We start from the raw sequence: 1,153,433 nt of genomic DNA on the forward strand, positions 1-1,153,433 counted from the left end.
TAGCCATTGATTCTAATGGTAATTTGTAACTTCCCCAAATAAATCCTTTTAATGTTAAGATGAAATGTATCTTTCTCTGAAATAAACTTTCCTTTGCAACATTGTTGCTTCTACTTCAAATAATTTGTTTTTAAGAATGCTAGAATGTGGAATGTTTTGATGTTTTGGTAAAATATATTTTTCTCTGTAACTTTCACTTGTTACTCTCCATCTCACAACAATCTTTATCCAAACTGACACAGGTGTTTTTACAAAGCACAAACAATACCATTGCTGATGCAAATTTAAAATGAGTCACACTTTTTTGTGCTTTTTATTGTTTCCAAATAATCATAATTTGAGCCCAAAAAATGTGATATGGGTACCAACATCAGAAATCAAAATGTAATTCCCCAAAATTTGAGGGTAACATCACTATTCTACACTGACCCACAAAGAACCACCAAATATCACAGAATAAATCAAGAAGAATAACTCTTGTGTAATGTAATTTCATCACCTGTATGTCCAAAGAAATGCAGTATTTATGTGTAGGAGATCTTCACATGTGGCAGCTCTGTGGCTTGGAGGTTAGAACTTCTACTTAGCATCCCTGAGCGTCTGGGTTCAAATCCGAAATGTGCCACTTAATGTAGAGTAGTTGTCTCATTTCCCAGGTCCTAAAACTATGTCTAAATGTAGTATTTATGTGTAGGGGGATTCCGCCACCATGGTAAATCTTGCCAGATAATCTAGCCAAAAGTATTGGGACGCCTGCCTTTACACACACATGAACTTTAATGGCAGCTCAGTCTTTGTCCGTAGGGTTAACAATTTATTTGACCCACCCTTTGCAGCTAGAACAGCTTCTGGGAAGGCTGTCCACAAGGTTTAGTAGAAATGTTTGACCATTCTTTTGGAATGTTTGACCATTCTTTCAGAAGTGCATTTGTAAGGCCAAGAACATATTTGGGGGGCACACCATACAATGCGTTTAAATTCAAGATGGTGCTGCTATAAGACCTACAAACAGTACAAAATATTTTACAGCGCACACATACAAGAATGACATTTCCTGCAGGGCTAGTTAAAAACACCTGAACATATTCAAAAAATACGGGGGTTTGGTCACACTATATGGTCATATAGTGCTAAGCCCACTTACTGCGACAAAGTACCCCGAATTAGTGGGTCCTACTCTAGTAATAGAATGTGTGCGCTGTAAAATATGTTTGTAGGTCTTATAGCAGCACCATCTTGAATTTAAACGCATTGTGTGGTGTGCCCCCCAAATATGTTCTTGTATATAGTAATAGGCCCTGACCAGGTCTTTTGGGCTGGAGTACCCCTCCCCCTCCTCATTACTTCTTAATTAGTGGCCACCAGTGTTAGGATGTATCCCCTTCAGTTCTCCCACATAGAGGAGTTCAGCTCCCATGGTTGAGACAAAGGATCTTCCATTCTATTACTAGAGTAGGACCCACTAATTTGGGGTACTTTGTCGCAGTAAGTGGGCTTAGCACTATATGACCATATAGTGTGACCAAACCCCCATATTTTTTGAATATGTTCAGGTGTTTTTAACTAGCCCTGCAGGAAATGTCATTCTTGTATGTGTGCGCTGTAAAATATTTTGTACCATTTGTAAGGCCATGCGCTGATGTTGGATGAGAAGGCCTTGCTCGCAGTCTCTGCTCTAATTCAGCCAAAAGGTGTGCTATCGGGTTGGGGTCAGGACTCTGTGCAGGCCAGTCAAGTTCCTCCACCCCATATTCACTCATCCATGTCTTTATGGACCTTGCTTTGTGCATTGGTTTGCAGTCATGTTGGAACAGGAAGGGGCCATCCACAAACTGTTCCCACAAAGTTGGGAGCATGAAATTATCCAAAATGTCTTGGTATGCTGATACCTTAAGAGTTCCCTTCACTGGGACTAAGAGGCCAAGCCCAACCCCTGAAAAACAACCTCACATCATAATCCCCCCTCCACCAAATGATTTGGACCAGTGCGCAAAGCAAGGTCCATAAAGACATGTTGTGTGTGTATTGTTCCTGTCTGACCATGCAAACATGGTTTGGAAGCATGTGTTGACCTTCTACTCTTTGATCTCATTGCTTAAGCACTTCAATATCGGGAACTTATACACCTTCCTGCCCAGACCAATTTTCAGCTTTCAGCGCTGTCGCACTTTCAATGACAATTGTGCGCTCATACAACACTGTACCCAAATTAAATTTTTATCATTTTGTTCCCACAAATAGAGCTTTCTTTTGGTGGTATTTGATCACCTCTGAGATTTAAATTTTCTCCTAAACAAATAAAAAAAAGACCGAAAATTTTGAAAAAAAAATGTTTTTTTTCTGTTACAAAACTTTGTAAATAAGTACGTTTTCTCCTTCACAGATTAGCACTGATGGGGCTGCACTGATAAGGCGGCACTGATGATGGGCACTAATATGCAGCACTGATGGGGCACTGATAGGTGGCACTGATATGCAGCACTGATGGGTACACATAGGTGGCACTGATGGCCACTGAAAGGCGGCACAGACGGGCACTGATAGGCGGCACAGATGGGCACTGATAGGCGGCACAGATGGGCACTGATAGGCGGCACTGATGTACACTAATTGATGGTACGGATGGATGCCAATCAGTGCCAAATAATGCCTGCCAATCAGTGATGCCCATTGTGGGCACTGATTGGCATCCATTGTGGGCACTGATTGACATTCCTGGTGGTCTAGGGTGGAATACCTGGTGGTGACATCCCTGGTGGTCCTAGTGGCGTCCCTGGTGGTCCAGTGTGGGCATCCTCGGGGGGCTCCACTGATAATCAATCAGCACAGACCCCCCATCAGAGGAGCAGGCGTCGGCTGTCCTCTACTCGCGTCTGAGAAAAAGCCGATCAACGTCTCTTCCTGTTTACACTATGATCTGCCGTGATTGGACATGGCTGATCACGTGGTAAAGAGTCTCCGTCAGAAACTCTTTACCTAGATTGGTGTTGAGGTGTGTCAGACTGACACGCCGCAACAACGATCGCCGCGATGCGCGCCCCCGGGGGCGCTCAGAGGCTTAATTTCCTGGCGATGTCATATGACGTCTGGTCAGGATATTGAAACCACTTTGCCGTCGTCATTTTTCTATATGGTTGGCGCCAAGTGATTAATCATGTACACAGAAATGCAGCTTCCAGCAGAATATGGTCACCTATGTATGTTTGTAGATTGTGTGCTGGTGGTGGGTGTTATATTTTGAATATATGCCTTTTTTAATATAATGTTGGAATGCTTTGTAAGAATAATGACTGTTAAGTATGTTTCTATAATCTTGCAGATAAAAATGATGTGGGCTGGTGGGTGGATTGTAGTATGAAATGTTACCTGTTATACACTGAAAGTAAAGCTGTGCCCACTCTAAGGTTTAGACACATTTTAGATTGTAAGCTCTTAAAGGGCCCTTAAAACCAAATTGCTAACTGTTTTGCTAAATGTAGCACCATGTATCCTGTAGAATTTTTTTTTAAGCTAGTAAATGAATGTACATGTAGCGCTACCCCCAAAGGAGCCGCTAATGAATGTTTCATTCTGCACCCTGCCTCTCAACCCCAAGAATTGTCTCAACCCCTCTGGCACAACTGCTTGGTAATATTAATATGGGACCCAGCAATAGAGAGAAACACAGTAATGATAACCCATAAAGTATTTTTACCATAGCCCTGGATCCCGTCACTTCACCAGCTGTAGTAGTAAATAGAGACTCACACAGAATATCAATTAACCACTCAGAAAATTTACTAAAGTGGATATTAAACAAAATGAACAATGTGATAAATCAAAAACAATAAATGACAATAGATAACAGTCAGTGTGTATGTGAAACAGTGAAATGGTGGGTTCAATAATCACAATAGGGAGTATATGCAGATGGGTGTACAATGGGACAGGCATTCAATATGCTCCAAAACCTATATTAAACACCTTCCCACTGAAGCCCCAATACACACATGCCAAACTGTCATAATATAATGTTACTTATATTCAACAGTACAATGCAATATTTAACCTGTACTCAAGGGCTCCCCCTAGGTTGTAATTCAGTGTTCAAACTACAAAGATAGAACTGTGATGCTTTTCAGAAAATGATAAGAGTTCCTTGACCCCCGATATCTTCAGCTAGCCTGGAGCTTAACTGCAGTATTTGTAATCCAACATGGTAAAGAGAGAAAGCAAACTGTAGAACACATGGTACGTGGATAACTGTGTAACTGAAGAAATATGGCACTTGAGGCTTCCTGTCTCATGTATGAGTGTAATACAGTACATTTCTGACTTTACAGCACGGGAAATAACAGATCCCAGAATTCTGCTGTATGCGACCTGTAAATAGGTAGGAACACTTCTGTGGGACTACAAGTCTCACCAGCAGTCTAAATAACTCACTAAGCAAATAGAGCACGTTACTGAAATGGGCAGGTGCCCTCTCACCACAATAGACCCAGAGGCTGTGAGGCTCCCTCCAGTCTCCCCTCTTGATATCTCAGTCTGATGAAAGATGGTGCCGCCGCACTGTACCACTCCTCCGGATGGCTGGGATGCCAGAAACTTCCAGATGTCCTGGCACTACACACTGATCTGCTTGCTAAGCTGGTAGGGCTGTATTCTGAAGTCCTTCAGAGGCTGGCGATCCCGCTCCGTGCCGTGTAGGCCGATGTCTTTTGGTCTCACACACACACACAGACCTCCCTGCTGGTTGTTGAATGGCATCCAGAGAGGCTTAAAGATGGCTGCGCCATCCCCTATATTACTGCTCCCAGCAGGCTGTTCTGTGACTTGGCATTGTGGGTCTATGACTTGGCATTGTGGGTCCAGTATTTCCCACAACAACATAAGTCACTTCCTCATCAAACTACATATCCCACAATGCATAACTGTTTGCTTCTTAAAAGAAGGAAAGATCCTGGCAAAGTTTCAGCAGTCACTAGAGGGAGGCAAACCCTTACTTAAGAAACAACATATTACTTAACATGATAACTTTTGGTAGCAAACCCCTGTTTCTGCAGGCAAAATAAAAGTACATTATTCAGCATGTTTGTTGTGTTTTTTTCTGTTTTCTTTCTTCTTTTTAATTCGTTTTTTGGGGAAGTGCAATCTTTCTTTTTATATCTTATAATTTCTATATGTATTTGTGCACCAAAAAAACTAATCTCTTCAGCACACCTGCAAGTAAATAATAAAGGTGGAATTTGTATATATAACAGCTGTGGAGAATTGCAGGTAATGAATTCAGGTGGTGGATAGGCAGTGTTGTATGTGTCAGCCCTGGTTCACACTGGTGCGATTTGACATGTCAAATTGGCCGCAATTGCACTGTTCTAATTGGTGCGGCAATTTCCAAAAGCAGTTTCTGTACTACTTTTTGGTGACTTTGGGGTGCAATTTTTATTGACATCAGTGCAGAAACCTGCACAGTTTCTGAAATTTCTCCCGCAGTTGGGATTGACATTGTATCAGTTCAGCTGAACTCGCACGATTTCCTCTCGCTGTCAGTGTGGGCCTTTGTCTTTGTAATTCATCTGCTGCTATCCCAGGGACACCATTTCTTATCAAACTCCCTTAAGTTTACCTTCAAATATCATATGTAGAAATATAGATTTGCATATCTGCAAATAAACCAAAAGAAAAAAATTCTAATCGTGGTTGCGATCAAAAGAGCGTGGTTTCACCTTCTGACCCAGAAATGACTCATTGTAATCACCCGGGAAGTTCCTGTGTTAGGTGGACATGGCAAGGTCCCTCTTTAGCAAAGAGGAGGTGCTGCTCATTTGCCAGGTAAGTGTAGGATATGTATTTCCGCTTACTCAATGTGGATGTGGTAGTTAGATTTGGTGTGGGTGGGGTTCATTGATTTGTTTGGCATCACCACCAATTTGCTTCTGGCCCATGTGCACACAGCACTTCCTGCATTTGTAATGCTGATGTAAATCAGTAAGGACTAGGGATGAGTCGAACACCACCCGGTTCGGTTCGCAGCAGAACATGCAAACAGGCAAAAAATTTGTTCGAACACGTGAACACCGTTAAAGTCTATATGGCGCACGAACTTGAAAAACCAAAAGTGCTAATTTTAAGGGTTAATATGCAAATTATTTTCATAAAAAGTGTTTGGGGACCTGGGTCCTGCCCCAGGGGACATGTATCAATGCAAAAAAAGTTTTAAAAATGGCCATTTTTTCGGGAGCAGTGATTTTAATAATGCTTAAAGTGAAACAATAAACGTGAAATATTCCTTTAAATTTTGTACCTGGGGGGGTGTCTATAGTATGCCTGTAAAGTGGCACATTTTTCCCGTGTTTAGAACAGTCCCTGCACAAAATGACATTTCTAAAGGAAAAAAAGTCATTCAAAACTACTAGTGGCTATAATGAATTGTCAGGTCTTGGCAATACAGATAAAAGTCATTGAAAAAAATGGCACCCTTCAGGTCTGGTATGGATTTTAAGGGGAACCCGGCGCCAAAATAAAAAAAATGGCATGGGGGTCCCCCCAAAAATCCATACCAGACCCTTATACAAGCACGCAACTGGGCAGGCCACAGGAAAAGCGGGGGGATGAGAGAGTGCCCCCCCTCCTGAACCGTACCAGGGCACATGCCCTCAACATGGGGAGGCTGCTTTGGTGCTTTGGGGGACAAGGGCCTCATCACTACAACCCTTGCCTGGTGGTTGTGGGGGTCTGCGGGCGGGGGGCTGATCGGAATCTGGAAGCCCCCTTTAACAAGGTGATCCCCAGATCCTGGCCCCCCTTGTTTGAAATGGTAACGGATACATCGTACCCATACCATTTCACAAAAAAAGTGTCAAACTGTTAAAAAACCGCAAGACACATCTTGGGACAAGTCCTTCATTAAAAAATAAAAAAATAAAAATGTCCCACGAAGTCCATTCATCTTCTTTCGCTCCACCGTCAGACCAAAAAATAAAATAAAAAAGATCCACCTCCATGGGATGCACCTGCCTTATGATGCTTCAGCGCAATGACAGTTTTTTTATAACTAAGGGCGGGGCCACTCGGTGACGTACCCGGGTGACCCCGCCCCCTCTGATACACGGGGACTTCCCAACGGCTTCCCCGTGGCATTAGAGGGGGTGGGGCCACCCGAGTACGTACCTGGGTGGCCCCGCCCCCTCTAACGCCACGGAAAGACATTGGGAAGTCCCTGTGTGTCAGAGGGGGGCAGGGTCACCCGGGTATGTCACGTGTGGCCCCGCCCTCAATTATAAAAGAACTGTCATTGTGCTGAAGCGTCATAAGGCAGGTGCCTCCCATGGAGGCAGATCTTTTTTATTTATTTTTTTGGTCCATCGGCGGAGCGAGAGAAGATGAATGGACATTGTGGGACATTTTTATTTTTTTATTTTTTAATGAAGGACTTGTCCCAAGATGTGTCTTATGTTTTTTTTTTTAATTTTGACACTTTTTTACAATGTACCCGTTACCATTTTAAACGGGGGGGGCAGGATCTGGGGGTCCCTTTGTTAAAGGGGCCTTCCAGATTCTGATAAGCCCCCCGCCCGCAGACCCCCACAACCACTGGGCAAGGGTTGTGGGGATGAGGCCCTTGTCCCCATCAACATGGGGACAAGGTGCTTTGGGGGGCTACCCCAAAGCACCCTCGTCATGTTGAGGGCATGTGGCCTGGTACGGTTCAGGAGGGAGGCGCTCTCTTGTCCCCCCTCTTTTCCTGTGGCCTGCCAGGTTGCGTGCTCGGATAAGGGTCTGGTATGGATTTTTGGGGGGACCCCCAAGCCATTTTTTTATTTTGGCGCTGGGTTCCCTTAAAATCCATACCAGACCTGAAGGGTCTGGTATGGATTTTGAGGGGGACCCCTACGCCATTTTTTTTTATTTTGGTTCGGGGTTCCTCTTAATATTCATACCTGACCCAAAGGGCCTGGTAATGGACTGGGGGGGATCCCATGCCATTTTTTTCAATGACTTTTATCTGTATTGCTGAGACCCAACAATTCATTATAGCCGCGAGTATTTTTAAATGACTTTTTCCTTTAGAAATGTCATTTTGTGCAAGGACTGTTCTAAACACGGGAAAAATGCACCATTTTACAGGCATACTATACCCCCAGGTAAGAAATTTAAAGGAATATTGGATACATGTCCCCTGGGGCAGGACACAGGTCCCCAAACAATTTTTATGACAATACCATGCATATAAGCCTTTAAAATTAGCACTTTTGATTTCTCCCATAGACAATTCATTATAGCCGCAAATACTTTTTTTCCTTTAGAAATGTCATTTTGTGCAGGGACTGTTCTAAACACAGGAACAAATGTGCCACTTTACAGGCATACTATAGACACCCCCCCAGGTATGACATTTAAAGGAATATTTCACTTTTATTGTTTCACTTTAAGCATTATTAAAATCACTGCTCCCGAAAAAAGGGCTGTTTTTAAAACTTTTTTTTTGTATTGATACATGTCCCCTGGGGCAGGACCCAGGTCCCCAAACACTTTTTATGACAATAGAAAATATGCTGCGCTAAGGTGTAAATGATAACCAAACGTGTAACATAATATTATGGATAAACTGTAAATGTATAGTGTGTTAAAACCACAAAATATAATGTTGATATGTCAGTGCAATATAGAAAATATAAAGAATATAAAGAATGTAAAAACCACACTGATAAGTGCAAACGCACCCGTGAAATATAGAAACTATGCAAATCTATATTCTCAAATATAAGTACATAATAGAAATACAGTAAAGTGCAAATGTGCATATATCATACAGCAAATATATCTTAGTGTAATATACAATAAGTGCCCAGTGCCACATAGTATATGTGATACACAATCAGAAAACTGTATGGAGAGTGATACGTGAATCCAGTAATAAATCACATAAGTGAATTAAATAATTGTCCATAAATGAAAATCCAGCATGCTTCAAATAATCTCGGTGCTATAAAACCATGCTCCAGTGTCATCCAGTGACCCCCCAGGAATACCGCTCACCTCAGAGCATGTGACTCAGTTGTGAGACTAAGTCTAAACACGCTTTGGAGCCATCCCACAACTTAAAGATGATATCCAGGTGCACAGTTGAAATAGCAGCTCCAAAAATATGAGAGAAAAAAAACTTGATGGTGTAATAACATTTTAAAAGGTTTTAGCAAAATATATAAAAACACTCCCCACATTGGGGTACTCACAGATTTAAGGTGCATGAGTGTACCAATCTAACAATAGACTCTAAAGCAATTTGTGGCAGTAGGGTGAAGTGTGCGTCTCATCACAGCGAACGATCCGCTCCGTGCTCCGTCCTGGCCCCTCCCCTATGCATGTTTGACACAGGGTCACGTGTCTTCAACAGGGGGATACTAGTAACAAAACAACCATCCACATAGTGAGATGGCTGTTTAACCAGTTTCCGACCGCCTCACTCAGATATACTGCGGCACGGGCAGGCAGAATCACATACCTGTACGTGATCTACCTCCCGCGGGCGGGGGATCTGATCGGACCCCCCCCGGTGCCCGAGACAGTCAGTGTTTGTCCCCCGGTGATCAGGGGTGTGGGGGAGGCCATCCATTCGTGGCCCTCCCCCTCGCGATCGCTCCCAGCCAATGGGGTCATTCCTCTGCTTCTGTATGCTAAACAGCAGCAGAGGAAATGATGTCATCTTTCCTCGGCTCGGTATTTTCCGTTCCGGCGCTGAGGAGAGAAGACTTCAATGTGAGTGCACAAACACACACACAGTAGAACACCCCCGATCCCCCCCCCCGATCACCCCCCAATCACCCCTCCCCCCCATAACACTGACACCAAGCAGTTTTTTTTTTTCTGATTACTGCATTGGTGTCAGTTTGTGACAGTTAGTGTGGTAGGGCAGTTAGTGTTAGCCCCCTTTAGGTCTAGGGTACCCCCCTATCCCCCCTAATAAAGTTTTAACCCCTTGATCACCCCCCGTCGCCAGTGTCACTAAGCGAACATTTTTCTGATCGCTGTATTAGTGTCACTGGTGACGCTAGTTAGGGAAGTAAATATTTAGGTTCGCCGTCAGCGTTTTATAGTGTCAGGGACCCCCATATACTACCTAATAAAGGTTTTAACCCCTTGATTGCCCCCTAGTTAACCCTTTCACCAGTGATTACCATATAACTGTTATGGGTGACGCTGGTTAGTTTATTTTTTATAGTGTCAGGGCACCCGCCGTTTATTACCGAATAAAGGTTTAGCCACCTGAACGCCCGGCGGTGATATGTGTTGCCCCAGGCAGCGTCAGATTAGCGCCAGTACCACTAACACCCACGCACGCAGCATACGCCTCCCTTAGTGGTATAGTATCTGAACGGATCAATATCTGATCCGATCAGATCTATACTAGCGTCCCCAGCAGTTTAGGGTTCCCAAAAATGAAGTGTTAGCGGGATCAGCCCAGATACCTGCTAGCACCTGCGTTTTGCCCCTCTGCCCGGCCCAGCCCAGCCCACCCAAGTGCAGTATCGATCGATCACTGTCACTTACAAAACACTAAACGCATAACTGCAGCATTCGCAGAGTCAGGCCTGATCCCTGCGATCGCTAACAGTTTTTTTGGTAGCATTTTGGTGAACTGGCAAGCACCAGCCCCAAGCAGCGTCAGGTTAGCGCCAGTACTGCTAACACCCACGCACGCACCGTACACCTCCCTTAGTGGTATAGTATCTGAACGGATCAATATCTGATCCGATCAGATCTATACTAGCGTCCCCAGCAGTTTAGGGTTCCCAAAAATGCAGTGTTAGCGGGATCAGCCCAGATACCTGCTAGCACCTGCATTTTGCCCCTCCGCCCGGCCCAGCCCAGCCCAGCCCACCCAAGTGCAGTATCAATCGATCACTGTCACTTACAAAACACTAAACGCATAACTGCAGCGTTCACAGAGTCAGGCCTGATCCCTGCGATCGCTAACAGGGTTTTTTTTGGTAGCGTTTTGGTGAACTGGCAAGCACCAGCGGCCTAGTACACCCCGGTCGTAGTCAAACCAACACTGCAGTAACACTTGGTGACGTGGCAAGTCCCATAAATGCAGTTCAAGCTGGTGAGGTGGCAAGCACAAGTAGTGTCCCGCTGCCACCAAGAAGAAGACAAACATAGGCCCGTCATGCCCATAGTGCCCTTCCTGCTGCATTCGCCAATCCTAATTGGGAACCTACCACTTCTGCAGCACCCGTACTTCCCCCATTCACATCCCTAACCAAATGCAGTCGGCTGCATGAGAGGCATTTTTATGTCCTCCCGAGTACCCCTACCCAACGAACCCCCCCCAAAAAGATGTTGTGTCTGCAGCAAGCGTGGATATAGGCGTGACACTCGCTATTATTGTCCCTCCTGTCCTGACAATCCTGGACTTTGCATTGGTGAATGTTTTGAACGCTACCATACACTAGTTGAGTATTAGCATAGCGTACAGCATTACACAAACTAGGCACACTTTCACAGGGTCTCCCAAGATGCCATCGCATTTTGAGAGACCCCAACCTGGAACCGGTTACAGTTATAAAAGTTACAGTTACAAAAAAAGTGTAAAAAAAAAAAAAAACACAAAAAAAATATAAAATTAAAAAAAAATAGTTTTCGTTTCATTGTTATCTCTCTCTCTATTCTCTCTCTATTGTTCTGCTCTTTTTTACTGTATTCTATTCTGCAGTGTTTTATTGTTATTATGTTTTATCACGTTTGCTTTTCAGGTATGCAATTTTTTATACTTTACCGTTTACTGTGTTTTATTGTTAACCATTTTTTTGTCTTCAGTTATGCAAGCGTTGGTCTGACGTCAAATGTAAACAGCAATTGCACCATGCATGTGAGGTATCACTGCGAAGGTCAGATCAAGATCAAGGGTAGTAGTCCTCTGTAAATCTAAAGTGGTAACCTGTAAAGGCTTTTAAAAATGTATTTATTTTGTTGCCACTGCACGTTTGTGCGCAATTTTAAAGCATGTCATGTTTGGTATCCATGTACTCGGCCTAAGATCATATTTTTTATTTCATCAAACATTTGGGCAATATAGTGTGTTTTAGTGCATTAAAATTTAAAAAAGTGTGTTTTTTGCCCAAAAAATGTGTTTGAAAAATCGCTGCGCAAATACTGTACTGTGTGAAAAAAAAAATGAAACACCCACCATTTTAATCTGTAGGGCATTTGCTTTAAAAAAATATATAATGTTTGGGGGTTCAAAGAAATTTTCTTGCAAAAAAAAATAATGATTTCATGTAAACAAAAAGTGTCAGAAAGGGCTTTGTCTTCAAGTGGTTAGAAGAGTGGGTGATGTGTGACATAAGCTTCTAAATGTTGTGCATAAAATGCCAGGACAGTTCAACCCCCCCCAAATGACCCCATTTTGGAAAGTAGACACCCCAAGCTATTTGCTGAGAGGCATGTCAAGTCCATGGAATATTTTATATTGTGACACAAGTTGCGGGAAAAAGACAATTTTTTTTTTTTTTGCACAAAGTTGTCACTAAATGATATATTGCTCAAACATGCCATGGGAATATGTGAAATTACACCCCAAAATACATTCTGTTGCTTCTTCAGAGTACGGGGATACCACATGTGTGAGACTTTTTAGGAGCCTAGCCGCGCACGGGACCCCGAAAACCAAGCACCGCCTTCAGGCTTTCTAAGGGCGTAAATTTTTGATTTCACTCTTCACTGCCTATCACAGTTTCGGAGGCCATGGAATACCCAGGTGGCACAAACCCCCCCCCCCAAATGACCCTATTTTGTAAAGTAGACACCCCAAGCTATTTGCTGAGAGGTATAGTGAGTATTTTGCAGACCTCACTTTTTGTCACAAAGTTTTGAAAATTGAAAACATTTTTTCAAAAACAAATGAGAGCTGCAAAATACTCACCATGCCTCTCAGCAAATAGCTTGGGGTGTCTACTTTCCAAAATGGGGTCATTTGGGGGGGGGTTGTGCCACCTGGGCATTCCATGGCCTCCGAAACTGTGATAGGCAGTGAAGAGTGAAATCAAAAATTTACACCCTTAGAAATCCTGAAGGTGGTGATTGGTTTTCAGGGTCCCGTACGCGGCTAGGCTCCCAAAAAGTCCCACACATGTGGTATCCCCATACTCAGGAGAAGCAGCTAAATGTATTTTGGGGTGCAATTCCACATATGCCCATGGCCTGTGTGAGCAATATATCATTTAGTGACAACTTTGTGCAAAAAAAAAAAAAATTTGTCACTTTCCCGCAACGTGTGTCAAAATATAAAATATTCCATGGACTCAACATGCCTCTCAGCAAATAGCTTGGGGTGTCTACTTTCCAAAATGGGGTCATTTGGGGGGGGGTTGTGCCATCTGGGCATTTTATGGCCTTCAAAACTGTGATAGGTAGTGAGGAGTGAAATCAAAAATTTACGCCCTTAGAAATCCTGAAGGCAGTGATTGGTTTTCGGGGCCCCGTACGCGGCTAGGCTCCCAAAAAGTCCCACACATGTGGTATCCCCATACTCAGGAGAAGCAGCTGAATGTATTTTGGGGTGCAATTCCACATATGCCCATGGCCTGTGTGAGCAATATATCATTTAGTGACAACTTTTTGTAATTTTTTTTTTTTTTGTCATTATTCAATCACTTTGGACAAAAAAATTAATATTCAATGGGCTCATTATGCCTCTTAGCAATTTCCTTGGGGTGTCTACTTTCCAAAATGGGGTCATTTGGGGGGGGGGGGCTGTACTGCCCTGCCATTTTAGCACCTCAAGAAATGACATAGGCAGTCATAAACTAAAAGCTGTGTAAATTACAGAAAATGTACCCTAGTTTGTAGACGCTATAACCAAAACCAATAAATATACGCTTAATGACTTTTTTTTTACCAAAGACATGTGGCCGAATACATTTTGGCCTAAATGTATGACTAAAATTGAGTTTATTGGATTTTTTTTATAACAAAAAGTAGAAAATGTCATTTTTTTTCAAAATTTTCGGTCTTTTTCCGTTTATGGCGCAAAAAATAAAAACCGCAGAGGTGATTAAATAACATCAAAAGAAAGCTCTATTTGGGGGAAGAAAAGGACACAAATTTTGTTTGGGTACTGCATTGCATGACCGCAGTTACAGTTAAAGCAACGCAGTGCCAAATTGTAAAAAGTGCTCTGGTCAGGAAGGGGTTAAATCCTTCCGGGGCTGAAGTGGTTAAACATAATTTCTAAAATAACATTAAGCGGGGAAAATGATTCAAGATACCCAAAAGTGTATTTCTAATCAGGACAGAGAACGATGTTCAGCACACCTTACCATAATGTAAATACAACCAGTATATAGAATTTTATAATAACAATCAATAAATATGCTAAAATGTTAATAAATAACAAAAAATATCAAGAGAGCAGCAATATGCGTTTTCAAGTGCACACAATAATTCCATTAAATTGTAATGTACCATACAGATCTATTAATATAAACCAATTGAAATAGCCCACTCAAATAGTGGTGATACAAACCAAATGGACCACCCACTAATCAAAAAACCAATAATGAGCTATATATAAGCGTATAATGATAAAAACAATAAATATATTACTCCTATTAAAAATAACAAACACCTATCCTGTTGGTTCACCATCAATATATTCCCTTTTATAAATGGATACTACTACCACCCTAAACCTATAAATAAATGAACTATAATATAACCACAAGTACTGCTAAGTATATGCCACAGCTCTAAAAATAGAACTCCATAGAAACAAATATAAATACAAACAGAATCATTAAGCATGGAGAGATGTATATATATATATATATATATATATATATATATATATATATATATATATACACATACATGCCCCATGCATGTTATGCAGCTATAACATCTTCCTGATATAGTGATCTGCCCAGCGGATAAAGGGTGGGGGCATAGTGGTATTGTCTTTATAACAATATAAAGAGGAAATGAACAGAATATTGAACTATAGAGACACCTATCAATTGTTAAGCACCAACCCCTCAAAGCTCTTTAGGAATGAATTGGAATCTATTATACAATATGGTGCAAATCAAAAGCTTCTTAGCAGGCAGGAAGCCAAATATTTGGTTCCAAAGGCTAGTAAGATTCCGGTGATAAATTATTTACTGAAGATTCATAAAAATAGCAGCAATCCCCCCGGGAGACCCATAGTAAGTGGTATTGAATCTCTAACATCAAGATTGGGCGAATATATAGATCTCCATTTGCAACCCTTAGTAAAAAATACGCAAGCTTTTCTCAAAGATACTAAACACTCTTTGCAATCATTGAAGGAATGTGTAAGCGATAATAATATCATTATGGCTATGGGTGATGTAGCTTCACTCTACACTAATATTGATCATGTTGGGGCCTTGGATGCTGTTAGATGGACTCTAAGCAACGGCGAAAATTTAATGGAGGAAAATTTGCGTAATTTTATTCTTAAATATTTGAAGTTTTGTTTACAGCACAATTTTTTCTGGTATGATAATAAGTTTTATTTACAAACAAAAGGCGTCGCCATGGGTGTTAAATTCGCCCCTAGTGTGGCAAATCTCTATATGGCCAAGTGGGAGGCAGAAGGGATTCTTGGTGTGGAGTATGCGGATAGCATATTGTATAAAAGGTTTATAGACGATTTATTGATCATTAGGAAGGGCAGTATGGAATCCTTGATGGAAGTATTAGAGTCTATGAACAGAAATGACCAAAATATCTCCCTAAACCAAACTGTACACACGCTGTGCTTATCAAAATAAAAATGTAAGAAATTTCCACTAAAATAATAATAAAGTGATATTGTGCTTAACATAAAAAATATACAAAATCTATTAATACTATACATTAATGTGCAATAAACTTCAATGAATTAATAAATAGGTAAAAGTGCTCCAATCAGCCTGTGTATTGCAAATATTCCACAAAGCTTGTGCAATTTTCAAACATTAATAGATAATTCAAAACAAACATCCATACGATTTAGTGTTGCATCCATGCATTTCAGTGCTGCATCTATGCAATATGGTGTTAGTGCAATGTTCAAACAATAAAAAGTTAAAAAATACAAAAAAAGCATCCATGCGATTTGGTGCTGCATTCATGTGATTCTATGCAATTCAGTGCTGTATTGCTGTGCAATGATCAATTTAACAGTCCGATTTATTGTTGCATCAATGCATTTCAGTGCTGCATCTATGCAATATGGTGTTAGTGCAATGTTCAAACAATAAAAAGTTAAAAAATACAAAAAACGCATCCATGCTATTTGGTGTTGCATCCATGTGATTCTATGCAATTCAGTGCTGTGTTGCTGTGCAATGATCAAATTAACAGTCCACAGAACTTCCACAATCCATTCATGAGTTATTATGAACACAAACTAAAGTGCTGTGTGCTCATACAAGTGCTCCCCCCCAGGTGATACCCCCTCACTGTAGGGCGTGTGACCTTGCAATTAAGCTTGGTCAGTATGCGCCTTAGAACCTCTATGGGTTCGATGTTATATGCAGGGTCCTGGATAGATTTGCACTGGTGCCTCTGTTCCTCACAGCAGTCCCGTTTGTACCTCAATATATCAACACAAAAAGGACTTCATGGTCCAGTATGTACTAAATTTATTAAAATCATAAACAAATACCGCAATGGGTACTCACAGTAACAAGGCGCTTAAGGGCGCCACACTAAAACAGCAGAAATGATCGGGCAACAGCGGCTGGTATGGGATGGCGTGCTAATCTTTCCCAACAGGTTGTATGTATAACGTTCCGTCCTGTCCTCTTCCCCTACGCGTGTTCGATACAAGGGGTATTTCGTATCTTCATCAGGGGGTAACTTGGAACATCAGTAGGGATAGTATACACTTTTTAGATTTGGAAATACTGAATACTCCAAGAGGTATTGAAACCAAATCTTTTTTTAAGACAACTGATCACAATTCATATATCCCCATCACAAGCTGCCACTTTAGACCATAGTTGGATAACATCCCTCGAGGTCAATTTATGAGAATGCAAAAAAATTGTACACTAGATGGAGATTTCGAGGCCCAAGCTGATATGTTAAGTAAAATGTTTAGGGACAAGGGATACCAAGAGGTGTTTCTTGAGAAAGAAAAGACTAAAGTTAGAAATCTAAATAGGGAAGATTTGTTAATGGAAAGATCTGATATTAGTAGAACAAATGATGATATGGGTACGTGCATAGTGCTTGATTATAATCTACAAAGCCGAGAAGTGGAGAGGATTGTAAAGAAATATTGGAATGTGTTAAAGCAAGACATTTACCTTAGGGGCCATTTATCTGACACACCTAGGATTATCTACAAGAGAGCACCTAATTTACGGGATTTATTGGTGCATAATGTCGTGGAACCTCCTCCCCCAAAGCCCAAAATGTTTTGGGACCTGAAGGGTTTCCATGGTTGCGGAAGATGTGTTAGCTGCATAAGAGTCCCATCCAATATTAGAAAGGTGAGAGAATTTTATAATCCTCACACTAACCAGGTGCACACTATTAGGGATTTTATCGCGTGTGACACTGTTGGGGTCGTGTATGTAATTAAGTGTACCTGTGATTTTTCCTACGTTGGTCGCACCATTAGGGCCTGAAAAGACCGAATGGAGGAACACGTCAGAAATATTTGTAAAGGCTTCATCATTTATCTGTACATTTTAGGGATGTGCACAATCAGAGCACAGCAGGGATGCGATTTTGGGGTATAGAGGCGCCCAAACGCGATTGGAGGGGTTCTAATTACATTAGAGACATCAGCAAGCGTGAATCCTGGTGGATACACCAGATTGGCTCACTGGCACCTGGTGGGTTGAACAAGGAGTTCGACCTTAGATGTTTTCTGAGTAATTATTAAACCCTCGGTACTTTTTGGGGGGATTCCTCTTTTTTGCTTTTTTCTTCCTTTCTTCCTTTTTCCTCCCCTTGATGTAAATATATACATGATATCCAGGTGCACAGTTGAAATAGCAGCTCCAAAAATATAAGAGAAAAAAACTTGATGGTGTAATAACATTTTAAAAGGTTTTATTAAAATATATAAAAACACTCCCCACATTGGGGTACTCACAGATTTAAGGTGCGTGAGTGTACCAATCTAACAACAGACTCCAAAGCAATTCGTGGCAGTAAGGTAAAGTGTGCGTCTCATCACAGCGAACGATCCGCTCCGTGCTCCGTCCTGGTCCCTCCCCTACGCGTGTTCGAAACAGGGTCACGTGTCTTCATCAGGGGGATATAATTGGACGGACGCTCTTCAGTTTAAATATACTAGTCGCTGCCATTTTGCCATAGCCCGCGGACATTCTAGTGCCAGGCTCCATCTAACAAAGAGCACTGCATATACCGGCATCTTACAGAGGACTACTAGTAACAAAACAACCATCCACATAGTGAGATGGCTGTTTAAACATAATTTCTAAAATAACATTAAGCGGGGAAAATGATTCAAGATACCCAAAAGTGTATTTCTAATCAGGACAGAAAACAATGTACAGCACACCTTACCATAATGTAAATACAACCAGTATATAGAATTTTATAATAACAATCAATAAATATGCTAAAATGTTAATAAATAACAAAAAATATAGAGAGCAGCAATATGCGTTTTCAAGTGCACACAATAATTCCATTAAATTGTAATGTACCATACAGATCTATTAATATAAACCAATTGAAATAGCCCACTCAAATAGTGGTGTTACAAGCCAAATGGACCACCCACTAATCAAAAAACCAATAATGAGCTTTATATAAGCGAATAACGATAAAAACAATAAATATATTACTCCTATTAAAAATAACAAACACCTATCCTGTTGGTTCGCCATCAATATATTCCCTTTTACAAATACTACCACCCTAAACCTATAAATAAATGAACTATAAAATAACCACAAGTACTGCTAAGTATATGCCACAGCTCTAAAAATAGAACTCCATAGAAACAAATATAAATACAAACAGAATCATTAAGCATGGAGAGATGTGTATATATACCTCATTGGGCATGCTGGGACTGTGACGTTTTAGGGGGCGTGGTCACTGGGTGATGTTGGCCACGCCCCCTAAAACATCACAGTCCCAGCATGCCCAGGGACTGTAACATCATAAGGGGGCAGGGTCTCCGCCTATATAAGTCACAATGGAGCGCTCAGAGAGCAGTCCAGCTGGAGAGAGCGTCGTGTCAACATCTGGAGAAGAGAAGAGGGAAGAAGACAAGAAGTCCAGAAGTCCGGACCTCTGCTGGCAAAAGAGAGGCCTGAAGACAGCGGAGGAGCCGGCCGAAGAACTGGAACACCGGGAGAAGAGGCCGGAGGGAGCGGAGAAGAACCAACCAGACGCCAGGAGAAGAGGAACCAGAGGGATCCCCGAAGCCAGAAGAAGACCCCCGAAGCCGGAAGAAGACCCCCGAAGCCGGAGGAAGACCCCCCCGGAGCTGTTTAATAAATTATTTTAAAAACTTGTGTAGTGTGTTTTATTATTGATGCTTTTTCCCTAGGTGAATGGGTAGGGGTACCATGTACTCCATACTCATTCACATAGGGTGGGGGGCCGGGATCTGGGGGCCCTCTTATTATAGGGGGCTCCCGGATTCCGATAAGCCCCCCGCCCGCAGACCCCGACAACCAACAGACAGGGTTGTCGGGAAGAGGCCCTTGTCCTCATCAACATGGGGACAAGGTGCTTTGGGGTGGGGGGGCCCCGCAGGGCCTCCCCTCCCCCAAAGCACCCCCCATGTTGAGGGCATGCGGCCTGGTACGGTTCGGGGGGGCGCTCGCTCGTCCCCACCCCCTTTCCTGACTGGCCGGGCTGCGTGCTCTTGATCGGGGTCTGGTATGGATTTTAGGGGGGACCCCATGCCGTTTTTTCGGCGTAGGGGGTTACCTTTATAATCCATACCAGACCTAAGGGCCTGGTATGACCCGCGGGGCTCGCAAGGTGTCAATCTCGCTGATAAAAGTGGCAAGATTGACTTCCTTTTCTAGTCCCGTCGTACCTGAGTCACGTTCAAAATGAACGGACTTGTCCATGTGTGGGCAAGTCCGTTCATTCTGAAAGTCCGCCGTAACTCCGGCGAAAGTCCGTCGGAAAAACGGGCGGATTTAGCCCGCTGGAAAGTCCGGTCGTGTGTGGGCAAGTCTGTCCGTTTTAAAGTGCAGCGCACCTGGCGGACAAAGTCCGTCGGAAAGTGTGCCGGACCAAGTATGCCAGAAAGTCCGATCGTGTGTATGCGGCATTAGTCTCACAACTGAGTCACACGCTCTGAGGTGAGAGGTATTCCTGGGGGGTCACTGGATAACACTGGAGCATGGTTTTATAGCACAGAGATTATTTGAAGCATGCTGGATTTTCATTTATGGACAATTATTTAATTCACTTATGTGATTTATTACTGGATTCACGTATCATTCTCATTACAGTTTTCTGATTGTGTATCACATATACTGTGTGGCACTGGGCACTTATTGTATATTACACTAAGATATATTTGCTGTATGATATATGCACATTTGCACTTTACTTTATATCTATTATGTACTTATATTTGAGAATATAGATTTGCATAGTTTCTATATTGCACAGGTGCATTTGCACTTATCAGTGTGATTTTTACATTCTTTACATTCTTTATATTTTCTATATTGCACTGACATATCAACATTATATTTTGTGGTTTTAACACACTATACATTTACGGTTTAACCATAATATTATTTTACACATTTGGTTATCATTTACACCTTAGCGCCAGTGTATTTTCTGTTTGCACATTGGTGCACGGTATATGAGACGTTTTCTACGTAGGCAGCTAGGTGGTTTCCTTCCTTAGGCATTGGATCATTGTGGCTCTCAGGGTTTCTCTCTTTTGACTTTTTATGACAATACCATGCATATAAGCCTTTAAAATTAGCACTTTTGATTTCTCCCATAGACTTTTAAAGGGTGTTCCGCGGCTTTCGAATTTGCCACGAACACCCCAAATTGTTCGCTATTCGGCGAACAGGCGAACACCCGATGTTCGAGTCGAACTTATGTTCATCTCGAACATCCGGCTCATCCCTAGTAAGAACTATGCAATTTTAAATGAGAGCTCCTTTCTATTAAAATATACATAACTTGTTTCACAGTTAGGTGACTTTTCCAGCAAATTTGGACTTCTGAGTTGTATGACAAGTTGTACCCCATGATTCTCAATAATAACCATTCATATCTGTGCTACTTCAAGTTGCAACAACTTCAAAGTAGTCCCTGTACTACTTTGGTGTGACTTGAGGTACATAGGACGCAATATTACACAGGCATTTCCAGAAGTTGGGGCCAAGTTGTAGCAGCAAAATAGTGTGACTTTCAGGTCACAGCAGTGTGAATGAGATTCATGGATAATACCTTTGAATTAGGCACTATTCTCACTTGTGCATCTTGCAAGTGGGTCAAATTCGTCCCTGCACTACCTTGGTTTGACTTTGATGCGACTTGAGGCCCACATACCACAAGATTACACAGGCATTGGTCGCACAAGTGCAAATAGGGCATAATTCAAAGGTGTTGTCAATTAATCTCATTAGGTTCCTTTCACACTTGGCTGACTTTTCATACGACTTGAGGTCCATAAGGCCCCTTTAACACTGGTGCGACCTGAAAGTCCCGCGATTTTGCAGAGCTTTTTCCCGCAAATTTGATATGATTTGAAGCAATGCCAGTGTAATCTTGAGGTCTATGGAGGCAGGAGTCGCACAAGTGTGAAAGGGGTCTTAGGGCTGGTTCACACTGCTGTGCTGTCCAACATCAGATGTTATTTGCCCCACACTGCAAATCACATGCGATGTCTGTGTGATGCAAACTCAGCCATACAGATTGTATGGTTGAATTTGCATCACATTCGGACCAAACTCGCACAGGACCCTTTTTTTGGTACGCAGCAGAATCGAATCACATGGGTGTTGTCTGAATTTGCAGTTCGCTGTGCAATATGCAAACTGATTTGGGGGTGTCATTAGCTTTCTACTGACACTCCCAGCAGTTCGCATATGGCAGTGTGAACTGCCTGCGAGTTGTATGCGATGCTGGAACCTGCACTGGATTCGCAGGGTTCCCGCATCGCTCCAGTGTGAACTGACCCTGACCCTTGATTCACAACTATGCATTTTTTTAGTGCATTTTGCAGTTTGCAGAAACACTCTACAATCCATTTAACATGGTTTTCTATGGTATTAGTTCACATCTATGTGTTTTGCGGCCAGTGTGTTTTTGTAAATGGTCGGGGACTTTTTTTCATGCAATTTGTGGGTAATAGATTTCAATGGAACCGCACCAGATATGCAACTGTTGCGTTTGTGATGCGATTTTTTATGTGTTTTGCGGTTCTTATATTAACACTGTATATATAGCTGGTTGCTAACCGGGGGTCGGGAAGCCAGCCGACACGTCAATAACAACCAATGAGTCATCTGCTGTCAGTGGCTTCCCCACTGAAAGTTAAAAAAAAAATACCAGCCAAAAAACAAAAAAAAACAAAATCGCAAAAAATGCATGGGGCCCCCCCAGGTCTATACCAGGCTCTTTGTGCCTAGTATGGACCCGGAGGGGACCCCCATGCCAAAAGTAAAAAAAAATGGCGTGGGGTTCCCCCCCAAAATCCATACTAGACCCTTATCCAAGCACTCAACCTGGCAGGCCGCAGGAAAAGAGGGGGGACGAGAGAGCACACCCCTCCTGAACCGTACCAGGCCACAAGCCCTCAACATGGGGAGGATGCTTTGGGGTCCCCCCAAAACACCTTGTCCCCATGTTGATGGGGACAAGGGCCTCATCCCCACAACCCTTGCCTGGTGGTTGTGGGGGTCTGTGGAAGGGGGGCTTAAAGGGCAAAAAAGGGGGCGGACTTTCCGTGTGACGTCAATGGATGGTCACGCCCCAGACAGCGGATGTCAACACGACAGAGGAAGACGGCGTTGAGGAAGAACACAGCAGCAAGGAAGAACACAGCAGCGGAAGGAGTAGGCGGTAGTGGGAGAAACGGCAACGGAAGATGGGAGCAAGAGAGACAGCACCAGGAGAAGATGACAGCGGGAGACACGGCTTGGGGGAGAAGATCACTCAGAGCTATTTTACAATAAAGGAATTGTCGAAAACCAGCTATTGTTTTTTGTCACATTTCACTGCTTCTTTTTGGTGAATGGGTAGGGGTACAATGTACCCGATACCCAATCACATGGGGGGCGACGGGATCTGGGGGCCCCCTTGTTAGGGGGTTTCCAGATTCCGATAAGCCCCCAACCGCAGACCAGTTGTGGGGATGAGGCCCTTGTCCCCATCAACATGGGGACAAGGTGTTCACCGGAGGCCTTTGCGTGACGTTAAATGCCAATTACATGGCACTCACTTGCCTATATATAGTGCCTGTATATCACACTACATTGTTAGACACCTCAAACTCTAGCCATGCTGGAAACTTGTCATACACAAGGTACAGTTCTATATGAAATTCCTCTTCCTTATCTCCTATTTTCTGGGTTATTACTATTATAATTCCCTAGATCCTAATTTATTCATTCAACTATCTATATATTTCTATACCACCGCCACCTGTGTTGAAAACTTCACCCCCCCATATTTGAGGGGGACAGGTGATCTGCAGCAGGCTTCGGTCACCTTCATATATAAGATGACCTAGCTATCTATTATATAAGTTTATAATATGAACTATGCCCTTTTTTTTTCCATCTCTTCCTGTATCTTAATCTTAATTCATATAGCCTTGTCCTATATATATTTTTTTCAAAAAATCTATTTTTTATCTTATAAACATCCTTTATACATCTCCCCCATAGACCTTGGTCTGCAAATCCTAGTACCTTTTGGCCCCTTCATATCTATTGTTCTTATGAATGTAAGTAACTTCACTCCCTTTAGATATGTATTAACCATTCCACATTAGTCTGGGCTCAGTCTCATCACTTTTTGTCTTTGATCTATGTCCGTTTTTTAGATATCCAATTTTTTATTCACCTTTTCCTACATTCCCCAACACCCCCCCTTCACCCCATATCCTCCCACCTCTTCACCTTAACTTCCCTCTTCCCCTTTCCATCCCCTCTTCCCTTTCCCCCTCTCCCCTCCCTTTCTTTCCCCCCTCCTCCTTTCCCACCTTTCTTCCTCCTCTCCTCCCCCCCCCCTTTTCCCCTTCTTTCCCTCCCCCCCCCCTTTTTTTTGAACAGAACATACACCAAAAACCAATTATCAATTTACACTTTCATTATTTTTTGGCTAGATTTCAGCTGACAAGCTCATCTGGGCCTCTTCCAGCACATTTTAAGCGCACCATTCAGCGAGACGTTTTCCTTATTCCCAACATTGAATTGCAGGTTTGAGTTCTGCATATGGGCGAGCCTTCGTCAATGGGGCTAGCGGTCGACAGTATACCCTATTGTACTTTTACGTTATTATATTACTTTACTATTCTGTATTACACTTCAAGTCAATGTAATGCTTGTACTTTGTTTCGTTATATGCAGTGATACATCTATTTTGCTTTTAAAACATCCCCTGATGAGCCAAGAGTGGCAAAACATGTCGGGACAATCACTCCAACGCTACAACCGAGTGACTATATTTTACCACCTGTTTTAAATTTCTAGATGTATCCTTGAACATGTGTGCACAACCTACCCTGTTTCCCCGAAAATAAGACCTAGCGCGATTGTCGGTGATGGCTGCAATATAAGCCCTACCCCCCAAATTATCCCTAGTTAAAGTCCTTGTAGGTCTTATTTTCAGGGTAGGGCTTATTTTTGGGGAAACAGGGTAGGGCTTATTTGGGGGGTAGGGCTTATATTGCAGCCATCACTGACACTGACGCTAGGTCTTATGTTCGGGGAAACAGGGTATATTGGAATTTTAATTATGTTTTGTATGTAACAATAAAATCTCTAATTTTTACATACTTACTGTCGAGCATTGTATGACTTTCCCCTTTTTTTGTTGGCACCCCTAAAGTCCCGCCAAATAATCACCTTTTTTTTACATTTACTACAGGGATGTTGGTGCCTCTCATTTGCCATTGCCACCCACCCATACCATCACCCTCCCCATGTTGAGGGCATGTGGCCTGGTACGGTTCAGGAGGGGTGGGGGCAGGCTCTCGTCCCCCCTCTTTTTCTGTGGCCTGCCAGGTTGAATGCTCGGAAAAGGGTCTGGTATGGATTTTGGGGGGGCCCCCCATGCCATTTTTTTTTTCAAATTTTGGCGCAGGGTTCCCCTTAATATCCATACCAGACCTGAAGGGCCTGGTAATGGACTGGGGGGGAACTCACGCTGTTTTTTTCAATGATTTTTATCTATATTGCCGGGATCCGACAATATGTTATAGCCACGAGCAGTTTTAAAAGACATTTTTTTCCTTTAGAAATGTCATTTTGCTGTGGTACTGTTCTAAACATGGGAAAGATGCACTATTTTACAGGCATATTAAGGACACCCCCAGGCATGATATTTAAAGGAATATATAATTTTTATTGTTTCACTTTAAGTATTATGAAAATCATTGCTCCTGAAAAAACATCCGTTTTTAAATCTTTTTATTGCATTGATACATGTCCCCTGGGGCAGGACCCAGGTCCCATATATTTTTTATGGCAATAACTTGCATATAAGCCTTTAAAATGAGCACTTTTGATTTTTCAGGTTCGTGTCCCATAGACTTTAATGGTGTTTGCACAAATGTTTTGCCTGTTCTCAAGTTCTGGTGCAAACCGAACCGGGGGTGTTCGGCTCATCCCTACCCAATAGCCAATGGCACATGAGCATGGTTGGTACCATAATATTAATGCCTCAAATGCAAAACATTATAATATTATACAATGAAAAGAATCAAACATTAGTAATAGTATTTTCGAAGTATGATTGTGCTCGGTTCCATAATGTAGTTGCATGCCCTGCTACCTTCAAAGGTTCAAGCCATGGGTTTGAATCCCACCAATGGTATCACCTCCTGAAAACGTACATTGTATTTAGCAGCATAATTAGCAAATGCACATCAGTTTGTTTTTCATAATTTTAACTCTTCAAATGCATGAAATGGTATGTAATTATTCAAAATATTATGGTGTGGAATTCAAAAAATCCAGCTATTCGAAAATCAAGGAAGAAAAACAGCATAGCCCCCCCCCCATGCATGGGGCCTTTGCGAAATTAAAAAAAAATTTCCCTTCAGGTCTAGTATGAATTTGAAGGAGAACCCTGCGCCAAAATAAAAAAATGGTGTAGGGGTCCCCCCAAAATCCATACCAGACCCTTATCCAAGCATGCAACCTGTCAAGTCAGGAAAGGGGGGCGAGCGAGCGCCCCCCTCCAAAACCATACAAGGCCATATGCCTTCAACATGGGGAGGGCGCTTTGGGGCCCCCCAAAACACCTTGTCCCCATGTTGATGGGGACAAGGGCCTCGTCCCCACAACCCTTGCCTGGTGGTTGTGGGGGTCTGCGGGCGGGGGGCTTATCGGAATCTGGAAGCCCCCTTTCACAAGGGGACCCCTAGATCCCGTCCCCCCATGTGAATGGGTATCGGGTACATTGTACCCCTACCCATTCACCAAAAAGAAGCAGTGAAATGTGACAAAATACATTAGCCAGTTTTTGACAATTTCTTTATTAAAAATGTCTTCTTCTTTCCCCTACTTCTTCCTCCGTCTTCCAGCTGCTTCTTCCCCCGCTTCTTCCTACAGTCTTCTCCATCATCTTCTTCCAGCTTCTTCTTCCCCCGCTTCGTCCTCCAGTCTTTCTCCTCCGCCGCTCCCGCCATGACCCACTGAACATGAAAACAACGACCCTCTTTAGACGCTGCGGCCAGCCGATCTGTCCGCTTCTATAGCGCACATTTCCTATATAACTATGGGGCGTGGCCCCCGGATGATGTCAGCGGGAGATCCTGCCCCCTTGTGACATCACTCACCATCATGCCCCAGGCAGTGAAGTCATAAGGGGCGGGGACTCAGAGTGATGTCATGCGCCCCATCACAGCATTAAAGGAGGTTCATTTTTTGAGTGTTTGGCGGGAGTGGCGGAGGAGAAAGACTGGAGGATGAAACGGTGGAAGAAGAAGCCGGAGGAAGAAGACTGGAGGAAGAAGCGGAGTAAGATGGAGGAAGAAGCGTGGGAAGAAGCAGCTGGAGGAAGAATGAGAGAACTGAAGGAAGATGGAGGAAGAAGCGGGGGAAAGAAGAAGACATTTTTAATAAAGGAATTGTCAAAAAACGGCTATTGTCTTTTGTCACATTTCACTGCTTTTTTAGGTGAATGGTACCCCTACCCATTCACATGGGGGGGGCTGGGATCTGGGGGACACCTTGTTAAAGGGGGCTTCCAGATTCCGATAGGCCCCCCGCCCGCCGACCCCCACAACCACCGAACAAGGGTTGTGGGGATGAGGCCCTTGTCCCCATCAACATAGGGACAAAGTGTTTTGGGGGGGACCCCAAAGCACCTTCCCCATGTTGAGGGCATGTGGCCTGGTATGGTTTAGGGGGGTGCTCGCTTTTTCAAAGCTTAGCCACATAAGGGGGCCCAAAATACAAGGAGCACCTTTAGGCTTTCTAGGGGCATAAATTACAGAGTAAATTGGAGAGTAAACACCCCAAGGTACTTTTAGGAGGCATGGGTAGTCTTTTGAAAACTTCATTTCTTTCTCGTACATCACGGAACAGAGCAGCCATATACATTACTACCTGGGTTATGCGCCACCTATAGGTGAATGGACACTGGTAGAATAACCAAAAACAGGAAGTGATCCCCTATATAACCCCTCACATATAGGAAGTAATCCAACTTTTTTGCCAGTGTCTCAAATGGTGGATGGTCATTTGTTGAGCTCTTTGTGAGTTTCCATGCTGTATCCCGCACAGGTTCTTAAAAGTCAAGGGACAGCATCTCCAGATCGGATCCATTTCAAAAAGCTAATATGCTAAGATAAATGGTACCCGAGCCTCGTAAAGAAGATTAAAGGACCAACAACGAGGTTTTGCCTGTAATGCAACCTTCATATGCTGGACCCTGCGTAGTGGAATCCTGGACACCACAGCGCTAAGGCATTCCTGCAGGGTGCTGTACAGGTCCAAGGAAGTGGACCCTCATGCTAAAAGGGTGCCCAGTCCTTGAAGGTCCGTGTGACAGAACCCGCTGCGATGGGTGAAGGCTGGACTTCTGGCTTAGGCTATTGTCCTGCGGCGGGAGTGGTAAGTGGCACTATGAAAAAACAGAAAAACAGGGTCCAATTATTATATATTCCCCTTCAACAGTTGTAAAATGTTTTCCTTGCTATGCTTGCTTTGTCCACTAAAAGGGAATGGGTTTGCTGCTCTGTTTCTCTTCCCAGAGCTCCACAAGCCAAGGGAAACTTAAAAAAAAAAAAATTTTGCTTGCAATGCTTTTTTTGACCACTAGAGGGCATAGGTGTGTTCTGTGTGTTCTCCTCCACTGGGGCGAGCATGGGCTCGTGAACGTGGCCCTGACGGCCAAGGGAAGCTTTTTTAAAGGCTAAAAGCACAGTTAGTTGCTGCCCAGAGGAGGGGACACGTGGGTCCTATCAGTGATGACAGACATAGCCTAAATTATGTTGCAGTAGCTGGAAGAACAGTTCATTGTATAAGATTCTTCCAAGGGGGAATTCTGAGCCGCTGCGTCTATCCAGCATTGCACCTGCTACCAATGCTTCTACCTCAGAGTTTATTACTAAAGAGGACCTGGCATCAGCTTTGGCTGGTTTAGAGGACAAGATTGCCGGAATGATCACTTCTGTCACACAAGGTGGCAGGAAGTGTGACAGGTCCCCTTCCCCTATTCCTCCTATATTGGAGCAAAACTGGATTGATGAGGTAGAAGAGGTAATGGCCAGTCAGGCAATTGATATCCAGACAGAGGGATCTCCCTCAAATGATTCAGAGCCTGAAGAGGCTTAGATTATATCAGCCTCTCAATTACAAAAGCTTCTCATCCATTCTTTGTACAGATGGTCCATACAGCTTTTAAGTTACTTCCAGTGGAGGTCCCTGAAACACATTATTCTTCCCTGGGTTCTTTGAAAGGACAGTACCTGTCACCCGCCCATCAGAGTACCCGAGTACCTGTCAGCAGCCCATCAAGTTACCCGAGTACCTATCTGCAGCCCACCAGAGTACCCGAGTACCTATCTGCAGCCCATGCCTCATAAAATATACGCTGGGGTGTTAGCTTTCCAAAATTGAGTCATTTTGTGGGTAATTCCACTGTCCTGGCGCTCCAGGGCCTTCAAAAGTGTGATAGGTAGGAATGAAATGAGATGTGTAATTTATGCTCCTAGAACGCCTGAAGGTACTACTTCAATGTTGGGCCTCTGTATATCGCCAGGCTGTGTAAAAGTCTCACACATGTGGTATCGCCATACTCGGGAGGAGTAGCAGAATGTATTTTGGGGTGTAATTTTTGCTATATACATGCTATGTGTTCGAAATATCTTATAAATTGACAACTTTGTGTAAAAAAAATGCGTTTTGATTTTTTTTCCACATTTTCCAAAAACTTCTGCAAAAAAATGAACAGTTCAAAAGATTCATTATGCCTCATAGATTATACAATGGGGTGTTTGCTTTCCAAAATTGGGTCATTTTGTGGGCAATTCCATTGTCCTGGTGCTCCAGGGCCTTTCAAAAGTGTAATAGGTGGTTGCGAAATGAGATGTGTCATTTATGCTCGTAGAACGCCTGAAGGTGCTACTTCAATGTTGGGCCATTGTATGTGGCCAGGCTGTGTAAAAATCTCACACATGTGGTATGCTTTATTTTTGGAGTGCATATGCTGTGTGAGAAATAACCTGATAATATGACAATTTTGTAAAAAGAAAAAAAATCTTCATTTTGCAAAGAATTGTCGGAAAAATTACAACTTAAAAAAGCTCACCATTCTACTTACTTAATACCTTGGAATGTCTACTTTCTAAAAAGGGGTCATTTGGGGGGTATTTGTACTTTCCTGACTTGTTAGTGTCTTAAGAAATGAGATACACCTGATGTACTGAAGGCCTAATCAGATGTGATCAATTTTAAGTGATTAGCACCATAGTTTGTAGACTCTATAATGTTCACAAAGACCAAATAATATACACTAATTTGGGTTATTTTTACCAAAGCTATGTAGCAGTATAAATTTTGGCCAAAATTTATGAAGAAAAATTACAAATTTGCAAAATTTTATGACAGAAACAAAGAAAAGGGCATTTTTTTTTTCACAAAATTCACGGTCTTTTTTTATGTATAGCAAAAAAAATTAAAAACCCACTAGTGATTAAATACCACCAAAAGAAAGCTCTATTTATGTGAAAAAAAGGGACGCGAATTTCATATGGGTACAGTGTTGCATGACTGAGTAATTGTCATTCAAATTGTGAGAGCGCTGAAAGCTGAAAATTGGTCTGGGCAGGAAGGGGGTGTAAAGACTCCATGCAGCATATCTCCTGCATGGCTCTTTTGTCTGTGCACATGCGCATAATTTTATGGCTAAAAAGCTGGTCAACAGAGCTCCCTTGTAAGAGGATGCTAGCTGGTTTTCCTTTTCATGGAGAATGTTTATTTGGGGATGATCTTGATAAGTACATCAAAAAGATAGCTGGAGGAAAGAGCTACCTCCTTCCTGTGAAAAAGGTAGCTACACGGCCCTCTTTTGAGGTGCCATGCACTAATTCCTCAGGTTTTTCAGGCCCTAGGCAGTTCCAACGGCACCAGGGATCTGCTGCCAAAGGTAAACAGCAGGGCCAGGGTCAAAAGAGGACGTGGGTCCAAAAATCCGCAAATGCTGGTTACAAACCTTCCTTGTGAAGGGACGCCCCCACTCCTGTGGGTGGGGGGAAGGTTGCTGCAGTTTGCGGGATTGTGGGAAACGCTAATTCAGGACAGGTGGGTCATCTCCACAGTGTCTCAGGGGTACAGGCTGGAATTACATTGTTACCCTTCTCAAGGATTTGTGAGGTCCAGCGTTCCCACGGACCTTTCAAGAAAGGGCTTATTACTCCAAGTACTAGACCGTTTAAGGTGGCAGGGGTTGATCATGGAGGTCCCAGTTCCCAATAGGGGAACAGGGTTTTATTCGAATCTGTTCATGGTTCCAAAGCCAAATGGCGACATAAGACCAATTCTGGATCTAAGAGCACTGAACCGTTATCTCTCAGTGAGGCCCTTTCAAATGGAATCAGTCGCTCTGTCATGACCTCTCTCCAAGAAGGAGATTTTCTGACATCCATAGACATCAGGGATGCATACCTACATGTGCCAATTTTTCAACCTCATCAAAGGCTTTTGCGCTGTGTCATAGAGGAACAACATTTTCAGTTTGTGGCTCTGCCCTTTGGGCTTGCAAACACACCCTGGGCCTTCACAAAGATCCTGGCACCTGTACTGGGTCTTCTAAGATCTCAAGGGATCTTGATTGCAGGCTACTTAGACGATCTCCTACTCAGAGGTCAATCACTGCAAGTTTTGATAAGAAACGTGACCTTTACAGTCCAAATCCTGGAACATCTCGGATGGATCATACATTTCGAGAAATCGCCCTAAAACTAGTTCAAAGTCTGGAATACTTAGGCCTTATCATGGACACAGTCCAGGCAAGAATGTTCTTGCTTCCAAGAAGGGTGGAGGCCCTAAAGGATCAGGTTCGGCAGGTAAGCTGAAAGAGACGCCGTCTGTCCGACTCTGTATAAGTCTTCTGGGAAGGATGCTTTCCTCATTCGAGGCAATTCCGTATGCCCAGTTCCATTCCAGGGCATTGCAGCAGAACATTCTGTCTGCATGGAGCTGGAAGATGCAGGCTTTGGATTGTTGCATGATCATAACCCCCAAGGCTCAAGGAAGTCTTGTCTGGTGGTTAGTAGACCAGAATCTGGTACAGGGAAGGTCTTTTCTTCCACTGTTGTGGAAGGTAGTGACCAGAGATGCCAGTCTTTCCGGCTGGGGTGCAGTCATGGAAAGTTCCACAGTCCAGGGGAAATGGACTCTGAAGGAACAGGGATTGCCCATCAATGTACTAGAGCTGCGGGCAATACGCCTTGCGCTGAATTATTGGACATCAAAGTTACAGGGTCAACCAGTAAAGGTGCAAACTGACAATGCCACGGCTGTGGCCTATGTCAACCATAAGGGTGGCACCAAGAGTCGTCTGGCCCACATTGAGGTTAGTCAGGTGTTATCATGGACAGAAAGGCATGTGCCAGTGCTGCCTGCTGTCCACATTCCGGGGGTAGAGAACTGGAAAGCGGACTATCTCAGCCGCCACAGATACATCCAGGAGAATGGTCTCTGCACCCATAGGTGTTTATGCATATTTGCCAGCGGTGGGGTACACCGGATGTAGACCTGCTGGCATCCAGGTTCATCTGCAAGATTCAGCAGTTGTATCCAGAGCAAGAGATCCACTTGCGATCAGGATAGATGCTCTGGTAGTTCCCTGGACTCAGTTTTCTTGATTTATGCATTTCCCCGATTCCTCTTCTGCCACATCTTTTGCGCAGGATCCGAGAAGAGATGACATCAGTCATTCTGGTAGCTCCGGCTTGCACCAGGAGGACTTAGTATCTGGAGGTAGTGAGATTAGCAGTAGGCAAGCCTTGGACGCATCCACTCCGGCTCGATCTACTGTCACAGGGGCCTATATTCCACCTGAATTTACTCTTGCTGAATTTGACGGCATGGCTATTGAAGCCGGGGTGCTAGAAGATCGTGGTATCTCAGGACCAGTGGTAACTACATTGGTGAATGCCAGGAAAGGTGGTCACCAGGAAGGTTTACCACAGAGTTTGAAAGGCTTACATTGTGTGGTGTAAGGCCAGAAGTTGGCATCCTCGCATATATTTGGTAGAGAGAATTCTCTCTTTTCTTCAGTCAGGCTTAGGTAAAAGAGTGAAATATGAAATTTTATTATGAATTAGAACAAACACACAAAGAAATGTATATATCTAAAACAAAACAAAAACATAAATATAGAAAAGAGGGGAGATCTAATCCCCTTGATTGCTGTATAATTTAGTCAACATCTTTATCAAAAATACAAAGTGCATTTATGTATACATTACAATCAATGTATTGAAAAAAAAAAGGGGAAGCAAGTGAACATTAATATCTACCTAATGGCCATCTGAAGTGTCTGGACTAAGGGGCGACCAAAACGCACAATACATGCCATGATAAGAGTCCGCACTATATGGACAGTGTCTCCAGGTAATAGGGCTATTGATGTCATCCCTAAAGGCGTAATCCAAAAAGCCATGAAGTGATGACAATATTAGTACTAATGGTATATACTAATTACAGACATCCAGGAGTAATAAAGTATGCCAAACTTAACGAACAATAGGTGTCAGAGATTACGGTGCCAAAAATGATGGAATATGATGCCACAAAGTATTCACAAGGATCCAGCAGCCTCCAGCCAGAGGTGAATCCTAAACGAGACACACATAAACAAAGGCAAAGATAGCCAAAAGGTATGGAAAACACAAAATGTACATTAGGTTCAAAGCCAAGCCAAATCCTATATATCAAAAGTCAAGCTTACCTGCTGTTTACAGCGAACACAGGTGGCCTGTAAAGTATCACCTGTGTTACACACCAAACACATAGGAGCTGTTCCCTCAAGCAAAGACTCAGTCAGGCATGTCGTAGGTCTGGGTCTCCTGAGGATCACTAGACCCAGCATGAAGCTCCAATGCGGGCCTCTATTTCTATATAAACAGTGCACAGGAAGGAGGGTCCACGGGATGCTGGGCGGGTCCTGTCTCCATAGGACCAATAATATCAAAGTAGGGCAAAAAAGGGGGCCAAATCTTAATGAGGCGGACCTTGAACAAACAAGAAATCTAGAGCTCCAGTGGTTGGGTATCATAAAAGGCCCACCCACGTGCTCGCTGACACCAGACCGCATCCCGGAAGTGACGTCAGGACGCCGCACATGGGTCTAGGGGCTGACAATGTGTTCCAACGCCAGCTACCACTCAGACACACAGGAAGGGGCATGCCCAGATGGCTGAACACAGGGATCCAACTAAGGAAGGCAATGAGATAGAGAAGGGATGGGAACAAGGGGGCCAGCTCAGCTTGTAGGACGCCACTCCAGAACGCATCCTGGAAGTGACCTCAGGCCATCGCATAGGGGCTAGTAATGGGTTCCACCATCGGTCACCGCCCAGACACAAAGGAAGGGGCGTGCCCAAACAGCGGTATGCAGAGATCCACCTAAGGGAACACAAAAAACATAGAAGAGATGGAACAGAAAGACATATAGGAGAGAAGCTACCCACATGTCCACCACACATAGACCAGTGACCATCCATAAACCAACATATATGTCAAATAAGTCGAACAGCGCCCTCTAGACCCTGCAAGCAGGCAAAGCAACAACCCATACATGCAGGGCAGAGCAGATATAAAAGGTCCCATCTCAGAACCCATATAGAAAAAATAATTAAAAACAATAAAAAACAAAAGCACTTCCACACCAATAATAATCATATTGTATGGTAGCCCATAGTTCCCTCACATGCCAGGAAAAATGGACCTATGTGCCTAGATTAAATATAACCCATGGAGATCTAGTCCCGAGACATCAAAGGGCCAAATACATAGGAAAAAAAAAGGGGGGGAGGGAAGGGAAAATAAGACAAATAAAATAAGGATAAAAATTGGAAAATTCACGCAATATCAATTAGAAAGAAAAGGATCATAACTGATAAACCCATTAAAGCCGGGGGCCTGGTTAACTCTCAATGTGAAGATCCATCGAGATTCCGAGCGAAGGATAAGATTGTCGAAGTCACCACCCCGGGGACCCTGATGTATCTTATCCAAAGCTCGGAATCTGAGGATGTCTATATTACAGGACGGACAATCAGCAAAATGTCTGGCAACGGGACTGATAGAAATGTCACCCTTAATGTCCGCTGCATGTTCCTTCACTCTTTGCCATAGCATATTTTTAGTCTTCCCAACATAGAAATCGGTGCACCCCCCCTCCCCGTAAGTAAGTAAACCACACCCCTAGTCAGTTGACAAAGTGTCTAGGTTGAATCAAGGTGGATCCTACACTAAATAGACATGTGCATTGCATTTCATTACGAATCGAAATTCTGTCAAATTTTTCATTATTCGGAAATTCGGATACATCCGAATTACCATATTACAATAGTAACAAATTTAAACGAATCTGAAATAATGATTCAAACCAAAAAAAGCAGACAAAATTTGAATCGAACTGAATTCGAAAACAAGTTCAAATCGAATTTGAAAACAATAGAAATCGATTTTCTAAAAAATAATACTATAAAATAGAAGATAAAATAATAAAGCAATAGAATAAAAATAAAAGAATAGTAAAGAATATAATAGCATTTAATAGAATGTAATAAAATAAAATAGAATATGACCTTCTTCTGATAGATTGGAAAAGAATGCAAAACAATGGAAACTAAAATAATAGAAAACAATAGAATATATATTATATTTTATTCTATTCTGTTCTATTGTTTTTCAAATGTATTATTTTCTATTCTATTCTGATCATTTCTAATTCGGATATGTCTGCTCCATTATTGGATCAGGTTAGTCCACATATGTTTCTATACAAATAATCGTACAACTTTTGTCTACTCTGCTTTTTTAGTAAAGCTTGACACATTTACTTATGCTAGAGTATACATGCTCTCATACAAAAATATTATTACATTATATAAATTGATGTTCATATTACTAAATTTGGCAAATCATTGAAACATATACATCTATGTTTACAGCTGATATCTATCAAGCTACATACTGAGACAATAGGACCATTCACCTTTATTTATGCCATGTCTGCCACCTGGCATCCCCCCTGGGGGTACCCATGTCCGTCTTCTCCCCCTCAGCTCCCGTGCCAGACTCTGGCTGCTGCTGTCTATTTGGGGGTTCAGCGATGAAAACTCTGCTTTCGTTCATTGGTAAGTATTGGGCCGTTTTGCTCCGGCCCATTCTGCCATTGTTCTTACATTTACCACTGTGAAACATCTTTTTGTCTATTTAGACACATCTCATCCGCATCCACCCATGAAGAGCAAGCAATGATCTCGCGAAATGCGTGTTGGGTTTTCTGATGCATGCATTTGTATATACTGCATTGTATAACGTTTGTTTATTCTCTTCATTTTGTGCAAATCCATTGGCTGAGCTAATATGCTATATTATCCATGTATGTACATTAATTTTAATAAACATTTATACTGCTATTACTCTTGTTACTCAGTGGCTAACTGTGACCACCTCATTTAAAGTCCCAGGGCGACTCTCTCTTTTTTGTCTATTCGAATTTGAATTCATTCTATATGAAATTCAAATTATATATAAATAACCATTTTCCCGAAATTCGAATTTTGTATAGAATGAAATCATATTAGAATAGAAAAGATTAGAATAGATGCTTTTCCTATTCGAATTTAAAAAAAAAAAAAAAAAATCGATCGAATTCGAAAAATTCAATCAAATTAGAAAAAAAACTAAATTAGAAAAAAAAAATCAAATTCAAAAAATTCTACCGCATTCGAAAAAGTAAACTATATATAACCATTTTCCGAAATTCGAATTTCCGATAGAATGAAATCGAATTTGAATAGAAAAGATTAGAATAGAATAGAAAATTTGAATTTCGTATAGAATGAATTTGAATTTGTATAGAAAAGATCAGATAAGAATACAAAAGAATAGCAAAGAAAAACAATAGACCAGAATAGAAAAAAATATAATATATATTTATAATAACCATCTTCCAAAATTCGAATTTCGTATAGAATGAATTTGAATAGAAAATATTAGAATAAAAATAATAGAAAAGAATAGAAAATTAAAAGTCCCCATTTTGAAGGCTTATATGCAACTAATTGCCCATAAAAGGGTATGGGGGTTTGGGTAATGCCCTGTGGGACATGTATCGATGCAATTTTTTTTTTTTTTTTTAAAGATTGTTTTTACAGGAGTAGTGATTATAATGATGCTTAAAGTGCAACAATAAAAATAAAAAATTCCTTTAAATTTAGTGCCTGGGGGGAGGGTCCCTTTAGTCTGCCTGAAATTAAATGAAATATTCGGCAATAGAAAAATGTTTAACAAAACAGCGTGGGATCCCCCCTCCAGTCCATAACATGCCTTTCAGTCCTGGTATGGATTTTAATTGGAACCCCATACCAAAATTACAAAAAAAACCTTGTAGATTCCCCCAAAATCCTTACCAGACCCTTATCTGAGCACACAGCCTGGCAGGCCAGCAAAGGGGGGGTGAGCAAGCGCCCCCCCACCCCCCAACTATACCAGACCACATGCCCTCAACATGGGAGGTAAGTGCTTTGGGCCTGGGGTAATATACACACTCCTTTTTTTCAGCATTAACCATATATCCATTCAGGCCCGGACTGGGACAAAAAATAGGCCCGAGCATTTTGGATTGAGCAGCCCATGACATCTTAACCAGCCTCCTCCCCACTCTCCATCCTGATGGATCCCCCGGGAGAGGGGAGGGGGAAACCTGGCAAAGGTGCGGGGGGCGAGGGGGACAGGGAAAGTGCAGAGGGGGGGCAGAGAGCACAGCGAAGAACCTTGAGAACATGAGGTGGGGCGAGAGCACAGGGGGGCTGGAGAGCACTGTGAGGGGAGGCAGAGAGCATGGGGGGCAGAGAGCACAGGGGAGAGGCAGAGAACACAGGGAGGAAGAAGAAGAGGAGAGCACAAGGGGGCCAGAGAGCATGGGGGCTGGAGAGCACAGGGAGTGGGGTGTTGGAGAGCACAGGGGGAAGCAAAAACACAGGGTGGGGCGGAGAGCACAGGGAGGGCAGGAGAGCATGGGGGCGGAGAGCACAGGGGGGAGGTGGAGATCACTGGGGGGCTGTAGAGCACTGGGGGGAGGCGGAGGGCACAGGGGGGCAGCGGAGGGCACAGGGGGGCAGCAGAGAGCATGGAAGGAGGTGGAGAGCACGGGGGTAGGCGAAGATCAATGGAGGGACTGGAGAGCACTGGGGGAGAGGCAGAGGGCACAGGGGGGCAGCATAGAGCATGGGGGAGGTGGAGAGCACGGGGGGCTGGCGAGCACTGGGGGGGCTAGAGAGCACTGGGGTCTAGAGAGCACAGGGGGAGAGGCAGAGAGCACCGGGTGCAGTGTAGAGCATGGGGGGAGGTGGAGAGCACAGGAGAGAGGTGGAGAGAAGAGGGGGGCTGGAGAGCACTGGGGGGGCTAGAGAGCATTGGGGGAGGTGAAGAGCACAGGGGAAGGTGGAGAGCACAGGGAGAGAGGCAGAGGGCACAGGGGGCAGCGTAGAGCATGGGGGGAGGTGGAGAGCACAGGGGAAGGTGAAAAGCACAGGGGGAGAGGCGGAAGGCACAGGGGGCAGCATAGAGCATGGGGGAGGAGGAGAGCACAGGGGGAGAGACAGAGGGCACAGGGGGGCAGCATAGAGCATGGGGGAGGTGGAGGGCACAGGAGGGAGGTGGAAAAAACAGGGGGGCTGGAGAGCACTGGGGGGTGCTAGAAAGTACTGGGGGGCTGGAGAGCATTGGGGGAGGTGAAGAGCACAGGGGGAGGTGGAGAGCACAAGGGGAGAGGTGGAGGGCACAGGGGGACAGCGTAGAGCATGGGGGGAGGTGGAGAGCACAGGAGGGAGGTAGAGAGCACAGGGGGCAGTGGAGAGCATGGGGGGAGGTGGAGAGCACAGGGGAGAGGCAGAGGGCACAGGGGGGCAGCATAGAGCATGAGGGGAGGTGGAGAGCACTGGGGGGCTGGAGAGCACTGGGGGGATAGAGAGCACTGGGGGGCTAGAGAGCACTAGGGGGCTAGAGAGCACTAGGGGGCTAGAGAGCACTGGGGGAGAGGCAGAGGGAACAGGGGGGCAGCATAGAGCATGGGGGAGGTGAAGAGCACAGGGGGAGAGATGGAGGGCACAGGGGGCAGCATAAAGCATGGGGGGAGGTGGAGAGCACAGGAGGGAAGTGGAGAGAAGAGGGGGGCTGGAGAGCACTGGGGGGGCTAGAGAGCATTGGGGAGGTGAAGAGCACAGGGAGAGGGGCAGAGGGCACAGGGGGCAGTGTGGGAGGTGGAGAAAACAGGGGGGCTGGAGAGCACTGGGGGGTGCTAGAGAGCACTGGGGGGCTGGAGAGCATTGGGGGAGGTGAAGAGCACAGGGGAGGTGGAGAGCACAGGGGGAGAGGTGGAGGGCACAGGGGGCAGCGTAGAGCATGGGGGAGTTGGAGAGCACAGGGGGAGAGACGGAGAGCACAGGGGGGCAGCGTAGAGCATGGGGGAGGTGGAGGGCACAGGAGGGAGGTGGAGAGAACAGGGGGGGCTGGAGAGCACTGGGGGGTGCTAGAAAGCACTGGGGGGCTGGAGAGCATTGGGGGGAGGTGAAGAGCACAGGGGGAGGTGGAGAGCACAAGGGGAGAGGCGGAGGGCACAGGGGGCAGCGTAGAGCATGGGGGGAGGTGGAGAGCACAGGAGGAGAGGCGGAGGGCACAGGGGGACAGCGTAAAGCAGAGGGGGAGGTGGAGAGCACAGGAGGGAGGTGGATATCACAGGGGGAGGTAGAGAGCATAGGGGGGCAGCGGAGAGCATGGGGGGAGGTGGAGAGCACAGGGGGAGAGACAGAGGGCACAAGGGGGCAGCATAGAGCATGAGGGGAGGTGGAGAGCACTGGGGAGCTGGAGAGCACTGGGGGGGCTAGAGAGCACTGGGGGAGAGGCAGAGGGCACAGGGGGGCAGCATAGAGCACGGGGGAGGTGGAGAGCACAGGGGGAGAGCCGGAGGGCACAGGGGGCAGCGAAGAGCATGGGGGAGGTGGAGAGCACAAGAGGGAGGTGGAGAGAAGAGGGGGGCTGCAGAGCATTGGGGAGGTGAAAAGCACAGGGGAAGGTGGCGAGCACAGGGGGAGAGGCAGAGGGCACAGGGGGCAGCGTAGAGCATGGGGGGAGGTGGAGAGCACAGGGGAAGGTGAAAAGCACAAGGGTAGAGGCGGAGGGCACAGGGGGGCAGCGTAGAGCATGGGGGGAGGTGGAGGGCACAGGAGGGAGGGTGGAGAGAACAGGTGGGCTGGAGAGCACTTGGGGGTGCTAGAAAGCACTGAGGGGCTGGAGAGCATTGGGGGAGGTGAAGAACACAGGGGGAGGTGGAGAGTACAAGGGGAGAGGCGGAGGGCACAGGGGGGCAGCGTAGAGCATGGGGGAGGTGGAGAGCACAGGGGGAGAGGCAGAGGGCACAGGGGGACAGCGTAGAGCATGAGGGGAGGTGGAGAGCACAGGAGGGAGGTGGATATCACAGGGGGGAGGTAGAGAGCACAGGGGGGCAGCGGAGAGCATGGGGGGAGGTGGAGAGCACAGGGGGAGAGGCGGAGGGCACAGGGGGGCAGCGTAGAGCATGGGGGAGGTGGAGAGCACAGGGGGAGAGGCAGAGGACACAGGGGGACAGCGTAGAGCATGAGGGGAGGTGGAGAGCACAGGAGGGAGGTGGATATCACAGGGGGGAGGTAGAGAGCACAGGGGGGCAGCGGAGAGCATGGGGGGAGGTGGAGAGCACAGGGGGAGAGACGGAGGGCATAGGGGGGCAGCATAGAGCATGAGGGGAGGTGGAGAGCAATGGGGGGGCTGGAGAGCACTGTGGGGGCTAGAGAGCACGGGGGGAGAGGCAGAGGGCACAGGGGGGCAGCGTAGAGCATGGAGAGGTGGAGAGCACAGGTTGAGAGACAGAGGGCACAGGGGGCAGCGTAGAGCATGAGGGGAGGTGGAGAGCACAGGAGGGAGGTGGAGAGAAGAGGGGGGCTGGAGAGCACTGGGGGGCTAGAGAGCACTGGGAGGGGCTGGAGAGCATTGGGGGAGGTGAAGAGCACAGGGGGAGAGGCAGAGGGCACAGGGGGAGAGGCAGAGGGCACAGGGGGAGAGGCAGAGGGCACAGGGGGCAGCCTAGAGCATGGGGGAGGTGGAGCGCACAGGGGGAGCTGAAAAACACAGGGGGAGAGGTGGAGGGCACAGGGGGCAGCGTAGAGCATGGAGGAGGTGGACAGGAGGGAGGTGGAGAAAACAGAGGGGCTGGAGAGCACTGGGGGGCTGGAGAGCACTGGGGGAAGGTGAAGAGCAAAGGGGAGGTGGAGAGCACAGGGGGAGAGGCGGAGGGCACAGGGGGGAGGCGGAGGGCACAGGGGGAGAGGCGGAGGGCACAGGGGGAGAGGCGGAGGGCACAGGGGGAGAGGCGGAGGGCACAGGGGGCAGCGTAGAGAATGGGGGGGTGGAGAGCACAGGGGGAGAGGCGGAGGGCATGGGGGCAGCGTAGAGCATGGGGGGAGGTGGTGAGCACAGGAGGGAGGTGGATTTCACAGGGGGAGGTAGAGAGCACAGGGGGTAGTGGAGAGCATGGGGGGGAGGTGAAGAGCACAGAGGAAGAGACAGAGGGAACGGGGGGCAGCATAGAGCATGAGGGGAGGTGGAGAGCACAGAAGGGAGGTGGAGAGCACTGGGGGGCTGGAGAGCACTGGGGGGCTAGAAAGCACTGGGGGACTGGAGAGCATTGGGGGAGGTTAAGAGCACAGGGGGAGAGGTGGAGGGCACAGGGGGAGAGCATAGAGCATGGGAGGAGATGGAGAGCACAGGGGGAGAGGCGGAGGGCATAGGGGGACAGCGTAAAGCATGGGGGGAGGTGCAGAGCACAGGAGGGAGGTAGATATCACAGTGGGAGGTAGAGAGCTTAGGGGAGCAGCGGAGAGCATGGGCAGAGGTGGAGAGCACAGGGGAAGAGATGGAGGGCACAGGGGGGCAGCATAGAGCATGAGGGGAGGTGGAGAGCACTGGGGGCTGGAAAGCACTGGGGGGCTAGAGAGCACTGGGGGAGAGGCAGAGGGTACAGGGGGGCAGCGTAGAGCATGGGGGAGGTGGAGAGCACAGGGGGAGAGACGGAGGGCATAGGGGGCAGCGTAGAGCATGGGGGAAGGTGGAGAGCACAGGAGGGAGGTGGAGAGAAGAGGGGGGCTGGAGAGCACTGGGGGGGCTAGAGAGCACTGGGGGGGCTGGAAAGCATTGGGGGGGAGGTGAAGAGCACAGGGGGAGGTGGAGAGCACAGGGGGAGAGGCAGAGGGCACAGGGGGCAGCCTAGAGCATGGGGGAGGTGGAGCACACAGGGAGCTGAAAAACACAGGGGGAGAGGTGGAGGGCACAGGGGGCAGCGTAGAGCATGGGGGAGGTGGAGAGCACAGGGGGAGAGACGGAGGGCACAGGGGGCAGCGTAGAGCATGGAGGGAGGTGGAGGGCACAGGAGGGAGGTGGAGAAAACAGGGGGGCTGGAGAGCACTGGGGGGTGCTAGAGAGCACTGGGGGGCTGGAGAGCACTGGGGGAAGGTGAAGAGCAAAGGGGAGGTGGAGAGCACAGGGGGAGAGGCGGAGGGCACAGGGGAAGAGGCAGAGGGCACAGGGGGAGAGGCAGAGGGCACAGGGGGAGAGGCGGAGGGCACAGGGGGCAGCGTAGAGCATGGGGGGGTGGAGAGCACAGGGGGAGAGGCGGAGGGCATGGGGCAGCGTAGAGCATGGGGGGAGGTGGAGAGCACAGGAGGGAGGTGGATTTCACAGGGGGAGGTAGAGAGCACAGGGGGTAGTGGAGAGCATGGGGGGAGGTGGAGAGCACAGGGGAAGAGACAGAGGGAACAGGGGGGCAGCATAGAGCATGAGGGGAGGTGGAGAGCACAGAAGGGAGGTGGAGAGCACTGGGGGGCTGGAGAGCACTGGGGGGCTAGAAAGCACTGGGGGGCTGGAGAGCATTGGGGGAGGTGAAGAGCACAGGGGGAGAGGTGGAGGGCACAGGGGGAGAGCATTGAGCATGGGAGGAGATGGAGAGCACAGGGGGAGAGGCGGAGGGCATAAGGGGACAGCGTAAAGCATGGGGGGAGGTGGAGAGCACAGGAGGGAGGTGGATATCACAGGGGGAGGTAGAGAGCTTAGGGGAGCAGCAGAGAGCATGGGCGGAGGTGGAGAGCACAGGGGAAGAGATGGAGGGCACAGGGGGGCAGCATAGAGCATGAGGGGAGGTGGAGAGCACTGGGGGCTGGAGAGCACTGGGGGGCTAGAGAGCACTGGGGGGCTAGAGAGCACTGGGGGAGAGGCGGAGGGTACAGGGGGGCAGCATAGAGCATGGGGGAGGTGGAGAGCACAGGGGGAGAGACGGAGGGCACAGGGGGCAGCGTAGAGCATGGGGGGAGGGGGAGAGCACAGGAGGGAGGTGGAGAGAAGAGGGGGGCTGGAGAGCACTGGGGGGGCTAGAGAGCACTGGGGGGGCTGGAGAGCATTGGGGGGAGGGGAAGAGCACAGGGGGAGGTGGAGATCACAGGGGGAGTGGCAGAGGGCACAGGGGGCAGCCTAGAGCATGGGGGAGGTGGAAAGCACAGGGGGAGGTGAAAAACACAGTGGGAGAGGCAGAAGACACAGGGGGCAGCATAGAGCATGGGGGAGGTAGAGAGCACAAGGGGAGAGACGGAGGGCACAGGGGGGCAGCGTAGAGCATGGGGGGAGGTGGAGGGCACAGGAGGGAGGTGGAGAAAACAGGGGGGGCTGGAGAGCACTGGGGGGTGCTAGAGAGCATTGGGGGAGGTGAAGAGCACGGGGGAGTTGGAGAGCACAGGGGGAGAGGTGGAGGGCACAGGGGGGCAGCGTAGAGCATGGGGGGAGGTGGAGAGCACAGGGGGAGAGGCGGAGGGCACAGGGGGCAGCGTAGAGCATGGGGGGAGGTGGAGAGCACAGGGGGAGGTGGATATCACAAGGGGAGGTAGAGAGCACAGGGGGCAGCAGAGACCATGGGGGGAGGTGGAGAGCACAGGGGGAGAGACGGAGGGCACAGGGGGCAGCATAGAGCATGAGGGGAGGTGGAGAGCACAGAAGGGAGGTAGAGAGAACTGGGGCGGCTGGAGGGCACTGGGGGCTAGAGAGCACTGGGGAGGCTGGAGAGCATTGGGGGAGGTGAAGAGCACAGGGGGAGAGGTGGAGGGCAGAGGGGGAGAGCGTAGAGCATGGTGGGAGGTGGAGAGCACAGGAGGAGAGGCGGAGAGCACAGGGGGACAGCGTAGAGCATGGGGGGAGGTGGAGAGCACAGGAGGGAGGTGGACATCACAGGGGGGGAGGTAGAGAGCACAGGGGGGCAGCAGAGAGCATGGGGGGAGGTGGAGAGTGTAGTGATATATTAATATATTGTGGTAGTATAGTGGTATAGTGGGTATGATAATTAATTAGTAAGTACTCTTCCGCAGCAACCCAATTCTTCCAGAGAGATGCACTTTATTGACTTCCAACACAGAACTAAGTCCAAAGTCCACAGATGAAAAAAATCCGACAGAGTATATAATTCAGAGTCCCATTTCTTTCTAGGTTTGCCTGTTCATACACAGACAAGCCTAACTAAAAACTATAGACTGAATGCCGTGTTATATTCACTAGACACTGAATGGCTGAGCAATTGGATTGGCAGTTTCAATTTAGGACTTTGATTTGCTTTAATCTTTCAGACAGACAACAACCCCCAGCCGTGAAGAGCTGTAGTCATAAACCGCCCCAATTTGCACTCCCGCATATCAACATCAACAAGTCCCCTTAGATATGTGTAATTATATTAGGTTAACAGATACCACCTGAACACCCTTTGAGATGTTCAAATAGACTTGCATAAGATTAACACATCAAAGGGTCTTCAGCTGTCCCCTTGCTATGTTAAAATTCAGTTGGCTCAGACAAATCAACCATTGTCAACTGAATTCTGGCCTGGTTAATATTGACTTTATGTGTACATACATATAATAATTTCCCACATAAATCGGTGAACATATTACAACAGAGAGCACAGGGGGAAAGACGGAGGGCACAGGGGGGCAGCATAGAGCATGAGGGGAGGTGGAGAGCACAGAAGGGAGGTGGAGAGCACTGGGGGCTGCTGGAGAACACTGGGGGCTAGAGAGCACAGGGGGAGAGGTGGAGGGCACAGGGGGAGAGCGTAGAGCATGGGGGGAGGTGGAGAGCACAGGAGGGAGGAGGAGAGCACGGGGGGGCTGGATAGCACTGGGGGAGAAGTGGAGGGCACAGGGGGCAGCGGAGAGCATGGGGGAGGTGGAGAGCACATGGGGAGAGGCAGAGGGCACAGGGGAGCAACTGAGAGCATGGGGGAGGTGGAGAGCACTGGGGGTGCTAGAGAGCACTGTGGGGGCAGCAGAGATGAGCAGGATAGGAGGAGCAGTGGGGTGGCTGCATATAGAAGAATTATTCTCTCCATCTTCCTCCTGCAGTACCTGAAAGCCTGCGAGAGGGAGAGGAGCAGAAGCAGGCATTCAGAGACTGTGGGAGGAAGATGGAGAGAATGATTCTTCTATATGCAGCCACCACACTGCTTCTTCTATTCAGGTCACAGGGGGCCACACTTACGTTCTCTCTGATCCGGCTGAAGCAGGCTCCTCTCCCCTTCGTGGTCACGCCCCCCGGCACCAAAGGCTGAACTATACTGGTGGCCATGGAGAGGTGTCTCCTCTAGCTCCTCCCCCTTCATGTTTCCGTCCCCCTGGTGCTGATGGCTGAGCCTAAGCTGAACTGGCAGCCGACCGTGGAAAGGTCGGGGGACTGGCGCGGGCTTAAAGAGCAGCCTGCCTTGGCCCCGCAAGCAAGGACATGCGGCCCGGCGGACCTGGCCCACCAGGCAAATGCCCGGTTTGCCCTATGGCCAATCTGGGCCTGTATCCATTATAACAACTAAGGCAGATGCACAGTGAATAGGCACCCTCTTGAGGGTATGTTAGGAAAGTCCTTTTGTTCGTATATATGATTAAATTACCTGGAGATACAAGGTTACTGGAATATAGCAATATAGACATATTTTGTAACGTATATGTATGTTTATTTGTTTACATTAGTTTGGATCTTTGCACCCCTCCTGTGTACCCCTCCTGCGGTACCCCTCTTCCATATACTGCCCTGGTTCCATTTTGAGGTGCACACACAGGGACTGTTTTTCCAAACAATCTGTCTATCTTGTATGATGTTCTCCTCCCTTTGGGGGCTTCCTGATTAAGCCAATTATGGAGAAACATGTTGAAGCAATAACCTGGAACTGATGTGGAATTCTTTTGGTGGTAAGGAAGCATATTGAGAGAAATGAGTCAGTATAGAGGCATTGTATGTATAGATTTGGTTATTTATACATGTTTCTTTAAAGCAGTTTGTTTCCGATAGTAAGATTGTGCTTCCTGATTAAGCCAACTATGGAGAAACATGTTGAAGCAATTACTTAAAGCTGCCAGTTGAAGAGATTTTGATTAAACCAACGTATGTATCTTTGATCATTTAGACAGGGTTTTCCTTTGCTTTTAATGGATTTTATGAACATTGTTTCAATAAAAATTTTAATTCTTAAGAAGTTTGGTGTGTATTGGCACCTTTAAAAGCACACTTTTTGCATACTTGTTATATACACTACCTTCCCCCAGACTGACAATGCTGCTGTCCAGAGGTTCCCCCTACGCTCATTCATCCAGAGTGGGGACATTGCAATACAAGACTGGCCAGATCACTTGCCGACTGGGCCATAGCCGAAAAATGGTTACAGCGCGGTCGGCTTATTCTGGGAGGGCATCCATGGACGTCCTCTCAGAATGTTTCTCTCGCACGCCCCCCTGGGGTGCACTCCCGGAAATATCCATGACCGCCGGCTGGTAGTAGCCATTTACCACGTGATTGCTCCGTCAAATGACGGAGCGATCACTTGTAAACAAACCAGCGTCAAGTGCGAGGGGAGAGGGGGAGAGATCGTTTGTAGCAGCGCTGTGGGCTGGATCTGTAGTGCCCACAGCGCTGCTCAGTGCCAATACTCTGCCAATACTCTGCCAATACTCTGCCAATACTCTGCCAATACTCTGCCAATACATTTTAATAGAAACAAAGAATTTTTTCTTTTTTTTACCAAATTTTTAGTTTTTTTGATTTATAGCGCAAAAGATAAAAAAACCCAGCGGTGATTGATTACCACCAAAAGAAAGCTCTATTTATGTGAAAAAAAAGGACAAAAATTGTCAAAGTGTGAGAGCACCGAAAGCTAAAAATTTGTCTGGTTAGGAAGGGGGTTTAAGTGCCCAGTGGTCAAGTGGTTAACAAAAGAAAAACGATGCAGCCACCGCATCTAAAGATTGGTAAGCTGCAATGTATTACATTTTTTATTTTGAGTTTAATACCGCATTAAACCTGGTCAGCTGTCTATCTATTATTGCTTCTGTCAGTTCTCAAAGCAATCACACTGTCTTGACTCCAAGATAGGAAACAATAGAAAACCATCTTCATTTATAACATTTTTTAAAGAAGTGAATTACCTTACAATATAGATTTAAAAACCATATAGCTGAGAGGGGCTTATAGTGCTTCAAAAACAGTATGCTTGTAAAGATGTCACCACTGAAACCACTGTGATCCCCTGTTCCTTTGCCACTCACAGTAATAAGTCTCTTTTCTATGCTGGTAATGGAAATGTATGTAAAGGCATGTATCAGTAAATTAAGCATATCAACTTTTTAGGTGTAGTCAAGGGTGGACTGTTTATAAGAGATTTGGCTATTCACAATGACTAATTTGGATCTTCCTGGCCAAAACAGAAAGCAGATGATAAGCTTGTATTTTAATTCTACTGCATGTTTTTCAATGTCACTATGAGAACTATTTTGACATTTTAAAGTTACATAGTAGGCGAGGTTGAAAAAAGACACAATTCCATCAAGTCCAACCTATGTGTATGATTTTATGTCAGTATTACATTGTAAAAAGTACTTTGGGGTTACCTTGGGCTGCCTTATGCCAGCAGGTTAAAGAAATGAAATCAATTTCATTTAAGAATCAATTTAAAGAACTAGACTGCAGATTGAAGGAAAGGACCTCCAAGGTGATATTCTCTGAAATATTGCCTGTGCCATGCGCAACACAGGAAAGACAGGGGGAGAACTGAATGCATGGCTAAAGACCTGGTGTAAGAGTGAAGGATTTGGGTTTCTAGAGCACTGGGCTGATTTTTCATTGGGGTACAACCTATGTGCTAAAGAAGGTTTGCACCTAAATGGAAGGGGTCTGCTGTGCTAGGGGATAGCTTTATGAAAAGGCTGGAGGAGTATTTAAACTAGGATTAAGGGAGGAGGAAGAATTTGATTATAACGGGGCAGACAAGTCAGACAGGGGTCAGTCCCTATTGGTGGGTGGAATGGGGAAAGCTGGGGGAGGGCTATGGCAGGTGATAAGAAGGTTCCCGTGTTACAAACAACCATTGGAAATGCTACTATTTGTACTAAAATGAAAAATATGCAAAATATGTGTGCAAAATGTGACAATAGATTAAAGTGTTTGTTCACCAATGCCAAAAGTCTGCCAAGCAAAATAGGTTAATTGGAAGCTTTGGTGTATGAAGAGAACTATGATTTAATTGGTATTGCTGAATATTGGCTTCATTCTTCACATGACTGGGCTATTATTATTCCTGGCTATGCTCTATTTCAGAGAGACAGGGTAAAACGAAAAGGTGGTGGTGTCTGTCTGTGAGAAGTGATCTCAAAGCAAGTGTGAATGAGGACCTAGTCGATGGAGAGTGTGATGAGGCTGAAGCATTATGGGTGGAACTGTACACGGGTGTGTGTACTACAGACAGGGGCAGATTAAGAGCAACATGGGCCTGGTGCTAAGGATTTTGGTGGGCCTTTTTATGGAAATAAATAAAATGAAAACGCAAACAATTTTTGTTAAATTTAAATTAAAGAGAGAGAGGTGTGTGAGAGAGTGGTTAAGAGAGAGAGAGGGGGGGTGATAGCGAGATGGGGGGTTGAAAGAGAGGGGATGAGAGGGAGGGGGAAAGAGAGAGAAAGGGGGTGAATGAGAGAGAGAGAGGGGGTGAGAAAAAGGGGAATAGAGAGAGGGTGAAAGAGAGAGAGGTTGGTAGGGGGTGAGAGAGAGAACAGGGTGAAAGAGAGGGGATGAGAGAGAGAGGGGGTGGGGGGGGTGAAGAGAGAGGGGGGTGAGAGTGAGGGGGTGAGTCTGTGGGAGGCACAGCATAGTACATAACACGGGGGGGAATAGCACAGTACATTACATGGTTGGCACAACACATTACATGGTGGATACATGGATACAGCACATTTACTGGTAAGCAAAGCACAGTACATTACATGGTGGGCACAGCACATTACACAGTTGGCACTGCCTAATACAGCACATTACAAGGTAGGCACAGTTCATTATATGGTGGGCACAGCACATGACATGGTTTGTACTGCACAACACAGCACATTGCATGGTGGGCACAATACAGCACATGCACACGGTGGGCACGGGACCTTATATGATGGGCACAGCACATGATATGGTGGGCATTGCACATTACAAGTGGGCACTGAACAGCACATTATATGGTGGGCTCAGCATATTATATGGTGGGCACTGCACATTACACGGTTGGCACTGCCCAATACAGCACATTACAAGGTAGGCACAGTTCATTATATGGTGGGCACAGCACATGACATGGTTAGTACTGCACAACACAGCACATTGCATGGTGGGCACAACACAGCACATGCACACGGTGGGCACAGGACCTTGGTGTGTAATAGGGGGCGCTAGAGACCTAACAAACATACGCTTCTACCATTAAGTGCACTCACTAACCAAATCAGTCTCAGTGAACTGGGTGGTGTTGATTGTGCTAAACTAGTGATACCACAAACACATGATTTATGCTACAAAAATGATATAAAATACAATAAAAATATTAATTAAAGAGTCCAGTGAAAAGAATTTTATGAACAAAAATAGTGCAAGTGAAATGAATAAATCGTGATGTCTAATAGTCCCAATCCATTGAAGAAATCAGAGCAAAGCAGTTGAAACCAACATCACAGCAGACACATGGATCCTCACAAATGCAACAATTTAAGCGTTGATATAAAGGTTCCGTCACCCAAGAGGAAAAACACCTGAAGGTAATAGATATCTGCTTACCAGATACCAATGACTTCTTTAACTAAAAAGAAAGTCATTAGTGCTTGTACAGGATTGTGCCTGTTCACATGAAGGCTGGAAGGCTGGATGGTGCTTTAGGCATTGAACCCTCCCGTCCCATTCATTCAGGATAGGAAATATGAGAAAGGACCTTATATGATGGGCACAGCACATGACATCGCGGGCACAGCTGAGCACATTACATGGTGGGCACTGCACATTACAAGTGGGCACTGAACAGCACATTATATTATATGGTGGGCACTGCACAGCACATGACATGGTGGGCACTGCATGACACAGCATAGCACATTACATTGGGAGCACAGCACATTAAATGGTGGACACCACACATGACATGGTGAGCCCTGCACACCACATTCCATTGGGCACATTGGTGGGCACTGCACGACACAGCACATTACATTGTGAGCACAGCCCATTAAATGGTGGACACAGCACATAACATGGTGAGCCCCACACAGCCCATTCCATTGTGGGTACTGCATGGCACATGCCATGGTGGACAATGTACAGCACATTAGATGGTAGGCACTGCATGGTGCAGCACATGACATGGTGGGCATAACAAAGCACATGACATGGTGGGCACAACACAGCAATTTACATGGTGGGCACTGCACATGACATGGTGGGCACTGCATGGCACAGCACATTACATGGTGGGTACAGCGCATTACATGGTGGGCACTGCATGGCACAGCACATGACGTGGTGGGCACTGCACATGACATGGTGGGCACAGCACATTACATGGTGGGCACAACACATTACATGGTGGGCACTGCATGGCATAGCAGATTTCATGATGGGCAATGCAACTGCACATTACATGTTAGGAACTGCACATGACATGGTGGGCACTGCTGAACAGCACAGTACATTACACAGTGGGCACAACACACTACATGCTGGGCACAACACATGGCAGGGTGGGCACAGCACATGACATGGTGGGCACTGCATGGCACAGCGCATTACATGGTGGGCACTGCACATTACATGGTAGGATCACTGCATGGCACAGCACATGACATGGAGGACACTGCAAATTACATAGCGGGCATTGCAAGGCACAGCCCATGACATAGTGGGCACTGCACATTACATGGGGGGCACTGAATGGCACAGCCCATGACATGGTGGGCATTGCACATGACATGGTGGGCACTGGATGGCACATCACATGACATGGTGGGCACTGCACATTACATGGCGGGCACAGTGCATGACATGTGGGCACTGCATGGCACATGACATGGTGGGCACTGCACATTACATGGTGGGCACTGCAAGGCACAGCACGACATAGGGGGCAATGCACATCACATGAAGGGCAATGCAATGCACAGCACATGACATGGTGGGCATTGCACATTACATGGAGGGCACTGCAATGTACAGCATATGACATACTGGACACAGCACATTACATGGGGGGCACTGCATGGCACAGCACATTACATGGTGGGCACAACACATTACATGGTGGGCACTGCATGGCATAGCAGATTTCATGGTGGGCAATGCAACTGCACATTACATGTTAGGAACTGCACATGACATGGTGGGCACTGCTGAACAGCACAGTACATTACACAGTGGGCACAACACACTACATGCTGGGCACAACACATGGCAGGGTGGGCACAGTACAGCACATGACATGGTGGGAACTGCACATGACATGGTGGGCACTGCTGAACAGCACAGTACATTACACAGTGGGCACAACACACTACATGCTGGGCACAACACATGGCAGGGTGGGCACAGCAAAGAACATGACATGGTGGGAACTGCACATGACATGGTGGGCACTGCATGGCACAGCGCATTACATGGTGGGCACTGCACATTACATGGTGGGATCACTGCATGGCACAGCACATGACATGGTGGACACTGCAAATTACATAGCGGGCATTGCAAGGCACAGCACATGACATAGTGGGCACTGCACATTACATGGGGGCACTGAATGGCACAGCCCATGACATGGTGGGCATTGCACATGACATGGTGGGCACTGGATGGCACATCACATGACATGGTGGGCACTGTACATTACATGGTGGGCACAGTGCATGACATGGTGGGCACTGTACATTACATGGTGGGCACTTCATATTACATGGTGGGCACTGCAAGGCACAGCACGACATAGGGGGCACTGCACATCACATGAAGGGCAATGCAATGCACAGCACATGACATGGTGGGCACTGCACATTACATGGACGGCACTGCAATGTACAGCACATGACATACTGGACACAGCATATTACATGGTGGGCACTGCACATGACATGGTGGGCACTGCATGGCACAGCACATTACATGGTGGGTACAGCGCATTACATGGTGGGCACTGCATGGCACAGTACATTACATGGTGGGTACAGCGCATTACATGGTGGGCACTGCATGGCACAGCACATGACGTGGTGGGCACTGCAGATGACATGGTGGGCACAGCACATTACATGGTGGGCACAACACATTACATGGTGGGCACTGCATGGCATAGCAGATTTCATGATGGGCAATGCAACTGCACATTACATGTTAGGAACTGCACATGACATAGTTGGCACTGCTGAACAGCACAGTACATTACACAGTGGGCACAACACACTACATGCTGGGCACAACACATGGCAGGGTGGGCACAGCACATGACATGGTGGGAACTGCACATGACATGGTGGGCACTGCATGGCACAGCGCATTATATGGTGGGCACAGCACATGACATGGAGGACACTGCAAATTACATAGCGGGCATTGCAAGGCACAGCCCATGACATAGTGGGCACTGCACATTACATGGGGGGCACTGAATGGCACAGCCCATGACATGGTGGGCATTGCACATGACATGGTGGGCACTGGATGGCACATCACATGACATGGTGGGCACTGCACATTACATGGCGGGCACAGTGCATGACATGTGGGCACTGCATGGCACATGACATGGTGGGCACTGCACATTACATGGTGGGCACTGCAAGGCACAGCACGACATAGGGGGCAATGCACATCACATGAAGGGCAATGCAATGCACAGCACATGACATGGTGGGCACTGCACATTACATGGAGGGCACTGCAATGTACAGCACATGACATACTGGACACAGCACATTACATGGGGGGCACTGCATGGCACAGCACATTACATGGTGGGCACAACACATTACATGGTGGGCACTGCATGGCATAGCAGATTTCATGGTGGGCAATGCAACTGCACATTACATGTTAGGAACTGCACATGACATGGTGGGCACTGCTGAACAGCACAGTACATTACACAGTGGGCACAACACACTACATGCTGGGCACAACACATGGCAGGGTGGGCACAGCACAGCACATGACATGGTGGGCACTGCACATTACATGGTGGGATCACTGCATGGCACAACGCATGACATGGTGGACACTGCAAATTACATAGCGGGCATTGCAAGGCACAGCACATGACATAGTGGGCACTGCACATTACATGGTGGGATCACTGCATGGCACAGCACATGACATGGTGGACACTGCAAATTACATAGCGGGCATTGCAAGGCACAGCACATGACATAGTGGGCACTGCACATTACATGGGGGCACTGAATGGCACAGCCCATGACATGGTGGGAACTGGATGGCACATCACATGACATGGTGGGCACTGCACATTACATGGTGGGCACAGTGCATGACATGGTGGGCACTGTACATTACATGGTGGGCACTGTACATTACATGGTGGGCACTTCATATTACATGGTGGGCACTGCAAGGCACAGCACGACATAGGGGGCACTGCACATCACATGAAGGGCAATGCAATGCACAGCACATGACATGGTGGGCACTGCACATTACATGGACGGCACTGCAATGTACAGCACATGACATATTGGACACAGCATATTACATGGAGGGCACTGCAATGTACAGCATATGACATGGTGGGCACAAGAGAGCACATTACATGGGGGGAGCAGCAGTCTGTCCCCTAGCACAATAATTACACAACATCTCCCTAACAAATGTACTGACCTTATCATAACAGCATGTAAGATGTCTTCCTCCCGGGCTCCTGCTGGTTAGGACATCAGCGCCCCTCCCCCAGACACTGAGGAGGATCTGTGTGAGTGGAACAGATCCTGTGATAGGAGTCAGGAGGCATCAACAGAGACAGGACTCGGCTGCACTGACTAACACTTGTCTCCTCCATGTGTGCACAGAGGCTCCTCTTCCTTCAGGAAGGCACACAGATATTAATAAGTCACTGCCATGGGCCTATATTGAGGGAGGGGCCTGGAGCTGCAGCTCCACCAGCCCCTATGTTAATCCGGCCCTGACTACAGAGGTAATGATTGGAGTTTGTTGTAGGCCACCTAATGTTAAGGAGGTGGAGACTTGGCTCCTTCCACAGATAGAAAGGGCTGCAAGGGCTGGGATGGGGGATTTTAACTACCCAGACATTGACTGGAGTAATGGCACTGCAGGAACAAAAATGTATAAACCTATTACAAGACGTATTTATGGTACAGTTCATAGAGGCCCCGACTAGGAATGATGCTCTGCTGGACCTGGTAATCTCAAACCATACAGATCTTATTACTAATGTGCATAAAAAGAACATCTGGGTAGCAGTGACCATACCATAATCTCATTTAATGTTAACTGTAAGCAACAAGCACATACTGGAAATATATAAACACAACTTTAAGAGAGCAAATTTTCCAAGGATGAGGGCTGTTTTCCAAGACTTACACTGGGAGGGAATATTGACATCGATGATCAAAACAGAAATGGGGATTCTTCAAAAACACTGTATGTGAACACACTGTAAAATATATTCCCATGGACAATAAGTTTAAAAGGCTAAAAATAAAACCTATGTGGCTCATGGCCAAAGTTAAAAAAGCTATAAATAATAAGAAAAGAGTTTTTAAAAATATAAACATAAAGGAACACTATCATCATTTAAAAGTTACAAAGAATATACCATATGTAAAAAATAAATCAAGGCTGCATAAATTCAAAATGAACGACAGATTGCAAAACAAATAGCAGGACAAATCCCCCAAAAATTCTTCAAATATATTAATAGTAAAAAGGTCTGAGCATGTAGGCCCATACAAAAAATAATCTAAAGTGAGTGACTGGGGACAAAGAGAAGGCAAATTTATTAAATACCTTCTTCAGCTCTGTGTATACAAAGAAGCATGGGGGAGCTCATGTCCATAATGGGGATGGCAGTGACACAGCCCCACATGATCAACAATGGCTCAAAATTGATATGGTCCAGAAACATTTAGACAAAATAAAGGTGAATAAAGCACCTGGACCAGATGGCATACACCCATGGATCCTAAAAGAATTGAGCTCTGTCATTTCAAATCCATTGTTTCTAGCATTTTTATTATTATATTTTTTTTTTACTAGTAATGGCGGCGATCTGCGATTTTTATCGGGACTTCGACATTATGCGAGACATCGGACACTTTGGACACATTTTTGGGACCGTTGGCATTTATACAGCGATCAGTGCTATAAAAATGCAAAACTTACTGTAAAGATGTCACTGGCAGGGAAGGGGTTAACACTAGGGGGCGATCGAGGGCTTAACTGTGTTCCCTGCTACGTCTTTCTACCTGAAGGGGGAGGGGACTGACTAGAGGAAATGACAGATCATGGTTCCTAGCTATTAGGAACACACAATCTGTCAATCCTCGCAGAACAGGGATTTGTGTGTTTACACACACACTTCCGTGTTCTGCCTCTCGTGCCTGCAATTGTTCGTGGCCGAGCGTCATAGCGACCGGCCACGAGCATCGGCACCCCCGCTGTGCAGTGGGCGCATGCGCACGCCTACTACCCCTATCCCACGAGCCGACGTATAGCTACGATGGCTCGCGGGATTGTGCCGACCTGCCGCTGTAAAATGACGGCGGGTAGTCGGCAATCGGTTAATGACTGGAATAGTACCACGTACCACTGGATTGGCGTAAGGACAATGTGGTGTAAAAAAGGGATCAAAGTCTTTACCAAGTAACTATAGACCTGTTAGTTTAACTACTTCCGGACCGCCCACCACACATATACTTTGGCAGGGTGGCCCAGCTGCACGAAACAACGTACTTGTACGTTGTTCGCGCCCCCTGGTCTGGGGCGTGCTCCACCGGTCATCCTCTCCCACTGTGATTGGACACAGCGGGAGCCAATCAGCTGGCCGCCCGCTATCGTTCTCGGGAATGACAGAGCGGCAGTCTGTCTATGTAAACAAGGCAGACTGTCGTTCTGTCAGACAGGGAGAGAGAGAGATCTGTGTTCCTGATTAGTGAGAATCACAAATCTCTCTTTGTCCAGTGTCAGCATCCCCCACACAGTTAGTAAACACATCCAGGGAACACATTTAACCCTTTGATTGCCCCTGATGTTAACCCCTTCCCTGCCAGTGTCATTTATACTGTGACAGTGCATTTTTTTTAGCACTGATCACTGTATTGGTGTCACTGGTCCCCAAAAAATGTCACTTAATGTTCAATTTGTCCGCCACAATGTTGCAGTCCCGCTAAAAATCGCTGATCTCCGCCATTATTAGTAGAAAATAAAAATAAAAAAAGTCCCTAAATCTATTTCATAGTTTGTAGACGCGATAACTTTTGCACAAAAATATGTAGCAGAATACAAATTGGCCTAAATTGATGGAGAAATTAGATTTTTATATTTTTATTGGGTTTTGTTTTTTAGCAGAAAATAAAAAATATTGTTTTTTTTCTAAATTGTTGCACTTTTTTAGTTTATAGCACAAAAAAATAAAAACGCAGAGGTAATCAAATACCATTAAAAGAAAGCTCTATTTGTGGAAAAAAATTGGATTTTTAAATACAGCTTACCTGTAAAATCCTTTTCTTGAGAGTCCATCACGGGACACAAAGTATTCATTACATAGTGGGTTAGATAGGCACCATTGGTGATTGGACACTGGTTAACCCCAATTAAGGAGAATTCCTCCCCTATATAACCCCTGCCATACGGGGAGGACTTCAGTTTTGTAGCAAAGAAATAGGTAACCACGTAAAACCCATAGAAGGGCGGGAGCTCTGAGTCCCTTGATGCACTCTCAAGAAAAGGATTTTACAGTTAAGCTGTATTTAAAAATCCTATTTTCTTGATCATACATCACGGGACACAGAGTATTCATTACATAGTGGGATGTCCCAAAGCAATGCTCATTTGAGGGGAGGGAGACACAGATCAGAAAATAGACCGCAAACGGACCGGAGGAACTAAACTGCAGCCTGCAGTACACTGCGCCCGAAGGCGGTATCCTCTTGCCCTCTTACATCCACCTGATAGAATCTGGTGAATGTATGAACTGCAGACCAAGTTGCAGCCTTACAGATCTGAGCCATGGAGGCCTGGTGATGCACTGCCGAAGAAGCACTAACAGCCCTAGTTGAGTGCGCTTTCACATGAAAAGGAGGAGTCTTCCTCTTTATATCATAAGCCTGAAAAATAACCTGTCTAATCCATCCAGAAAGAGTGGATTTCGATGTTGCTTGGCCTTTCTTATGGCCATCCGGCAGAATAAACAATCAGTTTTCCGTATCTGAGCGGTTGCCTGCAGATAGACACTGACTGCCCTAAGCACATCAAGAGTGTGCAAAGATTCTTCCTCCGCGGACTGCAGATCTGGAAAAAAGGATGGTAGGATTACATCTTGATTCAAATGGAATCCTGAAACCACCTTAGGTAAGAAGGAACGAATAGGAGGCATAACAATCCTGTCCTTGTTAATAATTAAATATGGCTCTTTACAAGAAAAAGCTGCCAATTCTGATACTTTCCTAGCAGAGGATATGGCTATCAAGAAGACTAATTTTTTAGTCAAAAGCGCTAAAGGAGCCAGGTGCAGTGGCTCAAAGGGTTGTCCCTGTAAAGCTGACAACACCAAATTCAAATCCCATGGGCATACTGGAGGTTTGACTGGCGGATTCAACCGCAGTGCCCCCTGAATAAAGGCCCGGACAAGGGAATGCGAAGCAATTGGCTTCTGAAAAAATACAGACAAAGCCGAAATTTGGACTTTGATAGTGCTCAAAGCCAATCTCATTTCTAGGCCTGACTGAAGAAAGGTCAAGATTCTGCTAATCATACCTTTTAGGATGCCATCCCCTGGGTTCACACCAGGAAACATATGCCTTCCAGATTTGTAGTAAATAAGCCTGGAGGCCGGCTTTCTGGCATTGACAAGAGTGGAAAGGACTGACTCCGAGAGCCCACGGTCTTTTAAAATGTGGGTCTCAGCAGCCAAGCCGTCAAATTTAGACTTTGTAAAGCAGGGTGGCAAATCGGACCCTGTGTGAGCAGATCTGGCCGGAATGGGAGGACCTAAGGTCTGCCCACTGCCATCTTTACGATCTCTGCATACCAAGGTTGTCTGGGCCAAGCCGGGGCTACTAAAAGGACCGACTTTGCTTCCCTTTTGACCCTTCCCAGGAACCGTGGAAGAAGTGGGTTCGGAGGGAAGGCATACATTAGATTGTACTAATCCCATGGGAGATTGTCAGAGCATCTGACCCCTGAGCAAGTACATCCCCTTGTTCTGGACACAAATTTGTCCAGCTTCCTGTTGAATCTGGACGCGAATAGATCCACATCTGGTGTTCCCCACCTTTGACATATGGTCTGGAATATGTCGGGGTGTAGGGACCATTCTCCTGGGCATAATTGCCAGTGGCTTAAGAAATCCGCTTGCCAATTTTCCACTCCTGGGATGAATACTGCAGACAGGCAGGGAACATGGCTTTCTGCCCATGCAAGAATGCGATTCACCTCCCTTTGGGCATCCAGACTTCTGGTGCCTCCTTGGTGATTGATGTACGCCACAGCCATGGCATTGTCGGATTGTATCCGAATAGGATGACCCTGTAGCCTGTAAGACCAGTCCATGAGGGCCAAGTAAATTGCCCGAATGTCTAGAATATTGATGGGCAAGCGTCTCTCGGTTGCAGACCATCTTCCCTGCGTGTATGTTTCTTCCAGAACTGCTCCCCAGCCTGTCAGACTGGCATCTGTGGTTACGATCTTCCATTGTAGTGGAAGAAAGGCTTTGCCTTTCAAAAGATTTTTGGTTCGTAACCACCAATTGAGGCTTTTGCGTATCGTGAGGGATAGGCACATCGGAAGATCCAAGGCATGAGTCTTTTTGTTCCAAGCTGCAAGAATGCTTCTCTGCAGGGGCCTTGAGTGAAACTGGGCAAATGGAACAGCCTCGAAAGTGGCAACCATCTTTCCTAACAGTCTCATACATAGCCAAATGGATGGACTCTTTTTGCTTAATACTAAGCGGACTGGAGCTATTACGGCCTTGACCTTTGGCTCTGGTAGAAACACCCTGCCTTGAGCGTTGTCTATGATCATGCCTAGATACTCCAACCTTGTTGAAGGTTGCAAAGAAGACTTTTCTAGGTTGATTATCCAGCCTAGTCTTTCCAAATGTCTTACTGTCTTGAAGAGAAGGTGTGCCACTGATTGCTCTATGAGTAGCAAATCGTCTAGATAAGCTACCACAGTTATGCCCTGAGCTCTTAGATTTGCTAAGAGAGGGTCGGTCTAGAATTTTTGTAAAAATTCGAGAAGCTGTAGCGAGACCGAAAGGAATGGCCACAAACTGGAAATGGCGCTGGTCTACCGCGAACCTTAGATATCTTTGGTGAGCGGGAAAAAATCGGCACATGAATATATGCATCCTTGATATCTATTGATGCCATAAATTCTCCCCCCTGCAGGGTGGAGACCACCGAACGAATTGACTGCATTCGGAAGGATCGAATGTGTAGAAACTGATTCAGATCCTTTAGATCTAGGATGGGTCTGACATCTCCATTTGGCTTTGGAACGGTGAAGAGATTCAAGTAGAACCCTGAACCCTGACCTTTTGGGTTCATTTCTACTATCACTCCCTGGGATAGTAAGCGATCTAAGGCCAGTAGTAGCGTTTCTCGCTTTACTGGATCTTTGGGAACTCTTGACCTTAGGAAACGAGCTGGTGGAAGCTCTAGGAACTCTATTTTGTAACCTAGAGGTACTGAAGGGACCACCCACTTGTCTTGAACCTCTTCCCGCCAGGCTCCTGAAAACTGTAGGAGCCTTCCCCCCACTCGGCCGAGTGGGGGCACCCCTTCACAGGGATGTTTTAGGGCTCTGCTTGGCAGGCTTTCGTCCCCAAGCCTTTTTCTGCCCTTGGGTGTGACCCTGGGCCTTTCCTCTGAAAGTAGATTGGGAAGGCCGTCACCACTGCTTAGAGCCTGATGTTCCAGGGGAAGGGGAAAGAGACCGTTTGAATGGTGGACGTTTACTCCTCTTAACTGGTAGGAGTGTAGATTTACCACCTGCAATTTTTTGGATAAAATTATCTAGGTCATCCCCAATTAGGCGTTCCCCTTTGAATGGTAAGCCAGCTAAATATCTTTTGCATGAAAGCTCTGCTGCCCAACCTTTAAGCTGAAGGGACTGTCAGGAGACTAGTAGACCAGACTGTGTGGACTGCACAGAGATAACCCAAAACGCATGTAAGTGAATAAATAATATTTATTAAAATAGGTGATAATTCCGAAAATACAAACAGTGCAAAACCAACACAAAAAACCCACTGCAAACAACAATATATACAGCAGAAGGCAATACCATCACAGATGTCAGCCAGGCCAGGGTCATATATGGCAGGTCAGCAGGAACAAGGGATATACCAGAAACATAAACGTATAGCCAAGCCAAGGTCATACACAGGAGATAAGCAACTGAACAAGGGCAGGTTGGAAGAGGGAGATAATGGATGGGATAGGATACAGGCTCAGGAGCAGGTTCGGGTTCAGGTTCAGATACAGGAGATACAGGTTAACAGGATACGGGATAACAGGTCAGGGCGCAAGGAAGAAAGATACCAAGGCAAGCCTATGAGGGCTTGCCGGGTATTTATAAGGCTGTGGTAATTGACCTCATGTTACAGCTGAGCGCAGAGTGTGCTGTTTGCTCCACACTGTCGGAGTGCACCCGCTGGTGGACACCGGTACTACGTCCCAAGGATGCAACAGTGCCACCAGCAGGAGAGACCTCTTACTACAGGTCCCAGGTGTTGGAAGACACCCGCTGGTGGACACTGGTACTGCGATCCAAGAGACCGATAGCGCCACCAACGGGTAAAACCCTCTCATGACAGTACCCCCCCCCCCCAATGGAGCGGCCTCCGGACGCTCCAACAAGGTGAAATTGTCCAAAGTTCATGGCCTCAAACCGAACAACAGATGAGGGTACATCAGGCTGGGCATCGGGTACAAACTGGACAGTGGGTACATCTGAGAAGACAGCGGGCACATCCGGGAGGGCAGCGGGGACTTCAAGCTGGGCAGCGGGCACTTCAAGCTGGGCAGCGGGCACTTCAAGCTGGGCAGCGGGCACTTCAAGCTGGGCAGCGGGCACTTCAAGCTGGGCAGCGGGCACTTCAAGCTGGGCAGCGGGCACTTCAAGCTGGGCAGCGGGCATGGGCACTTCAAGCTGGGCAGCTGGCACATCAGTCTGGGAAGCCGGCACATCAGTCTGGGAAGCTGGCACTAAGACATCAGGCTGGAAGGCAGGCACTGAGACAATAGGCTGGAAAGCAGGCACATTAGACTGGGAAGCTGGCACATCAGACTGGGAAGCTGGCACATCAGACTGGGAAGCAAGCTTCGAGACATCAGACTGGAGGGCAGGCACTGAGACAACAGACTGGGAAGCTGGCACATCAAACTGGGAAGCTGGCACATCAAACTGGGAAGCTGGCACATCAGGCTGGTAGGCAGGAATCTAAACATCAAGCTGGAAGGCAAGCTTCGAGACATCAAGCTGGGAAGCTGGCACATCAAACCGGGAAGCTGGCACATCAGACCGGGAAGCTGGCACATCAGACCGGGAAGCTGGCACATCAGACCAGGAAGCTGGCACATCAGACTGGAAGGCTGGCACATCAGACTGGAAGGCTGGCACATCAGACTGGAAGGCAGGCATCGGGACATCAGGCTGGAAGGCAAGCTTCGAGACATCAGACTGGGAAGCTGGCACATCAGACTGGGAAGCTGGCACATCAGGCTGGAAGGCAGGCATCGAGACATCAGATGGAAATGCAGACACCAAGACATCAGGCGAGACTTCAGGCTGGAAGGCAGGCATCAAGGCATCAGACTGGAAAGCAGGCACATTAGACTGGAGAGCTGAGACATCCGGCTGGAAGGCAGGCACCGAGACATCCGGCTGGAAGGCAGGCACCGAGACATCCGGCTGGAAGGCAGGCACCGAGACATCCGGCTGGAAGGCAGGCACCGAGACATCCGGCTGGAAGGCAGGCATCGAGACATCCGGCTGGAAGGCAGGCATCGAGACATCCGGCTGGAAGGCAGGCATCGAGACATCCGGCTGGAAGGCAGGCATCGAGACATCCGGCTGGAAGGCAGGCATCAAGACATCAGACTGGGAGCCAGGCACATCAGACTGGATAGCAGGCGCATCAGACTGGCAAGCAGGCACCGAGATTTCAGGCTGGAAGGCAGGCATCAGGACAGACTGGACAGCGGGCACATCAGACTGTGAGGCAAAGACATCAAGCTGGGAGGCAGGCATCGAGACATCAGGCTGGAAGGCAGACATCGAGACATCCGGCTGGAAGGCAGGCATTGAGACATCCGGCTGGAAGGCAGGCATCGAGACATCCGGCTGGAAGGCAGGCATCGAGACATCCGGCTGGAAGGCAGGCATCGAGACATCCGGCTGGAAGGCAGGCATCGAGACATCCGGCTGGAAGGCAGGCATCGAGACATCCGGCTGGAAGGCAGGCATCGAGACATCCGGCTGGAAGGCAGGCATCGAGACATCCGGCTGGAAGGCAGGCATCGAGACATCCGGCTGGAAGGCAGGCATCGAGACATCCGGCTGGAAGGCAGGCATCGAGACATCCGGCTGGAAGGCAGGCATCGAGACATCCGGCTGGAAGGCAGGCATCAGGACATCAGACTGGGAGGCAGGCACAGCAGACTGGAAAGCGGGCACCGAGACTTCGGGCTGGAAGGCAGGCGTCAGGACAGACTGGACAGCGGGCACATCAGACTGTGAGGCAAAGACATCAAGCTGGGAGGCAGGTGCCGAGACATCAGGCTGGAAGGCAGGCATCAGGACATCAGACTGGAAAGCAGGCGCATTAGACTGGAGAGCGGGTACATCAGACTGGAGAGCGGGTACATCAGACTGGAAGGTGGGCACATCAGACTGGAAGGTGGGCACATCAAGCTGGAAGGCAGACATCGAGAAATCCGGCTGGAAGGCGGTCACCAAGACATCAGGCTAGAAGGCAGGCACCGAGACATCAGACTGGGAGGCAGGCACCGAGACATCAGACTGGGAGGCAGGCACCGAGACATCAGACTGGGAGGCAGGCACCGAGACATCAGACTGGGAGGCAGGCACCGAGACATCAGACTGGGAGGCAGGCACCGAGACATCAGACTGGGAGGCAGGCACCGAGACATCAGACTGGGAGGCAGGCACCGAGACATCAGACTGGGAGGCAGGCACCGAGACATCAGACTGGGAGGCAGGCACCGAGACATCAGACTGGGAGGCAGGCACCGAGACATCAGACTGGGAGGCAGGCACCGAGACATCCGGCTGGAAGGCAGGCACCGAGACATCCGGCTGGAAGGCAGGCACCGAGACATCCGGCTGGAAGGCAGGCACCGAGACATCCGGCTGGAAGGCAGGCACCGAGACATCCGGCTGGAAGGTAGGCATCAGGACATCAGACTGGGAGGCAGGCACATCAGACTGGAAAGTGGGAGCAGGTTGGGTTACTGGCAAGATGGTGTGGGCCGGGAAGAATTTTTGTTTCTTTTCTGGTTTAGCCCATGCAGTTTTGTATGTAGGTGCAGGGCTGTAAGAAAAGAAAGTAGCTGGGCAGAAGGAAGACCAAGGAACTGTAGCTGGAGGAGGGTTTTGTGGGACTGTTACAGATGGAGGAGAAGAGACAGGTGGATTGAAGGCAGGATAGGTGCAACACTTTGAGACTGGGTAGTAGTATTTGGTAGGGGGCTGATTAAACTGGGCTGTAGCTGAGGTTGCCATAGGCGACGGGGAGATAGATTTTTGGAAGGGCAGATGGTTAATGGCAGGGCTGGAATATTGTGGCTTAGCTAAAGACAGGAGATCTCACCATGCCTGCAGCACAGGTTGAACAAAGGCTGATTCACACACAGCCTGACTAATCAAGGATTGCACCGACTGGATGCAATTAGACAACACTTGCTGTGAACAGGAGGAATAATGTTCCATGAAATAGGCTGGATCATCCTCTAAGAACCAAACCAGGGATTCAACTTGGCCATAATTGAAGGGGGGCGAAAAATCATCACTTCCCTCGGGAATGCATGACAGGGCTGGTTTTGCACATAACTGGATCAGGGGCTGAACATCTTCAAAAGACATATATCCCTGATCCACTAGGGAATGAGCTGATCGGATAGTTTCCATCAGCTGGTCACTAGTCCACCCTTTTAAAATCTGGCGACAATATTCACCATCCTCTTCTGCTAGCAGAGAATAATAAATTATTTCATTGAAATCCATCTTAGCAGACCCGACAAACCAGGATGGTTTCCTCAATGCAGCCACGTCTGGTCAGGGATGGCCTTGGTATACTGTCAGGAGACTAGTAGACCAGACTCTGTGGACTGCACAGAGATAACCCAAAAACGCATGTAAGTGAATAAATAATATTTATTAAAATAGGTGATAATTCCGAAAATACAAACAGTGCAAAACCAACACAACAAACCCACTACAAACAACAATATATACAGCAGAAGGCAATACCGGAATCACAGATGTCAGCCAGGCCAGGGTCATACACGGCAGGTCAGCAGGAACAAGGGATATACCAGAAACATAAACGTTTAGCCAAGCCAAGGTCATACACAGGAGATAAGCAACTGAACAAGGGCAGGTTGAGAGAGGGAGATAATGGATGGGATAGGATACAGACTCAAGAGCAGGTTCAGGTTCAGATACAGGATACGGGATAACAGGTCAGGGCGCAAGGAAGAAAGATACCAAGGCAAGCCTATGAGGGCTTGCCGGGTATTTATAAGGCTGTGGTAATTGACCTCATGTTACAGCTGAGCGCAGAGTGTGCCGTTTGCTCCACACTGCCGGAGTGCACCCTCTGGTGGACACCGGTACTACGGCCCAAGGATGCAACAGTGCCACCAGCAGGAGAGACCTCTTACTACAGGTCCCAGGTGTTGGAAGACACCCGCTGGTGGACACTGGTACTGCGATCCAAGAGACCGATAGCGCCACCAACGGGTAAACCCTCTCATGACAGGGACCTGCACATGTGTACCAACAAGAGAGACAAACGAGATACTTGCTGGGCAGAATCCAGAATGGCATCAATCATAAAACACAGCACCTGTGGAAGGTCTGCATAGTTCTCCACTTTCACTGGGAAGGAGTTCCTTGAGGAATTGACATAAACCCACAGTTGGGACTGTAGGTTGGACTACAGCGCCAGCCATGGAGAAGTAGGCTTTTAATAAAGTTTCCAGCTTTTTATCAGTTGGATCTTTAAACACCTGAGCATTGTCCAAGGGACAGCTCAGGTTTTTATTCACACAAGAGACAGCCGCATCCACGGATGGGACCTCCCACTTCTTGGTGAAGCTTTCCTCCAGAGGATAAAGCATAGAAAACCTTTTAGGAGGAGTAAACAGTTTATCGGGATGTCCCCAGTCCTCATACAACAATTTATCCATTAAAGGATGAATTGGAAAGGAAAACGCAGTCTGTGGGATCCTTCTGACCCCCAGGGAAGAAACAGAGGATGTAGCGGCCTCAGCAGAGGGCATTTTAAATGTGGAACGCACTAGTTCAGTATAATACTGGACCTGCTTCTTGAGTGCCTGAGAGGAAGAAGCTCTCTCCTCTTCCTCTGAATCCTCAGACTGCTCTTGATCCTTATCTCTGGGTAGGGATCTCTCCTCATTGTCAGAAGAATCATCTGAAAGAGAAAGTGCAGCAGAGGAAGGGGATCTACCCCCTTTTTCTGCTATCTTTTAAGGAAGCTGAAATAAAATTCATAATTCTTCCCTCAAAACCCTCCAATGTAGCCCTAAGGGAATCCTCTGTGACATATGCTGGGGCTGTAACATTAGGAGAGGCTGCAAAACCTGACAGGGGCACTGACTCATCCTGTGAGGCTGGCTGCAGTCTTGCAGGGGGGGATGGTAATCTGCAGGTATCTTTAGGACCCCTGGACACAGGCGGTGACTTTCTTGTGCCTTTGTTACCTCCCCCCGAGACCCTCTTACGAGGAGACATAGTCCCAAGCTACAAAGCAGAGGTACTAGTACATATGCAATCACTGTTGTGCTAAAAGTCTCACAATATACATATATGCTTAATACTGCACAACCTGATGCCGAGTAGGTGTCTTAGGTTAGCCTGGATTCGACCACTTTAAGATGCTCACTGCCCAGACTCTGTGTCCATCTGTTTACAGAGCTCTGAACGCTCTGGGCTTTTAAATTAGCCACCTGGCGTGCACACCTGCAGTGGAGGAAGGGAATGATTGGACACCAGCTTCACTGAGTGTGTCTGAAAAGCACGCAAGTTTGCTCTTTACTCCCTCTAGTGGTGGAAATCAGGTAAGACATGAACTCATTGAAGAAAATCCACTTGTAATATAAATATATATATATATATAGGATTAACTTCTCTTACCTGTCCCCGCCGCAGGAACTGCTGAGAACAGACAGTTTCCAGCCTTCACCCATCACGGCGGGTAGCTTTGTGCCAACCTTCAGGGTTTTTTGGGTTCCTACTCAGAGAAACCTCTTTACCTGGACCTGTAAAAGACTCTGCCAGAAACTTTCGTGCCACTGTTTTAATAGTACACCAAGCCTGGTTTTCTCAGAGCCCAGTCCTCCAAAGAGAGACTTACAGGCAAAACCTCGCTTCTTCGGATGACGAGGCCCAGGTACCATGCCATCTTGGGAGTCAAAATATTGGCCTGAGATATGGATCCGGTCAGCATAGCCCTTTAAGCCCCCGCAGGGACCAAACTGGAGCTTTCTTCACAGCACATGTTTTACGTGACCAACCACATTAGACACTGGTGAAAAAACTGAGGTCCTCCCCGTATGGGTGGGGTTATATAGGGGAGGAATTCTCCTTAATTGGGGTTAACCAGTGTCCAATCACTGATGGTGCCTATCTAACCCACTATGTAATGAATACTCTGTGTCCCGTGATTAGGGATAAGCTTCGAGTTCGAGTCGAACTCATGTTCGACTCGAACATTGGCTGTTCGCAAGTTCGCCGAACAGCGAACAATTTGGGGTGATCGCGGCAAATTTGAATGCCGCGGAACACCCTTTAAAAATCTATGGGAGAAATCAAAAGTGCTAATATTAAATTCTTATATGCAAGTTATTGTCATAAAAAGTGTTTGGGGACCTGGGTCCTGCCCCAGGGGACATGGATCAATGCAAAAAAGTTTTAAAAACGGACGTTTTTTCAGGAGCAGTGATTTTAATAATGCTTAAAATCAAACAATAAAAGTGTAATATCCCTTTAAATTTCGTAGCTGGGGGGTGTCTATAGTATGCCTGTAAAGGGGCGCATGTTTCCTGTGTTTAGAGCAGTCTGACAGCAAAATGACATTTCAAAGGAAAAAAGTCATTTAAAACTACTCGCGGCTATTGCATTGCCGGTCCGACAATACACATAAAAGTTCATTGTTAAAAATGGCATGGGAATTCCTCACAGGGGGACCCCGAACCAAAATTTAAAAAAAAAAATGACGTGGGGGTCCCCCTAAATTCCATACCAGGCCCTTCAGGTCTGGTATGGATATTAAGGGGAACCCCGGCCAAAATTGAAAAAAAAAAACGGCGTGGGGTCCCCCCAAAAATCCATACCAGACCCTTATCTGAGCACGCAACCTGGCAGGTCACAGGAAAAGAGGGGGGGACAAGAGAGCGCCCCCCCTCCTGAACTGTACCAGGCCACGTGCCCTCAACATTGGGAGGGTACTTTGGGGTAGACCCCCAAAACACCTTGTCCCCATGTTGATGAGGACAAGGGCATCATCCCCACAACCCTGGCCTGTGGTTGTGGGAGTCTGCGGGCGGGGGGCTTATCGGAATCTGGAAGCCCCCTTTAACAAGGGGACCCCCAGATCCTGCCCCCCCTGTGTGAAATGGTAAGGGGGTACAAAAGTACCCCTACCATTTCACTAAAAAACTGTCAAAAATGTTAAAAATGACAAGAGACAGTTTTTGACAATTCCTTTATTTAAATGCTTCTTCTTTCTTCTTTCTTCTATCTTCCTTCATCTTCTTCTTCTTCTTCTGGTTCTTCTGGCTCTTCTGGTTCTTCCTCTGGAGTTCTCGTCCAGTATCTCCTCCGTGGCTTCTTCTATCTTCTTCTCCTTGGGCCGCTCCGCACCCATGGCATGGGGAGAGGCTCCCGCTCTTCTCTTCATCTTCTTCTTCATCTTCTTCTCTTCTTCTCTTCTTCATCTTCTTCTCCGGGCCGCTGCGCACCCATGCTGGCATGGTGGGAGGCTCCCACTGTGTGACGCGTCTCCTCTTCTGACGATTCTTAAATAACGGGGGGCGGGGCCACGCGTTGACCCCACCCCCCTCAGACGTACGGTGACTTGACGGGACTTCCCTGTGACGTCACGGGGAATGCCACAGGGAAGTCCTGTCATGTCCCGTGCGTCAGAGGAGGACGCACGGAACATGACGGGACTTCCCTGTGGCATTCCCCGTGACGTCACAGGGAAGTCCCGTCAAGTCACCATGCGTCAGAGGGGGGCGGGGTCACCGGGTGGCCACGCCCCCCTTTATTTAAGAACCGTCAGAAGAGGAGACGCGTCACACAGCGGGAGCCTCCCTCCATGCCAGCATGGGTGCGGAGCGGCCCGGAGAAGAAAATGAAGAAGAGAAGAAGAGAAGAAGATGAAGAAGAAGATGAAGAAGAGAAGAAGATGAAGAGAAGAGCGGGAGCCTCCCCCCATGCCATGGGTGCGGAGCGGCCCGGGGAGAAGAAGATAGAAGACGCCGTGGAGGAGATGCTGGACGAGAATGCCGGAGGAAGAACCAGAAGAGCCATAAGAACCAGAAGAAGAAGATGAAGGAAGATAGAAGAAAGAAGAAGCATTTAAATAACGGAATTGTCAAAAACTGTCTCTTGTCATTTTTAACATTTTTGACAGTTTTTTAGTGAAATGGTAGGGGTACTTTTGTACCCCCTCACCATTTCACACAGGGGGGGCCGGGATCTGGGGGTCCCCTTGTTAAAGGGGGCTTCCAGATTCTGATAAGCCCCCCGCCCGCAGACCCCCACAACCACCGGCCAGGGTTGTGGGGATGAGGCCCTTGTCCTCATCAACATGGGGACAAGGTGTTTTGGGGGCTACCCCAAAGCACCCTCCCAATGTTGAGGGCATGTGGCCTGGTACGGTTCAGGGGGGTGCTCTCTTGTTCCCCCCTCTTTTCCTGCGTCCTGCCAGGTTGTGTGCTCGTATAAGGGTCTGGTATGGATTTTTGGGGGGACCCCACGCAGTTTTTTTTTTAAATTTTGGCACGGGGTTCCCTTTAAAATGCATAGCAGACCTGGTATGGAATTTAGGGGGACCCTGACGTCATTTTTTTTTTTAATTTTGGTTCGGGGTTCCCCTGTGGGGAATTCCCATGCCGTTTTTATCAATTAACTTTTATGTGTATTGTCGGATCGGCAATGCAATAGCCGCGAGTAGTTTTAAATGACTTTTTTCCTTTGAAATGTCATTTTGCTGTTAGACTGTTCTAAACACGGGAAACATGTGCCCCTTTACAGGCATACTATAGACACCCCCCAGCTACGAAATTTAAAGGGATATTACACTTTTATTGTTTGACTTTAAGCATTATTAAAATCACTGCTCCTGAAAAAACTGCCGTTTTTAAAACTTTTTTTTGCATTGATCCATGTCTCCTGGGGCAGGACCCAGGTCCCCAAAGACTTTTTATGACAATAACTTGCATATAAGCCTTTAAAATTAGCACTTTTGATTATTCATGTTCGTGTCCCATAGACTTTAACGGTGTTCGCGTGTTCGAACAAACTTTTTTCCTGTTCGCATGTTCTGGTGCGAACCAAACAGGGGGGTGTTCGGCTCATCCCTACCCATGATGTATGATCAAGAAAAGGACATCAATTTTGTTTGGGTACAACATCGCAATATCGGTAAATCCTTCCAGGGCTGAAGTGCTTATCTTCTATAGTTGGGAAGATACTGGATAGTTTAATAAAATACCACATAGATGAGTTCTTGCTGGAAAAATATATTTTAAGCAACAGACAGCATGAATTCATGAAAGACAGAAGTTGTCAGACAAATCTGATTTCTTTTTATGAGGAGGTAAGTAAAACCTTGAACAGAGGGATGGCTGTGGATGTGGTATACTTCGATTTTGCAAAAGCATTTGACACAGTTCCCCATACACGGCTAATGTGTAAGGTAAAGTCTACAGGCTTGAACAAAATCAGTTTGTTAATGGATAGAAAACTGGCTTAAAGGCCGAATTCAGAGAGTAGTGGTTAATGATTTTTACTCTGAATAGTCTAAGGTTATCAGTGGTGGGGGGGCATGGCTTGAGGTTCATGAGAGCGGTTGCTTAGATCCACAGCTCCAACTCTTATCCTGCAGGCACCCTGTATCCAAACTTCTCCCAAAAGGCACCAAATCCTTCCTAAGGACAGTGGGAATGTGGGTATGATGTGAACAAATACGGGCCACCCGCGCCCCAGTCCATGGTGCAAAACCTAGCTAAGTACCGCAGGCAAGATAGCGCCGATCCCTCAGCCATGCATGAAGCCATGCTGCAGCCTTCCCTTACCTCAGCGCAGCTCTCTACACAAGGGGTGAGTGACTCACTGCCTAATGCCTTTTTCACCCAAGCTGACCACCTAACACCTCTAGACTCCCCTACATGCTCAGGGGAAGCAACTCCCCGGGCCCCTCTTCAGACCTTCCTAATTACCAGAGGTACCAGGCAGGGATTCCCTCTATCTCCCCTCCTATTTGCTTTGGCTATGGAGCCCCTTGCTGTTTGGATCCGTAACTCTCCACTAATTAAAGGCCTTCCCATAAACAATATAGAGGAGCGAATCTCCCTATATGCAGATGATACCCTAGTCTACCTTGGAGATCCCCACAACTCCCTTACCAACACCAACTTAGCTGATATGAACTGGGATAAATCAATCCTGTTTCCTCTAGACTGAGCTGCTATACCAATGATGCCAATGATTTAATCAGACTCTAGACTGCAAGTCGCCACCTCCTTCAGATACTAATGCCCCATACACAAGATAAGATTATCGGACGAATGATCGTCCGTTTTTTATTGCATTCTAATCTCAGATTGAATCTGATGAGTTTACTAAAGTCACGAAAATTCCCGCATGACGGAAAAAAAAATTGGAAGTGATGTCATGTGTTGTAATGCATTTGTGTTGCATTTTCAAATGATAGCTATGCTGATTAAACGAAAATAATACGATTTGGTATTGTACGAAAACATTTTTCATGCATGTCCTATAGAATAATATTGGATGAACTGTCCTGATCGGCTCTCGAAAGCTCTGTACTAACTATCCAATTATCGTACGATCGCTTTGAAAGCAGTATTTTCCGTACAATATTCTGATCGTGTGTACGGGGCTTTAGGTGTCACAATTCAACTACCATTATCCCTATACGTAACCAATAATCTATACCCCCTACTGCTCCAACTACAAACACAGACCAAACAGTGGAAAGATTTGCCCCTGGATCTCCTGGGAAGAGCCAATATTCTTAAAATGATTTACCTACCTAAATTACTATATGTCATGGCTAATTCCCCTTGCAAAATTCCCAAATCCATTTTTAAAAGTATCGACTCGATTTGCATTGTGTTTCTCTGAAACGGACAACCTCCTAGAGTTGCACTAGCAACACTACGCCTCCCATCACACCTGGCAAGACTGGCCTTCCCCAACTTCTACCTTTACTATTTAGCATCCCAGCTGGTTAATAGTCATGACTGGCTTCATCCTGACTCTAATAATGCCTGTACCACTACTAAGGGAGCTATAGTTTCCTCATTTGAAACAGTCCACAACATTGTCTATAGAGGATGCACACCACTTAGACCAGGTATGTCACTTATACGTACCCCCCTCTCCCTGTTCCAAACTGTGGTAGCAAAGCTTTCAACAGACTCCTGGCTGGCCTCTCCCAATAGTCCACTGTGGTTTAATCACACTCTTAGGGAGTTATACTCCCTGCCTGACCCCATGAGATGGACGTCCAAGGGAATTAAGTACCTATGCCACATACACACCCCTCAGGGTTTCAAATCCTTCTATCGACTCCGTGAAGACTTGGACTTATCACCTACTTATTTATTTTATTATTATCAGCTTAGACATGCTGTACAAGCACAGTTTGGCTCCCTAGATAGTCCTCCTAGGACACCAGACCTAGAAAAACTCCTGAGATCCCCGGACCAGAAAAAACTTATCTCCACTTACTACTCGGCCCTCATGACAGGCACCAACCCTAGATTCTGATCAGCTCAAGAGAAATGGGCCTCCCTAGATATCCCTATTACAGAAGAAGACTGGTCTGAATTTTGTGACACGTTTAAAAGCTCTGTTATCTCCTCCAGGGACAAGGTAATTCAACTTAAAATCTTTCATAATTTGCACCTCACCCCTGCTAGAATGCAAAAAATGGGCATATCCCCTTCTGCTGAATGTTTCTTTTTTTTCAAATCTTTTATTAAAAGAGACATGAAAGCACGAAACACTGCATCCTCAATTACATGAAAGAGGAATATTGGCACCGGGTGAGGTAAAACAACATACTGTGTCATAGACAGAGTTTCCAGATACAAGTAAATTAGACATGATGAGCAAACTTTCCACTCTTAGCATGTAAAGTCAACCCTTTGGATGGTCTGAGGGAATATGGTTGTAAAACTCTGCTTCTAAGTCATTAAATGTCTATTCCATCGGATTTTAATGTGTTGCAATAGATGGTCTCATGGTCTCCGTCTCAACCTTTTCAAATATTCTAAAACATTAGTAAGATATATAGCTGTAGAGGGAATACAAGAGGGATAGAGGGAGAAGAGAGAGAAAGATGAGTAAGGAAAAGGCGGGAAGACCCCTGGAGGTGTGAGGGAGGAAGGAGGGGATAGGGGTAAGGGAAGGGGGTGAGGATAGGGGGGAAGGGAAGGGTGTGGGTAGAGAGGGGAGGGAGAGGAGGGATAGGTGGGGGGGACAGGGGAGGGAGGGGAAGAGGAATGGGGACCGGGGGAGGGTGATGAATGTGCATCTCCTGGGTTGCGGTACAAACAGGAATGGTCGGTGGAAAATGTCAGCAGGCCACCAACATCCATTATGGTTATATTAGGGTTGGGCTAGTTTACCATATCACTTTCAAATAGGGTACACCCTCGTCAGAGAAGGCAAACATTTTCCAGAGTGTCCACGTTTTTCTGTAACGTTCACATTGATGGAGTGCTGTGAGGATGAGATCCTCCATTTTGTTAATTTCCTACATTTTTTTGAACCACAAGCCTATGAATGGATATTGTGTGGATTTCCAGCATAGAGGGATGCATGCCTTGGCAGCGTCGAGGAGATGGCGAATTACTGATTTTTTATGTCTTGCTCGGGGTGTTGGAGGCATGGAGCAGGAAGAAGGCTGGATCGTCTGGGATAGGGCGCTCATTAAACTTTTGGGCACCTTGCTGGATTGTCTTCCAGAACTGTTCCAGCTTAGGGCATGTCCAGAAGATGTGGAGAATTTTTCCCCGGTCCTCCTGGCATCTCCAGCAGCAATCTGAGGATGAGGGGAAGAAGTTTTGTAAGCTGGTGTATTGTACCATCTAGTGCCAATTTTGAAGTTTGTCTCCTGTATCTTTGTACATATGGAGGATTTAAAAGTGAAGTGAAGAATATTTTGCTTTTGACGTGAGGGGAGCTTACTCTTGATGTCTTTCTCCCATGCACTAAGGCGTAGCGGTGGTAGTTGTCAGGTGGCGAAATCAGCAATTGGTAGGTGGCCAATAGGGTGTGAGGCATGGTGCCCTCCTCTGAACAGTAAGTCTCAAAGGTGGTAAGAGTTTGGCAAAAGCAATCTAGTTCCCTGGTAATGTCCTTGAGCACCTCTTCTTCTTGTAGGAGGCTTTTGTTCAACCTCCAGGTTCTCGCCTTTAAGGTGACGTTATCGGTTAGTGCGTAGGTACAGTAGGATCGGAGTGTGATCTGACTATGTAATAGGACCGATCAAGGAGTTGGAGGAGACTGCGTGTAGTTGGGAATGTGGGATTAGAAAGTAATCATTCCTGGAATATTGTTTATGTGGCAAGGAGTAGAAAGGGTAATCCTTTTCAGAGGGGTGGAGAAGACACCAGGCATCTATTAGTTGTGCTCTGTGTAAAGATTGCGCAATTCGTTTCCGGGGGCCAGGGAGTATCGAGGAACATCCTGAGGAGGTGTCCTTGGAGGGGATCAGTGGGGCATTAAAATCGCCTCCAAGTATTAGTTGACCTCTTGAGAACTCGAGCAATGAGTCCAGGATCTTGCCATGGTAACATCGGCACCGCTAATCGTGCCTCTTAAAAACAGATACTATCCCCCTGGGTCTGCTTTCATATCCACACAACTCCATATAACATTTCGTGAAATGAGTATAGACAAGCCTTGTGACTTAGTGGACTTATTGGTGGAATGATATACCACCGGGAAAAATGTATTTTTCAGAACAGGTAACTTGCCATCTCTAAAATGCGTTTCCTGTATGAAAGCAACATCAGTCTTCATGCGACGCAAATGTGAAGCGAAGAATATTTTGCTTTTGATGTGATGAGAGCTTACTCTTGGTGTCTTTCTCCCATGCACTAAGGCTTAGCAATGGTAGTTGTCAGGTGGCGTAATCAGCAATTGGTAGGCGGCAGAAAGGGTGTGAGGCATGGTGCCCTCCTCTGAGCAGTAAGTCTCAAAAGTGGTAAGAGTTTGGCAAAAATTGTCTGGGAGGGGTAAGGACTTGAAAAAGTGGCACAGTCCCTCTGAATTCATAAGCTCAGATAGGCCATTTGCTATGGGTGAGGAAATGGGAAGCTTGGAAGCAACCAGAGTTCCTCAAGGAGCAGAATACAGGGTCTTGCGATCGTGGGGAGAATAGTGGGTATGGGATATAATGGAGAGTGGGTTGACATAAGAGAGGATTTAGTTAAAAGGGACAAACAAATAATGACAAATAATGCGTAATCAGCCCCACCAGAGGGTGATTCTTTGTAGCGAGTGGCAGTGATTGATAGCACCAGGGTGCTCTGTCTAGTGGGATGTTGCATTGGAACTGTTCCAGGCGAGGCCACAATTTAGTGGTCTGGTGGTGATTCCAGTCAATAAGTCTGGTCAGGTGGGTCGTCTGGTGGTATTTCTTTAGGTCTGGCACCACTAGGCCACCATATATTTTGGGTAACGAGAGCTGTCGTATATTTAATCTCAGTCGTTTATGTGCCCAGATAAAGTCAGAAAACATCACCCTTACCTGGTCAAAATATTCGGAGGGTATATGGATCGGCAAGGCTTGTAGGAAGTAAAAGAACTTGGGGAGAATGCACATCTTAAGGATGTTGCACCTGTCGAACCACGAATGAAGGCCCGTGTGCCACTTGCTGAGCAACTCACGAGCAGTTTTCAGCAGTGGTGGGAAGTTCAGGGCAAGGATATGGGACAATTTAGGGGTTATGTAGGTGCCCAGGTATTTCAGGGCTATTTTTGTCCATTTGAATTTGAAACTAGCCTGGAGGTATGTGAGAAGGGACTGCGTTATGCCTACTTCCATCACTTTGGACTTGTTGAAGTTAATCTTCAAGTTAAACAAAGTTCTGTATTTTTGGAATTCGTGAAGAAGATTCAGTAACAAGATTGAAGGGTTTGTGAGAGAGACCTTCTGCTGGTTATCTCCCATCGCCACATCCGTTATGTCTGGGTTTAGGCAGACAGTACACAGGAACAGCTCCAGTGAGAGGGCGAAATGGAGCGGCGACAAAGGGCAACCCTGTCGCGTCCTATTCATGATCATGAAGGGCTCGGAGAGTACACCATTAGCTCTAACTCGAGCTGAGGGATCAGAGTACATTGTGTTTATCCAGTTGAACATGGTGCTGCCGAACCCCGCATATCTTAAGACAGAAGACATAAATTGCCAGTTCACCCTGTCAAAGGGCTTCTCTGCGTCCATGCCCAAGAATATGCAGGGAGTGCAATTTCTATTGACCGCATGTAAGAAGTTCAGGACTTTAATCGTGTTGTCTCTAGCCTCACGAGTTGATACAAATCCAACCTGATCCAAGTGGATCAAAGTTGGAAGATGTTGTTGAATCCTGGTGGCCAGGACTTTCATAAAGATCTTCAGGTCAGCATTGAGCAGTGAGATTGGTCTGTAGCTGCCGCAAGAGGTGGGGTCTTTGCCCTCCTTGGGAATCACTGATATGTGTGCCGAAAGCATATCCCGAGGGAACGTTGTATTGGATCCTAGGGTGTTAAAGAATTTGTGCATGAATTTACTGAGAGATGACAGTAGGGTCTTATAGTATGAGATGGTAAAACCATCTGGGCCCAGAGCTTTACCCAATTTAGTGGTTCCTATCGCGCTTTGGATCTCCTCTAGTGTGATGGGATCATCCAACAGCTTGCTTACCTCGGCGGATAATTTTGCCATTTGGGAATTGGCCAAGTAGTCCTCCATTTGGGTCTGTGAGGGAGACTCTCTCTGAAGGTTATAAAGGGATGCATAGAACTCTTGGAATTCCCTCGCTATGTGTTTGGGAAGGGAAATTTTCTGACCAGAAGGTGACATTATATGTGGTATGTAATTCGCGAGCATCTGTTCTCTCAGGGATTTGGCAAGAAGTTTACGGCATTTGTTGCTGGATTCGTAACGTATTCTGGCAAACCTGTATTGCCGCTTTGGCTTTAAAATGCATCAGGTCAGCAATTTTTTTAGGATCAGGAGTTCTGTCTCTAAAGATGGTGTTGGGGCGTGTTTATGTGGGGCTTCCACCGAAATGAAGTCGTCAAGGAGAGAGGTCAGCTGTAAGGTGCGTTGTTTTTTGATGCGGGACCTGTGCTTAATGAGCACTCCGCGGATTACAGTCTGTTTCCCACACAATGCCAGTGTCGCTGTCTAGTGTGTCGTTAGTCTGGAAATAGCAATCTAGTTCCATGGTAACGTTCTTGAGCACCTCTTCTTCTTGTAGGAGGCTTTCGTTCAACCTCCAGGTTCTTGCCTTTAAGGTGAGGTTATTGGTTAGTGCGTAGGTACAGTAGGATTGGAGTGTGATCTGACCATGTAATAGGACCGAACGAGGAGTTCCAGACTGCGTGCAGTTGGGAATGTGGGATTAGAAAGTAATCAATCCTGGAATATTGTTTATGTGGCAAGGAGTAGAAAGTGTAATTCTTTTCAGAGGGGTGGAGAAGACGCCAGACATCTATTAGTTGTGCTTTGTGTAAAGATCACACAATTCATTTCCAGGGGCCAGTGGGTATCGAGAAACATCCTGAGGATGTGTCCTCGGAGGGGATCAGTGGGGCATTAAAGTCGCCTCCAAGTATTAGTTGACCTCTTGAGAACTTGAGCAATGAGTCCAGGGTCTTGCCAAGGTAACCTCGGCACCGCTAATCGTGCCTCTTAAAAACAGATACCATCCTCCTGGGTCTGCTTTTACATCCACACAACTCCATGGAACATTTCGTGAAATGCGTATAGACATGCCTCGTGACTTAGTGGACTCATTGGTGGAATGATATACCACAGGGAAAAATGTATTTTTCAGAACAGGTAACTTGCCATCTCTAAAATGCATTACCTGTATGAAAGCGACATCAGTCTTCATGCAACGCAAATCTTGCAGTAGCATGCGTCTCATTTCAGGGACGCTAAGGCCCTTTGCGTTTAGTAAGAGCACATTCACCACCTCCATGGCCCCTGTGTGAAGAGGGAAGGGAGGGGAGATCGGGGGAGGGGAGGGGGGGGGAGATGGGAGCGAGAGGTGAGAGAAAGAGGGAGTATGAGATGAGAAACAGAGGAGGAGAGAGATTCCGTTGGGTAAGGAACCCGGAAGGGAGAGTTTAAAAGGGCAGGTTACTTAATGAAATAAGCCACCTGAAAGAAAGAAAAAACTAAGATGGTAGCAAAATATTGCTAAAAGGCTTCCCAGTTCTGGACTGGTGATTGTGCATTGGCCTATGAGGGAATCTGTTCAGAAATAGCCAGGAAGAGACTCACCAGTCACCCCCGACCACCTTGACTATATTGAGTAATGAGGTTGTGAAATAAACATGAGCAAGTAAAACGGCATATATTTGTACAAAACAAGTACTATGTGAAACATATAAAGCACACAGGTTGAGGTGAACAAAACCATTAAAAGTATTAAAAGTATCCCCTGTAGTGACCAGTTGATTCTGGTCCCCTCACCCCCATCTAGGTTCTGGTTATCCTCTAGCAAGGACCTTTCTCCTGTGGGGGGTATCCATGTGAGGGGAAGACTGGGGGGCGCGGAGTTCGCCCCCCAGGACTAGTCCCTATCACCCCCTCGCACCAGCAGCACACGGCCCTCCCAATTTCAACAGAGTACCATGCGCTCCCCGGGAGGCAAAGTGGTATCGTAATTCTCAACTGACGCTCCAGGACAGGCGCACCTCCTATTAAACATTATATACAGCCCTGCTGAGCTTAGTGTATACAGATACATTAAGGCACAAAGTCCTTTAGATTGAAAAATTAGATTAGGAGAGGTCCCCGCTGCTCTCCTGGTGGGGCCGGGTCAACCAGCCCCCCAGATAGCTCTGCCGGGGCACCCCCGGTATGGTTAGAAATAAGTGCGCCCTCACCTAGCACAGACATGTAAGGTGGTTCCCATCCCAGGGATAAACATTAGGGCTCTCAGACCCTGAAGTTGCAGGCTCGGCTCAGATTATGACCTATACTGTACACATAATTGTCAACAGAAGATATATTATGTCATATGGCATCATCTATCAGGCATAGGAGGGAAAAGAGAACACATATAAACATGAGCATGTTTTCACAAATGTCTGTGATTGCTGGTGATATATCGTGCAAGATGATCCTCAGAAGTGTTGGCCCCTGTCTTGACATACAGGAGAAAAAAAAAATAGGGGGCGAAGCCTCTGCAAAAATCTGGGGATGGCCTGTTCGGTGAGGCGAGTAAGCATGTGAGCCGGGAGAGGTCTGAGAGTGTTAGTGCCAGGTATGGAGGAGGGCCTGAACGTCGTGTGGGCGAGGGGGATCAGGAGAGTCAATAGCACAGTGAAGAAGTCTCTCAGCATCTACGGGCATATCAGGCTGAGGGGACAACCAGAAATGGAGGAAAAAGGGAAAAAAAAAACAAGGTGAAAAAACAGAAAAAAAAACCTCCAGCTAGGGGAGCGAACAATCAACCTGTGTGGTGTGTTAGTTCGCCAACAGGGAAGGGTAATCATGACTCACATGACCCTTCCATGGATGGTGCTGGGACCTCCGTCTGGATCTCTGTGAGCGGGCAGGCTGGTTGTTCAGGTGCGTGGAGAGACCCGATCTTCCCGATGGTCGAGGGATAATCTGGAGCCAGTTCTGTACCTGCACAGGGTCTGCATCAAGAAAGCTAAAGAAAGCAGGAAGATGCACTGGGGAGCGCAGGGTGAAGAATGACTGGGCTTTGCAGAACTTTAAAGCTAGAGGGTATCCCCACCTGTAGGTGCAATCATGTCACCTATCCAGGACCAGGATCGGTTGCAATGTTGCTCTTGAGAGGTCTTGAAGGATTCTTACTGTAGCTCTGTCAAACTCTATCTCTCCATGCTTACAGGCCTTGCGGAGGATAAGCTCCTTCTGTGAGTAGCGGAGCAGCCTGCATAGAACATCGCTGGGCCTGTCAGGGTCTGATGATTTAGGCCCATAGGCTGTAGAGCTGCATATCTACGGCTGTGGCAGCTTGGGAGGTCTGGGAGCGATCCGAGGCTGAGTTCCAGGGAGGAGATTGAGGCTTCGCCCGAGTCCATGCGGCCATAAAAGGAGTACATCTCAGCTTTCACTTCTTGCATGTCCCTGCTATGAGCCTCTTCTATGCGGAGGATTAGAGCTTCGATGTCCGACTTCGTGGGGAGGTCCTGTAGCATAGCGCAGAGGTCCTCTTCCAGGCAGCTCGGACATTGTGAGGGTCCAACTATGTCTATGTGGAAGATAGCCGGAATCCCTGAAAGCTGATCCAGATCTGGTGAGGGAGTGAGAGACACAGGTAGGGCTGGAGAGGCGCAGTCCTCCATGCAGGATCCACGTGGAGTGGCTATAATGGCGCCCGGTGAAGCACGCTGCAGGTTACGGAAGTATCTCTGGATCCCACTCTGGGGTGTAAGAGGCTGGTTCCCACGAGTTGCTGATCTGGCCTTGTACCCTTTATGCAATAGCATGCCGCATCTACATGGGTGAATGTCAGTTGGTTGGTCTCGGTAGGCAGGGGGAGAACAGGAGCACCTCAAAAGCATGTCTTCACTTAGCCATTGCTAAGCCACGCCCCTCTGCTGAATGTTCCAGGGGATGTAGTCAAACTGCTGATTTTAATCACTACTTTTGGACTTGTCCCATATTACAAGACTTTTGGGTGAATATAGGCTCCTTCATCTCTTCAGCACTGGGTCTCCCAAATATAGTCAACCCCAAAAATTGTCTTCTAGGCATCCTTAGCAACCTCGCTGTTCCTTCTCAGGCCAAGAGACTGCTTCGTATCCTCTATTTCTATGAGAGGAAGTCCCTTTTACTGACATGGAAGGGATCAACGACCCTGACCCGAAATCTTTGGTTAAAACTTGTCAATGATTCACTGCCTCTATATAAGCTTACTTTTGATATTCGAAAGAGGAATAAAATGTTCCACAAAATATGGGGCAGGTGGCTAGCTAGTCCGCTGACTCCCCTATACTGCTATAAATGAAAATCACTGTGAATTTTGTATTATACTACTACCCTGAACGTTGCTATGTTTACGATATTTGGTACCGTAGTACCTTCCTTCCATGATTGCTACCCATATCAGATGTATGTTGCACTGCCTAGTATAATCTCTGTATGATGCAACATTCCCTTTTCGTTATATGCTGGAATAGGAGCATTCTGTACTTTGTGTTGTGCAGTGGTGTACCCCAAGGTTCAATAATGGGACCCTTACTTTTTAATATCTATTTATTAATGATAAAGGGTCTGGGATTAAAAGTACCATTTCAGTCTTTGCAGATGACACCAAGCTATGCAGTGGAATAACGTCCTTACAGAATGTCTCCAATTTGCAAGCCGACCTCAATGCACTGTTTAATTAGGCAACTATGTTGCAGATGAGTTAAATGCTGATTATTGTAACATTATGCACTTAGGGGCTAAGAATATGCATGCATCATATACATACTAGGGGGAGAACAGCTGGGGGAATCAATGGCGGAGAAGGAGCTGGATGTTCTGGTAGATCATAAGCTTAATAATAGCATGCAAAATTCTTTCTTGTATTAAGAGAGGTATGGACTGCAGAGAGAGAGCTATAATTTTACCCCTGTACAAATCATGTGTAAGACCTCATCTGGAATATGCAGTTCAGTTTTGGGCACCAGTTCACAAAAAGGATACTGGAGAAAAGCATAGAGAAGGGCAACCAAACTGATAAGAGGCATGGAGAAGCTCGGCTATGAGGAAAGAGAAACTGAATGTATTCTCTCTTGAGAAAAGGAAATTAATGGGGATATGATCATAAATAAATAAGTGGTCCGTATAGTGAACTTGGTGTTGAGTTATTCACTTTAAGATCATCACAGAGGACAAGGGGATTTAATCTCCAAATACGGAAAGGTTTCTCAACAGTAAGAGCTGTAAAAGTGTGGAATAGACTCCCTCAAGAGCTGGTTCTGGCCAGCTCAGTAGATTGCTTTAAAAGAGGCCTAGATTGTTTCATAAATGTACATAATGTAATTGGATACTAACATTTATAGGTAAAGTTGACCCAGGGAAAATCCGATTGCCTCTTGGGAGATCAGGAAGGATTTTTTTCACTCGCTGGAGCGAATTGGATAATGCTTTGCTGGGGTTTTTTTGCCTTCCTCTGGATCAACTGTGGGTATAGGACTGTGTATATAAGATTATATGCTTTTTTTTTCCATTTTATTGGTTGAACTTGATAAACTTTTGTCTTTTTTTAACCAGACTAATTATGTAACTATGTTTAATCTTACAAAACTGTTTTATGCATTTCTTGTGCTCTGTTCATTGTGATTTTCCTTAACTGCTAGATTTCCTGACACAGTGAAAATAACATAGTTTATTGTATTTATGTCTTTGTGTTAAGCAGTCATCTACCAAGCCTTCAGACACTGATTCTTTTTTTTTTTTAATTAATTGATTTATTTATATAAAACATTTCCAACACGGTTTTTATCTGAATGCTGTAGCAATACAAGCACTTCTAAACTGCATTTATAAAATGACAATTTCACAAAGCAATTATGAAAAGTTCAGCCTTTTGTTTTGCATGTCTTGATGAGGAGTCACATCTAATGAAGCATTTCAAATTCAGTTTCTATGTTGCTAAAATCACAGCATAGTTAGTTAGTTTGTAATTTGAAAGGTATATATTTACACAGTTAAGGCAACACTCCCTCGCTAATGATGTGGAAAAAAAGTTTGTTTACTAAAATTAGTTATGAATTTAAAAGCACAAATGTCAGAATATGCATGTTCTTTAGTATTTGTTTTGTAAAGGATATTGGATAGCCAGTCAGCTTATGGAGATGTGATGCAAGAAAAGACCAAAGGCATTACACTAAAGCACTGAAAAGAACTGTATTACCTTCCTAAAACAGAGTGTTTTAAGTTGTCAGCACAAACCCAAAAACATAGATGTATTCCTTATTTAGTCCAACAAGGCACACACAATTACTGGCTTATAACATAGGTATTGTCTAAGTTTACTAAGACATTTATTACATTTCTAACACAGTTGTTACAGACTTTGGCCATTGACTGTGCAATGTATGGATTCTTGACTCTTTGCTATTTGTACTCTAATTTGGGAATAGTAAAAGTATATGGTCCTAAGAGCCCTCCACTAAAAAAGCAAGTAGAAAACATAAATCCTTCTATAAAGTACATAATGGTCTCCTTCAAACAGAATATTTTTGTCTGTCTGCAACACAAATCCAGAAATTATTCATTCCTCATTTTAAGATAGTAGGCAAAGCAACTGTCAGAATATGTCTTCAAGCTAATTTTGAACAAAATTTGTTTGCATGCTTTACACTGCCTGCACCTGTACACTACCCTTCCTAGACACACCTCTCATTTTCCCTGTGCTATCTGTTGTATGTGTGCTGCTTGCTACTCGATATCTCCACTCTGCATTTTCCCATTTCCACTCATGTGGTGTTTACACTCCCACTATTGATATTTAGTGGTGTGTGTTATTTTGTTAATTGGCTGGAACACGCTTTTTTGATCCATAACTTGCTTTTCTGTGTTCAGTTCCTGCTCCGCAAATTTTTGAGCAGGTGTTACTTGCCTTAGTCTCTCCTACTGGTCTCCATAAACCTGCCTGGGAATGTCAGCGGTACGACCCCAACTCCACTATCAGGGGCTATCATGAAGACCCAGCATTTGTGGCCTGGCTGACCGCTAAAACTCGCACTACACTATCTAAGGCTCCTTGGAAATTAAACGCTTTCTGGCACAACCTTTTTACAACCCATGAGACCATCCAAGCCCAAATTGCAGAATATTTTGCTCTGCATGACCACTCTCAAGATGTGACTATACATAAAAAATATGGGTGGAGCCTCCGACGGTGATGTCATCACGCTCGTTCCTTCCGAGGCAGTACCGATGGTTGTATCGCAACTCCAGCTTATTTTATCCACACTACCCATTTTTGCTGATAGATGACTTCTTTCTTGTAAGTGCAATACTTATTCTTCATTAAATTTTACTATGCAATAGTACTACACCATGGAAGTTCTTTTTGCTTTGTGTTTTTGAGTACTCATAGCAGCAGAGGGAGTCTTGGATTTTCCATAAAGGGTTGAGGGAGACCGTACTTCCCTAACGCTGGGCGAGACTGCTATGGTGGTCATCGCTTTCTGGTAAGCAGGATATCTATACACTTTTGGTGGTGATCTGGAAGCACTTTCGTTTGTTTTGAAGACTTTGTCACGATCTCCTTTCTGCAATTAATTTTGCTTATCTACATGGACACTGTTTTTTTAAGTATTTATGGACTTTTCTTGATGGGACCTTGCTTTAGTTTTTCTTTTTTCTCACTTTTTTAATTTTTTTTCTTTCACATATTTTTTATGTATATTCACATTCATATATTTATGTTTAACTAGCGCTGCATCTTTTGTTGGATATTTGCATTTTTGAAGTTTCTGTACTGGATTTTTTGATAACAGCAGCCAGCAGCTTACTTGTCACTTTCATTTTTTTTGGTTATAGCCCTAGGACTTTACACTTACAAACTCTCAAGATGTGTAGATGGGTACGTGGGAGGCCTTTAAATGTTTTTTAAGAGGTATTTTTATTTGCGAGATAACAGCAGTCAAGACAGCCACTAGGGAGCAGGAATCTCAGCAGGCCCTCTAAGTGCAACTGGAAAGAGATTATATCTCTGATCCCTCAGACAGTGGCGGAACTATAGGGGTCGCTGCAGTGGCACTTGTGACTGGGCCATGCCATTCTGCCGCTGTGGGGGGGCCCAAGACCCGGCATCTCCCCCTGCACCTCTGGCTTGCTGTTTAGAATGTAGTAGGGGGAGGTGGGAGGCAGCGATAGGCAGCTCTATTGTGCCTGTGGGCGGTGGGATCTCCCTGGAGCTTGTAGTTCTCTCTTCCCGAGTGTTATTGTATGGGGACCCTGATGTAAGGGGGGTTCTCTGGGGGCCCTGATGTAAGGGGGGGCTTTCTGGGGACCCTGATGTAAGGGGAGAATCTCTGGGGACCCTAATGTAGGGGGAGGCTCTCTGGGGACCCTAATGTAAGGATAAGCTTTCTAGGGACCCTAATGTAGGGGAGGCTCTCTGGGGACCCTGATGTAAGGAGGGGCTCTCTGGGGACCTTGATGTTAAGGGGAGCTCTCTGGGGACCCTGATGTAATGAGGGGGCTCTGGGGACCCTAATATAAGCAGGGAGGCTCTCTTGGGACCCTGATGTAAGGGGAGGCTCTCTAGGGACCCTAATGTAGGGGGGGATCTCTGGGGACCCTGATGTAAGGGGGGGTTCTCTGGGGATCCTGATGTAAGGGGAGGCTCTCTGAGGGCCCTGATGTAAGGGGAGGATCTCTGTGGACCATAATATAGGGGGAGGCTCTCTAAGGACCCTGATGTAAAGGGAGGCACTCTGGGGACCCTGATGTAAGGGGGGGCTCTCTGGGGACCCTGATGTAAGGAGGGGCTCCCTGGGAACCCTGATGTAAGTGGGGCTCTCTGGGTACCCTGATGTAAGGGGGATCCCTGGGGACCCTGATGTAAGGAGGGAGGCTCTCTGGGGACCCTAATATAGGGGGAGGCTCTCTAAGGACCCTGATGTAAGGGGAGGCTCTCTGGGGATCTTGATGTAAAGGGGGGATCCGCATTCAGATATGTAACGATATATATATATATATATATATATATATATATATATATATATATATATATATATATATATATATATATATACACATACATATATACATACAAATACACACACACACATATATATTATATACATGTGTATGCCCGCCAAAGTGTATGACTTTCCTGCTATGGGTTCTAGCCCGAGATCTTTTGTAGACCTAGCAACGCCCCTGGTGGGGGCCCTTCATGGTTTCTTGCACCGGGGCCCTGAAGATTCTAGTTACGCCTCTGCCCTCAGAGGCTACCAAGAGAGAAGGAGAATGGTTGTCAGCTCAAGATGTGTATAACCGTGTTACCACCTCTACGGCAGAATGCAATTGGTTCTTTCAAAAGCAAGCATTCGAGGCAGGAGAGCAGACAGGTCGCCTTTTGGCCAAAATTGGCCATAACCAAACTTCATCTCAGGTGATTGGGGCTTTAAAAACTGCTTCTGGGGCTTTGGTTAACTCTCCAGAATGAATTATGACTAAATTAAGCCAGTTTTATACAGATTTGTGTCTAATGTGCACCCCTCTGAAGCCAGCCCTAATGCTATACTTGAGCTTCATTGACCTGCCTACTCTTTAGCCCTCTCAAAAATGTTTATTAGACTCTCCTATCACTCAGAAGGTGACTAGCTCCTTCCTCACCTACACGGCTCCTGGGGCAGATGGTTTATCCATAGGGATTTATAAGAAATCTGCAGATGTTATTCTTCCATATTTGCTTAAAGTATTTAATGCCTCCTTGGATGGAGGGAGTCTTCCCCCCTCCATGTCCATAGCACACATTATTCTTTTTAAACCTGACAAGCCCCATACATGCCCGGGTTCCTACAGGCCCATCTCATTTTTACAAGCAGATGTCAAAATACCAGCCAAGGTTTTAGCTAACAGGTTGAACAAGGTAATCTTCAGCATTGTCCACTCAGATCAATATTTTTGTGAGCAAGGCCGTTATGGCTGAAACTTGTTAACTTCTGCTGTACATATTTATCTTTTATGGCCTTACAATAAATTTGGACTTATTGAAGTGAATGTTTGGAGTTGAGGATTGTCTTCTATCCATTTACTGTGTTAGGAGCTGAGTGACTCCACATCCTGCACCCAACAGCTCAGGAGGATCTCTACATAAACTGGGGTAGTAGCACCTTTTTCTGCTATGGAATTGATCTAAGGTGCCTATTTATTATTATGCAGACCCCACTGGATAATGCTGGAGGCCACTCGCTGCTGTTGCTTGACGCCAATAAAGTGTTTGACGGTATTAAATGGCCGTGTTTCTGGAAAACCCTTAAACGCTTTGGATTTGAAGATCCATTTATTTCTTGGGTGAGGTTGTTGTATCATAATCCAAATGCTGTTATTAGAGAATGGAGTAGAATCGCAGAGACCTTTCAATTGGAAAGAGGTACTAGGCAGGGGTGCCTGCTGTCCCCCTCCTATTTGCCCTCTCCATTGAACCATTAGCGGCCCTAATTAGTTCTGCTTAAGGTATTACGGGTTTTCAATATGGTCTCTAAACTAGAAAATAATGCTATACGTGGGTGATGTGCTCCTCCTTCTGGGTGACACTGGGCCCTCCCTGCATACTGATTTGTCCATTATTTCTACTTTTGGTACCTACTATCAATTGGTCCAAATTTGCTTTATTGTCACTGGATGACCCTATTTATCATATTGTTACCTCTTTCTGCCCAGTGCAAATTAAATCCTTGTTTAAGTATCTTGGGGTTTTTATTATGCCCGCCCTGACTGACTATTGAAAGCTTAGCATTCTACCCCTAATATTTCGGTTTAGGGCGAAGGTTAAAATATGGGGAAGTTTTGTCTCTCCCTTATTGGATTGGCTTATCTCTATTAAAAATCATCCTTATGCTCCAACTATTATATTTACTGCGTAATACCTCTATGGTGGTACCTTTGTGAATTTTTCGTACAGTTAATTCCATTTTTAGGATCTTGCTCTAGAGAGACAGGTCACCCAGAATCAGACTGGGGTAGTTACAGAGACCCAATGACATTGGAGGCATTGCATTATCTAATCAGTGGCTCTATTGCATGACTGCACGTCAGACTCTTCCTCCTGTAAGGATTCCACTCTTGCCATAGTCCTATCTTTCACCGAATCCCGCGATTTAGTGGGAGGGTTGGGCTGGAATCCCTTAGTTTACGCAAAACCAATAAGCTCTATTCTACTTATGTGTTGATGCATAAAGTTTGGAACAAAGTTAAACAACCAGAAATGGTTCAGAGTTTTACTAGCTATGCTCTTATTTGACATAATAAAGCCATCCCTGAGGTGACCAAACTCCAGCATGCTCCTAGGTGATGAGCAAAAGGCCTCAAACACCTACATCACATTCCAGGTTGGTGTCCTGCTCCCTTTTCAGGAGTTGCAGGCTAGGTTCCACCTACCGTACTCAATGTTTATTTATTGCATATAACTTAAGCATGCAGTGACAGCCCAAGGCCCATGGGACTGGCACCTGTCTCCTACCCCTATTTTCCTTGTTCAAATATTTTATTGCAAAGATCAACTAGTAGCATAACATACATTATATAAACTACCCCAATTTTCCACCTCATTCAAAATTCGCAATCCACAAAAGGTCTCATCTCAAAAGGCTCGGGTACAGTTCTTAGGTGGGTGTAAGATAGGCTTCCCTGAATAAATGAGTTTTCAGGGATGTCCTAAAGGTGGACAGGTTAGGGGCTGATTGGACATACTGGGGCAGGGAGTTCCAGAGGATGGGAGAGGCTCTGGAGAAGTCCTGAAGGCGAGCATAGAGGAGGTAACAAGGGAGCTAGAGAGCAAGAGGTCCTGGGAGGAGCGGAGGGGACAATTTAGGCGGTATCTGCAGATGAGGTTGGTAATGTAACTGGGGGTGATGTTGTGGATGGCCATGTATGTTGTGGTTAGTATTTTGAATTTTATACAGTGGGGTAGGGAAAGCCATTGAAGGGATTGGCAGAGAGGAGCAGCAGTCATGGATATATACACTATATACACTATATTGTCAAAAGTATTGAGATGCCTGCCTTTACATGCACATGAACTTTAATGGCATCCCAGTCTTAGTCCATAGGGTTCAATTTTGTGTTGGCCTACCCTTTGCAGCTATAACAGCTTCAACTCTTCTGGGAAGGCTGTCCACAAGGTTTAGGAGTGGGTCTATGGGAATGTTTGACCATTCTTCCAGAAGCGCATTTGTGAGATCAGGCACTAATGCTGAACAAGAAGGCCTGGCTCGTACTCTCCAGTACAATTCATCACTAAAGGTGTTTCCTATGGGTTAAGGTCAGGAATCTGTGCAGGCCAGTCAAGTTCCTCCACCCCAAATTCGCTCATCCATGTCTTTATGGACCTTGCTTTGTGCATTGGTTCAAATCATTTTGTGGAGGGGGGATTATGGTGTGGGGTTGTGCTCCACAGGAAATGTGAGCTCTTTAACTTCGCACTGACTGTCCGCGGAGCACACACAGGAGAGGGGAGAAGGGGGAGCAGATCAGCTGTGTCCCCTATCATCCTGTAAAAGAGAGAGGACAGATGAAGGGGTAGATAGAACTGTCAATGCCGGCTCTGTGCTGCTGTTCCATGAGAGACATGCTCTCCGCTCAGAGCCGTGTGAATAGCAACCCCGCTGGGGCCTCCCGAAAGTGACGGAATGCCAGGGCCCAGTTGCAACTGTGACTGTTGCGACCCTGGTATTTCCGCCACTGGATGAAGCTGTAACAGGGAAAGAAGAGAAGAAACAAAAATAACAACTCAGCGGCAGTGTTGCCAGCCGTCAGTATTTTTTCTAGGAAAGAATCCAGGCCTTTCTTAAAACAATCTACTGAGCTGGCCAGAACCACCTCTTGAGGGAGTCTATTCCACATTTTTACAGCTCTTACTGTGAAGAAACCATTCAGTATTTAGAGATGAAATCTCTTTTCCTCCAGACATACAGAGTCCTTTGTCCTTTGTGATGACCTTAAAGTGAATAACTCATCATCAAGTTCACTATATGGACCATTTCTGTTGATTATACCCCCCTTAAAGTGTTTGTTACACCAACATTTCCAACATTTCATATACAGTGCCTTGAAAAAGTATTTTTCAATACTGTTGAAATGTTACAACCCAAAACGTAAATGTATTTTATTGGGATTTTATGTGATAGACCAACAGAAAGTGGCACATAATTGTGAAGTGGAAGCTAAATGATAAATGGTTTTCAATTTTATTTTCAAATAAATATCTGAAAAGTATGACATGCATTTGTATTCAGTCCCCCTGAGTAAATACTTTGTAGAACCTCCAATCGCTGCAATTACAGCTGCAAGTCTTTTTGGGTGTGTCCACACCAGCTTTGCACATCTAGAGAGTGACATTTTTGCCCATTTTTCTTTGCAAAGTAGCTAAAGCTCTGTCAGATTAGATAGAGAGCATCTGTGAACAGCAATTTTAAAGTCTTGCCACAGATTCTCAATTGGATTTAGGTCTGGACTTTGACTGGGCCATTCTACACATGAATATGCTTTGATCTAAACCATTCTATTGTAGCTCTGGCTGTATGTTTAGGGTCGTTGTCCTGCTGGAAAGTGAACCTCCACCCTAGTCTCAAGTCTTTTGCAGACCCTAACATATTTTCTTCTAAGACTGCCCTATATTTGGCTCCATCCATCTTCCCATCATCTCTGACCAGCTTTCCTGTCACTGCTGAAGAAAAGCATCCCCACAACATGATGCTGCCACCACCCTGTTTCACGGTGGGGATGGAGTGTTAAGGGTGATGTGCAGTGTTCGGTTTCCGCACACATAGGCCAAAAAGTTAATTTTTGGTCTCATCTGACCAGAGCACCTTCTTCCACATGTTTGCTGTGTCCCCCACATGGCTTCTCGCAGACTGCAAACTGGACTACTTATGGCTTTCTTTCAACAATGGCTTTCTATTTGCCACTCTTCCATAAAGGCCAGATTTGTAGAGTGCACGACTAATAGTTGTCCTGTGGACAGATTCTCCCACCTGAGCTGTGGATCTCTGCATCTCCTTCAGAGTTACCATGGGCCTCTTGTCTGCTACTCTGATTAATGCTCTCCTTGCCCAGCTTGTCAGTTTAGGGGGACGGTCATGTCTTGGTAGGTTTGCAGTTGTGCCATACTCTTTGCATTTTGGGATGATGGATTGAACAGTGCTCCGTGAGATGTTCAAAGCTTGGGATTTTTTTTTTTTTTTTTATATAAATTAACCCTGCTTTAAACATCTCCACAACTTCAGCCCTGACCTGTCTGATGTGTTCCTTGGCCTTCATGATTCTGTTTGTTCACTAAGGTTCTCTAACAAAGCTCTGAGGGCTTAACAGAACAGCTGTATTTATACTGAGATTAACTTACACACAGGTGGACTCTATTTACTAATTAGGTGACTTCTGAAGGCAATTGGGTCCACTACATTTTTGTTAGGGTATCAGAGTATAGGGGGCTGAATACAAATGCACGCCACATTTTTCACATATTTATTTGTAAAAAAAATTGAAAACCATTTATCATTTTCCTTCCACTTCACAACTATGTGCCACTTTGTGTTGGTCTCTCACATAAAATCCCCAAAAAATACATTTAAGTTTTTGGTTGTAACATGACAAAATGTGGAACATTTTAAGGGGTATTAATACTTTAAGGCACTGTAAAAAAAAGGCAAAAAAAAAAAAAAAGGTATTTTTATTTTTCTTATATCTATACCAAAATGTTTTGTCTTTCATTTCTATTTTAAACTGAATAGATTGTTTTAAGAGGTGATCATTTACAATCACTTTAATCTCCTCTTCTCAAGAGAGAATCAATTCAGTTCCACCATGCCCCTTATCAGCTTGGTTGCTCCTCTCTGCACTTTCTCCAGTTCCATGATTTGTACAGGGTTAAAATGATATCTCTCTCTCTCTCTCTCTCTCTCTCTCTCTCTCTCTCTCTCTCTCTCTCGTCGGGAGGAGCCAGTGACGAGCAGTGCAGTGTGTACACTGTTGGTGTGTGAGGAGATCCCAGCTGTTAGCTGTATGCAACTGACCTTATCATATGCGATTTATTCTGCTGAAAAGTATTTGCTATACTGGGGGCAAACATGACCTACACGACACCGGAAGTGACGCATGCACTCCATCGTTGTGGGACCCGGAATGAGGAAGTGATTCGTTCGCTCCTTGGTTGCCGAGACGGGATGACCAGAGGTCCTACAGGTGCAGTGCACGGTGATTCCATTCTTTCTGCTATATGACTGCTTGTGTCTGGGGACATTTGGGAGACATTTGATGTGAAGGGTTTTTAATATCAATAAAGGGAATTACACTATATGCATTCTTCTCTTGTTTATGATTCTTTTGGAGCCCTTCCATCTACCTATCACCTGGATAAGTGTGTATCAATGTGGCCCAGAAAATTTCTTTCCTTGGAGGCTCTTATTTAATTTAGCTCTGGTGAGTTTGATCCCCTGAGGGGAGTGTGTTCACGCAAGGTGGAATTGGAGTGATCGGTGAAGGTGCACGCTGTGACATTCTATAGGATCTACTTTGAACACTCTCTGAACCACGTCTTTTACTTCACTATATATGGACTTTTTATGTGTGTAGTTGGCCACACAATAGCTTTTCGTTTATGAGCTCAACACTAGCTCTGTTTTTAGTATATGACTATTTTATCTATGAATCATATGTTTATATACTATTGTGTGTAAGAACTTATACATGTAGCCTTTTATTAAATTTTCCAGCATCTTCCCAACAATAGAAGTTAAACTAACCAGTCTATAGTTACTTGGTTAAGCCTTTAACATGTTTTCATCCATCTTTTTCAGTCGTAGTTCGACGAGCTGGGTGGTGCTAACAGAGCCACCAACAGCTGAAATTTTAGCCGATTTAGCAGGAAATTAAAGGGTGTACAACCAGGTTAAGTTTGTGATGAAAAATTATGTCAGTTACAGCAAAAATTTGTAGAAAACATTGGCAAGCTATCAAATGCATTGCCTGTGATGGGATAATAATTGGTGAGAAAACCCCAATGTGTACTGTGTCTATACCTACACTGAGTAACACTGAGCAAAGTGCCCAGCAATTCTGCATTCAAAAAATTGCAACCACTATGCCCCAAATGCTTTCATAGAATGCATGATGACCATCACCATGAAGAAAAGTAGCACATTTTTTTTATAATGGATTGTCAAATATACACAGGTATCAGCATCAACCAAATCAACATGATTTGCCTTTAATTCTGGTATTATTTAAGTGGTTTGTTCAGCTCCAAAACATATATATATATATATATATATATATATATATATATATATATATTAGACATGTGCGCTTAGTTTCGTACGAATCAGAAATTCATACAAATTTCCAGAAATTTGTACATTCGTGAGGATCCTAAATAAGAATTTTTATGCATACGAATTTTGTACGAAAAACGAAATTTAGTTAACGAACTTCGGATAAATTTATCATAACGATCTTTCGTTATTGTTACAAAAAGTTAATGAACCTAAAAGTTAAAAATCCAGGAAGTTAGCACAGCACAGGGATGGTGGGAGCCCCTCATAATGATAAATTTATCATAACGAATATTTGTTATTGTTACAAAAAGTTAATGAACCTAAATGTTAAAAACCCCAGGAAGTCAGCACAGCACAGGGATGGTGGGAGCCCCTCATAATGATAAATTTATCATAACAAACATTCGTTATTATTAAGAAAAGTATACGAACCTATTAATTTTAATATGAAACGGAACAAAACGAAACAAATTTATTGACGGCGCACATGTCTAATATATATATATATATATATATATATATATATATATAGTGGTATTGGGGGTTATTTAGCTTCAGTGTAGAGCTTACCAGTGAGCTGAGTCTACGCCAGATATGCAGTTTAAGGGCTTTTTTGGCCCATGTTTATTGAAATAAAAGAAAAACAGTCCATCCAGGATTCCCACGCAGGGGTTTCTTCCACAAAGCAATAATGAAATAAATGGAAAATACCGAGCCACCTGGCTCTCTGGTCAGCACTGCTGTTCAGGCTTTGACCTCGGTCCTCTTGACCCTGTAACTGTGTCCCTGTTTGGTACCCACACTGTACCTCTGGTGACACTCTCTCTTATGCCCCGTACACACGGTCGGATTTTCCGATGGAAAATGTGTGATAGGACCTTGTTGTCGGAAAATCCGACCGTGTGTAGGCTCCATCACACATTTTCCATCGGATTTCCCGACACACAAAGTTTGAGAGCAGGATATAAAATTTTCCGACAACAAAATCCGTTGTCGGAAATTCCGATCGTGTGTAGACAAATCCGACGGACAAAGTGCCACGCATGCTCAGAATAAATAAAGAGATGAAAGCTATTGGCCACTGCCCCGTTTATAGTCCCGACGTACGTGTTTTACGTCACCACGTTTAGAATGATCGGATTTTCCAACAACTTTGTGTGACCGTGTGTATGCAAGACAAGTTTGAGCCAACATCCGTCGGAAAAAATCCTAGGATTTTGTTGTCGGAATGTCCGAACAAAGTCCGACCGTGTGTACGGGGCATAACAGTTTCCTGGCTTACGTTATTGCCACACGGCTGCTTCAGGCCTGTAGCCTAGGCCTTAGGTCTGCTCCTTAGAACTAAAGGGTTTCCTTGAGTTAAGCTCTCTCCTAGCTTACTCCTGATCAGCGCCTTGCTGCTCTGTCACAAAGTACATCTGTGTCATGGAATGTCCCTCACTCCGCTTGAGTGCTTCCGTCATATACCTCTTCCTCCCAGTCTGTATACAGATATCAGATATTCCAACCTCTCTGAGCACAAAACAAGGCGACACTTGCTTGTTGCTAACATGAACTCACTTTATTTAGAATCAAAATTACAAGACTTTATATGCCGTTGGAACCTCCTCTAACAATACAACTGTAACCTAATTAACATGAGCTAATTAACTAATCCTTTATATAGCCTAGGTGACTGAGACATGACCTATTGCCCAGACTGAGTTAATTATCACAGGACATTTTCTCACAATAGCAGCAGCTCCAATAGGAGTCGTCCCGTCTCCTACATTGTATAGAGGACAATGTGATCAGCTCATTCAATTAACATAAACACAGGTAGTTGGAGTTGATGACACCAGCATCTCCTCACAGGATGTGTCCCAACAGTATGAATCAGTCTTATCAGCAGGGGGCTGCTGGAGGAATCCCCCCTCCCTCTTCAGGGACACAAATCCCAAATGACCACAGCAAGGAGTCCCCAACAGAATCAAACAACATACAATATATACATATATACACGAATGAGTCCGATTAGTACAGTTCAGACTGGATTTCTAATTCACCTCACAAAGAGTATTGTTCCCTTGAAAATCCAGGGCCCATAATCAAACGGCATGAGGCTTGCGTTCAGTCCTCTCCAACAGCCTCTGTCCCGCCTAGGTCTGTCACATTTCTCCCCTTTCGGCAGGAGACTAACACAGGATGAGACCCCAGACGGGTTGACTCCGAAGTTAGTCCATAGTTCAGTCCTCTCCAACAGCCTCTGTCCCGGCTAGGTCTGTCACAATCTGCCTCCTGCAGACATGCATGCTCTGGCTGCACCCATGCAGTCTTTGACTACTGCAGAGGAATGGGAAGGAATGGGAGTCCACCTGACTCCCATGCACAGACTTCCTGTCTGTCAGGTGGGGCCCTGAGCCATAGCCAGGTCACAACTAAATAGCCCAGCACACAGCTGTGCAATCAGCATGCCTTTCTCTCCCAAATCTGGTGTAAACCAGCAATATTCCAGGTAACACAGGGTCCCAATGCCACAATATATATATTATACTGGCCAAAATTATAAATACAAAATATTTGTGTCTGCCCCTATTTATCATGAGCTGAACTCAAAGATCTATGACTTTTTCTTTGAACACAAAAGGCCTATTTTTCACAAATAGTGTTCACAATTCTGTTTAAACCTGTGTTAGTGAGCACTTCTCCTTTGCCAAGATAATCCATCCACCTCACAGGTGTGGCATATCAAGATTCTGATTAGACAGCATGATTATTGCACAGGTGTGTCTAATTCTGGCCAGAATAAAAGGCCACTCCAAATTGTGCAGTTTTACTGTATTGGGGGGGGGGTCCAAAAACCAGTCAGCATCTGGTGTAACCACCATTTACCTCACACAGTAAAGCAGTAAAGCACATCTCCTTCACATAGAGTTGATCAGGTTGTTGATTATGGCCTGTGGAATGTTCCTCTTCAATGGCTGTGCGAAGTTGCTGGCTATTGGCAGGAATTGGAACACACTGTGGTATACGCCGATCCAGAGCATCCCAAACATGCTCAATGGGTGACATGTCCGGTGAGTATGCTGGCCATGCAAAAACTGGGATGTTTTAAGCTTCCAGGAATTGTGTACAGATCCTTGCAACATCAGGTGATGGTTGTGGATGAATGGCACAACAATGGGCCTCAGGATCTCGTCCCATTATCTTTGTGCATTCAAAATGCCATCAATAAAATGCACCTGTGTTCGTTGTCTATAGCATATGCCTGCCCATACTATAACCCCACCGCCACCATGGGCCACTCAATCCACGACGTTTACATCAGCAAACCGCTCACCCACACGATGCCATACACGCTGTCTGCCATCTGCCCTGTACAGTGAAGACAGGGATTGATCCAAGAAGAGAACACCTCTCCAAAGTGCCAAACGCCATTGAATGTGAGCATTTTTCCACTCAAGTCGGTTACGACGACGAACTGCAGTCAGGTCAAGACCCCAATGAGGATGACGAGCATACAGATGAGCTTCCCTGAGACAGTTTCTGACAGTTTGTGCAGAAATGCTTTGGTCATGCAAACAGATTGTTGCAGCAGCTGTCCGGGTGGCTGGTCTCAGATGTAGGTCTTGTAGGAAGATTCTGGATGTGGAGGTCCTGGGCTGGTGTGATTACATGTGGTCTGCGGTTGTGAGGCTGGTTTGAAGTACTGCCAAATTCTCTGAAATGCCTTTGGAGATGGCTTATGGTAGAAAAATTAACATTCAATTCAAGGGCAACAGCTCTGGTGGACATTCCTTTAGCATGCCAATTGCACGCTCCCTCAAAACTTGCGACATCTGTGGCATTGTGCTATGTGATGAAACTGCACATTTTAGGGTGGTCTTTTATTGTGGCCAGCCTAAGGCACACCTGTGCAATAATCATGCTCTCTAATCAGCATCTTGATATGCCACACCTGTGAGGTGGATAGATTATCTTGGCAAAGGAGAAGTAAGTGCTCCCTAACACAGATTTAGACAGATTTGTGAACAATATTTGAGAGAAAACAAAGAAAAAGGCGTAGATCTTTGAGTTCAGCTCATGATAAAAAGGGGCAAACACAAAAGTGTTGCGTTTATAATTTTGCTCAATGTATATATATATCTATATATAGATATATAGATATATCTATATCTATATATATAGATATAGATATATCTATATATCTATAGATTTATATATATATGTGGCATGAATTTCAATAGGCCAGTACAAAATACAAACAATCAAGAAAGCTGTGCTGCATTGGAATTTGGTTGCTTACTTTGGCAGAGGAAGCCTTATGTCCACAGCTGAATCTTGCGTACAGAGATTACAAAACATTTTAAGATGGCACTCTACAGTAAGAGGGGAGATACTTGAAGCATGTCGAGAATAGAGCACTGTATGGGCACTGTCATTTATTCCCAGGAGATTAAGCAATCTAGCATATTCAGTTGCAGGAAGCTTACTCAAGCAGAGAGGGAAAAAAAATATATAAAAATCTAACCCATGCACAGCTACACGGAAAAGCCTGCAACACTAGAAATGAATAAACAACCGTAATTGTACTTTAAGTTCATTTGTTTGATTTGATTACAGTTAGATGGCATTTCTAATAAAAAAGTCTTACACAAAAACAGTGTATATAAAATAATATTAGTAAAAGCTAGTAGTAGTTAGTATTGTATAGTATTTGTATACTTTAGCTTTTTTTGGCAGCTGATAGCACTACATGTATATTCATTTTATGTGAATGCTGGCAAATTTTATTAGGTTGTTTTCTTCCCAGGTTGAATGCCCTTCTTTCATAAATATAGCATGAATCATGAAAATACCATATTATGGCTACTAAATGGAGCTGATCATCATAGAATATAAATTATTATTTACTATAATTGTCAGCTTATCTGATGGTCATAATTTGTCTTTTCTTGATCTGTGCTATTCTTATGAATGAAGTTCATCTGACCTGAAAAGAAAATAGCCTGGTAACATTCAATTTTGCTGGTATTTCTACAGAATAAGTACACATGCTGTGTCACAGGATGAATAGCTCCTACCTAACATGTTTTATCTGCCAATTGCTAATAAAAAAGCTAACATATACAAGAAAACTTTTTGGGGACCTGTTTGTACCTGAAGTATTTGCTTATGCTCTGCAAATATTTTGTGAATATACCTTGTAGTAAAATTCAAACATGAACTCTTAAAAAGTTGTTTACATGTTTTAGATTTTTAGATTTTATTTATTTTTTTGTTTAAAAACTTTTTTATCGAGGAATAATCACAAGTGGTACAAAAAAGGAGTACATCCTATAACAGAGACATACATCGTCCGTCTGCATAAAATGCAGAGCAAAGTAAAATGTATGAGCTTTGGGGCGTGTCCGGATGTGAGCCAAGGAGGACGTGCCGCTGAACAGCTCCATGTATCCTGGAAAAATCCTTAGCCATCCTCTCCACAGAATACCCCGGTGAGCCTAAATAAGTGCTCTGCCTGCCCCAGGACATTACCTGCCTCTGTCCCATCCGGAATTTTGGATCCCGGCTGGCCGATTGTGTTGATACACAGCCCGCGGCCTTCCCCACGCAGCCAGGACCCGCCACCATTTTGAGGCCTGCAGGGCCTTCCAAATCCTCCGGGCTCTGGTACCGCGATCCGCAGGTCGGTGGTCAGTGGCTACATCCTCGGAGGAGTCCGACCGGGGGCACGGCATCAGGGGTTCTAGGGGGTCCTGCACAGCTGACACCGCACAGCCGCGGCCGCAGCCATCTTGGGCCTGAGGGGTCTGCTATATCGGCCGGGTGCCGTGATCTGTGGCAAAACGGCCATCCCAAACTTCTTAACCTGTGACAACATCCCTGAAGGGGACAGGGAGTGAGAACAGCATCTGGGGACTGACACCTAACACCACTAGGCATCAGTGGGAGATCTCAGCACAAAAACCAGCCACTGGCATCTGCCGTCCCTGCATACAAGTCTCCTTCTCTGCAAGCACAGTTTCTTAAAGGGGACAAACCTACCATCTTATTTTCTTACCTGTATAACCCCAGATCGCCTGCTCATGCCCTCAAAGAGCAAAACAGCGACCAAAAAGGCTCCAGCCCAGCCTGCTCAGTGTCCCGGTGCCATTTTGGATCAATTTAAAGCGCTGCTGGCGGATATGGAACAGGCAGCGAACCCCACGACCTCCACACCTCCACAGGCGCCATCTCAAGCGAATTACACCACTGTTATCCTTGCGGCCATAGAGCAGAGCAGAACCTCCTTACTGGTCCGCATAGACCACCTGGCTGAGGAATGTAACCTCATCAGAGCAGATTTGGACAAATTCAGGGGCCGGCTTTCTGAGACTGAGTCACGAATCTCTACCACAGAGGGCCTCAATGCCCACCATGATGAAGCCCTCCACACATTGCAGCGCACAATCCAATCACTGGTTGCCAAATCTGATGATGCGGAGGAATAATGTAATGGTCCTGGGTCTCCCGGAGGGGGCGGAGGGGGACCATCCAGCTGAGTTTGCGGAAACTTTCTTTAAATCACTTCTTAACCTGACTGAGGTCCCCCTGACCTATGTGATGGAAAGGGCCCATAGAGTCCCAACTGGCCCGAGCACCCCTGGGGCTCCACCGAGGCCCTTCCTAGTGAGGTTTCTCAACTACAGAGACCGTGATTGCATCCTCCGTGAGGCCTGCAAACATCCCACCCTCCCATTTGAGCATACTGTGGTGTATCTTTACCCTGACTTCTCCGCGGACTTGCAAAGACGGCGGAAAACTTTCACTGACGTCAGAAGACGACTCCGGGAATGTGATATCAAGTACTCCATGCTCTACCCAAGTCGCCTGCAAGTTCAGCATGGATGGTCGGTGAAGTTTTTTGAATCCCCCGACGCGGCAGATACCTGGCTATTATCTTTGTAGTAATCTGTGTGCTTACTTTCTAATCTACATTCCTGACCAAATTTATTTTCTACTTTTTTAAATTTTTTTATTTTTTCCTCTTCCTTAAGTTCGCTTGGTCAGGTTCTCCCGCGGACGGGACACACAGGCGTACGCTTTAACCAGTCATCTGACATTTTTTCCATTCCTGTGACCAACTAAGGGGGCTGCCTACATTTCCTGCAGGTGGCTCATGTTGTTCTCAGAGTCTCACTGCGGGCCCACTCCATGGCGGGCGGCGGGTGTGTGGCAATGCTTTCTCCTGATCTTAGTTGATCCTTGTCGATCGGAGCTACAGCAAGACCGTTCAACACACCTTTTTGAAGACAAGATGACCACGTAGGGTATCGCTGGATTATCCGGTCCCCCACCGGATGTGCTGGATCCACGTCCCCTCGCACTCGCCTACTGTTAAAGGCCAGACACTAACAGGGATCCTCCCTGGAAATTTGAGCCTCTCGTAGGCGATTTTTTTGTTGACATATAAGTTTAGGGATCAAACTACAAGCCTGGTTAAGTTGGGGTATTGGCTCAGTAGTAGGGTGTTATTTACAAAAGTTGAAAATGCCATCACGGGTATTGTTTTTTTTGTTTTTTTTCTTCTTTTTTTTGTTTTTGGGGTATAGACCACTTCCCGACCCACCCCATGATGTTCTGGAGGGCGTTGGGGAAAGGTCGGATAAGCACCAAATGCCTGGGAAATGTTAGTATGGTTGAATTGTTTTTCATAGACCACCTCCCGACCCCTTCCAGGCTGCTCTGGGGGGAGTTGGGACCTGGTCGGATAGGCACTAGATGCCTTGGGATGTTTAATATGGTTTAATTGTTTTTATATATGTTTCTGTTATGTCTGACGTGCAGTGGCTGTTGCTCCGCGGCCGCTCACCGGGCGTCCATTGCGCAACTGCTATCAATCTCCTGTAACTCTCATGGTCAATGTTTAGGGAACTTCCATTTGGCTGAATTGCTTTTCTATATGTTTCTGCTGTGTTTAACGTACAATGGCTCTTGCTCCGCTGCTGCTCACCAGGTGTTACTTGCTCCAACACTATTAATCCGCAGATGGCTGCTGCGAATATGGCATCACGTGATCAGGATTCCTTTTCTGTGGTGTCCTGGAACGTACGAGGCCTAAACTCTAAATTTAAGAGGGCGCTTCTTTTTCAATATATTAAACAGCATAACCCAGCTGTTCTGCAAGAGACACATCTGGTGGGCAATAAGCTACGGACTCTGAACAGGCCCTGGGTACAAAAGGCTTTTCATGCCTCTTACTCCACATACGCGAGGGGGGTTTCCATATTAGTGAATAGATCTCTCCCGTGTGTCATAGAGGCGGTTCATATGGATCCGTTGGGTAGGTACGTGATACTGGTGCTCACGCTTTGGCAGCACAGATATGCCCTTGCTGGCATATATGTACCGCCGCCCTTTAAATCTGACGTACTAGGTGTCATACTGGAGAGGATCGCCCCTTATTGTCCCGCAAAAATTTTAATGTTGGGTGATTTTAATACCATTCTTTCTCCAGATCTTGATAGACCTTCACCACCCAAGTCTTTCAATGGGGAGTTGTCAAACTGGGTGGTATCTGCAGGAATCACAGAAGTCTGGAGGTGGAAATTCCCATCCACCAAAACTTCTCATGTTTCCCCACCCCTCTATGCTGGCAGACGTTCTAAAGGCTACCTATTTGCCCAGCGGTTTGTCTGACCACAGCCCCCTTGAGATTACCCTGCACACTTCTGCCTCTCGTAGTGGCTCTATGTGGCGTCTGGGGGCTCAATGGTTTTCCCAACCCGAAATAGCAGATCAAACACCACTAGCTCTGAGCAATTACTGGGATTCCAATGATGGGTCATCCTCTCCTGAAATAGTATGGGACGCCTTCAAGGCATATACAAGGGGCCATTACATATCGGCCATAAAGGCAGTCAGGTTGCAACAGACTGCTGCCACAGTAGCTTTGGAGAGCGAGGTGGGGTTGGCTTCTGACCAATATGGGTTGGATCCCTCTGCCTCAAACTTTGAAGCTCTGCAGGCATCTAAACGTAGCCTTCATCTACATTTGTCAGAGGTTACTAGACTTGAAATGTATAACACAAAGCAAAAATTTTTTGAACAGGGGGACAGGAATGGCAGACTGTTGGTGATGATGTCTCACCATGACACCCCTAACACCGTGATCCCTGAACTTACCTCTCCCACGGGTGAGGCCATCTCCTCCCCAGAGGCTATTTTACAAGCCTTTCATGATTTTTATCAATCTTTATATACCACCACAATACCCTCGGATTTAGAAACAGAGAGGTTAGCATCTCTCTTGGATCCGATAGCCCTTGGTTGGCTCTCTGATTCTGAAAGAACTCATCTAGTAGCTCCAATTACCGCAGAGGAGGTTGAAGTTGTAATTAACTCCCTATCCACTGGCAAAGCTCCTGGCCCAAATGGTCTCCCGACTGATTTCTATGTAGCGCATGGTAACACGCTAGCCCCCCGGCTGGCCGCCCTATTTACACATTGCCTGGAACAGGGCTCTCTCCCATCTTCCATGGCACACGCACATGTTATCCTCATCCCTAAGACGGGCAAAGACCCCAAAATATGTGCCTCTTATAGACCTATAGCACTCCTTAATACTGACCTCAAAATCCTAACTAAACTTCTTATAACTAGACTGAATCCATTACTTCCCTCTCTCATTGAGTCGGATCAGACCAGGTTCATGTACCATAAGTCTACAAACATCAATTTGCGTAGTTTGTTTACTAACCTCCATGCAAGACATGACAATCAGGGTACTAGAGTGGTTGCCTCTCTCGACATTGAGAAGGCTTTCGACTCGATTAAATGGCCTTTCCTGTGGGAGATTCTGCGGAGAATGGGGTTTCCACTGGTATTCATTCGATAGTTATAGACTATCTATCATTCGCCGACTGCTGCCATTAGCTTAGGGGGTCATCTGTCTCTGGTTTTTGAACTTTCTAGGGGTACAAGGCAGGGTTGCCCTCTCTCTCCAGCACTTTTTGCCATTGCCATGGAACCAGTGGCGGAGGCACTGCGTGTCTCCCCACATATTAAAGGTCTATGGCTGGGCTGGCTGGAGGAGAGGGTGGCCTTGTATGCAGACGACCTCCTTCTTTTCCTGAATGACGCTGGCCCCTCCTTGCAGGGGGCACTGTCAGTCCTTGAAGAATTCTCTGTAGTGACGAGACTTAAGGTTAATTGGGGTAAGTTGCAGCTCCTGGCTATTGATGCTGAGGCTAAAAGAGGGGCCTCGACTTCTCTTCAGCTGCAGTGGGTGGACCTACTTGGGGGTGTGTATCTCAGGGAACGTGACTGACTTCATTCCAATGAACTTGTTTCCAGTAATCAACTCAGTCAAAGCCAAGCTGAAAGCATGGGAGAACCTCCCCCTGTCTTTACTGGGCCGTGTTAATCTCATCAAGATGAAAATCCTTCCCAAGTTTACATACTTGTTCCGTAACTCCCCTCAAAGGATCCCCAAATCATTCTTTTCCCAACTTAACAAAATTTTCTCCTCCTTTCTTTGGGGTCCACGTCCCCCCCACTTTAAGCTAACCACCCTAATGCGCCCTTGTTCGCAGGGGGGTTTAGCATTCCCGGAATGTCACAAATACTTTATAGCGGCTCAATTGGTCACTGCATTTTGGTGGCTTGTTCTAGATAGAACCAACTCGGCTTGGGCCACTGAAGCTGCGTATTGGGATCCGCAGAGATGTTGTCGAATCTCCTTTTACGGGGCCCCAAGGCTCCATACGACCTAACCCCTTCCATGTGTACTACCCTTAGGGCCTGGAGGGAAGGTCTGATCTGTGAAAAATATCCTCTGACCGCTGTATCCCCGAATGCCCCACTCTAGAACAATCCCAACCTGCAGCACTTTCTCGAGATCCCAGACCCTGTGATATGGGCCAGGTACCATATCAAGGCTCTCTCAGACATCACCTCAGACCTAACAATATTCTCCTTTGATCACTTAATGTCTCATCACGATGCCCCACTTTCGCACAAATTCAGATATCTGCAGTTGTCCCATGCTTTCAGGGCTCAGTTCCCGCCAGGTGAAAGGCAGATGGTGCATTTTGACCTAGAGCGGATTTTGCGATTTGATTGTACCAAAAAACCCACCTCCGTGCTATATGCACATCTCCTTCGGGTCTCTTCTCCTGAACTGTCCAGGCTCCGTCAGCAATGGGGCCGGGATGTTCCGGAGTTGGACTCCGAGGACTGGGAGGACTTGTGGGACTTCCCATTTAAGATACCAGTATCTTTGAGAGATCGCCTCATTCAATACAAGATTGTCCATAGGGCATATCTTACTCCCGCACGGGTGCACAAGATGAGGTCTTCTCTCTCTCCCCAGAGTGTTGACGATGTGATCATGCCCCTGCGGACTATATCCAAATTTTCTGGTCCTGCCCGGTAATTACAGGTTTCTGGTCGCAAATTCTTTCAGAGGTGAACGAGTTGCTAAGTATCTCTATTGCTCCTTCCCCAAAAATATGCCTGCTGGGATTGGTGGAGGACTTGGTGCCAAGAGTGGCAGAGAGAACCCTGTTGGGTCTCCTGCTGTTCTATGCCAGGAAATCCATTGTCCTAAGCTGGAAGCGGAGGACTCCTCCCTCTTTAGGCTCATGGAAGTCACTTGTTAACACTGTGATACCCCTTTACAGGGACCCTTATACACACAGAGGGTGTCCGAAAAAGCATGACAGAGTCTGGAGTAAGTGGTTAGCGGAACCATCCACTGCTTTAACAAATTAAATGGCCTCTCTAATATATAACATCCTTTCATAATGTCCTAATAGACTAATTAGGGTTGCGAGACTTATTCTGGATGTGCCAGCCCTATGTTAGCCCTCCCTTGGAGCAGGAGCCATGACAATTTGTTGTTGTTATACATATGGTTGCCGTAGTTAATTTAATATTCCTGGATATTGTAATAATACTTTATGACCCCTGCATGGGTCCCTTCCCTGCTGATGGCCAACTGTTGGCTGAGCTAATGTACGTCTGTATTGTTTTGTGTTTGTCATGAAAAAATAAAAAAGTTTTAAAAAAAAAAAATGTATTAGCTTACAGTGATCACAGAAACAGATGAATATGACTAGCAAAAAAAGTAAAATCGCCACAGGGGAGGATGCTTATTAAACAATAAAATTCCTATTACACCAAAAAGGAAAGTGACTCCAAACAGTGATCATATGATCAGTCCATCTCAAGAATGACTTAATCAAAGATGTTACAATTATCAAACCAAGGGTTCCACTTGTTTTTCATAGTAAGGCACTGTATGGTACAAAGTGTGAAACATTTTCTCAACTCTACTGGTAGACCCCACTCTCATGCCGCATACACATGACCGGACTTTGAGTCAGAGTAAACTCTGACCGTCGTTCCGACGGAGTTCCGCTGAAGCGGACTTGCCTACGCACCATCACACCAAAGTTTGTTCGTTTAGAGCGCGATGATGTACGACAGGATTAGAAAAGGAAGTTCAATAGCCGGTAGCCAATAGCTGCCCTTGCGTCGTTTTTGGTCCGTCGGAAAGATTTAAAACATGTTCTATTTCTAGGTCCGTCAGAATTTTTTTTTAAAAAAGTCAGCTGAAGCCCACACACGATTGGAATATCTGATGAAATGATTCCGTCGGACCTTTTCTGTCAGAAAATTCGGATGTGTGTACGCGACATTAGTTTAGCTTGAGAAGGGGACTGAGGAGGTTTTCGAGATTTTTACTTCCTTTTTTACTGAGTTTTAGATTTTTACTTACTTGTTTACTGAATTCACTATTTATAAGAAACAATACTGTAGTAGGAAATAAAACCTGTCCTGACAATGCACCGCTTTTGTGAATATCAGACAACAAACTAGACATTATACATAATGCAGTCCCATCCAGTTGCAGTTTGCTATCAGTAATTAGAATCTTACCCTGAGCTGCACAGTGCTGATAAGTGAATTATAGAAGTGAGTAGATGTCACTGCAACTCGCAATGAAAAACAGCAGCCTATCCTGACTTTATGTACAGTAGGTGTACTGATGGTGTTGATCCTGTCCATAGTTCTTCTTTAAATTAGACTGACAGATAAAAATGATAGAGATCATTTATATAAGCCACGGTAAAACTCACATGAAAAATAATTTGCTTGTCTGCCGAGGAAAAAATACGTAATCCACAATTTTTTTTAGCAAACACAGTCTAGATATGTATTTTCAGAAGTCTTTATTAAATGGATTAAGGATTTATGCATAATATGACTTCAAGCTTCCAGTCTCCAGAATTCTAAAGGTATATCTTGTATGACCTTGAAAAAAAAGCCATTTCAGAGTCATTATCCAATCCTTTCTTGCTTATTTACTTTATTGCCACCAGACTGAGTCAAAAGGGAAATCCTTCCAAACAGAGGGTTTAATGTCTATTAGTTTTTAATTTTGTGTGTTTCACACATGACAAACACTGTCATTTCAGAAGTTAAGTAAAGACAAAAGATCATCCTCTAAAGCCAGTAAAGTAAAGCTCACACATTGCATTTAACTATACTAAACCTGGCCTTGTGCTCATATCTGTGGATTTTTTTTTCCTTTTTATTTTTGTGTGGGAGTTGTTTAGTCATACAGTATGCATAAAAAAATATATATATGTTGCTCAATATACACCTAATGATGATGCCTTTTTGTAAGTGTTCTACCATTTGTATCATGCAATTATTTTCATAAAAACTTGTGTTAGAATATCTTTTAAAGCCAGGCTGTCTTCCAATTCACAGCTACGTTTAATTGTGCAGACCAACAAACAAAAGTAAGGCAAGGTGGTTTCATATTTGTTGAACTGTAGCACCACCCCCAAAGGAGACGCTTGAGAATGTTAGGTCCTATGCTCTGCCCCTTAACCCCAGGAACAGTCTCAGTCCCTCTGGTACACCTGGCAAATACATGTTATTGTGAACACAACAACAAATAGACACAAGCTGTGGTGAATCAAAAAGTATTTTTACTGTGAGACCTTTTAGCATAAAAGCAACAGCGATAATATAGCCAGTAGTAGTTGAATATAGTCAACTCTCTTATTGAACAGTATAGCACAAAGAAACATGCAAATTATAAATAGCACTGTTTAAAACACTTGAAAGACTTAAATGTGACCTATGTGTTCAGGCATAAAGGGAAACAGGGATGACTTGTTGCAGGTCAGTCTATTTCCCTTAAACCCTGAAATCACAGGCCCCAGGTATATGTGTGTGACACAATATTCAACAATGAATGATATCAACCTTAGGAAGAAAGTTTGAGTTCCTCCTTAACGAGTTTAAGTGTTTGTCCCTGTGTCACTGCATGCCTGAATTGGTACTGAGAGTTCTTATCCCTTGTAATGGGGAATACTCAGTAGTCTTTGAAGATGAAGCCTTGAATCTTCAGCTAGCTCTTTAGAAGGGGCCCAATATGTCCTGGTGTTAAAGGTAATCCTTTCAGCAGGATATAACAACCAATGAAAAGGGGTTCCCTTACAGGGCTTGATGGAGTGAGTAAAGTAAAGGTGTCTGCATGCAGTGTCCTACTTAGAAGGGGTTTGCACAAAATGGGCTACTGCCTGCTCACCAATCCTGCAACCCCAAAGGCAAAACGGAAAGTATGTCTTGGGACAGGTGCTTTCCATGACATATAGGGTGCCTGAGGTGGTGGGTCTGCATCCGGCCCTGGAGCTTCTGGATGGGAAACGATTGCACTGTCCTGAAGGAAGAGTCTCCTACACCTGCACCCAGTCCCTCTGCCTCATGCTCTCCTCTGCCCTCCCGGACTTCTCTGTCTGCATGGTGATGTGTGTCTCCCCTCCTCCTGTTTCAGCTCCCTCCCTGGGCATGCTGGGGGCTGTAGTCTGCCCCTTTAGGATCACCATAGGCTGCCTAATCTTTGGGACTACATCTCCCAGAATTCTCTCCAGCTCCTTCCTAATTGGCCTTGAGCATGACCAATAGGAGCAGGCATCGTTGGGCCGCGCCGGCTGGGTGAACGCCACTCTCCCCTATGTAACAGCATGGGGAGGAGAGGGGAGAGAAATCCCCTGCAGCTGTGACAGGCTGTGTCTATCCCCAGCCTGTTAGTATCAGCGCTGCTGCCTGTGTCCTGTGGCAGCAGCAGCTGACGGAATGTGCAGGGGGATCTGCACACTCCCACCACCAAATAACCTTTGGTCCCCTAAAGGAAGTAAAGAGTCCATGTCCTGTTACATGCTTTCAAAATACATTGGAAGAAAAACAGGTCAATGCATGTAAGAAGAAAAACAATCACCATGTGAATAAGAATCTGGCAGAGGAACCTCCCACCACTTACCATAAGAGGGAATGTTGTCTTGCCTACAAGCCACACATTATTGGGATGGCCCACTTAGATGTACCAGGGGATGAGTTGGAATCGCCCTCCACCAAATCTGTAATGGAGAGATTAGGTGTGTCAAGAGTTTTTTGAGAGGCGAGAATGACTTCTTCAGAACTCTCACCCAAAACATCATAAGTCAGCCTCTCGGGTGGGCGAATAACAGGTATTATAGGCTCACTAGCCTCTTCTTCATGCACAGCCATCTCTTCCTCCTGTACTTCTGATTCTTCCTCTTCCACAACTAGTCCTTTTCTTCCACTATGGAAGAGTGAAAGTCTTTGGAATCTCCTGACATCAGGGAAGTGGGAGGGTCTTCCAGGTTTCCCAGAGGTTGACTTTGAGGTACTAATTCAGGGGCCTTTGGCCTGAAGATTTCAGTGTCTGTTTCCTTGGGAGAAGGAGAAGGGGTGGCAGGCTTCAAGATTTAAGACAGCCACAGCCAATCTATTCCCATCTCTTCATCTGCATTCAGGGGTACAGGCTGAGACTTAGTCACTGAACGGGATCTCCTGAAGGGCGTGGGGGTAGGCTTTGAGTCCCAATGCATAGACAAAGCAAAAAGTATAGTTCCTTATAATGGCATTTCACATCATTGTGCTACAGTAGTGGCGTGCACGAATAAATTATGGCATTCAGTACTTTTTTTTTCAGTACATCGTGGTGCGACCCAATCCACTGCATCGCATTGCACTGTGGCCTTCTCATCGCACACCAACGGATGTGTGGTTGCGCACATTGCTCAACAAGACCTAGAGGACAGCTGAGGTTTGTAGTACTAGAATTTTTTTTTAAAGAAGCTAGAATTTTCAAAAAGTTTGTATTAGATTGTGTAAGTCCATTATTAATTTTGTCATAATGTAGAATATCAATTATGGTTATTATTAATGCTAATAAAACTATTATGCTGAGTGTCAGCAACCCATCGATCATGACAATGCCATAAGTAGATTGCATCCCTGCCATGCTGACTCTTGTCAGAAGTGCTTTGCCCATTGAATGCAGCTTGGCACAGGAAAGCAGCTGCAAGACATCACTAATTATTCTGGAGCAATATCAGAGCAAGTATCAGTGTCTTACAGCCACTTCACTGCGCCACTCTGAGTATAACAGGAGGAATCACTTCTGATGAGGATGGGCACGGCGGGTTTATTAGGATAAAAGGTGTGTTTTTTATGCACACTGCATTATGTAATATTAACCTACCTACCTTGCACTCTGCATTACTTCCTACTGACCTCTGCAATCTGCATTAATTATTACTGCCCCCACACTTTGCATTACTTCCTACTGACCTCTGCACTCTGCATTACTTACTATTGAACTCTGCATTACTTTCTACTGGCCTACTGACCTCTGCACTCTCCATTACTTGCTCCTGACCTATGCACTCTGCATTACTTTCTATAAATCAACTAATCTCTCCACTATATATTACTTGCTCCTAACCCCTGTCCAGCCAAACAAGCCAGAACTCAGCCCACCCAGCAAGGCCAGAATTTAGCCAAGTCAGTCAGGCCAGAACTCAGCCCAGCCAGCCAGTCAGGCCAGAACTTGGCCCAGCAACTAAGGACTGAAATCAGCCCAGTCAGCCAAGCCTAAATGCAGTCTCTCAGGTCAGAATTCGATGTAGCCCGCCAGGCCAGAACTCAATGCAGCCAGCCAGGTCAAAACATATCCCAGTCAGTCAGGCCAAGCTAAAAAAAAGTAGGATACATTTTTATTTTTAAGATGACATTTTCTTCTAACCTTCCTTTTTTATTGTGGCCTTGCTAGGTTATCTCCTGGAAGAAAAAAGTGTGCTGCACCCTGGTGCTCTTTGATCCCTTCTACACCATATTACCAAAAGTATCAGGATGCCTGCCTTTACTGCACTCTGTGCAGGCCAGTTAAGTTCCTCCACCCCAAACTCGCTCATTCAAGTCTTTATGGACCTTGCTTTGTGTACTGGTGCGCAGTCATGTTGGAACAGGAAGGGGCCATCCCCAAACTATTCCCACAAAGTTGGGAGCATGAAATTGTCCAAAATATCCTGGTATGCTGACAGAGTTCCCTTCACTGGAACTAAGGGGCTAGGCCCAACCCCTGAAAAACAACCCCACACCATAATCCCCCCTTCATCAAATGATTTGGACCAGTACACAAAGCAAGGTCCTTAAAGCCATAGATGAGAAAGTTTGGGTTGGAGGAACTTGAGTGGCCTGCACAGAGTCCTGACCTCCACCTGATAGAACACTTTTGGGATGACTAATGCCCCGTACACACGGTCGGACTTTGTTCGGACATTCCGACAACAAAATCCTAGGATTTTTTCCGATGGATGTTGGCTCAAACTTGTTTTGCCTACACATGGTCGCACAAAGTTGTCGGAATTTCCGATCGCCAAGAACGCGGTGACGTACACCACGAACGACGAGACTAGAAAAGGCCGGTTCAGAACCAAGCGCGGCACCCTTTGGGCTCCTTTTGCTAATCTCGGGTTAGTAAAAGTTTGGTGAGAGACGATTCGCGCTTTTTCAGACTCGTGGCTTTCAGATAGTTTTCTGCCGTTCAGTTTGTGCTTGTGGGTTTGTATCTGCTCTTCAGTGCGTGCAGCAAGTTCCGCGTGACTTTAAGTAGTCATTGTATTCTTGTTCGTTCGTTACTGGTTTTCAGGTCGCTCTTCACAGGCCTTGCTGTTCTTCAGTGCGTTCTGTTACTTCGTTCTGAGCAGCCGACCGTTTTCTAGCCATGTTTCGTATGCGTACTCCTCGTAGAGTTCGTGCTGTGCGGGGGCTTGGTGTTGGGGTCCTGACCTTGACACAAGTCCAGTCCATGAACAGGGTGAGGAGGAGTTCATGGACCAAGAATTGGTTGCTTCAGCGTGACCAGTTCTGTCATATGCCTTTGCTCCGTGAGATCCGTGAGAATAATCCTGATGATTTCAGGAACTTTCTCAGGATGACGGACCCCGTATTTCACCGTTTGTTGGCTTCGCTGACCCCCTATATTAGCAGGCAGGATACCTGCATGAGGCAAGCCATCACTCCGGAGCAGAGGTTGGTCGCTACCTTGCGGTATTTGGCCACAGGGAGAAGCCTGCAGGACCTCAAGTTCTCAACAGGCATGTCCCCCCAGGCTCTGGGGATCATTATCCCAGAGACCTGTTCTGCCATCATACAGGTCCTGCAGAAGGAGTATATGAAGGTAAGATTTTTATCCTTTTATATCACATTTTATTGTATTGAATGTTTGCTAATATATTGTATTTCTTCCCTCATTCCCTAATTACCATGATTGTAATATGCTGTGAATGTCCCCTTGGTTCTCATGCATGCTGGATTTTTATGTAATTATTATTTTATGTCCTTCATACATATTTGCCCTTCAATAACCTCCCCAGCATGGTGTCTCCTGCCCTATATTCACCTCATGTAGTCACTTAACAATGTATTTTATCAGCTCCATAGTAGTGCTTTACCCCAAACACCCCCTAAAATGTTTGGAAATGTTATTTTTGATTTAAATTCAGGCAGAGTGCCAGAGGCTTTTTTTTGTGGTGTCCCCAAATTTTTTGTAACCCTCCCTCCCCCAACTGCTAAGTCAGCTGATCCCAATTCTCTATCCTCAATCATCTATCTGCTGACTTTGCCAAACCCATACACACTATACCCACCTCTTTACTGGTCAGATTTATGGATGAATTCCCCAAAGCATGTAGTGCAAGGGCCTGCCTGTATACTTTCCAATGGTACTGTTTAAAGTTTTTGTATCCTATTATTATCTTGATAGGTAATATCAGAATGTTCAAATGTGCTCAAATGTGTACAGTGTGTATTTATATCTTTGTATTATGACACTTCTTACCTGTCCAGTGGTCTGCCAATAGTGTAACTAAGGAGGGGCTGTTCCAAGTAATACCCTGTATTTAGGCATTCATCTCTCAATGAAGTGAAGAGGGTTACCTGTCCAAGAGTTCCCCCCCCCATAATGTTAGAAATGGCCCATGAGAGGGGGGGAGGGGGAATATGATAGGTGTACCTTATACTTTGTTGTTGTTAAATTCCCCTTAGTAAATGCTATCTGGAGGTTGCCCCATAATGTTTGTGTATAATCTGCTTGCCATGTATCTCTGAAAAAATAGTAATGTTTATTGTTTTTTCCTCAACAGTTTCCTTCAACGCCACAGGAATGGCAGACTGTGGCCTTCCACTTTGCCCAGCGGTGGGACTTTCCTAACTGCGGAGGGGCAATTGATGGGAAACACGTCCACATTGTCCCACCACCCAACTCGGGGTCGTACTATTATAATTACAAGGGGTTTAATAGTATAGTGATGTTGGCGGTGGTATCGGCTAATTACGAGTTCTTGTATGTGGACGTGGGGAAGAATGGCCGGATGTCCGATGGTGGAGTGATCGCCCAGACGGAGTTCTACAGGCGTCTCCAGAATGGCAGCTTGGACTTGCCACCTCCAGAGGACAATGTTGAAGGTCTCCCATTTGTGTTCGTTGCTGATGAAGCATTTGCACTGGGGGACCACCTGATGCGGCCATTCCCGATGAGGACCCTCACCCCGGAACAGAGGGTTTTTAATTACCGGCTGGCCAGAGCCCGAAAAGTGGTGGAGAACACATTTGGAATCCTGGCCAGCTGGTTCCGATTATTTCTGACACCCATCCATATGGCGGAGTATAAACTGAACCATATAATACTTGCCTGCTGTGTTCTCCATAATTTTTTAAGAAAACATTCAGCCAACTATGCTGGCTCAGTTGGGCCTGAGGCCGGAATCCCAAATCCATCAACACTGACGGCGCTTGAAAGTGGCCGTCCTGGCTTGCCCTCCCTGAATGCCCGTGATGTCCGGTTACGCTACCTGGAGTTCTTTGCGGGTAGGGGGACTATCAATATGCCAGACAATCTGTGACACCTTTTTCAAATAAAAAACAACCAAAAGAAATTCTTTGTGGACATTTACTGCTTGTGTTTGTTTTAGCTGACCCTGACAGAAATGTGTTGAGTGCAGAAAATGTCGTGATTGGGTAACCTTATAAAAAACACTGTTGGCTGGTACTTCCTAAATGCAAAAACACATTTCACTACAAGTGCACTTGCAACTGCACTGAACCTGCACTTGTAGTGCAAAGTGTATTTGCCCTTAGGAAATAACCCCCATTTTTGCATAAAACAGCAATTACATCACCCCAAAAGTGTTGTAGTGTTGAGACAATAATCCACACATTCTTGAGTAAGGCACTTTTTTATACCTGCACAATCACATGTGCATTTACCAAAGGTTTTTAAAACAAACCAACATGTTTGTTGTATAACAATGTTTGCAGTAGCATTATCAAAAATCGAAATATCCATTTCAGATAAAACAGGCCTGTGTAAAACCAACAAGAAAGACAAAAAACTTGAACTAACAAAGTTCACATATGTTAAAACCTGAAGGCTATATCAGACATCAGTATTTAGGAACTGGGTTTGATATAGCGTTCAGATGGGGGGAAATCACCCCTGGAAAAGCCAAATTTGGAAGATGCACACCAATTTACGAATGTCAACATGTGCTATCTGCCATCAGGGGGGATCAAGGGACGTGTTTTGGGGGAGCAAGCCCTTCCTCAACGCTACTTTATAATTGAGGAAGGGGTTGCACCCCCAAAATGCGTCCATTGATCTCCCATGATGGCAGATAGCACATGTTGGCACACTGTGTGCATCCTCCAAATTTGGCTTTTCTAAACATTGAAAAAATTTTGGTAAGATTGGACCACGATAAAACAGGTGATTTTGTGGGGTTTAAATTCGCCCCAAAACATCAATGATGTTATTATTTTTTTTAATAACATCACTGATTTGTTGCTGGATGTTTTGCATTTGGAGATTACACCCCATGATCTCCCCGATCAGTATCTGGGCACTTTCAGATGTAAAGCGTTCTGGATCACGATCACCTAAAAAGAGATAAAGAACAAAAAAAAGGTCTCAAAAATCTGACACCATCCATCTCTTTTACCTGAGCCTGTGGTCGCAGACACTCACCTGTTGTGGTGCCAATCTCCACCACATCTTCTTCTTCCTCCTGCTCAGCTTCTTGGGTTGGTATTTCCCCTTCTTCCAGAGGGGGGGGGGTCTCTGGTCTCCTGGGACGAGGGGTGTCCGAGTCTTTTCTCCCCTATGTAAAACAAAAATGGTATAATTAGGACACAGATATTTGATGGCAGAACTAGAAATAGGAAACATTGCTTGGAAGTGGGGTACAATTGTCTATTTTAGCCGAGTTCCAAGATGTATATTTTTTATTGCCCTTTGTCAAGCTGCAATACTTTAACTGTTTAGTACAAGCTTCACAGATGTAGCCCCCCCTATAGTATACACTGGAGCATCAGTGTGCCCCCCCTAATAAAAATGGTGTTCTTGTGTCCCACACTAGTGCTCCAGTGTCCAGATGTGAAAACAGCTGCTCAGTGTCCTCTCCTTACACACAATCTAGTTTGCATTTCATTCTAGTAACAAACCCATCTACACAAACAAATATTTGGCATCCAAGTAGGCCCCCAAAAATGTGGGAAAATGCATATGGCCTAAACAATGGTGTTCTAGAGGCCGAAAGAAAAATGTTTGATACGAACGAATAACGGGCCCATGAACATTAAAGTTGACCTTTTTAAACGTTACAATTAATAAAAGCATATGGAGCAGAACGAACATAATAAAGACAGAAAGAATAGGAACACAGCACAACTACTTACTTTTTTGCAGCACTCTCCGGATCTTTCAGTACTGCTCTGGCTCTCTCAACTTCAGGTCCGACCACCGCTTCCTGAGCTGATCTTTAGACCTTCGTACCCCGAAATTCCGCTCAAGACTCCTGACCACTTTTGCCATGATTTTGGCCTTTCGGATGTTGGAGTTGGGGTAAGGCCCATGTTTTCCGTCATAGTCGGACTTCCTCATGATGTCGACCATCTCCAACATCTCCCCAAACGACATATTTGTGGCCTTAAAACGTCTCCTTTTGGATCGGGACGTGCCTGGATCCGGGCTTTCCTCCTCCTCCTCCTCGTTGCTAGAATTAGCACGCACCTGTTGTAACTCCGCCATCATGCTCTTCCCCCACTGCGCCGAACGAAAAGGGGCGGGGAATACACTAGAAAGAACGTCAGGGGCGGGCGGAGTTACACGCATGCGCAGTGTGTATAAAGCGTAACACGCGTGCGTATTACGTACGATCTGTGAGCGGAGGAAGGAGCATTGGACGCGCCGATCGTAAGAACGAAGGTAAGAGACAAACTTGTGCCTATACTGCTTCTAGATTGAGGCCTATATTGTAACAAGATTAGGAGAGTTTTGTCTGACATTAGGCTTTGTCTTGTGTTGTGTCTTGCAGTGAACATGGATATCTTAATGAAAGACAATGACTTCATGTCAGTATTCATAGAGATGCTAAGTGAGCTGCCCTGTCTGTGGGAGATTACCCACCCCCATTTCAAGAACCAAGCAAAGAGGAAGGCAGCACTGGAGCAATTGTGTGAAATTGTGAAGCAGGTGATCCCCACGGCAGACATCACTTATTTAAAGATTTTCATTGGTGGCCTGAGGAGCACATATCTGAGGGAGCGCAAGAAAGTCCTGGATTCACAGAGATCCGGAGCAGCAGATGACATCTATGTCCCCAGGGTGTTGTACTACGACAGGCTGCACTTTCTGGCAGGTCAGACTGAACCCAGGCCATCACTCTCCAGTCTTCCTTCCACGCTTCCTTCCCCCCCGGCTGAGGCTTCTGACGCCCAACCTGGGCCTTCCAGGCCACATGTAGAGGAGCCCAGATTGAGCCAGGTATAGTATTCCTCTAAATATTTCTGCTTGTACAATCAATGATGTTAACTAGATGTTAGTTGGGAGTACTAATTTAGGATTGTGATTGATGATGCAAAAACTAAAACTATGTCCCTTTTTCATACACAGGGAAGTCTCAGCCAGGAGGTGGCCGGGCCGAGCCGGCTGGCTGATATCAAGGTCCCTCCACCCCCCCTGAAAAGAGAAAGTGGCAGTAGGAGGAGTACCCTAGAGGAGGCTGCTATAGCATTCTTTTGGAGGGCTACAGAGGTCCTGGGAGCACCACACACCATGCAGGAGAACATTGCTGCCTTCATAGCCTATAAAATGCAGAGGATGGAGGAGGGCCAAAAAGCCATGTGTGAGGCCCTCATATCGGAGGCTCTGGAGAAAGGTTTGAGGGGCCAAATTACACCTCACACACATCTTTGGGATGGTCCTCCTCCTCCACCTGCAGGTCCTCCTCCTCCTCCTCCCTCTCCTCCAGGTCCCCCCAGTCCCCCTCCTCCTCCAGGTCCTACTCCTCCTCCAGGTCCTACTCCTCCTCCTGCCACATCTCCAACTGCACAGCCACAGCCGTGAAGGAAGCGTGGAAGGAAGACCAGACAGTGATTGGCCTGGGTTCAGTCTGGTCAGCCAAAAGATGCAGCCTCTTGTGGTACCACAGCCTGGGGACACAGATGTCATCTGCTGCTATCCGGATCTCTGCGAATTCTGGACCAGACTGCCCTCCCTTACATATGGACTCCTCAGGCCACCAATTTTGATGTTGAAGAATTGATGTCTGCCGTGGGGGTCCCAGGCTTCGCTAATTTCTCATGTTGATCCGGTGTTGCCTTCCTCTTTGTTTGGTTCTGATCCCTTAATAAAGGATTTTTGTTTTGAATTATACTCTCCTATGTGTTTTACTTCAAAAAGGACAGTTTGTTTGTGAGGATTCAGGTACAATTCAAATATACAATGTGAAATGAACAAGGGACACCAACAACAAACAATCTCCTGGAGATTAAATAATAAAAGATATCAATGGTGTTGGGGTAACTTGACACACAAAACACACCCAAAAATATTCTGGAGTAAAAATAAAAATAACATTGAACAAAGATCAGCCTTGGAAAAAATCCAAACATTAAAGAAAAAAAAAGGCTTAAAATCCATAATAAAAAAAAATTTAAAAATATAAAACTGTCAGATGTGACAACTAATAACAATATATTCAGGGAATCCCAGTAAAAAAACACAAATAAAAGTTTGTGAGAAGTGTGTGTGAATATGAGCAGCAAAACTACTTAATTCTTGTCACATTATAAAGAAGAAGAGAGTGCGCTGTATTAAACCATTTTTAACATTGCAGCGTGACGAAAGTGCTGTATCCATTGCGAACGCTAAGTTTACCAGAACGAGCTGTCCCGTGTCGGAATTTCTTCTGAGCATGCGTGGCACTTTGTGCGTCGGAACAGGCCACACACGGTCGGAATTGACGCGATCGGATTTTGTTGTCGGAAAATTTTATCTCCTGCTCTCCAACTTTGTGTGTCGGAAAATCCGATGGAAAATGTCCGATGGCGCCCACACACGGTCGGAATTTCCGACAACACGCTCCGATCGGACATTGTCCATCGGAAAATCCGACCGTGTGTACGGGGCATAAGAGTAGAGATTGTGAGCCAGACCTTCTCGTTCACATCAGTACCTGACCTCACAAATGCACTTCTGGAAGAATGACAGCCTTCCTAGGAGAGTTCAAGCCTAGTTTAGCTGCAAAGGGTGGGCCAACTCAATATTGAACCCTACAGACTAAGACTTGGGATCCCATTAAAGTTCATATGCGTGTAAAAGGCAGGTGTCCCAATACTTTTGGTAATATAGTGTATGTTGTTAAAGTGGGTGTATACCCAAATTTGACATTTTTACTTATTATAGGCTTACCTGTAGGTAAAATTAATATCTCCTAAACCTGTGCGGTTTAGGAGATATTCCTTTTGCATGCAGCCGCTGACATCAGCGGCGCATGCGCTTTGAATGCCCGGCTGAAGGTCCGGCAGACGATGCCGAATCTTGTTGGGAAGAAAACTCCCACGCTGTGAGTGGCCGGAGCCGCGAACCCGGAAGAAATGCCGAGGGCAAGATGTCAGCTCCCTCGGCGTGGACCGGGCTCCAATACAGGGGCTTCGTTCTGAGGTAAGTATTTCATAATGAGCTAGTATGTGCTGCATACTAGCTCAATATGCCCGTGCCTTGCAAAGTTTTTATTTTTTATTTTTTTTAATGTGCGGGTATACAACCGCTTTAATGTAAATCTCCCCTTCTGCCAGGTCGCTTACTGTACTCCTGATATAGGCATATCTTTTTTTAAAATCAATGACACATATTATCACAGTTGACACTGCCAGCTACTTCAGATTGAGCTATCCAGGAAGCTTCATTTTCCTATGAGGCCCCCACGTAGTTACAAAGTTACATAGTTAGTCAAGTTGAAATCAAGTTCAACCAAAAAAAATTAAAAATACAATCCCATAGACACAAACCTACACCCCCAGTTGATCCAGAGGAAGGCAAAAAACCCCAGCAGAGCATGCTCCAATTTGCTACAGCAGGGTAAGAAATTCCTTCCTGATCCCCCGAGAGGCAATCGGATTTTCCCTGGATCAACTTTACCTATAAATGTTATTACTCAGTTATATTGTGTACATTTAGGAAAGTATCCAGGCCTTTTTTAAAGCAATCTACTGAGCTGGCCAGAACCACCTCTGGAGGGAGTCTATTCCACATTTTCACAGCTCTTATGCCCCGTACACACGGTCGAATTTTCCGATGGAAAATGTCCGATCGGAGCGTGTTGTCGGAAATTCCGACCGTGTGTGGGCGCCATCGGACATTTTCCATCGGATTTTCCGACACACAAAGTTGGACAGCAGGAGATAAAATTTTCCGACAACAAAATCCGATCACGTCAATTCCGACCGTGTGTGGCCTGTTCCGACGCACAAAGTGCCACGCATGCTCAGAAGAAATTCCGAGACGGGACAGCTCATTCTGGTAAACTTAGCGTTCGCAATGGATATAGCACTTTCGTCATGCTGCAATGTTAAAAATGGTTTAATACAGCGCACTCTGTTCTTCTTTATAATGTGACAAGAATTAAGTAGTTTTGCTGCTCATATTCACACACACTTCTCACAAAGTTTTATTTGTGTTTTTTTATTGGGATTCCCTGAATATATTGTTATTAGTTGTCACATCTGACAGTTTTAACTTTTTTTTTTTTTTTTGGATTTTAAGCCTTTTTTTTCTTTAACCACTTGAGCCCCGGACCATTATGCTGCCTAAGGACCAGAGGTCTTTTTCCAATTTGGCACTGCGTCGCTTTAACTGCTAATTGCGCGGTCATGCAATGCTGTACCCAAACGAAATTTGCGTCCTTTTCTTCCCACAAATAGAGCTTTCTTTTGATGGTATTTGATCACCTCTGCGGTTTTTATTTTTTGCGCTATAAACGGAAAAAGACCGAAAATTTTGAAAAAAAATGATATTTTCTACTTTTTGTTATAAAAAAAATCCAATAAACTAAATTTTAGTCATACATTTAGGCCAAAATGTATTCGGCCACATGTCTTTGGTAAAAAAAATGTCAATAAGCGTATATTTATTGGTTTGCGCAAAAGTTATAGCGTCTACAAACTAGGGTACATTTTCTGGAATTTACACAGCTTTTAGTTTATGACTGCCTATGTCATTTCTTGAGGTGCTAAAATGGCAGGGCAGTACAAAACCCCCCCAAATGACCCCATTTTGGAAAGTAGACACCCCAAGGAAATTGCTGAGAGGCATGTTGAACCCATTGAATATTTATTTTTTTTGTCCCAAGTGATTGAAAAATGACAAAAAAAAAAAAAAAAAAAAATATTTACAAAAAGTCGTCACTAAATGATATATTGCTCACACAGGCCATGGGCCTATGTGGAATTGCACCCCAAAATACATTTAGCTGCTTCTCCTGAGTATGGGGATACCACATGTGTGGGACTTTTTGGGAGCCTAGCCGCGTACGGGGCCCCGAAAACCAATCACCGCCTTCAGGATTTCTAAGGGTGTAAATTTTTGCTTTCACTCTTCACTGCCTATCACAGTTTCGGAGGCCATGGAATGCCCAGGTGGCACAAAACCCCCCAAAATGACCCCATTTTGGAAAGTAGACACCCCAAGCTATTTGCTGAGAGGCATATTGAGTCCATGGAATATTTTATATTTTGACACAAGTTGCGGGAAAGTGACACTTTTTTTTTTTTTTTTTTTTTTTCATAAAGTTGTCACTAAATGATATATTGCTCACACAGGCCATGGGCATATGTGGAATTGCACCCCAAAATACATTTAGCTGCTTCTCCTGAGTATGGGGATACCACATGTGTGGGACTTTTTGGGAGCCTAGCCGCGTACGGGGCCCCGAAAACCAATCACTGCCTTCAGGATTTCTAAGGGTGAAAATTTTTGATTTCACTCTTTACTGCCTATCACAGTTTCGGAGGCCATGGAATGCCCAGGTGGCACAAAACCCCCCCAAATGACCCCATTTTGGAAAGTAGACACCCCAAGCTATTTGCTGAAAGGCATGGTGAGTATTTTGCAGCTCTCATTTGTTTTTGAAAATGAAGAAAGACAAGAAAAAACATTTTTTTTTTTTCTTTTTTCAATTTTCAAAACTTTGTGACAAAAAGTGAGGTCTGCAAAATATTCACTATACCTCTCAGCAAATAGCTTGGGGTGTCTACTTTCCAAAATGGGGTCATTTGGGGGGGTTTTGTGCCACCTGGGCATTCCATGGCCTCCGAAACTGTGATAGGCAGTGAAGAGTGAAATCAAAAATTCACGCCCTTAGAAAGCCTGAAGGCGGTGCTTGGTTTTCGGGGTCCTGTACGCGGCTAGGCTCCCAAAAAGTCTCACACATGTGGTATCCCCGTACTCAGGAGAAGCAGCAGAATGTATTTTGGGGTGTAATTTCACATATTTCCATGGCATGTTTGAGCAATATATCATTTAGTGACAACTTTGTGCAAAAAAAAAAAAAAAATTTGTCTCTTTCCCGCAACTTGTGTCGCAATATAAAATATTCCATGGACTCGACATGCCTCTCAGCAAATAGCTTGGGGTGTCTACTTTCCAAAATGGGGTCATTTGGGGGGGTTTTGAACTGTCCTGGCATTTTATGCACAACATTTAGAAGCTTATGTCACACATCACCCACTCTTCTAACCACTTGAAGACAAAGCCCTTTCTGACACTTATTGTTTACATGAAAAAGTTTTTTTTTTTTGCAAAAAAATTACTTTGAACCCCCAAACATTATATATTTTTTTAAAGCAAATGCCCTACAGATTAAAATGGTGGGTGTTTCATTTTTTTTTTTCACACAGTAATTGCGCAGCGATTTTTCAAACGCATTTTTTGGGGAAAAAACACACTTTTTTTAATTTTAATGCACTAAAACACGCTATATTGCCCAAATGTTTGATGAAATAAAAAAGATGATCTTAGGCCGAGTACATGGATACCAAACATGACATGCTTTAAAATTGCGCACAAACGTGCAGTGGCAACAAAATAAATACATGTTTAAAAGCCTTCAAAAGCCTTTACAGGTTACCACTTTAGATTTACAGAGGAGGTCTACTGGAAAAATTACTGCCCTCGATCTGGCCTTCGCGGTGATACCTCACATGCATGGTGCAATTGCTGTTTATGTTTGACGACAGACCGCCGCTTGCGTTCGCCTTAGCGCGAGAGCAGGGGGCGACAGGGGTGTTTTTTTTTTTTTTTTTTTTTTTTCTTTATTATTTTTTTGCTTTTTTAATCTTACTTTTAAACTGTTCCTTTCATATTTTTTTTTTTAATCATTTTTATTGTTATCTCGGGGAATGTAAATATCCCCTATGATAGCAATAGGTAGTGACAGGTACTCTTTTTTGAAAAAATTGTGGTCTATTAGACCCTAGATCTCTCCTCTGCCCTCAAAGCATCTGACCACACCAAGATCGGTGTGATAAAATGCTTCCCCAATTTCCCAATGGCGCTATTTACATCCGGCGAAATCTAAGTCATGAAATACTCGTAGCTTCCGGTTTCTTAGGCCATAGAGATGTTTGGAGCCACTCTGGTCTCTGATCAGCTCTATGGTCAGCTGGCTGAATCACCGGCTGCATTCTCAGGTTCCCTGTTGAGACAGGAGAGCCAGAGAAAAACACGGAAGACGGTGGGGGGGGGGGGCATTCCCTCCCACGGCTTGTAAAAGCAGTCTAGAGGCTAATTAGCCGCTAGGATTGCTTTTACATGAAAGCCGACCGCTGGCTGAAAAGAATGATACCAAGATGATACCTAAACCTGCAGGCATCATTCTGGTATAACCACTCAAAGTCGTGAATGGCGTACCTGAAGACAAAAAAATGGTTAACAATGGTTAACAATAAAGCACAGTAAAGTGTAAATAATTACACACCTGAAAAACAAACATGATAAAACATAATAACAATAACAATAACAATAAAACATTGCAGAATAGAATACAGTAAAAAAGAGCAGAACAATAGAGAGAGAGAATAGAGAGAGAGAGAACAATAAAACAACAACTATATTTTTTTATTTCATATTTTTTTTTTTTTTTACACTTTTTTTGTAACTAACTTTTATAACTGTAACCGGTTCCAGGTTCGGGTCTCTCAAAATGCGATGGCATCTTGGGAGACCCTGTGAAAGTGTGCCTAGTCTGTGCAATGCTGTACCCTACGCTAATACTCAACTAGTGAATGGTAGCGTTCAAAACATTCACCAATGCAAAGACCAGGATTGTCAGGACAGGAGGGACAATAATAGCGGGTGTCACGCCTATATCCGCGCTTGCTGCAGACACGACATCTTTTTTGGGGGGGGTTCGTTGGGTAGGGGTACTCGGGAGCACATAAAAATGCCTCTCATGCAGCCGACTGCATTTGGTTGGGGATGTGAATGGGGGAAGTACGGGCGCTGCAGAAGCGGTGGGTTCCCAATTAGGATTGGCGAATGCAGCAGGAAGGGCACTATGGGCACGATGGGCCTGTGTTTGTCTTTTTGGTGGCAGCGGGACACTACTTGTGCTTGCCACCTCACCAGCTTCAACTGCACTTATGGGACTCGCCACGTCACCAAGTGTTACTGCAGTGCTGGTTTGACTACGACCGGGGTGTACTAGGCCGCTGGCGCTTGCCAGTTCACCAAAACGCTACCAAAAAACGTTAGCGATCGCAGGGATCAGGCCTGACTCTGCGAACGCTGCAGTTATGCGTTTAGTGTTTTGTAAGTGACAGTGATCGATCGATACTGCACTTGGGTGGGCTGGGCCGGGCGGAGGGGCAAAACGCAGGTGCTAGCAGGTATCTGGGCTGATCCCGCTAACACTGCGTTTTTGGGAACCCTAAACTGCTGGTGACGCTAGTATAGATCTGATCGGATCAGATATTGATGCGATCAGATACTATACCACTAAGGGAGGTGTACGGTGCGTGCGTGGGTGTTAGCGGTACTGGCGCTAATCTGACGCTGCCTGGGGCTGGTGCTTGCCAGTTCACCAAAACGCTACAAAAAAAACTGTTAGCGATCGCAGGGATCAGGCCTGACTCTGCGAACGCTGCAGTTATGCGTTTAGTGTTTTGTAAGTGTCAGTGATCGATCGATACTGCACTTGGGTGGGCTGGGCTGGGCCGGGCGGAGGGGCAAAACGCAGGTGCTAGCAGGTATCTGGGCTGATTCCGCTAACACTGCGTTTTTGGGAACCCTAAACTGCTGGGGACGCTAGTATAGATCTGATCGGATCAGATATTGATCCGTTCAGATACTATACCACTAAGGGAGGCGTATGCTGCGTGCGTGGGTGTTAGCGGTACTGGCGCTAATCTGACGCCTGGGGCTGGTGCTTGCTAGTTCACCAAAATGCTACCAAAAAAACTGTTAGCGATCGCAGGGATCAGGCCTGACTCTGCGAACGCTGCAGTTATGCGTTTAGTGTTTTGTAAGTGACAGTGATCGATCGATACTGCACTTGGGTGGGCTGGGCGGAGGCACAAAACGCAGGTGCTAGCAGGTATCTGGGCTGATCCCGCTAACACTGCGTTTTTGGGAACCCTAAACTGCTGGGGACGCTAGTATAGATCTGATCGGATCAGATATTGATCCGTACAGATACTATACCACTAAGGGAGGCGTATGCTGCGTGCGTGGGTGTTAGCGGTACTGGCGCTAATCTGACGCTGCCTGGGGCGACGCATATCACCGCCGGGCGATCAGGGGGCTAAACCTTTATTTGGTAATAAACGGCGGGTGCCCTGACACTATAAAAAATAAACAAACTAACCAGCGTCAACCGTAACAGTTATACGGTGATCAGTGGTGAAAGGGTTAACTAGGGGGCAATCAAGGGGTTAAAACATTTATTAGATAGTATATGGGGGTCCCTGACGCTATAAAACGCTGACGGCGAACCTAAATATTTACCTCACTAACTAGCGTCACCAGCGACACTAATACAGCGATCAGAAAAATGATCGCTTACTGACACTGGTGACAGGGGGTGATCAAGGGGTTAAAACTTTATTAGGGGGGGTTAGGGGGGTACCCTAGACCTAAAGGGGGGTAGTACTCACTGTCCCAACACTGTAACTGTCACAAACTGACACTATGCAGTAATCAGAAAAAAAAAAAAAAAAAACTGCTGGTGTCAGTTTGTGACAGGGGGGGGGGGGGTGATTGGGGGGGATCGGGGGGCGATCGGGGGGGGGATCGGGGTGTTTTGTGTGCCTGGCATGTTCTACTGTGTGTGTGTGTGTTGGTGCACTCACATAGATGTCTTCTCTCCTCGGGCCGGAACGGAAAATACCGACCCGAGGGGAGATGACATCACTTCCTTTGCTGCTGTTTAGCATACAGCAGCAAAGGAGTGTTTTCATTGGCCGGCGGCGATCGCGAGGGGGGGGCCACGAACGGATGGTCTCCCCCTCATCACGGATCGCCGCTGGACAAAAGACGACCGCCTCGGGCACCGGGGGGGGGTCCGATCGGACCCCCCACCCGCGGAAGGCAAATCACGTACCCTGTACGTGATTTTGCCTGTCCGTGCCACTTTGCCGACGTACATCGGCGTGAGGCGGTCGTCAAGTGGTTAATGTTTGGATTTTTTCAAAGGCTGATCTTTGTTCAATGTTATTTTTATTTTTACTCCAGAATATTTTTGTGTGTGTTTTGTGTGTCAAGTTACCCCAACACCATTGATATCTTTTATTATTTAATCTCAAGGAGATTGTTTGGTGTTGGTGTCCCTTGTTCATTTCACATTGTATATTTGAAATGTACCTGAATCCTCACAAACAAACTGTCCTTTTTGAAGTAAAACACATAGGAGAGTATAATTCAAAACAAAAATCCTTTATTAAGGGCTCAGAACCAAACAAAGAGGAAGGCAACACTGGATCAACAGGAGAAATTAGCGAAGCCTGGGACCCCCACGGCAGACATCAATTCTTCAACATCAAAATTGGTGGCCTGAGGAGTCCATATGTAAGGGAGGGCAGTCTGGTCCAGAATTCGCAGAGATCCGGATAGCAGCAGATGACATCTGTGTCCCCAGGCTGTGGTACCACAAGAGGCTTTTTTGGCCAACCAGACTGAACCCAGGCCAATCACTGTCTGGTCTTCCTTCCACGCTTCCTTCCGGGCTGTGGCTGTGCAGTTGGAGATGTGGCAGGAGGAGGAGTAGGACCTGGAGGAGGACTGGGAGGACCTGGAGGAGAGGGAGGACGAGGAGGAGGACCTGCAGGAGGAGGAGGAGGACCATCGTAATGGTGTGTCTGAGCTGTCATCACTGATTGGACAAGCAGAAATATTTCGAGGAATGCTATACCTGGCTCAATCTGGGCTCCTCCACATGTGGCCTGGAAGGCCCAGGTTGGGCGTCAGAAGCCTCAGCCGGGGGGGAAGGAAGCGTGGAAGGAAGACTGGAGAGGGATAGCCTGGGTTCAGTCTGGCCTGCCAGAAAATGTAGCCTGTCGTAGTACAACATCCTGGGGACATAGATGTCATCTGCTGCTCCGGATCTCTGTGAATCCAGGACTTTCTTGCCCTCCCTCAGATATGTGCTCCTCAGGCAACCAATTAATATCTTTAAATAGGTGATGTCTGCCGTGGGGATCACCTGCGTCACAATTTCACACAATTGCTCCAGTGCTGCCTTCCTCTTTGCTTGGTTCTTGAAATGGGGGTGTTTAATCTCCCACAGACAGGGAAGCTCCCTTAGCATCTCTACGAATACTGACATGAAGTCATTATCTTTGAGTAGCATATCCATGTTCACTGCAAGACACAACACAAGACAAAGCTTAATGTCAGACAAAACTCTCCTAATCTTGTTACAATATAGGCCTCAATCTAGAAGCAGTATAGGCACAAGTTTGTCTCTTACCTTCGTTCTTACGATTGGCGCGTCCAATGCTCCTTCCTCCGCTCACAGATCGTACGTAATACGCACGCTTGTTACACTTTATACACACTGCGCATGCGTGTAACTCCGCCCGCCCCTGACGTTCTTTCTATTCTATTCCCCGCCCCTTTTCGTTCGGCGCAGTGGGGGAAGAGCACATGGCGGAGTCACAGCAGGTGCGTGCTAATTGCAGGAACGAGGAGGAGGAAAGCCCGGATCCGGACACGTCCCGATCCAGAAGGAGATGTTTTAAGGCCACAAATATGTCCTTTGGGGAGATGTTGGAGATGGTCGACATCATGAGGAAGTCCGACTATGACGGGAAGTATGGGCCTTACCCCAACCCTAATATAGTTCTGCCATCAAATATCTGTGTGCTAATTATACCATTTTTGTTTTACATAGGGGAGAAAAGACTCGGAGGACACCCCTCATCCGAGGAGACCACAGACCCCCCACCTCTGAAAGAAGGTGAAATACCCCCAAACGAAGAAGAGCAGGAGGAAGAAGAAGATGTGGTGGAGATTGGCACCACAACAGGTGAGTGTCTGCGACCACAGACTCAGGTAAGAGATGGATGGTGGCAGATTTTTGATACCCGTTTTTGTTTTCTTTATCTCTTTTTAGGTGATAGTGATGTGAGGGATCCAGAACGTTTTACATCAGAAAGTGCCCAGATCCTGATCGGGGAGATCATGGGGTGTAGTCTGGAATTGCACAACATACAGCAAAAAATCAATGATGTTATTAAAAAAAATAATAACATCATCAATGTTTTGGGGCGAATTTAAAATCCCACAAAATATATTTTTGGGATTGTGGTCCAATCTTTTAAATCTTTTTTCAATGTTTTGAAAAGCCAAATTTGGAGGATGCACACAGTGTGCCAACATGTGCTATCTGCCATCACGGGAGATCAATGGATGCGTTTTCGGGGTGCAACCCCTTCCTCAATTATAAAGTAGCGTTGAGGAAGGGCTTGCTCCCCCAAAACACGTCCCTTGATCCCCCCTGATGGCAGATAGCACATGTTGACATTCGTAAATTTGTGTGCATCTTCCAAATTTGGCTTTTCCAGGGGTGATTTCCCCCCATCTGAACGCTATATCAAACCCAGTTCCTAAATACTGATGTCTGATATAGCCTTCAGGTTTTACCTAATGTGAACTTTGTAAGTTCAAGTTTTTTGTCTTTCTTGTTGGTTTTACACAGGCCTGTTTTATCGGAAATGGACATTTCGATTTTTGATAATGCTACTGCAAAAATTGTTATACAACAAACATGTTGGTTTGTTTTAAAAACCTTTGATAAATGCACATGTGATTGTGCAGGTATAAAAAAGTGGCTTACTCAAGACTGTGTGGATTATTGTCTCAACACTACAACACTTTTGGGGTGATGTAATTGCTGTTTTATGCAAAAATGGGGGTTATTTCCTAAGGGCAAATCCTCTTTGCACTACAAGTGCAGTTTCAGTGCAGTTGCAAGTGCACTTGTAGTGAAATGTGTTTTTGCATTTAGGAAATAACAGCCAACAGTGCTTTGTATAAGGTTACACAATCACGACATTTTCTGCACTCAAAACATTTATGTCAGGGTCAGCTAAAACAAACACAAGCAGTAAATGTCCACAAAGAATTTCTTTTTTTTTTTTTTTAATTATAAAAAGGCTTCACATATTGTCTGGCATATTGATAGCCCCCCTACCCGCAAAGAACTCCAGGTAGCGTAACCGGACATCACGGGCACTCAGGGAGGGCAAGCCAGGACGGCCACTTTCAAGCGCCGTCAGTGTGGTTTGATGTAGGATTCCGGCCTCAAGCCCAACTGAGCCAGCATAGTTGGCCGAATGTTTCCTTAAAAAGTTATGGAGAACACAGCACGCCAGTATAATATGGTTCAGTTTATACTCCGCCATCCATATAGATGGGTGTCAGAAATAGTCGGAACCGGCTGGCCAGGATTCCAAATGTGTTCTCCACCACTCTTCAGGCTCTGGCCAGCCGGTAATTAAAAACCCTCTGTTCCGGGGTGAGGGTCCTCACTGGGAATGGCCTCATCAGGTGGTCCCCCAGCACAAACGCTTCATCAGCAACGAACACGAATGGGAGTCCTTCCACATTGTCCTCTGGAGCTGGCAAGTCCAAGCTGCCATTTTGGAGACGCCTGTAGAACTCCGTCTGGGCGATGACTCCACCATCGGACATCCGGCCATTCTTCCCCACATCCACATACAAGAAGTCGTAATTAGCCGACACCACCGCCAACATCATTATACTATTAAACCCCTTGTAATTATAATAGTATGACCCCGAGTTGGGTGGTGGGACGATGTGGATGTGTTTCCCATCAATTGCCCCTCCGCAGTTAGGAAAGTCCCACTGCTGGGCAAAGTGGGAGGCCACAGTCTGCCATTACTGTGGCGTGGAAGGAAACTGTTGAGGAAAAAACAATAAACATTACTATTTTTACTCTGAAACATGGCAAGCAGATTATACACAAACATTATGGGGCAACCTCCAGATAGCATTTATTAAGGGGAATTTAACAACGCCAAAGTATAAGGTACACCTATCATATTCCCCCTCCCCCCCCTCTCATGGGCCATTTGTAACATTATAGGGGGTGTGTGAAAATCTTGGACAGGTAACCCTCTTCACTTCATTGAGAGATGAATGCCTAAATACAGGGTATTACTTTGAACAGACCCTCCTTAGTTACACTATTGGCAGCCCACTGGACAGGTAAGAAGTGTCATAATACAAAGATATAAATACACACTGTACACATTTGAGTATAGTGTGTATGGGTTTGGCAAAGTCAGCAGCTAGATGATTGAGGATAGATAGAGAATTGGGATCAGCTGACTTAGCAGTTGGGGGGAGGGAGGGTTACTAAAAATTATTTGGGGACACCACAAAAAAAAGCCTCTGGCACTCTGCCTGAATTTAAATCAAAAATAACATTTCCAAACATTTTAGGGGGTGTTTGGGGTAAAGCACTACTATGGAGCAGATAAAATACATTGTTAAGTGACTACATGAGGTGAATATAGGCCAGGAGACACCATGCTGGGGAGGTTAGTGAAGGACAAATATGTATGAAAATAAAATAATAAAATAAAATAATAATTACATAAAAATCCAGCATGCATGAGAACAAAGGGGACATTCACAGCATATTACAATCATGGTAATTAGGGAATGAGGAAAGAAATACAAGATATTATCAAACATTCAATACAATAAAATGTGATATAAAAGGATAAAAATCTTACCTTCATATACTCCTTCTGCAGGACCTGGATGATGGCAGAACAGGTCTCTGGGATAATGATCCCCAGAGCCTGGGGGGAGATGCCTGTCGAGAACTTCAAGTCCTGCAGACTTCTCCCTGTGGCCAAATACCGCAGGGTAGCGACCAACCTCTGCTCCGGAGTGATGGCTTGCCTCATGCAGGTATCCTGCCTGCTAATATAGGGGGTCAGCGAAGCCAACAAACGGTGAAACACGGGGTCCGTCATCCTGAGAAAGTTCCTGAAATCATCAGGATTATTCTCACGGATCTCACGGAGCAAAGGCATATGAGAGAACTGATCACGCTGAAGCAACCAATTCTTGGTCCATGAACTCCTCCCCACCCTGTTCATGGACTGGACTTGTGTCAAGGTCAGGACCCCAACACCAAGCCCCCGCACAGCACGAACTCTACGAGGAGTACGCATACGAAACATGGCTAGAAAACGGTCGGCTGCTCAGAACGAAGTAACAGAACGCACTGAAGAACAGCAAGGCCTGTGAAGAGCGACCTGAAAACCAGTAAAGAACGAACAAGAATACAATGACTACCTAAAGTCACGCGGAACTTGCTTGCACGCACTGAAGAGCAGATACAAACCCACAAGCACAAACTCAACGGCAGAAAATGATCTGAAAGCCACGAGTCTGAAAAAGCGCGAGTCGTCTCTCACCAAACTTTTACTAACACGAGATTAGCAAAAGGAACCCAAAGGGTGCCGCGCTTGGTTCTGAACCGGCCTTTTCTAGTCTCGTCGTACGTGGTGTACGTGACCGCGTGGTTGGCGATCGGAAATTCCGACAACTTTGTGCGACCGTGTGTAGACAAAACAAGTTTGAGCCAACATCCATCGGAAAAAATCCTAGGATTTTGTTGTCGGAATGTCTGAAAAAAAGTCCGACCGTGTGTACATTCACAATAAAGTAGTTACACCCCTGAATGATTGCTCTTCCATAATTTGCACAGCATTGGACGTAGATTATAGTAAAAGTACTGGATATCCTTATCCAAAATGTTTTTTCTTAGTTTTGGAGAGAGTGGGACATATTGTTGCCTGTGTTTATTCTGAGAAATTTCCTTCTTTTTTTTGCTTTTGAAAAATTTAATTTTAATTAAAAAATTTCTTACACAGTTACCAGAAAAAGTGTTTTCATTGGAGAACTTTCGAACTATTGCTTTTCTGATGACAACCAAAAATGTTAGATCTTCCCCCACTTTCAGTCCCAGTGACAATGGTCACCAGGATGAACAGGGTGAATTTCGCCAGTGGAGACATAGACAATTATGGAACAGAGTTTCTAACACTTGCTTATGCTATCCAAAATAAAAAAAAAGGCTTTAGATCCACTTTAAATATGAACAGCGATCTCAATCATGTGTATCAGTAAATGTGGCTATTTACTAAGCATTCTAGAACATTTAGAACATTTTGGGTATTTATATCTTTCATGCAATCACATCTAATGATACACAGCTATCCTTGAGGTAATTGCAGTGCCCCTTTTATGAAACAAGCTCAAATGCAAGAAGACAGTTGTAATAAGAAAGACTTTGATAATGCATAGTTTTGGATTGCATGTTTCTTAGAAAAACACTGCATATTCACAGTTTCATTTATCTCTTTGTTATAAAGGATGCACATAGCAGACAGATGACATTGTCCATGCTAGAATTGATTCTTCATCAACTGCTTCATCTTAAATACATGCATTTACAATATGTATACATACAGTATATAGTAAAATGTAGGTACTGTAATGTAAACAGAAGGTATGGCCAACATTTTTAAAACCTTTAGTGAGAGTACTTATTTAGCTAGAAGCAAAGTAATTCATACAACACTCACAATAGGCACAATTGTACAAATATATTTACCCATTTATTCTGTGCTGCAGCCTTAAGTTAATAAAAGTAAAAAAAAACTCCCTTTATTCTTTTAATAATGTGAATCTATGCTTAAAGTGGTTGTAAACCCTTACAATCCACTTTTTACTACAGGTAAGCCTATTACTTGTAGCTACCCCGGATATCTCCTAAACCTGCACGGTTTAGGAGATATCCCCTGTATCAGCATGTGCAGTCGTCATTGGCACATGCGCACTGAAGCAATGGCACATTCATTGGCCGCTTTACACTCCGAGACAGGACTTCTGCGGGAGGAGCCAAGCGGCCACGTGATCTCCCCAGCTGACGTCAGAGGGAGATCATGGTCCCTCCTACAGTAGCCATGTATCGAAGCTGAAAAGCAGCCACGAGTCACGTGACCAGCCTGAAGACAGCTGTAAATAGCTATTTAGAATGCTAATTTTTAGAAAGGTTTTACACAGTTTGCTATGACAGCCTCTATTAGAGGGGCTGGTAGTTTTTAACAAATAGGGTTAACAAACACTTTAAGAAGAGACCATATTGCTAATGCCCTAATGTAGTACACTTAATCAGACACTATACAAGATAAAGCATCTCCCATGGGACTTTATGACAGCCAAAAAGCTATAACAAACACTTTTAAAAGAAAAAAAATTTATGTGTACAAAAAGATTAAAATTCCATATTCACATTAAAATAATCTGGTCTGTTAGTTTGACAACATGGTCTACTGTTCTCCTATCTGGAGTAGATATATGTACATGTACACCATACAAAGATATATGATTGGTAGCCACCAGTTGTTCCCGGCGCATTTCAATTGTGAACAATCTTCTTAAGGGGATATCAGGTGGAACTCACCTAAATATACAAATAACAATAGAGAGTATATAGGCCTGATACAAGTGCAAAACTAACAACAATAGCAAGACCTTTTTCACAACATATCAACTCACATCAATAAAGAGACCAGATAGGTGAGGTATAAGGTTACTGCAGCCCATCTCTGTGATGCTGACTAAGGAGATGGCAGAGAGCCTCTTTGCTGAATGGCTTAAGTAGGCAGGACTGAGAGCAGGATATCATCAACAGCTGGGTACCTGTGGAGAGATAGGAGCTGGCAATTAGTCGACAGCTAAGTGGCTAGCTCTGAGAAGGAAGCATTGAGCCCAGCCCTGACAGAGGTATACCAAGGATTAGCATATCTCCAGGTTGAACTATTCAAGAGTAAGGATGTGTTGGACATAAAATGTTTGAAGTTTTACTAAAGTAATACCAGTGTATATGAATAGCTCGTACCTCACGAGGATATCACGGCAGTCTAGACAAACAAGTGTCCCGATAGATTTTATGTAGATATATTTAAGCACAAAGGATATAATATATTGTAATTCAAGGAGACATAGTTACTTTCACTGAAAAAATAAATAGAGTTAGGACCTTACATGAGGCATGTCATTTGGTATGCTGATATACAGTATATGCAAACTAATGTATGTAACTGTAAATTGACTAAGACAGCTCATCCTAGCCTACCACCTTATTCCAACACAGTAGCTGCGCACAGCCTATGGGCCTTTTTGTAAGTAATTGAGAAGCTGTTGGCTCTTGTTATTTCCCCCTCATAAAGGGTATTTTATATATATTAATAGATCTTTATCTGATTTTTCAGTAATAATTGTGCATCTTACTCCTGATAATTGGCTGTAAGCCAAGAATCCCATAGGGTTTCCAAATCAAGGGTGCCGAGTCAAGCTTGCCCAAATTATGAATTTTAACAATATCATTACCGGCTGTTTGTATGTATTTTGTAACAATGCTATATTATTTATTCTGTATTGATTGTTCCAATCATGTCCATTGATTACTTGTATTAAATATGTTATTATTATTATATATTTGCTCTGTTAATTTCTCATGATTATATTATTTTATATTATTTATTGATATAATTTATTTACTATAACCATGGACTATCTCTGGGATTGGGACATCAAATCAATTTACAGTTGCCCTACAGTTTGATCCCAGATTACATTCCTAACCTGGTTCCGTACTATTAATATGGCAATTACTGTTTGGAATGTTCATATATGACTACATCCCACTTTGTCATATGTATCTAAATTCATGACTCTCTTAATTACTCCCTGCTAGGGCACATTCCCCTACCCCTATAGATATCCCTCCACATCCCCAACACATGGACCACACACTCAATGGTGTGCAGGTGCCAATAAATGACGTCACGCTCCTGGGCAGTGGATCTCCACTGGCTGCAGATGTGAACGTCATGCACCTGCGCAGCTGAGCCACTCAGGGCGTCAGATGGAATGCCCAGTACTTGCCGCCGCAGGTACTGGGCACACCTGAAAATTTCACGCATGCGCAGATCCCCTAACTCACGGCGATGATGTGGGGACTCCACCGGGATTAGAGGCTGCCTGGAACCCACAGCAGCACCGATGTGGAAATCCACAAAGGGGCAGCAACGTGGGGGAAAGCCAATGGAATGAGAGCACCCGGATGGCCGGAAGTTCCCTTAGGTCCGATAATATTACCAAACCTTGAGATATAAATGTAACATAATAAAGTAATAATATTATAACACACCAAAAAAAAACAGGAGGAAGTGTGAGTTTAAACTAAGCTGTTTTTCCTGACGTAAAACCCTTTAGGAAGGGTGTAAAGGTTAGAAAGTAATTCAATCCAAGTTGCTTTTAGCCTGTAGATCCATTTCTGCTCTTATTGCAGCAGACTTTTGTTCCAATCCCCTTTGCTTAAAGGTAGTTGAGTTCTGTCAATATCTGTAAATGGGATCTTGGGAAATTCAGGATTATGGGCCCGAATTACATGTCTACCCAATTGTAAGTCAGGGTTACATGTCTGCATGCAGTGGATATGCCTGTAAATTCATTATATCTGTTTTGTTCTACTAAACTGGGGATGCTGGCAGGCAAAGACCAGGCTCCATAATCATGGATTCTCCTTCTTTGCCTGTAAATTTGTTGCCAAAATTTTTGCTTTGTCTTAAAATGACCCACATTAGGGGGCAGGAGGCGGAGCCTAGCGGAGCAGACATGCATTGTTAGAGCTCCACACCGCTGAGGAGAGAAGAGAAGGACAAAGCGGAGCCTGCAGGCTCAAAAGGTATCCATTTGAACCTTTTTGCCCCAGGGAACAAACTGTGAAAGTTTGGGCAGGAAATATGGTACTGGGAGGAAACCGTGGCAGAAATAAAAATCACCTCACAAAGAGCTAACAGGCACTAACTGCAGCTGAAGCAGCTCCAGTCACCTCACAAGATACAGCATCAGGGCGCTCTCACAAACAGAAAATGTCACAGCAAGACTCTCCATTTGAGTCAGATACAGAACAAATCCTCTCACAAACTTCTCCACAAGCCTCCTCAGTTTTCCCAGTAATATTATTACAATTTGAAAAGATGCTTCATAAGGCTTTAAAACAAACCTCAGACCAAATAACAAAAAGCCTAACCAAAGAAATAAGAGAGCTGGGAAACCGCACCGCAGCCTTAGAAATAAAAATGGATGAAATTGAAATTACAACCCAAGAAAATATAACAGAATTGGAACAATTAAAAAAAGAGAATTTAATACTTCAAACTAAGCTCGAAGATTACGAAAATAGAGCCAGACGTTCAAACTTGCGCATAAGGGGAATACCTGAAACTGTGACAGACCTGCAATCTACTATTACTGCTCTATTACAAGAACTAAAGCCAGATATCCCTATTGAACGTTTAGAACTGGACAGAGTACACAGAGCCCTCACAGCCAAAAAGAAAGACGGACCCCCACGTGATATAATCACAAAATTTCATTATTACAGAACGAAAGAACAAATACTAATTGCTGCAAGAGAAAAAAAGGAACTTAATTTTCAAGGACACAATTATCAAATTTTTGCTGACCTATCCCAAATTACTATTACTAAAAGACGATCCATGAAACCCCAACTAATGGAACTGCAACGCCACAACATTATGTATCAATGGGGCTTCCCCTTTTCAGTCAGATTTAACTACCAAGGTACAATTTACAGAAGCAGATCAGCAGATGAACTACAACAAACCCTTTTAAAATTAAATCTGACAGAACCCACAAGCAGCACACTCCCACACGCAGAAGAATGGTGTCATCTTCACCTTCAGGCAGCACCCAGAAAATTTCAGAACAAAATGGGAATCATCATTCTCACAAAAGAGGCCGTTATGCCACATCATCCATGGACCAAGAAGATTCAATGGACTGACATCCTAATTCCTGATATCTCTTCATTTATTATACTAAGAGATGGTTCTCTATAAAAAACCTATATTTATAACTGAATGTAACTGCATTCTGATAGTCACACACTGTGTGGGATCATGTTACATTCCAGTTATATTTCTTATTACTTCTGATTCATATAGCCTTAGAAGATATAAGTGAAATAAGGAAATTCTTGTTCAGTTATATATTATCAGGTAATAACAATAGATTTATTACTTTTTAGGACAAATATGTTCAATAATCCAGAAGTAATGGAAGCTTTTTCTTTCTTTTCTTAAAACAAATATATTATTACCTAACTAGTTCCTAGAATTATGCTTTTGTTTATTCTAATCTGAAGCAATACAACCTCAATTTTATGAGTTAACATATCTAAACAGTTACATATGAATAAAATATGTAATTGTTTACTCTAAAAGGGTTAAAATCCCAAAACAATTCAAACTATCTTCATCAATACCAAAGTTATTAACAGTACCTTTCTAACTGAATTATTTAGCCTAGGGCAAGACTAACCATATACAACCACCCTGGAATAAATAATTTCAACAAAAACTATATTCTGCACTCCAATTAATGAAACATCATTTTGATGTCTTTTGACATAGCACTTCTCTCCTGTAAGCGGAAGATCCGTGTACCCCCATTAGCCCTCCTCATTTTCCCAACCATATTATGTGGGAGTGTGACGAAGGCACTTATTCCCCTGAGAGAGATATTTATTCTCTTTCACGGGTAAATTGTGATTACTTGCAAAAAATAATTTATACAATGTATCATCTAATCTCATATGTTTTTTGTTTACTCTTTACTCCAGAATTCACTGGTTTCTTTTCTATCTATTCATCTCTTCAGTCCACACAGGTTGATCTGCGCAGTCAGCTCTGCATAACAAAAAGTAAGTCAAAACTATTTGATCTATTGCCATGGCACCACTGAATATACTTTCCCTGAATGTTCAGGGAATAAATGTACCTCAAAAAAGGACCAAAGCCTTCCGTACTTTCCATAACAAGAAGGCTCACATAGTATGCCTCCAAGAAACACACTTCACCAAAGATTCTACTCCAAAATATATTTCTCCTTTTTATCAACAAATTTACACGGCTTCTGCCTGTACCAAGCAAAGGGGAACTCTAATTGCATTTCACCGATCCACACCATTCACCTTATCATCAGAAATTAAAGACCCAGAAGGTAGATACCTGATACTCATGGGTTATATAATGGATACAGCAATCACGGTGATTTCCTACTACGCTCCTAACAAACAACCTACACCATTCCTCTCACATATATTACAAGTGATTAATACACACAAAATAGGAACAGTGATAATGTGTGGGGATTCGAACCAGGTCCTCCTCCCATTTCTAGATAAATCACCTTTTACACCATCCAAAATAACCTCTAGATTACCTTTTTCTCAACTTCTTTCCAAATACAATCTGGTAGATTCATGGAGAGAAAGTAACCCAATGAAAAAGAAATTCACTTATTTCTCGCACCCTCATCAAACCTTCACCAGAATAGATCATATTTTTCTAACAATAGGAATGATACCAGAAATTATTGCATCAGATATAATTCCGATTCCGTGGTCTGACCATAATGCAGTATACACTACTATAGCCTCAGCCATACCAAAAGCGCATGACCCAACGTGGTACTTACCGGACATAATGCTCAAACACCCACTACATCAGATGGCCATTGAACAAGCTTTAAAGGAATACATATCAATTAATAATACAACAGACATCTCCCCAATAACACTGTGGGAAGCTCATAAGCCTGTCTTGCGTGGTACAATACAAAGACAAATGGCACTATTTAAACGGGAACGCAAAAATCTAGCAAAAAAAATAGAACTCAATTTTAATGCAGCCTACATATCATTTCAAGATAATCCATCTCAGAGTACAAAATCTCATCTGGAAAAATCTAGATTGGAATACGATCTATTTCTCACTGAGTCAGTTGATAAATCCCTCAAACGCTCCAAACACAATTTCTACATGAATACAAACAAACCAGGTACATATTTGGCTCGGGCATTAAATTCAACTAACAAATCTTTCAAACCAATACGTTTGAAATTATCAAAAAATGTTTACACTTGTAATCCAGTTAAAATAGTCCATAAATTTCACTCACATCTCGCAACTTTATACAAGACAAACAATGAATTTAATCCTACAGAAGCTGAATCCTTCTTCTCAAAAATAACCTTACCTGAGTTATCTCAGAATCAAAAAAGCAGTTTGGATGAGCCTATAACTATAGATGAAGTTGCTAACGCCATAAAAGACCTAAAACTTAACAAAAGACCAGGCCCAGACGGCTACTCGGCTTTATACTATAAAACATTCTCAGAAATACTCTCTCCCATTCTCACTGAAACTTTTAACAAACTTCTAGATGGACATTCTTTTCGGCAAGAAACACTAATGGCAATTGTTTGTATGATCCCAAAACCCCTTTCTGATGATACTTCCTGTGTGAATTATCGGCCTATCTCTCTGTTAAACCTGGATATTAAATTATTAGCAAAAATAATAGCAAAACGCCTCAATAGCATTATAGGAAAATTAATACATAGAGATCAAGTAGGCTTCATGCCAAATAGACAGGCAGGCGATAATATACGCAGGGCAGTGTTATTGGCACATATTGCTAAAAAACGGAAAATCCCTTTATGTTTTCTATCTCTCGATATTAAGAGGGCATTTGACACAGTATCCTGGCAATATATGCAATATTCATTACAAAAATGGGGTTTTGGACCCCACTTTTTAACATGGATCAAAGCATTATATAATAAACCCAAAGCCTATATAAAATATGCTGGATACAAATCTGAAGCCTTTAATATCGAAAGAGGTACCCGACAGGGTTGCCCATTATCTCCCTTATTATTTGCCCTTATACTCGAACCCATGGCCCAATACATCAGAACAAACCAAACTATAACTGCCATTGAAGTAGGAGGTATTACACACAAATTATGTATATTTGCAGACGATATATTACTTTTTCTATCATCACCACAGGTCTCTGGTCCTAACTTAATACCAGCTCTTGATGGATTTGCAGCCCTATCCGGCCTTATGATTAATCCCAAAAAATGCCTAGTGCTTAATAATTCACTCACAAACATGGAATTGATCCCGGCTAGGGCTGCCCTCCCATTCACATGGGCAGAAAAATCAATCCCATATCTTGGAATTCATTTAACAGCATCTCATTCTGACTTATTCTCAACCAATTATCCTCCTGTATTAAGACAGATCACAAATCTAATAAAACAATGGTCGCAACTTCCTTTATCCTGGATGGGGAAGATTAATGCAATCAAAATGACTATTCTACCCAAATTGCTTTATCTATTCAGGGTCCTCCCTATTCCAATTCCTTCCTATTTTTTGAGAATAGTACAAAAAAGAGCAACTTCGTTTATATGGGGCTCTTCTAAACCACGTATACCTATACACACACTACATCTTCCCAAGAATAAAGGAGGCCTGGGATACCCTAATTTTACTAACTACTACAGAGCAGCACATTTGGCCAATCTGTCCAAATACCATGCAAAACAGGAAATCCCATTATGGGTATTTATAGAGGCTTCAGAAAATGACCCTCTATTAATATCAAATTTATTATGGCTTGATCCTAAAGACCGCTTTAAAATTCATAATCCCATAACTAAACACTTCTTATCTCTCTGGGATAAACTAAAAACCAAATATCAGTTACAATCTCCACACAATCCTCTCCTTTCTTTTATCAGAAATCCGGCCTTTTATCCGGCATGGATCTACCCAAATTCTTTTAAAGCTTGGACAACATCAGGCATTCAGACACTAAATGACTTCATAGCATCTAAATCATTCCTTTCATTCCCATCGCTTGGAGAAAAATAAGATCTACCAAACTCTGAGATATTTAGATATCTCCAAATCAAAAATTTCTATACACCATTCCTAAAGGGGGATACACCATTATCCCAATTATCCATTTTTGAATCAATCTGTACAAAAGATCCATTTGCTAAAGGTACAATTTCATCACTTTATAATCAATTATATGGAGTAGCAAATCTTAATAGACCCTCTTACGTTCAGAGGTGGGAGGAGGACCTGGGACGAACTTTAGAAGACACGGACTGGTCTAACATATGGCTCACATCTAAGTCATCTTCACCCAACATCTTAGCACTGGAGACAAATTATAAAGTCCTAACTCGCTGGTACCTTGTACCCGCTAGAGTGGCATAATATTCACCTAATACCTCAACTCTTTGTTTTCGAGGATGCCCAGAAATAGGCACATATTTTCACATATGGTGGACATGCCCAGTAATCCAAACCTTCTGGAAGGAAGTCTTCGTGATTGCATCTAAAATATTTAAAAAAATAATACAACCAGATCCATATTTAACTTTACTTAATCTAAAACCGGAATGGTTAACACTCTCTCAATTCAAACTTATGATCCAACTAATAACGGCTGCAAAACAAACAGTGGCCAAGGCATGGAAATCTCCTACATTGGTACTAGCAGAAACAATTCACAGAATGAATAATACAATGTCCCATGCTAAGATGGTAGCCATCGATCAAAATCAAATTCCAAAATTTGAAAAACTTTGGCATCCTTGGATAAAACAACAGTTCCTGTCAAACTTCAATGACTCTGTCCTGTTGCCATGGTAACAGATTAAATGACTTACAGAGACACCCATTCTAAGGCTTCAAAGAGAACTAAAAAGAATAATAAACTGACGAGCGGGACAACCTTGTGGACCATACCTCTACCTTTCAACCCTTTTTCTTCTTTCCTTTTCTCCACCTTATGATTAAAGCTCATTATCAGAATTTATTTGACCTATATACACTCTACTTGTAAACAATATGTATAGTAGGTATAAATCATTTAAATACCTACAAAAGTAACTAAGGAAATGATATATATCTTTAATTTAGATTTACGTGAACCCAATGTTTAATATTTGAAATTTCATGATATTCACCTATATAAACCCTACTGTAAAACAATGAGCTTACTTTATAGATCCTTGTAAACTTACTTTATGTATCTTTATAACACTGTATACTCAATAAACTTCTTTTGACAAGGAAAATGACCCACATTAGCATGCAACAATGTACACTACACCCTTGGTACGACAATTTGCAAGATGTTTGAGATTAAAATGTTCCCCATTTGGGAGCTTTACAATACTCTTCCCCAGCATATAGGAGAAGTAGGAACATCCACCGCAGGGAAAAGTATTCAATTGTCAGCAGGGATAATTTTTGTTGCTGCCCTGATACTCACTGGTTACAAGGCTGCTTTCTTAAACTTGATAGCTGGTTTGTTGTTGAGAAAGTGTTTCTAAAGGTTGTCCTCAGCTAGAATTGACCAGTGTCTGTTCGAAAGTCTTTTTTTTCTCAGACTGTTGATTTGTGTGGCGTTAAATAATATGTGTTAAAGAAGGATGTTTTAGGGCCTCTTTTTTGTTTAAATAGAAATGTGAAAATAACAAAAAAACACTGCGCTAACTAGTGAAAGGGAGCAGCTACATACAGTGAGACAAACAGCAATGTAAAATCAATAAGAAAAATGTAGCGCATAGAGAGACAAAAAAAATAGTGATAGAATATGGTCACATCCACCGCAAGTCTTACGACCGGATGTAGTGAATACAACTAATAATGATAAAAAGTCAATTAGCCATGAGGCAAAAAAAGTGAAGAGCAAATCTCCAAATGAATGTACACATGGAAAAAGTCACTGGCAGTGAAGAATGTTCCAAACGTTGGCAGAAGACTTGGTTAATCGGTACATGAGAACCACATCCACCAAAAACGGCATCAAATCAGAGAATGGTAGGTATAAACTCTTACCAGATCCAGTGGACTCCCCTGTCAGCGACATGGAGTCATGAAGACATTGTGCCACCCAGGGAGTGTGGAACGATATCCGGACCGTCAGAACTCCCAGATGAAAATTCACAGGAACTTAGTGCTGGACTCCAGTGTCCGACACGCGTGTCAGACACTGGAGTCCAGGGCTGAGTTCCTGTGAAATTTCACCTGGGAGTTCTGAATATAGTTCTTAAATATAAAACAATTATACAGAATAGGATCAGTAATATCTATAAGTAGGGATATCCTTTAAATCCTCCGTTTAAAGGATATCCCTACTTATAGATATTACTGATTTATTTTTAGAGCATCTTACTCCTGATGATTGGCAAGAGCCATAAAACGTGCGTCGAGTCTTATCAAACTGATGCTTACACAATTTTGGCCTACCATAAAAAATCGATCATGTTCATTGAACTTTTATGAATGGATGAGTGTCCTTTTGTAATTAATATGTTTATTTATTACTTTGTATCCTATTCTGTATAATTGTTTTATATTTATGCATATGTATTACACTGGATTGTGTCCTGTATTACAGATTGACACTTTCCATAATGTAATCTGCTATTTTTCAAATAAATTGAACAATCCAATGACTTGCCTCATACAAAGTCCCATTTCCTTTCTTCTTCTTCTTGTTAAATTTAGGGTGTTGGTATTCATTGCCTCGAGACAGTGATGGAGTAAATCATCAGGTCCCTCCCAGACGAGGAATACATCATTGATGTAATGCTGCCAGGTGGAGATATGGCAGGTATACATAGAAAGACCCTCATCTGAAAGAAATGACCACTCCCACTCCGCCAGATACATATTGGCATAGGATGGAGCACAACATGTCCCCATCGCTACGCCTTGTACCTTGGAGCTGTCAAACAGAAAGAAATTGTGATGCAAAATAATATCTAATCTCGCGAGTATAAACTTGTTAAGGGGCCAATCCCATGTACCTCTTTGTGATAAGACTTTAGAGCTGTAAAGAGCTTTGACTCCTGTTGTTACCAAATAGGCCTCTGTAGAACTGTAAGATTCTCAATTAATTGTAAAAAATGTATTGCGTCTTTCACTAAAGGAGCCAATGACTTGGGTCAAATTTTCAGTCAAACCTCCTCGCCCAAGACGATGGTTCTGCCTGTCAGGCTAGTTTTTATCTAGTTTCAGTAGGCTATAGAAAGTGGGAATCTTGAGGTGTAGTGTATGTGTAAACTCCCACGTTTCCATAGAAATTACTCCAGTTTCAAAGAAAGCATCCACCAGTGTATAAAACTTACTATCGTATCGTTTTACTACTGAAGGGATTATTGGACAGTACCATTCTTTATTTTGAAGGATGCCCAGAAACATGGCCTTGTATTGTGTTATCCATTAATACCACATTTCCCCCCTTATCTGAGGGCTTTATGGTGATGGAGTTGTTGTTCTGCAATGAAAATATGGCCTGCTTCTGAGAATTTGACAAATTAGTCCGGGACAGGGCTTTAATTGGAAGTCTGTCAATATCCTGAGTTGTATGTTTCAGGAAAAGGGAGGCATTAGGGTTGGGAGGGAAACATTTGTTAGTTGTTTTTTTTTAATTTGATGAGAGGTACAGGGATTGCATTATCAAATTCATGGAGAATAGACTCTAGATCAAACTGATTAGGTTGATTGCTGATACATCACTAGTGGGATGCTGTGGTTGGGAATTGGATACAAATTCCCCACTAAGGGAGTTTTGCAGGTCATTTATTCTCTCACTTGGAGTGGATTTTTGATACGTACTCTTGAACAATAGTTTTCTGATAAATAACCGAATGTCTTTCACTAACTCATATGTATTCACATTTTGTTGGGGACAGAAACTGAGGCCGAGAGCCAACACTGACTCTTCAGCCTCAGTTAATAGGTGGGATGACAGATTAACTACATTGAATTGGTTCTTTCCATCTGTTCCCTCCCAATGTATGATTCTATCCCCCATCCTGTTTTTTGGGGGAGTGGGAGTCCCACCCTGGCATGTTGGTAAAAAACCAGAGGTCCTGAAGGTGTCTAAAGTGATAATGCTAGAAGTATCAGAGAGAGAAGTGTCACCCACCACCTCACCTTGTACATACCCTGGTGGATAGGAAGAATGCAGATCACCACGTAGATTGAGTGTCTGGAACATTTGAAGAAACCGGATGTTTTTTCTATTGTTGTTTCTAGGTTCCATCACCCTGAAAATTTTGTTTGGTTCGAAAGTGACCTTTTCTGGGAGGGCCTTTGAATTGTAGAAAAAAATTGTGGAGTGAATTGTGGAGAAAAAAATGAAAAAGAAGTGGCATTAGTTGCCTGATGTTTTGTGTGCATTTAAAAAATTTGCCTTGTGTTTTTTGTGGATTAGACAATTTATAGGCACGACCCTCAGCACATGCTAACTTAATCAGACACTATTAGACAGATCATTGATGCACAATATTAAGCCTCGGTTCACATATATGCGGTTCGGGAAAAGAAGCCAATTCTGTGCGTTTTACACACAGCATTGAAATTGCATAGCATTTATGCGATCTGCTGCGGGTGTCAATGTTAAATTAACGACACCCCAAAACAGCTTGTAAAATGCAGTGCTATTGCCTGAATCAGATTGTATGGGTGTGAATACCCATGCAATGCAATTACAGTGTGGCAAAAAAAGGGTCCTGTACCATTTCGGTGTGGATGCAGTGTGATTTGAGCCATACAAAATGAATTGGCTCAAATCGCACTGCAAAGAATTTCAAGTGATTTGAAAAGGAATGTGGTGCGATTCCTGTCCAAATCACATGTGGTTCCTTGCACCGCAGGGATTTTTTGGGAATCTTAAGCTATAGCTAGAAGATGGGGCAAGCTTGGGATATGGCAGTATAGACTATGCAAATTTGATGGTTGCAATCATTAACAAAGTCAATAAGAGGGAGGGGGGATGAAGGGGTAAGCAAAGCTGCTATCTACCTTAAGCAGGGTATACATGAATCAAAATGCATCCCAATCAGCAGGAACCAGACAATTTTTAATGTGTCTGTATCTCTCTCTGCTCAACAGAAGCTGGTCGTTAGACTGGCTTTTATCGAACAGTCCTGCTGGCAAACCATCCTTCGATCAATGAATGCAGCCAATGGGCTGTATCGCTCATCAGTATATTCTGACGAAGGGAGTCTCCACTATCCAAATATAATAGATTAGCAGGGGAGATTTCACCATGCCTTAAAAAATAATAAGCACTCTTTTATGAAAGTTTAGTTCTACTTTAAAGTGCTTGTAAGGGCTGAAGGTTTTTCTTTTTACCTTCATGCATTATATGCATGAAGATAAAAAACCTTCTATGTGCTGCTCCCCCCACAGCGCCCCTAATACTCTCCTGAGCCCCTTGGCTATCCTGGGTCTCTCTCTGCTTATTGGATTGGCTGAGACAATAGCAGTGGGAGCCATTAGCTCCCCGGATGTCAATCACAGCCAGTGAGCCCATGAGGAAGGAGCAGGGGGCAGGGCCCAAGCCACAGCACTTTTTGTCTTTTAGATACATAGAGCTAGGCTTGGGAGTGAGCATGCACCAGTGCCCCCATAGCAAGTGGCCCAGGGGGAGGAGCCAGGAGTGCCAGTGGAGGACCCAAGAAGAAAAGGATCGGGGCTTCTCTGTGCAAAACCACTGCACAGAGCAGGTAAGTATAACATGTTTGTTATTAAAAAAAAATAACCTATGATATCACTTTACATTCATTTAAAACATGGAGGATTAATATTTGTATTGCCTACATGGTTAAAAGGGCATTATCAGAGGGGGTGTGGCTAACCGCCGAGCAGTATGGCGGCTTGATCACGAACGGAGATCCGAACCCTTAAATCACTACACCGGACCCAAAAATGCACCCAGCGAACCCCCACACCCTGGGGAACCAGACCGGAGCATCAAGGAAGAGAAAGGAATACAGACAACCAAAGAAATTGACTGATTTCTTCACTCTCCCTCAGGGAGAAAAAATCCAAGATGGCGCCCGTGACGCTTCTCAGCACACAAGGGGAACAGCTCACAACTGATTCCTACACAGACTTACCTGATGCAGATGAATTCTCAATTTCACCACAAGAAATCGCCTCGAGCTCCCATGCACCATCAGGATCATCTTCCACCTCCAACAGCCCAGCCAAATCGCAGATGCGCCTGGATGCAGATACACAGGATCTGGAGGTAAGGCCTGCATTGGATCATCTGCTCACCCAGACACCCATAACCTCTCCTATGGCTGCCTTCCCCACATCAAATCCGCCGGTCATTGACACAATGATGAAAGAGATGCTGATGTCACTGCACAGCTCTCTCCACAATGACATCTCCTCCATGTTTACTGCCTTTAAAGCAGAAATGAAACACACAGGACAAAAACTGGGCCACATTGAAAAGCAAATGACCGCCATGACTGAAAAATGACTTAGTAGATGCGCACGATCACACCCGCGAAGAACAACACTGGGTCCGATCCAAAATGGCGGATCTCGAAGATCAAACATGACGCAATAATGTTAAGATCAGAGGCATACCCGAAACCATCCTTCCAGCGGACCTGAACTCCTACGAGAGAAAACTTATTTCAACGATCCTGCCTGATTTCCCACCAGTTGAAACCATCATCGATCAAATCCACCGACTACCGAAACCACCACACTTGCCTGCAGAAGTACCCAGAGACACCTTGATGAGAATACACTTTTTCCACGCCAAAGATATGCTTCTCGCACAGTCCAGACGCCTGGAAAAACTTTCATCACCCTACGCCAAACTGCAACTCTTTGCTGATATCTCTCAGTATACCCGCCAACAGAGATGCCAGCTACAGACCATCACAAAACCCCTTAACAATCATAGGATCCCATACCAATGGGGTTTCCCAACTAAGCTTCTAGTCACCAAGAATGGGTCAAGACACAGCATTCACACGGTGGAAGAAGGCATACAACTACTCCTTACCTGGGGCATCATCCCCGAGCTCGATCCTGTAACCCATGTCCCATTCAGCGAATCCCCGAGTGCACAACAAGGGAATGCATTCTAACTTCAGGAACATCAGGTTAGTGATGCTACCAAACTACCATTCAACTTTATCCTCATTCTTGACCGGCAGAGTTAAGCTTACTGCCGACCCCTGCATACCTCACCCCTGCTATAACATACTAACTATTATTACCTATTCCCCCTCTACCTACTCTTACCCTTGAGAGCACAGGGTCTTCGGAAACCGATCTTCTACACGAAAACAATCCTCTCTGACCTGCTACACTATCAAGTACCAAGGATATCCTAGTGACTACCCCACCCATCCAAGGAACTGTGAGTACTAACGTCTATTACATTACTTCCACATCACTCCCATAATGCCCAAATTTCTGTCACTCAATGTGAAGGGGTTAAACCACCCAGCCAAGAGAACATCTTTATGGCGCACTGCCCAAGAGTCCCGATGTGAAGTCTTATGTATCCAAGAAACTCACTTTAAGATTACCGCTGAACCCTTATGTACCAACAAGAATTTTACCCACACCTTTAAGGCGTCGGGTCCAGAAAAAAAGAAAGGTGTTATGATAGCTATCAAAAACACATGCTCCTTCACTCTCCACAATAGTCTCGTAGACGCTGAGGGCAGATATCTAGCTCTTGACTGCACTCTGAACTCCAACCATCGTCACAATCTACGCTCCCAACAGAAAACAAATAAACTTTCTTTCCAAACTGATGAAGAAAATCAACCGCTGCAAGCAAGGTCAACTATTCATTTGTGGAGACTTCAATATAGTACCTGACAACTCCATAGACTCTTCCTCCCAATCTCACAGGTTACCCTCACCTATGGGATCCCTCATTAGAGCCAACGACCTGTACGATGTATGGAGATGCCACCACACCACTGAAAAAGACTATTCCTATTTCTCACCCCGCCATAATTCTTACACGAGAATCGACTATTTTCTAGTAGACAAATGGACACTACCCAAAATTTCCTCGTCAGAAATAAATACCATTACGTGGTCGGACCACGCGCCAGTCACCATGACCCTGGAAGACTCACCATCAATCTCCCGGACTCGGATCTGGAGAGCAAATGCTGCAATTCTTAACTCACCCGCCCATTTTACCCACATCAGAAAATTCCAAGAAGAATATTCCGCCACTAACTCAGGATCTGTACAGGATAACACTGTCCTTGGGGAATGCACACAAGGCATTCATTAGAGGGATTCTCATACAAATTGGTGCTAGAGAGAAGAGGAGGAGATCACAGCGTCTTAATCTACTAACCTCAAATATTAAATCTCTAGAAACCCAAAACCAATCTACACCTGATCAGACACTCAAAAAAAAATTAGACTCCCTTAGACAAGAATTAAGGGCCCGCTTGTTACAATCATTCAAGAAAGCACATACATACTTTAAAGCAAAACACTATTCCACTGGCAATAAGGCAGGGAAAACTATGGCCAACAAAATCAAAGGGCACTCCTCTAAAACAAAAATTTCACATCTCTTTCATCCAGCTACTAATCAAAAACTGACAGACCCACAATCCATTGCAGATGCGTTTAGCCATTACTACAACACGCTATATAATTTAAAAAACAACACTTCTATCACACAACCATGCTCAGGGCATAGAATCATTTCTCCAAGAAATCAATCTTCCCAAATTATCCACAGAACAATTAGCCACACTAAACACCCCGTTTACTACTATAGAAATTAGAAACATAATCTCGACTCTACCCTCGAACAAATCCCCAGGACCTGATGGCCTGACAGGTGAGTATTACAAACAATTTGGTTCAATTTTAGCACCATTTATGTCTTCAGTATACAATGACGCTGCCTCGTCCTCCTCTCTACCTCCTGAAATGCTAAATGCTTTGATTATTACTCTACCAAAGCCAGGAAAGGAACCCACCTATGCACAAAACTTTAGACCCATCTCTCTCCTCAATCTAGACACAAAAATATATGCTAAATTAATAACCAACAGACTACTAAATTTAATGCCAATACTAATTCACAAAGACCAATCAGGCTTCACAAAGGGAAGGCAGACATCAGATGCGACACGCAGGATTATCAACATAATCCACAGAGCTGAGTTGACTCGAACGCCTTCTCTGCTCCTTTCTTTGGACGCAGAGAAGGCGTTCGACAGAGTCCATTGGCAATATCTACACGCTACTCTGGGCAAATTTGGCTTCCAGGGACCCATATTATCTGCCATAATGGCTCTGTACTCCTCCCCCTCTGCACAGGTGTACACATCAGAAATGTTATTCAAACCATTTTCCATTACAAATGGTACTCGCCAAGGTTGCCCTCTCTCACCGATCATTTTTAATTTAATAATGGAATCCTTGGCAGAACACGTACGACAAACTAATAAAATAAACGGTTTTCAAGTTGGAGATATAGAGCACAAAATCAATTTATTTGCAGATGACGTGATATTGTTGATCACAAATTCGGGTTCCTCCCTGGCTTTGGTACAAATGCTGCTGAAAAAGTTTAGTAATGTCTCTTATTACAAGGTTAACGAACATAAATCCTACATACTAGACCTAGGAATGGATGCAATAACTGGTAACATACTTATGAATGAATACCCTTACCCCTGGGCAGATTCTGGCATACCCTATCTGGGGATTACCCTCACCAAATCCATAAAAGGCCTCTTTACACATAACTACATAGAAGCCAAGCAAATGCTGCTTAAAGAAACGTCCAAAATTTCCAAATACAAATTTACATGGGCAGGCTGCCTAGCAGCCTTTAAAATGATGGTTCTTCCTAAAATATTATACCTCTTCCGCACGCTACTTATTCCACTCTCATCCTCCTACCTCAACTCCCTCCAATCCATCCTGAGCCAATATGTCTGGCAGGGAAAAAAATCTAGCTGTAGCCACTCTAAACTCATTAAACACAGATCTAAAGGAGGGATGGGTTACATCGACATAAAAGATTATCACATAGCCACTATATTATCACAGCTGAGAGAATGGATGCAACCTAACCGCACTACCCTGTGGAGTGACATAGAAAACAAAGAAACACCAGACCCTAACCTCACCGACTGGCTACTCAGCACGCCCACAAACAACCACCAACTGCAACATTACTCCCCATCTGTTTAAGCTTCCGTCAAAGCATGGAGAATTATACACCACACATCTCCCGACCAAACCCCTTCCCATTTCTATCACTACTTTAAAACACCTGACCCCTGATTTAATCCTCCCACACTGGATTTCTGAACGGATCTCACTCACCCAGGAACTCCGTAACATAACGACTAACAAATCTTTCCCACAAGTTTAAAAAGACTACAATGCACCCACCAAAGACTTCCTTACGTACCATAGACTAAAAAAATGCCTCGCATCTAACCCCTCTCTACAAGGAGCATTACCCACAAAACTGTGGGACTTTTTCTTCTCAGATAACCCCAGTCTCCCTCATTTACCTACTTCTACAGGAAAAAAAACACAAATCCAAACCCCTACTTGACTGGGAAAAGGATTTAAATCTACACTTTTCTGACTACCAATGGCTAACAGCAATCAACTCTGTTTATAAAACAACTTCATGCACATCACACAGGAGCTCACACAGAAAACACTAATGAGATGATATTTAACTCCCCACAGAATCGCCAAGTTTCACGTCCAAACTTCACATGAATGCTGGAGGGGTTGTGGCCAATCTGGCACTCTTCTTCACATTCTATGGTCTTGCCATCACATACAACAGCTCTGGCAGGAAGTACAAACCATACTTCAGGATATCCTACACTATTCTATCACACTAACTCCACAGTTAGCTATCCTCAACTTAACCATTGAGGAGTTACCACCACATCTCAGACTGGTGACCACACACATTCTCCTTGCCACGAAACTTTTCCTCATGAGAAAATGGAAATCCACGCTCATTCCCTCGAAGGAGGAGGTGATCAATTTAGTACAAACACATTTCACGTATGAAACTCTCCTTTCACGTGGGTCACAACACCATTCCAAAACACTGGATCTATGGAATCCTTGGTACAATTGGTACACCGAGAAATATATTTTGTAACAGTCATACTTCGCTGCATAATAGAATATTGCTGCTCTCTTCCTCCCCTCCTCCTTGTTCCTACTTCCTCACCTTTGCCCCATCCTACCTTCTTCCCTTCCCTCCTTCCCAGTTTCTCACTTTTATAAGCAGATACGAATCTGTTTGTTACATGCTGTTCTTTGGTATTACTCACTTTAACCTGATCTCTCACACAAGGTTTAGTTATATTTTGAATAACTCAAGGCTAAGTAAAGGGTGTACAACTTATTAGTGTGCTTACAGCCTATTACTTTCGTATCTCTGTGACTGCATAACATGTAACCCTTGAAAAACTCTTTCAATAAAAATATATTGTGAAAAAAAAGGCATTATCAGTAAGAATGTAATTTCATCTGCAGCTGTATATTTGATATGCTGGAGAAATCTGGTGTTATGCCATGGTCTGATATTACAATGGTTTTCCTATAGACATTACTGCATTTTTGTAGGTGGTCTTCAGATAAGAGCAGAAAAGACTTTAGCCATTGTTTGCTAGGAGGCTTTGCAAGGTGGGATTTCTTCATGTTCCTGTACAGAGGAGTACAAATCAAGCGAGACTCTGTGGCTTGTTTAAAAAAATAAAAGAATAAAAACAGAACCATTCTATGAAAGAAGAAACTAAATGTAAATCTCTCCAGCAGGAAAAAAATGGGTATGAGGTAATTCTTCTTGCAATACGTTCATTTAGGTTGTTTTATTGTGACCGGAGATCTTCTTCAAATTTACTCAGTCTGACAAGTCAATCCTAGACGATATTTGTGTTCACAGGTAATCTACACTTGCTTGTTTGCAAATACTTAATGCAAAATGTATAGCCTCCAGCCTTGCCTGCCATGCTCCTAAAGCATATTTTTAGGAAAATGCAATAAATGTTTCATAATCAATTCAAAGAAAATAATTAGCAGATCTATTTTCCAGGCAGACCTCTCCTATTAAGGTTTCAAACTGTGCAGTAAAATGTTTAATTTTGCATACTGAAATAATGTAAATGAGTTGAGATTAGTCCACAGCTAATTGAAATGTTGACTAAATATGATAATTTTTTTTAGAAGACACTGAGATCTAGTCTGCAGCATTTTCTCTTCTGTGAATAAAACAAGTGAAGCACTGTTATAAACAGCCAGTGATGGTAATAGACTTATTCCACATAGGATTCCACAGTTAGCACTCTGTCTTATCATTATAGAAGAGCTGATTATGCAGTTTATACAAGTTTTCTTAAAATAAATTCAAACCATATGGCAGTTCTGAAAGTTATTACATTTTATGTTTTTCAAGAATCTATTTATCTCTGGATATGAAAGTTTCATCTGTTTTTTTTCCCATAGGCGCTAAGTCACTGACAAAGGAAGAAACAAAAAGATTCCCAAGTCATGCATATTCTAAGCTAACTTTAGCCATATTAAAGAGGGACTCCAGGCAAAGAAAAAATCTATCAAGTCATGTGGTAGTGTCTGGGAATTACAGCTCCTGCTCGCTGATATAAAAAGAATATAACATATGAAGAAGCATCCCAAAAAATTATAAAAACAAACTTTTTCACCCTTACCTTACCTTCAAAGAGTGGTATGAATGGAACTGATTATCTGGAAACCATTTGTTATGGACAGGGGTCCATATCTAGTCTAGAAGTGTACCTGAGGCTGCATGGAGAGACAGAGGAACTCAGGCATTTTCTCAATTGGGTGCCGCAACACCCTGGGGTGTTGTCTGAGGTTGTCAGGGGTGCCTTGGCATTCTGGTTGAGAAAGGCATTCGGGTCAGACCAAGCTCACATTGATCTCCCATATGGAAGAAAAATATATTTCCAATATATTTATTAAAAAAATTATATATTTTAAATTCATTTACAATATATTGGCCTACGTTAATATATTTTTACATGTAGTCCAAAAATGTAAATTAAAATATATTTTCCAAAGGAATATATTTGAAAATATATTTTTTTAAATATATTTTCCAGATATTTTTGAACATCTAAAAAAATGCATTTAAACATATTTTTAAAGTATACTTGTAAATGCATTTCAAAAATATAATTTAAATTTATTTTCCAAAGACATAGATTGGAAAATATATTTTTTAAATATATTCTTCAATTTTTTTTAACATATCAAAAAGTAATTTCAACATATATGTTTACGTATATTTGTAAATGCATTCCAAAAATATAATTTGAAATGTATATATTTGAAAATATATTTTTTATATGTTTTTCTGAAAATGTTTAACGTCTAATAAAGACATTTCAACATATATTTTTCTGATATTTTTGTAATATTGACTTGGAAAAAAAAAAACTATAACATAGATAACATTCTGAATACATTTATAAGAGACCCATTCCCATTTTAATATGGTTTGTTTTACTCTTTTAAAATAAAAAAAAAATAAATAAAAACCAAAAGATTCAGATAAAATATTTTATTTTTTTATAAGATTTCAAGCACATAATCCATTTAATACAAAGCAGATAAACCTCTTGCATCCTCCTTCCATTCCCAAAGAATTTTTGTACAAGTAATTCTGAATTGAGAAAGCTCCTCGGCTGACCAGCAAAATATCTTCAAGAAAAATACAGCAAGTCCAGTTACCTTGATTAATTGATTGACCTGAATGAATGAGAACCTTCACAGACATCCACCTCCACAGTCCAAGGATCTTGTCTGCTTACAGGGTACCAGAGAAACTCCGCACTCTGGATATAAATCTTCAATGTTCTGTTTAATCCACGAATCAGTAGTTACACTATTATTACCAAACTTGCTCATCCATGTCTTTATGGACCTTGCTTTGTGTACTGGTGTGCAGTCATGTTGGAACAGGAATGGGCCATCCCCAAACTGTTCCCACAAAGTTGGGAGTATGAAATTGTCCAAAATTTCTTGGTATGCTGAAGCCTTAAGTGTTTCCTTCACTGGAACTAAGGGGCCAAGCCCAATCCCTGAAAAACATCCCCCACACCATAACCCCCCTCCACCAAATGATTTTGACTAGTGCACAAAGCAAGGTCCATAAAGACATGGATGAGTGAGTTTGGGGTGAAGGAACTTGACTGGCATGCACAGAGTCCTGACCTCAACCCGATAGAACAACTTTGGGATGAATTAGTGTGGAGACTGCGAGCAGGCCTTCTCATCCAACATCAGTGCCTGACCTCACAAAATGCTCTTCTGGAAGAATAGTCAAACATTCCCATAGATAGACACACTCCTAAACTTTGTGGACAGCCTTCCCGGAGGAGTTGAAGCTGTTATAGAATGGGATGCCATTAAAGTTTATGTGCCTGTAAAGGCAGGTGTCCCAATACTTTTGGTAATATAGTATATATACTGTAAATTCTTTTTCTACTAAGTACAGACAATTGTTTGGACTTAGTACCTGCCGAAGGGTAATTCCAGCAGCCAAATAAAAGGAATTGGGATATTAAAGTTCCCCCAGCACAAAATTATAAGTCAGCAGCTACACATACTGTAGCTGCTGACTTTTAATACTAGGACACTTACCTGTCCTGGAATCCAGCAATGTTGGCACCCTAGGCAAGTGAGGACAAGTACCCAAGTACCTGTCAAAAAAAGGAACCAGCTCCCCTCCTCCAAAAGGTGCCAAATCTGCCAATGGAGGGGGGGGGGGAGAGGCAGATAAGTGAAGCTTGAACTTTTGGGTGGAACTCTGCTTTAAGTGTCATATCCCTGCTTAAGCTGCACTGCTGCCATGTGTCAATACTAGGCTGGGCTGGAAGATAAATATGTAAGTGATGAGAGCTGCATTCTTGTGTGTGTATATACAGTATATATATACTATGTGTGTGTGTATTCTATATATATATATATATATATATATATATATATATATATATATATATACACATGTATACACACACACTCACACTGATCAGCCATAACATTATGACCACTGACAGGTAAAGGGAATATCTTGTTACAATGGCATCTGAAAATTGGTGGGATATATTAGGAGTGAACATGTTGTCCATGAAGTTGATATGAAAGCAAAAAAAAAATGGGCATCGCAGTTTGTTGTGTATGGGGCTGTGAAGCCCATGGTGACCAGTGCCCACAGCCAAAAGCTTCTACAATGGTCACATGAACATCAGAACTGGACTACGGAGCAATGGAAGAAGATGGTCTGGTCTGATGAATCACGCTTTCTTTTACATCATGTGGATGGCCGGGTGGGTGTGCGTTGCTTACTTGGGGAAGAGATGGCACCAGGATGTGTTATAAGAAGGCAAGCCGGCAGAGGCAGGGTGATGCTTTGGATAATGTTCTGCTGGGAAACCTTGGGTCCTGCCATTCATGTGGATGTTACTTTGGTGTCCATGCCTCAATGGGTCAGGGCTGTTTTAGCAAAAGGGGGCCATACTCAATATTAGGTGGGTGGTCATAATGTTATGGCTGATCGGTGTGTGTGTGTGTGTGTATGTATGCACACACAGTATATCTGAGATATATATACACACACACACACACACACACATATACCGGAATGAAGATACAGTATATGTCTCTGGAATGCATCTCCCATCACTTACTTACATGTATAAATATTTTTCCCATTTCTTTTTTCTCATTCTTTTTATTGGGATGGGGGTCTGATTTCTGTGCATACAATCTCCTAAAATGTAAATCCATGCTTGGGGGAAAACTCTTCAAACAGGATGAGTAGCAGAGAGACTGCAATCAGAGTACAGCAAGGCTGTGGGAGGAAGTGGGCAGTGGGAACTAGAGGGATTGTTCTGACTCAACTACAAGACAATAAACTTTATCTGCAGCTTCACATAGAGCTTACATGACCTGGTGATCTATTTATCCCTTGCATCAATTCAGACAGCTTAACTCAATGGATAACTCACTGTATGGAAAGACAGACGATGAATCCTCTCGAATGTTCCGTTTAATGATGGGTATCCATAGGTAGAAAAATGTTGCAATTGTAAGCCACATGTAAAGATGTTACAGCAATGAGGTATACTGTGCACAATGAATCAGAGAGAGGAAGGGGAGGAGAATATACAGAACTACGGTGAGAGAAAGAGTTCAGATAGACAGAGGGAACAGATCTTAAAGACACAGAGCATAATAAATCACATAGTGTAACACAACACTCCCCGTCTGAAATCTTTAGATTTCATAACTATAAACAATTATATATATATTCAATAAGTCCAATACTGTTAAATGTCCTGGAACCTGTAATGAAAAACATGCAACAAGCAAGTATAAACATAAGTCCAACAGGATAGAAGAACATGTAGTCCGACGTATGACGTCTTCAAAGAATTCCAAAGTTCAGAGTAGAACCTGTAGATAGCAGCAATGTACTCCCTGCCGTGCCAACAGCATGGCTAGTCCTTGCATAAGTCACTCACCTGCCAAAAGGAGTACTAACTCAGTAATTGGTCGAATGAAGGTTCGTGTGGATCCTCCCTTGGTTACCTTGACTTCTACCTTTCGGACCTTGTTATCGTCACTGGGCATAACCTTGGTAATAAGACTCATAGGCCACTCATTCCGACAAACTTCCTTGTCTTTTAGAAGGATGAGATCTCCAACCTTAAGATTAGGCTTAGATGTTTGCCATTTGTTACGACCTTGAAGGTGATGAAGATACTCCTTCCTCCAGCGATGCCAAAACACATTGGCGAGATGCTGCACCTGCTTCCATTAACGCCTGTAGATATCCTTGGGTTCAATCTCACTTGAAGATATTACAGCAGTCCCAATCTTTTGAGTAAGGAGCGAAATTGGAGTAAGGATCACTGGAGCATCAGAATCTGAAGATACCGGCACTAAAGGTCTTGCGTTCACTATAGCACACACTTCAGCGAGAAAGGTAGACAAAGTATCATGGGTGAGTGGTAAAGACTTGTGAGTCTGCAACATGGAGTCAACAGGGGGTGAGTATGACTCCTCACACAAAAACCTTGGAGGTGACAGCCATAAGCTGTCCTGAAGAACATCAGATGACACGGCTCTGGTCCCACAGTCAGCTGGATGAGTTCAGTGGGAACATAATGCCATTGACTTGGTAGGGAGAATCTCTTAATACGTTCAACCCCGTTGCTGACATACACATGAAACTGTTTTGTTTGGTTGTATATGTAAGCAAGTACTACCTTACTGTCTGTATAGAAGGTGAAAGAATCAATTCTAGTGTCCATTTCACTTTGTATGACTTCGGCAATTTCTACTGCTAGCACGGCTGCACAAAGTTCAAGCCTTGGTATGGTATGTGCAGGTTTGGGAGTGAGTTTTGCCTTGCCTAGAACAAAACTACAGTGTGATTCCCCATTCATTTCAGAGGTCTTCAAATAGGCTACTGTAGCAATAGCTTCAACTGATGCATCTGAGAAAATATGAATTTCCCTCCGGTAAACAGCTGAAATAGAACCTGGAACATAGCAACGGGAAATCTGAAGTTTTCCTAGTGACTTCAAAGAATGTCTCCACCTTTCCCACTTGTGTTGATTCTCACTAGGTAAGGGAGCATCCCAGTCTATGTTCTCAGCAGATAACTGTCTTAGCAGAATCTTACCTTGAATGGTAACTTGAGCAAGGAAACCGAGTGGGTCATAGATGCTATTCACCACTGACAGGACTCCTCTCTTAGTGAAGGGTTTGTCACAAGTCGACATTTGGAAGGTGAACGTGTCTTGTTTGATGTTCCACAACAAACCCAGACTTCGCTGTACAGGAGGCACATCTGTACCCAAATCAAGGTTTTTTAGACTGGTGGCATAGTCCTCAGAGTGAAAGGCATTCATAAGTTCCTGGCTGTTGGATATAATCTTGTGTAGTCTAAGGTTTGCTGTAGCCAGCATCTCCTTTGTTCTGGTGAGGAGATCAATCACTTTAGCGGTTGGAAAAGACTTGAGTGCGTCATCAACATAGAAGTTTCTTTCAACAAACTGACGAGCATCAGATCCATATTCTTCTTCTCCAGTCTGAGCTGTTCTCCTTAGCCCATAAGTTGCCACTGCAGGAGAAGGACTGTTACCAAAGACATGTACCTTCATTCGAAAGTCTATAACTTCCTTGAGGATGTCATTGTCTTTGTGTCATAGAAACCTGAGGTAGTTTCTGTTGTCTTCTCTGACAATGAAGCAGTGAAACATCTGTTGAATGTCTGCCATAACTGCTACAGGCTCATGTCTGAAGCGAATCAAGACTCCTATTAGACTGTTGTTCAAGTTAGGCCCTGTAAGGAGCATGTTGTTGAGAGAAACACCTTCATGCTGAGCACTGGAATCAAAGACAACTCTGATTTGGTCTGGCTTACGTGGGTGATACATGCCAAAGGTTGGAAGGTACCAGCATTCTTCTCCCTCCTTTAGTGGGGGCGCAGGCTCTGCATGATCTCTGTCAAATATATTTTGCATAAAGTCCACAAAGTGTCTTTGCATCTCTGGTTTCCTGCTTAAGTTTCGTTTTAAGGAGGAGAATCTACTGATGGCCTGTTGCAAGTTGTTGGGCAGTCTCTCTCTTGGGAGACAAAAAGGTAGGGGTGCTACCCAGTTATTGGAGTCGTCTTGAAAGAACTCATTGTCCATTACCTTGATAAATTCTTTGTCTTCCGTTGAAGGAGCCAGTATGTCATCTTCACTGGTTGTATTAAACACTGTAGAGCCGAAGTCCTCATCGTGGCAGGAGAAAGGGCTTGTGTTACCTGAGATACCATGTTGCCATTTGTGGCTGGCTATCTTCTCTTTCACCCAGTAGTGATGTGGGCATGGCTCAAAGTAAGTGTTTCGGCCATTTGGCAGAACATTTGTCTTGAATGACGAAATGTTGGTAGGTCTCTTCATTTTGCCTATACAGACGTTGCCTATGATGACCCACCCTAGATCCATGCGCTGAGCAAATGGGGCATCTGGGGGTCCACTGACTTGTCTGTGTACCTTGTGAATTCTTAGAATGTCTCTTCCTAACAGAAGAAGGATCTGAGCATCTTTGTCAAGCGCCGGTATCTCATTTGCTATTACCTTCAGGTGAGGGTGATGGAAAGCAGCAGCTGGAGTAGGGATTTCTTCCCTGTTAGCAGGTATCTGATTGCACTCGACAAGTGTAGGTAGGGGTAATTGCAAGTTACCTTTGAGAGAAGATACCATGAGTCCATGAGCCCTTCTTCCAGAAACCTCTGTAGTTCCACTACAGGTACCCAAGGATGAGCTTCGCCTTTTATTTCAAATAGATTAAACAGTTCTGATTTTGCAAGCGATCTATTGCTCTGATCGTCTAAGATAGCATAGGCTTTTTGAGTCTTTTCTGGTTGGTCCTTGTGGTATATGTTCACCAAGCATATTTTAGCACAGGACTTATCACAGCGGTCTTCTCCACAAACTTCAGTGCAGGATGAAGAAATTATGGTAGACTTAGGCACTTGGTCGGTATTCTCCCCGCCATGCGTTAACCTGGGAGGAGCATTAGCAGGTTGTGCAGAGCTGGGCTCAAGTGGATGTAGGGCTTGCACATGCTCTTCTGAGCCACACTCTATGCACTTGATGTATACATTACTGTCCCTTGCAAAATGTTCGGTAGAAGCACAGTACCTGAAACATACCATAAATGTCTTTAAAAGCTCCTTACGCTCTTCAAGAGGCTTTTTCCTGAAGCCGATACATTTTTTGAGGGGGTGTGGCTTCTTGTGAATGGGACACTCTCTGTTAGGGTTTTCAATCTTCCTACTCTGTCTGTCCGTGGCCACAACTGTGGTAGGAGTGGGAAGGATGTCAGTCTTTTTCACTGATACTGGGCCTCTACGGCTTCTATAGTTGCCTAGAAGACTGGTACTCTTAGGAAATGGTGAGAAGAGACTGTACTCACTGTAGGAAAAACTTGGATCATTCTTGGTCTCTGTGATTCTCCTGATGAAGTTGCAAAAGAAAAAGAATGGAGGGAAGGAAACTTCTCTTTTTTGTATGATGATCCTAGTGCAGACCATTTCTCTTGTACACCATATGGGAGCTTGGAGACGATTGGGTGTACCCCTCTTGCAGTGTCAAGGTAACTGAGTCCAGGTAGTTTTGGGTCTGCCTTGGCTAGCTGAAGCTCAAGGAGAAGGTCACTCAGTCTCTGGAACTCCTTGTTGTCCTTACCAGATATCTTTGGAAAGGTTTCCAGACGCTCGAACAAGGCATTTTCTATAGCTTCTGGACTACCATAACTTTGCTCTAGTCGCTCCCATGCAGCTATGAGGCCTGCTGTAGGATTGTCCATGAAAACTGATCTTAATGGCTTAACGCGTGCAGCAGATAGAGGACCAAGCCATCTAATCAGCAGATCCAATTCTTGAGCCGCTGTAATGCCAAGATCGCTGATTGCAGTTTTGAAAGCACATTTCCAACTTCTGTAGTTCTCAGGTTGGTCATCAAAACTTGTAAGACCAGTCTTTGTGAGCTCTCTGCGAAGTATGTACCTCACAAACTCTGCTGTCTCAGTTGTCTCTGCCTTCATGTGAGATGCTGTTGGCTGAATGGTGCTGATTGCACTATCTTTGACATTATTGTTAAAGGATACAGGTAAATATGGTGCAGCAGATGCGTTCAGGTGAGTTGCTTGCTTGAAGTCGGTTGTTCCAATGGTACGTTGACTCAATGCTGTACCGATGACAGGAAATTGATGACTTGCTTGCAGCTTGCTCTGATGCTCTGTGACATAAGAAGGAAGGTTAGTAGGCAGGCAGGAAATGCATTGGAGTGATTTTGCATGCAGGAAGTTGCTGGAACCTCTTTAACTTGGAGCTGTGAAAGAGTTTCTAAGTTGCCAGGAGCATTGGAGACAATGGAGTGTATACTGCATTGGCTTAGGATATAGTCTTTAGTGCGTTTGAGGGGATCTTCCATATCTGCTATGTTTAGGTTGATGCTGTCTTTCTCACTTGCACCTTCGTCTGCATTGATAGCTTGCTCTAGAACTCTTAGCCTTGCCATAGCTGCGTCATGTTTACACTGTTCATTTAAGATTTCTATAGTTGCTCTTAGACGTGCTGTGTGAGCTTCCAACTCTGCTCTTTGACGTGCGGTCTGAAGCACTGACTCCGTTTCCAACTCTGCTCTTTGACGTGCTGTTTGAGCTTCCAACTCTGCTCTCTTTTCTGCATATGAGACCTGCACCTTGCTGGCTTTCGCTTCAGCGCGGGCACTAATAAGTCGCTCACTGAGTGTTGAGTATCTTGAACTATGACTTCTAGAAGACCTTTTAGAATGTCTGGTAGAAACAGATCTGTGAGATGCAGTGTCCTGTAGCAGCTTTAACTTTGCTTCTGCCTTTAATTTGGTTTGCTGGATAAAACTGTCTCTTTCCAGATTAAGAGCCTTGAAATTCTTGAATTCCTCGAGTGAAAGTTCTGTGTTCATATTTTGTAAGACATTAATTAACTTGTCACTGGTAAGCTGATAGAGCTCATAAGAGATAGAGAGTTGTTTAATGGCGCCCTCTAGTGTCAGTAATTCACCTTCAACAGACACTGTATTTGATTCAGAAGCAATCTTTTCCCAAAATAGCTTCAAGCTATTAAACAATTCAGTTCTTAAGGCTTCATAATTCTCCATCACTTTCCAGGTGGGTTTGACTGAGCGTTTGGGTAAGTCAGTTGGCTCAGTGTCTTGTGCTGGAGTGGCTGTGTATTCATATTGAGAGCTGTGGTGACTCATGGCTGACACAGGCAGACAAAGTCTCAGTGATAAGCAGGCAGGATCTGTATGCTGTAATATGACACCCTGCAGCCTGGACTCAGGTTATGAAGATTCCATGTGCTGCTGACTCATTCTTTCTTGCAATGAGGGCAATAAATCTTGTCTGTAACAGTACTGTATGCAGGAATCTTGTAATTAGGCTGTGGAACTCCGTTTTTCTACTGTTCTGACTCAACTACAAGGCAATAAACTTTATCTTCAGCTTCACATAGAGCTTACATGACCTGGTGATCTATCTATCCCTTACATCAATTCAGACAGCTTAACTCAATGGATAACTCACTGTATGGAAAGACAGACGATAAATCCTCTCGAATGTTCCATTTAATGATGGGTATCCATAGGTAGAAAAATGTTGCAGTTGTAAGCCACATATAAAGATGTTACAGCAATGAGGTATACTGTGCACAATGAATCAGAGAGAGGAAGGGGTGGAGAATATACAGAACTATGGTGAGAGAAAGAGTTCAGATAGACAGAGGGAACAGATCTTAAAGACACAGAGCATAATAAATCACATAGTGTAACACAACAGGGATGAACTTCCACCTCTCGCTTCCTGTTCCTGTTAAGGCCTCTGGATGGAAAGCATGGTGGAGAGGGCTCTCTGTATTCTCCTGGATCAAAGGTAAGTGCCTCCTATCAAATAATATTAGAATTGTGAAAGCATGGTGCATGAGTTAAGTTTTATTTGTCTATTCCCTGCTGAATAGTTCTCATTCTGTATTCATTCACCTTCCCAGTTACCATACAGCATGTGCACAGTGCTACAAGTAATATTATATAGCTCCTCTTCCACAGCATGTCACCCTGCTGCATATAATATGTATGACTTCCATGCTATATCCAGTAACTGTGCAGTGCACATTGCTGCATATAATATGTATGGCTTCCATTCTACATCCAGTCACAATGCAGCATAATCTCAGTGCACAGTGCTACCAATATTTTATGTCTCCCTCTCCCTGTGCATATTATTATCTGCCCTGCTACTAGGTGTCAACAGATATGGATTTTTCAGTACAGATACCAATTATGTGCCACCTTTCAGGCCGATAACAATATGAGGTAGTGATATTCTGTTTACATCCAGCTGCTCCAGAAGTAGCCTGATATCATTTGACCCCTAGCCTTTTTTTTTGTATTCTGACAGCCACTGTCAGAATACAGAATTATAGAGCAGATACCAGGGGGAATCAATAGCCAGGTTGCTATTGACTATTTTAAATTGAAGTAGCCAATGGGCTATTGCACCCGCCCACTGTCTGTTGTCAATCAGCAAAGGAGAGGATTTGAAGGAGAACATTCTTCTTCAGGTCTTCCTCTGCTGATTGACAGCAGGCAGTGGGAAGGGGGTGCAATAGTAAGCCTGCTTTTGGCTATTACAATTTAAAACAGCCAATGGCAGTCTGGTTATGGTTCCCCCACTACCTGCTGTTTACATTCAGCTGCCATCAAATGAATTGTGCAGAAGGAGGTTAGCGGTGTCTGGGGGGGGGTGTATGTGTGTGGGGGGGGTGGTGTGTGTGTGGGGGGGGGGGGTATGGAGGTGGAAAGCTGAATTTTTTTTTTTGGATTCTGACAGATGGGCCGCCAGCCGCTGTCAAAGCATCAGACCAAGACTGACAGCTGGTAAATGGAAAACTGGAATAAGCACTTGGAAGAAGAAAACCAACAATTGAGATAATTATTTGTTACAGGCAAGTCAATATAACCTACCTCTTAGCTAGGTAGTTACATTTCTGAAAGCCAGGCAGGTGGAAAATGGACACATTTTACCAATCATTTGCCCTTTCATTCTACAGTGTTTTAAGGCAGAGATAGGCAACCTCAGAGAGGTGGAGATGTACCTGAACAACAAGGGAGAAGTCAAAGATAACAGGGCACAGTGTCCTCCAATGTTGCCTCCTCACACCTGATTTAAACCTATAATTGCCGTACTACCATACTGCAATCGCGTGCCTTTCACTGCAATTATTGGTGTAAACATTTTGCCTCCTCACCACCTGCCAAACACACTTGCATCATTTTTCAGAGGAGCATTGCTTACCGCACTTGCGAATGAGCCCTTAGTTGCATTTGGCAATAGCACTTTTAAGGCTCATTCACATGTGAATTTGTGGGTAGTAAAACCCTGCCCTCAATCCCTACCCCCTTTAGCTGCTAAAGGGGGGGGGCAGGGTGCCATGGGAGGTGAATGCTTGTGAGTAGGGATGAGCTGAACACCCCCCTGTTCGGTTCGCACTAGAACATGCGAACAGGAAAAAAGTTTGTTCGAACACGCGAACACCGTTAAAGTCTATGGGACACGAACATGAATAATCAAAAGTGCTAATTTTAAAGGCTTATATGCAAGTTATTGTCATAAAAAGTGTTTGGGGACCTGGGTCCTGCCCCAGGGGACATGGATCAATGCAAAAAAACTTTTAAAAACGGCCATTTTTTCAGGAGCAGTGATTTTAATAATGCTTAAAGTCAAACAATAAAAGTGTAATATCCCTTTAAATTTCGTAGCTGGGGGGTGTCTATAGTATGCCTGTAAAGGGGCGCATGTTTCCCATGTTTAGAACAGTCTGACAGCAAAATGACATTTCAAAGGAAAAAAGTCATTTAAAACTACTTGCGGCTATTGCATTGCCGGTCCGACAATACACATAGAAGTTCATTGATAAAAACGGCATGGGAATTCCCCACAGGGGAACCCCGAACCAAAATTTAAAAAAAAAATTACGTGGGGGTCCCCCTAAATTCCATACCAGGCCCTTCAGGTCTGGTATGGATATTAAGGGGAACCCTGGCCAAAATTTTTTAAAAAAATGACGTGGGGGTCCCCCTAAATTCCATACCAGACCCTTCAGGTCTGGTATGGATTTTAAGGGGAACCCCGCGCCAAAAAAAAAAAAAATGGCGTGCGGTCTCCCCAAAAATCCATACCAGACCCTTATCTGAGCAAGCAACCTGGCAGGCCGCAGGAAAAGAGGGGGGATGAGAGAGCGCCCCCCCTCCTGAACTGTACCAGGACACATGCCCTCAACATTGGGAGGGTGCTTTTGGGGTAGCCCCCAAAACACCTTGTCCCCATGTCGATGAGGACAAGGGCCTCATCCCCACAACCCTGGCCGGTTGTTGTGGGGGTCTGCGGGCGGGGGGCTTATCGGAATCTAGAAGCCCCCTTTTAACAAGGGGGCCCCCAGATCCCGCCCCCCCGTGTGAAATGGTAAGGGGGTACAAAAGTACCCCTACCATTTCACTAAAAAACTGTCAAAAATGTTAAAAATGACAAGAGACAGTTTTTGACAATTCCTTTATTTAATGCTTCTTATTTCTTCTTTCTTCTATTTTCCTTCATCTTCTTCTTCTTCTTCTGGTTCTTCTGGCTCTTCTGGTTCTTCCTCCGGTGTTCTCGTTCAGCATCTCCTCCATGGCATCTTCTATCTTCTTCTCCTGGGGCCGCTCCGCACCCATGGCATTCTCTTCATCTTCTTCTCTTCTTCATCTTCTTCTTCATCTTCTTCTCTGCTTAATCTTCTTCTCTTCTTCTCTTCTTCATTTTCTTCTCCGGGCCACTCCGCATCCATGCTGGCATGGAGGGAGGCTCCCGCTGTGTGACGGCGTCTCCTCGTCTGACGGTTCTTAAATAACGGGGCGGGGCAACCCGGTGACCCCGCCCCCCTCTGACGCACGGTGACTTCACGGGCCTTCCCTGTGACGTCACGGGGAATGCCACAGGGAAGTCCCGTCATGTCCCGTGCGTCAGAGGGGGCGGGGTCACCGGGTGGCCCTGCCCCCCGTTATTTAAGAACCGTCAGAAGAGGAGACACCGTCACACATCGGGAGCCTCCCTCCATGCCAGCATGGATGCGGAGCGGCCCAGAGAAGAAGATGAAGAAGAGAAGAAAAGAAGAAGATGAAGAAGAAGATGAAGAAGAGAAGAAGATGAAGAGAAGAGCGGGAGCCTCCCTCCATGCCATGGGTGTGGAGCGGCCCGAGGAGAAGAAGATATAAGACGCCGCAGAGGAGATGCTGGACGAGAACCCGGAGGAAGAACCAGAAGAGCCAGGAGAACCAGAAGAAGAAGAAGAAGAAGATGAAGGAAGATAGAAGAAAGAAGAAAGAAGAAGCATTTAAATAAAGGAATTGTCAAAAACTGTCTCTTGTCATTTTTAACATTTTTGACAGTTTTTTAGTGAAATGGTAGGGGTATTTTTGTACCCCCTTACCATTTCACACAGGGGGGGCCGGGATCTGGGGGTCCCCTTGTTAAAGGGGGCTTCCAGATTCCGATAAGCCCCCCGCCCGCAGACCCCCACAACCACTGGCCAGGGTTGTGGGGATGAGGCCCTTGTCCTCATCAATATGGGGACAATGTGTTTTGGGGGGCTACCCCAAAGCACCCTCCCAATGTTGAGGGCATGTGGCCTGGTACGGTTCAGGAGGGGGGGGCGCTCTCTCATCCCCCCTCTTTTCCTGCGCCCTGCCAGGTTGCGTGCTCGGATAAGGGTCTGGTATGGATTATTGGGGGGACCCCATGCCGTTTTTTTTTTTTTTTTGGCGCGGGGTTCCCCTTGAAATCCATACCAGACCTGAAGGGTCTGGTATGGAATTTAGGGGGACCCCCACGTCATATTTTTTTTTAAATTTTGGCCGGGGTTCCCCTTAATATCCATACCAGACCTGAAGGGCCTGGTATGGAATTTAGGGGGACCCCCACGTCATTTTTTTTTTTTATTTTGGTTCTGGGTTCCCCTGTGGGGAATTCTCATGCCGTTTTTATCAATGAACTTCTATGTGTATTGTCGGACCGGCAATTCAATAGCCGCAAGTAGTTTTAAATGGCTTTTTTCCTTTGAAATGTCATTTTGCTGTCAGACTGTTCTAAACACAGGAAACATGCGCCCCTTTACAGGCATACTATAGACACCTCCCCAGCTATGAAATTTAAAGGGATATTACACTTTTATAGTTTGACTTTAAGCATTATTAAAATCACTGCTCCTGAAAAAATGTCAGTTTTTAAAACTTTTTTTTGCACAGATCCATGTCCCCTGGGGCAGGACCCAGGTCCCCAAACACTTTTTATGACAATAACTTGCATATAAGCCTTTAAAATTAGCACTTTTGATTTCTCCCATAGACTTTTAAAGGGTGTTCTGCGGCATTCGAATTTGCCGCGAACACCCCAAATTGTTCGCTGTTCGGCGAACTTGCGAACAGCCAATGTTCGAGTCGAACATGAGTTCGACTCGAACTCGAAGCTCATCCCTACTTGTGAGTTACTATTAGCTCTCAAGCAACCAGATACAACAGTACCCATGGGGATCGTTGGGTAACTGGGAGTATACTGTACTACATTCATTATAGTATCAGTGAGTGCACTGAGGTAACTACATACTATATGCACAAGTAAGATTTTTGTTTTGCTTTGTTTTCCTTACTTTTACCTTGGGTGAAACCCACCTGGAATTATTTTTGATCCAGTGGGGGGGGTCAGCAGCAGACTGGAGGAAACCCTCTAATTATATAAAAGTACATAAATCAATTTCTAACAAATGAAATGAATGGATATAGTGAGAAAATAGGCCGTTATGTTACTTAAAACGTTTTTTTATGCATTTCCATAGAGTTGCCTGGAGTATTGGATACTTTGAAAACCACAAGAGCGCAGCTAATAGCACTGAAGAAAGATGGTGACAGTTCATCCTGTGTGGGTGTATCATGTGCATCAGCATCTGTTCCATCTGAAGAGTTGAGCTCATTTCCTTGTCAAGCGTCGTACTCTAGGCCTAAACAGGTAGGTTTTCTTTTGGTACCGAAACATTAAAACTTTGTCTTTTTTTTTTAAATATCAAACATGTCATATTTACCTGCACTGTGTAAGGGTTTTTGCACAGAGCAGCCCGGATCCTTCTCTTCTCAGGTCCCATGCCGGTGCTCCTGAACCACAGCTCTGTGTATCCAATCACACACTGAGCCGCGCCTTGGCCCCGTCTCCTAATTGGCTCAATGGCTGTGATTGACAAGACGGGGAGCCAATAGCTCCCACCACTACAGAAAGCAAATCAGCAGTGCAAGTCCCCAAAGAGACAAGACTCTCGTGGACATCGCTGGATCGAGAAGGGGCTCATATAAGTATTGGGGCTGCTGCACACAGAAGGTTTTTTACCTTCATGCATAGAATACATGTAGGTAAAAAACCTGTGTCTTTACAACCACTTTAATAAAAAGTAACTTTCAAGGCGGTGTCTCCAAGCGGCTGACAGATGGAGAGAAGCGGGTGCAGTTAGACTCTATGAAAACATCAGCTTTGACATGTAGACTGTAATTAAACTGTTGTGTCAAAATAAGATATCTTGTTCAGTCTGGTAGTAGTCTGAATTAATAAGGCAAGTTGTAGGCAAGATGTTGATTTTTATACAGATTTTAGAAAAGTCTACACTATTTTGATGTTTTTATACATGCTTAATTTTGTTAGTTTTATTTACTCAGTTGCATCTGTTACATCCCTTTCATACTGAGGCCTTAGTGCTAGAAATAGCCTCTAAAAAGCGCATGAAAACTGCTTCCCTTTCAGTGCAATGAGTACTTTAACACTGGGGTGGTGCGCTTGTGGAACATTTAGAAAAAGTCCTGCAAGCAGCATCTTTGGGGCGGCTTTGGAGTGCTATAAATAGCCCTCCTAAAATGTCCCTGCCTATTGAAATTATTGAGCAGTGCTACCAAAGTGCCGTAAAAGCACAGCAAAACTGGACTTTTCCCCTTAAAAAAAAAACAACGCCTCGCTAGCGCCTGAAAAGAGCTACAAAAACACTGCAAAAACGCCCGGAGCTTTAGCAGCGCTGCAGTGTAAAAAAAGGTCTTATATGGCTTTTGGTTCACAAGGAAAATCTAATAAGTCTAATATTTCCATTTACTTTTAAAAGCTGCTACTTTTGCAAAGTTTCCTGGGACTTCAAAGGTGTGATCAGTGATGCTGTTACGAGAAAAATTGCGGAGCTGAAATATCGCCTGAAGGAAACATCAGGAACCTCAGCATAATACCACAAATAAACTTTTATGTCATTAATGTCATTTACCACAGTTATCACCACTCTCTAATTCTGTGTGTTGTAGTTTTCTTTGTATATTTACATGATAATAAAGTTTTGTGTATTGTACTGTGTTAGGGCTCAGCCGATCCCCGCTGAGCAGGAAGATGACAGGTCCGTCGCTGCACACTGTGCAGCGATGGACATGTCAGAATGCCGCTCTCCCCTATGGGGGATAGGATGATGACAGACCGTAGAGTCCGTCGTCACCCGATCCGATCCGAAAACGGATGTAAAAGTAGGGTTTTCCTCCATTACACTTTTCGGATCGGAGCGGGTCGGATGTCAGCGGACATGTCACCGCTGACATCCGACGCTCCATAGGGATACATGTATGTCCGTTTTTCATCCGAAAACGGAAGGATGAAAAACGGACATACGGATCGTCCGTGTGAAAGAGCCCTTATTTTTTTTTTCCCCATCCAGAAAATATTTTGGAATTCAATGGGTATACTTTTGGATTATATTTGAAATGCATTGGAAATTTATTTTGAAAACTATCAGAAATGTTTGCTGGTTTTATAGGCCTACAATATATAAAATACAATATATAAATGCATTTCAGAATGTAATAGGAATGTATTTTTTTCATTTTGCATTCAGAAGTATGGTTCACATCTATGTGGCTTCAAAGTCACGTGACTTTGACAGCCTGGGCAACTTCATTACAGCTTGCTTGTTTGCGACTTCATTAACAAAAATCAAGTCATGATGAAGTCGCCCTAAAGTAGTGTAGGAACCTTTTTCTGAGTTGCACCGATTAGAACAGTTCCATTGCCGTTAATAGGGCCTGACTTGTAATGCGTCTTTGAACTCTCAAGTCACATTACAAGTCACAGCAGTGTGAACTGACACTTAACATACATTCCAGATTATATTCACAGCATATTTCACAATGCATTCCAAAATGCACTTTGCAATATATTTATGGCTGCAGAAGTATATTGCAAAATGCATTCAGAAGTACATTTAACGCATATTTCTGAATATAATCACAATGCATTCAAAAATGCACTTTGCGATATATTTATGACTGCAAAAATATATTGCTAAATGCATTCAGAAGTACATTTAACATATATTTCTGAATATATTTGCAGCATATTCCACAATGCATTCCAAATGATAGTTTGAAATATATTCAATAATATATTCGCACATATATTGAAATATATTTTTGAAATATATTGAATATGGCCAAAATTGTAGTATTTCAAATATATGTCATAGTTACATAGTTACATAGTTAGTAAGGTTGAATAAAGACCAGTCCATCCAGCTCAACCTGAGTGAGTGTGGGTGCGTGTCTACAATTGTCCCTATTTATTTCAGGTACCCATATAGTGCTGTCAATTTACAAAGCACTCCACACATACATTGCACACTCACATTGGTCCCTACCCTCAAGGAGCCCACAATCCAGGGTCCCCAACTCACATTCATATACTAGGGCCAATTTTGGACAGAAGCCAATTAACCTACCAGCATGTCTTTGGAGTATGAGAGGAAACCGGAGTACCCGGAGGAAACCCACGCAGGCACAGGGAGAACATGCAAACTCCAGGCAGGTAGTGTCGTGGTTGGGATTTGACCCAGCGACCCTTTTTACTGCTAGGCAAGAGTGCTACCCACTACACCACTGTGCCACCATATACCACCATATATGTCAATATATTTGGGAAAAATATATTAAGAATGTTTTTTTAAAATATATTTAAAATATATTTTTCTTCCACGTGGGCTGCCATACTGTGCATCAGCACATGGGAGCTCAATCAGGACAGTGAAATGCAGAGCAGTGGAAGGGGAGTCTTCTCCACCTCCTCTTACAGTGCAGCACCCAGCAGTGTGAGTAAAGGTACAATATCACAGTCTTTTTTTAAAAAGCTGTGTGTGTCTATACTGTATGTGTATATGTATGTCTGTGTGTATGTACAGTGGGAACGGAAAGTATTCAGACCCCCTTAAATTTTTCATTCTTTGTTATATTTCGTCCAGGATATCCCTGTACTTGGCCGCATTCATCTTTGCCTCGATTGCAACCAGTCGTCCTGTCCCCTGCAGCTGGAAAATACCCCCACAGCAAGCTGCCACCACCATGCTTCACTGTTGGGACTGTATTGGACAGGTGATGAGCAGTGCCTGGTTTTCTCCACACATACCGCTTAGAATTAAGGAGAAAAAGTTCTATCTTGGTCTCATCAGACCAGAGAATCTTATGTCTCACCATCTTGGAGTCCTTCAGGTGTTTTTTTAGCAAACTCCATGCGGGTTTTCATGTGTTCTGCACTGAGGAGAGGCTTCCGTCGGCCACTCTGCCATAAAGCCCCGACTGGTGGAGGGCTGCAGTGATGGTTGACTTTCTACAACTTTCTCCCATCTCCCATCTCCCGACTGCATCTCTGGAGCTCAGCCACAGTGATCTTTGGGTTCTTCTTTACCTCTCACCAAGGCTCTTCTCCCCCGATAGCTCAGTTTGACTGGACGGCCAGCTCTAGGAAGATTTCTGGTCATCCCAAATGTCTTCCATTTAAGGATTATGGAGGCCACTGTGCTCTTAGGAACCTTAACCAGTTGCTGACCGCCGCACGCCGATGTACGTCAGCACAATGGCACGGGCAGGCATAAGGGATTACCTGTACGCCCCTGCCTGCCTGCGGGCAGGGGGTCCGATCGGACCCCCCGGTTCCTGCGGCAGTTGGATTCTAGTCAGAGGTGAGGGGGAGGCCACTTATTCGTGGACACCCCCTCGCGATCGCTCTTGGCAAATGAAATGTTTCCTCGGCTTCTGTAATGTAAACAGAACCAGAGGAAGTGATGTCATTTCTCCTCGAGCTCGTCTTTTTGTTCCGGCGCCAAGGAGAGAAGACATCAATGTGAGTTGCACCAATACTACACTTCCAGTAGAACACGCAGGCACACTTTTCACCCCCCCATCACCCCCCAGTCACCCCCGGATCATCCCCCTGTACCCCCTGTCACAGTGACACCAATAGCAGTTATGATACAGAGCTGATCAGAGTTCACCTGACATAAAATGCCAGATCCACTGTCACGTACCTTACTGTGGAGTCTGAAATGACGAAGGTGGCCTCTTGCACGGTTCCGGTCCTAACACCCCTGGAGGTGGAGACAGGGCTGCTAGGGCAACGGAAGGGTGCAGGTGCCTGTTGGCAGGATCAGGAACACCGGAGCCTAGAGATGCTGGTGAGATGTTGATCCTGGATAGGTTCAGGAAAGTCCAACAGGAGAACTTGCAAGGTCGGGAACAAACAGGAGTCAGCAACGTGCTGGCAGGAAGGTGCACAATCGATAGGCAGGTTCGTAGTCAGGGGCTAGCGGAGGTTGGCAATGGGCTGGCAGAGAGGTACAAGATCGGAAGACAGAGCCGTGGTCAGAAGTTCAAGCCGGGTTCAGTACAGGAAGCAGAAGTAAACAGAGTTGCAGGGATAATCCAAAAGAGTAGTCAGGAAGGCCAAGGTTTCAGGATCAAGGTTCAATCAAACAGCAATCAAGGATACAGGAACTAGCTGAGACAATCCAGCACTGATACTAGTATGCTGATCCTTTAAATAGGGCGCCCTGTGCTGTGATTCGTTGGCTTGTGGACATGCCCACGCCGACGTGCACTTGTTCGTATGAGAGTACTAACATGCGTGCCTGGTCCGGGGTTCACATATTCGTGCCGCACGTCTGGCTGGCGCACGGGAACGAGTGTTTGTAATGGTTCTCTGACATTGCCCCCTCCTTACGGGCAGCCTCCGGATGCCCCTCTGGATCCTTCTTTCTGGATGAGAGTGATGAAAGGCTTGTATAAGCCTTGGGGCATAAAGGTTTGCTTCCAGTTCCCAGGAGTTTTCTTCTGGGCCAAAACCTTTCCATTTAATTAAATATTGATTATGTCCTTGCCTTTTTCTGCAATCCACAATGGTCTCGATCTCAAACTAATCTCCATCCACCATTATGGCCTCTGGGGGCCCCATTTCGCGTCCTGGAAAGGGATTAACCACGTCAGGTTTCAACAAGGAAGTATGAAACACAGGATGTATCTTGAATGTGTCGGGAAGTTCAAGTTCATACGCCACTGAATTGATCTTTCTCTTGACTGGGAAAGGTCCCAGATATTTAGGTCCCAATTTCCTGGACGGGCAGGCCAGTTTCAGATTGACTGTTGAAAGCCACACACGGTCACCCACTTTCAAATCCAGTTCTCCTCTTCTCTTTCTGTCAAAGAATCTTTTATTAACCATAATATATAATATTGTAGCGCTATGTGTATAAATAAATTATAAATCTTACATAACTAAACAGTGAGCAAAAACTTAGCCATCCCTTACAGGGCAAAATGGTATTGAAACGACACTGAGTGATTTAAAAAAACACTTGAGATACAGTGAATGTTATGAATCAATAATACAAAAATAATATAGTGAGTCTAGAAAATCATACATATGTGACAAATCAACCGATATAGTCCATAAAAATTGACAAGTGTATTAATAGTGACTAGTGGAATAGAAACCACCACCAAAAGTCTATGAGGGTTGAGTGTTGAGAAATAATGGAAATAAAACTCCCAAGTTTCCTTGTAAACAAAATTGGTCTTCTGGCAGATGAATAAATAGATAAAGAACCACAGATGGATGGAGGATCTAAATAGGTGGCGGGACCATCACCGGAGCATCAAAAGAGGCTTACCAGAATCAGTTGACTTGAAAAGACCTACGTCTTACAAGTCTAAGAAAGCTTATTGACCACCAGGTCTGGCAAGATGAATCTTCAGATGTCCTCAGCTTCCAATGGGGGGAGGGGTCTCACCACAGCTTCAAGCGTCCCCAAACGGTCCAACAGGCCAAACGGATGTTTTCAAATACCATGCGAGAAATAAAGCTCACATGGCATGATAACGTTTAAAACCATCAATTTATTAAAATAGTAAAAGAAAACACTCACACGATAGGAGATCACAAACAGCTCAAAAAAGATCAATCGCGGTAATCGTGAGGGGTCCACCCGACATGTTTCGGCTACAGAGCCTTCATCTGGGGTGTGGAGCCCCCCCACCTCACCGCTTTTAAAATAGAAATGACCCCCACTGGGAGTGTCACAGTACCGGAAGTTGCACAATTGATGTCACTTCCGGTTACTAAAAATAATAATAATTTACTATTAAACTAGCACAAATCTATATACAATATGAAAGGAGCAATGGGCGGTATTATACCGCCGTCATCAACATATAGAAAATCCGGATCATATGGTGAATGTTACACTAGCAGCTTGGCCAGCTAATCCGGAAATGATCCGGACGCGCGCCAAGCCACTCTCTCGATATAGCCAGATCCCATAGGCTGAAACACCGTCACGTTCCACCCACTAGAACTGGCCTCGTAATGCGAGTGTGCGCGATGACATCATCCGCTCACCAAGTACAGCACCCGTACGTTCCACTCCTGGGACCAAGCCTCTCTTTCATATCGGCAGCCCCATCCCATCTCATATAGAAAGCGAGGCACCGATAGGTTGGAGAGGACCGGAACATGGTCCTAATGATCTGACAGCTGATTTAAAGTGTCAGCAGAGATGGATATAAACAGGGATGATGTTTAATGTGTCATGATGTCAAAAAAACATGAAATATGTGACAGGACTGATTAGGGTAATAAAAAGGCATCGGCCATGACCATATGTTAATTAGAAATATTAAATAAAAATTAAATGACAATGCCAATTAGGGGCATCGCATACATCCTATACAATAAAACAAAAAGGGGAGGAAAGAAACATGACAAGACCTCGACATGAGAAGGCATCCTCCATATGGTAATCATGGCACAAATTATGTATATTCTAAGATGATATTAATACATGCAAAGTTTAATATTCTAAATTCATATTGGTACCAATAAGTGGGTCCAAAACTCTTACTGACACCAATAGCGATAAAAAATAAAATTAAAAATTAAAAATTAAAAGGCTAAAAATTATAGAAAGGAGACCATAGGTTAAATAACTACGCTTGGTTAATAAAGGAATTGATGTCCCACTCTACGTTGATACCTTGCGGAAAGTGGGACCCCAATTCGTAAATCCAGTAAGTCTCCAAATGGGAGACACCCCTAAGGGTCGAACCACCCCGCCAAGGAGCAACGTATTTATCGATGATAAGAAACTGTGTGCCTTCAGGGTTTCGATCCCTGTAATGTCGAGGCACAGTATGTTTAGTGCTACCTGCTTTAATAAGGTTAATATGTTCAGAAACTCGTGTTGTGAATGATCTAATGGTCCACCCCACATACTGCTTACCACATGGGCAAGTCAGAAGGTAGACCACCCCTGTAGTAGCACAAGTACAAAATTGTTTAATCTTATAGGAACGGCCCGTCACAGTAGAAGAAAAACTGTGGCTAGCCCTCCTACCGCTGATGTTAAACTGGCATACTAGGCATTTTTTGCAGGGGTAGAAACCAATCCAATTATGAAAAAAGGAAACGGGTTTAACCTGCCAGGGGGTATTCAACCTGAGTGATACCATTCTCACTCAGGAAGAGAAAATTATTCTAAATAAGGGTCTCAAGTTCACCCCCGTGTAAACTGAATAAGTTCGATACATTTATCGACATTCAGAAGTTCATTAGAAAAATTAATGTTCAGAGGTACATTATCTCAAATCCCTCTAGGAGTATAGCCAGGGCGGCAACGTCTGGCACTGTTCATTCAGGTCTATCCAACCCCTCTCTTTTCAGCCCCCCAACACAACTCCCACCAGCTATCAATCTGTTCAAAGAGTTAGTGTTGAGAGATTTAGCTAACATTCCATTAAAACGTAGATTTCATAACCCCTTACCTACAACAGGCCTAAAGACTTTATGCGATAATAAAAATTTGGTCATTCGCCCCGCCGACAAAGGCGGAGGCATTGTCCTATTAAATAAATCAGATTACATTAATGAAATGCACCGTATTTTGGGGGATCAAGAAACATACATTGAATTATCTAGTAATCCTACACAAAAATACAAGAAGGATTTACAAAGACTGGTATCTAAAGGTTTTAATTCTTCCATTTTAAATAAGAAGGAGAGATAATTTCTTTTTCCCCTCACCCCACGCATACCTGTTATGTACTACCTGCCTAAAGTCCATAAGGACCCCCTACACCCTCCAGGTTGACCAATAATTAGTGGTATCGACTCGGTCACCTCAAAAATCGGGAAATATATAGATTTTTTTCTTCAGCCATCCGTAATAAAGATGCCGTCCTACTTAAAAGACACTAAAGATGTGATCAGATTACTTTCAAATGTTTCCCACCCTGGTGATCTCATTATGGCAACTGCGGACGTTGCATCCCTCTACACCTGCATCCCGCACCGTAAGGGTATTGATGCAGTTAAGTGCTTTCTGAACAGGGATGCCTCCCTTGCTTCACCCCAGATTGACTATATTATCGAATTAATTGAGTTTGCAACGCAGCACAATTACTTCTGGTTCGATGGTAGATTTTATCGTCAACACAAGGGGGTTGCAATGGGAGCAAAGTTCGCTCCCAGTCTGGCCAATTTATTTATGGCCAAGTGGGAGGAGGATGTCGTCTATGCCATGAATAACCCACACCTTTTGTTGTACATAGACGACATCCTCCCCCTATGTACTGGCAGCTCAGATGGTTTAGTCGATTTATTGCAACCCTTAATAATAACAATAGGAATATTGTTTTGTCTTTTGAAGCAAGTGTAACCTCCGTCCATTTTTTGGACTTGGTCATTGAAAGAAAGGAAAGCCAATTTGTATTCAGCACCTACTTTAAATCTACCGATCGGAACGGGTACATACCCACCGATAGTTGCCATCACGGGCCTTGGATCAGGTCAGTTCCTAAAAGCCAGTTCCTGCGATTACGTAGGAACTGCACTGACCTTAACACCTTTAAGATCCAAGCAGCGTCTCTTAAAGATAGGTTCTTGGAGAAGGGTTATAACTCCTCTGGTTTGGATAAGGAGATTGATAATGCTTGTTCGATTGATCGTCAAATTTTACTAGAGGATAGACCTAGACAAGCAAATGAGGACTTCAAATGGTCCTTTATGACGTCCTTCTCTATCCAACATAAGCATGTTAAAAGAATTTTTGAACACCACTGGGATGTCCTTAAAACGGACAAGGTTTTGGGCCCTATGTTGCCCAGAACCCCCAAGGTGGTTTTCAAAGGTGTTCCGTCCCTTCGAAACAAGTTGGCACCCAACGTCATTAACCCTCCGAATAAACCTTCCTTTTTTCATAATTGGATTGGTTTCTACCCCTGCAAAAAATGCCTAGTATGCCAGTTTAACATCAGCGGTAGGAGGGCTAGCCACAGTTTTTCTTCTACTGTGACGGGCCGTTCCTATAAGATTAAACAATTTTGTACTTGTGCTACTACAGGGGTGGTCTACCTTCTGACTTGCCCATGTGGTAAGCAGTATGTGGGGCGGACCATTAGATCATTCACAACACGAGTTTCTGAACATATTAACCTTATTAAAGCAGGTAGCACTAAACATACTGTGCCTCGACATTACAGGGAATTCCATGATCGAAACCCTGAAGGCACAGAGTTTCTTATCATCGATAAATACGTTGCTCCTTGGTGGTTCGACCCTTAGGGGTGTCTCCCGTTTGGAGACTTACTGGATTTACGAATTGGGGTCCCACTTTCCGCAAGGTATCAACGTAGAGTGGGACATCAATTCCTTTATTAACCAAGCATAGTTATTTAACCTATGGTCTCCTTTCTATAATTTTTAGCCTTTTAATTTTTAATTTTATTTTTTATCGCTATTGGTGTCAGTAAGAGTTTTGGACCCACTTATTGGTACCAATATGAATTTAGAATATTAAACTTTGCATGTATTAATATCATCTTAGAATATACATAATTTGTGCCATGATTACCATATGGAGGATGCCTTCTCATGTCGAGGTCTTGTCATGTTTCTTTCCTCCCTTTTTTGTTTTATTGTATAGGATGTATGCGATGCCCCTCATTGGCATTGTCATTTAATTTTTATTTAATATTTCTAATTAACATATGGTCATGGCCGATGCCTTTTTATTACCCTAATCAGTCCTGTCACATATTTCATGTTTTTTTGACATCATGACACATTAAACATCATCCCTGTTTATATCCATCTCTGCTGACACTTTAAATCAGCTGTCAGATCATTAGGACCATGTTCCGGTCCTCTCCAACCTATCGACGCCTCGCTTCCTATATGAGATGGGAAAGAGAGGCTTGGTCCCAGGAGTGGAACGCACGGGTGCCGTACTTGGTGAGCGGATTATGTCATCGTGCACACTCGCATTACGAGGCCAGTTCTAGTGGGCGGAACGTGACGGCGTTTCAGCCTATGGGATCTGGCTATATCGAGAGAGAGGCTTGGCGCGCGTCCGGATCATTTCCGGATTAGTTGGCCAAGCTGCTAGTGTAACATTCACCATATGATCCAGATTTTCTATATGTCGATGACGGCGGTATAATACCGCCCATTGCTCCTTTCATATTGTATATAGATTTATGCTAGTTTAATAGTAAATTATTATTATTTTTAGTAACCGGAAGTGATATCAATTGTGCAACTTCCGGTACTGTGACACTCCCAGTGGGGGTCATTTCTATTTTAAAAGCGGTGAGGTGGGGGGGCTCCACACCCCAGATGAAGGCTCTGTAGCCGAAACATGTCGGGTGGACCCCTCACGATTACTGTGATTGATCTTTTTTGAGCTGTTTGTGATCTCCTATCATGTGAGTGTTTTCTTTTACTATTTTAATAAATTGATGTTTTTAAACGTTATCATGCTATGTGAGCTTTATTTCTCGCATGGTATTTGAAACATCTGTTTGGCCTGTTGGACCGTTTGGGGACGCTTGAAGCTGTAGTGAGACCCCTCCCCCCATTGGAAGCTGAGGATATCTGACGATTCATCTTGCCAGACCTGGTGGTCAATAAGCTTTCTTAGACTTGTAAGACGTAGATCTTTTCAAGTCAACTAATTCTGGTAAGCCTCTTTTGATGCTCCAGTGATGGTCCCGCCACCTATTTAGATCCTCCATCCATCCGTGGTTCTTTATCTATTTATTCATCTGCCAGAAGACCAATTTTGTTTACAAAGAAACTTGGGAGTTTTATTTCCATTATTTCTCAACACTCAACCCTCATAGACTTTTGGTGGTGGTTTCTATTCCACTAGTCACTATTAATACACTTGTCAATTTTTATGGACTATATCGGTTGATTTGTCACATATGTATGATTTTCTAGACTCACTATATTATTTTTGTATTATTGATTCATAACATTCACTGTATCTCAAGTGTTATTTTAAATCACTCAGTGTCGTTTCAATACCATTTTGCCCTGTAAGGGATGGCTAAGTTTTTGCTCACTGTTTAGTTATGTAAGATTTATAATTTATTTATACACATAGCGCTACACTATTATATATTATTTTTAACCCCTACCTGTGTCTAGAGGTGTGTTAGCTGCTAACTGTATAACAATTTCTTTAGCACTTTCTGGCGCAGCGCTATACTTATTTCCCCATTGATTCAATCTTTTATTAACCTCCTGTGTCCTGGCAATGGTCTCTCTCAGCACCTGGTTATTAGTAGCAAGGAAATTTAGGCTGTCCTGAACAGCTGGTAATGGAGAGTCTGGAATTAGTGTTGGCAAGAAAGAGGGATGGAACCCATAATTAGAGAAGAAGGGAGATTGGTTGGTAGCTGTATGGGTAGAGTTGTTAAATGTGAATTCCGCCAAGGGCAATAGTGAGGCCCAATCTTCCTGGGAAAAAGAGGTAAAGCATTGCAGGTATTGTTCTAGCTTTGGTTGGTACGCTCAGTCTGTCCATTGAACTGGGGATGATACGCTGAGGAGAAATTTAGTTTGATGCCCAGTGCTTCGCACAGTGTTTTCCAAAATCTTGAAGTAAACTGCACTTCACGATCTGAAACAATGTCACTAGGGATTCCATGCAATCTCACCACTTCTTTAATAAAAACTTCAGCAGTTTCTGTTACTGATGGGGTCCCTTTCATGGGGACAAAATGTGACATCCTGGAGAGGCGGTCCACCACTACAAAGATGGATGAAAATCCTTCCGATGGAGGGAGCTCTACAATAAAATCCATCGCAATCTTATCCCAGGGTATTTCAGGAATGGGTAGTGGTCTTAATAATCCCCATGCTTTGCTTTTGCTGTTCTTGTTTCTGAGACAAATTGAGTACGAGCCGACATATTTCCTGCAGTCCCTTGCTAAGCTGGGCCACCAAAAATGTCTCTGGACCAAATCCATGGTCTTGTGTCCCCCGAAATGGCCAGCCAGCGGGTAGTCATGGCACACTTGTAAAATAGTAGTACGCAGATTCTGGATTCTGGAGGCAGAGAGATTCCCCTGGATGCTTGACGTATCTGTGTCATTAAATCATTTTGTGTGAGCAAAAAATTCTCAGCCTGTAATATGGTATCCGTTTGAGGTGGAACCTCGATTTCCGTGAACATACGCGACAACGCGTCTGGTTTCACATTCTTGGATCCGGACCGGTAGGTTATATGAAAACTGAAGCGAAAAAAAAAAGAGCCCATCTTGCTTGTCTGGGTCTGAGACGTTTAGCAGTCCTGAGATACTCTAAATTTTTTTGATCTGTGAAGATCAGTATTGGGTGTGTTGCTCCCTCCAAGAGGTACCGCCACTCTTCCAGAGCCGATTTGATTGCCAACAGTTCCCGGTCCCCCACATCGTAGTTCCTTTCTGAAGGCCCTAATTTCTTCGAGAAAAAGGCCACAGGGTGCATTAAAGCTTTAGGTCCTTGGCGCTGAGACAGGATGGCCCCTACAGCGCTCTCTGAAGCATCTACTTCCAGTATGTATGGAAGGGCAGGATCAGGGTGCTTCAATACCGGGGCAGAGGTGAATAGGCTCTTTAATTTGTCAAAAGCAGCTTGAGCTACCTCTGTCCACTGAAAGCGATTCTGTTTTTTGGTGAGCTGAGTGATGGGCATGATGATACCCGAAAAGTCTTTAATAAATTTCCTGTAAAAATTGGAGAAACCAATAAACCGTTGTACCCCTGTCTTGTCAACGGGAGGCGGCCAGGACATTATGGCTGTGACCTTTTGAGGATCCATTGCCATCCCTCCTGTAGAGATTACTAGTCCGAGAAAGTGAATGGTCTGCCGCTCGAATTCACATTTCTCGGCCTTGGCATAGAGTCCATTTTGTCTTAACCTAAGAAGGACTTGTTTCACATGGTCACGATGTAGTTCCAGGGAAACCAAGAAAATCAGAATGTCGTCTAGATAAACGATCATGAATAAGTCTAGGAAGTCTCTGAAAATATTATTTACGAAATGCTGGAAAGTTGCTGGTGCGTTACATAACCCAAAGGGCATAACGAGGTACTCGAAATGGCCAAACCGCGTCCGGAAGGCCGTTTTCCACTCATCACCCTTTCTGATCCTGATCAAGTTGTAAGCACCTCGTAGATCCAACTTGGTGAAAATCGTTGTAGAGCGGAGTCTCTGGAGTAATTCTGGAATTAGAGGCAGGGGGTAGCGGTTTTTAACGTTAATCCGATTTAGTTCCCTGTAATCCACACACGGCCGGAGTGAGTGGTCCTTCTTTTTAACAAAGAATATTCCTGCTCCGGCTGGAGAAGTAGAGTGTCGGATGAACCCCTTTTTGAGGTTTTCGTTGACGTAGTCTTTCAGGACCAAGATTTCAGGTTCCGAGAGGGGGAAAATTCGGCCAAAGGGGATTTCTGCCCCTGGTTCAATTGGGCAATCGTAGGCCCGGTGGGGAGGAAGGGTGTCTGCTTTCTGTTTATCAAAGACATCCAGGAAATCGTGGTATACGGTGGAACAAGATCTTGGGATTCGGATGTGGGTTTGAGACAACCAACAACTGGTACTGAGTGGTGGAGGGTTTGGAGGCAGTTATGGAGGCAATAGGCAGACTGAAAGACCACCTTGCCGGTTGTCCAATCGATCTGTGGGTTGTGTGCTTGCAACCATGGCATTCCCAGGATGATTGGGAAGAGCAGTGAGAATATCACGTCTAGGCACAACAGTTCTTGGTGGTTGGGTGAGATATCAGTGGGCAGAGGTTGAGTTTCTTGAATGATGGGCCCAGATTTGATGTTGGACCCATCAGCTAGTCGTATGGACAATTTGTGTTGCTTGGGATGTAGAGGAATCTTGTGTTGCAGGGCGAAGGCATGGTCGACGAAGCAACTACAGGCGCCTGAGTCAACGATGGCCTGGACCTGGAGTGCCCCTTCCGGAAGCTGTAGGGAGACAGGAACAGCAATGTGAGTTGATCTTGATAAAGCCAAAGCACAAGGATCAAGAGAAGGAGAGACACACTTACGAGTCTTGTTAGGACACATGTTGGCGTAATGACCGGCTCCTCCACAGTAAAGGCAGAGATTATTCATACGGCGGCGCTGCTTCTCTTCTGGTGTCAATGGGGCACGAAGCAGGCCTAATTGCATTGGCTCGGGGTCTTCAGTGACTGGAGCAGATAGTGAGGTTGCAGGAATAGGTGGGTGGCTGGGTAACATAGGTAACATCCACATGGGCCGGTATTGGCTGGTTCTTTCAGATCTTCGCTCCCTCAGCCGGCGATCGATCTGAATAGATAGCTGAATCAGTTCTTCAAGAGAATTGGGGACCCCCACCCGAGCTAGTTCATCTTTCAATGCCTCTGACAGTCCTGAGCGGAACTGAAAGCGAAGAGCGGAGTCGTTCCACTGTGTGTCGGAACTCCACCGTCTAAAGTCTGTGACATAGTCCTCCACAGGCCTACGGCCTTGCTGGAGGGAGTGGAGACTAGCCTCAGCTGTAGTGGTGCGCTGAGGGTCATCATAAAGCTTAGCCATTTCATCCAAAAAAGAGTCCATGGTGCCTAGCAAGGGACTAGCTTGTTCTAATAGATGGTGAGCCCAGGTCTGGGGTTCTCCCTGTAGCAACGAGATGATGAATCCCACCTTGGTACTTTCCGAGGAGAAGGTGTGGGGCTGAAGTAGGAAATACAGATGGCAAGCGTTTCTGAAAGCGCAGAATTTACTGCGGTCTCCCATGAATCTTTCTGGAGCAGGAACTCGTGGCTCAGGGGGTGGCACCACTACTGTGGGAGTAGAAGTTGAGATCAACGGTGCAGGTGCTGCGGCTGTCTGGCGTGCCGAGGTGCTTGGAGAGAGAGACTCCACTCGTTGCTCAAGTCGCTGATAGCCATCCTGCAGGCCCTGGACTGCTTGAGTGAGGTTTGCAATCTGCTGGCACAGAGCATCCATAGCTGAGGCCCCCCTTTCAGACTCCATTTGGCTGGATTGTACTGTCACGTACCTTACTGTGGAGTCTGAAATGACGAGGGTGGCCTCTTGCACGGTTCCGGTCCTAACACCCCTGGAGGTGGAGACAGGGCTGCTAGGGCAACGGAAGGGTGCAGGTGCCTGTTGGCAGGATCAGGAACACCGGAGCCTAGAGATGCTGGTGAGATGTTGATCCTGGATAGGTTCAGGAAAGTCCAACAGGAGAACTTGCAAGGTCGGGAACAAGCAGGAGTCGGCAATGTGCTGGCAGGAAGGTGCACAATCGATAGGCAGGTTCGTAGTCAGGGGCTAGCGGAGGTTGGCAATGGGCTGGCAGAGAGGTACAAGATCGGAAGACAGAGCCGTGGTCAGAAGTTCAAGCCGGGTTCAGTACAGGAAGCAGAAGTAAACAGAGTTGCAGGGATAATCCAAAAGAGTAGTCAGGAAGGCCAAGGTTTCAGGATCAAGGTTCAATCAAACGGCAATCAAGGATACAGGAACTAGCTGAGACAATCCAGCACTGATACCAGTATGCTGATCCTTTAAATAGGGCGCCCTGTGCTGTGATTCGTTGGCTTGCGGACATGCCCACGCTGACGTGCACTTGTTCGTATGAGAGTACTAACGTGCGTGCCGGGTCCGGGGTTCACATATTCATGCCGCACGTCTGGCTGGCGCACGGGAATGAGCGTTTGTAATGGTTCTCTGACATCCACTCATTCCCAGCTCAGGCATTGTACACGCTGGATGCTGGGATGCGTGGCTGGCACACTTGAAACTTGCTTCAAAAAAGGTATACTTATTGCTTATAGTAAGAATTTCTTTTTTATACTATTAAGCTGCAGCCCCACTAGTATGTTAGCCTTGTTGGTACCAGCAGTTGCATGTAGGTGGCTAACAATGTTACATATGAATATGATTTATCTTCCCATTTCCTTATACTTTTAAAACTGTTTCTGTATGGTTGCACATATACTACCATTACCAACAGCTATATTCTGCGGTGCTTTAACCACTTAAGGACCGGATCATTATGCTGCCTAAGGACCAGAGGACTTTTTCCAATTTGGCACTGCGTCGCTTTAACTGCTAATTGCGTGGTCATGCAATGCTGTACCCAAACGAAATTTGCATCCTTTTCTTCCCACAAATAGAGCTTTCTTTTGATGGTATTTGATCACCTCTGCCGTTTTTATTTTTTGCGCTATAAATGAAAAAAAAACGAACATTTTGAAAAAAAATGATATTTTCTACTGTTTGTTATAAAAAAAATACAATAAACTCAATTTTAGTCATACATTTAGGCCAAAATGTATTCGGCCACATGTCTTTGGTAAAAAAAATGTCAAAAAGCGTATATTTATTGGTTTGCGCAAAAGTTATAGCGTCTACAAACTAGGGTACATTTTCTGGAATTTACACAGCTTTTACTTTATGACTGCCTATGTCATTTCTTGAGGTGCTAAAATGGCAGGGCAGTACAGCCCCCCCCCCAAATGACACCATTTTGGAAAGTAGACACCCCAAGGAAATTGCTGAGAGGCATGTTGAATCCATTGAATATTTTTTTTTTGTCCCAAGTTGATTGATTGATTGATTGATTGATTGATTGAATAATGACAAAAAAAAAAAATATTTACAAAAAGTTGTCACTAAATGATATATTGCTCACACAGGCCATGGGCCTATGTGGAATTGCACCCCAAAATACATTCAGCTGCTTCTCCTGAGTACGGCCATAAAATGCCAAGATGGCACAAACCCCCCCAAATGACCCCATTTTGGAAAGTAGACACCCCAAGCTATTTGCAAAGAGGCATGTTGAGTCCATGGAATATTTTATATTTTGACACAAGTTGCAGGAAAGTGACAATTTTTTGACACAAGTTGCGGGAAAGTGTCAATTTTTTTTTTTTTTTTGCACAAAGTTGTCACTAAATGATATATTGCTCACACAGGGCATGGGCATATGTGGAATTGCACCCCAAAATACATTTAGCTGCTTCTACTGAGTATGGGGATACCACATGTGTGGGAGCCTAGCCGCGTACGGGGCCCCGAAAACCAAGCACCGCCTTTAGGATTTCTAAGGGCGTAAATTTTTTATTTCATTCCTCACTACCTATCACAGTTTTGAAGGCCATAAAATGCCAAGATGGCACAACCCCCCCCCCCAAATGACCCCATTTTGGAAAGTAGACACCCCAAGCTATTTGCAAAGAGGCATGTTGAGTCCATGGAATATTTTATATTTTGACACAAGTTGCGGGAAAGTGACAATTTTTTTTTTTTTTTGCACAAAGTTGTCACTAAATGATATATTGCTCAAACATGCCATGGGCATATGTGGAATTACACCCCAAAATATATTCTGCTGCTTCTCCTGAGTACGGGGATACCACATGTGTGGGATTTTTTGGGAGCCTAGCTTCATACGGGGCCCCGAAATCCAATCACCGCCTTCAGGATTTCTAAGGGCGTAAATTTTTGATTTCACTCCTCACTGCCTATCACAGTTTCGAAGGCCATAAAATGCCAAGATAGCACAAAACCCCCCAAATGACCCCATTTTGGAAAGTAGACACCCCAAGTTATTTGCTGAGAGGCATGGTGAGTATTTTGCAGCTCTCATTTGTTTTTGAAAATGAAGACAAGAAAAATGTATTTTTTTTTTCTTTTTTCAAAAGTTTGTGACAAAAAGTGAGGTCTGCAAAATACTCACTATACCTCTCAGCAAATAGCTTGGGGTGTCAATTTTCTAAAATGGGGTCATTTGGGGGGGGTTGTGCCATCTGGGCATTCCATGGTCTCCGAAACTGTGATAGGCAGTGAAGAGTGAAATCAAAAATTTACGCCCTTAGAAAGCCTGAAAGCGGTGCTTGGTTTTCGGGGTCCCGTACGCGGCTAGGCTCCCAAAAAGTCTCACACATGTGGTATCCCCGTACTCAGGAGAAGTAACAGAATTTATTTTGGGGTGTAATTTCACATATTCCCATGGCATGTTTGAGCAATATATCATTTAGTGACAACTTTGTGCATAAAAAAAAAAAAAAAATGGTCTTTTTCCAGCAACTTGTGTCACAATATAAAATATTCCATGGACTCGACATGCCTCTCAGCAAATAGCTTGGGGTGTCTACTTTCCAAAATGGGGTCATTTGGGGGGGTTTTTGAACTGTCCTGGCATTTTATGCACAACATTTAGAAGCTTATGTCACACATCACCCACTCTTCTAACCACTTGAAGACAAAGCCCTTTCTGACACTTTTTGTTTACAGGAAAAAATAATTTTTTTTTGCAAGAAAATTACTTTTAACCCCCAAATATTATATATTTTTTTAAAGCAAATGCCCTACAGATTAAAATGGTGGGTGTTTCATTTTTTTTTTCACACAGTAATTGAGCAGCAATTTTTCAAACGCATTTTTTGGGGAAAAAACACACTATATTGCCCAAATGTTTGATGAAATAAAAAAGATGATCTTAGGCCGATTACATGGATACCAAACATGACATGCTTTAAAATTGCGCACAAACGTGCAGTGGCAACAAACTAAATACATTTTTAAAAGCCTTTAAAAGCCTTTACAGGTTACCACTTTAGATTAACAGAGGAGGTATACTGCTAAAATTACTGCCCTAGATCTGACCTTCACGGTGATACCTCACATGCATGGTGCAATTGCTGTTTACATTTGACGCCAGACCGAAGCTTGCGTTCGCCTTTGCGCGAGAGCAGGGGGGGACAGGGGTGCTTTTTTTTTTTTTCTTTATTATTTTTTTGATTTTTTTTATCTTATTTTTAAACTGTTCCTTTCATTTTTATGTTTTTTAATAATTTTTATTGTTATCTCAGGGAATGTAAATATCCCCTTTGACAGCAATAGGTAGTGACAGGTACTCTTTTTTTAAAAAATTTTGGTCTATTAGACCCTAGCTCTCTCCTCTGCCCTCAAAGCATCTGACCACACCAAGATCGGTGTGATAAAATGCTTTCCCAATTTCCCAATGGCGCTGTTTACATCCGGCGAAATCTAAGTCATGAAATGCTCGTAGCTTCTGGTTTCTTAGGCCATAGAGATGTTTGGAGCCATTCTGGTCTCTGATCAGCTCTATGGTCAGCTGGCTGAATCACCGGCTGCATTTTCAGGTTCCCTGTTGGGACAGGAGAGCCAAAGAAAAACATGGAAGACGGTGGGGGGCATTCCCTCCCACTGCTTGTAAAAGCAGTCTAGAGGCTCATTAGCCGCTAGGATTGCTTTTACATGAAAGTCGACCGCTGGCTGAAAAGAATGATACCAAGATGATACCTAAACCTGCAGGCATCATTCTGGTATAACCACTCAAAGTCCAGTAACATACCAGTACGTTGCTGGTCCTTGTTGGGCATATATTGTAAACTTTTTTTTCATGCAGCCTGTGGGCTGAACGAAAAAAAGATATTGATCGGTGGGTATGCCCACCATTAGAATACCTCCCTTCATCCACCCACTTCTAATGATGGGCATACATGCACCGTTTATATATGCCGAAGCATGGGGGCATCCTCCCACAAAAGGCAGGAGCAAATCGTTCCTCCACCCACTGCTGCCCCCACGCTTCGGCATATATGCTGAAGTATGTAACTGTGGTGGTGAAATCACCTCCGACAGCGCTGGAGTCACGGCTTTATGTATCGTGGGAGCAAACACTGTTGCTGTCAAGATAAATAAATCCGCTCTGCAGCTGAATGGTGTACCTGAAAACAAAAAAGTGGTTAACAATAAAAAAACAAAGTATAAAAAAATTGCATACCTATAAAGCAAACATGATAAAAACATAACAATAAAACATTGCAGTATAGAATACAATAAAAAAGAGCAGAACAATAGAGAGAGAATAGAGAGAGAACAATAAAACAACAACTATGTTTGTTTTTTTTATTTTATATATTTTTTTGTGTTTTTTTTTTTTTTTTTTTACTTTTTTGGGGTTTTTTTTACACTTTTTTTTTGTAACTTTAACTTTTTTAACTGGTACCAGGTTTGGGTCTCTCAAAATGCGATGGCATCTTGGGAGACCCTGTGAAAGTGTGTCCTAGTCTGTGCAGTGCTGTACCCTACGCTAATACTCCACTGGTGTATGGTAGCGTTCAAAACATTCACCCATGCAAAGACCAGGTTTGTCAGGACAGGAGGGACAATAATACCGGGTGTCACGCCTAAATCCGCCCTTGCTGCAGACACGACATCTTTTTTGGAGGGCTCGTTGGGTAGGGGTACTCGGGAGGACATATTGAAAATGCCTCTCATGCAGCCGGCTTACTGCATTTGGTTGGGGAAGGTGAGGTGGAGCACTGTCTGGAAACAGAAGGGCTCTGACGATCTCTTCCTGGAATTTAAGGAAGGATCCAGTCCGTCCTGAAGCTCTGTATAGCACATAAGCATTCAGCAAAGCCAATTGAAATAAATAAACAGACACTTTTTTGTACCAGCGTCTGGCCTTACGGGCAACTAGGTATGGCGCCAACAACTGGTCGTTGAGGTCCACCCCTCCCATATTTTGATTATATTCGTGGACACAGAGGGGTTTCTCCACAACACCAGTCGCCGTAGTAATTTGGACCGTCGTGTCTGCATGGAGGGAGGTAAGAACGAAAACATTCTTATTGTCCCTCCACTTCATAGCGAGCAAATTATTACACTGCAAGCAGGCTCTCTCCCCCAGCCTAAGACGGGAATCTACAAGCCGCTGGGGAAAGCCCCGGCGATTAGGTCGCACGGTGCCACATGCTCCAATCTGATGATCAAAAAGGTGACTTGTCCATGTACAAGTGGTACCCCTTTCCGAATAAGGGTGACACCAAGTCCCACACTATCTTGCCAGCGCTTCCTATGTAGTCAGGGCAGTTTGTCGGCTCTACGTGACTATCTTTGCCCTCAGAAACCATAAAACTACATGTATAGCCTGTGGCCCTGTCACAGAGCTTATACATCTTGACCCCGTATCTGGCACGCTTGCTGGGAAGGTACTGTTTGAATGACAAGCGGCCAGAAAATTTAATCAGGGACTCATCAACGCAGACAACTTGATGGGGAGTAAACAAGTCTGCAAAACGTTGGTTGAAGTGGTTTACGAGGGGCCGAATTTTGTAGAGCCGATCGTATTCAGGGTCTCCATGAGGACGACAGAGTTCATTGTCGTTGAAGTGCATGAACCGCAAAATCTGCTCGTATTGTGCCCTGGCCATGGAGGCAGAGAACACGGGCACATGGTAAATTGGGTCAGTGGACCAATATGACCGCAACTTACTCTTTTTATTCAAGCCCATGTTGAGGGAAAGGCCCAGAAAGAGCTTAAATTCGGAGACCGTAATTGGTTTCCAATCTCTGGCAAGGGAGGACTGGGGATTAGCGGCGATGTGTTGACCAGCGTATAAATTGCTTTGGTCCACAATAGATCTATAGAGATCTTCGGTGAAAAACAGTGAATAAAAATCCAGTGGCATAAAATCAACTGTTTCCACCTGAATTCCGGGTTGGCCAGTGAATGGGGGAAGTACGGGTGCTGCAGAAGTGGTGGGTTCCCAATTTGGATTGGGGAATGCAGCAGGAAGGGCACTATGGGCACGACGGGCCTGTCTTTGTCTTCTTGGTGGCAGCGGGACACTACTAGTGCTTGCCACCTCACCAGCTTGAACTGCACTTATGGGACTCGCCACGTCACCAAGTGTTACTGCGTGCTGGATGTACGACCAGGGTGTACTAGGCCGCTGGTGCTTGCCAGTTCACCAGAAGGAATAGCGGCGCTAGTACTTCTCTGCTCCATAGGAGAGCCCTGCGGTTCTTGCACTTCAAGGACAGAAGAAGAAGTTTGGGGTCTGGTATGGCAGGGACCACAACTCCGTCGTCAGAGCTATCTGTCATGGAGCCGCTGTCCTCTACAGGATCGTATTCTGAGCCTGAATCTGACAGATGAGTGACTTCCTCTTCACTATCTGTCATGCTCAGAAACATGTAGGCCTCTTCACTAGTGTATCTTCGATTTGCCATTTTGGGTTCTAAATTTAGGGGTACACTAGTGGGACTCACAGGCAAAAAAGCTCCTGACTGTTAGCGACTGTATCAAAACGCTACCAAAAAACTGTTAGCGATCGCAGGGATCAGGCCTGACTCTGCGAACGCTGCAGTTGTGTGCTTAGTGTTTTGTAAGTGTCAGTGATCGATCGATACTGCACTTGGGTGGGCTGGGCTGGGCTGGGCCGAGGGGCAAAACGCAGGTGCTAGCAGGTATCTGGGCTGATCTCGCTAACACTGCGTTTTTTTGGGAACCCTAAACTGCTGGGGAGTATAGATCTGATTGGATCAGATATTGATCCGTTCAGATACTATAGCACTAAGGGAGGTGTATGCTGCGTGCGTGGGTGTTAGCGGTACTGCCGCTAATCTGACGCTGCCTGGGGCGACGCAGACCTTATCTGATCCTAAAACGTAACTTATATCACCGCCGGGCAATTAGGGGGTTAAACCTTTATAAGGTAATAAAAGGCGGGTGCCCTAAAACTATAATAAACTACAAAAAAACAAACTAACTAACCAGCGTCACCCGTAACACTTATACGGTGAATGCTGGTGAAAGGGTTAACTAGGGGGCAATCAAGGGGTTAAAACCTTTAGTAGGTAGTATATGGGGGTCCCTGTCGCTATAAAACACTGACAGCGAACCTATATACTTACCTCCCTAACTAGCGTCACCTGTGTCACTAATACAGCGATCAGAAAAATGATCGCTTAGCGACACTGGTGACGGGGGGTGATCAAGGGGTTAACCTTTATTAGGGGGGGTTAGGGAGGTACTCTGGACCTAAAGGGGGGTACCCCAGACCTAAAGGGGGCTAACCTAACTGCCCTAACACTTATAACTGTCACAAACTGACACCAATGCAAAAAAAAACTGCTATTGGTGTCAGTGTGACAGGGGGTACAGGGGGTGATCGGGGGGTGAAGGGGGGTGACAAGTGTGCCTGGCGTGTTCTACTGAACGTGTTTGTGTTGTGCACAGGAAGGATTTTCATTCGCCGGGAGAGATCGGGAGGGGGTGGCCAGGAATGGATGGTCTCCCCCTTACCTCTCATCGCCCGGGAACGAATGGCGACCGCCTCTGGCACCGGGGGGGGTCCGAACGGACCCCCCGCCTGCGGGAAGGCAATCACGTACCAGGTACGTGATTTTGCCTGCCCGTGCCATTCTGCAGATGTATATCTGCATGAGGCGGTCGTCAACTGGTTAATGGTATACATGAACTGTAGATCATAACTACAGTCATATAGCACCCTTGTATACATTTATATGGGCTAAATCCTCTTTTCCTACAAATATTAGACTACATCTTGTATTAATTTTGAGCATTCAACATATCAAAATACATATGCAAAAACGTTTTGCTCAGTTTAAATATATGCCAATGCATTTATGTAATATCCCCCTTCTCTCCTCTTTCTGTTTTATAGCATCACATACAAACAATACAGGCAAACAGTTTGTGTTTACCATCAGTAACAACACTATACAGTGACTATGTTAAAATTACCATTTGTATTAATTATTCCTTCTTTACTGATGATAATTATGTAGACACACAATTATTATACATACACACTGCAATTACTATTGAATATAGGGTATCTACATATTTTCAGATACCATTTTTTTCACTTGATACTATACACGTCTAATTTGCAGGCCTACAGCCGTACTCTTTTTTTTTTTTTTTTTACAATAATAGGAATTTAAGATTTTTTACTCCTTTCAATTATTGTTTTACTTTTAGGGGTTCCCTCCTTTTTTGCCTCAGTATACCGCTTTTCCCTGCACGCATCCGGGGGAGACGGGGGTAGGTGAGATATTATGCCCCATTAATGGGACCAAATTATAACATTTAGTGATATTTCAAAGACAACAACTGTGCCAGCAACAATGCCCAATGCTATTCCAATTTTTGAATTTTTAAAGTAAACCAACGGAACATATCATGTAAGTGAGTAGTTGATTATCTAACTGCAAGTGGATGAATACATTGACATCTACATATTGTGGTAATTCATGTATCATCTCACTTTTTAATTACTTTAGATGAATTTTTCTTTTCTGCTACACCCCCGAAGAAGGACAAAAACAATGTTTATTCTGAAACGCGTTGGGTGTGAAAAGAACCCTCGTATAGGATTTTACCATGTGGTATCAACACTAAACTTGTTAACTGTGTAATATGTTCCGTTGAATTTTATGTATGCAATGCTTTTAATCTATGTTATGTTCAAATAAAAATTTCTTTATTTTTCATACGTTGGTACACATATTTACTCTTTAATATTGTTTTGCAAGTGCCGTTAAAGTCCATTCAGGGGAACCCCTTTTTTTCTATATACATTTGTATTTTTGGATGTGGCACTGCTCTTTTAACCCAGGGAAGCAAATCACCCCATATTTTATTTAGAAACTGTGATAGGTAGTGAGGAGTGAATCAAAAATTTACGCCCTTAGAAATCCTGAAGGTGGTGATTGGTTTTCGGGGCCCCATATGCAGCTAGGCTCCCAAAAAATCCCACACAAAATTGTATTTTGGGGTGCAATTCCACATATACCCATGGCATGTGTGAGCAATATATCATTTAGTGACAACTTTGTGCAAAAAAAAGTTTGTCATTTTCCTGCAACTTGTGGCAAAATATAAAATATTCCATGGACTCAACATGCCTCTCAGCAAATAGCTTGGGGTATCTACTTTCCAAAATGGGGTCATTTGGGGGGGTTTGTGCCATCTTGGCATTTTATGGCCTTCAAAACTGTTATAGGTAGTGAGGAATGAAATCAAAAATTTACGCCCTTAGAAATCCTGAAGGCGGTGCTTAGTTTTTGGGGGCCCCGTACGGGGCTAGGCTCCCAAAAAGTCCCACACATGTGGTATCCTCATACTCAGGAGAAGCAGCAGAATGTATTTTGGGGTGCAATTCCACATATGCCCATGGCATGTTTGAGCAATATATCATTTAGTAACAACTTTTTGTAATTTTTTTTACTTTTTTAATTTTTTTTGTCATTATTCAATCACTTGGGAAAAAAAAAAAATTAATATTCAATTGGGCTCAACATGCCCCTCATCAATTTCCTTGGGGTGTCTACTTTCCAAAATGGGGTCATTTGGATGGGTTTTGTACTGCCCTGCCATTTTAGCACCTCAAGAAAAGACATAGGCAATCATAAACTAATGGCTGTGTAAATTCCAGAAAATGTACCCTAGTTTGTAGACGCTATAACTTTTGCGCAAACCAATAAATATACGCTTATTGACTTTTTTTACTAAAGACATGTGGCCAAATACATTTTGGCCTAAATGTATGACTAAAATTGAGTTTATTGGATTTTTTTATAACAAAAAGTAGAAAACATCATTTTTTTTCAAAATTTTCGGTCTTTTTCCGTTTATAGTGCAAAAAATAAAAACCGCAGAAGTTATCAAATACCATCAAAAGAAAGTTCTATTTGTGGGAAGAAAAGGACGCAAATTTCGTTTGGGTACAGCATTGCCTGACCGCGCAATTAGCAGTTAAATTGACGCAGTGCCAAATTGTAAAAAGTGCTCTGGTCAGGAAGGGGGTAAATCCTTCCGGGGCTGAAGTGGTTAAGTGCAGCAGAAATTTTTTGTAACCTTGGCAAGATCTGTGCCTTTCCACAATTCTGTCTCTGAGCTCTTCAGGCAGTTCCTTTGACCTCATGATTCTCATTTGCTCTGACATGCACTGTGAGCTGTAAGGTCTTAAATAGACAGGTGTGTAGCTTTCCCAATCAAGTCCAATCAGTATAATCAAACACAGCTGGACACAAATGAAGGTGTAGAAACCATCTCAAGGATGATCAGAAGAAATGGACAGCACCTGAGTTAAATATATGAGTGTCACAGCAAAGGATCTGAATACTTAGGATCATGTGATATTTCAGTTTTTCTTTTTTAACAAATCTGCAAAAATGTCAACAATTCTATGTTTTTTTGTCAATATGGGGTGCTGTGTGTACATTAATGAATTCATGAGGAAAAAAATGAACTAATTTTAGCAAATGACTGCAATATAACAAAGAGTGAAAAACTGAAGGGGGTCTGAATACTTTCCGTCCCCACTGTGTGTGTGTGTATGTATGTGCATCTGTATATATGTACTGTATATGTGTGTGTGTGGCGTGTAAAAGTTTGTATGTATGAAGGTAAGTGTGTATGTGAACCCCTTGGTTAACCCTTGGTTAACATCTATGCGGTTGGGTGCTGCATGTAGGGCAGCCTATTAATTTCAGTGATCTGCTCTACATGCAGAAACACAAGGTAAGAAGTCCTCAACCCTTTTTTAAAAATCACACTGCCTTCGCCATGCATGGGGGTACTATTAAAAATGAATGGCACCTCTACGTGTCTGCTAAAGAGCAGCGCATTTGTCTGCATTTCGACAATGCACATGATTGCATGCAGGAATGTAAGCCAAGCCTTAAACTGTCGTGCCTCAAGACTGAAAATACTTTTCAAGGGTGCCGTGACTGGAAAATTATTGAGAAACACTGGACTAGAGTCACAGGTTGACACAACAAAGAAACCTGTGGAGTCGCTAGATGTCACAGTGAGCTTAGAGGTCACTAGTTGAACACAGGATGTCCTGGAGTAACTGGGTGACATAGGATTGCAGGGATCTTTGGGAACAATTGAGAGGAGCGCAGGAGTCACGGTAAGTCACCAAGGGCACAGGTGCTTGGGTGAAAGTGATGCTTGGATGCCATGCAATGTGTCACCTAGCTGTTAAATGCGCTGCCTGTTTGCTGATTGGATGCAGTGCAAGCAATCCTGGTGAAACCAGTAGTGCTTGAAGCCATGTAATGGAAAGGAAACATGGCACTGTATCGTGGAGGACACCATTCAAGTTTTCATATATCCTCTCAGTTTTATCTAATTTTCTGCAATTCTTTGGGCAAGCTTACAGAACACCATAGCTGATTTGCTTGAAAGCCATCTTCTATAGAACTGTCTTGGTAAATTTTGCACAATGCAGCTCCTTCCTCAATCCTTCACAATTGCTTAGCTTGGGACTGCCATGCACAATGTGATAACATGTGCATAGCCAATTTGTACACACATTCTAGAGTTAATTAGTCAGGAGCCAAATAACCTACCAGCATGTAGACCGAAGTACCTGGAGGAAACTCATGCAAACACAGAGAGAGCATGATAATTCCATGCAATTAGTGTCCTAGCTGAGATTCAAATCGAAGACCCCAGTGCTTCACGGTAGAAGTGTTACATAGTTACATAGTAGGTGAGGATGAAAAAAGACACAAGTCCATCAAGTCCGACCTATGTGTGTGGTTATATGTCAGTATTACATTGTATATCCCTATATGTTGCAGTCGTTCAAGTGCTCTAATCGTTTTTTGAAACTATTGATGCCCCCCGCTGAAACCACCACCTATGGAATGGAATTCCGCATCCTTGCCGCTCTTACAGTAAAGAACCATCTACGCAGTTTAAGCTTAAACCTCTTTTCTTCAAATTTTAGTGAGTGGCCATGTGTCATATTAAACTCCCTTCCGCGAAAAAGTTTTATCCCTATTTTGGGGTATTTTGTATATGGAATTTATATCTCCTCTCAAGCGCCTCTTCTCCAGAGAGAATAAGTTCAGTGCTCGCAACCTTTCTTCATAACTAATATCCTCCAGACCCTTTATTTGTGGCTTTGTTGCTCTTCTTTGTACTCGCTCCATTTCCAGTACATCCTTCCTGGGGACTGGTGCCCAGAACTGGACAGCATACTCCAGGTGAAGCCGGATCAAAGTCTTGTAAAGTAGGAGAATTATCACTTTATCCCTGGAGTTAAACCCCTTTTTAATGCATGCCAATATTCTGTTTGCTTTGTTGGCATTGCATGGCATTGCTGAGCCTATCATCTACTAGGACCCCCAGGTCCTTTTCCATCCTTGACTCCCCCAGAGGTTCACCCCCTAGTGAGTAGATTGCATTAATTTGCCACCCAAATGCATTATTTTGCATTTTTCTACATTAAACCTCATTTGCCATGTAGTTGCCCACCTCATTAATTTGTTCAGATCTTCTTGCAAGTTTTCTACATCCTGTGGAGAAGTTATTTCCCTGCTTAGCTTAGTGTCGTCCGCAAATACAGAGATTGAGCTGTTTACCCCATCCTCCAGGTCGTGAACAAATTAAACAGGTTTGGTCCCAGCACAGAACCCTGGGGGACCCCACTTCCCACCCCTGACCATTCAGAGTATTCCCCATTTATCACCACCCTCTGAAATTGCCCTTGTAGTCAGTTTTCAATCCATTTACTCACCCTATGGTCCATGCCAACGGACCTTACTTTGTACAGTAAACATTTATGGGGAACTGTGTCAAATGCTTTTGCAAAATCCAGATATAGCACATCTACGGGCCTTCCTTTATCTAAATGTCAGCTCACCTCCTCATAGAAGGTTAATAGATTAGATTTGCAAAAACAATTCTTCATGAATCCATGCTGAATACTGCTGATGATAACGTTTTCATTACCCCTCATGAAGACTGAGGAGAAGAATAAATTCAATACCTTAACTATCTCCCCATCCTTTGTAACCAGATGTCCTTCCTCATTCTTTATGGGGCCAATATGGTCTGTCCTCCCTTTTTTACTATTTAGATAGTTAAAGAATTTCTTGGGATTTGTTTTGCTCTCCTCTGCAATGTGTCTTTTGTGTTCTATCTTAGCCGCCCTAATTACACCCTTACATATCTTGTTGCATTCTTTGTAAAGTCTGAATGCTGATAATGATCAATCAGCCTTGTATTTTTTGAAGGCATTCTCCTTTGCTTTTATATGCATTTTTACATTAGAGTTAAATCATCCAGGACTTTTGTTCGCTCTTTTAAATTTATTTCCCAATGGGATGCACTGGCTAATTCCCTTATTTAATATGCTCTTAAAGCAAACCCATCTCTCCTCTGTGTTCTTTGTTTCTAAGATATTATCCCAATTTATATCTTCTAGCAAGGTTGGAAGTTTAGGGAAGTTGGCTCTTTTGAAATTCAATGTCTTTGTGTTCCCCTTGTGTTTCCTATTTGCATGATTTATACTGAGGCCAATTGACCTGAAATCACTGTTTCCTAAATTGCCCCGTATTTCCACATCCGTGATCAAGTCTGTATTGTTGGTAATCAGTAGATCTAGTAACGCCTTGTTTCTAGTTGGTGCGTCTACCATATGACCCATAAAATTGTTCTGCAAGACACTTAAGAACTGGCGAGCCTTAGACAAATGCGTGGTTCCCTCCGCCCAGTCTATGTCTGGATAATTAAAATCACCCTATATGATAACACTTCCCATCCTTGCTGCTAATCCAAATTGTGATAGGAGGTCCGTCTCCCCCTCCTCCCTCAGGTTAGCTTCCTGACACTAATACTCAACAATACAATACACAGGTACTCGCCGCCCATGTGCACTCGCACCCTACGTGCACTCGCAGACCATGTGCACTTGCAGACTCCATGCACTCGCAGACCACATGAACTAGCAGCCTAATGGCACTCGCAGCCTATGTGTACTCGCAGACCACGTGCACTCGCAGCCTATGTGTACTCACAGACCACGTGCACTCACAGCCTACGTGCACTCTCCACTGTTAACCACTAAGCCACTGTGAGGTCCTCTCCATTGATGATGTATATCAAATGTGAGTGGGTCAAGTGAGGACAATGGTGATTCACCAATGTCCCCCTCAACAGGGAATCTCCTACAGCCTCTCAATCAACTATGGATCAACTATGGGTATATAAGTATACATGTATGTTATCTATATGTGTGTGTGTTTTTTAATTGGTTAAACTAGATGGACTAGTGCCCTGGAACCCAACTAACTATGTATATATGTAACTTTCATAGCAACTGTTCGAGGGATCTCCTGGAAGACAGCAGGGAGCTTGGGTGGGTAGGAAAATATAGGTAGATGGGGTACAGTGAGTACAGCTTAGTGTCAGAAGTCCCAGGCTCTGGAGGAGGGGAGTCTGAATTATACAGATTTGAGTTTTGAAATAACGCTGGCTACTGCTTCCAGTTTGAATTTGGAATATGGACACTATTACATGTGTGCCTTTTTCTTCTTCTAGTTGGTGGATTATTTTTATTTAATATTGCATATACAATATACTGTACAAACATTTTATTTATTAAACTGCATCATGCAGGGGAACATTATTCTACAGATAGTGGACTTAAAGCAATTTTAGGCAGATAACACAGCAGTGAAAACCGTGCTAGAGCCAGAAAGCCCACTTAATCTTTCTTAATTTGACTGCTATGTTATAACCAGATTTCACAGAGATTTTCATATTTGTTTGTGGTGTCGGTGGTATTCTTAATAGCTCTATGGGATGTAACCTCATCTCTAACTTTGCTTCAATCTAACTGATACCTGTAAAGCACTTCTTAGTATGAACATGTTAGTTTTTTTTTAGTGTGAGAGACAGCTAGGAGACTGTAGCAGATGTTTTTGGAAATAGCTCTACTACTTTACAAACAGATAAGCTAAAGGGGTTCCCAAATCCTAATTAATGTTTAGCGCTAAGCTGACCAGCTACACTTCTGAAAAGCATTTTTCTCCAAACACTCACTAGGGGAAATAGTCAATTTGGATAAATCCTGCTATTAGAAAGATGGGCACTAAGCAAAAAACAGAAGGGTGAGCATCTCCCTTTGTGGGCTAAACCCATCTGTTAGCTTAGTGCCCTAAGACACAGACACCAAGGGCAGCCTTTGGTGCCACTTGCCTCCCCCCTCTACTAGATCATATTTTTAGGGGTTTTCTCCTGCCTCCCCAAAGGACTCAAGGTACTGTATAACCTTCCTCTGCCTCCCTGAATTAAAAACAATTGAGATATCAGGATCCACTGATCACAATCCTAAAAAATCAATATTAAAAAAGAAGTCAGATCAATGTCCAGCCCCAAGCACTAAACCTAATGCAGCAGCATTTTTAAAGTTGGTGAAAAAATCTTTGGAGAAGTTAAAAATACAAACCAAAATATATACCAATCTTAATGATAAAGAAGCTCAAGCCCTAGAACAACTCTCTCAAAATAATCTCATCACAATAAAAGCGGCTGATAAAGGAGGCAACATTGTTGTATTTGACAATGAAAAATATATTACTATGTGTATTAAAATTCTCAAAAATCAGGATTGGTATTGGCGGATCATGGCAGATATAGTGGAGAAATATAATAGAGAATATTATTTATTGGTTGATAGAGCATATCTGAATGGAACCATTACAAAAACCACATGGGACTTTATTAAAACCAATTTCCCTATAATACCAACCTTTTACGCACTCCCCAAAATCCATAAAGTTGCAAGCAATCCACCAGGGAGACCCATAATTTCGGTGAGAGGTGCTAATAGCGGAAACGCTAGTAAATTAGTGGATGAACATCTTAGACCTCATGTTACATCTTTACCATCTCATGTAAAGGACACCATCCATTTTTTGCAAATATTGGATAGCCTACACATTCCAGAACATTCATTATTAGTCACAATAGATGTCAAAGCTTTATATAGCTCAATCCCCCATTCTAAAGGCCTTGCAGCTGTCAAAGACATTATTAACCAAGGAAATGAAGGGGAATCGGCATACGAGTTCATCCTTTCTCTTCTAGAATTAATTCTAGGACATAAAGTCTTTACTTTCCATGGCTCCCACTACCTCCAAATACAGGGAATAGCCATGGAGACTTGCTGTGCCCCATCCTACCCCAACCTGTATCTGGGGGAGTGGGAACAAATTTTCTTTATGGATGAGTCACTGTCGAAGTACATGGCCCATATGCTGGCATCGTACCGGTACATCGACAATGTCTTTGTCATTTGGGATGGACCTGTCAATACACTCCAGCAATGTTTGATCAGAATGAACAAAAACAAATTTAATTTAAGTTTCCCCATGACTTATGACAGCGAATGTATAGCATTTTGGATGTAGAAGTTTATAGAGGCAATGAGGGCACCCTAGGCAGTAATCTATATAGAAAACCTACAGCAGGAAATACTATCCTGCACGCATTCAGCTTTCAATCCCAAACACTGGTAAAGTCCATACCATATAGCCAGTACTTGTGGACAAGGCGAAATTGTTTTGATGATTCAAGCTTGAAAATAGAGGCCGAAAAACTCAGTGATAGACTCTTACAGAGAGGCTATTTGCATGCCTCCCTGAAAAGAGCATACCAACGGGCATAATCACAACATAGAAAAAAATAAATATATGCATGGAACTAGGGCATGACCACACAGCATCCTACGCCATCTGATCATCTGTCCACTCAGCCTGGGAACACCGCTCCACGAGAAATCAGCTGAGCGGTGAGAATTTGACAAGTGATAGTAACAGGAGATATTGAGGTTTCACATGCCTGTTATATGCTTGCTTTGAATTTTAATACTCTAAGTGCACAATTGTAAGGGTATATTTTTTATCAATAATACATTTTTACTGGCTCACGCTATGTGCACATTTCTTTTGCTTGTTACGAGCAACACTTAGATGGAGAGACGCAGTGCCTACTGACAGAAATTGTTGCTGATAGAAATTGTTTAACACACAAGCGTAATACCTTTGTTTGTCTGTAAAGTTCATTACCTTAAGGGAATTTTTCACGCGCAGTGTGGTAAAGGGATTCAGTTGGAATATGAACATGACTTGGCGGCCCAGGTCTGAGGAGAAGTGGACCGGGGACGGTGAGAGACTGCCTTATTTGTCTACCAGACAGAGCTATCCTGTTTGTTTCTCTCTATATGGGGAAGTCGTGCTGTGGCGGTACCACTGATTGGGCATCAGGTTGATTTACAAGCTTATACAAAGCTTGCCCTCTGGTAAGCGTGCAATTTATTTGGTGGTGGATTTTTTTCACATGGTGTCATCTGTGGGACTGCAAAGCCTCATTGCACCTATACTGAACATCACTGGAATTTTTGGTTGGACTTTATTTCACTGTTGGGACTATTATCGCTGTATGTTTTTTCATCACACAATCACCTTGGTTTTTTACAGTGCTTGTTTTTGACACACTTATGGGTCCATCAGGGATCTTTTTATATATTATTTCTATATATTTTATATTTATATTTGTTTTTTAGCGCAGTTCACGTTTTTTCCACTATTTACTGTATTTGTGCATATCTCACATGTTTGAGCTGCAGCTTTCCTTTTTTACATTGTTTATTTTTTTTAGGTAGCGCGGTAATTCTTTTTTGGTTTACACATTTTTTGTGATTGTTTAGCACCGCCAATGTTAGAGTATTCACTGCAGCATACTTTGAGATCAGGTATTGGCATATGCTATCCCTTGACTCCACACTAGGACAATTTTTGTCCCGGATCGCCCCCTTTTCACATTCAGGAGGGTGACATCGATTAGAGATAAACTTATTGCCAGTGAATATAAAGGGGAAACCTGCAAAGATCCATGTAAATACAAGGGCACTTACATGTGCGGAGCTTGCAATTACTGCAAATATATGTATACACAAAGAAATCCTATTCTCCCCAATGGTCAAACATTTTGTCCTAGACATTTAGCCAGTTGTAAAACCATTGGAGTTGTCTATATGCTACGCTGTGATTGTGGCTGTTTTTATATTGGAAAGACCAAACTTGAGTTCTGGAGATGAGCATACAGGCACATAAAAAGTATGCAAACCAGTAATCCTGATTTGCCCTTGGGTCAACATGCCAAAATAGTACATGGAGGAAAATTTCCAAAAATCTAATTTCTCATATTGGATCGTGTCCACCCCAGTCCCAGAGGAGGAGATTGGAGCTAAACTCTCCTCCAAATGGAGCTGCGCTGGATACACAACCTTAAAGCCACATTACCACCAGGACTTAATGAGGCTATCTGTTTTAAACCCTTCTTAGAGGGCTTTTCCTCAGGAGGAATGGAAAAATAAAAGATAGTATATCCATTCCCAAATCAACATTCCCTAGTCCTCTATGTTTTTCATATAGGAGTAGTGTAGGCAAACCTTTAGATGTACTGTGCTCTTGATGATTATCCAATATATTGAGCTGTATCTCTATGGAGGGGTGAGAGAGGAGGTCTGCGTCAGTGGCCCTCTTATCTTTTCTTTTCTGTCCATCCAATTCCCTAATGTCCTGTTAACAACTAAGATTAAGTCTTGTTTATATGTATCACATCTAACCTGTCAATTGCTTAAATGAACATTATTTATGTATACACACTGTCCTGTGAGTATATGGGTAATGATGGCTAGTTGTTTCCTGTGTTCTCTTCATTTTTCTGCAATTTAAAATCACTAACATGTATTTCTCTTATTGGCCACTAGAAGGCTTTGGTGTTTCCTGTCCATGTTCCTTCCTGTTCTCTCCTATATGGACTGAACAGGACTGACTTATTTATGAATCCATTTTTGTGGTGACGGGTGGCCCCTCCTGGGTGGACTGCTGAGTGCCCAGTACACACAGCCACCTGGATCAGGTAACCTGTGGCGGCTCTCTTTGGGGGCTACAGATGTTTTTCCATCTCAGCTGGCCTCCATCTTGCCACTCCAGCGGACATGCGCTGTCTGCTGGAGAGGCCTTCTGTGTCGGTGGGCCGCACGTGCATAACGTCATTCCGTTGCGCTGATGTCGCGCATGCACGGTTGGGATGGGGCTGTGCGTTCGTGGCTCAGGAAGCCACTATGGACATGCTCTGTGTCTCCCCCACCCTCTCAGGCTCAGCTGAAACCCATCAGCGATGCCTGTGATTGGAGGGGGAAGAATATTTAAGGTGCCCCTGGGGTCATGGCTGACATCTTCAGTGTCTGCCTCTCATTACAAAGTATTAATTTAAAACAGCTCTTCTTTACTTAAGCACTGTACAACTATTATCCTTTTTAACTCTGATGGCTCTCTGGCTAGAGTGCAATTGTAAATACATATATCTACAAGCCTAAAGACTACTCTGCTTATATTATTATCCATACTGCACTGATTTGCACAGGTTGAAAAACACATAGTTGGGGCGGAGCCTAGCAGAGCAGACATGCATTGTTAGAGCTCCACACCGCTGAGGAGAGAAGAGAAGGACAAAGCGGAGCCTGCAGGCTCAAAAGGTATCCATTTGAACCTTTTTGCCCCAGGAAACAAACTGTGAAAGTTTGGGCAGGAAATATGGTACTGGGAGGAAACCGTGGCAGAAATAAAAATCACCTCACAAAGAGCTCACAGGCACTCACTGCAACTAAAGCAGCTCCAGTCACCTCACAATATACAGCATCAGGGAGCTCTCACAGACAGAAAATGTCACAGCAAGACTCTCCATTTGAGTCAGATACAGAACAAATCCTCTCACAAACTTCTCCACAAGCCTCCTCAGCATCCCCAGTAATATTATTACAATTTGAAAAGATGCTTCATAAGGCTTTAAAACAAACCTCAGACCAAATAACAAAAAGCCTAACCAAAGAAATAAGAGAGCTGGGAAACCGCACCGCAGCCTTAGAAATAAAAATAGATTAAATTGAAATTACAACCCAAGAAAATATAACAGAATTGGAACAATTAAAAGAAGAGAATTTAATAGTTCAAACTAAGCTCGAAGATTACGAAAATAGAGCCAGACGTTCAAACTTGCGCATAAGGGGAATACCTGAAACTGTGACAGACCTGCAATCTACTATTACTGCTCTATTACAAGAACTAAAGCCAGAAATCCCTATTGAACGTTTAGAACTGGACAGAGTACACAGAGCCCTCACAGCCAAAAAGAAAGATGGACCCCCAAGTGATATAATCACAAAATTTCATTATTACAGAACGAAAGAACAAATACTAATTGCTGCAAGAGAAAAAAAGGAACTTAATTTTCAAGGACACAATTATCAAATTTTTGCTGACCTATCCCAACTTACTATTACTAAAAGACGATCCATGAAACCCCAACTAATGGAACTGCAACGCCACAACATTATGTATCAATGGGGCTTCCCCTTTTCAGTCAGAATTAACTACCAAGGTACAATTTACAGAAGCAGATCAGCAGATGAACTACAACAAACCCTTTTAAAATTAAATCTGACAGAACCCACAAGCAGCAACTCTCCCACACGCAGAAAAATGGCATCATCTTCACCTTCAGGCAGCACCCAGAAAATATCAGAACAAAATGGGAATCATCATTCTCACAAAAGAGGCCGTTATGCCACATCATCCATGGACCAAGAAGATTCAATGGACTGACATCCTAATTCCTGATATCTCTTCATTTATTATACTAAGAGATGGTTCTCTATAAAAAAAAACTGTATTTATAACTGAATGTAACTGCATTCTGATAGTCACACACTGTGTGGGATCATGTTACATTCCAGTTATATTTCTTATTACTTCTGATTCATATAGCCTTAGAATATATAAGTGAAATAAGGAAATTCTTGTTCAGTTATATATTATCAGGTAATAACAATAGATTTATTACTTTTTAGGACAAATATGTTCAATAATCTAGAAGTAATGGAAGCTTTTTCTTTCTTTTCTTAAAACAAATATAATATTACCTAACTAGTTCCTAGAATTATGTTTTTGTTTATTCTAATCTGAAGCAATACAACCTCAATTTTATGAGTTAACATATCTAAACAGTTACATATGAATAAAATATGTAATTGTTTACTCTAAAAGGGTTAAAATCCCAAAATAATTCAAACTATCTTCATCAATACCAAAGTTATTAACAGTACCTTTCTAACTGAATTATTTAGCCTAGGGCAAGACTAACCATATACAACCACCCTGGAATAAATAATTTCAACAAAAACTATATTCTGCACTCCAATTAATGAAACATCATTTTGATGTCTTTTGACATAGCACTTCTCTCCTGTAAGCGGAAGATCCGTGTACCCCCATTAGCCCTCCTCATTCTCCCAACCATATTATGTGGGAGTGTGACGAAGGCACTTATTCCCCTGAGAGAGATATTTATTCTCTTTCACGGGTAAATTGTGATTACTTGCAAAAAATAATTTATACAATGTATCATCTAATCTCATGTTTTTTGTTTACTCTCTACTCCAGAATTCACTGGTTTCTTTTATATCTTTTCATCTCTTCAGTCCACACAGGTTGATCTGCGCAGTCAGCTCTGCATAACAAAAAGTAAGTCAAAACTATTTGATCTGTTGCCATGGAATATACTTTCCCTGAATGTTCAGGGAATAAATGTCCCTCAAAAAAGGACCAAAGCCTTCCGTACTTTCCATAACAAGAAGGCTCACATAGTATGCCTCCAAGAAACACACTTCACCAAAGATTCTACTCCAAAATATATTTCTCCTTTTTATCAACAAATTTACACGGCTTCTGCCTGTACCAAGCAAAGGGGAACTCTAATTGCATTTCACCGATCCACACCATTCACCTTATCATCATAAATGAAAGACCCAGAAGGTAGATACCTGATACTCATGGGTTATATAATGGATACAGCAATCACGGTGATTTCCTACTACGCTCCTAACAAACAACCTACACCATTCCTCTCACATATATTACAAGTGATTAATACACACAAAATAGGAACAGTGATAATGTGTGGGGATTCGAACCAGGTCCTCCTCCCATTTCTAGATAAATCACCTTTTACACCATCCAAAATAACCTCTAGATTACCTTTTTCTCAACTTCTTTCCAAATACAATCTGGTAGATTCGTGGAGAGAAAGTAACCCAATGAAAAAGAAATTCACTTATTTCTCGCACCCTCATCAAACCTTCACCAGAATAGATCATATTTTTCTAACAATAGGAATGATACCAGAAATTATTGCATCAGATATAATTCCGATTCCGTGGTCTGACCATAATGCAGTATACACTACTATAGCCTCAGCCCTACCAAAAGCGCATGACCCAACGTGGTACTTACCGTACTTACTGGACATAATGCTCAAACACCCACTACATCAGAGGGCCATTGAACAAGCTTTAAAGGAATACATATCAATTAATAATACAACAGACATCTCCCCAATAACACTGTGGGAAGCTCATAAGCCTGTCTTGCGTGGTACAATACAAAGACAAATGGCACTATTTAAACGGGAACGCAAAAATCTAGCAAAAAAAACTAGAACTCAATTTTAATGCAGCCTACATATCATTCCAAGATAATCCATCTCAGAGCACAAAATCTCATCTGGAAAAATCTAGATTGGAATACGATCTATTTCTCACTGAGTCAGTTGATAAATCCCTCAAACGCTCCAAACACACTTTCTACATGAATACAAACAAACCAGGTACATATTTGGCTCGGGCATTAAATTCAACTAACAAATCTTTCAAACCAATAGGTTTGAAATTATCAAAAAATGTTTATACTTGTAATCCAGTTAAAATAGTCCATAAATTTCACTCACATCTCGCAACTTTATACAAGACAAACAATGAATTTAATCCTACAGAGGCTGAATCCTTCTTCTCAAAAATAACCTTACCTGAGTTATCTCAGAATCAAAAAAGCAGTTTGGATGAGCCTATAACTATAGATGAAGTTGATAACGCCATAAAAGACCTAAAACTTAACAAAAGACCAGGCCCAGACGGCTACTCGGCTTTATACTATAAAACATTCTCAGAAATACTCTCTCCCATTCTTACTGAAACTTTTAACAAACTTCTAGATGGACATTCTTTTCGGCAAGAAACACTAATGGCAATTGTTTGTATGATCCCAAAACCCCTTTCTGATGATACTTCCTGTGTGAATTATCGGCCTATCTCTCTGTTAAACCTTGATATTAAATTATTAGCAAAAATAATAGCAAAACGCCTCAATAGCATTATAGGAAAATTAATACATAGAGATCAAGTAGGCTTCATGCCAAATAGACAGGCAGGCGATAATATACGCAGGGCAGTGTTATTGGCACATATTGCTAAAAAACGGAAAATCCCTTTATGTTTTCTATCTCTCGATATTAAGAGGGCATTTGACACAGTATCCTGGCAATATATGCAATATTCATTACAAAAATGGGGTTTTGGACCCCACTTTTTAACATGGATCAAAGCATTATATAATAAACCCAAAGCCTATATAAAATATGCTGGATACAAATCTGATGCCTTTAATATCGAAAGAGGTAGCCGACAGGGTTGCCCATTATCTCCCTTTTTATTTGCCCTTATACTCGAACCCATGGCCCAATACATCAGAACAAACCAAACTATAACTGCCATTGAAGTAGGAGGTATTACACACAAATTATGTATATTTGCAGACGATATATTACTTTTTCTATCATCACCACAGGTCTCTGGTCCTAACTTAATACCAGCTCTTGATGGATTTGCAGCCCTATCCGGCCTTATGATTAATCCTAAGAAATGCCTAGTGCTTAATATTTCACTCACAAACATGGAATTGATCCCGGCTAGGGCTGCACTCCCATTCACATGGGCAGAAAAATCAATCCCATATCTTGGAATTCATTTAACAGCATCTCATTCTGACTTATTCTCAACCAATTATCCTCCTGTATTAAGACAGATCACAAATCTAATAAAACAATGGTCGCAACTTCCTTTATCCTGGATAGGGAAGATTAATGCAATCAAAATGACTATTCTACCCAAATTGCTTTATCTATTCAGAGTCCTCCCTATTCCAATTCCTTCCTATTTTTTGAGAATAGTACAAAAAAGAGCATTTATATGGGGCTCTTCTAAACCACGTATACCTATACACACACTACATCTTCCCAAAAATAAAGGAGGCCTGGGATACCCTAATTTTACTAACTACTACAGAGCAGCACACTTGGCCAGTCTGTCCAAATACCATGCAAAACAGGAAATCCCATTATGGGTATTTATAGAGGCTTCAGAAAATGACCCTCTATTAATATCAAACTTATTATGGCTTGATCCTAAAGACCGCTTTAAAATTCATAATCCCATAACTAAACACTTCTTATCTCTCTGGGATAAACTAAAAACTAAATATCAGTTACAATCTCCACACAATCCTCTCCTTTCTCCGGCCTTTTATCCGGCATGGATCTACCCAAATTCTTTTAAAGCTTGGACAACATCAGGCATTCAGACACTAAATGACTTCATAGCATCTAAATCATTCCTTTCATTCCCATCTGGTTGGTGTGTGTGAATGCGCTACTCCCATAATACCCACCACTTGCAATATTCTCTTCCTGTTAATCCAAAAGAATCACTTTGATAAAATAATAAAATATAGAATCATGTACATAATCTTATAGCTCTAAATCAAACAGAAATATGACCATAATCCATCCAGTACATGAAAAAAAGTCCTTCAAACGTGTTGCAAAAAATCCTTTGGTAATTAATTGTGACTGGCGTGCTCCTATGTTCCTTCAGTGATCATATGTGACTGAGTGAAACACCTCCACCATTCAGATTGGCCACTCACCAGATGCTTAATTAAAGATGCGCCTTTGGTTCATTCAAGGGATAACCACTCCACCTAAGTAACACTCCTCACCGGCTAAACTTGGGCTTTAATGTTCCTCATTGGAAAGCATAAGGGACAAAAACGATCATAGTGCAATATGCTTAAACTATTTATTTAAAATTCACAGAGAAAGTATCAACTCACATTTAAAAGTGCCCTCGAGCCGGCACAAAGCTTATCCAGCAGTTATGGACGGGTACTAGGCTGTTTGCATGGTCCGCCTGGTGTTGTATTGCGGTCTCCACGGTCGGCTTGCGCTCCGAGCCTCGTTCCCGTTCACGTCCGGTCACCTGATGTGAAAAAACTCCCAGCAGCCTCTACGCGTTTCGCATCATAGAATGCGTCATCAGGAAGCTGCCGTATGATTGGTTCACGTTCTATTTATATTGCGTGTGGCCGGAAATAGATTTTCCGCCATTTTAACTAAGGTTATGTTCCCATCTGTGACTTCTTCCTAGTATCGCTATTTTAACTAAGGGCTTAGCCCATTTTTGTAGATCCTGAATATACACAACCATTTTCCCTTTGCTGTCTTTACTTAAATTAAATATTTGGATGTTTTTGTAGTCTAAATTTTAACCCATCTATATCTGCTGGAGAGGCTTTTTACAATTCCTTAAACATATCACACATAGATAAAGCATTTTGTGTATTTTACCCATTCCGCCCTAATTGCTATTCCATAAGCAATATGGAACAGCAAAAAACTTTTTTTATTATTCTTCAAAGATTATCTTCAAATATACATACGACCCCTATTTTCCTTTATTTCATCACGTTCATAATGGTTCTAACCATACAGAAAAAAAATATTTAAAAATAAGAATAAGAAAAAAATTAGAATAAGAAAAAAATGCTCTAAAAAATATATTTAACCGATGAAACCAAAAAAAATCAAAAAAACCAAAAAAATCAAAAAATAATGAAATAAAAATAGATAAACAATAAAAAAAATTGTAAAGATAAAGAAATAAAGAATGAAAAATATAAAATAGAATGAAATAAAGAAATTAATAAAAAATAAAATAAAATAAAAAAGCTAAAAAAATATAAAAAAATATTAAATGAAAAATAAATAATAGAAATAATAAAAAGTAAAATAAAAAAAAATAAAAATAAAAAAAATAAAGTATGAGATAACAAAATATAATAATATATGATATATGAAATAAAAACTGTGAAAGAAAAAATAAAAATGAATAATGAATGTTACTAATAATTTTCCAGATAGCAGTTGGTGTCGAGTTCCACGTTCAACCCCTTTGGCCTCATTGTGTCCATTTTGTATATCCAATGGGTTTCATTTCTTGACACCTCCCTTCTCATATTGTTGTTTCTCCAGTTTTTTTCTATTCTATCTATTCCATAGAACCTTAGATGTTGGGGGTTTCTACCATGCACATCCCTGAAGTGTTTGGATACACTGTGATGTTTGAATCCTTTTTTAATGTTTCTAACATGCTCTCCTATTTTACTGACAAGGCTCTGGTGGTTCTGCCCACGTACTGCAGTCCACAACTGCACTCCAGTACGTAGGTTACATGAGTGCTACAACATGTTATAAGTTTATCAATTTTATAGGTTAGCTCATTACTATTTGATCTAAAGTTCGTTATCTTTCTATCTCTTTTGTTAGTGGATTTGCACGCCTTGCATTTCCCACATCTAATAAAGCCTTCCTGGTTGAAAAAAGTTGCCATGGTTTTAGGGGGATCTGGTACATTTTTTACTATTTTATCACGGATCCTCCTTGCTCTCCTATATACAAATGCTGTTTTTTTTGGTAGGACCTTACTTAATTGTGGATCATTACTGATTATGGGCCAATATTTCTTTATGATGTTCTCTAATGTTCTGTATTGTTTATTGAATCCTGTTATAAATGGTATTTTGTCGTTTTGGTTGTGATTTCTGGTTTTATTGATTAATGTTAACTCCCTATCCATATTGGCTATTTTTAAACGAGTTTCCTCCAGTGTATCTCTTTTGTACCCCTTGTCTATAAATCTCTCTATTAAGATATCAGTCTGCTGAAAATAATCCTCTATTTGATCACAATTTCGTCTTATCCTGATAAACTGGCTTTTTGGGATTGCTTTTTTCCAATGGGGGTGATGACAGCTCCCCATCGGTATGTATCCATTCCGGTCCGTTTCTTTGAAATGTGTCCTAGTCCCAAGTTTATTCTTATTTTTATAGATTTCTAGGTCCAAAAAATGTATCTTTTGTTGGTGTACTGTGGCTGTAAATTTGGTATCATATTTATTGTGGCCAATATGTTGAATGAATGCTTCCAGTTGTTCTTGGCTTCCTTTCCACACTATCAGGATATCATCAATAAAGCGTTTGTATAACAGCAAGTGTGGCCAGCATCCCCCGAAGATCTCTTCCTCCTCCCATTTACTCAGGAAGATGTTGGCCACACTCGGTGCATACTTATTGCCCATTCCTACTCCTTTGATCTGTCTATAATAGTTATGGTTATGCCAGAAAAAATTGTTCCCCATAGCCATCCTTAATCCCTCCAGTATGAACCTTCTTTGTTTTAATTTCAGATCTGATAGGTTCTTCATTCCCCATGCTACGGCTGCCAAGGCGTCTGTTTGTTTTATGTTAGTGTACAACGACTCTACATCCATTGTTACCAGTAATGTAGAGTCATCCACCTGTATGTCCTTTAAATTGTTAATTACGTCTTTGCTGTCCTTGAGGAATGCCTTTCCCTCTCCTGCTATTGGTTGGAGGAATATATCCAAATATTCCCCCAATCTAGAATACACTGATTCAATGCTGCTAATTATGGGCCTCCCTGGTGGTCTAGTTTTGTTTTTGTGAATTTTGGGGACCTGATATATTACTGGTATTCTTGGTGCCTCCGTCAACAAGTACCTACCTTCTTTTTTGTTGATAATTTTGTCAGCTATGCCCTTATTCAGGTATTCTTTCAATTTCTTTTTAAGCTCTCTATTGGGATTCTTTTTCAGGGATTGGTAAGTGCTAATATCATTAACTAGTCTGTCCAATTCTGTGTAGTAATCCTGTTTAGTTAGGATCACTACCCCTCCCCCCTTGTCCGCTGGTCGAATTACTATGTTTTTTCTTTTTTCCAGTTTTTTTAGACCTTGCCATATTCTGTCTTTGTTGCACTTTTCCGGTTTAATCTTTCTCATTTCCTTCTCTACTATTCTTTTAAATACTTCTATGTGTTGGTTAGTGTTGGACCTGGGGTTGAACGTGGATCTGTTCCTCAACTGGCTATGTATGTATTCTGTTTCATTTGATTGGTATTGGGGTTCTCCTTTCTCTAAAAAATGTTTTTTTAAATTTAATTTTCTAACAAACTTTTGCAAGTCTATGAATGCTTCAAATTGGTTAAAAGTTGCACTAGGTGCATATTTTATGCCGCTATCCAGTACCAACAATTCCTCATGGGTAAATGTTATGTCTGTAAGGTTAAAAATACCCTCCCCTAATTTTCTCTTTTCCTTTTTGCCTCCCCCTCTACAGCCTCTTTTTCTCTTTGGTTTGCATTTCCTCCAGTTTCTTGGGGGTTCCTGTTCCAACCCCCTCTGCTGGTTTGGAATACTGGCATGGGTGGTTTGTAGGGTTCCCTCCAATCCCTCCATTCCCCCTGCCACATAGGTGGGCCATAGTGTGGGCCATAATTGTAGTATCCCCTACCCCTCCCTCTGTATCCTCCTCTCCAGGGTCTGGGGTACTGTCCCATTGGGGGTTGATAGGGGGTTGCATTAGCGTTATTATTTCCTTGGTCGGGTTTCTGAGTGTTCCCCTTCCTCTGGTTGTCACTTGGGGTATGTACTGTTGTTCTAGTGTCTCTTTTTGTTAAATTGGCGATGGGTGTACCTGGTGTTCTATTCTTTCCTGTATCTGCAATCACATCCCTGATGTCCATCTCCTCATCAAGGGACGTGTTCGCAGGGTTAGTGGTTGTTTCCTCCTCCTGCCATCTGTACAATTTTCCCTCCAAATAATCTTTTTTGTCCCTTTGATATTTTTTAACCTTTTTATTTTTTACTTCATTGTCCAATTTAGTCAAAAATTCTTGTAGTTTAGCCGCCCTAGTTTTGTAGAAGGTAGAAGGTAGGTACTTGTTGACGGAGGCACCAAGAATACCAGTAATATATCAGGTCCCCAAAATTCACAAAAACAAAACTAGACCACCAGGGAGGCCCATAATTAGCAGCATTGAATCAGTGTATTCTAGATTGGGGGAATATTTGGATATATTCCTCCAACCAATAGCAGGAGAGGGAAAGGCATTCCTCAAGGACAGCAAAGACGTAATTAACAATTTAAAAGACATACAGGTGGATGACTCTACATTACTGGTAACAATGGATGTAGAGTCGTTGTACACTAACATAAAACAAACAGACGCCTTGGCAGCCGTAGCATGGGGAATGAAGAACCTATCAGATCTGAAATTAAAACAAAGAAGGTTCATACTGGAGGGATTAAGGATGGCTATAGGGAACAATTTTTTCTGGCATAACCATAACTATTATAGACAGATCAAAGGAGTAGGAATGGGCAATAAGTATGCACCGAGTGTGGCCAACATCTTCCTGAGTAAATGGGAGGAGGAAGAGATCTTCGGGGGATGCTGGCCACACTTGCTGTTATACAAACGCTTTATTGATGATATCCTGATAGTGTGGAAAGGAAGCCAAGAACAACTGGAAGCATTCATTCAACATATTGGCCACAATAAATATGATACCAAATTTACAGCCACAGTACACCAACAAAAGATACATTTTTTGGACCTAGAAATCTATAAAAATAAGAATAAACTTGGGACTAGGACACATTTCAAAGAAACGGACCGGAATGGATACATACCGATGGGGAGCTGTCATCACTCCCATTGGAAAAAAGCAATCCCAAAAAGCCAGTTTATCAGGATAAGATGAAATTGTGATCAAATAGAGGATTATTTTCAGCAGACTGATATCTTAATAGAGAGATTTATAGACAAGGGGTACAAAAGAGATACACTGGAGGAAACTCGTTTAAAAATAGCCAATATGGATAGGGAGTTAACATTAATCAATAAAACCAGAAATCACAACCAGAACGACAAAATACCATTTATAACAGGATTCAATAAACAATACAGAACATTAGAGAACATCATAAAGAAATATTGGCCCATAATCAGTAATGATCCACAATTAAGTAAGGTCCTACCAAAAAAAACAGCATTTGTATATAGGAGAGCAAGGAGGATCCGTGATAAAATAGTAAAAAATGTACCAGATCCCCCTAAAACCATGGCAACTTTTTTCAACCAGGAAGGCTTTATTAGATGTGGGAAATGCAAGGCGTGCAAATCCACTAACAAAAGAGATAGATGGATAACGAACTTTAGATCAAATAGTAATGAGCTAACCTATAAAATTGATAAACTTATAACATGTTGTAGCACTCATGTAACCTACGTACTGGAGTGCAGTTGTGGACTGCAGTACGTGGGCAGAACCACCAGAGCCTTGTCAGTAAGAATAGGAGAGCATGTTAGAAACATTAAAAAAGGATTCAAACATCACAGTGTATCCAAACACTTCAGGGATGTGCATGGTAGAAACCCCCAACATCTAAAGTTCTATGGAATAGATAGAATAGAAAAAAACTGGAGAAACAACAATATGAGAAGGGAGGTGTCAAGAAATGAAACCCATTGGATATACAAAATGGACACAATGAGGCCAAAGGGGTTGAACGTGGAACTCGACATCAACTGCTATCTGGAAAATTATTAGTAACATTCATTATTCATTTTTATTTTTTATTTCACATTTTTTATTTCATATATCATATATTATTATATTTTGTTATCTCATACTTTATTTTATTTTTTATTTTTTATTTTTTTATTTATTTTTTTTATTTTACTTTTTATTATTTCTATTATTTATTTTTCATTTAATATTTTTTTATATATTTTTTTAGCTTTTTTATTTTATTTTATTTTTTATTAATTTTTTTATTTCATTCTATTTTATATTTTTCATTCTTTATTTCTTTATCTTTACAATTTTTTTTATTGTTTATCTATTTTTATTTCATTATTTTTTTATTTTTTTGTTTTTTTTTATTTTTTTTGGTTTCATTGGTTAAATATATTTTTTAGAGCATTTTTTTCTTATTCTAATTTTTTTCTTATTCTTATTTTTAAATATTTTTTTTCTGTATGGTTAGAACCATTATGAACGTGATGAAATAAAGGAAAATAGGGGTCGTATGTATATTTGAAGATAATCTTTGAAGAATAATAAAAAAGTTTTTTGCTGTTCCATATTGCTTATGGAATAGCAATTAGGGCGGAATGGGTAAAATACACAAAATGCTTTATCTATGTGTGATATGTTTAAGGAATTGTAAAAAGCCTCTCCAGCAGATATAGATGGGTTAAAATTTAGACTACAAAAACATCCAAATATTTAATTTAAGTAAAGACAGCAAAGGGAAAATGGTTGTGTATATTCAGGATCTACAAAAATGGGCTAAGCCCTTAGTTAAAATGGCGATACTAGGAAGGAAGTCACAGATGGGAACATAACCTTAGTTAAAATGGCGGAAAATCTATTTACGGCCACACGCAATATAAATAGAACGTGAACCAATCATACGGCAGCTTCCTGATGACGCATTCTATGATGCGAAACGCGTAGAGGCTGCTGGGAGTTTTTTCACATCAGGTGACCGGACGTGAACGGGAACGAGGCTCGGAGCGCAAGCCGAGCGTGGAGACCGCAATACAACACCAGGCGGACCATGCAAACAGCCTAGTACCGTCCATAACTGCTGGATAAGCTTTGTGCTGGCTCGAGGGCACTTTTAAATGTGAGTTGACACTTTCTCTGTGAATTTTAAATAAATAGTTTAAGCATATTGCGCTATGATCGTTTTTGTCCCTTATGCTTTCCAATGAGGAACATTAAAGCCCAAGTTTAGCCGGAGAGGAGTGTTACTTAGGTGGAGTGGTTATCCCTTGAATGAGCCAAAGGCGCATCTTTAATTAAGCATCTGGTAAGTGGCCAATCTGAATGGTGGAGGTGTTTCACTCAGTCACATATGATCACTGAAGGAACATAGGAGTACGCCAGTCACAATTAATTACCAAAGGATTTTTTGCAGCACGTTTGAAGGACTTTTTTTCATGTACTGGATGGATTATGGTCATATTTCTGTTTGATTTAGAGCTATAAGATTATGCACATGATTCTATATTTTATTATTTTATCAAAGTGATTCTTTTGGATTAACAGGAAGAGAATATTGCAAGTGGTGGGTATTATGGGAGTAGCGCATTCACACACACCAACCAGTATTTCTAGCTCATCTCAATGAAGGTTTTTTTTTTAATGCAGCAACCCTGACACATACGTTTAATATAGTAGTGGTTTTTGCGCCGGTGACACACATACAATAATTCTTTCATTCCCATCGCTTAGAGAAAAATATGATCTACCAAACTCTGAGATATTTAGATATCTCCAAATCAAAAATTTCTATACACCATTCCTAAAGGGGGATACACCATTATCCCAATTATCCATTTTTGAATCAATCTGTACAAAAGATCCATTTGCTAAAGGTACAATTTCATCACTTTATAATCAATTATATGGAGTAGCAAATCTTAATAGACCCTCTTACGTTCAGAGGTGGGAGGAGGACCTGGGACGAACTTTAGAAGACACGGACTGGTCTAACATATGGCTCACATCTAAGTCATCTTCACCCAACATCTTAGCACTGGAGACAAATTATAAAGTCCTAACTCGCTGGTACCTTGTACCCGCTAGAGTGGCAAAATATTCACCTAATACCTCAGCTCTTTGTTTTCGAGGATGCCCAGAAATAGGCACACATTTACACATGTGGTGGACGTGCCCAGTAATCCAAACCTTCTGGAAGGAAGTCTTCGTGATTGCATCTAAAATATTTAAAAAAATAATACAACCAGATCCATATATAACTTTACTTAATCTAAAACCGGAATGGTTAACACTCTCTCAATTCAAACTTATGATCCAACTAATAACGGCTGCAAAACAAACAGTGGCCAAGGCATGGAAATCTCCTACATTGGTACTAGCAGAAACAATTCACAGAATTAATAATACAATGTCCCATGCTAAGATGGTAGCCATCGATCAAAATCAAATTCCAAAATTTGAAAAACTTTGGCATCCTTGGATAAAACAACAGTTCCTGTCAAACTTCAATGACTCTGTCCTGTTGCCATGGTAACAGATTAAATGACTTACAGAGACACCCATTCTAAGGCTTCAAAGAGAACTAAAAAGAATAATAAACTGACGAGCGGGACAACCTTGTGGACCATACCTCTACCTTTCTACCCTTTTTCTTCTTTCTCTTTCCTTTTCTCCACCTTACGATTAAAGCTCATTATCAGAATATATTTGACCTATATACACTCTACCTGTAAACAATATGTATAGTAGGTATAAATCATTTAAATACCTACAAAAGTGACTAAGGAAATAATATATATCTTTAATTTAGGTTTACGTGAACCCAATGTTTAATATTTGAAATTTCATGATATTTACCTATATAAACCCTACTGTAAAACAATGAGCTTACTTTATAGATCCTTGTAAACTTACTTTATGTATCTTTATAATATTGTATACTTAATAAACTTCTTTTGACAAGGAAAAACACATAGTTGGTCTCACTATTGCATAGGGTAACCTTATAATCAGCACAACAATTGGACAACTCAGCAAGCTCTATGTTAATACATACATATATATATACTGAATTGCATGGACAGATTAACCCAAGAGTGCATGCAGATATACATCAAATTTATTATATTTAATATACTGTATATCAAATTGGTTGATTTATGGGATCAACTTATGTCTTTATATATTCCTATATATATTGTTACACAAACCCAATTCAAACCTTTTTTATATGATCCCTGAATGAAATAAAAGTAGAGAATGAAATACAGTTTTATGAAAATCAGACATTTCAATATACAGTGGGGACGGAAAGTATTCAGACCCCCTTAAATTTTTCACTCTTTGTTATATTGCAGCCATTTGCTAAAATCATTTAAGTTCATTTTTTTCCTTCATTTATGTACACACAGCACCCCATATTGACAGAAAAACACAGAATTGTTGACATTTTTGCAGATTTATTAAAAAAGAAAAACTGAAATATCACATGGTCCTAAGTATTCAGACCCTTTGCTCAGTATTTAGTAGAAGCACCCTTTTGATCTAATACAGACATGAGTCTTTTTGGGAAAGATGCAACAAATTTTTAACACCTGGATTTGGGGATCCTCTGCCATTCCTCCTTGCAGATCCTCTCCAGTTCTGTCAGGTTGGATGGTAAACAGCCATTTTTAGGTCTCTCCAGAGATGCTCAATTGGGTTTAATTCAGGACTCTGGCTGGGCCATTCAAGAACAGTCATGGAGTTGTTGTGAAGCCACTCCATTATTTTAGCTGTGTGCTTAGGGTCATTGTCTTGTTGGAAGGTAAACCTTTGGCCCAGTCTGAGGTCCTGAGCACTCTGGAGAAGGTTTTCGTCCAGGATATCCCTGTACTTGGCCACATTCATCTTTCCCTCGATTGCAACCAATCCGCCTGTCCCTGCAGCTGAAAAACACCCCCACAGCATGATGCTGCCACCACCATGCTTCACTGTTGGGACTGTATTGGACAGGTGATGAGCAGTGCCTGGTTTTCTCCACACATACCGCTTAGAATTAAGGCCTAAAAGTTCTATCTTGGTCTCATCAGACCAGAGAATCTTATTTCTCACCATCTTGGAGTCCTTCAGGTGTTTTTTAGCAAACTCCATGCGGGCTTTCATGTGGAAAGGCTTCCGTCGGGCCACTCTGCCATAAAGCCCAGACTGGTGGAGGGCTGCAGTGATGGTTGACTTTCTACAACTTTCTCCCATCTTCCGACTGCATCTCTGGAGCTCAGCCATAGTGATCTTTGGGTTCTTCTTTACCTCTCTCACCAAGGCTCTTCTCCCCGATAGCTCAGTTTGGTCGGACGGCCAACTCTAGGAAGGGTTCTGGTTTTCCACTTAAGGATTATGGAGGCCACTGTGCTCTTAGGAACCTTAAGTAAAGCAGACATTTTTTTGTGACCTTTGCAAGATCTGTGCCTTGCCACAGTTCTGTTTCTGAGCTCTCCAGGCAGTTCCTTTGACCTCATGATTCTCATTTGCTCTGACATGCACTGTGATCTGTAAGGTCTTAAATAGACAGGTGTGTGGCTTTCTTAATCAAGTCCAATCAGTATAATCAAACACAGCTGGACTCAAATGAAGGTGTAGAACCATCTCAAGGATGATCAGAAGAAATGGACAGCACCTGAGTTAAATATATAAGTGTCACAGCAAAGGGTCTGAATACTTAGGACCATGTGATATTTCATTTTTTTCTTTTTTTAATAAATCTGCAAAAATGTCAACAATTCTGTGTTTTTCTGTCAATATGGGGTGCTGTATGTACATTAATGGGGAAAAAATGAACTTAAATGATTTTAGCAAATGGCTGCAGTATAACAAAGAGTGAAAAATTGAAGGGGGTCTGAATACTTTCCATCCCCACTGTACTACTATGCAAACTCACATAACTAATTTAATGTCATTCATCTATAATTTTACAGTATATACCATCTCTATACTTTTAAACCATCACTGCATCATTAGCCTGTCCTTTCACGGTACAGGTAGGATGTATTATTTATTATTCATTTGATAGTTGTCCAAGCGCTCTTTGGGGGAGCCAGTCACCATTCATTTTTCATAATTAAAAAAAAAAAATATGTTGTGCACATTGACAAGATCAGCCACTCTAAGCAGGAAAATGTTGAGACACAGTCCCGTCTATGTTCTGTGTTTTTAATAGCTTCATGGAATGTTTCACTTGTGACATCACCACAATATACTGTATGTGAGTCTGTTTAAACACATCTTATTTAGATATATAATATACTGTTGATTGTTATATACCTATTTTGACTCTCTGTTACCACTATATTCATAGATATATGATTGATTTCCTAACACCCCTAAAGAAAGAGATATTGATACTTTGAAACGCGTCGGGTGAATCTTGAGGATCTCAAAAGTTTATCCATGTGGTGATTTTATATACAGCAACTGTAACAATTCCTATGTTTTTACTATGTTTACCATGTTTAATAAATTATAATTTTCTAATGAATCTACTATGTTAGTGCCTTAAAAGTCCACCTAGAGGTTAATTTCCTGTGTTTAGTTAGTTCGGATGTGGCACCCCATGGGGGCACAATCACCAATACAAATCAATTCCTCTTCCTCCCTTATTGATCACTATTTTAGTGTTTAGTACCACTACCTACACTGGGCCCCTTGTTGCCCATACAGATAAAATTAGCCATCCTATGTTCTTCTAATTGCTCTTTATCCCCTTTTCTCTAAAGAAGAGTAAGAAGCTTACAACAGTACTGTTTTATGTGTCTTCACTTATTAATGTACGTATGTGGCTTCTCTTCTCTTTGTGTTTTTGAGCATACAAGTGCCTTCAAGGCTAAAAGAAAGCTGGAACACACTGGCAGCCCCCTCCCTCTAGCCACCTATTCCTGCTCTAAATTTTCTTTTTTCCAAGCTGAACCCCTTCTATGAGGAGCTAAAAAAGAACCTGAGAGCTTTAACGGGTATGTTTTCTTGGCACAAAAGAGCTTCTGCTTAGTGGGTTAGAAGTCTCTGATTTCTATGTGAGACCTCTCTAGTCATTACACACATAACTTTCTACATCAGTTTTTCTACTGTCAGCTTGAGGAGAATGATGGTGTTCAAGTATTGATTTGCCAGGCCAAACCTCAAAAAGTCTTTGTTGGGGATCCTGTTTGTTGTCTTTTTTTAAGCTACTTTGCATGATACCATCAAGCTAAAGGACGTAAACATACACCTCCTTAGGTTGCTATCATTTCAGCCCAAGTTTGGCTGCTCCTTCCTGCTTCTTCTTCTTCTTAGCCCTTTGTAAAGGATGAGAAGAAAGCCAAATTCCATCTCTATCCATTTCCTTTTCAAGGTAGTTTCTGCATTACATAGCAGTGAGGACATGGTTTACCTCTCTTTTTTTTCTTCTTTTTTTCATTTTGTGGGAATAAAGCCTTCTACACCTGTGGTATGCTGTGTCCCCTGATAAAGGTTCGAAGAAAAAGTTATATTTTAATACTCATCAAAAAATCCTATTTTTAAGTTAGTTAAGATTACACAGACCCCACTTTTCTGATTTTGCGTTTCTGCTTTTTTTCACCTACCTTTGCAGGTTATTGCTTCTTGTTTGGTGTCCATCCTCCAAGTGGCAGGATAGATACCCTGGTGATCTCCTGTGCACTGAAGAACTTTTAATTCTTTTATTTATAGTTTAATATTTTTAAAAAATACCTCTTTGCAAGATTACACACTGAAGATGGAGATCAAGTATACTAGACGAATCTGTAAATTTTTAAAATATTTATACCAGATGTTATACCAGATGTTATATTTGTTAAATGCATCAGAACCATAAATCCAAAATATATCTTGTGTTTATTATTATGAAACTGCAAGAAATGCAAAGCAATGTAAAGATTATTGTTCACTTTTAACAAGTGATTCCTGGAACAAGTAAAATTAATCAGTTTTTTATCAAAGCTCTCAAGTCAGGGGTTGGGGAAATGAATAAAAAATATTAATTTATTTGAACCTGATGGGACATTTGACAATAAGTCACTACAGCGTGCTGTGTAACTAAGAGAGATGGGATGATATTTCTAGTAATAAAAATATATTTTACTAGTAGTATCCCCCAAAAACTTATAAAATTGTCAAAACAACAAAGTTGACCTTGATTTAGTATGAAAATGCTCATATTTCAATTGAACTGTGAACAGAGATTGAACTGTTTATTCCATCCTCCAGGTTGTTTATGAACCAATTAAACAGCATTGGTTCCAGCACAGAACCCTGGGGGACCACTACCCACCCCTGACCATTCCAAGTACTCCCCATTTATCACCACCCTCTGAACTCGCCCTTGTAGCCAGTTTTCAATCCATGTACTCACCCTATGGTCCATGCCAACGGACCTTAATTTGTACAGTAAACGTTTATGGGGAACTGTGTCAAATGCTTTTGCAAAATCCAGATACACCACGTCTACGGGCCTTCCTTTATCTAGATGGCAACTCACCTCCTCATAGAAGGTTAATAGATTGGTTTGGCAAGAAAGATTCTTCATGAATCCATGCTGATTACTGCTAATGATACCGTTATCATTACTAAAATCTTGTATATATTCCCTCATCATCCCCTCCAAGAGTTTACATACTATTGATGTTAGGCTAACTGGTCTGTAATTCCAATGCATGTATTTAGGGCCCTTTTTAAATATTCTAATTAATATGCTTCCTGTGATGTGTCATGAGGATAAACACTGCAGTTTTGGTTACTGAAGCCCCCGATTCTCTTGTGAAGACTGAGGAGAAGAATAAATTCAATACCTTTGCCATACCAATATATCTCCCCATCCTTTGTAACCAGATGTCCTTCCTCATTCTTTATGGGGCCAATATGGTCTGTCCTCCCTTTTTTACTGTTTACATACTTAAAGAACTTCTTGGGATTTTTTTTGCTCTCCTCCGCTATGTGTCTTTCATGTTCTATCTTAGCCATCCTTATTGCACCCTTACATTTCTTGTTGCATTCTTTATTAAGTCTGAAAGCTGATGATCCCTCAACCGTGTATTTTTTGAAGGCCTTCTCCTTTGCTTTTATATGCATTTTTACATTGCAGTTAAGCCATCCAGGACTTTTGTTCGCTCTTTTAAATTTATTACCCAATGGGATGCATTGGCTAATGCCCTTATTTAATATGCTCTTAAAGCAAAACCATCCCTCCGTGTTCTTCGTTCCTAAGATTTTATCCCAATTTATGCCTTCTAGCAAAGTTTGTAGTTTAGGGAAGTTGGCTCTTTTGAAATTCAGTGTCTTTGTATTTCCCTTATGTCCACACCAACATTGCCCCGTATTTCCACATCCGTGATCAGGTCTGTATTGTTGGTAATCAGTAGATCCAGTAACGCTTTATTTCTAGTTGGTGCGTCTACCATCTGACCCATAAAATTGTCCTGCAAGACATTTAGGAACTGGCCTTCACTTACCCCCCACTCTCACTGAAGGAGTTCTTCCCCCGGCAGCTAGGAGAGTCCCTCAACTTCAGCAGTTCTGGTCCCTGACTGGTTACACCAATGTCACTTAATGAAGTGTACTTATTGGGATGCTCCAGCCCTGGATCGGCCTCCCTGGCACTTCCCCCTCTACCCTTCCTGACTGTCACCCATCTACACTTTCCTAGTGCCTGCACCTCTTTGTCTCTCTCGCCTCTGTGCTGGCCCCTGCCAGCACCTGCTGTGTATGTTCCTGGTTCTCATTGGATTGGGATAAGACAATAACAACTAATATAGACCTATTAGTTTAACTTCTATAGTCGGGAAGATACTGGTGAGTTTAATAAGAGGCCACATAGATGAGTTGCTGGAAAAAAAAATATTTTACGCAACGGGCAGCATTAATTAATGAGAGATAGAAGTTGTTAGGCAAATCCTTTTTATAGGAGGTAAGTAAAACTTTAGACAAAGGAGTGGCTGTGGACATAGTATACTTGGATTTTGCTAAAGCGTTTGAGAGTTCCCTGCACACGGCTAATGTGTAAGGTAGAGTCTACAGGCTTCGATAGATAAGTTTGTAAATGGATAGAAAACTGGCTAAAAGACTGTATTCAGAGAGTAATGGTTAATGATTCATACTCTTAATGGTCAAGGGTTGTTAGTGGTGTACCCCAAGGTTCAGTGTTGGGACCCTTCCTTTTTAATATATTTATAAATGATATAGGGTTTGAGATTAAAAGTACCATTTCAGTCTTTGCAAATGACACCAAGCTATGCAGTGGAATAACAATCCCTACAGGATGTCTCCAAATTACAAGCCAACCTAAATGCACTGTTGAATTTGGCAACTATGTGGCAAATGGATTTTAATGTTGATTAATGTAAAATTATGCACTTAAGAATATGCATGCATCATACATACTAGGGGGAGTACAACTGGGGGAATCAATGGTGGAGAAGGATCTAGGTGTTCTGGTACATCATAATCTTAATAATTGCATTCTTCTATTACGTGAGGTATGGACTCCAGAGAGAGGGAGAGATCAGTTTACCCTTGTACAAACCACTAGTAGGACCTCATCTGGAATATGCAGTTCAGTTTTGGGCACCAATCCACATAAAGGATATCGGGGCACTGGAGAAAGTGCAGAGAAGGGCAACCAAACTGTTAAGAGGCACGGAGAGCTCAGCTACGGGGCACTGAACGTATTCTTTCTTGAGAAAAGGAGATTAAAGGGGCATATAAACACATAAGCAGTGAACTTGGTGTTAAGTTATTCACTTTAAGGTCATCACAGAGGAGAAAGGTTTCTTCACAGTAAGAGCTGTGAAAAATGTGGAATAGACTGTCTCTTAAACTGGTTCTGGCTAGCTCAGTAGATTATTTTTTAAATGTACATAATATAACTGGATACTAATATTTATGGGTAAAGTTGAACAGGAAATATCCAATTGCCTCTTGGGGGATGAGGAAGGAAATTTTTCCCTTGCTGGAGCAAATTGGATCATGCTTTGCTGGGGTTTTTGCCTTCCTCTGGATCACCTGTGGTTATTGGAATGTATATATAGGATTGTATACATTTTTTTTTTCTTGGTTGAACTAGATGAACTTGTGTCTTTTTTTCAACCATGCTAACTATGCAACCTCAATCCAGAGAGTCCCAGCCAGACAGCATCACAGCCTAAAGTTCTCCTGGTTCAGAGCCGCAGCTGGCTGTGGCTAGGACTACTCTACAATCCCGTGTGGGATCTTTACCATAGCCCATCTGGGCTTATACTGTCACCTCTGTCATCCTGTGAGTTGAACCTGTTACTGATTTTACATGTTTTATACTCATTAAACTGTGCTACACTATTGGTCATCTGGTGCCTCTCTCCCCTTCCCTTCCAGAGCCTAAAGTAGCTGCTTCAGCCTCCACACCAATCTCAGGCTTCCTTCCTGCCTCCTTTTTCATAGATGTTGGAAAGCTGGTAGGGAACTTCCTGAAGAATGGTTCCATCCCCCTTATGGGTAGAGAAATGTGCGGTTCTTCTCATGTTCCCCTCAGGACAGGAGGACTTTGAAACATGGGTAGATCAAGCCTCTCAAGCACTAGAAGAATGGAATATCCTGAGGCCCTAAAGAATCAGTGAGAGCCTGGGGGGACCTATTACAAAAGTTATTTGCAACTTAAAGCTAGGAAAACAGGACTGTACAGCTCTAAACTACATTGAGGTGCTGTATGCTGTGTTCAGGAGAGTCAAAAAACTTTCTGACTTAATGTATAAGTTTGAATACACCTCAATACAGGAGGGGAGAAGTTGTCTGACTACATAATCAGAGTGGACGAGATCATACACTAGATCATCCAGAAGTAGTACTTTTCCAGAGTATGATGATAAAGAGCCAATATATGAGACAAGCATCAAGTTGTCAAGAGAGACCTCATTCCAAGTGCCTTCTGCTTGTTCAAGTGGTACAGACTCACCTGGAGCTACACGAGACTGTTATGCAAGTGATGGAGACTCAGGTGAATATGCGGAAAACCCTCACTGATGTGCAACTGGTCGTGTCTGCTTTGTCACTAAGAAAAAAAAGTTAGAGGAAGTTAAGCCAGGTTCGACACTGCCCACTTCTGGAAAGAAATGACAAAAACAAAAGTTCTGGGGAAACTGCCCAAGAAGAGCTCTGCCTGACACCATAGAAAAAGTCTTGATGGAGTTACAGAGGCTTCCATCTGGAAGTCCTGAAGGTGATGCAGGAGCTTCTACCCGGAAAGGCATCAGGAAACTTCAGAAAACCCCAGTGAATGAGCCAAGTGGGCGCCTATCTTTGGCAGTCAGCTCTGAATGTAAAGACACAATGAAACAATGGCGGAGGTCCAAAACCTTGCAGAGCCCCCCCAGCTGTTCCCATCCAACTCACGCTCCTTAAAATAGTTCATAAAATAAAATAGTTCATAAAATAGTAGGTGAGGATGAAAAAAGACACAAGTCCATCAAGTCCAACCCATGTGTGTGATTATATGTCAGTATTACATTGTATATCTCTGTATGTTGCGGTCATTCAGGTGCTTATCTAATAGTTTCTTGAAACTATCAATGCCCCCCGCTGAGACCACCGCCTGTGGAAGGGAATTCCACATCCTTGCCACTCTAATGCCCCGTACACACGGTCGGATTTTCCGACGGAAAATGTGTGATAGGACCTTGTTGTCGGAAATTCCGTCCGTGTGTAGGCTCCATCACATATTTTCCATCGGATTTTCCGACACATAAATTTTAAGAGCAGGCTATAAAATTTTCCGACAACAAAATCCGTTGTCGGAATTTCCAATCGTGTGTACACAAATTCGACGCACAAAGTGCCACGCATGCCCAGAATAAATAAAGAGATGAAAGCTATTGGCTACTGCCCCGTTTATAGTCCCAACGTACATGTTTTACGTCACCGCGTTCAGAACGATCGGATTTTCCGACAACTTTGTGTGACCGTGTGTATGCAAGAAAAGCTTGAGCCAACATCCGTCGGAAAAAATCCTAGGATTTTGTTGTTGGAATGTCCGATCAATGTCCGACCGTGTGTACGGGGCATTACAGTAAAGAACCCTCTATGTAGTTTAAGGTTAAAACTCTTTTCTTCTAATTTAAATCAGTGGCCACGAGTCTTGTTAAACTCCCTATTGCGAAAAAGTGTTATCCCTATTGTGGGGTCACCAGTATGGTATTTGTATGTTGAAATCATATCCCCTCTCAAGCGTCTCTTCTCCAGACAGAATAAGTTTAGCGCTCGCAACCTTTCCTCATAACTAATATCCTCCAGACCCTTTATTGGCTTTGTTGCCCTTCTTTGTACTCGCTCCATTTCCAATACACCCTTCCTGAGGACTGGTGCCCAGCACTTGACAGCATACTCTAGGTGCGGCCGGACCAGAGTCTTGTAGAGCGAGAGAATTATCGTTTTATCTCTGGAGTTGATCCCCTTTTTAATGCATGCCAATATTCTGTTTGCTTTTTTAGCAGCAGCTTGGCATTGCATGCCATTGCTAAGCCTATCATCTACTAGGACCCCAGGTCCTTTTCCATCCTAGATTCCCCCAGGGGTTCTCCCCCAGTGTATAGATTGCATTCATATTTTTGCCACCCAAATGCATTATTTTACATTTTTCTACACTGAACCTCATTTGCCATGTAGTTGCCCACCCCATTAATTTGTTCAGATCTTTTTGCAAGGTTTCCACATCCTGCGGAGAAGTTATTGCCCTGCTTAGCTTAGTATTGTCCACCAATATAGAGATTGAACTGTTTACCCCATCCTCCAGGTCATTCATGAACAATTTAAAATGATTGGTCCCAGCACAGAACCCTGGGGGACCCCACTACCCACCCCTGACCATTCTGAGTACTCCTCATTTATCACCACCCTCTGAACTTACCCTTGTGGACAGTTTTCAATCCATGTACTCCCCCAATGGTCCATACCAACTTACCTTATTTTGTACAGTAAACGTTTATGGGGAACTGTGTCAAATGCTTTTGCAAAATCCAGATACACCACGTCTACGGGCCTTCCTTTATCTAGATGGCAACTCACCTATTCGTAGAAGGTTAATAGATTGGCAAATCTTCCTCATACAACAGTATCTCTAGTTCACCCATCTTGTCTGCCAGGCTCCTGGCATTGGTGAACATGCCACGTAGTTTAGACCGGTCGCATATTATCCTCTTATTGGGTGTTCCGAGATTGACCTCCTCCTTGACCTCAGGCAGATGGTTATCGAAAGACCATGCACACCACTCTCCCAGAGTGAGAGTGGACAAAGACGTTGACACCCCACCCGGATCAGAAAGAAAGTACAAATACAGACTGCTGAACCATCGCCAAGCAAGTTTCCTGACAAGTTAGTACATTCTCCCATCATGCCAGTCCAAGTAGAAAGCACCTATACAAAGGCCCTTCTGGATACAGGAGCACAGGTGACCTTGTTAGACTTTTACGACAAACACCTGAAACGTTGACCCCTACAGAACTTGGAAAAGCTAGAGATTTGGGGTCTTGGAACTCTGAATTTCTCCTATGATGGGCACCTGTTGATCAAGTTGGCCATTGATCCCTTAATGGCTAAGCAATTAGAGACATTTGATACTTTAACTGTGTGTGCCCTCACCCACCTATAGCCAAAAAGAGTTCCCTGATAGGAACAAACACTGACCTCAGCAGAAGGCCACTCACGTTTCCTGTCTCAAAGCATGACACCCAAACTGAGACTGTACACCCCATGCTACAGCAAGTGCATTGGTGCCTGGTTTAAGAACAGAAAGCCTATGTTGAAGAAGTGGGGAGGGCGTGGTGGTTAGACAGAGATGAGAATATACTGCAGCCAGGGAAAGTGGTATGTCTTCAAGCTTCAATCAAGCTCAACTGGGATCAACCAGGACCCTTTGTTGTCCTTGAAGCTGACTTTTGGGGAAAGGACACAGGGGTGGAGGAAGTAATGTTGCCCCTGCATGTTAGCCTATATGTCCATGCACACATAGACATTTAGAGGCAGGGACGTTTAGAGGTAGAAAAAAAACAAAACACTGCCAGCGTGTCCAGGAGCAGCAGCATTTTGGCAGAAAAAAGGTTTAATGTGTGTAATTGTGTATTAGATGTGAATCAACACTAGGCGTGTCAAGCGTTTGAGCATTAATTCTTTTCAATGGCCAGAATAAATTACTATTCTGGCCAATTAAATGAATGCCCAAGCGTTTGACATGCCTAAACACATCTAGACGTGTTTACACAAGTGTTTTTTCTGCCACAACACAGACGCCAGGAGGAAAGGAGTCTAGGAGAGATGGCCAATCGCCTTGTGTGCATGAGGCCTAAAAGGTGTTGTGTCTAGTCCTGGTGCAAATTCATAGCCAAGTTAAAGATATCTATACTTGTGTTCTTATAAGTGCTTGCAGTAACTTTCATTGAATCGGGTGTGCCAGAGGGGATGAGGGTGTTTAGAGTTGAGGCGCAGAACAGAGAACCCAAATTAGTATTACCAAGCGGTTCCTTTTGGGGTAGAGCTACATAAACATTTCAGCTGTTTTCCCCCCCTCTGATAACCAAATAATTAAACAAGCTTAATATTGTGGTAAAAGGCCTTTTCAACATTTTAAGGTTCAGGTTATTGTAAAAGTGAACCTATATTTATAAAGTTGAGATCTAAAGGGAACATCCAGAAAAATTAATTGTGGTTAAGCAACACTACCATTTTGCGTTGAATTCTTCTAGAAAAATAGTGGTGCTCTTCCTGATTTTCATTGAGATTTGGCACCTCTGTGGTGCTCACTTTTCTCCTTGCTGGAGAGAAATCTGTACCTGAGGACCTGCAGTATAAGGATTTTCTTTTTTTTGTTTTATTAATTCCATGGATGTGTGCCTTATCCACCCCTCCTGCTGCTTTGTGAATATTTCATCCACAAGTCAAACTGTCAGCAAGCAAGCCCCGTCTCTACCAAGATGGCCTTCTCCACACAAAGATACTGTGCAGAACAAGGCATGGTAAGTCAATCATTTTGAAAAAGCCAGCTGCAGGGAAACCACAGGTCATACAGGAGACTAGTCCTTTGCTCTCTGCTTGACTTTTTGGGCACAGATTTATCAGAAGTCCTCTTTAAATACAAGACTGTCACAGATTCCTTAAACATAGCACCTTGCATAATGCTCCATTGCTCTCCACCTCCTCTTTTATTTCAACTATTGCTGCAGGCACTTCTGCTGTCAGTCTTTTTTTCAAATTTCAGATGATATTTCAGAGATAAAGAAAATCGAAGCAAAATATAATTTGTGTAAATGTAATGTAAAACATGTATACAGCAAAGTTTAAGAATAATCGCAGCAATATACAGAACAGATGAAACTGTACTTTATGGGTGTCTATTTTGGAATAGAACAAGTAGTAATGTGGAACTAGGTTGTAAACTAGAAAATATGTTTTTGTTACCCTGTTTCCCTGAAAATAAGACCTAGCGTGACTGTCAGTGATGGATGCAATATAGGCCCTATCCCCCAAATAAGCCCTAGTTAAAGTCCTTGTAGGTCTTATTTTCAGGGTAGGGCTTATTTTTGGGGAAACAGGGTAGGGATTATTTGGGGGGTAGGGCTTATATTGCAGCCATCACTGACAATCACGCTAGGTCTTATTTTCGGGGAAACAGGGTATTTGCAGTGACATAATTTTATCTTAGCAATCAGTAAAATCATTTGAAAGTATTTCTAATTTTTCACTATCCTTCATATGAAATAGCTCTCATTAAGGAATTAGGAAAGAAAGCCTTAAGCATTATATCAAAAGGTAGCATTTCTTTTTTAAATGTGTTTTTTCAACATTTAAAATAAACAAAAAACACAACTGAATTATTTTGTAAAATGTCACATCAATCTCATTTGGCATTAGGCTCCCTTCTTGCCATTTAAAATGGCACAAATCCAAGCTCAAAACACATATACTCAGCAGATTGATGATGTAACCAAAACAGAACACCTAAAGCTTTATATGGAGCTCAAAAAACAAGGCAAGTTAAGGACCAAGAATTTTTATTTTGAGAAACTTTGCATTTGAAAACACAATATGACATAAAGCACTTATATACAACTGCAGCTGGGTATTTTTTTTCTGCTTTTTGGTATGATACAAGTTTACCGTACATCCATTTTTCTGAAAAATACCTTATTTTTGACAAAAAAAACTTTCCTAGACAAAAAAAACAGCTAAGGCACAATTTGTTAGGCTAAAAGAAAAAAACATTAGGGTAGTGCAATAAGTGTTAAAAATCACATTCTACTACAAGGAAATAAGTCAGACTTCTCAAAGTTCATAAGACTGGTCAGATTTAAGACATTTTTTCTTTGATTCATAAAATACTCCTTTCAATAAATAGCAAAATATCTACATCTTTCAGTGTGTCCATTTTGAATCTTTTTTTCTGTTTTTGACAACACTTATATTTACAGTTTAGTCAATAGAAATACAAAATATTACTGTACAGTTTAATGCACAATATGACTTGTAACAAAATAGAATTTTAATCCGATTACATGAACACCTTTAATAACTGGAGACAACATAACATAATTTATAAAAACAAAATGGGCATTGAAATATATATAGCTAAACGATAATTTAAGGACTGTATTTCCTTTGTAAATACTTTGTTGAACATTTCACCAAAGACAGCAGTTGACAGATTCACCTAGATTTAATAAAAGTTACAAAGTGTTAAAGCAGTCTTAAGGTGAACCTGTCATGAGTGAAATATGGGGACTGACATTTCTGACCTCCTTCTTAAAATGATAGTTGACTGGCTGTTATGCTGATCACTTGGCACCAATACTTTCTTAGTCAATGATCTAGAACAAGCATGCAGAACATGAAAATTGGAGGAAGGTCAGTTTTATCTGCATGCAAGTTCTGCAATAGCAAACCAAAGTACTGAAGTATAAAGGTCATTTTGGGTCAGCTAGAATCTTAGAGCATACGTAAACGTTCTCACAAAATATCATCTACGTGTACAATGTACTATACATAGATGCCTGGAGGACAACTTTTTTTTTTTAAACCCTCCTGTTCTTTACAGACAAGGAAGCTGTAATCTTTAGTCTCTGTTTTGATTTGCAGTTGCCTCCAAGTGCTACACATGTGTTCATTTATGACACAATACCAGCCATTTGATGGCCAAACTTCAGTATTTAAAAATCTCTATAGGGTAAGCTTTAAAAATTTTTACAAGTTACCAGTTTAGAGTTACAGAGGAGGTAATGTGCTAGAATGAATGCTCTCATTCTAATGTTCATGGTGATACCTCACATGTGTGGTTTGACCGTCATTTACATATGCGGGCACGACCTACATATATGTTCGCTTCTGCATGCGAGCACAAGGGAATGGGGGCGATTTACTTTTTTTTAATTGTTTATTTATTTTTTTACACTTTCCCTTAAATTTTTCGATCACTTTTATTCCTATTGCAAGAAATCTCAGGCTTTCCAGCTAAAAAAAGGTTAGTATTTACATCTCCGGCCTCCAAGGGTCATAGAGATGACTGGGGACCATCTGGTTAGCTCTATGGTAAACCGCTGCAGGCGGCGGATTCATTCTCCAGCTCCACGATCACATGGGCGAGCCTAGAGAGGCACCGGGAACATGTAAGGGTGAATCTCAGCTGTGTCAGCCTGCAATAGGCAGAACATTGAATAGTGCTAACAATATTGGCAGGAGATTCAGATATGAAACATAGAAAAACATTTATCAAAAATGACTTGCTTAACAAGTAAGCACACGGTGATGTTTACCACCATATAATGTGAAATAAACCTTTAGAGTTTACAAATACAATAGGAAGGAGATTGCATCAATGGCAGCCCCAATGTTTCTGTTGTGGTGGCTTTCTTTCAAAAAGACTACTGACACTTTGCAAGTGTTGGTAATTCAACACACAATAGATTTTCCCTGTTAACCTATTGTACACATTTTTCTCTACATTAGTAACCTGACTTAGGTTTGCTGTTGTTTAAGAATTAAGGGGAATATGAAAAAGATAAATCTTTTTGTTTATTTAAAGCAGTAATAAACCCAAAATCAAACTATTTATTACTTTGCAGCTTACCCATTCTTAGATGTGATGGCTGCATTAGTTTTCTCTTTTGGGCTTTCTTTCTTCTATTTTCACCCGTTGATTCCGCCAGTAAGTCTGTTTTTTTTTTAAATAACAAGCTCTTCTGCAGATGTGGCAGTTACAGGGACAAGACAAACTGTTTAACACTGACAGGGGTGCTTACAATGATCCCATTTTATTTATGTAAAACCTTAATTCCAAAAGAAAGAAAACTGTTTACTGTAACTGCTTATAAGGTATTAGCTGTAGTTTGGCTTTCATTTGTTAGCGTATTTAAATCTGCTAACACATCTAACACTACCCTCCCTCCAGACTGACAATGCTGCTCTCCAAAGGTGCCCCTGTGCTCTTTCATTCAGAATAGAGGCACTCTAATACAGGAGGTGTATTACTGACTAAATCACCAGATGAATGGAAATAAAAGATTATTGATTATATCTCCTAATGACAAACTGAGGCCTCATTTATAAACCTGTTCTCTGTGAATTTGTTATTTGTGTATGCAGTTGGAGCCATTTGCAGGCAGTCCATGTAAGTCTATCAGGATGCAGAGGCTGCAGGGACACAGCCACACTTCCTAATCTGACAGGTGTGCGTGTGCAGAAGGCTGTCAAATTAGGAGGATGGCTGTGTCCTTGCAAAATCTGCGTCCCTATACACTTGCATGCAGCATCTGCAGCTACAGACGCATAAGGAAATGACCAATTCATGGTGTACGGGCATTAGCACCCGTGTGAGTGAAGCCTAAAGTGTTTTCAGTTTTAGTATTTCCCATGACATTGCTAATGACCTCTTGAACAAAGGGACAGTGCCACAGAGTCAGTAATTTACAAAAACAACCATTATTTTAAATCCCCTTCCATGGATGCTGTCTTATTTATGTATTAGGGAAACCTCAACTCACCAGGATTCCAGCATGTGTGGCTAACTAGCAGGTGAACAGCACAACAAATCCTTTTAGGCATGTATTGATGGCATCAGTTTGAGACGCTTCTGAGATAATTCAGAATTCATTGTCAATCGCATTGGACCTGCAGTCGACCTCCTTCTGACTTGCATTTGACCAGTGTGCAATGGGTTTTGCACTCTTATAGACTTGTATGGAAATGCAAAACACGTTTGAAGCAAACAAATGCCTGTCAGCACAGGCCCTAAGGCAGTCTGTTTCAACATAAGGCTATTTCTTTCCAAGCTTAAAGGATTAGTTAATCTTTACCAAAAAAAAATGCCTATGCAGAAAAGGGATGCCTGTTGATGAAAACAAGCTGTGGAACTTTGACTTTGACCAAGATTGAATAATACCCTTGCTATAAGTGTAGGCCCCTTATGTACCTCATGAAGTCTGACCTGAAAACCCCTGGCCCAGTTATTATTGTTCACCTTCACCATCACAGGAGTTAGCTCTTTCTGATTCAAACCTCCTCACATGCACTTTTTCTCCCCTGATGCAGTAGCTCACCTAGCAATATCCCAACAACATCCTGTGAATTTTCAGGTTAGGCTTCATGAGGTGCATAAGTGGCCTACACCTATAGTAAGGGCATTATTCAACTTTAATCAAAGCTGCCCAGTTTTTTGTTTTTTATCTACAGACGACTTATCTGCATAGGCAGTTTTCTGGTAAGGGCAAATTAATTCCTTAACTACAGAAACACCATTGCAGTACATAGACTTTGGGATGTCCATAGACACAATCTTGAAAAAAAAAGCTATCCAAAGTAAATACTCCACAATCCTGGCTGCAAATTCTACCGAAATGTCTATTACAAAACTGATTCCTAAAATCCAGAAGAAGTCATTTTTTTCACTTAGCTCAGAGAACATTTGTTGATTAATTGCCCTGTGCAGAATTAATGGGAAGCCAATGATTTGGAGTAAATTTTATTTTACAGCATGCTAAGTCCGCACATTCTAAAACTGAAGTTCTGAATGTTTTTCTATGTTTTCTATGTTATTAAAATCTTTGTTTAACGCATACATGTCTTATACAGGGTGTACCAGTGACAACAGCTGCTTACTTTCAGAATCTGGGAGTTAAAAACTGAACTGAAAAGTGGGAACTACATTTTCATAAGGCCTTATCTGAACAGAGCAGGGAGGAGGAAATAAGACTCATTTATTTACGTGTCAAAACTGAAACTATGCTCTGTAAACAGGCTTCTTTTTTTCAGCAGAACAGCTAAGAATACTCTTAACTTAACTTTTTAACTTAAAATGTTATTTAGTCCTAACCATAATAAATTCAGATAATATATATAGAATCACCACATATTCCCTTTAAATATTTGAAACAAATGCAGATTTACAGGGCTAGGTGAAAAAAAATCCTTACGAAACCAGAAGAACAGCTGTTAAAAAATGAGACAACTCTTTTGTATAAACCTTTTGAGACTCTGAAAATTAAAAGGCACATTTTCTGACCAGCCACTGCCAGAGTAACTAAATATTGTGCCAAATAAACTCTTACATCTCTGAGACAAGTAATTATGAGGGATACTTCAGATCACAATTTTGCCCAATCCAAAATGTATTTAGCAACTATTCAGTTAAACCAAACACTTATGATAAATGCATATGATTTATATTATAACTCCAATGTACGTAGGTGCAAAAAAAAAAAAAACAATTACATTTTGCTCTAGGAAAATATGTGTTAGGTGATCTGCCAACTATTTAGTAATGTAATTCAGTATTCCGAAGTATTCTAAAATACCCTGACACAATTTATTGTATATTTTCTGGCTTATCCAGCAAAGCAGTACAAAGAACAAAGATTAGGTGCAGAAAGTAGTAACCCATAGCAAACAGCTTAATAAATTCAAACTGAAGGAAGATAAAATCTATTTGCTATATTTCACTGTACTTTTTTTCTTGTCTTATTGAATTTAGTCATATAGGTGCAGATTTTTGTTCAATAAAATCTACAAAGGATGGAACATTCTGCCTATTTAGTAAGGCAGAGTGTAGTAACTCACAGCAACCCCATCCAATCAGCTTTCAGCTCTGATGTATAGTCACAACATTCATAAAGAATGCTTTCTAATTGATTGCTATGGCATTCCACACGAACCTTTGCTTTTCTCAGCATATATTCTGCTAAAATTATTTATAAAGTATGATTGTTTGGTTTAAAGCAGAACTCCAGCCAATTATAAAAAAATTCTTTAGTCCAGTTATGTATTTCTTGTAAAATAAACTGTATCTTTAATACTGCTTGTATAATTATCTAAATCAAGTTCTTTATCTAGATATAAATCTTTAAATTGGTTTCTTTTTTAGAATTCCAAGTTTCTGTTTGAAAAATCAGGCTTCTAATGGGAACGCTAGATCTGTTGGACCATTAAAATCTATTGCACTACAAAGTGTTGTCATTCTATCATGTCTCATGTAATGGGAGATGATAGTAGAGGCATTTAGGCAGACTTACAGAATGGGGAGCACAGACCAGACTTCCCCAGGAAGCTGCATTAATGAAGACTTTGAGTAGTAGTGTCACTCTCATGGCTATATAGTGTGACAGAATTGACTAGAAAAGTGCCTGAACAGAATGTTTAGATGGATAAAACAGTTGGTTCATATGTATTTCAACTGTGTATAAACCTGTTTAGCTGGAATTCTGCTTTACCTCCCATATGAAAAAAGGTTTGAGATGGTAATTGGCATAGGGATATAACAACCACTGGATGATCAAGCTTTAAAAAAATTACATTACAATGTACAAATATAGCACTCTGAACAGCGCCAGACATATTCGCTCTGTTATCAGAGAAGCCTGTACAGGATCTTGCTGTTTATAAGGCAAGTTAACTTTGAACTCTTCGAAGCTTTTTCATGAAAAAGGTGGATCAAGGTGAAAAAACAGGACACAATTTGCATAGTTTATACATTCAAATCAATGTAAGTTAATGCAGGACTTCTTCTGTGAGAATGTTGAGAGGTAGCACTGGTGGTAGCACCATTGGGCAAATCAATGCAGCTTGTGCACTACATCGGAATGAACTCCTATTTATAATTAGGAAAAATACTGTATTGAAACTGAGTGACCACATTTACAGCACGAGCTAAAACTATATCATATGTTCACAAATTAATTTTAACTGTTAACAGTTCAACGCTGTACACATTACATCACATTGTCATGTATCTCACTTTACCATCCTTTATTATTGGCCAATTTAGATACATTAAGGTGCCCTATACTGATGTCCCTAGTCACTAGAAAGCCAAAAAACTGTTTCCTCGCAGAAGGGGATATCATGTTTTTCCCAGCCAATATAGACCCCCACTGCATATTTACATCAATAGGTCCCTACTGCTAGTTCCTAGACATTTTTTAATAAAACTGGGAAGATATGTCCAAAATTTACTTTAGTGCGTGGTAACCCACTGGTGAATTCAGTGGGTTACTAGTTTGCACTGCCATCACTGCTACCTGTGTTACCTACTTAAACAATGGCATTTTACACATTGAGCCAATAGATAGAATTCTTTCACTCATGACAAAAGGGAGAATGCTCTTCATCAGATGTTTGACCCATCTAGTTCTTTTAGAGCACCCAGCTCAATTATTTTGGATTCTTAAAGTCTTAGGCCCCATTCACTTGAATGGGCTGCCCTATGTGTGACAAGTGCACCAAAGAAGCTCCCACAACTTTTGGGACGTGGAACATCTGCTAGCCACGTTTCGGTGCAATTAAGAATGAATGGAACCCTAAGTGCATTTTGCTGTGATCTTAGGATAACCTGGAATTATTGGCAGAATCATGTAATTCTGTCTGCGATTTCAGATACACAAAGTATGAACAGGGCCTTAAAATTACAGATGTGTATTAACTGAAACATATTTGCCTAGCAAAAAAGTTGGTTGGCTCAAATTACAAAGAAAGGGAAAAGCAAAACAAACTCCCTTTCTAATTTATCTATGACACTATATTCTGTCTGTACGATTGTTCCAAAATGAAAATGTCTTTCATCTCCTAAATGCTCACACTTATGGCTGTTTTTATAGGACCTCTGCAATTAGTTACACCAAGGGGAGCCAACCTTGATATGTAGGAATTATGGCAGACCCACAGTGCATCCTATTGTGTGATCAACTAAATGTCAAATTGTTGGCTTTTAGCAAAATTTCTCTTGCTTAATTTTTCCTTTCTATTACATGCTTGTTTGGAACCTGCTCTGTAGCTGCATGCTTTTCCTAGGTGCAACTCTGCACCTTACTTTCAGTCCGTGCCATGTCTTCCTATTTAATTGCTCATTGGGACTGGGCAAATGCTCTAGTATCACCTACAAAACTTCTGAAATTGCTACTCCATAGTTTGGTCTTTCATCCAAGTCCCAAGACTTTTCATGTAAAAGGAAGAATGATCTTCATCATACGTTTGACCCATCAACTATTCAGTGGAGGTAGCATGTCCTCTCTTGCCTTGGATGTTACATGCATCCCCTGTGATGCGTTCAGTATGGGAGGGGGGTGTAGTTTTGTCCTGACACTACTTTATTAAATAAGCTTGACAAGGAATATACACAGGTGTACTTAGATTGAAACCGTGTTTTATATGAAATCTTATCCTACATGACCTGTGCAAATGATTAATTGTCAGGATTGAAACTAATCACCAAAGGGAACCCAAGGAGATTTGTGGGTATTCACTGAAGGTCTCCCCCCTAATCATTTACAACAGAAAATTAAGGTAAAGAACAAATCATTAAATACAATTATTGGTACAGTCTTTCCATGGTACTATGAAAAATTTAATTCAATGACTACATTACATCAAAGCAAAACCAAATAGTATTCTATACTAGAGGGTAAAACATTAAATGCAAAGCGCCCCGCCTTCACTGAAGAAAGGCAGCTGAAGTTAGTAAGATAAACATTAAGCTGCAAAAGCAGCATTTGCTAATTAGTCACTGACTAAAAATATAAATAATAAATATCTAGAATACATACATTACTACTTATATGTTACTATTTTGCCAGAAGTGACAGCATTGCACTGCTTAAACCCTCTGGTTTTTAGGTGCTAGCATAGCTAACACTACAGAATTCTCAGGATCATTTGTAGGAGTCATGTGGTCATGATCTCTGATTAAACATGATGACAACATTGCCATGTTGAAGAAGGGAATAAAAACCTGTTTAACAGCATATCATGGTAAATTTGATAATAATGTGTTAGTGATAAAAGGGTTTTCTGCTGGATTTGTGTTAATGTGGGGAGAAGAATGTATAGACTCTGCACAAGGAGTCTATAGACACAAGGAAACATGGCTGCCAAAGAGCTACTAGACAAAGTGCAGTGTTTTTCTGGTGGTGAAGTGTTAGTTTTTAAGTGCTGGAAGCTCTTTCTGATTGGAGAACAGAGGAGGGAATTTCACACAGGGAATAGGAAGACATTTCTCTCTTTGGTCCTTGCTAATACAGTAAACCCATTAATGGAATAACATTTCTACCATCAGGCTCAGTTCAGCTGGCCAGTTTACCTGCTCCTATGCATTCTGAATGTATGAAAACATGTTACAATCAAAAAACAATTTCTTAAATTACTTCAGTTCACAGAATAGCATGTGAATGGCATGTGTTCTATGGAACAGTAACAACTAATACTGCAGTTTTAATGAGGTTTCCCCATGTCTAACACTACTTTAGTGTCTTTTAATTCATGTGATAAGGAAACCCGCTGAAATTTTCAGTTTGGCCAATTTTACAACCAGTCAGGGTAATATACAAAGAGCTTCCAGTGAAATAATTTTAATCACTGAGAAACTATAGACAGATTTAAATGTGCCTGGTGGCCACACAGTGCGTGGGATTTACTAAAACTGGTGCACAAAGAATCTGGTACAGCTGTGCATAGTATCCAATCAGCTTCTAACTTCATCTTTTTCAATTAGGCTTTGACAATAAGCCTGGGTTCACAATAAAGGCGGGTTTGAAATATTGCAAAATAAGCTGAACTCGCACAATATCAAACCTGCATTTCAGTCTGACTTTGGGAGCAATTTCAGAGACATCTGTTCAGGTTCTTCCACAGATGTCTATTGAAATCGCCTCTGAATTTGCCAAAAGTAAAACGTTGTTCAGGAACCACTTTTGGGAATCCGTGTGGCACCGCAAAGTCGTCGCACCGATTCGGACGGTTCCGTTGACAGCAATAGGCGGCGATTTGACATGTCAAATCGGCCCAATGTGAACGGGGGGCGGAAACTTAGAAGCTAAATGGTTACTATTCACATCTGCAGCAGACTGTGTGTGAACCAGTTTTAGTAAATCTACCCCAGTGTGACCTCTGCTTCTGTAAATTGCCACTGCATGAACTTAAAGTATTGTGAAATCACAACACCAACTTTACCAAATAAATCCAGATGAATAATGAAAATACACACTATGTGGTGTGCCTTTAAAATAGTATGTCAAAAAACAAATGTTAGTCCTCTACAAGTCTTGCAGGCTGCCATCTAATGCACTGAACCAATATTAATTGTGATACAACCATTTTCCAAGAATGAACATCACATATGCACCTCGTAGAATGTAATAAGAGGGACCAACATTTATGGATCATAGTCGCTATACAAGTTTTGTTTTCTGAATATTGGTCCAACCTATGAAAATATGCCTCTGCACTGGGTTGACACTGATCACTACTACTTTGGGAGGTTATATGCTATCCTGGTAAAAGGTCTCCTACATCATTGCATATGATTCATAACCAAGAAGTCTTCCAAGCCACGTTAACCAATCGTATCTTAACTTTCATTAAAAATATTAGATGATTAAAAACTGATGCCTACTTAATTGCCAATGGACATGTGCAACTACATTACACCCTTTACAGGTAGCAAGAAGCTCAAAAAGAGAATATTTATATTATATAACCCTTTGGCTGCCAGGGCTGTCTGCAATGCCTTTTTGCATTTCTTTGGCAACACAGGAGTAATTAAAAGGCTATCTGTTACTATTTCCTTACAATGCAATAAAGAAACCATGTTCCTTAAATGGAATATGATAAACTCCTTGTTAGTATATTTCTTAATACCAATGACACACACACACACAAATACATGGAAGTAGAAAAATATAGAAGACATTTGTGCAAAGGGGCTTCTCATAATCATACAATACATGAAATTTTTGCGCATGTGAGCCCTTAATCAGCGTCTGTTATCAGAGCCCTGCCAATCGTAGGGAAGTGCTATCAATCCAAATGTAAGGAAAAACCCACAATGACAGCCAAGAAGACTTTTTCAAAACACCTGTGCCAATGGATGATTCTTTGCTTCCACAAAGCAATAAACCCCATTCATTTGCTCAGACTTTTCATTTCCGTGGATTTGTGAATCTATGGTTTGTTTTCCCTTTTAAATCCCATGTCAATGAAGGGTGCACCAGATGCTACCTCAATCTCCCATCAGGTTTGACAAGGCCAAGTTCTGATTTGGGGTCAGGACTAAGTGAGCTCCATGCAGTCTGGGAGCAGGACTGCATGACTGGACAGGAGGATGGTCCTGTGGTGCAGATGTCCACTGCTGACCAGATGTTGCTTGCTAAGCTGTCAACCCAGCTTTCTAGTTTAGAACCTATAAGTCCAGCATTCTTTTTTGCTTGCTCCACTTGCATGGAATTAATTGGTATATTTAATACTGGGTTAAGTCCCTGGAAACTCTGTTCCATGTAAGCCTTTTTTGAAGGTCCTCCATGAAATTTGCCAACTTCATCTGAAAGATAGAAAACATCATATTAATACAGAACAATAATGTAACATTATATTTTCTTTTACAAAACGCAATATTTTGTAAAGCATATGGAAGTATATATAAGATATAAAAGGGATTTTCAGTTTCAGAAAGGGGAAATCAAATACCCATTCTGGTTACTGGCATTGTACCCGAATTAGGACTCACAATAATTCTTGCCATCTAAGTGTTGTGCTATTTACCAAAAAGTTGAACTCCATGTAAAGAGATAAATACAGATATACACCAACTTGAGTAAGGGCAGATGATTCAAATAACATTTACTTCCTGGAATCCAGCTGCCCTTTGCTCAGGCATGCAGGCAGGAGGCAGTGCTTAGCTGAGAAAAACCTTTCCACTCCTGAAAATTCCTGGGATGCATGACATCATTTGCCTAGCCTTTCCAATTTGTTTACTAATGCTAGCAGCATAAGGCTTAAAAATAGTTGATTGATAAAGTGAAGTTCCACTTTAAACTTGCCATACACTGTTAGTTTTTGTTTTATTCAGCCAACAGATTCCTCCGTCCACCCAAATGATGTGGGTGGAGAGATCCCCCCTACTTGGTACACTGTATACTGAAAGCAGCACCCATAGCTGTCCAAACACACTGATCAGCGCTGGTCCAGAAAAGTTTTCCAACGTGTCAATTCAACAGAAGTCCATCAAATCAAAGGTTCCCAACCCCCAGGCCGTGGACCGGTGGCGGTCCGTGGCCTGTTGGGGGCCAGGCCATGCGGCAGGCAAGTGAACAAGCACAACTTGCAGTTCCACACTTCCACCAGGGGTGCCTGCTCTCCTTCTCTAAGCACCACCACTCTCTTTCCTCTCTGTGGTCTCATCGGGAAGTTGAGGAATAGAGATGAGGGGGAGGGAGGAGAGTTTGGAGACAGGATCACTTAGCTGGATACTGTTCCTTTACAGAGGCTACTTGCATCTGCCTTGGCTGTGGAGAGGCTGTCATCTACTGACTTTTTTTTGTGCTGCTAGGAATACATCTTTTGTCAATGTATATTCATTTTTTTTACTCTTTATTTTTAATACAATTAGTACACTTAGTTAGTGGTGCTTTTTGTGTTTCTCTTTTCTGTGCCTTAAGATGTAGAACTTAACATGTATAGGTGAAGGCCTTAATATCTCCTCTCTAAAGTGCTCTAATAATGACTAAATGAAGAGTTAGTCAGCCATAGGTTCATATTATATTTATTAGTAGATGCTGAAGAGCTAAACCACCAAAGTGGAGTGGAGTGAGATCTTAGCCCTTGAATTCCTGGGCCTGCACACCCAACAATAAAGATTGTTTCTGTTGGATTTTAATAATTTCATACTACGGAAGGAAGTAGAACACACAGAAGATTCACAGGTGTGCAGAGAGAGATCTCACTGTTGAAATATTCAGAACTGAAAATAAGAGAGGGGTTATCTGAACCCATCGGGCTCCATCTTTTGCTAAAACATACTTTTTATTAGACTGATCCATTATAAATCAAAATAAAATAACAAAAATATAGTTTTGCTGTAAAATTACTGGTGCACACATAAACAATATGAGCAGCAGATTAAAGCAGTAATAAACTCTGCTTGATCACTTGTACCTACAGATGAGCTTGTAATAAAGCTTACCTGTAGGTACAATGAATCTCCTAAATGTGCACCGTTTAGGAAATATTCACAAGTTCTGCAGCAGGTGACGTCACTGGTGCATGCACATTGAGCTTAGAATTGAGGGCACACCAAATGTGTCATCAATGCAGAGCTCTGTGGTGCAATTGTGACTCCTGTGTGCATGCGCAGGAGTGACGCCATCACGGCTTGGCCATTCAAATGCCCACAGCCCATGAACCCAGGAGGAAGACTGGGTGAAGATGGAAGCCCTGACAGCGGTGACAGGGCGCCGCTGGAGGGAACCATTTTACAAGCGAGTCTGTCATAATGTGCCAGTATGCTGTGTGCATGCTAGCACATTATGCCATTGCTTTGCACGGGGTCTGTACTTTTTTGTTTGTGACTTCACTACCACTTTAAACACGTGCATATAACCCAATATAATATAACTTAGCTAACAAGTACTTTACTTCCAGTCCCCTTTAATATTAGGAATATGTTCGCCTTTTTAAAAAATAAAAAATAAAGTTGCTCTGAGATTGGAATGTTCCGGATACTGATAAGTATCTGTTGGTAATATTTGGCTGGATAGTCATTTTAGTTAATTCATATTTCTTCCCTTACCGAAAGTGGTCTGATGTAGTGCAAAATGCATAGCTCTGTTGCAGAAATAGAGACACACTGTCAAAATTCAACATAACACACACACATAAGCCTTCACATACGTCTACTAACTTCCCTGGCATATGAATACTGAGTTCTCACAGACATTCAGACTAATGCTTTCAATTCCCCATTCATTTTTAGTCAACATTAAACTGACAAATTTTCAGGCTATCCAAGATACACATCATCTACAGCACAGAAAGGATTTATTCAATGTAGTCTTCAGCTGAAAAGGAAAATTGTTGTTTTACTTGAGATAGCACTGTATGTCCAATATGTCAATGAATTCTATGTGTCTTCCAGGTGGGCATTGCCACGCAGCCATCCAATGACTTTTTTTATCAAAGACAGAATATCTGATATTGTCAGTAATTTGACTGGCAATAGAGACATCTATTTACTGATGGTTCAGTCACTAACAGCCTTGTATGCAGCATTTCTATGTGTATACAAAATCCGAAAACACATTGCCCCAAGCCACTGCTTTCACAAGGAAAGAGAATTATAATTAAATGAAAGCTTATAAAGGAAATTTACTAAGCTGACATTTTTCTATTATATTTTCAACAAATCCAACTTCAATAGTATTGCACTGAATACATACAAAGATTTATTTATTAAAAAAAGAACTTAGATCCTCTTTCTTTCTACCTCTTTTTCTTCCTCTCCCCTTCTCCCCCTTCACCCTCCTATCCCCTCCCCCTTTTCTTTATTTTCCTTCTCCCAGTTTGTCTCTTTCAAGCTACAGTGAATACACCTCACCAGTGTATATCAAGTGCCTTGCACGATTTATTCTTTCTCTCCTATATTGTTTTTAGCTTGATATATTTGGGCCTATCCAGTTATGATGTTTTTATGTATTAATGGTGTATCCCATCACAGCTATTGTATGTTTTGTAATTGTATCTCTTTATTTTACTTCAATAAAACATATTGATAATAAAAAAGAACTTGGGTACAAAATTCTGCAAAAAAATATATATTTTTGCTACCCATAATCACCAATAAAATTCTTTGATAATTATTTATAACTAGTACTAGAAGACCCGGGACCAAAGATTCAGTGAAAATGACATTCCCTGTTATTAGGCAATGAGGTTGATTTACTAGGAAAATATACGTGCACTGCAAGTGATCTGAGGGAAAGCTCTGAAATGAGGGGACGCTCTGCTGATTTCTATAATCCAATCACGTGCAAACAAAAATGCTCTTTTTTTATTTTTCTTGCATGTGATTAAGTATTCTTTTCAAATTTACCTCATTTACCAAGCTCTGGAGCAAGTACATTTGCAGTGCACGGTATATTTTCCTTTAGCAAATGAACCCCAATGTCTGTTCTTCCAAGGGAAAAAGTCATTACTGTAACAATCTCATAGTTGTTATCTCCACTGCACATTAGCCTGACATTAGCGCAACCTATTTTGTAATTAAAATTCACTTTGTTAAGGGGTCAACCTATTGTATTTCATACTTAAAATTCAATATTTGTCTACAGAGATTTTTTTGTAATCTGTTATCTACTAATATTTACCTTATGGGTTTCAGTGATGTTCTAAGACAGGGGTCTCCAAACTAAACAAAGGGCCAATTTTCAGTCCCTTAGACTTTTGGGGGGGGGGCAGAACTTTGGCCATTGGGAGTAGAAAAGGTCCCGATGTCAGTGGGAAAAAAACAATGCCCCATCTTTGGTGTCAGTGGGAGGAGTTGTGCCCCTTCATTGGGGTCGAGGGGGAGGATTATTCCTCATTGTTCCATTGTTGGTATCAGTGGATGAAATGCTCCAAGGCCTGATAAAAGCAAGCAAAAGGCTGCATTTGGCCCCCAGGCTGCAGTTTGGAGACCACTGTTCTAAGGTGTCCCACAGATGTGATGGCTGCATTATTTTTATTTTTTAGCCTTTCTTTTCTTTTTTTTTTTACCTGTTAGTAAAGCCCTTTACACATGGGCTGAATATCAGCCCAAATCAGCTGGTACAGCAAAAACAGGCCGACATTCAGCCTGTGTGTACAGGTTCTTGTCCGACAGAAGCTGATCTCATGACCGGTTTCTGTTAAACAAGCATGCTGGAAAACCAGCAGCTGATTAGCATCTGATCAGCTCTTGCAGCCAATAGCTGTGAGTGTAGACTGGTGTGTTCTGGCAGGAGGGCGGTCCCCCTGTCAGAGCATAATAGCACATTGGGGAGGTTGCTGTACTAACATAATATAGTTAACACAGCAAACTCCTTGTGTGCTCCTCAGTTTTTTCATTCAGACCACTTGGTTGAATGAAAAAAAAACTTAGTGTGTACCTGGTATAAGTCTGTTGTTTTTCAGCAGAAAAAGCTGTCCTTCAGATGTGCTTGGATGTACTTTAGAAGAATTTGGACAATTTTGAAAATCTATACTATTGCAGATGGTTTTCCATAAAATTTATAAAGCTCAAATGAGAATTTCCATCTAGACTGTAATAATTACTTTAGACAGTTAATAATGAGCTCAGATCAAATCATCTTAACCACTAGCTAAGACCGGGCTTATTTTTCAATCTTGTTGTTTACAAGTTAAGCTAATTTTTTTTGCTAGAAAATTACTTAGAACCCCCAAACATTATATATATACTGTATATATATATATTTTTCTAACACCCTGGAGAGTAAATTGGCGGTCGTTGCAATACATTCTGTGACATCGTATTCACGCACCGGTCTTACAAACACACTTTTTTTTGGAAAAAATACAATTTTTGAATTAAAAAATAAGACAACAGTAAAGTTAGCCCAATTTTTTTTATATATTGTGAAAGATAATGTTACGCCGAGTAAATTGATACCCAACATATTACGCTTCAAAATTGCACCTGCTCGTGGAATGGCGACAAGCTTTTATCCTTAAAAATCTCCATATGCAACGTTCCATATGCAAAAATTCTACAGGTTGCATGTTTTGAGTTACAGAGGAGGTCTAGGGCTAGAATTATTTCTGTCTCTCCAACGATCGTGGTGATACCTCATATGTGTGGTTTGAACACCATTTTAAATTTGCAAATTATGGTGGAAAATAAGTATTTTGTCAATATCAAAAGTTCATCTCAATACTTTGTTATATATCCTTTGTTGGCAATGACAGAGGTCAAACGTTTTCTGTAAGTCTTCACAAGGTTGTCACACACTGTTGCTGGTATGTTGGCGCATTCCTCCGTGCAGATCTCCTCTAGAGCAGTGATATTTTGGGACTGTCACTGGGCAACATGGACTTTCAATTCCCTCCAAAGGTTTTCTATGAGGTTGAGATCTGGAGACTGGCTAGACCACTCGAGGACCTTGAAATGCTTCTTACGAAGCCACTCCTTCGTTGCCCGGGCGGTGTGTTTGGGATCATTGTCATGCTGAAAGACCCAGCTGCGTTTCATCTTTAATACCCTTGCTGATGGGAGGAGGTTTGCACTCAAAATCTCACGATACATGGCCCTATTCATTCTTTCATGTACACGGATCAGTCGTCCTGTTCCCTTTGCAGAGAAACAGCCCCAAAGCATGATGTTGCCACCCCCATGCTTCACAGTAGGTATGGCGTTCTTTGATTGCAACTTAGCATTCTCTTTCCTCCAAACACGAGTTGTGTTTCTACCAAACAGTTCTACTTTGGTTTGGTAGATACTGTTCATTGAGAATCAGTCATTTGTATTTGTATTCTGTATTACAGATGTAGAAGTTAGAGGATTGAGATAAACCATTTAACACTGACAGGGGTACTTACAATGGTCAGCTTTTATTCGTTTATGTAAAACCATTATCCCAAACAGAACATAATTGTTGCTGCTGTAACTGCTTAAAAAAGTGTGAGCTAAAGTTTCAATGCTTCAATGTGTTAGTGTTTCTAAATCTGCTATTACATCTAACACTCCCCTCCCCCCAGACTGACCATGCTGCTGTCCAAAGGTGTCTCTGTTGCTCCTTCATCCAGAGTGTAGACACCCTAACATTACAACTGAATATTTACATGTGTGGGAATGGTGCTGTATCAATAACAATACCATTGGATGGTCTCATTCCTGAGCTGAGTCATGAATGTAAAAATATGTGGTGGGACTTTAAATACCCCTCCAATGGATAAATACATGCGGCAAGGAATATTAAAACATTTATATACAAATCTTTATTTCGTTCAATAAAAATCTAAATTAAAACATACATCTTTTGTAAATGGACATCAATGCTACCACTTGTCTTCTACTAAGGGAAGTGAAGGATGTATAGCATAGTAGTCCTCAGAGTTTAGAATATGTAGGACAGGATCTCAAATTTCATATATAAGTACTGGATACTAGAATAACTCTTTTAGGAGCTGTATCACTCACATATAACTTGGCTTGAATATCCATTGCAAAGTGGTAAATTGATAGTAAGGATTAGTGTGAGTATAGTTCCATCGGCCCATGGGAGGACCACCAAAACAGGAGGCATGAGGCTAAAAAAGAAAGGGCTAACCATATGTTGTATGGGTACTCCAGTTTCTATACCCGCCAACTGTCATTGCAAACAGGAGGTAAGAGAGAGTTACCAGTCAACTTACATAGAGATGGAGTCTACCATGTTAACTGATTCAACATAATGGTGTCCAAGCCAAACATTGACCCATATATTTGTCCATTGGAGGGGTATTTAACCTCCCTGGCGGTATGATTATTTCGGATTTTAGGTGCTGAAAGCGGTACAATTATTTTGCATGGAAATTTGGCGTTTTATATTGTAGGTCTGTAATTCTTAACAATAACATACTTAAATCTGTCCAAACAAGAGTCTAGTAGATATCCCGGGTATGATGAAGTTTGAAACACAAAATCATAAATTATAATATAATAAAAATAAATAAATAATTAAAAAAAATAAAAATAAATAGTAATAAAATTAATTTCCACACGATTCACTATCGCTCAATTCTGCAAGTGTTCTAATTTACTATCGGTGTTTTCTAGCTGGTCTAAAGCCATTTTTGACGTAAAGGGACACTTTTTGGTTGCTATGGACAATCTCCAGTTTCCAGGCAGAAAGAACAGTATATGCAATATAAACCTGCAAGCAGGGCATGGGCCAAAGCACTGGGTACAAAAGGGATGTGAAATCATTTCATACAGTACTGTAATCTGTAAGATTACAGTACTGTATGTGTTATGATTTTACACTTTTTTTGAATTTGCCGCCAGGCTCCGCCCCCGTGCGTCGCGCCGCTCGCAGGGAACGGAACCTGGCACAGAGAGGCTTCGGAGGAGGACGGAGCCCGCAGACACAGCGGGGGACATCGCAGGGTCCCGGGGACAAGGTAAGTAAGGAGGCACCAGGATCCTGCGATGTAATCCCGAGTGTGGCTCGGGGTTACCGCTAATGGTCCTGAATTTTAACCCTGAGCCACACTCGGGAAAACCGCCAGGGAGGTTAAAGTCCTACCACATATTTCTGCATTCATGACCCTAATAATACTGGAGGTGTGTTACTGGCTAGATCACCAGGTGAAAACGCCAAACAAAAGAAAAACTAATGAAGCCTCCACATCTAATGAATGATAAGCTGCAATATATTACATTTTTGGTTTTGTTTTAGTTAATGTGGATATTGAAACAGCCAGACAACTAGCATTTTCAGAAGAAGATAAAAAAGGCAGCTTCCATGTTTGCTTCATGACAGGTTCCATTAAACCCCCAAGAAACTTAATTTTAGTTATACTGTCTTAATTCTTGAAGTGGGGATAGTAAAAATTGGGTTTGAAGTGTGAGAGCCACTGACATAGAACAATCATGCAGGTCAGCATTTCTGCCTCCATTGACTCCATTCTCACCGTGTAGTAAAAACAGAGGAATTAAAAGACAGCCTAGAAACTTGCAGGTTGTAAATCATATTGGCAATGACAATCCCTTATTGCTGTAATGACAAGTTCCCTTTAAAATTGCTATGGAAAATTATTTATGTGACATGGCCAGTGTCACAAATAACACAACTAAACAGTTTCAAGTAAAAAATAAGAATGAGTAAGAGTAAAAGGAAAAGCTTAAAAATCTATTGTTATTATAAGATATTTGCCAGCTGGCACTCCTGTTAAGGAAGATTAGTACTGCATTAGCTCACAGCAGTGGCCCAAATATGCTCACAGAACACAAAACAAGACTGATTAAATAAATAAAAATTAAAAATGTTCACTGTGAGATACAATTACATATCACCAGTATGTAGTAACAGAACAGTCATGCAGAGGCACAATTAACACTAAAAACTTGGAAAAACACTTGGTTTTGTAAATTGCGTTCAGGAATGTCACAGATTGGATACGCAAACATACTATATGTTTATTAAATGAGTATATTACAATGTTATCAAGTCATTTACCAAACGACTTTAAGGCTAGGTTCACACTAGAATGCGGTGCCTGTGTTTCGTGTGCATTTCCCACCATGCGTTCAAAATGCACTGCAGTTTCTTTTTTTAAAATGTGGCTGGAGATGTGTGCAGACAGCCGCTGGATCACTTTTACATGTGGTGGAATGTGGTCCCCACCGCCTTCCCGTGCTCTATTGTTTCACCAGGGAGACCAGGACTGAAACGGGTGGTTGGGGAGGCACACCATAGAGATGAAGGAGGGACTTCCATTCCCTGATCATTTTAGTTTAACAGTTTAATCAGTTTAACTTCTATAGTTGGGAAGATACTGGAGCGTTTAATAAAAGACCACATAGACGAGTTCTTGCTGGAAAAAAACATTTTAAGCAACAGACAGCATGGGTTCATGAAAGACAGAAGTTGTCAGACAAACCTGATTTCTTTTTATGAAGAGGTAAGTAAAACCTTGGACAGAGGGGTGGCTGTGGACGTGGTTTATTTGGATTTTGCAAAAGCGTTTGATACAGTTCCGCACACACGGCTCATGTGTAAGTTAAAGTCTACAGGCTTGGAAATATCAGTTTGTAAATGGATAGAAAACTGGCTAAAAGACAGAATTCAGAGAGTAGTGGTTAATGATTCTTACTCTGAATGGTCTAAGGTTATCAGTGGTGTACCCCAAGGTTCAGTGCTGGGACCCTTACTCTTTAATATCTTTATAAATGATATTGGATCTGGGATCAAAAGTAACATTTCTGTCTTTGCAGATGACACCAAGCTATGCAGTGGAATAACGTCCTTACAGGATGTCTCCAATTTACAAGCTGACCTCAATGCTCTGTCTAATTGGGCGACTATGTGGCAGATGAGGTTTAATGTTGAGAAATGTAAAGTTATGCACTTGGGGGCTAAGAATATGCATGCATCATACATGCTAGGGGGAGTACAACTGGGGGAATCTGTAGTGGAGAAGGATCTGGGGGTTTTGGTAGATCATAAGCTCAATAATAGCATGCAATGCCAAGCTGCGGTTTCCAAAGCGAGCAAAGTTCTTTCTTGTATTAAGAGAGGTATGGACTCCAGAGAGAGAGATATCATTTTGCCCCTGTTCAAATCATTAGTAAGACCTCATCTGGAATATGCAGTTCAGTTTTGGACACCAGTTCTCAAAAAGGATATCGGGGAACTGGAGAAAGTGCAGAGAAGGGCAACCAAACTGATAAGAGGCATGGGGGAGCTCAGCTATGAGGAAAGATTAGAGGAACTGAATTTGTTCACTCTTGAGAAGAGGAGAATAAGGGGGGATATGATCAACATGTTTAAATATATAAGGGGTCCATATAGTGAACTTGGTGTTGAGTTATTCACTTTACGGTCAACACAGAGGACAAGGGGGCACTCTTTACGACTGGAGGAAAAGAGATTTCATCTCCAAATACGGAAAGGTTTCTTCACAGTAAGAGCTGTGAAAATGTGGAATAGACTCCCTCCAGAGGTGGTTCTGGCCAGCTCAGTAGATTGCTTTAAGAAAGGCCTGGATACTTTCCTAAATGTACATAATATAACTGGGTACTGACATTTATAGGTAAAGTTGATCCAGGGAAAATCCGATTGCCTCTCTGGGATCAGGAAGGAATTTTTTCCCTTGCTGTAGCAAATTGGAGCATGCTCTGCTGGGGTTTTTTGCCTTCCTCTGGATCAACTGTGGGTATAGTATTGGGTATATTGGATTGTACGTTTTTTTTTTTTTTTTTTATGGTTGGACTGGATGGACTTGTGTCTTTTTTCAACCTGACTAACTATGTAACTATGTAACTATCATCTATATGGGCTATAAAACCAGAACCGACAATGATTCTGTCACTTCTGGTTTCAGTTTGCTGTTTGCAAGCCATTACGGACTTGTAAATCATCCAATCAGACCGAACCCAGTTTGATCAGATGCTTTTAAAGGCAGAGGAGAGACCTGGGGTGTAATAGAACCCAGATCTCTCAGCAAAGAGTACCTGTCACTGCCCTAGCAGTAAAGTTGATAAAAAAAATAAAAGAGACATGTACATTTAAATAATACAATTTAAAAAATGTAAGCACCCCTATTCCCCTGTGGCCATGCGCAAATGTGAAGGCGTATGCTGGTCCTGCACACATATATAAATGCCGATTGCACCACACATGAGGTGGCATTGCAAACATCAGAGCACAGGTGCAATGCAGGGCTCTTGCAGGCTGTCAGTGTAAGTTGTCTGCTCATACCACATACGAGAAGGCAGTTACACACTATCTAGAGCACTCAACAGCACGATGATAGTTAATTGAGAACTACAAGCTGACACCCGCAAAAGCTATCGATACTTGTAGCTCTCACATTCACAGCACTCTGTGAATGAATATTGCGGCCGGGTGGGCGGAACCCCGCTTGACAGGTTTTTTTTAAAATTGTGACAGTGAGTGCAGGGAGAATATCCTCCGCTCACTGTCACAATGGGGGATCATGGGGGAGAGGGGGGGGGGTTCAGGTTAGTGGGATTAGAGAAGTAGTCTTTAAGCTAGTCTTCTTTCTATAAAAAACTAGTAAATCCACATATTGACTATACATTGCCCCTTTGGTTAAAGCTTTGTAAGCTGTGGATTGCCAAAAGAGGTTCTTTGCCAACTTGCTGCTCATTAAATAAAGCCAACAAGTGTCAAGTATTCAGTGCTGCCAACATGTTTTTTTTTTATTTTCAGCACTGGAATACAGAGAGTGATTCAGGAATACATGTTGTACACGTATTCTGGACTTTTATCACAAACGTGAAAACTTCACTTGACTTCTTGACTGTCATGCCCGTGCAAATGCATGTTTTCTTGAAACAAGTTTCTTTTTTTTTCTACAGAATATTCAATAAAAGTGTATTCAGTGCAAATATGATGTTTCAACTTAATATGCACCCTTTCTTATATACATGCCTAAGGGTAAGTAATTACTTCAATGTAAATGCTATCAATACAACATAAAAAAGTGTAAAAACTGAGCTATAAATCATCTATGTCTAAAAAATAAACAAATATATAAATGTACAATAAGCAGCAATTCGTTTGTGTAACACAATCACAAACAATAAAGAAAGAAAAAATAATAAGAGTTGCGCTCTTATTTTTTCTTTATCAATACAACATGGCATTTTTGACACCAAGGGCAGTTTGTGCCAATTACCACCTAAGCCAAAGTATTCTGACAAAAATCAGAAAAGCTAAACCAGTGATTAAATTTGTAGTTGGCACCATTATGTAAGTAAAGGCCAGTTCCTTCTGGTCCCTTTCATTGGCATGAGAGCAAAATATTAATAATTGATGTACTCTAAAGCATCTAGGACATCCTGTTTGGGTAATTAGGAAAGTACTTGTCTAATAAAAAGCAAAAATAGTGGTTTTTGATAATAATAGCTATTAAAAAAATCACTTGATACAACCTGGTAAAAATGTAAAATATACTACAGCATTTACAGAGAGCTCCTCCTGCATCATAGGAACATAGTTTTCTTTCCTCGACCAGGCCTACCCAGTTCTGGCTTGCTAAGGTGCTAAGGAGGGCATATAGTCACATACAGGTCCTAATTTTAATCGTTCGCATGGGACTTAGGTCCCATGCACACTGCGTGTTTAGTTCCAGTGCTTGGGGCTCTGGTGTTTAGCTGCAGGTGGAGGACACATCTTGAAAAACTCTATGAGAAACTCTATGAGAGTCTGACAGATGCTGTGGCTTATGGTGCACATAGCAGTAGGAACGTTTAGTATGCGCCAGGAACAAATGCCCGAAACACAGACTTCTTGGGTTCCAGGCATTCGTCCCAGGGAACGTACTGCCCTAAACATTCACATTGTTAGGTGCACCGTTGAGCAGCTGTCAGCGTCTCATAGAGTTTGAAAGGCTGCCGGTAATGGGGCTGGGTGGGACAGCTATGCTCTCTGCCTGTAGCTACTGTAAATATCGGAGCCCCACGCAGTGGGGCTAAACGCCCAGGATGCATTGGGTTTTAATAATAGCTACCTCAAAAGCAGTAACTTTTTGCTATAAAATGATAACTGGTATTTTATTATATTGGGTTAATCGGGCTCCAATAAATTACATTATACATATATACTACACTATACTTAACACTAAACACTATACACTAAACTAAAAGTGTGGCTGTCATGAACACACTCTTCTAGAATGGAAACTACTTTGGTTGTATCTGTACTGGTTTTGGGAAATGCTAGGTAGTCATTATCTATGGAAATAGCAAAAATAAAAAAAGTCTTGCGTTGATTTTATAGACTGGGGTTGGTAACCTTTTCTACATTAAGTTTTCATATACAAACATTAGACACATGCGTGCCAGTGAATAATAGCGTGCTGTAGCTCTAGATTTTCAGTTTTTGCACTCATAGTTATACTACTAATGGGAAGTTTAACTTATTAATTATTATATTAACAACTGCATACACAAAAAATGTTCATATTTACCGGCAACATGTACTGAGCAAGTAAACTGGACTTCCAGTTTTCATGTGATCCCTGTCCCTGTCTTTCACAGCTTAGTTGTGGGCTGTATGATGATAATTCCAGCTGCACACATGCTATGAATTATCTGTTGTCCGCTTTGAGCTGGACTTAACACTGTCTTCAAGTCTGAAAAAAAATCTATTCACACATGCTGTACATGTGAATCTAAATGCTGAGATTAATGCACAGACCACCTTTTAAAAAAAATAAGCATCTGTATGGTAAATGAATTTTCTCAATATAGACTTGATAATATTTAACAAACTTTACTACAGTCATGTCGCATAGAGAAATATCAAATATTTTTGTAGACATGTGACTATCAATCTTCTGGATGCTACTGAAAATGGCTGTACGTGCCCACATTAGTATTTGTGCTGTAGGTTGCTGAACCTTGATAAAGACTATGTGGTTACTCTGAAAGATTGTATTGATAACTGTTATGACTCATAACAGTCATAACAGTGTAAGTAGCTTGTAGGTTCTTCACATCTAAAACATTCAGGAGATGCCTGTTGAAAGACCAATGAAGAATGTGAAGAAACTCAAAATAGCCTGGAGGCACTACTCTTGCAGCTGGCCCTGTAGATTTCCAGAGCTTTAATATGTGGCCAGGAAAAGAGAAGTCTAGACTGGTCTGTTAAGCTTGCTGTCAACATTACCTCTATAATAAGAAACTGAGGTCCAACCCAGTGCCATCTTAAGAGCATTATAGGCCCCCCGGGCAATACAGTGCACTGGGGCCCTGTCTACGCAATCATGCACGATTGCCCATCAGTTGCAGCTTTACTGTGCCCATGAATGCAGCCTCACTGTGCCCATGAATGCAGCCTCACTGTGTCCATCAATGCAGCTTCACTGTGTCCATCAATGCAGCCTCACTGTGCCCACCATTGCAGCCTCACTGTGCCCGTGAATGCAGCCTCACTGTACCCAGCATTGCAGCCTCACTGTGCCCATGAATGCAGCCTCACTGTGCCCACCATTGTAGCCTCACTGTGCCCGTGAATGCAGCTTCACTGTGTCCACCATTGCACCATCACTGTGCCCATGAATGCAGTCTCACTGTGTCTACAATTGCACCCTCACTGTGCCCATGAATGCAGCATCACTGTGCCAATTAATACAAAATCACCATCGCCTGGTAACACACTCACACACAGTGGGTATCTCCTCCCGTGTATCACGGAGCTGGCTGGGTCTGTGTTTGGCGGCCGCGCTGTAACAAGGTCCCGCCCCCTAGACCGGCTTGTGTGATAGGCGAAACCCTGATTCAATCTACTATTACATGAGCCAGTCTAGGGGTGACGGGACCTTGTAACAGCATGGCCACCGAACACAGACTCAGCCAGCTCCGTGATACATAGGAGGAGAGAGGGAAAGAGCGGAGCGCTGCAGCCGCAACTCAAAGCAGCCCCAGGGCAGGCGGCCTACCGGGAAATTTCCCAGAATCCAGTCCGGCCCTGGCTGGGGTCGCTAGGCAAGTGGGGCCCCTGGGCAACTGCCCAGCGTGCCCATGCCAAAAGACGGCCCTGGTCCAACCTTTTTTAATGTAAAAGTTCTCCAACAAATTGAATTAAACAGTACAGTAAAACTTCCCAGCCAGAAGATGCTATGGCAACTTACACCATTGTATTACGTTGCTTGTGGCCACATGCGTTACATTCATCGGTGCAATGTTGTATCATTAATTCCTGAATAGCACCCTTGCCTATGTTCATATAACCAACGTTCTCACAAAGAAAATCTTTCAACATTATTATTTTGTTTTACAAAATGAGCTGTAATCAATGTAACACTTACCATTCTTTATTGGCTGTCTATTTGAAAAAGTCAAGGGAGATATCAAAAATCTTGTTTCAGCTACAGGGACCCAGTGATGAAGAACACGAATAGTCCAGATGCCTGGCCTGAGAGGCAAGTTCAGGGGTGGTTTATAATGAGTAAACTCTGCTGTGGATTCAATTAAAATGTCATATGTAGCAGCAATGACGTTTACAGGATCAATCCACACCACAGTGACTGTAATATTGGGTCCTTTTCCCCACTTCTGCATTGCAGTTGGCTCCTCCATAGGCCCCATGATACCACCATAATTCCGAAATATTCTTTCTTTGGCATCCCACTCAGTTCCTGCCTAAAAAACAATATGTGATAAATTAAATTTAATTTCTTAAGATAAAAAGCAAATAGATGGCAAATATGATACAGACATTTATTTAAAATATATACAAGTTAAAATAAAGTCAACATTTGAAATGCTGGTAGTCCATCCATAAGATAAGATAATTTTACTTTCATATGCATTTTTTTTAATACAAAATGATTTAATATACCAGTTTCCAACTACAGAACAACATAAATGTTTTGCATTTTTTATTAAATGTGTTCAATAAATAATATCCGCAAAAAGCTGAGTTATTTGTGTTTGGAAATATAGGCTAGTATTAAGAACTATGACGGTGGAAGTAGGGGGTCACGTGTACAGTCTGCATAGCATCTTAGGAGCTTTTTTGGCTTCAACCATGAAAATATCTGAAAGACATATCTGATTTGATGATAGCAGACAATCTGAATATCTCTTTCATGTTCCTAGTTCAGGAAAAGGAAAGAGTTGATGCTTTGGGTACCATAATAGTGTTCTTTGGTAGGTGCAACCTTAAGACACTTGTTAAATAATATGTTACTTCCTCTGCAGGGTACACCAATAATAACATGCATGCTCAATAACACTAGCTTGTGTTAAATCTGTGCTATAAACCAGCACGTTGAATGCCTAGCTTGCCATGTAGGTTTTTTACATATATCCACAGAAAGAAAAAAAAGGCTAACATTTATATTTAATCTTAAAGCATTAGAGATACAGTCAGAACATATTTCTGAGAAGACAACTGCCATTACAATTGACCAAAGTATCATTACCATTCTGGTATGCAACTGCTTGTCGTTGTGGCAAATAAAGAGTACAGAACAGTTAAAGAGAATCTGGGTGAGATTTTTTTTATCCAGACTTTATTTTATCATTCTATTATTCGCAGGTGCTAGTAAAATACAATACATATGGTACAACCATGTATTGTAATAACATGTTTTGATTTATTTGACCTTGTCAATCACCACTCCATACAACTTCCCATAGAGATATTTCTACAGTATTCGTTTCATGATTGCAACCTAATAATAGATGGTAAGGATAATAGAAAAATAGGAACTGGTTTATAGAAAGTAAACACTTGTGGTCCCCATTGCACAATACACTGTGTGGACTATGTATTCTTAGATGCTAGCTGACATTAGATTAGTTGTGATACGATTTAACCTTGACTAGCATTGATTAAACACTCAGCATAGTCAATAGAGGTCATCATGTACAGTAGAATACATTAAACTGTCTGTACCACAATGTCTCTGTCTGGTCTTCTTAAATCACAACACTTTCTTGCGCTTGTATCTTACTTACTGATACTCTTTTGTGTATTATTCATATAACTTTCAAAGAAAATTACTTTTTTTTAAAGGAAACAAGCTATATTCAGGAGTAGGCTTTATTACTTGATTCCTAGTATATAAAAACAAACTAGAGTTGATGGATTGGAACGGCAACTGAATAACTATTTTGCTACCTTGTGGATGAAAAGTGGTTGTAAAGGTTCATAAAGTTTTACCCTTATGCATTCTATGCATGAAGGTAAAAACTCTTCTGTGTGCAGCAGCCCCCCAGCCCCCCCTAATAATTAAATGAGCCCCATCTTGATCCAGTGATGTGCAGGAGAGCAGTGGCTCTCTCAGGTCTCCTCCTCCTTATTGGCTGAAACAGCAGTGGGAGCTATTGTCAATCACAGCCAGTGAGCCAATGAGGAGAGGGTGAGGGTGGGGCGGGGCCGAGCCACACTCCGTGCGTGAATGGACACAGAGCAGTGGCTCGGGAGTGAGCATGCTCGGGAGTTCCCATATCAAGCTGCTTGTTATGGGGGCACTCGGCAGGAGGGAGCACTGTCAGGGGACCCGAAAAGCGGAGGATCAGGGCTGCTCTGTGCAAAACCATGCACAGAGCAGGTAAGTATGACATGTTTTTTTATTTACAAAAAAAATCTGTCTTTAATATCACTTTAAAGCTGAAGCTGTAAACTATGATGAGTTTTGGCCAGTTTTACTTTTTTTTACTAAATGATTGCAAGCTTGGCCTGTGCTTTTCTGTCTGTTCACTGCCTCTGTGTAACTTAACATTCTGGTCCATATCTGCTAACAGAGAGGAGGGGGTGTTCCTCCTCTGAACAATTTAATCATGTATATTTAAGGTGATCTGTTTTTCAGGTCTATTCCTAACAAAGGCTATTCTGACTCTTCAAAGCAAAGCAGTAAATCTTGCTGCAGAAAACCTAGAGTTGCTGCCTTGAGCATTCCACATACTGGTTGCCAGTGATACATATAAAACATTTATATTCAATATATGCTGTATGTACCTACCTAGAAAGAGATAAATCATGTTTAGATTCTATTTTAGATCTAAACACACTAAATAGACTAAGAAAAAAAAAAAAAGTATATAAAGCACAATACATACCATGGTATATACAAAATATAGTCTTTCAAGAGAACACTTTCCGCTGAACATCATTTAAAATGGTCACACAATATATGCCTCTATGTAATTTGCAATGTTTAGCAACTAAACCCTAAATGTTAACCACTTCAATACCAGGCACTTTCACCCCCTTCCTACCCAGGCCAATTTTCAGCTTTCAGCGCTGTCGCATTTTGAATGACAATTGCGTGGTCATGCAACACTGTACTGTAACTAAATTGTTATAATTTTTTCACACAAATACAGCTTTCTTTTGGTGGTATTTGATCACCACTGGGTTTTTTATTTTTTGCGTTACAAATAAAAAAAGACAGAAAATTTTGAAAAAAAAGTTTTTTTCTTTGTTTCTGTTATAAAACGTTGTAAATAAGTACGTTTTCTCCTTCACTAATGAGCACTGATGAGGCTGCACTGATGGGCACTGATGAGGTGGCACTGATGATGAACACTTATATACAGCACAGATATGCAGCACTGATAGGCGGCATTGATGGGCACTCATAGGCTGCACTGATGGGCACTAATATGCGGCACTGATGGGCGCTGATAGGTGGCACTGACGAGGAGGCACTGACAGGCATCATTAATGGGCACAGATTGGCATCCCTAATGGGCACTAATTGGCATCCCCGGTGGGCTCTAGTGGGCATCCCTGGTGGGTCTGCACTGATAATCAATGCGCTGATTATCAGTGCAGACCCCCCATCAGAAGAGCCGCCGATCGGCTCTCCTCTACTCGTGCCTTATCAGCGAGAGAAGAGGAAAAGCAAATAAACGGCACTTCCTGGTTACCATGTGATGAGCTGTGACTGGACACAGCTCATCACATGGTAAAGAGCCTACGTCATAGGCTCTTTACTGGGATCGGAGATGCGGTGTGTCAGAGCGACACACTGCACTAATGATCGCCGGGGGTGCAAGCTAGCGGCTTATCCTGCTGGACGTCATATGACATCATATGACGTCCAGTCAAGATAATTCAACCACTTTCTGGCCGTCATTCTGCTATATGATGGGCGGGAAGTGGTTAAATAAACCACCAGTTTCAAGGTTGAATGTGTTAGCACACATGTAGCATGAATCCCACTGACCCCCAGTGATCTCAAAGCAGGTTGGCCATGGTGAACCAAGAAGAAATCAACAAATTTTCAATTTAACAGCCATCCAAGCTTCAGGCAAAGTTCTGTAGATCTGGAAGTGCAGTCACTATAGATCTGAGGGGAAGATCTGAAATGAGGGGAATCTCTGCTGATTTTATCATCCACTTGCAGTGCACATGGAAGTGCACAGTGGATTTGCCTTTAGTCCTGGCATGGGGGATTCCTCCTTCCACTAAATGAAAAAAGAAAACTAACAGCGTCTGGCCGGCCATACAATGAAAACCATTTTAGTATCCTGCTTTACCTGACCAGGGAACTCTAGTCCTCAATAACAAAGTTCCACATTTCGTTAGGAACAATCAATTTCTTCCAGAACCAGGACTGCATCAATGCATTAGTATTAAAGGTTTGTATAGCACTGTTCAGCTTGATATGTAGACAAATGCTTCTTTATACTTATACAACAGTTTTTTTTAAGCAGAACAATTACATTTGTTTTCATGGGCAAGGTTTTCTTATAATAGTATCTCCCTAGCACTTAGACACCATAACATCTAAAAAACTGCAATGCATATGCAGAAGATCCAACTCTTTAAAAACCTTTGTGGGATAGCGATCATGTTACCCCTTCAGATTCCAGGCACAGTTATTGCTACATGTAACTGTTTGCATCTGTGCACAGATACAAATTGTTTACGGTCTGCGGTCATATATAATACCCACTCTACCTCTGGATTAATACATATAATAACAATACATCCAGCTGTCACTAGGTAAACATACTGTATAACTGAACAAATAAAAGTTCTGTGTCTGTGGTACAAGACATGGCTTATAATACATTTTGACCAAACAACCAACTCCATATGTGAAATACAAACATATACAGAAGCTTTGTACGAGGCTTTAGCAGTACTACACACATGAGCTAGTAAAATTCTCATTTTACTTTTTTGAGAATCAGTAAAATATACATACATGAAACTGAACTCTTATACAGATTACAATTTCTGTTTTTGAGACTGCTCCACCCAGGCACCATTATAAAAATAAGATGATAACTGATTATAACAACTTATTGCACATTCTTGTGGTTATCCAATGATTAGATTGTATTTGGTGCATTTCGTGAATGTCCGTTAAGTCCACGTCTTAAGGAGAATTGGAGATTAGTAATTTATTTATTTTTACAGTATGGAAAAAGAATATCAGTGTAGCTAAAAATATTTTTGCCATACGTGCATGCAAGGATGCAGTCAATCAGAACCCAGCAAAGAAACCAAAGAGGTACCCAAACTAACTCTGATATTTTCCCATAAATCTCAGCAGAGGAGAGAAGTTCTAAAATAAAGCTATAACAGCTCTTGTTGAAACATAGTTATTAAATACTACCCAATTTGTTAATGCAGATAATATCTGACCAATCTGTGTAGGGAACAAAAACTACTATGGATAGTCCTTATATATCAGAACACTGTCCAAAGAACCCTATACATGTCCCCAAATGCTCTATATAAGCCTTACTCATGCAGTGAGTGAGTTTTCCCAGTAGAGGTTATATCTACCACTCTCCTTTCACCAGAGTGACTCAATAATAAATGGTTCCCTAACTCCCTCCTGCACCTGCCTTGGTCCCCCACAGAAGCTTCAGTTGGATACAGGAGAACGTTGGGCCCTGGTTAGAGGGGTATCTATAAGAGTAATTTTATTCTGTGTCGGCATTCCATTTGATGTATTTACAGTATGTTAATTACTTCCAAAAAACAAAAATACAGATTTTTGAATTTTTGAGGGTTAATTCACACTTGTGATAACGCGGTCACGTGACTAATTTGCATACATTATTGCATGCGGTAGATAAAGTCCAATCATGCGGTATTTACCGCAAAATGAAAAATGTGCCAGTAAATATTGTAAAAAAAAAAATGAGGTAAACTCTTAAGTCCAATTCGCAAACAAAACAGAGTTGAAAAAAATGTGATATTTATCACCAGGGATTTGTTGGCGGTTTCACATGTGGTATTTGTCAAAAACAGCCTGGGGGTCCCCCCTCAATTTCTGGTTGCTAAGGAGCGGGACGGGAAGCTGGTCGCCGAGTCCTTAAAAAAGGATGTCTCATCAGGGTTCCCCGCTGACAGCCGAATGAAAAAAAAAACATGCCGGCAATTAAAAATTATGGAAACAAAAACAGTGTGAGGTAATGCTCCTAATGTATATCAGGCACTTGGGGCCTGGTATGGATTTTTACGGGGAACCCCACACCAAAATAAAAAAAAAAGTGGGGCCCCCCAAAATGCATACCAGACCCTTATCTGAGTATGCAGCCCGGCAGGTCAGGAAAGGGGGGGGACAATAGAGCACCACCCCTCCAGAACCATACCATGCCTTCAACATGGGGGGGTGCTTTGAGGCAGGGGGCTCTTCCCCACAGCCCTGGGCTGTGGTTGTGGGGGTCTGCGGGTGGGGAGTGTATCAGTATCTGCAAGCCCCCTTTAACAAGGGGGCCCCCAAATCCCGCCCCTCTATGTGTATGAGTATGGGGTACATAGTACCCCTACTCATACACCAAAAAAAAGTGCAAAAGTGAATAAAGACAATACAAAAGTGTTTGACAAGTCCTTGATAAAAAAAATTAACAAAACTGTCCTGACCTGCCGGCCACATGCTCGGATAAGGGTCTGGTATGGATTTTGGGGGAGACCCCACGCAGTTTTTTTTTTTAAATGTTGGTGTTATTTTTTCATCATTTTTAATTGCCAGCATGTTTTCTTTACATACAGCTGTCAGAGTCATCCATTGTTAAGGACACGGTGACCGGCTTTCTGGCCTGCTCCTTAGCAACCAGCTCAATGCGATAAATTATCGCATGAACAAAATGTGGTAATTACTGCTCAATCTAACAAATACCACATTCGTTATCTAACGCAAAATTCTTAGTAAATTGCACTTTCAAAACTGATTTTCTACAAGTGCTATTTTACCAAATTTTTTGGCTATTATTTAACTCTTAGTGAATTAACCCCTTTGTCTAAATTGTATGTATATTACTGCTAAAATTCCAAGCAAAGCTTCTGCATGTGTTTGTATTTAATCTGTTATGATGGGATGATGGTACTTCCTTATATGGGAATAGACACTTTTATGTACAGTATGTCATTAAATGCTTAGGTCAATTTACATAAATTACATCTAAAACCTGCAGTGAACCTTTACTGTCTACCGCTATTCTCTTCTCTGTAGGCTGCTTACATTCATTCATGTACTATTTTCCATACTGTTAGCAAACTACCTTCGGTTAAAGCCATTTTTGCCTATGGCTTCTTGGCTGCAAATCTTCCATGGAGACCATTGATGCTAAGAATTCTCTGACCGTGGAAGGGTGTGCCAGAGTCTGACACATTTCTGCCAGTTATGAGCTGAAATCTTCCAAATTTCAAAGGGAAATAAGCTTGATATAATTTGTCTCCTGCACTTAGTTTCCTTGGTTGATCACTGTGTTACCCATCCGCACACGCTTTAGCATGGCTGTCCCTTGACTAGCATTATTCACTTTGCACAGCTGTTTCTGTTTCAGGTATTTAGTTTTGGTCATCCTACACATGATGTTGAAGGTCATTAAATTACACTATTAATGTGTTAGTTTTTTCTTTAACCCTTTTTCTCCCCCGATCTGTATATACATGTTCTTTAGCATGATGCCCTGTGGTGAGGATATGGTAATAAATGTAATCCTTTTAACATTTACCAGCTGAGGCTTTGCATGGCTGTTAGCTGTCACTGACAAATTCATTTTATTTTTTGTTTTGGGGAGATTTCCCCTCATTTCCTGTCTTGTAAACATTTGGACTTTCTCTCCTTCTGACAAAGGCCACCAGGATCCTGACACCTTAATTGATAAAGGTTGAAATCTAACGTGTTACTAAACAGTTACTAGCTTGTTTAGGTTTAGGGCAGTGATGGCAAACCTTGGCAAGCCAGATGTTTTGGAACTACATTTCCCATGATGCTCAACTACACTGCAGAGTGCATGAGCATCATGGGAAATGTTGTTCCAAAACATCTGGGGTGCCAAGGTTCACCATCACTGGTCTAGGGGAAAGAAAATCTATTAACCTTATCTTCTGCTCCTTTATGCTGTTAGATCAGTCCCTGTAGTATATTTTTCCCCAGGCTCCAGTAGTACAAGAATGGTTTGATGAACACAATGACAAGTTTGAGGTGTTGGCTTGGCCTCCAAATTCTCCAGCTCTCAATCCAATTGAGCATCTGTATGATATGTTGGGAAAACATGTCCGATCCTTGGAGGCCCCACTTTGCAACTTACAGGACTTAAAGGATCTGCAACTGACTTGGTGCCAGATACCACAGCATATCTTTAGGTGTCTAGTGGCATCCATACCCCAATGGATCAGGGCTGTTTTGTTGACAAAAGGGGGACCTACTAAAAATTAGGTGGGTGGTCATAAAATGATGGCTGATCAGTGTATACTGTATTCATATACTGTACCTTATAGATAGAAAAAGTTTTTTTGTTTAAAACATACATATACTAATCAGCTTGTTTACATGAAACTGATCTTTTTACACGTTTCCTAAAAGTGTTGAAAATACTATACATACAGCTGAACCAAGCAATGAAAAATACATAACAAAGTGCAAGACTAAATACAGTACACTGGAAAGTTAACAAATATCTTATATCCCTGTATAGCAAAGTCTTCTGGAGGTAAAGTACGTGAAACAATAACAAACAACTCAAAAGGGACAAAGTGAAAAAATTATAGCTGTGATAACTTATCACTTCAGGGAATTAAAAGTCAACTAGCAGATACTTTGATAAACAGCACTAACAAAGCATTAATCTCCTTAATGGGACATTAATGTCTGGAATTTGCCACACACCAAATGCCTGAGTTCTACATTGGTCTTTCTTAATTGCCCAATCACGAATACCATTTGTTATGCTGGCCACATTGATAGAAAAAGAATGTACCCAATTAATTTCAGGCTAGTACAGAATACTAAACACTTATGTTGTATTATGACATTGTACCTTGAGTTACAGTTTTATGTACTAATATCTAAATGATGTACTGAACTATTTTTGACTAGGAACTGAGAATTGCAAACGATTTAAAGGTAATCTTGGTTTTGGTTGAACTAGATGGACTTGTGTCTTTTTTCAACCTGAGTAACTATGTAACTATGTCATCTCTAACCAAAAAAACCTAAAGTTGATCTAAATCCAATCACTAAAATCTCACATAAGCTTTAACAAGTTAATTTAATTTCAAAAGGTGTATTCAATCTTTTTAAATATGCATCTTTCATTAAAATGATAACTGGTGGTCCTTGTGTTCTGACAATGCAACCCAATCACACATACAGTACTCCCGATAAAGATTTCAAGAGGCTTTGCACATATTGTTCAGAAATGATCCACCCCGGCCGCTAAAGGAAGCCATAGCCAAGCAATCACATGCAGCTAACACTGGGGTGAGTGCTAGGGTTGCCACCTTATCCCTTTAAACCCAAACACATATGAATTGCACAGGTTCTGACGCTAATTTAATGCAGATAATGCACCACATGAGTTTAATTACCACCTTAATCAGCCACAGAACGTGTGTAATTAATATGTGTTTGGTTTTGAAGGTATGAGGTGACAACCCTAGGAGTGTGTGTGGACAGAAACCTTCTGCATTTCACTGTGCAGTTTTCATTAGTTCCTTTCCAGTGTTTATACATTTGTTTTGTTTTTCCTTCTCATGGACTTTGTCCATATGAACTTGAGAAAGGAGACCAATGGGTCCGCAAATACTTGATGATTATATCTGTGACGTATTAAGGGGGTTACAGTCTGCTCCAGGAACACACTGGCTGGGGGTGCTGCAGCTGTCTGACATTTTTTTGTTTGTGTTGTACGGCACTGCACCACCATCTCTTCCACCATAGCACCATACAATACAAAAAAATGACAGGCAGCTGGACAGTAGGAGTCGCCTTCTCTGCTCCGCTTTTATGACAGAGTGGAGAGCAAGATGCCCTCTCACTCTGATTTCCAGATGTTTGTACAGTTTGACATATGGTGGCATGATCTGTACTAAGGGGTGATTTTGTGGGGGTCTGTTCTGTAAGGGCTCTGCACTTGGGAGAGGGGAAATATAAGTCTCTGTTCTGAGCGTTTCTGTTTGTGGAAGAATTGATTGTTAGATGGGGGGGTTCTACTACTGAAGGGTCTGTACTGGGGGAAATGTCTATACTGAGAGGTCTGTACTCGGCAAGGGGAGTAATCCATCATGTGATGAGGTGAAGAGGGTTCTGTAGTGGGGGAAGGGGGGGTTCTATTACTGAGGGTGGTTTATACCAGGGAGAGGGAATAGGGGTTTCTTTACTGGAGCAAGAGTTCTGTGCTGAAGGGGTCTGTACTGGGGGGAAGGGTGTCAGTACTAGGGAGATGGGCTGGGAAGCAGTATTTAGGAGAGGAGTCTGTGCTGGAAAGGTGAAGGGGTTAAGTCAGTGCTGGGAGGGAGTATGTACTGAGGGAGAGTTCCTTCTCTGCTGAGGAGTCTGTGTTGGGGGGATCTTTACTGTCTGGCTTAGAGTGGGGGGTGATTTGTATTGGGAAGAGGAGATTTTATTTATACTCAGTAAAGTGGCATGTGCATTATATACCCTTGACCTGTACTATAGACACTAGACAGAATTTGGAGCAGGTGTGCATGGCAACCAGCCAGATTCCAATTTTCATTTTCAAAACTTAACTGAAAAAGCTGAAGATAGAAACCAATTTGCTTCCATGCATAGCTGCTCCAGATTTTGGCTGCTCCAGTTCTGATAAATTTATTTCCCTTAGGTTTACAATTCATACACCTAACCACTGCACTCTAAGTAACTTATATACTGAACTCCTGAATCTAACCCCTTAAGGACCAAGCCTATTTTTCACAGTTGTTGTTTAATTTTAAAATCATTTTTTTTTTTGCTAGAAAATTACTTAGAACCCCCAAACATTATATATTTTTATTTTTCAGACACCCAAAAGAATAAAATGGAGATTGTTGCAATACTTTGTCACACCGTATTTGTGCAGCAGTCTTACAATTGCAATTTTGTTTTTGAAAAATTACACTTTTTTGAATTAAAAAATAAGAAAACAGTAAAGTTAGCCATACTGTGAAAGATAATGTTACGCCGAGTAAATTGATACCCAACATGTCATGCTTCATGCGCTCGCTCGTGGAATAGCAACAAACTTTGGCACTTAAAAATCTCCATTGGCGACGTTTAACAATTTCTACAGGTTACCCGTTTCGAGTTACAGAGGAGTTCTTGGGCTAGATTTATTTTCTCGATCTAACGATTGTGGCAATACCTCACATGTGTGGTTTGAACACAGTTTACTTATGTGGGTGCGACTTACGTATGCTACTGCTCGCTAGCACGGAGGGACGGGTTGCTTTAAATTGTTGTTTTTTTTCCTATTTATTTTACTTTTTATATTTACACTGTCCCTTAAAAAAAAAAAATATTATCACTTTTATTCCTATTACAAGGAATGTAAACATCCCTTGTAACAGAAAAAAGCATGACAGGACCTCAGATCTCGCATTTACACTTAAAAGTCGCTTTAAGGCCATTGGGTAGAAGTGATGTTTGACGGCGCTCCGGTCCTCCAAAGGCATAGAATCGAGTGGGGGCCATCATGCCCTCACTCGACTTCCTGCCCATCAGGCCACAGGACCGGATCCTTTTCGCCACTTCCAACAGTTTCGGTAAGCGGTGGAGACCACCGGGACGCGGTGGGCACCTCTCCTGCCACCCATAAAATGCGATCTTGCGGCGAATCCTCCGCAGGATGAATTAGAGCAGAGAATGCAAGCCAGGCCTTCTCTCCAACATAAGTTCCTGACCTCACAAATGCGCTTCTGGAAGAATAGTCAAACATTCCAATAGACACACTCCTAAACCTTGTGGACAGCCTTCCCAGAAGAGTTGAAGCTGTTATAGCTGCAAATGGTGGGCCAACTCAATATTGAACCCTACGGACTAAGACTGGGATGCCATTAAAGTGGATGTAAACCCAAATTTTTTACATTTTTTTTTTATCATACTGTAGAGTATAAGATTTGCTATCATTTGAGCCCAGTCTTGCCACACAGAGTTAATCCATCTCTGAGCAATCCCCTTTTATTGTTCAGTGAGACAATTCTTGACAAACTGAGAAAAACTTTGTCAAATACTCCCCCTTGCTGTGAGTGGCAGGTGATTTACATCTCGTGCATTAGCCTAAGAGACATGCAGTATTATTAAATTCCCTCCCCCACTCCTTTCTTCAGCAGCTCTGCAAGGATTGGCGGTTCCACACCTCACCATGATTTGGCATGCTGAAGTCATGTGGTTACTTTCCTGTCTTTTCACTGGATGTTAAAGATCATAGCTGTAGTTCAGCAGAAGTTCAGTGTTAGAAATACACAGAGAAAATGCATATAGACAAGGGGAGTGTAGAGGTGGGCGGGGAGTCTACTGACATCACGACTCCACCCACCGAGCTCCAGACAACAGACCCACCCACAGAATATGCAGTTTTTTGGGGTCTAATAACAGAGAGAGGGGAGACATTTGACAGGTAAGGATACATGCAGGAGGCATGTATATCCTTATAGATAACCCCTATGGCAGTAGTTTAGAAAGGATGACATTGGGTTTACATCCACTTTAAAGTTCATGTGTGTGTAAAGGCAGGCGTTCCAATACTTTTTGGTAATATAGTGTAGGTTTGACTTGTTTATCTGGAGTCCTCTTCTCTCTACACCCATTCAAAAGGACAGATCATGTTAAAAATCTTTCTTCATCTGTCAGGAGCACATAGGAGGGGGCAGATAGACTACAGTTACAGCTTGTAATAGCTGATTGGAGAAAAGGCACACTTCCCCCTTCACACACAGCAGAACTGTGCTCTAAATGGACATGCTCCGTTCTAAGCTCCCTCCATGACACAAATTTTATCTCATGTGTCGGTAAAACTTCTCAGAAGTGACTCATGCTGATAACAAAGAAACGAAGCATCAGAGAGAAATTACATTTAGAGCTTGGAGAGAGATAAATAAACACTACAAATATATGTGCTTTACTCAGATTCCACGACTGAGGTGTACAACCACTTTGAGTGTTTTTTGTTCTTTCTGCCCGTATAAGCAAATGGTGTTTTTCTATGCACACTATTGTAAGCTAGAAGCGATTTTCCAGCTTCAGCTTTTAGGAGCAGAAAAAAAAAATAACATTTTTCCAATTTTGGGAGTGATTTGCCAGCTGAAAAAAAGCTGACAGCTCCAAGAAGCTCCTAAACACTTAACCACTACTAAGCACCTGTTTTCTGTGTTTCTTTCTAGCCAGCTGTCTTTCAGCATCCCTAAAAACCAGTGTATAGCTGCAGGTACCCTGCTGACAGCTAAATGTAAACACAATTGCCAGCAACAAAAATTGAGAAAAAAACAGCACGGGGATTCCCCCAATCCATACAAGGCCCTTTGGGGTCTGCTAGGAATTTTAAGAGGCACCCTAGCCAATAATAAATAGAAATGGTGTGTAGTCCTCCCCAAATCCATTCCAGGCCCTTTTAGGTCTGGTATAAATTTTAAGGGGAACCCTACCTATTTTTTTTTTTAAATGGCGTGGGATCCCCCCCAAAATCCATAGCAGACCCTTAGCAGAGCATGCAACCTAGCAGGCCAAGAAAGGATGGGGGGACAAGTGAGCACCGCCCTGAACCATACCAGTCCACATGCCCTCAACATGGGGGGGTGCTTTGGGGCAGGGGGGCTTGGCCTCCCCCAAAGGCCCTTCTCCTCATGTTGATGGGGAAAATGGCCTCTTCCCCACAACCCTGGCCTGGTGGTTGTGGGGTGCGGGGGGTAACTTATCGAAATCTGGAAACGCTACCACTCCTAAACACTTTTGAAAATGCTTCTAAACACAATATTAGCTTTTTTTATCCAGCGTTTTTTCCACAGTTTTTGAGTGTCTTGTGTGCATGGAGCCTTAAAATGAGTGTGTTAAAGTTTTATGTGTCTGTTACACTTTTGCTTTTGCACAGTCATTAAAGTATATTTTCTGGGTAAAAGGATTGTTGTATATGTTTGCAGAGTATAGGAGGGTTTTATTTAACTATGCCCTTTTAAGCCCCTCCCACTGTTAGAGCAGTTTGATCACACCCACAATATGGCATGCTGCTTTATTTCTGCAGAAAAAATGATCAGCCCTGGGTGCCAGATGTGCAAGGTATGCCACTGGATTAGATACCTGTCCACTATATTAATTTAAGAAAAAAACAATTTTCTTGATTAGCTTGTCTGTGTGTTGGCTTTTCCTTAGCATATGTACAGTTTATATGCCATCACATTTGGCACTATACCTATATTTATCCCAGATCAAGAATTATGAGTGCAGGATGAAAGTTTTCTTTTTGTTTTGTTTTTTAATAATATTTTACCTGGTAAAATTGTATGACAATTTTTAATTATAACTATATAATTATTATAATATATATAATTATAACAATGATAATTGTTAAATTGTTAATTGCAATTATATTAGCAATAGCCAAACATGTTATTTCAGCCTTTGTTTTTCTTTTTTTTTTTTTTCTTGTTTTTCTTCAACCACTTCCTGCTCACAATCTGTATCTTAACGACTTCTGGACCGCCCACCATCATTATGGCAGCTTCTTCAGTGAGTGGTCTGGTTTCAGATAAAAGTGGTCTCTGCGGCGGATTCGCCGCAAGATCACTTTTATCGGTAGCGGGAGATGGGCCCCCTCCTCCCGCCGTGCTTAAGTGCCCCCCGCCGCTTACCTGATCCGTCTTTAGCAGTGGAGGAGATCGGATCTTCACCCTTGCTGGACATGGAGACGAGTGATGGGAAGATGGCCCCCACCCGTCTCCATAACAATGCAGGGCGGAAGCGAAGTTAAAACGTCACTTCGGCCCATAGCTCTTAAAGGGCCAATTTTTAAAATGATTTTTCCTGGTGCCTCCATGGCAGAATACCTGTGATAGAGCTCCGCCTCTACTCCACCTTCAGGACTAGTGAATAGCATAAATTAAAGGGCATAGCCCCTCCCCCAACATTCTCCTTTTTTTCCTCATACCTCTTGACTGGTAAAGAGTAGCAGTATGTCCATAACTCTGCAGTCGGCAGCGTCCGCCGGGTTAAGCCTCTTCCGTGCGCAGTCCCTGTTCTTGGGCCGCTATTAGCGCTGATAACACTGGGAACCCCTTCTGAGGATCTTTTGGGGTCTTGCAGAGTTTCCTCATAGGAACGCAGTCTGCTGAATTTCCAGAAAAATGAATGCTGGTGATGATGGCAGGAGGATCAGCTTCTCTTCCTTCTTGGTCAGGTCAGGTTTTCCATGACTGTGATATTTTTAAACCCCAGTGATTACATTTACAAGTTACAAAAAAAAAAAAATTTTGTCCCCTTTAAGACATTTTATTCCCGGTCTGTGCATGTGCAGAACGGGCGTTTTTATTTGCCTTTTTTTTTTCCACATATTTATCTAGCTTTGTGTTTACCCTTTCTTACCGTGGGCTCGGTTCGGTGTTTTTCCGTCTCTCCGGTTTCACCGTGCTGGGGGGGGGAGAGGGAGAGACTGGCAGAGCTGAGCGGCGGAGGGGAGGCGGTGTCTTCCTCCTTGTATTGTAAGTGACAGCTCCGTGCGCCTGCGCGGCCACTCTGGATACAGCTGGAGACTGTATCCGCAATTGCCTCTTCCAACCGCTAGTGCACATGCACGGGCACATGCGCATTGGGCGGTGAGGCCATCTTGGTATAGGGAAAAGAGCTTAGATCATGTATTTTTGCCAGTAATAGGGAAAGTCCGTTCAATTAACCTCCCCTCCCCTTTTTACTTTAAATTTTGGCTCCAAATTGGGCTCAGGGCTGCTCTGCATAGCAAGTGTATGCCCTGCAGTCCAAATTACTTCAGTTTTACAGGTATGTCTTATACTTTATTCGTACTCCTATTCCAGTAACTTCGGTTATATTGTTTTACAAATAGGCTATATTTCTTTTTGTTTTCATACTTCGCCTTTCTTTCGTCTCATAGTCAAGATCCCCTTATGTCTAATAGGTATGTGGACCACCTGTACATGAGTATTTAAAAAAAAAAAATAAAACAGTGCGCCACTGACAAACAAACTTTGTTTCAGCCCTGTTCCCGCAAAGCGGTCTGGAAAGTCCTCAAGGTGCCATGACAATGACGATAGTCCTGAGCGGAGGTCACGCTCTTCTCACCATAAATCTTCTAGAAGATCAGGATCTCATAGACGTCGTCATTCGCCTTCGCCTCCACCACGGGCCTCAAGGAAAAAATGCTGGGCCTGTGGCGCGGTTCCACTCCCTGATAAGCTTGTCTGTAGAGACTGTCTCAAGGACTACCCAGATAACCAGGAATTAGAAGGCTAACAGGTGGTTGACCTACTTAAACAAACCATGAAAGACTCTCTTTCTGAATTGACGGCTATGATCCCTGCTCACCCGGTTTCTCAAGCTGCGCAAGTATTGGATTCAGACCCCGACATTCTGGGTCCATCAGCTGTTAGTACTTTGCCTCCATCAGGAAAAACAGCTAAACAGATTCCACCTGTAGATTCATCCGAGGAGTCCTCAGATGATACTGAACCATCTGGTTTCAATTTCTTCCTGGTTCAACCCTTTGTCTAAGCGGTGTGGAGCACCATTGCCTGGGAAGACCCGGAAGAGCCTTCTCAAAAATCAAAATCAAAAACCTATTTTCCATTCCTCAAGAGAAAGCAAATCTTCTTCCCATTAATGGGGGAAATCAGGGAGATCATAGAGGATGAGTGGAACAAAACTGATAAAAAGTTTTCTCTCGCAACTGTATCCACTGGCAGATTCGGATACTCAGTCCTTAAGTTCAATGCCTGTGGTTGATGCGGCTGTAGTGCGTCTGGCAAAAAATGTAATGTTGAAAAAAGGAAGGGGCGGAGCCGGCGCGCAGCATGTGAGGACGTCTTGAGGAGCTCTCCCTGCAGATTCCACATCCTGACCTAATCCTGTGAGCAAAAAGCCGGTGTTTTGCCCTGGACTGCTGGGGTATGAGTGGCGGACCCTCCGGAGAGCCTCAGGGGATGGTGAAATACGGGCCTCCGTGGCCAAAAACACCGGGGGAGAGACTGGCCCGTTATGCCTGGGGCTCTCAAGATGGCGCCGCGGCTCCGGGCAGAGAGGAGGATGAGGAATGGCCGCCGCTCCAGCAGCAGCATGAGGACACAGAAAGACCACAGCCTGCTTTCTCTGGTCGGATGAGTCCCAGAACACAGAGGGACCGCACTATGCGCAGGGGGAGATCACTGGACAGGGACGAGGTGCTCCTACATGATGCAGACAGGGCCCTGGAGGAGGAGGGAGAACCGTCCCTTCAGCAAATAATGGCTGCCATACAGGGGTGTCAAGCTAAGCTGCTAGATCACTTTGGAGAACTGCAAATGGAATTCTCCTTTATGAAACACGATATGCAGAAGCTTAGAGAAAAAGCCCAGGCTACTGATTATCGCATTGCTGCTCTGGAGGACACTGTTAGACCTATGACCACTGATAACCAAGTCATTAAAAAGACCCTCTCTGAGCACACTCTTAAAATGGCCGACATGGAGGACTGCATGAGAAGAAATAACATAAGGCTGGTGGGGTTCCCTGAAGGAGTGGAAGGTAGTCATCCTGAGGAATTCTTGGAGGACTGGCTGAAAGAGAATATGGCCCCTGGAACTTTCACTGCTATGTTTGCCATAGAGAGGGCGCACCGTGTACCAGGTAAACCCCCACCAAAGGGAGCAATCCCCAGACCCATGATAGCAAAGATTCTGCACTTCAGGGACAGAGACAATATCCTAAAAGGAGCCAGGACAGGTCCTGAGCTAAAGTGTCATAATTATCGGATATCTATCTATCCTGATTTCTCTGCCACCACGCAAAAACAGAGGGCTTCTTTCTATCCGATAAAGAAACGGCTTAGAGAACTGAACCTGATGTACAGTATGCTATACCCAGCAAAATTACGTATTGTGGATAATGGCAAAACACATTTTTTTACTACCCCCACGGAGGCTTCTGATTGGCTGGATGCGAGGGGACAACCGAGAAGAGGGGGCTCTCCAAGATCACCTTAAACTACTACATACAGATGAAGATGTTGGGGGATAAGGGATGTTAGGAGAAGGAAATATGGCGGACGCTGAGCTGCTCTTTTACCGCCCCTTTTTTCCCCCAAACTCTCTTTACAAGGTGTCAGGAGGCACTGACTGGGGCCCTCAGATGTGGCCTTATGCACCTGGCAGTCCGGAGGACTACAGAAGATCTATGCTTGCTGCTTTCAAATGCTCAATTATACTTTTAACACCGAAAGAATCTGCAGGGTTTTTTTCTCCTTTCGGAAACAAAGTTTTTTTTTGTTGTTTTTCCTATTTTCACTTGAAACTTGAGGAGTGGAACAAGAAGTATTCCTCTTCTCCCTGAACACATATAAATTTTTTATTTTTGTGTTGTAGGGGTTTTTTTTGTGTGGGGTTTTTTTTTTCCTCTCACAACTGAACTCACTCCTCACAGTGCTGGAGCCTGTGTGATTTTTTGAAATCGCACATCCGTTATAACCTCTTTTGGGTTAAAGGTTTTGAGAATGAAGTGCCTTGCAAGTTGGGGGCGGGTACAGGGTGGGGGGAGGGGGACAAGGGGGGGGGAGGGGGAAGTATCAGGGAAAATTATCATTATGCTTTGTGTATGCTCATGATTTCAAGCTCATTTTTGATACATGCTGTCTGCCTTATATGTTGCTGCTCACCAGGACAGGGAGGGGGGGTGCTGGAGCCCTGGAAGATACTCTACCTGAACGTTGGGAGTGAGGAGGAGGGGGAGGGGGGGAGGTTCTAGCTTTATCCAATATGGCTGTGAGCCTTAGAGTGATCTCCTGGAAGACGCATATTTGAATTTGGAGACAAAAATAGTAGACTGTTGGCATTTCTGGCACGACCAGAATACACACCCATATGTATATCGAGTATCTATGGCCAGGGTGGGGTAGAGGTGAGTGATTCCGAGGGTGTGCTACAGGTCTTTGTCCAGTTTTACAAAGAACTTTACAAGCCATGCATCCCACCGGGTGGTAACACTCTAGAAAATTATCTGAGTGATATTGATCTTCCTAAGTTAACAAATCTAGACCGTGAAGAATTGGAAGCTGACATAACTGTGGAGGAGGTTGCGGGGGCGATAGCTTCTTTTGCCCCTAGGAAATCTCCGGGCCTAGATGGTATACCCTCGGAGTGCTATAATACCTTTAGGGGTGGACTGGCGCCCCGACTATTGCGAGTGTTCCTGGCTGCGCGGCGGGAGGGGAAACTTCCTCCTTCTATGAGAGAGGCCTTGGTGGTTCTGATACATAAAGGGGGAAAAGACCTTAAAGAATGTGAATCCTATAGGCCCATTTCATTGATGAATGTCGACACCAAAATACTAGCGAAAGTATTGGCGGGGAGATTGCAATTGGTAATCTTAAAACTAGTCAACCCGGATCAGATGGGCTTTATACAAGGGTGCTGTGCACAAATGAATGTTAGAAGGTTATTTATTAACCTACAGACGGACCATGACAATTCCGGGGAGAGAGTGGTGGCCTCTTTGGACACCAAGAAGGCCTTTGATTCGGTGGAGTGGGCCTATCTGTTTGGTCTCCTGGAGATATTGGGATTCGGGCCTATATTTATATCCTGGGTGAAGCTGTTATACACTGACCCATTGATCAGGGTGAGGGTAAATTAAATTATATCTGAGCCCTTCTCTGTCCTCCGGGGGACCAGACAGGGGTGCCCGCTATCCCCCCTTCTTTTCGCCTTGGCCATAGAGCCACTTGCGGCAAAGATAAGGGATGATCCTCATCTGAAGGGACTTCGGGTGGGGGGGATTGAGGAACGAGTCTCCCTTTATGCGGATGACATGCTTTTGTATCTGCAGGATCCGGGTGCTTCGTTATCTATGGCCTTCCGGTTGATACAGGAGTTCGGAGATTACTCTGGGTTCCGTATCAATTGGAGCAAATCATCCTTGTTTGCTATAGATGACACAGTGGCGGTCCCGGCGGAATCCCCCATTCAACTGTCCCAATCCTTTAAGTATCTGGGAGTTGTAATTCAACTTCCCATTTCGGGGTATCTGGACCTTAATCTGAGACCAGTAGTGGAGGCTCTTCGTGAGAAGGTGCAGCGGTGGAGGAATATGCCATTGACAGTGATGGGTCGTATAAACTTTTTTAAAATGATTGTCCTTCCAAAGCTGCTGTACGTTCTATCGAACTCGCCTGTATATGTCTCGGTGAAACTGTTTAAACGCATAGATTCCAGTGTGGTGGATTTCTTGTGGGGAGCCAAGGCTCCCAGGTTATCCCTAGCGATCCTGAAACTACCAATAACTCAGGGGGGGGGGGTTGGCTATGCCGGACATGAGATCCTATTTCTTTGCATCCCAAATGACATTCTTGCATTGGCGGTGTTTCCCCCAGATACCTAATGCCACTACTTTACTGGAGACAGCTGTTGCCACGTCCCAGGAAACATTACTGAACATCCTGTTTAGAAAAGAGATACCAGGGAGAGAGATGGGATCTGTTATGGCACTACCAGGTAGGGTGTTCCATCTTTGTACGCAGAAAATAATGGATGACCCGCTATGGTTATCACCTAATTGTCCCCTCTGGTACAATAAATCCCTAAAAGAGTTTTGCAAAATAGAGGATGGGCATGGATGGGCCAAATATGGGATTAAATATCTACATCACATATACCAGGATGGCAGGCTAACATTCTTTGCACAACTGAGGGAGCAGTTTGGTGTACCTAGGACCTGGCAGTTCAGATATACTCAGCTGCAGCATGCAGCGACAGCCCAGTTTGGGAGGGGGGAGGTGAAAGTACAAAACACAACCTTGGAGAGGGTCCTGATTGACCCGGAACCGACTAGGCGTATATCTAGATACTACAAGGAGATTAGATTGGGAGGCCCTGACCTGACTGCGAGGACCAGAAGTAGGTGAACGACTTTCATTCCGGAACTGACTGAGGAATTGTGGCAGGAGGTACTCGATACATATTTAGTATCGGTGATTTCCTCCACGGATAGAATGATACAGCTTAGATATGTACACCAGCTGTACTACACTCCAACCAGACTATTTAAAATGCATAGAAGGGACAATCCAGAGTGTCATAAATGTAGGAGTAATGAGGGAACTTTCCTTCACATGGTGTGGGATTGCCCTAGGATAAGACCTTTGTGGTCTCAGGTGACCGGGTTCATATCTGACCACTTTGGTCTCCCAAACATATGCTCTCCTATGAGGTGTCTGTTGGGGATTTTTGATCAGGAAGAGATGAATAAAAATACTAAATTGTTCCTTAGACTTCTCTATTTTGGGGTGAGAAAACTGATCGCTCGACGATGGATTCATGGTGAACAACTCACCTTGGGAATGTGGATAAAAATAATAGATGCTGATGTACTTATGTATAGAATGACATACGAGGCGAGAGGAGCCCCCAAAAAATTTAGGAAAGTGTGGGGTAGGTGGACTGAGTCCAAAATTATCGGTAGAAGAGGAGGGGAGCAAATAGAGAGGGAAGAATATAGGCAATGATGAGGGTGGACAGTAGTGTGTTGAAAGAAAAGATGCATACAATATTATGAGCAGATAAATCACGAGGGGGGGGTGGGAAGGGAGGGGAGGGAGCCCATACAGGGGGGGGTCTGTTTGGAGTTTGTTGTCTCTGGATGACACTAAGTTTTCAATGTTTATGTTGACTGTCCAGACGTTCTTCTTTATGAGCGGTTTTTCAATAAAATATGATATATATAAATAAAGATTTAAAAGAGGGGGGAGAGGGGGGGGAGGGGGGGCGGGCCTTATGGCTAAAACCTTGGACAGCCGATCTAGCATCAAAGCAGAATTGGTGCAAGATCCCCTTTGATGGAAAATCTTTGTTCGGCGAGAAACTCGACAAAGCAATTTCCAGAGTAACGGGGCAAATCTGGTTTACTTCCTCAGGACAGGAAGGTTCGGAGAACAAAGGCCTATTTATCCCGGTTCCGGCAATCAAATTCTAGAGACTTCAGGCAGTCTAGCCCCTTTAGAAGCAACAGGAAATCTTGGAGAGGCACCCAGACTTCTTTTTTTGGAAGCCAGAAAGAACAAATCCCTCACAGCTCCCCAGGAGGGGACAAAGTCTTTTTTGACGCCAAAGGGGCGGAGACGCCCCCAGTGGGAGCCCAGTTAAAACATTTTTTCCCCATCTGGGCCTCCCAGTGTCAAGACCCATGGGTCCTATCAACGATCCGGTAAACCAATTTTTGGAGTCTCTGCAGCGTCAAAGGGCAGCAATACCTGTTCCCCCATCGGAGCGATTTACAGGTTTTTATTCCACCCTTTTCCTGGTGCAGAAAAAAACAAGCGACTGGAGACCTGTAATAGATCTCAAAAAGCTAAATCGATACATCCATCTCGAAAGCTTCAAGATGGAGTCACTCCAGACGATCATCCAAACCATACAACCAGGAGATTGGTTGATATCGATAGACCTGCAGGATGCTTACCTCCACGTCCCTATTCTACCATTCTTCCAAAAATACTTAAGGTTCGCAGTAGGTCATGTCCACCTGCAATTTAAGGCTCTGCCCTTCGGGCTGTGCACCTCCCCTCGGGTGTTCACAAAAGTGTTGATTTCTGTCTTGGCCCCTCTGAGAGAGAGGGGATTAAGAATTTATCACTACCTGGACGATATCCCCTTGCTGTCAAACAACCCAAGCCAGCTTATAGCCCACAGGGAGATTCTTCTTCAGTCATTGTTTGGGTGGTTGGTGAACCATCGAGAGCCAATTAGTTCCAACACAACAGATGATTTACCTAGGAGCAATGTTCGATACGCACCTAGGCACAGTCTCTTTACCCCAAATGAAGATGGAGGGCATCATTCAGAAGGTATCCAAGACCATACAGAGGTCCCATCTATCAGCCTCACACTGTCTGGGTCTTATTGGCACGATGTTCTTGTGCATACCTCTAGTTCCATGGTCTCACTGGCACCTGAGACACTTCCAGACGGGATTCCTAATACAATGGAAACAACAACATCTTTCCCAGACAATCCGTTTAACAACGCTAATGAGCAGGAGTCTACACTGGTGGACGAATCCAGAGAATCTCTCTCGGCCCCATCATTTGGGTTCCCACTCATGGACCACAATTACTTCCGATGGGAGTGGCCAGGGGTGGGGTGCCCATTGCAGAGAATCCCGGATTCAGGGAAGATGGTCCTTACCCACCAGAGGGATAGTGTCCAACGTCCTAGAAATGAGGGCAGCATTTCCAGCCTTAACCTCTTTTGCATCTAAGGTCAAGGGACAGAGAGTACTTCTGCGTTTGGACAAGGCGGCAGTCTCGTACCTTCAGAAGCAAGGGGGCACCCAAAACAAGACACTTTTGAGGGAAGTGGAACCTGTAATGCTCTGGGCAGAGAAGAACCTGGTAGACCTCAGGGCAATATATCTCCCAGGCAAGATGAACACGGAGGCAGATGTCTTATCAAGGAGGTTTGGGGACAACAACGAGTGGTCTCTCCAACCCCATGTGTTCAACCAAATCTCCAATCTATGGCAGACCCCACAGGTAGATCTCTTTGCTACGCAGGAGAATTCCAAGCTCAGGAGATTCTACTCCCGCCTCCCACATCCACAAGCGGAAGGGGTAGATGCGCTATCTTGTCCTTGGACCTTCAAAACAGCTTACACCTTTCCTCCTCGCCCACTCATATCGAGGTTTCTCCTCAGACTCCTGACTGAAGCAGTCCAAGTGCTAGCAGTGCTACCCTATTGGCCAAAGAGACCTTGGTTTCCACTAGCCATGCACCTCAGTGTGGATCCTCCGATCAGAATTCCTCCCTTCCCGCAGTTGTTGACCCAGGGCAGGCTGGCCCATTCAGACCCACAGAAGCTGGACCTTATTGTATGAAAGTTGAAAGGAGGAGGTTTGAATCATTAGGCTGTTCCCAAAAGGTCATGTCCACCCTGTTGAAAGCCAGAAAACCTACAACCAACACAATATATGCAAGGATTTGGGACGAGTTCTTATCCTATGCCACAGGAAAAGGATTTGATCCCATCTATCCGTCCACTGCTGATGTTCTGAATTTTCTGCAAACTGGTCTCAATTTGGGGCTCAGCCAGAGTTCCCTCAAGGTACAAGTGTCCGCAATTTCTGCAGAAACTAACACCAGGTGGGCAGAAAACCCTCTAGTGGTCATGTTCCTCAGGGGAGTATTGAAGATGCGTCCTCCATCCAGACGTTCCTTCCCAAAGTGGGATCTCCCTCTAATATTGGAAGTCCTATTCACTCATCCGTTTGTGCCGGTTGAAGAGGTCTCAATTTGGAACCTAACTAAAAAAAAACTTTTGGCTATTACATCTTTCGGAACTTCACTCTCTGGGCATCGGGGTAGGGTAGAACTTCACCCTCTCAGAGGATTCACACCCAAGGTCACCTCAATGGCAAATTTGTCAGAACCATGGGCGTTACCAGTTTTCATGGACTCAGAATCAAACTCCTGTCACGAGTTAGACATATCCAAAGTCCTCAGGGCCTACTTGGAAGCCACAGCAAGTTTCAGGAATTCTGAAAGATTATTCTTACCCCATGGGATGATGAGTAGAGGAAAGGAAGCTTCTACCAGAACCTTGGCATCCTGGGTTGTCAAGCTAATTCAGAAAGCATACAGGGTGAAGAACTTGGAACCTCCGACTCAGGTGAATGCTCATTCAACAAGAGCGGTGTCAGCTTCTTCGGCAGAGAGGGCAAATGTTTCTTTGGAAACAGTATGCAGGGCTGCCACTTGGTCTTCTCGACACACGTTCCTTAAACATTATCGTGTTGATCCCTGAGCTCTTACGACTGTAGAGTTTGGTAGAAGAGCACTTTGTGCTGCCATGTCTGTATCTGATTAAAATTTTTTCGTTAAAGCATTAAACCCACCCGTGTGAGCTAGTTATTTATCACAGGTATGCTGCCATAGAGGCACCAGGAAAACGGAAAATTGTGTCATACTTACCGTAATTTTCCTTTCCTGGTGCCAATCCATGGTAGCATAAGCTCCCACCCTCGGTATTCTATATTACCAAGAATGTTGGGGGAGGGGCTATGCCCTTTAATTTATGCTATTCGCTAGTCCTGAAGGCGGAGTAGAGGCGGAGCTTTATCACAGGTGTGCTGCCATGGATTGGCACCAGGAAAGGAAAATTACGGTAAGTATGACACAATTTTCTGTTTTTTAAATGAGAATTTTTTTTTTATTGCATTTTAGTGTAAATATGAGATCTGAGTTCTTACTTTCCTTGTAATAGAAATAAAAGTGACACAATTTTTTTTTAAAAAAACAGTGTAAAAATAAAAAATAAATGTTAAAATAAATAAGAGAAAAAAAAAATGTTAACGTGCCCCGTCCCGACGAGCTCGCATGCAAAAGCGAAGGTATACGTGAGTAGCACCACATATGAAAACGGTGTTCAGACCACACATGAGGTATCACTGCGATTGGTAGAGTGAGAGCAATAATTCTAACCCTAGACCTCCTCTGTAATTCAAAGCATGCATCCTGTAGAATTTTTTAAATGTCGCCTACGGAGATTTTTAAGGGTAAAAGTTTGTCGCCATTCTACGAGCGGGCACAATTTTGAAGTGTGACATGTTGTGTATCAATTTACTCGGTGTAACCTTATCTCTCACAATATAAAAAAATTGGGCTAACTTTACTGTTGTCTTATTTTTTAATTAAAAAAGTGTATTTTTTCCCAAAAAAGTGCGCTTGCAAGACCGCTGCGCAAATTTGTTGTGACAGAAAGTATTACAACAACCGATCATTTTATTCTCTAGGGTGTTAGAAAAAATATATAATGTTTGGGGGTTCTAAGTAATTTTCTAGCAAAAAAAATGTTTTTAACTTGTAAACAACAAATCTCAGAAAGAGGCTTGGTCCTTAAGTGGTTAAGATCCCTGAATGCAAATACATTAATATACTCTCCCCCTTGAGAACTATCAGCATACACATCGCATGACTGCTGGCTCTCAATCCCAACTCTCAGTGATATGAAGGTCCCCACTGACAATTAGGAACCAATCAGAGTGTTTCCTGATCATGTGATTATGTCACCTCTGACACAGTGATAATACGTTGGCTAAAGGCTCCATTGACAAAAATGAAAGCCTGCAGTGTGCATTGGTAGGCCTATAATAAAAAAAGAGGTTTTTTTATTAAAAGACTGTACCAAAAAAAAACTCTTATGTAATTTCAATATAGTTATACAAATTCGTCATAGAGTTGTTGCTAACTCACATGATTAAATTTCACTTGGGCATCTGCGCATGAATGACCTGCAGTCATGAAAGAGTGGTAGTAAAGGCCTTTTAATGTTTTGTACCTATAGGTAAGCCTATAATAAGGTTTACCTGTAGATACAGTAAAAATCTCCTAAATGTGCACTGTTCAGGAGATATTTACTTTAGAGTGTTGTCCACAGAGAGAGCCATGCCACAACCGAGACTTCCGGGCGCATGTGACGTCATCACGGCTCGGCTAGTCAAATGGCCACTGTATAAAACTGAAAGGAAGATCAGGTAAAGATGGAAGCCCCGGTGGAGCTGTGACAGCGCTGCATACTAGCATGTTATACTCTTAAATTGCAGGGAGAAGATTTTTTATCTTTTGTGGTTTACTATCACTTTAATGCATGTGTATTTAAAGCTAAGTCTTTTTAAAGTATAGATCGAATAAAAGCTCTGTCAGTTTTTTTTTTGGCTATGTTCCTACTTGGATTTACTTTTCTGGACACCACAGGAAGTGAGAATAATAGTAAAGAAAGAGGAAATCCCAACTAAAACAGTTGTCAATGGAACAAGTGTCCCCTTTTGGAAGATTTCCCCTTACCTTCTGTTCTAGCAGCAACTTTAAAATTTTGGATTTCTCATCACTTCCTGCTCCAGGGACTATGGTCACCATGACAAACACAGGGTGAATCTCCCCAGCAAAGACAGAACAATAAAAACTTGTTTCCTCCTTCCATATTCTAAACTTAAAAAAAAGTTTTGCTTTAGAGCCAATTTAATGTTGACTTGATAGCAGTCTGATGAGTAAGTATAAGAATACACAATCTGGCAGCACAATCCCAAATCGATCACCAAATAAAAACATCAGGTTAGTAGTTCCACCCCCATTTGTGGTAGGTTCCAGAATATCCCAAGGGCATCCACCTCACTGTATATGTGAAGTAAATGCCTGGGTCCTCACCCACAAAAAATCAAAACATATATAGAGGCACTCGCTGGTCTTGTAATCAAAGTAACAGTGCTTTTATTGTCAGGATTTTGATGGTGCTCAGCTCATTGAGAAAGATGACCTGAGCTCCACTGAAATGTTGACAACAAACCACTGAAAGTAACCTATGAAGTTTATACACTTCAATAATTTTGGCAGCTGCCCTTTTTCCTGTTTTACTCATTGCCGCATTATGTTTCTAAAAACCCCTTGAACTTCAATAATGACAGTTAACCATTAGATTCCTTATTTTCCCCATGCTAACTTCAAATCTTATTATCCAATGACATTTTTAAAAGGTAATTGTTTTTTCAAGAGACACAAAAGAGGAAGAAACAAAATGCATAATCTCAATTTATAAGGGTGTAATTGTCAGATAATGTTCCCCATATTTAAAATGTTGTGCCAATCTTTACTGAATACCAAATGTTTTTGTAAGCTGTTGAGCAGCAGTAGAAAGGACTTACAAAGTAAAAGCGTGAACCTCAGTATACTTGCATTTACAGTGTATTACTGGTCAAATAACACAGCTTTAACACTTTATAAGCCATTATAGAACAATGGGTAAATAAGAATCCTGGGCTTTCGTGAAATCTATTCCATGTGTGATGATTTAGAAAAAAAAACACAACTTAGCAACAGAATGTATTGGGATTTATTTTAAAATGCTGGCACTAGAGGAATACAAATTAGTAGCTCAGAGCCCAGGTGTTGTATTCCCTAGCAGGCAAAATGTCTTGGCATTGAAGCTTGTTTTAGACAGAAACAGTCAGTGGACTGCACCACAATACTCCTGCTCCAAGTGGCTTTTAGTTGAGCTGTCTTTAGGTTTGTATACAATAAAAATCTTAGCTAGCTAAAGCTTTGGAGTATGGCATTTTTGTGCAATTCATTTGTTTGAAAAGCTAAACATATATTTTCTCTCACCTCAATTTAACTCACCTCAGAAAACTGCAGCCTGCCAAAATCACTAGTGGGATTGGCAATCTTAAAAACCTTCTTTGGCATTACCCAGGTCTCCAATGTCTCCAGCTTACTGACTGCAAGATTAGTGGCATGATGTTTAATAAGAAAACCCTGGAAGCGATCAGCAAGGAAATAAAGATGGACTGAAACTGGGTGGCCCATGGGATAGTATCTGAAAAACAAGATTGAAGAGAAACTGAGATTGTGGAAAACAAAAAAAAGATAGACTGCTGCACAGATATGACCTCACGGTCTGCAGTGACAGCAGTGCTACAGCTTAATGTCTAAAAAGAAGAAAGATGAAACAATCCAGAGTTAAGAATAATGATTATATGCAATAATAATTAATGGATAACACGCATCTATATTTCTGTATTTAATAAATAGAGAAGATTCAGAATTCGTATCACCTTTTTAGGTCAATAAAGGTACTTTGAACATTATTTGACATGCTGTCATATTATACTTTAGTTATAGGTTTGTATATTTTATTCGGATTTCGGCTGATAATCCAGTAGCTCAGACAAAAAGAGATGGCAAAAGACCTTCTATAAGCTACATATTTCTAACATGCTACTTCAACCCAAAACTGATGTTTTTGGCTTCTTCTGGTTGCTGGTAACTTGAAAGGTATTCATGTGTTTGAACAAACACATATAACACAAACACTGCCAGACCCTCTATTTGTCTGAGAAATAGTGTCCAGAGAATAGCCGTATAACAGAAAAGCGATCAACTCTCCTAGGAAAGGGGGAAAAGCCGTGCCACATCCAATGAAGCAGTAACAGAAAAAAGCGTGTTCCCCTAAGTGGACTTTCCCGGCACTTGCATAAAAGTAGAAATGTAGAGAAGTGCAAACTATTATAAAGTATAAAAGGATATTTTTATTTAATAAAGAAATACATTTGCTAAAAACAATGTGGATATCCTAGGTAGCATAAACATAGTACATAATTAGCATGGTTTACATCAAACAGTAAGCAATGATGAGGTATACAGAGAGACTCTTTTCAAGCCTGACGCGTTTCGGGGTGCTTAATATTTTTTCAGTCCTTCTTCAGGGGCATAATTGAAAAGAGGGGTTCATCCGAGAGAGTTTCATTGGTTACTCTGAAAGAGGTTATTAAAAGACCACACGAAAAGGCAAGGTGGGATGGTGAGCAGTTGTAATGTAGTGGGTACGGGTACTGTTCTTAGACGGTTAAAGCTAGGTGTTGATGAGCAACAGTCTCCACAAGAAGATATACAGATTCACCTACCCTGCCTGACCCGGATGCGCATAGGCCAAAGCGATATACTGGGGTCGAGAGAGGCAACCCTTAGGTGAATCGTTTATAAGTTCGGCTAGCCACGCATCCCAGCATCCGGCATATAGAGCGGATGGAGTGTCCAGAGAATAGCCGTATTGGCAATCTTTCCGGTAGAAGAAATGGACGCCATAGGCGCGTCATGTGATAGATGGTTCCCCCTGCTGGCCTATAAAAGGCTGCCTCTGTCTGACGCAAGTTGCTGGATTGTCTTCAGCTCTTCCCTGTTCCTGTGTTATACTTTCAAGTGATTCCTGTTGTGACTTCGGCTTGCCTCCTGACCTGCTCTGATCTACTTTCCAGTGTTTGACCCATGGCTTGGCTCACGGACTTTGCTATACTTGCACCTGCCTGATTACCAGTGTTTGACCCCCAGTTTGGCTCTTGGACTTGCTATACTTGCACCTGCCTGATTACCAGTGTTTGACCCCCGGCTTGGATTATACCTTACCTGTGATTGACCCTCCGCTGGCCTCACCACAGCCTCCAATCTGCTCTCCTGTGTTCTACCCTCAGCCAGGCTTTTACTAGTGTCCAGATTACTCCTTGTCATCTTCTCAAGCAAAGTCTCCAAGTGATCATCAGCTCAAGCCTTCTCAACCTGCTGGCAACCCGTGCTTCTTTGAGCCCTATACCTCCTGTTCCACCTTCAGGGGTATACTGCGCTTAGCCGCAAGGAGAGCCTCCCTTAGCATCTTGGCCTCTGAAACGGTACCTGACACTATTAGAGCCTGGCATAGCATACTGCATTAGTCTTTTATAAAAATGAGCATTGTAAATACCTATTTAGAACGATCTTCAGGCTGGTCACATGACTCCCGGCCACTGTATACATCCGATGCATGGCTCTTGCAGGAGGGGCTGAGATCTCCCTCTGACGTCACCCGGGGCGATCACATGGCCGCTCAGCCTCTTCTGCTGAAGGCCTGGAAACCCGACCGAGAGTCACGTGACTGGCCTGAAGATCTCGCTCAATCAGTACTTACAGCTCTCGTTTTTATAAAAGACTAATGCAGTGTGCTATGCTAGGCTATAAGAGAGGGTCTGGCAGGGACCATTTAGAAATTTTTATTTTAGTAATATTGGCGGGAGGCGGGGGGGCAGGGACGGAGACACACAGACACAGAGATGACAGGCAGAGAGGAAGGGGTACGGGGAGAGAGGAGAGCTGAGAGCAGGGCTGCTTATGATGGAGGGATGCACTCTGACCATGGTGGTCAGGGCTCAGAGAGGGGGATACAGGAAGTGGCAGGTTCAGGCGGGGTTTTTTTACAGTTTAGAGGGGGGCAGATAACACAGCACAAGCACTGTGCTGTTTAATCTGCTCTAAGGGACCATGAAATAAAAAAAAAAAATTGGGGTTAACAAAAACTTTAATTCATACAAAATGTTTGCTGTTCAGCTGTATTCTGAGCTTTCGGTTTCGGAATTATTAGGTCTGCTAAGTTTTTACACATTGTATGTCTGGCCCTCCATCTACTGTTTTCTTTGTAGAGGTGCTATTATATGAATATTACTGTCCTACTGGGCTTTGCAGAATGTTTTCACATACTCATATCAGGCCTGTTGAGCTTTCTATGCCTGGGTCACTTTTTATTAGCAGTCTAAAAGACTACAACATTTCTGGCTCTGTACATAAATATGAAACATCGGAACATTAAAAAGCAGTCAAACTAAGGGGTGGGCAATAGTAACAGAAAAATAACAGGCCCAGGCAACCACAGCACTTGGGACCACCTGCAGTTTAAAGAGCTGCCTGAAAGACCTTACACCTGAAGCTGAAGCTCGATGAGGCCTGTCACCCAATTTGTAAGACCAAAGGCTGGAACGAGAAGCTGGTTCCCCTTTACAGAGACCATTAGATATGACAAACGGAAATTCAGTCTTTCTAACAAAAGCAGTGGCTGCAAGGTAGATACAAATAGCTCACACTAGATCCTGACCTGCAAAGGAAAATCTCCTTTTGATATACTGGGGCTTTACAGAGGGAGGGAAGCACAATGACCTGATGGGAGCTTCTAAGTCCCAACACCACCTTGTCCCTGTGTAAGACCTCAAAGGGTTATTTACAGGAAAAAGACATCAGTTCAGACACACACCCTGCAGAAGTGACAAAGGCAAGGAACGCAACCTTTTGAGTAAGTGGAAAGGGAAATATTCGTAATAGGTTCAAAAGGTGGATGCAAAGTGCTGAGAGAACTAAATTCAAATCCCACAGAGAAACATGAGAGACCCACTGTACAAAGAATAGGAGGTCTCCAAAAAAAGATAGCATTTTTAGCATCATAGGAGTCACCTATTCCAAGAGGCCGCTGATGCCCAAGACCTGGGCTTCAACAGCCATGGAGTTAAAGTCAACGACCATGAAGCATCTGCAATCTTAAAGAGCTTAACAAGGCAAGCACAAGGCCAGATTCTTGGTGAACACATCCTTGATGTCCACGGTGGCCAGAAAGTTTCCCTGATTGAGAGATGCTATGCCAGACTTGGTGAATTACAAACATAATTTCTATGCCTGAATGCAGACATTTAGGGCCTTGAGTTCTAAGTTGGGGTAGAAGCCCCCTTTTAGTTTATGAACTGTGAATAGATTAGAGTAGTATCATTGAAAACATTCCAGGAATTGGAGAAACAACCCCTTGATCTAAAAGACCTGCAAGAGCTACATGGAGATCTACTAATCTGTGTGGTTAGCACAGACTGGTTGGAATACATGAATCACATGAATGGGGAAGGGGACTATAATTGGAACTCTGATAGGCAGCAAGGACCAACTGAGGACGAACTGCATGTGTCCAGTGTATAGGAACAGAGGTAAAATGGTGCTACCTCCCACTGATTGGCAGGAACAACAGTGTGGAATGTGTAAGAAACAAAGTGAGTCTTCAGAGACAGGGTCACACTAGATGGTGTAATAAAAGATATATTTGCGCTTCTCCTAAAACAGGTGATATATATAGAGGGTGCTGCTGCTTAAGATAGCCAGAAATACTTTAACAAAACAATGTAAGAAAGGTATAAGAGCGCTATCCAAAACAAAAAAATACTTATATCAAATAGTGAGTACATAAAAATATATGATGAAAAAATAAATATGTAAAATCAATGAAGAAAAAAAGTGGGTTTCAAAAAGAAAAAAATTCCCAAAAAGTGTCCAACCAGTGTTCAGAATCAACCAGGTGAGAGTCAATATTTACTTGATCACTCGATTCAAACAAAATCGAAGCCACTTACCAGATCTGTTGGATCTCAAATTACAGAGATCAATTACGCTCATACAAAAGAATCCAGCATAGAAAATACCCTCCTAGCAGTCCTCTGCACACTACACCTCCTCAATGGGGCGGAGCTGTTTGGATAAAAGATATTCCTTGGATACGAATCATCTGTCTTTAGATCATCTCAGACAAAGCATATAATTAAAGGAAAAGACTTAATGGTGTAGTACGTCATACAAAATTTATTTAAAAATATGAAGCACTCACATTCAAGAAAGCGGTAAACATCACATACAGTATCTCACAAAAGTGAGTTCACCCCTCACATTTTTGTAAATATTTTACTATATCTTTTCATGTGACAACACTGAAGAAATGACACTTTTTCTACCTTGCTAAAGAAGCTGAGGGTAAAGGTGATGGACTGGCCAAGCATGTCTCCTGACCTAAACCCTATTGAGCATCTGTGGGGCATCCTCAAATGAAAGGTGGAGGAGCGCAAGGTCTCTAACATCCAACAGCTCCATGATGTCATCATGGAGGAGTGGAAGAGGACTCCAGTGGCAACCTGTGAAGCTCTGGTGAACTCCATGCCCAAGAGGGTTAAGGCAGTGCTGGAAAATAATGGCGGCCACACAAAATATTGACACTTTGGGCCCATTTGGACATTTTCACTTAGGGGTGTACTCACTTTTATTGCCAGCAGTTTAGACATTAATGGCTGTGTGTTATGAGTTATTTTGAGGGGACAGCAAATTTATACAAGCTGTACACTCACTACTTTACATTGTAGAAAAAGTGTAATTTCTTCAGTGTTGTTACATGAAAAGATATGGTAAAATATTTACAAAAATGTGAGGGGTGAACTCAGTTTTGTGAGATACTGTATGTGATGTTTACCGCTTTCTTGAATGTGAGTGCTTCATATTTTTAAATAAATTTTGTATGACGTACTACACCATTAAGTCTTTTCCTTTAATTATTCTATTTGTCTGAGATAATCTTGGCAATCTTCCTATAGCCTAGGCCATCTTTATGTAGAGCATCAATTCTTTTTTTCAGATCCTCAGAGAGTTCTTTGCCATGAGGTGCCATGTTGAACTTCCAATGACCAGTATGAGAGAGTGAGAGCGATAACACCAAATTTAACAAACCTGCTCCCCATTCACACCTTAGACCTTGTAGCACTAACAAGTAACATGACACCGGGGAGGGAAAATGGTTAATTGGGCCCAATTTGGACATTTTCACTTAGGGGTGTACTCACTTTTGTTGCCAGCGGTTTAGACATTAATGGCTGTGTCTTAAGTTATTTTGAGGGGTCAGCAAATTTACATTGTTATGAAGGCTGTACACTCACTACTTTACATTGTAGCAAAGTATAATTTCTTCAGGGTTGTCACATGAAAAGATATAATAAAATATTTACCAAAATTTGAGGGCTGTACTAACTCTTGTGAGATACTGTAGGTGACACAGCTGTGGATCTTGCCAACAAGCTGATCGTGATGACGTCTTAGGAATGCTACTCCAACCGATGTGTTTCCCCATAAGAGGCATCAGCTGGGACCAGAGGCTCTTCCCAGACATCACACACCACGCAATATATACTATAATTGACTTGTATTCAATACTACATACAGTACATGATTTTCAATCATGTGCTGTATGTAGTATTGGATACAAGTCAATCAATAATGTATAGCCCCTTTTTTATCGATTTGTAATAATGAAAACATTCTGTGAAAGGAATGACACGGCACAGGAAGAACATATTTTTAATAAATTTTATATGAAGTACTACACCATGAAGTTTTTTCCTTCCATTATTCCCTTCTGAGATGATCCAAAGACAGATGATTCGTATCCAAGAAATATCCCTTGTCCAAACAGCTCAGTCCCATTGAGGAGGTGTAGTGTGCAGAGGACTACTAGGAGGGGATTTTCTATGCTGGATTCTTTTGTATGAGCGCAATTGATCTCTAATTTGAGATCCAACAGATCTGGTAAGCGGCTCTGAATTTATTTGAAGCACAACACATCAAGTGAATATTGACTCTCACCTGGTTGATTCTAAACACTGGTTGGACATTTTTTGAGATTTTTTTTCCTTTTGAAACACACTTTTTTTCTTGATTGATATTTCTACATATTTCTTTTTTATCATATATTGTTATGTACTCACTATTTGATATTAGTATTTTTTCTGTTTTGGGTAGTGCTCTTATACCTTTCTTACAGGGTCACACTAGAGATAGTGTCACACCTCTGGACCCTGAAAGTGGGAAAAAAAATCAAAATTGGTTAAACTTTTCACATAAGGGAAGGCCTCCATCCTCTTTGGAAACTGGCAGAAAACTGAGGCATGTTGGGAGTAAGAGGGCTTATCCCATTTTGGTCACTGTTTTTATGTTTGCCAGTGTGAAAATCCTGTTGTAGGCAGCAGTATAACCTAGAAGTCTCTGAATACATTGTCCCTTAACAAATGAAAAATAAATCATGTCTACTACTTTTTACAATATTTGTAAATTGGATTTTGCAACAGCTAGGCATATAGTGTCAAAACATACCTTAAAGCATGGGTGCTCAACCTGTGGCCCTCCAGCTGTTGCAAAACTACAAGTCCTATGAGGCATTGCAAGGCTGACAGTCTGAAAGCATGACTCCCAAAGGCAGAGGCGTGATGGGACTTGTAGTTCTGAACAGCTGGAGGGCAACAGGTTGAGCACCCACGCCTTAAAGAGAAGACTATAAATTTACACGCACACACACACACAAAAAAAACAACTCTAAATATTACAAAAGCTTTTTAGCTGTAAATGTATAAAACAAGATCTGGATGGATTTTTCATAATTAGTGGTGCTGTGTCAACAATGCAGAGCAGTTAAATACAAACAAGGCTGACACTGATGGACTAAACAAAGTCACTACAAACAAATCACTGCTGCCAATATAAGCAATATCCCACCTGCTGCTCAGAATACTAAAGTACATTGTGTTTTTAAACCATATGTAGCAATAAACATTTATCCAAGGAATAGTCTGAGCAAATTTCAGCCTTAGCATTTAAAATATATACATGGATAACAAAGCAAAAATTTTATTGCAGATTTTTTTTTCATTACTCTTTTCACCACATGGATAACAAACTAAAATCATAGTGATGCACGATCGATTGCATGCTTGAACTCACATTTTGAAAAAGAATTAGACTGGAACAAGAAAGCAGTATTGATTGTCAGCTGAGGATCTCTTAATATATGCAAGCAGACAAAGGGATTGTTAATGTGCAGACATAAGGCCACACAATAAATCATAATGACTGTTTGGGACAATGTGTTAAAAAATGCAGAGTGTTATTCGCAGCCACTAAAAATACCGTACACTTGAGGTTAGTATAAAAGATAGATGTAATGGAATTTCATGTGTAGAAGACACACAGCGGTCAAGTTGAACTAAATGTAAAAAGGTTTAGGGTACAAAATAGTGGATAACCTGTAGGCAAACCCTGCTTTGTAGAAATAGCAATTTATGAAATGAAAGCCTGACCCAAGCCAAAACACTTTTATCTCCTGTGCACAAGTAGAGAAGAGTTATGCCACATACACACGATCGGATTTTCCAACAACAAATGTTGGATGTGAGCTTGTTGGCGGAAAGTCCGACCGTGTGTATGCTCCATCGAACATTTGTTGTCGGACTTTCCGCCAACGAATGTTGGCTAGCAGGTTCTCAAATTTTCCGCCAACAAATGTTTGTTTTTGGACTTTTCGATCGTGTGTACACAAGTCCATCGGACAAAAGTCCACGCATGCTTGGAATCAAGTACGAGCTGGAAATATAACTAGCGTTTGCAATGGAGATATCACATACGTCTTGTACGTCACTACGTTCCTAATTGTTGGCCAACATTTGTGTGACCGTGTGTATGCAAGACAAGTCGGAGCCAACATCCTTCGAACAAAAATCCACGGTTTTGTTGTCGGAAAGTCCAATTGTGTGTACGGGGCATTGGAGCAAGTTTTTACTGTCCTCTGCGTCTCCATTGGACACATTTATTTTGTAGTTGTGGTGGTTAAAGGATATTAGTGGAAAAAAATGTTGTCATAACTGGGGGACTCATAGTCAACTTATCTCTCCTCAATAGTAGAAATTAAAGTGTATGTCAAATCAAAACTTTGTTTTAGATGAAGGAAAAAAAAAAAAAACTGGTTATTTTTAGACCGCCTGTGTTCCACTGGGAAAATTTGCTTTCACTTTCTGTCCTGGAGACACAACAGGTAATGAACAGACTTCTCATCTTTTTTTTTTTTTTCCTTTTTTTTAGCTACTTCAGTTTTTGTTATTTTGAGGTACTTAAATCAACTTTTCCGTTCATTTACTTCCCTCACAATTACATCATAGTAGCTTTTTTTTTTTTTTTATAGTTGCAGTCTTCCCTTTCCCCCTGCTGTATACCTTTCGATGGTTTATATCATAGATAAGTGCCTTTATTTTCCCAAACCCACCTTACCGCATATCCCTTCCACCCATCCCCCCCCCCTCAACCCCCCTATCTACCAGTCACTTTTCCGGGCCTTTCTCTCAGTTACTCCTCTGTATTCCGATTGGGTTGTCAACTACCTCTATTTTTCTCCTCTTCCCTTGGTACATTCGTTCTACTACTCCCTAAGCTCCCATAGCTTCGGCATATCTCATCGTTTGTTTGAATTTATCCCATTCTTGCCATTTTTCCTCGTAGGCTTCCAGGCCTCCCCCGTCACTATACCTTAAGTACTCTAGATTTTGGATCTCATTAACTTTGTTGCACCAACTCCTCATTGTGCGTCTCATTGGTTCCTTCCAATGTCTGGGGATGAGACTTTTGGCTGCGTTTAGGAGTGGCGGCAATAGACTTTTCAGATATTGTTTTTTCGGGATATTTATCCCGTGGAATAGGCAACTCCATGGCTCGTCGAGAAGCATTGTGTTCGTTATTTCCCCTATTATTTGCCTAATTTCTTCCCAGTATTTTTTAATTTCCGGACATTGCCACCATATATGGGCCATCGTCCCAATCTCTTTGCACCCTCGCCAACAGTATTGTGATTTTTCTTTTTGAATTTTATGCGCTTTATCGGGGGTGATGTCCCATCTCACCAAGCATTTGTAATTCATCTCCTTCATGTTACTATTTACTGTAGTGGTGTGTACCCGCCGCATTATTTGACTAATCTCTTCCTTCCTCAGGCAAGTCCCTAGTTCGTTTTCCCACTTAATAATATACGGTGGAGTATCCGGACCAGTCTTTTCTATGAGTGTTCTATATATTTTTGAGATCACCCTCTTTTTTCCCTTGTCCACGCAAATTTTTTCTAAGGGAAGCAAATTTGCTTCCGATCTTATTGGCTGAGGCAAATACTCTGTAAAGTGTTTTAATTGATTGTATTGCCATTCATCTATCGATCTCCACTCCCTTTTGCTCTTTAATTCGTGATACGTGCAGATTTTACCTTGGTCCATAATATCTTTCAGTTGTGCGTTTTCTATTGTTATCCATTTCCCAAACCAAGCTTCGATTCCCGGTATAAAATATTCTGTGTTTGTTAGGGGTGTTAGTGGTGAATTATATTCCCATTTTTCCTTTCTGTGAATGTGATCCCATATTTTTAGTGCGTGTCTAGTGATGTTGTTTGTGCCTTTATCTAATTTTCTGTATTGTGCAGGTATCCAAATTATTTTACCTAAATTGACTGTGCTTATTGTGCCCTCCATCTTCACCCATCTCTTTTCTCTATTTTCTTTAGCCCATTCTACTACCCGTGACAATATTACCGCATTATAGTAATTTCTAATATCCGGTGCACCCCAACCCCCTCTTACTCTATCTTTAGTTAACTGTGCCATGCTTATTCTTGCTTTTTTCCTTTTCCAGATAAATCTTGTGAAGAGCTTTTGTATTGTTTTAAAAAAGGCGTCCGGGAGTGGGATCGGTAGCATCTGCATTTTATATATGATTTTGGGGAGGGTGACCATTTTGATAATATTTATTCTTCCCCCCCAACGAGATGTTTCTTGTTGTTATTCTATTTAATTCATTTTTAATCTCATCTAGTAGTGGGAGGAAGTTTACTTGATATAGACTTTCGTTGGTTTTGGTCATCTTAACCCCTAAGTAGTTTATTTCTTTTTTACCCCAGACAAATGCGAAACTCTTTTGAAGTAAAAGTTCCTAAATTTTTGGAATATTAAACGTGAGGGTTTCAGACTTCGATGGGTTTAACTTGAAGTTTGAGACCTCACCGTACTCTTTTAAGGTTTTCATTACATTTAAGAGAGATGTCTTTGGTCTGGTTACATAGAACAGGATATCATCCGCGTACGCGGCTAACTTGTGTGTTTCCTCCCCAGCGTTATCTCCCTTATGTCTGGATTCTGTCTTATCCTAGCTAAAAGTGGTTCCAGTGCCAACACGAATAGCAGGGGGGATAGTGGGCACCCTTGTCTTGTTCCATTGAACATTTCAAATGGATCCGAAACTATCCCATTTACCCTTACCCTTGCTGTAGGTCTAATGTATAGGGCCTTTATGCGTTTTATCATTTTCTCACCCAGTCCTATTTCTTCCCATGTACCTTGCATGAGGCCCCAGTCTACCCTGTCGAATGCTTTCTCGGCATCTATCGACAGGAGTAGTCCTGGGGCCCCATTACCTTTCATCTCCTGTATTGCTAGCAGGGTCCTGATACCATTATCTTTCCCTTCCCTCCCTGTGATAAAGCCGACTTGGTCTGGATGTATTATTTTTTGCATAACTTTTTTCAGCTTATCCGTAAGGATTTTAGCGTAAATTTTGGTATCTAAATTTAGGAGGGAGATCGGTCTGTAACTTGAACATAACGTTCCATCCTTCCCTTCCTTAGGGATAACAATAATAGTAGCTTCTAAGGCTTCTTTGCGTAATTCCTCTTTATCCCCAATCCTGTTCATAAGATAGCACATTTTTGGGATCAGGATGTCTTCAAACTTTCTGTAATAGAGAATTGTCAGGCCGTCAGGCCCCGGACTTTTCCCCATCGGTGTTTCTCTTATGGTTTTTGTTATTTCTTCCTCCGTGATGGGTGTCTCTAACTGACTGATTTGTTCCTCTGTGATTTTCTTTAGACCGCTCTCTCTCAGGTATGTTTTTATTTTAACCCTTTTCTGTTCGACCTCATTTTTAGTACCTATATCATATAAACTCGCGTAGTATTCCTTAAACGTCCTGGCAATATCCGCTGATTCATGTGCGAATTCCCCGTTACCTGTTTGTATTTTGTCTATGTAATTTACTGATTTTTTTTTTGCTAGAGCCTGCGCTAAATGTCTCCCCGGTTTATTCCCATATAGGTACCTTTCTTTTTTTACTTTGTTATACATCATTCTTGTTTCTTGCTCTATAAGTTCTCTCATCTCCTCCGTTTTTCTGCTGAGTTTTAACAAAGTTTCGTTGTCGTTCTTGTTCTTATGGAGCTGTTCTAGTGTGTTAATTTCTTTCCTCAGGGCCCTGGTCTTCTCTCTAGTGCACCTTCTTTTCTCCGCCTCCTCTTTTATCATGATGCCTCTTATATAGGCCTTATGAGCCTCCCACACCGTCATTTTAGATACCCCTTCTGTGTTATTTTCTTTAAAATAGATCTCTAATTCTTTTTTCATTCGTTCTTCTATTGATTTATCGTGCAAGAGTTCCTCATTTAATCTCCAGCCCTTACTCTTTATATTTGCCTCTCCTATCTTTAGTTGTAACATTACCGGCGCATGGTCAGAGAACGTTATTATACCAATGTTTGTACGAACAGCCGCCTCTAGCCACCTATGCTCTATTAAAAAGTAGTCAAGTCTAGAGTATGACGAGTGGACAGGGGAGTGGAACGTGAAGTCTCTTGTTTTGGAATGTTGTAACCTCCATACATCTACCAATTGATATTGGTGCAGTTTCTGTTTTAATTTGTTCCTCCATCTCATCCCAGTCCCCTGTGCACTCGACGTACTATCCTCCTTTGGTTCCGGGCAGAAATTGAAATCGCCCCCCATTATAAGGCCCCCCTTCTTAAATTCCATTAGATCAGCTAACCGCCTGAGAAGGTAGCCAATGGGGTTCTTATTTGGCCCATATATGTTTGCCAGGGTGCACTCTACTCCATTTAATTTTCCTCTTAAGAACAAGTATCGCCCATCGGGGTCCACTAGTCTCTCATCTAGCTCAAATTTTACACCTCTGGCAAACCCTATGGCTACTCCTTTTGCTCGGCTAAGTGGGGAATCACCATAATACCATATGGGGTAGTCTTTTGAGCTTATCTTATTGTTATTTGTTATTGCGAAATGGGTTTCCTGAAGTAGGACCACGTCCGCCTCCAGGAATCTCAGCTCGCCCACAATATTCGCTCTTTTCCTGGGAGCATTTATGCCACGTACATTATAGGAAATTATCTTTAGAGCCTCTGTTGTTATGTTTGGTCGCACCACTTTGCGAGAGCAAGGGCCACGTCCTTGTTCTTTCCTATTATTACTGGTAGATTCCCTATCCCTCCCACTTCCCTGCACCCCCCCATCACCTCCCTCTCTCCCCCTTCTCCCCCCGACCCAGCCCCTCCTACCCCCCAAATCCTCCCTCTTCCCCCACCCTCCCCGCCCACCTCCTCCCCTCTGTTGGGGTAATCTGGTCTCCCGGTGACCTGAGGAACCATGAGCCCTACCCCCCTCCTGGCTCACTGGTTATCCCCCTTGAGGTGAAGCTCGGCTTAGGCGTCTCCAGATCCTATGCTCCTCCCTTTATTTGGGGGTTGCCCGGGTCTGCCCTCTCCCCCACCCCCTCGGCACCCTCCCCCCCTGTGTCCACATGGTATTTTTCTGTTGCCTTACAAGTATAGATCTGATTATCTCAGTTTATCTCAGTTTTATCTTGAGAACTGGCTGCCAGGCCTGCTGTTCTTTAGTGGGATCCCGATTTCCTGTTCTTTCCCACCATCCTGGGACTTCGACTAAAGGGATCCCCAGGCGGTCACAAAATTTCTGAGTTTCTTCGGGAAATCTCAAAGTTGCCGAGCGGCTTTCCTTGAACCCATTCAAGCAGGCAGGAAAACCCCAAGAATATTTAACTTCGTGCACTTGAAGCTGGGCCAGCAGCGGTTTCAACACTCTTCTCCTGGTCAGCGTCTCCGCCGCCAGGTCCGCAAAGATTTGTAAGTTCGTCTCTCCGTATCGCACAGATTGGTTCTTTTTTATGCACGTCTTCACCAGTTCTTTATCCTGAAAGTTGTGAAATCTCGCAATCACGTCTCTTGGGGCGTCCCCCTTGATCTCTGGGGGCTTGCGAATCCTATGCACTCTGTCAAATTTTATTTTACCATTTATGTTGGGTGGGGTAATCATTCCCCCGAAGATTGCATCCATTTTTCCTTGAAGATCCTCTTTTTCTCCCTGAATCTCTGGGAGACCTCTTATTCGCAAGTTCCTTCTTCTGCTCCTGTTCTCCTGATCTTCCAATCTATACAGGATGTTTCTCTGTGCTTTTATGACCTCCTCTATCTGTTTTTTGACACCTTCCAGCGCTTCTCCATGTTGATCTAACCTTGTTTCTGCCTCTTCCACCCTTTTTAGTGTTTGATTCATGTCTTCTCATAAGGAATCGATTTTTCCATTTCTACAGGTTTCCAGCTTTGCGAACATCTCCGCCATTTCGCTTTTGGTTGGTAGTTGTTTTTCTTGGGAAACTTCTATTTCTGTCTCCTGAATCTCATCACTTGCTGCATGGATCTCTATCTCTGCTATTTGTCTTCTTGTACCCATCTTTGACAAGCTCTCCGGAGCTTTACTTTTAGCTCCTGTTTGGTTTACCTGGGCTTTCTCTATTACTATCCTGTACCATGTACTTCCTGACAGTTCTGGGTGCACTTGTTCTGGGTGGATTAGCTGTCATCCCTTTTGTTGATTTACCTCTCATTCCTACCTTTTTGTTCCCTGATACTAGTGGGGGGGTGGTACTATCAGGTATAGTCATGGATATAGGTTTGCACGTGTGAGTTTTTTTATGTAATTGCAGTTATGAACCGGATGCATTCAGTTTCTCCGAACCCCTTTCGTTCCTCGTACCCTATGAGTATTAAAGTGGAACTCAACCGTATCTGAGCACCACAAATTGAAACACTATTTATTTCAGTTTAAATATTCAAAGCAAGCCCACCCATCCATCCATGTCACCCTGCTTTATTTTGTTGAGAAATTACACCCTCTTAGCATTTCAAGCCACAGCCATCTTACGTCAAGGCAGATTATTAATATAACATTTTCTTCCTGGAACCCATTTGCCCTTAGCTCAGGCAATCAGGCAGGAGGGTGTGCTTAGCCAAAAAAGCCCCTCCTCCCCTCTTCCAGTAGAATTTAAAAAAATGCCCATGAAAAATCCTGGAATGCATGACACCATTTTGGCCTACGCCAGAAACCAAGAAGCAACTGATGAAATGTAAAAAAAAACACATTTAAAACTAGTAAATATACAGTGATGAAAAACATATTTGATCCCCTGCTGATTTTGTACGTTTGCCCACTGACAAAGAATTTATCAGTCTATAATTTTAATGGCCGGTTTATTTTAACAGTGAGACAGAATAACAACAAAAATATCCAGAAAAACGCATTTAAAGAAGTTTTAAATTAATTTGCATTTTAATGAGTGAAATGAGTATTTGATCCCCTATCAATCAGCAAGATTTCTGGCTCCCAAGTGTCTTCTATACAGGTAACGAGCTGAGATTAGGAGCACTCTCTTAAAGGGAGTGCTCCTGATCTCAGCTTGTTACCTGTATAAAAGACACCTGTCCACAGAAGTGATCAATTAATCAGATTCCAATCTTTTCACCATGGCCAAGGCCAAAGAGCTGCCCAAGGATGTCAGGGACAAGATTGTAGACCTACACAAGGCTGGAATGGACTACAAGACCATCACCAATGAACTTGGTGAGAGGGTGACAACAGTTGGTGCGATTATTCGCAAATGGAAGAAAAAGAAAATAATTGTCAATCTCCCTCGGTCTGGGGCTTCATGCAAGATCTCACCTTGTGGAGTTTCAGTGAACATGAGAACCGTGAGGAATCAGCCCAAAACTACATGGGAGAATCTTGTCAATGATCTCAAGGCATTTGGGACCATAGTCACCAAGAAAACAATTGGAAACACACTACGACATGAAGGATAGAAATCCTGCAGCGATTTCTGCATTCCAGCAGGAATGCTGCCTATGACCCCAAGAACACATCACCACCGTCAAACATGGAGGTGGAAACATTATGCTTTGGGGGGGGGGGGGTTTCTGCTAAGGGGACAGGGCAACTCCACCGCCTCAAAGAGACAATGGACGGGGCCATGTACCGTCAAATTTTGGGTGAGAACCTCCTTCCCTCAGCCAGAGCATTGAAAATGGGTCGTGGATGGGTATTCCAGCATGACAATGACCCAAAACACATGGCCAAGGCAACAAAGGAGTGGCTTTAAGAAGAAGCACATTAAGGTCCTGGAGTGGCCTAGCCAGTCTCCAGACCTTAATACTATAGAAAATATGTGGAGGGAGTTGAAGGTTGGAGTTACCAAACCTCAGCCTCGAAACCTTAATGACTTGGAGAGTATCTGCAAAGAGGAGTGGGACAAAATCCTTCCTGAGATGTGTGCAAACCTGGTGGCCAACTACAAGAAACGTCTGTGATTGCCAACAAAGGTTTTAACATCGCGCACTAAGTCATGTTTTGCGAAGGAGTTAAATAATAATTTCACTCATTAATATGCAAATCAATTTATAACTTTTTTAAAATGTGTTTTTCTGGATATTTGTGTTGTTTATCTGTCTCTCACTGTTAAAATAAATCAACCATTAAAATTATAGACTGATCATTTCTTTGTCAGTGGCCAAACATACAAAATCAGCAGGTGATCAAACACTTTTTCCCCTCACTGTAATATAACGTCCTGTCTATTTACTAATGCAAAACAAATCAAAACAAAAACAAAAAATTGCCTTTTTATATACTTTAAAGGGTAACTCCATTTTCGTAGGAAAAAATAGCAAATAAAAAAATAATGATATAGCATATACAATTGCGACTCAAGTCATATTGTAATTGATTGTTATTAAAAATTACCTTTCCTTTTTAATCTGCAGCTCCATAATTTTCTGGAAAATGCAATGCAATATGGCTACAGAATGAGTACAGAACGCCCCCCCAGGAACATAATTTCATGCTTGTGTGATTGGCTCACTGATTTTCCCAGAAGTCTGATCTAAGATACAAATCAGATTTTTGGCATCCTCTGCAAAAAATTTTTATTTTTGGTGAACTACTCTGCATAACCTGCAATTTTCCTCATTAGAGCCCTGCAAGTGCATCAGCTGATTGATAATAATGAAACCCCTCCCATTAGATTCACTTTTCACATGGACACAGACAAACACAGAATGAATTCTTCAGAATAACAAAAGGTAGGTACAACAATGTTTGTTAAAATTCTTGTAATGTACATAGATCACCCAGTTTTTTTATCAACAAAAGTGGAGTTGTTCTTTAAGTTAGATTACTCTATCCCAATGAACTTGCGAAAAATCAAGTGGACCCTTATTTGTTCCCACAATAGAAGTTGTAAGGGTCAAAAAGAGAACCCTTAAAAAACCTATTTGTTATAATTAAAAAACAACTCCACGTAGCCGGTAATTGGTGGGCGGTAAATAACTTGTGTGGCTACACCCCATATCAAGCTGTGTTCACTGCACTGCTCTGGCTTATTGTTCATTGAATACTTGTAATTTGGACTTTTAAATTTCATGGTACTGGTTAATATATTGGGGCTGAGCTGTATGGGACAGTTGATTGTTTTTGTTAATATTCTGTAATATGTGGCTCTGTGCCTGGATTTTAATAGAAGTATACATTTAAAAAAAACTCCACTATACTTTACCTTTTTATCCTAAAAGAGTACATGATTTAAAAAACAAAAAACATATATACATAGAAACATAGAAAAGTGAGTAGTCCATTGAGTCTGCCCATTTTTTTTTGTTAACTTTTTTGTCTGAGTATAGATCTATGTTTATCCCAAGCATGTTTGAAGCCATTTACTGTTAACTGCTTTGCTGGTAGTTTATTCCAAGCATCAACTACCCTTTCAGTAAAATAATACTTTGTAAGATTAGTTTTGAACTTTGCTCCAGTTAGTCTGAGGACATGTCCCTGTGTTCTTGATTTTGGTTTCATATTGAAAAGACTGCCCTCCTGAACCTCATTCACCCCCTTGATGTATTTAAAAGGTTTCAGTCATGTCTCCCCTTTCCCTTCTTTCCTCCAGACTGTACATATTAAGTTCCTAAAGTCGCTCTCGATATGATTTATCCCCCAAAGCTTTCACCATTTTTGTTACTTGTCTCTGGACTCGTTCTATTTTATCAATATCTTTTTGTAAGTGTGGTCTCCTGAACTGGACACAGTATTCTAAATGAGGTCTCACTAAAGATCTCTATAGGGGAATCATCTGAAAAAAGTACCCCCAAATATGTTATCTTCTGTAGTGCTGGCTAATACTGTGTCCCCAATGTTGTACTCTCTCAGGGGATTCTTTTTGCCTCTGTGCATTATTTTACATTTACTGTAGAAACATTGAACTACAGTCTCCGCTGCTTTGACCAATCTTCCAGCAATGCCGAATCATGTTACAGACACCTCCAGAGATATCAACCCTATTACACACTTTTTTGTCATCAGCAAAAAGACATACCTTGCCTAACAAACCTTTACTTATATCACTTACATATAGATTAAACAGAGCAGACCTAGTACAGAGCCGTGTGGTACCCCCACTAGTGACTGCTCTCTGTTCTGAGTGAACCCTTTTCACAACCACGCTCTGTTATCTATCCTAAGACCAAGAAATGAGCAATCACGTGCCCATTGATCACTCAGTTCTCTGTCTTCTTGGAGTTGAAAGCGGTGAGTGTCAGTCACCAATCTCCGCTCTACCCCTCCAGCACTCACTAGAGCGCCAGGCTGGAATGGGGGTCAATCAGGCAGCTGGGTGGATCCCGACAATATGGTCTGGATCCTTCCAGAGCCTAGGCGACTCTGTAAAATCAGCTGACAGCGGGCAATAGCCGACTTTAAGCTGATTCTGGATCACAGGAGTGCACAATTAAATGCAATACTGTTACCTAGAAGAGAAGTATGACCAAAAAAGCTTTGGTCATACTTTTCTTTTAACTTAAGATATCCTCATCTGTCTTAATTACTGCATTCAATCAATATGAAACAGCTGTTACAATATTGAAGGAATAAAGTATTTAAGATTGAATGCATGAGAACATAGAAATAACCCAGTATCCCATGCTTGAGTTAGTACAAATCTCTATGATTATTATTCAGACTAAGGAAGGAAAACAAAGATGAAAATTGAAAAGTCCAAATCCTGCTGTCTTTATCTTTGGTTCACTAAGAAGAAAAAACTGGCATAAATCAAGCATGCAGCTAGTGTAATTCCAGGATAGCAAAGAACATGCTTGTTCTGGATCACTGACCCACCAAGTAATGAAGGAAGAATAAAAATGACAGCCTCAGAGACTGTACCTTTAATAAGTCAAGTCAGCATTGGCAGCTACCATATTTTCATTCTGACAGGTTCCAAGTAAAGGGTGAGGTAAAAAAGGTTTACGAGTTTACGGCATAGGGTTGAGGGGAAGAATAACTGTGCTATCTGTGTTTTATGGTGGTTTTCTTTGGGTTCATCCTTGACACACTTTGCTGAAGGCCATATGAATTGGTATTAACAAAATTGGAGATCCATATGCTCCCAGCATTTTTTTTTACTAGGACACAATCCAATACTCCTGGTGTTCCAGGTTAGTAATTATTTTTCACCAAGTTGGACCTAGTGAAAAGCTAAGGGGATGTTAACACCTACATTTTTCTTTTTTAGTGACAACGTTTAGGGAAACAGGTGTTTATAAATCAAAAGAAAAAAAAAAACATTAAAGTGTTTATAACGCATGGACAACATTTTTACATTACTCATGCCTAAATAGTTTTTCTCACTTCAATGAATCAGGTAGTATTACAATACTTATAAATAACACTATAACACATAACTGACACCTTTCATGTGGGGTATATGTTATGTTATGTTTAATGTAACAAACCCTCAATGTTCTTGTTGTTCTTAGCAACAACTCAGGTTCTTCCTTTTAAAAATGTACTAAAAAAGTGACAGTTTATTGGCTGATATTTTTCATGGACTGAACTCACTGTTAATTTTCTGTGATACAGGTTAATTTTTTTTCTTCATTGTTTAATAACAAAATTGGTTTTGTTTCAAAACCTAAAACTACAATTCCTTTCTCCAATCTAATTTTGTCTGGCACATGCTATATTTGTAAACAGTCTATAAGTTAACAGGCAGAAGCCTGCACATACCGGCAGCTGTTTTCTCCATCTGTGTGTAGGGATGCTTCAGCTCTTTTGAGTCCCATGCGGGAAAACGAATGGAACATAGTCAACATGACGTCGCTGACACTGTGGATACCATCAGGTTCATCATACAGGTTCTCCCAATATGATCTCAGGCCTGGTGTGCCAGATGGGTAGTTGCCATACAAATAATAGTCCAGTTGCCCAATTATTTCTTGGTTCACTGCAGCTTCAAATTTACGTGCAAAGAATGTTGGTCTTGCTGTTTGCTACACAAATAATAAAGATTTGTTAAGATTTATCTTTTATTGTACATGAACTGCAATTACCATTTTTAAGATAGAATTTTTTCTGTATTTATGAACTAGAGTGTAAGTTCTGCATATGTGGCTGCCCCAATCCCCACCCCTGCTGTTAAAACACTGCATTGCAGAAATAAATAAAATGCTCCAAATAAAACGCATTCAAAATTTGCTTCTTACGACCAAGTTCTGGCTACTTCCTGTTTCCTGTCACTGAAGTTCCTGGGCCTCATCTTTCTTGCAAGCATTGTGCAGAAGCCTGTTCTTGTGGATTGTGGGATCCCCAAAGAAGACCAACTGATGTCACCTTTTAAGTCTTTATGATTTTTCTCAAAATATATATTTTTTTATTTCCATAATGCAGGATTCTTGACAGTGGGGGGGACACAGTCACTTAAGTGGACCTTGCATTTTAGTGCAAGCTCCCCATTAAATAAAGCTCCCTCCCTCACTGGTAAAATCTTTCTCTCCTTTAAAATGTTTTGACAGCCACATTGCAGACCTAAAAACCTTGATTAGTACATATAAATTTAAAGCGACATACAAGAGCATTTTTTTACAACATAATGCTGCCATTCATGGGCAAATCCATACCATCAGCAAGCAAGCATCTGTGAAGTTTACCAGTGAATATAGCATACAAACTGCAAATGTTTCTTTATCCAATTTTCCGCATTCTTCAACTTGTAAACTTCATTCAGACAAACTACTGAGACCTGTACATTTATTCTTCAACTAAAAGTGTAAACTAGTTATTAAACATGGAAAAGATGTCTAGGTTGATGTTTTTGGTTCACACTTCATATAAAGTGGGGTTAGAAAGTATTCAGACCACCTTACATTTTTCACTCTTTGTTATACTGCAGCCATTTGCTAAAATCATTTAAGTTCATTTTTTTTCCTCATTAATGTACACACAGCACCCCATATTGACAGTAAAACACAGAATTGTTGACATTTTTGCAGATTTATTAAAAAAGAAAAACTGAAATATCACATGGTCCTAAGTATTCAGGCCCTTTGTTCAGTATTCAGTAGAAGCACCCTTTTGATCTAATACAGCCATGAGTCTTTTTGGGTAGGGATGAGCCGAACATCCCCCTATTCGGTTCGCACCAGAACATGCGAACAGGCAAAAAATGTGTTTGAACACGTGAACACCGTTAAAGTCTATGGGAACATGAATAATCAAAAGTGCTAATTTTAAAGGCTTATATGCAAGTTATTGTCATAAAAAGTGTTTGGGGACCTGGGTCCTGCCCCAGGGACATGTATCAATGCAAAAAAAAAGGTTTAAAAACTGACGTTTTTTCGGGAGCAGTGATTTAAAAAAATGCTTAGTGTAACATTCCTTTAAATTTCGTACCTGGGGGGTGCCTAAAGTATGGCTGTAAAGGGGCGCATGTTTTCCGTGTTTAGAACAGTCTGACAGCAAAATGACATTTCAAAAGGAAAAAAAGTCATTTAAAACTACTCGTGGCTATTAATGAATTGTCGGTCCGACAATACACATAAAAGTTAATTGATAAAAACGGCATGGGATTTCCCCACAGGGGAACCCTGAACCAACATTTTTTTAAAAAATGGCGTGGGGGTCCCCCTAAATTCCATACCAGGCCCTTCAGGTCTGGTATGGATATTAAGGCGAACCCCGTGCCAAAATTAAAAAAAAATGGCGTGGGGGTCCCCCTCAAAATCCATACCAGACCCTTCAGGTCTGGTATGGATTTTAAGGGGAACCCCGGACAAAATTTTTTTTAAAAATGGCGTGGGGTCCCCCCAAAAATCCATACCAGACCCTTATCCGAGCACGCAACATGGCAGGCTGCAGGAAGAGAGGGGGGATGAGAGAGCACCCCCCATGAACCGTACCAGGCCACATGCCCTCAACATTGGGAGGGTGCTTTGGGGTAGCGGCCCGCCAAAGCACCTTGTTCCCATGTTGACAAGGACAAGGGCCTCATCCCCACAGCCCTTGGCCGGTGGTTGTGGGGGTCTGCAGGTGGGGGGCTTATCAGAATCTGGAAGCCCCCTTTAACAAAGGGACCCCCAGATCCCGGCCCTCCCGTGTGAAATGGTAATGGGGTACAAAAGTACCCCTACCATTTCACAAAAAAAGTGTCAAAAATGTTAAAAATTACAAGAGACAGTTTTTGACAATTCCTTTCCACAGCTATGTGGAAAGTTTATCTGAACTGAACGTATTCTCTCTTGAGAAGAGGTGATTAAGAGGGATATAATCACCATATAGAAATACATAGGTGGTCCATATAATGAACTTAGTAGAGAGTTATTCAATTTCAGGTCATCACAAACAACAAGGGAGAACTCTTTATGTCTGGAAAAAAAAAATATAACCTCCACATATGGAAAGACTTCTTCACAGTAATGCCCTGTACACACGGTCGGAATTTCCGTTGGAAAATGTGCGATCGGAGCGTGTTGTCGGAAAATCCGACCGTGTGTGGGCTCCATCGGACTTTTTCCATCGGATTTTCCGACACACAAAGTTTGAGAGCAGGCTATAAAATTTTCCGACAACAAAATCCGATCGCGTCAATTCCGACCGTGTGTGAACAATTCCGACGCACAAAGTGCCACGCATGCTCAGAAGAAATACGGAGACGGAACAGCTCAGTCTGGTAAAATTAGCGTTCGGAATGGATAGAGCACTTTCGTCAGGCTGCAATGTTTAAAATTGTTTAATACAGCGCACTCTCTTCTTCTCTATAATGCTAGAAGAATTAAGTAGTTTTGCTGCTCATATTCACACAGACTTCTCACAAACTTCTTTCTTTATTATTTATCGTAATTCCCTCAATATATTTTGATTTGTCACATCTGACAAAATTTTTTTTAAATTTTTGTTTTGTATTTTTTTCAAGGCTGATGTTTTTTTTTTTTCTCCAGAATATTTTTGTGTGTGTTTTGTGTGTCAAGTTACTACAACATCATTATTATCTTGTATTATTTAATCTCAAGGAGATTGCTTGGTGTTGGTGTCCCTTGTTAATTTCACATTGTATTTTTGAAATGTACCTGAATCCTCACAAACAAACTGTCCTTTTTGAAAGGAAACACACATAGGCGAGTATAATTGAAACAAAAATTCCTTTATTAAGGGCTCAGAACCAAACAAAGAGGGAGGCAACGCTGGATAAACATCATAAATTGGCGAAGCCTTTGGCCCCCAGGGCACACATCAATTATTTTACTGCAAAATTGGTGGCATGAGGAGTCCATATATAAGGGAGTGCAGTCTGGTCCAGAAGTCCCAGAGATCCAGAAAGCAGCAGATGACATGTATGTTCCCAGGCTGTGGTACTACAAGAGGCTGCATATTTTGCCAGACCAGACTGAGCCCAGGGCCATCACTCTCTGGTCTTCCTTCCATGCTGTGGCTCTGGTGTTGGAGATGTGGCAGGAGGAGGAGTAGGACCTGGAGGAGGAGGAGGAGGAGGACCTGGAGGAGGAGGAGGACTATGTGTGAGGTCACAAATGTGGGTTGCACATGTGATTTGGCCCCTCAACCCCTTATTTAGAGATTCCAAAATTAAGAACTCACATAAGAGTCATTGGCCCTCCTCCATCTGCATCATTTTGCATGCAGTTAGGCCAGCAAAGTCCTCCTCCACACTGTGGGGTGTTCTGAGGGCCTCTGTAGCCTTCCAAAATAGGCCTATGGCAGCCTCCTCTAGGTTACTCCTCTTCCTGCCACTTTGTCTTTGAAGGCGGAGGGTAGGGACCTGGATATCAGGCAGCCTGCTTGGCCCGGCCACCTCCTGGCTGCCACATCCCTGTGTATGAAAAACGGACATGGTTTTAGTTTTTACATCATCAATCATAATCATAAATTAGTACTCCTAACTAACATATATTTAACATCATTGATTGGACAACCAGAAATATTTAGAAGAATGCTATACCTGGCTCAAGCTGCGCTCCTCCACATGTTGCTGCCTGGAAGGCCCAGGTTGGGCGTCAGAAGCCTCAGCTGGGGGGGAAGGAAGCGTGGAAGGAAGAGTGGAGAGTGCTGGCCTGGGTTCAGTCTGACCTGCCATAAAATGCAGTCTGTCATAGTACCAAAGCCTGGGGACATAAATGTCATCTGCAGCTCATGATCTCTGGGAATCATGGACCTTCTTGTACTCCTTAGATATGTACTCCTCAGGCCACCAATTAGGATCTTCAAATAGATGATGTCTGCCGTGGGGATCACCAACTTCACAAATTGCAGCAATTTATCCAGCGCTGCCTTCCTCTTTGTTTGGTTCTTATATTCAGGGTGGTTTATCTGCCACAGACAGGGGAGCTCCCTGAACATATCTATAAAGATTGCCATAAAATCCTGATCCTTCAAGATATCCATTTTCACTGCAAGACACAACACAAGACAAACCCTAATGTCAGCCTAAAGTCTTCTAAACTTGTGCAAATACAGGCCCCAATCTAGAAGCAGTATAGGTCCAATGTTAAATCTTACCTTCGCTATCACAGTCGGCGCCTCCGTTACTCCTTCCTCCGCTCACAGATCGTACGTACTACGCATGCGTGTTGCGCTTTATAGACACTGCGCATGCGTGAAACTCCGCCCGCCCCTGACGTTCTTTCTAGTCTATTCCCCGCCCCTTCTCGTTCAGCGCAGTGGGGAAGAGCACACGGCGGAGACAGAGCAGGTGTCTGATAATTACACCAACGAGGAGGAGGAAAGCCCGGAGCCTGAAACATCCCGATCCAGAAAGAGACGATTTAAGGCCTCAAATATGTCCTTTGGGGAGATGTTGGAGATGGTCGATATCCTGAAGAAGGCTGACTATGACGGGAAGTATGGACCTTACCCCAACCCCAATGTCAGAAAGGTCAAGATAATGGCGAAAGTGGTCAAGAGTCTGCCCCGGAATTTCGGGGTACGACAATCGAAAGATCAGCTCAGGAAGCGGTGGTCGGACCCCACATTAAGAGAGCATGAGCGGTACAGAAGTGCTGCAAAAAAGTAAGTAGTTGTCCTGTGTTCCTATTCTTTATTTTTATTACGTTTGTGCTGCTCCATGTGCTTTTCTTAACTGTTATACAGTTTAAAATGGCAACTTTCATGTTCATGGGCACATTATTCGTTCGTATAAAACATTGTTCGTTCGGCCTAGAAAACACCATTGTTTTGGCCATATGCATTTGCCAACATTTTTTATGGCCTACTTGTCTGAAAAAATTTTTTTTGTGTAGATGGGTTTGTAACTAGAATGAAGTGCAAACTAGATTCTGTGTAAGGAGAGGACACTCAGCAGTTTAGACATCTTGACGCTGGAGCACTAGTGTGGGACACAAGCACACCCTTTTTATTAGGGTGTCCACACAGGTGCTCCAGTGTATACTATAGGGGTAAAGTATTGAAGCTTGACAAAGGACAATAAAATTTCAACATCTTGGAACTCTGCCAAAACAGACAATTGTACCCCACTTCCAAGCAATGTTTCATATTCCTATTTCTGCCATCAAATATCTGTGTGCTAAGTATACCTATTTTTTTTACATAGGGGATAAAAGACTCGGAGGACACCCCTCATCCGAGGAGACCAGAGACCCCGCACCTCATGAAGAAGTGGAGACCCACCCAAGCCAAGCAGAGCAGGAGGAGGAAGGAGATGTGGTGGAAATTGTCTCCACAACAGGTGAGTGTCTGCGACCACAGGCTCAGGTAAGAGATGGATGCCGGCAGATTTATAATACATGGTGTGTTTTTGTTTCTATCTTTTTAGGTGATCGTGATGTTGTGGATCCAGATTATTTCACCTCGGAAACTGCATAGGTCCTAATTGGGGAGATCATGGGGTGTAATAGGGACTTGGAAAACATCCAGAAAAGCATCAATGATGTTCAAACAAAAATGAAGAACATCATTGATGTTTTAGGAATAGTTTAAAGCCAAGCAAAATCCCTTTGTTTTTTTGGGATTTTTGTGAGCTAAAAATTTTTACCATTTTTTGACATATTTGCAAAAAGCCAAATTCTGAAGATGCACACAGTGTGTCAACATGTGCTATCTGCCATCACTGGAGATCAATGGACGCGTTTTGGGGGTACAACCCCTTCCTCAAAAATAAAGTAGCTGTGAGGAAGGGGTTGCACCCACAAAACACGTCCCTTGATCCCCCGTGATGGCAGCTAGCACATGTTGACATTCGGCAATTTGTGTGCATCTTCAAAATTTGGCTTTTCTAAGGTGACTTCACCCCATCTGAACGCAATATCAAACACAGTTTGTAAATACTCATGTCTGATATTGCCTTCAAGTTCTACCAAATTTGAACTTTATAAGTTCAAGATTTGTGTCTTTCTTGTTGGTTTTAAACATGCCGGTTTTATCTTAAATGGACATTTCTACTTTTTCTAATGTGACCCCAAAAATTGTTATACAACAAACATGTTGGTTTGTTTTAAAAACCTTTTCTAAATGCACATGTGATTGTGCTGGTATTAAAAAGATTGTTAATCAAGAATGTGTGGATTATTGTTTCAACGCTCCAAAATTTTTGTTGTGCTCTAATTGGTGTTTTCTGTGACAATGGGTGTTATTACCTAAGGTAAAATCCACTTTGCACTACAAGTGCATTTTCAAGTGCACTTGTAGTGCAAAGTGTCTTTGCCTTTAGTAAATAACACCCAACAATGCTTTGTAATGATACACAATCACGCCATTTTCAGGACTCACCACATTTCTGTCAGGGTCAGCTAAAAGAAACACAAGAAGTAAATGTCACCAAAGATTTTAGTAGTTACATTTTTTTTATTTGAAAAAGGTTTCAGACATTGTCTGGCATATTGATAGCCCCCCTACCCGCAAAGTATTCAAGGTATCTTAGACGGACCTCACGGGCACTCAGGGGGGGCAAGCCAGGACGGCCACTTTCAAGCGCTGTCAAGGTTGGTTCATTTTGAATTCCAGCCTCAGGCCCAACTGAGCCAGTATAGTTGGCAGAATGTTGCCCTAAAAAGTTGTGTAGAACACAGCATGCCAGGATAATATGATTCAGTTTATACTCCGCCATGTGTATGGGTGTAAGAAATAGACGGAACCGGCTGGCCATGATTCCAAAGGTGTTCTCCACCACTCTTCTGGCTCTGGCCAGCCGGTAATTAAAAACCCTCTGGTCCGGGGTGAGGGTCCTCATCGGGAATGGCCGCATAAGATGGTCCCCCAGCGCAAAGGCTTCATCTGCAACGAAGGGGAGTCCTTCCACATTGTCTTCTGGAGGTAGCAAGTCCAAGCTGCCATTCTGGAGACGCCTGTAGAACTCCGTCTGGGCGATGACTCCACCATCGGACATCCGGCCATTCTTCCCCACGTCCACATACAGGAACTCGTAAGTAGCCGACACCACCGCCAACATCACAATAGTATTGAACCCCTTATAGTTGAAATAGTATGACCCCGAGTGGGGTGGTGGGACGATGTGGACGTGTTTCCTATCAATTGCCCCTCCGCAGTTAGGAAAGTCCCACCGCTGGGCAAAGTGGGAGGCCACAGTCTGCCATTCCTGTGATGTGGAAGGAAACTGTGGAGTCAAACAACAAAAAATTAGTCATTTTGCATATAAACAGGGAAAGCAGATTAGACACAAACATTCTTGGCCAACATCAAGATAACATTTATTTGAGGGAGTTTTGAAAGACCAAAGTATAAGGTCCACCTATCAGATTCCCCCTCCCCCCCTCTCATGGGCCATTTCTTACATTTTAGGGGGGGAGATCCTGGACAGGCAACCCTCTTCACTTCATTGAGAGATGAATGCCTAAATAATGTGGATTACTTTGGCCAGCCCCTTCTTAGTTACACTATTGACAGCCCACTGGACAGGTAAGAAGTGTCATAATACAAAGATATAAATACACATTGTACACATTTTAGCACATTTGGAAATTCTGCTATCACCTATCAAGATAATAACAGGATACAAAAACTTGAAACAGTACCATTTGAAAGTATTCAGGCAGGCCCTTGCACTACATGCTTTGGGGAATTCATCCATACATCTGACCACTAAAGAGGTGGGTATAGTGTGTATGGGTTTGGCAAAGTCACCAGATAGATGATTGAGGATAGATAGAGAATTGGTATCAGCTGACTTAGCAGTTGGGGGGAGGGTTGATTTGGGGAACCCCCCAAAAAAGCCTCTGGCACTCTGCCTGAATTTAAAGCACAAATCACATTTTTAAAAATTTTAGGGGTTTTTTAGGGTAAAACACTACTATGGAGCTGATAAAATACATTGTTAAGTGACTACATGAGGTGAATATAGGGCCAGGAGACCATGCTGGGGAGGTAAGTGAAGGCAAATATGTAAGAAGGACAAAAAAAAAATTACTGAAAAATCCAGCATGCATGAAGACAAAGGGGACATTCACAGCATATTACAATCATGGTAATTAGGGAATGAGGAAAGAAATACAATATATTATCAAACATTAAATACAATAAAATGTGATATTAAAGGATAAAAGTTACCTTAATATACTCCTTCTGCAGTACCTGAGTGATGGCAGAACAGGTCTCTGGGATAATGATCCCCAGAGCCTGTGGGGAGATGCCTGTCGAGAACTTCCTCTCCTGTCGAGAAAGTCCTACAGGCTTCTCCCCGTCGCCAAGTACCAGAGGGTGGCGACGAGCCTCTGCTCCGGAGTGATGGCTTGCCTCATGCAGGTATCCTGCCTGCTAATATAAGGGGTCAGCAAAGCCAACAAACGGTGAAATACGGGGTCCGTCATCCAGAGATAGTTCCTGAAATCATCAGGATTATTCTCACGGATCTCACGGAGCAAAGGCATATGACAGAACTGGTCACGCTGGAGCAACCAATTCTTGGTCCATGAACTCCTCCCCACCCTGTTCATGGACTGGACTTGTGTCAAGGTAAGAACCCCAACACCAAGCCCCAGCACAGCACGAACTCTACGAGGAGTACGTATATGCAACATGGCTAGAAAACGGTCGGCTGCTCAGAACGAAGTAACAGAACGCACTGAAGAGCAGCAAGGCCTGTGAAGAGCGACCTGAAAAACAGTAACGAACGAACAAGAACACAATGACAAGAGTCACGCGTAACTCGCTGCACGCACTGAAGACCAGATACAAACCCACAAGCACAAACTGAACAGCAGAAAACGATCTGAAAACCACGAGTCTGAAAAAGCACGAATCATCTCTCACCAAACTTTTCCTAACACGAGATTAGCAAAAGGAGCCCAAAGGGTGCCGCACTTGGTTCTGAACTGGCCTTTTCTAGTCTCGGCGTATGTGGTGTACGTCACCGCGTTCTTGGCGATCGGAAATTCCGACAACTTTGTGCGACTGTGTGTACGCAAAACAAGTTTGAGCCAACATCCGTCGGAAAAAATCCATGGATTTTGTTGTTGGAATGTCCGATCAATGTCCGATCGTGTGTACGGGGCATTAGAGCTGTAAGAATGAGGAATAGGCTCCCTCAAGAACTAGTGCTTAGTAGATTGTTTTAAAAAAGAGCTGGGTGCATTCTTAACTTAACAAAACATAGGTGGTTATTAACATTTATAGGTAACAACACCAGGGATTGTTAATCCAAGGAAGATCAAATTACCTTCTGGGGAATTAGGAAGGGTTTTATGTTTCCCCCACTGGAGCAAATTGGATAATACTACTGGAACAACCGTGGGTATGTGGTGGTTTTCTAGTTACTTACGCTGTTTAATTTTTTTAAATTTTTCCGATTGGACTCTAGATGGACAGATGGTGTTGTTTTTTTAACCTGGATAACGATGTAACTGGCATTTTTTATTTATATTTGCCATAAGTTCCTTAATTTTTCTTTTACTTTATAAGTTGTAAGTTGAGTGCTAACATTTGAATGTCTAGGGATCAACAAACAAGCAACAGTTAGGAAGTGTCTAGCTGGAAATATTTTAAACGAACAGTGTAAACCTAGTATCATAGTGAGAAAAAGAACCTCTTCTTCTCACTATGTCATTCATGAGACTTTGACACACACAAAGTTCCTGAAAAATGTTAGTAGGTTGCAACCTCATCAGACATATAACATTGCTCCCTTTTTCAAGTATTTCAGCTAAGGTTTAATAACCTGGGCAATGCTTTATTTGAAACCTCCAGTGTCTTATATTACAAGGAAATAATGTGCTAGTTATTCTCTGAAGCCGTATTTGAAACTGCACATTTATGTTTGAGGAAGTAAGATTTGTGCCACTCTTCTCTGGGGAATTATTTGTTGAGCTCATTCTGCCATTTAAGGTTAAATATAGGAGTACAGTATAAAATATATTTGAGTACAGGGCTGAAAAAATGACAACAAAGCTAATTGCATTGCCACCGTTTCTTGGTAATTTGTGAGGTCTTTGTAGCTCTTATTTTTTTCAGGTGACAAAAATTATAAAGCTGTAACCAGAAGCAGAAGTTTACAATTTTAACTGGTAAAGTATAAGTATATCAAATTATTAAAATCTCATAAAAGCTTCAACATTTTAAGGCCATTTAATAATACCTGATGATACCCCCATGAATTTCCTTGTTCAGGCATTTTCTGTTCTAGGGGGATAATACTCTGTCCCCACCTCCCAACTGTGCCCAGATGTTATCACCTGGCCCCCTGTCATCTTCATGGTCATCCAGCTTCAGTCCCAGGCTCTGGCAGAAGGGGACGGGAGGGGGTTAACCTCCTTCCGTCGCCTGTTAAAGCAATCAAGCGTATAATTATCTGCTAGGATTGCTTTTACATTATAGAGCATAGTTTGCCGATAGAAAAGATACTGGGGTGTAGCTGCAGGCATCATACTGGTATAACCCCTTCAACCTGGTGACATATGGGTACATCGCAAGGGCTGAAGTGGTTAATGCGTTCTCTCTGTCATGGATTCATTGACCCCGATTTGGACATTTTCACTTAGGGGTGTACTCACTTTTGTTGCCAGTGGTTTAGACATTAATGGCTGTGTGTTGAGTTATTTTGAGGGGACAGCAAATTTACACTTTGTAGCAAAGTGTTTTTCTTCACTATTGTCACATGAAAAGATATAATAAAATATTTACAAAAATTAGATATATTAGATATATATATTTATATATCTATATATCTATATATATAGATATAGATAGATATATCTATATCTATCTATATCTATATCTATATATATATATGTAGATATAGATATATATCTATATCTATCTATATCTATATAGATATAGATATATATATATAGATATAGATATAGATATAGATATAGATATATATATATATATATACACACACACATACACATATACATAAATACATGACATCTTGTGGAACAGGCAAGCCCAGGCCACCTACAAAACATTACAAAATGACTCTAGTTCTTACAACAGATATCCACTTTTGTAAACAACTGTCAACAGGTCAATAATATACCTTGTGAGGATTTTCCATGAATGTGTATACTTTCTAACGGCATGCTATTTTCTCTCAATAGCTCTATTTTCTACTATTGTCAATAGATACCTCACAGAGCCTCACAATTAGTGCCAGCTAGATGTTATCAGTATTATAAAAAGCAAAAATCCATTCAAGAATATTTGTAAATTCACTTTTTCATACAAAATTTTAAAAAAATACTATTATATAATTTAATGCAAGAAGTTTATCTGATGACCAACTCTTTAGTTAACAGATAGTATATTTGATCAAAAATTAGTAAATATCATATGGTACAACACATGAAAAAAAAATGCCCATTGTATTCTTTAGTGAACTGACTCCAATCTATGTGTAAACCTGCTGCTCAAATAAAGGTATTGGCAAAATTCATAGATGCTTCATGGATAAGGCGAGTAAACTCAGTGGCATTGTTTTACTTTTAGTGACATTAACCGCTTGCCATCCACCCTATAGCAGTTTTACTGTTACAGGGCAACAGCTGTGCACTGGATCATGTATATATACATGATCCCGCACTTCTGGGTAGGGGGCGCGCGTGATTACACACAGTGGAAGCCGATCAGCTGGTGCCGGGTACCCAACGTCCATCGGCACCCGCCGATCATCAGGCAGAGACACAGAACTCTGATCTGCCTATGTAAACAAGGCAGATCGCTGTTCTGACAGGAGGAAAGGAATGGAGTTAGTGTTCCTGCAAAGCAGGGAATACATTTCGTCTCTTCCCCTAGTAAAAGCACCTCACACAGTTCACATAAACCCTGGTTAGGCACACAATTATCACTTTGATCGCCCCTGATGCTAGCCCCTTTCCAGCCAGTGTCATTAGTACAGTGGCAGTGCATATTTTTAAGCACTGATCACTGTATTAGTGTCACTGGTTCCCAAAAGGTGTCAAAAGTGTCAGTTAGTGTCATAATGTCTGCAGAAATTTCACAGTCCAGCACAGTCGCTGATAACCGCTATTACTAGTAAAAAAATAAACAAATAAAAATATCCCATAGTTTGTAGATATAAAATAATGGTAGTGCTGAGCCTTAAATTGAATAATGTTCAAATAAAGTGCAAAAGTGCCTGGTAAAAGATACACTTAAAACGTCATACTTACCTGCTCCGTGCAATGGTTTTGCACTCAGCAGCCCAATCCTCTTCATCTGGTGTCCCCCGCCAGCACGCCTGGTTTCCCCTTTACCTAGGGCCCCATAGGAAGCGGGAATGGGGCACTTGTGTGCCTGCTTGATCTTAAGTCGGCTAGTTTGCATCTATTCAGACACACAGCCTGGCTCAGCCTCCACTCTCTGCTCACAGGTTTTGACCCCACAAATAGAGCTTCCTTTTGGTGGCATTTAATCACCTCTGCAGTTTTTATTTTTGGCGCTATAAACAAAAATTGTCTATTTTGAAGGAGCAGTTTACGCCCTTGAATGTAGTTGCGGGCTACAATATATAGGTCAGACAAAAAGACCCCTGAAAATGCGTATGAGAACATGTGCAAAATATAATTAAAGGCTTTGATAAACACAGCGTATCAAAACATTTCGCCACTCATCATAACAAAGACCCCACACAGTTGAAATTCTGGGGAATAGAACCCTAGGTGAAACACTGGCGTGGGGGCCACAAAGTTAGAACACTTAGCCAATTAGAATCTAAGTGGATTTTTACGTTGTAAAACTTTCGCACCTCGGAAATAGAATTTGATCTCAACTGTTTTATTAATGATTTTTAAAATCTTCAGATTTTATATGGATATTTTATTCATATTATTTTACATGATATAGTTCCTCCCCGTTATGTTTATCCTCATTCAGATTATGTGCAATATATTCGCCAATGTCATTTCCGGTGCATGTGGATTTTATAGTTTTTTCCCCCTTTTTTTACTCATTCGATCTATGCTCTGAGATACATTCCAAATTTTGATCGATCCATGTGTGGTTCACCTTCTCTCTCGGTATCACACTATGTTTTTATAATCCATTTATTTTATAATCATCTTGGTTTTATCTTATTACCTGGTTTCTCTATTTCTTAATTTTTAAAATGTATATTTTTTAATTTTTTAATAAAATTTATTTTAATAATATTATCTTGTCGGTCAATATGACTGCTGGATATGTATTTTGGCCGCGAGCGATACACGGCCCACACAGTCTCTCATTATCAGTATTTGGAGGCCTGTATCTATGCTATGCCTTTTATTTACTTATTATGGCCAGTTATCTACAAGAAAATGGCCACTGGCATACTTCCGGCCTTCGAGCCATTAAAAAATGGCCGCCGAACGGATGTTGACGAAATGGATGGACATCCACTAGAAAATGGCCACCAGTCTATTTCCGGAGACTGGAGCCATTGGAAAATGGCCACCGCTCGAGTTCCGGCGAACGAAACTACAGGAAAATGGCCGCTATATATCAATTAATAAACAAAAAAAAGGAGACAATGCACCCTGCCACTATTCTCCTATCTCAGCGCTTAGGGATATTAGGCATATGAAGATGGAGATGTATTAAACAGCAGTGATTTAACCTGATGTCACCTAATTACAAAATGAGATGTCTCTCAGCAGCCACTTAGTAAAAAGAAAATTTTATATATACAAATGTGTAAATAATCACTCTATGTGAACCATTAACCCATCAAAGCGGCGCTATTCTCAGTCACAAACAATGACTAATACATAAATGTCTTTGTAAAGTGCAAGCAAGGAAATGCAGGCAGTAAAATTCCAGCAAAGACACAAAAAAAGGAACTTGATCTGGAGTCTCATATATGGGTAGCAGATCTGATGAGTGCACCCTTCACCATCTGTTATGACACCCCGTGCTGCACATACCCCCGCAAGGGGTTCTAACTCACCGGAACCAAGAGGTTAACAGGCCTTGAGTAATATCCTCACTCTGATTACTCCCGAGGTCCTCCAGGGTTGGTAGTCAAAAAACAGCAACAATGTCCACATCTGATGTGGCTAGAGAGTGTCCTGGCGCCAAAGGTCGGAAGCGGGCACTCCACAGGTGGATATCCAGGCAGATTTCGGAGATCATCTGCGAAGCCAAACGATGTTGGGAGAGTAGGGAGGTAAAAGGAGAACCCAAAGGGGCAATGCGCATATAGATGTAATCGCTGCAGTCAATTCACCACCATAGTTATTACGATTCCAAGGAAGGGCTTCTATCTTCAGGTAGATTATAGTATGATCTGTAGTTAGTTCCTCATAGAAGGAAAGAGATGTGGACTCCCATAGTGTACTGATGTGGCTAGAGAGTGTCCTGGCGCCAAAGGTTGGGAACGGGCACTCCACAGGTGGATATCCAGGCAGATTTTGGAGATCATCCGCGAAGCCAAACGATGATGGGAGGTAAAAGGAGAACTGGTCTGTGTATCAGCCAGTTCTCCTTTTACTTCGCGGATGATCTCCGAAATCTGCCTGGATATCCACCTGTGGAGTCCTTCATAGATGTTACTGTAGGACAGGAAGGGTGTTACTGTCAGGATCACCAGGTGAAAAGAAAGAAAAAAGGGCATTGAAAAAGAAAACAAATTCAGCTACTACATTTAGGGATTAGTAATGCAGTATATGACAAACATACAACATGTACAGTATATATGAAGTTACAAAGCCTGATGAAAATGGAAAAAATTGTAATAATTTAATCCTGATTTACTGCGGGACCATTCACAAAGCACGCAGCGTGGTGGCCAGCCGACTCTGAAGCTGCAAGGAGTCACAGCAGGCTGCCCACAGTTAAAATCCCAGTGATGGGAACTGGACCAGGTGAAGACAGAGCTGAATCCCTGGACAGGTGATTGACCGTTTAGTAAAAGTCAGCAGCTACAAAAACTGTAGTGACTTAATTGTTTCAGATCTGACTGTAAGATTCTTGTAATATAGGTTTTTGATGATTTTAGTACAAGGGCAAGAGCTGGATGCACTAGAAATATTGTATTCACCTCTTACATATATTATATATTTATTGCACTTAAGTGTAATGCCCCGTACACACGGTCGGACATTGATCGGACATTCCGACAACAAAATCCATGGATTTTTTTCCGACGGATGTTGGCTCAAACTTGTCTTGCATACACACGGTCACACAAAGTTGTCTGAAAATCCGATCGTTCTGAACGTGGTGACGTAATACACGTATGTCGGGACTATAAACGGGGCAGTAGCCAATAGCTTTCGTCTCCTAATTTATTCTGAGCATGCGTGGCACTTTGTGCGTCGGATTTGTATAGACGCGATCGGAATTTCCGACAACGGCTTTTGTTGTCGGAAAATTTTATAGCAAGCTCTCAAACTTTGTGTGTCGGAAATTCTGATGAAAAATGTGTGATGGAGCCACACACGGTCTGAATTTCCAACAACAAGGTCCTATCACACATTTTCCGACCGTGTGTACAGGGCATTAGAGTTTCATATATATATATATATATATATATATATATATATATATATATATATATACAGCAGCAGGTGCTTATAGAAGAGAAATAGAGAGCACGGATTAATTATATAAAATGAATCCCAGATGCCTGGCTGGATGATAGACCAGCAGGTGAGTGTAAAAAAGTATATGCTTTTGAAAAAGCAATGGTTTAGGCATTTTGCTAACCGTGTTACACATAAGGATCAAAGAATCTAACTCTGCACATACTAAGGCTTTTAATTATGTCTAGACGATGCCAACTAAATTACAGAAGGAAGCATTGATTTTTACAGGATCTATATGCTTTTACAGCTGAGGATACTGTTTGCTGGATGTTCATTTGGGCACATTAGTAGAGCATTTAAATTACAAACACCCCCATTCTAGGGAAATGGCAACATAATATTCTGGACAGGACATTCTGTTAATAAAAGAACCATAATAAAAAGGTTGTTAGGAATATGCAACAGGTTAAACATTTATGGGCATTTGACGTTTACAATATCGTGGCTGAAGTCCATGTCTGCTATATGAGCTGAGCTATTGCTGCATTTTTTTTCCTGACCTTCGTAAGTGGATACAGAACAAATCAAGGTCACGGCTGTGCTGATTCCACATTGATACATCTTAGCTGAAAGATAAATGCTCAAGACTAGACCTGTCCAACTCTTGCCTTTAGTTGTCAAAACATCCATTAAGTGTGAACATAAATTCATTCAGATACAAGGCTTGCTGAATGTAAATGATGTTTATTTGCATACATTTAATGCTCAGGCAGCATTCCAGGCACCTTTAGCAAACAAAGACAAGAATATTTAAAGGAAGTTAAAGTAAAGTTACCCAAAGGCATGAGATGATCCTTGGTGGTTCAGATTACGATTTTTACACTTATGGGGTAAACACTATAAAACTGGCTTGCTATAGCAATGCTTGGATCATAAACTAAACTACTAAAAGGGGGGTTGGGAGTGTTCCATTTTTACTTGTCAAAGCTTAACTTGGACCTGTGCCCAGATCATGCACATTAAACTGTACACATTCTGGACAGGCAGTAAATGTTTTTAGAACAAGCATTCATTTATGTATAAACAATGTGAAAACAGCAATTTGTAAACTTTATAACACAGACTAAGAAAGCTTAGCCTTTTCCCTATTACATTTTATTACTCCAAAATCTTGTTAAGACTATGGGGGAGAACTGTGCATAGTAACCAATCAGCATTTAGGTTTTATTGTCAAAGCTTAGTTAAACAAGATGAAGTTAAAAGCTGATTGGTTACAATGCACAGCTGCACCAGGATCTGTTCACCAGTTTTAGTAAATTTCCCCAACTATAAATATATATTTTTAAAAAAATGTATATATATATATATATATATATATATATATATATATATATATATATATATATATATATATATATATATATATATATACACTTGCGCTAGAGGTGAAATAGTGAAATTAAATTTGTGATTGCAGCTGCTGTACACAAAGTGCTAACACTTGACAAACAAAAAGATTGAAATTACAGCGCTCACAATATTCCAAACAACACATACAAATTGGTAGGTGAAAACATCCATATAACTTGTGCAGATTGTGCTCCAAACAATAAAGTGCAGTAGTGCTTCAAACTTTCAGGTTTATCACACACCCCTCCTGTGTCCCCACTCACCAAAAGAAATGGACCCCTGGCTTTTCAGTCCAGGGGTCAATCAGGCTAGAACGTTGACCATCAATGTGCTTTTACTAGGGGAAGAGATGAAATGTATTCCTGGCTTTGCAGGGACACTAACTCCATTTATTTCCTCCAGTCAGAACAGTGATCTTGTTTACATAGGCAGATTGCAGTTCTGTGTCTCTGCCTGATGATCGGTATGTGCCAACAGACACTGAGTACCCGGCACCAGCCGATCGGCTTCCACTGTGTGTAATCACGCGCACCCCCTACCCAAAAGTGCTCCCCGCTAGCGGCCAAAAAGCGCTGCTTAAACAAAGGTAAAGCTAAAAATTGTAAAAAACTTATTATACAATTTATATGGATGTTTCCACCTACCAATTTGATTTGTATGTGTTGTTTGCAATATTGTGAGCGCTGTAATTTCAATGTATCTTTTATTTTTTTATAAATATATTTTAATTGCATTGTATGGGCATGGGTTCACTTTAATGTTAAATTTTGACTAGAATGTACTTTCCAAGTAATAAAATACTCTTTTCAAAAAGAACATCCTGGAAGTCTTATGCCCCGTACACACGGTCGGATTTTCCGATGGACAATGTCCGATCGGAGCGTGTTGTCGGAAATTCCGATCGTGTGTGGGCGCCATCGGACATTTTCCATCGGATTTTCCGACACACAAAGTTGGACAGCAGGAGATAAAATTTTCCGACAACAAAATCCGATCGCGTCAATTCCGACCGTGTGTGGCCTGTTCCGACGCACAAAGTGCCACGCATGCTCAGAAGAAATTCCGACACGGGACAGCTCGTTCTGGTAAACTTAGCGTTCGTAATGGATAAAGCACTTTCGTCACGCTGCAATGTTCAAAATGGTTTAATACAGCGCACTCTCTTCTTCTTTATAATGTGACAAGAATTAAGTCGTTTTGATGCTCATATTCACACACACTTCTCACAAACTTTTTTCGTTACTATTTATCGGGATTCCCTCAATATATTTTGATTTCTCACATCTGACAACATATTTTTTTTTTAGGTTTTTTTAATTTAATGTAGAATCTTTTTTTGTGTTTCTCTTTTTATTTGTTTTTTTTTGGTGATTTGGATTTGTATTCCCGAAAATGTTTGTGTGTGTTTTTGGTGACAAGTTCCCACAACACCACTAATATGTTGTTCTATTTAATCTGTAGGAGATTGTTTGGTGTTGTTGTCCCTTATTAATTTCACATTGTACTTTAGAAATGTACCTGAATCGTCACCAACAAACTGTCCTTTTTTGATGAAAACACACACAGGAGAGTAGAATTTACCTAAAACTATTTTATTAAGGGCTCACAACTATAAACAAAGAGGGAGGCAACGCTGGAGAAACTGCAGAAGTGGGCGAAGCCTTGGACTCCAAGGGCAGACATCAATTATTTAAAAGTAAAATTGGTGGCCTGAGGAGTCCTTATCTAAGGGAGGGCAGTCTGGTCCAGAAGTCCCAGAGATCCGGAAAGCAGCAGATGACATCTGTGTCCCCAGGCTGTGGTCATACGAGAGACTGCATCTTCTGTCAGACCAGACTGAACCCAGGGCAATCACTCTTTGGTCTTCCTTCCACGCTTCCTTCCAGCCTTTGGCTGTGGTGGTGGAGTTGTGGCAGCAGGAGGAGGAGGAGGATCGTCCCTCTCCATGACATCTGTCTTGTGTGTCAGTTCCCCACTCTCCCCCTTACGTAGGACTTTATAAATCAGGTCCTCAGAGATCTTGTGTTGACCCTCCTGCATGCCCTGCAATTTTGTGGCAGCCATGCAGGCAAAGGCCTCTTCAGGACTGGGGAAGGCTCGGAGGGACGCAGAAGCCTCCTGGATCAGCCTGTACGCTGAATCCTGCACAGGACTGGGAGTGGCCTTCCTGGCCCTTTTGTATGGCAGGCGGAGGGGAGGAACCTGAGACTCAGTCAGGCTGCGACTGGTCCCAGGCTTCTCTTGGCTGACACTTAGCCCCGCCTCCTCCTGGCTGCCACTAATCCCCGCCTCCTCCTGGCTGACACTAATAATCCCCGCCTCCTCCTGACTTCCACATTCCACAGCCTCCTCCTGGCTGAGGTCTTCCTGTGTATGAAAAAGGGACATAGTTTTAGTTTTTTATTCATCAATCACACACAATTTTCACCTCCTGACTGCTGCAAATTGAATGTTAACAAATATAACAGACTATCCTTCTGAGCCCAGCATTTTGCATTCTTGTCCCAATTTTGGGTGCCCACTACTGTCTATTGATATGTAAAACACTTTTTTCAATCAGCAATTAGTGATCAATAATAACATCTAATAAACATCATTTATTTATTGACCAGAAATCTGTAGAAGAATGCTATACCTGACTCCAGCTGGGCTCCTCCACTTCTTCCTGGCTGGAAGGCCCAGGTTGGACATCGGAAGCCTCAGCTGGGGTGGAAGGAAGAGTGGAAGGAAGAGTGGAGAGGGATTCCCTGACTTCAGTGTGGTCTGACAGAAATCGCAGTCTCTCATAGTACCAGAGCCTGGGGACATAAACGTCATCTGCTGCAGCTCCGGACCTCTGGGAATCTGTGACCTTCTTGCGCTCCCTAAGATAAGTGCTCCTCAGGCCACCAATTTTAGCTTTTAAATAAGGGATGGTTGCTGTGGGGACCACCGGCTTCACCAACTCCAGCAGTTTCTCCAGCGCTGCCTGCCTCTTCTGTTTGTGGTTATAGTGGGGGTGTCTCACCTGCCACAGACAGGGCAGCTCTCTGTACTTGTCAATAAACAGGGGCAGGAAATTGTGGTCGTTGAACCCATCCATTTTCTCTGCAAGACACAACACAAGACAAACCCTAATGTCAGGCCAAACTCCCCTAATCTTGTTACAATATAGGCTTCAATTTCGAAGCAGTATAGGGCCAAGTTTAGATCCTACCTTCGTAAGCACGATCGGTATCTCCGATGCTCCTTCCTCCGCTCACAGATCGTACGTAAGACGCGCGCGTTACGATTTATACACACTGCGCATGCGTATAACTCCGCCCACCCCTGACGTTCTTTCTATTATTCCCCGCCCCTTTTCGTTCGGCGCAGTGGAGGAAGAGCACATGGCGGATAGACAGCAGGATCCTGATAATTGGAGCAACGAGGAGGAGGAGGAAAGGCCGGAGCCTGAAACGTCCCGATCCAGAAGGAGATTAAAGGACTCAAATATGTCCTTTGGGGAGATGTTGGAGATGGTGGACATCCTGAAGAAGGCCGACTATGATGGAAAGTATGGGCCTTACCCCAACCCCAATGTCCGAAAGGCCAAGATCATGGCGAAAGTGGTCAGGAGTCTGCACCGGAAATTCGGGGTATGACGATCGAAAGATCAGCTCAGGAAGCGGTGGTCGGACCTGAAATTACGAGAACATGAGCAGTACAGAAAGATCCGGAGAGTGCTGCAAAAAAGTAAGTAGTTGTGCTGTGTTCCTATTTTTTTTGTGTTTATTACATTCGTGCTGCTCCATGTGCTTTTAGGAACTGTTGTACAGTTTAAAATGGCAACTTTCATGTTCATGGGCACATTATTCGTTCGGATCACACATTTTTTTTGCGGACTATAAAATACCATTAAATAAAATGAACAGGCTAATCAATGAATTCTAGTTAAAGAGTGCAAAAATGACTAAAAAAAATTTTCTAAAAAAATATATATAGAAAGGCTTATCTAGACAGACTCAGCCTATACCCATATATTAATCTAGTATATAAAGTGATGAACCACAATACACTTCCCCAGTGTGGTGTAGCCTCCACTTGGGACACTGTGAATATAAAGTGGCAAACATATAAATACAGCAAATGTTCAAACAATAAATAACATTAAATGATGCTTTTTAGACAATCATTTGACACAGTGACCATTATTAGCATAATGAAACAAAAATCAGCATTAGTGAATGGGTCCCAAATCTAAAACGAAAAGCCAGAAAAAAGTAATATTGGTGAAGAGTCCAAAATATTCGTGCCAAATCAAGCAAAAGAGAAGAGATTCCAAGAAGTGAGTGTCTTTATGAATTGATCCTGTGTTGCACTGTCCACCACACCTCAGTGACATATATCCACACCCTTGTAGATGGCACACTCACCAGCTGTTGAGGCCTTACACTCGCGTGTTTGGCCGGACACGGACCCCCAGGGGGAACTCTCACTCAATGAACAACAAAGGCGGGGGGAGGAATGGGACAGTGAATTACCCCAACAGAGACTCCATGTCAAACCCAAGAGAAGGAGGGGATGCCGAGCAGGGAGGCACAGGCAACCCAAAAAAGAGACTGAGAGACACCTAAATGAGTGTGTTTTTAACCTCAGCACAGTAGAACTTAATAAAAATGAATTAAATATATTAAGTTTGGGGTTAAAATGTGCACCGAGAAAACCTTTTAATAAGTTTGAGGTATACATAGATACCCATAAATATATTCGTACTTTGAATATCAAAAAACATTTTTTGAGCCATCCAGTGGCCCCTAGAGCTGTAAATACCAGGATAACCACTAGAGTGGACACGGGTCTTAGAAACAGATCATTATTCAATCCCCAAATTTCTAACAACCACTTTATAGAGGTCTTCAAGAATTTGGTCTTGGAGGATATAGAACGATTGAACCCGATTAAAAAAGTTAATCCGGATTATATCATCAATGGGATCAAGTCTTTGGAGGAAAGGAACAACATCATCATCCGACCAGCGGATAAGGGGGGGGGGAGTGGTTATTCTTGAAAAAGATTTTTACCATCAACAATTAATGCAGATGTTGGGTGATCGAACCACATATCAACGTTTGCCATCAGATCCCACCAATGAATATAATAAACAATTAAGTGCTCTGATTGAATGGGGGTTTAGCTTCAATGCTTTGGGCCCCAAAGAAAGGGATTATTTAATTCCTAGTGCTTGTCGCATTCCAGTTATTTATACCCTCCCTAAAGTTCATAAAGACGCAAAGATACCACCAGCGCGCCCTATTGTAAATGGCATAGGGTCAGTGACGGCTAGACTGGGCGAGTTTGTAGATAAATTCCTCCAGCCTAGCGTCAGAGCTACCAAAGCTTATCTGAGGGATACCACTGACTTACTGCGCTCCTTGCAGGAAGTGAGGTTAAATGTACCCACTGAGTCATATCTGATAACAGCCGATGTGGCTTCGTTATATACTATCATACAGCACGAAGATGCGTCTTTGGCGCTTAATTGGGCGCTAAGCAAGAGGGATGACATCCCTCATGCGCAGAAAGTTTTTTTGGGCCATGCTTTAAATTTTTGTATGGCCCATAATTATTTTTGGTATAACGGCCAATTTTATTCACAAAAGGTGGGTGTGGCGATGGGGGCCAGATATGCACCTAGCCTGGCCAATTTATTTTTGGCTGAGTGGGAGGATAGATGTGTTTTCCATATCAGGCCACCCCAATTACGTTTTTATCGTAGGTTTATAGATGACCTCTTCCTTATTTGGGAGGGATCTAAGGATTCGGCGATTGAATTTGTTGCGTGTCTAAACAACAACACAAAAAATATTCGATTGGATTATACCATCAGTGATACTTCGGTTAATTTCTTGGATGTCACTATAGAAAAGACTGAGGGTGTGTTAAGCACCAAAGTCTTTTTTAAAACTACGGATCGAAACAGCTATCTGTCGATCAGGAGTGGGCATCACCCCTCCTGGATCAAGAATATACCGAAAGGGCAGATGCTGAGAGTCCGACGCAACTGTTCAGAACTTAACTCCTATACCTTTCAGGCTAATATACTGAAGGATAGGTTCCTTCAGAAAGGATATGATAGGAGTACTTTGGAGAACATAATTGAGGAAGTAGCGAGCAAGCCTAGGGAACAATGCCTGAGGGAGAAAGATGATGGTGTGTCTGAGAACCAACATCAGTTGGGCTTTATCTCAAATTTCCATTATCAGTACAAGGATGTGGAAAGGATATTCAGGAAACATTGGCACATCCTTTGTAAGGATAGGCATTTGAGGGATGTTTTGCCGAGTTCCCCCAAATTTATCTATAGACGAGCACCTAATTTTGGTCAGAGGGTGGTGAAGAAGGTTCTGAACCAACCACAGCATCAAACTTTAAGAATCGACCATAAAGGTTTTTTTGCATGTAGAAGGTGCATCTGCTGCAGAACAGTTCAGATTAGGCATAGGGGTATGACCCAAATAACTAACGTAGAGAATGAAGTCTTTAACATTAGGGAATTCATTACGTGCAATACATCCTTTGTGGTATATCTTTTATGGTGCCCATGTGGGTTGTATTACGTTGGACGCACTAAGAGATTGTTGAGAGTACGGATTGCGGAACATCTGGCTAATATCAAAAATGGTTTCCAATTTCATAGTGTATCACTCCACTTTAAGGAAAAACACAATCAGGATCCCAGTTTACTCCAGTTCTGTGGCATAGATGTGGTACATCAATCCTGGAGGGGCTCTAATCGTGTGAGAGACCTCTCTCAGAGAGAAACTCGATGGATCTTCCAGCTCAAGAGTTTGTTCCCTAAGGGAATGAACATTGAGCTGGATCTGAACTGTTTTATCAGTAACTCCTAACTAGTAGTATTAATTTTGTTGATTGGGGATAGTTTATATTTATTAGGTTGAGACACAGTATATTATACAATAGATATCTTATTTGTAATGGGCCATTGATAAATGAGTTCATTATTTTGTTTTTAGTAACCCACGTCATGCATGGGATGGAGGTATCACTAATATTGTTCATTTGAGGAGCTAGGGTTAAGTAATTGCCCCTTTGACTCTTCTCTATTCATTTTAAAATATTTTTAATTAATTTCTCTTTCATTGGGTGCATATGGTGTATAAGTAGTAGGATGGTCACTAAGTGGTGTCTTCAAAATGAGTAGGAAGGTCACTAAGTGGTCACTTTATGTATCACATTTTATTTAATATAGACATTATGAGATCACATGTGTATAGGTATATTTAAACTTTTTTTTTTTTTTTTTTTTTTTTCCATTTTAGTATATTATAGGGGTAATATACCACTAAGATTCATCATTTGTATTTATTTTAAATAGTATAGGGGTAATATACCACTAAGATTCATCATTTGTATTTATTATAAATGCATTGGGTTCTTGAGATGTATATTCATGAAGAGTCTTGCTGCCGATTGATGTATAAGGGGACACAGGAAGTGTGGAGAAGCTGAGAGATCGGCGCCCGCCCACGTGTCTAACTATCTGCATAAATGAGTGATTGCCACGCTGTGTAGCCAACCCCATGACTAAGTCCGTATGACGAAACATGTCGGGGCGTGGCTACGCGGCAATCCCTTGTTAACATTAGAGTGAGGAGAGGCGGCGGAGTGAGCGGTTATCGTTTCTGAGCAGCCAGGAAGTGTCAGCAGACTACCGGTGAGGTTATCCGCAGGTCTTCAGGCTCCACACTCCCTGGGTCCGCCGTGACCGTTCTAGTGGTTATAGTGTCGTTTATATCCCGCTGCATATGTTACATCATCCCGTTTGCTGTGAAGTGTTGTGACTACATTTACCTGCCTGCTGTGATTTGCTGTGGAGCTTTTATGCTTTGTGTTTTATGGATCATGTGAGTGTATTGATTTTAGTTTCAGTTTGAATTAAATCTTTTAAAACGTTAATACACTATCTGGAGCAATTCTTTTATTCTTTATGTGGAATCCTGATCCCATGAATGGTGTTCGGCATATTGAGCAGTGGATGACTGTGCTCACATGGTAACCCCCATGCTAGTGGGTTAAAGCCGTGTCCGGCCAAACACGCGAGTGTAAGGCCTCAACAGCTGGTGAGTGTGCCATCTACAAGGGTGTGGATATATGTCACTGAGGTGTGGTGGACAGTGCAACACAGGATCAATTCATAAAGACACTCACTTCTTGGAATCTCTTCTCTTTTGCTTGATTTGGCACGAATATTTTGGACTCTTCACCAATATTACTTTTTTCTGGCTTTTCGTTTTAGATTTGGGACTCATTCACTAATGCTGATTTTTGTTTCATTATGCTAATAATGGTCACTGTGTCAAATGATTGTCTAAAAAGCATCATTTAATGTTATTTATTGTTTGAACATTTGCTGTATTTATATGTTTGCCACTTTATATTCACAGTGTCCCAAGTGGAGGCTACACCACACTGGGGAAGTGTATTGTGGTTCATCACTTTATATACTAGATTAATATATGGGTATAGGCTGAGTCTGTCTAGATAAGCCTTTCTATATATATTTTTTTAGAAAAATTTTTTTAGTCATTTTTGTACTCTTTAACTAGAATTCATTGATTAGCCTGTTCATTTTATTTATTAGGCATATAGCGCCACTATTCATCCACAGGGTGTTTTTTCAGACTTATAATTATTTTTATTTAAGTGGCAGCTCACAGGTGTTTTACAATCCTAGGCGCAGAGGTGGAAAGACAGGTGTGGGCACTGATTTCTCCTGGTCATCCGCAGTTTTCAATTATAAAATACCATTGTTTAGACCATATGCATTTGGCCACCATTTTGAGGCCCTATACTTGTCTTCAAAGAATTTGGTTGTGTAGATGGCTTTGTTACTAGAATGAAATGCAAACTAGATTGTGTGTAAGGAGAGGACACTGAGCAGCTGTTTTCACATCTGGACGCTGGAGCACTAGTGTGGGACCCCAGAACACCATTTTTATTAGGGGGGCCACACAGGTGCTCCAGTGTATACTATAGGGGGGGATACATCTGTGAAGCTTGTACTAAACAGGTAAAGTATTGAAGCTTGACAAAGGACACTAAAAAAGCTACATCTTGGAACTCTGCTAAAATAGATAATTGTACCCCACTTCCAAGCAATGTTTCATCTTTATGGTTCTGCCATCAAATATCTGTGTGCTAAGTATACCATTTTTGTTTTACATAGGGGAGAAAAGACTCGGAGGACACCCCTCATCCGAGGAGACCAGAGACCCCCCCCCCTCTGGAAGAAGGGGAAATCCCCCCCAACACAAGATGAGCAGGAGGAAGAAGACGTGGTGGAAGTAGTCACCACAACAGGTGAGTGTCTGCGACCACAGGCTCAGATAAGAGATGGATGGCGGCATATTTTTTAGACCTAATTTATTTTGGGTTCCTCTCTTTTTAGGTGATGGTGAGGTTGTGGATGAAGATCCTTTCACATCCGAAAGTGCCCAGATCGTGATCGGGGAGATCATGGGGTGTAATTTACAATTGGAAAAAATCAAGCAAAACATCAATGATGTTATTCCAAAATATAAAAACATCATTGATGTTTTGGGGCGAGTTTAAAGCCCCTCCAAATCACTTTCTTCTTTTGTCTGCTACAATGTGCTAAATGTTTTTGTGATTTTTCCCAATGCCAAATTTGGAGGATGCACACAATGTGTCAACATGTGCTATCTGCCATCACGGGAGATCAATGGACGCGTTTTGAGGGTGCAACCCCTTCCTCAATAATAAAGTAGCGGTGAGGAAAGGCTTTCTCCCCCAAAACACATCCCTTGATCCCCCGTGATGGCAGGTCGCACATGTTGACATTGTGAAATTTGTGTGCATCTTCCAAATTTGGCTTTGCCAGGGGTGATTTCCCCCCATCTGAACGCTATATCAAACACAGTTCCTAAATACTCATGTCTGATATTGCCTTCCAGTTCTACCAAATGTGAACTTTGTAAGATCAAGATTTGTGTCTTTCTTGTTGGTTTTACACAGGCCTGTTTTCTATAAAATGCACATTTTGATTTTGGATAATGGCACCACAAAAATTGTTATACAACAAACATGTTGGTTTGTCAGAAAAACCTTTGGTAAATGCACATGTGATTGTGCAGGTATTAAAAAGATTGTTCATCAAGAATGTGTGGATTATTGTCTCAACTCTACAACACTTTTGGGGTGATGTAATTGTTGTTTTATGAGAAAATGGGGGTAATTTCCTAAGGGCAAATCCTCTTTGCACTACAAGTGCAGTTTCAGTGCAGTTGCAAGTGCACTTGTAGTGAAAAGTGTCTTTGCATTTAGTAAATAACAGCCAACAGTGCTTTGTATAAGGTTACACAATCATGACATTTTCTGGACTCCACACATTTCTGTCAGGGTCAGCTCAAACAAACACAAGCAGTAAATGTCCACAAAGAAGAGCCTGGGGGGAGATGCCTGTCGAGAACTTGAGGTCCTGCAGACTTCTCCCTGTGGCCAAATACCGCAAGGTAGCGACCAGCCTCTGCTCCGGAGTGATGGTTTGCCTCATGCAGGTATCCTGCCTGCTAATATAAGGGGTCAGCGAAGCCAACAAACGGTGAAATACGGGGTCCGTCATCCTGAGAAAGTTCCTGAAATCATCAGGATTATTCTCACGGATCTCACGGAGCAAAGGCATATGACAGAACTGGTCACGCTGAAGCAACCAATTCTTGGTCCATGAACTCCTCCCCACCCTCTTCATGGACTGGACTTGTGTCAAGGTCAGGACCCCAACACCAAGCCCCCGCACAGCACGAACTCTACGAGGAGTACGCATACGAAACATGGCTAGAAAACGGTCGGCTGCTCAGAACGAAGTAACAGAACGCACTGAAGAACAGCAAGGCCTGTGAAGAGCGACCTGAAAACCAGTAACGAACGAACAAGAATACAATGACTACTTAAAGTCACGCGGAACTTGCTGCACGCACTGAAGAGCAGATACAAACCCACAAGCACAAACTGAACGGCAGAAAACGATCTGAAAGCCACGAGTCTGAAAAAGCGCGAATCGTCTCTCACCAAACTTTTACTAACACGAGATTAGCAAAAGGAGCCCAAAGGGTGCCGCGCTTGGTTCTGAACCGGCCTTTTCTAGTCTCGTCGTACGTGGTGTACGTCACCGCGTTGTTGGCGATCGGAAAATCCGACAACTTTGTGCGACCGTGTGTAGGCAAAACAAGTTTGAGCCAACATCCGTCGGAAAAAATCCTAGGATTTTGTTGTCGGAATGTCCGAACAAAGTCCGACCGTGTGTACGGGGCATTAGAGGAAAAAATGTCATATCTGATCTAAAGTTTTTCAGAATTTTCAGAACTTCAAGGGGACATACATTAGACCTATTTTAGAGCATCAGCTCTCTAGGTCCATTACTAACTAGTCTGTTGGTGAGCCCATTTCCTAGTGTGTTTCAAGAAAACAACATTTTTGCCCCATCAGGAAAGCAACCCCAAGCACAATTATGCAAAATTGTCTTTTGTACAACAGTGTAAGATGCATTTGATTTGTATTTAAAGGATTAGTTCACCTTTGCATCACCTTTCCAAAAAATACCTATTTCATCTTCTCTTGAATGTTAAAAAGCAGTTCTCAAATTTTAGAAAAGATGTTTAAAGTGTTACTTAACCCAGGACCCTGCATCAGGGGCCGATCCGGGGGGGGGGGGGGGGCAGCGGGGCAATTGCCCCCCCCCCCCCCAAAAAAAATATATTACCGACTCCAAGGCTTTCTTCCTCCACCACCTCACCATATTTAAGTTTGGAAAGGCATCATCTAAATGCAGCTGCAGGGACTTTATTTCTGCTTCCCCCCACTCCTCGCAGCTCACAGGTGGCCTAAGATATATTCACTGGGCCCCATCAGTTAATTTAGAGGCAGTGGCGTCGCTATGGGGGTACATCACCATGGTCATACCGGGCCACCACTACACACTGTGTAGTATTACTGGCAGAGCTGCAGCAGAGCAGTGAGAGTGTGCCTTTCTAAGCAGTTTACTTCCCTGTCAGGCGGAGCAATCTCCACCCGACAGGAGTTCCCTAGTCCCGGCTGGCGTGACGTCATGATTCAGAGGCCGGAAGCACAATATTGAAGACAAGATGCTGCTGACCCGTAGCCAGAGCCCGTTTTCACTGCACGTGAGTGATCACTTAACTGCATTAACTCCTTAACACAACACTGCCTTAGCTGTCTTAGCTGTGTAAACTCGCTGAATTGGTTAACACTTGGGGGGGGGGGGTAATTCAGTTACAATGGTAATTGTAATATGTAGCATAGAGGGGGTTAATGTACTCACTGATGCATTGGTGACCAATGGTAATTAATTAACCCTTTTGTGCTGCATTAGTGGCAATGGCACCATCATTGTTAATTAACCCCTTTTATGCTGCAGTATGAAGGGGTTTAAAATAATACTGCCACTAATGCAGCACAAAGGGGTTAATTAATTGCCATTGGTCACGAATGTATCAGTGAGTACATTAACCCTCTTCATGCTGCGTGTTACAATTAGCAATCATCATCATTATCATCATGAGCCACAGCACCTGTGTTGGGTGATTATCGTGATAATAATGATGATATAGAATGACAGTAAAATTCATCTCTAGGCCTCATTAACACAGGGCATGCTGCAGACATGCATCAAATATGCAGGAATGTCTTTTACTGGCTTGGGGATGCATAAGGTGTTGCATATATCCTTGTGTCGGAATCCCATTTATTTCTACTGACACACACGGCTATTATGTCCCAATATGTCGTGTGTGGTGGGTTGGGTCTCAGAATGCATGCAGGGTGCATTCAGGGACCCACACCAGCATGTCATATTGGCACATAGCGGCTGTGTCAGTGCTACCATTTATCAGAATACAAATAAATGGGATGCTGGCATGGGGATGCATGTAACACTTTAAAACTGAGCATGTGCAGCCTGACTCCACTAACTTTGTCTTATCCGGACATGTTTTGAAGTCAGTGGAAGAAGAGGAGGATCCGTGCATACAGGATCAAACAGCCTTTTTGCACAATGCAGAAGACTGACCCCTTAGGTTCCACAGTGAGTATAACAAGCATGCTTCACTGCATATACAGACTGATTTTTCTGTTGTGCATTTAGTAACACTTTAATTTCCAAGGCATGCCTGTAGGCTGTAGGCGGCCCCTTCTCAATGCGTCCATAAAACGCCTAGTGTGGGTGATCCTCCCCGTCCTGCCTAAGAACACATCAGTGTAAGAACAAGTACTCTAGCTCTTATAAAATATGTGCAGTGCACTCTTTTCACCCCTGTTGCACCTATGCTGCAGCAGTGGCTGAATTCAGTGTTGTGTGACAGAAGAGGGGAAGTCAGTCTTCCCTGGCCTGCAGAGAGGACCAGGAGGCACAGACAACAACAGAGAAAAGGACTTAGTTAACCACTGTGAACACATAGCAATTAAAGTGTCCCCAGATAAAAAAAAAAGATCCCCAAAAATAAAATAATCTGTTACTCACAAAAGAAGGAACAAAATCACCAGTGTTCACAATGCAGCAAGTATGATGAAAGCATATAAATGCACATAGATGGTGGAAAAGGGTGAACAGGTGGAGGTAAATAGAGGGAATTTCCTTGTATCAGAAAGATGGATGTGCTGGATGAATTCTAAAATAAAAGCCACATTTACACTCCATTATCCTCTTTTCTGGGAGGTGGGGGGAGGGGGGGACTGATTTCCCCCAAAATCTTTTGTGTATGTTTGGACGCCTGGGCTTCTTGCCAATTACAAGTAGTAGGGGTGTGTGTATTTGCTTTTTTTCCCCCAGGAGTATAGACAGACTTTGGCCTATATGTATTATATGTATTGCATTATAATTATGAATATATATTTTTATTTTGCAATTCCCTTTTTTTGGTTTTTGAATGTATGGTGTTTATTATGTTTGCTTTTTTGATGGATTTATGGAAGAACTATTGATTGCACCAGTGTCCTGACGAAGCGGTTTCCACAAAACGCATTACCTAGTTACATAAATGGTAAGGTTTAATAAAGACACCAGCCCATTTAGTTTAACCTGTGCAGCTGTATATGTGTGGCTGTGTGTTTTTTTCAATATAATTTTCCATATCCCTGTATATTGTGTTCCCTAAGATTCCTATCTAAGAGTTATTTTAAACTATCGGCACTTCCTGCTGACACCACTGGTTGTGAGAGGGAGTTCCACATCCTTACTGCTCTAACAGTAAAGACCCCCCTACCCAGTTTAAGTTTGAACCGCTTCCCCTCCCATTTCAATGAGTGGCCGCATGTCTTCCTAAGCTCCCTGAAAAAACTGAACTGTTTACTCCATATACCCCATTTAGGTATTTGTATGTCTCTATCATATCTCCTCTCAAGATCAGCTTCTCCAGGGAGAATACGTTTAGTGTTTGTAGTCATTCCTCGTAACTGTGGTCCTCCAGTACCCTTATTCACTGTGAAACTCTTCCTTGGGCTCTCAGCAATTCCAGCACATCCTTTCTGAGGACTGGTGACCAGAACTGGACAGCACACTCAAGATGTGGTCGAACCACAATCTTGTAAAATGGTAGAATTATAGATTTATCTCTTGAGTAGATACCCTTTTTAATGCATGCTAATATTCTGCTTGCTTTACTTGCTGCAACTTGGCATTGAATGCCATTACTGTGATTTACTAGAACCCCTAGATCTTTTTCCATCCTGAAATCCCCCAATAGTTCATCCCCTAGTGAGTAACTTGAATACATATATTTGGCCCCCAAATGCATTACTTTACATTTTTCAACATTAAACCTAATTTGCATTGTAGTTGCCCACTCCTTTATTTTACTGAGGTCTTTCTGTAAGGTTTTTATATCCTGCTGTAAAGTATTGCCCTGCCTGGCTTTATATTGTCAACAAACATAGAGATTAAGCTATTTATGCCATCCTCTATATCGTTTATGAATAAATAAATTGACATTGTATCCCATTTTTATCAGCTGCCACATAGTAAATACTTTGTTTTATATTTACGTGTTACACAGTATGTCATACGCATATCTGATTTCTTGGGTGGCATCCTTGACAATACCACATTTCCTTTATTTATTCTTTAGATTATTTATCGGATGATGCCCTCAGTATCTCATATTTTGAAGTATCACTTAAATTCCACCTTCTATATGCAGTAATTAGCACATGGAACACACTTACAGTATGTAAGAACAGAGGGATGTCTTCGTTATTGTCAATTTACATGTTGAGGAAAGTTCTGGACCAAGAAGAGTTGCTTAGCTGAGGTGCCTGGATTGCATGACTACCCCTTCAATGCATAGCTTTACTGGGAAGGTTGAGTTTACGGTGCCTACCCAAAAAGCACCCTACAGTTGCTGGGGCAAATACATATTCAAATATCTTAGCTAATCAGCTAATCTCAAGTCCCCTTAAAATAGACATATTTGGTGCTATACTCTTTAGGTGTGTTTCATGATTTTCCAAAAAAAAAAGCTACTAAAATACTGCATGTGGTAATTCATCAAAATATGCAGTATTTATTTCATGAAACCATGCAGTATTTTATCTCATGCGATATCTAGTGGGATGGATACAGTTGAAAATAGAATTAGAACCCCTGTCAGTTTTATTGGTAATAAAGCAGTAAAATGGCTTAAACTCTAGAAATATGCCAACTCACTAAGTGCAGTCCCTGCAGCATATGTATTAATACAAAAGAAAAAAGGTGACTAGAATATCAGTCAAAGGGAAGCTGCTTTTACAGGACACACGTGGTGGAGCAAAAACAACTACGTTTATATAAGTAAACACAAAATATCTTTAAAAATGTCAAATATTGAATGAAAATTGTATCAAAAATTACAGAAATTTATAAATACCCTTCTTCCACCAATAAAAAATACATATCCATCTGATTTAATGTTTTCACCGACTGCGCTTTTGTCCTGGGATATTTACTCATAATATTTTGAAATCACAGACAACATGGTAACTAGCTTTTTTCGAAAGGAGGTCATAAATAGCAGTCCATGTTTGTTTCAATATTGGTTTTCTTTAATTAGTAAATCAATAAGGTTGACCTGTAGGAAATGGCCTAGGTTATAGGAAAAAAATAGACATAGGTTCAGCTGCTGCTGGCAAAAAAAATTAAAAAATCCGAGTGTACATATAAAAGTTTAATAGGCTTATGTGCAGTCTATTCTCACCAGAGCTCTCATCATATTTGACATGTTTTGTGACAATTAAATTAAAAATAAAGGCATTAGAAGATGACTGATTGTAATAAAAAAAAAAGAAACATACCTGAAAGCGGTGAAAATCAGAAGGTTTGAAGTCATTTGGAGAACAGCCACACCAGTCAACAATGTGTTTGTATTGACATTTGCAGCCTAGTTTTCTATTCCAGTTTGTAATTCGCAAATTATTGTCAACCATAGTGTCACAGTAAGGGCTGTTTTCTAACACTGTATGAAAGAAGGACTGAAAAGAAAAAAAATATTAGCGGGCATTAGTCATTAGTGAAACTCAATAGGAAAATCAACAGCATTTTTATAAGAAAAACTTATCCCATTATTTCTGTATGTTAAAAAATATGGTATGGTATGGTAAAAAAAAAAAAAGTTTTGCTTAAATAATCATTGTAAATGCCACACTAATTCAAAAGATATTTGTATTTATAATTAACTCTAATGCCGTATACATACAAGCGGACTTTTCGGCAACAAAAGTCCGACGGGCATTCCGGTGGACTTTCGTTAGACTTTTGACGGACTTCTGACGGGCTTTTGAACAAACGGACTTGCCTACACACGATCACACCAAAGTCCGACGGATTCGTACGTGATGCCGTACGACCGGACTAAAATAAGAAAGTTGATAGCCCGTAGCCAATAGCTGCCCTAGCGTGGGTTTTCGTCCATCGGACTAGCATACAGACGAGCGGATTTTTCGACTGGACTCGAGTCCATCGGAAAGATTTAAAGCATGTTTCAAATCTAAAGTCCATCAGATTTTCAACTGGAAAAGTCCGCTGAAGGTCCGATGAAGCCCACACACGATCGGATTGTGTGTACGCTGCACAAGGGTTTATGAACATAGGGCTTACAAATCAGACTTTTTTTCTGCCTGTAAACGCACCTCTATGTTAGTCTATGTATCCATGGATACATTGGTGTTTACAGCTGTACTAGAAGAGGAGCATTTACAGGCAATCAAAAAAAAAACAAAACACCACCAACACAGAAAAAACACTTTGCATCCCTAAACGTATCTAGACATGATTAAACTCTAGACGTGTTTAGCTCTTTAGTGTTCATTCATTCCAATGGCCATATTAAATTATTATCCAATCAAATCCAATAATGCTTAAATACTTGACGTGCCTTAACGCGTCTAAATGTGTCAAAATGCATGTGCAAAATGAGGCTTTAGGCATGTTTTGAAGAAGCTTAATTCCTGCAAGGAGAAAAGGTGTTCAGGGGAACCAAGCAAACACTTAATGTGCATGAGGCATACGTAGCTCCACCTTCCCCCTTTACCGGGTGTTTACCTCTTTTCTTTGTGAGTATAGGTTGGTAGAATCAACCTAGAATCAGATAGCGAAAAAGCTTTAAAATTAACTCAAAATGTGAAAATTTACTGTTATAGGGAACAAACTAAAAATGTTAGTTGTCTAAGTACCCTGAAAAAGGTAAAAATTCTCCTGGAAAATGGCAGTGCATTTCCTGTGCCAAGGCACTCCTGTGCATTGAGCCTCATAGTCATACATCTGCAGTGTAAAGCCTCGTACGCACGATCAGATTTTCCGCAGACAAAACCTCTGAGTTATGTCTGAAGGCGTGTGCCTGGATTTTGTCTTGCATACAAACGGCAAGGAATTGTTGGCCAACAAACACAAACGTAGTGACGTACTATGTGGTTTTTCAGCTCTTTAGCACCACCCTTTGGGCTCCTTCTACTAATTTTGTGTTAGTAGAAGTTTGGTGAGTGCTGATTCGCTCTTTTCATGTCAGGCTTTTCATTTAGTGCTTTTCAGTTTGTGCTCTTCTTTTCGTGCTTTTCAGTTCGTTTCTGAACAGGCGTTTGTCAACCAAGACATGTTGCGAAATCGAAGGAAATAACATGTTATTTATTATTGGCCTTGAAGTTATTGCTTTGACCCTAGTCCAGTCCAGGAACAGGAGGAGGAGGATTTATTGGACCAAAAATTGGTTGCTTTATTAATCGTGACCAATTATATCATATGCCTTTGCTGCAGGAGCTCCAGGAGAATAATCCAGATGATTTGCGGAATTATCTCTGGATGACGGTCCCCCGCTTTCACCAACTCCTGGCATTGTTGATCCCCTATACTAAGAAGCAGGACACATGCATGAGGCTTTTATTTTATTTTTTGGTTGAATAATAATGATTTGATTTGTTATATTTTCTATATTTTTGAATGCATAGAATGCACTTTTTGGTTAAGTTCTATTGGCAGATAGATTGTCTAATTTTATTTGTTTTCTTTTTTAATGCACAATAAAATTTGTGGAGAATAATACTTGGCTATGTGTTTTACTTCAAATGACAGTTTGGGAGTAGTGAGTCACATTTAAAAAATACAATGTAAAATTAACAAGGGACACAAACATAGTTATATCTTTGATCTTAAAAACTATGGGGTAATGGTGTTGTGGTAACTTGCCGACAAAAAAAAGAAAAGCATAATACAGGCATACCCCACTTTTAAGTACACAATGGGGTTTATTTACTAAAGCTGGAAAGTGCAAAATCAGTCTCATTTCTGCATACAAACCAGTGAGATTCCAGGTTTTATTACCAAAGCTTAATTGAACAAGCTGGGGTTAGAAGCTCATTGGTTTCTTTGCAGAAGTGAGCCTGATATTGCACTTTAGTAAATAAACCTCATTGTGTACTTAAAAGTGGGGTATGCCTGTACTATTATTCTTGATATCACTAGAAAAAAAAAGCCTTTGAAAATTTGTTTGCAATAACTCCATCAGTATCACCAGCAAAGCAGCTTTATTATTATCCCATTAAAGAAGAAGAGAATATGCTCTGCATTTCGAGATTTCATCATTTGCCACGTTGAGAATGTTAATTTTCCATTACGAACGCTAGTTTACAAGACCGACAGCTTCTGGCTCGTCCTTGTTTCCGAGCATGCGTGTTTGTACTTTGGACTTTTGTCCGACGGACTTGTGTACACACGCTCGGAAAATCCGACAACAGACATTCGTCCACGGAAAATTTTAAAGCCTGACATCCAACATTTGTCATCGGAAAATCCGACAAGTGTCCAATGGAGCGTACAAACGGTCAGATTTTCCGCCAACAGCCTGGCATCATACATTTCCCGTCGGAAAATGTGATCGCATGCATGCGGCTTTAGAATCTAAAACATTGTATGCCCATGACTGCTAATCTCACAAGGTTTAGAGTAAGGTCTGCTGATGCCACCACTGTGCTGTTTGCTGGTGCTGGCTCCCAAAGAAAATTGACGTCCTTTTTTTCCCACAAATAGAGCTTTCTTTTGGTGGTATTTGATCCTCTGCAGTTTTTATTTTTTGTGCTATAAACAAAAATATAGCAACAATTTTGAAAAAAATGCATTATTTTTTACTTTTTGCTATAATAAATAGCCCCCAAAAATATATAAAAAACATTTTTTTTCCTCAGTTTAGGTCGATACGTATTGTTCTACATATTTTTGGTAAAAAAAAATTGCAATAAGCGTTTATTGATTGGTTTGCGCAAAAGATATACGTTTACAAAATAGGGGATAGTTTTATGGCCTTTTTATTAATAATTTTTTTTTATTAGTAATGGCGGCGATCAGCAATTTTTATCATGACTGCGACATTATGGTGGACAGATCGGACACTTTTGGCGCGATTTTGGGACCATTCACATTTATACAGCGATCAGTGCAATTAAATATGCATTGATTACTGTGTAAATGTGACTGGCAGTGAAGGGGTTAACCACTAGGTGGAGTTGCAGGGGTTAAGTGTGTCCTAGGGAGTGATTCTAACTGTGGGGGGGAGGGGCTGTGTGTGACACAACACTGATCACCGCTCCCGATTACGGGGAGCGGTGATCAGTAACAGTGTCACTAGGCAGAACGGGGAAATGCTTGTTTACATACGCAATCACGCTCACAAAGCTCCTGGCGGCCGCCTCTTAAAGGGCAATGTACAGGTACGTGATTCTGCCGCAGTATATGTGCATAAGGCGGTCGGGAAGCGGTTAACCACTTCAATACTGGACATTTTCACCCCCTTCCTGCCCAGACTAATTTTCAGCTTTCAGCACTGTTACACTTTGAATGACAATTGCGCGGTCATGCAATGCTGTACCCATATGAAATTTTGATAATTTTTTTCCCCATTAATAGAGCTTTCTTTTGGTGGTATTTGTTCACCTCTGCGGTTTTTATTTTTTGCGCTATAAACAAAAAAAGAGTGACAATTTTGAAAAAAACACAATATTTTTTACTTTTTGCTATAATAAATATCCCATTAAAAGAAAACAAATTTTTTCCTCAGTTTAGGCCGATATGTATTCTTCTACATATTTTTGGTAAAAAAATCGCAATAAACGTATATTGATTGGTTTGCGCAAAAGTTATAGCATCTACAAAATAGGGGATAAATTTATGGTATTTTTATTGTTATTTTTTTTTTTACTAGTAATGGTGGTGATTTGGGATTTTTATCGTGACTGCGATATTGCGGCGGACACTTCTGACACTATTTTGGGCCTATTCACATTTATACAGCGATCAGAGCTATAAAAAATTCACTGATTACTGGGTAAATATGACTGGCAGGGAAGGGGTTAACAGTAGGGGGCGAGAAAGGGGTTAAATGTGTATCCTAGGGAGTGTTTCTAACTGTAGGGGGAGGGGTCTCACAAGGAGAGGAGACCGATCGGTGTTCCTCTGTACTGGAAAGACACCATTGGTTTCCTCTCCTCTGTAAACACACAGATCCACGGTCCTGCTGTGCCTGGCGGACATCGCGGCTGCCGGGCATGCGCATCGGATGCCTAGTGGACAAAGGGTTCCTGCCACCGTTATATGATGCGCGGCAGGGAAGTGGTCAAATGTGCGTCTGGCCCTTTTTTATTGCTAATTTCGTGTTTTTTATTTTATTTTATTTTTTAAACACACATTTTGGCCCTTTAGCGCAAATTTTGGTACAGGTTATTTTAACACGCATTTTGGTGTGGTTTGTAACGCACACTTTGGCGCTTCCTTTAGCATGTAGTTTGACACTTTTTTAACGTGCATTTTGATTTGCTTTTCATACATATTTTGGGAAACAGCACATTTGCTAGCCACTTTTGGGATGCCATTAACAATTAATGGTACCGCAAGCATATCATGCATTTTGCATGTGTTTCCGGAATGCACACCAAAAAGCAGGCAGAAAATGAGCCAAAATTCATGTTAAAACAGGACCAAAATGCATACAAAAAAAAAACCCAAAATGTAATATTTTTTGGGCATGGAGCATTGTGCATTTTTTCAATGTGCATTTTGGCAAGTTGGTAGTGTATTTGTGAAATGACAAAATGTGTGGCAAAATGCATGCCTGCTAACTGTATTTGGGGTGCCATTAACTATGAATGGCACCCAAAAGCGCATTGCGTATTTTGACAAAATTTTACAGCAATTTGGAATTGTGGCAAGAATTGCGCAATTCTGCCAACAATTCTGCATTGCTCAGATGTGAATGGATCCTAAAAGAAGATACATTATAACTATACTGTGTGTATATATATATATATATATATATATATATATATATATATATATATATATATATATGCACATAGACATATATAGTTATTATTTATATCAATCTTTAAGCTTGCTATTGCTGATATGCCACCACTGTGCTGTTTGCTGGTGCTGGCTCCCAAAGAAAATTGACGTCCTTTTTTTCCCACAAATAGAGCTTTCTTTTGGTGGTATTTGATCCTCTGCAGTTTTTATTTTTTGTGCTATAAACAAAAATATAGCAACAATTTTGAAAAAAAATTGGGGTGCCATTAACTATGAATGGCACCCAAAAGCGCATTGCGTATTTTCACAAAATTTTACAGCAATTTGGAATTGTGGCAAGAATTGCGCAATTCTGCCAACAATTCTGCATTGCTCAGATGTGAATGGATCCTAAAAGAAGATACATTATAACTATATTGTGTGTGTGTTTGTACTGTGTGTGTATATATATATATATATATATATATATATATATATATATATATATATGCACATAGACATATATAGTTATTATTTATATCAATCTTTAAGCTTGCTATTGCTGATATTATGAAGAAAGGAGCCTCTTTCCTCACATCACAGCAGCTTCTCACCCATATTCTCCACCTCTGAGCTAATGAAACTGGGACTGGGATATTTTACAGAGATGGCCAGTGAGATCTTCAGATCTCACCTACATAGAATGGTCATCTGTGTAAAAGTGAATAGCAGAAGGTTGTGTCCTGTGATGAGAAGTGAAGAACATGTTCTCCACTCCTCATTTTAGCTTCATAAACTGGTACATTTGAGAGATCAGCCGTGATCATCAGGATCTCGGCTCTTTGTTTGACAAATGTATCCCATAGTCAATTTCATATGGACAACTGAAAAGTACATACAGTACTTGTTCCAAGTCAGACTGCAAAGTACATACTTGAGTAGTGAAGGAAGATTATGGGGAAAAGGGGGTAAGCCTGTCTTAAGGCCCCCCTTTTCTTTATGGGATTGTGGTAGGAGCAGTTTGTAGGCTCCCCACTGTGAGAAAATAGCGGGAAAGCCTGTGATTGGCTTTCCAGGGTTAGCTGACAGGGAATTTTCTAGGTATCTGGGAGCCCCCTTTTATTAGGATAGGTCAGCCAGGGTCATGTGACCCCTGGAACATTTTGGAGTCCAGGATAGGTCAGTCAGGGATCACCCCCTGGAACATTCTAGAATCCCAGGGGTCCCTATATAAAGGGCTAGTCCGTGGGGTTTGGGGCCAGTCGCAAGAAGTGGATCAACAGCGGAACTTCCCACCCTCCCTTCCCCTTGTCTATATTATGTGGTAGGGTCCCTTTTGCTTTTAAGTAAGAGGGGACAGTTTTGTGAATTAATATTGAAGACAGATTGTTTTTTTAGCTTGAGTCTTAGTGGCTGAGCTGTATTTGCTTAAGTTTTGGTGTATTGAGTTATTTACATGATGAAATATATAAATATATAAAATATGTGTGGTAATTTAATATTTGATGATATAATAAGGATCTTTCTCCTTGAGAAAGTCATGTGACGGTGACGCAACGCGTGGGAGGAGCCTAGGACGCACTCTGCAGTCTGTCACTGAGAGGTGTACTGCAGCGATCCTCTTTCACGTCCACAGCGGCTGACTGTTATTTGCAGATTCATATGCTTTCTTGCTATGGGGCGCACGTGAGTGAATCTCTTAGTATTTTTTGCTGGTGTACTATATGGAGTTCATTGTGCAATGAAGTTTTTCTTGTCTACTTGCTTTTCATATAACCAACGGTGCTGAGAAATTTATCTGAAGGTGGAAGACATTACTGCTTATGAATGACAAGCAAACACCTTAATTAAACAATTAAAGAACCGCAACTACTGGGACCAATTTTAAATGCCTACCACAAGAGTTTTTTATGTCTTTCTCCTTGATTAACCACTTCACTATTTAATTACTTGTTTATTTCACACATTATTTATTTATTAACACTTATAGTGATGGACGGTTGTCCCTGAGTGTTTATTGCATACAATTTTATGTTATTTTATTTTTAGTATATATATATATATATATATATATATATATATATATATATATATATATATATATATGAGCAACATTATTTTTATCTCTAATTTTTGTATAGATATGCACAAAAGTTTGGAGTTCTTTTTAAACACTTGGATTATTACTTTTAGTGAAGCCCACATTGGTTTGGGTATTGATGTGCGGGATGCACAGCAGTGCATTTTTTATACTTGTTATTTTATACTTTATAGTTTACTGATCATTGAGTAAAGCGCTTCAATTTTTCACTTTTATATATTTTACATGTAGGGATATTGAGCACCTTATATTGATAGCAGCCTTACTCATCTATGTGATTAGTTTAATTTTTGGATTTTGGTTTCTCTTTTAATCACCATCACAGCGCTTTGTTTTTTCACATTTACTATTGTGCCTAACCTAACTCTATTAGTCCAAGATTATTCGACATAGAGAGAAAAGATTCAACATTATAGAGAATATAGTAAAAAAGGTCGAATGTGCCTAACCTAACTCTATTAGTTCAAGATTATTCAACATAGAGAGAAAAGATTCAACATTATAGAGAATATAGCAAAAAAGGTCGAATGTGCCTAATCTATTAGTCCAAGATTATTCGACACAGAGAGAAAATTCGTCCGGAAATGTATGATTGCGGCGTCGTACAATTTAGCTGCTCCGTCGAATCTTCTTAGAACATTCGACAGACACCATAAGCCTTCAATGACAGATTCAGCCTTAATTATATCAGATTTTTGGACGAATGCATTTTTTTTAACGAAACAAAATAAAAAAATAACGAATTTTGGGAGTAACGAAATAAATTTATTTTTCGGACGAAAACGAAATTCCGAAACAAGATATTTCAGTGTGCACATGTCTAATAATAGCCAGTTTATTAGCAATGTCTTTATTGAGAACACCACATTTGTTCATCATGGTGAGGGACAGGGTGGGATTTCTAATCTCTGAGAGTTGGACACCAGTTTAATATCTATACCTTCCCAGAGTTTTTGCCCCTGGTGGTAAAGGAATATATCTGTGTAGATGTCCACTTTTTCTAGTTACTGCCAATGCAGTTTTGTCATTTATAAAGCATTCAGTCAACCAGATATATTCTATGTTGAAAAAATTGCCTGTTTGCAGTATGTAATTTATACTGAGAACAAGACAGTAACAGAGAGAAGAAAAGAAGCTAATCTGAGTCATGGTGATTACTGTTTTACTTGTTTAAGTTCCATTGATAAAAATAAGGAGAGAAAAATAAAATATATCTAAACTTCTGGACAGACAGTCTACTTTCTTCAGCGCCTTTCTAATTACAAGTGCATCTGTGGTTTGCTGACTTAAATGGAAAATGTGCACTCCAAGATGGGTTTATTTATCTTCAAACAGTCAGTTAAACATATGGAGGAAGGAAGTTTAGTGTGTGCAGCTAAGTGTATGTCTTCTCATATACCCATTTATATATGCAGTGTGGGGGCGTGTGCTATAATAAGCAGTTCAAATGTAAAATTTTATTTTCTGAAAGTCAGTTATAGTAAGAATCTCATTTCAGGCAGGGACCACTAGGGGTGGCAAAACCGTCAGACTTATTTAAAGCAGTATTAAGCCCAAAAGCAAACATTTATTATACTGCAGTTTATCAATTCTTCTTGTGATCCAGCCAAACAGTATTTTGTTTTTCAAAAGAACAAGCTCTCCTTCAAATGTATTAGTTGTACGCTCCATCGGACCATTGTTGTCGGGTTTTCCGTGGACAAATGTTGGATGGCAGGCTTATAAAAAAATTTTCTGCGGACAAAGGTCTGTTGTAAGACTTTCCAAGCATGTGTACACAAGTCCATCAGACAAAAGTCCAAAGTACAAACACGCATGCTCGGAAGCAAGGACGAGCCAGAAGCGGTCGGTCTTGTAAACTAGCGTTTGTAATGGAGAATTAACATTCATGACGTGGCAGTATACTTGTTTGGGTCAATGTTGCAAAGTTTTGAAGCCATCAAATAAATATAATTACCAATGGAACCCCACATATTTTGTTTTGTGGCAGGTTTAATTTAATTTAAAGCAGAACTTATGTCTTTTAGGTAGCAGGAGAGACACTAGGGAGAATTTACTAAAACTGGAGCATACAGAATTTGGAGAAACTGTTTATAGTAACCAACCAGCTTCTAGCTTTAGCTAGTTCACTTTAAAATTAACGCTAGATGATGATCAGTTGCTATGTACACATGCTCCAGTCTTAATCAAGTCCCCTCTCTGTGCCTCTTCTGCTATAAATGCTTCTACTCTGCCTACCAGCATTTTCTTTCTAATCATGTAGGTGCTAGGAAAAAGCTGAGCTCTGTGAACGTGTGGGAGCCCTGACTGACCAATTAAGATGGTGAGAGCTGTGGGGGTCCATTTCAGTTGAGTTCTGCTTTATGTTTCTCCTAGAGTTTGAAAAAGCCATCTTAGGACACATCTTTGCATTAACGTAAACTCTTAAATCTTTCAATGAAAAGATATATGCTAGGAGAGGGCCAGAATAGCCATCACAATAAAAAGACAAAGCTGCAGAGGTATGTACTTTATGTATTTTATCCTAACAGAAAACTACAGTTTTTACTTATCAGTTTTCCTCATACGCATAAATTGAATGATTAGAGGAAAATTACAATTCTCCAATATAGGGGTAATATACAGAGACAATTATTTTCAGCCCCTCTTCTTGGGTTCCAGCATTAGAGAAACAGCACTGAATACCACTACATTACAAGGTGTAAATGGTTATACAAAACATGAAATTGCTTCTTTTAAAGTGTTCATACTAGCTGCTTAAAAAGAAAAAATGGTTTAACTTAATTGATCCTGAAGTGACTGTTCTATATAAGGTTGCTATGCTACAGAGTGAGTTGCTTTTTAAAACATTATGTTCTATCTGCACTGCACGGTCTTCAAGGTATCCATGCTATTTATATTGAATCTTTTATCTTCATACAAGTGTAGGCTAAAATACAAACTGAGCTCTCAGCCTTTCACTAGGTGAGGCATCAAGGTCATTTAATGGGTGATAAAAAGAATGGTGAAAGAATATGGAACATGATATTTTACAGGCAATGACCATGTACCTATAAGTGTTTATGATTGGAGTTAACCTATGCCATTTACCAACACAACCATGAAGACCTCAAAGCATACACTTTTAGGCTGGGTTCACACTACTGCGCAACCATTCGCATGTCAGGAGATTGTGACCAGCTCTCCATGGAGCCGGTTCACACTTCTCCAGAGCGGCTCTAGTGCGAATTGCACAGGGGTCCTGTGCATCTTCTGATTCGTTTCAGGTCCGAATGCAGCCAAAAATTTGGACTGAAATGGTGAACAGGGACGCACCAGATCCCTGCTGTGAGCCACTCCGTGCTTCAATGTGAACCCAGCCTTAAGGTTTGGGAAAGATTTATGATGATGACGAACTCAACACATATGAAGTAGCTCACACTAAATTAGCTATTCATACCTTGCATTACAAGGTAACAACTGGTCAAGAAGGGTTCAACACACCAGAGCAGCTTGTGGCGCCTTACGCCTGAAACTGGCATCAAAAGAGACCTGAAAATCAGTCTGGTAAAATTTAACAAACGTGTGAACACAAGACCAGTTTACTGCCTTGCAAATCTGAGACACAGATGCTACAATTAATCTCCATCTGTGCATTATCTGCTGTTGTTGTTAGATTGTCTTGTTGGGGTGCTGTTGGCCCTACCCATAACTCCTGGGGCAGACACCCAATGGCTGCTACCATTTGGAAGTGTTATAATTATTTAAAAAAAAATTTCAAGCTGATCTTCTGCAGATACCATGTCAGTAGCATTTACTCCAGAGGAAGTGAATACATGTTCATGAAACATGTAGAGTTTTATCATGCCCTTTATTTGTATATTCAACGGGCACATTGTGAAAATCTAACATAAGTGTTTTTGGTCAAGATTTGCAAATACAACTATTGATTGTCCATAGTAAATCAGCTTGTGTTTTTAAAGGTTGTGTAATATAAAGAAGTTTTGTTGTTTGATATGTACAAAAAAATATTTTTTATTCATCTCTTTTTGTTTTGGTCTACCTCTGAAAAACCCCATCAGCATTGGATTATTTTGTTTGTACTATATTATCAGGTATATGAGGTACATCACTTAATGTAGCAGATCACTATAGGTTGATTCGCAATAAGTGACCTTGCAACCGAGGGGTCCAGTGTTAAAAGGACAATCAAATCCACCTTCTCCCCTTGCTTAGTTCTGCACCTCTCTTCTAGCAGTGGTTTGGCTCTTCAATTTACATAATTACATAGTTGGTATGCTTGAATAAAGACATCAGTCCATTCACTTCAACCCATGTGGGTGTGTGTGTTTATGTCTCTACCATTTCCCATATCCCTGTATATTGCGTTTTCTAAGATACTCATCTAAGAGTATTTTAAAACTATTAACACTTCCTGATATGTTTTAAGATATTTGCCTTCTTACTTAGCAACAGCTCTACGTTTTGTGACACCGCCACAAAATTTGAGGGCCAAAAATTATAACATATAAGATATTGTTGAATAAAATTGGATACATTTTTTTTCCAAGTTTGTATGGATCTTCTGTTCTTTCTGTATGTCCCCAGTACTTGATTATGAAATATCTGCAGGGAATATTCTTTACTCGAGTGATACCACTATAAAGTTATCAGACAGAGTTTTTCCTCCTCCTATACTTGATTCAAATACAACTGAGCCTCTTGCAATTGGTTTTTGCTCAGATAGAAATACAGAAAGGGTCTTCCATGTGCTGCATAGATAAAAGGAAATACAGTTCTATGCCAATAACATATGTAATCCCTGCACTAGTCAGGCTAAATTTAGCTTTTGGCTTCTCTGTACTCAGTGGAGTGATGATCTGTTTTTTTGGTCTGATCAGGTTCTCCTAAGGTCAATGGATGATTGTTCCTGTCTGCCTCTCAAAGAAGCTTCCAGAACATAGAATGAGAGGACCAACAACTGATTTATAAATATATTTATAGAACCTAGCAAATCCCAGAAGGTGGCTGGAGAGTTGATACATGTTTGGGGGGCCTGTTCAGAGAGTTCTTGTCCTGGGGCTGCTGCCCATGGGATCCAGTCTGTGTATTGGATTTGCTGTGTGAGCCTCTGAGGGTGCTGGGCTGAGGGCCTGCTAAAAGGGTTTTTGCTGGAGGGCATCATCTTGGAGTCTTGTCTGGAGAAGGATCTTTGTCTTCCTTACTGAAGAGTGTTGTGTGGAAGCTGGGTGGCAGACAGCTGTCCTAGGACATTTGGAGTAAGACCTGGTTCTGGACTTTCAGGTGTGCACGTGCTAGAGGAAATTGGATGCCAGAGGTTACTGGATGGTCTGGGTCTGCTCTTACAGAGACTGGTCATGTTGTTGGTGAGCATGGAACTATGACTGTGGAAGGCAGCCTCTGTACTAGTAAGGGATGCCTTGGTATATTCTTAGTGGCCCCTGAGCACACACATATTACTGTCATCATGTCACCATGATGACATGACAGTGGCCCAGCATCTCCAGATTCTCCAATTAGATAAAATACATGATCCTCCCAATGCACAAGGCCTCACCCACTATTCTCCCTAATTAATTTTGTTTGATTTTGATGGTTGAGTTTGCCTATACATTTGTACAGCAAGTCCATAGCATTTATAAAACATAACATCTGCTCGTTCAAGCCACTAACTATATGTATATGTCAGTTTCTGATCAATATGGTGTTGCTAATGGGTTCCCCAAAGCAAACAGACAGTTTTTGCAACTTTTTAGTGTGCTGTCAGCAGTCAGCCTTTTCACCCAGCAGCAGGCAGTCACAACAGATTGAGTGAGAGACAGTCCTGAGCATTAGTCAGGCTACATAAGAGAAGGCCTGTGGACAACTGAGACTAATTTATGAGGTCTGGTCAACAGGCAAAAAAGCTTTGGGGCCCCAGGTCCCACACCAGAAGATCAAAGAAAACAAAAAGTTTGTTTAATCCATATAACACACACCGTGGAGCTCTCACTATGTGTAAGTGAGAAAACTGTGTGACATATATACACTGTCAACAATCCTGCCAGCGAATACTCACAATATACAGTATGTATGTTAGTTGTTTAGTCCATTCATATACTGTATGTACATTGAGCTACTCTAAAGAAGCAACTCTGTTATAATAAATATTACATTTTGGTGGGAAAAAAAACAAGATACTTTAAGCTGTTACTAAATCATTGTATGATCTTATTTTCCAATATCAAGAATCCTCCCAACTTCAAGCTTAGCAAATGGCAGCAGACACTGCTAGAGGACACTTAAAAAACACACACTAGCATTTTCGCCTTTAAAAGAAGAAAACATGGTTAGACCTGGAATAACACGGGGATAAGCCATGATACCTCAGTCTCTGTAAGAATTTTCTTTAGCTAACAATTTACTTTGATCTTAGGGATAAACCAGTTCTTTTAGAGCATTGTTTTATATCTTAGAAACTAGTAATACCTCTCGCTCACCTGTTCCACACTCCAGCACTAGGTCGTTCTCTCTGTAAGATGCTACCCACTTTCAGCTAATTATGGGGGGAATGGTTTTAAAGGGCTAGCATGTGGATTTCTCAGTGGTAGAGCAATGTATCTACATGCTTGCAGCTAGCCCCCTGTTTTCCCCAGTGATTGAGCTAATGTTTTCCCTGTGTGCCCTTGTATCCCAGGATTCCTAGTATCTTTGGTTTATAGTCTTGTGTACTCTTGCCTGTGCTTGTGTCCTTTGTGTTTCATGGTCTGTTTCCTACCTCAGTTATCCTGTACCTTCCTGCCAGCACCCTGCCTTGCTTCATTCTCTGCATTTCAGTCAGTTCCTGTTTGTCTGCACCAGTGTTTTTTCCTGTAAGTCTTGGTCAGCCCCTCATTATCTGCAACTGTGCACTCCCAGCCAGTGTTCTTCCTCTGTGTCTCTGTGTTTTCCATGTATTTCTACTGTTAACCTAAAGTCTACTTTATCCAGCACTCCATCACTGCAAGACACTTGATCTTTTATGATGTGCTTCCCACGTATTCTGTGTTCTACCAGTGCCTTCTCATTGGCTCCTCTATGTTTTCCTGAGAACTTCAGCCTGGTATTTGTTTTCCACATCCTGCATCTATGATCCTACACACAGACACCTGCTGCCTATGACCCTCCTATGATTCTATGCTCCTCTACCCATTCCCAGTGCCCCTGTATGTTTGTGTACTATGCCTGCCTGCCTATATTATCCACTGACTGGTGAATCATGTGCCCCAGAGCTGCTAAGGACTCTCCCCAGAAACCCACTCTTAGTTCCCAGTAGCTGCATGCTCAGGTGAGTTGGAGAGCTGTAACCTGGACATTGCCTGAAACCAAATCCATCTCCGCCATCTGGAGCTCTGGTGAAGAAAAGGTTGCAGCTTAGACCCTGCTCCTCAGCCCTTCTAAAGGGCGCTCACGTTAGCTGTCAAGTGGGCACATTGGTTTTTCTCCATCAGTGTTTTTATCCAACCCATACAAGATTCCTCCCTTATAGCCAATGCCACTGCCTAGTTTCAGCTGCTGGTACCAACTCTTGGTTGTCCAGTCATTCCCCCCCAGTGGGAGCAGATTCTATGATCCATGACACAATATTAGGTTAACCTTCAAGCTGTATCTAAAATTATGTAAGAAAAAATACTGCGCTGTATACAAACTCAAAAAAAAAACCCAGCTGCAACTCAAAGTGGAATACACACAAACAAAGATAAATGAAAAAGGGAGCTATGCTCTCAAAGTGACACACTAACCAAATGTTAATGCAAACAAATATAAATAAATGAATAAATAAAACAAATAAAAATAATAAGTCCCAATAAGTGAATCATGTTACATGTATAAAGTCCCCAGTGGACAGTGAAACCTTGGAAATTCCCCCAATGGAAATGAACAAACAGAAAAGGTTGGGGAAAATCCTGTGACTTTAAGCGCTTGCCGACCAGCCGCCGCAGTTTTATGCCCCGTACACACGATCGGACATTGATCGGACATTCAAAATCCATGGATTTTTTCCGACGGATGTTGGCTCAAACATTATCCCAGAGACCTGTTCTGCCATCATACAGGTCCTGCAGAAGGAGTATATTAAGGTAAGATTTTTATCCTTTAATATCACATTTTATTGTATTTAATGTTTGATAATATATTGTATTTCTTTCCTCATTCCCTAATTACCATGATTGGAATATGCTGTTAACCACTTGACGACCGCCTCACGCCGATGTACGTCGGCAAGGTGGCACGGACAGGCGAAATCACGTACATGTACGTGATTTGACTTCCGCGGGTGGGGGGTCCGATCGGTCCCCCTCGGTGCCCGAGGCGGTCGCCATTTCTTCCCGGGCGATGAGAGGTCAGGGGGAGGCCATCTATTGTTGGCCACCCCCTCCCGATCGCTCCCGGCGAATGAAAATGCTTCTTTTCCCTCTGTAATGTAAACAGAGGGAAAGGAAGTGATGTCATCCCTTCTCGAGCCGGTCTTTTCGTCGCGGCGCAGAGGAGAGAAGACATCAAGTAAGTCTGCACAACACTACACTAACAGTAGAACACGCCAGGCACACTTGTCACCCCCCATCACCCCCCGATCACCCCCCTGTACCCCCTGTCACTCTGACACCAATAGCATTTTTTTTTTTTTTTGCATTGGTGTCAGTTTGTGTCAGTTACAAGTGTTAGGGCAGTTAGGTTAGCCCCCTTTAGGTCTAGGGTACCCCCCCTTAGGTCCAGGGTACCCCCCTAACCCCCCTTAATAAAGGTTAACCCCTTGATTACCCCCCATCACCAGTGTCACTAAGCGATCGTTTTTCTGATCGCTGTATTAGTGACACAAGTGACGCTAGTTAGGGAGGTAAGTATATAGGTTCGCTGTCAGTGTTTTATAGCGACAGGGACCCCCATATACTACCTGCTAAAGGTTTTAACCCCCTGATTGCCCCCTAGTTAACCCTTTCACCAGCGATCACCGTTTAAGTGTTACGGGTGACGCTGGTTAGCTAGTTTGTTTTTTGTAGTTTATTATAGTTTATTATAGTTTTAGGGCACCCGCCGTTTATTACCTTATAAAGGTTTAACCCCCTAATTGCCCGGCGGTGATGTAAATTACATTTTTAGGGTCAGCTAAGGTCTGCGTCGCCCCAGGCAGCGTCAGGTTAGCGCCAGTACCGCTAAAACCCACGCACGCAGCATACACCTCCCTTAGTGCTATAGTATCTGAGCGGATCGATATCTGATCCGATCAGATCTATACTCCCTAGCAGTTTAGGGTTCCCTGAAACGCAGTGTTAGCGGGATCAGCCCAGATACCTGCTAGCACCTGCGTTTTGCCCCTCGGCCCAGCCCTGCCCAGCCCACCCAAGTGCAGTATCGATCGATAACTGACACTTACAAAACACTAAGCACACATAACTGCAGCGTTCGCAGAGTCAGGCCTGATCCCTGCGATCGCTAACAGTTTTTTGGTAGCGTTTTGATACAGTCGCTGACAGTCAGGAGCTTTTTTGCCTGTGAGTCTCACTAGTGTACCCCTAAATTTAGAGCCCAAAATGGCAAATCGAAGGTACACTAGTGAAGAGGCCTACACGTTTCTGAGCATGACAGATAGTGAAGAGGAAGTCACTCATCTGTCAAGTTCAGGCTCAGAATACGAACCTGTAGAGGACAGCGGCTCCATGACAGATAGCTCTGACGACAGAGTTGTGGTCCCTGCTAGGGTCAGGCATACCAGACCCCAATCTTCTTCTGTCCTTGAAGTGCAAGAACCGCAGGGCTCTCGTATGGAGCAGAGAAGTACTAGCGCCGCTATTCCTTCTGGTGAACTGGCAAGCACCAGCGGCCTAGTACACCCTGGTCGTACATCCAGCACTGCAGTATCACGTGGTGACGTGGCGAGTCCCATAAGTGCAGTTCAAGCTGGTGAGGTGGCAAGCACTAGTAGTGTCCCGCTGTCACCAAGAAGACAAAGACAGGCCCGTCGTGCCCATAGTGCCCTTCCTGCTGCATTGGCCAATCCGAATTGGGAACCCACCACTTCTGCAGCACCCGTACTTCCCCCTTTCACTGGCCAACCTGGAATTCAGGTGGAAACAGTTGACTTTACGCCACTGGATTTTTATTCACTGTTTTTCACCGAAGATCTCTATAGATCTATTGTGGACCAAAGCAATTTATACGCTGGTCAACACATCGCCGCTAATCCCCAGTCCTCCCTTGCCAGAGATTGGAGACCAATTACGGTCTCTGAATTTAAGACCTTTCTGGGCCTTTCCCTCCTCATGGGGTTGAATAAAAAGAGTAAGTTGCGGTCATATTGGTCCACTGACCCAATTTACCATTCGCCCTTGTTCTCTGCTTCCATGGCCAGGGCAGATTTTGCGGTTCATGCACTTCAATGACAATGAACTCTGTCGTCCTCGTGGAGACCCTGCATACGATCGGCTCTACAAAATTCGGCCCCTCGTAAACCACTTCAACCAACGTTTTGCAGACTTGTTTACCCCCCATCAAGTTGTCTGCGTTGATGAGTCCCTGATTAAATTTTCTGGCCGCTTGTCATTCAAACAGTACCTTCCCAGCAAGCGTGCCAGATACGGGGTCAAGATGTATAAGCTCTGTGACAGGGCCACAGGCTATACATATAGTTTTATGGTTTACGAGGGCAAAGATAGTCACGTAGAGCCGACAAACTGCCCTGACTACATAGGAAGCGCTGGCAAGATAGTGTGGGACTTGGTGTCACCCTTATTCGGAAAGGGGTACCACTTGTACGTGGACAATTATTATACGAGCGTGCCACTTTTTAGTCACTTGTTTGATCAGCAGATTGGAGCATGTGGCACCGTGCGACCTAATCGCCGGGGCTTTCCCCAGCGGCTTGTAGATTCCCGTCTTAGGCTGGGGGAGAGAGCCTGCTTGAAGTATAATAATTTGTTCGCTATGAAGTGGAGGGATAAGAAGAATGTTTTCGTTCTCACCTCCCTTCATGCAGACACGACGACCCAAATTCCTACGGCGACTGGTGTTGTGGAGAAACCCCTCTGTGTCCACGAATACAACCTTAATATGGGAGGGGTGGACCTCAACGACCAGTTGTTGGCGCCGTACCTAGTTGCCCGTAAGGCCAGACGCTGGTACAAAAAAGTGTCTGTTTATTTATTTCAATTGGCTTTGCTGAACGCTCATGTGCTATACAGAGCTTCAGGACGGACTGGATCCTTCCTTAAATTCCAGGAAGAGATCGTCAGAGCCCTTCTGTTTCCAGACGGTGCTCTACCTCACCTTCCCCAACCAAATGCAGTAAGCCGGCTGCATGAGAGGCATTTTCTTTATGCCATCCCGAGTACCCCTACCCAACGAGCCCCCCAAAAAAGATGTCGTGTCTGCAGCAAGCGCGGATTTAGGCGTGACACCCGGTCTTATTGTCCCTCCTGTCCTGGCAATCCTGGTCTTTGCATGGGTGAATGCGTTGAACGCTACCATACACTAGTTGAGTATTAGCGTAGGGTTCAGCACTGCACAGACTAGGCACACTAACACAGGGTCTCCCAAGATGCCATTGCATTTTGAGAGACCCAAACCTGGAACCAGTTACAAAAGTTAAAAGTTACTAAAAAAAAGTGTAAAAAAAAAATAATAAAAACACAAAAAAAATATAAAATAAAAAAAACAAAAATAGTTGTTGTTTTATTGTTCTCTCTCTCTCTATTCTCTCTCCATTGTTCTGCTCTTTTTTACTCTATTCTATTCTGCAATGTTTTATTGTTATTATGTTTTACCATGTTTGCTTTTCAGATTTTTTATACTTTACTGTTTACTGTGTTTTGTTGGTAACCATTTTATTGTTTTCAGGTACGCCATTCAGTTGCAGCGCGGATTTATTTATCTTGACAGCAACAGCGTTTGCTCCCACGATATATAAAGCCGTGACTCCAGCGCTGTCGGAGGTGATTTCACCAGCACAGTTACATACTTCAGCATATATGCCGAAGCGTGGGGGCAGCAGTTGGTGGAGGAGCAATTTGCTCCTGCCTTTTGCGGGAGGATGCCCCCATGCTTCGGCATATATATATTTTAGGCACAGGTTGCGTTAAATGTTTTATTTTTTACTATGTTTTTTTTTGTATTGCTTAGCAGGTACGCCATTCAGTTGCAGCGCGGATTTATTTATCTTGACAGCAACAGCGTTTGCTCCCACGATATATAAAGCCGTGACTCCAGCGCTGTCGGAGGTGATTTCACCACCACAGTTACATACTTCAGCATATATGCCGAAGCGTGGGGGCAGCAGTGGGTGGAGGAGCAATTTGCTCCTGCCTTTTGCGGGAGGATGCCCCCATGCTTCAGCATATATATATTTTAGGCACAGGTTGCGTTAAATGTTTTATTTTTTACTATTTTTTTTTTTGTATTGCTTAGCAGGTACGCCATTCAGTTGCAGCGCTGATTTATTTATCTTGACAGCAACAGCGTTTGCTCCCACGATATATAAAGCCGTGACTCCAGCGCTGTCGGAGGTGATTTCACCACCACAGTTACATACTTCAGCATATAAGCCGAAGCGTGGGGGCAGCAGTGGGTGGAGGAGCAATTTGCTCCTGCCTTTTGCGGGAGGATGCCCCCATGCTTCGGCATATATAAATGGTGCATGTATGCCCATCATTAGAAGTGGGTGGATGAAGGGAGGTATTCCAATGGTGGGCATACCCACCGATCAATATCTTTTTTTCCTTCAGCCCACAGGCTGCATGAAAAAAAAGTTTACAATATATGCCCAACAAGGACCAGCAACGTACTGGTATGTTGCTGGACTTTGAGTGGTTATACCAGAATGATGCCTGCAGGTTTAGGTATCATCTTGGTATCATTCTTTTCAGCCAGCGGTCGGCTTTCATGTAAAAGCAATCCTAGCGGCTAATTAGCCTCTAGACTGCTTTTGCAAGCAGTGGGAGGGAATGCCCCCCCCCCACCGTCTTCCATGTTTTTCTCTGGCTCTCCTGTCCCAACAGGGAACCTGAAAATGCAGCCGGTGATTCAGCCAGCTGACCATAGAGCTGATCAGAGACCAGAATGGCTCCAAACATCTCTATGGCCTAAGAAACCGGAAGCTACGAGCATTTCATGACTTAGATTTCGCCAAATGTAAACAGCGCCATTGGGAAATTGGGAAAGCATTTTATCACACCGATCTTGGTGTGGTCAGATGCTTTGAGGGCAGAGGAGAGATCTATGGTCTAATAGAGCCCAATTTTAAAAAAAAAGAGTATCTGTCACTACCTATTGCTATCATAGGGGATATTTACATTCCCTGAGATAACAATAAAATTAATTAAAAAAAAATAAAAATGAAAGGAACAGTTTAAAAATAAGATAAAAAAGCAAAAAAATAATAAAGAAAAAAAAAAAAAAAAAAAAAAAGCACCCCTGCCCCCCCCCTGCTCTCGCGCAAAGGCGAACGCAAGCGTCGGTCTGGCGTCAAATGTAAACAGCAATTGCACCATGCATGTGAGGTATCACCGCGAAGGGCAGAACGAGGGCAGTAATTTTAGCAGTAGACCTCCTCTGTAAATCTAAAGTGGTAACCTGTAAAGGCTTTTAAAGGCTTTTAAAAATGTATTTATTTTGTCGCAGCTGCACGTTTGTGCGCAATTTTAAAGCATGTCATGTTTGGTATCCATGTACTCGGCCTAAGATCATCTTTTTTATTTCATCAAATATTTGGGCAATACAGTGTGTTTTAGTGCATTAAAATTTAAAAAAGTGTGTTTTTGCCCCAAAAAATGCGTTTGAAAAATCGCTGCGCAAATACTGTGTGAAAAAAAAAACATGAAACACCCACCATTTCAATCTGTAGGGCATTTGCTTTAAAAAAATATATAATGTTTGGGGGTTCAAAGTAATTTTCTTGCAATAAAAAATAATTTTTTCATGTAATCAAAAAGTGTCAGAAAGGGCTTTGTCTTCAAGTGGTTAGAAGAGTGGGTGATGTGTGACATAAGCTTCTAAATGTTGTGCATAAAATGCCAGGACAGTTCAAACCCCCCCAAATGACCCCATTTTGGAAAGTAGACACCCCAAGCTATTTGCTGAGAGGCATGTCGAGTCCATGGAATATTTTATATTGTGACACAAGTTGCGGGAAAGAGACACATTTTTTTTTTTTTTTTTGCACAAAGTTGTCACTAAATGATATATTGCTCAAACATGCCATGGGAATATGTGAAATTACACCCCAAAATACATTCTGTTGCTTCTCCTGAGTATGGGGATACCACATGTGTGGGACTTTTTGGGAGCCTAGCCGCGCACGGGACCCCGAAAACCAAGCACCGCCTTCAGGCTTTCTAAGGGCGTAAATTTTTGATTTCACTCTTCACTGCCTAGCACAGTTTCGGAGGCCATGGAATGCCCAGATGGCACAACCCCACCCCAAATGACCCCATTTTGGAAAATAGACACCCCAAGCTATTTGCTGAGAGGTATAGTGAGTATTTTGCAGACCTCACTTTTTGTCACAAACTTTTGAAAATTGAAAAAAGAAAAAAAAATACATTTTTCTTGTCTTTCTTCATTTTCAAAAACAAATGAGAGCTGCAAAATACTCACCATGCCTCTCAGCAAATAGCTTGGGGTGTCTTCTTTCCAAAATGGGGTCATTTGGGGGGGGGGGGGGGTTGTGCTATCTTGGCATTTTATGGCCTTCAAAACTGTGATAGGTAGTGAGGAGTAAAATCACAACTTAACGCCCTTAGAAATCCTGAAGCTGGTGCTTGGTTTTCGGTGCCCCGTATGCGGCTAGGCTCCCAAAAAGTCCCACACATGTGGTATCCCCGTACTCAGGAGAAGCAGCAGAATATATTTTGTGGTGTAATTCCACATATGCCCATGGCATGTTTGAGCAATATATAATTTAGTGACAACTTTGTGCAAAAAAAAAAATTGTCACTTTCCCGCAACTTGTGTCAAAATATAAAATATTCCATGGACTCAACATGCCTCTCAGCAAATAGCTTGGGGTGTCTACTTTCCAAAATGGGGTCATTTGGGGGGGTTTGTGCCATCTGGGCTTTTTATGGCCTTCAAAACTGTAATAGGCAGTGAGGAGTGAAATCACAACTTTACGCCCTTAGAAATCCTGAAGGCGGTGCTTGGTTTTCGGGGCCCCGTATGCGGCTAGGCTCCCAAAAAGTCCCACACATGTGGTATTCCCATACTCAGGAGAAGCAGCTAAATGTATTTTGGTGTGCAATTCCACATATGCCCATGGCCTGTGTGAGAAATATATCATTTAGTGACAACTTTGTGCAAAAAAAAAAAAATTGTCACTTTCCCGCAACTTGTGTCAAAAAATAAAATATTCCATGGACTCAACATGCCTCTCAGCAAATAGCTTGGGGTGTCTACTTTCCAAAATGGGGTCATTTGGGGGGGTTTTGTGCCATCTTGGCATTTTATGGCCTTCAAAACTGTGATAGGTAGTGAGGAGTGAAATCAAAAATGTACAATACTGACCAGATCCTTACTGCCCCTGCTAATATTAACGACCGTTTCCGAGAATACTTTCAGGAGGTTTACTCCTCTAGAGATGTTGCATCGGATTCATCCATGTCCTCCTTTTTTGACTCCCTGTCTATCCCTGTGTTGTCTGAGGAAGCAAGGGAGGGGCTGGAGGCTGACATCACACTTGAAGAGATACAGGTTGCCATAGGACATCTCAAGGGAGGGAAGGCCCCGGGTGCAGATGGGTTACCATCTGAATTTTACTCCAATTTTTCTGAACTACTGGCCCCTAAGTTGACTTCACTGCTTTCTAAATTTGCAAATCTGCCAGCCCTACCTGACTCAATGAATGAGGCGGTTATTGTACTGGTTCCTAAACCAGGAAAGGACCCTCTTGACTGCGCATCGTATAGGCCCATCTCGTTGCTTAATGTTGATGCCAAGATTTTTGCTAAGGTCTTGGCCACCCGACTGTCCCATGTAATAGAAGACCTAGTGGGTATAGACCAGACAGGATTTATGCCAGGCAAGGGCACAGATATTAATATTAGGCGCCTATTCCTTAACTTAGCAACATCGCATGACAACACAGGGTCCAGGGTTGTTGCCTCTTTAGATGCCGAAAAGGCTTTCGACTCTGTTGAGTGGAAATTCTTATGGGAAACCTTGCGTAGATTTGGATTCGGCCCTAAATTTATTCACGGCGTACGTTTGTTGTACCGATCCCCCCGGGCACGGGTTCGCACCAACAATTGGGTCTCAGACTCCTTTGCTCTGTTTCGTGGTACGAGGCAGGGATGCCCGCTCTCCCCCAGCCTGTTCGCCCTGGCGCTGGAGCCTCTGGCAATTGCCATTAGGAGTGCACCGGACGTTCTGGGCCTGCGGGTGGGTATGATGGAAGAGCGCCTCTCCCTCTATGCCGACGACGCATTATTGTACCTTAATGATGCTGGACCCTCTCTTCAAGCTGCCCTGCGTATTTTTGACAGTTTTGGTGGACTCTCGGGAGTTAAGATAAATTGGACCAAATCAGTCCTATTTTTTATAGATGATGAGGTTAACTCTGGACCCCTCTCCTCCCCACTACAAAGGGTTAGGGAATTTAAATATCTTGGAGTTGTGATCACTAGGAATCTCTCTGATTTTATCGTAAAAAACCTGACCCCTGTCCTGAACACCTTACGTTCGAAATGTGCTGCCTGGGAGAATCTTCCTCTGAATCTTCTGGGTCGCATTAGTCTCCTTAAGATGATGATCCTGCCCAAATTCAACTATCTGTTTAGGAACTGCCCGGTCTGGGTCCCCGCCTCGTTTTTTAGGGAAATTGACCGTATAGTGGGATCCTTTATTTGGTCGGGGAGAAACCCTAGGTTGGCACGTACTACGCTATGTTTACCTGCAGACTTGGGTGGACTTGCCCTCCCAAATTTCCAGTTATATTTTTGGGCAGCCATGTTGGTGACGGTACACTGGTGGTTCCAGGGTTCTAGATCCAATGTGGCAACCTGTCTCGAGGCGAAAATTCTGGGTTCCCTGACGGACCTTCGGAATTTTCCCTATAGAGGACCCAAGGCATATTGTGAGGTCCCTGGACCTACTAGAGCAACTTGGAGAGTATGGGAGGCGGCTAGGCGCAGATACTTGAGACCTGGCCAATTGTCTCCAGCTCATCCCCTATGGGGGAACCCACGACTTAAACACTTCCGTATGATACCGGACCCACAGGTGTGGGCCAGATATGGTGTAACCTTGTTGGAACACGTAATGTCTGGGGGTCAACTGCTCTCCTTGCATCAGCTTGCGGCTAAATTTGGACTGCCCCATTGGATGGGGTTCCGGTACCTACAGCTGAGACATGCGGCCAAGGCTCAATTCCCGCAAACTCCCCTGTTACAGACGGACCCCATCGAAGATCTCCTATCTCCTGGAGACTTGTCTAAACCCCTATCCTCTCTATATAATGCGTTGCTGGGAAGAGATTCCCCTAAGATTAATGAATTATGGGAAAGATGGCGGGCTGATATCCCGTCGCTGGATAGGGAGGGATGGGAGGACTGTCTAGAGTATGGCCCAAAATTAGTGATAGCATCCAAGGACAAACTGATTCAAGTTAAATTTATACACAGGGTCTACTATACCCCGCAGAGACTCCATCGCATATTTCCTGAGAGAAACCCTGTGTGTCCTAAATGCAAAGTCCATATAGGCACATTTATACATATGTTCTGGGAGTGCCCAGTTGTTGCACTGTTTTGGACTAAGATTATAGGTGAAATCAACTCCAGATTGCAGACCTCTATTCCGCTCTTGCCGGCCATGGCGTTGCTGGGGATACATGATGATGAGCAAAGGCCATATCATCTTAAATTACTGATTTCCTTCCTTCTTTTCTATGCCAAAAAAGAAATACTCATGAAATGGATAAATTCTTCCCCTCCATCCTTTTCAGCCTGGGAGGCACAGATTGAGGCAGTGATCCCCATGTATAAAATGACATATATAAACCGTGGCTGTCCGTGGAAATTCGAAAAAGTTTGGTCTCCGTGGATGGCCTCGTAGAGAAATATTCAGTCCACTACGTTTATTTGCTCCAATAGGGAAGGGTTCTGGAGGGTGGAGGGTGGACGGTACTTGATGAGAATGGTACTATTAACCTTACGTATTGTTTGCGGGTTTTGCATGTTAATTTCCCTATCCTCAAAAATGTAATCTACGTATGTAATGTATTGTACTCTGTTGAATGGTATTCTGTAACTGATTATCTATTACAACAATAAAGCACCACTGTTTTTGTTAAAAAAAAAAGAAATCAAAAATGTATGCCCTTAGAAATCCTGAAGGCGGTGCTTGGTTTTCGGGGCCCCGTACGCGGCTAGGCTCCCAAAAAGTCCTAAACATGTGGTATCCCCGTACTCAGGAGAAGCAGCAGAATGTATTTTGGGGTGTAATTCCACATATGCCCATGGCATGTTTGAGCAGTATATAATTTAGTGACAACTTTGTGCAAAAAAAAAAAAAAAAAGTGTTACTTTTCCGCAACTTGTGTCAAAATATAAAATATTCCATGGACTCAACATGCCTCTCAGCAAATAGTTTGGGGTGTCTACTTTCCAAAATGGGGTCATTTGGGGGGGTTTTGTGCCATCTTGGCATTTTATGGCCTTCAAAACTGTGATAGGTAGTGAGGAGTGAAATCACAACATTACGCCCTTAGAAATCCTGAAGGCGGTGCTTGGTTTTCGGGGCCCCGTATGCGGCTAGGCTCCCAAAAAGTCCCACACATGTGGTATCCCCATACTCAGGAGAAGCAGCTAAATGTATTTTGGGGTGCAATTCCACATATGCCCATGGCCTGTGTGAGAAATATATAATTTAGTGACAACTTTGTGCAAAAAAAAAAAGTTAGCACTTTCCCGCAACTTGTGTCAAAAAATAAAGTATTCCATGGACTCAACATGCCTCTCAGCAAATAGCTTGGGGTGTCTAATTTCCAAAATGGGGTCATTTGGGGGGGTTCTGTGCCATCTGGGCATTTTATGGCCTTCAAAACTGTGATAGGTAGTGAGGAGTGAAATCAAAAATGTATGCCCTTAGAAATCCTGAAGGCGGTGATTGGTTTTCAGGGCCCCGTACGCGGCTAGGCTCCCAAAAAGTCCCACACATGTGGTATCCCCATACTCAGGAGAAGCAGCTGTATGTATTTTGGGGTGCAATTCCACATAGGCCCATGGCCTGTGTGAGCAATATATCATTTAGTGACAATTTTTTGTAAATATTTTTTTTTTTTTGTCATTATTCAATCACTTGGGACAAAAAAAATAAATATTCAATGGGCTCAACATGCCTCTCAGCAATTTCCTTGGGGTGTCTACTTTCCAAAATGGGGTCATTTGGGGGGGTTTTGTACTGCCCTGCCATTTTAGCACCTCAAGAAATGACATAGGCAGTCATAAACTAAAAGCCAGAAAATGTACCCTAGTTTGTAGACGCTATAACTTTTGCGCAAACCAATAAATATACGCTTATTGACATTTTTTTTACCAAAGACATGTGGCCGAATAAATTTTGGCCTAAATGTATGACTAAAATTGAGTTTATTGGATTTTTTTTATAACAAAAAGTAGAAAATATCATTTTTTTTCAAAATTTTCGGTCTTTTTCCGTTTATAGCGCAAAAAATAAAAACCGCAGAGGTGATCAAATACCATCAAAAGAAAGCTCTATTTGTGGGAAGAAAAGGACGCAAATTTCGTTTGGGTACAGCATTGCATGACCGCGCAATTAGCAGTTAAAGCGACGCAGTGCCAAATTGGAAAAAGACCTCTGGTCCTTAGGCAGCATAATGGTCCGGGGCTCAAGTGGTTAATGTCCCCTTTGTCCTCATTCATGCTGGATTTTTATGTAATTATTTTTTTGCTCCTTCATACATATTTGCCTTCACTTACCTCCCTAGCATGCTCTTCTGGCCCTATATTCACCTCATGTAGTCACTTAACAATGTATTTTATCAGCTACATAGTAGTGCTTTACCCCAAACACCCCTAAAATGTTTTAAAATGTGATTGGTGCTTAAAATTCGGGCAGAATGCCAGAGGCTTTTTTTTGGGGTTCCCCAAATCATTTGGAACCCTCCCTCCCCCCAACTGCTAAGTCTGCTGATACCAATTCTCTATCTATCCTCAATCATCTATCTGCTGACTTTGCCAAACCCATACACACTATACCTACCTCTTTTGTGGTCATATTTATGGATGAATTCCCCAAAGCATGTAGTGCAAGGGCCTGCCTGAATGCTTTCAAATGGTACTGTTTCAAGTTTTTGTATACTATTATTATCTTGATAGGTAATAGCAGAATGTCCAAATGTGCTCAAATGTGTACAGTGTGTATTTATATCTTTGTATTATGACACTTCTTACCTGTCCAGTGGGCTGCCAATAGTGTAACTAAGGAGGGGCTGTTCAAAGTAATACCCATTATTTAGGCATTCATCTCTCAATGAAGTGGAGAGGGTTACCTGTCCCAGAGTTCCCCCCCTATAATGTTAGAAATGGCCCAGGTGAGGGGGGGATATGATCGGTGTACCTTATACTTTGGTCTTTAAAAATTCTCATGAATAAATGTTATCTTGATGTTGGCCAAGAATGTTTGTGTCTAATCTGCTTTCCATGTTTATGTGCAAAAAGTCTCATTTTTTTTGTTTTACTCCACAGTTTCCTTCCACACCACAGGAATGGCAGACTGTGGCCTCCCACTTTACCAAGCGGTGGGACTTTCCTAACTGCTGAGGGGCAATTGATGGAAACACGTCCACATCGTCCCACCACCCAACTCGGGGTTGTACTATTATAATTATAAGGGGTTCAATAGTATTGTGATGTTGGCAGTGGTGTCGGCTACTTATGAATTTCTGTATGTGGACATGGGGAAGAATGGCCGGATGTTCGATGGTGGAGTCATCGCCCAGACGGAGTTCTACAGGTGTCTCCAGAATGGCAGCTTGGACTTGCCACCTCCAGAAGACAATGTGGAAGGACTCCCATTCGTCTTCGTTGCAGATGAAGCCTTTGTGCTGGGGGACCATCTTATGCGGCCATTCCCGATGAGGACCCTCACCCCGGACCAGAGGGTTTTTAATTACCGGCTGGCCAGAGCCAGAAGAGTGGTGGAGAACACCTTTGGAATCATGGCCAGCCGGTTCCGTCTATTTCTTACACCCATACATATGGCGGAGTATAAACTGAATCATATTATCCTGGCATGCTGTGTTCTACACAACTTTTTACGGAAACATTCTGCCAACTATGCTGGCTCAGTTGGGCCTGAGGCCGGAATTCAAAATGAACCAACCCTGACGGCGCTTGAAAGTGGCCATCCTGGCTTGCCCTCTACTGAGTGCCCATGATGTCCGGCTAAGATACCTTGAATTCTTTGCGGGTAGGGGGGCTATCAATATGCCAGACAATGTGTGAAACCTTTTTCAAATAAAAAAAAAAAAAAGCAAATCTTTGGTGACATTTACTGCTTGTGTTTGTTTTAGCTGACCCTGACAGAAATGTGTTGAGTCCTGAAAATGGTGTGATTGGGTAACCTTACAAAGCACTGTTGGGTGTTATTTACTAAAGGCAAAGACACTTTGCACTACAAGTGCACTTGAAACTGCACTTGTAGTGCAAAGTGGATTTGCCCTTAGGAAATAACCCCCATTGTCACAGAAAGCAGCAATTAGAGCACCACAAAAGTGTTATAGCGTTGAGACAGTAATCCACACATTCTTGATTAACAATCTTTTTAATACCTGCACAATCACATGTGCATTTAGAAAAGGTTTTTAAAACAAACCAACATGTTTGTTGTATAACAATTTTTGGGGTCGTATTAGAAAAAGTAGAAATGTCCATTTAAGATAAAACAGGCATGTTTAAAACCAACAAGAAAGACACAAATCTTGAACTTACAGAGTTAACATTTGGTAGAACTTGAAGGCAATATCAGACATGAGTATTTACAAACTGGGTTTGATATTGCATTCAGATGGGGTGAAGTCACCCCCGGAAAAGCCAAATTTTGAAGATGCACACAAATAGCTGAATGTCAACATGTGCTACCTGCCATCACGGGGTATCAAGGGATGTGTTTTGGGGGAGCAACCCCTTCCTCTCAGCTACTTTATTATTGAGGAAGGGGTTGCACCCCCAAAACGCGTCCATTGATCTCCCGTGATGGCAGATAGCACATGTAGACACATTGTGTGCCTCTTCAAAATTAGGCTTTTCTACTATTTGACAAAAAATGTTAAAATTGTAGCACACCAAAAAACAAAGGGATTTGGAGGGGTTTTAAACTCTCCCCAAAACATCAATGATGTTCTTATTTTTTTGAAGAACATCACTGATGTTTTTCTTGATGTTTTCCAAGTCCCTATTACACCCCATGATCTCCCCAATCAGGATCTGTGCACTTTCCGAGGTGAAAGGATCTGGATCCACAATATCACGATCACCTAAAAAGATAGAAACCAAAAAAAAACATGTATTATAATTATGCCGGCATCCATCTCTTACCTGAGCCTGTGGTCGCAGACACTCACCTGTTGTGATGCCAATTTCCACCACGTCTTCCTCCTCCTGCTCCTCTTGTCTTGGTTGGATTTCCCCTCCTTCCAGAGGTGGGGGGTCTCTGGTCTCCTCGGATGAGGGGTGTCCTCCGAGTCTTTTCTCCCCTATGTAAAAAAAAAATGGTATACTTAGCACACAGATATTTGAAGGAAGAACTATAAATATGAAACATTGCTTGGAAGTGGGGTACAATTGTCTATTTTGGCTGAGTTCCAAGATGTAGAATTTTTAGTGTCCTTTGTCAAGCTTCAATACTTTACCTGTTTTGTACAAGCTTCACAGATGGAGACACACCTATAGTATACACTGGAGCACCTGTGTGGGACCCCTAATAAAAAGGGTGTTCTTGTGTCCCACACTAGTGCTCCAGCGTCCAGATGTCTAAACAGCTGCTGAGTGTCCTCTCCTTACACAGAATCTAGTTAGCATTTCATTCTAGTAACAAACCCATATACACAACCAAATTATTTTCAGACAAGTAGGCCCTAAAAAATGTGGGCAAATGCATATGGCCAAAACAATGGTGTTTTATAGGCCGAAAGAAAAATGTTTGATACGAACGAATAATGTGCCCATGAACATGAAAGTTGACATTTTAAACTGGATAACAGTTAAGAAAAGCACATGGAGCAGCACGAACGTAATAAACACAAAAAGAATAGGAACACAGCACAACTACTTACTTTTTTGCAGCATTCTCCTGATCTTTCTGTACTGCTCATGCTCTCTTAATTTTAGGTCCGACCACCGCTTCCTGAGCTGATCTTTCGATCGACCTACCCCGAAATTCCGGTGCAGACTTTTGACCACTTTCGCCATTATCCTGGCCTTTCGGACTTTGGGGTTGGGATAAGGTCCATACTTTCCATCATAGTCAGCCCTCTTCATTATGTCGACCATCTCCAACATCTCTCCAAAGGACATATTTGATGCCTTATATCATCTCCTTCTGGATCTGGATCGGGATGTTTCTGCCTCCGGGCTCCGGTCTTTCCTCCTCCTCCTCCTCAGACACCTGCTCTGACTCTGCCATGTGCTCTTCCCCATTGCACCGAACCAGAAGGGGCGGGAAATAGACTAGAAAGAACGTCAGGGGCGGGCGGAGTTTCACGCATGCGCAGTGTCTATAAAGCGTAACACGCGTGCGTAGTACGTATGATCTGTGAGCGGAGGAAGGAGTAACGGAGGCGCCGATCGTGATAACAAAGTTAAGATTTAACATTGGGCCTATACTGCTTCTAGATTGAGGCCTGTATTTGCACAAGTTTAGAAGACTTTAGGCTGACATTAGGGTTTGTCTTGTGTTTTGTCTTGCAGTGAAAATGGATATCTTGAAAGATGAGGACTTTATGGCAATCTTCATTGATATGTTCAGGGAGCTGCCCTGTCTGTGGCAGATAAACCACCCTGAATATAAGAACCAAACAAAGAGGAAGGCAGCGCTGGATAATTTGCTGCAATTTGTGAAGACGGTGATCCCCACGGCAGACATCACCTATTTGAAGATCCTAATTGGTGGCCTGAGGAGCACTTATCTAAGGGAGCACAAGAAGGTCCAGGATTCCCAGAGATCAGGAGCTGCAGATGACATTTATGTCCCCAGGCTGTGGTACTATGACAGGCTGCATTTTCTGGCAGGTCAGACTGAACCCAGGCCAGCACTCTCCACTCTTCCTTCCACGCTTCCTTCCCCCCCCAGCTGAGGCTTCTGACGCCCAACCTGGGCCTTCCAGGCAGCAACATGTGGAGGAGCCCAGCTTGAGCCAGGTATAGCATTCCTCTAAATATTTCTGGTTGTCCCATCAATGATGTTAACTAGATGTTAGGTTGGAGTAATAATTTCTGATTGTGCTTGATGAAGCAAAAACTACAACCATGTCTCTTTTTCATAGACAGGGAAGTCTCAGCCAGGAGGTGGCCGGGCCAAGCAGGCTGCCTGATATCCAGGTCCCTCCCCTACACCTTCAAAGACAAAGTGGCAGGAAGATGAGTAACCTGGAGGAGGCTGCCATAGGCCTATTTTGGAAGGCTACAGAGGCCCTGAGAAGCCCCCACAGTGTGGAGGAGGACTTTGCTGGCCTAACTGCCTGCAAAATGCTGCAGACGGAGGAGGGCCAATGACTCCTGTGTGAGTCCTTAATTTTGGAAGCTCTCAATAAGGGGTGGAGGAGCCAAATAACATGTGGTACCCACATTTGTAACCTCACACATAGTCCTCCTCCTCCTCCGGGCCCTACTACTCCTCCTCCTCCAGGTCCTACTACTCCTCTTTCTCCTCCAGGTCCTACTCCTCCTCCTGCCACATCTCCAACACCAGAGCCACAGCCGGGAAGGAAGCGTGGAAAGAAGACCAGAGAGTGATGACCCTGGGTCCAGTCTGGTCTGGCAAAAGATGCAGCCTCTTCTAGTAGTACAGCCTGGGGACACAGATGTCATCTGCTGCTTTCCAGATCTCTGGGACTTCTGGACCAGACTGCACTCCCTTAGATATGGACTCCTCAGGCCACCAATTTTGCAGGAAAAGATTTGATGTCTGCCCTGAGGGTCCAAGGCTTCACCAATTTCTGATGTTTATCCAGCGTTGCCTCCCTCTTTGTTTGGTTCTGAGCCCTTAATAAATGATTTTTTGTTTCAATTACACTCGCCTATGTGTGTTTTCCTTCAAAAAGGACAGTTTGTTTGTGAGGAGGCAGGTACATTTCAAAAATACAATCTGAAATTAACAAGGGACTCCAACATCAAACAGTCTCCTTGATATTAAATAATACAAGATAATAATGGTGTTGTGGTAACTTGACACTCAAAACACACACAAAAATATTATGGAGTCAAACTAAAAATAAAAGAAAACAAAGATCAGCCTTGAAAAAAATACAAACCCAAACAAAAAAAAAAAAAACAGCCTTAAAAAAAAAAAAATAAATAAAACAACAAAAAAGAAATTTTGTCAGATGTGACAAATCAAAATATATTGAGGGAATCACGATAAATAATAAAGAAAGAAGTTTGTGAGAAGTCTGTGTGAATATGAGCAGCAAAACTACTTCATTCTTCTCACATTATAAAGAAGAAGAGAGTGCGCTGTATTAAACCATTTTTAACATTGCAGCGTGACGAAAGTGCTGTATCCATTGCGAACGCTAATTTTACCAGACCGAGCTGTTCCGTCTCGGAATTTCTTCTGAGCATGCGTGGCACTTTGTGTGTCGGAACTGGCCACACATGGTCAGAATTGACGCAATCGGATTTTGTTGTCGGAAAATTTTATAGCCTGCTCTCAAACTTTGTGTGTCGGAAAATCTGATGGAAAATGTCCGATGGAGCCCACACACGGTTGGAATGTCCGACAACATGCTCCGATCGGACATTTTCCATTGGAAAATCCGACCGTGTGTACGGGGCATTACTGTGACAGAATGGCACGGCTGGGCGAAACAACGTTATCCTACGTTGCTTCGCCTTTTGGCCACTAGGGGCGCGCGCGCCAGCAGTGTCTGCACGGACCTGATGCGAGTGCCTGCTGGTGACCGCCAGGCTCCCACGATCGCTCGCGACAGAGCGAGAACCGGGATCTGTGAGTGTACACACACAGATTCCGGTTCTCTCAGGGGAGTAGAGACAGATCGTGTGTTCATACAAGGTATGAACACCGATCTGTCTCTCCTCCTAGACAGTCCCCTCCCCCCTTCAGTTAGAACAAACCTAGGGAACACAGTTAACCCCTTGATCGCCCCCTAGCATTAACCCCTTTCCTGCCAGTGACAGTAATCAGAACATTTTTATAGCACTAAACCCAGTATAATTGTCAATGGTCCCAAAAATGTGTCAAAAGTGACCAATGTGTTCCACGCAATATCGCAGATCGCCGCCATTACTAGAAAAAATAAATAAATAAGAATGCCATAAATCTATTCCCTATTTTGTAGACGCTATAACTTTTGCGCAAACCAATCAATATACGCTTATTGCGTTTTTGTTTTTTTAACAAAAATATGTAGAAGAATACATATTGGCCTAAACTTGTTTTTTTGATAAAAAAATTGGGATATTTATTATAGCAAAAAAATAAAAGATATTGTGTTTTTTTTTTTTTTAAATTGTCGCTCTTATTTTGTTTATAGCGCAAAAAATAAAAACCGCAGAGGCGATGAAATACCACCAAAAGAAATCTCTATTTGTGGAAAAAAAGGACATCAATTTTATTTGGGTACAGCATCGCACGACTGTGCAACTGTCAGTTAAAGCGATGCAGTGCCGTATTACAAAAAAATGGCCTGGTCATTGATCGGCCAAATCTTCTGGGGCTGAAGTGGCTAAGGACGGACAAAGTGAATCCCCCAGCTACACAAGCTTTAACACTTGTGGCTAATACCCAGCCCTTTTCTCCAGGGACTTCAGATGTCTGGTTGAACCATATAGCGCTGTAGACCGGTAATCCTGAAGGTGGTCAGAGGTACGGTTTATCTATACCAGCTTAGAAACTGAACATGCTTGCTGACTCTTTTTTAAAATGCTTTGGAAGCCCTGACTTCCTGGGACATCCAGAAAACTTAAATTTCCCACCATGCTATGATTTACTGTATCATAGAATAAGGCATGCCTGACCCTTGTGGTATTAGCCACATGTGTTAAAACTTATGCAGCTGGTAATCATGCACTCTTTGTGGCGGTGGATTCACTTTGTTCATCCTTAAAGTCACAGGATTTTCACCAACCTTTTCTGTTTGTTCATTTCCATTGGAGGCATTTCCAAGGTTTCACTGTCCACTGGAGGACTTTATACATGTCACATCATTCACTTATTGGGACTTATTATTGTTTTTGTTTTATTTATTCATTTATTTGTATTTGTTTGCATATCTAAAATTATGGTTTCCACTTCAGGTAAAATACAAGCATAGACATCTTCTCCATCCTTCAAGCACCCTACTTCTGGCCACTGTAGTTAAACGGCCGAAGGGAAACTTCAGTGCAGTGCAGATCAAAGAAAAAAGGCACAAAGCCTTGTCTAATCACAGTGATCACAACTGTAAATAATGCCTGTCATTACACTGTCAATGCACAGTGCTGATCACAGGCATGAAAAGCAGAGCCAATCAGAGTGGTTCTGTACCTTGTGATTGCTGTGACCAATTACAGCAATCACAAGTGTAAACACTGGCTGTTATCAGCAGCCAGCTCTCTCCTTCCTCTCACACATACACCGAGTTGCTGTAAAAGGGAAGAAATAGATGCTGACAATCATAGTGCCCCTTATACGCACAGTTTTTAAATTTTGCTAGTCATAGTCAGCATTCCAGTTTATAGATCACAGTCAAAGACAGTGTTTCCAATTTGTTAGTCACAGCCAGCTACAGTATTTCCAGATTGCTGATCACAGCCAGTCACTGTTTCTAACTTGCTGATCACAGTCAGTGCCAGTGTTTCCATATTGCCGATCACAGCCACTAGCAGTGTTTCCACATTGCCGATCATAGCCACTATCAGTGTTTCCAATTTGCTGATCACAGTAAGCACCAGAATTTCCAGTTTGTTGATCACGGAAAGCACCAGAGTTTACAGAATGTAGATCACAGCTAGTTCCAGTGTTTCCAATTTGCTGACGACAATAAATGCCACTGGTTCCTGTTCAGATTTCCGCAAGTGCCAGTGTTTCCAATTTGCTGACCATATGCTGACCCTTATACACACAGTTTTTAAATTTTGCTAGTCCAAGTCAGTATTTCAGTTTATAGATCACAGTCAGAGACAATGTTTCCAGTTTGTTAGTCACAGCCAGCTACAGTATTTCCAGATTGCTGATCACAGCCAGTGCCACTGTTTCTAACGTGCTGATCACAGTCAGTAGCCAACAACAGTGTTTGATAGTTTCTAGTTTGCTGATCAATAGTCAGTGCCAAGAGTGTGGATCTGCTTTCCAAATGTAGTCATGTTGCTGTTTTTTCTAATGTCCTACCCCTTCATGGCGTCCAAGTATAAGATAGGTAGTCAAGAAATCAGATGTGTATCTAAGTTGTATGCTCCTTGTAAGCTTAAAGGTGCTCCTTGGATTTTGGGCCCCGTCTATGTAGCTAAGCTGTGAAAAGGTCTCACAGATGTGGCATTCCCATACTCAGGAAGAGTAGCAGAATGTGTTTTGTGGAAAATTTTAAGTATGCCCATGCTGTTTGTGGGAAATATCTTATTACAAGACAAATATGTGTAAAAAAAATATTTTCATAATTTGGAAATATACATAGTCATAGTTTGTAGACTCTATAACTTTGGCACAGACCAAATAACACTTATTTGTTTTGTTTTTGTTTTTACCAAAGAAATGTAGCAGAATACATGTTGGCCTAAAATTATGAAGAAAGCTTAATTACTTGATATGATGTTTATAACAGAAAGTAAGCAGCACTGTTTTTTTTTTCCAAGATGTTTTTTTTTACTTTGTATATTAAAAAATAAAGAAACTGTGGTTATTAAATACCACCTGAAGAATGCTTTATTTGTCCCAAATTATATAAAATGTATCAAACTATCACAGCACTAAAAACTGAAAAATTACCTGAAAAGGAAGAAATTGAAACAGGTAGGATTTGAGGTGGTTACTTCTCCCTGGAAACTGGGCTAATACCAAAACACTAAACCCTGCTGCAGGGTTCATTTAGATGATAATGTATGTTCTGGGGTGCTATCCCATCCAGAACACTGAAAAGTCAACATTTCTTGGGTACCTGAGTACTCCTAACATTGAGGATTTTTTTTTACATTTTTTAGGGTACTAATGTGAATTTAGAAGCAACCATAGGTATCCAGCAACCAAATGCAATTTGCTACCACAATGTTTGCTTATATTACACCCAATGCTTGTAAAGTTAGGGGTTTACTCTGTAGTCTGAGTTTGTGTTGGCCATTCTGGAAATGGCTATGGTTTTTGTCAGCTACTACATAATGACCATTAGCAGTGTCCAAATTAGTCACATCCCAAGGAACACTCGGGTTATGTATGACCAGCCTGCATTATATCTGATTAATTATTAGAAAGATTTCTTATATGAAAAAATCCTATATAAATTTGTAATAAATTAAATGAATGAGACATAACAGAGGCAATGTAATTACAAGGGGGAAATATCAGGATCTCTATATAAATAGCATGGTATTAACACTAGTGTACTCTTCCAAATAATCTCCCTGCCATTCTTTAATGCATCGTGACAACCCAGTGAATATGTGTTTTATGCTTGAATTGGCTGGTTAAAATGATAAAGGCATGCATTCTCACTCGAGTGCAGCAAAACTCCCCAATTATCCATTGCCCTGTGTCCTTTCATAATGATACAGAAATTCACTGCAAGATAATGGACAAAAAGGTTATTGGAATTGAGAGGAAAAGGTGATTGCAACTGAAATGGAATTAAAATGGATTATTTAACATGTGTGTTGCATTCAACCAGTCGAATTATGACAACCAGCAGTCTGTGAGATGTGCAATGGCCTAGATTTAAAGAATGAAACCGTGGGGAAAAAACTTGAGTAAAAAATTTCACACCCTGTGATATTCATAATAATGCTGCAGCTGCTTAAACTAAAATGTATAACAATAAAACTAGTAACAACACAATGTAGAATATAATTTAGTGCGGCAGGGGAGTTTGTAAGCATATGAAGGGCAGTGCAGATGTGATGTCACTCTGTCATTATTAAAGGAAGTAAATATCAGTTTATAGCTCTCGCTAAACCCATAGTGGTAAATTGGAACCTTTATTACAGTAGTAAAAATTATTATTGAATCTTCCATAGTGTTCTATTGCCCAGAGTTCACTGAAACCTAGATAGTCTATGTCTAATTTGCTCAACTATATAATTTTTTATATTTTTACAATTTTAAGGTCATATAAGAATGTCATTGACACACTGTTTTTAATAAAACCATATTTTCTAATATAGACTGAGAAATGAAAAACTGTCCACTCTATATATATATATATATATATATATATATATATATATATATATATATATATATATATATATATATATATATATATACCGTATTTATCGGCGTATAACACGCACTTTTTTTCCCTTAAAATCAGGGGAAAGTCGCAGGTGCGTGTTATACGCCGATACCCTGCGATCCCGAGCTGTCAAAATGTCAAAATCGCCGGCCGCGATTTGAAAATGGCGCCGCCGGCGCCGAAATACACAGAGCCGGTCCTCGGCTCTTTCCGGCGGCTCTCGTTTACTTTCGGCTCCACTCGTAGTCCCGAGCGGAGCTATCCGAACATACTCGGATAGCTCTGCTCGGGGACTACGAGTGGAGCCGAAAGTGAACGAGAGCCGCCGGAAAGAGCCGAGGACCGGCTCTGTGTATTTCGGCGCTGGCGGCGCCATTTTCAAATCGTGGTCGGCGATTTTGAAGCCCGGGAAGCAGGGACAGGGGATCGAAGGCTGCACTGGGGCAAGGCTGCACTGGGGAAGGCTGCACTGACAAGGCTGCACTGGGGAAGGCTGCACTGACATGGCTGCACTGACAAGGCTGCACTGAGAAGGCTGCACTGACATGGCTGCACTGACATGGCTGCACTGACATGGCTGCACTGACAAGGCTGCACTGACATGGTTGCACTGACAAGGCTGCACTGACATGGCTGCACTGGGGAAGGCTGCACTGACATGGCTGCACTAGCAAGGCTGCACTGACAAGGCTGCACTGGGGCAAGGCTGCACTGACAAGGCTGCAATGATGGGCATTTAAATGTAAGTTTTTTTCCCTTCAACTTCCCTCCTAAAAGTTTTTTTTTCCTTAAAATTCCCTCCTAAATTGGGGTGCGTGTTATACGCTGGTGCGTGTTATACGCCGATAAATACGGTATATATATATATATATATATATATATATATAAACAGTATCTCACAAAAGTGAGTACACCCCTCACATTTTTGTAAATATTTTATTATATCTTTTCATGTGACAATGCTGAAGAAATGACACTTTGCTACAATGTACATTGCAGGGGCTTCTATCTCTAAGTGATTCTTTCTGCAAGTGATATGCACTTCAATCTCTGCTTCAAGTTCTGCCTCACCTGAACATTCCTCTGTCTCTTTACAGGTATGTGTCAGCTCAACCACATCGTCCACCGTTAAATGAAATTGGGATCTGCTTGCTGTCTCTGTGTGTGTGTCTTTGGTATGTGTCAGCTCAACCACATCTTCCACCATTAAATGAAATAGGGATCTGCTTGCTGTTTTTTGTGTGTCTTTGGTATGTGTCAGCTCAACCACATCTTCCACCGTTAAATGAAATTAGGATCTGCTTGCTGTCTCTGTGTGTGTGTCTTTGGTATGTGGCCTTCTCTATCTGTTGCCCTGTGTGCATAACCATGACGTTGTTTTTTGTTGCTCTGGACTATCTTATCTAAGTTTTATGTGTTGATCTTATCTTGGCCTCTTGCTATTCTGATTTTAGAAGCAAAAGTTCCACTTTGATTGTTAGGCATTCTTATATTCACTCATGATTAATCAACGAACTTCCACCCCACCCTCATAACAGTATAAATTTGAGCATCCTTAAGGGGTCAGCACATTGCTGGGGGAGCACATTGCAGGGACTTCTATCCTCAAGGCTTCTATCTCTAAGTGATTCTTTCTACAAGTGATATGCACTTCAATCTCTGCACTTCAGCGATTGCACGAAGCAAACAAATATAGCAAACTGCACTGGAAAGCACCTAACAGACTGCAGGTGACACTGTCTCTCTATTAAGCTCTCCTTCCACTCTGTAACATGCGCTCTCTACCACTGATTCTGACACTCGTGTCCTCTCTCCTCAAACTCTCTTAGCTTCACCCCCCCATTCTCCACCCGCCTGCTTATACATATCACCTTGCCTTCTGTCCTCTCCCTACTACTGCTCCTACCAACTCTCGCTCATTCTACATCCATATACTGATACAACCTCCAGTACTCAGAGACATGCCCCTTCACATAAATCACATTCCCACATTACCTCCCTCACCCTCCTGCTTCTCCTAACCTCTGGTGACATATCCCCAAACCCTGGGCCACCATCATCTGTCTTTGCCCAACGCTCCCATCCCCCAACACCCTCTGGCAGGAGCCGCAACCCACAGAACTTGGTCTCTATTCCTCTTTCCAAAACCAGCCTCCCCTTTTCCTGTGCCCTTTGGAATGCACGCTCTGTCTGTAACAAACTCACCGCCCTTCACAACCTCTTTATCACAAATTCCTTTAACCTACTTGCCATTACTGAAACCTGGCTTCATTAATCAGATACTACTTCTCCTGCTTCCCTCTCCCATGGTGGTCTTCTCTGGACTCACTCCTCCAGACCAAGTGGATGGAAGGGAGGTGGAGTGGGAATCCTTCTAGCCCCATGCAGCACCTATCAGGTACTTCACCCACCTCCCTCTCTGACACTCTCCTCTTTTGAGGCACATTGCATTCATCTATTCTCTCCCATTTCTCTAAGAATTGCTGTCATCTACCGGCCCCCTGGACCAGTATCAGCCTTCCTTGATGACTTCTCTGCCTTTCTCTCTTCTGAAATCCCCAAAATTATTCTCGGTGACTTCAACATCCCTGTTAACACTAACACTACTATTACTTCTAAACTTCTCAGTCTAACCTCATCGATTGACCTGAAGCAATGGATACAGGCTCCTACTCACTCCAATGGCAACACCCTTGACCTTGTCTTCTCCTATCTGTGCACTTTGTGCAACCTTTCCAACAATCCTCTCCCACTCTTTGTTCACCACCTTATTAGTTTTGCTCTCTCCCTGTCTTCCACCTCATCTCCCTCCAACAGTTACATGTAGAAACCTTCGCCACCTGAACCCTTCTCTTCTCTGCTACTGATCACCTCTATGACAAAATCTCACCTCTGTCCTGCCCCAACCTAGCCACTTTCATCTACAACAGCTCACTGTCTTCCTCCCTAGACAAGCTTGCCCCCGTCACTACACGCAGAATTAGTCCCCGACTGCTACAACCCTGGCAAACAGATGACACCAGAAGTCTCAGAAAACGTAGCCGCGCTCTTGAGTGCCTGTGGCATAAGACTAAGATCCAGGAAGACTTCACACAATATAAATCTGCCCTCCTAAAATACTATTCCTGCCTTCACACTGCCAAACAGACTTGCTTTATCACACTCATTAACACCTTCTCATCCAGTCCAGTCAACTCTTCTCTACCTTCAACAATCTACTCTGTCCTCCACTGCCTCCACCCACCAACTCATTCACTGCCCAGGAGATCGCCAATCACTTCAAAACTAAGATTGATACAATTTATGAGGAGATCGCCAATGCACAAAAACCTCCCCCATACAACACCCCATGTCCACAGATACAATCATTACTTCCCTCATTCAACCCTGCTACTATTACTGGGGTTACTAAACTTTTATCTAACACTCATCTAACCACCTGCCCCCTGGATCCTGCTCCCTCGCAAATGCTACGCTCACCCTCTGATTCGATTCTACACTCTCTAACTCACATTTTCAACCTCTCCCTCTCTTGTGGCATCTTCCCAAACTCTCTAAAACATGCGCTAGGCATCCCCATACTTAAAAAGCGCTCACTGGACCCCACCAATCTCAACAACCTACGTCCCATCTCCTTACTTGCCTTCTCCTCCAAACTTCTTGAAAGACTGGTCTACAACCGACTAAGCGACCATCTGACCATGAATAAACTTCTTGATCCCCTTCAGTCCGGATTTCGCCCTCAACACTCCACGGAAACTGCTCTCCTTAAACTCTCAAATGACCTACTAATGGGTAAAACCAGTGGACACTATTCTGTACTACTTCTCCTGGATCTCTATGCTGCCTTTGACACAGTGGACCACCCCCTCCTCCTCAATAAACTCCACTCCTTTGGTCTCCGTGACTGTACTCTTCGCTGGTTCTCATCCTACCTATCCCACCGCTCCTTCAATATCACTTACAACTCTACTTCCTCCTCTCCTCTTCCTTTCTCCGTTGGGGTCCCCCAAGGTTCTGTTCTTGGACCTCTCCTTTTCTCAATCTACACCACCTCCCTGGGTCAGTTGATTGCTTCCCACGGCTTTAAATATCATCTCTATGCTGATGACACCCAAATCTATCTCTCCGCCCCCCAGCTCTCTCCATCTGTCTCCTCACGCATTACCAACTTACTACCCTGGTTCCCCAAAAATAAGACCTAGCGTGATTGTCGGTGATGGCTGCAAAATAAGCCCTACCCCCCAAATAACCCCTACCCTGTTTCCCCGAAAATAAGCCCTACCCTGAAAATAAAACCTACAAGGACTTTAACTGGGGCTCATTTGGGGGGCAGGGCTTATATTGCAGCCATTACTGACAATCACGCTAGGTCTTTTTTTCAGGGAAACAGGGTAGCAGACATATCAGCCTGGATGTCACATCACTTCCTCAAACTCAACCTATCCAAAACCGAGCTCATGATATTTTCTCCCTCAGGTGCCACTTCCCCTGATTTCTCTGTCAATATCAATGGCTCAACTATCAACCCATCTCCCCACGCCAAGGTCCTAGGTGTAATCCTGGACTCTGAACTAACCTTTCAACCCCACATTCTATCACTATCCAAAATTTGCCGCCTCAATCTCTGTAACATCTCCAAGATACGCCCCTTCCTAACCAATGTCACCACAAGCTTCTAATCCACTCCCTGGTCATCTCCCGCCTCGACTACTGCAACTCCCTCCTCATTGGCTTACCTCTAAATAGGCTATCCCCACTTCAGTCCACCATGAACGCTGCTGCCAGGCTCATCCACCTCACAAACCGCTCAGCGTCTGCTATACCCCTCTGCCAATCCCTCCATTGGCTGCCACTCAGTCACCAAATTAAATTCAAGATACTAACTATAACTTACAAAGCCATTCTCTTACAAGCTAGTCTCAAAATACCAACCTAATCATTCTCTTCACTCCTCCCAAGACCTCCTGCTCTCAAACTCCCTTGTCACCTCATCCCATGCTCGCCTTCAGGACTTCTCCAGAGCCTCTCCCATCCTCTGGAATGCTCTACCCCAATCCATCTGATTTTCTCCTACTTTATCCACTTTCAGATGATCCCTGAAAACTCATCTCTTCAGAGAAGCCTATCTGGCCCCCACCTAACAACTGTACATTTATCTTCTCAATCAGCACATTACCCACAGTTATTACCTCTTGTATCTCTTGACCTTCCCTCTTAGATTGTAAGCTCTAAGGAGCAAGGCCCTCTGATTCCTACTGTATTAAAGTGTATTGTATTTGTACTGTCTACCCTCAAGTTGTAAAGCGCTACGTAAACTGTTGGCGCTATATAAATCCTGTATAATAATAATAATAATGTAAAGTAGTGAGTGTACAGTTTGTATAACAGGGTAAATTTGCTGTCCCCTCAAAATAACTCAACACACAGCCATTAATGTCTACACCGCTGGCAACAAAAGTGAGTACACCCCTAAGTGAAAATATCCAAATTGGGCTCAATTAGCCATTTACTCTGCCTGGTGTCATGTGACTCGTTAGAGTTACAAGGTCTCAGGTGTAAATGGGGAGCAGGTGTGTTAAATTTGGTGTTATCCCTCTCACTCTCTCATACTGGTCACTGGAAGTTCAACATGGCACCTCATGGAAAAGAACTCTCTAAAGATCTGAAAAAAGAATTGCTGCATTGCATAAAAATGGCCTAGGCTAAAAGGATATTGCCAAGACCCTGAAACTGAGCTGCATCATGGTGGCCAAGACCATACAGCGGTTTAACATAACAGGTTCCACTCAGAACAGTCCTCTCCATGGTCGATGAAAGAAGTTGACTGCAAGTGCTCAGCATCATATCCAGAGGTTGTCTTTGGGAAATAGACGTATGAGTGCTACCAGCATTGCTGCAGAGGTTGAACGGGTGAGGGGTCAGCCTGTCAGTGCACAGACCATATGCCGCACACTGCATTAAATTAATCTGCATAGCTGTCATCCCAGAAGGAAGCCTCTTCTAAAGATGATGCACAAGAAAGCCCGCAAACAGTTTGCTGAAGACAAGCAGACTAAGGACATGGATTACTGGAGCCATGTCCTGTGGTCTGGTGAGACCAAGATAAACTTATTTGGTTCAGATGGTGTCAAGCGTGTGTGGCGGCAACCAGGTGAGGAGTACAAAGACAAGTGTGTCTTGCCTACAGTCAAGCATGTTGGTGGGAATGTCATGGTCTGCATAAGTGCTGCCGGCACTGGGGAGCTACAGTTCATTGAGGGAATCATGAATGCCAACATGTACTGTGACATACTGAAGCAGAGAATGATCTCCTCCCTTCAGAGACTGGGCTGCAGGGCAGTATTCCAACATGATAACGACCCCAAACACACCTCCAAGATGACCACTGCCTTGCTAAAGAAGCTGAGGGTAAAGGTGATGGACTGGCCAAGCATGTTTCAGACCAAAACCCTATTGAGCATCTGTGGGGCTACCTCAAATGGAAGGTGGAGGAACGCAAGGTCTCTAACATTCACCAGCTCTGTGATGTCATCATGGAGGAGTGGAAGAGGACTCCAGTGGCAACCTGTGAAGCTATGGTGAACTATATGTCCAAGAGGGTTAAGGCACTGCTGGAAAGTTTGAACATTTTCACTTAGGGGTGTACTCACTTTTGTTGCCAGTGGTTTAGACATTAATGGCTGTGTGTTGAGTTATTTTGAGGGGACAGCAAATTTACACTGTTATACAAGCTGTACACTCACCACTTTAAATTGTAGCAGTGTCATTTCTTCAGTGTTGTCACAGGAAAAGATATAATAAAATATTTACAAAAATGTGAGGGGTGTACTCACTTTTTTGAGATACTGTACATACATATACTGTATATATACATGCCTGTTAGCAATAATAAGTGCTTATGTACAGATAATGCAGTTTAAGACTTTACTTTTTATTTTATTTTTATATCTTAGAAAAAAATATTCTTCTTTGTTGGAATGATTTGTCAGCAGCAGTCAAACAATTCTACATTAGTAGAATACTGGTCTGTTACCCAGTGTACAAACAAACAAAAGTATGGAACTCACTTTCTTAGGGGATCCTTAAATAACTTTGCTTGATTAAGTATATGCGATATATATTAAATGTATGGGTTTTCTAATCATGTTATCAAAAGGGATGGAGATGGGAATGCATTGTCACTGACAGTGAGATGACACATTAAATCTTTTGCAGACTAAGGTGCATAACGATAGTGGAACTCTAACAATGCATCAAGAAAAACATAGCTTGTTTTGCACCATCTGTGCTATTAAGCCATTGTGTTCTGTTTTATATGACTATATAATTATTTATTGATATAATTATTTTAGAAAAAAAATGTGGGAAGCAATAATCATGTCCAAAGATATATATTTGTTATCAATAAATATTTTCTACAGTTTAACAGAGAGCACAGACTTTCTGGGGGTTATTTACGAAAGGCAAATCCACTTTGCACTACAAGTGCAAAGTGCACTTGAAATTGCACTGAAAGTGCACTTGGAAGTGCAGTTGCTGTAGATCCGAGGGGGACATGCAAGGAAAATAAAAAACAGCATTTTAGCTTGCAAATGATTGGATAATAAAATCAACAGAGCTTGCCCTCATTTCAGATCTACCCCTTAGATCTACAGTGACTGCACTTCCAAGTGCACTTTCAGTGCAATTTCAAGTGCACTTTACACTTGTAGTTTGCACTTGTAGTGCAAAGTGGATTTGCCTTTTCGTAAATAACCCCCTCTGTGTTTGAAATTATCAGTATCTATGAGATCCAGAAAAGAGTAGCTCCTGGCATCTTTTGGTTCCTTAGAGACATAAAAATCTGCCTTGCCTTAGCCATTAGATGGTGCTGTACATATAACAGTGTTTATTCGGCAGCACAAGTAGAACAAACACATTCTAGAGATATTGGGATGTTGGAATTCATGTCAATTTGTTGACATCACCCCAACAAAAGGCATGACATACTGGCAACTGAAAAATCAGGTTTGGGTTTTCATGGGAGTATGTTTGCATACAGAAGACTTAGGCAGATGTCGACAGGTAGAAATAAAATGTGTTTACCACAATATATCTACACACACTTACAGTATGGGATTTTTTACCTTAGTTTCAGCTCTTGCAGTCCCGTTAAAAAAAAAGCGATCCACCATAGTGGATCTAAGCCCTAAAGGTATGCAAATGCACATGGAATATTTGGTTGAATCTGTAGTTATTTACACCCCATTTCTGGACTTACTGTACCTTCTCCCATGTATTTCTTTTTTGTTAATACCTACCTATTTCAGATGTCATCAGGCCAGTCCAATGACATTCATGGTCCTTGCATGGCAGTCCTCAGTAATGCAGAATAGTGGTGATGACATCAGGTCTACTTTCTGCAATATTGAGTGCAGAATGAGGTGGGGAGTCCATGACCCCCCAGTACTCACAGGATATCCTCATCCTTCCATGTTGAAGACAATGGGTGTCATCAGTAAGCATGAAGATATCTAGGGGCAGATAGTAATTACTGTGGGAAACATTCAAACCCAGGAGATGAGTATTGCCACCAGGGCTACTTTTTGTTTTTTAAACACTACTGGGAGACTATTTAAAAAATGCATGGATTTGGGATTTAAGTATTAAAAAACAGGAGTTTAAATTGACATCAATTATGCAAATGTTACATAGTGAAATTGCATAGCTAGAAAATATTGTTTGCTACAAAAGCTGAGCATGACAGTTTTCACTGTGTGTAATTAACACCCAAAATGCCAATGCAAAGACTTAAAAAACACTTGAAAAAAAAATTAAGGAGTTTTCCACTCTTCTGCAGTGGAAACATCAAGCACACAGCCCCACTAAAATGCAGTGTAGACACATGAGCAGTGCCCTCCATCTAAGCAGCAGTCTCCATGGTTTTCAAGTTAAATCAACAAATTATATACCTAGTATTTATAAATACAACATACCTCAGCTGGAAGCAATGTGTAGGAATAGAATCGCTTCATCTTTGTAACAAGATCATCATTAGAAAAGATCACATACTCGACAAACTTTCTGTTCAAGAGAAACCAGTCAGAGCCACCATCTACAGTGATGCCTTCTGGAATCTTTCTATCCCCAAGACGCCACATGTGTGTGTCACATTCTAGAAACAACCTGTCCAGGCCCTGTTTTCTGATGAACCTGTAAAGAGATTGACTGATTACAAGCATATACTGGTCAGTGACACACTGAATTAATAATAAAATAAATAGAATCTATATACATATTATGTTGGCAATTCTCTAAAATTGATAATTTTGGTTGATGATGGCCAGAAATTCCCTAACGTAGGCTCCATAGCAGGTCAATTGTAAGGTTGGGAGTGAGCTACTTTTGTAGTGTGTGAACCTGGAAGCAGCTCTAAGTGTTACCAACTATGGGATTCTTTTTTTTACTGAAGCTTTAGGCAGAAGGAAGTGGAGAATTGCAAATTTTGTTCCATCAATCCAGAGCACAGTGACCAAACAGGGAACCAGTGAAGCCTTGGTAATGCTTGCTGGTATGGTGATAGATGCTGCCATAAAGTTTGGACTTCAATTATAATTAACTAATTGCCAGGTAAAAAGTTATTATTACCAAGCTACATACATTCAATTGTTTCTGGATTGCTTCACTATGATAGTCAAGTACTGAAGTTAAGCTACCCCCTGAGTACATTTATTATAATCATCCTTTCATGTGATATTTATCCATCCTTTAGAAGCAGCAATTAAGAGGAGACATGATCATGATGTATGAATACATACATGCTCAATATAGTAAATTCAGTAGAAAGCTGTCTACGTTAAGGTCATCACAAGAGACATAACATTCTTTACATTCAATTTTTCCAAAGGAACTGGTTACTACTGCCAATATCTACAGCATGAAGAATGTTGTTTCTGGGAGGTTTTTCATTGTCTGTGGGTATCAGAAGAAATGTTTTACCCTTTTTAATGCTAACTGGACCATGCTTCAAAGGTTTTTTTGTGCCTTCCTTTTGATCAACACCTTCTGCCTGTTTAAGAAACTAGCATGCACATAACATCAGATGTCTGCTCTAGTACCCCAAAATCTTAGTTTCACAAATGCATTTATTTATTTTTTTAATTCCCTGTCATATTCGTGTCATCCTGCTAAACCATCACTGTAATAAGCTGTCTTCCTTGCCAATAGAAAAACACAGAAGGTGGGAGGGGCAGGCAAGTCTATGACATTATCAGGATGTATCAAAACTTGCACTGCAGAATTTAGGGGTCCAAGAAGGCTGGAGTAAGCATCTAAAGGTTAGGGCAGACATCTCTGCATGCCCGCTTTATGCTGTTATATACAATGATCAAACTGTATACTTTAAAGTGGATGTAAACCCGAAAAAAAAAAATAATTAAGGCTTGCACCTTGTACAGTATAGGATTTCATGTCATCTGTGCCCAGTCTTGCCACAAAGAGTTAATCCAGCTCTAAGCAGTCATCTTATTTTTTTTCAGTGGGATAAAAATGGTCAGATAGAGAAATAGATGTCCGTTTCTCCCCCTTGCTGTAAATGATAGGTGATTTACATATCTCATGCACGAGTGTGACAGAGACATTCTGTGTACATCCTGTGTACTTCAGATCCCCTCCTCCTTTCTTCTCCAGCTCTCCCAGGATTGGCTGCTCCACACCTTAGCATGATTGGGCATGCTGAAGTCATGCGGTGACTTTCCTGGGTTTTGACTGGATGTTAGTGATCATGGGGCATAATCCACATGACCAGCAGAAGTTCAGTGTAAGAAATATTGATGCCTGGCCAAGGGGAGTGTAGAGGTGGATGGGGAGTCTACTGACATCACGACTCCATCCACTGAGCTCCAGACAACAGACCCACCCACAGAATCTGCAGTTTTTCTGGTCTCATAACAGACAGAGGGGAGACATTTGACAGGTAAGGATACATGCAGGAGGCATGTATATTCTTATAGATAACTACTATGGCAGTAGTTTAGAAAGGATGAGAGTGGGTTTACATCCACTTTAACCCCTTCCAGACCAGCCGCCGCAGTTATGTTGCGGCAGGATGGCTCCCCTTCACCAGCCTTCATAGCTGTACGTCAGCTCATTAAGACGCTGTAGCAGGCACGCGTGCCCACAGCGTGTCCCCGGGGCCGACCAATAGTGGAGGGGGTGGGAGGAACGTCAGAAAGCATGCCACACTGAAGAATAGCAAACTAATCTCCCCATGCTCTTTCATGTTCCTTAGTCCAGTTGCCCCATATCTTCCCAAATTTTTGGGGACAATTATGACTCATATATGTGATTTTGTGCAGTGGTAAGATGGAGTCGACCATGGCTCTCCATTGGGAAACTGTGGAGGGGTCTGATTGCTTCCAATGAAGCAGGATGGTATTCCTAGCGTAGAATGTTGCATAGAAAATGAACAGCTGTTTGTGTGTATTCGATGTAACATTGTCACAGATATCCTAGTAGTACCTACTAGGATAAGCAGATCTAAACCTATCGATAGGCTTCCAACTGAGTTGATCGTAGAGACCACGTCCACCCAGAACTTTTGTATAATAGGGCAGGACCATACCACATGGAAGAAGGTGCACAGTTATGTGGTGCACTTTGGGCATCTATCTGATTGTGTAGAGTATATTCTCGAAAGTCTCTGGGGGGTAAAGTAGGCTCTGTTTATTAATTTAAGCTGAATGAACCTGTCTAGCAGAGATCATTAGGGGATATATTGTTGGATTCCTTCCTCCCAGTCATCATCCCTCAAGGCAGGCACATCCTCATTCCATTTCCGAAACAATTTGGTCCCTCCGCTGGAATCCTCACAGGATATCCGCAGGTATAATGAAGAGAGAATGCGATCTGCATTGCTGGAGACTAGGAAGCTTTCCATCCCATGTGCAGAGGCGGCTCTTTAATTAGGCAAATTAGGCTGCCGCCTCGCATGCACAGGGGCCTCGCGGATGCCTAATTTGCCTCTGCTCGATTACTGGACTGACCAACAGGCTCCAGGTGCCATCTGTAAAAGCCGTGCGGGCAGCCATAGAGTACACCAGGCGGCCCGCAAATCCATGTCCAAGTCCAGCGCGGGCTGCTCCCTCTCCCTCCCTCCCCCCTCCCTCTCTCTCCCCCTCTCTCTCTCCCTCTTACCCTCCCTCCCTCTCTCTCAACCTCCCTCCCTCTCACCCTCCCTCCCTCTATGCCTCTTTCTTCCTCCCTCACTCTCCCCTCCCTCTCTTTCTCCCCCTCCCTCTCTCTCCCTCCCTCTCTCTCTCCCCCTCCCTCTCTCCCTCCCTCCCTGCCTCTCCCTCACTCTCTTCCTCTCCCTCACTCTCTTCCTCTCCTTCTCTCTCCTCCTCCCCCCTCTCTCTCCCTCCCTCTCACCCTCCCTCTCTCCTCCCTCCCTCTCACCCTCCCTCTCTCGCTCTCCCTCCCTGCCTCTCCCTCGCTCCCTTCCCCTCTCTCTCCCTCCCTCTCTCTCGCTCCCCCTCCCTCTCTCTCCACCTCCCTCTCTCTCCCCCTCCCTCCCTCTCCCCCTCCCTCTTTCTCCCCCTCCCTCACCCTCCCTCCCTCTCCCTCTCTCTCTCTCCCTCCCTCCCTTACTCTTTCTTCCTACCTCACTCTCCCCTCCCTCTCTCTCTCTCCCTCCCTCTCACCCCCTCCCTCCCTCCCTCCCTCACTCCCTCCCTCTCTCCCTGCCTCTCCCTAACTCTCTTCCTCTCCCTCTCTCTCCCTCTCTCCCCCTCCTTCTCTCTCCTCCTCTCCCTCTCTCTCTCCCCCCTCCCTCACCCACCTCTCTCCCCCCTCACTCTCTCTTCCTCTCTCTCTCTCCCTCTCACCCTCCCTCTCTCCCCCTCCCTCTATCTCGCTCTCACTCTCCTCCCCTCTCCCTCCCTCCCTCTCTCTCGCTCCCCCTCCCTCTCCACCTCCCTCTCTCTCATCCTCCCTCCCCCTCTTTCTCCCCCTCTCCCCCTCCCTCCCTCTCCCCTCCCTTTCTCTCCCCCTCTCTATCTCTCCCTCTCCCCCCCTCCCCCTCCCTCACTCTCTTTTCCTCTCTCTCTCCCTCCCTCTCTCTCTCCCCCTTCCTCTCCACCTCCCTCTCTCTCCACCTCCCTCTCATCCTCCCTCCCTCTCCCTACCTCTCTCTCCACCTCCCTCCCTCTTTCTCCCCCTCCTCCCCCTCCTCTCTCTCCCCCTTCCTCACTCCCCCTCCCTCTCTTCCCTCCCTCTCTCCCCCTCCCTCTCTATCTCTCCCTCTCTCCCCAATCCCTCTCTCCCCCTCCCTCTCTCCCCCTCCCTCTCTGTCTCTCCCCCTCCCTCTCTGTCGCTCCCCCTCCCCTTCTCCCTCTCTCTCCCTCTTTCACCCTCCCACTATCTCTCCCCCTCCATCTCTCTCTCCCTCCCTCTCTCTCCCCTCCCCCTGCCATTTTTACTTGCTTGAATTTTTTTTAATCCATTATGGGCGTCAGTGGGGCCTCGTGTCTAAATTTTGCCTGACATGACATGTGTTCCCATACTTGAACAGTCGTTCGCATTGAGGTAATAATTTCTGGGTGTGCTCTTGGGCCCCTAAACACCAGGTTTCTTAGTGCAGCATAAGACCCCAAGATTGCCGCCTCCAGGTTCACCGAGTGGTTAGAGTGAGATTGGGTAAACCACCATCTCACCGTCACCGTAATTGCTGCCCAGTAATATTGTTTGAAACAGCGAAGTGTCAATCCCCCAAGGGATAGGGGAAGTTGGAGGGCTGTCTTGGCAATTCTAGGAGCGGATCTGGCCCATATGAAAGTGGTTATTATTTGGTCTATTTTCTGAAAAAAGGAGTTGGAAATGGGGATGGGGTTATTGCGAAACACAGAGGAATTTGGGGAGGAACATCATTTTAAGTAGGCTGATTTCCAGGTTTGGCATTTAGAGGTGAGACGAAGTACCGGGTATACGTTGTCGGTTAGCTATAGGGCAGGGTCTCTCTGAACTTCTATTCCCAGGTATCGAAATTTAGTGACACATTTTAAGAGTGTAAGGGTTGTTAAAGGGGGGATTGCCTGGAACAATGGGAAAAGTATGGAGAAGAAGCCGTAGTGATTGTTAAGTCTCAGGGCTTCTTCTAGGGAAGCGGATGCATCTGGGAGGTATAGAAGGGGGTCATCAGCATAGAGGGAATTTTTTTCAGTCACTGAACTCACTTATGGTGGCAAAGGTTCATATGGCAAGGGGTTCTATGGCTAGGGCAAATAGCCCAGGGGATAGGGGGTAGCCCTGCCAGGTGCCTCTACCTAGGGAGAAGTTTGGTGATAGGAGACGGTTTGTCCTTACTCTTGCTGAGGGGTTTTGGTAAAGTAGTTTTATCTAAGAAATATATTGAGGGCCGAAGTTATATATCTCAAGTTGTAATGGAAAACGGAAAAGAAACTGCGCTAAGATATATAAAAAGGATATGAAAAATGAACACACCCAACACGATGTACCTAAACAGTAGAGAGATTTCTATGCGAAATAATGGAAGCAGCAATTCTCCTGTATAACATTAAAACAGTGAGTGAAATGAAAAAATATATAGAATCGCGCTAAACCTATAAATATGAAATAAATATGAGCTACAAACAGATAATCAAGACACACCGATCCTGGAGAGATCCAAAATTCGTCGTAAATCAAGCAAAAATATACCAGTGCCTGTACGGTCTAAAACCATTATTCTCAAAAACATGAGTAAAACACCATAAATGAAATAAAATGTATATGTGACATATATAGGTGAAATATGATAATAATAAAAAAGTCAAATCATATATGCAAAATTAAAGTATATGTGGCATCCACCCGTGCAAAATTGAAATAAAATAAAGTCTGTCCACAAGTGGAATAAATCTTCAGAAATTGATATAAAGAAGACTGTGTTGAATCCACCACCGTTTAGTAGAGTTACTTCTTACCAGAAACCCATGATCCCCCGTTACAGAGGATCAAGGGAAGGCTGTAATAAAGGTACAATTTCCAGGACACCCCAAGCAAAACCGCTGGATCACCTGTGGTAGTATTACAATCTTCAGAGCGCCCCAAGCAGGACCACTACTCTTCAAACCATCTCATTATTTTCAAGCCCATGAGCGGGTTGTGCGTGGCTACAACTCGGCACACAGCATCCTCACACTCTTCAATGGGATTGCTAGAATTTTGGTGACTATTTTGGCATCAACATTAAGGAGCGATATTGGGTGGTATGAGGCACAAAGGTCGGGGTCTTTATTGGGTTTGGTGATCACTACGATCACTGCCTCAGACATAGAGGGCGGGAGGCACCCCTCCCTCAACCTGGATACCAATAAAGTATGGAATCTAGGGATAACAATCTCCGCATTCATTTTGTAAAATTCTGGGGGTATTCCGTCAGGGCCCGGGGTTTTGGGGGTTTGGAGTGAGGCAATTGCGGTTTCTACCTCCTTGAGGGTTATAGGGCTATCCAGCCGGGTACAGTCAGAGAGCGTCAGGAAGTCTATTTGGTCTAAAAATATTTTTAGTGCTTCTGTGGTAAATTTAGCTCTGGGGGTATATAGGGTCTCATAGTATTTCTCGAACTAGGCGTTAATCCGCAGGGGGTCAGAGAGCAGTTGCCCTGCTCATCCCTAATGTTAGCTATGTGAGATATAGAGGAGCGCTCCCTGACCAGCCACGCCAGCAACCTATCTGTACTCTCACCCTGTTCAAAAATCCTCTGGGTTTGGCCTAGCAAAAGTTCTCAGCAAGGAAATCTCCCTATGTACAGCCTGCAGAGCGGTGTAAGTCGCCTTGTCTCTGCTGTGTACATAGTCAGATTCCAACCTCAGAGCTTTGAGTTCTGCAGCCTCCAATGCTAGCCTTGTATCTTTTCTAACCCTGCCAATAATTCTTTGGCTCTGACCTCGGGCATATGCCTTGTAGGCGTCCCATATCACTGGCGGGTCAGCCGTACCAATGTTGTGTCCCCAGTAGACTCCAAGCACTCCTGCTATCTCAGGGGCCACGCGCTCATCCGTTATCCAATAGCTGGACAACCTCCAAAGGGTAGTCCCTGGCGGTGAATCCGTGCCGAGCCTCAGCAACAATGTGGCGTGATCTGAGATGCTGCGAAACAGAATCTCCACCTCCTGAATGCGGGAGAGCAGAGAGCCACCAGCAAGAATGGAGTCAATTCTGGAAGAAGAGGCATATGTTGCCGAATGACTTGTATATGGTTTAACATTTGGGTGTTTCCACCGCCATACATCTTGTAACCCATACATCTCTGCCCATTGAGACAAGGGGGAGTCCTAAGCTGAATCAGCGTTGAATCTACCTATGCTGGGATCCGGGGTCATGTCAAAATCACCGGCTAGTATAACCCCAGCTCTGGGGTAGAAAGCCAGCAATGGGGTAAGTTTGTGTAAAACAGTCATTTTGGCTGGTGGGGGTATGTAGAGCCCCACAATGAGTAATTTGAGCCTGTCACACATAGCATGAAGAGCCATGTATCTCCCCTCCGGGTCTAGGTGAAGATCCAGGAGATTTGTTGACCAGAACACTGACACCCCTAGAAAATACGGAGTAGGTGGAATGGTAGTAGGAGCCCAGCCAGGGTTTCCGGGGAGCCAGTGTTCTGCTCTCCCCAAGTGTGTCTCCTGCAGTATGCAGATTTGGGGCATGTACTTCTTGATATAATTAAATACCAGTGACCTTTTGATCTTGGAGTTCAAACCACGAACGTTCCAAAATAAAATGGTTACAGATATATACTAGCATTACATTAGACAGTTCAATAATAAGTGGTAGGTCAATACACTTAGACGGAGCTCCTCTGCCACCTAGTGGGAGGAGAGCAAAACCACAAAGCTGGAGTTGACATAGAAAGCAAGTAAAAGAAAAAAGGAAAAAAATTAACCTGAAGAGAGGTGTCATACACCATAAAAACCCCCATCCCCCCACCCGGCATCACCCCCCGAACCTTGGTGTGCCTTCCCCCCAAAACATAAGAAAAAAATGGCAACTGCCAAGGAGGTTCGTGTAAAATGGAACACCAAGAGTGTCTTAGTCCTGACACATAGAGTCCAGCTGGACCTGAAATTAAGGATAAACGTTCCCTGCAGAACAACAATTCTCCCTGGTAGTTTAGGGGACACAAGCTTAAACTGGTTGCTAACTTATGAAGGAGCGATATCCCTCCTCTTCCCGCCGTGCACTTCTGAGCTAGTAGGGCTCTTCAAGGTGTCTGTGGAGCTGGGTGTAGGGTAAACTTCAGTCCAGGATCACATGCCCAGCCAGTGTATAGGCTCATGGCCCTTAGCATCACACACACGGAGCAGGAGGGACCCAACCCTAACTCTTGGTAAACTTTAGCAAAGCAAAAGGGTGTAGAAGGAACAAAAGCCCTCAGTGGGGCAGCTTACAAACAGGATCATCCTCTGGGCAGGGTTTCCAGCCATTGCGAAGCGTCATCGGGGGGAGTAAAGAACCGGACTGTCTCACCATCTTGCACCCCCAGCCGAGCTGGGAACAGCATGCTATATTTGATCTTTTTGCAGGAGCTCCCGGGAACCCCCAGGCAGCAGGCATTCTATGTGCCCTCTCCACCATGAAAAATGGCGAGAATTGTGCACGTGGTAGGAGGGAACACAAAAGGTGCTCTGTGAAGTCTGTGGGGTCCAAGCCCTCCACCCCCACAGGCAGTCCAACTATACGGAGATTGTTCCTCCGATTATGGTTCTCTGCATTCTCTTCCCTTTTTTGAGGGTTTTCATTTTGGTGTGCAGTGTGCCGAGGGATGCAGAGTGATCCCGCAGTGTGCCCTCCGAGTCCCCCACCCGGCGCTCAGCCTCAGTCAGCCTGGCGCAGAAGGTGTCCATGTCTCACCAAACAAGGTTAATATCCAGCAGCATTGACTCAATTTTGCCCCTGAGGGTAGACTTATGCCGCGTACACACGAGCGGACTTTACGGCAGACTTGGTCCGGAGGACTGGAGTCCGTCGGATAATTCATTTGTGTGTGGACTCCAGCAGACCTTTTTTCCCCAAAAGTTCGACGGACCTAGAAATGAAACATGTTTCAAATCTTTCCGATGAACTTGAGTGGGTCGAAAAGTCCGCTCGTCTGTATGCTAGTACCATGGACAAAAACTGACGCTAGGGTAGCTATTGGCTACTGGCTATCAACTTCCTTGTTTTAGTCCGGTCGTACGTCATCACGTATGAATCCGTCGGACTTTGGCTGATCATATATAGGCAAGTCCGTTCATTCAGAAAGTCCATCGGAAAGTCTGTTGAAAAGTTGGCCAGACCTAGTCCGTCGAAAAGTCCGCCCGTGTGTACTCAGCATAACAGTTTGTGATTGCCTGCATGAGAGCAGTAAAGTTGGACTGCGCAAATATTGCAGGGTCTGGGTTGTCTGTCTGGGACGCCATTAATGTACGTTAATGTGCGTTAATGTAATGGGAGAGGGTCCCGGTCCGGGCTTGGTTTTTGTCATGCTGGAGGACTTGCGGGAGGCTGTGTTACCTTTGCCTTTGGTCATCCCAGGCTCGCACTTATTCTCCGTGGTTGTAACAGGACTTGAGGCTCTGTCTGCAGGGAAACAGCCGCAGAAATCCGGAGATTGGCCGGAGCTCACTCAGGTGGCCATCTTGGACACGCCATCAGTGGCTATTTTTAGCTCTGATCGCTGTATAAATGTCATCGGTCCCAAAAAAGTGTCAAAAGTGTCCGATGTGTCCATCGCAATGTTGCAGTCCCGATAAAAATCGCAGATTCCCACCATTACTAATAAAAAAAAAATAAACAATAATAAAAATGCCATAAATCTATCCACTAGTTTGTAGACGCCATAACTTTTGTGCAATTTTTGAACTTTTGATCAATATACGCTTATTGTGGGTTTTTTTTACCAAAAATATGTAGAAGAATACATATTGGCCTAAACTGATGAAGAAATTTGTTTTTTTACATTTTTTGGGGGATATTTATTATAGCAAAAAGTACAAAATATTGTGTTTTTTTCAAAATTTGACGCTTTTTTTTTGTTTATAGCGCAACAAATAAAAACCGCAGAGGTGATCAAATACCACCAAAAGAAATCTCTGTTTGAGGGGAAAAAAGGACATAAATTTTTGTTTGGGTACAACGTCGCACGACCACGCAATTGTTAAAAAGCGACGCAGTGCCATGTCGCAAATAATGACCTTGTCAGGAAGGGGGGAAATTCTGCATGCGAAGGAATTTTGCGTGTTGGAATTTGTACAGGCAATAGCATTTTCGGATAGGAACTTTTTCCGGCCGAAAAATTGAGAACCTGCTATGAATCTTTTGCTGGCGGAATCCCTCCAGAAAAAGTCAGATGGAGCATACACACAGTCGCATTTTCCGTCCAAAGGCTCTCATCTGTCTTTTGCTGGCCGAATTTCCGATCGTGTGCACGCGGCATAAGCATCGACATGGTTTATTTATGCCACAAAACATAGCTAGTGTATCATAAATGTAAATTATTTAGCATATATTTTACCTTGGTTTTACAATACATACATGCATTTCTACATGCAATACTCTTCTCTGAGAAATAAATACCACAAATGACTACTATTATCACAAAGCAAGGGAGAGATAAACAAAAACTGTGTAGCGTTCTTATTTAGAAATAAAATAATGTCTCAGTGACAGAAAAATAACACAGCTGCAGCACAATGTTACCATAATTGTTACCCAGGAATTGTTACTGGCACCAAAGCAAATACAATTTTAGTCTAAAATAAGAGAGCCATAAGTCAAAGTTCCTCTTGAAGAGAATGGGAGGACCTCGGCAGCTTTTAATACCATCACCAGACTTTCAGGCAATAATGGATAATTTTAGAGTAGAAGCTTTGTAATTACAATTATGTAATAATAGATACTTATCTATGAGCAACTGGAAAAGTAAAATTACTTATAATTTCTGTTTTCATTTGCTTTGAATTTACAGCACCCTGCAGATAAGTGTGTTTCAGTGTAGCCATTTAAGTTTTTTTGTCTCAGAGGATGGTTTTCATCATACAGATTACTTATTTGATCTATCTATCTATATATTAATATATATATATATATATATATATATATATATATATATATATAAAGTTGTGCAAAAGTTTTAGGCAGGTATGAACAAATGCTGTAATTGTTTATTTTTATCAATTTACAAAATCAAATCAATATTTGGTGTGACCAACTTTTGCCTTCAAAACAGCATCAATTCTTTTTAGGTACACTTGCACACAGTGTTTGAATCTCACAGATCTTCTATGGATATAGGCTGCTTCAAATCCTTCTGTCTCTTCATGTAATCCCAGACAGACTCGATGATGTTGAGATCGGGGCTCTGTGGGAGCCAAACCATCACTTTCTTGTTCTTCTTTACACTGAAGATAGTTCTTAAAGTGATTGTAAAGGTTTGTTTTTGTTTTTTTAAATAACAAACATGTTATACTTACCTGCTCTGTGCAAGGGTTTTGCACAGAGCAGCCCCGATCCTCTTTTTCTGGGGTGCCCGGCAGCGCTCCTCCTCTTCATTGGGTGCTCCCACGAAGAGCCGTTTTCCATTGGGGCACCCGTGCGGGTGCACTCACAAGTCCCGCTGCTGCATCCATTGACACAGACAGCAGGACTCGGCCACGCTCCAGCTCCCGTTTCACTGGCTTTGATTGACAGCACGGGAGACAATGGTTCCTGCTGCTATCAATCTATCCAATGAGGACCCTAGACAGCAGCTGGAGCTGCTGGGCAAATGCTTATCATTGGAACGATCGGGTTCAGATAAGAAAAAGGAGAAAGGGGGTCTGGGGGGGCAGCTGAAGCACAGAAGTTTTTTCACCTTAATGCATTAAGGTGAAAAACCATGAGACTTTACAACCTCTTTAACCACTTAACCCCTGGACCATTTGGCTTGCCAAAGACCAGAGCACTTTTTGCGATTCGGCACTGCGTCGCTTTAGCTGACAATTGCGCGGTCGTGCGACGTGGCTCCCAAACAAAATCAACGTCTTTTTTTCCCACAAAAAGAGCTTTCTTTTGGTGGTATTTGATCACCTCTGCGGTTTTTATTTTTTGCGCTATAAACAAAAAAATTGCGACAATTTAAAAAAAAAAAAAACACATTATTTTTTACTTTTTGCTATAATAAATATCGCCAAAAAATATATAAAAAGAACATTTTTTTCCTCAGTTTAGGCCAATATGTATTCTTCTACATATTTTGGTAAATAATCGCAATAAGCGTTTATTGATTGGTAGTTTTATGGCATTTTTATTAATATTTTTTTTTTTTACTAGTAATGGCGGCGATCAGCGATTTTTATCGTGATTGCGACATTATGGCGGACAGATCGGACACTTTTGGTGCTATTTTGGGACCATTCACATTTATACAGCGATCAGTGTGATTAAAAATGCATTGATTACTGTGTAAATGTGGCTGGCAGTGAAGGGGTTAACCACTAGGTGGCGCTGTAGGGGTTAAGTGTGTCTTAGGGAATGATTCTAACTGTGGGGGGGAGAGGCTGTGTGTGACATGACACTGATCACCGCTCCCAATTACAGGGAGCTGTGACCAGTGTCATTAGGCAGAATGGGGAAATGCTTGTTTACATTAGCATTTCCCCGTTCTTCCTCACCGTGAGACGATAGCAGATATCCCCGCGGACATCAAGTCCGCGAGACCCGCAATCACGCTCACGGAGCTCCTGGCGGGCACGCGCCCGGAAGCCACCTCTTACAGGGCCACGTACAGGTACGTTAATGTGCCTGTACATGCCCTTCTGCCGCAGTATATCTGTGTGAGGCGGTCAGAAAGCGGTTAATGACATTGGCAGTCTGTTTGGGGTTGTTGTCCTGCTGCAGAATAAATTTGGAACCACACACCTTCCTGATGGTATGGATTTGAATTTTGTCCAAATATTTTTTTTGTTATTTTGGATTCATTTAAATTCAGAACTATTGTAATTCTGAAATTCGGATACATCCGAATTTCAGAAAAAATTGAATTTGTCCGAATTTCAATTCAGAAGGAATAGAAACACATGTCTAGCAATTTCTGAGGTACAGAACAAACCAGATTCAGATCCTATGGAGTCACAGGGAAATGAACAATGGGAGCTACATGGCAGACTCCCTGGGAAAAAGGATTTAATTATTGATTGAGAGGTCCCTGAAACCAGATAAAAAGGGCAGAAACCTGACTTTTGATAGTGCCGTGAGCCAAACACTGGCCAAGCATCAACATTTCCAACCCACCATCAATATTTTTACATTTTTTTTGTGTTAAACATTAGTTACTGTACATTTTTTTTGCATTGCTTTATTTTTTTACTCGTAGCTCATTTATATTACTGCACTGGTCAAGAAAGGCTGTAACTAGAATACTTACAGGCAATCATTTCCATGGACTACTGGGTGTCAAGAATGTGTTACTGGCTGATGATGGCCCAATATGCATATGAGGTACTAGCCTGCCCTGCTGCATGTGTAATATCAGAGGGACAGCCATCCCCACAGCACTGAGTGTAACTGTGACTGAGAAGCTAACTTTTAATAAAATGAATCAGACCTGGTTTACAGAGGACTACCAGACACTCGCTGCAAATGTTACTGATAAAATCAATACATTTATTTAATATATGTTCAACTAAGAAAAGACAAAAATTTCATGAGTATATTGAGATATGGAGGGGTTGTGTTGTACCAGTAGCTGTCTTGGTTGCACGATGCTTTTACTCTTTTTTTTTTCAAAGAATGCAGTGAGGTGCTGTAAAAAAAACACTGGAATAGATTGTCAGCCACAATTGCCTAATGTGAATGCTCTAATCACCCCAAGTGAAAAGTTATCATCTAAAATAAATAAATAAATAAATAAAGGGAAAAGACCAGGAAAAGGGAAAAAATAGCTAGGGTGTTGACAATTGAAGTACAAGCATAGTATGTTAAAGTAGATGTAAACCCAAACATTAAAATTTCATAAAAGCTTTAACGTGATAATATCACCTGGAAAGGCTATTTTTATTGCAAACTTTTATGAAAAACACAACTTGGTATACTGATACACATGTCATTATTTAGGCACTTTATGTTATGGGGTGATAACACTTTGCCCCGTCGCTCACAAACTCCTGCCTATAAATCGCCCTGTCACATGCTGTCCCAAAGGAAACTATAAGCGTCTGTGCTGATGCACATTGCCCAGCTGTTATCATTTAAAAAATGCATTTAAAAAAACAAATTGCAGCCAGCAACAATTAGGAAACATGCCCTGTGGAACACATGCAGCCTGTCAGTACAGTAGTGAATGTGGACGGGGACAGGCTGTAAAGAGACTGTAAAAAACAACTGCAGCCAGCTACAATTATGAAACATGCTCTGTCAAAAAACAAATGCACCTTTTTGTAGAGCATGTGGATAGAGACAGGCTGTAAAGAATCTTAAGGATATCAGCAACAGTAAGATGTAACAAAGGATGATATAAGGCACTCCCACACCTCCAAATTCTCCAAGATACACAGTATGTTGCTACCCAAAGGACATTCAGTAAAAGGTTTATGTCTACTTTAACAGACCAGCCAGTACCTACTAGCCCTATACCAATCTACCCCTATGCACTTTATTATGATCAGCAGCACCTTCAATGTTTTCTCTATCACTGCTAAAGTGCATTGTTTATATGGTTGCTGGGAACCCACCATTTTAAAGTGAGGGGGCTGGCATCCAAAAGCTTCCTTACTGACTCTTCTAAGCCAGCTGACCGAAGTTCAAGGACCAGGAAGTACATTATAATTATTATAATGGAGAAATGCTGCATGGGATCAGTAAGGCTGAGAACCCTGAACAGTCAGAATTTACATCGAAACCATGTTAGACCCAAAGTTCATCCCTAGCGATGGACATGAGTGATTTTTAACCTAACCTAATTAGCTAGGCAACTAAGATAAAGATAGCACGTACAGAGAGGCTGAATTGGAACAAGAATGGAGGAAACTTCATTAACTGATTGGATCCATTAGCTGACTGGATACTGTAGGACAACTTCCTTTTTGCTCAAGGTCACTTCTTGACCTTGCTCAACTTCATAATTTGCTTTATACCAAGAAAATAAAAGTGAGGTTTTACAACAGAACATCTTTGGTCAAATCAGTTACAAAAGTGCTGACAAATGCCAGGTGTAAAATGATATGAATAAAGCCATTGGCCATCCATTGTTATTACCCATTGCCTAGTATTTGTAAGGGCTAGTTTATACTTCAAAACATGGCTTTGGACATGCTTTGTTAAAGCTCTCTGAACATGTCAAAGCTCCTGTCACTAAATAAAATGGTTAGCTTACAGTGCTGTTTAGACCTTTCTTTTGCTTGGTGCTTCTATGAGGCTTCGATGAGGCTTTGGGGGAGCTTTGATGAGGCTTTGGTGGAGCTTCGGTGGGGCACTTGCTTTAAAACATGGCTTCGGACATGCTTTGTTAAAGCTTTCTGAAGGTCAGTCAAAGCTCCTGTCACTAAATATAATGGTTAGCTTACAGTGCTGTTTACACCTTTCTTTTGCTTGGTGCTTCGATGAGGCTTCGATGAGGCTTTGGTGAGGCTTTGTGGGGCTTCAGTGGGGCTTCAAGCGTGCTTTGCCATAGACTTCTATGGGGGCTTTGAAAACGCTTTAAAGCACAACTAAAGCGACATGGGGTATAATTTTTAAAGCAAAGCCGAAGCAAAGCAAAGCAAAAGCAAGGTGTAAACAGGACTGTAAGCTAACCATTTTATTCAGTGACAGAAGCTTTGACTGGCATTTAGACAGCTTTAACAAAGCGTGTTCGAAGCCTTGTTTTGAAGCAATGTGTTTTGAAGCCGAAGCAAGTGTAAATGAGTCCTAAGGGTCATTATATACCAACATGCAAGCTCTATACTAAATTTCTAAACAATTTCACACTCACAAAGTTACTATAGTTTCAAGCATCACATCTTAAACTGTTGCTTTTCTCAAAAGAAAATATTAACATTTCAGCCGCCTCTCCCACTCAGCATGCAATAGATATGGAACGTACACAACTCCAGCAGTTGTAACACATATTTTAAACAAAATCCGTGCAACCAAATATATCACTGTGCATTTCAAGTCCTCTTCATAACCTGTGTGTGACTGACTTATCTGTAGCTTAAAATATTGGGTACAATGTCAACAAGACCTTGTTTTTAAACATCCTTTAAAGAATGTGATTCTAAAAGACTCATATAGTTAAAGCAGATCTAAACTCAACCACTACATTTCATATGGTCTATTACATGCTAATGTAATTTCAAAAATTGTTATGAATCTTTTTTTAATACAGGCAGTCCTGACTTACATACGACTCATACTTACAAATGGAGTTAGACAACAGGAAGTGAGAGGAAATCTATCCCTAGGAAGGGAAATTCACTCCTGTAAGAGTTATCATGGGAGTGTCTACACTGAAGCTTTACCACCAATCCTTGTTTCCCTAACAACCAAAAATTTTCTAAACCCAATTGTCACAGGGACAGAAAGTGAGGTAAAATCTTCTGAAGAGGGGCACAGACAGCAAAACAAATGTTACAGGGGTGTTAACCCTTTGTTATGCTATCTAGCCAAAACTTAAAAAAAAACCTTTGGGCTGGAGTTACACTTAAAAAAATGTACCTGTTCTAACTTACATACAAATTCAACTTAAGAACGAACCTTCAGAACCTGTTTGTAACTTGGGGATTGTCTGTATGCAGCTTTTGAATGTGAGAACTGTGTAAGAAATATTGGTAATATATACCATACACAATTAGCCGCACACTGGGTGAAATCGTGCATGAAATGCACTAATAAGAAAAAAATATATACAAAGTGAAAAGGACAAATCGCAAATACATGTGATGAACAAGCGCGACTTTGAAGTGATATAGTGTCATTAAACTAATACAGAAATTATATGAAATAAAAGCACTCTCATAAATAGTGAATGACAATGAAGTGAGCCTCTAAACAAACATAGACGCCAAATAAAAAAATGAAGCAAAACAATCAGATGCATCCAAATTTACAAATGATGGAATATCCATAGCTTTAAGAAAATCCTTCACAGAAGGGACAGATGGCAGACTTCCAGCATATTCATCCGCAGGATGATAAATGGCTACCGATATGCTGATGTTAAAGATGGTTGGGACCATAGAACTCGTGTTCCACCAAAAAAAAAAGAGAAAAATATATGGCATAAAACCTTAGGATATCATAAGGTCACCTGCGCATATATGCGCTAATCACAAGACCGGCATGCAGAGCAGGCATTCAGATAGTTGGTCGGTTCGCCGCTGATTGGCGTGCGTTCCACCAAAACAGGAAGTGATGTCACTGGTACTGGTTAGCAGGCGTAGGCAGGATGTTACGTCGACGCGTTTCGCCCCTCCCCCAGGGCGTTATCAAAGACTAAACATCCTGCTCATGTAAGGAGCTATTTGTAACAGGCTCAATGAGTGACAGCCAATTACGGCCAATGGGTGAAAAAACACCCATTCCTTCCTCTGTCATCATATCCTGTTGCAATTAAAACTTTATTCAGTGGCCAAAGGCACAAACATATCCAATATGCAAATGAATACACCTGTACCATTTAACACTAGCCATCTCAAACAAAAATAAAAGATATATTACAACATAATATCTAAACAAATACAAATTCTATATGCATATGTAAAATATTCGATTCCCTAATTACAGTAAATCCTTTAATATAATATAAAATAAACTAATAAGCATATGAGATAAAAATATATATGTGAAAAATTACACATACATATAAATAAAATATGAATAATCAAAAAATGTATTTTTAATAGAAACACTATACCTTACTGAATTGCTGAATCTAAACAAGAAGAGTATGATGTTCATATTAATGAACATGGTATGGAATTATCTCAACAAATAAAAATAAATATAAAAATAAAAATAAAAATAAAAATAAAATTAAAATTGAAATAAAAATAAAAATAAAAATAAAAATAAATATAAAAGTAAAAATAAAAAAATAAAAATAAAATTAAAAATGAAATAAAAATAAAAAAATAAAATAAAAATAAAAATAAAATAAAAAATAAATAAATAAAAATAAAAATAAAAAATTATATAAATAAAAATAAACATAAAAAATAATAAAAATAATAAATAAAAATAAAAATAAAAATAAAATAAAAATAAAAATAAAAATAAAACTACCAATTAGATAAAAAACAATTTAGGTCCAACTCAATATTCAGGCCCAGGGGGTTCAACGTACGTAATCTATGTATCCACTGGGTTTCATTTTGTGAGATGTTTTGTCTAAGATTGGAACCTCGCCAGTGCTCCTCGACTCTATTAATCCCACAAAAAGTAAGTAGGCTTGGGTCCTGATTATGAAATATTTTGAAATGGTTGGAAAGACCATGAAACTTGTACCCCTTTTTGATCCTATTTACATGTTCCCTGAGTCTTGTACCCAATTGCCTAGTAGTTCTTCCCACGTACTGAAGATTACAAGGACAAGACAAAAGATAAGTGACATGTGTAGTGCTACAGGTTATAAATTTTTTGATTTCATAAGATCTGCCATCCATCAGGGAACTAAAGTGGGTAGTTTTCCGTTTGCGGAATTTGGATGTCCTACACATTACACACCTGCCACAGCTGTAAAAACCAACACTGTCTAGAAAGGTCAATACCTTCTTAGGAGGGTCTATGACATTGTGTGCTAGCTGGAGCCTTAATGTAGGTGGTTTGGTGTAAATAAATCTAGGTTGTTTTGGCAACACCTTCTTAAGATCATTGTCCTGAAGAAGGAGAGGCCAATGTCTCTTCACAATTTTCTCTAAGTCACGATACTGTCTGTTGAATCCTGTAAAAAAGGACAAACTATAAGGGCCTTGATCGGGAAGTTACTGTATAGGGAATAACTTATAGAGAATAACTGTTTCCCTATTGCATCAGTACTGTCACACATGCCCCTGGTGGAGACTACAAGCGGCCATTTGTAGTCTCCACCTTGCCCACCATTTTCATTATCTGTAATCCTGTCCAAAACATTGATCTGCATCCAACACTAGAGTCAGTGCATGTAGACTTGGAGTGACTGAAAGCAGCTAAACCAGATTAGTAGAGCTGAGATGCAAAAAGGACTGAAAAAGGCTACTTTACATTTTGCAAATATTAGCTGCCTGGCTGTCATACTGGTTTTCTTGCTTCAATATTTTGAGTAATTAAATTAAAACAAATACAGAACAATAATCTGAATTCTTGTTCCAGGTCCGACAGGTCAGTATAATAACCATGCAAATAGCATTTTCAGAAAAATAATACCAATAGCAGACTCCATCTTTCTTTCAGAAAAGGTTTATGTTAAATATTTGGCTCCTTGCTTTGCATAAGTTTGTTAAATATAATGAGAAAATAAAAGTGGAACTTCCGCTCATCTGATTCCTCCCCCCCTCCGGTGCCACAATTGGCACCTTTCAGGGGGAGGGGGGTGCAGATACCTGTATTAGACAGGGACCACATAGGACACGCAGCACGACTCACGCATGTGCAGTAGGGAACCAGGAAGTGAAGCCGCAACGCTTCACTTCCTTATTCCCTCACCGAGAATGGTAGCGGCAGCAGCCAAGAGCCGAGCTATTGCTCGGCTTTGGCTGCCTACATCACTGGACTCCAGGACAGGTAAGTGTCCGTTTATTAAAAGTCAGCAGCTGCAGTATTTGTAGCTGCTGCCTTTTAATAATTTTTTTTTTAGGGTGGACTCCCTCTTTAACATTTAACCTAGCATGGATTGCTACGTTAAAATGAAATCACATATAGATGATGTATTTTAAAGTCTAAATAAATTCAATTGTGTACTTTATTTATTTTTTATGCCCTTTATAGGAATTGCATCTTCACCTAGTGTAATCATGTCATTATTCTGCACCTACTGTATAGTGCAGCTGCTGGGGACCTCTGTACACAGAGATAATGAGTCTTATATATAAAAAAATTTGAATTTATTCTTCATCTGGTTTTTGACAGGGTTGCTTTAAATAAACCTAAATGTGTCTTTGGACTCAGCTATCTATTTTACACAGTATAATACTGTAGCCCAATCACACTTGAATTTACACATAAATAATGGGTCAAGTAGTGCTCACAGAGATTTCCCAACTTGTAGCAATCTATGGCTAGCATAATTGGATTTTAGCAGTGGATTTTCTTACAACAATATGAAGTTAGAACTCTGTAGACACATTTATCCTTTTATCCAGTTGTACCAGTACCACAAAAACATACCATATGCACATCATCCAATATCACATAATGTAATACATATTTGCTATAGTGGGGATAGTATTTGAGGATTCATGTAGCAGTAGAATCTTTTCTCCTACCATAATGGACACTGGTTATGTATCATCCATTACATTGATATGGTATGGTTATATTTGTGGTGTATGTATGTTTATGTTGTTGTCAAATAAATTAAGGAAAATGTTCTGTTAATAAATAAAACATTATTTAAAAAAAATATATTATATAATGTAACTAGTACATTTCAATTATAGTACTTGTCTATAATCACTTTGACGCAGATATGTAAAGCAGAGGTTAAATTTCTTAATTAATAACCATCAAGTTTGTATCCTACTTAATGACCCAATACCACAGACTGGATAATGAAAAGGAATGGGATCTGCAGGAAGGACTTGTTATGATGATATGATAACTGCAATAAACTAATGATTTGGAAAATGCTTACTTTTACTTATGTTAACCTTACCCTGGTAAGTGGTAATTACTAAAAGTTTAAGTGTTAAACTAGTCTTGAAAGATAATTAACATTTTCACATGCTGGCAACCAGAGTAAAGTGGGTTTCCTGCCATATGTAATGTACCTCTGGTTGTTAGCAAATTTGTGAAATCTGTTAGCCACTGCACCATGGTTAATGACTGCTCAAAGGAAATGTAAGCAGAGAGAAATATAAAAGCTGTCATTGCTAACTTCACATCTTGCAATTACTTACTGTCCATCTGACATGTTGATCTATTGTCTTCAAGATTCTTAAGTAAGTGAAGCAGGACAAGTGTACTTATCAGGAGTTTTGACTTCCCTATTGGCATGCGTGTTTCTGGGTTAGTACCCCAATTAATTGGCGATCAAATTCTGTTAGCAGAGAGCAGAGGGTGGTTCGAGCCATACTGTCTGTGTCTTCAGGCGACTCAGCGCACCTCAGGGTCGAGCTCGCAAGTGGGACCACATAGGAAGCGGCTGAGAAAAGAAGGCTCAGGTCCGCTCTGTGCAGAACCATTGCACGCCTTATGTTTGTAACAGCATTTTTAAAGAAATTATTTTTATAATGTAGGTAGCAGCAGCTTGCATGTTAGTCTATATTGTGCTGAATGTTCTCTACAGCAAAGAAAAGAGCACTAATTGGACTGACTTTTAAACACAGATAATGCATTAAATATCATACACACAGGAGCGATTCCCATTATAATTAAACTTAATTACACATAATTTCATATTTACAATAAACGCAGATGTTACAATAAAAGAAAGAGCCCAGCTTTACAGCAAGCAATTCTTTCATTCTGTCCAGTTTAATGTGCTTGCTGCAACAACAGAATAGTAAGTAGAAGGTGTGTGGCAACTGTATAAATAATGGAAAATTCCTTACAAATATTTTTCTTTTCCTGGTGCCTTACCATGTAACCACAATTGGGTTAAGCTTCAAACTCAAGGAGGTGACCTCAAGGACAGCCTCCTACAGCAGCATTAAAGATCTTCCTCAAACATGCAGCCAATGTTCTGATATTATAGTCCAAAATCCAAAACAAAAATGAAAGAGGGGTGAAATAGTGCTGACATGGTCAGACACCAGAAAATGAAACCTTCAGTAAGTACCTGAATTTCCTTGCCATGTCACCATGATTGGAAATTGTTTAGGAAAAATACAAAACAGGGGTTTGGTGCTGCCATTGAAAAAGTTTACTGCACACTAGAAATGGCAGTAGTCAAGACTTTAAACGAAAAATCACAATGCAAGACTGCTGCCAAATCAAGTTTGAGGTGGCTGACAAATGTATTCTGCAATGACCAACTTGAAGCTCTGCTAGTGACTGCTGGAAACCCTACTACTGATACCTAGGATGCTGCCATGCACCTTAAAATTGCAATGTCTGGTGGTTTAAAAAAGCCATGCTGCAACTGTTCTTGCCAAGTCTGACTGTATTTTTTTTTTTTGCATCCTATGGTAGGACAAAGAATTTGTCTGACACTTTGCACAAGGCCATTCTTTCTAGATGATTTGAGTTTAGTCTTTTAAGATCAAGAGTGTGCCACTGGTGTTACTCTTCTGTTAGTGGGTCTAGAATGGAGACTGGAAAAGACAGCTCCATGTCCAAATTGCTGTAAATTTTGATATCATCCTATGTCCAAAGACAGTCTTAAGACCATTTTTTTCCTGCACATAAACTATCTGCAGGAAATATTGCCATTTTTTTTCAAGCAGAGATTATAGATTAGCTGCTGTCAGATACAAATATCCGTGTGAATGTAGCATTATGATCTTAGTTTTTTAAAGACTTTGTTTCAGGGAGTAGTGTGATCGCCATACTGATATGTCAGTTGATAAATTAGTGATGCAGGAGGAAGCTAAAGGAGTGAGCTGAGGCTTCGAGAGATGGATAGAGTTTTCAACAACATAGAGATGCTTCTGGAATCCATGCAAGATCATCAACCCACCAAGGTAGAGATGTAGATAGATAATATAACAGAAGGGGGTCAGATGACAGAGTCTTGGGGGACCCCTATGGAATGAGGAAAAACAGAGGAGGAGATAGAGTTGTAAGTGAAACCGAAAAAAGCGCTTAGATAAAGCTATCCTTGAACAGTTAACCTGAGATGATACCATTAGTCTGATGTTGACCAGAGGAAACATTTCCTAAATGACAGAACTGCTGCTATTTCATTACAGTGCTACTAATACTGCGCATATCAACTAAACTAGTGCCAAGACTAGTACCAAGTTATAAGATAAGATAAGCTATAGTTAGAATACTAAATGTTGAATATTACTGTGAAAAGTAATGCACATTAATTTAGAGGCGAGGATTGTAACAGATTGAATCGATATGTTTGAGGTGCCTGACAGCTCTTTAATTGCCCAACTTGAATACTTCATCGTAATGTAGCAAGCTGGAGTGCCCTATGCTTTCCTTTTTCATTTCCCTTTTAGCCCATGACCAAGGTGTCTGTACTTTAATCATTTACTCTGGTAATCTTTTTTGAGTGACAGGTGTACTTTAAATAAAGAAGTATAACAATCTTAGGCAGTTTTGTTGCTGTACAGTATATGACATTACATCAGAGTGACAAGAAAATATATTTGGATCAATCCGTATAATTTTCCAGCTCATTCTGAGCTAACCATAAACACAATTACACAGACCGTTCCTTCCGGATCTCTATTGAAGTCTTTGTTACCACTAGACTTTTTAAATGCTGTTAATGTAATTTCCATCCTTATACATGATATGCTTTGCATTCTTTCTCTATGTAATAATTGATTATATGCTGCTTACTACAGCTTAATCTCAGATCAGCATTAAACATGTCTTTGATATCCGTTGTCCTATTCAGAATCATCTTTGTCTGACTTTTCACAGCATAGCTGAATGGCATTGATTGTAAAGCTAATACTCTAATCATCCCTTTGCACTGCTTCTCTTGATAACAGCTTAATGAATAACACAAGCATGGTCACTTCTGTCTTCAATGGGTTTTCTATTTCAATTACATTTGAACATAAAGAGGTCCCCCCTACTTGGTTTTGGTTTTGGCCAGGGGCCGCAAAGTCAGCTATTATATCATTTCATATGAAGCCATTTTTTTGGATTGAGCATTCAATATCTACCTGGAGAAGTGCACTTTAACTATTGCTAATGTTTTCCTTGATTAAAGGCATAGTTCACCTTCACCAAAAAGCTGCCTATGCAGTTAGGGGACATCTATAGATAAAAACAAACTGTGCCGCTTTGAACAAAGTGGAATAATGCCATTGCTATGCGTGTAGGCCATTTATGTACCTCATGAAGCGTGACTGGAAAACTTCTAGGACATTGCTAGAAGAAGCCTACTGTTACCTTCACTATTACAGTAGTGAGCGCTTTCTCTGATTTAAACCTCCTCACATGTGGTTTCTCTTTTCTGATTCAGTAGCTCTGAGCTTAGCTTTTGAGAGCTCACTCCTGTGATGGTGAAGGTGAGCCGTAACACTAGGCTTCTCTTAGCAACATCCTAGAAGTTTTCCAGTCAGGCTTCATGAGATACGTAAATGGCCTACAAGGGCATTATTCCACTTTGGTCAAAGCTGCACAGCTTATTTTCATCTACCAATGCCCCTTATTTGCATAGGCAGTTTTTTTGGTAAAGGTAAACTAACCCTTTAAGACAGGAGAGTGCTTTAAGTAGACTGGATGTATAAAGAAACAACCATGCAGAGCTTCACTTAATTCACTAAGCTCATAGAAATTTCTCATGGAAATAGAAAATGCCCTTGCAAAGTGAACAGTCTATTTGCATTTAGTCAATCAAACCCTGGGGAACTATTACAAAAAAAGAGCCTAAAATTGACTGCTGGGTGCACATAATTACTAAATGTTACAATAAGTGCCAGAAAAATGTTCTTTGGTAAACAAGTTGAAGATGCCAAAGTGTAAGCCCCCCCCCCGTCCAATCATCACAAGCTCTTTATTTTGTGCTATAAAGACACACATTTATATATACAAATGGTAAAAAGCTTATGAATGGAAATGGAGGACCTAACAAAGATACTAGTTGCTCGGATGTCTCTGACCTCTGTCTCTGTCACTGATCCATAACCAAGAACAAGCATGGAATGTGAAGTCAGTGTAAAATCAGAATTTCTGATTTGCTGATTTTTCAGTGATTCATGAAGAATTGAAGGCTTACAAGAAACAATTTTAAAAGTAGAGGTCAGCAATGGCAGTCTCCACATTTTCTCAGTAAATGTTTCCTATAAGACTAGATTTACTAGTCCAGTAGCTTGTTCAACAACAAATACTATAATATGTCAGTTCCATAGCTTGCTGATATAGTAAACATGGCTGCCAGTTGATAGTATCCAATTTAAAACGGACTTTTACAGACAGTTACATTAAAACACAAGATCTTCAATATGTTGTTATCTCATTTGATGCAGAATACATTTTAAAAATAACATCTTATATGACCTAATGTTATGCATCCTAACAGATTTGTCTATTCCTGGTAGTGTAATTGCAGCATATGAAAGCATCTAATTTATAGGAGTTACCCAGCTGCGCTATAGTGGCTGCATCTTGTTTTACTGTTATTTTTCTCATTAAAGCTTACTCATATTGTAGGTGACTAGAGATATGTAAGACATTGCTATACTAGCAAAGATTATAATATAGAAGGATAAAATTTGATGTTTTTTGAGGAGTCCATTTTGTGCACCATCAAAATGATATCGGCAATAAAATAACATATAGCAGGACTGTCATTCTCTCTTTCTCTGGTAGCATTAAAGGGATTGTAAACCCTCGCATTTTTTCACCTTAACGCATCCTTTGCATTAAGGAAAACACCTGGCAGTGACCGGCCCCCAAGCCCCCCGTTTTACTTACTTGTGCCTCGTATTTCTGTCGGCGGAGACGCGCTCTCTCTCTCTCCACGGGGTCCCGGCTCTTGATTGGATAGATTGATAGCAGCACAGCCATCGGCTCCTGCTTCTGTCAATCAAATCCAATGATGCGAGTGTCGGGAGCGGGGCCAAGTCTGGCATTTGTATCTATGGCTGCAAATTCTGCACTCGGGAGCGTGCCCGCAAGGTAACCCCCCAAAAGAGCTCTTCTCCTAGGGGGTTATCTGATGCAGGGAGGAGCCGTGAGGGCCACCAGGGGACCCCAGAAGATGAGGTTCGGGGTCACTCTGTGCAAAACGAGCTGCACAGTGGAGGCAAATAAGATATATTTGTTATTTAAAAAAAAACAAAAAACGAGCCTTTACAATCACTTTAAGATTAGAGCTGTTCCACCTTCTAAATAAAAGAAAGCTAGGGGAATTTAACAACCTGCAAAGAGACTGGGAAAAGATCTTAAAGATGTAGTCTACCACAGCTAACACATGTACGCAATTTCTGTTAATGCATCCCATGTCTCAAGGAAATAATGTTGATCCTGCTGAGATGAAGGACCATTTTCACCTTTATCTTCGTCTTTTATCTGTTCTCGCTAAAATATTTATAGAAGGTGCTCTTCCACACGTCCATGATTTTTTGTTTTTTAAGTAGAACAAGGCGATTTGTAGTGAATGCAAAAAAAATTCAATAAAAAGACATGTTTAAATAAATAATAAAAAAGGAATGTATGAATTCTAAGTATACTGAAGAGCAGCTAAAGTCAAAAAGTCAAAAGATTTCCAAACAATAAAATTGAGTACTCTCAACTTTTTTATTTGCACTAACATCCACATTTTCAGGACAAGCTTTTCCTGAAAATATTTATTTTAGTGCAAATAAAAAGTAGTACGGACAACACTCAATTGTTTTTATTGCAAGTGCACTAATACAGCTACAATCACCACAAGCACTGAAAGCATAAACTGAATAATTACTTGTCACTGTTACCCAGATTATCCATTACAGGCTTGTTAAGGGTGTGTTATATTGTAAAGGCAATGTAAACATTTATATTTTTCATATTATTTAGCTGCGCTACCACTGAACTGTATGTGAAGGCACATCTTGATGAAAGTGCACCAAAGATGCAGCATGCAGGACTTAGATGTCCTTTCATCATAATGCACATTCTCATAGATTTCAATGGTAGCGTGGCTAAAAACATGTGTAAAACATGTATAAAGCACAATGAGCAATAACTGCATACATGTGAACCTGACCTTATTCATCCTGCAACATAATAGTTACTCCCCATCGTCCTCTTTCCTCCTGTTGCATAATTTAATAATAAAACTGAATTCTGTTGTGCAAAATAGGAAATATTTGCTAAGGCAAGGGTAAAGAGCTTGGAACTGATGTGCAGAGATTTAAGCACTGGAGTCACTAATACAATAGACTAATCAATAGACAATTGGGCTGACTTATTAAAGGAGTTTAGACTATTTACACCATATATTGTGTAAAGATTCACTTCAATTATTCAATCATATGAAAAGAAAATTCCAGCTGACTTATTTTATCTGCACATGACTAGCTAATTGAAGTGAATATTTGTACAGTATTGTTATTGTGTGAAGAGTCTTAAAGCGGAGGTCCACCCTAAAAAAAAAATGACATAAGAATGCTCCTAAAAATCTGAAAAAAAAATTGAAAAAAAAAATTTTTTTACTTACCAGAAATGGCTGTTGCTAGGCAGATCGTCCTAATCTGCTACTTCCTACTCCGCGGTGATCTTCATTCTTCTCCTCCTTGCATTGTCTTCCGAGGAATGGGGCGTGTTGTGTTCTGGGAACTGTGTGTGTCCCAGAACACAGCCACCATTCACAAAGCGCCGTGTGACTCGTGCATGCGCAGTAGGAAATGAGCAGTGAAGGCGCAAGGCTCCACTGCCTGTTTACCTTAGTTTGAATGGAAGGGCGCCGGGACCGGATCCGATGGACGGTTCCACCTCGGGCGCCCGACATCACGGTCACCCTGGACAGGTAAGTGTGCTTATTAAAATTCAGCAGCTACAGCGTTTATTTTGTTTTTCAGCTGGACCTCCACTTTATCTCCTTTAGTAAATTAGCATAAGTGTATCATGTGAAGATTTCACCTATTTTATTAAATCAGTCCAAATGAATTAGCAGCGTGATTATACTAATTCATTGCTCAATGGACTGGCTGGAGACATAGGGGTTGATTTACTAAAGATAGACTGTTAACTTTGCAAGAGAAGATGCACTTTTCAAGGGGCTTTTCCCCAGAGCTTAGTAAATTAGGTGAATCTCTGCTAACTTCCATCATCCAAATGTGCACAAGGAAAAACGGCTTTTTTTTTATTTCCCTTGCATGTGATTGGGTATTCGTTGCAAAGTGAAATTTCACCATATTCACTAAGCTCTAAGGAAAAATGACCTTTCAAAGTGAGCAGCCTATTTGCATTTAGTAAATCAAACCCACAGAGATTATAGATTTTATCTTAAAGATGAAAGAGGTACACATTGTGCTTGCCTAGACTTACAATTCAACTCTACAGCACCAAAAATGGCAAGCTTTGGTTGTACTAACCGTTTAGGAAAATTGTATATTATTAATGCTATGAGAATTCAAAAATGTGATCACAACATCGTCCTATGTATCAATTTATAAATAGGTCTTACATTCCAACAAACATGCCAATATAATAAAATAAAATTGTTGTGGAGACATTGCTACATTGCAGCCTCTTCCTAAGGGCTCAGAGCATATGTATTTTGTGCTTGAAAAAGTATCGTGTGAAGTTAAAGTATAATCTGCTAATAAGTTGCCTTCCTTAGTTCTAATCCCCCCCCCCCCATCTACATTCAAATGAAATTATTAATCTCCCTGGCGGTATGATTATGTCAGATTTTTGCGTCTCAAAGCGGTACAATTGTTTTGCATAGAAATTTGGCGTTTTATATTGTAGGCCTGTAATTCTTAGCAATAACACACTTAAATCTGTCCAAACAAGAGTCTAGTAGATATCCCGGGTATGATAAAGTTTGAAACACAAAATCATAAATTATAATATAATAAATAACTATAAATAATTATAAAAATAATAATATAATAATAATAAAATTAATTTCCCCATGATTCACTATCGCTCAATTCTGCAAGTGTTCTAATTTACTATCGCTGTTTTCTAGCTGGTCTTACTTTTGATGTAAAGGGACACTTTTTAGTTGCTATGGACAATCTCAAGTTTCCAGTCAGAAAGAACAGTATATATAATATATCTGCATGCAGGGCACTGGACAAAGCACTAGGGACAAAAGGGATGTGAAATGATTTCATACAGTAATGTAATCTGTAATTTTCAATTTTTTAAATTTGCCGCCAGACTCCATCCCCATGCGTCGCAACGCTCACAGGGAACGGAGCCCGACACACAGAGGCATTGGGCGGAGGACACAGCCCGCAGACAGAGCGGGGGAACATCGCAGGATCCTGGGGACAAGGTAAGTAACCTGCACCAGAATCCTGCAATGCAATCCCGAGTGTGGCTCGGGGTTACTGCTAATGGTACTGAAATTTAACCCAGAGCCACACTCGGGAAAACTGTCAGGGAGGTTAAAAATAACTTTCTGTTTTTTATCACATATCTTACTTTAAATCCAGCGACATCAATTCTTTGTCACTTTGTTTGAATGGGCTATGCAGGTAGATCACAGCTGGTGAAAGCGGCCAGTAGGGTGCTGTACGTGGCTTTCTGGAAACATCACAGACCCTGCCTCTGTATCTCCCTCAAGAGCGCAAAGCCCTGATGTAAGTAGGCTCCTCCATGGAGGAATTATGCAAATACCAAAATGGCTTCATGTGTGGTTGTTAGTTTGGAAGAGTGGGTGTTCCTAGGCAGGCTGCAGTTGCATGCAGATCACTCTAGATAACACCCACGTGTAATCCATGACTCCTCCATGACTGAATGTACTGAAATCCAATGAATAAAAAGGACGGGCCAGAGATAGTAAGGATGGAGAAATGGGCTTGATGTCCATCAGCCAGGAACTAGGAGAGGCTTAATGTGATTTTCTGCAGTTTATAAAGAAAAGTGTGAAAAGCTGACTGTGTATAGTGAAAGCAGAGTAGGAAATTTCACTACAGGAGTGGAGCCTATTCAACTATGCAAGGCTGGTAAGGTTGGAATTCAGTTTTAAGGTCTCAAAGAGTATCAATGTCTGGAGATTTTAATTTTATACTGCCATTTTTGTCCATAGAATAAAAAAGCTATTTATAAGCTGATACCTTATTGTGGTCAGCATTTTGGATTCTCACACATTTGGGGTCCCTAGAGGGGCCAAAGAGGTGGTGACTTTTGCAGCATGGCAACTAAAAGTAGGTATGTGCCTCTTTTTGTGAATAATTTTTAAAGCTTTTTAAGTTGTTATCAAGGTTAACAAAGCTGCTTTCAAAGCTCATCACACTATAAATATTTGTTTCTTAGATTACTTTAGACTTTTCAGCTTGAGGGTAACTAAAGCCATTACATTACAGTCCTCCACTAAGGTCATTTTTGGCAAGACTGGTGATTATCTAATGTGTTTGGGGTAGTGCCTGAAAATCTTGAACAATATTCTCAGGGGACAAAATTATCAGACAGGTTGGAAAACATTTTTTGAGCTCTTACAAAATAAGCTAAAGCCCAAACTTTTTCCATGGAGCTCCTTACTCCTGTGTCCAATGCTTAAATAGAAACAATAATGTAACTAAAGCATTTCCGTTCAAGGTAGGAACTGACTTCAAAGACACTGTGTAATGGTAAAATTATTCATACATATCTAACCACTCACTAATGTCTATAAAAACTTTAAACTACATGTGAGATTTTGGTTGTGGACTCGTGAACGAGCATGTAAGGGTGCCCCCAGGCAAAGCAGCTTAACGTGGGGGGCACCTGATCAAGAGGAGGGGCTTGGAGGGCCGGCGGGGGACCCCAGAAGAAGAGGATTTGGGGGATCGGGGCTGCTCTGTGCAAAACTATTGCACAGAGAAGGTAAGCATAGGCATGTTTGTTATTTTTATTACAAAATACCCAAAGGTTTACAACTACTTTAACCGGTTCCCGACCGGCTCACGCAGATATACTGCGGCAGAATGGCTCCACTGGCTGAAATCCGGTATGGGTACATCCATTTTACCAGAGGGAGTGCTGCACGAGCACCAGCACGGGGATTTGTGTGTGTAAACACACAAATCCCTGTGCTATCAGGGAAGAGGAGCCATATTGTTTGTTCCTACTAAGTAGGAAAAACTATATGTCTCCTCTCCTAGTCAATCCTATCCCCCCACAGTTATAACACAGTGAGGGAACACACAATTAAGGCCCTGATCACCCCCTAGTGTTAACCCCTTCTTTGCCAGTGACATTTACACAGTAATCAGTGGATTTTTATAGCACTGATCGCTGTTTAAATGCCAATGGTCCCAAGAAAGTGTCAAAAGTCTGCGATCTGTCCGTCGCAATGTTGCAGTACCGCTAAAAATCAAAGATCATCTCCATTACTAGTAAAAAAAAATTAAAAATGCCATAAATCTTTCTCATAGTTTGTAGACGCTATAACTTTTGCGCAAACCAATCAATATACGCTTATTGCAATTTTTGTTTACCAAAAATATGTAGAAGAATATATATTGGCCTAAACTGATGAAGAATTTTTTTTTTAATTTTTGGGGATATTTATTAGAGCAAAAAGTAAAAAATATTTTTTTTTTTCAAAATTGTTGCTTTTTTTGTTTATAGCGCAAAAAATAAAAATCGCAGAGGTGATCAAATACCACCAAAAGAAAGCTCTATTTGTGGGGAAAAAAGGACGCAAATTTCGTTTGGGTACAGCATTGAACGACCGCGCAATTGTCAGTTAAAGCGATGCAGTGCCGAATTGTAAAAAGTGCTCTGGTCAGGAAGGGGGTAAAATCTTCTGGGGCTGAAGTGGTTAAGACAATCCAAGCTTGAAAAGGTGTATTCAGTATTTCTAACTGACATATCAATCTTCCAATAATTGTACAATAAATACAAGAAATGTAAATGGTAATAAAACTTGCTTTGCACTAATGGGAGCATTCACAAATGGTTAGCAGTTTGTAAGCCTTGTTTAGTGTGTGATACTTACAGAAAAATAAGTGCTAAAGAAGTGAGCACCAATGGTAATGCTTATCAATTGTTAACCATGCAGAATCATTCTTTGCACAGCTGTGTGTAGTTACCTGTGAAGCTTGTAGGCCACATTAATGCCGGCCATACACGGTTCGAATTTCGTAAGAATTTTCGTACCAATTTTGCACCATTAGTGGGCTGCAACAACGTCCGATTTTCATGCGGAAATCAAATGTGAGGAATCGGACATGTTGGAAATTTTTGGAAAAACGAACGATTTTCTAATCAATGATGGGAGAATCTTGCGAGAAATGTAATAAGAAAAGAAAATTTACAGAGCGAAAAGAAGATTCCCGCCCACTAAAATTCTTTTTTTGTAGCAACATGAGGTGAAATTGAAGGCTTGGTCGGCCAAATTTCGAAAATCACTGGTGGCATCATCGGATTACAAAAAGAAAAAAACTTTCTGATTTTGAAAAGAAAATTCGTATGAAATTCGACCATATATGGCCTGCTTAAGGCCGATTGTGCACGGGCGTCATAATTTCACTGCTGAGGTTTACTCAAAGGGCCAAAAGACCAGAGTAATGTTGAGTACTGTATAGGCGAGAAAAGGTGCGTAGGTGTATAGACGACTATAGAGGAGTAAAATTCTTCATTGCCAGTATTGTAATATACTCATTTATACTCATGTAAACGTGCTTATTGACAAGTAAACACGTGTATGCGAGTAAATTACTGCACTCAAATAAAAAGTTTTCTTTTTTTGTTTTACTGCTCTGCACTCCCTTGTGCAAGAGGCCTAAAGGGGATTATTATTCAAACACATCATCACAAAAAAGACAGCATACCTCTGATCTTTATTGCCTTGTAGCGATCTATAGTCTTCTATGTTCCTCATAATACAGCATAGCACACTAGCAATGCCTGTTACCTTTAGAGGTGTGGCATGATATTACTGTGGGAAGGGCCTTATCATCTAATGTTTGTAAATTTTAAACCCTTGATAAAATAAGACCAAAAAGGAGACACGAACAGGTGTCAAAGCACCGCCAGGTTTAAAACACAAACTAGTTTATATTTATACTTGCATTAAACAAAATAAGAAAGACAGTTATTAATGAAGTTAGTATGGCTTTAAATAAAAAGCAGGCCGGTCTTTTTGATTTCCACTTGCATTAATGGTTTTTCCCATCAGTTGCTCTCCACTCTTATACTGTTTAAAATTAAAAATAATGAAGAAGCCCATTTCTCACACATTATTTTTGTACTTTCTAGTGGAAAAGATTAATTTAAGGTGGTTCTAAAGGCAGAAGGCTTTTTTGTCTTAATGCATTCTATGCATTAGGATAAAAAAAAAAAAACCTTCTGTGTACAGCAGCCTCCCTCAGCCCCCCTAATACTTACCTGAGCCCCATCTCGATCCAGTGATGTTTCCCGAAAGACTCACAGTGGGCGCCATTGGCTTTTGCTGCTGTCAATCAAAGTCAATGAGCCAATGAGGAAAAAGAGGTGGTAGGGCCGAACCGCGGCTCAGTGTCTAAATGGACACTCAGAGCAGCAGCTCGGCTTGGATGCCCCATAGCAAGCTGATTGCTGTGGGGGCACTCGGAAGGAGGGAGGGGCCAGGAGCGCCGGCGAGAGACCCGAGAAGAGGAGGTTCTGGGCTGCTCTGTGCAAAACAGTATAACATGTTTGTTATTTTTAAACAAAAAAACAAGATTTTAGTATCATACTAAAATCACAGACAAAAAATGAAAGCCAATATAGTCTGGCAGCGGCGTTGTCTGCCACCCAATCAAATTATTCTATGCATAAGCTTTTATAATCAGAATACTGAAGACAAATCCAAAAAGTATTAGTATAGTTTAGTAACTTATCACTCAGAATTACCTTGCGTTATCTCTTCCATGTGACTTCAAAAAGTTCATATCACGATATTTAGAGAGGAAAGCCACCAACTGGTCATTTGTCCTGTAGAAACAGAAGATACAAAAGATAAAGTCAAAGAACTTCCTACTTGGAGCTTACTGATGTTTATTGGCGGTGCCTATTAGTTTACAAGGTTGCAATAAACTAGAACGAGACAAGCACATTGCTGGTCTTGTAAACACAATGATGATTTATGGAATGTTTCACTACCAATTAGGCTGCCATTATGAATGCCCTAATGAAGTTGTCCTTGAAACACATTACAAGTTATTGTAACATCTATAACACTTAAAAGCTTTGTAGATCTGTTCTTCAGCTTTTGTACTGTACATTCTAAAGAGATCAATGGTTTCCACAGATACTACAGACTTTTTGAATAGTATGTAAGTGTACATTGTAAAATATAAAGACAATATATTGCTATTCCTTGAAGAACTTGTAAAATGAATGAGTTAAGAGCTGAAACTGTGACATTCAGGAGGTTAAAGTGAGAAAACAGCACAGTCACTAGAATACATGTTTAAGCAGTTAGTACTATGGTAATCTTGTTTTAGGAAAAATGCTTAAACCTAAACAAGGATATTCGGAGGACACTGAAACTAGAACCACCAGAAGGTCCATCTCTGAATCTGAAACAGATGAGGTAAAGCCCACTGCATATCAGGGGAAACTGCCAACAACCAAGTGGAGGTCACAGAGCATCAACCTGATTCTTAAAAACTCCAACACCACACCACCCAAAGAACACTGCGTCTGAACCATAGAGAGGTTAAGAACCAACAACCCACCAAACTACAGTTTTAAGTGAGAACAGACAAAAATATGACGAGGTTAACAAACAAAAAACTCTGGGGAAAGCCACCATGAGAATACGTCTACAGAGGAAACCTCGGACAAAACCAGGTCCACAAAAAATGACCAGCTAGTCCAGTCTACACAGAAAAGTCCGAACCTTCCAATCCTATCCCTTAGAAGTCAGTTAAGTTGTTTCTATGTTAAAAAAAGATGCTGTCTAGCCAGACAGCCAACTATTGCTAATACAGGTAATCCAAGACTGATAGAATCATCACAATGGAACAACCGAAAAAGAACTCAAGTTTATGTATAAAGTCAGCCTGACATCCCTACAAAGGTAGGCAGGGAGAAAGGTATATTGTAAACCCAAGATTGACAAAAAGGGGATGAACATAAAAAACATCAGCACCCAAAGGTATATCTGGGGTCTGACAGAAGAACTCTGTAGTAACTGTCTAACCTTGAGCACAGAACATGGTTCTATGAATCTTCTGGACTGCCCCAATCCAGCAAAACTTTTATAGCCCTGAGGTGGGAAGCAGGAAACATGGCTTCACTAATTAGTACATTCACCTAATCAGGGTAATGAAAGGAAAGATCTCAGGGCAGCCTTCCTCATAGGGCTGCTGGACAACCCCAAAAAGAGGATCTATGCCCAGATAATCAGGTCTCAAGATGTTCCTCCAGATGTTCCTTATCCTTGATAGGATACAGCAACAGCATCCCATCTTGTGTTACCTGCTAATAGTCCTGTGGGGCACAGAGATCTTCAGTGATGGTTTCTGCCTGCCATGCAGATGATAAAAAGCACCAAGGTGCTGTTGGAGTAGGGACAGATTGCAAAGCATTATATTTAGGAGCGACAGTGCTGCAGAGAGTAGTACTCTTAGCAATGTCCAGTGCAGAGACCAGATCACTTAGAAGGAAAGACTCACACTACTTCCCAGTAGGGAAGACACTGCAACACCTAGGAGATATACAATGGAATCTTATCTGGGAGAAGACATGATCTCTGAAGAGAAGGGAACTATCTGCTCTGGGAAGCCAGACTGGAACCCAAGGCATGGGGATATCCACCTGAAGAGACTTCCTGGGCAAAACATACAATATGTATGTCCTATGTAGGGTCCAGACCCCAAGCCATTGAATGAGAGAGCTGAGAAAGTCAGTAAGAACACAAGAGAAATCATCCTGGGAGGAAATTCCCCCACTGCAATCTGACTGGGGAGAAGGGGTGGACTCGACTGTTGGCTGGGGATCCAAAGGTACATAAGGAATAGTGTAGGGTAGGGTTTAAAGTGTATTTCCACTTTTGCAGTTAAATCTTCAGTATATGTTTGTTATGTGTTTCCATTCACACAGCATACCTACACAAATAAAATAGCCGCAACCCCTTGATAAAATTTCCAAGTTGTGGGGACCCCTGACAGTAACATTTTCAAAGCGTGGTTTGTCAGCACCCAAGACAACACAAGTAATTTGCGGCTCTAACCCACGGACATTTAGCGCTCCCTGAGTCCCTTCCACTTGTACAGCATTAAAACCCTGTATGGTACATTTTAGATGTACCACTCTCTCTTTGTTTTTCTTTCTTTCCCTCTCTATCCTAATTTGTTGGTCCCCCCCACCTCTCTCTAGCTGTCTTTCTTGTTCTTTCTCTCTCTTTTTCTTTGTTCCTCGTCCTCTTTTCCTCTCCCTTCCATGTATTCTTTATTTTTATTCCTTCTTTTACTCCTTGGTGGGGGGGATGGGATGAGTGGCAGTGCTGGTGAAGGGTGGGATCAGTGGCAGTGCTGGGGGGGGTTGGGATGAGTGGCAGTGCTGGTGGGGGGGATGGGATCAGTGGCAGTGCTGGGGGGAGTTCTGATCAGCCAACTTAGGTGCCCTTGATCAAGGTCATCTGCTGATCTGAGAACTGTAGTGGGGACTTTTAATGGCAACTCTAATCACAGGTAGTGTTACTCACTGTGTCTCCAGCTTCACTGTGTCTCTGGCTCCACTGTGTCTCCAGCTCTGTGGTGTCTCACAGCAGTGACACCTATGCCGAAATCAGGAGATAGGGTCTCCTCTAGCCCCTCCCACTTTACATTCCTCACCAATCAGCTGACCTCTAGTCTCTGCCCCCCAGCCATGCCGTGAACTGAAGGGGTGGCTGGGCGGCCACAGCCTTCAGGGACAGCCTTGCTGGGCAGCCATGAAAAAGCTGGGAGAGCGGTGAGGGCTTCAGGAACAGCCCAGGATTCGGTGACCCCTAGCAAATCGTCATTCGACCCCTAGGTTGAGAACCACTGCACTAGAGGGACTAAGGTCAAACATATAATCAGGACTGCCCTCCCTGTGTCTTAGTAAACAACTGTTACCTTCGCACAACAGTAATGCGATGAGCCTCCATGTGATTTAGGGCTCTTGGTACTCTCAAACTCAGGCAGCTGGTGCTGGTGAGATGCACACGGTGCTTCAGGAGCATAAGAATGATGGTGTTTCCTTTAAGCATCAACACTTAGTCCTTCAGCCTCAACCCTACTACTGTGAACTGACAATGATAAGTATTTAAACAGGAGCTGGGAAGTGTAAATAAAGCTCTTCAGCCCAACTGGCCTTACACAATAAGCAAATGTTCAGAGACAGGGTCATACCTGGGGCTGTGTTCCGGCTTTGGGCTGTGAAAGCACTCTGCGACTAACTAACACAGTATACTTAGGTCTGAAAAGCATCACATTGCAAAGTTCACTGCCCAAGGGTCACATTCCAGGCTAGCCCTGCATGTCCAGTCCAGCAGGGACTGGGTACTGCCTCTAAAACTAGTGATGAGGAAATACCAATCTGTATAGCTGCTATAGAGACCAGCTTAAAGTGGAAGTCCAGTCAAAAATGATTTTTTTTCTATTAATTAAATGTAAAATATCTTTATCTTTGACATTATTCATTTTCTGTATAGCTGATTGCCAAGTTTAGAAAGTCTAATCAAAGATAGACAATCAGCTTCTTCCTGTTCTTCAGGGACAACCTTGCTTCCTTATTTCTGAATTCTGCATCGGGGCCTCTCACTTCCTGAAAATTTTGTCCTTCTCTGATACACGCCCCCACCCCCATCCCTCCTCTCATTTTTAGACAGACATGCCTAGACCTGCCCAGCCCCGCCCCATCCCTCCTTCTCAGATCTCCTCCTGTCTTCATTGCCTCGTTTTTGGCCAGCAGTTTCTCCTGAAAGGGGGGGGGGGGTAGGTGAGGGCAGGCTTTGGAAGTATGTTCTGTCTGTTAGAAACTGTAATATAGATTACAATGCAGCATGGTTCAGATTTTCTACAGTGTACAACCACATGGTTGTTTCTGCATGGCACTGTGATGGGCACTATGTGCATGGAGTGGCACATGCCCAGCTGAGGGAGCTACATGTGAGTACTGAGTTTAAGGCTCCGTTTCCGCTAGTGCGACTTGTCATGCGACTCTGGACACATACATTCGCATAACAAGTCACAGCCCATTAATTTCAATGGCAAACGTTCGCAACTATGCGACTTTGAAAAGGTGCCTGCACTACTTTGATGCAACTTTGATCCAGAGTGTAAAGTTGGATCAAAGCTGCACTCAAAGTCACACTCTAAATCACACAGCTTTGGAGTTGCACTAGTGGAAACGTAGCCTAAGGCTAGAGTGTGAGTGTGACAACCTTACACTCTCTGTATCAAAGTTGCATCAAAAGATGCATCAAAGCATTGCGGGTACTTTTTCAAAGTCACTGATTTTCAAAGTCACATAGATGGGAACGAGTGCCATTGTAATCAATGGACTGTGACTTGTCATGCGACTGCATGTCCAAAGTCGCATGACAAGTCATACATGTGGAAACAGAGCCTTAGTCTACATTTCCACTATTGCAACCCCAAAGTTGGACGATTTAGAGTGTGACTTTCATGCGACTTTGAGTGCAGCTTTGATCCAACTTTAGACTCTCTGGATCAAAGTCGCATCAAAGCATTGCAGGCGCCTTTTCAAAGTCACTGATTTTCAAAGTTGCATACATGGGAATAGGTACCATTAAAATCAAAGTGCTGTGACTTGTCATGTGACTTTACATGTCCAAAGTTGCATGACGATTCATGCTAGTGGAGCCTTAGGCTACATTTCCACTATTGCGACCACAAAGTTGCACAACTTAGAGTGCAGCTTTGGGTGCAGCTTTAATCTAACTTTACACTCTCTGGATCAAAGTCGCATCAAAGCATTGCAGGTACCTTTTCAAAGTCACTGATTTTCAAAGTCGCATAGATGGGAACGGGTGCCATTGAAATCAATGGGCTGTGACTTTTTCATGTGACTTTATGCATCCAATGTCGCATGACAAGTCGCACTAGTGGAAACAGAGTGGTTGCCTGTACTATGATCATTGTAGACTGTGAGCTGAGACTGCTGAGGACTTCCAGCTACACTGACAGCCCCCCCCCCCCCTAATTGTGTCCAGCTCCCTTCTCCTGTGCACAGCTATACTGTATATGTGCACTGCACCTCCTATCCCCAATCCTGTGTGGATTGGGCTTTTTATTTCTTCATTTTCTCATGAATTAGGATGTACAATAAGAGAACACTAGGCAGGAACCTATGATTAGCTCCTCCTATCCTGTAAACACCACTGGCTACACTTGAACAGTGTCCCTCCCAGGAAGTGATGTCACTAGCTTTCAGTAACCACACCCACTGGCTGATTTTAGTCTCAGCAGGAAGTAGATTCAAAGTCATGTGACGACACTGGATTCTGCAAAATAAAGGAAGAAAAACTGGGATTTTTTCATTTTGAGATATAAGGCTGAATTTAGCTCTAATTAATGATTGCAGGGGAGAAATTTAAGTACTGTGTTAAGGTGGACTTCCACTTTAAGAAGCTCAGGGGGAGCAAGGAATCTTGATTGAAGTTCTAGAGGAAAACATCCAAGAAAGGAAAGCCTAACAAAAAAAAGGTCAGACTTTAGTCAACAGAGCTAAGAAAAAGGTCTTCAACCTCCTAGGACCCAAGCAAAAAAAGGCATAGAGTAGAGTAGAAGGGGTGTTAAATGGAAGTTGGCTTACATTTTTTGCCAATGCCCAACCCCCCTGTATGTTGCAGTATGACCCAACTGTATCTGTGTATCTCAATGGATAATAAGGTCACATTTTTAAACACAAACAATACATTGCAGGCTATTTCTTCAGTACTGTAATTTCCCTTTAAAGGAAATTACAGTGTAAGGCCAAACTATAAAATTAGCAACTTAATAAATGATCTGTTAACTATTAACTTAGACAGTAGGAGCTGATATTTCCTCCCACTATAATTCGTAAATTGATGAGTTGAGACGAGTGAGGCCCTCTTTCCTTGTTTACTCATGTGAGCTTAAATGCCTTTCAGGGTCATGCTTTGCATCTCCACTTGGCAACTATAGGGAAAAATCTTCCTCTGTATAGAAAGCTGTGCAGATTTCCACATTTTATGCTTGGGTAGTTCTCTATCTTACTGAGATGAATGGACATTTACTGAATTTACTTAGCAATCCTTCCACATGAAATAGTTTCAATAGCTAAGTTCCTACTATGCATTCCAAGGCATGAGAAGATGCAATTTAGTACTAAAAACTTAGGAATGACTCATAAAGGATTTTCCTTGATGTTTTTCTCCGAAAACGTATACTGGAAATTACTGCACTTTTAGAGCTTGAAAAGCCAAATATATTGTATATTTCCCAATATTATAACACACTAATGATGTATAGCAGCAGTAGCAGAAGATGACAGAAAGTCCCAGAAAAAATAATCTGGGTGGACCTTTCTTTTACATTGTTGCTCCACATATACATAAATCATGTTGCCATGGTACCACCTTTCTTCCAAATTTTACAGGGCATGTTTTCAAACACCGGGGTCAATTTTACCGTTGCTTTCTGTTACATCAAAGCTGTTAAAATAACATCTGCTACCCTGTTTTCTGTAGCAGCATTGTTACTGGCATCAACAGTACCAATGGCACAGTTAAACAGCAATTGCATAAAAATCATTTATTAGTTTTATTTAATGTCTGGTCCTGCTTGTAGTTCTGATACAAAGGCTTTTGAAGGGCTGTAGTGTGGGGCTAACATAATTTATGCTGTAGGTGCCAATGAAAGAATGAGGTAGAGAACATTGATTTTGAGCGTGAAACAGAGGTATAATGGGAAGCTGTGCTTACAAGCATATCATATTGTATGTTCACTTTGATCTGTAGGACCCCCATGACATTTTTTTTTTAATTTTTCTATCGCCTTAGAAAAAAAATTCATTCAGCTGTCAGCGGGGAAACCCGTCGACAGCTGATGACTCATCTGTTGTTAAGGACACATAGCGGCCGGCTTCTCAGGCCACTCCTTAAAGTGATTGTAAGGGAAATTTATTTATTTTTTTAAATAACAAATATATCATACTTACCTCCACTGTGCAGATCGTTTTGCACAGAGTGGCCCCAAACCTGCTCTTCTGGGGTCCCCCGCTGGCTCTCGTGGCTCCTCCCCACATCTGATAATCCCACTTGGAGAAGCCCCTCCCCGAGGGGGTTACCTTGCGGGTGCGCTCCCGAGTCCAGCATTTGCGTCTATAGACACAAAATGCCGGACTCGGCCCTGCCCTTGGCGCCCGCGTCATTGGATTTGATTGACAGAAGCGGGAGCCAATGGCTGTGCTGCTATCAATCTATCCAATCAAGAGCCGGGAGCCCATGGAGAGAGAGACAGCACGTTCCCGCCGTGTGAATGCAAGGGTTCAGGTAAGTAAAACGGGGGGCTAGGGGGCCGGTGACTGCCAGGTGGTTTTTCACCTTAATGCATAGGATGCATTAAGATGAAAAAACACAAACCTTTACAACCCCTTTAACCACTTCAGCCCCGGAAGATTTTACCCCCTTCCTGACCAGGGCATTTTTTGCGATTCAGCACTGCGTCACTTTAACTGACAATTGCACGGTCGTGCGACGTGTCTCTCAAACAAAATTGACATTCTTTTTTTCCCACAAATAGAGCTTTCTTATGGTGGTATTTGATCGCCTCTGCGATTTTTATTTTTTGCGCTATAAACAAAATAAGAGCGACAATTTTGAAAAAAACGCATTATTTTTTACATTTTGCTATAATAAATATCCCCCCAAAATATATAAAAATACATTTTTTTTTCCTCAGTTTAGGCCGATCGTATTCTTCTACATATGTTTGGTATAAAAAAATCGCAATAAGCGTTTACTGATTGGTTTGCGCAAAAGTTATAGCGTTTACAAAATAGGGGATAGTTTTATGCCATTTTTATGAATAATTTTTTTTTTTACTAGTAATGGCGGTGATCAGCAATTTTTATTGTGACTGCGACATTATGGAGGACATGTCGGACATTTTTGACACATTTTTGGGACTACTGTCATTTATACAGCAATCAGTGCTATAAAAATGCACTGATTCCTGTGTAAATGACACTGGCAGTGAAGGGGTTAACCACTAGGGGGCGGGGAGGGGTTAAGTCAGTACTAGGGAGTGATTACTAACTGTAGGGGGGATGGGCTAGCAGTGTCACTACACTGATCACTGCTCCCGATGACAGGGAGCAGAGATCAGTGACACTTGTCACTAGGCAGAACGGGGAGATGCTGTTTACATCAGCATCTCCCCATTCGTCCTCTCCGTCAGGCGATCGCGGGTATCCCGGCGGCACGCACGCAATGGCACGGCGGGGAATTCAAATGGACGTACCTGTAAGTCCATTTGCCCAGCCGTTCCATTCTGCCGACGTACATCGGCGTGCGCCGGTCGGGAAGGGGTTAACAACCTCAGAATGCACTGTGCAGATTAAAGTGCATGGTGGGGTGCTCAAGGAGCAAACATTCTGCCGAGCACCCTGCAAATTGGGGTGTTTGCCAAATGGGCGAACAGGCTGCCCACCGAGCACCTGCACAGTGCATTCTAAGCCCTGATTGGCTCAAGCAATGCATCTGACTACTGGTGAGGTGCAAGGTTTTGCCCAATGAGGGAACTGTGAATAGCTGGTTGTTAAGGAGTGGGCCGGGAAGCTGGCCGCTGAGTCCTTAACAACGGATGAGTAATCAGCTGTCAAGGGGCTTCCCCACTGACAGCTGAATAAAAAAAAACATTGCAGGCAATAGAAACATGTGAAAAAAACTGCTTGGGGGTCCCCCTAATTCATACCAGGCCCTTTGGGTCTAGTATGGTTTTTAAGGGGAACCCCACGCCAAAATAAAAAAATGGCATGGGATACCCCCAAAAACCATACCAGACCCCTATCCGAGCATGCAGCCTGGCAGACCAGGAAAGGAGGGGATGAGCGAGTGCCCCCCCTGAACCATACCAGGCCACATGCTCTCAACATGGGGGGGGTGACTCTGCTCCACGTTGATGGGGACAAGGGCCTCTTCCCCACAACCCAGGGCTGTGATTGTGGGGGTCTGGAGGCGGGGGGCTTATTGGAATCAGGAAGCCGCCTTTAACAAGGGAGCTCCCAGATCCCGGCCCCCCATGTGAATGAGTATAGGGTACACACAGTTTTTGATAATTCCTTTATTAAAAATAAAAAACAATGTCCCCGATGTAGATCCATCATCAATCACGAGGCCCAACCCCCTGCCGAACCTGAAAAAAGAAAAAGCTCCTCCCTCTAACTGCTGACTGCCTGCTTCGCCATTTGATAGTTCTTGAATAGGTAAAAGGCAAGGCCACCTGGCGACGTAACCTGGTGGCACTGCTCCATGTGACATCATCGACCCAGCATGCACCGATTTGTTATGTCACATGGGGCGGTGCCATCAGGTGATGTCGCCAGGTGGCTCAGCCCCTTACTTCTTTAAGAACTGTCAGGTGACAGAGCAGGCAGTGGGCGGTTAGCCTTCATTGCGGGTGCCCCAAAGCACCCACCATGAGGAGGGCATGTGGCCTGGTATGGTTCAGGAGGGGGGTGCTCGCTCGTCCCCCCCTTTCCTTACCCGTATGGATTTTGGGGGAAAAAAATTGGCATGGGGTTCCCCTTACCACTTCAATACCGGGCATTTTCACCCCCTTCCTGCCCAGGCCAATTTTCAGCTTTGAGCATTGTAACATTTTGAATGACAATTGTGCGATAACGCAACATTGTCCCCACAAATAGAGCTTTCTTTTGGTGGTATTCGATCACCTCTGCGGTTTTTATTTTTTGTGCTATAAACAAAAAAAGAGTGAAAATTTTGAAAAAAAAACAATATTTTTTACTTTTTTATATAATATATACCATTTAAAAAAAATATATATATGATAATAATTTTTTTCATTAGTTTAGGCCGATATGTATTCTTTGGTAAAAAAAAAAATTGCAGTAAGCATATATTGATTGGTTTGCGCAAAAGTTATAGCGCCTACAAAATAGGTTATTGATTTATGGCATTTCTGTTATTTTTATTTTTTTTACTAGTAATGGCGGCGATCTGCGATTTTTATCATGACTGTGACATTGCAGCGGACAGATCGGACACTTTTGACACTATTTTGGGACCACTGACATTTATACAGCTATAAAAATGCACTGATTACCGTATGTCACTGGGAAGGAGTTAACACTAGGGGGCGATCAAGGGGTTAAATGTGATACCTAGGGAGTGATTCTAACTGTGGGGGATGGAACTGACTAGGGGAGGAGACCGATTGGTGTTCCTGAATACTAGGACGTGGAACTGTGTGTTTAGACACACAGATGCACGTTCCTGCTCTGTTACGAGCAATCATGGGTGCCCGGCCGCATCGTGGCTGCCGGACACGTGCATCGGCTCCTTGGTGATGCGGTGGGCACACACCCCCTATACCGCCAGGAAGCCGAGGACGTCATATAACGCCCGCACAGGATGGGAGAGTGGGTAGTGAAGTAGTTAAAATCCAAACCAGACCCAAAGAGCTTAGTATGGATTGAGGGGACTCCCACATTGTTTCTTTTCCACATTTTTCTACTCCCGGAAATGTTTTTTTTTTTTCAGCTGTCAGCGGGGAAGCTTGTTGACAGCTGATGACTCATCCGTTGTTAAGGATGCAGCAGCCGACTTCCCGGCTCACTCATTAACAACCAGCTACTCACTGTGCCCTTGTTTTTAAAAAAAAATTACATGGGGTTCCCCTTAAAATCCATGCCTGACCTAAAGGGCCTGGTATGGATTGGGGGGACCCCCACTCTGTTTTTTTTTTTTGACATTTTTGTATTGCCGGCAATGGCTTGCAGCTGGGAAAATCAATTTAAATGTCATTTTTTTTCCTACATATTTCAGTTCTAGTAGGTTCTATACACGGTACAGATGTGCCACTTTTTATTTTTATTGTTTCACTTTAAGCATAAAATCACTGCTCCTGTAAAAACTATGCTTTTTTTGCATTAATACATATCCCCCAGGGCAGTAGCCGGGTCCCCATACCCTTTTTTTATGGCCAATAACGTGCATATAAGCCTTCAAAATATGGACTTTTGATTTTTCAAATTCGGGTCCCATAAACATTAATGCCGCATACACACGAGCGGATATTCCGTCGGAAAAAAACTTGGATGCTTTTTCCGACGAAATTCCGCTCAAGCTTGCCTTGCATACACACGGTCACACAAAAGTTCTCGGAACTTTCGACCGTCAAGAACACGGTGACGTACAATACTACAATGAGCCGAGAAAATGAAGTTCAATGCTTCCGAGCATGCATTGAATTGTTTCCGAGCATGCGTAGGAATTTTGCGCGTCGGAATTTGTACAGACGATCGCATTTTCGGATAGGAACTTTCTCCGACCGAAAAATTGAGAACCTGCTCTCAATCTTTTACTGGCAGGAATTCCACCAGCAAAAGTCCAATGGAGCACACACACGGACGCATTTTCCGACCAAAAGCTCTCATCAGTCTTTTGATGGCCGAATTTCCGATCGTGTGTACGCGGCATCATAGAGTTTGTGGCGTGGAACCAAACATTTTACATGTTCGGGAGTTTTAGTGGGAACCGAACCAGGGGGTGTTTGATCCAACTCTAATCCTTATATCATTCCTACATACTACATTACAAGTGTAAAACTAATGTTATGATCAAATAAGCAGCGCAGAGACACACAGGGGGAGATTTACTAAAACTTGTGCACTCGGGGGCGTGGCTTGGCGCGCGGCTTGGATGGCAGCACACTAGAGGAGCTCCGTCAGACACACAGCCTGTTAGCCTGACACCCTTTCCAAGAACCCTCCATGCCGGCCAGGAAGCTACACAGCACCCCGCACACTCGTTCCCGCAAAGGGCTGACGACTTCCACAGCCAGGAATATCGTGGATTTACTGAGACAAAAGCCGGAGGCTGAGAACGGCAAGGCCGAATCCAAGATGGCACCGACGCAGCAGGCAGAGCTCCACGAGGAAGACCTCAGCGGTGAGTCAGACGTTAATGAAGATATTAACGGGGAAATCAAGACTCCACAAACCCCTAACATACGCAGATATGTCCGGTTTTACAGCCGAAATCAAATCGGCCTTTTCAGCCGCCATAACCGACCTCAAAACGAATTTGGCTGTCCTCACTGAAAAATTAGAATCAGCGGAACATGCAGGGAAACAGAGAGATAAGGCCCTGGACAGGATGGACAAGATTGCTGTGTCCCATACCCAACACTTTATAGATGTAAACAGACACCTGGAAGACCTCGACAACAGAGGCAGGAGGAATAATATTAGGGTGCGGGGGATCCCCGAAACTGTAGAGGCAGATCAAATAGCCCCGGCCCTACAAAGGGTCTTTAATAGCCTACTGGAAAGGCAGGAGGAGACTGTGATTGATTTCATCAGGGCCCACAGAGCACTTAGGCCTAGAGGCCCCGACACTGCACCACCCCGGGACATCATTTGCTGCCTTCAAAGCTTCCAATTAAAGGAGGACATAATGCGCAAAGCGAGGAGGAATGAGAGGATCGTTTTTAATGGAGAGAACATAATGTTATTCCAAGATCTATCCCAGATTACACTTAAAAACCGTAGGGCCCTACGCCCACTACTGGACAAACTTCGTGAAAAAGACCTCAGGTACACTTTGCGCTTCCTCTTTGCCCTCATTGTGGCGACAAATGGGCACCAGCATATCCTACGCACCCCACTGGATCTTCACGATTTTTGTGCAGGACTTGGCCTGGACTTAGTGGACTTGCCAGATTGGTACGCCGAGTTTGCATTACCACCACACAACAGGAGTCCATCCAGATCACCATTTTCCACACCTGAAAAAAGGTCTTCCAAGAAAATGAAGTCAGGCAAAGCAGGAAGCTCAAAAATTCAACACACCGAATCCAAGAGCTCTTTGGGACTGTGACCACACGGAGTACTGATGCAAAGCTGTCCAGCCTATAAGCCTTTACAACGATCTGACTAACTGTTTTGACGTCAGAGGGAGTTATTTTTGCCCAGTTCAACCTCCAATTTTTTTTTTTTTTTTGTTTTTGTTTTTGCTTTTTTAAGGCTCAGTTTATTAGGGCATTGCCCCACTGACTCCCATTTCCTCCAGGCAGACATAGGCATGCTATATGCACATATTATGTACTACCACTTATTTCATGATGTTTAAGCATTAGTCTGAGTTATAGCAGTTCTGTGGCCCTCGCGGCGGAGGGGGCCAGCTTGGCCGTGACACTTTAGAGGTGGCGGTCGGCTGAGTCTTCACGTCGCGGGGGTGACAGTGATAGCAGGGCCTCTTGGCCCTCCTGTTTGGGGACGGAGAGGATCCCCAAATCGATAGGGTGAATTAATCATATATATTTTATTTCAGTTAAGAGAAGTATATCTCTTATTAGCCATAGGCTGTGTGTCCGTTGGAGGATGGTTTTGCCAGTTATATCCTTCATAAGTTTTCTGTTTTAACTTAACGGTTTGTTTTGTTTGACTCATACACCAGGCAGCCGCCTCCCCCTACCCCCACAAGTGGTCTGTCACTGCATTAAGCTTTGCAGACGCACTACAGTTCTCTAGATAGGGCTCTATCTAGAGGTTGAACTTAATTCTTATTCTACTCGCTCCTTTTCTCACCTTCACTTCCTTGTTTTCTTATTTTCTGCTCTTTTTCTCCTTTTTTGTTCTCTTCCCCACCTCTCTATCTTTCTTCTTGTCACTCCTCTCAGAGGTTTTGACCACCCACGTCCTCGACCTTAAGACCTTAACTGACCACCGGTATTTCTTTTTCAGATCAATAGAGTTTCGCACCGCTCTTGAGTCTGCACCATGGCTTACTCTTTTCTAGGGCGCAACCCCACAGTAATATCCCACAATATACAGGGATTGAATACCCCAAAAAAAGAGATCTACATTACTTAGAGAAATTAAAAAAGGTAAGCCACATTTAATACTGCTACAGGAAACCCACTTTAAAACTGGTCACGTCCCCAGGCTCACCGACTCGAACTTCACAAGGGTTTTTCATGCCACAAACAGCCTTACTAAAACTAAAGGGGTCTCAATACTGGTCAGTAAGAATGCACCTTTTGACCTGACGGACCAACTGACAGACCCTGAGGGCAGATACATTTTCCTAAAAGGGAACTACAGTGGAGCGCCCATCACAATAGCAAATGTGTACTTTCCGAACTCAGCCCATCTGCTATTTTGTAAACAGATAGTCCATAAGCTGCAGGAGTTTGCTACGGGGTGTCTGATACTGGGAGGAGACTTCAACATCCCTCTGAATCCCCTAACAGACACCTCCAATGGCAACACCAGCATTAGGTACAAAACCCTGAAAGGTATTAAATGCCTTCTCCATAAGCTGGGACTGATAGACTCTTGGAGATTCCTCAACCCACATGGACGTGACTACACGTTTTACTCAGCTCCTCACAAAAAATACACATGGATAGACTATCTGTTTATAACTCAAAAAGACCTTCCTGTTCTTTCCGAGGCTTGCATAGGCACTCAATCCTTCTCTGATCACGCTCCAGTGGCAGTAACGTTAGACCTGACAAAATCTCCAAAAAAGACCCAGATTTGGAGGCTTAACTCCTCGATACTCTCTGACCCCATCCATCTACCCAAACTCAAAGAGGCCCTGTCAAATTTTTTCACCCAGAATAACACCCCAGGGATGGACCCACTGATGATTTGGGAGGCCCACAAATGTACACTAAGGGGGGAATTGATTTCGATGGGTGCTAGAAGGAAAAAGGAGAGAGAAAGGGAAATTAAAACTCTAATAAGTTGTATCCATAAGTTAGAATCCCAACATAAACAATCTCTTGCAGTGGATACAGCCACAGAATTACTAGCAGCCAGGAAACAACTACAGACACTTTTTGATGCTAAAGCCAAACGGTTTTTATTTTTTAGGAAAAAAATGTATTACGAGGGGGGCAACAAACCAGGCAAGACGTTGGCGAGGGCGTTACGAGTACACACCCAAAACAATAGCATCATAGGCATAAGACAGAAAAAAAATGGGACACTAGATGTCACTACAGAGGAGATTGCTAAACATTTTCATACATTTTACTCAAATCTCTACAATTTACCGCCACAACACAAACAACCGGGTATGGATGGAAATAGAACATAAGTAATCAAAGACTTACAATCTTAATAAGAGTGGTCTCCCATCTCTTGACATCGCGGAAGCTAACACGCTTGAAGACACAATAACCACAACTGAAATTAGAATAGCCATTAAGAATTTGAAGCTAGTTAAGAGTCCCGGCCCAGATGGGTACACGGCTATCTACTACAAAACATTTACAGACTTGTTGACAGACCCTTTAGCAGCGGCCTTGAACTCCTTGTCCGAACCCAGGACCTCAACTCCAGACTTACTTTCAGCCTATATAACAGTAATACCGAAAGCAGGTAAGGACCCTTCCGATTGTGCCAGTTATCGTCCTATTTCCTTGTTGAATCTGGACGTGAAAATTTTTGCGAGGATACTTGCTGACAGACTGAGACCCTTCCTCCAAAAAATAATTGGCCTGGAACAGGTGGGTTTTATGCCCGACCGTGAAGCCAAAGACAATGTCACCAAAGCCCTCCTACTAATCCACCAAATGGGTTCCAGCGGATCAGAGGGCCTTCTCCTGTCCATGGATGCGGAGAAGGCCTTCGACCGCGTGGCTTGGGACTACATGTTCTCTACTTGTAGACATATTGGATTGGGTGATAGGATGTTGGCCTGGATTTCCGCACTCTATCATAACCCTTTGGCTAGATTGAAAATAAACGGCACCCTTTCGGATCGGGTACCTATCGCGAATGGTACAAGACAAGGCTGCCCCCTTTCACCACTCCTATTCATTTTAACCATAGAGCCATTTATTAGACAGGTCAATGCAAATAATTCGGTCAGGGGATTTCAGGTAAGGGAGCGGGAGTTCAAGGTAGCTGCCTATGCCGATGATTTGCTATTTTTCATATCTAAGCCCCACACTACTCTCCCTAATCTTATGAAAGCCTTTGAACATTATAGCTATGTCTCTAACCTAAAGATAAACTACTCCAAATCGGAAGCCATGAATATATCCCTACCCAACCATTCACTCACATCGGTGATAGAGAACTCACCCTTCAAATGGGACCACAAAAAACTGAAATATTTGGGGGTGTTTTTAACACCACAATTATCGACAATATAGGAACAAAATTTCCCCCCTCTCTTAAAATCTATAGAAACAGACTTGCGCAAATGGCACGCTGGAACCTTCTCTTGGTTCGGAAGGGCAGTCCTTCCCAGGCTCCTTTACCTAATGCGCACTTTACCGATTAAACTGCCGCCCACCATGTTCAGGACACTGAGAACCATGTTTTTGAAATTTATTTGGGCACACAAAAATCCGAGAATCAAACTTGAAACACTTCAGAAAGCGAAGGCACTGGGAGGGTTAGGAGTACCCAACTTACAGGGCTACTACAAAGCATCCCACGTAACAAGGGTCATCGACTGGCACTGTCACAGTGAATCCAAAGACTGGGTGAAATTAGAAATGGACCTTCAGACCTTACCACTTACCTTTGCACCATTACCTTTGCAACACCCCTTAACGGGTACCACTCTGAAGGTGATCCATGAGATAACCGTTGACACAGGAGTTACATCCGCCTTGGGACCACTAACCTCATTGAGGGATAACCCAGATTTTATCCCAGGGGTGGGCAACCCTCACCTCAGATCCTCCCACAGTGACAGACCTCTTCTGGCAAGAGATTGCTACCATCAAGCCAAAATGAAAGACTACCAGACACTTAAACAAAATGACAATGTGACTGACTTGCCCTTTTGGACTTACCTCCAAGTTAGAAGCTATGTTAGCACTAACCACAAGGTGGGAGACTTTTCTAGGCCTTTGACAGATTTCGAGTCGGTGTGCCTTGGGGGAGAGCCAATCCGTGGGGCTACTTCAATTATTTATGCGTGGCTACAGAACACTTAAACACCTATGGACGACGGACTCAGAGGGCGGTGGTCAGAAGCCTTACAGGTAAACATAACCCCGAAACAGTGGAGGAACGCTTGCATCTTATCACACAAGTGCTCTATCAGCACCAAAGTGCAAGAGACAGCTTTCAAACTCTTGACTCAGTGGTACCTAACCCCAACAAAATTAAATAAGATGTTTCCCCAGACATCGGACCGATGTTGGAGGTGTCTGAGAGATAGCGGAACTTTGCTACACATATGGTGGCATTGCCCTTTGATTGTCCATTTCTGGGACAGTGTGCGAGACTACATCAAAAAAATCACTGAGACCACTCTACCTTTAGATGCAGCCTGTTGCCTGCTGCATATTTCAAGCTGGCCTCTGAGGAGATATAAGCGTTCGCTCACAAAACATTTACTGAATGCGGCCAAGTCTCTCATCCCAATTTATTGGAAATCAACTCATGTACCAACAATGAAGGAATGGCTAAATAGGGTCACAGAATTTTATGAAATGGAAGACACTCTGGCGCAAGCAAACGAACAAATTGAAAACTTTCTCGATACTTGGCGCCCATGGATCGTGTTTAAATACTCCCAAACATTTTCCGACATCTTCAGTGCCCAGGCTTAGGCGCTAAGCTAAATTAGTCTTTGATATGGCGTAACAGTAGAACTGTGCTGGAATACACACTTGGTCGACATGGGTGGTCGAGGGCAATTAAGATTATTCAAGATCATCCTCTTTTCTTTTTCATAATACGACATTGAATAAACACAAACTTCACTTCTCCTACTTCACATATGGTTTAGGTTCCCGTTTCCCCTTCTTTTATATGTATACCTTATCTTCTCTCCTCTTTTCATCTCTATGACCTATTCAGAGGGTCAATTGCATTATTACACATAATATCATTAAAGGCCTAGGCGAGATGGGTTGTGACATTGAAAAAGCCTATCTCTGAGGTGATGTTGTTCATGTAAACGACACAACCGTTATTACAGTGTTTAATTTTTGATTATTTTGTATCAACACTGCATAGACAAATGTAAATTTCGGCCGATTTACTGAAACTTATGTTTGATCAGAAGCATTCTTATTGTACTCTCTGATCTGTATTGTCTACTTAATACTTCTGCAATAAACTTCTTTAATGTGAAAAAAAAAAACTTGTGCACTCAGAAGCTGGTGCAGCTGTGCATGGTAGCCAAATTAGATTCTAACTTCAGCTTGTTCAATTAGGCTTTGGGCAATAAAACCTGGAAGCTGGTTAGTTTCTTTGCAGAGATGCACTAGATTTTGAACTCTCCCAGTTTAGTAAATACAGTGAGGGAAAAAAGTATTTGATCCCCTGCTGATTTTGTACATTTGCCCACTGACAAAGAAATGATCAGTTTATAATTTAATAGTAGGTTTATTTTAACAGTTAGAGACAGAATAATAACAAAAATATCCAAAAAAAAAACGCATTTCAAAAAAGTTATAAATTGATTTTAATGAGTGAAATAAGTATTTGACCACTTCGTAAAACATGACTCAGTACTTGGTGGCAAAACCCTTGTTGGTAATTACAGAGGTCAGACATTTTTTGTAGTTGGCCACCAGGTTTGCACACATCTCAGGAGGGATTTTGTCCCACTCCTCTTTGCAGATCTTCTCCAAGTCATTAAGGTTTTGAGGCTGACGTTTGGTAACTCGAACCTTCAGCTCCCTTCACATATTTTCTATAGGATTAAGGTCTGGAGACTGGCTAGGCCACGCCAGGACCTTAATGTGCTTCTTCTTGAGCCACTCCTTTGTTGCCTTGACCGTGTGTTTTGGGTCTTTGTCATGCTGGAATACCTATCCACAACCCATTTTCAATGCCTTGGCTAAGGTAAGGAGGTTCTTACCCAAGATTCGATGGCACATGGCCCCATCTATTGTCCCTTGGATGCGGTAATGTTGTCCTGTCCCCTTAGCAGAAAAACACCCCAAAGCATAATATTTCTACCTCCAAGTTTGATAGTAGAGATGGCGTTCTTGGTGTCATAGGCAGCATTCCTCCTCCTCCAAACACGGTGAGTTGAGTTGATGCCAAAGAGCTTGATTTTGGTCGCATTTGACCATAACACTTTCACCCAGTTCTCCTCTGAATCATTCAGATGTTCATTAGCAAGCTTCAGACGGGCCTGTACATGTGCTTTCTTGAGCAGAGGGACCTTGTGGGCGCTGCAGGATTTCAGTCCTTCACAGCATAGTGTGTTACCAATTGTTTTCTTGGTGACTATGGTCCCAGCTGCCTTGAGATCATTGCCAAGATCCTCCTGTGTAGTTCTGGGCTGATTCCTCACTGTTGATGATCATTGAAACTCCACAAGGTGAGATCTTGCATGGAGCCGCAGACCGAGGGAGATTAACATTTATTCTGTGTTTCTTCCATTTGCAAATAATCGCACTAACTGCTGTCACCCTCTCACCAAGCTTCTTGGCAATGGTCTTGTAGTCCATTCCAGCCTTGTGTAGGTCTACAATCTTGTCCCTGACATCCTTGGACAGCTCTTCGGTCTTGGCCATGGTGGAGAGTTTGTAATCTGATTGATTGCTTCTGTGGACAGGTGTCTTTTATACAGGTAACAAGCTGAGATTAGGAGCACTCCTTTTAAGAGAGTGCTCCTAATGTCAGCTCGTTACCTCTATAGAAGACACCTGGGAGCCAGAAATCTTGCTGGTTAATAGTGGATAAAATACTTATTTCACTCATTAAAAAGCAAATCAATTTATAACTTTTTTGAAATGCGTTTTTCTGGATTTTTTTGTTGTTATTCTGTCTCTCATTATTAAAATAAACCTACCGTTAAAATTATAGATTGATCATTTCTTTGTCATTGGTAAAATGTACAAAATCAGCAGGGGATCCAATATTTTTTCCCTCACTGTAACCATCTCACTGTGCCAGGCAAATACAGCATTCAGCTAAGCTCTTTTTTTTCTAATCACATGACCTATAAACATTAAAATACATGCAAATAGAACAGAGTGCTGCATTATGCAAATAATAATATTATAATTTTAGTTATAACTTGAGATTGAATTTTATATAACAAAAAGTATATTTTTTAAAATAAATTAACATACATATATCCAGTGGGAAAAAAACATTTATGTAAATTCCCAAGACAAGAATGCTTAATCTAATTAGAGATATTGGTTTAGCTAACCATGCAAAGTATAAAACATACATCTCATTTTCATTTAGTGTTGTATGTTCATTGGTGGAGAACACTTTACATTGATATCTCCTGAAATCACACAATGCCTTAAGCTAATGACAGGAAAGAGAAAAAAGCCCACATAAAATGCCAGACCAGTATGTATTCAGGAGCCTCGGGACAGTCAGGAGAAGGACAAACACTCATTATAACTTCTTTTTTTCTAATTTGCTGAATCTTCACATCTCGCTTCATTTATTAATTAGGCAAAACATCAACCCACTTCATTGCTCTTTAATTTGCTTACAAACTGTTTCATCATTGTTGCGGCATACTTATTCTAGTCTAGCAAATAATATTTGTCAAATCATTTATATTATTTGAATACTGCCTATATCAGCAAAGAAAAATACAATAGCCAAAAAAAAAAGTACACTTATTATTTGTACGACCAAAGATAACTTCTGTGTTTTAGCCAATAGATTTTTAGCAATGGCTTCATTCTGGAAGGTCCTTACTGTAGATTTGAGCATATAAAAACCTTAGAAAAGAGAAAAAATATATACTACCAACCCATCCTGCTCAACTTTCATAAAAGCTAAAGCAGAACAAAACCCACTAATTTACTGGTTTCCCAAAACAGTTCAGTTTTTCAGTCAAGGCTTGATTTGAATGATATTTACAGTTGCCAGTGTGCTTTTGTTAGCTCTTAAGCAAATTGTCAAGCCATCAAATGGCTGATCACATGTACAGAGTCATGGCAACTGCAGATGAAACAGAGGCTAAGATGGCAGCTTCATTTGCTCTAAATAATAGAAGGGTTTTGTTTAAAGTAATTGTAAAGTCTCATTTTTTTCCCATAAAAATAACAAACATGTTATATTTACCTGTTCAGTGTAATTGATATGCACAGAGCAGCCCAGATCCTCCTCTACTCGGGTCCCTGGATGGAGCTCTTGGCCCCTCCTGCCTGTTGAGCGCCCCCACATCAGGTAGCTTACTATGGGGGCACCCAAGCCGAGCTGCAGCTCCGAGTGTTCATTCAGACATGGAGCTGTGGTTGGGCCCCACACCCTCTCTCTCCTGATTGGCTAACTGACTTTGACTGACAGCAGCGGGAGCCAATGGTGCCGCTGCTGTCTCAGCCCATTAGGAGAGAGAGTCCCAGATGGCCGAGACATTCTTGGTTGTTGCTGGACAGAGATGGGAGTCCGGTAAGTATTAGGGGGGTTGAGGGGGGCTGCTGCATACAGCAGGCCTTTTATCTTAATGCATAGAATGCATTAAGATAAAAAAAACCTTCTGACTTTACAACCCCTTTAAGACTGCCTCACGGTAAATTCTATGAAAACCTACTATTGACAAAAATGGTTCTCTTCACAAGCTTATGAAGGAAATCAAGGTCTGGGGCTAAAACGAAACCTCAGTTGTATTACACGCAATTTTTGTTATAAATTTCAATTCCTTTTCAGGGTTTTTCAGGGATGCTCCACTGTTTTTCTACTGGTCCTCTCAGGAGTCCTTTGGAAGAGTCAAATGATCTGTGACAACAATTCAAAGCCAGCAGACATGGTAAGGCTCTTCTGAAGCACTAGTCTAAATGGAGTTGATTTACTAAAGGCAAATAGGTTGTTCACGCTGCAAAGGAATTTGCCCTAAAGCTCAGTGAATGTGGTGAACATTCAATTTGCTAAGAATACCAAACATGAAAAAAATAAAAATAAAACAACACATTTTTTGATGATGGATGATGGACAAGGGGGACTTTTCCTTATTCACTAAGTTCTGGGCAAATTCCCTTGCAAGGTGAACAGTCTTATTGCCTGTAGTAAATCAACTCCATAGTCTCTACCAAAGTTAGGTTTTAGGATATAAATCTATCTTTCTGTAGACAGGATATGACCAATGATTTGTCAATGATCACATGACCTAGACTAAAGGCCAAGACTAAAGAACTAAAGAACTGCAAGTTTCCAGCAAAAAGAGTTTAGTGTTTTGATATTTTTTTACTCACCACTCAGATTTAACTAATAATTGTACAATTTTGTTACAAGGTCTAACTTGATCAGAAGTTTGGTTTACATTTGCGTATTAATATATATAAGAGTTAATGCCTGTTTCCAGGAACCTATAAGACTATGTAGCCCATACCAATGACAAAGACCCAGATCCACCTTCAGTGAGACAAGTCTATGAGCTCTACTTCTAATGCATTCACTATTTAAAAAAAAAAAATGGGGTGCTGGTTTATTAGACTGTCAGTTTTAAATTCTTTGTATGGCCACATAGGCACGATAACATTTAAAGTAGAAGTGCAGAGATTGGATGAGAATACAACTGCCCAAAAACTTTGCTCTTGAGAACATACGATTTCAGTCCAGGCTTAGAACATATATGTACAGAAATTAAGACACAGAAAAGAGAAACTGAAAAAAAAGACATTTCAAGAGACACTTTACTTGAGGCCTTGTCTGATGTAGCTCCTGAAATCAGGCATACATGTCAAAAGTAAACAAAAGGAAATTTGGATAGACCTTTAACCACTTGAGCCCCGGACCATTATGCTGCCTAAGGACCAGAGGTATTTTTCCAATTTGGCACTGCGTCGCTTTAACTGCTAATTGCGCGGTCATGCAATGCTGTACCCAAACGAAATTTGCGTCCTTTTCTTCCCACAAATAGAGCTTTCTTTTGATGTTATTTGATCACCTCTGCGGTTTTTATTTTTTGCGCTATAAACGGAAAAAGACCGAAAATTTTGAAAAAAAATGATATTTTCAACTTTTTGTTATAAAAAAAATCCAATAAACTCAATTTTAGTCATACATTTAGGCCAAAATGTATTCGGCCACATGTCTTTGGTAAAAAAAATGTCAATAAGCGTATATTTATTGGTTTGTGCAAAAGTTATAGCGTCTACAAACTAGGGTACATTTTCTGGAATTTACACAGCTTTTAGTTTATGACTGCCTATGTCATTTCTTGAGGTGCTAAAATGGCAGGGCAGTACAAAACCCCCCCAAATGACCCCATTTGGGAAAGTAGACACCCCAAGGAAATTGCTGAGAGGCATGTTGAACCCATTGAATATTTTTTTTTTATCCCAAGTGATTGAATAATGACAAAAAAAAAAAAAATATTTACAAAAAGTTGTCACTAAATGATATATTGCTCACACAGGCCATGGGCCTATGTGGAATTGCACCCCAAAATACATTCAGCTGCTTCTCTTGAGTATGGGGATACCACATGTGTGGGACTTTTTGGGAGCCTAGCCGCGTACGGGGCCCCGAAATCCAATCACTGCCTTCAGGATTTCTAAGGGTGTAAATTTTTGATTTCACTCTTCACTGCCTATCACAGTTTCAGAGGCCATGGAATGCCCAGGTGGCACAAACCCCCCCAAATGACCCCATTTTGGAAAGTAGACACCCCAAGCTATTTGCTGAGAGGCATATTGAGTCCATGGAATATTTTATATTTTGACACAAGTTGCGGGAAAGTGACACATTTTTTTTGCACAAAGTTGTCACTAAATGATATATTGCTCACACAGGCCATGGGCATATGTGGAATTGCACCCCAAAATACATTTAGCTGCTTCTCCTGAGTATGGGGATACCACATGTGTGGGACTTTTTGGGAGCCTAGCCGCGTACGGGGCCCCGAAAACCAATCACCGCCTTCAGGATTTCTAAGGGTGTAAATTTTTGATTTCACTCTTCACTGCCTATCACAGTTTCGGAGGCCATGGAATGCCCAGGTGGCACAAAACCCCCCCAAATGACCCCATTTTGGAAAATAGACACCCCAAGCTATTTGCTGAGAGGCATGGTGAGTATTTTGCAGCTCTCATTTGTTTTTAAAAATGAAGAAAGACAAGAAAAAACTTTTTTTTTTTTCTTTTTTCAATTTTCAAAACTTTGTGACAAAAAGTGAGGTCTGCAAAATACTTGCTATACCTCTCAGCAAATAGCTTGGGGTGTCTACTTTCCAAAATGGGGTCATTTGGGGGGGGGGGGGGTTGTGCCACCTGGGCATTCCATGGCCTCCGAAACTGTGATAGGCAGTGAAGAGTGAAATAAAAAATTCAAGCCCTTAGAAAGCCTTAAGGCGGTGCTTGGTTTTCAGGGTCCTGTACGCGGCTAGGCTCCCAAAAAGTCTCACACATGTGGTATCCCCGTACTCAGGAGAAGCAGCAGAATGTATTTTGGGGTGTAATTTCACATATTCCCATGGCATGTTTGAGCAATATATCATTTAGTGACAACTTTGTGCAAAAAAAAAAAAGAAATTTGTCTCTTTCCCGCAACTTGTGTCACAATATAAAAAATTCCATGGACTCGACATGACTCTCAGCAAATAGCTTGGGGTGTCTACTTTCCAAAATGGGGTCATTTGGGGGGGGTTTGAACTGTCCTGGCATTTTATGCACAACATTTAGAAGCTTATGTCACACATCACCCACTCTTCTAAACACTTGAAGACAAAGCCCTTTCTGACACTTTTTGTTTACATGAAAAAGTTATTTTTTTTGCAAGAAAATTACTTCGAACCCCCAAACATTATATATTTTTTTAAAGCAAATGCCCTACAGATTAAAATGGTGGGTGTTTCATTTTTTTTTTTTCACGCAGTATTTGCGCAGCGATTTTTCAAATGCATTTTTTGGGGAAAAAACACACTTTTTTAAATTTTAATGCACTAAAACACACTATATTGCCCAAATGTTTGATAAAATAAAAAAGATGATCTTAGGCCGAGTACATGGATACCAAACATGACATGCTTTACAATTGCGCACAAACATGCAGTGGCAACAAAATAAATACATTTTTAAAAGCCTTTAAAAGCCTTTACAGGTTACCACTTTAGATTTACAGAGGAGGTCTACTGCAAAAATTACTGCCCTCAATCTGACCTTCGCAGTGATACCTCACATGCATGGTGCAATTGCTGTTTACGTTTGACGACAGACCACCGCTTGCGTTCGCCTTAGCGCGAGAGCAGGGGGCGACAGGGGTGCTTTTTTTTTTTTTTTTTTTTCTTTATTATTTTTTTGCTTTTTTATCTTATTTTTAAACTGTTCCTTTCATTATTTTTTTTTTTTAATCATTTTTATTGTTATCTCGGGGAATGTAAATATCCCCTATGATAGCAATAGGTAGTGACAGGTACTCTATTTTTGAAAAAATTGGGGTCTATTAGACCCTAGATCTCTCCTCTGCCCTCAAAGCATCTGACCACACCAAGATCGGTGTGATAAAATGCTTTCCCAATTTCCCAATGGCGCTGTTTACATCCGGCGAAATCTAAGTCATGAAATGCTCGTAGCTTCCGGTTTCTTAGGCCATAGACATGTTTGGAGCCACTCTAGTCTCTGATCAGCTCTATGGTCAGTTGGCTGAATCACCGGCTGCATTCTCAGGTTCCCTGTTGAGACAGGAGAGCCAGAGAAAAACACGGAAGACGGTGGGGGGGGGCATTCCCTCCCACAGCTTGTAAAAGCAGTCTAGAGGCTAATTAGCTGCTAGGATTGCTTTTACATGAAAGCCGACCGCTGGCTGAAAAGAATGATACCAAGATGATACCTAAACTTGCAGGCATCATTCTGGTATAACCACTCAAAGTCGTGAATGGCGTACCTGAAGACAAAAAAATGGTTAACAATAAAACACAGTAAGCAGTGAAGTATAAAAAATTGCATACCTGAAAAGCAAACATGATAAAACATAATAACAATAAAACATTGCAGAATAGAATACAGTAAAAAAGAGCAGAACAATAGAGAGAGAGAATAGAGAGAGAGAGAACAATAAAACGACAACTATTTTTTTTTATTTTATATATATATATATTTTTTTTTTTACACTTTTTTTGTAACTAACTTTTATAACTGTAACCGGTTCCAGGTTCGGGTCTCTCAAAATGCGATGGCATCTTGGGAGACCCTGTGAAAGTGCGCCTAGTCTGTGCAATGCTGTACCCTACGCTAATACTCAACTAGTGAATGGCAGCGTTCAAAACATTCACCAATGCAAAGACCAGGATTGTCAGGACAGGAGGGACAATAATAGCGGGTGTCACGCCTATATACGCGCTTGCTGCAGACACAACATCTTTTTCGGGGGGGTTCGTTGGGTAGGGGTACTCGGGAGGACATAAAGAAAATGCCTCTCATGCAGCTGACTGCATTTGGTTGGGGATGTGAATGGGGGAAGTACGGGTGCTGCAGAAGCGGTGGGTTCCCAATTAGAATTGGCGAATGCAGCAGGAAGGGCACTATGGGCACGACGGGCCTGTGTTTGTCTTTTTGGTGGCAGCGGGACACTACTTGTGCTTGCCACCTCACCAGCTTGAACTGAACTTATGGGACTCGCCACGTCACCAAGTGTTACTGCAGTGCTGGTTTGACTACGACCGGGGTGTACTAGGCCGCTGGTGCTTGCCAGTTCACCAAAACGCTACCAAAAAAACTGTTAGCGATCGCAGGGATCAGGCCTGACTCTGCGAACGCTGCAGTTATGCGTTTAGTGTTTTGTAAGTGACAGTGATCGATCGATACTGCACTTGGGTGGGCTGGGCTGGGCCGTGCGGAGGGGCAAAACGCAGGTGCTAGCAGGTATCTGGGCTGATCCCGCTAACACTGCGTTTTTGGGAACCCTAAACTGCTGGGGACGCTAGTATCGATCTGATCGGATCAGATATTGATCCGTTCAGATACTATACCACTAAGGGAGGTGTACAGTGCGTGCATGGGTGTTAGCGGTACTGGCGCTAACCTGACGCTGCCTGGGGCTGGTGCTTGCCAGTTCGCCAAAATGCTACCAAAAAAACTGTTAGCGATCGCAGGGATCAGGCCTGACTCTGCGAACACTGCAGTTATGTGTTTAGTGTTTTGTAAGTGACAGTGATCGATCGATACTGCACTTGGGTGGGCTGGGCCGGGCGGAGGGGCAAAACGCAGGTGCTAGCAGGTATCTGGGCTGATCCCGCTAACACTGCGTTTTTGAGAACCCTAAACTGCTGGGGACGCTAGTACAGATCTGATCGGATCAGATATTGATCCGTTCAGATACTATACCACTAAGGGAGGCGTATGCTGCGTGCGTGGGTGTTAGCGGTACTGGCGCTAATCTGACGCTGCCTGGGGTGACGCATATCACCGCCGGGCGATCAGGGGGCTAAACCTTTATTCGGTAATAAACGGCGGGTGCCCTGACACTATAAAAAATAAACGAACTAACCAGCGTCACCCGTAACACTTATACGGTGATCAGTGGTGAAAGGGTTAACTAGGGGGCAATCAAGGGGTTAAAACCTTTATTTGGTAGTATATGGGGGTCCCTGTTGCTATAAAACGCTGACGGCGAACCTAAATATTTACCTCCCTAACTAGCGTCACCAGTGACAGCAATACAGCGATCAGAAAAATTATCGCTTAGCGACACTGGTGACGGGGGGTGATCAAGGGGTTAAAACTTTATTAGGGGGGGTTAGGGGGGTACCCTAGACCTAAAGGGGGCTAACCCTAACTGTCCTAACACAGTAACTGTCACAAACTGACACCAATGCAGTAATCAGAAAAAAAAAAAACTGTTTGGTGTTAGTTTGTGACGGGGGGGGTGATTGGGGGGGGGGCGATCGGGGGGGGATAGGGGGTGTTTTGTGTGCCTGGCATGTTCTACTGTGTGTGTAGTGTTTGTGCACTCACAGTGATGTCTTCTCTCCTCGGCGCCGGAGGATCAGTCACCATTGTAAAAAATAATTTTATTGGTAAAAAAATAAATAATGACTCCAAACCCCTCTTAAGGGCTTTCAACCACCTGTCAAAAAACAACAATGATTCCAACACACTTCTGATGGCACATATAGCTGTTGTCCCCAAACCAGAAAAAGATCACACAGACCAAATATATACCTCAAATTGGGATTTTGGGGGCAATGTAATAATTAGAAAAATTGTTCAATTAAAAAGAATTTTATTAATAGAAAAACGAATAGAATACATATAAACTTACAAGTCAATATATGTTTTTTGGGGTATTGAATGGTTAAAAAAGACATCAAATACATGAAAACAAATGATGCATCCTACTGCTAAATACAAGCACCACCCCAAATTGGTACGATGGCGTCCTGATAGCAGATTTCCAACGCGTTTCAACTTTTATTGTTATAGCAAAGTCTTCCTCAGGGAAGGACTGCATCACATTCTAAAATTTCAAACAACAACATAATTACTAATATATATACACACGTGCATATCACTTGTATCTAAAGCAATCGCATTTCAACTAAAAAATGACATATGCGACTTACATTGAGGCATGTAGCTGTGAAAAATGCTTTCCCAGTGCTGGCAGGGGCCCTAATCACCGATTGTCTATATCGCTCAAGTATCCTCTATGGGGCGGCCTGGTATATTTAAAAGAACCAATATTTGGCAGCCATGCAGATTAAGAGGCTGAAAAACATAAGGTATTTTAAATAAGAAAAATATTGAATGAAAAAAGAAAATTCAAAAAAATCAAAAATGAATAAAAAATAAATAAAAAATAAATAAATAAATAAATAAAATGAAAGAAATGGTGGTTCTTAGGAGGCTAACTTTCCCAGAACCGCCACAAAGTGAAGAAGTCCAATACCTTGAGGTGGTCATATAGGTGTAAGGGTGAGATTCCAGGTTGTTGATAACAGAGAGCTCAGGTCCTAGATTACCTCTCTGTAAGAGAGCCAGTTATGGAGTGCTGCCCTTGGCCGTCCCTGGCGTCCTAATATATGGGGTGTGGGTGTGGTCAGGTGGTAGGCGTAGCATCAATCTAAATAAAGTCTCTTATTCATTGGTGATGCAGTGGAGGAGGCGCGGCTTCAGTTGGCCGCCGTCAATATTAAGAAACACCCTTGTAAGGTATGCTAGAAGGGAGCGTCACATACTGCCTGTTGTCTAGGCGACGGACGCCTGCCCTCCTCCCTTCTTCTCTCCTCCCCGGCCGCGACGCGAAGCTGTCATCCTTCCACGTATCCCATAGGGTGTGGGCAAGGCGCGGCGCGGAGAGAGGTATGTCAAGTTACCCGGGCAACGTCTCACATAGGGAGTGTTTGGCATATGTGACGTCGGGGTCAACCACCGGCACAGTGGGAAACCCCCCGGCACCAAACAGAGTTGATGTCTTCGGGGTATTTGGGCCATGACGGATCATCATGGCCCCCCTGTGCCGGGTAGGGATGAAGAGAGCAGAAGAACAATGGTGTCTCTGACCCAATATTACAGGACTGAGAGGCAGAATCATAAAACACAGCCACATGCACAAATACATCTATAATGATATCAGCGATCAAAATGACAATGATGCTATATACAGTAAATGTACAATTTGGATTGAAAACTATTACAAAAATTACAATGAGTTAAATTAAGAAAAACTCTCCTATATAGTTTTTACTAGGTAGGGTGTAGAGTTAAGATCCTGGTAATTTAGAACATATGATCATCAGCTAGGAGATCCCATCAGGAGACCATTAGCCTGTTATGTTGTTAATGGGACCCTTTTATATCTCAATATGTGGGTAACCCAAAGATTTTGGGTAAATGGTTCCAGAGTATGACTCCCATTACCGCAAAACAAAAAAAACAAAAATAACAAAAAAACAGAAGAGCAAAGGAAGGTATAATGGATTCTTCATTAATCCGTTTTCCCCGAGCTAAAGCCCTCCAAGAAGGGTCTGAAACTTTCGGTTTCGTTTAGACCTGGGGGGGTGGTGGCCCTAAGGTACCTTATCCAGTGCATTTCCCGCTGGAGGAGGACCTTGTTCCAGTCACCCCCCCCCTTATTGGCAAATGAATCCTATCAAGGACTGTGAAATTCACAGAAGGTAGTCGATAGTTATGGTATCTGGCAACGTGCCTTCCCAACAGCAGATACAGGTTACCGATACGCATGCTCTGCATGTGCTTATCGACTCGTTTTCCAAATTCTTGTCTAGTTTTACCTACATAGAAGGCACCACACTGGCACTGCATGAGGTATACCACACCCTGCGTTTTGCAGTTGGCGAAATGACGCAGGGAAAAGCTCTCCCCATTGGGCAGTGCCAGTGTGGTCCTCCTACCAATAACTTTATATTGGGTACAGGATCCACATGTGTAGGTACCCCATGTTTTGCAGGGATCCTTTCTTGCCGTGCCCTTGTATTCACTTTGAATAAGTGCATTTCCTATTGAGCCCGGTTTTCTGTAGGTAATTTGAGGTTTGGGACCAATTAGTCCTTTCAAGATTGGATCATCTGTAAGAATAGACCAATATTTGGAGATTATTTTATTGATTTTAAGATGCTCATTGGAAAATCTTACAATGATCCTTGTGGTGACATCCTCTTTGATGAATTTTTTTTGAGAAAATCAAATCCCTTCTATTGGCTAGCCTCACTCGGTTGAATGCCTTCTTTAGAGATGATTTGGTATAGCCTCTGTTCATGAGCCTGATGGTAAGTTTATCCGCTTCATGTTGAAAGTCTTCATTATTGCTGCAGTTTCTTTTGAGGCGGAGAAACTGGCTATATGGGATAGATCTTTTCAGGGGTTCCGGGTGGAAACTATCTGCATGCAACAAGGTGTTGCCTGCAGTTTCCTTTCTATAGAGTTTACTTGATAATCCACCCTCGGAATTTTTGAAGATGGTAACATCGAGAAAGTTTATTTCATGGGTGTCGGATATCATTGTGAAGAAAAGGTTGAAGTCATTGTTGTTCATCAACTTTAAACAATCCCTCAATAATTCAGGGGGACCATCCCAGATAATGAAGAGATCGTCTATGTACCTCTGCCACATGCAGATGTGGCGAGTGTACATAGACGCTGCTTCCCCCTGTAGAAAATTCTTCTCCCACTCCCCCAGGTACAGGTTGGCATAGGAGGGTGCGCAGCACGTCCCCATGGCCACCCCCTGTACCTGGAGGTAGTGGGAGCCCTTGAACAGGAAAGTGTTGTGTCTGAGGATATACTCCAGCATAGTTAGAATAAATGCATTAAATTTCGAGTCAGTTGTTGCCCTTTGTTGTAAGACACGTTCGATTGCTGCTATACCCAGGTGGTGTGGAATGCTATTATAGAGAGACTCCACATCTACTGTAACAAGTAAGGCTGAGTTAGGAATGGATATTCCATCAAGGATTTGCAGCAGATGTATGGTATCCCTCGTGTACGATGGTAATTCCATTACATGGGGTCTCAGATACTGGTCTATTATTTGGCTGATTCCCTCTGTAATGGAGCCATTCCCAGAAATAATGGGTCTCCCCGGTGGATCATTTAGTTTTTTATGCACTTTCGGTAGTGCGTAGAAGGTGGGTTGACGTGGATGTCTAGTATGTATAAAATCCCACGTATCTCTATCTATTACCCCTTCATTCAGGGATTCATCCACCAGGGAGAAAAATTCTTGGTTGAATTTGTCTACTATAGCTGGAGAAATCTTTTTGTAGCATTTAGTGTTGTTCAATATATTGAAGCACATTTTTTCGTACTTGGCATTGTCCATAAGGACAATGTTCCCTCCCTTGTCCGATGCTTTGATTGTAATTTCTGTGTTGTTGTTTTTGCTTGTTGTTGTTCCCGATTTAAGTTGCTTCTTTTATTGTATTTTTCCATCTTATCAATTTCTTTGGTGACCTGTCCTACAAATAGGGCTATAGCTGGATTCTGGTTCAATGGTGGAAATCTGTGTGATTTCCTTTTGTATTTTTTGATAGTTTGGGCTTTGCTGGATTCTTCTTGTTCTTCCTCACTACTTTCACTGTCAAGATCCCTTTCCCAGAAGTCTTCTGAGGGGCCACTTTCTTGCAACAATAGATTAAGATCTCTAAGAGCTCTGAAGTCTGCTGCTTTAAGATTAGGTGCCACTTCGGGTGTGGCTGTGGTTTTTTTAGTATATAAACTTTTGAGTAGAAGTTTCCTGGCAAACAGATTTATATCTTTGATGGTTTCTAAACTGCGATTGGGGCAGAAGGAGAGGCCTAGAGATAGCACTTCCTGTTCTGTTGTTGTAAGTTTATAAGATGAAAGATTGATGACATTTAGTTTTCCTTCACAAGTGGGGTTGTCATGGATGTCATTGAAAGTTGTGATAACTGAGTCGGAGGAGGTTGGGATTGTACATTGCCCTTGTCTAAAAAATTGTCTATTTGGGTCTGCTGGGTTTTTGGAATGGCACCCTGTTCTTTATAACTCTTCTCAGTGTTTAAGGAGGGTGAACCTTTTGGATTCCCCGGTATTAGAGGGGTTTGGGCAAGCTTAGCAAATACAGAATGCATCTAAACTTCTATTTTTCAACCTGGAATCTCACCCTTACACCTATATGACCACCTCAAGGTATTGGACTTCTTCACTTTGTGGCGGTTCTGGGAAATTTAGCCTCCTAAGAACCACCATTTCTTTCATTTTATTTATTTATGTATTTATTTTTGAATTTTTTTTTTTGAATTTTCTTTTTTCATTCAATATTTTTCTTATTTAAAATACCTTATGTTTTTCAGCCTCTTAATCTGCATGGCTGCCAAATATTGGTTCTTTTAAATATACCAGGCTGCCCCGTAGAGGATACTTGAGCAATATAGACAATCAGTGATTAGGGCCCCTGCCAGCACTGGGAAAGCATTTTTCACAGCTACATGCCTCAATGTAAGTCGCATATGTCATTTTTTAGTTGAAATGCGATTGCTTTAGATACAAGTGATATGCACGTGTGTATATATATTAGTAATTATGTTGTTGTTTGAAATTTTAGAATGTGATGCAGTCCTTCCCTGAGGAAGACTTTGCTCTAACAATAAAAGTTTAAACACGGTGAAAAAATCTGCTATCAGGATGCCATCGTACCAATTTGGGGTAAGTTTATATGTATTCTATTTGTTTTTGTATTAATAAAATTCTTTTTAATTGAACAATTTTTCTAATTATTACATTGCCCCCAAAATCCCAATTTGAGGTATATATTTGGTCTTTAAAGTTACAAGGGATGATGGCAATGACACACCCAACCCTCTGAGTCATATATTTGTATAAATAATTTTCAGGGTGCATAATACACCCATACCTCATTAGTTTTGACTCAGATAATTGGATGTGGACTCTTCTTGAATTTAAATAAATATTTAATTTAATAAGCATAAAGGCTTTACTTCTCCTACTATGTAAAATAAGGGATCATTTCCCCTATTAGGAGCTTAGTAGCCTGATCTAGTCACTGGATAATTTTCTGTAACTATCCTTTATTCTTTCTTTTTTCTGTTCCTGGGCTGAGTGTATTCAGACTTGGTGGAAACGACATATGATGGGGGACCTACTAGGAGGAGAATGGGAGGAACTTATGGCAAACATCCAAAAAGATTACCAGGAGAAGGAACAGGTCACTTCAGACCTATCCTCACTTTTTTCATGTTTAACCAAAATATTGGAGAAAAAATCGGCCCTGCACTGGCACATTGAATCTTTGGGACGGTACATCAGGGAGGGTATTAACCCTATAGGCCTGAGAATACAAATATTTCCCACCTTAGATAAAATTACTAAAGAACTTAAAACAAATTGGGAAACTAAACTAAATGAATGTTCAAAACACCTCATGCTGCTGCTATAAAACGAATATCAACAGCAATTGAGAGGTATGGATATGGAAATCCAAACACTGTACACCCGGCTCTCCCCCCTCAAAAAACATGAACAATATACAATATATGAGAAAAAACTGAAGGAACATCTGGAAACCTTCCGCAAAAATATCCTGATAAAAAAGGAGAAAAAATACTGGAGGGACAAGAACGCCTTTGGTGAAGGCAGTGCGTACAAGTGGAACATTGACTCAAAAACAAGAAAAAATTCTAGATTTCCCAAACAGAACAATATCAATCAAACCAATGACTATCTCTCGGATACACCCTCCAATAACTCCTCCTCCTCTGCCTCCTCTTAGGCAGGTAAATTTCGAGGCAAAAGAAAGGGCCCTTTCCCCAAACATCCAGATATGGAGGGAGAGATTCAACAAACAAACAAGAAAAGAACCACGGATGCTCAACTCAATGAAAACATACGAGGTGAAAGAGGAGGGGGAATGGGTAGGATCAGGGGGATGATACCGGGGAATCCAAAAGGTTCACCCTCCCTAAACACTGGGAAAAGTTATAAAGAACAGGGTGCCATTCCAAAAACCCAGCAGACCCAAATAGACAATTTTTTAGACAAGGGCAATGTACAATCCCAACCTCCTCCGACTCAGTTATCACAACTTTCAATGACATCCATGACAACCCCACTTGTGAAGGAAAACTAAATGTCATCAATCTTTCATCTTATAAACTTACAACAACAGAACAGGAAGTGCTATCTCTAGGCCTCTCCTTCTGCCCCAATCGCAGTTTAGAAACCATCAAAGATATAAATCTGTTTGCCAGGAAACTTCTACTCAAAAGTTTATATACTAAAAAAACCACAGCCACACCCGAAGTGGCACCTAATCTTAAAGCAGCAGACTTCAGAGCTCTTAGAGATCTTAATCTATTGTTGCAAGAAAGTGGCCCCTCAGAAGACTTCTGGGAAAGGGATCTTGACAGTGAAAGTAGTGAGGAAGAACAAGAAGAATCCAGCAAAGCCCAAACTATCAAAAAATACAAAAGGAAATCAGACAGATTTCCACCATTGAACCAGAATCCAGCTATAGCCCTATTTGTAGAACAGGTCACCAAAGAAATTGATAAGATGGAAAAATACAATAAAAGAAGCAACTTAAATCGGGAACAACAACAAGCAAAAACAACAACACAGAAATTACAATCAAAGCATCGGACAAGGGAGGGAACATTGTCCTTATGGACAATGCCAAGTACGAAAAAATGTGCTTCAATATATTGAACAACACTAAATGCTACAAAAAGATTTCTCCAGCTATAGTAGACAAATTCAACCAAGAATTTTTCTCTCTGGTGGATGAATCCCTGAATGAAGGGGTAATAGATAGAGATACGTGGGATTTTATACGTACTAGACATCCACGTCAACCCACCTTCTACGCACTACCCAAAGTGCATAAAAAACTAACTGATCCACCGGGGAGACCCATTATTTCTGGGAATGGCTCCATTACAGAGGGAATCAGCCAAATAATAGACCAGTATCTGAGACCCCATGTAATGGAATTACCATCGTACACGAGGGATACCATACATCTGCTGCAAATCCTTGATGGAATATCCATTCCTAACTCAGTCTTACTTGTTACAGTAGATGTGGAGTCTCTCTATAATAGCATTCCACACCACCTGGGTATAGCAGCAATCGAACGTGTCTTACAACAAAGGGCAACAACTGACTGGAAATTTAATGCTTTTATTCTAACTATGCTGGAGTATATCCTCAGACACAACACTTTCCTGTTCAAGGGCTCCCACTTCCTCCAGGTACAGGGGGTGGCCATGGGGACGTGCTGCGCACCCTCCTATGCCAACCTGTACCTGGGGGAGTGGGAGAAGAATTTTCTACAGGGGGAAGCAGCGTCTATGTACACTCGCCACATCTGCATGTGGCAGAGGTACATAGACGATCTCTTCATTATCTGGGAAGGTCCCCCTGAATTATTGAGGGATTGTTTAAAGTTGATGAACAACAATGACTTCAACCTTTTCTTCACAATGATATCCGACACCCATGAAATAAACTTTCTGGATGTTACCATCTTCAAAAATTCCGAGGGTGGATTATCAAGTAAACTCTATAGAAAGGAAACTGCAGGCAACACCTTGTTGCACGCAGATAGTTTCCACCCGGAACCCCTGAAAAGATCTATCCCATATAGCCAGTTTCTCCGCCTCAAAAGAAACTGCAGCAATAATGAAGACTTTCAACATGAAGCGGATAAACTTACCATCAGGCTCATGAACAGAGGCTATACCAAATCATCTCTAAAGAAGGCGTTCAACCGAGTTAGGCTAGCCAATAGAAGGGATTTGATTTTCTCAAAAAAATCCATCAAAGAGGATGTCACCACAAGGATCATTGTAAGATTTTCCAATGAGCATCTTAAAATCAATAAAATAATCTCCAAATATTGGTCTATTCTTACAGATGATCCCAAACCTCAAATTACCTACAGAAAACCGGGCTCAATAGAAAATGCACTTATTCAAAGTGAATACAAGGGCACGGCAAGAAAGGATCCCTGCAAAACATGGGGTACCTACCCATGTGGATCCTGTACCCAATGTAAAGTTATTGGTAGGAGGACCACACTGGCACTGCCCAATGGGGAGAGCTTTTCCCTGCATCATTTCGCCAACTGCAAAATGCAGGGTGTGGTATACCTCATGCAGTGCCAGTGTGGTGCCTTCTATGTAGGTAAAACTAGACAAGAATTTGGAAAACGAGTCGATAAGCACATGCAGAGCATGCGTATCGGCAACCTGTATCTGCCGTTGGGAAGGCATGTTGCCAGATACCATAACTATCGACTACCTTCTGTGAATTTCACAGTCCTTGATAGGATTCATTTGCCAATAAGGGGGGGGGTGACTGGAACAAGGTCCTCCTCTAGTGGGAAATGCGCTGGATAAGGTACCTTAGGGCCACCACCCCCCCAGGTCTAAACGAAACCGAAAGTTTCAGACCCTTCTTGGAGGGCTTTAGCTCGGGGAAAACGGATTAATGAAGAATCCATTATACCTTCCTTTGCTCTTCTGTTTTTTTGTTATTTTTGTTTTTTTTGTTTTCCGGTAATGGGAGTCATACTCTGGAACCATTTACCCAAAATCTTTGGGTTACCCACATATTGAGATATAAAAGGGTCCCATTAATAACATAACAGGCTAATCGTCTCCAGATGGGATCTCCTAGCTGATGATCATATGTTCTAAATTACCAGGATCTTGACTCTACACCCTACCCAGTAAAAACTATATAGGAGAGTTTTTCTTAATTTAACTCATTGTAATTATTGTAATAGTTTTCAATCCAAATTGTACATTTACTGTATATAGCATCATTGTCATTTTGATCTCTGCTATCATTATAGATGTATTTGTGCATGTGGCTGTGTTTTATGATTTTGCCTCTCAGTCCTGTAATATTGGGTCAGAGACACCATTGTTCTTCTGCTCTCTTCATCCCTACCCGGCACAGGGGGGGCCATGATGATCCGTCATGGCCCAAATACCCCGAAGACATCAACTCTGTTTGGTGCCGGGGGGTTTCCCACTGTGCCGGTGGTTATAAGCCCTAATGTTGGTTCTCTGTCATTCGGGTTGAATGCCGGTTAAACCGCTATAAGAGGGGTTTGGGCAAGCTTAGCAAATACAGAATGCATCTAAACTTCTATTTTTCAGTTTCAATATAATTAATGACCCTCCAGAATAAATGTAATCAAAAGAGTTCTTCTGAGTATATATTTTCTTTCTTCTTCTCTCCCCATGATCCATCTTAATGAGGGAGAACAGAAACGTCATTCATACAATGACGGCGTCATTCACATTGCTGCACACATCAGGGGCGTCCAGAGTCCTGGATGTCTTTCTGACAGACAGCGGGGTTATTATGCTTTGACACCCCGTGCGTCACAAACAAACGAATCATTAGCGCTGTGTAGACCACACAGCGCTTTTCCCCTCTAGTGAATGGACATCGGAGTCACGTGATCCCGACGTCACATATGCCAAACACTCCCTATGGGAGACGTTGCCCGGGTAACTTGACGCACCTCTCTCCCCGCCTCAGGCCTCGCCCACACCCTATGGGATACGTGGAAGGATGACAGCTTCGCGTCGCGGCCGGGGAGGAGAGAAGAAGGGAGGAGGGCAGGCGTCCGTCGCCTAGACAACAGGCAGTATGTGACGCTCCCTTCTAGCATACCTTACAAGGGTGTTTCTTAATATTGACGGCGGCCAACTGAAGCCGCGCCTCCTCCACTGCATCACCAATGAATAAGAGACTTTATTTAGATTGATGCTACGCCTACCACCTGACCACGCCCACACCCCATATATTAGGACGCCAGGGACGGCCAAGGGCAGCACTCCATAACTGGCTCTCTTACAGAGAGGTAATCTAGGACCTGAGCTCTCTGTTATCAACAACCTGGAATCTCACCCTTACACCTATATGACCACCTCAAGGTATTGGACTTCTTCACTTTGTGGCGGTTCTGGGAAATTTAGCCTACTAAGAACCACCATTTCTTTCATTTTATTTATTTATTTTTATTTATTTTTTATTCATTTTTGATTTTTTTGAATTTTCTTTTTTCATTCAATATTTTTCTTATTTAAAATACCTTATGTTTTTCAGCCTCTTAATCTGAATGGCTGCCAAATATTGGTTCTTTTAAATATACCAGGCCGCCCCGTAGAGGATACTTAAGCGATATAGACAATCGGTGATTAGGGCCCCTGCCAGCACTGGGAAAGCATTTTTCACAGCTACATGCCTCAATGTAAGTCGCATATGTCATTTTTTTAGTTGAAATGCGATTGCTTTAGATACAAGTGATATGCACATGTGTATATATATTAGTAATTATGTTGTTGTTTGAAATTTTAGAATGTGATGCAGTCCTTCCCTGAGGAAGACTGTGCTCTAACAATAAAAGTTGAAACGCGTTGGAAATCTGCTATCAGGACGCCATCGTACCAATTTGGGGTGGTGCTTGTATTTAGCAGTAGGATGCATCATTTGTTTTCATGTATCTGATGTCTTTTTTAACCATTCAATACCCCAAAAAACATATATTGACTTGTAAGTTTATATGTATTCTATTTGTTTTTGTATTAATAAAATTCTTTTTAATTGAACAATTTTTCTAATTATTACATTGCCCCCAAAATCCCAATTTGAGGTATATATTTGGTCTTTAAAGTTACAAGGGATGATGGCAATGACACACCCAACCCTCTGAGTCATATATTTGTATAAAAGATCACACAGACTGTGCAAATTTTAGGCCGATCGCACTTTTAAATATGAACATTAAACTTTTAGCAAAAATCATAGCCAATAAAATAAATTATTTTTTATGCCTGGTAGGGAAGCCAGAGACAATATAACCAAAACTCTAAATCTTATCCACTAGTCCCGAGGGTCAAACATCGAAGGCCTTTTGTTGTCAACTGACACTGGAAAGGCCTTTGATAGGGTCTCTTGGGACTACATGATATCGACATGCTCCCACAGGCATAAGTGAAAATATGTTAAATTGGATAAAGGCCCTCTATCAAAAACCACAAGCAAAAATTAAAATGAATAACATATTATCTGACCCAATAAATATACAAAACGGCACATGACAGGGCTGCCCCCTTTCACCACTACTTTTCATCCTGACCCTAGAACTCCTTATCAGAACTATAAACATATCCTCCAAAATTCATGGTTTCAAACTCCATAATAGAGAATATAAAATAGCTGCATACGCAGATGACCTACTGTTCTTCATCACACAACCCCATATTTCTATACCAAACCTTACAAAAGTCTTCAAAACATTTGGTTTTATATACAACTTTAAAGTAAACCAATCCAAATCTGAGGTACTTAACCTTAACTCACCCCCTGATAAATTACATCTTTTAAAAGGTAATTACAACTTTAAATGGGAACAAAACACTCTCAAATACCTAGGAATTAAATTAACGTCCAACATTGAGTCTCTTTTCTCAGCCAATTTCATCCCCTTGTTAAATTCTATAACTAAAGATCTACAAAAATGGACCCCAAATTATTTTCATTGTTCGGAAGAGCCGCAATTTTAAAAATGACTATCCTTCCAAGACTGTTATATTTCTTTAATGCATTACCTAAACCAATTCCCAACACTTTTCTCCAGATTATTTAAGTTACAAAGAAAGTTCTTATGGGCTGATAAAAAACCTAGGATAAATTTCGGCCTTCTCACTCTACCCAAAAACAAAGGCGGCATAGGTCTTCCAGACTTCAAAAAATACTATTTTGCGACCCATATTACCAGAATAATTGATTGGCACTGTCATAACCAAGATAAAGATTGGGTTCATCTTGAACAGCTGCACAACAAACAGCAATTATTGTACTACCCATGGTCTATCCACTCTAAATCCACTAGAAACATAGAACATCTCCTGGTAGCTACCACGTTCATCTGGCATAAAATTGCTCCACAACATAAACTAGCTTCAATCCCTGGCCCATTGATGCCAAATGCTAATAATCCGGATTTTCTTCCGGGCCTAAACCAGAGAACACTCCCGTCCCCAGACTGCAACTCAAAACTCCTAGCCACCCATTGTCTTAGTGGAAACAAGGTAAAATCATTAGAAACTCTAAAAACTGAATACAGAGATTCATTCCCTGGCCTCTGGTTTTATACAAAACTTAAAGATTTTATGCTCAACAGCAAACATAAGGCCTCATACTGCCTACAGCTGACACCCTTATAATATATTTGCTATAAGAGATCCCAGATCTTAAAAACAACTTTGATGGCTTATACATGCTTGAATCATTCAACACATGATGATGATAAAAAACATAAAGAAAAATGTGAATCTAACCTGGGCACTAAAATCAGTGACACCCAATGGGAAAAGGCATGTATTTTGGCACATAAATGTTCATTAAGCACAAAATACCACACACAACACACAACATCAGATTCCTACTGGAGATGTGGCAAAGAGGCGGGTTCATTTATGCATATCTGGTGGAACTGCCCCCCAATCCTTGAATACTGGAAAGAAATCTAATAATGGATTAAACACATTATTGATACTAAAATAAACCTGAACGCAGCTGCGTGTCTGATTCATATTAACTCCTTTACGTTAGGTAAATACAAGAAATCCCTTACCAGACACCTTCTAACTGCAGCAAAGATTCTCATACCCTTACATTGGAAATCCACTCATTCCCCATCAGTCAAGGATTGGTTGGACAGAGTCCAATACATATACAAAATGGAAGAAATTCTAGCGATGAAAAAGGAAAACATTGCTGGTTTTATTAAAATGTGGCAGCCTTGGTTATTATTCACTTACAGGTCTGAATATCAATCACTTTTTACGTAAAGAAACTGTTACTATAACTCCTTTATTTTAGTAAACTTTATACTGTCAAACGTGGTATATACCCTCTAACTAACAATAATTTTATCCATATCGGGTTATTTTGTATGAAAATCAACAATTATTATCTTCTCCCCCCTCTATAGTTTTTGTTCTCTATAACCATCATCCCATCCCCCCCTTAACTTCATCATTCCCTCCCCCCTTCGCATGTCCCTACCTCCTTTTTCATTCCCCTACACACGATTGAATTATCATTACAAATATGTAAATTGTACACTTTTAATATCAACTTGTGCATTATTATACTGTTAACTGACGTTACTTTCATGTTCAGCCTCATAATCGTACAATGTCAACTGTATGCTATATTGTCTTTAATAAAATTTCTTGATTGTGAAAAAAAAAAATAATGACATGATAACATGATATATGTATAATATATACGCAACGATAAATACATAGTAAACAAGGTAACAACCCATATGTGATGCAGGGCAATGATCCTTAATAGATGATAAAACCATTCTAAAATGCACATAATCACAAAACTCCTGGATAGAACCATACTGGTATAAAATACCTTATTAGAGAAATGGTTATTTTGGTGCATGTTGTAAGCCCGACACGCTTCATGTATCAAACACTCTTCAGGGGCAGTTTGCACCAAAATGTACAAAAAAATGATAAATGTATGGATCAATCAATGGAGTACAGTGTGCATTATTAAAAGGAAGCGTATACATGTGGGGGAAGAGAGAAAATCACTCATCCCCAGTGGATACTCATATGCCAATGGAGTGTAAACCACATGGGGTCAGAAGCTGCAGGCTGCCAAATAGGTCAAGTCCAGGAGCTGAGGGAAGAGCCCAACGAGGGAAGGCCAGGCGCACAAAGAAATCCCCATGAAATGTGCTGGTAATAATCCACACTGGTGATGTGTAGTGATATGGATTCTAAAATTGATTAGAATGTACTAAAAAATGTATATGAATATAACTAAAGAATTACTACAATCACAAATATTAACATGAGTGCCAGTGTTGTGAAATGTCTAAAGGTCAAGAAAAAGAAAAGAAAAAGAGAGCTTTGGCAGCCTGCAGCTACTGACCCCATGTGGTTTACACTCCATTGGCATGTGAGTATCCACTGGAGATGAGTGATTCTCTCTCTTCCCCCACATGTATACCCTCGCTTTTAATACCAGTATGGTTTTATCCAGCATTTTTGTGATTATGTGCATTTTAGAATGGTTTTATCATCTATTAAGGATCATTGCCCTGCATCACATTTGGGTTGTTACCTTGTTCACATAGTATCTATCATTGCGTATACATTATGTGACTGTTATCCTACAATTGGACTGTTATCATGTTATCATGTCATTATTTATTTTTTACCAATAAAATTATTTTTTACAACAGTGACTTATCCTTTGGCCCCACCTACCCATCACATCTTCTTCTCCGGCCAAGTTTTTTTTTTCGGATGCCCCAAACAATTGGAAAGGGGATTCATCAGAGAAAATTACTTTACCCCAGTCCTTAACAGTCTAAGCCCTGTACCTTTTGCAGAATATCAGTCTGTCCCTGTTGTTTTTCCTTGAGAGAAGTTGCTTCTTTGCTGCCCTTCTTGAATCCAGGCCATCCTCCAAAAATCTTCGCCTCACTGTGCATGCAGATGCATTCACACCTGCTTGCTGCCATTACTGAGCCTGCAGCTAAATCAACTGTAGGAGACAGTCCTGGTGCTTGCTGGACTTTCTTGGGGGCCCTGAAGCCTTCTTCACACATGCAGTGGAAATGTTTTTATGGGATTAAGTTCATTTTCATGGCAAAGAGGGACTTTGCAATTCATCTGATCACACTTCATAACATTCTGGATTATATGCAAATTGCCATCATAAAAACTGAGGCAGAAGACTTTGTGAAAATTAATATTTGTGACTTTCTCAAACATTTTGGCCATGGCTGTACATGCACTGACCTACATTTAGTTATTTTTTTCACAATTATGAAAGTTCTTCTTTAAATCAACTGAGAAATGATAGCTTGAAAATTAAAATTTTAATCTGGTTGTTGGTTGTGCGGGTGATAATGATATTTCCTGACACATATGATACTATAGCACTGAAGTAACCCTCTGAAAAGCTGATTCGATTTCAATATAATCAAGCTGGATTAGCAAAATATGAACCCTAGTTGGTTGCTATGGTTTATGTACTCTCCACTTTTTTTTTTTTTCGCAGCAAACATGCACATACTTTATGTATGTCTATATGTGTATCATGCAACATTCTTTAGTATACAAAGAATGTGTATATATCAACCCACTCAACAGTTTAGGCTGCAGTTGCAATCAGGTACATAAAACAAAGTCAAAAGACAGACGTGTATTGTTAAGGAGATATAGGTAAAAAATAATCTGGCAATTTGCCCACAGTTAAATGGGTCAGTCCATTTAAAAAAAATGTTTTAGGTTGATGATAATGGGATAATTCACCTGGTAAATTCTCAAATCCCCCAAACACACTGGTTGCAGGATGTATGTACTATGGTTTTAAATTTAAATATATTTTTTACCCATCGTTTTAAAAATACGTAATATTTATATAGGTAAAATGAAGAGAGAACAAAAGGAATGGCTTAAAACTCAATTTTACAAGATTAAACTATATTCAAATTGTGGTATTACTACCCTGACTATCAAGCAAATTCTTTAGAGACACTTTAAAATGCAATACATGCCAGGATTTAAATGGACCATCAAGCAGGTGGCTGTCATGCGGAAACATAAATTTTCCTTTAGTGTGCCACAATTATAAAATGAACAGTCAGTTACCATGACGATTCCGTGTTCATATAAATGTGAGCAGATCAGATGCATTAGACTCAGGACACACCAGTCTGCAGCTTTTGTGGTATGGTAGGCAATTAATATGAACTACACAGCTAACATCTTTTTATTTCATTATTCCATTAATATAAAATTTGTTATCACATATCAAAGTATATGAGTGTTCACCTTTAGTCAAACGTATTTCAAATGCCTTATCTACTGATTAGTGATCCTTGCGATTTTAAAGGGCCAGAACAGTAACTAATGGTAAAAAAAAAAAAAAAACAGAAACAAATTAATTATTTGATTAAAATGATAAAAAATTGTATGCACTTCAGTCCTTGAATGTTTATATCTTCAGCAGGAATTTGAGACATTCTTATTTTGAATTTGTTTACCCCTATGTTTGTAATTATTCAGAATGTTTCAGAATATACATACATATATTTTTTTTTAATGCTGATCATGAATAGGAAGGATTTCACAACTGTTTTAGGTCTAACCCCTTTAGCCACAGTGATGGAGACCCCTTCTACTAAGAGCATACGTTCTTTAAAACAGATTTTCACCCACAAGCATTACTAACCTCTTCTCATCCTGGAGCATATCTTCCTTTCAGCCCTAACCTACAAGATGCAAGCAGCACTACTGTCCTCTCGCCAACATAGGCATTGGTTACCACTATCCTGCTGTATCTGCAGTGCCAAAGCCTTCTCAGAAAGAAATAAATACTTTCTCAGATGCTACTTTCAAGATAGACAAATGTCTTTGCAAACACCTGCATTGCTCTCCCCTTCCTCACTGCAGATCTAGAGATCCTTAGATTACTTTTCTCTTCTGGGCACCTGTAACCCCCGATGATACATTTATGATGGAACAGGAGACATGTGAACTCCACTGAGATACCAATTTGCTGGAAAGGTATCTCTTGGGGAAGTGAGGAAGGTATATTTTACCATTACAATAAAAGTGCTATTACTTAACCTACAATACATCCACTAAAAATAATGGATTAGGCCAGGTCATGAAAAGAAAAAAAGCCTACATTTGGTAGGTGTAACTGACTCCATCTTAGATTCCCTTCCATTTTACATAAAGTATAATTTAACTTTTTGTGTGTGTGTGAGTTTTGCCACAAACAGCTTAAACTAACAAGTTTGCATAGAACCACACCCTATGAGATATTGTGGTTAAGCCAAATCTGTGTCAGCAAGTCATCAGCTATTTCTTGTTATCTAGTCAAGCAGCCTAACTCTTGATAAGATAGTACTGAGTGTAAAGTTTAAATAACCCTTAGACGTGTATTTTTACTGGCATATATACTACTGTTGTATTTCATAAAGGCAGAGATCTTATGAACACTCTCCAGCTTTTTTTGGTGTACAATTCCTTTTAAATGGGAGCTTGCCCCAGATAAAGCAATCATCCTTGGTAAGTAAACGTTTGTTTTATTTTGAAGAATTATTTTTCTGGCCTCGGCTCTGATAAAGCTTTAGCCCTTTAAAAATTATATAGAAAGGAGACAGACCACGCCTTAAAGGTCTTTGGGAGACCTGAATCCTAGAGTGAGGATTCATTAACATTGTGAAAGGTCTTTGGGAGACCTGAGTCCTAGAGTGAGGATTCATTAACATTGTGAAAGGTCTTTGGGAGACCTGAGTCCTAGAGTGAGGATTCATTAACATTGTGAAAGGTCTTTGGGAGACCTGAGTCCTAGAGAGAGGATTCATTAATATTAGATAAGACAGTACTGTAACTCCTTTTGGGAAGGAGAGAAAGAGTTTATGAGGTAATTACCTCCGTGACCCAAACTTCTGTTTGCTTTGTCTTTCTGTCGCATAGAAGTATAAGATAATTTGTTGTGTGGAAGAAGCTGTAAGGTAAGACAGCCTCTCGTTCACTGTAATATGGGTCAAGAACATGGCAAAGAGGCTCCGCCTCCCCCTAACCCCGGAGAAATTTGTAAGGATTATGTTCCTAGGGTTTGTGGTACTGATTATGAATTTATAAATCCTTGGGTGTCAAATTTAGCAGGGGGGACTGAAACTATGCATAGTAGTGATCTGTTCCCCCGAGATGGAGATAATGATGCATTTCATATGAATATGGTGAAAGGCTTATCTCTTGGTGACAAGAAGGCTTTCCCATGGTTTTCAGGAGACCCTCAGTGGGATTTAAAATCCAGCACAGTTTTAGGATTATACCAAATTGTCCAGTGAATCTCTTGGGTAGGGACTTGCTGGGAAAATTGGGTATGAAGATAATAATGTCCCCAAATGGCAGTCTTACTGTCTATTTAAAAAAGGTCCCCAACGTGCCCATTTTGGCCCTAAGTAATGAAGTACCAACAGAAGACTTCCCAAAAGATTTACAAAATGAATGGTCAGATGGGTCTTTGGATGTGGGTCTCATCTCCTGTACCCCATATAAAGCCACCCCCAAACCTTGGGCAGAACCTATATACCACAAACAATACCCTTTGTCAAAAGAAAAGGAGGACGGAATTGCTCCCATGGTGGAACATTTCCTTAAACAAGGAATTTTAAATGAAACAACTGCACCTTACAACACTCCTATAAATCCAGTCAAAAAGCTGGATGGCAGTTATAGGTTTGTTTAAGACCTTAGGGCCATAAATAATCTTGTAGTGCCCATAGCACCTATAGTACCTGATATGCCATCACTCCTGACTTCCATACCATCCGATGCAGAGTATTTCACAGTAATTGATTTAGCAAATGCATTTTTTAGCATCCTGGTGGATGAAGAGACACAGCCTATTCTTGAATTTTGTTTTAGAAATCGCCAGATGACCTGGTGTAGAATGCCCCAAGGTTATGTAGACTCCCCTGTAGTCTATTCAGTTGTACTCCAGGCAACCCTGCGGTCCTGGTCTCCCCGCCATGGTTCCTATTACAGTATGTTGATGATTTGTTGTTATGCAGTCCAAGCCAGGTTGCCAGCAGAGAGGATGGTAAAAAAATGGTCAGAAAGTTCCTAAAAAGAAATTGCAATGGTCAAGAGACTGTTGAATACCTTGGTTTTACCCTCACAAAAGGAGAAAGAAGAGTCAGTCACAAGAGCGCTGCGGCTCTCGTAGGTCTGCCCCGCCCACTGAAGAAGAAAGATATGCTATCTTTTCTTGGTATGATTGGTTACTGCCGCCAATGGATACCTGACTGCTCTTTTTATGATAACCTCCTGAGGCAAGCCACAGGCTCAGACATGCCAGATTGTGTAAAATGGACAGATGAAATGTGTGATGCATTTGTGTACCTTAGGACAGCAATGGTATTGGCCCCTGGCCTCGGATTGCCCGACTATGGCAATCATGGCGATTACGGTTTCACTTGTTTGCCAGGGACAATTGTAAAACAATGGCAGGAGTCCTGGCGCAGGAACAGAGGAAAACTCTGTCCTATTGCATTTTTTTCAAGAGTAGTGCCAATGCCGGTACAGGGCATGCCAGTGTGTCTTGGAGCTTTGGCATCCTGTGCTATGGTAGTAGAAATGGCTACTTCTTTTACTCTAGGACATCTGTCATGAAGATCCTGCCAGTAATCAGTGATCCAGACGCAGGGGGACACGGCCGCGGGTTCCACTGCGCATGCGCGCGCGTTCACGGGTGCTGTCACGCACGGGCACTCGCGCGCGCACTCCCGCTAGTGCCAGGCGGGCTATTTAAACAGGCCTGTCACACTCTATCCCCGCTGTCTGCTCTACAGCGTTCCGTGTGCCTTAACCTGATCTGACCTGTGTACTCTGCTATCTGACCCGGCTTCCTGTTAGACCATCCTGCTATCCGCCTGCACCAGACCCTCTTGGCTTGCCTGACCATCCCTCTGTGTTGTCCCTGGTACCTCTGCTGATCGACCGATACCGACCTCCGGCTTGTTTGTCCATCCCTCAGTCTGATACCTGTATCCAGTCTGCTACCTGCTGCCTTGTTCCTGGTTCCAGTCCAGCGTTCCAGTCTACTACCTGCTGCCTTGTTCCTGGTTCCAGTCCAGCGTTCCAGTCTACTACCTGCTGCCTTGTTCCTGGTTCCAGTCCAGTGTTCCAGTCTACTACCTGCTGCCTTGTTCCAGGTTCCAGCCCAGCGTTCCAGGCTACTACCTGCTGCCTTGTTCCTGGTTTCAGTCCAGCGTTCCAGTCTACTACCTGCTGCCTTGTTCCTGGTTCCAGTCCAGCATTCCAGTCTACTACCTGCTGCCTTGTTCCAGGTTCCAGTCCAGCGTTCCAGGCTACTACCTGCTGCTTGTTCCTGGTTCCAGTCCAGCGTTCCAGGCTACTACCTGCTGCTTTGTTCCTGGTTCCAGTCCAGCGTTCCAGGCTACTACCTGCTGCTTTGTTCCTGGTTTCAGTCCAGCATTCCAGGCTACTACCTGCTGCTTTGTTCCTGGTTCCAGTCCTGCTTACTTACCTGTTTACTTACCTGCTTCCTTACCTGCTGTGGCTCCGGGTCCTCTCTGCATTCCAGCTTCCTCTTCAGCTTCTGGATCCAGAGGGTGCCACCACTCCTGAACTTCCGGTGACTGTCGATCCTGCCAGGCACCCATACCACTCCTCACTCCTGGCCTTCTGTCTCCATTCCAGAGGAACAGGAGTAGGAGCTGTAAGGGAGGTCCTTCTCTGCACTTCGGGCTCAAAACCTACCAGGTACGTGACAGTAGCAGACAGCCATGTCTGAGTCTGAGCAGAGAACGTCTCCCATGGAGGAACTTTGTGCACACCTGGCAGGATTGACTGAAGCAGTCAAGAATCTACAGCAAGGATACACCAGGCTGGAGGAACGAGTGTTAAACTTGTCTAATCCCATTGGGGCTCAGGGAGTTCCTTCCGCTCCTGCTCCTTCAGTCGGGCCTTCCTCAACAGTGGTGATGCTCCCTCCAGAACCCAAGGTCCCGACGCTTGAACGTTTCTCCAGTAAATCGCCTCAAATTCAGGGCTTTCAGCAACTCCTGTGAATTGTTCTTTGCTCTTCAGCCACGTACCTTTTCCCTGGAGGCTACTAAGGTGGGCTACGTAATCTCTCTGCTTTCTGGTGACCCCCAAACCTGGGCCCACCGCCTCTTGGAGCAAAAGGACGTATCCCTGACTAATCTCTCCACCTTCTTTGACGCACTAGGTCAGCTGTATGATGACCCCCAGCTGTCCGTGACTGCAGAAGCGGCTTTGCACACGCTTCAGCAGGGTCGCAGGGCTGCAGAGGACTATGTGGCGGAATTCAGAAAATGGAGTGCGGACACAAATTGGAATGATGCGGCTCTCCGCTATCAGTTTCGAATGGGACTTTCTGACTCTCTGAAGGATGAATTGGCCAGGGTGGGTACCCCACAGACTTTGAATGCATTGATCGATCTAACCATCCAGATCGATCGACGTCTAAGAGAACGTAGGACTGAGAGAGCTATGGGAACTTCTCGCCCAACTTGGGTTACCCCTAAAGTTCCCCATCATACGTCACCAGCACCACCAATCTCTACGCTTAACCCACCTGAGCCAATGCAATTAGGGGTTCTGCGGCCTTCTCTTACCCAAGAACGTCGTCGAGTGAATAATCTGTGCCTGTATTGTGGGGAACCTGGGTACTATGTCAGGAACTGTCCCCTTAAACTCCGTAAGTGCCTATCCCTGTCCACTGACTATGTTGCACCTCTGGTTAAGAACACTACTCACCTTGCTCTCTCTCTCCTGTTACAGCTTCCAGGAGAGACTCTGCAAATAACCGTTATTATTGACTCTGGAGCTTGCAGTTGTTTCATGGATTCTCTTTTTGCTACCCAACACCGGATACCTCTGTTGCCTAAAGCCCATGGACTTTCCATCCATCTAGCTGATGGAACAGCCATTAAGTCTGGGCCTGTTACCCAAGAGACTGTTCCACTACCCGTCTCCATCTCCAATTCTCATCAAGAACTGTTACGCCTAGATATCATCGCTTCACCTCTGTTCCCCATAATCCTCGGCATGCCATGGTTACAGGCCCACAATCCTGACATTAATTGGATCACAGGTGAAGTTACCTTTTCTTCCCCATATTGCCAACAGTCTTGCAGACTTCAGAACACTCAGGAGAACCCTACACTGCTCTGTTTGAACACAGATCCTAGTCTACACCTTTCCATCCCTTCTGCATATCATGATTTCTTAGATGTATTCAGCAAGCAGGGGGCAGAGGTCTTACCCCCTCACCGGGCCTATGACTGTCCTATCGAATTACTCCCCGGTGCTGAGATACCTTTTGGAAGAATATTTCCTTTGACGGAAGTGGAACAAGGGGCTTTAAAAGAATATATCGATGAGAATCTAAAGAAAGGCTTCATTCGTCCATCCACGTCTCCAGCAGGTGCAGGTATCTTCTTCGTACAAAAGAAAGACAAGACCCTCAGACCATGTGTAGATTATCACGAGCTGAACAAAATCACTGTAAAGAACCGTTACCCTCTTCCCCTGGTACCAGAGTTGTTCCAAAGACTTGGGACATCTACCATATTCACTAAGCTTGACCTCCATGGAGCCTACAATTTGGTTCGTATTAGGGACGGAGACGAATGGAAGACCGCCTTTCGTACCCGTTATGGACATTTTGAATACCTTGTGATGCCGTTCGGTCTGTGCAATGCCCCTGCTACATTCCAGTACTTCATCAATGATGTTTTACGAGACTTTCTAGATCTGTTTGTTATCGTCTATTTAGATGACATACTAATTTTTTCTTGTTCCCTTGAATCCCATCGCAGGCACGTCAGAAGTGTGTTGGGCCGGCTTCGACAACACAGTCTATATGCAAAAGCTGAGAAATGTGAATTTGAACAGGAAAGTATTCCATTTTTGGGGTTAATCATTCCCAGCAAGGGCATTAAGATGGACCCTCAAAAGGTCACTGCAGTGCTAGACTGGCCAGTCCCGACAGATAAGAAGGGGATACAGCGATTCGTTGGATTCGCTAATTTTTACCGTAAATTTATTAAGGGGTTTTCAGCCATCATCACACCCATCACACAGCTAACTAAACAGGGTACACATTTCCACTGGTCTGCTGAGGCTCAAAAGGCTTTCGAGACTCTCAAGGGCCTTTTTACTTCTGCTTCCGCGCTAAAACATCCAGATTCCTCTCTGCCATTTGTACTAGAGGTGGACGCATCCGAAATTGCAGTAGGGGCAGTGTTGTCCCAAAGACAGGGAACTAAGGCCCTGTTATATCCTGTGGCCTTCTTCTCTCGTAAATTGTCCACGGCAGAGAGAAATTATGATGTAGGTGACAGAGAGTTATTGGCTATCTAATCAGCATTGGAGGAGTGGCGCTATCTGCTAGAGGGTGCCGCTCATCCAGTCTTAATTTTTACAGATCACAAGAACCTGGAGTATTTGAGGTCTGCAAAAAGGTTGAAGCCACGCCAAGCCAGGTGGGCCCTCTTTTTCTCCAGGTTCTCCTTTCATGTCACTTATCGCCCTGGCTCCAAGAATACCAAGCCTGATGCCCTATCCAGGATGTTTCACAAGCCCCAAGAGGTTTCCCCTCCGGACACCATTCTGTCCCCGGGAAATTTTCTTTTGCTTCAGGGAGACCTGCTTTCCCAGATTAAGCAGACTTCTGCAGAGTTGGGATCTTCCATTAGGTCAGAACTCCAAGTTAAGGATGGGTTATTGTGGCACGAGAATAGGATCTTTATACCTGAAGAACTACGAGTTTCAGTACTAGAACTCTGTCATGACCATGCATTGGCTGGGCATTTTGGAGTGGCTAAGACTACTGATCTGGTACAGCGTACCTTTTGGTGGCCTCAGTTACGTGAGGATTGTAGGAGATTTGTTGAATCCTGTACCACCTGTATCAGGAACAAGGGGCACAGGACCAAGGCATGGGGTTTGCTAAAGCCATTACCTGTCCCAGATAGGCCTTGGAAGATGCTTTCTATAGATTTTATTGTGGAATTACCTCCGGCTGGGGGCTTCACCTCAATTTTTGTCATAGTAGACCGGTTGTCGAAGATGGCCCACTTTGTCCCAATGAAGGGCACCCCCTCAGTTACAGAAACGGCACAGGCATTCATTAGAAAAGTCATCAGGCTCCATGGGGTACCAGTTAATATAGTTTCAGATCGGGGGGTACAGTTTACCTCCCGATTCTGGAGGTCTCTGTGCAAAACATTGAAGATTGAACTCTCATTTTCATCTGCTTATCATCCCCAGACTAATGGGCAAACAGAGAGAACAAACCAGACTCTTGAACAATATTTACGCTGTTTCTCTTCATTTGCCCAAGATGATTGGATTTCTGTTCTTCCATTGGCTGAGTTCGCCTACAACAACTCTATTCATTCCGCTATGAAACAAACCCCATTTTTTGCAAATTATGGTTTCCACCCTTCATTTCTGCCTAATTCTCTTCCAGAGTGCACAGTGCCAGCAGTTCAGGAGAGGTTGGACTTCTTCACTTCCAACAATCAAGTTTTGCAGGAGACCATGACCAGGACCCAGGAGTATAATAAAGCAACTTTTGATAAGAAGAGACGAGGTGAGCTGTTACTTACACCCGGGGACCAGGTATGGTTGTCTACAGTAAATCTCAGGATGGCTTGCCCATCAAAGAAATTGGGTCCCAAGTTTCTTGGACCATTTCCTGTCAAGCGAAGAATTAATGAGGTGGCATACGAACTTGAACTCCCGGATTCATTAAAAGTGCATCCAGTATTTCATGTGTCTCTACTCAGACCCTCTGTTTCTAACCCATTTCCAGGCCGAAGTACGGATCCTCCTGATCCAATTTTGGTAGATGGGGAGGAAGAATTCGAGGTGGAGGCTATCATGGACCATAGGAGAAGAGGCAACCAAAATCAATTTCTGATAAAATGGAGGGGGTTCGGCCCAGAAGAAAATTCTTGGGAACTCGAGGATAATATTCATGCTGAAAATCTTTTGCAATCTTTTAAAAGAGCCCATCCGGAGAAATTCCTTCAAAGGGGCATCCGAAGGCTGCCCCTTGGGGGGGGCAATGTCATGAAGATCCTGCCAGTAATCAGCGATCCAGACGCAGGGGGACACGGCCGCGGGTTCCACTGCACATGCGCGCGCGTTCACTGGTGCTGTCACGCACGGGCACGCGCGCGCACTCCCGCTAGTGCCAGGCGGGCTATTTAAACTGGCCTGTCACACTCTATCCCCGCTGTCTGCTCTACAGCGTTCCGTGTGCCTTAACCTGATCTGACCTGTGTACTCTGCTATCTGACCCGGCTTCCTGTTAGACCATCCTGCTATCCGCCTGCACCAGACCCTCTTGGCTTGCCTGACCATCCCTCTGTGTTGTCCCTGGTACCTCTGCTGATCGACCGATACCGACCTCCGGCTTGTTTGACCATCCCTCAGTCTGATACCTGTATCCAGTCTGCTACCTGTTGCCTTGTTCCTGGTTCCAGTCCAGCGTTCAAGTCTACTACCTGCTGCCTTGTTCCTGGTTCCAGTCCAGCGTTCCAGTCTACTACCTGCTGCCTTGTTCCTGGTTCCAGTCCAGCGTTCCAGTCTACTACCTGCTGCCTTGTTCCAGGTTCCAGCCCAGCGTTCCAGGCTACTACCTGCTGCCTTGTTCCTGGTTCCAGTCCAGCGTTCCAGTCTACTACCTGCTGCTTTGTTCCTGGTTCCAGTCCAGCGTTCCAGTCTACTACCTGCTGCCTTGTTCCAGGTTCCAGTCCAGCGTTCTAGGCTACTATCTGCTGCTTTGTTCCTGGTTCCAGTCCAGCGTTCCAGGCTACTACCTGCTGCTTTGTTCCTGGTTCCAGTCCAGCATTCCAGGCTACTACCTGCTGCTTTGTTCCTGGTTCCAGTCCTGCTTACTTACCTGCTTACTTACCTGCTTCCTTACCTGCTGTGGCTCCAGGTCGTCTCTGCATTCCAGCTTCCTCTTCAGCTTCTGGATCCAGAGGGTGCCACCACTCCTGAACTTCTGGTGACTGTCGATCCTGCCAGGCACCCATACCACTCCTCACTCCTGGTCTTCTGTCTCCATTCCAGAGGAACAGGAGTGGGAGCTGTAAGGGAGGTCCTTCTCTGCACTTCGGGCTCAAAACCTACCAGGTACGTGACAACATCCAACCACCTTACATACTGCTCAAAATGTATCCATTTTGTTGAAAAATATTCATACCCAACATATGCCAGCCAAGAGACTGAGTGGATACAAGGTTATTCTCCTCTCAAATACAAATCTCAAAATAAAATATGCTTCACCCACTTCAGGCCCTGCCCCAATCTTAAATGCGTTACTAGGTTTAAAAAGAGAAGAGGATGAGGTAGTTCTTCAACATGAGTGCATTGAAAAAATCCACCAGGACACATCTCCACATGCAGATATGTCTTCCACTGCAATCCCTGGGGCACAAAATGTTTTTGTTGATGGTTCTTGTTCTAAACCAAATGACAACACATATCATGCAGGATATGCTGTAGTCCAGTTGCCTGATGTAGTGCTCAAAGCAAACCCAGTCCCATTTCAATCAGCACAGGCTGCAGAACTGATTGTCCTTACAAGAGCATGCCAGCTCTTTGAAGGACAAGATGTGAACATTTATACTGATTCTAAATACGCATTCGGTGTATGCCACAATTTTGTTATTATCTGGTTAAAAAGTGGGTACATAGCAGCAGATGGCAAATCAATTTCACATTCAACATTAGTGTCCAGCCTTTTGGAAGCGATTAAATTACCTCGCTCTATAGCTATCCTCCATTGCAAGGCACATACCAAAAACCAACATGATGTTTCAAAAGGAAATGCCTTAGCTGATAAAGCAGCAAAGGAAGCAGCTTCTAAACAAGAAGCTACCATACAAATGCCATCACTTGCACCTGAAATGCCCCTGTTTGACCAAATCTTGTCAGATCTTCAGACATGTGCTACAGAAACTGATATTAAACAATGGAATATTGCAGGAATGCAGAAAAGCTCAGATACTGGACTTGTCTGTCAAGAGGGAAGACCATATATACCGGTAGCTAGTGCACCTTTATTTATTTCTCAGTATCATGGGGTAGGGCACAGATGCTGGCAGGTCACATGTGAAATATTGGACAATTACTTCTTTATCCCCGGTCTTCCCTCTTTGGTCAAATCATATGTTGCCAGATGCATCACATGCATCCAAAACAACCCAAGAAATTTACAGATTGACTTCACCCATATGCCTAAGTTAGGTAAAAGACAGGAATATTTACTTGTGATAGTAGACATGTTCTCAAGATGGACAGAAGCATTTGTAACCACAAAAGAAGACGCACAAACAGTTGTAAAAATCCTCATGTAGGAAATCATTCCTAGATGGGGATGCCCGCTCCAAATAAATTCTGACAATGGTCCTGCCTTTATTTCAAAAGTGTGCCAAGATTTAGTTGAAGCACTTAAAATTTATTGGAAATTTCATATACCTTACCACCTGCAAAGTTCAGGTATTGTTGAGAGAATGAACAGAACCATTAAAGATAAAATAAGAAAAGCAACAGGAGGCAAATATAATAAGTGGCAGAAAGTCCTACCAGCAGTCTTGGCTGAAATAAGAATGACCCCCTCTAAGAAAACAGGATACTCTCCATTTGAGGTCCTTATGGGTAGGCCTTTTCCCCACCCCGTGGGCCAGACAACCACTCATGTTAGAAAGAGGGAACCTAGAAGTAATACAGGGAGAGTATATTAGGAAACTCATTGAAACTCTTGACAGAGTTGAAGAAATGTTGCTTGCACCTCTCCTTTCTCTTCACAGGAACCTATACACCCTTTCCAGGTAGGAGACGTAGTGGTGGTCCAACAGCTGAATTGTACTAAGAAGCAAGAGTACCCGTTCGGACCCCCAACCACTGTGATTGCAGTCACACGTACTGCAATCCTTACCGAGGAACAACAGTCCTGGATTCATGCCACTCATGTGAAGAAGGTGAACTAAACACCTAAGAAGCAAGCCAAGGATAAAAGGAGGTGAAACAGGTGAAATAAATCCTTGAAAAAAGAGTGAAGCTTTTTGCACCCCAGACGTCTGGGAAGGCATTTTGCCTCCTGTTTCTAATCTCTCTGATAGCGTTCCTACCTACATGGATCATAACTCATTGTATTTATCATCCTGAGGACTTGAAAGCCCTTAAAGGCATATGTGGGTCACCCAATAACACCATTGATAATACACATACCAGACACAAGAGAGATACACAATCAAACAATGAAGGAGTTAAAACTGACAGACAAAATGCTGCTACTTAAATTCAAATATAATTATGCCCAAAAATCAGGGTATGAGAAATGTTGGATATGTAGTAAACTGCATGCTAGTACAGCCCGTATTCCCTTTATGGCTGTACCAACATATCATGTAAGCAACATCGTTACTTTTCCAACAATGGGTAGAAGTCATTTCCCTGACTGGTGTTTTAATTTAGGGAATGAGACACAGACTAACCCCTCTACATGCAGTAGGTCAATATTTAACATTTCCACATGTAAGTGATATACTACACTAATTCATAATCGCAGCACAGAACAAGGACACTCATGGGCATTGCTAAGAAACCATTTGCACTAGGACAAATGTGTTTTGTGGGAAGGTATGCTATCCTTGGGTCCCCCTCCATGTCTAGGGATGGTGTTATTTGGCCTCTTTAGTCCCGATTATGGGAGTAATGGGTGACAATAAGGGAGATCAACTACTTGAGGCTAGTATGCATCCAAGATGCCCTCTTAAGCATAGAATGAAGCGAGAATTGTTTTTTGAAAAGGACATGGCATGGGCTTGGTTTCCCTCATGGACAGGATGGGGGATTGATATGATGAAGAAATTAAATAATTATTCTAAGATACTAGATGAAATACTGGATAAAAATTCAGATGACATCACTAAGTTAAATTTGGAAACAAGAGCAATCAGAAAACAACTAGAACTTCATGACATGGCCATAGAAAGTATGAGTGCAGCCCTTACAGGGTTATGTGAGATGACTGAAGAATATTAATGTTGTACTTGGATACATACCAGTAGGCTACTTTCACATTGAGGCGCGCTACAGCGCTAAAAATAGTGCCTGCATAGCGCCTGTAAAGAGCCTCACCTGTCTCTCCAGTGTGAAAGCCCAAGGGCAAAAAGGTCTTGCAAGCCACATCTTTTCAGCACTGTAGGAGCGGTGTATTCACTGCTTCTAAAGCGCCCCTGCCCATTAAAAACAATGGGGCAGCGCTGCCAAACCACCGGCAAAGCGCCACTGCAGCGGAGCTTTGCGGGCAGTTTTAACCCTTTTTTGACCACTAGCGGGGGTTAGAACCACCGAATAGCGCCACTAAAATGTCAGTAAAGCGGCGCTAAAAATAGCGCCGCTTTACCGCTGGTGCCCGCCTACCCCAGTGTGAAAGTAGCCGCATAGAAATACCTAATTGTTATGACATAATCTCACACCACAGAAAAGAAGTAGATAAATTACAAATATAAGCATGAGACATAGCAAAGAATTGGGACCCTTTCAAAGGATTAGGCGGATTTAGTTTGAGGAATATTTTCATGGCTGAAAGACATTGCTATGACTATTATAACGATTTTGCTTTTTCTATTATTTTTATATGCATGCTCCAAACTTGTAATGTGTATCATTGCTAGAGCTACACGAACCCTTGACCTCACTGCTGCTAATAAAGCCTACCTTAGCATGTACTATGATAAGAAAGCTAATTATGTTACTGTGGAGAGAAAGTAAGTCATGTTCATGACTTAAGAGAGGATTGTAATAGAATGTATAAACAACTGATTCCATCTTAGATTCCCTTCCATTTTACATAAAGCATAAATTAACTTTTTGTGTGTGTGAATTTTGCTATGAACAGCTTAAAATAATTAAACTAACAAGTTTGCATAAAACCAAACCCTATGAGATATTGTGGTTAAGCCACATCTGTGTCAGGAAATCATCAGCTATTTCTTGTTATCTAATCAAGCAGCCTAACTCTTGATAAGAAAGTACTGAGTGTAAAGTTTACAGTAGACATGTATTTTTTACTGGTATATATACTACTGTTATATTCAATAAAGATAGAGATCTTATGAACACACTCCAGCTTGTTTCCCGTGTCTCATGTGGTCTCTCACAGATCTGAGGGTCCCGATGGTCTGCCTGAATAAACCAGGGTGGTCGTCAAGGTGTACAATTCCTTTCAGTAGGGAAAGCAGTTCTTATCTTATCATAAATCAGCTGAAATCCATGGTTTGTAAGTGATCAGGATTTTACAGTGATAATACAAAAGTAACAAAAAAAAAAAAGCAAAGAGGAAATCTTATTTTTTTTTACCCAAGAGGTGTACTGTGAAATCAGAAAAAAAACAAAACTCAGCAACATGATGCATTTTCCCTGTAGAAATAGGCTATATTGTGCCCAACATTCTGTGTTAAAACACACACAAAAATATGCTCTTGGTAATCTTGGTAATATTGAAAACGTGAGCAGGCCCAGGACAGTTTCCAAAACCTTGCTGTGCAGCAAAGTGGAACTCAGATACATGGCAAGCACATTCAATCTAACAACAATGTGCACTCCTTTTGGCTTAGGCATGATGTATGCTTCTTTTGAAGCTTGTACACAGCATACACATCAACAGGGAAAAAAGCTTTTAGAAAATTTTACCCAATTTATTGTACCTTAGACACTGTGCATTAAAGATGAACTTCAGGCAGATATAAAAATATAATTTACGGCGGTTTTCTATTCCTTTAAAAAGGATTACATCTATTTTTATGTACAGCTAACATACTGTAGCTAACTGAATCACTCTTTTCTCTGTAATCTCCTGCACAGTAGCACTAAGGCTGTGATAGAGAGGAGCAGCACTAGGAGTTAATCATACTCTGCTGCATGCACATATAATGACAAAGGACATCAGAGTGAAAAAATCCCCTTTGTGTACTGTTGCTCCTTCATTTGCTAAAACGGCAGGCTGCAGAAAGGGTGCTGACACCACAGTAAACAACCCATTCAGTTTAAAATAGAAATGCAAGGCAAAATGTTTGTGTATATACTGTATACTTAAAAAAATATTTAAGTACCCATTTTTTTTTTCTTTTTTATAAGTGATCATATGACCTCTCTTCTCAGCTGCATTGCAGGTTTATAGAGCTGGGGGTGGAGACTGTCAGGGGGCATGTAATAAAGAAACAAGAGAAAGCAGTATAATTACCACTTGCCAACCGCCTACAACATATTTACTGCAGCAGGTCAGCTCTATTGCGCAAAATCACCTACCTGTATGTTATTTCGTGCAATAGACACTGGGGCGGTGTGCGCGTGCTGTCGGAGGTGCGATCACGCGCTGATTGGACACAGGGGATCCAATGTTAACCGTACTACAGCGATCTTTCCCGGTGGAGTCAGAACGACGATCTGCCTTGTTCACATAGATCGCACAGGGCAGAAGATAGAGATCTTGTGTTCCTGTTAAGCAGGAACATGGATCTTTGTCTTCACTCAGTCAGAGCAACCCCCACACAGTTAGCAAGCACCAGCTAGGCACACACTTAACCCTTTGATCACCCCTGGTGTTAACCCCTTCCCTGCCAGTGTCATTAGTACAGTATCAGTGCATATTTTTAGCACTGTATTAGTGTCACTGGTCCCCCAAAAAAGTGTCAAAAGTGTTAGTTAGGTGTCCCATTTGTCCTCCGCAATATCACAGTCCCGCTAAAAATTGCTGATCGCGGCCATTACTAGTAGAAAAAAAAATTCCACAAAAATATCCTATCATTTGTAGACATTATAACTTTTGCGCAAACCAAACAATATATGCTTATTGGGATTTTTTTACCAAATATATGTAGCTAAATACATATTGGCCTAAGTTGATGAAGAAATTAGATTTTTTAAATGTTTTTTATTGGATATGTTTTATAGCAGAAAGTAAAAAATATTGTTTTTTCTTTTCACAATGGTCTTTTTTTGTTTATAGTACAAAAAATAAAAACCGCAGAGGTGATGAAATACCACCAAAAGAAAGCTCTATTTGTGAGAGAAAAAGGACATCAATTTTATTTGGGTACAGCGTTGCACGACCGCGCAATTGTCACTTAAAATAACGCTGTGCCCTATCACAAAAAAATGGCCTGGTCATTAAGGGGGTAAAACTTTCCGGGGCTGAAGTGATTAAAGTATACATGAAGGTAAAAAAACCTTCTGTTTGGTGCTCCCCCCCACAGTCCCCCTAATACTCACCTGAGCCCCATCTCAATCCAGCGATGTGCATGAGAGCCTCGGCTGTCCTGGGTCTCTCTTTCCTTATTGGCTGAGACAGCAGCGGGAGCCAATGGCTCCAACTGATGTCAATCACAGCCAGTGAGCCAATGAGGGGAGGCGGGGCTGAGCCATGACTCTATGTATCTTATGGATGTATAGAGCAGGACTTGGGAGCGAGCATGCACCTGCGTCCTCCATAGCAAGTGGCACTGGTCAAGGGGGGGAGCAAGGAATGCCGGCGGGGGACCTGAGAAGAAGAGGATCAGGGCTGCTCTGTGCAAAACCATTGCACAGAGAAGGTAAGTATAACATGTTTATTATTTTTATAAAAAAAAACCTTTAATATCACTTTAACCTTTTCAGCGGAGAGCTGCGCAGGAGGACGTGTCTGCATAAGTCTGACTATTGGAGTACAGGCAGGCTCTGTGCTTCCAAGTAGAATGCAAAGAAGACAACTAACCACATTGAGATGAGTGTGCTTCCGTGGTCAGTTTGAAATTGGTAAGCTGTGGTACTGGTAGAACCAAAAGGTATCTTACACAAAGGAAGCAATGCAAAGAAAACAGGATACTTTTTCATACAAGTACATTGTACAGACACATATCAGGAGCATGAAATGGGGTAACATACACTTTAACCCCCCTGGCGGTATTCCCGAGTCTGGCTCGGGGTGGATTTTTAATACCAAAAGCGGTATCCCCGAGCCAGACTCGGGATCGCATTGCAGGATCCAGGAAGAGTTTACTTACCTTGTCCCCTGGTTCCTGCGATGCCTCTCCGCTATGATCGGCGAGCCGCTGTGTCTCGCTCGATTCACAGTGCCGAGCTCCGTTCCCTGCGAGCGTTGCGACGCACGGGGACGGAGTTCGGCGGCAAATTCAAAAAGTGAAACACATAGTACAGATACAGTATACTGTAATCTTACAGATTACAGTACTGTATCAAATAATTACACACCCCCTTTGTCCCTAGTGGTCTGTCCAGTGTCCTGCATGCAGTTTTATATTGTAAATACTGTTCTTTCTGCCTGGAAACTGGAGATTGTCCATAGCAACCAAAACTGTCCCTTTACATCAAGAGTGGCTTTGGACCAGCTATAAAACAGCAATAATAAATTCGAATCACTCGCAGAATTGAGCGATAGTGATTTGTGGGGAAATCTGTCACCAAACACTAATGCCCCGTACACACGGTCGGATTTTCCGATGGAAAATGTCCGATCGGAGCGTGTTGTCGGAAATTCCGTGTGTGGGCTCCATCGGACATTTTCCATCGGATTTTCCGACACACAAAGTTGGAGAGCAGGAGATAAAATTTTCCGACAACAAAATCCGATCGCCAATTCCGACCGTGTGTGGCCTGTTCCGACGCACAAAGTGCCACGCATGCTCAGAAGAAATTCCAAGACGGAACAGCTCGTTCTGGTAAACTTAGCGTTTGCAATGGATACAGCACTTTCGTCACGCTGCAATGTTAACAATGGTTTAATACAGCGCACTCTCTTCTTCTTTATAATGTGACAAGAATTAAGTAGTTTTGCTGCTCATATTCACACACACTTCTCACAAAGTTTTATTTTTGTTTTTTTATTGGGATTCCCTGAATATATTGTTATTAGTTGTCACATCTGACAGAATTTTTTTTTTATTTAATTTTTTTTGGGATTTTAAGCCTTTTTTTTTTTAATGTTTGAATTTTTTCAAAGGCTGATCTTTGTTCAATGTTATTTTTATTTTTACTCCAGAATATTTTTGTGTGTGTTTTGTGTGTCAAGTTACCCCAACACCATTGATATCTTTTATTATTTAATCTCAAGGAGATTGTTTGGTGTTGGTGTCCCTTGTTCATTTCACATTGTATATTTGAAATGTACCTGAATCCTCACAAACAAACTGTCCTTTTTGAAGTAAAACACATAGGAGAGTATAAATCAAAACAAAAATCCTTTATTAAGGGCTCAGAACCAAACAAAGAGGAAGGCAACACTGGATCAACAGGAGAAATTAGCGAAGCCTGGGACCCCCATGGCAGACATCAATTCTTGAACATCAAAATTGGTGGCCTGAGGAGTCCATATGTAAGGGGGGGCAGTCTGGTCCAGAATTCGCAGAGATCCGGATAGCAGCAGATGACATGTGTGTCCCCAGGCTGTGGTACCACAAGAGGCTGCATTTTTTGGCCGACCAGACTGGATCCAGGGTCCTCACTTTCTGGTCTTCCTTTCACGCTTCCTTCCGGGCTGTGGCTGTGCAGTTGGAGATGTGGCAGGAGGAGGAGTAGGACCTGGAGGAGGACTGGGAGGACCTGGAGGAGAAGGAGGAGGAGGAGGAGGACCTGCAGGAGGAGGAGGAGGACCATTGCAAAGGTGTGTCTGAGCTGTCAATTGGGCCTTCATACCTTTGTTAGGAGCCTCCAATATGAGCAGCTCACACAAGACTTGTTGGCCCTCCTCCATCCTCTGCATTTTATATGCAATGACGGCAGCAATGTCCTCCTCCACGGTCTGTCGTGCTCCCAGGACCTCTGTAGCCCTCCAAAAGAGTCCTCCGGTAGCCTCCTCTAGGGCACTCCTACTACTGCCACTTTCTCTTTTCAGGGGGGGTGGAGGGACCTGCAGATCAGCCAGCCGGCTCGGCCCGGCCACCTCCTGGCTGAGACTTCCCTGTGTATTAAAAAGGGACATGGTTGTAATGTTTTGCTTCATCAATCACAATCCTAAATTAGTACTCCCAACTAACATCTAGTTAACATCATTGATTGTACAAGCAGAAATATTTAGAGGAATGCTATACCTGGCTCAATCTGGGCTCCTCCACATGTTGCCTGGAAGGCCCAGGTTGGGCGTCAGAAGCCTCAGCCGAGGGGGAAGGAAGCGTGGAAGGAAGACTGGAGAGGGATGACCTGGGTTCAGTCTGGCCTGCCAGAAAATGCAGCCTGTCGTAATACAACATCCTGGGGACATAGATGTCATCTGCTGCTCCGGATCTCTGTGAATCCAGGACTTTCTTGCGCTCCCTTAGATATGTGCTCCTCAGGCCACCAATGAAGATCTTTAAATAGGTGATGTCTGGGGATCACCTGCTTCACAATTTCACACAATTGCACCAGTGCTGCCTTCCTCTTTGCTTGGTTCTTGTAATAGGGGTGTTTAATCTCCCACAGACAGGGCAGCTCCCTTAAGATATCTATGAATACTGACATGAAGTCATTGTCTTTCACTAAGATATCCATGTTCACTGCAAGACACAACACAAGACAAAGCCTAATGTCAGGCAAAACTCTCCTAATCTTGTTACAATATAGGCTTCAATGTAGAAGCAGTATAGGCACAAGTTTGTCTCTTACCTTCGTTCTTACGATCGGCGCGTCCAATGCTCCTTCCTCCGCTCACAGATCGTACGTAATACGCACGTGTGTTACGCTTTATACACACTGCGCATGCATGTAACTCCGCCTGCCCCTGACGTTGTTTCTAGTCTATTCCCCGCCCCTTTTCGTTCGGCGCAGTGGGGGAAGAGCACATGGTGGAGTCACAGCAGGTGCGTGCTAATTGCAGGAACGAGGAGGAGGAGGAGGAAAGCCCGGATCCGGACATGTCCCGATCCAGAAGGAGACGTTTTAAGGCCACAAATATGTTCTTTGGGGAGATGTTGGAGATGGTCGACATCATGAAGAAGTCCGACTATGACGGAAAGTATGGGCCTTACCCCAACCCCAATATCAGAAAGGCCAAGATCATGGCGAAAGTGGTCAAAAGTATTCACAAGAATTTCGGGGTACGAAGATCGAAAGATCAGCTCAGGAAGTGGTGGTCGGACCTGAAATTGAGAGAGCCCGAGCAGTACAGAAAGATCCGGAGAGTGCTGCAAAAAAGTAAGTAGTTGTGCTGTGTTCCTATTCTTTCTGTCTTTATTGCGTTCGTGCTGCTCCATATGCTTTTCTTAATTGTACAGTTTAAAAGGGCAACTTTAATGTTCATGGGCCCATTATTCGTTCGTATCAAACATTTTTCTTTCGGCCTCTAAAACACCATTGTTTAGGCCATATGCATTTTCCCACATTTTTTTTGGGCCTACTTGGATGCCAAATAGTTGTTTGTGTAGATGGGTTTGTTACTAGAATGAAATGCCAACTAGATTGTGTGTAAGGAGAGGACACTGAGCAGCTGTTTTCACATCTGGACACTGGAGCACTAGTGTGGGACACAAGAACACCATTTTTATTAGGGGGCCACACAGGTGCTCCAGTGTATACTATAGGGGGTCTCCATCTGTGAAGCTTGTACTAAACAGGTAAAGTATTGCAGCTTGACAAAGGCCAATAAAAAAAATACATCTTGGAACTCGGCTAAAATAGACAATTGTACCCCACTTCCAAGCAATGTTTCCTATTTCTAGTTCTGCCATCAAATATCTGTGTGCTAATTATACCATTTTTGTTTTACATAGGGGAGAAAAGACTCGGAGGACACCCCTCATCCGAGGAGACCACAGACCCTCCACCTCAGGAAGAAGGGGAACTAACACCAACCCAAGAAGAGCAGGAGGAAGAAGAAGATGTGGTGGAGATTGGCACCACAACAGGTGAGTGTCTGCGACCACAGGCTCAGGTAAAAGAGATGGATGGTGGCAGATTTTTGAGACCTGTTTTTGTTTTCTTTCTCTCTTTTTAGGTGATCGTGATGTGAGGGATCCAGAACGTTTCACATCAGAAAGTGCCCAGATCCTGATCGGGGAGATCATGGGGTGTAATGTCGAACTGCAAAACATACAGCAAAAAATCAATGATGTTATTAAAAAAAATAATAACATCATTGATGTTTTGGGGCGAATTTAAAACCCCACAAAATCACTTTTTGGATTGTGGTCCAATCTTTTAAATATTTTTGCAATGTTTTGAAAAGCCAAATTTGGAGGATGCACACAGTGTGCCAACATGTGCTATCTGCCATCACGGGAGATCAATGGACGCGTTTTGGGGGTGCAACCCCTTCCTCAATTATAAAGTAGCGTTGAGGAAGGGCTTGCTCCCCCAAAACACGTCCCTTGATCCCCCCTGATGGCAGATAGCACATGTTGACATTCGTAAATTGGTGTGCATCTTCCAAATTTGGCTTTTCTAGGGGTGATTTCCCCCCATCTGAACGCTATATCAAACCCAGTTCCTAAATACTGATGTCTGATATAGCCTTCAGGTTTTACATAATGTGAACTTTGTAAATTCAAGTTTTTTGGCTTTCTTGTTGGTTTTACACAGGCCTGTTTTATCTGAAATGGACATTTCGATTTTTGATAATGCTACTGCAAAAATTGTTATACAACAAACATGTTGGTTTGTTTTAAAAACCTTTGGTAAATGCAAATGTGATTGTGCAGGTATAAAAAGGTTGCTTACTCAAGAATGTGTGGATTATTGTCTCAACACTACAATACAACACTTTTGGGGTGATGTAATTGCTGTTTTCAGCAAAAATGGGGGTTATTTCCTAAGGGCAAATCCTCTTTGCACTACAAGTGCAGTTTCAGTGCAGTTGCAAGTGCACTTGTAGTGAAATGTGTTTTTGCATTTAGGAAATAACAGCCAACAGTGCTTTGTATAAGGTTACACAATCACAACATTTTCTGGACTCAACACATTTCTGTCAGGGTCAGCTAAAACAAACACAAGCAGTAAATGTCCACCAAGAATTTCTTTTTTTTATTATTATAAAAAGGCTTCACAGATTGCCTGGCATATTGATAGCCCCCCTACCCGCAAAGAACTCCAGGTAGCGTAACCGGACATCACGGGCACTCAGGCAGGGCAAGCCAGGACGGCCACTTTCAAGCGCCATCAGTGTGGTTTGATGTAGGATTCCGGCCTCAGGCCCAACTGAGCCAGCATAGTTGGCCGAATGTTTCCTTAAAAAGTTATGGAGAACACAGCACGCCAGTATAATATGGTTCAGTTTATACTCCGTCATATGGATGGGTGTCAGAAATAGTTGGAACCGGCTGGCCAGGATTCCAAATGTGTTCTCCACCACTCTTCGGGCTCTGGCCAGCCGGTAATTAAAAACCCTCTGTTCCGGGGTGAGGGTCCTCATTGGGAATGGCCGCATCAGGTGGTCCTCCAGCGCAAACGCTTCATCAGCAACGAACACAAATGGGAGTCCTTCAACATTGTCCTCTGGAGCTGGCAAGTCCAAGCTGCCATTCTGGAGACGCCTGTAAAACTCCGTCTGGGCGATGACTCCACCATCGGACATCCAGCCATTCTTCCCCACGTCCACATACAGGAAGTCGTAATTAGCCGACACCACCGCCAACATCACTATACTACTGAACCCCTTGTAATTATAATAGTACGACCCCGAGTAGGGTGGTGGGACGATGTGGACGTGTTTCCCATCAATTGCCCCTCCGCAGTTAGGAAAGTCCCACCACTGGGCAAAGTGGGAGGCCACAGTCTGCCATTCCTGTGGCGTGGAAGGAAACTGTTGAGGAAAAAACAATAAACATTACTATTTTATCACAGAAACATGGCAAGCAGATTAGGCACAAACATTATGTGGCAACCTCCAGATAGCATTTAGTAAGGGGAATTTAACAAGGCCAAAGTATAAGGTACACCTATCATATTCCCCCTCCTCCCCTCTCATGGGCCATTTCTAACATTATAGGGGGGGGGATCTTGGACAGGTAACCCTCTTCACTTCATTGAGAGCTGAATGCCTAAATAATGGGTATTACTTGGAACAGCCCCTCCTTACCTACGCTATTGGCAGACCACTGGACAGGTAAGAAGTGTCATAATACAAAGATATAAATACACATTGTACACATTTGAGGACATTTGGACATTCTGCTATTACCTATCAAGATAATAATAGAATACAAACACTTGAAACAGTACCATTGGAAAGTATACAGGCAGGCCCTTGCACTACATGCTTTGGGCAATTCATCCATAAATCTGACCAGTAAAGAGGTGGGTATAGTGTGTATGGGTTTGGCAAAGTCAGCAGATAGATGATTGAGGATACATAGAGAATTGGGATCAGCTGACTTAGCAGTTGGGGGAGGGAGGGTTACAAAAAATTATTTGGGAACACCAACAAAAAAAAGCCTCTGGCACTCTGCCTGAATTTAAATCAAAAATAACATTTCCAAACATTTTAGGGGGTGTTTGGGGTAAAGCACTACTATAGAGCTGATAAAATACATTGTTAAGTGACTACATAAGGTGAATATAGGCCAGGAGACACCATGCTGGGGAGGTTATTGAAGGGCAAATATGTATGAAGGACCTAAAATAATAATTACATAAAAATCCAGCATGCATGAGAACAAAGGGGACATTCACAGCATATTACAATCATGGTAATTAGGGAATGAGGAAAGAAATACAATATATTAACAAACATTAAATACAATAAAATGTGATATAAAAGGATAAAAATCTTACCTTCATATACTCCTTCTGCAGGACCTGTATGATGGCAGAACAGGTCTCTGGGATGATGATACCCAGAGCCTGGGGGGAGATGCCTGTCGAGAACTTCAAGTCCTGCAGGCTTCTCCCTGTCGCCAAATACCGCAGGGTAGCGACCAACCTCTGCTCCGGAGTGATGGCTTGCCTCATGCAGGTATCCTGCCTGCTGATATAGGGGGTCAGCGAAGCCAACAAACGGTGAAACACGGGGTCCGTCATCCTGAGAAAGTTCCTGAAATCATCAGGATTATTCTCACGGATCTCACGGAGCAAAGGCATATGAGAGAACTGGTCACGCTGAAGCAACCAATTCTTGGTCCATGAACTCCTCCCCACCCTGTTCATGGACTGGACTTGTGTCAAGGTCAGGACCCCAACACCAAGCCCCCGCACAGCACGAACTCTACGAGGAGTACGCATACGAAACATGGCTAGAAAACGGTCGGCTGCTCAGAACGAAGTAACAGAACGCACTGAAGAACAGCAAGGCCTGTGAAGAGCGACCTGAAAACCAGTAACGAACGAACAAGAATACAATGACTACTTAAAGTCACGCGGAACTTGCTTGCACGCACTGAAGAGCAGATACAAACCCACAAGCACAAACTGAACGGCAGAAAACGATCTGAAAGCCATGAGTCTGAAAAAGCGCGAATCGTCTCTCACCAAACTTTTACTAACACGAGATTAGCAAAAGGAGCCCAAAGGGTGCCGCGCTTGGTTCTGAACCGGCCTTTTCTAGTCTCGTCGTACGTTGTGTACGTTACCGCGTGGTTGGCGATCGGAAATTCCGACAACTTTGTACGACCGTGTGTAGACAAAAAAAGTTTGAGCCAACATCTGTCGGAAAAAATCCTAGGATTTTGTTGTCGGAATGTCCGAACAAAGTCCGACCGTGTGTACGCCCTATAAAAGTAACGAAAGCGACAATTCTGCAACTGAGCAAATTTCAGTGTTTTTGATTTGATTACATTATTGAATAATTTTTATTATTATTATATTATTATTTGTTATTATTATTTATAGTTATTTATTATATTATAATTTTTTATTTCGTTTTTCAAACTTTATCATACCCGGGACTCTTGTTTGGACATATTTAAGTGAATTATTCCTAAGAATTACAGGCCTACAATATAAAACGCCAAATTTATGTGCAAAATAATGGTAATGCTTTCAGCACCTAAAATCTGAAATAGTCATACCGCCAGGGAGGTTAAAGCCCATATCCAGTTTGGGCATAAATAGAGCAAATTCTACCCCTAAAGCACCCTAAATAAAAAAGCAGCTCAGGCTGTTATACTCACCTGAACTCAAACTCTAACCCGTGCAGACTTGCCCAGTCACTGATCTTAGTCTTCTGAGGTGAAACACTCAATAAAACCCCCATACTAAAATCTCAAGTCTTCTCCCACCCACCATGGGCTGACAGGGGAATGCTGCAGAGAGTGGTGCCATAACATTACTTAGGGCCACTCTCTGCATCTTTATTCAGTAACTGCCCACTACCAGAAGATGAAAGGGGCAATGAGGAACTGTAATGTTAAACAGTGAAAAAAGCATGTATAAATTATTCTTATTATTTAATTGCTGGGCTTTTTTTAATGGGAGCTGGGGTGAGGGGGGCTGTCAAGCCCAGAGTCCTGCTCTAACTGTATAGAGAAAGAAGTGCCCACAAATCATTTGGATTTTGCATTTAGCTGGGTGATCAAATTTAAAAATGCATTATCTCCAATGAAACAATCTCATCAAGGTAGATATGGCAATTACACTTTACAAATTTCTGCCTATTTAAAAAAAAAACATAAAAAATGGCAGTTTATTAAAGTCACTGCATCTCCAAAATTTACCAGTGAATGGCTAATCCAGCAAGGTTATTACTGACTGTCTTAACTGCTGATTATCTCAACCTTGACAGCCATATAGTCTGCCTGAATGGCTGCTACATGTATAATCCTCCACAGATGTTCTCCATGAGATGCTTCCTACTCTTAGATCTATTATAATCTAATTGCATTCACTTGTTACCTTCTGTTTCTAATTAATGAAACATGATAACCCGAATAAACCGGTGACAGAAGTGAAAGTGTTACATAGCTGAATGACCCCATTGTTTAGTTATACCATATAGTTCATTGGGTTTAGATCTGTTGCCTGAAACAAAGTCTATAAACAATAGAAAGCAGGTCAAAACCTATTTTTAAACCACATACCTAGACGCTGTGTTACTGTGTCTCTCACTAATCTTGGCAGTTCTGCATTTTGTAAGGATTGTTCAGCTATAATTTAATGATGGCCCACCAGGTAAAAAGATATTGTTAGCAGATATCAATTGGCACATTAAAAGAACAAGGCCACAGGGTTTGATGTCAGCTGCTGGTGTAAGGAAATGTCCCACTTTAGACTACAGTTTTGCTGTGTACTTCGATTGAGGATGCAGAGTGAGCAAATTCATCATACAAATATAGCATATGTGACAGGGTACAGGTGTAAGAATGCAATGGATAATTTAACAAAGTACATTTTTACATTGCTATACATTTGATCCAAGTTTAGATCAGCCTAAATAAATTACCATTGCTGTGTGACATTGTTTTTCCTTTTATTCTACAGCAATGGTTCTCAACCCCCAGGCCAAAGCTTGCTGCCAGGCCACGCTTCTCCAGCACAGGCTCCACATTCATCTGACACTCACCACCTGGCCATAGACACACACCATGCCCATAGTATTCGAGCTGTGGCCAGCTGTATAAGAAAATCACCAATGCTTTATCATTGCCAAGATGGGTCAGAAACCAGGGAATCCTGAGAATGGTCAAAAAGATGATTCAGATAGCTAAGGTAAAAACAAGGATACCCCCCAACTAGCCTTTATTGGTGTGCAATAGACTTTTTTTCTGGTAAATGGGGTTGTGGCTAACAATGTAAGATGTAGCTACATGCTAAGTATAAGCCCTGTGTACATTAACTGTATTGTAATTTGTGGCATATTCTAGTGAAGTTTGAAATTAACTATGACCTTGGCCTCCCTCCTCTTATGCCCATGGCGTCCTGTCAGGCTGTGGCTTCCTGTCTGCAAACTACGGCTAGCGCTGTTGCGTTGTTCTGTTTGAAGTCACATGTGACTTCAAGTAGAATGATGCAAAAGAATAGCTGCTCTCAACAGCTACTCTGAATCTAGCACTGATAGGAGGATGTTAGTGGAGCCCTGCCCCAAAAGTGCACAGTGATGTTATGCAACTAGAAAGCAAAGCAAGAGAACACCCAAGGAAAACAAAGTGTGCAACTTGAAGGCAAAGTTCACCTTTACCAAAAAAACTGTCTATGCAGCCAAGGGGTGCCTGTACATATAAACAAACTGTGCATATGTGACCAAAGTTGCATAATGCCTTTTCCATAGGTGTAGGCCATTAACATACCTCCTGAAGCCTGACTGAAAAACTCCCAGAGATCACATCATCCTGTCCTGCCTTGTTGCTAGGACTTTGCTAAGAGACTCCTAGTACTTACTGCTCACCTTCACTCTCACAGGAGCAAGCTCTCACAGTAGTGCTGAGCTCAGAGCTACTGCATCAGGGTAGAGAAAGTGCATATGAGGGGTTGAAACAGAGAAAGAGCTCACTCCTGTGATGGTGGAGGTGAACATTAAAATATACCTCCTACTGCTGTAAATATTTAATTTCCAAGTTCACTATGCTCTTCTTGAAAAAGTGTGCAGTGCATCCTCTAAATGCCATTGTGAATAAAGGACTGCAAATGGCAACGTGCTTGTGAGCTGCATGTATAGGTAATGACTAAAATACACATAAATAATAGTAACATTTAGGTTGTAAACTGTTGTACATACATTCTTTTGGAGAGTATAAATGTGCTATTCTGCTGCTCTTCTGAGCACAGAATTACCAGATAAAATGAACAGACAATGTTACTAGTTAACTTGGTTCAGGCTTAAAGTGATACAAAATGCACAGTGTTTAATTTACATTGTCCCTTCTATTCCTGCGTATGGATAATGGCACTGTAATCAGTTTAATTTAAAAAAAATCGAATCCAAGTACCCTTTTCCGACTTTGATATACAGCTATCATATGACCCAGCTCTTTCCCAGCCTGTCTGCAGGGAAACATAAGCAGGAGGAGCTTCTAGTCCTCTGCTGCTGGTGACGTTAAAAAAAACCCAAAAAAATAACAGCCTTTGGAATTCAAAGTACAATAAATAAATAAATAAACTGTGAAAAAATATATATTTGAAATCAAATCTTTATTATTTTCTGGAAATAACATGGTGTGGGCGGATTTCTGTCAGTCAAAGGCTGTGTCATCCCCTCCAGCCTGTGTCTTAGAAAAAGAGGGGGGTGATTCCTCCATTAATCTACATGTAATATCTCGCCCCATTGTGTTTAGCTGGTTCGTGGGTATGGAAGAGGAAAAAGGGAGTGGACTGTCATTTAGCACTGTGTATACGCCCACATGTGTGACTCTATAGCCACATGGGCTGCTCAGATGTGATAGGGAGGAAATGCTCAGCATAGAAACTCACTGAAAACAGAGTATGTGCAGAGTTGCCACTACAGCTGCAAAATCCCCAAGTGAATTGGGGACATGGACAGAAGGTGGAGATTGAGAGCACCAGGATCAACCAGGTTTTTTGCAGAATACAGAAAATGAATCTCATAGTGACTGAGTGAGCATGAACAGCATGTAATGCACCATTTATTGATAGTTTTTTATAATGTGGTTTTAGAGACACTTTAAGAGATATGATTATTATGGATGGTTTATGTATCACAAAGTGGTGACTAGGAAAGTTCTCCTAATACAGTCAGTTGGAATTATAACAAATAATATAAAAGGAGAACCTCAACAGGATTATATTCCCTATACCCAAAACATATTTTTTTTATTTGTGTAGACTAGGAAAGGTTAGAACCCCTGTCAGGTTCTACAGCTATCCAGAGCCGATTGCTTTACAGGTCAATGAGAAAGGAAAAATCTGCAACAGGGAAACTGACAATAAAAGGCTAACAGAGGTTCTATTATTTCCCCACTTAACTTACAAAATCATGCTTACTTTTGTTCTACAGTAAATCCTAACAGGAGTTTTGATCCTCCCCCCCCTCTATCCAAATAAAATAAAAAAGTATTGGCTATAGACACACTTTAATAACATTTATTTATAGTTATCTCAATGGCATTCTTTTCTAGATCACCAAGCTAAGGAAATTCTCACTTTGCAGAGGGAATTTTCACTTTAGTTTTGTGAATAAGGTGAAGTTGTGTTGCCTTCATTCATGTGTGAGAAAACATATTGGATGTGTGTGAATGGAACATTGGATATTATGTTAGGTCAAAAGTCACTACTCTCCTGGTTTAAAATTATCGTAACATACTTCAACACTGATAGGCCTAGAAGTAATTTGTATTGATTGGCACTCTCTGGCAGACAAAATGGTGATCCATTTTGTGTGATGTTTGTACACAGTTCCACATTTTGCATGTGTTCGTACATTGAGGAGCCATTCACTTATAATGTTGCATTCCCAAAAAAGGGGCTGATGTTGTTTGGTCACTCTGGGGTGCTTTGGCAGCTTATTTGAAAACATGGGCTGCCATAATGCAGCACAAGTTACCGTGCAATATAACACGCTGACATACTCCCCAAGGGTTAGGCTGGTCTTAAATCTGTTTTTCTGCTTGTAGGGAATAAATAAAACATGGCATACGTGCATTTTTACTTTAAATTAGCATGTAAAAATATGCTCTTTATGTAATAGGGCAGTGTGCAGTAACAGACATCAACCAATCAGAAATGATAGTTCATTCATGTGAACACACTTCAAAAATTAATATGTGACTGACTGTTATTGTGGTGCTGTCTGCATGGTTCTGATAAGTGACATTGTTCTGTTTGCCTGAGAACATTGACTCTATCCACCATTTTTTAATATGCAGCTATATCTGCGATCAGTTTTCTGACAAATCCATTCAGTAAAGTGCTTACATTCCATTAAAATCGAATTCCATTTCAGTAGAATTCACATTTCTGCTAGCCTGTAGGTGGATGCTTTATTAAGGTAAAACAAATGTTACATCCAAAGGTTACAGCAAATTACTTTTTAACACAATTTAGCCATGTATCTGGAATCTGTTCGAGCACAGATGGAGAAAAAGACAACTCGTACTCCATCTAGAACGGTTATATTTCCATATCAAATATGTAACTAAACTCTTCAGTACTGGTATCCTATAATTAACCGCTTCCCAACCAGCCGCCACGGTTATACTTCGGCAGGTTGGCTCCCCTGTGCGAGCCATCGTAGCTATACGTCGGCTCGCGGGGTCGGGATAGCAGGCGCACGCCGCACAGCGGGGGTGCTGATGCTCGTGGCCGACGGTCGCGATGACTGTCGGCCACGAGCGATCCTGAGCAGGAGCCACAGAACAGGGACGAGTGTGTGTGTAAACACACACTTCCCTGTTCTGTTCTGACAGGAGTGACAGATCGTGTGTTCCTATTAGCTAGGAACCACGATCCGTCACATCCTCTAGTCAGTCCCCTCCCCCTTCAGTTAGAAATACCTCCCAGGGAACACAGTTAACCCCTTGATCGCCCCCTAGTGTTAACCCCTTCACTGCCAGTCACATTTTTACAGTAATCAATTCATTTTTATAGCATTGATCGCTGTATTAATGCCAATGGTCCCAAAAATGTGTCAAAATTGTCCGCTGTGTCCGCCATAATGTTGCAGTCACAATAAAAATCGCAGATCACTGCCATTACTAGTAAAAAAAAAAAAATATTAATGAAAATGCTATAAATCTATCCCCTATTTTGTAGATGCTATAACTTTTGCACAAACCAATCAATATACGCTTATTGCAATTTTTTTACCAAAAATATGTAGAAGAATACATATCGGCCTAAACTGAGAAAAAATTGGCTTTTTTAAAAAAAAAAGGGGGATATTTATTATAGCAAAAAGTACAAAATATTGTGTTTTATTCAAAATTGTCGCTCTTTTTTTGTTTATAGCGCAAAAAATAAAAACCGCAGAGGCAATCAAATACAACCAAAAGAAAGCTCTATTTGTGGGAAAAAAAGGACATCAATTTTGTTTGGGTGCAACGTCGCACAACCGCGCAATTGTCAGTTAAGTCGACGCAGTGCAAAAAGTGCTCTGGTCAGGAAGGGGGTAAGTTCTTCCGGGGCTGAAGTGGTTAAGCATGGCAAATATCCCACAGTGTCAAAGTTGTTCCAGGTTTTATAAAGAAGAAAATTCATGGATGATTTAAAAAAAATATTAAATAATTTATTCTGATAAAGCACAAATAAAATGGAAAAATCTTTCTGAAACTGAATAAAAACCTAATACAATATACTATTCTTAGGAAATGAAGAATGCATTTGGCGGCTTAAAAAAATACAACAAATGTAATTTTGCAGTGATCAGGAGTAAACTGTGCGGTAGGTGCTTTAGGTGCAAACAGTTTGCAAATATTTACTGCAGTTTGCACTGACTTATTAAATAAGTACATATATCTACAGTCTGACCCTTTTTAATGAGGTTGCAGCTTATACTAAACGTGGCCACACAGAAAATAAAAAAGTGCCACAGATCCATTACATCTTGTGCATTTCAATTTATATCAAAGTGCCAGGTAATCCTGTTTAGTTTCAAAGCACACCTGTACCCATACAGACTTTGCAATAGAAAGCAATCTTTGAATGGAGCAGGGGGACCTATCAACCATCCGCTATCCTCCATTCATAGAGCTTCTATGAATGGAAGAGCTGGTAGGAAAAGGGCAGGCATAGTTGAACTCTCTTGGATTAACCCCTGTTGCACGGAACAATTGCGAAGATGGTGGGGCATTGATGGAGGAGGGTTTTCTACTAACAGAAAGAAAATGAGCACAAGGGACATATCTGACTGTTTGTTAGATGTACTGTTACTGTATGTAACTATGTAACTATGTTCTTTGTGCTAATTTTTCAGTTTTACATTTTAGCTACACTTTGGAGTTGATCTACTAAAAGCAAATAGACTGTGCACTTTGTAAAGTGCAGTTGCACTCTGCAAGAGCAGTTGCTCCAGAGCTTAGTAAATGAGCAGAAGCTCTGATGACTTCCATTATCCAATCATGTGCAAGCAAAAATGCTGTTCTTTTTTTTTTCATTTTCCCTGCATGTGATTGGGTATTCTTTGTAAAGTGAAACTTTACCTCATTTACTAAGCTCTGGAGCTACTGCACTTGCAGAGTCTATTTCCCTTTAGTAAATCAACCCCTTAGGCTTTAACTTTTCAAAGTGAGCAATCACTTTGCTAAAATGCATCTCCACTTCTGCAGTCAAACTTGTGAAAATCAAATGGTACAGGGCCATTCTGACTGGCTTGTGTATCGTGACTCTGATCTGAGTTGTCCAATGACAGTTCAGATCAAAGCCATATACAGGTACACTGGCTGTCTGAGTGTTTTCTCCGGCACCATTAATAGACATTTTTCCAGAAACACACATCCACCTCCTACTTTGTCTTTTAACAATTTGGTGGTTTGGAGGTGGTTAACCTCCCTGGCGGTATCCCCGAGTCTGGCTCGGGGTGGAATTTCAGAACCAAAAGCGGTAACCACGAGCCAGACTCGGGATCGCATCGCAGGATCCAGGAAGAGCTTACTTACCTTGTCCCCTGGATCCTGCGATGTCTCCCCGCAGTGGAGCAGCTCGTCCTCCACTCGATTCATCATGGAGCCGAGCTCCGTTCCCTGCGAGCGTTGCGACGCACGGGGACGGAGAATGGCGCCAAATTCAAAAGGTGAAACACACACAATACATACAGTATACTGTAATCTTACAGATTACATTACTGTATGAAATTAATTCGCCTACCTTTTGTCCCTAGTGGTTTCTCCAGTGCCCTGCATGCAGTTTTATATTATAAAAACTGTTCTTTCTGCCTGGAAATTGGAGATTGTCCATAGCAACCAAAACCGTCCCTTTACATCAAAAGGGGTTTTAGACCAGATAGAAAACAGCGATAATAAATTAGAATCACTCGCAGAATTGAGCGATAGTGATTTGTGGGGAGATCCGTCATCAAACACTGAAAAGTAATGACAGTTACAATACTGCAACTGAGCAAATTTTAGTGTTTTTGATTTGATTACATGATTGAATAATTTTTATTATTATTATATTATTATTTGGTATAATTATTTATAGTTATTTATTATATTATAATTCATGATTTCGTGTTTTAAACTTTATCATACCCGAGATGTCTACTAGACTCTGGTTTGGACAGATTAAGTGAGTTATTCCTAAGAATTACAGGCCTACAATATAAAACGCCAAATTTCCATGCAAAATAATGGTACCGCTTTCAGCATCAAAAATATGAAATAATCATACCGCCAGGGAGGTTAAAGGCCCTGCAAATACAAATGAATACCCGTTCACCTGATGGAAATGCACTTAACACCTAGTTTCCACTTGTGGAATGATACCACATGCCATTTTTAGGACTGAAATTGATAGAATTGGTGTGAGCCCTGACCATAACAACATAACGTGCCAAACAACGTCTTTGACTATAACAAACATAACAAGTTAAACTAATAAATCCTTCCCATTACCCTCATCTCCAAAGATGAGGAATGCTATTAAAAAAATACCTCTTATTTTTAGTCTGCAGCGTCGTAAATTACTGTGTAATGAATGCAATAAATGCAATGCAATATGGCAACCTGGAGGTGTTCTGTACACAGATGGTGTACCAATTGCCCCCTAGAAATATAATTTACTGATTGTGTGATTGGCTTTCTGATTTTTCCAGAGGTCTGCACTAAGATACAAGGCAGATTGTGGGCATTCTCTGCAACAAAAATTTAATTTGTGGTGAGATACTTCAAAGAGAAATTATGTCTAAAGGCATTCAGACCCAGACACTTTCCTCATTAGAACTCTGCAAGTGCAGCGGCTGATTGATAATTATAAAATCACTCCGATTTACATTCACTTTGCACATGGACACAGATAAAAAAAAAACAGCTATTTTTCAGAATAACAAAAGGTAAGAATCTGCAACAAAATTTGTTAAAATCCCTGCAATGTACATAGATCAGCCAGTGGGTAAAAGTGGAGTTAATCTTTAACCGCTTCAGGCCCGGAAGACTTTACCCCCTTTCTGACCAGAGCACTTTTTACAATTTGGCACTGCATCACTTTAACTGACAATTGAACGTGCGTCATGCGATGCTGTACACAAAAAAATTTGCGTCCTTTTTTTCCCCACAAATAGAGCTTTCTTTTGGTCGTATTTGATCACCTCTGCGTTTTTTATTTTTTTGCGCTATAAACAAAAGAACAGCAACAATTTTGAAAAAAAAACACATCTTTTGCTATAATAAATATCCCACATTTAAAAAAAAAAAAAAAAAAAAATGTTCCTTAGTTTGGGCCGATATGTATTCTTCTACATATTTTTGGTAAAAAAAAATCACAATAAGTGTATATTGATTGGTTTGTGCAAAAGTTATAGCGTCTACAAAATAGGGGATAGATTTATGGCATTTTTATTATTATTTATTTTTCTACTAGTAATGGCGGCGATCTGCGATTTTTATCGGGACTGTGATATTGCGGCGGACAAATTGGACACTTTTGACACATTTTTGGGACCATTGACAACTATACAGCGATCAGTGCTATAAAAATGCACTGATTACTGTAAAAATGTCACTGCCAGGGAAGGGGTTAACAACAGGGGGCTATTAAGGGGTTAACTGTGTTCCCTCTCTGTGTTCAAACTGTAGGGGGGAATGGGACTTGCTAGGAGAAGAGAGAGATTGGTGTTCATACTTTGTATGAATACACGATCAGTCTCTTCTTCCCTCAGAGATCCGGGATCTGTGTGTTTACACACACAGTAATGCCCCGTACACACGGTCGGACTTTGTTCGGACATTCCGACAACAAAATCCTAGGATTTTTTCAGACGGATGTTGGCTCAAACTTGTCTTGCATACACACGGTCACACAAAGTTGTCGGAAAATCCGATCGTTCTGAACGCGGTGACGTAAAACACGTACGTCAGGACTATAAACGGGGCAGTGGCCAATAGCTTTCATCTCTTTATTTATTCTGAGCATGCGTGGCACTTTGTCCGTCGGATTTGTGTACACACGATCGGAATTTCCGACAACGGTTTTTGTTGTCGGAAAATTTTATTTCCTGCTCTCCAACTTTGTGTGTCGGAAAATCCGACCGTGTGTACGGGGCATAAAACTGCGGTGGCTGGTCGGCAAGTGGTTAAAGTGATATTGAAGGCAATTTTTTTTTTTTAAATAGCAAACATGTCATACTCACTTGCTCTGTGCAGTGACTTTGCACAGAGCAGCCCCAATCTTTCTCTTCTTAAGTTCCCTCGCCGAAGCTCCAGGACCCTCCCTCCTGTCGAGTGCCCCCAGAGCAAGTAGCTTGCAATGGGGGCAACCAAGCAGGTGGGCTCCTGAGTCACTGCTCTGTGTGTCCATTTAGACATGGAGACACGGCTCAGACCCTCCCCCTCTCTCTTCTGATAGGCTCACTGGCTGTGATTGACAGCAGCAGGAGCCAATGGCTTGCGATTGGATTGGGAGCAGCAAATTACAGAGTCCACAAATTTGATTGTTGTCCTTTGAGCTCTAGCTATGCCATTTTAGTTATGCACAGCCCTCTAAGAGAATGAAGCTCCATTCAAACCTGTGTGTTTTATGTGCGTTTCAGGTGTGGTGCATTAAAAAAGTCTTGCATGCTGCATCTTTGATGCACTTTCATCAGAATGTACAATCTATTGAGTAAAAATCCTAAAACGTATGTAAAACACACCTATGGTGCAATGACCAAGAAGCTGGTCCTGAGTAGTGATGTTCAGTCAATGCTGGTGCGAGTGCATGTAGACTAGAAGTGACTGAAAGAGGCTGGAGTGAATCAGAAGCACCAAGATCCAAAAAGGTGAAAAAAAGAGTATTTTATTTAAATTTAAATTTAAAATTTTATTTAAACAAATAACAATTGTTTATGATACACAGTGGCTTAGCTAACTAAATGACATCCAGTTGAGATTTAGATCTAGTCTAGATAGTAAGGGATGGTCAATTCTGGGGGGATGCTTTAGTGTAGGAAATGTTATTAGTTAGTAAAACTTAAGGCATCAAAAGTATTTATACTGTTGTTGACTGGGTGCCAGTGCCAGACTTCTGGGACCAAGAAAAAATGTCCCCATGATACCAAGATACCATGATACTGTAAATCTGATAAGGCTATTGTGGTACTGGATCACACAGAATTATACCACAATAAATGTAACTCTAAAATGACAAATTGTTATATTGCCAATAAATGTGCTTACTAAAACATTGCTTAACATCAGCAGGTGCCCAAAAATCACACAATAGAAAGCATGGATGAAGTCACTCATGTAGATTTATGAAGACTGCCTCATGAGACAACTTTCAGTAGCTGAATGGCTCCAGGCAAATCCTGGAGACATTTAATAGAGAGGAGAATGTCATGCTGTGTCACAACTTTATGTGCAGTACACATATTTGTAAAAAGCACAGACTACTCAGTACACTGACGTATCACAACCGCCTGTGGTATAGTCTTTTGTCACAGCAGTATATGCCTAAAGCAAGGTAATTCCAACAAGACAGAAAATATCAAGCCAGATTTTTTCAATATCAGCAAGGATCTATACAACACAAGTTTGGCACTTGAGTTAGAAGCAATGTTTATTTACATAAAAGGAAAATCCATGGTCATTATATGAGTTACCAAAGCTCACAAATTTTGGTTGCATTATTTCTATCTTTTTAGGTGAAACCTTGATCAGAGCCAGGTCAAAATGCCTGAGATAACTCAATTTGTCCTGAGACAGTTTATCCACAAACATAGTCACTAAGCTGGCAGTTGCTAATAATGTTATATATCTCTATGCCAGCCATAAAATCAACCTCAAATCATTGGCAGGAGATATGAACAACCCATGATACTTATCCAAAGACTGATAGCAACAGTTTAGCTAACTTGTAGCTGTTGTTGGCATTTTTCTCTCAGTTAGATGGACTCACCAGAGTGTTATCTATGCTCAATGCTAGGTCACAGTGATAAGTATGCACTGGAAGGACTAGGAAGAGTATTTACAAGAATAGCCGTTACTAACTCCACAGGGAAAAACCTTATGAAGCAGAAATTGCAGATGGTATTGGCGTTAGCAAACATAAAAAACCTTATACTTACCTAGGTGGATGCCGCATTGATCTGATGCTGCATCTTTCCCCGACCATCTCTACACTGAGAACTTAGTGATCAAATGCTGCTGATCGCTCAGTTCACCTCTCTGTTCTGAGCAAGGAGCGGTGACTGTCAGTCTCATCTAGGCGAGAAACAAGCAAGTGCTGAAGTGCACCATCAAAAAGACAACTTTTTTAAAATTTGAAATTTGTATCTGGTTGTGAGAAAGGATACAGGACAAAAAGTTGTTTTAATAGGTGAAGTTCTGCTTTAACTGCAAAAGAAAATATGGTCTCCTACCTTTTCAGATAGGACTGTGTTGTATGGAAGAGGGGTGTGTATCTTAAAAGTTGGGGAAAAAAAATATACAGTACTTTACATCCCTTGGAAGGTAACATGGTTCCGTTATCTTCATGCCATCTTTGTATTTAGTTATCTGCCTGGAGTTCACCTTTATGCTTTATGGGTTTTCACATGTAAATGTAAATACCCACAAAATGTCTGTCATGAATGCTGGAACACGTAATCTGTATTTTCCCTGTCACCCACTGTTCAAAAACCTTTGCAATAACCCATAATACTTATCCAAAGACTGATAGCAACAGTTTAGCTTTTTAGCTTTTAAAGCTTTTTAGCTTTAAAAAGTGTCTGAAAAGATGTGTGGATGAAATGCAAAAATTTGCAAAGAAGCATAACTGGATTTGCACATGCAGATATACCATACAGTATATAATGTTTATTTAAAGGTTTCTTTACCTGACTGGATAGTCGGCTGCACTGAGATTGATGAAGAAATCCCAAGACCAGTCAGACATCTCTAGGAGGTTCCTCATACTTTGCAAGTAAGTGGACAGAAGACTTGCCCCTCCCCAGATGGTCGCCATTCTCCATGAAGTGACACGTACATTAGGATATTGGCTGGCAAACTGGACTACTTGTCTGTGCAGGTAGTTGGATCTCTGTGTCAGGCCAAAGACATAAATAATGCAGAAATCATGTGCCCAAGATGTTTTTTTTTTTACATTACTTAAGAGAAACAGGTCAAACAAAAGATGCTGAAGAAAACAGATACATTAAATGGCTAATAAAAGTGAACTTATACTCTCAATACAATTTGAAGCTTAAACAAGATTAGTGTTCCATTAAACATATAAAAAAGTTCCAGGATCTCTTCCCTAATTGGCCAGTTACATGGTTTTTGGCTCTAAAGACCTAGGTGATTTGAAATGAGGCTAAGCCAGCATATCAGAGTGGGAAAACTTGATTGGCTGCTGGGGGAGGCTTGAAGGATCAACTAGTGAAGGGAAGTATACAGCTTTAATTATAATTGATTATTTAAAGCACCTGCTCTCACACAAAAAATATGAAGTAATTTCATTAATGGTACAAAACTCAGGGCACTTTGATATGCAAATATGGATTTCAGTAAGGAATGTTGTGGGCTAGCATGTCTCTTCTCAACCATGGCATGGAGGAGCTCAGCTATGAGGAAAGATTAGAGGAACTGAATGTATTCATTCTTGAGAAGAGGAGAATAAGGGGGGGGGGGGGATATGATCAACATGTTCAAATATATAAGGGGTCCATATAGTGAACTTGGTGTTGAGTTATTCTCTTTACGGTCAACCCGGACGACACGGGGGCACTCTTTACGTCTAGAGGAAAAAAGATTTCATCTCCAAATACGCAAAGGTTTCTTCACAGTAAGAGCTGTGAAAATGTGGAATAGACTCCAGCCAGAGGTGGTTCTGGCCAGCTCAGTAGATTGCTTTAAGAAAGACCTGGATACTTTCCTTAATGTACATAATATAACTGGGTACTAACATTTATAGGTAAAGTTGATCCAGGGAAAATCCGATTGCCTCTTGGGGGATCAGGAAGGAATTTTTTCCCCTGCTGTAGCAAATTGGAGCATGCTCTGCTGGGGTTTTTTTGCCTTCCTCTGCATCAACTGAGGGTATAAAATTGGGTATATTAGATTGTACGATATTTTTTATTTTATTTACCGTATATACTCGAGTATAAGTTGAGTTTTTCAGCACATTTTTTTTGTGCTGAAAGTGTCCCCCTCGACTTATACTCGAGTCAAGCACTTTTCTGCAGCAAAAAATTTCATTTTCCGAATCAACTTTGGGGCCCCGTATCTCAGGGCCACTTTGTGCTAGGAACCCCAAATTTGGTGTGCAAACCCAGTGGAACTGGTACCACAACATATCCAAAGGTTCCTAGCACTAAGTGGCCCCGAGATACGGGGCCCCAAAATCGGTTCGGAAAATGTCATTCAGAGCTGCAGAAAAGTGCTTGACATTTTCTGAACCGAATTTGGGGCCATGTATCTCAGGGCCATTAGGTGCTAGGAACCCCAAATTTGGTGTGCAAACCCAGTGGAACTGGTACCATAACATATCCAAAGCTGGGGTTCCTAGGACTAAGTGGCCCTGAGATACGTGGCCCCAAACCCGGTTTGGAAAATGTCATTCTCTGCTGCAGAAAAGTGCTTGACATTTTCTGAAATGATTTTTGGGGCCCTGTATCTCGGGGACACTTGATGCTAGAAATCCCAGCTTTGGATATTTTATGGGGCTAGATCCACTAAGTTTGCATACCAAATTTCGGGTTCCTAGCACTAAGTGGCCCCGAGATACGGGGCCCCAAAGTCGGTCAACTGTGTCCATCTGCAGCAATGTCATTTCGGGACCATTTGGGGTCAGAGACCCCAAATTTTGGCTGCAGCTAGGGGGCATCTAGGAACCCTTAACTACCGAGTTTGTAGTTCGGGGGACCTATGGCTGCAAATGGGCACAGTGAGGCATGCGAATGGGCACAGTGAGGCTGCAAATGGGCATTGTTGATCCTCTTTTCCACTTACAGTAGCTGTGCATTTCTCACCCTCGTCTTATACTCGGGTCACTAAGTTTTTCCCATTTTTTTGTGGTAAATTAGGGCCTCGACTTATACTCGGAACGACTTGTAACCCCTACTTTTGATCATTAAATGTAATATATAGTATAGCCTTAGTGATCCATTGTAAGACACACAAATTTGAGGGGAGAGGGTCAGCCCTTGATTTTCCGTTCTACATATTAGAGCGATATAGATTTTAGGGCTTTCAGGTTGCTCGGGGAAAATACTGAACAGTATGTGCAGAGAGAATGTCATGGATTTTGAGAGTCAATATCTATTTCGCAAAGCCTTAATAAAGGGAGCTTGATTTCTAAAGCAGTCATCAATGGGCAAGTTTGAGTACATTTTGCATGCATATTCACATGACTCAGTAAATTATGTTTCTTTAACACCAGATTTCAGGCTTAGGGTGATTTTAAGCAGTGGGTGGCTATATATCCATGCCTGGACCCAAATGCAGTAATAGATCCATATAACTTTCCTGTATACATTTCAGGGCCCTCCAATTATTACTGGAGAACTCCAGGAAGTATCATCAGAAAAGATTTTTGAAGGTAAATGTGTGGTGGTATTTAAAATTATTTCCATGCCTTGCCTTCTGAAATATAGCTCTGTAAAATCTCACATGCCAGTAAATGGGTACTGTGAGCTTACCACTACTATTCCCTGCTAATTATCTGCATGCAAATGGTTGTAGCAATGATAGCTCTATAGCAGGGGTCTCAAACTGGTGGCCCTCCAGATGTTGCGAAACTACAAGTCCCATGAGGCATTGCAAGGCTGACAGTTACAAGCATGACTCCCACAGGCAGAGGCATGATGGGACTTGTAGTTTCCAACAGCTGGAGGGCCACCAGTTTGAGACCCCTGCTCTATGGTGTTCTAACGTGGCAACAAATTCCATTCAGATAATGAAAGCAAAAAATGCAGGGACCAAAAATGGCCAGCTAACATTACTGTTATACTAGCATCAGGATTTTGGAGAGCTGAAACTCAGAAAGGACAGCATAGAGATCATTTTAATTATTACATAATTATTATTATTACAATTCCACAAGAAAAAAATGTTATCATTGAGATGCAAATACTGTTGTTGAAACAATCTTTGCCAAAGTCAGGAAACGCCCTCTAATCTCTATCTAAATTCAGAGCATTTAACTCTACCCTCACCGCTAATAGGTTTTCATAGGAACTTCTGTATGAGTACTGATGTCACATAACCATGCTAATTTATATGTCCCTTTGCATGTGACAACAGCTTGAAAAGTTTAAAAGTAATTTGTCACTATTCTTAAATGAAAGAACACTACGTGTCCTTAAATAAACAGATTGGCTTTGGACTTGATAAAACACAGTGGACCAACACCAGCAGATGACGTGGCTCCCCAAATCATCACTGACTGTGGAAACTTCACACTGGACCTCATGCAACGTCATGCTTCCCTCTGCTGACCAGCTTTATGGAGACGCAGATTTCATTTTCCAGCAGGACTTGGCACCTGCCCACACTGCCATAAGTACCAATACCTGGTTTAATGATCATGGTATCACTGTGGTTGATTGGCCAGAAAACTTGCCTGACCTTAACCCCACAGAGAATCAGTGGGGTATTGTCAAGATGAAGATGAGAGACATCAGAACCAAGAATGCAAACAAGCTGAAAGACACTATTAAAGAAACCTGGGCTTCCATAACACCTCAGCAGTGCCACGGGCTAATTGACTCCATGCCACACTGTATTGATGCAGTAATTCATGCAAAAGAAGCCCCAACCAAGTATTGAGTGCATTCTGTACTGTACATGGACATACTTTTCAGTAAGTAAGACATTTCTGTACTAAACATCCTTTTTTTATCGGTCTTATGTAATATTCTAATTTTCTGAGATACTGAATTTTGGGTTTTCACCAGCTGTGAGCCATAATCATCAAAATGAAAAGAAAGAAATGCTTGAAATATATCACTCTGTGTGTAATGCATCTATATAAAATATATGAGATTCACTTTTTGAATTGAATTAATTAAATAAATTAACTTTTTGATGACATTCTAATTTTTGAGATGCACCTGTATATATATATATATATATATATATATATATATATATATATATATATATATATATATATATATATATACAGTATATATTTTAGCTTTTTCATGGATCTATGATTGTCTCAAGCATGTTCGAATCCACTTACAGTTGGCTGGCTCACTACCCTTGCTGGAAGTCTATTCCAAAGCAGCAACTATTTTTTTCTGTAAAATAATACTTTACTGAATCTTGATCTTGGCTACACAATGAAAATTCTGTCCTTCTGAACATTTTTTACCCCCTAAATGTATTTAAAGGTTTCAATCATGTCTTCCCTTTCCCTTCTTTCCTCCAGACTGTACATAATTAGGTTCCTGAAGTCTTTCCTGATATGTATTATCCCTCAAACCTTTTGCTATTTTGGTACTTGTCTCTGGTCTATCTTATTAAAATCTTTTTGTAAGTGAGGTCTCCAGAGCTAGACACAGTATTCTAAATGGGGTCTAACTAAAGATCTCTATAGGGAAATCAGAAGCTTCTACCACCTGCTGGTGACCCCTCTAGTGATGCATCATATTTTCTTTTTAAATATGGAAAACAGTGTGTGCAAAGCCACACTGTTTGCTCTTTTTTTGCAATGATCTGAAACAAGTACTCCCAAGTATTTTTTTCTCTGTAGAAGACAGTGAAGAGTTAAAGAATCTGATGATAAAATAAGAGAATTTTTGGTAAGCTATGAGTGACTTCTCCATAAGAGAGAAGAGGCCCATCACCTTAGGACACTAGCAAAAAAATCGAGGGCTTATAGAGTGGGGAAGGGTTATGGGGAGGCACCCAGGGGGTGTGTCCTCAAAGGTTTTGCCAGTGACAATCACCTGAAGGTCTAAGGTATCTATCTATCACTATCTATGAATCTTTGAATACTTGGCCTGTGTCCTGTACTGTATGCCCCAGATAGCAGTAAAAACCTGACAGAGGTTCTAACTCTTCCTCACTCTAAATGTAATCTATTCTATTAATAATGGTTGGACATACATTTCAAAGTTTAAGTACTCTTTTAAGACTAATTACTTACTCCATCCTCCAGTGGACTAGCAAAAACAAATGGAAAATCTTACCTTATCACAATGAATGTAGAAGTAATGGTCCTTGTGGTAAATTGCCTTAAACATTCGCTGGAGTTGTCGAGAGGCTCTGCCATGAACAACTAGAACAAATGCTATCCTTACGGGATTGGTCGCCATATATTCCACTGAATCTTCATCCCACTGTACATTGTTATTTGCCTTTCCTAAAGAAAAGTAAACAAAACGGAAAATGAACTGTTTTCGTTTCACCAGTTAACATACAGCACTTTACAAACTCTGTAGAACAAAATCTACTGTCATGTCATCGCAGTAATGAATAGGTGTCCTCTGATCACACAGCTGCTAGGGCTTTACCTAAAACCGGAGCTGCATTAGCAGTGCAACTGCTGGTACAATTTCTTATATAGCATGACCATAATATACAATCTGTAAAGCTTGTCTTAGATGGATTACAATTTGGATGATTCAGCAGAGACTGTCCTCATTTTGATAAATTTGTGGCCATCCCTGCTTGACAGAACTTGATCGTCTGTTGAAGAAAATTGTTGGGAGATTTTTTTTGATCAGCAGCTGCAGCCAATGGACAACAAGGCAAATCTGGAGATTATCAAACAAAATAGAGGAGTGTATGAGAGGATCCTTTATTCTCTCCAAGGCAATAATCTTATAATCTAGTAGCTCTATTAACTAGATGCTAAACATGAGTGATGGTGAAGTGAAGGGGTCTCTTGACAGGCGTCCTATATACTTACAATGCTTTAGTAGATGGTAAAGTACCCACTAAAACACAAGACAGAAAACTTCACTCTCGTTATCTGCAGTAAACAATATTTTTCTTACACCAAAGCCCTGTTAAAATGTTTCTGTATTGTAGTTACTTGCTCAATCTTTTTTGTATAAAAAAAACACACACACATATATATATATATATATATATATATATATATATATATATATATATATATATATATCCAGAATAAAAAACAAAACAAAACACAGTAGCACAATGAAAACATAATCCACAGAAATGTTTTAATTACTTGTTTAAATAAAACTTTTCACAATCTGAGAGCATCAATAATGAGCCGATTTCCACAAAATGTCTGCATCGCTTACTAGAAGTTTTACCTTTTCATATGAGTGCTAAATCTAGACTAGACAACATGCTATAAATAAGCAGGGAAAAAGCCAATTTACAGCATGTAGTTATTTACTGCGACTCATAAACTAAATAGATTTTGGTTATCTGTATGCATCAGGAGTATTCTGCTTAATAAAAAATAAAATGACACTTTCAGAACAATGAAAGATTATCACCATTACATTTTATTCATTAGATCATAAATTTAATTTTTCTTGGAATTTTAGGAATTATTTTTCTTAGTTTTGCACATGAATCTATCTAGGATTGGAATTTCTGTCAGCAAACCGCACACACGCTACGGCTCCAAAGGGCAAAAATGACCTGGCTGTCAAGGGATTCAATGAAATCATCCTGCCCTTCTGAAAATGCAAGCTGCCTCCTTTTATACTGACTCAATGACTTCAGTATTTTCTACAAGTATGTGCATCAGAATATTCAGAGTTATATCCTTATCTATATATTTGTTCTTGTTTAGTAACTCAAAGTATTGAAGCACTATGGTGTAGCATCACTAACAGGGAAAAAGCATTTGCAAGATGAGATGTCAGCGATGGCAGTCTTTTTATTAACAATTGATCTTGTGACTATGATACAAAAGATGGGGTTCAAATGCAAGTTGTTTTTTTAATTTACCTACTTAATTTACTTATTTATGAAGCACTGTACACCACAAAAATGGATGTAAACTGTCCTGACACACATGCTTTTAGTTGGTCTTTGTTCTCACTGGTAAACAATAGACGCAGCCTATCACTTCTCATCATGGGACTAACAAATTAGTACAGTGACTGATGCCAAGGATCTAATAGTGAGCTCTCAGTGATTAATTTAAGGGACATTGCTGACAAAAGCACTACTTTAAAACTACTATATTTATTCCCAGAGTTCTTAATGTTTTACTTGTACAACTCTTTAGAAAAATAAAAAGATGCGCTTTTGTTACAGGATTTTACTTTAAGCTAGGAGAAATTGTGAAAACTTAAAGATTAAAAAGGAGCTTCAATCCTAACTTATTTCTCAAAGGTAACAGTAATGCATTAATTAAAGCTTATCACTGAACAGATACTGGAAATTTAATTTAGTTAAGTTTTCATTTACAAAAAAAAAAATTACATTTTTTTTTACATGAAATTACCATGAGATGGGTTCTGCATTCCCATACAGGTTTAAAGGAATGCAAAATCCACTTGAAACAGGTTGAATGCAAGTCAGAATAAGTACAAGTCAAATAAACCTGTCAATGAATTCTAAACAATCTCAAACTGATGTCAAACTGATGCCATCAACACAAGTCTACAGCCTGTCGACAGAAGCCCTTAACATAATTACAAATATTTTGGCATGCAAGGCAGTTTCCATACAGTATATGTATACCAACTGTGTACTTGGGGGCATAGAGTTCTGCTTAAAAAACCCTTTAAACCTGAATAACATCTATACTGCCATACATAACGTACAATTTACTTTCACATCTCCAAAACTGAAACACCTGCAAGCAACAGAATAGCTCATTTTTTCGACACTTCATAATGACTGTGTTTTTTTCAGTGGTTTTAATATGTATGCCCAAGTAGCAATGAGGATATGTATATAAAAAGGCCCTTTCATTGCAATACGTCTTACTATCCTTGATTTAAATGTTATTTGCTGATGGCGGCAATGTAAGTTCAGAGATTTTAAATTAGGAAAAATGCAGTGCACCTGTAAACACCAAATGTAAAATATTATACATTTAAATACATATTTCTGAGGAATGGAAAAATGAATATGAACTTCAGTAAACACAAAAACTCTGCCTTAAAGTCAAAGGGTGAACTACTGCTATTAGCTTCAAAAGGTGACAAGAATCAGTGGGACAAATTCAATGAAAAACAATGTGAACACAAACATCAAGTCAAAAATAACAAAAAAATAATAATAATAACAATAATGCTTCTGATGTCTAACATTGGATGTCTGGAGTAAACACGGGTACCCTTTCTGTAGCTCAATTCACCTGTTAGTCATTTATGCCCAATAAATCTTCACTTTGTAGAAGACTATAAGGAATAGTTATTGATTATCCGTCTCACTGTTCTGTCTCTGTATGTGTTAAATGTGATACAACCTTAAAATATAGCTAAAGGCAAAATTTTTTTTTAAGTTTTGAATAGAGTGGAGAGGGATCAGAACACTGTTTTTTTAGGCAAAAACTGGCCCAAACGAACTATGTCTCTCACTAACATGTGAGGCTGCTGGATGTGCGGTATAAACTGTATGTAGCTGAGGCTACATACAGCATACCGCACTGTGTTCTGGGTTGGAGCAGAGACTTTCTGTCTCATTCTAGCAATGAATACAAAGCTTCCTGATTGGCTGAGTCAGAGGTTGTGATATCATCAGGCCATCTATCTGACTCTGCCAATCAGAGGAAGCTTTGTTCCTTTAGAAGGATGTATTCTAGCAATGAATACAAAGCTTCCTCTGCTTGGCTGAGTCAGAGGTTGTGACATCAGCAGCCCACCTCTCTGACTCAGCCAATCAGATGAAGCTTTGTATTCATTCCTAGAATACATTGCTTTCTCTGATTGGCTGAGCACCGATCAAATAGTGTGTTTATTTGGGGGGTACTATCACATACCTCCCAACAGTCTCAGATTATGCAGGACTGTCCCAGATTTTAAAACAAATTCCGCTGAATTGAGCACTGTCCCACAACTCACCTGCCCAGCATCACTATTCTGCACAGTGCTACAGGCCAAGAGAAATGACAACCACCATGAAAAATCAGCACATGTCCATCCTTTAGCGGGTGTACCCTGTTATCATAACTTCAAAACAGTCTGTTTTTTGTGTGGCACCTCCCAGCAGTCAGGACAGACAAGGCAGAAGCTTGGGCGCTCCAGTCCGTAGCAAAGACGTGGAAACAGAAATTGTAGTTGTGCTCCTGCCGCTGTACATGGTAAATCTGGGAAGCAATGTAGTTGGGGTGGCAGACAGACCAGTGTCTAGAGTCTGCACTTCTGGCTGCTCAGAAAAATAGCAGCTGAGGTAAGTGAACTAGCAACAGTATGGTCTTTCAGTGAATGTACTCTGATTGTCAAGTGTAACCAGACCCACCTTGAAACTACATCCAACCAGAAGTTTTTGAAAATATCATGTGTCAGCATCAGACCTCTTCTAATGGGCTGTAGTTACAGACCATCTGAATGGTTACACAATACAATGAGAGAGTATACTCGGGGATGGGGACTGCTACTAGTTCACTCACTTCAGTTGTTATTTTTCACACCTGCCTATCACAGAGGGGCTGAACCTGGCCTGCAGTGGACTTATATATGTAGTAAAAGTAGGCTTAAAGGAAGGCTAGGAGAGAAGAGGCTCCTTTTACTTTTTCTACATTTTTATTTCCCCATTCCAACCATCAGGCTTTACCTGAACCCAGGCAGCAATTCCTACAAATATCAGGAGGAATATTATATACAGTTTCACAAGTAATTTTTACATGCTGTGGGGCTATTTTTGAAAGGGGAAGGGGTGGGTAGTCGGGGGTGGGGGCAGGGTGATTATCATACCATTAGGGCAGAAAATGCATTAAATATTCACTTTCACTGACAGCCCCCACCCTGAATACAAAATTCCTGGTCAAAACTGGAAAATGTAAAGCTTTGTGAAAATAAATAAATAAACACCTTGACCTGGGTTCTGCAAAACTAGTGACATCATTGTACCTCACTGCTGTCTCCTGGGAAAGCAGAGGGACCAGAATTAATTTTTGCAATGTGCTGCCAGAGGTAATGCATGGTGATGCCATCTGCTACTCCAGAAAGTAGGTGCGACTAAAACACACTTATTTAAGCATGGTAAAACACACCCATCCTTTCCATTTAGTTTTATGTGGACAAAGAGTGTCAATCCCAGGCAAAAGGGCAGGGTCTATCATTTCTGCACCCTGTTCTGCCCTTGCAAAATGAAGGGAAAGGGGGGAGGGGGGTGTGGTACTTTGCATCTCTGCCTTGGGTGCCAGAGGACCTTGCCCCAGGCACTGGTTCTGTGCAGTACACTTTCCACAGGCATCACTTTTACCAGGCACCTGCCCTAGTTTCAGAAGTTGCTTTTTTTGCTTTGGCCGCTGCAGTGTCATCACCATCTATACTGCACCTTCAGACTGTCAAATTTCACATACAGCAGCACTTTAGAGCCAAGGGAGGGCTCTCCTAGGTTTTAATTACATAATCCAACCAAGTGGAAGCCATCCCCTCACAGAGCACTACCACTGTGTGAGGTGTGGTGAATGGAGGGAGATTAGTTGGTGGCAGGAGAAAACTCTGTATTAGGGGGTTGAGAGGTACATATTCCTGAACCCTGCACTCTGTGCATTACATACTCCTGACCACTGTACTCTGTATGCTGTGCTGTACTGGACAGATACCTGATCACTGCACTGTTTATGCCATATTTTACGTTACATACTTCTGACCAAAGTGTTACTGTTTCAACAGTTGCTGGTTGCTATGTAGTAACTGACTATTTGATGAAGTTCTTCTTTAGAATATGCTGAAACGCATATGAAATAGAAGAGTTTTCTAAAAATGATTGTGCTGATTGTTGTACGTGTCTGTTAGACTGTCGATTGTGGCACAGTAATTAAAACATAACGTACAAGGAATGTGGCATATCTGTGCCATGTGTACAGCAAAGAGACTGAGATTTTATTTAACCATGCTCCTTTAAGACATTTACATTTCTGGCACAGTTAGGTGGGAGGGCCGTATGTACTGTGGGAGCAGTCTATACTGGGGAGTATGTACTGTTGTGGGAGAAGGTCTGAATTGGAAGGGGAGCCTGTACTGGAGAAAGTCTGTACCGGTGTGTGTTGGGGGTGCCTGTATTTGGGGGATGGGGAATCTGCACTGGTCAAGAGGGTCTCTACTGGAGGGTGATCTATACTGGTGGAGAGGGTGGGGTCTGTACTGAGAAGGGACTGGTAGGGTGGTCTGTGCTGAGGGTGGTTTAGGGCTGTGGGGGGGGGAAATCTCTACTGGGTGGGAATTTGGGGCTGAGGGAGGAAATCTTTATGGGGAGAATATGGTCTTGGAGGGGGGATTTGGACTGCGAGGATGGGGTAAAGTTAGTCCACTTTTCACTGGCCACATGTGCTACGCACCATATTCTACCTCTTTAAAAAAAATTGTCCCTCATTGTCAATTTCAAAAGTTGGGGGGTATGCTATTCTACCTAATATAGATGCTTAAAAGTAAACTATAAAAGCAAATTGGGGCTATTCTGGTACCCCAAGGTCGATAATGAAATAATGACATATACTTATTATCTTAAAACACAAATCGTTTTATTAAATACAGTTTACAATAACATGTATCTCTACAAATCGTTTTATTAAATACAGTTTACAATAACATGTATCTCTAAAATGATGGGTACTGGAAAAGTCCCATTTGCCTTGTATTGTTTATTTTGGAGTGTGAGTCGTTTCTGTTCATTCTACAAGAAATAAAATATACATTTTGTGTGGACTTTACGGCTATATAAAACATAGACAAAACTATGCATTTTTTTTTACTAGCATTTGAAAGGTCTATGCAGATTAATACGATTTGATATTGCCGATCAATTGTTTTTCATACAAAATACAGAGGCCAATACCATGCCTGTCGATATATCTAAATACCCCAGTGTATATTTTATTCTGGGAAGAATACATATTAAAAGAAGAATACATTTTCTTTCCATCGATTCCCCTTGAAGACCTTGGGGCAAGAGAATGATTTATGAATCTAAACCTTTAGAGGCTCCTAGAAATGACACCACCTTTGGAATACTAAATATTAGATGCAAAGTAAATGTATATGCAAACAGTTTCTCCTCTAAAATACTAAAACATACAGTCTGTTATAACCACAAAATATATTTTTGAAAACATCCACATTTCAAGCATACATTTGTGAAATCCCAATCTTTTACATCTATATGCTACCATAAAAACATACATACATACACACAGCATTATGTTTTCAGATGATATACGACTATTCATTGATCTGTGTTTTGTTTGATGTCAAGTGTCACAAGCATTGTCCGGGTTCACGTCTTGTATCATACATCATGTTCGACTTGCTAGAGGGCATATCATTAACATGGGCTTGTTCTTTTTTTTCCTGCACAGTTCATATCTCCTTGCTGCTTGTTCATGTTACTAGTGACCTTTCTGCATCGCTTGCTTAGTATTGATAATGTGAAAGATTGTTAGTGTTGTGTCATATGTGTGTAGCACACCCGTCAGTGGTAACAGGAAGACACAGCTTCACACGCTGTCATTCATCAAAATATAGAATTCTATTTCAAGACCTTCATGAGGCATCAAAATTAGATTGTCCGGTCACTGGGTCAGAGTTCCTGAAATGCCTGAAATGTGCCATTTACAAAAAGGCTTAGACAAACTACACAGTATTACAGATGGTAATACCATGGGATAAAAGAGATCAACTAGCATCAATTTGTTTAACAAACATGGTACAACATTGTGCAATTGTTTAGTGTAAGATTATTGCAGGAAACATGTATAACAAATCTATCAATCCAATCAATTCAGACGGAGTATATGATAAAAGAATGAACATGCAGCTGTTACCCTTTAGTGAAAACCACATGACAAAACAATCAGTAGATCCAGGGTTTACAATCAGCTGAAAACATTTAAACCTTTGGGTAAAACTTGAACTTGGTCCTACCCTAACCATATTTCTTGCCCTATTGATCAGTGAAGTGTCTATCATTCGAATGAATATTAGGGACATAGCAAATGTGGTCATGCTTGACTTTTAGGCCCCATTCATATGAGCGGTACGGTCAAGTCTGCCTGTCGGTGTTTGAGACTGACTGGATCAGTAGCACTATGTAAGTGTACGGGCTACCTCTGAGTTTTATCAGGTCTGAAAAAAAAAATCAGAAAATGTTCGCAACATGATGGATCTGACTCAAGTTTGTTTTTATCCGGCCACCCCTAGATCCAACATAGGTCCATAAAGTTATGGTTTGTAGGAACAGAAAAAAACTGAACGCTCACGGATGTCACAAAGGTGACAACCATCCTATTATGCTCTGATTCAGTGGATCTGTTTACAGATCCCTTGCTGATTGCACTAGACGGCATCTGAGTGAAAGAGCCTTATGAGAAAAGTTGAAATTTGCATAACTTTAGCTGCTTCATTTAGTAAAAATGCCAAATGTATTTGTATTAAATAAATGTATTTATTTTTTACTTTTCAGTGCCTCCCACTTTAAGATAACCTCTGCTTATGCATTGTTGTTTATATGCTCAGTTTAAATTTCCCAAGTTTGTGACAGGTTAAATTGAAAGCAGTATTAAACCCAAAAACAAAATTTTCGTAAATTACAGTTCACCAATTCTTAGATGTGGTTGCTGAATTAGTTTTTTTTTTTCCTTTATTTTTCTCATAGTGATCCAGCCAGTAAATCTGTTCTTCCTAAATTTCTTTAATAGGCCAAGCTGTCCAACAAAAAGTAGCAGTTAGAGGGTTGAGACAAATCATTTACCACTTGCAAGGGTGCTTACAATGGTCAACTTTTATTCATTGTAAAACCTTTTTCCCAAAAGGGGAAAAAAAACAGTTGGTTGTAACTGCTTAGAAAACTGGAATTTAGCTTCAATTTATTTGTTAGTGAAATCCATCTTAATCGGCTAGTCTGACACTACCTTTTCCACAGCCTGGCACTGCTGCTGTCCAAAGCTGTCTGCTTTACAATTTAATCCAGAATGCAGATGCCCTAAAACAGGAGGGGTGTTGCTGGCTGGATGACCAGGTGAAAACAGAGGGGAAAAAAGCCTAAAATACATGAATTAATGCAGCCACCACATATAAGGATTGGTAAGCTGCAATATATTTGATTTTGGCTTTTGAGTTTAATACCACTTTAGTGATCCCAGGTGAGTCAAAGAAAGGATAAAGAAGGACAGCAGGAACATGCAGAAAAGAGAGAAGCCCTCCCCTTACCTCCCATAATAAAATGCTCAATGCCTGAGCAACCTGTTAGTGGGTGCACCTGAAAAGATAACATCTGTGTTAAAATACAATGTTTCACCAAGTGTAGTAAATATGTATTACAAATTTTTAGACTCCATAATCTTCCTGACATGTCCAATAATACACAATAAATATAAATATTTTCCACTTTAGGTGAAACAGGTTTCTTTTTTGCTATTTATTAGAGTGTTCCTCCTTTTAACCTTGCATATCTCTCTCTCTCTCTCTCTCTCTCTCTCTATACACTGTATATATAGTGGCCCGGCGAGGCTTTGTCACTATGGAAATGGCCAGGAAATAGACACAGAGTTTGCACGTGCAGGACTACAGGGCATTTATTTTGAGAGCAGAAAACTGTTTTGGCAGCTTTCTCTGGATGTTGCTATTTCTGGATTGGGCTCTGAAGTTTTTGGAGAATCCCATGAGTCTTGGGTGGGATGGTATCTCCAACCCTGTGTTCGGGTGCTGACAGCCAGCAGGGTGTGTGCCCAGGTGCTCACAGCCCCCCCACCACACACACACTATAACGGGGCTGGTGAGAGCAGGAGATTTTGGAAGTGGGAGTTGGTGAAGTTGCTGCCATTTGCATTCAGAGCCATGTCAGGAGACCTTGTTGTCTCTATCTGCGACTGCATCCCTGGTGAGGGGGATTTCTTGTCTGAAGTACGGGGAAGGTTGGGACGGCTACACGGGCCTGGAAGACCAAGAGGGGGTCTGGGAGGCTAGGAAAGCTGAGGTGGCTAGGAAGTCTTGAAGTCTCGGGGCAAGTGAACAAACCCAGGGGGGGCTGGAGAATTGAGCCTAAGAGCCAGAGGGCTTCAATTTTTTTTTCATTTGTGTTTATTTACTGGAGAAGAGCCCCTGTGTGGGCATTCAATATGTATATGGACTATTATTTCTGTTCCTTTTAATAAAAACAGGTGCCACACTCTTAAACCTAATAGCCAACTGCCGTGGACTCACTGAAAAACGCATCTACGACTGAGCTAGACATCCCCCATATTACAATATATACTGTACTGTTTTTTCTTAATCATATGCAACCACATATCTGTTTTTACCAGGCCATATTTTCTATGGGTTATAAAGGGGTGGGGGGTCTCCTGAAACATGTTGGCTTTTAAAATATATACCGTATTTATCGGCGTATAACACGCACCGGCGTATAACAAGCACCCCAAGTTTAGGAGGGAATTTTAAGGAAAAAAAACTTTTAGGAGGGAAGTTTAAGGGAAAAAACTTACATTTAAATGCCCATCATTGCAGCCTTCTCAGTGCAGCCTTGCCCCAGTGCAGCCATGTCAGTGCAGCCTTGTCAGTGCAGCCTTCCCCAGTGTCCATTGCAGCCTTATCCCAGTGCAGCCTTGCCCCAGTGCAGCCTTGCCCCAGTGCAGCCTTGCAGCTCGCAGTTTGAAAATGGCGCCGCTCCCCTGCGATCCTGTGATCCCCTGCGATCCTGAGCTTCAAAATCGCCGACCACGATTTGAAAATGGCGCCGCCGGTGCTGAAATACACAGAGCCGGTCCTCGGCTCTTCTCGGCGGCTCTCGTTCCCTTTCGGCTCCACTCGTAGTCCCGCCCGGGATGGGAGTGACTGTGAGCGGAGCTATCCGAACCTAGCCAGTACACTCGGCTAGGTTCGGGCGGCGCTCAAGTGAAGCTGAAAGTGGCCGAGAAGAGCCGAGGACCGGCTCTGTGTATTTCGGCGCCGGCGGCGCTATTTTCAAATCGCGGTCGGCGATTTTGAAGCTCAGGATCGCAGGGGATCGGCGTATAACACGCACCCGCGATTTTCCCCTGGTTTTAAGGGGAAAAAAGTGCATGTTATACGCCGATAAATACGGTATTTTATATAGCTTTCTATTTAGTTTTAATTCTTTAAATCCAGATTAAGTTTTTAAACTCTTCCGTCCTCTATAGGCTTTACATTTTAGACTTTAAAGAGGCGTGTTCTGGAACTCCTCTTTTTATATTGTTGTATACAATTTAAAGAATCAAGTCATGGCTCCTCTAAGCTGGAAGTATGCTTATAAATAGACCCCTACATCAGGCTACATACACAATGGGAAACTCACTTACTTCGGGGAATTAAGTGCTACACAGATTGTCTTCCCTCTAACAGGGACCAACAGTAATAAAAACACTTTTTTTTCAGTAGATTTAGAGAAGTGCCAAAATCTCTGTCAGGTCTTTACTTTTAAACCCTACTTATAAATTATATAGAGTTTTGAAAAAAAAAAACACTGGACTTATAAAACGCTGCTTCTACAGGAGTTTTGCCTGTAGAAGCAGTTGTTATCTTATGTGTCCATGCAGATTTTGATGTTTAGTGCTCCATATAATGAACTTTTTTTTGAGCTATTCAAAAAGACCAAGAAGGCACTCTTTACAGCTGGAAAAAAATGAACCTCTACATATAGAAAGGCTTTTTCAGAGTAAGAGGTGTGGACATGTGCAATAGACTAGTTCTGGCTAGCTCAGTGGATTATTTAAAAAAAGAGCTGAATACAATCCTAAATGCAAAAAAAAATGTTTTTTTTCTTTATCTGATGGGTATAGGGTAGAGTATATATATATATATATATATATATATATATATATATATATATATATATATATATATACATGCACACACACATACACAGTATCTCACAGAAGTGAGTACACTCCTCACATTTCTGTAAATATTTTATTATATCTTTGTGACAACACTGAAGAAATGACACTGCTACAATATAAAGTAGTGAATGTACAGCTTGTATAACAGTGTAAATTTGCTGTCCCCTCAAAATGACTCAAACACAGCCATTAATGTCTAAACCGCTGGCAACAAAAGTGAGTACACCCCTAAGTGAAAATGTCCAAAATGGGCCCAAAGTGTCAATAATTTGTGTGGCCACTATTATTTTCCAGCACCGCTTTAACCCTCTTGGGCATGGAGTTCACCAGAGCTTCACAGGTTGCCACTGGCGTCCTCTTCCACTCCTCCATGATGACATCACGGAGCTGGTGGATGTCAGAGACTTTGCGCTCCTCCATCTTTCATTTGAGGATTCCCCACAGATGCTCAATCGGGTTTAGGTGTGGAGACATGCTTGGCCAGTCCATCACCTTTACCCTCAGCTTCTTTAGCAAGGCAGCGATCGTCTTGGAGGTGTGTTTGGGGTCATTATCATGTTGAAATACTGCCCTGCGGCCCAGTCTCTGAATAGAGGGAATCATGCTCTGCTTCAGTATGTCACAGTACATGTTTGCATTCATGGTTTCCTCAATGAACTGTAGCTTCCCAGTGGCGGCAGCACTCATGTAGCCCCAGACCATGACACTTCCACCACCATGTTTGACTGTAAGCAAGACACACTTGTCTTTGTACTCCTCACCTGGTTGCGCCCCACACACGCTTGACATATCATCTGAACCAAATAGGTTTATCTTGGTCTCATCAGATCACAGGACATGGTTCCAGTAATCCATATCTTTAGTCTGCTTGTCTTCAGCAAACTGTTTGCGTGCTTTCTTGTGCATCATCTTTAGAAGAGGCTTCCTTCTGGGATGACAGCCATGCAGACCAATTTGATGCAGTGTGCGGCGTATGGTCTGAGCACTCACAGGCTGACCCCCCACCCCTTCAACCTCTGCAGCAATGCTGGCAGCACTCATATGTCTATTTCCCAAAGACAACCTCTGGATATGACGCTGAGCAAGTGCACTCAACCTCCTTGGTCAACCATGACGAGGCCTGTTCTGAGTGGAACCTGTCCTGTTAAACTGCTGTATGGCCTTGGCCACCTTGCTGCAGCTCAATTTCAGGGTCTTGGCAATCTTCTTCTAGCCTACTAGATAGAGCAACATGAGGTGCCATGTTGAACTTCCAGGGACCAGTAACAGTGAGAGCGATAACACCAAATTAAACACACCTGCTTTCCATTCACACCTGAGACGTTGTAACACTAACGAGTCACGTGACACCGGGGAGCAAAAATGGCTAATTGGGCCCAATTTGGACATTTTCACTTAGGGGTGTACTCACTTTTGTTGACAGCGGTTTAGACAGTAATGGCTATGTGTTGAGTTATTTTGAGGGGACAGCAAATTTACACTGTTATTCAAGCTGTACACTCACTACTTTACATTGTAGCAAAGTGTAATTTCTTCAGTGTTGTCACATGAAAAGATAAAATAAAATATTTACAAAAATGTGAGGGGTGTACTTAATTTTGTGAGATACTTTATATAATAGGATTTTTATAACAGCTTACTTGTAAAATCCTTTTCTTTGAAGTACATCACGGGACACAGAGCCATAGTAGTACAAGAAAGAGCAGCCGATTCCGATACCCTTCTTGCAGAAGATATGGCAACCAGAAAAAAACAACTTCCTTGTCAAAAGGATTAAGTCCCAAGGGTTTAGGGTGACCTAACCGGGGGATTAAGCCATGTCACCGGACCAGGGGATGCAAAGCAAGTGGTTGTTAGAACAATTCTGATAAGGCTGAGACCTGGCCCTTGATGGTACTCGAGGTCAGCTTCATTTCTAATCCTATTTACAGAAAAGGCAAGGAATATACCTACTAGGATGCCAACCCCAGGAACCGGTTTAGATCCTTGAGATCTAGCATGGGTCTGACATCCCCTTTTAGTCTTCGGCACCGTGAAAAGGTTTGAAAAAAACCCTAACCCCTGCTCCATCGCGGAGACAAAAGTTTTGTTTTAAGACAAAAGTCAGACTAATGCTTGAAAAAAAGGAGACTTCTTTTTCTCTGGATCTATGGATTATAGACAGGATCTGATTAACCTACCAGCATGCCTTTGGCGTGTAGGAGGAAACCGGAGTACCCAGAGGAAACCCACGCAGGCACAGGGAGAACATGCAAACTCCAGGCAGATGGTGTCGTGTTCAGGATTTGAACCAACGACCCTATTGCCTTTGCCCTGAGGAAAACGAGGAGACGGGAAATCTCGGAACTCTAGTTTGTAGCCTAGAGCTATTATGGAGACCATCCATCTGTCTTGAAACTCCTCCTGCCAAACCCTTGAGAACTGCAGAAGTCCCCCCCCCCCCCCCATTTGAACAAGCGGGGGTGCCCCTTCATAAGAGGCTTTAGCATTCTGTCCTGACGGTGCAGGCCGTCGCGACTGCCTGAAGGCTGATGCCCCGGCACTGGAGAAAAGAGCCCGTTTAAATGAGGGATGTTTTTACTCCTTTCCTTAACTGGGAAAAGGGTACCTTTTCCCATCCCCAACAGCCTTTCAACGCGGAAAGGAAAAACAGCCAGGAGCTTATGCATGATGCTTCGGGTGATCACTTTTCAACCTTACGATTCTACGGGTATGCCCTAACCTAGTTTGCCGAATAGAATCTCTTATTGCATCAATTGCAAAATACGAAGCCCTTGGCAGCTTGGCTAAAGCCTGGGCTAGCTGTTCAAGGAAAACCTTGAGCACCTGTCTCAAATGGTCTCTCCGGAACTCACATACCCCAATTACTGCCACTGCAGGTTGAGCTACTGAACCTGCCAAAAAGAAAATTTTTTTAACAGGAATTCCAATTTTTTATCTGTTGGATCCCTGAGCATTTGAGCGTTATCAACAGGACAAGTCAGACTTTTGTTCACAGAGGATATAGCGAGCAGCGTCAATTGCCGGTATACCCCACATCTTTGTGAATTTTTTCTCCATAGGATAAAGTGTTGAAAACTTTTTAGGAGGGAAAAAAATGTTTGTCTGGGTGATCCCTCTCAGAATAAATAAGCTTTTCCAGTGCAGTTTGAGGAGGCTTCAGTGAACCCAAACAAGACGTGGGTTTTTCAACCGATTCAGTTACAGGTAACTTAAATGTGGAGCGGACCATTTCAGCAAGAGATTGCACCAGCAATTTATAATCCTGTGAAGCGGAAAAGGGTCCTTCCCCACTTGATTCCTCAGAAGAGGAGTCATCAGTCTCATCCCGGTCCTCTGAGGGGGATTGGTCTCCCCTTTCCCAGAGTTCCTCTGTTTGAGGGTCCTGGGTGGTAGATGGAGACCTAATGCGTTTTCTTCCACTTTGTGAAGATGCGATTAAGGCCATTAATCTTTCCTCTAATCCACTTATGGTTGAGAAAAAAACCTCCTGAGTAATATATACAGGAGCTGAAATGCCAGAAGCAGTTGCAGCCCCTGACCCCGATGGCTCACTCTGACCAGCCTCTCTAGGTCCTTCAGGGGGAGATGGTGCTGCACAGGGGGGTTCCTCAGAGCCTGAGGGAGATCCCTTTAAGCCCCTATTTGTCAGGGTATTTGTACCTCCCCTTCTGCCCATAGTGCCAAGCACAAAATACAGAGGTACTACCAGAAATGCACCCACTGCTGAGCAATACAGTCCAGCAACTGCCGCTGCTATCAAGGCTCAGTCTGATGCTAAGTAAATGTTGCCTGGGAATGCCTGTGTCAACCACTCTCACATGCCCCCATCTGCTCTGTGTCCCTCCTTGAGCCGTGTGCACCTGCAAAAGAGTGCACTTTATAGGCTACTTTAGTCATAGCATACATTTACTTAAAGGAGAAAACCCACAAGAATTAGAAAAATTCCTTAGGAATCTCCCTTACCTTATCCAGCTGCAGCGTTCTGTGGTAACAGACCCAATCTTCACCTCTCACAGTGGGCTCCGTTTAGAAAACCTTCGGGGACTGGGGCCCCCTTATTATCGGGGGATCCGCAGTTCTGGGCCTGTAAAGCACCCCGCCAGGGATATGGCTTAAAAAAACAAATACTGGATCCCGGGGTCCAGCTCTCTAAAAAGAGAAGCGTTACAGGTAAAACCTTGTTTCTTCGGACACGAGGCCCAGATACCATTCAATTCGGCCTGGAAAAGACACTTTGAATGGATCTGGACGCATAGCTTGCCCCAGCAAGGAATTTTCCAGCGGAGCTCAGCACAGCATGATTTTTTTTTTTTTATGGTTGAACTGGATGGACTTGTGTCTTTTTTCAACCTGACTAACTATGTAACTATGTAACAGCACATCTTCACTCGTGACCAACACCTAAGACACTGGCGAAAAAACTGAGGTACTCCCTGTAGGGGGAGGGGTTATATAGGGAATTGAACTTCCTGTTAAGGGTGTGCCAGTGTCCATCACCTAAAGGTGGCCTATTTAACCCACATAGTAACTACTATGGCTCTGTGTCCCGTGACGTACGATTAAGAAATATCAGTTATTTGTATTTTCTATTGTTTGAACTAGATGGACTATGTAGTTATGAGACTAATTCCCTGTATTTCATATTGGAGGCATTCAAAGAGTCTGAAAGTTTTTTCTTTCTAGAACTGCTGCCAAACTATCTCCCTGGGATAGCAATAAATAAATCACTGTTCAGAATTCAGCTGTTGTAGCTGAGTAACAAACTACAAGAAGCTTTGACTTTGAAAAAACTTTAACAAGCAGACTTTTTTCAGAAAGAAAAAGCTATTGTGTGTTTAACAACAGTCTTCCTTCTAGTCCTTTTTTGTTTTCTAAAGCATGCCATGCACATTGCGTTCAATGTGCTGCACTATTTGGGCCTGATTTCTAAAAGGAAAATGCTCAAGAAAAACTGGTAAGCTTGCAATATGGGTTTAGTCCCAGTTTGCAGTTTCCATTGTGCATCCAAATGACTTTTCTTCAGACCCCTTTCACACTGGAGACGTTTTTCAGGCACTTTAGCTCTAAAAATAAAGCGCCTGAAAAAAGCCTCATCTGCAATCCCAGTGTGTAAGCCAGAGTGCTTTCACACTGGGGCGCTGCGCTGGCAGGGCGCCAAAAAATAGTCCTGCAAAAATAGTCCTGCAAGCAGCTTCTTTGAGGCACTTTAGGAGCAGTGCATACACCGCTCCAAAGCGCTCTTGCCCATTGAAATCAATGGGCAGTGCCACCGAAGTGCCTGCTAAGCCCCTCCGCAGCGGCACTTTGCGGGCGCTTTTAACCCTTTATTCGCCCACTAACGGAGGTTAAAAGTGCCCCACTAATGCCCGAAAAGCACAGCAAAAACAACGCCTGGACGCTGGCATTGTGAAAGAACTCTAAGTGCAATATATAATAGTCATGTTATAATTCTGTTTAAAAAAAATAAAAATATGATCAAAACAACAGCAATGTTAAAATCACTAGGATTACGAAACAAAGAAACTTATTGGGGGTGGGTGCTTTGGGGCGGAGGGGCCTCCAAAGCACCTTATCCCAATGTTGATGAAGACAAGGGCCTCTTCCCAACAACCCTGGCCGTTGGTTGTCAGGGTCTGCAGGCAGGGGGCTTATCGGAATCTGGAAACCCCCCCCACCCTATGTGAATGAGTATGGGGTACATTGTACCCCTACCCAGTCACCTGAAAAAGTGTCAAAAATAAAACACAGTACAAAGGTTTTTAACCACTTCCGGACCAGCCCCTGCAGTTTTACTGTGGCAGGTTGGCTCCCCTGGGCAAAACAACATTACCTTATATCGATTTGCCTTTTGGCCACTAGGGAGCATGCACTCACCACCGGAGGCACGTGCGTGCCCGCGGCTCCCCTCTGGAGCCCATGCGAGTGCCTGGCAGGCACGATGACTGCCAGGCACCCGCGATCGCTCGTGACAGAGCGAGTACCGGGATCTGTGTGTTTACAAGGGAGAAGAGACTGATCGTGTGTTCATACTAATTATGAACACCGATCTGTCATCTCTCCTAGTTGGTCCCAACCCCCCCCCCCGTTAGAACACAGTGAGGGAACGCAGTTAACCCCTTGATCGCCCCCTAGTGTTAACCCCTTTACTGCCCGCGACATTTATACAGTAATCAGTGCATTTTTGTTTAGCACTGATCGCTGTATAATTGTCACTGGTCCCAAAAATGTGTCAAAAGTGTCCAATATGTCCGCCGCAGTATCGCAGTCCCGATAAAAATCGCTGATCATCGCCATTACTAGTAAAAAAAAAAATAATAATAAAAATGCCATAAATCTATCCCCTATTTTGTAGGCGCTACAACTTTTGTGCAAACCAATCAATATACGCTTATTGTGATTATTTTTACCAAAAATATGTAGAAGGCCTAAACAGAGGAAATTTTTCTTTTATTTTTTTTTTAAATTTGGATATTTATTATAGCAAAAAGTAAAAAATATTGTGTTTTTTTAAAAATTGTCGCTCTTCTTTTGTTTATAGCGCAAAAAATAAAAACCGCAGAGATGATCAAATACCACCAAAAGAAAGCTCTATTTGTGGGAAAAAAAAGGACATCAATTTTGTTTGGGTACAGCGTCGCACGTCCGTGCAATTGTCAGTTAAAACGACGTTGTGCCGAATCGCAAAAAATGGCCTGGTCATTGAGCAGCCAAATCTTCCAGGGCTGAAGTAGTTAAAGTAATTAATTAAGCAGCTCCGTTGTCTCTTCCTATCCCTAGCCCATCATGCCCCAGGCGGTGAGGTTATAAGGGGCAGGACCTCCAAAAGACATCACACTGTGACCCCGCCCCATGCCTATATAAGTAGTGGCACACCGCGCACCCGGCATTAGAGTGGGAGAGAGCTTTGAGTCAACATCGGAAGAAGAACAGAGGGAGAACACAGCGGAGAAGACCGGGCAAAAGAGCGAGCAAAAGAGCGAGAAGACAGTGGACAGAGGGAGAAGAACCGGAGAGAGATCGGAGAAGAACCAGCAGAGGCAGAAGCCATCAGCGGAAAAGGCAAAAGAGCCAGAAAGGGGAGAAGAAGTCGGAAGAGACGCCGGAGCTGCTTAATAAAGTACTTTAAAAACCTTTGTACTGTGTTTTATTTTTGACACTTTTTTAGGTGAATGGGTAGGGGTACAATGTACCCCATACTCATTCACATAGGGTGGGGGGTCAGGATCTGGGGGCTCCCTTGTTAAAGGGGGCTTCCAGATTCCGATAAGCCCCCACCTGCAGACCCCGACAACCAACAGCCAGGGTTGTTGGGAAGAGGCCCTTGTCTTCATCAACATGGGGCCAAGGTGCTTTGGGGTGGGGTGGCACAGGGCCCCCCTGTCCCAAAGCACTTACCCCCCCATGTTGAGGGCATGTGGCCTGGTATGGTTCAGCGGGGGCACTCGCTCATCCCCCACCCCCTTGTGCTTGGATAAGGGCCTGGTATGGATTTGGGGGGACCCCCACACCGTATTTTGTTTATTGTTAAGAGATTGTGGGAGGATCCCAGGGTAACAAAGATTACTTAGGGGAGCATCTCTGTGTTTGAGTCATTGCCATATAAACATTTGTAAAGGGGAGGAGTTAGTAAGTTGACCATGCCCACGTGGGGGCGCCAGAAATATTTCTGCACCCAGGCGTCTGTGACCCTAGGATCGGCCCTGGCCACACATCAGCGCTCTTCTGCCCTCACAGTGCGGGCCTTTTAAATATCGGAGGTGCGGCGGGGAGCAGAGAGATGACATCATCTCTCACTGCCTGCCCCGTATTTTCGCTCTCCTCACCTCACTAAATGGACCAGTGCTGTCAGCCTGCCACCAATGCAGCGACAATGCACATTTGGTGGCACTGGCTGGCATGGCAAGTGACAATCTGCAAATGGTGGCAAGTGACAATCTGCAAATGGTGGCAAGTGACAATCTGCAAATGGTGGCAATAGCAATCTGCAAATGGTGGTGCCAAGTGACAATCCACATGTAGTGGCAGGTGACGGTGGCAAGTGACACGCCCAAGGCTCCCACTGATTCTGCATTATGGTGAGTTGAACTACTTCATTATATTACAATGTAATAATAGAAGTAATGCACTTCAATCATCCTGACACCATACCAACCATGGTTCCATGATGATTGAAACGCCAACACCAGCCTTCCTTTGCCCGCAAAAAATTGCTTACCACCGGCGTGCCCCCCTCCCCCCCCCCCGTTGGTGACCGGTGCTATGGGCTCTAGCCCCAGATCTTTTTCAGACCTAGCAACGCCCCTGCTCGAAAGTAAAGTATAAACTAATATAGTGTAGTCATTTTTCTTAAAAATGTATCATCACCAGGTTTATTAAGAAAACACACTGTGCTCAATTCATATATGAAAAACAAACAAACTCCACCACCCTTACAGAGTGCACGCTCACCGTCACACTATGTTGTATCATAGCATATCTCATCAGAGTAAGTGAAAATGCAGGCAAAACGTATTCCTCCTCATCAATCAGGATTCTTCCACCAGAGACACAGTTATACCCCTTACACACGATAGGATTTTCCAACAGAAAATGTTCGATCGGAGCTTGTTGTTGGAAATTCCGATCGTGTGTAGGCTCCATCGGACATTTTCCATCGGAACTTCCGACACACAAAATTTGAGATCTGGATCTCAAATTTTCCGACAACAAAATCCGTTGTTGTAAATTCCGATCGTGTGTACACAATTCCGACGCACAAATTTCCATGCATGCTCGGAATCAAGCAGAAGACCCGCACTGGCTATTGAACTTCATTTTTCTCGGCTCGTTGTACATGTTGTACGTCACCGCGTTCTTGAAGTTCGGAATTTCCAACAAGATTTGTGTGACCGTGTGTATGCAAGACAAGTTTGAGCCAACATCCGTTGGAAAAAAAACATGGATTTTGTTGTCGGAAAATCCTATCGTGTGTATAGGGCATTCCACTCTCCCAGCAAAAAAAACACTATCAGCCAAACAAGATAAAATGCCAATATAGTGTAGTATTTATTGAGCAACTGGTGGATAACAGCACCATAGAAACACACACATAAAACTTGCCTAGAAACACCTATAGGTGACCAAAATATCTAAAACTTACATCACCGTCCACCACTCAGAGCTGATGTGGCGGCGTGACGGTTTACTTTGACATACAACCTATGGGTGATAGCTGATAAGCATAAAAAGTCGGGCAGATCACAAGTTAACAATCACTGATATACATAGTGTACCCGAGTGATAAAACTTCATTTTTTCAAATTTTTTTCTATTTTATTATATTCATGTGCTTCATCCTTGAAAATAGTTGCTCACAAATACTGTATAGGTGCTGCTGAAAACTGATGACATGAGTCAGGTGTGATTGTGAAAAGCAGGATATTTTTCTTTAGGAAGATAAAACTTATAAAAGTCCAGTAAAGAGATACTGTCGAATGTTTGTTCTGCCACATGTGTTCGCTAAGTGTAAATGCATTTTTTTCAAAACAACTCCAAAAAAAAATCTAAATTTTTAACCACTTCTTGCCCAGCCTATAGCCCATTGATGGCTGGGCGGGACATTCGTAGATCAGATCATATGACATCCTCCTGGATCGCACGGCCTGATCTGTAACCAGCTGTGTCCATCCGACACAGCCGATGACTGGTCAGTGTATTGGCTCACTGCCGGTACCATGTGATCGCTGTGACCAATCACATGACAGTTGTAAACAATGGATGACTTCCTTTCATGCTATCAGTGGTGTACACTTGTGTTGCTAGCTGTGATTGGTCACACTGATCACATGGTGCAGCTAGGGCCAATCACAGTCAATCTGTACCATTGTGATTAGCTGTGATCAATCACAGCTAATCACAACAAAAAACAAAAACAAAACAAAACAGGCTAAATGAATCAGTTTCATAATGTATAAATAATCATAATGTGTAAAAAAAAAAAAAAAATCCTGATCACTTCCCTAGAGTAGTGCAGTGTTACTATGGTAACACTGTATTGCCCTAGTCACAGTATGTAAAAAAAAAAGTTGTAAAAAAAAATAAAAAACATAACAATGTAATGTAGTTTTGGTTGAACTAAATGGACTTGTGTCTTTTTTCAGCCTGACTTTACATACATGTTTACATACGTTAATGTACGTAAAAAAGAAAATGTGAAAAAAAGTTTTTTTCTAATTTCTTCATTTTCCCCAAAACAGGTAGGGGGTGGCCCCTTTTTGTACGAACATGACTGCGCACCAGTGCACAAACAAGGTCCATAAAGACATAGATGAGCGAGTTTGGTGTGGAGGTGTCAGAAACCATGAATCAGACCGAGACAGAAGTACAGTTAAATTAAACTTGTTTAATAATAATAATTAAAAGGTAAACAGAGTAAACTTAGTCAAAACATAGCCAAAGTTCAGGAACTGGAACGGATAGTCAAACAAGCCAAAACGTCAGGGAGCCAGAGATGAGAGTAGTAGAACAGCAAGCAGGATGTGGAGCCAGAAGGAATGTCAGCCAAACAAGTCTTTAGCAGGAACACAGGAGAGCATCTCTAGAGATGTGACCAAGGCAAAGGCAGAGATCATCTGGGCTGGACGGCTTAAGTAGGCAGGACTGACAAGCAGGATATCATCAACAGGTGAGTCACTGTGGAGAGGAAGGAGCTGGCAATTAGCTGACAGCTGAGCGGCCAGCTTTGAGAAGGAAGGGTTGAGTTCAGCCCTGACAGGGGGAGCTTGACTGGCCTGCACAGAGTCCTGACCTCAACCCGATAGAACACCTTTAGGATGAATTAGAACAGAGACCGCTAGCCAGGCCTTCCTGCCTTGTGGACAGCCTTCCTCATTATTGAACCCTGCGGACTAAGACGGGGATGGCATTAAAATTTATGTGCGTGTAAAGGCAGGCATCCAAATACTTTTGGTAATATAGTGTATATCCATTAGCCACTTTATTAGGTACACCTTGCTAGTACCGGGTTGGACCCCTTTTGCCTTCAGAACTGCCTTAATTCTTCATGGCATAGATTCAACAAGGTGTTGGAAACATTCCTCAGAGATTGAGGTTCATATTGAAATGATAGCATGATGCAGTTGCTGCAGATTTGTGGGCTGCACATCCATGATGTGAATCTCCTGTTCCACTACATCCCAAAGGCGCTCTATTGTATTGAGATCTGGTGACTGTGGAGGCCATTGGAGTATTGTCATGTTCAAGAAACCAGTTTGAGATGATTTGAGCTTTGTGACAAGGTGCATTATCCTGCTGGAAGTAGCCATCAGAAGATGGGTACACTGTAGTCATAAAAGGAATGGACATGGTCAGCAACAATACTCAGGTAGGCAGTGGCATTTAAACGAAAATATCCTCCACTCCATTACACCACCACCACCAGCCTGAACCATTAATACAAGGCAGGATGGGTCCATGCTTTCATGTTGTTTACGCCAAATTCTGACCCTACCATCTGAATGTCGCAGCTGAAATCGTTTCCTCATCAGACCTGGCAACAATTTTCCAATCTTTTATTGTCTAATTTTGGTGAGCCTGTGCGAATTGTAGCCTCTCCCAATATGGTCTTCTGCTGCTGTAGCCCATTTGATTCAAGGTTCGACGTGATGTGCATTCAGAGATGATATTCTGCATACCTTGGTTGTAACAAGTGGTTATTTAAGTTACTGTTGTCTTTCTATCATCTCGGACCAGTCTGTTATTACATTTAGTTCTGTGATAAGCTACAGCTTGAGTTGATTTTTTGTTAATTTGTAGATAAAAATAAGCCTAAGGCTAATGAGATTTACATCAGATTGTAAATTAACTACAACTGCTTCTTCAGCCATTTTTTACTGACCTTTATTTGTAAGATTATTTCAGAGAGGCATCAAAGTTGCTGCTGAACTGACGGGAAATTCTGGAAATAGAGCACATATTACTCAGCTGGGTGCCTACACTACCAGAAAAAGGGAATGTTGCTAGACTTGTGTAAATTGATGTGGTATACATTAATAGACAACCCACTAGTCAGAAAGAGTGTGAGGTGCACTAAACACTTGTCAGGGGGAATCCATCTAAAATGGAGTGCACACTCTATAAGTCAACAAATTAACTGTTTCACTGCCAAACCACACCTGTCTGCCTATTTAATACTGCAGTATAATGTAATAACTGCTTGCAGTAGCATAGTAACCAACCTGTATTCATCCACTACTAATGTGCATATTTTATTTTGAGATTTGAAGGCTCTATAACTTGCTTGTATCCATGCATTTGTAAAAAATATTTTAGCAAACTAGAGAAATTGCTTAAAACTTTTGCTCAGTGTTGTGTATTATACTATTTTGCATTGTATTGTGTTTATAATTTTTAGGATCGTAATGTACCTAAAATATGTTAGCATAGATATGTTTATTCTTTGCAAAAACAGATCAATAAAATACGTTAGAAGAGACTCTTAACACTTTTAGACTTGTGGTGAATTACCGCACACATGTTTACGTGCTGCATTTTGCTTATTACCATACACTGAGGTAAGGGAGCCCAATCATTAAAAATGCACATTTTATTATGTGTTACCACAACACATAGGCATGAAACTAGGTATGAAATAGCCTAATATGTTTTTGGATAAATTCAGTTTTTACTAGGAAAAAATGGTTCAATTCATGAAAATATAAAGGACATAGTAACAAAGTTACATAGTCAAGTTGAAAAAAGACATATCCAGTTCAAAGAATGAAAAAAAAAACAAAAACAAATAGAAAACCCCCATCTACACAATCCTATACCCACAGTTAATCCAGAGGAATGCAAAAAACCCTATGAAGCGTGATCTCATTTGCTCCAGTGTGGGAAAAAATCCTTCCTGATTCCCCAGAAGGCCATCAGATATTCTTTGAACTGACATGATAGCTTGCTTTACTCTACATTTTTTTACAATCAAAAATGCTTTCCACTTTTTCTTAATACAAGAAAAAACAGTTCCATACGGGTTTTGTAAAAGGCCTTGTCCCTTAAAATACACATGTAACAGTCAAATGCGAAACTACACAATTTGAACAAAAGAAGGTGTGCTGCCTTGCATGGCAATCTTTCAATGGTAGTCTTTAGGTGGACATCAGAAATACTCGCTGTGTTGACAGCAAGAGTGGGTGAAGGCAAACAGGCACAAAATTGGGTGATGTGTGATTCATGAAAGCATGGAGTGAGATAGGGGAGAAATTACAGATGTCAAAAGGACGGTAGGGCAGGTGTGGTGCAGGGTTTGAAAGCATGGTGTTAAAACCTATTTCTCTCATTTCCTCAAAGGGGGCATGTGTTGTTGACAGCAAGACAATGGGGTGAAGGATCAGGGTAATTTAGAAAGAGGGGTGCCTGCAAGCACTGTGATGTTTAGAGCAGGGGCAGTGTGCAGGCATGGTGGTTGGTGTGGTGAGGGGGGAGCTACAGACATTGAGTGTGAATGTGTATATGTATGTATGTATGTGTGTGTGTGGGGGGGTGGGGGTGGGGGCTGCACACGCACAGTAGTAAGTAAGGGACATGGCTCAGGTATGCTGGGGGGACGGTTGGGGGAGGAGGAATGCAGGCACAGTGGATGATAAGAAAAGTTGGTATACAGCCGTGGAAGCTGTTGAGAGGTTGGGCTCAGGCATTGTGGGTACTGAAAGAAGGGACAAGAAAAGGGTGGTGCAGATGCAGTGGGTGCTGAGAAAAGGAGGGGAACAGGTGTGTTGGGTGCTAAGAGAAGGAGCGTGTAGGCATGGTGGGTGCTAAAAAAAGGAGGGCTGCAGGTACAGTGGGTTCTGAGACAGGGGGAGCAGTTGCGAAAAATAGTGAGAGAAGGTGAGTGCAGGGATGGTGGGAAAACTGGGGGTGCAGGGGTGGTTGTTGTTAAGAGAAGGGGGTGCAGGAGCGGATGGTGGTTATAGAAAAAAGTGCAGACCTAATGGGTGGTGAGAGTACGCTTTGTTGCCCAGATTTCAGAACCGTTTGTAGCTCCTACCCCTGCTTCAGGCCATGGATGAAGAGTTTCTTTGGACTGGACATTGGTGAACATCTTCAGAGCACAGACAAGCAGGTTACACACTATACTTTTTAAATGAATTTTATTTTTAACCTTTTATTCATTACAAATATATAACACAATCAGGTGTGCTCAATTTTTTCGTTTGCTGAAGTTAGTGGGACTTCCCAGACCATACATTTGTAAGAGCTGCACAATTGTGGTAGTATCTCTTATGGATTGTTTTTTAAATAGTTTATAAAAAAGTTTCAATCTTTATTTGTGCTTTTGAACTATCTTTTTTGTATTGGGATCCTTATATTCATAGTAAATAGCTAGTGAAACTCTCTTTTGCATAACTGCATACAAACATCACCTCTTTAATGATTTAACATTTTCTATTACTTGGTTAAAAGTGGATACTTCTCCATTTCCCCTTTGTGATGTTCATTAAAATGTTACATTTTGGGGATTATTTAACAGTTAGAGCCCATTCACACAGGGGCAACTTTGGATCCGACTTCAAGTCGCCCCTAGTCGCCTCAAGTCGCGCTACACGAAAAAATCAATGTAAGTGAATGGATCTGTCTTAATGCACACTACTGCAGTCGCTCCGACTTCAGAAAAGGTTCCTGTACTACTTCAATCCGACTTGAAGGCAACTTGTACCCATTGATTTCAATGGAAGTTGCCTCCAAGTCTGATCACTGTTCATACTGAGGCAACTTTACAGGAAGCAGAAAAGAAACAGAAAGTAATTTCCTCCACTAAACAGCCAGCCCCCTCCTTCTCACACACAGCTGATAAGCTCTGATTGGCCACTTGTAAAGTTCCCTGTCCTGGAGGCAACTTCAAGTTGTGTTGTAAGTTGCCCCAAGTCGTGCTGTGATTCATACTCAAGTCGTGTCCAAGTTGCCTCCCAAAGTCGTTCTGGAAGTCGTGTTGCCCCTGTGTGAATGGGCTCTTAACATGATCTCTTATACATTTGTAACTTACTGAACTTTGGCCAGTTTGCTCATCCCTAGTAATAATATTAGGGAAGGATATGCATGAGCATATAAGCATGTAAGGCACATCTGCAGCATCACCAGAGTCTAAAATGAATGGTTAGGCACCCTTGCAAGTCACTCAGTTTGCACAGAGTGATTAAAATCTATAAAATATGGTTATCCTAAAATTAGCCACTAGAAACAAACCTACAGGTTCTCATAGCACATTTTCCATAAAAGTATGTAACAGCAAGCAAGTCAAACTATGAATTTCAGGTAATAACTGTATAATTTACATCAATAACCCAACCTGAGCACTCACTAAAACCACATTAAATATTCCCATACATAACTACATATAGCTATTGTCGATATTCATTTTTCTTATAACAAGTGGATGTTGTTCCGAGAACTACAGCAAAAAGTTTTTTTTTAAATCTATAAATATATTGTATGTCTCAATTCCTTGTTATATGGTTTGGAATCTTGTTTTGCTGATGTGAACATGTTGTACAGAGAATTGGTGAAGGTTTTACAGGCATTTTCTTCTGTTCAAAAATAAAACCAACCTCAGCATTCTATTACGAGCGAAATTCAGCTCATGACAATTATTTTCTAGCATTGCTTTCCACAATGTCAAATGTTTTCACTGTAATGTAAAAGGAAATATATGTCATTATTAGGTGTTACTATAGCCTGAATGACACTGTTAACAGCGTGGGATAACGCAAAGACAAATAAACGCCATGGGCAAAATCAACCAAATGTCAATTTAAGAGGTCTAAATTTAAAACAAGACTGCACTATAACCTCAAAAATGTAAAGTGTGCATTAATAAAAGATTTGCTATTCAGTCTTTCATTCAAATTAGTTTTGTTTTAAATAGTTGTTGTGGTGACTTACTGAATTTAATTTTTGGTTGAGAATTAAAGTTAAATGCTTCCACGTTGCTGAAAATCCTATTCATTAAACAACTATGACTGGAAATTAAAATCAAGACCGATCCCTAACAAAAGTGAAAAAAAAAATCTAATCAGACATACTTAAAAGGTTCAAACCAAAGACCACAAATAAAAAAATTGTCGCATGACTTCAAATTTAACTTTAGCCATAACAATTTGATAACAAATATTGTTCTTTAGCAAGAAACATTCATTCCACATGAATAAGTATGCTACAAAAATGATTGTGTTTTGTAAATTGCCTCCAGCATTGCTCCCGTTTATTCTTGCTGGAGGCTGACATTTTGCTGAAGCCCAGAGCTCTTGAGCAGCAGTAAATCTTTAGGCTATCAGCAGATTGGCCTCTACATTGTTTGTACAGTGTGGGAAAATAGAAAGCAAATGAGCATGTGCAAAGCAGGGTGAGACAGTGTATTACTGGATTTTAAACAGTTTGGGCACTTAGTTTTAATGTTTTTACATAGCTATACCTGCAAAAGGAGCCAGCATGAAGTGATCTATAGCAGGACTTAATTTTCTGACTAAAGTTCCACTTTAAAACCCCACTGAAAAATAATGGAATTTTTATGGGCAGACTGACCACTTTAAAAAATACAACCTATGTTTACAAAAATTATCAAAATATTGCAAAGTTTGACAGGCTGACGTGAGAAAGGTGAGAAAATGTGGCTCTTACTAAGCACAATCATAATTTGACTGCCATGGAAGATCTTTACAAGGAAAGAAATAGTGGATTAAAGGCACCCCCACCCTTTTAAGTGATTCCGCAAAGCCAAACGTAGTAAGCTGAATTTACATGTACTGTCATTTCTGATGCCTTCATCTTCTGTCCTGATTATACAGCACATGATCTTTACAGTGAAGATAAACCTATGAAGGTGACTGTGAAATTCTAACAATGTATGATCCCAACTGATTAAGTGACTGTAATACAGCAAAGCAATTTTTACTTATGACTTCAGTTAAAACATCAGAGTGATATAATTTTCCAAGTGAACTTTTAACACTTCTTTAAAGTGCAACTGCAGCAAAACATTTTTTTTTTTGTAGGTTTCTCCATATGGAGAAGGAACAGGTTTTATTGTTGTCTGTGTCTCTGCTTGGGAGTCACCCTCTCTCTGTTTGTCCTGGTAACCATTATGAATGAGAATAAAGGTGAAAGAAAATACCAATCTTCCAAAGGGGACACCAATTTTGGTGACCTTTTTGACAGCCAGGCATTTAATTGACTTAACAGGGATTTTCTCTCACTTCCTGTTTTGGCTATGAGACAGGATGTGAAGGGAATTTCCCCAAAAGAGACAAAGATGGCAAAAAACTGACATAGGTTATAACCCTGTTTTACCAGTTACTTACTTAGTTCTATTTTAACTGCACTGCAGCAGGTGTCTGCCTTTTTCTTACTACACAGGAGAACAGAAAGGCTGTGGCAATAAGTGATACTTGCAATATTCTTTATATTAAAGGGGTTAAAGGAGCTAATTTATGAAAATGTAAAAAAAAAAAACTAAATAAGTACACAATTGCATTTAAAAAAAAAAAACAATCAGAATTCCTGTCTAACAGAAATACAGAAAAGGTCAGGATGTCCAAACACAATGAAACTAAGGGGTGGGCAATAGCCCCGCCAGGCTAATAAAAAGGAACTGGGATCTGTCTGCAATCTGTCAGAATTACCTGTAGACCAAAGCCCAAATCTGAACCAGATGGGAGGAAGCTCCCAATGACCACAGGAAGGCCTCAGAGGAACCATCTGATGCTCGAGACCAGAACAGATGAGATAACTGCCAAAGGAACTTTGAGCCTGAACACGCAATAGGCTGTGGACGAAAAACCCACCAAAGCAAGTGGAACAACATAGCTAACTGATAAGAAAGAACTAAACCAATAATGTGATGTGGTCAACAGAAAAAACATTGGATTGAGGCCCCAGGAGAAAAGTGAATCCCAGGGAATTTTGAACAAAAATAGGTCCACAAGAGAAGACCAGCCAATCTACACGTGAAGGTCCAAGCCTTACATTCATAATCCTTAGGATTTAGGGAAGAAATTTCCATGACAAAAATGATGTTGCCTGGCCAAGATATCTAAGAAATGTGAGAATCCTCATAAAATAATATTCCAAATGAATAGCTAAGAGACCCCTGGGACTGATAAAGAGTTCAGGGGTACCAAGTCTGAAGTCAGCCAAACAAAAGAAAAGGGTTAGGGTACGCGAGAGGTACCTCTACAAGCGTAGGCAGGGCAACCCTGGTGTGGTGCAACTGAACATTAGATGAAAAGGAGGATGAGCAAAAAAAATGTCCACTTTATCAGCCAGAGGTGTCTCTAGGGCCTGCCAGAGAAACATGGCAGGACCTGCTTAACCATAACACAGAACATGGTTTTAAGAATATCCTGGTCCACCTAGTCCAGCAAAACATTCATAGTCATGAACAGAGGGACATAAACCTTAGCCACACTGCTAAGAACATACAGTGGGGCAAAAAATTATTTAGTCAGCCACCAATTGTGCAAGTTCTCCCACTTAAAAAGATGAGAGAGGCCTGTAATTGTCATCATAGGTATACCTCAACCATGAGAGAAAATGTGGAAACAAATCCAGACAATCACATTGTCTGATTTTTGAAAGAATTTATTTGCAAATTATGGTGGAAAATAAGTATTTGGTCACCTACAAACAAGCAAGATTTCTGTCTCTCACAGACCTGTATCTTCTTCTTTAAGAGGCTTCTCTGTCCTCCACTCATTACCTGTATTAATGGCACCTGTTTGAACTTGTTATCAGTATAAAAGACACCTGTCCACAACCTCAAACAGTCACACTCTAAACTCCACTATAGTGAAGACCAAAGAGCTGTCGAAGGACACCAGAAACAAAATTGTAGACCTGCACCAGGCTGGGAAGACTGAATCTGCAATAGGCAAGCAGCTTGGTGTGAAAAAATCAACTGTGGGAGCAATAATTAGAAAATGGAAGACATACAAGACCACTGATAATCTCCCTCGATCTGGGGCTCCACACAAGATCTCACCCCGTGGGGTCAAAATGATCACAAGAACGGTGAGCAAAAATCCCAGAACCACACGGGGGGACCTAGTGAATGACCTGAAGAGAGCTGGGACCAATGTAACAAAGGCTACCATCAGTAACACACTACGCCGCCAGGGACTCAGATCCTGCAGTGCCAGACGTGTCCCCCTGCTTAAGCCAGTACATGTCCGGGCCCATCTGAGGTTTGCTAGAGAGCATTTGGATGATCCAGAAGAGGATTGGGAGAATGTCATATGAAACCTAAGTATAACTGTTTGGTAGAAAAACTCACCGTGTTTGGAGGAGAGAGAATGCTGAGTTGTAACCAAAGAAAACCATACCTACTGTGAAGCATGGGGGTGGCAACATCATGCTTTGGGGCTGTTTCTCTTTAAAGGGAACAGGACAACTGATCCGTGTACATGAAAGAATCAATGGGGCCATGTATCATGAGATTTTGAGTGCAAACCTCCTCCCATCAGCAAGGTCATTGAAGATGAAACGTGGCTGGTTCTTTCAGCATGACAATGATCCCAAACACACCGCCCGGGCAATGAAGGAGTGGCTTCGTAAGAAGTATTTCGAGGTCCTGGAGTGGCCTAGCCAGTCTTCAGATCTCAACCCCATAGAAAACCTTTGGAGGGAGTTGATAGTCCATGTTGCCCAGCAACAGCCCCAAAACATCATTGCTCTAGAGAAGATCTGCATGGAGGAATGGGCCAACTTACCAGCAACAGTGTGTGACAGCCTTGTGAAGATTTACAGAAAACGTTTGACCTCTGTCATTGCCAGCAAAGGATATATAACAAAGCTTTGAGATGAACTTTTGATACTGAAAAAACTTTTATTTTCCACCATAATTTGCAAATAAACTCTTTCAAAAATCAGACAATGTGATTGTCTGGATTTGTTTCCACATTTTGTCTCTCATAGTTGAGGTATACCTATGATGACAACTACAGGCCTCTCTTATCTTTTTAAGTGGGAGAACTTGTACAATTGGTGGCTGACTAAATACTTTTTTGCCCCACTGTACACCTAATAAAGGGCATAACTGAGGAAGAGATCAGAAGGAACTTTCTCAAGAAGCTGTGGATCATCCATAGAAAGAGGCTCAAATCCTGTGATCGGGTCCCGCAAAGCCTCTGAACATACTTATTCTGCAACAAATGGAATATTCAGTAGGGTCTCAGAATGTTCTGCCTGCTTACAACCCAGAGGAGCACAGAGTCCTTACTGATGATTTCTGTCTGCCATGCAGGAGATGAGAAGCACCCAGGTGTGCAAACTTCTGCCTTCAATGCAGAAACCACTGGTTGAGGAGAGCCATATGCTAATGCATTGTCTCTACAGAGAACAGTGCAGTTGGGAACAGTACTCTTAGCATCATCCAACGTAGGGACTAGGCTACATGTCCTGTCACTGGGAAGACTCCCATTACCACATGTGAAGGCCCTTCAGCAAGTGATGTCCAACTCAGGCAGTCTAGATGGTGGGAGCAATACATGAAAGAGAATCATCTGTGCTGGGAAAACAGACTAGGGCCCTGTGCCTAGGGAAACCCCACCAAGTGGAGTAGGGAACTGGTCCCGGTTGACCCTGTAGGTTTGGGAATCTCTCCGGAGAGGAGGAATGTTGAGGAGTTAATTAAAACCCAGTGATATAGGATCCTGATGAAGAAGGGAGTGGAAGTCTACGTGGGGTACCACTCCAGAAGCCAAATCCCTAGCTGGACCAGGACAAGGGGTCCCAGGGTGCAGTGAACGACTTAGGAAGTCACATTGTTTTGTGCAATAACACAGGAAAAACAGTGATGGGCAAATAAAGGATGTGCTAGACACAAGGTATTAGCCTGTGGGCTAAAAGGGGTGTCCACAGAACCAAAATGCCGGGAAGGTAAACTATCCAAGGAACTGTCTGGATGTTTGAACAGCCTTCACTTCTAAAATAGGGACACATCTTCATGCAGAGAGATTTTCAGAGGGGTCAGCACTGTAAAAGTGATGAAATGTACTTCAGACATCCAAAGAGCCTAACATGTAACTAAAGAAAAAAAAAATTTTTTCATTTTGAATAGAGTAAGAGAGAGCTATGCCATGTTTTTCCCATAGACGAGATTTCCCTTCATTTCCTGTCCCATAGCCAAAACAGGAAGTGAGAAGAAATCCTTCAAAAGTGAGGGAATCCTGGAGTGTCACCAGGGTCACCAGGACTAGTGCCCCCACTGGAAGACTTCCCCTCTATTACAGTCCTGGTGTCAACTCGAACTTTGTGATTTTCTTTTACGTGATGATTTTGATGGTAAATGGTAAACATGACAAATAGAGAGGGTGAGATTATTCTGTAATGGGGGGCACTCACATCAATAAAAACTGACAGGTGTTCTGATCCTTCTCCACTCCAAAACTAAAGAAAAAAAAAAAAAAAAAGGTTTTGCCTTTAGTTACACTTTAAGTACGGTAGTTCAATTGTACAATGATTCTCATCAAGAAACATGGGAATTTGCAGTATCAATTTTTAGAAGGCTGACATGCAGGATATGAACAGCAGTAAATCTGGTAGCTGCAGTTTTGAAACAGAGCTACAAATAACAGATTTCTCCTAGAAATCATTCTATTGGCCTGCATGGATGGGCTTTTGTTTGCTTCAAATTGGTTCTTGCAGGTCTATGGGAAGCAGGTCAAATACACCTGTCAAAGAATTCTGAATAATCTCAAAAGCATCTCAAACTGGTGCCATTGACACAATCCCAAAGCCTATTGACACAGGATCTAAAACAACTTTTGTTTTGTGAAAGCTGTAGGCAGTCCAATGTGTTAGGTTGCCACAGTATGTTTAGTAAAGTATGAAAATAAATCACATACCATAAAAATAAGGAATTATAGTAGGACTGCACTTCCATTTAGTAGAGCCAATAGGCTTTAGCTTATCGTCTGCTTCATGCATTCAGTGTCAACAAAGTAAACTACATTTCTTCTGACCAAGCAGGCACAAGTGTAGATTAAAGCAAATACTGTTTGCTATTAAATTCCATCTGAAAATAACATTCTGTATTAGAGCCAGACTTGCTTAAACTCATCTGGAATTGCCTGTCAAACAAAAATATATATTTTCACTTCTATTCCTTAAGACCAACTACAGTGGAAATTAATGAGAAAACAGAAATATTGCTTAGACCAGAACTGACACATATTTAAGGTAGGCTGAATAAAGTTCCTGACATTTAAAGGAGTCCTCTCACTGCTGAACTGTTCTTCTGTGTATAGTAGTTCACTGACTGTCATGTTGAAATGGTGGCTTTACTGGTTTTTAAAGAGACACTTTAATCAAGAAACACTTTGTAGGTTGTGCACGTTAATAAAATGATGCTGCCCCCCGCATAGCAGTTTATTATGTCTTTTGTCAGCAGCAGACTTTTGCAGTTTCCTAAACCTCTGACACTTTGGAACATCACTTACTGCTTTCTCACTCCCTATTCCTGGCCCACTAGAGTGTCTAGCTGCTTTCTGTAATTTCTCAGAGCTTTGTGAGTGACAACAGGGAACAAGCTGAGTTTTCTTTACCTGTGTGGAGCATCGGAAGTCACTGCTAACATGACTCCCACACACAGTTCAGATACAGGAATCTTCACAGGAGCAGCCAGACACCTTGGTGACTCCTTACTGTTTCTGTACTAGTCGTAATGTGATATTGCCTACAATGCCTTTACTAAGAAACCACCCAAAAGGAAAATAGCAGTTAAAGAACTGGGAGGTGAAACACACATTTTTTTTCCATAGACTGGGTTCCCAAGGGTTCCCATTTAAGCTTAAAATATCTGGGTTGCAAACCCTGTATATGCACTAGTTCAAACCTAAAACAACTGCTCTCCTTTGTTTTACACCTCCACATTAGGCCCCTTTACATTCAGCAACTGATGCAGATATGCCTCAGGTAACTTACCTAAATTATATTGCCTGGACAGGTTGGTCGTAGCTCCACAGTAGGCTACAGCTAATGGGTAGATCAGCAATCCGGGTACTTGCCAGAGGGTTTTCAGAGATTAGTGGGTAAATGTTGAAAATGCCAGGGGACAACAATGAAGCAAAGTGTGGTAACTCAAAAGAATCTGTTTCCAATGGTAACTGGAAACAATCATAAAATCAGAACAAATAACAAACAAGTAATCAGAGATAACTACAAAATATGGGGAACTAGAGATCAAACAAGGTCAGCAGTGAAGGTCAGTCTGAGAGCAGCAAAGGAGTTGGATCTATGAATAACAAACCATACAACAGTCAAACAGGAGTGGAGATGACCTTATAGAGACAGTCATGTCAATCAGGGTACATACTGAGCTGGATCACAAGAAGATTTTTCTAGGGATAATTAGAGACAAGGGTCAAAACTAGAGCAAAGTGAAAACATGTAATCAGAGATAACTGCAAAGGCAGGGCAGGATGAACTCAAGCAAGATCAGCAATGAAGGCCACTCTGAGAAGAGCAGCAGTATTTGGACCTATGAGCTAACAAAAACTGTACAATGACCAACAGAGAGTGGAATGACATGCTCCTTTTAAGAAAGTCATACCAGTCAGAAAACATGCTGGTATCTGTTGATGCTGAGTAGGGATGAGTTTCGTGTTCGAGTCGAACGCATGAATTACGAACGTTATGGGCCATTCGCACCAAATTCGAGTAGCGCGTCACAGCCCATAATTCACTGCGGCATCGCAGTGCATTGCTGGCTGATGATTGGCCAAGCATGCACTATGACCCGCATGCTTGGCCAATCACAGTGCCATGTGTACAGAGAGCCGCAATTGGCCAAAGCCAGGGAGGCTTTGGACAATTATGGCTCAGGGGCTTTAGTACACGCCCCACACTATATAAGGCCGCCTGCACATCGGCCCTGTGTAGTGTGTTGCGGTGGAGAGAGATAGACAGAGAGACAGTGTCATTTGATTTAAGTTAGATAGCGTTACAGTTACTGTACTGTGTACCCTGCACAGTTGCACCTACAGTATAGCTACCTGAAGCCAGGTGCTTGTGTAGGCTCTTGACGTATTACCAGTTACCGTACTGTGTACCCTGCACAGTTGCACCTACAGTTTAGCTACCTGAAGCCAGGTGCTTGTGTAGGTTCTTGACGTATTTCCAGTTACTGTACTGTATACCCTGCACAGTTGCACCTACAGTATAGCTAACTGAAGCCAGGTGCTTGTGTAGGCTCTTGACATATTTCCAGTTACTGTACTGTGTACCCTGCACAGCTGCACCTAGAGTATAGCTACCTGAAGCCAGGTGCTTGTGTAGGCTCTTGACATATTTCCAGTTACTGTACTGTGTACCCTGCACAGTTGCACCTACAGTATAACTACCTGAAGCCAGGTGCTTGTGTAGGTTCTTGACGTATTTCCAGTTACTGTACTGTGTACCCTGCACAGTTGCACCTACAGCATAGCTACCTGAAGCCAGGTGCTTGTGTAGGCTCTTGACATATTTCCAGTTACTGTACTGTGTACCCTGCACAGTTGCACCTACAGTATAACTATCTGAAGTCAGGTGCTTGTGTAGGCTCTTGACGTATTTCCAGTTACTGTACTGTGTACCCTGCACAGTTGCACCTACAGTATAGCTACCTGAAGACAAGTGCAGGTGTTCTCATACTAATAATACTACAGGCAGGCAGTTGATTCTGCTAGCTGCAGTATAATCTGTATATATACATCCCAGTTTTGTGCAGCTACATCTGACTGCAGGCCAATAGTATGTCTGGAAGGCCAACAAGGAGAGGCAGCCAGTCACAAGCCAATAAAAGAGGGCAAGCAGGCTCTGTGTCTAGAGGCAACAGTGCTAGTCATGGACACGGTGCATCCTCATCAGCACGTGGCCGCTGGACACGCTTGGCCTTTTTTTCCGCAGCTGGTCGTGTTGAGCCGCAACATGCGGAAGACTTGGTCGAGTGGATGACCATGCCGTCCTCATCCTCCTCAACCTCTCTCACCCAGGCTTAGGGTACTTTGTCTGGCAAAGCAGCTGCCAACGCGGCCTCTTCCCTCGGCTCAATGGCACCAGTGACTCCTTCCCTAGCCCCACCATGTCCTCCTGAGGAGTCCCCCGAACTGTTTAACTACAGTGTTGGGTACATGCTCCAGGAGGAGATTACCGTTCCCAGTGGATGCCTGTTAAGGGGAAACATGTCGGGTGGAGCATGAGCCTGTGACATCACCACGCTGAACAGCTGACTGTTAGACACTGCGGCTGATTCAAACCTGCTTTTCTTACCTGCTTGAATTTATGGACTTTGTATGATTTGTTTTTTAAATAAATACCCTTGCTGGAACATACTGCACCATGAAGCCCTCTTGTATTCCTCCTTATATGAGAATACCCAGATCCTGTCTTTTATGAGAGTGTCCTGGAGAGTGAGGTTTTGTCCTTGCTGATAAACAGGTGGATTTCTCTCCGCTTTCAATCACTGTGAGTTCACCTGCCGGCAGGCTAATGCACAAGCGCTTCTGTTCTCTATCATTTGAGATCCAACTGATCTGGTAAGCAGTTTGTATTTGCAATTTATGCTCCGTATTCCAGATGATTTGAATGAATATGTGTCCTGCTTTTCGAGATTAAGTGAAGAACTTTTGAATCTCCTAAATTTTGAAGGATCATTTTGGGATATTCTGTTTTTGATAAATTCACTTTTGGTTTTATTCATTTATTTTTTATATCACATGGACTATTTGTTTTTTGATACACCACTCAATTTTTCCTATTATCATGTTTTAGAGAATTTGTTCACAGCAATATTTACTGTTATTTGTAGCGGTTTCTTTGTGCATCTTTTTCTTTTTTAATATTTTTTCCCCATGCCAGTGGGCCATGATCAGGGATGCATGCACTGTCCTGTCACCATTTGAGGAGGCCACGAGGATGGTGAGCAGTGACAGTACATGCATCAGTGACACTGTCCCCCTTGTCCACCTGCTGGAGCACACGCTGCATGGAATAATGGACAGGGCACTTGAGGCAGAACAGAGGCAGGAAGAAGAGGACTTCCTTAGCTCTCAAGGCCCCCTTTATCCAGACAGTGTTCCTGCATGCCCGCCGATCACACAGGAAGAGGACTCGGAGGAAGAGGAGGATTGTGTCAGCATGGAGGTGGAGCTTGGCACTCAGCATCAGCAGCAGTCTTTAAGAGATCATTTACAGTCCCAAGAAACCCATGGACTTGAACGTGGCTGGAAGGAGGTGGCTGCGGATCATGTCGTCCTTAGTGACCCAGAGGACTCCGGACCGAATGCCTCAGCAAACCTATGCTGCATGGCCTCCCTGATCCTGCAAAGCCTGCGGAAGGATCCTCGTATTCGTGGTATCAAGGAGAGGGATCAATACTGGCTGGCAACCCTCCTTGATCCACGTTACAAGAGTAAGGTTGCAGACCTTATCTTGCCGTCGCAGAGGGAGCAGAGGATGAAACATCTTCGGGAGGTCTTGCAGAAAAGTCTGTGGAAAGCGTTCCCAGAGATTGGGGGGTTACAAACTCCTGTTCCTGGACGTGTTGCTGAGGCTTTGGTCAGTCAAAGAAGGAACGGTGGAGAAGGTGGCCGTCTGACCGATGCGTTCAGATAATTTTTTAGTCCGCAGCCCCAAGGTATGATCGGTTCCAGCAACCATCTCCAGCGTCTTTTTTACATGGTGCAGGAATACCTAGGGGCAACATCTGACTTGGACACTTTTCCCACCGAAAATCCTCTGGGTTACTGGGTCTTGAGGATGGATCACTGGCCAGACCTTGCACAGTATGCAATTGAGCTACTGGCCTGTCCTGCATCCAGCGTTCTTTCAGAACGCACATTCAGTGCTGCTGGAGGCTTTGTAACCGATCACAGGGTGCGCCTGTCCACCAACTCGGTCGATCGACTGACCTTCATAAAATGAATCAGTCTTGGATCACCACCAGATACCAAGCACCTAATGCTGATGTAACCGAATACATTTTTTTTTAAATGTCAGATCCCTTCAAGACTGCCTATGCTGATGCTGAGTGACTATCCTGTTATGCTGAGTGACTATCCTCTTCCTCCTCAATGATCATGCTGATAGCTTGTAAGAATATTTTTGTTTCTGGGCCACCAGTGCCTAAGGCCCAATTTTTCAGCCCCTGTTTAACAAGGGTGTGTAATTACAATTTTTGATGCAATTCTTTGCAGCAGGGCTCGTTCCTGCACTACAACTAGAGTATCTGTGAGGGGTTGCAGTGTTGTGGCACCAGCACCAGTGCCTAAGGCCCAATTTTTCAGCCTCTGTTAAACAGGGGCGTGTAATTACAATTTTTAATGCAATACTTTGCAGCAGGGCTTTTTTCTGCGCTCCAACTAGAGTATTTGTGAGGGGTTGCAGTGTTGTGACACCAGTGCCTAAGGCCCAATTTTTCTGCCCCTGTTCAACAGGGACATGTAATTACAATTCTTGATCTAATATTTCACAGCAGGGCCCGTTCCAGTGCCCACCAAAAGTAACTGTGAGGACTTACAGTGTTGTGGCACCAGCACCACCACCACCAAAGGCCCAATTTTTCTGCCCCTGTTTAACAGGTGCATGTAATTACAATTCTTGATCTAATATTTCACAGCAGGGCCCGTTCCAGCGCCCACCAAGAGTAACTGTGAGGACTTACAGTATTGTGGCACCAGCACCGCCACCATCACCAAAGGCCCAATTTTTCTGCCCCTGTTCAACAGGGGCATGTAATCACAATTCTTGATCTAATATTTCACAGCAGGGCCCTGTGAGGGCTTACAGTGTTGTGGCAACACCAACACCTAAGGCCACAATTTCTGCAGAGTATATAGGGCAGGCTCCTACTTTCAAACATCCAACTTACAAACGACTCCTACTTGCAAACGGAAGGAGACAACAGGAAGTGAGATGAAATCTACCCCTAGGAAGGGAAATTCTCTCCTGTAAGAGTTAATATGGGAAAAACTTTTCTCCTTTCCACTGATGCTTTATCACCAATCCTTGTTTCACTAAAAACCCCAAATTTTCTAAAAACATTTGTCATTGTGACAGAAAGTGAGGTGAAATCTTCTGAAGAGGAGCACAGACAGCAAAACAAATGTCACAGGGTTGATAACCCTTCCTTATGTTTTCCAAAAAGCTTAGATTTTTTGGCTGGAGCTACACTTTAAAAATGTACCAGTTCAAAATTACAAACAGATTCTACTTAACAACAAACCTAAGTCCCTGTCTTGTTTGCACCGCCTGTATACTGCTGTTCAGAGTATATAGGGCCTGGGGGCCCCACGCCTTTCCTTTTTTTAATTTGGGTGCGGGGTTCCCCTTAATATCTGTACAAGACCCAAAGGGCCTGGTAATGGACTGGGGGGGTGCCCATGCCGTTTGTCTCACTGATTTTCATCCATATTGTCGGGACCCGAAATTACATTAAAGCCGCAAGCAGTTTTAAATGACTTTTATTCCTTTAAAAATGTCATTATGTGCGGGGACTTTTCTAAACACGGAAACATGAGCCACTTTACAGGCATACTATAGACACCCCCCAGGTACGATATTTAAAGGAATATTTCACTTTTTTTTCACTTTAAGCATCATTAAAATCACTGTTCCCGAAAAAACGGCCGTTTTTAAAACTTTTTTTGCATTGATACATGTCCCCTGGGGCAGGACCCGGGTCCCTAAACCCTTTTTTAGGACAATACCATGCAAATTAGCCTTTAAAATTATCACTTTTGATTTTGAACGTTTGAGTCCCATAGACTTCGCAGGTTCTGGTGCGAACCGAACCGGGGGGTGTTCGGCTCATCCCTAATGCTGAGGCATATTTGTTTATGCCCCTCCAAGTGTATGGCAGGCCTGAGATTACATAAACAATGATGGTACATGTGCATAGTCACAGATGTGAAGAAGGACCAAAAAATGGTAACAGAGACAGCAACAGGAAGTGGAGTACAACAATCAGAAACATGTGACTAGAAATGGCAGGCAAAAAGTCTACAAACACCTGCAAAGATGCCCATAAAAAGTATAATCCCAGTAAGATGCAATATTTGTGTAGTGCCCTGCTCCTGAAGAGCAGATGCTATTCTTTTGAAATTTAAATTAGTTGTAGCTACACTTTTGGCTCAACTTATTATTGATTAAATTTTAATGGTTTCCATATTGCCATATTGGCTGGACTATCCAGATTTCCATCTAACCATTGGTGGTGCTGTCATCATTGGTGGATTGGGAAATACAGTCTGCTCAGACACATTGACTACTCGTTGCTCAGAGGCTTTTCGGTGGGAGTGGTTCACACACCGGACATTTTTGGGTAGGGGTATTGGCAGATCTAAGGCCTAGCTACTAAAGGAATGATCAAAGTCTTAGTGACCTATGAATCGGCATGATGGTCTCTTTGCTGTCAGGCCTGCAGAAAGAAGCAAGGGACTGCAGTGACCAGGGGAGGACTCTTCGGGAGAGGACCGAGCATAAGCCTGGTATCTTGAGAAGAACGTGGGAACTCAGTCGGAGACACATCTTGGATTAGTATCACAGTCAGTTCTTTCAAGACTGTACGGTCTGTGGCAGAGGCCGTTTAGATCATCCACAATTTGTTCACCTAGAATCGTAAAGTCTATGGCAGAGACCATCTTCGAGCATGGCATCAGCTGCTAGGTCAGTGAGAGGGGCCTATCCGGTGATTGCTGAATCCAGCTTTGGAAGTGTTATTCACTGGATGTAGAAATTATCTCCGATCGCAACGTTCAAGGTAATTGAATCCCTTTTTCACCCTCTGTCTTTCTATTGCATGTGATGTTACTGAATAAAACTTGGAAAGAGAAAAAAAGGACTAGGTGTTGGAGCCAGTGTTTCAATTGAACGAATGAGTACCCCTAGGATGGACACTGGAAGCAAGGTAACTGTAAGCCGGAAAAAAAATAATTAGCAACAGCTTTGGGGTTGAAGACATTAAAGTAATAATCTGATACGGGGACACACCACATCTCTGAGGAAAGCAGCCTGACCAAAAAGGAAAAGACTGTTTGCTACATTTGGATCAAATATTAGAAAAAAATAGAGATATCGTATCATCATCAATGCCTTTAGTGGTGATTTCTTCAGGAAAGGTGTGTCATGACTTGATGTGGGATCAATGGCTAATATATTAATCTTATGTTTTATCTCCCATTACCGAGGATATACTTTTTTTTATACTCCTCCAGGTGTTTCTATTTTTAAGGGGGGGGGTTTGTCTTCCTCTTCCAATAAATATATCAGCACTATGCCACTAAGAGGGCCATGGTCCTGGATTTCCCCCACACTTAACGATGCAGGAATGCACCAAATAAAGGTCTTAATGGAATCAAATATATTCTCCACAAGCCCTAATAGGGTTATAAGTACCTTCAGTCTTTAACAACCTTTTTAGTTGCAAGAAAGAAATGCTTTCACTTCTTGTTAAAAGTATCTGCAATTTTCCACCTTCTGTGGTCATTTCTACCTCCTGGGACATGTACAATTTCTATAAGGAATCCAAATGCTATTCACTGTGAGTGATAGCAATGTCCTGAAACTTAAATGCTAGTCAGCAGTTGGAGAGCAGGCATCACCATTACAGATACAAAGCTGATCTTAACACAGGTTTGGTCTTTTGTTACAGATTCTTTACTTTAAATGGATCACACAGTTACAACATTACAAAGCAAATAAAATTCAAAGTACTAACAACTTACAAAACCATCCACAACTCAGCCCCTAGCTACATCACTAACTTGGTCTCAAAATATCATCCAAACCACTCTCTACGTTCCTCCCAAGACCTCCTGCTCTCTAGAGCCCTTGTCAGCTCCTCTCATGCTCGCCTCCAGGACTTCTCCTGAGCTTCTCCCAACCTCTGGAACTCCTTACCCCAATCTGTCTGACTATCTCCTAGACTATCCATCTTTCGATGATGCCTGAAAACCATTCTGTTTAAAGAAGCCTATCCTGCTTCTGACTAATACACTGTGTTTTTACTTTCTCCATCTGCTCATCCCCTGCAGTTATTACCTTTTGTATCACTTGATCCTCCCTCTTAGATCATAAGCTTTAATGAGCAGGGCCCTCTGATTCCTCTGGTACCAAATTGTATTGTTACTGTAATGTCTGCCTTCATTTTGTAAAGCTCTGAGCAAACTGTTGCCACTGTATAAATCCTGTATGATAATAATAATAATAATAATAATAATTATTATTATTATTATTATTTAAAAAATATCTAGTAATTTAAAAAATCCACCTACAGTGTATAAACATGTATGCATTGCCACACATTAAGCCAACTGGCAAATACCATTACTTTACTCAGTTAATTTTACTTTATTTAGCTACAGTTGCTTTCTTCCAAGTGCAAATTTGCTGAAAAGCCACAACAGAAAAAATAACTTAGTTTGAGCCAGTGATATAGGCTTTGTGCGCCTAATACCATCACCTCCCAGTAGAAGTATCAATACAATGACTGGCAACATAGGCCACTTTCATAATTGAAAATAATTATTTTAATAAATAAAGCCTCTGTAGCGGTACCCCCGTAGGGGCTGCAAATGTGGTTATAGCAATCCGCCAATCACCCTGCTGCCATCCCCTCATCAATCACCCAAAAGACAATAAACAGTCAGTTGCTCCATTTTCTTGCTTTTATTTGTGGGATTAAACTTGGAGAGATATTAGGGATGTATGAGATGCCCATAAAGATTTCAGAAGGATCTGTTATCATCCATGGCCTTGGCCTTGTTTATGGATTTCCCCTGTAGAGTCCTTACTGCAGACTATTGCCTCTTCTGTTATCTATCTGACTGAAGATTTACTACTCACGGCTTCCAACAAGATGAATCACAAGATGAATCACTCTGAATAATTCCCCTGTATTAGACTGATGTGGTATTCCTGCTACAGAATAGAGAGCCAAAGGCCTATACCGCCTATCTTCCATGGCTCTATGAACTAACAGCCCCACAGTCTCTGGAAGTTGTTGCAGACGTGAACTTGACACATGATAAAGGACAGACTATTGCTCCAGCCCGTCCACTTCTGTCCATACTGTATTCCTCGGCAACACAGTATGCTACTCTACTCTCTCCAGTACTAACGTTACACTGACCTTCTCTTTGTATCAAAGTCCTGTGTTCCCCAGTCACAGAAATCAAATAGCTGGTCTACTTCTGCGGCATTACTCCTACTTCCTCCACTTGATCCTCTTTATAGTCAAGCACTGTGTTCCCCGGTCACAGACACCTGATGCACTCTGCGGAGATGAAGATCCTTAACTTTATCTCCTTCCCTGCGGCTCCTTTATCCCTCCTCTGTGCACACGGCACATCCCCGCATGGGGATGTCCAGTATAGCACCTCAGCAAGCCATGCTGTCTTTCCTGTGCTCCACAACTCCTCCCTGGAAGCATGTGACCCCAGCTTATATGGGAGGCCTGCCCCCCTGCCAATGCAAATTAAGGATCTCTGAGCCAGAGTGCAGGTGGCCATACCCCCCACTACACCAACATTCCCATTCCCAAATCAAAACAACCAGGCCTGGAATAGAAACACAGGCCTGGCTAAATTTACCTGCCACTAGTCCTGCAACTAGAAAAATACTAGTCTAGCACCTACCTAAAAGTAGAGGGTGCTACACCTCTACTGTATAAAAGGTTAGTGAGTGATAAAGCCTAGAATACTGAACACCAAATCTCAGAAAACTACTGTGCTGTAGCTGAAATTCCAAAAAATAATAGTCAGTGGAGTTACAATGTCTCCACTAGGTTAAGTTATCTGAGTATTTAACCTCCCTGGCGGTATTCCCGGGGTCTGGCTCGGGGTGGAATTTCAGAACCAAAAGTGGTAACCCAGAGCCAGACTCGGGATTGCATCGCAGGATCCACAAAGAGCTTACTTACCTTGTCCCCTGGATCCTGCGATATCTCCCCGCAGTGTGAGCGGCTCGTCCTCCGCTCGAATTATCACGGAGCCGAGATCCATTCCCTGCAAGCGTTGCGACGCATGGGGACGGAGAACGGCGCTAAATTCAAAAACACACAATACATACAGTATACTGTAATCTGTAAGATTACAATACTGTATGAAATTATTTCACCTCCCTTTTGTCCCTAGTGGTTTCTCCAGTGCCCTGCATGCAGTATTATATTATAAAAACTGTTCTTTCTACCTGGAAATTGGAGATTGTCCATAGCAACCAAAACCGTCCCTTTACATCAAAAGGGGTTTTAGACCAGGTAGAAAACAGCGATAATAAATTAGAATCACTCGCAGAATTGAGCGATAGTGATTTGTGGGGAGATCCGTCATCAAACACTGAAAAGTAATGACAGCGACAATTCTGCAACTGAGCAAATTTCAGTGTTTTTGATTTGATTACATTATTGAATATTTTTTATTATTATTATTATATTATTATTTGGTATAATTATTTATAGTTATTTATTATATTATAACTTATGATTTCGTGTTTCAAACGTTATCATACCCGAGATGTCTACTAGACTCTGGTTTGGACAGATTTAAGTGAGTTATTCCTAAGAATTACAGGCCTACAATATAAAAAGCCAAATTTCCATGCAAAATAATAGTACCGCTTTCAGCATCAAAAATATGAATTAATCATACCGCCAGGGAGGTTAACAATAGAGGGAAAAAGCTGATAAGTATCTTATGCATCTGGCCAAACACAGCTGTCAAAGTGTGATTTTGCTATACATGTAGACAATAAGCCTACACAGCCTACACAATAAGACAATAAGCCTTAGATTCCCTAACTGGTTAATAAAAAGTAAATGCAAAACTAATCATAAGGTTGAACACTAAACCATGGCCACAGAGGAATAGTTAGACTCTAAGGAAGGTAAATTGTTTTCTCTACCATGGTCTGAAGACTTATGAGCAGTAAGTGGGTGGGCGAACTTGCAAAATTCCATATTCATGCAAGCAAGCCAGATTCATTTTGTATTGAGTAGACATATCTCTGGCTCTTAAGGGTGGAGCAACAGACATGAATGAGGACACATTCTAAAGACCATGTTTATTTTAATTGGACAAATATCAGGTACCAGAGAGAGCTCAGATGGGGACAGGTACTTTCATTTTGCTCTCAAATGTATGAGGGCTCAAGACGTTGATATACTAAAAACAAATAGACTGTGCACTTTGCAAAGTGCAGATGCACGCCACAAGTGCAGTCACTCCATAGCTTAGCAAATGAGGTAAAGCTTTAATTTGCAAAGAATACCCAAATCATGAGCAAGGAAAATAAATAAAAACAGCTTTTTTGTTTGCACATGATTGGATGATGGAAGTCAGCAGAGCTTCTGCTCATTTACTAAGCTCTGGAGCAACTGCACTTTGTGAAGTGCACAGTTAATTTGCCTTTAGTAAATCAACCCCAAAGTATCAGTTAACCCAAAACTGATATTTCCATTTTTGGTAGGTGTTGAAGAATAAAACTACCTGACAATTTCTTTTTTTTTCTTGCATTAGACAAATGACAGGAAATGGTGACTTTTAACCTGTCTTCATAACTGCATAGGAATGCAAAAGGATTTCCCAATACATTGATATCACTAACACTTAATCTACGTGTGGAAAGTTTTCTTTCCAGAATGAATAGTTATGGATAAAAGCTGTATCTGGTATGCAGTGTGGCTAAAGTGAAGGGAGGGGTACTGGGGAATACAGATGCTTTGCACAGGAAAATCATGTGCTGCCAGTAACAAGGTAACTGATTATAAGGAACTGAGTAAGAAAGTCTTGTTCATTTGAGTTATGGTTATTTATGAATCCAGATTATTGCTCTCCAAAAACAAAACAGATGAGTTATGTTAATATAAGAAATGACCTTTGTATATTTGACTCATAGTCTTTTCAGTAGTAGAAAGAAAACAGGGCACTTAGCTGTAAATATATTGTAAATTATAGAGAAAAAAACTGTATATTAACAGTTCAGTGTTTTTTCTTTACTATACAATTACTCATAAATTCCATTTTTGTTTTTAGCATTTGATTAGCGCTTTCTAGCCCCATTACAGCTGCCCCACCTCTCAACACTGTGATAAAGGGGTGCAGGAACATACCCAGACACGTAATCCTGTTCCATTAGTTAAATAAATGTTCATTTAAACTTTATAAAGCTTAACTTTGCTGAAGAAGTGGAATCTTGGAGTTGGTCACCTGGTCTGGTATAAAAGAAAATTGAAGGACTGAAGCTGGCAAAGTTAGCCAACTGTGGTTTTCTCCATTAGCAGTGGGTTTTATTTATTACCTTAAATTATACAATTTTTTCCAATGGAGTATAATTGATTTGATGCTTCATATGTACTTACTGGGTATGTGTCCACATTACAAGGTAAACCCATTCAAAATTAATTTAACTGATTGCCTGAAAAAGATATTAAGGATACTTCCAATCCAAAATCTTAGATCTTCCTAAATAGGGTTTGTGAGATTTTTAATACAGGTTCTGACAAGGGACCTTGGGGTAAAGGGTTCACTTTTCCTTTCCAAACACTCCAGCTAAAATCATAAATTAAAAAACTCATTGCACCTATATATGCTGCACATATATCCCCTACCCTAGAAGTTAGCCCAATATGTTACAGAGGGATAATTCTGACAACACATAGTTAAAGCTGGGCTCCAGCTAACATTGTTTTTGCTTTGAACAAACAGCTGGATTATTTTAAACCTCTGTCAGGTTTTTACTGTGGTCTAGGTACATTTTGTGGAATATTTCATGCCACCTGTGTTGTTAACAATTTTTTTTTCTAACAGAGTAGGAAAGAGCTATAGCTTCTGTCAGGCTTCAACTGATGTCTTTGACCTCACTAGGGAGATTTACTCTCTCTTCTTGGTTAGCCAGAAAGAGAGAGTGAGGAGAAATTGTCTCAACTTTGAGACAGACAATAATGAAAATCTAAAAGATGTTCGTAATTTTCTATCCACAAGAAAAAAATAAGGTCTGCTTTAACCTTGTGATGACCAGAGAGGTGAACTACAAGCACGAATTGGAACTTCTGTTTTTACTGCTATTGGGGACACCATTAAAGATTAGAAATTGACCCCCCTTTTCTGTTCCACCAGACAGAAAGTGATAGAAAACTGGGAGACAGAAATGAAATCCTGACAGGGGTTCTAACCTTCCATTTCTCTACTAAGAAAAATCATTTTATTTCTGTCTGTGTTGCTGTTACCAGAGCAGAGCAGCCATTGGCTCCCATTGATGTCAATCAAATCCAATAATTTGGGCAGCAGGGGGACGGGGCCGAGTCATACATTAAGTGGCTATTTACGCAGAATGCTGGACTCAGGAGCACGCCCGCAAGGTAACCCCCTTGGGAGAGCGTGTCTCCTAGGGGGTTAGCTGATGTGGGGAGGAGCCGTGAGAACTGCCGGGGGACCCCAGAAGACAAGGTTCGCTGAGCCACTCTGTGCAAAACAAGCTGCACAGTGGAGGTAAGTATATGTTTGTTATTTAAAAAAAAACACAAAAAAAAACGAACCCTTACAATCATTTTAAGCTGGCCATACACTAATTTGACCAGTCTAGTAAGGGACCGGATGACTTTCGATTGGTGTTTGGCTGTCCTTGCTTGACCAAAGTCAATCTTTTGATCAACTTCTCTCGAAGGGACATGATGGAACAAACTCTTTTTAACTTACTATTCCATTACCTAGTGAAAAACCTACTTTATAGATTGTTATTTCATAGAATAGTCAGAATTAGTAACTTAAATTAGAAAATTAAATATATACTTTACATAGAAAAACATAGGAAAGCTGGTTGTGTATTTATCTGTTCCCTAGATCAGTTTGCTTAGAATTCCAGACAAACAACTTTACATTTTATTGTACCATTAACATGAAGAGGATGCCAATCTGCTCAATCATCTCAATAAAAGTAGATGGAGAGGTATTGACCTTGTAATAAAGAGTACTTCGTGAGTGCATAGTGATGAGCTCTTGGCCAGGTTTTGATACGAATGGAAAAAATATTGATTTTTGCATTTTTCTTACAGATGAGGAGAAACATAACATTTGTCTTTACCAAACTGGGAAAAATAAAACTCTGGTGTGTTTACAATTATAGTCTGCAGCCAAATAACCATATTGGTTTTACAGATTTACGTGCGTTTTTAAGGGAAAATAATATTCTGTTTTCATGCATTGTATAATTAATTTCAGTCATTAATGGCTTATGTTTCATTACAACTACCTCTTAATTACAATCCTATCTACATTTATAGCATATCAGGAAAATGTCAGGCAGAAAGTGAAAATCATATTCACAGGCACTTGATGCACTTGACCAACAGCATTTTCTGTTTGGAAATCCCACCAATTATTTAAACAGGAAGAAGCTACGATAGGTTTTGGTTTTTCTTCCCCATTGATAAAAATCAACTTTTAACATGAGCGACCGCAGGAGGGGGCAAGGGGGGTCAAGTGCCCCCCCTAGAAGGGGGTGCACTGCACCCAGGCGCCGCAATCTGAGGCAGAGGAAGGGAGCTGAAGTGTTCAGTGCTGCCTGGCTCTTATCACAGGATCTGCAGGCAAAGATCCTTTCAGTCACCGGGAGCTTCAGACAGCTGTGTGGGGGAGTGGTGCTGATGTCATCCCTTTCAACAGGAGCCCGGGAGGAAGATCTACCATGCTGCTAAAATGAGGTTAGTAAACACAGGGCGGATTGTGCAGAAACTGATCTTTGGGCATGAAATTATTGTACTGGGGGGCAGGCTGCTGCACCCCCATGTCATATGCAGTGCAGTGACCACCATGTGATGTATTGTGCCCACCATGTGCAGTGACCACTGTGTACAGTGACCACCATGTGATGTATTGTGACCACCATGTGCAATGACCACCATGTGATGTATTGTGCCCACCATGTGTAGTGACCACCATGTGAAGTGTTGTGCCCACAATGTGCACTGCAGTGACCACCATGTGATGTATTGTGCCCACCATGTGCAATGCAGTGCCCACCATGTAATGTGGAGTGATGTGCCCTCCGTGTAATGTGCTGTGCCCACCATGTAATGCGGAGTGGTGTGTCCTCTGTGTAATGTGCTGTGCCCACTATGTCATCTGCTGTGCTGTACAGTGCCCACCATGTAATGCGGATTAGAGTGCCCTCTGTGTATTGTGCTGTGCCCACCATGTAATGCATTGTAAAGTGCCCTCTGTGTAATGTAAAAACATTCAGAAATTACCACAACTAAAATCGTTAATCAGGACCGCCTCATATGGAAATAATCTCGGATAAGATCAATAAGATGAATTCATAAGTCAATTTTTTGTTCATGATGTAAAATGGATAATATCCAACAGATAAAAACCTCCTCATATAGAAGGATTGGCTGTGCAACATGAATACCACTGTAACAGTACCTTATGGAGCAGTGAAGAGAAAAACAGCTGTATGGAGCATAGCTGCAGTGGTAAAGGATGTCTTGTGTGGTAATCCGTCGCGCAGGAAGAGGGGGTATATGCAAAGCCAAATGGATGATCTATGGCGTCAAACGAAGCTCCGGTGGTGATCAGCAGAGTGGCCTTGGAGGAAAGGACCATAGACAGCTGGAGATGCCGCTAGCAGGGTCCGGCAGATTGAAACACCCAAGCATGATGTCATATGCTCGGGGAGCGTGGATTCAAAACGAGGCTTGGAACACAGGATAATGAATGAAGCGCAAGCCGAGGAGAAGGGAGGAAGGATAGAGGCTGTTGTCGTGACAACGCGTTTTGGGCGTGGCCCTTCTTCAAGTCACCTCTGTGCCCACCATGTAATTCGGAGTAGTGTGCCCTCTGTGTAATGTTCTGTGCCCACAATGTCATGGGCTGTGCTGTAAAGTGCCCACCATGTAATGCGGAGTAGTGTGCCCTCTGTGTAATGTGCTGTGCCCACCATGTCATGTGGTGTACTTATATGTAATGTGATGTGCTGTGGTGCGGTGTGCCCACTGTCTAATATGCCATGCCCACCATGTAATGTGCTGCGCCCACCATGAAATGCAGAGTGATAAAGTGTAGGGTTTTTTTGGGGACTTTAAATGAAGCCATGGCCTGGTAAGGTCATGTATTTCCATCCCTGTTAATGTCAAAAATAAGGAGGAGAGCAAGAGAGTAGGACTTTACATGAAGCATATGGTTGCAATAGAGTAAATTGGTGAACATATAGCAAATGTATTGATTATTATATGGTATATACATACATATAATGCTGGTATCAATTATAGACGAGCATGGTAATAACAATAAACATGGAAATTACATTGGTATCTCATGATATAACCACAATAATATTCCATAGTTCACCAATAGCAAGATTGTAAAAAAAAACATAAATTGTGAAATAGTGCCTGCAGGACCTATGGCCTCACTAGCCCTGTAAAGGTGGGTATTGCATAATGACTTAAAGGTCTGGGTAAGTATTAGTAGAAACATGGCATCTGGTAGTGCTACGCTTTTCGTGGCTTTTGAGCCACTCGTCAGGAGAAAGCGCGTGATGTATCTAAAATAGAATTATTATATATGAATTATCTGATATATATAAACATGAACAGGGGTAGGGTAAAGAAGACCCCACACCTGGTGCATGCTTACTTACTGTAGTTCGTGTATTGATGGTATGGTGGGAGTGGAAGGCCCGAGGGGTGGTGATAAGAAGTGCAATATTACCTAATGTGGATAAAGAAACCAAGGAGAGAGGAAAATACGCGATCCTAAGCTGTGTGGAGTCCGGTGTGCAGAGAGCCTCAAGTGCCAAGATCGTCCGGGGGAGACGCCCATTAATTCGCCACCACAGGAACAGCCCACCATCGCCATGCCATGTAGCAAATTGTCGGTTCGTGTTATACACCGATATATACTGCCTTGGAGGGGAAGGAGGGGGCGAGTACCACTGGATTACACAGAGCCGGATCTCCTGTGTACTTGGCTCAGCTCATCTCGCAGTCATGCCCAGTCCCGCCTCCTAGACAGCTCCTAGCATTGATGTCACATATCCAGGTATTGTACCGGTGTTATGTCCATTATAGGAGCCAGGCCAGGAGGTGAGACTGGGCGTGACTGCGAGCCAAGCACACAGGACATGCGGCTCTGTCTAATCAGGCACTGAGCAGGCTGCATTAATGGGCACTGGTGAGGCTGCAATGATGGGCAATGGGGAGGCTGCAATGATGGGCAATGGTGAAGCTGCCGATGGGCAATGGTGAGGCTGCAGATGGGCACTGATCAGGCTTCATTAATGGGCAATAGTGAGGCTGTAGATGGGCACTGATAAGGCTGCATTGATGGGCACTGACTCTTAATTTGCTTCAAATTTCTTCATTTAAAATTTACGTTTTTATCCTGAAACTTTCCTCTTAAAATAAAGGTGCATGTTATACGCCGATAAATACGGTAGTTTAATCAATTCTAGGAAAGACTTGGGTGAGTGGTCATCTAAAATATCATCTATCCACTGAATTCCCTCGATCAGACACAGGATAAGCGTCTCTAGTCTTTATGATAGATTTATCCATGTATTTTACTGTAATAATTTTAGTATTCCTACTAATTTTCATTTTTAAATTTTCCTACTTTTCCTACTATTTCAATTATAGTAAGGTTTATAAAATTAAAACTGTTTTCGTTGGGTGAAATATAGCATATCAAAGTTTGCTTCTTTGATTAGCACAGATCAGTGAATCAATGATTCATCAACAGTGACTCATCCCTTAGCAAACTTCCAGACACTTAGTCTGAAGTTATAGATCACTAGTTGTCAACTTACTTTAATTAGAAAGCCTCAAGCATGGCCCCTGACAACACCAAAGGGCTGCACATAATATTCAGTGAACATATTGCTATGAAAAGCTGTCAGACACTGTATACATGCAACGTGAGACTGCATATGTGCTACAAGTAATGGTCAAAGACTGCAGACACGCTATTAGAGATGGTCAGAGACTGTAGATACATAAAATTAAACTGCTAGACATCACTGCTAACACAGACCTTTACAAATTAATGTTCCAACATTTGTTCTCCCTATAGCCCCCTTAAATACTATTTCTATCACATTATAAGCACTCAGAGAACAAAAAAAAACAACATAAATAGAGAAAGGGGATGGACAGCTAAGAAGAAGTGAGTAAGCATCTGCAGTACAATAAAAGTATGAACCCAGTGCTGTGACTATATCTCTTGAGAAGTACTGTTATGAAAATTAAGGGAGGTTGCAACATTCAGAAGGAGAATGTGGCATAAAGGGTATGCATTCTGCTCAGGAAACCCTAAGGTGTCACATTTAAAAAATCCAACTTTAACTTGCTATTGTTGATTTTTTTATGATCATAGTAATTGTACAGATTTACAGCCACTGCATTAACCATCTACATATATATCAGAGAGTACAAGATGCATGATACTATTACTTGGTTGTTGACCAAGACTTACTGACCATGATTTTATGTGCTTTCTTCCCACCTTTCAAACACCAGGGCAAAGTCTTATGTTCTTAAACAAATAAACTCAATTTATTGCTTCTAATGCTGCGTACACACGAGCGGAATGTCCTTCAGAAAAATTCAGATGGGAGCTTTTCATCGTATATTCCGACCGTGTGATAGATAGAGAACATGTTCTATATTTCTCCAACGTAACTAATTACTATTGGAAAAAACGCTCGTCTGTATGCTGTTCTGACGTACCAAAAACGACGCATGCTCTGAAGCAAGTACTAGACGGAAGCGCTCGGTCTGGTAAAACTAGCGTTCGTAATGGAGATAGCACATTCCTTTCGCTGCAAATTCTGTGATCTTTTATAATGCAGTGCATTCTTTTGTGCTTTATAATGCTAGAATAATGAATTTGTTTTGCTGCTGATATTCACACAGAGTTCTCACAAACTTATTTCTTTATTATTTCTCATGAATAATCTTATTTTTTTTAAAGCCAGATCTCCAGAATAATGTATAGAATTATTTTTATAGTCATCTTTTTTTATTATTTTTTATTTCATCAAGATCTCCTTTTTTTTTTTTGGATTATTGCACAATTATTTTCTAGCGATCTCTACTTCCTCCTCTCCTCTTCCTTTTTTCGTTGGGGTCCCCCAAGGTTCTGTTCTTGGACCTCTCCTTTTCTCAATCTACACCACTTCCTTGGGTCAGTTGATTGCCTCCCACGGCTTTAAATATCATCTCTACGCTGATGACACCCAAATCTATCTCTCCACCCCCAGCTCTCTCCATCTGTCCTCATGCATTAACAACTTACTAGCAGACATATCAGCCTGGATGTCACATCACTTCCTCAAACTCAACCTATCCAAAACCGAGCTCATGATATTTCCTCCCTCAGGTGCCACTTCTCCTGATTTCCCTGTCAATATCAACGGCTCAACTATCAACCCATCTCCCCACGCCAAGGTCCTAGGTGTAATCCTGGACTCTGAACTAACCTTTCGACCCCACATTCTATCACTATCCAAAGCTTGCCACCTCAATCTCCGCAACATCTCCAAGATACGCCCCTTCCTAACCAATGTCACCAAAAAGCTTCTAATCCACTCCCTGGTCATCTCCCACCTCGACTACTGCAACTCCCTCCTCATTGGTTTACCTCTAAATAGGCTATCCCCACTTCAGTCCGTCATGAACGCTGCTGCCAGGCTCATCCACCACACAAACCGCTCAGCGTCTGCTACACCCCTCTGCCAATCCCTCCATTGGCTGCCACTCAGTCACCGAATTAAATTCAAGATACTAACTATAACTTACAAAGCCATCCACAACCTGGCCCCCAGCTACATCTCTAACCTAGTCACAAAATACCAACCTAATCTTCGCTCCTCCCAAGACCTCCTGCTCTCAAACTCCCTTGTCACCTCATCCCATGCTCGCCTTCAGGACTTCTCCAGAGCCTCCCCCATCCTCTGGAATGCTCTACCCCAATCCGTCCGATTTTCTCCTACTTTATCCACTTTCAGACGATCCCTGAAAACTCATCTCTTCAGAGAAGCCTATCTGGCCCCCACCTAACAACTGTACATTTATCTTCTCAATCAGCACATCACCCACAGTTATTACCTCTTGTATTACTTGACCTTCCCTCTTAGATTGTAAGCTCTAAGGAGCAGGGCCCTCTGATTCCTACTGTATCAAAGTGTATTGTATTTGTACTGTCTACCCTCAAGTTGTAAAGCGCTACGTAAACTGTTGGCGCTATATAAATACTGTATAATAATGATAATATTTTTTTTTTGTGTCAAGTTACCACAATAACATTATTATCTTGTATTTTTTAACCTCAAGGAGGCTGGTTGGTGTCCCTTGTTAATTTGACATTGTATTTTTGAAATGTACCTGCCTACTCACAAACGGTCCTATTTTTAGAAAAACACATAGGAAAGTATTTTCAGAAAATAAAATATCCATTTATTCTGGGTAACAAAATAAAGAGGAAGGCAACGCTAGAGAAACTTTGTGAAGTTGCGAAGCCTTTTGGCCCCCAGGGCACACATCAGTATGTGGGAAAAAAAATTGTTATCTTGAGAAGTCCATATAATTTGGACCCTAATCTGGTCCAGGACTCCTAGAGATCAGGACCAGCAGCAGATGACATATATGTCCACAGGCTGTGGCACTACACCAGCCTGCATCTTCTGTCAGACCAGACTGAACCCAGGCCATCACTTTCTTCCACATGGAAGAAAGGGAAGGCTGCAGCCTTCCCTCCACGCTTCCCTGCAGCCTTACCTGCAGCCTTCCTTGGAGGCTGTGGCTCTGGTGGTGGACTTGTGGCAGGAGGAGGAGGAGAATGGACGACAGGGCCGATCCCAGGCGGGTGCCCGGGGTGCAGTGCACCCGGGCACCAGAGAGGTGGGGGCGCTGAAGCGCCAGAGTGCTCCCCTCCCTCCTCCTCCTCCTCTCCGTGTCCAGAGCAGGCTCTCTCCGCAGGTCACGGCCGCTATGTTTTTCGCTTCTGCTAGAGCCCGTCCCCCCTCCCTCCTTCTCCTGTCAGAGAAGGAGAGCAGCCGCCGGAGATCGGAGCGGCTGGTCTCTGTGTGGAGAGAGACCAGCCGCTCAGTGACTTCGCTGAGGGGGAGAGCGGTCCGTGCCTGCAGCCTGACAGGCTGACACAGGTTCTCCTCCTCTGTCTCTCACTCCCGCGGCCCGCCCAAGCCTGTCTAGACAACTGCTCTTCACCCGGGCGGCGCGGCTGCACACTGTCCTCTCTAGCTGCCGCCCGGGTTTTAATGGGTCTCTAGCGTACTAATAAAGGGAGGTTTGTCTCTGGGGTGGTCTGTACTAATCGAGGGGGGTTTGTCCTGGGGGAGTCTGTACTAATGGGGGGGGTTTGTCCTGGTGGGGGGTCTGTACTAATGGGGGGGTTGTCCTGGGGGGTCTGTACTAAAGGAGGGGGGTTTGTCCTGGTGGGGGTCTGTACTAATGGAGGGGGTTTGTCCTGGGGGAGTCTGTACTAATGGGGGGGTTGTCCTGGGGGGGTCTGTACTAATGGGGGGGCTTGTCCTGGGGGGTCTGTACTAATGAAGGGGGTGTTGTCCTGGGGGGTCTGTACTAATGAAGGGGGATTTGTCCTGGGGGTGGCTGTACTAATGGAGGGATCTTGTCCTGGGGGGGTCTGCACTAATGGGGTGGTTGTCATGGGGGGGTCTGTACTAATGGAGGGGGGTTTGTCCTGGTGGGGGGTCTGTACTAATGGAGGGGGGTTCTCCTGGGGGGGTCTGTACTAATGGAGGGGGCTTTGTCCTGGTGGGGGTCTGTACTAATGGAGGGGGGGGTTGTCCTGAGGGGGTCTGTACTAATGAAGGGGGGATTTGTCCTGGGGGGTCTGTACTAATGGCGGGGATTTGTCCTAGGGGGGTCTGTACTAATGGAGGGGGGGTTTGTCCTGGGGGATCTGTACTAATGGAGGGGGGTTTGTCCTGTTGGGGTCTATACTAATGGAGGGGGGTTGTCCTGGGGGGTCTGTACTAATAGAGGGGGGTTGTCCTGGGGGGTCTGTACTAATGAAGGGGGGTTGTCCTGGGGGGGTCTGTACTAATGAATGGGGGATTTGTCCTTGGGGGGTCTGTACTAATGCAGGGGGGTTTCTCCTGGGGGTGGCCTGTACTAATGGAGGGGGGATTTGTCCTGGGGGGTCTGTACTAATGGAGGGGGTTTGTCCTGGGGGGTCTGTACTAAAGGAGGGGGGGGTGTTTGTCCGGGGGGGTCTGTACTAATGGATGGGGGGTTTGTCCTGGGGGGTCTGTACTAATGGAGGTGGGTTTGTCCTGGTGGGGGGTCTGTACTAATGGAGGGGGGGTTTGTCCTGTGGGGGTCTGTACTAGTGGAGGGGGGGTTCTCCTGGGGGGGTCTGTACTAATGGAGGGGGTTTAGTGACTTCACTGCAGCTGCGGGCTCTTCTTTTGCCCCTTCCCCTCCCTCTCCTCCACACGTGCACTGCTATACTAGTGAGCGGTGCTGGCCGGCACAGCCTCCCACTATGTTTTTTCCCCTGCCTTCATATCAGCCAGGGAAAAAATAGAATAGAAAAAGGAGCATAGAAGAGGATTGTGGGACATGTAGTCCCGAGGACTGACAGCCCCACTGTAACACGGAAACTGCAGCCCACACAGCATGCTCAGCTGAATGGGAGAGAGAGAGAGACAGGAGCCTGGGAAAGCTTTCAGGGAAGTACACCCAGTACTCCAGAGGGAGAGGGCAGTGCTGAGGGAACACCATCAGAGAGGGAACCCCACTGCCCTGCACCACCAGAAGGAAAGACACACAGCCTAGCGCCATCCCTGGTGCAGAAAGGAATGGAGTAATTGCCGGAATACAGATCTGGGTGCTACCCAGCGGAGTCGCCACGGGCAATTCAGAGTGAGCTGACTCCTGATCAGAGGAACCGTTGCTGTATCGCTGGGTCAGGTGAGAGGGCCGATCGGCCATTATCTACTAACGTCCATAGGAACTGCAGTCTCTGACCATCTTCTTGTTCTGACCATCTCTTGTATAATGTCTGCAGTCTCTGACCATCTCCTGTATCATGTCTGCAGTCTCTGACCATCTCCTGTATCATGTCTGCAGTCTCTGACCATCTCTTGTAGTATATCTGCAGTCTCTGACCATCTCTTGTATCATGTCTGCAGTCTCTGACCATCTCTTGTATCATGTCTGCAATCATTGACCAGCTTTTGTATCATGTCTGCAGTGTCTGACTGTCTCTTGTATCATGTCTACAGTCTCTGACCATCTATTCTATCTTGTCTGCAGTCTCTGACCATCTCTGGTATTATGTCTGCAGTCGCTGACCATCTCCTGTATTATGTCTGCGGTCTCTGACCATCTCCTGTATTATGTCTGCAGTCTCTGACCATCTCCTGCACTATGTCTGCAGTCTCTGACCATCTCCTGTATCATGTCTGCAGTCTCTGACCATCTCGTGTACTATGTCTGCAGTCTCTGACCATCTCCTGTATTATGTCTGCAGTCTCTGACCATCTCCTGCACTATGTCTGCAGTCTCTGACCATCTCCTGTATCATGTCTGCAGTCTCTGACCATCTCCTGCACTATGTCTGCAGTCTCTGATCATCTCCTGTATCATGTCTGCAGTCTCTGACCATCTCCTGTATCATGTCTGCAGTCTTTGACCATCTCCTGCACTATGTCTGCAGTCTCTGACCATCTCCTGTATCATGTCTGCAGTCTCTGACCATCTCCTGTACTATGTCTGTAGTCTCTGATCATCTCCTGTATCATGTCTGCAGTCTCTGACCATCTCCTGTACTATGTCTGCAGTCTCTGACCATCTCCTGTATCATGTCTGCAGTGTCTGACCATCTCCTGTACTATGTCTGCAGTCTCTGACCATCTCCTGTATCATGTCTGCAGTCTCTGACCATCTCCTGTATCATGTCTGCAGTCTCTGACCATCTCCTGTATCATGTCTGCAGTCTCTGACCATCTCCTGCACTATGTCTGCAGTCTCTGACCATTTCCTGTATCATGTCTTCAGTCTCTGACCATCTCCTGTACTATGTCTGCAGTCTCTGACCATCTCCTGTATCATGTCTGCAGTCTCTGACCATCTCCTGCACTATGTCTGCAGTCTCTAATCATCTCCTGTATCATGTCTGCAGTCTCTGACCATCTCCTGTATCATGTCTGCAGTCTCTGACCATCTCCTGTATCATGTCTGCAGTCTCTGACCATCTCCTGCACTATGTCTGCAGTCTCTGACCATTTCCTGTATCATGTCTTCAGTCTCTGACCATCTCCTGCGCTATGTCTGCAGTCTCTGACCATTTCCTGTATCATGTCTTCAGTCTCTGACCATCTCCTGTACTATGTCTGCAGTCTCTGACCATCTCCTGTATCATGTCTGCAGTCTCTGACCATCTCCTGTACTATGTCTGCAGTCTCTGACCATCTCCTGTATCATGTCTGCAGTCTCTGATCATCTCCTGTATCATGTCTGCAGTCTCTGACCATCTCCTGTATCATGTCTGCAGTCTCTGACCATCTCCTTTACCATGTCTGAAGTCTCTGATCACCTCTGTTACCATGTCTGCAGTCTCTGATTATCTCCTGTACCATGTCTGGGGTCTCTGACCATCTCCTGTATCATGTCTGTAGTCTCTGACCATCTCCTGTATTATGTCTGCAGTCTCTGACCATCTCCTGTACTATGATTGCAGTCTCTGACTGTCTCTTGTATCATGTCTGCAGTCTCCTGTACTATGTCTGCAGTCTCTGACTATCTCCTGTATCATGTCTGCAGTCTCTGACTATCTCTTGTATCATGTCTGCAGTCTCTGACCATCTCCTGTACTATGTCTGCTGTCTCTGACCATCTCCTGTACTATGTCTACAGACTCTGACCATTTCCTGTAACATGTCTGCAGTCTCTGACCATCTCCTTTACCATGTCTGAAGTCTCTGATCACCTCTTGTACCATGTCTGCAGTCTCTGATCATCTCCTGTACCATGTCTGGAGTCTCTGACCATCTCTTGTATCATGTCTGCAGTCTCTGACCATCTCCTGTATTATGTCTGCAGTCTCTGACCATCTCCTGCACTATGTCTGCAGTCTCTGACCATCTCCTGTATCATGTCTGTAGTCTCTGACCATCTCCTGTATTATGTCTGCAGTCTCTGACCATCTCCTGTACTATGATTGCAGTCTCTGACTGTCTCTTGTATCATGTCTGCAGTCTTTGACCGCATCCTGTATTATGTCTGAGGACTCTTTCTAACAGACAGCCCTCTCTGTGTGCATCAGAGAGACTCCCCTCCAGGTCTCATTAGTGTACTATCTTCCTGTATTTTCTTTATTGTTAAGAGATCGTGGGAGGATCCTAGGGTAACAAAGACTTCTTAGGGGAGCAGCTCTGTGTTTGAGTTGTTGCCATAGAATCATTTGTAAATGGGGTCCAGTGCTGCTTCCTCCGTGATCGCCCCCTTCCTGGGCCTTTTTGTTGTAAGGCAGAGGGGAGGCACCTGGGATTGGGTGAGGCTCCTACTGGGCCCGCCCACCTTCTGGCTGACACTGGGCCCACCCACCTCCTGGCTGACACTGGGCCCGGACACCTCCTGGCTGACACTGGGCCTGGCCACCTCCTGGCTGACACTGGGTACGGCCTCCTCCTGGCTGACACTTTCCAGACCCTCCTCCTGGCTGAGCTCATCATGTGTATAAAAAAGGGAAATAGTTTTAGTTTTTGGTTCATCAATCACACACATTTTTAGCTCATGACTTGCAAATTGAATGTTAATAAATAGAAAAGACTATCATTCTGACCCCAGCATTTTTCATTCTTGTCACAAACATTTTTGGCCAATACTGTCTATTGATATGTAAATCTCTTTCTTTTAAATCATTAATTTGTTATCGATTATAACATCTAGTTAACATCATTAATATTAGGACAATAAATATGTATAAAAATAATATACCTGACTCCAGCTGGGCGCATCCACTTCTTCCAGGATGGAAGGCCCAGCTTGTTCCTTGTCAGCGTCTGCTGGGGTTGATGCAGGGGTGGAGGGAAGGCTGCAGGGAAGGGTAGAAAGTGATTCCCTGGCTTCAGTCTGGTCGTCCAGAAACCGCAGTTTATGTACCACAGCCTGGCTACATACACTTGCGCTGCTGCTGCTCCTGATCTGAGTGATTTCTGGATCTTATTATGCTCCTTCTTCTACATGTTCCTCAAGATCCCAATTTTCTCTTCCAAGAACTGGATGGTTGTATCGGGGACTCGAGTCTTCACAAATTCCAGAAGTTTCTCCAGCGTTGACCTCCTAGCTTGTTTATTATAATATAAGCTGTTTTTCGCCTCCCACAAATTCCTCATCTCCCTGTACCTGTCTATGAAACTGGCCATGAATTCTGGGTCCTTAACCACTTCCCGCCCGCCCTATAGCGGATTGACGTCCAGGAAGTGGTTCTGTTATCCTGACTGGACGTCATATGACGTCCAGCAGGATAACATGCCGCAGCGTGCCCCCGGGGGCGCACATCGCGGCGATCGGTGGAGCGGTGTGTCAGTCTGACACACCGCTACACTGATCTTGGTAAAAAGCCTCCGGCGGAGGCTCTTTACCACGTGATCAGCCGTGTCCAATCACGGCTGATCACGCTGTCAATAGGAAGAGCCGTTGATCGGCTCTTCCTCACTCGCGTCTGACAGATGCAAGTAGAGGAGAGCCGATCGGCGGCTCTCCTGGCAGGGGGGGTCTGCGCTGATTGTTTATCAGCGCAGCCCCCCCTCAGATCACCACACTGGACCACCAGGGATCGCCACTAGGACCACCAGGGAAGGGGCAACATGCGGATGGCCAGGTATGTACCCCATGGCCATCCACATGTGCCCAGTGTGCCAAATCTGTGCCAATCAGTGCCCACAAATGGGCACTGATTGGCACCATTATGTTGCAGTGATGCTCAGCAATGCCACCCTTAGGGGCATCACTGCAAACAAGCAGTGCCATCAGTGCCACCCATCAGTGTCCATTCATGCCACCTGTCAGTGCCCATCCGTGCCCATCAGTGCCCATCTATCAGTGCCCATCTGTGCCAACTATCAGTGCCACCTATGAGTGCCCATCAATGCCACCTATGAGTGCCCATCAGTGCCACCTATAAGTGCCCATCTGTGCCACCTATGAGTGCCCATCAGTGCCGCATACCAGTGCCACCTATCAGTGCCCATCAGTGCCGCCTATCAGTGCCCATCAGTGCCGCCTATCAGTGCCCATCATCAGTGCCCGTCAGTGCCACCTCATCAGTGCCACCTCATTGGTGCCACCTCATCGGTGCCCATCAGTGCCGCCGTATCAGTGCCCTTCAGTGCCCGTCAGTGCAGCCATATCAGTGCCCGTCATTGAAGAAGAAAACGTACTTATTTACAAAAAAGTTTTAACAGAAACAAAGAAAAACTTGGTTTTTTTCAAAATTTTCGGTCTTTTTTTATTGGTTGCGCAAAAAATAAAAACCGCAGAGGTGATCAAATACCACCAAAAGAAAGCTCTATTTGTGGGAAAAAAATTATAAAAAATGTGTTTGGGTACAGTGTAGCATGACCGCGCAATTGTCATTCAAATTGCGACAGCGCTGAAAGCTGAAAATTGGTCTGGGCGGGAAGGTGTCTAAGTGCCTGGTATTGAAGTGGTTAAAGTGATTCATATTTGCTGTTAGACAATACACAAGACAAAAACACTAATGTCAGCCTAAACTCTCATAATCTTATCCCAATATAGGCCTCAATCTTGAAGCAGTATAGGCCACTGATGGGCCAAGTTAAAATTTTACCTTTGTTTAGGAGGCCCGTAACTTACGTTCCTCCTTCCTCCGCACACAGAACGTACGTACAACACATGCGTGTTAGCTTGATGTACACTGCGCATGCATGAAACTCCGCCCACGTCACCCACCCCTGACGTTCTTTCTAGTCCATTCCCCGCCCCTTCTCTTTAGGCGCGCAGTAGGTTTGACATGGCAGAGAAAGAGCAGGTGTGTGGTAATTATAGTAACAAGGAAGAGGAAAGCCTGGAGCCCGAAACGACCCGATCCCGGAGGAGAAGATTTAAGGCCTCATATATGGCCTTTATAGAGATGGTGGACATATTGAGAAGGAATGACTATGATGGGAAGCATGGACCGTACACCAACCCTAGTGAGAGAAAGGCAAAGATCATGACTAAAGTTGTGAAGAGTCTGCACAGGAATTTTGGGGTACGACGATCCAAGGAGCAATTGAGGAAAGGCTGGTCAGACCTGAAACTGAGGGAGCAGGATCAGTATAGAAGAATCAAGAGAGTGCTTCTAAAAAGTAAGTACTTGTCCTGTGTTCCTATTATTATTATTACTTGCATGCTGCGTCATGTGATTTTCTTAGTTGTTGTACAGTTTAAAATGGTGACTTTCATGTTCGTGGGGACAGTAATCGGTTGTCGGAAACATTGTTCGCTCATTAAATACGATGTTTTGGGCCGATACAGGTTAAATACATTTGGCCATGCATATTTGTCTAAAAATAAGTTTCGGACATTGCTGTCTAGATGTGTTTGTAACTAGAATGAAATGCAAGCTTGATTCGGTGTAATGTAAGGAGAGGACACTCAGCAGCTGTTTACACATCTGGACTCAGGAGCACTAGTGTGGGACAAAAGAACAAACTTTTTAAGGTGTCCCACACAGATGCTCCGGTGGATACTTGGGGTGTCTCCATGTGTGAAAATTGTCACAAAAAGGTAAGTATTCCAGCTTTGGTAAGGTAAAAAGTCATGTCTTCAGCTTGGAACTCTGCCCAAAAGAGACAATTGTACCCCACATACCAGCAATGTTTCATATTCTTATTTCTGGACTCAAATATCTGTGTGCTCAGTATACCTTTTGTTTCATTCTAATAGGGGAGAAAAGACTCGGAGGACAACACTCAGTGGACACCAGGAACCCCCCACCTCAGAAACAAGGGGAACTCAGAACAAGACCACACCCAGAGAATCTGGAGAAAGGAGAGGTGGAGGAAGTCAGTGAGATTGTCACCACAACAGGTGAGTGTCTGACACCCCAGCTTCAGGTAATATATGCATGCCTGCATATTTATAATACATGTTTTTACTCAAATTTTTAGGTGATGTGCTGGTTGTTGAAGAGCAAGCTGAACATTTCACAAGTGACAGTGCACAAAGGCTAATACAAGACATCATGGTGTGGAATGGTGAACTTGACATCATAAGGAAGAAACTCAATGTTATGGAACAACAAATGAAGAACATGATTGATGTGATGGGGAGAATCTGAATTTCTTCAAAATGCCACCATTTTACCATTTGTTGTACTAAACAAAAACTTTTTTTTTGATATTTTAAAAGCCAAACTGAAGATGCACACGGTGTGTCAACATGTGCTATCTGCCATCAGGGGATATCAATGTACGCATTTGTGGGTGCAACCCTTTCCTCGTAACTCTAGTAGGTGAGAGGAAGGAGTTGCACCCCCAAAACACGTCCATTGATCCCCCATGATGGGAGATAGCAAATGTTGACATTAGGCATGGGATCAGGAGGAAAATACCCATTTTGACTCCAAAATTGTGTGCATCTTCAAAATTTGGCTTTTGCAGGGGTGACATCACCCCATCTGATGAAGGCAATATCAAGACATTTTTGACACTATAATGTCTGATATTGCCTTCAGCTTTACTACATTGAACTTTGTAAGTTCCAGAGCTGGGTATGTTATGTTTAGAAAAATGCGGGTTTATAACAAAAAAAAATTGTAAAAAACTTGAGAAAAAAAATTTTACAGCAAAATTTTATAACGCACATGTGAATGTGGAGAGAGTAAAAAGTTTGCTAATCAACAATGTGTGGCTTCTTCTTCCAATGCTCAATACCAGTTTTTGAAGTAATTTTGTGTTTACAGTGACAATGGGGCTTATTTATAGTGGGGCTTATTTATTTACTAAAGGAAAATCCACTTGGCACTACAAGTGCACTAGGAGAACCTAGGAGACAGCCAAAAAGAAACACAAGCAATAAAGAAAAAAAAAAGATTTACACATTGTCTGGCATAGTAATGGCCCCCCTAACCATAAAATAATTTACATATTTCTGCCGAACTTCACGGGCGCTTTGGGGTGCCAAACCAGGACGGCCAGTATCCAGGCCCGTCAGGGGATTTGCAGGAAGTCCAGCCTCAGGCCCAACTGAGGCAAGATAATTGTGGGCATTTGTCCTTAAAAAATTGTGCAATATGCAGAAGGATAAGATGATGTGGTTGATTTTGTAGGTCGCCATGTGTATTGCTGTCAGAAACAGGCGGAACCGGCTGGCCATTATCCCGAAGGCATTCTCAACAACTCTTCTGGCTCTGGCCAGCCCGTAGTTAAAAACCCTCCTCTCCGGGTGAGGGTCCTCTGGGGGAATGGCCTCATCAGGTGCTCGCCCAGACCGAATGCCTCATCAGCAATAAAAATGAACGGGAGTCTTTCAATGTTGTCCGCAGCAGGTGGCAATGCCAGGCCACCAGTCTGGAGACATTGGTAGAACTTGGTCTGGGTGAAGACTCCTCCATCTGACATCCGGCCATTCTTCCCCACGTCCACATAGAGGAACTCATATTGTGCCGACACCACTGCCATCACCACTATACTATTAAACCCCTTATAATTATAATAGTAAGACCCCGAATGGGGTGGTGGCACGATGTGGACGTGCTTCCCATCTATAGCCCCTCCACAGTTGGGAAAGTCCCAGCTGTTGGCAAAATGGGATGCCACAGTCTGCCATTCCTGTGACGCTGAAGAAAACTGTGGAGTCAAAACAGAAAAAACAAAATTAGAACTTAACACTACAAGCAGGTTAAACACAAACATTCTTGCCCAACATCAGTATAACATTTATTTTAAGGAGTATTTAAAGACAAAAATATAAGGCCCACTTATCAGTCCCCCCCCCCCCCCCGATGGCCCATTGTAAAAATTTTAGGGGGGGAGGATTCGAGTTGAGTTTGGGGCCCAAAAAAAAGCCTATGGCACTCTGCCTGAATTTAAGGACAACAATAACATTTGTACACATTTTAGGGGGTGTTTTGGGTAAAGCACTACAATGGAGCTGACAGAATACATTGTTAAGTGACTAGGCTAGGTGTATATGGGTCCAGAATAGCATGCTGGGGAGGTCAGTAAAGGCAAATATGCATGTAGGCCAAAAAAGGAGCATTAAAAGATTACAGCGTGCATGAGGACAAAGGGGATATTCACAGCATATTACAATCATGGTAATTAGGGAATGATGAAAGAAATATAAAACATTAGCATACATTAAATACATAGAATGTGAATTTAAAGGAGAAAACTTACCTTAATATAGTCCTTCTGCAGGACCTGAATGATAGCAGAATAGGTCTCTGGGATAATGATCCCCAGAGCCTGGGGGGAGAGGCCTGTCGAGAACTTGAGGTCCTGTAGACTTCTTACCGTCGCCAAGTAACAAAACGTAGCAACTAGCCTCTGCTCCGGAGTGATGGCTTGCCTCATGCAGGTACCCTTCCTGCTAAAATAAGGGGTCAGCAAAGCCAACAGACAGTGAAAAATAGGGTCCATCATCCTGAGAAAGTTCCTGAAATCATCAGGATTAATCTCCTGGATCTCACGAAGCAAAGGCATATGAATTGGTCACGCTGGAGTAACCAATTCTTGGTCCATGAACTCCTCCCTACTGCAAGTTAAATGAGGGCTCTGACTGAATCAAAGTGGTTGCTATAGTGTGGCAGCTGTACACATGGTTTTTGTGCTAGTTTGCTTGGATAAAATAAAATTATGGGAGTGAGAAGCCATTGAAATCTGTTCAGATACAGTTTTTATTTGTCACAATTTGATAGAATCTAGAGATATTGATTACAGATTGGATTCTCTTCAGTTGCAAAAATAGTATATTGAGTTTCAAGAATTCCAGTATCTGTCCAGCAAGAAAAGAACAAGAGACTATGAGGTAGGTCTTTCCCTGTCAGACAAAAAGTTAACATTTGTGGTCTCATGTATCTGAAAGTGCAAAGTGTAAGGATAAGTACAAGTACTGTTTCGTTTCTGTAAAAGGCTATTCTAATAAGTGTGGTCATAATGAAAGAGGGGGTTAAAATCCCCCAACAAAACTCTGCGTCTTTTGGTCAATGAGCAACAAAAGAGATATAGATTGCTACAAAGTGCACAAGCATTATGGAGCTTGTCAGATTATTCTGGATGGTAATTGAATGGGTTAAACAAAACACAATCAAAAAGCCTGCAGAATATAATTTATATTGATAGTGACAGATGCATCTACTTTGCTTTGAATTTATGACGAGCCAGCATGGTGGAGCTGTTTAATTTGATTGATGGCCACATTTTGCAGCTACGTAGCTTTTCAGCTGCTGTGCATCCCAACTACACAAAACAGAATTACACACAGGATGACATCTCTATGGAAGGCTTGAGTTCTATAAAAGTGTACACACACACATAATGAATGAATGTGTTCACCCAAAGCATAAATATTTAAAGTTCAGGCTCCAGCAGCAAACAGACAGCAAATCACTCTCTCCACAAGGACATGAAACACTGTATACGACAGGGCATGCTAAACACTGATGGCATCTGCTCCATTTCATCGAACACCTACAAATGTGAATTAGTGCAGATGTCTGCTGGTATATTTTCATATTTTTATTTGTACTTGGAGGAGACTAAATAGAAAAGAAAAACTTTCCAAGGAAGACTGTGTATTGGCAGCACACGTACCAAACAAATTACCTCACTTGTCATAGAAAAAATATTGCCAGCTGAATTAGTAGCCTCATCTTTGACATTTGTCTAAATGTCCATCCTTGAATTTAGAATTGCCCTATTTTAACTTCATGCTCTTTGAATTCTAAATGTTGGCAGGTGCTAAGAAAATACTAGAAATCAAATAAATTAATTTTCCCGAAAATATTTATGCAATAAATTATTCCAGCAACTTCCTTTTGTTATTATTTTGTGTCTCAGGAGCCCAACTACATTTACCTTTGCAGACCCTAGCACAGAGTATTGAAGAACAAGTGAAAGTTCATTAATAGTAACAGTTGTAGTTTTCCATCTAAACTCCACGGCCTCTTCTATTATTTGTATCCTCTGGGTTTAAATCTCCTTCAGCCCTTGCCACACCTAAACAGTGAGCCCTGGAGACCAGCTTTATTTTTGGATCATACTTTGAGTTTAAGAGGCAAAGTGTGTGTTCGAGCATAATCAGAACTTGTGTTCCAGAATCACCAAATTACATTGGTTATTAAGCAGGTGGGGTATGCCCCTGGCACGCATTCCAGGGTTCAATTTCCAATTTACCAGGAGTGTACCATTATTACTGGTTTGGGCTTTGCAAAAAAATCATAGAGACTGGGAATAGCCAGTAACAGCTATGGGTGCAAATGCCATTTATTTACAAAATCTTCAAAAAATATTAACCTAAATAATATAATGTGCTAGGTGAAGAACACCTAGAACATTAACAGAACTGAACTTCAGCCTGGTATAGTGAATCACACAAACTAATGATACAATAAAAAAAAAAATCATTTGACATTGCCAAAGAGACCATTGGCTACTTTATATCTGTCAATGCACAATCCACACAGAGTCTTCTCAAACTCTGCCCTCTTTAAGTTTAAGCTCCACTTTCAAAAATGTAACTCTTTGAATTCTTTCATTGCCAGAGGTTATTAATGCATGCCTAGGTCAACTTTAGCAGCGTCAGTGGTTAATTTGGCCATACCTCCGTAACTAATTTGCCTGCCTATTAACTTTTACATTGTTTTAAATTGATATATAAGGCCTTTTTAATTACAATTTTAAGAAATACAATGCTATTTGTTTTAAATTATTGAATGACGAATAGACAAAACTATGTTTTGTTATGTTTTTATATATTTTTAATGCTTTAATATATTATTTAAAGTTGAATTTTTTTTAAATACTATACTTATCTTCTTTAAAAACAGTATTTATTTCTGTGTGCACAGTGGTACAGAGGTAAAAAAAATTGCCTGACGTTAACTAGCAAACCTTGTGTGATCACAATGTGATAATTGTGTGTTTAGGACAGAATGGGGGAGGGATTTATCCCCTATCAAATTTTGTGAACAGCACAGATTATATTACCATTGGCACAAGAAAAGAGGGTGAAGCTCAAAAGGAAAAACAGCAATAAAACACTGTAGTAGGTTCTATACTCCCTCCAACTCCAAATGTTTTTTTTTTTTTTTTTTATTGTGTTGTATCTCTGTGGGGAAACATTTCCCTCACCTTCTGCTTAGTGACAATGTAGTTACCAGCATAGGAAACAAAACTGGAAACCATCCTAATAGGATACAGCCAGCAATTAACACAACTAGCCTTTTCCCACGCTATCTGAAAGAAAAAAGGGTGTTTTCTATACAAATTTAAACACTTGACCTCAAGACAATTTCATTGAATTTAATATTAAGAGTCATTGACATTAAACATTCAACCATTCAGTTTTCTGACCTCTATCTGGATCTTTAATTGCTGTGCAGACTGTCCAGCGAGGACATTTTGCATAGAAAAGCGAACCTCCCCGGGTCCATTATAAGAAGGTCTCTCTCATCCCTGACTGTCCTTTTTGCCTATTTAAGTTTTTTCTGGTGTACTGGCCTCCTGCACCGGTAATATTTCTTTCTTTCCTCCCCTCTTCCCATGATTTCATATACTCTCCCCCTCTCCCTCTTTCTTTACTCCTCTTTTTGTTCATATATTCGTAATGTTGAGCAATGTATAAGTACATACTCAGGTTTTCGCTCTAGCTGGAGAAATTTCTATTATCCGTTACGAGCCAAGCTCATTTTCTCCAAGGGCTTGGAACTCTTGCAACGGGAGCCTACTGACGTAATCTGTTTTTAGGATGTCTCGAACTGTTCCCAATTAGCCTTATTCTTCTAAATACTAAATTGATCTTTTGATCATGGTTGTTCTCTTCTGCGGTGTCTATTACGGTTATGATATTGACTTATCTTTCCCATCAGCTGACACCTAGGGGAGCTACTCTATTGGTCCTTCCCTGAGGCTTCACGTTCAGGACCAGAGAAAATTTGTTTATCTCATACCCTTGTTATCACTGTACCACATTAAGAGTCTCCTAAATATATATATGATGGTGATTCTTTTCTCATCTCTTCCTCCAGCAATTTATGCAGTTTTGTTTTATCCGCTTTAATGCAACTTATATAACTGATGACCCGGAGTTTCTTGTTTACCTTACTTGAAACAATGTATGCAATGTTCTGTAAGCTCTACTGGTATGTTCTTTACTTGTAAGATTGTATTTTGCTATATTCCTGTATATTCTATACAATTATACCTTTTCAATAAAAAGATTGAAAGTCAGAAAAGGAATCCTTCCCATGGCACCATGGTGTAATTGTGGGATCAGCTGTCAGTTTGACAGCTAAGCCCCACTGAGTGTTTAGGGAGCACCTATAGCATACAGGCTTCATTCGTAAATTCAATATTACAATTGCTACAGTGCCTATGTGCAGACCATAGACTTGAATGTTGATCTGTATATACTGTATATTGAGGTTGACCTCCTAAAAAGGAAAAGTTAATTAATGGTAAAGTGAATGATGGTAAATAAGGTGAACCTGTTTTCACTTATAATAAACTTATGTATACCCAGAAGCATAATTTTTGTGTTGGTATAAACACGCCAAATCACAGAATATGAATTTGCAATTTTGCAAGAGGAGTTATAAGCCTCCATATCTTCCACACTGAAAACGTGTCTATCATAATGTTTTTAAATCTGGCTGTTTTACCATATTCACTTGCTAATTAGAATTAAAGCACATCCATCAAGCCATGTCCACTTTAAAAAAGCCATACCACTTTTTGCTGCAGTGCTGCAGTGTGGTGCAATGCCTCCACCCCAATTTTGATGTATCAAAAGGTGGCTAAATAGACATTAAACATGATGGATAAGCTGAGATTTAGACCCTAGCCACCTTAAAGCAAAGCAGGAAATATGTGTAAAAGCAGAAAAGGAAAAGAATAAAAATATAAAATGAAATGTGGAACACAAAACAACGGATATGACTAAAATTTGTAATTTCAATGAGGATGATTTCTCCCCTGGTGCCTATGAAAACATAAAGAATGTTAAAAACTATTAATAATTCCCCTCCTCCTCCTTTTATTACAATCTCACTCAAAAATTAACAGTATGCAAATTATCACCAGAATTAACAGCTTGAACATCTACCATGGGGAATGGATGAATATTTACTCTGTTTATTAATGCTGCTTAGTGATTCACATAACAACCGTGTTTACATTTAATCTCATTATAACATCTTGCATGAAAGCACTGTAGGGCAGCGAGACCCTGTACAGCCTGAGATCAAGCTGCAAGTTAACTTTCAGAAAACGAGGATACTTTTCTTCCCAAGCATTGCCCTTGGAGATAATCAAAATATGGGCAGCCTTATTTCATTAACAGTGTTACGTGCAAAGCAGTTAATGAAAAAAGCAACAACGTATAGCAACCAATTGGAAATCAATGTATTTCAGACCAATACAAGATGGGTTCTGATTGGTTGCTGCGCTGTAAAAATTGTATTATTCTACAGCATAATGCTTGTATACACGTGTACTGCTGTCTGTTCAACAGAAGCCAGTCTAATGACCGGCTTCTGTTGAATGGTCATGCTGGAAAACCAGCATTCGATCAGTGCTCACAGCCAATGGCTGTATTCTGTATGTATGTATGTATTCTGATGGAAGAGATCCCTGCATCAACACTGCATCTTTTATTTTCATTACACCTGCTGCTTTTAAGGAAAAAAAAAAAAAACTGCTTTAGCCTGATAGTATCCATTAAATGGTAGGTTACCTGAATGATTTAAATTGTCTGCCCTTCTGGGACAATTATAAGATGATTTTTCTACAACTGTCCATTTCTGATATTGCGCAGTTTTTTTTTAGATACTTTAGTTTACTACTTTATCATTTGTTTATTCAAAAGAGAATGGCATGCTTTAAACTTTGGATTAAATGGCAACCTGCTGCTTCTCCAGAAACTTTCTTGCTCTAGACCCCAGTCTTTTCAGCAAACAGGAGCCTGTCTGGGAGTTCCCATTAAAAGTCACAGTGTCTGCACAAAGCCCACCCCAGGCATCTTCATTTACCCAAGGGAGCAAGAAAGGTGCAACAAACTTGGGCATTACCTCACAAAACACTTATTAATGAAAGGATAAAAATATACACTGTTTATACTCCCAAAGTCATGTGGCTATACGCGTATTGTTACAATTACAACTCTGAAAGATGTCCGATGTAAGATGAAGGCCACACTTGGCAGTAGAAACAAAAGATGACTTGTTTCGAGGGGTATACCTTCTTTCTCAGAGCTAATATGAATTTACTAAATTGCCAAGGTTCATAATGAGCTCCTCCCCCTACTACAGGGGGGGGGTATACCACATTGTTCAACTGTTTGTGAATCTTCCCACCTCCCTACTGCAGTATCCTATCTGCCTAGGCTCTGTTGACTGATGTAGAGACAAAATCATAGCGCCCCCCCCCCCGGTGAGGGTTTATGAGTAGTGATTAGCTGCTTAGACCCGAGTAGTCACATAAATGACACACACACAAGTGGTCACATGCTTCCCCATACCAGAAGGCACACTCCATTAGCGAGGGATTTAGCATTGTGAGGAGGAGACGAGTGTGGCTAGGTGACTATACATGCCCGAGGAAATGGGCTAGGTGCAGACACTGTTACTTTGCCCCGAATAGGTGAAGTGACAATGTGTCTTTAAGGATTCGCATAAGCTCATCTGGCCATTTTTTTAAAAGGGAAAAGTTCAGCATTGTGTATAAACATTCTTCACATAAGGAAGGAGATCCTGAATAGCTATGATAAATTGTGCTGCCAAACAAGGCTAGTCTCAAGCTTCAGTAGCAAAGTGCATCGACCCAACAAGTGCTTCTGAAGTTTCAAGTTACTTACCATGAAGTAAGCTGAAAAAGCATACTATTTAGAGAATGCATATTCCATTTGACACTGTTGTGACCTTGTTTATAGCCCCTAACTGTCCTGTCCCTGGCATTTAGAGGGGCAGTTTCTCTTTTGAAACCAAGTCCCGCTGTCTCTCTTTTCTCCTCAGTTGGCCCTCTTTTTTGGGCTGATTTATAGACCTGTATAAAAATTGCACCATATACAGTAAATATCAAAATTGTTAGACAAAAATTAAAAACTTTCATCAACCCAATTTTCTTTCCCTCAACCAGGGTTCCATGAAACCCTAGGATTCCACCAGGGGTTGCTAGGGGTTCATTGAATGATGAGCAATTTCTGCTTCCTTTAAGTAACCACTGATGCCAACGGTCAACACTTTTTATATATCTGTAATAGGGGCATTCTTCTAACCAGCAGTGTATTAGGATCCCTCTCCCACTGAGCAATAATCTAAGGGGGCCCTTCCTCACTGATTACCAAAGCAAGCGAGCTCTTCACTGATTGACAATGCAAGAAAATGTTTTTTCAGGGATCACCAATATAACTGAACACTACTTTATGAACTGCTTTTCCATACTGCGAAAAGCATGCTTCATCTTTTTGTAACCAGATTTAAAAAAAACGACTCCTTAATATACAATATCTCACAAACGTAACTACACCCCTCACATTTTTGTAAATATTTTATTATATCATTTAAAGTGACAACACTGATGAAATTACACTTTGTTACAATGTTAAGTAGTGAGTGTACAGCTTGTATAACAGTGTAAATTTGCTGTCCCCTCAAAATAACTCAACACACAGCCATTAATGTCTAAACCACTGGCAACAAAAGTGAGCACACTCTTAAGTGAAAATGTCCAAATTGGGCCCGATTAGCCATTTTCCCTCCCCGGTGTCATGTGACTCATTAGTGTTACAAGGTCTCAGGTGTGAATGGGGAGCAGATGTGTTAAATTTGATGTTATCGCTCTCACTCTCTCATTCTGGTCAATGCAAATTCAACATGCCACCTCATGGCAAAGATCTCTCTGAGGATCTGAAAAAAGAATTGTTGCTCTACATAAAGATGGTTTCACTGAGAACAGGCCTTGCCATGGTCGACCAAAGAAGTTGAGTGCACGTGCTCAGCATCATATCCAGAGGTTGTCTTTGGGAAACAGACGTATGAGTGCTGCCACCATTGCTCAGACCATACGCCACACACTGCATCAAATTGGTCTGCATGGCTGTCGTCTCAGAAGGAAGCCTCTTCTAAAGATGATGCACAGGAAAGCCAGCAAACAGTTTGCTGAAGACAAGCAGACAAAGGACATGGATTACTGGAACTATGTGGGCTGACAAGTGTGTCTTGCCTACAATCAAGCATGGTGGTGGGAGTGTCATGGTCTGGGGCTGCATGAGTGCTGCCGGCACTGGGGAGCAACAGTTCATTAAGGGAACCATGAATGCCAACATGTTCTGTGACATACTGAAGCAGAGCATGATCCCCTCCCTTCGGAGACTGGGCCGCAGGGCAGTATTCCAACATGATAACGACCCCAAACACCTCCAAGATGACCACTGCCTTGCTAAAGAAGCTGAGGGTAAAGAAGATGGACTGGCCAAGCATGTCTCCAGACCTAAACCCTATTGAGCATCTGTGGGGCATCCTCAAATGGAAGGCAGAGGAACGCAAGGTCTCTAACATCCACCAGCTCCGTGATGTCGTCATGGAGGAGTGGAAGAGGTCTCCAGTGGTAACTGTGAAGCCCTGGTGAACTCCATGCCCAAGAGGGTTAAGGCAGTGCTGGAAAATAATGGTCGCCACATAAAATATTGACACTTTGGTCCCAATTTGGACATTTTCACTTAGGGGTGTACTCTCTTTTGTTGCCAGCGGTTTACACAATAATGGTTGTGTGTTGAGTTATTTTAAGGGGACAGCAAATTTCCACTGTTATGCAAGCTGTACACTCACTACTTTACATTGTAGCAAAGTGAAATTTCTTCAGTGTTGTCACATGAAAAGACATAATAAAATATTTACAAAAATGTGAGGGGTGTACTCACTTTTGTAAGGTACAGTTCCTGTGAGCCTGCAGGTACAGTTCTACTGGTATGTTCTTAACCAATAGTTTTGGATGGAAACTCTGCTTGCAATAAGCTTTTGGTAGTAGTAGGTTTCCTAAAAAAAATTGTTTCTTTTTCATTGTCAGGTCTATCAATGTAACTGACCTTTCATCCTGTGAACTTGTAAATTTGAGTTGGAATGAGTAATTCCCAAATAATGTTAAAAAATACATCATCTCTTTTATTGTCCCTTTTCAGAGAATTAATACGCCATCAATATCAATAATACAATACCATCAATCAAACTTTGTCCCCAAACAGATGATGTTCTTATACTCCCAAATAAATATTGGCATAAGGTGTGGCCCGTTGCTGCTCCCTGTCCTTAGCAATAACATGCTCACTCAAACATGAATGTACTGTGTTCCAAAATAAATCTGGTTCACCAATTATTTATATGATTCTGTTTCTCTAATGGTCTGGTCCTTATGTCTTTTTTTTATAACTTTGAAACCCAGATAATGAGGAATGGATGAATATAGTTCCTCTACACCAAATGTAATAAAGTACCTGCAGCATATATGCATATAATATTATCCAAAAGGGTCACATTTTTACAGTCAGGGACCCTCTACTTGAAGTAGTCGGTCTTCCAGAGAAATCCCTGACTGACGTTATCAAAAGCCAGATTGATAATATTACAAAGTTTTCTCTGGCATTTCTCCAAAATTTAAGTGGATACCTTAGTGTACCGCTTTTTATTCCTGAGGATCTTCTAGCACATTCTTAAATAACTATGTTTGACCTAAATAACTATATTCCCACCCTTATCCAATGGTTTTATTATAATTTCCATATTCATCTCCAGTTTTTGCAGTTTTTGCTGTCCCAGAATAATTATTTTCTTGAGCTCCTTGAACATTCATCTACCTTAGATCTTTTGTAAAAGCCCCAACAACGCATTGTATGCTGGCAATAGAAGATAAGGAAGGGGATGTCCTAGACTTCACTTTAAGATTAAACTCATCCAATTTAGTTGCATATTGTTCATATCGTTTTTTTCCTTTCTCATTTTCATTACTTAGACTGAGAACAATCTGAATCAATTCTTCATCCAGTGTCTCAAAGTGTCCATCTTCCCATAATTAGACCAGGTCCCTAAGGACCCTATATTCACATCTTGTCATCTGAGACCAATCCTCCAATATAGGATTTTCTACTTTTTTGAAGTAGGGAGGTCTCAGTATAAGTTTAAATGCAAATAAATAAAAGTGCTTCACAGTGTCAAAGCAAACCTTCTTCATCATAAGACAAACAATATGTCCTCTTGCAAGAAGATTCCTCTGAGCTTTTGAAACCTCAAACCTCAAAGGATGACACATTATTAACTTTTAGGTCTGTTTCCACATTCTGTGTTATAAATATTGTTCTATCCTGTATCTCTTTGCACTTAGACCTACTTGTTAAATTCCCAAAAGTGGGATCGCACTTCTACATATTGCAATATATAACACTTGATTTATTGTATTGGTGATTTTGTATATTTATGAATTTATTTAATGATTTGGTATTTTGTTTGTTGTCAATACTGTTTGTCCTTCCTCACTCTACTGTCTATATCCTGAACACTTTCGCTTACTCTGAATCTGTGATTCTTCTCCAAAACCCAATTTTTTATTTTCTTACGCTATTTCTAAAAATGTTATTCCTCCATGACTTGCTTACTAATATACTATTCTCTTTTTTTGTTTGGTGACACTTGTGTGCTATCTCCTATTTTTACCATGATGTAATACATACAGTATCTCACAAAAGTGAGTAAACCCCTCACATTTTTGTAAATATTTTATATTTTCATGTGACAACACTGAAGAAATGACACTTTGCTACAATGTAAAGTAGTGAGTGTACAGCTTGTATAAAAGTGGAAATTTGCTGTCCCCTCAAAATAGCTCAATACACAGCCATTAATGTCTAAACTGCTGGCAACAAAAGTCAGTACACCCCTAAGTGAAAATGTCCAAATTGTGTTAATATTTTGTGTGGCCACTATTATTTTCCAGCACTGCCTTGACACTCTTGGGCATGGAGTTCACCAGAGCTTCACAGGTTGTCACTGGTGTCCTCTTCCACTTTCCATGATGACATCACGGAGCTGGTGGATGTTAGAGACCTTGCGCTCCTCCACCTACTGTTTCAGGATGCGCCACAGATGAGGCAGTGGTCGTCTTAGAGGTGTGTTTGGGGGTCATTATCATGTTGTAATACTGCCCTGCGGCCCAGCCTCCAAAGGGAGAGGATCATGCTCTGCTTCAGTATGTCACGGTACATGTTGGCATTCATGCTTCCCTCAATTAATTGTAGCTCCCCAGTGCCAGCAGCACTTATGCAGCCCCAGACCATGACACTCATACCACCATGCTTGACTGTAGGCAAGACACGCTTGTCTTTGTACTCCTTGCCTGGTTGCTGCCACACACGCTTGACACCATCTGAACCAAATTAGTTTATCTTGGTCTCATCAGACCAGACATGCTTCCAGTAATCGATGTTCTTAGTCTACTTGTCTTCAGCAAACTGTTTGCGGGCTTTCTTTTGCATCATCTTTAGAAGAGGCTTCCTTCTGGGACGACAGCCATGCAGACCAATTTGATGCAGTGTGTGGCGTATAGTCTGAGCACTGACAGGCTGACCCCACACCACTTCAACCTCTGCAGCAATGCTGGCAGCACATATACGTCTATTTCCCAAAGACAACCTCAATAATGTTAAAGTAAGGGGGGTCCCCAAATCTCTTCACACCTCTGAGATAGTACCCTACCAACACCAATTGTTCCGCAAACTAATCCCATCACTAACCACAAATGATATGCTCATCGATCAAGCACACAGGATCCACAAACCACAACACCTACCAGCATCTCTCTCCACAGGTTCACTTTTTCCAGACTAAAGATAACATTATGAGAGTGGCAAGATCTCTACACTCCCTACCAGCACCTTCCGCAAAGATTTTGCTGTATAATGACATCTCGGCAGCCACATCCCAAGCCCGCAAGTCTTTTGCTCCAGTCACCTCTCCTCTGATCAAGCATAAAACCACCTATAGAGGGGGTTACTCCACCAAGCTACTGGTGACCCACCAGAATCAACAAGTTCCCATCATGACCCCTAAAGATGGACTCAAGAAGCTGCATAATCGGGGCATTATCTCACACATGCCTCCAGCTACTCCGAAACCCAACCCTTCCTCCAAAATCTCCAACCCATGGGAATCTCTCACCCCACCGTAATGTCAGCATAACCTACTACTCATCACCCCTCCTGTAGGAGGTGCACACCTCAGGCTGGAACTGACTTTTGCATATTCTAATAGCAGTGGAGGAGTAGTTGCTTCATTGTTTCTCTTTTTCGACGTTCCACTGTTGTTATGTGCTAAGCACACCCATTTGTTCTACACCTGTGCTCCTTGTTATCAACATTAACAGTTATTATTGACCTCATTGTCTGTTTCTTTTTTGCATTAAATTGTTATTGCTATTGTACATCTGTGTGTAGTTCTCTTTACCCCAGAGACCACCGCCCAGATAATACTAACACATAAGTTCCTTTGTATCTCTGTACCACTTGTGTCCTCTCCCCTCCTCCCTGTTCCTATTTGAGCGGGGGAATCCCCTAATCAGTACCATATAAGCATTCTAAGTGTCTATCCCAAATGTCCCTCAATATTGTCTCCCTGAACGCCAAGGGTCTTAACAGTCCCTTCAAGCGCTCACTACTATGGCATGAGGCCATATCCCAGAAAGAAGATATCCTTTGTGTACAGGGGATGCTTTTTTCAGAAACGAATACACCTCAATGTTCCCACAATGCTTTCCCATATTGCTTTCATGCACAAGCTGAAAAAAAGTAAGGGGGTCATTCTAGCAGTTCACTCCTCAGTTTCTTTCTCCCTCTCCCAAGTTGAACAAGACCCCGCAGTTAGATATCTGATATCATGTGCCTCATTCAACAATCACACTCTCACAATTGTCAACATCTATGCCCCCAACACTCACCAGAGACCTTTCTATAAATCCCTACTACAAAAAATACAGCACTATCCCAGAGACCAAGTTGGGCTCTGCAGTGACTTTAACAAAGTCATAGATCCCTTACCTACAAAGAGGGTACGAATTTTACATCAGACGACTCCGCCTTACCTGGTATTCCCAGGGAAATAGAGGTGGTAAATTCCTAACCCATCAATATAAGCGTAGAGTCGCTCAAGCCAAAATCCCATTACTCTTCACTGTTAAGCAACACAAGGTAACCAACCCAAAGGACATTGCTGATTGTTTCAGCTCCTTCTATTCCAAACTCTATAATCTAGCTCTCTCTCCCTCTGAACCTCAGCCTACACCTCAATAAATACAAACCTTCCTATCCCCCCTCCAACTTCCCTCCATCTCCCCAGAGCAACTACAATCCCTCTCCCGATCATTTTTATACCAAGAGGTTACTGAAGCCATCAGTGGTCTCCCCTCTCATAAAGCCCCAGGGCCAAACGGTTTCATTAACGACTACTGCAAAACCTTTGCAGACCAAATTACACCTCACCTATGTAATGCCTTCATTAATTTCCTTAAAACTGAAGAGATCCTGTCTGAATCTCTGGAAGGCGTAATAGTAACCAACTGGGTAAACCTCCTCATGATTTCGCCAACTATCACCCCATATCTCTCCTAAACAGAGACCTCAAACTATACGCCAAGCTATTAGCCACCCGTCTAGCGACCTACATACCCTCACTCATCCACCCTGATCAGGGGGCTTTATTCCACACCGCCAAGCCTCAGATGGTGGAGCATCACCAAACGCCTTCTCTGATCTCCTTAGACGCAGAGAAGGCATTTTGACAGAGTCCATTGGCAATACCTGAAATTGGTACTTCAAAAATTTGGTATCCATGGCCCCTTCCTACAGGCAATCTTAGGCCTATACTCCACTCCCAGGGCTAGAGTTCTAACCTCAGGTATGCTCTCCACTCCCTTTCCGATAACGAACGTCACCCGCCAGGGTTGCCCCCTATCACCCCTAATATTTGCACTCATAATCGAACCATTGGCCCAAGCTATACGATTAAACCCTCATATTACTGGCCTAACTGTCAATCAGATGTCCCATAAAATAGCCCTATATGCTGACGACATAATCATTTTGATTACAGACCCATTGAACTCCTTACCCCCACTGTGTGACCTATTAGAACGCTTCAGTCAAATATCCATGTACTGATTAAACCACTCCAAATCAGCCATGTTGGGAATATCCCTCCCACCATCTCTCAAATCAGCCATCACCAAAGCCTCCCCCTTTTCCTGGGCCCCCAACTCATCTATGACGTATCTGGGCATTCATCTGACTACTCCCTCCACTTTGCTCCTCCGCACTAATTTTACAATACTATGTCAGAAACTTCAGGACATCACTAAAAACCTCTTTACGGTCAGAGCCTCTTGGGCAGGCTAAATAGCCCTCTCCAAGATGTTTCTGTTGCCTCATATTTTGTATTTCTTCAGAACCCTCCCCCTCTCAATCCTACAGTCAGACCTCGCCAAACTGCAGCAGCTCCTTAACAAGTTCATATGGGCAGCATGCAAACCTCACATAAAATCGGCCTTTCTCAACATCCTGAAAATGTATGCTGGACTTGGAGTTCCCAATCTTAAATTATACCACAAAGCAACGATCCTGGACCAGGTAAAAAACTGGTGTTATTGGCGCAACCATGGCATCAAATTGAAACTGCAGCACTTGCTCAACACACCTCATCAACTTTAGCAGCAACTTGGTTGGGACAACACCGGGCACACTCTTTTCTTCCGACCATCAACGCAACAATATCAACCTGGAAGGCTATACATCAAATCTCGAAGGCAATCCACCCCCAAGCCCTAAACCAACTCCCACTCACAGCTCTGCAACTCCTTTCTCCAGACCCCCCCTACAAAACTGGATGTCTGCAGGTATCAAAACAGTAGGGGATCTATACGACCAACACCAGCTCTGAACATTCCAACACATCTCAGATCTATATAACATCCCCAATAAAGACTTTTTCATTTACCTGAGAATCCGTCATATTCTATCTTCCTCATCTTGCACCCATGTTCCTCTAACCAAGGACATAATAACCATTTACAACTCCACCTCCAACAAGATCCGTGGTATATACTACTTCTACGACCTATTATCAAAACCAAAGATGGAAGAGAAAAACTTGGCTATGTCTCATTGGGAATCTACCCTACAGATTCATGTTCCCCATCTGTATGGTACAGATTTGTTCCTCATCTTGGTTCTCCAGAAACATTACCCACTGGGAAACTTCAATGAAAAATTTCTATCATTGGTACTACACCCCTGTAAAACTGGCCCACATATTTCCAACCCAATCCAGGAAATGCTGGAGACAATGCTCTATGGACAGTATAGCTGCACAATTAATCGTTAAAAAATCGTGATTTCAATTCACCTCCCCTGACGATCTCTCCTGCAGAGGTTGCCGATTCTTTCATATAGCAAGTGGAGAATGAATTTAAAAAAAAAACGAAACAGTAAAGTTGGCCCAGTTTTTTTTTGTTTGTTTTAATGTGAAAGATGATGTTATGCGGCGAGAATCGTGAGAGAATTGTGATCTATCTTCTAAGCAAAAAAATCGCGATTCTCATTTTAGCCAGAATCGTGCAGCTCTAATGGACAGTCACATTTTCCACATATGGTGGGAATGCCCTCTTATTGCTCCATTCTAGAGGATCGTCTCCAACCTTATTCAGGATCTTACTAATGTGTCTAATGTGTTGTCCCTACAGATGGCTGTATCTCAAACTAAACAAATTTCAGGACCAATGGCAATATTGGCAATTGGACCCCAGAGCAACATCTTGCTCTTAACTCTCATATAGTCAATGGCACATGTCAGGTCCTTCCACTTAACATTGACTCTCTCGTGAAATATACATCTTATCCACTCCCCCCCGGACCGAGTCGAGCAATCTGGGAATGATTCATCCAATAACACCATATTGATATACGCACCTTCATCTGAACCTACTTCCCCCTCTTCCCCCTCCTTTTTCCTACCCTTCTCCCCTCCCCGTACCCCCCATGAAACCCCCTTCCCCCTCCTTCAAAATGCGTAATTCTGCATTGTATATCAGTCATCCGGTATTCACATTATTTCACATTGCTCTGTTTACTACTCAGTTGTTTTAATTTCTGTAACGATATTGGAGCTGGCCGTCCCCGCTCTAGAAGACAATATGTCTTCTCTTTGTGAATTGTTCACCATTTTCTCATATATTTCAATAAAAATATTGAAAAGAAAAAAAAAATCAATCTGGTAGGTTGGCAACTCTGATGCACATACATAACACTGTACTGTAGACTTAAAGTACTGGAAAGTTCAGCAAGTTTAGCCTGTACCTTTACTTTGCCCATTTAAGGTTTGCCATATAGTGTACTTTCCTACCCCTTATTCAACCTTCTGTTTACACCCCATACACACACACTTTCCCACTGCCCTGCCACAGCAAAATGAACTACCTGGTACTTTCAGGTACAGGGGAGCGTGTCATTTTCCCCCCCTTGCTGGAAAGAAGTATTGCTGGGTGCCTGAGCTCTAAGTGCGTTCATTTGGGAACTGGGAAGAGTGACCTGGAGCTTACATGGGGCTTTTTAACCCAGACAAATTGAGAGTGCACACCAGGTAAGTGCTTTAGTAATTACCTGCCCTCGTTCTTCTGAGACCTGCACTCGTTCTTCTGAGACCTGCACTATGTGGCCCCCTGGAAGCAGGTCAGCTGCTGCTGCAGATGTCTTCTAGCCTGGTTCTTCTTATTCCATGTATGCATTGAAGAATCTCTATTCATGTCCACGAAATAGACAGCCTATTTACTGGGATAAATAGATATTTGTCTGTGCATATTTGGAAGAGGAAGCGCCCAGCCTGGAAACTGGCAGTGGCTTTACAGCTCCCAGGGGACTGAACAGCTAATATCCCAAAGGATCAAGCACAGGTAAGCTTGAGGACAGAGAAGGAGTTTATCTAAATTTTAGGCAAGGTACCTATAGAATTCAAGATAAAATTCAGACTTTGCAATAATAAACAAATGCCAAACAACTCTTTAAAGCAATGGACCAAAACTGTACTTTTTTTTTTAAACACAGCATATGTGTGTTGTGGTGTGCTGCAGTACTGGTGTATTGACTGCTACTATAGTTGTGTGCTGGGGTGCCATTGTAAATAAAAGACAATGGACAAAGCACAATGTATTACCATTACACCGTGCATCACCACAAAGCATAGATCTGCAGGAGGATAGAACGCTGAGAGAAACTGAAATCTGAAGAAGTTGAGGCTAGGCCTTATACAACAAAACTACAGATGTGATGCTTATATATACTTATATACTTAATGTCAAATGGCATGACTACAGATGTCACCTTTTGAAAGTATATGTTTGGTGGCAAAAAAAGGAGTTAGCACAACAGTAGTCTTTTGCTGCTTGAAAATTCCAGCTTCTGGTGCTGATGCTTTTATAGTGTATATAAAAAACTGGACTGCAAAAGAGAAATGACAGACTGGGAATAGTTATGATATGTTTCTACTGTTCCCTTCTAAACAAATCAGACTGGGAATAGTTATGATATGTTTCTACTGTACCCTTCTAAACAAATCAGATCCTCCTTAATGAGAGCTCAATTTAATGCAGGAACAATATTACCAAGAACAATATAGTATGTTGCATTTTACCTTCTAAAGGGCAAAATCTTGTTACTTTCTCCGGCATTAGTTTTCCTTGTTTGTGTTGACAATAGACTTCAGCAATCTCCTGACGACATTGTTTTGACTTAGCCCGAGAAAGTGCTGATATTGCTTCTTTACCTGTGATCTCACATTTTGGGGGCAGCTCATACTTAATTTCTGGAGAGCTACTTCCAGTCTTCTTTGCATGGTGCAATTTAGAGCTTTTATATCCATCTTTGAGGCTGTTAGTGCTGAGGTTCTTTGAAGGGTTACCTCCATAGTGTAATACTTCATTGGAATTTTTACCTAGCAATGAATTCTCCTTTACTTTATCTTCAAGTTCTAGCTTCCTTTTTAAATGTTCCTTCTGCTTGCTAAGAGTTTTTTTCCCTAGATCTGTCTGATGCTTATGCCTTTGAGTCCTTGGAGCAAAGTTACTATTATCAATATTTTCAAAGTCTTTTGGAACGGAATTTTCATTATTGCTGTCTGTCCTCATTTTCTCTTTCGGACGGTGAGAAAAATATCCATCCTGCAGAAAAAGAAAAATGAAAGTTTTAGAAGAGAGCCACCTTGAGCAAATGTTACTACTATATTGTTCAGGAAGTAGTTACAAATATATATGTTATAATTCCTGAGTACGAAAAAAATAACAATCACTCCGGGTAGAGTAACTGAATCCCTTTTAAATTGGTCCTTTTTGAAAGAAATAAATCACTAAGTGATTCCCAAATAATGCTTTATATTTTCTATGTGCTCTACAGGCAAAAATTTTAAAGCAGGGATATTACTGGTACACAATGAGTGCCAAATTAGTTGAAATGTCAGGTCTAAGTTGTCAAAAAATGTAAATAGCATATACTATATGTGCATAGTAAGTTATTGCTAAATAAAATAATTTATAAAATATATTTTAATTTTTAAACAAAACTGTAAATTTCCTGTTTTCTACAACCATCATATTATATAGCCATTCATAAAAACAATTAAAACAATAGGATTATTATTATGCATTTAATATTATGCAACTTTATTATTAATTGAAAACCCAATATTCAATTATGAAAAATATTTAAAATACTTATTGTTATTGTAAAGAAAAATATGCAGTACCAATCAATCAGAATCTTCAATGATCTAGCTGCACTAATCTACTGAAAACTGAATTAATGTTTGTGATATATGAATTATTTCCTCATCAACATTTACACTGTTTAGCTAGCTGCCAGCTAAAAGTATTATCACCTCTTTTTTTTTAATACAGTATTCTCATAGGACAAAGTACATGTACTAGTTTGTCCCATCTTCCTGGAGGACCTGTAATGCTTGCTGCAGTGTTGGACATGTCCTTGGTGTATGGCCAACTGACACCACAGCTTGATGTGAGCTTGATAAAAGCTTGGCTCTGGGTCCCAGCATTTGGGAAGATGGAACAAAATAGTACGTGTTTGTCCCATCAGTAACTAAAAAAATTATACTTCTTCTCTATATGTTAAAATGTTAAAGTTGAAAAGGTTAGTCTGCAAAAACAATGCAAACATTATCATTAAATTAATACAGCTATTACTTTTATTCCATAACAACTAGCAAAAAATGTTTTCCCCAAAAGACAGTCAACACAAATAACCAAATCTACAATATAATTAGTGTCTTTGCTGACTTGTTTATAACGAACTTTCAAAGTGCTGCTTACAGGCATCAAGAAATAAAACTGAATTATTTAATAGTAGAGTGAAAAAAACACCTATGTTTGTGAAAGAATCCAAACAGCAAAATTACTTATTATTACAAAACTTTTAATTAGTTTTAAAATCAAAAAAAAAAAAAAACCAATAAGAGTGCTTGCCGCTGGTTAAATTGAACATTTTTTTGGCAGCAAAATTAATCTCTGTAATTATTTTATGTCTGCAATCCTATATTGAAGATATGTTGTGCTGTAGAGGTTAAGAGTAATTCTAAGAAATGAATCCTCAGTCGTGGGCTAAAAATGGAACAATTCTCGGATAAAAGAAAAATGTCCTTGCAATTCCGGAAAAATCTTATATCTGCTTCTGAAACCAAATCTCCTCTAGGTCACAATGCAAACAGTAGTTATTTACAAAACCACATACGCTATATAACAATAACATTATATAATTATACAGGCAGTGTTCTAGAAAAAAGAAAGCCAAATATATGTCTGGTTGACTTATAGTGGTCTAAATGTATAATCATAATAAAGAAATACAGTTGTAAAGAGAAATCGCAACGGTATTTTGCTTCTAGGTGTATGTCTAATTGGGATTCTAGTCTTGTAGGTTACAAATCTGTACCATAGTTCTGACATCAGCTCAAATACAGAGTCCAGCATCATCTCTTTATCTGGCTAGTCACCTGCAGGTCAGTTAGCGAGGACTCACAGACATGTCTGTGCTTACATGCTGTGCACATACAGTTCAAATTATATCATGAAGAAGCTTTAAGGATAGCACAACTGTAGACCAGAGCAAGTAGTTGAGACATAAATTGATAATAAATAGTGTGCATATGAGATAAAAATTAATATTCTACCTGAAGAACCCCTCAATTATTGTCAGGGTTTTAAAAATAGTGGGACTGCAAACATTTAACAAACAGGACAAAGATCCTTGTCTCAAGAAGCAAAGTCCAATTTGTTTAAAATTGACTCAAGAAGATCCTACAACATAAGCTGATCATAAAAAATGGTTGTGAAGCAAATGCGCACAGCTCTAAAGGAATATGGCACACAAAAGATAAAACCAAAAGACTAGCACCGTGGAAAAGTCCAAAGGACTGGAAATTTTGATGACAATTCTTTAGGGGGCTTTGCTAGTGTAGCAGAGTTTAGACAGGAACATACTACACAGTCAATAAGGATTCAAGGAGATCACATGAAACAATCAATCATCAGTTCTTCTGATAGTGTGATTATTTATAAACAAATTAGGAAGGGATTGATCTAATACAATATGCTAGATGCTGAAACCAAATGGCTCAAATAAAGTTATGGTCTGCAAGAGTAGAGTTGTTGCTTACATCAATCTATCAGGATTCATACCAACTACTATGAGTGGTGGCTAATTGTTTTCTCTATATTAATTAAAGCGGAGTTCCACCCGTTTTTTAGTTTATTAAAAGTCAGCAGCTACAAAAAGCATAGCTGCTGACTTTTAATAAACTGACACCTACCTGTCCCACGGTCAAGTGATGCGGCCACCCGGAGCCTTGCTCCTCTCCCCCTCCTCTCCTCGGCGCCTCCATTGATACTGTGGGCACCCAGCCGGGACAGCTTACGGCTTCACGGCCGGGCGCGCACTGCACATGCGCGAGTCGCGCTGCGCTCTGCTATTTGCCAGTTAATCTTCTGGGACCTGTGTTGTGTCCCAGAAGTTCGCTGGCAGGGAGGGGACAACTAGGGCAAGAGGAGGAAGGAGGAAATGGGACAGGAAGTCCCACTAAAAAGAGGGTACACACTCCCCCCTCCCCCAAAAAAATGACATGCCAAATGTGGCATGTCAGGGGGCGAGGAGTGCTTAAAGCGGAAGTTCCACTTTTGGGTGGACCTCCGCTTTAAGCATGCAGGATGGCAGCACCTTTATTTTTTTATTAAAATAATTGTGTCCACGATGTAATTGCGCAATTGATAGGGGAGGTGCAGGAAGATGTTGAGCACACCTACATTACCTATGTTATATCTTCTAAGAACAAACTCATTCAACTCAAGCTCTATCAACAAACATACAATACATCACTGAGATTATATAAAGGAAATATCAGACAATCTCTTTGCTTCCACCTTTGCGGTCAGGAAGCAGATTTCTATCTTGCCTTACGATTGTACCCCAAGATGCAGGCATTCTGGTCACAAGTGTATGGTTTTATTAATTCAGCTCTGGGTCTTCCAAATGAAAATGCCTTAGGGCTTGCTTATGGGTTGGATGATGACCTCCCTGTTAACTTAGATTATTAAAAATTGCTAAGTAAGAAAAAAAATATGTAATCACTTGAAAAACATACCTTCCTCCCACTCTATCAGACCATCAACTCTCTTCTTCCTCTGTACCAACTCACTTGTACCACTAGGATTTACCCTAAAAGTTTTGATAAGATCTGGAGTCTCTGTATTTGATCTACTCTTACCACCTAATTCCACTGCTGTTCTCTGAAGACCACAATTTATAACCATTATTACAGTATGCATACCGTATAAGTGCACATTCAATCAAGGCCTCCATTATATGAAATATGTGCTGTCAATCTTATGTAAGAACATGTGACTCTACTAGTTCTTTGCTTATGAAAATGTTTTATTTTTTAAACTGTATGTATTATTATATGCTTAATCAATAAGCAGAATCCTACTTTGTTTTGCTTTGCTTTGTTTTTTTTCAGGTCACCAATGTAAAAGGCAGAAAAACATCTGTAATCTGCCCCAAAGAAGCCCCAATGTTCTTTTTTGAGCTTAGGGCGTTTTTCAGGCACTCAGATGTGAACAAGTGCCATTGAAATAAATGGGATTTTGCTTGTTGGGCGTTTTTAGACATTTTTTTCAGGCGTTTTACGAGCATTTTTTGGGCTGAAAACGCTCAGGTGTGAATGCAGCCTCAGTGAAATTACCAAGATCCTCATGGGATTCTCGAATTGAAAACAGCTCAGGCAGTCAAAGTAATTTGCACAAACCATAATATAAAGCAAGAAACACAGAGACTGCAGTTCAGCCTATTCATGTTAGCTATAAAACCTTGGATTATGCCTGATCCCTGATACTTGGCTAATATCCAGCCTTCCACATATGTCATTTACCATAAACCCTTCAGTATTCAGACTACGCAAACAACAAATAAACACGTCTAATGTTTTTATCTGGGTTGATGAGAAAACATTGGGACTCTCCTGGGTTAAATACAAATAACACAAGATTAACATGTCTGGTGGTATAGTTTGCTTCTTTTATTACTGGATTAGCCAGGCACTCTAGGCTGCTCCTTTAAGCAGCTTCCCAGGCTGGATGAAGTGCTGTCTATAAAAGGACCACACCAATGTATCTGAGTGCTTAGACTACATATGGCCAATATGTAATCTGTGTCTGCAATCAGCAGTGCACACAGCAACACAGCAGAGACTTGACAATGTGAGAAAATTCAGGGAGGAATACGATTACACAGAAGGAATTCAGTGAAAGCTGTTGAGTGCACAACTGAAGAGTGTAAAGTGATAACGCACTGAGGATCATCATTATTACATAGTCTGTTTATTTGGATGTATTATGGTAATAATGTAATTATGACAGCAAAAGAGCAATCTACAGGAAAGCAATATTATGTATTCCACAAATATAGATGCACATATCAAGAACAACATATTATTGGAGAATTTCAGTCAGAGCAAAGATAATAACTTAACCACTTAAATTGGAACGGATGGCGTTTTTTAAAAACTTATAAGCAGGCAGGCTATTTATTGCTGAAGAGATATTGCATGCAATAAAAAATACTCTTAGAGCCCTTTCACACTGGGGCGGTTTGCAGGCGCTATTGCGCTAATAATAGCGCCTGCAAACCGACCCGAAAGTGCCGCTACTTTCATTCCAGTGTGAAAGCCCCGAGGGCTTTCACACTGGAGCGATGCGCTGGCAGGACGGTAAAAATAGTCCTGCCAGCAGCATCTTCGGAGCGGTGAAGGAGCGGTGTGTATACCGCTCCTTTACCGCTCCTGCCCATTGAAATCAATGGGACGGCGCGGCTATACCGCTGGCAAAGTGCCTCTGCAGAGGCACTTTGCGGTTGTATTTAACCCTTTCTCGACCGCTAGCGGGGGGTAAAACCGACCCTAATAATGGCGGCGTTTTACCGCCGACGCCGCCCCCGCCCCAGTGTGAAAGGGCTCTTAAACACAAGTGCAACATTTATTTCATAACATATAAACATAAATGCAGTTGAGAAAATATCCACCACATTCCGAGAACTGAAAGCGGCAGCAGGATGTCGGGAGGGGCCTACATGCTGACATTCAGCCGTTGCTTCCAGTTCTCAGAACAGTGTCCATCTTTGTAAGTCTAGCCAGCTTATTGTTTGATGTATGTTTTATATATTGTTTGATGTTGCATTTTAACAATTTTTACACTGGAAATAAAATACATCCTTAAAGTACTTTCTGGGCTCCGTGCGGTGAGCCTTTTTTATGCAGCCTCTGAAGGGTTTAAAGGAAGACTACAGATCAGAGGGACTTGAGTGGATTGTCTGTATTGGAGAATTTACAGAGGCGCCTTTACCATATATGTCCGGTGAGTGCATAATTGGTGGAAGTTTCACATCACCGGACTCTTTGGCATTTGGTGAAACTTAAACTTCTTCATAGGGTTATTATTGTTGATATGCATGTGGAATAGCCTATTCTGGTGAGTCTAAATGCATGTTGACAGCTCTATATGTGGGGGACATTTTCTCAACTGCAACTTATTCTCTATTGCATTATTGTCTGGAATGATTACATTTTTTTGTCATTTATGTTTATATGTCTTGAAATAAGTGCTGCACTTGTGTTTAACAGTTTTATGTACAAGGCTTTGTATGGTCTACCCTGTGTGCTAGCAGTTTTATGCTTTAAGGTGCTCACTATTTACTTTTTATTTTTCTAATAAAATATACGGTACTTACCTGTCTGCTTGCAGCCTTCTGTGGCAGCTCAATTTACAGCACCGGCATGGTCCCTGTGTGCCAAGATGACTGACTGAGCGCAGGAGTTATGTCATTCTGTGCTGGCTAAAAAAGATGTCCAAAGATCAGAACCTGGGAGGAGCCAGGGAGAAGATGCCAGTGCTGGCGAGGTTCCATTGGTATTTGGACCATTAGAGAGGAGGTAAGTATAGTGTATTTAGATCCCCTTTAAGAACAAAGCTCTATTTTAAAGTGAACTTGCAGTAGTATTGCTCTGACAGTGCATTAATTGCTGTTGGTTTCAGCTGTACGGTGGGTCCCGGTCGATGTTTGCAATATCAGTGGCAGATCAGGTCCAAAGCTAAAGCCCAAACCCTAAGCAGACTACTGAGGTTCCAATCTTGCTGTAGAGAACTGTCTATGTATGAGAAGTTTGTAGCATAATGTAACAAAATGGGGTAGATTGACTAAAGGCAAATAAGCAGTTCACTATTGAAGGAAATAACCCCAAAGTTTAGTAAATGTGGTCAAAATTTACTTTGCAAAAAATAGCCAACCATGTGCAAGGACACATGATTTGATGATGGAAATCAACAGAGCTTCACCTCATTCACTAAGGTGAGGGAAAAATCCCTTGCAAAATTAATAGCCTATTTTCCTTTTTGTAAAGCAAGTTATCTCTCTTTTCTCCCCTCCTGACAGAATGCTCCTTAAAGCGGAGTTCCACCCTGAAATTTTTTTTTCCATAATCAGACTCCTTTAAACCTATAAAGAAACATTTGGAGGAAAAAAAATTATACTTACCAGAAACGCCCTGTTGCTATGTAGTCTTCCTAATCTGCCACTTCCTGCTGGTCCACTGAGCTTCTTGTCACTTCTTCCCTCGCCTGTGCTCCTGGGAAATGATGACTTACATTTTCCAGGAGCACAGGGCAGTACTGTGAGCAAAAATCATATTATTTCCCAACAGGAAATGATGCGATTTAAGGAGGTTGCCTCCTTCGCTGCCCGTTGTTATGGCAACTTTAGAAACAATCAGCGATACGGCCGCCGGTGAATCGCACATGCACGAGATCTAGAGGTGCATGCTGGCTACCCAGCATGCACCTCTCCAACACTTATCCCGGAAGAGTTATCGTTTGGCTTCACATGCCCACAATCATGATGGCAACGGCCAGAACAGGAGGTACAAACTTGTGAGTATAAATATTTTAGCAACATCCACTATCTTTTATAATCGTTTTTTTATGTAATAATGCATTATGCTCGGCTCAATTAAAAAAAAAAAAAATGTGGCCGGAACTCCGCTTTAACAGCACATATGCATGCAGCCAAGGCTACGGGGCTGAGCACTGACTCTACCTCTCCCAGTCCAGAGTGCTGTGGTACAGAAGACTACAAATAGCCAATATCAAGTTAAATTAAGGAAATTATGTATTTAAAGCTATTTATTTAAATATGTAACAGTATTAATTATTTATTAATGCTATCTATTTTGAGTTCAGCTTTAAATAACAACAATACTAATATTACTTTAAAATAATATATAATCAGATCAATTTATAGTCCAGCAGGTACTTATATCTTCCTGTGTGAAAGTTTAATTCCTGTTTCAAATGCTAACTTGTACTTAAAATAAACAAAATAAATTTAAAAGTTCTACATTATATATATATATATATATATATATATATATATATATATATATATATATATATATATATATATATATCCCAAGAAAAGCATGGTTAGTTTGTCATTTGACAAACAGGAGGAACACAGACGGAAGAACAGTTACCAAGTTCAGTAATGAGTAGGAAGGAGGGAGGTCAATGCTACAAGGGCAAGCGTGTGTATTTCTATGTAAGTCTGTGGTGAAAGAGAGGGACTGTAAACAGTAAAACATTACACGAGCCAGTGTTTTTAAAGCTTCTGATAACCAGTGGGAAATATGCTGACCAACTGCTACTGGTCTATGGTGACCCAGCTAAAGATCAGGCAGAGATTCAAACTGTGTACAATGTTTGAGAACAGATTAGCACTGTGTAATCAAATTAATGGGTGTCACAGGGACCTGGCACAGAGATACTTAAAGAAATACTGATTACATATAATGACTTCTGAGAGCATGCATATAGTTTTAAGTGGTCTAGATACAGTATCTAGATATGATCTAGATACTGTATCTATGATTAAATCCATATCCTTGGAGAATAATACACTATTTAAATATTAACATTTGTATATTATTGTTGATTGCTGTAAAAAAAAAAGTATGGTCTTAAGTAAAGGTTTTCTTTAGGTTTTTTTTTTTTTTTTTAAAGTTGTTGTAAAGTCACACCTAATATATTCTTTTATCCTCTCTGTTTTAGGAAAATAATAAATATAGTATGTGTGTTTTTTTTTAATTATAATGCTAAATACCTTCTTTGTCTAGCTCTATTGTGTGGTCACGTGTCCTCCCTCTGCTCTCCTTCTTGATCTAAGGAGTACAGTGGGAGGGGCTGAGATTCCCCTCTCTGAAGGTATGCAAGCTAGCAGAGGAAGGGCATGTGACCACACAGCAGAGCTGGGCAGAGAAGGTATTTAGCATTATAATGAACACTATAATTATTATGTTCCTAAAATAGAGAGGATGATAGTAAGTATATCATAAAAGTTACTTTACAACAACTTTACCAAAGGGGGGGAGCAGCTGCAGCAGAATACTCAATCAAGGCAGGAAGGGAGGGGAGGGGGAGGAGATCGGCGTCACACAGACTACAGACTACAGAAATGACAGTGAGAGAGGGAGAGGGAGATGCAGAGACGCTGAATACACAGCAGAATGACTGAGGGATGTAAACTAACCATGCTTTCATGGATCAGCAGCCATGATGAGCGTGGTCAGATTACAGAGGGGGACACAGGAACAGGTAGGATTAGCCAGGTATTGTACAACATAGAAAGGGACAAATGACAATGAAAAAGAACTGTGATATATATTGTGTCCTAAAGCGACAGGAGTATTTTTTGTTTTAGGGTTACAACCACCTTAATGCCGTACAATCCTAAAATATTTGCAATAGTTAGAAATCAATTATCGCACAGTAATATAATAAAATAGTAATATAATATATCTAGAGGTTGCCTTTGGAAAATAGACATATGAGTGTTGCCAGCATTGCTGCAGAGTTTAAAGGGGTGGGGGGTAGCCTCTCAGTGCTCAGACCATACGCCGCACACTGCATCAAATTGGTCTGTATGGCTGTCGTCCCAGAAGGAAGCCTCTTCTGAAGATGATGCACAAGGTAGCCCGCAAACAGTTTGCTGAAGACAAGCAGACTAAGGACATGGATTACTAGAACCATGTCCTGCGGTGTGATGAGACCAAGATAAACTTGTGTGGCAGCAACCAGGTTAAGAGTACGAAGACAAGTGTGTCTTGCCTATAGTCAAGCATGGTGATGGGAGTGTCATGGTCTGGGGCTGCATGAGTACTTGGGAGCTACAGTTCATTGTAGGAACCATGAATGCCAACATGTATTGTGACATATTGAAGCAGAGCATGATCTCCTCCCTTTGGAGACTGGGCTGCAGGACAGTATTCCAACATGATAACGACCCCAAACACACCTCCACTGCCTTGATAAAGAAGCTGAGGGTAAAGGTGAATGGACTGGCCAAGCATGTCTCCAGACTTAAACCCTATTGAGCATCTGTGGGGCATCCTCAAACAGAAGGTGGAGGAGCGCAAGGTCTCTAACGTCCACCAGCTCTGTGATGTCGTCATTGAGGAGTGGAAGAGGACTCCAGTGGCAACCTATGAAGCTCTGGTGAACTCCATGCCCAAGTGGGTTAAGGCAATGCTGGAAAATAATGGTGGCCACACAAAATATTGACACGTTGGGCCCAATTTAGACATTTTCACTTAGGGGTGTATTCACTTTTATTGCCAGCAGTTTAGACATTAATGGCTGTGTGTTGAATTATTTTGAAGGGACAGCAAATTTACATTGTTATACAAGCTGTACACTCACTACTTTACATTGTAGCAAAGTGTCATTTCTTCAGTGTTGTCACATGAAATGATATAATAAAATACTTACAAAAATGTGAGGGGTGTACTCACTTTTGTGAGATACTGTATATACATAAAATAGTTAAACTGTCGGCAATCAGCTAAATACACAACTGAACTACATATAAGGGAAAAGTTTTGCATACCAAAGGATATGCAATGCCATGCAAGCAGTTATTTGATGTAGGCACCCCTGTCATAAAGCACAATCCGATCCTTTTACTGCAGGAGCTGCAGACCTTGGTCAAGAACACCAGTCAGCACATGTGCAATGCAGCACCGCATTAATGGTTCAGAGTGCTGGCCTTACCCCTCTCAATGTACAGTTTTACAGAAGGCCAATATTAGGACTAATCCAGGAACATACATTAGTTAAATAAAAAATATATTTTTTTAAGGATACAAAACTATACTAATTGGTGTTTTTTGTATCCACCTGGTATGACAGCTTTATTGAAAACCTTTTATTTTACATTTCTTCTTGCCTGTTCCTTTAAGCTATATGTTCTATTTTAGGAATGATTTTTGGGTTCATGGTAATGTGCACAATCATTTAATAAATTTATATTATCATTTAGTAAATGTATTTTCCTAATCAGAAATAGCTGAGCACTGTACATGCACCGTTCACATCTAAAAGTTCAATCTACTCAAGACTTATTTTACTTATAGGTGAAGCCTGGTGGACTGGAGTCAGTCCCTGGATTCTTATAGGCTTGTGCTTGGGCAAATGATGCATTCTTTTATGTGCATTTAGTTTGCTTCTGAGATGAGTTTGCGTTATTTCACAGAAGCATCTGACCTGCAGTTGAGCTTCTGAGCTGCATCAAATTGTTCATGACCTTTAACTTGTATGGGGAGAAAAGTAGTTCTGAAGGGAAAAACACTATATAAGAAATGGTCAGATGGTTTAACTCAAAAATTGAGCAAGTGATCTCACATTCTTTTGGTAAATTTGGTTTGTTTTCTAGAGATAATGTGCTCCTCACAATCTGGTAATTTTGGTAAAACAAGAGAGAAAAGCAAAGATCTGTTATAATAAGATAGCAGCTGTAATATGTTATTGCAGCAGCAAGTGTTACAATTTTGTTCTTTAATTTTGCCCAGTAGCAGTTTTTTAAATATCTTTCTTTATTTCTCATTGAATAATTTTATATTTTTGGGGAAACTGCAGAGTCGAGTATTATTACTGGCAATTAAAATAACAGATTATTTTGTGGTATTTTAATTTTAAGGTACACACACTGAAGAATTAGATTTGAATGCCATTTAACCCTACTAATATTCTGATGTCTCATCCTTGGCATTTGACAGGTATTTTTCCAGTTAGACTCAGTCTTCAACCAATGCTTTATTGCAATAAATGTCAGTGACTGCATAATCTATTGGCTTGTAATCAACATAGGTGTATTGGAGATTTATTTTTGATATTCTCTAATATAAATCAATACTCATACATAAGGGTAAAAAAGTGGTATTTTTCTGCCATCACTCTTATGTGTTTCTATGCTTTCATTAACCATCCTGTTGACAAATAGTATAACTATGTTGCTGCCCCAGGATTTTCATAAAAGCTAGTTTATTACCCCAGTGGTCTATTAGATTGTTACATAGCATGAATAAAAAATGCACTGGATTTAACTAACAAAATGTAACTTGGTTATATCAGGTGTTTCCTACATGGTTAGCAGAGAAGGAAGTACTTTTTTCATAAGCTTTGTGATAACATGCTTCGTTACCCAGAATAGTGACAGTTCAGGAAAAAATAAACGATAGTTTCTATGTCACAACCTGAACTTTATGGCATTGTAATGTTCTTTTTAGGGAAACAGTCTCAGTCTGCCTTTTTTTTGTACCCCTCTTGTTATTTTTCTAGGCATTGTCCATAGTAATCAACATTTTACTGTAGGCATGAAAACTTAAAAAGAACTATCTTATTAATTCAAATAAACACAACTCATAGATACCCTACTATACTCTAACATGATTTTCCTATAGAAAATTAGGTGTCCTTTGCTGACATGGGCACCTGAAGAAAAACCATTCAAGTCTGCAATCAGAAGATAGAAGACTCTGAACTTGGCAGGCGATGTAGCCACAGATACAGTTAAGTTGGAAGTTATTTTTAAATATTGATGTCATTTCATCATCTCCAAAAACTGTGTACAAAGTAAAAGCTACAAAAAAGATAATATACACCATAAAAATATAAAAAAAAACCCAAAGCCTTCCAGGTTCAGTTCTCAATGTAGGAAGCAGCAGAGTGAGTAAGCTCCGGTCTCATAAACCAGACCCTCATAGACTAAACTGCCTTAAGGCACTAAACTTCCCACCCTTATAGCAGGAAAACACTCCGATCCAGCAATGAACAAAAATCTGACAAAATCAGCACACCTAACCTGGTCATAATCAAAATCCAAAAACCACAAACACCCGCCACCACAATGGCCAATTCCAACCACGTAGCCTCCAGATACTGTGGACTCTGATGTGGAACCTGCTTGATTACTGACATCTCTGACCTTAGACAATAAGCTATCTAAGTGATGTGGCCCACCATTTAATACCAAAACTTACTATTCTATACAAAAGCTATTCCATCCTAGAGCTACACGGAAAGACTTGTTTACCACTGTGTAGTCCCACTCTAAGGCCCTTCAAAAATGCCACTTGACTTTGGTGGAGAAACTTGAGGATCTTAAAAATTTCTTGAGAAGAAACAGTCTATATTTTGTGGGACTCCTGGAAACTTACAAAGCAGTAGACCTCAGGAAATTCTGCTCTATAATAATCACAGAAGCCTTGTCCTGCATGCTTCTTTAAGGTTGACAGGGCTCACAGACTGGGCCCACTAAGGCCAAATCACAATACCCTATACCTGTTCACTGCCCACAATTTGGAATAAGAAAACTAAAATCCTGTGAGCCTACTTAAACCACAGACCCCTATCCAAAAACAAACCATAAAGTACTGGTACTAAAATACTGGTACAAAATACTTTCCCAGACTACTCTGCTGAAGCGATTGGACAATGCAGGGCCTTTGTCAGCATATGTCAACAGCTAGTGAACAAGCAGATCTAATGCACCTTGGCCTGTTCAGCCATCCCGAGCCGTACCACAGCACTGAATGAACCACATGCCTTCACAGACCCAGCTGAGGCTGAGAAATTCATCATCTCCCTTCATGCTAGCATCACCAACAGCTAAGTCTATCCACTCTAATAACTCCTCTCCTGCAGTGCAGGACCCATCTATCCATGCGACTTCATCTTATGCTAATCCAAATTAACCCATGAAGTAGTAAAAATGTGCGAGGATCCCCTTGTTTTGTTTGCATACAACATACTCCAGACACTAGACACTTACTAGGAGTTACAAATGGCTGTTGCTCCACTAAGACTAATGCCGCGTACACGCAATTGGATTTTCTGAAAACAAAACCTGGGATTTTTTTCCGAAGGATGTTGTCTCAAACTTGTCTTGCATACACACAGTCACACAAATGTTGGCCTAAAATTCAGAACGTGAGAACGCGTAGACGAGCCGAGAAAAAGGAAGTTCAATAACCAGTGCGGCTCCTTTTGCTTGATTCAGAGCATGTGTGAACTTTTGTGCGATGGACTTGTGTACACACGATCTGACTTTCTGACAACAAGTTTTGTTGTCGGAAAATTTGAGAACCAGTTATCAAACATTTGTGGGCAGAAATTCCGACAGCAAATGTTCGATGGAGCATACACACAACAAGCTCACATTGAACATTTCCCGTCAGAAAGTCCGACCGTGTGTACGCAGCATAAGATATACAATCCAATACACTTTTATAACTCTGAGGTTCTACAATTGTTTATGTGGAAAAAATCTACTTTTTGTCCAATCTATAGCTGTAACTGCTTTGAGTCAAAAGAGTTTGGGGATGTGCTCTTCTAGGACATCTCCTCGTCCATATTTTTATCTCAACCAGTTATACACCTTTTTTGATTGTTTTTCTTTTTTGTTGACCTTTGCGTACAGACAGGAGGGAGACAGCACAGACTACATCTCATCCCAGGTTTCTCCTCTTCCCTGCTGCTATCTGTACCTCTGTAGGCAACCCAGGAAGCTGTGTGGGCCACTGGTATCCTACCAACTGATGACGTCATGAGTTGTTAAGGACAGGTCGGGAGGCTCAAACAGCTTCCTGGGTTGCCTATAGAGGTACAGATAGCAGCAGGGAAGAGGAGAAAGGAGGTAGCGGCAGTGCTCTCTCCCTCCTGTCTGTACACTTCCTCCCCACACTGTTCCTGTCCTGCCAGCAAAAATTCTGGGTAGCAAAGTCTGATCTAAATGTGTGTTCTCTGTTATCTCTGGTATATAGACAGGTGGGAGAGGAGATGGAGGGAGGAGAGCACAACCCACACCTCCTCGGACTTTCTCCTCATCTTTGCCGCTGTCACTACTCCTGTAGTGATAAGAGGAATGTGGGATGGGATGACAGGTCTTGTGATAGGAGGGGAATTTGGGGGGGTGGACAGAATGTGTGCTAGGAGCGAGTATTTGTGAAGGGGGGGTTGGAGGAATTTACAACAGACCACCTAACTCTGCCTTACAATCTACTTTTGCCCATTGGCAGCTCAAAGCATACAATGTATGGGAGACCTACAAGATTATAATGGATCCACCTAATTAAATTCTGATGGAAAGAATATTCTAATGTCCCTGCTTCAGGCCAGATATGCCATCACCTCCTACAATACCTTGTTTTATGCACAAATATCTAGACATCTTCAAAGTCTGTTGGGTGTATACCCACTGATCATATTATATAACACCATACATAAAATTCTATATCCAAAACAAACTCATTCCATGGAACTATGTTTTCCTGTGTGAGGCAGCCCTCTACACACAGCCCCATGTCAGGGCCTAGGCCCCCTTTCTGACTCTACCAACTGATTTAACCTTTTTTTTAAATCAGAAAGGTTTTTATTTTGCATAAAAAACAAATACATATAGCATACAGATAAATGTGCATAACATATACATATTTCGGAATTCTCTCAAAGCATTTTATGGGAACATTTATCAGCTACTTAAGATTATTGTAAGACAGTTTCGATTATATCCTATCAGGAATATCACCTATCGTACCCTTTTAATTATAGTAGATCTAACATAATATGGACTCCAAATAAAGTACAATTTAAGCAAGTACCAGTTATAATAATGTTACCCTTACATGCTGAAAGCTCTAGTGAGCTCTGATCATCTTAGAGTATAAAAATAGAGAACCCGTTGTTTATTTAACAGTAGTATCAAAATCAACTCTACTACATTATAATTCCGACAACCTTGTCTAGATTCGTTATGTTTAGTTCAATATAATATTCATCGGTGGAAAGAAAAATAAAATAGAAGAGAAAGAAAGAAAAATTAGAGAAAAGGAGAGAAAGAAAAAGAAAGATAGGAACAAAGCAGAGCAAAACCCTGCCATACAGTGCCTCATCATATATACTGTCATATATCCCATAGGGGCTGTCTCTTTTTATAGTTCACACTTCCTTGCATGCGTATAGTTTCTATACAGTAGTCATGTCTACCTCAACCCAAGAGTAACCAATCTTTAATTAATTGGTGCGGGGCCAAACCAGGAACGTCTAACCACGCTTGCCATATGGAGAGGAATTTTTGTGGAGCCTTCCTATGTTGGTAAGTAATTTTTTCTCTTATTAGGAGCCTGTTCACGCTGTCTATCCATTGCCTTCTGGTGGGAACTCGCGGGGTAATCCACAACTGGGCAATTAGTTTCTTCACTATGTATAGTAGACGAATAAGCGCTATACGTGTAGGTGGGGGTGCTAGCTCTTCATCTATTCCTCCCAGTACACAGACCACTGGAGTTCTCTCAAGAGGTATCATATATACTTCTGAAATCGTGTCCAGTACTTCCTTCCAATATCTGAATAGCTTGGGGCATTTCCAGATCATGTGGAGTAAGTCTCCATGATCCTGTTCACATTTTGGGCACTGGGGTGAGTCCCTAATTACCCACCTATAAAGTTGAAGGGGGGTTCTATACGCCCTATGTAGTAGGTAGAGGTGTGAAAGTTTCTGGGATGCAGAAATTGATACCAGGGGGGCATTCATAAGGCATATATCCCAACTGTCTCCGTCCATTTCTCCTATATCCTCCTCCCACCGCTGTCTGCATGGTAGTCTAGAGGGATCTTGTATTCATGTTATAAGTGTATTATAGCATCTAGATATCATGCCCTTTTTAACTTCATCCATAAATACATCTTGTATAATCGGATGTTCTGTTTGTTGGGTCCTGACAGTTCTATTCTGGGTTTGTAAGGCATGTCGCAGTTGGAGGTATTTATAAAAATTATTGCGTGGGATCCCAAACTCTGTCTGAATGTGCTGGAATGATTTAAGAGTGTTATCTTGGTATAATTGTGAGATATATTTGATGCCTGCTTCCTCCCAGCTCTTGAAGCCTTTTAGTTTTTGTATTTCTTTCAGTTGTCTATTTCGCCAGAAGAGGTGTGCTGGACAGAAAGCCTGTGATGCCTATTAGTTTTTTGACATAGGCCCAAAGTGAAATCAATAATTTAACCGTAGGAGCTTCCGGGTCTAAGTGCAGGAATCCCGCCTCCAAATTTGCCAGTGCTGAATAGCCATTGTCTTTTAGTATTACAAGTCTACGAATTGGGTCTTTCGGATCCAGCAAGCCCCATCCTCCTAATTGTTGTAGCTGGGAGGCGAGATAATACATCCTGGGATGAAGGACTGCAAGTCCCCCCTCCTCTTTGCCATATTGTAATGTTGATAGTTTTATCCTCGCTATTTTTTTTCTCCATATGAGTTCTCTGAATTGGGTCTCTATTCTATCGAACCATTTTTTAGATATCCATACCGGGGAATTGTTAAAAATATAGAGCAGTTCTACACTCCAGAACGCCTTCATAGAATATATCCCCTGGTCTCTGGCACATGTTTTAGAGGATGCCAGGACAGGGGCACGTTGTTACATACGTTCTGGAGCTGTAAGGCCTTAGACACAGTTTGGAACAAAACTACATCCCTCATAAGGCTTCTCTCCGGAATATCGCTTACACTGACTTGTCAAATGTGTCTGCTGTTTGCGGAGCTTCCAGGTGTTCCCCTCCCTCTACAAAAATTAATCCATACTCTCTTCAGTGCAGTTCAGTGGGCAATAGCATTGAATTGGAAGCGCCCCCGAGTATCCTGGTCACAGGTGATTTCCCGTATGGAGTCCATCAGGTCTATGGAAAGAATACATCATACTCTCATGGATTCCATACATATATTTGATCGAAAATGGAGCATCTGGACAGCTCATCTGCTTAGCAACAGCCTGGAGGACCCCTCGGAGCCCATGGCTGACCCCCATTAACGCGGGTCTTGATCCTAAATGTCGGAGCTTGCGGGGGGGTCACTCTTGGGCCACTACAGCATATTTGATTCTCAGAAAATTAGATACACCGTTTCTTACTCCCTGACAGCAATCTCATTTTAATAGAAATGCACATTTGTCACAACGGTATGTTTCTTATTTCTTTGTTTTTTCTTTATCTGTTTGTCATTTCATTTCCTTTTTATTTTACTACCTTTGTTTTATGGGCTCATTTTGAGTTTCTCTATGAGAAATATTGTTCGCACTGTGCGTGATGTATCATCTTTCTGTTATGGGCATTTTAGCCATTATGTTTCATGTCACTACAGTGCCTGTACACCCAGATGTTATACTTTTCTACAATAAAAAACGTTTGAAAACAAAAAAATATAGAGCAGTTGTGGTGCCCAGACCATTTTAATAAGGTTAATTCTACCAACAACAGACAGGGGTAGTTTACACCAGGCCCTGCTTTTTTCCCGGAATTTAGCTAACAAGGGTGTTAGGTTCTGTTCAACATAAGTGGCTGGGTTAGGGGTCACCTGGATCCCTAGGTAGCGGAATGAGCTTACTTGTTGTATCATCTCTGCACCTAGTGGTAATGGGGTGTTCAGGGGGTCAAGCGGCATCAGCACTGACTTATCCCAGTTAATGGAGAAGCCCGATAATTCCCCAAAGTCCTTAATGAGGGACATGACTGTTTGTAGTGTATCTTTTGTGTCTCCTAAATAGAGCAGGGTATCATCTGTGTACATGGACACTACGTCTTTATTCATACCTCTTTGGAATCCCGCTATTCCAGAGTCACCTCTAATTTTTGCTCCCAAAGGTTCCAGAGCCAAGGCAAACAGCAGGGGTGACAATGGGCACCCCTGTCTGGTGCCTCTAAATAAAGGAAAAGGTTCTGAAAGTTCCCCATTAATCCGTATCCTGGCTGTGGGCGCAGCATACAAAAGCTGTACCCATCGAATAAATGTATCTCCCAGTCCCATGTTCTGCAGCGTTTTCCACAGGTAAGGCCACTCGACACTGTCGAAGGCCTTAGCTGCGTCCAGTGAGAAAATTGCTCTATTGCCTGTATTGTCCGTTGGGAGCTGTAAGTTCAAGAATAATCGTCTTATATTTTGGGCCGTGGATTTCGTGGGGATGAACCCGGATTGGTCTCTATGTACTATTTTATGAATTACTTTGGCCAATCTGTTTGCTAACATCCGAGCCAGCAACTTGATATCAGATGTGAGCAATGAAATGGGTATATAGGATCCAGGGGAATTCGCATCTTTACCCGGTTTTAATATAACAATAATGATCGCCTCATTCATCGACCTGGGCAATGAACCCTCCTTTAATGCCTCATTGTAAACTTTCAGTAGTGTGGGGAGCATGGAGTCAGCGTAGCGTTTGTATATCTCTGATGGGAGACCATCTGTACCTGGTGCTTTATTGTTTTTAGTTTGAGATAGGGCGATATCTAGTTCTTCTGCAGTTAAAGGGGCATTAAGCATGATCCTATCTTCTATTGGCAGACTGGGGAGTTCACAGCTATCTAAGAAGTCTGTTATTGCACTGTCAGTGGGTGTAACTTTAGAAGTATAGAGATCAGCATAGAAATCACCAAAGACCGTCAGGATATCAGGAGTAGAGCACTTCAGAGCGCCCTGTGCGTCGCAGATGGCGGAGATGAGAGAGGACGATTGTTGAGACCGTGCCATTACTGCAAGCATATGACCAGTCGTCTTCCCCTCCTCAAAATGTGATTGTTGCAGAAAAAAACGTTTGTTCTCCGCCAGCTGCAACGCCAGTTGCCCAGACATTGTCTGTGCACTCAACCATGCCCTCTTAGTGTCTCCTGTGGGGTCATTAATATAATCGTTTTCAGTCTCGGTGACTCTATTTCGTACCAATAGTTCCCAAGCCTTGGTGTCAGTTTTAATCCGTGATATTGTTTTGATAAGTTGTCCTCTCAAAAAGGCCTTCGCTGCATCCCAGACCACCCCCAGCTTAGCCGTACCAATATTATCCTGTAGAAACAGTGTAAGTGCTCTGCCTATAGGGTCTGGTTCGGCAAACAGCGAGAGCCAGAAGGGATTAAGTTTCCATATTGGCCGTCTGTATCTACTTGGTAATGAGATGGTCACCCAAAGTGCCGAGTGGTCAGATATATGCCTGTCTGCATAACCAGATTCCTCTATTAAGTGTAGCATCTTGTCATTCCCAAGGCCCAAATCTATTCTGGATAACCCGTCATGTGAGGCTGAGTGGCAGGAGTATTTTTTATCGTTTGGATGTCTGGATCTCCAGACATCTATCAGCCCCGCTTCTTCAAGTATTCTGGCAAAGGGGGTACTACCTTTCACCTGAGATGTGCTAGCAGTAGGTACAGGAAATTTATCCTTGAGAGGATTTAAAAAATTATTGTAGTCCCCCATTGCCAGTAAGGGTACTTCTGGGTATTGGGCCATAAAACCTGCCAGGTGTCTGATAACCTCTGAGTTATACGGTGGGGGTATATAGATGCTAGCAAGAATACATCTAAGGCCTGTAATTGAGCATAGAAGAAAAACATATCTACCAGCCGGGTCAATGCGTTTTCTAATGCAATTGAATTGAATATCTTTTCTGAACAGTATACTTGCTCCCCTTGAGTAAGTGGAGTGGGTCGCATGAAACTGGTTAGTATACAATCGTGGACTAAGGCTGGGGGAGGGTCCGTAGAGAAATGGGTCTCCTGTAGGCAAACCACCCCCACATTCAGCGACTTGAGATGTCTAAGGACCGCCACTCTTTTAACTGGATTTCCCAGTCCTCTGACATTCCAAGTCACAATGGTCAATTTAGCCATCCCCATCTTGTTTCAGGAGCATTGACCAGGCCAGCATAACTCTTATCAGACCTCCTAGGTTATACAATAACATATTATCTGGAAGGGGGGGGTGAGCCCCCTCTCCCCAAATCATGCTTGGTTACTCCTTTCAGAGAACATTTAGGTATCTGTAGACATGGAATCATGTTGCAAGGCAAAGAGAAATATACTAGCAGGTTAGTGTATAAGTACAGAAGACAGTAAATTGTTGACTTAATGCATGTTACTCTGTATGGCAAGAATCTAAGGGTCAGCAGTTCGCACAGCCACATGGCTGCAGTGTTAACTTTTCCCACACAACAGGTGTGGGGGGGTAGAAGCCTTGAAAACTCCTAGTTAACCAGTAGGTTTGTTCCCGTAGGGGTTTCACAGCTACGGTAGGCACGTATTTCTTCATTAGTTGCAGACAAAAATGTGGGAAAAAAAGGGGGCAGAAGGAACAAAAAAGTGGGGGGGAGGGTGAAACAAACAAATAGTTCTCCTCGACCGCCTGAACATCGGATATGAGAGTAGGAACTGTCCTCCTTAAACAACAATCTTGAATCTTGAGGCCTCCTCATGGCCCAGGAATCTATCCCAGCAAAAATAGACCGGGTCTTGCCAGGTTATTGCATGTCTAGGACTTATCGCTTAAGCAGGGACATCTCTTTGTGGTCTGGCAGCTTTAAGGGCCCTATCCTCACGATCTAGCCATTGAGCCGCCATGTCCGGGCGTTCAAAAAAGCGGGTTTCCCCGAGTGCAACCACACGAAGGCGGGCAGGATATAGCATCGCATATGGCAAGTTAAGGTCTCTTAATCTTCGTTTGACATCCATAAACTTTGCTCGTTGCTTCTGGAGTTCAGCTGAAAAATCCGGAAACAGGAAAATTTTGGAGTTTTCAATATTCAGCTTACCTCCCATGGTTCTGGCTTTAGCAAGGATGGCATCTCTGTCTTTGTAGTTTAAGAGCTTAAATAGAAAAGCACGAGGGTGATTGCCAGGGGGTAGTGGACGAGATGGCACTCTATGCGCTCTCTCCACCGCAAATAGTGGAGAGAAAGCTTCTTTTCCAAATGTAGTGAGGAGCCATTGTTCGATGAAAGTGACCGGGTCTTTACCCTCTATCCTTTCTGGGAATCCTAAGGCGCGTACATTGTTGCGGCGCATGCGATTTTCCAAATCATCTAAGCGCGCTGCATGCTGATCTGTAAGATGGCAGTTATACTTTAAATCTCTCTGCATGGGTACTAAATCATCTTCAATTACACTGACCCTGCTCTCCACTGCAGCTGTGCGCTCTCTTAACTTTTGCATATCCTGTCTCACAAAGGATATCTCAGCCTTAACACCTTTCACTTCATCAGTCAGGGTTGAGATGGATCTGTTACATATAGTCACTGCAGAGAGAATGTCTCTGAGAGTGGGTTCTGCATTATCCAGGGGCATGATTGGTGTCTGAGTGCCCTGATAGGAATGTGATACTGTACTCACTGCGGCCCAGTCAGCAGGGGATCCAGCGCCATCCTCCAGTGGAATAGTGTTATCCATCTCCAGCTGGCTTCCTTCTTCTTCACTGAGGTCAGATGTGGGTGATGGTAGTTCTTTTGATGATTTATTGCCAAACAGGAGTTTCTGTGCAGCCTCCTTATATTTTTCCTTTTGTGATCGCTGTGGCAAAGTGCCATCTTGGGCCTGTGCTGCGGGCGGGCAGCCACCATCCTTGCCCCGTTTTGGCATGTTTTGTGGCCGCAAATCGGTCGGGTGAACGGGTCTGCTGAGGCCCAGATAGCGTGCGGTTCCGATCGGAGGTATCAGCGGGCTGGATGGGTGATACAAGGATTTTCGGCGGAGCTGAGGAGAAGTGCGTCCTGCTACATGCGCTGCCTGGCCACGCCCCCCGATAAGCTGATTTAACCTTTGACTTCCTTATCTCCTTAGTCCTGGAACATCACTAAGAAATATATAATTAGTGAAACCTGGCAGGAAATACAATACAAGATAATACATAGAGCCCACTATGACTTTAACACCATACCAAAACATACAAAAAACGCTGGATACCTTACTGCTTGCCCCAAATGCAATATGCCAAAACCTGACTTTAACCATCTTCTTTAGCAATGATCCTGATTTTTTGTGACGTGCCTACACTTTCCTAAAAGATATCAAACGTTCTCACTAATGCCTGTTCTATTTCAATCAACTGCTATGTTGACCCTAATATGACCAAAGTATACTATGAAACTATCTGCAACCAAATGATCCTTGGACAAAAAATTCAAACTCTTTATAAGCTTATGCGCATAGACAAAAAGGAAAAAAACACACAAACTTATTTTAAAACATGGACCCATCATAGTTCACACGATGCCTAAACAACAGCTCAAACAACTTGTCTCAGTCTTTAAGAACACTGTATAATACACTATGAAAAAGCTGGCAGGGATACTTGGTCCCTCAAACCCAGACATTGACTCTGGTCACCAGTGACCATGGAGATGGGGAGTTATTGGCTCTTAGACACCTTCCCATCATCAGATTATGTGGTACTGAACACAACCTATTACACATTCCACCCTTCACAAAATATTTTTGCTTAGCCCACCTAACCCTCAGAGGATCCATGGTTGAGTGATCCTTCCTTTACATTCCAGATAACTGATACTTACTGATACTTTTCATTCGGTTATCTAATGTGTTTTATGCTTTGTTTTTATGTCAAACCTAAATGTAACCTGTTTATGACTGTATTTACATGCATAACACAAAGGAAATTGGAATTCTGTACTACAAATTTCACTGTTGCTGGTGCTGTGTACATATCCCTTTTCATCTATTCCACTATGGTATGTTTTTATACACTTTTACTATGCATAATACCTTTAATTAAAAAAGTATATGAAAATAAAAACATCTTAAAGGACATAGGATAGCAAAGTATACTCAACATTATCCAGTCAACCTTCCAGTCCAACTGCGTGCCTTGTATACATGTGCAATTCATTTTGTAACAAATCAAAATTCAGCCAAAATGAAAATCGTTATTTTTTCCTTCGGACGTTCGGATGCATCCGAATGCCTGAAAGATGCATCCGAACGTCCGAAGGAAAAAATAACGATTTTCAACTAATACGAAAGAAATTATAGCAAAAATAACTAATGAATTCGACATGTAAATATAAGGCTGCTAAACATACATTTAAGGCAAACCTGTCAAAACTCCTTAATTATTCAGAATTGACTGAAGTCTTACTGGCACAGGAGTGATGTTGGGTGCAGCAGTTTATCTTTAGTGTCTACAGAATGCAAAATCCTAAGTGCAATAACTCATAACAAGCAATCAAAAGTCATCATGTACAGGTCTGGCTTGAGCGGAGTAAATTCTAATTTGTTGCACTTGAGCATTATCAATCTTTTTATGGAATAAATCATTTTGTGCTTTGTTCCTAGCACAAAAAAAAAAAAAATGCACTCTATGTCAATTGGGCTCAACTGATTTGCACATAATTGCCTCAACATACCATTTTTTGAGGAATTAAATATGGAGGTAAATAGGCAGTTTATAAGAGGAGATCACAGAAAGTTCCACACTATAGATGTTTTTACATTTCCCAACAATAAGGACAGATCTACAGTCAGCTGAAAAGCTCCAATTGCAAAAGCGGATTTATGCACCTGACACTGAACAGCAAATGTGTGTCAACCACAAGCATAGTACTGTACCATAAAATCAACCTTTTTTTTTGGCTGGTAAAACAGTATGTGTTTAGAATATCTTGTATTCTACCATATTTTTGGAATGTACACAGTGCAATGTGCACACTAAAAGTCTACCTGCAGTAGTGGTAAATTTGCTAAACACTTCCTCGCAACCGCAGGCACTGCAAGATAATTTTTTATGTTCTTTCAAGTGTGCCCCTCTCTAGCATGCAAATTTGCTCTTCATCTAGCAAATGACTATGTTGGCCTGTCACCTACCCTGAATAATGATCTATTGCTGTGATGTGTGGGAAGAGACAGGCCAAAGCTCTGACATCCTAGCTGAAGTCCATATTTGCATCTCAATGTAATCTCCTTTCTAGTGTGTCCCTCTCTAGTAAGCAAATATGGCCTTCGTCTAGCAAGCGATCATTTTTGCCTACCTCCCTCCTGCCTTCTTCCCTTAAATATTGATCCATCTCTGTGATGGGTAGGAAGGGACAGGCTACAGCTCTGACTTTCTAGTTGAAGTCCATATTTGTATACCAGGGCACCTGGGTTCTCTATAAATAAACCTGCGGTGCCTGAAGTTGTATGAAAGTGGCAGTTAAACAAAATTAACACCACTACATGTTTGCTATAAGGAATGTGCAACCAAGGAACATATCCTTAAATGTTCATACTCACGTTATGATCATCTACCAGGAGTGATTGAAATTCCATAAATTTTTGTCATTTAATGCAGACTTCACATTTCTATAAATTCTCTCATCTGATATGCTGTCCCATTTTAATGGAATTCTCAAACTACAGCATATCGAAAGCACTAGACCTAAAAGCCAGAAATAAACAGTCCATCTTCTGAACTGAATGTTTCCACCACTGAGCTAAAGCGTATGACAGCTGCTGTTGACCATATAGTTTTAATATATGCAATCACTGTTCAGTCATGCAAGGTAATCTCTGCAACCCCTGTAGGCCTTAGGTTCTTTCACTGTCACCACAGTGACTACTTGGGAAAACTCTGCATTTACATTCAAATAAAATCTAGCAAACATTTAAAACTACTGCACATCAACACTGACAAAATAAACATCTGTTAATATATGACATGATGTCATAGTAATCAGTGAGATGCTGATGTACAAGAGAGACCGATTTATAGAGGAAGGAAAAAAGTGTTTATGTGGTCCATAACTGCTAATAAAATAAATTGCAGCCATCATTCATTCTATGGGGCAAGCAAGAAACAGTAGATATTTTATGGGCTGTTGCTTACTTATTATTGACAACCCATAGTTAAATGTAATTTCTATAATGTTTTATAGAGATGTCATTATAAACATTATCAAAATTATCTAGCAATGGCAAAGAGCAACTGTCAGTAATCAATCAGAATTTACTGTTCACGGATCTGACCTTAGGAAGCTGAAACCAGGATGGCTGCAGCTAACACTCACAGTGTCTTGATGCAGAGGGTAGCACTGATGTCATCACCTCAGTGCTGCTTTTTGCATCATCCAGCACTGCCCACCACCAGGAGATGACTGAGGAAGAAGAGAATCCAGGGAGTCATATAACCAGAAAACAGCAGAGAAAGGTAATTATAGTAAAAAAAGAAAATCTTAAAAGCTTGAAGTGGATGTAAACCCATTCTCATTCTTTCTAAACTACTGCCATAGCAGTTATCTATAAGGATATACATGCCTCCTGCATGTATCCTTACCTGTCAAATGTCTGTTATGAGACCTGAAAAACTGAAGATTCTGTGGGTGGGTCTGTTGTACAGAGCTCAGTGGGTGGAGTTGTGATGTCAGTAGACTCCCTGCCCACCTCTACACTCTACACTGAACTTGTGCTATGATCACTAACCTCCAGTCAAAACCCAGAAAAGTCACCACATGACTTCAGCATGCCCAATCATGCTGAGGTGTGGAGCAGTCAATCCTGGGAGAGCTGAGGAAAGAAAGGAGGAGGGGATATGAAGTACACAGAATGCATCTCTCAGGCTCGTGCATGAGGTATGTAAATCACCTGTCACTCACAACAAGGGGGAGAAACTGACTCCTATTTCTCTGTGTGTCAGTTTTTATCTCACTGAAAAAAGACAAGAGGACTGCTCAGAGCTGGATTAACTCTTTGTGGCAACACTGGGCAAGATGACATGAAATCCTATACTGTACAAGGTGCAAACCTTAATTAAAAACATTTTTTCAGGTTTACATCCACTTTAATGTGCTTGTAAACCATTACATATATCTAATGAAGTGGCTGGCCTTAGGTGATGCTCAGAACTGAAACGCATCCTCCGACATAAGTTGTGTCTGTTTATCTTTATCCCTCTCTTCTCTACAGTCTTTCAATGTCCAGAATTGATAAAGCTTGGAAATCAGTCTCTACTTTGCTTTTTACAAAAAGTATCACTATGCATATTTTCTGATGGAGGAAGGCCACTAACCTGTTAACAATATCAACTGTATAAAAATAATTTGTTTCATTTTATTTTAAGTGTGGGTGCTAACCCCAATAATGTGTGATTATCACATAGTATAATGTGTGATCCTACCTAAGCAAGATGTGTTAACCCCAGTATACTGAAACTTAAAAATAGAAACTACACTTAAGCATCTTCCACGTATGAACACATGCATAGATTTATTGGAGCCCTTACCTGGGGTGGTATTATCTGTTTTCAAGAATAACGACCGTCTATGCTGTTGGGTATACTCTGCTCCTAAACTCCTCATAAGACCGCCTCAATAAGTGTAAATTCAAACCCTGATGTGTATAGTGCAGAAACCAACGGCAAACAGATTTCTGTGTGATGGCTTAATATGTAAAATATGAATTATTTCTCAATTGTTTTGCTTCTTACCTTATAAAAAAAGCCCAGTTTATGTTTAAATGTTTCAATGTAACAAAACAATTGAACAAATACTTACCTTGGCATTGTTGCTCACTGCCCTGATCTGCTATTTGACTTTCAGTAAAAAAAAAAAATAAATAAAAAGGGGGGGGGGTGGCAGTCTGGCCTTATGCAAATTTTATAAATTACATGTATACATAGGATTTACAGCAGGGTGGATCAGGGTAACGAAGTTATGGCAAGGTATATCGCCTGCCTTTGAAAGTTATGGAAGCCCATAATGGGCCAGCTATGCACAGGAAAAACATCTAAAACCCCTTTTTCTGCCAGATAATCACCCACAGTTGGGGTCTAAAAGCTATTCGTGTAGATGAGGCGTCACACTAAATCAGGACAACTTCAGCTGTATGGGCCTGTGACTGATCAAATACAAGTGTGCTTGACTTTCGCAGGGGAAAGTATTTGCATTTATAAAACCTTGACTTGAATTGGCTAGACTAAAAATAGTTCAAGGAAATTTATGAGGAACTTATTTTCTATTACCATTATTATTTCTCTTCAGTCTAATCTTGTGAAGTAAATTTAGCATAAGCCACGCTATGACTTCCTGCAGTGGTCTCTGCTGGAGATTTTCACTGCATGATTTAATGAGCTTGCGAATAACCTAGGAAACTTGTACATCAAACCTCCAGGTACATTTTATATGAAAGATCTAAGGATAGCTTTAAAAGGATAATATAATAAACCTTAAAAGGCAGAAAACACATCATAAAGATGACGACTGACATGCAGGTAAGGACATCTTCCAAAACATATTGCTGTAGGCTTCATTGAAATGTCATGGAACAACAAATGAGTCTGAGTAAAACAACCACCGGCAAAAGCAATAAAGGTCTGCTGAGTCTCTAGCAACAGAGTGAAAATCTGTTGTTTTACTAATACTGGAGAGTGCAAAATCTGGTGCACCTGTGCATAGTAGTCAGTAAGCTTCAACCTTCAGCTTGTTCAATTAAGCTTTGACAAAACGACCTGGAGGTTGACTGGTTTCTATGCAGAGCTGTACCAGATTTTGCACTCTCCAGTTTTAATAAATCAACCCCAGTGGTTCCCTAACATGGGAATTAACATAATTTCTATTGGCCAGCTTTTATGGTTCCTGGTGCAAAATATGATCTAGAAGTCATGCTATTTTCTCATTAAAGGGGTTGTAAAGTTAATTTTTTTTTTTTTTTAAATAACAAACATGTTATACTTACCTTCACTGTGCAGCTCGTTCTGCACAGAGTGGCCCCGAACCTGGTCTTCTGGGGTCCCTCGGCGGCTGTTTCAGCTCCTCCCCGCAAGCATTTACCACCTTAATGCGAGCTCCCTCGCACGGTGGTGAGTGCTTGCGGGCGCGCTCCCGTGATACAGCCGGCGGCTATAGCCGCTCGCTGTATCACTCGGCCCCGCCCCCCGGCGCGCCGCGTCATCGGATGTGATTGACAGCAGCGCGAGCCAATGGCTGCGCTGCTTTCAATCCATCCACTGCAGCCAATCAGCGACCAGGCTGAGCTGCAATGAAGATGACGAGGACGAGCAGCGAAGATTCGAGGCGTCAGGTAAGTAAAACGGGGGGCCTGGGGGCGGCGGTACTGTCAAAAGTTTTTTCACCTTAATGCATAGAATGCATTAAGGTGAAAAAATTTTTACCTTTACAACCCCTTTAATAATACCTTCTGTGCCATGCATATTCCTCAGATACTGTATCAAATGTTGTGAACATAAAAGGCACTTTTAATAAATTAACATGACAATGACTCAACTACTGTGAATTAGAAGACATTTTTTTTAAATAAGGGTCTAGGACAGGGATCCCTGAAGCCATGTGCTCCACAGTTATTGTTCTATGTCTGTTACTACACCACTGCTAACATTTTACTCAGCACTGGATGTACTTTGGATCTGGCATAGTCTATTTCTGATCAACTGAGTAAACTATCAGTGATGACACCATTGACATGGTAGGGCAGGCAAATCGTAAATTTCTTCTCGGCTTCTCTTAATTTTACAAATGATGGGTGAACTTGAAAGGGGGAAAGAGCATATGTCACTTTTATCGTATAGAACTCCAGTAAACACTGGTTAAATCTACACTGGCATTGTTATCCTAGAGACAATATCAGGTCTTTGGAAAAACAGGCCTTCTCCATTGGTAAATATTTCACATGCTACTCCAGGTGAGATCAGGCTTTACACTTCATACAACCCTTCCTTCACCACATGGCAAGGTTTTGGCCTGGCAATTGGCAACCCAGTCGCTGGGCATTCTTTTTCCCCCATACCCCTGTATTTCTTATGGCTACCAGTAGCAAATGGTACAGCGGGGATTAAGTCAAAGGTAAGTTCTAGCCATGGAAGGTGATTACTATGAAGTGTCCTCATTATTTTGTCCAGAACCACAGGAAAAAAAAAAAAAAAAATAGCTCTTCTATTTCTGTGGTTCCCAGGTCCACGTTCACAGATGTGTGGAAAATTGAACAAATAGTTAAGATAATTAGGAGCCATTCTCTTTCCTTGGTATGCCAAAGCATTTAATGACTGAGGTTGGGATGGGCACAACAAAATTTTCTCTAACTCTAACGTGTGATAGGCACTGAAAAAATATTTAGATATATGGATGTTCAGAACAGGTAATTTACATATTAGCACCCTTCTCAGTTTCAGAAACTTAATTGCTAATGGTTTATACTGCATTTGGTATTCTAAACAGTGCTGAAATTTACTGTAAACTATGGAAATTTAGTTATTGGGTTGAACGGATACCAGTTTCTTACTCTAATCTCTCTTACAGGAGAATAAAGTTGCAACTGAACCATTATGGTTGCTAACCCCACATTTTTTACAAGAGTCCCCTGCTAAACAAAGAGCTAGTGCTTAACCACCATGGGTTGAACAACCCAGATGCAGTATTGAAAGAAAAATGTTTATGGTTCCAAAAACTGACAAAGGAATATGTGGGGAATTCAGTTCTGTAAAGATTTTTTTGAGTGTAATCAGTTTCTATGACATAGACATACATGGTATCAAGGAGCTTTGCAATAAAAAGGCTGATTATGAAGACATTAGATCTAAAAATGAATGTACATGGGTTGGTCTGACAGATAATTCATCTCAAAATGTAAAAATTACCCATAAGAACTGATTAATATGCCACAAGACCCTCTGAGAACAAATAGCATTGGCAGGTCCAGACACGAGAAGCGCCAAACATAGCAGATGGTGCGAATACAGCAGATGTTAATGCAATTTGCTTTTTCCATATGTTCTATTGTTCCATAGTAATAAATAAGTTGTACTTTCATAAGTATTAGTAGCATTTAATATTTCACTTAGGTAGAAAGGGATATCATGAGAAAAAGGCATATTATTCTTCTCACTGTAAAGGGAAAGTGTTAAAAGAGGTCTGTAAAGCCATTCTTATTTCAGTAATATACAATTTTATTATCAGTCCTTATCTGTTGTATACAGACTTTGAGCAACCTCTTCTGTATGATTTATTTTTTATTTATAGACAAATAAGCAATACATTTCCAGATCCTTTGCAACCATGTTTAAAGTGAGTTTGTATCCAAACTAACCAGGGATCTAATTGATCCCTGGTGCAGAAAACAAGCCAAGCCTCAATGTCTGCACAACTTGGATTTGTTGGTTACCAGTCCAATGTGAAAGCTACTGAGGTCTGGCATCACAATAATATACAAAGAAGGCAGGGATTACCTATAAGTAGAGCAGCAGTTGAGACTGGTGACACAGATTTACCAGATAGAAAGTGAAGGAAACTCTCCAAAAGAAAAACAGACTGACGTAAAAATGTTTTTTAAGTTAAGTAGGAATGTTGGAATAGGGTGATCAGACAAACCTGGTTTCTAGGGACTCCCTGATTTTAGGTGGTTGTCTCTAGGAAAGAAATATTGATGATTTAATCCCCATATAAAATGATGTGTCTCAGAATTCCAGCTTTAATAATGGCATCTCTGGCTTAGGCAGCCGCAGGGTCATCTTACCAACATTTCTGTGATTGGCCTGGAGCAGGAGGAGGGAAAAGGAGGGGTGTCGTGCTTTCAACATACCTAACACTGAATGTGGGAGGCTTCACATGTGGGTATTATCCCTACCCCCTGTTTCACCCCTGTACCAACCCCATTAAAGGTGGGCTTGATCAGTAGGATGTCTACAGATTTCATTTTTAAAATTTAGTCACCTGTTATTAAGGTGCTACTGTCACCATATTGTTTTTTGTTTCACTGTTGCAGATTTTTCCTCACTGCCACCTGGAAAAAATGTGTCACCAGAACAGAAAGTGAGGGGACATCTCAGATAACAGTAAAACCCTGACAGGGGTTCTAACCCCCTCCCCTCTCCAACACAAGCAAAAAAATATAAATGTTTGACTATTAATATCCTTTAAGATACATATTGCTTGATGGACTTTTAGTGAAGGAAAAATAGTGTCTAGAAAAATACTGTAAACTGTAAAGCCAAGTGAACACTGTTCAATAACGTTGTGGGGAAAAATAGTGTCTAGAAAAATACTGTAAACTGTAAAGCCAAGTGAACACTGTTCAATAACGCTGACATCTAAAAGCAGGTGCTGGAGCTTAAATTCAAATATGAATTGCCAGTAAAATAAAAATAAACATAAAAAAGCTGCTTCTCTGTTTCACAACAAGGGCACATTCAGTTACAGAGACGACCACCATCTTCCTGCCTCTTACACTACTTAATGTAGCTGTGTCACAGAGCGCAGTGCCTATATAGTCAATTTTCAGTTCTCTGTAATGCAGGTATCATGCTTTCATTCATCAAACTGTCAAAAACCCATTGAGGCCTTTTAATAAGCAAATGTTTAGCATTTTCCCCGCTGGGCATGCTTCTAATAGAATTCCTAAAATGAATTTTATTTATTTTTTTCTTCAATTTTCACATTCACAGACTTGTTCAGATTTCATTATCCATAAACTTCTCTTCACACTGTGAGTAAAGCATTCTTAGTAGCAATGTTGATTTTCAATCAAGACAGTTACGCAGTTTATGCATCACATTACTAATCAGAATTCTAATACCAAATTTAAGTGTAAGGTTATCTTATGTACCACAAACAATACACATTCATACTATTGGTTATTAACAAGCAGACTTGGTTAGGTAGAAATCAGTCATAAGACTGGGTCAAAGGCGGCACAATCCTGAAAGGTAGCAGGCTACTCCTCCATGTATCTTATCACAATTGTTATTATAATAACATTGTTCATGCTTAAAGTGGTTGTAAACCCTCCAATACAACTTGTGCTTTTTGAAATCTAGATAGTAGGTTTATTCTTTAACGGCACACTGTGTGTGCTGTTTCTGTCCCCCTCTGCATGGCGGTTAATATCGTTTATCAACTTCCTCTCTGAACGGCACAGAGGGAAGTCACGTGATACCACCTTGCAAGTTATTTAGCTTCAGCTATGGTTTAGCTTGGCTGCTGTAGTAACGGCAATCGAGATAGAGGCTTGGTTTAGGCGATACGGAATATGCGCAAGATTTGTAAAGGGAAACACAGTAAGGGCGGAAATGACGTCAATACTAGATTCAAGAAACAGCAGTAGAAATGGCACAGCCGATACCTCGAAGTGAAGATATACAAAATATGAGAAATAAGGTATTTTCCTGCCTCGTTTTTTGCCAATTTTGATGTATTTAAAGTTGCAATACTATATAGTATATAAAACTTTAAAAAAATTAAGCACTTTTCAAACTCTGTACAGCAAAACAAAGCTGTCTGGGCAAGGAGTCACCTGCATGATATGATATAAGCCTTCAGATATCCCTACAGGAAATCAAGGGCAGACCCAAAAAATCAAGGGCAGAAATCTCACCTGAAAGTTCCTGAGAAATATATAAAAATGTCAGTTGACTAACTGCCAGCCATCTATCAAATAGACAAACTGAAAGTGGAGTTTGCGCTCCACGCTAGGTCAACTTATTTATTACAGCCCCTCCCCCATTTTATTCTGCTGAAAGCTAATATATTAAACTTCCCCCCAGTTTCAATATCACAGGAAGTGGCACGATCATTCTTATGAGTAGTCCAAATCTAATGAGTTAACACTGGAGCTCAGTGTCTTCCAGCAAGAATTGGGCTACTTAGCTTTAGAAAGGAGGAAGCCTAGATACTTTGGGTGGGAACCAAGACAAATGTAATGAAGTGGTCGTAAACTCAACATTTTTTTTTAATTGTGCCCCCTACATATTTTTTTAATACACATATTTATTGAAAATTAGTACAAAATACATAGTGTGTCAGAAACAATACATGTGGCAAGCATGTCTGGTCCAGAACTCTGAATAACAGATGTACATACAGTAATCACAAAGATATAAGTTACCAAATGAAACAACATGAGCTGAGGAGGCCTCCCGGAAAGGAGGGTCCTGGGTCCTAAGAACGAGCTGGAGGGTCTGTTCTCTTTGTTTTGACACTCATGTTATGCAAATGAACGAAAGAGAATTTAAATAACTGAAAACAAAAAGAAACAACTAGAACAAACAAAAAAAAAAAAGCCCTGGATATGCAACCACTAACATGTGGAACAAATCGGGTTACGGGAGACCAATGTGGACAAAATGGACTTGATGCCATAAAAATTAAGGAGTCCATGTTAATTTATACTAGAGAATCCTGGGTGTTTAAGGAACCCATGATTTCAATTTCCGGTCATAGAGGTGCATAGTGTCTGTAATTGTATGTGAAATTTTTTCCATAAGTTGAATGGCAGACATTCGTCGAAGGACTTGTTCCCAGGGGACCCCGGGTGTGCGCCAAAACAGGGCTATACACCAGTGGACTGCACTAAATAGTGTATGGGACAATTTTTGGTCAGGGGAAGAGGCTCCAGGTATATCAGCAAAAAGTAACCCCATCTGATGGGTTATAGTAATCTGTACCCCTATAATCTCTGCCACCTTGGTTGTAACCTTCTGCCAGAGGTCTCTTAGGGCCATACAACTCCAGAAAATATGTAGATGGGTCCCCTGTTCAAGACAACCCCTGAAGCAATTTTCAGAAATAGTGGGGAAGAATTTATTCAATTTAGCGGGGGTGTTATACCACCTTGTGTGTAGCTTCATCACTGTTTCTTTTACCGCTACAGACCTGGTACACTTATGTAGGTTCGTTATCCTATCTATCCACTCCTCGGGGGGGGGGTACCACCTGTCCAGTCTCTGTTTCCCACTGAATCATGGCTGAGGATTTCTAAGCCACTCAGGTAATTATATAGCAATGAGATTATCCCCTTGTCTCTAGAAGCAGGGCCACAAAGATCTTCATATGTGTTGACAGGTGAGGGGACTGGATTGGGAAAGTGTGAGTTATAAAAATGTCTGATCTGAAGATATCTGTAAAACTCAGACCGGGGTACAGAATGGGAAGTTTGTAAAGACAGAAAGGAGTGGAGCACCCCATCCCTTTTTAGAGAGCCGAGTGTGACCAGGTCTACAGAAATCCATAGTGCAAAGGAATTGGGGTTGGGAAAAGCAGCGATAAATGAAGGGTTACCGATAAACAAGGCCCATTTGGGGTAAGGCGGGAGTAGGGAAAATTTCTTTTTGTAGAGGGACCATAGGTGTAGGGATTGGCCCACCACTGAATTTAGGCGGGGGATATCCTTTGGACGGATTGCTGGGGCCCATAATAATCCGGGTAGAGAGTAAGGGGCTATGGAGGAATGCTCAAAACTGAGCCAGGGGATCCCGAGAGGGGGGACATGCCATTGAGCTAGCTGGATGAGTCTGGCTGAAAGGTAGTAGTGCCAAAGATTGGGAAGGCCCAATCCTCCTGGGGTCCGGGGTCTATAAATCATCTGCTTCCCTAATCTGGGTTTTTTATTGTGCCATACAAATTTATTAATGTCTCTTCGGATGAAATCAATCATTTGTCGAGACACATAAATTGGAAGGGCCCTAAAAAAAAATAAAAGTTTGGCAAGAATGGACATTTTAATTGCTTGGATCCTACCTAGAAAGGTGATATGGTAAGAATTCCACGCGATCAAAAGTTGTCTGATTCTGGTAAATACTGGAGGGTAGTTAGCTAAATATAATCTGTACAGAGAAGGTGCCAATTTAATCCCCAAGTAAGACATATACTGACCATCCATGGCAAAACCAAAGTTGGCTTGAATTGTAGAGATAATATGTTGGGGGAAGTTTATAGGAAGGGCTGAGCATTTAGAAATGTTAACCCCTAAACCCGACAGATCTCGGAAGGTATGGAGGGTGGAAATCAGGTTGGGAATTGAGACTATCGGATCAGGGAGAAATAGGAGAACATCGTCTGCATAAAGACTTAGTTTGAACTCCTGATCTCCTTTTAGCCAGAGCACACTATCGAAGGCCTTATGGATGTACAGGCTTAGAAATAGTACTTTACGGGAGTGTAGGTCAGCGTCCTGTATAATATTAGAAGCCAGTCTGATATTGTCTGTGATTTGTCTAGTCGGGATGAATCCTGTTTGATTAGGTGAAACCAAGGAAGTAATGATAGTCGAAAGTCTATCTGCCAAAATACGCCCGAATATCTTTAGATCTGTGTTGATGACAGAAATTGGCCTGTAATTTTGTGGCAAGGAGTGGTCCTTGTTGGGCTTAGGGATTAATGACATGTTCGCGTGAAGCATATCATCAGGGAAAATATTACCTTTTAATATATGATTAAAGTTAGCCTGCAGGTATGGGGTCAGAAGATGGGAGAATTTCTTGTAATAAGGGGCCGAATAACCATCTGGGCCTGGGGTTTTAGAGGGTTTCAGGGATTTAATGATCGTGGTAATATCCTGGTCCAAGCAAGGGGCATTAAGCGCTAAGAGCTGGTCCTGTGTTAGTTTGGGGAGAGGGATGTTCTCAAGCCAAGTATTAAGGGCAGGGTCAGGAGAGGAGGTGGGAGGAGAGAGCAGATTTTCATAAAATTTTGAAAAAATCTGAAGGACTTCATTTGGGTGGGAGACCAAGCTCCCCTTAGGGTTTCTTAACTTGTAAGTATGTGAGGGTTAGATGGATTGCTTGAGCTTTCTAGCAAACATGGCCGATGCCGCGTTACTGTGTAACAAAAACGTAGCCTTCGACCACCTAAGAGCCTTTTCCGTCTGTTCTGAGAGGATTTTATCTAGTTCAAATCTAGTGTTATTAATTTGTTGTAAAAGATCGGTGGAGTGGTTCTGAGTGTGCAAGTGGTATAACCTATCTAGCTCTGAAGTTAGTTTGGTAATATCGATCAGTTTTTGTTTTTTCCTTTCTGCCACAATCTGGATTAAATGGCCTCTGATCACAACCTTATGGGCTGCCCAAAGGATGGGGGGCGAAACGTCTCCTACATTGTTGGTGGCAAAATAGTCTTCTAAGTGTTTGGAGATCTGTGAGACTATGATAGGGTCAGTAAGGAGAGACTCATTTAGTCTCCACCCAGCCACAGTGGGTTTGAGACCAATGTGGGAAATGTCAAGGGATAACAACTGGTGATCCGACCACGGGCAGGAGTGAATGGCAGCAGCAGAGGAATTAGCTAGCAAAATAGGAGAACAAAACAGATAATCCAATCTGGAGTAGCTGTCATGAGGGTGGGAATAAAAAGTATACTCTCTAGCCCCCACATTATGTGCTCTCCATGAGTCTACTAAATTATGTGAGTGTAATAGTGATTTTAAAGTTTTGGGGAAGGCGTTGCAGGTGCTGCCCATTCTGCTCTGATCTATGGCCGAATGCGCCACCAAGTTAAAATCCCCTCCTAATAGCAGATGCAGGGAATTATACTTGTCCAACACTTGGAAAAAAGCCTTAAAAAATGATGCTTGAGAATCATTAGGTGCATATACATTGGCAATGGTAACCCTCTTACCCTGTAAGGAGCCCTGCAGGATGATAAATCTGCTAGAGGGATCTTTGTACACTTTGTGAGCTTCAAAAACTAGGCCCTTTTTAATAAATATTGCAACCCCTCGGGATCTAGAACCGAAAGTCGTGTAAAACCCTTGACCAAAAGTTCTATCGAAATATGTGGGGTGATTGTTTTCGGAGAAGTGAGTCTCCTGTAGGAGAACGATGTCCGCCTGAAGGCATTTATACATAGTAAAGGCCTTCTTCCGTTTATGTGGGGAGTTGAAACCCCTGACATTATTATATTAATTTAAGACCCATTGTAAGTGTAGAAGGGTACAAGGGCACAGATCAATTTGAGGTGATCCCGAGGGGTTGGTAGCCAGCATCCTCCGCCTCGAAAGGCTGGGGATGTCAGGCCGGCATACAGTTATAATTACATTATGGAGTAATACTAGGTTAGTGGCATTCATAGACAAGGTCCCGCAACCCAAAAACCGTAAACTAAAAAACAAATAAACAATAGTGCAAGACATTGGGGTCAGGAGAGGAAAGCCCATCCTGACGAGAGGATACTATGCTTAACTGTAAAAGTAAAAACTTTTTAGACAGTAGGACACTAATGTCCAACACTCTTGATTGCCTGGATGAGGGAAGAATCCTGGTCCCTCAGACTGTGTAGATCAGCAAGAGGGGGGGAACAACCAAGCGGGTACCACTGAACGTCGACATTGCAGGGAACAAGTTGGCAGAAAAAAATGTGCATGGAGGTGCATACATATGGTAGGAGGGTGAGGATTCCAGTATTAATAAAGTAGGCAGTTCTCTCTCACCCGTCCAGAGGAAAATCAGGTTGTACCTCGGCCGATCCAAAAAGTCCCGAAACAATATAAGAAATAAAAAACAACCAGCGGAAAAACAAGCACAAAGGAAAAGAGACATCTTAGGGGAGAGAGCCTGTGATGGAAGCTAGAGTTGCAACTCTAAAATCTGTGATCTCTGCCTTCTTGCCTCTGTCTTCTGCGATCTCTCTGAGGAGATGGGGTGGCCCAGATGGCAGAAGGGTGAGGGGTAGATGGCATCCTAGGGAGGTCTTCCTTGGCCAGGAGACCTATTTTCACTAGGAGCTCCTTTCCTTCTCGGATGGTGAAGACGGTGTACGTGGATCCATTATGGAAGACCTGGAGTTTGAAGGGAAACCCCCATCTGTATTGTATATTTGCTTCTTGGAGAGGGGTAGTGATTTCTTTAAACTTGCGGCGTTTGTCCAAGGTGGCTGGAGATATGTCTGGGTATATTTGAATTTTACCGCCATCCAAGATGTTAGGGGTGTTACGTGAGGCCCTAAGAATCTCTTCTTTCACCAGGTAATCCTTGAGGCATAAAATTATGTCCCTTGGGGGCCTGTCGTCTGGAGGTTTAGGCCGGAGAGCTCTGTGTAGCTTGTCGCAGGCAAAGGCAGTCAGGGGTGAATCTAGGAGCAGGGACTTGAAAAGCTTGTAAACTGCAGGGGTTAACTCAGTGACCACCTCAAGGACCCCTCTGATTCTTAAATTATTTCACCGATTTCTGTTGTCCAGATTCTCCAAATGGGCCTGGAGTTGGGTTACAGAATCTGTGAGGGCCTCATGCTCTCTCGGAAGGTCAGTGTATGCAAGCTGCAGCTCATCATGCTTAGTCTCTAAGAGATCCGTTCTCCCACCCAGAACCGCTATCTCATTCTGTAGTGTGCTAGTAGATTTGTGCAGCTCCGTCTGGAATTTCTCAGCAATTTTGTTATACATGGCTGTGAGGCTGTCATCCAGGTCTGCCTTTGTGAGTTGCAGAGTGTACTCACCGTCTCCAAACGCATGTGCAGGAGAGGCCGTCAGGCTGTGTGCAGGAGCCGAAGCACGCTGAGAGGCGGCGCCATCTTGGGAGTTCTCGGCCATCTCCCGGGCTCTGAGGAGATAGTTAGTTAGGGACCTTTGTGCCGGTTTACCGCGACGGGACTTGTAGGACGGCATGCACCGCTTGTTCCCCCGGGGGTGCAGGTAAGTTTGGGAGCAATTAGAAGCGTAATTGGCCCCAGGGAAGGCGATAAGCTCCCGCTGTGACGGAGCTCTGCTCAGAATCGACCTTCCAGTTCCGCATGCGCCCCCTGCATATTTATGCCTTTAAAATTGAAGCCTCCAGAGTTGTGCTGTACCTATTCCTGGCACTTCCATCTTATACCAGTCTTCCTTCTGAGTTTGTACTGTCTGGCTATTTGAGTGGCTGGGCAAGGATGATGTCACTCCAGTGCATGTGCAACGGAGTCATAATCACGGCATGGCACCCTCTGCATTCACACAGACCGTACTGTGCATGCGAAGCCACGTCATTGGCTGGAGCCGAGGTGAATATCTCCTAAACAGCACACGTTTAGGAGATATTCATGGTACCTACAGGTAAGAACTTACCTGTAGGCACAAGTTAAAAATTAGAGGACTTTACTATCACTTTCACTTTCTCTTCCCACTCAATAATCACAGCTTATTTCAGAAAATATACATTTATGCTATATATATATATATATATATATATATATATATATATATATATATGTGCATGTTGCATAAAAAGACAAGTTTCATGATTAGGTAATCTGTGCACATTCTCAAATAAAAACCGTTAAATGGCTTTAAGTGCCAGAGTTTTCATGCGTATATTTCAGGGTTTATTTTCACTTTAAGCAGAACAGTTATCTGTCTTTCATTGAAACTGGAAAGCAGTGGTAAATATATATCTTTTAGGACTGAAATGTGCATTTATCCTTACATATGCACACTATACAAACTTACAAAACACATCTGCTACTATAAAGTTTGCAGCAGTCAGAATCTGTCATTATTTTGTCCTCCTTTGAGAACAAGAATATCCAAAATGTCATAAATGTACATTTCTAAGGCTAACTACAGATAGACATGCAGAAACTACCTTTACATGACAATGATGGAAAAATAATTTGTTTTGATACACAGACCCAGACAATGGAGCAGCTAATGCACTCACAGCAACACTGACGGAAAATGGAAAAAGACGTTTATAGGAAGCCCAAAGTATTGCCTCAGTACTAAAATACAGTATTTTCTAAAGTGTGTTTTAACCAAAAATCACCGAGGAAAAATGTTGTCTGCATATACAGTACCATATTTTGTTCCCCGCAAAGAATTGATGGTACCACCCATGTCTATGGTAGCTCATTGCTACCACTACATAGATATTTGCCCAGTTTACATGCTGTTAGTACATGGGCCAAATTTTTGTACAATACAAATAATTCCAATTCAATTAGCTGGTCTCTCGTGTCCTGATTGGATAGATTGATAGCAGCGAAGCCATTGGCTCCCACTGCTGTCAATCAAATCCAATGATGTGGCACCGGGGGGGCGGAGCCGAGTCCTACATTCTGTGCGAATGGACACAGATGCGGGACACAGGAGCGCGCCTGCACGGGTGTCCACCAAGGAGAGTGCCTCTCCGACGTGGACACTCGATGCGGGGAGGGGCCACCAGCGCTGCTGAGGGTCCCCAGTGCATTTGCCTTTCGTAAATAACCCCCATAGTATATATGCAATTTAAATTTTTGGAAAGCTAAAACATGAGCAGAAATTAGTAAATATTCTGTGAATTTTCAGGTTAGAAGAGAGGGTTTTATAAAAGTTTTGGAGCTGTCTATAAAGAAACCTGTGGATTCAGGAGAAAGAACACTTCTTGTGGCTCTTGACGAGACATGTTTCTGGCTTTGAAAAGATATTTAATAAATTACATATTATAACCTTATAACAATGAGCATTTGGAAAGCTGAGGAACTAATTCTGCAAAATCCATCACCAAACATCTTCTGCTTAGGGGAATACCGATTCTGCTGTAAAATTTAAAACAAATGCTCCCAAGGGCCAATGGGCAGCTAAAAAAAATTAAACTAGATCAAATATATCAAAACAATTCTCTTTATTGTGTACAAATATACATGGAACATTAATTAAAAACTATATGAGCTCTGGTATGCATGATATACCAAAAAACGATTCTGCTGTTGGCTCTTTTGTATATGGTAAGCACTTTCTAATCTGTCTTACATAAACTGTTTAACTTTTCTCCAGGGTTAGGTCTAAGCTTACTTTAGTACAAGGCTGGCCCTACCATGGGACCGGATGGTACCATCGCTCCAGGCGGCACTTTCAGGGGGCGGCAAATTACCGCCCGCCTGTTTAGCTCGCTCCGCTGTGGATCCCACTGTGAGGAACCTGGTGTTCTGCCGAGAAAGGTCCCCCATCGCATAGTGCCTGCCCTGTACTGTGCAGGCGCAGCACTTACAGAGGACAAAGGAGACGCCGAAAGTCTCCGAAAATGAACAGATGTTCATCAGCTCTACACGGCGCCTGTGCAATTAAGAGTACATTGTGCCACACGCTCCCGCTGTTCATGTTCGGAGACTTTCGGCGTCTCCTTTGTCCTCCATACTGCACAAGCGCTGCACCTTCACAGTACAGGGCTGACACTATCTGATGGGGGACCTTTCACGACAGGACACCAGGTGCCGTGGTGAAAGGAGCATGCGGGCAGAACAGGAGAACAGTCAGTGGGTGGGACAGTCGGCTTGTGAGCGGGCATGCTGGCCACATCATCTCTCTGCTGCCTGCCTTTACCCTGGGACACAGCAAGTGGCAATCCACTACGTGTGGCAGGTGACATTGTGGCAAGTGACAATCCGCAATGTGTGGCAGGTGACGTGGCAAGTGAAAATTCGCTATCCGCTACGTGTGGCAGGTTATGTCGTGGCAAGTGACAATCTGCAACATGTGACGTTGTGGCAAGTGACAATCCGCAACGTGTGGCAGGTGGCGTTGTGGCAAGTGACAATTCACAATGTGTGCCTTCGTGGCAAGTGACAATCCGCAATGTGTGGCAGGTGACATCATGGCAAGTGACAATCCGCAACGTGTGGCAGGTGGCATTGTGGCAAGGCAGGTGACGTCATGGCAAGGCAATCCGCATCTGAAGGCACGTGACGTTGGCAAGTGACACGCTCAGGGCTCCCACTGATTCTGCATTATGATGAGTTGAGCTAGTTTATTTTATATAACAATGTAATAATAGAAATACTGCACTTCAATCATTTTTTTTGCGATACGGCACTGTGTCGATTTAACTGACAATTGCGCGGTCGTGTGACGTTGCACCCAAACAAATTCCGTCCTTTTTTTCTCCACAAATAGAGCTTTCTTTAGGTGGTATTTGATCACCTCTGCGGTTTTTATTTTTGTGCTACAAACAAAAATAGCGACAATTTTGAAAAAAAAAAGATATATTTTTTTTTACTTTTTGCTATAATAAACATCCAAAAAAATAAAAATGTCTTCATCAGTTTAGGCCAATATGTATTCTTCTACATATGTTTGCTAAAAAAAAGACGCAGTAAGTGTATATTGATTAGTTTGCGCAAAAGTTATAGCGTCTAAAAAATAGGGGATAGATTTAAGGCATTTTTATTATTATTTTTTTTTTACTAGTAATGGCGGCGATCTGCGATTTTTAGCGAGACTGCGACATTGCAGTGGACAGTTTGGACACTTCTGACACAGTTTTGTGAAATTTATACAGCGATCTGTGCTATAAAAATGCACTGATTACTGTGTAAATGTCACTGTCAGGAAAGGGGTTAAATGTGTTCCCTGGGAGGTGTTTTTAACTGGGGGGATGGGACTGACTGGAGGAGGAGAGAGATCTCTGTTCCTAATCACTAGGAACAGCAGATCTCTCTCCTCCCCTGTTCAAATGGGGATCTGTCTGTTTACATTGACAGATCCCCGTTCTGGCTCTCTGTGGAGCAATTGTGGGGGGCCGGCTGACATCGCGGCCACTGGCCACGCACAGGTCCTTTTATACATGTATCGAGCCATGTGTAACAAATTTCGATACGCAACCAAAATAATATATAAATAAATGTATAAAAACCACAATGATGTTTTTTTTGCGTCTCAAAGCGGTACAATTATTTTGCATAGAAATTTGGCATTTTATATTGTAGGCCTGTAATTCTTAGCAATAACACACTTAGATCTGTCCACCAAGAGTCTAGTAGAGATCCCGGGTATGATGAAGTTTAAAACACAAAATCATAAATTATAATATAATAAATAAATATAAATAATTTAAAAAAAATAATATAATAATAATAAAATAAATTTCCCCACGATTCACTATCGCTCAATTCTGCAAGTGTTCTAATTTACTATCACTGTTTTCTACCAAGAGTCTAGTAGAGATCCCGGGTATGATGAAGTTTAACCACTTGAGCCCCGGACCATTATGCTGCCTAAGGACCAGAGGTCTTTTTCCAATTTGGCACTGCGTCGCTTTAACTGCTAATTGCGCGGTTATGCAATGCTGTACCCAAACGAAATTTGCGTCCTTTTCTTCCCACAAATAGAGCTTTCTTTTGATGGTATTTGATCACTTCTGCAGTTTTTATTTTTTGCGCTATAAACGGAAAAAGACCGAAAATTTTGAAAAAAAATGATATTTTCTACTTTTTGTTATAAAAAAAATCCAATAAACTCAATTTTAGTCATACATTTAGGCCAAAATGTATTCGGCCACATGTCTTTGGTAAAAAAAATGTCAATAAGCGTATATTTATTGGTTTGCGCAAAAGTTATAGCGTCTACAAACTAGGGTACATTTTCTGGAATTTACACAGCTTTTAGTTTATGACTGCCTATGTCATTTCTTGAGGTGCTAAAATGGCAGGGCAGTACAAAACCCCCCCAAATGACCCCATTTTGGAAAGTAGACACCCCAAGGAAATTGCTGATAGGCATGTTGAACCCATTGAATATTTATTTTTTTTGTCCCAAGTGATTGAATAATGACAAAAAAAAAAAAAAATATTTACAAAAAGTTGTCACTAAATGATATATTGCTCACACAGGCCATGGGCCTATGTGGAATTGCACCCCAAAATATATTCAGCTACTTCTCCTGAGTACGGGGATACCACATGTGTGGGACTTTTTGGGAGCCTAGCCGCGTATGGGACCCCGAAAACCAATCACCGCCTTCAGGATTTCTAAGGGTGTAACTTTTTGATTTCACTCTTCACTGCCTATCACAGTTTCGGAGGCCATGGAATGCCCAGGTGGCACAACCCCCCCCCCAAATGACCCCATTTTGGAAAGTAGACACCCCAAGCTATTTGCTGAGAGGCATATTGAGTCCATGGAATATTTTATATTTTGACACAAGTTGCGGGAAAGTGACACTTTTTTTTTTTTTTTTTTTTTTTTTGCACAAAGTTGTCACTAAATGATATATTGCTCACACAGGCCATGGGCCTATGTGGAATTGCACCCCAAAATACATTTAGCTGCTTCTCCTGAGTATGGGGATACCACATGTGTGGGACTTTTTGGGAGCCTAGCCGCGTACGGGACCCCGAAAACCAATCACCGCCTTCAGCGTTTTTAAGGGCGTGAATTTTTGATTTTACTCTTCACTGCCTAACACCGTTTCAGAGGCCATGGAATGCCCAGGTGGCACAAACCCCCCCCAAATGACCCCATTTTGGAAAGTAGACACCCCAAGCTATTTGCTGAGAGGCATGGTGAGTATTTTGCAGCTCTCATTTGTTTTTGAAAATGAAGAAAGACAAGAAAAAACTTTTTTTTTTTTTCTTTTTTCAAATTTCAAAACTTTGTGACAAAAAGTGAGGTCTGCAAAATACTCACTATACCTCTCAGCAAATAGCTTGGGGTGTCTACTTTCCAAAATGGGGTCATTTGGGGGGGTTTTGTGCCACCTGGGCATTCCATGGCCTCCGAAACTGTGATAGGCAGTGAAGAGTGAAATCAAAAATTCACGCCCCTTAGAAAGCCTGAAGGCGGTGCTTGGTTTTCGGGGTCCCGTACACGGCTAGGCTCCCAAAAAGTCTCACACATGTGGTATCCCCGTACTCAGGAGAAGCAGCAGAATGTATTTTGGGGTGTAATTTCACATATTCCCATGGCATGTTTGAGCAATATATCATTTAGTGACAACTTTGTGCAAAAAAAAAAAAAAAAAAAAAAAAATTTGTCTCTTTCCCGCAACTTGTGTCGCAATATAAAATATTCCATGGACTCGACATGCCTCTCAGCAAATAGCTTGGGGTGTCTACTTTCCAAAATGGGGTCATTTGGGGGGGTTTTGAACTGTCCTGGCATTTTATGCACAACATTTAGAAGCTTATGTCACACATCACCCACTCTTCTAACCACTTGAAGACAAAGCCCTTTCTGACACTTATTTTTTACATGAAAAAGTTTTTTTTTTTTTGCAAGAAAATTACTTTGAACCCCCAAACATTATATATTTTTTTAAAGCAAATGCCCTACAGATTAAAATGGTGGGTGTTTCATTTTTTTTTTTCACACAGTATTTGCGCAGCGATTTTTCAAACGCATTTTTTGGGGAAAAAACACACTTTTTTAAATTTTAATGCACTAAAACACACTATATTGCCCAAATGTTTGATGAAATAAAAAAGATGATCTTAGACCGAGTACATGGATACCAAACATGACATGCTTTACAATTGCGCACAAACGTGCAGTGGCAACAAAATAAATACATTTTTAAAAGCCTTTAAAAGCCTTTACAGGTTACCACTTTAGATCTACAGAGGAGGTCTACTGCAAAAATTACTGCCCTCGATCTGACCTTCGCGGCGATACCTCACATGCATGGTGCAATTGCTGTTTACGTTTGACGACAGACCGCCGCTTGCGTTCGCCTTAGCGCAAGAGCAGGGGGCGACAGGGGTGCTTTTTTTTTTTTTTTTTTTTTTCTTTATTATTTTTTTGCTTTTTTATCTTATTTTTAAACTGTTCCTTTCATTTTTTTTTTTTTTAAATCATTTTTATTGTTATCTCGGGGAATGTAAATATCCCCTATGATAGCAATAGGTAGTGACAGGTACTCTTTTTTGAAAAAATTGGGGTCTATTAGACCCTAGATCTCTCCTCTGCCCTCAAAGCATCTGACCACACCAAGATCGGTGTGATAAAATGCTTCCCCAATTTCCCAATGGCGCTATTTACATCCGGCGAAATCTAAGTCATAAAATGCTCGTAGCTTCTGGTTTCTTAGGCCATAGAGATGTTTGGAGCCACTCTTGTCTCTGATCAGCTCTATGGTCAGCTGGCTGAATCACCGGCTGCATTCTCAGGTTCCCTGTTGAGACAGGAGAGCCAGAGAAAAACACGGAAGACGGTGGGGGGGGGGGGGCATTCCCTCCCACGGCTTGTAAAGGCAGTCTAGAGGCTAATTAGCCGCTAGGATTGCTTTTACATGAAAGCCGACCGCTGGCTGAAAAGAATGATACCAAGATGATACCTAAACCTGCAGGCATCATTCTGGTATAACCACTCAAAGTTGTGAATGGCGTACCTGAAGACAAAAAAATGGTTAACAATAAAGCACAGTAAACAATAAAGTATAAATAATTACATACCTGAAAAACAAACATGATAAAACATAATAACAATAACAATAACAATAACAATAAAACACTGCAGAATAGAATACAGTAAAAAAAGAGCAGAACAATAGAGAGAGAGAATAGAGAGAGAGAACAATAAAACGACAACTATTTTTTTTTATTTTATATATATTTTTTTTTTTTTTACACTTTTTTTGTAACTAACTTTTATAACTGTAACCGGTTCCAGGTTCGGGTCTCTCAAAATGCGATGGCATCTTGGGAGACCCTGTGAAAGTGTGCCTAGTCTGTGCAATGCTGTACCCTACGCTAATACTCAACTAGTGTATGGTAGCGTTCAAAACATTCACCAATGCAAAGACCAGGATTGTCAGGACAGAAGGGACAATAATAGCGGGTGTCACGCCTATATCCGCGTTTGCTGCAGACACAACATCTTTTTGGGGGGGGTTCGTTGGGTAGGGGTACTCGGGAGCACATAAAAATGCCTCTCATGCAGCCGACTGCATTTCGTTGGGGGATGTGAATGGGGGAAGTACGGGCGCTGCAGAAGTGGTGGGTTCCCAATTAGGATTGGCGAATGCAGCAGGAAGGGCACTATGGGCACGACGGGCCTGTGTTTGTCTTTTTGGTGGCAGCGGGACACTACTTGTGCTTGCCACCTCACCAGCTTGAACTGCACTTATGGGACTCGCCACGTCACCAAGTGTTACTGCAGTGCTGGTTTGACTACGACCGGGGTGTACTAGGCCGCTGGTGCTTGCCAGTTCAATAAAAAGCTTCCAAAAAAACTGTTAGCGATCGCAGGGATCAGGCCTGACTCTGCGAACGCTGCAGTTATGCGTTTAGTGTTTTGTAAGTGACAGTGATCGATCGATACTGCACTTGGGTGGGCTGGGCCGGGCGGAGGGGAAAAACGCAGGTGCTAGCAGGTATCTGGGTTGATCCCGCTAACACTGCGTTTTTGGGAACCCTAAACTGCTGGGGACGCTAGTATAGATCTGATCTGATCGGATCAGATATTGATCCGTTCAGATACTATACCACTAAAGGAGGCGTATGCTGCGTGCGTGGGTGTTAGCGGTACTGGCGCTAACCTGACGCTGCCTGGGGCCGGTGCTTGCTAGTTCACCAAAATGCTACCAAAAAAACTGTTAGCGATCGCAGGGATCAGGCCTGACTCTGCGAACGCTGCAGTTATGCGTTTAGTGCCTTGTAAGTGTCAGTGATCGATCGATACTGCACTTGGGTGGGCTGGGCTGGGCCGGGCGGAGGGGCACAACGCAGGTGCTAGCAGGTATCTGGGCTGATCCCGCTAACACTGCGTTTTTGGGAACCCTAAACTGCTGGGGACGCTAGTATAGATCTGATCGGATCAGATATTGATCCGATCAGATACTATACCACTAAGGGAGGTGTACGGTGCGTGCGTGGGTGTTAGCGGTACTGGCGCTAACCTGACGCTGCCTGGTGCTTGCTTGCCAGTTCACCAAAATGCTACCAAAAAAACTGTTAGCGATCGCAGGGATCAGGCCTGACTCTGCGAACGCTGCAGTTATGCGTTTAGTGTTTTGTAAGTGACAGTGATCGATCGATACTGCACTTGGGTGGGCTGGGCGGAGGGGCAAAACGCAGGTGCTAGCGGGTATCTGGGCTGATCCCGCTAACACTGTGTTTTTGGGAACCCTAAACTGCTGGGGACGCTAGTATAGATCTGATCAGATCAGATATTGATCCGATCAGATACTATACCACTAAGGGAGGCGCATGCTGCGTGCGTGGGTGTTAGCGGTACTGGCGCTAATCTGACGCTGCCTGGGGCGACGCATATCACCGCCGGGCGATCAGGGGGCTAAACCTTTATTAGGTAATAAACGGCGGGTGCCCTGACACTATAAAAAATAAACGAACTAACCTGCGTCACCCGTAACGGTTATACGGTGATCAGTGGTGAAAGGGTTAACTAGGGGGCAATCAAGGGGTTAAAACATTTATTAGGTAGTATATGGGGGTCCCTGTCACTATAAAACGCTGACGGCGAACCTAAATATTTACCTCACTAACTAGCGTCACCAGCGACACTAATACAGCGATCAGAAAAATGATCGCTTAGCAACACTGGTGACAGGGGGTGATCAAGGGGTTAAAACTTTATTAGGGGGGGTTAGGGGGGTACCCTAGACCTAAAGGGGGGTAATACTCACTGTCCCAACACTGTAACTGTCACAAACTGACACTATGCAGTAATCAGAAAAAAAAAAAAAAAAAAAAAAAAAAAACCTGCTGGTGTCAGTTTGTGACAGGGGGGGGGGGGTGATTGGGGGGGGATCGGGGGGCGATCGGGGGGGGGGATCGGGGTGTTTTGTATGCCTGGCATGTTCTACTGTGTGTGTAGTGTGTTGTGCACTCACATTGATGTCTTCTCTCCTCGGCGCTGGAACGGAAAATACCGAGCCGAGGGGAGATGACATCATTTCCTTTGCTGCTGTTTAGCATACAGCAGCAAAGGAGTGTTCCCATTGGCCGGCGGCGATCGCGAGGGGGGGGCCACGAACGGATGGCCTCCCCCTCATCTCGGATCGCCGGGGAACAGAACGGGACCGCTTCGGGCACCGGGGGGGGGGTCCGATCGGACCCCCCACCCGCGAGAGGCAAATCACGTACATGTACGTGATTTTGCCTGCCCGTGCCGCCTTGCCGACGTAAATCGGCGTTAGGCGGTCCTTAAGTGGTTAAAACACAAAATCATAAATTATAATATAATAAATAAATATAAATAATTTAAAAAAAATAATATAATAATAATAAAATAAATTTCCCCACGATTCACTATCGCTCAATTCTGCAAGTGTTCTAATTTACTATCACTGTTTTCTAGCTGGTCTAAAGCCACTTTTGATGTAAAAGGACACTTTTTGGTTGCTATGGACAATCTCAAGTTTCCAGGCAGAAAGAACAGTATATATAATATAAAACTGCATGCAGGGTATTGGACAAAGCACTGGGGACAAAAGGGATGTGAAATGATTTCATACAGTACTGTAATCTGTAAGATTACAGTACTGTATGTGTTATGATTTTTACATTTTTTTAAATTTGCCGCCAGGCTCCGCCCTTGTGCGTTGCAACGCTCGCAGGGAATGGAGCCTGGCACAGAGAGGCTTCGGGCGGAGGACAGAGCCCGCAGACACCGCGGGGGGACATCGCAGGATCCTGGGGACAAGGTAAGTATACCGCACCAGGATCCTGAGATGTAATCCCGAGTGTAGCTCAGGGTTACCGCTAATGGTGCTGAAATTTAACCCCGAGCCAAACTCGGGAACACCGTCAGGGAGGCTACCTATATTGTGGCACTCTTTGTGTTTTTTTCATTCCTACACCTATGTGGTTTTTATACATTTATTTATATTATTTTGGTTGCGCATCTAAACTTGTTACACATATCTATTAGCTAAATATTCAGGTTTTCTAGTTGCAGCACCACTTTCTTCCTTTTTAATGTTTTTTATCAACAAATATACTTAATTTTGTTTCACCGCTTTTTACCAACACATATATTTTTAAATATAAGTATATGCACATATGTTAGAGGGTTTAGCTCGGATATTCCACCATATATAATGTATAGAGCCATGATAGGTCCTCTTTATACTCCTACATACATGTATAGAGCCATGACAGGTCCTCTTTATACTCCTACATACATGTATAGTGCAATGACAGGTCCTATTTATACTTCTATATACATGTATAGAGCCACGACTGGTCCTCTTTATACTCCTTTATACATGTATAGAGCCATGACAGGTCCTCTTTATTCTTCTATATACATATATAGAGCCATGACAGGTCCTCTTTATAGTCCTATACATGTATACAGCCATGACAGGTCCTCTTTATATTCCTACATACATGCATTAAACCATGACATGTCCTTTTATACGCCTATATACACATGTATTAAGCCATGACAGGTCTTTTTATACTCCTACATACATGTATAGAGCCATTACAGATCCTCTTTATACTCCTACATACATGTATAGAGCCATGACAGGTCCTCTTTATATTCCTACATACATGTATTGAGCCATGACACATCCTTTTACACTGCTATACACAACTATAGAGCCCTGACAGGTCCTTTTATACTCCTATATACATGTATAGAGCCATTAATGGTCCTTTTTATACTCCTACATACATGTATAGAGCCATGACAGGTCCTCTTTATACTTCTATATACATGTAAAGAGCCATGACAGGTTCTCTTTATACTTCTATATACACGTATAATGCCATGACCGGTCCTCTTTATACTCCTATCCATGAATAGAGCCATAACAGGTCTTTTTTTTAGAGCCATGACAGGTCCTCTTTATATTCCTGAATACATATATTAAGCCATGACACGTCCTTTTACACTCCTATACACATGTATAGAGTGATGGCAGGTCCTCTTTATACTCCTATACATGTAAACAACCATGACAGGTCCTCTTTATACTCCTATATACATGTATAGAGCCATGACAGGTCCTCTTTATACTCCTTTACATGTATAGAGCCATGACAGGTCCTCTTTATACTTATAAATACACGTATAGTGCCATGACAGGTCCTCTTTATGCTTATATATACATGTATAGTGCCATGACAGGTCCTCTTTATACTTATATATACATGTATAGTGCCTTGACAGGTCCTCTTTATACTTATATATACATATATAGTGCCATGACAGGTCCTCTTTATACTCCTATACATGAATAGAGCCATAACAGGTCCTCTTTATACTCCTATACATGTAAACAACCATAACAGGTCCTCTTTATACTCCTATATACATGTATAGAGCCATGACAGGTCCACTTTAGTTATCATGATATACAATAACGGATGTGGGGGCATTTTGGTGGGTGATACACTGGAGTGATACACACATATCTTTAGCCAGAATTAAACTCTAAAGTAGAATAGTTGTAAGTGAAAAGACCACCAAATCAATGATACACTTTGCTCATTTTGATACGCTTTAAGTAAAGAAAATATACTGGCAGCTAGATCTAAAAATACAAGTGCACTCTGACACTTCACAAAGCACACTGAGTACCAATAGTCTCCAGCTACAGGTTTAAGCTAGAACACAAATACAGTCATATATCAATGCTGTAAACAAACTCATACATCGTCACATTGTGCTGACACCAAAGTACTAGAATCAATCCTAGTCGTCCACTTGTCAATACTGTAATGTTCTTTTGTTTCAAAACACAGTTGGTAGTAATACAAAATAAAGATGGGCATTGGATAATAGAATGTAGTCTTAAAAACAAAAAAAAGGAATACAACAATCCAAAAGCACTAAGCACAATGTTCTCTATTTGCTAAACAAGGACTGATTCTACAGGACTGGCACTGTAGGTATTTAGGGTGCATCCATCCTGATGCTGAATAAGCTCAGCCAGACCATATTTTTCTTAGGTGCCCCCCTATGACTACAGAACTTTGTGGCCACTGCTCCGTAAGCCTCATATAATAAAAAGTACTGCTCTCTACAAATTATGAAATGATTTTCCTTGAAACCTGTACAAGAAAACAATGGGGGAGATTTACTAAAACTGGAGCACACAGAACCTGGTGCAGCTGTCCATAGTAACAAATCAGCTTATAACTTCAGCTTTTTCAATTAAAGTGATACTAAAGTCTAGTTTTTTGTTTTTTTACTAAAAATAACGTTATACCTACCTGCTCTGTGCAGTGGATTTGCATAGAGCAGCCCCGATTCTCCTCTTCTCAGGTCCCTCTTTGGCTCTCCTAGCCCCTCCCCCCTGATAAGTGCCCCCACAGCAAGAAGCCTGCTATGGGGGCACCCAAGCCACAGCTCTGTGTATTCATTCAGACACAAAGCCCCAGCTAGGCCCCGCTCCTCTCTCTCCTCATTGGCTCACTGACTTTGACAACAACGGGAGCCAATAGCGCTTCGCTGTTGTCTCAGCCAATGAGGAGGATAGTATCGAGCAGACAAGTCTCTCCTGCAACATCTCTGGATAGAGATGGGGCTTAGGTTAAGTATTAGGGGGCTGAGGGAGGCTGCTACACACAGAAAGTTTTGTATCTTAATGCATAGAATGCATTACGATAAAAAAAAACTTCTGCCTTTACAATCACTTTAAGCTTTGCCAATAAAACCTAGAAGCTGATTGATTACTATATGTGCACCAATTTTAGTAAACGAGGTGATCTAGATCTGGGCCTAACAGACATCCACTACTTTTTATAGAAAGCCAATGGCCTCTGCTGATTATTTCTGTAATTGGAAATGCTTCTACTGACTCACAGTCATGGGAGATGAATATGTTAGGTACGTGCATACGATGAAGAAAGACACTCAAGTATACCAGCTAGAACATGACTCTTAGTGGGTTCCTAAAAGACCTATGGCACTACTGTGTACTAAATCTATGCTGAAAAGTTGTAAGTCAAATTACCCACAATAGTAAGTGCAAATTTTTCTCTTTGACCCATTGTCACAATTCAAAGAACTGGGTAAAATTGAAAAGTCTCGCACTCACCACCATTTGAGTTTTTTGTTTATTGTTGCTGCAAAAATATATAGAAGAGCAGAAAAGATTCACTATAAATCCAACAGTTGTTTTGAACATATACTATCTGCTTTTTTGAAGGAAGGGGTCTTAAGCATGGGCACCTTATCCCCAAGACTAGCTTTTGAATAAAACTTACAAAACTGTTCAGAATGCAACCTCATTATCTACAAGAAAGGCGATTAAATATTCTTCCCTTGAGCGTTTAGTGCAGATCAGAAACTTATCATATTATCGGCTACTTGATCTAGTTGACAGGCCTTTCCTCCATGGGATATGAAAACATTATTACCCACAATACAATTTATCTATTTCTGCACCTAATATCAGACATAAATGCACTGATAATTAGTCTGATAAAAAGTCTTTCCATAACTAAAATATATAATTTATGGGTCAGCTCTGGGTCTCCACCTTAATATAATCAAACTACCTAAATATAAATAGCCCGCCCCCTTTGTAGCCATAACTTCATGAATATTATGAAATAATTATAGAAAAATCATAAATGTATCATGATTATTAAACAGTCCCACCTCCAATAAATACATAAGAGAAGCAGTTAAAACTATATGTGATGTTCCAAAAGTGTATTTCACGGGGAAATTATTTCATTATTAACTACTGGAAACGTAATCAAAGACAATATGTGAAAAAGAAAAAAAAAAAACATTGGGGTTTATTTACTAAAGGCAAATCCACTTTGCACTGCAAGTGCATTTGGAAGTGATTGGATGATAAAATCAGCAGAGCTTCTCCTCATTTCAGAGCTTCCCCTAAGATTTACAGTGACTGCACTTCCAAGTGCACTTTCAAATGCACTTGTAGTGCAAAGTGGATTTGCCTTTAGTAAACCAACTCCATTGCGTTGCTAAAAAATACAGGTAAACATGAAAATCACGCAATTTTCATACATTTTTACTTAGTTCATTATTGATCCGGCTCATAGCATTTCAAAAAAGAGAGAGAAAAGCTACAGTTACAGTACAGACTGCAGCCTGAATCAGGAAATTTACCACAATTGCTACTTTTTAGCAATAATTATAATATGTACAAGGAATGATTTACAGCCACAACCCCCAGGCACTTGGTAGAAGACCCACTCAGTAGTGCAACTCCCACCCTTGTTTTCTGAAAGTACAAGGGGGTAGCAGTTTTTGGCTGTATCACGGGGCAGAACAGCTGATCTGTTTATACAACCAGCACAAATCATGTCACCAGTGGTGTAGACCAGAAATTTCTGAATGGACACATTCTTATACATCAGGGGTCTCCAAACAGTTTATCGGCCTTCAGATTTTAGGAGGGCCAGATTGTGCCCAGCGGGAGGAAGAAAATGTACTGGGCCCGGCATCAGTAAGAATAAATATGGCCTCAGGGTTGGTGGTCAACAGGAGTGCCCCTAATTAGTAGCAGGAATAGTATCCCATTATTGGTATTGGTGTAAGAAATAGTGCTCCGTTGTTGATATCAGTGGGACTAGAGGTCGACCGATATATCGGCCGGCCGATATATCGGCCGATATTTGGCTTTTTTTACTTAATCGGCATCGGCCGATTGTGCTGATAAAAAAAGCCGATTATACCTTCAGCGGGACTTGCAAATGACTTCTGTAATAGAAGTCAATGCAAGTTTTCTGAAGTTTTCTTCTCTCCTCCTCTGGGCAGCCTGCCAAGTCTGATAAGAAGATACATTGTATCTCTTTCAGGTTCTTTTATCAATAGACTGAACTCCATGTAGAAATTCTCAGTTTAACCATTTAAAGACTAAATCTTTTCTGACACTTGTTGCTTACAAGTAAAAATCCTGTATTTTCTGCTAGAAAATCACTTAGAACCCCCAAACATTATATATATTTTTTCTAGCAGAGACCCTAGGGAATAAAATAGCGGTTGTTGCAATATTTTATGTCACACAGTATTTGCGCAGCGGTCTTTCAAACGCAATTTTTTTTGAAAAAATACACTAATGAAATAAAAAAAAAAAAAAAAAGCAGTAAAGTTAGCCCATTTTTTTTCGTCCAAAAGTTTTGATTACCTGTTTTTGTGTATTTAATATTTAAGATAGTTTTAATCTAAATTATACATACAAGTGAACTGATTGGAGGTTTGTTTTGTTTAATAAATGTTTAAATATAAAAAATTTTCTGTATCACTTATTACTTAAGGCTGCTTTCACACTGGAGCGGGCATGCGTTGACGGTAAAACGCTGTTAGTTTTAGCGGCGCTTTACCGTCATTTTAGCGGCGCTATTCGGCTGCTAGCGGGGCGCTTATAACCCAGCTAGCGGCCGAAGAAGGGGTTAAATGCGCCCCTGAAGCGCTGCTGCTGAAACGCTTTGCAGGCGCTTCGGCAGCTGTGCGCATTCATTTCAATGGGCAGGAGTGGTGGAGGAGCGGTATACACCGCTCCAAAGATGCCGCTTGCAGGACTTTTTTTTAACATCCTGCCAGCGCATCGCCTCAGTGTGAAAGCACTCGAGCTTTCACATAGACTGCAGGGGAGCCGTTTTACAGGTGCTATTTTTAGCCCAAAAGCGCCTGAAAAACGCCCCAGTGTGAAAGGGGTCTAACTGTTAGATTTTATGCGATGAAGGGAAAAAAAAAAAAAAATCGGCCTAATATATCGGCCCAAAAAAATCGGCATCATATATCGGCCATCGGCCACCGCGATTTCTAAATATCGGCTTTGGCATCGGCCAGAGAAAAACCCATATCGGTCGACCTCTAAGTGGGACGCATCTGGTCCTCGGGCTGCAGTTTGGAGACCCCTGCTATACATCTTCTACAAGCCTGGTTGTGAAGGTTGACAACAGAAATTTGATTTGCTGCTATAGACAAAATTTCCACTATCATTAGTTTTTCCTTTTTTCTAAACTCAAAAACACTTTCAAGCCCTATCGTTCAAATATAATTTTTAATGTTCTCTTATCTGCTGGAAGTTGATTTAAACATACTCATCCACCATCAATTGTGAATAATGACTGACAAAAATCAATAGCCAATTACACAGGCACATGTAGGTGTCACTGACAAACTGACTCAGAAATCTTTTTGTATTGTATTTATTACACAGACATGTTATGTCCTTTGTTCCTTTAAACTGTTTATCTGGCCTTAAGGAAAACCCTATAATCTGTTAAACAAGCTCAACTATACTTCAAGCGTCTTAACAAAATTGCATTTAATTAGTTCCAGATTATAATAATGTTTCTCAGCAGCAATGGGTTTTAATTACAGATCAGATAAATATTACTTCAATTATGATCTGATGACACCCCCATTAATGTACGGATCCCATTTGTAGCCTGTGTCAGCACTTACAGCACAATTATGTCATTTGAAATCCATGGGAACCCCATCACTCATGTGTGGGCAGTGCAAACTTAATTTGCTCCTGTAGATATTGAACTGGGACCAATCATGCATTTTTATCCCAGTGTGCAAAGAGAAAAGTCACATTTTATTAAAAGATAAAATAAATAAATGCAGTGAAGAAGCCATGGGTTTAATAACATGTTATTACATCTATACACTAAATATATTTAGCATTGTTCTGTGATAACAGTATATAGGACTATACAAACTAATGTCAACAACAAATAAAACTGATTTGAAGTTTCATATTTTAATAAGCGTGAGTGACCCTTCCTGCACCTTGTGAAGGGGTCCTTTGAGCATTGCTCGTCTCCTTTGTCATGATATACAGCAGTTCAAATGATTTCCATACTCTGTCATTTTGGTTTTAATTTATATAACATTGTACATATATAAAACAACATAAAATGGAGGTAAACTTCTAGAAAGGGTATCATGTTTAGCAGTTTTGCCTAAATACATCGCTGAGTTTGCAGTTTGTGGCATCCAAATATTTTTGCATTAAGGCCTCAAAACAGCATGATAGTGTATTTATTCAATATCTCGGTATCTTGCACATATAAATATCATGTTCTCTTCTAATGCAAACCACTGTGACTGGATAAGAAAACTGAATGTTATAGTTAGGACATTAGCGTCGACATAAATCTTAGGAGGAACAGGAGATCGAGATTAAGTGCTATATCTTATGCCAACAAGCTGTCAGCCATTCTGAAAGTAACTTATCAGTGAAGTAATCTAATCTTAAACATTAACAAATAATACAGTAAATGGAATGTCAAATGCTCACCAATGTGTATTTAATGCATGCATAAATATTGCTTCATACAGGCATTAAAACGTTTGCAAGATATTTGATATACAGTATATCCACTAATAAGTAAACCTCTCTCAAGATGCATCTTCTTACACCTCAATTGCACTTTTTTCTCTGGCTTAAATAACTCATCTCATCATCATGCTGATAAGAAAGGTTTCTTTTTTTTTTTTTTATATTAACAATTGTAACTGTTTTTTTTAAGCTATAGTGGATCATTTACTAAAGACAAATAGGTTGGTCACTTTACTTTGCAATGGGAATTTTCATTTTGCAAGGACATTTTCTCTTAGGTCAGTGAATGAGGTGAAGCTCTCTTGACCTCCATCATTCAATCAATGTACAAGGAAAGCGCCTTGTTTTTTCTGATGTGATTAAATATTGGTTTCATCATATTCACTAAGCTAAAAAAAGTAAAATTCCCTTGCAAAGTGAACTATGTGCTGTTAGTAAATCAAACGCACAGGGCCTACCCTTTTAAATAGAAAAAAATATAGTGGAACCCTTTTAAAATAGAGGAGAAACCCTTATTTTCTTTGTAAATGCTTTTAGAAAATCAGGCTAAACTGCTCAGTACTGTCAAACACGAAAATGTAGGTATTAAACTGATGCACTGGACATTGCCTACCTTATGAACGGCTCAGATTGTCCTGGAATGCATGGTTTGTAATGTCACATTCATTAAATACCTGTACCCTAATAAATTGCGTGAACCTGAGCTTATGGGAATGTAGGCTGTGTCTCATGGGTCCAACCACTGTCCACTCTCTAAGCCCCTAGAATCATGTAACAAGAGGTTGCAAGCACACTTTGAAGCCTTGTAAGAGGTCTACTAAAATTAGCTTCAAATGACTTCTAAACCTTAGATCAAATATGAACTAGATGGACCCTCTAACTTTGCAGTCTTTCACAAGATCACACATGTAGTGTAGGATTTGTTCTTGTTGCCTGGAATTTTTCTTTACATGTACGTTGGGAAGTCAAGGAATTAAATCTTTGGTTTGAAAGTTTAACACTCATAATGCTATCAGCCATCGTGGCAGTTCAGAGAGCACAAGTTAAGACAAAACAAGCCTGTGATAGAGTACAGGAAAGCTTTCAGCACTGGCTCTGTGGTTAGCAGCAGGATGAAGCCCTGCTTGTGATTAACAGGAAACTTGGATGTTTCATTTGTGAAAACTCCCTTGTGCCAAAAATACTCAAGACAAGCCATTTATTGTTTAGAATAGAGTGAAAAAAAATGTTAAGCAAATTTCAGTTTGTCAGTACAGTAAATGCAGCGGGTATTCCTAGGTAAACAATAAAAAAAATGCTGCAAAACGGTTTCACTGTGCCATAAGCAACTTCTTTCATTTATGGATAGAAAGCACAAAGCTGTTATACTGCAGGGAACATTTTATGATGTTATATTCATGGCTAACGTGGTTATACTCTGCCTTACAAAATGCACAATAACCTCAGTGAGTTGGCAATGAGTATCAGTCATTAAAAACTGAACCTTGGGCAGAAAAACTTTCATTTAAAGCTGAACTCTGCGATTTTTGCATACAATACCCTTGCAGCCCCCCAATTCTGCAAGGGTTAATTGCACATTTAGGGTCTAGGGTAGAGGAATGAGCTGTAATACTTACCTTATTCCTCACTCCCGTAGGCTTCAGAGCTCTGTTTTCTCTCAAGCACTCCGGGTTGTGGATGGGCGCTACCCATCTTTATGTACAAAAGAGCCAACTTTAACCACTTCAATACAGGACACTTTCACCCCCTTCCTGCCTGGGTAATTTTCAGCTTTCAGCGCTGTCGCATTTTGAATAACAATTGCGTGGTCATGCAGCACTACCCAAACTAAATTTTTATAATTTTTTTCCCACAAATAGAGCTTTATTTTGGTGGCATTTGATCACCACTGGGATTTTTTATGCTAAACAAATAAAAAAAGACTGAAAAGTTTGAAAAAAGAAAAGTTTTTTTTCGTCTCTGTTATAAAATTTTGTAAATAAGTAAGTTTTATCCTTCACTGATGGGCACTGATGAGGCAGCACTGTTGAGGTGGCATGGATGATGAGGCACTAATATGCAGCACTGATGGGCACTGATAGGCGGCAGTGATGGGCACTCATAGGCCGCACTGATGGGCACTGATAGATGACACTGATAGGCAGCACTGATGAGGAGGCACTGACAGGCATTACGCACTGACAGGCATTACTGATGGACACTGATTGGCATTCCTAATGGACACTGATTGGCATCCTTGATGGGCACTGATTGGCATCCCTGGTGGGCTCTAGTGGGCATTGTTGATGGGTCTGCACTGATCATCAATGCGCTGATTATCAGCGCAGACCCACCCTGTCAGGAGAGCTGCTTTTTTTGGCCTGGTCAGTGAACCACTCTAAGATAGTCTACTTGTTGGATCAGGCAACAATTACTGTATATTGTGTCTAAGCTCAGTTATGAATAGCTGATTGCTAGAGCTCTTGAATTCTTTTTCCAGCTGACCAGTGCAACAAACACACCAATCCCAAGCAACATTAATAAAATACAATACATGATGGCTATGGTAAAGTGGGTAGAAAATAGCCTGAAACAAAAATAACATTCAACATCACATTTTAAAAAGGAAATGTCATTTTTTTGGACTCACTGTATGAATTTTAGGATATATGACATAAGTAGGTCACACAATATAATTCTTTACTTTTTTCTCCATAGCCTGAACAGTAGATTGCTAAATTTAATAGCATTCAAAGTTATCTTTGTAAAATGTGGCTTGCAATACTACATCTCAAGGTATCATCGTGTCTTTTATAATTAGATAAATGTGTAATAACCCATCATAAAGTTGAACTCCTGGAAATGGCTAGATACACAGCTGAAATATATCTATGTGAATTGTATAACATTCCAAAATATTTTAAGCTGGGGGTCAGTTCAAATCTTAACCACTTTGCACATCCGGGAAGACACTACTACTTTCTGCTTCAGCTTTTTAGCTTCCATTAACCTCTTTACAGGTGACCATAGAAATGAAGATCAAAATCACGCAGATTGGGTTCAGATCATCTAGTCTATGGTCACTTTTATTCTAAAAGCTAATGAATAAACTTACAACCTGATAAATCTTTACAAGAAGTAACGGTTGCCTTGCACGCATATAGTTCATATTACCATTAATATGAATGAATGACTGAAAAAATACACAGCTTGTAGATATATAATTATGGGGTATTTACTAAAATTGGAGGGTGCAAAATCTGGTGCAGCTCTGCATAGAAACCAATCAGATTCTGGGTTTTATTGTCAAAGCTTAATTGAACAAGCCAAAGTTAGAAGCTGATTGGCTACCATGCACAACTGCACCAGATTTTGAGTGCTCCAATTTTACTGAATCTCTCCCTATTTGTATTTAAGAATAACAAACACAGTTTAACCTATTCTAACAAAAACATTGCCAATTCAAGTCTCTTTACATTGTAACTGAGCAAGTATTGAAGATTTGTTATACTATGGATAACACCTAGAAATGGTAATTTTGCCTAAGCAGTTTCCTAAAAAGTATCCTTTGACTTAAGTTCCTCCAGAGCAATGGTTGAGCACTTCCTGACAGTAGAATATCTGTATACAGTGGCGGCCCGTCCATTAGGGGCACCCGGGCGCCACCCCCTCTATCTACAGCCGCCACCCCCTATATGATGATTCATATCCACAGTCTTCGTGGCCACCCCCTATTCATGCGTTTGGCTCCTTTCAAGTTTTGGGATGCATGAATTACAGTGGTGGGGTATTTTTTTGAAACACCTGATTAGAGCCAGAGGCTCTAGGGTGGGCTGAGGTCGCAGAGCATTGCGCCAGGAGCCCACCCAGGTGTTACAACAGCGAATGAATATTCACTATTGAAACACTGATCCTCAATCCGGCCAATCAGAAGCAGGTCTGAGACCTGTTTTCTGATTGGTCGAAAAGAGAAGAGTCCCAACTGGCCTCCGAGGAGGAGAGAGGAAACAGAAGCCACCGCAATGCCCGTGGCGAGCAGGGGAAGCCGCCACCGAATCCCGGGAGAAGCTGCCCATCATAGAGGGGTAAGTGCTCCAGACCTGACCGCTGGGAGGGGGGTACTTTGCCCCCCCCCACACCAAAAAAAATTACCACCGGCTGCCACTGTCTGTATATCTGTTGGGTGAGATTAAAGTATAACTAATCATTTTTTTTAGTTTTGGATAGAATGCAGAGGGATTAGAACACGTGTCAGTTTCTATTGCTGTTTATGCCCCTATTAAGGAGATTCACCCTCTCTATTTGTCCTGTTTACCATTATCATTGAAACTGACTGTAAAAGAAAATCCCAAATCATTGGGTTGTCACCAGACAATTTATGGAGGGGAAATTTTCCAATGGGGGCACTAGTTCTGGTGACCTGGGGGTCCCCAAGGAATTCCCTTAATTTGGAGGGATTTCCTCTCACTTCCTGTTTGGCTATGGGACAGGAAGTGAAGAGAAATCTCAGCAATGGGACACAGATAGTGAAAAAAAAATTCTGACAAGGGTTATAACCCTCCCTTGCTCTATTCAAAATGAAAAAAAAAAATAAGTTTTGCTCTATTTCTACTCTAAGGCACCACTACCTCTGATTGCTACTCTCAAGAGATTTGGAGTGAGATTAGGTGATGTCAGTACTGTGCTTCTCACAGTTTTTCTTGCTGGAGGCTCTTACATAAAGAAGCAAAGCCTCATCTCTACCATGATGGCCTCTTTCACACAGAGACAGTGGAATCAAAACATAAGAAGTCAGCAGTGGGGATCAGATATGCTGCAGGAAGTACACATCAATACTGGTGACTGGTGCTTTGCCCATTTCTGCCAATTTTTGGACACACTTTCCACAGATCCTCTTTAATGACGCAGTCCTCATTTCCAGCCCTGGCTACCCTGTATAAGATCCTTATTAGCCTCTGTTGTCCCTGCATCTCCTAGAAGCACAAGTTGCACAGGCATGGGTGTGCATCAGTCTGTCTCATTTCTTTGGCTCTTGTCCATGTTCCTGTCTTGCTCATGCACAAGAACGTGCACAGCTAGCTCAAACCCTGACTAGTGTTCTTCTCTTTCAGATTCTCTGACCTTTCTTTCTTTGCCATTGAAAGTGGTAGTTTGCTTTTGGACATTCTTATCTTGGATTGAATGTTGGTTTGTTCTTTTGTTGCTGACCCAGACTCTTGCTAACTTCTGACTTGTGGCTGCTACCTTGACCTCACGATTTCTATTATACATTAAATTTTAGTTTCTGTTTTCACCCTTACATATGTTTTTGTTTATCTGGTTTTTGTGCCTTGACCCCATCTTAGGATTAACCCTCTACTTTGTGTCTCTCAACCTCATTCAGATATAATAACCTCACATACAAGTCCTGGTGGCAACCAAGTCAATGCAGAAAAAATCAAGCTTACCCAAACAGGAACTATAAAATGTAAACACCATAACTAAACAGTTCCTTAAAGCGGAGTTCCACCCATTTAAAAGTCAGCAGCTACAAAAAGTGTAGCTGCTGACTTTTAATAATCAGACACTCACCTATCCCGTGGTCCAGCTATGCAGCGCACGAATGCCCTCTCCTCTCTCCATCCACACTGCGCATGCGCGAGCTGAGCTGCGCGCTATGATTGGCCGGGCAATCTTCTGGGACGTGTCCCAGAAGATTGCAGGGAGGGAGGGGGGAGAGGTGATCTTCAGCGCCAGGGAGGAAGTGGGAGCTGGGTTCCCACACCCCCCCCCCAAAAAAAACAAGGTACCCACCCCCCACCAAAAAAAAAAAAAATGACATGGCAAATGTGGCATGTCAGGGGGTCACCAACACTTAAAGCGGAAGTTCCATTTTTGGGTGGAACTCAAATCTTAAGATGGTTTTATTAAATTCATTTAAGTCAAGTCCAGAGGTCTGATGGTTAACACAGTTCATTTGTATTTAAACAATAAAACGTTTACAGGAATAAATATTTCCCAAAAAGGCTAAACATCTTCTTCTTACAAACAATTAATTTCCAAGGTCATCCAGGGCGCTGTCATCTCTTATCTCAAATCTATGGTGGTGCAGAATGCTTGACAGTAAAGCTGCTACCATAAATGTCTGCGTGCTCTCTGTAAATAGGCTAAGAGAACAACGCTCACAGAAGCTAAACCTGCTCATAACTGCAAGACTGAAGGGAACACCTATTTATTGGTCTAGGTAAAACAATGACTTCTTTAGTAATTAAATGCTCTAAATGCCTGGCTATAAGAACTTGCAGAGGGGTCTCACAACCAAAATATGTCATGCCACAATGCCTGACCCTTGGGGAGTAGCTGTCTACTTTTCTTAAACCACTGTACATTCCTAGTGTGTTGTTCCCCATCCTATTCAAGGTACAGAAAGGCCTTTAAATTTCTATATCAATCAATCTTAGATCAGCACTATATGGGAGAAAGCAAAGAAATCAGGATACGAGTAGTAATTCCTTTGTTGCAAAGCTCTTTTACCATCTATTTAGTAAGAAGCTTTTGTTTATCTGAAGCACAGTACAAACCACGGCACCATTTACCATTCTTGTGGAATATAGTAAGGACAGAAAACACACAATTTCATTTAGCTACTGCATTTACAAGAAACTGAACTCCTAGGAGAAGGTTTCCAGTCAAAGCACATCCTGACCTCAACATCTTTACACAGGATACAATCATAACCCTCATATTGTAAACAGTATCATGCTGAAGCCAAACATATCACTATCCCATTCAATCATATGCAACTATATTTATAAAACATATCAGAAATTATTGGTGTAGATTTACCAGCAGATACCCATCTTTTCTTATCAATGATCAATTACAGACAGAGTCAATAGGATTTATTTTCTTAATAATGGAAACTATCTGGTTACAGTAACTGCAGAATTCCAATACAAAACTGTAGTAAAAGAGTCAGAAATTGCTGTACATTACATGGCCAAAAAAAGAAAGATCAAATATCAAACTCTCCTAAAGAACCTATCAAACTGAAATAGCTGCAGCAATAACAAAGAGAAAGTGATGCTTTTAAGAAACGAGCAAGCATCGCTATGGTGATGATTTACTAAAGACTAATAGGCTGTTCACTTTGCAAGGGAATTTGCCCCAAAGCCTAATAAATGTGGTGAAGTCTCACTTTTAAAATTATACCCAATCACATGGGTAACATTTTTGCCTGCACATGATTGGATGATGGAGATCTACAGAGCTTCACCTCATTCATTAGACTCTGGGAAAATACCCTTGCAAAGTGCAACTTCCCTTGCAAAGTGAACAGTCTATTTGCCTTTAGTAAATTAATCCCCATATGTTTAGCCTTTACCTACAGTATTCAGAAAGGCAGTAGCACATTTACTAGGACATGTGATCCACTTAAAATGAAAACTGGTATATACATATATTGTCCCCCTTTACAACACAATTGTTGTTCCTTTTAATCTTAAAGGGGTTGTAAAGCTTTGTGTTTTTTCACCTGCATGCATCCTGCATGCAGGTGAAAAAACACCTTGCACTCTCCAGCCCCCCCGAGCCCTCGTTTTACTTACCTGAGCCCCGAATCTCCCTAGGCACAATCCCGCGTTGCTTTCCCCCAGCTCCTGTGGGCTCTTCATTGGATGATTGATAGCAGCGCAGCCATTGGCTCCCACTGCTGTCAATCAAATCAATGGCGCGGTGCACCGGGGGCGGGGCCGAGTGATACACTTGGCAGCTATGGCTGCCGACTGTATCACACGGGAGTGCACCCGCAAGCTAACCCCCTTGGGAAAGCGCTTCCCAGAGGGGGGTTAGCTCTTGCGGGGAGGAGCCGAGACAGCCGCCAAGGGACCCCACAAGACGAGGATTGGGGCCACTCTGTGCAAACTGCACAGTGGAGGTAAGTATGACACGTTTATTTATTTATTTATTTATTTATTTATTTATTTATTTATTTATTTTTTAAACGAACCTATACAACCCCTTTAATGTACAGATTTGTGTAACACCTTTTTTGGTAGTATACATAACTGGTTGAGGTGTTTTAAATGCATTTAAAGCTAATTTCCAGGCAAACAACCTAATACTGGCCAAAGGATTTGTATTTCTGTCTGTCCAGTCCTAGTATTTAGACAGTCTCCCTCAAACAAGTTAGCCACATGGATGACACCACTTAAGAAACACTGGGGTTGATTTACTAAAACTGGAGAGTGCAAAATCTGATGTAGCTGTGCATGGTAGACAATCAGCTTCTAACTTCAGCTTGATCAATTAGGTTTTGACAAAAAAAAAAAACCTGAAAGCTGATTGGATTCTATGCAGAGATGCACCAGATTCTGCACTCTCCAGTTTTAGTAAATGAACTCCGCAGTGTCTCCTATTCAACCCCAGCTCGTTGATTGGACCATGAAAGAACACAATCAACCAATAAGGTTTTCTCTCTGCTCAGTCTACTCTTTCCTCCTATCAGCATGTACCTTGTCTATACATTTGCATGTCACATATGTTATGGCTTCCAGACCTGCCCCACCCTCTTCCAATCTGAAAGCTGTTATATAGGGGAATGCAAGTCGCTAATACTTTACCTAGTCAAATGCAGGTACTTGCATTGGTGTTATCAAATATTAAAGTGGAGTTCCACCCACTTTTACAACTCTTCAGCATCCCTCACTAAACTGTGCACTGTAAACTAATTGGATATATTTAATTTTTTTTTCTCAGCACCTACTGTATATCTGCTGTATTCATTTTTCACTTCCTCCTCCCTGGCCATGGCCCATCGCATCATTTCCTGTTTCCAATACCTTCTGGGAAGGGGCGGCAACTTCCTCTGACACTGCCATTGCTATGGAAACCTGACCTGAAACCTATTACACTGCTTTTGCTGCACTGAGCATGTGCGAGATCTGCAAGGATGAGATCCAGGAAGAAATACAGTCTGGCTTCAGATGCCCACACTTAAGATGGCCACAGCCTGCTGTAAGTTTATAAAATAACAAACTACTGCTATAAACTAACAAAACAGACCTTAGTTTACAGACTAACTTTACTAGAATACATTAAGCTTGTGTATTATAGGGGTATTTTTATTTAAAAAGTATAATTTCGGCTGGAACACCACTTTAATGCCCTATTAATAAATATCAAATTTAATTATTATTATTTTTTTACAATATATGTGCCCAGTATTTTGTTTTAAATGCATAAACACATGTCTTTTATATATAAAATATGACTGTATACTAAGTGTGCATCAAACTCACACACACTCACCGACCATTTATTTGGTACACCTGTTTAATTGCTTGGTAGCACAAATGGCTATTCAGCCAATCAAGTGGCAGCTACCCAATGCCTTTAACCACTTACCAACCGGCCCATAGCCGAATGACGGCTGCAGGGCGGTTGGATAACTCTGGGTGGATGTACTATGACGTCCTCCCAGAATTCCCCTCTCGCGCGCCCCCTGGGGCGCGCACCCGAAGACATCCGTGACCGCCGGGTCCAGAGGACCCGGCGCATCACGGATCCCTGTAAATGGCCGCTGATCGCGGCCGTTTACCATGTGATCGCGCCGTCAAATGACGGCGCGATCACATGTAAACAGACCGGCATCATCTGATGACTCCGGTTCCTCTCCTCCCCTCCTGTGTACCGATCGGTACACTGTGGAGGAGAGGGAGATGGATGGATGTCTGCAGCGCTGTGGGCTGGATGTGTAGTGCCCACAGCGCTGCACAGAGACATCCATCCATCCATCCATCCATGCTCAGTCATCCCTACTACTATGCAATGCTGTGCAATACTCTGCAATACCCCCACAATACTCTGCAATGCTGTGCAATACTCTGCAATACCCCCACAATACTCTGCAATACCCCCACAATACTCTGCAATGCTGTGCAATACTCTGCAATGCTGTGCAATACTCTGCAATGCCCCCACAATACTCTGCAATGCTGTGCAATATTCTGCAATACCCCCACAATACTCTGCAATGCTGTGCAATACTCTGCAATACCCCCACAATACTCTGCAATGCCCCCACAATACTCTGCAATGCCCCCACAATACTCTGCAATGCTGTGCAATACTCTGCAATGCCCCCACAATACTCTGCAATGCCCCCACAATACTCTGAAATGCCCCCGCCATACTCTGCCATGCCCCCGCCATACTCTGCCATGCCCCCGCCATACTCTGCCATGCCCCCGCCATACTCTGCCATACCCCGCCATACTCTGCCATACCCCGCCATACTCCGCAATACCCCGCCATACTCCGCCATACCCCGCCATACTCCGCAATGCCCCCGCCATACTCCGCCATACCCCGCCATACTCCGCCATACCCCGCCATACCCCGCAATACCCCGCCCCCGCCATACTCCGCAATACCCCGCCATACTCCGCAATACCCCGCCATACCCAGCCATGCTGAGCCATGCTCGGCTGTACTCGGCCTCTGTATGTGGCCAGGCTGTGGAAGTCTCACACATGTGGTATCGCCGTACTCAGGAGGAGCAGGAGAATCTATTTTGGGGTGTCATTTTTGGTATGTACATGTTATGTGGTAGAAATATTGTATAAATGGACAACTTTGTGTTAAAAAAAAAAAAAGCGTTTTAACCACTTCCCGCCCGCCGGCCATCATACAACATCCTTGACTTTGTGCGGGGATATCTGAATGATGGTTGCAGCTACAGGCATCATTCAGATATCAGCTTTTTCAGCCAGCGATTCCCTACACCATGATAATGATCATAGCAGCTGTTCCACTGCTTGATCGTTCTTACGGGAGGCGAGAGGGGATGTCCCCCCCTCCCGCGCTTCTACCGACTCACCGCTACGATCGAAGCCAGGATCGTTTTTTTTTTGTTTTTTTTTTTTATTTCAGGCTTCCCAGCCTAGAGGTGAGATGTGGGGTCTTATTGACCCCATATCTCACTGTAAAGAGGACCTGTCATGCCATATTCCTATTACAAGGATGTTTATATTCCTTGTAATAGGAATAAAAGTGGTCAAAAATTTTTTTTTTTGGAAAAAAGCATCAAACTAAAATAAATAAAGTAAAATGAACAATAAAAAAAAAAAAAAAAATTTTTAAAGCGCCCCTGTCCCTGTGTGCTCGCATGCAGAAGCGAACGCATACGTAAGTCCCGCCCACATATTAAAACGGTGTTCAAACCACACATGTGAGGTATCGCTGCGATCGGTAGAGCGAGAGCAATAATTTTGGCCCTAGACCTCCTCTGTAACTCAAAACATGTAACCAGTAAAAAATTTTAAAGCGTCGCCTATGGGGATTTTTGAGTAGCAAAGTTTGGCGCCATTCCACAAGCGCGTGCAATTTTGAAAGGTGACATGTTGGGCATCTATTTACTCGGCGTAACTTCATCTTTCACATTATGCAAAAACATTAGGCTAACTTTACTGTTTTGGTTTTTGTAAAGCACAAAACAGTTTTTTTTCCCAAAAAAACGTGTTAAAAAAATTGCTGCGCAAATACCGTGCGAGATAAAAAGTTGCAACGACCGCCATTGTATTCTCTAGGGTCTTTGCTAAAAAAACATATATAATGTTTTGGGGTTCTATGTAATTTTCTAGCTAATAAATGATGATTTTTACATGTAGGAGACAAATGTCAGAATTGGCCTGGGTGCTCCAGAACGCCTGAAGGTGCTCCCCTGCATGTTGGGTCTCTGTATGTGGCCACGCTGTGTAAAAGTCTCACACATGTGGTATCGCCATACTCGGGAGTAATAGCAGAATGTGTTTTGGGGTGTAATTTGTGGTATGCATATGCAGTGTGTGAGAAATAACCTGCTAATATGACAATTTTGTGGGAAAAAAAAAAAGTAAAAAAAAAACCTTGATTTTGCAAAGAATTGTGGGAAAAAATGACAACTTCAAAAAACTCACCATGCATCTTTCTAAATACCTTGGAATGTCTTCTTTCCAAAAAGGGGTCATTTGGGGGGTATACTTTTCTGGAATGTTAGGGTCTCAAGAAATTAGATAGGCCGTCAGTACTTCAGGTGTGATCAATTTTCAAATATTCGCACCATAGCTTTTGGACTCTATAACTTTCACAAAGACCAAATAATATCCACCGATTTGGGTTAATTTTACCAAAGATATGTAGCGGTATAAATTTTGGCCAAAATATATGAAGAAAAATTACTAATTTGCAAAATATTATAACAGAAATGAAGAAAAATGTATTTTTTTACAGATTTTTCGGTCTTTTTTCTTTTACGGCGCAAAAAATAAAGAACCCAGCGGTGATTAAATACCACCAAAAGAAAGCTCCATTTGTGTGAAAAAAAGGACAAAAATTTCATATAGATACAGTGTTGCATGACTGAGTAATTGTCATTCAAAATGTGAGAGCACCAAAAGCTGAAAATTGGTCTGGTTAGGAAGGGGGTTTAAGTGCCCAGTTGTCAAGTGGTTAAGCATCCCAAGGTGGTGAAGATGGCTTGCTGAAATTCAAACCGAGCATCAGAATGGGGAAGAAAGGGGATTTGAATGTGGCATGGTTGTTAGTGCCAGACGGGCTGGTCTGAATATTTAAAAAACTGCTGATCTACTGGGAATTTTACGCACAACCATCTCTAGGGATTACAGAAAATGGGCCGAAAAAGAGAAAATATCCAGTGAGCGGGAGTTGTGTGGTCGAAAATTCCTTGTTGAAGTCAGAGGAGAATGGGCAGACTGGTTTGAGATGATAGAAAGGCAACAGTAACTCAAATAACCACTCGTTACAACCAAGGTATGCAGAATACCATCCCTGAAAGCACAACACATGGAACCATGAATTAGATGGGCTACAGCAGCAGAAGACCACAACAGGTGTAAGCTAAGAACAGGAAAACGAGGCTACAATTTACACAGGCTCACCAAAATTGGACAACAGAAGATTGGAAAAACGTTTCTTGGTCTGATGAGTTTCGATTTCAGCTACAACATTCAGATGGTAGTGCCAGAATTTGGGGAAAACAATATGAAAGCATGGACCTATCCTGCCTTGTATCAATGGTTCAGGCTGGTGGTGGTGTAATGGTGTAGGGGACATTCTCTTGGCGCACTTAGTACCAATAGAGCATTGTTTAAACGCAAAAAAAGACACAGGGCAAAAATGGCATCTATGGGAGAGCTCCAAAACCAAAGCCATTGCTAACCAAAAAGAACACAAAGGCTCATCTCACATTTACCAAAAAGCATCTTGATTATCCCCAAGACTTTTATGCAAATATTCTGTGGAATAATGAGACAAAAATGTATCTTTTTGGAAGGTGTGCATCCCGTTACATCTGGCATAAAACTAATACAGCATTTCATAACAAGAACATCATACCTACAGTCAGACATGGTGATGGTCTGGGGCTGCTTTGGAGCTTCAGGACCTGGATGACTTACCATCATTGATAGAACCATGAATTCTGAGCTCTACCAAAAAATCCTAAAGGAGAATGTCCGGCCATCAGTTGGTGACCTCAAGCTGAAGTGAACTTGAGTTATGCAGCATGACAATGATCCAAAACACAACAGTAAGTCCACCTCCAAATGGTTCAAAGCAAAATGTAGGTTTTGGAGTGGCCTAGTCAAAGCCCGGACTTAAATCCAATTGAGATGCTGTATCATGACCTTACACAGGCCGTTCATGCTGGAAAACCCTTCAAAGTGGCTTAATTAAAACAATTCTGCAAAGAAGAGTGGGCCAAAATTGCTCCACGGCAATGTGAAAGACTCATTGGCAGCTATCGCAAACGCTTGATTGCAGTTGTTGCTGCCAAGGGTGGCACAACCAGTTATTAGTTTTAGGGGGCAATTACTTTTTCACATAAAGCCAGGCAGGTTTGGACAGCTTTCTTGCCTTAATAAATGCAACCGTCATTTAAAAACAGCATTTTGTATTTACTGGGGTTATCTTTGAGTAATAATTACATTAGTTTGAAGAGTCATTTAAGTGTGACAAATATGCAAAAAAATAAAAAATCTGAAGGGGCAAATACTTTTTCACAGCATTGTATGTATATACATGGCAGCCCATTTTTATTCAAAAGAAACAAATTTCAAAAATAAACATCAGATTCCCTCGCGGGGGTATTCAGCATTACATTCCTGCTTCAGAACAACCAGTATTCAGCCTCCCTGGCTAAAACACAACACTCCTGTTCAGGCCTTACACCTTAGGCCTTGCTCAGCACCTCTGTGCTTGCAGCTTCGTGCTGCACTGGCTCCCGCCTACCTCCTAGGCCAGAACTCCTGTCTGCCAAGGATGAGCACTGACCTCTATCCCTGGGATGATTGGATGATTATGAAGCCAGCGCACAGGTGTGCAATTAGCATGTCTACCAAAATCAGGCATACACTGCTCATATGCACCTGTGACGCATATATATATATATATAAATTCTTAATGTAAAATGCCTTAACCACTTACATAAAATAATGTAGAGACGATAACTGTATGTGACCGACAATCACATAGATATGTTACATCCTTAATACTTTTGAATAAACCAATGATGTCTTCACTGCACAAAAGTTTACACCCTGCCTCCCACTGGGGGTAGGGAGAAGGGAAGGTAAAAACATTATAAACTGATGAAATGATAAAATGTAAAACAAGAAAACTTTTAATAAATCATTTGCATGATTAAAAAAAAAAAACAGACTCCTCAGAAAAGGGCAATGTCAGGATGAATAGGAAGCCCTATGCAGATCACTGTGTTTCCTGCATGAATTTCAATGCAATTTTTAATTCTGAACAGCGAGTCCATTTTTTTTCCCCATTATTTAAAAAGCTCATGAACTAAACATGATAAATATGTTTTTAAGAGGCAATGTCCCAAAGTGTCAAGTGAAATTTAAAAATCCTACCTTGTTTTGTGACTCAAGCGGAATTGTCTCAGTCAGACTGTGTATGCCCCCAGCATCCCCCTTCCTAACATTACGCAGTTACAAGAGATTGCTGCTCGCAATCTGCTGAGATTAACTCATACAGATGCATTACATCATTTAGAAGCTGGGGACATTCAAAGTCTTTTACTCTGAAGGACTCTTCAAATCTCTGGTCTATATTAAGCTGCGACATGCATCATTCTCTTTGCTCATAATATTTTCCACTTCAACAATCCTACACTGCAAGTAAAATCTTCACCAATATTAGCCCATCACTGTACATTCGTTTAATAATAATAATAGGTAAGAATTTGATACTTCGATAAAGTCAAGTCAAGCTGTACAAGAAAACAGCAAGAATCTAACTGAATAGTTTTGGCAACACTTTTAAATCTATTTTCATAAATGACTTTTTTTAAAGAATATGTTACCCTAAGCCCTGGTTCATATTGATGCTACTTTGAAATCGTGCTACTTCACTTGAAGTAGCGCGATTTCAAAGTAGTATGGTCAGCGCGATTTCAGGTGCTACTTGATAGACATCTGCAAGGATTCATAGGGATGTCTATTGAAGTCACACCTGAAATCGGCAAAAGTAGTGCAGAAACTACTTTTGCAAATCGGTGGGGCGCCGCAAAATCGGTGTCGCACCAATAGGAACAGTGCCATTGCCACCAACAGGCTGCGACTCTCAAATCGTATGACAAATCTCTCCAATGTGAACCTAGGCTAACATTTCTAATTCCTGATATATGTCTGCTTTAGCATTTACCTGTGCTAAAAGAATATGTTACCCCAACATTTCATATTCCTGATTTTTGTATGTTGTATCATTTGTATTGTATTGTATTGATTTCTTTGTGTGAAATACCTGGTGTTCCTGCCAGTCCTTCTGCTTTCCTATAAACTGACCACACTAGGAACTTGTGCTGAAACCCCACAGAGCCATTCACTGAGAAGACCAGTGTTCTGCTCTTTCTCCTCCTCTACCTCTTGAAGCTCCTTATGCAGCTGAGAACCAATATTATGTGATCACTTATTTTAAAAAGGTATTTAGAGTGTTTTATTATACATATATACAAATGTTTTGCCTTCCATTTCTATTTTAAACTGAATGGGATGTTTTACAAGGCGTGAGTCTACATATGCTATACTTTAACTGCTTGCCAACCAGCCGCCGTCATTATACTGCGGCAGGTTGGCACGATCCCACGATCCGTCATAGCCACATGTCGGCTCGCGGGATCGGGATAGCAGGCTCGTGCGCCCGCTGCACTGTGGGGGTGCCGATGCTCGTGGCTGACGCTTGCGATGAACGCCGGCCACGAGCGATCGCAGGCACGAGAAGCAGAACAGGGACGTGTGTGTGTAAACACACAAATCCCTGTTCGGTTCTGTGACGAGAGACAGATCGTGAGTTTCTAATAGCTAGGAACCACGATCCGTCATTTCCTCTAGGTGAGTCCCCTCCCCCTACAGTTAGAAACACACACAGGGAACACAGTTAACCCCTTGATTGCCCCCTAGTGTTAACCCCTTCCCTGCCAGTGACATTTTTACAGTAATCAGTGCATTTTTATAGCACTGATCGCTGTATAAATGCCAATGGTCACAAAAATGAGTCAAAAGTGTCCGATGTGTTCGCCATAATGTCGCAGTGCCAATAAAAATCGCAGATCGCCGCCATTACTAGTAAAAAAAAATAATAACAAAAATGCTATAAATCTATCCCCTATTTTGTAGACGCTATAACTTTTGTGTAAACCAATAAATATACACTTATTGTGATTTTTTTTACCAAAAATATGTAGAAGAATACATATCGGCCTAAACTGAGAAAAAATTTGCTTTTTTAAAAAAAACTGGGCATATTTATTATAGCAAAACGTACAAAATATTGTGTTTTTTTCAAAATTGTCGCTCTTTTTTTTGTTTATAGCGCAAAAAAATAAAAACCGCAGAGGCGATCAAATACCACCAAAAGAAAGCTCTATCTGTGGGGAAAAAAGGACGTCAATTTTGTTTGGGTGCAGTGTCGCACGACCGCGCAATTGTCAGTTAAAGCGAGGCAGTGCTGAATCGCAAAAAATGGCCCAGTCATTCAGCAGCCAAATCTTCCGGGGCTGAAGTGGTTAAAAAGTAACCCATTCCCTTTGCACTGCTTTCTTTGTGTGAAATACCTGGTGATCCTGCCAGTCCCCCTGCTTTCTTATTTCAAACTGACCACACTAGGCAAAGAAGCACATGCTTCCCAGCATGGTCAGTTTGCTGGGAAAACAGCCTGCATGTCCTCCAATGGTCTGACTTGTGCTGACACATCTGCTGCACAGCCACTCACTGAGAAGATCGGTGTCTTGCTGTCTCTCCACCCAACCCCCCCCCAAAAAAAAATCTGGTGCAGATCTGCATAGTAACCAATCAGCTTTCAGTTTTTTTGTCAAAGCTTAACTGAAGCTGAAGTTAGAAGCTGATTGGCTACTATGCCCAACTGCGCCAGATTCTGAGTACACCTGTTTTAGTAAATCAACCCCTATGTGATCACTTATAAAAAAAAGAAAAAAAAAGCTTTTATATATTATCTTTGTATTACTTTGTTTGAGTAAAATACCTGATGATCCTGCCAGTTCCCTTACTTTCCTATTTCAAACTGACCACACTAGGCATGATTGAACATCCTTAAAAGCAGTTTTCTGGCTGTGCAAGGGCAATACCAGAGACAACAGAGAAGAGAGATTATGTGAACAATTATTAAAAATAATATACTGTGTATATTCATACACAAACATTTTGCCTTTCATTTCTGCTTTAAACTGAATGGGTTGTTTTACAAGGTGAGGGTAAACATATTCTTTAAATCATTTGTTTTGGCAGTGTTCTGTATGTCTCTACAGCTCACTTGTAGCTGTGTATTTATAAAATAATATTGCATTTAGTGGCCATAATGTGGCATAACCACTAGATGGCTCTGACTATCATAGGAAATAAGTATGCTTTTCAGTACCATCTAGTGGGCAAAATGCAGTATTTTCTGCATTTATGCATTCAAATTGCAGGGTCATAAAGGCTGAGAATATTCAGTTTTGATCAGTCACACAGAACTAATTTACTAGCAGTTTCTATGGACCAAGTGTTGCTTGCTGGTGAAATATAGGATACCTGCACTACCAGGCAGGTAGGTTGTCAGAGATGGTCCCTGCTTTTGAGAGTAAATTGGATGAGTGTTTTACTACTGACTAAAACTGCAGGACGAGTTAAGAGGGCATATCCATGTTACTGCAGAGAAATGCTGGCCATGCACAAGTCAAACTTCACAATTTTAGCCAACTTTTGATTGCAGAAACTACAAAATGGATGATTGCAACCTAAAACTGATAGTTTCCACCGTAAAATGATGTGAAGAGTTGGTGGAAGGCTGCCTGCATTCATTTAGTTGGTTTTGCAATTAAAATGTGCAATTAAAATGTGCAAATGTGGTTGAAAGTGCTTAGAAATTGCTTGTTTGACCAGAATGAGATGTGTAGGCTACCCAGTGCTGTTTAGGTCTTATAACAAATAACTTTTTTTGCCTTTAAAGTGATTGTAAAGTCTTGTTTTTTTTTTCTATTACAATAACAAATATATTGTACTTACCTTCTCTGTGTAGTGGATTTGCACAGAGCAGCCCAAATCCTCCTCTTCTCGGGTGCCTCTTCTGTGCTCCTGGCCCATCTTTTCTGTTGAGTGCTCCCACAACAAGCAGTTTGCTATGGGGGCACCCAAGCCGAGCTTCAGCTCCCTGTGCCTGGTTCAGTCCCGCCCCCCTCTGATTGGCTAACTGACTTTGTTTGACAGCAGCGGGAGCCAATGGTGCTTTGCTGGACAAAGATGGATCTCAGGTAAGTATTAGGGGGGAAGAGGCACACAGAAGGTTTTTTTATCTTAATACATAGAATGCATTAAGATAAAAAAAAAAACCTTCTGACTTTACAACCCCTTATCCTATGTTCCTCTTTCTGTATAACTCACCTGTTTTTTTCCTTGTAGCATAGAAATAAAAAGGGTTATGAACTATGCAAGGGATTGTGGTCAGAACGTTGGGTCCTTTCAGCTGTAAGGAGTGCAAAATCCCAACAAGCTTGGACATTAAGGCCTCATGCACACTGGGTGTTTGCCCAGCTCCTCTAAATTACTTTATCCCAGGAGGAAAAATGTATTTAGGTACTTCAAGCACATAGGTGTTTATTCATTTAATTGGCCAGAATATTAATTTATTCTGACCATTAAAACCAATGAATGGCCAAGTGCTTGACATGCCATTAGTGCTTATGCAGGTTTTAATGTGTTTACATGCGTTTAGACGCATCAGGCATTTTTTTCTGCCAAAACACTGCTGATCCTGAACACACTGGCAGTGGGGGTTTTTTCTGCCTCTAAATGCCTGTGTGCATGAAAAACATAGGCTAACATTAAGGGACAATTAAAGGCAGAAAAAATAATGCAAGACACCCAGTGTGAATGAGGCCTAAACCCCAAACGAACTATCTTTTTTTATAATCAGAGGCCCTGCAAAATAACAATCAGCTGCAGTAGAAACAAGCTGTTGTTGTTCAGTCATTTAGTTGTGTCCAATTCTGCGTGACCTTATGGACCATATTGCGCCAGGCTTTTCTGTCCTCCACTGCCTCCTGGAGCTTGCTTAACTTCATGTTCATTGTTTCGATGATGCTATCTATCCATCTCGTTTTCTGTCATCCTCTTTTCCATGTTTCCCAGTATCAGGGTCTTTTCCAATGAGTCCTCTCTTCACATTAGGTGGCCAAAGTATTTTCGTTTAAGCTTCAGGATCTGCCCTTCCAGTGAATATTTAGGGTTTATTACCTTCAGGATTGTCTGGTTTGATCTTCTTGCCATCCAAGGGACTTTCAAGAGTGTTCTCCAACACCATAGTTCAAAAGCATCAATTCTTCGGCGTTCAGCCTTCCTTATGGTCCAACTTTCACAGCCATAGGTTACTACTGGGAATAACATAGCTTTCACTATACGGCACTTTGTCGGTAGGGTGATGTCTTTGCTTTTTATAATGTTGTCTAGGTTTGCCATTGCTTTCCTCCCAAGAAGCAAGTGTCTCTTAATTTCATGGCTACAGTCACCGTCTGCCGTGATCTTGGAGCCTAGGAAGATAAAATCTGTCACTGTTTCCATTTCTTCTCCTTCTATTTGCCAAGGAGTGATGGGACCGGTTGCCATGATCTTAGTTTGCTTAATGTTCAATTTTAGGCCAGCTTTTGCGCTCTCCTCTTTCAGCTTCATTAGCAGACTCTTTAGTTCTTCTTCACTTTCTGCCATTAGTGTGGTATTGTCTGCATATCTCAGGTTGTCGATATTTTTCCCTGCGATCTTAATTCTGGCTTGTGATTCGTCGATCCTGACATTTCGTATGATATACTCTGCATATGAGTTAAATAAGTAGGGTGACAATATACATCCTTGCCACACTCTCCTTTCTCAATTTTGAACCAGTCAGTTGTTCCATGTCCTGTTCTAACTGCTACTTCTTGAGTTGCATACAGGTTTTTCAAAAGACAGGTGAGGTGGTCTGGTTGTTGTGATCCACACAATCAAAAGCATTACTGTAGTCAATAAAACAGAAGTAGACATTCTTCCGGAACTCCCTTGCTTTCTACATGATCCAGTGAATTTTGGCAATTTGATCGCTAAGTCCTTTGCCTCTTCAAAATCCAGCTTGTACTTGTGTTTGCTCTTGGTTCACATGCTGCTGAAGCCTAGCTTGTAGAATTTTCTGCATAACCTTGCTAGCGTGTGAGATGAGTGCGATCGTACGGTAGTTTGAACATTCTTTGGCGCTGCCTTTCTTTGGAAACAAGTACATGTAGACAAAAATGGACGGCAAAGAAGATGCTGGGGATAAGCAGAGATTAGATGCGAAAAAACAATGAAAAGATACAAACTGTATTTTCTAAAGGAAGAAACAATGGCAATTATATACACAATCCTTTGAAAAAATGAAATGTCATCCAGTTAGGATTTAGATCTACTTTATTTGGCTGCATGCTTATTCCAGCTCAAAGTACTGAACCCAGAGTCAGTCTGAAAACTCGCATTTTGAGAAGGAGATCAGCAATAGCAGCCTACGTATACAGTATGTATCAGCACAGTGTTCCTTTATTCTTGTTCTGTTAAATATTTCTGGTTTACAGAGGCCTCCAGCAGAGGGAGCCATTGCAAGCCTCTTTATTCCAGCAGGTCCCAATAAATGAGGTTTCCTGAATAAGACCTACAACTATCACAACTAGTGGAAAAGGTTTTCAGTCAATTAGTCTGCATCAGAACTGCATGGTGTATAGACTATAGAATAAACACCACAATAGAACAACAATAAATTATGCTATTTATATGTATTAATGTATGCTTTTACTGTAAGTATTTGGTACAAGCAGTTAATTTATAATAATTATAAAAGAAGTCAAAAAATGTTTATAATAGAAAAAATATACAATCCAAGACCAACAATAATCCCTGCTTTCTGTATAGGTTTAAAGTTATGTGTTTTCTACTTGTTTTCTATGTTTCCAATCCCTATTTCTTTGCTCACTTGTTATTTTTGGTATTCCTAAAAGGTTATTTCCTTTTTATTTATTTTTTGTTGTTTGCATTTCTTACTCATATTTAGTATAGTTCTAATTTTCATTTTGTTGGCTGTTAATGTGCAGTTCAATGTTTTAGACACCAGGTTGCTTTGATGCTTAAAGTGGTATTAAACCCCGAACCAAAAATGTAATATACTGCAGCTGCTGTGGTGGCTGCATCAGTTTTCTTTTTTTTGTTTTGCTTTTTTCCCCCTTTGTTTTCACCTTGTAATCTGGACAATAACACACCTCCTGTATTAGGGTGCCTGCATTCTGGATGAAAGATCAACAGAGACACCTTTGAAGAGCAGCATTGTCAATATGTGAGGAGGGATAGTGTTAGATGCACTAGCAGATTTAGGTACACTAACAAATTGAAGCCAAACTCCAGATGACACGCTGTTACAGCAGTTACAGCAAACAGTTTTGTTCCATTTTGGGATCAAATCTGACCACTGTAAACACGCCTGTCAGTGTTAAATGGTTTGTCTCAACCGCCTAACTGCTATATATGCAGGAGAGCTTGTTCTGACGTACTGACTTACTGGCAGTATCACCAAGTAAAAATTAAAGAAAGTCTTTAAAAGAAAACAAATGCAGCCACCACATCTAAGAATTGGTAAACTGCAATAGAAAGTAAGATAGATAGATATGGTCCGCAGAGCTTCCAAAGCATCAGAGGGATCTCATTGTTAAAAGGTATCAGTCAGGAGAAGGGTACAAAAGAATTTCCAAGGCATTAGATATACCATGGAACACAGTGAAGACAGTCGTCATCAAGTGGAGAAAATATAACACAACAGTGACATTACCAAGAACTGAATGTCCCTCCAAAATTGATGAAAAGACGAGAAGAAAACTATTCAGGGTGGCTGCCAAGAGGCCTACAGCAACATTAAAAGAGCTGCAGGAATATCTGGCAAGTACTGACTGTGTGGTACATGTGACAACAATCTTCCGCATTCTTCATATGTCTGGGTTATGGGGTAAGGTGGCAAGATGGAAGCCTTTTCTTACAAAGAAAAACATCCAAGCCCGGCTAAATTTTGCAAAAACACATCCGAAGTCTCCCAAAAGCATGTGGGAAAATGTCTTATGGTCTAATGAAACCAAGGTTGAACTTTTTGGCCATAATTCCAAAAGATATGTTTGGCGCAAAAAACAACACTGCACATCACCAAAGAACACCATACCTACAGTGAAGCATGGTGGTGGCAGCATCATGCTTTGGGGTTTTTTTTCTTTAGCTCGAACAGGGGCCTTCGTCGAGGTAGAGGGAATAATGAACAGTTCCAAATACCAGTCAATATTGGCACAAAACCTTCAGCCTTCTGCTAGAAAGCTGAACATGAAGAGGAACTTCATCTTTCAGCATGACAACGACCCAAAGCATACATCCAAATCAACAAAGGAATGACTTCACCAGAAGAATATTAAAGTTTTGGAATGGCCAGAGCCCAAACCTGAATCTGATTGATAATCTGTGGGGTGATCTAAAGAGGGCTGTGCAGATTTGGAGTGTTTTTGCAAAGAAGAGTGGGCAAATATTGCCAAGTCAGGATGTGCCATGCTGATAGACTCATACCCTAAAAGACTGAGTGCTGTAATAAAAACAAAAGGTACTTCAACAAAGTATTAGTTTAAGGGTGTGCACATTTCTGCAACCATATTATATTACTTCACCCCACCTAAAAGATTTCAGTTTGTTGTTCAACTGAAATGTACAGTTTATAGGTCACATTAAAGGTGGAAAAAGTTTGGATATAATTTATATTTATTTTTTTACATCGCAGAAACCTGACATTTTAACAGGGGTGTGTAGACTTTTTATATCCACTGTAGGTTTCTTATCAGTCTATATATAGTCAGAAGGACATGATTTCCTCCCAAATGCTGCCTCTCACTCTCCCAGGGCTTCTGTACAGGGGATTACAAGAGGCTTACACCATATACTTAACATTAACAATTAAAAATGCATTTGATTTTGTTTTAATGAATTCATAACTGCATTAATTAGCGTTATGCTATCTGTGCCTGGAGATCAAGCTTGTTACAGGTATATATGGTTGTATTGTTTTTCTGACTCCACAGGGCTGCTCTCTAACACTGTGATGTACACAGCAGTTACCAGAATAGACATTTCCTTTTTGCTGTACTTAAGGCTTCTGCTAATCAAGCAGATTAGTGTGAAACAATTGCGATAGCTAATTAAAGGGCAGTGCATATGTTGGCACCTTTTCAGTCTGTGCCCCAGCGATTCTTTTTTCTATTCTGTTTAATAGATTTTTTTTTTATAGTTTTTGGCATAAGAAATATCACAAGGCGCATATTTTTCAAACTGGGAGCAGACCATTAAACTATTATTAAACTATTGCTAATGTCTTATGCTTCTCCAGACTAGTAGGGGCAATGCAAAACCTTAAAGTACAACTCCAGACAAAACAAAACAAAAATAAAAAATCAATAATTAATTTACATGAAGAGCTATTCTACTGTGTTTATATTTGTGGATGCAGTGTTTGGGAGAAATAAAGCTATACAAATTTTGTCGTTCACAGGGAAATTTTCCTTTGATTTCAAAATGCTTTAGCGTGCTATGGAATACCAATAAGCTATGACATTCAATGTGGTCTGGCTGCTGAAAACCTGATTATGCAAGTTTACTGGTAATGTTTATTCAAACTGAATTTCCACATTAACTCAAAACTGTTACATGTAGAATAATAATCACAATAGCCACATAATCAAATTAGAGGCTGGGTGCACACAGGCTAAAAGAAACACATTGCCCTCTGCATCAGTGCGCCTAGAATTAATGACCAGAAGAGTTTTATATTGCCTTACGCTGCAAGCAGTTCTAGGTACACAGACAATGGCACATCTTTATGTACACAACATCCTATTCCACCAGTGGAAATGAACTAAGGTCTAGCGCAATTACTTGAGTAGCACACAAGGTAAATCTCATTGTTTTCAATGATGCCCATTGTAAACAATGCGACTCAAAGTGGTGTGATTTTGGAAAAGGTTGCTGCACTACTTTGGTGCGATTTACAGTGCGACGTGGCCCCAAAGAATATGCAAAATCACATCAAAGTTGCATCACATAATTGCACTGTAAATCGCATTAAAGACGCATCGCAGTCTGGATGCCATAGTCGGTTGCATATAATATAAATCCTGTATAATAATAATAATAATAATAATAATAATAATACTATTGTGAAAAGAAAAGAAATCAATGGCAATGTTTTCTCCTGAGCTAGTCCTTTACTGTTAGTCAGGGCCATGCTGGCCACTTGTGCTGTTGTATGGTTTTTCTTTCTTTCCTTTTTATTTTTTATTTCTTTTTATTGCTGTCACCTTGTAAGTGGCCTATTTGTAATATGTTTAAAAATCTAATTAAAAAATAAATAAATAAAAAGAAGCATCACAGTGGTGTGAACTGAGCCTAATTGTGCAGGTACAGCCAGCAGCAATGATCCCACTGGATTATACTGGTTAGCATGGCAACAGCACGTCATATTTTATTATACACTTGAAATATTTGCCGACAATAATCAATTATGTGGGGGGGGGGGGGGCTACATGCTGCCCCTTGCAGCCCTGCCAGCCTACCCCGTGACTTTTGCGGAAATCCAACCCCGCTGACAGCCTTCAAATATTTAACCTTGAGCAACTCTGGGTTCTGTCCAATCAGTTGTTTTTGTCACGACTGCTATGCAGGATGGGATCTGGCTAGCCATACGCTATACAATCTGACTGTAATATTCCTGTACAATCCTATTAACCTTTACCAAACCTACTGTACGCCCCTTGGTTATTTAAGAGCTATCAGACAGCTGGAGCCTTCGTCGGGTGCATAGCTTTTTTTTTTTTATTTGGGTCGGCGGTATCGGCGGGCATCGTAATTGAAATCTACTTTGGGGACATTTATTTTTTGTTTTTCAATAAAAGATTTGTCAAAAACTGTCTCTGTGTTTTTATTTACTTTTTACACTTTTTTGGTGAATGAGTAGGGGTACTACGCCACCCTTACTCATTCACGGGAGGGGGGGGCGGGTTCTGATGGGGTCAAGTCTTTTCTTAAAACACAAAAACTAAGCAAAAATGTCCCCCAAAGTAGATCCAAAGTCAATCAATATGCCGCCACTACCGCTGACCCAAAAAAAAAAACAAGTTCTGCACCAGACCAAGGCTCCCTCCGTCTGGCAGTTCTTAAATGATGATGTCACAAGGGGTGAGGTCACCTGATGATGTCATCAGGTGGCTCCACTCCTTACTTAAGAACTGTTAGACCGAACAGCTGGCAGATGGCTCGAGCCTTAATCGGATGCAGAACTGTTGGGCATTGTAATTGGCGTTGGATCTACTTTGGGGGACATTTATTTTTTTATTAATAAAGGAATTGTCAAAAACTGTCTATTTGTTTTTATTTACTTTTTACAATTTTTTGGTGAATGAGTAGGCCATACTAGGCCTGTACCTTCACACCTCTGATCAGCCTCAATTCCTTCACAACTTCACACTCTCAATCACCAAAATGATTTTTTATAAAGCAAATGCTTTAAACTACTTGAGTAGTAGTGAGAAAGTGACATCCTGCACTCTCATGCCTCAGATCAGCCCCAATTCCTGCACCTTCACACCTCTGATCAGCCCCAATTCCTGCACCTTCACACCTCAGATCAGTCCCAATTCATGTCCCATCACTGTACCCCCCTGTTCATCTGCCCCACCAAAGTATACCCTGTTTTTCTGTCCCACCACTGTAACCCCCTGCTCATCTGCCCCACCGATGTTCCCCATTTCTCATCTGCCACACCACTGTACCTCCCTGCTCTTCTGTCTCACCACTGAACCATCTTCTCATCTGTCCTAACACTGAACTTATCTGCTCATCTGCCCCACAACTGTAACCCCCTTTCTCATCTGCCACACCACTGTACTTCCTGCACATCTGTCCCACCTCTGTTCCCCCTGCTCTTCTGCCCCACCACTGTAACCCCCTACTCATCTGTCCCACCAATGTACCTCCTTTCTCCTCTTCCCCGCCACTGTACCCCCCTGTACATCTGCCCCACCTCTGTACCCCCTGCTCTTCTGCCCAATCATTGTAACCCCCCTGCTCCTCTGTCCCACCAATGCACTTCCTTTCACATCTGCCCCATTGCTGTACCCTCTTGCTCTTCTGTCCCACCACTGAACCCCCTTCTCATCCCTCCCACCACTGTATCTCCTGCACATCTGCCAACAGTGAACCCCCGTTCATCTTTCCCACCACTGCAACCCCCTGCTCATCTGCCCCATCACTGTACCCCCCTGCTTTTCTGTCCCACCGCTGAACCCCTTTTCTCATCTGCCCCACAACTGTACCTCCCTGCACAACTGCTCCACCGCTGTATTCCCATGCTCTTCTGTCTCACTATTGAATCACCTTCTCATCTGCCCTAATATTGAACCCATCTGCTCATCTGCCCCACCACTGTAACCCGCTTTCTCATCTTCCCCACCACTGTAACCCGCTTTCTCATCTGCCCCACCAATGTACCTCCTGCACATCTGTCTCACCTCTGTTGCCCCTGCTTTCCTGCCCCACCACTGTAACCCCCTGCTCATCTCTCCCACCTATACAACTCTTTTCATGTCTGCCCCACTGCTCTACCCCCCCTGCTTTTCTGTCCCATCACTAAACCCCCTTCTCATCTGGGCCAACACTGAACAACCCTGCTCATCTGTCCCACCACTGTAACCCCCCCTCTCATCTGGCCCAACACTTAACCCCCCCCTGCTCATCTGCCTCATCACTGAAACAAAGCACTGTTAATAATAAGAGTCTTGTGGTAAGTACTGCTGTTCTTATCTGACTGGGAAAGTCATTTTACAAATTAAAAGGATATATAACACTTTAACGTCTGTACGGCAGCCACTGCATTATCCTATATATTATTAAAAGTCACTGAGTAAGCAAGTACAGAGATATAACAGGTCAGTATGGTATTACTCTGTACACAGAAAGTAGAATAGCTTTGAATGAATACTACGATGAATATTCTTTAATCACTTGACCACCAGAAGATTTTACCCTCTTCATGACCAGGCCATTTTTTGCTATTTACCACTGTGCTATTTGAACTGGTAATTGTAGGAGCAAAGTGATTGTGCCTAAATGTATCTCTTAGTTTATTATACCTGTTTTTTAATGTTACATGTTACATGCTGTTCTCTGTGCTGCTGCCAGTACTATTATAGTATAATACAAACAAGGCACTTTTAATGATAGTTAATGGATAATTGGGGAGGCTGGCATGGTTTGCATCTCTCTTCTTAAGTCAAGGCACTATACTAATTGCAGAAAAATGTTAAACAGTGTATGACCTACAGAATGTGGGTCAGCAAGGCTGAACAATTCTAACACTAATTGTCTCACCCAATTTTACTAACAGCAATGACTACCTTGCCTTTAACTGTTTCATGGGTAATGACCTGTAGACATATAAATACAGTCATTGCATATACCCCCAGCAGATTGTTCTTGAAAGAAACTCCATCAACCAGGTGGGATTTTTTCAGTCAACAAACATATCGGCTACCCTTGATACAAGCATGTCTTTGAATGAATCAATTCTAATGAAGATAAGGCAGGTTTGGCAGCATGATGTCTACCTTTCAAATTCTATGAACATTCTAAGCCAGTACAATAAAAAGAACAGCTGTCACGGGGTGCCTTTATATTTTAAAGGGCAGGCCATAATACAAAGGTCGACTTGTGAACAGCCATATTGGTCTTGATCTCAGCTTACATCTACTTTAAAGTATATGTCTCTTTTCTCAGGGGCTTGTAGAGGTGGGGGTGTGGAAACAGCAGTACAGTGATCTTCCCAGTGAACAGCTGTGTGGGAAGAGGGGGGGAGCTGTCAGCACAGGTCTTGGCCATTAGAGGACAGGCAGGCTGTGCTCCGAACACAGCCAGAAAACTGGCCACGCTGGAATGGATGTGCTCTCATGCCTAGCATGGTCAGTATGAAATAGGAAAACAGGGAGACTGGCAGGATGACCAGGTAATTTACTCATAGCAAGTAACACAAAGAGAACAAAAATACTTTTCAACAGATGTACATGGTGCAACAGACACATATAAGGAATATGAAATGTTTGGGCAACATATTCTTTAACCCTCTTGTTTATCTATTTTACATACTGCCAATCTTCCCACCTGCAGCGCAATGCATGCTTAAATATGGTAAAAAGAGGCTTTTGTGGTTATTGTGGCAAATTACACCAGAAGCTCAAAACACTCCAGAACTGCTAATGCAGTTATCATCTGGCTCAATAAAATTCAACTATAATCACAGTTAATTATATTGATTGGTAGCTACTTGGTGTAGCTTGTATTTCATAGATGCGCTGTTTGTGGTTTTGTGTAATGAAACCATTTCCCATAATTATAGTAAGAATAATATGAGACTACCAACTTTACAATATCCTGACTAGAAGTGTACTGGAAGACGGGAAGATACTGTCTAGTGTAGTCTGGCTTCCGTAGAAGAATATTTTTGCTCAATTATATAAAGAAAAAAAAAAACATTTCTAAAATTTCTTATGCAAATCAACTTGTGTTTAAAGAATTGCATCTTATATAAAGATTATGTAAGGCTGCATATAAAGTAATGCTTATCACTCACATGTAAAATACCACAGCATTTGAAGTTCACCTTTCAGAAGTTGACAACACTTGCATTAAAACATAGCAGGTTGGTAAACACCTTACATGTTATATAGTCATCAAAAGACATCTAAGGCCCCTCGCACTCTAATATATGCACTCCCTAGCAAATGTCCCTTATCGCATAGGTCCTTAAGTGCAAATACCACTCAATACAGCATGTAGCCCTATCCAGCCACAGCATACAGTATATCTACCTGCCATAGACTTTGACAGGCAGTGGGGTTGGATACTGTGTCTCCTGGATGCACTAAAATCCTGAAATTGGATACACAGTTGACTGGCACCTTGTGTGCGAGGGACCTGATAACAAAATACATAAACACAAATTACATTTAGAAGATGGTAAGGCAAAACAAGCAGCAGACCCAGAGATTTATGCTAAGGAAGTTACACGCAAATCTCAATTTAACATGTAAGTCAAGCTTGGTCCTTCTCTCTACCATATCCTTTTTGGCCAGTGAGAATGAACAGAAAAACTCAGAAGGGGTGGGATATGTATTTTTCATCATATGCAGTTTTAATTGCCAAGTTTGTTAGTCACTTCTCTTAGGCTAGCTTTATACTAGCCGATGTTTGACCAAACATTTGTGCAAATATTCGTATGAACATTTGTACGAAAATTCATTGTACATTCAATGACTAGGGGAATGTTGTTTGAAAGTACTCCAAAATTTGGTCTCCTTTTAATATTTAATTTCTGAATTAATGTAATTTCCCAAATGAAAACCACATAACACTGTTAGCAATTTGTCTGAGAAAAATTCTCCATCTTGATCCTTCAAATTTTCTCTTCACTGTGGTTGAAAAGGAACGTCGATTTGACCCCATTAGTAATTAGAATGATAATTCTCTATTTTGCAATATAACGTAAAACTAAGTAATACAGATGTTGACTGATAAAGACATAAAAAGTTAAAAATATAGCACTGCACAGCAAAATAATACAGTAAAGAATAAGATACAGTACAGTCTCCAAACCCAGCTATATGAACATTGTCGAAAAAAAAAAAAACTGTGATGATTACGAAAAGTTCCAGGAGCAGAATAGTTGCCAGATTTTAACTGTGACATGTGCAGTCCAGATCATTAACTTAGTCACCGGTAGCTCTTCTTTTCTCAGTGGCAATATGCATCCCTTTGCTGCTACATACAAAGCATTTTGGCCGTAGTCCAGATAAATTTAGTCAGTATAACTCCACAGGCACTGAACTGAAAAGTAGCACTTTTACAAGTAATAAACCATACCGAAAGCAGCTATATCATTCCACTGGCAAAGACAACTAATGGCTTTATGGTTACCGTTATACTTTGTAATTTGAAGCTTTACAACAGCTGACCAGCAATAGGTTATCTTAAAAGCCTCTTGAATAAATAATCTGAGGCCCAGGAGCAAGTAATGCTTGGACTTCCTACCTCCTTGGTTTGTGCAAACTGTGTATGAGGTTTACAGAACTCTACGTAAAATATTCAGAGCAGGGTCCATGGCTTTACTAAACGAAAGCAAGCTCACTGTGGTGACTACATACATTTCACTGGCTACAGTAACATGTATGCTAAAAGGTTAATTACAAGCTTTAGTGTTCAGTCCATGCAAAAAAGGGCCAACATACATAAACATTCCCAACCACACTATTAAAATTATGACTTAGGCTAGCCATACATGGTCGAATTTCGAAAGAAGTTTCTTTTGAAAATGAGAAAATTTGTGCTTTTTGTGATCCGGCGGTGCCACCATTGATTTTGAAATTCGGCCAACCAAGCCTTCAATTTCACCTCATGTTGCTACAGAAAAGAATTTTCATGGCTGGGAATCTTCTTTTCTTTCCGGGAATTTTCTTTTCTTGAACATGCGCATTTCTTTTTCAATTACATTTCTCGCACGATTCTCCCATCATTGATTAGAAAATCGTTTGTTTTTCAAAAAATTTCCAACATGTCTGATTACTCAAATTTGATCGCCGCACGAAAATCGGCTGTTGCTGCAGCCCACTAATGGTGCGAAATACGAACGAAAATTCTTAGGTAGGATTTTCAAAAGAAAATTCTTTCGAAATTCGACCCATGTATGGCCTGCCTTATTCATTTCATAAAATGTGTGTGATACAATGTACAGCCTGGCTGGAAATCATTTTACTTAATTCTTTAAAATCAGTACACGCATGGTTGTGTAAAATTCGTTGAATTATACCAGCAAACTGCCAAAGTCAGTGTATTTCTATCGTCTTCAGCTTTTCAATTTAGAGCAACCCTGTAAAAGAAGACATTTGATGGTTTTCAAACTGCCTGTTTCTGAGAACTCCTCTCTGATGCTGTGAAACTGTCCAACTTGGAAACATACATTTTCAAGAGTGTAGATCTCTGTGGTCCTCAAACCTCCCCACCATTTTTTTTCTCTGACATCACATCATCACTCTCTCATGCAGTGATGTGGGGTCAAAGGAAAAAACTGGGAGACCACAGAGATGTAAACTCCCAGAAGTGTTGGGTTCCTAGGGGAAAATTCATAGCATTGGAGAGGACTTTGTCAGTGAGGGCAATGGGAATGGTGGGTATTAACTGACTTCTTTTAAGCTTGCCATATGCTAGTAGATTTTCGAAAGAACATTTGTATGAAAATTTCTCAATGCATTCAATGACTTAACAAATGTTGTTCAAATGTACTGTACTTTTGGTTGCTTTTAACATTTAATGAATGAATGGAATGAATGTGATTTCCCAAAGGAAAAGCTTTACAGATGTGTTTTTGGTGAGCATCTTGTGTGTAATAGGTTCACTTTAAGATAGAATATGAGTCTGTGACATTCTGGGATTCACACAACAAACAACATGCGAAACTCAAATGGGGTTCTAATCCCAACTTTATTCAAAACGAATAAACTGTTTTGACTGGGGGTGAGTTTTAACAATGGCAGAAACATAGAAAATTATATTAATGCTTTGTTTCTCAATTATATCCGCTTTTAGGGTTTTTACATGGCACTTTTCCTTTGCCCATGTTTCATCTGCTCTGAGTTTCATTTAGTAACTTATTTTAATTTATATTTGCTAGAGATTTGTAACATGTTACTGTTTCCAAGCCTATTTCTTCATTAAGGTTAGCAAAACAGAAAATAATACATACAATCTGGGTGGTACGATAGGGAACATTCACCGCCTGGAAATGAAAAGAATGGTGTCACACATCTTGTCACATATGCTGTCTCCACAAAATCAATTTGGAAGCAATCAATACAACTGCCAGAATTGAAAACACAAATCATGGAATGAGACTTTCTATAACTCTTTCACACTGACCTCCATAACTCCTCTAACTCCACTTACTAAAAGGACAATGCTTGCCTTACATTTCAACTGAGAAAATATTATCACATTGTTGTGATAAAACTGCAAGCAAAATATGTGTAAGGCATGAACAATTTTCATAGGTTAGACAAACACTGTTTGTGTACAAATGATAGTGGCATTTAATTTTATTAAAAAGTAGAAGAATTTTAAGACATGGCCATAGTGTAATTTATCATATTGGTAAGCCAGAGTCCTTGGGATGTTTTAATATATGGAAGTAAAATGCAAAGGAGGTAACATCCTGCCATCACAAATGTTCACAGTGAGGGCTGTTAAAGTGCGATACTTTATTTTCAGAGGTATTAGGTTCTTGAAGTACGTTGTAGACATGGGGAGAACATTTTCGGGTGTGCCGATAGGTATGACACGAGAGAAACAAGAGTGGTATAGGGAGATATGATGGTTAGGGAACAAAGGAAAGTAAGCAGCAAAAGGGCCAGGTAATAAGGAGTAGAATGTAAAAGGGGGCACAAATTTGGGGCCCACCTGCTTGAGATTGTGGCCATCACATCTCATGGCTTTAGTGGGCCATTTAAAATGTATTGGTCAGGCTTAGGTAGGATAAAGGTTACTGTCTTTTTAAATATGTTAATTACAGAAACAGGAGGATCCAATAGGAAATTCGGGAATGTGCTGGAAGCTTGGGATTGTCCGTAAAAGGGCCAGCATTATGGGGCTTATTCCTTTTCCCCAGGACTGGAGCAACAGTGGAAGATCTCCCTCCCTCCCCAGTCACATGCACCATTTATGTGGTTGGGTCACCCTGGATTTCCAGGGGGACATGTTTTGTATATATAAAATGTTGGTGACTTGCTGCTTGAGTTCTGATAACTGGCAGATTGATAATTTTGTGTTTATTAAAGTTATGCTGAAAGTTATTATTATTTAACAATAATAAAGAAAAAATGGTTATTTTATTTGTAAACCAATAAATGTGCCGTGGCCAATTTTTGCCAAAATACTTGGTTGATGTCTATTCTTTCTTGGGTTGTATCTGGGGAATAGTTTTAATTTTGGGGTGGGTATGGCCTACAATCTCATAAAGGGTGTACTCAACCACGGTGCTACAACCACCCTCCTGGATGAGGTTATGTAGTGCCTCTCCATTTAATTCTGAAGCCACTGTAATTTTCTAAAACTGTAAAAAAAATACAACACAATTTGTAAAACTAGAGGCATTCTATACACAGCTGGCTTACAGATTTCCCTAAAAACTATAATTTCCTGAGTATTTGATGTTCTGAGACATCTGCACCAACATACAGGCAAAATGTTAGGCATCCTCTGTTAGGTATACACCACTCCTACAGCGCCTCAAGGATGCGGCTTGCAGGACGTTCTTTTAACGTTCTGCCAGCGCACCGCTCCAGTGTGAAAGCACTCGGGCTTTCACAATGGAGTGACAGGAGAGGCTCTTTACAAGCTCTATGCAGGTGCTATTTTTAGTGCTATAGCGCCTGTAAAGTGCCTCAGTGTGAAAGCAGTCTTAGGTAAACATTTAGAATTGTAAATTTATATGAAATGCTATTTGAGTCCATAATCCAACCCGAAACTTAGAAAGTTTAATAAATAATACATAAGCAGCATATGGCGTTGATAAAGCTGCCTTGTTTGATTCAATGAAACAAAATGGAAGGAATTATGAGATTGTCTTTTAGTAAGGAGCTAAGCTTCAGACATCACTCGTGTGAAGCAAGATCCAGTTCTCCGTTAGAGAATTTGCTGAAATGCACATTGGGAATTACAAGTAGTTGATTCCTTGTCTCTTTTTTTGTCTGTGTCTTGTCATATGGATCAATGTCTGGAATATGGGTCTAAATATATCAAGGGGCTGACCTTCCACACTATTGGTATCTGATTCCTGTGGTAACACTTTAAAAGTTAACAGAAAAAATAAATCAATAGTTCTGAGAAAGGAAAGGAATAAGAAGAACACAAAATTTACAAGTGAATATAGTGAATAAACTTGTGATGGTAAAAAGGTATCTCTAGTAAAAATGTATATTCATACTGTATATTCATTTCCACATTGTATTTCACTTATTTCTAGACTACTCCTAATAAATTCCGGTCTTACTTTTTTTTCCCAAATTTATAGCATGTCCTCTTCTGTTTTAAAAGTGATTACTCTCAATTCCCCGCAAACGTGCACCTTAAAGCACAATATAACCCTTTGAAGGTACAGCAGCTATCTTGCGCCCACCTTCATTTCCTGTTTGAACAATTCAGTCCTTATTAATCCCCTATCCTCCTAATCTGTACTGAATACAATCTATCATGTAACAATACAACAGTATAAAAGAGAAGTGTAGGAGAGCCTAAATAAATAGAACATAAGCCCTAAAATGCTTTTGGTTCTTAACTTCGTTCTGTAGTTGTTGCTGTAGTGACACTTGAACTGTCAGTAAGCACTGAACGGGTCCCCTCTGTGTGTTAATGTTTAGAGAATGCAGTTACAACTCAAGTGACCCACCCCAGTCGAGGCAGGTAATTCTGATCTGCTGATATATGCCAGTGAAATACAGAATAAACATATATAATTGACAGAAAACAGCACTTTCAGTGACTAGTCTTATGTTACAGTCACTGAAGTGCTGCTGACTTGTCTGAGAAATGGAGCAGCCTGGAGGAGAGAAGGGGAGAGAAGCTGCTGCTGTGCTGATGTCTCCTGAGCAGGCAAACAGCCTGAAGCTGACTTAAGAGGGTTGAAAAGTCAGAAGGTTTTTTTATCTTAATGCATTCCCCTCAGAACCCTAATACTTAAAGGAGTCCCATTTCTGTCCAGTGATGTCCACGAGTGTGTCTCGGCCATCCGGGACTTTCCCTCCTGATTGGCTGAGACACAGCAGTGGCACCACTGGCACCTGCTGTTGTCAATCAAAATCAGTTAGCTACTCAGGAGAGAGAGGGTGGGCGGGACTGAATGGACACACGGAGCTGCAGCTTGGCTTGTGTGCCCCCATAGCAAGCTGCTTGTTGTGGGGGAATCTCAACAGGAGGGAGGGGCCAAGAGCACAGAAGAGGCACCTAAGAAGAGGAGGATCAGGGCTGCTCTGTGCAAATCCCCTTCAGCAGAGCAGGTAAGTATAACATGTTTGTTATTTTTATAGAAAAAAAAAAAAAAACAAGACTTTAAAATCACATTAAATCACGTTCAAGAGAAGGAAGACAGGAGTGTTCCGACAAGATTGTCCAGATCTCACTCGAAGACAGACTCTAGCCCCTCCTACAGGTAACTGCTTCAATTTTAACAGAAAGGGTGCACTGATTTTAAGGCCCCTATCCTTACCCCTATCCTGGAGTCCTTGCACTGGCTACCCATCAGGTTTTACATAGACTTTAAGATCCTCTTGCTCACCTATAAGGCTCTTCATGTATTGGCACCCCCGTTATCTGTCTAAACTTTTCAACTTACTCCCCCCCGTCCTTCATACTCTCCGCTCCTCAAATTCTGGTCTTCTGTATGCCCCCCCACTCACCTACACTCGATAGGAGACAGAGCCTTCTCCTGCTATGTTCCACTCTGCAATTAACTTCCAAAGAACACCAGAGAGTCATCTTCTCTAAACTCATTCAAATCAAGTCTAAAAACTTTTTTCTTTAGACAAGCTTTCATGTACTTGTCCCTTTTTTTCTTTGCTTTATCCTGTGTATTTCTTGCATTTTCTTTGTGAAATGCTTTGAGAAGCTACCTTTAACCGCTTGTCGACCAGCTGCCATAGTTATACTGCGGCAGGTTGGCATGGCTGCGCAAATCGCTGTAGGTATACGTCGGCTCTTTAAGACACTATAGCAGGTGCGCACATGTGCCCACAGATTGTCCCCGGAGCCGATTTGCGTGCCCGGCGGGCACGATGTCCACCGGGCCCCCGCGATCGCTCCTGACAGAATGAGAACGGGGATCACACAAATCCCGGTTCTGTCAGGGGAGAAGAGACAGATTGTGTATTCCTACTAAGTAGGAACAACAATATGTCTCCTGCCTCAGTCACTCCCATTCCCTCACAGTTAGAAACAATCATAGGGAACACAGTTTGATCGCCCCCTAGTGTTAACCCATTCCCTGCCAATGACATTTATACAGTAATCAGTGGCTATTTTTAGCTCTGATAGCTGTATAAATGTCAATGGTCCCAAAAAAGTGTCAAAAGTGTCCGATCTGTCCGCCGTAAAAATTGCAGATCGCCGCCATTACTAGTAAAAAAAAATAAATAAATAATTAAAAAAACCTAAAACTTTCCCCTATTTTGTAGACACTTTAACTTTTGCGCAAACCAATGTATATACGCTTATTGTGATTTTTTTTTTACCAAAAATATGTAGAACATATATCGGCATAAACTGATGAAGAAATTCGTTTTTTTATGTATTTTTTTAGATATTTATTATAACAAAAAGTACATAATATTGTGGGGGTTTTTTTCAAAATAGTCGCTTTTTTTTTTGTTTATAGCGCAAAAAAACAAAACGCAGAGGTGATCAAATACTACCAAAAGAAAGCTCTATTTGTCTGAAAAAAAGGACATCAATTTTATTTGGGTACAATGTCGCAGGACCGCAATTGTCAGTTAAAGTAACGCAGTGCTGTATCGCAAAAAATGGCCTGGTTAGAAAGGGGGCAAATCCTTCCGGGGCTGAAGTGGCTAAAAGTGCTATATAAAATAAAAGTTTATTATTATTATATTGTTATCTTTGGGTTTTTATCTTTTGCTATATTGATTTATATAGTTTACCAGTCAGTATGAGCAGCCCACACGAGTGTTAATAAATATGCTAACATCCACTTCCATTATTTTTTGCTGATTTAAATTGTGCCTGGGTCCTCTGACTATGGATACCTATACTGATGTGTCTTTTCAGATATCAATCTATTTTTATTATGTCGCTGCCTGCCAATCCAATATCTATGGGACCGGTTTTTGTATACTGCTGAGAAGTACCCACTCTGAGGAATCCAGAATGGAGTGGCTTATTAATAGTCTGGAGCTTACGGAGCCGCTGCTTTGCAACAACCCTGTCTGCTGTTCTACAGATACAGCCACCAAAAAAAGGTGACAGTACCCTCTGTCTATGAATACATCACTGCTGGTTACTCTTAGAAGCACTCTTCCCTCCACCCTGCCTCCATATTTTCTAGATCGGGTCTTCTCCTTGATAGACAGATTACTTGTGGTTGAGCTGCTTCCAGCGAAGCAAACTGAGTGATTGCATGACATTCATTCTAGACTGACACAGCAGAGCACCCCTACTACTGTAAGGTTAGAATCAATTTGAAATGCAAAAAGCACACAAGCCTTATTCTACGCATACTTCTTGAAAAATCCCAATCCCAGCATCCAAAAACATAATTTGCCTAATTGTATTATCTATGTCTGTGTACTACAAAAGGGAAAGAGATGTGAATTTTAGGACAAAGTAGTCCACTTTACTGCAAATATCTTACAATTTTATTTTCACGGGGATCCCTGTCTTCTTACAGTAAAAGGGAAATCAATAATGCCAGCTGTAGGACTCTAGAGATGACATCACAATACCTGGGGTATAGAGTGACACAAACTTTGACACTATTTAATTAATCATAAAGGGAAGAGCTGAGCAGAGAGCACCAGGATAATACCAATTACTGAAGAACATTTTAGAATAGCAGGATCAGTTTCTTTTGTCTTTACTTTAACCTCAGCAGGCATTGTGGGGAGAAGAGAGCTATTGTTATGCTCCTGAGAGACTCTTGGATCACTTTCACCTATGAAGGAGCATTCAAGCAAACGCTTTGTATAGTACTCACAGTTGGAGACTTGTAACTGGATGTTGAGTTACATTCACGTCAACACATCTATATAAAATGTGTTGACTAAACTGCACTTTTGGTTCATTTTCTAGGTAGTGCAGTGATTTTTTTTTTTATCTTACAGAAGTTTTTTTTTTTTTTTTAAGGACCAGAAAATTGCCTGTGTTATAATCATTCAAAACAGGCCCAGTAATAACTCATATGGGTTTTCAAGAATCTGTGATTTATGCACATTTTAAGGCCTCTTCCAAGGTGATTTCAGGCATGAGTTCATTGCCTTATTTAAACTAAAGATTGCCAAGATTTTTTTTTGTATTTTTAGCATAAAATATACTATTAAACTCTTACTGCAGCTTTCCTCAAACAAATGAGAGATTTTATTGCTATTGTGACATGCCAAATTGAACCCTTCTGTTGCCAGATTAATTATTTTTTTCCAATCAGTGCACTCTATGCATATGTATTATATATTATATTATATATTATATTACATATGTATTATGTATCAGATATGCTTATATGACTCTTCTTGAGACCTTCCTGCCCTTTTACACCAATGCCTTCCTCCAGCTTCATCTTTCCATGGTGTTGGACCTGCAATATTTATGCAACTTTTTAAATAACTATAAAGAGAGGATCGGGTAGAACTAGAAGCAGATGTGTAAACTGAGAACTTGAGGATTGCAGATTGATGAAGGAAAGTCATACGAAATCAATTTGCCACCACTGCTCAAATCTCTTGTGTAGAAGGAGGTAGCTGAGAGGCCCCCAGGGCACAATAGAAAGCTGTCTCATACTGTCCTGGAAGGTTCTGTCCGAGACGAGATTATTTTCTTGTTTTATGGACAGAATAGTCATACCGTGCCCCCAAGCCCCTGTGGCCTCACTGCCAAATTTCTTTAATGGAATAAGAAAATAATTTTATGTTGGTTCTGGCGATAGTAATACAAGCATGATTCTCAGCACAAGACCACATAATGCTAGATACATGGATTAATGGCAACATCTAAAAAAAAAAAAAAAAATTAAACGCCTTCAGCTGCCTCGCTTGACACCAATGTATGATGATTCACACACATTACACCACATCTCTACAGATCAAATTACTGTCATAAATCTAAAACAAACGACTCAAAATGACACACTTTTCTTAAGGGTTATTTTAAATTAACATGAATTTTACCACTTTGCGACAAAGGTCACATATTACCTTTATATAACATAATGCTTTTAGAAAAAGATATTGATGTCACACATATATCCCACATAAAAAGTAACCAGTTTAGCAACAGCGACAGGAAAACTGCAGCATCACAAATATAATAAACTATTATAAAAAAACTACTTTTTTTTGATGACTCACTGTACACTTATTATCCATGTTGGCAGATGCACAGAGTTCAGCCCAGAGGAAACCGCACAGCCACCTCTGTAAACTCTCCTGGCTATTGTGTACATGTGCGGGCAAATCCCATTCAATGGGTTCCATGATTGGGAGCCTCTCCATAGCAAAGAAGGGATTTTAACTATGCATGAATAGAAGATTTTTGAAACCAACCAGGAGAGTTTCCAACAACAGCTTTGCAGTGCCCTGTGGGGGTCATAAAGGATCATTTTCATTAAAGTATAAAAACGGGGGGGGGGGGGGGGGCATTAAAAGCACAATTTTAAGAGAGTTGCTTCGTCCTTTAAAGTATTACTAAACCCAGAACCTGCATTCACTATATCCGGGCTCCCACAGTACACAGAACATGAAAATGCAATAATTTTAGTAAATATAAACGGATAAATACCTTTTCTCATCAGCAGTATATAGCAGCCTTGTGACTTGTATCAGTTCCTAGTAAAGCTTGTAGGAGAAGTTTTCATTCTCCCTGATTCTCTGTCTGGATATGCCTGGACAGTGCTGATTGGCCCTGTGCTGATCACATGCACTCTTCCAAGAAAAAAAAAAACTCTCTAGCAATACACACCAAACTGAGCATGTGCAGCCCGTCCCCTGGCTCTGTAAATATTAGGTTATTTTTTGGAGACAGTGAAAGTAGAGGAGGATCAGAGAGTCAGGATCAAACAGCCTTAATACACAAGGCAAAGGATTAACCCCTTAGGTTCCACAGTAAGTATAACAAGCATGCCTTACTGCATATTAGAGCTTCATGATTATTTGTTAAAGAATCGAGGTCATGATTCTACTTCCCTCCCGATCTTAAAAAAGCATTTCCTTGATTCAGTGCAGAGAGCTCTCTGCTCAAGCCGATAACTGTAAAAAAAAAAAAAAAAAAACAGGCAGCCTGCCAAGTTTCTCACAACATTGCTAAAGAGAAACATTGTAACTTATAGTTCTTTTAGATCAAAGGGATGTAAATGAGCTCAGTTTAACCACTTAAAGACTAAACCTTTTTCTGACACTTGTTGCTTACAAGTTAAAATCAGTATTTTTTCTAGAAATTTACTTAGAACCCGCATACATTTTTTTTTTTTTAGCAGAGATCCTAGAGAATAAAATGGTGGTTGTTGCAATATTTTATGTAACACTGTATTTGCGCAACAGTCTTTCAAATGCAATGTTAAAAAAAAATGCACTATAATGAATAAACAAAAAAAACTAAAAAGTAACGTTAGCCCAATTTTTTTGTATAATGTCAAACATGATGTTATGCCGTGAGAATCGTGAGGGAATCGTGATCTTTATTCCAAGCAAAAAAATTGTGATTATCATTTTAGCCAGAACCGTGCAGCTCTACTGCATATACAGACTGATTTTACTGTTGTGGGTTTAGTAACACTTTAACCTCCCTGGCGGTTTTCCCGAGTGTGGCTCGGGGTTAAAATTCAGCACCATTAGCGGTAACCCCGAGCCACACTCGGAATTACATTGCAGGATCCTGGTGCCTCCTTACTTACCTTGTCCCCGGGATCCTGCGATGTCCCCCGCAGTGTCCGCGGGCTCTGTCCTCCTCCGAAGCCTCTCTGTGCCAGGCTCCGTTCCCTGCGAGCGTCGCGACGCACAGGGGCGGAGCCTGGCAGCAAATTAAAAAAAAGTAAAAATCATAACACATACAGTACTGTAATCTTACAGATTACAGTACTGTATGAAATGATTTCACATCCCTTTTGTCCCCAGTGCTTTGGCCCATGCCCTGCATGCAGTTTTACATGATATACACTGTTCTTTCTGCCTGGAAACTGGAGACTGTCCATAGCAACCAAAAAGTGTCCCTTTACGTCAAAAGTGGCTTTAGACCAGCTAGAAAACAGCGATAGTAAATTAGAACACTTGCAGAATTGAGCGATAGTGAATCGTGGGGAAATTTATTTTATTACTATTTATTTTTATTTTTTTTAATTATTTATTTTTATTTATTATATTATAATTTATGTTTTTGTGTTTCAAACTTTATCATACCCGGGATATCTACTAGACTCTGGTTTGGACAGATTTAAGTGCGTTATTGTTAAGATTTACAGACCTACAATATAAAACGCCAAATTTCCATGCAAAATAATTGTACCGCTTTCAGCACCTAAAATCCGAAATAATCATACCGCCAGGGAGGTTAAGGTCTTATTCAAATAGCAAAGAAGGTACCAGTGTACTCTGCCATGATGTGGCTTTTAGCCTGCATTCTGGTTATCCTTTCAACCATCCAAAGCCAGAGCTATGTTTATCAGTTTACACAAAGAATCAAGAGCATTCTAAATGATACAGACCTCTTTTACTCTGATGTACTGCAGTGCAAAACAAAGCAAACCGTTTACTTAGCTGCTTGTGTGTACTGAGTCATTATGCTCAGTACACTGTTCCAGACTGGAACGTGGGAGCAGTTAGCAAGGAATGTGTGCTGAAAGCCCCAGTTTAATTCTGTTTGAGGCCTTTGGAATATCTGGATTCAGTAATAGAATGGCAAGTTTTTATTGTATTCTAGATTATGACAGCAAATAATTCTGATGTGAACAGATAAATTCATTTAATTCTGACGGATAAATCTGTTGTTTATTGCGGATATAAGGTTAGTGGCCTTGCTAATGTATAGTTCAATGAGTAGACACAAGTGGCAGAAATAACAAGTAAACCTGCCTTGGGTCAACACAGTAACACAAACTATTAATGGTCTTTAAAGCTGAAATCCCCACAAACAGTTAAATACACAATTGAAATACATATAAGGGAGCTTTTCAGCCACCAAAAGCTTTTAATTTCTGTCCATTCGCTACTGAGATTGATAAAGCTTTGCAACACACTACAACCAGAAGGATGACTCCACTTTCTCTGTTACATTTAAGGAATATGCCACCAGCCTGCTGACTGGACAGTGAGAGAGCAGCAGTAGACAGATAAAGGTCACCCCAGTACTCACTCTGCTCTCTACTGTCTGTTTCTTGTCAGTGCATGTGCATGCAGTACATCTGACTGGTTCCTCCTTAACTCAGTTTTCGCTCTTCTGTACAGGGGACCCCAACTGATACCAAGTTGGGCTGATCCGAAGTCAAACTAAGCTACTAACAATAGATACTTTTAAAAATGCATTTAACAATTTAAAGACGAATACAGAACCCTATTAATTTGTGGGGTTTTTTGTTTTTTTTTACCTGGATTAGAACTCCATTAATTTGTGTTTTTTTTTTTTTTTTTACCTGGATTAGAACTCCATTAATTTGTGGGGTTTTTTTTAACTGGAGTTCAGCTTTTAATAGAAATAAAAGGTATTTAATATTCCACGACAAAGACATAGGCAGCAGAGAGAGACACATCACATACAATAAATACCTTCAGAAAAAGCAAAGAAAGTACTATGAAATTATCTTTTCCAACTAGGTTAACAAGTTGGGACCAAGACATAGTGCCTAGTATATAGAGCTGCATGATTAATCGTTAAGAATCATTTTTTTTCCCTGTTGCGATCTTGACAAAGTATTTCCCGATTCTTTCTATGCAGAAAATTCTCTCTGCTAAAGCCAACAGCTGTCAAAAGAAAGGAAACATTGTAACAATTTGTCTTTTAGATCAAAGGAATACACTTTGGTGTGTAAATGAGGGAAGTTTAACCACTTAAAGGTGTTGTAAACCCTCTAGTTAAACTTTAGCTCATTGTAATCTTCATGCTAATGCTACTGATCACTGCCTGTGAAAGTTGACTTTACTTGTATAATCTTGTGACAATCTGTCCTACAATCTTTTATGGTGTCACAGGCGCATGCTCAGTTCAGCATTTAATTCACGGCATGCTATGTGTGCCGTTTCTGTAATAGCATATCAGGTCTGTCATTTCCCCTGCAAACAGCACAGCTAGGAAGGATCGCGATACTCTGCATTCCTCAGCTTCCTTGTTCTCCCCCCTTGTGACTGTGAGACGTCACACAGGGGGAGTGAACCAGTGTATCTCGTATTGCAATTCATAGGAGAAAGCATCTGCAGCTGTTGTTATACTGAGAGGAAGGGCAGAAATGACGTCCACAGCAGAGACAGGAATCCATACCTAAGATGGCGCAACCGATATAATTTATAAAACTTCAAAAAGGTAATTGCAAAGCAGCTTTTACTAAGATTGCAATGTGCAAGGCATGTTAATACTTTTTTTCTATGGTAAAGTTCTAAAAAAAGGAAAAATAAAGCAGAGTTTATTTCCTCTTTAAACACCTTTTTCTGACATTTGTTGGTTTCAAGTTAAAATCATTTTTTTTTTGCTAGAAAATTACTTAGAACCCCCAAACATTTTATATTGTATATATTTGTTTATATAGTAGAGACCCTTGAGAATAAAATGGTGGTTGTTGCTATATTTTATATCACACTGTATTTGCGTAGCGTTGTTCAAATACATTTTTTTGGGAAAAAAATGACACTTTAATAAATTAAAAAAAAAAAAAACTAACCAGTAAAGTTAGCCCAATTGTTTTATGTATAATGTGAAAGATTTTACGCCACGAGAATCGTGATCTTTTTATTCTAGGCCAAAAAAACGTGATTCTCATTTTGGCCAGAATCGTGGAGCTCTACTAGTATATCAAGAGTGCTGACTGCAGAGCAATGATGTAAATCGTTAGACATAGATTAGAGGTAAGGACTGCTAAGGTTAAAAAAACATATTTGCCTTGACTTCCACTTTAATACTTGTTCTGCACTGGTGTTTAAATGAGTACAATATAGTATTTATTTATGCGTTTAAGTTTTCTTTCCCAATAAGGAAAAATAAACCTGGACATCCTCTTTAGTTGGGGGTTGAATGATCCAGCTGCTGAAAGAATGTTCTTCTTTCAGTTCATCACATCAGGACAAGGGGGCACTTTTTATGTCTGGAAGAAAAGAGATTTAACCTCCACATACAGAAAGTCTTCTTCACAGTAAGAGCTGTGAAAATGTGGAACAGAATACCTCAAGAACTATTTGTGGCCAGCTCAGTAGATTGTTTTAAAAAAGAGCTGGATGCATTCCTAAATGCACAAAATCCTGGAAACTAACATTTATCACCAGAGTCTGTTGATCCTGGAAATATCTGATTGCATTCTTGAGGATGAGGAATTTTTTCCCTTGCTAGAGCAAACTTGATCATGCTTTATTTGGGTTTCTGCCACCCTCTGGATCAACTGTTGGTATAGGATTGTGTATATTGAGGGTTCCTATTTGTTTTTTTTTGTTGGCATAACTAGATGGGGGAGGGTAGATACCATATGGAGATTTTTGTGATGCGTTTTACCTAATAATAAACTGGAATGAGGAGATAACGCCTGGATGTACACATTTCTTAATTGTATTTATTTTTGTGTCACTTTGCTGTTTGTGAATACACCCTACCATTATATATGGAGGTACCCTCATGTTTAGGTAATTATTAGGTTCCCAGTCTGTTTTTGTTTTTTCCTTTTTCGTAACTAGATGGATGTATGTCTTTTTTTCAACCTGACTGACTATATAACTATGTAAATATGTAACTTTGAAAGCATGCATACTAATATGCTTTTAGCATTTATGACCTCCCATCATTAGTGCTGATCTCTCCACTGACAATGATCACAAATGACTGTCAATTTACAAAATAAACAGGACATCTTTCATCAACCAAAAGTTCCCCCATAGTCAGTGTCATCATAACCTATGCCTTAACCTTATAGTGGTCGCCTGTTGTCAATGTGTTAAAATCAATGGAATTGGGCAGCAAATTAATTATTAGATCTGTATATGTTTTTCAAAGTCATACAAACATATGAGAAACATATTTTAGGATTGGTGCCTTATTAATGGGAGGAAGGAAGCCAATAACTTCTGTATTCACAGTAGAGTAGAAAGAACTCATGGGGGCTCTAGTAATGTAATGTCCAGGTGTTAATTCACTCTGTTTTCCAAGTTTCCTGTTTATATTTCAAGTCTTTTCCTCATCCACGTACATATGATTACAAAGCTTTGACGTCAACGATTTCAATATATCTGCCTCCTGGTCATATCTGTTTGCTATTCTACAACTCACCAAAAATGAAACACACTCGAAAGGTATATATTGTAGATGGCACTTCAGAAAATACTTATCAGTCTGAAATATTATAACACTAATAAATGTCAGTTTATATATATATATATATATATATATATACATATATAATGCAATTGTTAAAATTGTGACATGGGTGGCATTCTCAGCACTGTTTGTAATTGGCACAATGCTCTTCCAAGCAAGCTTATCCTTATTACTACAATGGGACTGATCACTGTGGGTAGCTGGTTTACCTCCCAGCTTAAATGGATGATAAAAGTGAATGGAATGCAATTAAAACTCTGCAACAAAGTGTGATAAAATACTTGCAATGCATATAATTGGGCTGGGATTTACTGCTTTTTGTTTCATGAAAAGTGAAGTTTTCCTTTAAGTCATTTGCCTCACACTAATCATCTATGAGTAGGAAAGTTAAGGGAAAGCTTTAATAACAACAGTGTATAAATAGCTCAGGGACAGCTTTTTTCTACTCACTCATTCCAGTTTTAATGTATTTGTCTTTAGGGATGAGCTGGGGGTAATGCACATAAGTCAGCAGTCACAACGTGTTAATGTGAGAGTAGCCCCTGTCATCACTCTACAGCACATCTCACTGACATACGACATGTCCAGCAGTTCTGCCTTCCTTTGGAGAGATTTTATTTAATGGTTTGCTACCACTGTATTTATGCGTAGAATATGCCATCTGGAAATGGTTATAAATAGAACAGTGGCTTACACTCCGGGTTTGTATATCTCATATTTATTACAGGATGCGTTACTTGCATTTAACAATTTTAGTTTACAGCATAGGCTGCATCCAATCATAAACGCCTGTCCGCAGTAAACTTTGAGATATCTTTTACCTTTGTATGCCAAGCACTGTCATCTGTTTTTGATCACTCAGAAAAAAAAAGTACAGCAAACCAAAATTACACACAAAATAAAGACCATTCTTAGTAGGATCATGTGGAATACGGTAAACAAAGGTATCAACAAGATATCAAGAAGCTTATCAAAGCTAAACATGAATTTGACATAATGCCCTAAGCAGTACCAAGAAAAAATACAATAGGCTTATTTATTAACAATAATCCAAAGCAACCAATCAGAAATCAATGTTCATTGGTATAATTAAACATGATTCTTTGAAATATTTTATTACATGAACCTACATGTACCTAATGTATTGGTCCTGTGCATATTTGAAACTCATGTGGGTCTGTGTAGAATGGTCTATACAGAAATACAATTAAACCATGACTGTGTGATGGACACTATTGGGTTGTATTAATAAAACTGGAGAGCACAAAATCTGGTGCAGCTCTGCATAGAAACCACTTCCAGGTTTTATAGTCAAAGACTGGGCAGGATAGTGGCTAAGTGGTTAGCACTTCTGCCTAGCAGCACTGGGGTTGCCAGTTAAATCCCAACCACGGCACTACCTCCCTGTGTCTGTATGGGTTTCCTCTGGGTACTCTTATTTTCTCCCGCACCCCAAAGACATGCTGATAGGTAAATTGGCCCTAGAATGTGAGTTAGGGGCCTTACATCGTAAGCTCCTTGATCGTAGGGACTGATGTGAATGTGCAATATATATGTGAAGTGCTGCATAAGTTGACAGTGCTATAAAATGACTTGTAATAAATAATAAAGACTAATTGAACAAGCTGACATTAGAAGCTGATTGGTTGCCATGCAGAGCTGCACCAGATTTTGCACTCTCCAGTTTTAGTAAATCAATCCCTATTCCATTTATATATACATGGCATGCCCAGCAGGAAAATACATTCCCTCAAGATATAGGGGTTGATTTACCAAAGGCAAACAGACTGCTCTTTTTGCAAGTTAATTTTCCCCCGAGCTTAGTTAATAAGGCTTGGTTGACTTCCTTCATCCAATCATGTGCTAGTAAAAAATTATATATATATATATATATATATATATATATATATATATAGATGTACATCTATATATATATATATATATATATAGATCTATATATATATATATATAGATCTATATATATATATATAGATCTATATATATATATATATAGATCTATATATATATATATATAATTTTTTTTTTTTTTCTTGTACTTGATTATGTATTTATTTGCTCAGATTTTACCACATCTACTATGCTCTGGGGAAATCCCCTTGCCATGTGCATTTTCCCTGTGAAGTGAACAGCCTATTTGCCTTTAGTAAATCAATCCCATGAAATCCACAGGTTTACCAGGATGCTGAGGACAAGGTTGTGTGACAAAAATGGAGCCTAAGTTGCAAGATCAGCAGCCCAATTCCACTTGTCATTATATAAATTATTGCAGAGTTTTAGTTTCTTACAAATAGTCAGCTTGTGATTTTTGCAAAGGGCGGTTGCAGAGAATAGTTTATTTTTGTAAAAGGTCTGTTTAAAATGTACGGGATAGTATTGTCCTTTGGAACCCTTGGGGAATGTTGTCCAACTCATGGCTTAAAAAAGTAAATGCATGTACAATGTGATCATTTTGTTATTATCCATTATTGTTTTTTTTTCAGAAAAATTATAAAGTACCTGGTTATCCTGCCATTTATCAGTGATCCTGTGAATTTCCACTTTCAGGTAAACTACGTAAGATTGCCGTTAATAAATACTATTCTAGCATCGTCAACCCTCCGCATCTCTCCCTGTGCTACTTATGCATGTTTCAAACCACTGGGAAAGGTGAGAAGCATCATTTTTGTGGCCAGCGGGCATTCAGTTGCCTGGGAATCCCACATCCCAGCAGGCTAACCTTCCAGCAGTGATGAGGAAGCTGCTTGGTTACTCACACAAATAAGCAGATCAACTGTGGTCATATGACTGTGTGGAACAGACTCAAAGGTAATAAACAAGCAATATTTATTTTTGAATTACTGCAAGAAAAATTAATGAACGGCTAGACTCTTTGTTGTGTATACAGCTTTACAACTTTTTTAAAGCGGTTGTATACCCCACTTTCACATTTTTACCTACAGGTAAGCCTATAAAAAGGCTTACCTGTAGGTAAAATATATATCTCCTAAACCTGTACGGTTTAGGAGATATTCCCTTTGCATGCAGCCGCTGACGTCAGAAGGTTCTTCTGAAGGTCTGATGGATGCTGTCGAAAAATCAGAGCTCCTTGCCGGAAAGAGGACGTCATCGCGGCTCCGGCTACTCCGCAAATCAGAGCCGTGAACCCAGAAGAAATGCAGAGGGAACATGTCAGCTCCCTCAGCGGTGACCGGGAGGCGATGCCGGCGCTTCGTTCTATGGTAAGTATTTCATAATGAGCTATGCCTTTGCCTTACAGTTTTTTTTGTTTTTTTTTTGTGGTCATACAACCACTTTAACCACTTGCCGACCGCCGCACGACGATGTACGTCGGCAGAATGGCACGGGCAGGCAAAAGGATTTACAGGTAGGTCCTTGCCTTCCCGCGGGCGTGGGGTCCGATCGGACCCCCCCCCGGTGCCTACGGTGGTCGGATTCTCGTCAGGAGCGATGAGAGGTGAGGGGGAGGCCACTCATTTGTGGCTCCCCCCTCACGATCGCTCCTGGCGAATGACAGGCTTCCTCGGCTTCTGCCTAGTAAACAGAAGCGGAGGAAGTGATGTCATCTCTCCTCGGCTCGGTATTTTCCGTTCCGGCGCCGAGGAGAGAAGACATCGCTATGTGTGCACAAACACTACACACACAGTAGAACATGCCAGGCACACATACACCCCCCTTCACCCCCCGATCACCCCCTAATCACCCCCCCCCCGGTCACACTGACACCAAGCAGTTTTTTTTTTCTGATTACTGCATTGGTGTCAGTTTGTGACAGTTAGTGTGGTAGGGCAGTTAGTGTTAGCCCCCTTTAGGTCTAGGGTACCCCCCTAACCCCCCCTAATAAAGTTTTAACCCCTTGATCCCCCCCTGTCACCAGTGTCACTAAGCGATCATTTTTCTGATCGCTGTATTAGTGTCATTGGTGACGCTAGTTAGGGAGGTAAATATATAGGTTCGCCGTCAGTGTTTTATAGCGTCAGGGACCCCCATATACTACCTAATAAAGGTTTTAACCCCTTGATTGCCCCCTAGTTAACCCTTTCACCAGTGATCACCATATAACTGTTACGGGTGACGCTGGTTAGTTCGTTTATTTTTTATAGTGTCAGGGCACCCGCCGTTTATTACCGAATAAAGGTTTAGCCCCCTGATCGCCCCTGATTTAGGGTCAGATAAGGTCTGCGTCGCCCCAGGCAGCGTCAGGTTAGCACCAGTACCGATAACATCCACGCACGCAGCATACACCTCCCTTAGTGGTATAGTATCTGAACGGATCAATATCTGATCCGATCAGATCTATACTAGCGTCCCCAGCAGTTTAGGGTTCCCAAAAACGCAGTGTTAGCGGGATCAGCCCAGATACCTGCTAGCACCTGCGTTTTGCCCCTCCTCTCGGCCCAGCCCACCCAAGTGCAGTATCGATCGATCACTGTCACTTACAAAACACTAAACACACATAACTGCAGCATTCGCAGAGTCAGGCCTGATCCCTGCGATCGCTAACAGTTTTTTTGGTAGCATTTTGGTGAATTGGCAAGCACCAGCCCCAGGCAGCGTCAGGTTAGCGCCAGTACCGCTAACACCCACGCACGCACCATACACCTCCCTTAGTGGTATAGTATCTGAACGGATCAATATCTGATCCGATCAGATCTATACTAGTGTCCCCAGCAGTTTAGGGTTCCCAAAAACGCAGTGTTAGCGGGATTAGCCCAGATACCTGTTAGCACCTGCATTTTGCCCCTCCGCCCAGCCAAGCCCAGCCCACCCAAGTGCAGTATCGATCGATCACTGTCACTTACAAAACACTAAACGCATAACTGCAGCATTCGCAGAGTCAGGCCTGATCCCTGCGATCGCTAACAGTTTTTTTGGTAGCGTTTTGGGGAACTGGCAAGCACCAGCGGCCTAGTACACCCTGGTCATAGTCAAACCAGCACTGCAGTAATACTTGGTGACGTGGCGAGTCCCATAAGTGCAGTTCAAGCTGGTGAGGTGGCAAGCACAAGTAGTGTCCCGCTGCCACCAAGAAGAAGACAAACACAGGCCTGTCGTGCCCATAGTGCCCTTCCTGCTGCATTCGCCAATCCTAATTAGGAACCCACCACTTCTGCAGCGCCCATACTTCCCCCATTCACATCCCCAACCAAATGCAGTCGGCTGCATGAGAGGCATTTTCTTTATGTCCTCCTGAGTACCCCTACCCAACGAACCCCCCCCAAAAAAGATGTCGTGTCTGTAGCAAGCGCGGATATAGGCGTGACACCCGCTATTATTGTCCCTCCTGTCCTGACAATCCTGGTCTTTGCATTGGTGAATGTTTTGAACGCTACCATTCACTAGTTGAGTATTAGCGTAGGGTACAGCATTGCACAGACTAGGCACACTTTCACAGGGTCTCCCAAGATGCCATCGCATTTTGAGAGACCCGAACCTGGAACCGGTTACAGTTACAAAAGTTACAGTTACAAAAAAAAAAAAAAACACAAAAAAATATAAAATAAAAACAAAAATAGTTGTCGTTTTATTGTTTTCTCTCTCTATTCTCTCTCTATTGTTCTGCTCTTTTTTACTGTATTCTATTCTGCAATGTTTTATTGTTATTATGTTTTATCATGTTTGCTTTTCAGGTATGCAATTTTTTATACTTTACCGTTTACTGTGTTTTATTGTTAACCATTTTTTTGTCTTCAGGTACGCCATTCAGCTGCAGCGCGGATTTATTTATCTTGACAGCAACAGCGTTTGCTCCCACGATATATAAAGCCATGACTCCAGCGGAGGTGATATATGCCGAAGCATGGGGGCAGCAGTGGGTGGAGGAGCGATTTGCTCCTACCTTTTGCGGGAGGATACCCCCATGCTTCGAAATATATAAACGGTGCATGTATGCCCATCATTAGAAGTGAGTGGATGAAGGGAGGTATTCTAATGGTGGGCATAGCCACCGATCAATCTCTTTTTTTCGTTCAGCCCACAGGCTGCATGAAAAAAAAAAGATTACAATATATGCCCAACAAGGACCAGCAATGTACTGGTATGTTGCTGGACTTTGAGTGGTTATACCAGAATGATGCCTGCAGGTTTAGGTATCATCTTGGTATCATTCTTTTCAGCCAGCGGTCGGCTTTCATGTAAAAGCAATCCTAGTGGCTAATTAGCCTCTAGACTGCTTTTACAAGCAGTGGGAGGGAATGCCCCCCCAACCATCTTCCATGTTTTTCTGTTTTTCTCTGGCTCTCCTGTCCCAACAGGGAACCTGAGAATGCAGCCGGTGATTCAGCCAGCTGACCATAGAGCTGATCAGAGACTAGAGTGGCTCCAAACATCTCTATGGCCTAAGAAATCGGAAGCTACAAGCATTTCATGACTTAGATTTCGCCAGATGTAAACAGCGCCATTGGGAAATTGGGAAAGCATTTTATCACACCGATCTTGGTGTGGTCAGATGCTTTGAGGGCAGAGGAGAAATCTAGGGTCTAATAGACCCCAATTTTTTCAAAAAAGAGTACCTGTCACTACCTATTGCTATCATAGGGGATATTTACATTCCCTGAGATAACAATAAAAATGATTTAAAAAAAAAATGAAAGGAACAGTTTAAAAATAAGATAAAAAAGCAAAAAAATAATAAAGAAAAAAAAAGCACCCCTGTCCCCCCCTGCTCTCGCGCAAAGGCGAACGCAAGCGTCGGTCTGGCGCCTGTAAAGGCTTTTAAAGGCTTTTAAAAATGTATTTAGTTTGTCGCCACTGCACGTTTGTGCGAATTTTTAAAGCATGTCATGTTTGATATCCATGTACTCAGCCTAAGATCATCTTTTTTATTTCATCAAACATTTGGGCAATATAGTGTGTTTTAGTGCATTAAAATTTAAAAAAGTGTGTTTTTCCCTAAAAAATGTGTTTGAAAAATCGCTGCGCAAATACTGTGTGAAAAAAAAAAAAATTAAACACCCACCATTTTATTCTGTAGGGCATTTGCTTTAAAAAAATATATAATGTTTGGGGGTTCAAAGTAATTTTCTTGCAAAAAAAAATAATTTTTTCATGTAAACAAAAAGTGTCAGAAAGAGCTTTGTCTTCAAGTGGTTAGAAGAGTGGGTGATATGTGACATAAGCTTCTAAATGTTGTGCATAAAATGCTAGGACAGTTCAACCCCCCCCAAATGACCCCATTTTGGAAAGTAGACACCCCAAGCTATTTGCTGAGAGGCATGTCGAGTCCATGGAATATTTTATATTGTGACACAAGTTGCGGGAAAAATACACATTTTTTTTTTTTTTGCACAAAGTTGTCACTAAATGATATATTGCTCAAACATTCCATGGGAATATGTGATATTACACCCCAAAATACATTCTGTTGCTTCTCCTGAGTATGGGGATAGCACATGTGTGAGACTTTTTGGGAGCCTAGCCGTGTACGGGACCCCGAAAACCAAGCACCGCCTTTAGGCTTTCTAAGGGCGTAAATTTTTTATTTCATTCTTCACTGCCTATCACAGTTTCGGAGGCCATGGAATGCCCAGGTGGCACAACCCCCCCCCCCCAAATTACCCTATTTTGGAAAGTAGACACCCCAAGCTATTTGCTGAGAGGTATAGTGAGTATTTTGCAGACCTCACTTTTTTGTCACAAAGTTTTGAAAATTGAAAAAAAAAAAAAATTTTTTTTTTTCTTGTCTTTCTTCATTTTCAAAAACAAATGAGAGCTGCAAAATACTCACCATGCCTCTCAGCAAATATCTTGGGATGTCTACTTTCCAAAATGGGGTCAATTGGGGGGGGTTGTGCCATCTGGGCATTCCATGGCCTCCAAAACTGTGATAGGCAGCGAAGAGTGAAATCAAAAATTTACGCCCTTAGAAATCCTGAAGGCGGTGATTGGTTTTCGGAGCCCCGTACGCGGCTAGGCTCCCAAAAAGTCCCACACATGTGGTATCCCTGTACTCAGGAGAAGCAGCTAAATGTATTTTGGGGTGCAATTCCACATATGCCCATGGCCTGTGTGAGCAATATATCATTTAGTGACAACTTTGTGCAAAAAAAAAAAAAAAATAAAAAAATTTGTCACTTTCCCGCAACTTGTGTCAAAATATAAAATATTCCATGGACTCAACATGCCTCTCAGCAAATAGCTTGGGGTGTCTACTTTCCAAAATGGGGTCATTTGGGGGGGGGGGGTTGTGCCATCTGGGCATTTTATGGCCTTCAAAACTGTGATAGGTAGTGAGGAGTGAAATCAAAAATTTACGCCCTTAGAAATCCTGAAGGCGGTGATTGGTTTTCGGGGCCCCGTACACAGCTAGGCTCCCAAAAAGTCCCACACGTGTGGTATCCTCGTACTCAGGAAAAGCAGCTGAATGTATTTTGGGGTGCAATTCCACATATATATATGCCCATGGCCTGTGTGAGCAATATATCATTTAGTGACAACTTTTTGTATTTTTTTTTTCTTTTGTCATTATTCAATCACTTGGGACAAAAAAATCAAAAAATTTTGGGCTCAACATGCCTCTCAGCAATTTCCTTGGGGTGTCTACTTTCCAAAATGGGGTCATTTGGGGGGGTTTTGTACTGCTCTGCCATTTTAGCACCTCAAGAAATGACATAAGCAGTCATAAATTAAAGGCTGTGTAAATTCCAGAAAATGTACCCTAGTTTGTAGACGCTATAACTTTTGCGCAAAAAAATAAATATACACTTATTGACATTTTTTTTTACCAAAGACATGTGGCCGAATACATTTTGGCCTAAATGTATGACTAAAATTGAGTTTATTGGATTTTTTTTATAACAAAAAGTAGAAAATATAATTTTTTTTCAAAATTTTTGGTCTTTTCCCGTTTATAGCGCAAAAAAATAAAAACGGCAGAGGTGATCGACAAATACCATCAAAAGAAAGCTCTGTTTGTGGGAAGAAAAGAACGCAAATTTCGTTTGGGTACAGCATTGCATGAACGCGCAACTAGCAGTTAAAGCGAAGCAGTGCCAAATTGTAAAAAGTGCTCTGGACAGGAAGGGGGTAAATCCTTCCGGGGCTGAAGTGGTTAAGCCAGCAAAAGGCATATTTGTGTGCCACAGAAGTAGTAGAATGATATTGACCATAACCAAGACTGAAACTACTTTTATTTACTCAAATTGTTAGTCAAATTATTACTCAAAAACAGCAAACTATACAAACCAATTAAATTTGTTTATTCTAACCAAAAAAGCTGCTTTAGTAAAACCAAAACACAGAGATAAATGCTGCTTTTTCAAAATTTAAAAATAGTGCCAGCAATCTTTGTTCTGCTTTATGAAACCTGTTCTATAATGAACACAACAGTCAGTGTTGCATTGTGGGTACTGGGCCAAGTCCCTATGGAAAGGTTTTACACATAGAAAGCGATTACATGGTTTAAAATATGGCTGTGGGAATTTTAACTGGGATACCAATTACATTTCTACTGTACACTCTAGCACTACAAAGAACATAATAGCTGTGGTTAGGTCTGGGTTCTTTAAAGGTGGAAAGTCACATCTGTTATCTTCTCCCTCCTCTACATTGGAGACACACATTGCCCACAGAGAATCTTGGCCTTTTTCACATTTTTCACTTTCTATTTATGTGCTTTTATTGAAAGTAACATTTCCATTTTATAAAAATATAAGATTTGAATACAGCAATCCCATCAAGTTGAATTGCTGCAATTTAAAAAGGCCAGTAAAACTAAATTGTAAATCTATCTTAAAAGCAAGGTACTAATAACATTCTGAAATATTTATAAGAAGTTAACAGAAATAAAGTATTCTGACATAAAGATCTGTTAATAAAAATCGCAATGCACTGAATGACTACTGAGACAGATGGCATATTTTTAAAATAAATGTGCCAAACATAGCTCAAATTTTGAAAGTAATATGACAAACTTAAGGGAACCAGTGCATTTTGGGATGGTATTTTGGGTCTAGGCAGCAAAACTATGAGGTTTGGGACATTTACTTTTAATAAGGCACTAAGTGATAGCAGATGGTCGACATTTGTCCCATGTGTGTCTCAGTCTATCCGACAGAAGCCATTCGGCCAGCTTCTGTCGGACGTACATGCTGGAAAACCAGCATCTGACCGACTCCAGATCAGCGCTCTCAGCCCTGGCAGAGAGCACTCACTGGAGTGTATTGGCTTCCCCCTGTCAGAACACAACAGCTCAGTGGGGGAGATCGCTGAACTAACCTTGCATGGTTAGTACAGGTGCTCCAACAGGAGCTGACAGCCCCTGGGGTTGAATGAAAAAAAACTAATAGTGTGTACCCGACTTAAGGGGGTTGTCTACTAAAACTGCATTGTGCAAAATCTGGAGCCGCTCTGCACAGAAACCAATCAGTCCCTAGGTTTTATTGTCAAAGCTTAATTGAACGAGCTGAAATTAGAAGCTGATTGGCTACCATGCACAGCTGCACCGGATTCTGAGTGCACCAGTTTTTGTAAATGTTCCCCTAATGCTCCATTTACATATATGCAAATTGGATACATTTTGAACCTCATCCAGTTCACATGACAGGTGAACCAAACCGGCTTTCTATAGAGCTGGTTCACATATCTGCGGTGCAGCAGCATTAAAAATTCACTGCAAATTTAAATACAGTCATTTTCTGAGCACTGCTCTGTGGTTCAGATGCAAATTCCAGGCTCATTCCAGGCACACATCATCAGTTTTGAACAGGAATTTGAAAAAAAAAAACAGCATGGCAGATCCCCCCAATCCATACCAGGCCCTTTGGGTCTGGTATGGATTCTAAGGGGAACCCCATGTCAAAATAAAAAAATAAAATAAAACGGCATGGGCCCCAACCCAATTCCATACCAGACCCCTAGGTGGCAGCGTTCATCGTGATTGATGATTGACGATGGATTTACTTTTGGGGACATTGTTTTTGTTTTTTGCGTAATAAAGGAATTGTCAAAAACTGCCTCTGTGTTTTTATTTATTTTTGACAGTTTTTTGGTTACAATGTACCCCATACTCATTCACATGGGCGGGTGGGATCTGGGGGCCCTCTTGTTAAAGGGGGCTTCCAGATTCCGATAAGCCCCCTGCCCGCACAGCCCCACAACAACAAGCCAGGGTTGTGGGGAAGAGGCCCTTGTCCCCATCACCCCCCCTGTCCCAAAGCACCCCTCCATGTTGAGGGCACGTGGCCCAGTTTGGTTCAGGCCACAGGCCTTTCCTGGCCTACTAGGCTGCATACTTGCATAAGGGCCTGGAATGGATTTTGGTGGGACCACCACACAATTTTGTTTACATTTTGGTATGGGGTTTCCCTCAAAATCAATACCAGAACTAAGGGTCTGGTGTGGATTTGGGGGGGGGGCACCATGCCGTTTATTTTTATTTTGGCGCAAGCAGTTTTATATTCTTAATTTTTTATTGCTGGCAATTCTTTTTTTTTTACATTAAGCTGTCAGCAGAGAACCCGCTGACAGCTAATGAGTCATCGGTTGTTAAGGACACATCAGCAAGCTTCCCAGCCAGCTCCTTAACAACCAGCTATTGTTAAAGACACCGGTGGACGCCAGGTTCAAAAATTTGCATCTGAACTGTATGTGGAAATCGTAACTAAACCGCTGAACAGGTGCTTTGGAAATTCACTATGAAAACGAAGGGGAAATTCTCACCGGTCATGTGAACCTAGCCTAAGTGTTGGCAGATGGTAAAGAGTTAGTTATTAGACTGACTGTTGGCAGCCTAAGTAATAAGGTGATTACGTTTGAGAGTATTTGCTGGAAGGAGGTATTAAGCGCTGGATCAAAAATATAGAGTAAGAAATAATTTACTGCTTTCCATATTCAGCATAAAAACCCTTCCACAATTAGAAGCACCAGAATGGGAATTCCAAAAACAAGTAACAAAAAAGTTATGTGATTTGAGCATCAGTTGTGATATAGAGGTTTGGGGATGCTAAAATGGACCCAATTTTCTTGTATTCTAGGGTCATGTCTGCAACAAGGCCTGAAGCAAAATGTAGACATAATCTAACTAGTTACTACAGGTCACGGCTCATGCTGCTGCTAAATCAGACAAGAGAAATATAGTATTTTAGTCTTGTTGCAAGACTTTAGGCAGGTATGTTGATCGTTAGTGTGGAAGATAAGCTATAATGCCAGCTTTTTGCAAGTTGCTATTGCATGATGTGAGATTGGGTTATTGCATCTTTCTTTAGCTCTAATGGGAGTGCTGTGAAAGCATACTAGTATTAATAGAGCATATTTGACACACACTATCAACTATGAATATAACAGAAAAAATGCATAATACATTTTAGTCTCTCAGACCCTCCAGATATATGAATCTTAGGGGGTAGCCTCCCTGGCGGTATGATTATGTCAGATTTTTGCGTCTCAAAGCGGTACAATTATTTTGCATAGAAATTTGGCAAATTGTAGGCCTGTAATTCTTAGCAATAACACACTTAAATCTGTCCACCAAGAGTCTAGTAGATATCCCGGGTATGATGAAGTTTGAAACACAAAATCATAAATTATAATATAATGAATAAATATAAATAATTATAAAAAGTAATAATATAATAATAATAAAATTAATTTCCCCACGATTCACTATTGCTCAATTCTGCAAGTGTTCTAATTTGCTATTATTATTATTATTATTATTATTATTATACAGGATTTATATAGCGCCAACAGTTTACGTAGCGCTTTACAACTTGAGGGTTTACAGTACAAATACAATACACTTTAATACAGTAGGAATCAGAGGGCCCTGCTACTTTTACTGTTTTCTAGCTGGTCTAAAACCACTTTTGACGTAAAGGGACACTTTTTGATTGCTATGGACAATCTCAAGTTTCCAAGCAGAAAGAACAAAGAACAGTATATATAATATAAAACTGCATGCAAGGCATTGGACAAAGCACTAAGGACAAAAGGGATGTGAAATAATTTCATACAGTAATGTAATCTGTAAGATTACAGTGTACTATATGTATTATGATTTTTCACTTTTTTTAATTTGCCACCGGGCTCCGCCCCTGTGCGTTGCGACGCTCGCAGGGAACGGAGCCCGGCACAGAGAGGCTTTCGGGCGGAGGACAGAGCCCATGGACACAGCGGGGGGACATCGCAGGATCCTGGGGACAAATAATTACACCACACCAGGATCCTGCAATTTAATCCCGAGTGTGGCTCGGGGTTACCGCTAATGGTACTGAAAACCGCCAGGGAGGTTAAGGACAAGTATAGCTGCAATAGGCCTCACAGATTAAGAAGTCTGAAATAAAAGAATGCACATAATTAACAGAAACAACACACACCTTCTAATCTAAGGTTTGTGTGACTGTGTGACTTCTGCAAGCATCCCCTGGCCAACTGATCTTGGAGGAAGAAGTGAGCGACTGAATTTTCCTGGCCGATGGTTATAGCTTTCCCCTGGGATAGACTAGTATGGTCTCTGCATGCTATGTTGATTAAATTGTTCCATTGCAGGTTTCTTTTTAACTCGAAACAAACTTAAATTTTCTTTTAGCTCTAAAGATTACCTTCAAAGTTCTCAGGGATCCCCTATGCAAATAATGAAAAAGCTAACATTGCCACAGTCTGGTCCACTTCGTCCACCCTTTCTTATTGGCCAGTAAGGCTGCTGATAGCATATGGTGGGCAGAAAGGTAACCCCACACAAGCACAGGTCACTGTTTGTATGTTGTAGGGTATCAGGATACTCTAGAAGTAGGCTGCAGATACATCCAAGGACGTGGAGGTCAGCCCCACGAGGAGAGGTGAGTCCACTGGTTTGCCTAAATTGATAACACTATTGCTTGCAATCCCAGTGAAAGAAGAAATTTAGTATAATAAAAATTAAACTGTGTTTATGAAACCATTGGCTTCTTTTATTACAGTTTACTGTATGATGTGGTTAAACGGTGCCCTGCTTCTACTGTCTTTAGTTGCACATAATAAATTGCTGGATTTTGTAGACATGACAGCTACTGCCACATTAGATATGTTTATATTGATTATCTGATTAGCCTTTTCTACATTTTTGGCAGAAAGACAAGAAAACATTTACTGTTATTAGTAGCGAAAGTTGATTTTTCATGAATTGAATGTCAGCACTTTTATGAACTATGGTCCTCTGGGAGCTTCAAAGCTATATCATAGCTAAATATGACATATGCCACTTGTATTGTAATTATGAAGTCATTATAGTTAGTTATACCTGGCCCACAATACACAGATAACAAATGACAAAGACATATAAACAACTGTCTGCTGCTATATAGTGGTGGTCATTAACTATAGCGCTGCGGCGCTAATTAGCACCAATCAGCGCTAATCGTGCTAATTAGTGCTAAAACAGTATCCACTATAGCGCTGGTAAAAAAATACTCCCAAAATCGAATTTACTATAGTTCCCTGAAACCAAATAGTGCCTAAACCCTTAGGCCCCTTTCACACTTATACAACTTCAAAGTCGCACGACTTTACCGCAATTTTGCGGGCGCTATTTTGCCACGATTCTACTGCGATTTGGGAGCAGTACTACTTTGTACGACTTTGCCACAACTTTGGCATTAACAAATGAAAACATACATGGTGTGAGGCTTGTGCTTACAGCTTGTGCTTACAAAGTTGTACTGAAATTGTGTCTATAATATTCATGTACGATTTGCATGCTACTTGAGGATTTAACATTGAGGTCTATGGAGTACAACTCGCATGGAAGTTCAACCAAAGTAGTGCAGGGACTACTTTGAAGTCGGCACGACTTAAAGTCGTGCCAATACGAATGGTAGTCATTGAAAATCATGGAGAATGACTTGTCATACGATTTTGCAGTACAAAATTGTGAGACAAGTCGTATAAGTATGAAAGGGGCCTTAGAGTATGATATAATTACCTAAATGGTACTGAAATATGCGGTATATTATTTAAAGATAATCTGCTTTTAAACTGTGTGAAAAAGTGATTTATACACTGAAATATCTTTAAAAGTCTGAGAAGAGATAAATTCCCCGTTTTGTACAACTAGGTGCCAACACAACTGAGCATCCTCAGACCTGCAAATAGCTCTCATTTTAGCTCCAATGTCTTTTTTACAGGGCGCTATAGTAAATACCAGAATGAGCGCTGTGTTAACCGATTCAGCCCCGGAAGATTTTACCCCCTTCCTGACCAGAGAACTTTTTGCGGTTCGGCACTGCGTCGCTCTAACTGACAATTGTGCGGCCGTGCAGTGTTACACCAAAACAAAATTGACGTCCTTTTTCCCACAAATAGAACTTTCTTTTAGTGGCTTTGATCTTGTTGAAGGGGGCTTCCAGATTCTGATAAGCCCCCCGCCCGCAGACCCCCACAACCGCTGGGCAAGGGTTGTGGGGATGAGGCCCTTGTCCCAATCAACATGGGGACGAGGTGCTTTGGGGGGAGACCCCAAAGCACCCTCCCCATGTTGAGGGCATCTGGCCTAGCATGGTTCGGGGGGGGGGGGGGGGGGCTCGCTCGCCCCCTTCCCTTTCCTGACCTGCCAGGCTGCTTGCTCGGATAAAGGTCTGCTATGGATTTTGGGGGGACCCCTACTCCATTTTTTTTTCATTTTGGCGTGGAGTTTTTCTTAATATCCATACCAGACTTGAAGGACCTGGTATGGACTGGTGGGGGGAACCTATGCCGTTTTTTTCTTTGCTTTTTACTCTATATTGCCGGGAACTGGCAATACATTACAACCGCAAGTAATTTTTAATGAAATTTTTTCCTTTAGAAATGTAATTTTGCTGCAGTACAGTAATAAACACGGGAAAGGCGCGATACTTTACAGGCATACTATAGACACCCCCCAGGCACGATATTTAAAGGAATTTTTATTGTTTCACTTTTAGCATTATTAAAATCACTGCTCCTGAAAAAGCTTTTAAAAACATTTTTTCCCATTGATACATGTCCCCTGGGGCAGGACCCTGGGTCCCCATACACTTTTTATGGCAAAGAACTTGTATATAAGGCTTCAGTGAGAGCTAACTTTGGATTTTGCAGGTTCGACTCCCATTGACTTCCACTATTCCTGCATATGTGATCTGACAGGCATGTTTGCCGGCAAGAGCGCTGCTTTTTTTCGATAAAATGACACCTGAAAATCAGGAGAACATTGATCAATTTCCTGCAAGAGTAATATATGCTTCTGGATCAGCATTGTCAATAACTGAAAATTCATTTTGGCAGGAAGCTTTTAAATGAATATGAGGGAAAGTGTGTGGTTATCTGTTCTAATGTACAGTTGAAATGTTTTTAACATATACAGTCCTTGTTATTCCACTTGTAATAAAAAAAATATTTTAAAAAACAAGTTTAGTTTATTTACTGAATAAGCTGTACTTTTCTTCCAAGCATAATACTTTATTATACACTGCATTTCACGTTCCCAGGGTAACAAAATGATTTTCAATTTGTAAAACTACACCTCGTTGAATGTTTTTTTTCCCAAAATTTCCAAGAGGACGGTAGGTCTGATCTTCATTTTGCTGTGTGTAGATTTGACTGAGCATGAGTTAGGAATCTGAGTGTTCCTGTCCCCCACAGGTGGATCATGAGTGACTAAGTCTATCACATCATATATATACCCTCTTCTATGTCTCAATTTTGTTTTCCTCAACATGACTCAACAACAATGTTCTTTTTATACTGTAGCTGATGTAATGGCTTAAAAGTAAATTTCCTTTAACTCTGTGTCCACTCCAAGGAAGCATTGTAAGTAATAAATTTTAACAGCATGACTAATACACAACAACCCTGTCAGTTTCCAACACTATTAAAAGGTACATTTTTAGAAGCATTTCACAAAAATTCCATTTGATTCATAAAACATTTACTGTAAATACACAAAGTACCAGGAGAAAGTAGAATAATCTCCTCTTAAGAGTTATTTAAATTTGCTGCATTTGCACTTCTCAGAAGGAGTATAGAGCGGCTTGCAAGGTGCACAGTTTTCATTCTGTAATGTCTGCTCTACTTTTCTGTAAAAAAACATTCACAAAGTCAACCTATTTTCTTCAGAGGAATTTGACGAAAAGCTGAATATGCATTCTAATCAAGTCACACTGGTGTTGATTTACTAAAGGCAAATCCACTCTGCACTACAAGTGCACTTGGAAGTGCAGTCGCTTTAGCTCTGAGGTGAAGATCTGAAATGAGGGGAAGCTCCGCTGATTTTATTATCCAATCATGTGCAAGCAAAAATGCTGTTTTTCATTTTCCTTGCATGTCCCCCTCGGATCTACAGTGACTGCACTTCCAAGTGGACTTCCAAGTGCTTGTAGTGCACAGTGGATTTGCCTTTAGTAAATTAGGGCTCTTTCACACGAGGCGGATCAGTGATGATCCGCCCCGTGGACACCTGCTTGCTCAGCGGGGAACGCTCCGCCGATCCCCGCTGAGCAGGAAGATGACAGGTCAGTCGCGCCGCTCTCCCCTATGGGGGATCGGATGATGACGGACCGTAGAGTCCGTTGTCACTCGATCCGATCCGATCCGAAAACGGATGGAAAAGTAGGGTTTTCCTCCGTTACACTTTTTCGGATCGGAGCGGGTCGGATGTCAGTGGACATGTCACCGCTGACATCCGACGCTCCATAGGGATACATGTATGTCCGTTTTTCATCCGAAAACGGAAGGATGAAAAACGGACATACGGATCGTACGTGTGAAAGAGCCCTAACCCCCACAGTGGTTATTTGGTGAGTGCTGCTCCCAAGAATAGCTATTGATGACTAACCATTGAGAGTTGAAAGCTCGCAGCTATTACAACCCCCCCCCCCCCCCTCCCGTATTCAGGTTAAGGAAATGTGGCATGTGGAGTAAACAGCCATATTGTAGTGGGCAGAAATTATGGGAATGAAAAAATTCATCCATTTATGAAAAAGATGAAAATGAAGGTATTGCCAAGAACAACCAATTACATTGTATCTGTCATCTATGAGTGCATATTAGAAGAGAAATGAAAGCTAACATTTGCCACTGTTTTTATTTCATTTCATCAGTGTTGTAAATGTTGTAAACAGTCCACATGGACACACATATATTAACCTGGAAACATTACCTTGGAGAGAAGTGGTATTTAGGCCTGTCCATGTAAATATGATGCAGAACGATAGATAGGAGAGGGGTCAGTGATAGCAGCCTGTGTATGCCTGTAAGCACTCTTAGCCTTAGTTCTCACTTCAAACCGCATCTAAATCGCACAGGTACCGCACAGCATTCTTGTGCAAATCACATGTGATTCAGTGAGGTGCAATTTGAGCCCATTCGTTTTGAATGGGCTCAAATTGCACAGCATCGCACCAAATATGTGCATATACTTTTGGAGCCACACTGCAACCGGATCGCCGGTTAAATCTGGGGCAGGCAAATGACCTGCATTTGGGGGTGTCGTTAACTTTGCACTTGCAACTGATGAGGGAGGGAATGTTTTATGTGTTAATACACAAATAGCTCTTCAGCAGGGATACATTTAGAATATAACTTCATTAAAGTGTACATCAGAGAACAAAAACATGCAGTACATCTCTGCAATACATGAACACTTTCTTGTTTTATGCCTTTAAAGACCCTACAAGTACAGTAAAATACCTCTTGATTAGCCAGAAATCTCAAAACCAAAGTTCTGTTTGTGGAAAGTCAGCAGCCATGCCCAGTTTTTTTTTTTTTTTACTAAACTGCTGAATATCTTTTTTTCTCATCTCCGTAGCATAAAGACTTATGCCCCGTACACACGATCGGACTTTCCAACAACAAAACCGTGGATTTTTGTTCGAAGGATGTTGGCTCCAACTTTTCTTGCATACACACGGTCACACAAATGTTGGCCAACAATTACAAATGTAGTGACGTACAAGATGTACGTGATATCTCCATTACGGACACTAGTTATATCTCCGGCTCGTACTTGATTCCGAGCATGTGTGGACTTATGTCCGACGGACTTGTGTACACACGATACAAACATTTGTTAGCTGAAAATTTGAGAACCTGCGAGCCAACATTTGTTGGCGGAAAGTCTGCCAACAAATGTTCGATGGAGCATACACACGATCGGACTTTCCGCCAACAAGCTCACATCCAACATTTGCTGTCGGAAAATCCAATCGTGTGTATGAGGCATTAGGCTCCATTCACTCTAGTTGCAGTGGAACTGCTCTGGGCGGTTATTCCAGCGCATTCCCACTGCATGACAAGCAAAAAGGCATTGTCTTCTGTGTTCCCAATTCACACCACTGTGTTGTGGTGGTGTTCAGGCATGGTGCTCTAAAAAAAAATAGTGCCTGCACTGCTTTTTTTCAGCACAAAGTACCGAAATGTCTGTGTGACATTTCAATAAATCCAAGTTTGTTTGAAAAAAAGAAAAGGAACATAATGGTGATTCCCACCGTATGGCAGCGCACACCAGCCGCTGCGTTATAAAATGCTGGCTGGTGTGAATGGAACCTAACTGATCTGCAGTCCCAAGATACAAACTGAGAGCTAATTAGGCTTCTGAGATAACAAAAAAGTGAGCAAAGTATACAGGCCAGGCCTGAATTTCTAACATGATCAATAAGTATTGTTTGAACAGATATAGCTAAAGTGTTTCAATGGTATATTTTATAAAGTTAATAAGACAAGTATATTGTTATAATTTATATATACTTTTCAAAGGAATCTGTCCTGAAGCTTTACAATACCTGTCTTTGAAGCCTGGGCAGCATATAAATTCTACAGCGGATACTTCACTCAGATTGATGAAGGTACTTAGCTGCCTCAAAACTAATTCATAGCCTGGAAGTTGGTGAATTGGCAGCTTCCATCAAAGGCTTTTCAGGCAGTTATTACATTTCGGGACAGATTCCCTATAATTGACTGAGTTGAACAACAAGTGTTAGGAAAATTTTCCAACCTGAAAAATGTAGTGTGGTACTGTGTTAGCCATGGATTAATGTTGAAAGCTTGAAGTTTAAGTGATGCCCTTTATTGGCTAACTTACAGGTTATTAAAGATAGGTTATTAGGTTATTAAAGATGCAAGTTTTTGGGATAACTTAGATTTCTTCTTCAGGTTCTATACAAATTATATAAAGCCTGAAGATGGGATGCAAAGGCTTGCATCTTTAATAACTTAAAGCAGAACAGAACACATTTTCCAAAAAACTTGCAAGCAGGCAGGCTATTTATTGGGGAGGGGGCATGCAATGTTTCTTTTGCAATAAAACATACCTACAGTACTTGTCTGCTCCCAGTGTTCTGTAAATGTGCAGCATAAGCTGCTCAGTTTACACTGCCGGCACGGCCTCTGTGTGCAAGGATGACTGATTCCTGCATATGTGCAGAGGTTACATCATCCCGCGCCAGCAAATGAGGATGCCTGAAGTCCAGCACTAGGAGAGAAGATGCTAACAGCGGCAAAGGACACCACACGGACTTCAGATTTTACAGAGGAGGTAAGTATACTGACTTTAGTTTCACTTTAAAGCGGAGTTCCACCCAAAAGTGGACGCTCCACTGATCTGCTCCCCCCCCAGTTCCACATTTGGCACCTTTCAGGGAGGAGGGGGGAACGAGTGCCTGTCAAAACTTCAGCCCCCCTCCACCTTCCTCCACCGCTGGGCAAGTTAGAAAGTGCAGCACACTTCACACATGTGCAGTAGGGAACCGGCTGTGAAGCTGAAAGGCTTCACTGCTGGTTTACCTCACCACTAATGGCGGCGGCAGCACCCAAGAGCCGATCCGAAAATCAGCTGAGGTGCTGACATTCCGTGCTCTCTGGACAGGTATGTGTCCTTATATTAAAAGTCAGCAACTACACTATTTGGCTGTAACACTGCTTTAAGTTATTATTATTATACAGGATTTATATAGCGCCAACAGTTTATGCAGCGCTTTACAATATAAAAGGAGACAATACAGTTACAATACAATAAAATACAAGAGGATTAAGAGGGCCCTGCTCAGAAGAGCTTACAATCTAATAGGGTGGGGCAGGTGGTACAAAAGGTTGTAACTGTGGGGAATAAGCTGATGGAAGTGGTAGGAGATTAGTTGGAGACATGATAGGCTTCCCTGAAGAGATGAGTTTTCAGGGATCGCCTGAAGGTAGCAAGAGTATGGGATAGCTAGATAGATGGAGGTAGCGAGTTCCAGAGGATGGGAGAGGCTCTGGAGAAATCCTGGAGACGAGCATGGGAGGTGGAGACGAGAGAGCTTGAGAGTAAGAGGTCTTGAGAAGAGCAGAGAGGACGATTTGGGTGATATTTGGAGACAAGATTGGTGATGTAGCTCGGGGCAGAGTTGTGAACGGCTTTGTATGTTGTGGTTAGTATTTTGAATTTAATTTGCTGGGTGATTGGGATCCAGTGTAGGGATTGGAGGAGAGGGTTGGCAGACACTGAGCGGTTGGTAAGGTGGATAAGTCTGGCAGCAGAATTCAGAGCTGGGAAAGAAAAAAAAAAATCCGGGCAGCCTGTCAAGTTTAGGTGTCCGTTTATGAAGCAGTGAAATCTATTCACTGCTTCGTTCTCCGGCATTCACAGTGAAGATCTTTCTCCTCTGTGTGCCTGTTTATGAAGCTTTGTAGATCGCTTCACCTTCTGAGGAGTGAAGAGATCTACAAATGCTTCAAACAGTGGAGAACGGCCCCTGATACTGGAATCTCGTGAGACTTTACGAGATTACAGCACCAGAAATACAGAGATGTCAGTTTATTAAGCGGTGATAAATTATCACCGCTCAATACACGGACGATTAATGTTAATAAAATAATGAGTCCCCCTACATTATATACATATGTATACACACACACACATTATATATACATGTATATACACACACATTATATATATATACATATACACATTATATGTATATATGTATATATATATGTATACACATAAATATGACAGGGGGACATGCTTACAGTGTTGGGGGGTCTGAACGAGGCATAAGGAAGTTAAAAATCTTCCTCCTTCCCCCTCAGATCCCCCGAGATTTCCTCTTCACTCCCCGATTCACCGCCTCTGAGCTGGTGAACCTAGGAGTGTGAATTCTGACTCAGATCGCCAGTGAAGCAGTGAGATCACCGCTTCATAAACTGGCCGTTACTGTCATTCAATGAGGATTTTCTGTGTGTAGAGATAATCGGCGGGAGAACAAGTTCAAACATGTTCTCCCCCGATTATCAATGTTTCATAAACTGTTTATGGACTGTGATCAGCGGTGATCCTCGGGATCACCGCTGATCACTGCTTCATAAACGGACACCTTAATCACAACATGTGAATAAGTAGAAACAAAGTATTTTTTCATTCTTTTATCAAAGGAAAATCATTATTTTCTGATAGAAAATTACTTGGAACACCCAAACATGATATTTTTATTTTTAGCAGAGACCCTATAGAATATTTTATGTCACACCGCATTTGCGCAGCGGTCTTTCAAGCCCATTTTTTTTTTAAATACACTTTAATGAATTAAAAAAAAAAAAAAAAAAACAGTAAAGTTAGCTTAATTGTTTTGTATAATGTGAAAGATGTTACACCACGAGAATCGTGAGAGAATCGTGATCTTTATTCTAAGCAGAAAAATAGTGATTCTCATTTTAGCCAAAATCGTGCAGCTCTAATGGGTATCAGTTAAACTCCAAACATTCTATAACTTTGAAAATATAATTTATATGAGTGAATCTTCTTTAAACTGCATTTATACTGGTAATCTTTTTTTCATAAGGTAAAATCAATGTAGTAATAACAATAATAATAATAATAGGAATTGAAATCTGCCACGGAAATAAGTCCTGTCTGTTTTATTGACAGCATATGTACTGTATATGTGAAACAGATGTACGTGTAAAAGTTATTGTGTCATTTTACTGCCAAGACCACTTGTGAGAATACATCTTGTGTCAATGTACTCTGAAAGTTAGAGGCAGGTCTGCCCTAATTGTCTCCTTGTGAGCGTATTGGCAAGACAATGGCATCTTTGTATTTCTGAAGAACGCCATTGCCTCACTTTCATGGTACAGGAGGCCTCAGCAATCATTCTAATGCCACTATACTACCCTACAATGTAACCTTTTCTAGGGTTTTTCTAAATCTCTTGTGACAAATCATTTGATGCTGTTAAAATCATTACTGAGGCATCCCGATTTAACAGAATTTACGAGGCTTTTTATAGTTTAACTGATAAACAATATGGATGTCAGCTGTTAAAGGTAAGAAGCAATCTTGCTGCTTGAATTGTCATTTGGTTGTGATACAAGGGAAATGTTAGAAAACTGCACGGAAGAATCCAAAAATATACATTCCAAAGTATATTAGATATAGAGGTCAAATTAAAGGTTAAAGTGAAATTCCAGGCCATTGCCTTACTATGCTTAAAACTGCTCCACCCCCTTCTAAATACTATTCTAACTGCCCTGTGAAAATAAGATGCTTTTACTTACCTATTCTGAAGGTGCTTCAGATCGGTCACATGATCTCCCAGTGGCCAGCTTCAGGGGAGAGGGGAGAGGAGAGAGCGCCAACAGCAGATAGAATGCCTATGCCGTGACATTACCTGCTACGGGGCCTCCATTGTCAGCTTTCCCTCCTGTCCCCTGAAGCCGCTGCTGGGACCCAATCACATGACCAGACTAGAGCGTCCTGAGAATAGGTAAGTATAAGCATCTTCCTTTCACAAGGTAGTTAGAATAGGAATTAGGAATAGGATTTAGAAGGGTGTGAAAGCAGGTTTAACCACTTACCAACCGGCCCATAGCCAAATGACGGCTGCAGGGCGGTTGGATAACTCTGGGAGGACGTACTATGACGTTCTCCCAGAATTCCCCTCTCGCGCGCCCCCTGGGGCGCGCACCCGAACACATCCGTGACTGCCGGGTCCAGAGGACCCGGCGCATCACGGATCCCGGTAAATGGCCGGCGCGATCACATGTAAACAGACCGGCGTCATCTGATGACGCCGGTTCCTCTCCTCCCCTCCTGTGTACCGATCGGTACGCAGTGAGCGGGGAGGGGGATGGATGGATGTCTGCAGCGCTGTGGGCTGTATGTGTAGTGCTCACAGCGCTGCACAGAGACATCCAGCCATACATCCATCCATGCTCAGCCATTCTCACTACTATGCAATGCTGTGCAATACTCTGCAATACCCCCCCAATACTCTGCAATGCTGTGCAATACTCTGCAATACCCCCACAATACTCTGCAATGCTGTGCAATACTCTGCAATGCTGTGCAATACTCTGCAATACCCCCACAATACTCTGCAATGCTGTGCAATACTCTGCAATTCCCCCACAATACTCTGCAATGCTGTGCAATACTCTGCAATGCCCCCACAATACTCTGCAATGCTGTGCAATACTCTGCAATGCCCCCACAATACTCTGCAATGCCCCCACAATACTCTGCAATGCCCCCACAATACTCTGCAATGCCCCCGCCATACTCTGCAATGCCCCCGTCATACTCTGCCATGCCCCCGCCATACTCTGCCATGCCCCCGCCATACCCCGCCATACTGCGCAATACCCCGCCATACTCCGCCATACCCCGCCATACTCCGCCATACCCCGCCATACTCCGCCATACCCCGCCATACTCCACAATACCCTGCCATACCCCGCCATACTCCGCAATACCCCGCCATACTCCGCAATACCCCGCCATACCCTGCCATGCTGAGCCATGCTCAGCTGTACTCGCCCTCTGTATGTGGCCAGGCTGTGGAAGTCTCACACATGTGGTATCGCCGTACTCAGGAGGAGTAGGAGAACCTATTTTGGGGTGTCATTTTTGGTATGTACATGTTATGTGGTAGAAATATTGTATAAATGGACAACTTTGTGTTAAAAAAAAAAAAAAAAAGCGTTTTAACCACTTCCCGCCCGCCGGCCGTCATACAACGTCCTTGACTTTGTGCGGAGATATCTGAATGATGGTTGCAGCTACAGGCATCATTCAGATATCAGCTTTTTCAGCCGGCGATTCCCTACACCATGAGAATGATCATAGCAGCTGTTCCACTGCTTGATCGTTCTTACGGGAGGCGAGAGGGGATGTCCCCCCCTCCCGCGCTTCTACCGACTCACCGCTACGATTGAAGCCAGGATCGTTTTTTTTTTTTTTAATTTCAGGCTTCCCAGCCTAGAGGTGAGATGTGGGGTCTTATTGACCCCATATCTCACTGTAAAGAGGACCTGTCATGCCATATTCCTATTACAAGGATGTTTATATTCCTTGTAATAGGAATAAAAGTGGTCAAAAAATTTTTTTTTTGGAAAAAAAGCATCAAACTAAAATAAATAAAGTAAAATGAACAATAAAAAAAAAAAAATTTTTTTAAAGCGCCCCTGTCCCTGTGTGCTCGCACGCAGAAGCGAACACATAAGTAAGTCCCGCCCACATATGGAAACGGTGTTCAAACCACACATGTGAGGTATCGCTGTGATCGGTATAGCGAGAGCAATAATTTTGGCCCTAGACCTCCTCTGTAACTCAAAACATGTAACCAGTAAAAAATTTTAAAGCGTCGCCTATGGGGATTTTTGAGTAGCAAAGTTTGGTGCCATTCCACAAGCGCGTGCAATTTTGAAAGGTGACATGTTGGGTATCTATTTACTCGGCGTAACTTCATCTTTCACATTATGCAAAAACATTAGGCTAACTTTACTGTTTTGGTTTTTGTAAAGCACAAAACAGTTTTTTTTCCAAAAAAAAGGCGTTAAAAAAATTGCTGCGCAAATACCGTGCGAGATAAAAAGTTGCAACGACCGCCATTGTATTCTCTAGGGTCTTTGCTAAAAAAACATATATAATGTTTTGGGGTTCTATGTAATTTTCTAGCTAATAAATGATTTTTACATGTAGGAGAGAAATGTCAGAATTGGCCTGGGTGCTCCAGAACGCCTGAAGGTGCTCCCCTGCATGTTGGGCCTCTGTATGTGGCCACGCTGTGTAAAAGTCTCACACATGTGGTATCACCGTACTCGGGAGTAATAGCAGAATGTGTTTTGGGGTGTAATTTGTGGTATGCATATGCGGTGTGTGAGAAATAACCTGCTAATATGACAATTTTGTGGGAAAAAAAAAAAAGTAAAAAAAAAAAACCTTGATTTTGCAAAGAATTGTGGGAAAAAATGACAACTTCAAAAAACTCACCATGCATCTTTCTAAATACCTTGGAATGTCTTCTTTCCAAAAAGGGGTCATTTGGGGGGTATTTGTACTTTTCTGGAATGTTAGGGTCTCAAGAAATGAGATAGGCCGTCAGTACTTCAGGTGTGATCAATTTTCAGATATTCGCACCATAGCTTTTGGACTCTATAACTTTCACAAAGACCAAATAATATCCACCGATTTGGGTTAATTTTACCAAAGATATGTAGCGGTATAAATTTTGGCCAAAATATATGAAGAAAAATTACTAATTTGCAAAATATTATAACAGAAATGAAGAAAAATGTATTTTTTTACAGATTTTTCGGTCTTTTTTCTTTTACGGCGCAAAAAATAAAGAACCCAGCGGTGATTAAATACCACCAAAAGAAAGCTCCATTTGTGTGAAAAAAAGGACAAAAATTTCATATAGATACAGTGTTGCATGACTGAGTAATTGTCATTCAAAATGTGAGAGCACCAAAAGCTGAAAATTGGTCTGGTTAGGAAGGGGGTTTAAGTGCCCAGTTGTCAAGTGGTTAAAGTATAACTAAAGGCAACATTTTTTTTTAAGTTTTGGATAGAGGGGAGATGGATTAGAACACCTGACAGTTTTTTTTTTTTTTTTTTTATTGCTGTCTGTGTTCCCATTAGAGAGAATCACCCTCTCTATTTGTCTTGTTTACCATTATTAGTGAAAGTAAAGAAAATCCAACATTTTGGGTTGTCCCCAGAAAAGTGATAGAGGGGAAATCTTCCATTGGGGACATTAGTTCTGATGACTTAGATATCCCCTTAATTTCTCTTTACTTGTAGGAATTTCCTCCCACTTCCTGTTTGGCTATGGGACAGGAAGTTAAGGTAAATTTCCCCAATGGGATAAAGATGACAAAAAATAACTTTACAGGGGATATAACTAGAGGTCGACCGATATATCGGCCGGCCGATATATCGGCCGATGGCATCGGCCGATTGTGCTGATAAAAAAGGCCGATTGTAACTTCAGCCGTGACTTGCAAATGACTTCTGTAATAGAAGTTAATGCAAGTTTCCTTAAGTTATCTGTGAAGTTTTCTTCTCTCCTCCTCTTGGCAGCCTGCCAAGTCTGATAAGAAGATACATTGTATCTTTCAGGTTCTTTTTATCAATAGACTGAACTCCGTGGAGAAGTTTTCAGTTTAACCATTTAAAGACTAAATCTTTTCTGACACTTGTTGCTTACAAGTAAAAATCCTGTATTTTCTGCTAGAAAATCACTTAGAACCCCCAAACATTATATATATTTTTTTAGCAGAGACCCTAGGGAATAAAATGGTGATTGTTGCAATATTTTATGTCACACGGTATTTGCGCAGCGGTCTTTCAAACGCAATTTAAAAAAAAAAAAATACAGTAATGAATTAAAAAAAAAACCTAAGCAGTAAAGTTAGACCATTTTTTTTCGTCCAAAAGTTTTGATTACCTGTTTTTGTGTATTTAATATTTAAGATAGTTTTTTTTTTTTTTTTTTTTCGTTTTCTAAATTATACATACAAGTGAACTGATTGGAGGTTTGTTTTGTTTAATGTTTAAATGAAAAAAAATTTCTGTATTACTTAAGGTTGCTTTCACACTGGAGCAGGCATGCGTTGATGGTAAAACGCTGCTAGTTTTAGCGGCGCTTTACCGTCATTTTAGAGGCGCTATTCGGCTGCTAGCGGGGAGCTTATAACCCAGCTAGCGGCCGAGGAAGGGGTTAAATGCGCCCCTGAAGCGCCGCTGCCAAAACGCTTTGCAGGCGCTTCGGCAGCGGTGCACATTCATTTCAATGGGCAGGAGTGGTGGAGGAGCGGTATTGCACCGCTCCAAAGATGCCGTTTGCAGGACTTTTTTTACATCCTGCCAGCGCATCGCCTCAGTGTGAAAGCACTCGGGATATCACACTGAGACTGCAGGGGAGCCATTTTACAGGCACTTTACAGGCACTATTTTTAGCCCAAAAGCGCCTGAAAAACTCCCCAGTGTAAAAATCTAACTGTTAGATTTTATGAGATGAAGGGAAAAAAGAAAAAAAAAAATCGGCCAAATATATCGGCCCAAAAAAATCGGCATCACATATCGGCCATCGGCCACCGCGATTTCTAAATATCGGCATCGGCATCGGCCAGAGAAAAAACCATATCGGTCGACCTCTAGATATAACCCTTCCCCACTCTATCAAAAATTAAAAAATCATTTTGCCTATAGTTCTACTTTAAGCAAAATTAGGCAATTGCCTGTAATTTAATTTTAAGCATAATAAATAGAGTAAAAAAAAATATTTGCTAAATAACGACTTTACATTACAGCATGGAGCATAAGGTATGTGTAATTACTGTCCACGTGCTTGCCTGATGCTCCAATCCATGCATTGGCCATCCAGAGTAAGTTTTAACTTTCTAAGCAAAGCAATAAACCCCATGGCTATATATACATACTCCCTCCACCAACATATGATGGTTCACAGGAATGGTGAATGACCTGTCAGATGCCAAGTACTGCATTGTGGGCGCCGCCCCCTAATCAATGCGCCCAGCCCCTAATCCACATGCATGGCGCCAGACACATGGATTTCAATCTTTATATTTTTAAGCACATGATTGTCTTCAAAAAAGGGTGGGCTCGGGGCGCAGAGCTCTTCTCCCTAAGCCCACCAAGTTGTCTGACAATAGCAAATTAATATTTGCTATTGTCTTCCTGATTCTCCTCCCAGCCAATCAGGAAGCGGGTCCTGATACCCAATTGGCCAGGGAGTCTTAGGACCCACTTCCTGTTGGGCCAGGAGGAGAAGCAATGGGATCCATGCGATGGTGAAAGCACAGAACTCAACGTCCGGGTGAGATGCCGGCATTTGCAGTACTGACTGGATTGGCTGTGGCTGTGTTATATGTGAACAGTGAGTATTCATTTCTACAGATTGCCTATGCTGTCGCTGCCACCTTCGCCACCTTTTCATCTGTCTCCCGCATGTGGGGGGGTGCCGCCTTCCCGACTGTCTCCCGTGGAGGGGGGGCGGTCTTACTGCCTTCCAGACCGTCTCCCGCGTGGGGGGTGGCATTAGTTTACCACCCCCCCTCCTAAATATTGAGCACCAATCGGCACTGTTCACAACTATCCGTGATGAATGATACCGTAAATATGGATGCAACAATAATTGTGGTCAGAAAGATGGACTTACACAAAATATGAATGCAGTTATTTCTTAAGACACACATGCTCAGAACCAAACACTTGACAATAGCACAAAATTACTGCGTATGGTATCACTAGGCACACAAGTGAAATCTGGCACCACATACCTACTGTAATTGTCAAAGAAGAATATATGATCAGCCATTAAACTTACTTAGGCATTTCTCCACAGTATAGGGAATATATGCCCCTATCAACATATCAAATCCTTTCATGCTACATACTGGCATTTTCTTCTATTTTCCCCCTTTAAAGGGGAATAATTTAACTGCTCAGGTGTTGTCTCCTCATATTCTATTTTCATTAATCAGCAGTTTGGAAAGTGTTTGTTAGATTTCCGACGCATAGGAGGCACTTAAGAACAGTTAATTAACTCATTACACAGCGTTCCTACTGCAATTACGAAAGACAATACTTCATTGAGCTACTGATCCTTCTTACACAGCTATTTAATTGCCATTTTACAGGGCAAAGAACCTCAAGCACACTAGAACCTGTCTTTTTTTTCCATTACATAAAAAAGGTAAGCTGCTATTGCCATGCCAGTTTCTAAATCTTCCCAAGCATCTGTATTGCTGTTTATTGCTATTACAATATCATGCAGCACTATCACGTGTATGTTACTACTAAATTAAAGTTACAGTAAAGTGATATTAAAGAAAAAAATCAGCACAAGAGGCCAACACTTACTTAAGAGGCTTATTTTTTTTTTAAATGTCCCTTTGCATTTGTGTTTTACTGGTCAAAAAAACAAAGCCCCCTCCTGTTCTCAGGTGTCTCCTTTGCCTAGCAGGGGAGACACCCTTCATTGAAACACAAAGTGTCTGGCAAGCCATGCCCCCTGCTCGCTCCTCTTCCCAGAAATTTGGCAGACAGTTGCAGAAGCCTGTTGCTGTCCTGCACTTAGTAACTTCCTCTACAACCCAGAAGTTCAGGGAAGTGGCACAGATTGACCAGGAGCTAGTGATGATGAACTTGGACCATAGGTAAGTGTTTTGGGATGGGAGGCATGGCAGGGGGAATGTGGTGAAATGTCACTTTGCAAAGAATACCCAATCACATGCAAGGAAAAAAAAGTTTAAAAAAATATTTTTCTTGCATGTGATGGGGTGATGGGCTGAGCTGTATGTTCCTGCTATCGCGCATTTTACATGTTTGAATGTTCTGTGGCAGCCGCCTTCCTTTTTACCATGCAATGCTGTTTTTACTATGGATACGTCTAAGTGCAAAACTTTATATTAAATGCAACCCTTAAGAGGTTTTACACTATCCAGCGTTTTATATGTTATTTAGACTACACAATCGTCGTTTGGGTGGAGTCCCCTGGATGCTCTGGAGCTGTTCCTGATGTTGTTTCTTGTACATCCCTTGTTGAAGACCGCTACCAGGACATATTCATCAAGCCTGTTTGACCCTTCGTAATAAAGGGTCCAGGCTCTCTGGCAAGAGTCCAACCTATTGTGGTGGTGGCGTGTTCACTTGGTGAAGGGATTGGATAATAATGGAGTTTGCCATTTGACCATTATGGTCCAATTGAGAGACTGATTTTTCTGGATTGTTTATTTATTTATAATTTTTTTTCAGTATTTTTAATATCAAATCACTCTAGCGCAACACACCTTTATTTTGTTTTATTTTATGTGTAAGGCTTCATTCACACCAGGCGGATCCGCTGCCACAGAGTCCGCCCGAGTCCGCCAGCTCACTGGGAGATCTCTCCGTTGATCTCCGCTGAGCCGGCGGATGACAGGTCCCTCTCTGCTCAATGAGCGGGGAGGGGCTTGTCGAGCGCTACTGCTTGTTATGAAGAGATCGGACGAAAACAGACAGCATGTCCGTTTTCATCATATCTCACCTGATCTGCCAGGGACGGATGTGAATGTAGGGCCCTCCGTCTGATTTTAGCGGATCGGACCGGGTCGGATGTCAGCGGACATGTCACCACTGACATCCGTCGCTCCATAGACTAACATGGAGTGCCCGTTCAGGTCTGCCGACAAAACTGACAGGCGGACCTGAACGGTCCGACAGTGTGAAAGGGGCCATAGACCAACACAAAAAGGGGCACATAATTTTGAAGTGGAAGGAAAATGATAAATGGTTTTCAAAATTTGTTACAAATAAATATCTGAAAAGTGTGGAATGCATTTGTATTCAGCCCCCTTTACTCTGATATCCCTAACTAAAATCTAGTGGAACCAATTGCCTTCAGAAGTCACCTTATTAGTAAATAGAGTCCACCTGTGTGTAATTTAATCTCAGTATAAATACTGCTGTCCTGTGAAACCCTCAGAGGTTTGTTAGAGAACCTTAGTGAACAAACAGCATCATGAAGGCCAAGAAACACACCAGACACCAGACAGGGATAAAGTTGTAGAGAAGTTTAAAGCAGGGTTAGGTTGTACAATGTACAAGCTTTGAACATTCCACAGAGCACTGTTCAATCCATCATCCGAAAATGGAAGGAGTATGGCACAACTGCAAACCTGAGAGCAATTTACATACACTATTCTACATAGTAAATAATCTTTGAACAGAGTATGAAATCATTTTACTTAGTCCAGTCATAACAGGTTTCAAAGAGGACAGTGTAGAAAATCGCTCAAGTTGCTCTACATGTTGCGCGTTCAGTAACGCTTCCTCAGGAGCTTTGGCATACTCTATGAATGAAAAAATACATAAGTACATTTCACTCTACATTAAAACAAAAGAGTTTTTAACAAGTATTTATATGTAATATATATAGTGTGTCACCACCCCTGCGAAGTGCCAGAATTGAAACAATGTCTCTATACTGTGGCTCCAAACCTCTGCTGATGAGAAAAAGGAAGATAGAGAAAAAGACCTAGAAAAAGAGAAGGGGCTAGAGTATATACTGTAGGACAGATATATATTATATGTGATGTAGGACAGATAAATATTTAGTGGCTAAACCCGATAAAAGTCGGTTTATCAGTATATAATTATTAAAAAATGGTAATAATAGACATACCGTACTTGTCGAAAAAAATATAATGATAGACATGATCAAATCTCTACTTACATTTCCTAACAGACAAGGATGAAGGAAAAATAATAAAGTAGATTGATTGAGTTATACTGTCCTCAACCTCAATGGATGTCCAGAAAGAGGGAAGGAGGGTCCCCAGATTTGGATGGTACAGTCTATAAGTATATAGCATAAGTGCGGTATATTATAGGAAAAAAAACAAAAAACAACCAGCTGACTAGGAAGCTCGAATTGTTATAATTGTGGTGACATCTGGCAGAGTTTCCTCTTACCCTCTGAGAAATAAGAGCTGTCTAATGTCTTACACTGAGCAGAACCTTTTCCTGGACAGAGACTCAACCTTTGCCAACAAAAACTAACAAAAGAAGAGAAACTGTGAGGCACGTGCACAGCTGTATACAAATGATGTGATCAGCGCCATGACTTTAGCCTTTGGCAGGCCATGCAGCAGCTTTAGGGCCCAGAAAATCAGAGGGCACAGACACACTAGCAGCATAATGATTTACAGAAATAACAAAAGTATAACACGATAATCTAAGATTAGGTTAATTTAATTCATTTCAGAAAAATTGCTATTAAAGCAATTACTGCACTACAGTGTTACTTATGCCGCGTACACACGGGCGGACTTTTCGACCAGACTGGTCCGACGGACTTTTGACGGACTTCCGACGGACTTTTGAATGAACGGACTTGCCTACACACGATCACACCAAAGTCCGATGGATTCGTATGTGATGACGTACGACCGGACTAAAATAAGGAAGTTGATAGCCGTAAGCCAATAGCTGCCCTAGCGTGGGTTTTTGTCCATCGGACTAGCATACGGACGAGCGGATTTTTCGACCGGACTCGAGTCCGTCGGACAAATTTGAAACATGTTCCAAATCTAACTTCCGTCAGATTTTTGACCGAAAAAGTCCGCTGCAGGTCCGATGGAGCCCACACATGGTCGGATTGTCCGCCGGATTTGGTCCGTCGGACCAGTCCGGTCGAAAAGTCCGCCCGTGTGTACAGGGCATTAGAGTGCTCCACTGCCACATGTCTAATAAATGGGAATGCCTTTAATGTTTGAAAGCAAAAGAACATTCAACAATTTTGCTAGGGTATATCATCAAATATAGTTTGCCCAGATTACAAATTATCCTATACTATTCAATCTTATTAATTACATGGAATTAACCATTCCACAACCACTAGTAGTAGATCTGTGATGGGGCATAAAGCTAGACTCACTCCATAAAATGGCTGCATTTTTACACATTTCTACATTAAAGTGTGTTAAAAAACAGTTTTTTAATAATGCTACAGTACAATCTACATTTTAATTAAAACACCTAAGTGAAATTGTATGTAAAAGCCTGCAAAGGTGCATGGAGTTGTTATGGCTATAAAGGGCACAATCATGTATCACCTGAAGTTCTCCGGTACATGTGTGCCCATTGTTTTGTTTTTATTATTTTTTTGGACTATAGGTTTTTAATTTGAGTGTTGTTAAATTTACCAAACTTCTATAGTACTTGCAGAGAAAATGTATGCTATCCACTCTGGCTGTTTCTTTGCTTTAAAATCCTACATGGCTTGTTTTTTATATCAAATCATCGTTTTTTTTACTAAATTATAATTTTCGAATATTAGGAGATAAAAGATCAGTATGGCGCTGCTCTCAGTCTGGTAGTAATTGCTCTTGAAAGCTCCACTTCAGAAGGCTATGAAATATGTATTCTAATGACAACTAATGGTATAGATTTGTAGGTCAAGAGCAATGTACATCTCTATTAGGCCTTTTCTGATTATATCTTTTCTAATTTTGCAATTGCTCTCATATTACTCCAGCCTTAATAGAAAGCCAAAAAAAAATGATTTTTGAAACTGTAAAACTCCTTCCAAAGTTTTTACTTATCTGCGTTTTCCAAGGGCATAAACCAGGAGAGGTATAATAGCCTACATGTAGAAAACAAGTCACTGTGGGGTTTATTTACTAAAGCTGGAGAGTGCAAAATCAGGCTCACTTATGCATAGAAACCAATCAGCTTCCAGGTTTTATTGCCAAAGCTTAAAGTGGATGGCCACCCTGGAAATAGAAATGCCACCAAAAATCCTAAAAAAATAAAAAAAAAACATTTGGAAAAAAAAAATGTATACTTACCTAAACCCTTGTTGCTAGGCAGTCTTCCTAATCTGCCTCTTCCTATTCCGCGGCGTGTTCTTCTCCTCGGTGAGCGGCCCCGTTGTCTTCTGGGAACTGTGTGTGTTCCCAGAACACCACGGGGCCATTCGAGATCGCAGCGCCACTCGCGCATGCGCAGTAGGAAACTGGCAGTGAAGTCGCAAGGCTCCACTGCCTGTTTCCCTTACCTAGGATGGCAGTGCCGGGACCCGAGAGCCGAGGGACGGGTCGGCCTCGGGCGGCTGACATCGCGGGCACCCAGGACAGGTAAGTCTACTTATTTAAAGTCAGCAGCTTTGTTTGTAGCTGCTGACTTTAAATTTTTTTTTTTAGGTGACCGGAATCCCGCTTTAATTGAACAAGCTGAGCTTAAAAGCTGATTGGTTTCTATGCAGAAGTGAGCCTGTTTCTCTCCAGTTTTAGTAAATAAACCCCTATGACTCTTCATTGCAAACGGATAACTCTTTGTTTATGATATGGCTTTATTGATAAAAATGGTTTTATTGTTAGGTTAATGCAACAATGGGCAAAATACAAGCCATTGGCTCCTGCTGCTGTCAATCACAGCCTGATGAAGCAGCACACATGCTCCGAACGCGCGCTGCTCCCCACTCTCTTTCCATATGCAAGTGACTTGTCCCGCCGCCCCTGAAGTGATTCTTAGTGCCTGGATATGCAGGGAGCCACCAGTGCAGCCCGATCACCAGCTGCTTCTCTACCTGAGAACTGACCACCTTCCCCCAGGAGTGGATGAAACTTTATATTTTCCTACATGAGCTGATCTTCTGAGTTCCCATTTGTCTGTCCTGAAATAAAATGTACATTAATTGCTGCACTTAGATGGCGTTGCAATCCTCTTGTGTTTTGCATTCTACAGAGCCCTTTTTAGCTTGTCAGCCCCGCCCACAGTCAGCCTACCTGAGACCATCATTACATCTAATGCTTTCATGCATGGACTCCCTGTGAAAGAGTTTTTTTAATTGCCCACTCTCTCTCTTACAAGCTGACAGAGCGCACATGAGTATATGCATTTTTTTCTGTGTTTGATCCTGTGTTCCTGCTAAGCAGGAACACAAATCTTTACATTCCTCCAGTCAAAGCACATCCCCCACAGTTAGTAATCACTCCCAGGGAACACATTTAACCCTTTGATCTCCCCTAATGTTAACCTCTTCCCTGCCAGTGTCATTAGTACAGTAACAGTGCATATTTTTTAGCATTGATCACTATATTAGTGTCACTGGTCCCCAAAAAGTGTCAGTTAGGTGTCTGATTTGTCTGTCGCAATATGGCAGTCCCGCTATAAGTTGCTGATCGCCGCCATTACTAGTAAAAAAAAAATATATATATAATCGTTTGTAGTTGCTACAACTTTTGCGCAAAACAATCAATATATGCTTATTGGGGTTTTTTTTTACCAAACATATGTAGTAGAATACATATTGGCCTAAATTGGTGAAGAAATTGGATTTTTAAAAAATGTTTATTGGGAATTTTTTTATAGCAGAAACTAAAAAATACTGTTTTGTTTTTTTTAAATTGTCGGCCTTTTTTTGTATATAGCGCAAAAAATAAAAACTGCAGAGATGAAGAAAAACATTTCTTTTTTCAAACTTTTCAGTCTTTTTTATTTGTTTAGCATAAAAAACCCAGTGGTGATCAAATACCACCAAAAGAAAGCTCTATTTGTGGGAAAAAAGGACATACATTTTATTTGGGTAACGGCAGTGCACGCCCGTGCAATTGTCAGTTAAAGTAATGCAGTGCCGTATTGCAAAAAATGGTCTAGTCGGGAAGTGGGGTAAACCTTCCGGAGCTGAAGTGGTTAACAAAATTAGCAATATGCACTAAGGCTGGGCACAAACTGCCCAATTCAACAGCCCAGAAGGACGCTAGTCCCTAGATCTCAGGTATATCTCAGAATATTTAGTAGGATCCTTAGGAAAAATAACAATCTCCTCTAACATCAACAGTGCTCATTATCACTATAAAAAAAAAAAAAAGACTTTATACTTGCTGCTATATTTCAGTGACAGATGCTTTCTTCTTCCTAAAGGAAATGTGTCAACTGCATATGCAGGTACTGGTATTATAGTCCGCAGGCAGATACTTTTCCTGTCTTTCCTTTCAAACATATTGGAATAATGACATTCACACATCTAGAAAAATTAGGTTATGTCACAGCAAGAAATTTTAAACCACATTACAATGACTGGGCGGTAAAGCAGAGGTGTTGAAACTCTCTACTTCCTGTGGTCTTGAGTTTAAAATTTTATTTTTCATTTCTAATTGTCTTAATGCTGTATGAATCTTTACCCAGATCCATAATCTAGAATACCACTTTCCTTGTTGCAGCGCACGCTAATGAGGTCTTGGCCCTGGGTGCATCTTAAGGCGACCCTAGCATACATATTTTCCTTTCCAAAGCTGCAGATAATTTCATGAGGAAGTCTAAGGAATGTATTCTTCTTCTCTGCAGCATATATAAAAATTTCATGAGCAGATCTAAATGGTCATTTAAGTTTCTTGGTTTTTGCCACTGGGTATTCTGGAAAGGGAAACTACCACTTTTTAAAACACAAGTATTTAATGACTACAACACCTATTATGAGTTTGAGAATCACTTTTGGGTGAAGATATATGAACAAAGGGTTTAAAATGGATTGTCTTATGTTAGAGTTAGTGCACTGAGCATTCTTGGGCCATTGCTCATTCTTAAACTAATTTATATAAGTATCCGCGAAGTTGGCTGCTGCAAGTTTTGCAAGCTCTGCTGTTTCTGAAAGACATTCCCATTTGCTTTTAAGAGACGTGCCAGACAGTGAGATGCATTTTTATACAGTTAAAGCTACTTGGACATTATTATATTTTAAGTTGTAGCGGAGAGTTAAGTCTTGCACATTTCAATTAGGTGACACCATGACTTGGAGGAGAAATCTTGCAAAATGGTTTTACAAATGTGGCTGGTCGTTAATACTGGGAAATGACAGTCAAACGATGGGGTGATAACTTACATGTGCAGGATTTTTTCAAATTTATCCAGTGTTTTTAAACTCCCAACAAAGTTGTTTTTAGACATTTTTGGCCTTTATTATATTAGTGTAATAAAAGTGCCTGTGTTAATATTAGCAACCAGTCTATTACTGTTGTTTTAATTCCATTACAAACACTAAAGCAAAATCTATGTTTGGATGATAAAGGCAACAGAGGTAAACCATTAATAAAAAAACCTACTACAAGATGGTCACTGTGGTTCTATTGCTTTCTAAAACCTATTGCCTTTAGGTTGACCTTTCCTAAGAGCAATGTGGAGGCTGCTATTGCTAATATTCGGCTGGCTATCAATATGACCCTCCGGTTGCAATACTTTTCTGAGAAACTGATCTAGAACTAGAATGCAAATTAAAAAGTCAGAGTAAAGTCATAACTCATCATCTGTGAGTATTGAAGCCAGTCTGATAAAAAGTCAGCTAGCGTCTGGAGAAGTCAGCAATTGCTTCCATTAATCTACAATTCCTTGCAAAAGCATTCGCCCCCCCCCCCCCCCCCCCCCACCTTGGCAATTTTCGTGTTTTGTTGCCTCACAACCTGGAATTACCAAGGATTGTTTGATAATTTGCATCATTTAATTTACAGAACATGCCCACAACTTTGAAGATTTTTTTTTTTTTTTTTTTTTTTTTTATTGTGAAGCAAACAACAAATAGGACGAAATAACAGAAAAAGTAAATGTGCATAACTATTCACCCCCCTAAAGTCAATACTTTGCACAGTCCCACCTTTTGCGGCTATCACAGCTCCAAGTCGCTTTGGATAAGTCTCTATGAGCTTGCCACATCTTACCACTGGGATTTTTGCCCATTCCTCCTTGCAAAACTGCTCCAGCTCCTTCAAGTTGGATGGTTTGCGCTTGTGAACAGCAATCTTTAATTCTGACCACAGATTTTCTAGTGGATTAAGGTCTGGGCTTTGACTAGGCTATTCCAACACATTTACATCTTTCCCCTTAAACCACTCAAGTGTTGCTTTAGCAGTGTGTTTGGGGTCATTGTCCTGCTGGAAAGTGAACCTCTGTCCTATCCTCAAATCACACACAGAGTGGTACAGGTTTTGCTCAAGAATATCCCTGTATTTAGCACCATCCATCTTCCCCTCAACTCCGACCAGTTTCCCAGTCCCGACTGCTGAAAAACATCCCCACAGCATGATGCTGCCATCACCATGTATCACTGTGGGGATGGTGTTCTTTGGGTGATGTGTTGGGTTTGCGCCAGACATAGAGTTTTCTTTCATGGCCAAAAAGTTCAATTTTAGTCTCATCAGACCAGAGCACCTTCCTCCATACATTTTGGGAGCATCACACATAAAGCCCAACTCTATGGAGCGTACGGCTTATTGTCGTCCTATGTACAGATACTCCAGTCTCCGCTGTGGAACTCTGCAGCTCCTCAAGGACCTTGAGGTTACCTTAGGTATCTGTGCTGCCTCTCTGATTAATGCCCTCCTTGCCCGGTCCATGAGTTTTGGTTTGCAGCCATCTCTTGGTGGGTTTGCTGTTGTGCCATGTTCTTTCCATTTGGTTATGATAGATTTGATGGCGCTCTTAGGGATCATCAAAGATTTGTATATTTTTTAATAACCTAACCCTGACTTGTACTTCTCAACAACATTGTCCCTTATTTGTTTGGAGAGTTCCTTGGTCTTCATGGCATTTTTTGGTTAATGGTGCCTCTTGCTTAGGTGGTGCAGCCTCTGGGGCCTTTCCAAAAGGTGTGTATATGTAATGACAGATCATGTACACTTAGATTGCACACAGGTGGACATCATTTCACTAATTATGTGACTTCTGAAGATAATTGGTTGCACCAGACCTTTTTTGGGCTTCATAACAAAGGGGGTGAATACATACGCACATGCCATTATCGTTTTTTTATTTCTGAAAAATAGTTTCATGTACAGGCGGTCCCCGAGTTACAAACATCCGACTTACAAACGACTCCTACTTACAAACGGAGGGAGAAAACAGGAAGTGAGAGTAAATCTACCCCTAGGAAGGAAAATTCACTCCTCTGATAGGGCGTACACACGGTTGGACTTTGTTCGGACATTCCGACAACAAAATCCTAGGATTTTTTCCGACAGATGTTGGCTCAAACTTGTTTTGCGTACACACGGTCGCACAAAGTTGTCGGAATTTCCGATCGCCAACCACGCGGTCACGTACACCACGTACGACGAGACTAGAAAAGGCCGGTTCAGAACCAAGCGCGGCACCCTTTGGGCTCCTTTTGCTAATCTCGTGTTAGTAAAAGTTTGGTGAGAGACGATTCGCGCTTTTTCAGACTCGTGGCTTTCAGATCGTTTTCTGCCGTTCAGTTTGTGCTTGTGGGTTTGTATCTGCTCTTCAGTGCATGCAGCAAGTTCCGCGTGACTTTAGGTAGTCATTGTATTCTTGTTCGTTCGTTACTGTTTTTCAGGTCGCTCTTCACAGGCCTTGCTGTTCTTCAGTGCGTTCTGTTACTTCGTTCTGAGCAGCCGACCGTTTTCTAGCCATGTTTCGTATGCGTACTCCTCGTAGAGTTCGTGCTGTGCGGGGGCTTGGTGTTGGGGTCCTGACCTTGACACAAGTCCAGTCCATGAACAGGGTAGGGAGGAGTGGACCAAGAATTGGTTGCGTCAGCGTGACCAGTTCTCTCATATGCCTTTGCTCCGTGAGATCCGTGAGATCCGGAGTTGAGGCAAGCCATCACTCCGGAGCAGAGGTTGGTCGCTACCCTGCGGTATTTGGCCACAGGGAGAAGCCTGCAGGACTTGAAGTTCTCGACAGGCATCTCCCCCCCAGGCTCTGGGTATCATTATCCCAGAGACCTGTTCTGCCATCATACAGGTCCTGCAGAAGGAGTATATGAAGGTAAGATTTTTATCCTTTAATATCACATTTTACTGTATTGAATGTCTGCTAATATCTTGTATTTCTTTCCTCATTCCCTAATTACCATGATTGGAATATGCTGTGAATGTCCCCTTTGTCCTCATTCATGCTGGATTTTTATGTAATTATTATTTTAGGTCCTTCATACATATTTGCCCTTCACTAACCTCCCCAGCATGGTGTCTCCTGCCCTATATTCACCTTATGTAGTCACTTAACAATGTATTTTATCAGCTCCATAGTAGTGCTTTACCCCAAACACCCCCTAAAATGTTTGGAAATGTTATTTTTGATTTAAATTCAGGCAGAGTGGCAGAGGCTTTTTTTTGTGGTGTCCCCAAATAATTTTTAGTAACCCTCCCTCCCCCAACTGCTAAGTCAGCTGATCCCAATTCTCTATCTATCCTCAATCATCTATCTGCTGACTTTGCCAAACCCATACACACTATACCCATCTCTTTTGTGGTCAGATTTATGGATGAATTCCCCAAAGCATGTAGTGCAAGGGCCTGCCTGTATACTTTCAAATGGTACTGTTTAAAGTTTTTGTATCCTATTATTATCTTGATAATAGCAGAATGTCCAAATGTCCTCAAATGTGTACAATGTGTATTTATATCTTTGTATTCAGACACTTCTTACCTGTCCAGTGGTCTGCCAATAGTGTAACTAAGGAGGGGCTGTTCAAAGTAATACCCATTATTTAGGCATTCAGCTCTCAATGAAGTGAAGAGGGTTACCTGTCCAAGATTTACACACACCCCCTATAATGTTAGAAGTGGCCCATGAGAGGGGGGGAGGGGGAATATGATAGGTGTACCTTATACTTTGGCGTTGTTAAATTCCCCTTAGTAAATGCTATCTGGAGGTTGCCCCATAATGTATGTGTATAATCTGCTTGCCATGTTTCAGAGTAAAAATAGTAATGTTTATTGTTTTTTCCTCAACAGTTTCCTTCCACGCCACAGGAATGGCAGACTGTGGCCTCCCACTTTGCCGAGCGGTGGGACTTTCCTAACTGCGGAGGGGCAATTGATGGGAAACACGTCCACATCGTCCCACCACCCAACTCGGGGTCGTACTATTATAATTACAAGGGGTTTAATAGTATAGTGATGTTGGCGGTGGTGTCGGCTAATTACGTCTTCTTGTATGTGGACGTGGGGAAGAATGGCCGGATGTCCGATGGTGGAGTCATCGCCCAGACTGAGTTCTACAGGCGTCTCCAGAATGGCAGCTTGGACTTGCCAGCTCCAGAGGACAATGTGGAAGGACTCCCATTTGTGTTCGTTGCTGATGAAGCGTTTGCGTTGGGGGACCACCTGATGCGGCCATTCCCAATGAGGACCCTCACCCCGGAACAGAGGGTTTTTAAAGAGCCTGAAGAGTGGTGGAGAACACATTTGGAATCCTGGCCAGCCGGTTCCAACTATTTCTGAAACCCATTCATATGGCGGGGTATTAACTGAACCATATTATACTGGCGTGCTGTGTTCTCCATAACTTTTTAAGGAAACATTCGGCCAACTATGCTGGCTCAGTTGGGCCTGAGGCCGGAATCCTACATCAAACCACACTGACGGCGCTTGAAAGTGGCCGTCCTGGCTTGCCCTCCCTGAGTGCCCGTGATGTCCGGTTACGCTACCTGGAGTTCTTTGCGGTAGGGGGGCCATCAATATGCCAGCAAATCTGTGAAGCCTTTTTTTTATAATAAAAAAAAAAAAAGAAATTCTTGGTGGACATTTACTGCTTGTGTTTGTTTTAGCTGACCCTGACAGAAATGTGTTGAGTCCAGAAAATGTCGTGATTGTGTAACCTTATACAAAGCACTGTTGGCTGTTATTTCCTAAATGCAAAAATACATTTCACTACAAGTGCACTTGCAACTGCACTGAAACTGCACTTGTAGTGCCAAGAGGATTTGCCCTTAGGAAATAACACCCATTTTTGCAGAAAACAGCAATTACATCACCCCAAAAGTGTTGTATTGTAGTGTTGAGACAATAATCCACACATTCTTGAGTAAGCAACTTTTTTATACCTGCACAATCACATGTGCATTTACCAAAGGTTTTTAAAACAAACCAACATGTTTGTTGTATAACAATTTTTGCAGTAGCATTATCAAAAATTGAAATGTCCATTTCAGATAAAACAGGCCTGTGTAAAACCAACAAGAAAGCCAAAAAACTTGAACTTACAAAGTTCACATTAGGTAAAACCTGAAGGCTATTTCAGACATCAGTATTTAGGAACTGGGTTTGATATAGCGTTCAGATGGGGGGAAATCACCCCTGGAAAAGCCAAATTTGGAAGATGCACACCAATTTACGAATGTCAACATGTGCTAGCTGCCATCAGGGGGGATCAAGGGACGTGTTTTGGGGGAGCAAGCCCTTCCTCAACGCTACTTTATAATTGAGGAAGGGGTTGCACCCCCAAAACGCGTCCATTGATCTCCCGTGATGGCAGATAGCACATGTTGGCACACTGTGTGCATCCTCCAAATTTGGCTTTTCTAAACATTGCAAAAAAAGTTAAAAGATTGGGCCACAATCCAAAAAGGTGATTTTGTGGGGTTTTAAATTCGCCCCAAAACATCAATGATGTTATTATTTTTTTTAATAACATCATTGATTTTTTGCTGTATGTTTTGCAGTTCGACATTACACCCCATGATCTCCCCGATCAGGATCTGGGCACTTTCTGATGTGAAACGTTCTGGATCCACAACATCACGATCACCTAAAAAGAGAGAAACAAAACAAAAACAGGTCTCAAAAATCTGCCACCATCCATCTCGTTTACCTGAGCCTGTGGTTGCAGACACTCACCTGTTGTGGTGCCAATCTCCACCACATCTTCTTCTTCCTCCTGCTCAGCTTGGGTTGTTGGTATTTCACCTTCTTCCAGAGGTGGGGGGTCTCTGGTCTCCTCGGATGAGGGGTGTCCTCCGAGTCTTTTCTCCCCTATGTAAAACAAAAATGGTATAATTAGCACACAGATATTTGATGGCAGAACTAGAAATAGGAAACATTGCTTGGAAGTGGGGTACAATTGTCTATTTTAGCCGAGTTCCAAGATGTATTTTCTTTATTGGCCTTTGTCAAGCTGCAATACTTTACCTGTTTAGTACAAGCTTCACAGATGTAGCCCCCCCTATAGTATACACTGGAGCACCTGTGTGGCCCCCTAATAAAAATAGTGTTCTTGTGTCCCACACTAGTGCTCCAGTGTCCAGATGTGAAAACAGCTGCTCAGTGTCCTCTCCTTACACAGAATCTAGTTGGCATTTCATTCTAGTTACAAACCCATCTACACAAACAAATATTTGGCATCCAAGTAGGCCCAAAAAAAATGTGGGAAAATGCATATGGCCTAAACAATGGTGTTTTAGAGGCCGAAAGAAAAATGTTTGATACGAACGAATAATGGGCCCATGAACATTGAAGTTGCCCTTTTAAACGTTACAATTAATAAAAGCATATGGAGCAGCACGAACGGAATAAAGACAGAAAGAATAGGAACACAGCACAACTACTTACTTTTTTGCAGCACTCTCCGGATATTTCGGTACTGCTCTGGCTCTTTTAACTTCAGGTCCAACCACCGCTTCCTGAGCTGATCTTTCGATCTTCGTACCCCGAAATTCTTGTGAAGGCTTTTGACCACTTTCGCCATGATCTTTGCCTTTCTGATGTTGGGGTTGGGGTAAGGCCCATACTTTCCGTCATATTCGGACTTCTTCATGATGTCGACCATCTCCAACATCTCCCCAAAGGACATATTTGTGGCCTTAAAACGTCTCCTTCTGGATCGGGACGTGTCCGGATCCGGGATTTCCTCCTCCTCCTCCTCGTTGCTATAATTAGCACACACCTGCTCTAACTCCGCCATGTGCTCTTCACCCACTGCGCCGAACGAAAAGGGGCGGGGAATAGACTAGAAAGAACGTCAGGGGGGGGCGGAGTTACACGCATGCGCAGTGTGTATAAAGCGTAACACGCGTGCGTATTACGTACAATCTGTGAGCGGAGGAAGGAGCATTGGACGCACCGATCGTAAGAACGAAGGTAAGAGACAAACTTGTGCCTATACTGCTTCTACATTGAAGCCTATATTGTAACAAGATTAGTTGAGTTTTGTCTGACATTAGGCTTTGTCTTGTGTTGTGTCTTGCAGTGAACATGGATATCTTACTGAAAGATAATGACTTCATGTCAGTATTAATAGATATCTTAAGGGAGCTGCCCTGTCTGTGGGAGATTAAACACCCCCATTACAAGAACCAAGCAAAGAGGAAGGCAGCACTGGTGCAATTGTGTGAAATTGTGAAGCAGGTGATCCCCACGGCAGACATCACCTATTTAAAGATATTAATTGGTGGCCTGAGGAGCACATATCTAAGGGAGTGCAAGAAGGTCCTGGATTCACAGAGACCTGGAGCAGCAGATGACATCTATGTCCCCAGGATGTTGTACTACAACAGGCTGCATTTTCTGGCAGGCCAGACTGAATCCAGGCCATCCCTCTCCAGTCTTCCTTCCACGCTTCCTTCCCCCCGGCTGAGGCTTCTGACGCCCAGCCTGGGCCTTCCAGGCAACATGTGGAGGAGCCCAGATTGAGCCAGGTATAGCATTCCTCTAAATATTTCTGCTTGTCCAATCAATGATGTTACCTAGATGTTAGTTTGGAGTACTAATTTAGGATTGTGATTGATGAAGCAAAACATTACAACCATGTCCCTTTTTCATACACAGGGAAGTCTCAGCCAGGAGGTGGCCGGGCCGAGCCGGCTGGCTGATCTGCAGGTCCCTCCACCCCCGCTGAAAAGAGAAAGTGGCAGTAGGAGGAGTGCCCTAGAGGAGGCTACCGGAGGACTCTTTTGGAGGGCTACAGAGGTCCTGGGAGCACGACAGACCGTGGAGGAGGACATTGCTGCCGTCATTGCATATAAAATGCAGAGGATGGAGGAGGGCCACCAAGTCTTGTGTGAGGCACTCATATTGGAGGCTCTTAACAAAGGTATGAGGGGCCAAATGACAGCTCAGACACACCTTTGCGATGGTCCTCCTCCTCCTCCTGCAGGTCCTCCTCCTCGTCCTCCCTCTCCTCCAGGTCCTCACAGTCCTCCTCCAGGTCCTACTCCTCCTCCTGCCACATCTCCAACTGCACAGCCACAGCCCGGAATGAAGCGTGAAAGGAAGACCAGAAAGTGAGGACCCTGGATCCAGTCTGGTCGGCCAAAAGATGCAGCCTCTTGTGGTACCACAGCCTGGGGACACAGATGTCATCTGCTGCTATCCGGATCTCTGCGAATTCTGGACCAGACTGCCCTCCCTTACATATGGACTCCTCAGGCCACCAATTTTGATGTTCAAGAATTGATATCTGCCGTGGGGGTCCCAGGCTTCGCTAATTTCTCTTGTTGATCCAGTGTTGCCTTCCTCTTTGTTTGGTTCTGATCCCTTAATAAAGGATTTTTGTTTTGAATTATACTCTCCTATGTGTTTTACTTCAAAAAGGACAGTTTGTTTGTGAGGATTCAGGTACATTTCAAATATACAATGTGAAATTAACAAGGGACACCAACAACAAACAATCTCCTTGAGATTAAATAATAAAAGATATCAATGGTGTTGGGGTAACTTGACACACAAAACACACACAAAAATATTCTGGAGTAAAAATAAAAATAACATTGAACAAAGATCAGCCTTTGAAAAAATACAAACATTAAATCCAAAAAAAAGGCTTAAAATCCCCAAAAAAATACAATAAAAAAAAAAAAATACTGTCAGATGTGACAACTAATAACAATATATTCAGGGAATCCCAATAAAAAAACAAAAATAAAACTTTGTGAGAAGTGTGTGTGAATATGAGCAGCAAAAATACTTAATTCTTGTCACATTATAAAGAAGAAGAGAGTGCGCTGTATTAAACCATTTTTAACATTGCAGCGTGACGAAAGTGCTGTATCCATTGCGAACGCTAAGTTTACCAGACCGAGCTGTTCCGTCTTGGAATTTCTTCCGAGCATGCGTGGCACTTTGTGCGTCGGAACAGGCCACACACGGTCGGAATTGACGTGATCGGATTTTGTTGTCGGAAAATTTTATCTCCTGCTCTCCAACTTTGTGTGTCGGAAAATCCGATGGAAAATGTCCGATGGAGCCCACACGCGGTCGGAATTTCCGACAACACGCTCCGATCGGACATTTTCCATCGGAAAATCCGACCGTGTGTACGGGGCATAAGAGTTATCATGGGAAAAAGGGGTCTCCACTGAAGCTTTATCATCAATCTTTGTTTCCACAACAACCTAAAATGTTCAAAATCCAATTGTCATAGGGACAGAAAGTGAGGTGAAATCTTCTGAACAGGGGCACAGACAGCAAAACAAACGTTACAGGGATGTTAACCCTTCCCTTTGCTATCCAAAAAACCTGAAAACTTTTTTTTTGGCTGGAGCTACACTTAAAAAATGTACCTGTTCCGACTTACAAACAAATTCAACTTAAGAACAAACCTGCAGAACCTTGTTTGTAACCCGGGGACTGCCTGTATATATTTTTCTAAATTTACTTCACCAAGTTAGACTATTGTGTTATGATCCATCACATATAATTCAGATTAAAAAAAAAAAACATTGAACTAAAGGCTGTAATGTAACAAAATAGGTAAAAAGCCAAGGGGTGTGAATACTTTTGCAAGGCACTGTATAAGGAAAGGTTTCCTTTAACCACTTCAACTCCAGTAGGTTTTACCCCCTTCCTGACCAGGCCATTTTTTGCAAAACAGCACTGTGTTGATTAAATTGACAATTGCACGGTCATGCGATGCTCTACATAAACACAAATAAAGCTTTCTTTTGGTGGTATTTGATCACCTCTGCGTTTATTTTTTTTTTTTGCGCTATAAACAAAAAAGACCAATATGTTTTACTTCTGCTATTAAACACATTTAATAAAAAAATTTAAAAATTCTAATGTCTTCATCAATTTAGACCAATAGGTATTCTGCTACATGTTTTTGGTTAAAAAAAAAAAATCACGATACGCATATATTTTTATTATTTTTATTATTGGTTTGCGCAAAAGTTATCGCGTCTACAAACTATGGGATAGATTTATGGAATTTTAATTTTTTTTTATTGTTTTTACTACTAATGGTGGGGATCAGCGATTTTTGCGGCATTGCGGCGGACAAATCTAACGCTAAGTGACACTTTTTGGGGACCAGTGACACCAATACAATGATCAGTGCAAAAAAAATACACTGTCACTGTATAAATGACACTAGCAGGGAAGGGGTTAACATCATTGGCGATCAAAGGGTTAAGTGTGCTCCTAGGGAGTGATTTCTAACTGTGGAGGGAATGCTGTGACTGGAGGAAAACAGAGATCCGTGTTTCTGTTTAGCAGAAATGCAAGATCTCCATTTTCCTCTGTGACAGAACGGCGGTCTGTCTTGTTTACATAGGCAGACCGAGTTCTGCTTCTCCTCTGAACAATCGGTGGATCCCGTTCAATAACAGCAGGAGCAGGGCTCCAGAGGCACGTGCACACTCCCCAGATCTCATGCACAAAATGACATACAGGTACGAGATTTTGCGCAGCCAGGCCACACTGCCACACTATATATGCAGGGGGCAGTCCGGAAGCGGTTAAATAAATGGTATCATTATATTAACTTGCACAAACCAACACATTAGTTACACAATGAGCAAGCTAATATAAATATATAGGTTTTGTTTGTACTACGTCAAAGGGATGGGAAAATACTGTAAGTGTTCTGTCAGCAATCAGTCATTTCACACAGCAGAAGGCTTCAACAGCAGAGAGAGAGTATAATGCCCTGTACACACGGTCGGACATTGATTGGACATTCCGACAACAAAATCCATGGATTTTTTCCGACGGATGTTGGCTCAAACTTGTCTTGCATACACACGGTCACACAAAGTTGTCGGAAACGTAAAACACGTACGTCGGGACTATAAACGGGGCAGTAGCCAATAGCTTTCATCTCTTTATTTATTCTGAGCATGCGTGGCACTTTGTGCTTCGGATTTGTGTACACACGATCGGAAATTCCGACAACGGATTTTGTTGTCGGAAAATTTTATAGCCTGCTCTCAAACTTTGTGTGTCGGAAAATCCGATGGAAAATGTGTGATGGAGCCTACACACGGTCGGAATTTCTGACAACAAGGTCCTATCACACATTTTCCGTCGGAAAATCCGACCGTGTGTACGGGGCATTAGTCAGCTCACATATAAGAGCCTGGGTACAGATGACTAATAAAGAGGTCTTGCTAACAGGTAAGATGTGGATCTCTACAAAGGCTCTAGGCTCCAGGACCAAGCCCAAGACTTATTACGATTGTGAGAAAACAAAAAGCTTGTTTTTTTTCAAATCAATAATAAAACCTGGAGTCCTTCATCGTGTTTAAGTGAAGAACCTGGATGGCACTTATGGTGATTCACAATCCTGCCAGCCGCACAGCAGGTTGATAAGTACATCTATTATCCAATAATGTCCACTTGACTCTGTACGGAGGTCAAATGGCTGTGTGAGGTGAGGGCCAGTCTGGTAAAAAATATCTATCTTAAGCCAAACTGAATGCAATAAGGACACAATTATTCATGGTAATGAATGATTACCTTAGCTATGGCCTAAGCATGAAGACCTTTACCACAGGGTCTACTCAGGAGTTCAACACCTAAACAAGCCCTCAGTGGTGTAAAGACTTAAGGGCACCCTATATTGCTTGGAGTGGGCAAAAATGTTTACATTTGTTTGAAAGAGGACTATAAGGCTAACTGCAGATTTTTGTTAAGTAACAAGTCCTCTTAAAAGGTGCAGACTAAGTACAGCATAAATCAGCTGCTTTGGGAAATTTGGTAAAATCTATAGGCTCATTATAAAATCTATAGACTATTTTTTTGCTTTTTGACCATTTGCTTTACATTATCCAAGCATATTACTCTTATAAATATAAACAATAGTGGGCCTAAATTAAAGAAGATATCACATTGACACACAATCAAAAATGAATGGTGCGGAGAGGGGATAACAAAAATAACAGTGCATGTACACTGGGAATAATGTTATGTAAATAATATATTATGTATAAGGTACATTTTGTGATTCAGGAGCACAGAGGAATGCATTAAATTTTTATTTCACAAGATAATCTCCAGCACCAGAGGGTAACTTTTTTAAGCCATTATATTTTATTTACATGACAGCTGTGTGTAGTTTCTTTGTAGATTGCAGAAGGTGTTTACATAATAAAATGTCACACCCAGGATGGGAATATTCTGGAATAACAAGAAGGTAATATGGAACTACGCCTCGGGCGTGCTTAATCTTATAAAAGAAGAATAATTTCCCAATATTTCTATCAGCCATATTTTATTCATAGAGGCTCTCCCATGACAGTGTTATTGTTTTTGAAAAGAAAATCTATTTACTATATGTATATATTCATTTGTCCACCGGTCTGTCTGTCTGCCATAAAAAAAAAAAAAAAAATCAGTTATGAATTCTTTAAAACTGTAACAAATACATATTTACATATGCTTTGTGCATAGCAGACACATACTTCTTGTCTTCCGGGTATTCTGGTTTCCTCCCAAACTCCAAAGACAAGCTGGTGGGGTAAACAAGTATTGAAAGAGAAGTGTGGGATTCGTGAAAAAAAAAAGGATTATACTGACCTAGGTGGATGCAGCATTGATCTGGTGCTGCATCTGTATGCTCCAGACTGAGAACTGAGCAATCAAAGGCCGCTGATTGCATTCATCTATTTTGCCCATAGAAAGTGATGCCTCGATGTCTGCAGATCCAAATTTGTCACTGAAATGGGTTTCCACCATTACTTTTGTAGAGGTGCAAATTATGGCCAAAGCTTTGGATTATATGACTTTACATTTATTACCCTTGTTAGCCATGTTGCGCCAAAAGATAGACACGTGGAGATATTTATGTGCCTCTTCTTGGCAAGATCAATCTTAATAAAATTACGATCCTACCTGTTTTTTTATAGGTCCCCAATTTTTCTGGAGGGTTGAGGGCCTTATTAGCTCTTTCCTGTGTCTGTCATCCCACCCATAGATAGGGCACTTTAGGAAACTATGGGGCAGGGAGGGTTGGCACTTCCGGACCTATATTAATATTAACTTGCTGCTCAATTGATTTTCACACATAGATGGCTGATAGTCAATGACAGTGATGCCTCTGCGGTGCTGGATTGTGGGATCATATGACACCTTAAAGGTATTGCTTTACAGGGGGCCTCAGGTACCTCAGGTATTACATTGCAATTATAGGATCATTGAAAACAACCTTGTGAGCACTGGGAATGGCCCATAGATTGTTCCCACATAGTGACACTGGGGTGTCATCCTTTTCTCCTCTATAGATGAACTCCCACTATCCACATCTGCTGGGTGTACCTGATCCAGTGCTGTAGTTGGGTAAGGGAATCAGGACTTTAGGTGACATCATTTCTCTAAATGAGATGTTGACATTTGATCAGCTTAAGGACAAAGTTTCCCTACCAAATTGGTACCTGTTTCGATATCTGCAGTTGAGATGTGCCTTTGTTTCACAGTTTGGCTTGTCTGCTCTATTAACTCAGCCCTCCTCTCTTGAAAGTTTGTTAAGAGATGCTGATCTGTGTACATACTTATCGGAAAGATATAAAGAGTTGTTCCCTACCAGACCCCATTCAATTTCGAGATGTAAACAAAAGTGAGAAGTGGATGTCTCTGATTTCCAGAGTGGGAAGTGTGGGACTATTCATTCCAGCAGCTAGTCTTGGTTAGGGATAGATTAATTCAATATACATTTCTTCACAGCATCTACTACATGCTGGCTAGAATAGTGAATATATATGTGTCCCCCACGAGTGTTGGAGATGTACCTTCTGATGATGGTTGGGGGTGGCAGCTGGTTCTGCGTAACCATTATTGCTGCCTCCTTAGGGTAGTTTTTGACTATAATTTTTTTATTTTGTTTTTTGTAGCACTCAATAAAACCGAATTTGCAAAAAAAAGAAAAAAAAAACAGCTGATCGCTCAGTTCTTAGGCTTCAGGCTGCACGTTTGGTCCTGACCAGTGCAGACAAGGAACATCCCACAAGAGCTACCGTTTTAGAGGTAATCTGGCCATTACAACGTGGCCCTTTTCGAAGTTGCTCCAATCCTTATGCTTGTCCATTTTTTCTGTTCCATAACAACTTCAAGGACAGCCTGTTCATCTCCTGCCTAATATACCCCACGCACTTTCAGATGCCTACGTTACGAGATTATCAATGTTATTATCAATTATTCAGTTTACCTGTCATAATGTTGAGGCTGATATATATTATCAGATTATACCTAATTTCTGCTACAAAATACTTTTTAAAGTTATACAAATATATAATATCAGACACTACAAATGGATTTAGTCTCTAAGTAAAAACACTTTATTCAATTCTGTTTCTATTTGTTGCCATTCTGTGTATCCAGAGGAAAAGGTCTTGTGGCTTATTGTTATTCTGGCAGAAACAAAACTTTGTCAAAACAGGAAGTTTATCAATTGCAGGAAGTCACTTCCAAAGTTCAGAAATAGATATTACAGTTTAAATATGCTTGCTCATCTCCACAATGTACAGTATATTCTTAGCACTCTTACACCACCTTTCCATAAAGTAAATAGCTTTTACTATGCAGAGACAATTATTTAAAATATTTACATATTTTAAGATTACTGAGCTTTATAAACCTGAGCTCAGAAGAATATATTTCCTTAGAGGCTCTCAACACACCAACAGATGAAAACATACCACCAAAGTCTCACACTTCACACGTATTTGAAATAATTATATGCCGTCTGGCAGCCAGATTCAGCAACTCCCACCCAGAAATACTGGAAGTATCAATTATGAGGCTCTTTGTTTTCTAACAGTGTAGTAACATGAGTTCAAGGGTTTTTCTCTTTTGCTTTTTACTACGCCATTGAGTTTGCTCATCAACTAAACATTTTTAGAACCAGCACCAGAGTTATACAAGTGCTAATAATGGACATTGGGAGAAGCCAGCAGGTGGTCAGTGTGGACAGTGGTCTACTGTAAAGGACTACCATCTTACTCATAAGCATGCGCAGCGGGTGTGCCAGGTGTGCCTGGGCACACCCTAATCGCCTTGTGTGGTGCTGATTTCCCATACTGCCCTGGCTTCCCCCTCATGTTGCACCCCCCACCGCAGTGCTGATGGCTTCCCTCCTTTCCTCTCCTCTCCCCCCAGCTGCTGCGGGGGATGTTTCAGGACGGAGAGTGGGGGAAGGGCCTAATCAATATGTAATTTACCAACCCCTTCTGTTTCTAAATGAACACACTCGCTCACTGTGTTCAATCATAACTGAAGCATAGTAAACAGTGTTTACTATGCTTCAGTTTGTGACTGAACAGGAAGTTGCTCAGCACAGAGCACTTCCTATCCATTCACCGTCGTGTGCTGCTGAGGCTGCAGAGAAAGGCATGTGTGTTTGAGCTTTGGGGTGCGCATCCTAATGCAATAGGCTGCACACACCTATGATCTTACTGTATTCAGGGTCCCAGGTGGGAAATATGTACTTTATCATCACCCTAACCAGTTCTAAAAATGTTTTAAGCTAACAGGGATCGGTACCTCACTGTTCCTGCAAGGATCTGGATCTTTGCAGGATCATAATGTCTCTAAGTAGCCCCCTTTGGGTCCTAGGATCAGGATATACATGGGCCCTCAGCCTCAACTTAAATTGAGATTAAGCTGTATCCCCAGCCTTTGTCATTCAAATGCTAAATGTCTGAACATCAATTAGAAGGGTGGCTTCTTAAGCAGCTGTTAAAACTAGCCTTGAATTTATAAGAGAATATGGCTTTTTTGGCCATACTTTTTTCCTGGGGTGACAGGAGTGCACTTATTTTTGCTCTCCTGTGACCCAAAGTTAGCCTATAGCGGGCTATTGCCCAATGTCAGCTGACATGGCAGGATTCCAACAATATTGACAGGATTCACCCAGCTGACTTCAACTCTCAGCGTACGGCTGACAGCCAAAGCCAGCTGCTACTACCACCTCTCCAGCCCGGCACTCCAGTGCTGGAGAAGCAGAACAAAGAGCAGCGACTGACAGTCACTGCTCTCTATGCTAAGAAGACCGAGAACTAAGAGATTAATGCTCGCGATTACGTGTCTGTTTGTTTTTTTGTATAGCCCAAACTTCTCCATTAGGTCACGCTAGAGCTGCACAATTCTGGCTAAAATGAGAATCACGATTTTTTTGCTTAGAAGATAAATCACTATTCTCTCACGATTCTTGTGGCGTAACATCATCTTTCACATTGGAACAAAAAAAAAAATTGGGCTAACTTTACTGTTTTGTTTTTAATTAATTGAAGAGTATTTTTCCCCAAAAAATTGCGTTTGAAAGACCACTGGGCAAATACAGTGTGACATAAAATATTGCAGCAATTGACATTTTATTCCCTAAGATCTCTGCTAAAATATATATAATGTTTGGGGGTTCCAAGTCATTTTCTAGCAAAAAAATATTGTTTTTAACTTGAGAAACAAGAGTCAGAAAAAGATTTAGACTTTTAAGTGGTTAAACTTCCTGCATTTACACATTGTTTAAAAACTTGGCAGACTGCCTGGATTTTTTTTCTTTACACAGACGTTTATCCCTTTGATCTAAGAAGGACGAGTTATACAATGTTTCTTTTTAAAAACTTGGCAAACTGCCCAGATGTTTTCTTTTGACAGCTGAGTGAGCAGATAATCTTGCTGCTTGTTATATGAAAGAATCAGCAAACTTTGCAACAGAGATCGTCAGGGAGTTGAATCGAGATCACGATTTTTTAACAATTAATTGTGCAGCTCCAGGTCACGCTCACATGATGCATACAGTTTTGAAATATGGCAGGCATGAATGATTCTAGCACAATCCAATAATCATTTCCACTGACAGGTTCATGTGTTGTACCACAGAATTCCAGTATAGTAGCTGGAATGAAAATACAAGTTATAAAACTTTTACTAGGTTGCAGTGAATCAATAAAGCACAACCAAAGTCAAAGAAATAGATATTTGGTCAGACAAACATTGAAATAGCAACCTACATTTTCATAACATTTTCCAGTTATAGCATGTTGCATTGTGTCTGACTGAAACTGTGGAGTCTAATAGGCCTCAGTCTAAAGCCGGCCTTGGATCAAATTTTGGCCAGTTGAGCAGGCCAAGATTCAGTCTATCTATGGGCAGGCTGGTAGCACTGAAGGTTTTACTGAAGTACGCGCTGGCGTATGAAAATAAGCAGCATTTTTTCTGACAGAACTTGGCAGAAAAAATGGCTCCAATGTTGCATTTTTATGCTTGTTTACTAGCGTACGTATACATGTTTATGCGCGTTTACGTACATACTGCACTTAGATGCATGTAAACTCATTCTACTGGCTAAAATATTAATGTATTCTAACCATTAGTATCAATTTACGCGCATATGCCCGCGTATACATGCATGCGGGTGTATTACGCTGGAAAACTCCTCTCTGAACACAGGTTTAGGGCATCTTTTTATGCCCCTGAATGCTGCTCTAAAATATGGCTGTAAACGACACATTGGGGGTTATTTACGAAAGGCAAACCCACTTTGCACTACAAGTGCAAAGTGCACTTAAAATTGCACTGAAAGTGCACTTGGAAATGCAGTTGCTGTAAATCAGAGGAGTAGATCTGAAATGAGGGGAAGCTCTGCTGATTTTATCATCCAATCATGTGTAAGCTAAAATGCTGTTTTTTAATTTCCTTGCATGTCCCCCGCGGATCTACAGTGACTGCACTTCCAAGTGCACTTTGCACTTGTAGTTTGCACTTGTAGTGCAAAGTGGATTTGCCTTTCGTAAATAACCCCCTATGTGTGTATGCACATTAGATAACCTAAAGCTGCTTTCAGGAGTATACAAAAAAAAATGCCAGATGCCAAAATCAGCAGCACTTTTTTTCCCTGTGTGCATGAAGCCTATGACTTCAATTGGGCTTGAATGTGAGTATGTCATGAGAGAAAAACTGGGGCGGCATTGCAGGCCTCCTTAAGAAGATGCTAGATGCCTGGCTGTGTCTGCCCTTGGTAAGTCTCGGAACAAGCATGCTGTAAATGAGTGTCAGATAACTGACAGAACTTCTTATCTTTTTACTCATTTTGGGTCAATGATCAGAATTGTGGCTGGGGAACTAGCATCCTCAAAGAAAAACTAATCAATGGCACCCCATTAAACTCTTATGTCTGTTTCCTCCTACTTTAAAGAAAAACTGAAACACAGAAAGGCCTTACTACAATAAAAATTCCTGGATTTAGTTTATTCTGAAGAGCCCATTTACTTTTGTGCATGTATAAGGCATGTGCATTACCACACATTTTGTTAAGGCAGGCCATTGAAATCAATGGGTTGCCAACGCAACAAAATGCCCCAAAAATCAGACACGCCACAAAATTTTTAACACAACACTACACAACAATGCTACATTGCTGTGCCTTGCCCTTGTGTGTTAGGTTGCCATTTAAAATGAAGCACACCACAACACATGTAACGTGCATTGTTGTACATTGCTATAATTGGTGCATTAATACCCATTGATGTGCAGAACCTGGCATGATGAAAAATGTTAAAAAAAGCCCAACCATCAACTACATCAAGTTTCCAGCACACACATAGCTTTTTTCCAGGTTCAGACCTGCTCAGCTACTATAAGCTATGATAGGGGGGCTACGTGTACTGTAGGTCCTAATACCCAAAATTTGTTCATATTTTGGAGTTCTTTAGCTTACTCCAAAACATAGACTTTTCCAGTAAGATCTTTCTGAAGCCCATCAAGCAATTTGCAGTGCTCACATAAAATCCGTGAGACATATATAATTAGCTCACAGTAGTTGTAGCATTTTTCCCATCATTCTAGTGTGAAATTATACAAGCAGTTAATTAACAGGAATTAAAACACTCTATTTGGATGATAGCTTGCATGGATTTTATGTACTTCCAAAATAAATTTCACCTGACCCACAAAACCTGCCCTAGGAAACTAAAACTACTCGGTAGATCTGACAATACACAGCAGATGGTGCGCACTAAAAATTCACAGGCTCTTGCGGAAAAGCCTTGGGCAAGAGGGATCTCATACAACTACGTATGGATGAGCCACTCACACTAGTACTTGGATATATTGCTTCAGGCGGCTCTGACCTGTCACTTGAACTTTAATTAGCACTGCCTAGTTGTTTGGTTAAGAGTGAGTTAAGCCTAGTGGGATGAAGAAGATGAGATTTATAGCGCAATGGGAGTTATTTACTAAAGGCAAATCCACTTTGCACTTGGAAAAGTGTACTGCAAGTGCACTTGGAAGTAAAGTCGCTGTAGATCCGAGGGGATCATGCAAGGAAAATAAAAAAAAGGCTTTTTAGCTTGCAAATGATTGGATGATAAAATCAGCAGAGCTTCCCCTCATTTCAGATCTACCCCTTAGATTTTTTTTCCAAGTGCACTTAAGTGCATTTGCCTTTCGTAAATGTCACCAAAACTAATAGATGTTCTGGTAGAATGACATTATCTAGTGCTGCAAAACTGCAATGGGCCAGTGCTATTCCATTTGTCTCAAACTTGTAGGGGCCTAAACCACCCAAAAAACCATAACATAAACCAAGTATCATTACATATTATCAAAATACTATGAAGATAGAGATATGTTGAAAAATGTTCATATTTTGACACCTTCACCCAAAACGAACTTGGTTTTGAGACGTGTAATGTAATCTATGCCACTGAAGCTCTGCTACAAAAATCTGCTAATAAGGCCCCTTTCACATGGGGCAGATTCTGGCAGCGAATCTGTCTGCTGAGCAGGTGGATGACAGGTTAGTGTCCGCTCTGCTTATGTAGAGCAAACACAGCCCGCTGTCATCCGATCAGCTAGACGGATGGGGAATGGAGACGGGAAGTTATCATCTGGAGAACTTAAGCCAAATCTTCACTCACTAATTTATTAATTTATTTATTTTGGGGTAATGGGTACCTTTTCTAGCTGGTACTTGCTCCCACTTTCTTATTCCTCGCCTAGGCAAAGATAACATCCCTTTAGGTCATCCCCTTCACACCTGTAACCCCTTGGGATACATCTCATATATCCCAGGAGGCTACAGGACCAGTCTCCCTGTGTCCGCCGACAACAGTAGGGGGCCAGCTGTGAGTGATCAGGAAGTCACAGTCGGCTCCAGAATAGGACTCTAATGAGCTGTGAAGACTTTGGTTTCTTGGAAGACAGAGCTGGCCATTTTTTGCCTGGTAAGTATGTACAGTCCTTGTAGCTGTTGACTTTGACTTTTTTCAAAATGAGTGAAGCAATATAAGCAGTCCTGCATTGTAAGCGAGGATACCAAGGGCTCCCCCACAACAGGGAGCATCGGAGACCTGGCTGCTGAGGGAGCAAAAAATAAGGTAAGTAGAACTGCTTATTCTGTTCCCCCTAACCAGGGGTCCTAAACTGGTGGCCCTCCAGCTGTTGGGAAACTACAAGTCCCATGACGCATGGCAAGCTGACGGTTACAAGCATGACTCCCTCAGGGAAAGGCATGATGGGACTTGTAGTTTTGCAACAGCTGGAGGGCCACCAGTTTGAGACCCTTGCCCTAAACCTATACAAAAACCTTAACCTTTGTAGTGTGGGGGCTCCATTGCAAAGGTAACCTTTTATTTTGTCCAGACTTCAGCTTTAAAATGGAACTTCGCTTTTTTTTAAAAATAATAAACTTGAGAGCAGGAAGAATTTTTATTGCATACGATGTATTGTTCTGCAATAAAAGCTGTGTGTACATTCTCTGCACACATCAGTGACAGAACAATTGAACTCCTGCATCCTAGCTTAACCAATCAAGATGGCTGTAGACCCCAAAGCCTAAAAAAGTCAGGAGATATCAACGCTGGCAAGGAAGCTTGCAGACATCACATTGCTTGGGGAGTGAGTATTAGAGGGTTTAGTTTCTCTTTAAGTAGTAAACAAGTTATTCAATAGAGCAGGTCAAATAAATAAAAAAGTAGCTTTTACTAGTCATGGTAAAAAGCATAATTACAATAGTGACAAATCATCTTCCGACATTATAAAAATAGGTAAAAAGTTTGATTTAATCATACACTTGCCAAAATAACATCACTGTAGAAGGATCCAAGCATACTCAGGATTCCTGTGGTTTGCAGCAATATTAAAGAATTCCCCCAAGAAGGGTGGGGGGGCAGTAATTAGAGTGAACCCATTGGAAGCAATGGACAGAAAAAAAATAGGTCATGATAATTTCATGGTGAAAACACTGCTCTCTGGCCCTATTTTTTTTTCTGCCTGCTTTATCATTACACTAGCACTTGTTACATTATGTTGCATGGCAATGTGCGTTGTGTTAAGGCAGCCCATTTACTGCTGCCTTACACACCAAAAGGGGCTGCCAATGCACTGAAACAAACTAGCACCATTTTTTTATGACACAGCACACCAACAGCCATTAAAAATATCATCACAACGCACTGATGAATGTAAGGAAGGTACCTTATGGCACAATAAACAGCTGCAAAATTGCTCACAGGATGTACAGTAAATATGCACTGTATGCATGTATAACAGTAACAGATAACGGTAGAGAAAAAAACAGCCTGGCAACATATTCCAACTGTAGAACCGTTACATAACTCAAGATAAGCTGAGCATCAGGAAATCCTGACTTGGACTCTGTAATGCTAAATGCAAATGCTTGTGGTATTCAGAATGCCATATATGAGAAATTGTAAATTTTCTTAAAGGACCACTACAGGGGAAAACGTTCTATTCTGGTAACTGTATGGGATAATTACTTGTAATGACAGTATTCAGTATATGAATTCCATTTCTTATTTCACAATTCTTAGGAGATTTCACAAGAGCTTTTGACAAATTACATAACATGACAGAGATGCTTACAAAGGTCGGTGGTTTTTATGTGGTTTAAGCCTTTAAGAATAAAAAAAAGCTTTAGCTGTAACTGCAATAAACGTTTTAGCTAGAGATGGGCTTTACTTTGTCCATCTCTAACTTTAAAGTGGTTGTAAAGCATCTTTTTTTTTTTAAATAAAAATAACAAACATGCCTATACTTACCTTCTCTGTGCAATGGTTTGCACAGAGCCCCAATTCTCTTCTTTTGGGGTCCCCCACCGATGCTCCAGGCCCCTCCTTTTCATCAGGGGCCCCCAGGGAAAGCTATTTTCCCTGGGGGGACCTGTGTGTGCTCAGCCCCACCTCCTATGTCACCGGATTTGATTGACAGAAGCAGAAGCCAATTGCTCCTGCTGCCATCAATCTGTCCAATGAGGAGAGAGACAGTGGCTGAAGCGGACCGGCTCAGGTAAGGAAAAGAGGGGGTCTGAGGGGCAGCTGCAGCACAGACGTTTTTTCACCTTAATGCACAGAATGCATTAAGGTGAAAAACCTTAAGGCTTTAGAACCACTTTAAGGATCCATGCACACTAGTGCTTTTTATAAGCTCCCAAAACGTAAAAAGAAAAAAAAATGCTGGATGAAAAATAATGATAATAGCGTTTTTGTGCCAGCTTGTAGTAGCGTTTTAGTAGCTTTCAGAAGCATTAGCATTTTATTTGAGTTTTTTCAGTACATGAAGAAAAAAAGCAGACAAAAAGTGGTTAGTAGCGTTTAGGAGCATTTAGGAGCGATCAGCGTTTTTTTCTGCTGGAAAAATGCTCCAAAAAAAAAAAACGACAAAAAAAAATTAAAAATTCTGCTCAAAAAATTCTAATAGCCTAAAGTAGTGCATGGGCACATAGGATCACACTATTGAGCTTCTAGGAGCAGAAAAAAATGCTATTAACAGCTTCTAGGACCGTAACCATTTCCCACCCAACCACGTCATATGACATTGTGGACTCTGAGTGGGGATATCTGAGGCATCATTCAGATATCTTCTTTTTATGTTTTTTTTTTTTTTCTTATTTTAGGCTTTCCAGCCTAGAGGTGAGATCTGGGGACTTATAGACCCCAGATTTCGCTGTAAAGAGGACCTGTCATGCCCTATTCCTATTACAAGTGATGTTTACATACCTTGTAATAGGAATAAAAGTGATTAAAAAAAATGTAAAAGCCAAGTGTGTCAAATTATAAAAATAAAAGTAAAACAAACAATAGTTTTTTTTTTTTTAAGACGTCGTTTCCCTGCGTGGTCGCACGCAGAAGCAAATGCATACGTACATCACACCCGCATATGTAAACGGTGTTCAGGCAACACATGTGAGGTATCGCAGCGAACGTTAGAGCAAGAGCAATAATTCTAGACCAAGACCGCCTCTGTAACTCTAAACAGGTAACCTGTAAACTTTTTTAAAGTGTCACCTATGGAGATTTTTAAGTACCGAAGTTTGGCGCCATTTAACAAGTGTGTGCAATTTTAAAGTGTGACATGTTAGGTATCTGTTTACTTGGCATAACATCATCTTTCACATGATGCAAAAAAAAAATAGGGCTAACTTTAGTGTTTTTTTTTTAATTCATGAAACTGCTGCAGAAATGCCGTGCGACATAAAAAGTTGCAATGACCACCATTTTATTCCCTTGAGTCTCTGCTTAAAAAAAAAACATATATAATGCTTGGGGGTTCTGAGTAATTTTCTAGCAAAAAAAAAATATGATTTTTACATGTAGGAGAGAAGTGTCAAAATTGGCTTGGGAGGCAAGTGGTTAAAAAAACACTAGTGTGCAGTCAAAAACAATGTTACCAGAGGGACTGTTATTTTAATGACAGACTGCATTGTATATGTTACTTTTTTAATTAGCCAATAGTTTCACTTGAAAGTCACCCTTACGTTTGCCCATGCAGGACAAAATAAATGGATCAACTTAAAGCCGAGTTCCAGCCACAAAAAATTTTTTTATAAAAAAAAGAAAGCAGCCACAAACACTGTAGCCGCTGACTTTTAATAAGAACAGTTACCTGTTCAGGGAGCGCATGATGCCCCCCCCCTCCCCCCAATCCGATCCATCCAGCCATTGTAACTAAGGGAAACCTGCAGTGGAGCCTAGCAGCTTCACAGCTGGTTTCCTACTGTGCATGCGCGAGTCACGGCAATTTGTGAATGGCCAGCTTGTCTTCTGGGACACACACAGGTCCCAGAAGACAGCGGGGGAGGAGGAGGACTGCCCACCGCAGAATAGGACATGACGTCCTGGGCCACGGCCGATCTAGGACAGAAGTATACTTAGTACTTCAAAAAAGGTACAAAAGAAAAAAAAATATCCAAAAGCGAGGGGTGGTCTTCAGTTTAAGACCACTTTTCAAAAGTGGGTGGAACTCCACTTTAATCCACCCCTCGACAGCAGCATATACTCTTCTTTCCGTTGCTCACCTGCTGCTCTATTTAGCCACTAGCAGAGAAGTAGAAAATTTGCCACTCATGGGTGGGGCGAAACTGTGCAATAGTGGCATTTTAACCTTCTACCTCCCAGTAACTGAAAATCTATGCAAATATTGCTAAAGAGGAGGATATGTCTGAGTCTTTGCCAGGCTGAATGCAACATTTGGGCCACACAACCTTTTAGAGGCAATTTAAAAACCATATTTACTTGAGTCCTTTATGGACTAAATTATCAAAGAGTAAGGCTTCATGTACACGGGACGTTTTTACAATCTCTCCTGAACGACTTAACTTGACAGATAGTAACCGACATTTAAAACGTTTGTTTTGCCGCGTTAAGCGGTGTAATAATACATTTTACACGCGTTTACAAGCTGTTACAGGCATTTGGCGTTTCAAATGCCTCTGAACATCCGTCCTGAGCGCATTTTTTTGCATTCTAAAAAATGCTTCTAAACTCAACTGCCTGGAAGCTACTATAAACAACCCTGTGTACATGTACTGATAAGATAACAGAGGAGAGTTCAGGGGCAACTGAAAAAAAATCCCAACTGCTCCTAAACATTGGTTTACCAGCAGCAGTGTACATGAAGCCTTACAGTATTTTTATGTTGGCCTTGCATATATACTTTTCTTTATAAAAATACAGTTTAAAGTACAGAATCCAAAGGCAACTATTAAAAATTGTAACTGTTTAAAACAATGTACAAATAAAATATGAATTGCCAAGAGTTATTGAACATCATTATTCTCTACAATATCTCACAGAACGTGAACAATCTGTATGGAGCCAGAACCCAAACCTTTCAATAGTTATTTTTTTTAACTTTAAGTAAAGCTTATTTACATGTTTATTAAAAAAAAAAAAAAAAAAAACATAAAACACAAGGGTTCACTGCCTTAATGATATATTGTATTACAGTATACACGCAATTACAGAACCTGCAGCATTTCATGCCTAAGTGAATGTAATATAAACTAAGAATAACGCAGCCATGGCATTTTTCACACAGAGCTAAAATGGTGCAAAGGGGTTGTAGGGCTAATTAAATCATACAAAACTCACTGATTGTCAAAGCCTGCAAGCATATCAAGTAGCAAAATATTGGCTTACATAAATGGACCACAAATAGGAATTACAATGATAAGCTCGTGTACTGTGTTCTTTCAAGGGCAAACAAAAAGCAAGAATAAAAAACAAAACACAAAACTGAATACAGTATATGTCTTCATTAAAATATAATTACAGTTTTGCACGTATCAGGGTTCATGCACACTGCAACTCAAAGACGCTGCTCCTACAGGCATTTGAGCTCTTTTCAGCTCTCATTTTTTCTGCCTAGAAACTCCCCTCCATGTTAGCCAATGTGTCCATGCACACTTTGGGCTTTTTCAGGCATATGCTCCTACTGGCAGAAAAAAAAAACACCAAACTCGCGTTTTTCTGAGAGGAGCTAGTGCCCCAAAGAGCTCAAAAGAGCTCAAAAAAAGCTTGAAAACCTTTGTTCCAGCTGTTTGTTTTGTTTATACAGTGGTTAAGAAATTCCTATCTAGGAGGGTTTGTGAAAAAAAAAAACGCTTATGCTCAAAAAAGCTCAAAGACGCTTGAAGGAGCTCAATAAAAACGTGCACAAGAGCACACAAAAGCTTCTTCAAGCTGAAATAAAGGCTCAAATGCCTGTAAAAGCAGTTCTTTCTTTCTTTTTTTTTTTTTGAGCTGCAGTGTGTATGAGCCTCTTTTAAGTGCAAGGTAAAGAATGCTATCTGCAATCTTTATATAGCATAGGTTTGTTTGCTAATGAGGCAATTGAAAACACAGGCACAGTGCATGAAACACACAAAATGCAAGTTCATCCAATGTAGAGACAGAACTTCAAAGTGGGTACACCTGTTAAGGATGTCCTTAAATTACTAACCCAAAAAACACACTCTCTGAGCATGTCCAGAAAAATCCAAGTGCTGTTTACACACAAAAAGCGTAAAAAAAAAACCCAAGTCCCTGAGCATGCCCAGACCAACACAAATGCATTTCACACACCAAAAGCCACAGCAAAAAAACAAAGTCCCTGAGCATGCCCAGAACAACCCAAATGCAGCTAGCACAAAATAAGCCATCCCCTGTCCAAAATTAAGCACATCATCCAGCATGTTACAAAGTTACAGATGGGACAAAACACCCCCCGGTCCAGGGGGGGCAAACAAAGAGCCTAACATGGGCAAAAGTTATACAACAAATACCATTGCAGTCTATGGGAACTGACTTGTTCATTTTGCGAGTCCCCACTTGGCTGGCTTATATTCTAGTTATTGGCCTTAAAGCGGGGTTCCACCCAAATTTTGAACAATATCTGTATGTATTCTCTTCCTTGCCTAGATGCTGACATGCCATTTAAAAAAATTTAAATCGCCGTAATTACCTTTTATTTTTCTATTCTTCTTTGCACTTCCTGGTTCTCCTCCCGTGGGAGTAGGCGTGTTTCTAGCCTCTCCCAGACTCCGCACAGAATCCTGGGAGCTAGTCTCAGGCTTCCCAGGATGCCACTGAGCATGTGCGGGAACGAGCAGTGAATGCTGGGAGCACAGCATTCACCACATCCAGGAAATAAATGCTTGTGGGCTTCAAATGCCCACAATGAAGATGGAAACCGCCTGCAGTGAATAATATAAGTTATTCTTTCCGACGAAATCTGACACAGGCGGACATATTACACACAATATGTAAGTATGTAATGCTGAGAAGAAAAGTTTGTGAATGAACTAAAAAAAAAAAAAAAAAAAAGATAGATAGATAGGTGGACCCCCGCTTTAAAATGGGTATGGGGCCCAGGTCCCACTCTGAGAAACATATATCAATGTCACCAATTTGGACAACCCCAAAAGCAAAACAAGGAGAAGTGCCTTTAAAAATGCAAAATTGCTTAAAAGCTAGTAACTTGTGGGAGGGGGGGTGGTTACTCTGCCTGTAAAGTGGTGCATCTGTAGCATGTATCCAAAATGCTGCTTCAAAGATGTACGACCTTTGAGAAAACTTACAAATCTACATTGCAGCTGCAAGATTTTAACACAAAACAAAAATAGCCTGCCCCCCAATACATACAAGGCCATTTGGGTCTGTTTAAGGCTTAAAATGAGAACCAACACGTGAAAAATACCAACCCAAACTAAAAAAATATTGTGCCCCTTCCACACACTAACAAACCCCTAGCCAAACACACAGCAAGCCAGCTCATGAAAGGGGGGTGGATGCTTGGGGGCAGAAGGGGCTCGGGCCCCCCAAAAGTCAACCACCTTGTTCCCATATTCAGGGGGACAAGGGCTTCTTCCACACAACCCTAGGCTGGGGTTGTGGGGGGCTGCACACAGGGGGCTTTACGGAATGTGGAAAACCCTATTAAACAAGTGGGTACAAGGTGTTTTGTGGTTGGTATTGGGCTCAGCCCAACATGCCCCAAAGGCATCCAGCTATGTTAAGTGCATGTGGCCTTGTATGGTTCAGGAGGGGGTTGGGCGATCGCTCTTCTCGCCCCTTTCCTAGCTGGCCCTGTTGTATGCTCTGAAAAAGGACGTGGTTTGCATTGGTGAAGGCAGCTCACAGCCTTTTGAGAATGGAGTGGAGTGTGAAGTTCCCCTTTAAGAGCAAAAGTTAGCGCATGGAAATCCAAGGGATTAAAGGGGGAGACAAGAGCATTGGAGAATGGAGTGTGGAGTTCCCCTTTAAAAGCAAAAGCTAGCCCAAGAAAATCATATGCATTAGAGGGGGAAGGTTAAATGCCCTTTTAGGAGGAGCTAGAGAAGCGAGAGTCTTTTTACATGATTTTAACAAAGTGCATGGCACATGTTGGCAACGTAACATGCTAATATGACCTGTGTGCAAATCTCCATAAAAAAATACATAAAGGTGAACTAGCGTAAAAAAAAAAAAAAGAAAAAATTGTCACGTTTAGAGGTGCACCCATTCAACCCAAGCAATTGCATATACGTTGCAAGCTGTAGGGCCTGCATCCCTTTAGATGTGTTCCTATGGGGAGTATCTCACCAAATGATAAGTTTTTTGTTGCAGGGGATGCCTGAAATCTGACTTGTATCTTAGTACAGACTTCTGGGAAAATTGGTGAGACAATCACACAAGCAGGAAATGATGTTTCTGGGGGATGGTCAGTACACACTCTGTGTACAGAACACCTCCAGGTAGCCATATTGCATTACATTTTCAGAAAATTACAGCGCTACAGATTGAAAAGGAAAGGTAATTTTTTAATAACATTCAATTACAATATGACTTGTGCCAGAATATGAATTGTATACGCTATATTATTTTTTTTTTATTTGTTAATTTTTTTCCCCACAAAAGTGTAGTTCCCCTTTAAGTTATCTCAAAACAATTAATATAGGTTTTGGTGGCATGTGGCCAGTTTTCATGGCTTGTTAGTTCCTGAGCACCCTACGTATATGTGATATTATAAACCCTTTTCATAAGCTCACTAGTTTGTTTATGTGGCAAAAATGAGTTAATGGCCAGTCTGCTGCTCTAATTCACAGCTTGTAAAATGACTTTATTCACTGGAACGACATACTAAGACTTTTGGCATTTTTGCTTTAAGTGTGTCATTTCCCTGCTGATCAACATTTAACGTTTTTCTTGGAAGCAAACTGTCCTTGTGAAGTTATACAGATGCTTACTCAGCCAAGTTGTGCATTTACAATGAATCTGGGCCCACAAACTGCCAGCCAAGGCAAGCTATACTGCAATGGATACAGACATCTGGAGCTTGCCAGGAGATTGTGTGTTACAACATGCCAACTGGATCTGTTCAGCCACAACGGGCACAAATTATTAAAAAGAAAACCTAAACTTTAACTCTAGAGTATCATGTGTGCAAAAGTAACAATGCACGCAGTGAACATTTAATATACAGGACATGCATTAACACAAGGTCTATTATAATTATGTTCAGTTGATTTGAGATCACAAGTTGATCAAAGTTCACATAATTTTTCTTTTCCTATTCCCAACTGTTGCAGATTGGCAGCTGGCATTGGGGACCCTAATGAGCAGCATAGCATTACTTGTTCGCATACATATTTAACAATTTCTCAAAGCAACCCCATGCAAGTCTTTTTTTTCATTTTCTGAAAAAAACAGCCACTGGAATCATGTTATGTATTCATAGACAAGCTGCGGTATTTTAGAGACCCTTTCACCAGACCATTCATTTGAACAACAATTATTCAATGAGATTATATGTGCATTTAAAATATTTTAGACAAGATATTTCCCTTTAAAATCTGAACATGTGCAGACTTAACAAAGACTCCGACTACTGCTGGCCAATTCTGTCTTGCATGTTAAATCAACAGTCCTTGCAGGTTTAGAGATGTCACTCAAGTGAGACTCTAGAGCAAAGCTCACTGGCAACCAGTTATATGAGCATATTATATGCTGTTTCATTGACTGCAGTTCCACCAGCCTTAACTAGATGGCATGGCACTCAATAGAAACAGGGTTTCCTCAATCACTGAACAGTCCCAAAACAATAAACTGTATTTATGGTAACTTACATTATTATACTATTTTAACCAGTTGTATACAAAAGGGATGATCTGATGAGGACACGCCACCTCCTTACTTCTCCTCCATTGAGAAAAGTTCTTTCATTGATTACAGTGCTTGTACCACAATCTCTCTAAATAGGAGAGAGTCTGATTAGTTACAGGATTCTCTCCCCATTCACAGATCATGCTACAAAGAATGTAATCAATGAAAGAAATTTTCTCAGTGGAGGAGGAGGAAGAAGGGGCGTTCCCATGTCAGACCATCTGTACTTCTGTTCTGCCTAAAGACCCAAAGATGTTAACTGTTGCAGTGAATAAAGAACAGAGACAGGAAGAGGACAGGCATCCCTGCAGTGAAGATTTTTCCAGGATCCAGCAGCACATGGTGGGACATATGTCATAACAGGTAAGTGATGTGACTTACGCTTGGATTTACTTAACCTTCAGCTTTCAATAAAGTGGACCTCTTAAAGTAACAAGTATCTGTGATCACTGTCTCAGATGTAGCTAAAAACATTGTAACAGATGATCCAATATATAGATCTAAACTCAAATCATTTTTTTTTAGTAAACAATCTGTGTATTAGCAGGAAGAAAACACTTGCAGTTTTTGAAATTCTGCTTGAGAACTGTGACCACCATCTGCTTCATCAGCAAAACCTCTATATTCAAAGCAATGACAAACTATTAATAGACATTGGAGTGCATTTTTACTATTCCACATTATAGATGGAGGTCATACTATTTGACATGTTCAAAAGTTTAAATTTGTTTAGCTGATATTTAAAGTCCTAGCTCAAGCTGAAACTATATATTGTCCTCGGCAGAGATTAAGTAAAGTTCATCACTGAACTGTTAATGTTTTATAGGAAAAGTGTGTTGGGGTCATGCACATGACAAAAGCAAATGTCCTCTAACATAAAATTTCTAGCTGCAGGTGACTCATAGAGCAGGCTATGGAAGTAAATAAATGTACGCACTTGTACTCAAGTCCAACCCATGTATGTGTGTGATTATATGTCAGTATTACATTGTATATCACGGTATGTTGCGGTCGTTCAGGTGCTTATCTAATAGTTTCTTGAAGCTATCGATGCTCCCCACTGAGACCACCGACTGTGGAAGGGAATTCCAAATCCTTGCCACTCTTACAGTAAAGAACCCTCTATGTAGTTTAAAGTTAAACCTCTTTTCTTCTAATTTTAATGAGTGGCCATGAGTCTTCTTAAACTCCCTTCTGCGAAAAAGTTTTATCCCTATTGTGGGGTCACCAGTACGGTATTTGTATATTGAAATCATATCCCCTCTCAAGCATCTCTTCTCCAGAGAGAATAAGTTCAGTGCTTGCAACCTTTACTCATAACTAATATCCTCCTAACCCTTTATTAGCTTTGTTGCCCTTCTCTGTACTCGCTCCATTTCCAGTACATCCTTCCTGAGGACTGGTGCCCAGAACTGGACAGCATACGCAGGCAGATTATGCACATTCATGGGTAGTTGCCAAGCCCATACAGTCCTTCACTTCTATGGCCAGCTGTATGTGCCACCTCCGATTCCCTGGCTGTGGGAAAGCACCAAGAATTGTACAATCAATGGAAAAGTGAGCGCACTGGTAAATATAGGAATGCCTTTTAGTCCCTTTGTGATGATATTAATAGCCAAAGATTAATTTTCAATTTTCAATGTATAGAATAGTGATGCCACCAGTTCTAACAGAATTTGTCCACATAATTAAAGTGTTTGTTTCCCTAAGAAAAAAAAATATATCCTGTTCCCTTAAAGCATTTTATGCAGCACAGTGCTTGTGCTGTGTAATATGGCCCCCTATATCACCTGAAATACCTGGTTGATCCTGCCTGGTTCTGTCCTCCCCCTGTAAACTGACCACAGTGTAACATGACTGCTGAGCCCTGACACTGTGGTCAGTTTATGTGCCTCCATCATCCGCAGCTCTCCTCTGTCCTCCTCTCCCCCATCCTCTCCCCTCCCCTGTCTGTCAGCTCTGTCAGTGCCCGTCCCTTCCCTCCTACTGCACAAATTCTTGTTTTCTTCCTAAAATGCAATGTGTTATATTAAAGTATGTGCCCCAGTGTATGTTATTTATAAAAAAAATGCCACTTCATACCTAATTTCACGTGACCGCCTGCAGCTCTCCTCCCCTGGCATCAGCAGGGTATTCTCAGCCCATGTAGCTGTTGGATCGGGGAAGACAGGGGCGGGCATGTGAGTGCTGAGGGGTGCTCTGAAATTAGGTATGAAGCTGCATTTTTTTTATAAACAACATGCACTGGGGCACATACTTTAATATAACACATTGGATCATAGGAAGAAGAAAAGGGACTTTACAACCACTTTAAAGCTGAACTCAGGGATAAGCTATTATTATCTAAACACATTCATCATGCGCATTTTTACTTAAATCTTGGCATATTTTGTGTATTTCTTCCACATCTGTGCAGTAATCCAGTGTGAAAATGTGCCTCTGTGCAGGAGCTTCCTGTAATAAGACTGGTCGCTGCTGCTCTCTCTCCTTGTGCTGGTGACTGATCTTGTATCCACCCCCTCCTTTAGTTTTCTGCAGATAGTTTGTAGTGGGTGGAGCCTGCTGGGTCCCTCCCACAGCTCTTCTCTCTATACATGCATGTGCAGCACATGGGTTTGCAAAGGAATTTGGTACACACAATGTGGATTTCTACATTTTATGGCTATTGGGGAATAAACTTAAATAAAACGATTTTGTGCCCGGAGTTTACCTTTAAACTGCATACATTAAATGATAATTGGCAGCAACACTAAGAGGGTATCAGATCCCGGGTTAGAATATTATCTGCCCTCTGAATAAAATAAAAGTACAATGTTGATAAAGCATTACTTTAATTTTAGCTGTCTCAGCAGTTTGTCACTTGAAAACAACATCCTGCTTTTGAGTTAGACCAGAGCTCTTCATAAACAATCTGTAGATAATACCGTGTAACAGCAGAAACTCTGAACAGGACTACCAGTACATGGATGTAGCTGTTTATAACAGCAGAATCATCTGTTCATGGCTTTTCCATACATGCAAATTATCTCATAAAAAAGCCTTTACACAAATGACTGCTGTATGATTATCTAATTTTGTGTGACTCACAAAGACCTGAATGCTGGTACTTCAACTTTCCAGAATCAGATCTGTAACCCACAGCAGATTGGGATGTATTTGTGACTGATGCTATCAACATTTCTTTTCTTTAAGATGACGCTAACGACAAGACCACCATGTGCTAGAAATGTGAAGGTTTACATACACTATTTGTACCAGATTCTGTAAAATAAACTATAAACAATTGTAAGTGTTTGGGAACCCTTAGAAACTGCCCAGATCTCAGCATTAAAGGCTCCTAAAATGTGATCAGATCTTCATCCAAGACAGAATAAAAATCAAAAAAAAAGAAAAACTCCACTAGTCAAATACAAAGGCTGCAAATGTTTAGAAAACTTGATTGCAGAATTTCATCTGCTGCTGCTCTGCGGACACAGAGACATACATTCCACTTACCATATATACTCTAGTATAAGCCGGGTTTTTCAGCACTTTTTTTGTGCTGAAAATTCCCCCCTCGGCTTATACTCAAGTCAAGCACTTTTCTGCAGCAGAGAATGACATTTTCTGAACCAACTTTGGGGCCCTGTATCTCAGGGCCACGTGTTGCTAGGAACCCCAAATTTGGTGTGCAAACCCAGTGGAACACTACAACATATCCAAAGCTGGGGTTCCTAGCACCAAGTGGCCCCGAGATACGGGGCCCCAAAGTCAGTTTGTCATTCTCTGCTGCAGAAAAGTGCTTGACATTTTCTGAACTGAATTTGGGGCCCCGTATCTCAGGGCCACTTGGTGCTAGGAACCCTAGCTTTATATGTTGTAGTGCTAGATCCACTGGGTTTTCGCACCAAATTTGGGGTTCCTAGCACGAAGTGGCCCCGAGATACGAGGCCCCAAAGTTGATCAACTGTGTCCATTTGCAGCAATGTCATTTCGGGACCCTTTGGGTTCACAGACCCCAAATTTTGGCTGCAGCTAGGGGGCATCTAGGAACCCTTAACTACCGAGTTTGAAGTTCGGGGGACCTATGGCTGCAAATGGGCACAGTGAGGCATGCAAATGGGCACAGTGAGGCTGCAAATGGGCACAGTGAGGCATGCAAATGGGCAGTGAGGCTGCAAATGGGCATTGTTGATCCTCTTTTCCGCTTACAGTAGCTGCGCATTTCTCACCCTAGGCTTATACTCGAGTCAATAAGTTTTCCCAGTTTTTTGTGGTAAAATTAGGTGCCTTGGCTTATATTCAGGTTGGCCTATACTCGAGTATATACGGTATTTGTACATTGTGAGCACTTGGTGGGAGGGTCTGTTTGTTGGAATCACATGATCCACCCCAGAGGTGCTATGAGAAAAAAAAAAAAATACAAGAAAAGCAATGGGACAACCACAAGGGCGTGACATTTTATTTATAGCAGCATTTAGTACATACAGTACGCACCCCCCTCTGTGTCACCATGGTTTCCCTGGTTACAAGGAAGCAACATTTATTTTAAAAGGTATTTTAACAACATTAAAGCAACCCTTTTCATAAACATAAAAGATGGAAGTAGAAGCAGCCTATGAAATAGTAATTCTTACCAGCCTGACAGGTGGTAACTATAAACTTTGCTCTCTTACTAAGCTAAGGGCTTATGTTGATGAGCTTTTGTTCCCTTCAGAACTGCTTCTCTCACCGTACAAGTCTATCAGAATGCAAAATCTGCAAAATCTGCTAAAGCAGGTCATCGGCACCTGCAATGAATGATCTTTGAAGCATCTCAGACTGATGTCAAAGGCATGCTGTTTTGCCTATCATAGCCCATCATTACAGGCCCTAAGATTGCTGCTGGTATTTTCCATATCCTACATTTGGATGGGTAGGATGCCTGCGTGCCCCGCTGCGTGCTGTAGTTTCACCCACCGCTTTCTACATCACTACAGGAAACAGTAGAGAAGTATTGGTCGGCAGGTGGAATCACAACATGTTGTAGCTCTGCAAGAGAGCAAAGATTGGACTTGTTGCTTGCTGGACTGGTAGGTATTGCTAATGTTCTTTTACAGTTTGCTTCTAGTTCAATCTATTGTCTCCAGCAAAAGGGTCTTTTTAATTTACATTACAAGCTGGCTGGTGTACTAATTACATATGCTAGATCAATTTTACAAAGTGGCGTTTTGACATAACACACAGTATTTTACATTTCATTCATTTATCAGAATTGTGGGATTTAGTCGACCTTCTTTGTTGGTATAAATGTTTCTTTGGACGTAAACATTTAAAGTGGTGTTAAACCCATAAGCAAACATTTATTATATGGCAGCCTGCTAACTCTTATGCCCAGTACACACGGTCGGATATTGATCGGACATTCTGATAACAAAATCCTAGGATTTTTTCCGACGGATGTTGGCTCAAACTTGTCTTGCATACACACGGTCACACAAAGTTGTCGGAAAATCCGATCGTTCTAAACGCGGTGACGTAAAACACATACGTCGGGACTATAAACGGGGCAGTGGCCAATAGCTTTCATCTCTTTATTTATTCTGAGCATGCGTGGCACTTTGTCCGTCGGATTTGTGTACACACGATCGGAATTTCCGACAACGGATTTTGTTGTCGGAAAATTTTATATCCTGCTCTCAAACTTTGTGTGTCGGAAAATCCGATGGAAAATGTATGATGGAGCCTACACACAGTCGGAATTTCCGACAACAAGGTCCTATCACACATTTTCCGTCGGAAAATCCGACCGTGTGTACAGGGAATTAGATGTAATGGCTGCTTTCGTTTTCTTTTTTAGGCTTTCTTTTTTTTACTTTCACCTGGTGATCTAGCCAGTTTGTTTCAACAGAACAAGCTCTCCTGTAGATGTAGCAGTTTAGGGTGTTCAGGCAAACAATGTACCACTGACAGGGGTGCTTACAATGATCAGCTTTTACTTATTAATTTAAAACCTTTATCTCAAATTTAAAAAAAACTGTTGATGTACAGTAATTGCTTACAAAGTCTAAGCTGGAGTTTGCCTTCAGTTTGTTAGTGTATCTAATTCTGCTAGTACATCTAACACTCCCTTTCCCCCAGATTAACCATAATGCTGTCAAAAGGTGCCCCCTTCATCCAGAAAGGGGGTACACTAATACATGAGGTGTGTTACTGGCCAGATCACCAGATGAAAACAGGGAGGAAAAAAGGCCTAAAAAAAGAAAACTAATGAAGCCACCATACCGAATGATTGATTAGTTGCAATATATTAAAATTTTGATTTTGGGGTTAAAGCAGTAGTAAAGTCTCCTTTAGAGTACCAAAAAAATATGCCCCCCTGCAGCTTTAAAGCCTAGTACATACTAGTACATTATGAAAGACTTACCTGCAAACAGAGTCCTCCAGCGTTGGGTTGCCATGGCTACTCCAATCCCCAGGGGGCTTCCACGTTAACCTGGTCTTCTTTCCGGGTTCCAAATCTTTGGCCCCTTGATTGGCTGGTCTGATGTGACGTCACTCCCATGCATGTGCATGGGAGTCACTTTGCCACAACACGCAGAGCATGCCGTAAACTCGGCCTGAGCTGTGCATGTGTGGCCCAGATCGCATTACTGCTGACAGGCAGTGGGGACATTTATGACAGAAGAGACCTCTAGTGGATTTTGGCATGCAAGTATTTGCTACCACTTTAAAGGGGTTGTAAAGGTAAAAATTTTTTCACCTTAATGCATTCTATGCATTAAGGTGAAAAAACTTCTGACAGAACCGCCGCCCCCAGGCCCCCCGTTTTACTTACCTGACGCCTCGAAAGTCAGCTTCGCGTTCCCGACATCTGTTCCTCCGCTCACCCTGGCCGCTGATTGGCTGCAGTGGATGGATTGAAAGCAGCGCAGCCATTGGCTCGCGCTGCTGTCAATCACATCCGATGACGCGACGCGCCGGGGGGCGGGGCCGAGTGATACAGCGAGCGGCTATAGCCGCCGGCTGTATCACGGGAGCGCGCCCGCAAGCACTCACCACCGTGCGAGGGAGCTCGCATTAAGGTGGTGAATGCTTGCGGGGAGGAGCTGAAACAGCCGCCGAGGGACCCCAGAAGACGAGGTTCGGGGCCACTGTGTGCAGAACGAGCTGCACAGTGAAGGTAAGTATAACATGTTTGTTATTTTAAAAAAAAAAAAAAAACACCTTTACAACCGCTTTAATGCTGCTTTAAAGGTGTGCATTAAATTGCTCAGTAGTAAGGTACATATACCTGAAGAAGAGTAAGAAATGTTGTATTGCACGGGCAGCTGTACAACCAATAAAGTACATCCATAGCACAGTAAATCCCAGTGCATTGATATATGAAGAACACAGTCGTGAATTAGCTCACATTCAACATCCATGCAAGCCTGTTCTGATTCACAAGTACAGAGTTTATGTGCATTTAAATCTTGTAATGGCCATGACTGCCAGTAAAAAGATTTCATGCTTCATCTTCACATAAGTCCTAAGAATATTATAATGAACCTGTCAGAACAGTTATATAGGAGCTACCACTGCTGACATAATTTGAAAAGGACAAGCTCCAGGGTCCGTCATCATGTGGACTGATCCTAGCTAGACAGTCACTGACTTTGAATGAACACACAGAATGACAGTGCATATTTCCAGACTTCACTGACTGCAAGATTGTTCCAGGATCAGGACTTGTTAAAGCGGAGTTCCACCCAAAAATGGAACTTCCACTTTAAGGGAGGTGACCCCCTGACATGCCACATTTGGCATGTCATTTTTTTTGGGGGGGGCGGGTACCCTCTTTTTAGAGGGTCAGAGCTCCCACTTCCTCCTGGCGCACCTCTCCCCCCTCCCTCTCGGCAATCATCTGGGACACGTCACAGGTCCCAGATCCCAGATAATTGCCCGGTCAGTCACGGCCTGCAGCTCGGCTCGCGCATGCACAGTGTGCGCCAAACTGTGAAGCCACAGCCGAGCGCCCACAGTTAGAATGCCGGCGCCTTGGAGAGTACGGAGAGAGGAGTGGGGTTTCGTGCACTGCATCGCTGGACCGTGGGACACGTGAGTGTCTGATTATTAAAAGTCAGCAGCTACACTTTTTGTGATGATGATTGCCCGGTCAGTCACATCTTGCAGTTCGGCTCGCGTATGCGCAGCGGGTGCCCGGCTGTGGAGCCACAGCCAGGCACCCACAGTAACAATGCCGGCGCCGCAGAGAGGAGGGGGAGATGAGCAGGGCTTCGTTCCCCTGCATCGCTGGACCCTGGGACAGGTAAGTGTCCGATTATTAAAAGTCAGCAGCTACAGTATTTGTAGCTGCTGACTTTTAATTTGTTTGTTTAAGCAGAACTCCGCTTTAAAGTGTCTTGTTTCAGTACAATAATCCTGTAGGATACATAAGTGTGGCGCTAAATAATCATGTACATTAGTGGACAAGGCCTGACAGAATGGAAATCCGTGAGGAAAATAGTCCAATAAAGTGTATTAATGAAACACCAAAACAACTTGTGTGTTAGACTAGTGAAAATAATACATAAATACGTGGGTTAATCAGAAGGGACCAACCATCATTAAAGGCAGTACTGGTACGAACCCCTGACTATACCCAATGTGAAAAAGGGATCAAGAGGTACTCTCTCACTAATCCTCATTCAAAAAGTGGTGAATTTGGAAACCTTAAAAGTGATGTGGTGACACATATGCAAATTATAAATAGTGAAATACCATAACAGCCTATGTAGCTGTCATAAAAACGTCCAGTCAATAATTAAATGAGAAAACTTCAGTGACCAACATTCAGAAATAAAGAATCAAAAGTCTGTAGTTGTCAAGATGATTGGTAGAAGACCTTCAGTCCAGGGATGGCATCCACAGGACAAGGGGCTCAGCATATATCAAGATGGAATAGGTAAAACATACTCTTACCGGAAATGGTGGACCCCTCGGCCAGCGGCCTGGGGGTCTAACAGGCTTAAGGATATGGGAGAAGACTTCCACGACAGTTGGAGGGGTTGGAGGGGACCCTCGACACTCACCAACCGACCTCTCAAGTAGTGATGACTCCCGGTCTGCAAGGGTTCAATCGGAGGATGTTCACAAAAAAGCCGCTTCAGAAGGCCAGGTATGGGTCCTCAAAATGGGGTTTTAAAAGAAGGAAACCATCCCATAGTGTAAATCCGCTTACTCAGAAGCATTTATTAATAAAGCGAAGGTTAAACAACACGCCTTAACCCGGACACTCACAGTCAGGTATAGACAATAAAAAGCGCTATAAGATAAAAGTGGCAAGACAGGCATAACCACCCGACGCGTTTCGTCCTACGGGACTTCAACTGGGGTACATGACTGTCCGCCACAAATGCCTGTATATATATATAAAACTCATAATTACCTAATGGTAGCAGCTGTTTGTGCCATGTGTGCCGTTACTTCCGGGATATCCGGAAGAGGGCGTCAAAATAGGGGAACCGCCAATCACGAAGAGACAGGACCTGGCTCCAAACCAAGCCTCTCTATGGACGGTCCCATCAAGGTGTAGCGTGGGCGGCGTCTACCTCCCTGATGGAAGGCAACGTCCATACGTGTCACCTCCCAGGGCCAATCATGGCCCAAATGCTAGAGGCGTCATGCGCAGCGTCCATGAAGGGGCGGTACTGACAGACCGTCCATGGTGTCAGTTCCGTAGCCGTCGGAAATGACGAAAGGTGGGACGCAGATGCGTCACGTGGGAGCGCTCACTGGGAAGACGTGTGCGACGTCAGTTCCGTAATCTCCGGAAGTGACGAAGGGTGGAACGCACATGTGAACCAAGCCTCCCTGAACCTGGGACGCAAAGATAATAGTCCGTCAATGAAAATACACATAACGTACTGTGAAGGCTGGCACGCATATGCGGTCCAGCCTCTGAAGGGAAAAGAAGAAAGAAATTTGGTATGACATGGCTCAAACGTCGCTAGATACAATAACCTTATACTGACTAGTAATACAATTTGTTACCATACTGCAGAAATGTATAAAATTCACGAAATTCCTAGAGAGAACCTAAATAAACTATACCAATATAATGTATAGCTCCAAACGGCTAATCAAAATCAACCAAAATAGGGGTTATGGAGAACGGTAAAATAGGTACATATTATTAGCAACAAATGATGTATAAAAGGGGGGGAAAATATATTCAGCTAATTATAACCCCAAATCCCCATCTTGACACGAATATGCAAAATGAAAATAAAATAAAAAATACAAATAAAATAAAATTGCAAAAAGGATTAGAAGTACAGTGATTCAGAGAGAGAGGACTACTAGTGTAACTATCACGACTGGTTAATAAAAGCATTTATATCCCAGTCGACATTGAGGCCAAAAGGTAGGTAACATTTTAGTTGATGTATCCAGAAAGTTTCCAATCTGGACACGCCCCTTTTCATCGACGCGCCCCTCCAATGTGGAATAAATTTATCAATAACTTGGAACTGAATACCATTCGGATTTTGGTTGTGACATTGCAAAAAGTGTTTAGGGACACTGTGATTCGTAAGGCCTTTCTTAATATTAGCTATGTGTTCATTACCTCTCACTGATAATGTACGTATGGTCCGGCCTACATACTGTTTTTTGCAGGGACATGTGATCAAATAGACCACATATCTGGTCTCACATGTCAAGAAATGTTTTATCTGGTATTCCCTCCCCGTAAAGGTGGAGGTGAATGTCTCCGTTCGTCTGCGTCCATTGATGTTGTGCAGACATACGTTACAACGTTTACAAGGGAAAAAGCCCTTCATATTGTGAAAAAATGAACGAATCGGAGGGGGATCGATAACATTAGCGGCGATTTGGCCTCTAATGGAAGGAGCCCCTTTAAAAATAATACCACTTCGTTCAGGAAGGACCGGACCCAGTATTGGGTCATTCTTAAGAACTTTCCAGTGTCTAGCTAGAATTGCTTTGATCTGTTTATGTTGTATGGAGAAATTAGTCAGCAAAGACCATTTGTGTTTATTATCAGAGTTGTTTTTGGGGTGTCCCATCAATAAAGATTCCCTATTAATCTGAGCGATGTTCATAATTTCACTGTCCACATCTCCGGGGTCGTAGCCCTTATCGATGAACCTGGACCTTAAAATTTGTGTCTGTTGGAAGTACTCAGTAAGGTTGCTACAGTTACGTCTAATCCGTGTGAATTGGCTACGTGGCACCGATTTCAGCCACGTGGCGTGGTGGCAGCTATCGACCGGAATGTAACCATTCCGGTCGGTTGGTTTAAAAAATGTTTTAGTCTCTAGGTGATCATTAACTACCATTATTTCTAGGTCCAAAAAATGGATAGATGAAGCACTGATCTCATATTTTAGTTCAATCCCAATCTTGTTATCATTGAGTTTCTTCAAAAAGGCATGTAAGGTATCCACGCTCCCTCTCCAGAGGAGGAGGATGTCGTCTATGTACCTCGCCCAGAGAGCTAACTCCGGGGGATCGAGGGCATAGACGACATCCTCCTCCCACCGGGCCATAAAAATGTTGGCCAGGCTAGGGGCGAATTTAGCGCCCATAGCCACTCCCTTTCGTTGTATATAAAAATTTCCGTTATACCAGAAATAATTACGTGTAGTCGCGAACCTCAGCAGGTCCATAATGAATCTCTGCTGGGTTCTTGGGATAGAATCCTCTCTAGATAGAAAGAGTTCAACTGCAGCCAATCCCTCATCATGAGGTATGGAAGTATATAACGACGTTACATCAGCGGTAACGAGAAGTAGGTCTTTACTATAAGTTATATTATTGAGTTTGGAGATAGTATCTTTAGTATCCCTGAGATAGGATGGTGTAGATCGTACAATGGGCTGTAAGAAAAAATCTATGTATTTCCCTATGCGGGAAGTAATGGACTCAATGCCGCTAATAATGGGGCGGCCAGGTGGTTGGGTAACACTTTTATGTACCTTTGGTAAATAGTAGATTACCGGGATTCTCGGGGCAGTCGGAATAAGAAAACTTTTTTCTTTATTATTTAGGATACCTAGTTGGAAACCAGTATCCACCAAGTCCGTGAGTGACCTCTTAAAGGATACTGTGGGGTTGGTATAGATCCTAGAGTATGTGTCCGTATCCCCCAGGATTCTAGTTATTTCTAAGTGGTAATCATTTTTATCCAATACAACTATTCCCCCCCCCTTATCAGCGGGGCGGATAACTAAGTCTTTACGTTCGCATAGTTCCTTAAGTCCGATTCTTACAGTGGGGTTACTATATACTCTTTTAGATGGTAATTTGTCCAGGTCCTGTAGAACTAAGTCCCGAAACACTTTAATGGAAGGGGCAGTAGGGCCAGGGGGGTTGAAGAGGGAAGGGTTTGAGAGTCCTGAATGGACTATATGTGAATTGGTCTCTATTTTCGGTCTCGTGGGGTTAGAGATGATATATCTCTGTACATTTAGTTTTCGTACGTATTTCTGGATGTCTATAAAAGTGTTAAATTTATTTAATTTATTCGGAGGAGCAAACTTCAGGCCTTTCTCCAAGACCAAAAGTTCTGCTTCCGAAAGAGAAGTTTTACTCAGATTAAATATCCCACTTTCTGTCAGACCCTTTTTCTTTTGTCGGGAGCGCCTCCCCCCTCTGGTCCCGCGTTTCCGTCTATGGCTCGCTTGAATCTCACTTGTTCTTTGGGAAAATCCCCTTGGTAGGAGGGGCCTGGTTGTGGCTGGTTATAATTAAAAGGAGATTTGTTATAATAACTGTAGTCCGTCTCTCTATATGGATGATAAGAGTTAAGATTCTCACGTGATCTGTCCTCTCTCAAAGGGGAATACCTATTGAACGTACGTATAGGCGTCCTTTTGTGGATAAGAATATTCATATTGTTCATTATATCTGTCGTGGTAGTTATCTCTTTTCGGTGTCAGTCTCTGGCCCTCATAGTGAGAGGACCTATCTCTCTGACCTCTCCCCCTCCCTCTCCCCACTCTCTCCCTACCTCTAGGGTGTGTCGGGGGTCCCCTCCGGTGTGGGTTGGGTGTATGGGGGGGGGCCAACCGATAATGGTCAGCGGCCCTACGGTCTGTCACACCTGTATTTTTCAACGGTGGTTGGGGGTGGGGAAGTTGTTGCTCCGAGACTTCCATCTGGCAGGGGCCGTTCTCGGGGGCAACCAGTTCACCATCCTTATTCTGCCAGGAAAAAACATTCCCATTTTTGTAGTCATTAACATCCCTGGTATATTTTTTTTGTTTCTTAATCTTCTGATCTTTTTCTTCCTTCTCAAGGAGATTTCTCAGGGCGGTAGAATGTGTGACATATTCTGGAGAGGATCTAAAGGGAATCAGTTTTTCTTTGATTTCCTTTATCTCTCTATCTATGACTATCATTCTGGCTCTTTTTTTGTCCACTAGAAATTTTAAAAGAGAGATACCCACTTCATTAAAATAACGAAACCAAGATTCTAATTCAAGATCTCCCTGTTGTGGGTATACGTTCCACCTTAGGCCTCCAGGGACCATGTGTTCCTTGGTATACTGCTCCAAAAAAACGATATCCCAATCTAAGTGGAGCTCGGATACCATAAGGTTCTTCAATCTGAGGAATAAACCTCCTAATTCAGTATCTGTTTTAATAAGGGTAAATACCCCCTCAGTATTTACTGAGCGGTTGGTGCGGTAGTCAAATACATCCATGATGGACGCGGATGACTCAGGAAGGTCAAATAGAGGCAGCACTATAAAAGTCTAAATACGTAACTTGAAACAAATAAATAAATAATAATGCGCCAACTAAAACGAGAGGAAGCCGCCAACACAACAATCAGACTAATTGTGAAGAGATAATGGGTACATAAGTGTGGCGCTAAATAATCATGTACATTAGTGGACAAGGCCTGACAGAATGGAAATCCGTGAGGAAAATAGTCCAATAAAGTGTATTAATGAAACACCAAAACAACTTGTGTGTTGTGATACGGACACATACTCTAGGATCTATACCAACCCCACAGTATCCTTTAAGAGGTCACTCACGGACTTGGTGGATACTGGTTTCCAACTAGGTATCCTAAATAATAAAGAAAAAAGTTTTCTTATTCCGACTGCCCCGAGAATCCCGGTAATCTACTATTTACCAAAGATACATAAAAGTGTTACCCAACCACCTGGCCGCCCCATTATTAGCGGCATTGAGTCCATTACTTCCCGCATAGGGAAATACATAGATTTTTTCTTACAGCCCATTGTACGATCTACACCATCCTATCTCAGGGATACTAAAGATACTATCTCCAAACTCAATAATATAACTTATAGTAAAGACCTACTTCTCGTTACCGCTGATGTAACGTCGTTATATACTTCCATACCTCATGATGAGGGATTGGCTGCAGTTGAACTCTTTCTATCTAGAGAGGATTCTATCCCAAGAACCCAGCAGAGATTCATTATGGACCTGCTGAGGTTCGCGACTACACATAATTATTTCTGGTATAACGGAAATTTTTATATACAACGAAAGGGAGTGGCTATGGGCGCTAAATTCGCCCCATAGCCTGGCCAACATTTTTATGGCCCGGTGGGAGGAGGATGTCGTCTATGCCCTCGATCCCCCGGAGTTAGCTCTCTGGGCGAGGTACATAGACGACATCCTCCTCCTCTGGAGAGGGAGCGTGGATACCTTACATGCCTTTTTGAAGAAACTCAATGATAACAAGATTGGGATTGAACTAAAATATGAGATCAGTGCTTCATCTATCCATTTTTTGGACCTAGAAATAATGGTAGTTAATGATCACCTAGAGACTAAAACATTTTTTAAACCAACCGACCGGAATGGTTACATTCCGGTCGATAGCTGCCACCACGCCACGTGGCTGAAATCGGTGCCACGTAGCCAATTCACACGGATTAGACGTAACTGTAGCAACCTTACTGAGTACTTCCAACAGACACAAATTTTAAGGTCCAGGTTCATCGATAAGGGCTACGACCCCGGAGATGTGGACAGTGAAATTATGAACATCGCTCAGATTAATAGGGAATCTTTATTGATGGGACACCCCAAAAACAACTCTGATAATAAACACAAATGGTCTTTGCTGACTAATTTCTCCATACAACATAAACAGATCAAAGCAATTCTAGCTAGACACTGGAAAGTTCTTAAGAATGACCCAATACTGGGTCCGGTCCTTCCTGAACGAAGTGGTATTATTTTTAAAGGGGCTCCTTCCATTAGAGGCCAAATCGCCGCTAATGTTATCGATCCCCCTCCGATTCGTTCATTTTTTCACAATATGAAGGGCTTTTTCCCTTGTAAACGTTGTAACGTATGTCTGCACAACATCAATGGACGCAGACGAACGGAGACATTCACCTCCACCTTTACGGGGAGGGAATACCAGATAAAACATTTCTTGACATGTGAGACCAGATATGTGGTCTATTTGATCACATGTCCCTGCAAAAAACAGTATGTAGGCCGGACCATACGTACATTATCAGTGAGAGGTAATGAACACATAGCTAATATTAAGAAAGGCCTTACGAATCACAGTGTCCCTAAACACTTTTTGCAATGTCACAACCAAAATCCGAATGGTATTCAGTTCCAAGTTATTGATAAATTTATTCCACATTGGAGGGGCGCGTCGATGAAAAGGGGCGTGTCCAGATTGGAAACTTTCTGGATACATCAACTAAAATGTTACCTACCTTTTGGCCTCAATGTCGACTGGGATATAAATGCTTTTATTAACCAGTCGTGATAGTTACACTAGTAGTCCTCTCTCTCTGAATCACTGTACTTCTAATCCTTTTTGCAATTTTATTTTATTTGTATTTTTTATTTTATTTTCATTTTGCATATTCGTGTCAAGATGGGGATTTGGGGTTATAATTAGCTGAATATATTTTCCCCCCCTTTTATACATCATTTGTTGCTAATAATATGTACCTATTTTACCGTTCTCCATAACCCCTATTTTGGTTGATTTTGATTAGCCGTTTGGAGCTATACATTATATTGGTATAGTTTATTTAGGTTCTCTCTAGGAATTTCGTGAATTTTATACATTTCTGCAGTATGGTAACAAATTGTATTACTAGTCAGTATAAGGTTATTGTATCTAGCGACGTTTGAGCCATGTCATACCAAATTTCTTTCTTCTTTTCCCTTCAGAGGCTGGACCGCATATGCGTGCCAGCCTTCACAGTACGTTATGTGTATTTTCATTGACGGACTATTATCTTTGCGTCCCAGGTTCAGGGAGGCTTGGTTCACATGTGCGTTCCACCCTTCGTCACTTCCGGAGATTACGGAACTGACGTCGCACACGTCTTCCCAGTGAGCGCTCCCACGTGACGCATCTGCGTCCCACCTTTCGTCATTTCCGACGGCTACGGAACTGACACCATGGACGGTCTGTCAGTACCGCCCCTTCATGGACGCTGCGCATGACGCCTCTAGCATTTGGGCCATGATTGGCCCTGGGAGGTGACACGTATGGACGTTGCCTTCCATCAGGGAGGTAGACGCCGCCCACGCTACACCTTGATGGGACCGTCCATAGAGAGGCTTGGTTTGGAGCCAGGTCCTGTCTCTTCGTGATTGGCGGTTCCCCTATTTTGACGCCCTCTTCCGGATATCCCGGAAGTAACGGCACACATGGCACAAACAGCTGCTACCATTAGGTAATTATGAGTTTTATATATATATACAAGCATTTGTGGCGGACAGTCATGTACCCCAGTTGAAGTCCCGTAGGACGAAACGCGTCGGGTGGTTATGCCTGTCTTGCCACTTTTATCTTATAGCGCTTTTTATTGTCTATACCTGACTGTGAGTGTCCGGGTTAAGGCGTGTTGTTTAACCTTCGCTTTATTAATAAATGCTTCTGAGTAAGCGGATTTACACTATGGGGTGGTTTCCTTCTTTTAAAACCCCATTTTGAGGACCCATACCTGGCCTTCTGAAGCGGCTTTTTTGTGAACATCCTCCGATTGAACCCTTGTAGACCGGGAGTCATCACTACTTGAGAGGTCGGTTGGTGAGTGTCGAGGGTCCCCTCCAACCCCTCCAACTGTCGTGGAAGTCTTCTCCCATATCCTTAAGCCTGTTAGACCCCCAGGCCGCTGGCCGAGGGGTCCACCATTTCCGGTAAGAGTATGTTTTACCTATTCCATCTTGATATATGCTGAGCCCCTTGTCCTGTGGATGCCATCCCTGGACTGAAGGTCTTCTACCAATCATCTTGACAACTACAGACTTTTGATTCTTTATTTCTGAATGTTGGTCACTGAAGTTTTCTCATTTAATTATTGACTGGACGTTTTTATGACAGCTACATAGGCTGTTATGGTATTTCACTATTTATAATTTGCATATGTGTCACCACATCACTTTTAAGGTTTCCAAATTCACCACTTTTTGAATGAGGATTAGTGAGAGAGTACCTCTTGATCCCTTTTTCACATTGGGTATAGTCAGGGGTTCGTACCAGTACTGCCTTTAATGATGGTTGGTCCCTTCTGATTAACCCACGTATTTATGTATTATTTTCACTAGTCTAACACACAAGTTGTTTTGGTGTTTCATTAATACACTTTATTGGACTATTTTCCTCACGGATTTCCATTCTGTCAGGCCTTGTCCACTAATGTACATGATTATTTAGCGCCACACTTATGTACCCATTATCTCTTCACAATTAGTCTGATTGTTGTGTTGGCGGCTTCCTCTCGTTTTAGTTGGCGCATTATTATTTATTTATTTGTTTCAATCCTGTAGGATAGTATATGAAAACCTATGTAGACATACATCTACAAGAATAAGACATGGCTGCAAAATGCAACAGTCATTTTCAGCACATGCCAAAATTCCACTTAGCAATAGCTGACCTTGGTATTACATTCAAAGCTTAGTAAAGCGTAGTAAAAAATGCTGCTACTATACTGTATGCATGTTCCACATATACATATTTTGTTTGAATACTTCTAATATACAGTGCTCAGCATAAATGAGTACATCCCAACAGATTTGTCAGAAAACCTTTACTTTCCTTTCAGAATCAGTATTTTCTATGGGGCACTAAACTACAAAATACTCCCACAGATGCGGGCCATTGATTGCAACATTTATTAATTTGCACACACCAAAAAGTATTTTTCCTAACAAATTAATTTAAGACCATGTTGCAAAAATGAATACACCTCAATGAAAGTCTTAGGCGCATGATAAGAAGGCTTGAAGAAAATCGCCATGCAAGTTCACTGCAGTTAGCTAAAGAAGTAAAAAGCCAAACTGGGATTATTGTTTCCTGTGACACAATATGCCATACACTGCAGAGGAATGGCATGCATGGGTGTCGTCCACGAAGGAAGCCTCTCCCAAAGTCCATGCACAAAAAAGCCCACCTAGAATTTGCCAGAGCCCATGCTGAAAAAGAAGATGACTACTGGGACTCTGTACTCTGATGTGACAAGACAAAGATAAATGTTTTTGGAACTGATGGCTTCAAAACTGTATGGTATCGCAAAGGTGAAGAGTACAAAGAAAAATGCATTGTGCCGACAGTGAAACATGGTGGTGGCAGTGTCCTTCTGTAGGGCTGCATGAGTGCTGCTGGTGTTGGGAAGCTGCATTTTATTGATGGTATCTTGAATTCACAGATGTACTTCTCTATATTGAAAGAGAAGATGCTACCATCATCCCATGGCCTTGGTCATCATGCACGTTTCCAACATGCCAATGATCCAAAACACACATCTAAGGCCACTGTTGCATTTCTGAAGAAGAACAGGGTGAAAATGATTAAGTGGCCAAGTATGTCTCCTGATATGAACCCAATAGAACACATGATGAATTCTGAAGAGATAAGCTGAGTATCACTCTCCACCCACCACCCAGGCTCTAAAAGAGGTCGTTCTTGAAGAATAGAAAAAAAAAAGATGTTGCAATATGTCGCCAACTTCTTTTCATGTCTAGAAGACTTGGTGCTGTCCTTACAAATAATGGAGGTCACACAAAATACTAGAAATAGTAGTTTTTGTTGTGGGTTTTTTTTTTTTTTCATTTTTGCACCAACTAATTTGAGTAAAACTGAAGATTTTGTAATCTAAGTTATATTATTAACCTAAACAGATGTTCTATAAAACTCGGTTTTGTCAAAATTTTGGAAATTGTTCTTGTGTTGAGATATTGATTAAAATCTTTCTTTTCAAAAGGGGTGTACTCATTTATACTGAGCACTGTACATAGAAACCTGGTACACATGATTACCTGTTTAAAAGAGAAAAGACCATTGTTTCTCTTTTTACACTCTTACATTCTGCTTGCCCCAGATTACAACAAGAACTAAGATTCAGGAATTATGGTATATGTCAGTTTTAGTTCAAAACTTTTTGAAAGTTAAGCCTGTATAAAGAATGTTATGCACTACAGATTCAGGAAGTTTATATTGACATTTTGCTGTCACATGAGAAAGAAGATCACGGAGCTGCAAAGTGAGCCAAGTCACTTTTAGTTCTAAAATTCATGCTGCCGTTTCCGATTTATCAGCGGTGGAGCCAAGGCTGCCCTGGTGCTGTTTATTTTAAACAGTGCTAATGTAGATAGTTGTATCAAGCAATGTGTGCTCCACAATCTTCTTGACCTGGATGCTTGGGAGAATGATTGAAAATGATTTATGCCGCTTACACACGACCGTTTTTTCCGTCAGAATAAACTGACAGTTTTTCCGACGGAGTTCCGCTGAAACAGACTTGCCTACACATGATCACACCAAAGTCCGATCGTTTAGAACGCGATGACGTACGATGTAACTAGATAAAGGAAGTTCAGTAGCCAATAGCTGCCCTTGCGTCGTTTTTGGTCCGTCGGAATAGCATACAGTCGAATGGTTTTCCCGATAGGAATTGATTTAAAAGATTTAAAACATGTTCTATTTCTAGGTCCGTCAGAATTTTCTAAAGAAAAAGTCAGATGAAGCCCACCCACGATCGGAATATCCGATGGAATGATTCCGTCTGACCTTTTCTGCCGGAAAGTCCAGTCATGTGTACGTGGCATTATACGCACAACTTTTTCTACGTTTTGGATAGCGTGTGGAACAGTTATAACATCTGTTAGTTTTTTATTGCTGTATGAAACACCCCATTTGCCCTGGCGGTCGTGGTCATTGTCATGGGTGGAAACTGAATAGGAAATTCAAAGTTAGTCATCAAAGTGTAGGTGACAGGAAATCTTCCAATGGGAAGACCTGTTTTGGTGACAACTGTCAGGAGAGATTTTCCTACTTTGGCTCATAATCTATGTACAAGGGGTACCGTTAGGGGTCAGTCAGAATGATGCTATTTGAATATTTAGTTACCCTTTTGTAATCGGTTTGCCTGTCTTTGCTTAGCTTTCTTTCATTAGTAAAGTGAACCTACCAATTTCACTGAACTTCAGAAGGTCAATATATTGGATGTCAAGCCTCATTATTTGTTTGCAAAGTTAAATCGCAGACTATACTCATATGGTTATGATGATGATTTACTCCCCCCACCCCAAAAAATAAAATAAAAAAAGAAATCAATGGGTTTTTATTTAGGGCACCTACCGTTTTTTTTTTTTTTCTAGGATTACTAAAAGTTATTGAAAGAAATTTACCTTGCCCATATTCTAAATATTTGCTATCAGAATAATAGAGTGTGGATTGTATTCCTCTCTCAACTGATTATCCATGTGTCAGATGAAAGCTATTTAACCTTTGTATGAAAACCATTGCAAAAAAGCCACAATACAGCTTGCTAAAAAGAGTATAAAGGTCAACACTGTGAGTGGTCTTTCAATGACAAACATCAGTCCACAGATCTGAACTGGAACTGGGATGCTAAGAAAATTGACCAAAGTACTCCCCTCAAACTTCTAACCTCATTGATTTGGATCAATACCTTGGATCATCAGCTTCCTTCTTCCATAATTTATTCATATCTGGTGGGGTACAGTATTGCAAATTTGCTAGTCAGCTTCAAAGGCTATAGTGGACTACTGATAGATAAGATTTATGTGTGATGTGTTACCATAAGCACGTTAACATTTGGTATTCCACACATGGGGCGGCAAAGTGAAGCTAGACTAAATTTCATTCCACTTTATAAGTTGCTTGGTTTTTGTGAACAACTACAATACAGTGCAAGCCATTCAGCAGGTAAAACAGCTCCTATATATGTACATATTTCATGTATATAGCTGTTTGCCTGACGTTCAGTTTTAACACTAATGCCCTGTACACACGATAGGACTTTCCAATGGAAAATGTGTGATAGGACCTTGTTGTCGGAAATTCCGATCGTGTGTACACAAATCCGACGCACAAAGTGCCACGCATTCTCAGAATAAATTAAGAGACAAAACAAAAACTATTGGCTACTGTCCCGTTTATAGTCCCGATGTATGTGTTTTACGTCACCGCGTTCAGAACGATCAGATTTTCTGACAACTTTGTGTGACCGTGTGTATGCAAGACAAGTTTGAGCCAACATCCGTCGGAAAAAATCCATGGATTTTGTTGTCGGAATGTCCGATCATTGTCCGACCGTGTGTGCAGGGCATTAGTGTTTCTATTTTACAGCTACAGCAATATAATGTGAGACCCATTAGCCTGCTGGTCTCAATTACTTAAACTGCAGTAATTTGTTTTTTTCAAAATATATTTTATCTTTTTCTCTTCAATCAGGCAAATCATTCCTGTAGATTATTCAGCAGAGGCGTAGGCCGTAGAGTCAGTTTAGCTGGATGCTGGAGAAATAATGTGACAGCAAGCAGCTAAATTTCTTTTCTAGATAGTCACTGAATAAATACACCCAGACAATATATTTGGATTAATAAAATATTTTATTTTATTGGCCGCGGCTTTAATCATTGGCTTACCAAATTAAATATCAAATATTATTAAACAACTCTATAAATAATTATTTCATCAGAATTCATCAATATTTTTTTTTCAGCATAAATACAAATATTGAAATGGACAACTTAGCTTTTATAGCTCGAGTTGTATTATAACAAGCATAAAATTAATAATAAATTATCCCCCTTCTCATTAGAAGAGGTGACCCAACCACATAAATATTTGGCCGCGACAATCCAGGGAGGGTGGGAGGGGAGCTTCGCCGCTGATGACTTCCAGAGGTGACTGGTAGTTGAGCTCTGACGGAACCCCCATTATATAGGTGTCCTCCAGGCTTCTAGAAGCTTCCAGGACCAGATTATGGGTTTCAAGGATTCCCTTTTTTAACTGTTTCAAGGCACCCCACTACCTTGTGTGACCTACTGTACTTTCCAGGGGGAACCTTGAAACCTGTTAGCTGCCGCTGTCCCGTTAGAAAAGGGGTCAGGGGAACTTGAAACCCCCTATCCCTTTTCTTTCACATTCTTTGATTATACTCAGCTGATAATTTGTTTTCTCCTGTTAGCCAATTTTTCAGTACAGACTGTTCCAGAAAAGTTACTCTCGGCCATATTTTAAAGTGTTACTAAACCCACAACAGTAAAATCAGTCTGTATATGCAGTAAAGCATGCTTGTTATATTCACTGTGGAACCTAAGGGGTTAATCTTCTGCACTGTGTAAAAAAGGCTATTTGATCATGTGTTCTCTGATCCTTCACTTTTTCCACAGTGCCCAATCCATCTCCTGATAGAACAGAACTTTGGGGGCACTCTGCATATGCTCAGTTTGGTGTGTATTGCTAGAGAGTTTTTTGTTTTTTTGTGGGAGAGTGCATGTGATCAGCACAGGGCCAATTAGCACAGGTGATCAGCACAGGGCCAATTAGCTCTGTCCAGACAGGGGGTCAGGGGTCCTGCGGCCTCATAGAGGAGCAAGTGGCTGACGCTGTGGTCAAATAACTCAGCTGACTCCTCAATGGCTGATGTTGGGGCTATGGCAGGAATAGATGTGGACAAGGAGGCAGGTTTATCCACCCTGGAAACTGCAGGGGACTGCACACTTGTCTCTGTTTGCATGAGAGAGGATGAGAAGGATTAGTAAGGTTTAGTAAGCCAGTCCACCACCTCCTCTGCATGCTGTGGCTGGATAGCACAGGCAAACTCACTAAACAGAGGAAATGATGCCCTGCCTGAGGACTGACCACCTCGTCCACCTTTGCCTGTGTACACATTTGTTGCTGGCCCCTTACAGTACCAAGGGAACGTCTGCCTTTGCTAGTTGTCCTCCCAGACATTATTGGGAGGGGGCGGTGCTTATAAGCAAATGTAAAGAAGAAGTGGAAATCTGTACGTAGATGCACTTTAATCAATGTAAAGAGGTGTTTGGTGCACTTTAATTTGAGTACTCACACTACACAGACACACTCCACGGATACACTATAATATACTACAATATAATGCGCCAAATGTACTGCGATGCACAGAACTATGTGGCGTTAAACTGGCAGTAACGCACACAGAAGTAAATGGCATTAAACTGGCAGTAACGCACACAGAACTATATGGTGTTAAACTGGCAGTAACGCACACAAAACTATATGGCGTTAAACTGGCAGTGATGCACGCAAAACTAGATGGCGTTAAACTGGCAGTAACGCACGCAAAACTATATGGCGTTAAACTGGCAGTAACGCACACAAAATGATATGGCGTTAAACTGGCAGTAACGCACGCAAAACTATATGGCATAAACTGGCAGCAACGCACACAGAAGTAAACGGCATTAAACTAGCAGTAACGCAATCAAATAGATGGTGTTCTGAACTGTCCCTACGCTAGATATACACTAATGTAAAGATTACTGAAACGGTCTCACTACACTACACTGAAAGTATATGAGCTGTCCCTACTCTACACTATTGTATGTATGAATGGCACGGTCTCACTACACTACAGTGAAACTATCTGAGCTGTCCCTACTCTAGCTGCACACTATGCAAAGCTGAATGATAGTCCTCCTCACTACACTCACACTACCCCTAGACTGACACTAAACTAATATTCTACGCTGACAATTGAAGCACAATAGCACAGTATAGCACACTAAGGCCTCATGCACACGAGACGCTGTTAAACGCACGTTCAGAGGCAGTCGGACACTTTTTTCAACTGCCCCTGAACTCATTCAATGTTATCCTATCCTATGTGTCCATGTACATTCTCGTTTTTTTGGTGTTTTTAGGCAGTTGCGTTTAACCTCGTTTTTCCAGAAGCAAAAAAATGGGTTCAGACGCAAAATTTTCCACATTTCAGACGCTAAACGCAGCTAAACACAGCTAAACGCCGGTACCGTTTACAAGTCTTTTTAAAGGAACCTTATTTTTTGGACCAGAAAACACAGAAATATGATAGTAAACTGCAGCAGAGAATGACATTTTATGTCCCGACTTTGGGGCTCCGTATCTCGGGGCCACTTAGTGCTAGGAATTTGGTCTGCAAACACAGTGGAACTAGCACTACAACATATCCAAAGTTGGGGTTCCTAGCACCAAGTGGCCCTGAGATAGGGGGCCCCAAAGTCGGGTCGCAAAATGTCAAGAACTTTTCTGCAGCAGAGAATGACATTTTGCAACCTGACTGCGAATTCGGGTCGCAAAATGTCATTCTCTGCTGCAGAAAAGTGCTTGGGGAGGGTCTTTGTTATCTTAACTAAACGCTTCTAGACGCAAATGCGTTAAAATCCCGCTAAACGTGGCAAAACAGGCGTTTCTAAACGCCCATTTCAGCTTTTAAAAACGTGTTCAGCAGAGTTTGCACCGGCGTCTCGTGTGCATGAAGCCTAACTAACTGATAGCACTGAACAGAGCCCTGCTCTATCTCTCTCCACTCCCAAAAATCACACTAAAAATGGCTGCCAATGAAAGAATAATTTTATACTGTGGGGTGGGAATGAGTCATGATTGGATAAAGTCATGATGACAGTGTCCAATCATGACTCTGACAGTGCTCTGTGCCCTGATTGGCTGAAGCTTTCACCGCTTCAGCCAGTCAGGGCTTGCAATGCATTGTTCAGCGGCACAATGCATTGTGGTCGGTTCGGGCGGGCCGAACAAACGGTTGAACTACCCGTTTGTTCGGCTGTTGGCCGAACGACCGAACAACGAAAGTTCGGCCCAAACTTATGCTCGGGTTGAACCGTTCGCCCATCCCTAGAAGTAGTTTTATGCTTTGGCTATAGGTATGTTTACTTAAGAAGGTATTAGAGATAATAGTGTTGACGGTAGGGTTGCCACTTGTCCTGGATTCAGCCAGACAGTCCGGGTTTTGAATCATGTGTCCGGGTTTTGAATCATGTGTCCGGGTTTTGAATCATGTGTCCGGGTTTCAGTCCTCCTGAAACCCAAACACATTATTCAGACAAGAATGTGGCTTTGAACAAGGTTTGACAAGAGGGTGAGGGGGCACTATGTGCGCCACCTTACTGTTCTCTTTGGAGTGCCCAAAGGTGTCCCAGGTCTGTTACAATCCTATAGTGTATACTAAAACAAAAAAAAAAGTACTGTGTGCTGCTAAAGTGTTCTGGTTTGGCTTGAAGAAAAAATGGCAATACCAGTAGACGGCCTTCAGGCATCGCTTTCTTCCCCAAAAGCTCTGCACTGAAGACTAATGCCGCCTACACATAGTCGGATTTTCCAACGGGAAATGTTAGATGTGAGCTTGTTGTCGGAAAGTCGGACCGTGTGTATGCTCCATTGAACATTTGCCGTCCGAATTTCCAGCCACAAATGTTTGAGAGCAGGTTCTCAAATTTTCCGACAACTTCACTTGTTGTCGGAAAGTCCGATCGTGTGTACACAAATCCGTCGCACAAAAGCTCAGGCATGCTCGGAATCAAGCAGAAGGAGCCACATTGGCTATTGAACTTCCTTTTTCTCGGCTCACTGTACGTCTTGTACGTCACAGCGTTCTTGACGTTCGGAATTTTCGACAACATTTGTGTGACCGTGTGTATGCAAGACAAGTTTGAGCCAACATCCTTCGGAAAAAAATCCACAGTTTTGTTGTCGGAAATTCCGATCGTGTGTATGCGGCATTAGACTCCATTCACCCCTGAGCGTATCGATTCACTGGCGTTTTTCTGGAATTTATTTTTTTTAAGCTTTTTTTGCAGCTTTTTTCAAGCTTTTTTAAAGCATTTTAGAATCATATTAAGCGTTTAACAGCTTCAGGCTTTTCTTTTCTGCCCAATAGACAGCACTAGGGAGAGGAGAGGGAGACGACATTAGGGGTAGAGAGCTGCTCTTTGAGCAGAAAACGAGCAACAAAACGCTTGTAAAACATTCAAGTCAGGCATTCCTATCGAAGTCTATGGGGCCAAAAACTCTTGTAATCTGCCAAAAAGAAGCTCATGTACTTTTTTGAACGACAGGCATTTTGCTTCAGACAACAGAACGCTAAAATGTGAAAAGAAGCAAAGAAACCGCGCTCTTATATCATAAATTACATATTATAAATCACCATACCGGATAAACAAATAAATCTTCATTTGAATTATAAAAAATACATAAAAATTGTGAAGTCCATGCATAAATCCGACATGTCAATAACCTCCTCAGTGAGCATAGGAAAGGTTCCTCTTCACCCGCATGCAGACACACAATGCACTCACCAGACTTAATTGACCCCTATTACAGGGAGTCAAATTAGGCATTTGGGAAAATCCAAGATGTTGTACATGAAGTCACAGGAATGAATCCAAACCGCTGCTCTCATCCATTCAATATTTATATAGATAGCGCATTCAAAGCTCCAGTTTTGCCATATAGAGAGGGAGAGGAAAGAATGCTCTCATGGAGCAGTAATTCAAATCATTTATTTAAAAATAAGGTTGTATTGCACTTACATAAAGGAAGACAAGGATCAACATTTATTGTATAGGAATCGCCGGTTAGTGCTCCACCTGCGTTCCAGCTGACTGGAAATAACGTATCTCATAACGCTCAGATGTGAACAGGGGCCATTGAAATGAATGGGATTTGGCTTGTTGAGCTACAAGCTTCCAGAAGAAAATCGCTCAGGTGTGAACGGGGCCTTAGAGTGACAATAACCCAGCATTGAAAGCTAATATATCAATAGAACAAGATATGCCTCAAGGCGATGTAACACATTCCAACCATGTGCTTTTCTAATACATGTTTATCCAGCCTGGCTTACCTAGCTTCCTATGGGAAAATAGATGTATACGCATGAAGGCAGATAGCATCAGGTTTAAGCAGACCCTACCTGATTTTTTTTTTTCCATTTAACTGGAGGGTTGCATAACAGAAAAAAATAAGCCTATTCCCCTCTTCCACACATTTGATGCGGATGGGGGAATCCTTCCCCCTTAGTTATTCTATTCTGCCAGTGCCTACTAATGTAGTCAGCACTAATCGGTTGGGAAAAACCCGACAGGTTGATCGATAGATCGACGTGTGTACAACCAGATAGACCATACACGGATTAAAATGTGGCCGATCCCTACCGAACCAACAAAATTTCGATCATGTATGGCTGGCTAGGATGTGCAGTGGCTCTTTAACAGCTGACTCATTGACCCTAGCACGAAGGTGAAGCCCTCTAAGCAATGGAATAATGTGTCTGTAGCCTACAGTTACATTTGGCTTAATGGGTACTCTTCTGATCCAAGAGAGACAGACAATCTAAGCCTGGAGGCATGTCTGACATACATACTAGCTCAGTAACCAAGGTATAGCAGGTGCTTAAGTGTTTGTGCATGATTATTTCCAAAATGGGCATTGTCTAGCGATGGCCCTCTAATGAGTTGTTACATAGTATTTGAGACTGTGGACAAGGATTGTTGCTTTAAAACTTGTGCCTAGGTGATAATCTTCAGGAATTCTCTCCTACAGCTAGTGTTTCTAAATAGATGGCTTACAAAGTCCAAAATTACACAGTGGAAGAAATGTATTAAGAAATGCAAACTGGGCTCAGTGTGTAAGTTCAAAATATCAACTATTTCAGTTTGTTACACATTCCATGGCAATATTCAATATTGCTGTGGTCACATTTAATATTTAGAATTTCAGTATTTCTTCTCCAACCCAATACATAAAAGAATATGCTTCATAGAATGGTCACAAATTAGTAACACAAAGTGTTTATGTGTATGCACTGATATTGCAAAAGTGTAATTTCTGCAGTTTTGGGCAGTTAGACTATCAGCATTTTGAAACAAATATGTAATTGTTATTGGGGTGGTAGGGAAGGACTAGTGCTCTTTGGGAAAGTCAATTCTTATATACCAGAATTCCCCAGGTTCCAAGGATCCTAGAGCAGTAAAAAGACACGTGAGAGCGCATGCAGGGCAATTTCTGGTTTATGACAGAACCCTGGAACCAAGGTTTTTTTACACTTCCCTGGAGTTTTGCTTTAAAGTTTATCTATGTGCATGAAAATAATTTAAGACTAAGACTAGGAAGACATTTCTAGGTGCCTGCATGCTGGCGGTAGATGGAACACTTTACATCTCCTATGAAGAATATGCATAAGAACCATATCATATTTGATGTTGATCAAATCATAATGTTATTCTGTTCAATATTCTGTTGGTTGTCAGACTGTGAAAATTTGTCATTTGGAAATATAGCTATATTTAGAAAGGTTGGCATTAAGGCTGTGTCTGCTGTTCATCAAAAACACTTCAACAACCCTTCAGCACATCCCTCAGACTCTCTGGTTAGTTATGTTAATTCAGTTAACATCTTCTTTAGGGATCTGAAAAAAAAATGATCGTCATCTCACTAAGCCTCAGTGGACTCCTATCTGAGTGCAACTGTATAAGACACATCTGGATTCACTCACAGGACCATATCGCATCTCCCAAGAACTCAGAGATAGATTGTCTCAAAAGATGATACAAAGGATGGGATCTCCACATTCAGAAAATGGTAATGAACAATAAGATAAACAAAACAAAGATAGCTAACTGCTCATAATGGCATCAGACCCAAAGGAGTACAAATGTCTTGAATCCAGGATGTCAGGTAGAGAGCATCTGAGAAGAAGGATTGCTGGAGAGTCATGATTACCATCTTGTACCTAGGCATTTCACAGTTCAAAGCCTCCCAAACTCAGTACCATTACTAAATTATGTGAACATGCTATTGTCCCTGTTCACACTCTGAAGTCGTATTCTCTCCCTCTACAGCGCTGAGCTCTAATCCAGCAAAGATCAGGGAAGACACAGTCCAAGGTGAAGGGCAGTTCTCCCAACAAACTGAATCAAACTGTATCTTGAGAGGAACGAATCAAGGAGCTGTTAATTGTGAAGACACACCCAGAAACATTATATATTTTTAATTATAACAGTCAAATACAGTATTCAAATAAATATTTGTTATTTACTGATAAAGATGTGGACCAGGCAAAGGGTATCTTGTGGTTGGGTGGAGTCAGGTTGTTTTAGGACCTGAACTCTATGAGCTATCTAACTCCATCTCTGTTGTATGGGGACAGTCTAAGAAGGAGTTGAAAGTTGCTGTTACTGTGGCCTTAAGACTTGGGGCCACTATAGCCTCTGAGATGGCTCTGATTTTTGCTTCTCCTATTTTGATTCTCATCTTGATGAAGCTGGAGAGAGAGGACCTGTTTGTCTTGAATTTGTGTTGTCTTTAAGTAGGTGTCTTTTCTGAAAATTCTAGGTTGGAGTTGTAAAATGAGTTGTAAAATGCAGTCTCTAACTTCCCCTAGTTCCTTATGCAAATCCAGGTAATGACATGAAATCTTTTTTTAAGGGCTGGTTCACACCAGAACGCGTTGCCGGAAAAGCATATTCTGTGCGCGTTTCCAGAACCACTATCAAAATGCACTGCCTTTGCGACCTGCTGTGGTTGCCAATGTAATGTTAATTTTTATTTCAGCAGTTGTTTTAATATTATGAATATTATTTAAGATATTGTTAAAATCTCCACTATATATACTGTACTACATGTATTGTGCAGCTGTTGAGTGCAGTAACTGAACTGTAACTTTAGAAGTGTGTAGCAATGTGCCCTTATCCAATATAATCAGAATGCATACTTTGTATAGCATCCTCCCATACCTCTTCACATACTTTATATAGAATCGTCCCATAACTCCTCTAGAGGTTTCAGTAAAGGAGATGCAGTGTCTTCACCACGTTAAAGGAAAGCTATACATCCAAACAACTCAAAGCAGTATTAAACCCAAAAGCAAACATTTATTATATTGCAGCTTACCAATTCTAAGTGATGGCTGCATTCGTGTTTGCTTTTAGGCTTTTTCTTCTATTTTCATCTGGTGATTTAGCCATTACGTCTGTTTTTACAGGGATGAGACAAACGATTTATCACTGGCAGGGGTGCTTAAAATGATAAGCTTTTATTTATGTAAAACCTTTATCCTAAAAGGGAAAAAAAAATGTTTTTCTGTAACTGACTATAAAGTGTTATCTAGAGTTTGGTTTTAATTTGTATCTAAATCTGCTAGTATATCTAACATTACCCTCCCCCCAGATTAACAATACTGCTATCCAAAGGTGCCCCCTGTTCTCCTTTAACTGGTTCCCGACGGGCTCACGCAGATATACTGAATGGCTCTCCTGTACGGTTAAGTCCTGCTCCTTTTCGGCCACCAGAGGGCGCGCGCGCCCGCTGCACGGCGGGAGACCCAATGCGCATGGCTGGAGGTCGCAATCACTGCTGGCCACACGCAATCGCGTGCACGAGCGCCAGCATGGGGATTTGTATGTGTAAACACACAAATCCCTGTGCTGTCAGAGGAGAGGAGACATGTTGTTTGTTCCTAGTAAGTAGGAACAGCGATATGTCTCCTCTCTTACTCAGTCCTGTCCCCATACAGTTAGAGCACACTGAGGGAGCACACATTTAACCCCTTGATCACCCCCTAGTGTTAACCCCTTCCCTACCAGTGACATTTACACAGTAATCAGTACATTTTTATAGCACTGATCGCTGTATATTTGTCAGTGGTCACAAAAACGTGTCAAACGTGTCCGCAGATCACCACCATGTAAAAAGTAAAAAGTACTAAAATAATAAAAATGCCATAAATCTTTCCCTTAGTTTGTAAACGCTATAACTTTTGTGCAAACCAATCAATATACGCTTATTGCGATTTTTTTCACAAAAATATGTAGAAGAAAACATATTGGCCTAAACTGATGAAGAAATTTGTTTTTTTCTTTAAATTTGGGGGATATTTATTATAGCAAAAAGTAAAAAAATATTGTTTTTTTTTTTCAAAATTGTTGCTCTTTTTTTGTTTAGAGCACAAAAAATAAAAACTGCAGAGGTGATCAAATACCACCAAAAGAAAGCTCTATTTGTGGGAAAAAAAAGAACGCAAATTTCGTTTGGGTACAGCATTGCATGACCGCACAATTGTCAGTTAAAACAACGCAGTGCCAAATTGTAAAAAGTGCTCTGGTCAGGAAGGGGGTAAAATCTTCCGGGGCTGAAGTGGTTAACCATCGCGTAGACACTCTAATACAGTAGGTGTGTTACTGGTCAGATCACCAAGTGAAAATAGAGGGGAAAAAAAGAAAACAAACGCAGCCACCACATCTAACAGTTGGTAAGTTGCAATATATTAAATTTTTTGTTTTGGGTTTAATACCGCTTTAAGAACCCTTTCACACCAGGTTCGCTGGACACTAGTGCAGTCCCAAAAGCCTTGTTCCCTATGGGGCCAGTTCACAGCACTGCACTGCGAAAAATATACAACATGGAGTACTTTTTTCAGTGCAGCATAAAGTGACACAATCCACCGCATCCCACTGTCGTGCAACCAATCATTTGTGACATTTCAATAACGTGTTAACAAAAAAAAGGAAGAAAGGAAACAGTGCCATGTTTTGGGTACGTATCCTTTCAGTGCACACCAGCGTTCAACGTGGCTACTGGTGTGAAACAGCCCTTAAGGCTCGATTCACACCTATGCATGTTGCTTTTGAGCGTTTTTGGAGGTTTTTTTTTCATGCTTGCCACGTTTTTGAGCAGCGTTTTTGCCGCGATTTTGCCGCGATTTGCGTTTTTTTTTTTTTTTTTTACAGTTTTTTTTTACAGTCTTAAAAAAAAATTTAAAAAAAAATAAAAAATAAAAAAAAAACCGGCAAAAACGCATCAAAAACGCATCAAAAACGCTGCAAAAACGGTGCACTTGCGTTTTTGATGCTTGTCCATTGAATTCTATTACATGCAAAACGCTGCATTTTGCATGAAAAAAAGTCCCTGACCCTTTCCAAAAATGCAGAGAAACAAAAAGGCATTGATGTGAACATGTTCCATAGGAACCCATGTTAAAAAATTCCCGTGCATTTCTGCAAAATGCAAAATGCATCAAAAAACGCGCTAGTGTGAATGGAGCCTAAAAAAACATGACAGGGTTTTTTTAAATCCTCTGTCCCTGCCTACCGTGTAGGAAAGGAAGTAATCTCTCCCGGTTCTCGGCTGACTCCAAGAAAAGCAATTACCGGTAAGAGTAATTTTACATTTTTGGTGTTGTACATGTATGCCCTAAATCAGAAAACGCCATGTAGCATATTTAATTTTAGATTTGTGAGCCTCCCTGAGGGACTGCACTGAATAGTTGGTTATTTATGTGTCTTATATTTCGCAGTTCCTTTGGATGCTTGCTTTTATATTTTTATATTTGTATTATACACATGAATATCTTACGTTAACAGTAAAGGAATAGTTACATGTATTATAAATCATTTACATACATGTATAAGCCATTGCTGTGGGCAAGCTCTACGTCTGCGGAAACATTTCACTTTCAGTATCTGTGAGACTTGCTGCATCTGCACTGACTCTATACCCAGAATACATAAATACAAATAAAATCGAAAAAGATGAGTTTTGTGTTGTGTGCAGAGCTATACTTTTCTTTGTGCTGTATCCGAGGAGCTTGCAATAATAAATATTTTTATGGCAGATTTCCATTTTCCAAGGTTTACTATTTTTTTTTTTTGGAATACAGCACTGTACACATTAGGTATGTATAATGGTGTGAATCCCATTACCTTCAGGCAGCTCTTTCTGCTCACATCCTCCATGCTGTGACCCCTTCACCACCTTGGTATACAGCCTTGATCTGCTGTCTTTCCAAAATGTAAAGGCCAACAGCAGCAGCTACTACTTTGGAAAGTTGTGCCACTGACCCGTCTACTCCAGCCTCCTCAACCATTTATAGAAACTTGTTGAACAAAACACAAAAGAAGAGAGCACAAAGCTGCCCTAGTGTAACTCGGCTTTAATGTGGTAAAGTTAAAAACATTACAATGGTCAAACTCGAATTGTGTGAAGATAGATACAGCATAGGGATTCCACTGTGGCCGCACTCCTATAACCACCTCAAGATCCCGACAGGAGAGGTGGGAGTCGGATCCTGGCAGCAAATCCGAGGCTATCCACCACCACGCTTGATGTGTAGATCCTAATGCGCATGCGTCCGGTCCAGCCGGTGCTGCTCTTTGAGGTTACACAAACCCACGCAAGCAGGATACAGGGGGGAAAAGAGTGAGGACGTCACACAGTTGCCGTGACAACGCGTTTCAGAGACATGGCCTCCTTCCTCAGGTCAGGATCTGGGCAGCTAGGTTGAACATCCACACACACCCCCTGTCGGTATCTTGAGGTGGTTATAGGAATGTGGCCACAGTGGAATCCTTATGCTGTATCTATCTTCATACAATTTGAGTTTGACCATTGTAGTGTTTTTAACTTTACCACATTAAAGCCGAGTTACACTATGGCGGCTTTGTGCTCTCTTCTTTTATGTTTTGTCCAGATGTGTTCCTGCCACCCAGAGGATCCATAGAGAGCAGCAGCACCCTTTGACTTGTCTAATTATCACCAATAGCCAGCTGGAGGTAGCGACTTGAGTACTACTTGATGTGACTTTGAAGCGACTTTGAAGAGACTTTCAGGGAATGCCTGGATAATCTTCTTGTAATGTCGGATCCAAATCACATCAATATAGATGAGGATCCGACTTGGAGGCAACTTCCATTAAAGTCTATGGGCACAAGTCGGATAGAAGTCGCCTTGAAGCAGTACAGGAACCTTTTCTAAAGTCGGAACGTTTTCAGCAGTGCTAAGACAGCCATCATTGACTAACATGGGATTTCACATGTCACGTGACTTGGGCTCTGACAAGTCGGATTCCAAGTCACGGCAGTGTGAACCGAGCCTAAGCAGTGCATCGGAACTGTGTACTCCACAGCACACGCTAGTGGCCACGTTAAAATGTGGCAAATGGTGTGAACCATCTTTTAGACCCAGTTCACACCATTGTGACTTATGTGATTTGACCGTTCCAAATCGCATGATAACTTGCAGCCTATTTTCGGCAATGGAACTGTTCATATCGCCATGACTCATGTTGTAGCAATTATGAAAAAGTTTCCTGCACTACTTTTTGATGATTTTATTGTGACCTGCATAGACTTCTGTTAAATTAATGAAATTAATCAATGAAATTGTCAGTGCAAATCGCACTAATGTGCGGCTTTGAAATAGCGCTGCAGTAGTGCGATTTCAAAACCACACTGGTGTGAAGCAAAACAACAGTAAACAATATTTATATTCTCCAAACATAATCCACACACATCCACTACTTAACAGCCCTGTACACTAGTTTTCATTAAATTATTTCTCACTGTTTTTCTGCCTCCATTTAATGTCCTCTCTGATCTTTCAAACCTCACCTTTTCCCCTGACATTCTTTTGTTTGGAATGAGAAGTGCATGTTAGTTGTGGTAGCATGCACTGATTTAAGCACACTACAAATCCCATAGTCCCTGGTCTATCTCAGGAAAGAGCAAGAGGGCGTGGCTACGTTCCAACCAGTCCCCTCTAATCCATGCTCCCGGCCCCTAATCAAAATGCAGGGTGCCAGTCGCATGGATTTCTATGGGGGGGGGGGGGTGGGGGGGGGTTGAAGCACATGATTAGAGCATGAGGCTCTAATTGGCTTAAAAAAAAGGGTGGGCTTGGGGCGCAGAGCAAGCACATGTCTTCCTGTTTCTCCTCCCGGCGAGTCCTAAATCCTAAGACCCGATTGGCCGGGAGTCTGAAGACTCGATTGGCTGGGAGTCTGAAGACCCGATTGGCCCAGGTGGAGAAGCAGCGACTGCCGGGACACAGAGGAGACGGAGAGGGTAAGTGCCAGGTCGGTCGGCGAGCGAGCCAGTGACCGGGGGTTGGTGTGGGGTAGCGGGCTGGAGCGATCGGGGGGGTGTAGATGTCTCAGGTTTGTCTGCCGCCCCCCCGACCAATGGAGCACCAGCCGCCACTGGTTCCATCACACAGTGGGACTATAGAGAACAAACATAGCCACCACCAAACAGGAAGACAGATCACAGCAGCAAAAAATGGTATTTGAGGAATTTGGAGGAGGCCCAAAGGAACAGAAGGCACTTTTCTGAGTCAGGCCCCTTTCACACTTATACAACTTCAAAGTCGCACGATTTTACCGTTATTTCGCGGTGGCTATTTAACCGCGATGTTGTCGCGATTTGGGAGCAGTACTACTTTGTACGACTGCCACAACTTTGGCATTAACAAATGAAAACATACAGTAGTTGGTATGAATGAGGGGGAACTCCACGCCAAATTTTAAATAAAAAACGGGCGTGGGTTCCCCCCTAGGGGCATACCAGGCCCTTAGGTCTGGTATGGACCTTAAGGGGAATCCCCTACAAAAAAACGGCGTAGGGGTCCCCCCCAAATCCATACCAGACCCTTATCCGAGCACGCAGCCCGGCCGGTCAGGAATGGGGGTGGGGACGAGCGAGCGCCCCCCCCCCTGAACCGTACCAGGCCGCATGCCCTCAACATGGGGGGTGGGTGCTTTGGGGCAGGGGGCGCACTGCGGGCCCCCCACTCCCAAATCACCTTGTCCCCATGTTGATGAGGACAAGGGCCTCTTCCCGACAACCCTTGCCGTTGGTTGTCGGGGTCTGTGGGTGGGGGGCTTATCAGAATCCGGGAGCCCCCTTTAATAAGAGGGCCCCCAGATCTCGACCCCCCACCCTATGTGAATGAGTATGGGGTACATGGTACCCCTACCCATTCACCTAGGGAAAAAATGTCAATAAAAAAACACAGTACACAGGTTTTTAAAGTAATTGTCAACATCGGAAGAAGAGAAGAGGGAAGAAGACAAGAAGACAAGAAGGCAGAAGGCAGAAGTCCGGGCCACCGCTAGCGGCAGAAGATAGCGGAGGAGCCGGCAGAAGATCAGGACACCAGGAGGAGACTCTGGAGAGACCCCCGAAGTCGGAAGAAGACCCCCGGAGTCGGAAGAAGACCCCCGAAGTCGGAAGAAGACCCCGGAGCTGCCTAATAAATTACTTTAACAACCTGTGTAGTGTGTTTTTTCATTGACACTTTTTTCCCTAGGTGAATGGGTAGGGGTACGATGTACCCCATACTCATTCACAAAGGGTGGGGGGCCGGGATCTGGGGGCCCCCTTATTAAAGGGGGCTCCCGGATTCCGATAAGCCCCCTGCCCGCAGACCCCGACAACCAACGGCCAGAGTTGTCGGGAAGAGGCCCTTGTCCTCATCAACATGGGGACAAGGTGCTTTGGGGTGGGGGGGGCGCATGGTGCCCCCCTGCCCCAAAGCACCCACCCCCCATGTTGAGGGCATGCGGCCTGGTACGGTCTAGGAGGGGGGGGCGCTCGCTGGTCCCCACCCCCATTCCTGACCGGCCGGGCTGCGTGCTCGGATAGGGGTCTGGTATGGATTTTGGGGGGACCCCTACGCCGATATTTCGGCGTAGGGGGGTTCCACTTAAAATCCATACCAGACCTAAGGGCCTGGTATGCCCCTGGGGCGGAACCCACGCCGTTTTTTTCATTTAAAACTTTGCGCGGCGTTCCCCCTCATGATTCATACCAGACAGCTGTCAGCACTGCCTGTCGCTCATCGCGAAAGGAAAAAAAAGTTTCCCTTTCCGAGAAACACAATCTCGTGGTCAGGTACTGTACATGGTGTGAGGCTTGTGCTTACACCGAAATCGTGTCTATATTATTCAGGTACGATCTGCATGCTACTTGAGGGTTTAACATTGAGGTCTATGGAGTACAACTCGCATAGAAGTTGGACCAAAGTAGTGCAGGGACTACTTTCAAGTCGGTACGACTTAAAGTCGTGCCAATATGAATGGTAGTGATTGAAAATCACGGAGAATGACTTGTTTTGCAGTACAAAATTGTGGTACAAGTCGTATAAGTGTGAAAGGGGCCTTAGGAATAGATACTTGAATATGATTTTTTTTTTTAGTTTAGTGTACCTTGAAGGAATCATTTGCAGGCTGTATATAAAACACTATAAAATACTTTCAGGTAAATGTTATAATAACAAAAAAATTGTATTTACTGAAACTATATTGTAATTTACCTTTACCACATACAATACAACAAGGTTGTTTTTCCTTACAAGTAGTGGATAACACACTATTTTTAAAGTTGTTCTATAAATAGGATTGCACCCCTAAGCTATTTATATATTATCTGACCGTACACCATCTAACTCTGCATTTCCTTTCAAACCGGCTCAGTTATCTGTGCTTCAATCCAAAGACTGCAGGCAGTGTTAAAATCCCATCCTTCCCCAGACATATGATGTGAGAACCTGGACTGGCTCAGCCACCTCTCCATGTTATGCCTGCTGATTGATGCCATGCTAAGCTGTTTCCTGACCCTGATCTCGCTTTGTATTAGACAGTCACAGCTATAAGTCACAAGCACTAGCGATGGATCCGGCTCCTCGTCCAATAAAGGCTGATAGTTGGACTTGTTCATAGTCCATTAAAATGCTTCTTTCTCCGAGCCAAGCTCATGCGGACAGAATACTAATAGAAAATGAAACACAACAAAGGTGACTGCTTTCTGTTATTCCCCTTAATAGCACGCCACTGCAACAATTCACTTCTGACAACGCTGCTCCGAGCTGCTGTGAATGAGTCAATATTTGTTATTGTTCTTTGAACAGACGGCGAGGGGATGCCATGACACTTGCACAAAGCGCATCCAAATTCCTCACTAGTATGCTGTGACATAGCTGATACAAATGCAAAACATGAGAACACTCCAATTGCCTCAATCACACAACAAGCAGTTAACACTGCCTACATATACAGTATATATACATACATACTGTATATATAGCGGGAAAAATAAGTATTGAACACGTCACCATTTTTTCTAGGTAAATATATTTCTAAAAGTGCTATTGACATAAAATTTTCACCACATGTCGGTAACAACCCATGCAAACCATACATACAAAGAAACCAAAATAAATAAGTTCAGAAATCAAGTTATGTGTAATAAAATGGAATGACACAGGGAAAAAGTATTAAACACATGAAGAAAGGGAGGAGCAAAAAGGCATGGAAAGCCAAGACACCAGCTGAAATCTATGAGTAATTAGAAAGCAATCCTGCCCCTTGTCAGTGCAAACTAATATCAGCTGGTTTAGTCTCAACTGATGGCCTATAAAAAGGTGTCTCATTACCAAGGTGTCACACAAGAAACATCTCATCATGGGTAAAAGCAAAGAGCTCTCTCAAGCCCTTCACATCCTTATTGTTGCAAAACATACTGATGGCATTAGTTATAGAAGAATTTCTAATCTTCTGAATGTTCCTGTGAGCACTCTTGGGGTCATAATCCAGAAGTGGAAAGAACATAATTTCATCATAAACCTGCCAAGACCAGGTGCTACTCGCAAGATTTCTGACAGAGGAGTGAAAAGAATTATCAAAAGAGTTGTCCAAGAGCCAAGGACCACTTGTAGAGAACTTCAGAAACACCTGGAATTAGCAGGTACAATTGTTTCAAAGAAAACAATAAGTAACGCACACATAGTACATGCCATGGCCTGTATGCACGCTCACCACACAAGACTCCATTGCTGAAGAAAAAGTATGTTGAAGCTCTTTGGATGCCATAATACCATATTTGGAAGTCAAATGGCACTATATATCACTTCAAAAACACCATACCAACAGTGAAATTTGGAGGTGAGAACATCATGGTGTGGGGCTGTTTTTCAGCATACGCTACTGGCAAACTTCATATCGTTGAAGGATGAATGTAAAAATGTACCAAGACATTCTTGATAAAAATCTGCTGCCATCTACCGGGATGATGAAGATTAAACGAGGGTGGACTTTTCAGCAAGACAATGTTCCCAAACACAAAGCCAAGGAAACTCTCAATTGGTTTCAAAAAAAGAAAATAAAACTGCTAGAATGGCCCAGCCAATCACCTGACTTGATGACTTGATTCCAAGAGAAAATCTATGGAAAGAACTAAAGATCAGAGTTCATAGAAGAGGCCCATGAAACCTTCAAGATTTGAAAACTGTGTGGAAGAATGGACCAAAATCACACCTGAGCAATGAATGCGTCTAGTTTCTCCATACAGGAGGCGTCTTGAAGCTGTCATTACCAACAAAGGATTTTGTACACAGTATTAAATCAATTTCAGTTAGCGTGTTCAATCCTGTTTCCCTGTGTCATTCCATTTTATTACACATAACTTAATTTCTGACCTTATTTGTTTTGGTTTCTTTGTATGTATGGATTGCATGGGCTGTTTATCGACATATGGTGAAAATGTCATGTCAATAGCACCTCTGGAAATATATTTACCTAGAAAAATGGTGACATGTTTAATACTTATTTTACTCAGTGTATAAATATATATACAGTATCTCACAAAAATGGGTACACCCCTAACATTTTTGTAAATATTTTATTATATCTTTTCATGTGACAACACTGTAGAAATGACACTTTGCTACAATGTAAAGTAGTGAGTGTACAGCTTGTATAAGAGCCCATTCACACAGGGGCAACTTTGGATCCGACTTCAAGTCGCCCCAAGTCGCCCCTAGTCGCCTCAAGTCGCGCTACACGAAAAAATCAATGTAAGTGAATGGATCTGTCTTAATGCACACTACTGCAGTCGCTCCGACTTCAGAAAAGGTTCCTGTACTACTTCAATCCGACTTGAAGGCAACTTGTACCCATTGATTTCAATGGAAGTTGCCTCCAAGTCTGATCACTGTTCATACTGAGGCAACTTTACAGGATGCAGAAAAGAAACAGAAAGTAATTTCCTCCACTAAACAGCCAGCCCCTCCTTCTCACACACAGCTGATAAGCTCTGATTGGCCACTTGTAAAGTTCCCTGTCCTGGAGGCGACTTCAAGTTGTGTTGTAAGCTGCCCCAAGTCGTGCTGTGATTCATACTCAAGTCGTGTCCAAGTTGCCTCCCAAAGTCGTGCTGGAAGTCGTGTTGCCCCTGTGTGAATGGGCTCTAACTCAACACACAGCCATTAATGTCTAAACCGCTGGCAACAAAAGTGAGTATACATGTAAGTGAAAATGTCTAAATGGGCCCAATTAGCCATTTTAAGTCCCCGATGTCATGTGACTCATTAGTGTCACAAGGTCTCAGGTGTGAATGGGGTGCAAGTGTTAAATTTGGTGTTATCACTCTCAATCTCTCATACTGGTCACTGGAAGTTCAACATGGCACCTCATGGCAAAGAACTCTCTGAGGATCTGAAAAAAAGAATTGTTGCTCTACATAAAGATGGCCTAGGCTATAAGAAGATTGCCAAGACCCTGAAACTGAGCTGCAGCACGGTGGCCAAGACCATACAGTGGTTTAACAGGACAGGTTCCACTCAGAACAGGCCTCTACATGGTCAACCAAAGAAGTTGAGTGCACATGCTCAGCTTCATATCCAGAGGTTGTCTTCGTGAAATAGACGTATGAGTGCTGCCAGCATTGCTGCAGAGGTTGAAGGGGTGGGGGGGTCAGCCTGTCAGTGTTCAGACCATACACCGCACACTGCATCAAATTGGTCAAATTGGTCTGCATGACTGTCGTCCCAGAAGGAAGCCTCTTCTAAAGATGATGCACAAGAAAGCCCGCAAACAGTTTGCTGAAGACAAGCAGACTAAGGACATGGATTACTGGAACCATGTCCTGTGGTCTGATGAGACCAAGATAAACTTATTTGGTTCAGATGGTGTCAAGCGTGTGTGGTGGCAACCAGGTGAGGAGTACAAAGACAAGTGTGTCTTGCCTACCGTCAAGCATGGTGGTGGGAGTGTCATGGTCTGGGGCTGCATGAGTGTAGATAGATAGATAGATAGATAGATAGATAGATAGATAGATAGATAGATAGATAGATTTCACTACATTTTGAAAAAGTGAAGTGGTCACTCTGGTGTTCTGGAAAGCCGTTTTAAAATGGCACTGTGTTTAAATGGTGTTCATACTTCAATGTGATTGCAGTGTCATAAGACACTGCAGAGCCAATTAGAGTGGACTCTGTGACTTGTGATAGCCAATCACACCAATTGCACACTAAGAGCCCTCCCCTTCCTCCCACAATGGTGGAACGGGAAGATGGAGGATCTTATGAATGAAGATTTAATCAATGACTGGTGGGCAGCAGCAGATTTCATTGATCTGATTTATTTTATTGTGGGATTGCTTTTTAACCCAAAAAGGGGTAATTTTGAAGGTGTTTGTATTGTAATGACATTTTTATTTAATACGCTCTATAACAAAGTAAGGGAACAGGTTGCTTGTTTTGTTTGTTTTGAACGAAGTGCAGAAAACGTGCATGGAATGTGGGTTGAAATGAGAGGGAAAGTGGACAACAGGAATGGCTAACACAAAATCATTTTCTATATGTATTGTTTATACGGATTTCTGATGCAGCAGTGGCAGGTGTGTGATTGAAGGCAGGGGTTAGACTCTATAGAGAAATAATTGCAAACTCAGGGAACATCCTCAGACTTCATGGGAAAGTCGTTCTATATCCTGGGGGACAGAACCAAAGAGTGAGGACAATTTTCATTAACTGGTTACTTAGTTTAATGTAATCAGACTATACAGTAAAGTCACTCTTGAAAGAAGCGTTGGACTTATATTCTTGCGATAATATGGGCAAAAGCTGAATGTGTTATGTAAATGAGTAGAAGTCGGTGACTGGTGGACTGGCATCTCTGCTCCACTGACTTGGGAAATGGAAGAATTCATTGCATGAACGGCTGCGGCAGGTAAATGAAAATTGTACACAAATGTCACAGCGTATAGATCAAACCTATCAGTAATAGTACAAAAATTGTATTCTTCGCAGGCCCCACACTGGCAGCCTCTCCAATAAATATTCTGCGCATATTACAGTAGACTTGTTCCTGGTGCGTTTCAGCACACAAAATTTTATGAGAGCATCAAGCTTCTGCTGCTTGTACAAGCTCAATACAGTGATTTAATGTACAAAAGAGAAACACAAACATAAGATTTTCCAAGGTTAAAGAAGAGGAGAACTGCAAACACCACTAAAATAAAAAGGCAGATATAAAAACACAGAACTAAAATAATATATGAGCTATGAGCAGCGGTCTGCAATAATCCACTTACTGCAGATGTTTTGTAAGAGTCAGTACAGAAACAAACACTGATACCTACATTTATTGCCAGGTAAGTATGCAAGAGCTGGGAACGTTGTGGAGTTAAAGTGGAGTTCCACCCACTTTTACAACTCTTCAGCATCCCTCAATAAACTGTCCACTGTAAACAAATTGGATATATATTTTTTTTTTTTTCTCAGCACCTACTGTATATCTGCTGTATTCATTTTTCACTTCCTCCTCCCTGGCCGCGGCCCATCGCATCATTTCCTGTTTGCAATGCCTTCTGGGAAGGGGCGGCAACTTCCTCTGAAACTGCCATTGCTATGGAAACCTGACCTGAAACCTATTACACCGCTTGTGCTGCACTGAGCATGTGCGAGATCTGCAAGGATGAGATCCAGGAAGAACACAGTCTGCCTTCAGATGACCACACTTAAGATGGCCACAGCCTGCTGTAAGTTTATAAAATAACAAACTACTGCTATAAACTAACAAAACAGACCTTAGTTTACAGACTAACTTTAGTAGAATACATTAAGCTTGTGTATTATAGGGGTATTTTTATTTAAAAAGTATAATTTCGGCTGGAAAACACCACTTTAATCAGATCCAAACTCATATCAAACCTCCAATCATACGCATGGGAATTATAAAAAATGTTAACATTTCTTGCACATGGTTGGATGGCACAGGAGAATAATTCCCTTAAAAAATCATCCCCAAGGCTGTTTAAACCAGCCCCCCACCCAAACCCCCTTATTTAAAACTGCGAACCTTTGTAATAACAATTGCAAAAAAGGACATTAAATTATAATCACTTGCCATCTTTGTTTCTATATTACCACAAGCTAATGCACCTCTTCTCTTCCTCCTATAATCCTATACTACCACTGTCTCTAAAGCGGGGTCATTGGTGGGTGGCTTCATGATTTTGCTGCTGGCCCACCAACGATGTCAGTGCCAAAATCAGGAGAATTAATTTTTTTTTTCCTGAACTCTCACAAAAAAAAAACCTATTCATTCTTTTTTTTACCCAGATTTTGAAGTCCTCCTATGAGGCTAGGTTCACACATATGCGAATTGGAACTGCATCCAATTCGCATGACATTGACGTGAAAGAACATTGCTTTCTATTGTGCCATGTTCACATACAGTGGGGACGGAAAGTATTCAGACCCCCTTAAATTTTTCACTCTTTGTTATATTGCAGCCATTTACTAAAATCTTTTAAGTTCATTTTTTTCCTCATTAATGTACACACAGCACCCCATATTGACAGAAAAACACATTGTTGACATTTTTGCAGATTTATTAAAAAAGAAAAATTGAAATATCACATGGTCCTAAGTATCCAGACCCTTTGCTCAGTATTTAGTAGAAGTACCCTTTTCATCTAATACAGCCATGAGTCTTTTTGGGAAAGATGCAACAAGTTTTTCACACCTGGATTTGGGATCCTCTGCCATTCCTCCTTGCAGATCCTCTCCAGTTCTGTCAGGTTGGATGGTAAACATTGGTGGACAGCCATTTTTAGGTCTCTCCAGAGATGCTCAATTGGGTTTAAGTCAGGGCTCTGGCTGGGCCCTTCAAGAACAGTCACGGAGTTGTTGTGAAGCCACTCCTTCGTTATTTTAGCTGTGTGCTTAGGGTCATTGTCTTGTTGGAAGGTAAACCTTCGGCCCAGTCTGAGGTCCTGAGCACTCTGGAGAAGGTTTTCGTCCAGGATATCTCTGTACTTGGCCGCATTCATCTTAACCTCGATTGCAACCAGTCGTCCTGTCCCTGCAGCTGAAAAACACCCCCACAGCATGATGCTGCCACCACCATGCTTCACTGTTGGGACTGTATTGGACAGGTGATGAGCAGTGCCTGGTTTTCTCCACACATACCGCTTAGAATTAAGGCCAAAAAGTTTTATCTTGGTCTCATCAGACCAAAGAATCTTATTTCTCACCATCTTGGAGTCCTTCGGGTGTTTTTTAGCAAACTCCATGCGGGCTTTCATGTGTCTTGCACTGAGGAGAGGCTTCCGTCGGGCCACTCTGTCATAAAGCCCCGACTTGTGGAGGGCTGCAGTGATGGTTGACTTTCTACAACTTTCTTCCATCTCCCAACTGCATCTCTGGAGCTCAGCCACAGTGATCTTTGGGTTCTTCTTTACCTCTCTCACCAAGGCTCTTCTCCCCCAATAGCTCAGTTTGGCCGGACGTCCAGCTCTAGGAAGGGTTCTGGTCGTCCCAAACGTCTTCCATTTAAGGATTATGGAGGCCACTGTGCTCTTAGGAACCTTACGTGCAGCAGACATTTTTTTGTAACCTTGGCCAGATCTGTGCCTTGCCACAATTCTGTCTCTGAGCTCTTCAGGCAGTTCCTTTGACCTCATGATTCTCATTTGCTCTGACATGCACTGTGAGCTGTAAGGTTTTATATAGACAGGTGTGTGGCTTTCCTAATCATGTCCAATCAGTATAATCAAACACAGCTGGACTCAAATGAAGGTGTAAAACCATCTCAAGGATGGTCAGAAGAAATGGACAGCACCTGAGTTAAATATATGAGTGTCACAGCAAAGGGTCTGAATACTTAGGACCATGTGATATTTCAGTTTTTCTTTTTTAATAAATCTGCAAAAATGTCAACAATTCTGTGTTTTTCTGTCAATATGGGGTTCTGTGTGTACATAATGAGGAAAAAAATGAACTTAAATGATTTTAGCAAATGGCTGCAATATAACAAAGAGCAAAAAATTTAAGGTGGTCTGAATACTTTCTGTCCCAATGTATGTCCAGTGCAAATTGAAAAAGAGTCCTGTCAGTTTTCTGAGCAGTGCGGTCTGGCTCAGGTGCAAAATACAGGCCCATTGACTTCTTCTTGCTTGTTGCTTCTTGCTTGTGAATCGCACATGTCATTCAGCTGTGAACAGTATAAAATCCTGAGCTGATCCTGATGCAAACCTGACCTGATACCGATGTAAACCTGACCTGATCCAGATCAAAAACTGACCTGAAACAACGGAACAACTACTTTGTCAGTTAGCTGTGAAAACTGAGCTTCAATTGCGCTGCACATGTGTGAACCTAGCCTAAGAGTTTCCTGGAAGGTACTGGTGACGTAGCCTTCCCAGGGTGCAGCTGTAATGCCCTGCCTACCTCCCCAGTCCCTTAATATACCAGGAAGTGTGATTACATTAAATGTAAGTAACAGAAAAAAATGTTGCATTTAACAAATGACTGTAAGATGTTTTAAAATCAGAATGCAGAGCTGCATGCACCAGGGATGTTTAGGTTAACAATTGTGCAATGCAGAAACACAGGCAAAAACACATTCAAACCCATAGCACACAAAATAGCTTGCATCCCATTTGCACATACATGACAGCGCCATTGTTAATGGTACACCAGTGCACCTTGCTGCAGTGCGGGAGAAATTGTGTGACAAAATGTAGGGGTCATACACTTCTTTGGTGCAACCTAGATGCAGCAGTTAGCCCATTCAAAAGAATAATCTGCCCTACTGCAATGCACGGTAAATAAACAAAAAATGCACAGCCACACATGTGAGCTGGCCTTAGCATAACCCCATCCGCCCAACACCAAAGCGGGCTATAGATTGATCAAAAATCATCCGGTTCAGCAAGGAATAGTCAAATTGCGATCTAATGCCGCGTACACACGGTCGGACTTTTCAGCTACAAAAGTCCGACAGCCTGTCCGACAGACTTCCGGCGGACTTTCGGCGGACTTGCGGCAGACTTTCTAACGAACGGACTTGCCTACACACGACCACACAAAAGTCCGACGGATTCGTACGTGATGACGTACAACGGACTAAAATAAGGAAGTTCATAGCCAGTAGCCAATAGCTGCCCTAGCGTGGGTTTTTGTCCGTCGGACTAGCACACAGACGAGCGGATTTTGGGGTCCGTCGTAGTTACGACGTAAAGATTTGAAGCATGTTTCAAATCTAAAGTCCGTCGGATTTGAGGCTAAAAAAGTCCGTTGAAAGTCCGGAGAAGCCCACACACGATCGGATTACCAGCCAGCTTTAGTCCGTCAGCGTCCGTTGGACTTTTGTAGACGAAAAGTCCGACCGTGTGTACGCGGCATAAGACTACTCTTGCTTGAGAGAAGTCAATCTAATGATCGGCCATACTCAAAGGGGAATGTTGGAAAGTTTTCCTTTGATTAGCACTGCACTGATCAGTGTATCATGATAGCAGAGAAGTCCCCACTATCAGAATACAATAGCACAGTGGGGAGGATTTCTTCATTTATCTCGCTTGTTTGGATGGGGGAAATCCATCTATGACCAGCCTAAGGGCACCTTAAACTGGTTGTTACATCACCTATGAAAAACTATGCAATTCCCTTCCTTACATGTAAATCTAATGTGCAGTAGCTGTGTTTTTTAAAAATGACTCCTCAAAATACCTTATTTACAGAACTGCAGGTGCTCACGTGACCTGTCGGCTCTCTCCCTCTTTGATCCGAGCACTACAGTCGGAGGGGCTGTGTTTCCCCACTGATGTCAGCCGGGAGAGAGGAGGAGAGAGCCGGCAGGTTATGTGAGCGCCCCTCAGTGCTGTAAATAAGGTATTTCGAGCAGTCATTTTTAAAAAACACAGCTACTGCACATTGGATCTACATGTAAGGAAGGGAATTACATCGTTTTTCACCTAGTGATTTTAAACAGCTAGCGGCCAGAGGGGCGGGGAGGAGATGGCTACCACTGACACACTGAGCTGACAGGCAGAGAGGGAGGGGTGAGGGGGAGAGACGAGAGCTGTAGATGACGGAGGCAGGTAAACTGACCACGGTAATAAGGGCTCAGCAGCCATGATTATCGTGGTCAATACACAGAAGGGGACACAGGAACTGGCAGGATCAGCCAGGTTTTTTACAGCTTAAAGAGGGACAAATGGCACAGCACAAGCACTGTGTTGTATAACATGCTTTAGTGTTGGGGGGAGGTCCACTTTAATGCCTCTTTGCCTGCAGCCTTCTTCCATAACGACCCTTCATCCCACAATCCCTAGGCGCATTCCCTCAGGCCTGCTCTCCACCTTGAATAGAAAAACATGTACCTTGTCATAATGTGCATTAGCTCTCATGTGCCCTGTACAAAGGTTTCCTCGGAAAGGAAAATATAGGTTAAATTAGCACAAACCTTATAAAAAGTAAGAATTTATGAAAATGTTCTGCACACCAAAATATATGCCAACTAATACTCATCATCCTAGTTTTACAGGTCAAAATGTAATACTGAAAATGCATTTCAAGCTTGAAAGATATTTAAATATAATATGTTACAAGGATTTGAGAACAGAATAAATAGTGACATGAAAAATTCATACACTATACAGTTTGACCCAATAAATAAATGCCACAGAAAATGCAGAGGCAATTTGCCTTCACATAAACTCTGAAAAATGATTGCAAAGGATTTGTAAAATAGAAGATTCAATGGCAAGACATTTTTTACATGCCACTGTGGAGGAACTTGTAGATGTCTTAGGGCCATGTCAGGTCTCATAGGGATCATACCTACATTATTTCTGAAACCAGGGAAAAATTATTAGCAGGTGGTATAGAATATACTATAGAAGTGAAATAGGATTTACTAAATGTTATTTTTGAGTGTTTAATTATCGATGCATTAACACTTCAAGGATTTGATAATACTTGTGAAGAAGAAATTAACTTTAAAACACCTTATTTTACAGTCAACTAAAGTAAATGCCATCAAACAGAAAACTTAAAATAAATTGGTAGCACTGATAATGACAGTAAAGTAAATAACTGCAATCATGCTAAAATCAGAAAGCTAACACAATTTACCGTAAAGTGTTTTTTAAGCACTTTCAGCAGCTGATTTATTCACTTATGCTGGCCATACACCTATAGATTTTATATTTTGTACTAGGGATCTGATTGCAGCACAAGTTTACTCATCTTCACACAGCTGTGTGCATGGGGATATAACTATACACCAGCATTCAGATGGCCATTTGCATAAGCCCTAATTGTACCTACCTCATAAGCCTTTAAACACAAAAATTACTTAATAAAAGCCCATTCTAACATGCCCAGATTTCACATCAGTTTGCCCATTCATTAATTTTGTATCCTTTTCACAATACATAGGAAATCACAACATGCAATTTTCCCAATCAGAATTCACTGTTCTGACCAGAGCAGACAAACATAAAAGGTAATATTTTTGTTACGCTTGTAACCTGTATCCATAAATATTACTCTCATTCCTTTTAGATAGGGTTGCACCGATACTAGTATCGGTGCCGATACCGAGTATTTGCACAAGTATCAGTACTCGTGCAAATTCACCGATACCTGAAACCGATACTTTCAGGATCGGTTCTTTGAGCTGTCAGTGGGTTTCCCCTGTTGACAGCTGAAGTGTTTAAGAAGTTCAGCAATTGGAGCTGTCAAAAAAAAAAAAAAGCAGCCAGCAATGTTTATTAACAACACTAAAATAAAAGGAAACATTGTTTCTTTTTGTATCTTTCTGTTTCTTCAGCTGCAGATGGGATGAACAAATGTCCCTCTGTTTAACCTCTTATTAACCCTTAATTTACTATAATCAGCCTTAATTAACTCCCTATTCTCCTCCATTTAATTATTATTTTCATGATTTTTTTTTTACGTCTATTTAAAACTTTTTTTGTTTGCTTTGTTAGTGAATATTTTTACACATAAATATTAACATATATTTACACATTTCACATTGAAAAAGCACAACAAAAAAAAAAAAATGTAATTTGTAAATAACTTTTCAATGCTTTGTACCATTGCTGACAGCTGAAGTGAAAACAAAAACAGTTGCGGTAGGTATCGGTAATTGGTATCGCCGAGTACTAAAAAAAAAAAAAGTATCGGTACTCGTATTTGTTGTAAAAAAAATGGTGCATCCCTACTTATAGACTTTTGTTTTGGTATATTACTCCTGACTGTATTTTATACAAGTTGCAGGTATCTGTACGTAAAACCACTATTCAAAGAAACCCAATTGTGGAGAAGCTACCTGTAGTGTATTGTATTGGAGACAGCAGGTAGCCTGAACTAGAAAGGTTTTACTCAATGTCTCCCCTCTTTAAATGAATCACTGAATGTCAGAGTTGTCTACACACTCCCAGACAGTAAGACATAATCACTGACTCATGTTCCTAGGCAGGCAGAGCAACATGCATGTGTGAAGAGGCTGCCCGTTGTACAGAATTCCAATTGTACTGTATATGTGGAAGATTTTTCAAATTTATAAGCAGCTGCCAATGATAATGATGGAAGGGGATGTGGACTGAGACAGCATGGGTCCCACTGGCGCTCTCTGAGCATGGTGGGCTTAGACGCCAAAGAATTCTGGAAAATTGGTTTAGGAGTTGCAACACTGCATATTAGCCCCCCCCAATGTGAAGCATCATCTTCCAGTGCCGGGATCTTGGCGTGTTGTCATTTTTGGTGCAACCCTGTAACATTGAAGACCAGAAAATTACAGTACAGGAGTTAAGTTTTGCATGCTGTCTATCACCATGGAGTGGAGAATTTTTCCATATGTTCCCTGCATCTGGAGCCTTGCACCATTATGTCAGGGTGCCAGGCTATAATGTACTGCTGCCACCTTTCCAAGCCAAAGCAAACAGTGGTATTTGGCATTAGGTTCTATAAACTGACCAGTAAAAGTTGGCCATACTGGTTACAATCAGATTTTTCAATCTCAATTATACTGGAAGAAAACTATGTAGTTGTGGAGCTTCCTAACTGGATAAAATTATAATGAATTGATAAACGGCACCTTGATAGGATGCATTCATGACTGTGGTTAAACTGGTTCTTATAACCCTTAAACTGCCGGGCCCAGGATCTTATTTTTCACCTCGGGTTGCTACTTTTAATTTTTTTGCTTTTTTTCACCCACAGTTTTGAAAGTTCATAAAAATCACCCTAAATCATATAATTTCGGAAAGCACAAGGCATGTAGAATTTTGAACATTCCATGATAACGCAAACATTTATCAAAACTTTCAATACAAATACACTAAAACCTGTCTTTTTTTTCCTTTGCAGACCAATCTAAGTAAAAAAACCTTGAGGTTGGCTTCCCACCTATTCGTTGTGGTAATTCACAATCTGCAGTGCTATTCATTTTTAATGGAAATCATCTGTGTGTTGTGGTGTGCTGCATTGAAAAAAAAGGTCATATCTGATTTGACATGCATTGTGGTTTACCAGCACACCATAAAAAAATGGGTTGCCTTAATGCATGTTAAAGATCAAAGTAAAGCACAGTAAAAAGAAGCTGTCACTTGGCTTATTCAAAAATGAAAATTATCAATGGATGTGATCGGTGGCTTTTTATCCACCAATCACATTCACTTATAATTCCAGGCAGCCCTGGGCACAGACAAATGAAAGCTTTTGGTAACGGAACCATACAATTACATCCAGTGAAAATACACAGAACGTAAAGGTATTAGAAACAGCCTGCAGCAAGCAGTTGGGTTCCAATGTAACCCTTATGTCCATGGCAGTAAAAGGGTTAAATGCCACATCCTGAGAAATCCAGGGATTACGCACATGTTGATATGTATATTAAGCTGATTACATTCACAGACTATTTAAACCTAAAAAAATACAAGATCCTCTGTAAATGGCCATTTTGCTAAATCATTTTTATTACACGACACAATACAGATCACAGATTTGCATCGTTGACTCTAGACTTAATCGATTGGCTCTTATGCGCTTTCAACAGTGGCATTCTTACAATGATGTTATCAAACATAATTTCTCTATAAAGATATTTTTGTTGAGCTGCTAGCCCAATTAATGTTATTGTATAAACATCAGCAGGTCCCTTTTATTGGTCTTCATTTTCCCTATGAGAAAACATACTCTACGTATCACTTAATGAGATTTCCAATATCTGTTTATGGTTGTTCTCGGTCCCTGCTCCTTAGTATGGTGCACGCTACACACTGTCTGAATTATAGGCATTTTTCTTCATTATGTGCTACATGACTCTCCTGAGAGCTGCAACAAGTGCTACAACAAATTCATTCATACTAAAAGGTGCCATTTTCACGAGTGGAATTTAGCAGAGCCACATCTTCCTAACAGGTGTAAGAAGATAATAAACCAATAAATTTAAGGAAGAACTCCTTCCGTTATGATTTCACAATAGGAATTACTTGTTTATTAAAGTGGTTGTAAACCCTTACATATATCCAGTGGCGTGACTGGCCTCAGCTGATACACAGAGATGAAACTGAGATGAGATTTTTAAGATAAGTTGTACCTGTTATCTGCAGTCTTCTCTTCTCTACAGTGGTTCAAAGTGCAGAATTTATACAGCTTAGCTGAACTTTCAGAAAGCAGGGGTCGGTGAGCTGAAGATACCACTGCAGATTCCAAGAGAGCTCTGAAAGCTGATTGGAGGAAAGGGACACCCCCCCCGACCCCCCCTTCACACAGGAACAAAGCTAAGCCTGTTAATCACAGGAGGAATGCTGCAGCTCCCTCACCTATCACCTTTTTATCTCTTGGTGTCAAGAAAACTTGTCAGAAGTGACTCATCAGATAGCAGAGGAACGAGGTAGCAAAAACAAATGACACTTAGTGCTCTGGATTGAGACAAGTACACACTGTAGAGGGATATAGTATACTTTGTTCATATTTCATGTATGAGGTTTACAACCATTTTTAATAAATCAGGATGTGTAAGCAAAATATTGCTATGCTGTTAGCATTCTCAGACTTTTTTTTTACCAAGCTGTTTCTGGTGGCTGCCTGGTAAAACTCCATCTAGGGTTTTTTACAAATTGCTGGGAAATCTGTGTGCTGCTCAGATGTGGCCATTTCTTTTTCTATGAGTATACTGAAGCAGATCCCATGAGTACAGCAACACAATTAGGCAGGTCATCATTGCCCATCATTCTTAATAAGACTTCTGTGAAACAGAATAACAGAGTGCCAAAAGTTCAACAAGCTGGACACCAGCACCTCTACTACTTGTCCTTTGAGAAATCTCCATTTCTACTGTTCACAGAGACTATCCTTTAGGTTTTTGAAATAACATCAACTTATATTAATGTTGCTACAATATTAAACCCCTGATGAAGGGGGTTTTTTTTGCCCCTGAACGCTACAGTTTCTCTTTTTATCAAATTGTCATCAGCAATAAATAAATTATTGACACTTAAAGCAGAGTTCCAGCCACTTTTACAACTTTGTGCCATCCAGTTCATTCCTGACCGTTAAAAATGCATTGGCAATTATTTTGCCATTGATTTACCTTATTTTAAATGGCATTTGTATCCTCTTCCTGTGTCGCTGCGGAGTGGTACGTAATTTCCAGCTGCGCATTGGCTCCTGAGAGATAAGTGTTTTCAATCCCAGGAGTCAATGGGCATCGCCGGCTGCTTGCTTTACTTCCTGGTTCCTTGATTGATAGAAGAGGTTTCCATAGCAATGGGGTGGGAACTTCCTCTGATGCCGCCATCACTATGGAAACCTGGCCGACATGCAGTGGGGTGTGCATCCATTACACTGCACATGCTCGAGATCAGGAGGTGCATGCTGGGTGGCCAGCATACACCGAATCCCAGAAGAGAGACCAAGCAGGCTTCACATGCCCACAGTCTAGATGGCACACTGTACAAAACGAGAAATAAGTAAGTAACCAATGCTGCACAACAACAGAAAAGGGGTTACTTTTGAAGATGGCTACAGTTGTGCTCATAAGTTTACATACCCTGGCAGAATTTATGATTTCTTGGCCATTTTTCAGAGAATATGAATGATAACACAAAAACTTTTCTTTCACTCATGGTTAGTGTTTGGCTGAAGCCATTTATTATCAATCAACTGTGTTTACTCTTTTTAAATCACAATGGAAACAGAAACTACCCAAATTACCCTGATCAAAAGTTTACATACCCCAGTTTTTAATACCGTATATTGCCCCCTTTTACATCAATGACAGCTTGGAGTCTTTTGTGGTATTTGTGGATGAGGCTCTTTATCTTCTCAGATGGTAAAGTTGCCCATTCCTCTTGGCAAAAGGCCTCCAGTTCCTTTAAATTCTTGGGCTGTCTTGCATGAACTGCACGTTTGAGATCTCCCCAGAGTGGCTCAATGATATTGAGGTCAGGAGACTGAGATGGCCACTCCAGAACCTTCACTTTATTCTGCTGTAGCCGATGACAGGTTGACTTGGCTTTGTGTTTTGGATCATTGTCATGTTGAAATGTCCAAGTACGTCCCATGCGCAGCTTCCTGGCTGATGAATGCAAATGTTCCTCCAGTATTTTTTGATAACATACTGCATTCATCTTGCCAACAATTTTGACCAAATTTCCTGTGCCTTTGTATCTCACACATCCCCAAAACATCAGCAATCCACCTCCGTACCTTTCATCACAGGCCTTGTTGACTCCTCTCCAAATGTAGCGTTTATGGTTGTGGCCAAAAAGCTTAATTTTGGTCTCATCCATCAAATGACTTTGTGCCAGAAGGTTTGAGGCTTGTCTCTGTGCTGTTTGGCGTATTGTAAGCGGGATACTTTGTGGCATTTGCACAGTAATGGCTTTCTTCTGGCAACTTGACCATGCAGCCCATCTTTCTTCAAGTGCCTCCTTATTGTGCATCTTGAAACAGCCACACCACATGTATTCAGAGAGACCTGTATTTCACCTGAAGTTATTTGTGGGTTTTTCTTTGCATCCCAAACAATTTTCCTGGCAGTTGTGGCTGAAATCCCATTTGGTCTACCTGACCGTGCTTTGGTTTCAACAGAACCCCTCATTTTCCACTTCTTGATTAGAATTTGAACACTGCCGATTGGCGTTCTCAATTCCTTGGATATCTTTTTATATCCCTTTCCGGTTTTATACAGTTCAACTACCTTTTCCCGCATATCCTTTGACAATTCTTTTGCTTTCCCCATGACTCAAAATCCAGAAACGTCAGTGCACCACTGGATGAAAGATGCAAAGGTCTGTCAGGAGCCAGAAATGCATTGGCCTTTTATACACACACACTAATTACAAGCAAACAGATCACAGGTGAGGATGGTTACCGTTAATAGCCATTCAAATCCCTTTGTGTCAACTTGTGTGCATGTTATCAGGCCAAAATCACCAGGGTACGTAAACTTTTGATCAAGGTCATTTGGGTAGTTTCTGTTGCCATTCTGATTTAAAAAGAGTAAACACGGTTGATTGATAATAAATGGCTTCAGCCAAACACTAACCGTGAGTGAAAGAAATGTTTTTGCGTTATCCTTTATATTCTCTGAAAAATGGCCAAGAAATCATAAATTATGCCAGGGTATGTAAACTTATGAGCACAACTGTATATGTGAAAGAATGAACGGTGACTATAGCGGGGGTAGTTTTATTAAAAAAAAAAAAAATGGATTTCTCAATTCCGGTGGTCCCATACTTTTTTGGGTAAGCCTCCACCTTGTTGTGGAGTTGCCAAGGTCATTCCATCAAGTCTTACTGCCCTTTTTTTTTGATGGGTGAGAGATTGAAGTCCAGCACCTAACATCTACTTTTCTGAACTACTATGGTCTGCCTAAATAAAATTTTCTGTAGATAAAAAACTTACCTATAAATTCAAAATGTATAAAAGCAAGAAATGGAATGATTTATCTGATTTCTTAAAGCAGAACTCCAGGATAAAAAATATAGTCTAAATAAAAGAAGCATGTGTATTCTTACTTGAATCTTGGAGTGCTTAATGCATTTCTTCCAGACTTGTGGAGTAACTGTGCATGAAACTTTGCCTTTGTGCAAGGGCTTCCCGTAATAAAGACTGATCACTGCTGGTCTCTCTCGTTTTTTTTTGTTTTGGTCTTGTATCCGCCCCCTCTTGCGTATGCTGGGTCCCTGCCATAGCTCTGTTCACTACACAGGCATGTACAGCACAGTGATTATAAGTAGCCACCTAGAATGTGCTACGTAGTCACTCAGCAAATGTCTCACATGGTTCTTCTATTCCGACAGTGCAGGAAACTGTGAACTTTGCTCATACTATGAACATCTTGGCACTCTGATCCACCCCCATAGCTCCCAAAAATGTTGGTGTAAATTTTGACTGTCTGGACATTAAAAACTGTGCACGCCTCAGAAAAATACTCCACACCCTCATGTAAAAATGTGCTGATTTGCCAGTTGGCAATCCAGTCACACAGCATGTTCCAATATGTGGAGAAGTACTTGGTATTTCAGTAGACTGGGGCAGAAAGGGAAGGTGGACAACGCCTGACTATGATGCCTTTCTATCAAGTGAACCTACTATTTTACAAACGTAAGCAACGCACAGGTTCTCTTTATGCAATGCAGACTCGCCTACAAAATATCAGCAATGTTGATATTGGATCATTCATCCTGATTGGATCATTCATCCATTCTGATCTATTCTGATAAACATAACAGCACATATAAGTTATTTATTCATCATGTGCCAAGTGCAGTCACCCACAATGACCAAACAGACTTCCCCTTCATCACTAACCACTTCTCTTACACAGTGACAGCAATGAAAGATAACTCATCATTGACCGCTCTGTTCTAATTCTCTGTCTTTTTGCTGTTTAGGGACCAAAATATGTAAAAGACTAATTTCACCTTTTGCAAAACAAATATTAAACAAGCCCAAGCCCATATTAAATAATAAAAAAATGTGCTGCAGACTATTCCTCCAACCCAGGTCTGTATCGAGGCACCAGACTTTCACTTACATGGGCTGGAGAAAGGATCAGTTGATTACAAGCACAGTGATGTCACTTGCACTTGAGTTCCACTGAGGACTTCAAGTCCCTTTGTCGCAGTGGCAGGTGGAACTTGTAGTTTTTCATTCAGGGCTGGCTCACACCATGAAACATGTTTCTGTGCGATTCAGTGTGGTGTGACTTTCAATGCATTGGATCGCACCAAAATTAGTGCATGCACTACTTTTCAAAACCGCACTGCTCCGGATCGTGTGGTCCTGTGGTACTATGTGATCCAGTGCAGGCAATCACACTGCGTTTGCGATCTGCATTTGAGGTGGTGTTAGGATACCTTGACAATCACTGCAGATAGCACACCCAGTGCGTTTTGAACATGGTGCTGAAAATGCACACGGAACATGTGTTTCCCACTCCACGTTCTGGTGTGAACAAGCCCCCCACAGATTCCTGTGAATGACTGATGTGGCAATTAAAAAATAATGAAAGGAGGTGGCTGAGAGAAGAACCCCCAGATCTTGAAAGGGAGGGTTGCCTGGATGTAGGGGGCTGCAGACCATGACCATGTATCATGAAACATAGAAAGTTGGACTTCCCTTTTAAGCAGAAATAAGAGGGATTTTTTAAAGAGTCATGCAGGGACATTTTCATGCAATGTTATTATATACAAAATCTGAGACCTTAGTAATTGTATATGTGATTTTTTTGTCTATTATTCAATTAATCTACAATAGAATAGAATTCTCTATATCTATACAAACTGCACATATTTTGTTCAAGCATTCTCCCACACACAGCATGAATCGGATAACTAATAGAGACAAGATTATGGTGGAAAGGACATTTTTACAAAGGTAACAGATGGATATTATACTATATGCTATTTTTAATCTGATATGAAAGATTTCTCATAAAAAAAGACATTACAGTCATTTTCTTATCTGATGGTGCAAGTCATCTAAAGGAAAATAAATTGCTATTTTCGAGCCATTTTATTTATAATTATTTTGAAAACAAGACAAGAAACAATGCTTTGTCTCCTAGATACTTCGCGGGGAGAACGTTTCTGAATTCCCTTCTCACAGATTTCTCAGTGTATATTCTTCTTAAGGGAACAAAATTCAGAGTTGAAAGTATAAGTTTGGAAATGACAAAGAAGGAACCAAATCTCTTCCCTGTTTCTCTTTTATATTGCGTATTAAAACTAATAAGGGACTTTTCACGAGCAACCGGTGAAAGAACCATTTCTAATTTTCTGTGCTGTGACTCATAACTACCGTCTGTACAGATCAGCCAGTGCACCTTTCTATACAATGATGTAATTCCGTTTTACTGACGCGGAGGTAATGCTCCGTTAGTGCTATATTTGAAAAAGGTAAAACTGCAGTGTCATAAACTCACATTTTGGGTTTATTTAAAGCCAAATTAAACTCCACATTTTGAAAAAACAGCTGACAGGCAGAGTTTTTATAACAGATGAGACTCTACTACTCTCTCAGAGTACATTTACAGCACTGCCTGTGTTGTGATGAAGCCACTTCCATGCGTATGTGCAGAAGTGACATTATCATGGCCAAGCCATTCAAGTGGCTGAACCCAGAAGAATGAATGGGCAAAGATAAAAGTGCCGGGGACCAGTGGGAACACTGACAGCAGAGTGCTGAAGGACTTTGTTTGACAGTTAGGTCTTCCATAATGTGCTAATATGCGGTGCCTTCTTACACATTATGGCATAAACCTCCTGGGGGCCCACAAAAAAAAAAATACTGAAGTTTAATTCCAATTTAATAAGCAAAAGAACCAAGTGGCCCCGTGGGGCTTTAACGAGACATACACACGTTAAAGCCCCACGGGCCACTTGTTTTTTTTTTGCTGCTACATTTTTGGGACTGAGAGATGCTCAGGTTGAAATAAATGGAGGCTTATTTTGCTTTTAATAAGCAAAAGCACGAATAAAAATGTACAGTATCTCACAAACGTGAGTATACTGCTCACATTTTTGTAAATATTTTATTATATCTTTTCACGTGACAACACTGAAGAAATGAGACTTTGCTACAATGTAAAGTAGTGCGTGTACAGCTTGTATAACAGTGTAAATTTGCTGTCCCCTCAAAATAACAACACATCCATTTATGTCTAAACCGCTGGCAACAAAAGTGAGTACACCCCTAAGTGCAAATGTCCAAATTGGGCCCAATTAGCCATTTTCCCTCCCCGATGTCATGTGACTCGTTAGTGTTACAAGGTCTCAAGTGTGAATGGGGAGCAGATGTGTTAAATTTGGTATTATCACTCTCACTCTCTCATTCTGGTCACTGGAAGTTCACCATGTCACCTCATGGCAAAGAACTCTCTGAGGATCTGAAAAAAAGATTTGTGGCTCTACACAAAGATGAAAAAATATTGTGGTGCCCGGATCTACCGCACTATTTGTATACAACTAATTTAATTAATATTTATATGATGATTACTTCAACCTTTCACCATGTAGTATCAACTGCATGGCGCAGTCCATGCGACCAAAAAAACTGCATATAAGAAAAAGGGAAGGAAAAGGCCCTCGAAGAGGGTCGCAGTAACACTACGGTTAAATTGACTGAATTTTATTTAGAAAAAACACACCATAGTATCAAATATAACAAAGTATTGAAAATAACGGTCTGAGTATAACCTTCCAAGATATTAAAAAGACAACGTTGTCATTAAAAAGAGGGATCACAGCTGCGCACACATCCACACAATCAGACATACACAAAGCTCACAGGATAAGAATTGGCTGAAGTATTGTTTTTCAATATACTGCATAAACTACCATCCTCCTTCCTAATTAAACTTGTAATCATCCCATACAGGATATGTAACTGTTAGCTGATTGAGATGTAGATGTGCATATAAAAGCAGGTAGGTATTACATGGGCCATCCTAATTCATTAGTCCAAATCGACAATCCAGAGTTAATCTGTGGCATTTAGGACTAGGGGCTCTCATTTACCTACTGGAGGCACAGGTGGCTTAATGATGCAGACTACAGTGTCCGGTAAGTATTGTCGATTTGGACTAATGACTTAGGATGGCCCATGTAATACCTACCAGCTTTATTATGTGCATCTACATCTCAATCAGCTAACAGTTACATATCCTGTATGGGATGATTACAATCTACTGCTTAATTAGGAAGGAGGATGGTAGTATATGCAGTATATTAAAAAACAATACTTCAACCAATTCTTATCCTGTGAGCTGTGTGTATGTTTGATTGTGTGGATGTGTGCGCAGCTGCGATCCCTCTTTTTAATGACAACGTTGTCTTTTTAATATCTTGGAAGGTTATACTCAGACCGTTATTTTCGGTATTTTGTTATATTTGATACTATGGTGTGTTTTTCTAAATAAAATTCAATCAATTCAACCGTAGTGTTCACTTTCCTCTTGGAAGGCCTTTTCCTTCCTTTTTTCTACATAAAGATGGCTTAGGCTATAAGAAGATTGCCAAGACCCTGAAACTGAGCTGCAGCATGGTGGCCAAGACCATAAAGCGGTTTAACAGGACAGGTTCCACTCAGAATAGGCCTCGCCATGGTCGAACTGAAGAAGTTTAGTACACGGGCTCAGCATCATATCCAGAGGTTGTCTTTGGAAAATAAACGTATGAATGCTTCCAGCATTGCTGCAGAGGTTGAAGGTGTGGGGGGTCAGTTTGTCAGTGCTCAGACCATACGCCACACAATGCATTAACACTGACAGCAGAGTGCTGAAGGACTTTGTTTGACAGTTAGGTCTTCCATAATGTGCTAATATGCGGTGCCTTCTTACACATTATGGCATAAACCTCCTGGGGGCCCACAAAAAAAAAAATACTGAAGTTTAATTCCAATTTAATAAGCAAAAGAACCAAGTGGCCCCGTGGGGCTTTAACGAGACATACACACGTTAAAGCCCCACGGGCCACTTGTTTTTTTTTTGCTGCTACATTTTTGGGACTGAGAGATGCTCAGGTTGAAATAAATGGAGGCTTATTTTGCTTTTAATAAGCAAAAGCACGAATAAAAATGTACAGTATCTCACAAACGTGAGTATACTGCTCACATTTTTGTAAATATTTTATTATATCTTTTCACGTGACAACACTGAAGAAATGAGACTTTGCTACAATGTAAAGTAGTGCGTGTACAGCTTGTATAACAGTGTAAATTTGCTGTCCCCTCAAAATAACAACACATCCATTTATGTCTAAACCGCTGGCAACAAAAGTGAGTACACCCCTAAGTGCAAATGTCCAAATTGGGCCCAATTAGCCATTTTCCCTCCCCGATGTCATGTGACTCGTTAGTGTTACAAGGTCTCAAGTGTGAATGGGGAGCAGATGTGTTAAATTTGGTATTATCACTCTCACTCTCTCATTCTGGTCACTGGAAGTTCACCATGTCACCTCATGGCAAAGAACTCTCTGAGGATCTGAAAAAAAGATTTGTGGCTCTACACAAAGATGAAAAAATATTGTGGTGCCCGGATCTACCGCACTATTTGTATACAACTAATTTAATTAATATTTATATGATGATTACTTCAACCTTTCACCATGTAGTATCAACTGCATGGCGCAGTCCATGCGACCAAAAAAACTGCATATAAGAAAAAGGGAAGGAAAAGGCCCTCGAAGAGGGTCGCAGTAACACTACGGTTAAATTGACTGAATTTTATTTAGAAAAAACACACCATAGTATCAAATATAACAAAGTATTGAAAATAACGGTCTGAGTATAACCTTCCAAGATATTAAAAAGACAACGTTGTCATTAAAAAGAGGGATCACAGCTGCGCACACATCCACACAATCAGACATACACAAAGCTCACAGGATAAGAATTGGCTGAAGTATTGTTTTTCAATATACTGCATAAACTACCATCCTCCTTCCTAATTAAACTTGTAATCATCCCATACAGGATATGTAACTGTTAGCTGATTGAGATGTAGATGTGCATATAAAAGCAGGTAGGTATTACATGGGCCATCCTAATTCATTAGTCCAAATCGACAATCCAGAGTTAATCTGTGGCATTTAGGACTAGGGGCTCTCATTTACCTACTGGAGGCACAGGTGGCTTAATGATGCAGACTACAGTGTCCGGTAAGTATTGTCGATTTGGACTAATGACTTAGGATGGCCCATGTAATACCTACCAGCTTTATTATGTGCATCTACATCTCAATCAGCTAACAGTTACATATCCTGTATGGGATGATTACAATCTACTGCTTAATTAGGAAGGAGGATGGTAGTATATGCAGTATATTAAAAAACAATACTTCAACCAATTCTTATCCTGTGAGCTGTGTGTATGTTTGATTGTGTGGATGTGTGCGCAGCTGCGATCCCTCTTTTTAATGACAACGTTGTCTTTTTAATATCTTGGAAGGTTATACTCAGACCGTTATTTTCGGTATTTTGTTATATTTGATACTATGGTGTGTTTTTCTAAATAAAATTCAATCAATTCAACCGTAGTGTTCACTTTCCTCTTGGAAGGCCTTTTCCTTCCTTTTTTCTACATAAAGATGGCTTAGGCTATAAGAAGATTGCCAAGACCCTGAAACTGAGCTGCAGCATGGTGGCCAAGACCATAAAGCGGTTTAACAGGACAGGTTCCACTCAGAATAGGCCTCGCCATGGTCGAACTGAAGAAGTTTAGTACACGGGCTCAGCATCATATCCAGAGGTTGTCTTTGGAAAATAAACGTATGAATGCTTCCAGCATTGCTGCAGAGGTTGAAGGTGTGGGGGGTCAGTTTGTCAGTGCTCAGACCATACGCCACACAATGCATTAAATTGGTCTGAATGGCTGTCATCCCAGAAGGAAGCCTCTTCTAAAGAGGATGCACAAGAAAGCCTGCAAACAGTTTGCTGAAGACAAGCAGACTAAGGACATGGATTACTGGAACCATGTCCTGTGATCCAATAAGACCAAGATAAACTTATTTGGTTCAGATGATGTCAAGCGTATGTGGCGGCGACCAGGTGAGGACTACAAAGACAAGTGTGTCTTGCCTACAGTCAAGCATGGAGGTGGGAGTGTCACGGTCTAGGGCTGCATGAGTTCTGCCGCCACTAGGGAGCTACAGTTCATTGAGAGAACCATGAATGCCAACATGTACTGTGGCATACTGAAACAGAGCATGATCCCCTCCCTTCGGAGACTGGGTCACAGGGCAGTATTTCAACATGATAACAACCCCAAACACACCTCCAAGATGACCACTGCCTTGCTAAAGAAGCTGAGGGTAAAGGTGATGGACTGGCCAAGCATGTCTCCAGACCTAAACCCTATTGAGCATCTGTGGGGCATCCTCAAACCGAAGATGGAGGAGCGCAAGGTCTCTAACACCAACCAGCTCCGTGATGTCATCATGGGGGAGTGGAAAATGACTCCAGTGACAACCAGTGAAGTTCTGGTGAACTCCATGCCCAAGAGGGTTAAGGCAGTGCTGGAAAATAATGGTGGCCACACAAAATATTGAGGCTTTGGGCCCAATTTGGACATTTTCACTTAGAGGTGTACTCACTTTTGTCGCCAGCGGTTTAGACATTAATGGCTGTGTGTTGAGTTATTTTGAGGGGACAGCAAATTTACACTGTTATACAAGCTGTACACTCACTACTTTACATTGTAGCAAAGTGTAATTTCTTTAGAGTTGTCACATGAAAAGATACAATAAACCATTTACAAAAATGTGATGGGTGTACTCACTTTTGTGGGATACTATATCTTTCTTTATTATCTGTACTTTTTATTTTACTTGTCCATTCTTGCTGGTGCAAGTACAAAAATACAGAAAATATAACTATCTTTGCCATCATCAGCATTCTGAGAACTATTATAAATTAACTCAAGCAGAACTAAGCCCCCGTTCACACTGAATCCCACTTTGAAATTGTGCGACTTCAAAGCCGCAGGTCAGTGCGACTTCAGGTGCGACTTGGCTGACATCTGTGCAACTCCATGGACAGATGTCTATGCAAGTTGACCTGAAATCCCAAAAAATAGTGCAGGAACCTTTTTTTTTAAATAGGTGCGAGACCGTAAAGTTGGCGTTGCACTGATTTGAATAGTTCCATTGGCGACGATAGGGGGCGACTTGTCATGCAATTTGGACCTGTCAAATCGCATGACAAGTCGCACCGGTGTGAACAGAGGCTGAACCTGTCAATTTAACAGTTAAGAAGGAGGAGAGGTTTTGTATTAGGGACTTTAAGGAAATCATGGCCTGGTAAGGTCACCCATTTCCATCCCTAGGGACTTTGAATGAAACCATGACCTGGTAAGGTCATGCATTTCCATCCCAATCTATAACACGAGCAAGGGGGTTAAGACTGTTACATTCCGGGCAAGCCATGAATGCTGTCACATTTGCTTGTGCTGCCAACCACACTGTCTAATCATTAAATGGCTATTCTCATAACTGATCGCATGTGCAGCAGCATGGCAGTTGCAGATCAAACATAGGCTTGTACTAAAAAAAATTGGAGGCTGCCATTGCCGACTTTCCAAAAGAGTAGTGCCCTGTCTGTCATTCTAATCCAACAGCTTCAAGCCCAAGCTATTTTTTATTTTCTGATACAACAAGGAAGAGGTCTGGTGTCAGGTTGTTCGTCTCATGTGTGAACTGGGCAGATTTTCCTTTACTTTCAGTTAGAACAGAAAATGATAGGAAATCTCTTTAACAGGCACATGGCCAAAAACAACTATTATGAGTACAGTGGGGATTATTTAAAATTTGCGACAATGGTTTTATAGCTGCCCATGCTTTCCAGTCTTATTGACTGCCACACCTCCAATTTCTTCTACTGGCTTCAACAGGAAGTGAGAGAAATATTTCCAATAAGGTCACAGACAGAAATAACCTGACAAGATACTAAATCTTCCCCACAAAAGAAAAAAAAAATAGCTGGGCTATTAGTATTTTTGCAGGTGGGATGAGAGAACTGATCTGCATGTAAGGCGATTGCAAATTAGTGTTGCCAATCTACCAGAAATTCACTGACACGACACCCAAAATATAACATTTTTACTGGCATTTCCAAAAGTTACAGAATTACAGTTTTAAGTGCATATTTCAGTACTAAAGCTACAATACAATATGTGATTTACGGTAGATAGTAAGGTAAAAAACATATTTCTTGTGTTATTTTCAAGATGGTCACCTATGCCCACAGTGAAAGAGAAAGACCAGTTTGCCCCACAGCAAGAGCCAAGAGAGCCCCCTCTGCCAGCCTGCAGTCCCCAAACAGACTTATACCCCACTCTCTTTCCCAGCTCAGGAAGGGCATGATATGGGGCCTGAGGGCCACCTACAATCTAAGGAAGGAACCATAAAAAAACAGACTCACTGCTGTTTCTCTCTTATAGTAAAGAAAAACTGACATAAAGTCAGACTGGGATATAGCCACACACAGTGACATGGGCTCCTGGAGAGTGGACACCTAGTCCACTGCAAGTCACTGTAATTATTTCTGAATCTGATATGATGCCAGATAAAACATTGAAAACACAATCTCTTGTTCCTCCAAATGAATTGAGAGTCCTTGTCTTGCTTGCCCCCAAGTTCCTCGACCACACGGCTGTCCGTCCCGCTACGAGTCCGCAGTCATTGGAGCAGGAAAGGCACCATCTGGGGATCAGGCCCAAATGCACTCGGATGGTGTCAGGTGGCTATGGATTTGCGCATGTACAGTTTCGAGCCGATTCCATCACAGCCATTTTTTACTGGCACGTTTGGGCTTTTACTGGCATTTATGAGCAGGAGAAAAGTGCATGTTTTTTACTGGCTGCCCTTAAAAACACGGGCAGTAGGCAACACTGATGCAGATGTATCCAGCGTACTAAGAATCATACCATATGTCCATTTGTCCAATGTGCACAAAACCACACCTTTTACCGGCACCTTCATGTCCAGGCAAACTAAAACCTTTGTGACCAGACCGCATTAGAAAATTCTAAAATGTGACAGTTTACTCGACAAAAACATTTTAACCACTTTGCATCCAAGACAGATTTTCACACCTTATTTAAGCTCAAATGAGACCTTCATTGGTAATTTATCTTTAAAATGATTTTGGATATACATAACCCAATATATTTTATTATTATTATTTTACCATTTTTTAAATTTAGGTAGTATATCTTACAATTTTGCCCCAAGAGGGTAAAAAAGAATCTCTGAGCATGATTAGTTTATTATGATGATGACATGATTGACAACTACTCAGAGTGCTTATTGATCAATATTTTTAGGATGATTTACTGAAGGCGTTAAGAATCTTCACACAAAAAAAGTGTGAGTACTGGGGTATCCAGCAATGCTGTGGTTAATCATTGGAAAATCATAACTATCTGGCTTCTGAAATGTGATATCCATGAAAATATGCAGGTAAATTCTCCTAATTCTGCCCACAGGTTGGATATATATATTTAAGGTATTCTATACATTTCACAATTTGTCTTGCAAGCAAATGTATTTGCTCATCCTAATTTCTGAGAAACAATGATGTAATTCCCAAGTTAAAACTCTCTTAATTGCATACTGATTTTGGGTCAGGGTCTTAAAGTACTAAAACCAGAGACGGACAATTTCACATCTTGGCAACTGAGGGCCACAGCAATGTTAGGACACAAATTGAAGAATTATGTACAGACACACAGCCTTATCGGAGGTACTGCTATATATTTATAGATCTATCATCTTGTTTGTAATATTAGTGATAATAAATTTAGCGTTTTCTCTTTTTCTGACTATAAAAGTATATTAACATCCACTTCCAAACTTCCAAGATGCTACATCACTTTTTGTAAAGGAATCCATGTAAAACAGTTTCCATGTGTTTTTGATGCAGAATAAAAATGCATGGATTGCATCTCGTGTGAACCAGCCCCTAAATAGGAGAAAAATAGAGGAGAATAATAATAAAAAGCAAAAAAAAATAATAATATTAATCATAAAAAAGAAAAAAAGTGTTTCACTGACCATTTGAGACATTAGTCTAAAGATTCTTAAGTAAAAGAAACACAGTGCAAGCACATACCGGCCATATTATATTGTTTGTGTCAATAGATTCAAGGCAAATCAATGAAGAGGCTATAAAATGCTGACACTAACCAAAAATTATAAGCTCTAAGCATGAATTAAACACGCAGACATTTCTCATTATAATATCTCCAGAATTGGACAGATACCAAAACTCAAGTAACATCACTCAAGACCACAAACAACACTTTGAATATGGAGTTCAGTACTGTAAGATTCCAGATCCCTAAACTTGGCAATGTTTGAAGGAATTTTGTGTTCCAGCAATTAAAGGAAATCTGTCACAAACAAAAGTGTGCTTGGACATGTAACGGTTCGCTCAGGGCATAAATACCCATATGGAAACCTAGACTCTGCCTTTCTTTCCCATGACACAGGTGATCAGGACAATGAATGACAATCAATGAATCTCCATAATGGGGACACAGACAGCAATAAAAACCTGACCTCACTACTCTATCCAAATCAAAAAACAAGTTCTGCCTCTAGTTATGCTTTAAAGAAAAAACATTAAAAAACTAACCTAATAAGCACAAGGTATGATAGGTATGACACCAAGGTATGAGATGCTTGCACCAAAGAAAGAAACAGCTCCAATAACCAAGCAACAAATGTGGTGGCCATTAGCATTTCCTTGGACTGTTCCAACAGAAATTCAGAAAAATTGTTGATAGTACCGTTATGGACTCAACAAATTTTATATGAAAACCCTGAAAATGTTAGTTTAACTGCTAAGTCAATGTTGTGAATTCCACCCTTGATTTCGGGATACACATGCACATTACATAAACCAAGTTCACAGTTAGAATGCCTTTGTTTGAGAAAAATTGTTTCCTTGCTACGGTTGAAAACAAACAACAAATGAACCCCATTAAAGTGAGTGAAAAGCCTAATGCTATCTAATGTTCCTTCCCACCTCTTCCTACCTATCCCGCTTAACCTGTACAATAGGATCTGTGTAAAAATAGGTAGGTATACAAATCTTTTTATACAGATTAGATAGGATAGATAGGAGGAGGTAGAAGGAAACATTTTCAAGAACAGACAGACTTAGGCTTTCTTCTACCTTATCTATTAGAAAATCAAACAAACGTTCCAAAAGCTTAAGTACAGGTATCAGGTGAGCAACTCTTTACTTTTACATTCAAACAACCATAGCAAGCTCATCAGACCGGATAGATCATTTACATTTATTTCAGCAGAGGGAAGGTGACAACTTTGCTTAGCCTGCAGTACTCTTGGCTGTTCAGCCGGGTGATACCTAAGGAGGAATTTGGGATCATAACTACGACCTCCAATATAGAGATCTCTCAGTTGGGGTGCTGATGATTTATAAGGAGCTGGTTTTCTAATTCAATCTTCTAATATCCATCTAAACTAGAATACCAGAATAGGTGATCTTGGACTTAAACTGAATATCAATAAATGAATGCCAATTCAAGGTCGTTATTTAGGACACAATACAAAAAACTTGGGATAAAAAACAGCTAAATCTGCAACATGCTCGGCAAAGCTATGATCTTCCCAGATTGAGGGGATTAAAAGCTTTGACCATCTGTATATAGAATACAGGCATGAGAAACCAAATGATAGCTATTAAACTAAAGACATAGTTGGCAGGTGACAGGATTTGTGCTGCAAGTAATAATGTATCATTATCCGCCCTCATCAGGGAAAATTGCACTAATAACTCAAACATATTTATCATCAAGTAATATGTAATGAATGAGACTTCAACAAAACACCTAATCATTTTGATTTTGATTTTGTAACAGTTCTCCTTTGATAGAAAGAAACTTTCGCCCTGTTAAAAAGCAACATATAGTTATTATCGATTTCCATAGGTTTGCAAAAATAAGCAACTAGTATAATCTGAGCATTGGGGCTTCTCTCTGTACAATAATCTAAAGCAGTAATTTGTAAGTAATCTCATTTCAATGTAACCAAATGTCAGGGTCCTCGGCAGTGGCGGCCGGTGGTAATTATTTTTTTTTTTTTGGGGGGGAGGCAAACAGTACCCCCCCCAGTCGGTCGGATGAGTCTGATGCACTTACCCCATCTATGGTGGGCAGCGCTTCTCTCAGGCTTCACCGGCAGGTTCCCTTGCTCGGCGCCGGTCATGGCTTTCCCTTCCCCTGCTCTCCACGGGCATTGCAGCGGCTTCCGTTTCCTTCCTTCTCCTTAGCGGCCAATTGGGGCTCTTCTCTTTTCGGCCAATCGGAAACCGGGTCTCAGACCTGCTTCTGATTGGCTGGATTGAAGATCAGTTTTTTATTCGCTGTTGAAACACCTGGGTTGGCTCCTGGCAAAATGCTCCGCACCACAAGCCCACTCTATTTTGAAGCCTATTAGAGCCTCTGGCTCTAATCAGGTGCTTAAAAAAAACACAGTCACTGTAATTCACGTACCTGGCATCCTGAAAGGGGCCGGACACATGAATAGGGGGTGGTAGTGTCCTGTCAAAATAGCGGCCACAGATAGAGCATGAGGGTGGCGGCCGCGGATAGAGGGGGCGGCGCTCCAGCGCCTCTAATAGATGGGCCGCCACTGGTCCTTGGCTTGAATCCTGGTCAGGACACTATCTGCATGAAGTTGCATGTTCTCCTTGTGTTTGAGTTTCCTCTGCACACTCTGGTTTCCTCCCACACTCCAAAGACATGCTTCTATGTTAATCGGCTCCTGTCCGAATTGACCCTAGTATGTGTGTGTATGCATATTAGATAGGGGCCACGAAGCATGAGTGACTCATTCAGGGTCCACATATAAACATTTATAGTGTGTAATCACTCTTCACATATTGTTGATAGGTCAGCCCTGTGCAAGCATTTACTCTGTATGCATGTGAATGTAGCAAAAACATTACATGCGTCATTGCACAGCACATTTTTATACAGGATCTTGCTGCTAGCGAAATCCAGACATATGCTTAGGTTGTATAAAGCTTAAACTTACATTAAGAATTATTGGAGGAGTGTCTTAAAGTGATTGTAAAGGATCACCTTTTTCCCTTTTTTTATAAGTGATCCCATTCCCTCTGTTCTCAGCTGCATAAGAGCTGGGGGGAGGAGAAGCAACAGCACACGGAGATTGACAGTGAATGGTTGTGCAGTGGGGGCATCAGGACAAGTCTGATCATTGGAGGAGAGCACACTGATTTCCCAGCACAGCTAGAGAACTGACCACACTGGGCTCTCCTGCTTAGTGTGGTCAATTTTGCAAAGGAAAGCAAGGGGACTCGAGGGATTTCACATAAAGGAAGCAATTAAAAGAGAACAGGAGACTTTCTCATACATGTACATGAAACAGCAGGCACATATAAGAAATATGAAGTGTTGGGGTAACAAACACTTTAAATCGCCCACCACTGCAAAAATTAAAAGCCAGCAGCTACACATAAGGACACTCACCTGTCCTGGTGTTCAGCGATGTCAGTACCGCAGCTGATGTTTCCATCAGCTGTCGCGTGCATGCCACTGCCATTGCGAGTAAGGGAACCTGGCAGTGTAGCCTTACGGCTTCACGCCGGGAACCCTACTGCACATGCACGAGGCTTCGCTCCTCTCTCTTACTGGCCTGAAGACAGGGGGAGGAGGAGGGATCTGAGAGGTCAGCCGAGCGATGCCGTCAATATCTGCGGCTGTGGCTTCCAGAAGTGGGAACAGGATACCTGTCAAAGACAGGTATCCTGTCCCCGCTCCCCCCAAAAGGTGCCAATTGTGGCACCGGAAGGGGGAAAAGCAAATGAGCGAAAGTTCCACTTTTGGGTGGAGCTCCGCTTAAATTAGGGTAACCTAAAGGAGCAAGAGTACCTATGTTGCTGTACAATGCCCATAAAAAGATTTTTTCTATTATTGTATTATTTTTCGAGATTATACACCCAGCCCATTTATTTTGAAAGGCCTGCTAACACATCCAATTGTGGCAAAATCCACACCTGACCCTTTATTGGAAACGCAATGCACAGCAATACACTATCGTGCCTTGTGGTATGCTGCAGGACAGGTGCATTGTCTTACTGCATTGAGTGCCATGTACACCAGCGCGACTTGTCATGTGGTTTGACAGTTCCAATCCATTGCCGACAATGGAACCGTGCATATCCCAGTAGTTCCTGTACTACTTTTTACCGATTTCATTGCGGCTTGCATAGACTTCTGTTGCACGAAGTCGCAAGCCGCAATGAAATTAGCACTGAAAATTGCACTGATGTGCAGCTTTGAAGTCACCCTGAAGTAGTGCAATTTCAAAGCTGCACCGGTGTGAATGGGGGCTTAAAGAGAATTTGAATCGTATTTGTGGTTGCTCTGGGGTTATTCGATTTGTTCTTTAAACTGCCTTCTTAAAAGCATAATTCTTTCAGGGTTCATTCACACCAGGTGTAGTGGGGGCTGAGTTGGGCAGCTATTCCAGCACAGTTCCACCGCACCTCCAAACATTATATATGGTTTTTTAGCAGAGACTCTAGGGAATAAAATGGCGGTCATTGTAACTTTTTTACGTCACACTGTATTTGCGCAGCAATTTTTCAAACGTGCTTTTTTTTAAAAAAAAAACAAAAAACAGTAAAGTTAGCCCAATTTTTTGTATAATGTGAAAGATGATGTTATGCCGAGTAAATAGATACCTAACATGTCATGCTTTAAAATTGCGCACACTTGTGGAATGGTGCCAAACTTTGGTACTTAAAAATCTCCATAGGCGACACTTTAACATTTTTTTACAGGTTACCAGTTTAGAGTTACAAAGGAGGTATTAGGCTAGAATTTTTGCTTTTGCTCTAACGCTTGTGGAAATACATCACATGAGTGATTTGAATGCCGTTTACATATGTGGGCCCGACTTACGTATACATTTGCATCTGTGCGCGAGCACGTGGGGGTGGGGGCACTTACATTTTTTTTTTTTTTTTCTTATTGTTTATCTTCTTTTTTTTTTTTTTTTTTTACACTCTCTTAAAAAAAAGTTTTGATCACTATTATTCCTATTACAAAGAATGTAAACATCCCTTATAATTATTATTATTATTATTATTATACAGGATTTATATAGCGCCGACAGTTTACTCAGCACTTTACAACATTAGGGCAGACAGTACAAGTACAATACAATTCAATACAGGAGGAATCAGAGAGCCCTGCTCGTTAGAGCTTACAATCTAGGAGGGAGGGTCAAGTTATACAAAAGGGTAATAGCTGTGGGGGATGAGCTAATGGAGAAAATAGTGCAGTTGTTAGATGGAGGCAGGATAGGCTTCTCTGAAGAGGAAAATTTTCAGGGATCGCCTAAAAGTGGATAAATATGGAGATAGTCTGACAGATTGGGGTAGGGAATTCCAGAGGATGGGCGAGGCTCAGGAGAAGTCCTGGAGGCGGATATGGGAGGAGGTGATGAGGGAGCTAGAGAGCAGGAGATCTTGGGAGGAACGGAAATGGTGATTAGGTTGGTATTTTGAGACTAGGTTAGTGATGTAGCTGGGGGCAGAGTTGTGGATGGCTTTGTAACTTATTGTTAGTATTTTGAATTTAATTCGTTGGGTGAGTGGTAGCCAATGGAGGGATTGGCAGAGAGGGGTAGCAGACACTGAGCGGTTTGTAAGGTGGATGAGTCTGGCAGCCGCATTCATGATGGACTTATAATAGGAATAGTACGTGACAGGTCCTCTTTATAGAGACCCACATCCCTCCTCCAGGCTGGAAAGACCGAGATCAAAAAAAATAATAAATAGTCTCGGCCTTTCCAGCCGCGTCCCCAGCAGTGTTTACTTCTGCTGGCCCGAATGTAACACCATAACATTGCGCCGAAGGTCATAGAGATGACTGGGGACCATCAAGTCACCAGAAATCTCTATGCTCAACTTCCAGTGGTGGCAGATTCATTCACGGGTAAGCCGGTAGAAGCACCAGAGGGCGGCGGGAGATGATGTCCCCTCCTGCCGCCTGTAAGAGCGATTAAGCAGCTGAGAATGGCCAGGACATCCTTGGGCTGGAAGTGGTTAAAATTACTTGCCTGCCTGTCCGCCACTGTACAGTAAGCTGTGTACACGCAGCTCATTGTACATGTTCAGCAATATGACTGAACTCTAGGGAGTGGTGGTGATGTCATCTCAGCCTGGCTGGTGATACCCAGTTGAAGATGTCAGCGGAGCTCCAGGACGCCGTATCGCTGGAGTGAAGGTGAGTATAGCTCAATAAAACCCAATAACCAAAAATGCAATATTTTGCAGCTTACAATCTTTAAATGGGGTGGCTGCATTATCTTTCTTTTTTTAGGTTTTCCTCCCTTAATTTTTACCTGGTGATTCAGCTCAGTAACACACTTCCTGTGTTAGGGTGTCTCCAAGCCACTGGAGGAGCAATGGAGACACCTTTATTATACTGCATTTTTGGGGGGAAAAGGTAGTTTTAGATGTACTAGTAGATTTACAGTAGATGGATGTTACCAACAAATTAACTCCTGCTAAAACCTTTTAAGCAGTTACAGCAACCGATTTTTTTTCCCTTTTGAAATAAAGGTTTTATATAAATGAATAAAGGATGAACATTGCAAGCACCTCTGTCAATGTTAAATGATTTGTCACAACCTTCTAACTGCTATGTTTGCTGGACAGCTTGGTCTGTTAAAGAAAGTTAAAACATAGACTAAATGGCTGGATCAAAAATTAAGGAAAAAAGTCTAATATAGAAAAAATAATGCAGCCACCACATCTAAGAATTGGTAAGCTACAATATATTATTTTTGGGGGGTTTAAAACTGCTTTAAGATTGCGCTGTGAGGTTATGTAATTATCTTCAGCCCCTGACACTGTAAAGGATCTATTAAATCTATCGTTAAGAAGAGTAAGTGGGGTCAGTGTTGTAGGCGCTAATCACCCGAAGCACAGCCTTAGAATGTGTCCACGCTACATAACAAAGATATCATGTTTTTAGGCAAATCCTAAAACAGCATTAGTAAGTAGTTTAACTAATCCTGAGCAGACATGAAAGACCAGCTATCCCTGTTTTCTAGAGGCACACGTTCCGAAAATAGAACATCAAACAGACAGTTTCCATAAGAACTTTATGTGTCTGATGAATGCTAATTATACAATTGCTCTGACACTTCAAAAAAGGCCAATTGTTGTATCAGCTAAGGATATCTACGTCCTTTCTCTATCGTCTGCACAATGAATATTCCCCCTGGGTTTTCTGAGACCAGAGCACTCAAGTAAATGAAGGAAAATATAAAAATATGATAACCGTAGCAATTTACTAAATTGAAACAGGAGGGCATGGCTGCTGTTTGAGCGGCACAGCGCTCTCATCCATTTTTTCCAAATATGCTCCAAATTATTGCGCTACTCCAGCTGCTCTACATCTCCAGAATGTGAATATGTTATACATTGTTACTAAGATGACCTTTAAAAAAATGTAGGGGAATAAAAAAAAACGTTTTTTTTATCTTGAATGACACAAATTAGACAGAAAAACAGAATTGCTGTAAAGTCTCTCTTGGAGCACATTAAGGGACACAGAGTAAAGCAATTATGATATGCTGGGTTATGCTGCTGCCTTCAGGAGATTAGACCCTGGCAAGATAGCCCAATATAACTCCTCTTACTCCCATCATGCTCCAGTTTTGTGCTAAAGCACAATTTGACCAGAGATTCATTAAAAAGGCATTCCCCCTTAAAAAGGCATTCCCAAGAAGCATCTTTTGAACTTCTGCTCTGCAGACCAGCATTTGAACCAAAGGGTCCCTTATATGTGTACTGATCAGTGGCGTCTCCAGCTTTCATATTTAGGGGGGGCACATGGGGGGACAGGGACAAAAGTAGGGGGGCAACTATAAAATGCATATATATATATAGATATATATATAGATATATAGATATGTATAGATATATAAATATATACTGGGGCCCTTTACTACGAGCCCACAATGGCCCTTTCCCATGTTCTGCAGTGAGCTCCCTTCCTACTGTATTGGGGTCCCCCAGGGTGGCAGAAAACAAGATATATATGTCACCAGCATACCAAGAAAATATAAGGATCCAAAGCAGTGGGAGAACTATCAGGGTTGCAATGGTTGTCTTGCCACCGGGCCCTGGTGGTCTGCCACTGTGGGGTTTCCCAGCCTCCTCTTGCTGTCCTGCCCCTGCTATTGACTGCTCTGCTCTGGTCTTGACTCTTTAGTAAGAGTCCTGGTGGAGTCCTTCCTGCAACTCGCTCTTCTCCCTGCCAATGAGGATGCAGGGGAAGGAGCAGATCGGAATGCCGTGGTTGTGTGAACACTCGCATTATGCAGTGTCAGCAAGCAGAGGGAGGGGGGAGGAATCACCCGCAGGAGCTGACTGGGGACTCTCTCCCTCTTAGACATTGATTTTTTTTTTTTGGGGGGGGGGGGGCATGAATATTATTATTACAGGTACTTATATAGCACAGTCAATTTACGCAGCCCTTTACAAATATATTGACATAAGTCCCTGACCTCAAAAAGCTTACAATCTAAGGTCCCTAACTCACATTCATTTAGTACATACATATACTAGGGCCAATTTAGACCGGAGCCAATGAACCTACCAGCATGTCTTTAGAGTGTGGGATGAGACGGCATTACCCGGAGGAAACCCAGGCAGGCATATTAGGCTTATGATATCCACTAGCTCATCAATAGTAGTGTAAGGCCACAAGCATAAACTCCAGCTGCTGAAGAACATAAGGATCCATCAGGGATGATTTGGGATCCCAGGACATATCCATGGACCAGACACGCAAGGTCTATCAGAGGAACATGACTGCAATGGCAGGTTGCAGGGTTTGGCCTGCGAGGGAGAATAATGCTGGCCATAGATGGATCGAAATTTGACCATTTCAGCATATGGCTAAAAATAAAGGACAAGCAAAAGCTAGCACATTAAAGTGTTACTAAACCCAGGACCCTGCATTCACTATATCCGGTCTCCCACAGTACACAGAACATGGAAATGCAATTATTTTAGTAAATATTAACTGCTAAATACCTTTTCTCATCAGCAGTATATAGTAGTCTTATGACTTCTATCAGTGTCTAGCTGAACACTGGTTAAAGCTTGTAGGAGGAGTTTTCATTCTTCTCTGACTGTCCTATGAGGCTGCATGACCTCTAACCCTCTGTCTGGACAGTGCGGATTGGCCCTTGCCGATCATATGCACCCTCCCCCAAAAAACAAAAAAACTTTCTAGCAATACACACCAAACTGAACATGTGCAAAGTACCTCTTAGGACTCTGTTCCATCAGCAGATGGATTGGGGACTGTGAAAAAAGCGGAGGATCAGAGAAGAACGGATCAAACAGCCTTTTTACACAACGTGGAGGATTAACCCCTTAGGTTCCACAGTGAGTATAACAAGCATGCTTTCCTGCATATACAGGCTAATTTTACTGTTGTGGGTTTAGTAAGCAAGACACAAGTGGCACAGTGTCCCACCTACTTCTGGAAATTGAATGGTTGCTTCAGACAAAGCAGACCCGAGCAGCTGTGGGTTTCCATTAACCAGTATAAAATACTTTGCTCATAAAGAGCATATCTGTGAAAGTTATTCTTGATCTATAAACTCAGCTGAACCCCAATTCAATAGCTGTGTTTCTTGAATTTTCATAATGAATACGGAGACTAGGAAGAAATTCTTCATAATGTGCTTTCTGTCTGTCATCACCTCCACACCGAAATCCAACAGGAAAAGAGTCTTTTAGCAACAGATGACGTCAATTCACTGAATGCAGTGTTGTATTTGGGGAACAGGCAGTCAAATATGTATGGAATTCGAGCTGAGCATCCAAGCATTACACGATGAGTGACAGCCGAAGGGACGATTTTAGAAATGGATAATACATTTGAAACACTGAGCAACTGCTTTGCATTTTAACTAGAATGTGTATGCTATGCAAACTGGAAGATCATTAAAATTCCAAATTTTAACACAATTGTGTCCATTCATAATATCTTGGAGTTGTGGCACAAAATTAGTTATACAGGAGAAGTTAATTAGGCTCCTTTAAGTTCCAATTAATATACTGTACTCTATGGATTTTCTTATCTCTTATTGGCCAATGCTTGTCCCTTTGTATGTTAGATTGGGTTTCCTCTTGGACCAAACCACACAATAAAGACATACTCACACTGAACATGGTTGTCTTGTACCATGCCCAAGCTTGAATGCCATCCCACCCTACTACCCCGCTCATGTAAAGCAAGGCCACAATACACATAGTCCAGACCCACAGGCGCCTATGGCAAGCACTGAAACTGCGCCCCTGTCAAAACATTTGAAACCCATCTTTCAGATAACCTTAACAAAAAAAGCTAACAAAACTAAAAGTCAAACTCTTTAATCTTTCAATTAACAAATTATGGATTGGCACTGATGAGCTGCACTAATAGGCAGCATTGATGAGCTGCACTGATAATCAGCACTGATGGTCTGCACTGATTAGCGGCATTTATGGGCACTGATAAGGCAGTACTGATGAGGTAGCACTAACACTTATGGCAGCACTGATGAGCTGCACTGATGGGCACCAATATTTGACACTGACAGGTGGCTCTGATGAGCTGCACTGATAGGTGGAACTGATAGGTGACACTGGCATGGATAGGTGGCACTGGTAGGTGATACTGGCACTGAGAGGTGGCACTGATGAGCTGCCCTGATAGGTGGCAATGATAGGTGACACTGGCACTGATAGGTGGCACAGATGAGCTGCACTGATAGGTGGCACTGATAGGTGACACTGGCACTGACAGGTGGCACTGATGAGCTGCACTGATAGGTGACACTGATGAGCTGTACTGATAGGTGGCACTGACAGGTAGCACTGATGAGCTGCACTGATAAGTGGCACTAAACGGCGACACTGGCACTGATAGGTGACACTGGCACTAACAGGTGGCACTGATGAGCTGCACTGATAGGTGACACTGGCACTGACAGGTGGCACTGACACTGACAGGTAGCACTGATGAGCTGCACTGATAAGTGGCACTAAACGGCGACACTGGCACTGATAGGTGGCACTGATGAGCTGCACTGATAGGTGACACTGGCACTAACAGGTGGCACTGATGAGCTGCACTGATAGGTGACACTGGCACTGATGAGCTGCACTGATAGGTGGCACTGATAGGTGACACTGGTACTGATAGATGGCACTGACGAGCTGCACTGATAGGTTGCACTGATAGACCTAGGAGGCCCTAGGAAGCACTGACAGCCCCCCCCCTGCCCGCCCTCCCTCCCAAACAGTTAACCCACTTCAGTCAGAGCCAGTACACTGTGCTGCACCTATTTGCCCAACTTCCCCAGCCCCATGCAGGGGCAGAACTTACTTGCTCTTGTACTTCCTCCTCCTTGCTTGCAGCGACGCTTCCGCCGCCCACACTCCTTTCCCACCAGCCTCTCGGGCCGGCCTCTGGATGACTTTATGTCACCCATGACGTCAAGGGGTGTCGCGCTCTCAGCCTCAGTGCACTAGTACAGAGGCTATGCAGCGCAGCGTTCTCTGCAAGGCAATGTATGTAGCAGCCGCCGCCACAGTCCGGCTCACTGTCTTGGTCTTATAATTCAGCTGTCTGGCAAGACTGCAAGGCAATGTAGCGGCTGGCCGGTATTTGTGTGTAGAATTTATAATCCGACCCTGGGAAAAAGAGACACTCACGAGCGCCCCCTTCATATGGCGCCCATGCCACTTGCCATATGTGCCATACCCTGGATACGCCACTGTCCAGACCACGGTGATCTGAACTTTCGAGCTCTGTGGGTGTTCAGTGACACCTGAGATTTCTGTGCTCGGACACGATTAGTGCTCACACATTAGTACTATGCCGGAGTCTAAATGAATGGCGCAGAGTCGACCTCTTCAAGCAGTACACTGAACCATGCCTGAACATAGTATGGAGCGATATCAGTACAGAGTCATATCAGACAAATGAACTGACTTCAGGGGTCAAACGCGCTCAGTTGGATCGTGACTATCCCATTAAGCATACTAGTACGATAACTGGTTTAAAAGTAGCAAAAAGGTTATAGAGCAAAGTTGTCAAAATATATCCCTTCCAGTCTCATACCATATTAAATACTAGAGGTCGACCGATATGGGTTTTTCTCTGGCCGATGCCGATGCCGATATTTACAAATCGCGGTGGCCAAAGGCCGATATGTGATGCCGATTTTTTTGGGCCGATATATTAGGCCGATTTTTTTTTTTTCTTTTTTTTTTTTTTACCTTCATCTCATAAAATCTAACAGTTAGACCCCCTTTCACAATGGGGCATTTTTAAGGTGCTTTTGGGCTAAAAATAGCACCTGTAAAGTGCCTGTAAAACGTCTCCCCTGCTCAGTGTGATATCCCGAGTGCTTTCACACTGAGGCGATGCGCTGGCAGGATGTTAAAAAAAAGTCCTGCAAGCAGCATCTTTGGAGCGGTGTATACCGCTCCTCCACCACTCCTGCCCATTTAAATGAATGCGCACCGCTGCCGAAGCGCCTGCAAAGCGTTTCGGCAGCAGCACTTCAGGGGCGCATTTAACTCCTTCCTCTGCGCCTTGAGGCGATTCAGTTCGCATTTGCTGCGCTTTACAAATCATTCATTCATTCATTCGGCCGCTAACTGGGTTATAAGCGCCCTGCTAGCAGCCGAATAGCGCCGCTAAAATGATGGTAAAGAGCCGCTAAAACTAGCAGCGTTTTACCGTCAACGCATGCCCGCTCCAGTGTGAAAGCAACCTTCAGTGATACGGAAAATTTTTTACATTTAAACATTTATTAAACAAAACAAACCTCCAATCAGTTCACTTGTATGTAGAATTTAGATTAAAAAAAATATAAAAAAACACCTCTCTTAAATATTAAATACACAAAAACAGGTAATTAAAACTTGTGGATGAAAAAAAATGGGCTAAATTTACTGCTTAGTTTTTTTTTAAATTTATTAGTGTATTTTTTTTTTTTAAATTGCATTTGAAAGACCGCTGCGCAAATACCGTGTGACATAAAATATTGCAACAACTGCTATTCTATTCCCTAGGGTCTCTGCTAAAAAGAAATATATATAATGTTTGGGGGTTCTAAGTGATTTTCTAGCAGAAAATACAGGATTTTTACTTGTAAGCAACAAATGTCAGAAAAGATTTAGTCTTTAAATGGTTAAACTGAGAGCTTCTACACACAGAGCTCAGTTCATTCATAAGTGTAAACATTGTATCCTTCAGGTTCTTTTTATCAAATTTGGCAGGCTGCCCAGAGAGGGGGGAGAAGTCGCTTCACACAGGCAACTTGCACTGACTTCTATTACAGAAGTCTTTTGCAAGTCGCGCTGAAGCTATATCGGCTTTTTTTATCAGCACAATCGGCCGATGCCGATTAAGTAAAAAACACCAAATATCAGCCGATATATCGGCCGGCCGATATATCGGTCGACCTCTATTAAATACTACTTTAAAATGGAAGAAAAGCCTGACACTATCTATTCCTAAAAATGTTTCCATCTCCCTCCTTCTACCTATCCTGCCTAACCTGTTTAAAAAGATCTGTGTTCTTACCTATTTTTAATATACTCTGGCTCCCATGTGTCAGTGTTCTGCTGCTGCTGAAAAAAGGAGCTCCTCTGACAACAGCTGGGCCATGGAAGCCTAAGGATGACATCACAGCTCCAGGATTTCCCAGCCCCTGTTGAGCACACCCTGGGTTGGAGCTACAGGATCACTTGACCAGACTGGTCTGAGACCTCCATTGTATCTAAGCCTACAACACAACAGTAGAACCTGGAAACGAAGATGACTTGCTGATTGGACGTTGAAGGAACAATAGCACGTCAATAAGGTCAGCCTTCTGTTCTCTCCTCCTGTCAGCATATTTGCTGCCAGTAGCTATGCGCTGCTGGAGAACCTGAGTGGTTCCCAGTACTCCAGTACAGAGGATTACAGGAGGAGTTAACCTCAGTAAAACCAAATAGTAGAAGCAGCTTGACCTAAAAACAACTCCTGACTTTTCCCGTAAAAATTAAAGGAAATATATGGCCAAAGCTTTTTTTTTGGCCATACCTCTCCTGTGGGTCACAGGAGTGCAGTTAGTAATGGATTCCTCCTGTGTCTCATTTTCAGCCAACAGTGGGCTAAAGCCTGCTGTTGGCTGACTTCACAGACCTGGTCCAGGCTTTGAAAAGATCCCGATCATACGGTCGTGATCCACCCAGAAGCCTAGACCGGTAGCTGGCTCAGCCTCTTAGTGAGTCGCTTGGAGACTGAGCCAGCCTCTCCTGCCTCCTCCACAGTCCAACGCTCTAGTGAGCACTGGAGGGGCAGAGCATAGAACCAGTTACTGACAGTTACCAGCTCTCTGCAAGCTGAGGATCGAGAGCTGAGCATTCAGCGGGGTTTGAACGCTCAGTTCCCAGTCTTAGGGATGGCAGGGGATAGCTGCAGCTGGAATTGGTGCTGCAGCCATCTAGGTGAGTATGATTTTTTTGTTTTTGCGATTCCCATACTTCTCATTTAAGCCTGTCTTGTCTCTGCCATCCTTACAAGCTGATTCATTGGTCAGTAAAGCTTTATTTTATATTAAAAGAGCAATAGGAAGGCAGAGGGGCTAGGGTCAACTTTTACGTGAAAGCTAAGATTTGCATCTAATGTCTGCTGCCTATATCTCTGAACCTAGCAATCATCTTAACATATGATTTTCAGTGAAGGTAACCCCTGCTTAGGCATGTTTTTCATTACAAGCTCAATGTGAGTTGCTATTGTTTGTGACAGGTTTGCATTCATCAGCAAAGGCAAATGTAATGCTTTAAAAAACATAATCCCAGGGAGTATTGTTCAAAGTCTAACTAGCTGTACTTAGTAATCCAGTGATGTCACTTTTGATGAGGTGCACTATGCAGGGGATAATATCCAAGCTGAAAGTCAACATTTACAAAATGTGTGTTCCACATCTGGGGCCTCCAGGGACTTATGCCGCGTACACACGAGCGGACTTTTTTCCGGCGGAGCGAACTCTGTCGGACAATTCGATCGTGTTTGGGCTCCAGCGGACTTTTTTTTCCCAAAAGTCCAACGGATGTTTCAAATCTTTCGGACGTACTCGTGTCCGGTCGAAAAATCCGCTCGTCTGTATGCTAGTCTGAGGGACTAAAACCGACGCTAGGGCAGCTATTGGCTACTGGCTATCATCTTCCTTATTTTAGTCCGGTCATACATCATCACGTACGAATCCGTCGGACTTTGGTGTGATCGTGTGTGTCCAAGGCCGTTCGTTTGAAAGTCTGGCGGACCTACGCTGCAAAGTCCGTCGGAAAGACTGTCGGACCTAGTCCATCGAAAAGTCCGCTCGTGTGTACGAGGCATTAGAAGCATAAAGAAAACACAGTATGTATGGCCCCTACTTAAAGGGAAACTCCAGCCAAAAATTGTACTTTTGGTATGGAGCAGGGAAATGTTGGAAGTTTCAGTTGCTATGTTTGTCTCTGCTGGGGAGATTTCTATTCACTTTGTGTCCTAGGGAGCATTGTTCCTAGGACAGAAAGTGAGAGGAAATTCTAAATGTCATAACTGTCATTGTAACAGAAAGTGTTGGGAATTCTCACAGAGGGGACACCAGTGACAACTGGAAAAGGTGGGATTCACCTCAACCTTGGAGGGGAGGAGGGGGTTCCTCTCACTTCCTATGGTGTCTGTAGGACAGGAAGTAAAGGGGAACCCCCCAACAAAAACACAGAATTAAAGTTATTGTAAAGTCTTGTTTTTTTTTCTTTAAAAATAACAAACATGGTATACTTACCTGTTCTGCTGCAGTGGATTTGCACAGAGCAGCCTGGATCCTCCCCTTCTCAGGTCCCTCTTCGGAACTCCTGGCCCCTCCCTCCTGCCGACTGCTCCCACACCAAGCAGCTTGTTTTGGGGGCACCCGGGCCGAGTCGCAGCTCTGTGTATCCATTCAGACACAGGGCTCAGGTAAGTATTAGGGGGGATGAGGGGAGCTGCTGCACACAGAAGGTTTTTTATCTTATTGCATAGAATGCATTAAGAAAAAAACCCTTCTGACTTTAGAATCACTTTAAATTGGACCTCCCCCTCCAAACCTAAAATGCCAAGAGCTCTGCATGTTGATCAATAAGCCTCTACAAGTTATATACATTGTATTTTTATGTACTGGTGAAGTAGCCAGGTCCCTAAAGCTGGAAGGCTGTCACCAGTGCCTTCCTGGAGAAATTTTGTTTATAGAACCCCCCCCCAGATGCTTCAAAGGGGACTCGCGCAAGAACTGGCACTGGCATCATTGGTAGGCTGGTAAAAAAAACATGTAGGAGGGACATAATGATTTCATTAAAGGTGGTGGTTTCAGATAAGGTGGATTGGAGGGGGGGGGGCAGCTTTAAAAACCCGACAGGAGTTCAAACCATTTTCCATGTAATCAGAGTGCCAATCTATTATAAACAATGATGTTTATATTAAATTTCTTTCTCCCATGCACGTGAGCATGTATAACATTGCTGAGATTGTCTTGGTTTATCACTTAAGAGAAGCTCTGGCAGACAGGATTACAAAAGAAAGACAGCTACAACATGATGCAAATGCCACTTTTTTCCCATCTGCCTGAGCTTGACCTCAATGACAAAAATATGAGTGTGTTTGAGTATTATGGTAAAGTAATACTGTGGGAGGCTACTCAACGTTTTAGGCATGCCAACAATTAGGTGAACAGTCTATGGTACTCATGTAAGACATAAATTTACAGTGACCTAATTTTTATATTGGGTGCTCTTTTCTAATGTAAATCTAATTCTACAGTGCATACATTATGCAATTTTCTTTTCTTCCACCATGGGTGAAAGGAAAGAAAATTGCTTGGTTACACCATCAACACATTCAGGCTGGGTTCACACTACTGCGAGTTGGATGTCAGGAGATTGTGACTGGCTCTCTATGGAGCCAGTTCACACATCTCCGGAGCAGCTCCAGTACAGGAGTCCTGTGCGTCTTCTGGTCCGTTTCAGGTCCAAATTCAGCTAAAAAAAAAAATCGGACCTGAAACGGTGAACAGGGATGCACCGGACCCCTGCTGTGAGCCGCTCCGTTCTTCAGCGTGAACCCAGCCTCAGTTTTGATGGGGGAATCCCTCTGGCAGCACTATTGTATTCTGCCAGTGGAGAGCACAGGGAGTCTCCCTGTCAGCAGAATGTTACCACAAGTTAGTGTTGCTGGCTTATAGCCCGACAGGCTAGTTGTACACAAGTCGATGGATCAACTTGTGTACAACCAGGGTGCCCATACATGGATCGAAATTCAGCCGTTGCCTGCTGAACCGGCCAAATTTCGATCCATGTATGGGCGGTTTAGCTGTCAGGTCCATAAATATTGGGACATCGACACAATTCTAATCTTTTTGGCTCTATACATCACCACAATGGATTTCAAATGAAACGAACAAAATGTGCTTTAACTGCAGACTTTCAGCTTTAATTAGAGGGTATTTGCATCCAAATCAGGTGAACGGTGTAGGAATTACAACAGTTTGTATATGTGCCTCCCACTTTTTAAGGGACCAAAAGTAATGGGACAGTTCAACAATCATCCATCAAACTTTCACTTTTTAATACTTGGTTGCAAATCCTTTGCAGTCAATTACAGCCTGAAGTCTGGAACGCATAGACATCACCAGACGCTGGGTTTCATCCCTGGTGATGCTCTGCCAGGCCTCTACTGCAACTGTCTTCAGTTCCTGCTTGTTCTTGGGGCATTTTCCCTTCAGTTTTGTCTTCAGCAAGTGAAATGCATGCTCAATCGGATTCAGGTCAGGTGATTGACTTGGCCATTGCATAACATTCCACTTCTTTCCCTTAAAAAACTCTTTGGATGCTTTTGCAGTATGCTTCGGGTCACTGTCCATCTGCACTGTGAAGCGCCGTCCAATGAGTTCTGAAGCATTTTGCTGAATATGAGCAGTTAATAATGCCCGAAACACTTCAGAATTCATCCTGCTGCTTTTGTCAGCAGTTGCATCATCAATAAATACAAGAGAACCAGATCCATTGGCAGCCATACATGCCCACGCCATGACACTACCACCACCATGCTTCACTGATGAGGTGGTATGCTTTGGATCATGAGCAGTTCCTTTCCTTCTCCATACTCTTCTCTTCCCATCACTCTGGTACAAGTTGATCTTGGTCTCATCTGTCCATAGGATGTTGTTCCAGAACTATGAAGGCTTTTTTAGATGTTGTTTGGCAAACTCTAATCTGGCCTTCCTGTTTTTGAGGCTCACCAATGGTTTACATCTTGTGGTGAACCCTCTGTATTCTCTGTATTGTGAAGTCTTGTCTTGATTGTTGACTTTGACACACATGCACCTAACTCCTGGAGAGTGTTCTTGATCTGGCCAACTGTTGTGAAGGGTGTTTTCTTCACCAGGGAAAGAATTCTTCGGTCATCAGCCAAAGTTGTTTTCCGCGGTCTTCCGGGTCTTTTACTGTTGCTGAGCTCACGGTGCGTTCTAAAGATGTTCCAAACAGTTGATTTGGCCACACCTAATGTTTTTGCTATCTCTGATGGGTTTGTTTTGTTTTTTTTCGGCCTAATAATGGCTTGCTTAACTGATAGTGACAGCTAGTTGACAGCAACAGATTCCAAATGCAAATAGCACACTTGAAATGAACTCTGGACCTTTTATCTGCTCCTTGTAAATGGGATAATGAGGGAATAACACACATCTGGCCACGGAACAGCTGAGCAGCCAATTGTCCCATTACTTTTGGTCCCTTAAAAAGTGGGAGGCACATATACAAACTGTTGTAGTTCCTACACCGTTCACCTAATTTGGATGTAAATACCCTCAAATTAAAGCTGAAAGTCTGCAGTTAAAGCACATCTTGTTCGTGATGTGTTCACACTTGTTTCAAATCCATTGTGGTGGTGTATAGAGCCAAAAAGATTAGAATTGTGTCGATGTCGCAATATTTATGGACCTGACTGTATGTATGCTCACATACCCTGAACTGTAAACTCTTTTTTCTATTAATTATCTTAACCACCACCCAACTGGCTGTTGTAGTAAAATGGTCATTACTCTGAATGGACATTTTAAAATGTCCTTCTATTTACAGCATGTGCATGTGCCTGTAATCTGTGCTGACATTACACAGCACACAACGCAGGAAAAATCACAAGAGCCAATCAGAGTGGATCTAAACCTTATGATCACTGTGAACCAATCAAAGCAATCACATATGTAAACACCGGCTATGTTAACACACAGTTAGCCCTCCAGCCTTGTTACAACAACTACTGTAATTATGTATAGGCACTGCCCTTAACAAGTGATTGTTACAGCCACTGACCACCAGTGATAGGGCATGTTTAGGAGAACTAACCACAAGTGATTTAGAGGAAATTTTTATGTCAGTAACCACTAAAATTTGGTGTGTGGGGTGTTGTGGAGGAGTTACTGCCACTGACCACCAATAGCTGCTGGGATGGGGGAATTTAATTGCTATTCATACTAATCATAATGCTTTTAGGGACATTTACCTACACACCTACTTTTTACCTAAACATCTCTGTTTTAACCTCTTCAAGACAGGCCACCGTACTTAAAGCGCTTGTTAACCTAAAAAAATTAAATAAAGATCCTGTTCCTTAAAAGCATGTTATACAGCACATCGCTTGTGCTGTGTAATTTGGCCCCCTGTAATACCTGAAATACCTGGCTGATCCTGCCTGGCTATTCTCTCCCCCCTGTAAACTGACCACGGTATAACATGGCTGCTGAGCCCTGACACCGTGGTCAGATTTGTGCCTCCGTCATCCGCTGTGTCCTCTATCCTTCTCTGTGCTCTCAGCCCCCTGCCTCTCTGCCTGTCACCTCCATGTCTGTGCCCGCCCCCTCTGGTCCGGCTGCTCTAATTACTATTCATTTCTCACACTATCCTCTCTGGTTATGTATGTAACACCCGCCTGCGATTGTGCTTTATAAAAATAATGCAGTTTATACATTTTTTACAGAGCGTTGATCTGACCGCCTCTCTCCTCCCCTCCTGACTGATGTCAGCGGGGATCCTCGGCCTCGCCCGCTACATCTGTAAACAAGGTATATACTGAATCATTTTTTAAAGCACAATCACGGGGGAACATTACATACATAACCATAGAGGATAGTGTAAAGTTACATTGGTGGGCTAACAATCACTGTAAATGGCCAGCCCGGGGACCAGTAGACCTTTGAAAACGTCATTGAGCTGCACATACAATATCCATTAGATCTAGCCATTGCATACAATGCAATTTCAGTGCAATGCAATTTCAGGGAACACTTATCACCTCTAATAATGGAAGACTTGCACTTGCATTTAGTGGCAGAATCTTAAAGGATAAGCTCGTTGTAACCACCTCAATACTAGCACTATTCTTCATTTCCAAACCATTGTGGCAATAAAGGAGATTACTTTGGGGTGTCTACTTTCCAAAAATATGTCATTTTCGGGGTGTTTGTACCGTCCTGGCCTTTTTTATCTGATGTACAGTATAGGAAGGATTTTTGTTTTATCTGCTGGAGCAAACTGGATCATTCTTTACTGGGTTTTTTGCTTTGGATCATTGGTGGGTATAGGTTTGTATATATGGAGGAAAAGGGAATTTTTTTCACAATTTCTGATATTTTTTCCTTTATATAGCAAAAAACACAGTGGTAATGAAATACCTTCAAACAAAGCTCTATCTGTCTAAAACAATATATGAAATTAATTTGGGTTCAGTGTTGCATGAAAGAGTAATTGTCAGTCAAACGGACAACACTGAAAACTGAAAAATGGCAAGGTATTAGGATGGTTAATGTACATTTCTATTTTGCTGTGAAGCATACAGCTAGCTACCTTCACAAGCCAAGATTCCTTCTGATTCACTGAGGGGAGGCATAGCAAGTAATAATTCCCAGTATAAATTAAACAAATGGCAGGTAATGAGCGTGTTTTAGACAGTAAAAGCTGCCATCTGCAATATTTCATGACAAGTAAATGGGATTTGTATATGCCTTCTTTGTAACAGCTGGCTCTAGGGCTAAAACAAGTAAATGAATAGGTATTCATCTAAAAAAAGAACATCTGCAATAAGCTCTCACAGAAAATACAAAGCAAATTGTCCACGCCATAATGCTCTCAATTAATTAAAATCTGTTTTGTGAATGACTGTCCCTGTTGAAATGAATGTAAGTTGAGCTGTTACGGTGTCAATATTTGCCTGGCCTTTCCCACTCTGCAAATGAAAGGCAGACTCTTTAATGTTAATCCGCAAAATGGCGGGGAATAAAAAAGCCTGTCATGAGAGATATATTATCATATAATATGTACTGCTTAATGTGGACTTGTCACCTGTAAAGTACTGACAGCATCCACTGGGACTGAATCAGTACTAGTTATTTTTACTATAAGGCTGGGTGTTCATTTACCAACAACTGACCCAATGCCTACAGCAGTTTCGCTACACATCTGATTCAGTTACAGGGTCTGTTGTTAATGGGATCTGGAACAGGACCCCTGGTCAGGGGCGTATTTACCACAAGGCAAACAAGGCATTTTCCTTGGGCGGCACTTTTCAGAGGGGTGGCGCCACAGCCATTGCTCCTGATCAGTAGAGTGCCACAGACGGCCTCCCTCCATCCTGAAGATTGCCGGCTCCGTTACTGCTTGGCATATGACACAGCATCGGGCAGCATTTATACCTTTCTGTTTCTGGGTTGGTTCCCAGTCAGAGCAAGCAGTGTGAGCAGCATGATCATTCCACCCTGTCATCTCTTTTCAGCATCGTCTCAATGTATGTTCCTCCTTCTTGTGTATTTCTCCTCCCCGTGGGTGGCCTCCTGACCCTCTTCTATTGCTCCATCAGCCCATTGGCGTAGCATGGGGGGAGGGGGGGCGGCGAGACTGTACTGAATCAGCCATATACATCCCTGGCTGTCCCTCAGCACAAGACCCCATAATCCAGACATAGCGGGCTTCTTCTAGACAGACTGCAGCAACATTTGCCGCCACTCTGAAAACGGAAGTCCCACACTCCAGCAGCTTACAGTGTATTCACTGTACAGTACATGGAGAGCTTGACAAGGTATGGGTTGCGGGGCGGAGAATGCTTTAGGGAGGGGGTGGCAGTTTTCCTTACACAAGCAGCTACTCATCACCACTGCTGCGAGTGGCTGTTCTTGTTAGATACTACCCACTGGATAAGAGGCACCACTTTGGCAGATGGAGAGTTCTTCAGGACTACTGGACCAAAGGCAAGTTTTCAGAGGGTGGACCTCTTTCTCACCCCCCAGCCCCCCCCCCCACTCCCTCTCCTACCCACTCCCCCTCTCTCTCACTCCCCACCTCTCTCCCTCTCTCACTCCCCCCACTCTCTCACCCTTACCCACTCTCTCCCTCCTCTCCCCCTCTCCCCCTCTCACTTCCCCCTCTCTCTCAACCCCTCCTCTCCTCCTATCTCTGAAGAGGTGGAGCCTACAGCTGAGTTTACAGATTACGGGGTGGATCTTAAACAGGAAGGGGTGGGGCAAATTTAGATAGAGGGGTGCCCGATTTTAGTCTTGCCTAGGGCAGCACTAAACCAAAATACACTAACTAACTAAGAAAAAAATCAATATACTTACCTATTTTCAGGTGTTCCGGTCTGGTCACATGATTGGCTCTCCTCTGTCAGCTAGCAGTGGCTTTAGGGGAGAGGGGGGGAGCACCGAAAATGGATGGGCCCCAGTAAACTTATGGGTGATGTCACCAATCAGCCATTCCATCCATTAAGTGCTCTCTCCTATACAGCTGGCACTGTCTGACACAGGGAAGATTACATGACCAGAGAGTGGCCTGAGAAAAGGTAGGTATACAGATTTCTCTTCAATAGGTTGGTTAGTATAGGTCAGGGGTCTCAAAGTACCGGCCCACGGACCGGTTAAAAATGACCCGCAGGCAGGGCCGATCCAGGACGTCTTTTTGCACTGCACCGCAGAGGGGGGAGGCGCCAAAGAGCTTTACCTCTCCATCTGCTCTGTCCTCTCCGCTGCACGCTGCCACAGCCCAGAGAGAGAACAGAGCGGAGGAAGGATCCGCCCATCACCCCGCCCACCTAGGCATTGACCTCAGAGAGGGAGATTGTGTTCTCTGTGTACCCTGTCACTAAGCATGTGTGGAAGCCAGGAAGAGAGGACTCGGGAGGCGGATGATCCTGACTGCCAGGAGAGGTGAGAGAGCCATCACACTGAGGCAAAGTGCTTAGTGGGGTGACTGGGGTAGAAATGTGTGCAGTGTGGGGGGTATTTTATGGAGTGTGGGGGGATTTGTGCAGTGTGGGGGTTGATGCTGGGGGTTAATAATGCATTTGCTGACACCAGTGCCGGGGTTAATAATGTGTTTGCTGACACCAGTGCTGGGGTTAATAATGCGTTTTCTGACACCAGTGCTGGGGGTTAATAATGCATTTGCTGACATCAGTGCTGGGGGTTAATAATGCGTTTTCTGACACCAGTGCTGGGGGTTAATAATGCGTTTGCTGACACCAGTGCTGGGGGTTAATAATGCGTTTGCTGACACCAGGGCTAGGTTAATAATGCATTTGCTGACACCAGTGCCGGGGTTAATAATGCGTTTGCTGACACCAGGGCTAGGTTAATAATGCATTTGCTGACACCAGTGCCGGGGTTAATAATGCGTTTGCTGACACCAGGGCTAGGTTAATAATGCATTTGCTGACACCAGTGCCGGGTCAATAATGCGTTTGCTGACACCAGGGCTAGGTTAATAATGCATTTGCTGACACCAGTGCTAGGTTAATAATGCGTTTGCTGACACCAGTGTTGGGGGTTAATAATGCGTTTGCTGACACCAGTGCTAGGTTAATAATGCGTTTGCTGACACCAGTGTTGGGGGTTAATAATGCGTTTGCTGACACCAGTGCTGGGGGTTAATAATGCGTTTGCTGACACCAGTGCTGGGGGTTAATAATGCGTTTGCTGACACCAGTGCCGGGGTTAAAATGCATTTGCTGACACCAGGGCTAGGTTAATAATGCGTTTGCTTACACCAGTGCCGGGGTTAATAATGCGTTTGCTGACACCAGGGCTAGGTTAATAATGCATTTGCTGACATCAGTGCTAGGTTAATAATGCGTTTGCTGACACCAGTGTTGGGGGTTAATAATGCGTTTGCTGACACCAGTGTTGGGGGTTAATAATGCGTTTGCTGACACCAGTGCTGGGGGTTAATAATGCATTTACTCACACCAGTGCTGGGGTTTAATAATGCGTTTGCTGACACCAGTGTTGGGGGTTAATAATGCGTTTGCTGACACCAGTGTTGGGGGTTAATAATGCGTTTGCTGACATCAGTGCTGGGGTTATTAATGCGTTTGCTGACATCAGTGCTAGGTTAATAATGCGTTTGCTGACACCAGTGTTGGGGGTTAATAATGCGTTTGCTGACACCAGGGCTAGGTTAATAATGCATTTGCTGACACCAGTGCCGGGGTTAATAATGCGTTTGCTGACACCAGGGCTAGGTTAATAATGCATTTGCTGACACCAGTGCCGGGGTTAATAATGTGTTTGCTGACACCAGGGCTAGGTTAATAATGCATTTGCTGACACCAGTGCCGGGGTTAATAATGCATTTGCTGACACCAGTGCTAGGTTAATAATGCGTTTGCTGACACCAGTGTTGGGGGTTAATAATGCGTTTGCTGACACCAGTGCTGGGGGTTAATAATGCATTTGCTGACATCAGTGCTAGGTTAATAATGCGTTTGCTGACACCAGTGTTGGGGGTTAATAATGCGTTTGCTGACACCAGTGCTGGGGGTTAATAATGCGTTTGCTGACACCAGTGCCGGGGTTAATAATGCATTTGCTGACACCAGGGCTAGGTTAATAATGCGTTTGCTTACACCAGTGCCGGGGTTAATAATGCGTTTGCTGACACCAGGGCTAGGTTAATAATGCATTTGCTGACATCAGTGCTAGGTTAATAATGCGTTTGCTGACACCAGTGTTGGGGGTTAATAATGCGTTTGCTGACACCAGTGTTGGGGGTTAATAATGCGTTTGCTGACACCAGTGCTGGGGGTTAATAATGCATTTACTCACACCAGTGCTGGGGTTTAATAATGCGTTTGCTGACACCAGTGCTGGGGGTTAATGCGTTTGCTGACATCAGTGTTGGGGGTTAATAATGCGTTTGCTGACACTAGTGCTGTGGGTTAATAATGCGTTTGCTGACATCAGTGCTGGGGTTATTAATGCGTTTGCTGACATTAGTGCTGGGGTTAATAATGCGTTTGTTGACATTAGTGCTGGGGGTTAATAATGTGTTTGCTGACACCAGTGCTGGGGGTTAATAATGCGTTTGCTGACACCAGTGTTGGGGGTTAATAATGCGTTTGCTGACACCAGGGCTAGGTTAATAATGCGTTTGCTGACATCAGTGCTAGGTTAATAATGCGTTTGCTGACACCAGTGTTGGGGGTTAATAATGCGTTTGCTGACACCAGTGTTGGGGGTTAATAATGCGTTTGCTGACACCAGTGCTGGGGGTTAATAATGCGTTTGCTGACACCAGTGCTGGGGGTTAATGCGTTTGCTGACATCAGTGTTGGGGGTTAATAATGCGTTTGCTGACACTAGTGCTGGGGGTTAATAATGCGTTTGCTGACATCAGTGCTGGGGTTAGTAATGCGTTTGCTGACAATAGTGCTGGGGTTAATAATGCGTTTGCTGACACCAGGGCTAGGTTAATAATGCATTTGCTGACACCAGTGCCGGGGTTAATAATGCGTTTGCTGACACCAGGGCTAGGTTAATAATGCATTTGCTGACATCAGTGCTAGGTTAATAATGCGTTTGCTGACACCAGTGTTGGGGGTTAATAATGCGTTTGCTGACACCAGTGTTGGGGGTTAATAATGCGTTTGCTGACACCAGTGCTGGGGGTTAATAATGCATTTACTCACACCAGTGCTGGGGTTTAATAATGCGTTTGCTGACACCAGTGTTGGGGGTTAATAATGCGTTTGCTGACACCAGTGTTGGGGGTTAATAATGCGTTTGCTGACATCAGTGCTGGGGTTATTAATGCGTTTGCTGACATCAGTGCTAGGTTAATAATGCGTTTGCTGACACCAGTGTTGGGGGTTAATAATGCGTTTGCTGACACCAGGGCTAGGTTAATAATGCATTTGCTGACACCAGTGCCGGGGTTAATAATGCGTTTGCTGACACCAGGGCTAGGTTAATAATGCATTTGCTGACACCAGTGCCGGGGTTAATAATGCGTTTGCTGACACCAGGGCTAGGTTAATAATGCATTTGCTGACACCAGTGCCGGGGTTAATAATGCATTTGCTGACACCAGTGCTAGGTTAATAATGCGTTTGCTGACACCAGTGTTGGGGGTTAATAATGTGTTTGCTGACACCAGTGCTGGGGGTTAATAATGCATTTGCTGACATCAGTGCTAGGTTAATAATGCGTTTGCTGACACCAGTGTTGGGGGTTAATAATGCGTTTGCTGACACCAGTGCTGGGGGTTAATAATGCGTTTGCTGACACCAGTGCCGGGGTTAATAATGCATTTGCTGACACCAGGGCTAGGTTAATAATGCGTTTGCTTACACCAGTGCCGGGGTTAATAATGCGTTTGCTGACACCAGGGCTAGGTTAATAATGCATTTGCTGACATCAGTGCTAGGTTAATAATGCGTTTGCTGACACCAGTGTTGGGGGTTAATAATGCGTTTGCTGACACCAGTGTTGGGGGTTAATAATGCGTTTGCTGACACCAGTGCTGGGGGTTAATAATGCATTTACTCACACCAGTGCTGGGGTTTAATAATGCGTTTGCTGACACCAGTGCTGGGGGTTAATGCGTTTGCTGACATCAGTGTTGGGGGTTAATAATGCGTTTGCTGACACTAGTGCTGTGGGTTAATAATGCGTTTGCTGACATCAGTGCTGGGGTTATTAATGCGTTTGCTGACATTAGTGCTGGGGTTAATAATGCGTTTGTTGACATTAGTGCTGGGGGTTAATAATGTGTTTGCTGACACCAGTGCTGGGGGTTAATAATGCGTTTGCTGACACCAGTGTTGGGGGTTAATAATGCGTTTGCTGACACCAGGGCTAGGTTAATAATGCGTTTGCTGACATCAGTGCTAGGTTAATAATGCGTTTGCTGACACCAGTGTTGGGGGTTAATAATGCGTTTGCTGACACCAGTGTTGGGGGTTAATAATGCGTTTGCTGACACCAGTGCTGGGGGTTAATAATGCGTTTGCTGACACCAGTGCTGGGGGTTAATGCGTTTGCTGACATCAGTGTTGGGGGTTAATAATGCGTTTGCTGACACTAGTGCTGGGGGTTAATAATGCGTTTGCTGACACTAGTGCTGGGGGTTAATAATGCGTTTGCTGACATCAGTGCTGGGGTTAGTAATGCGTTTGCTGACAATAGTGCTGGGGTTAATAATGCGTTTGTTGACATCAGTGCTGGGGGTTAATAATGCCTTTGCTGACACCAGTGCTGGGGGTTAATAATGCGTTTGCTGACACCAGTGTTGGGGGTTAATAATGCGTTTGCTGACACCAGTGTTGGGGGTTAATAATGCGTTTTCTGACATCAGTGCTGGGGGTTAATAATGCGTTTGCTGACATCAGTGCTGGGTTAATAATGTATTTGCTGACATCAGTGCTGGGTTAATAATGTATTTGCTGACATCAGTGCTGGGTATAGTATATTATTGCTGGTATAGTTTATTGTTTTTTGAAGTTTTGAAAGTTTGCATGCGGCCCCCATGGGATATGAAAACTTGTCATGTGGCCCTCTGGCAATTTGAGTTTGAGACCCCTGGTATAGGTGGAGAGGAGAAGCTTTAAGATTAGTTAGATTTATGCCAGAATTCCACTTTAACCCCTGCAATAAGCACTTACAAGTTAGAAGTAGAAGTCTGAAAAGTGCTTAATCAGTACACTGAAATATTTACCTGTTGTATTAAATGCCTCCTGAAAATAACAGTGCATGTCCAGGTATGTGAGTGTGCCTAGGCACTCCCATGCCTGCAGCAACAGAAATGTATATCTGCAGTGTGAACCTAAAGCTGGCCATACAAATGCCAAATCATCCAAAATTCGACAAAAGTTGTTTGTTCAATCAGATTTTGACAAGGAGCCTGTCAGAGTATTGTTGGCCAAACAGCAACTGCATCTAATCAAAACCAGGTAATGTTCAGGAGTTCTAAAAGCTAATGCCAGTAGGGGGTATTCATTCATGTGTGCTATTCAGCATGGCTGGCGGAATCTTTTCAATTTGGCTGAACAAAAGAAATACATATGTGTATGATCAGCTATAATCTAATTGTACAATCTCCGGACAAACCTAAGCAATCTATTTAATTGGTATAATAACTGTATGGTGTATGGTCAGTCTAAGGCAATGCTGACTCTGAGGCGAAACCCTTCCGCTATCAAGATAGCCACCTCTATCAATAACACAATGCAAAAAAAGTCATGTTAACTCAGTAATAGTGAGGCAATCAGATGCAGGCAGACCACAGGCAATACCGGGGACTAATTCTTATGCCGCGTACACACGCTCGGAATTTCCAACAACAAATGTTCGATGGGAGCTTGTTGTCGGAAATTCCGACCGTGTGTATGCTCCATCGAACATTTGCTGTTGGAATTTCCGACCACAAAAATTTGAGAGCTGGTTCTCAAATTTTCCGACAACAAAACTTCTTGTCGGAAAATCCGATCGTGTGTACTCCGACGCACGAATTCCCACGCATGCTCAGAATCAAGCAGAAGAACCGCACTGGCTATTGAACTTCATTTTTCTCGGCTCGTCGCACGTCTTGTATGTCACTGCATTCTTGACGTTCGGAATTTCCGACATTTGTGCGACCGTGTGCAGGCAAAACAAGTTTGAGCCAACAACCGTTGGAAAAAAATCCAGTTTTTTTTTGTCGGAATGTCCGAGCGTGTGTACGCGGAATAAGTCTTCTGTCTGTCTTATTTTGGCACAGCTTTCAAAGCTCAGTCCCTCTTTAAAGGAAACTTATAATTGTTTGAACAAAAGATTCAAAGGACTCTCAGAGCACTACGTAGTATCAGCAGAGACAGAACAGCACTAGCCACCTGCCAACAAGTTTTGCTTTGTCTGACTGAAACCTCCAACTGAGCCACCTACTAAGGAATCGTTCCTCTTGTATGGGTATATAAAAGCTTGAACTATTGAACACTGTTAACAGGCTTTTTACAACAGGTGGTAAGAAGAAACAGGAAAATGTGAAAAGTCTAATGCCCTGTACACACGATCGGACATTGATCGGACATTCCGACAACAAAATCCATGGATTTTTTCCGACGTATGTTGGCTCAAACTTGTTTTGCATACACACGGTCGCACAAAGTTGTCAGAAAATCCGATCGTTCTGAACACGGTGACGTAAAACACGTACGTCGGGACTATAAACCGGGCAGTAGCCAATAGCTTTCGTCTCCTAATTTATTCTAAGTATGCGTGGCACTTTGTGTGTCGGAATTGTCCACACACGGTCGGAATTTGCGCAAACGGATTTTGTTGTCGGAAAATTTTATAGCCTGCTCTCAAACTTTGTGTGTCGGAAATTCCGATAGAAAAAGTCCGATGGTGCCCACACACGGTTGTCATTTCCGACAACAAGCTCCGATCGCACATATTCCGTCGGAAAGTCCGACCGTGTGTACAGGGCATAAGCTCCCCCTGCTGAATAAAAAAATACAAAACACTAATAAGCAATATTTCATATTTACTGGACCAAACAGTAAAGAAAAATATATTTTATATGTATTATTTTTTAACACTGCCCATAACAAAAAATAAAGAATATATTTAAAAAATCATATACATTCCTTAGGGTTAAAATGCTCAGGGGAGCATTTTAACCCTAAGTAAAGTGGATGATATGTCGTCATAAATATTATTTTTCTACTATCTTGTTATAAGTTGAAACTTTACATTGCCAACTTTTATCTGTAGTTATTTATCAAAGACATTTTAAAGAATTGATGTTTGCTGGTGAATTCATTCATTCACTATTCATTACTCTTTCATTCATATAATGAATCTAATTATGGCACTGCGCAACAACTAAGCTTACATTTCCGAGGCCCACTGAGAAAGACGCATTTAGCGTTTTGGAATATGCATTAATTACCAGTTGCTGAAAAGACAATTTGAAAATTGCTTGGGTAGCAAGAGTTATTGAAAGCCCGGTTCTCAGATTCCATAATTGCAAAAATCACTAACATGCTAAGGAAAAAAAGGAAACCAATATTTTTCTTTCATTTGTAAAGATCCAGTGTTTGAAAAATGCATTCTTGTAGACGTTTTGTTAATAGAAAACCAATTAGTGAGTCCTAATTGGAAGGAGTGCAGAAAATATCTGGCTGTAGCAATCCATGTTTTCATAACGCACTATGAAGACAGTCTCTGCGTTAAAAAAAATGATTTAATACCACCAAGCAAGAGTTACATTTTGTTGAACAGACATATTAACAAATGCGTTGGCATTTGTGCATTGACTTTTAACGGTGAATGCTAAAAACCCTATGGTACTTCATGACATATGACATTAATAAAAAACTAGCTTTCTTATGGCTATTTATTTCATTTAGGCGATGCAACAGATATTGTTCTGCATGCAATACTGTATATAGGTGTATCTGCAGATTATCATTCACATCAGACTACTGTGTTCACCTCATTGACTCGCACCCTGAGGCTTAGTAAAACAATGCATTTAGTGCAAAATGGCTGTCAAGCTGATTATCCACATTGCTCATTAAACACCTTTTCCTCCAACTGATGAAGTGGTAATGTTTCAATAATGACTTTTTTGTTAGCATCAATTTGTATGTGATTTTTTTTTTAAAACACAGCTTTTCAAAACACCACTTATGCACAGATGCATTAATACACAGCTGAGGGACAAATACCAACATGTCATATATTAAAGAAGCACTCTCATTTCAATTTGTTTGTAGTACATGTAGAACTTAGTCCCATGTTCCTACATACAGTGGAAGCCTAGCTGCGAAGTGTGGCTGTATGACAGCATAGGTAGCCAGGATGTGGCTTACTGATAACCAATGCTTGTCTTGGCACCAAACAAGTGCGGCAAGAGGAATGCAGAAGTATGGGAGGCAGACGCCCTCTCCCCACCCCAGGTGTGGGTGGAGTGGCTATATCTGACCTCATAGCTAGGCCTACAAAGTAAATAAGAACATTGGACTATGTGCTACATTCACTTTGACCACTTGGGGACAGAGCACTGAAAAAAACTGAAGATAAGAAGAAAACTGTAAAAAGGAAAATTTATTATCAAATACTTACCGTAATTTTCCTTTCCTGATGGACTCCATGGCAGCCTACGTGTGGGTTTACCCCGCCTCCTCTCCAATGCTATAGGACCCCATTCCCATAAATGAGTACTCACCACTAGCTACTGCGTTCCGTAACTAGCCTACTCTTTGACCAATGGGTGGGAACTCCGTCTGCCATGGAGTCCATCAGGAAAGGAAAATTACGGTAAGTATTTGATAATAAATTTTCCTTTTTCCTGACAGACTCCATGGCAGCCTACGTGTGGGAAATAACTAGCCAACCACACGGGTGGGTATGCTGAATCAAACAAAAATTTTAATTTGTCCTATCAACCGATAGGATTCTCAAACCAAAGTCTACAGAGGATAATGAAGCAGGCTCAATACAGTAATGAGACATGAAAGTGTTAATAGAGGCCCACGAGGCTGCTTTGCAAATGGTGTCTGGGGCCACATGTCGAGCTGCCGCCCATGAAGCTGCCATTCCTCTGGTGGAGTGAGCTGTCACCGCCTGTGGAGGAGCCAAGCCCTTCGCCCTGTATGCTTGTTGAATAGTTTGAACAATCCAAGTAGCGAGTGTCCTAACTGAGGCTTTCTTTCCTTTGTTACTTCCCGAGTGTAGGATGAATAGATGGTCAGAACGTCTGAAGGGAGAAGTCATTGTCAGATATTCTTTAATTGCTTCCCCTACATTCAGAGGATGAATCTCAGAGGATTTCAGAGACCTAAACGTGGGCAAGACTATCTCTTGATTATCATGGAACACAGAGGACACTTTTGGGTTAGAACCCAGCATTGGGATAAGGACCACCCGATCCGGGAAGAATGTTAAGAAGGGTTCTTCACAACCCAGAGAGCCAATCTCAGAAACTCTTTTTGCAGATGTGATAGCTACTAGAAAGACTACTTTAGCTGAGAAGTCCTTGATAGAGAGCGGGGAAGGCCCAGAAGTACTGAGTCCGGAGATTGAGTCTAGGACAAGTGGCAGGTCCCATTTGGGGAACCTGGATTTCCTTTGAGGCTTGAGCCTTGAAGCGCCACGAAAAAATTGTCGAATTAGTGGATTAGTTGCCCAGGAGGACCCAGAGAAGGCCGACAGTGCAGAGACCTGAACCCTAAGCGAGCTGATGGATAATGGTAGATCTAAGCCTGTTTGCAGGAAGCTGAGTATATCTTGCACCCCCGGGTGTCTAAAAGACCTGCCGCTAGAGGAGCAAAAATCCACGAATTTAGACCAGATTCTGCTGTAAACTCTATTTGTGCTGGATCTTCTTGAACTCATGAGAGTTGATATTACTGTAGGAGCGCAACCAAGCGAGATTAGCCTCTCCCTCTCAAGAACCAGACCATCAGTCTCAGCACTGCTGGGCACGGGTGTAGGACTGACCCCTGGGAAAGAAGGTCCGGCCTGAGAGGGAGAGGCACCGGGTCCCTGAAGCTGAGTTGGACAAGGAGAGGGAACCAGGGTCTGTTCGGCCAGTATGGAGCTATCATCAACACTTCGGCCGTCTCTGAACTGAGTCTCTGCAGGAATCTCAGGATGACTGGAAGCGGCAGGAAGGCGTATGCCTTGCTGAACCTCCAAAGGTACGTCAGTGCATCTGACCCGAGAGCCTGACTGCAACGGCCTCTGGTGTAAAATTTCTCCAGTTTGAAGTTGTGGCGCGAGGCGAACAGATCTACCTCGGGGTTGATCCCCAGTGAGGAGACCCATCTGAACGTCTCCATATGAAGAGACCACTCGTTGTTGTCCAGTTCGGTGCGTGAAAGGAAGTCCGCTTGAGCATTCTAGACTCCTGGGATGAACACTGCCGAGATATTGCAAAGATTCTTCTGCGCCCATGAAAGGATGGGCTCGACTTCTCGAAGGAGAGTGGGACTCTGGGTACCCCCTTGCCTCTTCACGTAGGCGACAGCCGTTGTGTTGTCCATTCTTAATAGTATTGACTTCCCTTTCAGTAGATGAGAGAAGGCCTGTAGAGCACACCAGGCCGCCCTGAGTTCTAGAACGTTCGAACCTGGGACTGCACGGCAGGAGTCCCACTTGCCTTGGGCAAGGTTCGAGCCGCAGAGGGCCCCCCAACCCGTCCCGCTGGCATCGGTCGTCACCGTGACCCAGGAGATGGGAACGATGGAATGACATGCCAGGAGATTCTTGCGTTGAAGCCACCAAAAGAGTCTGTTCCTCATCAACGAGGTCACCCGGATGACTTGATTCTTGTCCCCTGTTCTCCATTGCTGCAGAAACCCCGACTGGAAGGGACGTAACCTCCACAAGGCCCACTTGACCATGGGCGTCGTAGAAACCATTGTGCCGATAATTTCCAGACACTGAGAGGCTTTTAGGTGTGAGGCATGTACAGCCCGAGAAATCCTGTCCCGTACCACCGTAATTTTCTGTAGTGGAAGGGAAATGGTGCCTCTTACCGTGTCGAACTGAGCTCCTAGGTATATTAGGCGTTGCGTTGGTTTTAGATGACTTTTTGCCAAGTTCAGGAGCCACCCAAAACTGGAAAGGGTGGAGATCACCTGTTCTCGATGGGCCAGCAGATGTTCCCTGCTTTGCGACAACACCAGGAGGTCGTCGAGGTAGTGGTAAAGACGTACCCCCTTCAGTCTTATGTGAGCTACCGTGGCCAAGAGGATTTTTGAGAAGACCCGGGGGGACGTTGTCAATCCGAAGGGAAGGCAGATAAACTGAAGATGATCTTGCCCTACTTGGAAGCGGAGGTATTTGTGAAACCCTTCCTCTATCGGGACATGAAAATAAGCGTCCTTTAAGTCGATGGAAATCATCCAATCGCCTGGCTGAATAGCTTGCTGAATAGTCGACAGCGTTTCCATCTTGAATTTCCCTGGCTCTATAAACTCGTTGAGGTAGGTCAGGTCTATAACCGGGCGCCAAGAGCCACTCTTCTTTTGAACCAGGAAGAGAGGGGAGTATATTCCCTGAAACCACTCGTCCCTCGGGACGCACACCACTGCTCCTTGAGACTTCAGGAGATCCACATAGGACAGTAGCACTTGCTTTTGATCTTCCGACCGGGGCAGAAGAGTGGGGACAAATCTGGGGGGCGGAGCACTGGAGAAGGTCCATCTGTGACCTGTCGAGACCGTCTTTATTACCCAAAAGTCCGAGATCGAGGCCACCCAGACGTGCCGGAAGAGGCGCAGCCGTGCCCCCACCCGACCCGCCTGGGCGGGCGCAATCTCAAAAAGACCTCGCCTGTTCACGGCCGCTGGATGCCTGGCCTTTAGTGGACTTGCGAAAAGATGTCTGGCCCCTGCTCCAATTCTTTCTGAAGTCCCTACCGGGCTTGTAGGAGCGAGCTTCCCTAGAGCGCTCCGGAGAGCGTCTTCTGAACTGCGGCTTCTTCCGACCAAGAAGGCGCCTGTCCTGGGGGAGAAACCCCGACTTGCCACCCGTGGCTCGTGTTATGGCATCGTCTAGTTTATTGCCAAACAGCGAAGATCCCTCGAAGGGAATTTTACACCAAGCTTGTTTGGAAACGGGGTCAGCAAGCCAAGGACGTAACCATAAGGCCCGTTTGCCCGTGACCGATGACAGCATAATTCGCGCCAATAGGCGAATCAAGTCAATGGATGCCTCCCCCAAGAACACCGCCGCTAGCTTCAATTCTGCAGCTGCTGAACTTCCCGCTAGCTCCTCTGAAACCCCTTTAAGGAAGGAATCCACATTCTCCGTCCAGGCCTCCATGGCTTTTGACATGGCTGCCAGAGCAAAAGCAGGTTTGCAGGCCGTTCCGGCCAACCCGTAAATCCTCTTCAAGTCTTGGTCGATCCTTCTTTCAAGACCATCCTTGAAGGACACTGCATCTTCCAAGGGAAGTGTAATATGCTTAGCTAGACGCATTAGAGCTGCGTCTACAAGGGGAGCATTCTCCAGATACTTCACCTCTTCTGACTTGAAGGGATATAATCTGGAGGTCTTATTTGTCATAGAGGACTTCCTGTCCGTCTTACTCCATTCCTCATCAATGATTTCTTTTAGCTCAGAAAGGAGCGGGAAACTTGCGCGTTCTTTCCCCAAATGCTTGAAGAATTTCTTCTGCTTGGCCGGGGGAGTAGAGGGGTCCTCCCATTTAAGAGCCTCCTTGATTGCCTTAATTAAAGGTGACACCATACTGAAATCAAAACCTCCGACTTCCTCTTCTTCCTGAGGATCATCATCTGAGGAGTCAAGGGAGGCCACGTACGGCTGTGAAGTGCCCGGGTCTTCACGGGATTCATCAGCCGGGGGGCCAGATAGTGTAGTAGACTGGCTCGATGTGTGGGGAGGATCCAGCTCCTTCAGGGACTGCTGTACCACGCGTTTGACGAGAGTTTCCAGACGCTGGTTCTCCGATTCTTTCTCCCTGGTCGCCCGGGCATAGCAACGGTCACACAGTGACTTGCCCTCCGGAACTCATGTTCCACATCCCCAGCAGGCTCTATGGTCAGAGCGGCTGTCGTGGCTTTGGGAGCGGTGTCTGGAGGAGGAATGAGAGCGTCTCCCCTGGTGGTGGTTTCCAGACGTAGAGTCATGCCTGGATCTTGAAGGTGACTGGTGTTGTGGCCTGGCAAGGTCTCTGTCATTCTGGACCACAATCTGAGGGTCCGATCTGGAAGGGCTGGGAGAAAAAACACAGTAGGGAGGGGGAAAAAAAAGGCGAGACCAACATCAGATAACGCAATTCACAATGCGACTGACTCTCAACCCCTCCCCTCATAAGCACATACCTTGTGCGTGAGGGCTGGCCACTTAAAGGCGGTGAATTGTCCAAGACTTCCATATAAAGAGCGACATAGTACGGTTAGTCTGCAGAAAAAGGCGGCCTGAACGGGCCGAAATACCAGTAAGAAAAAAGGGTCATTCTGCCCCACAAATATATTCAGAGTACACTTGCAGCGTGTGTCCAGACGAAAAAACCGTTCTTATAACTGGACGTAAACATATAACTTATTCAACCTTTTACAGAAAACATTTTTTTTTTTTTCTTTTTTCTTAAAAGGTAAACATATATAAATGGCATTTTTACTCCCCTTTTTCCTTCTTTATTTTTTTTTTTTTAAAAGTACAAAGTTTTAATCAGGCACTCACCTAAAGCAGACCAGGGCTGGAGATGGGGAAGAAAAACCGCTCTACTCCTACTCACTGTGAGGCATTCCCACTGTGAAGGAGTTCATGAGCCGAATTTAAATCCCCCGCCCATGACGTCACTGCCCGACCTCGCGCCTGCGCCGTCGGACGGTGACCGTACTGCGCATGTGCGGATTGCCGAGCGTTCCGCCGCTCTGCGCATGCGCCAGCCAAGCCTCAGACCCGAGGAGGCTACCGCGCATGCGCGAGCAGTGCGGACGGCCGAACCCGGAAGAGCTGAGGCGAGCTGGAACGCACAAGCGCTCCAGCCGCCATGAGGGGGAAAACGGTCCCAACAGAGACCGCGACGGTCATAGCCAGAGCCAGGAGACCTAGGGGAAAACGGACAGAACACAGAAAAACCTGCCATGGAGAAAACACTTTAAGCTTCCGACCTTGCCAGCCGCTGATGTCCCTGGACGTCCGGCATACAGAGGCGACCATCCTTCCACCAAAAGGGTAAACATCAGCCTCTACCTGCTACTCGCCCGCCCGTGGCTGGGCCCTGAGCTGCACCGCAAAAGGTATGCCATGATCCTGGATCCGTCCGACCAGACGCGAACAACTTGTGTAGGTCCATTGGAGGAGGACAAAAAGGGAACGCAGTAGCTAGTGGTGAGTACTCATTTATGGGAATGGGGTCCTATAGCATTGGAGAGGAGGCGGGGTAAACCCACACGTAGGCTGCCATGGAGTCTGTCAGGAAATGTTACTTATAACTAGGGATGAGCCTGTTCGCCGAACAGCGAACATTATGCGTTGTTCGAGGCAAATTTGAAAGCCGCAGAACATCGTTAAAGTCTATGGGACATTAATATGAAAAACCAAAAGTGCTAATTTTAAAGACTTATATGCAACTTATTGCCATAAAACCGCAAAGGTATGCCATGATCCTGGATCCGTCCGACCGGACGCGAACAACTTGTGTAGGTCCATTGGAGGAGGACAAAAAGGGAACGCAGTAGCTAGTGGTGAGTACTCATTTATGGGAATGGGGTCCTATAGCATTGGAGAGGAGGCGGGGTAAACCCACACGTAGGCTGCCATGGAGTCTGTCAGGAAATGTTACTTATAACTAGGGATGAGCCTGTTCGCCGAACAGCAAACATTATGCGTTGTTCGAGGCAAATTTGAAAGCCGCAGAACATCGTTAAAGTCTATGGGACATTAATATGAAAAACCAAAAGTGCTAATTTTAAAGACTTATATGCAACTTATTGCCATAAAAAGTGTTTGGGGACCCAGGTCCTGCCCCAGAGGACATGTATCAAAAAAGTTTTAAAAACTGACTATTTTTCAGGAGCAGTGATTTTAATAATGCTTAAAGTGAAACAATAAAAATGAAATATTCCTTTAAATATCGTGCCGGGGGGGGGGTGTCATGGGGACAAGATGCTTTGGAGGGCTACTCCAAAGCACGCTCCCTATGTTGAGGGGATTTGGCCTGGTACGGTTCGGGGGGGGGGCGCTCTCTCGTCCTGCGGCCTGCCAGGTTGCATGCTCGGATAAGGGTCTGGTATGAATTTTGGGGGGGACCCCTACGCCAATTTTTTTAAAATTTTGACGCAGGGCTCCTCTCAAAATCCATATCGGACCTGAAGGGTCCGGTATGGATTTTAGGGGGCAACTACGCCATTTTTTTTTTCATTTGGCGCAGGGTTCCCATTAATATCCATACCAGACCTGAAGGGCCTGGTATGGATTTAGGGGGATCCCCACATTATTTTTTTTTTTAATTTTGGTTCGGGGTTCCCCTTAATATTCACACCAGACCCAAAGGGCCTGGTAATGGATGGGGGGGGGCATGCCATTTTTTTCAATGAGTTTTTTCTATATTGCTGGGACTCGACAGTTCATTACAGCCACAATAAGTTTAAATTACTGTATTTATTGGCGTATAACACTCACTTTTTTACCATGAAAATCGGGTGCAAATAGCATGTGCGTGTTATACGCCAATACTTCAATTTTAGCTGCCTTGGAGGGGACAAGGAGGGGGGCCGGACGGGCGCTGTCAGATTACACACAGCGAGAATCTCCTGTTTACTTGGCAGCCTCTGTAATAGGAAGTCCTGTCTCCTGGGCTGCCATTGGACCACTGTTCTGTCTATCATAGGAGATTCTCTTTGTATGTAATCTGTCTGCCCTCCCTGTCCCCTCTAGGCTACAGGTGGACGTCAATCAGGCTGCACTGATGGCAATAGTGAGGCTGCTGCATTGAAGGCAATCGTGAGGCTGTATTGATGTGGATTGATGAGGCTGCAGATGGGCACTGACCCTTATTTTGCTCCAAAGTTCCTTATTTAAAATTTTAGTTTTTTTCCTGAAACTTCCCTCTTAAAATGAATGTGCGTGTTATACGCCTGTGCGTGTTATACGCCGATAAATACGGTAGTTTTTTCCCTTTAGAAATGTCATTTTGCTGTAAACACGGGAAAACTGCTCCACTTTACAGGCATACTATAGACACCCCCCAGGCACGATATTTAACCACTTAAGGACCAGCCTCGTTTTGGATTTTAAAACAGGTTTTTCTGCTAGAAAATTACTTAGAACCCCCAAACATTATATATGTTTTTTCTTCTAACACCCTAGAGAATACAATGGCGGTCATTGCAATACTTTTTTTTGCACTGTATTTGCGCAGCGGTCTTATAAGCGCACTTTTTTTGGAAAAAAATTCACTTTTTTGAATAAAAAAATAAAACAACAGTAAAGTTATCCCAATTTTTTTTTATATTGTGAAATATAATGTTACGCCAAGTAAATTGATACCCAACATGTCATGCTTGAAAATTGCGCCCGCTCGTGGAATGGCGTCAAACTTTTACCCTCAAAAATCTCCATAGGCGACGTTTAAAAAATTCTACAGGTTGCATATTTTGCGCTACAGAGAAGGTCTAGGGCTAGAATTATTGCTCTCGCTCTACCGGTCGCGGCGATACCTCACATGTGTGGTTTGACCACCGTTTTCATATGCGGGCGCTACTCGCGTATGCGTTCGCTTCTGCGCGCGAGCTCGTCGGGACAGGGGGGTTTTAAAAATTTTTTTTTTATTTTTATTATTTATTTTACAATATTTTATTTATTTTTACACTGTTTAAAAAAAAAAAAAAAAAATTTGTCACTTTTATTCCTATTACAAGGAATGTAAACATCCCTTGTAATAGAAAAAAGCATGACAGGACCTCTTAAATATGAGATCTGGGGTCAAAAAGACCTCAGATCTCATATTTATACTAAAATGCAATAAAAAAAAAAAAAAAAAAAAAAAAAAAGTCATTTAGAAAAATGACATTTGAAAAAATATGCCTTTAAGAGGCGTGGACGGAAGTGACGTTTTGACGTCGCTTCCGCCCAGCAGTGTCATGGAAACGAGTGAGCGCCATCTTGGTCTCACTCGTCTCCAGACACACCACGGCACAGGACGCGATCGCCTCCGCCGCTACCGACGGCTACGGTAAGCGGCGGAGGGCACCGGATCGCGGCGGGAGGGGGGGGGCCCTCTCCCGCCACCGATAAAAGTGATCTCGCGGCGAATCCGCCGCAGGGACCACTTTTATCTGAAAGCCGGCCGCCGCACGAAAACGGGGATACCGGGGTTATGGCAGCTAACTGCTGCCATAACGACGATATCCCCGTTCAAAATCAGGACGTACATAGTCGTGCGTCGGTCGGGAAGTGGTTAAAGGAATATTTAATTTTTATTGTTTCACTTTAAGCATTATTAAAATCACTGCTCCCAAAAAACCTTCTGTTTTTAAAACTTTTTGTTGCATTGGTGTCTCCTGGGGCAGGACCTGCGCCCCCAAACACTTTTTATGACAATAACTTGCATATAAGCCTTTAAAATTAGCACTTTTGATTTTTCATATTCACGTATCATAGACTTTAACGGTGTTCGCATGTCTGTCTAAATTTTTTGCCTGTTTGCAAGTTCTGGTGCGAACCGAACTGGGGGGTGTTTGGCTCATCCTTACTTATAACTTATAACTTATAACTTATTACTTATAACTGCAGAACTCCTTTTTTTTTTTGAAAGAGCACAATTAAAATTCTCTCTGATGAAGATTATGCTAAGTCTGCAGCATTGCTCGTAACCATAAAAAAAGGCTGTTTCAATTAACCCAGGTCTTAAAGAGGAACTGCAGTCTGCTTACATAATTTGTAATAAAAACATCTTTGCCATTCTGAAGCTTCCTTCCAACCACTTTGCATATTTTATATATACTGTGATTTTGTACTTGCCAAATATGCTGCAGGAATCTCCCTCCACTAAGTCTGGCTGCATCCATTTTAACTGTGGGCAGCTGAAGCTGCTGCCTGTTCACTTCCTGGATTTACACAGATACACAGAGACACGCTTCCAGCTCTGCAGCTTCCATTGGCCCTCTTATGACTCACCCCCCTCCCTTGCTGGCAAACTCTCACAAGAGTAAGGCTGGCCATACATTATACAATTTTCTTGTACAACTTTCCTTTAGATCTACCTAAACTATATAATATGAGGTCAAACCTAAACACTTTCAATTTGTATACAATCAGGGAGGCCCTTGCACTACATAGTTGAAGGTAAATCTAAAGAAAATTGCATAAGAAAATTGTATGGTGTATAGCCAGTTTAAGAGAGAGAGAGCTGTGTATGATATCATAAGCCTAGGCTTTTTACCAGACAAGAAACAGGAAGTGGGTTGTAAAAGGTATTTACTGGCAAAAAAAAAATTGTTTTAATAGATGGAAAGATGAAAAATGGCTGAAGTTCCGCTTTAAGCACAGTGTTTTCTTCTAATGCTGTGACCTATAGTTCCCGACTCTCATTAAGTGAGGGGATCATTTTGTTTACTCTCCCTTTCCTCCTCCATTCACAAAATGCCTTGTAAATCGTTCACAGGCTGATTGTGAAAGGGTACTAAGGCCTCATTCAAACCTTAATATATTTGTGATTAGAAGACATTTCAAAACGCATGTAATGATTTTTTAGCTGTGCCTGAGTGCTGTCAGTTTAGCTGCATTTAGAGAAAACAGAATTTGGATGTGTCCAGGATCTGCAATCTAGAAATTGGATCTGCATTTTGTTTTAGCACAATAGCCACTTGCCAACCGCCTAACTAAGAAAATGGCTGCAGCTAGATGCCATGACCCCAGGATCATTTTCTCTCTTTCAAATAAAAGTGTTCAGAGCAGCGGATTCGTTGATGGGTCACTTTTAAAAGCGACGGGAGGGGTCGACCTCCCCCCCGCCATTTTTATTGTGGTTTTCAGGCTTACCTGGCGGATCTGGAAGCCTTAAAAACAATCTGGCACTGGCAGTGGCTAGGCATAGAGATGAGCGAAGGAAAGATGGCCTCCGCTCATCTCTATGTCCTAGGACAGGTATCTGCAAACTACGGCCCTCCAGCTGTTGCGGAACTACACGTCCCATGAGGGCAAGGCCATTTTTTTTATAGCAAAAGATCAAAACTTTTTTTTTTGTTTTTGTGATCTTTTGCTTTTAAGGGTAAAGGAGAGATTTGGGACCCCAGACCACTCCATAAAAAGGACCTGTCATGCTTCTATAGTTATTGCAAGTGATGTTTCGCAATAAAAGTGATCAAACAGTGTAAAAGTAAAAAAAATGTAATAAAATCAATTTAAAAATTTTTTTTTTTTTAAAGCGCCCACGTCCCCGCGTGCAGTAGTGAACACATATGAAGGTAACATCCACATATGTAAACGGTGTTTGCACCACACATGTAAGGTATGGCCTAACGTTTGAGTGAGAGCAATAATAGCACTATATCTCCTCTGTAACTCTAAATTGGAAACCTGTAGAAATTTTTAAAGTGTCACCTATGGAGAAGTACTGTATTGTGGTGGCATTCCACGGGCGTGCGCAATTTGAAAGCATGACATGTGAGGTGTCTATTTACTTGGCATAACATCATCTTTCTTACTATACAAAAGAATTGGGGTATATATATTATGTTTTATTTTTCATTAAAGTGTATTTTTTCCCCAAAAATTGCAATTGAAAAACCACCACCATTTTATTCTCTAGTGTTTTATATATATATTCTGAGTAATTTTCTAGCAAAATATACTGCGTTATACTTGTTAACAACAAGTGTCAGAAAAAGGTCTGATCATTAATAGGGATGAGCCTGATGTTCGAGTCGAACATAAGTTCGACTCGAACATCGGGTGTTCGCTTGTTCGCTAAATAGCGAACAATTTAGGGTGTTCGCGGCAAATTTGAAAGCCGCGGAACACCCTTTAAAAGTCTATGGGAGAAATCAAAAGTGCTCATTTTAAAAGCTTATATGCATGGTATTGTCATAAAAAGTGTTTGGGGACCTGGGTAAAAAAGGTTTAAAAAACGGACGTTTTTTTCGGGAGCAGTGATTTTAATAATGCTTAAAGTGAAACAATAAACGTGAAATATTCCTTTAAATTTCATACCTGGGGGGTGTCTATAGTATGCCTGTAAAGTGGTGCACTTTTCCCGTGTTTAGAACAGTCCCTGCACAAAATGACATTTCTAAAAGGAAAAAAAATCATTTAAAACTACTCACGGCTATAATGAATTGTCGGGTCCCGGCAATACAGATAAAAGTCATTGAAAAAAACGGCATGGGATCCCCACCAATCCATTACCAGGCCCTGGGTCTGGTATGAATATTAAGGGGAACCCAGAACCAAAATGTTTAAAAACAAATTGCGTGTGGGTCCCCCCGAAATTCCATACCAGGCCCTTCAGGTCTGGTATGGATATTAAGGGGAACCCTGCGCCAATTTTTAAAAAAAAATTACAATGTACCTGTTACTATTTCAAACAGGGGGGAGATCTGGGGGTCCCCTTGTTAAAGGGGGCTTCCAGATTCCAATAAGCCCCCGGCCACAGACCCCCACAACCACCGGGCAAGGGTTGTGGGGATAAGGCCCTTGTCCCCATCAACATGGGGACAAGGTGCTTTGGGGGGCTACGGCATGTGGCCTGGTACGGTTCAGGAAGGGGGGCGCTCTCATCCCCCCTCTTTTCCTGCGGATTGACAGGTTGCGTGCTGGGATAAGGGTCTGGTATGGATTTTTGGGAGGACCCCCACGCCATTTTTTTCTTAATTTTGGTGCAGGGTTCCCCTTAAAATCTTGGTATGGATTTTAAGGGGGACCCCCTACGCCATTTTTTTTTTTAATTGGCGCAGGGTTCCCCATAATATCCATACCAGACCTGAAGGGCCTGGTATGGAATTTAGGGGGACCTCCACGCAATTTTTTTAAAAATTTTGGTTCAGGGTTCCCCTTAATATTCATACCAGACCCAAAGGGCCTGGTAATGGACTGGGGGGGATCCCATGCCGTTTTTTTCAATGATTTTTATCTGTATTGCTGGGACCCGACAATTCATTATAGCCGTGAGTACTGTTAAATTACTTTTTTTCCTTTAGAAATTTCATTTTGTGCAGGGACTGTTCTAAACATGGGAAAAATGCGCCACTTTACATGCATACTATAGACAGCCCCCAGATACGAAATTTAAAGGAATATTTTACTTTTATTGTTTCACTTTAAGCATTATTAAAATCACTGCTCCCCAAAAAAAGTCAGTTTTTAAAACTTTTTTTTTGCATTGATACATGTCCCCTGGGGCAGGACCCGGGTCCCTAAACTCTTTTTATGACAATAACTTGAATATTAACCCTTAAAATTAGCACTTTTGATTTTTTACATTCGTGTCCCATATACTTTAACTGTGTTCGCGTGTTCGAACAAATTTTTTGCCTGTTCGCATGTTCTGCTGCGAACCGAACCGGGGGGTGTTCGGCTCATCCCTAGACATTAAGTGGACAGTGCATGGTCAAGGGTTGTGCAGTGCACCTCTGTCACAAAGGTGTATTGGGGTTCTGCATGGCACCACTTTGCACCATTGCAATTAGCATGGCAGTGCTTCCGCGCTGTGCCAATGCACATGCATGCTCCTGTGTGTTGTGCCAACACACAGGAGCATGCATGTTCCCACAACGCGATATTGTGGACGGCTAAATGCATAAACACAACATCTAAGCAAAGGAAAAAGTAATCTAGGAAGCATAAGTTTATATTCACAGATGACCTCTCCCGTACATTTAGATAAGCTAAACGCAGGAGTGCCAATGCCAATTCTGTTATTCCTGTTATTATTACCCATTTAAAAAGAATATCCACAAGCAGTGAGAGTGGCAAGATCTTCATTTTCCTAGGCATCATTTTGGGCACCAAGCATTCTGCAGAGCACCCTGGGAGCGATCTCCTTAGTTGTCTCTTTAAAAAGAAAATGCTTAGGATTTTATGGGCACACTTAATGAAAGTATTCATGCCAGGGAGACATACAGCTGCAGCTCAGTTCCAAAAAGGGTTTTACAGATGTAAAAAGTAGTAAATTTAGCCCTCCGTCTGCACTACTAAAATTATCTTGGAAATCCAATCCAGGGGATATTAGAGACATGAGTTATGGCTGCAGTGCCGACTCTACATAGACGTCCTGTATGAGTCAGACAATAGACTCCATATATAAACTTACACCAAGTCATAAGGGTAATTCAGAAAAGCTAAAGCTCTGTAGCATTCATCTCTGGTAACCAACAAAATTTTACATGTCATTTTACAGTGTGAAAGCACCAGAGGCAGCAATATGATTCTCCTTCATTCTTTTTTAAATGTAACACACTGCATTTGAGCCTTTAGTTGTCACGTAAACCTTCTGACTGACATCACTTTGGACAAAGATGCACAATATATCCCCCATCGTGAAAGGGTTAAACAGTGTCAGTAGTCTTTAGGTTATGAAGGAACCCTCTGTTATGGTGGCTGGCTGTACAGTACAATTTTAGTTTTGGTGTGACAGATTTTAACTATTACTATATTACTAAACACTAAAGACAGGTCCACTTTTTGCACACAAGAAGAGGTAAGGGTTGTAAAATATTGTAGGCTCAAAAATATAGGTATCACATCCTATATAACTAGATATTAAAGGGAAAAGGACAGACTTTTGGGTTAACCGAAAACTGCTAATTACTGGCAACCCCCAGGGTTACAAACAAGATAGGTCTGTAGGTTTGTTCTTAAGTTGAATTTGTTTGTAAGTCAGAACAGGTAAATTTTTTAAGTGTAGCTCCAGTTACAAAAATAATGTTTACATTTTTTGGATAGCATAGGGAATAGTTAACACCCCTGTAACATTTGTTTCGCTGTCTTTGCCCTGGTTCAGAAGATTTCACCTCACTTTCTGTGCCTATGACAATTGGATTTTGAAAATTTTGGGTTGTTGTGGAAACAAGGATTGGTGGTAAAGCTTCAGTGGAGACACCTTTTTCCCATGATAACGCTTACAGGAGTGAAGTTCCTTTCCTAGGGGTAGATTTCCTCTCACTTCCTGTTGTCTCCCTCCACTTGTAAGAGTCGTTTGTAAGTCGGATGTTTGTAAATCGGGGACCGCCTGCATGAATGCCGAAAAAACTATGGTTAAACTTCACTATCACAAGGGGGCTTACAAGCCCAATCCTTCTCACTACAGAAGAGCCGCCCAGATCACTTTTACTGAACAGAAGGCTGTAAAAAATGATACCAAGCTCATGTCTGCAGTTAAAACCACTTGCTGCCAAGGATGTGTTTATATGTTTAGTAGCGAGCAAGTGGCTACAAGTGTGCTATCAAGTATAGTCAATAAAATGCATCCATCACCTAGATATTCAACAACCATCAGCAATTTATCACTCTCTTATTACTCTCTAGTTCAGTATTTCTCAACTTTTTTCAGTCAAGGCACCCTTTAAAAATGATGGACAATCTCAGGGCACCATTTAAAAATTATGGACAGTCTCGAGGCACCACATTCTAAAATGTAGAAGTTCACTGCTCACAGGTAATTACCTCTCCTAGGTTCAGCTGTCTCCACAATCAAGCAGGGTGAAGGCTCTGCTTGCAACAGGAGTGACAGGAAAAATAAATAGTTGGATAGCCGCACTCCAAAAAATTCACCGTTATTGTAGAAAAATGGATATCAGAGCATCACAAATGGGTACAGACTAACTTTCTAGGATCTGACGCGTTTCACACCAGGTGCCTATCCAGCTATTTATTTTTCCTACATTCTAAAATGTAAAAACTATTATAATAGTACTATTAGGAATAGTTTTACATAATAGTTTCACATAATGCAGCATCATCCACAAGTCCAAGTAGAACACTCAACATTAGAAGTGATTTATTCTTCCAAAGCAAATACACTTTTGCAAACTGGTACTGACTGACTAGTATTTCAATGTTTCTCTTCTCCCTCAGTTTTTCTCCATCAGCTAATGTGACCCCAACGCTTATGGAGAGGGGCAGGGGAGGGTCAGACAAGGATGCTATGCAGGCGACTGACATCCTCCTTATCAACTGATGATGCCATTGGTCGTTAGGACGCCGGCAGCTAGAAGGTTGCAGTGGTGCACACCTGTGACTTAAGACGTGTACACACTATAAGAAGAGCGGGCAAACATTTTCGTCCAAAGAATTTTCATACAATTTTCGTATAGTGTGTTCACAACTTTCGACAGCCGATTCCAAAATTTCCCGAAGGGACAAACTCCAAAATTTTTTTCGTACTGGAACAGAATGAACGATTTTCGTTTAATGTGTACCATTTTCATATGATTTTCGTACAAGAAAAATCAGAAAAGAAAGCCTGCGCATGATCAGAAACAATGAACAACAAAAAGAAGCCTTGGTCGTATGAGAAATTTCGTACAAATTTTCCTTCATCGGTTCCGATTTGCTGTGAAAAGTCAAACGAACTTTCGCCCGATTTTCTTATAGTGTGTACCCCAATTAAGTGTAACTAAAAGGCAGCCTTCATCCACATGCTGACTTGTATACGATTTTTGGGCAATTTTTAGGCATTTTGCCAAGGCACCCCTGAGGAAACCTCAAGGCACCCTGGTTGAAAAAGGCTGCTCAATTGAATGCCTTCATTATTTTTACACATTAGGACAGTTTTCTGGAACTGTCCAATCAGATTCATACCCTGAGTGAAAAAACTTTAATTTGGATCAGTGCTTAGATTAGCACAGAGGCTTAGTGGTTAGCACTTGGGCCCCCAGTTCACTTTCAGTATAGAGTTTGCATGTTCTCCCTGTGCTTGTGAATCATCTCCTTTTCATACTGGCCTAATATGTGTGTGTGTTTGTATGTACAGTATATATGCTAGATAGGGACCTTAGATTGCAAGCTCCTCGAGGGCAGGGACTGTAAAGCACTGCTTAAATTGTCAGTGCTATATAAAATACCTGTAATAAATAAATGAAAGATCAAAAGAAGCAAATATTTCTACACATCAATGTAAATAACACCATCAAACATATAAATATCTGTATACCTAAATAAATGTTAAACAAAAAAAAGGAATATGACATTTAGCTGGTTCCTACTATTTTTCCTGCCAAGCTCAAAGATAAATGAGAGAATACAAAGAGTCATCCTCCACAAGACAAAAAAGCCTCTGCAAATCCACTATCCAGACGCTCCCTATTATTCCAGGACTCCACACAATAGGCTCCACAAACGCTTTGTACACGGAGAAATCCGGGACCCCGCTACTAGTTTCAGTAGAAATATTGCAATCATAAATCCTCTCAAAGGAAACAGAATAACAGTAATACAAATCCACTCACAAGACAACATCTGTCAGATGCTATTGGAAAATTGCACTCTTAGAAAAGTGCCCTGTGGTTAATGGTATAGACTGAAGCTGTTACAGACACACGGAACACTTTGTGATGGCTGAAATGTCCTTTTTGGTTACTTAAAGGATGGAAGCAAAACAATAGCAGGCAAGGGTGTCCATAATCCCTGCACAATTCTGTGGATTATCTTTCTGGTATGATTTACTAGTGCATTTGGATTTCTGCATGTGGCACTTCTGTGACAATTGTATAGTTAACAACATACTGAGACAATTATCGGCGAGGCTCCAATGATGGACAGCAACTCACAATACTGTCCCAGAAGGACATTATAGTGCCACCCGGCCAAATTTACAAAACTGGATTACATAACCATTCTTCTTGCATTTTAGTGACCCTTTTTAGAAAACCTCATTCTGTAAGTTAAACTATTTTTGATGTATTTTATTTGAAAAATATTAAATTATAAAAAAAATGTTTATTAATTATTTAATAATTAGAATACACTAGCAATAAAGGAAAATATCATTTAGTTATTGATTTGATCAGTTTTCAAAGCAGGGTGAAATTTTCCAAACCTTGGACTCTCGCTCCTCTATAATTTGTACTTTTTCTTATCTCTGAATCATTCTGACTTTGAACATTGATAAGAGTATTGTTCTTCTTTTTTTTTTTTTTATTTCCTTCATATACTGGTGTATATTTCCTTCATATACTGCCTTTCTTTACATGGATGAACCTTTGGAATAACCTTACAGGCTCAGGGTAGTCCTGCTAATAATTACTACTTCTACAGTTCACGGTACATTAGTGTGATGGTCACTGGGAAGAATACTCCTTACAGTTGTTATTGGGAGGAATTCGCAGATAGCTAAAAGGGTAAATGGTGTCATTGATTACTCATCTCCGAGGCAGACATTGCTCATGCTCATGCCTCAGTGAGCCCCTAGTAACCTCTGGAGGAAGTCTGGTTAGGAAAGGCTGATTTATGAATAGTGTAAGTAAACCCCCTTATCGTTTTCAGCCAAGGAAGCCACCATCTTTTCCTCTGTTTAATCTACAACTGCCACGATGCTGCACATGTGATCAGTTATGACAACAGCCATTGGATGGTTTGACAGTTTGGGTGAGAGCACAACCAATGGGAGTGTTACATTTCGGCATGTGCCAGAAATTAAACTGTATTATGGATGGGTTTACTTCCACTGAACTCAAAAAATGAAAAAGGTTTGTGGGGCTGCATCTGTTTATTCTTGAGGACCAGGTAAAGAAGATTTACTTACCTGATTCTCCACTTCAGCAGGCTCCTCCGTGCTGCTAGACCAGTCCATCAGTGCCCATCCGTGCAGCCTCATCAGTGTCCATCAATGCTGCCTTATCAGTGCAGCCTTATCAGCGCACATCAAGGAAGAAGAAAAATTATCTATTTGCAAAAACTTTTTTTTTCAAAATTTTCAGTCTTTTTTTCTTTTGTTTAACAAAAAATAAAAAATAAAACAGTGGTAAATAAATGCCGCCAAAAGAAAGCTATTTGTCTGAAAAAAATGATTTAGACACAGTGTCGCATGACTGAATAATTGCCATTTAAGGTGTGACAGCGCTGATATCTGAAAATTGGCCTGGGCAGGAAGGGGGTGAAACTGCCAGTACTGAAGTTATATTTCCTTTTACTAGGCAAACTGTCCAAAAATGGCAGTTACAGGGTTGAGATAAACCATTTACCATTAGTGCTTACAACGGTCAGCTTTTATTTAATTATGTAAGACATCCAGGGGAGGAAAAAAAATGTCCTCTTTGCATGAGGCCTTATTGTCATTGCACGCACAGAGGATTTCACAAGTGTTAACCAAATATCAGTAGAAGGTGGAATATCAGTGAGATTTAAAAAAAAAAAAAAAAAAAAAGAACTTGAAGGGCGCCTGGTATGCATTTTTTGGCGTGCCTTCAATGCACATTAAACACGTCAAAGGCATGTTGTTATTGTCAGCATTAGTATTTTTCGCAAGTGTGAACTTAGCTTTAGGGTTCTCACACCTTTCAGGTGTGATGAAGTGTGTGCACTTATTTTGCATGTTTCCGCGCATTCCCAAGCATCACATTTTGGGCACATAAAGTGGTAGTAAACCGCTGAAAAAAAAAAAATTTTAAAAACCTGCAAGACAATAGCATAATGTGCTAGTATGCATCGCATACTAGCACATTATGAAATACTTACCTTGGAACGAAGCCCCCGCAGTGGCGCCCACTCACCGCTGAGGGGACAGACATGTTTCCCCGACGTTTATTCTGGACCCGCGGGCTCCAGCGCTGTGAGTGGCCAGAGCCGCGATGATGTCACTACCGTGCATGCAGGGTGGATATTTCCTTAACCGTGCAGGTTTAGGAGATATTCATTTTACCTACAGGTTAGCCTTAATATAGGCTTACCTGTAGGTAAAAAAATCACCAAGTGGGGTATACAACCGCTTTAATTTCAAAAGGCTCCCCTATGCACAAGAAACATGCAAACAAATTGGCCCACCCATTTTAAAAATTGTGCCGCACCAAAATGAATGGTACTGTGGTATAATGCCTCTTAGCTCAGGTGAACATGTTTGCGTTAGCAAGATGCGGGGGGTGCCATTACACCAGACAACAATTGTGTGCACAGATTTTTATCAAGTATTGTCACCCAGAAGAAGTGGATGTTTTGCAATATTATACATTTTGAATAAGCATGCTACAATGTAGCAAAGTTAAAGCTCAGTCAGGACACAGTGTACAAGTCCAAGTCAACACGTCCTTGAGCTGTGGCATGAACAATATGCACTATAGTACAGTATTTTTGATTCCTGCATTGAAAATACATTGTATGGTCATCCAGACCCTGAACGGCCTTGTTACCTCCTCACTCCATTCTCCCCTCCCTCTCCTGTCCAAGCCCAGGAGCCCCGCTGCAGGTGAGCCAATTCAATGGTGGCTGGTGGGTCGGCGGGTCTTCTCCTCCAGCCATGCTCTCTGCTCTCCTCCACCTCCTAGGCGTCCAATAGGATCAACTGGCATTTTTGGCCAATCAGCAAAACGGGTCTCGTAACCCGCTTCCTGATTGGCCTGGGAGGAAGATTAGTGTGAGAATAGTGAATATTCATTCGCTGTTGTCACACAACTGGGTGGGCTCGGAGCGCAGTGCTCTGCACCCCAAGCCCACCCTTTTTTGAAGCCTATTAGAGCCTCTGGCTCTAATCATGTGCTTCAAACCCCCTCCCCATTGGAATCCATGGTCCGGCGTCCCTGTATGTAAATCAGGGGGCCGGACACATGGATGGGGGGCAGTGCCCGTGCGCCCTCTATGGATGGGCCACCACTGGAGCTCTGGCAGAAAAAAAAACACCATGGAAATCTAAGGACCAATGCACACTAGTGCAATAGCTGGTGTTTTTCCACACTGTAAAATGCAGGTCACTGCTAGAACACAGACAATTGTTTTCTATGTGCTATTCACTCTGAAAGACCAAAAATGTGCTGCAATGATCTGCGATACAATGCAGACGTACTGCTTTTTATTGCAGAGCACTGTACAGAAGCGCAACACAGTTGTACAGTTACAGGAATGAAGCGCCACTTTTGTGCACTTCAAATAAAGTTTCTTCAAACAAAAAAAGGGAGCAGTGTGATGTGCTGGATCAAGTGCCACACCGCCAGCTCACTGCACCTGGAATCGTCAGCTATTGAAAAGTACGCCACTGCCGAATGCCCTCTTGGGAGCTGGCCGTTGATGTGTGAACAGGCCCTAAATCAATATACCGTTTAGTTTATACATGGACAGTGTCACCTTTTTTCACTGCATACACATCAACTTCTCCACAACTGAAGACCAGTGTATGGATGTTTACAATCAAGAGGACAAGTCATCAATTTATTTGCATAGTAAATATCAGACGCGATGACATTGAGCCCATTCATGCAAAGTGCTATCTTTCTTAGTACAAGACATGCTTACTTTGTTAAAGCTCTGCTCATTACTGAAAACCCAGTGTTTAAGGCCTCATGCACGCTGCAACTCTTCTAAACAAACGCCTTTCTCCTGGTAGGGGAAAGCAGAGCCGCATTTGTTCAAACATGTTTAGATGCATCCAGGCGCATCCAGCATTATGGTCTTCATTTAAATGGCCATAATATTAATTTATTTTGGCCACTGAAATGAATTAATGTTCAAGTGCTAAACCCACCTAGCGCTTAAGCGTGTTTACATGCATTAGGGCACGTCAGACTTTTATTTTGTGGCAAAATGCCTCTCTCCTGAACGCACTTTTTTCTGCCTCTAAACGCCAGTATACACCTATGTATGCATGGACACATGCTGTAAGATAACATAGGGGGAATTTAGAAGGGCATTTTAAAAATATATAAAATACACTCCTGAAAGCGGTGTTTTTGATGTTTAGTGTGCAGGATGCCTAAATATTCAGAATGAAAAGGATCCATCATACACTTTGCATGCATAGTGTATATTGCGAAACCATTTATCCAGTAAATACAGATCACGGCTGATAGTTTGAACGAGCCTTAAAGGTACAGACACACAATTATGTATTCTATGCTATACGTTTGTGGGTTCATTATCCTTGGATTGACATTTCTAGATTTGATCACATCAGTTTGATGTTTAATATGCTCCATGTATGTATGTTACAGCATCTTGCTCATTCATAGACAATTAAATAGACACGCATGCTTATGAGACATACTGGGCAGATTCCCTAAATTTAGATAGTTAATTAATAAATAATTAATATATTTCTATAGCAGTTTTCTCCCTGGGGACTCAAACCATTTTATATGCTGTTGGGGCAAATGGTGAAGAAGCCAGTCAGTGGAATATCATACTAGACAGGAGCTAACTAACCTACCAGCATGGAGTGCAGGAGGAAATCCATGCAAGCACAGTGGCTTAGGCTGGTTATACATACAATTTTCTTGTACAGTTTTCCTTTAGATTTACCAAAACCATATAATATGAGGTCAAACCTAAACACTTTTAATTTGTATGTAATCAAGCAGGCCCTTGCACTACACAGTTGAAGGTAAATCTAAAGGAAATTGAATAAGGAAACAATATAATGTATGGCCAGCTTTAGTGGTTAGCCCTTCTGCCTTGTAGAACTAGGGTCATCAGTTTGAATCTTAACCATGGCACTACCTGTTTGGAGTTTACTATAAATTACCCCTAGTATGTGTATGTATACATGTGAGTTAAGGACCATAAATTATAAGCTTGAGGGAAGGGACTGATTTGAATGTACAATACACGTAAAACACTGTGTAAATTACTGGTGCTATACAAATGCCTGTAATAAATAAATAACAAGCACGGAGTGAACATGCAAACTCCATGCAGATAGTGTTCTGACCTAAACAAGAACTTCAGTGCTGCAGGCAGAAGTCCTAACTGCTGTGCTGGCCTCCCCCCTGCCTTTTTCTTTTGCTGTTCTGCAGTCCAGGGGATGTTCGGAGTCCACGCACAGAGGACGTAATTGGAGAATTCACATTAATTATGTTCTGATAGCTTATCATGAAGCGTACTGTGTGCTGTACTTGTTTTTCAAGTTTTTAAAAATTCACTAATGTTCTCTATTATTTTTGTATCTATGTACGAGTCGAATACAGCTTTTCACAGGTTTATACATTCTGTCTACACCCATACAGGAAGGATAAAATCAATGACTCTATATTGAAGTTTCTACAGTTTGCGTTCTGATATTCGTTAAAGGGCCTTGGTTATATAGCTGAAGTTATATCCTGGATAAGATTGATTTTACAAAATTGTCGATAAAATATACAATATGGGAAAATATAGCCGTTCTTGTGCTGTGAACTGCGTTTCCTGACAACACTTACATGTTGTTGAAGTGGTGCGGGTTAATCAATTTTTCAAGCATCATAACTAGCCCTGGGGAAAAAACTTTGCCAAGTCCCCACAAAATGTCTTTAAAATGAATTCCATCTGCCAAAATAGAAATCCTTTTGCGCGTCTTTTCAAATAATCCCCATACCTAATCAAAATGACACTTTTAGTTATGAGATACTGCAGTTAAAACTGGAATGAATACTTGAATTACTATTAGGGAGAAAATGGGGTATAAATAATACCAGTGCTCACTACGCAGGGTACAATTTGATTGTCCAATCTCCTTTAGATTTACCAACCCATGTAGTGCAAGGGCCAGCCTAATTGAATACAAATTGTTGTATGGATCATTGTTGTATGGATCAGGTAGGTCCTCGTATGGTAAATCTAAAGTAAGATTGTAATGTGTATGGTGCCTCTTAATTACCCCCTCAATTTGGTGCCCATTAATTACCTCCTCATTTTTAAAGTACAAAGGTTCCTGCTGTCACTGAAATCAACTACTCAAGGAGGTTGATTTACTAAAGGCAAATACACTGTGCGCCGGATGTTCAGTTGCGTTAGATCTAAGGGGAAGATCTAAAATAAGGGAAAGCTCTGCTGATTTCTATCATCCAATCATGTGCAAGCAAAAATGCTGTTTTTTTTTTCTTTTCCTTGCATGTTCCCCTCAGATCTAGAGCAACTGTACTTGCAGTGCACAGACTATTTGCCTTTAGTAAATTAACCCCAAGGTAAAGTCATTAGATCAGGCTAAAGTCAGGCCAACCGACAAGACCCACACTAAACATACCTATACCTATGCAGGCAGAGCCACTAATGAAACGATGTAAAGTCGTCCTAATAAAAGACAAGCCCCTCACTTAAGAGTGTCACAGCCCGGCAGCAATGAACTGTAAAACCCTGCAAAGACATCAGCTGATCTCATAATAAAAAATGAATTTGTCACAACAGAACGATGAAGTCCAACCAACCATCAGAAAGAACATTTGTAGAAGATAGACTCTTCCTACATGACCAGATCTCTTTTATGACAAATCCCACATAAAAGATGGTGGGACTCACATTTAACCATATGGTGACAACTCAACAGGTAAAAGGATTGTCAAGCATGACAAAGAAGGTCATGAACAGAGATCTCAAGGATATAATTTGTATGTCAGAAAAGGCACTTTGTAGAAAACCCATTTAAATATAAAAGGAATAACATTTACTAAAATGGACAGTTTTAATTGAAAACAAATATAGCAACCAACCAAATATCAAACAAATAAATAAGAATAAACACTTGAATTTCATACAAAAAACTGAGAACCCTATTCTTTAAGACAGACTTTCTCAAATGGTTTTCCCCCTGAGGACCCCTTGAAAAAATGCTTTAGCTCTCAGGGAACCCCTGCTAAAAATGATTATATCTACAGCTGATGGCACGTTAGAGGGATCGGTAAATTGTAGATACAGAAATAAATAAAGAATGGAAAATGTGGCATACCTAGAGTATCTGAAACCCGAAGTCTGTGTAGTAGTGACCTCTTACATTTATGACAACAGACAAGTGTTCCCACACATTACATGTGAACCCTTACTTTGGATGTAAATGGACAAATGTTTCCATATATTGGTGGTCAGTGTAAAAGTGAACACTTATATTGGATGTCAATTGACAAGTGTTCCCATGCACCGGTGGTCAGTATAGCAGCGACCCCTTAAATTTGGTGTCAATCGACAAGTGTTCCCATATATTGGTGGTCAGTGTAGAAGTGAACCCTTATATTGGATGTCAATCGACAAGCATCCCCATAGACTGGTAGTCAGTATAGCAGTGACCCCTTAAATTTGGTGTCAATGGGTAAGTGTTCCCATAAATTGGTGATCAGTGTAGAAGTGACCTCTTACATTCAGCGTCAACAGACAAGTGCTTCCCTACATTGGTGGTCAGTGTAGAAGTGAACCCTTATACTGGATGTCAATGGGCAATTGTTCCCATACACTGGTGGTCAGTGTAGCAGTGACCCCTTCAATTTGGTGTCAATGGACAAGTGTTCCCATAGGTGGTCAGTTTACATTCGGTGTCAACAGACAAGTGTTCTCCTACATTAGTGGTTAGTGTAGAAGCAAACTCTTATACTGAATGTCAATGGGCAAGTGTTCCAATACATTGGTGGTTAATATAGAAGTGACCCCTTACATTGGATGTCAATGGACAAGTTTTACCGTACATTGTTGGTCAAAGTAGAAGTGTACATTTGTTGGTAATGGGCAAGTGTTTCTATACATTGGTGGTCAGTGAAGAAATTCCCCATTACATTTATTATCAATGAACAAGTGTTCCCATATATGATTAGTGTTCAGTGTAGAAGTGAACCCTTACATTGGATCCAAATGGAAAAGTGTTCTAATACACTGGTGGTCAGAGTAGAAGTGATCCATTACATTGGATGTAAATGAACAAGCGTTCCCGTACATTGTTGTTTAGTGTAGAAGCAACCCCTTACATTGGATGTAAATGGACAAGTGTTCCCGTACATTTGTGGTCAGTCTAGAAGAGACCCTTTACATTGGATGTCAGTAGAAAATTGTCCTTTAAATTGATGTTCAATGTAGATGGGAGATCAATCCATCACAGTTTACTGCTCAAGGAACCTCTGGAGGAACCCTGGTTGAGAAAGACTGCTTTAAGATTATGTAGTACAGCTACTACCGAAATAAAGGGATTAACTGACAGACTATACTGGGGTGAAAAACTGGAAATAAAGTGAAGCTGTTACCCATAGCACCTTATTATCTTTGAGTGGAAACAAATATTCTACTGAGAAACAGATCCACTTCTTTTCTATCCTCCTCAGTGTACCTTCTATATGTGAAAGAAGGGGACAGTAAATATCATGCATTCAGTTAAAATAGAAATCATGGTTACGCATATAACTGCAAAGGCACCAACAGAATAGTATTTTTTCTACCAGCGAATATCTTCGAACCATACTTCCACATCAGCCATACATTGAACACCAAATAGAGCTGCCCTGAAAATCAGGCTTCTATACGGGAAGATTAAACCTCCTTTGCAATGCCTGTGATCTCAGAGATGGAAAAATGGCTACGGGAGCCCCACTGCTGCATCTCAGTCTGAGTCTTTTTTTGTCACTTTCTCATGCTAGAACAAGCAGAGGAGACGTGAGCGACAAATCAGAGCAGCACATCACACAGGGAAGTCACATTCCGCTTGAACACGTCTGCTATTCTCCACAAGAGCTGATCACAAAAACGCAACAGCTAACAGAGCCCACACATGATGCCTTCATGAAACACCTAATTCCACAGGCAGGCTCCCCCATTCCCCCCAACCACTGGATGAATGGCCCAATCACCATTTAGATTTATTCCAGTGATAGGTGCTAATGATGCCAATCCATCGCCACCATCTCTCTTGTGACATCCAAGCAACTGAATGCCATGAGTGTCATAGGGAAACCCACTACCTAACGCCATGGTGACAAACCTTCTCGTATACAATCTAACCTACACAATTTAGCATCTTTGAGTGGTGGACGCACACGTACCGAACTGATAGAACGATTCTTCACAGAATCGAACAATACAATCTGATCTATGAATTATCGGAAAGACACCTACTGTCTCATCGATCGATTTCACTGAAATTTTTTGGGATAAGAATCTGATCTTTGAGCGATCTTTCCAATTCGACAATGCAATTGTCTATAAAATCAACCATTTATTATCCATGCAGAATCACATTGTATGAAACATGCTAACGACTGACGTAAACTTTTAATTTGATCAGACCGCCGTTGACAGATGACGTGGTCCTGTGGACTGGGTCACGTTACAATTTTTTGCACTTTTTCCTTCTAATCATGGCTAATGATCATTTTTCATGGCATTGGAAGCAAAGATCAAACTGAAGGGAAATGTGCATGATGGCAACACATAGGATCTCAGCAATTCTAGAAGACCCGACAAAAGTTTTTAACTCCCTGGATCTCCAGACTAGCCATGCAATGCCCACCATCCAAATGGGCTGAGGATCACCTTGTTGGAAGGCAATGCTGGCTTGTCCCCATAGAAGGGACAATGGAATGGTGGCACCTACCAGAGCCTGGCTGTGCAGTGCCGCCACTGCGGCTCCTCTGCGGTGCTGCTCCTGTCCTGGCTGGGGACGCTCTCTGTCGCTGATGCTGCTGCCCCGGTCCCTCTTGTCCCGGCTGCCGCCTCCTCCTCGTTCCCCCCTTTGCTCATCGCCAGAATCCAGGCTGCTGAAATTCCATACGATCAGAGTCTGGATGAGCAGGACGGTCAGAGCCGCTACGATCGCCGAACGAGAGCGCCGGGCCAGCCTGCGAGGGCAGGAAGCCGCCACCATCTTCAGCACCCGCCTGGAGACAGAGCCCCAGCCGATCCTCCGCCGATCCTCTTCTGTCTCCCCCCCCCCAACTAGCAGGAGGAGGGAGACGTCATCAGAAGAGGAGGAGAGCTGAGCCTGGGAAGGCCACGGATGGAGCTCGGCATCCCTGGCATCCCTGCGGAGGATGGACCAGTCTGAGGACACTGATCACCTACCGTCACAGCCGATCTCCTACCATCACAGCTGATCACCTACCAGCACAGCCGATCACCTACCATCACAGCTGATCACCTACCAGCACAGCCGATCACCTACCATCACAGCTGATCACCTACCAGCACAAACGATCACCTACCATCACAGCTGATCACCTACCAGCACAGCCGATCACCTACCATCCTCCACAGCCGATCACCTACCGTCACAGCCAATCTCCTACCATCACAGCCGATCACCTACCATCACAGCCGATCACCTACCATCACAGCCGATCACCTACCATCACAGCCGATCACCTACCATCACAGCCGATCACCTACCAGCACAGCCGATCACCTACCATCACAGCTGATCACCTACCAGCACAACTGATCACCTACCATCCTCCACAGCCGATCACCTACCAGCACAGCCGATCACCTACCATCACAGCCGATCACCTACCATCACAGCCGATCACCTACCAGCACAGCCGATCACCTACCATCACAGCCGATCACCTACCAGCACAGCCGATCACCTACCAGCACAGCCGATCACCTACCATCACAGCTGATCACCTACCATCCTCCACAGCCGATCACCGACCGTCACAGCCGATCTACCGTCACAGCCGATCACCTACCAGCACAGCCGATCACCTACCATCACAGCTGATCACCTACCATCCTCCACAGCCGATCACCTACCGTCACAGCCGATCTCCTACCGTCACAGCCGATCACCTACCAGCACAGCCGATCACCTACCAGCACAGCCGATCACCTACCACCCTCCACAGCCGATCATGTACCATCACAGCCGATCATGTACCATCACAGCCGATCACCTACCACCCTCCATAGCCGATCACCTACCATCACAGCTGATCACCTACCAGCACAACCGATCACCTACCATCACAGCTGATCACCTACCATCACAGCTGATCACCTACCATCCTCCACAGCCGATCACCTACCGGCACAGCCGATCTCCTACCGTCACAGCCGATCACCTACCGTTACAGCCGATCACCTACCATCACAGCCGATCACCTACCAGCACAGCCGATCACCTACCATCACAGCCGATCACCTACCATCACAGCTGATCACCTACCACCCTCCACAGCCGATCATGTACCATCACAGCCGATAACCTACCACCCTCCATAGCCGATCACCTACCATCACAGCTTATCACCTACCATCACAGCCGATCAACTACCACCCTCCACAGCCGATCACCTACCATCACAGCCGATCACCTACCATCCTCCACAGCCGATCACCTACCGTCACAGCCAATCTCCTACCATCACAGCCGATCACCTACCAGCACAGCCGATCACCTACCAGCACAGCCGATCACCTACCATCCTCCACAGCCGATCACCTACCGTCACAGCCGATCACCTACCGTCACAGCCGATCACCTACCAGCACAGCCGATCACCTACCAGCACAGCCGATCACCTACCATCACAGCCGATCACCTACCATCCTCCATAGCCGATCACCTACCGTCACAGCCGATCACCTACCATCACAGCTTATCACCTACCATCCTCCACAGCCGATCTCCTACCATCACAGTCGATCACCTACCAGCACAGCCGATCACCTACCAGCACAGCCGATCTCCTACCGTCACAGCCGATCTACCGTCACAGCCATTCACCTAACGTCACAGCCGATCACCTACCGTCACAGCTGATCACCTACCGTCACAGCCGATCACCTACCAGCAAAGCCGATCACCTACCGTCACAGCCGATCACCTACCGTCACAGCCGATCTCCTACCGTCACAGCCGATCACCTACCAGCACAGCCGATCACCTACCGTCACAGCCGATCACCTACCGTCACAGCCGATCCCCTACCGTCACAGCCGATCTCCTACCGTCACAGCCGATCACCTACTATCACAGCTGATCACCTACCATCCTCCACAGCCGATCACCTACCATCACAGCCGATCACCTACCATCACAGCCGATCACCTACCGTCACAGCTGATCACCTACCGTCACAGCCGATCACCTACCGTCACAGCCGATCTCCTACCGTCACAGCCGATCACCTACCATCCTCCACTGCCGATCACCTACCAGCACAGCCGATCACCTACCATCACAGCCGATCACCTACCATCACAGCCGATCACCTACCATCACAGCTGATCACCTACCACCCTCCACAGCCGATCATGTACCATCAAAGCCTATCACCTACCACCCTCCATAGCCGATCACCTACCATCACAGTTTATCACCTACCATCACAGCTTATCACCTACCATCACAGCCGATCAACTACCACCCTCCACAGCCGATCACCTACCGTCACAGCCAATCTCCTACCATCACAGCCGATCACCTACCAGCACAGCCGATCACCTACCATCCTCCACAGCCGATCACCTACCGTCACAGCCGATCACCTACCGTCACAGCCGATCACCTACCAGCACAGCCGATCACCTACCATCACAGCCGATCACCTACCATCACAGCCGATCACCTACCAGCACAGCCGATCACCTACCATCACAGCCGATCACCTACCAGCACAGCCGATCACCTACCAGCACAGCCGATCACCTACCATCACAGCTGATCACCTACCATCCTCCACAGCCGATCACCTACCGTCACAGCCGATCACCTACCGTCACAGCCGATCACCTACCAGCACAGCCGATCACCTACCATCACAGCTGATCACCTACCACCCTCCACAGCCGATCATGTACCATCACAGCCGATCACCTACCACCCTCCATAGCCGATCACCTACCATCACAGCTGATCACCTACCAGCACAACCGATCACCTACCATCACAGCTGATCACCTACCATCACAGCTGATCACCTACCATCCTCCACAGCCGATCACCTACCGGCACAGCCGATCTCCTACCGTCACAGCCGATCACCTACCGTTACAGCCGATCACCTACCAGCACAGCCGATCACCTACCAGCACAGCCGATCACCTACCAGCACAGCCGATCACCTACCATCACAGCAGATCACCTACCATCACAGCTGATCACCTACCACCCTCCACAGCCGATCATGTACCATCACAGCCGATAACCTACCACCCTCCATAGCCGATCACCTACCATCACAGCTTATCACCTACCATCACAGCCGATCAACTACCACCCTCCACAGCCGATCACCTACCATCACAGCCGATCACCTACCATCACAGCTGATCACCTACCATCACAGCCGATCACCTACCATCCTCCACAGCCGATCACCTACCGTCACAGCCAATCTACCATCACAGCCGATCACCTACCAGCACAGCCGATCACCTACCAGCACAGCCGATCACCTACCATCCTCCACAGCCGATCACCTACCGTCACAGCCGATCACCTACCGTCACAGCCAATCACCTACCGTCACAGCCAATCACCTACCGTCACAGCCAATCACCTACCGTCACAGCCAATCACCTACCGTCACAGCCAATCACCTACCGTCACAGCCGATCACCTACCATCACAGCCGATCACCTACCATCACAGCCGATCACCTACCATCCTCCATAGCCGATCACCTGCCGATCACCTACCGTCACAGCCGATCACCTACCGTCACAGCCAATCACCTACCGTCACAGCCAATCACCTACCGTCACAGCCAATCACCTACCGTCACAGCCAATCACCTACCGTCACAGCCAATCACCTACCGTCACAGCCGATCACCTACCAGCACAGCCGATCACCTACCATCACAGCCGATCACCTACCATCCTCCATAGCCGATCACCTGCCGATCACCTACCGTCACAGCCGATCACCTACCATCACAGCTTATCACCTACCATCCTCCACAGCCGATCACCTACCGTCACAGCCGATCTCCTACCGTCACAGCCGATCACCTACCGTCACAGCCGATCACCTACCATCACAGCCGATCACCTACCATCACAGCCGATCACCTACCAGCACAGCCGATCACCTACCGTCACAGCCAATCACCTACCGTCACAGCCAATCACCTACCGTCACAGCCAATCACCTACCGTCACAGCCAATCACCTACCGTCACAGCCAATCACCTACCGTCACAGCCAATCACCTACCGTCACAGCCGATCACCTACCAGCACAGCCGATCACCTACCATCACAGCCGATCACCTACCATCCTCCATAGCCGATCACCTGCCGATCACCTACCGTCACAGCCGATCACCTACCATCACAGCTTATCACCTACCATCCTCCACAGCCGATCACCTACCGTCACAGCCGATCTCCTACCGTCACAGCCGATCACCTACCGTCACAGCCGATCACCTACCATCACAGCCGATCACCTACCAGCACAGCCGATCACCTACCATCACAGCCAATCACCTACCATCACAGCCAATCACCTACCAGCACAGCCAATCACCTACCAGCACAGCCAATCACCTACCATCACAGCCGATCTCCTACCGTCACAGTCGATCACCTACCAGCACAGCCGATCACCTACCAGCACAGCCGATCTCCTACCGTCACAGCCGATCTACCGTCACAGCCGATCACCTAACGTCACAGCCGATCACCTACCGTCACAGCTGATCACCTACCGTCACAGCCGATCACCTACCAGCAAAGCCGATCACCTACCGTCACAGCCGATCACCTACCGTCACAGCCGATCTCCTACCGTCACAGCCGATCTCCTACCAGCACAGCCGATCACCTACCATCACAGCCGATCACCTACCAGCACAGCCGATCACCTACCAGCACAGCCGATCACCTACCATCACAGCCGATCACCTACCATCCTCCATAGCCGATCACCTACCGTCACAGCCGATCACCTACCATCACAGCTTATCACCTACCATCCTCCACAGCCGATCTCCTACCATCACAGTCGATCACCTACCAGCACAGCCGATCACCTACCAGCACAGCCGATCTCCTACCGTCACAGCCGATCTACCGTCACAGCCATTCACCTAACGTCACAGCCGATCACCTACCGTCACAGCTGATCACCTACCGTCACAGCCGATCACCTACCAGCAAAGCCGATCACCTACCGTCACAGCCGATCACCTACCGTCACAGCCGATCTCCTACCGTCACAGCCGATCACCTACCAGCACAGCCGATCACCTACCGTCACAGCCGATCACCTACCGTCACAGCCGATCCCCTACCGTCACAGCCGATCTCCTACCGTCACAGCCGATCACCTACTATCACAGCTGATCACCTACCATCCTCCACAGCCGATCACCTACCATCACAGCCGATCACCTACCATCACAGCCGATCACCTACCGTCACAGCTGATCACCTACCGTCACAGCCGATCACCTACCGTCACAGCCGATCTCCTACCGTCACAGCCGATCACCTACCATCCTCCACTGCCGATCACCTACCAGCACAGCCGATCACCTACCATCACAGCCGATCACCTACCATCACAGCCGATCACCTACCATCACAGCTGATCACCTACCACCCTCCACAGCCGATCATGTACCATCAAAGCCTATCACCTACCACCCTCCATAGCCGATCACCTACCATCACAGTTTATCACCTACCATCACAGCTTATCACCTACCATCACAGCCGATCAACTACCACCCTCCACAGCCGATCACCTACCGTCACAGCCAATCTCCTACCATCACAGCCGATCACCTACCAGCACAGCCGATCACCTACCATCCTCCACAGCCGATCACCTACCGTCACAGCCGATCACCTACCGTCACAGCCGATCACCTACCAGCACAGCCGATCACCTACCATCACAGCCGATCACCTACCATCACAGCCGATCACCTACCAGCACAGCCGATCACCTACCATCACAGCCGATCACCTACCAGCACAGCCGATCACCTACCAGCACAGCCGATCACCTACCATCACAGCTGATCACCTACCATCCTCCACAGCCGATCACCTACCGTCACAGCCGATCACCTACCGTCACAGCCGATCACCTACCAGCACAGCCGATCACCTACCATCACAGCTGATCACCTACCACCCTCCACAGCCGATCATGTACCATCACAGCCGATCACCTACCACCCTCCATAGCCGATCACCTACCATCACAGCTGATCACCTACCAGCACAACCGATCACCTACCATCACAGCTGATCACCTACCATCACAGCTGATCACCTACCATCCTCCACAGCCGATCACCTACCGGCACAGCCGATCTCCTACCGTCACAGCCGATCACCTACCGTTACAGCCGATCACCTACCAGCACAGCCGATCACCTACCAGCACAGCCGATCACCTACCAGCACAGCCGATCACCTACCATCACAGCAGATCACCTACCATCACAGCTGATCACCTACCACCCTCCACAGCCGATCATGTACCATCACAGCCGATAACCTACCACCCTCCATAGCCGATCACCTACCATCACAGCTTATCACCTACCATCACAGCCGATCAACTACCACCCTCCACAGCCGATCACCTACCATCACAGCCGATCACCTACCATCACAGCTGATCACCTACCATCACAGCCGATCACCTACCATCCTCCACAGCCGATCACCTACCGTCACAGCCAATCTACCATCACAGCCGATCACCTACCAGCACAGCCGATCACCTACCAGCACAGCCGGTCACCTACCATCCTCCACAGCCGATCACCTACCGTCACAGCCGATCACCTACCGTCACAGCCAATCACCTACCGTCACAGCCAATCACCTACCGTCACAGCCAATCACCTACCGTCACAGCCAATCACCTACCGTCACAGCCGATCACCTACCAGCACAGCCGATCACCTACCATCACAGCCGATCACCTACCATCACAGCCGATCACCTACCATCCTCCATAGCCGATCACCTGCCGATCACCTACCGTCACAGCCGATCACCTACCATCACAGCTTATCACCTACCATCCTCCACAGCCGATCACCTACCGTCACAGCCGATCTCCTACCGTCACAGCCGATCACCTACCGTCACAGCCGATCACCTACCATCACAGCCGATCACCTACCATCACAGCCGATCACCTACCAGCACAGCCGATCACCTACCGTCACAGCCAATCACCTACCGTCACAGCCAATCACCTACCGTCACAGCCAATCACCTACCGTCACAGCCAATCACCTACCGTCACAGCCGATCACCTACCAGCACAGCCGATCACCTACCATCACAGCCGATCACCTACCATCCTCCATAGCCGATCACCTGCCGATCACCTACCGTCACAGCCGATCACCTACCATCACAGCTTATCACCTACCATCCTCCACAGCCGATCACCTACCGTCACAGCCGATCTCCTACCGTCACAGCCGATCTCCTACCGTCACAGCCGATCACCTACCATCACAGCCGATCACCTACCAGCACAGCCGATCACCTACCATCACAGCCAATCACCTACCATCACAGCCAATCACCTACCAGCACAGCCAATCACCTACCAGCACAGCCAATCACCTACCATCACAGCCGATCTCCTACCGTCACAGTCGATCACCTACCAGCACAGCCGATCACCTACCAGCACAGCCGATCTCCTACCGTCACAGCCGATCTACCGTCACAGCCGATCACCTAACGTCACAGCCGATCACCTACCGTCACAGCTGATCACCTACCGTCACAGCCGATCACCTACCAGCAAAGCCGATCACCTACCGTCACAGCCGATCACCTACCGTCACAGCCGATCTCCTACCGTCACAGCCGATCTCCTACCAGCACAGCCGATCACCTACCATCACAGCCGATCACCTACCATCACAGCCGATCACCTACCGTCACAGCCGATCTCCTACCGTCACAGCCGATCACCTACTATCACAGCTGATCACCTACCATCCTCCACAGCCGATCACCTACCATCACAGCCGATCACCTACCATCACAGCTGATCACCTACCGTCACAGCTGATCACCTACCGTCACAGCTGATCACCTACCGTCACAGCCGATCACCTACCGTCACAGCCGATCTCCTACCGTCACAGCTTATCACCTACCATCCTCCACAGCCGATCACCTACCGTCACAGCCGATCTCCTACCGTCACAGCCGATCACCTACCATCACAGCTTATCACCTACCATCCTCCACAGCCGATCACCTACCGTCACAGCCGATCTCCTACCGTCACAGCCGATCACCTACCGTCACAGCCGATCACCTACCATCACAGCCGATCACCTACCATCACAGCCGATCACCTACCATCACAGCCAATCACCTACCATCACAGCCAATCACCTACCAGCACAGCCAATCACCTACCAGCACAGCCAATCACCTACCATCACAGCCGATCTCCTACCGTCACAGTCGATCACCTACCAGCACAGCCGATCACCTACCAGCACAGCCGATCTCCTACCGTCACAGCCGATCTACCGTCACAGCCGATCACCTAACGTCACAGCCGATCACCTACCGTCACAGCCGATCACCTACCGTCACAGCCGATCACCTACCAGCAAAGCCGATCACCTACCGTCACAGCCGATCACCTACCGTCACAGCCGATCTCCTACCGTCACAGCCGATCTCCTACCAGCACAGCCGATCACCTACCATCACAGCCGATCACCTACCATCACAGCCGATCACCTACCGTCACAGCCGATCTCCTACCGTCACAGCCGATCACCTACTATCACAGCTGATCACCTACCATCCTCCACAGCCGATCACCTACCATCACAGCCGATCACCTACCATCACAGCCGATCACCTACCATCACAGCTGATCACCTACCGTCACAGCTGATCATCTACCGTCACAGCCGATCACCTACCGTCACAGCCGATCTCCTACCGTCACAGCCGATCACCTACCATCCTCCACTGCCGATCACCTACCATCACAGCCGATCACCTACCATCACAGCCGATCACCTACCATCACAGCCGATCACCTACCAGCACAGCCAATCACCTACCAGCACAGCCAATCACCTACCATCACAGCCGATCTCCTAACGTCACAGTCGATCACCTACCAGCACAGCCGATCACCTACCAGCACAGCCGATCTCCTACCGTCACAGCCGATCTACCGTCACAGCCGATCACCTAGCGTCACAGCCGATCACCTACCGTCACAACTGATCACCTACCGTCACAGCCGATCACCTACCAGCAAAGCCGATCACCTACCGTCACAGCCGATCACCTACCGTCACAGCCGATCTCCTACCGTCACAGCCGATCACCTACCAGCACAGCCGATCACCTACCATCACAGCCGATCACCTACCGTCACAGCCGATCTCCCACCGTCACAGCCGATCACCTACTATCACAGCTGATCACCTACTATCCTCCACAGCCGATCACCTACCATCACAGCCGATCACCTACCATCACAGCCGATCACCTACCATCACAGCCGATCACCTACCATCACAGCTGATCACCTACCATCACAGCTGATCACCTACCGTCACAGCCGATCACCTACCGTCACAGCCGATCACCTACTGTCACAGCCGATCACCTACCGTCACAGCCGATCTCCTACCGTCACAGCCGATCACCTACCATCCTCCACTGCCGATCACCTACCATCACAGCCGATCACCTACCATCACAGCCGATCACCTACCATCACAGCTGATCACCTACCATCACAGCTGATCACCTACCACCCTCCACAGCCGATCATGTACCATCACAGCCGATCACCTACCACCCTCCATAGCCGATCACCTACCATCAGAGCTTATCACCTACCATCACAGCCGATCAACTACCACCCTCCACAGCCGATCACCTACCATCACAGCCGATCACCTACCATCACAGCTGATCACCTACCATCACAGCCGATCACCTACCATCCTCCACAGCCGATCACCTACCGTCACAGCCAATCTCCTACCATCACAGCCGATCACCTACCATCACAGCCGATCACCTACCATCACAGCCGATCACCTACCATCACAGCCGATCACCTACCATCACAGCCGATCACCTACCAGCACAGCCGATCACCTACCATCACAGCTGATCACCTACCAGCACAACTGATCACCTACCATCCTCCACAGCCGATCACCTACCAGCACAGCCGATCACCTACCATCACAGCCGATCACCTACCATCACAGCCGATCACCTACCAGCACAGCCGATCACCTACCATCACAGCCGATCACCTACCAGCACAGCCGATCACCTACCAGCACAGCCGATCACCTACCATCACAGCTGATCACCTACCATCCTCCACAGCCGATCACCGACCGTCACAGCCGATCTACCGTCACAGCCGATCACCTACCAGCACAGCCGATCACCTACCATCACAGCTGATCACCTACCATCCTCCACAGCCGATCACCTACCGTCACAGCCGATCTCCTACCGTCACAGCCGATCACCTACCAGCACAGCCGATCACCTACCAGCACAGCCGATCACCTACCACCCTCCACAGCCGATCATGTACCATCACAGCCGATCATGTACCATCACAGCCGATCACCTACCACCCTCCATAGCCGATCACCTACCATCACAGCTGATCACCTACCAGCACAACCGATCACCTACCATCACAGCTGATCACCTACCATCACAGCTGATCACCTACCATCCTCCACAGCCGATCACCTACCGGCACAGCCGATCTCCTACCGTCACAGCCGATCACCTACCGTTACAGCCGATCACCTACCATCACAGCCGATCACCTACCAGCACAGCCGATCACCTACCATCACAGCCGATCACCTACCATCACAGCTGATCACCTACCACCCTCCACAGCCGATCATGTACCATCACAGCCGATAACCTACCACCCTCCATAGCCGATCACCTACCATCACAGCTTATCACCTACCATCACAGCCGATCAACTACCACCCTCCACAGCCGATCACCTACCATCACAGCCGATCACCTACCATCACAGCTGATCACCTACCATCACAGCCGATCACCTACCATCCTCCACAGCCGATCACCTACCGTCACAGCCAATCTCCTACCATCACAGCCGATCACCTACCAGCACAGCCGATCACCTACCAGCACAGCCGATCACCTACCATCCTCCACAGCCGATCACCTACCGTCACAGCCGATCACCTACCGTCACAGCCGATCACCTACCAGCACAGCCGATCACCTACCAGCACAGCCGATCACCTACCATCACAGCCGATCACCTACCATCCTCCATAGCCGATCACCTACCGTCACAGCCGATCACCTACCATCACAGCTTATCACCTACCATCCTCCACAGCCGATCTCCTACCATCACAGTCGATCACCTACCAGCACAGCCGATCACCTACCAGCACAGCCGATCTCCTACCGTCACAGCCGATCTACCGTCACAGCCATTCACCTAACGTCACAGCCGATCACCTACCGTCACAGCTGATCACCTACCGTCACAGCCGATCACCTACCAGCAAAGCCGATCACCTACCGTCACAGCCGATCACCTACCGTCACAGCCGATCTCCTACCGTCACAGCCGATCACCTACCAGCACAGCCGATCACCTACCGTCACAGCCGATCACCTACCGTCACAGCCGATCCCCTACCGTCACAGCCGATCTCCTACCGTCACAGCCGATCACCTACTATCACAGCTGATCACCTACCATCCTCCACAGCCGATCACCTACCATCACAGCCGATCACCTACCATCACAGCCGATCACCTACCATCACAGCCGATCACCTACCATCACAGCTGATCACCTACCGTCACAGCTGATCACCTACCGTCACAGCCGATCACCTACCGTCACAGCCGATCTCCTACCGTCACAGCCGATCACCTACCATCCTCCACTGCCGATCACCTACCAGCACAGCCAATCACCTACCATCACAGCCGATCACCTACCATCACAGCCGATCACCTACCATCACAGCTGATCACCTACCACCCTCCACAGCCGATCATGTACCATCACAGCCGATCACCTACCACCCTCCATAGCCGATCACCTACCATCACAGTTTATCACCTACCATCACAGCTTATCACCTACCATCACAGCCGATCAACTACCACCCTCCACAGCCGATCACCTACCATCACAGCCGATCACCTACCATCACAGCTGATCACCTACCATCACAGCCGATCACCTACCATCCTCCACAGCCGATCACCTACCGTCACAGCCAATCTCCTACCATCACAGCCGATCACCTACCAGCACAGCCGATCACCTACCATCCTCCACAGCCGATCACCTACCATCACAGCCGATCACCTACCGTCACAGCCGATCACCTACCGTCACAGCCGATCACCTACCAGCACAGCCGATCACCTACCATCACAGCTGATCACCTACCATCCTCCACAGCCGATCACCTACCGTCACAGCCGATCTCCTACCGTCACAGCCGATCACCTACCAGCACAGCCGATCACCTACCAGCACAGCCGATCACCTACCACCCTCCACAGCCGATCATGTACCATCACAGCCGATCATGTACCATCACAGCCGATCACCTACCACCCTCCATAGCCGATCACCTACCATCACAGCTGATCACCTACCAGCACAACCGATCACCTACCATCACAGCTGATCACCTACCATCACAGCTGATCACCTACCATCCTCCACAGCCGATCACCTACCGGCACAGCCGATCTCCTACCGTCACAGCCGATCACCTACCGTTACAGCCGATCACCTACCATCACAGCCGATCACCTACCAGCACAGCCGATCACCTACCATCACAGCCGATCACCTACCATCACAGCTGATCACCTACCACTCTCCACAGCCGATCATGTACCATCACAGCCGATAACCTACCACCCTCCATAGCCGATCACCTACCATCACAGCTTATCACCTACCATCACAGCCGATCAACTACCACCCTCCACAGCCGATCACCTACCATCACAGCCGATCACCTACCATCCTCCACAGCCGATCACCTACCGTCACAGCCAATCTCCTACCATCACAGCCGATCACCTACCAGCACAGCCGATCACCTACCATCACAGCCGATCACCTACCATCCTCCATAGCCGATCACCTACCGTCACAGCCGATCACCTACCATCACAGCTTATCACCTACCATCCTCCACAGCCGATCTCCTACCATCACAGTCGATCACCTACCAGCACAGCCGATCACCTACCAGCACAGCCGATCTCCTACCGTCACAGCCGATCTACCGTCACAGCCATTCACCTAACGTCACAGCCGATCACCTACCGTCACAGCTGATCACCTACCGTCACAGCCGATCACCTACCAGCAAAGCCGATCACCTACCGTCACAGCCGATCACCTACCGTCACAGCCGATCTCCTACCGTCACAGCCGATCACCTACCAGCACAGCCGATCACCTACCGTCACAGCCGATCACCTACCGTCACAGCCGATCTCCTACCGTCACAGCCGATCACCTACTATCACAGCTGATCACCTACCATCCTCCACAGCCGATCACCTACCATCACAGCCGATCACCTACCATCACAGCCGATCACCTACCATCACAGCTGATCACCTACCGTCACAGCTGATCACCTACCGTCACAGCCGATCACCTACCGTCACAGCCGATCTCCTACCGTCACAGCCGATCACCTACCATCCTCCACTGCCGATCACCTACCAGCACAGCCGATCACCTACCATCACAGCCGATCACCTACCATCACAGCCGATCACCTACCATCACAGCCGATCACCTACCACCCATCACAGCCGATCACCTACCATCACAGCTGATCACCTACCACCCTCCACAGCCGATCATGTACCATCACAGCCTATCACCTACCACCCTCCATAGCCGATCACCTACCATCACAGTTTATCACCTACCATCACAGCTTATCACCTACCATCACAGCCGATCAACTACCACCCTCCACAGCCGATCACCTACCATCACAGCCGATCACCTACCATCACAGCTGATCACCTACCATCACAGCCGATCACCTACCATCCTCCACAGCCGATCACCTACCGTCACAGCCAATCTCCTACCATCACAGCCGATCACCTACCAGCACAGCCGATCACCTACCATCCTCCACAGCCGATCACCTACCGTCACAGCCGATCACCTACCGTCACAGCCGATCACCTACCAGCACAGCCGATCACCTACCATCACAGCCGATCACCTACCATCACAGCCGATCACCTACCATCACAGCCGATCACCTACCAGCACAGCCGATCACCTACCATCACAGCCGATCACCTACCAGCACAGCCGATCACCTACCAGCACAGCCGATCACCTACCATCACAGCTGATCACCTACCATCCTCCACAGCCGATCACCTACCGTCACAGCCGATCACCTACCGTCACAGCCGATCACCTACCAGCACAGCCGATCACCTACCATCACAGCTGATCACCTACCACCCTCCACAGCCGATCATGTACCATCACAGCCGATCACCTACCACCCTCCATAGCCGATCACCTACCATCACAGCTGATCACCTACCAGCACAACCGATCACCTACCATCACAGCTGATCACCTACCATCCTCCACAGCCGATCACCTACCGGCACAGCCGATCTCCTACCGTCACAGCCGATCACCTACCGTTACAGCCGATCACCTACCAGCACAGCCGATCACCTACCAGCACAGCCGATCACCTACCATCACAGCAGATCACCTACCATCACAGCTGATCACCTACCACCCTCCACAGCCGATCATGTACCATCACAGCCGATAACCTACCACCCTCCATAGCCGATCACCTACCATCACAGCTTATCACCTACCATCACAGCCGATCAACTACCACCCTCCACAGCCGATCACCTACCATCACAGCCGATCACCTACCATCACAGCTGATCACCTACCATCACAGCCGATCACCTACCATCCTCCACAGCCGATCACCTACCGTCACAGCCAATCTACCATCACAGCCGATCACCTACCAGCACAGCCGATCACCTACCAGCACAGCCGATCACCTACCATCCTCCACAGCCGATCACCTACCGTCACAGCCGATCACCTACCGTCACAGCCAATCACCTACCGTCACAGCCAATCACCTACCGTCACAGCCAATCACCTACCGTCACAGCCGATCACCTACCAGCACAGCCGATCACCTACCATCACAGCCGATCACCTACCATCCTCCATAGCCGATCACCTGCCGATCACCTACCGTCACAGCCGATCACCTACCATCACAGCTTATCACCTACCATCCTCCACAGCCGATCACCTACCGTCACAGCCGATCTCCTACCGTCACAGCCGATCACCTACCGTCACAGCCGATCACCTACCATCACAGCCGATCACCTACCAGCACAGCCGATCACCTACCAGCACAGCCGATCACCTACCAGCACAGCCGATCACCTACCATCACAGCCAATCACCTACCAGCACAGCCAATCACCTACCATCACAGCCGATCTCCTACCGTCACAGTCGATCACCTACCAGCACAGCCGATCACCTACCAGCACAGCCGATCTCCTACCGTCACAGCCGATCTACCGTCACAGCCGATCACCTAACGTCACAGCCGATCACCTACCGTCACAGCTGATCACCTACCGTCACAGCCGATCACCTACCAGCAAAGCCGATCACCTACCGTCACAGCCGATCACCTACCGTCACAGCCGATCTCCTACCGTCACAGCCGATCTCCTACCAGCACAGCCGATCACCTACCATCACAGCCGATCACCTACCATCACAGCCGATCACCTACCATCACAGCCGATCACCTACCGTCACAGCCGATCTCCTACCGTCACAGCCGATCACCTACTATCACAGCTGATCACCTACCATCCTCCACAGCCGATCACCTACCATCACAGCCGATCACCTACCATCACAGCCGATCACCTACCATCACAGCTGATCACCTACCGTCACAGCTGATCACCTACCGTCACAGCCGATCACCTACCGTCACAGCCGATCTCCTACCGTCACAGCCGATCACCTACCATCCTCCATAGCCGATCACCTACCGTCACAGCCGATCACCTACCGTCACAGCCGATCACCTACCATCACAGCTTATCACCTACCATCCTCCACAGCCGATCACCTACCGTCACAGCCGATCTCCTACCGTCACAGCCGATCACCTACCGTCACAGCCGATCACCTACCATCACAGCCGATCACCTACCATCACAGCCGATCACCTACCAGCACAGCCGATCACCTACCATCACAGCCAATCACCTACCAGCACAGCCAATCACCTACCATCACAGCCGATCTCCTACCGTCACAGTCGATCACCTACCAGCACAGCCGATCACCTACCAGCACAGCCGATCTCCTACCGTCACAGCCGATCTACCGTCACAGCCGATCACCTAACGTCACAGCCGATCACCTACCGTCACAGCTGATCACCTACCGTCACAGCCGATCACCTACCAGCAAAGCCGATCACCTACCGTCACAGCCGATCACCTACCGTCACAGCCGATCTCCTACCGTCACAGCCGATCTCCTACCAGCACAGCCGATCACCTACCATCACAGCCGATCACCTACCGTCACAGCCGATCTCCTACCGTCACAGCCGATCACCTACTATCACAGCTGATCACCTACCATCCTCCACAGCCGATCACCTACCTTCACAGCCGATCACCTACCATCACAGCCGATCACCTACCATCACAGCCGATCACCTACCGTCACAGCTGATCACCTACCGTCACAGCCGATCACCTACCGTCACAGCCGATCTCCTACCGTCACAGCCGATCACCTACCATCCTCCACTGCCGATCACCTACCATCACAGCCGATCACCTACCATCACAGCCGATCACCTACCATCACAGCCAATCACCTACCAGCACAGCCAATCACCTACCATCACAGCCGATCTCCTAACGTCACAGTCGATCACCTACCAGCACAGCCGATCACCTACCAGCACAGCCGATCTCCTACCGTCACAGCCGATCTACCGTCACAGCCGATCACCTAACGTCACAGCCGATCACCTACCGTCACAACTGATCACCTACCGTCACAGCCGATCACCTACCAGCAAAGCCGATCACCTACCGTCACAGCCGATCACCTACCAGCACAGCCAATCACCTACCATCACAGCCGATCTCCTAACGTCACAGTCGATCACCTACCAGCACAGCCGATCACCTACCAGCACAGCCGATCTCCTACCGTCACAGCCGATCTACCGTCACAGCCGATCACCTAACGTCACAGCCGATCACCTACCGTCACAACTGATCACCTACCGTCACAGCCGATCACCTACCAGCAAAGCCGATCACCTACCGTCACAGCCGATCACCTACCGTCACAGCCGATCTCCTACCGTCACAGCCGATCACCTACCAGCACAGCCGATCACCTACCATCACAGCCGATCACCTACCGTCACAGCCGATCACCTACCGTCACAGCCGATCTCCCACCGTCACAGCCGATCACCTACTATCACAGCTGATCACCTACTATCCTCCACAGCCGATCACCTACCATCACAGCCGATCAACTACCATCACAGCCGATCACCTACCATCACAGCTGATCACCTACCGTCACAGCTGATCACCTACCGTCACAGCCGATCACCTACCGTCACAGCCGATCTCCTACCGTCACAGCCGATCACCTACCATCCTCCACTGCCGATCACCTACCATCACAGCCGATCACCTACCTTCACAGCCGATCACCTACCATCACAGCTGATCACCTACCACCCTCCACAGCCGATCATGTACCATCACAGCCGATCACCTACCACCCTCCATAGCCGATCACCTACCATCACAGCTTATCACCTACCATCACAGCCGATCAACTACCACCCTCCACAGCCGATCACCTACCATCACAGCTGATCACCTACCATCACAGCTGATCACCTACCATCACAGCCGATCACCTACCATCCTCCACAGCCGAACACCTACCGTCACAGCCAATCTCCTACCATCACAGCCGATCACCTACCAGCACAGCCGATCACCTACCATCCTCCACAGCCAATCACCTACCGTCACAGCCGATCACCTACCGTCACAGCCGATCACCTACCGTCACAGCCGATCACCTACCATCACAGCCGATCACCTACCATCCTCCATAGCCGATCACCTACCGTCCCAGCCGATCACCTACCGTCACAGCCGATCACCTACCGTCACAGCTGATCACCTACCATCCTCCACAGCCGATCTCCTACCGTCACAGCCGATCACCTACCGTCACAGCCGATCACCTACCATCACAGCTGATCACCTACCAGCACAGCCGATCACCTACCGTCACAGCCGATCACCTACCATCACAGCCAATCACCTACCAGCACAGCCAATTACCTACCGTCACAGCCGATCTCCTACCGTCACAGTCGATCACCTACCAGCACAGCCGATCACCTACCAGCACAGCCGATCTTCTACCGTCACAGCCGATCTCCTACCGTCACAGCCGATCACCTAACGTCACAGCCGATCACCCCAGCAAAGCCGATCACTTACCGTCACAGCCGATCACCTACCGTCACAGCAGATCTCCTACTGTCACAGCCGATCACCTACCAGCACAGCCGATCACCTACCAGCACAGCCGATCACCTACCATCACAGCCGATCACCTACCGTCACAGCCGATCTCCTACCGTCACAGCCGATCTCCTACCGTCACAGCCGATCACCTACTATCCTCCACAGCCGATCACCTACCATCACAGCCGATCACCTACCATCACAGCCGATCACCTACCATCACAGCCGATCACCTACCATCACAGCCAATCACCTACCAGCACAGCCAATTACCTACCGTCACAGCCGATCTCCTACCGTCACAGTCGATCACCTACCAGCACAGCCGATCACCTACCAGCACAGCCGATCTTCTACCGTCACAGCCGATCTCCTACCGTCACAGCCGATCACCTAACATCACAGCCGATCACCCCAGCAAAGCCGATCACTTACCGTCACAGCCGATCACCTACCGTCACAGCCGATCTCCTACCGTCACAGCCGATCACCTACCAGCACAGCCGATCACCTACCAGCACAGCCGATCACCTACCATCACAGCCGATCACCTACCGTCACAGCCGATCTCCTACCGTCACAGCCGATCTCCTACCGTCACAGCCGATCACCTACTATCCTCCACAGCCGATCACCTACCATCACAGCCGATCACCTACCATCACAGCCGATCACCTACCATCACAGCCGATCACCTACCATCACAGCCGATCACCTACCATCACAGCCGATCACCTACCATCACAGCCGATCACCTACCATCACAGCCAATCACCTACCAGCACAGCCAATTACCTACCGTCACAGCCGATCTCCTACCGTCACAGTCGATCACCTACCAGCACAGCCGATCACCTACCAGCACAGCCGATCTTCTACCGTCACAGCCGATCTCCTACCGTCACAGCCGATCACCTAACATCACAGCCGATCACCCCAGCAAAGCCGATCACTTACCGTCACAGCCGATCACCTACCGTCACAGCCGATCTCCTACCGTCACAGCCGATCACCTACCAGCACAGCCGATCACCTACCAGCACAGCCGATCACCTACCATCACAGCCGATCACCTACCGTCACAGCCGATCTCCTACCGTCACAGCCGATCTCCTACCGTCACAGCCGATCACCTACTATCCTCCACAGCCGATCACCTACCATCACAGCCGATCACCTACCATCACAGCCGATCACCTACCATCACAGCCGATCACCTACCATCACAGCCGATCACCTACCATCACAGCCGATCACCTACCATCACAGCCGATCACCTACCGTCACAGCTGATCACCTACCGTCACAGCCGATCACCTACCGTCACAGCCGATCTCCTACCATCACACCCGATCACCTACCATCCTCCACTGCCGATCACCTACCATCACAGCCGATCACCTACCGTCACAGCCGATCTCCTACCATCACAGCCGATCACCTACCATCCTCCACAGCCGATCACCTACCATCACAGCTGATCACCTACCATCCTCCACAGCCGATCACCTACCATCACAGCCGATCTCCTACCATCACAGCTGATCACCTACCATCACAGCCGATCACCTACCATCACAGCTGATCACCTACCATCACAGCTGATCACCTACCATCCTCCACAGCCGATCACCTACCGGCACAGCCGATCTCCTACCGTCACAGCCGATCACCTACCGTTACAGCCGATCACCTACCAGCACAGCCGATCACCTACCAGCACAGCCGATCACCTACCATCACAGCAGATCACCTACCATCACAGCTGATCACCTACCACCCTCCACAGCCGATCATGTACCATCACAGCCGATAACCTACCACCCTCCATAGCCGATCACCTACCATCACAGCTTATCACCTACCATCACAGCCGATCAACTACCACCCTCCACAGCCGATCACCTACCATCACAGCCGATCACCTACCATCACAGCTGATCACCTACCATCACAGCCGATCACCTACCATCCTCCACAGCCGATCACCTACCGTCACAGCCAATCTCCTACCATCACAGCCAATCTCCTACCATCACAGCCGATCACCTACCAGCACAGCCGATCACCTACCAGCACAGCCGATCACCTACCATCCTCCACAGCCGATCACCTACCGTCACAGCCGATCACCTACCGTCACAGCCAATCACCTACCGTCACAGCCAATCACCAACCGTCACAGCCAATCACCTACCGTCACAGCCAATCACCTACCGTCACAGCCGATCTCCTACCGTCACAGCCGATCACCTACCGTCACAGCCGATCACCTACCATCACAGCCGATCACCTACCAGCACAGCCGATCACCTACCGTCACAGCCGATCACCTACCATCACAGCCAATCACCTACCAGCACAGCCGATCACCTACCATCACAGCCGATCTCCTACAGTCACCGTCGATCACCTACCAGCACAGCCGATCACCTACCAGCACAGCCGATCTCCTACCGTCACAGCCGATCTACCGTCACAGCCGATCACCTAACCTCACAGCTGATCACCTACCGTCACAGCTGATCACCTACCGTCACAGCCGATCACCTACCAGCAAAGCCGATCACCTACCGTCACAGCCGATCACCTACCGTCACAGCCGATCTCCTACCGTCACAGCCGATCACCTACCAGCACAGCCGATCACCTACCATCACAGCCGATCACCTACCGTCACAGCCGATCACCTACCGTCACAGCCGATCTCCTACCATCACAGCCGATCACCTACTATCACAGCTGATCACCTACCATCCTCCACAGCCGATCACCTACCATCACAGCCGATCACCTACCATCACAGCCGATCACCTACCATCACAGCTGATCGCCTACCGTCACAGCTGATCACCTACCGTCACAGCCGATCACCTACCGTCACAGCCGATCTCCTACCGTCACAGCCGATCACCTACCATCCTCCACTGCCGATCACCTACCATCACAGCCGATCACCTACCATCACAGCCAATCACCTACCAGCACAGCCAATCACCTACCATCACAGCCGATCTCCTAACGTCACAGTCGATCACCTACCAGCACAGCCGATCACCTACCAGCACAGCCGATCTCCTACCGTCACAGCCGATCTACCGTCACAGCCGATCACCTAACGTCACAGCCGATCACCTACCGTCACAACTGATCACCTACCGTCACAGCCGATCACCTACCAGCAAAGCCGATCACCTACCGTCACAGCCGATCACCTACCGTCACAGCCGATCTCCTACCGTCACAGCCGATCACCTACCAGCACAGCCGATCACCTACCATCACAGCCGATCACCTACCGTCACAGCCGATCTCCCACCGTCACAGCCGATCACCTACTATCACAGCTGATCACCTACTATCCTCCACAGCCGATCACCTACCATCACAGCCGATCACCTACCATCACAGCCGATCACCTACCATCACAGCTGATCACCTACCATCACAGCTGATCACCTACCATCACAGCTGATCACCTACCGTCACAGCCGATCACCTACCGTCACAGCCGATCACCTACCGTCACAGCCGATCACCTACCGTCACAGCCGATCTCCTACCGTCACAGCCGATCACCTACCATCCTCCACTGCCGATCACCTACCATCACAGCCGATCACCTACCATCACAGCTGATCACCTACCATCACAGCTGATCACCTACCATCACAGCTGATCACCTGCCACCCTCCACAGCCGATCATGTACCATCACAGCCGATCACCTACCACCCTCCATAGCCGATCACCTACCATCACAGCTTATCACCTACCATCACAGCCGATCAACTACCACCCTCCACAGCCGATCACCTACCATCACAGCCGATCACCTACCATCACAGCTGATCACCTACCATCACAGCCGATCACCTACCATCCTCCACAGCCGATCACCTACCGTCACAGCCAATCTCCTACCATCACAGCCGATCACCTACCATCCTCCACAGCCAATCACCTACCGTCACAGCCGATCACCTACCATCACAGCCGATCACCTACCATCCTCCATAGCCGATCACCTACCGTCCCAGCCGATCACCTACCGTCACAGCCGATCACCTACCGTCACAGCTGATCACCTACCATCCTCCACAGCCGATCTCCTACCGTCACAGCCGATCACCTACCGTCACAGCCGATCACCTACCATCACAGCTGATCACCTACCAGCACAGCCGATCACCTACCGTCACAGCCGATCACCTACCATCACAGCCAATCACCTACCAGCACAGCCAATTACCTACCGTCACAGCCGATCTCCTACCGTCACAGTCGATCTCCTACCGTCACAGTCGATCACCTACCAGCACAGCCGATCACCTACCAGCACAGCCGATCTTCTACCGTCACAGCCGATCTCCTACCGTCACAGCCGATCACCTAACGTCACAGCCGATCACCTACCGTCACAGCTGATCACTTACCGTCACAGCCGATCACCTACCCTCACAGCCGATCTCCTACCGTCACAGCCGATCACCTACCAGCACAGCCGATCACCTACCATCACAGCCGATCACCTACCGTCACAGCCGATCACCTACCGTCACAGCCGATCACCTACTATCCTCCACAGCCGATCACCTACCATCACAGCCGATCACCTACCATCACAGCCGATCACCTACCATCACAGCCGATCACCTACCATCACAGCCGATCACCTACCATCACAGCTGATCACCTACCATCACAGCTGATCACCTACCATCACAGCCGATCACCTACCGTCACAGCCGATCTCCTACCGTCACACCCGATCACCTACCATCCTCCACTGCCGATCACCTACCATCACAGCCGATCACCTACCGTCACAGCCGATCTCCTACCATCACAGCCGATCACCTACCATCCTCCACAGCCGATCACCTACCATCACAGCTGATCACCTACCATCCTCCACAGCCGATCACCTACCATCAAAGCCGATCTCCTACCATCACAGCTGATCACCTACCATCACAGCCGATCACCTACCGTCACAGCCGATCACCTACCGTCACAGCCGATCTCCTACCATCACAGCCGATCACCTACCGTCACAGCCGATCACCTACCGTCACAGCCGATCACCTACCATCACAGCCGATCACCTACCATCACAGCCGATCACCTACCATCCTCCACAGCCGATCACCTACCATCACAGCCGATCACCTACCGTCACAGCCAATCTACCATCACAGCCGATCACCTACCATCACAGCTGATCACCTACCATCCTCCACAATCGATCACCTACCATGACAGCGATCACCTACCATCACAGCCGATCACCTACCATCACAGCCGATCACCTACCGTCACAGCCGATCACCTACCGTCACAGCCGATCTCCTACCATCACAGCCGATCACCTACCATCACAGCCGATCACCTACCATCACAGCTGATCACCTACCATCCTCCACAGCTGATCACCTACCATCACAGCTGATCACCTACCATCCTCCACAGCCGATCACCTGCCATCCTCCACAGCCGATCACCTACCATCACAGCCGATCACATACCATCCTCCACAGCCGATCACCTACCATCAAAGCCGATCACCTACCATCACAGCTAACCACCTACCATCACAGCCGATCACCTACCATCACAGCTGATCACCTACCATCCTTCACAGCCGATTACCTAACATCACAGCTTATCACCTACCATCACAGCTGATCACCTACTATCCTCCACAGCCGATCACCTACCATCACAGCCGATCACCTACCATCACAGCTGATCACCTACCACCCTCCACAGCCAATAACCTACCATCACAGCCGATCACCTACCACCCTCCATAGCCGATCACCTACCATCACAGCTGATCACCTACCATCACAGCCGATCACCTACCACCTTCCACAGCCGATCACCTACCATCACAGCCGATCACCTACCATCACAGCTTGTCACCTACCACCCTCCACAGCCGATCATCTACTATCACAGCCGATCACTTACCACCCTCCATAGCCGATCACCTACCATCACAGCTGACCACCTACCACCACAGCCGATCACCTACCATCACTGCTGATCACCTACCATCCTTCACAGCCGATTACCTAACATCACAGCCGATCACCTACCATCACAGCTGATCACGTACCATCCTCCACAGCCGATCACCTACCATCACAGCCGATCACCTACCATCACAGCTGATCACCTACCACCCTCCACAGCCGATCACGTACCATCACAGCCGATCACCTACCACCCTCCATAGCCGATCACCTACCATCACAGCTTATCACCTACCATCACAGCCAATCAACTACCACCCTCCACAGCCGATCACCTACCAACACAGCTGATCACCTACCACCCTCCACAGCCGATCACCTACCATCACAGCCGATCACTTACCACTCTCCATAGCCGATCACCTACTATCACAGCCGATCACCTACCATCACAGCTGATCACCTACCATCACAGCCGATCACCTACCATCCTCCACAGCCGATCACCTACAATCACAGCCAATCTCCTACCATCACAGCCGATCACCTACCAGCACAGCCGATCACCTACCAGCACAGCCGATCACCTACCATCCTCCACAGCCGATCACCTACCGTCACAGCCGATCTCCTACCGTCACAGCCGATCTCCTACCGTCACAGCCGATCACCTACCAGCACAGCCGATCACCTACCAGCACAGCCGATCACCTACCATCCTCCATAGCCGATCACCTACCATCACAGCCGATCACCTACCGTCACAGCCGATCACCTACCGTCACAGCCGATCACCTACCATCACAGCCGATCACCTACCATCCTCCACAGCCGATCACCTACCGTCACAGCCGATCTCCTACCGTCACAGCCGATCACCTACCGTCACAGCTGATCACCTACCATCCTCCACAGCAGATCACCTACCGTCACAGTCGATCACCTACCATCCCAGCCGATCACCTACCATCACAGCTGATCACCTACCAGCACAGCCGATCACCTACCAGCACAGCCGATCACCTACCGTCACAGCCGATCACCTACCACCCTCCACAGCCGATCACCTACCATCACAGCCAATCACCTACCGTCACAGCCGATCTCCTACCGTCACAGCCGATCTCCTACCGTCACAGTCGATCACCTACCAGCACAGCCGATCACCTACCGTCACAGCCGAACTCCTAACGTCACAGCCGATCACCTAACGTCACAGCCGATCACCTACCGTCACAGCCGAACACCTACCAGCACAGCCGATCACCTACCGTCACAGCCGATCACCTACCGTCACAGCCGATCTCCTACCGTCACAGCCGATCACCTACCAGCACAGCCGATCACCTACCAGCACAGCCGATCACCTACCGTCACAGCCGATCACCTACCGTCACAGCCGATCTCCTACCAGCACAACCGATCACCTACCGTCACAGCCGATCACCTACCGTCACAGCCGATCACCTACCGTCACAGCCGATCACCTACCAGCACAGCCGATCACCTACCGTCACAGCCGATCACCTACCATCACAGCCGATCACCTACCATCCTCCACAGCCGATCACCTACCATCACAGCCGATCACCTACCATCACTGCTGATCACCTACCGTCACAGCCGATCACCAACCGTCACAGCCGATCTCCTACCATCACAGCCGATCACCTACCATCACAGCCGATCACCTACCGTCACAGCCGATCTCCTACCATCACAGCCGATCACCTACCATCCTCCACAGCCGATCACCTACCGTCACAGCCAATCTACCATCACAGCCGATCACCTACCATCACAGCTGATCACCTACCATCCTCCACAGTCGATCACCTACCATGACAGCGATCACCTACCATCACAGCCGATCACCTACCATCACAGCTGATCACCTACCATTACAGCCGATCACCTACCATCACAGCCGATCACCTACCATCACAGCCGATCTCCTACCGTCACAGCCGATCACCTACCTTCACAGCTGATCACCTACCATCCTCCACAGCCGATCACCTACCATCACAGCCGATCACCTACCATCACAGCCGATCACCTACCACCCTCCACAGCCGATCACCTACCATCACAGCCAATCACCTACCACCCTCCACAGCCGATCACCTACCATCACAGGTGATCAGCTACCATCACAGCTGATCACCTACCATCACAGCCGACCACCTACCACCCTCCACAGCCGATCACCTACCATCACAGCCAATCACCTACCATCACAGCTGATCACCTACCACCCTACACAGCCGATCACCTACCATCACAGCCGATTACTTACCACCCTCCATAGCTGATCACCTACCATCACAGCTGATCACCTACCATCACAGCCGATCACCTACCACCCTCCACAGCCGATCACCTACCGTCACAGCCGATCACCTACCACCCTCCACAGCCGATCACCTACCATCACATCTGATCACCTACCATCCTCCACAGCCGATCACCTACCATCTTCCACAGCCGATCACCTACCATCACAGCCGATCACATACCATCCTCCACAGCCGATCACCTACCATCAAAGCCGATCATCTACCATCACAGCTAAACACCTACCATCACAGCCGATCACCTACCATCACAGCTGATCACCTACCATCCTTCACAGCTGATTACCTAACATCACAGCCGATCTCCTACCGTCACAGCCGATCACCTACCTTCACAGCTGATCACCTACCATCCTCCACAGCCGATCACCTACCATCACAGCCGATCACCTACCATCACAGCCGATCACCTACCACCCTCCACAGCCGATCACCTACCATCACAGCCAATCACCTACCACTCTCCATAGCCGATCACCTACCATAACAGCTTATCACCTACCATCACAGCCAATCAAATACCACCCTCCACAGCCGATCACCTACCATCACAGCCGATCACCTACCATCACAGCTGATCACCTACCACCCTCCACAGCCGATCACCTACCATCACAGCCGATCACTTACCACTCTCCATAGCCGATCACCTACCATAACAGCCGATCACCTACCAGCACAGCTAATCACCTACCACCCTCCACAGCCGATCACCTACCATCACAGCCGATCACTTACCACCCTCTATAGCTGATCACCTACCATCACAGGTGATCACCTACCATCAGAGCCAATCACCTACCATCACAGCTAATCACCTACCACCCTCCACAGCCGATCACCTACCATCACAGCCGTTCACCTACCACCCTCCACAGCTGATCACCTACCATCACAGGTGATCACCTACCATCACAGCCAATCACCTACCATCACAGCCGATCACCTACCATCACAGCTGATCACCTACCACCCTCCACAGCCGATCACCTACCATCACAGCCGATCACTTACCACCCTCCATAGCCGATCACCTACCATCACAGCTGATTACCTACCATCACAGCCAATCACCTACCATCACAGCCGATCACCTACCATCACAGCTGATCACCTACCACCCTCCACAGCCAATCACCTACCATCACAGGTGATCACCTACCATCACAGCCAATCACCTACCATCACAGCTGATCACCTACCATCACAGCCGACCACCTACCATCCTCCACAGTCGATCACCTACCATCACAGCTGATCACCTACCATCCTCCACAGCCGATCACCTACCATCACAGCCGATCACATACCATCCTCCACAGCCGATCAGCTACCATCACAGCCGACCACCTACCATCACAGCTGACCACCTAACATCACAGCCGACCACCTGCCATAACAGCCGATCACCTACCACCACAGCCGATCCCCTACCATCACAACTGATCACCTACCATCACAGCTGATCACCTACCATCCTTCACAGCCGATCACCTACCATCACAGCCGATCACCTACCATCACAGTCGATCACCTACCATCACAGCTGATCACCTACCACCCTCCACAGCCGATCACCTACCAACACAGCCGATCACCTACCACCCTCCATAGCCGATCACCTACCATCACAGCTGATCACCTACCATCACAGCCGATCACCTACCACCCTCCACAGCCGATCAGCTACCATCACAGCCGATCACCTACCACCCTCCACAGCCGATCACCTACCATCACAGCTGATCACCTATCATCACAGCCGATCACCTACCATCACAGCTGATCACCTACCATCACAGCTGACCACCTACCATCACAGCTGATCACCTACCATCCTCCACAGCCGATCACCTACCATCCTCCACAGCCGATCACCTACCATCACAGCCGATCACATACCATCCTCCACAGCCTATCACCTACCATCACAGCTGATCACCTACCATCACAGCCAATCACCTACCATCACAGCCGATCACCTACCACCCTCCATAGCCGATTACCTACCATCACAGTTGATCACCTACCATCAAAGTCGATCACCTACCATCACAGCCGATCACCTACCACCCTCCACAGCCGATCACGTACCACCCTCAACAGCCGATCACCTGCCATCACGGGTGATCACCTCTATCACAGCCGATCACCTACCATCACAGCTGATCATCTACCATCACAGCCGATCACCTACCATCACAGTTGATCACCTACCATCAAAGTCGATCACCTACCATCACAGCCGATCACCTACCACCCTCCACAGCCGATCACCTACCATCACAGCCGATCACCTACCGTCACAGCCGATCACCTACCGTCACAGCCGATCTCCTACCGTCACAGCCGATCTCCTACCGTCACAGCCGATCACCTACCATCACAGCTGATCACCTACCATCCTCCACAGCTGATCACCTACCATCACAGCTGATCACCTACCATCCTCCACAGCCGATCACCTGCCATCCTCCACAGCCGATCACCTACCATCACAGCCGATCACATACCATCCTCCACAGCCGATCACCTACCATCAAAGCCGATCACCTACCATCACAGCTAACCACCTACCATCACAGCCGATCACCTACCATCACAGCTGATCACCTACCATCCTTCACAGCCGATTACCTAACATCACAGCTTATCACCTACCATCACAGCTGATCACCTACCATCCTCCACAGCCGATCACCTACCATCACAGCCGATCACCTACCATCACAGCTGATCACCTACCACCCTCCACAGCCAATAACCTACCATCACAGCCGATCACCTACCACCCTCCATAGCCGATCACCTACCATCACAGCTGATCACCTACCATCACAGCCGATCACCTACCACCTTCCACAGCCGATCACCTACCATCACAGCCGATCACCTACCATCACAGCTTGTCACCTACCACCCTCCACAGCCGATCACCTACTATCACAGCCGATCACTTACCACCCTCCATAGCCGATCACCTACCATCACAGCTGTCCACCTACCACCACAGCCGATCACCTACCATCACTGCTGATCACCTACCATCCTTCACAGCCGATTACCTAACATCACAGCCGATCACCTACCATCACAGCTGATCACCTACCATCCTCCACAGCCGATCACCTACCATCACAGCCGATCACCTACCATCACAGCTGATCACCTACCACCCTCCACAGCCGATCACGTACCATCACAGCCGATCACCTACCACCCTCCATAGCCGATCACCTACCATCACAGCTTATCACCTACCATCACAGCCAATCAACTACCACCCTCCACAGCCGATCACCTACCATCACAGCCGATCACCTACCAACACAGCTGATCACCTACCACCCTCCACAGCCGATCACCTACCATCACAGCCGATCACTTACCACTCTCCATAGCCGATCACCTACTATCACAGCCGATCACCTACCATCACAGCTGATCACCTACCATCACAGCCGATCACCTACCATCCTCCACAGCCGATCACCTACCGTCACAGCCAATCTCCTACCATCACAGCCGATCACCTACCAGCACAGCCGATCACCTACCAGCACAGCCGATCACCTACCATCCTCCACAGCCGATCACCTACCGTCACAGCCGATCTCCTACCGTCACAGCTGATCTCCTACCGTCACAGCCGATCTCCTACCGTCACAGCCGGTCACCTACCAGCACAGCCGATCACCTACCAGCACAGCCGATCACCTACCATCCTCCATAGCCGATCACCTACCATCACAGCCGATCACCTACCGTCACAGCCGATCACCTACCGTCACAGCCGATCACCTACCATCACAGCCGATCACCTACCATCCTCCACAGCCGATCACCTACCGTCACAGCCGATCTCCTACCGTCACAGCCGATCACCTACCGTCACAGCTGATCACCTACCATCCTCCACAGCAGATCACCTACCGTCACAGTCGATCACCTACCATCCCAGCCGATCACCTACCATCACAGCTGATCACCTACCAGCACAGCCGATCACCTACCGTCACAGCCGATCACCTACCACCCTCCACAGCCGATCACCTACCATCACAGCCAATCACCTACCATCACAGCCGATCTCCTACCGTCACAGCCGATCTCCTACCGTCACAGTCGATCACCTACCAGCACAGCCGATCACCTACCGTCACAGCCGAACTCCTAACGTCACAGCCGATCACCTAACGTCACAGCCGATCACCTACCGTCACAGCCGATCACCTACCAGCACAGCCGATCACCTACCGTCACAGCCGATCTCCTACCGTCACAGCCGATCTCCTACCGTCACAGCCGATCACCTACCAGCACAGCCGATCACCTACCAGCACAGCCGATCACCTACCGTCACAGCCGATCACCTACCGTCACAGCCGATCTCCTACCAGCACAACCGATCACCTACCGTCACAGCCGATCACCTACCGTTACAGCCGATCACCTACCGTCACAGCCGATCACCTACCAGCACAGCCGATCACCTACCGTCACAGCCGATCACCTACCGTCACAGCCGATCACCTACCATCACAGCCGATCACCTACCATCCTCCACAGCCGATCACCTACCATCACAGCCGATCACCTACCATCACTGCTGATCACCTACCGTCACAGCCGATCACCAACCGTCACAGCCGATCTCCTACCATCACAGCCGATCACCTACCATCACAGCCGATCACCTACCATCACAGCCGATCACCTACCATCCTCCACAGCCGATCACCTACCATCCTCCACAGCCGATCACCTACCGTCACAGCCAATCTACCATCACAGCCGATCACCTACCATCACAGCTGATCACCTACCATCCTCCACAGTCGATCACCTACCATGACAGCGATCACCTACCATCACAGCCGATCACCTACCATCACAGCTGATCACCTACCATTACAGCCGATCACCTACCATCACAGCCGATCACCTACCATCACAGCCGATCTCCTACCGTCACAGCCGATCTCCTACCGTCACAGCCGATCACCTACCTTCACAGCTGATCACCTACCATCCTCCACAGCCGATCACCTACCATCACAGCCGATCACCTACCATCACAGCCGATCACCTACCACCCTCCACAGCCGATCACCTACCATCACAGCCAATCACCTAACACCCTCTACAGCCGATCACCTACCATCACAGGTGATCAGCTACCATCACAGCTGATCACCTACCATCACAGCCGACCACCTACCACCCTCCACAGCCGATCACCTACCATCACAGCCGATCACCTACCATCACAGCTGGTCACCTACCACCCTACACAGCCGATCACCTACCGTCACAGCCGATCACCTACCACCCTCCACAGCCGATCACCTACCATCACATCTGATCACCTACCATCCTCCACAGCCGATCACCTACCATCTTCCACAGCCGATCACCTACCATCACAGCCGATCACATACCATCCTCCACAGCCGATCACCTACCATCAAAGCCGATCATCTACCATCACAGCTAAACACCTACCATCACAGCCGATCACCTACCATCACAGCTGATCACCTACCATCCTTCACAGCTGATTACCTAACATCACAGCCGATTACCTACCGTCACAGCCGATCACCTACCTTCACAGCTGATCACCTACCATCCTCCACAGCCGATCACCTACCATCACAGCCGATCACCTACCATCACAGCCGATCACCTACCACCCTCCACAGCCGATCACCTACCATCACAGCCAATCACCTACCACTCTCCATAGCCGATCACCTACCATAACAGCTTATCACCTACCATCACAGCCAATCAACTACCACCCTCCACAGCCGATCACCTACCATCACAGCCGATCACCTACCATCACAGCTGATCACCTACCACCCTCCACAGCCGATCACCTACCATCACAGCCGATCACTTACCACTCTCCATAGCCGATCACCTACCATAACAGCCGATCACCTACCAGCACAGCTAATCACCTACCACCCTCCACAGCCGATCACCTACCATCACAGCCGATCACTTACCACCCTCTATAGCTGATCACCTACCATCACAGGTGATCACCTACCATCAGAGCCAATCACCTACCATCACAGCTAATCACCTACCACCCTCCACAGCCGATCACCTACCATCACAGCCGATCACCTACCACCCTCCACAGCTGATCACCTACCATCACAGGTGATCACCTACCATCACAGCCAATCACCTACCATCACAGCCGATCACCTACCATCACAGCTGATCACCTACCACCCTCCACAGCCGATCACCTACCATCACAGCCGATCACTTACCACCCTCCATAGCCGATCACCTACCATCACAGCTGATTACCTACCATCACAGCCAATCACCTACCATCACAGCCAATCACCTACCATCACAGCTGATCACCTACCACCCTCCACAGCCAATCACCTACCATCACAGGTGATCACCTACCATCACAGCCAATCACCTACCATCACAGCTGATCACCTACCATCACAGCCGACCACCTACCATCACAGCCGACCACCTACCATCCTCCACAGTCGATCACCTACCATCACAGCCGATCACATACCATCCTCCACAGCCGATCAGCTACCATCACAGCCGACCACCTACCATCACAGCTGACCACCTAACATCACAGCCGACCACCTGCCATAACAGCCGATCACCTACCACCACAGCCGATCCCCTACCATCACAACTGATCACCTACCATCACAGCTGATCACCTACCATCCTTCACAGCCGATCACCTACCATCACAGCCGATCACCTACCATCACAGTCGATCACCTACCATCACAGCTGATCACCTACCACCCTCCACAGCCGATCACCTACCAACACAGCCGATCACCTACCACCCTCCATAGCCGATCACCTACCATCACAGCTGATCACCTACCATCACAGCCGATCACCTACCACCCTCCACAGCCGATCAGCTACCATCACAGCCGATCACCTACCACCCTCCACAGCCGATCACCTACCATCACAGCTGATCACCTATCATCACAGCCGATCACCTACCATCACAGCTGACCACCTACCATCACAGCTGATCACCTACCATCCTCCACAGCCGATCACCTACCATCCTCCACAGCCGATCACCTACCATCACAGCCGATCACATACCATCCTCCACAGCCTATCACCTACCATCACAGCTGATCACCTACCATCACAGCCGATCACCTACCATCACAGCCGATCACCTACCATCACAGCCGATCACCTACCACCCTCCATAGCCGATCACCTACCATCACAGTTGATCACCTACCATCAAAGTCGATCACCTACCATCACAGCCGATCACCTACCACCCTCCACAGCCGATCACGTACCACCCTCAACAGCCGATCACCTGCCATCACGGGTGATCACCTCTATCACAGCCGATCACCTACCATCACAGCTGATCATCTACCATCACAGCCGATCACCTACCATCACAGTTGATCACCTACCATCAAAGTCGATCACCTACCATCACAGCCGATCACCTACCACCCTCCACAGCCGATCACGTACCATCACAGCCGATCACCTACCACCCTCCACAGCCGATCACCTGCCATCACGGGTAATCACCTCTATCACAGCCGATCACCTACCATCACAGCTGATCATCTACCATCACAGCCGATCATCTACCATCCTTCACAGCTGATCAGCTACCATCACAGCCGATCACCTACCATCACAGCCGACACCTATCATCACAGCCGACCACCTACCATCACAGCCGACCACCTACCATCACAGCCGACCATCTACCATCACAGCCGATCACCTACCATCACAGCCGATCACCTACCATCACAGCTGATCACCTACCATCACGGCCGACCACCTACCATCCTCCACAGCCGATCACATACCATCACAGCTGATCACCTACCATCCTCCACAGCCGATCACCTACCATCCTCCACAGCCGATCACCTACCATCACAGCTGATCACCTACCATCACAGCCGACCATCTACCATCCTTCACAGCTGATCACCTACCATCGCAGCCGATCACCTACCATCACAGCCGACACCTATCATCACAGCCGACCACCTACCATCACAGACGATCACCTACCATCACAGACGACCACCTACCATCACAGACGATCACCTACCATCACAGCCGATCACCTACCATCACAGCCGATCACCTATCATCACAGCCGATCACCTACCATCACAGCTGATCACCTACCATCACAGCCGATCACTTACCACCCTCCATAGCCGATCACCTACCATCACAACTGATCACCTACCATCAAAGCCGATCACCTACCATCACAGCCATTCACCTACCACCCTCCACAGCTGATCACCTACCATCACAGCCGATCACCTACCATCACGGGTGATCACCTACCATCACAGCTGATCACCTACCATCAAAGCCGACCACCTACCATCCTCCACAGCCGACCACCTACCATCACAGCTGATCACCTACCATCCTCCACAGCCGATCACCTACCATCCTCCACAGCCGATCACCTACCATCACAGCCGACCACCTACCATCACAGCCGATCACCTACCATCACAGCTGATCACCTACCATCACAGCCGACCATCTACCATCCTTCACAGCTGATCACCTACCATCACAGCCGATCAGCTACCATCACAGCCGACCACCTACCATCACAGCTGACCACCTAACATCACAGCCGACCACCTGCCATAACAGCCGATCACCTACCACCACAGCCGATCCCCTACCATCACAACTGATCACCTACCATCACAGCTGATCACCTACCATCCTTCACAGCCGATCACCTAGCATCACAGCCGATCACCTACCATCCTCCACAGCCGATCACCTACCATCCTCCACAGCCGATCACCTACCATCACAGTTGACCACCTAGAATCACTGCCAATCACCTACCATCACAGCCGACCACCTACCATCACAGCCGACCACCTACTATCACAGCCGACCACCTACTATCCTCCACAGCCGATGACCTACCATCACATCCAATCACCTACCATCACAGCTGACCACCTACCATCACAGCTGACCACCTACCATCCTCCACAGCCAATCACCTACCATCATAGCCGATCACCTACCATCACAGCCGATCACCTACCATCACAGCTGATCACCTACCATCACAGCCAACCACCTACCATCCTTCACAGCCGGTCACCTACCATCACAGCCGATCACCTACCACCCTCCACAGCTGATCACCTACCATCACAGCCGATCACCTACCACCCTCCACAGCCGATCACCTACCATCACGGGTGATCACCTACCATCACAGCTGATCACCTACCATCAAAGCCGATCACCTGCCATCCTCCACAGCCGACCACCTACCATCACAGCTGATCACCTACCATCCTCCACAGCCGATCACCTACCATCCTCCACAGCCGATCACCTACCATCACAGCAGGCCACCTACCATCACAGCCGATCACCTACCATCACAGCTGATCACCTACCATCCTTCACAGCCGATCACCTACCATCACAGCCGATCACCTACCATCACAGCCGACCACCTATCATCACAGCCGACCACCTACCATCACAGCCGATCACCTACCATCACAGCCGACCACCTACCATCACAGCCGATCACCTACCATCACAGCCGATCACCTACCATCCTCGCCGATCACCTACCATCCTCCACAGCCGATCACCTACCATCACAGCTGATCACCTACCATCACAGCCCATCACCTACCATCACAGCCCATCACCTACTACCCTCCACAGCCGATCACCTACCGTCACAGCCGATCACTTACCACCCTCCACAGCCGATCACCTACCATCACAGGTGATCAGCTACCATCACAGCTGATCACCTACCATCACAGCTGATCACCTACCATCACAGCCGACCACCTACCATCCTCCACAGCCGATCACCTACCATCACAGCTGATCACCTACCATCCTCCACAGCCGATCACCTACCATCCTCCACAGCCGATCACCTACCATCACAGCCGATCACATACCATCCTCCACAGCCGATCACCTACCATCAAAGCCGATCACCTACCGTCACAGCTGATCACCTACCATCACAGCTGATCACCTACCATCACAGCTGATCACCTACCATCCTTCACAGCCGATTACCTAACATCACAGCCGATCACCTTCCATCACAGCTGATCACCTACCATCCTCCACAGCTGATCACCTACCATCCCAGCCGATCACCTACCACCCTCCACAGCCGATCACGTACCATCACAGCCGATCACCTACCACCCTCCATAGCCGATCACCTACCATCACAGCTTATCACCTACCATCACAGCCAATCAACTACCACCCTCCACAGCCGATCACCTACCATCACAGCCGATCACCTACCATCACAGCTGATCACCTACCACCCTCCACAGCCGATCACCGACCATCACAGCCGATCACTTACCACTCTCCATAGCCGATCACCTACCATCACAGCCGATCACCTACCAGCACAGCTAATCACCTACCACCTTCCACAGCCGATCACCTACCATCACAGCTAATCACCTACCACCCTCCACAGCCGATCACCTACCATCACAGCCGATCACTTACCACCCTCCATAGCCGATCACCTACCATCACAGCTGATTACCTACCATCACAGCCGATCACCTACCATCACAGCCGATCACCTACCATCACAGCCGATCACCTACCACCCTCCACAGCCGATCACCTACCACCCTCCACAGCTGATCACCTACCATCACAGGTGATCACCTACCATCACAGCCAATCACCTACCATCACAGCCGATCACCTACCATCACAGCTGATCACCTACCACCCTCCACAGCCGATCACCTACCATCACAGCCGATCACTTACCACCCTCCATAGCCGATCACCTACCATCACAGCTGATTACCTACCATCACAGCCAATCACCTACCATCACAGCCGATCACCTACCATCACAGCTGATCACCTACCACCCTCCACAGCCAATCACCTACCATCACAGGTGATCACCTACCATCACAGCCAATCACCTACCATCACAGCTGATCACCTACCATCACAGCTGATCACCTACCATCACAGCCGACCACCTACCATCACAGCCGACCACCTACCATCCTCCACAGTCGATCACCTACCATCACAGCCGATCACATACCATCCTCCACAGCCGATCACCTACCATCACAGCCGATCACCTACCATCACAGCTGACCACCTAACATCACAGCCAATCACCTACCATCACAGCTGATCACCTACCATCCTTCACAGCCGATTACCTAACATCAGAGCCGATCACCTACCATCACAGCTGATCACCTACCATCCTCCACAGCCGATCACCTACCATCACAGCCGATCACCTACCATCACAGTCGATCACCTACCATCACAGCTGATCACCTACCACCCTCCACAGCCGATCACCTACCATCACAGCCGATCACCTACCACCCTCCATAGCCGATCACCTACCATCACAGCTGATCACCTACCATCACAGCCGATCACCTACCACCCTCCACAGCCGATCAGCTACCATCACAGCCGATCACCTACCACCCTCCACAGCCGATCACCTACCATCACAGCTGATCACCTATCATCACAGCCGATCACCTACCATCACAGCTGATCACCTACCATCACAGCTGACCACCTACCATCACAGCTGATCACCTACCATCCTCCAAAGCCGATCACCTACCATCACAGCCGATCACCTACCATCACAGCCGATCACCTACCATCACAGCCGATCACATACCATCCTCCACAGCCTATCACCTACCATCACAGCTGATCACCTACCATCACAGCCGATCACCTACCATCACAGCCGATCACCTACCATCACAGCCGATCACCTACCACCCTCCACAGCCGATCACCTACCATCACAGCCGATCACCTACCATCACAGCTGATCACCTTCCATCATTCACAGCTGTTCACCTACCATCACAACCGATCATCTACCATCACAGCTGATCACCTACCACCCTCCACAGCCGATCACCTACCATCACAGCCGATCACCTACCACCCTCCACAGCCGATCACCTACCATCACAGCCGATCACCTACCATCACAGCTGATCACCTTCCATCATTCACAGCTGTTCACCTACCATCACAACCGATCACCTACCATCACAGCTGATCACCTACCACCCTCCACAGCCGATCACCTACCATCACAGCCGATCACCTACCATCACAGCTGATCACCTACCACCCTCCACAGCCGATCAAATACCATCACAGCCGATCACTTACCACCCTCCATAGCCGATCACCTACCATCACAGTTGATCACCTACCATCAAAGTCGATCACCTACCATCACAGCCGATCACCTACCACCCTCCACAGCCGATCACGTACCATCACAGCCGATCACCTACCACCCTCCACAGCCGATCACCTGCCATCACGGGTGATCACCTCTATCACAGCCGATCACCTACCATCACAGCTGATCATCTACCATCACAGCCGATCATCTACCATCCTTCACAGCTGATCAGCTACCATCACAGCCGACACCTATCATCACAGCCGACCACCTACCATCACAGCCGATCACCTACCACCACAGCCGACCACCTACCATCACAGCTGATCACCTATCATCACGGCCGACCACCTACCATCCTCCACAGCTGATCACATACCATCACAGCTGATCACCTACCATCCTCCACAGCCGATCACCTACCATCCTCCACAGCCGATCACCTACCATCACAGCTGATCACCTACCATCACAGCCGACCATCTACCATCCTTCACAGCTGATCACCTACCATCGCAGCCGATCACCTACCATCACAGCCGACACCTATCATCACAGCCGACCACCTACCATCAGAGACGATCACCTACCATCACAGACGATCATCTACCATCACAGCCGATCACCTATCATCACAGCCGATCACCTATCATCACAGCCGATCACCTACCATCACAGCTGATCACCTACCACCCTCCACAGCCGATCACCTACCATCACAGCCGATCACTTACCACCCTCCATAGCCGATCACCTACCATCACAACTGATCACCTACCATCAAAGCCGATCACCTACCATCACAGCCGATCACCTACCACCCTCCACAGCTGATCACCTACCATCACAGCCGATCACCTACCATCACGGGTGATCACCTACCATCACAGCTGATCACCTACCATCAAAGCCGACCACCTACCATCCTCCACAGCCGACCGCCTACCATCACAGACGATCACTTACCACCCTCCATAGCCGATCACCTACCATCACAGTTGATCACCTACCACCCTCCACAGCTGATCACCTACCATCACAGCCGATCACCTACCATCACGGGTGATCACCTACCATCACAGCTGATCACCTACCATCAAAGCCGACCACCTACCATCCTCCACAGCCGACCACCTACCATCACAGCTGATCACCTACCATCCTCCACAGCCGATCACCTACCATCCTCCACAGCCGATCACCTACCATCACAGCCGACCACCTACCATCACAGCCGATCACCTACCATCACAGCTGATCACCTACCATCACAGCCGACCATCTACCATCCTTCACAGCTGATCACCTACCATCACAGCCGATCAGCTACCATCACAGCCGACCACCTACCATCACAGCTGACCACCTAACATCACAGCCGACCACCTGCCATAACAGCCGATCACCTACCACCACAGCCGATCCCCTACCATCACAACTGATCACCTACCATCACAGCTGATCACCTACCATCCTTCACAGCCGATCACCTAGCATCACAGCCGATCACCTACCATCCTCCACAGCCGATCACCTACCATCCTCCACAGCCGATCACCTACCATCACAGTTGACCACCTAGAATCACTGCCAATCACCTACCATCACAGCCGACCACCTACCATCACAGCCGACCACCTACTATCACAGCCGACCACCTACTATCCTCCACAGCCGATGACCTACCATCACATCCAATCACCTACCATCACAGCTGACCACCTACCATCACAGCTGACCACCTACCATCCTCCACAGCCAATCACCTACCATCATAGCCGATCACCTACCATCACAGCCGATCACCTACCATCACAGCTGATCACCTACCATCACAGCCAACCACCTACCATCCTTCACAGCCGGTCACCTACCATCACAGCCGATCACCTACCACCCTCCACAGCTGATCACCTACCATCACAGCCGATCACCTACCACCCTCCACAGCCGATCACCTACCATCACGGGTGATCACCTACCATCACAGCTGATCACCTACCATCAAAGCCGATCACCTGCCATCCTCCACAGCCGACCACCTACCATCACAGCTGATCACCTACCATCCTCCACAGCCGATCACCTACCATCCTCCACAGCCGATCACCTACCATCACAGCAGGCCACCTACCATCACAGCCGATCACCTACCATCACAGCTGATCACCTACCATCCTTCACAGCCGATCACCTACCATCACAGCCGATCACCTACCATCACAGCCGACCACCTATCATCACAGCCGACCACCTACCATCACAGCCGATCACCTACCATCACAGCCGACCACCTACCATCACAGCCGATCACCTACCATCACAGCCGATCACCTACCATCCTCGCCGATCACCTACCATCCTCCACAGCCGATCACCTACCATCACAGCTGATCACCTACCATCACAGCCCATCACCTACCATCACAGCCCATCACCTACTACCCTCCACAGCCGATCACCTACCGTCACAGCCGATCACTTACCACCCTCCACAGCCGATCACCTACCATCACAGGTGATCAGCTACCATCACAGCTGATCACCTACCATCACAGCTGATCACCTACCATCACAGCCGACCACCTACCATCCTCCACAGCCGATCACCTACCATCACAGCTGATCACCTACCATCCTCCACAGCCGATCACCTACCATCCTCCACAGCCGATCACCTACCATCACAGCCGATCACATACCATCCTCCACAGCCGATCACCTACCATCAAAGCCGATCACCTACCATCACAGCTAAACACCTACCATCACAGCTGATCACCTACCATCACAGCTGATCACCTACCATCCTTCACAGCCGATTACCTAACATCACAGCCGATCACCTTCCATCACAGCTGATCACCTACCATCCTCCACAGCTGATCACCTACCATCCCAGCCGATCACCTACCACCCTCCACAGCCGATCACGTACCATCACAGCCGATCACCTACCACCCTCCATAGCCGATCACCTACCATCACAGCTTATCACCTACCATCACAGCCAATCAACTACCACCCTCCACAGCCGATCACCTACCATCACAGCCGATCACCTACCATCACAGCTGATCACCTACCACCCTCCACAGCCGATCACCGACCATCACAGCCGATCACTTACCACTCTCCATAGCCGATCACCTACCATCACAGCCGATCACCTACCAGCACAGCTAATCACCTACCACCTTCCACAGCCGATCACCTACCATCACAGCCAATCACCTACCATCACAGCTAATCACCTACCACCCTCCACAGCCGATCACCTACCATCACAGCCGATCACTTACCACCCTCCATAGCCGATCACCTACCATCACAGCTGATTACCTACCATCACAGCCGATCACCTACCATCACAGCCGATCACCTACCACCCTCCACAGCCGATCACCTACCACCCTCCACAGCTGATCACCTACCATCACAGGTGATCACCTACCATCACAGCCAATCACCTACCATCACAGCCGATCACCTACCATCACAGCTGATCACCTACCACCCTCCACAGCCGATCACCTACCATCACAGCCGATCACTTACCACCCTCCATAGCCGATCACCTACCATCACAGCTGATTACCTACCATCACAGCCAATCACCTACCATCACAGCCGATCACCTACCATCACAGCTGATCACCTACCACCCTCCACAGCCAATCACCTACCATCACAGGTGATCACCTACCATCACAGCCAATCACCTACCATCACAGCTGATCACCTACCATCACAGCTGATCACCTACCATCACAGCCGACCACCTACCATCCTCCACAGTCGATCACCTACCATCACAGCCGATCACATACCATCCTCCACAGCCGATCACCTACCATCACAGCCGATCACCTACCATCACAGCTGACCACCTAACATCACAGCCAATCACCTACCATCACAGCTGATCACCTACCATCCTTCACAGCCGATTACCTAACATCAGAGCCGATCACCTACCATCACAGCTGATCACCTACCATCCTCCACAGCCGATCACCTACCATCACAGCCGATCACCTACCATCACAGTCGATCACCTACCATCACAGCTGATCACCTACCACCCTCCACAGCCAATCACCTACCATCACAGCTGATCACCTACCATCCTTCACAGCCGATTACCTAACATCAGAGCCGATCACCTACCATCACAGCCGATCACCTACCATCACAGCTGATCACCTACCATCACAGCCAACCACCTACCATCCTTCACAGCCGGTCACCTACCATCACAGCCGATCACCTACCACCCTCCACAGCTGATCACCTACCATCACAGCCGATCACCTACCACCCTCCACAGCCGATCACCTACCATCACGGGTGATCACCTACCATCACAGCTGATCACCTACCATCAAAGCCGATCACCTGCCATCCTCCACAGCCGACCACCTACCATCACAGCTGATCACCTACCATCCTCCACAGCCGATCACCTACCATCCTCCACAGCCGATCACCTACCATCACAGCAGGCCACCTACCATCACAGCCGATCACCTACCATCCTTCACAGCCGATCACCTACCATCACAGCCGATCACCTACCATCACAGCCGACCACCTATCATCACAGCCGACCACCTACCATCACAGCCGATCACCTACCATCACAGCCGACCACCTACCATCACAGCCGATCACCTACCATCACAGCCGATCACCTACCATCCTCGCAGATCACCTACCATCCTCCACAGCCGATCACCTACCATCACAGCTGATCACCTACCATCACAGCCCATCACCTACCATCACAGCCCATCACCTACTACCCTCCACAGCCGATCACCTACCGTCACAGCCGATCACTTACCACCCTCCACAGCCGATCACCTACCATCACAGGTGATCAGCTACCATCACAGCTGATCACCTACCATCACAGCTGATCACCTACCATCACAGCCGACCACCTACCATCCTCCACAGCCGATCACCTACCATCACAGCTGATCACCTACCATCCTCCACAGCCGATCACCTACCATCCTCCACAGCCGATCACCTACCATCACAGCCGATCACATACCATCCTCCACAGCCGATCACCTACCATCAAAGCCGATCACCTACCATCACAGCTAAACACCTACCATCACAGCTGATCACCTACCATCACAGCTGATCACCTACCATCCTTCACAGCCGATTACCTAACATCACAGCCGATCACCTTCCATCACAGCTGATCACCTACCATCCTCCACAGCTGATCACCTACCATCCCAGCCGATCACCTACCACCCTCCACAGCCGATCACGTACCATCACAGCCGATCACCTACCACCCTCCATAGCCGATCACCTACCATCACAGCTTATCACCTACCATCACAGCCAATCAACTACCACCCTCCACAGCCGATCACCTACCATCACAGCCGATCACCTACCATCACAGCTGATCACCTACCACCCTCCACAGCCGATCACCGACCATCACAGCCGATCACTTACCACTCTCCATAGCCGATCACCTACCATCACAGCCGATCACCTACCAGCACAGCTAATCACCTACCACCTTCCACAGCCGATCACCTACCATCACAGCCAATCACCTACCATCACAGCTAATCACCTACCACCCTCCACAGCCGATCACCTACCATCACAGCCGATCACTTACCACCCTCCATAGCCGATCACCTACCATCACAGCTGATTACCTACCATCACAGCCGATCACCTACCATCACAGCCGATCACCTACCACCCTCCACAGCCGATCACCTACCACCCTCCACAGCTGATCACCTACCATCACAGGTGATCACCTACCATCACAGCCAATCACCTACCATCACAGCCGATCACCTACCATCACAGCTGATCACCTACCATCACAGCCGATCACTTACCACCCTCCATAGCCGATCACCTACCATCACAGCTGATTACCTACCATCACAGCCAATCACCTACCATCACAGCCGATCACCTACCATCACAGCTGATCACCTACCACCCTAGCTGATCACCTACCACCCTCCACAGCCAATCACCTACCATCACAGGTGATCACCTACCATCACAGCCAATCACCTACCATCACAGCTGATCACCTACCATCACAGCTGATCACCTACCATCACAGCTGATCACCTACCATCACAGCCGACCACCTACCATCCTCCACAGTCGATCACCTACCATCACAGCCGATCACATACCATCCTCCACAGCCGATCACCTACCATCACAGCCGATCACCTACCATCACAGCTGACCACCTAACATCACAGCCAATCACCTACCATCACAGCTGATCACCTACCATCCTTCACAGCCGATTACCTAACATCAGAGCCGATCACCTACCATCACAGCTGATCACCTACCATCCTCCACAGCCGATCACCTACCATCACAGCCGATCACCTACCATCACAGTCGATCACCTACCATCACAGCTGATCACCTACCACCCTCCACAGCCGATCACCTACCATCACAGCCGGTCACCTACCACCCTCCATAGCCGATCACCTACCATCACAGCTGATCACCTACCATCACAGCCGATCACCTACCACCCTCCACAGCCGATCAGCTACCATCACAGCCGATCACCTACCACCCTCCACAGCCGATCACCTACCATCACAGCTGATCACCTATCATCACAGCCGATCACCTACCATCACAGCTGATCACCTACCATCACAGCTGACCACCTACCATCACAGCTGATCACCTACCATCCTCCAAAGCCGATCACCTACCATCACAGCCGATCACCTACCATCACAGCCGATCACCTACCATCACAGCTGATCACATACCATCCTCCACAGCCTATCACCTACCATCACAGCTGATCACCTACCATCACAGCCGATCACCTACCACCCTCCACAGCCGATCACCTACCATCACAGCCGATCACCTACCATCACAGCCGATCACCTACCATCACAGCTGATCACCTTCCATCATTCACAGCTGTTCACCTACCATCACAACCGATCACCTACCATCACAGCTGATCACCTACCACCCTCCACAGCCGATCACCTACCATCACAGCCGATCACCTACCATCACAGCTGATCACCTACCACCCTCCACAGCCGATCAAATACCATCACAGCCGATCACTTACCACCCTCCATAGCCGATCACCTACCATCACAGTTGATCACCTACCATCAAAGTCGATCACCTACCATCACAGCCGATCACCTACCACCCTCCACAGCCGATCACGTACCATCACAGCCGATCACCTACCACCCTCCACAGCCGATCACCTGCCATCACGGGTGATCACCTCTATCACAGCCGATCACCTACCATCACAGCTGATCATCTACCATCACAGCCGATCATCTACCATCCTTCACAGCTGATCAGCTACCATCACAGCCGATCACCTTCCATCACAGCCGACACCTATCATCACAGCCGACCACCTACCACCACAGCCGACCACCTACCATCACAGCCGATCACCTATCATCACAGCCGATCACCTACCATCACAGCTGATCACCTACCATCACGGCCGACCACCTACCATCCTCCACAGCTGATCACATACCATCACAGCTGATCACCTACCATCCTCCACAGCCGATCACCTACCATCCTCCACAGCCGATCACCTACCATCACAGCTGATCACCTACCATCACAGCCGACCATCTACCATCCTTCACAGCTGATCACCTACCATCGCAGCCGATCACCTACCATCACAGCCGACACCTATCATCACAGCCGACCACCTACCATCAGAGACGATCACCTACCATCACAGACGATCACCTACCATCACAGCCGATCACCTACCATCACAGCCGATCACCTATCATCACAGCCGATCACCTATCTTCACAGCCGATCACCTACTATCACAGCTGATCACCTACCACCCTCCACAGCCGATCACCTACCATCACAGCCGATCACTTACCACCCTCCATAGCCGATCACCTACCATCACAACTGATCACCTACCATCAAAGCCGATCACCTACCATCACAGCCGATCACCTACCACCCTCCACAGCTGATCACCTACCATCACAGCCGATCACCTACCATCACGGGTGATCACCTACCATCACAGCTGATCACCTACCATCAAAGCCGACCACCTACCATCCTCCACAGCCGACCGCCTACCATCACAGACGATCACTTACCACCCTCCATAGCCGATCACCTACCATCACAGTTGATCACCTACCATCAAAGTCGATCACCTACCATCACAGCCGATCACCTACCACCCTCCACAGCCGATCACGTACCATCACAGCCGATCACCTACCACCCTCCACAGCCGATCACCTGCCATCACGGGTGATCACCTCTATCACAGCCGATCACCTACCATCACAGCTGATCATCTACCATCACAGCCGATCACCTACCACCCTCCACAGCCGATCAGCTACCATCACAGCCGATCACCTACCACCCTCCACAGCCGATCACCTACCATCACAGCTGATCACCTATCATCACAGCCGATCACCTACCATCACAGCTGATCACCTACCATCACAGCTGACCACCTACCATCACAGCTGATCACCTACCATCCTCCACAGCCGATCACCTACCATCCTCCACAGCCGATCACCTACCATCCTCCACAGCCGATCACCTACCATCACAGCCGATCACCTACCATCACAGCCGATCACATACCATCCTCCACAGCCTATCACCTACCATCACAGCTGATCACCTACCATCACAGCCGATCACCTACCATTACAGCCGATCACCTACCACCCTCCACAGCCGATCACCTACCATCACAGCCGATCACCTTCCATCACAGCTGATCACCTTCCATCATTCACAGCTGTTCACCTACCATCACAGCCGATCACCTACCATCACAGCTGATCACCTACCACCCTCCACAGCCGATCACCTACCATCACAGCCGATCAACTACCATCACAGCTGATCACCTACCACCCTCCACAGCCGATCACTTACCATCACAGCCGATCACTTACCACCCTCCATAGTCGATCACCTACCATCACAGTTGATCACCTACCATCAAAGTCGATCACCTACCATCACAGCCGATCACCTACCACCCTCCACAGCCGATCACGTACCATCACAGCCGATCACCTACCACCCTCCACAGCCGATCACCTGCCATCACGGGTGATCACCTCTATCACAGCCGATCACCTACCATCACAGCTGATCATCTACCATCACAGCCGATCATCTACCATCCTTCACAGCTGATCAGCTACCATCACAGCCGATCACCTACCATCACAGCCGACACTTATCATCACAGCCGACCACCTACCATCACAGCCGATCACCTACCATCACAGCCGACCACCTACCATCACAGCCGATCACCTACCATCACAGCCGATCACCTACCATCACGGCCGACCACCTACCATCCTCCACAGCCGATCACATTCCATCACAGCTGATCACCTACCATCCTCCACAGCCGATCAAGTACCATCCTCCACAGCCGATCACCTACCTTCACAGCTGATCACCTACCATCACAGCCGACCATCTACCATCCTTCACAGCTGATCACCTACCATCGCAGCCGATCACCTACCATCACAGCCGACACCTATCATCACAGCCGATCACCTACCATCACAGCCGATCACCTACCATCACAGCCGACCATCTACCATCCTTCACAGCTGATCACCTACCATCGCAGCCGATCACCTACCATCACAGCCGACACCTATCATCACAGCCGACCACCTACCATCAGAGACGATCACCTATCATCACAGACGACCACCTACCATTACAGCCGATCACCTACCATCACAGCCGATCACCTATAATCACAGCCGATCACCTATCATCACAGCCGATCACCTATCATCACAGCCGATCACCTACCATCACAGCTGATCACCTACCATCACAGCCGATCACTTACCACCCTCCATAGCCGATCACCTACCATCACAACTGATCACCTACCATCAAAGCCGATCACCTACCATCACAGCCGATCACCTACCACCCTCCACAGCTGATCACCTACCATCACAGCCGATCACCTACCATCACGGGTGATCACCTACCATCACAGCTGATCACCTACCATCAAAGCCGACCACCTACCATCCTCCACAGCCGACCACCTACCATCACAGCCGATCACTTACCACCCTCCATAGCCGATCACCTACCATCACAGTTGATCACCTACCATCAAAGTCGATCACCTACCATCACAGCCGATCACCTACCACCCTCCACAGCCGATCACGTACCATCACAGCCGATCACCTACCACCCTCCACAGCCGATCACCTGCCATCACGGGTGATCACCTCTATCACAGCCGATCACCTACCATCACAGCTGATCATCTACCATCACAGCCGATCATCTACCATCCTTCACAGCTGATCACCTGCCATCACGGGTGATCACCTCTATCACAGCCGATCAGCTACCATCACAGCCGATCACCTACCATCACAGCCGACACCTATCATCACAGCCGACCACCTACCATCACAGCCGATCACCTACCATCACAGCCGACCACCTACCATCACAGCCGATCACCTACCATCACAGCCGATCACCTACCATCACAGCTGATCACCTACCATCACAGCCGATCACCTACCACCCTCCACAGCCGATCACCTGCCATCACGGGTGATCACCTCTATCACAGCCGATCAGCTACCATCACAGCCGATCACCTACCATCACAGCCGACACCTATCATCACAGCCGACCACCTACCATCACAGCCGATCACCTACCATCACAGCCGACCACCTACCTTCACAGCCGATCACCTACCATCACAGCCGATCACCTACCATCACAGCCGATCACCTACCATCACAGCTGATCACCTACCATCACAGCCGACCACCTACCATCCTCCACAGCCGATCACATACCATCACAGCTGATCACCTACCATCCTCCACAGCCGATCACCTACCATCCTCCACAGCCGATCACCTACCATCACAGCTGATCACCTACCATCACAGCCGACCATCTACCATCCTTCACAGCTCATCACCTACCATCGCAGCCGATCACCTACCATCACAGCCGACACCTATCATCACAGCCGACCACCTACCATCAGAGACGATCACCTACCATCACAGACGACCACCTACCATCACAGCCGATCACCTACCATCACAGCCGATGACCTATCATCACAGCCGATCACCTACCATCACAGTTGATCACCTACCACCCTCCACAGCCGATCACCTACCATCACAGCCGATCACTTACCACCCTCCATAGCCGATCACCTACCATCACAACTGATCACCTACCATCAAAGCCGATCACCTACCATCACAGCCGATCACCTACCACCCTCCACAGCTGATCACCTACCATCACAGCCGATCACCTACCATCACGGGTGATCACCTACCATCACAGCTGATCACCTACCATCAAAGCCGACCACCTACCATCCTCCACAGCCGACCACCTACCATCACAGCTGATCACCTACCATCCTCCACAGCCGATCACCTACCATCCTCCACAGCCGATCACCTACCATCCTCCACAGCCGATCACCTACCATCACAGCCGACCACCTACTATCACAGCCGATCACCTACCATCACAGCCGATCACCTACCATCACAGCTGATCACCTACCATCACAGCCGGCCATCTACCATCCTTCACAGCTGATCACCTACCATCACAGCCGATCAGCTACCATCACAGCCGACCACCTACCATCACAGCTGACCACCTAACATCACAGCCGACCACCTGCCATCACAGCCGATCACCTACCACCACAGCCGATCCCCTACCATCACAACTGATCACCTACCATCACAGCCGATCACCTAGCATCACAGCCGATCACCTACCATCCTCCACAGCCGATCACCTACCATCCTCCACAGCCGATCACCTACCATCACAGTTGACCACCTACCATCACAGTTGACCACCTACCATCACAGTTGACCACCTACCATCACTGCCGACCACCTACCATCACAGCCGACCACCTACCATCACAGCCGACCACCTACCATCACAGCCGACCACCTACTATCACAGCCGACCACCTACTATCCTCCACAGCCGATCACCTACCATCACAGCCAATCACCTACCATCACAGCTGACCACCTACCATCACAGCTGACCACCTACCATCCTCCACAGCCAATCACCTACCATTATAGCCGATCACCTACCATCACAGCCGATCACCTACCATCCTCCACAGCTGATCACCTACCATCACAGCCGATCACCTACCATCACAGCTGATCACCTACCATCACAGCTGATCACCTACCATCACAGCCAACCACCTACCATCCTTCACAGCCAGTCACCTACCATCACAGCCGATCACCTACCACCCTCCACAGCTGATCACCTACCATCACAGCCGATCACCTACCACCCTCCACAGCCGATCACCTACCATCACGGGTGATCACCTACCATCATAGCTGATCACCTACCATCAAAGCCGATCACCTGCCATCCTCCACAGCCGACCACCTACCATCACAGCTGATCACCTACCATCCTCCACAGCCGATCACCTACCATCACAGCAGGCCACCTACCATCACAGCCGATCACCTACCATCACAGCTGATCACCTACCATCCTTCACAGCCGATCACCTACCATCACAGCCGATCACCTACCATCACAGCCGACCACCTATCATCACAGCCGACCACCTACCATCACAGCCGATCACCTACCATCACAGCCGACCACCTACCATCACAGCCGACCACCTACCATCACAGCCGATCACCTACCATCCTCCACAGCCGATCACCTACCATCACAGCCGATCACCTACCATCACAGCCGATTACCTACCATCCTTCACAGCCGATCACCTACCATCACAGCCGATCACCTACCAAAACAGCTGACCACCTACCATCACAGCCGACCACCTACCATCACAGCCGATCACCTACCTCCACAGCCGATCACCTACCACCACAGCCGATCACCTGCCATCACAACTGATCATCTACCATCACAGCTGATCACCTACCATCCTTCACAGCCGATCACCTAGCATCACAGCCGATCACCTACCATCCTCCACAACCGATCACCTATCATCCTCCACAGCCGATCACCTACCATCACAACCGACCACCTACTATCACAGCCGACCACCTACTATCCTCCACAGCCGATCACCTACCATCACAGCCAATCACCTACCATCACAGCTGTCCACCTACCATCCTCCCCTGCCAATCACCTACCATCATAGCCGATCACCTACCATCACAGCCGATCACCTACCATCCTCCACAGCTGATCACCTACCATCACAGCCGATCACCTACCATCACAGCTGATCACCTACCATCACAGCCGTCCACCTACCATCCTTCACAGCCGGTCACCTACCATCACAGCCGATCACCTACCATCCTTCACAGCCGATCACCTACCATCGTAGCCTATCACCTACCATCGCAGCTGATCACCTACCATTGCAGCTGATCACCTACCATCACAGCCAATCACCTACCATCACAGCCGATCATCTACCATCACAGCTGACCACCTACCATCCTCCACAGTCGATCACCTACCATCACAGCCGATCACCTACCATCACAGCCGACCACCTACCATCCTTCACAGCCGGTCACCTACCATCACAGCCGATCACCTACCATCCTTCACAGCCGATCACCTACCATCCTTCACAGCCGATCACCTACCATCGTAGCCTATCACCTACCATCGCAGCTGATCACCTACCATCGCAGCTGATCACCTACCATCACAGCCGATCACCTACCATCACAGCCGATCATCTACCATCACAGCTGACCACCTACCATCCTCCACAGCCGATCACCTACCATCACAGCCGATCACCTACCATCACAGCTGATCACCTACCATCACAGCCGACCATCTACCATCCTTCACAGCCGATCACCTACCATCACAGCCGATCACCTACCATCACAGCCGACCACCTATCATCACAGCCGACCACCTACCATCACAGCTGATAACCTACCATCACAGCCGACCACCGACCATCACAGCCGATCACCTACCATCACAGCTGATCACCTACCATCCTCCACAGCCAATCACCTACCATCACAGCCGATCACCTACCATCACAGCCGTTTACCTACCATCCTTCACAGCCGATCACCTACCATCACAGCCGATCACCTACCATCACAGCTGACCACCTACCATCACAGCCGACCACCTACCATCACAGCCGACCACCTACCATCACAGCCGATCACCTACCACCACAGCCGATCACCTACCACCACAGCCGATCACCTACCACCACAGCCGATCACCTACCATCACAAATGATCACCTACCATCACAGCTGATCATCTACCATCCTTCACAGCCGATCACCTAGCATCACAGCCGATCACCTACCATCCTCCACAGCCGATCACCTACCATCCTCCACAGCCGATCACCTACCATCACAGTTGACCATCTACCATCACTGCCAATCACCTACCATCACAGCCGACCACCTACCATCACAGCCGACCACCTACTATCACAGCCGACCACCTACTATCCTCCACAGCCGATCACCTACCATCACAGCCGATCACCTACCATCACAGCTGATCACCTACCACCCTCCACAGCCGATCACCTACCATCACAGCCGATCACTTACCACTCTCCATAGCCGATCACCTACCATCACAGCCGATCACCTACCAGCACAGCTAATCACCTACCACCCTCCACAGCCAATCACCTACTATCACAGCCAATCACCTACCATCACAGCTAATCACCTACCACCCTCCACAGCCGATCACCTACCATCACAGCTGATTACCTACCATCACAGCCGATCACCTACCATCACAGCCGATCACCTACCATCACAGCCGATCACCTACCATCACAGCCGATCACCTACCACCCTCCACAGCTGATCACCTACCATCACAGGTGATCACCTACCATCACAGCCAATCACCTACCATCACAGCCGATCACCTACCATCACAGCTGATCACCTACCACCCTCCACAGCTGATCACCTACCATCACAGCCGATCACTTACCACCCTCCATAGCCGATCACCTACCATCTCAGCTGATTACCTACCATCACAGCCAATCACCTACCATCACAGCCGATCACCTACCATCACAGCTGATCACCTACCACCCTCCACAGCCAATCACCTACCATCACAGGTGATCACCTACCATCACAGCCAATCACCTACCATCACAGCTGATCACCTACCATCACAGCCGACCACCTACCATCCTCCACAGTCGATCACCTACCATCACAGCTGATCACCTACCATCCTCCACAGCCGATCACCTACCATCACAGCCGATCACATACCATCCTCCACAGCCGATCACCTACCATCACAGCCGATCACCTACCATCACAGCTGACCACCTAACATCACAGCCAATCACCTACCATCACAGCTGATCACCTACCATCCTTCACAGCCGATTACCTAACATCAGACCTGATCACCTACCATCACAGCTGATCACCTACCATCACAGCCGATCACCTACCATCACAGTCGATCACCTACCATCACAGCTGATCACCTACCACCCTCCACAGCCGATCACCTACCATCACAGCCGATCACCTACCACCCTCCATAGCCAATCACCTACCATCACAGCTGATCACCTACCATCACAGCCGATCACCTACCACCCTCCACAGCCGATCAGCTACCATCACAGCCGATCACCTACCACCCTCCACAGCCGATCACCTACCATCACAGCTGATCACCTATCATCACAGCCGATCACCTACCATCACAGCTGATCACCTACCATCACAGCTGACCACCTACCATCACAGCTGACCACCTACCATCCTCTACAGCCGATCACCTACCATCACAGCCGATCACCTACCATCACAGCTGATCACATACCATCCTCCACAGCCTATCACCTACCATCACAGCTGATCACCTACCATCACAGCCGATCACCTACCATCACAGCCGATCACCTACCATCACAGCCGATCACCTACCACCCTCCACAGCCGATCACCTACCATCACAGCCGATCACCTACCATCACAGCTGATCACCTTCCATCATTCACAGCTGTTCACCTACCATCACAGCCGATCACCTACCATCACAGCTGATCACCTACCACCCTCCACAGCCGATCACCTACCATCACAGCCGATCACCTACCATCACAGCTGATCACCTACCACCCTCCACAGCCGATCACCTACCATCACAGCCGATCACTTACCACCCTCCATAGCCGATCACCTACCATCACAGTTGATCACCTACCATCAAAGTCGATCACCTACCATCACAGCCGATCACCTACCACCCTCCACAGCCGATCACGTACCATCACAGCCGATCACCTACCACCCTCCACAGCCGATCACCTGCCATCACGGGTGATCACCTCTATCACAGCCGATCACCTACCATCACAGCTGATCATCTACCATCACAGCCGATCATCTACCATCCTTCACAGCTGATCAGCTACCATCACAGCCGATCACCTACCATCACAGCCGACACCTATCATCACAGCCGACCACCTACCATCACAGCCGATCACCTACCATCACAGCCGATCACCTACCATCACAGCCGATCACCTACCATCACAGCTGATCACCTACCATCACGGCCGACCACCTACCATCCTCCACAGCCGATCACATACCATCACAGCTGATCACCTACCATCCTCCACAGCCGATCACCTACCATCCTCCACAGCCGATCACCTACCATCACAGCTGATCACCTACCATCACAGCCGACCATCTACCATCCTTCACAGCTGATCACCTACCATCGCAGCCGATCACCTACCATCACAGCCGACACCTATCATCACAGCCGACCACCTACCATCAGAGACGATCACCTACCATCACAGACGACCACCTACCATCACAGACGATCACCTACCATCACAGCCGATCACCTATCATCACAGCCGATCACCTATCATCACAGCCGATCACCTACCATCACAGCTGATCACCTACCACCCTCCACAGCCGATCACCTACCATCACAGCCGATCGCTTACCACCCTCCATAGCCGATCACCTACCATCACAACTGATCACCTACCATCAAAGCCGATCACCTACCATCACAGCCGATCACCTACCACCCTCCACAGCTGATCACCTACCATCACAGCCGATCACCTACCATCACGGGTGATCACCTACCATCATAGCTGATCACCTACCATCAAAGCCGACCACCTACCATCCTCCACAGCTGACCACCTACCATCACAGCCGATCACTTACCACCCTCCATAGCCGATCACCTACCATCACAGTTGATCACCTACCATCAAAGTCGATCACCTACCATCACAGCCGATCACCTACCACCCTCCACAGCCGATCACGTACCATCACAGCCGATCACCTACCACCCTCCACAGCCGATCACCTGCCATCACGGGTGATCACCTCTATCACAGCCAATCACCTACCATCACAGCTGATCATCTACCATCACAGCCGATCATCTACCATCCTTCACAGCTGATCAGCTACCATCACAGCTGATCACCTACCATCACAGCCGACACCTATCATCACAGCCGACCACCTACCATCAGAGACGATCACCTACCATCACAGACGACCACCTACCATCACAGCCGATCACCTACCATCACAGCCGATCACCTACCATCACAGCCGATCACCTATCATCACAGCCGATCAGCTACCATCACAGCTGATCACCTACCACCCTCCACAGCCGATCACCTACCATCACAGCCGATCACTTACCACCCTCCATAGCCGATCACCTACCATCACAACTGATCACCTACCATCAAAGCCGATCACCTACCACCCTCCACAGCTGATCACCTACCATCACAGCCGATCACCTACCATCACGGGTGATCACCTACCATCACAGCTGATCACCTACCATCAAAGCCGACCACCTACCATCCTCCACAGCCGACCACCTACCATCACAGCTGATCACCTACCATCCTCCACAGCCGATCACCTACCATCCTCCACAGCCGATCACCTACCATCACAGCTGACCACCTACCATCACAGCCGACCACCTACTATCACAGCCGATCACCTACCATTACAGCTGATCACCTACCATCACAGCCGACCATCTACCATCCTTCACAGCTGATCACCTACCATCACAGCCGATCAGCTACCATCACAGCCGACCACCTACCATCACAGCTGACCACCTAACATCACAGCCGGCCACCTGCCATCACAGCCGATCACCTACCACCACAGCCGATCCCCTACCATCACAACTGATCACCTACCATCACAGCTGATCACCTACCATCCTTCACAGCCGATCACCTAGCATCCTCCACAGCCGATCACCTACCATCACAGTTGACCACCTACCATCACTGCCAATCACCTACCATCACAGCCGACCACCTACCATCACAGCCGACCACCTACCATCACAGCCGACCACCTACCATCACAGCCGACCACCTACTATCACAGCCGACCACCTACTATCCTCCACAGCCGATCACCTACCATCACAGCTGACCACCTACCATTACAGCTGACCACCTACCATCCTCCACAGCCAATCACCTACCATCACAGCCGATCACCTACCATCCTCCACAGCTGATCACCTACCATCACAGCCGATCACCTACCATCACAGCTGATCACCTACCATCACAGCCGATCACCTACCATCACAGCCGATCACCTACCACCCTCCACAGCCGATCACCTACCATCACGGCTGATCACCTACCATCATGGCTGATCACCTACCATCACAGCTGATCACCTACCATCAAAGCCGATCACCTGCCATCCTCCACAGCCGACCACCTACCATCACAGCTGATCACCTACCATCCTCCACAGCCGATCACCTACCATCCTCCACAGCCGATCACCTACCATCACAGCAGGCCACCTACCATCACAGCCGATCACCTACCATCACAGCTGATCACCTACCATCCTTCACAGCCGATCACCTACCATCACAGCCGATCACCTACCATCACAGCCGACCACCTATCATCACAGCCGACCACCTACCATCACAGCCGACCACCTACCATCACAGCCGACCACCTACCATCACAGCCGATCACCTACCATCACAGCCGATCACCTACCATCCTCCACAGCCGATCACCTACCATCACAGCCGATCACCTACCATCACAGCCGATTACCTACCATCCTTCACAGCCGATCACCTACCATCACAGCCGATCACCTACCATCACAGCTGACCACCTACCATCACAGCCGACCACCTACCATCACAGCCGATCACCTACCACCACAGCCGATCACCTACCACCACAGCCGATCACCTGCCATCACAACTGATCATCTACCATCACAGCTGATCACCTACCATCCTTCACAGCCGATCACCTACCATCACAGTTGACCACCTACCATCACTGCCAATCACCTACCATCACAGCCGACCACCTACCATCACAGCCGACCACCTACCATCACAGCCGACCACCTACCATCACAGCCGACCACCTACTATCACAGCCGACCACCTACTATCCTCCACAGCCGATCACCTACCATCACAGCCAATCACCTACCATCACAGCTGACCACCTACCATCCTCCACAGCCAATCACCTACCATCATAGCCGATCACCTACCATCACAGCCGATCACCCACCATCCTCCACAGCTGATCAGCTACCATCACAGCCGATCACCTACCATCACAGCTGATCACCTACCATCACAGCCGACCACCTACCATCCTTCACAGCCGGTCACCTACCATCACAGCCGATCACCTACCATCCTTCACAGCCGATCACCTACCATCGTAGCCTATCACCTACCATCGCAGCTGATCACCTACCATCGCAGCTGATCACCTACCATCACAGCCGATCACCTACCATCACAGCCGATCATCTACCATCACAGCTGACCACCTACCATCCTCCACAGCCGATCACCTACCATCACAGCCGATCACCTACCATCGCAGCCAGTCACCAACCATCCTTCACAGCCGATCACCTACCATCACAGCCGATCACCTACCATCACAGCCGATCACCTACCATCACAGCCGATCACCTACCATCCTTCACAGCCGATCACCTACCATCGTAGCCTATCACCTACCATCGCAGCTGATCACCTACCATCGCAGCTGATCACCTACCATCACAGCCGATCACCTACCATCACAGCCGATCATCTACCATCACAGCTGACCACCTACCATCCTCCACAGCCGATCACCTACCATCACAGCCGATCACCTACCATCGCAGCCAGTCACCAACCATCCTTCACAGCCGATCACCTACCATCACAGCCGATCACCTACCACCCTCCACAGCCGATCACCTACCATCACAGCTGATCACCTACCATCACAGCCGATCACCTACCATCACAGCTGATCACCTACCATCCTCCACAGCCGATCACTTACCATCACAGCCGATCACCTACCATCACAGCCGATCACCTACCATCGCAGCTGACCACCTACCATCGCAGCCAGTCACCAACCATCCTTCACAGCCGATCACCTACCATCACAGCCGATCACCTACCACCCTCCACAGCCGATCACCTACCATCACAGCTGATCACCTACCATCACAGCCGATCACCTACCATCACAGCTGATCACCTACCATCCTCCACAGCCGATCACTTACCATCACAGCCGATCACCTACCATCACAGCTGATTAACTACCATCACAGCTGATCACCTACCATCACAGCCGATCACCTACCATCACAGCCGATTACCTACCATCCTTCACAGCGGATCACCTACCATCACAGCCGATCACCTACCATCACAGCCGATCACCTACCATCCTTCAGAGCCATCACCTACCATCACAGCTGATCACCTACCATCACAGCTGATCACCTACCATCCATCACAACTACCTAGCTATGATTTTTATTGCACAGGTCCATTGGTCCAGCTTGGCATGATGTAAGGCTAGGTTCACCATTGAGATGCCAAGCAGTGGCGTCTCCAGCTTTTATATTTAAGGGGGGCACATGGGGGGACAGGGACAAAAGTAGGGGGGGCAACTATAAAACTCAATTGATATATATCTTCTTCCCAACGCCAGCCTCCCTCTCTCCTGCGCCCTCTGGAATGCCCGCTCTGTCTGCAACAAACTCACTGCTGTTCATGACCTCTTTGTCACTAATTCCTTCAATCTACTTGCTCTCACCGAAACCTGGCTCCACGAATATGACACCCCTTCTCCTGCTTCCCTATCCCAGGGTGGCCTTCACTGGACTCACTCCCCTAGGCCTAATGGACGCAAGGGAGGTGGAGTGGGATTCCTCCTATCCCCCTAATGCACCTTCCAGGTTATTCACTCTCCTTCCTCTTTTTCTCTGTCATCATTTGAAGCCCACTGTATACGTCTATTCTCTCCTACTTCCCTAAGAATTGCTGTGATCTACCGGCCCCCTGGACCATTATCAACTTTCCTTGATGAGTTTTCTGCCTGGCTACCCTACTTTCTCTCTTCAGAAATTCCCACTATCCTTCTCGGTGATTTCAACATCCCTGCTAATACAAACACCCCTGCTACTTCTAAACTTCTTAGTCTAACCTCTTCATTTGACCTAAAACAATGGGTACAGGCTTCCACTCACTCTGATGGCAACACCTTTGACCTTGTATTCTCCTACCTATGCACTCCATGCAACTTCTCAAACAATCCTTTTCCTCTCTCCGACCATCACCTTATTAGTTTCTCCCTCCCCCTGTCTTCCACCACCTTTCCCTCCAATCGCCTAAACATCACCCGTAGAAATTTTCGCAACTTCAACTCCTCTCTCCTCTATTCTGCTACTGACCACCTCTATAACAAAATCTCTCCCCTGTCCTGCCCCAACCAAGCCACGTCCATCTACAATAAATCCCTGTCCTCCACCCTGGACAAGCTCGCTCCCCTCACTACACGCAGAATCAGGCCTCAACCCCTACAACCCTGGCAAACAGATGACACTAAAATTCTCAAAAAACATAGTCGCGCTCTTGAGCGTCTGTGGCACAAGACTAAGTCTCTCAAAGACTTCAACCAATACAAATCTGCCCTCCAAAAATACTATTCTTTCCTCCACACTGCCAAGCAAACCTATTTCACAGCTCTTATTAACACCTTCTCATCTAGTCCCTGTAAACTCTTCTCTACCTTCAACTCTCTACTTTGTCTTCCACTGCCTCCACCCACTGACTCACTCACTGCCCAGGAGATCGCTAATCACTTCAAAAACAAGATTGATACAATCCGCAATGAAATCTCCACTCTACAGGTATCTCCCCCAGCTAAAACCCCATGTCAACAGGTACAACTGACACTCCCCCTATTCAAATCTGCTACTACAGACGAAGTTGCTAAACTCTTTCGCCCACCTAACCACCTGTCTCCTGGACCCTCTTCCCTCTCATATGCTACGGTCGCCCTCTCACTCCATCCTATACTCTCTAACCCACATCTTCAATCTCTCCCTCACCTCTGGCATCTTCCCCAATGCTCTAAAACATGCACTGGTCACCCCCATACTTAAAAAGCCGTCCTTGGACCCTACCAATCTTAACAACCTACGCCCTATCTCCTTGCTCCCCTTTTCCTCTAAACTCCTTGAACGCCTGGTGTACAACCGAGTGACCACCTCATTAAAAACAACCTTCTTGATCCCCTTCAATCTGGATTTCTCCCTCAACACTCCACAGAATCTCACAAATCACCTACTAACTGCAAAAACCAGTGGACACTATTTTGTACTCCTACTTCTGGATCCTTCTGCTGCCTTTGACACGGTTGACCACCCCCTCCTCCTCAAAAAACTTTACTCCCTCGGTCTCTGTGACTGTGCTCTTCAGTGGTCACATCCTACCTATCCCAATGCACCTTCAGTGTCACTTACAATTCTACTTCCTCCACTCCTTTTCCCTTCTCTGTCGGGTCCCCAAAGGTTCTGTTCTTGGACCTCTTTTATTTTCAATCTACACCTCTTCCCTGGGTCAGCTGATAGCCTCTCACGGCTTTCAATATCATTTCTACGCTGACGACACACAAATCTATCTCTCCACCCCTCAACTCACTCCATCAGTCTCCTCACGCATCCCTAACTTACTAACCGACATATCTGTATGGATGTCACACCACTTCCTCAAACTCACCTTGTCCAAAACCGAGCTTATAATATTTCCTCCCCCACGTGCCTCTTCCCCTGACTTGTCTGTCAAGAGCAATGGCACAACCATCCACCCGGACCCACATGTCAGGGTACTAGGTGTTATCCTGGATTCTGAACTCTCCTTTCGGCCCCACATCCAATCACTTTCCAAAGCTTGCCGCCTCAACCTCCGCAACATCTCTAAACTATGTCCCTTTCTAACCAATGAAACCACAAAGCTCCTGGTTCACTCCCTGGTTACCTCGACTACTGCAACTCCCTCCTCATTGGCTTACCTTTAAATAGACTATCCCCCCTTCAGTCCATCATGAATGCTGCTGCCAGACTCATCCACCTTACAAACTGCTCAGTGTCTGCTACCCCTCTCTGCCAATCCCTCCACTGGCTGCCACTCGCCCAACAAATTAAATTAAAAATACTAACAATACGTTACAAAGCCATCCACGACTCTGCCCCAGCTACATCACTAGCCTAGTCTCAAAATACCAACCTAATCGCCCTCTCCGTTCCTCCCAGGACCTCCTGCTTTCTAGCTCCCTCATCACCTCCTCTCATATCCACCTCCAGGACGTCTCCCGAGCCTCGCCCATCCTCTGGAATTCCCTACCCCAATCTGTCAGACTGTCTCCAAATGTATCCACTTTTAGGCGATCCCTGAAAACTTTCCTCTTCAGAGAAGCCTATCCTGCCTCCATCTAACAACTGCACTATTTTCTTCATTAGCTCATCCCCCACAGCTATTACCCTTTTGTATAACTTGATCTTCCCTCCTAGATTGTAAGCTCTAATGAGCAGGGCCCTCTGATTCCTCCTGTATTGAATTGTTTTGTACTTGTACTGTCCTCCCTAATGTTGTAAAGCGCTGCGTAAACTGTTGGCGCTATATAAATCCTGTATAATAATAATATATATATACACACACACACACACACACACACACACACAATCTCACAAAAGTGAGTACACCCCGCACATTTTTGTAAATATTTTATTATATCTTTTCATGTGAAAACACTGAAGAAATGACACTTTGTTACAATGTAAAGTAGTGAGTGTACAGCTTGTATAACAGTTTCAATTTGCTGTCCCCTCAAAATAACTCAACACACAGCCATTAACCACTTCAGCCCTGGACCATTTGGCTGGCCAAAGACCAGAGCACTTTTTGCGATTTGACACTGAGGCGCTTCAGGTCTGGATGGATTTTAAGGGGAACCCCGCGCCAAAAAACAAAACAAAAAAAAACGGCGTGGGGTCCCCCCAAAAGTCCACACCAAACCCTTATCCCAGCACGCAACCTGGCAGGCCGCAGGAAAAGAGGGGGGGATGAGAGAGCGCCCCCTCCCCTCCTGAACCGTACCAAGCCACATGCCCTCAACATTGGGAGGGTGCTTTGGGGTAGCCCCCCAAAACACCTTGTCCCCCTGTTTATGAGGACAAGGGCGGGGGGCTTATTAGAATCTGGAAGCCCCCTTTAACAAGGGGACCCCCAGATCCCGGCCCCCCCTGTGTGAAATGGTAAGGGGGTACAAAAGTACCACTACCATTTCACTAAAAAACTGTCAAAAATGTTAAAAATGACAAGAGTTTTTGACAATTCCTTTATTTAAATGCTTCTTCTTTCTTCTATCTTCCTTCATCTTCTTCTTCTTCTGGTTCCTCTATTTCACACGGGGGGGGCGGGATCTGGGGGTCCCCTTGTTAAAGGGGGCTTACAGATTCCGATAAACCCCCCCACCCGCAGACCCCCACAACCACCGGCCAGGGTTGTGGGGATGAGGTCCTTGTCCTCATCAACATGGGGACAAGGTGTTTTGTGGGGCTACCCCAAAGCACCCTCCCAATGTTGAGGGCATGTGGCCTGGTATGGTTCAGGAGGGGGGGCGCTCTCTCGTCCCCCCCTCTTTTCCTGCGGCCTGCCAGGTTGCGTGCTCGGATAAGGGTCTGGCATGGATTTTTGGGGGGACCCCATGCCGTTTTTTTTTTTTTAATTTTGGCCGGAGTTCCCCTTAATATCCATACCAGACCTGAAGGGCCTGGTATGGAATTTAGGGGGACCCCCACGTCATTTTTTTTTTAAATTTTGGTTCGGGGTTCCCATGTGGGGAATTCCCATGCTGTTTCTATCAATGAACTTCTATGTGTATTGTCGGACCGGCAATGCAATAGCCGCGAGTAGCTTTTTTCCTGTCATTTTGCTGTCAGACTGTTCTAAACACGGGAAAACATGCGCCCCTTTACAGGCATACTATAGACACCCCCCAGCTACGAAATTTAAAGGGATATTACACTTTTATTGTTTGACTTTAAGCATTATTAAAATCACTGCTCCCAAAAAAACTGCCGTTTTTAAAAGTTTTTTTTTGCATTGATCCATGTCCCCTGGGGCACGACCCAGGTCCCCAAACACTTTTTATGACAATAACTTGCATATAAGCCTTTAAAATTAGCACTTTTGATTATTCATGTTCGTGTCCCATAGACTTTAATGGTGTTCGCGTGTTCGAACAAACTTTTTTCCTGTTCGCATGTTCTAGTGCGAACCGAACAGGGGGGTGTTCGGCTCATCCCTACATATGAAGGAATTTTTTAATCAACATAAACTTATTAGTATTTCACAGACTCACCTCATCACAGAACCCCCCCCCCTCCATCACAGAGCCCCCCTATCACAGACTCCCCTCCCCCCTCCATCACAGAGCCCCCCTATCACAGACTCCCCTCCATCACAGACCCCCCCATCACAGACTCCCCCCGCCATCACAGAGTGTTCCATCACAGAATCCCTCATCACAGACTCCTCTCTATCACAGAGCCCCCATCAAAAAGCCCCCCCATAACAGATCCCCCATCACAGATTCCCCCATCACAAATACCCCAATCACAGAGCCCCTCAACACAAAGCCAGCCCATAACAGATCCCCCCCAATCACAGAGCCCCCCAATCACAGACTACCCCATCACAGACTTCCTCCCCATCACAGAGCCTTCCAGCTGTATTACACCACCCCTTCTATAACATTGCAGCACTCCCCCTCTGCTACCTTATTCACACAAGACGCAAGGCATGACAAGTCCGGACAAAGGGTGGGACTTTTCAAGTGAAAGGCAGGTGATTGATTGCTGGGACCACCCTACTGCCTAGTAACCAATTACCCACTTCTTAACGCAAAAGGTCCCGCACTTTGTCCGGACCTGTCAGGTTTCTCATCTTGTATTATTAAGGTAGCATAACGGAGGGGGAGTGCTGCGATGTTAAAGGGGCAGTCCACGGGCCGGGTAAATCACCCTAGCGGGCCATATCCGGCCCGTGGGCCATAGTTTGAGGACCCCTGTTCTACTAAATGGGGGATAGTTATGGCATTTTTATTAATAATTTTTTTTTTTTTTTACAATTAATGGCGGCGATCAGCGATTTTTATCATGACTGCGACATTATGGTGGACACATCGGACAATTTTGACACATTTTTGGGACCATTCACATTTATACAGCGATCAGTGCGATTAAAAATGCATTGATTACTGTATAAATGTGACTGGCAGTGAAGGGGTTAACCACTAGGTGGCAGTGTAGGGGTTAAGTGTGTCCTAGGGAGTGATTCTAACTGTGGGGGGAGGGGCTACATGTGACACGACACTGATCACCGCTCCCAATTACAGGGAGCGGTGATCAGTGACAGTGTCATTAGGCAAAACGGGGAAATGCTTGTTTACATTAGCATTTCCACATTCTTCCTCTCCGTGAGACAATTGTGGGTATCCCCGCAGACATCGAGTCCGCAGGACCCGCGATCCTACTCACGGAGCTCGCGGCGGGTGCGCGCGCCGCTGTCAGCACGCATGCGATGGCACGGCGGCAAATTCAAAGAGACGTACAGATACGCCCATTTGCGCAGTCGTGCCATTCTGTTGATGTAAATATACAGGCGGCGGTCGGCAAGCGGTTAATGTATAAACCATTGGCAACAAAAGTGAGTACACCTCCAAGTGAAAATGTCCATATTGGGCCCAAAGGGTCAATATTTTGTGTGGCAACCATTATTTTTCAGCACTGCCTTAACCCTCTTGGGCATAGAGTTCACCAGAGCTTCACAGGTTGCCACTGGAGTCCTCTTCCACTCCTCCATGACGACATCACGGAGCTGGTGGATGTTACAGACCTTGCACTCCTCCATCTTCCACTTGAGCATGCCCCACAGATGCTCAATAGGGTTTAGGTCTGGAGACATGCTTGGCCAGTCCATCACCTTCAGCCTTTTTTAGCAAGGCAGTAGTCATCTTGGAGGTGTGTTTGGGGTTGTTATCATGTTGGAATACTGCCCTGCGGCCCAGTCTCCGAAAGGAGGGGATTATGCTCTGCTTCAATATGTCACAGTACATGTTGGCATTCATGGTTCCCTCAATGAACTGTAGCTCCTGTCATGAATTGGTATGACCAGACTGTGTGGATTGCACAGAGAGAACCAAAATGCATGTAAGTGAATAATTAAGTTTATTTAAGGATAAGTGATAACAATATATAAACACCTCCAATATATACAGTGAACAACCAACCAAACAGTGACCCACAAACAACAAATATATAAAATTTAAGGGAAGTACCACAATCTTAAATGTAGCTAGGCCAGGGTCATTCACAGGAGATCAGCAGATAAACAAGGGCAGTTCCAGAATCACAAACATAAGGCAGGCCAGGGTCATACACAGGGAATCAGCAGATGGGGGAAGGTGCAAAGGGATAAGGCTACAGTGCAGGGATGCAAGGTAACAGGAGGGACAGGATCAGATGCACAGGGTAACAGGATCAGGTACACAGGTTACAGGTTGCAGAATCAGGTTCACAGGTCGCAGGTACGGATCAGGGCACAAGGAAGATACCAGGGCGATGAGAGCAATCATCAGCCGGGTATTTATATGAATGCCTGTAATTTGCCTCAAGTGACACCTGAACGCAGGAGGTGCTGTCTGCTCCACAGTGCCAGGAAACACCCGCTGGTGGACACCAGTATTACAGCCAAAGGGTCCAACAGTGCCACCAACAGGCAAATCCCTCCACTACAGAGCCAGAGTGTTGGAAGACACCGCTGGTGGACACTGGTACTGGGATCCAGGAGGCCCACAGCGCCACCAACAGGCGAACCCTTTCCTGACAGTACCCCCCCCCCCTTAAAGGAGCGGCCTCCAGACACTCCAACTAGTTGTAATTGTCCATAGTTTATGGCATCAAGCAGAACAACGGATGAGGGTACGTCAGGCTGGGCAACAGGCACTTTAGGCTGGTCATCAGGCACTTCAGGCTGGGCATCAGGCATTTCAGGCTGGGCATCAGGTACTTCGGGCAGGGCAACAGGAACATCCAACTCGGCAACGGGTACGTCAAACTGGGCAACGACACATCAGGACAGACAGTGGGCACATCAGGGCAGGCTCCGGGTCATCGAGCTGGGTGGCAGGCTCTGGGTCATCAAGCTGGGTAATGGAAAAGGGACCACCAGGCAGGGTATCAGGAATGGGACCACCAGGAACTGGATCATCAGGCTGGATACTAGATACGGGATCACTAGGCAGATCAGACATCGAATCATCAAGCAAGACAGTGGGCGCTGGGACATCAGACTGGAAGGCGGGCACTGGGACATCAGACTGGAAGGGAGGCACCGGGACATCAGACTGGAAGGCGGGCCCTTTAACATCAGACTGGAAGGCGGGCACCGAGACATCAGAATGGAAGGCAGGCACCGAGACATCAGACTGGAAGGCAGGCACCAAGACATCAGACTGGAAGGCAGGCACCGAGACATCAGACTGGAAGGCAGGCACCGAGACATCAGACTGGAAGGCAGGCACCGAGACATCAGACTGGAAGGCAGGCACCGAGACATCAGACTGGAGGGCAGGCACCGAGACGTCAGACTGGGAGGCAGGCACCGAGACATCAGACTGGGAGGCAGGCACCGAGACATCAGACTGGGAGGCAGGCACCGAGACATCAGACTGGAAGGCAGGCACTGAGACATCAGACTGGAAGGCAGGCACCGAGACATCAGACTGGGACACCGGGACTTCAGACTGGGACAACGGGACTTCAGACTGGGACACCGGGACTTCAGACTGGGACACCGGGACATCGGACTGGAACATGGGCACAGGATCATCAGGCTGGAACAAGGGCGCAGGGACATCAGGCTGGAACATGGGCACTGGGATGTCAGACTGGTCAGCAGGCACACGGAATTCAGACCGGACATCGGACACAGACATTGGCACCACAGGCTGAACAGCTGACACTGGCACAACAGGCTGAACGGCAGGCACTGGCACAACAGGCTGAACGGCAGGCACTGGCACAACAGGCTGAACGGCAGGTGCATCAGACTGGACAGCAGTCATTGGAATGTCAAATTGGAGCATGGACACCGGAACATCAGACTGGAACATGGGCACCAGGATGTCAGACTGAGCAGCAGGCACTGGGATGTCAGACTGGACAGCATGCACAGGCGTTGGCACAACAGGCTGAACAGCAGGCACTGGCACAGTGGGTTGAACAGTAGGCACATCAGACTGGTCGGCAGGTATTGGAACATCAGATTGGAACATGGGCACAGGAACATCAGACTGGGGCACAGGAACTTCAAGCTAGATAGCAGGCAAAGAGTTGGCAGGATTAGGTGGGTCATCAGGTTCAGCTGGCATGAAGGCGGACTGACGCAGGTTGGTTGGTGTGGAAGCAGGTTGGATTACTGTCAAGATCGTGTGAGTGGGGAAGAACTTCGGTTTCTTCTTTGGCTTAACTGCTGAAGATCTGTAGGTGACTGTAGGACTGTAGGTAGGAGGTGAGGCATACTGAAGGGAAGACCTGGGATGTGGCAAGGAAGGAGGAATAGCGGCCAGAGGAAGTTTCTGTGAGGAAGTTGTAGGTAGTAGAGAAGAGGCAGGTGGGTTAAAGGCAGGATAGGTGCAGGAAGTAGAAACAGGGTATTGATACTTAGTGGGAAGCAGGGTATATTGGACTGTAGCTGAGGTTGCCATGGGTGACGGGAGAAAAGATGTCTGAGCAGGCAGGTGTTTAGTAGCAGGTCTGGGTTGTGGAGAGCTAACAGAAGCTGGGCATAACAGGTCTGACCATGCCTGAAGTACAGGTAGAACAAAAGTGGGCTCACATACCCTCTGTCTGACCAGGGACTGCACTGCATCTATACAATCCTTTAACAACTGTATGAAACAAACTGAATAGTGCTCCAAGAAGGATGCAGGGTCATCCTCCAATAGCCATACTGAGAACTCAACCTGGTTAATGCTGAAGGGGGGAGAAAAGTCATCACGGCCCATTGGGATACAGGGCAGAGCCAGCTCTGTAAATATCTTAATCAAAGGCCGAACATTCTCAAACATTATACTGCCCTGATCAGAGTGAGCTAAACGAATAATCTCCATCAGCTGATCACTGGACCACCCTTTCAATGTCTGGCGGAGATATACAGAACTCTCTGATGCCAGCAGAGCATAATAGACAATTACATCTGAATTCATCCCAGCAACATAAACAGAACCGAGATGGTTCCCCTGTGCATAGGGTTGCCACCTCATCCCTTTAAATCCGAACACATACAGTATGAATTACACAGGTTCTGAGGCTAATTTAATGCAGATAAGGCACCAAGTGAGTTTAATTACCACCTTAATCAGCCACAGAACCTGTGTAATGCATATGTGTTCAGTTTTAAAGGGATAAAGTGGCAACCCTACCTGTGCAGCCACTTCTGGTCAGAGATGGCCCTGGTATACTGTCATGAATTGGTATGACCAGACTGTGTGGATTGCACAGAGAGAACCAAAACGCATGTAAGTGAATAATTAAGTTTATTTAAGGATAAGTGATAACAATATATTAACACCTCCAATATAAACAGTGAACAACCAACCAAACAGTGACCCACAAACAACAATAACTACTGTATATACAATATAAGGGAAGTACCGCAATCTTAAATGTAGCCAGGCCAGGGTCATTCACAGAAGATCAGCAGATAAACAAGGGCAGTTCCAGAATCACAAACATAAGGCAGGCCGGGGTCATACACAAGGTAACAGCAGGATCAGGATCAGATGCACAGGGTAACAGGATCAGGTACACAGGTTACAGGTTGCAGAATCAGGTTCACAGGTCGCAGGTATAGATCACGGCACAAGGAAGATACCAGGGCAATGAGAGCAATCATCAGCCGGGTATTTATATGAATGCCTGTAATTTGCCTCAGGTGACACCTGAATGCAGGAGGTGCTGTCTGCTCCACAGTGCCAGGAAACACCTGCTGGTGGACACCAGTATTACAGCCGAAGGATCCAACAGTGCCACCAACAGGAGGATCCCTCCACTACAGATCCAGAGTCTTGGAAGACACCTGCTGGTGGACACTGGTACTGGGATTCAAGAGACCGACAGCGCCACCAATGGGCGAACCCTTTCCTGACAGCTCCCCAGTGGCGGCAGCACTCATGCAGCCCCATACCATGACACTCCCACCACCATGCTTGACTGTAGGCAAGACACACTTTTGTACTTTTGTCATTGTACTCCTCACCTGGTTGCCGTCACACACCCTTGATACCATCTGAACGAAATAAGTTTATCTTGGTCTCATTAGACCACAGGATATGATTCCAGTAATCCATGCCCTTAGCCTGCTTGTCTTCAGCAAACTGTTTGCGGGCTTTCTTGTGCATCATCTTTAGAAAATCTTCCTTTTAGGATGACAGCCATGCAGACCAATTTGATGCAGTGTGCAGCATGTGGTCTGAGCACTGACAGGCTGACCCCCACCCTTTCAACCTCTGCAGCAATGCTGGCAGCACCTATATGTCTAATTCCCAAGGACAACCTCTGGATATGACTCTGAGCAAGTGCACTCAACTTCTGAGTGGAACATGTCCTGTTAAACCGCTGTATGGTCTTAGCCACCATGCTGCAGCTCAGTTTCAGGGTCTTGGCAATCTTCTTATAGCCTAGGTCATCTTTATGTAGAGCAAAAATTTTTTTTTAGATCCTCAGAGAGTTCTTTGCCGTGAGGTGCCATGTTGAACTTCCAGTGACCAGTATGAGACAGTGAGAGCGATAACACCAAATTTAACACACCTGCTCCCCATTCACACCTGAGACCTTGTAACACTAATGAGTCACATGACACCGGGGAGGGAAAATGGGGAATTGGGCCCAATATGGACATTTTCATTCAGGGGTGTACTCACTTTTGTTGCCAGCGGTTTAGACATTAATGGCTGTGTGTTGAGTTATTTTGAGGGGACAGCAAATTCACACTGTTATACAAGCTGTACACTCACTACTTTATATTATAGCAAAGTGTAATTTCTTCAGTGTTGTTACATGAAAAGATATAATAAAATATTTACAAAAATGTGAGGGGTGTACTCACTTTTGTGAAATACTGTATATATATATATATATATATATATATATATATATATATGCTTGACTTTCTCATCTACTCCATGCACAGTCCTTAGTGAGCAAAACTCACACCCTATACCCCCACCCTCTGTGCACCTCAACTCATACCCCCATTGTGTTCCCCAGTCCCTCCACCGGCAGCACTCAAACTGGTTCCCGGGCTCTATCATTCCTCCAGGGATTCCAGGATCATGCAGTGAGAGTAGGAGGATGTGCCCCATTCCTTTTTGCGACTGTGTTATTAGCTAACTTCACAGCTTTCATTCCTCAGATACTGCAGCCGAGGATGCAGCTAATCAAGCACAATTTGTGCTAAATTAGCCCCAGTGGAAGACAGGCGAGACATTAGGGATCTAATAGACCCCTGATGTCTCCATAAAGAGCAACTGTCACATTCCCATGCTAGCATATGGGGATTTGTTAGCCCCTTGTGATAGCAAAAATGTTAAATGAAAATAAAAAAAACATGAAAAAAGTGTAAAAAATTATATTTTAATAACGGAATTAAAAGTAATATAAAGCATTTAAAAAGTACCGCCCCCCCCTTATGCAAATGCAAACACATGCATAAGCATCACACATGTATTTAAGCAGAAATTTCACCACACAAGTGTGGTCCTGCCACAAATGTCCAAGTACATGCAATAATACTAGGGCCATTATTAATGCTTAGTACAGGTACATGGTAACATAGACACATATCAGGACTATGAAATGTTGGGATAACATACACTGTAATTCTAAACTGATAACTCATAAAGGATTTTAAAGAGTCACCACTGAAAAAAATGTAGGTACTGTGGTTTGTCACCATTTCATAGGCACATGCAATTTTGAGTCTGAACATGTTTGGTACCTATTTACTTTACGCAACCCCATCTTTCATATTTTACAAAAAAATTGGTTATTACTGTATGTTGTGTTTAATTGCAATAAAGATGGTTTTACTGCATTTTGTCCTGAAAATATGTGTTTGATAAATGATCTCACAAATATCGTGTAACAGTCCCATTGGTAGCATCCAGGCTTGAGCATGGCAGAACTCATCCTTTGAGAAGGCTAATAAAGACAGAGAGGACAACCAATCCACTATACAACATGCACAGTATATTATGTAATCCTTTATGGATAATTGTATATATTTTGACATATTGTTTTAAGTTTTACTGTTCCTAGTGCATGTGTGGTATAGGCTTCTCTTATTCTTCCATGAAGTGACATGATCACACACACTCAGGTTGAACTGAATGGACCAGTGTCTTTTTTCTTTATTTTACTCTCCAGGGTCTCCGCTTTTAGAAAAATACCGGTAATGCTTTTTTTTAGAAGTTTAAAGTAATTTCTAGCAAAAAAAATGCAGATTTTGACATGCATGTGGAAAAGTAAAAGATTGCGCTAGTAGAAAGTTGGTTAAAGAAGAACATTACTCCAACCCCTGCTCCCCATTATCCCCCTTCCTATTTCCTCCACTTACCATTTTCACTTGGTAATTCACAATAAAAAATACTCACATTTTCAGCAAAGCAACAGTGTTCTATAGGGATCTGCCACGCGGCTGCTGCTGCACTCTAGATCCCATGCCAACATCCTTATCTGTGATGTCATCAGAAGGCTGGCGGTCTTTCATGGGTTTCATGGGTTCCTCTAGCCAGCCATCTAATGACATACTCTAGCACATGTGCAGCAGTCTGGATATCGCAAGAGGCTGAGGGCAAGTGACATATCATTCATGCCTAGGCAAAAACCTAGGAAGTGTTGGGAGAATTCCCTTAATTAAATAAAAATTAAAAGAGCAAATTGTGATTTTGAGAAAAAAGGAGACTAAAGATGAGATTAAAGTGGCGGGGGAGGGTGAAGGTCCACTTTAATATAACAGTGCATTTTACCATTAATATGGCAGTTTTAATAACTAGCAGTGGAATCCCAGGATAGGTTGGACACTTCTTACTCAGCATCAGGCAATTAAAAAAAAAAGCAATAACAGCTGCAATTTGGTGGGGGCCCTGGGGGTCTGATCACATACGTGTGCACACAGGGAGATCAGGGTAGTCCTAATTTTGAATGTTACAAATTTTTTGGACTAATGTTTATAAAATCTGAATTTTCAGTAAGAACACATTTTAAAGCGGTGTTCCAGCTTTTTTTTTTAAGTCAGCAACTACAAACACTGTAGCTGCCGACTTTTAATAAGGTCACTTACCTGTCCAGCGAGCCCGTGATGTCGCCCCCCCCAGGCTGATACGTCCATCGGATCGGGTGTCGGCACCGCCATTGCAACTAAGGGGAACCGGCAGTGGAGCCTTGTGGCTTCACTGCCCGTTTCCTACTGCGCATGCGTGAGTCGCGCGGCGCTTTGTGAATGGCCCCATCGTCTTCTGGGACTCACACAGGTCCCAGAAGACAACGGGGGAGCTCGCCGAAGAGGAGGAAGTGACGGAACAGCTCCACGGACTAGAAAGAGGCAGATTAGGAAGACTGCCTAGCAACAGGGGTTTCTGCTAAGTAAAATTTTTTTTTTCTATGTTTTTTTCAATTTATTTCAAAGAAAATTTTAATGTATACATTTTTTTAGGGTGGACCTCTGCTTTAAAGCACCAAAATACAACATGATTTTCTACTTTACCATTAAATACAAGTGAATGGTCTTCTGTGTTCACAAAGAAGCAGGGCAACTGCTTGTCATGGGACCCTGCAGCCAGTGATGCCTACTATAGTGATTTTCAGCTTCCAAGGGGATTGGCCAAGTATGGCACTTACATACTTACACTGGTCCAAGCTGGGCCAATCGAACTATGTAAAAATAGCCATATCTGAAATTCACCTTTAAAATGTGTCATGTATTAAATAGTTAAAGACCAAATCCATGCTTTAAGCAAAAATCAATAATGGTAGTCCTCCCCCTGTATATATATAATATATAATTTAGTCTAAGGGGTTTAACGGAGACAAATACTTGTTTTACAACTCGGTCCTATAGCTCCCTCTCCTCAACCATACAGTGAGCAGGCCATCAAAGCCATCATGTGTAATATAGGAGCTGCTGTAGACTGAACAAGCGGTATATAAATAACATAGGGGGGGCTACAATTATTTCTTTTTAATGACTGCCCACTTGTGTGCCCTAAGGGCCAGTGGATCTGCTTGCTCAGGGGTGGATCTGTCCACTGATCCTCACTGAGCAGGCAGATGACAGGTCCGTGTCTGCTCTGCTTATGCAGAGCAGACACGGACACAGCCCACTTTCCTCTATGGGTGGTCGGATGTAAACAGACCAGAAAAGAAAAGAGAGAGGGATGCCAAGCCATCCATAGTGTAATAAGCGAGTTTATAATAGAGATTAAAAAAAAGTAGACACAGAGGTAAAAAAAAGGTAAAAGGCATTCACAAACTAGTAGTTGCAAGCGTGTCTCTTAAAGGGGTTGTAAAGGTATGTGTTTTTTCACCTTAATGCATCCTATGCATTAAGTTGAAAAAACACCTGGCAGTCACCGGCCCCTGAGCCCCTCTGTTTTACTTACCTGAACCCCTTCATTCAGTCGGCGGGGATGCACTGGCTCCTTCTCCACGGGCTCCCGGCTCTAGATTGAATAGAGTGATAGCAGCGCAGCCATTGGCTCCCGCTGCTGTCAATCAAATCCAATAACATGGGTACCGGGGGGCGGGGCCAAGTCCGGCATTTTGTGTCTATAGGCGCAAATGCTGGACTTGGAGCGTGCCTGCAAGGTAACCCCCTCGGGGAAGTGCTTCTCCGAGGGGGTTATCAGATGTGGGGAGGAGCCACGAGAGCCGCCGGGGGACCCCAGAAGAGCAGGTTTGGGCCCACTCTGTGCAAAACGAGCTGCACAGTGGAGGTAAGTATGACATGTTTGTTATTTAAAAAAAAAAAAAATACCCTTAAAATCACTTTAAATCAGTGTGCAGTCCAGACATCTGTGGAGATGGAAGACCAGAGCGCAGCTGCTAAACCAAAGCCGCTGCAGCCCGGCATTATAGACAGGGGAAGGGTCGCTGCCATGAGACACAGAAGCCACTGCCTGATGATGTGCTCAAACAGCATGGACATGTGTAGTTGCAAGGGCTGTCAGGAAATGCATTTCGGAGGCTAGGACCTGCCTCCTTTCTCAGTCTCAAGAGTCTCAATCTACTTTTGTTTGTGAGTGCAATTTTTACCTTTTTTCGATCTCTACAATAACTCGCCTACTACACTATGGCTGGCTTGGTGCCCCTCTCTCTTTTCTTTTCTGTTCACAGCTTTGAAGTTCCAAATTAGAAGTTGCTCACAGCCTCCAAACTAATCTTTTTACAGGCTGTCATTTGTATAGCTATCAACTGTATTTTTTTACTTTGCATTTGTTATGTATATGAACAGACACTGTTTCCAGCAAGCTGATACACAGCAACTCTCAGGAGCAGTTTTTTGCTCTGGTTATTTTATTTTCTTTCAATTTGTCTATGGCTTGTATTTTTATTTTCCCTGTGTGATGAGCACCAGATGTTCATTTCTTTTTTAGCTGGATGTAAATGGACCGCTTGTCCGTTTACATCTGATGGTCATTCAATCTGATCCGCCAGTTAGATGGGGAACGGAACCCCCATTCATCTGTTTTTAGTAGATAGGATTGAATCAGATGTCGGCGGGTGTAAACGGACACATATCCGTTTACATCCGCCGCTCCATAGAGGGCAATGGATGGTCAAATTGGGTCCGCCCAAGAAAAATGACAGATGGGCCCAATCGGTCCGCCAATTTGAAGGGGGCCTTAGTCTAAGGAGTCCTATAGCTCCCTCTCCTGGCCCATAATGTGGTAGGGCCCTTAATGTCATCATAAACAATACTGAGTTGCTGAGGACTGAACAAGCTGTGTTTAAAGAATATTGGGGGGGCTACATTTATTTATTTTTTTGATGAATGCCCACTTGTGTGCCTTAACACTTACCACTGGCATAAACAAATAGTGTTCAAATACAGAAGGCATGTGTATTCCTATTTGAATCTTGGTGTGCTTGTTTTTTTGGCAGGAGCTTCCTGTAATAAAGACCAGTCTCTGCTGCTCTCTCTCCTTGTGCTGGGCGACTGGTCCTGTATCCGCCTCCTCTTTTCTGTTGGTGGCCTGTAGTGGGTGGGGCCTACTGGGTCTCTCCCACAGGTCTGCTCACTAAACAGTGATATTGTTAATGCTACTTTCAAAGGGTAATACCTGGGTTTGCAAACGCATTTGCTTCACACAAAGTCGTTTTTTATATTATTTGTAACTATTGAAGAATATGTTTGAATCAAACTTTTTGTGCCTTGAGTTTAGCTTTCAATTTATTTAATTACATTTTAATGTAATTGTATTGCTATTGTGCATAATCGTTTATTAAAAGAGATTTCTTAATATTACAAAGGGTAATATGCCCTCTATGTGACAGTATAAAAGCACAGACAGGTGCTCTTAAAAGAGACTTCAGCAGTCTGTTAGCCTATGCAGAACAGAGGGCCCGAAGAGGGGAACTACCCTGCCTACATAGATGTAAACCATAACTGGGTGGTGTATCAACACAACTTTCATTTCTTTTCTTTTAGAAAATAATGTATTCACCTTTTTTTTATTTATTTTTTTTCAATCTCAGTGCTGTAGATCTTCTCTTTTATAGCCATTACCTGTCTACATGCATGTGCACCAGTGGTAGCTGCATGGCATTACTCTGGGTGCTTTTCCTGATGATGACAGTATCAGCACCACCACTTATAGTGTCAATCAGAATAACATGTGACAGGTGACAACGTAAAAGGGATAGAGTGAAGGAGACAGGGACGGAGCTACCGTAAAAGACAGGTTTACAGGGTATTATTATAATGAAAACTGTAGATTTAAAAGGATTGAAAATGACATATTAACATGGTAAAAATTTTATGAGGTTTTAGCAGTTTAATTTACATATACTTTTCAGAAGATCTGTGGCTTCAGTACTTTCCAAACCACTGACTCAGTACAAGTATGCAAATTAGGAGTTCTGACTAGATTTGAATTTCCTGATCTGCTTGTTCCAGGTCAGTGCCCTAAGTACTGAAGGCAGAGACAGCCAGGCAACAAGCAATGGCAGCATCCATATTTTACTTGCTAAAGGTTTTTTTTCCCCAGTAATGAACAAGTAGCAGAGCAAAGTTGTGAAATGTAAAAATCACAAAATTATACTGTGATAATAATTCAAAATAAGCGCTAACTGAAAATGCTCTGGACTTTCCTTTAAAAAGTAACAACTGCCCATTTCACACAGGTTTGTTTTATCAAGGACCCATTTATCCCAGACGATGGGGCTTACCAAAAAACATTGGTGCATGAGTTGTGCAACTTTTAAAGTGTATGTATGGCCAAAACTTTTTTTATGTTTAAAGCTGGTCGTAGATAGATTGAAATGTGGCTGGTTCAGCAGGCACCAGCTGAATTTCAGTACATGCATGGCTGTTCCTACATGAAATAAGTCAATTCAACGTTTGACTTATGTCTAACTGGAATGTTGGAAAACTTTTTTCGATCAGAAGTCCTGGTACAAGAATACAATGGTAGGTGTGAAGAGTGTAATGCTATTATACCAAATACAAATATAACTAATAAAAGAATACCCTACTATATAAAAGGGGGTACATATAAAGTGCATAGAGGAATACCTTAGTGAAAAAAGTGACTTATATCAAGATAAACCATGCTACATAAACAACATGATATGTGCAAAAATAAATAAAAAACTAATTGGACCAGTGAATAACCAAGTGCACGAATATAATCGTAGCACAATAAATGTTACATATGAAGACCAAGGTTGGCCCGTATGTTAAAAATAAATGCATAAAATTGATAAGTCCATGAGTGCTAAAACAGGTATTCATACAGCATTGTTACTTCAAAGGATTGTGATATCAAATGGACCACCACCAGTGAACAAGAGGAGACTTACCAGATGTCGATGACCTGGAAAGGCTTACGCCCCCCAAGTCATATACGCTTGTAAGTCAACTGACTTGATGAATACACCGGACTAGGATGGCACAACGGATCTTAGGTCAAACCACAGACTTTACATTAGTGTCATCAGATTTGAAGATAGTATTCCAGTAAGATAAAGGCTCAGTGTTCAAAAGCCATGCAGAGATAAATGAAAAATTCCCATAGCGTGATACAGTTTAGATAAGTTTTATTAAAAGAAAAGTAGTAAACTCACATGTTAGAGGATCATCAATTAGGCTCAATAAATACAGGAACAAAGAGCGGTATATGTATGTGGGTTCACCCAACGCGCGTTGCAACTAAAAAGCCGTCATCTGGGGTGGAAGAATACAATGGTACAGTAGGGAGAATCCCTCTATTCAACTTCACTTGTGTGGATGGGGCAATCCTTTCATTTTCTTTTTCGATCAGCCCACTGATTGTAAACCAAAACCATATAGTATGAGGTCAAACCTAAACACTTCAATTTCAGTTTAAATTTGTATGCAGTCAGGCAGACCCTTGAATTACATAGTTGAAGGTAAATCTAAAGAAAAATTGAACAAGAAAATTGTATATTGTATGGCTAGCTTAGAGTTTGGAAGGGTTAAAGAACCCCAATCAGGTTATTATAGATTTCTTGTCCTGGTATCACTATCACTATCACAAAAAATGAAATGTTACAGTTTTCACCAGAATGGTTGATAAGAGTAGATCTTCCAATTGTGACATCTGCTCTATTGACACCTGTCCTAGAATGGAATTCCCCTAACAGTCTGAAGGCTGTCTCTCACTTCCTATTGTATCTCTAGGATAGAAACTGAAAGAAAATATTTCCCTGCTCTTTCCAAAAAAAAAAAAAAGAAGGTTTTAGCTTCACATACACTTAGTTATTTCAGTTCACCCCAGTTGCTCTTGGAATCTATCACTTTTATAAATCAGAAAGCACACTGAAATAATGTAAAATCCTTGATATAGTTTAATTAAAATAGATATATTGTGCTTACAAAAGTATTTTGTATAGGTTTACGTAGCACCCTTGTCCTAAACAGGGCTGCTAGTAAATTTAGCTGTGCTAGGTGGTAGTTAGCCTGGCTAGTTTGTAGTCTTAGTGATCATTTGGGTTTTCTCCTAAGTCTGGTTTAACTGTGATTCCTCTCTTCTGTTAATAGGTGGCACTGTTGCCTTTGGCATTAGTATGATGAGCTACAGTGAATTCAGGTTATGAATATGCATACTTTTCTCAGCCAATCAGTAGGAGTTTCTCTGGCTGTTGAGGATGCTGGGAGAGAGGACATATTTGCAGGAAGTCAGATGATCTGGTTCTTTTCTTTTGCCTAGGGGAATGCTGAGGAGGATGGCGTTCTGAGAGGAAGTACAGAGGAGACTCTTCATGAGCTGGGGACTGTGAAGAGGCTGGGGAAACATCAAGGGGAACTAATCCAAGGAAATTTTGTACAGTGTTGTAAGTTTTGTTGCCAAAGGAGACAGCTGTGGGTACGTAGATACAGACAAAGAGAGGATGCAACAACACTCCAGGTGATACAAAAGCTGTACAGAAGATCTGGTGCTGGTCCAGTCCGTGAACCTAAAGAATGTCAAAGTATGTGCAAAAGAGGTGGCCGCTGCTATAGTACTGTTGTATTGTGGTCTATTGATGTAATGCGTGGAATTTTACAGTTAAAGCATTCATACTTCTGAAGATTGGAGTGCGGTCACCTCAGAACATTGGGTGCAGGCCTGCGGCCCTGGTTCTGTATTGCTGTCTGCCTGTGCTGTAATTTTTTTGGAGTTTGCTGAGCTTTTTGCTTATTGTTCTGGGGTGTCCTGTGCCCTAACCCTCTCTCTCACATTTTGCTCCTGTTGTGAGCAATAAACTGACTTTTGCAATCTAAAAGTGTCTGGCGCCCATCTTTTTCGACAAATGTCCAAACCCACCATGCCTAAAAACCAGCACCCTGAGGTGAAATGTCAGCCCATTCTAATGCCGGGGGTCAGGGGGGCACTACATTCATATCATGAAAAATCCATAAGATTGAGAACCTCTCAAATCAATAGGCACAAACATGCAACTGTCGGATTCTCGCAGAAGAATGTAGGAGCTGCCTCAATCATGCATAGCTGCTTACACATAGGGATGGACAAATGGTTCGGCCCGAGCATAAGTTCGGGCTGAACTTTGGTTGTTCGGATGTTCGGGCGAACACAGAACAATATTCGAAAGCTGCCAGAACACTGTTAAAGTCTATGGGACACTAACATGAAAAATCAAAAGTGCTCATTTTAAAGGCTTATATGCAGGTTATTGCCATAAAAAGTGTTTGGGGACCCAGGTCCTGCCCCAGGGGACATGTATCAATGCAAATAAAAAAAAAAAAAAATTATGTTTTTCGGGAGAAGTGATTTTTTAAATCCTTAAAGTGAAACAATAAAAATGAAATATTACTTTAACCACTTCAATACCGGGCACTTCCTGCCCAGATCAATTTTCAGCTTTCAGTGCTGTGGCAGTTTAAATGACAATTGCGCGGTCATCCATCGCTGTACCCAAACTAAATTTTTACCATTTTGTTCCCACAAATAGAGCTTTCTTTTGGTGGTTTTGAACACCTCTGCGGTTTTTATTTTTTGCGAAACAAATAAAAAAACCCGAAAATTTTGAAAAAAATAAAAGTTTTGCTTTTGTTTTTGTTAAAAAATTTTGTAAATAAGTAAGTTTTTTCTTTCACTGATGGGCACTGATAAGGCGGCACTGACAGGCACTGATAAGGCGGCATCGATAAGGTGGCACCAATGGGTGGGCACTGACGATGGGCACTGATATGCGGCACTGATGGGCATTGGTAGGCGGTACTGATTGGTGGCACTGATATGCAGCACTGATGGGCATTCATAGGCAGCACTGATGGGCACTCATGGGTGGCACTGGGTGGCACTGGTGGGCACTGATGGGCACTGATAGGTGACACTGATGGGCACTGAAAGGCTGCAAAGATGGGTTCTTATGGGTGGCACTGATAGGCGGCACTGCTGGGCACTGATGGGCACTGATAGGCGACACTGATGGGCAGCAACCAAATCACGCACTATACTAACACTAAACTAACAGTCTGCACTCAGTCAAATGTTATGTAAAGCTGTGTTAAACACTGCACTACACCAACACACTACACTGACACACTATTCTCACACACTATACTATCAATAAACTAACACTCTGAGTCACTATAAGTGAACAGTGAACACACTAACTGCTAGTAGCAAAACAAGCCCTGCTCTTTCTATCTCCACTCCAACACACTACCAAAGCTGGCTATGGGAAGTTAGCTTTTATAGTGTGGGTGGTGTAGGACTATGAGTACTAAGCCATGATTGGAGAAAGTAATCATCACTTTGTCCAATCAGGGCTCTGACAGTGCTAATTGGCGAAGCGGTCAGTTGCAAGAATTCATCCAATTAGGGCCCTAGAATGCACTGTGAAGTGCAGATCCCACTCAGCTACCCACAAATTTGGATGTTGGCTGAACTGTCGAACAGGCAAAGTTCGGACCAAACTTATGCTGGGCTCAAACTGTTCACCCATCTCTAGTATCCATAGGGATGTTGGTAGTATAGTGCCCTATATAAGCCCAGGATCTGCATTTTAAATTACTTTTGGAGGCACTAGTAACTGCAACAGCCTGTATCTATTTTTACACTTGAGCACTTAACAGTTGTATCTACATTCAATCAATTGTTTATTCAGTCGATGTAATGGTAAATAGTATAGATTGCAATAGACCTCCCATGTTCTCTAATAATAAAAATCATATGGCATGATATTATAAAAATATTTTATTTAAAAAAGTAAAATTTAAGCAAAAAGTTCACCTGTCAACTACCACATAATTCTCTGTACTGGTGTAATGATGTCACCCATTCAGTGATTTGGCATGTTTAATTAAATTCCAGATTTTTTAGGAGCTCTTGACAAAGATTGGAAGAAACACATCAAGCCTCCAAACAGATGATGTCATTCCGTGTCATCTTCTCCTACTTAGAGCACACATGTATATGAGTTTTTTACTCATATTATACTGTTTTTTAAAAAGCGTTTCACAACATCAGGCTATGGAAGTTTTTGTTTTATGGGGGATTGTGATAGGACCATGTCAGTCAGCACCTGGCAATTGAGCAAAGTGGAACATCGTGTGAATAAAAGAGGATGAGTGGTGGACATTTTACCATATAAAGTAAAGCTACTGTCCTTTTAATATTTAGGGCTCATGCACACAGATTTATGAGGATGTTCTCATTTTGTAAAGAGTAAGTGAGGGTTATAACCCTTGTAAGGTTTACTTTTGCCATCTATGTGCCATTGGGGAGATTTCCCTTCACTTCAAGTCCCATATCCAAAACAGGAAGCAAGAGAAAATCCCTCCAAAGTGAGGGAATCCCTGGTTGTCGCCAAGGTCACCAGAACTTGTGTCCCCATTGGAAGAAATCCCCACTATTCCTGTTCTGGGGACAACCCAATATAGGTTGTGGATAGAGTGCTGTGCATGTTCCCCTTAAATCCTACAGATAAAGCCATCATCAAGTATGTACTCTGTGGCAGGGGGGCCGCCAACAAGGGGACTGCACAATTGGAAGATTAGGATGGCAAAGATCTGGTAACCTCATCTGCTGCAATCATTTCATCCTGTACGACTATGTCAGTCGTACATATCTCTTTATTGTGCAATAATCGTGCAAAAACCTCACAGCGTGTTAAGTGCCATTGAAAATGAATGGCGCCCGAACATGTATTTTATGATTGTGGTGCAATTTGAAATCAGGGGCAGAATTGCAGTGATTCTGCCCGAGATCCCAAAACACCAAATGTGAATGGTGCCTAAAGCGTTTCTAAAGTTTTTTTTTAATTAAATAAATATACACGTTAAAATAAATAAACAATAATAATCAATAATAAAAATGTACAATGCTCTTGAGGACATTCTCAGGTTTGGATTCCTCTGAAAGCAGCCTGAATTTAGTATTGAGCTATATTGCTCTTAATCTCAGTTATTGCTCTCCAGTTGATTACTTGAATATATATACTTTTTCTTTTCCACAGAAATATTGCAGTAAAGACAATTTCTGTGTTTTATTATAACGTGTGTGTTTCTCATTGGTCATTGCACTTTCACTATTGCCACGTGTGCCAAGAGGGGCAAAGGCTGCGGCTCCTGTGGGGGTAGCACTACACACGCATATGCTAGCATAGTGCAACAGTGTGAATGGGCCCTAAACTGTTGACATAGCCTAATTTTTTAACTTTAACCAATAAGTTACAAAAGAGTAACACATTAAACAAGAACTGTGCTCTGCCCATGCATGGACCAGTCATTAGCAAACTACCTGTAGGTATAATACAATTTCCTTAGCTGACATCTGGCCTATATCTTTAAAATGCATCTAGGGACTCGTTCATATGCGTGGCAGCTCTTACAAGCCCTCTGAAAAGTGATCTGTGGTGGATCGCTTTTCAAAGGCATTTTGACAGACAGTGCGGATGTGTTGTACGTGCCACACCACTGCCCTGCAACCCTTCCCTACACTACAAAAAATATTAAAAGAAGTAAAAAATAAGATCCACTACCCTAGTTTGGACTAAAAAATGAAAAGTACTCTGCAAAGGCTATCCAAATGTTCACCCTTGCCCCTGTGACTGGAGTACACAACTTCATCGCTTATGTTTGGCAGACCTCGCTGGAAAGCAGCATCCAACTTATGCTGATGACTTCATCACCTTTTACGATACGATAAGTACCACTTACTACATACAATCTTGGGACTGCACTTTTTTCTGGAACCTTGCCCTTTTGGATAACATGTGGTCCATCAGGGACCGGAATTAGTAGCCTGCACACAAGTTTGGTGTATCAATTTGAGCTTTTTAACAGTGAGAGGGAGGTCACTTCAAGACATGGTTTCATAACAGCCTTTATTAATTGCATGGAGATATATGGTGTACAGACCATGAAAGATTTCCTGCCTAACACACATCCTCTGGACCACTGTTAACTCATTGTACTATTCTGGCTACCGCTTCACCCATTCATTGAATACACAGGGGGACTAGTGCTTATTCTATCCTACCTAAGTGCCCTTTTCTAAGATTCAGGTCCGATTACCCCTGGACCCATCTCATGCTGGAAATCAGCCAAGCATTTTATCCCACACATATGCATGCATATCCATCATCCTTATTGTTGTTACCCAGGATATTTACCATTAGTGTGTATATTTTTTGTTAATTGCTTTATAATTTTTTTTCGGTCACTGGATGTGGGCATGTATGGTGAACATTGAATTTTTAACCAGTTACCGACCGCACTATAGTTAAATGACGGCTAAAGTGCAGCTCGATAACTCTGGGAGGGCGTACATTGATGTCCTCCCAGAATCGCGCACACGGGACTATCTGTGCTCGCCGGGTTCACGGGACACGTGAAACACGGATCTCGGTAAAGGGCCAATGACAGTGGCCCTTTACCACGTGATCGCTCCGTCCACAATGTAAACACAGCGGGGTCATCCAGGGGTTCAACGCTCTTATCTCCTCAAACCGATACAGCGTGAGTGGAGAGGAGAGCGATCAGTGTAAAATTGTGAGTTTATTCCTATATTACTGTGCCCAGCAGTGCCCAACAGTGCTACATCAGTGCTCCACTGTGTCATCTCTGCCACCTCTGTGCCATCTCTGCCACCTCTGTGCCACATCAGTGATAAACAGTGCTTCTACAGAGCCTCATCAATGCCACCAGAGCTACATCAGTGTCACTACAATGCTCATCTGTGCCACACCAGTGCCACCTGTGCCCATCAGTGTCACCTGTGCCCATCAGTGCCACCTGTGCCCATCAGTGCTAATCTGTGCCATCAGTGCCACATCAGTGCCACCTGTGCCCATCAGTGCCACCTGTGCCCAGCACCCAGCAGTGCACCCTCACCAGCACCCAGCAGTGTAGCCACACCTATCTAGTTTACATATCGCAAAACAGTCGCAACACCAGTATGGCAAAAAAATTTAACCAGCAAGGAGGCCTACCAGCGTTTTAGCCTGAGCGATGAGAGCAACGGGGAGGTCTCTGAGTCTCAGTCCGATTCTGATTCAGCATATGAACCTGTTACAAGCAGTGGGTCTGCTACAGAAGAAGAGGAATGTGTGCCCATGAAAAGAAGGCATTCTGACGTGGAACAGCAGTCTACTACTAGCAGAGCAGTGCCGTCCACCTTGAGCGCAGTGCCGTCCACCAAGCACCGGTAGGGCATCAGCTCAGCCCCAAAGGGATAGGGCCCATGCCAGCCTTCCCTGTGCCCTTCAAAACCCCCTATGGCTTCCCCCTAATTCCGGAGCAGCAAACATCCCCCCTTTCACCACCCAGCCAGGTGTCCAGGTGAACACTGATGATTTTGCCATGCTTGATTTTTTCATTTGATTTTCACTGAAGACTTACTATCATCCACTGTGGCCCAGTGCAACCTCTATGCACAGCAGTACATAGTAAGCAACCCTGGTTCTAGTTGTGCCCGTCCCTTTGAGTGGAGAGATCTTACCGTAGAGGAATTCCAAATTTTTTTAGGCCTAACTTTTACTATGGGACTCACAAAAAAAATCGAATTTTACTCCAATTGGTCTGCCAACCCCATCCACCACATGCCAATCTTCTCATCCATTATGCCAAGATCAAAATACCTAATGATTATGCGGTTCCTCCACTATAATGACAACACCCAGCTCCCTCCCAAAATGACCCAACTTTTAAAAATGATTTAAAATTCGGCCACTCTTAAATTATTTCTCTGAAAAATTCCACCAGTTATATACCCCTGATCAGAATATCTCCTAGGATGAGTCCCTTGTAAAATTCACAGGCAGACTGGGCATCAAACAGTTTATCCTCAGCAAAAGGGCCCAATATGGAGTTAAAATGTACAAACTTTGTGACCGAGCCACAGCGTACATCTACGCCTTCCTGGTGTACGAATGGAAGGACTCCCAACTGCATCCCCCTGAATGCCCAGAGTATATTGGAGCCAGCGGAAAAGTTTTCTGGGAGCTTGTCTATCCACTCCTTGGAAAGGGATACCATCTTTAACCACTTAAGGACCAGCCTCGTTTTGGATTTTAGGTGTTTACATGTTTAAAACAGGTTTTTTTGCTAGAAAATTACTTAGAACCCCCAAACATTATATATGTTTTTTTTTCTAACACCCTAGAGAATAAAATGGCGGTCGTTGCAATACTTTTTTTTGCACCGTATTTGCGCAGTGGTCTTATAAGCGCACTTTTTTTGGAAAAAATTCACTTTTTTGAATAAAAAAATAAGACAACAGTAAAGTTAGCTCAATTTTTTTTTATATTGTGAAATATAATGTTACACCAAGTAAATTGATACCCAATATGTCATGCTTCAAAATTGCGCCCAAATGGCGTCAAACTTTTACCCTCAAAAATCTTCATAGGCGACGTTTAAAAAATTCTACAGGTTGCATGTTTTGCATTACAGAGGAGGTCTAGGGCTAGAATTATTGCGCTCGCTCTACCGGTCGCGGCGATACCTCACATGTGTGGTTTGACCACCGTTTTCATATGCGGGCGCTACTCGCGTATGCGTTCGCTTCTGCGCGTGAGCTCATCGGGACAGCAGCTAGTTGCTGCCATAACAACGATATCCCCCTGCAAAGTTTGGACGTACATCGGTGTGCAGTGGTCCGGAAGTGGTTAAGTGTATAATTTTTATACAAGCTTGCCCCTCTTCCACAATCTTCACCGGAGGGACACCCCAGCATGTGATACAGTAAGAGCCAATAGAAAGGGCTTCCTGCAAAATCTCGTCAATGAAAGGCTATGACGAGGGGAGACAGCGTCTTTGCGGAACCAGGAGCTATTGGCTGTCAAGTGGAGGGACAGACGAAATGTCCACATGCTCACATCAATCCATAACGACATATACGTGGAAGTCCCCAGAAGAAACGGCCCAATCCAGAAACCAGCTTGTGTCCACTACTATAATTTGTTTATGAGGGGAGTGGACTTCAGTGATTAGATGATTATACCCTGCCTTCCCACAAGAAAATCCCGCCATTGGTATAAAAAAGTGTCCATTTATTTTTTCAGTTTGGCCATGTATAACACTTATGTTATCTACCAAAAATTTACAGAGACCCCGTATCCAATCTGCATTACCAAGAAAAAGTTATTTCCGCCCTTTTGTGCCCTGAAGGCCCACCAGAAAATATTCACTCTGATTCCATGAGCAGACTCCACGAACGCCACTTTCCTGAGAAAATCCCCCCCTGAAACAGGCCACAGGCGTCAGAAGAAATGCTGGGTATGCTCCAGAGGAGGAGTTAAAAGAGACACCACGTATTATTGTCTCCAATGTCCTTCCCAACCAGGCCTCTGTATAGGTGACTGTTTCTGCCATTACCATACTTCTCTACATTATTAGGGAAGTATGGTAAACGTAATTCTTATTTCCTGTCATTTTCCTCCACACCCCTTATGCCACTGCACTGAACTGTACATGCCTCTGCCTTCTCTGGAACCGACTCTGGCCTGTTATACGACCAAGCTTCTGCCTAACGCTAAACATACCTCTGTCTTCTCTGGAACCGACCCTGGCCTGTTATATGACCAAGCTTCTGCCTAACGCTATACTGTACCTACCTCTGCCAGGTCTGGAACTGACCCTGGACTGTTTGACCACTTTTTTTTGCCTGCCTCTTGGACTAATCTTTTTCTCTGCTAAGCTAGTTGGAACACAGGGGTCTCACATATGTGAGGGGCTCCAGAATTGTTTTTCTGGATGAAGAAAACTAATTTTTTAGTTTTCTCATTCTTGGATTAGGGTCTGGAGACTCGGAGGCTTCAAAGAGATTTGGGTGGGAGAAGCCTCTACCCCTGTCCCCATTCTTTCCTGGCCTGCTACTTGGACCATATTCCTGCTTACTACCAGGACCAATATTTTGGTACTGCTGGCAATATCTCTACCCGCAATGACCCTGGACTGTATATGGACAGTATCCCTGCCTTTACTGACGATGGACAATATTCCTGCCTGCAGCCTGGACAATTCCATTCACTATCGCTGACCACGTCCCTGCCTGCTGCCTGGATCAAGGCTTTCCTCCTGTGGACAACTGCACTACTAAAACTGCAGGTAATCTTTTGTTTATCCTTTGCTCAGCAGAATGTATTTTAGGGTGTAATTCTTGGTATGTACATGCTATGTGTTAGAAATATAAAGGGCCTTCAAACACCTGTCCCTAGAACACCTGATGGTGCTTATTGGATGTTGGGCTTCTATGTGGCCATGCTGTGTAAAAGTCTCACACATATGGTATCACCATACTCAGAAGGAGTAGCAGAATGTATTTTGGGGTGTCATTTTTGCTATGTACATGCTATATGTTGGAAATATCTTATAAATGGACAACTTTGTGTAAAAAAAAAAAAAAAAAATGCGTTTTCATTTTTTTCCACATTTTCCACAAACTTCTGGAAAAAAATGAACCGTTCAAAAGACTCATTATGCCTCGTAGATTATACTTTGGGGTGTTTGCTTTCCAAAATGGGGTAACTTTTTTGGCATTTCCATTGTCCTGGTGCTCCAGGGCCTTCAAAAATGTAATAGGTGGTTTAGAGATTAGATGTGTAATTTATGCTCCTAGAACGCCTGAAGGTGCTACATCAATGTTGTCCTCTGTATGTGGCCAGGCTGTGTAAAAGTCTCACACATGTGGTATCACCATACTCAAGAGGAGTAGCAGAATGTATTTTGGGGTGTCATTTGTGGAATGCACATGCCATGTGAGAGAAATTACCTGTTATAATGACAATTTTGTGTGAAAAAAAGCTTCATTTTGCAAAGAATTGTGGGAAAAAATGACAAGTTCAAAAAACTAACCATGCCTCTTACTAAATACCTTGGAATGTCTACTTTCCGAAAAGGGGTCATTTGGGGGGGTATTTGTACTTTCCTGGCTTGTTAGGAAATGAGATAGGTCTTCATTACATCAGGTGTGATCAATTTTCAATAATTTGCACAATAGCTTGTAGACTCTATAACTTTCACAAAGACCAAATTATTTACATTGATTTGGATTATTTTTACAAACAATATGTAGCAGTATACATTTTGGCCAAAATTTATGAAGAAAAATGACTAATGCGCAAAATTTTATAATAGAAATGAAGAAAAATGCATTTTTTTTACAAAATTTTCGGTCTTTTTTCATTTATAGCACAAAAAAACAAAAACAAAAACAAAAAAACAGAGGTGATCAAATACCACCAAAAGAAAGCTCTATTTGTGTGAAAAAAAGGATGAAAATTTCATATGGGTACAGTGTTGCATGACTGAATAATTGTCATTCAAAATGTGAGAGCACTGAAAGCTGAAAATTGGTCTGGTTAGGAAGGGGGTTTAAGTGCCCAGTGGACAAGTGGTTAACTGCATAAATGTCACGTTTGCATGAATACATTTTATCATATTGGTTATTTTCTATGCTTTTTGATACAATAAACTTTTGCTGACATTATTTGCACAGTGGGTTGTGATTATATTTCTATATATTTACGTTTTTGGTGTTGGTAGAGCTCATGCAGGGTTTTTATTTCAAGATGTCTACTCTGCAATGGATGCTAAAGTAACAAACAACTGACACAGCTGAACTTTGCACATGTATGGCACCACCCAGAGACCAACAGGGACAACTATGGAGTGTGCACATCTGTATGGATGTCGAGGATGCAGTTTTCCCATAACAAGGATGAAAGTCTCTTCCATCCCCCAATATACAGTAGCAACTGGGAGAAGGTGTTTTGTGTGTCACACCATCACAGACATCACGGTGTTCAATGCATGCCATGTTTTTTTTTTTTTATGCAGACAAATACTAAAGTGTATGTCCAGCCGAAACATTTTCCTTCCATGTTGGATAGAGTGGGGAAGGATTAGTATGTGAAGTTTCTGCTAACTTCCTGCTTTGCTGACATAGTTTCACTAGGAAGTAAGGGGAAATCTGCAAAATGGATGTAGACAGCAATGAAAAGCTGACGGGATATTTCTCTTTTTAGGCCCATTTATACATGCAGCAGCTCTTGCCGTCCCTCTGAGAAGAGATCCGCAGGGGATCGCCTTTCAAAAGCATTTCACAGGCAATGGGGATGCCTTATGATTTAACCCTGAAAATCCAGAGCCACAGCACATGTTTTCTTGTTAACAAATGGCAGATAGGAAATATATAAGAAAGTTAATGTGCACTGAGCTTAGTAAAAATGGGTGAAACTTCAATAACCCAGTTAAAAACATAAATAAATAAATTTTCCCTGCACATTTGGGCAGTGGAAATAAATGCAGCTTTGCTCTATTCACTAAATTCAGTAACTATTTGTTATGCTAAACAAATCAGTCACCACTCCTTTAGTAAATAAGTCCTACTAACTTCAGCATTGCAAGCACAGCGTAAATGAGTGGGTTCAAGCTAAAATTTAAAGTAGTAATAAACCTCAATTACTTTATTACCAAATACACTGAGCACAATAAAATACACATTCCCCAGTAAACTATTTATTAAAATTCTTATCCCAGCACTTGAGTATTCTTGCCTTTCTTGTTAGTATGTGGTGAGCGGATTATTTTTTTATTTTTCTGTAATAAACAATAAATGAATTAATGAATAATAAAAATAAATGTGTGCATCCACTCTCATGTTTGCTAACCCAATGGTCTCTCCAAGTAGAAGAGTCCCTAAACTGTAATAGAAACATATAGTAGCAAAGACATGGAGGCTGACATTTTCTGAAAATGCTAATTGCCTAGAAATCTCTGGCTTTCATACTTTCTAAATCACTGACCTGGAACAACCACATAGCTCCCAACTGTCCCTGATTTCGAGGGACTGTCCCTGATTTGGAACTAAGTCCCTCTGGCCTCCTTTCCTCCTCATTTGTCTCTAATTTTGGTCTGATCTATATAGTTGTATATAAAATGCAATATTTAGCTTTCAAAAAGTGTTTCCCAGTGCTAAACCAATATCTAATTGCTACATTTGTAAATGTCAAAAAACAGTATAAAGGAAAAGTAGTGGTTAAAAAAAGCACTTGTGGGTTTAGCTAATCTTTTTTTTTTGTATAATTGTCCTTTAAGGGGCATGACAGGAGTGTGTCCTATGTCCATATACTTTTGCTAATAGGTGGCCCTCGTTCCTATCTCAAAAAGTTGTGAGCAGTGGCGGGTCCCCCAAAAAACCTGGCCCTCTCACAACACCCCTGTTGCACACATCAATCGTTGCTTCACTCGCCCATCTGCCCGTCACCCACCAGTCCACCCGCCAGCCCCGCACTTACCCCATTCAGCTTCCCCCCTGCTTCTCCTCCCGACCAATCTGGTCTCAAGACCCGTTTCCTGATTGGCCAGGAGGAGAAGCAGGAAGACATTAGCAAATATTAATTCGTTAATGTCACACAAGTAGGTGTGCTCGGGGCACAGTGCTCTGCACCCATAGCCCGCCCTTTTTGAAGCCAATTAGAGCCCCAGGCTCTAATCGTGTGCTTAAAAAAACCCCCATAGAAATCCATGCACCTGGTGTCCTGCATAGAGATTAGAGGTACATGGATTAGGGGGGCAGCACCCCTGCGCCCCTTATGAGCGGCCACAACTGGTTGTGAGGTATACAACCATGCAACAAGCAAAGTCAGAAGGCACTCCTTTCTTTATCTGGGTCAGCAACTGAGGATGGATTGAAACTAGAGTGATCAGTACTGCCAGGCAACTAACATTTGAAGAAAGACAGGTTAGCAGCGGCTGCCTCCCTGTTCCTCCCATTACAAGTATCCTTTTAGGATTAGACAGTATACTAACCCATTATCGCATTATATCTTCAGTATTGTTTATGCCTTACATTAATTTTCGTCTTGTTCAATATATTGATTACTGGTGAAATTAAAAACAGGAAACCTTACCATTTGGATGCAGTAACCCATTTAACTGCTGATAAGGCTGGGTCTTTAAAGTTTTTGACTTTGGGTTTGAATCTTACAGTACACTATTTATCACGGTTAACCAGACTGAAGGCCTGTAAGAGGGGTCATACCTTATTTGAATTCAAAAGTAATTTCAAGCTACACTGAATCCTCTCTCGTTCATTAAGGGATACTTGAATTCAGAGCAGGATTCTACAGGAGGATCTGGACACGCTATTTCTAATGTACTTTTATTTAATCTGATGCACACCAGCAAATGTGCACTTAAGTTAACGACTTAACTACTACAACCCGCCTGCATTGTACTGTGGATGAACGGCCGCTGTAGGCAAAGCTGCCCACCTTTTGGCTTTTTGGTTTAGGGCACGTGCATGCGCTCCCCCCCCGTTCCCGCTGTGATTTTACATAGCAGGAGTCTGTCGGCAAGTCCCAGCCAAAGATTCATGGCTGGGACCTGCTGACCAGCTGTGTGCAATCACGAAGGGAGGATCTGTCAGTTTCTCATCTCCACAAAGCAAATCTTCCCTTCCAGTGTTATTATGAAAGTGACAGTGTACAGTATTATTAATAATCACTGTATTAATGTCACTGGTGATGTCAGTGGCAGTTAGTCAGTTCCCCCCAGCGTCAATTAGTGTCAGATTGTCCGCCACAATATCGCAGTCCTATTATTCGTTGATCAGCGTCATTAGTAGTATATAAAAAAAAATTCCAGTATGTATACCATAGTTTGTAGGCACTACAACGTTCACGCAATCCAATCAATATAGACTTATTAGGGATTTTTAATCAAAAAACATTTAACAGAATACATTTTGGGCAAAATTTGATTTTTTAAACTTTTTTGGATATGTTTTATAGCAGAAAGTAAAAAATATATATATTTTTTTCAAAATGTTTGGTCTTTTTTTGTTTATAATGCCAAAAATAAAAACACAGTGATGATCAAATACCACCAAAAGAAAGCTCTATTTGTTTGAAAATAAAATGATATAATGTCGTTTGAGTACAGCATTGCATGACCGCGCATGCTCCAGTTAAAATAGCACTGTGCAGAATTGCAAAAAATGGTCCTGGTTATGAAGGGGTTAAAATCTTTCAGAGCTGAAGTGGTTAATCTTGAGCTTTATTTTTAATAAAAATAGCTCTAAATTTACAGAGAATATCTAGATCAATATGTATACAGTGAATATATAGATAAATATTTAAAGCCTCTTGTATTAAAAGGAAAATCATACCTCAAGGACAGTGTTCAACTGATTAATGAGCTCCAGAATGTTACAGGAACTACTGGTTGTTTACTTGCCACTATAGATGTCAATTCATTATATACTAGCATTGTTCAGAAGGATGGTCTGTCAGGAGTTGAGAAGGCCTTACATGGAGACACTGGATTGAAGCATGAACAAATTGGTTTCATCCTTGAAGGTTTAAAAATGGCAATGGAAAGCAATTACTTTTGGTACAATAAAAGCTATTATGTCCAAACCAAGGGGGTAGCCATGGGGGGCACGATATGCCCCCAGTGTGGCGAACCTCTTCATGAACATGTGGGAAGAGAAATATATCTACAGTAAAGAACGCCCTGAGATCAAATTTTATTGAAGATATATCGACAACGTGATTATAGTGTGAGAAGGGACCACAGAATCCTTCCAGAGATTCTTAAGCAACATGAATCAGAATAAGTATGGGATTTCCTTTACCGGTAAAATTGATCAGCAACAGATTGACTATTTAAATTTACAAATCTTCAAGAAAAATGGTGAGTTACACACCAAGACATTCTTCAAACCGACGAACCGTAATGGTTATATACCTACTACCACCATCCACGATTTTGATGAACAAGCTAATACATTAATCAAAAAATTTGAATATAAGGGGTACCGGAGAGAGGTACTGTTGACTTTAAAAGCTGAAGTAAGAGATATGAATAGAAACAACCTATTAGGAACGAAGATTAAGAGAGAAAATTCCCATGCTGGTGTAGCTTTTATTACTGGATTCAATAGTCAATACCAATTAATTGAATATATTATTAGGAAATACTGGCCCACCCTTAAATCCGATAAAGTCTTTTCTAAAATTTTGCCTAAAAAAACTAAATTTGTATATAAAAGAGCTCCAACCCTCAGGGACCAACTCATTCACAATGTTATAGACCCACCAAAAACAGTAAAATTATTTTCTGAAATGAAAGGGTTCTATAAGTGCCAAAAATGCTTACCCTGTAGCGTCAGTAAGAAACAACCTAGAAAGAAGGAGACTTTTAGATCCAGGACCAATAATAAAGAGTATAAAATTAGGGAACTTATCACATGCAGCAGTACACATGTGACTTACGTTAGTGAGTGTCCCTGCCACTTACAGTACATGGGTAGGACCACCAGGCTACTTAATGTGAGAATAAGAGAACTTATTAATAATATAAAGAATGGTTTCCCTAAGCATAATTTATCTAGGCACTTTAACCACTTGCTTACTGGGCACTTAAACCCCCCTCCTGTCCAGACCAATTTTCAGCTTTTAGCACTGTCGCACTTTGAATGACAATTGCGCGGTCATACAACACTGTACTCAAATGAAATTTTTATCATTTTTTCCCCACAAATAGAGCTTTCTTTTGGTGGTATTTGATCACCTCTGCGGTTTTTATTTTTTGTTAAAATAATTGAAAAAGACCGAATTGAAAAAAAAAATTATATATTTTTATATTTTGTTATAAAATTTTGCAAACAGGTAATTTTGCTCCTGCATTGATGTACGCTGATGAGGCGGCACTGAAGGGCACCGATAGGTGGCAGTGATGGGCACTGATGGGTGGCAGTGATGGGCACTGATGGGTGGCAATAATGGGCACAGATTGCTTACACTGATGGCAGCACTGCTAGGTGCCACTGATTGGCACCACTGGTGGGCATTGATAGGTGGCACTTGTGGGCATTAATAGGTGGCACTTGTGGGCAGTGATAGGTGGGCATTGATAGGTGGCACTTGTGGGCATTGATAGGTGGCACTTGTGGGAATTAATAGGTGGCACTGCTGGGCACTGGCAGGTGGCAATGACAGATGGCACTGGCAGGCTCAGATGATGCATATGTGCCTCCTTCCTCTTCGGGACTGATGTCCCTTTAACATAAGCCGGTGATCGGCTTTTTTTTTTCCTCATGCTGTCAGCGTGAGGAGAAAAAGAAACCGATTACCGAACCTTTCTTTACATCATGTGATCAGCTGTCATTGGCTGACAGCTGATCACATGGTAAGGGGCCGGGATTGTCCCCTTACTCGGATCTGTGATCATCCGAGTCTCAGTGACTCGGTGATCACAGCACGCGCACCGCACGCACTGCAGGGTGCGCGCGGTGCGCGTGCACAGGGGAGGACGTCCCATGACAGCCTCCCAGAAATTGAGGTCCGCGCTGTGGCCGTCATTTGGCTATGGCCCGGACCTCAAGTGGTTAAGGAGGTACATAACAGTGACCCCAGTGGCCTGATCTTTTATGGGATCGATATAATCAAGGACCACTGGAGGGGTGATAATAAGAAGATTAAGGTTTCACAAAACAAGACAGGATGGATTTATCGATTACCCTCTTTAGTTAAATGTTGATATTGATCTAAACTGTTTTTTATCTAATTTTTAAATTCCTTAGCTAACTTAATAATCTCCAGTATGTACAGTGGGGACGGAAAGTATTCAGACCCCCTTACATTTTTCTTTGTTATATTGCAGCCATTTGCTAAAATCATTTAAGTTCAATTTTTTTCCTCATTAATGTACACACAGCACCCCATATTGACAGAAAAACACAGAATTATTGACATTTTTGCAGATTTATTAAAAAAGAAAAACTGAAATATTACATGGTCCTAAGTATTCAGACCCTTTGCTGTGACACTCATATATTTAACTCTGTTGTCCATTTCTTCTGATCATCCTTGTGATGGTTCTACACCTTCATTTGAGTCCAGCTGTGTTTGATTATACTGATTGGACTTGCTTAGGAAAGCCACACACCTGTCTATATAAGACCTTACAGCTCACAGTGCGTGTCAGAGCAAATGAGAATCATGAGGTCAAAGGAACTGCCTGAAGAGACAGAATTGTGGCAAGGCACAGATCTGGCCAAGGTTACAAAAAAAATTCTGCTGCACTTAAGGTTCCTAAGAGCACAGTGGCCTCCATTAATCCTTGGAAGACATTTGGGATGACCAGAACCCTTCCTAGAGCTGGCCGAACTGAGCTATCGGGGGAGAATAGCCTTGGTGAGAGAGGTAAAGAAGAACCCAAAGATCACTGTGGCTGAGCTCCAGAGATGCAGTTGGGAGATGGGAGAAAGTTGTAGAAAGTCACTGCAGCCCTCCACCAGTCGGAGCTTTATGGCAGAGTGGCCCGACAGAAGCCTCTCTTCAGTGCAAGACACATGAAAGCCTGCATGGAGTTTGCTAAAAAAACACCTGGAGGACTCCAAGATGGTATGAAAATAAGATTCTCTGGTCTGATGAGACCAAAATAGAACTTTTTGGCCTTAATTCTAAGCGGTATGTGTGAAGAAAACCAGGCACTGCTCATCACCTGTCCAATACAGTCCCAACAGTGAAGCATGGTGATGGCAGCATCATGCTGTGGGGGTATTTTTCAGCTGCAGGGACAGGACGACTGGTTGCAATCGAGGGAAAGATTATTGCAGCCAAGTACAGGAATATCCTGTTCGAAAACCTTCTCCAGTCTGGGCCGAAGGTTTGCCTTCCAACAAGACAATGACCCTAAGCACACAGCTAAAATAAAGAAGGAGTGGCTTCACAACAACTCCATGACTGTTCTTGAATGGTCCAGACAGAGCCCTGACTTAAACCCAATTGAGCATCTCTGGAGAGACCTAAAAATGGCTGTCCACCAACGTTTACCATCCAACCTGACAGAACTGGAGAGGATGTGCAAGGAGGAATAGCAGAGGATCCCCAAATCCAGGTGTGAAAAACTTGTTGCATCTTTCCCAAAAAGACTCATGGCTGTATTAGATCAAAAGGGTGCTTCTACTAAATACTGAGCAAAGGGTCTGAATACTTAGGACCATGTGATATTTCAGTTTTTCTTTTTTAATAAATCTGCAAAAATGTCAACAATTCTGTGTTTTTCTGTCAATATGGGGTGCTGTGTGTACATTAATGAGGGAAAAAAATGAACTTAAATGATTTTAGCAAATGGCTGCAATATAACAAAGAATGAAAAATGTAAGGGGGTCTGAATACTTTCTGTCCCCACTGTAGATATATATTCTTTACTTTTATTGTTTTTCCTATGATTAAATGTACTAGTATGTCCATTTAAAGAGTTTTCTATCGGTCTATTGCTCTATTGGGATTAATACCCTTGGGTTCCAAATTCACCCATAATTGTTTTTTATTATATTTATATTTTTTCAATTTTAAAGTATATATTTTTCGCACTTTAACCTATGTATACTATGGGTTGGGTTCAGTACATGAACATTCATTTACTATCCATACACTTTGGGTTGTCTATCTGCCATTCCTCTATATCTCCATTCCAAATATTTAATGTTTTTAATATTTTCAATATTTTTTATCACCTCATATTTTTATCCTTTGGCCATTCAGGCCTCATAGAGCTTTTTAGCTCATATATAGTTTTTTATATAGTTTAGGTATTTATAAAGGTAATATCCTCCATACTCTTTTGATCAATCTCGATGGACTGCACCATTATCATTATGTTTGGTATTAACAATCAAATTATAGACATATCTGGTTTAATGATACCTTTTTTTCCTTTGATTTGTTTACAGAAAATGTCTTTTTAACATTGTCGTTTTAAAATAAATGTTTACTTTTACTTGTTAATATCTGGTTTACACATGGTGAGGGGAGGTTTGCCGCGGCATGTAAATTCCAGTTTGACCGCTAGGGGGCTTTGTTACATTCATTCAACCCGCATTGTTTTCCCAAATTCTTCCTTCTATATGGGATTGTGTTTATTACACGCCTATTGTATTTTATTGAGTGGTCCGCTATTCGTGGACATTTGCCGTGATACGTAGTGCAATTGGTCTCAGCTGTGATGGTTCCTCCACTTGCTATTCATTGAGGTGAGGTGTACCAAGATGGCTACGCCTCAGATGACGTCTAGTGACGAAACATGTAAGGCGGGACTTGGTAACACGTCAAAGTCATTTCCGGCAACTTCCGATTTCTTCAGGCTGGTCTTTCGAACGCACGCCGTTCAGACCCAGGAACTGGTTGCCTCAAGCCATTCTTGTTATCGGGGCAGTCTGTTAGCCCCTTTTTGCCTAACAGAAAGTTCTTTGTAGTTTTAATTTGTGATAAATAAACATTTTTTACCGGATTTACACTATGGATGTCCGTTTTTGATTGCATGTGGATGCCGTGTTACATACATTCTGCTCCGGAGTAGGAGAGCTTATTGTTCCCTGGGAATATCCAGATTGGAGATACAGTTTACTACACGCTCTTTACCCCTGCAGGGGTGGGGGCTTCTGGTGAGTGCATATACCTGAGGGGGAGCACAAGACGTCACCTTATTTGATGCACGTGGTCACTTTATTTGATGAACAAGAAGTCACTTTATTTGATGCACAGAAGATGGTATAAAGTCGCAATATCTGGAAATTAGCACGTCACATTTTATGGAAATATGAATTTGGGACACTGAACAATTTTTTTATCATATATTGGTTTAATGGACTCTTTAATTGTCATATAATTGTTATATTTTTTAGTCCGATTCACCAGCCATTTTTATTTCATTTTTTTATCACAGGTTTTCATTACCATTAATTTATATATATTTTTTATTAATTATTTTCACTTGTCACTTTATTCACCTTGAAATTAGGTATTCACTCATTACTAATTATTATTATTTGTCCACACCATGATGATGTATCATATTTGATGGAGAAAATGCTTTCACTTATTAATAGGATCTATTAACACTAGGATTTGCACTTTTATTTTTATTTTGTTCTGAACAGATAACACATTAATTTGAAACCCATCACAGTTTTATAGATTCTTAGTGGTTCATAATTTATTCATATATACTGTCGCACAATCTCACTGTGTTTGGGTGATATATAATTATACTCATTATTAGCAGCACCAACATCCCTGTTTTTTCATTATTTTCTTTGAGACACCACTTTGTGGAGTCTTTTTTTGGGGAGGCTGGAGCTATATTTCCACCTAAGCGTGGAATTTTAGTTTTATCTGATGTTCAAGCATTGTCTGATGCCAGCTTTGGGCATGAGGTCCATCAAGCAGCTCTTTGAACTACTGTCAGTCTCCAGATCTTTTGTTTTTTTATGGGTCTGTTAGTAATTTGTTGCTGTTACCCACCCCTCATTTAGATGACTTTTTGGGCATTCTGACAATTTATTAAATCCTGTGTCACTCAATGAACTATTGCCAATGAATGAGAAAGAAAATTGGATTTTTGTACTTATAGAGAAATCGATTTCTTGGAGTTCACTAAAGGACACAGGTCACACCCCACTGGGTATATGATTATGTGCTTGGTACTTTTTGTCACAAAACTGAGCCATGTTGGGAGTAGAGAATGTTACACTAGTTTATAGTTTAGTGCACCATTTGCTTGCTTGCCAGTGTACAAATCCTCCTGTAAGTTTAACCCCTCAGTCTCTAAATTCCTGTGCCATTCAATGAACTCTAATGCCACGTACACACAATCGCACATTCCGACAAAAAAATCCATGTTTTTTTTCCGACGGATGTTGGCTCAAACTTGTCTTGCATACACACGGTCACACAAATCTTGTCGGAAATTCCGAAAGTCAAGAACACGGTGTCGTACATCACGTACGACGGCACTAGAAAAGGGAAGTTCAATACCAAGTGCGCCACCCTTTGGACTCCTTCTGCTAATCTCCTGTTCGTAGAAGTTTGGTGAGAGACGATTTGCGCTTTTCAGCCTCGTGCTTTTCCGATTGTTACTGCTCTTCAGTTTGTGCTTGTGGGTTTGTATCTGGTTTTCAGTGCATGTAGTCAGTCCGCATTTGTTTTTCAGTGCATATTTTATAGTACGTATTTGATTTTCAGTGCGTTCCTGTCCTCTCGTTTCTGATTTTCAGCTTGCTCTTCGCAGGCCTTTCTGATTTTCAGTGCATTCTGTTAGTTCGTTCTAACCAGCCGACCGCTTTGAAGCCATGTTGCGGGTATGTACTTGTCGTAGAGTTCGTGCTGTGCAGGGGCTTGGTGTTTGGGTTCTTACTTTGACCCAAGCCCAGTCCATGAACAAGGCGGGGAGGAGTTCATGGACGAAGAATTGGTTACTCCAGCGTGACCAATTCTCTCATATGCCTCATATTATATTAGTAGGCAGGACACCTGCATGTGGCAAGCCATCACTCTTGGCAACAGGGAGAAGTCTGCAGGACATCAAGTTCTCGACAAGCATCTCCCCCCAGGCTCTGGGGATCATTATTCCAGGACCTGTTCTGCCATCATTCAGGTCCTGCAGAAGGACTATATTAGGGTAAGTTTTCTCCTTTAACATCGCATTCTGTCTTTAATGTTTGCTAATGTATTGTATTTATTTCATCATTCCCTAATTACCATGATTGTAATATGCTGTGAATGTCCCTTTTGTTCTCATGCATGCTTGAATTTTTTAAACTTCCTTTTTTGCCCTTCATGCATATTTGCCTTCACCAACCTCCCCAGCATGCTATCCTGGGCCCATACACACTAGCCTAGTCCCTTAACAATGTATTTTGCCATAGTAGTGCTTTACCCTAAACACCTCCTAAAATGTGTACAAATGTTATTTGTGTGCTTAAATTCATGAGTGCTAGAGGCTTTTTTTGTGTCCCAAAATCATTTGGAACCCTCCCTCCCCCCCAACCGCTAAGTCAACTGGTACCAATCTGCTGACTTTGCCAGACCCATACACACTATACCTACCTCTTTTGTGGTCCGATTTCTGTATGAATTCCCCAAAGCATGTAGTGAAAGGGCCTGCCAGAATACTTTCAAATGGTACTGTTTTAAGTTTTATTCTCCTATTATCTTGATAGGTAATTGCAGAATGTAAAAAAGTGCTCCAATTTGTACAGTGTGTATTTATATTTTTGTTTTATGACGCTTCTTACCTGTCCAGTGGGCTGCCAATAGTGTAAGTAAGGAGGGGCTGGCCAAAGTAACACACATTATTTATGCATTCAGCTCTCAATGAAGTGGAAAGGGTTACCTGTCCAAAACACACCCCCCCTCTCAATTTTTTACAATGGCCCATCAGAGAGGGTGAGGAATCTGATAAGTGGACCTTATATTTTTGGATTTAAATACTCCTTAAAATAAATGTTATACTTATGTTCACCAAGAATGTTTGTGTCTAATCTGCTTGCAATGTTTCTGTGCAAAATTACTAAGTTCTTTTTTCTTGTTTGACTCCACAGTTTCCTTCAACGTTACAGAAATAGCAGACTGTGGCTTCCCAATTTGCACAGCGGTGGGACTTTCCCAACTGCGGAGGGGCAATTGATGGGAAATGCGTCCACATCGTGCCACCCCCCAACTCTGGGTCATACTATTATAATTACAAGGGGTTTAATAGTATTGTGATGGCGGTGGTGTCGGCGACATATGAGTTTCTCTATGTGGACATGGGGAAGACACGGCTCCAGAATGGTGGCTTGGGATTGCCACCTGCTAAAGAGAACGTGGAAGGACTCCGTCTTTGTCGCTGATGAAGCGTTTGGGCTGGGTGATCACCTGATGCCGCCGCCGTTCCCAATGAGGAGCCTCACCCTGGACCAGAGGGTTTTTAACTACCGGCTGGCCAGAGCCAGAAGAATGGTTGAGGATGCTTTTGGGATAATGGCTCCGGTTCCGCCTATTCCTTACGGCAATCAACATGCCGGAATTTAAACATAACCATATAATCCTTGCATGCTGCATTCTCCACAACTATTTAAGGAGAAATTCAATTAACTATGTTGCCTCAGTTGGGCCTAAGGCCGGACTTAACGAACAAACCCTGATGGCGCTTGAAGCTGACCATCCTGGCTTGCCCCCCAAAGCGCCTGCGAGGTCTGTATCAAATATATGGAGTACTTTGCGGGTAGGGGGGCCATTGATATGGCAGAAAATGTTTAATAAACATTTTAAAAATAATTTTTTTTTAGTTAAACTGAAATATTTCCTTTGATTTACTGCTTGTGTTTCTTTTAGCTGTCTCCAAGGTTCTCCAATGGGCATTTTTTTTGGGCATTTTCTTCAATAGTGCAAACGTAATTTATTTGATACATGAGGTGACAATCTCTTCTTCAGCGAACTATTATTATGTTGTGGGTCTGCTACACACATACCTTGTTTTTGTTGTTAATGTATATAATGCATTACTATATACATATATGCATTACTATATACATCATTTTCTGCACCATGAATGAATTTTGCAGAGTCACGAAAATGGGATGATTGTGGCAAATTAAAAAGCACCGTGGGAGTTATTTACTAAAGGAAAATCCACTTTGCACTCCAAGTGCACTGCAAAAGTGCACTTGAAACTGCACTGAAAGTGCACTTATACTGCAAAGTGGATTTTCCTTTAGTTAATGACCCCCATTTCAGTGTAAACACCAACTTAGTCCAAAAAATTATATTGAGCATTGAAAGAAGCCACACATTGTTGAGTAGAAAACGTTTTACTCTGTGCACATTCACATGTGCGTTAGAAAATGTTTTTTGAACAAACCAACATATTTTAGTAATAACATTTTTGTTTTTGACAGTACAAATAGCCTTTTTTGTGTTAAAACAGGCATGTTTAAAACCATAAAACAATACACAACTCAGGAACTTACAAAGTTCAACTTTGACAAAGTGAAGGCAATATCAGACATTAGTATGTCCAAACTGTGTTGATGTTGCCTTCATCAGATGGGGTGATGTCACCCCTGTGAAAGGCAAATTTTGAAGATGCACACAAACTGAGAGTAAAAATGGGGATTTCCCTCCTGATCCCATGCCTAATGTCAACATGTACTAGCTCACATCATGGGGGATCAATGGACGTGTTTCGGGGGTACAACCCCTTCCTCTCATCTACTTTATTTGCGAGGAAAGGGTTGCACCCCCAAAACGTGTACCTTGATATCCCGTGATAGCAGATAGCACATGTTGACACACTGTGTGCATCTTCAGAGTTTGTCTTTCTAAAAAATATTTAAAATGTGTGAAAATAAAAACAAACTAGAAGAATTTTGGGGTATTTTAGATTCTGCCTAAAACATCAATGATGTTTTTGAGTCTTTTTTCCACATCATTGATGTCTGTCTTGATCTTTTGTAAATCACGATTGCACACCATGATCTCCCCAATGAGGACGTGTGCACTTGCACTTGTGAAATGCAAATCTTCTTCCACAACATCCACATCACCTAAAATTAAAAAACACATCATGTATTATAAATATGCAGGCATCCATATATTACCTGAAGCTGTGGTCTCAGACACTTACCTGTTGTGGTTACTATTTCACCCACTTCATAAAGTGAAGTCCACATCCTCCACATCTTCTGGTTGTGGTGTGGGGATTTGCTTTTCTTTCGGAGGTGGGCGGTCCCTGGTGTCCTCAGATGTCCCAAGTCTTTTCTCCCCTATGTGAATAAAAAAAAAGGTATACTTAGCACATAGATATCTGAGGCCAGAAATAGTGATATGAAACATTGCTTGGAAGTGTCGTACAATTGTCTTTTTTGGCAGAGTTCCTAGCTGAAGACATTATTTTTTTCCCTTTCTAAAGCTGGAATACTTACCTTTTTTGTACAATTTTCACACATGGAGATACCCCTAGTATCCATTGGAGCACCTGTGTGGGACACCCTAGAAAGTTTGTTCTGGTGTCCCACACTAGTGCTCCTGCGTCCAGATGTGTAAACAGCTGCTAAGTGCCCTCTGCTTACACTGAATCAAGTTTGCATTTCATTCTACTACAAACCCATCTAGACAACAATGCCATAAACTTCTTTTAATACAAATAGGCCTGAACAAATGTAGTTAATCTGTATCTGCCAAAAACATTTTATTAGTGGGCGAGCGTACGATGTTTACTATGAACGATTACTGTGCCCATTAACCTGAAACTTACCATTTTAAAATGTACAACAGTAAAGAAAAGCACATGGGGCAGCATGCAAGTAATAATAATAATAGGAACACACGACAACTACTTATTTTTTTGAAGAACTCTCTTGATCTTTCTGTATTGATCCTGCTCCCTCAATTTTAAGTCTGATCAGCGTTTCCTCAAATGCTCCTTAATTTCTGTGGAGACTTTTCACAACTTTAGCCATGATCTTGGCCTTTCTGACATTTGGGTTTGGGTAAGGTCTATTCTTCCCATCATAGTCGACCTTCTTCAAGATGTCCACCATCTCCACCATCTTTACAAAGGACATATTTGAGCCCTTAAATCTCTTCTGGGAATGTTTGTGGCTCTGGCCTTTCGTCGTTGCTGCTCTCCTCTGCATGCACTTGCTCTTTCTCCACCTTGTGCTCTCCCACAAAAGACAAGGGGCGAGGAATAGACTAGAAAGAACATCAGGGGCGGGCGGAGTTTCATGCATGCGCAGTGTATATAAAGCGTAACACACGTGCATCGTACGTACGATCTGTGAGAGGAGGAAGGAGTATCAGAAGCCTTGATCGTTCTAACGAAGGTACAAGTTTAACTTGGTGCATCAGTGGCCTATACTGCCTCTAGATTGAGGCCTATATTGGGACAAGATTAGGAGAGTTTAGCCTGATATTAGGGTTTGTCTTGTGTTGTGTCTTGCAGAGAAAATGGATGGCTTCAATGATCACAACTTCCTCCCCCTATTCATAGACAAGTACAGGGAGTTGCCCTGTCTGTGGCAGGTGAAACATCCACATTATAATCATAAACAAAAGAGACAGGCAGCTCTGGAGAAACTGCTTGAGTTGGTGAAGCCGCAGATCCCCACGGCAACCATCCCCTATTTAAAGGCCAAGATTGGTGGGCTGAGGAGCACTTATAATAGGGAGCGCAATAAGGTCCAGGATTCCATGAGATCAGGAGCAGCAGCAGATGCCATTTATGTTCCCAGGCTCTGGTTCTATGACAGAATGAGTTTTCTGTCAGACCAGGCTGAAGTCAGGCAATCACTCTCAACCCTACCTTCCACTCTTCCTTCCACACTTCCTTCCACCCAAGCTGAGGCTTTCAACGTCCAACCTGGGCCTTCCAGCCAGGAAGAAGTGGAGGAGCCCAGCTTGAGCCAGGTATAGCATTGTTCCACAGATTTCTTGTCGTAAAATTAATGATGTTAATTAGATGTTATTATTGATCACTAATTGCTGACTTAATAAAGTGTTTTACATATCAATAGACAGTAGTGGCCAAAAATTTTTGGGACAAGAATGAAAAATGCTGGGGTCAGAAGGATAGTCTTTTCTATTTGTTAACATTCAATTTGCAACATTCATGAGCTGAAAATTGTGTGTGATTGATGAATAAAAAAATAAAACTTTTTCATACACAGGAAAGCCTCAGCCAGGAGGAGGGCGTGGAATGTGGCAGCCAGGAGGAGGCTGTGGAATGTGGTAGCCAGGAGGTGGCATGGAATTTGGCAGCCAGGAGGAGGCTGTGGAATGTCGTAGCCAGGAGGTGGTGGGGGTAAGTGGCAGCCAGGAGGTGGCCCGGCCCAGTAGCCTGACCGAATCCCAGGTCCCTCCCCTCCGCCTTCTAACCAAAAGGCCCAGGAAGGGGAGTAACGTAGAGGAGGCAGCGCTTGGGCTGATTCGGGAGGCTAATGCTACCCTCAGAACCACCCCCACGCTTCATGAGGCCTTTGCCTCCATGGCTGCATGCAAAATGCAGGAAATGGAGGAGGGCCAACCCCTCATCTGTGAGGAAATGATGTATATGTCCCTAAATAAGGGGTTGAGGGGCCAACTCACAAACAAAAACCACCTGTGTGAGTTCGACCATCCTTCTCCTCCTCCTCCACCTCCTGCCATAACTCCAAAACCACAGCTTGGAAGCAAGCCTGGAAGGAAGAGTGGAAGGAAGGCAAGAGTGTGATGGCCTGGGTTCAGTCTGGTCTGAAAAAAGACGTAGGCTGTTGTATGACCACAGCCTGGGGATATATATGCCATCTGCTGCTGTTCCTGATCTCTTGTAGTCCGGGACCGGACTGTGCTCACTATTATATGGACTCCTCATGCTACCAATTTTGGCTGTAAAATAGTTGACGTGTACCCTGGGGTACAAAGGCTACGCCAATTTCACAATTTTCTCCAGCGTTGCCTTCCTCTTTATTTTATTATGACCCATAATAAATGGCTATTTTGGATTCACAAATACTTGCCTATGTGTTTTACTTAAAAAAAGGACAGTTTGTGAGTAGGCAGGTACATTTCCTAAATACAATGTCAAATTAACAAGGGACACCAACACCAACCAACCTCCTTGAGGTTAAAAAAAAACTAACTAGTAGTTAATGCTGTTGTGGTAACTTGACACAAAACGAAAAACAATATTATGGAGAGCAATAGAAAACAAAAAGCAGGAGATCTTTATAAAAAAACAAACAAACACTATAAACAAAAATTAAAAACATTATTATAGAGATCTGACGAAAAAGAAAATACATATTCAGGAGATCACGAGAAATAATAAAGAAATTATTTTTTAAGAACTCTGTGTGAATATGAGCAGCAAAACAACTTAACTATTCTAGCATTATAAAGAAGAAGAGAATGCGCTGCATTAAAAGATTTAAAAATTTGCAGCGTGACGAATGTGCTATCTCAATTACGAACGCTAGTTTTACCAGACCGAGCAGTTCCGTCTCGTAATTGATTCAGAGCATGCATGGAACTTTGTGCATCGGAATTGTGTACAATTGGAATTTACGAAAACTGATTTTGTTGTGGGAAAATTTGAGATCCAGATCTCAAATTTTGTTTGGCGGAAATTCCGACGGAAAATGTCTAATGGAGCCTACACAGGTCGGAATTTCTGACAAAATGCTCCTATCGAACATTTCCCGTCGGAAAATCTGACCGTGTGTACGCAGCATGAGCATTAATATCCCATTATTCACGATTTCAGTAAAAACAATAATAGGGCGTACACACGGTCGGACTTTGTTCAGACATTCCGACAACAAAATCCTAGGATTTTTTCCGACGGATGTTGGCTCAAACTTGTTTTGCCTACACACGGTCGCACAAAGGTGTCGGAATTTCCGATCGACAACCACGCGGTCACATACACCACGTACGACGAGACTAGAAAAGGCCGGTTCAGAACCAAGCGCGGCACCCTTTGGGCTCCTTTTGCTAATCTCGTGTTAGTAAAAGTTTGGTGAGAGACGATTCGCGCTTTTTTAGACTCGTGGCTTTCAGATCGTTTTCTGCCGTTCAGTTTGTGCTTGTGGGTTTGTATCTGCTCTTCAGTGCGTGCAAGCAAGTTCCGCGTGACTTTAAGTAGTCATTGTATTCTTGTTCGTTCGTTACTGGTTTTCAGGTCGCTCTTCACAGGCCTTGCTGTTCTTCAGTGCGTTCTGTTACTTCGTTCTGAGCAGCCGACCGTTTTCTAGCCATGTTTCGTATGCGTACTCCTCGTAGAGTTCGTGCTGTGCGGGGGCTTGGTGTTGGGGTCCTGACCTTGACACAAGTCCAGTCCATGAACAGGGTGGGGAGGAGTTCATGGACCAAGAATTGGTTGCTTCAGCGTGACCAGTTCTCTCATATGCCTTTGCTCCGTGAGATCCGTGAGAATAATCCTGATGATTTCAGGAACTTTCTCAGGATGACGGACCCCGTGTTTCACTGTTTGTTGGCTTCGCTGACCCCCTATATCAGCAGGCAGGATACCTGCATGATGCAAGCCATCACTGCGGAGCAGAGGTTGGTCGCTACCCTGCGGTATTTGGCCACAGGGAGAAGCCTGCAGGACCTCAAGTTCTCGACAGGCATCTCCCCCCAGGCTCTTCTTTGTGGACATTTACTGCTTGTGTTTGTTTGAGCTGACCCTGACAGAAATGTGTGGAGTCCAGAAAATGTTGTGATTGTGTAACCTTACAAAGCACTGTTGGCTGTTATTTACTAAATGCAAAGACACTTTTCACTACAAGTGCACTTGCAACTGCACTGAAACTGCACTTGTAGTGCAAAGAGGATTTGCCCTTAGGAAATTACCCCCATTTTCTCATAAAACAACAATTACATCACCCCAAAAGTGTTGTAGCATTGAGACAATAATCCACACATTCTTGATGAACAATCTTTTTAATACCAGCATAATCACATGTGCATTTACCAAAGGTTTTTCTGACAAACCAACATGTTTGTTGTATAACAATTTTTGTGGTGTCATTATCCAAAATCAAAATGTGCATTTTATAGAAAACAGGCCTGTGTAAAACCCACAAGAAAGACACAAATCTTGATCTTACAAAGTTCACATTTGGTAGAACCTGGGGTTAATATCAGACATGAGTATTTAGGAACTGTGTTTGATATAGCTTTCAGATGGGGTGAAATCACCCCAGGAAAAGCCAAATTTGGAAGATGCACACAAATTTCACAATGTCAACATGTGCTACCTGCCATCACGGGGGATCAAGGGACGTGTTTTGGGGGAGAAAGCCCTTCCTCACCGCTACTTTATTATTGAGGAAGGGGTTGCACCCCCAAAACGCGTCCATTGATCTCCCGTGATGGCAGATAGCACATGTTGACACACTGTGTGCATCCTCCAAATTTGGCTTTGGGAAAAATCACAAAAACATTTTGCACATTGTAGCACACAAAAGAAGAAAGTGATTTGGAGGGGTTTTAAACTCGCCCCAAAACATCAATGATGTTTTTATATTTTGGAATAACATCATTGATGTTTTGCTTGATGATTTCCAATTGTAAATTACACCCCATGATCTCCCCGATCAGGATCTGGGCACTTTCGGATGTGAAAGGATCTTCATCCACAACCTCACGATCACCTAAAAAGAGAGGAACCCCAAAATAAATTAGGTTTCCCAAAAAATGCCGCCATCCATCTCTTATCTGAGCCTGTGGTTGCAGACACTCACCTGTTGTGGTGACTAGTTCCACCACGTCTTCTTCCTCCTCCTGCTCATCTTGTGTTGGGGGGATTTCCCCTTCTTCCAGAGGGGGGGGGCTCTGGTCTCCTCGGATGAGGGGTGTCCTCCGAGTCTTTTCTCCCCTATGTAAAACAAAAATGGTATACTTAGCACACAGATATTTGATGGCAGAACTATAAAGATGAAACATTGCTTGGAAGTGGGGTACAATTATATATTTTAGCCGAGTTCCAAGATGTAGCTTTTTTAGTGTCCTTTGTCAAGCTGCAATACTTTACCTGTTTAGTACAAGCTTCACAGATGTAGCCCCCCCTATAGTATACACTGGAGCACCTGTGTGGGTCCCCTAATAAAAATGGTGTTCTGGGGTCCCACACTAGTGCTCCAGTGTCCAGATGTGAAAACAGCTGCTGAGTGTCCTCTCCTTACACACAATCTAGTTTGCATTTCATTCTAGTAACAAAGCCATCTACACAACCCAATTCTTTGAAGACAAGTATAGGGCGTCAAAATGGTGGCCAAATGCATATGGCCTAAACAATGGTATTTTATCGTCCGAAATAAAAATGTGTGATCCGAACGAATAATGTGCCCATGAACATGAAAGTTGCCATTTTAAACTGTACAACAGTTCCTAAAAGCACATGGAGCAGCACGAACATAATAAACACAAAAAAAATAGGAACACAGCACAACTACTTACTTTTTTGCAGCACTCTCCGGATCTTTCTGTACTGCTCATGTTCTCGTAATTTCAGGTCCGACCACCGCTTCCTGAGCTGATCTTTCGATCGTCGTACCCCGAATTTCCGGTGCAGACTCCTGACCACTTTCGCCATGATCTTGGCCTTTCGACATTGTGGTTGGGGTAAGGCCCATACTTTCCATCATAGTCGGCCTTCTTCAGGATGTCCACCATCTCCAACATCTCCCCAAAGGACATATTTGAGTCCTTTAATCTCCTTCTGGATCGGGACGTTTCAGGCTCTGGCCTTTCCTCCTCCTCCTCCTCCTCGTTGCTGTAATTAGCACGATCCTGCTGTCTATCCGCCATGTGCTCTTCCTCCACTGCGCCAAACAAAAAGGGGCGGGGAATAGACTAGAAAGAACGTCAGGGGCGGGCGGAGTTATACGCATGCGCAGTGTGTATAAATCGTAACGCGCGCGTCTTACGTACGATCTGTGAGCGGAGGAAGGAGCATCGGAGATGCCGATCGTGCTAACGAAGGTAGGATCTAAACTTGGGCTTCTACTGCTTCGAAATGGAAGCCTATATTGTAACAAGATTAGGGGAGTTTGGCCTGACATTAGGGTTTGTCTTGTGTTGTGTCTTGCAGAGAAAATGGATGGGTTCAACGACCACAATTTCCTGCCCCTGTTCATTGACAAGTACAGGGAGCTGCCCTGTCTGTGGCAAGTCAGACACCCCCACTATAACCACAAACAGAAGAGGCAGGCAGCGCTGGAGAAACTGCTGGAGTTGGTGAAGCCGGTAGTCCCCACAGCAACCATCCCTTATTTAAAAGCAAAAATTGGTGGCCTGAGGAGCACTTATCTTAGGGAGCGCAAGAAGGTCACGGATTCCCAGAGATCTGGAGCTGCAGCAGATGACGTTTATGTCCCCAGGCTGTGGTACTATGAGAGACTGCGATTTCTGTCAGACCACACTGAAGTCAGGGAATCCCTTTCCACTCTTCCTTCCACTCTTCCTTCCATCCCAGCTGAGGCTTCTGATGTCCAACCTGGGCCTTCCAGCCAGGAAGAAGTGGAGGAGCCCAGCTGGAGTCAGGTATAGCATTCTTCTACAGATTTCTGGGCAATAAATAAATGATGTTTACTAGATGTTATTATTGATCACTAATTGCTGATTTCATAAAGTGTTTTACATATCAATAGACAGTAGTGGGCACCCAAAATTGGGACAAGAATGCAAAATGGTGGGCTCAGAAGGATAGTCTGTTATATTTGTTAACATTCAATTTGCAGCAGTCAGGAGGTGAAAATTGTGTGTGATTGATGTAAAAAATACTAAAACTATGTCCCTTTTTCATACACAGGAAGACCTCAGCCAGGAGGAGGCTGTGGAATGTGGCAGCCAGGAGGAGGCGGGGATAAGTGGCAGCCAGGAGGAGGCGGGGATTAGTGTCAGCCAGGAGGAGGCGGGGCTAAGTGTCAGCCAAGAGAAGCCTGGGACAAGTCGCAGCCTGACTGAGTCTCAGGTTCCTCCCCACCGCCTGCCACATAAACGAGCCAGGAAGATGACTCCCAGTCCTGTGCAGGATTCAGCATACAGGCTGATCCAGGAGGCTTCTGCGTCCCTCAGAGCCTTCCCCAGTCCTGAAGAGGCCTTTGCCTGCATGGCTGCCACCAAATTGCAGGGCATGCAGGAGGGCCAACGCAAGATCTCTGAGGACCTGATTTATAAAGTCCTACGTAAGGGGGAGAGTGGGGAACTGACACACAAGACGGATGTCATTGAGATCGACGATCCTCCTCCTCCTCCTCCTGCTGCCACAACTCCACCACCACAGCCAAAGCCTGGAAGGAAGCGTGGAAGGAAGACCTTAAAGTGATTGCCCTTGGTTCAGTCTGGTCTGACAGAAGATGCAGTCTCTCGTATGACCACAGCCTGGGGACACAGATGTCATCTGCTGCTTTCCGGATCTCTGGGACTTCTGGACCACACTGCCCTCCCTTAGATATGGACTCCTCAGGCCACCAATTTTGCTTTTAAATAATTGATGTCTGCCCTGGGGGTCCAAGGCTTCGCCAATTTCTGCAGTTTCTCCAGCATTGCCTCCCTCTTTGTTTATAGTTGTGACCCCTTAATAAAAATTTTTTCGGTAAATTCTACTCTCCTGTGTGTGTTTTCATCCAAAAAGGACAGTTTGTTGGTGACGATTCAGGTACATTTCTAAAAACATAAAATGTGAAATTAACAAGGGACAACAACACCAAACAATCTCCTACAGATTAAATAGAACAACATATTAGTGGTGTTGTGGGAACTTGTCACAAAAAACACACAAACATTTTCGGGAGTACAAATCAAAATCACCAAAAAAAACAATTAAAAAAGAGAAACACAAAAAAAGAATCTACATTAAAGTCAAAAAAAAAAAAAATATGTTGTCAGATGTGAGAAATCAAAATATATTGAGGGAATCCCGATAAATAGTAACGAAAGAAGTTTGTGAGAAGTGTGTGTGAATATGAGCATCAAAACTACTTAATTCTTGTCACATTATAAAGAAGAAGAGAGTGCGCTGTATTAAACCATTTTGAACATTGCAGCGTGACGAAAGTGCTGTATCCATTGCGAACGCTAAGTTTACCAGAACGAGCTGTCCCGTGTCGGAATTTCTTCTGAGCATGCGTGGCACTTTGTGCGTCGGAACAGGCCACACACGGTCGGAATTAACGCGATTGGATTTTGTTGTCGAAAAATGTTAACTCCTGCTGTCCAACTTTGTGTGTCGGAAAATCCGATGGAAAATGTCTGATGGAGCCCACACACGGTCGGAATTTCCGACAACACGCTCCGATCGGACATTGTCCATCGGAAAATCCGACCGTGTGTACGGGGCATAAGTCTTTTTTTAAATACATTTTATGTCAAACAAAAGCAATAGAGTAGATTTACTAAAGCTGCTGCACTCAGAATCTGGTGCAGCTGTGCATCGTAGCCAATAGGCTTCTAATGAGCTTGTTCAATTAAACTTTGCCAATAAAACCTGGAATCTGATTAGTTTATATGCAGATTTGCTCCAGATTTTGCACCCATGAATTTTAGTAAATAACCCCCACAGTGTCGGAAACCAGGGCAGAACGTAGGGTGGTGGGGGCCCCTGGGCTTGAGTCACTTTCGGGCCATACCTTCTATACATTACTTTAAATAGAACAAAATGTTGACTGGTAATGTAGACAGTGTTACATGTTAAAAAAACGTAATAATCTATTTATATGACCACTGATTGAGGTTTGAAAAACTTTTTTTCCAATAAATAAATAATGATTAAAAAAGTTCAAAGTGATCATGTGTTAATTGCAATGCACAAATGTCTTAGTCAGAATGAGAATGAAACACTTATTTACCTGGAAAACATATTGAAAAACAAACAAATACCTTGTAAGGCAGCCCAAGAAAGACAGATACTACACTTAGGCAGGCTCCTCCGCTCCAGGCAGCTCCTGTCACGGTCACGTCGGCTCTGAGTCTGAGACTCCGACGTGACTGACTCAATGACGTCACTTGTTGCCAGACGCCAGGCGACCCAGGCGCTAGCAACGAGTGCAGGGTTGCCAAGCCAACAGCGCAGCTCCATCCACCTCCTTGTCCGTCCTGCGTAATTACACATTAGAGTCTCTCTCTCTGCGCCGCTGATTGGCTGATGAGACAGAGAGAGAGACTCGGGCAAAGCAGCGCTGCAGCCAAGTGAGGGCCAGTGTGAATCACCGCTGTTTCATCCGATCTAGCTGAAGATATATGAAGATATTTAAGATATTTATTTAATGGCGGGGGCCATGGGCTTGAGCCCAGTCAAGCCCAATGGTAAGTCCGGCTCTGTCGGAAACTATTGCAGAAATATTATTAGAGAGGTTTTCAACCAAACCTACATGTACTCTAAATATCTAATCAGTCAGATTACATTTTTTTCATACTTGAACTTGATTGGGTATCACTCCAAAGTGTTACTACAGAGAGGAAATTATAAAGGGATTTCTAACTGAATTGGAAATTCTCATGTTTGGCAAGGCCACAATTTTCACAACTCACAGAACTTGACTTTTACTCTTAGCTCCAAGAGTCATCCTCATATAGACTAAGTAAAGACTAATATAAACATTTATATAAAACACTAATATGTAAGCCTGCAAAATTGTAAATAAAAAAAGTGTTCAGTTCAGTCCTTACTGGTTCTTTTTTACAATGGCATTAAACATGCAAAAGTACATTATTTTTTTTTTATCTGCCTTAAAGTGTATCTAAACACAGAAGTAAAAAAATAAAAACACAGAAGTAAAAAAATGAAATATATTGCAGCTTACCAGTCACTAGATACCCTAGGATAGGAAGTTTGATAGGATTATAATACACCTTTACCTTTCTCCTCTCCATAACAGAGGGGAGTTGGTCTGTAGTAGGGATGAGCTTCGAGTTCGAGTCGAACTCATGTTCGACTCGAACATCGGCTGTTCGCAAGTTCGCCGAACAGCGAACAATTTGGGATGTTCACGGCAAATTCGAATGCCGTGGAACACCTTTTAAAAGTCTATGGGAGAAATCAAAAGTGCTAATTTTAAAGGCTTATATTCATGGTATTGTCATAAAAAGTGTTTGGGGACCCTGGTCCTGCCCCAGGGGACATGGATCAATGCAAAAAAAGTTTTAAAAATGGCCATTTTTTCGGGAGCAGTGATTTTAATAATGCTTAAAGTGAAACAATAAAAGTGTAATATCCCTTTAAATTTCTAAACTGGGGGGTGTCTATAGTATGCCTGCAAAGGGGCGCATGTTTCCCGTGTTTAGAACAGTCTGACAGCAAAATGACATTTCAAAGGAAAAAAAAGTCATTTAAACTACCCGCGGCTATTAATGAATTGCCGGTCCGACAATACGCATAAAAGTTCATTGATAAAAACGGCATGGGAATTCCCCATAGGGGAAACCCCGAACAAAAATTAAAAAAAAAATGATGTGGGGGGTCCCCCTAAAGGGCCTGGTATGGATATTAGGGGAACCCCGGCCAAAAAAAATTTTAAAAAATGGCGTGGGGTCCCCCTCAAAATCTATACCAGACTCTTCAGGTCTGGTATGGATTTTAAGGGGAACCTCGCACCAAAATTAAAAAAAAAACGGCGTGGGGTCCCCCCAAAAATACATACTAGACCCTTATCCGAGCATGCAACCTGGCAGGCTGCAGGAAAAGAGAGGGGGACGAGAGAGCGCCCCCCCTCCTGAACTGTACCAGGCCACATGCCCTCAACATTGGGAGGGTGCTTTGGGGTAGCCCCCCAAAACACCTTGTCCCCATGTTGATGAGGACAAGGGCCTCATCCCTACAACCCTGGCCGGTGGTTGTGGGGGTCTGCGGGCGGGGGGCTTATTGGAATCTGGAAGCCCCCTTTAACAAAGGGACCCCCAGATCCCGGCCCTCCCCCCTGTGTGAAATGGTAAGGGGGTACAAAAGTACCCCTACCATTTCACTAAAAAAAAAAGTGTCAAAAATGTTAAAAATGACAAGAGACAGTTTTTGACAATTCCTTTATTTAAATGCTTCTTCTTTCTTCTATCTTCTATCTTCCTTTGGTTTCTTCCTCCATCTTCTTCTTCTTCTGGTTCTTCTGGTTCTTCCTCCGGTGTTCTCGTCTGGCATCTTCCTCCACGGCGTCTTCTTCCCTTCTTCTCCTCGGGTTGCTCCGCATCCATGATGGCATGGAGGGAGGCTCCCGCTCTTCTCTTCATCTTCTTCTCTTCATCTTCTTCTCTTCATCTACTTCTCTTCATCTTCTTGTCTTCATCTTCTTTTCGGGCCGCTCCGCATCCATGATGGCATGGAGGGAGTCTCCCGCTGTGTGACGCTTCTCTTCTGACGGTTCCTAAATAATGGGGGTGGGGCCACCCGGTGACCCCGCCCCCCTCTGACGCACAGTGACTTGACGGGACTTCCCTGTGGCATCACGGGGAATGCCACAGGGAAGTCCCGTCAAGGCACCGTGCATCAGAGGGGGCGGAGTCACCTGGTGGCCCCACCCCCCTGTTATTTAAGAACCGTCAGAAGAGGAGAAGCATCACACAGCGGGAGTCTCCCTCCATGCCATCATGGATGCGGAGCGGCCCGAAAAGAAGATGAAGAGAAGAAGATGAAGAGAAGAGTGGGAGCCTCCCTCCATGCCATCATGGATGCGGAGCGGCCCGAGGAGAAGAAGGGAATGAATGAATGAAAATGAATGAATGAATGAAAAATTTATAAAGCGCTGCTATTGCGAACTGAATCGCCTCAAGGCGCTAAATGCGTTTGGTGTTGTCAGCTTCTAGAAGAGAAAGGTCTTGAGTTTTTTCCTAAAAGCCAGGTGGTTTTCTTCCATGTGGATGTGCGTCGGAAGTGCAATCCATAGCCTAGGTCCTTGGACTGCGAATCTTCATTCTCCCTTTGCTTTGTAGCGGTATTTGGGAATGAGAAGGAGGTTTTGGTTAGATGATCGAAGATTGCGATTGGGTGTGTAGTGTTTCATTTTCTCTCAAAGGTATTGAGGTGCGTTTCCTTGTATGCATTTGTGAGTGAGGCAGAGGGTCTTGAATGTGATCCGATTCTTTACGGTTAGCCAATGTAGGGAAGAAGACACCGACGCCGCGGAGGAAGATGCCGGACGAGAACACCGGAGGAAGAACCAGAAGAACCAGAAGAACCAGAAGAAGAAGATGGAGGAAGAAACTGAAGGAAGATATAATATAGAAGAAAGAAGAAAGAAGAAGCATTTAACCACTTGCCGACCGCCTCACGCCGATGTACGTCGGCAGAATGGCACGGGCAGGCAGAATCACGTACCTGTACCTGATCTGCCTCCCGCGGGTGGGGGGTCCGACCGGACCCCCCCCGGTGCCCGAGGCGGTCGGCTTTGGTCTGGGAGCGAAGAGAGGCGAGGGGGAGACCATCCATTCGTGGCCCCCCCCTCGCGATCGCTCCCAGCCAATCAGAATCATTCCTCTGCTGCTGTATGCTAAACAGCAGCAAAGGAAATGATGTCATCTCTCCTCGGCTCGGTATTTTCCGTTCCGGCGCCGAGGAGAGAAGACTTCACTGTGAGTGCACCAACGCACACACACAGTAGAACATGCCAGGCACACTTTACACCCCCCATCACCCCCCGATCCCCCCCGATCACCCCCCCATCACACTGACACCAAGCAGTTTTTTTTTTTCTGATTACTGCATGGTGTCAGTTTGTGACAGTTAGTGTGGTAGGGCAGTTAGTGTTAGCCCCCTTTAGGTCTAGGGTACCCCCCTAACCCCCCCAATAAAGTTTTAACCCCTTGATCAACCCCCATCGCCAGTGTCACTAAGCGATCCTTTTTCTGATCGCTGTATTAGTGTCACTGGTGACGCTAGTTAGGGAGGTAAATATTTAGGTTCGCCGTCAGCGTTTTATAGCGACAGGGACCCCCATATACTATCTAATAAATGTTTTAACCCCTTGATTGCCACCTAGTTAACCCTTTCACCACTGATCACCGTATAACTGTTACGGGTGACGCTGGTTAGTTAGTTTATATCAGGCCTGATCCCTGTGATCGCTAACAGTTTTTTTGGTATCATTTTGGTGAACTGGCAAGCACCAGCCCCAGGCAGCGTCAGGTTAGCGCCAGTACCGCTAACACCCACGCACGCACCGTACACCTCCCTTAGTGGTATAGTATCTGAACGGATCAATATCTGATCCGATCAGATCTATACTAGCGTCCCCAGCAGTTTAGGGTTCCCAAAAATGCAGTGTTAGCGGGATCAGCCCAGATACCTGCTAGCACCTGCGTTTTGCCCCTCTGCCCGGCCCAGCCCAGCCCATCCAAGTGCAGTATCGATCGATCACTGTCACTTACAAAACACTAAATGCATAACTGCAACGTTCGCAGAGTCAGGCCTGATCCCTGCGATTGCTAACAGTTTTTTTGTTAGCGTTTTGGTGAACTGGCAAGCACCAGCCCCAAGCAGCGTCAGGTAAGCGCCAGTACCGCTAACACCCACGCACGCACCGTACACCTCCCTTAGTGGTATAGTATCTGAACGGATCAATATCTGATCCGATCAGATCTATACTAGCGTCCCCAGCAGTTTAGGGTTCCCAAAAACACAGTGTTAGCGGGATCAGCCCAGATACCTGCTAGCACCTGCGTTTTGCCCCTCCGCCCGGCCCAGCCCACCCAAGTGCAGTATCGATCGATCACTGTCACTTACAAAACACTAAACGCATAACTGCAGCGTTCGCAGAGTCAGGCCTAATCCCTGCGATCGCTAACAGTTTTTTTGGTAGCGTTTTGGTGAACTGGCAAGCACCAGCGGCCTAGTACCCCCCGGTCGTATTCAAACCAGCACTGCAGTAACACTTGGTGACGTGGCGAGTCCCATAAGTGCAGTTCAAGCTGGTGAGGTGGCAAGCACAAGTAGTGTCCCGCTGCCACCAAGAAGAAGACAAACACAGGCCCGTCGTGCTCATAATGCCCTTCCTGCTGCATTCGCCAATCCTAATAATTGTGAACCCACCGCTTCTGCAGCGCCTGTACTTCCCCCATTCACATCTTCAGCCAAATGCAGTCGGCTGCATGAGAGGCATTTTTATGTCCTCCCGAGTACCCCTACCCAACGAACCCCCCCAAAAAAGATGTTGTGTCTGCAGCAAGCGCGGATATAGGCGTGACACCCGCTATTATTGTCCCTCCTGTCCTGATAATCCTGGTCTTTGCATTGGTGAATATTTTGAACGCTACCATAGACTAGTTGAGTATTAGCATAGGGTACAGCATTGCACAGACTAGGACACACTTTCACAGGGTCTCCCAAGATGCCATCGCATTTTGAGAGACCCGAACCTGGAACCGGTTACAGTTATAAAAGTTACAGTTACAAAAAAAGTGTAAAAAAAAAAAAACACAAAAAAAAAAATATAAAAAACAAAAAATAGTTGTCGTTTTATTGTTCTCTCTCTCTCTCTCTATTCTCTCTCTATTGTTCTGCTCTTTTTTACTGTATTCTATTCTGCAATGTTTTATTGTTATTATGTTTTATCATGTTTGCTTTTCAGGTATGCAATTTTTTATACTTTACCGTTTACTGTGTTTTATTGTTAACCATTTTTTTGTCTTCAGGTACGCAATTCACGACTTTGAGTGGTTATACCAGAATGATGCCTGCAGGTTTAGGTATCATCTTGGTATCATTCTTTTCAGCCAGCGGTCGGCTTTCATGTAAAAGCAATCCTAGCGGCTAATTAGCCTCTAGACTGCTTTTACAAGCAGTGGGAGGGAATGCCCCCCCCTCACCGTCTTCCGTGTTTTTCTCTGGCTCTCCTGTCTCAACAGGGAACCTGAGAATGCAGCCGGTAATTCAGCCAGCTGACCATAGAGGTGATCAGAGACCAGAGTGGCTCCAAACATCTCTATGGCCTAAGAAACTGGAAGCTACAAGCATTTCATGACTTAGATTTTGCCGGATGTAAACAGCGCCATTGGGAAATTGGGAAAGCATTTTATCACACCGATCTTGGTGTGGTCAGATGCTTTGAGGGCAGGGGAGAGATCTAGGGTCTAATAGACCCCAATTTTTTTCAAAAAAGAGTACCTGTCAGTACCTATTGCTATCATAGGGGATATTTACATTCCCTGGGATAACAATAAAAATGATAAAAAAAAAAAAAAATGAAAGGAACAGTTTAAAAATAAGATAAAAAAGCAAAAAAAAATAAAGGAAAAAAAAAAAAAGCACCCCTGTCCCCCCCTGCTCTCGCGCTAAGGCGAACGCAAGCGTCGGTCTGGCGTCAAATGTAAACAGCAATTGCACCATGCATGTGAGGTATCACCGCAAGGGTCAGATCGAGGGTAGTAATTTTAGCAGTAGATCTCCTCTGTAAATCTAAAATGGTAACCTGTAAAGGCTTTTAAAGGCTTTTAAAAATGTATTCATTTTGTTTGTTGCCACTGCACGTTTGTGCGCAATTTTAAAGCATGTCATGTTTGGTACCCATGTACTCGGCCTAAGATCATCTTTTTTTACTTCATCAAACATTTGGGCAATATAGTGTGTTTTAGTGCATTAAAATTTTAAAAAGTGTGTTTTTTCCCCAAAAAATGCGTTTGAAAAATCGCTGTGCAAATACTGTGTGAAAACAAAAAAATGAAACACCCACCATTTTAATCTGTAGGGCATTTGCTTTAAAAAAATATATAATGTTTGGGGGTTCAAAGTAATTTTCTTGCAAAAAAAATTTATTTTTTCATGTAAACAAAAAGTGTCAGAAAGGGCTTTGTCTTCAAGTGGTTAGATGAGTGGGTGATGTGTGACATAAGCTTCTAAATGTTGTGCATAAAATGCCAGGACAGTTCAAAACCCCCCAAATGACCCCATTTTGGAAAGTAGACACCCCAAGCTATTTGCTGAGAGGCATGTTGAGTCCATGGAATATTTTATATTGTGACACAATTTGCGGGAAAAAGACAAACAGACTCCCAAAAAGTCTCACACATGTGGTATCCCCGTACTCAGGAGAAGCAACAGAATGTATTTTGGGGTGCAATTCCACATATGCCCATGGTCTGTTTGAGCAATATATCATTTAGTGACAACTTTGTGCAAAAAAAAAATGTGTCACTTTCCCCAACTTGTGTCAAAATATAAAATATTCCATGTACTCAACATGCCACTCAGCAAATAGCTTGGGGTGTCTACTTTCCAAAATGCTGTCATTTGGGGGGGTTTGTGCCATCTGGGCATTTTATGGCCTTCAAAACTGTGATAGGTAGTGAGGAGTGAAATCAAAAATTTACGCCCTTAGAAATCCTGAAGGCGGTGATTGGTTTTCGGGCTAGGCTCCCAAAAAGTCCCAAAAGTTTTTTTTTTGTCATTATTCAATCACTTGGGACAAAAAAAAAATAATATTCAATGGGCTCAACATGCCTCTTAGCAATTTCCTTGGGGTGTCTACGTTCCAAAATGGGGTCATTTGGGGGGGGGGGGGGTTGTACTGCCCTGCCATTTTAGCACCTCAAGAAATGATATAGGCAGTCATAAACTAAAAGCTGTGTAAATTACAGAAAATGTACCCTAGTTTGTAGACGCTATAACTTTTGCGCAAACCAATAAATATAAGCTTATTGACTTTTTTTTACCAAAGACATGTGGCCGAATACATTTTGGCCTAAATGTATGACTAAAATTGAGTTTATTGGATTTTTTTTATAACAAAAAGTAGAAAATGTCATTTTTTTCAATATTTTTGGTCTTTTTCCGTTTATATCGCAAAAAATAAAAACCGCAGAGGTGATCAAATAACAGCAAAAGAAAGCTCTATTTGTGGTAAGAAAACAACGCAAATTTAGTTTGGGTACAGCATTGCATGACCGCACAATTAGCAGTTAAAGCGACGCAGTGCCAAATTGTAAAAAGTGCTCTGGTCAGGAAGGGGGTAAATCCTTCCGGGGCTGAAGTGGTTAAATAAAGGAATTGTCAAAAACTGTCTCTTGTCATTTTTATTTTTGACAGTTTTTTAGTGAAATGGTAGGGGTACTTTTGCACCCCCTTACCATTTCACACAAGGGGGAGGGCCGGGATCTGGGGGTCCCCTTGTTAAAGGGGGCTTCCAAATTCCGATAAGCCCCCTGCCCGCAGACCCCCACAACCACTGGCCAGGGTTGTTGGGATGAGGCCCTTGTCCTCATCAACATGGGGACAAGGTGTTTTGGGGGGCTACCCCAAAGCACCCTCCCAATGTTGAGGGCATGTGGCCTGGTACGGTTCAGGAGGGGGGGGCGCTCTCTCGTCCCCCCTCTTTTCCTGCGGCCTGCCAGGTTGCATGTTCGGATAAGGGTCTGGTATGGATTTTTAGGGGGACCCTACGCCGTTTTTTTTTATTTTGGCGCGGGGTTCCCCTTAAAATCCATATCAGACCTGAAGGGTCTGGTATAGGTTTTGAGGGGGACCCCATGCCATTTTTTAAAAAATTTTGGCCGGGGTTCCCCTTAATATCCATACCAGACCTGAAGGGCCTGGTATGGAATTTAGGGGGACCCCCCCACATCATTTTTTTTTAAATTTTGGTTCGGGGGTTCCCCTGTGGGGAATTCCCATGCCGTTTTTATCGATGAACTTCTATGTGTATTTTCAGGCTTGGCAATGCATTAATAGCCGCGAGTAGTTTTAAATGACTTTTTTTCCTTTGAAATGTCATTTTGCTGTCAGACTGTTCTAAACACGGAAAACATGTGCCCCTTTACAGGCATACTATAGACACCCCTAGGTACGAAATTTAAAGGGATATTACACTTTTATTGTTTCAGTTTAAGCATTATTAAAATCACTGCTCCCGAAAAAACGTCCGTTTTTAAAACTTTTTTTTGCATTGATCCATGTCCCCTGGGGCAGGACCCAGGTCCCCAAACACTTTTAATGACAATAACTTGCATATAAGCCTTTAAAATTTGCACTTTTGATTATTCATGTTCGTGTCCCATAGACTTTAATGGTGTTCGCGTGTTCGAACAAATTTTTTGCCTGTTCGCATGTTCTGGTGCGAACCGAACAGGGGGGTGTTCGGCTCATCCCTAGTCTGTAGCCCTAACAAATTTCCTAATAACGTTGTTTGAGAGAGGGCACAGAACAAAGGACCTGCCCTGGATTTCTAACAGGATCAACATATAATTTTTACACCTGCAAAAAGATATAGCAAAATACTTTAAAGAGCATATTCAACTTGAAAAAATGGAGCAAATTAGAGAAATGTGTTGATAGGGTTTACATATAATTTAAAGTGAACCTGTCACCTTAGCTATTCAGGGGAGTATATTACCCCATTCCAAGAGTAATAGGTATTTCACTGGGTTTTGGTTGGTGAACTGGAAAGCAAGATCTGGGAATGTAATTCTCCATAATGGAGGGTAAGTGCTATCTGTTAAACTTACACATTAACTTTTAAAGTGTATCTAAAGCCAAAAGTTTTAGATAGAGTAGGAAAGAACCTTGTTAGGGAGAGGAAGCCAGGATGAACCTATGGTTTCCTGGGTCACAGGGGGCAACTATCTGATTGGATGTTCATGTCCCATATGACTCTGGTGGCCATCTTGGGTCAGACAGAGTTTATTTAGGACAATGGCTCCCAGGCTTGGTGTGTTTCATGTGTAGCTAGAGTAGGGACAGAAAAAACAAGGAAAATGGGGCGCTTCTGAGTATGTATCAATAAACATTTATTATAAAAAATAATATCCACTCTCATGGAAGATAGCATATCTGCATTCAGGCATGTCTCTGGATGAGAGGAGAGGGACTGCAAGCTTCAGCATGTCCACAAACGGCTGGCGAATCCACATAGGATGATGTGAGGTGGTGGGGCACAGCGGTTCTTCTCCTTGGCACACAGAACTGAGATGCATGACAAAGGAGTGCTGCTATGCCGACCATCCATAGCCTGTATACTTGGAAACGCATCACACATGGGTGATGTCACGGCTCCGCGCCATGCTTTGCTGTGCGCGCCAAGCCTCTTTCTGGTTCCCTCTCCACGGCCGTGCTACCAGAGGAGACTGACAACATCACGGCACTGTTTGTGACAGGACCCGGCGTCCTCCTTCCCCCTCCACTGGAACCCACACATGCCTGGATGCTTCTACATACCATCACATCTCAGTTCTGTGTGCCAAGGAGAAGAACCGCTGTGCCCCACCACCTCAGATCATCCTATGTGGATTTGCCAGTCGTTTGTGGACATGCTGAAGCTTGCAGTCCCTCTCCTCTCATCCAGAGACATGCCTGAATGCAGATATGCTATCTTCCATGTGAGTGGATATTATTTTTTATAATAAATGTTTATTGATACGTACTCCTTGTTTTTTCTCAGCCTGTTTGGACCTTGCTTCTGGTCCCATCGGTGGCAGCCCTGACAGACCAGTCTCTATATATATATATATAATCATCAAATATAGTTTCTGACCCCCCTGGACTATCAAGGTATACTCTATAGAGGTACTGTTGCACTGCGCCTGTTTTACTTGTAAACTAGAGTAGGGACAGGTCACCTGTCTGTCAGGGACAGTGCTTAGTGGCTGGATATCTGGAATATCTGGATACTTATCTGGAAGCCTCCCCATTTGGGTACAGACCAGCTAGGCCAAAGTCAGCTCTCCGAGACAGACGCTGTCGTCATATCTGAGACCTTCTACTACAACTTCTAGACCTACTACTACTACTACTACACATTACTTTAATGCCCTGTACACACGGTCGGACTTTCCAACAGAATATGTGCGATCTGAGCTTGTTGTCGGAAATTCCGACCGTGTGTGGGATTCCATCGTACTTTTTCCATCGGAATTTCCGACAGACAAAGTTTGGGAGCAGGCTATAAGATTTTCTCACAACAAAATCCGATCCTTTAAATTCTGATCGTGTGTAGACAAATCCGACGGACAAAGTGCCACGCATGCTCAGAATAAATGAAGAGACGAAAGCTATTGGCTATTACCTCGTTTATAGTCCCGACATACGCGTTTTACGTCACCGCATTCGGAATGATCAGATTTTCCGACAACTTTGTGCGACCGCGTGTAGACAAAACAACTTTGAGCCAACATCCGTCGTAAAAAATCCATGGATTTTGTTGTCGGAATGTCCGATCAATGTCCGATCGTGTGTACGGGGCATTATCCTATGAGTACTCCCGGTCGGGTTGACTTCCTGGTGGCTTGTTGTGTATAGCCAAACTTCAATTACAATATATTCTTGCAGTGTCTGGGAAAGGGAGTGTCTGAGACACAAATAAAGGAAGATTTGGCTCAATCAGGGAAGGTAAATATTTTATACTATATGAGACTTGTACAAAGCAACTGGATTTGGGATTTATTTTGACTGTCATATAGAGTTTTTAATTGTACTAAAGTAAAAGTAGGTTATGAATTTGGACTTTAAAAATGTACTGTTCTAAATAAACTAAAAATGCAAAAAAATAATTAATTGTGACTAATTTAACAAAAACACATTTTGGTTAAGCAATCATTAGGGCTACACCTAGACAAGTAAGACATTCTAAATCATGTGGCATCTAAATCAGATTTCAAACTTGATCTCATTGTGAGCCTTATCAGTATAATGGTTGTCCCCAAAGGGCTGGTTGTATCTGTAATGCCGTGTACACACGGTCGGACTTTTCGTCTACAAAAGTCCAACAGACGCCGACGGACTAAAGCTGGCTGGTAATCCGATCGTGTGTGGGCTTCTCCGGACTTTCAGCAGACTTTTTCAGCCTCAAATCCGACGGACTTTAGATTTGAAACATGCTTCAAATCTTTACGTCGTAACTACGACGGACCCCGAAATCCGCTCGTCTGTGTGCTAGTCCGACGGACAAAAACCCATGCTAGGGCAGCTATTGGCTACTGGCTATGAACTTCCTTATTTTAGTCCGGTGTACGTCATCACGTACGAATCCGTCGGACTTTTGTGTGGTCGTGTGTAGGCAAGTCCGTTCGTTAGAAAGTCTGCTGCAAGTCCGCCGAAAGTCCGCCGGAAGTCTGTCGGACAGGCTGTCGGACTTTTGTAGACGAAAAGTCCGACCGTGTGTACGCGGCATATGACTATATAAATGTATGTACTCTTTATCACATTAAATAATTGCCTCCGCATTCCATTAATAGTTGTTTTAATACAACTTTAAAACTTAAGTTGTGAAGGGCAGGTGCAGACCAGCACAGAACCCACTCATACTCCTGTAGCTGATGATGCAAGTCTGAAAAGGAGGGTCACACACCGCTGGTATCATCCACAAGAAACTTTATTGAAGACTGCTCAGACAGAACATGGTTCTGTCATGATGTTCTGTTTGAGCAGTCTCTAATAAAGCTTCTTGTGGATGATACAGCAGTGTTCGACCCTCCATTTCAACAGGCACAGAATTGTGTTATTCTCATAATAATTATAAGCAGATGTCCAGAGTGCCCCCCCACCTACATCAGATATCAAGAGACCCCCCACCATCAGAAGTCAAGAGTAGTACACCCCCTTGGGCTGCTGCTGGGAAAAAGCTAGGGGCAGAGCTGGGAAGCAGAAAATGCATTGTCTGGAGGAGGATCAGAGGAGGGCTGGAGTAAGTTGTCAGAGTCTGCTGAATGCTGAGACCAGGGGAGTCGGAGACAAGGGGTCTGCAACTGTACCAAGAGCCACAGGATCTGTAGGAGGAGTTCTGTCCTCCTCTCTGCTGCTGAATGCTGAGACAAGGTTGGGGCGGAGACAAGGGGGCAGCTGCAGGAGAGGTGCGAGGGCCAGATGAAATGGCCTAGTGTTCCGGATTTGGCCCATGAGCCTTGTGTTTGACACATGATCTAAATGAACAGGAATCAATGTATTTAAAATATAGGTTGCTGATACACTTAATACAAGGTGATACATACTGTAAGCACATGGTTAAATGAGTAGGCTTGTGACGTACACAAAAAAATGCAGCATGTAAGTTGAATATTTATCATGTACACAAGTAATGCAATGCTATGTGCGTATGTCAGTAATGAAGACCATTGTGAAGGAAAGGCACCCATTCAGTTTTCAGACTATAGAGGCTATACTAATGAACACTTTCAACACCACCTTTTTTTTCTCAGCAGAAGCTCTATAAGTGTTTGCCCGTCAGTTTTTTTAGGATTAAACTAGAAAAAAATTGTCTCAGAATATGTAGCAGCTTAGCTGTACCAAGGAAACGATTCCTGTATATGTAGCTCCTGTAATGCTTTCAGCGCTGTATAGCTATTGATAAATAAACTTCTTTGATTTGTAGCAGGAATGTAATGGTCCTTTTCATTTTATTGTGTTTGACACTTCTGTTTTAAAATGGATTCCTCTAACATGCCATCATCAATTTTATATTAGTGAAAGGTGAACGGACCATATTCCTCAAACCTTCTCTTGTACTAAATCTTGGCTCTGAGACCAATTGTGAAACAGTTTCAGTGCCATTTGTGAATTACTGTAATTCCTTCTTAAAAGTTTTGGGGAGTTTCAATAAGATGTGTATTTTTATTTAGTTGCTTCCTGTAATAACAGTTATGAATGACGCTCTTATGAGTAATTTTTCAGTGCTCTTTTTTTCTCTTTTAAAGTAACCAATAGCCAACACTGTATGATTTGTAATTACAAACCCCAAAACCATATTACAAAAACCACAAGTCATGTCAAGTCAAGAATATCTCCAAAATGGATGGGGGGAGGCATATACTGTATACTTACTGCATGTTGTAAATCAGGTTCTGACTCAAAACTACCCTTAGACTAGATAGTTATTTATTAAATAACATTGATCTTGTTGGAGATCAGAAATACAGAGGGTGGGTGGAAGGAATCCTCATGCATGAATCATGATGCCTTGTACACACACACATACAGCACTGTGCAAAAGTTTGAGGCAGGTGTGAAAAAATGCTGTAAATTAAGAATGCTTTCAGAAATAGGAGTGTTAGTTTATTTGTATCAATTAAGAAAATGGATTTTAAATGAACAGAAGAGAAATCTTGACCACCCTTTAACTTCAAAACAGCATCAATTCTTCTAGGTACACTCAGTTTTTGAAGAAACTCAGCAGGTAGGTCATGCCAAACATTTTGGAGAACTGACCACAGATCTTCTGTGGATGTAGTCAGCATCAGATCCTTCTGTCTCTTCATGTAATCCCAAACAGACTTGATGATGTTGAGATTAGGTCTCTGCTTCTCATGATCAAGACAAGGTTTAGCATGTACCATCTTTAAAACTGTGGAGTGCTTTCTCATGTGTACATGTGTAAGTTTTTTTTTAAATTTTAACAAAAGTATAGCTGATCAAAATACTCGTTTAACATCAACATATGCCAAACGTTCCTAACTTCAGGTTCCACATTCCCCCACAAGTGAACTCCTTATAGACCTTCCACAGTTATGCTTTTTTAAAACACTTGCCTTTTTCTGAGGTCCTTTGGCCAGTAACATTATGTCTAGAGTTTTCTTTCTCTCCTGATCTTCTCCCAAGTGGTCCTTTGAGATGCAGAAAGCAAAGAAAGATGGAGATTTTGCCCTTACGTTATGTTCTTGGTCTTCCAGATAGACTGAGGCTAGGCATCTATTAACTAAGAAGACTAAGACAATCTTGGTGCAGAAAAGAAGTATTGCAGAGGACAGCTATACATGAAATGTGAGTATTGCAGCCATACCTGTGTTTTTGTTTTTCAGAAATGAGAACCAATTTTTTTAAAATTGAGCCTGATGTTAGGCTTTAAAAAAACATCTGTCACACATGGGCATCCTTAATGATCAGAATCTCAGCTTCTGAATTGATATAGTGCAGCCTTATCTAATGAGATTACTTGATTTTTACTTATTTATTTTAGGGCAGATATGTTAAGCAGGGTATACATGTTTCATTTTCTTTTTTCTTTTAACCAGTGGACAGATCCCTGCATCAACAACACAATGTTGATGCAGGGATCTCTCCTGCCGCACTATTGTAAGCGAGTGAGCGAGTGGTTTTCGAGCTAAATCAATCGACAGAAGCCTGTCGTTAGTCTGGCTTCTGTTTAACAGACAGCAGTACACTGAGCGAAAGTCAGCTGGTTCCTGCTAAACAGGCTGATTTTTGGGCAATGTATACCCTGCTTTAGGCCAAGTGTCAGACTGTAAGACCATCTAATTGCCTGCCTGAGTTCAGCACTAATAGCAGATGCTCTAAAAACTGTGATATTGTTGCTTTTAAGATTACATGAAAAGGAATCAAATGTTTATAAAGTGACAGTTTTACCTTCCTACAGAAGCCTGAAGTGTATTAGTTATCAGCCTCATGCTTAGTCAGAAGATGGGTCAAAAGTCTATGAGAAATGTGTGGAACAATGAGTTGATAGTTCTGCTCTGTCTGGTAGAGACTACAAATAAATACCAGAAGCCAGGGTACTCTACGTTTTCTTTTTCAGTGGTGGATGGTTGACAATGCTGCAGAGAACAGTTGTCAGATGTGACATGAATTCTGTTCTATACAGCATTTTTCTGTGAGCCCAGGCTACGTGGTGGCACACCTCAAGGGATAGTATACAAGTTGATCTGAGCTCACTGGGAAAGGTTAACTTGGGTGCCCTCTGAACAAATCTCTATTCGAACTTCCACTTTGCACTACTTCTCTTCCAAGCAGCTGTGCCCCGCAGCACACCTAAACAACGGGGCAGGATGCTCCTGACCTTGTCCATATTTGGTCAATGACAGCTGATCAATCTAAAAATAGAGCGCACAATGGAAGTTCAGATGGAGATGAGTTCAGAGGAAGCCCAAGCTCATGTCTACCACTGAGCTCAGGTCATCAGGTATACTATCCCTTGGGGTATGTCAGCCCAGATCAAAGCCACCGCACACTAATAAGGAATTTTGACTCAAAATACTTAAAATAAACCATTGAATTGAATGAAGGGGAAAATGAATTTAATCCCTTTTGGTCTGTTAAATATACAATTGTACCAAATATACAAGTTTATTATTGTTAAATTTGTTTGATAAGTTTGAACAGCTCCCCCTATGTTATGAAATTGGGAGATAAGAAGGTTTTTAGAGAGTGAGTATTGTAACCCTGGGAATGGATGTGTGCTACTGACATAACTTTAAAGTGTTACTAAACCCACAACATTACAATCAGTCTGTATATGCAGTAAAGCATGCTTGTTATACTCACTGTGAAACCTATGGGGTTAATCCTTCACATTGTGTAAAAAAGGCTGTTTGATCCTGTCTTCTCTGATCCTCCTCTTCTTCCACTGTTCCCAATCCATCTGCTGATAAGGCAGAGCCTTTGGAGTCACTCTGCACATGCTCAGTTTGGTGTGTATTGCAAGATAGTTTTTTTTCTTGGTAGGGTGCATGTGATCAGCACAGGGCCAATTAGCATTGCCCAGACAGAGGGTCAAGGGTCCTCCAGCTTCATAGGACAGTCAGAGTAGAATGAAAACTCCTACTACAAGCTTTAACCAGACACTGATAAAAGTCACAAGACTGCTCAAACTGCTGGTGAGAAAAGGTATTTAGAAGTTTAAATTTACTAAAATAATTGCATTTCCATGTTCTGTGTACTGTGGGAGACCAGATATAGTGAATTCGGTGTACTAAGTTTAGTAACACGTTAAGTACTCACTTAAAGTAGTGTGTCAGACATGTGGAGAACATGTGTGATAGCGAGCAGCATTTTTCTGTAGGATTTGTCATTATTTTATAGACAAAATCTGTGATTCAACGTTTGTAAACAGCAAATGCTTAAAAATGATTGGTGCAAGACGGCATTATCAGTCTGGGGGTCGGGAGTGGTAACTGTACTAGCAGATTTATATACACTAACAAACTGAAACCAAACTCCAGAAAACATGTTATAAGCAGTTTTTTATTATTGTAAGCACTCCTGCCAGTATTAAATGGTGTGTCTCATCCCTGTAAACTGATCTGGAAGAGAGCTTGTTCTTTTGAAAAGAAACATACTGGCTGAATTACCAGATGTAAATGGAAGAAAGAAAGAATAAAAAAGAAAACAAATGCAGCCATCACATCTAAGAATAGGTAAGCTGCAATGTATTAAATGTTTCCTTTTGGGTTTAATACTGCTTTAAAGAAAAGAAGCATTAAAAAATAAAAATTAAGCCACTATATTTAACCACTTCCTTCCCCGCCCATAGTCAAATGACGTCCGCAGGAGGGATCTCCCATCCTGGGCTGGGATCATATGACGTTTTGGGCTTCCCGGCCAACTAGGGGGCGCACGCGCCCAGCGGCCGCGATGTCCGCTGGGCCCCCGAGATTGCTGGTAACAGAGCCGGGATGTGGATCTGTGTGTGTAAAAAACACAGATCCACGTCCTGTCAGGTGAGAGGAGACTGATGGTGTGTTCCCAGTACAGAGGAACACTGATCGGTCTCCTCCCCTTGTGAGTCCCCTCCCCCTACAGTTAGAATCACTCCTTACGTAACACATTTAAACCCTTGATCACCCCTAATGTTAACCCCTTCCCTGCCAGCGACATTTATACAGTAATCAATACATTTTTATAGCACTGATCGCTGTATAAATGTGAATAGTCCCAAAATAGTGTCAAAAGTGTCCGATGTGTCCGCCACAATGTCACAGTCATGATAAAAATCGCAGATCGCCGCCATTACTAGTAAAAAAAAAAATAATAATAAAAATGCCATAAATCTATCCCCTATTTTGTAGACGCTATAACTTTTGTACAAACCAATCAATATACGCTTATTGCAATTTTTTTTTACCAAAAATATGTAGAAGAATACATATCGGCCTAAACTGAGGAAAAAAATGTATTTTTTTTTTTTTAAATTGGGATATTTATTATAGCAGAAAGTAAAAAATATTGTGTTTTTTTTTCAAACTTGTCACTCTTCTTTTGCTTATAGTGCAAGAAATAAAAACAGCAGAGGTGATCAAATACCAGCAAAAGAAAGCTCTATTTGTGGGGGAAACAAATGCTAAAAATGTCATTTGGGTACAGTGTTGCATGACCACGCAATTGTAATTCAAAATGCGACAGTGCTGAAAACTGAAAATTGGTCTGGGCAGGAAGGGGGTGAAAAAGAAGTGGTTAAAGATTCCTTGCAATATATAACATTTTTGCTTTTAGGTTTTTAAGAGCACAGCAACTAATGGATAGGCATTAGATCTTGCACCAGCAAAATACTTGCAAAGTTGTTTACAGATTTTATCATTAGACTATTTTGCACAATTTTAATAAATGTTGATGCTCAAAATAAAAAGCACTTTTTGAAATACAAGTTCTTGAACTGGATGTACGTATTGGTAACAGAGTTTGGGGTTAGCCAAACATGAGTATATCGGATAAGGTAAGAGCAATGCTATTCTAATAGCAGATAAACTGATGATAGATTGATAGCTGGACATATTCAAATTACTAGCTACATAAATAGATATACTTACTTAAACAAATTACTAGCATATATAGTTACTGCAATGTAAAAAAATATATTGTTTTCATTACCCCTTATATACACATTAAAACTGCTTATGCTTCCTAAAAGACGTAAAGTTTTCTACCTGCAAACAACATTCCTGAATTTGTAATTATGTGGCATAGATTTGGGTTTGCGTATTACTCATTTGCCACGTCTGGGATAACATTTGCACACAGCAGCTCTCTGTTCACAGACAGAAGAGGCGTTCATGGACTACTGCAGATGGATTTCAGCCTGAACAGGGAAGTTACGTTACAGTGCCACCTTCTGTGGGAAATGATCCCTTCAGGGCAGCTTTTATGTTTCACTGCAAAGACAAAAAATAATATATTTGTAATCTATAAAACTGTCAGTTTTTTTTTTTTTTTTTTTACTGATTTTAATTATAACACTAGTTATATAGGTATGGCCTTTGTGGCATGTAACGTGATCAATTCCATATTTAGCGACTGTGAACTATGATGCTATTCAACATTTTCTCTTTTTTCCATAAGAGGTCAAGCAGTTGATATAAATTAATGAATTTCTCTTGGCTTAGAATACTGTATTAGCTATCAAATCTATATAGTTTTTAGACGTCAGTTACAGCATTTGTAGAAAAAGAAATCAGTGGCAATGACCACAGCAATCAATTCAAGGTGTTTTTTAATAATCTGTGTTGATTAAAGTGGTTGTATTGTCCGCTTGGTCATTTTTACCTACAGGTAAGCCTATAATAAACCTGTACGGTTTAGGAGATATTCACCTTGCATGCACAGTGGAGGTCCGGTGTATCGTGCTGGAACGGAAGGGCTCCCACGTGACCTAAGAAACGCTGGGGGAACATGTCTGTCCCCTCAGTGGTGAACAGGCGCCGGCGTTTCTTCCGGGTTTGCGGCTCCAGCGCTGTGAGTGGCGGCAGCTGCAAACCTGGAAGAAACTTGTCGGCTCCCTCAGCGGTGACCGAGTGGCCCTGTGGTAGCTTTGTTCTAAGGTAAGTATTTCATAATGAGCTAGTATGCGATGCATACTAGCTCAATATGCCTTTGCCTTAGAAGTTTTTGGGCATACAACCGATTTAAAGCGGACCTTGAGTCATTTTTTCAACTTTCCATCTATTAAATCTTCTGCCCTTGTTGTTTCAACTTTGGATAGTAAACATTTTTTTTTTTTTGCCAGGAAATACCTTATACCACTTCCTGTTTCTTGTCTGGTCATTAGCCTAGGCTTATGACATCATGCCCAGGGAGGGGAGATGAGTCATAAGAGGGCCAATGAGAGCTGCAGGGCTGGAGGTGTGCCTCTGTGTGTCTGTGTAAATCCACAAAGTGAACAGGCAGCAGCTTCAGCTGCCCACAGTTAAAATGGTTGCAGTGAGACTCAGTGAAGGGAGCTTTCTGCAGCATATTTGACAAGTACAGAATCACAGTATGTATAAAATAATATGTAAAGTGGATGGAGGGAAGCTTCAGAATGGCAAAGAGGTTTTTATTACAAATTATGTGAGCAGACTGCAGTTCCTCTTTAAACTTTACAAAGTTTTGTACAAATAATTGTATAGAGGAAAAAAAAAATTGTATAGAAGATAGAAGTGTAATATTGGCGATGCATACCACTTGGCTTGGGATCAAAGGTCATTACAACATAATAAGGCAACATTTCAAGACAGTAACGTTTGAAAATGTTCAAAATCTTGTGCTTTGTGAAAGTTCGCCAACACAATCAAATGGAAAGCCCCATTACTACATGGGACTATGTATTCTCTGATACAGTGTGTGTGATTCATTCTCCATGCATCTGTTACATTCCAATTGACATCAATAGTATTGCCTGCAGTAATGCCTGCACGGGGATGCACAAAACACTTGTGCATCCCTGTGTAGGTTAACGTGTGAACGCAGCCTGAGGGAGCACTCATGAACGGCTGTGAATTCTGGGAGCCATGATATCACACAGGGGCTCCCATTGCCCATTCCTTATCAGCCCTCCCTCCTCTTCTTGCAGCAGTCGCTCGCTGACACTGTGGAGCCGGAACTGAAGGATCATGTGACCGGACCAAGGTGAAATAAAAATAGGAAAGTACACAGATCTTCTTTACATATGATAGGCAGGGTAGGCAGGAAAAAAAAGGAGAGAGCATTTTTAGGGATAATTATAGTTAGGCTTTTCTTTCACTTGAAAATAATCTCATTGGAACCGTGCAATCGGATAAGGTCTATTCTCCCTTGAAAGATATTTTTCTCAAAACATTTAATCTCGTTCATCATCACACACACTCTCTGCCAAAGTAGGGACGTTTTTTCCCCCACTGGAGCAAATTGGATCATGTTTTTTTTTTGCTTTCCTCTGGATCAACTGTGGGTATAGGATTGTGTATATGGATGTTTTCAATTTGTGTGTGTTTTTTTTTTTTTTTCTTTGGGTTGAACTGGATGGACTTGTGTCCTTTTTTCAACCAGATTAACTATAACTATGTAACTATGTGATTTGACTTCCTTGCTATGATTGTGCATACTGCCTTTAGTACATGAAAGCGTGGATTTTTTTTTTTTTTGATGACTCTGAAGGAGCAAATCGAAAGGAGCATGGTGCGAGGATCACAATTAATGCAATAGATTATAGATTTTCAAAATTTTGTCCTAAAAGGGTAGAATGAGAGGGCATTTGACCCAAATGTGGTTCATTGTGCTCCTCTCCTTGAGAACCCTCCAACATAAATCCGGGCATGCCAGATCCATGGCATATAGCACACAGGGCACCTATACCATGTATAAATGATCTTATTCTTCCTCTGCAGACAAGTTTATATTCATTTTGCAAAGTAAATGTTAGTAAAAAATGTTAACCTGTGTTCACGTTTAACACCCAGTCATGTTCAAGGGAAATAATGATTGAAAAGAACAGCTTTACCGTATTCACTGAGCTAAATGAACATTCAGGTCAGGTCTTACCTGGTGAGGTGATGAAAGTGGGGTTGGTGTGCAGATGTGGTGTTGGGGGAGAAGGATGAGGGTCAGCTGCGGGGGTGACAGAGTGTAGGAAGAGGCACGGTGGGGAGGTTTCAAGCATAGTGGTGGGGAAAGTGATGCAGGGACAGTGGTAGGGGGTGCTGCTGCAGTGGTGGTGAGGGGGGTGGTTGCAGGCATGATAGTAAGCGGTGCCTCCACAAGGAGCTATCAACTATAATGCCAGATGCAGTCTTCTTGCCCAGCAGCAGAGCTCAGGTGGAGGAGTTGATGAAGCTGATGGGGCTGGAAATGTTTTGTCACTTCAACGCATTTTTCTGCCCCACCACCCAAAATGCAACCCCCCCCACCATGATATGGAATACACTATATTTGAACTCCAGTGTGTGAGGGAGTGGGGTTATACATTCCCAGCTTCCCCTAACTGGCTACAGGCAGTTGGCAGGTGAGGCAAACTAAAACTTCCACGCTCTGTGCGGTAGAAGAGAGGACACAGCATTATGCCGGGTACACATGGGAAGCTTTTTTCATTCAAGCCAACGGGCTTGTGTTCTGACAAGGGGGCAACCCCCCTGCCCGGACACACATTGGCTGTGAGCAATGATTGGATGCTGGTTTTCCCACATCCTGTACACATGGGCCAAAGTTCCTGCTGAACTGACAGTTTTTGGGAGATTTTTGACCCGTGTGTACCCAGCTTAAGGGGATGGAATGGTATTTAAAAAATTGAATCCCCAGCAAGTGGCTGGTGATTTGTATTTTACCACCCCAAAAATGCACAAAAAATATGCAGAATCTGCCAAAGCAGCAAATGCAGTATCAGTCAATTGATTAGGACACAGGTAGCCCCAGCGGAAAACTACAGTATGGGCCCTTTCACACTAGGAACTGCATGTGATTCACACTAGTTCTGCATGATGTCACACTAGTTCAATTCCCCAGCATTGGAGTCGTTCCAGGAGGCGGACTTGACAGCGACCAGCGTTTTAGCTCCAACTGGTGTCACAGCGGGAGATCCTCTCTGTTTGTGATCTGGCTGGCTCTCATCCTGATTCCTCTGCGCAGTGTCTTGTTTTCATCTTCCCCATAGTTTCGTCCTAACAGCTTTGTTGACATTGTGATCATGTGATCGCATAGCATAACCCTGAGTATGGGGATCCGCATCCCCTGTGCCTGTACAGGCAAAACGACGTACTGGTACTGTGAGCTATAAACTGGATGGACTGGTGTGTTTGTTCAAACTTACCTTCTATGTAATCCATGTAACTATATATTGCACAACAATTCTTTTAACAATAAAATCATCAAAATGTTTAACCACCTTCCCACTGAGCACTTTTATCCCCTTCCTGACCAGGCCAATTTTCAGCTTTCAGTGCTATCACACTTCGAATGACAATTGTGGCAGATAGAGCTTTCTTTTGGTGGTATTTAATCACAGCTGGGTTTTTTTTATTATAAAAAAACAATAAAAGACCAAACATTTTGTAAAAAAAAAGTTTTCTTAGTTTCTATTATAAAATTTAGCAAATAAGTAATTATTCTTTTTCACTGATGTGCACTGATGAGGCTGCACTAATGAGCAGTGATAGGCTTCACTGATGGTACTGATGAGGTGGCACTGATGGGCACTGATGAGGCAGCACTTATGAGGCGGCACTGAGGAGGCTGCAGTGATAGGCAGCACTAATGGGCAGCACTGAGGAGGCAGCACTAATGAGGATGCACTGATAGGCAGCACTGATAGGCGGCACTAATAAGGCGGCACTAATAGACCAGGGGCGGATCCAGTGTCTAGTCTCGGGAGAGGCACTGCCAGAAAATATAGGGAAATGGCTGGTGTTGGTGCTTCAATCATCACGGCACCATAGTTGTTATGGTGTCAGGATGATTGAAGCGCATTATTACTATTATTACATTGTTATAAAAAATTAAATAGTTTAACTCACTATAAGGCCCCTTTCACACTGGGGCGGTGGGGGCGTCGGCGGTACAACAGCGCTATTTTTAGCGCTGCTGTACCGTCGTTCTTGCAGCGGTATTCGGCCGCTAGCGGTGCGGTTTTAACCCCCGCTGGCGGCTGAAAAAGGGTTAAAATCCCTCGTACAGCGCGGCTATAGCCGCGGTATTGCCACGGTATAGCCGTGCTGTCCCATTGATTTCAATGGGTAGGAGCGGTGAAGGAGCGGTGAATACACCGCTTCTTCATCGCTCCAAAAAAGCGGTTTGCAGGACTTTTTTCACCGTCCTGCCTGCGCACCGCTTCAGTGTGAAAGCCCTCGGGCTTTCACACTGAACAAACAGCGGAGGCTGTTTAGGGGCGGTTTGAAGGCAGTATTTTTAGCGCAATAACGCCTGCAAACCGCCCCAGTGTGAAAGGGGTCTAAGTGTGTCACTTGCCACGTCACTTGTCACCAGATGCAGATTGTCACTTGCCACGTCACCTATCACCAGATGCAGATTGTCACTTGCCACATCGCTTGCCACCAAATGCAGATTGTCACTTGCCATGTCACTTGCCACGTCACCTGTCACCAGATGCAGATTGTCACTTGCCACGTCGCCTGACACACGTTGCAGATTGCCACTTGCCACATCACCTGTCTCCAGATGCAGATTGTCACGTGCCACGTCGCCTGCCACCAAATGCGGATTGTCACTTGCCATGTCACTTGCCACGTCACCTGTCACCAGATGCAGATTGTCACTTGCCACGTCACCTGCCACCAAATGCGGATTGTCACTTGCCATGTCACTTGCCACGTCACCTGTCACCAGATGCAGATTGTCACTTGCCACGTCGCCTGTCACCAGATGCAGATTGTCACTTGCCACGTCGCTTGTCACCAGATGCAGATTGTCACTTGCCACGTCGCCCGCCACACGTTGCAGATTGCCACTTGCCACGTCACCTGTCACCAGATGCAGATTGTCACTTGCCACGTCACCTGCCACCAAATGCGGATTGTCACTTGCCATGTCACATGCCATGTCACCTGTCCCCAGATGCAGATTGTCACTTGCCACGTCGCCTGCCGCCAAATGTGGATTGTCACTTGCCATGTCACTGGCCACGTCACCTGTCACCAGATGCAGATTGTCACTTGCCACGTCGCATGCCACCAAATGCGGATTGTCACTTGCCATGTCACTTGCCACGTCACCTGTTACCAGATGCAGATTGTCACTTACCACGTCGCCTGCCACCAAATGCGGATTGTCACTTGCCATTTCACTTGCCACATCACCTGTCACCAGATGCAGATTGTCACTTGCCACGTCGCCTGCCACCAAAAGAGGATTGTCACTTGCCTCGTTGCCTGCCACCAAATGCGGATTGTTACTTGCCACGTCGCCTGTCACCAGATGCAGATTGTCATGTCACCTGCCACACATTGCGGATTGACAGTCACTTGCTCTGTGACTTTCCTGCTAAGGTGGTCTCTTGTGTCCCAGAGTCAGGCAGCAGATTACCAGTCAGGCAACAGAGAGATGATGCAATCTCTCTGCTGCCGCGGCTGCCTGCATGGTGAGGGGGGAACTGCAGGGATGCAGGGCAGCCTCCGGGCGGTGAGAGATGATGTCATCTCTCTGCTCCCCCGCCCGCCAGCTCCCTGATTGGCCAGCAGCCCACCTACACATCGAGCCGCACAGCTCCTCATCCGCGCTCTCACCTTCCCGCTCACCATCTGAGCCACCGGGCCAGCCCGCTGTCTTTCTCCCGCGGAGCCGCCCGCCGGCTCTCTCACCTACGGAGCCGCCCCTTGGCTCTCTCATCCGCGGAGCCGCCCACCGGCTCTCTCACCTATGGAGCCACCCGCTGGCTCTCTCACCTGCGGATCTACCCACCGGCTCTCTCACGCACCCTCATTCTTGGAGGGGGCAATTGCCCTGTTGCCCCCCCTGGATCCGCCCCTGTAATAGACTGCACTGATGAGGCTGCACCAATATTCTGGGCACTGATGATCAGTGACCTGATTATCAGTATGAATGATGTCTTGACAGCCTTGCTGGTTAACAGCTCTCCTTTCCTCCCCCATACAGCGTGAGAGGAAAAGAATGCCGATAACTGGCAAGTCTGTTTACACGCGATCAGCTGTAATTGGACACAGTTGATCACATGGTAAAGGTTCACTGTAATTGGCCCTTTACCCTGATCTGTGATCAGCTGTGTATAAAGGACATAACGGCCACAGCTGCAGGACAACTGGACTACTGTGCTGTATTTACAAAGATTTCTTACATATAATATAACTTGAGAAGAACCTGAGATTTTTGTAAACTGGAAGTTTCTCAAAACATATGTTAAGAACATTCTAAATTACATCTTTGAAACCCCTATCCTTAGTCCTCATAGTCCATACATCACATATCTAACAATACTTAAATATTAGGGCCCTGTCACACTTTGCCATCCCATTATGGTGCGCTACTGCATACAAGTTAACCTGTATTCTATTAGGGCAGCCATTTCCTGAAGAATGAGCTGCCAATGCATAGCATTGAAAAAAAACACACTTGTACTAATTTATTTAATGGATTGTACCAAATGCAGGGCATGCCTGTTGTGGTGTGCTGCTGTGTAAGTCAGCTGGCACCTACTGTACTTGAGAATTGGTGTGCCATTCGAATTAAATGCCTCCACAACACACAGCACAGAGAGAGGAATTGACTAAAGCTGGAGAAGCCAGAATCTGGAGCAGTTATGCATGACTACAAACTAGTATCTAAATGTCTAATCCCAACTGAACAAGTTGAAGGTAACTCCCCCCCCCCCCAGGGCACTTTGTGTTACCTTTGCCATAAAACATATATTACTCAAATGCATAGCTCTAAAAGGTGGTCTAAAGTTTAAATATACCTTCAAATAGCTAAAACCAAATGACCTCTCTCCCTATGCTAGCTAAATCACCTTGCACTTACCTTAGATCAGCAAGTGATACAGTCCAGGAGCCTGCACTATATCAGAAGACGCTCAGTCAGGGACGCCTTCCTGCAGGCAGATTTGCAGCCTTTGAATTTGGGCCTATGAAAACCTCAGTATTCCTTGCACTCTGCATCCTGACATTGCATCTCTCTATCACCCAGAACCCCTACAACTGAACCCCACCTGCATCCCTGGCCCTGAACCACTCTGCCATCCCTGTCTCTGAACCTCAACACTCCAGACAACTCTCCAGCTAGCAAAAGAGATATAAAGAGAAAATGGAACAGAGGAGTCAAGGAGATCCCCACATTGACTACAAAGGGTACAGGGATTTGTGCTCGATGTGGGGTTCTCCTTTCTTCTTTTCTCTTTGTTCCACTTTTTTCTTCCTCTTTCCCACTCCAGCATGTGTATAAATGTATGTCTGTTTCAGTGGTGGTCCGTCCATTAGGGGTGCATGGGCGCTGCCCCCCCATCCATGCGTCCGCCCCCCAATCTACATGCAGGGCGCCGGACGCATGGATTCCAATGGGGTTCTTTTTTTTTTTAAGTACGTGATTAGAGCCAGAGGCTCTAATAGGCTGCAAAAAAGGGTGGGCTTGGGGTGCAGAGCACTGCGCCCTGACCCCACTTAGTTGTGCGACAATAGGGAATGAATATTCACTATTGCCACACTGACCCTACACCTGGCCAATCAGGAAGCGGGTCTTGAGATCCGTCACCCAATTGGCTGAAAGGACAGGTGGTCCTATGATCTTATTGGATGCCTAGGAGGAGGAGGGAGGAGATGCATGGCGGAAGCCTCCATGATGCAGAGGAGATGCGATGGAAGCTGCCGCCGTCCATAGGAGCGATGCCTGCCCACGACCTAGATGGAGTAGGTGCGGGGCTGGATGAATGACCAACTGTCCGACCGCCCGCAGGGGAGGGGGGGGTGAGGGTGACCTGACCAACCAACAGTGTGGGGGGGATTGTTTGCTGCCCCCCCCCAAAAAAAAACACCAGCCGCCACTGGTCTGTTTATAATTAAAAATTTACTATTTATATTATATTATTTTTTTGTTGGCTGATATGTTTTTCCTTAAAGCAGTGGGCATCCTGAAGAAACAACCGTTGTGAAACTAGTGGTAATTGTATGCTGCAATTGTATTCTATACTGTGCACGTAACTCTGGTTTTTATACTGTACCTTTGAATATGATTCACTTTTATTTCAATCTGAATTTACAATAAATACTATTTATTATACTTTGGATTATTATTTGTTTCATTTTGGTGCACTGAAAGTCCCATAATTTACCCTTTTTATGAAAGGTTTTCTGTCTTTCAGGATATAGGATAGGACATAGGAAGGGTGATGCTATTATTTATGCAGTAAAATTACATTGACTTTAGAGGAGAATGGATAAGAAACATTCCTAATTAACTGCTACCAGATGGACCCAAAGAAATACATTGCCAGTCATCTGATAGAAAAGAAGACTACTCTGTGTCTGCAATGCCAGGATAATATTTATTTCATGTACAGTCCCGTAAGGTAAATGCAGGGATTTCAGACAATGCCCAAAACCTTTTCTAAACCCTGGTCAGCTTTGTATAATTTATTGACCACATTGGTTCTCACCAAGTTGCTCAAAACCCAGGGCTATGTGATTAAGTGGCCACTAGAAAACAATTTTAAAAATAAGGTATTTACACTGCTATTTATTACAAATAAATGTGCAGCGTTACCAAGGGCATTGGATGGATAAAATGTAAAGGTTGCTTAACAGATATCATATATATATAGCATAATATCATAATGTACATTTCAATGAAAGCCCGATAAAGCAAGCAAGGCTTTTTTTAACACACTGCACCTAAAATGCACAAATGTGAAAGGGGCCTTATTGTCCTTATCACCAGTGTCAAATGAGTTTAGGAAAGTAAACAAATTGTGGCAATCAGGATCAATTCTGAATTTGGTGCTTCAGTTAACTTAACACTGTTTATATCCTTTATACTAGAAGGGGAAAATTCAGTCATGTAGAATCATAACATTAAATATACCGTTAATGTGCAGGAAATATGTGATCTGCATTATATAGAGGGCTCTGGAAAATTTGGAGGTTATTTTTTCCATCCATAGTCAAATGAAAGATGTAGACTAGGCAGAGCTACACCCCTTGCTGGCATGTGGGAAACGCTGAGGTCTGCTCAGTTAATCTGTATGCTTTTTACCTCACTTTACTGTTTTATATTTTTCTTTTATAGCCAAGAACACACCCATTACCTCATTCCAAGGGCAGAATACAAATGTATTTCTAGATATTAATGTTAAAAGACCAGTAAACGTAAAATACATTTTACTATATAAGACAGTGCATATAACGCCCTTTGAAATATGTGGAACATTTCTGCACAGAAAACAAAACACTTGATTTATGTGTTTAAAACTAGCAAACGTGTGACTGTTTACTGACAGCGATGAAAGCTGTATTTCCTAGTGGTATGCATGCACAATATGGTAAACATGGTTCAGCAGTCTGAAAAATGGAATGTATAGCAAAACATACAAAGTGCAGAAATTTGCAGTACGACAATAAAGAGAGAAGTGCATGGATGCATTGCACATCTTAAGAAGTGTGCAGGTGCAGAGGCTGTCTGTGAAGTAGGGGCTGAGTTGCTCTGGAGGAGTAACTGATGTGCTTTGAGGGGGAGAACATGCTGGCTGGGGCTGAGATACACTTGGTGTATCCTCCAAAGAGGACAAGTCATTGGTGCCTGTTTAGATGAAGTGTCTGTATCCATAAATGCCAAAATATCTGGTGTTTCAAGACAGTCTTAATGATTATGACTGCATACACAAAGCATGGCAAGACTAGGGATGAGAAAATATATTGGTGCTCTCGCCAGTATGTCATTATAGAGAGGGGTGCCTACACCCTGAAATAGTAAACTATAAACCATAGGGCAAGGGAAAGGGGCAAAAAAATGATTTTCCTGGTACCATCAAAAGCATTACAATTGCATACAATTAAAAAATATTTTTACATATATAAAGAGAATACAAAATATATTCATTAAAATCAAGGATTTAAAAGTAACCCATTACAATGGCTTAACTGTGACTATAGTGTTGTTACCCATACTAATATGTATGACACATGGATAGATTGAATATTTAGTTAGCCAGTACTCAACATGTTTCGCAGTTAGACCTCTTCCTCAGGAGTTCAAAATAGGAGGATATCATTCCTATAACAAAACATATCTAATTAAAGAAATAGAATCTATTTGAAAAAAGTGCAGAATACTAGATACAATTTTAACATTTATAGTAATCACTTCAATGCTAACCCTGGTTATCAAATATACCACAGATGAAAAAAGACCAATAAAGGGGAGGTCAGAGAGTTACCCCCAGGGCACATGTGGGAGCAGGTAACAGGGCCACTAGGGGCTGTATAAATGAAAAAGTAGTATTAGTGTAGATGTCAGATAGGCCCCAGATGATGTCATATGTGATGAAACCGGTAGGGCAGGATGTACGTACAACACCAGGCATGTGTGGTCACGAGTCGGTCATTTTAACATCTTGATGTTTTTAAGCGTTTGACACACCAACCAATACCTGTATTTTATGCTGAAAATGTGAGTGCACCCACAATTGTCGTAATACATTTTTCGTTTATACGGTATCACGCTATGTTGACAATCTTTTTATCTTTAATACCACAATTTTATTGGTATGGATTACGCCTCATGGAAGCACTTCCTGGTTTTATCTGATGCTGATCTTCCCTTGCCACTGTGGCTGGTGAGCTGGTGTACACACAGGCATTTGTCGACCATTTTAACAGGGGGTAAACAGGATTTGAGTGTGAGAGGTGTCGCTGGGTCTACTTTAATGATGCAAATAGAATGATGCAAATAACAGTCCAAATAGAGAGTGTACTAAGTCCAGGATGTAAGGCATAGGCACCTAAAGAGAGCAATAGCATAAGAATCAGGCTGGATCGGGTCAGGCTGACGTAATTTTCTGGCCGACTGGCCGGATAGACGTACTGGGTTGGAGCAGATAAAAGAGCTCCACCACGATGTGGGGCTGCAGCGTTGTGGGCCTTGGTTTGCGAGCACCTTTCACACAGGTAACAAACAGCAGGTGATATATCTTAAGGACCTTTCCTTCTCCTTGTCGGCAGCCTGATTCTTATGCTTTTGCTCTCTTTATGTGCCTATGCCTTACATCCTGGACTTAGGATGCTTTATAGATGTAATAAAGATTTTTTGATTTTATGCAATTGCAATGCTTTTGACGGTACCAGGAAAAACCTTTTTGCCCCTTCCCCTTGCCCTATGGTTTGGAAAAGTCTAGGGATGAGCTGCTTGCTTGCATGTTCAACAAATGGCCAAACGTAATTGGTGTTCAGCTGAGTCAAACCTCCAGTGGCAGCGGGAAGTGAAAATTTAGCAGTGGTATTACTACAGAAGCTGAGGCCCCATACACACTATTAGATTTCCTGCAGATTTTTGTCTTCAGACTTACCAAAACCATATAATATGAGGTCAAACCTTAAGATTTTCAATTTGTATGCAATCAGGCAGGCCCTTGCACTACATGGTTTTGGTAAATCTGAAGACAAAAATCTGCAGAAAATCTAATAGTGTGTATGGGGGTTTAATCCAGTGATGCAGATCCACACAGTCACTATGAACGATGCCTGACAACCACTGAAAGAAAAAAACCCTGCCAATTACTGGCATGATCAGTTTATTTATCCCGAATAACAGGGCCTCACTGCTGAGAAGTACACTAAGACCCCTTTCACACGGAGCCGCCCATAGCGTCGGCGGTAAAAAGCCGCTATTTTTAGCAGCGTTTTACCGTCGGATTTGCGGCGCATTTTGGCCACTAGCGGGGCACTTTTACCCCCCCGCTAGCGGACAAGAAAGGGTTAAAACCGCCCGTAATGCGCAGCAATAGCGGCGTTTTGCCAGCGGTATCGCAGCGCTGCCCCATTGATTTTAATGGGGAGCAGCGGTGGAGGAGCGGTAAACACACCGCTCCAAAGAAGCTGCTGGTAGGACTTTTCCTGATGTCCTGCCAGCACACCGCTCCAGTGTGAAAGCCCTCGGGCTTTCACACTGGAGACAATGGAGCAGCTGTTTGAGGGCGGATTGCAGGTGCTATTTTTAACGCTATAGCGCCTGCAAAACGCCCTCGGTGTGAAAGAGGTCTTAGGGGCAAGGATCTTTTACTTGCCCTGCGATCGACATCCGGGTATAGCTGAGAAACTTGTCCTCAAAACGGAGCAAGCTCTCATACATGGCCCAGAACTGGCCTCTGTTAGGTCTATTGGCAATGATTGGATGGATCCAGTAGCGACGTCTTCTTCTCATCCTCATCCTTCTCTTCCTCTTCCATCAATACTGCCAAACCAGCTGTTATGACAGTTGACATTAAGTAACGTAAAGAGAGCATTTTGGACACAGACGACAGGGAACAGGCAACGAAGAAGAAAAAAGGAACAAGAATGATGTCACAAGAGCTGATAAGCTCTGATTGGCCACTGACAAAGTTCCCTGTCCTGGAGGCGACTTCAAGTCGCGTTGTAAGTCGCTCCAAGTCGCGCTGTAAGTGTAAGTCCGGGTCCCATCTGAGGTTTAACCCCTGAGGGACCCTGGTAAGCATAGAATTTTTGTTATCGCATAACTATTTTCTTTTTGAAGATTGATTTTATGTCCAGTGCTGTGGGGCATCAATGGGGGGCCAGATTTTGAAAAATCAAATCTGCTGCTTTTCATGTAATCTGCAACATATTTGATGAACTACACATGATTTATGAACAAGAATAGCAGAACATTATTGTGATTCTCTCAATCCAAATGCAAAGTATATTTCTAAGGTCTCAGGTCACTTTAAAGAATCTCATTCTGGTGATTTGTCCTCCTTTAGGTTCACTGGCATTGAGAGACTGACTCCTATGCCCAGGGGAGGGAATAGGAAGAGACGGCTTTTAGGTAGGGAGGCACGGTATATATTTAAGTTAAAAACCAGGGTCCCTCAGGGGTTAAACCTCAGATGGGGCCTGAACTACACTTATGTTGATTTTCTTTTCATTCCACCTGCCTCGCTCTTTTTTCTTTGTTGCCATGTTTTAGTACTGTCTCTATTCTCGAACTGGGCATTCTTGCTTATTTTTCCTGTTTGTTCATCTTTTTGTTTTGTCGCTCTATTGGATTTTAATGTCTTTCTTGATGATGTAAGCAATTATGTTGTGTTTTTGATTAAATTTGTGTGTGTCCATGTATGGTGTTATACTTCTCCAAGTAACTGTAATTATCTATTAATTGGCAAATTAACGACATGTGTTGCCAGCAGGCGCAAGATCGCAAGGACATCAGGAAAAGTCCTACCAGCACACCGCTCCAGTGTGAAAGCCCTCGGGCATTCACACTGGAGACAATGGAGCAGCTGTTTGAGGGCGGATTGCAGGCGCTATTTTTAACGTATAGCGCCTGCAAAACGCCCTCGGTGTGAAAGAGGTCTTAGGGGCAAGGATCTTTTGTCTCATTGACAAAATATAAACATGACATCACTGACCAAAAAGAGAGAAAGAACAATGAAAGACTCAGTTCAATATTATGGGAAAGAAAATTTAGTAAAACATGATGCAGGAACGTGAAGTTTACATTTGTGCACACAGACATTGGGGAGAATCTGTACACTAAAGACAAGCAGACCTAGAACCACACAGAACCATCAGGTATCCCTTCAATGAAACCTTTACATCATATGCCTATAGCGATTATATTCCAGCAGATCTATAGAAGAGCTAAAAACCAACACTAAAATTCATTTTTGGTTATCAGCCACCATACTTCTTGAAATATCACTTTGGCTGTTATGATTCCAGATGCTTCAGCTAAACAGGTTACAACGATTTGTTCTCTCTGAAATGTACCCATTTTACTATTTTTTATTAACTGCTTCTGAACACATTGTGTAATACATTGACATATAACTTGGAGATCACAGACAAACATACTATAACACAGGTGTTCACATTATTTTTTCCAACCCTTGTGTAATATTCAATATGTATTTAGCAATTTGCTTAAATTCACCCTTTATTCAGAATAGTGCTCACTGCACGTTGCTGAATGGAAATTTATAGTGGTGACAAGGCAGAGGGTGGGTCAGACTGCTGGAGATAGACATCTGTGCACACACAGAATGCAGCAGTCATTATAATTAGCCTGCTGCAGATGATTATAATTTTAGGCTGATGCAGGAGCTCAATTAAATAACCAAGGAGTAAAGCACTTAAATAAGCATGTTTTTATGCCCCTTAAATTGATCTTTTTACAGCTAAGACTTTTTAAAACTAATAGGCTGTAAGGTGCATAAAATCTATTTTTAGCTGAAGGTTAAGTTGAAATGATATAGCTATGTTCACACCAGCAGCTGCATTACAATGCGGCTGCTGGTGTGCGCTGTGGCCTGGCTGGTTCAGCGCAGTGCTGATGCACTGATCTTGGCGCATTGCACTGTTCCTTTTTTTTAAACAAACTTTATTGTGATGTCATGCAGATATTCCATAAGGTTTAATTGCTGGCTGTGCGGTGTGAGGCAATTGATTGCCTCACATTGTGATGTGGTGTCCTGAAAAAAGCACTTCACACAGCAATGCAGTGGTGTGAACTAGGAAGATAGGGAGACAAGGCATTGGGACTGCACTGGAATGGCCGCCTAACAAAATCCCATTGCATGTGGTGTGAATGTACCCTAATGAATGAAATAACTCACTTCCTGGCGTACTGAAATGCTGAAGTGCAAGTAAAGGTCTAACAATGGTGTTCTTTGTGTGCTGTGCCGAAAAAGAAGTATTGGTTTAATAGTGGCTTGCATAGTGTGCTGCAGCCAAATGAACTGTGGATCCATCTGTTTAATATTGGGCGGCACAGTGGTGCAGTGGGTAGCACTTTCGCCTAGCAGTAAGAAGGGTCGCTGGTTTGAATCCCAACCATGACACTACCTGCCTGGAGTTTGCATGTTCTCCCTGTGCCTGCGTGGGTTTCCTCTGGGTACTCCGGTTTCCTCCCACACTCCAAAGACATGCTGGTAGGTTAATTGGATCCTGTCTAAAATTGTCCCTAGTATGTATGAATGTGAGTTAGGGACCTTAGATTGTAAGCTCCTTGAGGGTAGGGACTGATGTGAATGTACAATGTATATGTAAAGCGCTGCGTAAATTGACGGCGCTATATAAGTACCTGAAATAAATAAAATATTGGGACAGGCATGCATGAGATGGGAGGCAAACAAAGAGAATTGATAACAATACTTGGCCTAAAAACAAGCATTTGTTAACACGTGTAGCAAATGGGCAATCATGACAAAAAAATTGGACAACAAATTTCCCTGTACCTCACTTATACCAACAAGTCCAGTATACCAGAAAAACATGAAGTTACATCCACCAAACCACCCCTTCCCATCTGCTATAGAAACTTACATCCCTATGTACCAGGTTACAAATAACAATAGAGGGCCAGGCACAAGGGTAGTTGTTTTTTTATTATTCTCCTTGGATATACAGTCTATTACCTCATCATTCACTATGTAATCTCAGGTCATGTAATATATATTTATAACACTGCATTTACTCATTTTTTGTCAATATATATTAAAAAAAAAAAAAAAAAAAATATATATATATATATATATATATATATATATATATATATATATATATTTTTTTTTTTAACACTGCATTTACTATATTTATGTCAATATTACGACAGGGAGAGGAACATTTTATTATTTGAATTTATTTATTATTTTCTATTTATTAAAAAATTTGATTATTCAAATATTTGTTTATATATTACTGATGTTTGTAGTGAGTGCTTTTCATGTTTTCTTTGCATTGTAATAGTTTAAAATTCTTACATAAAAGAATACAAAAAAAACAAAACAAAGATAGTTGGTTGAAAGTCATAAAAAGCGTCTGTTTTTTAAAATCTTCAGAATTGATTGGTTCTCTATAAAAGACACAGTGTCTAGACAGCAACTGTAAACACGTTTCAGCCTTGTTCAGTACAAATGCCATGTACAAAAATGCCACAATATATAGTGTATAAACCGCCTGCTGGCAACACATGTCGTTAATTTGCCAATTAATAGATAATTACAGTTACTTGGAGAAGTATAACACCATACATGGACACACACAAATTTAATCAAAAACACAACATAATTGCTTACATCATCAAGAAAGACATTAAAATCCAATAGAGCGACAAAACAAAAAGATGAACAAACAGGAAAAATAAGCAAGAATGCCCAGTTCGAGAATAGAGACAGTACTAAAACATGGCAACAAAGAAAAAAGAGCGAGGCAGGTGGAATGAAAAGAAAATCAACATAAGTGTAGTTCAGGCCCCATCTGAGGTTTAACCCCTGAGGGACCCTGGTTTTTAACTTAAATATATACCGTGCCTCCCTACCTAAAAGCCGTCTCCTATTCCCTCCCCTGGGCATAGGAGTCAGTCTCTCAATGCCAGTGAACCTAAAGGAGGACAAATCACCAGAATGACATTCTTTAAAGTGACCTGAGACCTTAGAAATATACTTTGCATTTGGATTGAGAGAATCACAATAATGTTCTGCTATTCTTGTTCATAAATCATGTGTAGTTCATCAAATATGTTGCAGATTACAAGAAAAGGAGCAGATTTGATTTTTGAAAACCTGGCCCCCCATTGATGCCCCACAGCACTGGACATAAAATCAATCTTCAAAAAGAAAATAGTTATGCGATAACAAAAATTCTATGCTTACCAGGGTCCCTCAGGGGTTAAACCTCAGATGGGACCCGGACTTACACTTACAGCGCGACTTGGAGCGACTTACAACGCGACTTGAAGTCGCCTCCAGGACAGGGAACTTTGTCAGTGGCCAATCAGAGCTTATCAGCTCTTGTGAATCATTCTTGTTCCTTTTTTCTTCTTCGTTGCCTGTTCCCTGTTGTTCTGTGTCCAAAATGCTCTCTTTACGTTACTTAATGTCAACTGTCATAACAGCTGGTTTGGCAGTATTGATGGAAGAGGAAGAGAAGGATGAGGATGAGAAGAAGACGTCGCTACTGGATCCATCCAATCATTGCCAATAGACCTAACAGAGGCCAGTTCTGGGCCATGTATGAGAGCTTGCTCCGTTTTGAGGACAAGTTTCTCAACTATACCCGGATGTCGATCGCAAGGCAAGTACATATGATATATGTGTATATACACATATGAATTAGCCTATTTTTCATTTGATTTTTACTACAGATGTTTTGCTATACAAAGTCTTTATGAGCCCCATAGATTAAATGTATATTTTGTAGCATTGTCCCTAGAGAATAAAATGGCGAATGTTGCTATTTAGCAGAATCGGTTGTTATCCACCTATGCCGACTATCCACTCTACTCAATGTTACTGGGGTGATGAGTGAATTTGCATGCATCACCCCGGCAGAACCCCCCAAATTTGAAACCGCATATTTGCATATGGTAGGCTAAGCGGTAATGTGTGTGTGTAGCTACCATTGGTTGATATTTCTTATTTTCAATATAGTAAATTACCTTCTTTTTTCATTTTTTAGTACAGTTTTGACGAATTGCTTGGTCTGGTTGACATCCATCTGGGGCGACAGAATACATCGTATAGGAGGAGTATCTCATCCACTGAAATACTTATTATTACACTAAGGTAAACTATCTTATTTTTTATGCACATTACTAGCATATTTTCCACATTAATAAAGTCCAACCTGAGCTCATTTGTCCAGTCTTCTCCAATGGGTCAAATGAGTGCAGCTGCCTTTACTGATGGCAGTCCCAGCCTCTCAGCAAGTCGCTCTCCCCCCCTTCACAGCTCAGCGCTCCAATGAGCATGGAGGAGCAGAGCTGGAGAGATGCTGACTGACATTCAGCAGCTCTTAGCTTGTGGAGGGGAGAGAAGCGAGCCATCGACAATGTTTTTTGACTCAGTTCTGTGTGAAGAAGCGGCAGTGGACAGATGTTGCATCGCTGCGATGCTGCATCCACCTAGGTAACTATTTTTATCCCAAAAAAACATATCGTGAAATAAACATTTCAAAGTTTAGCACACAAACATACCAAAAATTTAGAAAAATCAAAACTTTTTAATATTTATAACAGTATATATATCAAACTTTTTAAATATTTATAAAGCAGTATATAACAGTAGCAGCATAACTAATGTTTTTAATTTTTAAAACAGGAAAACAGACAATATTCAAAAAATTATTTACAAAATGTATAATTGTTGATATGTTGGTTGATAACTAGCAGAGCTGGTGGAAGGCCTTGGGGAAGGTGTGGGTGGCATATCAAAAGATTCTTGATGGAATCTTTGGTTCCCTGGTGCACCGAGGGTAGATGTAGTAGGGGACCGTGATGGATAGGGGATCGGGGGATTGCCTGGGTTTATGGCATTGCCATACTCGTCTGTGTATGAACGGAAGTGAGGGGGATAGTAGGGGTGGGTTTTGGGAGGCGGAGGGTTTGGAAAATCATAATAGGGGCCTATGGGGTGGTGGGCCAAAAATTGTTGAGGGGACAGTGGCTGGCTGATTCTGCATGTTAGCCTCCAGGAGGTCCATCACTGCTTTCTTCACTGCTTAATTTTTTTGCTCAGGCAGAACTTTTTTTTTAGCATTCCTGCCACCATAATCCCAAACCCACTTTCGTCTGTCTCCGGGTCATCCAGTTTCCTATCCATTTTCTCCATTAATTTGGCAAACCTATCTATGGTTTGGGCATGCCTTCCCCCTATGGGTCTGCTCGATCTTTGGCTTTGCTGAGGGATAGGCCTAGCCAGCTGCTCGACCTGTGGCAGCTCGACCTGGGAAGAAGGCTCTCCAATGTTGGTCTTCCATTTCCTCAGCTGAATGTGGCACATTCCGACTCTGCGACCCTCCTTCTTCAGCGTATGCTGCCTCTCCACCTGGCTGCTGTCCTTCGTCCCTGTCCTGCCAACTTGATTGTGTTCTGCATTAAACATATAATACAATTAGCACACCCTTCTTTATAGAACTGTATAGTATCACTTTACAAATATGAAAGATGTTATCTTACTCTCTTAGTTCCATGAAAGGCCTCAGGAACTGCAGCTCTTCTGCATGCACATATGGTACCACCCTTTTAGAACCAGATCCACTTCTAGACTCTTGGATTCTTCTTAGGTACCGCTTGTAGCAGTCCCTCAGCCCTTTCCACCAAGTTTGTAAACTTGCCACTGCAAAACATAAACAGGAACATAATCAATTATGTATTTTGTCTTTCAGATACCTGGCAATCGGTCATTCTCTAGTAAGCCTACATTATAAGTTCATGGCTGGCAGGTCGACAGTCAGCTACATCATCTGTGAAACCTGCCAAATTTTATGAAACGTGCTGAACACCATAGTAATGAAGAGGCCTACACAAGAGAATTAGCGGGATACAGCAAATCTATTTTGGAGTCGGTGCAATCTCCCCAATTGTATTGGAGCTGTAGACGGAAAGCATGTGCGTGTCATTAAGCCTGTTGGTAGTGGAAGTATGTACTTCAATTATAAAAAATATTGGCCCGATCCAAACTACTGTTTCACCTACATAGATATAGGATCCTACGGAAGCAGCTGCGATGCTCTGATTTTTGCAAATTCCTCCTTTGGCCAAAGGCTGCGAGACAATCTACTGGATGTTGCGGAAAACTGTCCTCTTCCTGGCACAACTGAACCCCCGCTACCCTATGTGTTCATCGCGGATGAGGCTTTTGCGTTGGGGGAACACCTGATGAGGCCTTACTCTAACAGGAACCTGACTACTCCGAAGAAGGTTTTTAACTATCATTTAACAAGGGCAAGAAGGGGGGTTGAGTGCAGTTTCAGAATTCTTGCCAATGAATGGCGTTTCTTACATACACCTATAGCATTAAACATTGAAAATGCAAAATTATGTCAGGGTACGTGACGGCTACTACTTCGAGGATTCCCTCATGCACGACATGAAAAGTGCACACCTCAGTGCTACGAGGGGATCCAGTGACGGTGTCACTGTTCATGATCAATTTGCCTCCTACTTCCTTTCACCGGCTGGTGAAGTATAATGGCAAATGGACACCATTTAAATTCTTCAAATATATATTTTGATTCTGCTGTTTTTTCTGTAAAGTTTACTAGAGCCTGCAGGTATACTGTTGTTAATGTTTTAAATACATTTTTTTGTTTAACATTTTGTGCTGATTATTTTAGCTGTGGTTTAATTGATCAATCATTATCTACATAAAATTACAATAGAGCTAGACATCAGTGATAGACTTCACCAGAATTCACAATGCTCTTGTCCTCAAGTTGTTCTTGAACCACTCCTTTTTTGCAGCAGGAACGTGGGGGAATACAGTTCAGGCACCATTAGTACTGAGTTTATGGGGTGGTCTACTGTTGCTGTAAGGGGATCTACTGTTGCTGTCACGTGAACTACTGTTGCTGGCAGGGGATCTACTGTTGCTGGCAGGGGATCTACTGTTGCTGGCAGGGGAACTACTATTGCTGTCATGGGATCTATTGTTGCTGGCAGAGGATCTACTGTTGCTGACAGAGAATCTACTGTTGCTGGCAGTGGATCTACTGTTGCTGGCAGGGGATCTACTGTTGCTGGCAGGGGATCTATTGTTGCTGGGGTGGAACTACAACCATCATGCCTAGTCAAGGATAATGGACATAAATATATAAAGGTTAAACTTACATTTGTCAGTGCGGTCGGTCTGCGACAATACATCCCAATCCTGGAAGCACAGGCGACAGATATCCTGCCAGGCATTGTCCCTCTTGGATTGGTCTTTGTAGTTTGGGTCTGTCTTATCATACAGACATGTTCTCTCTCTGATGAACCTTATCAGCAATTCGTTGTCGACAGCCTCTCTTGTATTAACTTCCTTGGCTCTGCTAGACATTTTGTATACAGGTCGTTGTGCATAGAAGTATACAGAGATAACGGCCTTTGGAAAGTACTCTGTGTGTGAGAAGGAGGGGGCTGGCTGTTTAGTGGGGAGTACCTGGGTAAATTCCTTTATGCTTCCTGTAAAGTTGCCTCACTATGAACGGGGATCGGACTTGGAGGCGACTTCCATTGAAATCAATGGGTGCAGGTCGCCTAGAAGTCGGATTGAAGTAGTACAGGAACGACTTCAGTAGTGTACATTAAGACGGCTCTCATTCACTAACATTGATTTTCTCATGTCACGTGACTTGTGGCGGCTTGGGGCGACTTGAAGTCGGATCCCAAGTCGCCCCTGTGTGAACTGGCTCTAATTTTGATTTTCTTTTTGATTCAACTGCCTCGCTCTTTTTTCTTTGTTGCCATGTATTAGTACTGTCTCGATTTACCCACTGGGATGTGTCCCCGTTCACTCTGAGAGAACCGAGATTTGTGTGTTTACACACATAGGTCCCGGTTCTCGCTCTGTCACGAGCGATCGCAGTTGCCCGGTGCTCATCGTGCCCGCCGGGCACTCACATCGGCTCCGTGCACACGCTTTGGGCCCGTGCCTCCTACAGTGTCTTAAAGGGCCGACGTACAGCTACGACAGCTCGACTAGGGTGGCCAACCTGCCTGCAGTATAATTTAATTGGTCTCAGAACCTGCTCTATGTGAACTCATAGGTGTTCGGGTTTAAGGCTGGGTTCACATCGACCTGAGGTCAGAACTGTGCAGGCCAGTCAAAAGTTCCTTCACCCCAAATGTGCTCATCCATATCTTTGGACTTTGCTTTGTGCATTGGTGGAACAGGAATGGGGCATCCCCAAACTGTTTCCACAAAGTTGGGTACATGAAATTGTCGAAAATGTCTTGGTAGGCTGACGCCTTAAGATTTCCCTTCACTGGAAGTAAGGGGCCAAGCCCAACCCCTGAAAAACAACCCGACACCATAATTCCCCCTCCACCAAATGATTTGGAGGAATGGCCCAGTACTTTTGGCAATATAGTGTGGATGAGCGAGTTTGGGGTGGAGGAACTTGACTGTCCTGACCTTAACCAGATAGAATAACTTTGGGATGAATTTAGAGCGGAGACTGTGAGCCCAGCCTTCTCATCTGACCTCACAAATGCGCTTCTGGAAGAATGGTCAATCATTCCCAGTTGAAGCTGTTATAGCTGCAAAGGGTGAGCCAACTTAATATTGAACCCTATGGACTAAGACTGGGATGCCATTAAAGTTCATGTGCGTGAAAAGGCAGGCGTCCTAATACTTTGGCAATATAGTGTATATAGAATGTGCTCCATTTGGGATGCTTTATTTTGACAAGGAAAATTATATCAATCTAAACTAGGAGTAGGCAACCTGGGGCCCTCCAGCTGTTGCAGAACTACAAGTCCCATCATGCCTCTGGGAGTAAATGTAACTGCCAGCCTTGCAATGCCTCATGGTAAATGTAGTTCCACAACAACTGGAGGGCCCCGGGTTTCCTACTCCTGATCTAAATGATGATTCTTAAACTAAAATCGAAAATGAATAATTATTTATAACAATGTGAACCAATTTAGAACTGCTGCAACCACCTGAAAAGTATACTCAATCATGCTAATATCCAAAAATGTGCATGAAAATAATGGTGCGCTGTTCCTTTAAATAGAAATGTGAAATAAAACAAATCAAAACATGTGTGATGATGTAGGTATGAACAAACAAAACACAATACTATCATAAATTACACTAAATGTGCAAATGCATACACTGTATATAAATAATAAAAAACACTTATTAAAATCTAAATCTAAAAAGATTATGTGCTTATAGTGTTTGTGTATTAAGCAAAAAACATCTAAAAAAACCCCCAAAGAATAATGATCACCTACAGTAAATATCCAGAGCTCTAAAAAATCTAAAATTAGCATCCACCACTTGGCTATTTGCACCCACTTCATCCTTGCGGTCCCCTTTAAGAGGCTTGCTGATGCGTCCTTCACTTCAAAGTGCCACTCGAACATATAAAGGGGGATATACTCAAAGTACAATATGTAATGCTATTAAAATGCTTTATTAAGAATAAATATCAGGTATTGTGGAAACCGGAAGTGGTGTCATAGACCCTGCCTGACGTGTTGCATCACTGGTCATGTGACTTCCTCAGGGTCCTTCCTTTGGCAAGCCTCTTAAAGGGGTCCCCCCAAACAAAGTGGGTGCAAATAGCTGGATGGTGGATCCCCAAGGCTAATTTTCAAGAAAATGATTATTGACCTATATTCAGATCAATCTGGAAGGTGAGGGTCCATTACACCTAAAAGGTGATTGGTGTCGCAAAGATTTCCTGGATATTCACTGAAAACGGAAAATTGTATACTAACCTTTCCGTAATTTTCCTTTCCTGTCGCATCTTCATGGCAGCATACACATTGGGTTGTGACTCCGCCTCCACAACCTGATAGGACCACATAGCTATAAATTAGAGAGTAGACACCCGTCCCAGTATTCTCTGTATATATATATACACATGTCACCTCAAAAGGGTGGGTGATTGTATGCTGCCATGAAGATGCGACAGGAAAGGAAAATTACGGAAAGGTGAGTATACAATTTTCCGTTTTCCTGTCGCATCATGGCAGCATACACATTGGGGAGTAACTCGCCAAACTGGGTGGGAATGCAAAATAAATTTATTGACAAGAAACAGAAGAATTGGCCTGTATCACGGCCCTCCCAAATTCAACTGCTGCTAAGCCTGCAGTGTCTATTTTATAATGGGAAACGAAAGTGTTTCTGGAAGACCAAGTGGCCGCTCTACAAATGGTTTCCGCTGAGACTCTGCAGTAAGCTGCCCATGAAGTCGCCATTGCCCTGGTGGAATGCGCCCTTAAACCTTCCGGAACTTGCGAGGAGCTTAAGAAGTAGGCCTTCTTGATGGCCTTCACGAGCCATGAGGCGATGGTACGGGCAGAAGCTGCCTGGCCCTTCCTGAACCCATGTGGAATGACTAGAAGGTTTTCACATTTTATGAAAGATTCAGTTACAGAGAGGTATTGCAGAATGTTGCCCTTGACATCCAAAGGATGGGGAGCGCCCTGATCTGTGACCAAGGCCGGGAGGTCAATCTCCTGGTTAAAGTGGAACGAGGAGGAGACCTTTGGGATGAATCTGTCTGAAGGCTCCAGGGTTAGCCTGTCTGGGTAAATCATCAGATATGGTTCCTTGATCAGTAGAACTTGCATTTCTGAGACCCTCTTTGCCGATTTGATGGCAATTAGAAACGATACCCTCAGAGTCAGGTCCCAGAGGGAGACGTCTTCGAGTGGGAAGAATGGTTCTCCTGATAGGGTCTCTAGGACAGTCGATAAGTCCCATGTTGGAAACGAAGGCTTTCTAGGAGGCCTCAGCTTCAGGCAGGCTTTCTGAAATTGGACCACCAGAGGGTTAAGGGCCCACTTAACTCCTGTAAAAACGGAGATGGCAGACACCTGAACCTTCAGGGTGTTGGACCTAAGGCCTTTGTGCAGACCTGACTGGAGGAATTCAAGCACTTGTACTGCTGATGGGGAAGAAGGGTCCCAACCTTGTTCCTGGGCAAAAGAAGAGAACTTTTCCCAGATTCTCCCGTAGGTGTTGTTTGTGGAGAGTTTCCTAGCTTGGAGCAGTGTATCGACCACCCTTTGAGAGCAGCCCTGGACTAGGAACCTAGACCTTTCAGCCTCCAGGCCGTTAGGTGTAATTTCTCTGGGTTCGGATGGAGGAGCTGACCTTGGGTTAGCAGATCCGTTATCACCGGGAGCGGAAGTGGATCCGTTGTGCTTAGCTGCAGGAGGGTGGTGAACCAAGGTCTCCGTGGCCAGAAGGGAATCACAGCTAGTACTAGAGCCGTTGAGTGTTTGAGCCTCAGAAGGAACCTGGCTATCAGTGGTGTTGGTGGGAAAATGTAGCCTAGGCGAAAGTTCCAGGGGTGTTGGAGACAATCTGATCCCTCCGCTGAGGGGAAGGGGTTCCTTGACAGAAACCTCTGACATTTCTTGTTCTCCGGCGTCGCTGCAAGGTCTATGTCTGGATGACCCCATGTCTGGCATATAAGGGCAAATGCTTGTGGGCTTAGACACCACTCGTTGTTGGAAACGAATGTTCTGCTGAGAGAATCCGCCAGGAGATTTTGAACACCCGGAATGTAGGCCGCCCTCAGATCCCACAAGTTCAGTTGGGCCCAATGCATTATCGGACCGACCTCCCGCATCATGGAGATGCTCTTGGTACCCCCCTGCCTGTTGATGTAGGCTACAGCTACTCGGTTGTCCATTTGAATGAGGACCTGTTTCCCCCTCAGGAGTGAACTGAATGCTAAGAGGGCCTGGAAGGCTGCCTTCATCTCCAGAACGTTGGATACTACATCCTTGGTTTTGAAGTGCCAACGGCCTTGAGCTGCATAATGTAGATAATGTGCCCCCCATCCCTCCAGACTGGCATCTGAAGTTACCACCTCCTGGTGGGGGATGACTATCTGCCTGCATCTGCTGAGGTTGTCGGGTTGAGTCCACCACCGTAGAGATAACCTGGTTTCTTCTGAGATGCGAATTAACTGGGACATGGACCATCCATCCCACTGGTGCAAGAAGGAAGCTTGCAGGGGTCTGGAATTCCATTGAGCCCATCTGACCATTGGAATGGTTGCTGATAGGGAACCCAGGAGGCTGAGGTATGCTCTGGCTGGAAGGCATGATGCCGGAATGACATTCTTCACCTTTTGAACTAGTAGGGACAACTTCTCCCCTGGCAGTTCCACCGTGTTGGCTCGGGTGTCTAATTCGGCTCCCAGGAAGACCATCCTTTGGGTAGGTTGAGTGTTGCTCTTCTGCAAGTTGATTATCCAACCCAGACTCATTAGAGTGGAAACTAGGACCTCGCGATGTTGCACGAGTGATTCCTGGCTGTTTGAGAGGAGGAGAATGTCGTCCAGGTAATGGTGGACCCTTAGACCTTTCTCCCTCAAAAAGGCTATTGCTGGAAGAAGAACCTTCGTAAACATTCTGGGGGCTGTTGAGATCCCAAAAGGAAGGCTTTGAAATTGAAGTGCCTCTGACCCACCGAGAATCGCAGGAATTTCTGGAATGCCACGTGGATTGGTATGTGCAGGTAGGCGTCCTGGAGATCTATGGAGAGCATCCAGTCTCCTAGATTTATGGCCTGGAGGATAGACTGCAAGCTTTCCATCCTGAAAGACTCCACTCTGATGGACTTGTTGAGGTTCTTTAGGTCTAGAACCGGTCGAAAGTCCCCTGACTTCTTCTTGACGAGGAATAATGGAGAATAGAATCCCCTGCCTCGTTGTGCTGGCGGAACCTCTATTATCGCTCGTTTTTGGAGATGTTCTTGGACGTAGCTTAGAAGGGACAACCTTTTTTCCCCAGATGGAGGAATACGGGTTGGGCAGAACTGATCCCCTGGAGGCCGGTTCTTGAAGGACCATCTGTGGCCGAAACTGACAGTGGCCAGGGTCCAGATATCGTCTATGGTCTCCGCCCAGACCAGCTTGAAACTGGAAAGTCTTGCTCCCACAACCGCTGGCCGGATGGGCGCACCTTCAAAAAGCCTTCTGGTCGCTGGAAGCGGGAGTCTTAGGCTTCTGAAATTTCATGAAGGAGGTCTGAGGATTCTTCCAGCTCCTTCGGTACTCCTTCCCTGGTCTGTACGCTTTCGCGTCTCTATACCTCTCTGGGAGATTCCGCTTAAAGGGAGGAGGTCTTTGTTTAGGCCTCCTATCCGAGGGGATGAGCCCGGACTTGCCACCCGTTACCTTGGAGATGGCTGTGTCTAGTTTTGTTCCGAAGAGGTGCTCACCGTTGAACGGAATACGGCACCAGTTAGACTTGGATGCTGGATCCGCCGTCCAGGGCTTCAGCCATAATGCTCTTCTGGCCGTCACTGAGGCCAGCATAGACTTTGATGCAGACCTGATGGTGTCGACCGAAGCTTCAGCCACGAAATCACCAGCCAAGATTAGCTCTTGTAATGCCTTCACTATTTTCTCTTGGTCTGCACCCTCTGAGACCAGCTTCACTGTGCTTGCAGACCAGCTCGAGATGGCCCTTCCTACTGCAAGTGCTATCGCAGGCCTGCAGGCACCTCCCACTGACAGGTAAGCCCGTTTAAGATCCGTGTCGATCTTTCTGTCGAGGACATCTCTAAATGTTACCGCGTCCTCTAACGGGAGGGTAACATGCCTGGCAAGGCGCATCAGGGATGCGTCCACTACCGGAGGGGACACCAGAGGGTTCACCTTAGGCTCCTTAAATGGATATAGCTTCAGGAGTCTGTTATTCAGACTAGACTTTTTCTCTGGTCTCTGCCATTCTTCTTTGATTAAGTCTTCCAGTTCGTCAATGAACGGAAAAGCTTCTGGATCCTTCTTAAGCTGAGGAAAATACTTCCTTTGCTTTGGCTGGGCTTCCTGGGGTTCCTCCCATCCTATTGCTTCTTTAACTGATTTAACAAACGGCTCTATCAGACAGAAGTCGAATCTGGCCGACACCTCCAGACCTTCATTATCAGATAGGGAGTCTTGCTCCTTTAATGTGCTAGCCCGGGCTGGAGAGGTAGTGGTGGAAAAATCCACATCTGATATGGAAGCCTGAGGTGCTACGGCCCCAGCTGAGTCTCCGACTTCCGAGGCTCTCTCTGTGGCCTCTTCCAGGCATCTTTGACAGGCCAGTTTATCCGGAAGAGCCGCTGCACCGCAAATCCAGCATGCGTTCCCTGCGGGACGGGAGTGGCGTGCAGGGGAACGATGTCTGCGTGAGGATGACCTTCTATGGCGGGATCGACCATGCCAGGAATGCGACCTGGAGCGGCTTCTTCTGCGGCTTCCCCTCGAGCGGCTTCTTCTGTGGTAGGAATGGCTCCATCTATGTCTGGAGCGGCTTCTCCTGCGTGAGGACTCTCTTTGTCTTGACGCAGTCGTTCTTGAGGACCTGGTAGGGCTGAGGCAGCGTTAGAAGTGCTCTCTTTTTCAATCTTCACTACTTACCCTTGTCTTCCCCCCCCTTACCTAATAGGCTGGCGGTGATCTGCTGGGGCAGCGGTCTCCATGGTGAGCGGACTGGAAACCTGCAGGGAGAAAAACAAGCAGCAATGCAGAGAGAGAGAAAGCAGGGATCCTGACACAGAAGCTGAATAGGAGAAGGTCACCCACCTTTGTAGAGCGTTTTCCCTCTTTCCTTGGTAATGAGAAGCGATCTGACCCATGCAGCAACCAGCAGCAGCACATACAGCTAGTGCTGGGTTTTTAAATTCGCCGCCATGAGCGCCGGACGCTCGCGCATGCGCAGTAGCGCTGCGAGACACCCGGCGCCATCTTGGAGACTGGAAACCGGCATAGAGGCGCCCAGAGTGACGGACTGCGCATGCGTGAGGATGCCGAGAACGCTCGGCTATCACAGGCAGCAGCTGGGGAACAACAGAGCCCAGCAGAGAGGAACAAACAACAAAAAAAAGGTAAGAGAGGGGGAAAAGGGAGGGGAATGGAGACCGCTGCACACAACTAAGCCTGTTTAAGGCTTATTTCATAAGGCGATACTGAAGCTTCCCTGGCCAATCCTCCAGCAAGCCTGTTTAAGGCTTTTGTGGGCTGCTGCACCTGAAGCCTGTTTAAGGCTTATATTGTGGCAGACAGTTGAGAGATGAGAGAGAGTGCCCCTGAGATCACCAGAGTGGGGCTCCTTCCATTTAGCTCGTTTAGAGGCTGTACAAGAAGGACTTCCACCCAGGAGAGGCTAGAACCTGGCTGGGGCGAAGCGTTAAGGGGGTACTGATCCGTGCGTCCTGACAGGTGAGGAAAAATAAGAGAATGCTAAGAATACTGGGACGGGTGTCTACTCTCTAATTTATAGCTATGTGGTCCTATCAGGTTGTGGAGGCGGAGTCACAACCCAATGTGTATGCTGCCATGATGCAACAGGAAATGCTTTTTCTGGCTGTCTTCTCTCTTTTTGGACCCTTTTAACACTGGGTATTTATGTGGACATTATTCTTTGTTTTTTTGGATGTTTTTTGCTTCATACACAAACACTATAAGCATAGAATCTTTTTAGATATTTGGATGTGGTCACATTTAAATATTTTTAATAAGTGGTTTTTATTTCAATATTTATGTATATTTATTTGCACATTTAGTGTAATTTATGATAGTATTGTTCATACTTACATCATAACACATGTTTTTTTATTAGTTTTATTTCACATTTATATTTAAAGGAACAGCGCACCATTATTTTCCTATACATTTTTGATTTGATGAAGGACAATTGGATCTTAAAATAAGCATTTGATTTATTTACATACAGAGGTATTCATAAAACATAATTACAAAGACTAGTCATCACGTTCCGCCACAAGGGTCAGGGTCTCATGGTGATGTCACCGGTTGGCCACGTCCAATGGCTATATACGAATAGTCAGAATGGAGCTGGCACAATGACAGGAGCCAGCATTAGAGGAGGACCGGGTCGGCGGCGGAGAGGACAGCAGTGGAGGGAGAAGACCGGAGGAAGAAAACCGGAGGAAGAAGACACGATGAAGATTTTTAATAAAGGACTTGTCAAAACCAACTCTTGTTTTTATTTAAACTACACTGTCTTTTTTTTGAGGGGGGGTGAATGGGTAGGGGCAAATGTACCCCATACTCATTCACATGGGGGTGGGACCTGGGCGCCCCCTTGTTAAAAGGGCCTTACAGATTACGATAAGACCCCCACAATCTCTGCCCGGGGATATCGGGAAGAAGCCCTTGTCCCCATCAACATGGGGACAAGGTGCTTTGGGGTAGGGGTGTGCAAAGCCCCCCTGCCCCAAAGCACCCACCCATGTTGAGGGTGTGTCGCCAGGTATGGTCCAGGGGGGGTGCTTGCTCGTCCCCCCCTTTCCTGACCTGCCAGGCTGCATGCTTGGATAAGGGTCCCGTATAGACTTTTTTTTACGTGAGGTTCCCTTTCAAGAACCATACCAGACTCAAAGGGTCTGGTCTTGGGGGGGAACGGATCTCATGCCATTTTGTTTTTTTATTTTGCCATGGGGGTACCCCTTTTATATCCTCAGAGCATATCCTCATGATGATCTGATGTGGATACAACTTCCATTAAAATCAATGGGCTGAAAGTTGGATCAGTTAAGATGGCTCTCCTAGGGAGCCATTGATTTTGACATGTCCAAAAAAAGAAACCGCTTGGCGCGGCTTAACGCTTTATTCCACCCCCCTCCCTCTCCTCACTGACTCACACAGAGCTGTTCACTCTACAGCCTCTCATGTGCTAATATTGGCAGAAGAGGAGCCAATTAAAGGCACATTTACAGCAGTCAATCAGAGAGACTGTACTAAGCTGCAGGAAGCAGCTGCAAAGGACTTTGGAATATGAAGTCTCAGCACAGAGAGGCCTCACTAAATTTTAAGGAGGCAGGGCTACAAATCCCAGCATGCTCTGCTGGCAGGAAAGGAGAGACTCAATTTTGATTGCCTGAGGAGAATTCAGTCAGCATGAGGCAGAGGAACAGATCAGACCTGAGGGAGCGATGCTGTCTCTCAGGGGATTTCACACTAGATACTGTGTACACTGCCTGTACTGTATTAGAAACTGTACAACGGAGTGTATTAGAAACTGTATAAGTGTGTATAAATGTAGCGCTAAAGTGCTAGGGTTAATTAACACAACCCTACCATAAACAAATCGAAAATAAATCCAATTAGCAAACCATAATACATAACCAATATATGACATATGTGTAACTAAAGACAAAAAATAAGAATTGGTGCAAAAAAAATTATTAAGTCCATGAAAGTCTCTGTGCAGTGCCCCAGGAACCTGGAGGAAGCAGGCTAAAATTATGTCATACGTCCCAGGAGTCTTCATTGGCGTTTTTTCCTTTCATCTGGAGGAGGGACTTTCTCAGCTAAGCACACACTCCTGCCTGCATATCTGAGACGGATTTCCCATGAGGGTCTAGGATACTCTGGGTTCCAATTACGGAGGATCTCCAAGGTTCCATCCCTGTTGTCGGCTGACAACTCAAGCCTGTTTGACTCATAGAACATGTTCTTTAGAGTTCAAACTATCCGGTAAGCCTGCATCTACCTCAGTGGTGGCTTTATCACATTGGTGTTTTTAGTTTCTATCCACCATATTGGCTATCTATGTGGAGATTGTGATCATTCAATTTATTCATTTTATAATGGATTGCAATTACTCACTGCACACTGTGGACTTCTGAGACTTTCATGGACTTAATCATTTATTTTGCACCAATTCTTATTTTTTGTCTTTAGTTACACATATGTCATATATTGGTTTATGTATTATGGTTTGCTAATTGGATTTATTTCGATTTAATTTATTATGTTTATGGTAGGGTTGTGTTAATTAACCCTAGCACTTTAGCGCTACACTTATACACACTTATATGATTTTAACAAAATAATTCCTGTTTTTTGTGTTAGCTGCTATTATCAATTCAGGCAGTGCAGAGTACTTTACTATACTACATTCTATTAGAAACTGTACACACGTTATTAGATACTGTGTACACCGCCTGCACTGTATTAGCAACTATACTACAGTTTGGACTCCACTGCAGACTTCAGCGGGTGCCGTGTCCATGAAATATCCTGAGCTCATTCAATTAGTGAGAGAGAAGGAAGCCATGCTGGAGAATAAAGGAAAGAACCAGGGGTCGGAATCTGCTGTTGGAGTTATGCCCTGTACACACGGTCGGACTTTGTTCGGACATTCCGACAACAAAATCCTCTGATTTTTTCCGACGGATGTTGGCTCAAACTTGTTTTGCCTACACACGGTCGCACAAAGTTGTCGGAATTTCCGATCGCCAACAACGCGGTGACGTACACCACGTACGACGAGACTAGAAAAGGCCGGTTCAGAACCAAGCGCGGCACCCTTTGGGCTCCTTTTGCTAATCTCGTGTTAGTAAAAGTTTGGTGAGAGACGATTCGCGATTTTTCAGACTCGTGGCTTTCAGATCGTTTTCTGCCGTTCAGTTTGTGCTTGTGGGTTTGTATCTGCTCTTCAGTGCGTGCAGCAAGTTCCGCGTGACTTTAGGTAGTCATTGTATTCTTGTTCGTTCGTTACTGGTTTTCAGGTTGCTCTTCACAGGCCTTGCTGTTCTTCAGTGCGTTCTGTTACTTCGTTCTGAGCAGCCGACCGTTTTCTAGCCATGTTTCGTATGCGTACTCCTCGTAGAGTTCGTGCTGTGCGGGGGCTTGGTGTTGGGGTCCTGACCTTGACTCAAGTCCAGTCCATGAACAGGGTGGGGAGGAGTTCATGGACCAAGAATTGGTTGCTTCAGCGTGACCAGTTCTGTCATATGCCTTTGCTCCGTGAGATCCGTGAGAATAATCCTGATGATTTCAGGAACTTTCTCAGGATGACGGACCCCGTATTTCACCGTTTGTTGGCTTCGCTGACCCCTTATATTAGCAGGCAGGATACCTGCATGAGGCAAGCCATCACTCCGGAGCAGAGGTTGGTCGCTACCTTGCGGTATTTGGCCACAGGGAGAAGTCTGCAGGACTTGAAGTTCTCGACAGGCATCTCCCCCCACTCTGGGGATCATTATCCCAGAGACCTGTTCTGCCATCATCCAGGTCCTGCAGAAGGAGTATATGAAGGTAAGATTTTTATCCTTTTATATCCCATTTTATTGTATTTAATGTTTGATAATATATTGTATTTCTTTCCTCATTCCCTAATTACCATGATTGGAATATGCTGTCAATGTCCCCTTTGTTCTCATGCATGCAGGATTTTTATGTAATTATTATTTTAGGTCCTTCATACATATTTGCCCTTCAATAACCTCTCCAGCATGGTGTCTCCTGTCCCTATATTCACCTCATGTAGTCACTTAACAATGTATTTTATCAGCTCCATAGTAGTGCTTTACCCCAAACACCCCCTAAAATGTTTGGAAATGTTATTTTTGATTTAAATTCAGGCAGAGTGCCAGAGGCTTTTTTTTGTGGTGTCCCCAAATTTTTAGTAACCCTCCCTCCCCCAACTGCTAAGTCAGCTGATCCCAATTCTCTATCCTCAATCATCTATCTGCTGACTTTGCCAAACCCATACACACTATACCCATCTCTTTACTGGTCAGATTTATGGATGAATTCCCCAAAGCATGTAGTGCAAGGGCCTGCCTGTATACTTTCCAATGGTACTGTTTAAAGTTTTTGTATCCTATTATTATCTTGATAGGTAATAGCAGAATGTCCAAATGTCCTGAAATGTGTACAGTGTGTATTTATATCTTTGTATTATGACACTTCTTACCTGTCCAGTGGGCTGCCAATAGTGTAACTAAGGAGGGGCTGTTCCAAGTAATACCCTGTATTTAGGCATTCATCTCTTAATGAAGTGAAGAGGGTTACCTGTCCAAGAGTCCCCCCCCCCCCTATAATGTTAGAAATGGCCCATGAGAGGGGGGGAGGGGGAATATGATAGGTGTACCTTATACTTTGGCCTTGTTAAATTCCCCTTATTAAATGCTATCTGGAGGTTGCCCCATAATGTTTGTGTATAATCTGCTTGCCAGGTTTCTGTGAAAAAATAGTAATGTTTATTGTTTTTTCCTCAACAGTTTCCTTCCACGCCACAGGAATGGCAGACTGTGGCCTCCCACTTTGCCCAGCGGTGGGACTTTCCTAACTGCGGAGGGGCAATTGATGGGAAACACGTCCACATCGTCCCACCACCCAACTCGGGGTCGTACTATTTCAACTATAAGGGGTTCAATAGTATAGTGATGTTGGCGGTGGTGTCGGCTAATTACGACTTCTTGTATGTGGACGTGGGGAAGAATGGCCGGATGTCCGATGGTGGAGTGATCGCCCAGACGGAGTTCTACAGGCGTCTCCAGAATGGCAGCTTGGACTTGCCACCTCCAGAGGACAATCTTGAAGGTCTCCCATTTGTGTTTGTCGCTGATGAAGCGTTTGCGCTGGGGGACCACCTGATGCGGCCATTCCCGATGAGGACCCTCACCCCGGAACAGAGGGTTTTTAATTACCGGCTGGCCAGAGCCCGAAGAGTGGTGGAGAACACATTTGGAATCCTGGCCAGCCGGTTCCGATTATTTATGACACCCATCCATATGGCGGAGTATAAACTGAACCATATTATACTTTCCTGCTGTGTTCTCCATAATTTTCTACAAAAACATTCAGCCAACTATGCTGGCTCAGTTGGGCCTGAGGCCGGAATCCCAAATACATCCACAATGACGGCACTTGAAAGCGGCCGTCCTGGCTTGCCCTCCCTGAATGCCCGTGATGTCCGGTTACGATACCTGGAGTTCTTTGCGGGTAGGGGGGCTATCAATATGCCAGACAATATGTGACACCTTTTTCAAATAAAAAACAACCCAAAGAAATTATTGGTGGACATTTATTGCTTGTGTTTGTTTTAGCTGACCCTGACAGAAATGTGTTGAGTGCAGAAAATGTCGTGATTGTGTAACCTTATAGAAAACAGTGTTGGCTGATACTTCCTAAATGCAAAAACACATTTCACTACAAGTGCACTTGCAACTGCACTGAACCTGCACTTGTAGTGCAAAGAGGATTTGCCCTTAGGAAATAACCCCCATTTGTGCATAAAACAACAATTACATCACCCCAAAAGTGTTGTAGTGTTGAGACAATAATCCACACATTCTTGAGTAAGGCACTTTTTTATACCTGCACAATCACATGCGCATTTACCAAAGGTTTTTAAAACAAACCAACATGTTTGTTGTATAACAATGTTTGCAGTAGCATTATCAAAAATCGAAATATCCATTTCAGATAAAACAGGCCTGTGTAAAACCAACAAGAAAGCCAAAAAACTTGAACTTACAAAGTTCACATATGGTAAAGCCTGAAGGCTAGATCAGACATCAGTATTTAGGAACTGGGTTTGATCTAGCGTTCAGATGGGGGGAAATCACCCCTTGAAAAGCCAAATTTGGAAGATGCACACCAATTTACGAATGTCAACATGTGCTATCTGCCATCAGGGGGGATCAAGGGACGTGTTTTGGGGGAGCAAGCCTTTCCTCAATGCGACTTTATAATTGAGGAAGGTGTTGCACCCCCAAAACGCGTCCATTGATCTCCCGTGATGGCAGATAGCACATGTTGGCACACTGTGTGCATCCTCCAAATTTGGCTTTTCTAAACATTTTAAAAAATTTTGAAAGATTGGACCACATTAATAAAACAGGTGATTTTGTGGGGTTTAAATTCGCCCCAAAACATCAATGATGTTATTATTTTTTTTAATAACATCATTGATTTGGTTCTGGATGTTATGCAATTGGAGATTACACCCCATGATCTCCCCGATAAGTATCTGGGCACTTTCTGAAGTAAAGCGTTCAGGATCCCTCACATCACGATCACCTAAAAAGAGATAAAGAACAAAAAAACAGGTCTCAAAAATCTGCCACCATCCATCTCTTTTACCTGAGCCTGTGGTCGCAGACACTCACCTGTTGTGGTGCCAATCTCCACCACGTCTTCTTCTTCCTCCTGCTCTTCTTCTTCGTTTGGGGGTATTTCACCTTCTTCCATAGGTGGGGGGTCTGTGGTCTCCTCGGATGAGGGCTGTCCTCCGAGTCTTTTCTCCCCTATGTAAAACAAAAATGGTATAATTAGCACACAGATATTTGATGGCAGAACTAGAAATAGGAAACATTGCTCGGAAGTTGGGTACAATTGTCTATTTTAGCCGAGTTCCAAGATGTATATTTTTTTTATTGCCCTTTGTCAAGCTGCAATACTTTACATGTTTGGTACAAGCTTCACAGATGGAGACCCCCCTATAGTATACACTGGAGCACCTGTGTGCCCCCCCCTAATAAAAATGGTGTTCTTGTGTCCCACACTAGTGCTCCAGTGTCCAGATGTGAAAACAGCTGCTCAGTGTCCTCTCCTTACACACAATCTAGTTGTCATTTCATTCTAGTAACAAACCCATCTACACAAACTAATCTTTGGCATCCAAGTAGGCCCAAAAAAATGTGTGAAAATGCATATGGCCTAAACAATGGTGTTCTAGAGGCCGAAATAAAAATGTTTGATACGAACGAATAATGGGCCCATGAACATTAAAGTTGCCCTTTTAAACGTTACAATTAATAAAAGCATATGGAGCAGAACGAACGTAATAAAGACAGAAAGAATATGAACACAGCACAACTACTTACTTTTTTGCAGCACTCTCCGGATCTTTCGGTACTGCTCTGGCTCTCTCAACTTCAGGTCCGACCACCGCTTCCTGAGCTGATCTTTAGACCTTCGTACCCCGAAATTCCTCTACAGGCTCCAGACCACTTTACCAATGATTTTGGCCTTTCGGATGTTGGGGTTGGGGTAAGGCCCATATTTTCCGTCATAGTCGGACTTCCTCATGATGTGTACCATCTCCAACATCTCCCCAAACGACATATTTGTGGCCTTAAAACGTCTCCTTCTGGATCGGGACGTGCCTGGATCCGGCCTTTCCTCCTCCTCATTGCTACAATTAGCCCGCACCTGCTGTAACTCCGCCATGTGCTCTTCACCCACTGCGCCGAACGAAAAGGGGCGGGGAATACACTAGAAAGAACGTCAGGGGCGGGCGGAGTTACACGCATGCGCAGTGTGTATAAAGCGTAACACGCGTGCGTATTACGTACGATCTGTGAGCGGAGGAAGGAGCATTGGACGCGCCGATCGTAAGAACGAAGGTAAGAGACAAACTTGTGCCTATACAGCTTCTAGATTGAGGCCTATATTGTAACAAGATTAGGAGAGTTTGGTGTGACATTAGGCTTTGTCTTGTGTTGTGTCTTGCAGTGAACATGGATATCTTAATGAGAGATACTGACTTCATGTCACTATTCATTGATATGCTAAGGGAGCTGCCATGTCTGTGGGAGATTACCCACCCCCATTTCAAGAACCAAGCAAAGAGGAAGGCAGCACTGGAGCAATTGTGTGAAATTGTGAAGCAGGTGATCCCCACGGCAGACATCACCTATTTAAAGATCTTCATTGGTGGCCTGAGGAGCACATATCTAAGGGAGCGCAAGAAAGTCCTGGATTCACAGAGATCCGGAGCAGCAGATGACATCTATGTCCCCAGGATGTTGTACTACGACAGGCTGCACTTTCTGGCAGGCCAGACTGAACCCAGGCCATCCCTCTCCAGTCTTAATTCCACGCTTCCTTCCCCCCTGGCTGAAGCTTCTGACGCCCAACCTGGGCCTTCCAGGCCACATGTGGAGGAGCCCAGCTTGAGCCAGGTATAGCATTCCTCGAAATATTGCTGGTTGTCCAATCAATGATGTTAACTAGATGTAAGTTGGGAGTACTAATTTAGGATTGTGATTGATGATGCAAAAACTAAAACCATGTCCCTTTTTCATACACAGGGAAGTCTCAGCCAGGAGGTGGCCGGGCCGAGCCGGCTGGCTGATATCAAGGTCCCTCCCCTACACCTGAAAACAGAAAGTGGCAGTAGGAGGAGTGACCTAGAGGAGGCGGCTATCAGATTCTTTTGGAGGGCTACAGAGGTCCTGGGAGCACCACACACCAGGCAGGACAACATTGCTGCCTTCATAGCATATAAAATGCAGAGGATGGAGGAGGGCCAAAAAGCCTTGTGTCAGGCCCTCATATCACAGGCTCTGGAGAAAGGTGTGAGGGGCCAAATTACACCTTACACACAGCTTTGGGATGGTCCTCCTCCTCCTCCTGCAGGTCCTTCTCCTCCTCCTCCCTCTCCTCCAGGTCCTCCCAGTCCTCCTCCAGGTCCCCCCAGTCCTCCTCCTCCTCCTCCTCCTCCAGGTCCTACTCCTCCTCCTGCCACATCTCCACCTGCACAGCCACAGCCCGGAAGGAAGCGTGAAAGGAAGACCAGAGAGTGATTGCCCTGGATCCAGTCTGGTCGGCCAAAAGATGCAGCCTCTTGTGGTACCACAGCCTGGGGACACAGATGTCATCTGCTGCTATCCGAGTCTCTGTGAATCCCGGAACAGACTGCCCTCCCTTACATATGGACTCCTCAGGCCACCAATTTTGAGGTTTAAGAATTGATGTCTGCCGTGGGGGTCCCAGGCTTCGCTAATTTCTCATGTTGATCCAGTGTTGCCTTCCTCTTTGTTTGGTTCTGATCCCTTAATAAAGGATTTTTGTTTTGAATTATACTCTCCTATGCGTTTTACTTCAAAAATGACAGTTGGTTTGTGAGGATTCAGGTACATTTCAAATATACAATGTGAAATGAACAAGGGACACCAACAACAAACAATCTCCTGGAGATTAAATAATAAAAGATATCAATGGTGTTGGGGTAACTTGACACACAAAACACACACAAAAATATTCTGGAGTAAAAATAAAAATAACATTGAACAAAGATCAGCCTTGGAAAAAATCCAAACATTTAAAAAAAAAAAGGCTTAAAAACAAAAAAAAAACCTAAAAAATATAAAACTGTCAGATGTGACAACTAATAACAATATATTGAGGGAATCCCACTAAAAAAACACAAATAAAAGTTTGTGAGAAGTCTGTGTGAATATGAGCAGCAAAACTACTTAATTCTTGTCACATTATAAAGAAGAAGAGAGTGCGCTGTATTATACCATTTTTTACATTGCAGTGTGACGAAAGTGCTGTATCCATTGCGAACGCTAAGTTTAGCAGAACGAGCTGTCCCGTGTCGGAATTTCTTCTGAGCATGCGTGGCACTTTGTGCGTCGGAACAGGCCACACACGGTCGGAATTGACGCGATCGGATTTTGTTGTCGGAAAATTTTATCTCCTGCTGTCCAACTTTGTGTGTCGGAAAATCCGATGGAAAATGTCCGATGGCGCCCACACACGGTCGGAATTTCCGACAACACGCTCCGATCGGACATTGTCCATCGGAAAATCCGACCGTGTGTACGGGGCATAAGAGTGGACAGCACAGCTGATAGAGATCCAGAGATCGGGGTTCTGAATACTCAAATGTCCAAGATAATGGAGATGGTGACTGTCACGCAACGTCCCACACTCTGCTTGAGTGCTTCCGTCAGTATATCGCTTCCTAAGTCCTGGAACAGGAGTCCAATGGATCTGGCTATAGGAACCCCCAAGAACTAGACAACACCAGTCTTGGAGTACATCAGGAATAATCTTTTATTTGAGATCTCACACAAATATATACAGCAGGATGACTAAAACCTAACCTAATTAACATGAGCTAATTATCTAATCCTTTATGCAGCCTAGGTGACTAAGAGATATGACCTTTGGGTTTAAGACTTTATGTCTCCTAGCTCATTGACTATTCAATACACATTACCATAAACATCAACACAGGGTTAATTAGAACAAACAACAATGAGTTGGATACCCTTAGAAGCTGTGGTAAGCCAGACTAGACTCATTTACATTAAACACATTATAGCAGACATCAGTATGACTCAGTCACTATTGCTAATATGGCAAATACAGGGTCCCCAGAGTCTGTGTGTCCTGGGGGACAAGGACCCGAAGCCAAAGTAACAACACCTCAAGGGTACCCCAAATGCCAGGGCCCATAATCGGTGGGCAAGAGGCCCGCGTGCAATCCCCTCCAAAAGCCTCTGTCCTGGCTAGGTCTGTCACATTTCTCCCCTTTCAGCAGAAGACTAACACAGGAGGAGACCCCAGATGGGTTGACTCCGAAGTTAGTCCATTGTTCCAGTCCTCTACTGCCTGTACCCACACAGTACCCCAAACAAATTGTTCCAAACAAAGCATTACTCACCCAGCCAACCTCTGCCTCTCTCAGAGAACATGAGTGCCACTGGGGACAGGCCTGGACTGGCCCTTCTCTCTGGAGTCCCTTTAGCAGCTGGAGAGAAAACAGGGTGACTGGGCTCACTACGTCATGCTGTTGGGGATCTGGGTCAACTGCCCAGCATCCCTGGGGTGGACAGGTGGAGACTGAAGTCCCATCCACTTTTACAGGAAATCCATCTTTTGTTAGTGGAGGGCAGGGGCCAGCAGCGCTCTGTTCCGTTGCCAGCAGTTCAGCTGGGCGTAGGAGCTTCCCTACATCATCTGCTCCAGCTAACTGTTGGGGAGAGAGGCCAATTGCCCCAGCTCCCTGGAACTTCGCAGTTGTTGCCGGTGCTGGGCAGAGGTTGGTAGCACTCTGCCTGGTTGCCAGCACTTCTGATGGTTTTCTGTTAGTGGAGGCCACTAACAAGCCACTAATCAAGCTGCATTCGTGAGGTGATGACTTTATTCTCTCCTTAGATCCTGATCTGCAGCTCGTGATAGGCTGCCACCTCCTCACCCTGGGCCTCCAGAATTGCTGCAGGTGTGGGACAGAGATCTTGGACCCTCTGTCCAGTTGCCAGCACTTCTGCTGGGGGTTTGCTAGGTGGTTCCTCCTCTACAGAAACATCTAATAAATCCCCAGTCTCTGGAATTGCTAAAAGTGTGGGACAGAGGTCTTGGACCCTCTGTTCAGTTACCAGATATTCAGCTGGAGAAGTTTGGTGTAACTCCATAGATGCTGCTGGCAGAAAATCACATGTCCCTGTCAGTGTTGTGGGAGAAAGGCTGACTACCTCTTCTCTCAAGAAGGCCGAAGCCACTGTTGGTGCTGGGCAGAGCACAGTGAACTTTGACCCTGATAGCAGCTCTTCTGCTGGAGGCTCATCAGGTTGTTCTTCCTCAGCAGAAAAGTCTATCAAATCCCATGTCTCTGCAACTGATGTCTGGGGATAGAGGTTCACCATCTCCTGTCGATGGAACCCAGAAGATGCTAACAGTGCTGGGCAGAGGTTAGCAGATCTCTGCCCTGTTGTCAGCACTTCAGGTTTGGGGATGGCAATCTCCAGATTTTCCACTGCCGATTCTCTGGCATGCTGCTGCTGAGCAGTTTCCTGTATGCCCTTTCCAGATGCTGTTCCTTCCTTAGCAAATGGTCCAGATCAGGTTTGAGCTCTGAGACCCCTTCAAGACCGAGCATAGCCTCTCTATATTCTTGCAGGTCCTCAAGGGCAGGTTCCCCTTCATCACCAAACACAAAATGATCTGTAAGGCTCTCCCACAGCAATCCAGGGCCTCCAAAGTCATATCCCTCCCGAAAAATTCTGTCGTTTCCCCTAAATATCCCTGCTCTGTGTGCCATTGCAGAGCCCGATAATATTTGTACAGCTCTATCTCCTGCTGGACCAGCCTGTCCAACTCAGTCACCCATTGCTCCTGGGGCCGCTCTCCCAGGAATGCCATCCGCAATGCCCGTTCACTGGCTCGTTGCTCTTGGGTCGGAAAGCACTTGCCCTGTTTTATACCAGCGAGCTGGAGGGCTCCAATCCAGAGCTCCACCCGAATTTGCTGCCTAAGCTCCAGGTATTCATCCTCAGACACAGTCCTGGAGTATGCTGAAAGGACAATCTGCAGCAGCCCCAGGAACTCTGATGCCAGGTCCATATCTCCGCTGGGGTGACCGAAGTCTGCTTTCCTGATCTTGGATCCAGGTGGAGGTTTGGATGTCCCAGACTGCAGGAAGCATCCCGCTGCTTGCCACCAATGTCACGCAACGTCCCACACTCTGCTTGAGTGGCTCCGTCAGTATATCGCTTCCTAAGTCCTGGAACACGAGTCCAATGGATCTGGCTATAGGAACCCCCAAGAACTAGACAACACCATTCTTGGAGTACATCAGGAATAATCTTTTATTTGAGATCTCACACAAATATATACAGCAGGATGACTAAAACCTAACCTAATTAACATGAGCTAACTATCTAAACCTTAATGCAGCCTAGGTGACTAAGAGATATGACCTTTGGGTTTAAGACTTTATGTGTCCTAGCTCATTGACTATTCAATACACATTACCATAAACATCAACACAGGGTTAATTAGAACAAACAACAATGAGTTGAATACCCTTAGAAGCTGTGGTAAGCCAGACTAGACTCATATACATTAAACACATTATAGCAGACATCAGTATGACTCAGTCACTATTGCTAATATGGCAAATACAGGGTCCCCAGAGTCTGTGTGTCCTGGGGGACAAGGACTCGAAGCCAAAGTAACAACACCTTAAGGGTACCCCAAATGCCAGGGCCCATAACCGATGGACAAGAGGCCCACGTTCAGTCCCCTCCAAAAGCCTCTGTGACCTGGCTAGCTCTGTCACATTGACCTTGGATGTCAGGTCTGAGATAGCCGCACTGAAGATGCAGGCATCCCAGATGTTGGAAGTGATTAACCGGCTGACAACAACATGTATTGAGCTGTCTGCCGAGGGTGTTATGGGGCAGAATGTATCTCCGGTCCCGCCTACCAATACTGGCCAGAGGTCAACAAATCGAGACATCTGTCTGAACTGTGGAGGAGTAGGTCACTACCAATGAGAAAGCCCTAGTCCACCTAAGGAGGACAGAAGACTGCCATGGACCACAGAGAAGTGACCCAAGGATGGAGGGAAGGCCTGGGCCTTCAAGAAGAACCTTCACTTATTCTGCAAGAGAACAATGGAGGACACCTGCAGTTTATGCCGTTTCAGTGAGGAATGCCTATCAGCCTTCAAAACTATGCCAGAAACTACATTCCCAACATCGGAAACTAAAGGAAGCACGAGTCCAGTCAAGCCCACCTACTGTTCCAGATGCTTCCAACAGGACTCCTGCCCAGTTAGTAGGCCCTTTGTCTGTAGTACCTGTCTTGGTGGAAGGAATCTACACAAGAGCCCTGTGACAGACTCACCCGGGATAGAGGCTTTTGGAGGGGACTGAATGTGAGCCTCTTGCCTACAGATTATGGGCCTTGGCATTTGGGATACCCATGAGGTGTTGTTACTTTGGCTTCGGGTCCTTGTCCCCCAGGACACAGACTCTGGGGACCCTGTATTTGCCATAGTAGCAATAGTGACTGAGTCATACTGTTGGGACTCATACTGTGAGAAGATGCTAATGTCATCAACTCCACTCACCTGTCTGATGTCAGCTATAATGTGTTTAATGTAAATGAGTTTAGTCTGGCTTACCACAGGTTCTAAGGGTATTCAACTCATTGTTGTTTGTTCTAATTAACCCTGTGTTGATGTTTTTGGTAATGTGTGTTGAATAGTCAATGAGCTAGGAGACGTAGTCACCTAGGCTGTATAAAGAATTAGATAATTAGCTCATGTTAATTAGGTTACAGTTGTATTGTTAGAGGAGGTTCCAACGGCATATAAAGTCTTGTAATTTTGATTCTAAATAAAACAGTTCATGTTAGCATCTAAGCAAGTGTCGCCTTGTTTTGTGCTTGGAAGCATTTGGAATATCTGATATCTGTATCCAGACTACAAGGAAGTGGTATACTGATGGAAGCACTCAAGCGGAGTGTGGGACGTTCCGTGACAAGCCCTTCTTGATTCAGGTGCTCAGGTGACTTTGCTGACTAGAGACTTTTACAAGAGGTATTTGTCGTACATACTTCTGCGAAAACTTTTAACCATAAAGGAGATCCAGGAAAGTTCAAGTAGCTGTGGTCTATTGTAGTGGAGAGCCTCTTTCACCAAGGAAAATCACCACGTGCAGGGGGTATCACCCCAATGGACTTGCACTCACCAAAAGATCAGCATACATAAGCCTTTATCATAAACTCTTCCTTTCTCCTTCAGCCAACCACCAGATGTCAGTCATATTCTTAGGTAAAACCGCATTACATAAGGGAGGAATAAAATAGCCAAATAGTGTAATATTGCTAAACAATTTTTATTAAACTTTTTAAAATATTCCCCCTTTAGCTAACATGCGTACCAGATATATAAATAAAACGAGCAATTGTTAAAGTGCACTGTGCCTGCTTGTCCAGTCTCCCGGGAGGTCCTCTGGAACGTTTACTGGATAGAAAACCAGCCTACTTCCTTGTTCCCCTCAGGTGCGTGGAACGCACACGTCACTTCCGGTGAATTACGTCCCTGACGCGTTTCGTCACTTCCGGACGTCATCTGAGGGCGTAATTCACCATAAGAGTGGCCAATATTTATGTAAGCGTCATCAGCGCCAACCAATCATGTCAACTCTGCTGACCAGACCACATCCCCCATGTGATCTCGTTCTGAGTACTGTCAGCAATGGGAGATGCAAAGTTAATCACATCATCAGCATAGCTGAATACTTGTGGTCACCGCAATCTTATCATAACTGGCTAACCTGGAAGCTGACACCCTAGACGTTACAGGAGTCACAATTATCATGTGTATTTGGCATGCGGATATGGTTCTTTATGTATACATATTACGATATACTGTCCGCTAGCCACAAAATAAAATGTAACGAAACCTGATCACGGCTGGTGTGTCTATCTGGTGAGATGTAATTATATCTCATATACAGCATAAATACCAGTAAATTGTGTAAACATATATGCAAAATATCATACACAATACACGGGAAATGTTAGAGATTGTAGTACTAATAATACTAATATCATGCTGCCATAAAAATGTAAATCCTATACGATAGATATAGGAACCAATGTAATGGCAAAGTTATCTAAAATTAGAGTGTGACCTACTTATGATTTAGACAACAACTAATGGATGTATGGAATAATACATATCAAATTTCCATATACAATTTCATAAACTGTATAAAAATATAAAATGTAAAAAAATATAAAAAATATATAAAAAATATATAAAAAATATGCATAAAATATGTAAAAAAAATATGTAAAAAAACACACAGAATACAAAACCCAAAATATCAGTTCAATAAAAACCCACTGCCTGAAACTAATCATTTAGAATACGTGCACACCGGTCAGTGTTATATATCGTTACTAAAAGCCCCTAAAACTGGTTATGTATCGCTGATAAAACAATTTATATCGAGCTCAATATTGAGACCCTTGGGGGAGAGCACATCTACAGAATGGATCCACCTAGTCTCACGTTTAGATAGTTTGCGGATGCGATTCCAGTGGGTTTGTAGATGCTCAACCCCCCAGAATTCCAGCCCCGGTGGGTCCCTGTTATGTTTCAACTTAAAATGTAATGAGACATTGTGGTCCTTATAGCCATTCTTAATGTTATTAATATGCTCAGAGATTCTAATTCGTAGCAGTCTCTTTGTGCAGCCTATATAAATAAGGCCGCAAGGGCATCTGAGAGCATAGACCACATAAGTGCTATTGCACATTATAAATTGTTTAATGTCGAAAGAACGATCATTAGCAGGCGACACAAAATTTTCAATTCCCCTTAATGGTCTAGCGACTTCTTTGCAAGCTTTGCATTTCCTGCACGCAAAGAATCCGTTTCGGTCCCAGAATGACTGAGGACGTTCAGGAGGATCTATAACCTTTCTTACTACTTTATCACCAAAACATGTGGCCTTCCTATAAATAAATTGAGGTGTGGGTGGAAGTACAGTGGTGAGTTTCTTGTCCATTAGGAGTATGTGCCAATGTCTTCTAAAAATCTCCTCCACTTCCTTATACTGAGAATGGAATTGGGAAATGAATCCCCATTCTTTACTACGGTTTTTCTTGTTCGTCTCGGGTGCCTCTAAGCTCCCCTGATCCTTCTCTTGTAAACACAATCTTCTTGGTAGGGCTGCTACTTCTTCCACTACTTTTTTGAGGATCTCCGGTTTGTACCCCTTAGCCTCAAACCTCTCAGTTAGAACTTTGGACTGAGAAAAAAATTCTGCTTCTTCAGAGCAATTTCTTTTTACACGCATGATTTGGCCCTTCGGAATATTTTTGAGCCATTGGGGATGATGGCCACTGGAGGTAGGTAAATAGCTATTCCTGTCAGTTTTTAAAAAAAATACTTTTGTTTCTAACTTGTCATTTTGTCGATATATAGTCACATCCAGGAAATTAATCGTATCTCTATGCCAATTAGAGGTCAAAGCTATATTGTTCTCATTACAATTTAAAGCTTCTAAAAATGATTCTAATGACTCTGGTGATCCACCCCAAATAAAAAGCAGATCGTCAATGAACCGTTTATAGAAAATCAATTCAGGGCGCTGTTCTCTGAATATGATTTTATCTTCCTACTCTGCCATGAAAAGGTTTGCGATGCTGGGCGCGAATTTCGCGCCCATCGCAACACCTCTCCGTTGTGTGTAGAAGTTCCCACCGTACCAGAAGTAATTATGGCTAAGGCAGAAATCAAGGGCATCTCTCAAAAAAACTTTTTGGTTATGTGGAAGGTCATCTCTTTGGGATAGAGCCCAATTAAGTGCCAGCAGGGCATCATCGTGCTGTATAATGGAATACAGAGATGCAAGATCTGCTGTAACCAAAAGGGCTTGTGGCTTATCCGTTAGATCAACATTCTGTAAACAGTTCAAGAAATTTTTAGTGTCTCTGATATATGAGCGAGTGCACACAACACTCTTCTGCAGGAAACAATCTAAATATTGGCCCATTCTAGCAGACACAGATCCAATGCTGTTTACAATGGGTCTTGCAGGAGGATTGGTGGCGTCTTTATGAATCTTTGGCAGAGTATATAGTGTGGGTATGCGACTACTCAGAGGAACTAGGTATCGCTTCTCTTTCTCTGTCAGGACCCCACTTCGAGTACCCATGTCCACCAAAGTTTTTAATTGATTCCTGTAGGATTTTGTTGGATCCTTGCTAAGAGGTTTATATGTCTCCCGGTCAGACAGCATATCCATAATTTGGCCATGGTACAAGTCCTTGGGGAGGATCACCACACCTCCTCCCTTTAGTAAACAGAGGAAGCAGTGCTGTAAACCAAATGAGAAGGAAATAAAAGTGATAAATAAATTAAGTGAATAATAATTATTAATTCATAAAGTTCATGGTCAAATCAAGTGAGTCAATATCAGTTCTAATCAGTGAAGATCTTCAGAGGGTGAGGTAGATGAGGAATCAAGAGCAGGGGTTCCTTTCTAAGCCAGGATTGCAAATAACACTGGATAAAACCTTCACCGCACCACTGTGATATGGATAAAATACGCGCTTACCAACCGGCAAGCTTAGGAAAGCTTGTGACCTTAACCCGGTCGGGGCCTTTCTTGGGATGGAGACACCACTAAATCGCTCCTTAGATCGTGAGTAGCCCATTATACTCCACGTATAAACAGAGCCTGGATGTTAGGGATACTATACTCCTACCTCCAGCCAATCAGCTGCCACCTTTCTTCCCCTCTGTAGCGTTCCATCAGTTTTAAAGCAACTCAACCACGTGATTGGTGGAGGGCAGCTTCTCCCGCTGCACAGACCAACTAAATTTCAGTAAATGCGTTAGATAACACCATAGTTGGTCTGTGCAGCGGGAGAAGCTGCCCTCCACCAATCACGTGGTTGAGTTGCTTTAAAACTGATGGAACACTACAGAGGGGAAGAAAGGTGGCAGCTGATTGGCTGGAGGTAGGAGTATAGTATCCCTAACATCCAGGCTCTGTTTATACGTGGAGGATAGTGGGCTACTCACGATCTAAGGAGCGATTTAGTGGTGTCTCCATCCCAAGAAAGGCCCCGACCGGGTTAAGGTCACAAGCTTTCCTAAGCTTGCCGGTTGGTAAGCGCGTATTTTATCCATATCACAGTGGTGCGGTGAAGGTTTTATCCAGTGTTATTTGCAATCCTGGCTTAGAAAGGGACCCCTGCTCTTGATTCCTCATCTACCTCACCCTCTGAAGATCTTCACTGATTAGAACTGATATTGACTCACTTGATTTGACCATGAACTTTATGAATTAATAATTATTATTCACTTAATTTATTTATCACTTTTATCTCCTTCTCATTTGGTTTACAGCGCTGCTTCCTCTGTTTACTGATTGTTTAGTGTGTGTATCTCACCTTTAGCGGCTGCTTTTCCTTTCTTTTTAATTGTTTGTCACTTTATTACTTGATTGTGTTAATTGTGTGTATTTATACAGCACGGTGGTCTTTCCTCCTTTTACACCTCCTCCCTTGTCCGCTGGCCTTATAATGATATCCTTTCTTTCTTCTAACATTGTGATGCCTTCACTAATATGTCTCATATTTACCTCCTTTTTTGGTTCAATGTGTTCCAAATCCTGTAGAACCAATCCCTTAAACACCTCCACTTGGTGGTTAGGATTGTTAAGAGGATTGAAAAGGGATTTGTTTTTTAAGCCGCTGTTGATCACTCCATTGGCTTTTTGGATGGTGGCAGTGGTGGAGGAATTACATCCTATAAAATATTTTTTGATATTTAATTTCCTGATGTATTTGTGAATATCAATGAACACATCGAATTTGTTAATGGGTTTCTTAAGACCACATTTTAAACCCAAATTCAAGATATTCAATTCCTTATGCGTTAGTTTGGCTTTGGATAAATTAAAAATGCCTCCTACTCCGATCCCCTTCTTTTTTTGGATTCTAGATCCTGCCCTACAACCCCGGTATTTCCTTTTGAAGGGACAGTATATTGAGGATAGTCCTTCTTTTGTTGCTGGTATTGTTCCTTCCAATAGGGGATTCTCTGGAGATCCGCAGGTTGCGGGCCCCTGGACTGGGTTAAGGGGTGTGGCGACCTGTATGGAACATGGATCTGGGAGTGGGGTGGAGGCCTCCCTCTGTGTAAGGGGTTGTCCACGTCCCCTCCATTGGGACCCCCTTCCCTTCCCTAAAAAAGGACGGGATTGGGGTTGGTTGGAGTAATAGTCCTGATTCGTTTGATATTCTTGCAATGGCTGAAATCTGTTATGAACAGAGATATCAAATTGATTTGATTGATGGTATTGTTGCTGGTTATTCACCATTTGTTTATTGTTCCTTATTCCCCCTCTTCCTCTTTTTCCACCCCTTTGGATCGGTGTGGAAAATCTGGGGGACCTTGGTGTTTCATCCATACATTCATTGTCATAAATGTATTGATTCATTGGTAATGACATAGGAATAACTTGGTTTGGTGCTTGCGAAGCACCCTGTGATCCATGAGCAGTTTGTTCAGTCTGCTCTTTAGTGGGGACTTGCTGCCAGGCATAAATGCAGTTGGTTTTTAAATCATTTAAATCTCTGTGATATTTTTTGATTTTTTTCTTCTGTGTGTCTCGATCTACCTTTTCTAGTCTTTTATGAACTTTTGTGTTAAAATCAATAATCAACTGGCTGTCTTTGATTGGTTCTAGTTGTTGCTGTAGGTCAGTAATTTTTAACTCTATATTTGCCATTTTACGTCTTTTTCTCTGGAGTACTAATTCCTGCAATTTGTAACTTACTCCATTGAAAAAATCTAACCACTCCTGAGCTGAGCCCTGGTCTTCTAGACCATTTTGAGGGGCAATGTCCCACCTCAGACTCCTAATGATAATTTTATCTTTAATGTATTGCTCAAGAGTGCAAATATCCCACCAGGTGCGTACTTGTTTTTCTAAGGTGTGGCTCAATGCTGACAAAGCTCCATTGTAATTAACTTCAATAGTGGTGGGTACATTATTTGTAAACAAAGCATTAACATCAATGTGTCTACTACTCAAATATCTCAGAACATCCATGGCTGCGGAGAAAACAAAAATAGTCACGAAAAAATTAAAAAAGTGGAAGATGTGTCCGCCTCTATCCCTCACTCCTCTGCGCCAGGTTTTACTGAGAAATCTGATGTAGACAAAGCAGCTGCTTGAGTGAAATCAACACATGTATGTAAGCAATAAAATCATAGAGAACAAAACATAATACCACCCGATTTGAGAGATGCCCTTGATTTCTGCCTTAGCCATAATTACTTCTGGTACGGTGGGAACTTCTACACACAACGGAGAGGTGTTGCGATGGGCGCGAAATTCGCGCCCAGCATCGCAAACCTCTTCATGGCAGAGTGGGAAGATAAAATCATATTCAGAGAACAGCGCCCTGAATTGATTTTTTATAAACGGTTCATTGACGATCTGTTTTTTATTTGGGGTGGATCACCAGAGTCATTAGAATCATTTTTAGAAGCTTTAAATTGTAATGAGAACAATATAGCTTTGACCTCTAATTGGCATAGAGATACGATTAATTTCCTGGATGTGACTATATATCGACAAAATGACAAGTTAGAAACAAAAGTATTTTTTTTAAAAACTGACAGGAATAGCTATTTACCTACCTCCAGTGGCCATCATCCCCAATGGCTCAAAAATATTCCGAAGGGCCAAATCATGCGTGTAAAAAGAAATTGCTCTGAAGAAGCAGAATTTTTTTCTCAGTCCAAAGTTCTAACTGAGAGGTTTGAGGCTAAGGGGTACAAACCGGAGATCCTCAAAAAAGTAGTGGAAGAAGTAGCAGCCCTACCAAGAAGATTGTGTTTACAAGAGAAGGATCAGGGGAGCTTAGAGGCACCCGAGACAAACAAGAAAAACCGTAGTAAAGAATGGGGATTCATTTCCCAATTCCATTCTCAGTATAAGGAAGTGGAGTAGATTTTTAGAAGACATTGGCACATACTCCTAATGGACAAGAAACTCACCACTGTACTTCCACCCACACCTCAATTTATTTATAGGAAGGCCACATGTTTTGGTGATAAAGTAGTAAGAAAGGTTATAGATCCTCCTGAACGTCCTCAGTCATTCTGGGACCGAAACGGATTCTTTGCGTGCAGGAAATGCAAAGCTTGCAAAGAAGTCGCTAGACCATTAAAGGGAATTGAAAATTTTGTGTCGCCTGCTAATGATCGTTCTTTCGACATTAAACAATTTATAACGTGCAATAGCACTTATGTGGTCTATGCTCTCAGATGCCCTTGCGGCCTTATTTATATAGGTCGTACAAAGAGACTGCTACGAATTAGAATCTCTGAGCATATTAATAACATTAAGAATGGCTATAAGGACCACAATGTCTCATTACATTTTAAGTTGAAACATAACAGGGACCCAACGGGGCTGGAATTCTGGGGGGTTGAGCATCTACAAACCCACTGGAATCGCATCCGCAAACTATCTAAACGTGAGACTAGGTGGATCCATTCTGTAGATGTGCTCTCCCCCAAGGGTCTCAATATTGAGCTCGATATAAATTGTTTTATCAGCGATACATAACCAGTTTTAGGGGCTTTTAGTAACGATATATAACACTGACCGGTGTGCACGTATTCTAAATGATTAGTTTCAGGCAGTGGGTTTTTATTGAACTGATATTTTGGGTTTTGTATTCTGTGTGTTTTTTTACATATTTTTTTTACATATTTTATGCATATTTTTTATATATTTTTTATATTTTTTTACATTTTATATTTTTATACAGTTTATGAAATTGTATATGGAAATTTGATATGTATTATTCCATACATCCATTAGTTGTTGTCTAAATCATAAGTAGGTCACACTCTAATTTTAGATAACTTTGCCATTACATTGGTTCCTATATCTATCGTATAGGATTTACATTTTTATGGCAGCATGATATTAGTATTATTAGTACTACAATCTCTAACATTTCCCATGTATTGTGTATGATATTTTGCATATATGTTTACACAATTTACTGGTATTTATGCTGTATATGAGATATAATTACATCTCACCAGATAGACACACCAGCCGTGATCAGGTTTCGTTACATTTTACACTATTTGGCTATTTTATTCCTTCCTTATGTAATGCGGTTTTACCTAAGAATATGACTGACATCTGGTGGTTGGCTGAAGGAGAAAGGAAGAGTTTATGATAAAGGCTTATGTATGCTGATCTTTTGGTGAGTGCAAGTCCATTGGGGTGATACCCCCTGCACGTGGTGATTTTCCTTGGTGAAAGAGGCTCTCCACTACAATAGACCACAGCTACTTGAACTTTCCTGGATCTCCTTTATGGTTAAAAGTTTTTAATGTCACTCCTCATGTGTTTTCACTATCCTGACACATAGCGCTGCTGCAATAAGTGATTAGAGACTTTTTTTGGGTATCGGGTGGTATTATGTTTTGTTCTCTATGATTTTATTGCTTACATACATGTGTTGATTTCACTCAAGCAGCTGCTCTGTCTACATCAGATTTCTCAGTAAAACCTGGCGCAGAGGAGTGGGGGATAGAGGCGGACACATCTTCCACTTTTTTAATTTTTTCATACTTCTGCGAAAGTTGGAACATATAGAAATCCAGGGTATTCAAATGGAAGATTATCCTTGTGATGGACATCTGAGGATCAAGTTTTTGTGTGATCTATTGGGGGCTGGGAAGCCTCAGGACTTTGAGACGCTGGCTATTGTGTGTCCTCGGTTGCCAGGGTCCACAGGAAGTAATCATAGGGACCAACACAGATCTGGTGAAGCGGTTGTTAGCGATTGTTCTTCCCAGATGTGATCCCTTACCCCCACTGCCAGAAGGAGAGCCAGAAGTATCTCCCTCTTCCACAGTGGATGAAGAAGGACCCATAACAGAAATGGAAGAAACTAATCTTCAGGAGGAGAAGGAGTCAAACAGGAAGAGGAGGCTAGTGTGCCTACCATGCCTGAACCAGTGGAACAGAGAAAGCGAAGAGTTAAGCACCCTCTCAAGAGACCGACTTGTGATGTGTTGGGTGAGAGCACTGAAGAAGTTATCCCCATCCCTTAAGGGACTCTTGTAGAGCCTGACCTTCTCACCACAGATTTGGTGAAAGGCAACCTTATCTCACCCCCTGGCACATCTGGCTGGGCCATTCCAATTAATGTGGCTTGTAGGCAGGACAACCTTCCTTCCTATGCTCATTGGTGGGAGGTTCCTCTGCCAGGTTCTTATGCAAATGCAAACTGTTTGTTTTCCTGTGCTTTTCCTCCGTGTGTATATACAAAGCATGTAACAGGTCACAGACTCTTTACCTCCTTTGGAGGACCAAAGGTTCTTTGGTGGGTTGAGTATGTAGCGGGTGCCTCACTCTGTCACCTGCGACCCCGCCAAGCTGGCCACAACGATGTGCACAGGCTTTCCAGCCTAAAAGAGGGAGAGAGCTGCCTGTCAGACCCTGCATGGGCTTTTCACCCCCCTCCCTCTCCTCACTGACTCACACAGAGCTGTTCACTCTACAGCCTCCCATGTACTCCTTTTGGCAGGAGAGAAGCCAATTAAAGGCACAGTTACAGCAGTCAATCAATCAGAGGGACTGTACTAAGCTGGAGGAAGCAGCTGCAAAGGACTTTGGAATATGAACTCTCAGCACAGAGAGGCCTCACTAAATTTTAAGGAGGCAGGGCTACAAATCCCAGCATGCTCTGCTGGCAGGAAAGGAGAGACTCAATTTTGATTCCCAGAGGAGAATTCAGTCAGCATGAGGCAGAGGAACAGATCAGACCTGAGGGAGAGATGCTGTCTCTCAGGTGATTTCACCACACAATTCAGGCCTTTGCCACCAGTCAGGACATCCAGCCTGAGAGAGGGGGAACGCAGCTGCCTGTCAGATCCTGCATGGGCTTTCCACCTCCCTCTCCTCACTGACTCACACAGAGCTGCTCACTCTACAGCCTCCCATGTACTCCTATTGGCAGGAGAGAAGCCAATTAAAGCCACAGTTACAGCAGTCAATCAATCAGAGGGACTGTACTAAGCTGCAGGAAGCAGCTGCAAAGGACTTTGGAATATGAACTCTCAGCACAATTCAGGCCTTTGCCACCAGTCAGGACATCCAGCCTGAGAGAGGGGGAACACAGGTGCACATATAGGTGAACCTGCACTGAAGGTGAAGCGTTCCAGTGTGAGGTGACCAGTCAGGTTGCCAGGAGACCTTGCCTGTTCCAGGACGTTCGCTTGGGCCTTGACCGCAGGATCTGGGTGAGAGGGCTTTTGCCCATTTGCAGGAAACAGGGACACTGCACCACAGAAGGAGTTAATTGAACACTGTATACAGACATCATTGCTGGTAGTCATCTTGCTGACTCTTGTAGTGCCACAGGGATAAAGGATAAGTTCTGGGGACACTGTATACAGGCACCAACAAAAGTGGCTAGCTGAAGACACAAAGTTTTATCTTTTCTTCAAAAAGGACTGAAGCTACTAATACCATACGCATCCACACACACATATTCAGGGCTCTGTATATGCAGTGGGTATGTGGGACAGCTTATCTAGGAGGTTAAGCCATTGCATGTTAATTTGAATAACATGTTTAAAGTTGGGCCTGTGGTGTCAGGGGGCAGGAGAGAGGCCTGACACAAAGAGGGTCATTCCTCTGCTCTCCTCCTGCTTGGACTCATAGAGCCAACCTAAGTAAAGGTAACCAATAGGGATGAGCTTCGTGTTCGAGTCGAACACGTTTGACTCGAACATTGTGTGTTCGGTCGTTTGCCGAATTACGAACAATAAGGGCCGTTTGCGCCAAATTCGAGTGGCGCGTCACGGCCCATAATTCACTGCGGCATCGCTGTGCATTGCTGGCTGATGATTGGCCAAGCATGCACTATGACCCGCATGCTTTGCCAATCACAGCGCCGTGTGTACAGAGAGCTGTAATTGGCCAAAGCCGGGGAGGCTTTGGCCAATTATGGCTCAGGGGGTTTAGTACACGCCCCACACTATATAAGGCCACCTGCGTGGCGGCCTTGTGTAGTGTGTTGTGATGGAGAGAGATAGATAGAGAGACAGCGTCATTTGATTTAAGTTAGATAGAGTAGGCAGGTCGAGTCAGTTAGCTGCACTTACAGTGTATTATGTATATATATGCATCCCAGGTGTTGTGTATATATATATATATATATATATATATATATATATATACACATACACTGTATTCAGTTTAGCTAGCTCCATTCCTGTTATTCTCTTCCTAATATACTGACAGGCAGGCAGGTGTTTTTACAGTATTTCCAGTTAGTATACTGTGTACCCTGCACAGTTGCACCTACAGTATAGCTACCTGAAGCCAGGTGCTTGTGTGCTTCTTCTGATCCTATTAATAGCACAGGCAGGCTCTTGAAGTGTTTACAGTTAGTGTACTGTGTAACCCTGCACAGTTGCACCTACAGTATAGCTAATACAGTGACAGTGTAACGCTATTAAAAAGTATAAGTAAAAAACTAAATGTGAAACCAAAACATATTGGCTAGACTAAATATAGCCCAGTATATAGGTGAAAAAAGTGTCCACAAGGGTGTTGAATGGTATGTCCTTCTGACGGAGGTAGTCCCAATCTTGGAAAAATGGTGTAAGGCTTGTCTGTAGTCAATAACAACGAAACTCGAAAAGTAAATGGGTACTCTTACCAGCTGTGATGGACCCCGAATGTCGTATGACAGAGGGGTCAAACAAGCTTGGGATCTTGTGCTGTATTCATCAGAGGTTGCTCGGGTGCTGGACACAGATGAATAGGACCTGGTTCAAGGTAATATCCACGGATCCTGAACCGTGCAGACTCCAAGTGCTCCCCAGCCTGACAGCCATCTCCGAAGCTGTTCCGTGAAGGCTCCAGGAAGTAATCATATAAAACAGAGGAAAGGAGAAGGACTCCAATGGTGCAGGTCAAAAACCAATTGGGTTTATTAAAAAAGTAAAATGGTAGACTCCAAGGTAATAAAAGTGATCACAAAAAACAAGTAATAAAATAAGATAAGAGCAATGTGGGATACAAGAAATGCTGACCCGACCGGTTTCGACACTAAGGGGTCTTCAACTGGGGCAAAACTGTTTCTCCTCACATTGCCATTGAATATATACACTAATATGCCAGAGATCCGTCCTCAGAGGGGGCGGAGTCTGATGATCAGCTGGATGGCCAGTGACACAGGCAGAACGAACAAATTATTAGGTGGCACTAGATAACATATAACTAAATCAATATATGTTACACCAGAGTTTGAAATGAAAAAAGGGGTTTAAATCCTATCAGTGACTGAAAAAGGAGGCCGGACATGTGTTCATGAGTTCCAAGCCTCAATGTGAACTCTCATCATGTGATAAGCTAGGACCAATGAGGCCTGGTATTCATAGAACAGTACCCAAGGGAGGGTTATACACAGATGGACATGTGTTCATGAGTTCCAAGCCTCAATGTGAACTCCCATCATGTGATAAGCTTTTTTTTTTAAACCTACTGACAGGAATGGATACATTCCTGTGAACAGGTGCCATCATTACCAATGGCTTAAATCTGTCCCCTGAGGCCAATTCCTTCGATTAAGGCGCAATTGTACTCAGAACAGCAACTTCATTTTCCAATCACAAGTTCTCAGGCAGCGATTCATAGAAAAAGGCTACAAGCCCTCTGACCTAGATGCGGATATCAGTTTGGTCTCCAGGATTGAGAGAGCAACTATTTTGGAGCCCAAATCCAAGATGGCTACAAACGATAAATGGAAATGGTCCTTTTTCACATCCTTTTCTTACAAACATAGGGATGTGAAGAGGATCATCAGTAAGCACTGGAAGATTCTCCAAAGCGATAGAATTTTGGGTCCCTTGCTCCCAGACAAGGCAGGGGTTACCTTCAGGGGAGCACGCTCTATACAGAGCTATATCGCTCCCAATACCATTGATCCCCCTAAATGAATGGCCTTTTTCCCGAATGTAAAGGCTATTTTCCCTGCAGAAGGTGCAATGTCTGTTTGCATAATGTTCTGGGTAGACGAAAAACAGACACCTTTTCGTCCACAGTAACTTTACGTACATACTCTATGAAACATTTTACAACCTGTGTAACTAGGTACATAGTTTATCTCATTACATGCCCCTGCAAATTACAATACGTAGGGAGGACAATCAGGAATTTTAGCATTAGGGTAAATGAACACCTGGCTAAAATTAAAAAGGGATGCCCCAAACATACTGTATCCCATCCTTACCTGGAACATGATGGCAAAGACCCCACCAGTACCCAATTTCAGATTATAGATCGCTTTGTCTCTAACTGGAGAGGTGATTCTTGCCTACGGGGGTGTCTCGACTCGAGACATTCTGGATATATGAACTCAAATGTTATACGCCCCATGGTATGAATGTGGAGTGGGACCTTAATTGCTTTATCAACCAGGCCTAAGTGCATTTAATAACCGTCCCACTCACCCTGCATACCCCATTCAGCATATATTCTCTGTTACTGTTCTCAGCAGTGAATGACCCCACATTGCTCTTATATTGAGTTTCCTTAATACGGTTTCTGTCAACTAACACTTTGGGATTGAAGTATTGATACACAATCTCGTATAATGCGTATGGTGTGTGTAACAATCTAGTGTGTTGCATAAAACATACGCTATCAAACACAGTTAGGCACGTTTATTATTACCATAATTTACCTATCAATTTAAACATTTACCTTTTGGATATCATCTATTCCATGCTCAGGTTGTTTTATGATTCTCTTTGCCGTTTACTATGAGATTTATCTCCTAACCAGAGTTTTAACCATGTTTTAATGTGCAAATTTATTTATTGTCTCCATTCAGTTTTATCTTCCCACCGAAAGTTGAACATACCCCAGAGGGTGTCACCTCATATTTTTGACACACCGCCCAGCTGTCATGTCAGTGGCGTTGTGCATTCCGAGGCTTCGGATCTGCACACGTATTACGTCTGACGCCGGGCTATGTGGAATCCTTCTTTGGGTACAGTTCTTTGATCACTGTGTCCCATTGGTCGAAACACACCACATGACTTTAGTTCACATTGAGGCTTGGATCCCATTAACATATATCTGGCCTCTTTTTCAGTCGGTCATGTGACCTAGATGTCACATGACCGCACCACGAGGTTTCACCGTCCTATAAGTGACTCTGGATTGGGTAATCTCTCATGATACACCGCCCAGCTGTCTTGTCAGAGGCGTTGCGCATCCCGATGCTTCGGGTCTGCGCATATATTACGTCCGACGCTGGGCTGTGTATAACCCTTCCTTGGGTACTGTTCTATGAATACAAGGCCTCATTGGTCCTAGCTTATCACATGATGGGAGTTCACATTGAGGCTTGGAACTCATGAACACATGTTCGGCTGTGTATAACCCTCCCTTGGGTACTGTTCTATGAATACCAGGCCTCATTGGTCCCAGCTTATCACAAGATGGGAGTTCACATTGAGGCTTGGAACTCATGAACACATGTCCGGCTGTGTGTAACCCTCCCTTGGGTACTGTTCTATGAATACCAGGCCTCATTGGTCCTAGCTTATCACATGATGGGAGTTCACATTGAGGCTTGGAACTCATGAACACATGTCCGGCCTCCTTTTCAGTCACTGATAGGATTTAAACCCCTTTTTTCATTTCAAACTCTGGTGTAATATATATTGATTTAGTTATATGTTATCTAGTGCCACCTAATAATTTGTTTGTTCTTCCTGTGTCACTGGCCATCTAGCTGGTCGTCATACTCCGCACCCTTGGAGGATGGATCTCTGGCATATTAGTTTATATATTTAATGGCAATGTGAGGAGATACAGTTTTGCCCCAGTTGAAGACCCCTTAGTGTCGAAACCGGTCGGGCCAGCATTTCTTGTATCCCACATTGCTCTTATCTTATTTTATTACTTGTTTTTTGTGATCACTTTTATTACCTTGGAGTCTACCATTTGACTTTTTTAATAAACCCAATTGGTTTTTGACCTGCACCATTGGAGTCCTCTTCTTTCCTCTGTTTTATATGATTACTTCCTGGAGCCTTCACGGAACAGCTTCGGAGACGGCTATAAGGCTGGGGAGCACTTGGAGTCTGCACGGTTCAGGAGCCGAGGATATTACCTTGAACCAGGTCCCATTCATCTGTGTCCAGCACCTGAGCAACCTCCGATGAATACAGCACAAGATCCCTAGCTTGTTTGACCCCTCTGTTGTACGACATTCGGGGTCCATCACAGCTGGTAAGAGTACCCATTTACTTTTCATGTTTCGTTGTTATTGACTACAGACAAGCCTTACACCATTTTTCCAAGATTGGGACTACCTCCGTCAGAGGGACATACCATTAAACACTCTTGTGGACACTTTTTTCACCTAGCCAATATGTTTTGGTTTCACATTTAGTTTTTTACTTATACTTTTTAATAGCGCTACACTGTCACTGTATTATCTAATTTGAACTTTGTATGTTTGAGTGTTAGCAGCTTTTTCTCACTTACCCCATTATAGTGCAGTCCTTTCCTTCACTTCCTACAGTATAGCTACCTGAAGCCAGGTCCTTGTGTGCTTCTTCTGATCCTAATAGCACAGGCAGGCTCTTGAAGTATTTCCAGTTAGTGTACTGTGTACCCTGCACAGTTGCACCTACAGTATAGCTACCTGAAGCCAGGTGCTTGTGTGCTTCTTCTGATCCTATTAATAGCACAGGCAGGCTCTTGAAGTATTTCCAGTTAGTGTACTGTGTACCCTGCACAGTTGCACCTACAGTATAGCTACCTGAAGCCAGGTGCTTGTGTGCTTCTTCTGATCCTATTAATAGCACAGGCAGGCTCTTGAAGTATTTCCAGTTAGTGTACTGTGTACCGTGCACAGTTGCACCTACAGTATAGCTACCTGAAGCCAGGCGCAGGTGTTCTCATACTAATAATACTACAGGCAGGCAGTTGATTCTGCTAGCTGCAGCATAAACGGTATATATATATATATATATATATATATATATATATATATATATATATATATATATATATATATATATACATATATATACATCCCAGTTTTGTGCAGCTACATCTCACTGCAGGCCAATAGTATGTCTGGAAGGCCAACAAGGAGAGGCAGTCACGAGCCAATAAAAGAGGGCAAGCAGGCTCTGTGTCTAGAGGCAACAGTGCTGGTCATGGACACGGTGCATCCTCATCAGCACGTGGCCGTGGGACACGCTTGGCCTTTTTTTCAGCAGCTGGCCATGTTGAGCCACAACATACGGAAGACTTGGTCGAGTGGATGACCAAGCCGTCCTCATCCTCCTCATCCTCTCTCACCCAGGCTCAGGGTACTTTGTCTGGCAAAGCAGCTGCCAACGCGGCCTCTTCCCACAGCTCAATGGCATTTCAGTCACTCCTTCCCTAGCCCCACCATGTCCTCCTGAGGAGTCTTACAAACTGTTTGATAACAGTGTTGGGAACATGCTTCAGGAGGATGCCCAGCGTTTTGAAGGCCCCGATGATGGTACTCAGCTAGAGGAAGGCAGTAACGTGAGCCCAGACAGAGGGGGTGACCAAGAAGGACAGCAATCTGGCAGTCATGTTCCCCCTGCTGCAGCATACTGCCAGGTTTGCTCCAGTGAAGAGGAGGGAGGGGATGATGAGGTCACTGACTCCACATGGGTGCCTGATAGGAGAGAAGGAGGAGGAGGCACATAACCAATGAGGCAGGATGCCCTCCAGGGGCCAGCTTAAGGGCAGCACACTGACTGCATCACACCGCAGAGCTCCGCATGTGCAGGGCGCTGCCGTCTCTGCTCGTTATTCCAAAAGTTCTTTGGTGTGAGCCTTTTTTGAGACGAGTGCATCAGACTGCACCACTGCTATTTGCAACATATCTCTTAAGCGTATCTCTCGTGGCCAAAACATCTCCCGCTTGGGCACCACATGTTTGACCAGACATATGTTGACCTGCCATGCAGTTCGTTGGCAAGCGTACCTAAAAGACCCACACCAAAGAACAAAGAGGACCTCTCCTTGCTCCTCATCAGCTGAGATCTCCAACCTCACTATACCTTCAGTCCTCTCTGAGACCTGCACTGAGAGGAATGAAGGTATAGAATTAGGTGTTTCACAGCCAAGTACTTGCGGGCAATCTGCTATCGGTACACCTACATCAGATTGTACCAGGCAAATTTCCCTGCCCCAGCTGCTGCACCGCAGAAAGAAGTTCACTCCCAGCCATCCACATGCCCAGCGGTTGAATGCTAGCTTGGCAAAATTGCCAACACTTCAACTGCTACCTTTTCAGTTGGTAGACTCTGCCCCCTTCCGTGAGTTTGTGGAATGTGCGGTTCCTCAGTGGCAGGTTCCCAAACGCCACTTTTTCTCACGGAAGGTGATTCCGGCTCTCCACCGGCATGTGGAAGGCAATGTCTTGGCCTCGCTGGACAGGGCGGTCAGCGGTAAGGTGCATATTACCGCTGACTTATGGTCCAGCAGGCATGGACAGGGATGTTACCTAAGTTTCATGGCACATTGGGTGACTTTGCTGGCAGCTGGGAAGGATGCAGGACAAGGTGCAATAGTGTTGGAGGTTGTTCCGCCACCACGCCTCCAAAATGCTACTACTGGTGATTCTGACACACCTCTCTCCTCCACCCCCCTCCTCTTCTTCTTCCTCCATGGCCTCTTGCTGTGCTTTGTCCTCAGAACCAGCGGTGCTCCGTAGGCGTTCAAGGGGCTACGCAAGTACGCAGGCCAAAAGATGCCATGCGGTGCTTGAGCTGGTGTGCTTGGGGGACAGGAGCCACACTGGGGCAGAGATTCTGTCAGCTCTGCAGGGGCAGGTTCAGAGGTGGTTGACGCCACACCAGCTTAAGCCATGAATGGTGGTTTGCGACAATGGCACCAACATCCTCTCGGCCCTCCAACAGGGACAACTGACCCTTGTGCCCTGTTTGGCTCACGTCCTTAACTTGGTGGTGCAGCGGTTCTTGGGCAGGTACCCAGGCTTACAGGATGTCCTGAGGCAGGCCAGGAAAGTCTGTGTGCATTTCCACCGGTCATATAATGCCAGTGCTCGGCTGGCTGACCTCCAAAAGGAATTTAACCTGCCCAAGAACCGCCTAATTTGTGACATGCCCACCAGGTGGAACTCAACGTTGGCCATGATGCAGCGGCTGCACATGCAGCAGAGGGCCATCAATGAGTACCTGTGCGGCTATGGCACCAGGACAGGGTCAGGGGAGCTTGTTTTTTTTCCCCACACCAGTGGGCCATGATCAGGGATGCATGCACTGTCCTGTCACCATTTGAGGAGGCCACAAGGATGGTGAGCAGTGACAGTGCATGCATCAGTGACACTGTCCCTCTTGTCCACCTGTTGGATCACAGGCTGTGTGGAATAATCGACAGGGCACTTGAGGCAGAACAGAGGCAGGAAGAGGAGGACTTCCTTAGCTCTCAAGGCCCGCTTTATCCAGACAGTGTTCCTGCGTGCCCGCCCATCACACAGGAAGAGGATGAGGAGGAGGATGAGGATTGTGTCAGCATGGAGGTGGAGCCTGGCACTCAGCATCAGTAGCAGTCTTTAAGGGATCATTTACAGTCCCAAGAAACCAAGGGACTTGTACGTGGCTGGGAGGAGGTGGCTGCGGATCATGTCGTCCTTAGTGACCTAGAGGACTCCGGACCGAATGCCTCAGCAAACCTACGCTGCATGGGCTCCCTGATCCTGCAAAGCCTGCAGAAGGATCCTCCTATTCGTGGTATCAAGGAGAGGGATCGTTACTGGCTGGCAACCCTCCTTAATCCACGTTACAAGGGTAAGGTTGCGGACCTTATCTTGCCGTCACAGAGGGAGCAGAGGAGGAAACATCTTCGGGAGGCCTTGCAGAAAGGTCTGTGCAATGCGTTCCCAGAGACTGGGAGGTTACAAACTCCTGTTCCTGGACAACGTGCTGCTGAGGCTTCAATCAGTCAAAGAAGGAGCGGTGGAGAAGGTGACCATCTGACCGATGCATTCAGACAATTTTTTAGTCCGCAGCCCCAAGGTATGATTGATTCCAGCAACCATCGCCAGCGTCTGTTTTACATGGTGCAGGAATACCTATTGGCAAGACCTGACTTGGACACCTTTCCCACCGAAAATCCTCTGGGTTACTGGGTCTTGAGAATGGATCACTGGCCAGAGCTTGCACAGTATGCAATTGAGCTACTGGCCTGTCCTGCATCCAGCGTTCTTTCGGAACGCACATTCAGTGCTACTGGAGGCTTTGTAACGGATCACAGGGTGCGCCTGTCCACCGACTCGGTCGATCGACTGGCCTTCATAAAAATTAATCAGTCTTGGATCACCACCAGATACTAAGCACCTGATGCTGATGTAACTGAATAATTGTTTTTGAAATGTCAGATTCTTTAAAGACTCCCTATGCTGATGCTGAGTGACTATCCTGTTATGCTGAGTGACTATCCTCTTCCTCCTCAATGATCATGCTGATAGCTTGTAAGAATATTTTTGGTTCTGGGCGCCGCCACCAGTGGCTAAGGCCCAATTTTTCAGCCCCTGTTTAACAGGGGCATGTAATTACAATTTTTAATGCAATACTTTGCAGCAGGGCTCGTTCCTGCGCTCCAACTAGAGTATCTGTGAGGGGTTGCAGTGTTGTGGCACCAGCACCAGTGCCTAAGGCCCAATTTTTCAGCCCCTGTTTAGGAGGGGCATGTAATCACAATTTTTAATGCAATACTTTGCAGCAGGGCTCGTTTCTGCGCCCCAACTAGAGTATTTGTGAGGGGTTGCAGTGTTGTGACACCAGTGCCTAAGGCCCAATTTTTCTGCCCCTGTTCAACAGGTGCATGTAATTACAATTCTTGATCTAATATTTCACAGCAGGGCCCATTTCTGCGCCCATCAAGAGTAACTGTGAGGACTTACAGTGTTGTGGCACCAGCACCACCACCACCAAAGGCCCAATTTTTCTGCCCCTGTTCAACAGGTGCATGTAATTACAATTCTTGATCTAATATTTCACAGCAGAGCCCGTTCCAGCGCCCACCAAGAGTAACTGTGAGGACTTATGCCCCGTACACACGGTCGGATTTTCCGATGGAAAATGTCCGATCGGAGCGTGTTGTCGGAAATTCCGACCGTGTGTGGGCTCCATGGGACATTTTCCATCGGATTTTCCGACACACAAAGTTGGAGAGCAGGAGATAAAATTTTCCGACAACAAAATCCGATCGCGTCAATTCCGACCGCGTGTGGCCTGTTCCGACGCACAAAGTGCCACGCATGCTCAGAAGAAATTCCAAGACGGAACAGCTCGTTCTGGTAAACTTAGCGTTCGCAATGGATACAGCACTTTCGTCACGCTGCAATGTTCAAAATGGTTTAATACAGCGCACTCTCTTCTTCTTTATAATGTGACAAGAATTAAGTAGTTTTGCTGCTCATATTCACACACACTTCTCACAAACTTATTTCGTTACTATTTATCGTGATTCCCTCAATATATTTTGATTTCTCACATCTGACAACATATTTTGGTATATTTTTTATATATTTTTTGGCTTTAATGTAGATTATTTTTTTGTGTTTGTATTTTATTTTTTTTGTGATTTTGATTTGTACTCCCGAAAATGTTTGTGTGTGTTTTTTGTGACAAGTTCCCACAACAACATTGATATGTTGTTCTATTTAATCTGTAGGAGATTGTTTGGTGTTGTTGTCCCTTGTTAATTTCACATTTTATGTTAGAAATGTACCTGAATCCTCACCAACAAACTGTCCTTTTTGGATGAAAACACACACAGGAGAGTATAATTTACCTAAAAAATTTTATTAAGGGGTCACAACTAAACAAAGAGGGAGGCAACGCTGGAGAAACTGCAGAAGTGGGCGAAGCCTTGGACCCCCAGGGCAGACATCAATAATTTGAAAGCCAAATTGGTGGCCTGAGGAGTCCTTATCTAAGGGAGGGCAGTCTGGTCCAGAAGTCCCAGAGATCCGGAAAGCAGCAGATGACATCTGTGTCCCCAGGCTGTGGTCATACAAGAGACTGCATCTTCTGTCAGACCAGACTGAACCCAGGGTCATCACTCTCTGGTCTTCTTTCCACGCCTCCTTCCACGCGGTGGCTGTGGTGGTGGAGTTGTGGCAGCAGGAGGAGGAGGAGGAGGAGGAGGAGGATGGTCCAACTCAACCACGTCGGTCTTGGGTGTTAGTTCCCCACTCACCCCCTTACGTAGGACTTTATAAAGCAGGTCCTCACAGAGCCTGCGTTGACCTTCCTGCATGCCCTGCAATTTGGTGGCAGCCATGCAGGCAAAGGCCTCTTCAGGAGTGGGTAAGGCTCTGAGGGACGCAGAAGCCTCCTGGATCAGCCTGAACGCTGAATCCTGCATGGGACTCGGAGTGGCCTTCCTGGCTCGTTTATATGGCAGGTGGAGGGGAGGGACCTGAGACTCAGTCAGGCTGCGACTGGTCCCAGGCTTCTCTTGGCTGACACTTAGCCCCGCCTCCTTCTGGCTGCCACTAACCCCCGCCTCCTCCTGACTGCCACATTCCACAACCTCCTCCTGACTGCCACATTCCACAACCTCCTCCTGGCTGAGGTCTTCCTGTGTATGAAAAAGGGACATAGTTTTTGTATTTTTTCAATCAATCACACACAATTTTCACCTCCTGACTGCTGCAAATTGAATGTTAACAAATATAACAGACTATCCTTCTGAGCCCAGCATTTTTCATTCTTATCCCAATTTTGGGTGCCCACTACTGTCTATTGATATGTAAAACACTTTTTTTAATCAGCAATTAGTGATCAATAATAACATCTAGTAAACATCATTTATTTATTGACCAGAAATCTGTAGAAGAATGCTATACCTGACTCCAGCTGGGCTCCTCCACTTCTTCCTAGCTGGAAGGCCCAGGTTGGACATCAGAAGCCTCAGCTGGGGTGGAAGGAAGAGTGGAAGGAAGAGTGGAGAGGGATTCCCTGACTTCAGTGTGGTCTGACAGAAATCGCTCATAGTACCACAGTCTGGGGACATAAACGTCATCTGCTGCAGCTCCAGATCTCTGGGAATCTGTGACCTTCTTGCGCTCCCTAAGATAAGTGCTCCTCAGGCCACCAATTTTGGCTTTTAAATAAGGGATGGTTGCTGTGGGGACCACCGGCTTCACCAACTCCAGCAGTTTTTCCAGCGCTGCCTGCCTCTTCTGTTTGTGATTATAGTGGGGGTGTCTCACTTGCCACAGACAGGGCAGCTCCCTGTACTTGTCTATGAACAGGGGCAGGAAATTGTGGTCATTGAAGCCGTCCATTTTCTCTGCAAGACACAACACAAGACAAACCCTAATGTCAAGCAAAACTCCCCTAATCTTGTTACAATATAGGCTTCCATTTCGAAGCAGTATAGGCGCAAGTTTAGATCTTACCTTCGTTATCACAATCGGCGTCTCCGATGCTCCTTCCTCCGCTCACAGATCGTACGTAATACGCACGTGTGTTACGCTTTATACACATTGCGCATGCGTATAACTCCGCCCGCCCCTGACGTTCTTTCTAGTCTATTCCCCGCCCCTTTTCGTTCGGCGCAGTGGGGGAAGAGCACATGGCGGATAGACAGCAGGTGCGTGCTAATTGTAGCAACGAGGAGGAGGAGGAGGAGGAAAGGCCGGAGCCTGAAACGTCCCGATCCAGAAGGAGATTTAAGGACTCAAATATGTCCTTTGGGGAGATGTTGGAGATGGTGGACATCCTGAAGAAGGCCGACTATGATGGAAAGTATGGACCTTACCCCAACCCCAATATCAGAAAGGCCAAGATCATGGCGAAAGTGGTCAGGAGTCTGCACCGGAATTTCGGAATACGACGATCGAAAGATCAGCTCAGGAACCGGTGGTCGGACCTCTAATTACAAGAACATGAGCAGTACAGAAAGATCCGGAGAGTGCTGCAAAAAAGTAAGTAGTTGTGCTGTGTTCCTATTCTTTTTGTGTTTATTACGTTCGTGCTGCTCCATGTGCTTTTAGGAACTGTTGTACAGTTTAAAATGGCAACTTTCATGTTCATGGGCACATTATTCGTTCGGATCAAACATTTTTCATTCCAACTATAAAATACCATTGTTTAGCCCATATGCATTTGGCCACCATTTTGACGCCCTATACTTGTCTTCAAAGAATTGGGTTGTGTAGATGGCTTTGTTACTAGAATGAAATGCAAACTAGATTCTGTGTAAGGAGAGGACACTCAGCAGCTGTTTTCACATCTGGACACTGGAGCACTAGTGTGGGACAAAAGAACACCATTTTTATTAGGGGGGCCACACAGGTGCTCCAGTGTATACTATAGGGGGGTCTCCATCTGTGAAGCTTGTACAAAACAGGTAAAGTATTGCAGGTTGACAAAGGACACTAAAAAAGCTACATCTTGGAACTCTGCTAAAATAGACAATTGTACCTCACTTCCAAGCAATGTTTCCTATTTATAGTTCTGACATTAAATATCTGTGTGCTAAGTATACCATTTTTGTTTTACATAGGGGATAAAAGACTCGGAGGACACCCCTCATCTGAGGAGACCAGAGCCCCCCCCTCTGGAAGAAGGGGAAATCCCCCAAACACAAGCTGAGCAGGAGGATGAAGACGTGGTGGAACTAGTCACCACAACAGGTGAGTGTCTGCAACCACAGGCTCAGATAAGAGATGGATGGCGGCATTTTTTTTAAACCAAATTTATTTTGGGGTTCCTCTCTTTTTAGGTGATCGTGATGTTGTGGATCCAGATCCTTTCACATCCGAAAGTGCCCAGATCCTGATCGGGGAGATCATGGGGTGTAATTTACAATTGGAAATCATCAAGCAAAAGATCAATGATGTTATTCCAAAATATAGAAACATCATTGATGTTTTGGGGCGAGTTTAAAACCCCTCCAAATCACTTTCTTCTTTTGTGTGCTACAATGTGCTAAATGTTTTTGTGATTTTTCCCAAAGCCAAATTTGGAGGATGCACACAGTGTGTCAACATGTGCTATCTGCCATCACGGGAGATCAATGGACGCATTTTGGGGGTGCAACCCCTTCCTCAATAATAAAGTAGCGGTGAGGAAGGGGTTTCTCCCCCAAAACACATCCCTTGATCCCCCCGTGATGGCAGCTAGCACATGTTGACATTGGGAAATTTGTGTGCATCGTCCAAATTTGGCTTTTCCAGGGGTGATTTCCCCCCATCTGAACGCAATATCAAACACAGTTTCTAAATACTCATGTCTGATATTGCCTTCAAATTCGACCAAATGTGACGTTTGTAAGTTCAAGATTTGTGTCTTTTCTTGTTGGTTTTACATAGGCCTGTTTTCTATAAAATAGACATTTTGATTTTGGATAATGCCACCATAAAAATTGTTATACAACAAACATGTTGGTTTGTTTGAAAAACCTTTGGTAAATGCACATGTGATTGTGCAGGTATTAAAAAGATTGTTAATCAAGAATGTGTGGATTATTGTCTCAACGCTACAACACTTTTGGGGTGATGTAATTGTTGTTTTATGAGAAAATGGGGGTTATTTCCTAAGGGCAAATCCACTTTGCACTACAAGTGCAGTTTCAGTGCAGTTGCAAGTGCACTTGTAGTGAAATGTGTTTTTGCATTTAGTAAATAACAGCCAACAGTTCTTTGTATAAGGTTACACAATCACGCCATTTTCTGCACTCAAAACATTTCTGTCAGGGTCAGCTAAAACACACACAAGCAGTAAATGTCCACAAAGAATTTTTTTTTTTTTTAGTATAAAAAGGCTTCACAGATTGTCTGGCATATTGATAGCCTCCCTACCCGCAAAGAACTCCAGGTAGCGTAACCGGACATCACGGGCACTCAGGGAGGGCAAGCCAGGAAGGCCACTTTCAAGCGCCGTCAGTGTGGTTTGATGTATGATTCCGGCCTCAGGCCCAACTGAGCCAGCATAGTTGGCCGAATGTTTCCTTAAAAAGTTATGGAGAACACAGCACGCAAGTATAATATGGTTCAGTTTATACTCCGCCATATGGATGGGTGTCATAAATAGGCGGAACCGGCTGGCCAGGATTCCAAATGTGTTCTCCACCACTCTTCGGGCTCTGGCCAGCCGGTAATTAAAAACCCTCTGTTCCGGGGTGAGGGTCCTCATTGGGAATGGCCGCATCAGGTGGTCCCCCAGCGCAAACGCTTCATCAGCAAGGAACACAAATGGGAGTCCTTCAACATTGTCCTCTGGAGCTGGCAAGTCCAAGCTGCCATTCTGGAGACGCCTGTAGAACTCCGTCTGGGCGATGACTCCACCATCGGACATCCGGCCATTCTTCCCCACGTCCACATACAAGAAGTCGTAATTAGCCGACACCACCGCCAACATCACTATACTATTGAACCCCTTGTAATTATAATAGTACGACCCCGAGTTGGGTGGTGGGACGATGTGGACGTGTTTCCCATCAATTGACCCTCCGCAGTTAGGAAAGTCCCACCGCTGGGCAAAGTGGGAGGCCACAGTCTGCCATTCCTGTGGCGTGGAAGGAAACTGTTGAGGAAAAAACAATAAACATTACTATTTTTTCACAGAAACATGGCAAGCAGATTAGACACAAATATTATGGGGCAACCTCCAGATAGCATTTAGTAAGGGGAATTTAGCAAGGCCAAAGTATAAGGTACACCTATCATATTCCCCCTCCCCCCCTCTCATGGGCCATTTCTAACATTATAGGGGGTGTGTGGAAATCTTGGACAGGTAACCCTCTTCACTTCATTGAGAGATGAATGCCTAAATAATGGGTATTACTTGGAACAGCCCCTCCTTAGTTACACTATTGGCAGCCCACTGGACAGGTAAGAAGTGTCATAATACAAAGATATAAATACACACTGTACACATTTGAGGACATTTGGACATTCTGCTATTACCTGTCAAGATAATAATAGGATACAAAAATTTAAACAGTACCATTTGAAAGTATACAGGCAGGCCCTTGCACTACATGCTTTGGGGAATTCATCCATAAATCTGACCAGTAAAGAGGTGGGTATAGTGTGTATGGGTTTGGCAAAGTCAGCAGATAGATGATTGAGGATAGATAGAGAATTGGGATCAGCTGACTTAGCAGTTGGGGGAGGTAGGGTTACTAAAAATTATTTGGGGACACCACAAAAGAAAGCCTCTGCCACTCTGCCTGAATTTAAATCAAAAATAACATTTCCAAACATTTTAGGGGGTGTTTGGGGTAAAGCACTACTATGGAGCTGATAAAATACATTGTTAAGTGACTACATGAGGTGAATATATAAGGCCAGGAGACACCATGCTGGGGAGGTTAGTGAAGGGCAAATATGTATGAAGGACCTAAAATAATAATTACATAAAAATCCAGCATGCATGAGAACAAAGGGGACATTCACAGCATATTACAATCATGGTAATTAGGGAATGAGGAAAGAAATACAATATATTAGTAAACATTCAATACAATAAAATGTGATATCAAAGGATAAAAATCTTACCTTCATATACTCCTTCTGCAGGACCTGTATGATGGCAGAACAGGTCTCTGGGATGATGATACCAAGAGCCTGGGGGGAGATGCCTGTCGAGAACTTCAAGTCCTGCAGGCTTCTCCCTGTGGCCAAATACCGCAGGGTAGCGACCAACCTCTGCTCCGGAGTGATGGCTTGCCTCATGCAGGTATCCTGCCTGCTGATATAGGGGGTCAGCGAAGCCAACAAACGGTGAAACATGGGGTCCGTCATCCTGAGAAAGTTCCTGAAATCATCAGGATTATTCTCACGGATCTCATGGAGCAAAGGCATATGAGAGAACTGGTCACGCTGAAGCAACCAATTCTTGGTCCATGAACTCCTCCCCACCCTGTTCATGGACTGGACTTGTGTCAAGGTCAGGACCCCAACACCAAGCGCCCGCACAGCACGAACTCTACGAGGAGTACGCATACGAAACATGGCTAGAAAACGGTCGGCTGCTCAGAACGAAGTAACAGAACGCACTGAAGAACAGCAAGGCCTGTGAAGAGCGACCTGAAAACCAGTAACGAATGAACAAGAATACAATGACTTCAGCGTGACTTTAAGTACTTGCTTGCACGCACTGAAGAGCAGATACAAACCCACAAGCACAAACTGAACGGCAGAAAACGATCTGAAAGCCACGAGTCTGAAAAAGCGCGAATCGTCTCTCACCAAACTTTTACTAACACGAGATTAGCAAAAGGAGCCCAAAGGGTGCCGCGCTTGGTTCTGAACCGGCCTTTTCTCGTCTCATCGTATGTGGTGTACGTGACCGCGTGGTTGGCGATCGGAAATTCCGACAACTTTGTGCGACCGTGTGTAGACAAAAAAAGTTTGAGCCAACATCCGTCGGAAAAAATCCTAGGATTTTGTTGTCGGAATGTCCGAACAAAGTCCGACCATGTGTACGCCCTATTACAGTGTTGTGGCACCAGCACCACCACCACCATCACCAAAGGCCCAATTTTTCTGACCCTGTTCAACAGGGGCATGTAATTACAATTCTTGATCTAATATTTCACAGCAGTGCCCTGTGAGGGCTTACAGTGTTGTGGCAACACCAACACCTCAGGCCCCAATTTCTGCAGAGTATATAGGGCAGGCCCCTACTTTCAAACATCCAACTTACAAATGACTCCTAAATGAATGTAGGTGTTCACTGCTCCAGAATGATTACCTCTCCTGAGGTCAGCTGTCTCCACAGTTAAACAGGGTGCTGGCTCTGTTTGCAACAGAGACAATGGAAAAAAATGAAAGGCTGGACAGCCGCACTCCAAATATTTACATTTATTGAAAAGTAAAATCAAGGCATCAAAGGTAGGTACAGATTAACTGCACTGCTGCTGACATGTTTCACACCAGACCGTGCCTGGTGTGAAACATGTCAGCAGCAGTGCAGTTAGTCTGTACCTACCTTTGATGACTTGATTTTACTTTTCAATAAAGGTGAATATTTGGAGTGCGGCTGTCCAGCCTTTAATTTTTTTACAAACGACTCCTACTTGCAAACGGAAGGAGACAACAGGAAGTGAGATGAAATCTACCCCTAGGAAGGGAAATTCTCTCCTGTAAGAGTTAATATGGGAAAAACGTTTCTCCTTTCCACTGATGCTTTATCACCAATCCTTGTTTCATTAAAAACTTTTTCAAAAAACATTTGTCATTGGGACAGAAAGTGATGTGAAATCTTCTGAAGAGGAGCACAGACAGCAAAACAAATGTCACACGGGTGATAACCCTTCCCTATGTTTTCCAAAATGCTTAAAATAGATTTTTTGGCTGGAGCTAAACACTTAAAAAATGTACCAGTTCAAAATTACAACCAGATTCTACTTAACAACAAACCTACAGTCCCTGTCTTGTTTGCACTGCCTGTATACTGCTGTTCAGAGGGCCTGGAGCCCCACGCCTTTCCTTTTTTAAATTTGGGTGCGGGGTTCCCCTTAATATCCATACAAGACCCAAAGGGCCTGGTAATGGACTGGGGGGTACCCATGCCATTTGTCTCCCTGATTTTCATCCATATTACCGTGACCCGACATTACATTAAAGCCGTAAGCAGTTTTAAATGACTTTTATTCCTTTAAAAATGTCATTTTGTGCAGGGACTGTTCTAAGCACGGGAAAAACGCGCCACTTTACAGGCATACTATAGACACCCCCCAGATACCTTATTTAAAGGAATATTTCACTTTTTTTTCACTTTAAGCATCATTAAAATCACTGCTCCCAAAAAAACGTCAGTTTTTAAAATTTTTTTTTGCATTGATACATGTCCCCTGGGGCAGGACCGGAGTCCCCAAACCCTTTTTAGGACAATACCATGCAAATTAGCCTTTAAAATTAGCACTTTTGATTTCGAACGTTCGAGTCCCATAGACTTCAATTGGGTTCTAACGTTCGTGCGAAGTTTCAGTCCGTTCACAGGTTCTGGTGCGAACCGAACTGGGGGGGGGGTCGGCTCATCCCTAGTAACCAATCTGATTTAGAGTGTCATATTGTGCTTTATTTACCATTTAAGTGTGCCTCTGCTCTTAGGGACATTGTCAGGTTTGGAATCCCCTGAAAGCAGCTTGAATATAGGATTGAGAGCTATATTCCTCTTAAATCTCAGTTATTTCTCTCTAGTTGATTACTTGAATATATGCTGTTACTGTCTGTTATTCTTCCACAGAAATATCGTAGTAAAGACAATTTCTGTGTTTTATCATAACATGTGTGTTTCTCATTTGTCACTTACATTATTGCCAGGTGTTCCAGAGGGGGCTGAGGCTGTTATTAGGGTTGAGAGGCAGAGTAACGGACTGAACAAACAAAAACAGCTCCTTCGGGAATATCGCTACATGTGGGGACTTGTCCGGGATAATACAGCTACTCTACAATCAACTCCTGAAGACGGCACCCCTACAAGTACTAAGATGGACTCTGCTGCTGCGACACAGTGGTGTCGTGAAGAAGGCGCCTGGCCAGAGTCAAGCGTAGTGAATGAGCTCCCTGGGGACACCTGGACTGAAGAACAGATCAGCCAGGAGGTGAAGGCATTGATTCCAGACCAGAAAGCGTAGTTGATTGCTGTCAGACCAGACTGGGGATGAGCCCGCGGTTTGAGTCGTTCTAAAACAAACCAAACATATGGGGTGTTCGTGGGAAATTTGAGCACCATGGATCACAGTGCATTTCTGTATGATGATTGGCCAAAGCATGGACCTGACCTGCATGCTTTGGCCCAATCATGGCTCAGGGGGACTAAGTCCACGCCCCACACTATATAAGGCTGCTTACATAGCGGCCGTGTGTAGTGTTGTTGGTGTGGACAGAGAGATAGCTTGAGTTAGATTAAGCAGGCAGGTTATTCAGTTAGTGGCAGTGTTATATATATATACACAGTCAGTCTAGTGTGTGTGTATATATATATATATATATATATATATATATATATATATATATATACTCTGCATCCAGTGTAGCCTATACCTACGGTGCATTCAGTGGTGTAGTGTTTCTAATACATTGCAGGCGGTGTATTAATATATATATATATATATATATATATATATATATATATATATAGTCAGAGGCATAGCTAGAACCTTCAGGGCTCCGGAGCAAGAAACCTTGGAGGGCCCCCTTGGCCCCCCCTTCATTTAATTGGTCCCGGGCCCTTTTCTTTGGTCCCATGGCCCTCCCCACTGATCCCGGGGCCCTTTACTCCTCTATTATGATTCGGCAGTGGGACCCTTTCATGTGTTCTACGGTGGGCCCCCTTCCTACAATCTTGGGCCAACTGCACGGTGGAAGAAAACAATAGACATGTCACGAGCACACCGGGGAACTCCATATAAGGCTCCATTGCAATGGCAGAACTACTAGGGTTGCAAAGGTCACAGGGAAAGGGATCACCGCTCCAGGTGGAAATGTGGATATAGAACTCTCCTCGGAACTGGAACACCAGGTGCCGGCTAAGCATATAGCAAAATGAGTGCCAGCCCTCCCCCACATGCATCCATCAGCCCCATAATGTAACCAGCACTGGGTCCTAATAGACTGCCGCCACTGCCATGGAGACAGAGACCAGCACTGTCAATAGCAGGGACAGCAATCCTGGTTGTTCGGCCACTGGTCCCAGTGGGAGGATTTCCCCACCCACCTGGAAACTGTAGATGAGGGAATTGGATCATATTTTTTTTTCAGTGTAATGCCCAAAGGAAAAAAAAAAAATAAATGTACAGAGTGGGGGAGGGAGGGAGAAAGATAGGGAAGAGAAAGGGACAGTTTAGTGATCAAAGTGTAATGCAGAGCTCACTCATTCGAGGGACGAGGCTGGAAGTTGGTGGCTCAGGCTTCATTCACACAGCTTGGAATGTGTAGCTGTGACTGGTGTTCTTCATATCTCCCACGCACATCTCCACTCTCTCTCCTGCACACAGCTGTACGTCGGGATAGGAGAGTGGGCAGGCCGGCCAGGCACAGGGGGAACAGGGAGGAGGGGCAGCTGTATGCATTGCTCATCTCCCGTCCGTTGCTGGGAGGGGGGCGTGAACTTTCTGGGCTGTGTGAGACTCCTCTCAGCTTTAGCCAACGGTCCCTAAATGTACAGACATTCTCCTGTCCTATGGATGGGAGAAATCAGTCTGTGTTCTCGAACTGTCACGGAGATAATGGGAGCCTGGCAACACTGCTCGGGCCCCCCTAGAGTGGGGGAACAGCAGGGCCCAGTCGCAAGTGCGACTTCTGCAACCATGATTGTTCCGCCATTGTATACAGTCTAGTATATATATAAATACATATATATAGATGTCCATGGACGTCCTCCCAGAATAAGCCGACGCGCTGCAGCCATCTTTCGGTTTTGGCCCGGTCGGCATGTGGTTGATATATATATATATATATATATATATATATATATATATATATATATATATATATATATATATATATATACACAGTCTAATATAAATATATATAAATATATATATATATATATATATATATACTCTGCATTCAGTGTAGCCTATATCTACAGTGCATTCGGTGGTGTACTGTTTCTAATACACTTCAGGCGGTGTACACAGTATCTAATACAGTGTGTACAGTGTCTAGTACACTTCTGGTGGTGTGCACAGTATAAAATACAGTGCAGCCATAGTACAGTTGCTAATACAGTGCAGGCAGTGTGCACAGTATCCAATACAGTGTGTACAGTTTCTACTACACGTCTGGTGGTGTACAAAGTACACAATACAGTGCAGCCGTAGTACAGTTTCTATTACTTTTCTGGTGGTGTACACAGTATCTAATACAGTGTGTACAGTTTCTATTACACTTATGGTGGTGTACACAGTACACAATACAGTGCAGCTGTAGTACAATTGCTAATACAGTGCAGGCAGCGTACACAGTATCGAATACAGTGTGTACAGTGCCTACTACACTTCTGGTGGTGTACACAGTATCTAATACAGTGAAGTGTGATGTTGAAAAACAAAAAATACATCATGCCTGGAAGGCCACCAAGAAGAGGCAGACACTCACAGGCCACTAAAAGAGGGCAAGCAGCCTCTGTGTCTACAGTCAACAGTGGTGGTTGTGGACATGGTGCATCCTCTGAAGTTGGCCGTGGGGCACGCTTGTCCTTTTTTTCTGCTGCTGGCCATGTTATTGAGCCACAACATGCAGAAGAGTTGGTAGAGTGGATAGCAAAGCCGTCCTCATCCTCCTCATCCTCTGTCACCCAGGCTCAGAGTAGTTTGCCTTCCAACGCAGCTGCCAAAGCGGCCTATTCCACAGCTCCTTGTTCACAGTCACTCCTTCTGTAGCCCCACCCTCATGCACGGAGGAGTCTCCAGAATTATTCAACCACGGTGTCAGTTATATGCGGCTGGAGGATGTGTAGCGATATGAAGTCTCCAATGTTGGTTCACAGGTTGAGGAAGGGAGTAACGTGAGCCTAAAGAAAGGGAGAGAGGGGGTGCCACAGAAGGACAAGAAACTGGCAGTCATGCTTCCCCAGCTGCAGCATACTGCCAAGTTTGCTCCAGTGATGGGGAGGGAGGGGATGATGAGGTCACTGACTGTACTTGGGTGCCTGAGAGAAGAGAGGCAGGATTTCCTCTAGGGGGCAGCTTAAGGGCAGCCACCCTATTGCATCACACCGCAGAGCTCCGCAGGTGCAGGGCACTGCTGATTCCCCACTGACTTTTAAAAGTTCCTTGGTGTGGGCCTTTTTCAACATGTATGCAGCAGATGGCATCATTGCTGTTTGCAACCTATGTCTGATGTGGATCAAACAAGGGGAGAACAGCAGCCTCTTGGGCACCACATGCTTGACCAGACATATGATGACCTGCCATGCAATCCATTGGCAACAGCACTTGAAAGACCCACATCATAGAAAAAGGTGGACTTCTCCTTGCTCCTCATCTGGGATCTCCAACCCTACTATACCTCCAGTCCTCTCAAAAACCTGCACTGAGAGGAATGAAGGTATAGCAATAGGTGTCCCAAGTACTTGCAGCCAATCTGCTAGCAGTACACCACCAATTGATTTTAGAAGGCAAATTTCCCTATCCCAGTTGCTGAATCATAAAAAGAAATTCGGTCCCAGCAATCCACATGCTCAGTGTCTAAATGCTAGCTTGGCCAAATTGCTAGCACTGCAATGCTGCCTTTTCAGCTGGTAGACACTTCCTCCTTTCGTGAATTTGTGGAATGTGCTGTACCTCAGTGGCAGGTTCCAAAACACAATTTCTTTTCACGGAAGACCATTCCGGCAATCTACCGGCATGTGGAAGGCAATGTTTTGGTCTCGTTGGACAGGGCAGTCAGCAGTAAGGTTCTTATTACCGCTGACTCATGGTCCAGCAGGCATGGGCAGGGATGTTACCTTTCCTTCGCGGCGCACTGGGTAACTCTTCTGGCAGCTGGGAAAGAAGCAGGACAGGGTTCAGTGTTGTTTGAGCTTGTTCCGCCACCATGCCTCCAAAATGCTAGTAGTGATTCTGCCACAGCTCTCTACTCCACCCCCTCCTTTTCTTCTTCCTCTATGGCCTCTTCTGCAGATTTGTCCTCTGAACCAGCAGTGCTCCGTAAGCGTTCAAGGGGCTACGCAAGCAGTTAGGCTAAAAGATTCCACAGGAGCCACACTGGGGCAGAGATTCTGTCAGCTCTGCAGGGGCAGGCTCAGAGGTGGTTGACGCCATAACAGCTTTAGCCAGTAATGGTTGTATGTGACAATGGCACCAACCTTCTCTCTGCCATCCGACAGGGACACTTGACCTATGTTCCATGTATAGCACACATCCTGAATTTGGTAGTGCAGCGGTTCTTGAGCAGGTACCCAGGCTTACAAGATCTCCTGAGTCAGGTCAGAAAGGTTTGTGGTAATTTCCGCCGGTCATACAATGCCAGTGCTCGGCTGGCTGACATTCAAAGGAAGTGCAACCTGCCCATCAACCTACCAGGTGGAACTCAATGTTGGCAATGCTGCAGTGGCTGCACCACAGCAGAGGGCCATCAATGAGTACCTGTGCAAGTATGGCACCAGGATAGGGTCAGGGGAGCTTGGCTTCTTTTTGCCACACTAGTGGCTACTGATCAAGGATGCATGTACTGTCCTGTCACCATTTGAGGAGGACACAAGGATGTTGAGCAGCAACAATGCATGCCACAGTGACACTATCCCTCTAGTCTCCCTGCTGGAGCATGCGCTTCGTGGAATCATAGACGGCACTTGAGGCAGAACAGCGAGAGGAAGAGGAGGACTTCCTTTCCTCTCAAGGCCCCCTTTATCCAGATAACATTCCTGTGGGCCCACTAAACACACAGGAAGAAGAGGAGGAGGATTGTGTCAGCATGGATATAGAGGATAACACTCAGCAGGAGTCTTCAGCAGTAGTTACGGCTAATGTAATTCTTAGTGACCCAGAGGACTCAGAATCGAATGCCTCTGCAAACTTACGCTGCATGGCCTCCCTGATTCTGCAAAGCCTGCGAAAGGACCCTAGGATTCCTGGTATCACGGAGAGGGATCATTACTGGCTGGCAACCCTTCTTGATCCACATTACAAGGGTAAAGTTGGGAGCAGAGGATGAAACATCTTCAGGAGGCCTTGAAGAAAGGTTTGTGTAGCGTATTTCCAGAACCTGGGAGGTTACCATTTCCTGGTGCTGTACAACATGTTGCTGAGGCTTCGTTCAGTCAGAAGAAGAGCAGTGGAGAAGGTGGCTGGCTGACCTATGCCTTTAAACAATTTTTCAGTCTCAGCACCAAGGTCTAGTAGGTTCAAGCGACCATCGCCAGCATCTGCATTATATGGTACAGGAATATCTAGGGGCAAGAACATACTTGGAGACCTTTCCACCAGAGCATCCACTGGGTTACTGGGTCTTGAGGATGGACCACTGGCCAGAACTTGTTCAATTTGCTATCGAGCTACTGGCCTGTCCTGCATCCAGCGTGCTTTCTGAATGCACATTCAGTGCTGCTAGAGTGTTTGTAATGGATCAAAACGTGCGTCTTTCCACAGACTCCGTTGATAGGCTCACATTCATAAAAATGAATCAGTTTCGGATCAGCAGCTATCAAGCACCTGATGCTTAATTAACTGATTGAATATGCTATGGATCTGGGATGCCTTGAAGACTGCTTTTTCTGACTATCCTATTCCTCCTCAATCTTGATGATGCTAGCTTCCAACAATATTTTGGCCCAAGGCCCAATTTTTCTGCCCCTGTTTAACAGAAGCATGTAATTAAATTTTTTATATAATATTTCACAGCTGGGCCTGTTCCTGCACCCAACAAAAGTAACTGTGAGGGGTTACAGTGTTGTGGCACCACCACCACCACCCAAGGCCCAATTTTTCTGCCCCTATTTAACAGGGGCATGTAATTACAATTTTTGATATAATATTTCACAGCAGGGCCCATTCCTGTACCCAACAAGAGTAACTGTGAGGTCTTACAGTGTTCTGGCACCACCATAACCAAGGCCAAAGGCAAAGGAAAAGGCCAAATTTTTCTGCAGAGTATATAGAGCAGGCCATATGGTATATATACTGCTGTTTAGAGTATATAGTGCCTGGGGGGACTGGGGACCCCCACGCCATTTTTTTAAACATTTTGGTGCGGGGTCTCCTTTTTTTTCAATGATTTTTATCTATATTGCCGGGAGCTGACAAAACATTACAGCCGCAAGCAGTTTTAAATTACATTTTCTCCTTTAGAAATGTAATTTTGCTGTGGTACTGTTGTAAACATGGGAAAGATGTGCTACTTTACAGGCAGGCTAAGGAGACCCCCCCAGGCAGGATATTAAAAGAAATATTTCATTTTTATTGCTTCACTTTAAGCATTATTAAATCACTGCTCCCGAAAAAATGCCCATTTTTAAAACTTTTTTTGCATTGACATGTTCCCTGGGGCAAGATCCAGGTCCCCAAACACTTTTTATGGCAATAACATGCATAAAAGCCTTTAAAATGAGCACTTTTGATTTTCCATGTTTGTGTCCCATAGACTTTAACGGTGTTCGCATGTTCGTGCAATTTTTTGCCTGTTCTCATGTTCTGGTGCGAACCGAACCAGAGATGTGCTCGGCTCATCCCTAGACCACACAAGAGGCCTCTCGCATCTATGCACTACTAGAGTGGAAGCTAGGAATTCCAGACCTTTTCCAAGGAACCAGTATGCAGTCAGCTGACAAGACTGAGTCTTGTTTAATTCAGCCAAGTATGCCAGACATGTCTCCAACAGGTTCTAGTCACTTCCAAGGCATCCCTGGCCATTATTGGGCCAGAGTTCTTCGCTACTATGGGAGACTTTGTGTCAAAATTGCCAAGGGACACTTTGACGTGCTCAGGAAGTGAGTATCAGAAATGCAGACCCTTTTCCGGAAGACGTCTGGTGCCTACAGGGGAGGACAACTTTGAAGAGTGGCTGGACTAGGCCACACAAGCCTTGGATGAATGGGAAATTCCTCAGACTCTCAAAAAGCAGAGAATTACGAAGAGCCTAAGGGGCCTAGCCTCAGAAACTATCCGTAATCTGAAGTTCAGTAAGAAAGATTGCGTCACTCAAGACTACCTGAATGTTCTGCAGGAGGAGTTTGGGTTGATGGAGACAGCAGCAGACTTAATTTACCGATTTGAGCATGCTCTCCAATGCCAAGGTGAACACCTGTCTGAATACATCAGACACTTGAATAAGATGTTGCATCAGATCATATTAAAGAAAGGGATGCTACCTTCTGCCGTAGATCAAGCTAGAATGCAGCAAATCCTGAGAGAATGCAGCAAATCCTGCTGTTGGAGTCAGAGTGGCCAGTACAGCTGATAGGCATCCAGACATCGGGTATACTCGGATGTCCAAGATAATGGAGATGGTGACCGGGTTATTGGATGTCAGTATATTTTATAGTCCTTAATATCTCATGAGTAATAATGATGACAATCTTGATGGAGTGAAAACCGATAAATTTCTTCACAAGCACCCTTGCTATTCAAAATAGGAAAATGCGCTTACCGGACGTGATGGACCTCTAAGTTATAGGAGGTCAAACGGGCCTGATTCACAAATCTTGAGAAACGGCCTGGATCTCTTGGACAGTATCCACATCCGTCAGCTAACTCATACGAGCAGGAAACCGAGAATTTGTGAATCACAGCACTCTATATTTTCTCTAAGAAATCCTCAGTGGAGTGTGTTTGTGAAGTCATCGGTGGGGTGCCCAAAAATAAAAAGAAGGAAAGTCCTCTAAGTGTAGACTGTAGGCTATTTTATTATATTAAAGGAATCCAAGGCACAATGACAGTAAAAAGCGCTAAAGCGCGACTTTGAAAGAATGAGGCAGTACTCAGAATAAAATCGTCCTGTGGAAATTCAAACTGTTCGTGTCCGAACAGCTGAGAAGGATGCGGGTGACATCACAGGTGAACTCCGCCCCGTACGCGGCGTTATGTCCATACGGACTTCGTCAGCGAGGGTGGAGTTTGTGAGTCACCCTGGCTTCTAAAATAGCCGACGCCTGTCAGCAAGAAATGTCTATTTCCCGGAAACGGAACCCGCCTAACAAATGGAGGGGCCGCTGCACGGGGACACCGCTTCCGGACCTGACGGGGACACCTTAGAAACAACTGTGAAAAAAAATAAAAATTATGGACTCAATAGCCTCATAAATAAAACAAATTATCATTTGCTAAAAAACATCAGAAAATTCTGATATAATATACAAAAAACAGTTTTGAATTTACCTAAAAATGCTTCCAATAAGAAGTTATAAAAATGATACGAAAAAACAATATTTTCGGCACCAGAGAAAATACATTCTAAAATAGATAAAAATAACTGAAATCCCAAGGCTAATTTTTATTTATCCGAAATAAAACAGTTGAGGTCGAACTCAACGTTCAAACCACTTGGGACAGCTACCCGTGTCTCATGTATCCATAAAGATTCTCTTTGGCTAAGCTGCCTAATAAAATTGCCACCTCTCCAGTGTCTTGTCACTTTCTCTATCCCCCAAAATTGGAGTATTTTAGGATCTCTATTATGACTCACAAACACCACCCTCGCTGACGAAGTCCGTATGGACGTAACGCCGCATACGGGGCGGAGTTCACCTGTGACATCACCCGCATCCTTCTCAGCTGTTCGGACGCGAACAGTTTGAATTTCCACAGGATGATTTTATGCTGAGTACCGCCTCGTTCTTTCAAAGTCGCGCTTTAGCGCTTTTTACTGTCATTGTGCCTTGGATTCCTTTAATATAATAAAATAGCCTACAGTCTACACTTAGAGGACTTTCTTTCTTTTTATTTTTGGGCACCCCACCGATGACTTCACAAACACACTCCACTGAGGATTCCTTAGAGAAAATATAGAGTGCTGTGATTCACGAATTCTTGGTTTCCTGCTCGTATGAGTTAGCTGACGGATGTGGATACTGTCAAAGAGATCCAGGTCATTTCTCAAGATTTGTAAATCAACTTAGAGGTCCATCACATCCGGTAAGCGCATTTTCCTATTTTGAATAGCAAGGGTGCTTGTGAAGAAATTTATTGGTTTTCACTTCATCAAGATTGTCATCAGGACTATAAAATATTAAGGACTATAAAAAATATATATATATATATATATATATATATATATATATATATATATATATATATATATATATTTCCTTTTATCTTTTTCCATTTGTTATTGCGCTGCACTTAATTTTTAATATAATTACATGTTTTGGGTTGGTGAATCCTGTAGTGTTCAGCTTGCATATTTTATACATTTGCCATTTTTTGCACTGATTGTCTTTCATTTGAATTATTGGATGTCAGGTCTGAGATAGCCACACTGAAGATGCAGGTATCCCAGCTGTTGGAAGTGATTAACCGGCTGACAGAAACACATATTGGGGCAGAATGTATCCCCGATCTCGCCTACTGCGTCTGGCCAGAGGCCAACAAATCAAGACATCTGTCTGAACTGTGGAGCTGTAGGTCACTACCAGCAAGAATGCCCTAGTCCACCAAGGAGGACAGAAGACTGGCCTGGACCACAGAGAAGTGACCCAAGGATGGAGAGAAGGCCTGGGCCTTCAAGAAGAACCTTCACTGGTTCTGCAAGAGAACGATGGAGGACACCTGAAGTTTATGCCATTTCAGTGAGGAATTCCTAGCAGCCTTTAAAACGACGCCAGAAACGGCATTCCTAATGCCGTAAACTGAAGGAAGCACGAGTCCAGTCATGCCCACCTACTGTTCCAGATGCCTTCAACAAGCCTCCTGCCCAGTTGGTGGGCCTGTAGTGCCTGTTTTGGTGGAAGGAATTTATACCAGAGCCATTCTTGATTCAGGTGCTTAGGTTACCTTGCTGAGCAGAGACTTTTACAAGAGGTATTTGTCGTATATGCCCCTGCAAAAGTTGGAAGATGTAGAGATCCAGGCTATTCAAGTGGATGATTATCCTTGTGATGGATATCTGTGGATCAAATTTTGTGATCCAATGAGGGCTGGAAAGCCTTAGAACTTTGAGACACTGGCCATTGTATGGCCTTGGCTGCCTGGGTCCACAGGAAGTTCATTGATCATAGGGACCAACACAGATCTGGTGAAGTGGTTGCTGGTCCCTGTTGTCCCCAGATGTGATCCCTTACCCTCAGTGTTTGCAGGAGGGCCAGAAGTGTCTCTCTCCCACAGTGGATGAAGAAGGATCCACAGCAGAAGCGAAAGAGACTGATCGGCAGGAGGCAGAAGCAGTCAAACAGAAAGAAGAGGCTAGTGAGCCTACTGTGCCAGAACCAGTGGAACAGAGGAACCGAAGAGTCACTTCCTATTTCAAGAGACCGACCTGTGATGTGTTGGGTGAGAGCTCCAAAGAAGTTGTCCTCTCCCCTCAAGGGACTCTTGACATGCCTGACCTGTTCACTGCTGCTTTGGTGAAGGGCAACCCTGACTCACCCCTTGGCACAACTGGTGGGGTCATCCCTATAAAGGGTGGCCTGTGGGCAGGACAACCTCCCTTTCTATGTTACTTGGTGGGAGGGAGAGATGCTTTCTCTCAGATGATTTCACGGTGCTATCTAGGCCTCTGCCGCCAGTCGGGACATCCAGCCTGAGAGAGGAGGATCCCAGGTGCACATCCAGGCACACCTGCACTGATGGTGAAGCGTTCCAGTGTGAGGTGACCAGTTGGATCGCCAGGAGAGCCTGCTGTTCCAGGATGGGCCTTGACCGCAGGGTTGAGTGAGAGGGCTTTTGCCCATTTGCAGGAAATAGGGAACCATGAATCAGACTGAGACAGAAGTGCACTAAAAATCTCACTATTTAATACAATGGTTAAATGGTATAAACAGAGCAAACAGTCAAAACATAGCAAGAGTTCAGTAACCAGGACGGGTAGTCAAAACAAGCCAGAGAAACAGGAGTCTAGAGATCAGCGAAGTCGGGTGCAGCAAACAGGATCAGGAACCAGAAGGGAAGTCAGACAAGCAAAAGTCTTTCACGGGAAAACACAGCAGAGAGAGTCTGGATATGTTGGCTAAGGCAAAGGCACAGAAGATCTGATCCAAGTTTATATAACCAGCAGCTCTAGCTGATGAGCAGTAAATGAAGACCAGGTGAGTCACTATGGAAGGAAGAGTCTTTGGCAATTAACCGACAGCTGAGCACAGAACTCTGAGAAGGAAGGGCTGAGCCCAGCCCCGACAGTACCCCCTCCTCAAAGACCCCTCCCCCTCGGAGGACTACCAGGTTTGAGGGGAAAATGTCTATGGAAGGCACGGAGGAGGACGGCAGCATGTACGCCTCAGGATGAGACCCAAGAGCGTTCCTCTGGACTGTATCCCTTACAATGAACCAGGTACTGTATGCGCCCACGGAAGCTACGGAATTATTGATAGATTGTATCTCATATTCCTCATGGTTCTCAACCTGAACTGGGTGAAGACATGGTACCAAAGTGGTGAAACGGTTGCATACCAAAAGGTTTTAATAAGGAGACATGAAATACATTTGAAAAATACGCATTTTAGAAGGAAGGTCCAAAGCGTAAGCCACTGGGTTGATCCTACAGAAAATAAGGAAAGGCCCAATAAACCGTGGTGCCAGTTTTAAAGAGGAAAGCCAGAGTCTGAGGTTGCGAAATGACACCCCGACCCTGTCCCTAACTTAGTAGGAAGGCGCAGGTAGGAGTCTGCGGTCTGAATGGAGTCTATACCTATCATTGGCATGTTGCAATGACTCTTGGACCTCTACCCAAGTGGAACGAAAACCACAGAGATGCTCCTCCAGTGCAGGAATGCTCTGAGGAACAAATGAGTCAGGCAACATGGATGGTTGGAAACCATAATTCGCCATGAATGGAGATAATCGTGAAGCGGTATTGATGGCAATATTGTGATTAAACTCCGCCCAAGGTAAGAGGTCTGACCAGTTGTTATGGTGGTCAAAAATGTAGCAACGTAAAAATTGTTCCATCTACTGGTTGGCTCGTTCTGCGGCCCCATTGGACTGCGGGTAATACGCAGAGGAGAAAGAAAGCTGAATTCCCAAATGTGCACAAAAGGTTCGACAGAACCTGAACACAAACTGGCTACCCCTGTCCGAGACGATCACCTTGGGTAGCCCATGTAGGCGGAAGATCTCCCGAGCAAAAATAGAAGCCAGTTCTTTCGATGTGGGCAACTTCTTAAGTGGGATACAATGAGACATTTTCAAAAACCGGTCAACCACCATAAGGATAACTGTGTTGCCCTGAGTGTTGAGTAACTCCACAATGAAATCCATTGACAGGTGGGTCCAAGGGCACAATTGGGTATGGATTGTGGGAGACCCACTGGAAGGTGTCACACGGACACACGGAACAAGCAGCTATGAAGGCGGCTACATCAGCACGTAGACTAGGCCACCAGAATTGTTGGGAAATGGCCCAAAAGAGTTGATTCTTCCCTGGGTGGCCAGCAGCCTTGGGAGAATTGTAAGTCTGGAGCGCGGCAGTACGGAGACTCTCAGGGACAAAGCAGCGGTCACAAGGTTTCTTAGGAGGAGAATGGATCTGAGCGGCAAGTATTTTGTCACCCAAAGGAGAAGTGAGACTGGTGCGAACTGTAGCCAGAATACAATCGGGAGGAATCACAAGAACAGGAACCAAATCCATCTTGGAAGTGGAGGAAAACTGTCGTGACAAAGCATCAGCCCTTGCATTCTTAGTACTGGGTAAGAATGAGACTATGTAATTGAAACTAAACAAGAAAAGAGCCCATCTTGCCCTTCTGGGAGAGAGGCGTTTAGCCTCAGACAAGAATGTGAGATTCTTATGGTCAGTCAGAATAAGAACTGGCACAGGGGTACCTTCTAGGAGATGCCTCAATTCTTTAAGGGCTAAAATGATTGATAACAACTCTCTGTCCCCAATCTCATAATTGCATTCCGCAGGAGATCATTTTTTGGAAATGTACCCACAAGGATGCATAGCACTCTCAGAGGTAGGACGTTGAGACAGCAGGGTGCCAACTCCAGTCTCAGATGCATCAAACTCAAGGATGAGGATCAGGATGTACTAACACAGAAGCAAAGGCAGCCTTGAGACTCTCAAATGCCTCAATGGAATCTGGAGACCAATTCTGTGGGTTACCATCCTTTCTGGTCATATCTGTCAGGGGTTTGACCAGAGACGAAAAGTTATGAATAAACTTCCAATAATGATTGGCAAAGCAAAGAAAACACTTCAATGGTCATAAACCCATGGGTCTGGGCCACTGAAGTACTGTCAAAAGTTTCTCAGGGTCCATCGAAAAACAAGCAGTGGAAATCACATAACCCAGGAATTTACCCTGTTCACAATGAAACTTACACTTCTCCAATACAGGTTATTATCTCTCAATCTCTGCAGCATGCAGTACACGGCAGACATCTGTGTGATGGTTCTCTGGGGACTTGGAAAATATGAGGATATCGTTGAGATAAACCACCACACATAGCTGCAACAAATCTCAGAGGATATCGTTATTGAAATCCTGCATAACTAGGTATTCATAATGACCTGTTCTGGTATTAAACTCAGTTTTCCATTCGTCGCCCTCCTTGATCCTCACAAGATTGCATGCCCTCGCAAATCAAGCTTCGTAAAAAACTCTTCTTCCTTAAGACGGTCAAATAATTCCGTAATCAAAGTAATTGGATACGCGTTCTTAATCGTGAAGCGATTGAGACCCTTATAATCAATACAAGGTCTCAGTTCACCACTCTTTTTTTTTCAAAAAGAAGAAACCCGCACCAGTCGGAGACGAGGCTTTACGGATGAATCCTCGAGAAAGTGCGTCAGCCACATGACCATGGCTTTGTCTTCAGAGACAGACAAAGAAGGGAAAATTGTGGTCTGAAGAAACCGCTCTGCCACCTCCATCCCTAAATACAGCAAAAAGAAGGGGAGGACGGCCTTGGGACTTTGAGTGAGGTGGGAGAGATTCGGAACACTTCCACAATCAGTGCAAAAAATGTTTTATTGATCACAGAGTGCTAAATACATAAATGGGATCAGCAATAAGTGTGCGTTACCCGGCATAGTGGCCTAGTTTAAAGCAAAGTAAAAAACAAATAAAATTCATTACATTTGATTTACTAATATGAAATGGTAAAAAATAAAAATAAATGAATAGACCGTCATGATGACAAATAATTAAGGGCAAGGGCGTGGCCTCCGTGGCCGCTGTGGGTATATCCGGGGGCTCGTCGCGGCTGCAGCCTGCATTTGTGGTCGGTTGGTCTGCTGTTATGGTTTTGAGTCTGTGAGAGCACCATTTATGCCTGGGACTTTTTACATCTACTCAGGTATTATTCCTTTAAATCTTTTTTCCACCACACACAAGATTATCTAATTTAATTTAATTTAATTTAACATTTTTCGCTGGTTCACACATTTACCCTTATACAATCTAGATCTATTTTTATTTTATATATTTATTTGTATGTGTGCACTTCCCTCCAGCCCTTACCCTTAATTATTTGTCATCATGACGGTCTATTCATTTATTTTTATTTTTTACCATTTCATATTAGGAATCAATGTTAACCCTGTACATATATATACATATTTCATTTTTTACTTTTAATTTAATCCTTTTCGGTTATTCCTGAGGATTAAAGATGACCCTCTGATGCTTAGTCTACTCTGGGTACATCTGTTGAGACTCATGCATCCCTATATATATTTTTTTTAGATATGCTTATGGACACCTCCAGACCACTTACCACATTAGCTCCTGCAGTCCTTGCCGTGCTTCCTGGTCTATCCTGCAGCGGTTGTTGGTTGCCACTCCCCCTCAGCCCCCGTACCGGCATTGCTCATTGCCGCCATCTTGAGACCCGGTTTTTTGGTGACCTTATCCAGTCAAGTGGTAAGCACGGGGTCGTTTTGTTACAGACCTCCCGTGCCAACCATCTTGTTTACCCCGACTTATTAGTTATTTTCACACCCTCATTATTCTCAATATTTTTTGTTTTAGACATACAAATTACGCATCAGCCCCGAGAGGAGACTCGCGAAACATGTAGGGCACTATCGATGCCACATGCACGCCCATTTTGTTGGGTACTTGAAGTTGGTCATCATATGGTCACATACTGCTGCTATCCATGCATGTGTATTATGTATTTTACTAATTCAGATGATGTATGTGCATTTTTAGCTTTCTAGCGATTCACTATGTATAATACCTCTTATGGATGTATAAATCAAGTGTAATGAATTGTATTTGTTTTTTACTTATGCTTTAAACTAGGCCACTATGCCGGGTAACGCACACTTATTGCTGATCCCATTTATGTATTTAGCACTCTGTGATCAATAAAACATTTTTTGCACTGATTGTGGAAGTGTTCCGAATCTCTCCCACCTCACTCAAAGTCCCAAGGCCGTCCTCCCCTTCTTTCAGAGACAGACAAAGGGTAGACCCGACCACGAGGGGGTATGGCACCAGATTGAAGGTAAATTGCGCAATCATACTACCGCTGTGGAGGCAAGCTACCGGCTTGACCTTTGTCAAAGACATCTCAAAATTTGCAGTACTCCTCTCCAGGGCGGAGAGTGAAGGGGTGCACAAGACCTTAGCCACTCAGAAAACATGTTTTCCTGCATTGTGGTGGTCAGGAATGAACCTCAGCATGAAGCCAATCAAAAGAGGGGTTGTGCTTCTGTAACCAAGGATAACCAATAACCACCAGAAAATGAGACGAGGAAATGACTTGGAATTGTATTATCTAACGGTGAAGAGCCCCCCTCAGGTCTGATCTCTTCCTCTGCCTCGTGCTGTCTAAATTCTCCACAGGAAATCAAAATGGAGTCTCTCCTTTCCTGCCCTCAGAGCACGCTGGTCTTTTGTAGTTCCATACTAGTCAACAGAGCAGTCTCATGAGTCACCTGGGCAGGCTGTAGAGGTCTCCCATCAATAGCCTTAATGGCAAGTGGAGTGGCAAGAAGCTGCAGCTGAATCGAGTACTTGGACACAAAGGCACCATCTATGAACAGGCCTGCAGCCCCAGAGTCGATTAGAGCCAGTATCTCGATGGACAGCTCGGACCAAGAAAGGGTAACTGGTACCAGGGGCTTATCCTTATGGATAACTGGGGACATAACAACGCCACCTAAGGTCTGTCCCCTACAGGACCTTAGGTGCAAGTGTTTCCCAGACGGGTAGGACAAGATTTCATGAAGTGACCTGCCTGGCCACAATAAAGGCACAATCTCTCCCTCCTCCTAAAGGCCCTCTCATCCTCAGAGAGAAGTGTAAAGCCCAACTGCATGGGTTCTTCCTCACTTGCAGACTCGGTACCAGGAGGTATGGGAAGTGAGGGAGGCAAGGGTGGGACTGCAAAGCTTGGGGCCAAATGTACAGGGGGCTTCCGCAAGCGCCCCTTAAAAGAGGGTCTCTCCCGGATTCTGGAGTCAATGAGGATGGCAAACATGATCAACTCCTCCAGCTCAGTGGGTATGTCTCGGGCTGCTATCTCATCTCTGATGTGATCCAAGAGACCATGAGAAAAAGCATCCACGAGGGCCTCATTATTCCAAGCAATCTCTGCTGCTAGAGTACGGAACTCAATGGCGTAATCGACAACAGTTCTCGTACCCTGTTTGATGAACATCAGGCCTTTGGCAGCAGACGTGGAGCATGCGGTAACATCAAATACCCTCTTAAAGGAAGCCACAGGAAGTCTGGACAACGGGTTTTTGCATCTCCCATAGAGGGTTTGCCGAGGCCAAATCTCTCTCAGAAAGCAAACATATCATGAAGCCTACTGCTTCTGTCTGTGGGAAATGCATGGGGCAGCATCTCAAAGTAATTCTCAACCTGGTTGAGAAACCATCTGCATTGAACTGGATCACTGGGGAAGCAGAGCGGAACCAGAAATACCTCTTATAGAGGTAATATTCGAGGTGGGTGCCAGCACCGAGACTGGAGCAGCAGCAGGGATGGCCTGCAACACAGGTTGTACCGAAACAGCCAGTGAGAGGTTCCAGGTGAGCAGTGTGATTCAGGAGCGTCTGTAACGCTATGGCAAACTGATCAATGCGGTGATCCTGCTCATATAATCTGGAAAAAATATCACCAACAAGTGGATTTCCTGCACCTTCTGAATTCATGGCCTTTGCCTACTGTCAGGAGCCATGAATCAGACTGAGACAGAAGTGCAGTAAAAATCACACTATTTAATAAAATGGTAAAAAGGTATAAACAGAGCAAACTTAGTCAAAACATAACCAGAGTTCAGTAACCAGGATGGGTAGTCAAAACAAGCCAGAGAAACAGGAGTCCAGAGATCAGCAAAATCGGGTGCAGCAAACAGGATCAGGAACCAGAAGGGGAGTCAGCCAAGCAAAAGTCCTTCACAGGAAAACACAGCAGAGAGAATCCGGATATGTTGACCAAGGCAAAGGCACAAAAGATCTGATCCAAGGAGTTTATATAACCAGCAGCTCTAGCTGACGAGCAGGAAATGAAGAAAAGGTGAGTCACTGTGGAAGGAAGAGTCTTTGGCAATTAACTGACAGCTGAGCACAGAGCTCTGAGAAGGAAGGGCTGAGCCCAGCCCTGACACAGGGACACTGCACCACAGAATAAGTTAAATGGACACTGTATACAGACATCATTGCTGTTAGTCATCTTGCTGACACTTGTAATGCCACAGGGATAAAGGATAAGGCCATCTATTTCCAGGGACACTGTATACAGACAGCATTGTCCTTTCACATTGCTGAGAAAGATCCTGCCTTCTTCACTTGATAATCAGGGCAAGTTGTGTTGTTTGGCCCTGCTATTCAGAAGTTTAAGTGCACCAACGAAAGTGGCTAGCTGAAGATGCAAAGTTTTATCTGTTCTTCAAAAGCACTGAAGCTACTAGTGGATCATCAGGTGAAAATAGAGAGTAAAAAAGAAAACAAATGCAGCCATCACATCTAAGAATTGGTAAGCTGCAATTTAATATGACATTAATAGCTAAAAAAAAAGTGGTCCCTGTAACACATTATGGTAAGTGGACTGAATCCTTGTATTGTCATACACTATATTACCAAAAGTATTGGGACTCCGGCCTTTACACGCACATTAACTTTCATGGCATCTTAGTCCATAGGGTTCAACATTGAGTTGGCCCACCCTTTGCAGCTATAACAGCTTCAACTCTTGTGGGGAGGTTGTCCACAAGGTTTAGGAGTGTGTCTATGAGAATGTTTGACCATTCTTCCAAAAGCTCTTTTGTTAGGTCAGGCACTCATGTGGATGAGAAGGCCTGGCTCAAATTCATCCCAAAGGTGTTCTATCGGGTTGAAATCAGGACTCTGTGCAGGCCAGTCAAGTTCCTCCACCCCAAACTCACTCATCCATGTCTTTCTGGACCTCGCTTTGTGCACTGATTCAAATCATTTGGTGGAGGGGGGATTATAGGGTGGGGTTGTCTTTTAGGGGTTGGACTTAGCCCCTTAGTTCCAGTGAGCGGAACTCCTAAGGCGTCAGCATACCAAGACATTTTGGAAAATTTCATGCTCCCAACTTTGTGGGAACAGTTTGGGGATGGTCCCTTCCTGTTTCAACATGACTGCGCACCAGTGCACAAAGCAAGGTCCATAAATACATGGATGAGCTAGTTTGGGGTGAAGGAACTTGACTGGCCTGCACAGAGTCCTAACCTCAACCCGATAGAACACATTTGGGGTAAATTAGAGCAGAGACTTGAGCCAGGCCATCTCGTCCACATCAATGCCTGACCTCACAAATGGCTTTCTGGAAGAATGGTAAAACATTCCCATAGACACAACCTTGTGGACAATCTTCCCAGAAGAGTTGAAGCTCTATAGCTGCAATGGATGAGCCAACTCAATATTGAACACTACGGACTAAGACTGGGATGCCATTAAGTTCATGTGCATGTAAAGGCAGGAAGGCAGGTGTCCCAATACTTTTGGTTATATGATATATATATATATATATATATATATATATATATATATATATATATATATATATATATATACACATATACATACACATACAAACACACACACATACACACACACATACACACACACACACACACACACACATCACATACACACAGCATCTCACAAAAGTGAGTACACCCCTCACATTTTTGTAAATATTTTATTATATCCTTTATGTCAATAGCAGCTTTAGAAATATATTTACCTAGAAAAATGGTGACATGCCCAATACTTATTTTAATATTACTGTCTAAACCGCTGGCAACAAAAGTGAGTACACCCCTAAGTGAAAATGTCCAATTTGGGCCCAATTAGCTATTTTCCCTCCCCGGTGTCATGTGACTTGTACGTTTTACAAGGTATTGGGTGTGAATGGGGAGCAGGTGTGGTAAATTTGGTGTTATCACTCTCACTCTCTCATACTGGTCACTGGAAGTTTAACATGGCACTTCATGACAAAGAACTCCAAAGATCTGAAAGAAAAAAATGTTGCTCTACATAAAGATGGCTTAGGCTATAAGAAGATTGCCAAGACCCTGAAACTGAGCTGCAGCACGGTGGCCAAGACCATACAGCGGTTTAACAGGACAGGTTCCACTCATAACAGGTCTCGCCATGGTCGACCAAAGAAGTTGAATGCACGTGCTCATCGTAATATCCAGAGGTTGTCTTTGGGAATCAGACATATGAGTTCCGCCAGCATTGCTGCAGAGATTGAAGGCGTGGTGGGTCAGCCTGTCAGTGCTCAGACCATATGCCGCACACTGCATCAAATTGGTCTGCATGGTTGTCGTCCTAAAAGGAAGCCTCTTCTAAGGATGATGCACAAGAAAACCTACAAACAGTTTGCTGAAGACAAGCGGACTAAGTACATGGATTACTGGAACCATGTCCTGTGGTCTGATGAGACCAAGATAAACTTATTTGGTTCAGATGATGTCAAGCATGTGTGGCAGCAACCAAGTGAGGGGTACAAAGACAAGTGTGTCTTACCTACAGTCAAGCACGGAGGTGGGAGTGTCACGGTCTGTGGCTGTATGAGTGCTGAGGTTCATTGAGGGAACCATGAATGCCAACATGTACTATGACATACTGAAGAAGAGCATGATCTCCTCCCTTCGGAGACTGGGCCACAAGGCAGTATTCCAACTTGATAACGACCCCAAACACACCTCCAAGATGACCACTGCCTTGCTAAAGAAGCTGAGGGTAAAGGTGATAGACTGGCCAAGCAGACCTAACCCCTATTGAGGATCTGTGGGGCATCCTCAAACTGAAGGTGTAGGAGTACAAGGTCTCTAACATCCACCAGCTCCGTGATGTCATCATGGAGGAGTGGAAGAGGACTCCAGTGGCAACCTAGATAGCTCTGGAAAATAATGGTGGTCACACATAATATTGACACTTTGGGCCCAATTTGGACATTTTCACTTAGGGTGTACTCACTTTTGTTGCCAGTGGTTTAGATATTAATGGCTGTGTGTTGAGTTATTTTGAGGGGACAGCAAATTTAAACTGTTATACGAGCTGTATACTCACTACTTTACAATATAGCAAAGTGTAGTTTCTTCAGTGTTGTCACATGAAAAGATATAATAAAATATTTACAAAAATTTGAGGGGTGTAAGTACATCCCATAGGAATGGTTGACTTTTTCAACTCATCTATACAGACAAGCATTAGATCTTGATTTAAATAGAGCCTACAGCTAAAGATGACATACTTGAACATATGTAAAATAAAATTGACTGCTGTTCATTTTTATGATCTAAATTTCCAAAAAATACAGATTTGAACACTCCTACAGTTTCTATAAGTAACGCATAGTGAATATGCATCACAGAATTCAAGGAAGTAAATGTATGGGGAACTTTCCAAAGTACGTTTACACATTTTTTATTTTTTTTGAAAACTGAAATTTCCAACAAAAAAAAAAAGATATAAGAAAAAGCACACTGGTTCAGGTCATGAAATCTCTCACATATCAGAAAGAAAAAATGGTAGGAGGGAGGAGCCTGGTAATGGCTCTGTGCACGGCGTGAGGATCCTGAGAACCCTCTCCCTGCAGCTGAGAGGAATGATCGGCCTGATGGGAAGGTGTAGGTAGCTTCCCTCCCCGCCCCCCCTGCTCATCACTCTCTGAGCTGTCTTGCGGTGTAAGCCAGAGGAAGTTTGTACGTGCGTCTGCCTGCATCCCCCCCCCCCCCACCGTAGTCGGACGGGCTAGAAGGCTCATCGAGGACGGGGGGTTAGGAGAACTGGAAAACCGCGGAGATCGGAGCGCTTCGGAAGCGACGGCAGCAGGGAAAACGGTGCGCTGCTGGGGGCTGTTTCAAGTCCCCAGCGGTGTTGCCGGCCGCGGAGAGCGGAGGAACCAGCTGAAGTGCACCGGGGAATTTCGGAGGAGAGAGCCAGGAAGGTGGGTGAGCAGAGCAAGGAGCAGCAGCAGCGGACACTGAAGAGCTGAGAGCGGAGAACAGCTGCGACTTCAGCGGGTCAGACAGACCTGGGCAGATTGATAATATCAGAGACAGCACCTGAGCATTCGCAGCATCAGAGAGCAGCAGCAAGCAGTAGTGAGCGTCCCTTTGTGTCCCAACTTCAACAACAACTAAAAGATAAGTACCGTGTTTTTTTTTTTTTTTTTTTTTTTCCTCTTTTGGCTTTTTTCTATTGCAATTGTCTTGAAGTGAACAAGCAAAGGAAAAGTAATAGAACAAAAGAAAGGGAAAGAGCACATTGAAATAAAATTGAATGGAGGGGCAGGAGGCGGAGCCTAGCGGAGCAGACATGCATTGTTAGAGCTCCACACCGCTGAGGAGAGAAGAGAAGGACAAAGCGGAGCCTGCAGGCTCAAAAGGTATCCATTTGAACCTTTTTGCCCCTGGGAACAAACTGTGAAAGTTTGGGCAGGAAATATGGTACTGGGAGGAAACCGTGGCAGAAATAAAAATCACCTCACAAAGAGCTCACAGGCACTCACTGCAGCTGAAGCAGCTCCAGTCACCTCACAAGATACAGCATCAGGGCGCTCTCACAGACAGAAAATGTCACAGCAAGACTCTCCATTTGAGTCAGATACAGAACAAATCCTCTCACAAACTTCTCCACAAGCCTCCTCAGCATCCCCAGTAGTATTATTACAATTTTAAAAGATGCTTCATAAGGCTTTAAAACAAACCTCAGACCAAATAACAAAAAGCCTAACCAAAGAAATAAGAGAGCTGGGAAACCGCACCGCAGCCTTAGAAATAAAAATGGATGAAATTGAAATTACAACCCAAGAAAATATAACAGAATTGGAACAATTAAAAAAAGAGAATCTAATACTTCAAACTAAGCTCGAAGATTATGAAAATAGAGCCAGACGTTCAAACTTGCGCATAAGGGGAATACCTGAAACTGTGACAGACCTGCAATCTACTATTACTGCTCTATTACAAGAACTAAAGCCAGATATCCCTATTGAACGTTTAGAACTGGACAGAGTACACAGAGCCCTCACAGCCAAAAAGAAAGATGGACCCCCACGTGATATAATCACAAAATTTCATTATTACAGAACGAAAGAACAAATACTAATTGCTGCAAGAGAAAAAAAGGAACTTAATTTTCAAGGACACAATTATCAAATTTTTGCTGACCTATCCCAACTTACTATTACTAAAAGACGATCCATGAAACCCCAACTAATGGAACTGCAACGCCACAACATTATGTATCAATGGGGCTTCCCCTTTTCAGTCAGATTTAACTACCAAGGTACAATTTACAGAAGCAGATCAGCAGATGAACTACAACAAACCCTTTTAAAATTAAATCTGACAGAACCCACAAGCAGCAACACTCCCACACGCAGAAGAATGGCATCATCTTCACCTTCAGGCAGCACTCAGAAAATTTCAGAACAAAATGGGAATCATCATTCTCACAAAAGAGGCCGTTATGCCACATCATCCATGGACCAAGAAGATTCAATGGACTGACATCCTAATTCCTGATATCTCTTCATTTATTATACTAAGAGATGGTTCTCTATAAAAAAAACTATATTTATAACTGAATGTAACTGCATTCTGATGTTACATTCCAGTTATATTTCTTATTACTTCTGATTCATATAGCCTTAGAATATATAAGTGAAATAAGGAAATTCTTGTTCAGTTATATATTATCAGGTAATAACAATAGATTTATTACTTTTTAGGACAAATATGTTCAATAATCCAGAAGTAATGGAAGCTTTTTCTTTCTTTTCTTAAAACAAATATATTACCTAACTAGTTCCTAGAATTATGTTTTTGTTTATTCTAATCTGAAGCAATACAAACCTCAATTTTATGAGTTAACATATCTAAACAGTTGCATATGAATAAAATATGTAATTGTTTACTCTAAAAGGGTTAAAAAAAAAGGGTTAAAATCCCAAAATATAAATAAAATAAAAGGGTTAAAATCCCAAAATAATTCAAACTATCTTCATCAATACCAAAGTTATTAACAGTACCTTTCTAACTGAATTATTTAGCCTAGGGCAAGACTAACCATATACAACCACCCTGGAATAAATAATTTCAACAAAAACTATATTCTGCACTCCAATTAATGAAACATCATTTTGATGTCTTTTGACATAGCACTTCTCTCCTGTAAGCGGAAGATCCGTGTACCCCCATTAGCCCTCCTCATTCTCCCAACCATATTATGTGGGAGTGTGACGAAGGCACTTATTCCCCTGAGAGAGATATTTATTCTCTTTCACGGGTAAATTGTGATTACTTGCAAAAAATAATTTATACAATGTATCATCTAATCTCATATGTTTTTTGTTTACTCTTTACTCCAGAATTCACTGGTTTCTTTTCTATCTATTCATCTCTTCAGTCCACACAGGTTGATCTGCGCAGTCAGCTCTGCATAACAAAAAGTAAGTCAAAACTATTTGATCTATTGCCATGGCACCACTGAATATACTTTCCCTGAATGTTCAGGGAATAAATGTCCCTCAAAAAAGGACCAAAGCCTTCCGTACTTTCCATAACAAGAAGGCTCACATAGTATGCCTCCAAGAAACACACTTCACCAAAGATTCTACTCCAAAATATATTTCTCCTTTTTATCAACAAATTTACACGGCTTCTGCCTGTACCAAGCAAAGGGGAACTCTAATTGCATTTCACCGATCCACACCATTCACCTTATCATCAGAAATTAAAGACCCAGAAGGTAGATACCTGATACTCATGGGTTATATAATGGATACAGCAATCACGGTGATTTCCTACTACGCTCCTAACAAACAACCTACACCATTCCTCTCACATATATTACAAGTGATTAATACACACAAAATAGGAACAGTGATAATGTGTGGGGATTTGAACCAGGTCCTCCTCCCATTTCTAGATAAATCACCTTTTACACCATCCAAAATAACCTCTAGATTACCTTTTTCTCAACTTCTTTCCAAATACAATCTGGTAGATTCATGGAGAGAAAGTAACCCAATGAAAAAGAAATTCACTTATTTCTCGCACCCTCATCAAATCTTCACCAGAATAGATCATATTTTTCTAACAATAGGAATGATACCAGAAATTATTGCATCAGATATAATTCCGATTCCGTGGTCTGACCATAATGCAGTATACACTACTATAGCCTCAGCCATACCAAAAGCGCATGACCCAACGTGGTACTTACCAGACATAATGCTCAAACACCCACTACATCAGATGGCCATTGAACAAGCTTTAAAGGAATACATATCAATTAATAATACAACAGACATCTCCCCAATAACACTGTGGGAAGCTCATAAGCCTGTCTTGCGTGGTACAATACAAAGACAAATGGCACTATTTAAACGGGAACGCAAAAATCTAGCAAAAAAACTAGAACTCAATTTTAATGCAGCCTACATATCATTTCAAGATAATCCATCTCAGAGTACAAAATCTCATCTGGAAAAATCTAGATTGGAATACGATCTATTTCTCACTGAGTCAGTTGATAAATCCCTCAAACGCTCCAAACACAATTTCTACATGAATACAAACAAACCAGGTACATATTTGGCTCGGGCATTAAATTCAACTAACAAATCTTTCAAACCAATACGTTTGAAATTATCAAAAAATGTTTACACTTGTAATCCAGTTAAAATAGTCCATAAATTTCACTCACATCTCGCAACTTTATATAAGACAAACAATGAATTTAATCCTACAGAGGCTGAATCCTTCTTCTCAAAAATAACCTTACCTGAGTTATCTCAGAATCAAAAAAGCAGTTTGGATGAGCCTATAACTATAGATGAAGTTGCTAACGCCATAAAAGACCTAAAACTTAACAAAAGACCAGGCCCAGACGGCTACTCGGCTTTATACTATAAAACATTCTCAGAAATACTCTCTCCCATTCTCACTGAAACGTTTAACAAACTTCTAGATGGACATTCTTTTCGGCAAGAAACACTAATGGCAATTGTTTGTATGATCCCAAAACCCCTTTCTGATGATACTTCCTGTGTGAATTATCGGCCTATCTCTCTGTTAAACCTCGATATTAAATTATTAGCAAAAATAATAGCAAAACGCCTTAATAGCATTATAGGAAAATTAATACATAGAGATCAAGTAGGCTTCATGCCAAATAGACAGGCAGGCGATAATATACGCAGGGCAGTGTTATTGGCACATATTGCTAAAAAACGGAAAATCCCTTTATGTTTTCTATCTCTCGATATTAAGAGGGCTTTTGACACAGTATCCTGGCAATATATGCAATATTCATTACAAAAATGGGGTTTTGGACCCCACTTTTTAACATGGATCAAAGCATTATATAATAAACCCAAAGCCTATATAAAATATGCTGGATACAAATCTGAAGCCTTTAATATCGAAAGAGGTACCCGACAGGGTTGCCCATTATCTCCCTTATTATTTGCCCTTATACTCGAACCCATGGCCCAATACATCAGAACAAACCAAACTATAACTGGCATTGAAGTAGGAGGTATTACACACAAATTATGTATATTTGCAGACGATATATTACTTTTTCTATCATCACCACAGGTCTCTGGTCCTAACTTAATACCAGCTCTTGATGGATTTGCAGCCCTATCCGGCCTTATGATTAATCCTAAGAAATGCCTAATGCTTAATATTTCACTCACAAACATGGAATTGATCCCGGCTAGGGCTGCACTCCCATTCACATGGGCAGAAAAATCAATCCCATATCTTGGAATTCATTTAACAGCATCTCATTCTGACTCATTCTCAACCAATTATCCTCCTGTATTAAGACAGATCACAAATCTAATAAAACAATGGTCGCAACTTCCTTTATCCTGGATAGGGAAGATTAATGCAATCAAAATGACTATTCTACCCAAATTGCTTTATCTATTCAGAGTCCTCCCTATTCCAATTCCTACCTATTTTTTGAGAATAGTACAAAAAAGAGCAACTTCGTTTATATGGGGCTCTTCTAAACCACGTATACCTATACACACACTACATCTTCCCAAAAATAAAGGAGGCCTGGGATACCCTCATTTTACTAACTACTACAGAGCAGCACATTTGGCCAGTCTGTCCAAATACCATGCAAAACAGGAAATCCCATTATGGGTATTTATAGAGGCTTCAGAAAATGACCCTCTATTAATATCAAATTTATTATGGCTTGATCCTAAAGACCGCTTTAAAATTCATAATCCCATAACTAAACACTTCTTATCTCTCTGGGATAAACTAAAAACCAAATATCAGTTACAATCTCCACACAATCCTCTCCTTTCTTTTATCAGAAATCCGGCCTTTTATCCGGCATGGATCTACCCAAATTCTTTTAAAGCTTGGACAACATCAGGCATTCAGACACTAAATGACTTCATAGCATCTAAATCATTCCTTTCATTCCCATCGCTTAGAGAAAAATATGATCTACCAAACTCTGAGATATTTAGATATCTCCAAATCAAAAATTTCTATACACCATTCCTAAAGGGGGATACACCATTATCCCAATTATCCATTTTTGAATCAATCTGTACAAAAGATCCATTTGCTAAAGGTACAATTTCATCACTTTATAATCAATTATATGGAGTAGCAAATCTTAATAGACCCTCTTACGTTCAGAGGTGGGAGGAGGACCTGGGACGAACTTTAGAAGACACGGACTGGTCTAACATATGGCTCACATCTAAGTCATCTTCACCCAACATCTTAGCACTGGAGACAAATTATAAAGTCCTAACTCGCTGGTACCTTGTACCCGCTAGAGTGGCAAAATATTCACCTAATACCTCAGCTCTTTGTTTTCGAGGATGCCCAGAAATAGGCACATATTTACACATATGGTGGACGTGCCCAGTAATCCAAACCTTCTGGAAGGAAGTCTTCGTGATTGCATCTAAAATATTTAAAAAAATAATACAACCAGATCCATATTTAACTTTACTTAATCTAAAACCGGAATGGTTAACACTCTCTCAATTCAAACTTATGATCCAACTAATAACGGCTGCAAAACAAACAGTCGCCAAGGCATGGAAATCTCCTACATTGGTACTAGCAGAAACAATTCACAGAATGAATAATACAATGTCCCATGCTAAGATGGTAGCCATCGATCAAAATCAAATTCCAAAATTTGAAAAACTTTGGCATCCTTGGATAAAACAACAGTTCCTGTCAAACTTCAATGACTCTGTCCTGTTGCCATGGTAACAGATTAAATGACTTACAGAGACACCCATTCTAAGGCTTCAAAGAGAACTAAAAAGAATAATAAACTGACGAGCGGGACAACCTTGTGGACCATACCTCTACCTTTCAACCCTTTTTCTTCTTTTTCTTTCCTTTTCTCCACCTTACGATTAAAGCTCATTATCAGAATTTATTTGACCTATATACACTCTACTTGTAAACAATATGTATAGTAGGTATAAATCATTTAAATACCTACAAAAGTAACTAAGGAAATGATATATATCTTTAATTTAGGTTTACGTAAACCCAATGTTTAATATTTGAAATTTCATTATATTTACCTATAGAAACCCTACTGTAAAACAATGAGCTTACTTTATAGATCCTTGTAAACTTACTTTATGTATCTTTATAACATTGTATACTCAATAAACTTCTTTTGACAAGGAAATAAAATTGAATGAAAAGCGAAAGTAAATGAAAGTAAACGAAGGCGAAAGAGCTGAAAAAGTAGAATCAAGTGAGCTAAGAAAAATAATAAAAACAGGGGAGAAGAGAAGGAGAAGGTGAAAGAGAGACAAGCCAACGGAAGAGTTGTCTCCCAGCCCCCACCTGTTTGCTGTTGCTGCTGCTGCAGTATCTCCCTTTCTTGTGATTTTTTTTTTTTTTGGTTTTTGTTTTTTGCAAATGGTACTAACTATAGGCTTGATAGTACAAACTATAGAATAAGAACAAATTTCATAGTAACAAAAATGTGGAACATATAAGCTCATACTGGAACTATACTGCTGAATATATAAATCATCTTGCTGAATACTTGAATTAGATTACATTATATCGCTAAAACATTTGAATTATTTTGCTGAGCACCTGGGCCCTCATGTACACGGGCTGTTGGGAGAACGTTGTGAAAACGCCAGTGTCTTTGCAGTGACTTTTTTTAACTTTTTTCAGCTTTTTTCAGCGTTTTTGCAAAAGCGTTTTTTGAGCGTTTTTTTTTTTTTTTTTTTCCTCTTTTGGCTTTTTTCTATTGCAATTGTTTTTTTGAAGTGAACAAGCAAAGGAAAAGTAATAGAACAAAAGAAAGGGAAAGGGAAAGGGAAAGAACACATTGAAATAAAATGGAATGAAAAGTGAAAGTAAATGAAGGCGAAAGAGCTGAAAAAGTTGAATCAAGTGAGCTAAGAAAAACAATAAAAACAGGGGGGGGGGGAACAGGGGAGAAGAGAAGGAGAAGGTGAAAGAGAGACAAGCCAACGGAAGAGTTGTCTCCCAGCCCCCACCTGCTTGCTGCTGCTGCTGCAGTATCTCCCTTTCTTGGGATTTTTTTTTTTTTGCAAATGGTACTAACTATAGGCTTGATAGTACAAACTATAGAATAAGAAGAAATTTCATAGTAACAAAAATGTGGAACATATAAGCTCATACTGGAACTATACTGCTGAATATATAAATCATCTTGCTGAATACTTGAATTAGATTGCATTATATCGCTAAAACATTTGAATTATTTTGCTGAGCACCTGGGCCCTCATGCACACGGGCTGTTAGAAAAGCGTGTGAAGACGCCGGTGTCTTTGCAGTGACTTTTTTAACTTTTTTCAGCTTTTTGCAGCGTTTTTGCAATAGCGTTTTTGAGCGTTTTTTTTTTTTTTTTTTTTTCTTCAATGGATCAAAAACGCTGGAGGACGTTGGAGAATGATGTTTTTGGGCGTTTTTGAGCGTTTTTGAGCGATGGAGCGTTTTTGCAGCTGAAAAACGTCTCTCAGAACCCATTGGGCCTGGGTTTTTTTTTTTTTTTTTTTTTTTTTTTTTGCAGCTTAGGAACGCCTATGCCACTAGCAGCTCAGAGACGCCTAGGTGGGCATGAAGCCATAGACTAACATAGACAGGCCTTTTTGAGCTGCAGAAAGGGCTTAGAAAAGCAGCTGTAGAGATGTCCGTGTGCATGGGGACTTAATACTATGGTTTAAACAATTGAACAGCACCAAGGAATGCTTAATGTACTTAAGGTAGTAACATAACTTCTGGGAAACGGAGACTACTCATATCTCATTAATTATCTCTATTATTGGATTGTGAGGAGGATGGTGGGTATGAGAACGGAACAAAAGAAATATTAGTAAAAATAAGTCAATTTAAGAAGGCTGGGAGATTTTTTCATCATTAAGAGACCCCAACCAAGGGGTATTCTGGAAGGCAGCTTCGAAGATCTTATAAATCCAGCCATAGAAACAAACATGAAGGGGAAAACAACAAGAAGTGCAGGAGCAATACCGAAATCACCTAGGACCAGCCTAGGCCCAAGTCCAGGCCCTATGAACAGGTATATACAGCAAGGAATCGGAGAAGGAGAGAAACAAGTGGGTTCAAAGGGCAGACAAATAGATACAAAAGAGAAGGACAACAAGGATAAAAAAGGCCAGTATAAAGTACAAACAGAAACCAGCCACCTCTCAGAACCCAGAATGGAGCCAGAAATGGGAGAGGAAGACAGAGGAAAGGAGGAAGGACAACAAGGGCCACAGTTGCCAACAAAACAGGATATGGAAAAAATGTTCGCGGCACTAGAGAATTCCCTAAAAAGCAGAGATATCAACACTCCATAAAGACATGGGATATATGTTAAACAGAGTGGAAGAAGTAGAGATCAAAGTAGACCTACATCAAAAAAACATAAAGGAACTGGAAGAGGAAATAAAGAAACTAAAACGGGAACAACAGGAACAATCATATAAAATAGAAGAGCAAGAAAATAGAGATAAAAAGAAAAACTTGAGAATACGCGGGTTACCGGAAACAGAACAAGCAGAAAACCTAATAGAAAAAATGAACAATCTCTTCAACCAAATCTTGGGAAAGGATGCAACCAACATAATAGGAATAGAAAGTGTCTTTCGAGTAAAAAAACCTCAAAGGTTCTCAAGGGAAACACCTAGAGATGTAATAGTACGCTTCGAAAAATGGGAAGAAAAAAAACAGATCTGGATAAACCTAAAGAGGAAAACACAAATAGAGTTTGCGGAAGGTAAATTACAAATATTTCAAGATTTGTCTCAAGAAACGTTGAAAAGACGACGGACATTAAAACCACTATTAGGAATTCTCCGGGAGCAAGAAATTCAATACAACTGGGGTTTTCCAGCATGTCTAATAGCAAGGAAAAACGGAATAAGTGCGAGGCCAAGATATGTGGAGGAGATTCCGGACTTTTGCAACAAACTAGAAATCCCCTCCCCAGAACTGGAAAAATATGCAAATAGACAGGAGCAAATAACGGCAGGAGATGACCTGCAATGGCAATTAAATTCAAGGAACAGACATCAAGATGTGGAATCTCGAGGAAATTAATAACTGAGAAAATACCACACATTAGTGCAAGGGGCCTTAGAGTGGAGAGGGGGGGGGGGGCTGGGGTTGATGGGATGGGAAAAAAGGAAAGTGAAAGGATTGGTAAAACACAACAAAAATGCAGGGAGAGGATGACAGGGACTCACGGAGTGGACAGGGGGTCGCCCTATTAGTGCTTAGGCGAGGGGGGAATAGGGTGTCTCACAGAGCTCCGCCTCACAATAAATAGAGCAGAGGGGGCAGGGTGTGCCCCACAAAACAAAGTAAAATGCTCTCAGCTCTAGAGAATATGGGGGTAAAAAACCCATATCAGAAAAAAGGGAGGGGGAGGGTGGGAGGAGGGAAAAGGGAGGGAAGGAGGGAGGGGAGGGAAAGGTCTGATCCACATGAGTGGTTACATAGGCGCACCTATTTTGAGACAAGAGATGAGGAGACCCCGTGCGTCCGATGGGTGTCCCCTCCACCCGGCCTTCTAAGAGGATCGGGTGGGGGGGAGGGCCGGAGGACGGGCGGGGAAGAAAAGGCACAAGAATGGAAAACGTAAACAGCATAAAAATAATCTCCTATAATGTCCGAGGACTAAATTCCCCAGGGAAGAGAAATATCATTCTCCGAGAACTAGAAAAAAGTAAAGCAGAAATAATTTTCCTACAGGAGACGCATATAACCCAGAACTCAAATACCAAAATTTATTCAAGAAACATACCAACATGGTATCAAGGAGACTCGCCAATAAGAAGGGCCAAAGGAGTAGCCATCGGTTTAGGGAAAAATGTACGTTTTCTAATAGATCAAAGGAAAATAGATCCGGAGGGTCGATATCTTTTTATTACAGGAACTATACAAGGGGTAAAATATACATTGGCTAATGTCTATTGTCCTAATAAGAACCCTAAAAAATATTTGATAGATATCATTAAAATACTAATGGAATTCAAACAAGGAAAATTAATACTAGCCGGAGACTTCAACTTCAGCATGGATAACAAAATGGACAGCACCTCAATAGTAAGGGACAAAGAGGTAAAACAACTAAAGAAATTAAAAAGAACACTATATGAACAGCAACTAATAGATCCTTGGAGAATTCAGCACCCCAGCACAAAGGACTACACATTCTACTCAACAGTACACAAAAGTTACTCCAGATTGGATTACATCATGGTCGAACATAGAAACTTGGAAGAAATAGAAGAAACAAAAATAGGTATAATAACCGCCTCAGATCACAGCCCAGTAACGTTGAGAATGAAAATAAAAGGAGAAGTCTTTGAAAGGGGTCCATGGAGAATCAACGAAACTTTATTAGAAGACAGCGAGACCGAAAAAAGTATCATAGAAGAAATTAAAAGATATTTTGAGGAAAACGATACACCAGAGGTATCGAAAGCAACTATATGGGAGGCGCATAAATCTGTTATTAGGGGCAAATTAATAGCCATAGGGGCAAGAAAAAAAACAGGAAAGGAAAACAAACATGCAACAAATAACTAAAGAAATTTATGAATTGGAACGAAAACACAAAAATCAAGTAAACAACAAAATCTTCGGCCTATTATCTCAAAAGAGAGAGCAATTAAAAGACTGGATGGAACAAGAAGAAAGGAAGGAGTACAACAGAGTAGTACAAGAAAAATACAAATGGGGTAACAAACCAGGAAAATACCTAGCAAATTTGGTAAAAAAAAAGAAGTCTTTGAATTACATTGAGAAGATCAAAAATGAAAAAGGAGAAGTGGTAAATAAAACTACAGATATAGCGATAACATTTCAAAAATATTTCAGCTCCCTATATGCAATAAAAGGACAGGAAAGTTGGAAAGAAGCGAATACAAGAACAAAGAGGATACAAGAATATCTAAAAAAAGCAAATTTACCAAAAATAAAAATAGACCAACTAGAAGAATTGGAAAAAAATATTACGCAAGAAGAGGTAAAACTGGCATTAAAGGAAACTCCCGTAGGAAAAAGTCCAGGACCAGACGGGTTCACGGTCAAATACTATAAAAAATTTGAAGAACAGCTGACTCCAAAACTATTAGAATATATGAATTCCTTAGGGGAAGATGAAGAAATAAGAAGTGAATCGCTACTAGCTCATATTACAATACTACCAAAAGAAGGGAAAGACAAAGTTAACTGCTCAAGCTACAGGCCAATAGCCCTATTGAACGCTGATACGAAGCTGTACTCCAAGATCCTGGCCACTAGGATAAAAAAACTAATCCCACAGTGGATCAACCCGGACCAGACTGGTTTTGTCCCGGGGAGAGAGGGGCGGGACAACAGCCTAAAATCATTACTGTTGTTGCACAAGAAGGTGCAGAATGAGACCCCAGTTCTATTCCTGTCATTGGATGCAGAAAAAGCATTCTACAGGGTAGACTGGGGTTTCATGATGGATACATTGCGGCACTTGGGTATCGGGACAAAAATGATGAAGTGGATAACAAATTTGTATAATGGCCCGACAGCAGTCGTAAAAGTAAACGGTAGACTCTCTCCAAAAATTAAGATGCAGAACGGAACACGGCAAGGCTGTCCACTGTCTCCACTATTATACGTATTGGCTTTAGAACCATTATTAGCAACACTCCGCAATAACAAAAAGGTAGAAGGAGCGAGACTAGGAGGAAAAGAGCATAAGATCGCAGCTTACGCGGACGACATCTTGATGTACGTATCCAACCCAAGAGTGTCACTCCCAAACATATTGAAAGAAATAAAAAAATACGGAGAACTGTAAAACTTCAAAATTAATCCAATAAAAACGGAAATATTAAACATAGGACTAGAGAAAAAGGAAGTTCAGTTTTTACAAAAAGAATTCCCATTTACGTGGGTAAAAGAACTAAATTACCTTGGAATTAAAATAACTCCTAGAGTCGAAAAAATTTACTAGGCAAATTTTATCCCATTGATCAATGAGGTCAAAGAAGAAATGAAAAAGTTAAGAATACAGCCACTTTCATGGATTGGAAGAATAAATATGTTCAAGATGATGATACTACCCAAAATAAATTACAGATTACAGATGTTACCAGTAAAGATCCCGCAGAGCTTTTTTAAAATAATTAAAACAATTTTGTTAAAATACATATGGTTTAATAAAAAACCAAGAATCAAATACACGCTGATTACAAGGAAAAAGGAGCACGGAGGTCTGGCCGCTCCAGATAAGAGGGACTGAGAGAGAATAAGATAATAGTCGGTTCATATTTATAGGAGGCGTTTTGTCGTCGATTTTTAAAATTATTAAATAATATCCTAGAAGGGGAAAACAATAAAGATGTGACGGAAACAATCCACAATGATGTGAAAAATGAGAAGAGATAAAGTTTGACATATAAAGTTGAAATAATGTCTCTCAGAAAAATTTTCGCTGAAGTGGAAAAAAAAAAAAAAAAAAAGAAAAAGCACACTGTTGTATACAGCATAACTCTGACAAGTTATCAGTATACATTAAGGCCGGTGATAAAGCTCGGTCAGGACACACACATCATATATCCATAAACATACTGTGATATTGTTGGATAGGATTCAGAGTTGCTGTAGCACAACAGAGTTCACCCTGCAGAAGTGCTTGCGGGCGTGTGTAGGCAATAAAGAGGATAGTGAGAAGGTTAGAAAAGGTCAGAAAAGTGAAAGGAAGCGGAGAAAACCAGATAGTAGGGAGTAGGGGAGAAAGGGTGGAGGGGGATGACCAACCGCTCCAGGAGCTCTGCTCTGCCTGGGGACATCAACTGCAAGGACAAGCGACCCCCCTCGAGGCTAGGGTTCCTTGGGATATCAGGTTGTGGGGGTCTCCAGCGTAACCCACGGCTCCCAAGTTGATTGTGTATTTCAAGAGTGTTGTTTAGGGAGGCTGTCAAGTACTCCATCCTTTTAACATCTCTGATCCTCAGTGCAGTTCAAACAGTGTGGGGGGTTCCCTCCTTTTCCACTTCAGGGCTACCAAGCATCTCACTGCTGTTAGCACCTGGGCTAAGAGCTTTTTAGACAGTTTGGAAAAAGAGGGGGGTGGGAGGCCCAGGAGAAAAGTTTTTGGGTTGTAGGGCACCCAGGTGCCAAAGATGGAGTGAAGTAAAGAATGCACTGTTTACCAATAAGGGATGATTAGAGGGCAGGTCCAGTAGGTATGATACAGCGTCCCCGTATCTTTACCACAACGCCAACAGCGGGAATCAGCAGAGGGTATATGGAGTGGAGCAGGTCCAGGGTTTGGTGCCAGTGGAGTAAAATCTTGTATTGATTTTCTTTATAGAGCGTACAGATGGAGCTCTTGGAGGCCTGTGACCATATGAGCTGCCATGTCTTCAGGGCTATATCCTCACCCAGGGCCTGCTCCCACTTGCGCATATAGGCATGTCGAGGTCTGGTTGGCGACATCTCCGTGGTCAGGAGCTGGTAGGTGTGCAAAATCATACCTTTAGGAGACGAGCCTTCTAGACAAATTTTTTCAAATTCGGTTAAGGGAGAGAACTGAAGGTTCGCTAGGAAAGGCTGTGCATAATGGCGTATTTGTAGGTAACTAAAAAAGGCCTGTCTAGGCAAGTCAAAGGCATCCTGCAGATCCTGATATCCACCAATTGACCGTAGCGAAATAGGGCCCTATCCATCCAAAATTGAGACATCTGCGAGGTGAAGCTGTCCGGGACATTAGGTGTAAATAGTGAATAATATCAAACTTAAACTTGCGCTGAATGGTGAAAAAACAGTGAAAAAGAAAACTAAAGCAGCTGCCACACACAAAGTGCTACTCACTAGAAATGTAAAATTAAGAAAATGTGGCGCAAATGTTATTAAACATGTGTAACCAAGTGTAGATAAGTGCAGATGTGAATATACAAAGCAAAAAACATGTAAATAAAGTCCAAATAAATGTGCTGAATGTTCTGATCCACAATGGGAAAAAAACTTTTGAAGTGCAATGAACCACAGACGCTCCAGGACTTTTCAGGTGCAGAAACGCCACCCCCACATGTGTCCCCACTCACCAAATGGCGATGACCCCCAGCTTTGCAGTCTGGGGGTCACTTCAGGCTTATGTGATGGTATCCAGAGAAGCTCAGGAGTGGTGTTGTGCACATCAGATCAAAGGATTTCTTGTTGGAATTTCTCAGCAGAATCACCAGGCACCAAAAAAGGATAAAAAAAACGGAACTAATAATGAAAAGTACCGTTTGAAAAGGGATTTATTCCATATACAAATGGGTACTTACAAAATAGTTGATAAAAGCAGGCATGTAATCACTCTCAGTGTTCCAATGAGCAAAGATGCAGGGTCTGCATCTCTTTAGATGTATTTAACTCCTTGTGGGGTTTCTCACCAAAACTCAAATTCGTATTGCAGTGGGTGCCTAAAATTTGACTTGTATCTTAGTGCAGGCTTCTTGGAAAATCAGTGAGCCAATCACACATGCAGAAAATTACATTTGTGAGGGCATGCTGTATACCAATACTGTACAGCACCATTCCAGATACACATATACTTAGAATAATATGTGAAGTAATTCCGTGTCTGTCAACATCTATTTTTTATAAAGGATGAAAGCCCTATTTTTGATCTGTTAAAAAAATGGATCGGACGAAAAACCGACGTAAGCGAACTTCATCCACATTGTTTTGGGAATTCTGTCCGGCCATTGTGTCTACATTTCAATATGTCTAGGTAAAAAAGTGATGACAAAATGGCGATCGCTCAGGAACCGATACAGATGGGACTTCAAGGAAGAAGCAGAAGAGTGCCATACTGGTTTAGGAGCTGTAAAGAAAAAGAAGAGCGTCTTTTTTGATATGCCTGAGTTAGACTTAAGATCGTAAGTGTCAAATATTGGAACATGTCATATTGACCTGTTCATAGCAATGGTTCTGCAAAGAGCACTTCGATCCTCTTCTCAGGTCCTATGATGGTGCCCCATGGTTTACTCTTGCAGATTTCACCCATAGCAAGCAGCTTGCTACTGTATTATGTAGGCACTTGTGAAGTGAGTGAAGTGGAGTGAAGTTAAATGTTTAAAGCTCCAATAAAAGCTTAAACTCCATCATATGTTAGACATTACATATGTCCCTCACTAACATGTGAGACCACTAGATGTGCAGTATAAACTGTATACAGCAGCGGCTACATACAGCATACTGCACTATGTTCTGGGTTCGAGCCAAGACTTCCTTTCTCGTATCCGGAACACAGTAGAGTCTATCATAGCGGCTCTCAGCCTTTAACAGAAAGCGGTGTATTTAATTAATACAATGCTTCCTCAAATTTTCTGAGTGAGAGGCGGGCTGATGATGTCACAACCTCTGATTTAGCCAATAAGACATGAAGGCTTGGCTCAAACCTGGAATACAGTGCAGTATGCTGTATGTAGCTTCAGCTACATACAGTTTATACAGCACATCCAGCGGCCTCACATGTTAGTTAAGGGACATAGTTCAGAAACAAACTATGTAAAGTCCAACAAAAGATGGAGTTCAGCTTAGGTCAGTGGTTCTCAACCTTAAGCCTCATACACGTGATTGGATTGTTTGCTAACAAAACTGTGGAATTTTGTCTGAAGGGCGTTGGCCCAAACTTTTCTTGCATACACACGGCACACAATTGTTGACCAACAATCACAAATGTAGTGACATACTAGACATACTATGAGCCGATAAAAAGGAAGTTCAATAGTCATGCGTCACCCTTTGGGCCCCTTCTGCTAGAAGAAGTTTAGTGAGTGTCGATTCTCGCTTTTCAGTTCGTGCTTGTCAGTTCATGCTTGTCAGTTTGTTTCTGATTTTCAGGTCGTGCTTGTCAGTTTTTTTCTGAACGGCCATTCGTCTACTAGCCATGTGGCATTCTTGTCCGAGAGATTGTGCTATTATTGGGCTTGGAGTTATTGCTTTGACCCAAGTCCAGTCCAGGAACAGGAGGAGGAGGAGTTCTTGGACCAAGAATTGGTTTCTTAATCTTAACCAATTCTCTCATATGCCTTTGCTGCGGGAGCTCCAGGAGAATAATCCTGATGATTTCAGGAATTATCTCTGGATGACGGACCCCTGCTTTCACCATCTATTGGCATTGCTGACCCCCTATAAAAGTAAGCAGGACACATGCATGCGGCTTGCCATTACTCCCGAGCAAAGGCTCATAGCCACCTTGCGGTACTTGGCGACGGGGAGAAGTCTCCAGGACCTGAAGTTTACAACTGGGATCTCCTGCAGAAAGACTATAGTCGGGTAAGTTTTAGCCTTTAACATTACATTCTATGTATTTAATGTTTGCTAGTGTATTGTATTAATTTCTTCATTCCATAATTACCATTATTGTAATATGCTGTGAATGTCCTCTTTGTCCTCATGCATGCTGTAAGCTTTTAATGCTCTTTTTTGTCCTTCATGCTTATTTTCCTTCACTAACCTCCCCAGCATGCTATCCTGGGGCCATACACACCTAGCCTAGTAACTTAACAATGTATTTTGTCAGCTACATTTTTGTGCTGACCCTAAACACCCCCTGAAATGTGTACAAATGTTATTGTTGTCCTCAAATTCAGGCAGAGTGCATTTTTTTGAGGCACAAACTCATTTGGAACCCTCCCTCCCCCCCAAATACTAAGTCAACCAATACCAATACTCTATCTGCTGACTTTGCAAAACCCATACACACTATACCTCTTTTGTGGTCATATTTCTGCATGAATTCACCAAAGCATGTAGTGCAAGGGCCTGCCTGAATACCTTCAAATTGTACTGTTGAAAGCTTTTGTCTCCTATTATCTTTGTCTCCCCACCATAACATTTTTAGAATGGGCCACCAGAGGGGGTGAGGAATCTGATGAGTTGACATTATAATTTTGTCTGTAAATACTAATTTAAATGTTATACTTATGTTGGCCAAGAATGTTTGTGTCAAATCTGCTTGCAATGTTATGTGCAAAAGTAGTAATTTATTTTTTATTTTTTGACTCCACAGTTTCCTTCCAACCCACAGCAATGGCAGGCTGTTGCAGCCCAGTTCCTGCAGCAGTGGGATTTTCCCAACTGTGGTGGGGTGATTGATGGCAGGCATGTGAGGATTGTCCCACCACCCAACTCAGGCTCCTATTATTATAACTATAAGGGCTTTTGCAGCATAGTCATACTAGCGGTAGTGTCTGGCAACTACAAGTTCCTGTACCTGGATTTTGGGAAGAACAGCCGCAACTCTGACAGAGGAGCTATTATGACCGAATTATACCATCGGCTCCAGAATGGCACCTTACATTTACCACCTGCTGAGGACAATGTCCAGGGCCTCAATTTTGTGTTTGTGGCAGATGAGGCCTTTGCTCTGGGGAGAGCATCTTATGAAGCCCTTTTCTATGAGGAACCTCACCCCAGAGCAGAGAATCTACAATTACAGGCTCTCTCGTGCCAGAAGGGTTGTGGAAAATGCCTTTGGCATACTCTCCAGTTGTTTCAGGCTGTTTCTAACCTCAATTAACCTGGCCGAATACAAAATCAACTATGTGGTATTGTGCTGCTGCATCCTCCACAATTACTTACAGAGGAATGCAAGCAGCCATCTTGCCTCACTGCAAAGTGAGGTAGACCTTGCAGGGTCAGGCCCAGCTGATCCTGGCGTGATGACGGCTCTTAAAACTGGCTGTGCTAGGTTGCCCTCCCAAACTGCCCAAGATGTCCGGCAACAATATATGGACTACTTTGTGGGTAGAGGGGCAGTGGCGTGGCAGCAAACTGATACATCTTTGATTATGAATACATCTTTGATTTGATCCTAAACTCCTATTTCATTTGAACTATTGTTTGTGTTTCTTATCTGTCTCCTAGGTTCTCAAATGGCCTTAATTTTGGCCATTTTCTACAATAGTGCAAAGGTACCTTATTTGCTACATGGGGTGACAATCTATTCTTCAACTAACTATTATGTTGTGCCGTGGGTCTGCTACACACACACAATGTTATTGTTGTTATTGTATCTAATGCATTAATGTTAAAAATATTCGGCCTTTTCAACTCCTTTAATTAATTTCTTTGAGGCCATAAAATTGCCAGAGTTTGCCACATTTTAGAGCACATTGTCACTGTAACTACACCAACTTAACAAATACACTGGTATTGAGCATTTAAATAAGAAGCCACACTTTGTTTATTATAAAACATTTTACTCCAAGCACATTCACATGTGCGTTTTAAAAGGTTTTTGAACAAACCAACATCTTAGTGTATAACATGTATGTTTGCCATTATTTTGCCTTTTTTGGTGCTAAAAACAGGCATGTTTGAAAACATAAGATACACATCCCCAACTCAGGAACTTACAAAGTTTGACTTTGCTAAAGTGAAAGCCATATGAGACATTAGTATCCCAAGACTGTGTTGATGTTGCCTTCCTCAGATGGGGTGATCTCACCCCCCTAAAAGCCAAAATTTTAAGCCACTTACATGTAGAGGCATAGCTGTTAAATGTCCCTTATGATCACCTGCCTAAAATGTATTCAGGTACAAACAGGTTATTTCCTAAAGCCCCAAAACATACAGTGTGTCAACATGTGCTACCTGCCATCACGGGATATCAATGTACGTGTTTTGGGGGTGCAAACCCTTCCTCAAAACTAAAGTAGGTGAGAGGAAGGGGTTACACCCCCAAACACGACCATTGATACCCCATGATGGGAGCTAGCACATGTTGACACACTTGGGGTTATTTATGAAAGGCAAATCCACCTTGCACTACAAGTGGATTGGCCTTTCGGAAATAACCCCCACTGTGTGTTTTGTGGCTTTAGCAAGCTAGATGTAGGGAAAGACACACATTTTAGGCATGGGATCATGAGGGAAATCAGAATTTTTTGCCCCAATTTGTGTGCATCTTCAATTTTTGGCTTTGCGATTGTTAAAAACACATAAAGATTACAATTAAAATATTACTTAGGGCAGTGTTTCACAACTCTCCTTCTCCAGATGCTTTTCCAGGCCATGCTTTCTATATTTTTTGCTTCTGGCACAGGTGATGATGTCATTTTCGAGATTAGTAATTCACACAGTCATTTTTATACTGTGGAAAATAAAGAAAAGAGGACCTAGTGGTGCACCTAGAGAAGTGGAGTGGCTAAACACTGACCTCAGACATTAAAGCCTAGGTTCACATTGGATTGATTTTTCATGCAATTTGATAGATCAAATCGCATGACAAGTCGTAGCCTATTGGAGGCAATGGCACTGATCCAATCGGTGCAACACCGATTTAGTGGCACCGCAACAAATTTGCAAAAGTAGTTCCTGCATGACTTTTTCTAATTTCAGGCGCGACTTCAATAGACATCTGGGCATAAAGCCACACAAATGTCTATCAAGTAGCACCTGAAATTGCACTGACTTGCTACTACTGCTACTACTACTACTACTTATTTACTACTTCAAGAGAAGTAGTGCAATTTCAAAGTAGCATCAATGTGAACAAGGCCTTAAAAGTAATAAAAACATGTGAAATATGAAAACTGCAAACAGGAGGAATAAGTGGAAGAAAACTTCAGGCCAGATGAACCTAAAATTTGGCAAGCATGTCGACATAATCACGTATTCTTCTCTGTAAAGCAGTGGCAGTCTCCTTTTATTTGCTCTAGATCAATCAAAGCCTGCATCATATCTGCATTCATACAGCCAATTGTGCATCTTGGAAGTCCTTATAAGAAGAGAAAAAAGGATTAAGGGAACGACGGTCAAGTGCCTGAGGCCCTACATAGTGAATTATGGTCAAGTTACTAGTCAAATTGGTAAAATACTTACCTACCCAGTCTATTGTTGCTTTCAACCTTCTTGCCCTTCAAACACCTACACTACTAGGAATATACACACTGCAACTACTCTGTAATCTTGGCCCTGGCACCTGGGTCTACAAAACTCGGGTACCTAGCAACACTGCCAGCTCCTTCTACCTCTCCCTTCTCCATGCTAATGTTAAAGTGAAGTTCTGCCGAGTTTTTTTTTTTTAAAGTTAGCAGCTACAAATACTAAAGCTGCTGACTTTTAAAATAAGGACACTTACTTGTCCAGGGTGCCTGCAATGTCGGCACTCAAAGCCGTTCTATCCCACGGCTGTCAGGTGCTGCCGCCGCCATCCTTGCTAAGGGAATCAGGAAGTGAAGCCTTGCGGCTTCATTTCCTGGTTCCCTACTGCGCATGCGCGACTCGCGCTGCGCTATCCCACTGGTCCCTGCTGTGTTCTGGGACCCGTGTATATCCCAGAAGACAGCAGGTAGGATGGGAAGTGGCGTAGATACCCGCAGGTAGCTCGGTTATCTATGCCCGGAAGTGGGAGCAAAATACCTGTATTAGACAGGTATCTGCTCCCCCCTGAAAGGTGCCAAATGTGACACCGGAGGGGAGGTGGTACCGGAAAAGCGGAAGTTCCATTTTTGGGTGGAACTCTGCTTTAAGGCACTACATACTTTGTGGAGTGGGTGTTTGTTTTGGACATCTAAACACTTGACATGTATACACATTTGAAGGCAGATTCAAAGAATACTTACTTGTGCAAACAAGAGGCTCACAAGTAGTTTCTTCCACTTCTGGGTCTCTTTGGCCCTCTGTTTGACTTGCGTCAGGGGATGTTAGATCAACAAGTGGAAGGTCTGTGCTGGGTCCAGGTGTCATATCCGACACCACAAAAGCAACATCCTGGTTCAGCTGAACACACTCCCTTTCCTCTAAAAAAAAAAAAAAAAAAAACAATACACCATTCATTAAAAGCCACCCCAAGTCACATCTAGCATACATTTTGCTGCATTAGTTGACCAACCTTGCACCTGGGTCAATGTTTGCTCCTGACTAGTGGACTCCACCATGCTGCAGTGGGTTTTTTTAGCATAGAAAAATGCATTGAAAAGGGAAGGTAATGTCATTTTGCAGAGGACAAACATTGGACAAGTGCCAACATTGAAAAACTCATGCAGTTGCCCCCCACCCCTCTTGTCTCCTATGGGATAAGGGATATATGAGGATCATTTCCTTTAGTAAATTACCCCCATTATCTAGAATTTTCAAAACTACTTGGAGAAAGCACATATACAGACAGCTATTTTACACATATACATATTGGTTAGATAATATATAAAATAGAAAATACAGCAGACGCCGTTACTGGCGTTCTTTCCACGAGACCGGAAGTGAGGTCAGTCGTATCGGAATGCCAGTAATGGCGTCTGCTGTATTTTTCTCCCCATTTTATGCCTGCTTTTAACTTACATTTGTAAGTATGCATTTTTTATGCGCAATAAAGCCTGTTCTTAGCTTACTTCACTATTAGTCCATCTCTTTCCTTTTGGGTACCTGTTTATGGCTGAGATATCATCTTGAAGAAACATTTACCAACAAGTTCTACCATTCATTCTGCCTGACATCCTTTGGATATCGGTACAAGCCTTATTGACCCCCAGACTGAAAAGCTGGGTGTCATTGTGATCTGGTGAGTGGGGACACATGTGGGGGTGTCTTGGTACGCCTGAAAAATTCTCTGAAACATTTCTTCTGCACTGATTGCACACCAGATGTGAAGTGTGACAGACTCACCCGGGACAGGGGCTTTTGGAGGGGACTGAAGGTCAGCCTCTTGCCTACAGATTATGGGCCCTGGCATTTGGGGTACCCTTGAAGTGTTGTTACTTTGGCTTCGGGCCCTTGTCCTCCAGGACACACAGACTCTGGGGACCCTGTATTTGCCATATTAGCAATAGAGACAGCCCAACGGAAGGCTTAAGCTATGGCAGCTTGGGACTGTTGTATGTGAAGCTGACAGGGGACCCTAACTTTGGGAGTGATTTGGAGTGGTGGTTGGACAAAATCATGGATTTCAGAGAAGGGCTACTGAACATCTCTGAAGTGCACTGGGCACTGGAAGATATAGAGTTTCTGGCCATTCAGGAATGGGAGCTGGAGATCGCCTACAGACGGCTGCCAGATGTTGCTCAGTGCCAGGGCTGGGCTCCCTTTGCCTGGGACTACCAGGAAACACCAGCTGACAACCCTGAAATCCTGGCTGAAGAGTCAGCAATGTGGCAAAGTAATAGTGTGCTTTACAAACCTGCTCCCGCAGCTATGGAGGCGGAGGTATTATGGTGGATGCAGCAAGTGCTGACTGACCTTGATGATCCTGTTTCTGCATGGGATGATCTTGGATGGAGGAATGTGCCTGTCCAGGAGCATGCCAGAGAATCAGCAGTGGAAAATCTGCAGATTGCCATCCCCAAAGCTGAAGTGCTGACAACAGGGCAGAGCTCTGTTAACCTCTGCCCAGCACCGATAGCATCTTCTGGGTTCCATGGACAGGAGATGGTGAACCTATATCCCCAGACACCAGTTGCAGAGACAGGGGATTTGATAGACTTTTCTGCTGAGAAAGAACAACCTAATGAGCCTCCAGCGGAAGAGCTGGTATTAGGGCTAAACTTCACTGTGCTCTGTCCAGCACCAACAGCAGTATCTGTGGAGTTACAAGGAACTTCCCCAACTGAAGTGCTGGTCACCAGACAGAGGGTCCAATACCTCTGCCCCACACCTGTGGCAGTTTCGGAGGCTCAGGGTGAGAAGGTGGCAATCACTTCCCAGCAGCAGATACAGGGAGAGAAGGGAGAGGAGGTGTTCTTCGTCCCTCCCCAACAGTTGGCCAGGATGGAGGAAGTGGTCTTTCCTCCCCAGCAAAGATCCGTGCACCTGGGAGACAGTACCAGAGACATGTTGTCTCAGCAGCCAGATGAGGAAATGGAACAGGAAGCAGCCAGCTCACCTCCCCAATGGCAGCTGCACAGTTTGGGAGTGGAGGAATCCAGCCTCCTGCCCCAACGGTTAGCCAGAGCAGAGGGTGTGAAGTCCCCAGCAGAAGTGCTGGCAACAGGTCAGAGTGCTACCAACCTCTGCCCAGCACCGACCTGTGGAGATCCATGGAGCCGGGGCAGTTGGCCCCTCTCTCAGGCGACAAGCTGATGTAGTGGAGCTGCTACTCCCAGCTGAATCGCTGGCAACAGGGCAGATCGCTGCTGACCTCTGCCTAGCACCTACAGTTTCTTCTAAGCTTCAGGGAACTGGGACAGTGGGCCCCTCTGTCCAGCAACAGGCCAAGCCATGGAATGGTAAACACCACCCAGCTGAAGCTCTGACAGCCGGACAGAGAGTCAATGACCTCTGCCCCACACCTACTGAGGTCAATTATTCCTTGCAGCCAAGAAAGGAGATCATGCGGACAGACTTTGTGGGTTTACTCTGCCTGACTAATGCATGTCCAGACCAGGTGGAGGTCTGGGACCTTGTTAGTCAACTTTTGATGGGGGAGAAATGTGACTCACCTGGGACAGAAGCTTTTGGAGGGGACTGAATGTCAGCCTCTTGCCTACAGATTATGGGCCCTGGCATTTGGGGTACCCTTGAGTAGGGATGAGCTTCGAGTTCGAGTCGAACTCATGTTCGACTCGAACATTGGCTGTTCGCAAGTTCACCGAACAGCGAACAATTTGGGGTGTTCGCGGCAAATTCGAATGCCGCGGAACACCCTTTAAAAGTCTATGGGAGAAATCAAAAGTGCTAATTTTAAAGGCTAATATGCAAGTTATTGTCATAAAAAGTGTTTGGGGACCTGGGTCCTGCCCCAGGGGACATGGATCAATGCAAAAAAAAGTTTTAAAAACGGCCGTTTTTTCAGGAGCAGTGATTTTAATAATGCTTAAAGTCAATCAATAAAAGTGTAATATCCCTTTAAATTTCGTACCTGGGGGGTGTCTATAGTGGGCCTGTAAAGGGGCGCATGTTTCCTGTGTTTAGAACAGTCTGACAGCAAAATTACATTTTGAAGGAAAAAACTCATTTAAAACTACTCGCGGCTATTGCATTGCCGACAATACACATAGAAGTTCATTGATAAAAACGGCATGGGAATTCCCCAAAGGGGAACCCCGAACCAAAATTAAAAAAAAAAAAATGACGTGGGAGTCCCCCTAAATTCCATACCAGGCCCTTCAGGTCTGGTATGGATATTAAGGGGAACCCCGGCCAAAATTTAAAAAAAAAAAATGACGTGGGGTTCCCCCTAAATTCCATACCAGACCCTTATCCGAGCACGCAACCTGGCAGGCCGCAGGAAAAGAGGGGGGGACGAGAGTGCGGCCCCCCCTCCCTCCTGAACCGTACCAGGCCACATGCCCTCAACATTGGGAGGGTGCTTTGGGGTAGCCCCCCAAAACACCTTGTCCCCATGTTGATGAGGACAAGGGCCTCATTCCCACAACCCTGGCCGGTGGTTGTGGGGGTCTGCGGGCGGAGGGCTTATCGGAATCTGGAAGCCCCCTTTAACAAGGTGACCCCCAGATCCCGGCCCCCCCCCTGTGTGAAATGGTAAGGGGGTACATAAGTACCCCTACCATTTCACGAAAAAAGTGTCAAAAATGTTAAAAATGACAAGAGACAGTTTTTGACAATTCCTTTATTTAAATGCTTCTTCTTTCTTCTATCTTCCTTCATCTTCTGGTTCTTCTGGTTCTTCTGGCTCTTCTGGTTCTTCCTCCGGCGTTCTCGTCCAGCATCTCCTCCGCGGCGTCTTCTATCTTCTTCTCCTCGGGCCGCTCCGCACCCATGGCATGGGGGGGAGGCTCCCGCTCTTCTCTTCTTCTTTTCTTCTCTTCTTCTTTTCTTCTTTTCTTCTCCGGGCCGCTCCGCAATCCATGCTGGCATGGAGGGAGGCTCCCGCTGTGTGACGGCGCTCCTCGTCTGACAGTTCTTAAATAACGGGGGGGGGGGGGCGGGGCCACCCGGTGACCCCGCCCCCCTCTGACGCACGGTGACTTGACGGGACTTCCCTGTGACGTCACGGGGAATGCCACGGGGAAGTCCCTCAAGTCACCGTGCGTTAGAGGGGGGCGGGGTCACCGGGTGGCCCCCCCCCCGTTATTTAAGAACTGTCAGACGAGGAGCGCCATCACACAGCGGGAGCCTCCCTCCATGCCAGCATGGATTGCGGAGCGGCCCGGAGAAGAAAATGAAGAAGAGAAGAAGAGAAGAAAAGAAGAAGAGAAGAGCGGGAGCCTCCCCCCCATGCCATGGGTGCGGAGCGGCCCGAGGAGAAGAAGACAGAAGACGCCGCGGAGGAGATGCTGGACGAGAACGCCGGAGGAAGAACCAGAAGAGCCAGAAGAACCAGAAGAACCAGAAGATGAAGGAAGATAGAAGAAAGAAGAAGCATTTAAATAAAGGAATTGTCAAAAACTGTCTCTTGTCATTTTTAACATTTTTGACACTTTCTTCGTGAAATGGTAGGCTTACCATTTCACACAGGGGGGGGCCGGGATCTGGGGGTCACCTTGTTAAAGGGGGCTTCCAGATTCCGATAAGCCCCCCGCCCGCAGACCCCCACAACCACCGGCCAGGGTTGTGGGGATGAGGCCCTTGTCCTCATCAACATGGGGACAAGGTGTTTTGGGGGGCTACCCCAAAGCACCCTCCCAATGTTGAGGGCATGTGGCCTGGTACGGTTCAGGAGGGAGGGGGGGCAGCACTCTTGTCCCCCCCTCTTTTCCTGCGGCCTGCCAGGTTGCGTGCTCGGATAAGGGTCTGGTATGGATTTTTGGGGGGACCCCACGCTGTTTTTTTTTTTGGCGCGGGGTTCCCCTTAAAACCCATACCAGACCTGAAGGGTCTGGTATGAAATTTAGGGGGAACCCCACGTCATTTTTTTTTTTAAATTTTGGCCGGGGTTCCCCTTAATATCCATACCAGACCTGAAGGGCCTGGTATGGAATTTAGGAGGACTCCCACGTCATTTTTTTTTTTTAATTTTGGTTCGGGGTTCCCCTTTGGGGAATTCCCATGCCGTTTTTATCAATGAACTTCTATGTGTATTGTCGGCAATGCAATAGCCGCGAGTAGTTTTAAATGAGTTTTTTCCTTCAAAAATGTCATTTTACTGTCAGACTGTTCTAAACACAGGAAACATGCGCCCCTTTACAGGCATACTATAGACACCCCCAAGGTACGAAATTTAAAGGGATATTACACTTTTATTGTTTGACTTTAAGCATTATTAAAATCACTGCTCCTGAAAAAACGGCCGTTTTTAAAACTTTTTTTTGCATTGATCCATGTCCCCTGGGGCAGGACCCAGGTCCCCAAACACTTTTTATGACAATAACTTGCATATAAGCCTTTAAAATTAGCACTTTTGATTATTCATGTTCGTGTCCCATAGACTTTAACGGTGTTCGCATGTTCGAACGAACTTTTTTCCTGTTCGCATGTTCTGGTGCGAACCGAACAGGGGGGTGTTCGGCTCATCCCTACCCTTGAGGTGTTGTTACTTTGGCTTCGGTTCCTTGTCCCTTAGGACACACAGACTCTGGGGACCCTGTATTTGCCATATTAGCAATAGTAACTGATTCATACTGTTGGGACTCATACTGTCAGGAGATGCTAATATCATCAACTCCACTCACCTGTCTGGTGTCTGCTATAATGTGTTTAATGTAAATGAGTCTAGTCTGGCTTACCACAGCTTCTAAGGGTATTCTACTCATTGTTGTTTGTTCTAATTAACCCTGTGTTGATGTTTATGGTAATGTGTATTGAATAGTCAATGAGCTAGGAGACATAAAGTCTTAAACCCAAAAGTCATGTCTCTGAGTCACCTAGTCTGGGTAAATGATTTAGTAAACTAGCTCATGTTAATTAGGTTACAATTGTATTGTTAGAGTAATATGAGCAGGAGGGAGGAACCTCCTCTAACGGTGTATAAAGACTTGTAATTTTGGTTCTAATAAAACAGTCCATGTTAGCAGCTAAGCAAGTCTCGCCTTGTTTTGTGCTTTCTGAGCGGTTGGAATATCTGATATCTATATCCAGACTGTGATGAAGTGGTATACTGACGGAAGCACTCAAGTGGAGTGAGGGACATGCCGTGACATGAAGTATTTGTTCAGTTTTTTATGGACTTTACGTTGTATTTTTTTCACTTTTTTTCACTTATGATGGGTTTATGTTTGTGAGCGCTTTATTTATGTATTTTTATTATATACAAATATTGCTTACTTTTTTTGATTATGTGATGGATGGACCCATCTGTTCTTGCTGGCGGTGCTTTAGATCAGACCATCGCTTTCAGATTTGGTCCTTCGTTCGTTGCACCGAAAATTCGCACTCCAAAATGGTTTCACGCATGCGCAGTGTATATAAAGCCATAACACGCGGTCGATGTAGCGGCTGTAGGAACGATCTTGGAGTGGAGGACGAATGATCGACATCGCCAAAAGGAGACATAAAACAAAGGTACAATTGTAAATGGGGGCATCAATGGTTAGTGGCCTATACTGCTTAGATTGAGGACTATATTGGGACCAGATTATTTATGAGTTAAGCCTGACATTATGGTTTGTCTGATGTTCTGTCTTGCAGGCATCTGCTATAATTGAAATGACAATCTGGATAAATTCACTGTGGGACGGCAGACATCAATTATTTGAAGGCCAAAATTGGGAGCCTTCCTAGTACATATAATAGGGAGCGCAAGAAAGTCCTGGAATCCCAGCGATTGAGAGCATCAGCAGATGACATATATGTCCCCAGGCTATGGTACTACCACAGCCTGCATTTTTTGTCCGACCAAACCGAACAATGCCCATCACTCTCAATGCTTCCTTCCACATTGGCTGAGGCCACAGCTCCTGAGGTCCACCCTGCTCCTTCAACACAAGAAGATGTGGAGGAGCCCAGCTTGACCCAGGTATAGCATTGCTGAACATATTTGTATCCAAAAATAGAATGATGTTAACTAGACGTTATTGATCCAAAATGTATGCCTTAACAAAGTGGTTTCCATGTCAATAGACAGTAGTGGCCAAAAATGATTGTGACAAGAATGAAAAACGCTGAGGTCAGAATGATAGTCTTTTCTTTTTGTCCACACTCAATTTGCAACAGTCATGAGCTCAAAATTGTGTGTGATTGATGACCAAAAACCAACAAATATGTCCAATTTTCATACACGGGAAAGTCTCAGTCAGGAGGAGCCCGTGCCCAGCAGCCAGACGGAGTCGCAGATTCCTCCCCTACGCCCTCCTACTAAAGGGGCCAGGAAGAGCAGGAACCTAGATAAGGCCACGGCTGCCTTCCTCAGCCATGCAACAATGGCACAGGGAGCATGGATGCACAGGGAGCATTTGGCTGTATGACATTTAATAAGCTGAGAGATATGGAGGATGAGCAAAGGTGTATGTGTGAGGAACTAATCCCAAAGTTCCTCAAAAAGGGGAGGAGAGGAGAAATTACAGATAAAACACACATCTGTGATTTGGAGGACACACCTCCACCACCTCAACAGACACCACAGCAACCATACCTACCACAGCAGCATGGCGGACCATGGCAAATACAGCCCCAACACCCCCAACAAGCCCACTGGCCTGGGGATTTTCACCCCTACAATTTCTAATTTTCTTTTTGTTTATTTTTTCAATTATGATTTGAGTTGTTATAATTTATTTTTTGTGCAGAGGATGCAGTTTTTCTTTAAAATATTTTATTTTGATTTGAAGGGCAGATAACATGTACAATTTTGTTTATTTTATTTGTTAAAGAATGCACAATAAAAAAAATGGCCTCAGCCGATGTTGAAGGAAGCTTTGACAGCGATGGCCTGGGTTCAGTCTGGTCTCTCAAAAAACGCAGGCTGTGGTAAGACCACAGCCTGAGGACATATATGTCTGCTGCTGCTCCTGAACTCTTGGAGTCCAGGACCGTATTGTGCTCCCTATTAAATGTACTCCTCAGGTTCCCAATTTTGCGCTTCACATAACTGAGGTCTGCCCTGGGGTACAAAGGCTTCTCCATCGCTGCCTTCCTCTTGATTTTTATATGACCTTCTTGTGCTCCCTATTAAATAAAAAATAATTATTCAGAAAAATACTTGGCTATGCGTTTTACTTAACCACTTGCCGACCGCCTCACGCCGTACGTGATCTGCTTCCCGATGCCCGAGTCGGTCAGCTTGTGTCTGGGAGCGATCAGACGTGAGGGGGAGGCCATCCATTCGTGGCCCCCCCTCGCGATCGCTCCCAGCCAATGAGGATCTTCCTCTGCCTCTGTAATGTAAACAGAGGCAGAGGAAGTGATGTAATCTCTCCTCGAGCCGGTCTTTTTTGTTCCGGCGCCGAGGAGAGAAGACATCAAGTAAGTGCACCAACACTACACGCTCAGTAGAACACGCAGGCACACTTTTCACCCCCCCAGTCACCCCCCGATCACCCCCCTGTACCCCCTGTCACACGGACACCAATAGCAGTTTTTTTTTTTGCATTGGTGTCAGTTTGTGACAGTTATAAGTGTTAGGGCAGTTAGGCTTAGCCCCCTTTAGGTCTGGGGTACCCCCCTTTAGGTCCAGGGTACCCTCCTAACCCCCTCTAATAAAAGGTTAACCCCTTGATCACCCCCCGTCGCCAGTGTCACTAAGCGATTGTTTTTCTGATCGCTGTATTAGTGTCACTGGTGATGCTAGTTAGGGAGGTAAGTATATAGGTTCGCCGTCAGTGTTTTATAGCGACAGGGACCCCCATATACTACCTACTAAAGGTTTTAACCCCCTGATTGCCCCCTAGTTAACCCTTTCACCAGCGATCACCGTATAAGTGTTACGGGTGACGCTGGTTAGTTAGTTGTTTTTTATAGTTTATTAGAGTTTTAGGGCACCCGCCGTTTATTACCTTATAAAGGTTTAACCCCCTAATTGCCCAGGGGTGATATACGTTACGTTTTTAGGGTCAGATAAGGTCTGCGTCGCCCCAGGCAGCGTCAGGTTAGTGCCAGTACCGCTAACACCCACGCATGCAGCATACACCTGCCTTAGTGCTATAGTATCTGAACGGATCGATATCTGATCCGATCAGATCTATACTCCCCAGCAGTTTAGGGTCCCCAAAAAAACGCAGTGTTAGCGGGATCAGCCTAGATACCTGCTAGCACCTGCGTTTTGCCCCTTGGCCCAGCCCTGCCCAGCCCACCCAAGTGCAGTATTGATCGATCACTGACACTTACAAAACACTAAGCACACATAACCGCAGCGTTCGCAGAGTCAGGCCTGATCCCTGCGATCGCTAACAGTTTTTTGGTAGCATTTTGAATCAGTCGCTAACAGTCAGGAGCTTTTTTGCCTGTGAGTCTCACTAGTGTACCTCTAAATTTAGAGCCCAAAATGGCAAATCGAAGGTACACTAGTGAAGAGGCCTACACGTTTCTGAGCATGACAGATAGTGAAGAGGAAGTCACTCATCTGTCAGATTCAGGCTCAGAATACAAACCTGTAGAGGACAGCGGCTCCATGACAGATAGCTCTGACGACGGAGTTGTGGTCCCTGCTAAGGTCAGGTGTACCAGACCCCAATCTTCTTCTTCTGTCCTTGAAGTGCAAGAACCGCAGGTCCCTCGTATGGAGCAGAGAAGTACTAGCGCCGCTATTCCTTCTGGTGAACTGGCAAGCACCAGCGGCCCAGTATACCCTGGTCGTACATCCAGCACTGCAATATCACGTGGTGACGCGGCGAGTCCCATAAGTGCAGTTCAAGCTGGCGAGGTGGCAAGCACTAGTAGTGTCCCGCTGCCACCAAGAAGACGAACACAGGCCCGTCGTGCCCATAGTGCCCTTCCTGCTGCATTCGCCAATCCGAATTGGGAACCCACCACTTCTGCAGCGCCCGTACTTCCCCCATTCACTGGATAACCCGGAATTCAGGTGGAAACAGTTGATTTTACGCCACTGGATTTTTATTCGCTGTTTTTCACTGAAGATCTCTATAGATCTATTGTGGACCAAAGCAATTTATACGCTGGTCAACACATCACCGCTAATCCCCAGTCCTCCCTTGCCAGATATTGGAGACCAATTACAGTCTCCGAATTTAAGATCTTTCTGGACCTTTCCCTCCTCATGGGCATAACCAAAAAGAGTGGAGTTGCGGTCATTAGTTCACTGACCCAATTCACCATATGCCCGTGTTCTCTGCTTCCATGGCCAGGGCATGATACAAGCAGATTTTGCAGTTCATGCACTTCAATGACAATGAACTCTGTCGTCCTCGTGGAGACCCTGGATACGATCGGCTCTACAAAATTCGGCCCCTCGTAAACCACTTAAACCAGCGTTTTGCAGACTTGTTTACTCCCCATCAAGTCGTCTGCGTTGATGAGTCCCTGATTAAATTTTCTGGCCGCTTGTCATTCAAACAGTACCTTCCCAGCAAGCGTGCCAGATACGGGGTCAAGATGTATAAGCTCTGTGACAGGGCCACAGGCTATACATGTAGATTTATGGTTTACGAGGGCAAAGATAGTCACGTAGAGCCGACAAACTGCCCTGACTACATAGGAAGCGCTGGCAAGATAGTGTGGGACTTGGTGTCACCCTTATTCGGAAAGGGGTACCACTTGTACGTGGACAATTATTACACGAGCGTGCCACTTTTTAGTCACCTTTTTGATCAACAGATTGGAGCATGTCGCACCGTGCGACCTAATCGCCGGGGCTTTCCTCAGCGGCTTGTAGATTCCCGTCTTAGGCTGGGGGAGAGAGCCTGCTTGCAGTGTAATAACTTGCTCGCTATGAAGTGGAGGGACAATAAGAATGTTTTCGTTCTTACCTCTCTTCATGCAGACACGACGGTCCAAATTACTACGGCGTCTGGTGTTGTGGAGAAACCCCTCTGTGTCCATGAATATAACCAAAATATGGGTGGGGTGGACCTCAACGACCAGTTGTTGGCGCCGTACCTAGTTGCCTGTAAGGCCAGATGCTGGTACAAAAAAGTGTCTGTTTATTTATTTCAATTGGCTTTGCTGAACGCTCATGTGCTATACAGAGCTTCAGGACGGACTGGATCCTTCCTTAAATTCCAGGAAGAGATCGTCAGAGCCCTTCTGTTTCCAGACGGTGCTCCACCTCACCTTCCCCAACCAAATGCAGTAAGCCGGCTGCATGAGAGGCATTTTCCTTATGTCCTCTCGAGTACCCCTACCCAACGGGCCCCCCAAAGTCGTGTCTCTAGCAAGCACGGATTTAGGCGTGACACCCGGTATTATTGTCCCTCCTGTCCTGACAATCCTGGTCTCTGCATTGGTGAATGTTTTGAACGCTACCACACACTAGTTGAGTATTAGCGTAGGGTACAGCATTGCACAGACTAGGACACACTTTCACAGGGTCTCCCAAGATGCCATCGCATTTTGAGAGACCCAAACCTGGTACCAGTTACAAAAGTTAAAGTTACTAAAAAAAGTGTAAAAAAAAAAAAAATAAAAACACAAAAAAATATAAAATAAAAAAAACAAAAATAGTTGTTGTTTTATTGTTCTATCTCTCTCTATTTTCTCTCTATTGTTCTGCTCTTTTTTACTGTATTCTATTCTGCAATGTTTTATTGTTATTATGTTTTACCATGTTTGCTTTTCAGATATGTGTTTTGTTGGTAACCATTTTTTTTGTTTTCAGGTACGCCATTCAGCTGCAGAGCGGATTTATTTATCTTGACAGCAACAGCGTTTGCTCCCATGATACATAAAGCCGTGACTCCAGAGCTGTCTGAGGTGATTTCACCACCACAGTTACATACTTCAGCATATATGCCGAAGCGTGGGGGCAGCAGTGGGTGGAGGAGCTATTTGCTCCTGCCTTTTCTGGGAGGATGCCCCCATGCTTCGGCATATATATATTTTAGGTCACAGGTTGCGTTAAATGTTTTATTTTTTACTATTTTTTTTGTATTTGCTTTGCAGGTATGGTAAGTCTTATGCCCCGTACACACAGTTGGACATTGATCGGACATTCCGACAACAAAATCCTAGGATTTTTTCCGACGGATGTTGGCTCAAACTTGTTTTGCGTACACACAGTCGCACAAAGTTGTCGGAATTTCCAATCGCCAAGAACGCGGTGACGTCAAGCACGTACGACGAGACTAGAAAAGGCCATTTCAGAACCAAGCGCGGCACCCTTTGGGCTCCTTTTGCTAATCTCGTGTTAGTAAAAGTTTGGTGAGAGACGATTCGAGCTTTTTCAGACTCGTGGCTTTCAGATCGTTTTCTGCCGTTCAGTTTGTGCTTGTGGGTTTGTATCTGCTCTTCAGTGCGTGCAAGCAAGTTCCACGTGACTTTAATTAGTCATTGTGTTCTTGTTCGTTCGTTACTGTTTTTCAGGTCGCTCTTCACAGGCCTTGCTGTTCTTCAGTGCGTTCTGTTACTTTGTTCTGAGCAGCCGACCGTTTCTAGCCATGTTGCGTATGCGTACTCCTCGTAGAGTTCGTGCTGTGCGGGGGCTTGGTGTTGGGGTCCTGACCTTGACACAAGTTCTTGGTCCATGAACTCCTCCCCACCCTGTTCATATACCAAGAATTGGTTGCTTCAGCGTGACCAGTTCTCTCATATGCCTTTGCTCCGTGAGATCCGTGAGAATAATCCTGATGATTTCAGGAACTTTCTCAGGATGACGGACCCCGTGTTTCACCGTTTGTTGGCTTCGCTGACCCCCTATATCAGCAGGCAGGATACCTGCATGAGGCAAGCCATCACTCCGGAGCAGAGGCTCGTCGCTACCCTGCGGTATTTGGCGACAGGGAGAAGTCTGCAGGACTTGAAGTTCTCGACAGGCATCTCCCCCCAGGCTCTGGGTATCATCATCCCAGAGACCTGTTCTGCCATCATCCAGGTCCTGCAGAAGGAGTATATGACGGTAAGATTTTTATCCTTTAATATCACATTTCATTGTATTTAATGTTTGCTAATATATTGTATTTCTTTCCTCATTCCCTAATTACCATGATTGTACTATGCTGTGAATGTCCCCTTTGTCCTCATGCATGCTGGATTTTTATGTAATTAATTTTTTAGGTCCTTCATACAGATTGTCCTTCACTAACCTCCCCAGCATGCTCTACGGGCCCTATATTCACCTCATGTAGTCACTTAAAACAATGTATTTTATCAGCTCCATAATAGTGCTTTACCCCAAACACCCCCTAAAATGTTTTGAAATGTTATTTTAGCTTTAAATTCAGGCAGAGTGGCAGAGGCTTTTTTTTTGTGGTGTCCCCAAATCATTTTTAACCCTCCCTCCCCCAACTGCTAAGTCAGCTGATCCCAATTCTCTATCTATCCTCAATCATCTATCTGCTGACTTTGCCAAACCCATACACACTATACCCCTCTCTTTTGTGGTCAGATTTATGGATGAATTCCCCAAAGCATGTAGTGCAAGGGCCTGCCTGTATACTTTCAAATGGTATTGTTTCAAGTTTTTGTATCCTATTATTATCTTGAGAGGTAATAGCAGAATGTCCAAATGTCCTGAAATGTGTACAGTGTGTATTTATATCTTTGTATTATGACACTTCTTACCTGTCCAGTGGGCTGCCAATAGTGTAACTAAGGAGGGGCTGTTCCAAGTAATACCCTGTATTTAGGCATTCATCTCTCAATGAAGTGAAGAGGGTTACCTGTCCAAGATTTCCACACCCCATGGCCCATGAGAGGGGGGGGAGGGGGAATATGATAGGTGTACCTTATACTTTGGCGTTGTTAAATTCCCCTTACTAAATGCTATCTGGAAGTTGGCAAAGAATGTTTGTGTCTAATCTGCTTGCCATGTTTATGTGCAAAAATACTCATTTATTTTTGTTTTCCTCAACAGTTTCCTTCCACGCCACAGGAATGGCAGACTGTGGCCTCCCACTTTGCCCAGCGGTGGGACTTTCTTAACTGCGGAGGGGCAATTGATGGGAAACACGTCCACATCGTCCCACCACCCAACTCGGGGTCGTACTATTTCAACTATAAGGGGTTCAATAGTATAGTGATGTTGGCGGTGGTGTCGGCTAATTACGACTTCTTGTATGTGGACGTGGGGAAGAATGGCCGGATGTCCGATGGTGGAGTCATCGCCCAGACGGAGTTCTACAGGCGTCTCCAGAATGGCAGCTTGGACTTGCCAGCTCCAGAGGACAATGTGGAAGGACTCCCATTTGTGTTCGTTGCTGATGAAGCATTTGCACTGGGGGACCATCTTATGCGGTCATTCCCTATGAGGACCCTCACCCCTGAACAGAGGGTTTTTAATTACCGGCTGGCCAGAGCCCGAAGAGTGGTGGAGAACACATTTGGAATCCTGGCCAGCCGGTGCCGCCTATTTCTGACACCTATCCATATGGCGGAGTATAAACTTAATCATATCATCATGGTGTGCTGTATTCTCCATAACTTTTTAAGGAAACATTCGGCCAACTATGCTGGCTCTGTTGGGCCTGAGGCCGGAGTGATACCTGAAACCACACTGACGGCGCTTGAAAGCGGCCGTCCTGGCTTGCCCTCCCTGAGTGCCCGTGATGTCCGGTTACGATACCTGGAGTTCTTTGCGGGTAGGGGGGGCCATCAATATGCCAGCAAATATGTGAAGCCTTTTTCAAATAAAAAAGCAAAAAAAAAGAAATTCTTTGTGGACATTTACTGCTTGTGTTTGTTTTAGCTGACCCTGACAGAAATGTGTTGAGTCCAGAAAATGGCGTGATTGTGTAACCTTATACAAAGCACTGTTGGGTGTTATTTACTAAAGGCAAAGACACTTTTCACTACAAGTGCACTTGCAACTGCACTGAAACTGCACTTGTAGTGCCAAGAGGATTTGCCCTTAGGAAATAACCCCCATTTTCACTGAAAACACCAATTACATCACCACCAAAGTGTTTTAGCGTTGACACAATAATCCACACATTCTTGATTAACACACTTTTTAATACCTGCACAATCACATGCGCATTTAGCAAAGGTTTTTCAAACAAACCAACATGTTTGTTGTCTAACAATTTTTGGGGTAGCATTATCAAAAATAGAAATGTCCATTGAAGATAAAACAGGCATGTGTAAAAACAACAAGAAAGACACAAATCTTGAACTTACAAAGTTCACATTTGCTAGAATTTGAAGGCAATATCAGACATGAGTATTTAGGAACTGTGTTTGATATTGCGTTCAGATGGGGTAAAGTCACCCCAGGAAAAGCCAAATTTGGAAGATGCACACCAATTTACGAATGTCAACATGTGCAGCCTGCCATCACGGGGGATCAAGGGACGTGTTTGGGTGAGAAACCCCTTCCTCTCAGCTACTTTATTATTGAGGAAGGGGTTGCACCCCCAAAACGCGTCCATTGATCTCCCATGATGGCAGATAGCACATGTTGACACACTGTGTGCATCATCCAAATCTGGCTTTGGGAAAAATCACAAAAACATTTTTCACATTGTAGCACACCAAAAAACAAAGGGATTTGGAGGGGCTTTAAACTCGCCCCAAAACATCAATGATGTTTAGATTTTTTTGAATAACATCATTGATGTTTTTCTTGAGGTTTTCCAATTGTAAATTACACCCCATAATCTCCCTGATCAGGATCTGGGCACTTTTGGATGTGAAAGGATCTGGATCCACAACATCACGATCACCTAAAAAGGGAGGAACCCCCCAAAAAATTAGGTATCAAAAATCTGCCGCCATCCATCTCTTACCTGAGCCTGTGGTCGCAGACACTCACCTGTTGTGGTGACTAGTTCCACCGCATCTTCTTCCTCCTGCTCAGCTTGTGTTGGGGGTATTTCCCCTTCTTCCAGAGGTGGGGGGTCTGTGGTCTCCTCGGATGAGGGGTGTCCTCCGAGTCTTTTATCCCCTATGTAAAACAAAATGGTATAATTAGCACACAGATATTTGATGGCAGAACTAGAAATAGTAAACATTGCTTGGAAGTGGGGTACAATTGTCAATTTTAGCAGAGTTCCAAAATGTAGCATTTTCAGTGTCCTTTGTCAAGCTTCAATACTTTACCTGTTTGGTACAAGCTTCACAGATGTAGCCCCCCCTATAGTATACACTGGAGCACCTGTGTGGGCCCCCTAATAAAAATGGTGTTCTTGTGTCCCACACTAGTGCTCCAGTGTCCAGATGTGAAAACAGCTGCTGAGTGTCCTCTCCTTACACAGAATTTAGTTTGCATTTCATTCTAGTAACAAAGCCATCTACACAACCGAATTCGTTTCAGACAAGTATAGGGCGTAAAAATGGTGGCCAAATGCATATGGCCTAAACAATGGTGTTTTATAGGCCGAAAGAAAAATGTTTGATACGAACGAATAATGTGCCCATGAACATGAAAGTTGCCATTTTAAACTGTACAACAGCTCCTAAAAGCACATGGAGCAGCACGAACGTAATAAACATCAAAAGAATAGGAACACAGCACAACTACTTACTTTTTTGCAGCACTCTCCGGATCTTTCTGTACTGCTCATGTTCTCGTAATTTGAGGTCCGACCACCGCTTCCTGAGCTGATCTTTCGATCGTCGTACCCTGAATTTCCGGTGCA

The 1,153,433-nt window shown here is 43.1% G+C and overlaps 1 protein-coding gene across 1 annotated transcript; it reads right to left on the reverse strand.

Annotated features, from left to right (window-relative positions):
• Nucleotides 1–230,923: 230,923 nt before the first annotated feature.
• On the reverse strand, nt 230,924–887,016 carry XYLT1 (xylosyltransferase 1). The gene is made up of 12 exons (XM_073591126.1): nt 886,649–887,016; nt 590,963–591,488; nt 507,253–507,425; nt 501,952–502,154; nt 419,861–419,941; nt 386,080–386,296; nt 338,906–339,082; nt 304,965–305,227; nt 284,953–285,148; nt 256,709–257,042; nt 232,254–241,739; nt 230,924–232,186 (listed from the first exon to the last, which is right to left on the reverse strand). The coding sequence occupies exons 1-11, from the start codon at nt 886,916–886,918 to the stop codon at nt 241,417–241,419; spliced, it is 2,763 nt and encodes a 920-aa protein (XP_073447227.1). The 5' UTR covers nt 886,919–887,016; the 3' UTR covers nt 230,924–232,186; nt 232,254–241,416.
• Nucleotides 887,017–1,153,433: the final 266,417 nt, after the last annotated feature.

The sequence above is a fragment of the Aquarana catesbeiana genome, linkage group LG06, assembly GCF_042186555.1.
Source record: "Aquarana catesbeiana isolate 2022-GZ linkage group LG06, ASM4218655v1, whole genome shotgun sequence".
NCBI classification, from domain to species: Eukaryota; Metazoa; Chordata; class Amphibia; order Anura; family Ranidae; genus Aquarana; species Aquarana catesbeiana.

Coding starts and splice junctions, on each gene's coding strand:
- XYLT1 (XM_073591126.1), bottom strand. CDS start 886,918: ATGGTGGCGGCTTCCTGCCCTCGCAGGCTGGCCCGGCGCTCTCGTTCG. Junction 507,426..590,962: donor AAGATTTTGCCCTTTAGAAG/GTAAAATGCAAC, acceptor ACTTTTCTTTAG/GAAAGGCAAATAACAATGTA. Junction 502,155..507,252: donor TCTACATTCATTGTGATAAG/GTAAGATTTTCC, acceptor GGCCTGACACAG/AGATCCAACTACCTGCACAG.